Source organism: Triturus cristatus, chromosome 5_1 (genome assembly GCF_964204655.1).
Source record: "Triturus cristatus chromosome 5_1, aTriCri1.1, whole genome shotgun sequence".
Classification (NCBI taxonomy): Eukaryota; Metazoa; Chordata; class Amphibia; order Caudata; family Salamandridae; genus Triturus; species Triturus cristatus.
The window spans coordinates 9,341,731-10,389,346 of record NC_140587.1 but is presented as its reverse complement, the minus strand read 5'-3'; the positions used below and the strand labels follow the sequence as shown (position 1 = coordinate 10,389,346).

General features: G+C 48.0%; 3 protein-coding genes across 5 annotated transcripts; 1 reads left to right on the top strand and 2 right to left on the bottom strand.

Annotated features, from left to right (window-relative positions):
- Nucleotides 1-135,675: 135,675 nt before the first annotated feature.
- On the bottom strand, nucleotides 135,676-517,264 carry LOC146829947 (nicotinamide N-methyltransferase-like). Of its 3 annotated transcripts, XM_085604211.1 has the most exons (6): nucleotides 517,099-517,264; nucleotides 331,926-331,982; nucleotides 192,473-192,680; nucleotides 148,980-149,028; nucleotides 147,399-147,448; nucleotides 135,676-136,208 (listed from the first exon to the last, which is right to left on the bottom strand). In XM_085604211.1, the coding sequence occupies exons 3-6, from the start codon at nucleotides 192,649-192,651 to the stop codon at nucleotides 135,773-135,775; spliced, it is 714 nt and encodes a 237-aa protein (XP_085460337.1). In that variant the 5' UTR covers nucleotides 192,652-192,680; nucleotides 331,926-331,982; nucleotides 517,099-517,264; the 3' UTR covers nucleotides 135,676-135,772. The 3 variants fall into 3 exon arrangements, with proteins under 3 accessions (XP_085460337.1, XP_085460338.1, XP_085460339.1); XM_085604212.1 differs by lacking the exon at nucleotides 331,926-331,982; XM_085604213.1 differs by lacking the exons at nucleotides 331,926-331,982; nucleotides 517,099-517,264 and adding an exon at nucleotides 216,049-216,196.
- Nucleotides 462,243-659,939, bottom strand: LOC146829946 (indolethylamine N-methyltransferase-like). Its single transcript, XM_085604210.1, has 5 exons — nucleotides 659,764-659,939; nucleotides 598,608-598,815; nucleotides 541,312-541,360; nucleotides 538,898-538,947; nucleotides 462,243-464,444 (listed from the first exon to the last, which is right to left on the bottom strand). The coding sequence occupies exons 1-5, from the start codon at nucleotides 659,906-659,908 to the stop codon at nucleotides 464,009-464,011; spliced, it is 888 nt and encodes a 295-aa protein (XP_085460336.1). The 5' UTR covers nucleotides 659,909-659,939; the 3' UTR covers nucleotides 462,243-464,008.
- A 132,309-nt stretch (nucleotides 659,940-792,248) lies between these two features.
- Nucleotides 792,249-874,038, top strand: LOC146829945 (nicotinamide N-methyltransferase-like). Its single transcript, XM_085604209.1, has 5 exons — nucleotides 792,249-792,555; nucleotides 814,695-814,902; nucleotides 833,897-833,924; nucleotides 838,465-838,514; nucleotides 873,112-874,038. The coding sequence occupies exons 1-5, from the start codon at nucleotides 792,408-792,410 to the stop codon at nucleotides 873,539-873,541; spliced, it is 864 nt and encodes a 287-aa protein (XP_085460335.1). The 5' UTR covers nucleotides 792,249-792,407; the 3' UTR covers nucleotides 873,542-874,038.
- Nucleotides 874,039-1,047,616: the final 173,578 nt, after the last annotated feature.

The following is a 1,047,616-nucleotide window of genomic DNA, read 5'->3' as shown; positions in this document are numbered from 1 at the left end:
TCTCTCTCTCTCTCTCTCTCCCTCTGTCTCTCTCTCAGTCTTTCTCTCTGTCCCTCTATCTGTCTATCTCTCTCTGTCTCTCTCTCTCTCTCTCTCTCTCTCTCTGTCTCTCTCTCAGTCTTTCTCTCTGTCCCTCTATCTGTCTATCTCTCTCTGTCTCTGTCTTTCTCTCTCTCTCTCTCTCTCTCTCCCTCCCTCTGTCTCTCTCTCAGTCTTTCTCTCTGTCCCTCTATCTGTCTGTCTCTCTCTGTCTCTGTCTCTCTCTATCTCTCAATATGTAAGCCCAAAGATAATTCTAAAAAGAGGCAATTTGCAAGCAAAACAAACTGGAAATGACACGAGAGATCTCTCTGGGTGAATTCCTGCCCCATCCATTTTAACATAAGCTATTAAAACTTCACCTTTCCTCTTAATTCAAACGTCTTCCCTATGCTTCATGCCGCTGCTCCAGGACACTCAAACAGAAATTCAATTTACAAAACGAGTACAACGCTTAACACGTCTCTGCAATGAATCCGTCTCTGTCATTATTACACGGTGAGACTGGAGAGCCACACTGCCCAGCGCTCGGCTGCTGCTGAGAAAGGGTCACGCAAATGGCGCAGGGAGGGACACCGAGGACGGGCGGACGGCACCTCTCTGTGACCATGACGCCATTTTGGCTGATTGAAGGGAGTTGGTGTTAGGGCAAAGCAGAAGGATAAGGCCTGGAGGCTCAGGCAACACCAGAGTTCACAGATCCACCAAGTCGCACTGCACCAGTCTCACCTGCAGGTGATTGACACCCTACCCTGGCACTGCGCTCCATCGCTAGCACCGAAGAAAGTACGAACTGCTCCAGATAAATGGCCACAAATGATTCACCATGGATCGGGGCTATGTCCGCAAGGATTCCGGACGCCTGCATGGGAAGCGACTGGACTTCACGACTGATTTAATTTTCTGTGGATCAATGTGTCCACTGGTAACCTGTTCACACTAGAATACACTGCTGGCCCTTTTATCATAAACAGCTCCATATGTGACTGGATTTGCCCCCGCCATACTGGCAAAATGACCAGGATAGACATTAGATAATTTCAGACACAGCATTACTTGTTAAAGCGGCGTCGGTGTGAATTATAGGCAAAATAAAAGATTTCATAGGGTAATCTGATATTTAACAGAGTCTGCACTGGAACTTTTAAGCTCTCAGAGGTCTTAAATGCTTTGATATTCAAAAAGACCATCCTTTGTGGTCACCAAAATTGTACAAAGACTTCGTTTTCAATCTGCTGGTTGGGATCAGCGAATTATGCGGCAAACCTAGGAGGCGTAGGACAGATGAGTGAGACAGACGTATGTCGAGTTAGTGTGTTCACTTAATGTTGCAGGTTTCAATCTACTTTTCACAGGTTTCAGTCTATACTGTAGTAACATACTAAGGAGCTGGCACTAGGGTCAGTCGCGGGTGGACGTCACATTTGAGGAGGGTGAGGACAGAAGAGGGTGCAGAGGAGGTGGGAGTGTATGGCATCATGTTAGGAAGCGTTCTTGCATTGAAATGAGTCTTTACGTACCCTACTATTTTGTATGAAAGGGGAATCTCCACAAATATTGGCTGTTTTCATAAAATTTTATCTTAAAGCCGAACGATTATTGACTGCAAACAGTCAAACGAATGTAACGTAAGGATGGCTCCACAGTGACTTTTTTTAACCAGGGGACAATTGGAACTTCAGTGATGCGAAAGGAAACACTTAAAATCTGATTTTAATTCCAGCAGAATTACGATCTTTTAACGTTTTTGTCTGTGTAATATTTCATGTTTTTTATTAACTGAAATAAATGTATCTATCTATCTATCTAAAAAAAAACCTGGGCAAGTGGGAGTCAGGAAGGATTGCCCAATGGCGGAGAATGATCAGTTCCGGTTCAACAATGCTTCACACACTTTAAGGTATGATTTCTATATCCGCACATTTTGTTTTATGTCGTGACAGTGGTGATTCACAGTTGTAAAATATTATGATACTGTGTCCTTGTCATACTGTGGTAAAGTGAGCGCTGCCACTTGGATGTAAATCAGTGGCGTAGCTAGAGCTTCTGGCGCCCGGGGCTATCCCTCAGATTGCCGCCCATGGCCAGTAGCAAGGGGCGGGCGGAGCTGGGGAAAAAGGACGGCGAGCAGCGGGGGTGGATTGGCAGGGTTTAAGTTACGACACCACTCTCTACTCCACTGCAGGTGAAAGCAAAGGTCGGAGCTGAGTTTGCTGCGTGCGTCCACCCACTATTCTCAAGGTGAACGCCGTCCACCCTGCCAAGAAGTTGGGCCACACAGAAATATGCTGAACTTGTCCCGGTATCATTTTCAGACTCCTGGACAAGTTACACTCATTGTGAGATCCTCTGCTGGCTTCTTGTGAGGCATAAAATACCCCATTGATTGTACACCGCTCTATCTAATCTTTCTCTCCTCTTTGTATCAGGGATTCACTTTAATAATACAGCACAATGTTAATTTTGCACGCCACAAATAAACATTTGCTGAATGTCCTCAGGAATAAAGTAGCTTCCTTTTGGGACAGGGCCTTCTAATTTGCATTGGCTAGAGAATGACCTTCCCCTATTGTGCATAAAAAAAAACTTAAGACTTGTATGTAATCTGTATTGTATCATTTTGATCTATAATTCTCTATGATTTTCCTTGTTTTTATTACACTGTTTTTTCCTATTAAGTTGTTCTATAGTGCCAGGAATCCAAGGTATTCATGCTTGTATTAATAAACCATAGCAGCATAACATCAAATGTGAACTGAGCTCTCGGAGAGCGGCCAGCTGCTGTTTGCTCTCCCAATTCTCAGCTCGCAGTTTGAACTGAGCACAAAGAGAACTGTGAACAGTTCACAGCTCACTGAGTGCTCAGTTCACATTTGCAATAAGCGTTTTGAAAGAGCTATGGGTTGTTCTCAGCTGAGGAAATCCTGAGGAGGTCATGAGGCCGAGGGAGAGCCTAAGAAGTGTCACTTGCATGATACTCCCACCTCAGAAACCTCCAATTCCCATCAAAGAGACATTACAAAGAAATATACTCTATTTTGAGAACGATAACATTTAGAAAGGGATTTGGAAAGAAAATAATGTGTATTAATGAGCCCTTGTAAGACTAAGGAGAGATAAAGGAGGGCCCTGAAGCAGGCCTGGCATATAAGTAACGATCGGGCGTGCAGTGGCCCACCCGAATGTATCCTTGGCCCACCCGAATAAAAATTCCTGTAACAGGGCCTGTTGGGAAGAAGCACTGTGCGGCAACACGCATGTCATGGGTTCAAATACCGGTAAGGTGGGCAAATCGTTTGAATCTGGGCAGAAGTAACTATCATTCAAGCGCCTTGGGACAATTTTCTGTTTGTGCGCGATATGACGACAGAACATTTGCGGTCATCCAAAAGGTGACTAAACATGGAGCCGAAAAACAATTTCATCCACACACTTTTGCAAACAATCCCCTCTAGCCCAGGATAAAAGAGTATCGCGCGCCACAAGGAGAGGCCCTTGCGTATTCCCGCCATTCTACGTTCCACTCCATCCGTTCAGTGGAGAATGGTTTGATTTCTCACAAAAAGTACGCACCGTTATCGCCATTGGCTAAATCTGTGACTTGAGCAACACCTACAGGCTATGTTCAAATTATGACTACGACTGCCATGATTCCAAGCACAAGTTCAAGTGATATGGTCAAATGCTATGTGGCCACACTTCCAGCTTGTCTTGCCTTTTTGGCCGCATTCTAGGAATTGTAGTTGCGTTTTAAACATTGAAAGTATGTGCCAAAAATATTATCTTAATAGCCAAAACTGGTTGGCGGTGTCGCACATGACAGGCACTAGTTGGTACATATACATTTGTACTCTTATAATTTAAAATTTATAACGCCGTACATAACAAGTGTTATTAGTGCACTAGTCAATAAGGAACTCGATTTATCGACCCAGAAGTAAATATAGTGTGGACCCCGACGTGATTAATACTAATCAGCTGCTGATAATACAGTCGAGCAGAGAATTGTAGCGCGCTGCAATGATGCATTTTACTCAGATAATGTGCAGATGGCCTGCATTCGTGCAAACATTGATCAGATCAAATGCTCTTTTGGACAAGTTTTGCTGTTTGCTTTTAAGGGAATGGCTCAAGGGGGTTGCTCGTGTCAATATTATGTCAACTGATGAACCAGGGTAAAAAGGGATAACAAATAAATTCCAAGATGCAACCTATGTTCATAAATCATTTTATGCGAAGGTTTTTCAAAAATAAAAACAGAACACAAAATAACAAAACAAAAACTGATTATAAAATTATAGGAAAGAAGGAGAGAAAATATATTGGTTACATTTCTTGTTACGCAAACAAGGCAAATCAGAGAAAATTCAGTATGCCCCACATGCAAAAACCTGTGCGTGCTATGGACTGCTATAACGCCTGGTTACTCAAACGCTTGAACCCCATTGGCGACGAGGCAGTCACCCACTCTGCTGTTCACATACAGTGGAAGAGCTGCGCGCTCAACAGACATCCAATGAAAGCACTTCCTACCCAGTAACACTGTGGTTAAGGGAAAGGAAACAGACCGGACATCCGACCCGTGTGAAATGCAGACAGTGTCTGCAGCAGATCTGTATTTCCCGGCACGAGACTCCTCCACTCAGAAGAGAGCGCACGTGGTGGTGTGCGGCGTGCGCGATAGTGTGCATCACCGCTGCAGCGCGGGGCTGGCCAAAAATTATGCCCAGGGCCGTCATTGGTAGCGCTTGATGCTCGCTACAAGATTGATGGCCCTGGGACCACATAAACAGTACGCCGGCGCCGCACCACCACCAAGTTAGGTGGAGGTGGTGCAGAATTTTGTGTGGTGCGGCATTTGGGTGCAAGCAGGTGAGCTTGTACTTACAGTTACACGTGTGGTGTACTGGCTGCTCAGTGACAGCACCAGTGCCACGCAGCTGCCGCTGGCCACCACGAAAATAGTGCTACGCCACTGATTTCACTGCGCCACTTCTACAACTTGACTGCATCACAATCCTTCCGCCTGCTTCAAGCAGGCGTAAGGACTGACGCAGGGCCTTTCACGTGGGACTCGCCCATGGTCAATGGCACATTGCTAGAGTTGCCTCAAGTTTCTGGCACACTCCAGCAATGCGTCATTACTGTGCCAACAGATACGTCAGGATTCCTGACGTATCTGTTGACTACCTGGGACATGGAGCTCCATACAGTAAATACGACGCATCCACTGTGTTGCAAGGAGGGCGCAATGAAAAGTGTTGCATCGCTGTTTTTAACCAGCGATGCCACACTTTTCATAAACGAGGCCCTAAATTATTATCAATGGTTGTTTACAAAATGTACCTAGAAACGCTGCCTTTGTCACAGCTTTCCCCAAAGGAGTGCTGAGGGGGAGCACACAATACCACGTCTAATTACATTCATGTGTGTTTACTTTTCAGCAGTTTTATTGGAGAGCATTTAACACATATTTACTGAAAGTAGCAGTGTCCCTTGCTCACTGTGCTTTAAAATGTGCCATTTCCAATATATTATTACAAACAGTTGTAAATATAGAATAATAACAGTTAAAAAATACTTCAAAATGAGCAACTTTCTTTTAAATCTCACCATATTATGTCTTTCATTAAAAGATATTGTGAGGGATCGAAACCCATGCCCATCACCAAGACCCAAGTGTTGTTATTGGGGATCGTGCCCCCCCAAAACACCTACCTCCGGCTACGGGCTTTTTCTGCACCATCTTCCCCTCTGTCTGCACCATCTCTGCCTGCACCATCTCACCATTTGCATGCACCATCTCGCCCTCTGCCTGCACCATCTCGCCCTCTGCCTGCACCATATAACTCTGTCTGCACCATCTCACCCTCTGCCTGCGCCATCTCACCCTCTGCCTGCGCCATCTCACCCTCTGCCTGCGCCATCTTACCCCCTGTCCGCACCATCTCTCTTTGCCTGCAGAAATCTCCCCCTCTGCCTGCACCATATAACTCTCTGACTGAACCATCTCACCCTCTGCCTGCATCATCTCATCGCACCCTCTGCCTGCACCATCTCCCCCTCTGCCTTCACCACCTCCCCTCTGCCTGCACCATCTCAATCTCTGCCTGCACCATCTCACTCTCTGCCTGCACCATCTCACTCTCTGCCTGCACCATCTCTCCCTCTGCCTGCACCATCTCTCCCTCTGTCTGCACCATCTCTCCCTCTGTCTGCACCATCTCTCCCTCTGCCTGCACCATCTCACCCTCTGCCTGCACCATCTCACCCTCTGCCTGCACCATCTCACCCTCTGCCTGCACCATCTCTCCCTCTGTCTGCGCCACATCACCCTCTGTCTGCGCCACATCACCCTCTGCCTGCACCATCTCCCCTTTGCTTGCACCATCTCCCCCTCTGCTGGCAGCATCTCCCGCTTGCCTGCGCTACATTACCCTCTGCCTGCATCATCTCACTCTTGGCCTGTACCATCTCTCCCTCTGCTGGCACCATCTCACCCTCTTCCTGCACCACGTCCCCCTTCCCTGCACCATCTCGCCCTCTGAGGGCACCATATAACTCTCTGACTGCACCATCTCACCCTCTGCCTGCATCATCTCATCGCACCCTCTGCCTGCACCATCTCCCCCTCTGCCTTCACCACCTCCCCTCTGCCTGCACCATCTCACTCTCTGCCTGCACCATCTCACTCTCTGCCTGCACCATCTCTCCCTCTGCCTGCACCATCTCACCCTCTGCCTGCTTGCACCATCTCTCTCTCTGCCTGCTTGCACCATCTCACCCTCTGCACATCTAGCCTCTGCCTGCACCAGTTTCCCCTCTGCCTGTCCTGTCTCGCCCTCTGCCTGCTGCACCATCTCACCCCCTGCACATCTCCCCCTCTGCGTGCACCATCTCCCCCTCTGCCTGCACCGCCTCCCCTTGTGTCTGCTTCTCTTGTAACCCTATTACCTTCTATCCACCCCCACCGATGCTTTCTGTCTCCCAGTTCACAGCTCTTCTCAATGTGACGGAAAATAAACTCTCGTGAAATGTGCTTTGAATTCGTGCACGCGATACTAAATGAAAAGTTTAAATAAACAGAGAAGACACACTCACCCTCACCTTCACTCTGCCTTCGAACACACCGCAGGGACTGGGGAGGACTGGTCAGGCTGGGAGCAGGAAGAGTCTAAAACGAGGGGGTTTATGGAGAAGGGAAAGATAGGCATGTAGCTTTGCTTGCAGTAGACACCGCGGGGCTGGCCACAAATTGTTCCCAGGGCCGTCATTGGTGGCGCTTTACGCTCGCTACAAGATTGACGGCCCTGGGACCCACATAAACAGTAAGCCGGGCCCGGCGCCGCACCACCACTAAGTTAGGTGGAGCAGCATTTTGTGTGGTGCGGCATTTGGGTGCAAGCAGGTGCGCTTGCACGTACAGTAACACGTGTGGTGTACTGGCTGCTCAGTGACAGCACCAGTGCCACGCAGCTGCCGCTGGCCGCCCCGAAAATAGTGCCGCCTGGGGCGGACCGCCCCCACCGCCCCCCCTAGCTACGCCATTGATGTAAATGCAATCTGATGAGCAAGTGAGCCCTGAGATATCCTGATAAGTAAACCTTGCACGTTGCTCCACCCTGAACAGGAGCTCTAGTCTGCCACTGGCTCTGTGAGCTTTCTCACTTCACAACTAGCAGCACTGGCCGCTTTGAGACAAGCTGAGAGTATGGGAAGTACTCTGCCATGCTGGAATAATAACCCTAGCAGCCTGAAAGAATTTTGGATGGTGTGTTTAGTGGCAGAGGAACAGTGATGGACAGTACATTCTGACATACACTTTTGTTCTTGCAGCTTGTGATTTTTATTCCCCTTTTATTCGGTGGGGACATTGCCAGAGGTAGGCGCTGCATCGCCTGTAGCAACCACATTATTCTGATTTCCATCCACTTTTTTTCTGCAACAAATTTTCTTTATGGGCATATCCGTGTTCGCTTAGAAGGGATTTTGCTACTCTGTGGTCCGCTAAACCTAGAACTATTGGGATATTTTATTATTGCTCTTTCAAAACAGTTTTTAAAACATTTTGCTTTTCAACAGCGTATTAGACGAGCATTGGCCAGTAGGTCTCGCCTTTGGGACCTTGTATGCATTTAGCCATGCAGCACATTATCCTGGGTGCTACAACACCTACTGATACTTCACGTGCCACTGGTGAATGGGGAGCCTGAGCTGCCATTAAAGGCAGGAGAGGCTTGTATGGGCCACAAGCTGTGAGGTACTACACCATAGAAGACATATACACAATATGAAAGCTCATGAAAACAGTGTAAATGTACGCTGAACTCACTCCCAAGGTATCTCAAAAGAGTATATCAATTATATTTTCTACCAACCCAAGGGTCACATAATACATATTGGGTTGCAAACTCCTAAAAGTGGAAACACTAACAGTGCCTGTGGAGAATGGGTCACTCACACTGTCCCCAAGCATCCATAGCCAAGCGACGCCAACTCTCAGTGCATGAAGCATATCAAGGCGTCCTGTGGCACCGTGAACGCCTGGGAAACTGAGGTGGAAAGCAGCCGCAGCCTGGGAGCCATATTTGGAGCAAAGATGGGCACACTGTCCCCAAGCATCCATAGCCAAGCGACGCCAACTCTCAGTGCATGAAGCATATCAAGGCGCCCTGTGGCGCCGTGAACTCCTGGGAAACTGAGGTGGAAAGCAGCCGCAGCCTGGGAGCCATGTTTGGAGCAAAGATGGGCACACTGTCCCCAAGCATCCATAGCCAAGCGACGCCAACTCTCAGTGCATGAAGCATATCAAGGCGCCCTGTGGCGCCGTGAACTCCTGGGAAACTGAGGTGGAAAGCAGCCGCAGCCTGGGAGCCATGTTTGGAGCAAAGATGGGCACACTGTCCCCAAACATCCATAGCCAAGCAACGCCAACTCTCAGTGCATGAAGCATATCAAGGCGTCCTGCGGCACCGTGAACCCCTGGGAAACTGAGGTGGAAAGCAGCGGCATCCTGGGAGCCATGTTTGGAGCAAAGATGGGCACACTGTCCCCAAACATCCATAGCCAAGCAACGCCAACTCTCAGTGCATGAAGCATATCAAGGCGTCCTGCGGCACCGTGAACTCCTGGGAAACTGAGGTGGAAAGCAGCTGCAGCCTGGGAGCCATGTTTGGAGCAAAGATGGGCACTCTGTCCCCAAACATCCATAGCCAAGCAACGCCAACTCTCAGTGCATGAAGCATATCAAGGCGCCCTGTGGCACCGTGAACTCCTGGGAAACTGAGGTGAAAAGCAGCCGCAGCCTGGGAGCCATGTTTGGAGCAAAGATGGGCACACTGTCCCCAAACATCCATAGCCAAGCGACGCCAACTCTCAGTGCATGAAGCATATCAAGGCGTCCTGTGGCACCGTGAACCCCTGGGAAACTGAGGTGGAAAGCAGCTGCAGCCTGGGAGCCATGTTTGGAGCACAGATGGGCACGGATTACTGTGATGATAACAGTGCATAGTGATAAAAGTGAAGCCCAATCGGATATCAGATACCGTAGTATCAGCCCCAGTCAAAAGCAGATACAAGTTATTGAACTCTGGCCGTAGAATTGAATTATCTAGCTATGCAGTATTGCACTGGTCTGGCTTTTTATTTTCACGAATTTCAAAATATTGCTAATAATACTCCACCGTATCTCAACCTCAGAATGTATTATTGCAGACAGCAGTGCACGACGGAAGCCTGCTTTTAAGATGCATTTATTCGAGCAAGCTTTGCTGCAGCCAAAAAGTTGTCAATCTAAATTGGCGGTTTTGTCATTACTTGTTGCGCTGTTATTTTCATGGAGCGTGTGTTTGCTGTTGGATGGAACTGCATCTTTTGAAACACATTGTTATAAAGGAAAGAAATACAACGTACAGCTTTAACTTCTGCGCTGTGCACAGTGAAAGTGATACGTCACGGCATTCGGCAGTAATCTTTTGCGATTGGCTACAGAATGCACTAGAAATGCTGCTACAAATGCCTGCTTTCCTTGGGTGACAAGAGGTAAAATGCAGTTGAAGTCCTCAGGCAGCAGATACAATTCTGCAAGAAGGGCACAGAGGATATGTATTCTTCCAATGTAATAGCCAGATGTCTGAGTGCTCATATATGCTAATTAGACCTGGCAAGTGTACCACCTTCAGCATGTCCTCGCTGTGCACTTCTTAATGTAAGCTACCAGTGCGTTTCATACCGGAATTTATTAGCGCAAGCTTAAATACGCTAAAAAGTGAACTTCCATAATGTAGGGGAGTACAAGATTGTAAGCAATAATGTTTTTTTTGCAAAGGTAGAGTCCAGAAAACTCGAGTCAAAATGTTCAAAGTAAAAATGTCATCACGGGCTTTATTTTTTGCAAGTAACAGACATTTCGACTTAAAAATGTCTATTTTTTATTTTATTGCCTCGTTTATCTTGTTTAGTTTCACAGCCACATGGATCGGACAAAGAGGACACTTCCCTGTAGTTGTGTCATGTTGTTTATTTTGGGGCCTAACGTTTTCCTTTAAATTCCGGCCCGGCCGGCCCCTCAGTGCCATAATCAAGGATTGCATATGTGTATGCAAACGACTGGACTCACCTGTGGGCGGCAGACAGGGGGTCTAGAGGTAATTAAATTATAGAGTGCCTCTCTTCAGTGTCGTCTCTCTGGCCTCTGAGATCATTAGATGCCTGCCTCCTCGGCCTCGCCTGTTCCTCTGCAAGTCACGCGCACTTTTTGTGATGATGATCATGCGCATTGGATTTTATTGCGCGAGCCCCAATGCGCATGATCATCATCACCAGACCCACCTCTGCTAAGGGTAAACTGTAAGACCGGGGAGCGCAGACGCGGCGGCAGCAGGAGACATCTGAGCGCTGCGCGCGGCATGTAGGTGCAGCCAGGTGGATTTCTTTTAATAAAATAAAATTGGGTAACGGACAGTGCGTGCAGCACCAGCAGCATAGTTGTAGTTAAATGTTGCTACCTTGAGCGAAGCGGGGAGAGTCGAGGTGGAGTACTAGTCTGCCTGTCTGTCAACACAGTTAGACTACTACTGAGTCTCACGTCGGTCGGACGGTCACGGTCAAGGTCCAAATCGGCCCCAGCACAAGAAAACTGGCCCCCTGTCTCAAAACCGGCCCCCTTTCTCAAAACCGGCCCCCACCCCATCCAGCCTACCGGGGGATTGCCCGGTGCCCGGCATTATCAGTCCGGCCCTGCCTGTACCCTGAACTCAAGTCCTTCCCTAACTCCTGTATTGCTCTGCTGGCACACTGCTCTTTCGTTGGGGCCATAGATAGCATTCAGCTTGGCCAGGTATCTCTTGACCAACAAAGGTGAAAACTTTACAGCCACTTTAGGACCAGGATTCAGAGGCCTGATGCTAGGATCTCTGAAGCAATCCTTGTTTCAAAGGGGGTTACCTCAAGTAAAAACTTTCTCGCCTTCCTGGTCGGTCTGTGACTCTCGGCTGGGCTTCAAAAGCTTGATCCACGATTTCTCCTTTCTGATTTGTGACCCCGTCTTTCGCCCAAGACAGTGGCAGGGGTACTCTCATCCCAGTGCTTCCGGCCTTCTACCTTCACTGAGGTCCTGGTTGCCAGCAGTGCCTGTGCAGGTTACCTTCACTTTGACTTCAAGCTGGACTGGTGCTGACTCCTCAAGCTGGATCTGATGTCCGCGACCCTCTGGCAATGGTTGTAAAGCAGCAAATATCTATTGGTGGACAGAACAAAAGGTCTTTAGACAAGGCACAGAAATAATCTATCAACAGAGAGGATAGTCTCAGAATACTTCCTAGTCTAGGGACGCCCCATATATTAACACGGCACCCTGGAACCACTTTCATCTATGTGAGAGTAAATAAAACAACAGCCTGGACCTATTGGCAAGTATAAAAGGAACTCTTTGGTGAACTGACAAGAGTAATACGTCACCCAATCCCAAGCAGTCAAGGAAGTCTGTGTTCATTTACCAAAACCTGAGGAAAAGAGAAAAACAATACAGACATACTCCAAATCCTTACATCTGTATATTCCTATCTTAATTATCTAAAGACCCTCAAGAAAAAGGAAATGTTATGCACTTTTACTCATAGACTTTGCATTACTTGTACAGGACTGCAGACACTTCTAAAATGATTTCTCTTAATAAAAGCACCTACATTGTATGCTTAGGACCATGCTCTCATGTTATAGGAACAACAGGAAAATCTAACACTGCTAATTTAGCAAGGATTCCTATTACATAACGAACTAAAAACTTCAACATAATGGGTACATGTTCTCCAGCGGAACATCTTGTGACTAACAGACTCCTATAAAACAACATTTTCCTCAAAAATGTTTGCTAAGGATCACATGGGCATCTTCCCTGCATTCTACTTTTCACAATCCAAACTATGCAACATCAGCTCTAGTAAGGACTGTCAGTTTATTTACACAGACTAGCTAATAAAAACTAGCAATGCCCTTGCAAAACTGTATGTAGCATGAGAATAACAAACAATAGTGGTGTTATCACCTGAGAATTTTAGAACAAAAACTACCCACAGCTAGTTCCCCTTAAAGATCAAATAAGGAAACAGCAATCTAGACTACTCATCCTTTCATAATTTCATCAGACAGGATGGGCAGTAACATAGCAAATTTATTTATTCGTTTTATTAATGCTAATAATGTTTAAAACAGTATTACTGAATCGCCAATTAAATGTATCATGGCTATTTCACAGACAGTTTAGACAGGCTCAAAAGAATTTGAGAAAAAGAGAGAGAAAACATAAATTTGCCTACCCTTAATTTGTAGAGGAGCTAGCATCCTCCCCCCATTTTTTGACAGTAGGAAACATGTAACAGGTTTCATTCTGTCAACACTATCAACCCCAATTTGTAGCAACTGGGCATAAACAAACTCTGAGGAGCTAAATAGCACATTCAGCTAGCTAAAGAACATATTCCTTTAGCAAATGTAAAAGTGTAACACGAGGGCACATGAATTCAAACTAAATCCCATTGCTTCCTGAATTCAGCCCTAAAAGCATTAGTGCTATACATATGGCAGAGCCATTGTCTTAATAAAAGCTGACATATACCATTATTATTATGCAATCTATTCATGTGAGTGAACACAAACTTGCTTTTGCCAAAAAAAGTAAGCAAAACCTCTTTCTGACCCTGCCCTGCCATTTCCTCTTTCAAATGTCGAAATGTCAAAGCAAATGTTGCTCTGAGCCCTGCTTCTAAATGTAGAACTTCGACCTTTAACCTATTCGCAGCTGTTCCATCTTGCGTGCAAGGTTTTCATGCAGTTTTACCAATTCAAAGTGACCCTGGAGACTGAGAGCTCAACAGCAAACCCACTCCATTCCTGTCTACCAGCAATTCAGAGGTAAGCTTAATAACTTCTGCCAGTTTTTTGTACATATTTATATTTGTAAGCAGTGTGCTGAGTGCTTGTCGAGCAGTATAGATGTCAGCTATTAAGTCTATGCTTACATATGTGCATTTACTGGAGCCTAAGGCAGTTTAAAAGCTGCTCTGATTGGAATAACCTCATTTAAATAGTGAATTTTACTCATTTTCGACTTTGATGTTTGGGGCACTTAAAAATGAATATCCTACAATGTTTTTGCATAATAGTCATCCCCAGAATGTCCTCTACATATCCCAGAGATGTGGCATCAGAAATGTATAATGTATACCCTTTTAAAAATGAGTTTTGTACGCCTGGGTAAAGTGACATTTCACATGTAAGTGACCCCCTATTGCTGTATAGCACGGCTTAAATTCAATTTGGATGCTAGTAGGTCACAGTATCATTATTAGGCATTATAAATATTAAAAAACGAATTTAATGCACCTATTTTAAATAACATTTTTTATATAATCAAAATATATATATATATTTTTTTTTTAATAAATCCAATCATTTTGATGAGTCCACATATGAAAAGCAAGCTGCATCCCATTGCCTATCATATTTAAACGCATTCTTAGCCCTAAGCACAGAAGCCTAACTTGAAACATCTTAAGTCTGCGCCACTTTTAAAGGACAGTCATTATTATTTAACATCAAAAACCACTCTTATCCTTATTTAAAAAGGAATTAAGAAAAGAAATCCCTACTGTCAATCTCTCCTCTGTTTATCAAAAATAATGAAACTATATTTCTAACTTTTAAAACAGCAGTCTGAATGCAGGATTTTACACCGTGTTTGCACTAACATAAGGGGTAGTGGAGTCAGAAATACCCATGTGCTTACACAGCTGCTTGACATGTAAAGGCGTCAAATTCACACACCTTTCAAGTCAGCCTTTCGAGCCAGCACAAATCTGTCGTTCTGTAATTTGTATTCAGGTCTGCAACAACCAACTCACTCAGATAATGTGAATGCCTTTTAATACCTAATACAGAAGGATAAATGCTGTGACATTTTGTATCTTAATTTTATCTGTTGCAAAACACACAATTTCGTTTTTTGAAGCTTTTTTTATTCCTATTAAATGTGGATTCTAATTTTATCTTTAACATTGTGGCAATTTGCACACATGTATACTGTCTTACTCTGTCAATTTAATGATAGCGTGCAGCTATTTAGCATATATTATATAATTCATTGCTGGATTCTTTTAAAATATATTTTATTTTAATGATATTTTGCATAACAGAATGATGACAAAAAAAACATTGAGCTCATTCCAGACATTTTCAAAACGGTGTCATACACATAATACAGGGCACTTAAGGCAAGCCATTCTTGCACCAAGAGCGCAATCGCTACTTACTCACACAAGTACCACTAATGACAAACCACAGACATTTAAACACACATTTAACCCACAGATCAACACTTAAGCCACAAACAAAAGACAGCCCACAGACTGTACTTAAACCAAACTATTTGTAAATACTAGTTGTAAGTCATATTCACTAGATTTGGCTGGCAGAACACCAGGAAAAAACGCTCTGCATATCACCACTTATGAATGTTACTAAGTGAACAGACCAGGATCCTTTCAATGTACATATTTAGTTCCTCGGGGTACTAGTCACCAAGGAAGAAATACGTTTCTATACCTAAACCTAGTTAGGTATCCCCTCAAGGGGAGCCAGCTAATTCAATACAAGTTCCAAAGGTACCTACAAGAAAGCAACACATTCTACGATGTGGGCTACGAACAGGCATGCCAAAAATATTGCAGCATATACAATATTATACACAAAGTAGCACTTAACTCAAAGTGTGCCGTTCAAGTTTACAAACGTTTCTCATTACCTGCCTACATAAACTGCAGTTTACATATTTCCAAATTCCAAACATTGGCCAATTTCCATACAAATCCAAAAAGCGTCGCAACAAACGACCTTACCAAGCACAAGTTTCCAGATTTTAACTACCAAGTTCTGAGTGACCAAACGGTCATTTCAGAATACTCACCTCAAAAATGTTCTCAGTCATGAGGGGTAAGCAGTTGGAGGAGTCCAATCAGGAAGACCAGAAATATACTGGGCTGCAGAGACAGAATCTCAGTTTATGGTACCTTTTTACTAGAGTCCTGTTCTGTCCTCCTCAGTAGATTCCTGTCTCCCATCAAGATCACTCCCTTGGATAGCCAGTTCTCTGGTGAGCCTCAGAGAGGGCACCAATTGAAGAAATCAAAACCTTCTCAGGGGCTTCACTGATACACCTGGTCCTTTTAAACCAACAAAGAAGAGATTGGCACATAAGCTGTAATATAAAAGACATATTTTTATTTAACCTCTAAAGAGGGAAAAATGCATCACACAGCATTCTCAAATCACTGTATGAGACATTTTCTAAGGAGTGCCGAGAACAGGGGCATTATATACCCACACAGGGGCGGAAAAAAGGCGGTACAAGTACACATGAGAAGAGTTACACACAGAGATGGTCATACAGAAACTGCACAGTCAACAAGTAGGAGGAGTAATAAGTTGCTGACATCAGTTAGAACAGCCTGACAGTTCTATACTAGGAACAAGTAGGCCCATCTGAGCATGTGTAAGACTCTGGGAGAGGGAAACAGCAAATGTCCAGCACATAGCTAACTAAAATGGCTGCCAAGTACAAAATGGCTTTCAGCTCATGCTAAGAGATTAATGCAATCTTCAACAATGTACTCACTGTGGTGTGTGCAGTCGGTGCAGGTGACTGATGTTGTTCTCTTTCTTCCTAGTCCTATCCAGATACATCCACAGCCACAGGAGGGGACAGCTCCACGGACCAGGAGGAGCCACAGAGCCTTACAGGGACAGAAGGAGAGGAGTCAGGTGGACCCAGTGGCACGGAGGGCGATTTGAGCCACACAGAGGAGTCGTCAGCACCATCCCCCCCAGCTGAAGGCCACAGCAGCTCCTGTGGAGGCGGGTGTCAGCAGCCAAGAAACCCCAGCCAGTGAGGCTGTCTCCACCACCGCCACCACCACCACCCCCCTCCCAGCGACTCCCATCCCAGAGGTCCCTGTGGGCTCCCGTGTTCGTGAGCATGTCTCCTTTGTGCCAGGCACCGCACCCCCTGCCCCTGTGTCCCCTGCTGCCCTGAGTGAGGAGTCTGTGGACTTACTTCGACAGATGCATGTAGGGCAGACATCGATGCTGAAGGTCCTCCATGCACAAACAGGTCTGTTGACACAACTGGTGTCATTCATGGAGAACATTTCCTCGGGCATGTCTGCCCTACAGAGGACCAACAAGTCAGTGGCCTCCTCCCTGATGGCAGCAGTGTCCCTCTTCCAACAGTCCCACACCCCTCCTACCCCTGGAGCACCCACAATTCCTAGCACACTACCTGTCCCAAGCACAAAAACCCCCGAAACCAAGGGCTAGATGTGCACACAAGCAAGCGCAGGGGACTGATTCCACACTCACAGGGGCTGGTTTGCTGACACACACACAGTCATCCACAACCACTCCACAGTCCTCCGAGACCTCTCCCTCCCAGCCCCCTTCCCTTGCCTCACCTGCAACCCCATCCCCCCAGAAGCTCTTCCTCTGTGACCTTGGCCTCTTCCCCACCGACCCAGCAGATCCTGATTACAAGGGGAAGAGGAAGTCCCCACACACAGAAAGGAGTGCCCCTCACACCGGGACACCCTCCCCCAGGCGCACTCAGACCAAGACACCCACCCGCAAGTCACCCCAGCACAAGAAGAGCAAGACCCCCCCGCCAGCACGCAGCTCCAAGGCAAAGTCTCCGTCCTCCATCCCCAAGGCCACCACTCCAGAGGTTCCCCCACCACTCCCTGCCCCAGGTTCCCCCACCCACAGATACACCATCCCCAAAATGCTAAGGCCATCCCCCCCAGCACTTGCTCCTCCACACCTGGTCAGACTGTTAGTGCCACTGATGTGGGGATCGTGTCCCCCCCCTGCTCTGCCGACCTCACCTGTCCCCCATTCCGCTCTCATGGATGTAGGCACTGCTTTGGAGTCCATGACCACCCTGTCTGACTTGGGCACTGCAGTGGTGAGCCAATCCACTCCATCTGACCTGCCCACTGGAGTTGTGCCGGCACCCCCACCATCTGACTTGTGCCCCACAGTTGTGACAGCACCCACCACTTCAGTGAGCTCCACTGCAGTTGCAAGTGTCTCGCCTGCATCCCCCACCTCTTCACTGCCTCCTTCTGCTGCACCCTGATCCTGTCCCTGCGGTGCCTGGCCTGCCCCCATGTATGCCCCTCTGAGGAGATGATCCCGGTCCTTAGCAGTGCAGGCAAGCAAGCAAATTCACTCCTTGGCATTTGAACATGGACTAGCCATTGGCCTTTTGTTTGCACAGACGTTTAACTTTTAAAATGCTGAATAAAGCTTTTTTCTTTCTCCCTGTGAACTAGATTATCTGCACATTATGTTGATGATGTTTAACCCGTTCTGTGCCCATGATGAGATGGTCTCGTCATGGAGCACAGTCGCGGTGTGCCCATGACGAGACCATCTCGTCATGACACCCACCCACGGGGGAATCGCTGGCGCTCCCACCGTGAGTGGTCGATCTTGTTTTTTTAACTGGGAAGGCAGGGGAAGACCTTCCCCTGCCTCCCGCCGCCCCCCTCCCCCGCGTCATCAATGACGTCAGCGCGCAAGGCGCGCTGACGTCATTGGAGGTATCCCCTTTGCTCTCCGAGGCGCAGGAAGCCATTTGCTTCCTGCGCGTCGAGAGTAAAGGTGAGTTTTGGGGCTGGGGAGGGGGGATTTTAGGATCGGTGGGTGCGTGTGGGGCGGGGGGCAAATAAAATAATACCGAGGGGTTGCAAAGTGGCCAGATTGTTTTTATTTGCATCGGAACACACCAGCATCACAGAGTTTGCCAGTGAAGCACTACTTTCGTTTTCTCGTCTTCCTTTGAACAGCATTGTTGTTCCCAGGGGGGGCGACATAAAGTAATACCGAGGGGTTGCAAAGTGGCCAGATTGTTTTTATTTGCATCGGAACACACCAGCATCACAGAGTTTGCCAGTGAAGCACTACTTTCGCTTTCTCGTCTTCCTTTGAACAGCATTGTTGTTCCCAGGGGGGGGGGGGGGGGCGAAATAAAGTAAGACAGAGGGGTTGCAAAGTGGCCAGATTGTTTTATTTTTATTTTACATCCAAATACACCAGCTTCACTGAGTTTGCCTGTGAAGTGCTACTTTCGTTTTTTCGTCTTCCTTTGAACAGCATTGTTGTTCCCAGGGTGGGGGGGCAAAATAAAGTAAGACATAGGGGTTGCAAAGTGGGCAGATTGATTTTATTTACATCCAAATACACCAGCATCACAGAGTTTGCCAGTGAAGCGCTACTTTCGTTTTCTCTTCTTTCTTTGAACAGCATTGTTGTTTCCAGGGGGGGCAAAATAAAGTAAGACAGAGGGGTTGCAAAGTGGCTTGATTGTTTTTTTTTTACATCCAAATACACCAGCATCACAGAGTTTGCCAGTGAAGTGCTACTTTCGTTTTCTCGTCTTCCTTTGAACAGCATTGTTGTTTCCAGGGTGGGAGAGTGTACCATTCCTGGAGGTACTGCAATACCTGGTTGATGGGTGAATTGGAAAACACAATGTGCACCATGGCTCTGTGTTTATGGATGTGGTCTACCATACTGCTTATGTTTTGTAAGGATGTAAGCAATGGACAGTGAAACGGTTCCCTTCAGGGCCCTCTAGTCATGTCCATAACTTTTCGGGTGAAACCACTCGCTGATTTCTGAATTCTGAGTGTGAGATCGTTAAGGTAACCATGTTGTTTCTGCTTACATTTCACATGCTTTGCATTCCCTATGAGTGTTTTTTTTTTAGGCAGCGTACTACTCTTATCAAGTGCATAATTTGAATTGAGCCACATCCAAGTGTTTATAGCGGGCACAATTAGGTTATAGCTGAAGGCAGTGCGAGTTTCTCTCAGTGGGCAAGTATGGCGTTCAGTGGGGATGTGGCACTATGGCCGGAGCTGTTGAATTTGGAACTGGGGAACCGGGTTCCGCATTCATGACCAGTCCACCACACCACTGTACTGAGGGAGCTCATTCCCATGCTAGACCGTAGAAGGCCCCACTAGACCTTAGAAGGCTTGATGTCTTAGCACAAGCAGGTGTACTGTAGTGGTGTCAATTGTGGGTTATCCTTGAAGGCCTGTCCACCACAATCCATACTGAAGTTCATCTCCAGTCTTGCGGGCAGGCCTACGAAGCAGCACACCCTAGAGCAACTGTGATCCAGTCGCTGTGACTGTCACTGAGGTCACATGAACCTTGAGCAGGTTAGGGCGATGCGAACGGTGTGCCCTCACTGGGTACCTATTTCGGGTGGGTGTTTGCATTGTGATGAGGGGATTACCAGGTAATTATTCACGCAGCTCTTTGATGGATGTCACATGAGGTAAAATACTGCAATAAATGGCAGACACTCTGAAAACAAGAGCAAACGTTGTTACATGAGGCAATGGTGGTAATTGTGCATGTATCAAAAGCAAACAAAATACAAGAGGTAGCAAACAATACGTTACAAGAGGAAAAGTGACATGTGTGCAACTTACAAAAGAGTACAAAGTACAAGTAGAGGTATAAAAGTGCAATAAATGGCAGACACGCAAAACACAGGAACACACTGGGAAGGCACTTCTACGTGCATGGAGAACAGAATTTCCTATAATGTAAAGACTTCCTTCAGACAATAGAGAGGGTGTGAATTAAGTTTGGAAGTGTCTTTGCAGGAGGAGAACTTTGAGGTCAGTTTTGAAGGACTGGGAAGAGGGAGGGGGTGGTCCGGAGCTGAGGCTCAGTTCCAGATTCTCACCGCGTTGCTTCTAAAGGATTGGGCCATCGATCTTTCCTTCTTGAAAGTGGGAGGTTCAAGCAATAAATTTTGCGCAGTACGTGATGGTCTAGAGCATTATATGCATATGTTACAATAAAGTTTTTTTCTCCTTTTTATTCTAGTCTAAAGCTTTTCGACAGTGGTTGTTCTGCAGTTGCATTGTTTTGGTAAGAATTTTTTTGTTGTTGTATTTGCACCAAATGAGTAATAATATAATGTCTGAATGAATTTTTTTGTAAGTGGTGTCATAATGGCGGCATATTTAGTTAGTGGTTTGAGCATGAAATTCTTTGCGATGTGTTTTGCATAGTCTTATGTGTAATTGCTTTTCTCTTTCTTTTTTAGTGGGATATTGTTGATCCATACTGTGTCTGTACAGAGTTGGTGGTGGTGAGTAGTTTAGCTGCCTCTGGCAAGTGAGTGGTATTGTTTTGGAGTATATATGAGTTTTTGATAAAGGTGCTTTTTGTTTATTACTTATTTTACAAAGTGTTTGTTGTTGTTGACTTGTTTGACAAGTTACCTTTATTAGTAAGCAATATGGCTAGCCGTAGAATGACTGCTCAACAGGTGGTCGGTATGCTTCTTGAATCTTCCTCTGAGCATGATTATGAGACTGACAGTGCGTCTGAGGGAGAGGAGGGAGGGGAAGATTCTGGCAGTGAGATTTCACTCAACATGGAATCATCGGATGATGAAGGTACTCTCAGTGCAGATGAAGGTACTCTTGGTGTGGATAAAGCAACTCTCAGTGCGGATGAAGTGCCTGTCTTAGAGGAGGAAACTGCTGTGCCGATGTTGCAAGAGGCATCTCGATTGCAGTCTGAGGCTGCTAGGCTTCCTACTGGACGTGCTGGACTTTGGGTTGATCCAAACATGGTACATCCGGTGTTGCCTGCCTTTAGCGGTGATGCAGGGTGTACAGTGAATTGTGAAAACTTTTTGCCTATACAGTTTTTTCAGTTGTTTATGGATGATGTATTTTTGGGGGAGATTGTTGAGCAGACGAATTTGTATGCTGAACAGTTTTTGAGGGACAACAGCGACAAACTTAGGCCCCAGTCTAGAGCTACCCGGTGGACTCCCACATATCTGGAAGGGATTTAGACGTTTTTGGGTTTGACTTTATTGATGGGTGTGGTAAGGAAGCCAACCTTGGCTTCATATTGGTCTACTAGCCCCTTGTTGGCAACTGCCATATTTCCTGCAGTTATGACTCGTAATCGGTATTTACTTTTGCTACGTATGCTGCATTTTGTTGATAATTCTATGGAGTTGCCACGAGATCACCCTGACTGTGACCGTCTTTTTAAGATTCGGCCCGTTCTTGATCACTTTGTAGATCGATTTTCTGAGATCTATACTCCAGGGAAAGAAATATCTATTGATGAGTTTTTGGTCTTGTTCAAGGGCCGTTTAGTTTTTAGGCAGTACATCCCTAGCAAGAGGGCACGCTATGGAATTAAGCTGTATATGTTGTCTGAGAGTAGGACAGGATATGTTTTTAATTTTCGTGTGTACACTGGTAGAGATTCTACTATTGACCCCCCAGGTTGTCCGTCCACTTTTGGAGTTGCAGAGAAAATTGTGTGGGATCTTGCTAGAAGACTGTTTCACAGAGGCCACCATTTGTACCTTGATAACTTCTATACTGCTGTGCAATTATTTAAGGAATTGTATAAAGTGGACACTTTTGCATGTGGCACAATCCGCTCTAACCGTAAAGGTTATCCGAAAGAGCTTGTTTGCAAAAAACTTCAGAGGGGGCAGTGCAGTTCCTTGCATAGTGATGAACTACTAGCTGTAAAATTTGTGGACAGGAGGGATGTGCACATGCTGACTACCATCCATGATGAGAGTACTTCACCTGTGGCTGTTTGGGGTCAGGTTGCTGAAGTGCGCAAACCTGTGTGCATTCTAGACTACAATAAGCACATGGGTGGTGTTGACAGAGTAGATCAGAGGTTGGAACCTTACTCTGCTATTCGGAAGGCTTATGTTTGGTATAAGAAGTTGGCCATCCATTTCTTCGAATTAGCAATTTTCAATGCTTTTATTGTGTTCAAGGAGTGTTCTCCTGCGTCAAAGTTGACATTTCTTCAGTTTCAGCACTCTATGATAGCTAGCCTTGTTGTTGTGGAACAGGCAAGTGTTGCTAGATTTGGAGTGGTGGAGGATGTGGTTCGATTGAAAGATCGCCACTTTCCTGATTTCATCCCTCCCACACCGGCAAAAGATTTTCCCACTAGGAGATGCAGAGTCTGTTGGCGAAGAGGTACGCGGAAGGAGATTCGTATGTACTGCCCCGACTGTCCATCTAAACCTGGGCTGTGTGTCCCTGCTTGTTTTAGAGCGTACCATACGCAAAATAATTTTTGGGAGCATTCATGAGTGGTAAAGTTAACTGATTGGTTTGTATTCTTTGAAAAATTTGATTCTGTTTCAAGGTTGGCGTTAGTGCAATGTGTTTAGTTTCTGATTTTGTGTTTGTAGATTTGTATCTATTTGCGATTTGTTTGTGTTTTTATTTTTGTCTAAAGAAATCCTAAATGTGTTGGCAGTGTGTGTGGACTTGCACTTCTTTGGCGGTGTGCGTGAAATGGTGCTTGGCTAGCGGTGTGCGTGGACTGGTGCTTGGCTGGCGGTGTGCGTGGACTGGTGCTTGGCTGGCGGTGTACCTGGACTGGCGCTTGGCTAGCGGTGTGCGTGGACTGGTATTTAGCTAGCGGTGTGCGTGGACTGGCGCTCGGCTAGCGGTGTGTGTGGACTGGTGCTCGGCTGGCTGTGTGTGAGTAGTTACTTGCTGCTGGTCACTACACACACTGCTAGCTGAGTGCCACTCCACGCAATCCATCAGCTTGTGTAGTTGCTGTGTCAGGAATGTGGCGTGTGAAAGTGATGGGCCCTTGAATGGCGCTGTGTGCTGGTGGCCGCGGCTGGCGGTGTGAATGGTTTTGTATGTCTCACACGTATGAAAGGTGTATGAATGGCCTGTAAAGAGGTTGGTGCCTTGTCGTGGCTTTACATCTCACAAGCTGTGAGTCAATGGTTCAGTTTCACTTTTTTCACACTTTTTTGTGTGGGAAAGTTGTGGCATCACCGGGCTCACTCAAATTTCCCACCTCCCAGCGTTCCCCTGGGTCTCCCAGTAAAAATGGTGCCTCACTTGTGTGCCTGTCGCGGGTACTTGGGCTTCCCACACAAGTGAGGCACCATTTTTACCGGGAGACCTAGGGGAACCCTGGGAGGTGGAAAAATTGAATGACCCCGGTGATGCCATAACTTTCCCACACAAAAAAGTGTGAAAAAATTGATTTTTTCAGCTAAAATTGAGGTTTGCAGGGGATTCTGGGTAAGGAAACATTGGAGGATCCACGCAAGCCATACCTCCCTGGAAGCCCCCGGGTATCTAGTTTTCAGAAATGTATGGGTTTGGTAGGTTTCCCTAGATAGCCGCCGTGCACCGGGCCAAAAACCCAAGTGACCCCCCTTGCAAAACCAGGTGGTTTTGAGATAGGCAATTTTGATGTCACCACACTACGTTTTGGGCCCTTGCCTGTCACGGGTACTTGGGCCTCCCACACAAGTGAGGCACCATTTTTACCGGGAGACCTGGGGGAATGCTGGGAGGTGGGAAATTTGAGTGAGCCTGGTGATGCCACAACTTTCCCACACAAAAAAGTGTGAAAAAAGGGATTTTGTCAGCTAAAATTGAGGTTTGCAGGGTATCTGGGTAAGGAAACGTTGGGGGATCCACGCAAGCCATACCTCCCTGGAAGCCCCCGGGTGTCTAGTTTTCAGAAATGTATGGGTTTGGTAGGTTTCCCTAGATGGCCGCCGTGCACCGGGCCAACAACCCATGCGACCCCCCTTGCAAAGTCAGGTGGTTTTGAGATAGACAATTTTGATGTTACCTCACTGCGTTTTGCGCCGTTTCCTGTCGCGGGCACTAGGCCAACACACACAAGTGAGGTACCATTTTTCTCTAAAGACTTTGGAGAATGCGGGGTGGGTGGAAATTTGTGGATCCACGCAGATTCCGGAACATTCCACGACAGAAATGTGGGGAAAATGTGTTTTTTTTACCATGTTTTAGGTTTGCAAGGGATTCTGGGTAACAGACCCTGGTGGGAGGCAGCCAAGTCACCCCATCCTGGATTCCCCTGGGTGTCTAGTTTTAAAAAATGTATAGGTTTGCTAGGTTTCCCAAGGTGCCCGCAGAGCCAGGGTTCAAAAACTACAGCTAGTCATTTTGCGAAAAAAGGGTCATTTTTCACTGCGAAATTGAGGTGTGACCACGTTGCGTTTTGTGCCGTTTCCTGTCGCGGGCACTAGGCCGACCCACACAAGTGAGGTACAGTTTTTCTCGTAAGACTTTGGGGAATGCGGGGTGGGTGGAAATTTGTGGATCCACGCAGATTCCGGAACTTTCCACGACAGAAATGTGGGGAAAATGTGTTTTTTTTGACAATTTTTTAGGTTTGCAAGGGATTCTGGGTAACAGACCCTGGTGGGAGGCAGACAAGTCACCCCATCCTGGATTTCCCTGGGTGTCTAGTTTTAAAAAATGTATAGGTTTGCTAGGTTTCCCAAGGTGCCCGCAGAGCTAAGGTTCAAAAACTACAGCTAGTCATTTTGCCAAAAAAGGGTCATTTTTCACTGCGAAATTGAGGTGTGACCAGGTTGCGTTTTGCGCCGTTTCCTGTCGCGGGCACTAGGCCGACCCACACAAGTGAGGTACCGTTTTTCTCGTAAGACTTTGGGGAACGCGGGGTGGGTGGAAATTTGTGGATCCACGCAGATTCCGGAACTTTCCACGACAGAAATGTGGGGAAAATGTGTTTTTTTTGACAATTTTTTAGGTTTGCAAGGGATTCTGGGTAACAGACCCTGGTGGGAAGCAGTCAAGTCACCCCATCCTGGATTCCCTGGGTGTCTAGTTTTCAAAAAAGGATAGGTTTGCTAGGTTTCCCAAGGTGCCCGCAGAGCTAGGGTTCAAAAACTACAGCTAGTCATTTTGCCAAAAAAAGGGTAATTTTTCACTGCGAAATTGAGGTGTGACCACGTTGCGTTTTGCGCCGTTTCCTGTCGCGGGTACTAGGCCGACCCACACAAGTGAGGTACTGTTTTTCTCGTAAGACTTTGGGGGACGCGGGGTGGGTTGAAATTTGTGGATCCACACAGATTCCGGAACTTTCCACGACAGAAATGTGGGGAAAATGTATTTTTTTTGATAATTTTTTATGTTTGCAAGGGATTCTGGGTAACAGACCCTGGTGGGAGGCAGCCAGGTCACCCCTTCCTGAATTTACCTGGGTGTCTAGTTTTCAAAAATGTATAGGTTTGCTAGGTTTCCCAAGGTGCCCGCAGAGCTAGGGTTCAAAAACCACAGCTAGACATTTTGCCAAAAAAGGGACATTTTTCACTGCGAAATTGAGGTGTGACCAGGTTGCGTTTTGCGCCGTTTCCTGTTGCAGGCACTAGGCCGACCCACACAAGTGAGGATCCACGCAGATTCCGGAACTTTCCATGACAGAAATGTGGGGAAAATGTGTTTTTTTGGACAATTTTTTAGGTTTGCAAGGGATTCTGGGTAACAGACCCTGGTGGGAGGCAGCCAAGTCACCCCTTCCTGGATTTCCCTGGGTGTCTAGTTTTCAAAAATGTATAGGTTTGCTAGGTTTCCCAAGGTGCCCGCAGAGCTAGGGTTCAAAAACTACAGCTAGTCATTTTGCCAAAAAAGGGTCATTTTTCACTGCGAAATTAAGGTGTGACCACGTTGCTTTTTGCGCCGTTTCCTGTCGCAGGCACTAGGCCGACCCACACAAGTGTGGTACCGTTTTTCTCGTAACACTATGAGGAACGCGGGGTGGGTGGAAATTTGTGGATCCACGCAGATTCCGGAACTTTCCACGACAGAAATGTGGGGAAAATGTGTTTTTTTTACAATTTTTTAGGTTTGCAAGGGATTCTGGGTAACAGACCCTGGTGGGAGGCAGTCAAGTCACCCCATCCTAGATTTCCCTGGGTGTCTAGTTTTCAAAAATGTATAGGTTTGCTAGGTTTCCCATGGTGCCCGCAGAGCTAGGGTTCAAAAACTACAGCTAGTCATTTTGCCAAAAAAGGGTCATTTTTCACTGCGAAATTGAGGTGTGACCAGGTTGCGTTTTGCGCCGTTTCCTGTCGCGGGAACTAGGCCGACCCACACAAGTGAGGTACCGTTTTTCTCGTAAGACTTTGGGGGACGCGGCGTGGGTTGAAATTTGTGGATCCACACAGATTCCAGGACTTTCCACGACAGAAATGTGGGAAAAATGTGTTTTTTTGGACAATTTTTTAGGTTTGCAAGGGATTCTGGGTAACAGACCCTGGTGGGAGGCAGCCAAGTCACCCCTTCCTGGATTTCCCTGGGTGTCTAGTTTTCAAAAATGTATAGGTTTGCTAGCTTTCCCAAGGTGCCCGCAGAGCTAGGGTTCAAAAACCACAGCTAGACATTTTGCCAAAAAAGGGACATTTTTCACTGCGAAATTGAGGTGTGACCACGTTGCGCTTTGCGCCGTTTCCTGTTGCAGGCACTAGGCCGACCCACACAAGTGAGGATCCACGCAGATTCCGGAACTTTCCACGACATAAATGTGGGGAAAATGTGTTTTTTTGGTCAATTTTTTAGGTTTGCAATGGATTCTGGGTAACAGACCCTGGTGGGAGGCAGCCAAGTCACCCCTTCCTGGATTTCCCTGGGTGTCTAGTTTTCAAAAATGTATAGGTTTGCTAGGTTTCCCAAGGTGCCCGCAGAGCTAGGGTTCAAAAACTACAGCTAGTCATTTTGCCAAAAAAGGGTCATTTTTCACTGCGAAATTAAGGTGTGACCACGTTGCTTTTTGCGCCGTTTCCTGTCGCAGGCACTAGGCTGACCCACACAAGTGAGGTACCCTTTTTCTCGTAAGACTTTGGGGAACACGGGGTGGGTGGAAATCTGTGGATCCACGCAGATTCCGGAACTTTCCACGACAGAAATGTGGGGAAAATGTATTTTTTTTTACAATTGTTTAGGTTTGCAAGGGATTCTGGGTAACAGACCCTGGTGGGAGGCAGTCAAGTCACCCCATCCTGGATTCCCCTGGGTGTCTAGTTTTCAAAAATGTATAGGTTTGCCAGGTTTCCCAAGGTGCCCGCAGAGCTAGGGTTCAAAAACTACTGCTAGTCATTTTGCCAAAAAAGGGTCATTTTTCACTGCGAAATTGAGGTGTGACCACGTTGCGTTTTGCGCCGTTTCCTGTCGTGGGCACTAGGCCGACCCATACAAGTGAAGTACTGTTTTTCTCGTAAGACTTTGGAGAATGCGGGGTGGGTGGAAATTTGTGGATCCACGCAGATTCCGGAACTTTCCACGACAGAAATGTGGGGAAAATGTATTTTTTTTGACAATTTTTTAGGTTTGCAAGGGATTCTGGGTAACAGACCCTGGTGGGAGGCAGCAAAGTCACCCCTTCCTGGATTTCCCTGGGTGTTTAGTTTTCAAAAATGTATAGGTTTGCTAGGTTTCCCAAGGTGCCCGCAGAGCTAGGGTTCAAAAACTACAGCTAGTCATTTTGCCAAAAAAGGGTCATTTTTCACTGCGAAATTGAGGTGTGACCACGTTGCTTTTTGCGCCGTTTCCTGTCGCAGGCACTAGGCTGACTCACACAAGTGAGGTACCGTTTTTCTCGTAAGACTTTGGGGATCACGGGGTGAGTGGAAATATGTGGATCCACGCAGATTCCGGAACTTTCCACGACAGAAATGTGGGGAAAATGTGTTTTTTTTGACAATTTTTTAGGTTTGCAAGGGATTCTGGGTAACAGACCCTGGTGGGAGGCAGTCAACTCACCCCATCCTGGATTCCCCTGGGTGTCTAGTTTTCAAAAATGTATAGGTTTGCTAGGTTTCCCAAGGTGCCCGCAGAGCTAGGGTTCAAAAACTACAGCTAGTCATTTTTCCAAAAAAGGGTCATTTTTCACTGTGAAATTGAGGTGTGACCACGTTGCGTTTTGCGCCGTTTCCTGTCGCGGGCACTAGGCCGACCCACACAAGTGAGGTACCGTTTTTCTCGTAAGACTTTGGGGGACGCGGGGTGGGTTGAAATTTGTGGATCCACGCAGATTCCGGAACTTTCCACGACAGAAATGTGGGGAAAATGTATTTTTTTTGACAATCTTTTAGGTTTGCAAGGGATTCTGGGTAACAGACCCTGGTGGGAGGCAGCCAAGTCACCCCTTCCTGGATTTCCCTGGGTGTCTAGTTTTCAAAAATGTATAGGTTTGCTAGGTTTCCCAATGTGCCCGCAGAGCTAGGGTTCAAAAACTACAGCTAGTCATTTTGCCAAAAAAGGGTCATTTTTCACTGCGAAATTGAGGTGTGACCAGGTTGCGTTTTGCGCCGTTTCCTGTCACGGGCACTAGGCCGACCCACACAAGTGAGGTACCGTTGTTCTCGTAAGACTTTGGGGAACGTGGGGTGGGTGGAAAGTTTTGGATCCACGCAGATTCCGGAACTTTCCACGACAGAAATGTGGGGAAAATGTGTTTTTTTTGACAATTTTTTAGGTTTGCAAGGGATTCTGGGTAACAGACCCTGGTGGGAGGCAGTCAAGTCACCCCATCCTGGATTCCCCTGGGTGTCTAGTTTTCAAAAATGTATAGTTTTGCTAGGCTTCCCAAGGTGCCTGCAGAGCTAGGGCTCAAAAACTACAGCTAGTCATTTTTCCAAAAAAGGGTCATTTTTCACTGCGAAATTGAGGTGTGACCACGTTGCGTTTTGCGCCATTTCCTGTTGCAGGCACAAGGCCGACCCACACAAGTGAGGATCCACGCAGATTCCGGAACTTTCCACGACAGAAATGTGGGGAAAATGTGTTTTTTTGGTCAATTTTTTAGGTTTGCAAGGGATTCTGGTTAACAGACCCTGGTGGGAGGCAGCAAAGTCACCCCTTCCTGGATTTCCCTGGGTGTCTAGTTTTCAAAAATGTATAGGTTTGCTAGGTTTCCCAAGGTGCCCGCAGAGCTAGGGTTCAAAAACTACAGCTAGTAATTTTGCCAAAAAAGGGTCATTTTTCACTGCGAAATTGAGGTGTGACCACATTGCTTTTTGCGCCGTTTCCTGTCGCAGGCACAAGGCTGACCCACACAAGTGAGGTACCCTTTTTCTCGTAAGACTTTGGGGAACACGGGGTGGGTGGAAATCTGTGGATCCACGCAGATTCCGGAACTTTCCACGACAGAAATGTGGGGAAAATGTGTTTTTTTTTACAATTGTTTAGGTTTGCAAGGGATTCTGGGTAACAGACCCTGGTGGGAGGCAGTCAAGTCACCCCATCCTGGATTCCCCTGGGTGTCTAGTTTTCAAAAATGTATAGGTTTGCCAGGTTTCCCAAGGTGCCCGCAGAGCTAGGGTTCAAAAACTACTGCTAGTCATTTTGCCAAAAAAGGGTCATTTTTCACTGCGAAATTGAGGTGTGACCACGTTGCGTTTTGCGCCGTTTCCTGTCGTGGGCACTAGGCCGACCCACACAAGTGAAGTACCGTTTTTCTCGTAAGACTTTGGAGAATGCGGGGTGGGTGGAAATTTGTGGATCCACGCAGATTCCGGAACTTTCCACGACAGAAATGTGGGGAAAATGTATTTTTTTTGACAATTTTTTAGGTTTGCAAGGGATTCTGGGTAACAGACCCTGGTGGGAAGCAGTCAAGTCACCCCATCCTGGATTCCCTGGGTGTCTAGTTTTCAAAAAAGGATAGGTTTGCTAGGTTTCCCAAGGTGCCCGCAGAGCTAGGGTTCAAAAACTACAGCTAGTCATTTTGCCAAAAAAGGGTAATTTTTCACTGCGAAATTGAGGTGTGACCACGTTGCGTTTTGCGCCGTTTCCTGTCGCGGGTACTAGGCCGACCCACACAAGTGAGGTACTGTTTTTCTCGTAAGACTTTGGGGGACGCGGGGTGGGTTGAAATTTGTGGATCCACACAGATTCCGGAACTTTCCACGACAGAAATGTGGGGAAAATGTATTTTTTTTGATAATTTTTTATGTTTGCAAGGGATTCTGGGTAACAGACCCTGGTGGGAGGCAGCCAGGTCACCCCTTCCTGGATTTACCTGGGTGTCTAGTTTTCAAAAATGTATAGGTTTGCTAGGTTTCCCAAGGTGCCCGCAGAGCTAGGGTTCAAAAACCACAGCTAGACATTTTGCCAAAAAAGGGACATTTTTCACTGCGAAATTGAGGTGTGACCAGGTTGCGTTTTGCGCCGTTTCCTGTTGCAGGCACTAGGCCGACCCACACAAGTGAGGATCCACGCAGATTCCGGAACTTTCCATGACAGAAATGTGGGGAAAATGTGTTTTTTTGGACAATTTTTTAGGTTTGCAAGGGATTCTGGGTAACAGACCCTGGTGGGAGGCAGCCAAGTCACCCCTTCCTGGATTTCCCTGGGTGTCTAGTTTTCAAAAATGTATAGGTTTGCTAGGTTTCCCAAGGTGCCCGCAGAGCTAGGGTTCAAAAACTACAGCTAGTCATTTTGCCAAAAAAGGGTCATTTTTCACTGCGAAATTAAGGTGTGACCACGTTGCCTTTTGCGCCGTTTCCTGTCGCAGGCACTAGGCCGACCCACACAAGTGAGGTACCGTTTTTCTCGTAACACTTTGAGGAACGCGGGGTGGGTGGAAATTTGTGGATCCACGCAGATTCCGGAACTTTTCACGACAGAAATGTGGGGAAAATGTGTTTTTTTTTACAATTTTTTAGGTTTGCAAGGGATTCTGGGTAACAGACCCTGGTGGGAGGCAGTCAAGTCACCCCATCCTAGATTCCCCTGGGTGTCTAGTTTTCAAAAATGTATAGGTTTGCTAGGTTTCCCAAGGTGCCCGCAGAGCTAGGGTTCAAAAACTACAGCTAGTCATTTTGCCAAAAAAGGGTCATTTTTCACTGCGAAATTGAGGTGTGACCAGGTTGCGTTTTGCGCCGTTTCCTGTCGCGGGAACTAGGCCGACCCACACAAGTGAGGTACCGTTTTTCTCGTAAGACTTTGGGGGACGCGGCGTGGGTTGAAATTTGTGGATCCACACAGATTCCAGGACTTTCCACGACAGAAATGTGGGAAAAATGAGTTTTTTTGGACAATTTTTTAGGTTTGCAAGGGATTCTGGGTAACAGACCCTGGTGGGAGGCAGCCAAGTCACCCCTTCCTGGATTTCCCTGGGTGTCTAGTTTTCAAAAATGTATAGGTTTGCTAGGTTTCCTGTAGGAGAGTAGGGTCTGCTATCCTATGGTCACCCCAAATTTTTGCTTTTTGCTTCACTGGTTTTTGACATATTGAGGCTGTGGGCCTGCCAATCAGACCCCCAGCCTGCTGTTCTCTCTACTAAATTAAAACTATGCACCCTAGGTGCATAACCAATTGGAAGTGGATCACCCTGTCAGCCCCTGTACCAGTGTACACTAGGTACCCAGGGCATTGGTGTACCCAAGGCCTGCCAAGGGCTGCAGCATGTATTATGCCACCCCAGGCTTGGCCTAACAATTTGACACAACTGGCTGATCACTCAGCTGGGGTAAGTTGGTGTAATCACCTCTTACTTAGGTGTAGTATACCTATACCTAACCTTAAATGGGACACCTGGTAACCTATAAGTCACTCCTATGGCAGGCCTTAACAATCCTGAAGGCAGAGTGCTTGGTTCCATGTGAGATGGTGCTCTGGCATGAGCTGAGCCTGTCTGCAGTGGTCGGAACAACTTCCTTCTACTGTTTCCAGATATCGTCATACCATATACTCTTAAGTGCATTATGAACCTCGCGGTTAAATGCTATCTTTAGTTTGGCTTTATCAAAACATGTCGAGTAAGGTGTCATACGAATTGGAATACTAACCCCTCGCCAATTCTGGCGACGGGGTTAGCATTCCACCCTTCTAGAGGGACACGACATGTACAGTACCTGAAACCCGGGTAAAATCAGACATAGCCTCAGCTCCACAAAATGGATGCTGCCACCACAGACACAAGTCTGCCCTCCTGCTGCTGGGAGTCCTTCCAGCTTGGGAGGTGTGGACAAAGGGTTTCCTGCCAGGGGAGGTGCGTGCACCACCCCAGACAGGATTTTGTGTATTGGTCAGGTAGGGCTTGAAAGAAACCAGACATGCCTGTGGCTCACAAGGAGCCTCGGTGCATATGCCAGTTCAAACCGGTCCTGGGGCACACCAGTCCCGGGCCTGGGGCGAGCTGGACAAAGGATTGGGGGTGTAACCACCCCCCTTCCTGGTCCCACCCATAGGGAGGGACCTAGCAGGTAGTCCGGCCCCTAGAATCCGCTTAAAGGTAGGAGCTGTGTCCTAAGACTTCAGACATCCTGGAATCAACTTAAAACTAAGAAGAAGACGGGAACTTCGACGCTCTGCTGCACAGAGGACTGAAGCCAATCTCCCCTGTGGTCAGGGAGTGACCACCTTGCTAACGCAAGCACCATCCAGCGAATCAACGTCTGCTTTGCCGCCGCCTCCCGCCGGAGCCCGAGCCCAGAGACTGACAAGACCTGGACCTCCAGACCTCTCACCACCCGATCCACAGTCCCTGCAAAGAGGAGACCCGTGGAGGCACCGAGACACGTGGAGCCAGCCATCTTGAAACGACTACGACAAGCTGACCAGTGCAACAACCGAGGCTCCCTCCAAGTTGTGCTTTGGGTCCTGAGAAGCCCAACCCTCGAGCAGCATCTGCACCAAAGGTGAGCCCTCCAGCATCTCCACGATCTGCGTGGGGCCCTTCTGCATTTTGCCACTCGACGCGCCTAACCGGTTGCTGGCCCGCTGGCTAGTGGCCATCTTGGCGACGAAATCTACAACAAACACCGCTGGTCTGGTTGCTCCAGACTGGCCCTTGCTCCCCTCCAAAGGAGCAGTTCCTCTGACCTTGCTGGTCAGAACCATCAGCTTATCTCCTCGCCTACAACAATTGCTTTTGCCAAGGCTTGTTTGCTTCGATCAAGTCGCCGACGCCGCCGACAGCGAGAGCCTGCGTGGGACAGCTCGTGACTCGACTCCTGGACGTCGTTGACCTTCAGGGACCACGTGGCTGCAGAGTCAAGCTACACCTTCCTTCCTGTTTGCACCCGACATCGCCTGGTACCCACCTGGTGCCACGCTGGTCACTGGCTAGTGACTGTGAACACTGTCCCCTCTGCTTACAGGTCTTCAACATCTCCGATCCACTCTTGGATCCACTGCATCTCTTCCCGACCGACCGCCTGCAGCACTTTTGTCTACAGGCCCCACGGAACCGATAGAAGAAACCCGACGCACTTCGAGGCCTATGCACCCGCTTCCTGTGGGTGAGGTAAAGCTGGCACTCCTGTGCCCAAGTGTAGTATTACATCTCTAGTGCCTGTGTTCCAAATCTTAAGTTCCTAGGTCATCCGGAAGATTCCTTTTGCAGTAACTTTGTACTTTTTACGCACCCATTGAAACCTATGGGAGCACGCGTGTGACTATTTGCTCTGCACACGCCACCCGTGGACCTCCTGGTCACTAACTGACGTTAGCTCCTTGTAGGCCCAGCGATTCTAGAGGCCCTAGGCCTTTTCCCTTTTCTGTTCGTGGTACTTATACCACTATTTTAGTATATGGTTTGAGTGGCCACCAGGGCCTATCCATATAAAGTGCAACTTCTGTGTATTCTGTGATAATCTTGTTTGACGATTTGTGCTCCTGTGCTCATAAAGAGACTAGGGGTTACTTTGAGAAATAAATACATATATATTTTGAATATATATCTGTGTGGTGTCCTTTCATTGGTATAAAAGGGGGTTACTATTGGTAAAACAGCTTGCTTAACACGCATCACGAGTTTAGCCTCAAAGACTGCTTAGCCTACGCTACCACTAGGGCAGCTAGTCCAAAAAGGTTGACTTACAACCACACCATAAGGGTTGCTTGGCATGGTACAAGGTGGTCACTAGAACTAGTGAACAGCATATACCAGGCCAACTTCTCACATTTCCCAAGGTGCCCGCAGAGCTAGGGTTCAAAAACTACAGCTAGTCATTTTGCCAAAAAAGGGTCATTTTTCACTGCGAAATTAAGGTGTGACCACGTTGCTTTTTGCGCCGTTTCCTGTCGCAGGCACTAGGCTGACCCACACAAGTGAGGTACCCTTTTTCTCGTAAGACTTTGGGGAACACGGGGTGGGTGGAAATCTGTGGATCCACGCAGATTCCGGAACTTTCCACGACAGAAATGTGGGGAAAATGTATTTTTTTTTACAATTGTTTAGGTTTGCAAGGGATTCTGGGTAACAGACCCTGGTGGGAGGCAGTCAAGTAACCCCATCCTGGATTCCCCTGGGTGTCTAGTTTTCAAAAATGTATAGGTTTGCCAGGTTTCCCAAGGTGCCCGCAGAGCTAGGGTTCAAAAACTACTGCTAGTCATTTTGCCAAAAAAGGGTCATTTTTCACTGCGAAATTGAGGTGTGACCACGTTGCGTTTTGCGCCGTTTCCTGTCGTGGGCACTAGGCCGACCCACACAAGTGAAGTACCGTTTTTCTCGTAAGACTTTGGAGAATGCGGGGTGGGTGGAAATTTGTGGATCCACGCAGATTCCGGAACTTTCCACGACAGAAATGTGGGGAAAATGTATTTTTTTTGACAATTTTTTAGGTTTGCAAGGGATTCTGGGTAACAGACCCTGGTGGGAGGCAGCAAAGTCACCCCTTCCTGGATTTCCCTGGGTGTTTAGTTTTCAAAAATGTATAGGTTTGCTAGGTTTCCCAAGGTGCCCGCAGAGCTAGGGTTCAAAAACTACAGCTAGTCATTTTGCCAAAAAAGGGTCATTTTTCACTGCGAAATTGAGGTGTGACCACGTTGCTTTTTGCGCCGTTTCCTGTCGCAGGCACTAGGCTGACTCACACAAGTGAGGTACCGTTTTTCTCGTAAGACTTTGGGGAACACGGGGTGAGTGGAAATATGTGGATCCACGCAGATTCCGGAACTTTCCACGACAGAAATGTGGGGAAAATGTGTTTTTTTTGACAATTTTTTAGGTTTGCAAGGGATTCTGGGTAACAGACCCTGGTGGGAGGCAGTCAACTCACCCCATCCTGGATTCCCCTGGGTGTCTAGTTTTCAAAAATGTATAGGTTTGCTAGGTTTCCCAAGGTGCCCGCAGAGCTAGGGTTCAAAAACTACAGCTAGTCATTTTTCCAAAAAAGGGTCATTTTTCACTGTGAAATTGAGGTGTGACCACGTTGCGTTTTGCGCCGTTTCCTGTCGCGGGCACTAGGCCGACCCACACAAGTGAGGTACCGTTTTTCTCGTAAGACTTTGGGGGACGCGGGGTGGGTTGAAATTTGTGGATCCACACAGATTCCGGAACTTTCCACGACAGAAATGTGGGGAAAATGTATTTTTTTTGACAATCTTTTAGGTTTGCAAGGGATTCTGGGTAACAGACCCTGGTGGGAGGCAGCCAAGTCACCCCTTCCTGGATTTCCCTGGGTGTCTAGTTTTCAAAAATGTATAGGTTTGCTAGGTTTCCCAATGTGCCCGCAGAGCTAGGGTTCAAAAACTACAGCTAGTCATTTTGCCAAAAAAGGGTCATTTTTCACTGCGAAATTGAGGTGTGACCAGGTTGCGTTTTGCGCCGTTTCCTGTCACGGGCACTAGGCCGACCCACACAAGTGAGGTACCGTTGTTCTCGTAAGACTTTGGGGAACGTGGGGTGGGTGGAAAGTTTTGGATCCACGCAGATTCCGGAACTTTCCACGACAGAAATGTGGGGAAAATGTGTTTTTTTTGACAATTTTTTAGGTTTGCAAGGGATTCTGGGTAACAGACCCTGGTGGGAGGCAGTCAAGTCATCCCATCCTGGATTCCCCTGGGTGTCTAGTTTTCAAAAATGTATAGTTTTGCTAGGCTTCCCAAGGTGCCTGCAGAGCTAGGGTTCAAAAACTACAGCTAGTCATTTTTCCAAAAAAGGGTCATTTTTCACTGCGAAATTGAGGTGTGACCACGTTGCGTTTTGCGCCATTTCCTGTTGCAGGCACTAGGCCGACCCACACAAGTGAGGATCCACGCAGATTCCGGAACTTTCCAAAACAGAAATGTGGGGAAAATGTGTTTTTTTGGTCAATTTTTTAGGTTTGCAAGGGATTCTGGTTAACAGACCCTGGTGGGAGGCAGCAAAGTCACCCCTTCCTGGATTTCCCTGGGTGTCTAGTTTTCAAAAATGTATAGGTTTGCTAGGTTTCCCAAGGTGCCCGCAGAGCTAGGGTTCAAAAACTACAGCTAGTAATTTTGCCAAAAAAGGGTCATTTTTCACTGCGAAATTGAGGTGTGACCACGTTGCTTTTTGCGCCGTTTCCTGTCGCAGGCACTAGGCTGACCCACACAAGTGAGGTACCCTTTTTCTCGTAAGACTTTGGGGAACACGGGGTGGGTGGAAATCTGTGGATCCACGCAGATTCCGGAACTTTCCACGACAGAAATGTGGGGAAAATGTGTTTTTTTTTACAATTGTTTAGGTTTGCAAGGGATTCTGGGTAACAGACCCTGGTGGGAGGCAGTCAAGTCACCCCATCCTGGATTCCCCTGGGTGTCTAGTTTTCAAAAATGTATAGGTTTGCCAGGTTTCCCAAGGTGCCCGCAGAGCTAGGGTTCAAAAACTACTGCTAGTCATTTTGCCAAAAAAGGGTCATTTTTCACTGCGAAATTGAGGTGTGACCACGTTGCGTTTTGCGCCGTTTCCTGTCGTGGGCACTAGGCCGACCCACACAAGTGAAGTACCGTTTTTCTCGTAAGACTTTGGAGAATGCGGGGCGGGTGGAAATTTGTGGATCCACGCAGATTCCGGAACTTTCCACGATTGAAATGTGGGGAAAATGTATTTTTTTTGACAATTTTTTAGGTTTGCAAGGGATTCTGGGTAACAGACCCTGGTGGGAGGCAGCCAAGTCACCCCTTCCTGGATTTCCCTGGGTGTCTAGTTCTCAAAAATGTATAGGTTTGCTAGGTTTCCCAAGGTGCCCGCAGAGCTAGGGTTCAAAAACCACAGCTAGACATTTTGCCAGAAAAGGGTCATTTTTCACTGCGAAATTGAGGTGTGACCACGTTGCGTTTTGTGGTGCCGTTTCCTGTCGCAGGCACTAGGCCGACCCACACAAGTGAGGTACCGTTTTTCTCGTAAGACTTTGGGGAACGCGGGGTTGGTGGAAATTTGTGGATCCACGCAGATTCCGGAACTTTCCACGACAGAAATGTGGGGAAAATGTGTTTTTTTGGACAATTGTTTAGGTTTGCAAGGGATTCTGGGTAACAGACCCTGGTGGGAGGCAGTCAAGTCACCCCATCCTGGATTCCCCTGGGTGTCTAGTTTTCAAAAATGTATAGGTTTGCCAGGTTTCCCAAGGTGCTTGCAGAGCTAGGGTTCAAAAACTACTGCTAGTCATTTTGCCAAAAAAGGGTCATTTTTCACTGCGAAATTGAGGTGTGACCACGTTGCGTTTTGCGCCGTTTCCTGTCGTGGGCACTAGGCCGACCCACACAAGTGAAGTACCGTTTTTCTCGTAAGACTTTGGGGAACGCGGGGTGGGTGGAAATTTGTGGATCCACGCAGATTCCGGAACTTTCCACGACAGAAATGTGGGGAAAATGTTGTTTTTTTGACAATTGTTTAGGTTTGCAAGGGATTCTGGGTAACAGACCCTGGTGGGAGCAGTCAAGTCACCCTTCCTGGATTCCCATGGGTGTCTAGTTTTCAAAAATGTATAGGTTTGCTAGGTTTCCCAAGGTGCCCGCAGAGCTAGGGTTCAAAAACCACAGCTAGACATTTTGCCAGAAAAGGGTCATTTTTCACTGCGAAATTGAGGTGTGACCACGTTGCGTTTTGTGGTGCCGTTTCCTGTCGCAGGCACTAGGCCGACCCACACAAGTGAGGTACCGTTTTTCTCGTAAGACTTTGGGGAACGCGGGGTTGGTGGAAATTTGTGGATCCACGCAGATTCCGGAACTTTCCACGACAGAAATGTGGGGAAAATGTGTTTTTTTGGACAATTGTTTAGGTTTGCAAGGGATTCTGGGTAACAGACCCTGGTGGGAGGCAGTCAAGTCACCCCATCCTGGATTCCCCTGGGTGTCTAGTTTTCAAAAATGTATAGGTTTGCTAGGTTTCCCAAGGTGCCCGCAGAGCTAGGGTTCAAAAACTACAGCTAGTAATTTTGCCAAAAAAGGGTCATTTTTCACTGCGAAATTGAGGTGTGACCACGTTGCTTTTTGCGCCGTTTCCTGTCGCAGGCACTAGGCTGACTCACACAAGTGAGGTACCGTTTTTCTCGTAAGACTTTGGGGAACACGGGGTGAGTGGAAATATGTGGATCCACGCAGATTCCGGAACTTTCCACGACAGAAATGTGGGGAAAATGTGTTTTTTTTGACAATTTTTTAGGTTTGCAAGGGATTCTGGGTAACAGACCCTGGTGGGAGGCAGTCAACTCACCCCATCCTGGATTCCCCTGGGTGTCTAGTTTTCAAAAATGTATGGGTTTGCTAGGTTTCCCAAGGTGCCCGCAGAGCTAGGGTTCAAAAACTACAGCTAGTCATTTTTCCAAAAAAGGGTCATTTTTCACTGTGAAATTGAGGTGTGACCACGTTGCGTTTTGCGCCGTTTCCTGTCGCGGGCACTAGGCCGACCCACACAAGTGAGGTACCGTTTTTCTCGTAAGACTTTGGGGGACGCGGGGTGGGTTGAAATTTGTGGATCCACGCAGATTCCAGAACTTTCCACGACAGAAATGTGGGGAAAATGTATTTTTTTTGACAATCTTTTAGGTTTGCAAGGGATTCTGGGTAACAGACCCTGGTGGGAGGCAGCCAAGTCACCCCTTCCTGGATTTCCCTGGGTGTCTAGTTTTCAAAAATGTATAGGTTTGCTAGGTTTCCCAATGTGCCCGCAGAGCTAGGGTTCAAAAACTACAGCTAGTCATTTTGCCAAAAAAGGGTCATTTTTCACTGCGAAATTGAGGTGTGACCAGGTTGCGTTTTGCGCCGTTTCCTGTCACGGGCACTAGGCCGACCCACACAAGTGAGGTACCGTTGTTCTCGTAAGACTTTGGGGAACGTGGGGTGGGTGGAAAGTTTTGGATCCACGCAGATTCCGGAACTTTCCACGACAGAAATGTGGGGAAAATGTGTTTTTTTTGACAATTTTTTAGGTTTGCAAGGGATTCTGGGTAACAGACCCTGGTGGGAGGCAGTCAAGTCACCCCATCCTGGATTCCCCTGGGTGTCTAGTTTTCAAAAATGTATAGTTTTGCTAGGCTTCCCAAGGTGCCTGCAGAGCTAGGGTTCAAAAACTACAGCTAGTCATTTTTCCAAAAAAGGGTCATTTTTCACTGCGAAATTGAGGTGTGACCACGTTGCGTTTTGCGCCATTTCCTGTTGCAGGCACTAGGCCGACCCACACAAGTGAGGATCCACGCAGATTCCGGAACTTTCCACGACAGAAATGTGGGGAAAATGTGTTTTTTTGGTCAATTTTTTAGGTTTGCAAGGGATTCTGGTTAACAGACCCTGGTGGGAGGCAGCAAAGTCACCCCTTCCTGGATTTCCCTGGGTGTCTAGTTTTCAAAAATGTATAGGTTTGCTAGGTTTCCCAAGGTGCCCGCAGAGCTAGGGTTCAAAAACTACAGCTAGTAATTTTGCCAAAAAAGGGTCATTTTTCACTGCGAAATTGAGGTGTGACCACGTTGCTTTTTGCGCCGTTTCCTGTCGCAGGCACTAGGCTGACCCACACAAGTGAGGTACCCTTTTTCTCGTAAGACTTTGGGGAACACGGGGTGGGTGGAAATCTGTAGATCCACGCAGATTCCGGAACTTTCCACGACAGAAATGTTGGGAAAATGTGTTTTTTTTTACAATTGTTTAGGTTTGCAAGGGATTCTGGGTAACAGACCCTGGTGGGAGGCAGTCAAGTCACCCCATCCTGGATTCCCCTGGGTGTCTAGTTTTCAAAAATGTATAGGTTTGCCAGGTTTCCCAAGGTGCCCGCAGAGCTAGGGTTCAAAAACTACTGCTAGTCATTTTGCCAAAAAAGGGTCATTTTTCACTGCGAAATTGAGGTGTGACCACGTTGCGTTTTGCGTCGTTTCCTGTCGTGGGCACTAGGCCGACCCACACAAGTGAAGTACCGTTTTTCTCGTAAGACTTTGGAGAATGCGGGGCGGGTGGAAATTTGTGGATCCACGCAGATTCCGGAACTTTCCACGATTGAAATGTGGGGAAAATGTATTTTTTTTGACAATTTTTTAGGTTTGCAAGGGATTCTGGGTAACAGACCCTGGTGGGAGGCAGCCAAGTCACCCCTTCCTGGATTTCCCTGGGTGTCTAGTTCTCAAAAATGTATAGGTTTGCTAGGTTTCCCAAGGTGCCCGCAGAGCTAGGGTTCAAAAACCACAGCTAGACATTTTGCCAGAAAAGGGTCATTTTTCACTGCGAAATTGAGGTGTGACCACGTTGCGTTTTGTGGTGCCGTTTCCTGTCGCAGGCACTAGGCCGACCCACACAAGTGAGGTACCGTTTTTCTCGTAAGACTTTGGGGAACGCGGGGTTGGTGGAAATTTGTGGATCCACGCAGATTCCGGAACTTTCCACGACAGAAATGTGGGGAAAATGTGTTTTTTTGGACAATTGTTTAGGTTTGCAAGGGATTCTGGGTAACAGACCCTGGTGGGAGGCAGTCAAGTCACCCCTTCCTGGATTTCCCTGGGTGTCTAGTTTTCAAAAATGTATAGGTTTGCTAGGTTTCCCAAGGTGCCCGCAGAGCTAGGGTTCAAAAACTACAGCTAGTCATTTTGCCAAAAAAGGGTCATTTTTCACTGCGAAATTAAGGTGTGACCACGTTGCTTTTTGCGCCGTTTCCTGTCGCAGGCACTAGGCTGACCCACACAAGTGAGGTACCCTTTTTCTCGTAAGACTTTGGGGAACACGGGGTGGGTGGAAATCTGTGGATCCACGCAGATTCCGGAACTTTCCACGACAGAAATGTGGGGAAAATGTATTTTTTTTTACAATTATTTAGGTTTGCAAGGGATTCTGGGTAACAGACCCTGGTGGGAGGCAGTCAAGTCACCCCATCCTGGATTCCCCTGGGTGTCTAGTTTTCAAAAATGTATAGGTTTGCCAGGTTTCCCAAGGTGCCCGCAGAGCTAGGGTTCAAAAACTACTGCTAGTCATTTTGCCAAAAAAGGGTCATTTTTCACTGCGAAATTGAGGTGTGACCACGTTGCGTTTTGCGCCGTTTCCTGTCGTGGGCACTAGGCCGACCCACACAAGTGAAGTACCGTTTTTCTCGTAAGACTTTGGAGAATGCGGGGTGGGTGGAAATTTGTAGATCCACGCAGATTCCGGAACTTTCCACGATAGAAATGTGGGGAAAATGTATTTTTTTTGACAATTTTTTAGGTTTGCAAGGGATTCTGGGTAACAGACCCTGGTGGGAGGCAGCAAAGTCACCCCTTCCTGGATTTCCCTGGGTGTTTAGTTTTCAAAAATGTATAGGTTTGCTAGGTTTCCCAAGGTGCCCGCAGAGCTAGGGTTCAAAAACTACAGCTAGTCATTTTGCCAAAAAAGGGTCATTTTTCACTGCGAAATTGAGGTGTGACCACGTTGCTTTTTGGGCCGTTTCCTGTCGCAGGCACTAGGCTGACTCACACAAGTGAGGTACCGTTTTTCTCGTAAGACTTTGGGGAACACGGGGTGAGTGGAAATATGTGGATCCACGCAGATTCCGGAACTTTCCACGACAGAAATGTGGGGAAAATGTGTTTTTTTTGACAATTTTTTAGGTTTGCAAGGGATTCTGGGTAACAGACCCTGGTGGGAGGCAGTCAACTCACCCCATCCTGGATTCCCCTGGGTGTCTAGTTTTCAAAAATGTATAGGTTTGCTAGGTTTCCCAAGGTGCCCGCAGAGCTAGGGTTCAAAAACTACAGCTAGTCATTTTTCCAAAAAAGGGTCATTTTTCACTGTGAAATTGAGGTGTGACCACGTTGCGTTTTGCGCCGTTTCCTGTCGCGGGCACTAGGCCGACCCACACAAGTGAGGTACCGTTTTTCTCGTAAGACTTTGGGGGACGCGGGGTGGGTTGAAATTTGTGGATCCACGCAGATTCCGGAACTTTCCACGACAGAAATGTGGGGAAAATGTATTTTTTTTGACAATCTTTTAGGTTTGCAAGGGATTCTGGGTAACAGACCCTGGTGGGAGGCAGCCAAGTCACCCCTTCCTGGATTTCCCTGGGTGTCTAGTTTTCAAAAATGTATAGGTTTGCTAGGTTTCCCAATGTGCCCGCAGAGCTAGGGTTAAAAAACTACAGCTAGTCATTTTGCCAAAAAAGGGTCATTTTTCACTGCGAAATTGAGGTGTGACCAGGTTGCGTTTTGCGCCGTTTCCTGTCACGGGCACTAGGCCGACCCACACAAGTGAGGTACCGTTGTTCTCGTAAGACTTTGGGGAACGTGGGGTGGGTGGAAAGTTTTGGATCCACGCAGATTCCGGAACTTTCCACGACAGAAATGTGGGGAAAATGTGTTTTTTTTGACAATTTTTTAGGTTTGCAAGGGATTCTGGGTAACAGACCCTGGTGGGAGGCAGTCAAGTCACCCCATCCTGGATTCCCCTGGGTGTCTAGTTTTCAAAAATGTATAGTTTTGCTAGGCTTCCCAAGGTGCCTGCAGAGCTAGGGTTCAAAAACTACAGCTAGTCATTTTTCCAAAAAAGGGTCATTTTTCACTGCGAAATTGAGGTGTGACCACGTTGCGTTTTGCGCCATTTCCTGTTGCAGGCACTAGGCCGACCCACACAAGTGAGGATCCACGCAGATTCCGGAACTTTCCACGACAGAAATGTGGGGAAAATGTGTTTTTTTGGTCAATTTTTTAGGTTTGCAAGGGATTCTGGTTAACAGACCCTGGTGGGAGGCAGCAAAGTCACCCCTTCCTGGATTTCCCTGGGTGTCTAGTTTTCAAAAATGTATAGGTTTGCTAGGTTTCCCAAGGTGCCCGCAGAGCTAGGGTTCAAAAACTACAGCTAGTAATTTTGCCAAAAAAGGGTCATTTTTCACTGCGAAATTGAGGTGTGACCACGTTGCTTTTTGCGCCGTTTCCTGTCGCAGGCACTAGGCTGACCCACACAAGTGAGGTACCCTTTTTCTCGTAAGACTTTGGGGAACACGGGGTGGGTGGAAATCTGTGGATCCACGCAGATTCCGGAACTTTCCACGACAGAAATGTGGGGAAAATGTGTTTTTTTTTACAATTGTTTAGGTTTGCAAGGGATTCTGGGTAACAGACCCTGGTGGGAGGCAGTCAAGTCACCCCATCCTGGATTCCCCTGGGTGTCTAGTTTTCAAAAATGTATAGGTTTGCCAGGTTTCCCAAGGTGCCCGCAGAGCTAGGGTTCAAAAACTACTGCTAGTCATTTTGCCAAAAAAGGGTCATTTTTCACTGCGAAATTGAGGTGTGACCACGTTGCGTTTTGCGCCGTTTCCTGTCGTGGGCACTAGGCCGACCCACACAAGTGAAGTACCGTTTTTCTCGTAAGACTTTGGAGAATGCGGGGTGGGTGGAAATTTGTGGATCCACGCAGATTCCGGAACTTTCCACGACAGAAATGTGGGGAAAATGTATTTCTTTTGACAATTTTTTAGGTTTGCAAGGGATTCTGGGTAACAGACCCTGGTGGGAAGCAGTCAAGTCACCCCATCCTGGATTCCCTGGGTGTCTAGTTTTCAAAAAAGGATAGGTTTGCTAGGTTTCCCAAGGTGCCCGCAGAGCTAGGGTTCAAAAACTACAGCTAGTCATTTTGCCAAAAAAGGGTAATTTTTCACTGCGAAATTGAGGTGTGACCACGTTGCGTTTTGCGCCGTTTCCTGTCGCGGGTACTAGGCCGACCCACACAAGTGAGGTACTGTTTTTCTCGTAAGACTTTGGGGTACGCGGGGTGGGTTGAAATTTGTGGATCCACACAGATTCCGGAACTTTCCACGACAGAAATGTGGGGAAAATGTATTTTTTTTGATAATTTTTTATGTTTGCAAGGGATTCTGGGTAACAGACCCTGGTGGGAGGCAGCCAGGTCACCCCTTCCTGGATTTACCTGGGTGTCTAGTTTTCAAAAATGTATAGGTTTGCTAGGTTTCCCAAGGTGCCCGCAGAGCTAGGGTTCAAAAACCACAGCTAGACATTTTGCCAAAAAAGGGACATTTTTCACTGCGAAATTGAGGTGTGACCAGGTTGCGTTTTGCGCCGTTTCCTGTTGCAGGCACTAGGCCGACCCACACAAGTGAGGATCCACGCAGATTCCGGAACTTTCCATGACAGAAATGTGGGGAAAATGTGTTTTTTTGGACAATTTTTTAGGTTTGCAAGGGATTCTGGGTAACAGACCCTGGTGGGAGGCAGCCAAGTCACCCCTTCCTGGATTTCCCTGGGTGTCTAGTTTTCAAAAATGTATAGGTTTGCTAGGTTTCCCAAGGTGCCCGCAGAGCTAGGGTTCAAAAACTACAGCTAGTCATTTTGCCAAAAAAGGGTCATTTTTCACTGCGAAATTAAGGTGTGACCACGTTGCTTTTTGCGCCGTTTCCTGTCGCAGGCACTCGGCCGTCCCACACAAGTTTGGTACCGTTTTTCTCGTAACACTTTGAGGAACGCGGGGTGGGTGGAAATTTGTGGATCCACGCAGATTCCGGAACTTTCCACGACAGAAATGTGGGGAAAATGTGGTTTTTTTTACAATTTTTTAGGTTTGCAAGGGATTCTGGGTAACAGACCCTGGTGGGAGGCAGTCAAGTCACCCCATCCTAGATTCCCCTGGGTGTCTAGTTTTCAAAAATGTATAGGTTTGCTAGGTTTCCCAAGGTGCCCGCAGAGCTAGGGTTCAAAAACTACAGCTAGTCATTTTGCCAAAAAAGGGTCATTTTTCACTGCGAAATTGAGGTGTGACCAGGTTGCGTTTTGCGCCGTTTCCTGTCGCGGGAACTAGGCCGACCCACACAAGTGAGGTACCGTTTTTCTCGTAAGACTTTGGGGGACGCGGCGTGGGTTGAAATTTGTGGATCCACACAGATTCCAGGACTTTCCACGACAGAAATGTGGGAAAAATGAGTTTTTTTGGACAATTTTTTAGGTTTGCAAGGGATTCTGGGTAACAGACCCTGGTGGGAGGAAGCCAAGTCACCCCTTCCTGGATTTCCCTGGGTGTCTAGTTTTCAAAAATGTATAGGTTTGCTAGCTTTCCCAAGGTGCCCGCAGAGCTAGGGTTCAAAAACCACAGCTAGACATTTTGCCAAAAAAGGGACATTTTTCACTGCGAAATTGAGGTGTGACCACGTTGCGTTTTGCGCCGTTTCCTGTTGCAGGCACTAGGCCGACCCACACAAGTGAGGATCCACGCAGATTCCGGAACTTTCCACGACAGAAATGTGGGGAAAATGTGTTTTTTTGGTCAATTTTTTAGGTTTGCAAGGGATTCTGGTTAACAGACCCTGGTGGGAGGCAGCAAAGTCACCCCTTCCTGGATTTCCCTGGGTGTCTAGTTTTCAAAAATGTATAGGTTTGCTAGGTTTCCCAAGGTGCCCGCAGAGCTAGGGTTCAAAAACTACAGCTAGTAATTTTGCCAAAAAAGGGTCATTTTTCACTGCGAAATTGAGGTGTGACCACGTTGCTTTTTGCGCCGTTTCCTGTCGCAGGCACTAGGCTGACCCACACAAGTGAGGTACCCTTTTTCTCGTAAGACTTTGGGGAACACGGGGTGGGTGGAAATCTGTGGATCCACGCAGATTCCGGAACTTTCCACGACAGAAATGTGGGGAAAATGTGTTTTTTTTTACAATTGTTTAGGTTTGCAAGGGATTCTGGGTAACAGACCCTGGTGGGAGGCAGTCAAGTCAACCCATCCTGGATTCCCCTGGGTGTCTAGTTTTCAAAAATGTATAGGTTTGCCAGGTTTCCCAAGGTGCCCGCAGAGCTAGGGTTCAAAAACTACTGCTAGTCATTTTGCCAAAAAAGGGTCATTTTTCACTGCGAAATTGAGGTGTGACCACGTTGCGTTTTGCGCCGTTTCCTGTCGTGGGCACTAGGCCGACCCACACAAGTGATGTACCGTTTTTCTCGTAAGACTTTGGAGAATGCGGGGCGGGTGGAAATTTGTGGATCCACGCAGATTCCGGAACTTTCCACGATTGAAATGTGGGGAAAATGTATTTTTTTTGACAATTTTTTAGGTTTGCAAGGGATTCTGGGTAACAGACCCTGGTGGGAGGCAGCCAAGTCACCCCTTCCTGGATTTCCCTGGGTGTCTAGTTCTCAAAAATGTATAGGTTTGCTAGGTTTCCCAAGGTGCCCGCAGAGCTAGGGTTCAAAAACCACAGCTAGACATTTTGCCAGAAAAGGGTCATTTTTCACTGCGAAATTGAGGTGTGACCACGTTGCGTTTTGTGGTGCCGTTTCCTGTCGCAGGCACTAGGCAGACCCACACAAGTGAGGTACCGTTTTTCTCGTAAGACTTTGGGGAACGCGGGGTTGGTGGAAATTTGTGGATCCACGCAGATTCCGGAACTTTCCACGACAGAAATGTGGGGAAAATGTGTTTTTTTGGACAATTGTTTAGGTTTGCAAGGGATTCTGGTTAACAGACCCTGGTGGGAGGCAGTCAAGTCACCCCATCCTGGATTCCCCTGGGTGTCTAGTTTTCAAAAATGTATAGGTTTGCCAGGTTTCCCAAGGTGCTTGCAGAGCTAGGGTTCAAAAACTACTGCTAGTCATTTTGCCAAAAAAGGGTCATTTTTCACTGCGAAATTGAGGTGTGACCACGTTGCGTTTTGCGCCGTTTCCTGTCGTGGGCACTAGGCCGACCCACACAAGTGAAGTACCGTTTTTCTCGTAAGACTTTGGGGAACGCGGGGTGAGTGGAAATTTGTGGATCCACGCAGATTCCGGAACTTTCCACGACAGAAATGTGGGGAAAATGTTGTTTTTTTGACAATTGTTTAGGTTTGCAAGGGATTCTGGGTAACAGACCCTGGTGGGAGCAGTCAAGTCACCCTTCCTGGATTCCCATGGGTGTCTAGTTTTCAAAAATGTATAGGTTTGCTAGGTTTCCCAAGGTGCCCGCAGAGCTAGGGTTCAAAAACCACAGCTAGACATTTTGCCAGAAAAGGGTCATTTTTCACTGCGAAATTGAGGTGTGACCACGTTGCGTTTTGTGGTGCCGTTTCCTGTCACAGGCACTAGGCCGACCCACACAAGTGAGGTACCGTTTTTCTCGTAAGACTTTGGGGAACGCGGGGTTGGTGGAAATTTGTGGATCCACGCCGATTCCGGAACTTTCCACGACAGAAATGTGGGGAAAATGTGTTTTTTTGGACAATTGTTTAGGTTTGCAAGGGATTCTGGGTAACAGACCCTGGTGGGAGGCAGTCAAGTCACCCCATCCTGGATTCCCCTGGGTGTCTAGTTTTCAAAAATGTATAGGTTTGCCAGGTTTCCCAAGGTGCCCGCAGAGCTAGGGTTCAAAAACTACTGCTAGTCATTTTGCCAAAAAAGGGTCATTTTTCAATGCGAAATTGAGGTGTGACCACGTTGCGTTTTGCGCCGTTTCCTGTCGTGGGCACTAGGCCGACCCACACAAGTGAAGTACCGTTTTTCTCGTAAGACTTTGGGGAACGCGGGGTGGGTGGAAATTTGTGGATCCACGCAGATTCCGGAACTTTCCACGACAGAAATGTGGGGAAAATGTTGTTTTTTTGACAATTGTTTAGGTTTGCAAGGGATTCTGGGTAACAGACCCTGGTGGGAGCAGTCAAGTCACCCCATTCTGGATTCCCCTGGGTGTCTAGTTTTCAAAAACGTATAGGTTTTCTAGGTTTCCCAAGGTGCCCGCAGAGCTAGGGTTAAAAAACTACAGCTTGTCATTTTGCCAAAAAAGGGTCATTTTTCACTGCGAAATTGAGGTGTGACCACGTTGCGTTTTGCGCCGTTTCCTGTCGCAGGCACTAGGCTGACCCACACAAGTGAGGTACCGTTTTTCTCGTAAGTCTTTGGGGAACACGGGGTGGGTGGAAATCTGTGGATCCACGCAGATTCCGGAACTTTCCACAACAGAAATGTGGGGAAAATGTGTTTTTTTTGACAATTGTTTAGGTTTGCAAGGGATTCTGGGTAACAGACCCTGGTGGGAGGCAGTCAAGTCACCCCATCCTGGATTCCCCTGGGTGTCTAGTTTTAAAAAATGTATAGGTTTGCTAGGTTTCCCAAGGTGCCCGCAGAGCTAGGGTTCAAAAACTACAGCTAGTCATTTTTCCAAAAAAGGGTCATTTTTCACTGCAAAATTGAGGTGTGACCACGTTGCGTTTTGCGCCGTTTCCTGTCGCGGGCACTAGGCCGACCCACATAAGTGAGGTACCGTTTTTCTCGTAAGACTTTAGGAAAGCGGGATGGGTGGAAATTTGTGGATCCACGCAGATTCCGGAACTTTCCACGACAGAAATGTGGGGAAAATGTGTTTTTTTTTACCATGTTTTAGGTTTGCAAGGGATTCTGGGTAACAGACCCTGGTGGGAGGAAGCCAAGTCACCCCATCCTGGATTCCCCTGGGTGTCTAGTTTTCAAAAATGTATAGGTTTGCTAGGTTTCCCAAGGTGCCCGCAGAGCTAGGGTTCAAAAACTAGAGCTAGGCACTTTGCAAAAAAAGGGTAAATTTTCACTGCGATATTGAGTTGTGAGCACGTTGCGTTTTGCGCCGTTTCCTGTCATGGGCACTAGGCCTACCCACACAAGTGAGGTACCATTTTTATCGGGAGACCTAGGGTAATTCAGATTTGTAAAGGAACTGTTATTACCTATTGACTTTCGATGCATTTCTGCCTTCCAAATGAATGACATTGTGTAAAAAAGAAGTCGTTCGTTCGTTCAAAAGCTTTTATTCGATTTGTACATACAAATCATACAAGCAAAAACACAATTGAAATATTAAAATCACCAAATCATCTTTCCTAAAAAATGGAAAAAAGCTAAAGTGCAGCAAGTGAAAAATAATCATGCCTCTATAGATCGACATGTTTTTATAGAATATACGGCGTTCTTACATAGACTAACTGGGAGTCAGTAGAAATTACTTACTACGCCTTTACTGGGAACTGTATATTAAAATTATTAAATAATCATTCTATACTGTGGGGCACTGCATAAATACCTTAATACAGACATTGGTATGAAATTCAAAGAGAAATAAAACATATATATACAGACAGGGATAATAACATTAATTTCATCATAAATAAACCCTGGCAGCTGTATAACACAAGTACAGACAGGTCAGTAAACAACATTACAGTACAATACTTTTCCTGGCAGCTGTACATTTTAAAATAAAAGTAGCCAAGAAGAAACAAATCTCCTCGTTCACTAGTAAAGATAAAAATATCAATGCTGTTTGTGTGGTACAAATGTTGTATTTAATAAAAATTGGTTTAAGGTATTTAAGCCTAAAATACTGATAAAATTTACAAAAAAGTAAAAAATGGCAACTACTCTGACGAGAAGTACCGTCACACGGACAAGGTGTGTTTGAACTAGTCTTTGTGATTGGAAAAGCAACCAAGTGGTGTACTATACCCAATCTGACCCGTGTTAATACATACTGGTGGGAAGGGCGGGTCACAAATATAAGATAGGATTGTAATCCAGAAGCTAAATTTAAATCTTTGTAAAATTTCAAAGTAGCAAGATTTCCAACAGCTTTGTCTCGCTCAGCCTTACGAAAATTAAGGAACGTTATCTTGATTTCTTTTTTTGAAATGGATACAACCTTTTCCGGCTCACGGAACACATTAATGTTGAACAAAAGTAGATACCAATGATGGATGTATCTTAACCATAATACCCGTGAGGAATGATCCAAACCTATACAGTCAAGGATAATATCCTGAGTGAATCGGGTCTCCGGTTTAGCCCAAATAGATCGCCACAATAAAAGTGGCCGAACTGCTGCTAAGTCAGAGATGTACTCGATCCCAACTTCGTCATGGATCAACTGTATGGAGGTGGAAGGGGGAACACATAATAACCTCCTTAAGAACTTGTTTTCCTCCTTCTGCAGGGAAATACCCTCACAGTGACCCCATACCCCTGCCCCATACAGAGCAGAGGAAACACAACATACGTTATATATGTTCATCATATCATAAATGCTTCGTGAGCCAAGTTTAGAGGCAAAACGAAAAATACTACTAGTGGACCGTAACATTTTTATTTTTACGGCATCAAATTCCGCATTCCAGGACCCACTGTTACTATATGTTATTCCCAAATAACAAAAAGATTTAACAGAGGTCAGTTTTTCCTTATCTAGAAAGAAAGTATGTTTTACCTGCTTGGCTGCCTGACCACATGACATTACGTATGTCTTAGTTTTATTCACACGAAGCTGCCTAGCTTGTATAAACTGCGAGAAATTATCAATAAGGCGCTGTAGGCCCAACTGCGTTCGAGATAAAAGAACAGCGTCATCCGCATAAAGTAACAGCGGAACAGGTTTACCACCAATCAGGGGGGCATCTGCTAAAATGTTAGTCAAAGATCGATCTACACCATTAATAAAAAGGGAAAATAAAAGCGGGGCTAAAACACAACCCTGACGAATGCCCCGAGACACTTTAAAGAACGGGGTACATTCGCCAAGGGTGCCATAGCGGACTTTGCATGAAAGTTTTTCATATAATCTGGCTAAAAAATACACTATTTCCCTTGGTGCCCCTGCATCAAGCAGAACCTCCCAAAGAATACTATGGTTAACCAAATCAAAAGCGCTGCTCAAATCAGCAAAACATAAAAAGAGGTTGCCACTTTTGGCCACAGTATATTTACTGATTAAAAGGTCTAGATTTACGCATTGGTCCAGTGTACCCAGACCTTTGCGGAAACCATATTGGACTTTAGTTAAGATGTTAAAATCAGTTACCCAGTCTTCTAGCCTCTTCAGCAAAATCCTGCTCATCACCTTTACAGAAGCATCCAGTAATGAAATTGGGCGATAATTAGAAGCCTCTGACTTATCGCCCTTCTTATGTAAAGGAATGATGATCGATTGACCCCAGGTAGAAGGGAATTCATTTTCAGCCGCACAATTAAAAATCCTTGTCAAAATGGGAGCCCATAACGCTGTTTCATCTTTATATAAATCCAGCGGGACCCCATCGGGGCCAGGTGCCTTGCCTCCTTTACTCAAAGAAATTGCTTCCTGACATTCTTCCAATGTTATAGCCAACGAAAGGGGCAACCATGGGTTTATATCTGGTGGAGGTAACTCAGAAGTTAGTCCTCCAGGGTTAAATATTTTGGAAAAATGATTAACCCAATCGCTACAAGCCACGTATGAGGTCAGTTCTGGAACATTTTCTCTACTGAGAAACGGACTATTAATCGTTTCCCAATAGAGTTTACTGTTTTTAGTTTCAGCGGCCTCCCTCAGCTTGTCCCACGCCTCAGACTGTAATACCCTTTTCCTTTTATTAATGGCTAATTTATAACTAGCCCTGAGGTGTTGTATCTCATTCTTAACACGAGGTTTGGTGCCTAGCGCATTCTTTAGGTTGCGGAGGGCAACGATACATGTCTTATCAAACCATCCCTGTTTTTGACCACTATTGGCTACCGGGGTCTTAGTAAAGATACCCTCAATAATGATGTTCAAAGATACAAAACATTCTATTAAACTGCCAGAATCACTGTCATCATCCAGGCAATAACTAATTTGATTCTTGCATTGGGTGACAACCTCCTTCTGCTTAACTTTGGAATTTACACTGGTCCATTTAACCCTAAGGCCCTTTGGTCTAGTAGGCACTATATCGGTTGTACATTTACCACCTGAAACTGTTGAAGTGCCATGCCCCAAGAGGGTAACACGTAGGCTATTATGATCACTGAGACTTTCTTCATTCACATATAAATCAGTGTAGTCTCCACTGCTGGACAACAAGATATGATCAATAAATGAACCTGCATCTCTGCTCGTAAATGTAGGGCATGTTATTGCCCGGTTGTTAACATTGCAGTTTAACAGGGTCATATCTAGCATAGCTAGCATATTATTTAGGGTAGAACCGTAACTGCAGTGTTGGAAATGGGGGGAATCCTCCTTCCCCCCCTGATCTCTCCAATGGCTATTTAATACTACATCAAAGCCACAGATATTCCCGTTAGATAGATGGCAAGGCTGCAAATTAAAATCCCCAGCCCATACCACCTCAGCCTTTCTTTTTGAGATATCTAGAGCTTTAATGATTTCCTTTTCTAAAGGCAGTAAAATATCCCCCCTGGTTGCGTCAAAAATGTTGTTATAGAAGTTAACAATAACTAAATCAATATTCATTCTGCATTCCACCCTTATAACTTGGCTGTGCGTCCCCACGGTTGTACTATATTTGACCGTACAGTCACGCAGCTTAGTTGATACTAACAATAAAAGGCCTCCCTTAGCCCAACCCGAGTTAGATTTGGTTGCTCTGAGACAAAAGGATACATACCCTTCAATATTAATAGGGTCTGGACACCAAGTTTCCTGTAATAAAATTAAATCAAAACCCTCGCCCAAAAAGCTGGTCCAAAAGGGTGTACCCAATTTACTAGTAAGACCAGCAATATTCCAGGAAATAAGAGAGATTCCTGCTGGTTTCCCAGCATTACCAGCAACAGGCAACTCCTGCTGGTTTACTGGTGATAATAAAGCAGGACCCTCTTCCCGAAGGATGGTAACCGAACTTAGGCTGGGGCTTGCAGTAGTTGTACAGATATCCAGGCTACCCTGATTGCCTATGTGCTGGGAAGGTCTTGATGATGACAATGCAATAGATTCGTGGGGTACAATTGGGAGCTTGGCCAGGGAAAAAGAAGAATACTCCATCTCAAAATTAGGGTTGTTTAGATCCAATGCTTCTAGTGAGCTGAGTCAATCTACCTCATCTAGCACGGCATATCTATTTGGGTGGGCGAATTGCGAGGACATGGAGTCTTGAGAGTGGGGCGGGTCCTGCCACATTTGTTGCCAAGAATATTTATCCAATTGGTGTGGCTGAAAAGATTGCGACCATTGGTAAACTGGCTGGGGTAAAGGTGGCGGAAAATGAAAAGGGTGTTGCCAATGGGCTTTTGCTTGATGCATAGGAAAAAGTGGGGCATTTGGGGGCTGCTGCTGTAAATTAACATGATGTGGGAAAAAAGGGGGCGGATAAGGTGGTTGCAACCAAGATTTAGCAGGTTGCTGTGGAAAATATCCAGGTCCACTGTTACTTTGAAAAGTGGGGCAGGGAGTGTTAGGTCGTACAGACTTTAATAGAAAACAAGACAGGGGAAGTGGGTTAATTTGGGTCGCAGGACCACTGTTGGGTGCATTACACACGTAGCTTGCTGCCCCTACATCCCTAAAATTAACAGTTATTACGTCCCCTGCTATTGTTTTCTTGCTTCTGCCCACCCAATCCCCTCTACGCACGGTAAGAATTTCACCGTTCATGTTGTTAGGTAGGGGTTTATGTAAATGGAGCCATTGAACACATTTGTTCCTAAGCTCGGTAAACGATTCTTTTACTCCCTCCTTCAATGGGGGAACCGCCGTCAGCACAACTACAAAAGGGGAAACCTCTGGTGGTAGGTTTATGGACCTAAAACGTGTCTGCTTTAGTTTGAGCCCATCAGGTTTGTTTATAATGGGAGGTGCAGAAGTTGAGTTAGGTTTCCCTGCTACTTCTTTAGCTTGGATAGTGGGGGTAGCAATATTAGCATCAACAGGATGTTGAATCGCCTGGACATGAGTATTCCCCTTTGTAATCTGAGCAGTTATTAGTTGAGCGGGAATAATCCCTGTTTGCGGCTTAGGGAGTATAACTGGGTTCCCATGGACTGTAGTACCTTGAGCCTTATTTGATACACCTTTGGGGGCCTGAGTGCTCGTTGGACATTCAGGGGTTGATTCTATGGTCCCTTGTGACTGGACAGGCACATGTACCTGCTTTTTTTGTGGCCATTTGGAGTGTATTAGAGAAGTAAGCCTATCCACTTTAGAAATTAAAGGCTTAATTTGAGCTGCTAAAGTGGCTTCTAGGTCTTGTTGTAAGTCTATTACCATATTTTGCACCCAGCACGGGATACCTGATGTCAATTGTGGGGTAGGGGAGATCAAATTATGATTCCTAGCTGGGGCTTTTACTTTACTTTTGCCCTTCAATATGGCCTTATGGGGGTTAGAAGCCCTTCCCCGTGGAGCAATAGGTACAAAAGCTGTTTCCGCATCCTTATGCCCACTCAGACTCGGCTCCACTTTGTCAGGTGACTGACAAATTTCGAGATCTGGTGTGACCTCCAGGTCTTCAAAAGACAGGTCCGAGTATGGTGGGGCAACCGATAGATCTACAGTATTCGGTACAGTCGAGACATGATTAGTGGGCAGGGTTATAGATAATGAACAATTATTCACATTCTGCGGAACAGGAGATTTAGCCTTTGCCAAAGGGCCCAGGGATGAACGCCTAGCGTTATCAAGGTCCATAGAGACTCTTTTTTCCAATAGAACAATACTTTGGTCAATAGTCTCATGTACGCGTGAAATAAAAAGATCAATAGGACCAGTCACCTGAGCTACCGCCGTAGCTTTTTTCGAACTTCGTGTTCTGTTGCGTATGGTCGACATCTTGGGTATTGGTTTTCAGGGGTGAAGTCACAAAGGTTCTAGGCCAGGGCCGTCCTCTGCCGTCCTTGAACGGCCTTAAACGGCCCGCTCTTTGCCCGGTCTTAGCCCGGGCTGCGTCCCGCGCTGCGGGAGTTGGAAGTTGTTATTAAGGCTCAGGAGGGCGGGGGGCGGGGCAGCAGGGAGAGCGCACCGGAAGCTCGTTGACGGTCTAGCAGGGACTTCTGGAAATGAAGTCCCCGCACGCTCGCAGCCCCGCTGCAGCCACACGCCAGAAGCCGGTTTCCCTCCTCCAATCTTCTCCCAATCGTGGATTGTTGTCCGCTCCTCAAAAACGGGCGAAGGGGCACCCGCGAAGCGGGTGCGCATAGTGGTTGTAGGGCGTCAAGTAGGAGTCAGGTAAGCTCCTCCGTTAAGATCCCTTTAGCAAGACCAGCAAGATGTCCCGCTTAATTCGCGGCAGAGAGGTGTTTTTACGGCTCAGGAGGGCGGGGGGCGGGGCAGCAGGGAGAGCGCACCGGAAGCTCGTTGACGGTCTAGCAGGGACTTCTGGGAAATGAAGTCCCCGCACGCTCGCAGCCCCGCTGCAGCCACACGCCAGAAGCCGGTTTCCCTCCTCCAATCTTCTCCCAATCGTGGATTGTTGTCCGCTCCTCAAAAACGGGCAAAGGGGCACCCGCGAAGCGGGTGCGCCGAGTGGTTGTAGGGCGTCAAGTAGGAGTCAGGTAAGCTCCTCCGTTAAGATCCCTTTAGCAAGACCAGCAAGATGTCCCGCTTAATTCGCGGCAGAGAGGTGTTTTTACGGCTCAGGAGGGCGGGGGGCGGGGCAGCAGGGAGAGCGCACCGGAAGCTCGTTGACGGTCTAGCAGGGACTTCTGGGAAATGAAGTCCCCGCACGCTCGCAGCCCCGCTGCAGCCACACGCCAGAAGCCGGTTTCCCTCCTCCAATCTTCTCCCAATCGTGGATTGTTGTCCGCTCCTCAAAAACGGGCGAAGGGGCACCCGCGAAGCGGGTGCGCCGAGTGGTTGTAGGGCGTCAAGTAGGAGTCAGGTAAGCTCCTCCGTTAAGATCCCTTTAGCAAGACCAGCAAGATGTCATTCTAAAAAAGGACTGATAATTCTCCTGCTAGTATGAGTATTCCCAATTTCAGAAATGTGAAAATATCTACTGTTTCTAAACTATATATTTTGTTCCCATTTCAGAAATACATAGGTGTCTTTCATACCGATTTTTCCATGTACACATTTTTACAGAATAATTACTAGATATCCGGTACATAATAAAAAAAAACATTGCAAGTTGCTGCTCAGTTTTTGGCTCTGGGTTCGTCGGGTTCTTGGTGAACCTACAAGTCCTATATATCCCCACAACCATTAATGTCCAGCGGATGCAACGGTATATTGCTTTCAAAGAGCTGTAATAATTTGAAGAAGTTACAGGTGAAAACGTTGACACAAAAGGCTGTTTTTTTCAACTAATTTTCAATTTATCCTATATTTAACTGTTTGTTTCTATAAAAAAACCTTGATGGATCTACACAAATGACCCCTTGCTGAATTCAGAATTTTGTCTTCTTCTCGAAAATGTATAGCTTTCCAGGATCCATTATTCGTTTTGTACCCATTTCTGCCATTAACTGGAAAGAGGTCAAAAGCACAAAAAATAGCAAAAATCGTCCATGTCCCAGAAAAATGCCAAAACTGTGTAAAAAATGTTGGGTTTCTGACAAAAGTCAGGTATCCCCGAAAAGCTGGGAAAATGATTATTTCAACCCCACAAACCCTTTTTTGATAACATTTACAGGGAAAATCCCAGATGCTTTCATTTGCAGCCCGTTTTTCTAATTTTTCCGAAAAAACACAACATTTTGCTGTATTTTGGCTCATTTCTGTGACCCCTCTCAGAGAATCCACAAACCCTGAGTACCTTTAGAATCCCCATGATGTTGGAAGAAAAGGACACAAATTTGGCGTGGATACCTTATGTGGTCAAAAAGGTACAGGGGCCTAAGCGCGCACTACCCCAAATAGCCAAAAAAAGGCTGGGCACAGGAGGGGGAAAAGGCCTGGCAGCGAAGGGGTTAACATGCCCTTGCACCTGTGATGCTTTGTTTACAATGTTGAATTCTGATGTGTTGCTGTGAGGTACTCCCTGTGGTCCATGAGATATGCATCCTATTCTGGTGGGTATCCATGTCATCCTTTGCAGCTACCTGGGTGTGTCTGGATCAACTATTTGTGGACATCTCTCTGTGAGAATTTCATTTGCATGGTCACATCTGTGGCTTGCACCCCTGCACATGTGATGTGCTTCCCATTGTCCAATTTGTCACTTCCACATACTTTTTGCTCATCAACACTGGACCTACAGGTGTGGGCATCATTTTAATAGGAGCAACTGGGTCCTCTGTGCAACTTGCTAGACATATGTTTGGGGTATGTGCCGATGACTTAGGGGATACTCACGTACCCAGGCTGTTGTGACCAGAGCCTTCATTGTGTGGTAACTGATGGCTGACTGACCAAGTGGTCTGCTGACATGAGTGAGACGTGCTGTGAATATGTTTGGCACAGCTGGGCTCCCACAGGAGTTGTGTCCCCTCAAGTAAGTGTGTTGTCCAGTGACATGGCCTGGGCCAATGGTGTGTGTCGTATGAGCATGTGTCCACATCCCTGTTCATACACATACAGTGTTCCCTTGATATGTTCCTGTTGTTGATGCTTGCTGAGTGGTACTGGGTTCATCCCATTACTTTTCCAATGGGCTACCAGATGTGTGGGTTCATGACACACTACTGTTACTTGGTGTATCATCATTGGGATTTGTCAGTTCTGAGTGGTGATGATGTTGTCAGACACAGATGGGACACAGTCAGAGTTCCTCAAGGCACCTGTTTATTTACTAAATCATGTAGTTGTCCCTAGGTGATAGTTTTCAGTGATTGAGACATTTGTATGTGTGTGTGACTGCTCCCACTTGTCAGGTTCATGGCTGCGATGCTGCCAGGTGTCAGCATGTGTGCCTTGTGGTTCTCCTTGGCATCTGCATTGCCCTGGGAGTGTGGCAGGGATTCTGAAGGTTACGTGAGCTTTGAGGTCATGGCCATGCACTGCATACTGTGCAGTATGTCTGTCATTCCCCAGGGTTGTAAACTGTCCTTGTGTGATGTGTCTGTGCACCTTAGTTCCTCCCAACATTCCTGTGTTTGTCATGGGTGCATGTGCAATGTCACCTGTCCATGTGGGCTTCACAGAGACACATTGTTGCAGTTCAGGGTGTGTGGTGTTGAGGGTGGACTGATGTGAATGTTTGCATGGTTGGCCCCATAGCTCCCGTTTGTCTATGGATGAGGGGCCATGCTGAGTTATTTGTGTTTGTGTATGTGTGATGTACGTTTATATCACTATCAAAGGAGAGAGAGAGGACTAGGTAGCTAGTCTGTATCCCCGGGGTTTATATGTGAGATCAAAACGGACTAGCCTATTTATGAATTTACATAGACTCAAGACTTAAGGCAGGGTACAAACCATTTTGTTTGTTCATGAAGCTCTCACCCACCAACCTAGTTGGTGGCATGCTTCATCATCGGGCCCACCCAGTGACACCGAGTGTGTCCCGGGTGTGCTTCGACGCCTGGGTACAGCGGAGCAGGTATGTATCTGAGTGTGCAGTGTAGTGACGTGAAGGTGACGATTTAAAAGCTATGCAGGGATCCCAGTACCCGAGGGTAAATTATATTTTAATAACTGGGTCACTGCTAGCATTAAAAAAGGCTGTTGGATGTTATAGGAATGTTAATTAGGGTTTCCTACATCCAGGTGTGGTCTACATGTTTCAGCCAGGCCTTTATGATTAAAACTGGCTTTCCTCAGGACCAAAGTGTGTAGGTGCAAATTACTTAGATTTAAGTGATTGTGTAATTTTAAGAAATGTGTAGCACTCGCTAAGGTGCTTTACATGTGAGAGGGGGATTCCCTCTTAGAGCATTACTGGACATACAACAAGTATGACAGGACACACATACAGGGGAGAGTCTCAGTATGGTTACATATTCACAAGGCAGAATGATTGCCGATATCATTTGTGCTGTGTAGACGATAAATAAGCAGCAAATGGTGTAGCCATATTGGTGGTATGTCTAAGGTGAGAGTTATCATATGTACACAACGTTTTGTGGTGGGCTAAGCATCGTAAGCACATCAACCCACAAAAAAACGGTGGAAAGTGCATGAAAGGAAGATTATCCTCACGTTGACTTGTCCCATGGAGTAGTCCAGCAGAGGAATGGACCCTGATAAGATAAAGGGTCCTTAGGGGGTTAGGGACCTGTGGAAAAAGAGCTTACCCGGCTTCCTAGCTGTTGATTTGTAGTGGGTGGTGGTGCGCAGAGTCCCTTGTTCTGCTCGAATGTTAAGATCCAGGAAGGCCAGCTCGGTGGCACTCGAGGTGCACGTGAATCGTAGGAAAGGGTCACGCTCATTAAGCCAAGTGAGAAAGACGTTTAGTACATCCTGTGTTCCTTCCCAAATCAGGAAGATGTCATCTATATACCTGTGCCAAGTCTTTAATATTTTTGAGCATGGGTTGGTCATTAACATGACGTGTTCCTGCTCGAAATGGTGAACATACACCTCAGTGCACACCACACCCCCAATGACATGTCCTGGACAGTCATTGAACAATTTGACATTCACCAAACAGACAATGACCGGATCCTTCATACCAAAGAACAGAGATGGATCTATCGCCTCTCCTCGCAGCAACCGGGCCTGGGCCATACCCTGGAGCTCACTAAAAACATGAATTTCTTACTCTTGATTCCCCTCTGTGTTAAATGTCCCTCTGTTGTATTGGCCAGTTATAACACACCTGGCACCCCACAGCGCTCTTTAAGTTCTCTCTTTCCCCAGTTAGCGCTCTTTTGTTTTACAACTGTACACTAATCTGTGTACACTGGGTACAGCTCAACCAGCCATCCCAATGCGCAGGCGCCGAAATTCGGCACCGCACATGCTCACAGCAGAGCAAACTACTCCCCCGCACATGGGCATGCTCGCAGCAGGATACTCTTCTGGGCATGCTCACAACAGGATACACTGCTCTCCCGCCCATGTGCAGTACAGCCATGACTCAGCATGTCCTCGCACAGTCTGTCTTCTCTGTCCTTCCCCGCACAGGTGTTCAGAATGATGCAGCCTGCATTTAAAGCACAAACACGGCCGAGGACAGCCCAACGGAGGCCGCAGAGACGACTGGAGGCTCAACGCAGACACTGACCGAAAGTATCGTGAGTAAATCAAGCGCTTCAGCTACAAGCCGGGTAAGCTCTTTTTCCACAGGTCCCTAACCCCCTAAGGACCCTTTATCTTCCCAGGGTCCATTCCTCTGCCGGACTACTCCATGGGGCATGTTTGGCAACAAGCCAACATGAGGATAATCTCCCTTTCATGCACTTTCCACTGTTTTTTTGTGTGTTGATGCGCTTACGGTGCTTAGCCCACCACAAAACTTCGTGTACATATGACAACTCTCACCTACACAGCACAATAGATATCGGCAATCAATCTGGAATGCATGGGGGAATGTATGTGTCCCTGGTAGTTCCTGATGCGTGGGGAGTGCAGGTGCGAGTTTGGTATGTGCGGACTCGTGTGATGAAATGCTGCGCGATGATGTGTGCGGCGTCAATGTACCTAGTGTGGAAGTGCCACTTCTAGAAGTTGGCATTTCTGTGTGCAGTGTGAGATGAGTGCCTTGTCTGGCGATTGGCTGGCGGAGGTCATGTGATGGGCTAGGGTATCCCCAGAGTCAGGATGGGTCTGCCCCAGTGGTGAGTGGAGAGATCTGCATGTTGATGAGTGGGAGGAGTACACCTGGGACCTGAATAGGGCTGGGCTTTCCCCACTCAATGCTGGCTCCACCCCCTGTGGAGCGTCTAATGTCCCTGTCCTGTGAATAGGGAGAGGGGCTGAGCAAAACAAAGTGCTCAGGAACCAGTTGCATCTGGTCCGCCCCTTCCCTGCACCTTTGGAAACAAAGGATTTGGTGTATTAAAGAGGGGCTGTGACCCCATGAAAATGTTCTCGTTCTGACTTGAATCTGCCAGGGGCACGCTGCTGCTGGGGCCCAGGGGAAGGCTTGCCTCCCTGGGCCCTGCCCAGCCCCTGGATACCTGATGGACTTTGTGGGACCTTTTTGCTGTTTTCTTGATCTATCAAGGACTTTGTGTTGGTCCTGAACATAGCGCCTGGGGAGCGCTTTATTCTAATTCCCCCAGAGAGAGGAGCTGGGGCTGTGCAGCGTCGCGCTGCTGAGAGAGGGAGAGGGAATCCCCAAACTAGGGATTCCCCTGTGATGCCGGCCTGGCGGGAGCCTACCCCGCTTATTGTGTTGCTTTTGGTGCGCAGGTGCCCACCCTGCGTCTTCAGTTTAAGTGATGGCTTGATGCGGGTGCCCACCCCGCTTATGTGAGCCCTTGCCGGTGCCCACCCCACTTCATCATTATTTTGAGTTGCGGGTGCCCACCCTGCACTTTGTGCTGCTTTGCGGGTGCCCACCCCGCTGTTAAACCTGTAGTTCCCCATGCGCATGCCAACCCCGCGTTTCGCCTCTACGGGGAAGAGGAGCACCGGAAACAGAAGTCCGGCCATCCGCCTGGTTGGGGGCGGGGCCGGCGACGCAAGCCGGAGCCTCGCAGGCTTCACTTCCGCTTCTCCCGGCCGGGGAGAAGCCGCTCAGAGCCTCGTGGGCTCTGATCAGCAGGGAAACGTGTGGCCGGTGTGCGGGGCTCTCCTAGTGAGGAGAGAGCCTCGCGGATGCAAGCACCAACCACCACCAGGAGGGGGCCCGGGTGAAGAGGTGTCCGGAGCAACCAGCGGGCCGCCGCAGAGCAACCGGATGAGGAGCAGAGTCGCCGCCCCGAGTCCCGGTGAGTGCTCAACTGGCGAGCTGCCCCAGCTGGCAGCAGGCCGCTCCACCGTTGAAGGAGCAGTGCAGTTCCTTCGTGGGGCATGTTTATCTTAAGAGCCCCGTGTGGCTCCCACGATTGCGGGCATATTTGTTTTAGACGGGCCCAGAGGGGCCCAGGCTGGTTCCTGATTGTTCTAGAGTCCCAGATGGCTCCAACGAGGGGCCAGTTTTGCCAGTGGCGCCGCCGTAGTGGGCCACTATAGTTCGTGGAGCATGTTTTGTTTTAGGAGCCAGAGCGCTCCAACTTGGGGGCAAGTTATTTCCAAGCCCCGTAGGGGCCAGAGGGCACTGAGGTGCCGTGCCCCTATTCTTTGTGTCTGCTGCCCCGATGGTCAGGGCACTCCATGTTTTGGGGGCACGTTTGTTTTAAGAGCCACTGAAGGCCCATGCCTCATTCTTACATTTCCAGCTGCCCAGCAAGTAGTGGGCAGCTGCACCGTTTAGGTCTTTCTTTTACTTTGTGGGGACATGCCTGAGTTAGGAGTGAGAGGCACTTCTTCGCCCCCTGACCTTCACAGCTGCGCAGCACTTAGTGCCAGCTGCAACGTTTAGGACTGCGCAAAAGTGCGCCCCTTTGACCTGCGCTGCATAGACAGCGCGCCCTGACTTTTGGGACACAGGGCATTTGAGCCCCTCTTTGGGATGGCCAGTTGGCCAGGGGGGTTGTTGGGATTGTTAGGTTTATAGGGTGCAAGGCCCTAATGTGATTTAGGTGTTATTGTGCTTCATATATTAATGCTTTTGGTGCTAGGAAATGTAATTCATGTAGTATGTTTTACGCACCCTGTGTTATACCTCCAAATGTGGTTTTATGATTAGGAGGTTGTTCTTGCTAGTGAGATTATGTCTCCCTGTGTGATGTACGCCCCTAGTGTAGTTATACTTAGGTGGTTAGGTCTGATGCGTTAGACTAATGAGAAATTGCATAATGTGTTTATGCCCCTGTGATGGATGCAGGATAGGTTTTATACCTGATTCTATGGTGATAATGCTGAGGTCATTATTGCGCTAGTAGTTACTGGTTGTGGTCTACAGTGATAATTTGTGTTACAGTTAGTATATGTTCTACATGTACAATTGGTGATTTGTGCTGATTCTGACAGTGGTCCTTGTGGCCCTGTCCCGTGTAAATAGTCCCTTGTAAAATTCTGCCCAGTGCCAGTTGGCACAGTGTAAATTATGTGATTATCATCTAATGTGTTTATTATAATACAAAGGCTATTTTTATATATAACCTTATGTGGAGTTTCCTTTGTGGTGGGCCTAGGGTGTTGCTGTGTGCGCGCGCAAACGCTTTACACATTGCCTCCGGGATAAGCCTGACTGCTCGTGCCAAGCTACCAAGGGGGTGAGCAGGGGTTATCTTTGGCGTTTAACTCCCCAGCCCTGACTAGAGTGGTGGTTTCTGTCTGGCTTTGGCGCAAGCCCTAGCAAACCAGAAATCCCATTTCGAACATAAGTAATTTGCACCTACACACTTTGGTCCTGAGGAAAGCCAGTTTTAATCATAAAGGCCTGGCTGAAACATCTAGACCACACCTGGATGTAGGAAACCCTAATTAACATTCCTATAACATCCAACAGCCTTTTTTAATGCTAGCAGTGACCCAGTGATTAAAATATAATTTACCCTTGGGTACTGGGATCCCTGCATAGCTTTTAAATCGTCACCTTCACGTCACTACACTGCACACTCAGATACATACCTGCTCCACTGTACCCAGACGTCGAAGCACACTCGGGACACACTCGGTGTCACTGGGTGGGCCCGATGATGAAGCATGCCACCAACTAGGTTGGTGGGTGAGGGCTTCATGAACAAACAAAATGGTTTGTACCCTGCCTTACAGTCTTGAGTCTATGTAAATTCAAAAATAGGCTAGTCCTTTTTGATCTCCCTGATGTACGTTTCTGGCACAGGACACATGTCTGGGTTTCCCAGTTTGTTCGTCATCTGCCTTTAGCATCACAGTGGAGGTGTCATGCATGCTTGTGTCACCCCAATGTCTGTTCCCTGGGGGTAGTGGTGTTGTGTGTCAGTTGATGTTCATTCCAGCTTGTGTCACATGTGTCTGTTGTGCTCCCTCTCATCTCCCAATGCCTGATTGCCCACTGAGGGTATCACAATGATGGTTTACTTTTGTATGGCACTGTGTCCACATCTGTGTCACTGTGGTTCAGCCCCCCTCATCTGTTGTGTAGTTGCCTGGGGATACTGTGACACACACATGCTGTGTCAGATGAGCAGTGTGAGTTTGCCTGTTTGTGTTTGTGCATCTGCACCAGTGCATTGGTATTGCTGTTGTGGGCCTTTGTCTGGATGCTGTTTCTGTGATTTTACATGCTGTCCCTGTGAGTCATATCACATCATTGTGAACATTCATCCTGGTTGTTAGGTGCCATTGCTGGCATGGAATGTGAGTTTGGGAGCTGACACCTACAGTCTACGCATGTTGTTTTGTTTGGTGTGTCTATTTTCGAGATGTGTGCATGCTTGGTGATGGTCACATCTGCTGTTGTATCATTGTACACTGTATGCATTGTTAGCCCCCATGTGTGGTGCTTGTCTGCACATGGCCGAGAGTGTGTTATATTTTCACAGCACGGCTAGCCTCACCACATCTCTGTGTGTATGGGACACAACCACTAGTTTGCCCCAGAAGTGTTTGATGTGTTGGGAGCAGGGATCATTCATGCTGTTTGTTATTTGCAGCTTTGACCATGATGACACTTACCTTTTGGTCACTGTGATGTGGGGGGTTTAGTCCCCATCACCACAATGCTCAACATCTGCTGCATTTTGGAAGCCCACACTTAACTTCTGCTCTACACAGTGAGGGGTTTTCTTTTTACATTGCCACGGTGTTATGGTGATGCTTGCCTTGTGTATGTCACACTCATGTGTTGGTCACACATGTGCTGTTACTTACATTGTATGTTCGTAGCCATAATCACTGTTATGGGCATTTGTCACAGACTACACACTGTTGACATGATGTTAGGGGGGGATGTATTTTGCGGACATACCTCATTTTGGAGTATGCTGGATATGTTGTGCATCACCCATCCTATGGCTGGGGGTGGCAGGGGTGATGTGCAACATCAGCCCTATGGCTGGGGGTGGCAGGGATGATGGGCAACAGGTCCCCGATGGGTGGGGGTGGCAGTAGTGATGGGCAACATAGTTCCTATGGGTGTGGGTGGCAGTAGTGATGGGCATCATAAGCCCTATGGCTGGGGGTGACAGTAGTGATGGGCAACATATGCCCTGTGGGTGTGGGTGGCAAGGGTGATGGGCAACATAGGCCCTATGGCTGGGGGTGGCAGTAGTGATGGGCAACATAAGCCCTATAGCTGGGGATGGCAGTAGTGATCGGCAACATAAGCCCTATGGCTGGGGGTGGCAGTAGTGATAGGCAACATAGTCCCTATGGGTGGGGGTGGCAGGAGTGATGGACAACATCAGCCCTATGGGTGTGGGTGGCAGTAGTGATGGGCAACATAAGCCCTATGGCTGGGGTTGGCAGTAGTGATGGGCAACATAAGCCCTATGGCTGGGGGTGGCAGGGGTGATGGGCAACATAAGCCCTAGGGGTGGGGGTGTTAGTGGTGCTGGCCATGCTACCCCTATGGAGGGCTGTTGTTAGTGGCCAGGATGTGGATCCCCTGTGTGTGTGTACCATTTTGCGGGTCAATGTTGTTTGTTTATGTGGTAGGTGTCTGACTTACTGCCTGCGCCGTCGGCGTTGGTTCCTCATCTGGTCATAGATGTAGAGTACTGGTATGTCCTGCGCGATGGGATTCATGATGTGTTTGTGTCGTACACGCTGCTTGTTGCTCCGTCTCGTACCCACTGCAAGCTGGTCCGTCTCGTAGCCATGTATTGAGTTGTGGCGCGAATCGTAGCTGATATGCTTGTTTTCCGGATGCTGTGACGTGCCGTACATCGCGACCCGTCCGGCGCGTAGGAAGTACGCATCGTACTTGTCATGCCGGAAACTGCTATGGATACTGCTTCCGGGCGACTCGGTTCATCTTAGGAGTTACGGCTCGGAAGGAGAACGGAGCTTGAATCCCAGCCTACGTGTCAGTCGTGTTTTTGGCAGTTATGCGCATCGTACTTACTCTACAGGACCGACCGGCTCCGGGTACGAGTCGGTCGCACGGTAAGGCTACGTACAGCTGTCCGACTGGCTATCGGAATCAGCCCCTAAATGTTGAACAGAATGAAATATATCAGCAAGTGAGACAACCGATTGACCATGGACTTCTTCATGAAAAGAAAGAATGCACATGCACCTTATTTCAACCTATACGAATGTATGTGAGTGGACAAGCTGGAACAGGAAAAAGTTTCTTAATTAAAGTAAACACCAGTTATCTACAGAAAACAACGGACTCACATCTGTATTGTGTTATAACTGCTCCAACTGGGTTGGCAGCACACAACATTAAAGGAATTACATTGCATCGTTTACTCATGCTACCTGTGGAGCATGAAAACAAATTGGAATATCACAAGCTATCTGGAGAAGATTGTTTAGAAGTTTCAAGAGTACTAAAGAAAATAAAACTTCTGATTATTGATGACGTAAGCATGGTCTCAAACTTAATGCTTGCTTTTGTACATTTAAGAATGCAGCAAATTCTTAAAACAGAGTATGATGTGTTATTTGGAGGAAAACATGCCATAGTTTTTGGAGATCTACTGCAACTTACTCCCATAAAAGCACAACCAGTATTTAAAACACTTGCACATGAAGACACCGAAAAGTCCTTGGGAAGTGTTGGAAATGTTAACATTTGGTCATATTTTGAGTACAAAGAACTCACGAAAAATATGCGACAGGCAAATGATGCTGAATATGCAAGTATTCTTCAAGATATAAGAATTAGAGTACTGACAGAACATGGCAAACAAGCTTTGCAAAGTTGACTACTTACAAACTTGTTTCCAAATGAAAATATACTTCCAGAAAAAATATATTAAAAAGTTGCAGAAAAAAATTCTATAATCTGCTTAATGCCAACAGTGCATGAGTGCTCTATTTTCAATGAAGAACTTTTGAAGCTAGAAAATGAACAAATAATAAAAATGGAAGCCATTGATAAAATAGAGCATGAAGGAGTCACTATTATTTTGACGGACAAATTGAAAACAAAGTTGGATTCTTTAGAAAAATCTATTTCTAAAACTTCAGGTTTAGAAAATAATTTTTATGTATGTGTAAACTGTCGGGTTATTTTGCGGCGTAATTTGGATGTTGAAAAAGGGATAGTGAATGGAGCAATGGGAAAAGTTGTTGATTTTGAGAATTATCAAAAAAAAGATGGTATTGAATGTTTAAAAATTACATTTGATCAGATTGAAGAAGTGAAACAAATTGCTTGTTGTTCTGCTAATTTTTTGCTTGTTAAAGATTTGTATGTATGTAGAAAACAGTTTCCTCTTTCTTTGGCATATGCAGTGACTATTCATAAATCTCAAGGATTAAGTGTACACAGTGCTTTGGTGAACATTGGAAGTTCTGTGTTTAAAGAGGGTATGGCATATGTCGCTTTGTCGCAAGTCAGAAGTTTATCTGGTTTGTTTTTGATTGATTTTGATGAGACAAAGGTTACTGCAGATGGAAACTGTGTAAAAGAATATAATTGGTTAAGAAGGGCGTATGCTCCCCATTTAGGGCAATATCCTGTGTTTGAAAAGTGGGTGGTAGTTCAAAAAAGAAGATATGAGAATATATGTAGTGAAGTTATAGAAAAGGAAAAACATCATAATAATGTTGAGATTGTAATTAAAAAGAGAAAGGGTACTGTAGAACAGATTGTTGGTTATCACTTTGAAAATACTTCTGGTATCAACTGTTATGCTAATGTAGTGGTCAATGTTGTTTTCTTTCTTGAAAGATTGCAAGATTGTACACAATTTACGCAGAATATCCAACAAGATACTCAGGAATTTTTAATGTATATGCTTACCGTATTGGAAAATGAAGGCATAGAAATTGAAAATCTTTTTGGCTTTCGTTATAAATAGGAACATCAATGTGAAAATTGCATGTTCACATGTAGCACTGACATAGACACTAGAAATATTTATATATTTGACGCTACCAGACTGTAAATCAGTGTCTTTCAATAAGCTTGTTCAATCAGCAAATCAGAACATGGACTGTAGCCAATGCAACTCAGAATTGTTAGCAACATTCTTTATACAAAGATATGGACAATATATCATTTTAATGATGCAATGTTGTACAGCTGATGGAAGAAAATTGGAAACTTTGATAAAATGTTTTGTGGCAAGTCAACTATCAATTTCAGGAAGAACTTTTGTAGCAGTAGCAATAATTTTCCATGATGGTCCTTCTACAACATCTGGACATTACACTGCGTATTTAAAATGTGATAATGGATGGACATATCGTAATGATGCTCAATTGGGTTTTAAACAACGCTTGCCTCGCAAATTACCAAATTCCTACCTAATATTCTTAAAGCCAAAGTTTTAGGAACATAATTCAGTGTATTAGGAATATGTTAAAATGTCTTAATATGATTACTATTTGACAATTTATGTTTAAAGGATTTCAGCAATACCATTTGGCCCTGAGGAAAGGTATACATTTGAATTATGGATTTTTTGTTGCACATTCTAACAGCATATATTTTTTAAAAACTCATTTGCAGTGTACAGAAATTATAAAAAGAATCCTTTATTGAATCATTATTTGAGTAATTTCAGATTCAAGTAAAAACATTTGCTTAGAAGGAACCATTTTATATATGTGAGATTTGTATTATATGGTTTGTTATTGAGGATGTAGTTTTTGTCGAATATTTAAAAAAATGTATATAAGATAACTATGTTAGATAGAGGGTTTTTTTTATAAACAATCTAATTGATTGGTTTTTGTGCCCGCTGTTATATGATGAGTATGATTGAAATCACTGTTTGTAGTGAAATTCAATTTATTCTGAGAACAGCAAAAAAGGCAAAGAAAATAATTTAACAAAATGTTAAAATTATGTTGTGCTGTAAAAAACATATTATTATCTATTATAACTGTATTTTTTCTTGTCTATCAGAGATACTAATTCTTACATTTGAAATTTTCTGAAATTTAAATTATAAAAAAACAACTGAAAAAAATGTGTTGCATTTTTTTTCTATTAATGTAAAGGTAAGTTTAACTAAGTATTAATATGCACAATGGGCTGTGTTTGCACACTGGTGAAGAAAGGGGAGATGGATGGAGTAGATATGTCTGGAAAGATGCTCAGTGTGCGTTTTAAGTTACAGGATAAAGTTAACATGAATACTGAGTGTCCCTGTGGCCAAGTAACGCACAAGATATATGCAGAAAGTGTCAAAGACTTGCATTGGAGAGAGGCATAAAATGGGACATTGTTTGCCAAAACATAAGTACTTATACATTTCTAATGTTGTCTGTTTGCAGTACTGAAATTACTCTTCTTATTACTCATATAGTTAAGGATTGGCCTAGCCATTAACCCTAGTACAAGAACATTTTGTTATATACTTTGCAAAGAGATCTGTAAAAAGCATTACATTATTAATACAGTCTTCAAAACAGCAAGTTTGAATCTATGTAGATTTGGAATCTCCTTGTCATAGGATATCATTTGACCTGAAAAAAAAGGTTTGACTGGTTCATAATATTTCCCATTTTACCTATTGAAGGACCGCAATGTTTTCAATCATTCTTCTTTAAGCATCTTTGGAGACAATAGTCTGTGCTTAGCTCCTATCATTCTTGTGCAAGTTTTAAAACAAAGTACTACCAAAATGTGCTTATTATAATAATCTGCCAATCCCTAAGCACTTATAGGGCAATTTTAGAAGGATCCTATGCCATAAATATGTCACTTTTTGGAACATACTTCTAGCATAAGACACTCTTTCATATTTACAAAAAGAGGAAAAGTCACTCTGTGTACCTTTTCTTCTCCATGTAAATACAACCTTATTATACGCACCACTTTGTGTTGAAAGGGCGTTCTATAGGTGGTGCTGTGCGTAATTGCACAGAACACTCATAGAACAAGACACATCTCCAGATTCATCACAAATCATAAATCTGGACATGTGTGTGAATGCTGCACCATCCTCCAATTGGTGTAGCAAGGCACAACAAGGAGAATTGTTTTCATTTCTCCTCATTTTTTATCTTTCAATATATGCTACAATGCTCAACATATATTGAAGGAGAAAAATGCCTTTACTGATTGTTTTTGTGCAGGAAGGTGTGTCTTCCTGCACAAAAACAAACTGCACACGACACAGATATGTTTGCACCATTGTGCAAGGGTGCCTGTGTCACCACATAGCTGCAGTTTAAGCAGCAGTGCAGAGGGAAGCATAGACTTGCAACATATTTATGTACATATGTTGCATCCCTGTGCTTCGGAAGTACCACAGCACACTGCAGTTAAAGAGGTTACTGTGTGATGCTGCAGCACTTCCTCATAGTTCTGCACTTACACATTCACCATACACTACTAATGCATCCTTTCAGTCAATTTTGCACTACACATACATTCATCTAAACTTTCACACACTATCATACAAATATAGCTCTTTTTTAACCAGAGGAGTTAGTTTTTCTTCTTTTTTTATATATGTTTTTGATTTTCTGACCAATTTTTTGATTTTTTTGGTTTTTCTTCAAAAATGAAAAAAACAGAACTGGAGGAACAGAACAATGAACTTCAGGGGAAAAAAACCAAACCTCTAACACCGATGATTCTCTTGCAACCAGCAAATTAAATCAATGGACTGCTCTCCATAGCATAATAATTTGTTGCACTTCATGCAGTGCAGTTTCAGTGTTGCGAATTGAGGACGTATATCCAGATGTTCTTCAGAGGGAGTCGTCCTAGAAGTACTTGGTGCTGAAGATGCTGGAAGAACTTGCATTCTTCGACACTCTTCACGTGCCAGGTTCACCGGATGCAAAGTCTTTAGATGCTTCATCATACTGGCTGTACCACATGGGTACTTCTTTGTGGGATCACCATGTGACAGCACTCTCTGACAGATTTTACATGGCACTTTGGTGGCATTTGTCTTATTTTGTCCCTCCTTGAACGTAAAAAATATCCACACAACAGAACTATACCTTTCAGGGCGTGGTGGTTCAACCAAAAATTCATTTTCTGATGAATGTTGAGATTGGGGTGATGACTGCTGTCCTGAAGCCATTGTTTCTGTCAAAAGGTTTGTACTAAGTGTCCACTTAGCCAAGAAAAAGTTCTTCAAAGAACAGAGATGCTCATCCAAAGAAGGTCAAAGAAGAATGATTGAAATGGGTGGGGTCTTTCAATAGTTAGAATAGGAAGTGTAATGAACCAATCAAATCTCTTTTTATCAGATCACATGGTATCCGTGCACCGTGCGCATAGGCAGCACGCACCGAGCCCGACTTCGCGAAATTGCATTTAAAAGGAATATAGGTTTCTCAAAAGTAAAAATACATTATTTTTATGAGTGCCTTAGATTATGTCTTGTCTTAATATTTATAATAAATACATATATATATCTTTTTTGACATTAAAATATTTCGCGGGAACTGCGCACCTACCGCGCAAAATACGTATATGATGTCACTCGGAAGCGTGCGAGCATCGCGTAACGTACAACGTATGCTTTGCGTATGCGCTTGAAGTCGCGTATGGATCGCATAGCAATCGCACACCCTACGCAGATCCTGAACAATAGTGGTAAATTGGCAGCTAGGTTATGCGCATTGTTTGAGAATGGTACACATTGGGTGCGCGACTTCCCAAAAAAAATATATATATATTAACAATATAGTTTGAAAGATATATTTTTAAAAAAAGAGTTAAAAAAAGTTTAAAATATTTGTAAAAATGTTGTCATTCAAAACATGTGGTCATTTTTTTTTTAAATATGTGAAAAAAAGAACTTTAAAAAATGAAGACAAACAGTATCAAAATGTAAATAAAGCAATTAATACACTTAAAAATAATGATTTAGAAATCCTATGAAATTCAGGAAAAAAACATAGGTTACAGATATGTTATAGATAGGAATTAGCATTTAAAAAACCTTTGAAATTCACTGTAAGAACCATAGGTTTCAGGTATGTTATAGTTAGGAATTAGCATTTAAAAAACCTTAGAAATTCACTGAAAAAAACATAGGTTTCAAGTATGTTATAGTTAGGAATTAGCATTTAAAAAACCTTTGAAATTCACTGAAAAAAACATAGGTTTCAGGGGCGTTATAGTTAGCTGGACATTTCACTCGTACAAAACCATTGAAATTCCTCCATTATTGTTAGTTCTACTAACTATAACTCGCACACCCGCAATCTACTGCTGATGGTTTCACATATTACATCATTCATGACATGGTCAGTGACATCACTGACAACATCACTGATGACATCTCAAATGACATCACTGATGACTTCATCCATGTGAAAATCATATGAACCTCATCATACACTAATATAACCTTTATCACTCACTGTAAAATACAGAGTACCATATTTGAATTCATTTGCACACCGGTACAAGTTTCTAAAAACCCAATCAGTGATTCATAGATCTGCACGCACATCTAATCACTTCACTATAGATTCAGTCATATATGCTGTGAATGATGAATAGAACACTATCAAAAATACTTATACAGCTATATTGACATTGCACACCAGCACACAAACTATTCACTTATGCAGTCATCCTACTCACTTATGCAAACAATGGATCATACTTACATTTACTCAGTTACACACTTATACAAACACCACTTCATTTATTCAGTAACTCATACTTAGGTTGTTATAAAATCACTATTACAAGTATACAGTTATACATACAGTCACTCCTAAAATCACTGAGTCTTATGTATACTAATTTATATACAACAACTGTTACATACACTGCTTTTTATATTTCTAGTTTGTTGGACATGTACCATTCAGAGATATATTTGCTCATCACCACACCCATAAACATATTCACTCACCCAAACAACTGTTATAACATGTAGTCTTAACCTCATATACCTAGTGAATCAAATATTCACACATCTTTTGGCAGTCACACTCCCCCACCGAACCACACAAACATTCACTCTCCCAAACAAATACTCAGTAAACTAATAAATAACTAATATAGACTTTCACGTGGCTAGTAACCAACTGGTGCAGCAGTTTACACAACCACTGACAATGTGATACAGATATTCACACAGTTTAGTCACTATCCAATATATTTAGTGAGACACTATAAATAAGTCAAGAAAACAGTCAATAACACTGCTTCTAAATCCTCCATCCAGATAGTTATATTTATATAGCAAAACACACAAGATGATGGACCGAATGTTGCACATTGGCAAAACATTCACCCCCAGTCAAAGATCTGGGTTTAATCCATTGTTATTTTGCTCACCACACCACCCCAGTTCAGACATGGCCATATGCAAATCAGTCTTGAACCTGTGCCTCATGGGAACAGTCCAGCCCAAACTGCCAAGCCATGTCTTCCCTGGACCGGAATCAAGCATCCTAGGACCGGTGTCGGGGTTTCACCCCTCTTCAGCCAGGATAGCTTGACTCCAGTGGCGTAGTGAGCACGGGACCCACGTCTGGGCATACCCTTCCCACATAGGGCGAACAGCAAAACACACAAGATGATGGACGGAATGTTGCACATTGGCAAAACATTCACCCCCAGTCAAAGATCTAGGTTTAATCCATTGTTATTTTGCTCACCATGCCACCCCAGTTCAGACATGGCCATATGCAAATCAGTCTTGACCCTGTGCCTCATGTGAACAGTCCAGCCCGAACTGCCAAGCCATGTCTTCCCTGGACCGGAATCAAGCATCACAGGACCGGTTTCGGGGTTTCACCCCTCTTCAGCCAGGATAGCTTGACTCCAGTGGCGTAGTGAGCACGGGACCCACGTCTGGGCATACCCTTCCCACATAGGGCGAACAGCAAAACACACAAGATGATGGACGGAATGTTGCACATTGGCAAAACATTCACCCCCTGTCAAAGATCTGGGTTTAATCCATCGATATTTTGCTCACCACGCCACCCCAGTTCAGACATGGCCATATGCAAATCAGTCTTGACCCTGTGCCTGGAATAGTCCAGCCCGAACTGCCAAGCCATGTCTTCCCTGGACCGGAATCAAGCATCCTAGGACCGGTTTCGGGGTTTCACCCCTCTTCAGCCAGGATAGCTTGACTCCAGTTATATCGAACTGGACTGTTCCCATTGGGCACAGGGTCAAGACTGATTTGCATATGGCTGGGTCCAAAATGGAATGGCATGGTGAGCAAAAACATGATGGATTTAGGCCGCGATCTCTGTACTGGGGTGAATGTAAGACATTGTTCTGCATTCTGTCCATCAATAGTTCTTTTTGCATTTGTTACCCCGAGTGGGAAGGGTATGCTCAGACGTGAGTCCTGTGCTCTCCATGCCACTGGAATCAAGCTATCCTGGCTGAAGAGGGGTGAAACCCCGAAACCGGTCCTAGGATGCTTGTTTCCAGTCCAGGGAGGACCTGGCCTGGCAGTTTGGGCTGGACTGTTCCCATTGGGCACAGGGTCAAGACTGATTTGCAAATGGCTGTGTCTAAACTGGAATGGCATGGTGAGCAAAAAAATGATGGATTTAGGCCCAGATCTCTGTACTGGGGTGAATGTAAGACATTGTTCTGCATTCTGTCCATCAATAGTTCTTTTTGCAGTTATATTTATATATCCACTCATTCTTCAATGCAGATTGCTATATATATAATACATATTTAAATAACGAACCAAACCACATTCACTGGATGATGTCATCAGTGATGTCATCAGTGATGTCATTTGAGATGTCATCAGTGATGTCACTGACCATGTCATGAATGATGTAATATGTGACATCATCAGCAGTGGATTGCGGGTGCGTGAGTTATAGTTAGTAGAACTAACTATAACGGAGGAATGTCTATGGTTTTGTATGAGTGAAATGTCCAGCTAACTATAACACCCCTGCAACCTATGTTTTTTTCAGTGAATTTCTAAGGTTTTTAAATGCTAATTCCTAACTATGACATACCTGAAACCTATGTTTTTTTCAGTGAATATATATATATATATATCTTCCAAAGATGCCCTGTAACAGAGACGCACTCCTCCAGCTGATCGGTTTCATAACCATTTATTGACAAGGAACAGGATTACAGCTCCGACTTGCTATGTCCATTGCCTTACGCGCTTCAGAGCATTCATGCTCTTTCTTCAGAGGCCATTTAAAATCACAGCTGATCTTTGGAAACCCACAGTTCCCTGCGTGCTTGACTGCTTTTAAGGCTTCCGGTGCGCCTTTCTAGATAGAATTAATTGCAGTGCATGCCGGAACTTGTGGTTTTAAATTCCATATAATTTTTTACCTCCAGTGGTCGTGTGTCTTTAAATCATTTCATGGACCAATTTCTGCCCTCCAGTGGGCCCCAGAACTGGAAGCCTGTTCCGAAATGCATGACATCAGCTGCGCCGTCCTCCCAGCCTGAATAAATCATGGCAGACGAGCCCTTTTGATTAATGGGTGGTGCGAACTCCCACGGCTGGACCTGCCGTGTGTAAATCTTCCAAAGATGCCCTGCAACAGAGACGCACTCCTCCAGCTGATCGGTTTCATAACCATTTATTGACAAGGAACAGGATGTTGCATGGCATCTTTGGAAGATATATATATATATATATATATATATATATATATATATATATATATATATATATTACCTACTGGCGGTTGCCAGTGGGTAGTTATAGTTAGGACCGTGTTTCCATAGGAAATCCGCAACATTCTATTTTGAATAACTTGAATAACTTTGGCGCCGATTGACGAATCCTCGCGACATTTTGAAAATAGGTGGGGCGCTCCGCTGCGCTCTTTCCCTGAAAGTCTCGGGGGGATTCGTCAAGCGGGGGCTGAGAAAAATGGGGGGTCTCAAAACGCGTTTTCCCCATGCATTTTTCCATAGGACCTTTAGTCCAAGCTGCAGCCCGAATGGCTGAACAGAATTACTTGAAATTTGGCAAAGAGGTAGTCCTCAGGTCAGGGATGTGCCTTTTGTAGGTCTGGTTTAAATGTGTTCAGTTTTTTCTGAGAAAATAGCATTAAAATCAATATATATATCTATAGGCGCGCTCCGAGCGCTTACGGTAAGCTTACCGTACACGCACGCTGCCATGCGCGAGCTCAATTCTGATTGGTGGTTACATGACTGTAGACATTCGAATCGGCCGAAATGAGGAAGTGTCGGCCTCCGTTTTGTGTGTCTCACACTGATAAACAAAGGAGGAGAACGTGGAAAGGGGGCAACGAAGAGAGTTGCAGACCCCCTAGCGTTTGTCAGGGGGTCCAAGAAGGCCATAAAAGTATGAAAAATACATTTAAATGTTTTTAAAAAAATCACGGGGTGCGCGTACGGTAAGCTTACCGTACGCGTACGGTAGAAAATAACAAAAAAAGAAGAAAAAAACAAATTTAAGTGTTAAGATATTAGGGGGCTCAAAAAAGAGCCGTTGTGTTCATTGAGTGTTTTTTGGTACCTACAAGTAAGTACCGATGCAGAGTCTAAAGTTTAAGAGGAAGACTCTGTTCCCTTCATCATTGAAATGTACACCGTCTCCTCTATAAATGTCTTGCATGTTGTAACGCAAGTTGTTGTGGTATATAGAACCCATACCATAGTCTCTGAGGAAAGCAGAAACAGATTTGTTGACGTGCTTCCTTGCTTTGTCAATCTGCGGACAAAATTGGTAGGACCAGTTCCACTTTTGCCTTTGGCATATGTTAGAATATACAAAGGCAGAATGAGGAAAAAGAGACATCAATTGCACAAAGGTGTCCTTAATAAGCATTTCCAGACCTACCCCAGTTAAAGTGCCTAGGTCATTTCCACCACAGTGCACAATAATAAGGTTAGGGTGTGGGAGATGTAGAAAGGTTTTCACCAAAGGCATTAATTGGTGCCACTTTAACCCTCTCTGACCAATCCATTTAATGTATACATTTTTAAAATAAAAAGAACTCATTGGCTGTCTCACACCATTCTACACTAAAAACTAGGCTGTATGTGTAAATTTATAGAAGCATGTTTTGTATTGGTACAGAAAAATGTGTTACCAAAGAACATTACTATGGATTTGCTGTTAGGTTTGAAAAGTCAAGCACTCTTGCTCTTTGGAAATGAAACATTGTGTGGTGAACTTCTGAGCTGACTCCTCACAGCAGTGTTCCATGAGCTGTTGCTATGGTAGCAGGCAGAAGTCAAGTTGGGGGAAGGGTACTTTTGGAAAAGGGTTGAAGTTTTCAACCAATAGAAATGTGTGATTTCATTTGAAAAAAAGGGGGAAGCACTGAGATTTGTAATTAACATGTATATGTGTGAAAAAAGAGAGGGAAACATTGCCATTAATTGGTTCTGCTCAGAGGAGAGAGGTGTACAGCTCTGATATTCTGAGTCTGATAGTCTGCAGTTTGAGTGCCACATTTCTTTCTCAACTAAATAATTTAAAAGGTGAGTTATGAGTTTGAGAGGGGATGTATGTGGTGATTTTTGCATGAGTCTGGGAGCACAGAGGAATTTCTGTCAGAGAGGTATTTTGTGTCTCTCTGGTTCTTTTGGGAAGTAATCATGCATATGTCTCTTGCAACTGAAAATGCACAGTCTGCATAAGCAGACTGTTAGCACACACCCAGCAGTTGATCCTGTAGAATCATGCTTAGTATTCACAAGTGAGTGGTGTTTCTGGTAGCAGTGAGTAACGCTATTACATTTAACATCACTAAGGCTGATTTCTTTTGCTGGAGTGTAGTCAGTCACCAAGGTCACACATGTTCATGGTCTCAAAAAGCTGTTTGCACATGTGCTGTTTTCTGTGTCTGAAAACAGTAATGAAAATGTATCAGACTGTTAGAGTACTTAACGCTTGGAGGAAAAAAACAGTACTAAGTGTGCTTTGAAATTGGCAAGCAAATTTCGTTTTCTGCCTAAAAACACAGAAAACTGTAGTAAGTGCGCTTTGAAAATGGCAAGCAAATTTCATTTTACGCGTAAAATCACAGCATGAGGCTGTGAGCATAGTGGAATTGCTGTCACAGAGGTATTTGGAGTCTCTCTGGTTCTTTTGGGAAGTAACCATGCGTATGTCTCTTGCTACTGAAAATACACAGTCTGCATAAGCAGACTGTTAGCACACACCCAGCAGTTTATCCTGTAGAATCTGGCTGAGTATTCACAAGAGACTGGTGTTTCATGGAAGCAGTGAGTCACGCTAATACATTCAACATCACTAAGGCTGATTTCTTTTGCTGGAGTGTAGTCAGTCACCAAGGTCACACATGTTCATGGTCTCAAAAAGCTGTTTGCACATGTGCTGTTTTCTGTGTCTGAAAACAGTAATGAAAATGTATGCGACTGTTAGAGTAATTAACGCTTGGAGGAAAAAAACAGTAGTAACTGTGCTTTGAAATTGGCAAGCAAATTTCGTTTTCTGCGTAAAGTCACAGCATGAGTCTTTTATGGCATTTTTGGACCCCCTGACAAATGCTAATGCATTCAACATCACCAAGGTTCATTATCTTTGCAGGAGTGCCGTCAGTATTCCAGGTTACACATGTATATGCTCGGAAAAAGCAGATTGCACATGTGCGGTTTTTTGCCTCTGTAAACTATAAAGAAAATGTGTCAGACTGTTAGAGTAATTAATAATTGCAAAAAAAAAAAAAAAAGTGTGCTTTTGAATTGTAAAAGAAATATCGTGTTCTGTCTAGAATTTAACCAAGAGTCTGTGTGCAAACAGGAATTGATCTTAAAGATTACATTCATGTTGGTTTTCTTGTGTTTTTCACTTGTAGGAAAGGGATAGATAGTGTTATTTGAAAAGAAATGATCATAACAAAAATAGTAATATATTTAAATTAAAAAAGGTATTTTTTTTTAGTTTCTTTCAGGTATTGCTGCAGAGCAGTGAAGAAAATAAAAGATGCCTATAAAATCAAGACAAAGAAAACAACAGAAAAAAAAAGGTTTATTTGAAGACAACTGGAGGACCCAAGTTAGTTGAAGATGCTCATGTTGGGAAAAAGAAAAAGTCTTCTGGTAAGCAGAGAAAGCAATTTTTAAAAAATATATTCAAAAAAAGGAAAAATTTTAAAAATGCCCCCATTGGAAAAACTGTTTCAAGTAGAAAACAACAGGAGAATAGTGAAAATTTACAAAATGCTAATGTACAAGCAGAAGCTAAAATAATTAACTTGAAAAGAAAATCAGCATTTAAAGAGATCCGTAGGAAAATGTTTCAGAGAAGAGTGATGTCCAATTTGCTAAAAGATGTGAAAAAATTTAAGAAAAGAGCAACATTTTTAAAGAGAAAAAAAGATATTGAAGCCATTGTAGAAAAGGCTTTAAATTTAAAAAGGAAACTATTCATTTTAATTTTGAACAGGATGCGTACATTAGAAAAAATAGTTAATGTAATGAAGTCACAAAGCAAAAAGAAAAGAGTAGAAAAAATAAATAACTTTTGTAAAGTGTTTTTAGGAGAATGGAAACACAGTTCAAGTACTGAACCATTTTTTAATGAAGAGAGTTATCTTCAAAGTATTAGTTTGGTGCATGCAGTTGACACCAGTGGTCGAGCATATGAAGTTAAGGATGGTTGTATAATGGAAAAGGAGAAAATGGTTCCAAGAAATGAGGAAGAAGTGATTGCAGATGAGGCTATGGGGAGACGTCCTAAAGCTCCAGTGTATAATTGGAAATGTAGTAGTATTTGTACTTTGCGACAGGAATCTATTGATAAATTACGTGAGTTTTTAAGAGAATATAGTAAAAAGAGTGTAAAACAGAAAATTAAGGTGCTTCAAGGACTAGATCCATGCAGAGTGAGAGAGAATACTGGTTTGCAAGGTCACTCTCTGGCTTGTCTATCTCAGAAAGTGTGTCAAAGTGTTTTTCACCATTTTAGGATGCTGGCAGTTCATCATACTGAAATTAGGAAATTTGTAAGAAGATTGTATTTTGCTAAAAGTCCAGCACTAAAGTTAAATGAGTTGAATAAGGCTCTGTTTCGTGGATCTGTATCAGATGTTGAGAAGGTTACTGAAGAGATTCAGTTTTGTTACTTTGGGCCAGAACAAGAAAGTGCAGGGAATGACACAGTTATTGAGGAAAATGTGGAAGAGAATGTAGAACCCTCCGTAAGTAAGAAATTTGAAGATCAAATTACAAAATTTGCTATCATCTCTAATGAAAGACCAAATATTACTTGTATTTGTTGCCGGAGAAGCCATTCCAAAATCCAAACAAGGAATGTTGATCTCTACAAAAAAAGTGAAGAAGAAGATAAATATAAGTGGAAGGATTTTGCAACATATATATTTCTTGAAAATTGTTTTGATTTGGGTGAAGATCATCGTATTTGTAAATACTGTTACAACAAGTTGGAAGAAAATAAAATGCCAGCTAGAGCTGTACATAATAATTTAGAATTGGTTGAAGTTCCTGCTGAACTTTCTGATTTAAATACGTATGAGTCTATACTCATTCAATGTGTTCATCCGTTCCAGACCATAGTACGTATGGAGCCAAAAACAGGCAAATTACCTCCTTCAGATTTACAGAGAGGTTTAAAAGGAAGAGTTGTCTATTTGCCGTTGGATTTGAAAAAAAATATGGAAACTATTGACACAGAAAATTTGGAAACTGAACCATTAGTTATTCTGGTTAATGGTGTACCTACAAAGAATAAGAAAATTTGGCAGGAATTTGTAGATGTTCGGAAAGTACAAAGAGCAAATTTATATTTGAAAAGGAATAATAAATGGTATGAAGTCATTTATATGGATGAAGATGAAGAAGAATTAGTAGGAGACACAGACACACCAACTGGGCAAATTGAAAAAGTTGACAAGTCAAAAGAAGAAGAAATGTATGAATATTTCAGCATACATCCTCTTCATTCAAAAGAAGTAATGGCAAACACCATTGATCTATTTCAAATTAAAAAAGCACAAGGAACTCCTGTGAGTGTATGGGAGGAGAGTTTGGAAGCTCGATGTTTTCCCCAGCTGTTTCCTACAGGAGAAGGTGGACGATATGATGAACGTCCAGTTCAGATTCCTGCTTCTGAGTATCGGACTACAAGATTATATGGAGAAGATCCCAGATTTCGTCAAAGTATTCCTTATTTGTTCAATCTGTTATTTGAAAGTGACTTGTCTGCACTATCTTATGCAGTAAATCACATTTTAAAAAGTGGAACACATCTACATAATGTGTCTGCTAAGGATTTTATGAACAAAGTGCAGCAGCAAGATGATCATTTGGAATCACAATTGATCAATCTGATAGCTTGTCAGCGTGGGACGAATGAATATTGGTACAGACGCCATGGAGAATTGAAATGTATGTTACGGAATTTAGGAACTCCAACATGGTTCCTAACCCTAAGCTGCGCCGAATACGCTTGGGATGATTTACTGGATTTTCTACGAGAGGCAAATTCAAACATTAAAAACATTGAATACAAGACAGCAGGAGAACTGTGCTCATTGGATCCGGTTAATGTTTGCAGATATTTCAATCATAGATTTGAGGCTATGATGTCCTTTATCTGCAACAAAAAAAATCCACCACTTGGAGAAGTTTTGGATTTCTTTTGGAGAAAAGAGTACCAAGCAAGAGGTGCTCCTCACATTCATATGTTGTTGTGGATCAAGGATGCTCCAAAATTTGGAACAGATGCTGATGAAGCAATGTTATCTTTCATTGAACAATATGCAACATGTGCTATACCTAAAAGCACAGAGGAGAAAAAGTTAAAACAGCAAGTTTTACGTTTCCAAAGTCATCGGTGTGGAAAATACTGTCGACGGAAGTACAAGACCAAAGATAAATTCTACACAAAATGTCGATTTGGATTTCCTAGACCTGTTCTTTCAAAAGGAAGAGTCAACAGTTTTATGTCAGCTGTGCGACATACTATTACAAGAAAATCTCCCAAAAATACGTACAACCTGAGAAGAAAAGAAGAGTCAAAATATATAAATGACTACAACCCAGTCATTTTATCCATGTGGAATGCAAACATGGATATTCAGTATGTGGCAGACAATTCTATTGCTGTTGCTCGGTATGTCACATCGTACATTACTAAATCTGAGAAAACGGAATTGAAGGAAATGTGGGAAGAGATTTCTCACGAGAAGAGTGTCAGTAAGAAGCTGTACAGTTTCAGTTTGAAGATGTTAACGCATCGAGAAATTGGATCCTACGAATGTTCAGATAGGTTATCATCTGAAAGTCTTTACAGAAGAATAATTTGGGTCAGTTTAGGCCTTGCAGGAATGCGAAATCGGGTACTGAAATCTGTTGGAGAAATTGAATATTTGGCCGAAAACGAGCCAGAAAGTACAGATATTTTGAAAACAAACATGTTGGACACATATTACCCAAAAAGAAGTCATCATCTTGAGAACATGTGTCTCTATGAAGTGCTGCAGAACTACATTTTTTCACGGAAAGCCACAGAAGACATCAACAATGGAAAATATAAAGTCATTGGTGAGGAAGGATGTTTAGTGAAGCAAAAAAAAGGAAGTTTGATTAATCACAGGAAGCTGAGTTGTGACACTACTGACAAAAAGGAATTTTACTACTTGGCACTTTTACAGTTGTTTAAACCATGGCGTTCAGAGGACGAACTACTTGGAGAATTTCAAAGCTATGAGGATTCATTTAATGCATGTAAAGATACCTTTGAATGCAGTATTTTCAGGAATTATGTCCAAATGTTAAACGAAGAAATTGAACAGGAAGCTACAATTGCAGCTGAAGTAGCTAGAGACAGTTCTCAAGACAGCCAAAGTTCTGGAACGCTCAGTCAAGATCCCCTAGGACAACCAATCGTAGAAAATGAAGCTGCAATAGCCATGACTGAAGTGGAAACGGCTATGAATCAAGCAAAGGAAGATTTAATAGACTTACCAGATTTGGAAAAACAACTGAATGAAGAACAACAACAAATTTATGAAGAAGTCAGAAAAACAATTGATCACGGATTACTACATGAAAATAAAGAGTGCACATGCACATCATTTGAACCAATTAGGTTGTATGTGAGTGGACAAGCTGGAACTGGGAAAAGTTTCTTAATTAAAGTCATCAGAAGCTACCTACAGCAAAAAACTGATTCAACTTTGTCTTGTGTTGTTACTGCTCCTACTGGATTAGCAGCATATAATATTAAAGGAATTACTCTCCATCGCTTGCTAATGTTACCAGTGGAGCGTGAGAACAAAATAGAATATCACAAGCTAACAGGCGAAGCATGTTTCGAAGTTTCAAGAGTGTTGAAGAAGATGCAAGTTCTCATTATTGATGAGGTAAGCATGGTATCAAACTTAATGCTTGCCTTTGTGCATTTAAGAATGCAGCAAATTCTAAAAAGAGACTATGACGTGCTATTTGGAGGAAAACATGTTATAGTTTTTGGGGATTTACTGCAGCTCACTCCAGTTAAAGGACAACCAGTGTTTAATACTGTGACACATGAGGACACGAAGAAGTCATATGAAGCATTGGTAATGCGAATATTTGGTCATTCTTTAAGTACAAAGAACTCACTACCAATATGAGACAAGCAAACGATGAAGAATATGGAAGTATTCTAAAAGATATCAGAATTGGACTACTCACAGAACATGCCAGAAAAGCTTTACAGAGTCGATTGCTACATAATTTATTTCCAAGTGAAGAAATAGTTGCAGAGAAAATATACAAGAACATTGCAGAAAAAAATACTGTAATCTGCTTAATGCCAACACTACGTGAATGTTCAATATTCAATGAGGAACTTTTGAAATTGGAAAAGGAAGAGATTAAGAAAATGGAAGCAGTGGACAAAATCCAACATGAAAGAATTACAATTACATTAACAGGCAAACTGAAAAATAAACTGGATTCTCTAGAGAAGAACATTTCGAAAACAGCTGGATTAGAAAAAAATGTATATCTTTGCATGAACTGTCGAGTATTTTTAAGGAGAAATTTGGATGTAGAAAAAGGATTAGTAAATGGAGCTATGGGTAAAGTTGTGGGTTTTGTTAACTACCAGAAAAAAGAAGGCATTGAGTATTTAAAAATAAAAATTTGATCAGATTGAAGAGGTAATAAACATTTGTCGTTCTTCAGTCCGTTTTTTGCTTGTGAAAGACTTATATGTACGTAGGAAGCAGTTTCCATTTTCTCTAGCATATGCTGTAACTATTCACAAGTGTCAAGGATTAACTGTTGATACTGCATTTGTAAACATTGGATCTACTGTGTTCAAAGAAGGTATGGCATATGTTGCTTTGTCACGAGTGAAAACATTATCTGGTTTATTCATGATAGAATTTGATGACTCAAAAGTTAGTGCAGATGCAAATTGTGTAAAGGAGTATAATAGATTAAGAAGAACCTATGCTCCTCATTTAGGTCAGTATCCTCTGTTGGAGAAAGGTGTTGTTTATCGGAAAAGGAGATTTGAGAATATCTGTAATGAGGATGTAGAGAAGAGAAAACAAAAAGAGAGTCATGTGATTGCAAGCAAAAAGAAAAAGGACAATGTTGAACAGGTTGTTGGTTTCCATTTTGAAAATAGCTCTGGTGTCAACTGCTATGCTAATGTAGTGCTAAATGTTGTTTTTTATCTTGAAAGTTTGCTTGAGCAGATAACAGAAAATCATGAAAAAAGATTCTGTTCTGTGCTAAGTCTTCTTTATGAGAAGCTGAGTGTTGATAAAGCAAAAATAAAAAGTGCAAATGAAATTAGAAATCTATTAGATGTTTGTTCAGGACGAACACAGTTTTCACAAAATGTCTAGCAAGATGCACAGGAATTCTTCATGTACATTCTTTTGGTACTTGAAGATGAAGGGGTAGAAATAGAAAATATGTTTGGTCTGTCTTATAAATGGGAACATAGTTGTGAAAACTGTTTCTACACATGCAGCTCTAATGTTGATTCAGAAAGGTTTATCTATTTAACATTGCCAGAGACTAAATCAGTGACTTTTAGTAAATTAGTTAAAGATGCCAATCACAACATGGAATGTTCTAAATGTAAATCAGACATGTTTTCAACGTTATTTTTAAAGAAATATGGACAGTATGTAATTTTAATGATGCAACGTTGTAGAGCTGATGGAACAAAATTGGACACTTTAATAAAGAAATTTACAGGACAGCAATTATCAATTTCTGGAAAAACTTTTGTCACAGTTGCAATAATTTTCCATGATGGGCCTATTGTAACTTCTGGTCATTACACAGTTTTTCTTAAATGTGAAAAAGGCTGGACACTGTGTAATGATTCTCAATTGGTTTTCAAGCAACGTTTGCCTTTTGATTTAGCAAATTCCTATTTAATTTTTCTGCAACCAAAATTTTAGACAGAAATTGCAACATCTGTACAAAACATTATTTACATTTAATTGGATTACCATCGGAAATGTCATCAAATATTATTATAAAAATTACCATTTGGCCATACGGAAAGGTAATAATTTGCATTGTGAACTTCTTTGACAAAAATTATTTTGGTGAATATGCTTATGCAACAGAATTTTTGGACAATATTTACTGAAATTAGTGATTGTTTTTACGTGAGGATTATATTACGGTATGTTTTAATGAGAAGAGATTATGGGCTTTTTTTAAACAATCTTTGTGATTGTTAATTTTTTTTGCCCGCTGTTAAGTGATGAATGCAATTGCTTTTACGATTTACAGTAAAATGCAATATATTCTGAAAACAGCAAAAAAAGGGCAAAAATATGTTGAATGAAAAATGAAAATATGTGCACTGTATTCTAAAAAGAATTGTTAAATATTAATACATTTTTCTTTTTTTACAGATTGAGAAAGGAAAAATATAAAAATAAACTTCTTTTCACAAAGTAAAATAAATCACTTATTTTTCTTTTAGTTATTTTCTTTGTCAGGTAAGTGTGAAATTTCAGGAATTATCACACATTTACTTTAATGCTCACTTTTTTCACTACTCTTGTCTATGTTTTTTTCATTTCTGTAGTAGTCCCTCATGGACCTTGTAGGGTGATTACATTTTTGGGGGGTTTTTTTAAAAAAAAGGAAAAAAATGCGCGTACCGTACGCGCACGGTACAAAAAATAAAATAAAAAAAGTCAATTAAATTTTTTTTAAAAAAGTTAAGAAGTAAGGTTGGCTCTTAAAAGAACCGTTGTGTTCATAAAGGGAAAGAGGAAAGAAAGAATGGGAATACTAACAAGGACCACCGATGTGCTGGTCTATCCTATTGTTTATGAGGGAAACACTGGTCTCCGCATGAACAATTAGGCCATGACATCTTGTGCACCTCATTGTAACCCTCCTAAAACGAGGGTTTATATCCAGAGGACCAGAAAAGGGTGATTGTCCCACCGCAGAGGAAGTGCTCGGCTGAGCTGCCGAAGAAGTACTCGGCTGAGCATCTGCAGGTGTGCTTGGGTGACTTACTGGAGATGTTTCTCCAGTATGTCTAGCATAAGTCCTGGGATGTTTATCCTTAATCTGTCTAACCATAGAGTGATTTCCAAAGGAATACTTCTTCCTAGGATTCCCTCTAGATAAGACACGCTCACAAAGTGAGCAGGTGACTAAAGGAGCATTTACCTTTTTCTGCCCCTCTGGATAGGTGAAATATTCCCATACAAAAGAAGTCTTTTGTTTCCTCCTTCTCTCTCTGATGATGCTGCTACCTGGCTCACTCTCAGAAGAGGACTGCTGTTCTGCCATCGTATCACAAAGACAACTCAGCTCCTTCTCCTAAGGGATCACAAGCAGAAATGAGGGGAATGGGTGTGGTGTAGGAGAGTTCTAGAACTGAAAGTACTTTAAACCAATCAAAAGTGCTGTTTCTTGATCACATGACCAACCGTGCGCGTACGTTACGCGTACGTTACGCTTACGGAGCGCTTACGGAGCGCTTACGGTAAAAGTACACATGCGCGTATAAAAGACACGCGCATGCGCACATGCGCATAACAGGCACGCTCCAACACTTCCGCGTAACATGCGCGTGTAACGTATGCGCTTACGCGTCGCGTACGCAGTACGGACGTCTACGTAAATTGCGTAACTATACGCAAACAGAGTAGAAATATTACGTTCGTAAAGCAACACATGCGCTTACGGTAAGCTTACCGTACGCGCACGTAAAAAAAAAAAAAAAGATTCACTGTGTTATACTACTATATCTTACCTCTTTGGTTATAAAAAAGGTGAAAAGTTTTATATTGCAGAATTTAAAATTTTTTATCATAGTGTTTAAAGAGAATATAAAATAAAAAAAAAAGAAGTAAAAAACCTTGCAAAAAGAAAAAAAAATAATAATTTCACACACGTTAAATATAAGAATTAGCATTTAAAAAACCATACAAATTCACTGAAAAAACCATGGGTTTCACACACGTTATAGTTAGGAATTTTCATTTTAAAAACCTTGCAAATTCACTGAAAAAACCATAGGTTTCACAGACGTTATAGTTAGCTGGACATTTCACTCGTAAAAAACCAATGAAATTCCCCCGTTATAGTTAGTTAAGCTAACTATAACTCGCGCACCCGCAATCCACTGCTGATGACGTCACTTATAACATCACTCATGACATGGTCACTGACATCACTCATGACATCACTGATGACATCTCAAATGACATCACTGATGACATCATCCAGTGAATGTGTGTTTTTCTGAAAATTAAATATGTTTTATATATGTATATGTCAAGGTCGATGGAAGAATAAATGGGTATATAAGTGTCTAAATGGATGATTTGTTTTTTAAAAATTGATTGTGTAACTGACTGATTAAGTGTATCATAGTGAATACATGGCTTAGTGAGTAATGTTTAAATATGTAAATATCTGTATCAGTCCTTCACTTTGTGTATAAGTGGCTGCATGGGTTGGTGAGTAGCTACATGAGTGTCTATATAGGTTATTAGTTGGTTTTTTGAGTATCAGTCTGAGTGTCTGCATGGTTCGGTGGGGGGTATTACGTAGTGCATAGGTAAATGAATGAGTGACTCACTGTTTGTATGTGTTGAAGACAGCATGTGTGCAGGACTGTATGGGTGGATGAGTGTGTGTATGGGTGTGTTAGTGAGTGATAGACTGTCTCAATAGTGTCTTTATGAGTAACTACATATGTTTTAAATTATTATATGTGACTATTGGTGTATATAAGTGAGTATATGTGAGAGTGAGAGATTGAAAGAGTTCCTGTATGAATAAGTATGTGTTTTTATAAGTGATGGTTTAAAAGACTAAGTATGTGTAAGTTTCCGTAGAAGTAAGTGTGGTGGTGTGTGTATAGCTGTATATGCAAGTAAATGGATGTTTGATTCTTTATTAGCATGAGTGACTATGTGTGTGAGTAACTCTATGGATGAGTGGCATTGTGTAACAGGATGTACAGGTGTATGAGCACATATGAGTAAGTACATGTATGAGTGACTGTATAGGACTGTTGGTGAATGAGTGGATGTGTATGTGGATCTTAAAATTACTGAATAGGTTGTTGTAACTGATATTGGTAGGTCCATTTTTTTGAAAATGTTAGTCTCTATTTTTGAATGTGTGTATCAAAGGTTATATTAGGGTGAGAGGAGGTCTGCCACTCTATCACAAGGATGATGTCATCAGTGATGTCATCAGTGATGTCATTTGAGATGTCATCAGTGATGTCATGAGTGATGTCAGTGACCATGTCATGAGTTATGTTATATGTGACGTCATCAGCAGTGGATTGCGGGTGCGCGAGTTATAGTTAGCTTAACTAACTATAACGGGAGAATTTCATTGTTTTTTTACGAGTGAAATGTCCAGCTAACTATAACATCTGTGAAACCTATGGTTTTTTCAGTGAATTTGCAAAGTTTTTAAAATGAAAATTCCTAACTATAACGTGTGTGAAACCCATGGTTTTTTCAGTGAATATATATATATATATATATATTATCTACTGGCGGTCGCCAGTAGATAGTTATAGTTAGGACCTATTTGCCATAGGAAATTCGCAAGGGTGATTCGTCAAGCGGGGGCTGAGAAGAAAGGGGGGCCACAAAACGTGTTTTCCCCATGCAATTTTCCATAGGAAACTTTAGCCACGGCTACAGCCCGAACTGCTGAACGGAATTACACTAAATTTGGCAAAAAGGTAGATCTTGGTTCAGAAAGAACCCTCTTTGTTAAATGGTATAAATCAGTTCAGTAGTTGCTGAGAAATTCAAAAGTAAAAACACATGTATATCCATGGCCGCGCAGGATCCGCGCACCCTCCCGATCACGAGCTGTATGCTAATTGGCTGTCAACACTCCAAACCAGGAAGTGTTGGCAGCCATCTTGTGCCTCGGTAGAACCAAGGCACAAAAATTCAGTGAAACAAATGCAAAAAACGCAAAAGGGGATAGGATAGAAACACTTTGACCCCCTAGGCCTGCTTAGGGGGGGTCCCACAAGGACCCCCAGGGCCCACCAAATATATATATTTTTTTTAAATGGCCAAAATCCACGCTGGGTGCGCGGATCCGGCTGAGAAACAAAGAAAATGAAGCGCGGGCTCCCGCGCTTCGTTAATAATTAGCCCCCGGGTGGGCCAAATCCCAGGGGGCAATGTTTGATTTGTGAAGGGGGTCCCAAAGGGGCCCCCCAGCCCCTGGGACCGCCACCCGCGGGGCTTCATAAAAAACATGGGTTTGGGCTCACAGCCCCCCCAGCCCTGGGGACCGCCACCCCCCGGGGCTTAAAATAACATGGGCGGGGTCTCAAAGGCCCCCCCAGCCCCAGGGACCGCCACCCCCGGGGCATTTCAAAATTATGTGTGGGGGGCTCACAGCCCCCCCAGCCCCGGGGACAGCCACCCCCGGGGCTTAAAAAAACATGGGTGGGGACTCAAAGGCCCCCCAAACCCCGGGGACCACCACCCCCCAGGGCTTTGGAAATGTTGAGGGGGGCCCTGTCAAGACCCTAGAGAACACCACCCCCCAGGGCCTGCTCCTGCAGTGTCCCAGGGTGCCCACCCCCGGGACACTGCTGTTTGCTATGGCAGGGTGGGAGCCTCTCGGCTCCCGCTCTGTCATTGCAAACTGCTTTGGTTTTTGGAAGAGAGAGCAGGAAACCTGCCTTCAAATTTTTTTTTTACTTAAAAAAAAAATTAGGGGGCAGGTCCCGGGGGATGGGGTCCCCAGGGCCAATAAATTAGAAAAAGAAGGGGGGCCATACAGCCCCACTTCTTAAAAAAAAATCAAATAAAAGACCGGTATCGCGCGTAGGCCACGCCCCCTCCTTACAGCACTCTGCAAACGCGCACCCTGGTGCGATTGCAGATGGGGAACAAATTCCTCTTGAATACTGGGGATCCCCAGGGGCCAACTAGCCCACCAGGAACCTCCAGTATGTGCCAGGTGGCTGCATTGCAGAGAGGTGTTCTAAGGCCACGCCCCTTTTTACACCTCTCCGCAACGCGGTTCTGTGGCGCTTAATGGAGGTAGCTGGTGGGCTAGTTGCCCCAAGGGACCCTCAGGATTCAAGGGGAGTTAATCCCCCAACTTAAAACATGCCATGGAGCGCATTTGCACAGTGGTGAAGGGAGGGGGCGGGGCCTGAGGTACCATGTGTGGAAACACGCCCTGTGGCGCATTTTAAGTTAAGGAATTAATTCCTCTTCAATCCTGAGGGCCCACCAGGTACCTCCAGTAAGCGCCACGGAGCTGCGTTGCAGAGTGCTGTAAATAGGGGCGTGGCCTCTGAACACCTCTCCTCAACGCAGCTCTCTGGCGCATACTGGAGGTACCTGGTGGGCTAGTTGGCCCCCAGGGAACCTCAGGATTGAGGAGTAATTAATTCTCCAACTTAAAACGCGCCACAGGGCGTGTTTGCAGACATGTCACCTCAGGCCATGCCCCCTTCCTTCACCATTGTGCAAACGCGCCCCGTGGCGAGTTGTAAGTTGGGGAATTAATTCTCTTTCAATTCTGAGGGTCCCTGAGGGGCAACTAGCCCAACAGGTATCTCCAGTATGCGCCAGGGAGCTGCGTTGCAGACAGGTGTTCAGAGGCCACGCCCCTTTTTACACTTCTCTTCAACGCAGCTTTGTGGCTCTTACTGAAGGTACCTAGTGGGCTAGTTGGACCCTAGGGACTCTCAGGATTCAAATGAACTTAATCTCTCAACTTAGAACAGCCACAGGGCGTGTTTACACAGTGGTGAAGGGAGGGGATAGGGCCTGAGGTGACGTGTGCAAACACGACCTGTGGCGCGTTTTAAGCTGGGGAAATAATTCCCCTTCAATCATGAGGGCTCCGGGTGACTAACCAGCCCACCAGGTGCTTCCAGTAAGCACCACTGCGCTGCGTTGCAGAGAGGTGGTCTAGGCCGTGCCCCTTTTTACATCTCTCTGCAAATCAGCTCTGTGGCGCTTACTTGAGGAACCTAGTGGGCTAGTTGGACCCTAGGGAACGTCAGGATTCAAGGGGACTTAATCTCTCAACTTACAACGGCCACAGTGCGGGTTTACACAGTGGGGAAGGGAGGGGACAGGGCCTGAGGTGACATGTGCAAACACGCCCTATGGCGCATTTTAAGTTGGGGAAATAATTCCCCTTCAGTCGTGAGGGCCCCTGAGGGCCAACTAGCCCACCAGGCGCTTCCAGTAAGTGCCACTGCTCTGAGTTGCAGAGCGGTGGACTAGGCCATGCCCCTTTTTACACCTCTCTGCAACACAGCTCTGTGGCGCTTACAGGAGGTACCTAGTGGGCTAGTTGGACCCTCAGGATTCAAGGGGACTTAATCTCCCAACTTAAAACGGTCACAGAGTGTGTTTGCACAGTGGTGAAGGGAGGGGACGGTGCCTGAGGTGACATGTGCCAACACGCCCTGTGGCACGTTTTAAAAGGTAGTTTTAATCCCCCTGCCCTATTATATACTAGGGGTTTACAGAGGAGGTCATGCTAATCACAGGGGGACCCCAATGCATAGTGTTCCCTAGTGTATGTAAGTGTTTTCACTGTATTCTAAGTGTCTTTTAACATAGCACTGGCTCTAGGACTGGTTAGTGAGACTCAGTTACCACCAGTATCCGTCTGAAAAAGTTGACGGTACAGGATGATTTTGCAACAAGGCTTCTTACTGCTCTTCTGTTTGTTCTTTCTGCACGTTTTCCTTCTGTCTGCACTTTTCTTCGTCTTTGAGGACTTCTGTTGCTTCTTTCTGCATTTCTTTTTTTTCTTTTTGTGCGTTTTTTCTTCTTTCTTCACATGTCCTATCTCTGTAGGCATAGTTAGCAATTAGCATTTAAAAAACCTTTGAAATTCACTGACACAACCATAGGTTTCAGGCAAGTTATAGTTAGGAATTAGCATGTGAAAAACCTTAGAAATTCACTGACAAAACCATAGGTTTCAGGGGTGTTATAGTTAGCTGAACATTTCACTCGTACAAAACCATTGGAATTCCCCTGTTATAGTTAGTTCAGCTAACTATAACTTGCGCGCCCGCAATGCACTGCTGATGACGTCACATATTACATCACTCATGACATGGTCAGTGACATTACTCATGACATCACTGATGACATCTCAAATGACATCACTGATGACATCACTCATGACATCATCCTTGTGATAGAGTGGCAGACCTCCTCTCACCCTAATATAACATTTGATACACAGATACAAAAATAGAAACTAAAATGTTCAAAACGATGGACATACCAATGCCAGTTACAACAACCTATTCAGTAATACTAAGATCTACATACACATCCACTCATTCACCAACAGTCCTATAGAGTCACTCACACATGAACTCACTCATCATTTGTACTCATACACCTATACATCCTGTTACACACCGCCACTCATCCGTAGAGTTACTCACACACATAGTCACTCATGCTAATAAAGAATCAAACATCCATTTACTTGCATATACAGTTAAACACACACCACCACACTTACTTCTACAGAAACTTACACATACTTACTCTTTTGAACAATCACTTATAGAAACACATACTTATTCATACAGGAACTCTTCCAATCTCTCACTCTCACATATACTCACTTACATACCCCAATACTCACATATACTAGTTTAAAATATATGTAGTTACTTATAAAGACACTATTGAGACAGTCATTCACTCACTAACACACCCATACACTCACTCATCCACCCATACAGTCCTGCACACATACTGTCTTCAACACATAAAAATAGGGACTCACTCATTCATGCATGTATGCACTAAGTAATACCCCCCACCGAACCATACAGACACTCAGATCCTCATACTGATACTCAAACAACTAACTAATAACCCATATAGAAACTCATGTAGCTACTCACCAACCCATGCAGCCACTTTTACACAAAGGTGCCGATTCCGATCCGTTAAAAAAATTTACCGTCCGACTCGTATCCGTATTTTTTTACGTACGAATCGTACAAGTACCGTAAAAACTGCAAAGTACGATTCGTACGTGAAAAATACATACGAATTGAGTCGGGAAAATGGTCCGACAGGGATCCGTACATTTTTACGTCCGAATAGCGTCGGGAAAAGTGTCCGACAGGGAGCCGGACATTTTTACATGCAAATTGTAAAACAGAAGTCCGAGCGCGCAAGTACGATCCGTACCGCCCGTCCGAATACACAACCGCATGTAAAATGCCCCGTACGGAGCGAACGCTGTAGCCTACATGTACACGGGTAAACTTATGCCCGGATACGAGTTGTACAGCCCCCCTCACCCTGCACATGTCAGCACCGTACCCCCGTATGTCAGCACCGTACCCCCCCCTCTGCACCGTACCCCAACACCGTAGCACAGCCCCGCACCTGTACCCGCCGCACCCCAGGCCCGTCTCCCAGCCCTGCACCTGTACGCCCCATACCCCAGGACCGTACCCCAGCCCCCACCTGTATGTGCCGCACCCCAGGGCCGTCTCCCAGCCCCGTACCTGTACGTACCGTACCCCAACACCGTAGCACAGCCCCGTACCTGTACGCGCCGCACCCCAGGCCCGTCTCCCAGCCCGCACCTGTACTCACCGTACCCCAGGACCATACCCCAGCCCCCCACCTGTACGTGCCGCACCCCAGGCCCGTCTCCCAGCCCCGTACCTGTACGTACCATACCCCAACACCGTAGCACAGCCCGCACCTGTACGTGCCGCACCCCAGGCCCGTCTCCCAGCCCCGCACCTGTACGCCCCATACCCCAGGACCGTACCCCAGCCCCCCACCTGTACATACCGTACCCCAACACCCTAGCACATCCCCGCACCTGTACGCACCGTACCCCAACACCGTAGCACAGCCCCGCACCTGTACGCACCGCACCCCAGGCCCGCCTCCTAGCCCCGCACCTGTATGCCCCGTACCCCAGGACTGTACCCCAGCCCCCCACCTGTACGCACTGTACCCCAACACCGTAGCACAGCCCCGCACCTGTACGCACCATACCCCAACACCCTAGCACATCCCCGCACCTGTACGCACTGTAACCCAACACCCTAGCACATCCCCACACCTGTACGCACCGTACCCCAACACCATAGCACAGACCCGCACCTGTGCGCACCGTACCCCAACACCATAGCACATCCCGCACCTGTACACACCGTACCCCAACACCTTAGCACAGCCCCCCACCTGTACGCGACACACCCCAGGCTCGTACCCCAGCCCCATACCTGTACGCACCGTACCCCAACACAATACCCCAGCATCCTCACCCAGCATCGCGTATGTACGGACCTTACCTACACGAAAAAGACTCGTACAGAACCAGGACACTGAAAAACAGCACAAGGAGGGTCAATTCGACTCGCACAACACCACAAAACACGTCAACATGACAAAATACATCTCTATGACTGACCTGGCACATCCAAACAGGCAAACAGAGGCCCTAAATAACAACCACCTCTTATAACACACCCACCACAAATTCAAACCCAGCCACACCCACCAATGGACCAATAAAAAGGGCCCACACGCACAACCCATGAGCCTTTGCAACAGACTCACTGCTGCCAGACCCCACAGACAAACAACTGCACCTTACTTACACCTTAACTACACCTTCAATTACACACCTTCACACAACCTCATTCACAAACACCCCCTCTTCACATTCACACACACACCTACACCTTCACACCCACACACCCACAACCATCTACACCCACACCCCACACCATGCCCACAGACAAGAATCCAAAGTTCACAAGGGCGGAGCTGGACCTCCTCGTCAACGAAGTCATCAGAGTCGAGCCACAGATGTTTGGAACATTGGTTAGACAGACCAGCATAGCCCAAAAAACAAGCCTGTAGCAGACGATCGTCGATAAGGTGAATGCTGTTGCGCCCACCCGAAGGACCAGGCATGAATGCCAAGCCAGGTGGTACGATCTGTACAGGGCAGTCAAGAGGAAGATGAACGAGGAATACGCCCAGAGTAACATCACTGGAGGCGGGCTGCCCCGCAGACCCGTACATTACCATCCCTGGGAGGAGAAGGTGATGGCCATGCTTCCGCCGGTGGGAGTACACGGAGTCGAAGGAGTCGCAGAGCCTGGTGAGTACACAAACAACTCACGTAACATGGGGGGAATGCCATCCACACCACAAATACACAAAATGCATGCAACTTCCCCAAGCCCTCACCGCACACAACCACACTCCAAAACCACGCTCATGCCACTAACGTCTCCATGCCCCATTCACAATTAAAGGCAATGCCATGTCCCAGGCCACACCAACCACAAACCCAAGACAGGATGTCCGAGATGCTGGGAGGGTGGGGCTCACACAACACATTGTGCAACTCCGAAGCAGACACCAATGCCCTCAGCCCATATGGCCTAGGCACATACCCATGCACCATGCCCAATGCACAGGGACTGGCAAAGTACTGACAAGGTAGCTGACACTTGGCCCTGCTGTATGCAGCACAAGGCCCTTCTGTGACCACTCTACACTCAAACCCCAACTACACAGGCTCAGATATCTAACACAGGCACTCAAACTCACTGTCATGCCAGCATGCACCATGAGGGGACAGACACATCACCTGGGAGACCCAATGACAAATCACACTACACCCAACAGCAGGCCCGGTCACACCCCCCCCTCACACAAGCACACACCCCCGGGGCAGCCAGCGGATTAACCCACTCACACAATGGACATGTGACACAACAAGACCAATCCATCGCCAAATAAGCATCCGAGCCAAAATTCTACTGGTCAAACACTCAGGAGAACATACCAATCTGTCCGCCGCAACATACCCATCCCCAAGTGGACATTGAGAGGAATGCTAGGCACATCCAACTACCTGGAGGATCTGTGACAACTTGAATATGTATGAAACATGGATGTGGCATGAAACAGCATTAACATTGTCTCTCTCTCACACACAGGGCAATGTCATCGACCTGCCCCCAACAATGGGGGGGAACAATCACAGTCCCAGGCTCAGCGTGAAGATGATCCCACCGGCAGCGATGACTCTCACCACTCCGTGGATGACCCCGACCAACCTGGCCCCTCTGGTGCCCAAGCCCCTGTAGCACCTGCGTCAGGTACATCTGTGCCAACCACCACCCCCATTCCTGCCACATCCCAGGAGACACCCAGGAGTCCTGCTCGCACTGAACAAGGTTCTCCGGGCACCCAGGAGGAGGCAGACAACCCCGATAATGCCATCCCTCAGGGATCCCGTAGACCCGATGTGCCCACAACGGCAGGCCAGGTGAGGTTCCGTGCGAGACGGAACGACACTTTTTAGGTGTGGTCGAATATTGAAGAGTTTGGTATCTACGAACCGCAAATGACGAGTTTAGTGGGTGTACGCGGTTTCGCTATGCAACCACGTATGGTTCGTCTCATTTTTGGGTTTGTCCATCCGAACCTTCGGGTTCCATTTTAGATGCGGCATCCATTTTGTCTCTTGCCCTCAAGTAGCCAGCGAACGGACCTTGTCCGCTCTGTGACCCTGGGATTCCCAACCTTACACTAAGGACACGTGTTTCTTTGAGGGTGACTTTTATGATAGGGGAAATGACACGACAAAGGCAGATGGCCCCGCTCAAGGCTCATCTTACCGTGCTGGTCTATTGTTTCAGTCGTGCATGCATTGGGCACGAGGTCTTTGATCCTGTAATCAAGTTTCCGTTATTACTCCCAACACTCTTTTCCAATCTGTCGTGCATCCTTGTTCTTTCTTTACATCTGTTTCTGTCCCTTCTCCTAATGTGTTTACAGTCAGAATGGAATGTGTTTAACTGTGGGGATAATATGTTTTTACAGTTGGGAACCGGCAATGCTGCTGTAATTATGTTCCGGTCTGCTGAAACATGAACGCGACTCTTTTGAAGTTTATTGTGGGAACTGAGTTGTAACCTTTGTTTGCCATGTTGTGCAATGGCAAAAATGTGTATAAAAGGAGCGATCCACTTTTGCAATTCGAAGCAGTCTCCTAGAACCTACACGTTGTGTACTTCTTGCGATTTCTGTATCCCTGCAGTAAATAAATGCCGATCTTTGACGTCGCTGGAATTGTCCCGTGTCTCTGTGTTTTGTACGCCAGAACAGGTAACCCACGAAGGTTTCAGGTGTTGTCCCCTGGCACCGCTGGGTCTCAGAATAACCCAGTCCTTCAGTTGGCGCCCAACGTGGGGCGACATCAGTGGTACCGGTCCAAAGCCCGACGATCATGAGGAACTTCGTGTGAAATCTCCGAGGCACCCCGCTTCATCGATCCAGTTGTCGAAATAAGTGGCCTGAAGTTTTTTCCCGCGAAGATTCCCGCTTCCAGACGGCTGCGACGGACTAATGCCCTGACTGTCGACCTGTTTTGGCGCCTGGCGTATTCCTTTGTACGGCGAGACGATAGACGGGCCTTCCTGGTGACGCCATTGCTCTTTCAGTTAAGTATTTGTGGGTCGCTCCCAGAGTTACCTTGTTGTTTGCATGGTTCCATTGCATTTGTGGTTCTTAGTTGTTGGTTCTTAGTTGTTGGGTTTTATTTGACGATTACAATTGCCAAAAACCGAGGGTCTTGCATTTTTTGTGCGAGGACATCATAATTCGATAGCCCTCGAAGTTTGTAAACTCGGTTAGTGTGCACGATGCCTGGCCGTAGTACTTTGTTTGGTTTCCTTAAATGTTGCAGCATGGATTCCCGGCTGGAGGATTCATGTCCGATACCTCCGGTTGGAACTCCAATTTATGAGCTCTATAGTCGCCATGGCGTAGGTCCAATCGTATATAATGAATATTGGGTTCGTTACGCTAAAAATGATGGTGTTCTTAGTTGGCCATCACATGGTAGTTTCGAAACTGCCGTCTTAGATAATCTTGAAGCTAAACTGTTTAAAAAGAAGGCTAGGCCGGCCATGTTTGATTCCTTCCGGTTATGGCGCAAAGAGGCCAAGCAGAAAGAAATCAAACAGATTAAGAAAAATAAGAGAGAAGGTGTTATTACGGTGATGCGAAATGCAGAACAGTATCAGCGAGACAAAGATGAGAAGGAGCAGGAAGTCAGTGCTCGACTTCATCATATGGCGGTGGATAAATGTTATCCGGTGTTACCGTCTAATTCTGATAAGACGGGAGAGGAAGTGATAGAAGATTCGCTATTGTCTTATTTATTGAAATCGCCACCTCCCTATGCTCCAGGTACTGTGGGTCCTGTGATTCTTCCTATTCCTCAACCTGCTGTTCTGGCGGCTGCTGGTCAGCCCGTCGTTCCTCCTGCTCTCCCGAATCCTCTTGTGCCGCAGATTGTTCATCCTCCTTTACCAGTTCTTCTTCCTACTGCTCCTTTGCCAGTCCCTCCTCAGCCTATTGTTACCACTATTCCTGTTACCCCGTCCACTACTACTGTTTCTACTCCTACTGTTGTTGCTCCTGTACCTCCTTCTTCTTCTCCTTCTGTTCGTAGCCGTCTCTTTAATGCTGTTGCTACTCTCTATTCTCTGCTTTTTGGGCCAATACTCGGGTCGACTCTTTCCGATGTTGCTCAGAGGCGCAGTCAGATTCCTGATGGTAGGGAACGTGAGTCGTTGGTAAAAATGGCGCGTAAATGGATTCGCCATCCTGTGAAGTACACTTCGCATATAGTGTTTGAGACATTTTCTCAGTTTAATGCGCCCACACAAAGATTTGTGTTCGAGGAAATGTGTAAATCTTTGAGAGAAGAGTGGGATAATGATGCGGTGGATAATGTACCGCCCGAGGTCTCTGAGCTCCAGAATCAATTTACGACTGATGTGATTGTAGGTGATAATGTTCGATGTGCTCTAGAGCGTCTGTTATCTTTTCGATGTATAGTGCAACCTCGAGCATTGTTTAAGGACGAGACTGAAGAGTGGATGGATAAACCTGGTCAGTATCCTATGCGGGAAGTTCCCCCAGTATGGATGCCAGGTGATCCTAATGCTAATCCTGCTATTCCAGCACGTTTTCAGAGAGTTTGGATACACCTCCCTTGGAAGCGATCGGAAGTTTTGCAGGTAAAGCAAACCTTGCCCGACCCCCGTAAAAATCCTGCAGGTTATTATAAGGAGTTGTCCCAACTAGTGGATGCTACTGTTATGAACCTTGCCGATATTGACATGTTGTTTGGCAATGTAGTGCCTCAGCCGATTTGGGCAAAAATCCGTCCTGAGAATCACGCGGCTGAGTTAGGCGGTGACTGGGCTGCTCTTGCGGCGGCAGACGCCCAGCAAGTTGGTGGGGCTAAACCTGAACAGCTTATTGCGGATTTGCCCCAGAGGATACTTACCCTTATAAAGACACTTATGCCAGCAATACGCGTTAATTGGGACAAGTTGTCTGCGTGCAAACAAAAGAGGGATGAGAGTGTCTCCGATTTCTTTACGAGATTTGAGGAGGCATTTATTGATCATAGTGGTCAGGACATGAGCGCTGAGGGAGGTCAGCGGTTGTTCGTTGATAAATTCGTATCGAATTTGTTGCCTGAACTCAGCAACAAGCTGAAGAATTCTGAAAGTTCGTGGGCTGTTTCTACCACTGCTCAGATATTAGCTACGGCCCAGTACTACGAAAACAGAGAGAAGGAAGAAAGCGAACGCGCAGATAAGAAAACGAAGGATCTTAAAACTAAGGTCTTATTGCAGCAAGTATCCTCCGCGCTCGAATTATAATGACTCGCAACAGCCAAATCGATCACAATCGCAGTTTTCTAGATCACAGTTGCGTAATGACTCTTCTGCACCTCGCTTTGTGTTGGGGTATAATCAATGCGCATATTGTCGGGGTGAGGGCCATTTGAAGTTTAATTGTCCAGTTTTACGTGACCGGAACAATGGTGTTTCGGCTCGAGGAGGTCGTAGTGGTCCTCAACAAGCTTCACGTGGTAGAGGTCGCGGTGTTACTCAGAATCAGACCGAGCGTCTTGCCACTTCCTCAGCCTCGCAAAATTGTTTCGATCGACGCGATCTCTCGTCTGGTAGATCTGCACAGTATCATGTGAATGACTATTATGTCGAGCATGATGTTGATGCGGACGGTATCTACTAGGACAGCCGTAGACAGAGGAAGGGAGAAGTATCAGTTCCGGTTGATCAGAGAGGGCCTTATGTCGCAGTTACCACATTGGGCGTAGTCGAGCCTTTTCTGTTGGACACTGGTGCAGCGAAAAGGTCCATCATGCATTCGAAACTCCCTGGCACGCCTTTGTCTGGCTTAACGAATGTTTCCGTTGGATTCTCTGGCGCCCCCGTTAGCAATCCAGTTTCTAGCCCTTTGCCCCTTACAATTGGGTCTCATGAGTTAGAAGCACCGTTGATTTTGACTACTGGTTGTGGTGAGAATCTTTTGGGCTTGGATTTGTTGAAACGGTTACATGCGACTTTGTATTGCTCTCCTGCGGGAGTGGAGCTTACATTGGGTCAGAGAGTGATCTCTCCTATGTATTTGTCGATTGATAAGCTCCCACCGCAATTGAGTTCTCTTCCGGCTTCTTTGTGGGCGACAGGTCCCAATGATGTGGGCCTGCTGGATATACCACCTTATGTCGTTCAATTGAAATTCAACGCGCGACTGCCGCGCATACCCCAGTATCGTATCTCCCTTGATGGTGAACGAGCACTATTGGCGATCATTTACGATTTGATTGATAAAGATGTCATTGAGGAAACACGAGGTAACGTTTGTAATAGTCCTGTGTTGCCTATTTTGAAGCGAACTGATCCCTCCAAGCCTCCTGTGTACCGTCTAGTTATTGATTTAAGGGAGGTAAATAAAATTGTTGTTCCACAGTTTCCCGTGGTACCCGACATTACAGCTTTGCTGACTCTGATTCCAGCCTCTGCATCATGGTTCTCGGTCATCGATCTGAAGAATGCGTTCTTTAGCATTCCGATTGCTGAGGACAGCAGAGATTTATTTGGTTTCTCATTAGGTGGTCGTAGCTTCAGGTTCAAACGTGCACCTCAGGGCTACTGTGAGAGTCCATCGATCTACAGTCAAGCTCTTAAGAGTCAACTTGATGCGTTCGTGCTGCCAACTGGTGCGGCCTTGATTCAGTACGTTGACGATCTGTTGGTAGCTGCAGACACTGAACAGATTTGCAAGACTGCTACAGTATCACTGTTACAGCTTCTTTGTGACTTGCATCACGAAGTGTCACCTTCTAAACTGCAATATTGTTGTCAAGAAGAAACCTATCTAGGTCACTTATTGTCAAAGGCGGGAAGAAGGTTGACCCCTGAAAGAATTGCAGCAATTGCTCGAATGACTGTGCCAACAACTCAGAGGGATGTGCGTGCCTTTCTAGGTATCACGTCATACTGCAGACAGTGGATTCCAAATTTTTCACTGTTAGCGAAGCCATTGATAGCTCTCACGTGCAAGGACGTTTCGACTCCTTTGCCATGGACGGAAGAATGTCAGAACAGTTTTTCTGAACTACGTGATGCGTTGTGTTCGGCTCCTGTGTTAGGTACTCCTGATTACAGTAAGCCATTTACATTATATGTCCACGAGAGGGAAGGTTGTGCGTTGAGTGTTTTGACGCAACAATTCGGTGGTAAGCAGCGTCCATGTGCATATTTCTCCTCGACCTTAGACCCGGTAGCTAGAGCGTTGCCAAGTTGCTTGATGGCGACAGCGGCAGCTGAGGCGTCTATTCGACAATCCGCAGGTCTGGTCATGGATAATATGCTCATAGTGATGGTTCCGCATGCAGTTGACACTCTCTTGAATCGGACAAAAACTCAACATCTGACGAGTGCAAGGTTGTCTGGGTATGAGCTGACCCTTTTGGCAAGTCATATACAGATCAAGCGTTGTAATGTACTGAATCCGGCGACATTGTTGCCGACTAATATGGAATCAGATGATGTACCACCACATGATTGTTATTTACGAACTGAGGAAGAAACAAAGGGTCGTGTGGACCTGAAAAACACTCCATTGACAGATCCTGATGGTACTTTGTATGTTGATGGTTCCTGTTTTAAATTGCCGAATGGCGATGTGACGACCGCGTATGCTGTAGTGACGTTGAGCACGGTTGTGGAAACTGCGAGATTGAATCAGAATTCAGGGCAAACGGCAGAGTTGATTGCATTGACAAGAGCATGTGTTTTGTCTAAGGGAAAGCGAGTGAATGTGTTTATCGACAGTCAGTATGCATTCGGCGTGGCGCACAGTTTTGGTCGATTGTGGAGAGAAAGAGGATTTATGACATCGCATGGTACAAAGATCCAACACGGGCAGCTCGTGAATGATCTTTTGGATGCACTTACATTGCCTAAACAGGTGCCGATCGTTAAATGCAGTGCGCATCGAAAAGTGACGGATGATGTTGGTCGTGGTAATGCATTTGCGGACGAGATTGCCAAGGAAACGGCTAAGAATCTTGCAATTCGAATGTATGTGACAAGTTCAGCGAGATGGTCGACGGAAACTGGTATGTGTGAAGACACTTTTGAGAGTGTGAAAGCAATTCAGAATGAGGCCACTGAAGCTGAAAAGACCAAGTGGAAAGAAAGCACGGGAAAGTTGGATATGCATGGATGTTGGGTTGACTTGTCGGAACGTCAGAGGTGGATGTTACTGGATGCGTATGTATTAGCTGTCGTGACGATGGCTCATGGGTTGTCACACATTAGTGCGAAAGGGATATGCAAGTTCTTGTCCCCTGTATGGAAGAATGATGGTATTGCTAAGTGTGCTGAGAGAGTGGTTAAGAATTGCATGGTGTGTTTGATGCATAATCCTGGCAAGGGCACCCCCACTCCACCTGGTCATTTTGCTCCCCCTGTTTGTCCCTTTGAAGATATCCAATTGGATTTCATCCATATGGAGAGATGCAATAATCTGAAGTAAGTTTTAGTTGTGGTTTGTGCGTTCTCCAGATGGATCGAGGCCTATCCTCTTAAGGATAACACTGCCCTGTCCACAGCGAAAATCCTGCTGAAGGAATACTTCCCTCGGTATGGAATGCCACGGATTGTGTGGTCAGATAACGGAAGTGAGTTTGTGGGAAGTGTGATGCAGAGTGTATGTAAGGGCCTTGGAATTCGTCAGAAATTCCATAGCGCTAATCATCCTCAGGCAGCGGGTTTAGTTGAAGGGTACAATGGTACCCTGAAGCTGAAACTCGCAAAGATACAAGCTACGACTGGTCTATCATGGCCTGATGCCTTGCCTCTGGCTCTCCTATCAACCAGAGCGACTGTACACTCTCGAGTAGGGCTCAGCCCATATGAGATTGTGTTTGGCCGCCCTGCGAACATTTGGGGAGTCCCGAGACCTAAGGCCTTTGATAGTCTTGAGTATCCAATGCTAATTGATTATCTTCATGATCTGACTACTAAATTAAGGTTAATTCACCAACAGGTCTTTGAAGCTCTACCGGCACAGACAGAGGGTCCTGGACATTGGCTCCGCCCAGGTGATTGGGTCGTTACCCGAAATTTTGGCCGAAAACGTAACTTGGAGCCAAGATTTGTGGGACCCTTTCAAGTGTTATTAACAACGAGGACTGCAGTTCGGTTGGAAGGCAGAAAGAACTGGGTACATGCCGGCCACACGAAAAAAGTACCAATCCCCTCACCAACAGATGGTTGGGTGAGAACTGGGATTGCGGCAACGGAAACTGAGACCCCTTTATGCTTTGTGCCGTTTAGTGATGCTCAACCTGTAGGAGACAATTCGTCGCTGCTAGACATACCTGTGGAGTCATCAGTCGTAAAGAACTCAAGGTCTGAATCGTCGTCCACTCCACCGAACACTGTTTCACCAGCTGAACAATTGTTTGTAGAGCAGACTCGACGTGGAAGAAATCGATACTTTCTTCGTCCACGTAGCAAGGACTAATAAAATTTTGTTTTATATTTTCCTTTACTGGTGCTACGAACATTACGAACAATTACATCCTTTCTTTTTGAGTTTTTTTATGTGCCTTTTTGCAGCTAAGAGATTTGTATTAAAGCTGAGTGTTTAAGAAAACCTATCATCCGGGTTAACCGTAGGGCCGTGCGGGTACTCCTTTCTGTTTAGCAGGTTTCTGACACTAGGTCGGTTACTTTTTGTCGACTCCTGGGAACTCCTGGGAATTGATAATCGCTACTCAGAACGAAGTGCGTCAAGTACGTCACGGACGGTTTTAGAGGATGGCATTCTCTAAGCTGTTGGAAGTAGAAAGGATGTCGGCGCAAAGATCGAAATTGCATAAGATTGTACGAACAAAATGTTTTCTGTTTCAGGTATTCCTACTATTTCTGACTGTATCTATGCTATTGGTGGGCGGAGTGTATTTTGGAATACAGTTGTTATTGCCTTCTGTTTCACCTACTCTTTCTCCTAAACTAAGCTCCATTACTACCGTTTCTCCACATTCTTTTCATCTCCTGCCTCAACATGAACAGGTTAGACGTGCGGAATTCATGAATAACTCCTTTGTTCAACTCCTACATCAGCATCAGTTGGTGATGAATACTACCAACTGTTGGGTGTGTGGGTTAATGCCACATACCATGGATAGGGGTATTCCGTATTTGGTTCTTCCTTACAGCTCCCAGGGTTCAGCTCGAGCATTCCAAACTATGTTCCGTAGTGCACTAGACTCCTACCCCAGTCGAGAGCCCCGCTCTGCAAGCTTTGGTCCTGGTCCGTACCACAAACCTTTGGCGATAGCGATTGCGGATTTAGATAGAGATGTTTTTGATGCATCGCTTATTCCAGATGAAGAGGTGCAGGCCTATAAGGATCTGAGTGAGGCTGAGTATAGTACGTCAGTGGGTGATAGACAGCTCAAGAGTTCGTCCCCAATATGGATCGTACCCCACCTCGGTAATTTCTGCTTGAAAGGTTTGGGTCGAAATCCGAGAGCACAACTTGAGAACAGTGCTTGTACTGACACGTATGTCCTACCGATGCTCTCTTCCCCTGTTTTTCTGACTGCCAAGGGTACTTATTTCGTATGTTATGAACGTGCATATACATGGTTACCCCGTGATTTCTCGGGTACCTGTTATATTGCAAATCTTTTACCACCGACTTTTACGGTTGCCTCAGACTATCACAAGACTAGAATTGTGAGAGGCGTTATTAGCAAAGAGGACACTGCCGGTCAGGAAGCAGGAGACTTCTTTAAGGGTTTCTTGCCGTTTTGGGGACCTATGGTTAATAGTAGGAACCTCAGACAGTTGACCCGTGTAGTCGAGTCGACTGCTAACATAACTGCGAGTGCTCTTGGTAATTTAACAGCCGAACTTCAGGCGGATAGACTCATGACGTTGCAGAACCGTATGGTTCTAGACGTTGTCCTTGCAGATAGAGGTGGTGTGTGTAAAGTTATCCATTCGAGCTGTTGCATTTTCATTCCTGACAATGCTCCAACTGTTTACCAAGCCATCTCGAAGTTGCACAAGATCTCCGAGTCCATACACGTGGACGAAGGTAATTGGACACTTCTAGGATGGTTATGGGGCCTGATATCCACTTGGGGTTGGAAGATTCTGATGATCGTAGGGGTTGTTGTAGCGTTTCTATTCACGTGTTGTCTTTGTGTGCAGTGTGGTCCTGCCTTATGTGGCCTTTGTGCTACAACGTGTATAAGACGGCCATCTGTTACCAAGGAGACATTGATGGATAGAATGATGTTCCAGCAGCAGCTGAACGATTTGATGAATATTGACATTGATTTCGATCTCGACTAGTGCTTGCCTACATGAGGGCAAAAGGAGCGTCTGAGGTTCCGTGCGAGACGGAACGACACTTTTTAGGTGTGGTCGAATATGGATGAGTTTGGTATCTACGAACCGCAAATGACGAGTTTAGTGGGTGTACGCGGTTTCGCTACGCAACCACGTATGGTTCGTCTCATTTTTGGGTTTGTCCATCCGAACCTTCGGGTTCCATTTTAGATGCGGCATCCATTTTGTCTCTTGCCCTCAAGTAGCCAGCGAACGGACCTTGTCCGCTGGGGACCCTGGGATTCCCAAGCTTACACTAAGGACACGTGTTTCTTTGAGGGTGACTTTTATGATAGGGGAAATGACACGACAAAGGCAGATGGCCCCGCTCAAGGCTCATCTTACCGTGCTGGTCTATTGTTTCAGTCGTGCATGCATTGGGCACGAGGTCTTTGATCCTGTAATCAAGTTTCCGTTATTACTCCCAACACTCTTTTCCAATCTGTCGTGCATCCTTGTTCTTTCTTTACATCTGTTTCTGTCCCTTCTCTTAATGTGTTTACAGTCAGAATGGAATGTGTTTAACAGTGGGGATAATATGTTTTTACAGTTGGGAACCGGCAATGCTGCTGTAATTATGTTCCGGTCTCCTGAAACATGAACGCGACTCTTTTGAAGTTTATTGTGGGAACTGAGTTGTAACCTTTGTTTGCCATGTTGTGCAATGGCAAAAATGTGTATAAAAGGAGCGATCCACTTTTGCAATTCGAAGCAGTCTCCTAGAACCTACACGTTGTGCACTCCTTGCGATTTCTCTATCCCTGCAGTAAATAAACGCCGATCTTTGACGTCGCTGGAAGTGTCCCATGTCTCTGTGTTTTGTACGCCAGAACAGGTAACACACGAAGGTTTCAGGTGTTGTCCCCGGGCACCGCTGGGTCTTAGAATAACCCAGTCCTTCACAGGCTCGTGTGGGCAGGGGTGGTGGGAGTGGAGGCAGGCGGAGGCGCGAACCTGACCAGCCAGCTGAGGGAACCAGTATGTCACACATACGCCACATGCTGGACACATACCGGCGTGACACCAGGAGCATCAGCCAGGTAATGTCGAGCCTTACAGAGATGAAGGGGACCCTCGACGAGATGAAGAACCTGCAGGCCGAGCAACATGCCAGTCAACAACAACACCAAGGACGGATGGAGGCAAGACTGGCTGAGCTCCTGGCGGTGCAAACGGACATGAGCCGACAACATGGGCAACCCTCCCTGTGACACCAGGCGAAGACCAGCACCAGCCACAGGGAGGGAGGAGGAGGATTCCTCCGACGGAGCATCACAGACATCATCAAGGCCTGCATCTGAGGGTCCCCGGAGGAAGGTGGGTCGTCCACGGAAAAGACCGTGAGAGTCAGAAGACCATCCACATCTCCCAGGTCACCTGGCCTGGCACCTGGCCCTCTGGCGCAACAGCACCACCTCACCCAATGACATTCTCTGCCACATGGACTTGCTGGTCACAGTCTGATCAATGATGACCAACACTGTGGTCTGGACTCTGATGACTCCAACTGACAAGGATGCCATCTCCCCCTGTGAACTTTGGATTCTATGCACCCGGTAGAGCACCTTACTTCATCCACCAAAAGACTTACCCCACCAAAATAAATACTTTATTTTGTCATGAGATGTTGCTGTCATTTGGCATTATTCCCCAACATATGTGTGTGTAAATGTCAAACTATGCCTGAGTGTTGAACTAACTCCACACATCCATACCCTGGGATAGGAGTCTGGTACAGGACACACATGGGTCACAATGTATCATGCAATGCAGACATGGAGCACAATACTCACCTGTGATGGCCTGAAGCTGCTGAGGGGGTGCATGCAATACTGTGCCGACAGACCTATTTGGAAGAGTACCATCAAGGCGTAGAGGTCATGCCTCATTCAGAGGTTCCCGGGGAGGGAGTCCCAGGTATGTGTTCCCAGGTGGAAGAACTATGTCCTGCATGCTGGAGTACGGTGGATCTGAAGAATGGTGGCCAGGTCAAGGTTGGATGCACGGAGATGGCACTACGGGGTCTCGGATGACAGTGGTACAAGGTTAGTGTTGGGTCGGGGTTGTGGCCTGCCTCCTGAGTGTGGGTGGGGAGTCTGAAGGTCATCCTGCAGCACACAGTGATCCATTGCAGCTATCTCTGCTGGCCGGTGATGTGGCTGGGGCGGGGGATGTTGCAGCTGAGGTGTGCAGATGCAGCCTGGATGTGGACAAGTGTCCTGGGAGTTTGGATGTGGCTGCCCGGTAGAGTGCAGGGCAGTATTTGACACGGATGTTGTCGTGGACCTGGGGGATGGTCCGTCTTTCCTTGGAGTGGATCTATCTGGAGATCATGTGCATAATGCAGAGGGTGTTGCAGTCTGAGGCACAGATGCTGGTGATTGCCATGGCAAATGTGAGCAAGCAATCCATGATGCACACCATCTTGTCTGTATGGACACTGGGTGCTTGTGCGGGGCTTCTGCGGGTGGGACACAAGCAGTTGACCCAGCTGTAAGGGGACAATCCTCAGAAGTTGACCTCAGTCCTGTACAAGTCCAGTCTCAGGTGGCTGCTGTTCTGCCATTCATCAATGGATCCCATGAATTCTAGAATATTGAATCTGGCAATGTCTGTGCCCTTGGTGAGGGTGAGAAGCACCTGGCTGTCAATGGCATACGTGTTGATGATGAGGTTGTGTGCGCATGTGATGGTGGAGAGGGGGGTCCTGGACACATTGTAGTTTGACACGCTGACAGACGATACCTGTGCCATGTGCCTCACAACGACAGCATACTACATGCAGAAGCCTTGAGTCCCACTCCCATGTCCTTGCCGGGGTACAGAGCCGGTGGGGAGTAGGAGGGACATGACCTGGTGGGTGTGACAGGGCCTGGAAGGCGTGGCAGCACTGTGTAGGCAGTCGGAGTTGGACACTCATCATGCAAAGGTGTTGTGTGTGCGCTTAGTGTATGCCTGAGAGCTGGCGGCAGATGTGTGGATGGACATTGCTTGGAGGGTGGCTGCAACATCAGACTGTAGTGTAATGTGGGTCATGCAAGGACATGAGGCTCATGCAATTTGCACGTTGCATGTGCAGACGGTCCAGCCTGTGGGACGGCGTGGCCGCAACTGTGGCACAGACAAGCTGATGACAGCCAAATGAATGGGTTGATGGAGGAAGGGAGGAGCATCTTTGATGTGTGTGTGTTGCCAAATCAGGAAACTTTGTGTTCCCTTGCTGCAGTGGCTGCAACAGCAGGCGGCATGTCCTGGGAACTATGCCACAATTTCCACACAAAGACTAGGATGTCAGAAAGGACTACTGCAACAGGTGTATGTCAAGGAAGGAGTGACCGGTTTTCAATGGCACACCCAGAGACAAAGGATGCGCAATCCCCAAAGATGACTGACACCGGATCATGATACTGAAGGCCAAGCTGCGCACAGGAAACACACCCCAGAAGGTGTTGACGGCCCGTTGTGGGGACCAACATACCAAAACACATACACAGCCATGGACGTCATGCCCAATAGAGAATCAAATACATGTAGAACAGCATGCAGGTTGCTAATCTACACATAGACACATATGCACAATCCTTGACAACCATGCCAGAGATGGCGCCTGCACAGTGGCAAGAGACCTGCATTGACAGAGATGAGGCACCTTGGAGGCTGAGGAACACCTTTATTACTCAGGCTCACACCAATGGAAATGCATCAATATTAACAGACTCACATGGTCTTTTGGATTAACATGTGGGACCTACACTGGACACCCCCTTCGCACCACAGATGCTGTCAATCCATGGGAGTGGCACACAAGTGAAGGGGGTGAGCCAAACATCCCCTGCTGCACACGAAGAGGCTGCAATTCCCCATTGAGCCTCTCATGGGGATGTCCCGCAATATGTCCACCCGTAGCTTCCCGTATGTTTCCGAGGGAAGTTGTACACACATAGATGCCTTCATCAAAATCCACAATCCCATAACAGATGACTGTCACGAAGTGTGACTATCAATTCATGTGAGTCATGCTACATGTGATGTTCCCCATGGTGAGTCGACATGTATGCATAGTAACAATACCTGCACAGGAGCAGTGCCCACACATTACAAACAACTACCACACCCAAAAAGCCTTGCTGCAATCCTTACCCAAAGGAGACTTCTCACCATGTCCGTGCATGTAACGCTGATTCAGCACACGTTGCATTACTCATGAGGAATAGCAGGAGCACAACGATGCCACGAGCAGACAGCATGCACAAATACCTGGGGATGAGAGACACACAAGAAGTCAGAAAACACATAGTCATCCTCATGCATGGTCATGTACTCTACATGAATAAAGTTGACACCATGCTAGTTGTCAATTGAGTGTGTCAGCTAAAATGTGTGGAATGACATCAGCACTCGAGTGACACATCAGCACACACCTCAAAGTCACTTCGCATACAGTCAGCTGGACACACACATTGCAACACATGCCACACAAGGCTCCAAGTGTGTACACTAAGACCCAGGGACTCACCATTATGAGAAGAAGTTGCGTATGAGCTGACTCCGGATGTCCTCCTCCTCCTCCTCCTCACTTGCCTCGTGACCAAGGCCGTCATCCTCCACGGGTGGATGTTCCTGCTCATCGGGATCCAGGATGAGTGGCACAGCTTTCTCCACTGCCATGTTGTGCAGCATGCAGCACACAAGGAAGATTTTGCAGACCTGCACCGGTGCATATGGGAGGGACCCGCCTGTCTTGTGGAGGCAACGGAATCGGCTCTTCAGGAGGCCAAACGTCCTCTCAATCACTCGCCTGCCCATGGGCGTTGTTGTAACGGTGATCTGCAGCTGTTCTCGGGTTGCGGAGAGGCGTCACCAGCCATGGCATGTTGGGATAGCCAGAGTCCCCTACATGGAAACATTTTGTAAAGAAGTGGGTCAGGAGATGCCGTCACATACTAAGATACCGCTGAATACTGGACAAACAGAGTCTACCCACCAACAAGACATGCTCGTTCGTTGTGCAGCTGCAGCATCATTTCTGGCACCCTGCTACGCCTCATGATGTAGGCATCGTGTGCTGACCCTGGAAAACGTGCACAGACATGGGAAATCTCCATGTTAGCAAGACAAACCACAAGGGCATTAATGGAGTGGTAATGTTTACGGTTACGAAAGGCTACCTCCTGTGCCTGTGGTGGTACCAAAGCCACATGTGTCCCATCAATGGACCCAATTACATGGGGCATCCCTCCCAGGGCATATAACTCACCCTTGATACCTGTCAACTGCTCAGGAGTTGGAAAATGGATGAATTCATTCAGGTGGTCCAACATGGCTTCTAAAACATCATGCAGGACACGGCTGAACATGGGCTGGGACATACCACCCACATCAGCTATGGTCAATTGAAACGTACCGGTGGCAAAGAAATGTAGGGCTGACATCACCTTCATCTTGGGGGTCAGCGCAGTCGGATAACTGTGTCACGGTTGGAGGTGTGGGGCCAGCCTGTTTGTCAGGTCCACAATTAACCGTTGGGGGAATCTGTAGCGGCGTATGCAGTCGCGTTACCTCATGGCAGCCAAGTCTGGCATTGCTCAGGGGAGAGGTGGTGCCCTGCAGAAATATGGATGGAATAACGATGATTGAGTACATTACTACACCAATATCAAAGAACTGAGCACATGTTCAACAGCTAATACACATATGCTACATACAGAGGCTGGTCTGTGAAATACATCCTGCACACGTATGCCAGCCAGGTGATACTCCTACCAAGAGCCAGCTACAAACGTGGATTGACAAGGTCTACATGACATGCCATGAAAGTAGCTGTGGGCCAGTGTGAGTGAACAGCCAGACACATTACAGGAGTGACATACATCCACATATGTGCATTTGAAGGATCTTATCTCATACAGACAGCTGCCGGCAAGCTAGACGCACAGGTCACATGTCGTGGAAAAAGGACAGACCACACACCTTGCCATGAAGGGGTACATGTAAAAAATGATCACACAGACATTGAGACTACGCTGATATGTCCTAAGCTCGCAAGTCCCTGTTCGATGCATACAGACACACGTTACGTGTTATTCCACATGTGTCCTGGTGTGCGTAATAGTGTGACATGGGCATCTACACACAGACACATGTTGGATGCAGCTACAGCAGATTCCGTTGACGGAACACCAACAGCAAGATCATGGAAACACATGACACACACATGACATAGTCACATCGGGGCACGCTGGTAGTGAGATGTCAGGTGTCATCATCCATGTACCTGGCATCAGGGGACAGTTGCGGGTGTTGGTGACTGTGTCATGCCACTGATGCAGTGCTTGACAAGTTTGAACTACATGCACACATGTAAAAGGTGTGAAGGGGAAGTGGGCCACACAGTGCCCCATCACACATGACATGTGTACACAGGTCATCACACAACTATTGGGTTAAAACATGAGGAGACATGTGCCAGCTCACTGCCTGACACACCTAGGCCCTACACATGAAGCACTGCACTGACAATGACTTGATGTCCATCCTTGTGCGAGTCTGACACCTCCATTCCTTTCCTGTGTGCCTCCTATTACCAGTGTGAGCTGTGAAATGCACCGTACACACGCTCTGAGGGCGTGTGTACGGTCGTATCACTATATGGGGTTTGGGTAGGAGTACGCATGTGTGTACGGACCGTACACACGTACGTGTACACACTGGTCCTATCCCTATGGGAGTGTCGCCGTAGGCGTACACCATAGAGATACGGCTCCTACACGCGTGTGTAGGGTCCGTATCACTATGGTAGTGTTGCCATAGGCGTACGCCATAGAGCTACGGGCTGTACCCGCGTGAGTACGGCCCATAGCACAATGGCGTATGCCTACGGCAACACTACCATAGTGATACGGACCCTACACACGCGTGTACGGACTGTATCACTATGGCGTACGCCTATGGCAACACTACCATAGTGCTATGGGCCATACCCGCGTGTGTACAGCCCGTAGCACGATGGCGTACACCTACAGCAACACTACCATAGTGATACAAGCCCTACACACGCGTGTACGGACCTTATCACGATGGGATACGCCTACGGCAACACTACCATAGTGATACGGACCCTACACACGTGTGTACAGACCGTATCACTATGGCGTACGCCTACGGCAACACTGCCATAGTGCTACGGGCCCTACACGCGCGTGTACGGACCGTATCACTATGGCGTACGCCTACGGCAACACTACCATAGTGATACGGACCCTACACAGACGTGTACGGACCGTATCACTGGAGTAGTGGTGCCCTAGGGGTACGTGTGGAATGCACCGTACCTGTGTGTTGATAGTGAAATTACATAGGGGGACACATGAGGGACAAGTATAAGGGCCTAAATGCATGCTGGTTGTCATGTAGACCGAGTTTCCAGTTCAAAATTTTCATCAGGTGGCCGGCAAAAGTCGGTTGGAGACAAAATACTATGTTGCAAAGTGGTTGTTGACTTGACATCATGCTCAAATTTTGAACCATGCAAAGGCCCTCACTGGGGTAGGTTTAAAGGGATTGGAGGAAATGTAGGATGCAAATGAGATTGCCCAATCACTCTGTACTCCTGTAAATTAAACAGCCCAGCAAGGCAGATATAAGGCAGACAGGACCCATGAGAGAGCACTTGCCTGCGCAACCTTTCATTCCACACCACTGCTGCTGCTTGTGATTCCTCTGGCACCATGTCCAGGTCTGTGGAGAGGGCTCAGCCTTTCACCCAAGAGGAGAATGAGGCGTTGCTGGACGTCATCCTCCCACAGTACCCCTGCCTGTATGGGAGACCAGGGGAGCAGGTGAGTGCTGACTCCACTAGCTTTGACTGTCCCCTTTTTTTGTGTCTGTCACTTCTGGCATTGTGTCCAGGTGTGACAGACATGCAATGTTGTTCATGGTGGGTCCCAGGGGGGGGAATGCCTTATGTCTACCATGCAGAGCATGATGTGGTTCATATCGGCACTCCTCACTTGCATTGTGCTTACTGTGACTATCACTGCATGGTGCATGCCACATTCAGCCTGGCTAATCCTCTTGGGAATGTTGTTACTATAGTCCTGATGTGATTCTGTGGTCTCCCCAGTGTGACAGGTGACTGTACCCACAGATGTGTGTGAGTTGAGTGTACCTGTGGTGAGAGTGTCCAAATGATGTGTACGGGCCATGGACATTGGTGTGTGTGTAAGTCCCCTGTCATGTGGGTGAGTGTCTATGTGGAGTGTTGCACCCCAGCTGCATAGAGGATGCATATGCCCTACCCATCTGATGTGAGCAGGGAGCCGTGCTGTGTGTCTGACGTGCAAGCTAGCCCCACACCTGTGACACCCCCCAGTCAAGTGGCACATGTGCAGAGTGAGGTTTTTACCCGCAGTTGCCAATGGTAGATGATTGGCCTGTGCCTGTGTGTGTCTGTGTACATCGCTGAGGTTGTGTGAGTGGCCTGGGGCATGTGACTGCTTTAAGGTGCTGTCCATAATCCTGGTGTTGCTTGTGATGCACAGTGTGAGCCATGATCAGTGATTGTGTCGCACCCCTCATGCCACCTGTGTACTTTCAATGCCACGTAGTGCTTTTGGCCTTCCCCAGAGGATAATGTTCAGATGACAAAGGTGCAATGAGTTGGCAGCATACTATGCCCTGTTCAAACAAGCCGAATTGTTCTAATGCGTGTCTCTGTGACATGGAGCAGGTGTATTGATGTTGTCTCACTTTGTCATCCTCACAGGTAGCCGCCTACGCCAAGGGGGAGATATGGAAGCGGGCCGTCAGGGCCGTGAGGTCGGTGGAGGGTCGCAGTCGGCACCTGGCCCAGGTGAGGAAATGCTGGCAGGACATCCGGTGCTGGACCAGGAGGATCGCCCGGGTCCTGCTGGGGGATCCACCTGCACGCAAACACAGCGGGCGCCGGCGCCTGACCCACCAAATGAAGAGTGTCCTGGCGGTGGAAATCCCTGACATGGATAGGCGGCTACAGGAGAACCAGCAGCAGCAAGGGGGTAGGTACATGTGTGTTTGTTGTGTGTCCCCAGCTTTTGGAAGTGCTCAGTCGCCTGGATACACTGCCAGGGTTCATATGTGCAGTGCATATCCTGTTCCCCCAAGTCACCCGGTGCTGTTCTTCCTCCCTTCCCCTCCTTGACATGTGTTCCCTGGTCTGTGTGTAGTCATTCTTGCACAAGGTAATCTAGGCTGCAAGTTAATCCAAGTGCCCAAAGCTTGCAGCATCATGTGTGTGGGTGGTCTGGGACATGTGTTGGGACCTTGCCTCTGCCCTGTCCAGTTCAGTCATTTTGGGGTCCATGATTGTTGGCACTGATGCTGAGTCTCAACATAGGAGTGTGAGGCTTGAAATGAACACACTTGCAGCATGCATGACTGTTGGACCCGGCCTCGTGGCGTGGCCCATTCAGACCCGTAGCGACACCAGACTACCCCCTACACCCCACACTACACTGACTAGCGTAGCCTCCCCGACCCGGAACCCGGGGTTACCCCTGTCCTCCCCTCCATCTTCCCGACACCAGGCACCCTTCCCATTCCTTCAGCCTCGCGGCCTCCAGTACCCGGCCCAGCACCCCGATGGCCGCCTCGACCCCAGCGCAACCCCGGCTTAGTCACGCCATGCCTGCTGGGGGTAGAGAGAGCTCCTGGTGAACAGGAGAGAGAGGCGTAGTTTTCATTCACACCTGGCCTCCTCCCAAGAGATGGTTTCGATCGCCCTCCGGCCACCCTGAGGGCTGGCTCCACGCCTGCTGCGTGTCTGGGATCCCTCTCGACCCCGCTTTGAAAGGATCAAAGGGCCGCGTGGCAGGAACCCCCAACAAACGACCCCCAGGCGCTAAGACCCCTGCCTGTGAGGACTCTGGACATCAAAGAGGAGTCGACCTATAACAAGGGGCGCCCTGGGACCCTCGGCAGTGGAATCCTGGAACGAACGAGCCCTGCTGACGTGGTCGCGGCTGAAGAACATCCCCACAGCATCCTACGGAATTCTTTGAACCTTGGTGAGCCCTGCAGACAGCGTCGCGGCTCTACCTGGCAGAGACGGACTTCTGCCTAACGACATCCGAGCCCTGCTGACGTGGTCGCGGCTCACCTTGTACCCTAGAGAACTCTGAGCCCTGCTGAGTGACTCACGGCTCCTGGAAAATTGTCCGACCTCCGACACCCGGACTCGAGTCCTGCAGAGCGGACAGACTCAAGAGACATTCTGGTCCGGCTGGACCCCAAAGATCATCTCGTATCCCCCGGCTTGAGGATTGAGAGCTGTGCGCCGGATACGCTTCCGCATTGACCCAGATCCTAAGACTGTCCCGCTACCCCTACCCCAACCGAGACTTTGTGAGCCCTTGCTCTACTTGTACATACTCCTGCGGATCATAAAGATCCTGATATGGCTAGATAAAGCATACGTATTCCAGAATATACGGTGTGGTGTCTCTGTGTTACCTGGTGCTGAAGCAGCGTGTATGATCTTAGGTGTGAGACCCAGTCCTGAAGGGGGTCTCCGACCGGTGCTCGGCTATTTCTCCCGGAAGGGTGGGAACAGGGTGGTCCAGCACAGATTCTGTCCTCCCCTGGGGCTAGCCCTTCCAACAATGACCGATGTTGTGGCCTCAGACATGATGTGCATGAGGGGGAGATATGCATAGTGTGGGGATGGTTGCTCCTGTTGCAGTCAGATCTATCCAGGACCATGGAGCAGTGTGGCCACTACAGTCCCCTGAGACACCTTTTCCTAGGAATCATGTGTGTCATCCAACACTGTGGACATTCTCTGTGTCTTCAGCATAGGTTGGGCTCCTTGGCATTTTACCCTGGCCTCATTTGTATTTACGTAAAGTGTGCTACATGTGTCCACTGTACAGGGTGACCCAATTTGGCTTGTGCATACTTACTGTGGCCAGTGCCTGTGTGTCTCGGTACAACTATCTGATGATGGTTGTTTGTCAATAATATGTGTGGTCAGCCCCACGAGGGGTAGTTAGAGTGCACTTTGGATTTCATGAAGCCCATCGTTGTGATCCCAGATGAAGAGCTGTAAGTCCTTCCTCTGTCTCAATCACATAGTCTCAAGTAGGGGGGGGGGTTTGTGCGGCCAAGGCCTACATGTCCAAACCTTATGTCTCCTTTCCAGGTCTGGCCTGTGTGAGATGACAGTCTGAACAGACACTCAACAAGTATTGACCCAGTCATGTTGTGCAGGGTTTAATGTTTGTGCTTTGCAGCATGTTTCTAAAGTTTAAAGACATGGTTCATGCTCATCCTTTTTTGGCAACGGTGTGTGGTCCAGATGCTGTGCTCGACTGTCCACAGACACTTGATTCTCTGTATAATTCGATATCAACTTATTTGCTGTTGTGTCATGCTCTCCATTGTTTCCAAGTGACATGGTGGGTCAACCAACTGTGTAGTGCAGGGCCTGCATATGTGCGTAGTATTGTAGATGTTACTCATGATGCTTTTTATGCTATGCACTGTGACCTATGTAGTTTGTGTCATATGTATACAGGTGTCTGATTATTTCCTGTTTCTTCACCTTGCCCACAGCATCGTCGGGGGACACCAAGGGAGACACCGGCATGGACGTGGAGGAGGGATCCAGCACCGGTGCCACCAGTGCTGGGGAGTCTGGCGCAGCAAGTGGCAAGGAGGGCGAGGGGAGTCAGGCGGAGGACCTGTCCAGTCCCAACACCGACTATGACGCTGATGGGTCCGAGGCTGAGCTCCCAGAGGGGGCGGAGGCTGCTCCCACGTTGAGAGCAGCACTCCATCTCTCGCCGCCCCCTCCATTCCCATCACTGCCCTCCCACTTGCTCGGGTCCCTTCTGTCCGTGCTAGGCGACAACATGTCTCCTTCGTGCAAGGCACCGTACCCCCTGCCCCTGTATCCCCTGCTGCCGTCAATGCCGAGTCTGTGGACATCCTGCGGCAGTTGCAGGTTGGTAAGACATCGCTGCTTAATGTCCTCCATGGCCACACCAGACTGCTGACACAGATGGTGTCGTACATGGAGGGCATGTCAGCAGCGATGTCTGACGAACGGATGTTGCTGAGGTCCATGGACTTGTCACTGACGGCATCAGTGGGTCTCCTACCGCGCTCCGTCCCCCCCTACCCCTGCACCATCCACACTTCCCACTCCCATGCCTGTCCCAAGCACACCCAGACATCCCCATGCACGCACCCCACCAGACACAGGCAGCACACCAACAGGGAAGGCCAAGCGCACGCCTCCTGTCACGCACACACAGGGGGAAGTAGGCACACCCACTGGGTCGGGGGTGAAATGGCAGACACGCAGCCACAGTGGGAGTCCGCAGTCCTCACGACCCACTTCCTCCAAAACCACTCCCCTTAGCTCCCCTGCCCAACAGTCAGACAAAAAGTCCTTCATGGCCAGTCTGTCCCTCAGCCCCAGTGTGACACCACCCCGTAAGCGGTCGAGGAAGTCCCCGGGCAGGGGAGTTGAGTCCCCTCCCCCTGTCCACACCCTCCTCCAGTAGAGCTGCAACCCATCCCTCCGACCACCCCCCCCCCCCCTCCTTGGGGCCTGTGGTTCCTTCGGGTGCAGAGGAGACGCTGGAAGACCTTGCGACCGTGTGCAGCACCATCCTAACCACCACCTTTGGCGCTGTCCCACCCCCTGTGGTGGAGTTGTCCGTCCCTGCACCCACAACACCTACCCTTGCCCCTCCTGTCCCTGTGGTGGCTGGTCCTTCCCCCCACATGATGCCCCCCCCCCCTGTGGTTGAAAAGGAACTCTGAGCTGTGCAGGCAAGCTAGGGAAGACGCGTCCCAATGTGTCCCCCCCCAGGAGTTTGCATATGGACTGGCCTCTGGGCCTTGTATATAGTGTACATTTCAATTCAAATATTATTTTTATGCTGAATAAAGCATTTTGTTTTTCATTTGCACACTAATGCTTTTCTGGTATTGCTGTTGGTGCTGCTGCTCCATGAGTTGGGGTGGTGATAATGTGTTAGGTGTCTGGGAAATGTTGTAGTGTGCTGCTCATGGGGTGGACCGTGGTATCTGCGTGCCATCACAAGGTCTCTGCAAATAATCTTTGGTCATGTAAGCTCTTACTGTATGGTGACATTGTCCCAAGGAGTGTTCCTTCCTCTGTGGCACCTGACATCTTCCCTGCAGGGTGTTTCCCAATTGTTGTGCTGACCTGTGTCTACATTTCCTTGCTGTGTGACGGATCCCTTCAACTTTGGCCATGCCTGCTCAGCAATGTCTCCGCCTGCATCGTCTGTGCCATCCTTGGTAGTCACTGTACTTGTGTATGGAGTATGTTGCCATGGCTTCATGTGGACATGGTCCCTTTTCCGCACTATGCATGTGTGTACTCCCAGCCTAGCACACATGTGTTACTTGTTCTGCAGGGTATTTGGGCACCTGACTGACAAATGTGGGCATTGTATCTGTGGGTACTCCACTCTTTTCCTTCCATGGGAGGCAACAACTTGTTGGCTGCCCCAGCACCTGTACATTCATATCAGTCCTGGAATGTACGTGACAGTGTGTGTTCCCTTAGGCTCTCTTAGTTTAGTAGGGTTTAACATGAGTATACAGTCTTGTTGCATGATCTCAGTGTGTGTATTGTGCTGCCACCGCCAGGGGTGGGTATGCATGTGTAATTTGTCATCACACCCACATGTGGTGTGTAATGCAGTGGGGGAAGGACATCCGTTCTCATGGGAGTGGGACACTGCTGTCAGTGATGTGTTGTCATGGCACTATCAACATAGTCGCACATTGTGGATGCCTTCATGCACCCATGGAGTTTTGGTCATTGGAGGATGATGTACACACCCCCATGTCTCTGTCCACTGCTGGGAGTCCTCTGCACCCACCCCTCATATGTCTGGCCACTGCTGGGAGTGATAGGCACCCACCCCTCATATGTCTGGGCACTGCTGGGAGTGAAAGGCACCCACCCCTCATATATCTGGGCACTGCTGGGAGTGATATGCACCCACCCCTCATATGTCTCTGTCCACTGCAGGTATTCCTCTGCACCCACCCCCATGTCTCTGTTCACTGTTGGGAGTGATAGGCACACACCCCTCATATGTCTGGGCACTGCTGGGAGTGATAGGCACCCACCACTCAAATGTCTGGGCACTGCTGGGAGTGATAGGCACCCACCCCTCATATGTCTGGGCACTGCTGGGAGTGATAGGCACCAACCCCTCATATGTCTGGCCACTGCTGGGAGTGATAGGCACCCACCCCTCATATGTCTGGGCACTGCTGGGAGGCCTCTGCACCCACCCCTCATATGTCTGGGCAGTGCTGGGAGTGATAGGCACCCACCCCTCATATGTCTGGTGTTAGAAGGGCTAGCCCCAGGGGAGGACAGAATATGTGCCCACCCTTCTGGGAGAAATAGCCGAGCACCGGTCGGAGACCCCCTTCAGGACTGGGTCTCACACCTAGGATCGTACACGCTGCTTCAGCACCAGGTAACACAGAGACACCACACCGCAGATTCTGGAATACGTATGCTTTATCTAGCAATATCAGGATCTTTATGATCCGCAGGAGTAGTACAAGTAGAGCAAGGGCTCACAAAGTCTCGGTTGGGGTAGGGGTAGCGGGACAGTCTTAGGATCTGTGTCAATGCGGAGCGTATCCGGCGCACAGCTCTCAATCCTCGAGCCGGGGGATACGAGATGATCTTTGGGGTCCAGCCGGACCGGAATGTCTCTTTAGTGGGTCCGCTCTGCAGGACTCGGGTCCGAGTGTCGGAGGTCGGACAATCTTCCAGGAGCCGCGAGTCACTCAGCAGGCTCAGAGTTCTCTCGGGTGCAAGGTGAGCTGCGACCACGTCAGCAGGCCTCGGATATCGTTAGGCAGAAGTCCGTCTCTGCCAGGTAGAGCCGCGACGCTGTCTGCAGGGCTCACCAAGGTTCCAAGAATTCCGTAGGATGTTGTGGTGATGTTCTTCAGCCGCGACCACGTCAGCAGGGCTCGTTCGTTCCAGGATTCCACTGCCGCGGGTCCCAGGGCACCCCTTGTTATAGGTCGACTCCTCTTTGATGTCCGGAGTCCTCACGGGCAGGGGTCTTAGCGCCTGGGGGTCGTTTGTTGGGGGTTCCTGCCACGCGGCCCTTTGATCCTTTCAAAGCGGGGTCGGGAGGGATCCCAGACATGCAGCAGGCGTGGAGCCAGCCCTCAGGGTGGCCGGAGGGCGATCAAAACCATCTCTGGGGAGGAGGCCAGGTGTGAATGAAACTACTCCTCCCTCTCCTGCTCTCCAGGAGCTCTCTCTCCCCCAGCCGGCATGGCGCGACTAGGGATGCGCTTGGGTCGAGGCAGCCATCGGGGGCTGGGCCTGGTACTGGAGGCCGCGAGGCCGAGGGAATGGGAAGGGTGCCTGGTGTCGGGAAGATGGAGGGGAGGACAGGGGTAACCCCGGGTTCTGGGTCGGGGAGGCTACGCTAGTCAGTGTAGTGTGGGGTGTAGGGGGTAGCCTGGTGTCTCTACGGGTCTGAATGGGCCACGCCACGAGGCCGGGCCCAACACGCGTCCCCCCCAGCTGAAGGCCGGAGAGAACTACCCATCTTCTTGGGGGTTCTCTTCGCTGAGGCGGAAGAATCTGGAGAGGCCGTCAGCGTTGGCGTGGTCGTTGCCAGGGCGATGGTCTACTGTAAAGTCCATCCCCTGGAGGGAGATGGACCAGCGTAGCAACTTGGGGTTCTCCCCTCTCATCTGCATGAGCCACCGTAAGGGTCGATGATCCGTCTAGACTCGGAAGTGGGTTCCGAAGAGGTAGGGTCGCAGTTTCTTTAGAGCCCAGACTACGACGAACGCCTCAATGGTGCTCCATCGTTGCTCTCGGGGCAGTAACCTTTGGCTAATGAAGGCCACGGGCTGATCTATGCCCTTCTCATTGAGCTGGGAGAGGACGGCTCCGATGCCATGCTCGGAAGCATCCGTTTGGACCACAAACTCTTTGGAGTAATCGGGGGCTTGGAGCACAGGGGCTGTACACATGGCGAGTTTCAGGGCGGCTAACGCCTCCTGGCAGGCAGGGGTCCACTGTACCTTTTTAGGTTGTCTCTTGGATGTGAGCTCCGTGAGAGGTCCTACGAGGCTGCCGTAACCTTGAATGAACCTCTGGTAGTAACCAGTGAGGCCCAGGAAGGCTCGGACTTCGGTTTGGGTGGTTGGTGGTTCCCAGGCCAGGATGGCGTCAATCTTAGTTTGGAGAGGGGCGACCTGCCCGCTGCCGACCTGGTGCCCCAGGTAGACCACCCATCCTTGCCCAATCTGGCACTTGCTGGCCTTCACTGTGAGGCCGGCTTGGCGCAGGGCCCCCAAGACCCTCAGGAGATGCTGGAGGTGCTCACCCCATTCGGAGCTGAATACCGCAATATCGTCCAGATAGGCGGCGCTGAATCCTTCCAGCCCGGCCAGGACCCTATTCACCAGTCGCTGAAAGGTGGCCGGAGCATTTTTCATCCCGAATGGCATCACTCGAAAGAGATAGTGCCCATCCGTGGTGGAGAAGGCGGACCGCTCCTTGGCGCCTTCCGTGAGTGCAATCTGCCAGTATCCGCAGGTCAAATCGAAGGTGCTGAGAAACTGAGCAGACCCAAGGCGGTCAATGAGCTCATCTGCGCGGGGGAGAGGGTGAGCGTCTGTGCGGGTGACCGCATTGAGCCCCCGGTAGTCGACGCAGAACCGTAGTTCGGGGGCAACACCAGGGGCAGCTGCTTTTGGGACCAGTACCACGGGACTGGCCCAAGGACTGTCTGTGGGCTCGATCACCCCGAGAGATAGCATCTTTGATACTTCTGCCTGGATGCAGGCCCGGACTCGGTCGGGGACGCGGTAGGCTCGGTGCCGTACCGGTGGGCTGTCTCCAGTGTCCACGTCGTGGACGCACCAGTCGGTGACCTTGGGGACGAGGGAGAACAAGTCGGAGAACTGGCCCAAGAGCCGGCGGCAGTCCTCGTGTTGTCGGGGTGTGAGGGAGGGGGAGAGGATCACCCCCTCCACGGAGCCGTCTTTTTCTTTGGCCTGCAGGAGGTCGGGAAGAGGCTCCGTTTCCTCTTCCGCCCCGTCGTCTGTGGCCAGGAGCAAGCTCAACTCTGTCCGCACGAAGTGAGGCTTGAGGCGGTTTACGTGGAGGACCCGAAGGGGGTTCCGAGGGGACTGGACGTCCACCACGTAGGTCACCTGACTTTTCCGTTCGACCACCTTGAAGGGCCCGGTCCATTTGTCTTGGAGGGCGCACGGCTTCACGGCGGCCATCACCCAGACCTGCTGCCCGGGCTGGAACTCGACCAGGGTGGCGTTCTGGTCATACCAGCGTTTCATTTCTTCCTGGCTCGCCTCGAGGTTGGCCTCGGCCAGCTCTCGGAACTTCCGAGTCTGGTTCCTGAGAGTCAACAGCTACCGGAACACGTCCTGTGGGTGGTTCCGGGGTGCCGTCTCCCATCCCTCTTTGACCAAGCTCAGGGGGCCTCGGACTGGGTGTCCATACAGCAACTCAAATGGACTGAACCCCAAGGACTTCTGGGGGACTTTCCGGTAGGCGAACAGGAGGCAGGGGAGGAGGACGTCCCACTTACGCCGCAGGGGCTCCTCAAGACCCATGATCATCCCCTTCAGGGTCCTGTTAAACTGCTCCACTAGACCATTGCCTTGGGGATGGTAAGGGGTAGTGAATTTATACGAGACTCCACACTGTTGCCACAGGGATCTCATATATTTGGAGATAAAATTGGTACCTCGGTCGCTCACGACCTCTCGGGGGAACCCTACCCGGGAGAAGATCTCCAATAGGGCCCAGCCCACCACGGGGGCCGTGACTGTGCGGAGTGAGATGGCCTCCGGGTATCGTGTGGCATGGTCCACTAGGACGAGGATAAAGCGGTGACCCTGTGTGGTCTTGGGATCCAGGGGCCCCAAGAGGTCAATTCCGACCCGCTCAAAGGGGGTACTGACGACTGGGAAGGGTTGGAGGGGGGCCTTACGCTTCCCTCCACTTTTACCACTGGCTTGGCACGTGGGGCAGGACTTGCAGTGGGCCTCTACATGGGCTCATATTTTTGGCCAATAAAAGTGCGTTACTAGGCGATGGTAGGTCTTGTCCTGGCCAAAGTAGCTGGCCAGGGGTACATCATGGGCCAAGCCCAGGAGGAAGTCTCGGAAGCGTAGGGGTACCACCAGGACCCGGGCTGACCCTAGCTCGGCAGCCTGCTGCTCGCTATACAGGAGGTCATTCTCCCAATACAATAAGTGGGTTCCCGTTTGGTCGCCCGCGGCTTGGGTGGCGGCCTGCTGCCGGGGTCCGACCAGGGAAGGACAGGTCGCTTGTTCTCTGCAGAACTCCTCTCGGGAGGGGCCCCCTTCGTGGCGCCACTGGGCCAACTCGGGCAGATCACTTACCTCTGTGATCCGCGCGTGGTCGGGCTGAACGGACTCGTCGTCGGTGGGGGGCTCTTCTCCTGGGGATAGGGGGTGAGGTTCAACAGGATCATCTCCGGGTTGGGCCACGGAGGGGGTGCTGGGGGTTTCGTCCTCGACCCCCCCGCGGGGGGGTAGTCGGTCCGCCATGGATCGGGTGGTTGCGCACACCCATTCTGGTAGACCCATCATCCCGAGGTGGGTCTTGCGCTCGACCTGTCTCCAGGGGGAACTTTCCAGGTCGTTTCCTAGGAGGCAGTCCACGGGTTGTGCTGCAAGGTTCCGGTTACTCCCCCCCATTCGAATGGTACCAGGGCCACCTTACACAGACTCTCAGTGTTGTCGGAAGCTATCACAGGGCAAAAGACATTGGGAGTGATCTGGTCCTGAGGTTCTGGACTTTTAAGAGTCCAGAGGTGCCAGGGAAAACAACACACGAAGACCCCTGAGTTCCTCCTGTCCCGGTGCACAAATAAACAGAGACACGGGCTTCTCGATGGTGGCGTCAAAGACCAAGGTTTATTTACTGCAGGGACACAGAAATCATAGGAACCACACAGAGGCAGAATCTACGAGACTGTTCAAATTGCATTAAGTGGGTTGCTCTTTAAATACACGCAAAATGTCTTTAGGCAACATTACACGAATATTTCTCATGCCCAACCCGGTATCCCAAGCAAACAGTAAATAGACATCAAACAATAATTAGTTGTAGGTTTTCGGTATTCGATCAGGTCCCCTCGACAGTGCTCCCTAAATAATTGGGGCACCTTTGAAATATGGATAAATATTAACATAAAGCCCAAGGAAGCGTGTCCCGCCATATATTCGACCTACCAATTGACCATTATCGGTGGAAGATATAATAATATACAAAATATTTTGATAACAAAGTCAAAGTTTGGACACAATATTTTATTTTGCATACTGGATCCGAAATGGACTTATGTATGCCATAAACTAGTCCCCATATTTACAGTCCTGATGAGACCCGGTATTTAGAAGTGGGTCGAAACGCCGTCGACAAACGAAATAAGAGACAGCTCTGACTGAATTATCATATATTATTTATAAACTGTCCTTGTTAATTTTTCCAATAACCTTTTGCACTTTTATTATTTTTTGTTTATTTGTGTCTGTGAGGTTATGGTTTCACTGGGGTCACTTTGCACTGCGAATGTAAGAAAGAGAGGAGTAATGTATATATGATATGTTTTTATATGTGATCTAAAATTTGTGTTAAATAAAAGACCTCGGCTGAGGCTTGGTAAATTATGATTGGTTGTGTGTAGGCTTACTGTGTTAAGTACTGACTTCGTGTTAGTCCTGTGAGAGATTAATTCAAACACAACTATTGATGTTGTATGCGATAGATGACTATTTTCAAATGAGTTCCTTGTGAACATTGTTTTGTAGTACAGTGTACTTACCCGGTTCGCAGGGACATAAGGGTTGCTCTTGTGACTTTGAATATTCCTTGGTGTTTAGACCAGTGGTAGTGATCTTCCGTTGTTTGCAAAATTGTTTCAGCTCCTTGTGTGTATATTCTTCTAACCGCTGTACACAAAACGTAGCGCTCGCGTCGGTTTCCGTGGTGCTCATGGTGGCTTCTTCTGTCGTCTTTGTTCAGTAGTGCGTCAGCCGTTCGTTATACGATCTCTAGATTGCAGGCTCGGATCCCGTCGCTTGCCACCAGTGTTAGAAGGGCTAGCCCCAGGGGAGGACAGAATATGTGCTGGACAACCCTGCGCCCACCCTTCCGGGAGAAATAGCCGAGCATCGGCCGGAGACCCCCTTCAGTACTGGGTCTCACACCTAGGATCGTACACGCTGCTTCAGCCCCAGGTAACACAGAGACACCACACCGTGGATTCTGGAATACGTATGCTTTATCTTGCAATATCAGGATCTTTATGATCCGCAGGAGTATATACAAGTAGAGCAAGGGCTCACAAAGTCTCGGTTGGGGTAGGGGTAGCGGGACAGTCTTAGGATCTGGGTCAATGCGGAGCGTATCCGGCGCACAGCTCTCAATCCTCGAGCCGGGGGATACGAGATGATCTTTGGGGTCCAGCCGGACCGGAATGTCTCTTTAGTGGGTCCGCTCTGCAGGACTCGGGTCCGAGTGTCGGAGGTCGGACAATCTTCCAGGAGCCGCGAGTCACTCAGCAGGCTCAGAGTTCTCTCGGGTGCAAGGTGAGCCGCGACCACGTCAGCAGGGCTTGGATGTCGTTAGGCAGAAGTCCGTCTCTGCCAGGTAGAGCCCCGACGCTGTCTGCAGGGCTCACCAAGGTTCCAAGAATTCCGTAGGATGTTGTGGGGATGTTCTTCAGCCGCGACCACGTCAGCAGGGCTCGTTCGTTCCAGGATTCCACTGCTGAGGGTCCCAGGGCGCCCCTTGTTATAGGTCGACTCCTCTTTGATGTCCGGAGTCCTCACGGGCAGGGGTCTTAGCGCCTGGGGGTCGTTTGTTGGGGGTTCCTGCCACGCGGCCCTTTGATCCTTTCAAAGCGGGTCGGGAGGGATCCCAGACACGCAGCAGGCGTGGAGCCAGCCCTCAGGGTGGCCGGAGGGCGATCGAAACCATCTCTGGGGAGGAGGCCAGGTGTGAATGAAACTACTCCTCCCTCTCCTGCTCACCAGGAGCTCTCTCTCCCCCCAACCGGCAAGGCGCGACTAGGCCGGGGTTGCGCTTGGGTCGAGGCGGCCATCGGGGGCTGGGCCGGGTACTGGAGGCCGCGAGGCCGAGGTAATGGGAAGGGTGCCTAGTGTCGGGAAGATGGAGGGGAGGACAGGGGTAACCCCGGGTTCTGGGTCGGGGAGGCTACGCTAGTCAGTGTAGTGTGGGGTGTAGGGGGTAGCCTGGTGTCGCTACGGGTCTGAATGGGCCACGCCACGAGGCCGGGTCCAACATCTGGGCACTGCTGGGAGTGATAGGCACCCACCCCTCATATGTCTGGGCACTGCTGGGAGTGATAGGAACCCACCCCTCATATGTCTGGGCACTGCTGGTAGTCCTCTGCACCCACCCCTCATATGTCTGGGCAGTGCTGGGAGTCCTCTGCACCCACCCCTCATATGTCTGGGCACTGCTGGGAGTGATAGGTGCCCACCCCTCATATGTCTGGGCACTGCTGGGAGTGATAGGCACCCACCCCTCATATGTCTGGGCACTGCTGGGAGTGATAGGCACCCACCCCTCATATGTCTGGGTACTCCTGGGAGTGATAGGCACCCACCCCTCATATGTCTGGGCACTGCTGGGAGTGATAGGCACCCACCCCTCACATGTCTGGGCACTGCTGGGTGTGATATGCACCCACCCCTCATATGTCTCTATCCACTGCAGGTATTCCTCTGCACCCACCCCCATGTCTCTGCCGACTGCTGGGAGTGATAGGCACACACCCCTCATATGTCTGGGCGCTGCTGGGAGTGATAGGCACCCACCCCTCATATGTCTGTCCACTGCTGGGAGTGATAGGCACCCACCCCTCATATGTCTGGGCACTGCTGGGAGTCCTCTGCACCCACCCCTCATATGTCTGGGCAGTGCTGGGAGTCTTCTGCACCCACCCCTCATATGTCTGGGCAGTGCTGGGAGTCTTCTGCACCCACCCCTCATATGTCTGGGCACTGCTGGGAGTGATAGGCACCCACCCCTCATATGTCTGGGCACTGCTGGGAGTCCTCTGCACCCACCCCTCATATGTCTGGGCAGTGCTGGGAGTCTTCTGCACCCACCCCTCATATGTCTGGGCACTGCTGTCTACTGATGTGGATCGTAGCACGACACCCACCCACCCGCCTGCACCCTTGGTGCAGTACACTGCTCACCTGGGCATACACCCCCCCAATATACTGGTCAGATGCTGCACCAGGCCCTATCCCATCATTCGTGGCGTGTGTACACCTTGTATCAATGATGTGCTGGTGCCCTAGGGGTACGCGTGATGCGCTCCGTACCCACGATCTGAGAACGTGTGTACGGTTCGTACCACGCGTACCCCTATGTCACCCCAACAATGGCGGTACGGCCCGTATCCACGTTCTAAAGGCCTGGGTACGGGCCGTACCACCATTCTTGGGGTGACGTAGGGGTACGCGTGGTGCGACCCGTACCCACGCTCTGTAGGCCAGGGTACTGTGAGTACCACAATTGTTGTGGTGATGGAACGCGTCCACTTCCGTTGTGGCGGGACGGAGGCCTTGGTGGACACGCCCCCACCCCCCCCGAAGTGACCAGACCCTGGTGGTAAGGTATGTACAGGGCATGTTTACATGTTAACTTGGGTGGGGGTTAGGTTTCCTGCCCCTGCCCCCCACCTTTGCCCCTGGGTGTTGTTCTGACCTTCTGCGGCGTCTGCGTCGGTCCCTGTGCACCAGGTCGTAGGCTATGAGGGCCAGGATGACACGTAGGATGGGGTCCATGGCTGTCCGTCGTGTAAAGGTGCTCCTTCTTCGCGTCGTCCTCAATTTCCCGGCAGTTTTTGGCTCCCGTAAAAAATGCTACGTGCGGAGTGACGTAGGCACGAATCGTACTTGCTGGTTCGTAAAACGCTGCCTGACTCCGTCCGGATGTCACGTACGCGATGTCCCGGATCGGAATTGTGGGTATTTTTTTGCCAGTCGGTGTTTTGTACGACTCGTAGAGAAATGTAATTTCTGTACGAATCGTACTTGCGGGTTTGTAAGGTGGTTTTCCCGGGTACGAGTCGGACGGAGAATACGCTCCGTACGACCATTCGTACCCGGGTTTTACAGGATCGGAATCGGCACCAAAGTGAGAGACTGATACAGATATTTATATATTTTAACATTACTCACTAACCCATGTATTCACTAAGATACACTTAATCAGTCAGTTATGCAATCAATTTTTCACTAAAAAAATCATTCCATTTAGACACTTATATACCGATTTATTCTTCCATCGACCTTGAGATATACATATATAAACCATATTTAATTTTCAAAAAAACACACATTCACTAGATGATGTCATCAGTGATGTCATTTGAAATGTCATCAGTGATGTCATGAGTGATGTCACTGACCATGTCATGAGTGATGTAATATGTGATGTCATCAGCAGTGCATTGCGGGCGTGCGAGTTATAGTTAGCTGAACTAACTATGACGGGGCAATTTTAATGGTTTTGTATGAGTGAAATGTCCATCTAACTATAACGCGCCTGAAACCTATGGTTTTTTCAGTAAATATATCTATATATATATATATGAAATGGTGCTCGATCTCCCGACTTCCACTCTGGCGATGAGAGAGACCCGGACTCCAGAATGTGTGGCAAAGTAGGTCTTTATTTGCAAGACGTTATGACGCGTTTCGAGCACCTCCGTGCTCTTGATCACATACGGAAAGCATAGTCCACTTTTACTTTTTATATTTTTCTAATACCACCTCCCAAGTCATGTGATGCGTCATGTGATTACATAGACATAGAAAAAATCGTGATCATGCACCATGTTGACAGTCTGTTTTCCAACATCCGATATTTTCCAAATTTGCAATCTTCATCACGTAGATATTTCGTTTGAATAAATATATAAATAAATAAATAGATATATAAATATATATATTCCTATTTACAATAAATAATTCATAAAACAAAGTTGAATAATAACTACTATTTCTGCTTTAGGGCATAAATCATTATAGTCATTAAAATCAGATACATTAAAATCTGATAAAAATCTACATGTGCAAACTTCACCAATATGTAACATCTCATTTGGACCAGGATTATTTCGTATGGATCTTCATTGGGCATTTGCGCCTCAAAGTCTCCTTTTTATATGTCTGCATCAGCGCTGATAACAAATATAATGTAATTTGAAATGCCCTGGTCTTATCAATGCCACATGATTGAACAATGTTTACTAGCAAAAGAAGTATATAAACGGTTGTTTTTATAATTCAAACTAAGGTGCGTATGTGTAAAAAAACTCTTTCATTATTTTGTTTCTTTCATTTTTTTCTTTTATCTTTTCCCAATGCATCCAGTAGGACAGCCTTCCCAACATATTACTAAAGTGCCAGTGCATAAAAATAATAAATCGCAATAAATATGTCGATCTATATATATATATATATTCACTGTGAGGTTCAAATGTGGATAAATATAGATAAATATAGCTGCCTGAGTTCTCATAACAATGTCTGAAGGGAAATACTGCAAATAGCATGCATCATTTCTTCTCGGGCATATTTTACTCCCTTCTCCCTGTTTTTTACCCTATATTACCTTTCGGATGCCAGGTAAGTCTTTCTGATAATTTACACATAGAAAGTTGGATACATTTTATATATATATATACAATATTTTTGACAATGATAATACTGACAATTATATATTTTGTTAAATATTTTTGTCATTTACATTATAAGTATAGGAAATAAATATTTGTGCGGCACGATATGTTTGTAGGATGGTGTTAGTGTTGTCGATAATATGTCCGTGAACCATGATAGGCAGCATATGTGGGCTTTGCAGTGGAACCTGGAGTCTCTGTGTGCGCAGCTACTTGGATGGGTCATTGCACCCCAGGGCAGACAAACTCATCCGGCAGTGCCTGCTGGATCCCCAATGGTGGTTACCCCCTGAGATGGCACAGGGCATCATCTAGAGAATCATGTACGACTTTCCACTGCTACCTCTCCTACCCTGGGTTCCGCAGAAGAGTCGGAATGGCTGGGCCAAAGTCACTCTAGTGGCATCAGATGGGGCAAGGAGCTTCTGAGGATGAAACGATCCAATCAATCGACCGCTTCAGTAGGATCTCCTGCTCAATGTAGCCTCCATTTACAGCGATGAAGTGGTGCAGTTGACGGCGTTCAATCTTTCTCACAAGAGTGTGGATGTGATGCTTGCTGCATGCACTGCTTTACATGAGGGTCCATGTGGGGTACCAGCACTGGGTACTGGGACACCTTTGTAGCCTGGACACACAGGTCAGACAGTTAGGTATTTTATCCATGGGGCAGCAAGGCCTTCCAGTGGCTTCTGTTAAAGAGCATGTGTCTGCCCTTTCGGCCTGTTGCCACACCAGCCATCCTTTTTCAAATCACCCGTTGGGATGAGGATGGTTCATAAAAGGTTTGACTCATTTGTTTCCTGCCAAAAGCAGTGATGTCACTGTGGAATATTAACTTGGTCCTGGCTTTCCTCGTGTGCATGCCATTTGAAGCAGAGCATCCCTGCCCATTAATGATGCCTTCTGACTCTGAAGATTGTTGTTTCTGGTGCCAGTGACTTCAGCTCATGGAGCGAGTGAACTCCAGGCTTTGTGGATGCAGCCACCCTATACCACCTCAGGTGGACTCTTTTCCTAGAGCTCTGACTGCTTTGCACTTTGTATCCTAAAACTCTTTGTCCCAGCTCACCTCTTCAAAGGTGGAGGAGATACTTCATCACCTGGATCCTAGAAGTAGATTCCGTTTTTTGTTGAGCGCATCAAAGACCGACGGTTGGATGATCAGTTTTTTGTGGGCTTCGCTGGAGCAAAGAAGGCAAAGTACTAGAGAAAATCACTCTCCCTGGATTAGGACCTGCCACACAATGACGAAAGAGAAGCCTCTAAAGGGATTGCAGACCCATTCAATATGAAAACCTACATTGTGTATGGAGACAAATTATTATTCTGATCCACCATATCCACAGATCGATTTATGTACACAGGATGGTGTTATACGGCTTGTAGTTTGTGAACACTATTATGGACAATTCATATGTTCCTCCATGGGTTTAACATGATTGTACCATGAAAAAGAACAGGCACACACTACGAGAATTCATGGGGTTTATTAATTCACTTGCATCTGGTAAACACATTAAACATCAATATCCAAGACTTTTCGATTCATAATTAATGACTTTAAGTGATTTGAAGCCCTTTCTGGTTCTCTGTTCATTGACTGAAGTTGTGCATCAGAGGAAGGTCCTAAGAACAAGGGAGGTACAAGCCAAGACGTTCTCTGAGTTGAAAAACAATTACCAAGAAGCAGAAGGGAGAGAAGAAAGTTGGCAGACTACATGAGAGAAGCAGGATCCTCAAGAAACAAGAAGAAGAAGGAAGAGGAGAAAGAAGCGGGCAGACTCCCTGAGGGAAGCATGGTCCACAAGAACCAAGAATGGAGGGGAGAAGCAAACTGGCAGACTCCCCAAGGGATGCATGGTCCACAAGCACTAAGAAGAAGAAGGAAGCTGGCAGACTTCATGAGGGAAGCATGGTCCAGAGGAACCAATAAAAAGAAGGGAGTGGAGAAGGAAGCTGGCGGACTCCCTTAAGGAATCATGGTAAACTAGAACCAAGAAGAAGAAGGGAGAGAAGAAGAAAACCGGCAGACTCCCTTAGAGAAGCATGGCCCACAAGAACCAAGAAGAAGAAGGGAGAGGAGAAGAAGCTGGCAGACTCCCAGATGGAAGCATGGTCCAGAAGAACCAAGAAGAAGAAGGAAGAGGAGAAGGAGCTGGCAGACTGCCAGATGGAAGCATGGTCCACAAGAACCAAGAAGAAGAAGGGAGAGGAGAAGGAGCTGGCAGACTCCCAGATGGAAGCATGGTCCACAAGAACCAAGAAGAAGAAGGGAGAGGAGAAGGAGCCGGCAGACTCCCAGAGGGAAGCATGATCTGGAAGGACCAAGAAGAAGAAGGAAGAGGAGAAGGAGCTGGCAGACTCCCAGATGGAAGCATGGTCAACAAGAACCAAGAAGAAGAAGGGAGAGGAGAAGAAGCTGGCAGACTCCCAGATGGAAGCATGGTCCAGAAGAACCAAGAAGAAGAAGGGAGAGGAGAAGGAGCCGGCAGACTCCCAGATGGAAGCATGGTCCACAAGAACCAAGAAGAAGAAGGGAGAGGAGAAGGAGCCGGCAGACTCCCAGAGGGAAGCATGATCCGGAAGGACCAAGAAGAAGAAGGGAAAGGAGAAGGAGCTGGCAGACTCCATGAGGGAAGCAGGGTCCACAAGAACCAAGAAGTGCCAAAAAGACATAAAGTAAGAGCGCTGCTGTGAGCTGAAGTAAGATTGGTGCTGTCCAGCTTGAGGTTGGCCCCCCTTTGATTAACCAGGATTTATTAGCCTCTTTTTTATCCTGCGCTCAATGCTATTCAATTATTTTAAATTACATCACATACATATGTATATATGTGTATACATATATGTATATGTATATGTGTGTGTATATATTACCTACTGGCGATAGCCAGTAGGTAGTTATAGTTAGGACCACGTTTCCATAGGAAAACCTCAACATTCTATTTTGAATAACTTTGGCGCCGGTCGACGAATCCTCGCAAATTTTTCAAAATAGGTGGGGCGCTACGCTCCGCTCCTACCCTGAAAGTCTCGGGGGGATCCGTCAAGCGGGGGCTGAGATAAAAGGGGGGTCCCAAAACGCGTTTTTCCCATGCATTTTTCCATAGGACCTTTAGAACGAGCTACAGCCCGAACGGCTGAACAGAATTACTCAAAATTTGGCAGAGAGGTAGTCCCTAGGTCAAGGAAGTGCCTTTTGTAGGTTTGGTGTAAATCTGTTCAGTAGATTCTGAGAAAATAGCCTTTAAATCAATATATATATCTGAGCCAGCTTACGGTACGCTTACCGTACGCTTACGGTAAGCGTACGGTGGCGTGCGCGAGCGCGATTCTGATTGGCTCTTAGATCTTAGTAAACATTCGAATCGGCCGAAACCAGGAAGCGGCGGCCGCCATTTTGTCTCTCGCACTGAGTGTTGTTTATCAAACATGATGGCCAAAAACATGTTACGGGGCTGTTTTGACAACTCCCTCCCACATAGTCATGTTGAGGGAGTCCCCAAACATCCCCCAAGTGCAAAAACGGTTTTATTTTTTTTTCGGCAATTTCGCGGGGTACGCTTACCGTACGCTTACCGTAAGCGTACGGTAAAAAAATAAAAATAAAAAAAACACTATCCACACTTACCCCACCCCCTGTGCTTTTGGTGGCCGAAGGCCACCAAATGTACAGGGCTTATGTTAAGGGCAAAAAACACTATCCACACTTACCCCACCCCCTGTGCTTTTGGTGGCCGAAGGCCACCAAATGTACAGGGCTTATTATAAGGGAAAAAAACTTAGCATTTAAAAAACCGTACTAATTCACTGAAAAAACCATAGGTTTCACACACGTTATAGTTAGGAATTAGCATTTAAAAAACCTTGCAAATTCACTGAAAAAACCATAGGTTTCACACATGTTATAGTTAGTGGAAATTTTACTGATAAAAAACCAATGAAATTGCCCCGTTATAGTTAGCGCAGGCAACTATAACTCACGCGACCGCAATCCTCTGCTGATGACATATGTGTCTTTATGAAAAAAAAATATTTGTAATATATGTATAGCTAAAAATGTATGGAAGAAGACATGGGCAAATAAGTGTCTAAATACAGTATTAGCATCAGCAGAGGATTGTGGTCGCGTGAGTTATAGTTGCCTGCGCTAACTATAACGGGGCAATTTCATTGGTTTTTTATCAGTAAAATTTCCACTAACTATAACATGTGTGAAACCTATGGTTTTTTCAGTGAATATAGATATATATATATATACATATATGTCACCAAGAATCGCCTCCTCAAACACGCAGCATCGATGCGCAGAGACGAACACGGACCCAAAGTAAGTGCTGTAAGTCTTTATTCGGACAAGAACTTTACACAGCCGCCATACATATATATGCACATATTTTCAAGAAAGCAATTAGAAATGATGCTGAAAAGAAAACTTGAAGCAATTTAATGTAAACGAGAGCTGCTCTCTCCATCGGTGCTCCCCCATTCTGTTCTAACTCTCTCTTCCTTTGTAGGCACTTACAAGGACAGAACTCTGAAAATCCATGACATCATTTGAACCTTGTGCTTTTCTTTTAAAAATGTGATATTCTTTTATGGTATATCCTTGATCCACAAGAGTCTTTCTGAGAAAGTCCTCTGTGATGCAGAACAAAGGGAACCTGACATCCCCAACCTTGTAAAACGTTGCTCCCAGGCAGGCAAACATTATCAGACGCCCCCCAGGTTTTAACAGAGTGGAGATATTTCTCAAAATTTTGACGAAGGACTCCTGGTCTGTTGAAAAGTTCTCCAGCATGTGCGACAAGGCCAGAGAGTCCACCGGGGGCAGGACGGTGGGCGCCACTGGACTACTGCTGGTGACGTCACATTTCACAATATTTTTTACTTCTTTTCGAAACTCAGCTTGTAGTGCGTCCTCAGCTACACTGAAAATAAAGATACACGTCATTACTAACCTGCAAGTAATAATTCACCAACAGCTCGATTTGCAGTATTAGCTCCCACCATTGCTGTTATTAAACAAGACTGAAAGCGGTATGAGGGTTCAAGAAGCTCCTGCTCGGCAGATTCATGAGCCACTTTGCGTTGGTCTCGCACCACTCATGCAACAGAGAGGGAAAATGGCATTTATGAAGCCACGCAAGGCGTGGCCCTGCATGGCTTCATGGATCTTGAGTTACGCAACGCTGCACAACGCCCTGCATTGCCTTACTCCGTGCAAGGGAGGCGTTTCCATGGGCGATGCATGGGTGTTCCCATGCAACTCCATGGTTTTTGACACATTTTCAGATTTACCAGAACTGGTAAACCTGGGATTGTGCCACAAGGTACGACTCCCAAGGAGAGGCGTAACAATCAGAAATGTGTTTATTTCTCTCTGTTACTTCCTCTTTCCGTGTGTGCTGAATTCTGCAGCACACATAGAGGATTACGCCTCTAAGGATTGTTTTTGTGCAGGAATGTGTAGCAATCCTGCATGCACCATGATGCAACGGTGCCTGCGTAGGCGCCAGGCGGCCCCTTGCACACCAGCGCAGAGGGAAAAGTGAGGAATGCTTTGTACGCCTTCAATATGGTGCATTACTGTCCTTTTCCAGCGCTGCCGCTCAGCAGGGTACTTGCTGCGCTGTACCAGTGATCTCAGAAACACGCCCCTTGCATCACACACTTCTCTCCATTCAATGAGAGCGATTAAAAGAATATCTGCACTCGATGGAGATATATGTTTGTGAGTGATATATACGCCCCCATATTTATAGGAAACAATGGGCCAGATGTATCAAGATAGTTATTTGCGATTCCCTAATTGCGAATCACAAGGATTCACAATTAGGGAATCACAAAATGCTATGTATGGAGGTGCATAGTACATCTTAAACGATTCCTAGCGGGTCCCAAATGACCTACCTCATGAATATTAATGACCCCCTAGGAATCGCACAAATTACGGGGATGGTGGCCTGCTGAGGTCAGCAGACCACCATGTCCGTGATTGCTTTTCAATAAAGCAATCGTGTTTTTGGTAAAGCAGCCAGTTTTCCTTACAGGAAAATGAGATGTTTTACAAAAAGATAAATGAAAAGTTTACTTTTCATTTTTAAAGAGCAGGCAGTGGACTGTGGGACCGGTCTGTGGGACTGGTCCGTGGGACTGGTCCGTGGGACCGGTCCATGGGACTGGTCCGTGGGACCGCTGCCTGCTCTTAAAAATGGTTTAAAAAACATTCACAAAGGGTCAGGTGTCCGAGCCCTTCCCATTTGCAAATGGGCTACCACCTACTTGAAGTAGGTGGTAACATGCAAACGTTTTGGGACCGGAAATGCGGTCACAAAACTTTCCTGCATACTGATGCGATTCGGTATTAGGAAGGGACGCCCTGAACACGCTCCTTCCTAATACCGAATCGCAAACCCATTTTGCGATTCGGTAACAGGTTACTGAATTGCAAAATTAGGTTTGCTGCATCGTAAAAGCAATGTTTGCATTCGCAAACGTGCCGATTCTGCGAATCTGCCCGTTTGTGAGTGCAAGAATGCTTGATACAACTGCCCCAATGTTTTTTTATGACGCAAAATGCACTTAGCATCTGTACTTCATTTCATATTCCAAAAATACACAATTGGAATGCCGTGTGTTTTATGAGTTCCCCAGGAGTCAGGCAGGTGAGATGGTGGGCCTTGATATTGGAGGTCTAGGCGCTTGACTGGGCATCCTTTTATATATATTATATGTTTGTGTCTCTGTTGCCTTAGCTAAGTCAGTTGACTCAGTGTCCCCACTGAATATCAAAGACTGAATGTTGTGGTATGGACATACTGAGGACCAGATATGGAAACCCAAATATCAAAGGGGAAGTATGGATTTCTTTATGTGCCTCCAAATGTATATGTGTCTTCAAGGTGCCTAGATACAGAGTTATGCACAGTAAATCTATACTTCCTCTCTATGCACTTACCTTCCAATGTTCTATCAATATTGTCATATTTCTATGTTCAGGCCGGATCATAAAACGATGAAGACATGGTAGAAATGTGTTACAAATGGAATGTGCTGGGTTGTTTGTTATTGGTAGGTGGTTTATGCATTCATGACACATTGTTTGAATTTAGAACAGCACAGGTCTCATGTGATCCACATCCAAATGTTCCCTCCTCTAAGACAAAACAGCGCCCAGGCTACAGAGCAGACATTTGAAATGTGCGTTGTGAGCAGAAGCGAATCTCAGGAGTAAAGTCAGCAACAGCTGAAGAGAAACCCAAGCAGCAGAAGAGAAGGGAACCCTATAGACTGATGGGAACTCCTGCTGCAGCCACAACTGTAAGTGTGAGATGTAAGCAATGTGGACACACGCAAAGGTGGGTGGAGTAACTGTGAACTGAGCGCATGTACTATGAAGAGAAAAGAGAAAAAGCCAATCAAGACAGGTAAACAAGAAATAGTTCTATGTTGAGTTTTCATGAGTAGACTCCGTTGAATCCAAGGGCCAGATGTACAAAAGCATTTACAATCACAATATCGGCCAGTTAACGGATGGTACATTCCTTTTACATATGTGCAAAGGCAGATAGCGAATCGCAAAATGTGATTTCTACCAAGTAGAAATTGCATAAGAGATAGGAGATCGCACATAGCAATTTCTTATTCAGGATTTCCTAAGCACATGTACAAAGCATTTCCTAAATGCAAAAATGGGCATTTAGGAAATGCTACCATCAGTCGATGGAAACCATGTGTCATTTTAAAAATGCATCCACAATGTATTTCTTAAAGTGCCTAGGGCATTCGTGTGCTGTACATTGCACCTCTTGTTTTTTTGGGGTGCATCAAGGTGGGCCTCAGGCCCACAGGCACCCTTGGTTTTGCATTTCCTAATTTGTGATTTCCTATTAGGAAATCGCAAATATAGAAAGGCAAAACCATTCGCACTTGTGAGCCTTTAGGCCATACGTAAGAGGTGCAGCATTTTCTAAATACTCTGTAGGGATTGCTATGAGGAAATCCCTATTTATGGACATTCTGTTTTGTATTTCCTAAATGGTGATTTCTTATGATTTGCTTTTTAGCAAATCGCAGAACTGAATTCGGTGGATGTGGCCCTAAATTCTCTCTGATGGCTTAGAGAGAAACAGTTTTAAAGTGAGGTGGGAGCCAAGAAAGGAAGCTCACAATAGTTACACCATTTCAGGAGATAAGACAGATAATTGCTGATAGAGGCACTGAAGCACGCACTGAAACTAAGGGCCTCATGTAGGTAGCTAAATACCGGTCGGTAACGGCTGAAATTCGGTAAATATCCAGTTACCGACCGGTATTTAGTCAAGTGAGATGTAGGAGGCCAAAACCCAGTTTTTGGTAAATATGAATCGGTAAATACCGATTCATAATTACCGAATTCTAAAATACCGATTCATATTTACCGAATACATATTTACCGATTCGGTAAATATGAAGTGGTAAAACGGGAAAAGATATGTAGGTAAATTCGGTATTTAGGAAATCCATGAAATTCGGTAATTAAGAGTCGGTAATTAACACGGATTGAAAGCAGGTGGTAAGCATCAACAGTGCATATAAGCAATCCCAAAATGCAACAGCGTGGACAACATGGCCGCTCTGTATGTCATTGCAAGGCGCCTACGTCTACAGGCAGCAAGTCTGAGGATTTGGAGACGGGAAGGACGCATTTACAGACAGCGCATCACACTCTTTCAACAGACTGACACAGAGATACATGAAAGGTACAGGCTACACCCACAAACCATCATGGACCTGATAAGGGACCTGCACCCACTCCTGGACCAGCCAACAAGAAGGGCGCATGCCATACCACCACATGTGCAGGTTCTCTGCAGCCTACATCTACTTGCATCTGGCAGTTACCAGGGGGTGATAGCTGCGGTGGGCGGTGTATCCCAGAGTTGCCTGTCCCGTTTCTTCAGGAAGTTCCTGGATGCCATGATGCAGAGAATGCACCACTACATCAGCTTCCCAAACACACAGGCTGAACTGCAGAAAACCAAAAAAGACTTTTATCACATCGCACAGTTCCCCCATGTCATAGGCTGTATTGATGGCACACACATTCCAATCTGCCCTCCAGCTGCCACTGAGCAAATCTACAGGAACAGAAAGTCCACCCACTCCATAAATGTGCAGGTAATCTGCGATGCAGGGAACATCATCACAGATATCGTAGCTAAGTTTCCTGGGAGCACCCACGACTCCTTCATCTTCCAGAACAGTGGGATCTACACACGACTGCTTGCGGGAGAATTTGGAGAAGGATACCTGCTAGGTAAGTAACAGTGACGCTCCATTCTACTTAGTGCAAATCATCGTGTTTTGAGGCATGTGACTGATGGTTCTCTCATACTCACCAAGGCGACAGTGCATATGCCGTGCGGTCATTCATCCTCACTCCCTACCTACACCCATCAACCCAGAGTGAGAGACGATAAAATGTGGCACACAAATCTACACGCAACGTGTTGGAGCGCACGTTTGGACTATTGAAAAGCAGGTTCCGCTGCCTCCACAAAAGCGGAGGTGCACGCCAGTACACACCCATCATCTGCTGCAAGATCATTGCCACTTGTGCAATGCTGCAGAACCTTGCCACGAAGAGAGGTACAGAGGTGGAACTAACAGATTTTGAGGACAATGATGATGAGTCAGGACAGCCAGAGGCCAACGCAGCTGGAGTGCCAACAGCAACAGATGGGAGAGAGAGACGGTCAGAGATCACATGAAACTATTTCTGAGTAAGTAAGGGGACACAGCCAGTTGTTGGATGTCATGACGTAGTTTAATAATGCGGCACTACGCCACTACAACAAGAAAAAGCCGTTCTGTCAACATTGTGTAATGACTACTTGCAAGTCCAGGGTTACTACACCCAATTGTCTTAGGCTATACCGTGCAGCATTACTGTTTGCGGCCACGCACTACAGTGTGGGATGCCATGGATTGTGCATCCTCACTAGTGGCAGCCCCAAGCCGCCTGCTGCTCCTCTGTGTATCTGGGACAGGGGGCGTAATGCTGCTCCTGCTGCTGGTTTCTATGCTTTCCACAGCATCCCCAGCACCAGTTGTGGCCGCCTGGCTTGTCAGTAGCACTTCCAGTGCACTGGTGACCTGCACCATCCCCCTTGAAACGTCACTGCTGCAGTGTGTCAGGCCCTCCTGCATAGCCACAGAGCGCCTGCAGAGCAGCGAAGTGGCAGTTGCCAGCCGGTTGAGTGCCCTCGTATGAGTATCTCTCCTTTGCCGTTCCCGGCGCCGTGCAGCTCTGTCCGCATCATACTTGCTTCACAACAGCATGACGGACTGGGACATGTCCCGCATGCCCGCAGCCATCTCACTCATCCCCACCGCCATAGCGCTGATGCCCCTGTCCATGTTGTCAAATGTAGCTTTCAGTCCCCGCATTTGGCGCTGAACTGACATCATTGCCTTTGTTTGTAGGCGCTGTATCTTTAACATGGTGCCCTCGAGCCCCGAGAACACCCCATGGCTCTCACCGTGTGCTGGTGGACTCTGCACCCGAGACCTGCGGCGCCGTCTGGCACCCGTGTGTGCTCCCTCTGAGGTGGAGGGCACAGTGGCATGACTCCGATCCTGGCTGCACAGTGGTTGGCTCCGGCCCCCTGCAGTCGTCAGATGAGGACTCTAACACTCGCAACCTGGAGGCAGCACGCCTCCTCGACCTCACCAATGCAGGCGGTGATGATGCCGGTGACTCCAGCATGAGTGGTGATGCTGGCTGTGGTGGTGATTCTGGCTGTGGTGGTGATGCTGGCTGTGGTGGTGAGGCTGCATGTGGTACTGATCTCTGGGCAGAACTGGTGCTGGCCTTCCCTGTACTGTCTTGCCGGTGTGCCCTCTCTCCCGTTGCATGTGCAGTCCTGCACAATGTATCATCTGTGGACAGAAATGCAACATCAGCTCAGTGTACCTGAAGCCCTGCAGTGCTAGCATCACAATACATTTCTGTAACACTCTCACATTGTCCTCTGCCTGCTTTTCGCTAATGTGTGTACCATGCCTAGTTGTTCTGTGCTATTCAGTTCATGGTTGGGGTTTCCCAGACTACATCTCCCATAATGCATTGCCAGTATGCACTAACACATAGACTGGAGTGGGATACTCATTTCACAATGGGGGATGTGGGATAGGGGTACGGGGGGCAACATTGCTGTGCATGCGTCTTACCTTGTTGGGTGGCGGCTCTGGCAGAGCTGTCGGCATCCCCAATCCCCACGACACTCTTGGGCTCTATTGTGGACTCCACCAGCTCCTCCAGTTCGTTAAGGGCAGGTTCCCTGTTCCTTCCACCTCCTGTCCGGCTGGCCTCCTTCTGCAGTTCCCCCATCTTCCTCTTTGTGACGATCCTCAGGTCGTACCAGCGCTTTTTCAGCACCTCAATGTCCCTGGGGGTCACTCCAATAGCATTGACCTGCGCCTGGATTCCCAGCCATATGTTACGCTTCTCTGACTCAGGCACTTGCAGGGACTGCTTCCCAAACAACTTCTGCTGCTGCTTGACCACCTCCAGTTCCTTAGGGCTAAATTTCTGCTTTCTCCTCCTTTCCCCTCCATCTCTCTGTGTCTCCTGGCTGGACATTGTGAGTTTGAGCTGCACAATCAGGCACTGGCTCCCTGCCTCTCCTCTGCACTCCCAGCCTCTCCAGAGTCTGATGATTGTGTGCACCTGCCTGGGTGTGGCCACTTCCTGGTTGGGTGGGGTTTGGTTGCACAGGATTGGCTGATTCATCCAGTCATGTGTTTTTGAATTTACGATTCGGTAACTACCGATTTGGTATTTACCGAATTGGTAAATACCACTTCGGTATTTACAGATTCGGTAAATACCACTTCGGTATTTACCGAATCGGTAAATTCCGATTCTTGAATACCGATTGTTACCGATTCAGTCATTATTACCGAATGATTACCTACATATAACTTCCCGATTCATAAATACCGATTCGGTAAAAATTGGTATTTATGAATCGGTAAAATACATTTACCTACATATGGCCCCAAGTGAGGAAACTAAGGGCCAGATTTATGGCCGAGGGGCACAGCACAGCAAGCCACCTTTAGCGCCGCATGACATGGAAAGGGAAGGAATGAGCTGTATTTATCCCACTATCACGCATCCCTGCCCTTTCCTCTACGCTGGCACAGAATGGGCTGCCAAGTGCCAACGCAGGCAACCTTGCACCATGGACGCAGGGACCCTTGCACCATGGACGCAGGCACCCTTGCACCATGGACAAAGGGCATCCTTGCACCATGGACACAGGCACCTTTGCACCATGGACACAGGCACCCTGGCACCATGGACACAGGCACCCTGGCACCATGGACAAAGGACATCCTTGAACCAAGGACGCAGGCACCCTTGCACCATGGACACAGGCACCCTGGCACCATGGACGCAGGCACCCTGGCACCATGGACAAATGGTGTCCTTGCACCATGGACACAGGCACCCTTGCACCATGGACTCAGGCACCCTTGCACCATGGACAAAGGGCATCCTTGCACCATGGACACAGGCACCTTTGCACCATGAACACAGGCACCCTGACACCATGGACGCAGGCACCCTGGCACCATGGACGCAGGCATCCTTGCACCATGGACACAGGCACCCTTGCACCATGGACACTGGCACCCTTGCACCATGGACAAAGGCACCCTTGAACCAAGGATGCAGGCACCCTTGCACCATGGACACAGGCACCCTTGCACCATGCACACAGGCACCCTGGCACCATGGACGTAGGCACCCTTGCACCATGGACGCAGGCACCCTTGCACCATGGACGCAGACACCCTTGCAGCATGGACGTAGGCACCCTTGCACCATGGACACAGGCACCCTTGCACCATGGACGCAGGCACCCTTGAACGATGGACGCAGGCACCCTTGCACCATGGACAAAGGGCATCCTTGCACCATGAACACAGGAACCCTGGCACCATGGACGCAGGCACCCTTGCACCATGGAAAAAGGGCATCCTTGCACCATGGACACAGGCACCCTTGCACCATGGATGCAGGAACCCCTGCAGCATGGATGTAGGCATCCTTGCACCATGGACGCTGGCACCCTTACACCATGGATGCAGGCATCCTTGCACCATGGATGCAGGCACCCTTGCACCATGGACGCAGGCACCCTTGCACCATGGACAAAGGGCATCCTTGCACCATGGACACAGGCACCCTTGCACCATGGACACAGGCACCCTGGCACCATGGACGCAGGCACCCTTGCACCATGGACAAAGGGCATCCTTGCACCATGGACACAGGCACCCTTGCACCATGGACGAAGGCACCCTGGCACCATGGACGCAGGCACCCTTGCACCATGGACACAGGCACCCTTGCACCATGGACACAGGCACCCTTGCACCATGGACAAAGGCACCCTTGAACCAAGGACGCAGGCACCCTTGCACCATGGACACAGGCACCCTTGCACCATGCACACAGGCACCCTGGCAACATGGACGTAGGCACCCTTGCACCATGGACAAAGGGCATCCTTGCACAATGGACACAGGCACCCTTGCACCATGGACAAAGGCACCCTTGCACCATGGACGCAGGCACCCTTGCACCATGGACGCAGGCACCCTTGAACCATGGACTCGGACACCCTTGCAGCATGGACGCAGGCACCCTTGCACCATGAACGCAGGCACCCTTGCAGCATGGACGTAGGCACCCTTGCAACATGGACACAGGCATCCTTGCACCATGGACGCAGGCACCCTTGCACCATGGACGCAGGTACCCTTGCACCATGGACACTGGCACCCTGGCACCATGGACGGAGGCACCCTTGCACCAAGGACAAAGGGCATCCTTGCACCATGGACAAAGGGCATCCTTGCACCATGGACGCAGGCACCCTTGGACCATGGACAAAGGCACCCTTGCACCATGGACGCAGGCACCCTTAAACCATGGACGCAGGCACCCTTGCAGCATGGACGCAGGCACCCTTGCACCATGGATGCAGGCACCCTTGCAGCATGGATGTAGGCACGCTTGCACCATGGACACAGGCACCCTTGCACCATGGACGCAGGCACCCTTGCACCATGGACGCAGGCACCCTTGCACCATGGACGGAGGCACCCTTGCACCAAGGACAAAGGGCATCCTTGCACCATGGACAAAGGGCATCCTTGCACCATGGACGCAGGCACCCTTGCACCATGGACAAAGGCACCCTTGCACCATGGACGCAGGCACCCTTGAACCATGGACGCAGGCACCCTTGCAGCATGGACGCAGACACCCTTGCACCATGGATGCAGGCACCCTTGCAGCATGGATGTAGGCACCCTTGCACCATGGACACAGGCACCCTTGCACCATGGACGCAGGCACCCTTGCACCATGGACGCAGGCACCCTTGCACCATGGACAAAGGCACCCTTGCACCATGGATGCAGGCACCCTCGCACCATGGACGCAGGCACCCTTGCACCATGGATGCAGGCACCCTTGCAGCATGGACGTAGGCACCCTTGCACCATGGACACAGGCACCCTTGCACCATGGACACAGGCACCCTTGAACCATGGACGCAGGCACCCTTGCACCATGGACACAGGCACCCTTGCACCATGGACGCAGGCACCCTTGCACCATGGACGCAGGCACCCTTGCGCCATGGACAAAGTTCATCCTTGCACCATGGACGGAGGCACCCTTGCATCATGGACACAGGTACCCTTACACCATGGACACAGGCACCCTTGCACCATGGACACAGGCACCCTGGCACCACGGTACAAGGGCGGCTCCTTTGCATGCAGGAATATTTTTATGCAGGAAGGGGCACATTCCTGCACAAAAATAAAGACATTTCTCCTTGTTCCGCCTTTCCTGGGAAGGTGCAGCATTTTTTCACATTCCCAGGTTGACCACTCCTGGTAAATCTAGGAATACGACAAAATCCATGGGAGTTGCATGGGAACACCTGCGCAGTACATATGGAACATCTTTCTAGGGCAGAGTAACGCAACCCAGTGATTTGCGCTAAGTTGCTTTGCTACAGTTTATGAAGCCACTCAGGGCTATGCAAGGTGGCCTTGCGTGGCTTCATGAATCTCATTTTGGGATTGCATCGCTCTTGCACTACTTTGCGTGGTAGAAGATGGACGCAACAGCACTCATTAATAGGCCCCTAAATATTTGTGTAAACAACAGTATCTACCTGGAAAATGAAGAATACCAAGTTTGACATCTACGGCCCAATACTGCACTTCTTGGTCCTAGCTGCAAACGGCCAGCGTGTCACCCCTCCTGGTGAACACAAGCGCAGACGCATCAGAGCAGACCAGACGACGTGGACGCTAAGCCAGGGGATAAATGCAGCGTCTCATAACACGCTGCTTGCACCTCAACTGCCTCGTTCTCTCTGAGTGTAGGACATCAGATAAGCCTCCGAAGCACCACTCAGCACAGATGCAGCTGTGTCCTGCTGTTCTTTGTGCACTTTGCCTGGGGTGCATCCCCTTTTGTTGCTGTGCCTTGGCACATGCTGCCCTGTGGTGTGAGAGTGACTTCTGAGACTGGTCTCGTTGTCAGTTGCTGTGTAAACAAATAAAGCTAAACTATGCTTGCAGCAATGCAAGAAATGGGCCCCTGTGAAAGTTACAGTTCCCTTGTGACTTCGAGGGACCCGCGCTCGTGCGCATGTTTGCTCTGTTTGCTATGAACTTTATGCTTCTCCGCTCAGTGCCAGGAGGCTCCATTTGGAGTGACATTTGCGCTCTGCACATTCAATATCCATTCATTCATTTACTTGCAGAGTAAATATCTGAGTCCACCTGGTAATGTAGTTGGATATATAACACATTACTGATAGGAGAGAGGTTTAGGGGTACTACGTGAGCACCTCAGAGATGTGATGAACCCAGATGCAAAGATGCCTCCAGATGCTAACGTGAGTAATGGGACAAGAAATGTGGAGTAATGGTGTATTAAGCAAGCGCCTTGTGGATGTGATGCAGCTAGAACACCAAAGGAGATGACGCAGGAATCATATGGGTAACTGAGCTAAAGTCATGGGAATACTTACGCAGTTACAGGCGAGATGACCTTCCCTATGGCACCAAAGAGAGAGCCAGCCTTCAAAGGAAGGTAAACAGAGAGATTACATCAGCAACACAGAGAAGAGGAACAGGAAACACAGGCAAGGAAGGAAAGGACAAGAGGAGTTATGAAGATGGGAAAGAGAAACAAAGGCAAAGAGGCACAGGACAAGAGGAGGCATGGAGAGGAGGAGGAAACACAGGCAAGGAGGGACAAGACAAGAAGAGGCGTGGAGAGGAGAAGGAAACATAGGCAAAGAGGCACAGGACAAGAGAAGGCATGGAGAGGAGAAGGAAACACAGGCAAGGAAGGAGAAGAGGAGGAGGAAACAGAGGCAAGAAAGGAAAAGAGGAAACAGAGGCAAGGAAAGAGAGGACAAGAAGAGATAAAGGGAAGGTGAAGCGAAAACATGGACAATGAAGGAAAGATAAGAGGTGGGGTGGAGAAGAGGAAGTGGAAACACAAGCAAGGAAGGAGAGGAGGAAGAGGAAACACAGGCAAGGAAGGAGAAGAGGAAACACAGGCAAGGAAGGAGTAGAGGAAGTGGAAACACAAGCAAGGAAGGAGAAGAGGAAGAGGAAACACAGGCAAGGAAGGAGTAGAGGAAGAGGAAACAGGCAAGGAAGGAGAGGATGAGAGGAGCAGTGGACAAGAGGAGGATGAGTACATCAGACCAGCGAAAATAAGTGAGGGACAGAAAAACCCAGAGATGACAAAGGAAAAGTGCACAGTGAGGAAAAGAGGCCTAAAGGGCAGCAGGAGAAAGGATCCTGTACTGACAGTGAGCAGAACCCGAGCAGAAGTGGGGAGAGGGATTCTGCTCAAGGCAAGGGGAGGAAGAGACACTACCATAAAGCCAGCAAAGCTTGTAACACTGTGGCAGCCCAAGGACTGGTCACTCAAGGCAGGTAAGAGGAGGACGGGCAAGAGGACATGAGGGGAGAGAAAGACTCATCTAAGACTGGTGTTGGTTTATGATTGAAGACAGAAAGTAAGGAGAAGGAAAACGAGACAGGAAGAAAGACTAAGGGCCCGGTTACGATGCAGTTAGGAAGGCCTCCTAACGGCATTTGCTCCTTCTAAATCGCATCGGGAACGAGTCTTCCCAACCGAGGGCCCGATTACGATGCAGTTAGGAACATAGGCTCCCATTGAAGTCAATGGGAATCCAACCAAATCGTATCTGGAAGCATCTGGATGCAGCGTACTCGGTCGGTCAGACTTTCCTGATCCAAGTGGGTCGGAAACCATTTCCAAACCGATTTGGTCAGGGTGATTTCCTAACCGCATCATAATCGGGCCCTTAGAATAAAACCAACTAGGAAAGAGAAGTGGGAAATACTCAAACGAGGGAAACATGTGGTGTACAATGAAGTACCATTTTATTATATGTTTCCCTTCTCTTCTTTCCTGAGGTTAATAAGTAGATTCAAGGAAGTGTAAAAGGATATCTTAAAACATGTAAACACAAATCAGAGAATAGAAAAGGAGGAGAAGACAGGAGAAGGAAAAGAGTAGAGATAAAGAAAGAGATTGAGTCAGGGAGAGAGAGATGTATCATACTCACCACAGCTTCAGTTTTAGCTCCAAGGGAGATTCCAAAGGTAGACTGCAAGCTACGAAGGCAAGAAACAACACATAATTATTAACTGAGACAGTAATAAAGATAACGAGGCAGTGTAAGAGTTGATTGTTGGTTGACTGAGCTCTGAGCCCTGGTCAAGCAAAAACCACTATCCTTCCAGGGTAAACCACAAAAAGTTACCAAAATTAGCTGTGCTTAAACCCTGAACCTGGGTTAACTTGGCATAAAAAGCAGTCAGGCTTAGCTCAGAGGCAATAAAGTATTTATGCACCACACAAACAGTGATAAATTGAAAACACAACACAAAAAAGTCTCACACCAATCTAGAGAAATAGAGTAGATTTCAATAATTCATTAGGTGGCATAACAACAAGTGTCCAAACAGTAGAACCGGGGTTATGATTTTATTTTTACATTTTAAGGAAAATATCGTTCAAAAACACAAAGTACCAGCTGTGGATATTCAGTCACTCTGGACCAGATCAAAATCATAAGTTCAGGAGAACCACGGTGGAATGCAGGCTACAATCACCAGATTAGTCCTGCTGAAAATTGAGGACTTCAATTTTTTTGGTGGTGAGTTTTAGACAGTTGTCTTTCATTCAGTCATCTGTGGAAGTTAGCTTATGTAGTGGAGGGATCTTTGGGCAGTGGAGGATGAGCTGTGTGTCATCAGCATAGGAGATGATGTTGACTCCATGCCATCTGATGGTGATGGCCGGTAGGGTCATGTAGGTGTTGAAGAGGATCTAGTGGAGGGACTATCCTTGGGAGAATCCATACATGATCTTCTTGGGCTCTGAATTAAACTGTGGAACTTGGATCCTTTGAATTCTGCCAGTAAGGTGTGAGGGGATCATTTGAGGGTGTTTCCTTGAATCCCGATGTGGTGGAGTCTGTTGATCAGAATGTGGAGGGAGATGGTGTCAAACTCAGCTAACTGGTCCAGGAGGTTAAGAGCTGCTGTTTCCCACAGTCCACGAAGGCCCTGATGTCATCTCTGGCTGCAGTCAGGGCTGTCTCAGTACTGTGGTTAACTCGAAATCTGCACGAGAGTCCACTTAGAATCTGATAGTACATATGTAGATCCAATGAGACTCTGATAGCACATATGAAGATCCAATGAGACTCTGATAGTACATATGGAGATCCAATGAGACCCTGATAGTGCATATGGAGATCCAATGAGACTCTGATAGCACATATGGAGATCCAATTAGACTCTGATAGTACATATGGAGATCCAATGAGACTCTGATATTACATATGGAGATCCAATGAGACTCTGATAGTACATATGGAGATCCAACGAGACTCTGATATTACATATGGAGATCCAATGAGACTCTGATAGTACATATGAAGGTCCAATGAGACTCTGATAGTACATATGGAGATCCAATGAGACTCTGATATTACATATGGAGATCCAATGAGACTCTGATAGTACATATGGAGATCCAACGAGACTCTGATATTACATATGGAGATCCAATGAGACTCTGATAGTACATATGAAGGTCCAATGAGACTCTGATAGTACATATGGAGATCCAATGAGACGCTGATGGTACACAGGGAAGTCCTATTAGATGCTTAGAGGCTAAGATGCGGTCGGATGTGTGAGCTGGAGCTCCTGGTCCTCCCCACCTGGGTAAATCAGTGAAGGAAAAACCCCTGGCAATGCCCGCACTGCAGTAGGAGCACTTACTGGATCCAGTAGGACTGTTGGCCGGGCATGGGTCGGTGACATTGAGGAGTAGACTGCTGTGACTCGTCGGGCAGCTTTGGAGGCCGCCGTGGTAGCAGCACCTGTGGTGTGTGGCTGCCGTGACAGCAGATAGCAATGTGAGGGGAAAGGGTGGAGCTGACCCGATGATGCCTCCCAAGGCTGGGAGAGGGAGGTCTTGTCCCTTGACTGAAACGGCTGGAGCTGTCAAGAACGTGGCAAATACAGCTATATTGTTTAAAGGAGGCAAGAATGGTAACATTGGAGATGCCTCTGTGGGAAAAAGTGAGGGTGTTCCAAAAGAAAGCCTTGGTGAGCGCATTCTACCCCCTTTGCTTTCTGCTGAAAAAGAGAAGAAAAAAGTGCAGAACGCTCTGTTAACCACACCAGAGAGGGAATGTGTTTGACAGATGGTAGAGAGAGGCAAATCGTCAGATCTTTCGGCAGTAAAAGGATCTGCGGAGGGGGACTTGGGTACTAAAACTTTGAACGCATCTGATTCTGGCAATGTGGTGCAAGCTACAGAGGGTGAAACTGTGATGGAGGCAAGGGCAGAAGGAGCGTAAGGGGGAAAAAAACCACAGCACTGCGCCACCGGACATAGCCAGTCCCGCTAAAATGAATGCTGGATCCGAGATAGTGGCCCTCTCAAACCCAGAGACCTTAGGTGCAAGGAGTAAGGGTGATATCCAGACAATAAGCAAGGAAATAGATTCTGGGGTTTATTCCCTGTCTGATCATTCGTACTCCTCTGACGACGAGAGTTAATCCTAAAATTTTATGTAAGAAGGGGTTTGCATGGCAGTGAATACAGTGACCTAAGTAGTGGACACACCGATGACACGGGTATGGATACCCCGGAAGCCAGTCCTCGGACAGTCCATAAGAAACATGACTTGAGAGAAGGGACTAAGCAGGCAGGGGTAACGATGCTCTGCAATGGGACTACTCTTTCTTGGCAGAGTTAGGGGTTGACAGCAGGCGCATTCCAGAGCCTAACAAGAAGAATACGGCAGACAAATCTGAGGAGATCTCATTAATCCTGATACATCAAACTATAATGGCCCACAGGGAAGAGACGCGCATCGAGAGGCAACGGACGCAAAGTGCTTGTCGAAAACCACAGAATTCTGTCCGATGTATTGTGAAGTCATGCTCTGAATTTACCGAGATGTTTAATGAAGCGGAAGCTCGATTTCGTGCTTGGGGGATGAGCTGGCAGCTCAGAAGGCGGCAACGGAGGCCACGCGGTCACTGAAGAACGATACACAATGGAAGTTGACTGATTTGGAAAACCGGCTTTGGAGAAATAACCTGAGAGTTTTGCAAATCCCAGAGGGCACCGAAGGTTAGTATCCCTGGTAATATATTATTGAGCTATTTTCAGAATCTTTTCCTGAATTGACACAGTGGGACTGGCAGCTAGAGATTCAAAGAGTGCATCGATTCCCGTTTACTTTTCGAGCAAGACCAGGACAGTCAGCCCCTAGACCAAGGGTGATACTAATATCATTCAACAACTTTTTGGCCCATGAAGCTGTATTTGAACTCACATGCATTCATAGAAAGAGGGCAGGTAAAGGGGCAGAGATTTTTGTTGGGCCAGATTTTTGTCATCAAACGGTGGAGAGACATTGGCACTTACGTTAGCTCATGGCACCGTTTCAGGGCAAGGGTGCACAAGCCTTTCTCCTTAACCCAACCAAGCTAAAGGTAATATATAAGGAGCATACTTGTTTTTTTACCCCTGAGGTACAGGCAAAGGAGTATTTGCAAACTATCTAAGGTAAGGGCAGGTGGCTGATATCATAGTACGTCACTAATTATACATGTTTGCTCTAACTATCCGGTGTTTTGTTGGTTCCAGGGTTTTCGTCCTCTTTTTGGTTCTAGGGTTTTGTTTCTTTTTTTCTATAACACCATCTGTATTGGGTCAGGTTGTCTTTACTATGTAGGTGGGGGTGTTTGATGTGATAATACAGGGTGGTGTGCAGGCGGGGGGAGTATCCGAGTGGCTAAAGCTTGTCATCTCAGGAACCATTGGTCCTAAAGCCTCACTACATGGGTGGGGGGGTGGTTGGGGGGATTGGGTGGCCTATTTGGGGGGTTGTAGGGCTGAGTAGGGGTGAGGGGGCGGGTGGGGGGTTTTGGGGTGGGTGAGAAGGGTTAAAAAAAAGAAAAGCAATCCATAGTATGATAAATGTAATGAGTATGAAAGAGCAAAGACCTATGTGGCCACACAACAGGAGCTATGAACGAGGGAAGGCAGCCTCATCTAATAGGGAATAGGATGGTTTAATCAGGATTACGTATCTGTTCTTTGAATGTTTGAGGGCTAAATAATAAGAAAATACAAAGATTAGCTGCTGAGCCACCGGTGATTCACCCCGACCTGGTTTGTTTGCATGAAACACACATACCCTGGGGCAATCGGAAGAGTTTAAGAGAATTAGGGTATGCGGTATTGGAATGTTCACAACTGTCCACAATGACTTGGGGGGTTGCAGTGTTGGCTAAATGGGAAATTCAGCAATCAGGTCGAGTGTTGGTGGATAATCAAGGTTGATGGGCTATTTTGGAATGTGGCACTAGAGATGTTTAGAGTCCCAGGCACTAGAGATATCTACAGTCCAAGGCACTAGAGATGTCTAAAGTCCCAGGCACTAGAGATGGCTACAGTTCCAGGCACTAGAGGAGGCTTCTCTCATAGACACTACAGGTGGCTGCACACAGAGGCGCTAGAGACAGCTGCACTCCATTCCCAGGCACTAGAGATGTATACAGTCCTAGGCACTGCATGTGTGAACTCTCACAGGCACTACAGATGGCTGCACACACAGGCGTCAGAGACAGCTGCACTCCATGACCAGGCACTAGAGATGTCTACAGTCCCAGGCACTGTGTGCGGAAACGCTCCCAGACACTAAATCTGGCTGGACACACAGGCGTCAGAGACAGCTGCACTCCATGACCAGGCACTAGAGATGTCTACAGTCCCAGGCACTCTATGGGGCAGCTCTTCCAGACACTACAGATAGCAGCAACCACAGGCACTAGAGGCAGCTTCACCACAATCCCAGGCATTAGAGATATCTACAGTCCAAGGCACTAGAGATATCTAAAGTCCCAGGCACTAGAGATGGCTACAGTCCCTGGCACTAGAGGAGGCTTCTCTCATAGACACTACAGATGGCTGCACACAGAGGCGCTAGAGACCGCTGCACTCCATTCCCAGGCACTGCAGATGGCTGCACACACAGGCACTAGAGACAGCTGCACTCCGTTCCCAGGCACAAGAGATATCTACAGTCTCAGGCACTGTATGTGGATGCTCTCCCAGGGACTACAGAGGTCTACACTCACAGGCACTAAATGCAGCTGCTATCCATTCCCAGGCACTAGAGATATCTGGAGTCCCAGGCACTGTATGAGGAAACTCTCCCAGGCACTACAGATGGCTGCACATTCTGGCAGTAGAGACAGCTGCACTCCACTCTCAGGAACTAGATATGGCTGCACCCACAGGCAGCAGAGACAGCTGCACTCCATTCCCAGGCATTAGATATGGCTGCACCCACAGGCAGTAGAGACAGCTGCACTCCATTCCCAGGCACTAGATATGGCTGCACCCACAGGCAGCAGAGACAGCTGCACTCCATTCCCAGGCACTAGATATGGCTGCACTCACAGGCAGCAGAGACAGCTGCACTCCATTACCAGGCACTAGATATGGCTGCACCCACAGGCAGCAGAGACAGCTGCACTTCATTCCCAGGTGTGAGAAATGAGGGGGCTCTGGTTGGCGCAGGTGTGTACCCACAACAAGCAGGGACCCTTTACTTCTTGTCAGGGCGAAGGATGACTCCCCAGAATAACCCCTGCTCACCCTCTAGGTGCGTGGCGCGAGCAGTCTAGGCTAAGTCTCAGGCGTACACGGTTAAGCAAGTGCAATTATACATACAGTAAACCCCTTGCATGCACCACAAACAGACACCAATCAGGAAGTATATAAAAATAAGCTTTTATGTAGATTCAGCAGATTCAATACAAGGCCCAGTAATGTTAAACTGATGGGGCCACAACTCTTAGGAATACGGTAAAGTTCTCTTTGTTACGGAAAGTTCTTAGGCGGCACAAGGTAACTGTGGGCCTCAGCGCACTTCGTGCTGAGGCGGCGACCGGGAAGCACACGGCAGATGACAGGGAAATCAGAACGTTGCGGACCCTGGATCCGATGCGAGCTCGCGGTCGAGTTCGTAAGTACAGTACCTTGTTTCTTGACGCAAAGGCGGGTGCGGGATTTCAGCGGCTCTTCGACAGAAGGGCGAGGCGGCGTCCTGGGCTCCCACACTTCACGATGGGGGTCTGATCTTCAGGCTCACGACAAGAGCGGGGTGTTGCAGGTGGCGGGTGAACAAAGCGGGGCAGCCGGGCACGCAGGTTACGTCCGGGCCGTCCGAGGCTTGGAGATGCTCACAACGCCGATTCCGGCGGGAGGGTGAAGGTGCGCAGCGAGCCTCCGGCGAGAGAGGTGACAGGGGCAGCCCAGCACAGCGTAGGGGGAGCGGCTCAGATCGAGCGAGGCTCTTCCCAAGGCGGGGGCGGCTAAGCAGTCATGGTCACGGCTCAGGGAGGGACTGGGGCACGAGGGTCACAGCTCCGGCGAGGGAAAGGACACCACAGTCCAGCGGCAGGCGAGTGAAGATCAGGTAGAGCCCAATGGTCCTGGGGCTCAGTTCAGGGGGCAAGCTTGTTTCAGGCCCTTGGAGATCGTTTTGAAAAGCACAAGTCTTGAAAGTAAAAATAAAGCAAAGTCTTCAGTAAAAGGTTCCTCTTCTCTCCTTTGGCAGCAAGGTCACCACTGCAGGCCAGTCCCCCAGGATAGGGACAGTCTTCCTCCTTACAGCTTTCCCGGTGCCTCCTCCTCAGGCAGAGATTCTTCTTGGTCAAAAGCGGATCTAGTTTCTTAGGAGCAGGGCTCCTACATTTATACAGCAAATCTTTTGTTCTCCCAGGCCAGGGGGGCCCTTGCCCAGTCCAGTCCGGTTTCTGAGCACTTTGTTTACGTGATGCAGTCTTCCTCTTTCAGAGTGCAGGGCAGAGTCATCAGACGCTCCACAGGGGGCGGAGCCGGCATTGTGGTGGCAGAGCACTGTCCTATTCAGGGCCTAGGAGTACTCCTCCCACCCATCTACCTGTCGATCGTCCTATTCACCACCAGGCTACCGAGCCCTGCCCATCTGGGTTCCCCCAGCACTGTCACTCACACCAGCCAGACATCAGATACACATCACGTAGAGGCGGGCTGAAATGTTTAGGCAAGCAAAGGCCAGCTTTCTAAAAGCGGCATTTGCAAACGCGGAATATTAAAATAAACCTTGGGAAAAGATGTACCCTATTATTCCGAGTTCAGGCATACTAAACTCGATCTTCTACCATGTTCCCTGGGTCGGTTAGGATCATAGGATGTAATAATCCTAGCCGCCCATACTGGCCTATGAGAACAGGGTAGCCTAACAGTAGTGAACAACAAGATGGCGGTAATTCACTACTAGGACATGCCACGCATCCAGGCTTGTCCTACCTTATGCTAACAACGCACCCTGCCCGTGTGCCTACCAGAGGGGTGACTAACATGAAGTTAAGGGAAGGTTTAGGGACCGGCAAGTGTGGGCACTTGCCAGTCAGCATGTCAGTACCAGACTGCACGCAGGTTCTGCGATGGCAGACCGTAGACATATTTTACCGGCCGCTTCTGTGGGTGGCACAACCAGTGCTGCAAGCCCACTAGCGGTGTTTGCATTTACATGCCCTGGCGCTCCTGGCGCACTTTACTAGGGCCTGACAGTAAACCAACCAATCCAATCATGGAATCCAACCAACATATATAATTTACATAGGGAGCACTCGCACCGCGACACTGGTTGGCAGTGGCACAGCGCGCTGAGCGGCCAACACCATAAAAGCACATGAGGCACAGCGACAAAAAGAGGAAGGGAGACTCACGCCAAGGTGCCAGGTCTAACACGTGTCCCCTCCAGCTGAAAAGTGGGGAGAACTACCCTACCCCAGGGAGTTCCTCATCACTAAGGCAGAAAAATCTGGACAGACCGTCAGCATTGGCGTGATCTGAACCAGGGCGATGTTCCACAGTGAAATCCATACCCTGTAGGGAAATGGACCACCTCAACAGCTTTGGATTCTCACCCCTCATATGCATCAACCATCTGAGGGGCCTGTGGTCCGTCTGAACCCGGAAGTGAGACCCAAACAGGTAGGGTCTTAGCTTCTTCAGCTCCCAGACCACAGCAAATGCCTCACGCTCAATAGCACTCCACCTCTGTTCCCGTGGAAGTAACCTCCTGCTAAGAAAGGCTACGGGTTGATCTAGGCCCTCCTCATTAATCTGTGAAAGAACAGCCCCCACACCATGCTCTGAAGTGTCAGTCTGAACGATAAACTCTTTGGAGAAGTTGGGAGCCAAGAGCACGGGCGCCGTGCACATAGCAGTTTTCAGGGCCTCAAAAGCTTTCTGACAGGTGTCAGTCCAAATCACTTTCCTGGGCTGCTTCTTCGAAGTCAGCGCTGTCAAGGGGGCAACCATGTTGCCATACCCCTTGACAAACCTCCTGTAGTACCCGGTGAGACCTAGGAAGGCTCTCACCTCTGTCTGGGTTTTGGGCGACTCCCAATTCAGGATGGTTTCTATCTTGGGCTGAAGGGGTGCCACCTGGCCACTCCCAACTTGGTGCCCCAAGTACACCACGGAACCCTGCCCGATCTGGCACTTACTCGCCTTGATCGTGAGGCCTGCCTTGCGCAGCGCCATCAACACTTCCCAGAGGTGGCGCAGGTGTTCTTCCCAAGTGGAGCTGAACACCGCAATGTCATCCAGGTAGGCTGCACTGAACGAATCCAGCCCAGCCAACACCTGGTTGACCAAACTCTGAAAGGTGGCAGGGGCATTCTTCATCCCAAAGGGCATAACCCGGAACAGGTAGTGCCCATCTGGGGTGGAAAATGCTGACCTCTCTTTGGCCCCCTCGGTCAAGGCGATCTGCCAATACCCAGACGTTAAATCAAACGTGCTGAGGTAGTGGGCAGCCCCTAGCCGATCTATGAGCTCATCAGCTCTGGGGATGGGGTGTGCGTCAGTCCTAGTGACTGAATTGCGTCCTCTGTAGTCCACACAGAACCGGAGTTCGGGTGTGGCTCCCGGCGCTGCAGCCTTTGGGACCAAGACCACTGGGCTGGCCCAAGGACTGCTGGAAGATTCAATTACCCCGAGTGCAAACATCTTGGAGACCTCCTCCTTGATGCATGTCCTCACCCTGTCAGTCACCCTGTAGGCCTTGTGCCGCACAGGTGTACTATCCCCAGTGTCCACATCATGGACGCACCAATCCGTGACACCGGGAACTAGGGAAAACAGATCAGAAAATTGTCCCAACTGGCGACAATCATTCTGTTGCTCAGGGGTCAGGGCAGAAGAGAGGATGACACCATCCACTGACCCATCTTGCTCCTTGGCTGACAGGAGGTCAGGAAGAGGTTCTGTCTCCTCTTCCATCCCAGCATCTGTTGCCAAGAGCATGCCCACTTGGGACCTCTCCAAGTGGGGCTTGAGGCGGTTGACATGTAGGACCCTTAAGGGGTTCCTAGGAGACTTCAGGTCCACCACGTAGGTAACAGGACTCTTGCGCTCCACCACCTCAAAGGGACCGGTCCACTTGTCCTAGAGCGCACACGGCTCCACGGGGGCCAAGACCCATACCTTCTGTCCAGGCTGAAGCTGTACCAGAGTGGCATTCTGGTCGTACCACCGCTTCATCTCCTCCTGGCTGGCTTCCAGATTTGCATCAGCAAGTTGCCTGAATCGCCTAGTCTGATTCCTGAAGGCCAGCATGTAACTATATACATTCTGGGGAGGTTTCCTGGGAGATTGCTCCCAGCCTTCCTTGACCAGACTTAGAGGTCCTCTGACTGGGTGACCATACAGAAGCTCAAAGGGACTGAACCCCAGAGACTTCTGTGGCACCTCACGGTAAGCGAAGAGAAGGCATGGTAAGAGGACGTCCCACTTACGCCTCATGGGTCCTTCTAGGCCCATTATCATGCCTTTGAGGGTTCGGTTCAATCTCTCAACCAACCCGTTTCCTTGGGGGTGGTAAGGTGTGGTGAACTTGTAGGTTACACCACACTCTTGCCAAAGGGATTTCATGTACTTGGACATGAAATTGGTACCTCGGTCAGACACCAACTCTAGAGGGAATCCCACTCAGGAGAAAATTCCCATCAGTGCACGTCCCACCACAGGGGCCGTCACTGTCCTCAGAGGAATGGCTTCCGGGTACCGGGTGGCATGGTCCACCAGGACCAGGATGAACCTATTGCCCATCGCTGTCCTGGGGTCCAGTGGCCCTACAATGTCAATCCCCACTCGCTGGAATGGGGTACTGACCACAGGGAATGGCTGGAGTGGAGCCTTCTGCTTCCTTCCACTCTTTCCACTTGTCTGGCAAGTCTGGCATGTCCTGCAGTGAGTATCTGAACTCCTGCGCATTTGAGGCCAATACAAGTGGGTGACAAGCCTTTCAAAGGTCTCGTCCTGCCCCAAATGCCCTGCCAATGGCACATCGTGAGCCAGCCCCAGTAGGAAGGCTCTGAAGTCCTAGGGTACCACCAGCGCATGGGCTGACCCAGGCTCAGCAACCTTAGGCTCTGTATATAGGAGGTCGTTGTAGGAAGGTGGATATCTGACTATGGTTACCCCCAATTTTTTGCCTAGTGTCTAGCTGGTTTTTCGACTTAGTTGGCCTGAGATCCTGCCATTCAGGATCTCAGCCCATCTGCTCTCTCTTTAAAATGGACTCCATGTACCCTAGGTGCCTAAACCATTGGAACTAGATCACCCTGTGAGCCCCTGTACCAGTGTACACTAGGTACCCAGGGCATTGGTGTATCTAAGGCCTACCAGGGGCTGAAGCATGTATTATGCCACCCCTGGCCTGGCCTAGCAATTTGACACAACTGGCTGATCACTCAGCTGGGGTAAGTTGGTGTAACCACCTCTTACTTAGGTGTAGTATACCTATACCTAACCTTATATGGGACACATGTTAACCTATAAGTCACTCCTATGGCATGCCTTGACCATCCTGAAGGCAGAGTGCTTGGTTCCATGTGAGATGGTGCTCTGGCATGAGCTGAGCCTGTCTGCAGTGGTCGGAACAACTTCCTTCTACCGTTTCCAGATATCGCCATACCATATACTCTTAAGTGCATTATGAACCTCGCGGTTAAATGCTATCTTTGGTTTGGATTTATCAAAACATGTCGAGTAAGGTGTCATACGAATTGGAATACTAACCCCTCGCCAATTCTGGCGACGGGGTTAGCATTCCACCCTTCTAGAGGGACACGACATGTACAGTACCTGAAACCCGGATAAAATCAGACATAGCCTCAGCTCCACAAAATGGATGCTGCCACCACAGACACAAGTCTGCCCTCCTGCTGCTGGGAGTCCTTCCAGCTTGAGAGACGTGGACAAAGGGTTTCCTGCCAGGGGAGGTGCGTGCACCACCCCAGACAGGATTTTGTGTATTGGTCAGGTAGGGCTTGAAAGGAAACAGACATGCCTGAGGCTCACAAGGAGCCTCGGTGAATATGCCGGTCCAAACCGGTCCTGGGGCACACCAGCCCCAGACCTGGGGCGAGCTGGACAAAGGATTGGGGGTGTAACCACCCCCCTTCCTGGTCCCACCCTTAGGGAGGGACCTAGCAGGTAGTCCGGCCCCTAGAATCCGCTTAAAGGTAGGAGCTGTGTCCTAAGACTTCAGAAATCCTGGAATCAACTTAACCACAAGAAGAAGACGGGAACTTAGACGCTCTGCTGCACAGAGGACAGAAGGAAATCTACCCTATGGTCAGGGAGTGACCATCTTGCTAACGCAAGCACCAACCAGCTATTCGACGTCTGCTTTGCCGCCGCCTCCTGCCGGAGCCCGAGCCCAGAGCCCGACAAGACCTGGACCTCCAGACCTTTCACCGCCCGATCCACAGTCCCTGAAAAGAAGGAACCCGTGGAGGCACCGAGACACGTGGAGCCAGCCATCTTGAAAGACTGACGACAAGCTGCAAGCGCAACAACAGAGGCTCCCTCCAAGTTGTGCTTTGGGTCCTGAGAAGCCCAACACCCGAGCAGCATCTGCACCAAAGGTGAGCCCTCCAGCATCTCCACGATCTGCGTGGGGCCCCTCTGCACTTTGCATCTCGACACGCCTGCCCGGTCCCTGGCCCGTTGGCTAGTGGCCATTTTGGCAACCTAACTTGAAATCAACGATGCTGGTCTGGTTGCTCCAGACTGGCCCCAGCTGCTCTCCAAAAGAGCAGCCCCTCTGACCTTTCTGGTCAGAACCATCAGCTTACTTCTCTTTCCACAACTCCTGCCTTTGCCAAGGCTTGTTTGCTTCTTTCGAGTCGCCAACACCGCCGACAGCGAGATCCTGCGTGGGACAGCTCGTGAACCGACTCCTGGACGTCGTCGACCTTCAGGGACCACGTGGCTGCGGAGAAAAGCTACACCTCATCACCTGTTTGCACCGACATCGCCTGGTACCTACCTGGTGCCACGCCGGTCACTGGCTAGTGACTGTGAACACTGTCCCCTCTGCTTTCAGGTCTTCTACAACTCCGATCCACTCTTGGATCCACCGCATCTCTTCTGGACCGACCGCCTGCAGCCTCTTTGTCATCAGGCTCCATTGAATCGATAGAAGAAACCCGACGCACTTCGAGACCTATGCACCCGCTTCCTGTGGGTGAGGTAAAGCTGGCACTCCGGTGCCCAAGTGTAGAGAAACATCTCTAGTGTCTGTGTTTTGAATCTTAAATTCGTAGTCCATCCAGAAGACCCTTCTAGCAGTAACTTTTTAACTTTTACGCACCCATTGAAAACCTATGGGAGCACGTGTGTAACTTTCCTCACTGCACACGCGACCCGTGGACCTCCTGGTCCCTAACTGAAGTTAGCTCCTTGTAGGCCCAGCGATTCTAGAGGCCCTAGGCCTTTTCCCTTTCCTGTTTGTGGTACTTATACCACTATTTTAGTATATGGTTTGAGTGGCCACCAGGGCCCATCCATATAAAGTGCAACTTCTGTATATTATAACATTGTCTTGTTTAACGATTTGTGCTCCTGTGCTCATAAAGAGTCTAGGGGACACTTTGAGAAATAAATACATATATATTTTGAATATATATCTGTGTGGTGTCCTTTCATTGGTATAAAGGGGGGTTACATTTGGTAAAACAGCCTGCTTAACACGCTTTAACGAGTTTAGCCTCAAAGACTGCTTAGCCTACGCTACCACTAGGGCAGCTAGTCCGAAAAGGTTGACTTACAACCACACCATAAGGGTTGCTTGGCATGGTACAAGGTGGTCACTTTAACTAGTGAACAGCATATACCAGGCCAACTTCTCACATTGGTGAGCAGCGGTTGGATTTGAGCTTGCCGTGTTTTACCTCTGTAATCTCTTTGTTACCAATTGAAAGATCATACAGGTACCTTTAGGTACATATAAAACAAGATAGATATACTTAAGTTCTACTGAACTTAGTTGTTGTAGAGCAAAGGGAGTAGCACACCCTGACTACAACTACTAGATAGGTTTAGTAGGAAAACCCAAGTGTAGGTAGTTGCAACACATCCACCCACACTTAAGAGCAATGGAGGGGGCAGAGGGGTCCAATGTACCCATCTCCGTTGATAGTGACCCCCAGAGGGCACCATCCATCTTTGCTACCCTAAACCAAAATGAGCTCAGGCAGTTGGCAAATATCAGGGGCCTTAAACAGCCCAAGAACCCTACCTCTGCTGAACTCAGGGAGCTTTTACAGGCTGATGAAGATCAGAAAGCTCTCAAGAAAGCCTCCCAGTTAGGTCCCTTGGGGACTGGAACAGGAGGCCCCCCTTCTGAAGATGCTACTGAGGTACCCCTTTCCAATAGTCACCCCTTAGATGAGAATCATACTACAGAGGACGAAAGTGACAAGGGTACTGATACAGAAAGTAGTGGGGATGAAGGGAGAACTAGCCCAGTGCCAAGTGTTATACGTGGCCCAGCTAACCTAAGGCTGCTGGGGACTGACAATGGGGTCACCCCATTGGATCTCCCTAGTGGACTTAACCAGGGGTTTGGGAGGCAAAGGAATCACTCAGGTGAATCTAATGCTTCTCATGCCTCTAGAGGCTCTCAAGGTCACTCCAGAAGAAGGATGACCACCCCTCAGAGGAGGGAACATGAGGCCAGAATGCAGGAAGCTCAGCTGAGAATCAGGAGACAGGAGCTAGAAGTAGCTCTGATGTAAGAGAAACTGAGTAAGGCTAGGCAACCTAGAGAGAGTGGGTCTATACCCGCTGGTGGCAGCACTGTCCCTAGGGACAAAGATAGGGTCTTTGACAATAGGAACCTGTCCAAGGTTGTGCCCCCCTACAAAAGTGGGGATGATATCCACAAATGGATGACTGCTCTTGAGAGAGCCTGCAAAGCGCAGCAGGTTCCTGAAGACCAGTGGGCAGCAATCTTATGGCTCTCCTTTGAAGGTAGAGGCAGAGATAGACTCCTCACTGTAAGAGAGGAGGATGTCAGAAATTACAGAGCCCTGAAGAGTGTCCTAGTTGATGGGTTAGGCTTAACTACTGAACAGTACAGATTAATGTTCAGAGATACCCAGAAGGCACAGACTCAGGACTGGTCTGAATATGTGGAATGTGCGACTAAAGCTTTGGAGGGTTGGTTGCTGGGAAGTAAGGTGTCTGATTATACAGGATTGTACAATTTGATGATGAGAGAGCAGATTTTAAGTAATTGTCAAAACCAGCTTCTCCATCAACACCTGGTAGACTCAGATTTGACCTCTCCCCAAGAATTGGGAAAGAGGGCAGATAAATGGATCAGGACCAGGATCAGGTCTAAAAACCAGGGTGGTGACCAAAAGAAATATACCACCAAGCCTCAAGAGAAGGGTGGGGATAAAGCAAAAGAGAAATCTTCCTCAGGGCCCCAAAACTCCACACAGGGTGGTGGGTCCCAAGCTCCCTCCTCTACCACAGCTAAAAAGCCTTACTGCCATGAATGTAAAATTCCTGGGCATTGGAAAACTGACAGCAGTTGCCCAAAGGCTAAAAACAAAACTGTTCCTCCAATTACTCCTGTCACACCACCTATTACTGTCAGCAGTAATCCCCCAGGTGGTGGGAGTGCCCCCAGAAATTTGGGTGGATTTACTTGGGGAACACAGGGGGACCCTGGCTTAGCCAATTCCCCTACAGCAACCACTCTTGTCTGTGATGGTGGCATGGGGTTTGCCAACTTCACTGCCTGTCCCAACACCTTGGGTAGGTACAGACAGGAGCCCTACATCAATGGTACAAAAGCTGAGGCCTACAGAGACACTGGAGCTAGCATCACTATGGTGGCCCATTGGCTAGTCCCCTCTGAGCAGCTTTTGCCTGGTTTCTCCTACCAGGTAACCAACATTGATGGCAAACAGAACAGTCATCCCATGGCAGAGGTATGTCTCAGCTGGGGAGGTGTCACTGGCCCTAAAAGGGTGGCAGTGTCCCCAACCTTGCCTGTAGACTGCTTACTGGGGAATGACTTAGAACTCTCAGCTTGGGCTGGAGCTGAACAAGACACCCATTCTAAAATGGTAGGCCTTTCACAAAAGGGTGGTGGGGTTGTGCCATTCACATCCCCTGTCCAAATAGATTTCCTCCCTGGAAAGGTTGGAAGGGCAGTGGTAGCCACAGCCCAGGCACAGACAGACTTTCCTGTAGAGAATGGCAGAGCTGTGGCAGTCACAGCTCAAACCCAAACTGAGTGCCTCCCTGAAAAGGTTGGCCAGGCTGTAATGGTCTCAGCCTATACTCAGACTGACATAGGTGTAGTGAAGCCTGAAACTATGGATCAAACAGAGAGTAGTGGGGAGGAAGAAAAGTCTCCCTCTCCCCAGACATTAGGAAAAGGTCAGCCTCCTCAGGGATCTGACCTCACCCCTTGTGAAGGAACTGCCCCAGAGGTAGCCAGGCCTGGCCTGGCAGAGCCTCTGAGGTCAGTGGCCCCTTCCAAGGTGTGACCCAGTCTGGTGAAGGTAGCCTGCCTCTCTCTACCCTGCCTCAGTCAGCCCAGGGCTGCAGAGGTCAGGGAGGCCAGTGTACCCCAAGAGGGCCCCTGTCCACAAGAACCCCCCAATCAAAAGAATGAGGATTGCCTGGCTAGTAGCCCTAGCCAGGTGATGGTTAAACACATTCCTGAGGGATCCCCTTTACAGGTAGTTAGGGACCTCCCCCAGAGGGATTCTGTTGGGAACAGGCACACCTGGGACCTTAGGGCCCCAAACCTTACCTGTCCCTCCAGTAAGCCCACAAAAGGGACCCAGCCTCCAGCTTTAGGTAGCCAGAGATCGACCCTGAGAGCACACTACAACTCAGTGAAGGAAAGAAAGGCATCCATGGTGGAGGATGATTGGAGGAAGCTGAGGCCTCACTTTGAGGACACTCCCTTCAGTACTCCATCTCAACACCAGCCTTTTACTTTGCCAAGACACACCAAAGGTAGAGATTCCCTATGGTGGAGACCCTCTGATACCCTTAGGGTGAGGGATTGCTTAGTGGACCATGAGACAGGGGGTAACCATGACAGTGCTGGTTCTTCCTTATATGGCCACTTAGGCAATAGAGGCTTACCTGGTCTAGGTCAGCCTTATCTCCCTTCGTTTGGGGGAGGGTTGTGTAGGAAGGTGGATATCTGACTATGGTTACCCCCAATTATTTGCCTAGTGTCTAGCTGGTTTTTCGACTTAGTTGGCCTGAGATCCTGCCATTCAGGATCTCAGCCCATCTGCTCTCTCTTTAAAATGGACTCCATGTACCCTAGGTGCATAACCCATTGGAACTAGATCACCCTGTGAGACCCTGTACCAGTGTACACTAGGTACCCAGGGCATTGGTGTATATAAGGCCTACCAGGGGCTGAAGCATGTATTATTCCACCCCTGGCCTGGCCTAGCAATTTGACACAACTGGCTGATCACTCAGCTGGGGTAAGTTGGTGTAACCACCTCTTACTTAGGTGTAGTATACCTATACCTAACCTTATATGGGACACATGTTAACCTATAAGTCACTCCTATGGCAGGCCTTGACCATCCTGAAGGCAGAGTGCTTGGTTCCATGTGAGATGGTGCTCTGGAATGAGCTGAGCCTGTCTGCAGTGGTCGGAACAACTTCCTTCTACTGTTTCCAGATATCGTCATACCATATACTCTTAAGTGCATTATGAACCTCGCGGTTAAATGCTATCTTTGGTTTGGCTTTATCAAAACATGTCGAGTAAGGTGTCATACGAATTGGAATACTAACTCCTCGCCAATTCTGGCGACGGGGTTAGCATTCCACCCTTCTAGAGGGACACGACATGTACAGTACCTGAAACCCGGATAAAATCAGACATAGCCTCAGCTCCACAAAATGGATGCTGCCACCACAGACACAAGTCTGCCCTCCTGCTGCTGGGAGTCCTTCCAGCTTGGGAGACGTGGACAAAGGGTTTCCTGCCAGGGGAGGTGCGTGCACCACCCCAGACAGGATTTTGTGTATTGGTCAGGTAGGGCTTGAAAGGAAACAGACATGCCTGAGGCTCACAAGGAGCCTTGGTGCATATGCCAGTTCAAACCGGTCCTGGGGCACACCAGCCCCAGACCTGGGGCGAGGTGGACAAAGGATTGGGGGTGTAACCACCTCCCTTCCTGGTCCCACCCTTAGGGAGGGACCTAGCAGGTAGTCCGGCCCCTAGAATCCGCTTAAAGGTAGGAGCTGTGTCCTAAGACTTCAGAAATCCTGGAATCAACTTAACCACAAGAAGAAGACGGGAACTTCGACGCTCTGCTGCACAGAGGACAGAAGGAAATCTACCCTATGGTCAGGGAGTGACCATCTTGCTAACGCAAGCACCAACCAGCTATTCGACATCTGCTTTGCCGTCGCCTCCCGCCGAAGCCCGAGCCCAGAGCCGAACAAGACCTGGACCTCCAGACCTCTCACCGCCCGATCCACAGTCCCTGAAAAGAAGGAACCCGTGGAGGCACCGAGACACGTGGAGCTAGCCATCTTGAAAGACCGGTGACAAGCTGCAAGCGCAACAACAGAGGCTCCATCCAAGTTGTGCTTTGGGTCCTGAGAAGCCCAACACCCGAGCAGCATCTGCACCAAAGGTGAGCCCTCCAGCATCTCCACGATCTGCGTGGGGCCCCTCTGCGCTTTGCATCTCGACGCGCCTGCCCGGTCCCTGGCCCGTTGGCTAGTGGCCATTTTGGCGACCTAACTTGAAATCAACGATGCTGGTCTGGTTGCTCGAGACTGACCCCAGCTGCTCTCCAAAAGAGCAGCCCCTCTGACCTTGCTAGTCAGAACCATCGGCTTACTTCTCTTTCCACGACTCCTGCCTTTGCCAAGGCTTGTTTGCTTCTTTCGAGTCGCCAACACCGCCAACAGCGAGATCCTGCGTGGGACAGCTCGTGAACCGACTCCTGGACGTCATCGACCTTCAGGAACCACGTGGCTGCGGAGAAAATCTACACCTCATCACCTGTTTGCACCCGACATCGCCTGGTACCTACTTGGTGCCACGCCGGTCACTGGCTAGTGACTGTGAACACTGTCCCCTCTGCTTTCAGGTCTTCTACAACTCCGATCCACTCTTGGATCCACCGCATCTCTTCTGGACCGACCGCCTGCAGCATCTTTGTCATCAGGCTCCATTGAATCGATAGAAGAAACCCGACGCACTTCGAGACCTATGCACCCGCTTCCTGTGGGTGAGGTAAAGCTGGCACTCCGGTGCCCAATTGTAGAGAAACATCTCTAGTGTCTGTGTTTTGAATCTTAAATTCGTAGTCCATCCAGAAGACCCTTCTAGCAGTAACTTTTTAACTTTTACGCACCCATTGAAAACCTATGGGAGCACGCGTGTAACTTTCCTCACTGCACACGCGACCCGTGGACCTCCTGGTCCCTAACTGAAGTTAGCTCCTTGTAGGCCCAGCGATTCTAGAGGCCCTAGGCCTTTTCCCTTTCCTGTTCGTGGTACTTATACCACTATTTTAGTATATGGTTTGAGTGGCCACCAGGGCCCATCCATATAAAGTGCAACTTCTGTATATTATAACATTGTCTTGTTTAACGATTTGTGCTCCTGTGCTCATAAAGAGTCTAGGGGATACTTTGAGAAATAAATACATATATATTTTGAATATATATCTGTGTGGTGTCCTTTCATTGGTATAAAGGGGGGTTACATTTGGTAAAACAGCCTGCTTAACACGCTTTAACGAGTTTAGCCTCAAAGACTGCTTAGCCTACGCTACCACTAGGGCAGCTAGTCCGAAAAGGTTGACTTACAACCACACCATAAGGGTTGCTTGGCATGGTACAAGGTGGTCACTTTAACTAGTGAACAGCATATACCAGGCCAACTTCTCACAGTCGTTCTCCCAGTAAATGAAATGTGATCCTGACTGATCACCTGCGGCCTGGTCTGCAGCCTGCTGCCGCATACCCACGAGAGAAGGGCATTCCTTTTGCGCCTTACAAAAGTCCTCCCTGGTGGGACCTCCTTCCTGCTGCCAATGGGTCAGCTCCGGCAGGTCTCCCAGTTCAGCTATCTGTTCCCCTGTAGGCTCCAGGGCATCCCCCTCAAGGTCTGCTTCCTCCTGGACCGTGGGCACTTCAGGGGCCGGCTTCCCGCGCCCCTTGCTCCTTCTCTCTGAGGCCGGTTCCTGGGCCTCCCTCTCAGGCTCCAGGACCTCTTGAGTACCTCTACTGGCTGCCATAGACCGTGTGGTGACACACGCCCAATCCGGCATACCCAGCATCTCCAGTTGAGCACTCCGCTCCACCTTAGCCCAAGGTGAGCTCTCCAAATCGTTCCCTAACAAACAGTCTACAGGCATGGCGGGCCTCACAGTTACCTGAAGAGTACCAGAGACCCCCCCCCACTCAAAGGGAACCTGAGCCACGTTGCAGTGCCTCTCTGTGTTGTCAGCGGCAACAACGGGATAGAATGCATAGGGGACCACCTGCTCTTGAGACACCAGGTGACACCTGACAGCTGTCACACTGGCTCCTGTATCTCTGAGAGCTTCCACCCTATGGCCATTTATGGTCCCCCACTGCCTGTACTTCTTAGTGTTCTCAGGCAGCTGGGTTGGAGGGACCACTTCACGGTCTCCTAGCGAGACAAGGGACATCTCTGCGGGACCCCACCTACCTTGGATACCCCTCTCCTCCCCCAAGGCTACACTAGTCACCTGCCGGGGTGGAGCACCAGTGGGTGCTGGTTTACCAAACAATGGACACTTTACATCAGAGGCAAAATGCCCCAAATTGTTACACCTGTAACATCTTACGGGCCCCTTCTGAACAGGAGGACCTGTCGGGGCCCCGGTCGGTTTCGGGGGTGGGGGAGGCTGAGAACCTTTCCCTTGGTTCCCTTGGGGATTACTTTGGGGCCTTTTTGGGAACTCCTTCTGTTTACCCCTGTCACCCCCACTCTTCTGCTGGGGACCCTGCCCACCTTTGGCGGAATCTCCCACGTGACCCTTGTGGACCCTGGTACTGACCCAGCGGTCCGCCTCCTCAGCAAGCTTCCTAGGGTTAGTCAGCCTACTATCTATCAGGTGCTGGCGTAGCTCAGGAAAACAATTACTGGACAAGTGCTCCCATGCCATCAAATCAAGAAGCCCTTGATAATCATTTACCTTACTACCCTTTACCCAACCATCCAGCGCTCTGCAAAAGAAAGTCACATACTCCACATACATACTATTGGGAATCTTAGTGCAACCCCTGAACCTTTGTCTATATAACTTAGGGGTCAACCCATACCTAGTCATCACGGCTTCCTTCATATGGGCGTAAGAATTATGAACATCAGCAGGTAAATATAACAGTGTGTCCCGCCCTTCACTCAGGAACCGTCCCCACAACCCCGCTCCCCAATCTCTCTCAGGGACCCGGTGGGAAGACATGGCTACCTCGTAGGCTCTGCCCGATGTCGTCATTCTTAAAGAACTCTTTAACTACATCCTTGGGAATATACACTCTTGGTTCCGCGCCGGTACTGGCGGTGTGCTGCCACCAGAGGGATTAAGCTCCAAACTTTTTGCTTTCAGCTCCAGCTCCCTCAGCTTCATTTCATGCTCTAATTGTAGTTTCTTTTCTTCCATGGCTAATCTTTGTTTTTCCATATCCATCTGCCCATTAAGTCTTGCATTCTCCACTTCATGCGCCCGGGTTGCTGCCCTGTCTGCCAACTCTTCTGGCGACAGGCCTCTGCCAAACTCATGGACACTTTCTGGTGGAACCATTTCCACCTGATTCTCTGGTGCCTTTGACTCATACCAGGCCCTCAGCGCCTTCACGAGTTGGGCCTTGTTTTTCAATCCAATTTGGGCAATTCTGAACTTGGAGCAAAAACCTTTCAATTCTTCATTGGTATGATTCTGAAGTGCGCCTTCTCCCCAATCTATGTCATCAAATCCAGAGATTATAGAAGCTGCCCTTCCGGCGGGGAGTGAACCAGGCATGGCTTTAACAACGGAGATTCTTGGCAAAACAAAAACAATTGCTGGTCTTGTGGCTGTGTTACTGGTCTGCTCTCACTACGTGGTGATCAGTGGTTCACTATACGCAAACCACAAATGCAAATCCGTAAATCCTCACCGCTGTCACCAATGTTAGAAATGAGGGGGCTCTGGTTGGCACAGGTGTGTACCCACAACAAGCAGGGACCCTTTACTTCTTGTCAGGGCGAAGGATGACTCCCCAGAATAACCCCTGCTCACCCTCTAGGTGCGTGGCGCGAGCAGTCTAGGCTAAGTCTCAGGCGGACACGGTTAAGCAAGTGCAATTATACATACAGTAAACCCCTTGCATGCACCATAAACGGACACCAATCAGGAAATATATAAAAATAAGCTTTTATGTAGATTCAGCAGATTCAATACAAGGCCCAGTAACGTTAAACTGATGGGGCCACAACTCTTAGGAATACGGTAAAGTTCTCTTTGTTACGGAAAGTTCTTAGGCGGCACAAGGTAACTGAGGCGGCGACCGGGAAGCACACGGCAGATGACAGGGAAATCAGAACGTTGCGGACCCTGGATCCAATGCGAGCTCGCGGTCGAGTTCGTAAGTACAGTACCTTGTTTCTTGACGCAAAGGCGGGTGCGGGATTTCAGCGGCTCTTCGACAGAAGGGCGAGGCGGCGTCCGGGGCTCCCACACTTCACGATGAGGGTCTGATCTTCAGGCTCACGACAAGAGCGGGGTGTTGCAGGTGGCGGGTGAACAAAGCGGGGCAGCCGGGCACGCAGGTTACATCCGGGCCGTCCGAGGCTTGGAGATGCTCACAACGCCGATTCTGATGGGAGGGTGAAGGTGCGCAGCGAGCCTCTGGCGAGCGAGGTGACAGGGGCAGCCCAGCACAGCGTAGGGGGAGCGGCTCAGATCGAGCGAGGCTCTCCCCAAGGCGGGGGCGGCTAAGCAGTCCTGGTCACGGCTCAGGGAGGGACTGGGGCACGAGGGTCACAGCTCCGGCGAGGGAAAGGACACCACAGTCCAGCGGCAGGCGAGTGAAGATCAGGTAGAGCCCAATGGTCCTGGGGCTCAGATCAGGGGGCAAGCTTGTTTCAGGCCCTTGGAGATCGTTTTGAAAAGCACAAGTCTTGAAAGTAAAAATAAAGCAAAGTCTTCAGTAAAGGGTTCCTCTTCTCTCCTTTGGCAGCAAGGTCACCACTGCAGGCCAGTCCACCAGGATAGGGACAGTCTTCCTCCTTACAGCTTTCCCGGTGCCGCCTCCTCAGGCAGAGATTCTTCTTGGTCAAAAGCAGATCTAGTTTCTTAGGAGCAGGGCTCCTACATTTATAAAGCAAATCTTATGTTCTCCCAGGCCAGGGGGGCCCTTGCCTAGTCCAGTCCGGTTTCTGAGCACTTTGTTTACGCGATGCAGGCTTCCTCTTTCAGAGTGCAGGGCAGAGTCATCAGACGCTCCACAGGGGGCGGAGCCGGCATTGTGGTGGCAGAGCACTGTCCTATTTAGGGCCTAGGAGTACTCCTCCCACCCATCTACCTGTCGATCGTCCTATTCACCACCAGGCTACCTAGCCCTGCCCATCTGGGTTCCCCCAGCCCTGTCACTCACACCAGCCAGACATCAGATACACATCACGTAGAGGCGGGCTGATATGTTTAGGCAAGCAAAGGCCAGCTTTCTAAAAGCGGCATTTGCAAACGCGGAATATTAAAATAAACCTTGGGAAAAGATGTACCCTATTATTCCGAGTTCAGGCATACTAAACTCGAACTTCTACCATGTTTCCTGGGTCGGTTAGGATCATAGGATGTAACAATCCTAGCCGCCCATACTGGCCTATGAGAACAGGGCATCCTTACAGTAGTGAACAACAAGATGGCGGTAATTCACTACTAGGACATGCCACGCATCCAGGCTTGTCCTACCTTATGCTTACAACGCACCCTGCCCGTGGGACTACCAGAGGGGTGACTAACATGAAGTTAAGGGAAGGTTTAGGGACCGGCAAGTGTGGGCACTTGCCAGTCAGCATGTCAGTACCAGAGTGCACGCAGGTTCTGCGATGGCAGACCTTAGACATATTTTACCGGCCGCTTCTGTAGGTGGCACAACCAGTTCTGCAAGCCCACTAGCGGTGTTTGCATTTACATGCCCTGGCGCTCCTGGCACACTTTACTAGGGCCTGACAGTAAACCAACCAATCCAATCATGGAATCCAACCAACATATATAATTTACATAGGGAGCACTCGCACCGCGACACTGGTTGGCAGTGGCACAGCGCGCTGAGCGGCCAACACCATAAAAGCACATGAGGCACAGCGACAAAAAGAGGAAGGGAGACTCACGCCAAGGTGCCAGGACTAACACCAGGTACTAGATATAGCTGCACCCACAGGCACTAGAGACAGCTGCACTCCATTCCCAGCACTAGATATGGCTGCACCCACAGGCAGTAGAGACAGCTGCACTCCATTCCCAGGCACTAGATATGGCTGCACCCACAGGCAGCAGAGACAGCTGCACTCCATTCCCAGGCACTAGAGATGGCTGCACACACAGGCAGCAGAGACGGCTGCACTCCATTCCCCGGTACTAGATATGGCTGCACCAACATGCAGGAGAGACAGCTGCACTCCATTTCCAGGCACTAGATATGGCTACACCCACAGGCAGTAGAGACAGCTGCACTCCATTCCCAGGCACTAGATATGGCTGCACCTACAGGCAGTAGAGACAGCTGCACTCCATTCCCAGGCACTAGATATGGCTGCACCAACAGGCAGTAGAGGCAGCTGCAATCCATTCCCAGGCACTAGATATGGCTGCATCCACAGGCAGTAGAGACAGCTGCACTACATTCCCAGGCACTAGATATGGCTGCACCCACAGGCAGTAGAGACAGCTGCACTCCATTCCCAGGCACTAGATATGGCTGCAGCCATAGGCAGTAGAGACAGCTGCACTCCATTCCCAGGCACTAGATGTGGCTGCACCCACAGGCAGTAGAGACAGCTGCACTCCATTCCAAGGCACTAGATATGGCTGCACCCACAGGCAGTAGAGACAGGTGCACTCCATTCCCAGGCACTAGATATGGCTGCACCTACAGGCAGTAGAGACAGCTGCACTCCATTCCCAGACACTAGATATGGCTGCACCCACAGGCAGTAGAGACAGCTGCACTCCATTCCCAGGCACAAGATATGGCTGCACCTAAAGGCAGTAGAGACAGCTGCACTCCATTCCCAGGCACTAGACATGGCTTCACCCACAGGCAGTAGAGGCAGCTGCACTCCATTCCCAGGCACTAGATATGGCTGCACCCACAGGCAGCAGAGGCAGCTGCACTCCCTTCCCGGGCACTAGATATGGCTGCACCCACAGGCAGTAGAGACAGCTACACTCCATTTCCAGGCACTAGATATATCTGCACACACAGGCAGTAGAGACAGCTGCATTCCCATCCCAGGCACTGGAGATGGTTGCACCTACAGGCAGTAGAGACAGCTGTACTTCATTCCCAGGCACTAGATATGGCTGCACCCACAGGCAGTAGAGACAGCTGCACTCCATTCCCAGGCACTAGATATGGCTGCACCCACAGGCAGTAGAGACAGCTGCTCTCCATTCCCAGGCACTAGATATGGCTGCACCTACAGGCAGTAGAGACAGCTGCACTCCATTCCCAGGCACTAGATATGGCTGCACCCAAAGGCAGTAGAGACAGCTGCACTCCATTCCCAGGTACTAGAAATTGCTGCACCCACAGGCAGTAGAGACAGCTGCTCTCCATTCCCAGGCACTAGATATGGCTGCACCTACAGGCGGTAGAGACAGCTGCACTCCATTCCCAGGCACTAGATATGGCTGCACCCACAGGCAGTAGAGAAGCTGCACTCCATTCCCAGGCACTGGATATGGCTGCACCCACAGGCAGTAGAGACAGCTGCACTCCATTCCCAGGCACTACAGATGGCTGCACACACAGGCGCTAGAGACAGCTGCACTCCATGACTAGGCACTAGAGATGTCTATGGTCCCAGGCTCTGTATGGGGAAGCTCTCCCAGGCACAGCAGATGGCTGCAAACACAGGCGTTAGGGTCAGCTGCACTCCATTCCCAGGCACTAGATATGGCTGCACCCACAGGCAGTTAGACAGCTGCACTCCATTCCCAGGCACTAGATATGGCTGCACTCACAGGCAGTAGAGACAGCTGCACTCCATTCCCAGGCACTAGAGATGACTGCACCTACAGGCAGTAGAGACAGCAACACTCCATTACCAGGCACTAGATATGGCTGCACCCACAGGCAGTAGAGACAGCTGCACTCCACTCTCAGGAACTAGATATGGCTGCACCCACAGGCAGCAGAGACAGCTGCACTCCATTCCCAGGCACTAGATATGGCTGCACCCACAGCTAGCAGAGACAGCTGCACTCCATTCCCAGGCACTAGATATGGCTGCACCCACAGGCAGCAGAGACAGCTGCACTCCATTCCCAGGCACTAGAGATGGCTGCACCCACAGGCAGCAGAGACAGCTGCACTCCATTCCCAGGCACTAGATATGGCTGCACCTACAGGCAGTAGAGACAGCTGCACTCCATTCCCAGGCACTAGATATGGCTGCACCCACAGGCAGTAGAGACAGCTGCACTCCATTCCCAGGCAATAGATATAGCTGCACCCACAGGCAGTAGAGACAGCTGTACTCCATTCCCAGGCACTAGAGATGACTGTACCTACAGGCAGTAGAGACAGCAACACTCTATTACCAGGCACTAGAAATGGCTTCACCCACAGGCAGTAGAGGCAGCTGCACTCCATTCCCAAGCACTAGATATGGCTGCACCCACAGGCAGCAGAGGCAGCTGCACTCCCTTCCTGGGCACTAGACATGGATGAACCCACTGGAGGTAGAGACAGCTGCACTCCATTTCCAGGCACTAGATATGGCTGCACCCACAGGCAGTAGAGACAGCTGCACTCCATTCCCAGGCACTAGATATGACAGCACCCACAGGCAGTAGAGACAGCTGCACTCCATTCCAAGGCACTAGATATGGCTTCACCCACAGGCAGTAGAGACAGCTGCTCTCCATTCCCAGGCACTAGATATGGCAGCACCCTCAGGCAGTAGAGACAGCTGCACTCCATTCCCAGGCACTAGATGTGGCAGCACCTACAGGCAGTAGAGACAGCTGCACTCCATTCCCAGGCACTAGATGTGGCTGCACCCACAGGCAGTAGAGACAGCTGCACTCCATTCCCAGGCACTAGATGTGGCTGCACCCACAGGCAGTAGAGACAGCTGCACTCCATTCCCAGGCACTAGATATGGCTGCACCCACAGGCAGTAGAGACAGCTGCACTCCATTCCCAGGCACTAGATATGGCTGCACCCACAGGCAGCAGAGACAGCTGCACTCCATTCCCAGGCACTAGAGATGGCTACACCCACAGGCAGCAGAGACAGCTGCATTCCATTCCCAGGCACTAGATATGGCTGCACCTACAGGCAGTAGAGACTGCTGCACTCCATTCCCCGGCATTAGATATGGCTTCACCAACATGCAGGAGAGACAGCTGCACTCCATTTCCAGGCACTAGATATGGATGCACCCACAGACAGTAGAGACAGCTGCACTCCATTCCCAGGCACTAGATATGGCTGCACCCACAGGCAGTAAAGACAGCTGCACTCCATTCCCAGGCACTAGATATGGCTGCACCCACAGGCAGTAGAGACAACTGCACTCCATTCCCAGGCACTAGATATTGCTGCACCTACATGCAGTAGAGACAGCTGCACTCCATTCCCAGGCACTAGATATGGCTGCACCCACAGGCAGTAGAGACAGCTGTACTCCATTCCCAGGCACTAGATATGGCTGCACCCACAGGCAGTAGAGACAGCTGCACTCCATTCCCAGGCACAAGATGTGGTTGCACCCACAGGCAGCAGAGGTAGCTGCACTCCCTTCCCGGGCACTAGATATGGCTGCGCCCACAGGCAGTAGAGACAGCTGCACTCCATTCCCAGGCACTAGATATGGCTGCACCCACAGGCAGCACAGACAGCTGCACTCCATTCCCAGGCACTAGTGATGGCTGCACCCACAGGCAGCAGAGACAGCTGCACTCCATTCCCAGGCACTAGATATGGCTGCACCCACAGGCAGTAGAGACAGCTGCACTCCATTCCCAGGCACTAGATATGGCTGCACCCACAGGCAGTAGAGACAGCTGCACTCCATTTCCAGGCACTAGATATGGCTGCACCCACAGGCAGTAGAGACAGCTGCACTCCATTCCCAGGCACTAGAGATGACTGCACCTACAGGCAGTAGAGACAGCAACACTCTATTACCAGGCACTAAAAATGGCTTCACCCACAGGCGGTAGAGGCAGCTGCACTCCATTCCCAAGCACTAGATATGGCTGCACCCACAGGCAGCAGAGGCAGCTGCACTCCCTTCCTGGGCACTAGATATGGATGAACCCACTGGCAGTAGAGACAGCTGCACTCCATTTCCAGGCACTAGATATGGCTGCACCCACAGGAAGTAGAGACAGCTGCACTCCATTCCAAGGCACTGGAGATGGCTGCACCTACAGACAGTAGAGACATCTGCACTCCATTCCCAGGCACTAGATATGGCTGCACCCACAGGCAGTAGAGACAGCTGCTCTCCATTCCCAGGCACTAGATATGGCAGCACCCACAGGCAGTAGAGACAGCTGCACTCCATTCCCAGGCACTAGATGTGGCTGCACCCACAGGCAGTAGAGACAGCTGCACTCCATTCCCAGGCACTAGATATGGCTGCACCCACAGGCAGTAGAGACAGCTGCACTCCATTCCCAGGCACTAGATATGGCTGCACCCACAGGCAGTAGAGACAGCTGCACTCCATTCCCAGGCACTAGATATGGCTGCACCCACAGGCAGTAGAGACAGCTGCTCTCCATTCCCAGGCACTAGATATGGCTGCACCTATAGGCAGTAGAGACAGCTGCACTCCATTCCCAGGCACTAGAGGTGGCTGCACCCACAGCAGTAGAGACAGCTGCACTCCATTCCCAGGCACTAGATATGGCTGCACCCACAGGCAGTAGAGACAGCTACACTCCATTCCCAGGCACTAGAGATGGCTGCACACACAGGCGCTAGAGACAGCTGCACTCCATGACCAGGCACTAGAGATGCCAATGGTCCCAGGCTCTGTATGGGGAAGCACTCCCAGGCCCAGAAGATGGCTGCACACACAGGCGTTAGAGACAGCTGCACTCCATTCCCAGGCACTAGATATGGCTGCACCCACAGGCAGTAGAGACAGCTGCACTCCATTCCCAGGCACTAGATATGGCTGCACCCAAAGGCAGCAGAGACAGCTGCACTCCATTCCCAGGCACTAGAGATGGCTACACCCACAGGCAGCAGAGACAGCTGCACTCCATTCCCAGGCACTAGATATGGCTGCACCTACAGGCAGTAGAGACTGCTGCACACCATTCCCCGGCATTAGATATGGCTTCACCAACATGCAGGAGAGACAGCTGCACTCCATTTCCAGGCACTAGATATGGATGCACCCACAGGCAGTAGAGACAGCTGCACTCCATTCCCAGGCACTAGATATGGCTGCACCCACAGGCAGTAGAGACAGCTGCACTCCATTCCCAGGCACTAGATATGGCTGCACCCACAGGTAGTAGAGACAGCTGCACTCCATTCCCAGGCACTAGATATTGCTGCACCTACATGCAGTAGAGACAGCTGCACTCCATTCCCAGGCACTAGATATGGCTGCACCCACAGGCAGTAGAGACGGCTGCACTCCATTCCCAGGCACTAGATGTGGCTGCACCCACAGGCAGCAGAGACAGCTGCACTCCATTCCCAGGCACTAGAGATGGCTACACCCACAGGCAGCAGAGACAGCTGCACTCCATTCCCAGGCACTAGATATGGCTGCACCTACAGGCAGTAGAGACTGCTGCACTCCATTCCCCGGCATTAGATATGGCTTCACCAACATGCAGGACAGACAGCTGCACTCCATTTACAGGCACTAGATATGGATGCACCCACAGGCAGTAGAGACAGCTGCACTCCATTCCCAAGCACTAGATATGGCTGCACCCACAGGCAGTAGAGACAGCTGCACTCCATTCCCAGGCACTAGATATGGCTGCACCAACAGCAGTAGAGACAGCTGCACTCCAATCCCAGGCACTAGATATGGTTGCACCCACAGCTAGCAGAGACAGCTGCACTCCATTCCCAGGCACTAGATATGGCTGCACCCACAGGCAGCAGAGACAGCTGTACTCCATTCCCAGGCACTAGAGACGGCTGCACCCACAGGCAGCACAGACAGCTGCACTCCATTCCCAGGCACTAGATATGGCTGCACCTACAGGCAGTAGAGACTGCTGCACTCCATTCCCCGGCACTAGATATGGCTGCACCGACATGCAGGAGAGACAGCTGCACTCCATTCCCAGGCACTAGATATGGCTGCACCCACAGGCAGTAGAGACAGCTGCACTCCATTCCCAGGCACTAGATATGGCTGCACCCACAGGCAGTAGAGACAGCTGCACTCCATTCCCAGGCACTAGATATGGCTGCACTTACAGGCAGTAGAGACAGCTGCACTCCATTCCCAGGCATAGGGCCCAATTCACAGAACTAACTTAAGATAAAATCCTAAACTTACTACCATTTTGGTATTCACAGAAGGCACTAACTCATTTTGGTATTCACAGAAGGCACTTACTCATTTCGGTATTCACAGAAGTTAGGAGTCCTAAATTTAGGACTCCTAAATGCCTTCTGTGAATACCGAAAGTCTTAAAACTAGGATTTTTCTCAGTTTGGTAGTAGTATAGTTAGGACTCCTAACTTTAGGACTCCTAAATGCCTTCTGTGAATACCGAAAGTCTTAAAATTAGGATTTTTCTCAATTTAGTAGTAGTAAAGTTAAGACTCCTAACTTTACGACTCCTAAATGCCTTCTGTGAATACCGAAAGCCTTAAAATTAGGATTTTTCTCAGTTTAGTAGTAGTAATGTTAGGAGTCCTAACTTTAGGACTCCTAAACTTAGAAAAACCCTAATTTTTAGACTTTCGGTATTCACAGAAGGCATTTAGGAGTCCTAAAGTTAGGACTCCTAACTTCTGTGAATACCGAAGTGAGTAAGTGTCTTCTGTGAATACCAAAATGAGTAAGTGCATTCTGTGAATACCAAAATGATAGTAAGTTTAGGATTTTGTCTTAAGTTAGTTCTGTGAATCGGGCCCTAAGACACTAGAGGGAGAATTGTTCTTTATGGGTGGTGCGCATGCAATAAATTTCACGGCAGGATTAGTTATACAGTGTGGGGGATGTACATGCGCTGATCTGTCTCAGGAAGTTATGCGCGGATGCGCATTCGTGCCGGCTGCCTATTCTTCTGTTATGTTACTGTTATGTTATGTTCTTTGCTGTCAACGAAGACTGGCTGCACTGGCTAACAGGCCCAAAGAGTGGTGCGCAGGCCCTGTAGCGCCCCCATCGCCCCCCTTGTGGTCCCGCAAGATAAAGGTGCTAGAATTTGATTGCAGTGTTTGCAGCACAGAGGAGTGGCTCCAGTGACTGGAGATGGAGGCTAGCGGCGGCGGGAGGCCTGGCCCGGCCAGGGAGCCTAGCCACAGCTTTACATTACAAGCACCGTGCTCGCCTGAGCAAAGCCTGCGAGACACAAAAGCATTCTTCAGGGAGGTGCAGCACACGTACTGCCGGGCTCTTCAGCTGTTGTTGGGCGTGTCCCAGGGACGTGGGTAGGCATTAGGTAAGGGATGTGAGGGAAGTTGATACCACTGAGAACGGGACTGCATAGGGTCACTAGTGGAAGTAAGGGGGTGTAGTGATGCTCCCTTCAAGGACGTATATGACACCTGTTTGTATGCGGGTTGAAAGTTGTTAAAGTGCGTTTTCACTTTTGGAAATCTCCCCCAAGTAGCTAGTCCTGGGTTTTGTGAACGTCCACAGATCACAGAACTATAATAGAGAAAAGTGGCTTGCCACGAGCAGAGTGTAAACAAAAGATTTGCAAATCGGTCTGTGACACGGTTTGTCGGACTGAGCTTTATCTTTAAAGTCCTCACTCACTGTGATGAGCTGATCAGGATCTGTAACCGATGCTCGTCTGTTTCAGACGTCACTCATTGCTGCACCGGATTTGGAAGTCTTCCGCTAGAACATGTTAATTAATGGCGGGGGGGGGGGCAGACTCACCGCATGCAATCCGCGACGCCAGCCCCAGCCAACACGCGAATCGAGCCGCAAACAATACATCGGTGAGACCGCACAAGAGTGCGGGCACCGCTGCCTCGACCCATAAGGGACACTACCAAAAAGGGGCACCGGCCGAGACTCGGACTGCTGGACTCCCCCCACACAGGGTCAAAAGAGCAACTCCCGGACAAGTGGGAAACACGAAAATGCCCCCCCTCACCCCCGGAGTTGCGGGACACACCGCCCATACGCTTCAGTGCCCCTTGACCCAGCACGAGTTGTGCTGACACAGAAAGGAGGGGGGGGGCACTGCCAGGCCCTCCAGATCACTCACCACCTAAGCGAGCAGCTCCGAGGACAGGACACGACCGAGTCGGGGTGAGGGGACGGAGGCAGAGGCCGATCTCGCATCTCCCAACCAACGCGACGCTGCCAGGACGGAGACGGAGACGACCACGATCGTCGACCACAAATTCGCGTGGCCAGGAGGAGTGGCGCAGGAAGCAGAGGAAGAACTGAGGGGGTGAGGCGCCTAAAAGGGGGGTCTAGCCTCGCCCATCCTTGTGGCACGCCTCCCCAGGACAAACCCATTGGGGGCCTCCCCTCCCCGAGGCGCGGCCTACTAGAGAGGCGGAGCAGGGGGGGGAGAGGGGGGGAGGCTCCGACGGGCGGCCACTAGAAGGCTGCCCTGCTGAGTGTCCCCCTGCGTGGGACGCGGGCAGCGGCATTCCTGGAGGCCCGACAGAACTTCAAAAGAAACATCCTCTGCCTGTTGCAAGTCAGGCATGCCGACCTCCTGAACTAGATCACCCCCAGCAGAACTGCCACAAAGGCTGACTCGCGCTAATTGCATCCTATCGACGGCGGGCGGGAGCTTTGTTTTTCCTTGTTGACCTGCTCAGTGTCCCAAGCAGTGCATCAAGGAAAAACAAAAATCCCGCCCGCGGTCTCTGTTACTCCGATAAGATGTATTTCTTAATGTCACTCTCTGGCGACCTCACTTCCTGCAGTGCAGGACCACATGAGGTCACATCCGGATTTAATGGGCAGGCCCCAGCACCTCCCATGTTTTATCTGCAGAGTGTGGGCTGTGTCAGTCAGTGACTGACTCAGACAGCCCGGCGCACGGCGCCACGGGCGGCCCGGTAAATAACTAACTAATGCTGGCAGGCGGCTGAGTGAGGCCGCAATTGTAACAATGTAGCGCTGCAGCACTCAGTGACGCAGCCAGAGCTGAGGTCGCGAAATTCGCCATCCCTCCACTCCTACAGCCTCGCGTGCGCACGCACACACACGCACGCATCCACTCCTCACACGCTTGCTTAGGCATGCTGAAGTGGATGCCTGCTTGTGCCCCACCCCAAGGGGACCAAAAAGTGCATTCTGATAGAGAAGCACTCTATTAGGTCCCTGCTTGTGCCCCTGGGGCACTGTGAAATGCACGCAATGGAAACAAAGATAAACAAACCCCTTTAAGGGCTTGTCTTGAAGCGAGGAGCGGTGGCGCAACATATAAGGCTGCCGACCTTGAAGCTGGAGAGCAGAGTTCAATCCTGGCTTGGGGTGTATTAATTATAAATGATTAAAAGAATGTCCTCGTGTGGGCTGTATTAATCATAAAATACAAATAATAAATAATTAAAGCGAGACTTGGGCTGTGTTAATCCTAAATAATTAAACAGAGATCTCAGAGTGTGGAGAAATAAATAAAACAAGCATTGTAGGGAGAGACAAATTAAACAAGCATTGGCAATGGGGTTGTGAGAAGCCATCGGAAGAAAGTAGTCTGTACAGTAAAGGGGCCAATAGCCGTGGAAGGACACAAATGAAGACATGTCCATCATAAGGAGGGACTAACAAGCCTACAATTTAAGACACCAGACAATGATGGGTGGAGATGGGTGTAGAGTGGGCGGAGCTTATATACACTATAGTGTATACTGCATGTCTCAACGAGACAGCGCAAGCGCTGCCTAGGTGAGACCTAATAAATGAACAGTCCATTTCAATCATGACTTCGCAGCCCTTTCAGGTTTGGACGTGAGAACTGGGAATCTCACACTGAATTTAAAAAATAACAATTCTAAACCCATTTAGGACTATTTTTAAAAGCATGCTTAAAAAACAGGGGGAAGACCTGATTTGGCTGTCATCTCCTGCTTTGACTTTATAGTCAGTAGACTGATGGATTCACACTTTAATTCTAAGATTGTCAGTTCCATGCCCAATTATCAGAATAATCTAAAGAAGGTAATACCATTAAGAGTCCTGAAAATCTGGATTGATTTGAGTCTCTTAGACCAATTCTGCACACTCTTGCTTATAAAACATAGGCTCTGCTTAGAGTGTTGTAAATTGAAACAAGCATTGGCATAGCCAATAGGTCTCGCCTTTGGGACCTTATAAGTGTTTAGCCATGCAACAGCTGATGTTGTTGCACTAAGGATATTGTGCTGCATAACTAAATACTTATATGGTCCCAAAAAGCGAGACCTATTGGATAAGCCAATGCTTGTTGAAATTGTAAAGTGTCCTATATTGAATGTTAACTGCAGGGCTCTAAAAGAACAGAAACGATAGACCTACACTGAAACCCCCATACCCAGGATTATGAAGCTGCTAATTCAGCGTCACTAGATGTCCCCACGGAGCCCGCACAGTGGTTTACAAAGTACAATTGGTTTTATGATGAAAACCTGCATTCGGCTCTGTGCCCAGGTTACAGAAATAACCCTTTTATTATACACCACATGAATGTTTGCCCTTCACGTTATAACTCGCGGATTTTAAAAGCACTTTAAAAAAGATGTTCTCAAATAAGCATAGTACAAGTGAATAAATGATGATTTAGGAAAGTTACGTGTTCTATCTGTATATTCGTCTTCGTTGAACTCCTTTCCCTTGTTCACCCTCAACCACTCCGCCCTCTTCCTACCCCATGCTATTTCCATCGGCAAAGAGCCAATAAAGGTGGTGAGTGGCATTAACTAACTTCCCTTGACAAAATAAGGTCAGTGGGGGTCTTCCTTTTTGTCAGGGGTGGGGGAGGGCGACTCAAGCCGATTAACTTTGTTTATGCAGTGTTTTGCTGTGCTTTGCGATGCCCCATGTGCGCCTATATTAAGATCTAGAACCCTGCCTTGCCTGTTGCCGCATGAGCGCCTCACCATGCGCCAAACGAGTTCAAGGAGCTTCCATTCTGGGCTTCGCAGCACGCCACAGGCACGTATCTTAAAAGCATGCCAGGCGATTCTTTGTAATTTGTTTGCCCTGTGGATTTCTCGATTTTCAGTCTTCATCTTGGCGTGAAATCGAGACTCTTGTGCTGCAAAAGATCATTCTCAAAATATGTGCATATTTCTTATTTTGTGAAGTGTTTTCATCTCTGTATGGACCTCTGAGTGGCTAGACAGGAAGCGCTAGGCAAGCAGTTTAATCTTAAATCAATGTTAAATTTATTTGCCTGGCTCGTGTGTGCGACGCTGTCCTTCGCAATTTACACATTTCTCTTTTAGAGCCGTCCCAGTTGGACTGGCTCGCCTGACTTCCTTTTGTGCTAAAAGGTTTCTTATCCTTATGGGGCCATGTGTTTGGCCCCATAAAGATAAAAAAACTTTTACGCCAGCAGTAAGTCCGGGCAGCCAGTCCAACTGGACTGCTCTAAAAGAGAAAAGTGTACATCACTAGACGCTCTTTTCCAATGGCTGGCCACCGTTTAGCATAAACGGTGACGCCAGCCAGTGGAAAAGAGGGGTGGGGCTTAAAGTCCATTAGAGAAATCTACCCTAACTCATTAAATCACGCCAGCGAGACTGCGCATATCTGCGCAGTCTATGCCAGGCGAGACCTAAAAAGGGATTTCACAATTAATCACTATATTTAAATGTTAAGGGCTGAAATTCAGTTCACTCTAAAGTCCCTAGCGTAAAAATAAAGCGCCCCAGCTGTGCTGATGTAAATGCGTGTTGCACCCCTGGGATAGGATACTTGTAACACCACCCCTCGAATGAATAGCAAATGAGAAGCATCTGCAGTAGGGGAGATAGTTGAACAAGCATGGAGGATAGAAACTGACTAACAACAGTAGAAAGATTGGTGGGATCCACACCCCTAAAATGTTACTTTGTCTGGCATTTTTATAAACACCCTGGGCCCGATTCACAGAACTAACTTAAGACAAAATCCTAAACTTACTACCATTTTGGTATTCACAGAAGACACTTACTCATTTCGGTATTCACAGAAGTTAGGAGTCCTAACTTTAGGACTCCTAAATGCCTTCTGTGAATACCGAAATTCTTAAAATTAGGATTTATCTCAATTTAGTAGTAGTAAAGTTAGGACTCCTAACTTTAGGACTGCTAAATGCCTTCTGTGAATACCGAAAGCCTTAAAATTAAGATTTTTCTCAGTTTAGTAGTAGTATAGTTAGGACTCCTAACTTTAGGACTCTTAAATGCCTTCTGTGAATACCGAAATTCTTAAAAATAGGATTTTTCTCAATTTAGTAGTAGTATAGTTAGGACTCCTAACTTTGGGACACCTAAATTCCTTCTGTGAATACCAAAAGTCCTAAAATTAGTATTTTTCTCAATTTAGTAGTACTAAAGTTAGGACTCTTAACTTTAGGACTCCTAAATGCCTTCTGTGAATACCGAAAGCCTTAAAATTAGGATTTTTCTCAGTTTAGTAGAAGTAAAGTTAGGAGTCCTAACTTTAGGACTCCTAAACTGAGAAAAATCCTAATTTTAAGACTTTCGGTATTAACAGAAGGCATTTAGGAGTCCTAATCTTAGGACTCCTAACTTCTGTGAATACCGAAGTGAGTAAGTGTCTTCTGTGAATACCAAAATGAGTAAGTGTCTTCTGTGAATACCAAAATCAGTAAGTGCCTTCTGTGAATACCAAAATGGTAGTAAGTTTAGGATTTTGTCTTAAGTTAGTTCTGTGAATCGGGCCCACAATGACCTCGGGTTGAACTAGGCCCCCAAAACGAATGCATCCACCCTGCACCACAGGATCCACTGGTGAACATATGAAGATGAATATAGCATACAGGTAGAGGTTGAAAGACAAAGGAAGTGAAGAAAGGACAGAAACCAGAGTGAGCAGACCGAGGACCACAAGAACTAGAAGTGAATAGGTTTTAAACTGGGAAATGCGAAAAAGCTAGAAGTAAGGGGAAAGGTGTGTGACCGAATGCGGGAAAAGTATGTGCATGAAATCACCCAAAAACAAAGTGAGGATTAAGAATATAAAAACGTTGAAGGGTTGAAGGTGAGCGACTAATGGAGCCGGTTATCATCCTATGACGACAAGTGATCTTCTGATGTTGGAGTCAAGTAATATTTCTATGCTAAGCGGTCAAATAACTCTCGTGCTCACGTCAACTCACTTTTTCATATGGAGTCGTGGATCTTTCTTTATGCTAGGGGGTCATCTAAACTTTTCATACTGAAAGAGAAGTCGAGGAAAGTTTTTATGCTAAGGGGTAAAGTCGGCTTCTCAAATAAAAGATTAAACTTATTCAGCTGAGGAGACACTTCAGCGTCGCAGGGGAAGGAGTCATGTAACTTTCCTCAATCTAATATGTCAAGTAAGCTTCTCATAGTAAGGGATCAAATAACATTCTCTGATGAAATCTCTAGCCACTTCCTCATGTTATGGGGTCCAGGATGACTCATTTCATACTGAAAAGGAACCTCTCACGCCAAGGTGTGAAGCAAACTTCTCATGTTACACTCACGGGACCTCAAGTGTATTGGTCAAGCAACTAAGTATTGAAGTAACCTCTGAATGCTCAGCAGTCAAGGAATAAGCTCTTCTTGTGGACATACCCTCACCGTTTCTGGCACATGACCTTAAATGTAGGAATCAGGACAGCTTGATGTGGGATAGACGTTTATAGAACCCGAAGAAACCAATCTTTTAAAGGTTATTAGAACATTGGAATGTTGGGAGCTCGATTGAAGACAGTGGCGTGCTCCAGGCTTCTACGGCCGTTGAAGGCCCGCAAAGCAACATTCCAATGTTTTCACAAGCGCCTCTCGGAGCCTGAGGGGTTTTAAGCCCCCTTGGACTCCGAGAGGCCTTTGTTTTATTTATTAGAACATTCTGCCCTCTAGTGGCAGAATGTTTTAATAGCCTTATAGCCCTTCGTAGCTGGGCTGTACCGGCTAATAATGTCCTGCGCCATTGTTAAAGCCCTGGCCTTCAGCTCGGGCCTTTAACGCTGGAGCGGACCTTTAATAGCAAGTATAGCCCGATATGGCGGGCTATAAGGCTATAATAATTATGCCAGCTAGTTTTATGTGTAACACTTGACAGAAACAGTGTTACAAATATTGAACTCAATAGCACTCATTTTCCTCCGCAGCATAAAAGGCCGACTTTGGTCGGCCAGGATTTTAAACTCAGATCTTCTGTTTTCAGCACGGTGCCAAAAACACGCGTCATTGGTTTATCAGCATGCTATCACTTGTTGCATTCTTGTAACCGTATTGGGCAACCTAGGGAGTTCTTAGCATCTTTAGCTACAGATAATAGAATTGGAGAACTTTATGTAGAAGATCATGTTATTTCACATTTGCTCCTATCCTTTGTTATGTTGTCTTTTCTTTATGCTATGATAGTGAACATTGTTGCCCATAACTATCAGCATCAAGGAATGCAGGCCATGTCTGCTCTTTTTATCAGAAGAGCTGTTCTTTGTAGGAACCATGACTTTTCCTTATACTCATCTATGTAATTAACACGGCCTTTCCGGTTCGGAGCTCAGCTGCCCGGCGCAGTCTCACCTCGTGGCATGAGTCTAGATACCCTTGTCGCTCAGCCAGAGCCTTCCCCTGGAACCAACATGGTGGCATCGGTTGAAATTTGGACTGCAGCTCCATATTGTATTGCGATGCCATTTTGCAGCCTTGCTTTGCTGCCCTGCTATCCAGCCCGAAGCTCGACTGCTGGCTCTAACTATCAGCATTGTTGCAGCCTTACTTTGCCGCCTTCCAAACTAGTGATTTGCTCCACACTACAACCTTGCTTTGCTACTTTTCCGGTGGGAGCTGCCCCGGGATCGGCTGCCTGACAGGGACCACTCCCTCGATCCCGGGTCTGTGGCCTCCACATTGCGACCTTGGACCCTGGTCTGACCGAGTTCCCCTAATCAATGAAGAGAACTGATCGGCGACACTGCTGACCCCACAGCCCTGTCGCGGTCGGCCTTCCTCTTGTTTCCATGATCTCCAGCCCGCCTCCCCCCATGACACCCTGGTTGCTTCCCCCTACCTGCACCTCAAGTGGATCCAACTATGCTGGTCTTAGGACCTGGATGTTTGTATGCACCCCACCATTTTGGTTTACTTTATTTTCTTTCAGTGCCCAGGACACGGACCCACCATTTTGGCATCCTTTGTCCGTTCCTCCTTTCCTCCGGATCCCATGTGGGTGACCTCGAATGTTGTCTCCTCCATTGGACTGCTCCATCACAAGGGACTGACCTTCTCCTTTTACCCCCCTAGGTCTTCTACACCCCCCTCACCTTCGACTGTCTCATTTTACTGGATTGTTGAGACTACTGTTCCCAATTCCCTACACCACTCTCTCTTTCATCCCGCTCACCTATTTCTTGGGATGCTATGACTATTGATCCTCTGCCGGTCACATATCTGTCCTGATCTGCTCCCCTTTCCCCCATTACTGATTTTCCCACTTCCCACTTTGCGCCTCATGCTGCCTTCTCTACGCCTCGCCCACTTCCCTCTATGCTCCATAGGACTCTCTCTATGATTAGCTTTGCCTTGTGTTTGTTTTTGAACTGATGTAATGTAGTAACTCTGTATTGTTCCATCACCCCCGGTGACCGTCCCTGTGATACTGCCTTTTCCGACCTGACCGTAAAAATGTGATACTGCCTGTACCGGCCTGACCTTAAAATGGCGACCAAACTTTCCTCCCGGGCCACTTCTTCCCTTTCCCTCTGCAATCATTTGTTCCCAATGTTTGTGCCATCTCCATATTCTGCCTACGCTCTCTTCACCCTTTAACTCGCTTTTTACTGCTAGCCCTCCGTGTTTGACCATTAGGGTAACTGATTTTGATTAAGCTACGTTCATTTTGCAGACTACTCATATTATTTTCTTGGCTTTTTCCTACTACCTCCAATGTTAGTTGCTCTAGGGCAGTAGGCATCTGTACCAGCGTACCTACTCTCTTTTCCCCCATTCTGCTATATAGGTCCTCCCTTACCGCTCAACTGTCCCTTAATGGCCTCCTTGAATGTGCCACTTGCCAAAGCAATCTTTCTCCCCTTGTTGGGGAGGGAACCAGCATTTATGCCTTGGAGTCTCAGATACACCTCTGAGAGAGTCTACAGTGTTAAGGGTTTCACACATAGCGGAGGTTTGTGACTGTTCCCATTATCGCTGGGAACTCAGCACTGTACACCGTTAAAAGGTGCTCTCTTTGAAACCTTTTGATGATCTCCCCTAGGCTGATACTTTAACCCTCTGATGTACTTCGGCGACTGAACAACCTTTGGCTGATGACCGGTGGAGTTGCCCTGTGCAGCTATTGAGGAATTTGGCTCCGATTCCCCCCTTACCATCACCTACCCTGCCGATCGTCAGACACTGTTTCTTTTCTTGTTACCCTGTTGTGTTTTCTACCCCCTCCCTCCCCTCTTTCCTCCCTCACTCCTTATCTTCCTCTTCTATTCCTTCTCTCCATCCCCCTGCCTGCTTTTTCTTCCCCATACCTGAGCCATGCCTTTGTAACTCATGTATCCCAGTAACTACGTACCTGAAACTGCTGTAACTATATAACTATGTTTTGAAGCATTTGTACATCCTCATGTAAAGCGCTCTGATACCTCTGGGTTTGGCCAGTGCTATAAAAAACTTTTCAAATAAAATAAAAAAAATATGGTTTTGTTTTTACCTATGGCTATAGTTCTTGTTTGAACTCATGTATGGTTTATGTTTTGACCTATGTCTATAGTTCTTATTTGAACTCATATATGGTTTTTGTTTTTACTTCTGTATTTATTTTTTATTTGAACTCGTATATGGTTTATGTTTTGACCTATGTCTATAGGTCTGGTTTGAACTCATGTATTTTTTTTTACGTATGTCTATAGTTCTTGTTTGAACTCATGTATGGTTTATGTTTTGACGTATGTCTATAGTGCTTGTTTGAACTCATGTATGGTTTATGTTTTGACCTGTGACTATAGTTTTTGTTGAACTCATGTATGTTTTTTGTTTTGACCTATGGCTATAGTTCTTGTTTAAACTCATGTATGATTATGTTTTGACCTATGTCTATAGTTATGGTTTGAAACATGTATGGTTTGTTGTTTTGACCTATGTCTATAGTTCTTGTTTGAACTCATGTATGGTTTTTGTTTTGACCTATGTCTATAGTCCTGGTTTGAACTCATGTATGGTTTTTGTTTTGACCTATGGCTATATTTCTGATTTGAACTCATGTATGATTTATGTTTTGACCTATGTCTATAGTTTTTTTTAACTCATGTATGGTTTGTTGCTTTGACCTATGTCTATAGTTCTTGTTTGAACTCATGTATGGTTTTTGTTTTGATCTATGGCTATAGTTCTTGTTTAAACTCATGTATGGTTTGTTGTTTTGACCTATGTCTATAGTTCTTGTTTGAACTCATGTATGGTTTTTGTTTTGACCTATGTCTATAGTCCTGGTTTGAACTCATGTATGGTTTTTGTCTTGACCTATGTCTATAGTTTTGGTTTGAACTCATATGATTTATGTTTTGACCAATGGCTATAGTTCTGGTTTGAACTCATCTATGGTTTATGTTTTGGCCTATGGCTATAGTTCTGGTTTGATCTCATTTATGGTTTATGTTTTGACCTATGCCTATAATTCTGGTTTGAATTCATGTTTGTTTTTTGTTTTGACCTATGTCTGTAGTTCTGGTTTGAACTCATGTATGTTTTTTGTTTTGACATATGGCTATAGTTCTTGTTTGAACTCATGTATGGTTTATGTTTTGACCTATGTCTATAGTGCTTGTTTGAACTCATGTATGGTGTTTGTTTTGATCTACGTCTATAGTTCTGATTTGAACTCATGTATGGTTTTTGTTTTGACCTATGTCTATAGTTCTGGTTTGAACTCATGTATGTTTTTTGTTTTGACCTATGTCTGTAGTTCTGGTTTGAACTCATGTATGTTTTTTGTTTTGACATATGGCTATAGTTCTTGTTTGAACTCATGTATGGTTTATGTTTTGACCTATGTCTATAGTGCTTGTTTGAACTCATGTATGGTTTTTGTTTTGACCTATGGCTATATTTCTGATTTGAACTCATGTATGATTTATGTTTTGACCTATGTCTATAGTGCTTGTTTTAACTCATGTATGGTTTATGTTTGGACCTATGACTATAGTTCTTGTTTGAACTCATGTATAGTTTTTGTTTTGACCTATGTCTATAGTTTTTTTTAACTCATGTATGGTTTGTTGTTTTGACCTATGTCTATAGTTCTTGTTTGAACTCATGTATGGTTTTTGTTTTGACCTATGGCTATAGTTCTTGTTTAAACTCATGTATGGTTTTTTGTTTTGACCTATGTCTATAGTTCTTGTTTGAACTCATGTATGGTTTTGGTTTTGACCTATGTCTACAGTCCTGGTTTGAACTCATGTATGGTTTTTGTCTTGACCTATGTCTATAGTTTTGGTTTGAACTCATATGATTTATGTTTTGACCAATGGCTATAATTCTGGTTTGAACTCATCTATGGTTGATGTTTTGACCTATGGCTATAGTTCTGGTTTGAACTCATTTATGGTTTATGTTTTGACCTATGCCTATAATTCTGGTTTGAATTCATGTATGTTTTTTGTTTTGACCTATGTCTGTAGTTCTGGTTTGAACTCATGTATGTTTTTTGTTTTGACATATGGCTATAGTTCTTGTTTGAACTCATGTATGGTTTATGTTTTGACCTATGTCTATAGTGCTTGTTTGAACTCATGTATGGTGTTTGTTTTGACCTACGTCTATAGTTCTGGTTTGAACTCCTGTATGGTTTTTGTTTTGACCTATGTATTTATTTTTTGTTTGAACTCATGTGTGGTTTTTGTTTTGACCTATGTCTATAGGTCTTGTTTGAACTCATGTATGGTTTTTGTTTTGACCTATGTCTACAGTTCTGGTTTGAACTCATGTATGGTTTTTGTTTTGACCTATGTCTATAGTTCTGGTTTGAACTCATGTATGTTTTTTGTTTTGACCTATGTCTGTAGTTCTGGTTTGAACTCATGTATGTTTTTTGTTTTGACATATGGCTATAGTTCTTGTTTGAACTCATGTATGGTTTATGTTTTGACCTATGTCTATAGTGCTTGTTTGAACTCATGTATGGTTTATGTTTTGACCTATGTCTATAGTTCTTGTTTGAACTCATGTATGGCTTATGTTTTGACCTAAGTTTATAGTTCTTGTTTGAACTCATGTATGGTGTATATTTTGACCTATGTCTATAGTTCTTGTTTGAACTCATGTATGGTTTTTGTTTTGACCTATGGCTATAGTTCTTGAGTTGACCTGTGTCTATTGCTCCTTACATAACCCATCACCCCTTCCGGGTGAAGCCTCGGTCCAGCCACCCACAGAGATTTCTGCTTGGCCTTTGCGTTTGAGCAGCTGAGTCTGGCTTTTGTGGAAGCTTTGATGTCCCTTGTGTTTCAGGCTGAGAGTTCTGAGCGTCTTTGTGATACTTGTACTGAGACTCTTTGAATCTGAATTCTCACCTGTTGCCCAGGAGTCCAATAATGAAGGTCAGAAGGTGAGTGATGTCCAAAGCCCCGGACTGGCCCTGCTTCCACTTCTGCACCTCCTCGATGGTCTTGTCATTGGGGCAGGCGAAGTAGGCGTCTTGGAAGTAGTGACTGGCGGGGAGGGCGCAGTGAACGAATGGGACAAAGGACATTTCTAGGAACGTGCCTTCCTTCACAGCACCTGTTGGAGAGAGTTTCACACATGAGGAAAGAGCTGTGAATAAGACGAGTCAGATGTCTGCAATGTCATCAAAGGTGGATTTTCATGCATCTGCAGCGCCCTCCTCATTAGCAGTTAACACTTCATAGATGGTAGTTGCCAGGCTCCCTCGGAATGGGACAGGTTCAACTTTCACAGGAGGGCAGTGGAACAGGGCATTACCTCCTTGTCCATCTTCCCTGCCACAGTAATCAACACATGAGTTTTAGGTTCCCACAGAACCTCCTAGTAAAAGAAATTCAAACTACCAGCCTCCTATCCCTCCAATATGGCCCCCTCCTCCTTCCACCAATGGGATAAAAGGTGGTACCACACAATCCAAGACCTGTTGTTTAATTTCTGCACTGCTCCGAGTGCTGTTTTCCTGTTTTTCAGGTAAGTGGGATCGAGGTCATGCTTCAGCGGACTCTGGTATCACCGAGGTCAAGGTTTGCTGGGCATGCTGTGGCGATCTCTCTCTTTAAATTTATTTTGAATTTTCACACTCCCCGGGTCCTGCTTTAGCGGACTTCAGGGAGCGTGGAGCCGGCGTCTTCGGACTGCCCACCCGCTGTGAGATAATTGCCAAGTACCTGGCCGGTCGTGTCCTGCCTGAACTGACTTGACGGTGGGTCGCGGTCTTTGTAGTAGAGTGTGGTCAGGGCATGAGTCGGGGGTACACACGGGTACACAGCATCCACCTACTCTTTTCACAGGGTGGACGCCGTCCACCCTGCCAAGAAGTTGGGCCCCTCTGAAAAAGATGCTGAATTTGTCCCGGTGTAACTTGCAAACACCGGGACACTTTCAGAAGCACCTGCACGTTGTTGTCTGCTTTCGATCGCAACAATGTGCAGGCGGGGATGGGTCTTTCTTAGTTCTGGCTCATGCTGGGTCCATAACAAAGGCCGAATCTGAGGAGTCATCAGGCCTCCTTTTGTTTGAGTCTCCTGACTGGCAGCAGTCAGGAGCCTCACACCTAGAAGCAAATGCAGCAGAGGAGAACAAAAAGGCTCACACCTTGTTGGCACTTTACATACTTAAGAGAGGCAGCTTTTCACTTTGTTCAGGCTCTGTTTAGAATGTCAGATGCACTGTAAGAATGTCAGATGTGTTGATCTTTCCCAGTATTTACACAAAATAAAAAGCATTTATAAAGTGCTTGCTACCCCTGAGGAGGTGTTGTAGTAATTTAAAGAATTTAAATATCACTATTTTTTCTTGTAAAGCACAATGGGTAGAGGAAGCTTACGCTGACAAAAGGCAACTGTTAGACCTGGCACCTTGGCGTGAGTTTCCCTTCCACTTTTTGATGGTGTGCCTCAGCTGTTTTGCTGGTGTTGTCCGCTCAGGGCACTGCGCCACGGCTAATCCGTGCCGCAGTGCAAGTGCTCCCTAGGTAAAGTGTACCTGTAATTGATGCTCATGATTGGTTTATTGGATTTACTGTCAGTCCCCAGTAAAGTGCACCAGGGGTGCCAGGGCTTGTAAATGCCAATGCTGCTGGTGGGCTTGCAGCGCTGGTTGCGCCACCCACAGAAAGCGACCTTGTAAAATGTGTCTAGGGTCTGCCACCGCAGACCCTGCGTGCAGTCTGGGACTGTCGCGCGGACTGCGCAAGTGCCCCCACTTGCCAGTCCCTCAACCTTCCCTTACCTACATATTAGCCACCCCTCTGGTAGGCCCAAGGGCAGGGGTGCATTGTAGGCATAAGGTAGGACATGCCCTGATGTGTGTGGCATGTCCTAGTAGTGAATTACAGCCCTTTTCGTTTTTCACTATTGAAGGCTACCTGCTCTCCATAGGCCAGAATGGGCTGCTGGAGTCACTACACGCTGTGACCCCAGTGGACTCAGAGAGCATGGTAGAATGTCAAGTTTAGTATGCCTGAACTCAGAATAATAAAATACTTCTTGTAGTCAAGTTTATTTTAATATCCTGGGTTTGTAAATACTACTTTTAGAAAGTTAGTATTTACTGACCTGGCCATTTCAGTCCGCCTCTGCTGTGTGTGTGTGTTCTGCCTAGCAACAGTAAGGAGCAGGGTTGGGGAATCCCCAGAGACAGGTTGGCTGCCAGGTGGTGGGTAGAGAGATGACACCAGGATGGGTGGGAGGAGTACACCTTGCCTCTTGAATAGACCTGTGCTCTGCCACCACAAAGCCGGCGCCACCCCCTGCGGAGCGGCTGATGTCTCTGCCCTGCTGCTGAAAGAAAAGAGCAGAGTCACCATAACAAAGTGCTCCAGAACTGGACTGGGCCAGGCCCAGGCCCCCTGGCGCTACAGAACAAAAGAATCACTGTATAAAAGTAGGAGCCTGGCTCCTAAGAAATCAGAATCCTGTTTTACCACAAAGAACCTCTGCCCGATTAGAAGGAGAAGAAGACGCTGGAGGAGCTGGCCTGCTGCTTGCCTTGCTGAGAAAGGAGAGGAAGAGACTTGCTGAAAAGACTTTGCTGCTTTGTGCTTGAACATTCTCCAAGGGCTTGATCTGAGCTTGCCCCCTGAACTGAACCCCAGGACCAGTGGGTTCTCTGTGCTTTTGCTCGTCCTCCAATTCGAGCCGTGTGTGCATCCCGCTGGAGAGAGACTGCGCCCCTCATCGCCCCTCCTAGGGCCGTGACACTCAGGAGCTTGCCTGCCTCAACCCCGTGAGAGCCCCGCTCCGTCTGGAGCCGCTCTCTGTCCCCGGGCTAGGTTGCCTGCACCCCTGTCACCGCCTGCCACTGGAGCGCGCTGAAAGCGCTGTCACCCCTCCCGCCGGAATCCTTCCAACGATCGTGATCTTCGCCGGGTCACCAGCTGCACGGACCGTGCCCTGTGACCCCGCTTCGTTATCCTTGGAACACCCCCAGGCCGTGCCGCCCCCGCTGTGGAGACCCCCCTGCACCGCCGTGCTAAGGGTCGCTGGCCGTGCCTGCCTACTTGCCCACACCCGCTGATTGAGGACCCAAGAACACTTCCCAAGCTGAGAGTCGCACCGACCGGTGCCGACCCTCCACATCACTAAAGGAGTTCCAGTATCGGGCTCGGGGCCCGCAACGCCTTATTTCCCCGTTAACCTCACCGCACCGCACGCCCGTCTCACCTCCCGCCGCCCCGGAGCTGCCGGGAGGAGCTGTGCACGGCGCAGGCGCACCCACGACAGATGCGTGAGCCGCGGCAGGCCTGAAGTAAGTCAAGACTGGAATCCCTCAAGTGACATTGGTAAAAGACTAAAGAAGTACCCGCTTAAAGAACTGCTTGCCTGCTTTATAACCTGGTGGCATCCAAACAACGTTACTAGTCTTGTGATAAGTCTGCATATTAAGATAACTATTTTTATATAAAGGAGCGTATTTTCACATACCTAAGCCTGGTGTCCGTTTCTGGGGGGATTGATGTGTTTACTGTGTGTGTGATTATAATTGCTTAACCAACAACGCCTGAAGAATCGCCTTGGCTGCTCACGCCACGCACCTAGAGGGTGAGCAAGGGTCATTCCAAAAGGGGTTATCCTTTGCCCTGACGTGGAGGAGAGGGTCCCTGCTTGACACAAGGACATCCTTGCGCCAATCAGAGATCCCCGACTCTAACATTATTGGCAGCGGCTGGGATTTCGGATTTGCATTTGTAATTTGCATACAGTGAATTATTAATCACCAGATAGTGAGAGCAGACCAAGTAACGCAGCCACAGGTTTTCATTTTTTAACTGTTGAGACATCGACCATTACTGCAACCATGCCTGGCTCACTCCCTGCTGGAAGAGCACTCTCTGTGATTTCTGGAATGGATGAGGTGGATTGGGAGAGACTGGAAGGTTACACAGCGGAGCAATTGAAAGGCTACAGTGTAAAATTCAGAGTCCCCCATGCTGGATTCAGGAAGAAGAACCAGTACACCAAGGCGTTGAGAGCCTGGAAGGAGTCAAGAGACCCACAGAATGCGGGGGACATCGTTCCACCCGACAACCTTGGGGAGCCCAGCAGAGTCCTGTCGCCAGAGGCAGACAGGGCAGCAGACAGGGCTCATGCAATGGAGATGGCAAAGTTGGCAGGACAGATGGAAATGGAAAAGCAGAAGTTGGCCTTGGAGGCACAACAACGCCAAATGGATCATGATATAAGATTGAAGGAGTTGGAGCTGAAGGCGAAAAGTTTGGACACCGCTCCTTCTGGTGGCAGCACTCCACCGGTGCAGGTAGAGTCCAAGGTGTACATCCCCAAAGATGTAGTAAAGGAGTATTTTAGAAAGGATGACATAGGGCAGTGGTTTAGAGCCTATGAGGTGGCCATGTCTTCACACCGGGTCCCTGAGAAAGACTGGGGAGCGGGGTTGTGGGGAAGGTTCCTTGCTGAAGGGCGTGACACACTGTTAGATTTGCCCCTAGAAGTCCAGACCTCATACCCCCATATGAAGGAAGCTTTAATGACCAGGTATGGGTTAACTCCTGAGCTATATAGACAGAGGTTCAGGGAGACTAAGAAGATCCCTGAGAGTACGTATGTGGAGTATGTAACTTTTTTCTGCAGAGCACTGGATGGTTGGGTGAAGGGTAGCAAAGTGAATGATTATCAAGGGCTGCTTGATTTAATTGCATGGGAGCACTTGTCCAGTCAATGTTTTCCTGAGCTACGCCAGCACCTGATTGATAGCAAGCTGTCCAACCCGAGGAAGCTTGCTGAGGAGGCGGACCGCTGGCTCAGCACCAGGGTCCACAAGGGTCAAGTGGGAGACTCCGCCAAAGGTGGGCAGGGTCCCCAGCAGAAGAGTGGGGGGGACAAGGGTAGACAGAAAGGGTTCCAAAAAGGCCCCCAAAGTAATCCCCAAGGGAACCAGCAGAAGGGTTCTCAGCCTACCCCACCCCCGCAGCAGAACGGGGCCCCGACAGGTAGGCCTGTTCCAAAGGGGCCCTTCAATTGTTACAGGTGTGGTGACCCGGGTCACATTGCCTCTGATCCTAAGTGTCGCCTGTTTGGTAAGACAGCACCCACTGGTGCTCCACCCCGGCAAGTAGCTAATGTTAATTTTGGGGAGGAGGTAGCAGTCCAGGGGGGTGGGGGTCCTGTGCATATGACCCTAGTCTCGCTAGGAGACAGGGAGATGGTCCCTGAAACCTACTTACCCTCTAACACTAAGAAATATGGGCAAGTAGTGACCATCAATGGAAAGAAGGTTGAGGCTCTTAGAGATACAGGAGCCAGCGTGACCTCGGTGAGGCAACACCTGGTGTCTCAAGAGCAGATTGTACCCAATGCCTACTGTAGGGTTGTCAATGCTGACAACATGGAGAGTCGTTGACCAATGGCTCAAGTTCCCTTTGAGTGGGGGGAGGTCTCTGGTACTCTACAAGTCGCTGTGAGAACTGACATGCCTGTAGACTGTCTGCTAGGGAACGACCTGGAGAGCTCCCCTTGGGAAAAGGTGGAGAAGACCACGCATCTGAGGATGGTGGGTCTACCCGACTGGGTGTGCGTGACCACCCGGTCCATGGCAGCCAGTAGGGGTGTTGAGAGGGTCCTGGAGCCTGAGGGAGAGGTCCAGGAATAGGTAATAGCACGCACGCGCGCTATGCTACTGGAATTATACTCTACAGCGCTACTTCTATTTTAAAAATACCGCTTTTGTATTTTGTTTGTTTTAATTGTGTTTGCCCCTGCTTTTAAGTCTACCTCTGTGTGCCCACATACCTGCGCTATGCTGCTGGAATTATACTCTACAGCGCTGCTTCTATTTTAAAAATACCGCTTTTGTATTTTGTTTGTTTTAATTGTGTTTGCCCCTGCTTTTAACTCTACCTCTGTGTGCCCACATACCTGCACCTTAAATTGGGCCCCTCACCGCGCTTATTGCGGATCAGTTTCTTCTTTCCTTGCGCCTTCGTGTTTGGCGCCTGGTCGCCATCTTGGGGGTGGCGAGTAGCGAGTGTGCTACTTGTTTGAGCGCTCTAGCGCTCACTAGGACCACAGTTGAGCCCTATTTAAGGTGAGCTTGGCAGTAGCTCGACCTTGGAAAAGGTAATAGCACGCACGCGCGCTATGCTGCTGGAATTATACTCTACAGAGCTGCTTCTATTTTAAAAATACCGCTTTTGTATTTTGTTTGTTTTAATTGTGTTTGCCCCTGCTTTTAAGTCTACCTCTGTGTGCCCACATACCTGCACCTTAAATTGGGCCCCTCACCGCGCTTATTGCGGATCAGTTTCTTCTTTCCTTGCGCCTTCGTGTTTGGCGCCTGGTCGCCATCTTGGGGGTGGCGAGTAGCGAGTGTGCCACTTGTTTGAGCGCTCTAGCGCTCACTAGGACCACAGGTGAGCCCTATTTAAGGTGAGCTTGGCAATAGCTCGACCTTGGAAAAGGTAATAGCACGCACGCGCGATATGCTGCTGGAATTATACTCTACAGCGCTGCTTCTATTTTAAAAATACCGCTTTTGTATTTTGTTTGTTTTAATTGTGTTTGCCCCTGCTTTTAAGTCTACCTCTGTGTGCCCACATACCTGCACCTTAAATTGGGCCCCTCATTGCGCTTATTGCGGATCAGTTTCTTCTTTCCTTGCGCCTTCGTGTTTGGCGCCTGGTCGCCATCTTGGGGGTGGCGAGTAGCGAGTGTGCCACTTGTTTGAGCGCTCTAGCGCTCACTAGGACCACAGGTGAGCCCTATTTAAGGTGAGCTTGGCAGTAGCTCGACCTTGGAAAAGGTAATAGCACGCACGCGCGCTATGCTGCTGGAATTATACTCTACAGCGCTGCTTCTATTTTAAAAATACCGCTTTTGTATTTTGTTTGTTTTAATTGTGTTTGCCCCTGCTTTTAAGTCTACCTCTGTGTGCCCACATACCTGCACCTTAAATTGGGCCCCTCACCGCGCTTATTGCGGATCAGTTTCTTCTTTCCTTGCGCCTTCGTGTTTGGCGCCTGGTCGCCATCTTGGGGGTGGCGAGTAGCGAGTGTGCCACTTGTTTGAGCGCTCTAGCGCTCACTAGGACCACAGGTGAGCCCTACTGAATGCTCGCTCTCTGCGCGCAGCGGTGACGCGCAGCGGTAGCGCCGGACTCGCGCCGGAGTCAAGCCAGAGTCCTGCCCGTCTGCGCCCGTCAGCGTCCCGGAGGCGATCGGAGTGGCGGGCAGGGCCCTAAATACCTGGGATGTGTCCCCCTGGGACTCCAGTGCTGCATTATTCCTCTGGGGAATTGCGCTCATTTGACACCCCGGTCACAGGCTGTCGTATTGTCTTCCCCGGATGCCATCGCGGGAAACTCTGCTGCCCTGGCTGTGGTTGGCGCCCTAACCGCGCTCAGTCATCACGTCCCAATAATAACATCTTCAGTGTGGGTTATAGCTTTATGCTGTTAAACACCAGGTCGGCGTGTAAACATGCGCAAGACATATTTGAGCTTCTAGATACAGTAAAGCCATTATGTCTTATGCTTACTGAGACGTGGTGGGGTGAATTTTCTAACCCAGATGTCGCCACGGCAATCCCGCCTGATTATAACATCTTCAGGAAGGATAGAGCCAAGGGGAGGGGTGGTGGAGTGGCATTGGTGGTCAAGAAAGGCACGCCCTGTGCGATCCTGCCAGGAAAGGACATTCGAGGCTCGGAGACTCTCGCTTTTTCTATCACGCTGTCTCCACATCAATCTGTCAAGGGATTACTTGTGTATAGACCACCTGGTTCACCCGGTACGTTCTTTAAAGACCTGGACTCCGTGTTGGTGGGGCTCGCCCTGAAAGCGGAACACTGCATTGTGGCAGGGGATTTCAACTTTCAGATGGATGATCCGTCTGACCCTGCTGCTATCAAACTTTCTGAGGCTATGGCCCCGTTGGGACTGATTCCTCATTTGCTGGAGCCTACGCACGAGAAGGGTCACACTCTTGACCAGGTATTCTCGTCTTCCCCTCTCGAGGTGATTGAGATTATACCAGTACTATGGTCAGACCACTTGCTTGCCAAATTTACGATCAAAGGCATAGTCAAACCGGTGGCTGCCTTGGCACAGCAACAGGGTCGTGTCCATAGGGCATATCATTGTGTGACCCCAGAGATGCTGGCCCAGGCTGCTGTGGATCATCCATGTTCCCTCTCTGGTGATCTGGATAGGGACTTGGAGACCCTGCAAGCTTGGTTCTTAGACAGGCTGAATGATCTTGCCCCGGTTTTGACACCCCGCCTGACACCGTAACGGGTCTCTGCGCCTTGGTTTACCACAACACTGTCGGCTATGCGGCAGCAGTGTAAGGTGGCCGAGAGAGCTTGGCGGGCACAATATGATACTGCAGCCAAGCTGACCTATAAAACGGTGGTCAGGGCCTATCACCGGGACATTCGCCTGGAAAAAAAAGCGTATCTTGCAAGGAGAATAGAAGCGGCTTCTAACTCCTGCAAGGAGATTTTCTCCATTGTGAAAGAATTTATTTCCCCATGGTCTAACTCCTCGGATGAAAAACCGTCTGGTAGCTGGGCTTCGGATCTTGCTGATTTTTTTACGAGCAAGATCCAACGTATACAGGATTCTTTTTCATCGCCTGGGCCCATGGGCCAGACTAATCCTGAGGCCATTTTATCCCTGCGAGCTTGGCCGGGTGTGACGCTGAGTGTGTTTCCTCCGCTCTCTGCCCCTGGCTCTTTAGCGCTAATGGGCAATCTTAAATCGGGCTCGCCCCTCGACCCATGCCCTGCTAAATTTTTAGCGAAAGTTGCGGAGGTGATCAATCCACTGGTAAACCCGCTGTTGAATCTTTCGCTGAGTCAGGGAGTGGTCCCGTATGCTTGGAAGCAGGCTATGGTGATTCCATTACTTACAAAAGCCAGGCATAGACCCGAAGGCCCCGGTCAATTATAGGCCCATCTCTCTGCTGCCGGCTCTCACGAAGATTTTGGAAAAGCACGTTCAGGTAGTGCTTTCCAATTTTCTTGAGACCAACGAGATCTTGCACGTTACCCAGTCGGGTTTTCGTCCCCATCACAGCACAGAGACTGCGCTCCTTGAGGTCTCAGAAACCATTAAAGGGGTTCTGGACTCGGGGGGCAAAGCCATGCTGGTGATGTTGGATTTGTCGGCGGCGTTCGACACCGTCCACCATGAGGGCCTTCTCGCTAGACTCTTTGAGATAGGTCTGCGAGGGACGGTGCTCGGCTGGTTTTCCTCCTTTCTAGCCGGCCGCCGGCAAACGGTCTGGGCATCGCCAGATTCCGCCGTGATGCCGCCTCTGGGAGTCGGGGTCCCACAGGGCTCTATCTTGAGCCCGACCCTATTTAACATCTTTATGACCCCGTTGGCAGCATTGGTGGAGTCGTATGGGGCCCAGATTGTATCCTATGCTGACAACACCCAGCTCCTCTTCTCGTGTAAGAGAGGAGGAGACTTTGACGGGGAGAGCATTCGGGATTGCCTTGGGGCTGTTTTTCAATGGTTCCAACTGAACAGCCTCAAGTGCAATTCCGACAAGTCTGAGGTACTCTTCTTTGGGTGCGATGCAGAGCCAGACTGGCAGGCCTGGTGGCCGATTAATATGTTTCCCCCGTCTTGCTCCTCCCAAGTCGCTAAGAATCTGGGGGTCAAGATGGATAAGGGGCTAACATTGAAATCCCAGATCCTCGGGGTGTCGGGCATTTGCTTCGGCATCCTTAGGATGCTGCAGAGGTTTCTTCCCCTGCTGTCTGAGGAGCATAGGAAACTGACAGTGCAGGCTCTGATCGGGGCCAGGTTGGATTATTCTAACATTCTTTACCTGGGCCTGCCAGAGTATTTGCTGCAGAGGCTCCAAGTGGTGCAGAACGCGGCTGCGAGAGCTATTTTTGGATTAAATAGACGGGCCAGTGTATCGGGCCTGTTGAAAACTTTGCATTGGCTCCCGATCCGGAAACGGATCGTCTTCAAGGCTCTGACTCTGGCCTATAAAGCTCTCCACGCGGTGGGAGCAAAGTATCTTCAAAAGAGACTGGTCTTCTATCAGCCGACCCGGTCTTTGAGGTCGGAATCCTTGTTTTTGGCGGTTGTTCCGCGTGTGAAGAGAACTCGCCTGGGAGGCCGCTCTTTTGGACTTTTGGCGCCACAGTTGTGGAACTCTCTGCCATTTACTCTACGGGGAGCTACCAACTTATTAGCCTTCAGAAAAGGCCTTAAAACCTGGCTGTTTACCCAGTAGTTTGTTTTTCCTGCATGTATTTGTTTGGCATTCGGTTCTTTTGTTCTGTTTTTTTTAACGGTGTTATGTTATTGTGTTGCAGCCCTCCTTTTCCAAAAGCGCCGGGACACTCTTTTTGAGTAGCCGTGCGCTATATAAAAGAATAAATAACATAACATAACATAACAGGAGCCGGCCTTAAGGAGAAGGCTCAGGAGGCGCGGGAAACCGGCCCCCGAAGTTCCCACGGCCCAGGAGGAAGCAGACCCTGAGGGGGATGCTCTGGAGCCTACCGGGGAACAGATTGCCGAACTGGGAGACCTGCCTGAGCTGACCCATTGGCAGCAAGAAGGAAGTCCCTCCAGGGAGGAATTCTGCCGGGAGCAGAAAGAATGCCCTTCTCTCGTGGGTATGCGGCAACAGGCTGCAGACCAGGCCAATGGTGTTCAGGCCAAGACACACTACGTGTACTGGGAGAGTGACCTCCTGTATTCAGAGCCTAAGGCTGCTGAACCTGGGTCAGCCCGTGTGCTGGTGATACCCCAGAAGTTCAGAACCTTCCTACTGGGGCTGGCTCATGATGTGCCTTTAGCAGGACATTTGGGGATGGACAAGACCTATGACAGGCTTGTCACCCACTTTTACTGGCCCCAAATGCACAAGAATTCAGATTCCTACTGCCGAACCTGTCAGACTTGCCAGGCAAGTGGTAAGAGCGGAGGGAAGCACAAGGCTCCTCTGCAGCCCTTCCCCGTGGTCGGTACGCCATTCCAGCGAGTGGGTATTGATATTGTGGGGCCTCTGGACCCCAAGACAGCCCTGGGCAACAGGTTCATCCTGGTCTTGGTGGACCATGCCACCCGGTACCCTGAAGCCATCCCTCTGAGGACAGTGACGGCCCCCGTGGTGGGACGAGCACTGATGGGAATTTTCTCCCGAGTGGGATTCCCTCTAGAGGTGGTGAGCGACAGGGGGACCAATTTCATATCCACATATATGAAATCCCTGTGGAAGGAGTGTGGGGTAACTTACAAGTTCACCACTCCTTACCACCCCCAAGGAAATGGGTTGGTTGAGAGATTCAACCGAACCCTCAAAGGCATGATCATGGACCTGGACGGTCCAATGAGGCGTAAGTGGGACGTCCTCTTGCCATGCCTGCTCTTCGCTTACCGAGAGGTGCCACAGAAGTCTCTAGGGTTCAGCCCCTTTGAGCTTCTGTATGGTCACCCGGTAAGAGGACCTCTGAGTTTGGTAAAGGAAGGTTGGGAGCAATCTCCCAGGAAACCTCCCCAAAATGTGTACAGTTACATGCTGGCCTTCAGAAACGAAACTAGGCGTTTCAGGCAACTTGCTGAGGCAAATCTGGAAGCCAGCCAGGAGGAGATGAAGCGGTGGTACGACCGGAATGCCACTCTGGTAGAGCTTCAACCTGGACAAAAGGTGTGGGTCTTGGCCCCAGTGGAGCCTTGTGCACTTCAGGATAAGTGGACAGGTCCATTTGAGGTTGTGGAGCGCAAAAGTCCTATCACCTACTTGGTGGACATGCAGTCTCCCAGGAACCCTTTGAGGGTCCTACATGTTAACCGCCTTAAGCCCCACTTAGAGAGGACCGAAGTGGGCATGCTGCTGGCCACTGATGATGGAATGGAAGAGGAGACTGAGCCTCTTCCTGACCTCTTAGTAGCCTCTGAGAAAGATGGGTCAGTGGATGGAGTTAACCTCTCACCCACCCTGACGCCCGAACAACAGGAAGACTGCCGCCACTTGCTGGGACAGTTTTCCGACCGATTCTCCCTGGTTCCTGGTGTCACAGATTGGTGCGTCCATGATGTGGACACAGGAGACAGCTTACCTGTGAAGTACAAGGCTTACAGGGTAACTGACAGGGTCAGAGCTTGCATCAAGGAGGAGGTCTCCAAAATGCTTGCGTTAGGGGTGGTTGAGTCCTCCAGCAGTCCTTGGTCCAGCCCCGTGGTCTTGGTCCCCAAAGATGCTGCGCCGGGAGCCACACCTGAACTCCGGTTCTGTGTGGACTACAGAGGACTCAATTCAGTAACTAAGACTGACGCGCACCCCATCCCCAGAGCTGATGAGCTCATTGATCGGCTAGGGGCTGCCCGGTTCCTCAGCACGTTTGATTTAACGTCTGGGTACTGGCAGATCGCCTTGACCGAAGGGGCCAAAGAGAGGTCAGCATTCTCTACACCAGATGGGCACTTCCAGTTCCGGGTCATGCCATTTGGAATGAAGAATGCCCCTGCCACCTTTCAGAGGTTGGTCAACCAGGTACTGGTTGGGCTGGATGCATTCAGTGCCGCCTACCTGGATGACATCGCAGTGTTCAGTGCCACCTGGCCCGAACACCTGCGCCACCTCTGGGAAGTGTTGATGGCTCTGCGCCGAGCAGGCCTCACGATCAAGGCAAGCAAGTGCCAGATCGGGCAGGGTTCCGTGGTGTACTTGGGACACCAAGTGGGGAGTGGCAAGGTGGCACCCTTGCAACCCAAAATTGAGACCATCCTGGCTTGGGAGCCCCCCAAGACGCAGACTGCAGTGAGGGCCTTTCTGGGGCTCACTGGGTACTACAGGAGGTTTGTCAAGGGCTATGGAACGATTGTTGCCCCCTTGACAGAGCTGACTTCCAAGAAGCAGCCCAGGAACGTGATCTGGACTGACACCTGTCAGAAAGCTTTCGACACCCTGAAGACTGCCATGTGCACGGCACCCGTGCTCTTGGCCCCTGACTTCTCCAAGGAATTCCTAGTGCAGACAGACGCTTCAGAGCATGGTGTAGGGGCTGTTCTCTCACAGATGACTGAGGAGGGCTGGGACCAACCCGTAGCCTTCATCAGTAGGAGGTTACTTCCACGGGAAAGTAGGTGGAGTGCAATTGAGCGAGAAGCATTTGCTGTGGTCTGGGTGCTGAAGAAGCTAAGACCCTACTTGTTTGGGTCTCACTTCCGGGTTCAGACAGACCACAGGCCCCTCAGATGGTTGATGCAAATGAGGGGTGAAAACCCAAAGCTGTTGAGGTGGTCCATCTCCCTACAGGGTATGGACTTTACGGTGGAACACCGTCCTGGTACAGATCACGCCAACGCTGACGGTCTGTCCAGGTATTTCCGCCTTAGTGACGAGGAACCCCCTGGGCAAGGGTAGTTTTCCCCACATTTCAGCTGGAGGGGACACGTGTTAGACCTGGCACCTTGGCGTGAGTTTCCCTTCCACTTTTTGATGGTGTGCCTCAACTGTTTTGCTGGTGTTGTCCGCTCAGGGCACTGCGCCACGGCAAGTGCTCCCTAGGTAAAGTGTACCTGTAATTGATGCTCATGATTGGTTTATTGGATTTACTGTCAGTCCCCAGTAAAGTGCACCAGGGGTGCCAGGGCTTGTAAATGCCAATGCTGCTGGTGGGCTTGCAGCGCTGGTTGCGCCACCCACAGAAAGCGGCCTTGTAAAATGTGTCTAGGGTCTGCCACCGCAGACCCTGCGTGCAGTCTGGGACTGTCGCGCGGACTGCGCAAGTGCCCCCACTTGCCAGTCCCTAAACCTTCCCTTACCTACATATTAGCCACCCCTCTGGTAGGCCCAAGGGCAGGGTGCATTGTAGGCATAAGGTAGGACATGCCCTGATGTGTGTGGCATGTCCTAGTAGTGAATTACAGCCCTTTTCGTTTTTCACTATTGAAGGCTACCTGCTCTCCATAGGCCAGAATGGGCTGCTGGAGTCACTACACGCTGTGACCCCAGTGGACTCAGAGAGCATGGTGGAATGTCAAGTTTAGTATGCCTGAACTCAGAATAATAAAATACTTCTTGTAGTCAAGTTTATTTTAATATCCTGGGTTTGTAAATACTACTTTTAGAAAGTTAGTATTTACTGACCTGGCCATTTCAGTCCGCCTCTGCTGTGTGTGTGTGTTCTGCCTGGCAACAGTAAGGAGCAGGGTGGGGGGATCCCCAGAGACATGTTGGCTGCCAGGTGGTGGGTAGAGAGATTACACCAGGATGGGTGGGAGGAGTACACCTTGACTCTTGAATAGACCTGTGCTCTGCCACCACAAAGCCGGCGCCGCCCCCTGTGGAGCGGCTGATGTCTCTGCCCTGCTGCTGAAAGGAAAGAGCAGAGTCACCCTAACAAAGTGCTCCAGAACTGGACTGGGCCAGGCCCAGGCCCCCTGGCGCTACAGAACAAAAGAATCACTGTATAAAAGTAGGAGCCTGGCTCCTAAGAAATCAGAATCCTGTTTTACCACAAAGAACCTCTGCCCGACTAGAGGGAGAAGAAGACGCTGGAGGAGCTGGCCTGCTGCTTGCCTGGCTGAGAAAGGAGAGGAAGAGACTTGCTGAAAAGATTTTGCTGCTTTGTGCTTGAACATTCTCCAAGGGCTTGATCTGAGCTTGCCCCCTGAACTGAACCCCAGGACCAGTGGGTTCTCTGTGCTTTTGCTCGTCCTCCAATTCGAGCCGTGTGTGCATCCCGCTGGAGAGAGACTGCGCCCCTCATCGCCCCTCCTAGGGCCGTGACACTCAGGAGCTTGCCTGCCTCAACCCCGTGAGAGCCCCGCTCCGTCCGGAGCCGCTCTCTGTCCCCGGGCTAGGTTGCCTGCACCCCTGTCACCGCCTGCCACTGGAGCGCGCTGAAAGCGCTGTCACCCCTCCCGCCGGAATCCTTCCAACGATCGTGATCTTCGCCGGGTCACCAGCTGCACGGACCGTGCCCTGTGACCCCGCTTCGTTATCCTTGGAACACCCCCAGGCCGCGCCGCCCCCGCTGTGGAGACCCCCCTGCACCGCCGTGCTAAGGGTCGCTGGCCGCGCCTGCCTACTTGCCCACACCCGCTGATTAAGGACCCAAGAACACTTCCCAAGCTGAGAGTCGCACCGACCGGTGCCGACCCTCCACATCACTAAAGGAGTTCCAGTATCGGGCTCGGGGCCCTCACCGCCTTATTTCCCCGTTATCCTCACCGCACCGCACGCCTGTCTCACCTCCCGCCGCCCCGGAGCTGCCGGGAGGAGCTGTGCACGGCGCAGGCGCACCCACGGCAGATGCGTGAGCCGCGGTAGGCCTGAAGTAAGTCAAGACTGGAATCCCTCAAGTGACATTGGTAAAAGACTAAAGAAGTACCTGCTTAAAGAACTGCTTGCCTGCTTTATAACCTGGTGGCATCCAAACAACGTTACTAGTCTTGTGATAAGTCTGCATATTAAGATAACTATTTTTATATAAAGGAGCGTATTTTCACATACCTAAGCCTGGTGTCCGTTTCTGGGGGGATTGATGTGTTTACTGTGTGTGTGATTATAATTGCCTAACCAACAACGCCTGAAGAATCGCCTTGGCTGCTCACGCCACGCACCTAGAGGGTGAGCAAGGGTCATTCCAAAAGGGGTTATCCTTTGCCCTGACGTGGAGGAGAGGGTCCCTGCTTGACACAAGGACATCCTTGCGCCAATCAGAGATCCCCGACTCTAACAACATTGTTTTATGTGGAGTTTACAAAAGTGTGAATCTTCAGGAGGGTTTTCCTGTATATTGGAAATGAGCTCCAATGTACTCATGATAGACATGTTAAACATATATGTGAGGGCTTAAGATCTGATGTCACTTCTTATGATGCCACCTCCAGTGATGCCACTTCCTGTGACGTCACGCGCCGTGTTGTCACTTGCATATTGATTAACTAGGTTAGTTCCCCCACTTCTTTTTTTGGACTTGTGCCCTGGGTGTGGTTTCTGCGGCCCTCCACCCTATTTGGTGCCATGTACACATCTGCTCTGTATGAGGAGGCGTGGTCAGACCTGGGTGTTACATGTCGTTTGCGTGGAGGCATGCTCCTCACCTCTTCCGCTGCTCCCTTCGGTGGTGCGAGGTCAGGGAGGTCCGTCTGCATGTTCTCGGTCCTCTGCTTCCTGTTGGAGGCATGTGGGTGGCATTTTTTAAATTAAATGTTTGCAGAGTCAGGTGGGTTAGTTTCCTGCCATTACTGCTGTGGTCTTCTGATCTGCATGATGGAGTCGGGTTGTAAGGCCATTGAGAAGACCCATAATGTTGAGGAGGTAGAACCATCGGAGCCTCTTCCCTCCTTAGAAGTTATTCAGAAGATGATTCAGGCTGCGGTGACTGCTGCTGTTCAGGACAGAGAGACCGCCCCTCTAAATTGGAACCTAGTACCTCGATTGACTCTGATGGGGAGGATGATGTGGAGGCAAAGGGTGGGTATGTGCAGGGTTCGGACTTGAAAGACTTCCTTGTGCACATTCGCTCTAATCTGTTGTTTCCTGATACGGGGGCATCGGAGGAAGACACAGATTTCTTTTCTCAGTATTTGAAGAAGGAGTCCTTGCCTGTTCACTCTTCCCTTCTTAGAGTTTAAGAGACTGAATGGAAGGATGTTGATAAACATGGTTTTCCATGGTTCTGGCGAGACCCTATCCTTTGCGGGACTTTGTGGATAAGTTTCCTGCTTCTGTGAAGTGGATACATTACTGGCCGGATTGTCTTCTCAGGGTGCTATTATTTTGGATGATGCTTCTCCTGCAGACCCTGTTGATAAGACGGTGGATGCGGCTGTTACACATTCTTTTGCTGCTTCCAATTTTGCTATTAAAGCTGCGGCTTATTTCTCGTATGCTATTCAGTCTTCAGCTGAGTTGCTGCACCAGGGCGAGGACATATCTCCCACTCTGGCTCTTATGGAGCAACAAGTACGGCTCCTTTCTAACATTTCTTTTGATTCCTTTGTGGCAGCTGCCTCTATGGCTGGCTCTTCTGTCGATGCTCGCCTCCAGTCGAGGTTGTGTTCCTGGAAGGCGGATGCTGTTCAAATGAGTTTGTTGATGAACATTGTGTTCTCTGGGGTGAATCTCTTTGGGCCTCCTCTGGAGGATATGGTGAAGAGTCAGCTGAGGATCGCAAACTTCTGACTCCTGAGAGGTCTTCCTGTCCTCAGTTCTTTTGTGCTAGGAGGGCTTTTGGTCCTACTCGACAAGGAAAAGGCTCATCAGCCCTTTTGTGGCAGGGGGCATGGCCAAGGGCTCTTTCCAGAGACAGATCCTGGTTTTCTGACTCATCTTTCACCTCCTCTACTGTTGCATAACCCTGGCTATATGGATGTGAGCAGGTTTCAGGTGGGGAGATGCCAGTCTCTCTTTGCAGACAGGTGGTGATGTTCCATTTCAGATCAGTGCGTCCTTCAGGGGGTATTGGAGGGGTTTTGCATTGAGTTTTTTAGTGACCCCCAACAATTTTTTAATCACGCCTTGTCCCCTGGATGGGTTGAGAAGAAAGGCTCTCCTAGATGGGGTTTTAAATCTCGTGGAAAAGGGAGCGGTGATTCCGGTACCCCAGACCAAGATGGGGATCTGGGTTTATTCTATTCTTTTTCTGGTTGAGAAACATACCGGTAACCTCATGCAATTGTTGGATCTGAAATCCCCCTGTCAAGTTCAAAATGGTGTCACTTCAACTGATTCTTCCATTGATCAATCAGGGGGATTTTCTGGCTTCGCCAGACCTGCAGGATGCTTATCTCCATGTCCCGGTCTATCGGGAGTCCCAAAGGTTTCTGCGCTTCTGTGTGTTGGACCGTCGTTATCAGTTGGAGACGAGATTGGAATCCCTTTCAGCCATTTACCTTCCGGGCAAGGGGAATGTGGTGGCGGATTGCCTGAGCAGGATATTTCCCTCCATGGGTGCACTGTCTCTGACCCCGTAGGCATTCCTGATGTTGCAGGGGAGGTTTGGGTCCCCGGGGTGGACTTGTTTGCCTCTCTGGACAATGCCAAGGTCCGTTGTTTTTGCACGATTATGCCTTGCCTGAGGGCTTGGAAGGTGGATGCAATGTCCTTCCGGTGGCCTCAGGGTCTGTTGTACGCATTTCCCCTGGTTTCCCTGATTCCAGTGGTTCAGCAGAAGATCAGGTGGGACAGGGCTTTGATGCTTTTGGTGGTCCCGTGTTAGCGGCATTGCCCATGGTTTCCTCTGTTGTTGGAGTTGGCGGTGCATCGGGATTCGTCGTTTCCGTTTCGTCCATATCCTTTGTTGGGTCTTCGGATTCCTTTCCCAGGGTTCCAATCCATGAGTCTTCAGGCGTGGCTCTTGAACGGCAGTCTCTGATCCAGAGTGGTTGTTCCCAGGTGGTGGCCGGCCTCATTGAGCAGTCCAGGCGTCCTTCTGCTTTGATGGCTTATGCTAAGGATTGAGACAATTTTCCGGGTTGGTGTCTGTGCCAGGGATTGTCTGTGGATGTGATGGATCTGGCTCATGTTTTGGATTTTTTGACTGAGGGTTTTAAAATGGGTTTGGCCTTTTCCACTCTCCGGGTACTGTGGGCATCTATTCGGTCGTTCCATGGTTGCCTTTTTGTGTCAATTAAACCTGTGGTTGCTAGTTTGTTGAAGTCTCTGGCTTTTCGGCGCCCTAAACCGATGTTATCTCCACCTCCGTGGGATCTTTCGTTGGTGTTGAAGGCCTTGCAAGGGGTTCCCTTTGAGCCACTGGAGTCTGCAGAATTGACGTTTTTGACCTCGAAGGTGGTCTTGTTCGTAATTGCTTCTGCCAGGTGTGTTGGTGAATTACGGTCTTTTTTGCGGTCTGCCCCACTTTTGCAGTTTTTTGAGGATAGGGTGGTTCTTTCATAGAACTGCGGACGTGGTCCTTCCTGGTTCTTTCCCGATCCCCAGTCTGAGGAGGAGTGTCCGTTACTGCTTTTGAATGTGAAGCGTACTTTGTTGATTTACTTATCACCCACTGCTTCTTTTTGTAATGTGGACAATCTGTTAGTCACTTTCGGTTTGGCTAGACAGGGCTTGAAGCCTTCCCTTTCTATGCGTTGTTGTTGGCTTAAGAAGGCTATTCTGTTGGCTTATGGTGCCCCAGATGGTGTTCTCACTCATCGTCTTCAGGGGCTGTTTTTTCGTTCTGTCACAGTTTCTTGGGCTGCGTTCAAGATGGTGTCCAAGGAAGATATTTGCAGAGCGGCCACGTGGTCTTCTCCTTATACCTTTATGACGCATCACCAGCTCGAGGTTGGGGGCGGGGCTTCTGTTGCTTTTGACCCGTCTGTTCAGGGTTCTGTTGATTCATGAGCTTCTGTTTTTTTTCTCCGGGGTGTGTCATTAAACAGGTTGATGCAGCCTTCTGTGTGTTGGCTGTCTTCTCATGTGTTAATTACTGTGGTGAGGAAGACGGACGAGGAGGTAATGCCCCGGTTACTTACCGGTAATCTTCATTACTCTGAGTCCTAGTCTTCCTCATGACTATAGACGTCATAACATGGGGGGGCAGGGGGGAGGATTCAAAGTGTCAGGCCACACATCTTCCTTGACGGACTAGTGAAATGAACATAGCTAATTATCAATTGAATACACAATAATAATTAAAAAATAATCATTAATGTCTTATAATTAAATCACTTCCCACTCTTTACCCCTATAAACTGACTACCCACTAAGGCACTAATAAATCAGAAAAATTCATTAATTTACATGTATTAACTTCTAAAAATCTTAAAAATAAAATAAAAAACATAAACAATAATTATACCAAATATTTACATCATATACATTTAAAATATATACTAAAATACGTAACAATAACTAAAAAACGATATTATAAACAATTTTATTTTTGTAAATGATAATAATGACACGGGTATTTTAAAAATCAATATTGGTTACCTTAAAATCGATATTCTTGTCAACGATATTCTTGCTGATGATAGTTCTATATCACAATATTTTGGACACAATATTTTGGTCTGACGATATTTTAGATTCAATATTTTGTCTGAATACCTCTCCAAACTCGAAACCTATTGCCTTTGCCAATGTTCGATCATGAAAAGGCAACCGATTACGGGACAAATAATTCCAACACTTAAAATGCAATTGAGAGGCAGACAGCTAAACAAGCCTTCCTGCCAGGGTGCTTGCTGGTCTAAAACAAATGTAAATGTGCGATCCTGGTCAATCTGCAATTGTAAATGATGATTGGAAGCCGGTACACCACTCAGATGTATTCTTTTTGAGTGGTATTGTAAAGGAGCTATCAGCTAAGCTGTGAAGTATGTGCTTTTAAAGAACAGTTATAGATATAATTACACTATGCACAGTCTGGGTATTACTAAATCGAGATTTAGGAAACCTTTTTTATCTTAAACCTTTTTTGTTAATTTTACCACAGCCTTATGCTTGAAATAATGAGAAATGTTCACTGTGACTGTAGACGCCATTTCATGGGGGGGCAGGGGGGAGGATTCAGTGTCAGGCATCTGGAATATTTACACCCACATTACTTCAGCAGCGAGTTCGACAAACATCTGACGTTATTGGACTCCAGAAGAGCCTCGACGGCCTCCGTGTCGGTTCGACACAATAGATGCTTTCCGCATTCATGGAAGGTTTTTTTTGGATAATACATCTTCGCTTCAGTCAAAGTTTGCAAAGATTGTAAATCAAACGTGTGTTTATTTGAACTCTTATATTTGTGTCAGAATTGTGCAGCCTGGAAAACGACTCAGACCGAAACCCTGTTCTCACATTCTCTATTATAATGAATTAACTAAAGAATAAACTCAATACAAGCAAGAATGAAGACGCCAGGGGCATGATCGATAAAAAACACAATCAGAAATGTACTCCAGCAGCTTTCATACATTTCCAATATTTTCGTTGCTCACAAACATTTCCAGGAGTCGCCAGGGAGTCTGCAGCAGAGGCGGGAGGATGGGAGCCTTCACTTTGTGTTCTTTTGAGGTATGTATGCGTAGTGCACGTTTACGCAAGGAATGTCTCGTTTTAGTGCAATTGTTCTTGGTCTTTTTTCCTGCATATGGGAAATATGTTTCCATGAGTTAAAATGCCTTTGTCAACAACCACATCAACTTTATGGCATTTCCTAACCATTTCCTTATTGGATATGGACTTACCTCTGTCCTTAGCAGGAGTTATTGTTATTGTTAACTGGGACTTATAGAGCGCGTGTTCACCGACAGGTCTCTCAGCGCTATGAGCGCGAGACTAAACCGCGCCAAAGATCAGCCTGTACACGCTCCCGGTCTTCGCCTATGTTGTGCCCCAGGCTTCAGTAAAAAGAAGCGTCTTAAGTTGTTTCCTGAATGGGAGAACGGTAGGTCCCTACGTAGGCTTTCTGGTAGCCCGTGCCACAGTTGAGGGATGACTACAGAACAGGCTCTGCCCCCTTAAGAGGAGTACAATTGTGAACTTTTGCCAGACAAAAATGGGGCAAAGAAGTGTCTGCAAATATCCCACAAACAGGCGGCCCACTTCCACCTCCTTCTGGGAGAACAAGTAATGTCTTTGTATGATAATAAAATGATGGACGGAGCGCTGAAACTTTTCAGACACTCACCCCCAGTCACAGATCTGGGTTGACTCCATCGTCATTCTTTAGCTCACTCTGCCACCTCATTTCAACTCAGCGATATGGACCTACAGAGTTTTACTCCAAGTTTATTCCCAATTATGCTGACAAGGCCGAACCATTCCGATGTTTGTTAAAAAAAAAGTGCACAATTCATATGGACTGACGCCGTGTCTACTGCATTTCAAAAATGTAAAGTATTTAATGTTACTGCGCCTTGTTTCAACCTTTTGTTGCTGGTAAACAGTGCGTCATTATGGTTAATGCCAGTAGTTCTGGTTTGGGCGGAGAGCTGACGCAAGAGATTGTGGCAAAGAATGGGTTGTGGCGTATGCCTCCAGAACTTTGAGAGAGGCGGAAAAAAATGATTCTGTGATTGAGAGAGAATTGCTGGCGTATGTGTGTGGGGAGCAGAACATGGCAGAACCTTCTTGCGGGGTAATAAGTACATTATCAAAACTTACCACAAACCTTTGATTTACATGATGGCACCAGGGGGAGGTCGCCCTATATCTGCGAGATTAGCATGATTGGCAGCCAGGTTACGACATTTCCAGTACCAATTGGAATTCGTTAATGGGAAAAGCATTGTGCATGCCAACTGTATGTGCCGGTTGCCCATTGATGATGGTCACAGTGACTGTGGAGTGATAGACAAGGAAGACGACGAGCCTGCTTTTACTTTGGAAGATGTTAGTTTCTCAGGATCTGAACCTTACATTTTTTTAGAGTCTAAGTGGACAGAAGCGCTGGAGAAGGATCATGAACCTAATAGAGTTAAAGAACGGAGTCTGCGTGGATGCCCAGAGGAAAGGAATATTTCTGGTGACATCATGGGAGTTTCCAAAGCGCGTGATGAGTTAGCCATTGAAACCTCCATTTGCTTTAAGAAAAACGATTGTGGATATGGCACATGAAGGACATTTAGGCGCATTATATACTATAAGACTTGTTAAGGGCAGTTTATGGTGGCCTGGAGTGGACACATTTGTTGAGCACCAAGTAAGATCATGTAGCCAATGCAATTCTAGGGATAAGTCAGCCAAACTGTTCTGTACTGAACCACAACCTGTTGAGTTTCCCCGGGTCTCTGGCGCAAGTTGGGATTAGACGTCATGTGGCCTCTTGCTGTGATACCCAGGCACCAAGCGTTTGGATTGGTGTTTATTGATTATTACTCCAAGTGGCCGGAAGTGAAAAGGGTGAAAGAAGTCACATCGCAAATGGTCATAGAGTTTTTAGATGATATTTTTCGTAGTCATTGATAGAAAGAGCTACAGAATGATGATGGATTCAACCCATATCTATGACTGGGGGAGAGTTTCAGCGCTCCGTCCATCATCTCCTTGTGTTTGTTTTGTTCACCCTAAGTGGGCAGGGTATGCCCAGACGTGGGTCCCTTGCTCACTTTGCCACTGGATTCCAGCTAGCCTGGCTGATGAGGGCTGTTACCCTGAAACCGGTCCCAGGATGCTTGTTTCTGGTCCAGGGAAGACCTGGCTTGGCAGTTTGGTCTGGAATCTTCCCATAAGGCACAGGGTAAAAACAGATTTGCATATAGCTGTGTCTGAACTGGGGTGGCGGAGTGAGCTAAAGAATGATGGTGGATTCAACCCAGATCTGTGACTGGGGTGAGTGTCTGGAAAGTTCAGCGCTCCGTCCATCATCTGCTTGTGTTTACTTTGTTTGACTCTGAGCAGAGAGGTGGCTTTACACTCCTGCCTCAGGCTGGTGATGCAGAAGGCTGACATTACAACAGGTTTGTGAATTGTGACATGATAACAGCCTTGTGACTTAGACCCCACAGTCCATGTCTGCTGCGGTGAAGCTCATAGAGTCCATACCTGAGGGGATGAGTTTCTTCAGATGAGGCACCGCCTGAAGGCAGGAGTCTGCTATGAAGGGAGACCCCGCAGACATGTACAGGTCCATCATCTTCCGTGGGTCGAACTGCTGGCTGTACAGCACGTTGAGGTCGGTGGGAGACGCCATCTTGCCTAGTGCAGGGTTCACCTGGTGTAATTCTGTGCCACCTGCACCAGGGCTATATATATGCATCAAGCAGTCTTGATTTTGCATAGGCTTCATATACATTGAGCTCTGTTCACACATCAGTGGAGCTCCAGACAGTTTCTCATTTACATTTGCTGCTGGCAGCCTCGCCTGCAGCTTCTCTCTGCCAATCCGCAGATAACTTGAGTGTTTTTCTTTTTCTGTCTAGCCCCTGGCAAGCCACCTGCAAGTCCGCATGTCTGCAGAAAGGGGGCCCTCAGCACGAGAGAAAGGGGGGCAAAGAAACAGAGACAGGGAGAGAAAGAGAGAGAGAGTGGAGAGAGGGAAAGCGAGGGGGAGAGAGAGAAGAGAGAGGGAGAGAGAAAGAGACAGAGAGAGAGAGTGAGGGAGAGAGAGAAAAGGAGGTAGAGAGAGAGAGGGGGAGAGAGAGAGAGAGAGAAAAAAGAGAGAGAGATAGAGAGAGAGGGAAAGAGAGGAGAGAAAGAGAGTGAGAGAGAGTAGAGAGAGAGGGCAGTGAGAGAGAGGGGGCAAAGAGACAGAGACAGGGAGAGAGGGGGAGAGAGAGCGGGAGAGAGGGAAAGAGAGGGGGAGAGGGAGAGAGTAGAGAGAGAGGGAGACAGACAGAGAGTGAGGGAGAGAGAGACAGAGAAAGAGGGAGAGAGAGAAGGAGGGAGGGAAAGAGAGAGAGAGAGAGAGAGAGAGAGAGAGAGAGTCTGCAGTGTGTTTTGCCGTACATGATGGAAGTACAAGAGTGACACCTAAACGGTTGGTTGATGTCTTAGACCCTCTGCGTCCTTATTTTTCTTTCCCGCACAGGGTATTTTAACCAGGTCAGTGTGTGCCTGGTTTGAATAACAGAATCATAAAGGCACTAGCGCAGGACTCAGAGCTCCCACCGACCTCTTCCAGAGAGTTCTTAGTGGTCCTCATGTGGCAATAGCATCCAAACAAAAAGCATGAGCTTCCTTCCCTTTCCGACCCCGGTGGTCACCTCTGGCGAGAAGCGTCCATCTGTGGCCATCACCATGGAATCGCTGGCAGAGTGCGGCTTGTGCAATGTCTACAAGTCAACTCTACCTAACATAAAATGCACCATACTGGCTGCCCCTACAAGTTAAAGTATTCGTAAATTCAGAGTGGGCCCTGGCCTGACATCAACTTCTGCTGTTTTTTACTTTAGCCTCGAATGGAACCTCTGCGCAGCGTGGCAGAGGTGTAGGGGACCAGGGTGTGGGACCTTGGCTTCCTTCCAGTGGAGCTGGGACCAGATCCAAAGGTTGAGGAGGACGGTCTGCTGCTGGTGTGACCTGGAGGGAAACAAGGGGTCCTGATTTCAGTGCTAGGAGTCTGTTCTACTGCTGTGAGTACTGCTGCCTGTCGGAAGGGTCTGCCCTATAGTAGAGCATTGTTACTACAAGGATCCCCTTTACAGAGCAGGCATGTGACAGCTCCCTCTACATCTCCAAAGAGAGTGGTGCAAACCATTGCTGTGAAGGTACTGTGCTAAACACCAACAAAACAGAAGTACTCATCATGGGTCCACACTCGATGCCTGTAACGACAATTGGTGGCTCCCAGCCCTCGGAAGCCCCCCCCCCCCCCCCCCCCCACGGACCACGCACGCAAACATCCTGGACTCAGAGCTCAAAATGGACCGCCAGATCAACTCCGTCGCATCCTTCTGCTTTCACACCCTCCGCCTCCTACGTAAGACCTTCAAATGGATCCCCCTTGAACACAGAAAGACCATCACTCACACCCTGGTCACCAGCAGACTCGACTACGGCAACACACTCTACGCCGGAATAAACAAAACCCTCACCCACAAGCTACAGAACATCCAGAACACCGCCGAAAGACTGGTCCTCAACCTGCCAAGACCAAGACACTGCCACATCTCCGAGCACCTGCGCACACTCCACTGGCTCCCCATCGAAGCTAGAGTCACCTTCAAGATGCTCACCCACGCCCACAAGGCCCTCCACGACACCGGGCCAGCATACCTGAACAGCCGATTCAAATTCCACGCATCCCAGAGGACCCTACGATCAGCCCAGCTCTCCTACGCTGTGGTCCCCCGAACCAGAAAGACCAGATCGGGAGGCCGCTCCTTCTCCTTCCTCGTGGCCTGAGGCTGGAATGCCCTTCCGCTCCACCTCAGACAGATAACATCACTCCCCATCTTTGCAAGAAACCTCAAAACCTGGCTCTTCGACAGACCCCCCCCTTGATGGACTGGAGCCTGCTAATCCCGCCCAAGCCCTCCCAGGCGCCTTGAGATCCTTATGGGTGAGTAGTCACGCTTAATAAACGCCTGATTGATTGATTGATTGAAGCACTGTTGCAATGTTAGAATTTATTTTAATAAGTTGTTAATTTTAAATTTGTATTGCCACTATTTTGTTGATCGGTATCGGAATGATACATATTATTTGCACTAGGTTAGAACATTAATTTTAGTATAGCCTTAAAGCCCGGCATACTGACCATTAAAGGCTTTCTCCAGCATTTAAGGCCTGAGCCAATATAGCCTAGCTACAGAGGGCTCTAAGCCTATTAGAACAATCTGCCCCATGAGGGCAGAATGTTCCGATGCTGTGAAAAACAAACATTGGAACATTGGAGCCATTAGAAGCCCGAAGCAATTCATTGTCTTCAATGGAGCACTCAACATTCCAATGTTCTAATATAGCCTTAAAGTCTGCCATAGAGGGCTTCACCGGCCATTAAAGGCCCGCTCCTGCGCTAAAGGTCCGATCCGAAGCCGATGGCCTTTAACAAGGGAGCGGACCTTTAATGGCTGGTATAGCCCAGCTATGGAGGGCTATAAGGCTATTACAACAGGGCAGAATGTTCTGATGCTGTGAAAAACAAACATTGGAATGTTGGATCTCTGAGCTTTTACCAGCCATTAGAAGCCCAGAGCACTCAATTGTCTTCAAAGGAGAGCCCAACATTCTGATATTTTAATAAAATCTTTAAAATATATTTATTCTTTGTTGAGTGCATTTATTCATGGTAAAGAGAGATCTGGAACCCACTAATAACAGATACTCTTGTGAGTCTCACAGGACGCCAGAACGCACCATACTCATGTGATGTGCACATGGTTTGTGAACTACAGTCCACCAGGGTTCCTGTCTGAAGTTGACAAATTCGCAATGAGCCTGCACTTTCATCACTTGGTCTAGAAAGCCTAGTCGTGAGCTGTATTTTGCATGGAAACTACAAAGAAGGTATCAGAGGTGGCGGACAGTAGTTCGCAAGTAGCAGGACAGGCTCTGTGAATGCTGGTGGGGTCCGGTGGCATGCCCGGGATGGTGCAACTGGTACCAGAGTTCAAACATCAGAGGAAACACTGACACAGACCGAAGCAGTGGCAATACCTGCGCAGAGAGTAGGTTGGGAGGTCCCAAAGAGAAGAAGTAGTAGAGTCCAAAGGGGAGGTGGTCAGTCATGGGGTACAGGGCGATGCCTAGTCTGGCAGCCGGTTGGGTCGCAGCCACAGGAGCACATGCCTCACACCTTGCAGATGTGCCTCAAACTAAAGAAGTCTGAGAGGGCATGGAGGGGAGGGCGAGACAGTCAAGGACAATCTCCTTCAAAAGCACCTGTTCTGGTCAGCCTGGACAGCAGCCGCAGTCTACGCTGAGCCAGCTTGTTATCCTCAGACAGTGAGTCAATGCACAGCTCACAGCAGTCTACGCTGAGCCAGCGTGTTATCCTCAGACAGTGAGTCAATGCACAGCTCACAGCAGTCTACGCTGAGCCAGCGTGTTATCCTCAGACAGTGAGTCAATGCACAGCTCACAGCAGTCTACGCTGAGCCAGCTTGTTATCCTCAGACAGTGAGTCAATGCATAGCTCACAGCAGTCTACGCTGAGCCAGCTTCTTATCCTCAGACAGTGAGTCAATGCATAGCTCACAGCAGTCTACGCTAAGCCAGCTTGTTATCCTCAGACAGTGAGTCAATGAATAGCTCACAGCAATCTACGCTGAGCCAGCTTGTTATCCTCAGACAGTGAGTCAATGCACAGTTCACAGCAGTCTACGCTGAGCCAGCTTGTTATCCTCAGACAGTGAGTTAATGCATAGCTCACAGCAGTCTACGCTGAGCCAGCTTGTTATCCTCAGACAGTGAGTCAATGCACAGCGCACAGCAGTCTACACTGAGCCAGCAGTCTCAGTGAGTCAATGCATTGCTCACAGCAGTTTACGCTAAGCCAGCTTGTTATCCTCAGACAGTGAGTCAATGCACAGCTCACAGCAGTCTACGCTGAGCCAGCTTGTTATCCTCAGACAGTGAGTCAAGGCATAGCTCACAGCAGTCTACACTGAGCCAGCAGCCTTCGTGAGTCAATGCACGTTTCACAGCAGTCTACGCTGAGCCAGCTTGTTATCCTCAGACAGTGAGTCAATGCACAGCTCACAGCAGTCTACGCTGAGCCAGCTTGTTATCCTCAGACAGTGAGTCAAAGCACAGCTCACAGCAGTCTACGCTGAGCCAGCTTGTTATCCTCAGACAGTGAGTCAATGCACAGCTCACAGCAGTCTACGCTGAGCCAGCTTGTTATCCTCAGACAGTGAGTCAATGCACAGCTCACAGCAGTCTACGCTGAGCCAGCTTGTTATCCTCAGACAGTGAGTCAATGCACAGCTCACAGCAGTCTACGCTGAGCCAGCTTGTTATCCTCAGACAGTGAGTCAATGTACAGCTCACAGCAGTCTACGCTGAGCCAGCTTGTAATCCTCAGACAGTGAGTCAATGCACAGCTCACAGCAGTCTACGCCGAACCAGCTTGTTATCCTCAGACAGTGAGTCAATGCACAGCTCACAGCAGTCTACTCTGAGCCAGCTTGTTATCCTCAGACAGTGAGTCAATGCACAGCTCACAGCAGTCTACGCTGAGCCAGCTTGTCTTCCTCAGACAGTGAGTCAATGCAAAGCTCACAGCAGTCTACGCCGAGCCAGCTTGTTATTCTCAGACAGTGAGTCAATGCACAGCTCACAGCAGTCTACGCTGAGCCAGCTTGTTATCCTCAGACATTGAGTCAATGCACAGCTCACAGCAGTCTACGCTGAGCCAGCTTGTTATCCTCAGACAGTGAGTCAATGCAAAGCTCACAGCAGTCTACGCTGAGCCAGCTTGTTATCCTCAGACAGTGAGTCAATGCAAAGTTCACAGCAGTCTACGCTGAGCCAGCTTGTTATCCTCAGACAGTGAGTCAATGCATAGCTCACAGCAGTCTACGCTGAGCCAGCTTGTTATCCTGAGACAGTGAGTCAATGCATAGCTCACAGCAGTCTACGCTAAGCCAGCTTGTTATCCTCAGACAGTGAGTCAATGAATAGCTCACAGCAATCTACGCTGAGCCAGCTTGTTATCCTCAGACAGTGAGTCAATGCACAGTTCACAGCAGTCTACGCTGAGCCAGCTTGTTATCCTCAGACAGTGAGTCAATGCACAGCTCACAGCAGTCTACGCTGAGCCAGCTTGTTATCCTCAGACAGTGAGTTAATGCATAGCTCACAGCAGTCTACGCTGAGCCAGCTTGTTATCCTCAGACAGTGAGTCAATGCACAGCGCACAGCAGTCTACACTGAGCCAGCAGTCTCAGTGAGTCAATGCATTGCTCACAGCAGTTTACGCTAAGCCAGCTTGTTATCCTCAGACAGTGAGTCAATGCACAGCTCACAGCAGTCTACGCTGAGCCAGCTTGTTATCCTCAGACAGTGAGTCAAGGCATAGCTCACAGCAGTCTACACTGAGCCAGCAGCCTTCGTGAGTCAATGCACGTTTCACAGCAGTCTACGCTGAGCCAGCTTGTTATCCTCAGACAGTGAGTCAATGCACAGCTCACAGCAGTCTACGCTGAGCCAGCTTGTTATCCTCAGACAGTGAGTCAAAGCACAGCTCACAGCAGTCTACGCTGAGCCAGGTTGTTATCCTCAGACAGTGAGTCAATGCACAGCTCACAGCAGTCTACGCTGAGCCAGCTTGTTATCCTCAGACAGTGAGTCAATGCACAGCTCACAGCAGTCTACGCTGAGCCAGCTTGTTATCCTCAGACAGTGAGTCAATGCACAGCTCACAGCAGTCTACGCTGAGCCAGCTTGTTATCCTCAGACAGTGAGTCAATGTACAGCTCACAGCAGTCTACGCTGAGCCAGCTTGTAATCCTCAGACAGTGAGTCAATGCACAGCTCACAGCAGTCTACGCCGAACCAGCTTGTTATCCTCAGACAGTGAGTCAATGCACAGCTCACAGCAGTCTACTCTGAGCCAGCTTGTTATCCTCAGACAGTGAGTCAATGCACAGCTCACAGCAGTCTACGCTGAGCCAGCTTGTCTTCCTCAGACAGTGAGTCAATGCAAAGCTCACAGCAGTCTACGCCGAGCCAGCTTGTTATTCTCAGACAGTGAGTCAATGCACAGCTCACAGCAGTCTACGCTGAGCCAGCTTGTTATCCTCAGACAGTGAGTCAATGCACAGCTCACAGCAGTCTACGCTGAGCCAGCTTGTTATCCTCAGACAGTGAGTCAATGCAAAGCTCACAGCAGTCTACGCTGAGCCAGCTTGTTATCCTCAGACAGTGAGTCAATGCAAAGTTCACAGCAGTCTACGCTGAGCCAGCTTGTTATCCTCAGACAGTGAGTCAATGCATAGCTCACAGCAGTCTACGCTGAGCCAGCTTGTTATCCTGAGACAGTGAGTCAATGCATAGCTCACAGCAGTCTACGCTAAGCCAGCTTGTTATCCTCAGACAGTGAGTCAATGAATAGCTCACAGCAATCTACGCTGAGCCAGCTTGTTATCCTCAGACAGTGAGTCAATGCACAGTTCACAGCAGTCTACGCTGAGCCAGCTTGTTATCCTCAGAGAGTGAGTCAATGCACAGCTTACAGCAGTCTACGCTGAGCCAGCTTGTTATCCTCAGACAGTGAGTTAATGCATAGCTCACAGCAGTCTACGCTGAGCCAGCTTGTTATCCTCAGACAGTGAGTCAATGCACAGCGCACAGCAGTCTACACTGAGCCAGCAGTCTCAGTGAGTCAATGCATTGCTCACAGCAGTTTACGCTAAGCCAGCTTGTTATCCTCAGACAGTGAGACAATGCACAGCTCACAGCAGTCTACGCTGAGCCAGCTTGTTATCCTCAGACAGTGAGTCAATGCATAGCTCACAGCAGTCTACGCTGAGCCAGCAGTCTTCGTGAGTCAATGCACAGTTCACAGCAGTCTACGCTGAGCCAGCTTGTTATCCTCAGACAGTGAGTCAATGCACAGCTCACAGCAGTCTACGCTAAGCCAGCTTGTTATCCTCAGACAGTGAGTCAATGTACAGCTCACAGCAGTCTATGCTGAGCCAGCTTGTTATCCTCAGACAGTGAGTCAATGCACAGCTCACAGCAGTCTACGCTGAGCCAGCTTGTTATCCTCAGACAGTGAGTTAATGCATAGCTCACAGCAGTCTACACTGAGCCAGCTTGTTATCCTCAAACAGTGAGTCAATGCACAGCGCACAGCAGTCTACACTGAGCCAGCAGTCTCAGTGAGTCAATGCATTGCTCACAGCAGTTTACGCTAAGCCAGCTTGTTATCCTCAGACAGTGAGTCAATGCACAGCTCACAGCAGTCTAAGCTGAGCCAGCTTGTTATCCTCAGACAGTGAGTCAATGCATAGCTCACAGCAGACTACACTGAGCCAGCAGTCTTCGTGAGTCAATGCACAGTTCACAGCAGTCTACGCTGAGCCAGCTTGTTATCCTTAGACAGTGAGTCAATGCACAGCTCACAGCAGTCTACGCTGAGCCAGCTTGTTATCCTCAGACAGTGAGTCAAAGCACAGCTCACAGCAGTCTACGCTGAGCCAGCTTGTTAACCTCAGACAGTGAGTCAATGCACAGCTCACAGCAGTCTACGCTGAGCCAGCTTGTTATCCTCAGACAGTGAGTCAATGCACAGCTCACAGCAGTCTACGCTGAGCCAGCTTGTTATCCTCAGACAGTGAGTCAATGCACAGCTCACAGCAGTCTACGCTGAGCCAGCTTGTTATCCTCAGACAGTGAGTCAATGCACAGCTCACAGCAGTCTACGCCGAGCCAGCTTGTTATCCTCAGACAGTGAGTCAATGCACAGCTCACAGCAGTCTATGCCGAGCCAGCTTGTTATCCTCAGACAGTGAGTCAATGCACAGCTCACAGCAGTCTACACTGAGCCAGCTTGTCTTCCTCAGACAGTGAGTCAATGCAAAGCTCACAGCAGTCTACGCTGAGCCAGCTTGTTATTCTCAGACAGTGAGTCAATGCACAGCTCACAGCAGTCTACGCTGAGCCAGCTTGTTATCCTCAGACAGTGAGTCAATGCACAGCTCACAGCAGTCTACGCTGAGCCAGCTTGTTATCCTCAGACAGTGAGTCAATGCAAAGCTCACAGCAGTCTACGCTGAGCCAGCTTGTTATCCTCAGACAGTGAGTCAATGCAAAGTTCACAGCAGTCTACGCTGAGCCAGCTTGTTATCCTCAGACAGTGAGTCAATGCATAGCTCACAGCAGTCTACGCTGAGCCAGCTTGTTATCCTCAGACAGTGAGTCAATGCATAGCTCACAGCAGTCTATGCTAAGCCAGCTTGTTATCCTCAGACAGTGAGTCAATGAATAGCTCACAGCAATCTACGCTGAGCCAGCTTGTTATCCTCAGACAGTGAGTCAATGCACAGTTCACAGCAGTCTATGCTGAGCCAGCTTGTTATCCTCAGACAGTGAGTCAATGCACAGCTCACAGCAGTCTACATTGAGCCAGCTTGTTATCCTCAGACAGTGAGTTAATGCATAGCTCACAGCAGTCTACGCTGAGCCAGCTTGTTATCCTCAGACAGTGAGTCAATGCACAGCGCACAGCAGTCTACACTGAGCCAGCAGTCTCAGTGAGTCAATGCATTGCTCACAGCAGTTTACGCTAAGCCAGCTTGTTATCCTCAGACAGTGAGTCAATGCACCGCTCACAGCAGTCTACGCTGAGCCAGCTTGTTATCCTCAGACAGTGAGTCAATGCATAGCTCACAGCAGTCTACGCTGAGCCAGCAGTCTTCGTGAGTCAATGCACAGTTCACAGCAGTCTACGCTGAGCCAGCTTGTTATCCTCAGACAGTGAGTCAATGCACAGCTCACAGCAGTCTATGCTGAGCCAGCTTGTTATCCTCAGACAGTGAGTCAAAGCACAGCTCACAGCAGTATACGCTGAGCCAGCTTGTTATCCTCAGACAGTAAGTCAATGCACAGCTCACAGCAGTCTAAGCTGAGCCAGCTTGTTATCCTCAGACAGTGAGTCAATGCACAGCTCACAGCAGTCTACGCTGAGCCAGTTTGTTATCCTCAGACAGTGAGTCAATGCACAGCTCACAGCAGTCTACGCTGAGCCAGCTTGTTATCCTCAGACAGTGAGTCAATGTACAGCTCACAGCAGTCTACGCTGAGCCAGCTTGTTATCCTCAGACAGTGAGTCAATGCACAGCTCACAGCAGTCTACGCCGAGCCAGCTTGTTATCCTCAGACAGTGAGTCAATGCACAGCTCACAGCAGTCTACGCTGAGCCAGCTTGTTATCCTCAGACAGTGAGTCAATGCACAGCTCACAGCAGTCTACGCTGAGCCAGCTTGTCTTCCTCAGACAGTGAGTCAATGCAAAGCTCACAGCAGTCTGCGCTGAGCCAGCTTGTTATCCTCAGACAGTGAGTCAATGCACAGCTCACAGCAGTCTACGCTGAGCCAGCTTGTTATCCTCAGACAGTGAGTCAATGCAAAGCTCACAGCAGTCTACGCTGAGCCAGCTTGTTATCCTCAGACAGTGAGTCAATGCAAAGCTCACAGCAGTCTACGCTGAGCCAGCTTGTTATCCTCAGACAGTGAGTCAATGCACAGCTCACAGCAGTCTACGCCGAGCCAGCTTGTTATCCTCAGACAGTGAGTCAATGCACAGCTCACAGCAGTCTATGCCGAGCCAGCTTGTTATCCTCAGACAGTGAGTCAATGCACAGCTCACAGCAGTCTACACTGAGCCAGCTTGTCTTCCTCAGACAGTGAGTCAATGCAAAGCTCACAGCAGTCTACGCTGAGCCAGCTTGTTATTCTCAGACAGTGAGTCAATGCACAGCTCACAGCAGTCTACGCTGAGCCAGCTTGTTATCCTCAGACAGTGAGTCAATGCACAGCTCACAGCAGTCTACGCTGAGCCAGCTTGTTATCCTCAGACAGTGAGTCAATGCAAAGCTCACAGCAGTCTACGCTGAGCCAGCTTGTTATCCTCAGACAGTGAGTCAATGCAAAGTTCACAGCAGTCTACGCTGAGCCAGCTTGTTATCCTGAGACAGTGAGTCAATGCATAGCTCACAGCAGTCTACGCTGAGCCAGCTTGTTATCCTCAGACAGTGAGTCAATGCATAGCTCACAGCAGTCTACACTGAGCCAGCAGTCTCAGTGAGTCAATGCATTGCTCACAGCAGTTTACGCTAAGCCAGCTTGTTATCCTCAGACAGTGAGTCAATGCACAGCTCACAGCAGTCTACGCTGAGCCAGCGTGTTATCCTCAGACAGTGAGTCAATGCACAGCTCACAGCAGTCTACGCTGAGCCAGCTTGTTATCCTCAGACAGTGAGTCAATGCATAGCTCACAGCAGTCTACGCTGAGCCAGCTTCTTATCCTCAGACAGTGAGTCAATGCATAGCTCACAGCAGTCTACGCTAAGCCAGCTTGTTATCCTCAGACAGTGAGTCAATGAATAGCTCACAGCAATCTACGCTGAGCCAGCTTGTTATCCTCAGACAGTGAGTCAATGCACAGTTCACAGCAGTCTACGCTGAGCCAGCTTGTTATCCTCAGACAGTGAGTTAATGCATAGCTCACAGCAGTCTACGCTGAGCCAGCTTGTTATCCTCAGACAGTGAGTCAATGCACAGCGCACAGCAGTCTACACTGAGCCAGCAGTCTCAGTGAGTCAATGCATTGCTCACAGCAGTTTACGCTAAGCCAGCTTGTTATCCTCAGACAGTGAGTCAATGCACAGCTCACAGCAGTCTACGCTGAGCCAGCTTGTTATCCTCAGACAGTGAGTCAAGGCATAGCTCACAGCAGTCTACACTGAGCCAGCAGCCTTCGTGAGTCAATGCACGTTTCACAGCAGTCTACGCTGAGCCAGCTTGTTATCCTCAGACAGTGAGTCAATGCACAGCTCACAGCAGTCTACGCTGAGCCAGCTTGTTATCCTCAGACAGTGAGTCAAAGCACAGCTCACAGCAGTCTACGCTGAGCCAGCTTGTTATCCTCAGACAGTGAGTCAATGCACAGCTCACAGCAGTCTACGCTGAGCCAGCTTGTTATCCTCAGACAGTGAGTCAATGCACAGCTCACAGCAGTCTACGCTGAGCCAGCTTGTTATCCTCAGACAGTGAGTCAATGCACAGCTCACAGCAGTCTACGCTGAGCCAGCTTGTTATCCTCAGACAGTGAGTCAATGTACAGCTCACAGCAGTCTACGCTGAGCCAGCTTGTAATCCTCAGACAGTGAGTCAATGCACAGCTCACAGCAGTCTACGCCGAACCAGCTTGTTATCCTCAGACAGTGAGTCAATGCACAGCTCACAGCAGTCTACTCTGAGCCAGCTTGTTATCCTCAGACAGTGAGTCAATGCACAGCTCACAGCAGTCTACGCTGAGCCAGCTTGTCTTCCTCAGACAGTGAGTCAATGCAAAGCTCACAGCAGTCTACGCCGAGCCAGCTTGTTATTCTCAGACAGTGAGTCAATGCACAGCTCACAGCAGTCTACGCTGAGCCAGCTTGTTATCCTCAGACATTGAGTCAATGCACAGCTCACAGCAGTCTACGCTGAGCCAGCTTGTTATCCTCAGACAGTGAGTCAATGCAAAGCTCACAGCAGTCTACGCTGAGCCAGCTTGTTATCCTCAGACAGTGAGTCAATGCAAAGTTCACAGCAGTCTACGCTGAGCCAGCTTGTTATCCTCAGACAGTGAGTCAATGCATAGCTCACAGCAGTCTACGCTGAGCCAGCTTGTTATCCTGAGACAGTGAGTCAATGCATAGCTCACAGCAGTCTACGCTAAGCCAGCTTGTTATCCTCAGACAGTGAGTCAATGAATAGCTCACAGCAATCTACGCTGAGCCAGCTTGTTATCCTCAGACAGTGAGTCAATGCACAGTTCACAGCAGTCTACGCTGAGCCAGCTTGTTATCCTCAGACAGTGAGTCAATGCACAGCTCACAGCAGTCTACGCTGAGCCAGCTTGTTATCCTCAGACAGTGAGTTAATGCATAGCTCACAGCAGTCTACGCTGAGCCAGCTTGTTATCCTCAGACAGTGAGTCAATGCACAGCGCACAGCAGTCTACACTGAGCCAGCAGTCTCAGTGAGTCAATGCATTGCTCACAGCAGTTTACGCTAAGCCAGCTTGTTATCCTCAGACAGTGAGTCAATGCACAGCTCACAGCAGTCTACGCTGAGCCAGCTTGTTATCCTCAGACAGTGAGTCAAGGCATAGCTCACAGCAGTCTACACTGAGCCAGCAGCCTTCGTGAGTCAATGCACGTTTCACAGCAGTCTACGCTGAGCCAGCTTGTTATCCTCAGACAGTGAGTCAATGCACAGCTCACAGCAGTCTACGCTGAGCCAGCTTGTTATCCTCAGACAGTGAGTCAAAGCACAGCTCACAGCAGTCTACGCTGAGCCAGGTTGTTATCCTCAGACAGTGAGTCAATGCACAGCTCACAGCAGTCTACGCTGAGCCAGCTTGTTATCCTCAGACAGTGAGTCAATGCACAGCTCACAGCAGTCTACGCTGAGCCAGCTTGTTATCCTCAGACAGTGAGTCAATGCACAGCTCACAGCAGTCTACGCTGAGCCAGCTTGTTATCCTCAGACAGTGAGTCAATGTACAGCTCACAGCAGTCTACGCTGAGCCAGCTTGTAATCCTCAGACAGTGAGTCAATGCACAGCTCACAGCAGTCTACGCCGAACCAGCTTGTTATCCTCAGACAGTGAGTCAATGCACAGCTCACAGCAGTCTACTCTGAGCCAGCTTGTTATCCTCAGACAGTGAGTCAATGCACAGCTCACAGCAGTCTACGCTGAGCCAGCTTGTCTTCCTCAGACAGTGAGTCAATGCAAAGCTCACAGCAGTCTACGCCGAGCCAGCTTGTTATTCTCAGACAGTGAGTCAATGCACAGCTCACAGCAGTCTACGCTGAGCCAGCTTGTTATCCTCAGACAGTGAGTCAATGCACAGCTCACAGCAGTCTACGCTGAGCCAGCTTGTTATCCTCAGACAGTGAGTCAATGCAAAGCTCACAGCAGTCTACGCTGAGCCAGCTTGTTATCCTCAGACAGTGAGTCAATGCAAAGTTCACAGCAGTCTACGCTGAGCCAGCTTGTTATCCTCAGACAGTGAGTCAATGCATAGCTCACAGCAGTCTACGCTGAGCCAGCTTGTTATCCTGAGACAGTGAGTCAATGCATAGCTCACAGCAGTCTACGCTAAGCCAGCTTGTTATCCTCAGACAGTGAGTCAATGAATAGCTCACAGCAATCTACGCTGAGCCAGCTTGTTATCCTCAGACAGTGAGTCAATGCACAGTTCACAGCAGTCTACGCTGAGCCAGCTTGTTATCCTCAGAGAGTGAGTCAATGCACAGCTTACAGCAGTCTACGCTGAGCCAGCTTGTGATCCTCAGACAGTGAGTTAATGCATAGCTCACAGCAGTCTACGCTGAGCCAGCTTGTTATCCTCAGACAGTGAGTCAATGCACAGCGCACAGCAGTCTACACTGAGCCAGCAGTCTCAGTGAGTCAATGCATTGCTCACAGCAGTTTACGCTAAGCCAGCTTGTTATCCTCAGACAGTGAGACAATGCACAGCTCACAGCAGTCTACGCTGAGCCAGCTTGTTATCCTCAGACAGTGAGTCAATGCATAGCTCACAGCAGTCTACGCTGAGCCAGCAGTCTTCGTGAGTCAATGCACAGTTCACAGCAGTCTACGCTGAGCCAGCTTGTTATCCTCAGACAGTGAGTCAATGCACAGCTCACAGCAGTCTACGCTAAGCCAGCTTGTTATCCTCAGACAGTGAGTCAATGTACAGCTCACAGCAGTCTATGCTGAGCCAGCTTGTTATCCTCAGACAGTGAGTCAATGCACAGCTCACAGCAGTCTACGCTGAGCCAGCTTGTTATCCTCAGACAGTGAGTTAATGCATAGCTCACAGCAGTCTACACTGAGCCAGCTTGTTATCCTCAAACAGTGAGTCAATGCACAGCGCACAGCAGTCTACACTGAGCCAGCAGTCTCAGTGAGTCAATGCATTGCTCACAGCAGTTTACGCTAAGCCAGCTTGTTATCCTCAGACAGTGAGTCAATGCACAGCTCACAGCAGTCTAAGCTGAGCCAGCTTGTTATCCTCAGACAGTGAGTCAATGCATAGCTCACAGCAGACTACACTGAGCCAGCAGTCTTCGTGAGTCAATGCACAGTTCACAGCAGTCTACGCTGAGCCAGCTTGTTATCCTTAGACAGTGAGTCAATGCACAGCTCACAGCAGTCTACGCTGAGCCAGCTTGTTATCCTCAGACAGTGAGTCAAAGCACAGCTCACAGCAGTCTACGCTGAGCCAGCTTGTTAACCTCAGACAGTGAGTCAATGCACAGCTCACAGCAGTCTACGCTGAGCCAGCTTGTTATCCTCAGACAGTGAGTCAATGCACAGCTCACAGCAGTCTACGCTGAGCCAGCTTGTTATCCTCAGACAGTGAGTCAATGCACAGCTCACAGCAGTCTACGCTGAGCCAGCTTGTTATCCTCAGACAGTGAGTCAATGCACAGCTCACAGCAGTCTACGCCGAGCCAGCTTGTTATCCTCAGACAGTGAGTCAATGCACAGCTCACAGCAGTCTATGCCGAGCCAGCTTGTTATCCTCAGACAGTGAGTCAATGCACAGCTCACAGCAGTCTACACTGAGCCAGCTTGTCTTCCTCAGACAGTGAGTCAATGCAAAGCTCACAGCAGTCTACGCTGAGCCAGCTTGTTATTCTCAGACAGTGAGTCAATGCACAGCTCACAGCAGTCTACGCTGAGCCAGCTTGTTATCCTCAGACAGTGAGTCAATGCACAGCTCACAGCAGTCTACGCTGAGCCAGCTTGTTATCCTCAGACAGTGAGTCAATGCAAAGCTCACAGCAGTCTACGCTGAGCCAGCTTGTTATCCTCAGACAGTGAGTCAATGCAAAGTTCACAGCAGTCTACGCTGAGCCAGCTTGTTATCCTCAGACAGTGAGTCAATGCATAGCTCACAGCAGTCTACGCTGAGCCAGCTTGTTATCCTCAGACAGTGAGTCAATGCATAGCTCACAGCAGTCTATGCTAAGCCAGCTTGTTATCCTCAGACAGTGAGTCAATGAATAGCTCACAGCAATCTACGCTGAGCCAGCTTGTTATCCTCAGACAGTGAGTCAATGCACAGTTCACAGCAGTCTATGCTGAGCCAGCTTGTTATCCTCAGACAGTGAGTCAATGCACAGCTCACAGCAGTCTACGTTGAGCCAGCTTGTTATCCTCAGACAGTGAGTTAATGCATAGCTCACAGCAGTCTACGCTGAGCCAGCTTGTTATCCTCAGACAGTGAGTCAATGCACAGCGCACAGCAGTCTACACTGAGCCAGCAGTCTCAGTGAGTCAATGCATTGCTCACAGCAGTTTACGCTAAGCCAGCTTGTTATCCTCAGACAGTGAGTCAATGCACCGCTCACAGCAGTCTACGCTGAGCCAGCTTGTTATCCTCAGACAGTGAGTCAATGCATAGCTCACAGCAGTCTACGCTGAGCCAGCAGTCTTCGTGAGTCAATGCACAGTTCACAGCAGTCTACGCTGAGCCAGCTTGTTATCCTCAGACAGTGAGTCAATGCACAGCTCACAGCAGTCTATGCTGAGCCAGCTTGTTATCCTCAGACAGTGAGTCAAAGCACAGCTCACAGCAGTATACGCTGAGCCAGCTTGTTATCCTCAGACAGTAAGTCAATGCACAGCTCACAGCAGTCTAAGCTGAGCCAGCTTGTTATCCTCAGACAGTGAGTCAATGCACAGCTCACAGCAGTCTACGCTGAGCCAGTTTGTTATCCTCAGACAGTGAGTCAATGCACAGCTCACAGCAGTCTACGCTGAGCCAGCTTGTTATCCTCAGACAGTGAGTCAATGTACAGCTCACAGCAGTCTACGCTGAGCCAGCTTGTTATCCTCAGACAGTGAGTCAATGCACAGCTCACAGCAGTCTACGCCGAGCCAGCTTGTTATCCTCAGACAGTGAGTCAATGCACAGCTCACAGCAGTCTACGCTGAGCCAGCTTGTTATCCTCAGACAGTGAGTCAATGCACAGCTCACAGCAGTCTACGCTGAGCCAGCTTGTCTTCCTCAGACAGTGAGTCAATGCAAAGCTCACAGCAGTCTGCGCTGAGCCAGCTTGTTATCCTCAGACAGTGAGTCAATGCACAGCTCACAGCAGTCTACGCTGAGCCAGCTTGTTATCCTCAGACAGTGAGTCAATGCAAAGCTCACAGCAGTCTACGCTGAGCCAGCTTGTTATCCTCAGACAGTGAGTCAATGCAAAGCTCACAGCAGTCTACGCTGAGCCAGCTTGTTATCCTCAGACAGTGAGTCAATGCACAGCTCACAGCAGTCTACGCCGAGCCAGCTTGTTATCCTCAGACAGTGAGTCAATGCACAGCTCACAGCAGTCTATGCCGAGCCAGCTTGTTATCCTCAGACAGTGAGTCAATGCACAGCTCACAGCAGTCTACACTGAGCCAGCTTGTCTTCCTCAGACAGTGAGTCAATGCAAAGCTCACAGCAGTCTACGCTGAGCCAGCTTGTTATTCTCAGACAGTGAGTCAATGCACAGCTCACAGCAGTCTACGCTGAGCCAGCTTGTTATCCTCAGACAGTGAGTCAATGCACAGCTCACAGCAGTCTACGCTGAGCCAGCTTGTTATCCTCAGACAGTGAGTCAATGCAAAGCTCACAGCAGTCTACGCTGAGCCAGCTTGTTATCCTCAGACAGTGAGTCAATGCAAAGTTCACAGCAGTCTACGCTGAGCCAGCTTGTTATCCTGAGACAGTGAGTCAATGCATAGCTCACAGCAGTCTACGCTGAGCCAGCTTGTTATCCTCAGACAGTGAGTCAATGCATAGCTCACAGCAGTCTATGCTAAGCCAGCTTGTTATCCTCAGACAGTGAGTCAATGAATAGCTCACAGCAATCTACGCTGAGCCAGCTTGTTATCCTCAGACAGTGAGTCAATGCACAGTTCACAGCAGTCTATGCTGAGCCAGCTTGTTATCCTCAGACAGTGAGTCAATGCACAGCTCACAGCAGTCTACGTTGAGCCAGCTTGTTATCCTCAGACAGTGAGTTAATGCATAGCTCACAGCAGTCTACGCTGAGCCAGCTTGTTATCCTCAGACAGTGAGTCAATGCACAGCGCACAGCAGTCTACACTGAGCCAGCAGTCTCAGTGAGTCAATGCATTGCTCACAGCAGTTTACGCTAAGCCAGCTTGTTATCCTCAGACAGTGAGTCAATGCACCGCTCACAGCAGTCTACGCTGAGCCAGCTTGTTATCCTCAGACAGTGAGTCAATGCATAGCTCACAGCAGTCTACGCTGAGCCAGCAGTCTTCGTGAGTCAATGCACAGTTCACAGCAGTCTACGCTGAGCCAGCTTGTTATCCTCAGACAGTGAGTCAATGCACAGCTCACAGCAGTCTATGCTGAGCCAGCTTGTTATCCTCAGACAGTGAGTCAAAGCACAGCTCACAGCAGTATACGCTGAGCCAGCTTGTTATCCTCAGACAGTAAGTCAATGCACAGCTCACAGCAGTCTAAGCTGAGCCAGCTTGTTATCCTCAGACAGTGAGTCAATGCACAGCTCACAGCAGTCTACGCTGAGCCAGTTTGTTATCCTCAGACAGTGAGTCAATGCACAGCTCACAGCAGTCTACGCTGAGCCAGCTTGTTATCCTCAGACAGTGAGTCAATGTACAGCTCACAGCAGTCTACGCTGAGCCAGCTTGTTATCCTCAGACAGTGAGTCAATGCACAGCTCACAGCAGTCTACGCCGAGCCAGCTTGTTATCCTCAGACAGTGAGTCAATGCACAGCTCACAGCAGTCTACGCTGAGCCAGCTTGTTATCCTCAGACAGTGAGTCAATGCACAGCTCACAGCAGTCTACGCTGAGCCAGCTTGTCTTCCTCAGACAGTGAGTCAATGCAAAGCTCACAGCAGTCTGCGCTGAGCCAGCTTGTTATCCTCAGACAGTGACTCAATGCACAGCTCACAGCAGTCTACGCTGAGCCAGCTTGTTATCCTCAGACAGTGAGTCAATGCAAAGCTCACAGCAGTCTACGCTGAGCCAGCTTGTTATCCTCAGACAGTGAGTCAATGCAAAGCTCACAGCAGTCTACGCTGAGCCAGCTTGTTATCCTCAGACAGTGAGTCAATGCACAGCTCACAACAGTCTACGCTGAGCCAGCTTGTTATCCTCAGACAGTGAGTCAATGCAAAGTTCACAGCAGTCTACGCTGAGCCAGCTTATTATCCTCAGACAGTGAGTCAATGCATAGCTCACAGCTGTCTACGCTGAGCCAGCAGTCTTTGTGAGTCAATGCATAGCTCACAGCAGTCTACGCTGAGCCAGCTTGTTATCCTCAGACAGTGAGTCAATGCATAGCTCACAGCAGTCTACGCTGAGCCAGCAGTCTTCGTGAGTCAATGCAGAGCTCACAGCAGTCTACGCTGAGCCAGCTTGTTATCCTCAGACAGTGAGGGAATGCACAGCTCTCAGGAGTCTACGCTGAGCCAGCTTGTTATCCTCAGACAGTGAGTCAATGCATAGCTCACAGCAGTCTACGCTGAGCCAGCAGTCTTCGTGATTCAATGCACAGCTCACAGCAGTCTACGCTGAGCCAGCTTGTTATCCTCAGACAGTGAGGGAATGCACAGCTCTCAGGAGTCTACGCTGAGCCAGCTTGTTATCCTCAGACAGTGAGTCAATGCACAGCTCACAGCAGTCTACGCTGAGCCAGCTTGTTATCCTCAGACAGTGAGTCAATGCACAGCTCACAGCAGTCTACGCTGAGCCAGCTTGTTATCCTCAGACAGTGAGTCAATGCACAGCTCACAGCAGTCTACGCTGAACCAGCTTGTTATCCTCAGACAGTGAGTCAATGCAAAGTTCACAGCAGTCTACGCTGAGCCAGCTTGTTATCCTCAGACAGTGAGTCAATTCACAGCTCACAGCAGTCTACGCTGAGCCAGCTTGTTATCCTCAAACAGTGAGTCAATGCACAGCTCACAGCAGTCCACGCTGAGCCAGCTTGTTATCCTCAGACAGTGAGTCAATGCACAGCTCACAGCAGTCTACGCTGAGCCAGCTTGTTATCCTCAGACAGTGAGTCAATGCACAGCTCACAGCAGTCCACGCTGAGCCAGCTTGTTATCCTCAGACAGTGAGTCAATGCACAGCTCACAGCAGTCCACGCTGAGCCAGCAGTCTTCGTGAGTCAATGCACAGTTCACAGCAGTCTAGGCTGAGCCAGCAGTCTTCGTGAGTCAATGCACAGCTCACAGCAGTCGAGCTTTTCTGGCTCCTTCTTTGTTATTCTTTTATATTATTTTATCAGATTACATTGTCACATATAGTATACAATAAAGTGCATCAGTATTAGACGTTTTCAGATTCTAGCATTGTTCGAGAAGCTTAAATATTGCTATCCCTCTCCCTTCCTACAATGTATGACCTGAAAGGGGCCTTGTTACCAAATACAGTATTTACAGCCATCATCCAATCTGACCCGTCTCACAATGAAACCTTCTTAACAAGGTGCACTTACAGTACAAATACTTATTGCAATCTCTGGTGCACTCATACGATCGATAGGATCTATGTCAGGCAATGTTTGGGCCCCACATGGCTTTGTAAACTTGCACCTAAGTGTCCAGTTTATTGACCAGTCTCTCCAAGTGACACCACTGACACCATGGCATGTGTTTATTCCTCTCTTTCTAGTGTCCAGGGGGCATATTCTGGTCACTGCTGGTTCTGAATCTTCTTGTGATTGGTCGTCCCTGAAATCCCATGAGAGTCATGAAGTAAGGCATGTTTCAGTGATGACTTGAGAGGCACATGTGTCTTCAAGAAGCTGCCATACTGAGGTCCAGAAACTCTGCATGATTGCACCGTGTACCAGGTACCATGTCTCCTACGGCACCATGGATCACACCTCCAGCAGCTCGCTACGAGGTTCCCTGAGACCGCGATCATGCTTGAATGGCAGTACGAAGGTGGGAATGCCACCAACGTCAAAGGTTTACAATATCCCTCTTTGATGAGCATTTCAACATTCTTTTTTTATGGCTGCCCCACTTGTCCGTGTACATGTGATAAAGCAAGGACTCTTAGAAAAGATAGTTGCTTGTAAGCAATCCGTTCGTTTAACAATCTAACATATTATTAATTACATATTGTGTAAAACTAATGCGCATCGCACAAACACGCAGGTTAGAGAAGCTTGCCTATGTATTTTCTAACACTAACAACATAAACGTAGGACTAAAACTGCTTTAACGGGGAAATCTTTACTGCGCATGCCTCAACTGCAGCTAGGCAGTATGACGGAACAATGCTTGGAGGGAAATTCTTGCGCATGAGCAGAAAGCACTAAAATGGCGTCTTAAAAGACTCACGTGCATGGCACCTGCTTAGCTGAATAGAAAACAGGCAATTTTACTAAAGCTAATGCGGGGAAAGTATTAATAAATAAAGGAAAATAGAGTAGAGACGGGTGGTATACAGTGAAACTATTTGTTTTTTAAAGTAACATCTGTCTTTCTGACTTTCTTATTAGTGTGCTTTTGGGCCTCTCGTGTATGACCAAAGTAAGCTGAGCCGTGTGACAGCCGCGCATGAGTATAGAAAGTGAACCTGGAAGGATGATGCAAAGTTTGAATGGAGTCCAAGGACGCAAAAGTATCCTACCGTGAGAAGGAATGGTGAAACGTTCAAGTTGAAAGACCCAACATATAAAGAAAAGAACAAATGTTGCAAATGTAATGTGAATGTGGGTGGGAAAATAAAGAATAAATAAAAACGAAAGGGATGGGTTTATGAACAATGTTTATTGGAATAGGTTGACATGTAAGCATGGTGTGATGGTGGGTGGTACATGAAGACTGAAAGGTATAATTGAGGTAGTTTTTAGCTAGTGAGAGAGACGCCGATGCAGAGATGCTGTGAGCCGAGGGTGCTGTCCAAATAGTGGGTGATGCTGTTGCTGGGAGAGATGCTGTGAGATGCTGAGGGAGAATCGAATGCAGAACTTTCTATCCTAATTTAATTGGGGTTAGATAAGAAGATCGTGGAAGAATCTCGAGGAGGAAGAGAGTGTCAGAGAGGGGTGCGGCGCAGTCGTCGGTATTAGAGAGGTCAACTGTGCTGTCCTGAATCCTGTCCTGAAGTCTTTGTCACCTGAACTATACCGGGGGACCCTCACCTGCCCTTTGGCCGGGGGGTTGGTCTTCACACCATTCTTGGTAACTATTATTTTGTCCTCTTTTGTCTCTGTCCTCTCCCTTTCTACGCATAAGTCATTGCATGATTCCGAAGTATGTGTTTGATGATTAATCGATTTCATTTTCTCTCCTTATATGTGAAGGTGACTGTACTGTATTTTTGAAGTGGTTCACACGTAATTTAATTTAGATAAAGAATTAAAACTTTCCAGAGTCTTTGTTTATTTACTTAAAGAACAGAAAAGTTAAGACATGTACATTATCACCATCAATTAGTTCAACTAATGGTCCATTGACCAGAGGAAAGAACTTTTTGATCAGTGAAGAGTTAGTTAGGAATAATGAATAACTGAACCTGATTTTGTGGTTACACACATATATATATAAATACTTTGACTCCAGCGGTTTACTCAATGTGTGTGTTTATGGGCTCTGGTGAGTGCACGGGAGTGGAATATCTGTTGATGGTACGCCTCTGGAGCACATATGTGTAGAGGAGTTTCCCAGAATAGTTGGAAACGTTACCAGTTTGGCTTCCAAGGAATGTCTCTATTGCAAGTAGTGAAGACATTGTGTCCAAATTGAGTTCCCACTGAAGATCTGGTAGGAGTTTTATAGCATCACCCACCAGCAGTTGACCAATTGATTTCAAACCTTTCTGGGCCCACTTTGTACAATTTTAGCTCCCCTCATTCTCCCACCGCAGACACGGGTGTCAGCAGTGTTCGAAATTGATTCTTCCAGGTTCAAATGTTCTTGCTACAGATTATAGCCCAATATTTACACCTGCATTGATCTTGACGTTACTGTTTTTTTTATTGTTTTCTGTTGAAAGACATGCAAAGCTTACTTGTAGACATTTACCTCTGCCACGCAAGGACTGTTCCAAAGTGACCTGGTCATGCTTTTTAGGTCAGTACAAAAGTGATACGCCAGCTGTGATAGATGGTGAGCGGAGGGGCACAATTCAACTTTGTGAAGGCAGAGGCCTCCCAATGGTATTAGTTGTTTGTACGTAGGCGGCCATCACCTGTCTCATTGTATCCCTCTAATCTTTGATCCGTTGATAAGTTAGCTGAAGTAAGGTTTTTGGGACTCTGAGTGGGACCATACGGAGAATGTAATTGAAACGTGTGTTGCTACCAATTTTACGTCTCATGATAGCCAAGAACAAATTCTTAAAAAATATGTACGTACACAGATACAGGTTGGGCTTCAAGGCATCTTCATCATCCATTGGTCTATTGTAGTGTCAGTCATATTTTGCTTCCACTTATCGAGCCCTACAGTATGAGACATTTAGTCAGCATACTTCAGCAGACTCTCTTCATCCATTGGTCTACTGGAGTGTCATTCAGACTTTGCTCCCACTCGCTACAGGTTTCGGCAGTGTGTCAGCCCATTTCAGCAGCCTCTCTTCATCCATTGGTCTATTGGAGTGTCATTCAGATTTGCTTCCACCCACTGCAGCATACGGCAGTGGGTCAGCCTACTTCAGTCAGCTCTCTTCATTCATTGCCTGTTATTGTCTCATTAGGGGTCACTAGGGGGAGATCGGTCAGCCGGGATGTAATCATTGCACTTTGCGTGGCAATGAAACTCCTGAGCGTTAAGGAAAGATGACGGTAACGTCAACGTTTTTTAGTAGCTGGACTGTTGGGCGGCTCACTGTGAAGTGGGCTGACTGGCAGACTGGCTGGATGGTGATTTTTTACGTAGGTCGGTGGGTTTGGCTGGACTGCTGTGCAGGTCAGCCAGGACTCACGGCCAGGCTGACGACCTCGGTGGAACGGCGGGCCCGAACGGCATGGCTGGAAGGCTAAGTCGACCCCCTGTCTGGCAAACCCCTCCTAGGTCCGACCAGCGCAAGGCTGACCGGCTAATGGCTGACTGCGGATTGGTTCCCCGCAGTTCGGCTGGGCTGGTTGGCTGCTGGAGGGAGGGCAGAGCTGGACAGAGCGGGGAGGCTGAAAAGATAAGCCATGCCTAGTACCCCCTGGGCTAGTACGCCGAGCGAGTTGGCCGGGACGGGAGGCTAGGCTGGCCGGTGTGGCAGACTGGCTCGACCGGCCGACTGAGGGCTAGACGGGTAGATCCGGGGAAAAAAAAAAAAACATGTCGATGAGTCAGCCTTCCTCAGCCACTGGCTCTGCTCACGCTGAGGGACACATTTTGCTTGAGTACATACGTACATTCATGATAAAAGTACTGCCTCTGATGACTAGCACTAGTGGACATTGTCATTTACAAACGAAGAGCTTGAACTCTCGCGGATGCAGACCTCTTGCATTCCAGATGCTTCTTTGGTGGGCACGGAGATATTAAGTGATTTTTCCCAGAGTCAGAGGATGTTGAGCCAATGCGGAGACTTGAACCCGGTTACCCGGCTCCAAAGTCAGCAGCTCTGACCATAAGGCCATATCCTCTCGCTTCTGTGAACTCGGCCATGACACTTTGGGGTATATTAGCAAGGGCTTTATCGCCGCTTTAGGGCCACTTTTTGCTGCTAAAGCGGCTTTTTTTATCGCCTTATCAGCAAGCTGTCGCTAACAGGCGTTAGCGACAGCTTTCTGGCAATAGCGCCCGGTTTTCCCATTGCCTTGTATGCCAGTGATAGTTATCGCTAATGACATGCAAGGTAGGCGTTCCCAACTAAAAGCGACTGAAAACAGTCACTAACAGAACTTCCCCCTATTAGCAACGCAGGCGAAGCGATACAAAAAGTCACGCTAAGCGCGATTATCGCTTGTATTTAACACCTGCTGAAAACATGACTTACCTGTTTCTTCAATGGGAGGTGGATTGTCAGGCTAAGTCCACCGTGGCGTTAATGCGTGAATATCGCTGGATTTCCAGCGATATTCAGGCATTTCGCCGCTATCGCTGGATATTTTATCACAGTGGAGATAAACGTTGCTAATAGCGTGTTATCTCCGCGAAAATATCCAGCGATAGGTGGCGATAAAAACAAACGCGCTAAGCGCGTTTAGCGATAATCATCGCAAGTTCTTGCTAATATCCCCCTTTGTTCCTATTGGTTCTTGCTTTCAATCCGCACAGCAAGCGCAGATGGGGGGCTTTTCATACCTCCGTGTTGTCACGGTTGGCTGGCCTGATTGAGGGAACCAGATGTATTAAAAAAAATTTAAGAACAAACTTTATTGATGACTTTCTTGCCATCTCAGATGTGTATTTCCAGACCCTGCCTGAGCAGAGATGTTCCCTGGCGTGGGTGCCGCAGTGGGTGCGCTCGTTCGCAGCGAGAGGAAAGGCTTCGCAGTGAACTCATGGCTCCTGGTCATGTCATATTTTTGAATAAGATGTGATTATAAAAGTCACGTCGTGCCTGAGGCAGCGTGAGAAGCGGCGATCCTGAAAGGAAGGAGGTCCTGGGAAGAGTCAAGCGCATTCCAGGTAAGGACTGCTAGGAGCGGACTCCGTCCAGACCCTACCTGCCCGTTGGAGCCCATCAACACACGATAAAAAAAAACGAATAACACAAAGTCCTATATTGACACCAGACTTTTCACTTTTATCGCATTGGTTGACATGGGGCGGCAGGGAGCGACAAAGCTTTACAGGGAGTGTTCAAGAAGTTGGGTTCATTGTTACCCTGCCCTTGAACTACTTTCACCCCCATGACCAACTCAAAGAGGACGAAATGTGTCTGTGATTGATGGAGGTTTCTGAGGCTATTCAGATTCGACTTTCCAAAGCTTCGCCTTCTGCATGGTTTCTGTGGGTTGGAGTAGGTTTTGGGTTGAAGGTGCCCCTCTTTAGGACTCTTCACTTTGATGGGCTTCATGCGGTTAAAAGGCAGCTCTCCAAGAGCTAACTGGGAGGCCGTAGGGTGACACGCCGAGGGTGTTAAATCACACAGGGCTAAAGCATGAAGAAAGGGGGGCAGTGCCAGGAGAATGGAACAAAGGAAGTGGTGCCCTTAAGCAGCTGTGGTTTGCTGCTTTCCTGAGAGTGACAGATCTCACTGGCTGGTCAGGTCTTGCCTACGCTGCACGCATGTGCTGAATAGGAAGGAGACCTTTAGCAATTGATGCGCCTTTTCAGCCAAAAACGTGCACGCGTTGCATTGCTTTCAGTGGCAACGCGTGCACGTCTGGCGATTCCCTTGCTTGTCCTGCTCGCTCCCGCAATGGAAACCGGCGCTGGCCCCCTCCTCTCTCTGAGCTGCCACGCGAGGCACGCGCGCTTTATCCGACCAGCAGGGCGGCAGTGGTTACGTGTGAATGTAGCGCTACGAAGAGAAGCATCCTTTAGAGCGGGGGAAGACTAGCGGGCCCAGTGGCGTAGCTAGAGTGCCGTATGAAGGGGGGGCGATTCCTGCAGCGCCGTAGGTAAGTGGGGGGCAAGGTCCCCAAATCTCGTGCCGCCTGGGGTGGACCTCCCCCCCTCCCTCGTTGCTACGCCACTGACACGGTTTTCAGACACAGTTCATTTCTCAGCCTCCCGCTCTGCAGCCCTTCCAGCCCCCTCCCACAGAAGGAAACAAATGGACAGATGCCTTCAGCCCGGATACGCTGGCACAAATGTCTCCCCGGAGAGTCTTCACCGCGGAGCTGCTGCCACGGGGATTAAAGCGGCAGGGGTGGGCCGTAGATTCACTGGTCGGAGAGAGGAGCGCTGCTGAAGCGCCGAGTGCTGTAGGCTGTGGAGGAAGCGCTGGCGAGCCAATTAAATACCGTTTGAGGCGCATGCGCCGGGCATTGAAGGTCCTGAGGCACGTGCTCATGACCCCTTGAGCTGTGGACCACTACGTGTTGCGAGAGAGGGTTGCAGGACCCGGAGCAAGCACTAGTAATTAAGTGAGCATAGAGTAAAAGGTGCAAGTGTCGACTCAGTGAGCTGAACGTTGTTGCACACATCTTTAGTATTGTGAGTCTGAAAGCGTACACAGAATGGTGAGTCAACGGGGGACCCTTGTGCATGTGCAGGGATTGTGTTTGCTTATGAGCACACAAGTCATTTAGTGACATATTAGTGAGGCAGTGAGGCAATATTTGGGGTGCATGCACAGAGTACAGCGAGCTCTGGAACACATGCCACTGATTCAGTGTGCCGAGGATAGGGGTGTGTGGAGAGACTATTACAGGCCCCGGAGCAAGGCTTTTCAAGTGAGTATAGAACAGGGGTATACAACTTATTCTGTAATAAGAGCTACTCGGGGCTTTAAGTGGGCCGGTTCCTGCCGGCGCTCAGCACCGGCAGTTCTAAAAAGCAGGTGCTGAGACGGGTCTCTATGGGGCTCTGCATCTTTCCCCCTCTAATCTTAACTCCGCAGCAGTACCTGCCGCCCTTGACTTCCTTCGAGGTCATTTCAAAGAGACTCGCTATAGTTCTTTCACAGTCTCATCACTTCACAACTCAAGCATTTTCAGTATTCCATACAAGGAAGCCATTGTTGTTGCGTATTTATCTTACACAACTAACAAGCATTGTCAAAGGCAATAGCCCTGACGTCTTGTAGGTATGTTACTTGTTATATTATATATCTGTTTGCAATAACAGGAGCAACAAAACACCAGTTGGGGGCGCACTAAGCTAACCATAATTTTTTAACTTGGGTATTTTTAAGCCACACCCTTGATTACTTTGCCCCCCCCCCCCCTTTAGATACCCCCTAGTTTTTTGGTTTCACTTAAAGCCCTGGAGCTACTTATGTTCTAGAGAGATAAAGCCAGAGCTTGGATCCTGGCGGTGCCTGACGGGACCTCACCTGATGGCACTGGTCAGGCACCTGAGGCCTCGTGAGTCTCTCGGCAGCTCTGACCAGCCCGGGCAGCCGGCCCCATCTTAGGGCGGTGTTTGCCGCGCCCTGGAGACCCCGCCTTGGTTGATGGTGCGCAGGGTCAGGCTCTCACTGTTCTGTGGAAAGTTCTGACAGTGAGGAAGGGTTCCTTGTTGCCTCTTTCTCAGCCTTTCTCTGTCCCCACCTTATACAGGAAGTCCCGCCTTGCACAGGACAGTGATGGCGCTTTGCTCGTCCTTGCAGGCCGCCATGTCTGGGTTTTCTAGCCAATCACAAGGCAAGATGCCTAATTAATTGCAATTGCATTTATACAGCACTTACGAACCCCTGACGAGGTGTCGAAGCGCTTTACGACGGGCAGCACGCTGCTCTGGAACCCAGGGTTAATGGTTAGTTCAGTGTTAATGGTCACTGTTGGTTAGTTATTGGGACACGTCCTGTGCACTCACGGAACGCAGCACGCTGCTCTGGAACCCAGGGTTAATGGTTAGTTCAGTGGTAATGGTTACTGTTGGTTAGTTATTGGGATACGTCCTGTGCACTCACGGAAATCCAGATTCTTAAGGTAGGTTTTTCTGCTCACCCTTTGACTGCTGATTTTGTGACTCAGCACATTATTACATTGTTTGCTTAGCAAAATCTGAGACTGGTTGCAAATAGATTGTGCACAAATTGCAACACTATTTACCACCTGTGAGAGGGTCCATCGGGCCGGTGAGACATTTTTTCATGGTGATGTCATGTGCACCTTATGAAATCCAACACTAACAATTCTACGTGCATGTTTTCTTCTTTCTTTCTTCCTTTCTTTCTCTTTCTTTCTCTCTTTTTTCTTTATCTCTTTTTTCTTTCTTTCTTTCTTTCTTTCTTTCTTTCTTTCTTTCTTTCGTTCTCCCTTTCTTTCTCCCTTTCTTTCTTTCTCTCTTTTTTCTTTCTTTCTTTCTTTCTTTCTTTCTTTCTTTCTTTCTTTCTTTCTTTCTTTCTTTCTTTCTTTCTTTTTTCATTCTTTCCTTCTCTCTTTCTTTCTCTCTTTTTTCTTTCTTTCTTTTTTTTCTTTCTTTCTTTCTTTCTTTCTTTCTTTCTTTCTTTCTTTCTTTCTTTCTTTCTTTCTTTCTTTATTTCATTCTTTCTTTCTTTCTCTCTTTTTTCTTTCTTTCTTTTTTCTTTCTTTCTTTCTTTCTCCCTTTCTTTCTTTCATTCTCCCTGTCTTTCTCCCTTTCTCCTCATACAGGCTGCTCATTTTAGGGTACTGTAAAGGGTTTTCATTCCTAGTAGAGTCAGTGTTGGGTTTGTTTGCTCATAAGCAAATAAATTGGATGTGTCAAATAGGAACAGCAGGTCTGTCAGGGTACCACAGCGCTCTCCAAACACTGAGAGGAAATCATTGTTACTAAAATGAAAGTCAGGAAAACAAATGTAAATAAATTGGAATAAGTATTGGCAGGTTCATACCAAACAAGCTTTTCCGTGTTAGGACCCCGGTCTTCCCGTAAATATAGGTTTCTGAAGTGTTTTTTAGAATACTCCTGAATATCAATGGTACCCTAATCAAACACCGCAGAGGCAACCTACGCTGAGGGACCGAGAGGCCATAATCTACTAACCAAGGTAAAGGGCCAAGTGACCTGTTTCAAATGGTTCTGACTCCGGTCTACGTATGGTTTTGGGCTTTAAGGACATTGACAGCTCCTTATAGACATCTGACTGAGTATTGCAGTAGAGCATATCCTGTTCCCATTCTCTTACCGTGGGTACGGGGCCTCTCATCCAACGCATCGCTATCCTGCGCTTAGCCAATAATAATCCCATGGGGACCAGTTTCCTGATTGAGAGGCTTTGTGTACCCCAGGAGCGCTAGTAGAGGGTCGGGGGACAGTGATTGTTTGGTGATAGCAGTTAGTGTGTGGAAGATCTGTTTCCAAAAGTCAGCTACTGTGGTGATGAATACAAGCCCCAGCTAGGCCCGCAAGAGACAAGGGTTCGCTCTTCTGTAACGAAATCTATAAGGAAGTTGGCACGGAAACTGCAAAGTACAAAAACAACGTTTATTAACCCTTAAGGGTGGTCCTACAATCCACACAACACTCTTCAGTATTGCAAGGAGTAGCACAAAGAACTTGCATACACAGTCCCCTTTTATACACAACAGAGGGGCTCATAAGTGGGTGGATACCACATGAGGTTGAAGAACATTACCATTTAGGGTCATTCTCGATACTGAATCAATACATGGGCGGAGCCAACACGCTCTTTGGGCCCGCGAAAACACATGGTCAAGCAAAGCTAATTATAACAGATGTGGTCAAGTCTGGGCATGCGCCAGACGGACAAGAGAGAGCTATTTATAAACTGTTGCTAGGCAGATTGCAAGAGCAACTAACACAGAGGTCGGACTCTCCTCGTGGTGAACACATGGCAGCATGTCAATACAAAATGGAGTCCGGACTTCGGCCAACATAATGAGGAAAACATGAACAAAGGGAAGCATTAATGTTTTCAGTAAATGCTTAATCACCTTCTGCCTTAATTTACAACAGACGACCCTTTCAGCATTTACTGAAGACATCCGGTTTCCAAGAATAATCATCATATATGTCAATTATCATCATTCCTTTAACCTCTTTAGCTAGACCCTTCTGGCGGGCAACATCGGCAATAACTTTCTTATCTGGAATGCAGAGTGAAATGCATACGGAACAGCACAATGGTCCACATTGAATACACATACAGAGAAAGAACAGAATTGCTATAATAATGCAGAGACCAGTTAAGACCTTCCATCCCCAGGCAGTAACCAACGCCCAAAACCATCCAGAAAAGGACCAAGTGCCGTTTTCTGTGTGGATTTCAGCTGCTATTTTATGCAGCTTATTAATGGCGTTATAAACGGATGGCGTATGATCAGGAATGAACACACAGCAGCTACTTCCAATAATTTTACAGGCTCCTCCTCGATCAGCTAGCATTACATCCAATACCATACGGTTCTGCAATGCAACAATTCTGGTAATCTGTAATTCTTCCGTAAGATTCCCAAGAGCAGCAGCAGTCTGATTAGTCACAGCTTCTACCACTCTTGTTAATCTTCGGATCTTCCTACTATTCAGAGCGGCTCCAACAAAGAAAAACAGTCCTAAGTTAAAATCAATATACTGTTGCAAGCTGGTATCTGTTTGATCCACCTCATCAATTGATAGAGTACGTTTATATCTATTTACAGTCACATTATTCAACAGTTTTAGATCCTTATGATATGACGCAGGTGCTAAGAATACAGGAGGTAATAGGAATGATACATAGCATACCCCAGACCACCCAGCCGGCAAACGGTAATAACCTTTATTTCCACATACAAAGTAGGTATTATGGGACGCTAAGAAGGTGCTGTTGTTTAACCCATCGATGTTTAGTACGGTTATACAATCACTGACACCCACAGGAATAAAACCCACACTCTGGACACACAGGTCCGCTTGGGCTTGTGCTACTTGGATTACGAATTTGTCCTTCCCCTCAGTGTCTCTGGTGTTTGTGAAGATATAGGGGATGGATTCATTGTCCGGTCGGTACTCTTCCCATTCCCAAATTGTCCCATTCGCTTGTGGATATCCATTCTTGTCCTGATGGCATTCTTTATTAAGTCTAAAAAGCAATCGTCCCACTGTCGGTTTCCGAGTGGCAAACAACAAAGTGTACCAAGCTCTACAAGAGCCATTGTGAGAGAAAGGAAGTGGTATGAATGGCGTACCTCCTTTCTTCTGATGGGCTGGCATCATCCCACATATCCAACAGTTCGTAGCGTTCGTAGCAACGTGGGTGTGATGCAGCATCTGAATGAAAGTGTTATTCAAATAGGATTGTCGATGCTTCAACTCTTGATATGGCAATGTATAAAAGTAGTGCTCCGCAGGCACTGGAGTCGTCAACACAAGTGTCTTTCGAGCAGGAGTTGCCTCCTCCACAAACCATGTGGTTATACCAACGATAGCTACTGTTAGCATGAACCCCAACGCACAAAGAATTTTCTTCTTCTCCATGTCAAAGGAAACAATACCCTGATATCTTCCTGAAACTAAAAAGGTCTGTCAGAACTCTTCCCCTTGGGCAGCGGTTGATTTCTTCACCAGCGGGCCAAGACGGGTGTCGCTACACTAATGCAGGGCTGATCCCCCCCCCTTGCCTCATCGGCTCTCCGTTTCACTAACCCAAGGGCCGTTCTGACAGTATGTCCCGGTACTGGAAATCTCACTTCCTTGGTCGCAGATGATATCGCCTTCCTCCAGAAGTCGTGTGGTCCGAAAAGAGCTCCTCAGTGTCGTTTGGCTCTGCAGCACGGCCTGTCTCTGCTGCTAGGATGTCTCGTTGATCGGTCAGCACGGCAGACTCCACCAATCCGGGCGGTACCTTTCGACAGTGCAAGGAATGGATCCAATTCTTCCTGTTCGAGACTCGCACAGCCGTCCTCGTTGCAAGAAGGACTTGCTCAGGTCCGACCCATCTCGGCTCCAAACTGTTCGATCTGTCGAAAACCTTTATCATCACATGATCTCCAGGCCGGAGACCATGTCCTTCGCCAGTAGACCGATCAGGGAGCGCCTCTCGGACCTGTTGATGAATAGAAACCAAGTTATCCGTTAACTGTGCCAGATAATCACTCATCATCACACAAGGTACATCATACACAGCCTTAGGCCTTGGTGGACCCCAAATATTCATTGGGCGTCCAAATACTATCTCATAGGGTGTAAGGCCGGTTCGAGAGTGTGGCACCGACCTAATTGACAATAACGCCAGTGGCAAGGCGTCTGGCCAAGTCAAAGATGTTGAAGCTTGAATTTTGGCGATCTTAAGCTTCAGTGTACCATTATACTTCTCGACTAGTCCTGCAGACTGGGGGTGGAACACGGCGTGGAACTTCTGGGTGATGCCTAGGCCCTTCAAGACATACTTTATAACATCCGCTACAAAGTGAGGGCCATTATCACTCCACAGAAGTCTACAGACGCCGTATCGGGGGAAAAACTCTTTCAGCAATAGCTTCGCTGTAGTCATTGCAGTATTGTCTTTCGCAGGGTACGCCTCAACCCATTTACTGAAGGCGCAAACCACTACTAGAACATACTTCAAATTGTTACAGCGCTCAAGCTGGATGTAATCCATCTGCAGAACCTCAAAGGGTGCAGTGGGCGTCGCAAATCCTCCTGCTGGAGTTCGCGTGCCTTTCCCTGGATTATACTTCAAACAGATCATACAGGTCTGCACCACCCTCTTTGCTGTGCTAGCAATCTCTGGATGCTCCCAGACTTGGGTAAGCAATTTCACAATTGCGGAAGCTCCAACATGTGCTAGCCCATGTGCCATCTGGACCATAGGTTGTACAAAAGCCGTGGGTAATTTCCATCTATCCATCTGCTTATTTCTCCAGCAACCCTCGTCATCCAGTTCTCCTTCGCTAGCCCATTGTTCCCGCTCTTTGTCAGAAGCGGTCTTTTGTATTTCTCGCACTTCCTCCTTCGCATCGTGCCATCTCTCCACCTGTGACTTCACTACATACATGGCAGTAGTACCGGGCTGCATCGCAGTCTCCCGTGCTACTCGATCCGCTAACGCATTCCCTTCTCCAACCTTATCAACCACTTTCCTATGGGCGCCACACTTAACAATGGCGATTTTCTTTGGGTATGTCAATGCAGTTAAAAGGTTGTGGACTAACTCCCCATGCATTATCTGCACCCCATGTGACGTTAGAAACCCTCTCTCCTTCCAGAGTAGGCCGAAATCGTGCGCTACTCCGAAGGCATAGCGGCTGTCTGTGTAAACATTCACACACAATCCTGTACTGAGCTCACATGCTCGTGTTAAGGCTATCAGTTCCGCTGCTTGGGCTGATTTCTGTGGTATGCGTGCTGTCTCCACTATCGTCTGTAACGTGGTAATTGCATACGCTGCTGAAGCCGTACCATCTGGTAGCTTCAGGCAAGATCCATCCACCCACAACTCTCCATCTACGTCTGAAAAGGGCGTATCCTGGAGATCAATACGACCCTTTGTTTGTTCCTCAGTCACAAGAATACAATCATGCGCTTTCTGTGCCTCAGGCTGGGTCTCGGGATATGGCAACAATGTGGCCGGGTTTAATGTCACGCACCTTTTTAACGTAATATGAGGAGCCAAAAGCGTCAGCTCATATCCCGTTAAACGGGCACTGGTCAAATGCTGCGTCTTTGTTTGATTAAGCAGGGCATCCACAGCATGGGGAACTAACACCAACAATTTATGGGACAACACAATTCCTTCACTTTGGCGTATTGACACAGCTGTCGCCGCTACCGAGCGAAAACACCCTGGTAATGCTCGGGCGACAGGATCAAGCACAGCCGAAAAGTATGCACAAGGGCGCTGCTTGTCGCCGTGCATCTGCACTAAAACTGACAATGCACATCCATCTTTCTCATGCACATACAACGAAAAGGGTTTTGCATAATCAGGGGTCCCTAACACTGGTGCTGAACAAAGGGCCTGTCGCAGTTGCTGAAAAGCAGCATCACACTCATCTGACCAAGGGATTGGGATAGGCGTGTCTTTTGTCAAAAGAGCTAGTAATGGCTTAGCTATGTGTGAAAACCCCAATATCCACTGTCTACAAAAAGAAACAAGGCCCAAAAATGCACGCACATCCTTCTGCGTGGATGGCCTTGGTGTGTCCAAAATTACTTGGATACGATCTGGTGTGAGTGCACGCCCCTCCTTAGACAAAAGGTGACCCAAATAAGTCACCTTTGGTCTACAGAATTGCAACTTCTTCCTAGAGACCTTGTGATTGTGGGATGCTAAAAAGGAAAGTAAGGCTATCGTGCTTTTCTCACACAACTCCAGGGTGTCAGCCGCCAACAAGATGTCATCGACATATTGAATGAGGGCGACCCCCTCGAGTAAGGCAAAGGAATCCAACTGTCGCTTCAAAGCCTGACTATAAATACTAGGGCTTTCTGTATAGCCTTGGGGAATTCTACAAAAACGATAAGATCTATTGTTTAATGTGAACCCAAAAAGAAATCGGCTATCAGGGTGAATGGGAATAGAAAAGAAGGCATTTTTCAAATCAATCACTGAGAACATGGTCGCCGTAGGCGGGACCAAGGTAAGCAACGTCGTGATATCGGAAACCACCGGGTACTGAGGTATCACGATCTTGTTTACCTCCCTCAAATCAATTATGAACCGATAGACCTTTGCATCCGTGTCCTTTTTCAGAATAGGGAGAATCGGACTGTTACAGATATTATAGGGAACTTCTTCCACTACTCCTACTGCGATCAGGTCTTGCACAATCTGAATGAGAGCCTCCTCGCCCTCCTGGGAAATACGATACTGTGGGAGGCGTGGTAGTACCGCCCCCTCCTGGACACTAATGTGGACCGGAGGAATCACCATTTGTCCCACATCTGTGTCCGAAGTCGCCCATAAAGCTCGGGGGAGGGTAGCCAACAACGCATCCTCTGATATCGTACACATTCGCCCAGATCGGGGGTAGTTGTCATTTAAAATCACCCTCACACCCTCAGGGGAACAGCGGATTGTAGCCCTAAAGTACTTTAACATATCAAGGCCCATAATGTTATCCGGTGTGTACGGGGCAAGCAGAAACGGGCAGGGCGCAGAAAAACAATCAACTTTAAATGCAAGGGGCTGTGAAAGAGGGCTTCGGGAGAGTGTACCGTCAAACCCTACCGATGTAACTATTGAGCCGGATGGGGGAGCCCCCGGAACCAAGTACCTAGACAATGCACTACGGGTCGCTCCTGTATCCACTAGGAACTGATCAGTAGAACCTAAAACCTCAGCCGATACATAAGGACCCGTCTGATCGACCGGCACCTCAACTGATTCGGACCCCCATCCTACGCATTCCTATGCATGCTGAGAATCATGATATCCCGATCGATCGATGTCCGATACATGATACTGGTGCTGGCGATCGAAAACGTTTGAGCTATCTCGGTGCTGTCCGGCAGTATCGAAACGGGCATTATCGTTGGAATTTCCTCTAAAGTTCGAGAAGCCCCCTCTACCTCTCGGGCCACCCGGAGCGTGCCCCTGACGCGAAGCACGCAACGCTGGGCAATCCCTGGCCCAATGGCCCAATGGCCCAACTGCTTGCAATACGCACACTGGTTCCTATTCAAATCAGATCGGCCCGCAGGGGGACCATAAGATCCACCCCTTCCCCTATTATTATTACCCCGGCGGGGCGGGCCATATACTTGTGCTAACATCACTTTAGTTTTGAGATCTTTCGATTTCTTCTCCTCCTGGCCCTTCGCCTCGTGCTCCTGACGCTCATAATACTGAGCGATGGTCAGAAGGGCCGTTGGTGTCGCGGAGGACCAAGAACTCTCACTCGCTTTTAACCGGGCCGCAACCGCCGGCAGCAAATTAGCCACATATTTGTCCGCGAAAAGGTGGCGGCCCGTGTCGTCAGTAAGCGACTGGCCACTAAAATCATGAAACGTCTCCTCAAAGCGCGTAAAGAAGTCCGCGACTGACTCGTCAACTTTCTGTTTACATGCAGCTAACATATTCCAGTCAATCTTTTTAGGGGGGATAATCGTCTTCAACTTAGCCACAATAGCCGCAGGGAGATCTAAAATATTCTGGGGTGGTTTCTGTGCGGGCTTCCGTTCCCTATCCTCATCCTCAAGGTCAGACCACCGGGCCTTGAAGGCAACCGCATCATCTACCTTTCGGACAGAGCGCCACGTATCCGGCGGTAGGATAAGGCCAAAGAACAAGTCTATATCCGCTAAGGTCATAATGCAAGAATTCAAGGCCCCCTCGACTTCTTCATAGAAGGCCGCTGGATTCTTGCGGGGGTCAGGCAGCGCATTCTTTAATGCCATAACATCGGCCCTATGCCATGGAGTATAAACCCAATTATACACAAAATATCCCCTAGCATCGACAGAATTAATATCCGAGCTAGTCCCTGCTCCCTTGGGAGGAACATACAAAGGCGCCGCCTCTCGCATTGGTTTAACATGCACTATGTCATCCTTATCTGACTGGGAGGCGGATGGGTGGCCCCCTGCTGCAGACGAATCCGACTGCTTCTCCTCCTCCGTTTGTTGACGTGCTTTCTCTCTAAGGGCCAGCACCTCGTCCCGTAAAGCGAACAGCCGCCGAGCCGCCTCAGGAGCCTTAGGGGGAGAAAAAACACCATTACGTAATGCTCCGGCATCCGAAGACACTTCGTCAGGCTCAAGGACACTAGAATATTTTCGGAAAGCAGCAATTACTTCATCCGCGAAATGAGACAGAAAATACACCCTCTCTCTATCTTGCCACGACCCCCAAGTATGGAACAACTCATCCTTAGACATCTTGCCCTTAAGTGCACGGAGGGAAAGTTTCCGAAGATCAGCCATGTGCTCGGTCGATAACATGGACCGCGTGTCGACCTTACCCGAAGCCGGGCCAGAATCTTGTGGCCGCGGAGCAGATGCGCCAACATAAGGGGGCGGAGAGCGATCTAGTAAATAAAAATCGTCATCAGGATTATTAAGGACAGGATAAAGCGGCTGACGAACAACATATTGACCCGAAACTTGTAGCCTTCGCTCTTTCTCTTGTCTGTCCGTTTGCTCTTTGTCCTCTCGACGCTTCGCTTCCTGCGCTCGCATATGATCATTCTTTCGCTGCTCCTTATCAAACAGCGCTTTCTCACGTTTCTCTCGCTCACGCACTTCCTTCACCCATAATCGCACACACTCAAACATATCCTGACGAGCACGTCGCTTACACATACACTGTTCCACATACTCAATCTTACGTATATCAAACGATCCATACAAAGGCCATCGCAACTCAGGATCCTTCCTCGTATATTTCCTCCATAACGTGCTGTACATTATGGAAGAAAGACCATGCTTCACGTACATATCCCTATTAGGAGTCCCCTCTGGGGGAGCTGGAGCAGATTCCTCGAGGTTCAACCGGTTTCCAAGACAGCAGCACCACTTACGAAGTGCGCTAAAAGCAGGCATGCTAGGAATAATGCAAAATATGCAGTATTATCAAGAAAAAATGGCACTTAATCGTTGCGCCGTTCAAAGTTTACACAGCTTCCGGAGAAATTTCTCCACATTACCTGCCTATATGTGTTGCAACGCATATATTTTCACAAAGACAAATTCAAAATATGACTAGTCACCATCAATCAAAACTCAAATAGCCAGACCAGGCTTCAAAACTCGGAGCAAGTACCGTACAACGGTTCTTACCAATCAAGAGTCCAGGTTCCAACTGCCAAGCTCCACAATCGCCCAAACGGCTCTCACGGCAGGACCGACAGAAGAGGTCTCAGTCGATGACCGGCGCCACCCAGATGGTCAGCTCGGAAGGGAAGGAAGAAAAACCTCGGGATGCCAGGGCTAAGACGCCGCTGACAGTGATCACGTCCCCGGCCAAACTCCTCACCTTCGTCGCGACCAATCCTTCGAGCATCCGAGTCGCCGATGAGCCCCACGTGACGGGCGCCAATTGATGAATACAAGCCCCAGCTAGGCCCGCAAGAGACAAGGGTTCGCTCTTTTGTAACGAAATCTATAAGGAAGTTGGCACGGAAACTGCAAAGTACAAAAACAACGTTTATTAACCCTTAAGGGTGGTCCTACAATCCACACAACACTCTTCAGTATTGCAAGGAGTAGCACAAAGAACTTGCATACACAGTCCCCTTTTATACACAACAGAGGGGCTCATAAGTGGGTGGATACCACATGAGGTTGAAGAACATTACCATTTAGGGTCATTCTCGATACTGAATCAATACATGGGCGGAGCCAACACGCTCTTTGGGCCCGCGAAAACACATGGTCAAGCAAAGCTAATTATAACAGATGTGGTCAAGTCTGGGCATGCGCCAGACGGACAAGAGAGAGCTATTTATAAACTGTTGCTAGGCAGATTGCAAGAGCAACTAACACAGAGGTCGGACTCTCCTCGTGGTGAACACATGGCAGCATGTCAATACAAAATGGAGTCCGGACTTCGGCCAACATAATGAGGAAAACATGAACAAAGGGAAGCATTAATGTTTTCAGTAAATGCTTAATCACCTTCTGCCTTAATTTACAACAGTGGGGCACAACCATGCCACATGCAACGCTGCTGGCATAATTTTAAACAAAAAAAACCATTAACATTTGCAACACCAATAGCTCACATTTTCACGAATGCGAGACCAATTGCATTGAAAATGCTTGTTTTATAAGCTGTTGAGCCAACGCCGAAACTCAAACCTGGTTCTCCAGCTCCAAAGTCGGCAGCTCAGACCATAGGGCCACGCCCTTTCACTTTGTTCCAATCACATGACGTGTTGAATCAGTCCTGCGAACGCACACAATGTGAGGGGCTTCTTTCGCGCTTCAGGGTTTACCTAAGTTTTATCAAGGTTGCTAACGGGACAAAATGCAGGCGGATACATTTGGGTTTGCTCGAACTTATGTGTGGCTTAAAAGGAAAGCAGCGCTGGACTCCTGGACGAAGGTGCCCGTGTGAGGAAATTGGCAAGTAGAAGTGGATATGAATATCCTCTGAGTCACCACTGCACGTCAGGACTGCGCGTACCCGCGGCAATACTCCAGAGGAGTACCTTCTCAGAAAAGGTGGGACATGCACCCACCATTAGCCATTTGCAGGCTACCACTTTTAAATAACACACACAAGCCAATCCAAAGCATGGGAGGAGCCAGACCCCACAAAGTACAGACAACAGATCACCTAATAGCTCAAGTGCTGTAAGCTCGACCTAAATCAGAGGCTCGGTAAAATAAAATATTCGCCTAGGATCACACATCTTGTCAAGTGGGGAAGCCAGTATGATCCTCCATTTCCAGGTTTCATGTTGTGCAATTCAGCCATTAGATGTGAATCTTTTCCTCTCTCCTTTTTTACATCAAAGGTCAATGCCTGTCTGTGTTTCTTGGCATCTGAGGTAGACCATAGGGGTCATTCAGAAGCCTCATTCAATCTGGGCTTGTTTTATGCTCGAGGTTCTGAGAGAACAAAGTCAGCCTCTGGCCCTGGCTATCAGCAGTTCATCCACCTCTAATACACATCTGGCCGATTGCCTCGGGGTCTGAATTCTTGCCTTGATGTGTGTGTTGATGCTTTTATATCTGCTCGTATTGCTGCAGTAGCGGCCCCTGCAGGGAGTGCTGCGGGGCGGTGGGGTGGGGCGGGGGAGGGGCAGGGTGGGGGATAGTAAATTCAGGCTCACCTCCGACTGGAGTAAGTAAAAAAATAAATAAATAAAATGAATTTCATTGCGTGCGCTGAAACGCATTCTGCGTTTCAGCACGCGCAATATAATTTTTTTTTGTTTTTGTTTTTTTACAGTAATCGGGTCGGCCTAGAGCCGGAGTTACCTACCGCCCACCCTGCCCCTCCCCGCCCCGCCCCACCATAGGCTGGTAATGACTGATAATACTAGTATCTCTCGTAATGTGTATGTATTTATATGTTCCCGTCTGATGGTCTTGCTGCAGGTATGGTCGGTGGTGTGTGTTTCGTTATTTGTGGCAGTGTCTGGTGCCTAATGTGATGCTGTGCATATTGTGGTTTATGTTACAGGCTGATGCTAAGTACAGTGGTTTTCCTCTTACACCGCTCCATCTTCAGTCCTGTTCTGAAGTAACAACCTGTTCCTAATCGCCTCACTTCCCTGACTGCACATTAGTTCAGATCTCTTCACCCGACGTCTGGATTATGTGCCCCCTTCTTGTCCTTATACTTCTCCTCACCACCGCTTTCCTAGTAACACCCTTCTTATATCCCCACCACCCTCCTCATCCTCAGTTTCCCAACATGGCCACCACTCGAGTTAAGTCTGGAATTAATTGCTACTAAATCATTTACCCTTCTAACCTGACTAAAGCTTCAGCAAAACGTTTCAAGCATGACAACATTGAATGTTTCCCCGATTCCCTTTTTGTTGATAAACTTTATAATGATCGTTATGGGAGGCTCAAAAACAATTTCCCCTCTTGGTCCACCAGCTTTTACAATTCCCTTAACATCACCTCCTCCTCTTCTATCCCTCATGGGATACAGCTAAAAATTTCCCCCTCTGCGTGTTTCAACGGCTCCCTCACTATCTCACTCTATAACAACGGTACTGTCATGATCCAAGCCAAAGACTCCTGTCTCTCTCCCTTTGACCACCTCTTCCCTTCTCCCCTCCCCTACGACCGGGTCATCCCTTGACTCTTCATCCAGCTTCACCAATTATTCCCTGTCTCCTCCCCTGACACCCCCCCCACTCTCCAATAGGCGCACCCTTGGGAGGAACAGGTCGACCCTCTTCCCTCCCCCTCCCCTGTGCCCTCCACTCCCATTCTTCCACCCTCACAGTATGCCCCCATCACTTCAGCCGTACATCTAGCTAACACGCTCCTCGTCCAATCTGCACCATCCCGGTACTCCATTCTCATCTCCTCCCCCCTATCCCTACCTGCCACCCCCCTTTTTAGTTCACCTCTCCTCCAGCCTTCTCCCCTAGTTAACTTTCCTTTCGTTCCCCTTATTCCCTCCTCCTCTCCGCTTTTCTACCCCCTCCTCCCCTCTCTATGTAACCCGATTTCCCCACAAATTCATTGCATCTCTTTCCTTCCCCCCCACTCCTCCAGCAATGCTGTGCTACCCCCTTATCCCCTTGGTAACCCTTTCCCTCCCTCGGGCCTAGCAGAACCACTTCCTTTCTTCAACTTCCCCATCTACCAACCCCCCTCACTCTGCCATATGCCCGTTCCCTCACAGCCACCTCACCTAGCTGACAGGACCTCTCCAACCCCCTCCCCTCTTTTCCTCCCAAACCTCCTTCATCCCTATGACTCCACACATTCCTCCCCTCTCCTTCCACCCCACCGCCTCGCTCCTCTCTTATCTCCCCCTAATTATGTCCTTAATTCCTATCCTTCTTGCAACGCCAACAAAGACAGCTCTCCTTCCACCTCTGGTGCACCAACGCCTGCGCACATCCACCACTTTTCCCCACCTCTGAACCCTATACCCCTACTCCCGTCCCGTTCCCCCACCTCTCCCTGCCTTCCACCGCCAAGTGCACCCCTCCTGTTTCCATCGAGCCACCCAACATGCTGTGCTCTGCCTTACTCTCTCTGGAAAATAAGCTAGGCTCTCTTATCACCTCCATCTCCCAACTTGAAGCTACCATTTCAGTTTTAAGCTCCAACATTTCCACTTTCCCATACAGATCAATTCCTTTGGAAAGCACTCACCCTCCCATGAGATGCACCTCGCCCCCACACCCCATAATAGCTAAGCATAACCTGTCGTCTGCAAATATCGCAAACTCACACAAGCCCTCGAACGCCACCCTTCTTCCACTTTCTTCTCCACGTAACCCTACTATCTACACTATTTCGACCATCTCCTCTGTCAGAACCACTCTTCCACCTAAACCCTCCCAAGAACCCTCATATAAGTACAATATCCCCATCACCCCTCATAGCCCAAGTGCCCCGTCACCAAAACAGTCTCGACAGAGCTGCGCTGTATGCTCCACAACTGCAGATCTGCAATAAAACACGAACTTGAAATCTTCAATACCATCAGCCTGCACAATATTGACATGCTCTTCCTCACAGAGACCTGGTTCAACGTTACCTCTCACTCTATGTTTGATCTCCTAATACCCACAGGCTATTCTATATTGAGAAATGACAGAATTGACAAAGTTGAGGGAGGTGTTGCAGTCATCTTTAGAAACTCCCTTCAACTTAAGGCTTTTCCTAACAGCTCCTTCCGCACTTTTGAATGCCTATCTCTTAAACTTCAATTGCACCACCGCTCTCCTCTCAGATTCCATGCTACTTACCACCTGCCTGGTAGCAGCCCTTCGATTATGGAGGAACTCACTGACTTCATCAGCGACTGTCAGGTCCCGCAGAGGCCTCTCAGGATCGGTTTGTTGCTCAATAGGGGCCCCCCTATTGACAACCTTAATTCCGAGTTGCCGTAAAGGCACGGAAGCTTAAGGGGGTCAATCGGGGGAAGGAAAGGAAGGGAACAGTGGGGAGGGAGATCTGCAAATGAAACACACGGTTTGTTAGTACTATACCCTATACGTTAACCAATAACATCACCAGTATTTCTATCTTAAACAACTAGGTCTACCTGTAAAGAAAAAGAACCAAATCTAGTTTTGCCAGAAGAAGGGCGATTAGGGTTTGTCAAAGCCTCTTCAAGGCCAGCTAGTTGCTGTGTGCTCAGGGTTGACGCAGTTCGGTACACGCAACTCAAATGGCATGACAGAAAGGGTGTGCTTGTAGGTGTCACTGGGAAAGAAGGTCTTATGCTGCAGCCTAGCGGCCACTCTATAAACACCTAGCTAGAAGACGAGACAAACACACACACACACTTATCATCGGTAAATATAAGGCATCAAGTATAACAGTATGCGTTGATTATTGTCATATTGCAAGGCAGAACATGGTTGTGCAATTATATCCACAGCGTGGTATTATACTCATACCACCTGGTAATGTCAATCGTTTCCGTGCGTCCCACGCACAAGGTTTGGGCAGTGTAATTGGCTCCCCTCTAAAGTCTCACAAATAGGCAGTTTGATTCGAAGTTACCAGGTTGAAGAATTCAATAGCGTATGCACAAAAGGACTCTTGGCGGTGTCACTGACACCCATACCGCACCCGGGAAACACCACGAAAAGGATTCTTCAATGCGCCGAGGTAAAGCTCCAGGATAATTTGCGAGCTCTCCTCACTCTCCGGTCTAAAAGGCTTCCCGGCTCTCGCGCCGTGTCACTTCCTGTGCGCGCGCGTCGCCGGCACACAGGCCGATGGGAGCTGTAGTTCTTTCGTGCCTTCGGTAGTCCCCCATTTGTACCGCATCTCGCGGAACGTTTTCGCGGCCCGGTCCCAACGGGCTGCTTCTTCCATGAGGGTCTTGAAGGGGGCAGCGGTCAGGTGTGTGATCGTGACAGCGACCAATACTCGCAAAGTGACGATCAGATCTTCGTGGGTGACTTCAATGTCCACTGGGGCTCGCCTCAAGACACCTCTGTGAATTTGCTGGCCACCTTCTTTTCTGCAAACGACCTTATCCAACACTGCACAGAAACAACACACTCTAAGGGCTCAATCCTGAACCTTGTTATTTCTAAAGCAAGCTTGCTTACCATCGCTACCCCTATTTGTGTAGACTGGTCTGACCACCTCCTCATCCCATTCTCTCTTCACCTATCACACTCTATAACTCTTGGCCAACCTAAGAGGGCTACTTCCTGGTTCCGTGACACAAAAAATATTGACCTCGATACCCTCTGTGATTCTGCTTTGCTATCACTTCCAAGGCTAGACCCGAACCTTGATGTTAACGAACTCACCTCCCAATGCCTCACAGTCCTTGCAGTCGAAATCAATAACGTCGCTCCTCTCCAAAGCAAAAAGAAAAGGCCTACTCCCTCAGCACCTTGGTTCAAAAAATCCCTCTATGAAGAAAGGAAGTACCTAAGAGTCCTTGAGAAACAATGGAGACAAGCGCACTCCACTGATAATTTGGCCACGCTTCGTTCAGCAAGATCCAAGTACCACAAGCACATCTTCCTTGGAAAAGCGTCGCACTTCAGATACCTCCTCGAGTCAGCCAAAAATAGACCCAAAAAACTATTCGATCTCATCAAGAATCCAAACTGCTCTCCCCCAACCTCCAAGTTGGAGGATTCTACTAAGAAAGCAGCGGAATCCGCGATATTCTTTGACGAAAAAGTGAAATCACTTGTAGATTAAGTCATTCATCCTACCACTACAGAGGAGCGCAAATCCTTAACCATTTGGCAGAACTTTGACCCCATCTCTGAAGATGCGCTCCTCAAATGCATCCTCGAAACAAAGCCCTCCAACCATTCTCTTGACCCCATCCCTAGCGCCATTGCCATCAACTTCTATACCCATTCTCTTTCCTATTGGACCACTCTGGTAAACCTCTCCCTCTGTCAAGGCTCCCTTCCTGTTTCCTTCAAAACTGGGCAGGTCACCTCTCTGCTTAAAAAACCCACCGCTGATGCGAACGACCTCAACAACATCCGACCCATCACTAACCTACCTTTTCTTGCGAAAATCACAGAAAGATGTGTAGCGAAACAACTCTCCCGTCATATCAAGGACAATGATCTTCTTGACAATTTCCAGTCCGGCTTCCTTCAAACTTCAGCACTGAAACAGCCCTGCTGCTAGTGATTGATGACGCGCTGCGGATACTTGATTCAGGGGAGTCTTGTCTTCTAATTCTTCCTGACCTTTCTGCAGCCTTTGACACTGTCAATCACAACACTCTCCTTAACACTCTTCAACAGAGAATGGGCATGGAGGGCACTGTGCTTAAATGGTTTGCTTCCTTCCACTCTGATAGATCCCAAATGATCAAAATAGTGAACAGTCTTTCATCCCCTTTGGCGGTCGGTCAAGGTGTTCCTCAAGGCTCTATACTTGCACCCACTCTGTTCAATCTCTATTTAGAACCATTGGGAAATCTTCTTAGTAAATCCGGGATCCTCTATCATCTCTATGCGGACGACACTCAAATCTACCTCAAGGTGGCCTCCACTCCCGATCTCTCCATCCTAAACTCTACTCTCGACTCCATTCAAAACTGGATGTTAACTCATCAGCTGATTCTGAATCCCTCCAAAACTGAATTCCTCCTCCTCTCCTCCTCACTTTCTCCTCCCCCGGTTCAATCATGGATGGACCAGATGAAGCTACTTAACAATAAACCCATCATTGTCGACAGCGCAAAATCCCTTGGTGTCATACTCGACAAAAAACTCAATCTACTCTCCCACTTCGATTCCATTGCAAAGTCTGCTCGATACCAACTGCGCCTTCTTTGGGGGATTCGTCGCTTCTTCCCGGAGCACGACCTTAAAACCCTGGTCCAATCGCTGGTTCTCTCTAGATTGGACTACAGCAATTCTCTTCTTACTGGCCTCCCCAAATCCCACCTGTCCCCCCTAAAGTCTGTTCTCCATTCAGCAGCTCGATATGGGGCCAAAAGAAGCGACCACATCACACCCATTCTATCCACCCTCCATTGGCTTCCCATCGAGGCAAGACATATCTACAAGACTGCCTGTATCACCCACAAAGCCTTGCACTCCTCCTCCCCTCGCTACCTGGCGAATAAACTGAAACTCTCTGGAGGCTCCAGACCATCACGTAATGCAGAAAATCTATTGCTTGAACCTCCCACTTTCAAGAAGGAAAGATCGATGGCCCAATCCTTTTCAGGCAACGCGGTGAGAATCTGGAACTCACTTCCGCCTAAGCGCCGGACCACCACCTCTTCCCAGGCCTTCAAAACTGACCTCAAAGTTCTCCTCCTTCAAAGACACCTCCAAATTTAATTCACGCCCTCCATTATCTGAAGGAAGTCCTTCCACTATAGGCAATTCTGTTCTCCATGCCTATAGAAGTGCCTTCCCAGTGTGTTCTTGTGTTTTGAGTGTCTGCCATTTAGTGCAGTATCATACCTCTACTTGTACTTTGTACTCTTTTGTAACATGCACACGTCACCTTGCCTTTTGTAACGTATCGTTTGCTACCTCTTGTATTTCGTTTGCTTTTGATACTTGTACAATTGTCACTATTGCCTCATGTAACGTAACGTTTGTTTTAGTGTTTTGAGTGTCTGCCATTTATTGCAGTATTTTACCTCTACTTGTACTTTGTACTCCTTTGTAACATGCACACATGTCACTTTTTCCTCTTGTAACGTATCGTTTGCTACCTCTTGTATTCTGTTTGCTTTTGATACTTGCGCAATTGTCACTATTGCCTCATGTAACATAACGTTTGTTTTAGTGTTTTGAGTGTCTGCCATTTATTTTTGTATTTTACCTCTACTTGTACTTTGTACGCTATTGATGAATACAGGCCCCAGCTAGGCCCGCAGGACACAAGGGTTCGCTCTCCTGTAATGGAATCTATAAGGAAGTTGGCACGGAAACTGCAAAGTACAAAAACAGAATTTATTAACCCTTAAGGGTGGTCCTACAATCCATACAACACTCTTCAGTATTGCATAGAGTAGCACAAAGAACTTGCGTGCATGGTCCCCTTTTATACACAATAGAGGGGCTCATAAGTGGGTGGATACAACATGAGGCCGAAGAACATTACCATTTATGGTCATTTTCGATACTGAATCAATACGTGGGCGGAGCTAACACACTCCTTGAGCCCGCGAAGACATGGTCAAGCAAGGCTAACTGATAACAGATGTGGTCAAGTCTGGGCATGCGCCAGATGGACAAAAGAGCTATTTATAGACTGTTACTAGGCAGATTACAAGAGCAACTAACACAGAGGTTGGACTCTTCTCGTGGGGAACACGTGGAAGCATGACAATACAAAATGGAGTCCGAACTTCGGTCAACATAACAGAGAAAACATGATCTAAAGGTAGGGAATTAATGTCTTTAGTAAATGCTTAATCACATTGCTGTTTCAATTTACAACAGACGACCCTTTCAGCATTTACTGAAGACATCCGGTTTGAATCATCATATATGTCAATTGTCATCATTTCTTCGACTTCTTTAGCTAAACGCTTCTGGTGAGCAACATCGGCAATAGCTTTCTTATCTGGGATACAGAATGAAATGCATAAGGAACAAAGCAATTGACCACATTGAACACAGATACAGCAAAAGAACAGAATTGCTATAATGATACAGAGACCAGTTAAGACCTTCCATCCCCAGGCAGTAACCAATGCCCAAAACCATCCAGAAAAGGACCAAGTGCCGTTTTCTGTATGGATTTCAGCTGCAATTTTGTGTAGTTTATTAATGGCATTATAAACTGATGGCGTATGATCAGGGATAAACACACAACAGCTACTTCCAATAATTTTACAAGCTCCACCTCGATCGGCTAACATGACATCTAATACCATACGATTCTGCAATGCAACAATTCTAGTAATTTGCAATTCTTCCGTAAGATTCCCAAGAGCAGCAGCAGTTTGGTTTGTCACAGCTTCTACCACTCTTGTTAATCTTCGGATCTTCCTGCTATTCAAAGCGGCCCCAACAAAGAAAAACAGTCCTAAGTTAAAATCAATATACTGTTGCAAGCTGGTATCAGTCTGATCCACATCATCAATTGATAGAGTACGTTTATACCTATTTACAGTCACATTATTCAACAATTTCAAATCTTTATGATAAGATGCTGGTGCTAGGAATACAGGAGGTAATAGGAATGATACATAGCATACCCCAGACCACCCAGCCGGCAAACGGTAATAACCTTTATTTCCACACACAAAGTAGGTATTATGGGACGCTAGGAAAGTACTGTTGTTCAACCCATCAATATTCAGGACGGTGATACAATCGCTGACACCGACAGGAATAGAACCCACACTCTGGACACACAGGTCCGCTTGAGCTTGTGCTACTTGAATCACAAATTTGTCCTTTCCCACAGCGTCTCTTGTGTTCGTGAAGATGTAGGGAATGGATTCATTGTCTGGTCGGTACTCTTCCCATTCCCAAATTGTCCCATTCGCTTGTGGATACCCATTTTTATCCTGATGACATTCTTTATTGAGTCTGAAGAGCAATCGTCCCACTGTCGGTTCCCGAGTGGCAAACAGCAAAGTGTACCATGCTCTACAAGAGCCATTATGAGAGAAAGGAAGCGGTATGAATGGCGTTCCTCCTTTCTTCTGATGGGCTGGCATCATCCCACATATCCAACAGTTCGTAGCGTTCGTAGCAACGTGGGTATGATGCAGCATCTGGATGAAAGTGTTATTCAAGTAAGACTGTCGATGCTTCAACTCTTGATACGGTAATGTATAAAAGTAGTGCTCCTCAGGCACCGGAGTTGTCAACACAAGTATTTTCCGAGCGGGGGTTACATCCTCCACAAACCATGTGGTTATCCCAACAATAGCTACTGTCAACATGAACCCTGATGCACAAAGTATTTTCATTTTCTCCATGTCAAAAAATAAAAAACTCCAATATCTTCCTGAAACTAAAAGTCTGTCAGAACTCTTCCCCTTGGGCAGCGGTCGATTTCTTCACCAGCGGGCCAAGACGGGTGTCGCTACACTAATGCAGGGCTGATCCCCCCCCCTTGCCTCATCGGCTCTCCGTTTCACTAACCCAAGGGCCGTTCTGACAGTATGTCCCGATACTGGAAAACTCACTTCCTTGGTCGAAGATGATATCGCCTTCCTCCAGGAGTCGCGTGGTCCGGAAAGAGCTCCTCAGTGACGTTTGGCTCCGCAGCACGGCCTGTCTCTGCAGCCAGGATTTCTCGTTGATCGGTCAGCACGGCAGGTTCCACCAATCCGGGCGGCACCTTCCTACAGTGCAGGGAATGGATCCAATTCTTTCTGTTGGAGACTCGCACAGCCGTCCTCGTTGCGAGGAGGACCTGCTCAGGGCCCACCCATCTCGGTTCCAAGCTGTTTGTTCTGTCAAATATTTTCACCATCACGTGGTCCCCAGGTCGGAGACCATGTCCTTCACCGGTAGACCGATCAGGGAGCGCCTCCCGGACCTGTTGATGAATAGAAACCAAGTTATCCGTTAACTGTGCCAGATAATCGCTCATCATTACACAAGGTACATCATACACAGCCTTAGGCCTTGGTGGACCCCAAATGTTCATTGGGCGTCCGAATACTATTTTGTATGGCGTAAGGCCGGTTCGAGAGTGCGGCACTGACCTAATTGACAATAACGCCAGTGGCAGGGCGTCTGGCCAAGTCAAAGACGTTGAAGCTTGGATTTTGGCGATCTTAAGCTTCAGTGTACCATTATACTTCTCGACCAGTCCTGCAGACTGAGGGTGGAACACGGCGTGGAACTTTTGAGTGATGCCTAGGCCCTTCAAGACATACTTTATAACATCCGCTACAAAGTGAGGGCCATTATCACTCCACAGAAGTCTACAGACGCCGTATCGAGGGAAAAACTCTTTTAGCAGTAGCTTCGCCGTGGTCATTGCAGTATTATCTTTCGTGGGGTACGCCTCAACCCATTTACTGAAAGCGCAAACCACTACTAGAACATACTGTGTTTGGTTTTACCATTTCATTTTACCTTTGGGGGGGTCCAAGAATAGATATCAAACAAAGCATCTTTATCTCCAACTACTTAGCCAAAGTTGGGCGATCTGCCTACAGTGCAACGACCAAGCGATCTGGTACTAAGACAGTTTTATATTCAACAATAAATTAACAGATAGAAGGGCCAAAGAAACAGACCACAGTTCGAAAGTGTGTGAGTGGTCGATTTGGCTGATTCTGAGCATAACACGTTTGATCTTGTTAACCTGTTTCAGCATGAACTAACATGTTGTTTGAAACAAGGATTTCTATTGTGGGCAGGAATATGAGCATCTCTTTGATCACCATTTCCAGGAACAACCCAGCAGTATGACCCCAAGTGTCCATTTATCAATTAGTCATGATTATCCACTATCAGCAGCACCCCTACATAGGGGAGTGAGGCTGTCAGCCTGCAGGTGAGGGGAGGAGGTTTCTCTGGTCAGAAAGGCCCTCACCCCTCACTTCCTATAACATAATGAGCATTTGTTTTGTTCATGTTAAATATGCACATTTATGATTGTATGTATTATGGGAGCAGACCCCAGGCCCACCCTCTCCCCGTCCTGCTGCATCGCTCTGGCTTTCGTCTTCTCCTTGTAATTACCTCATTCCACTACTTTCTCCTTAGTTTTCCCCCGTGTTTTGCTTTCTCCGTGCTTTTCTCTTTTTCTCTTGTTTCTCACTGCTTTCTCTTTGCATTCCTCTATTGCTTGACTGCATTGTCTTTTCTTTTCCCTCATTTTCACTCATTTTTCCCCCCCGTTTTTTGCTTTCTCCGTGCTTTTCTCTTGTTTCTCACTGCTTTCTCCTTGCTTTTACCCCTCATTTTTGCATAGTCCCCCCAAGCAACTCCGGACCAACGCCTCACTTACGAATTCTGAAGGGCCCTCAAGGCCTGACGTTTTGGAAGAGCCTCTGGGGCCTGCAAGCTCCTTGATACCCTGTCGGGTGATTAACTGTGCGCTACAAATCCTGATTGATTGACATTATGTTGCCATCCAGGAGGCAATAGAAATATTTCGTGGTTGGCTCAAAACTGAAGCCATCTATATTTTTTGGGATACCTTCAGGTGTGTTTTTGCGCATGTGCTAGTTCAGTGTCCTGCTACACTTTCGAATCATTACAGTTAGTATCTGTATTATCACTTCCTCATGTTCAGAAGAGAAGTCATGGGCTGCATCAAACCAATACTGCACATGTCACCGAGAGTGCGTCTACTCTCTCATTTAAGGAACCAGTTTGGCTTTGTTATTTTTCTGAGTGCAGCCTTTGTATGGCGTGATGATTCTCACATCAGTTAGCACTGGGGTTGGCTCCTGGCAGGAGTTCTCTGCTCATGACTGACATCAATCTTTCTGCAGCAGCAACTGGGGACAAAACTTTTCATGTACACCAGAAACATTCCACATTGAACCCTACCTTATACCAAATGCAGGGTTCTGGCAGAATTAACCTGCACCCCCTTTGTTTGACTTGATCCTCTCTGCAGGATGTGCCCCAAACCTTTTACCTTCACCCCAGCTTTTTTTAACCCGTGTTGTTTTATTTTTAGGACTCTGGCACCTTACCACTGCTAACCAGCATTAAAGTGTGTGTGCTCTCTCCTAAGTGCATGGTACACGTAGCTTAAACTTGATTGACATATTTAATTTACTTATAAGTCCTAGTGAAGTGGTTAACGATGTACCCAGGGCTGATAAATTAAATGCCACTAGTGTGTCTGCAGCACTTATTCTGCCATCCATTTAAGTAGCCCTTAAACCATGCCCAAGGTCTGCCAATTCCACTTGGCAAAAATAAAATAAAACCTTGCCAAGCTAAAACTTCCTTTTATTTGAATAAAAGTAATGCCTACAGTAAGCTCTAAACAGCCCAAAAAGCAGGGTGCATTGTATTAAAAAAGTTAGATGTACTTTTTAGTTTTTCATATCCTAGTACTTGGTGACAGCCTTGGGTCCTTCAGACACTGCGTGTTTGGCCAGCTCTCTGGGTAGCAGCAGCAGGCACACATTGGACTGGATCTCGTTGGAGGTGATGGAGCACCATTGGTTGTAGTGATCCACGTGAGAAGCTTTCCCAGAGATGCGTTCAACGGTGTCAATCACAAAGGAGTTCATGATGCCCATGTCCTTGAAGGAGATTCTGGTGACTGGATGCAATTGCTTCATCAATTTGTAAATGTCTATGGCACAAATCTTCATCCTGCTCCTCTTGTGCTTCTTCCCATCCTCCTGGCAGGCTTTGACACCATTTTCTTGGAGCCCTTCTTGGGAACCAGCTCAGACTTGGTTTGTTCAGGCATGGTCAACACACTGCACTTGATGGCTGTGGAAACAAAGTAAAATCCTGTTTGCAGCGGAATCAAGGAAAAATACATGTCCTACTGCAAGGCCTAGCTCTCCCATAGGATAACATTGGGCTACCTATTTACATTTAATAAGAGATAACTTTTGTGTGGGAAAAGATAGGAATATCATATTTGGTGTCTCAAGAATTGTAATCTAAATCCTCTTTATTGTTAAAGTTGGATTGTAAGTCGCAATTCTGAAGATACCACTTTTAGAAAGTTTATACCAGGGGATTGGGTCTTTCGAATTAGCAAGGTTGGACCACTCGAAAATCAGCAAAAACAGTAATATATCTTGTCTGAAATCATTTAACAAACACAAAAAGTTATTCTCATGTGGTCCAGAAATGCAATGAACTTAAGTATCCCACAATGTCTAAATGAGACTGTTCTTTTTTTAATTTATTGTGTACTTTAACATGCTGGTTTGTCATGTCTGGCTTTCTGTTGAGAGCTGGTACATTTTAAATTCATCATGAATTGCTATTTTTTGAGAAAATTCACAGTGTACGTTTATGGATATAGCAACATACTAAGTTGCGGGATATTTAAGTATATAAAGATTTGACTGATGCTTGCTGTGTTTTCCAAAGTAAATGATTTGATATGATAAATGTGTAAAGCAAAAAGGGTTGAAAATACACTATGTATGGAGAATGTGGTCATGTTATTTACAGTTCTTGACCACATGAAAATAGTTTTTTGTTTTTGTTAAATGATTTCAGACAAGGTATGTTACTGTTTTCGTTGACTTTTATAAAGTTGGCATTTTCTTACCATTTGGTGCCTGCAGCCTATTCCTGGATCACATTACTAGGTGTAGTTAAAAGTTGGCCTTTATGTATTCCTCCCAGACAGTGTAACAATAGAGTGTCTGGCGTTGGCAGAATGGACCATCCTGGGTTAATGTGGGGAGGAGCTTTCACCTGGGAAACAGCGGTTACAATGCTGTCATTAAATTGCGCTAAAATTACAACGCGGTCGTTACAACGACCGAGTAGTTAGTATGCAATGCATTTACATTGCAAGTCATTACAACAACTTGCACTTGGGGCCGCTGAGATATTGGAAATTAATTCCAACACCTTCCCTACTGTTGTGCAAACTGGTGTAGGAATAGTAATTAATAATACTCCTAAGTCCAGTGCGCCCCCTAGTGCAAGTCATTGTTATTACTTGCGATGTAAATGCATTGCATATTCACTACAGGGTCGTTGTAATGAACGCGTTGTAAAAGCACGCGATGTAATACATCGCAATGGAATGAGCCATATTCCTTTCACTTACCACACTTTCACTTCAGAGGCACTGGGCCAGCTTGCACACAAAGGACTTCACACTAGGGTGCCGATCACGATCCGGTAAAAAAATAGCCCGTACGACTCGTATCCGGTCTTTTTACAAGTGCCGTACAAACTGCCAATTACGATTCGCATGGCAAAAAAGTCCATACGAATCGCATTGGGAAGTATTCCCCACACGTCCTCGGGTCGGAAAAAGTGTCCGACACGTCCACGGACGATTCACCGTACAAATGTGAAAAGTGAAGTCCGACCGGGGAATCACGATCCATCCCGTGCGTCCGATGTTACAACCGCATGGAAAAAACACCGTCCGCACCGAACTTCCATAGCAACCATGGAGACATGTGCCCGCATACGTGCCCAACACTCCCCCCAGCCCCCGTATGTTCGAGTCGTACCCCCGTGTATGTACACCCCCCGTGTATGTACACCCCCCTGTATGTACACCCCTGTACGTGTCGTACCCCCCGTGAATGTACACCCGTGTACGTGTCGTACCCCCGTGTATGTACACCAGTGTACGTGTCGTACCCCCCCGTGTGTGTACACCCCTGTACGTGTCGTACCCCCGTGTATGTACACCCGTGTACGTGTCGTACCCCCGTGTATGTACACCCCTGTACGTGTCGTACCCCCGTGTGTGTACACCCCTGTACGTGTCGTACCCCCACCCGTGTATGTACACCCGTGTACGTGTCGTACCCCCACCCGTGTATGTACACCCATGTGCGTGTCGTACCCCCCGTGTGTGTACACCCCTGTACGTGTCGTACCCCCCGTGTGTGTACACCCCTGTACGTGTCGTACCCCCACCCGTGTATGTACACCCGTGTACGTGTCGTACCCCCACCCGTGTATGTACACCCGTGTACGTGTCGTACCCCCTGTGTGTGTACACCCCTGTACATGTCGTACCCCCGTGTGTGTATACCCCTGTACGTGTCGTACCCCCACCCGTATATCTACACCTGTGTACGTGTCGTACCCCCTGTGTGTGTACACCCCTGTACGTGTTGTACCCCCACCCGTGTATGTACACCCGTGTACGTGTCGTACCCCCGTGTGTGTACACCCCTGTACGTGTCGTACCCCCGTGTATGTACACCCGTGTACGTGTCGTACCCCCCGTGTATGTACACCCCTGTACGTGTCGTGCCCCCCGTGTATGTACACCCGTGTACGTTAGAGTCGTACCCCCACCCGCGTATGCATGGAGCGTACCCCCACCACAACATTCTAAGTACGGAGCGCACCCCAGGCCCCAACATCACAACCGCATGTACGAGTCGTACCAAGCCACACACAAGGACAGCACTGTACAACAAAATGGCCCATGTACACACCGTACACACGCTAAAAACGCACGTACACAACCAGGACAAACCAAAACGACACAAGAATACACCATTCGAATGGCACAAAGCCACTAAACATGTCCAACAACCACTAAAACAACACATTCACTGACCTGCAACTGCCAAAAACAGAGGCCCAAAACACCACCACTCCTTATAACACACCCACCCAAAGTTCAAACACAGCCACACCCACCAATGGACCAATAAAAAGGGCCCACACACACAAACCATGAGCCTTTGCAACAGACTCACTGCTGCCAGACCCCACAGACAACCTACAGCACCATACTAGAAGCTATACCACACCTTACACTTGCACACCTTCACACACACACCTTCACAAACACCCCCTCATCACATTCACACACACACCTGCACAACCACACCCACACACCCACAGCCATCCACACCCCCCCCCACCATCCACACCCACACCCCTCACCATGCCCACTAACAAGAATCCAAAGTTCACTAACCGAGAGTTGGAGGTCCTTGTCGATGAAATCCTCAGAGTCGAGCCACAGCTCTTTGGAACATTGGTCAGACAGACCAGCATATCAGCAAAAACAGCCATGTGGCAGACCATCGTCGATGCTGTGAATGCTGTTGCGGACACCAGAAGGAACAAGCAGGAATGCCAAGCCATGTGGTACGATCTGCGGAGGAGGGTCCGAGCCAAGATGACGGATGAACACAACCAGGCCAACGTCACTGGAGGAGGGCTGTCCCGCAGACCCGTACACTACCATCCCTGGGAGGAGAGGGTGATGGCCATACTGCCGGTGGAGGCAGTCGAAGGATTAGGAGGACTCCGAGACCCGGGTGAGTACACAAACAACGCACCTCACATGGGGGGAACGTCATCCACAACCAAACTCACAAACAGGCACGCAACCACCCCAAGCTATCGCATGACTCAACCACACTCTATGAACACGCACATGCCACTGGCGCCACCATGCCCCATGCACCCAGCTGGACAATGTCAAGTCACAGGCCACAGAAGACACCAACACATGACACGGTAACCCGGATGGCGGGAGGGTGGGCCCCAAAAATCACATAGTGCAACTCAGAAGCAGACAACAATGCCCTCTGCCCATATGGCCTAGGTCACAGCCAGACAAACAGTGTGTCCCCACACAGGAAAGACTTGCCAGCAAATGGCGGACGCCTTGCATTACCACATGGGGGTGAAGGCACGTTTTTGCACATGACAGCAGCTAATGAACAGCCAACACTGTGAAAGAGTGGCAGCACACACCACCACAGCAGCAGCGCAGACACAGACACTATACCCAATGGGTGCCTGGAGATCAGAAACAAACTCACAGCAACAATACAAGGGCCATTCAAAGAACTGCTAACAGTGTGTGCCCAGGAAGCTGGGCTGAGGTGACAGAGGGTGACACACAGAGGGAGGGAGAGGGGGACAGAGAGGGAGGGAGACACAGGGAGACGGACAGAGAGAGGAGGCCGACACACAGAGGGAGGGAGAGGGGGACAGAGAGGGAGGGAGACACAGGGAGACAGACAGAGGGAGGAGGCCGACACACAGAGGGAGGGAGAGGGGGACAGAGAGGGAGGGAGACACAGGGAGACGGACAGAGGGAGGAGGCCGACACACAGAGGGAGGGAGAGGGGGACAGAGAGGGAGGGAGACACAGGGAGACAGACAGAGGGAGGAGGCCGACACACAGAGGGAGGGAGAGGGGGACAGAGAGGGAGGGAGACACAGGGAGACAGACAGAGGGAGGAGGCCGACACACAGAGGGAGGGAGAGGGGGACAGAGAGGGAGGGAGACACAGTGAGACGGACAGAGGGAGGAGGCCGACACACAGAGGGAGGGAGAGGGGGACAGAGAGGGAGGGAGACACAGGGAGAGCAAATCTGCCTTGTGGTGTGTGGGAATGTCTGCTCGTCAGCAGGTGGACTGCGTGCATGTAGACAAGGGTGGCCCCCCTCTCCTCCATGGCAAAACACAGGGCCATGTCACAACCCGTGCACGAGCACAACGACAGCTACCTGCATCATTGAAGTGTGTGGAACAACTTCATGTGCCCACGTACAGTGCAACACGGAAGGCGCCAATGCACGGCTCGCCACACCTGTCCACTCCACTGCTGACTGCAGTCACACTTGACGCAGCAAGTAAGACTGTGCCACACATAGTTAAAGTCGCCAAAGCTGTGCCCAAGGGACATACCCATGCACAAGTGCACTGTGAGTGGAATGCTAGACAGATCCAAATTCCCAGAGGAAATGTTCCAACTTTGAAACTAATGAAACATGGATGTTGCATGGAACAAAATTAACATTGTCTCTCTCACACACAGGTCAACGTCGTGGTTCACCCCCCAACACTGGGGGGGAAGACTCACAGGACCCGGCTCTGCGAGAGGCCGATCCCACCGGCAGCGACGACTCTCACCACTCTGTGGACGACCCCGACCAACCTGGCCCCTCTGGTGTCCAACGACCTGCAGCACCTGCGTCAGGTACAACGGGGCCAACCACCACCCCCACTCCTGCCACATCCCAGGAGACACCCAGGATCCCTGCCCCACCACCACAAAGCAGCCAGTCTGTCCAGGAGGGACAAGGTTCTCCGGGCACCCAGGAGGAGGCAGGCAACACCGCAAATGCCATCCCTCAGGGGTCCCGGAGACCCGATGTGCCCACAACGGCAGGCCAGGCGCAAGTGGGCAGGGGTGGTGGGAGTGGAGGACGGCGGAGGCGCCAGCCTGACCAGTTGGCTGGGGAACCGGTATATGCCCATGTCCGAAACATCCTGGACACATACCGGCAGGACACCACGGGCATGGCCCAGGTTGTGACCGTCCTCGAGGGGATCAAGACCCAGCAGGCCCAGCAGCATGCGGAGCTACATGCCTGTCTACTGCAACACCAACGGAGGATGGAGGACAGATAGGCTGAGCTCGTGACGGTGTTCACGGGAATTCACAGTACACTCCGTCGGATGGCCGACAACATGGGCAACCCTCCCTGTGCCAGAAGGCGTAGAACATCACCACCCACAGGGAGGGATCAGGAGGAGGAGGAGGAAACATCCGATGGAGCATCCCAAACATCGTCACGGCCTGCTTCTGAGGGTCCCCGCAGGAGGCCGGGTCGTCCACGGAAACAACCGTGAGGGTCGGCGCTACAGCACCATCTCCCAGGACACCTGGCCTGGCACCTGGCCCACTGGAGCAACAGCATCACAGCATCAAAAGACATTCTCTGCCACATGGCCTTGCTGGTCACTGTCTGACCAATGTTGACAAAGACTGTGGCATGGACTCTGAGGATTTCAAATGGCAAGGACACCAACTCCCCTAGTGAACTTTGGATTCCACACACCCGGAGAGCCCCTCATGTCAAACCCCCCCCCCCCCCCTAAAATAAAAATTCACACCATGAAGAGAAGATGCCTGCAGGTTGCATTATTACCTTACATGTGTTCTCCGGGCACCCAGGAGGAGGCAGGCAACACCGCAAATGCCATCCCTCAGGGGTCCCGGAGACCCGATGTGCCCACAATGGCAGGCCAGGCGCAAGTGGGCAGGGGTGGTGGGAGTGGAGGACGGCGGAGGCGCCAGCCTGACCAGTTGGCTGGGGAACCGGTATATGCCCATGTCCGAAACATCCTGGACACATACCGGCAGGACACCACGGGCATGGCCCAGGTTGTGACCGTCCTCGAGGGGATCAAGACCCAGCAGGCCCAGCAGCATGCGGAGCTACATGCCTGTCTACTGCAACACCAACGGAGGATGGAGGACAGACAGGCTGAGCTCGTGACGGTGTTCACGGGAATTCACAGTACACTCCGTCGGATGGCCGACAACATGGGCAACCCTCCCTGTGCCAGAAGGCGTAGAACATCACCACCCACAGGGAGGGATCAGGAGGAGGAGGAGGAAACATCCGATGGAGCATCCCAAACATCGTCACGGCCTGCTTCTGAGGGTCACCGCAGGAGGCCGGGTCGTCCACGGAAACAACCGTGAGGGTCGGCGCTACAGCACCATCTCCCAGGACACCTGGCCTGGCACCTGGCCCACTGGAGCAACAGCATCACAGCATCAAAAGACATTCTCTGCCACATGGCCTTGCTGGTCACTGTCTGACCAATGTTGACAAAGACTGTGGCATGGACTCTGAGGATTTCAAATGGCAAGGACACCAACTCCCCTAGTGAACTTTGGATTCCACACACCCGGAGAGCCCCTCATGTCAAACCCCCCCCCCCTAAAATAAAAAGTCACACCATGAAGAGAAGATGCCTGAGTTCTCTTTTGACTTCAACCATCCACACCCTGGGGCCTGAGTCTGGCACAGGACACACATGGGTCACAGTGTATTAGGCAAGACAGACATGGAGCACCATACACACCCGTGATGGGCCCAACCAGCTGAGGGGGTGGCCGCACAACCGTGCCGACAGACATATTGAGTTCAGCAACAGTCATGCGCAGAGGTCAGGGATCATCTGGAGTGTCCTGGGGGGCACCCAGGTATGTGTAGACAGGTGGCAGAACCATGTCCTGCAAGCTTGAGTCCGGTAGATGCAGAGAATGGTGGCCTGGCCAACGTTGGATGCATGGGGATGGCACATGTCACAATACCCACACAGTCATGGACATCATGCACAATACAGTCTAATCCCACACAAACAGCTTGCATCTTGCTACTCGACACATAGACACATTGCCACTATCACGGAAAAACATGCCAGACATGCCGGATGCAACGTGGCAACACACCAGCATTGACTGAGAAGAGTCACCTTGGAGGCATAGGGACACCTTTATTAGTCATGTATTCGGGATTGCAGAGGCAACTCGAAGTACACATGAACAGTTCATGTGGAGTAACATGTGGGTCCAACACTGGCACCCCCCTTCTGCAGCACAAATGCTTGATAGCCATGGAACTGGCACACAAGTGTCGGCTAACAGCTAAACACCCCCAGCTGCTCACGGAGAGCCTGCCATACACCATTGATCCGCTGATGTGGAAGTCCCACAGCATGTCAAGCCAATGCAAACCATATGTGTCCGAGGGCAGTGTTACACACATTGATGCCATCATCACATTCCACAATCCCATCACTGATGACTGTCAACAAGTCTGACCATCTATTCAGGTGTACCCAGCTGCATGTCATGTGTACCATGGTGATGCTACATGTCTGCAGAGGAACCAAACATCGACAGGGGCAGTGTGCATACATCGTCAACAACTGCCACACCCAATACACCCCTGATGCATCGCTTACCCTAAGGTGACTTCCAAACGTGTCCGTGCCTGTAACGCTGAGTCAGCACACGATGACGTGTCCATGAGGAATAGCAGTGCCACAACAATGCAAACAGCAGACGGCATGCGCAAGTACCTGGGGAAGAGAGACACACAAGAAGTCAGCCACAAAAAGCACAGCCACTTGCATGTGCATGTACTCGACACATGTATGGATGACAACATGCTAGGTCACAATTATGACTGGGGAAATACAACCATCACTGGCACCATCACTCCAGTGACACATCCACACACACCTCTGACTCACGTGCCATACATGCCGGTGGAGACACACATCGCAACACATGCCACACGGGGACCAATGCGTGCACACTCAGACACTGGTACTCACCACTAAGCAAAGAAGTCGCGTATGAGCCGAGTCCGGATGTCCTCTTGCGGCTCCACATCCTCCACATCACTAGCCCCATTGCCAAGCCCTTCGTCCTCCACGGGTGGATGGTCCTGGTCATCTTGATCCAGGATGAGTGGCACAGCTTTCTCAACTGCCATGTTGTGCAGCATGCAGCAGACCATGAAGATTTTGCAGATCTTCGCCGGTCTTGTGGAGGCATCTGAATCGGCTCTTCAGGAGGCCAAACGTCCTCTCTATCACTCGCCTTGTCCCGCCATGGGCGGTGTTGTAGTGGAGCTGGGCCGGCGTGATGGGGTTGCAGAGAGGTGTGATCAGCCATGGCATGTTCGGATAGCCAGCGTCCCCTACATGGAAAGCACATGGACATAAGTAGGACAGGAGAAGCGGTCGTGCTGGAAGTCTACGCAAAATACAGGACAGACAGTGTGTACCCACCAACAACACATGCTCGTTCGTTGCGCAGCTGCATCATCATTTCAGGCATCCTGCTACGCCTCATGATGTAGGCATCGTGTGCTGATCCTGGAAAACGAGCACAGACATGTGAAATCACCATGTTGGACAGACACACCACAAGGGCATTGATGGAGTGGTAGTGCTTGCGATTCCGGTACGCTACCTCCTGTGCGTGTGGTGATACCAAAGCCACATGTGTCCCATCTATGGACCCAATGACATGGGGCATCCCTCCCAGGGCATAGAATCCACGCTTGACCCCAGTCAACATTTCTGGGGTAGGAAAATGGATGAAGTCATCCAGGTGAATCAACATGGCCTCTAAGAAATCATGCAGCACACGGCAGAACATGCTCTGGGACATGCCAACAACATGAGCTATGGTATTTTGAAAGGTACCCGTGGCTAGAAAATGTAGGGCTGCCATTACCTTCAGCTTGGGTGTCAGTGCCGTAGGATACCTGTGCTGCGGTTGCAGGTGTGGTGCCAGTCTCGCCGTCAACTCCAGAATCAACCGTTGGGGGAAGCGGTAGCACCGGATACAGTCATTCTCCCGCATGGCAGCCAAGTCCGGAATTGGTCGGTGAAGAGGCGGCGCTCTGCAGTAATTTGGAAGTGACAAGGAAGAGTGAGTGCACCACAACAACAATTTATTTGGACAGAGCACATGTTAATCTGTCAATACACATATGCTACATACGGAGTCAGGTATGTGCTACATGCCCTGGACACGTATGGCTGCCAGGTGACACTCCTACCAAGACCCAGCTACACACGGAGATTGTGAACCTCCACATGCCATGGCATGGGATTAGCTGTGTCCCAGTGCAAGTGAACAGCCAGACGCAAGACAGGAGTGACATACATCCACACATCAGCAGAAGTAGGATGTCGATTGCAGAGACTGGTAGTGGAACACTAGAGCCACAGGTCACATGACATTACACTAGGACAGCCCACACACCTTGCCATGAAGGTGTACATGTCATGACTCACCACACATTCATAGAGAGGATGCAGACATGTCCTTGTTACGCTACTCTGTGTCCCATGCATACATACGCACCTCACATCCGATACCACATGTGGCATGGTGTGCGGAACAGTGTGCCATGTCAATCTACACACAGACACATGTTGGTTGCTGCAACGGCTGCAGCTTTTGAGGGAGATCCAACATCAACTCAATGGGAACCACCCACACATACATAACATAGTCACATCGTGCACCATGTGTAGTGACATGTCAGGTGTGGTAACCCCTGTACCGGGCCTCAGGGGACACTTCCGTGTGTTGGTGTCCGTGCCATGCCAGTGACGCTCATCCCAAGTGTGCAGTACGACATGCACACATGTCAAAGGAGTCAAGGGCATGCCTGGCACACATTGCACCGTCACACATTACATATGTACACATCTCATCATACATCTGGTGCCTTCTGGACTCAGGAGTAATGTGCCACATCACAGCCTTTCACACCTGTGCCCGACACATGTAGTACTGCCCAGACAATGCCTTGATGTCCATCCATGGACAAGTATGTCAGCCCTATTCCTTCCTGTGTGCTGCCTGTCACCCCTGTGATGTGTGAAAACCACCGTACTTCTGCTAAGAGGGCCTGTGTACGTTCCCGTATCACTATGGGAGTGCTGCCGTATGTGTACCCATAGTGATGGTGAGCGTACAGGCATGTGTACGGTCCGTACCACTACGAGTACGCATACGCAAGAACACCCATAGTGATAGGGGGCGTACAGGCGTGTGTACGGGCCGTACCACTACGAGTACGCATACGCAAGAACACCCATAGTGGTATGGGCCGTACAAGCGTGCGTACGTTCACTATCACTATGGGTGTCCTTGCGTATGCGTACTCGTAGTGGTACGGCCCGTACACACGCCTGTACGCTCACTATCACTACGAGTACGCATACGCGAGGACACCCATAGTGATAGGGAGTGTACAGGCGTGTGTACGGGCCGTACCACTACGAGTACGCATACGCGAGGACACCCATAGTGATAGGGAGCGTACAGGCATGTATACGGTCCGTACCACTACGAGTACGCATACGCGAGGACACCCATAGTGATAGTGAACGTACGCACGCGTGTACGGGCCGTTGCTATGCATTTGGGGTGCCCTAGGGCCCCGGAACGCACCGTACCTGTGTGTGAAGCTCCAAATTACATAGGGGACCCATGAGGGACAAGTATTAAGGCCTACATGCATGCTGGTTGTCATGGAGACCAAGTTTAAATTTGAATGTGTTCTGGAAGGTGCACAGCAGAAGTCAGTTGGAATGAATCTACTTTGTTGCAATGTGTTTGTGGGGTTGACATCATGCTGAAGAAAAAAACACAATAAGAACCCACTGACTGTGCTAGGTTTGAAGGGATTGGAGGAAACATAGGATGCAAATGTGAGTGACCAATCACTCTGTACTCCTGTGCATGAAATAGGCCAGCAAGGCAGATATAAGGCAGCCAGGTCCCATGAGGGAGCACTTGCCTGCACATATTTGTATTCCACGACCCAGCTGCTGCTACTGATTCCCTGCAACCATGTCAAGGGCTGTGGAGAGGTCACAGCCATTCACCCTGGAGGAGAACCTGGCTTTGCTGGATGTGATCCTCCCACAGTACCCCATGCTGTATGGGCGAGCAGGTTATCAGGTGAGAGCAGAGTCCACTAGCACAGACTGTGTCCCTTTTTTGTGACTGTGACTTCTGCCATTGTGTCCAGGTGTAACACACATGCTATGTACTGTAGGGGGGTCTCAGGGGGGGGGAATGCCTGATGTCTCCCAGCAGTGCCCAGAGACAGGAGGGGTGTGTGCCTATCACTCCCAGCAGTGCCCAGAGACAGGAGGGGTGGGTGCAGAGTCCTCCCAGCAGTGCCCAGAGACAGGAGGGGTGGGTGCCTAACACTCCCAGCAGTGCCCAGAGACAGGAGGGGTGGGTGCAGAGTCCTCCCAGCAGTGCCCAGAGACAGGAGGGGTGTGTGCCTATCCCTCCCAGCAGTGCCCAGAGACAGGAGGGGTGGGTGCCTAACACTCCCAGCAGTGCCCAGAGACAGGAGGGGTGGGTGCAGAGTCCTCCCAGCAGTGCCCAGAGACAGGAGGGGTGGGTGCCTAACACTCCCAGCAGTGCCCAGAGACAGGAGGGGTGGGTGCAGAGTCCTCCCAGCAGTGCCCAGAGACAGGAGGGGTGTGTGCCTATCCCTCCCAGCAGTGCCCAGAGACAGGAGGGGTGGGTGCAGAGTCCTCCCAGCAGTGCCCAGAGACAGGAGGGGTGTGTGCCTATCCCTCCCAGCAGTGCCCAGAGACAGGAGGGGTGGGTGCAGAGTCCTCCCAGCCGTGCCCAGAGACAGGAGGGGTGGGTGCCTAACACTCCCAGCAGTTCCCAGAGACAGGAGGGGTGGGTGCAGAGTCCTCCCAGCAGTGCCCAGAGACAGGAGGGGTGGGTGCCTATCCCTCCCAGCAGTGCCCAGAGGCAGGAGGGGTGGGTGCAGAGTCCTCCCAGCAGCGCCCAGAGACAGGAGGGGTGGGTGCCTTTCCCTCCCAGCAGTGCCCAGAGGCAGGAGGGGTGGGTGCAGAGTCCTCCCAGCAGTGCCCAGACGCAGGAGGGGTGGGTGTGATGCACAGTGTGAGCCTTGATCATTGATTGTGTCTTTGCCCTCATTCCACCTGTGTACTTTCACTGGCACATACTGCTTTTGCCCTTCCCCAGAGGAGAATGTCCCTATGGCAAAGGTGCAATGTGTTGGCTGCATGACATGCCTTGTTGTAACCAGCTAATTTCTTCTCATATCTGTCTCTGTGACATGTTGCAGGTGTATTGATGTAGTGTCACTTGTTCATCCTCACAGGTAGGTGCCTCTGCTAAGGAGCAGATATGGCTGACCGCCGTCAGCGCCGTGAGGAGTGCGGATGGTCGGAAGCGGCGCCTGTCCCAGGTGAGGAAACGCTGGCAGGATATCCGGTGCTGGACGCGGAGGATCGCACGGGTCCTGCTGGGGGACTCACCTGAGAGCCATAAGAACCGCGGGCGCCGCCGTCTCTCCCACATTCACAAGCGTGTGCTGGCGGTGGTCTTTCCAGACTTGGACAGGCGCTTACAGGAGATGCAGCAGCAGGAACGGGGTAGGTACATGTTTGTTTGTTGTGTTTCACCAGCATTTGTAAGTGCACTGTTCCATGGATACACTGCCAGGGTTTAATGGTGCTGTGCAGATCCTGTTACCCACAGTATTGCAGTGCTCTCCTGCTTCCCTTCCCCTCCTTGCAATGTGTTCCCTGGTCTGTGTGTAGTCACTCCGTCACAAGGTTATGTAGCCTGGCACCTTCTCCACGTGTACTATGCCTGCAGCATCATGTGTGGGGGTGGTGTGTAACAGGTTTTGGGACCTTGCCTGTGCCCTGTCCAGTTCTGGACTTGTGGGTTCCATGTCAGTTGGCACTAATGCTGAGTCCAGACATGGGAGTTAGTCGCTCAAGTGTGAGGCCTTACAGCACGCATGTCCTATGTGGTGGCCTGTGACATGATGTGCATCAGTGTGCGGTACGCATAGTGCAGGGATAGTAGCGTGTGTTGCAGTCATTCCCATTCAGGAGCATGGAGTTGTGTGGCCACTACTGTCCCCAGGGGCATATTTTCCTAGGTATCATGTGTGTAATCCGAAAATGTCGACAATCTCTGTGTCTACAGCATAGGTTGTGCTCAGTGCCATTGTCCCCTGGCCCAATGTATATTGACGTGAAATGTAGTACAAGTGTCCACTGTACAGCCTGACCTGATTTTCCTTGTTCATACTCACGGTGGCCATTGCCTGTGTGTCTTGTTACAATCATCTGATGATGCCCATTTGTACATGATTCTTTGGACAGGCGCACCTTGGGTATTTTGTGTGCACTATTGAATTTTTGCATCCCATGTGTATTTCACCCAGACTAAGAGATGTAAGTGCTTCCTGTGTCTCCAAAGAATTGTCTCATGTAGGGGGTGGGTGGTGCGGCCATGGCCTACATGTCAAAACCAGAAATATCCTTGCTAGGACTGGCCAGTGTGTGATGTTTGTCTGGACATACACTCAAGGTGCAGTGAGCCAGTCAGGGTGGGCATGTTTTCAGTATTACCTATGCTGCATGTGCCTCTAGTTCCTGGCTATGGTCCCTGCTCATCCCTATTTCCTGCCACGCTGTGTGGTGCAGATGCAGTGCTGGATTGTCCCCAGGGCCTTGCTCCTCAGTCAAAATTCCATTTCATCGCATTTGCTATTGTTTCATGCTCTCCATAGTTTTTCAGTGGCATGGTGGGTCAAACAACTGTGTCTTGCATGCCCTACATATGTACCTTGTTTTGTAGATGTAACTCTTCTTTTGTTTCAGGCTATGCACTGTAACCTATGTAGATTAGACTCATGTGACATATGTATACAGGTGTATGATTAATTTCTGTCTCTTCACCCTGCCCACAGCATCGTCGGGGAACACGGAGGGAGACATGGGCACAGACGGAGCAGAGGGACCGAGCATCAGTGCCAGCGGTGACATCGTGGCTGGCACATTGAGTGGGACTGAGGCGGAGGAGAGTGAAGCCGGGGACCTGTCGACTGGCACAACAGAGTATGAAGCTGACGGGTCCGTGGATGATCTCTCCGAGTGGGCGGAGGCTGCACCACCATCTGACAGCAGCACTACATCTCGCCCCGCTCCCTCCATTGCCATCATCCGCCTCCCACTTGCTCGTGTCCCTTCCCAGCGTGCCCAGTCACCGCATGTCTCCTTCATGCCAGGCACTGCACCCCCTGCCCCTGTCTCCACTGCTGCCGCCAATGCCGAGTCTGTGGACATCCAGCAGCAGTTGCAGATTGGTCAAGCTGCGATCCTTAATGTCCTCCATGCCCACAGCCAGGTCCTCAACAACATGGAGGCATACTTGGAGGGCATTCATTCATCGCAGGCTGACCAACGCAGCTTGCTGAGGTCGATAGACTCGACACTGACTGCAGCAGTGGGTCTCCTGCAGCGCTACATCCCACCCCCTACCCCTGCCCCATCCACACTTCCCACTCCCATGCCTGTCCCACGTACACCCAGACATCAGCATGCACCCACCACAACACACACAGGCACCACACCAGCAGGGAAGGTCCACCGCACACCTCCTGACACGCACACACAGGGTGAAGTAGGCACACCCACTGGGTCGGGGGCAAACGTGTGACACGCAGCCAGAGTGGGAGTCTAATTCCACCAAATCCACTCCTTCCAAATCCCTTCCCCTCAGCTCTCCTGGCCACATCTCACCCAAAGACTCCTTCATGGCTGCTCTGTCCCTGAGCCCCACAGTGACACCACCACGCAAGCGGTCAAGGAAGTCCCCGGTCAGGGTGGTTGATTCCCCCCCCCCCGTCCACACCCTCCCCCAGTGGCGCTGCGACCCATCCCTCTGACCCCTCCCCCTCCTTGGGGCCTGTGGTTCCTTCGGGTGCAGGGGATTCCCTGGAGGACCTTGCTAAGGTGTGCAGCGAGCTCCTAGAGTCCACCTTTGGCCCTGCCCCACCCCCTGTGGTGGAGTCCTCCATCCCTGCACCCACAACGCCTACCCTTCGCCATCCTGTCCCTGCGGTGCCTGTTCCTTCCCCCCCACATGATGCCCTCACCCCTGTGGAAGACGACGGAATCTAACTGTGCAGGCAAGCTAGGGGACACGCATCCTACTGTGTCCCCCATCCAGCTGGGACTTCTGGACTGCCCTATGGGCTTTGTAAATATTGAACTTCCTACAAACAAGATTTTTTTGGATCATGCTGAATAAAGCAATTTATTTTGTTCCCTTGGAACACTACTGCTTTGCTGGTATTGCTGTTGATGGGGCTGCTACATGGTTGTGGGTGGTGTTCATGTGTTGGGTGTGTGGGAAATGTAGTAGTGTGCTGGTCATAGGGGGGACCCTGGTATCTGTGTGCCATCACACGGTGTTAGCTATGTTTCTCTGTTCATGTATGCAGTTGCTGCATGGTGAAATTGTCCCAAAGTGTATTCCTGCCTCTGTGTACCATGCCATCTTCCCTGCAGGGTGTTCCCAATATTTAGCGCTGAGCTGTGTGTACATTAGTGTGACGGACTCCTTCAACTTTGCACATGCATGCTGAGCGATGTCTCCACCTGCATCATTCGTGGCATCCTTGGTAGTCATTGTACTTGTGTATGTGGACTATTGACATGACTTCATGTGGACATGTTTTCTTTTCAGCGCTATGCATGCGTATACTCCCAGCCTCGCACACATGTGGTACATGTACTGCAGGGTCTTTGTGCACCTGACTGACATTTGTGGGCATGGTATCTGTGGCTACTCCACCCTTTGCATTCCATGGGCACTGCTGGGAGGACTCTGCACCCACCCCTCCTTTGTCTGGGCACTGCTGGGAGTGATAGGCACCCACCCCTCCTGTCTCTGGGCACTGCTGGGAGGACTCTGCACCCACCCCTCCTGTGTCTGGGCACTGCTGGGAGTGATAGGCACCCACCCCTCCTTTCTCTGGGCACTGCTGGGAGGACTCTGCACCCACCCCTCCTGTGTCTGGGCACTGCTGGGAGTGATAGGCACCCACCCCTCCTGTCTCTGGGCACTGCTGGGAGGACTCTGCACACACCCCTCCTGTCTCTGGGCACTGCTGGGAGTGATAGGCACCCACCCCTCCTGTCTCTGGGCACTGCTGGGAGGACTCTGCACCCACCCCTCCTGTCTCTGGGCACTGCTGGGAGTGATAGGCACCCACCCCTCCTGTCTCTGGGCACTGCTGGGAGGACTCTGCACCCACCCCTCCTGTGTCTGGGCACTGCTGGGAGTGATAGGCACACACCCCTCCTGTGTCTGGGCACTGCTGGGAGTGATAGGCACCCACCCCTCCTGTCTCTGGGCACTGCTGGGAGTGATAGGCACCCACCCCTCCTGTCTCTGGGCACTGCTGGGAGGACTCTGCACACACCCCTCCTGTCTCTGGGCACTGCTGGGAGGACTCTGCACACACCCCTCCTGTGTCTGGGCACTGCTGGGAGTGATAGGCACCCACCCCTCCTGTGTCTGGGCACTCCTGGGAGTGATAGGCACCCACCCCTCCTGTCTCTGGGCACTGCTGGGAGGACTCTGCACCCACCCCTCCTGTGTCTGGGCACTGCTGGGAGTGATAGGCACCCACCCCTCCTGTCTCTGGGCACTGCTGGGAGGACTCTGCACCCACCCCTCCTGTCTCTGGGCACTGCTGGGAGTGATAGGCACCCACCCCTCCTGTCTCTGGGCACTGCTGGGAGGACTCTGCACCCACCCCTCCTGTGTCTGGGCACTGCTGGGAGTGATAGGCACCCACCCCTCCTGTCTCTGGGCACTGCTGGGAGGACTCTGCACACACCCCTCCTGTCTCTGGGCACTGGTGGGAGGACTCTGCACCCACCACTCTTGTGACTGGGCACTGCTGGGAGGACTCTGCACACACCCCTCCTGTTTCACAATATGTACGCTTAGAACATACACGTGTGTGGGTTCGCTCCATGCATACGAGGTGGGTGTACGTGTCGTACGTACACTGTTGGCATGGGGGTACGCTCCTTGCATACACGGGTGGGGGTACGTGTCGTACTTACACTGTTGGGGTGGGGGGTACGCTCCATGCATACGCGGGTGGGGGTACATGTCGTACTTACACTGTTGGCATGGGGGGTACGCTCCTTGCATACGCGGGTGGGGGTATGTGTCGTACTTACACTGTTGGGGTGGGGGGTACGCTCCATGCATACGCGGGTGGGTGTACGTGTCGTACTTACACTGTTGGGGTGGGGCGTATGCTCCATGCATACGCGGGTGGGGGGACGTGTCGTACGTACACTGTTGGCATGGGGGGTACGCTCCTTGCATACGCGGGTGGGGGTACGTGTCATACTTACACTGTTGGGGTGGGGGGTACGCTCCATACGTACGCAGGTGGGGGTACGTGTTGTACTTACACTGTTGGCATGGGGGGTACGCTCCTTGCATACGCAGGTGGGGGTACGTGTCGTACTTACACTGTTGGGGTGGGGGGTACGCTCCTTGCATACGTGGGTGGGGGTACGTGTCGTACTTACACTGTTGGGGTGGGGGGTATGCTCCATACGTATGCGGGTGGGGGTACGTGTCATACTTACACTGTTGGCATGGGGGGTATGCTCCTTGCATACACGGGTGGGGGTACGTGTCGTACTTACACTGTTGGCATGGGGGAGTACGCTCCTTGCATACGTGGGTGGGGGTACGTGTCGTACTTACACTGTTGGGGTTGGGGGTACGCTCCATGCATACGGGGTGGGGGTACGGTCCGTACATATCCATCCCCACGCTATGTGATGCTTGTGCGGGCCGTACCCAGGCCTTTGCCACTTGGGTACGAGCCGTCCCGCCATTGTTGGGGTGACGTAGGTGTGGGCGTGGTACGACTCGTACCCACACTCCTAAGGCGTGGGTACGGGACGTACCTGTCTGGTTGTGTTGCCGGTTCGCGTCGTCAAGAACTTCCGTTGTGGCGGTCGCTGGCTTAGCTGGACACGCCCCCACCCCCTCGTAGTGACCAGGGCCTGAGGGTCAGGTATGTCCAGGGCATGTGTGCTGTGTGACTTTGGTGGGGGTTTTGTGGCCTGCCCTGGTCCTGCCACCCCCCCCCTTTCTCCCCTCCCTTTGTTGTTCTGACCTTCTGCGGCGTCTGCGTCGGAACCTGTGGAGGAGGTCGACTGCTATGAGGGCCGGGATGACACGTAGGTTCGGGTCCATGTCTGTCCGTCGCGTACGGGTACTCCTTGTTCGCGTCGTCCTGTCTGTCCGTCGCGTACCGGTACTCCTTGTTCGCGTCGTCCTGATTTCCCGGCAGTTTTTGGCAGCCGGAAAATATTCACCGTGCGGGATGACGTCGGTGCGAATCGTAATTCCTGGTTCGTGAATGGCAGGCTGCGTGCGTCCCGACGTCACGTCGACGCTTTCCCGGATCGCATTTGTACGTTTATTTTCGTCGGTCGGGGTTTTGTACGATTCGTACGGAAATGGTGTTTCCGTGCGAATCGGAATTCCATGTTTGTATATTTTGACGACCGGGTACGCGTCGGACGGAGAATATGCTCCGTCCGACGGTTCGTACCCGGTTTTTACCGGATCGTGATCGGCGCCTAGGTGTGTGCGGAATTTGCATCGGCGTGCTATGCAAATTTCTGCCAAATGGTAAAATATCTCCGCAAGCACACAGAAATTCCGCAAACACGCGGAATTGCTTGTTCGCGATGATTTTTTCCTGTTCGCAAACACTGTTTGCGTGCTCGGGGGGAAATATCTCGCGAGCACACATTTTGAGAACGCGAACAAGCAAAAAATTCCACGAAGCCGTGGAACGCAGACTTTTGGGAAATTCCACGTTCTACGCGGCACACGAAATTACCCAAATTCCACGAATTACCGCCCAGGCCTACTTCACACTAACATATTGTGCACCCAACAGGCTGGGACCTGGGCAGGAAGGCAGGAAATTGCAGACGTGTGTAGGGGAAAACTCCTGACCTTGCTGACACAAAGACCTTCGTAAGAACACTATCACACTGCCTTGGCATTATGTGCAAGGCGTTCACGTGCGCGATAAAAATGTGTTGTTCTTACTTCCATATAGCAACATGGCTACCTGTGGAATATAAACAATGGCAGCCTGATCACAATCTCAGCCTGAGGCACGGATGCCCATTTCCATATATATCATTTTGTTTCCAAACATAACCAGAGGAGACGCTTCCATTGACTTTGAGGGGTCCCTGCATGCTGAAGTGTTTTCCTTGCAGCTTAGTTACATCTCCCTGAGGGCCGTCCAGTCTGTGAACAAGACGATATCCTACATTTTTACCCACCAGGTAAAGGGGTTAGATCATCCAGATGGGGGGTTCTTGGCAGACCATACATTCACACCCTAAACATTTAGGTTAGGATTTGCATAGTAGGAGTATGCTAGATTGTTATAAATACTGTATATGTGTGCATATATAAGTTATCTTAACAAGATGGTGGAACTCTTTTGTTTTATTCACTGGTTTGCCACTCATAACATTTATCTGCTTCTGTCTATCAATCATAGCAGCACATATTTTCAGTACAAGAATGACTGTGGTTCAAGAAATAATTAAACATGTCCCTTCGTGTATTCTTTGTATAATTCTCTGAGCAAAAGAGAGCACGAGTGACGGAGCAAACAATTCCAGGTCGGCCACCACGATTTCTGAGGAAAAAGGATTGTCATGTTCAGTAGTTGTCAGAACTGTTCTCTCCCTGTCTAAGTTTAGGGGGGGTAAAGTGAGACTGTGAGCTAGCTGGTCCAAGGGATGATATATCCCACAGGGTGCATGGAATCAGTCTGGACCCATCCTAAGTTTATGTTGTCCCCAAACGTACAGTTCCTGCTGATTTGTGGAAACCATTCGACATGTCGCTGCCAACATTGGTAGGTTTCTTATTTTGAATGGATCAACTTAGTAGTTCAATCGTGCTTCCTCAGAGATCCCTTCACACCTTTTAAACAGGAGGCATCTGTGGTGGTAGGGAATATCCCCCTCAGCAAAGTTGGTATTTCCTATGTTTTGGCTGTGGTCACTTTTAAGCTTAAAAGGATATTGTTCCCACTGCGTTACCCAAACTCTGTAATTCATTTCTTGCTCACCGTGGAACAGAATATGTCTGAGTGCTACAGACTTGCAGTTACTTGAAAACTACTTAAACATTGCCTCACACTGGAAGTTGGGGGGGTGGCTACCTTCATGGTAGAGGACCCGAGGCATTTAGAAGAGAGGTGTTTTTCTTCTGGGTTAAATTCCCTGCTGCAGATGATGCTACACAGGTATTTCATGAATTTGAAGAATTCAAAACACCAGAGGAATGCACTCCTTATGAGGAGATATAAATCCCTCCACCCCCCCAACATACTAATCAGGTTAAAGGCACCCTCCCCGTAGCATAAAAGATGTGAGGCTGGGCCCGCTCATTATTGAGAGGCCGACATAGCCAGTCCTAACCAGTTACACACCGCATTGTTTGACCGCAGGACAGCTGCATGGATTATATAATAATTTTGTAACAATATAATGAAGTCTTACACAATTTGAGATGTGAACATTAACACTCACTCCTGCACAGCTTGTTCAAGCGGTAGCACCACAATTAGCTACACCAGGCATTAACCCTCAGACATTAACTGCAGTAATGGGTAAAATCCCCACTAAAAAGGAAGAAATGCCATTTTGGATTGCACAAAAAACAAACCAGCTTGAATCAGCATTTCCCCATATGCAGGAAAAACACAGGATACTAACAGTTTGCTTGCCAATGGGGATGACTCCCCTGGTAGAGGATTTTGTGACTAGGGGTACAGTCTTTGCTGCAGTATTTAGCAGAACACATGGTACCACTTCATTGGCGTTTCTACCTGAGGTATTTAAACAGGTATAGAATGAGCTCGGGGTAGCACCTGCCCTTGACTTATGGAAGAAACTAATGGGCAACTTTGCAGCAATTTCTGAAATAATGTTGAGTAACTTTAAAAGGGAAGCAGCAGCATTAGCTATAAGCCAAAGCCGAAGGCATTTGACTCCTGCACAGTGTGAGCAAAAGTTATCTAAATTTTTAAGCAACCTATCCTACGCTGAGTATAGATAATTTGGGAGCCAGACCAGGAAAACCACAATTGAGAATTCATTCTGAAAAGGATAATTCTAAGCAAGCACCTGACTCTTCGACGAAGAAGAAGTGGCAAAATAAGAAAAACAAGGAAAAAACAAAATCAAGGGTGGGTCTGCAACACAGGAATCTAGAGATAAATGCTGCAACCAACATAACCGTGATAATGTCAAACTGCCTGATAGGTATCAGGATACTGATACACATTCCCCTCCTTCCTTTCAGGGTTCATTCGATAAACATTTGGCGAAATGAGGCCGATCAGAAGCAGATCAGAAGATTAGAAAGGACTCACAATGCTCATCTGAATATATAATTAAACAGGAAGACAAGTCTAAAATATCAAAACCTCACTTTAAAAAGAAGATGGTAGCCAGACTATAGGTCAGGCATGACACGGATTTTTAAGGACTCTGCTTCTGAACAGGGAATGGGCATTGCTGATGCTGGACAGTGTGGCCGAAGTCACAATAGTTTGCCAGAGCCTAATGGATTGTGTGGTAGGAGTAGCGTTGAGTGAGTATATCACATAGAAAAACCGGCTACTAAGGTAAGCATTCCACATCGTTTATACGAAGTCCAGCTATGGTTGGAAGGGGACGTGCCTAGATTTATAAATTTCCTCTTTTGGGAGGAACTCGCTCAAGTTTATGATATTTTACTGGCAGAAAAAGATTGGCCACCTGAGGTCAAAATGGATTTCCCAAAGGGAGAAACAACGATTTTACCAGCCTTCTTCACCATATCACGATATACCATTGAGGACAACGCCACAACCTCAGAGACAATACCCAATAAAACATGAAGCAAAACAACAAGTTAAGGAAATCCTAATACAACTTGAATATCAATGTGTGATTGAAAAATGCACCTCTTCAATGAATACTGTGTAGGAAAGTGCCCCTTTTTGCATGGTTACCCCCCACTTTGTGCCTGATATCTGATGCAACCTGACATGATGTGCCCCACGACCCTGCAAATCAGGTTTGTAGGGCCTGTGTTCTTTTCCAAAGCTGTACCATTGGTCTGGCCACAGGCAATCTCCTTGTAAAAGAGACCATGGGTAATACGGGCACTGAGAGTAGGGAAGGCCTCTGTGGGCCGCAGCACTTTTTGTGCCACCTTAAGGGCCCTGTACCTTAACACCCACACACTGCCAGTGCAGGTTGCATGTTTTGGTGGAGAGAAAAGTGAAGAGTCTACATGACACACATCCCTGTGTGCCATGCCTGCAATCAACTGCCTATGGCTTAGGTAATTCACCCCTATAGCAGGGTGCACTAGCCCTCACGTGAGGGCACAGTGTCTTGAGCCCTGTGCCCCTACAGTGTCTAAGTCCATTCTTAGACACTGTAAATGTAGTAGAGCCATAAAGAGTATATGGTCCTGGAGTTGGTCATTACGAACTCCACAGCTCCATAACAGTTTTACTAAAAACTGAGAAGCCTGATATCTTCTCAGCACGTTAAACCCACACTGATGCCAGTATGGGATTTAATGTAAAATTGACTCAGAAGTAATCTTAGAGATGCCCTCTGAAAGTCGACCACCCCTGGTGTGGTTCCTGAATGGCCACCCGTGATTTGGCATGACCACAGAGGTTTCCGGACCCCTGGGTTTAGAGCCTCTGCTCTCTGGGTCCAAAACAAAGCCCATCCTGGGCAGAGTTGTCATGCCTCCTTCCCAGAATGGGCTGGGTTCACGAAGGGGAAGCTTCAAAAGCCTGCTGCCTTTGGAAGCTGTCCCTGCTTATTGCTGCCACTGGCTCTCACCAGTTCTGGCCCCTTCTTTGGGCGAGACGAGAAGTGTGCCCAGCTTTGCCAACCCTGACCCTCAGGTGGGGGAGGCGAGGTGAAGAACACATCTCAGTCCCCTCAATCTTGAAGATGAGGGGATCCAGCCAATCAGGGAAAGGCTCATGGTCCCCTCCCACTGGAGAATGGCATAATAGGAGGTGTACCAACCCCAAGGAAGGGACCGATTGGTGCCGACCTGCACACCCCTTTAAATGTCCCTATATCTAGTATTTAGGGGCAACCCTGAACCTTACCTCCTCAGATTCGAGGAAGAAAAAAGAAGGAGCGAAGAGCCATGCTGACCCAGGAAGAAGAGGACAACTACTGCTTTGGCCCCAGCCCTAATGGCCTGTCTGCCTCTGACCTATTTTTATAATAGTGTGTGTCTTTGTATATTACAATTTTGTGTAAATTGCTTTGTGTTTTTATGACTTTTTGACTTGGTTTGTCTCCCCTTCTTTCCTTATTTCTTTTTTCTTTACTTTCCCTTCCTTTTACTTCTTAGTTATTATTTCCCCACCCAGCGCCATGGCAGAGGGGCGGCTTCCATGCCAGCGGCAGCACCGCCCAGGTGTGCAGCCTCATACGATCTTTGGCGAGGAGGAGGTGGCAGTACTAGCTTTGTTATGTGCAGTGCCACCTCCACTCTATGCTGGCAGCTGGCGGCTACTCCCTGCGGGACGGTCGGCAGCTCTGGGGAATGGTGCGCCTGTGCATGCCACGCACCAGCCAGGTTTGGCGCACCGCTGGGCGGACATTCTGGACCAGGAACAGGACCTGCTTGACCTGCTCGGAGTCGATATTCTGAGGCTTGGTGATTATTAATTATATGCCAAAAAAAAATCCGAATAGCATGCTGCTCACACTCAGAGGTAAGTTATGTTTAGTTAAGTTTCTGCGGGGATATTTTTGTGTGATCCAGTTGCTAGTTTCTGCTAGGCAGGTGCTGCTACCTCATTGCATTCATCAGGCACTCGCTTTGGCTGATTAATTAAAGAAGCCATTGCATATTGTTTCCTCTGTCACTATAGTGAATCACTGAGCAGCTCGTTCTCTCTGTGACTTTGTTTATGAAGGTCCGACAGTTCTAGGTTGGCTCATCAAGGGCGTTGAGAAATGGGAATAGATAGAATCAAAGACCATTCACTGCAATACATTAGTTCCAAATGTAGTTTTTGTTAAGGAGATGTGGAATATAAATGTATCGATAGGCTTGAGTCGAAACCAGTAGAACTATAGGTGATGTATTTTAGAGACTGCGTTTGCTTTTCATAAAACATTTTGTGGAGATTACTAACAGAATCACTAATTTATTTGTGTTTATCTTCTGAATTTCTTTCATCAGCACAAGAGGAGGGACGATTTGAAGTGTCTGGGACAAGTGGGTCAGCCGGCCTGCCGAACACCATGCCCCGCTGTCGAGGGCTCTGCTAATCCCAGTAAGTCCTTTTATGACTGTTGTGGACTTCTTAGAGTAGAACCATAGAATCTTCAGGTATTGGTCTATTGGAATGTTGTTGCTATTTATTGTGATTCATGAAGATTCAGATAGCAGGCTCAAGTAAGCTAGTTTTTTTAAATAGAAATCTCCATGTATGTTTGCTCAGAAGGCTTTCCTTTTCCTGCTAATGCCTAGCTCTAACACAGTTCAATTCACAAGACAGTAGCCATGGTCATCATGGACCCCCCACCTCCCAGCGTAGTGTTCTGCAGACTCGTTCATTTATAGTGACAGCACACCACCAGTGTCCAATGACAGTGCAGCAAGGCTGGAAAAAAAATATGAGGTCCCACTCGCATTGCATTTACCATATGTCTTTCATTGACCATTATTCCATGCCTGGCTTGTCTAACTTTCTGAACCAACCAATCAAATGCCCATAGTGATATTTGGAAGATATTGATGTGCTAACTGAGCTGTAGTGGTTCATTGCTGTTGTATTTGGGGTTTTGTACCTGGGATCTATATTATGTGTAATGTTTTATTCTAGCCACACAGAACATCAGTGATGCCGACTCCAATGCTGCTGCAGGAGAAGATGGCGACGGGTCAGTTGGCTGGGGAGAAGAAGGAGGAGGGATCGGCACTGCAAATTCATATCATTTCTTGACTTATTATGCTCACTAGCTATTGCCATGGCATTGCTCTTTGTCATTGCTAGAACTGGGGGTCTCTAGTTGGCAGAGGTAGGTACCTTTGACCAAGTAGGGACCCCTGCTTCTAGTCAGGGTAAGGGGGCTACACTCCTAAATAACCCCTGCTCACCCCTTAGTAGCTTGGCACAAGCAGGCAGGCTTATCTCAGAGGCAGTGTTTAAAGCATTTGTGAACACATACAGTAATACAGTGAAAACACTACAGATGGACGCCACACATGTTTTATAAAAATAAGTATTCTTTTATATAGACTTAACACAAGACCCAAACAACAAAAATCCACAATACTGTAATCATAAATAGACTTAAAGATGGTAGAAGTAACATAGTTCAAGTTGATGTTAAATGCGACACGTTTCTCACAAAAGTACCTGGGATGCATCACTTAAAAATAAGCAAAAGGTTCGCAGGGAGAACGATGCGTCGGTTCCTTGCTTTGAGGGAGGCGATGCGTCAGTTCCTCAGTACTTGCGCAAAGTTGGTGAGGCGCCTGTTCCTTACCGGAGAGGAGGTGATGCGCCGATCTCGGGTGCGTTCCAGTTGTGATGCATCGAGATGGCGCCGCGATGCGACGATCCGTTGAGATGCGATAAGATGGTGCCCTTGATGCGATTCGACGATGTGAAGACGATGCGTGCACTCCTGGTGGCCGTGCGGCGAACTCGGTAACTTTGGAACCATGACAGGCCCTGTGACACGCTTCTCTGGTGATGTGCCGATGACCCTTGCAGTGGTGACACGCTTCTCCGGTGATGTGACGATGAGCAGCAGTGACAGAGACACGCATCCCCAGTGATGCGGGGGCGACCTCTGCGGCGGCGACACTTTTCTCCGATGATGCAACGGCAACCACTGCGAATGTGACACGCTTCTTCTTGTTGAGTCGTGCTTCCAGCTCCCAACAACACGCAGGCTTCTGCAGACAGAATTCCCAGCAAGGAAATTCAGGGGGGAGCTGGTGGTGAAGTCTTTTGTCCCTGAGACTTCAGCACGAGGCAAACACAGTTCAAAACCTTGGAGATTCTTGTTCTAGATGATGAAAGTTGCAAATTAAAGTTTTTCTCCTTTCCTTGGCAATAAAGAAACCACTGCAGGCCAACCCCAGCAAACAACACACCGGCAGAGGGGCAGTCAAACTCCTGCAGATTCTCTGGTTCTTCTCCTTGGCAAAAGGTCCGTCTTGATTCCCAGAAGTGATCTAAAGTCCTGGGATCTGGGCCCCAATATTTATACCAGTAAATTTGTTGTCTTCTGAAGGCTGATGGTCCTGTACCTAGTCCAAACCAGTTCTGGGTGTATTCTGCCAGCGCACAACTTCTTCCTTTGACAGTGTGGGCCAGGGTCATCCGACGCACCACAGGAGGTGGAGCTAGCATTGTTGAAGGCAGGCACAGCCCTATTCAGGCACAGGTGCTACTTCTCCCACCACTTCCAATGCAGATAGGTCTATTCATCCTAGGCTGACTCACCCTGTCTCCTGGAGCCACCCCCTGCCCCTGTAACTCACCAACCAGACATGCAATACACAACCTAACAGAGGCAGGCTGGATGGTTAGGTAAGAAAATGCCTACTTTCTAAAAGTGGTATTTTCAAACACAGAATGTTAAAACCAACTTCACTAAAATATGTATTTTATCATTCTGAGTTCAGGCATACTAAATTTGTTTTTCTACCATGTTCGCTGGGAAAGTTAGGATTATTAGATGTTATAATCAAACTGCCCATTAAGGCCTATGGGGACAGGTAGCCTTGCAATAGTGAACAATGAAATTGGCTGTAATTCACTATCAGGACATGCCACACACATCAGGGTATGTCCTACCTTTTACTTTCAATGCACCCTGTCCTTGGGCCTACCTTTGGGGTGTCTGATATGAAGAAAAGGGAAGGTTTAGGGACTGGTAAGGGGGTGCACTTACCAAGTCAGTATGGCAGTGCTGGACTGCACACAGGCTCTGCAATAGTAGGCCTGAGACACACTTTACAAGCTGCTTCTGTGGGTGGCACAACCAGTGCTGCAAGCCCACCAGCAGCATTTGATTTACAGGCTTTGGGCACCAATGGTGCACTGTACTAGGGTCTGACATGTAAATCAAATAAGCCAATCATGGAGTCACTAATTCATTACAACAATTTACCATAGGGAGCACTTGCACTGTGGCACTGGATAGCAGTGACACAGTGCCCAAAACATCTAAAACCAGCAAAACATATCAAAAACAGAGGAGACAACAGCAAACAATGGAAGGGAGACTCACACCAATGGTACCAGGTCTAACATTCATCAAGAATGACCGTGAGTTAACCCTTCCCCCCGCAGCTTTACCAGCCACAGAAGTGGTTGAGTTATTATCATGGTCTCTTCTATCTGCAATGAACCAAATCTCACATAATGCGCTTTGATGGCTTGGGGGAGAAAGGTAATGGTATATGAGTGAAAGGCTGTGTGGTTGAAAGGGTGAGCGGTTGATGGGCGAAAGGATGGTTTGAAGAAAGTGTTGTTGTGTATTGAATGGGTGGAGAATGTATTAGACTTTTTGGTGAAAGACTGGATGGGAGAAAGTAAAACTTGGGTGAATGGCTATGGGTGAATTTGAATGAAAGAATGAATGAATATTTGGATTGCTTGGATGAATACGCAAGGCAGCTCTTCTTCTCATGAAGAGCGTGCTGCTGCTCACCTACTCTGCTTCCTTGGTTTATGTAGGGTTATCACTATCATTCAAAGCTACGGTTCTAAGTGTGGGCTATTTATTTATTTTTGTTCTTTGTTCTACTTCCTTGACTCGCTGTATTTTTTAAGTGAGCCAGATCTATCCTACCTTTCTTTCATCATCCCCCTCCCCGCCCATGGCATTTTTGCCACCTAAGACCGAAGTGCAGTTTGGGTCAATTTGTGACTGCCTTGTTGGCTGAGCAATGTGCATCTGCTTCAGTTAATGCAGCATTTACAATGTTATCAAAGCATAGCAAACCAAACACACAAGGTGTAGTCCCTTCGCCCACTCAGTCACCTCTTGACACTTAACTCCTTTATTTTTTCCTAAGTTCTTCCGTCCCAGCTGACCAAATTGGAAAAACCATTCCTGGCATGTGCCACATTTAATCATGCGATACCCATGTGAAGTGAGTCCAGAACATATGCATGGTTTCCCATGGCAGATTCAATTTACACTTGTTCAGATTTTTCCCTATTGAATTGAACTGTTACTGAATAAGCCAAAGATGATGAATCAATGGGCCCGATTCACAGAACTAACTTAAGACAAAATCCTAAACTTACTACCATTTTGGTAATCATAGAAGGCACTTACTCATTTTGGTATTCACAGAAGGCACTTACTTAGTCATTTTGAGTAACTTACTCATTTTGGTATTCACAGAAGGCACTTACTCATCAATGACTACCCATCAATGTGTAAGTGCCTTCTGTGAATACCAAAATGAGTAAGTTAGTAAGTTTAGGATTTTGTCTTAAGTTAGTTCTGTGAATCGGGCCTAATGATCGGTGTAGTGGCCCCTCCAATATATATAATAAAAGCTGTATCCCACTTGTCTAATCTCTCTTCCCTACCCCCCTGCAGTAGAGAAAATCAAGTTTCCTTTCTTTGGTTACTGCCCAGCAAATGGATTTGTAGGAAATATGTGGTGACGGGGGAGGCCACAGAGTAAAGTGGGAGTAAGCGCATGATTTGATATCAAGTTTGGAACATGGGATACACAGTGACAAATGTGCCAAATAAAATCTATATATTCTGTTCCTTTACCTGTAGTACAGTCCATTAAATTCATGTTCCTCAACGTCTACTTAGGGCAGACATGATCATATATTAATATCTGCATTTCATACATGATGTGTGTGACTGATGTAGTATCTTATTTATTGATCATCTGCCTTTTTGGAGACCGTGTAGAAAGAGAAATGCCTTTGGCGAAGAGCAGGGCCATTGGAATTAAAAATGTATAATTGTCAACTACAGCTGCAGACAGTGGCAAACTAGCAAAGGCACTGACTAGCAATGAGCATGGTTTCATTATTTTAGTCCCACATGTGAGAAAGTGGCTCTGTATATACTGTTTCCAAATAGGTACAGTGTGTACAGAGTCCACAGTCCCCCAGGGTTTGACAGAGGCTAAAGTTAGATATAACCTTACTCTCTAAAGTGGTAGCTTGGTCGAGCAGTAAGGCAGTATCAGAGGACAGTGTAAAGCATTTGTTGCACACACTCAGCCGGCAAATGGTCTCACACATTCAATAACTGAACTCTAGGCCAATGGTTTATAGATAAAAAATATATGCTTATTTTATTTTAGAACCAACAATAGGCCTTAAAATATACTTTCTCAGAATGAGATGCTTTATATAAATACTTTTGAAATATGCAAATGACTTTAGTAGACAGTTGCAAGTGGTTGCAATAGGCAACACAATTCTAAACACAATAATGCATTGAGTTCAATGGAAGTTTCAAGTTATTTGCCACAGATTACTTTTAGGATTACTTTTGGAATTCCAGGACTGGATCCTAGATTCAGTCCTGGGTCAGTACTTGGAATCAAGTGATAAAAGTCGACTTAATTACTGTGATGATTTTTAGACAATATTTTGCTATTTTAAAAGTTAACACAAAATAGTTCATAGAAAACAGTCAATTATTCCCTATGGCAGAAAAATTCAAGTTGCAGGTATAGTATGTTCTCGTTACTTTTGTAATCCAGTACTGGGTGCCTAGACTCAGTACAGGGACCTTTATCCAAAACAGGTAAGTAATTACATTTTCAGATATTATACGATTTTTTTTTTTTTTTTTGTGACATTGTTTTTATTATGTCGGAAAAAGCAAACAAAACACCAAAAATAAACATAAAAGAGCCATACATCATCATAAGTAATGCCAATATTACTTGATAACATCCATCGCCAGCTATTCTGTCACACATAGATTATACATATTTATACACAAAATTTCAGTTCTCCCCGACTTCATCCGCCCCACTCTACCCATCTTCCCTGGTATATTACGACTCTCCCCAGTTATTATACGATTTTTAAAGAATATTTAAAGATTGCAGAAATTGACACTTAGAAGAAATTTCACAGAAAAACAGTCAATGATTTCCTATGGAAGAAAATTGGGTTACTGGTATGTACAGTTGTAAGTATTTTTCAGAGTCAGTGCTGGGCACCAAGATCCAGCAATGGGAGATCACCTAAGAGCAGGTGAGTATTTTCATTTTTGTTACTCGGCTGATTTTTGGTGAATATTTTAAGTTTTGAAACGTCCACACAAGAAATTTCAGGAAAAGCCAGTCAATGGTACCCTATGGAGAACATTTAGTTGTCGGTTTAAAGGTAAGTACTCGACTGGCAGAGTTAAGGTTCTGGGCATAGACTCAGGGGTCTCCCAGGGTCAGGTAGGTACAGTTGGTTCACCCTCAGCGGCACAAGGGCGGCCGGGTGCAGAGGGAGTTAGGCCCAATGTTATCCTATGAGAGGTAGGGGGGCCTTGGTTGGTGGCTGCTGACTAGCAGGCCACGCGGCTGTGGGAGCTGGGATCCTGGTCACTTACTCAGGGCAGGTGGGGAAGTAGATAGGTGTAGAGGTTGCACTGCCAGGGCCACTCGGGCGGCTGGGTGCAGGGTGCTTTTGAGCCTTCGGGCGCTCAATTGATTTCAATGGGAAATCTCTGGTTTAGAAAAAGACTGCAAGCTCGGGGACGAAGATTCTTCAGGTGCCACCACCACTTCGAGAGGTAAGTTGGGTAGTTGGAGGATAGGTAGGCACCCCGGGATTGTGCACAGGGAGCCGCGGGGCGCCGGGTGCAGGTGTCCCTTTTGGTGTCGGGAAATCTTACCCTCTGTTGTTCGCGGTTGGGGGGGCACCTTGTTCTGAGGCTGCAGGCTTCTTCAGTCGAGGGTGGTCCTTAGGTGCCGGACTCGGGGTCACAGTCGCCGTGGGGTCGTCCTCGTGGTCTTTGTTCACTCCGGCACAGGCCAGACTTGGCTGGAGCAGAGTGTGCTGGGTTCGCGGTTCCGGGCTGCTGCCAGGGATTAGAAGTAGATTTTGAGTAGAGCCTCTACTCATGGGAGTCCCAGGGGTTTAGAGTCAAAAGGTAGCCAGGTCCTCCGGGGTTAGTGAGGTTGCTGGCCAAAAGAGATGCCGGGATGGAGCAGGAGCAGGTTCGAGGGTCGACAGGCCGGTAGGGCTGGGGCCAAAGAAGTTGGTGTCTTCCTCTTCTTAGCAGCTGCAGGGCAGGTCTTCTTTCTTCTAGCTCTTTTTTGGATTTTGGAACCTGGAATCTGGGGAAGGAAGGTTCAGGGTGCCCCTAAATACTAGATTTAGGGGCGTTACAGGTAGGTGAAGGGCAGGGACCAATGGGTCCCTGTCCCAGGGTGGGTACACCCCCTATCCTGCCTCTCTCCTGTGGGAGGGGGGCAGTAGCCTAATCCTGATTGGGCAGAGCTCCCTATCTTCAAGATGGCGAGAGCCTGGGGATGTGCTTCACCTTGCCTCCCCCACCTGAGGGGTGGGGTTGGCAGGCTAGCACATCCCCTGTCCTTATTTGGGGTTTCCGGCCAAGCTTTCCGCCAGAGTGGGGGGTTGCAGTGGCCTGGGGAAGCTCACAGAGGCGGCATGCCTTTGAAGCTTCCCCCTGTCCATCCTGGGGGAGGAGATTTAGCACCTCTCCCAGGATGGGCATTGTTGCAGACCCAGGAGAGCAGAGGCTCTCCTGCCCAGGAGACCTGCAACATGTCTGCTGTGTGGCAGCCTAGGCAGCCTCAGAACAGACGTGGATTGTCGGTTAGGTTTCAGGGGGCCTCTCTAAGATGCCCTCTGGGGTGCTTGGTACATTAAATCCCACACTGGCATCAGTGTGGATTTAATGTGCTGAGCAGTTTGATACCAAACTTCTCAGTCTTCAGTGCTGTCATTATGGTGCTTTGGAGTTTGTGTTTGACAAGCTCCCAGCACCATGTACTCTTAAAAGGCAGCACTGCACTTACAGGGCCCAGGAATGGACCTGGGTACTGTAGGGGCACAGGGCTCCTGCCTCTGTGCCCACACCACTGGCATAAGGCACCCAGCTAGAGGGGTGGCTGATGTATGCCAGGGCAGTGTAGGTTGTGGGCATGGCACACAGGAATGTGTGCCATGTCGTCTCTCTGTTTTGTCTTGTACCCAGACATTTGCCAATTTGGTTTTGAGGTTTTTGTTTAGGGAAGGAACATAGGCCCTGGGCACCTGATTGGCAGGAGTCCAGGGCACACTCAGTCAAAGTACATTCAGCTATTCAGCAAAAAGTGGGGGCATACCATGCAAGAAAGATGGCACATTCTCACACCACACACAACTTGTACTCCATGTATTGCATAATGCCGTACTTATCAATGAGAAGTCATTTATTTTTCAACTCAAAGTGTCTGACTCTGTTTATAGTTACATGAAAAGCATTTAGAAAAAAATCAAATCACAGTTTTTTAAAAATCCTGTGATGGTATACTCTGCTGGTGTGCCTGTTATACTTTTATGTCACATTGTCGGTGCTTTTTAGGTTGTGCCTAGCGCAGCGCGCATGCCCTGCTCTATGGGAGGCTTCTTGTGAGCACTCTAAACTAATCCATGTGGGTCTGACTCCTCCCACACATAGGATTGGCTTTTGCATGTGTCTTTCAGTAATGAAAGCACGCAAATAGCTAAAGGCGGGTGCATGTCCCACCTTCTTTTTTAAAGTTCACTCTCACTGCATTTTGCTCTCGGGAGCGAGCAGCAGTGTGCTGGGAGGTAGCTGCATTCCTCTGGTCAGGTTACTATCTGCTTGTTCACTCCCACGGCGTTTTGCCTGAGGGAGCAAGCAGCGGCGTGCAGGGTAGCAAATGCTCTTCTTGGGTCAGTTTACTATCTACTTTTTTTTTCTTGTTTGCTCTTTGGTGCGTGTTTAGCTTTGGCTCCTAGCTCTCCCCGCACCACCACCCCCCGCCTGTTGAGTTCACTTAATGTCCCCTAAAGGTATAGTTCTAATGTGTGTGTTTGTGAGACGTTTTAAAAATTACTTTTAAAAAAAATAAAAAAATAAAATGAAGCCTGTCTAGCTGTTTGAATTGCACAGACTTTGTTTATTTATATAATTTTGGATACCGCGCAGCTTTTAGTTTATCAGGAAGGCACCCATTTCAGGGACGCCACGCTTCTGGTCTCTGTCTTCTTTCCTCACCGGCACAGCGGGGGGTGGGCATTGCTGCTTAGTTTTCATTCCTCCTCACCACTGCAAGAAGCAGCCTACAGGAAAAATGACGCTTCTGCCTTTTGTAGGGGAGCAGCGCTTCACCCTGGTTAACTGCAGAGAAGGCTCTGGCCGGGCAGCACAGGGAAAGCGGCATCATGGGGGGGATTTGTCCCTGTCCGTTTCACCCTTTCTTTGTTCACAACCTTTTTTCCTAATATAAAGCACCCGTAGTGGGTGAAAACGTGCTTCAAGCTTGATATTTACATTGAGTTTAGTTTAATTTCTTGATAGATTGATTTATTAATTTATTTATGGGCCATGTCCACTTGAAGCACATATGCTCAGCAGACAGTGCCCTGTCAAGAGCCAATCCTCGTTGAGGATTTTAAAGACAATCCGCATCGAGACCTTTTTATGTCAGCACTAGGGGTGAAATTCACTTTCGCAAATTATCGTGAAATTGTTAAAAATCTCTGCAAACACGCGGAAATATCGCGAAGATGCAGACGTTTTTTTCCCGCCCGTTCGCGGTATTTTCTGCGTGGTCGCGGCTCGCCATATTACCCATGCGGTTGCTCCTGGGCGCGGCCATCTTGTTTTCACATGTCTCACGGTGCAAGATCGCGAGAAGAAAGACGTGATCGCGTGAAGCATGACATTACTGCGGGCGCGAACTGTCGCGAGACAGCGCAAATGGCTACCAACAATCCAACATCTCGTGGAGAACGTGACCGGATCGGGAAAACTTGTCGGCGAACGCGGGGATTCAGGTAAGGCAATCGCGCGCACGCAAGAATGTATTATTTTACAGCGCGAGCAAGAAACAAATTATCACTAAGCTGCAGAATGCGGAAATTTTGACATTTTCGTGCTTTCCGCGGAACGCGAAAATGCCAAATTATCGCAATTTCCGCAAACGGAACGAAATTTTGGCCAAGACCTAGTCAGCACCCAAACCCTCCCCTCCCTCCTTGTAGGCCTGTTCTGCTGATCCCTGCCGACCCTTGGTGGAGAATTTGAAACATGAACCCGTTGATTTTAGCCACGTGTGACGTAGCTTCCTTCTTCAAACTCGCGTGCCCAGAGTTTCATTAGCAGTTACTGTTCGCCTTCTGCGTTCTCCCATTTTGTGGTAGAAGACACTCCTGCCTTGAATATTACCAGGCCACTGCTTGATGTTAACGCTCTAATAACTATATTTATAAATAACTGACACCAAATAATGTGAAAAACTATTCACCATCAAGAGCCCCTATAGTCTCAATGAACTATGAATGTTGAAATCAGCAGGTCTCACAAAATTTCATTTCTCATGTTGTAAATGGATTTTCCGCATTTAAAATAAAATGCTGTAAGAAAATAGTTGTGTCTTACAGAAATAAAATATCAACTGCTTTTTTGTTTCCTTGGTGGAATGTTTCTCACTTTAGACTACCCAAATGAATAAAACGTACACGATTCATTTCTTTTAAAAACCCCTTTCAAATGGCTATTATCTTTCCTGATGTTTGCAAAAAAATGCAGCACCTCAAAATAAGTTGGTGATCTTAAAAAGAAAAGACCCAGGTCCATAGCTTACACAACCGTTTTAGGTATTAATTATGTAGGTCGGCCACCTCCCCATGATAGATTTGCCTTTCCTTAACCAACATATTTATCCCACGATGGGCTTTTGTGCATGAATGCCAGGGTGATTTAAAAAAAAAAATTACACTCCTACACGTACCTGGGAGCGGACTGAGCAACATGTGCACTGTGCAACCCGTACAAAATCATAATTTATATACTCCTGACATGCAGTTATGGTTTCAGTACCACCTGTCTAAAGGTGAAATGTATTAAACAATTTAAGAACATTAGATGTTGTAGCACCCAGGATAATGTGCTGCATGGCTAAATACTTATAAGGTCCCAAAGGTCAGACCTATTGGCTATGCCAATGCTTGTTCATGTTTGGCAACATGTGTGAGTAAAACATAAAATTGGCCGTGTGATTCTCCTAATCATAATCACATCAAATAAATTCCAATGGCCTTAGTTGACCAGTCATTTACTGCTCCTGTGCCACCCAGTTATTTAAAACAATTGTTTGCATACAGCATTATTTACGATTTGTCTTTACGTTTTTCTCAATATAGCTGCTCCTGCTGGTCCAGCCAGGCCACCTGACTGGGTGGAGAGAGGGGCCCGTTTGTGGCGGCAGAGGCTGGAACGTATCCAGCAGGAATGTGGCTGGTGGACCTGGAAGAGAAGGAGGAAGAAATAAATGCACAACAGTCGTACACCAATGCAGCCGGTCCACCTCAGCCTCCAACCTCTCTGCCATTCCATCGTCGGCGCCGCCATCAGCCAACTGCTGCCACCCCCTCCCATCTAAATGGCAACAAGCCATTCCTACACCGCATCCATCAGTGGCTGAACACTATCGAGGCCGCCTCAGCTCAATGGAGCAGAGCATGGACCAGCTCCAGACTGACGTCCATAATGCCCTCTTTTCGCCCTTTTTAAAAAACTTTGTTTTGATGGGAGGGATTTTTTGTTGGGGCTGGGTGGAGAGGGTGCGAAGGGAGTTGGGACTGGGGAGACTTCCTTGGACATTTTGAGCTTTGGGTCTTGGGTCAGTTTTGTTTGGGAGATGGGTGGGCCTGATGTTTGAGTGGAGAGGGTGGGTTGCATTGTAAATAAATAAAGGGGGAAAGTATTTTTTCTAATCTAAATGTATGCCTGAAGTAGTTAATTTTACTTTTACTTTGCACTGCTGCCTTCAAGTAGATTTACGCAGCCTGTTTATGTGCTTGTAAAGAAAGAAAGAGTTTAGCACTTATTTATAGAGTCTAGGCTTATAATTCTCTATCTTGATCATTATGGCGAATGCTGCCATGATGACCTATATTGTGTCGAAGTTCTGAACCATCTAGATACAAATTACTAGCAGTAAATTTATGTGTTACTAAGTTAAATTTCACCCATACTAGCTGAAGAGTAAATATCTTTATTGTGTGGTGATTTAAAACCTTTACAATTACATTAAAACTATATGCGTGCTAACAGGTATTTCAAGTCACATTGCAAGTAACAAAACGTGCACAAGTGAAACAGAATTAAAATTTGAGGAGTGATAAGATTAAAATTGGCCATGGTAGTGCCTTCAATCAACTTAAAAATAAGGGCATACTTAGATCACTGTCTTGGTGCTTAGGCAAGAACGATTGATGTGGTGAGACACTTTGGGGCATATTCTCAAGATAGTGTGATAACTACCACAAGAGTAGCTTATCGCAACTCACCACATCGCAGTCCATTGTGGGAAAATAACACTTTCATAACATGGCATTCCCAAGCCGGTGGCACCATGGGTTGGTCCCACAATAATGCGTCAAATGTCCGCGATGAAGTCAACGCGACGCCGCAAAAATGCGAAACACCTGCGCAAAAAAAGCTAAGCGCAATACAAAAATCAGCAAAAACCAGCCACAGGCCTGCAAATCCCACGCGTCATGCAGGAAAATGCATCAAAGAACTTTAAAAAATACACACCAAAACCCAATCAAACTGCATAGCACCATGGATGCACCCGGACTGAGTGCAGAGGACAACCCGAACCCCACAAGCCCCATGGATGACCAGCCAGGAACCCTGTGCTCCTCGAAGGACAAGGAGAAGAGGAAGACAGGGTTCAGTCCGCTGGAAGACCGGATCATCGTCACGGAGGTGACAGAACACTATCAACAACTGTTCGTCACCTCCACTGTGCCATTGGCAACACAAACGGAAATGTGGCAGTCCATCGTCACCAAAGTGAATGCAGTCGGAGTGTCGAGGAGGTCAATGGAGGAGGTCAAGAGGTGCTGGCATGAAGTGCACAGCCAAACCAAGGAGAAACTTGCTGCCAACAGAAAGGCAGCAAAGGACACTGGAGGTGGGACTCCGGTGCAACAGGAGGAGCTTGATGAGCTGGAGGAAATGGTGGCCACAGTCATCAGTGCGGGGACGGTGCAAGGAGTTGGGGGTCTGGACACAGCACGATATGACCTGACCCAACTACAACAGGATGAGTAACGACCAGGGACTGGGGGGACGGAGGGAGATGGGCACAATGGCACACATTCACAATCATGCCCTGCTCACTGAACACCCACAAGGAATGTGGAACATGACCCTGATACCCTTGGCACACTGCAGCACACATAGAAACACCAAGTAGGCCCCCACCACAATGTGCACAAATGGGCCCCCCTCCTTATTATCAATGCCACAATCTACCCATGCACATGTGCTCAAGCAAGAATAGCTGCGGCTCTGTGAGCCACACAGACTATGCAACTGACACTGCTTTGCAGATAGCATGGCTGCAGTCACAATACATCACATGGTGCACAAGACGACTTAGAGCTGGTTGAGTGTGGACCATATCCATAAAGGAGCAGGTCACACTCTGACACATCCACGTACACCTACAACCCATGACATCAAAAACACATATGCAGACAAACAAGAGAACAAAAATATGTCCAACAGCACCAATGACCCAAGTTGCAGCACCAAAAAAGCACATAAGTCAAAGGCACATCGACTCATAGGGATGAGGGGCCGCCAAATCAGAGCTGCAGGGCAGACTCGCCAACAATGCAGCACACACAAATAGCAATCACAGCGCATCAACATTGACGACAATGTGGTACAAAGTGCGACATCACTCGGATACAGGAACTGCCTAGTCAGACAGGCTCCAGCGATGACAGCACAGAGTTGGCACAGATGCGGAAGACAATGGAGACCATCAAGCAAATGCAGGCTGGGAGTAGGGCAGCGACATGTAGCTGGGATCTTCCAGGCCTTGCAGATCCTCATCTTGCCATTGTTGCCACAGAGCCTGTACCAGATGACTGCTGCAGAACCTCGACACACACATCTCCACCCCCTGATGTGTCAGTGGCACACAGTGATGCAGCCCTATCACCTTCGCACCCTGATGTGTCAGTGGTCCACAGTGATGCAGCTATAACACCTCCACACACACCTGACACACCGAACACAGAAGACGTCTCAGAGGAGTAAGATGTGGAGTGCAATAACTGTGTGAGGAAGGAGGCAGTAGCACCCGTACCTGCCACATGGCCAGTCCCTGTATGGTTCGACCCCATGCATTATGCCCTGGTACAACGCATCGAACTGTCCCCGGAACACTCTGCAACATTCCCCTTGACCCCGACATGGACTGCCATTTTTGCCCTTGTACCAATGACACAGCAATCCAGCTGAGGACTGTACTCTTCCTCTTCAGATCAACTTTGCGTTCCCCCAAGGACTCTGGTTGGCCCACCACTGGGCAACCAATTAATGTTGGCTTGAACTGGACATGTACCCCTCCCTCTCGGAGACTCCCCAGAATGTGAATAAAACATTCCAAATCACACAGATGTGTCATGTCTATGTTCAATCACGTGTACAAGTATGGATGAATGTACGGACGTTGATTGCACTAAGTGGTACACCCTGGTAAATGTCAGCAATGTACAAGTTTGACCCTGACCCACATGTCCAATTGGATTACTGTGAAGGTGTGAACTAGCTGTGGCCTCATTGCACATGCACAACAATCTCGCATCGCCCAACGTAGTCCCACGTCCATGTATCACATAGGGCTGTGTGTGTCAATGTCAGAATCGGTAGTCCGCCGGAAGTAATGTCCCCCAACGCATGTGGCTACGGAACTCCTCTTTGCATGACCTACTCACACACATCAGTGTGTACACGGTCTGCTTCAATGGATCATATCGATCCACAAGGCAAGTAGTTTGACACCATACTCACATTTCTGAAGACACTTAAGGGTACAGGTCTACCAGCAAGTATCCTAAACACAAAGTGTGGCTCACAGAGGTGGAGCTGCCAATAGGGATTCACCACCTATGTACCAGAGGCAGTCTGTTCCCACCTGTGTACGGACAATGCTCATTGATACACACGATTTGTCAAACTAGTCAACACTCATCACAGTTGTACACTGGTGAAATTGCGTAGGCTTTATTAGCATGTGCTTATCAGTACGGGCAAGTGATGGGCCCCAACAGGCAGGCAAATGCTGAATACACTTACAGGCAGAATGGGAACTTATTGTGGTGCATAGAATGGGGTGGCAAACATGTACACATATCCTTATGATTGGCAACGGTCTCAGCCCACCTTGCCTTGCTGGTCAAGTCATGTGATGTTTGGCGTCTGCTCATTGCCCCGTGTCAGGGGACATGACTCACAGCCTATGGGATCTGCATGGAGCTTTCCCACTGGACTGCGCCGACTGTGTGCTCCACTGACACTGATCAGGTGAAAGGGACTGTTGGAAGGCGGACCCCGAGGAGTCGGTGAGACCACCAAGGGGGGGCCCTCTCACTGCACGAAGTAGCCGAGCGCTGCCGAGAAGTCTCCTGAGAGATCCTTCTCCTATCACGTACTAGCACAGTAACACCACCACACCGGACTCAAGGAGGTTGTCTCAAGACAAGCAATTCTTTATCATCAATAAAAGGTTACGAGTTCAATATTTACACGAAGGGATCGAGGGATCCACCAAAAGTCTCAATGTCTCTTTGGAAGGGTAGGGGTAGCGGGACAGTCTTTGGCAGGAATGTGGTACGAGGGTACCTGGGGCCCAGTTCTTATCCTCAAGCTGGAGGACCTCCGATCTCGGAGGGGTCGAGCCGCGACGGCGTCAGCAGGGCTCTGGCGTACAGTTCGTGGAGAGCCGCGATTCAATCAGCAGGGCTCTCAAGATGGTTTCTGCTCAGCTCGAGCCGCGACGTCGTCAGCAGGGCTCCGAGGAAGGTTTCAGCGAGGTTGGGCCGCGACAGCGTCAGCAGGGCTCCGATGTTCCAGGTGGTTCAGAAAGGGTTCACAAGAAGGAGCCGCGACGCAGTCAGCAGGGCTCGTGATGGTTCCGACAAGAGTTCTTCTCCGTAGGGTCAGCCGCGATTCAATCAGCAGGGCTCTCGACTCCGGGATACAACTGCCGAGCTGTGGTGGGGTCGCCCCAGATATAGGTCTGGAGTCCTTTGATGTCCGGACCTATGCGCCCGAGGGGGCGGAGTGGCCGGGTGGAGGTGGCCAGACGCCCAGCAGGAGAGGCGCCAGGCCCATGGGAGTTGCAGGGCGATCACACCTCGAGAGGGGAGGACAGTTGGGGGTCCCATCGATACTGTCCTCCGCCGGGGGCGATGAATGGTTCCTGCGGCACCCCCTGGCCAGTTCGTGGTGCCTCGATGTCTGGGCTTCGCTGGGGTCGAGGCCGGGTTGAGCGGGGTCGCGCCGGCTGGTGCACGGTGTGACGTGGATGCCAACAAGATGGCGGAGCCACGAGGAGTATGCGACCACGTGCAGCTCCGGGTGAAGGGCCTTGGTGCAGTTCAGACGGGTGGCCCGTGACGGCCGGGGCGGGGAACGGGCACAATCCAGGGGGTTAAGGACCATGCCACGAGGCCGGGTCCAACAGGCGTCCCCCCCAGCCGAAGGCATGGAGAGTCACCCATCTCCTTGGGGATTCTCCTCGTCAAGGCGGAAGAAGCGGGACAGGCCGTCGGCGTTGGCGTGGTCATTGCCGGGCCGGTGTTCGACGTCAAAGTCCATCCCTTGTAGCGAGATGGACCATCGCAGCAGCTTGGGGTTCTCGCCCCGCATTCGCATTAACCATTGCAAGTGCCGGTGGTCGGTCTGGACCCGGAAGTGGGCGCCAAAGAGGTAGGGCCGGAGCTTCTTGAGGGCCCACACCACAGCGAAGGCCTCGCGCTCAATAGTGCTCCAGCGTTGCTCTCGGGGCAGTAGTCGTCGGCTGATGAAGGCCACTGGTCGGTCGAGCCCCTTTTCGTCAGTTTGGGAGAGGACGGCCCCGATCCCATACTCGGAGGCGTCCGTCTGTACCACGAACTCCTTCTGGTAGTCCGGGGCCTGCAGCACCGGAGCAGTACACATGGCCGTTTTGAGGGTGTCGAAGGCTGTTTGGCAGCGGGGTGTCCAGTGTACCTTCTTGGGCTGCTTTTTGGACGTTAACTCTGTGAGGGGGCCAACAATGCTCCCATAGTCCCGGATAAACCGCCGGTAGTATCCGGTGAGGCCCAGGAAGGCCCGGACAGCGGTCTGGGTAGTGGGGGGTTCCCAGGTCTGGATGGCATCTATCTTCGCTTGGAGGGGGGCCACCTGCCCGCTCCCCACTTGATGGCCCAGGTAGGTCACGGATCCGTGTCCGATTTGGCATTTGCTGGCCTTGATTGTGAGCCCGGCCCGCTGGAGGGCGGCCAGGACGGCCTTCAGGTGGAGGAGGTGCTCGGCCCAGTGGTTGCTGTACACGGCAATGTCATCTAAGTAGGTCGCGCTGAAGGCCTCAAGCCCGGGCAAAACCTTGTTCACCAGTCTTTGGAAGGTGGCCGGGGCGTTCTTCATTCCGAAGGGCATCACCCGAAAGTGGTAATGCCCATCCGGAGTCGAAAAGGCGGATCTTTCTTGGGCGCCGGGGGTGAGCTGGATTTGCCAGTACCCGGCGGTGAGGTCCAGCGTGCTCAAGTAGCGAGCTGCCCCTAGGCGGTCGATGAGTTCGTCGGCCCGGGGTATCGGGTGTGCGTCCGTCTTGGTTACTACATTCAGGGCTCGGTAGTCCACGCAGAATCGCAACTCCGGGGGGTGACCGGGAGCTGCGGCCTTGGGCACCAGGACGACAGGGCTGGCCCACGGGCTGTCGGAAGGCTCGATGACCCCCAGGGCCAGCATCTTCGCTACTTCGGCCTGGATGCAGGCCCGCACTTGGTCAGGCACCCGGTAGGCTCTGTGTCGTATGGGGGGGCTCTCCCCGGTGTCGACGTCGTGGACGCACCAGTGGGTCACCCCCGGGGTGAGAGAGAAGAGGGCTGCGTAGTCCCGCAGTAATTGCTGGCAGTCGTTGCGCTGTTCCGGGGTCAGGGACGAGGCGAGTTGGACCCCTTCGATCGATCCATCGTGAATGTCGGATTGCAAGAGGTCGGGCAAGGGCTCGGAGTCGTCCTCGCCCCCCTCGTCGGTCGCCAGCAGCAGGCTCAGTTCGGTCCGGGCGAAGTGGGGTTTTAGCCTGTTAGCATGTAGGACCCGGAGGGGGTTCCGGGGGGACTCCAGATCGACCAGGTAGGTGACGGGACTTTTCTTCTCCACCACCTTGAAGGGCCCGGTCCACTTGTCCTGGAGGGCGCCGGGTTCGACCGGGGCCATGACCCATACTTTCTGACCTGGCTCGAATTCTACAGTAGAAGTGTTGTGATCGTACCACCGCTTCATGTCCTCCTGGCTGGCCTCGAGGTTGGCTTCGGCTATGGCTCGGAACTTGCGGGTCTGGTTTCGGAGGGTCAGGAGGTATCGGTAGACGTCAGGAGGGGCGCCTCGGGGCTTCATCTCCCAGCCCTCCTTGACCAGGCTGAGCGGTCCGCGGACCGGGTGTCCATACAATAGTTCAAACGGGCTGAACCCCAGGGACTTCTGCGGGACCTCCCGGTAGGCAAACAGGAGGCAGGGCAGCAGGACATCCCATTTCCGCCTGAGGGGTTCTTCCAGGCCCTGGATCATCCCTTTCAATGTTCGGTTGAACCGCTCAACCAGTCCGTTCCCCTGAGGGTGATATGGGGTCGTGAACTTGTATGTGACCCCGCACTGTTGCCACAGGGACCGCATGTACCTGGAGATAAAGTTCGTGCCGCGGTCGCTCACCACTTCGCTGGGGAATCCCACTCGGGAGAAGATCCCCATCAAGGCCCGGCCTACCACAGGGGCCGTTATAGTTCTGAGCGGGACCGCCTCCGGGTACCTGGTGGCGTGGTCCACGAGGACCAGGATGAAGCGGTGGCCCAGGGCGGTTTGGGGGTCCAGGGGTCCCACAATGTCGATTCCGACCCGTTCGAACGGGGTGCTGACGGCGGGAAAGGGCTGGAGGGGGGCCTTGACCCAACCCCCCGTCTTTCCGCTGGCTTGGCAGGTCTGGCAGGACCGGCAGTGGTTGTCCACATCTCTCCGCATCCGGGGCCAGTAGAAGTGGGTCACCAGACTACTGTACGTTTTGCCTTGCCCCAAGTGTCCGGCGAGGGGCACATCATGGGCCAGGTTGAGAAGGAACTCCCGGAAGCGGAGGGGGACCACCAACACGCGGCTGGCCCCGAGTTCTGCTACTTTCTGTTCACTGTACAACAGGCCCTCGGCCCAGTAGATCCAGTGGGTGCCGGTCTGGTCACCGTTGGCTTGCGCGGTCGCCTGTTGTCGGACCCCTTCGAGAGAGGGACAGGACTGTTGCTCTTGCTGGAACTGCTCTCGGGTGGGGCCCCCTTCGGGTTGCCATTGCGTCAGCTCTGGTAGGGCGCTCGGAGAAGCCATCTCTTCGGGGGAGGATTCGCTGGGCCCAGGGTCGGTGTCCGCCTCCTCCTCACTGCTGGTGGGAGGGGGTGTGAGCCCCTCGGGTTGGGCGGTCCCGGAGGTCGAGGATGAGCGGGGGGCCTGGGCGGTCATGGACCGGGTGATGGCGCAGGCCCAATCAGCCAGTCCCAACATTCGGAGGTGCTCCCGTCGCTCTACTTGAGCCCAGGGGGAACTCTCCAAGTCGTTCCCCAGGAGGCAGTCGACCGGGGCGTCGTCGCGCACTGTCACCTTCAGCAGGCCCGTCACCCCTCCCCACTCGAAGGGGGCCAGGGCCATCTGGCATAGGCTTTCACTGTTGTCGGCCGTCCGTATGGGGCACAGCACATTCGGTAGAATCTGTTCAGGGGTCACCAGGTGGCAGCGGACAGCGGTGATACTGGCGCCGGTGTCGCGAAGGGCTTCGGCCCGTTGTCCGTTGACCGTGACCTGCTGCCGGTACTTCTGGGTGTTGGTTGGGATGGGGGTGCAGGGTACCATCTCTCGGCTACCCAGGCAGACCAGGGACATGGCTGCCAGCTCCCACTCAGTGTTCTCTCGGTCGAGGGCCTCCTCTTCCTATTGTCCTCCCCCCAAGGCGGCGGCTGTCAGCTGCCGGGGCGGGGGCCCGCCGGCCCCGTTTCTTCGGTTCAGAGGGCAGGCCGGGTTGCTGGCAAAGTGTCCGGTTTGTTGGCAGCCATAGCAGGTCACTGGTGGCCGTGGTCCGGGTCGGGCTGGGCCCACCCTTCGAGCTAGGCTCGGGGAGAGATGTGGCTGCGGTGGCCCTCGAGGGGGGCTCCTGGGGGCCCCAGCGGGAGGGTCTCGGTTCCTGTTCGGCCCTCCCCCCCCACCGCGCTGGCGTGGGGGTCCGTTGGGGTTCCTCTGGTACTCCCCCATTGAGCTCCGGGGGACCCGGGAGTTGACCCATCGATCGGCCTCGACGGCAAGTTTTCGCGGGTCGGTCATTTTGCTGTCGAGGAGGTGCTGTCTCAGTTCCACGAAGCAATTGTTGGAAAGATGTTCCCACACGATGAGGTCGACCAGCTGCCCGTAGGTGGTTACTTTGCTTCCTTTGATCCACCCTTCTAGGGCCCGACTGAAAAAGTCCACATATTCCACCCATGTGGTACCCGGGATTTTCTTGCAGTCTCTGAACCGCTGGCGGTACATTTCCGCTGTTAGCCCGTAGCGGGTGAGCAGGGCCTCCTTCATGTGATCGTAGGAGGTCATCACCTCCTCCGGTAGCTGGAGCAGCGTGTCCCGCCCTTCACTCAGGAATCGCCCCCACAGGCCTGCGCCCCAGTCTTTTCGGGGCACCCGATGGGAGGTCATGGCCACCTCGTAGGCCTTGAACCATTGTTGGATATCGTCATTCTTGTAATACTCCTTGACGACCTCCTTCGGGATATGTACCTTGGCCTCGGGAGGCGGTAGAGTGTCTCTAGAACTGGGGGTGTCGGTCCCTCCGTTCTTGGCCTTGATCTCGAGCTCCTTGAGACTGCGCTCGTGCTCAAGAGTTAGTTTCTTTTCCTCCAACTCCCGGTGTCGTCTCTTCTCCTCTATCTCTTCTTGAAGGCGTAGCTGCTCGAGGGCCAGTTTCTTTTCTGCCAGCTGGAGTTCGCCGTCCAGCCGCAGTCGGGCGAGCTCTAGCTCGTGGCTCCGGACCCTTTCCCGCTCTCGTATTTCTTCTTCGGAGAGGCCGGTTTCTAGGCTCTTTCTTCCTCCGGTTGCCGGAGTCAGTGCGGTTGCTGTGGTCTCCGTCAGGGGCAAGGGCCCTTCTTCCTGGGAGGGGCCTGCCCCGGCCTCCAACCATGCCCTCAGAGCTTTCTGCATCTCTTCCTTGGTACCTAGGCTGGTGGTTGCAATGCCTTTGTCTTTGCAGAACTGTTTTAATTCTTTGTGCGTATATTCTTCCAGCCGTTCGGGCTGGAACTCCATTGTCGCGTTGTTTTCCTGGCTGCTCATGATGCTATTCGTTTGGATGGGTAGCTAGTGGGTACTGGCTGGTACGTACTGCGTTCGGCTCGGATCCCGTCGCTGGCCACCAAATGTTGGAAGGCGGACCCCGAGGAGTCGGTGAGACCACCAAGGGGGGGCCCTCTCACTGCACGAAGTAGCCGAGCGCTGCCGAGAAGTCTCCTGAGAGATCCTTCTCCTATCACTTACTAGCACAGTAACACCACCACACCGGACTCAAGGAGGTTGTCTCAAGACAAGCAATTCTTTATCATCAATAAAAGGTTACGAGTTCAATATTTACACGAAGGGATCGAGGGATCCACCAAAAGTCTCAATGTCTCTTTGGAAGGGTAGGGGTAGCGGGACAGTCTTTGGCAGGAATGTGGTACGAGGGTACCTGGGGCCCAGTTCTTATCCTCAAGCTGGAGGACCTCCGATCTCGGAGGGGTCGAGCCGCGACGGCGTCAGCAGGGCTCTGGCGTACAGTTCGTGGAGAGCCGCGATTCAATCAGCAGGGCTCTCAAGATGGTTTCTGCTCAGCTCGAGCCGCGACGTCGTCAGCAGGGCTCCGAGGAAGGTTTCAGCGAGGTTGGGCCGCGACAGCGTCAGCAGGGCTCCGATGTTCCAGGTGGTTCAGAAAGGGTTCACAGGAAGGAGCCGCGACGCAGTCAGCAGGGCTTGTGATGGTTCCGACAAGAGTTCTTCTCCGTAGGGTCAGCCGCGATTCAATCAGCAGGGCTCTCGACTCCGGGATACAACTGCCGAGCTGTGGTGGGGTCGCCCCAGATATAGGTCTGGAGTCCTTTGATGTCCGGACCTATGCGCCCGAGGGGGCGGAGTGGCCGGGTGGAGGTGGCCAGACGCCCAGCAGGAGAGGCGCCAGGCCCATGGGAGTTGCAGGGCGATCACACCTCGAGAGGGGAGGACAGTTGGGGGTCCCATCGATACTGTCCTCCGCCGGGGGCGATGAATGGTTCCTGCGGCACCCCCTGGCCAGTTCGTGGTGCCTCGATGTCGGGGCTTCGCTGGGGTCAAGGCCGGGTTAAGCGGGGTCGCGCCGGCTGGTGCACGGTGTGACGTGGATGCCAACAAGATGGCGGAGCCACGAGGAGTATGCGACCACGTGCAGCTCCGGGTGAAGGGCCTTGGTGCAGTTCAGACGGGTGGCCCGTGACGGCCGGGGTGGGGAACGGGCACAATCCAGGGGGTTAAGGACCATGCCACGAGGCCGGGTCCAACAGGGACCAACAAGGTCACATGTTGTACCACATTGGCATGTGTGTAGTCTACCTCCAGCAGTATGTCAGATTTGGAAACTTTGCCAAAAGACACTGTGCAACTCCACCCATGGGGCTGCAGCACCTTGCACAGGTGTGTGACAACATGCGTAGGTGCACGCACATGCATTCTGAGTCAGTGCCAATGCAGAATCATCAACTGTTGTACTGGCTGATGGGACCAATCCTCCATGATGCAACACGGTGTTGGGACCTGTGCTCTGGGTGTCAATCAGTTGTGTATGCAGGAAGGTAGTTACTCGTCCATGAATGCCAGCGCTGCTTCGTAGGCAATCAGTTCCAGAAGTATGTCATTCTCAGAACACGAGGAAGAACCAATCCATTAACTGGTCTGGACAGATGTGCTCCGATCACGCAGTTTCACCAATCTGCAGCACAGCCCAATAGGGGAGCGCCTCGATGTGGTCACTGCACACGATGACTTGTGCAATTTCCCATCTACTGCTGCCAGCACAGACACCACATTTCAAGGCATCCCATACCTGGTTATCCCGGTTGCACTCCTGTTTGTGTGCCTACACGGGTCGCACACACAAGTCGTAATCCAGTTCAACTACCGTTGTGTTGGATAGGCAGACCTCCATGGTCCACTCAAATGTGCAAGATCGACAGTGGAACGAGTGCTGAACGCATATGATGTATGCAAGCCGGAAACTCAGACGGTAACTGATTTGCAGGACTGCCATTGGCAGAGCTCCCAACAGATGCAGCATTCGTGCATGGTACAGTTCCACGTGACTGTGGTTGTGCATGTGCCGGGATTGCCTGCATTGCGTTTGTTGGTCTCGTACCACCGGCACTCCTCAGACTGGTGGCGGTTCTGTGGATGATATGCCACAGCTCGGAGTAATGAGTCGTATGTGTGTTCAACGTTTTGACGTAGGGGTTGTCTCTTGTACCGATGTGTTGGGCCATGCCATGCAGGTGTACCTCGAGCAGGGACAAATGTGTGTGGGGTATGGACAAGTCACTCTTTCATTAGCACAGTTCGTGGTGTGGGAGTTGACAGAGTCTGGTATGGTCTCTCACTCAGGGGGTGCCTTGCGCATTGGAGACCAAGGTCGGAGGTTCGGATGTCCGTCCGCCTTGTGTTTCCAGACAAAGGAGCTTTTATGCCTAATTTTAGTCTGACTACTGCTTGCGTTTCTGAAATGTGATGTGGCCTTCACGATGGATATGTTGCCATGCCTCAGGTTTTGGGTGCACCAATTGCGAGACACACACAACAGTTGGCGTGTGTGCCAAGTGAATGATTGTCCTTGTGCTCCTTGTTCAGTCTCTCTCTCTCTCTCTCTCTCTCTCTCTCTCTCTCTCTCTCTCTCTCTCTCTCTCTCTCTCTCTCTCTCTCTATCTCTCCCTCTCTTTCTCTCTCTCTCTGTCCTTTGATGAGTGCCTGACACACCTTCTTATCTGAGATATTGTCTTACAGGCTGTCACTTGCAGATTGTCCAGGGATGACCCGCCATGATTCTACCAAATAGTTGTTTGGTGTGTTATTTGATTGTGATGGTTTGTTTGGACTTTCATTGGTGAAGGATTGAATCTGCTTTTTTTGTACTCACATGGCTGTTAGTTGTGTTTCTGCGGCATCAGGCGAATGGTTTTGTGCATGATTTTGTGATGTTACTGTGCATTCTCTTGGTCCGGGGGAGGTAGGGGGTGGCTGGGGTTTGGCCCCTGGGGTGGGTGGGGGGGGTTGTCCTGGGTGTGGTGGCAGGGGATGTTGGGGCTCCGAGCGGCATGGTCAGTGGCTCCATGACATCTGTTGGTCTTCAGGTGAGGCTGTGGTCTGGGCTCCCTTTTCTTTTCTTTGTTTTTCTTTGTTTTTTTATTATTTTACCATAAAGCACAGTAACAGCTGAAGCAATTAATCATGATACAGATAATTTCATCGATAAAAGTCAGAATAAAACATATATGGACCAAAATCGACTAAAACCATGTACTAAAAACTGGAGACTTTGAAATAAAAAGGATTATATACAGGCAGTTAAAAGAAACTTAGAGATCAAAAGCAAATGCGATTGTCTCTTCCTTTAAGCTAAACCATATGTATAAAAGGCCAAAAGTACAACAACATTTCATCACACATTCCTAATACTAATTAGTAATAACCGTAAATTTCATTCTACCTGCATAAATGGTGTGACCGTTAAAATCATCCTTTCCACTGTTGAAAGGTCGGAGCTTGCGGATCTAACCAGGCAGAGGCAACACAGAGTCTTAAGACTGCCATCGCGATAAAGATAAGCTCTTCTCCCTTTTTCCCTGTTGATTCATTAACCCCCAATAACATAAGAAGGGGTGACAGAAAGACATCTTCTTTTATAACAAGCTGTAAAAAAGCATAGATTTCCTTAGCTAGTAGCTCAACACCAGGGCATGTGGAAAAAATATGTATTGTATCCGCAGCATGTGCCTTACACCTAAAACAATGAATGCCCTCCACTCCCCCCATTTTGCGATTTTCGCCGGTGTAATACAAAGATCATACAAGGTCTTGAAATGTTGTGATTGCAGATTAGCCGAACACAGCACAGAGTCCCCCAAAGTGACCGATTTGAGAAAACAAGAATCCGAGACTCCCAGTTTATCCTGCCATCTTTGTCCATGTATCTCTAGGTCATCTGGTAACCCTTCGAACAAACAACTATAAAGTTGTGAAATTGAAGAGCCCGAACTGAGAATAAGCAATTCGATTATAGCCATCTGCCCAAAACCTGCAGGACCACCGGCTTTTTTAAGGAGGAAGCCCTTTAGCTGTAAAAATATAAAGAAATCCTGGGGGCCTATGCTAAATCTTTCCCATATTATGTCAAAGGTAGCAATATGCCCACCTACCAAGAGATCACGAATCCTAAACAGCCCACCTCTACCCCACCTTACCAAACACTCATCTTGTAGAGCTTTCGGGAGCTGATCATTCCCAATCAAGGGAGTATACCTGTTAAATCTGCCTACTCCTAGTTTTTTTCTTACGCTAGTCCAATTACGGAAGGCAGTAATTAAAACCTTGAACCTAGTTTTTTAAAAGAGCTGGCTTCATAACATTGTAGGAGAAAGCCATTAGCCCATGTGCCGATCAGGATTTCAAATATAGATGAGACATAGTTAGAGATAGCTCCCTCCCTAGCCTTGAAACCAAAGAGGGGCCCATAGTATTGCAGGACAGTCTCTAGATAATATAACTTAAAGTGTGGGAGTCCCCATCCCCCGCTCTCCCTTGAAAGGGAACAAAATGCATTGGATCTCCTTGTTTTACCGTAGGACCTGAAAAATATCGCTACCTCCCTCTCAATTTGCTTAAACCAAGAATTATGTATCTCCATGGGAATTGTGCGAACGACATACAGCAATTTTGGCAGAATCATCATTTTGATAATATTACACCTCCACATTATTGATAACGTCAGGTTGTCCCATCGATGAAGATCATTCTTCAATTTCCCCATTATGGGAGCCATATTTAACTCTACGTTGTCCTCCACTTTAGCCGTAATGCATACCCCTAAATAAACCGCTTTCTCCACAATCGCTATATCCGAGTCCGTAACAAATCTATTTATCAGAATCTGTGTTTTAGCTCTGTTCCGTGAAAAATAATTCTTCCGCTATGCCTTCTACAATACACATTGCTCCCTCGGGGTCAGAGGTCATTATAGCCACATCATCGGCATACACCAGAAGCTTAGTATCCCACGCATGCAGACTTACAGGAATGATGTCTACTGAGGCCTCAAGTTGTCTTAGAAAAGGGTCAATATGTAGTGCAAATAGCAGAGGGGAGGACGGACACCCTGCCCGGTGCCCATGCCATTTGAAAAAGCCTCCGATTCTGCTCCCATTATTTTTAGCCGTGCAGTAGGGTTCGTATACAGGACTCATAAAGCATTCACAAATGGATCCCCCAGGTATTTGGCCTCCAAGACTTTCCAAAGATAGTTCCATGCCACATGGTCGAACGCCTTTTCAGGATCCAAATAGGCGACCCCCATGGTATTTGCAAGTACTTCAGTAGCATCAAAAAGTGAAATGACCCTTCTGATGTGGTCAACCGTCCCCCTCCCCTGTATAAAACCGTGCTGCCAAACTGAGACTAATTGATGCATCACAGTGTTCAGCCGAGTAGCAAAAATCTTTGAATATAATTTAACATCACGGTTGAGCAACGTAATGGGTCTTTAAAAAGACGACTATATTAGCAGTGTCCCTGGAGCCAGGTGGGTGAGTTCCTCCCCTGACCTCCTCAAACAGCCCCATCAAAGCCTGACAGATCTCCTTAAAGAAAATCTTATAGAATTCTATAGGGATACCGTCAGTTCCCGTAGCTTTACCTGCCGGTAGATCATGAGGTGCACCAACTACCTCCTCCTGTAGGATATCCGCCCTTAATTGTAGACACTCCTCTCGGGATAAATTCTCCCAGATCCGCATCCTCTAGGTGTGCAGCCGAGGGAGGGGCTCTATATAGATCCTCATAAAACTCCCTAAAGGCCTCTCGAATATCCCCGGGGTCTGTCACTAGAACCCCCATCATGTTCTTGACCTGTTCGATATGGCCCAATGCTATCTGTTGCCTAGCCCTGACTGCCAATAATCGACCAACGTTCTAGCTGAATTCATAGCAGTCCTGTCTTTTGGCCAAATACTTCCCTGCCATCCTATCGGCAATGACGTCGGAGAGAGGCATGCTTTAGTAACCATGATAGAATTCGAGGATGCGGAGATATCCTCTCCCCTAGTCACCTTGCATATCAGATCTGTTTCCAGACATACAAGCTTCTGATAAAACTGTTTAATCTGCGCTGCCCCTTTTTTCTGTATGCAAGGTCTTCCCTCTCACTACAGACTCAAAAGCATCCCACATCATTCCCGGTGGGGCACTGCTGATATTATTATACAAATACTCCCTAACCCATGCCTTCATATGTTCTACATATTCATTATCTGAAAGAAGTGCCCTCTCAAATGTCCAGCACTTATAATCCTTTTGTATTCCATTTAGTGGCAGTTCCAGGATGATAGGGTTGTGGTCGGACATTACATTGGGAAAAAGCTCCACCCTGGCATTCTGAAGAAGAGATGGGGAAATTAAAAAATAATCCAGTCGAGTGAATTTGCCATGTGGGGCTGAGTAGTAAGTGTAACCCGCATCATCTACTCTCAATTTAGCCCACACATCTACCAGGCCCATATCTTTCAAAACATGATTATACGCCCTCATAGAGTGTGGTTTGCGCCCTTTACTGGATACCCCATTATCTCCAATGGTCCCACTTGAGCCATTAAGATTGAAATCTCCAGAAACCACATATGGGGCAGACCAAGACGGCAGTTCATTAGCCAAAAAAATGCAACAATCCTGGGTCATCTAATACTGATGCATATGCTGAACACAATGTGAATAAGCCGGCGCTGCTTTTATACTCCATTATGACCCATCTGACATTCCTGTCAACCACCTCTTTCCCGGGGTAATGACACTGCCTTTCATAGGAATGGCTACACCCTTAGTTCTGACTTCTTGCGTTGTAGATGCTATGACCTTCAACCCTAAAGATTTGAGCAGAACGCAATCTTTTTGTGCAAGATAAGTTTCCTGGAGGCAATACAAATCGGCCTTCAGGACTTTAAGGTCTTCCCGAACCTTTCTCCTTTTTGCACTGTCATTTAAGCCGTCATTTAACCCGCAGATATTGATAGTGGCAATTCGTAATTTAGCCATTACACCAATTACGGATATATATCCAGCTGTAAGACCACATCGCTTTTATCTCAAACAATACATTGCCCACCAAATCCTCTAATACAGAATCCATTCTATATCTGATCTTTAGTACTCTCCATGATACACCGGTATCACCAATAACATGCTTCAGCTGCTGTTCACACCTCACCATTTTAACTTGTGCCACCCTTCCGTCCACCCACCCCCACCTCCCACCACCCTGCTCCCCCATGCCACCCACTTTTTGGAAGCAGCTGGACCCATAGTGTCCGAGTGATGTAGGTAACGAAGAGCTCCACAAACCTTCTCACTATCCAGCCCTAAAGACCCCTTAAGACAGCTTGCGTATTTATAAAGGTAGATGGGAGGAACTCCCCCCCATGTTTTCTTTAATATAATATAACTGCCTGATCTCGTTTTTATCTCTCATGGGCGGATGGAAAGAAGGCTTTACAAGCCACAAAGAAGTTGGAAGGTGCGATCCGGGAAGTGGGTAAAGCTTGTGCAGAAATCGGAGAGCGGATGAGTGCGATTGAAGAGAGAACTGTAGCTGTGGAAAGAGAACTTTCAGCCACGAAGGAAGCAACCATATCCCATGGAGCACAACTAAAGGACACAATGTGGAAATTAGAAGACATGGAGAATCACCAGAGGAGGAATAACCTCCACTTTCTCGGGATTAGGGAGGGCTGGAGGGGGATGATATTCGTGCTTTCATATTAGATTTACTTAAAGAAGCCTTTCCAGAATTAGCAGGCTGGAAATTGGATCGGGAAATCCAGCACGTTTACCGGTTCCCAGCAGTCCTCCTTAAAGCCACAGGCAGGGATACTAACCAGCCTAGGACTATCCTAGTTTTTTTCAGCAATTACCTGTGATCTTTGAAAAAGCTGGGCTCCCTTTTCTGTTGCCGGTTGTCGCTCGACTTTGCACTAGGTCTGAGCAGGTGTTGGTTTCCTGCTGCTATCGCCCCTTATCTCATGTTTTGTGATCTTATCGCCGATGTGGCTGGTCGTTGAGAATGTTGAGGTGTGGTGTTGTCACATCTTTTTGCTCAGGAATACCTACTCTGCATCTCTTTAGCGATAGTTGCCAGGGTCATCCGTGGTGATGTTTTTTGAGGTTGCTATCCCAGGTAAACTGGTGGTATGGGCAGTTTGCACCGGCTTGTGAATGGGGCGATGGATTTATCGTGAGTTTGGCTGCGCTAAAGTGCTGTTAACTTGGCAATAGCTCTTTGAGAATTTGCCCCTTTGCTTTATAAAAGAGGATTATAGTGTGTCATCACAGCTGGTCAACAGGATCTTATCGGAAAAGATCAGAGGGTTGGTAGTAATAGTTGCCATCGCAGCAGACTGACCGTGGGGCAGATGCACAGGAGATGTAATGTGGTTTCTTCAGAGGTGCTGCATTACCAGCAATAAGGATTCGACCAGGTTTGTTTCCAAGGTGGAACCTGGTCTTTTGATGTAAAAGCTCCCAGACGTACAAGGAGGAGAGAATGCTCCATTCATGGGGATATGTGACTTGCGAGGTAGGGTTGTGGGTTCTAACTCTCATATGATTGCAAGACCACCCATTCGTTTTTTTTCCGCATCATCTCAGCTTGAGTGAACAGGCTTGTAGTGTGGAAGCTTTGTTTGCAATTTTTTTATAGGCGGAAAAGCTAATGTTAAGGTCAAATGCTTTGTTCAAATTGCCATACTAGTTATATGACCTGGCTATATTGTGTTGAGGGTCTGAACTATCTAGATAAAAAACAGTAGCAGTTAATTTATTTCTTGTTAAGTTAAATTACATCCATACTAGTTGTCGCACAGACATGTATGTTCAGCAATAACAGGGGAGGCATCACAACTTCAAAAGTGAGGTCCCACTTCCAGTTCCACCCAGGTGAGCTCCAATTGTAGGATTGATCTAAATGATTGATTGATTAGAACAGGTAAGTGTAGAACTCTTCTTTATTCGTCTTCACACCACCACAGGTTCCAGTCAGCTGGAGTGCGCTGTTAAATGTTGGCAAACAGAGACCAGGGCAGTACCATTAAGAGGAGATTACAACAGTAGGCAACTAAACAGACGTAGAAAGACTGAGTAAGTGGGTTATATATTTATCAAAGATTTACAAAGAATTGACAGCACCTGAGTACTATGTGATGACACAATGAGAATGCCTGATTGATCTCAAATAGAAAAAATAGCAATGCCAGCAAGTTTTGGCTAATGTGGAGCTGCCAGTATTACTTGTGAAATCCTCAAGTCATGAAAAATGGACTCAAAGTCTGAAGGCAACAAGGTTAGGTTCGGCATTTACAGTTAGACAACACAAGTCCTGAATGATGATGATGCTGACGACTGATGTTCTTCATTCTATATCTAAACAAATATGGATCATTTTTAATGCGCGGGTTGGTAATGGGCTGGTGTGGCTACTGCTTAGTAGATTCTTCTGTAAGATGGTGTTTCCTCATCAGATCACAGATCACAGAGTTCGGGAACAGTACTGAGTGCTGCACAGAAACAGTGCTGTTCAGGGACAGCACAGAGTGCTGAACAGGAATAGTACAGATTGTTGGAACAGTAGATAAAGATGTAGTTATTAAAGTGCCACAAATACCCTAAGGTGGCTACACTTGGCATGTATGAGTCCAGCTGGAGTAAGTTTAAGAATGATGCCTTAAAATGCCAAGTTATTAAAGCCCATTTTAAATTTTAATGAGTTAGTTTCTTTTTTAAGCAAGGTTGGCAGGGAGTTCCACAGTTTGGCTCTTGTGGTAGCAAAGCTCCTGACACCTCACCTGACTCTCCTTACTCTAGGAAAAGCAAGATTTCCAGGCTCGGCTGACTAGAGGGACCTTGCTGGAATATATGGCTTAAGAAATGTCGTCAGCTGTGTTGATCCTAACTTGTTCAGTGATTTAAAGTCAATGCAGAGTGATTTAAATTGGGTCCGATTAGCTACTGTCACCCAGTGCAGACAGGATAAAGCTGAGGAAACAGAGTCAAATTTAGGGATTTCTAGGAGTGCTCTTGCCTCTGTGTTTTGAGAAGTCTGCAGCTTTTGGATGCTGTGTTTACTGGCGCTGGTAAAAAGAGCATTGCAAAAATCCAATCTAGAGGATATTTAAACAGATACCACTGTTTTCCCTCAAGGTATTGAGGGAAGTATCTTCTGCAGAATTTTAAAAAAGCCGGCAGAGGTGATGAAGTTGCGTTGTGCTTCAAAGGACAGCTTAGTGTTCAAAAGGACTCCTACATTTTTTACTTTAGGCACTGGTGTAGGTAATGGAACGAGTTGGACCGGCCACCAGCTATCTGTCCAGAATGGGGGCTTATTGCCAAACAGCAAAACCTTAGTCTTACATGAATTTAACTTCAGAAAATTGTCTGTGACCCAGTTGGCAATCTGGCTCATAAAGTCATGAAATCTGACGGCGGTGGAGTCGGATAAATTGCTTACCAATACAATGATCTGAGTATCGTCTGCATACGATACAAGGGCAAAATCAATGGAGTGATGTAAAGATTAAAAAGCGTTGGGCTCAAGGAAGATCCCTGAGGGTCTTCACGTGACAAGGAGGGTAAAACTTAGTTTCCCAGCGCGACAAGCTGAGACCGCTCAGACAGAAAAGTGCCCAGCAGGGAGAGCGCCTTATCCCTGATCCTAATGGAAGCTAGACGGACCATCAGCAGCTCATGATTACCGTATCAAAAGCTACTGATAAGTCTAAAAGCGCTCTACCACCATCAAAAGTCTGCCTGAGCTCCTCAGTAGCTGTGATAAGGGCCAGCTCTGTGCTATGGTAAGCATAAAATCCAAATTGGGAAGGATCTAGAATAGCATTATCATCGATAAAAGAAGACAATTTGGTGTTCATAGCCTTCTCAATCACTTTAGTAGGAAATAGGGGTCTCGATGTAGATCTGTAGTCAAGGGTCTCCTTAGCATCCAAATTTGGTCTCTTTAATATGGGAAGGATGGAGGCTTTCTTCTACTCCATTGGAAAAGGCTCTGATGTAAACATGCAATTAAAACAAACTTTTAGCCCCGTTCCTCAGTGACTTGTAATATCCTTACAGTGCACCGCAAAGGGTGCTGTATCCAGTGCATGCCTTAGTGCACAACACTACAGCAGGGCAGTGTTTCATCCCTTGGCTGCTCTTGTTGAACCCGTCCATCTTTGCTGTACAGCACTACCACCGTTGACTGTCCCCTCCACAATACCCACACTCCTCAGCATAAGACCCAACCATGGTTGGACTAACCCTTCCGCCACTCTGGCATTCTGCGCATGCATTGCTGCCCTGAAGCTGGTATGTAAACCGGATGAGCCGAGATGACACAGCCATGCCCTCGTGACCTCACTCTAGAGGCGGTCCTGTGCGGAGTGTCGCTGCTTTGAACATTGATGGCAGGGCTGGTTATCAGTCTGGCCTTCACCCCAACACCTCTTGTTTGGGCTAACACAAATTGCATGACCCAGTACGGCATGATGAGAAAGGGGGACTCCAGGGACTCCTGAAGATATGGATGCAGTCGTTCACCTTGGCTAACACCTCAGTTAGAGGCTGCGCCTTTCTTTTTGGTATTCATTTTAAAATAATATCAACAGTTGTGTCAACTGTACCGAACTATTGACTGCCATTTTTAAAGTTGACTAAAAAAGTTAGAAAATGTTGCGCCTCACTGGCACGCTTTCTTCATCTCATTGTATTTTCCTAGTAATTGCATATTTATGAAAACTGACGCATCGATGGGGCGAGGCAGCAATGCCTCAGAAAAAGTTGAGCTGCGCTGCAACATATTAAAGCGCCGTGGATGCACCATATTTATGGTACGCCGCACCATGTTGTAAGGTCCCATGGTACATCAGAAATGTTGACACATGTGGGAGGACTGGCACAACGTGTCTGCCCCCAAAGTGACGCAAGGCTGATTTCGGGCTTCTGACAAGTGCAGGTTCAGCAATGCGTCACGCAACGGAGGAGATGTGTGGGTTCTGACTGATGCAACAGGCCTAATATTTGGGGGCTAATGTAATGGAGTGTGAAATGGAGGACACAATTCCATTGACTCAAGATGAATAGCAGACAAGCATGAAGTATGGCTGTGTGTAACATTACAGCGGACATAGTCTATTAACCCAAGTGTGTGTGACATATTGAGTGACACTTTAATGTGGGTGGATACAAGTAATTGTTGTAATGTACAGTGGTACTTACTGTGTTACCTACTGTATGGGTGCACCTACCTCTTGTGGTTTGTAGTTGGGGTGGTTGGAGTTGGGGACGCATTCCAATATGGAGATCCTGGCCTGTGCCTTACATGCAGTACAAAATCACATCAACTAGCTGCAGGGGGTGATGGGACATTAGGAGCCGTTGTCCCAGGCCGCTCAAAGGGTCCGAGAACGTGAGCGATGCATTTGTAGGCCTACTACTAGTGGAGGGGATGTGATTTACTTACTAACTCCATTGCTTTAAGTGACTTCAGCTGGTCAGATTCCTAAACCACAGCCACTTCGTCATTTCCTACGGCTGGGTTACAGAGGCATTTGAATTTTGGCACATTCAAGGTTCAGCCCGATTCATTAAAAAAACGCGTCACACATTGCCTAACTCATAGAAACCACTGTGTCTGTTTTATGTCAGAATGTATGAGGGAGCACCTATCTTGCACATTTTAAGATCTGTGTGAAGCACCCAGTTCTAGCACAGATATTTTCCGACGCAGATCTACAAAGTTGGATGCATTGGGCCAAATGTGTCACCTTGTAAGTATGGAGTATTGACTGTGGCTCAACGGCAGTGCAAGTTGCTCGTCAATTTGCCCCTGTTATTTGGGTATGCTGTGGATGAAGAATGATATTTTATAGCCTTATAGCCCGCCGTAGCGGGCCATACCGGCTATTAAAGGCCCGCTCCAGCGTTAAAGGCCCGAGCCCAAGGCGCTGGCGACGCGGGGGGAGCGCATGGTGCTCCGGGCAGGATGACTGGCTCAGCTCGTATCTCGCCGCCTAACTCGGGGGAGGTCACCCAAAGCGGGGAGGGGAGAGTGCTCGATGGCCCCGGGCTCAAGAGCGGGCCCTGGGACTCCTTACTGCATGCTGCTCTGCGGCAGCACTGGTCAACGGCTGCCCCCCCACAACCACCCCAAACATTTGGGACTGAAGGGGCACCTGGTGCCTGCCCAGGGGGTGCTCGGCTAGCTACCCCAACTCCACAAATCACTGTATTGCTGTTGTTGAACGCCTGGAGACCAGCTTTGACCTCTGACATAAAGTTTGTTAGCGTGTCCGTGAGCTTACCCAGGTCGTCGCGGGTGGCAAAGTTCGTAGGTGGCACTGCGGTGACCAAGGGGCCCACTGGTCTGGCTGCGGGGGGCAGGGGAGTGTCAGCCAGTGGCATGGCCACAGTCCACACTGTGCTCATGGTGCGGCTCCTGGCTACCAGCGGTTCAGCTGGAAAGTCCTTAACTGTAGGCCTGCGGGCCCTCTTAGATCTGGTAGGACCGTTCTCCTCGGCGGGTTCCTTACCAGTGCATGGGGCAGGCATGGCGGTGCCAGAATCGTCTGGGCTGTGTGCCCTCAGCAGCTCAGAGGCCCAGGCCACACCTTTGGCCCTGACCATCTCCATGACGGCCGACAGTTGCGCATCTTGGGAGGTTCCTGGCTGGGAATCCTGCACCTGGGACATGATCGAGAAAAGCGGGGGGATCCCTGGCTATTCATCAGGAAGGATCTGCGCCTGCTGACCTGGAAAAGAAAAGTGAGCTGTAATCCACGACCTAACTGCTGGTGACTGCTCCGCTTCCCAGTCTTACATACGCCACTCGGTCCCACACCCTCACTCCCTGCTTACTTCCTGTGGTCGCTACCCTCCTCCTGACGATGCTTGTGACGTCGTGTGGTCTGGGCTGGGACTTGCTGAACCCTGTGAGGGGAGGATGGTAGAATTGTTAACCAATGAACCAGGAAGACTTGCCGGCCACTGGCGCGGCACAGTCCCTGCCTGCCCATCATGACTCTCTCCCCCTTGGAGCTAGTGCTGCCATGAGAGCCCCCCCAAACCTGGGCCCCTAGGCGGAAGACTCCGCCATGCGTTACCTCGAAAGCACCTCCGCCGGCGACTGGTGCTCTACCCTGAACTTCTGCGAAATGTCCTGAAAGCGTGGGGCGAGGCTGGAATTCAAAGCAAGCGGTGTGAGAGTGGGGGTAGCGGCTGTCACCACCTGACCTGGCCACCATGGGGGGTGACAAAGGTAAACATGGCCATGTGGCGCGCAGCCCATGGCCCGATGGCGACACCCCTGCCATGGACTGCTGCGGGAGGCGCTTCTGCCCCTTCGTGTTCCTTGCCTCGGGCGGCTCTTACCCTTTTCCTGTGTGTTCCAGGCGGATCCTAGTCGGGGCGATGAAGGGGGGGGGCAGGTGTCCAATCCTGCTCCTAGCATGAAGACACAGATAGATTAGTACATTCACACATGCCGCTGTCCCAGGGGCAACAGGGTGTCATCTGCTGTATTATGAGCAACCAACCTCGGCCCCACAACCTTACTATTGCCAGCTCCACCCTACAGCATGAGGAACCCCGGAGCTCCCCTGATCTCGTATCCACGAGGATAAGCGTGCGGTAAGCATTTCTCCCGTGGGTCCTTGATTCTACCTTTTTGACCCACAGGAGATGCGCTCTCACACCAGTCGCCCCCATGTCTCTACTGGGTGGCACCGCAAGCTGATGGTCACCAGACGCAAAGCGCACGCACAAGAATTGCATACCCCATGCAACCTCCCTCCTGGCTCTGCTCTGCCCGGGCTGGAGCCGAGCCGCTGCTGCCCACCCCGGGCTCCAGGCATCCCAGGTGACCTACTGGCGGGTTCCACCTTACAGTAGTAAATCCCTAGCCTGCGCATTGCCCTGCGCACTAGCGACCTAGAGTGTCCAGGGTGGAAGCCTGGAGCCCACTCACGAAGCAAGGGGGCGCCTGGGCCAGGCGAGCCGGAGGCGGAGGGGGGGGAGAAGCGCACCTGGGTGCGAGGATCGCCCATCGCACCCCTCCCGAGACTACCCTGGATGTAGAGGGGTTCCCCCAATAAGCTCGTTTTCATAATGGACAGGCATGAGGTGACTCGGTGCAGGGCTGATCATTAAAACGCTGCTGGCCTTGCATGTCTTGCAGGGCAAGCACACCATTCCCCGCGCAAGGCACAGCCTTCACATGACCCGACCCCCTCCCGCCCGGCCCCGGGCCCCCTCGGGGCTGTCCGGACACGCAGAGGCCTGGCATCCCCGATTAGCCCCGCCCCGGCCAGCGCGCATCCCACTGCACGATGCGAGCACAAATTCAGAATGTCTCAGGAACACCACTCGGCTGCTCCAGGTGAGGCTCGAACTCACAACCTCAGCATGGCTCAATGCAAGTACTGCTGTATAAGTACCGCGCGCTAACCATTTGCACCACTGGAACTCACTAAGTTTGCACATGGATCAGGACAGCGGACACCAGGGCGGGGGGCAATGATACCCCGCAGGCCCCTTACACTAGCTGACACGAGAAGGGAGTCAGCGCGTAGCATGGCCGATGTCTGCCGGGAGCCACGGCGCAAAGCAGCCACCCAAGTGTGTGGTGCCACACTCGCAGGGGCGGTGTCGGGGAAGCCGCGGATAGGCTGCACGGCAAGCCAAGCACAACGGCCTCTGAGGCAGCTGCGGCAAGATCTAAAATAATTAATGCTGTCCGCCATGCACCACAGGGCCCGTGTTCCTCGCGAGGCAACTCCGCCCACTGGAAAGGGGGAGCTGCAGCAGGGCACACAGCCACCGCTGCACCACCCCAACATCCGGAGGCACGCGGGCCCGACCCTGCTCCCAGCAGCGTAGGGTCCACGACTCATGGACCGGGAGCCCACACGAACGCCAGGTAAGGTCGACCGCACCGCTCCCCGCTCGCAGCCGAGCAGCAGCACCACGCCATCCCCGGGGCGGGAACGGCCCGCCAGGCGCCAAGGCTAAAGGGACGGAGGGGGCGGAGAGGCCGCGAGCCGGCCAGAGAGGACCAGGTGAGCACCAGCCCCAAGAGTTGCAGTGGGGGCAACGGCGAACACGGGGCGAGCGGCCCGGACACTGCGTCCTGGCCTACCTCCAACCCCCGAGTCAGGCGTCCGAGCCCGCGGGTCCAGTCCGGCAGGGCGGGCCCCAGTTCCTCATGGTGCAGGGAGGGGGGGGCTCAAGGGAAGCCGAGCACGCAGCACCCAGCGGAAGGCCAGGGTGAGGGGGGGGATAAAAGGTCCCCGGGGGCAGCCCCAGGAGCGCGCTGGTCAAGGCCGGGAGACTGCTCATGTTGGGCACTGCCAGAGTTGCTGCCCACCGCGAGGCACATCCCGGGGGGACACCCACCATCCCAAACCCCCGCCCGACCCCAAAGGCAGAAGCCAGCTACCCCTTGGACCCCCAGCAGCCAACCAGACGAATCTGGGCCGCCCTGCCGTACTGCACCCCAGATGGGGTGCTCAGGCATGGGGGGGAGCAACACGCACTCACCGCGGGAAGGCAGCATGGCGAGAGCATGTTGGAAGCGAGGTGTCCGCGGCACGTCCGGTGCGAGAAAGAGGTTGAGGAGGGTGTGGGGGATACCTATGTACCCCTCACCCTGCCTCGCGCACCAGACGTGACGCGGGACACCCGCGACCCAAGGTAGGACTCCTCCCTAGGCCAAGCTCCCCCCCCCCGGAGAAGGGGGGGAGGAGAACAGAGTGGGGGGAGGATGCCTGATGCCGCTACAGGGCCGCCCTCCTGAGTGGCCCCCTGTGGTGGCCTCGGGCAGCCGCAAAGCAAGGGGCACCGATGGGCCCAGGGAGGTTTCTGGCTGATGGCCGAAGTCTCCACATTCAGTGTGCAGCCACAGATATGGGGACGGTCTTTACGGCAGCAGAATCCAACAGCAGAGCTCTTAAATGTTATATGGGAAAAAGTGACACACGGGCGGCGCAAGGGTCTTGTAAATAGGCCCCCTTGTTTTTAATGTCGCTCATCATCATTGCCATGTTTCAGACTATAATATGTTCAACGTTTATGTAATAATGGATTAAAACATGTGTACAGGTTCATATAAAAGGCATTTACCAAGGTGTCTGTTTGATAGACTGTTTAGGTCAAGACCTTTAGCAATCTATTTGGCTATTCAGCCAAAAACGTGCACGCGTTACATTGCCTTCAATGGCAACGCGTGCACGTGTGGCGATTCACTTGCGGGAGCGCGCTGCGCCATATGGTAGCAATTATCGCTCCTGGCGCTGCTCGCTCTCGCAAGTGAAACGCTTTGAAGTGAGGCCCGGGCCCCCGGGGGTTGACATGGTACGTCATGTGCGCACGCGCGCGCTTGTTCTTGCAAGGAGGCAGAAAGCAGTTTTAGAGTGGCAAGCCTATCACGTCATGCACGGAGGACGGCTACCTCAACAGCAAGCAGCATGCAGATTTGCAAGGTGCGACCTCTGATCACCGCGTGACGTTTTGCTTCCTATATCATGAAAAGTCCCTGGCTGCCGGGCACATGAAGGGTTAAAGTCCCAACAAGCACAGTATGATTACTCTGCAATCACCCGCAGACTTCCGTCCAGAACAGCTTCTAACACGACCTCCTGGAAGCTGGCCCGCTGCCCAGGCACCCACCTCCCTGCAAGCCAAGCAGCGCCGACACTTACCAACTACGCCTGCGGCCCCACTCCTTCCAGTATCCTGTGGGCGGCTTGAGCCTTCTTCTGCAGAGAAAAAAACAAAGAAAAAGAAGCCTGCTCAGCGTCACACTTCTGATGCTGCACCAGAAGAAAGACAAGCGCTGCGCTGCTACACATGCTGGCGTTTTCCGCACCCTCGGGTACTCATCTATCTATAGGAAGGTTAATTTGCCAGGAGCGTTTGCCAAACTCCAAATGAAGGAACGCGCAAAGCGTTTGTGCTCCTCGTCGGAGAAGTAAGCGCTACCTACATTCAATTACATTTTATTTTATTTATTTATTTATTTATTTTATGCGTTTTTATATATTGCGGACTTTACCCGAAGGTGTCAGAGCGCTTCACAATAGGAACAGTAATGATACATGAGGAGAAAATTACAAGTGAGCATGTTACAAAAGCAAACGTTACGTTACATGAGGCAATAGTGACAATTGTGCATATATCAAGAGCAAACAAAATACAAGAGGTAGCAAACGATACGTTACAAGAGGAAAAAGTGACATGTGTGCATGTTACAAAAGCGTACAAAGTACAAGTAGAGGTAAAATACTGCAATAAATGGCAGATATTCAGAACACAAAAGCAAACGTCACGTTACATGAGGCAATGGTGGTAATTGTGCATGTATCAAAAGCAAACAAAATACAGGAGGTAGCAGACGATACGTTACAAGAGGAAAAGTGACGTGTGCATGTTACAAAAGAGTTCAAAATACAAGTAGAAGTATAATATTACAATAAATGGCAGACACTCAAACCACAAGAACACACTGGGAAGGCACTTCTATAGTCATGGAGAACAGAATTACCTATAATGGAAGGACTTCCTTCAGATAATAGAGAGTGCGTGAATTAAATTTGGAAGTGTCTTTGAGGTCAGTTTTGAAGGCCTGGGAAGAGGTGGTGGTCCGGAGCTGAGGCGGAAGTGAGTTCCAGATTCTCACCGCGTTGCCTGAAAAGGATTGGGCCATCGATCTTTCCTTCTTGTAAGTGGAAGGTTCAAGCAATACATTTTACGCATTACGTGATAGTCTGGAGCCTCCAGAGAGTTTCAGTTTATTCGCCAGGTAGCGAGGAGAGGAGGAGTGCGAGGCTTTGTGGGTGATACAGGCAGTCTTGTAGATAGATCATGCCTCGATGCAAAGCCAACGGAGGGTGGATAGAATGGGTGTGATGTGGTCGCTTCTTTTGGCCCCATATATGAAACGAGCCGCTGAATGGAGAACAGATTTAGGGGGGGACAGGTGGGATTTGGGGAGGCCAGTAAGAAGAGAATTGCAGTAGTCCAGTCTGGAGAGAACCAGCGATTGGACCAGGGTTTTAAGGTCTTGTTCCGGGAAGAAGCAACGAATCCCCCAAAGAAGGCGCAGTTGGTATCGAGCAGACTTTGCAATGGAATCGATGTGGGAGAGTAGATTGAGTTTTTTGTCGAGTATGACACCAAGGGATTTTGCGCTGTCGACATTGATGGATTTATTGTTAAGTAGATTCATCTGAGCCATCATGACTGAACCGGGGGTGGAGAAAGTGAGGAGGAGAGGAGGAGGAATTCAGTTTTGAAGGGATTCAGAATCAGTTGATGAGTTAGCATCCAGTTTTGAATGGAGTTGAGAGTAGAGTTTAGGATGGAGAGATCGTGAGTGGAGGCCACCATAAGGTAGATTTGAGTGTCATCCGAATAGAGATGATAGAGGATCCCGGATTTACTTAGGAGATTTCCCAACGGTTCTAAATAGAGATTGAACAATGTAGGTGCCAGTATAGAGCCTTGAGGAACACCTTGACCGACCGTCAAAGGAGATGAAAGACTTTTCGCTATTTTGATCATTTGGGATCCATCAGAGTGGAAGGAAGCAAACCATTTAAGCACAGTGCTCTCCATGCCCATTCTCTGTTGAAGAGTGTTAAGGAGAGTGTTGTGATTGACAGTGTCAAAGGCTGCAGAAAGGTCAAGGAGAATTAAAAGACAAGACTCCCCCAAATCGAGTATCCGCAACGCGTCATCAATCACTTGCAGCAGGGCTGTTTCCGTGCTGCAGTTTTGAATGAAGCCGGACTGGAAATTGTCAGGAAGATCATTGTCCTTGATATGATGAGAGAGTTGTTTTGCTACACATCTTTCTGTAAATTTCGCAAGAAAAGGTAGGTTAGTGATGGGTCGGAAGTTGTTGAGGTCGTTCGCATCATTGGTGGGTTTTTTAAGCAGAGGGGTGACCTGCCCAGTTTTGAAGGAAACAGGAAGGGAGCCTTGACAGAGGGAGAGGTTGACCAGAGTGGTACAATAGGAAAGAGAATGGGTATAGAAGTCAATGGCAATGGCATTAAGGATGGGGTCAAGAGAATGGTTGGAGGGCTTTGTTTCGAGGATGCATTTGAGGAGCGCATCTTCAGAGATGGGGTCCAAGTTCTGCCAAATGGTTAAGGATTTGCGCTCCTCTGTAGGGGTAGGATGAATGACCTGATCTACAAGTGATTTCACTTTTTCGTCAAAGAATATAGCGAATTCCGCTGCTTTCTTTGTAGAATCCTCCAAATTGGAGGTTGGGGGAGAGCAGTTTGGATTCTTGAGGAGATCGAATAGTTCTTTGGGTCTATTTTTGTCGAGAAGGATTCTGAAGTGCAACGCTTTTCCAAGGAAGATGTGCTTGTGGTACTTGGATCTTGCTGAACGAAGCGTGGCCAAATTATCGGTGGAGGGCGCTTGTCTCCATTGTTTCTCAAGGACTCTTAGGTACTTCCTTTCTTCATAGAGGGATTTGTTGAACCAAGGTGCTGAGGGAGTGGGCCTTTTCTTTTTGCTTTGGAGAGGAGCGACGGTATTGATTTCGACTGCAAGGACTGTGAGGCATTGGGAGGTGAGTTAATCTAGGTCCGGGTCAAGCCTTGGAAGTGATAGCAAAGCAGAATGACAGAGGGTACTGAGGTCAATATTTTTAGTGTCACGGAACCAGGAAGTAGCCCTCTTAGGTTGGCCGAGAGTTATAGAGTGTGATAGGTGAAGAGAGAATGGGATCAGGAGGTGGTCAGACCAGTCTACACGCATAGGGGTAGCGGTAGTCAGCAAGCCTGCTTTAGAAATAACAAGGTCCAGGATTGAGCCCTTAGAGTGTGATGTTACTGTGCAGTGTTGAATAAGATTGTTTGCAGAGAGGAAGGTGGCCAGCAAATTCGCAGAAGAGTCTTGAGGCGAGCCCCAGTGGACATTGAAGTCACCCACGAAGATCACATTACAATGCATGTTCATGAATCGCAGCAGAGCTAAACGTGGAATTAAAAGCAATGTAGTCGTCTGGCAGGAGACGTGATTTGAAAGGCCATACAGCCACGGACCATAAGAAGCCCCCCTGAACCCCGTTTGTTCACGGCAGAGTTTGCGTTTCCGCCCCTTAGGTGACCATCCATTCCTCCCTTTCATTTTTCAACCCACAGCGTGTTTTTCAATTACCAGGGCAGGAGAGCATTCACAGCGAGAAAGTGAGCAATCGCCTCCGTGGGCTCCAGCGCCTTGCGTGGTCACGTGACTGCTGTGCTTCAAGCTGCCCTTGACTCACTCCCTCTCTCTCCCCCACCTCCCACCCGAAGCTTATGACACAAAACAGGAACACGTGTCATAAACAGGCTCTGTGGTTACTAATTAAACAGGCTGGGCAAGGGCTGGTCTTAATTGAATGGATGGTGCATTGTAAAGCGCCATGTGGTGCCAAAGGCGCTCCCAGGCGCTGGAGTGCAGCGGTGCAGTAAGTAGTAAATACATTTTCAACAGAGGGCATCCTGCCTTTGAGTGTCGGGTAAATGTTGGTACAAGCAGATCAGTAAATTTAAATTAACCAGACTTTGAAAACGCAAGGTGCCAGGGGCCCAAAGGAGGCACTTTGCCCATGCTTGGGCTCAAATCCGAGTAAGAATAATATAATGCATGATGCCACTCTTTATCATTGGCATATCTGCGTGCTACAATAATAACCCTCAGTTTACACAAATTAACAACCTCAGAAGGTTCAAAGGCAAGAGATGTGGTGCATTGGCCAGAGCGGCTGACTCCGGAGCGCAGGGCTCACGGTTCCATGCCCGGCGGCACCTCAGCACCTTGTGACTCTGTGCAATAACTTGCTTTGTCTCCCTGCGGCCCCCAGCGCCTTGAGACCCCTCTGGGTGTTTAGTTTGCGCGTTACAAATACCTGATGCATGCAGATACAAGAACCCTGCCATATGACCAAACGCTAACAGCGCTGCTGCACCCAATGAGAGACGGTCATTGTTTTTACACTTTGTAACACCGGGCATTGGTTGCACCTCATTAGTACTAGTTTAACACCCAAATATAGCATTAAGCAACAGAAAGGCGACCAGTCCCATTTGTAAAGGGCCTTCCACTGAGCTGCGGCACATCTCGCTGCAATTTTAGTAACTTTTGAACCCTCTGAGCTAGAAACCATTTTTTTGTTAAAAACTGCAGTGCCATATGATGGATTATGTGGCAAATGTGGCAAATGCGGCAAATCTATAATTATGCGAAAATCGCCTCAGCCACACAATCGCATAATTCCAGTTGCCCTGACTATGGTGCTATGACAGTAGCATGCATGAAGCAAGCTGCAAGTTGCATGTTTTCTGGACTGTGGTGCTATGACAGTAGCATGCATGAAGCAAGTTGCATATTTTATGGACTGTGTTCCTCTGCTGGTTCTGCACATGCCAGGGGGCGCTGGGATCCCGCAGGGTGAGAGGGTAGTGTCTCTGGCGTTAGTGTGACACACTCTCAATGGGTTGACCAGTTTTCACCGTGGTGGGTGTGCGTAAATGAGACATCATCTTGAAATGATAAACTATCCACATTTGCATATGGCATTTCTGCAAACCACCGCTTTGGCAAAGTTTTATAAAAAGAAGGGAAGGGGGGTGGGGGGAAGGGGGATCTGACAAAGGCATGTTTCTTAACTTTACTTAGATACAAAAATAATGCACGGATTAGTTTACTCTGGTGAAACACACCTGAAAACAAGTGAGGCCACTTCCACTCTGGCCCCCTGCCCCGCTTAATCTGCATTAATGGGCCGGCCCAATGAGAGAAAGGGAGTGACACCTCTGCCCGTCCATAAAAGGGGGCTAATGGACGCCCATCTGCCTCCAGAAAGGGAATTTAGGCACCCACTGGCAGCAGCCCAACAACACAGACAGTGCCCAAATCTGCCCCCCAAGCTGCCCAAAAAAGATGCCCACAGCTGGCACTCAGGCCTCAGCCATTGGCCGAGTGTTCGCCTTACCAATCCGACGCCTGACTCCACGTTGCTCAAGCTGGGGGAGCTTGCTATACAGAAAGAGCCAATGACGACGCTGCTTGTCTGAAGTACAATACAATGAGAACTGCGTCAGGATTGGCAGGGCTTGCAACCCAGCGCCCCATCAAAGTATAGAAAGCTGCATTTGCTGCCCGAAGCCACACCCTTGACAAAGAGTGGATTTCAAATCACTGTCCTGAAGTACGCATGTCAGGCTGGGCATCAGCTGGCAAACAATACCTGCTGGCAATGTTTGACCCCTCTGGAGTCAGCGGCACATCCCTGGCAACGAAAGATGCAACTGCCTGGACTGGTGAACACCGGGGGGCACTGTGAGAGGCAGCCTGCACTCTACTGGGCACTGTGACCTTGGGGCCACACACTGCAGTGGAGACTGCCTTCCCATCTCAGCACTCGGGGTGCTTATATGGACTGCTGTCGCTCCCCAAGGCGGGGCCTACCTTTGCCCTTTGTTACCTCTGGTGGACGATGCCACCTGGCCCCTACGAGGACCTTTTCTGTGTTTTATGATTCACGACGTCAGGAGGTTCTGCCATAGGGCCCCCCCTGAGGCGCGAGTATGTGCCAGCGAGCAGCTGCTGTGAATGTGGGACTGTGTGTGAACTGATGCTGTTGAGGAACGTGGGCTGTAGGAACTGTAGGTACCAAGCATGGCTGTTGAACATCTGCAGCTGGAGACTCCTCGTCTCCCCTATGGCCCCTGCTTGACCCTCCCCTGTGGTGACCTCCTCTCGGACCATCTAATATTCCTCTGCAAGGAGTCTTCAATGACCCTGCTTCCTGCTACTGAACCAGAACCCCTATTGATTCCATGCCCGACCACAGGTGCAGCTGCTCCTGTCTCACGCCCGGACGGGGAGGCCAGCTCAGCGATGCCCGCCTCGTCTTTGCTGCCCCATCGATGAACGCACTGCAGAATCTTCAAAGTACGCTCCATCAACACTCGGGACAGTTCAAGAAGGCTCAACAGGCTATTCTGGACACCAAGACCTCGCTGGAAGCGAAAGTAGATGCAGTGTCCCTTGACGCAGGCCTCCTGCACGTGGACCACTGCAAGTTGTCCAAGAGAGTTGATAAACCAGAGTCAGCATTAAGCCAACTGTCCCCTTCAGTATTCACATTACAGTCCAAGCTTGCCACGGAGCAGGAGGAGCTGCAAAGACAACAGTTGATGGACAGAATGCAGAACAATGTCATACATTCACCCCAGTACAGAGATCTGCACCTAAATCCATTGTTTTATTGCTCACCATGCCATTCCAGTTGGAACACAGCCATATGCAAATCAGTCTTCACCCTGTGCCTCACGGGAACGGTCCAGCCCGAACTGCCAAGCCAGGTCCTCCCTGGACTGGAAACAAGCATCCTAGGACCGGTTTCGGGGTTTCACCCCTCTTCAGCCAGGATAGCTTCTGCACAGTGGCATGGCGTTGCGGCATTACATCGCAGGAGAGAGGATGCAGAGAGGCGCTCTCGGTGCAACAACATCTGCTTCATTGGATTTCCGGAGGGTGCAGAACTCCCCAGTGCTGAGCTCTTCTTGAAAGAATGAATGATGGGCACGGTGCTGAGGGACAGGATTCCTGCTCTGTTCTCTGTGGAGAGGGCGCATCGCGTCCCACAATGCTCGCCTCGGGCTGGTGTACCGCCCGTCCTCTCAGTGCCAGGTTCCTCAATTTTCAAGACCGAGACATTATCCTCCAGCTCTTCCACGCCAAAGGCCTGTGGTGCTCAAGAACATGATCATTGCCGCCTACCCTGACGATACTCTACAGCTCCAGCTCCAGTGCGGCCCCTACAGTAAAGTTAAAAAATGTTTGTGTGAACTGTAAATCCGATGTGCGCTCTTGTTCCCGGCAAAGCTTAAAGTCATCGATGGCGACTCCTCTCACATCTTCACCACCCTGGAGGCCATGTGGACTTGGCTACATGCAAAGGGTCTAACTCACACAGCTAGCAAAATGTCCATGAGGAGTGCACTTGGGTGGCATCTAATTCACCATGCAGGCACCGCAAGCCGCCACACATCTGCCTGGACCAAGAGCAGGTTGCCTTGAACAGGTGTGAGAGATGTTGGTTGCTGCGCACCAACACCATGCCAACTCCTTTGCTGCCCAGCAGGATAACTTGCCTGTGACTCGAATCTTTATTGGCATCCAGCACCGTGGACCCCAAGGTCACCCCAAGATCTGCTGGCGACCTCATAAGACTTGCCTCCAAGGGGTGTGGAACCCTTTCTCCTTCCCATTCATCCCATTGATTCTAGATGTCGCTGTCCTTGATGTATCTCAGTAGGCCACACCTGCTTCTCTTTCAAGAGGGCCTGCCATCGGACTTAGATGCCTTGCTCCCAGGCCGTGGCCCACCATTGTTCCCACAAGGACTTCCCCGTCTATATTCGTGGTTATTGTTTTCTATGTGGGACTTTATGGGCTGGCCGTTCTGCCGCACTGGCTAGATAATGTTTGTTTGTATGAGTTTTCCTTGCCACTGGATCTGCAACACATCGGTGGGTTTGCATGGGTGGGGGTGCTGTCAAACTGAGGGAGGTACACTATTATTCTACACACCCCGAGCCCCCCTTTGTTTATAACCATGCTCAGCCCTGCAATACCACAATATTACATGGCGTGTGCATTTATGCCTATCTCAGACGTTCGCATTCCCAGATTGCCATGCCGAAAGAGACCCATCTCACGGCACCGGAGCTTCACAAAGTGCACTTTAAATGGAGAGGGCAGGCTCATGGGACCACGGGGTCGGCTTATGCAGGGGGTTTTCCCATTTGGATTGCATCTGGAGTCCCCTTTGCTCTGAGTTCACAGTGGGTGGGTACACAGCGGGTGGGTACACATTGGGTGGGTACACAGTGGGTGGGTGCACAGCAGATGGGTACACAGTGGGTGGGTACACAGTGGGTGGGTACACAGCGTGTGGGTACACAGCGTGTGGGTGCACAGAAAGATGGGTACACAGCAGATAGGCACAGATGGGCAGTGGCGGCTGATGACATTTGAAAGTCGTGTGGCATAACATTATTGTCGTACTGCACTGTGGTGATCGAGCGTAGCGAGCGAGCTCATACAACCTATGGGGGGTTTGGGGGGTTCTCCCCCCAGAAATTTCTGAAAAAAGAATGGACTAACAGTGCAATTTTAAGCAAATTTGAGGAAGCAGGAACTTGACAAATGGCATTTTTATGAATTCAGTAATCTACAGCAAACAGATGACACTGACACAAGGCAGGTTCTATGTCAACCACGGTGCTCTGGATTCATTCTCGCCTCATTCTGTCTGACCTCATTGCATGGCACTCAAAACCACGGGTCCTATTCAGCTGCTGTGGCGGGCATTATTCTTTCTGGTTTACATCATGCAAACAAGCTCTTACTTTCGCTGCCCTACAAATAAGGATTTTGAGTGTCCAAAGCCAGATAAAATATTCATTGCTATCGCATCTAGTTTATCTTTGTTCTTTCTCGGCATACATAAAAGACACTCGCAAAAAATCCAACATGCTATCACAAATTAAAAAACTCAGTTTTGGTTCTTGCCTCCATTGAAAGACAGACCGGCGACTTCAAACAGTAGGTCCGCCTAGCACTAATGTGCAGCTCATAGTGCAAGCCTGTAACTGGGTACACTGTCCTGGTTTGAGTCAGCGTACCCAGTTATGGGTACATGGTGGCATCCCGGGTGCACAGCTAAGGTCATTGCAATGAAAGCACACGTTTTAAGAGGATCAGTTCAAACATTTCACCAAATGGTGTGTGAAACACTGCACGCGTAACGTGGAAAACTGAGCACAGTAACCAAATCGACACGGGCTTTTCAAAACGTGCCACATTCACAAGGCCTGTGCAATGCATGTCTTGAGTAAAGAATCTCCAAAAAGACCAAGCATATTATCTAGCAATCTACTAAAATGTCGAAATTTGCACCAGAGGCTGTCTCGACCCTTATATCTAGAGTGATTTCAAACTGCGCATCTTTTCCAAGGATATTTCAAACAGGACCATGCATAATTGAGCCGAACAATCACGCTGGCATACTTCAATAAAATGCAGTCAGCTTACAGAATTCTTTCACTTTCACACAGCGCACTGTATTGTTTATGTGCTGGTATGACACTAATGCAGCACTCTGTGTGAAAGTGAAAGAATTCTGTATATCAACTTCTGATCGGCGTGTTGTGTTCGCAAGTGATCAACGATTTGTGCACATGACATTTCTAATACTTTTTTATAAATAAAATATTACTTTAAACACACTCACGGCCCGAGAATGATGAGTTTATGTTTTCCTCAGGCTCCGTTCCTCCTCTCCAGTCGACTCCTGCCGCGTGCTCCGAGCAAGTTATGACCTCACCTCGCTCAGGCTCGGTCCCACCCCATGACTGCTCAGGCTCAGGCTTGCAGTGTTTCAGCCAATCCTGGCACTGCTTGCAGCGCCAGGATTGGCTAAGAGCAGGGTGAGGCACCGCCCATTAAGAGACCCAGGGGCTGCTGTATGAAGCACCCTTGGGTCCCTCCCTCGCCAGTCACTCTGCGGGAAGGTGGTGTGCTGCGCATGTTCGGGCTGGTCATAGAAATGACCTGCCCAAAATGAACATGCGCTCTAGTGGTGCCGCGCTGAGTCTGTCACTCAAGCTGCCGCAGCCCCACCCCCTCGGCCGTCCGCTTGCCTTGAGTCAGGCGCCAATCACGAGACTTTGTTTTTAATTGATTTACTTAAGGAAGTTGGTGGTGGTGACGGTGACGGTCGGTGGGGCAACGCCCCAATGCCCCCAATGGACGCACCGCCGCTGCAGATGGGAGTACGTCATACTGGAGTGACACCTGGATGGGGCTCCCCATGCACTGGTGGCTTTGTCTGAGCCCAACTCCAATCAAGCAGAGTTCATAGATTGTGTAGCCCAGCCCTCCTTCACATTGCACTTAGCCCCGGGATTTTTTTGGGGGGGGGCTTTGTAGGAGAGTAGGGTCTGCTATCCTATGGTCACCCCAAATTTTTGCTTTTTGCTTCACTGGTTTTTGACATATTGAGGCTGTGGGCCTGCTAATCAGACCCCCAGCCTGCTGTTCTCTCTACTAAATTGACACTATGCACTATAGGTGCATAACCAATTGGAATTGGATCACCCTGTGAGCCCCTGTACCAGTGTACACTAGGTACCCAGGGCATTGGTGTATCTAAGACCTACCAGGGGCTGAAGCATGTATTATGCCACCCCTGGCCTGGCCTAGCAATTTGACACAACTGGCTGATCACTCAGCTGGGGTAAGTTGGTGTAACCACCTCTTACTTAGGGGTAGTATACCTATACCTAACCTTAAATGGGACAAATTGTAACCTATAAGTCACTCCTATGGCAGGCCTTGACAATCCTGAAGGCAGAGTGCTTGGTTCCATGTAATATGGTGCTTTGGCATGAGCTGAGCCTGTCTGCAGTGGTCGGAACAACTTCCTTCTACCGTTTCCAGATATCGTCATACCATATACTCTTAAGTGCATTATGAACCTCGCGGTTAAATGCTATCTTTGGTTTGGCTTTATCAAAACATGTCGAGTAAGGTGTCATACGAATTGAAATACTAACCCCTCGCCAATTCTGGCGACGGGGTTAGCATTCCACCCTTCTAGAGGAACACGACATGTACAGTACCTGAAACACGGGTAAAATCAGACATAGCCTCAGCTCCACAAAATGGACGCTGCCATCACAGACACAAGTCTGCCCTCCTGCTGCTGGGAGTCCTTCCAGCTTGGGAGACGTGGACAAAGGGTTTCCTGCCAGGGGAGGTGCGTGCACCACCCCAGACAGGATTTTGTGTATTGGTCAGGTAGGGCTTGAATGGAATCAGACATGCCTGAGGCTCACAAGGAGCCTCGGTGCATATGCCAGTTCAAACCGGTCCTGGGGCACACCAGCCCCGGACCTGGGGTGAGCTGGACAAAGGATTGGGGGTGTAACCACCCCCCTTCCTGGTACCACCCTTAGGGAGGGACCTAGCAGGTAGTCCGGCCCCTAGAATCCGCTTAAAGGTAGGAGCTGTGTCCTAAGACTTCAGACATCCTGGAATCAACTTACTACAAAGAAGAAGACAGGAACTTCGATGCTCTGCTGCACAGAGGACAGAAGGAAATCTCCCCTATGGTCAGGGAGTGACCATCTTGCTAACGCAAGCACCAACCAGCTACTCGACGTCTGCTTTGCCGCCGCCTCCTGCCGGAGTCCGAGCCCAGAGCCTGACAAGACCTGGACCTCCAGACCTCTCACAGCCCGATCCACAGTTCCTGCAAAGAAGGAACCCGTGGAGGCACCGAGACACGTGGAGCCAGCCATCTTGAACGACCAACGACAAGCTGCAAGCGCGACAACAGAGGCTTCCTCCAAGTTTTGCTTTGGGTCCTGAGAAGCCCAACAACCGAGCAGCATCTGCACCAAAGGTGAGCCCTCCAGCATCTCCACGATCTGCGTGGGGCCCCTCTGCACTTTGCATCTCGACGCGCCTGCCCGGTCCCTGGCCCGCTGGCTAGTGGCCATTTTGGTGACGAACCTTGAAAACTACGACGCTGGTCTGGTTGCTCCAGACTAGCCCCTGCTGCCCTCCAAAGGAGCAGCCCCTCTGACCTTGCTGGTCAGAACCATCAGCTTTCTTCATTCTTCAAGACTCCTGCTTTTGCCAAGGCTTGTTTGCTTCCTTTGAGTCGCCAACACCGCCGACAGCGAGAGCCTGCGTGGGACAGCTTGTGAACCGACTTCTGGATGTCGTCGACCTTCAGGGACCACGTGGCTGCGGAGACAAGCTACACCTCATCACCTGTTTGCACCCGACATCGCCTGGTACCTACCTGGTGCCACGCCGGTCACTGGCTAGTGACTGTGAACTAAGCCTGGGCGAAGCACTACGCTACGCTCACGTAGTTTGCGAAGTTCACGCTACTTCGCACTACGCGAACTGCACGTAGCACAGTGCGAACACACGTAGCGTAGTGTTGCGTAGTACTGCGGTCATTTTTTGCATGCTTGCGGTCCTCAACGTCAAGTTGGCGACCGCGAGCAAACAAAATGACATCCCGGCGAGACTTTTTCTTTGTTCGCGATAAGCAACATCAAGTTGGCGATCGCGAGCATGGAAGATTCCCAACGCGAGGAGGTCAGGTTTCTCATTGCGAGGGGTCGCGTATGCTCGCGACTGCTCGCGATGAGAAACTACCAGTTCGCGTTGAGAAAGCTGCCGCTCGAGTAAAAATCTACTTGAGCAGCAGAAAACTACAGCTCGCACTGTGCAAGATGCCATTTTCAATGATTGCACAGTGCCGGTTGCTTGTCCACACTGTGCAATCATTGAAAACGACATCTGGCACAGTGCGAACAAGGTACTACGCAGTTCGCGAAGTGCTACGCGTAGCTCGCGTAGTGCGAACTTCACTTTGCGTAGCTTCGCGAAGTGCTACTTCGCGAACTATGCCCACCCTTACTGTGAACACTGTCCCCTCTGCTTTCAGGTCTTCTACAACTCCGATCCACCCTTGGATCCACCGCATCTCTTCTGGACCGACCGCCTGCAGCATCTTTGTCATCAGGCTCTATTGAACAGATAGACGAATCCCGACGCACTTCGAGACCTATGCACCCGCTTCCTGTGGGTGAGGTAAAGCTGGCACTCCGGTGCCCAAGTGTAGAGAAACATCTCTAGTGTCTGTGTTTTAAGTCTAAAGTTCGTAGTCCATCCAGAAGACCCTTCTAGCAGTAACTTTTGAAATTTTACGCACCCATTGAAAACCTATGGGAGCCCGCGTGTAACTTTCCTCACTGCACACGCGACCCGTGGACATCCTGGTCACTAACTAAAGTTAGCTCCTTGTAGGCCCAGCGATTCTAGAGGCCCTAGGCCTTTTCCCTTTCCTAGTCGTGGTACTTATACCACTATTTTAGTATATAGTTTGATCGGCCACCAGGGCCTATCCATATAAAGTGCAACTTCTGTATATTGTAATACTTTCTTGTTTAACGATTTGTGCTCCTGTGCTCATAAAGAGTCTAGGGGATACTTTGAGTAATAAATACATATATATTTTGAATATATATCTGTGTGGTGTCCTTTCATTGGTATAAAGGGGGGTTACATATGGTAAAACAGCTTGCTTAACACGCTTTAACGAGTTTAGCCTCAAAGACTGCTTAGCCTACGCTACCACTAGGGCAGCTAGTCCGAAAAGGTTGACTTACAACCACACCATAAGGGTTGCTTGGCATGGTACAAGGTGGTCACTTTAACTAGTGAACAGCATATACCAGCCCAACTTCTCACAGGCATCAACTGTGTGCCTAGCCTACAACTCACCCCTACACGCAGCGGCCAGAACAAGCATCACATGGCCCTTTGAACGATGGCCTCACTCATGCACCTACACGACGTGTGGTGTTTGGGCTCCCGTGTGAGCGTGAATCCTCTTTTTATCTGCGGTGCGTGACTTACATACCAAGATTGACCTCATGTCAACACAGCTCCTCCTGATTCCAGGCTCATCCGCCAAGAGTACCTGCTATGCTCACAGTCAGATCACTGCTCCCTGCTGGCCACCTTGAGCTGGGCTGACAGCCCCCCCTATATCTACTTGGAGACTGCAGATCGACGCTCTTTCAGACCCCCCGTGCATAAGAATCCATCACTTGGCCTCACTAACTATGAAAAAAGGGTTCTGCCTCGACGCGCGCCTGGGAGCGGGGCGCATAAGGTTGTGGTTCATGGCCACTGGGCGGCGGCCTCTGGGGCATCTACCTCCAGGTAACGGACCTCACGTCCATTGGACGAGGTCTCTGCAGGTGGAAACACAAGTGGCAACTGAACGGCGTGACCTATGCGACTGAAGCACCGTGGCAGGGCGAGGCGGAGACGACATTGAGTCACCATGACTATCGTGGGAGGAAGCCCATGCGACATGCCCTCGGCGCTCGAGCTGGCAGATTGTCGCCATGGCTTGTTCGTGAGGAACGGCAATGCGCCCCCACTGTGGTGCTTTGTGGTCACTGCCGAACATATTTTGAATCTGTTCAATGAGGCCAGGGCCTGTGGCGAACTCCCAGACTCCCTTCAAGTATCCTGCAGCGGCATATGAGATGCCCACTGGACCACACCATGGGTGCACGTCGGGATGGATGGGGCTTGGTTCCATGCTCCACATCAGGCTAAGGGTGTATCCTGTAACCTCAGGTTCAGGTTCATACAGTTTACCTACGGACATCAACCTTACCTCGCCCCTCTCCGCATCAAGCATATGTTCTTGATGCTGGCCCTTGCCTGCCCCCGTAGTGCACTGCAGGAAGTAGGCTTTTGTTATATGGTGTGGGATTGCCCAGGACTACTGCAGGGCTGCCCTGGACCCATGCAGGGGGCCCTCCTAAGAGGGCGGCCCCCCTTAGTGCCACAGGATGTCACACGACAAGTCAGCCTCCCAGTGTTAGGGACCCTCGTGGGTCCCCCATGCCCACGTCACTTCCGGGCAGGAGGGGGTGAGGGGGAGTGGTACATATACCTCTCATACCCACGGGTCGCCCTCTTTTTTATTCTGCCTGGACGCCGTTTGGTCGTTGGTTTGGCATTGGTCCCCTTCCCCGGTGTTTTGACCACTTGGTCCCGGTGAGTGCAGGGGTATTGCCTGCCCCCTCCCTCAAGTCTTTCTTCGGTGTGTTACTGTGGGGGGGGGCAGTCGTGCGCCATGGTGGGTGACCCGGGGCCCTGTGTGCTGTGGTGTCGGGTTTTTTGTCGGCGGGTGCTGCCTTGTCAGACCGGGTGGGTTCCTTGTCTCTTTGGGGCAGTGGGGGCATTCACTGCTGCCCGACTGCGTTTGTGCCTGTGGGGGAGACTAATTGTGGGGCTCATCGCGGAGAGCGTTGGCTGTTGCTAGGTGTCTTGCTGTGGTGATGGCTCCTCCATGGCTGGGGAGTTGCACGAAGCCCAGAGTTGGTGACAACTGAGGTTTTGGCTGCATGGGCAGGGAGACTGAACTGACCCGGTGCTATGGGGCACAGTTTGGAGTCTGGGAGGCCCCAGTTCACCCATGCACGGCTCACCTGTCTGCCCGCGGAGTTCATGTGTGTAGGTGCAGCTTGGGTTGCCAACCGGGGGGGATGGGCCAGGTACTGAGCGGGGTGTCTGCTGCCCCCCCTCCCCTCTTGATCACGGGCAGGTCGCACGGTTGTGACGATTGGTGTGGCGTTGTGTGCCTTGGGACTACTTCGGTAAATGCTGGCTTGTGACTGGCACTCTGTTTGGTTCGGCCTGGCCGCGCCGTCCTGTGCTGGTCTGGCGTCGGTTTTGTCGGTGAGTGTGTGGGCATTGTCGACACCTCCACCCACTTTCCGGGTCTTTCAACGTCTGTTAGTGGCTCCGACCGCGGGTAGGAGCCTGGTCGTGCTGGGAGTGCTTATTATGGTCGGGAATTTGACGAGGCGGATATTGTGATGTATTTGTGCTTTGAGGTATGTACCGAACTACAGGCCTGTCCTAATGGTGTGCCCCATTTATGCTATGGACGAGTTTGAGGATAGTGGTTACGGAACAAAGTCTTTGGCAGTAGCGGGGCTCTGTCTGTCCTCTCGGCCTGGTCAGGCACAGCCTTCTGGCGTGGCTCAGGTAGTGAGGGGCAGTCGCGGAGCAAGAGTTTGGGTGATGTCTGAGGGCTCCATAAATCGGTCGGCAATTGCCGGGCCGGGAGGGGCCTTTGTCCGGGCAGATTGTCAAGCTTCCTTGTGCTTGGAGGACTGGGGGTTGAGGGTGTCCAGGTTTCCCTGGTTCATTGTGTGCCGGAGTTGGGGTCGGTCTTGTGGGCGGTGAGGGGTTAGGAGAGCTGTTTTTTGAGGGGCCGCGACCTGGACAGTTTGTCCTGTGGGCACATGGCCTGCCATCTTTGTATGGCCTTCTTGTTACTGAAATGGGATAAGATAACTGGGTTGAGTGCAGTCCCCTTCCTGAGCCAAAAAAAAAAAATTGACAATTGATTGGGTATCCTCATGAGGACGCTCTCTTGTCCTGCACAGTCCCCAACCGGGAAACAAGATGCCACTGTATCCTTGGACCATTCACTCCACTTTGCTTTCTGAAGAGGTTTGAATTTGTTTTGTTCTGTTGGTTCTCCTCTCCTTCGTTGGGAATGTTGTCGGGAGCCGGATTGTAATTTGCAACGAGCCGATTGGCTTTGGCGCCTCAATGCCCTTTTCGGTGAATGTGCCTGTTGTGGAGGTTCTGCTAGTCGCTCTTGCCATCACACGAGCCTTCTGACCATGGAGAGGTATTTGTCATTTTGAAAAGTGAGAACCCTGGTTTGCAGATACAGTTGATGTCATGCGAGGTCACGATACTGTTGGACTTGGCCCTTCTGGCAGGTTCACCCCTAAATCTTTTTGCCTTTTAATGTGACCTGATGTTAGTTGTTTTAGGCCTCTAGGCACTTTAACACTGCGTCCCAGTGTAAAGTGCGTGCGCTCTGTGTTACATTTAGTGAGACTGACCTGCCCTCCCATAGGAATGCATGGGGGATCGGAGTGACCGTGTTAAGTCCTGATGTGAGAGGAGTGCAGGGTCGAGTTTGGTATGTGCGAACTCGTGAGATTGAATGCTGTGCGATGATGTGTGCGGCGTTACTGTGTCTAGTGTAGAAGTGCCAATTCTAGAAGCTGGAATGTCTGTGTAATAAATGTGAAGTGACTGTCTGGCATGTGATTGGCTGGTGTGCCTGGCTCCAGGAGTCAGGATGGGTCTGCCCCGGTGGTGAATGGAGATATCTGCATGTTAATGGCAGGGAGGAGTACACCTGGGACCTGAATAGGGCTGGGCTTTTCCTCCACAATGCTGGCTCCACCCCCTGTGGTGCGTCTGATGTCCCTAGCCTGTCCTGTGAATAGGATGAGGTGTTTAGCAAAACAAAGTGCTCTAGAACTAGTTGTAACTGGTTCTCCCCTTGCCCTTCAGTTTGTGACAAAGGAAATGTGCGTATAAGAAGGGGCTGTGACCCCATGAAAATGTTCTGTTGTGCCTGTGTTCTTGAGGGGACACTCTGCCAGGAGGAACCGCCGCGAGACCCAGCTGCTGTTTCCTGTGGGTTCCTGCGTGCTGGTCTGTCTGGCTGCGCCTTGCTGGGGTCCCCCTGCACCATAGATCCTCTGATTTTGCCTTCCTGGAGACTTTGTGGATACCTAGCGCCTGGGAGCGCTTTTATGCAGACCTTGACTATTTTTTTAATTGCGGCACGGAGCTGCAAGTATTTTAAATAGGGATTCCTCCGTGAGTGCCGTTTATCCAGCAGGTGCCCACCCTGCATCTGTGCACTGTGAAATCCGAGCGGGAGCCTACCCCGCATTGGTACCTTGGAGGCGGGTGCCCACCCCGCATGGTGGTATTTGTTTATTCCTAACAGCGGGTGCCCACCCCGCTGTTTATGCCGCCATGGAAGTTGTAGTGCAAGAGGGTGCCCACCCCGCGTTTTTGCAGCCTCTGGTGCTCATTTTTTTTCAGCGGGTGCCCACCCTGCAAATTTGCCGTTTTAAACACCCTTAGCGGGTGCCCACCCCACCGCGGACTTTATGTAGTAATAACGGGAGCCTACCCTGTGTTGTGCTGGCGGAAGCCTGGGTCCCGAAGGAATCACCGCCGCCGGCCCGGGGGGCTTCTGTGAGAGTGCCGCGCTGCCATTGGCTAAAGCGCCCCCGGATCCTGGAGGCTTGTCGCAAGGGCCGCGCTGCCATTGGCTAAGGCGCCCCTGAGCCTGGAGGCTCAACGCCAAGGGCCGCGCTGCCATTGGCTGGCCAGCAACACTGCACCTCGAGCCAGGAGAGCTTTCCAGAGGTGAGGCTGCGTCGCCCGGAATCGAGACAAGTTGGAGGTCTCCAATGCCCCGCACACCAGAAGGTACTGGCGCTGGAGGGGGGAGCGGTGTGTCCGGATGGGCTGTGGCTGGCCGCCTTTCCCTACAGAAGAGTGATCTCTAGCGCCAGCGCGTCTCGCGCTACGGCGGGGATCCTTGAGGCCTAATATCCCCTCCTTACTTTGGTTTCACAGCGGCGCCGCAGTTGCGGGCCGCTGCAACGTTGTGGCAGTTCTTTTCCTTTAGTTATGAGTCCCAGAGGGGACTCCAACGCCCTAGTACTTTGCTGACCTTCAGTTGCGCCGCCGTAGCGGGCTGATAGAGATCAGGCTGAATATATTATCCTTACTTCCACGGATAGAGTAATTTCACAGTTACACGCACATACACTCATCACACACTAGGGCCCATTTCACTAACATACGCTCAAATACTCTACCAGCACTAAACCTGTGGAAAGAAAACTCCTAAACACCCTGCATCTATATCGAGGTCGATAAGACCTGGTTATTGTAACTGCCCTGAAACATAATCTAAACAATCTATACCATAATAATCAAAACATAGTACTCAATAATTGACAAGAAATAATAACCAACACCGTATTCAAAAGTATGGTACTTTATCTAAAATTAGTCAAAGATAGTAAATCAGAATAAATCATTTTTCTCATAGTTACCTATTCTAGCTAAATGTCAGAACGGGTCAGGACAAGTCTCTCGGTAAAGTCTCTCAAGACGCAGTCCTCTCAGCAACGATCCTCATCAACGCAGATTCGGTACGCGGCAAAGGTAAATGGCAAGTGGCAAAAACCCTCTCTAGGCTAACAATTCTTATAGTAAATCGAACAAAGAAAAGATACATAACGTCCGCTGAACCGCTGAGCAGAGCGAGAAGGAAAGGATGTCACATCGCTACATTCGAAAATCTCCGCTCAGGAAAAATCACAAAATAAACAAAACGGAACAGGAACCAAGAAACACAACTGTATCTTGTAAATTCTACATTTCCTCGGCAATGAGATCATGGTTCAGAGTCTTTCTTTAAAGCTCCTTTGTTTCCCAAGGCTGCCAAGGACGTTTCATTTCACTTGGAGATCACCCAAAACTGCTGCTGTCCACACGGAAAGTTTTTACCAGGCAAGCAAGGACTGTGGTCAGCTGACTTCAGGACCATTTCCAGCAGGGCTCTCTCTCGTCACAGTTTTCTACTCGAGGCCAGGCTTAACATATCGGCCATCTTTGTTTAGGCCACCATAGGCCACAATAGACCATCTTAATTAAAGAGACAAAAACAACGTTACCACAGCATAGTGATTAAACAGTGTTAACCCCACTAATACCCTTATGTGTATGTAATTATCTAGCTCTTGCAACATAGAAAGGCATTAATTCGAAAAGCATTTTGTGCTCAAAAATAAACAGCACATAGCAACGTTTAAACATGAAAACATGCACGTTATTATTAAACAGCACACTTATGCGTACCCACGTGTAATTCTCTCTTGTTAAAACAAACGGATTGATTAATATAAACACTTACACAAGACAAATAATTAATAAATTAATAATTAATAAATTAATATAACAAATAGACATGCCAGAGCTTCAAAACCCAGTTAATTTTCAAACAGAAAACTCTGCTCTAGCAATCCCCCCTTTGGTGATTTTATCACCAAATAACCCAAAAAAAAAATCGTGAAAATTTAGTCCCATTTTAGGAGAAATCGGAAATGTCTTTTTCTCCTTACACAACACTACACACCAGTCACTCTTTCGTCATCCCTCTTTGTTTCTAAGTAAACACTCTCCCTCAATTCTTCTAATTCAATTTCTTGTGGTTCTCTTTTCAACCTCTTGTTTTTCTTCTCCTTATTTAATTTCTTTTTCCCTCTCCTGTTTTTACAACACACACACACTAATCTTAGTATCAATAAAGCAACAATTATGCAAGTTAAAGGAAACAATATTCTACCTATAATAGTACTACCTATTTTTGTAATAAAATCCTTAACAGCAATCATCTTATTAGCTATTTTAGTCCATAAACTCTCAGCTTCAAGTGGTACTAATTCTTCATGCAAATCAGTAATATTTTTGATATAGACCTTCAGGTCTTTGCTTTCATCAGGAATGTAAGTGCAACAATGTTGAACTTTCAGCATTCCACAAACTCCACCCTCCTTGGCCAATAGAATATCAAGGGCAAGTCGATTTTGCATAGACATGGCACGTACGGCACTTAATTCCGTATTCACCAAAATAAATCCTCCAGCGGTATTTGTCGATAAGCGATCAACCACTGTTGACAGTTTCCGAATTCCATAAGCATTCAAAGAAATTCCCACTGCTGGAATCAAAACGCCAAAAATATCACCCACTATTTCAGACCAAGTTTCTCTCTTAAAACGCATTAGTAAATTAATATGTTCTACATCTCTTATTTTATCTATATGAAAAATCTTTGGAAAAACCAGGCCCACATAACACGTGCCATACCAATGGTCAGGCAACTTGTAATAAGCCTTGTTCCCACAAACATAATACACTCCTGGAAAAATTGTATCTTCTCCACCTCTGAAACCCCAACCTATCGCAATGAAGTACGTATCATGGCACTCACTAGTCCCAACAAAATATGTATCATATTGGGATTTCCTCCTGGTAATGCACAATTTACCCTTCTGTGGTGCATCTAAAGCTAAAGTTGGACTAGCCCCATTTTTCAGCTCTTTTCCAATCTCAATGTCCCAAATTGTCTCACTCACTTTATATTTCCCTGCTTTCTCATGCATGTTCAATCTCCTTTCCTCTACCATATCTAGGAAAGCTTTCTCCTCTTCTTTCAGACTGCAAGTTAAATTATTCTTAAAAATATAATCTAATGTTAATCCTTTTTCTTCAATAAAAATTTCACCAAAAGTGTTAGCTTCTTTAGCTGGATTCAGCTCTTTGTTCATTGGCAAGTGCCCAAAAATACTATCTCCGTTAGACATCTTATAATCTATTTTCCCTAACAAATAAAACACACTACTTAAAACACTACAAGAAATACCATATGTAGCTGGTAAATGGTGATAAGTAACACCCTCTGAAACGGATGCAGGTAATTGCATACAAACGTAGCAATCCCTAACTTCCATTGTTTTCACATATTCATATAATAACTTCGAAAAAACATTACTAGAAAAATTATTAATTGACCTATCTTTGTGTATGTAAGTATTACTAATTCTAATCGGAACTACTTCTTGCAAATTTTTCTCTATATCTGTCATATTTTCTGTATGCATCTCAAATGTAACTTTAAAAGTAACTAATAAAACTAAAACACCCCATAGAAGCATTAATAATCCAGTACAGCAGCAGCACATTCTACACCACCTTTTTAAAAAGGCACATCTATTTTGATTATCCTCTATGTTAGCCATTTTACTACTTTGACCTTATCTCTTGACTTAGCCTCTACTACTCCACTACTGAAATTGAAACTTAAAAGTTCTTCAACAATTCTTTCAGATTTTTCTCTTCAGTTTCTTCAAATGATTTTTTCTATTCACTTAATCCAAGTGAACCCTTCTTTATTCAATTTGGATACTTGTCATTTTTCTCTTCAATCTCTTCAACATCAAATTGTATTAGATCTCCAACATCAAAATCCTCAGTATTTGACTCTTCTCCAATGTCAGTCAAGAGTACTTTCAGGATTTCACCAGTATCTTCCTCAACCACTTCTTGTACGGTCTCCTCTGGATTTCCTTGACTTTCTGTCTCTTCACCTTCAGACAGTGCCACATACGTCCATTCCGGCGACCTATACTTCTGGTTAGGTTTTCTTATTCTTTTGATCTTTTCTGGTTCTTTTGATTCTTCTCCTTTTATTGAATTTTGACTCGATATTTCATTTACTTGTTCAGCTTTTGATGTATTTGCTCTTATTACTCTGTATCTCAGCCTCTTAACTCTGTTGTTAGGCCAACAATCTCATTTTACCACCTTTTTCGGCCTTATCTCTTTATTGTTTCTTTCTCCAATCCAAGTTCTCTTTCTCAGAACTCGACCCTCTGTTTGTTCATTCTCATCATCCAATTCTGCTTCAAGTGCCTTCTGTTTTCGTTTTCTAGCAGTTTTCTTTTTCTCCACAGTTTCTTTCACCACTGTTTGAGAATTCCCTACTTCTGTCCCTCCTCGGGTCTCCGACACGCAATCTTCTTGCTGTCTACTTGTCCCTTCACCTAGCTTGTCAAGAATGTTCCCTACACCTCCTCGGGGGTCTTCCGCAATCTGTCCCTCTCTATCTTCTTCTGACCCTGCTTCTTCAGGTATAATCTCAAGTAGTTCTTCAATCTCCTCCTCTTCTGATTCAGGAGTAGTCTCTGTGGAATTTCTCTTTTCTTTTCTTTTTCCTTCACTTTCACTGCTTTTTGAAACTTCAGGCTCTCTTACAGAATCTGATCTCTTCTCTGATACTCGCAGTGGTTCACTTGAAGCTTTTTCTGCTTCTTTCCTCACTGGTTCTGTATCTTCATCATCACTGGAATCTGATTCTTCAAAATACTCTTTACCAGTTCCCTCTTTTGGGTTTGGAACTCTCAGAGTATGACTTGCATGTACCCAGTTTTTTACTCCAGCACACTTTACTGCAGTTGTTGTAGTCAAAATGACTTGTCTTGGCCTTCCCCACCTTGGAACCAAGCAATTTCTTCTTCTGTGCACCTTAATCCTCACCCAGTCTCCTGGACTCAGATCATGAGCTTGCTTCTTCTCAAGTGTGGTAGCTTCTTCTCCAACCTGGTGAAACACAGAATGAACTGCGTCAGCCAGGCCTTTACAGTAATCCAAAATCATGTCATCAGTTATTGTCATCAACTTATTGACAGGTACAAATGCATGGCGCATTGCACGTCCCATGATTATCTCGTGCGGACTCAAACCAGTAGTTCTATCTGGAGTAGATCTAATAGTCATCAACACTAGCGGTAAAACATCTGGCCATTTCATGCCAGTGGCTAAGCACATTTTTCCAATTCTATTCTTGATTGTGCCATTAATCTGCTCAACCACACCAGAAGCCTCTGGTCGGTATGCACAATGTAGCTTCTGCTGTATTCTCAATGCTTCACAAATCAAACCCATAAGTTCATTATGGAAGTGTCCACCTCTATCAGACTCAATCGTTACTGGAAACCCGTACCTAGGAATCAATTCCCTTAATAGTAACTTTGCCACTGTTATTCCATCATTTCTTCTAGTCGGATAAGCTTCCACCCATCTTGAAAACAAACAGACTACCACTAGAACATACCTCAGTCTGTTCACTTGGGGCATTTCAATGAAATCAATCTGCATTCTTGTAAAAGGACCTCCTTCTCTGCCTATTGTTCCCAGACTCACCACTGTCTTTTTCCCAGTGTTAAATTGCTGACAAATCAAACACCTTTGACAGATGCTTTCTGCAATTGTCCTGAACTTTGCATTGTACAAGGTTTGCTTGAACGACCTAATCATCGCATCCCTTCCCAAATGTCCCTGGCCATGATACATTCTTGCCATTGACGACAAAATGGAGTTTGGCATTACTGGTCTGCCATCTCTATAGACCCAAACATGGTCTGTCTCTCTTGGAGCACATCCTGCCTTAATCCAATCTTTCTTCTCTTCCTCTCCTGCCTCATCCTGCAACTGCTTCACTTCATCCCATGTCTCTAAAACATTAGTAAACATCACAGAGCAAAAAGACATTTCACCCTCTCGTTCCCGATTAATAGACTGGTTTGTTTTTGCACAGTATTGCGCAACGTCATTAGCATAACGGTTTCTGACCGTTATAAAATCCTCTCCTTGTCCATGGGCAGCACACTTTACAACTGCTAACTCCTTAGGCAGCTGTATCGCCTCAAGTAATTTAGCAATCACTTCAGCATTCTTTATCGGGGTTCCACTCGATGTCAAGAAACCTCTCTGTAGCCAAAGTTGGCCAAAATCATGCACAACTCCAAATCCATACTGACTATCAGTCATCACAGTTGTCCTCAAATCTTTCCCAATTTCACAAGCTTTTGTCAATGCCACCAATTCAGCAACTTGCGCAGATTTCACTCCTTTCAATGGTGATGCTTCCATAACTTCTGAAACTTTGCACACCGCATATGCTGCACATAGCACACCATCATCATTCCTCAGACATGATCCATCCACAAACAACACATGATCACTCTCAGGCAATGGTAAATCTCTTATGCAAGGGAAGATCCCTTATGTCTGGTCTCGGTTTTGTACAGTAATCAAGCACATCCAAACAATCATGATCATCTTCTGTCTTCACACCCACATTTTCAATATCCGGCAAGAGTGTCGCTGGATTCACATTCACACATCTCTCAAGAGTCACATTCGATGCTCCCAGAATCACTTTCTCATACTTAGTCAACCGACTATGTGACATGTACTGAGTTCTGCTTCTTGTCAAAAGAATTGCCACATTGTGAGGTACGAATACCCTTACAGGATATCCCATTATGATTCCCTCACTCTGTTCCAGGCTTCTGCATGTTGCAGCCACAGATTTCAGACAACCTGGTAAACCCACAGCTACAGGGTCAAGTGTCGATGAGAAGTACGCAATAGGCCTTCTCAGTAATCCGTGCTTCTGAATTAACACTGAAAGTGCACATCCATTTCTCTCACTGCAGTACAATTCAAACTCCTTTTCGTAATCTGGCATACCCAAAGCTGGAGCTTCACACATTTTATTTTTCAGCTCTTCAAATGCTGCCATTTGTTCTGCATCTAGTTCCAATGGGTCTGTCATTTCACTTTTTGTCAGTTTAATCAGTGGCTTTGCTATCAGCGAAAAATTAATTATCCACTGACGACAATAACCCACCATACCCAGGAACATTCTCACTTCCCTCTGGGTTTTCGGGGCTTTCATTCCCCTGATGATTTTGATTCTGTCATCAGTCACTTTTCTCAAACCTTTTTCAATATTGTGCCCAAGATAATGCACCTCTTTCTTGCAAAATTGCAATTTGGCTGGAGATACCTTTAACCCTCCATCTGCCAGATGATTCAGTAAAGCTATGGTATCCACTTCACAAGCTTCTCGCGTCTTTGATGCCACAAGTAGGTCATCAATATACTGCACTAGTACTGAGTTCTCAGGCATGATCAAACTCTCCAATGATCTTTTCAATAACTGATTGAATATCGAAGGACTCTCTGTATACCCCTGTGGGATACGACACCATGCTAAAATACGCTGGCCAAACCTAAATGCAAAAATCGGCTGGCTGTCATGATGCAATGGAATTGAAAAGAACGCATGACACAAATCAATCACTGTATACCACTCAGCATCATGTGGAATCTGATACAGGATCACTGATGGATTTGGCACGATAGGACAACATGCCACCACAATTTGATTAACTTTTCTCAAATCCTGCACAATCCTAAATTTCCCATTAGGCTTTTTTAGTCCCATTATCGGTGAATTACACGGACTACTCAGTAGTTCTCTCAAGACTCCCTGCTGAATCATTTTCTCAATTATAGGAGTTATCCCTTCAATTATTTCTGGTGTCATTTTATATTGAGGAATGTTAGGATATGTAATTCCCTCTTTCACTGCAATTTTCACTGGATCTACATTATTCATCAATCCCACATCCTCTCCAGTAAAATCCCAAACTGTCCTTTTCACTGTGTCTCTCAGTTCTCGAGGCAGATCCTCCGGATCAAACACTGCAAATGCACCAATTAACTCACTTTCTCTATTTTCTAGAGTCACTCGGTACAAAACATCCTCCTCTGGTGTCTCAAAGGCTATTCCATCCGGTGTACAAAAAATTGTACAATTCATTTTACATAACAAGTCCCTTCCTAACAGGTTCACTGGACTCGTGTCACAGACGATAAATCTGTGCATGTCTGAAAATTTCCCTATCTGTACTCTTACTGGTTCAGTAAGACGTGTCCTGATTTGTGTATTGGCTACACCAACTACTTGGATTGCTTCATCCGAGAGAGGAAGATTTCTAACATCTGTTGACCTGACAGTTGATCTTGTCGCACCTGTGTCTACCAAAAAAGTAACACTCTCTTCATTTATTTTCCCATCTACAAATGGTCCTGCCTGGTCTATTTCTAGAGTTGCACCAAGTATGCACTCTTCCTCCTCTCTTCGGCACCGTCAATAATCACCCTCAGATTCACTCCCTTCACTCTTTAACAAGTACTGTTGTACCTGATTAGAACGCCTTGGTTTGTTTACCTGTTCATCATTGTTGAATCCTGAATCCTGATTATACTTTTGTGACCCTCTATTCTGCGGCAAGGGCGGTTTTGGCTCTTGACTCTGCTGTCTCACAACCGAAGGTTGTTGTTGCTGTCGATTATTCCCTTCGTTCTGCACCTGTTGATTTAAGGGTTTATTCTCATTACTCACTAATGGTGGATTGGTACACTCCGATCTCCAGTGCCCCAATTGGCCACAGTTGTGACAAGGAAACTTTTTCTTTGCTTCCTCAAGATTCCCCTTTCCTTTCCCTGCATATCTAGGTCTATTCCCTGCATTATTTCCTGAATTATTTGCCTGTTCCATTAACTGTGCTTCCTGTCTTTCCGCAACTTTCACTTGTGCCCACATTGCTTTCTCTTTCAGCTTTCTTTGTTTTGCTTCAATTTCATCACTGAAGTATTTTGCATGTCTCAGAATCTCATCTATTTTCTTACTCTGCCAATCCACTGTGTGCTCACGAATTCTCTCACCAATTTCAGGTCTAAGACCATATACAAATCTGTATACAAAATGACTCAAATCTTTGTCACCCAGGTGTTCATCTCCACTGAATTGCTTAAATGCCAGTATCAGCCTCTCGTAAAAAGCATGAACTGATTCTTTTGCTTCCTGTTGTGTTCTATCTATTTTTACCCAGTCTGTCTCTTTCGCAGGTACTTTACTCTTCAGGTAAACCATCACCTGGTCATACTTTCTCATTACCTCTGGATCTGGTGTGCTGCTGGAACAATTATATCAAACAGACTATTCAGGTCAATCCACAGCACTTTTGACAATTTCACAAACCTATCTACCTGCCTATACCACTCGACGGGCTTTTCTCTCAATCGAGGGAAATCATTTGTAAATGATAAAATATCCTGTCTGGTCCATGGAACATGTACATATCCTCCTCCAGGTATTTCTCTCATAGGATAATTATCCACTGATTTCTCTTTTTCTCTCACTGGAAATGCTGAATAAGTTGTTCTATCCTCGGATTCCTCTCTTTTCTTATACCACCTATCCTTCCACTTTTCTACATCTCCCCATCTTCGTAATAATGCTACCATTTCCTTAATCTGTCCTGTTCTACCAGTAGCATTCAAATTTTCAATATCTTTTTCTGTAAAATCCATCCTGTAGGTTTTTTGTAAAGCTTTCACTTTATCAATGTCAACTCCCTGCTCATTCGCTATTGCTCTTAACCTGGCATGTGTATTTCTTGCTCTCCAGGTAATATTTTTACACATGAACATTAGCTCACCATCATGATGACTCTTCAGAATTTCTGTTGGAACTGTTCCTGTAACAAGCTCTTCTAATTCTACACGTAACCTAGCCACATCAATTACTTGTGAATCTTTATCCTTTTTCTGTAGAACTTTCATCCAATCATTCAAATCTTCAGCTGTTATCTCAGTAGTTTTTCTCACTGGAACCACTCTTTTCTGCGGTTCTAAAATTGGCATCCCTGAACAACTAGCTTCGCTAGCATCCAGTATTTCACTACATATGTCATGTCTGGATTGTCTCAGGTCTCTTTTTTCTGCTCTTTTCCCTGAATCTCCTGAAGGACCAACTGAACTTATCAAATTATTCCCAACATATGGAATCACCAGTCCATTTTCACCTGTCCTCTGTTTGTCAAACACAGGCATAACCGGACCTATTGTTACAGGCACCGTAACAGCTTCCAAATTCTTCGTTAACTCCCTAATTTTCTCAGTCAGCTCTGTTGTAGTTCTGGCTAGTTGTCTGGCATTTTCGTCACTACCTCGATTCTCTCTCTCCCTGAAAGAGTTACTACCTCTTGATTCAGGTGTCACATTTTCTGTCTCAATAATACAAACTGTATCTCTTATCGGAGAAACAACTAGTGTACTCTCCTCTGGTTCTGGTCTATATGGAGGTGGTCTTTTGTAAATCATGTCATTCAAGACCTCATCCTCATATTCATTAACTCCATATCTTCTCATTTCTGACTCAGGAACCCTTTCTGCTCCCCCTTCAACTGTTCTCATCGGATATAATCCCTCTGACATACTAGCATCTCGCCATCTTTTCATTCGATCATGATGAGTTTCACGATCATGTCTCCTCCCAAACATGTACCTGTAATATCCTCCAGATCTCTGTTTTTCTCGCTCATGAACTTCCTCTTCCCATTCCACTAAAGCCTCGAACTGTGTAGGTCTTGGTTTCGGGTCTAGACATAATATCTTTTCCCGTAAATTTCTTAACACGGCCAGATTAAATGAACCATGTTCTGGAAAGGCTAGAACACCATCTTCTTTAGTATACCTAACCCGATTCTCCAACCATATACAGGTATGATACCCATATTTTGCAGCCATGAAGGATGCAGGTGTTTTCGTTGGAGGTAACAACTCACCCTCTCTCGTCTTAACATCTTTATCCTTGTTAAACCACATTTTAATTTTTCCAAAGAATGTTTTCTTCTTTTTCTCTTCTTGGTAATACATTTTAGCGTTTACCAAAACTCTCTATTCTTTTCCCGTATTATAAATATACAATACGAATTTTCAACCAATAACAGCGCGACTCACATTAACGCACCAATCCTGGAGCGTCTATGTCACTAGAATAGCTCTTCCAATCCTTTCGCGACTCACACCAACGCACCAATCCCAGCGCGAACACTATTCTGATTCACTATCCAATCAGAGCGCTGTCTGTATGACGTCAGCAGTCGCTGCAGTCGCCTGTCTCCTGTCTCCTGTCACTCGTCTACCCCTCCTTTACAAAATCTCTCAGTAGACTTCGTGTCAAAATTTCTACAAAATCTATTAGTTACAACATGAAAACATCTCCATTGTCTGCTTTGCTAACCACAGAATAGTAAAGAAAATCTATTTCCCAAGAATCAACAATCTTTCATACACCTCTTAACTGTTTCCTCCAGGACTTATCCAAAGAGTCTTACAATCAATTAAATGTATATACATCCACGCACATTCATACAAGAAAATATAGTACATACACACAGAATCCTGCTTCCCGAGAACAATCTGTCCTACTACAGAATTATATCACATACATCAACTAAGCAGCTTACCTCTGCCCAATTCCTCAAACAAGCTCAGAGAATACCTATTACTCCTCCCGCGATAACCTTTAACGGTGAACCTTACGGATCCCTGGGACTTAAGACCAGAGTTTCACAGATAACCTTCACTACCATACACACTCCTTATTATACCAGAAATATATTCTAATAGTAACATACAATAATGTTACTGATTCCGAACCCAGACAATGTGACGCGCAACTTCAATTGTCACACGTTTTTCCTTACAATTCCGTCTTTCCCGAGAGCAGCATATACTTCCCTCTGCCCTACTACGGAACTGCTACCAGCTTCCAAGTTCCAGAAGCACTACATATAACTCAACATGACGACCCCAACATATAGTATTAGTACATATACCAACATCAATAATCAATAATCAATAAGCTAATGTACAAGCAATCTTATCAGATCAAGACAATCATCAATAACCATCCTCTGCTACCAGGAAATTGATAGAGATCAGGGTGAATATATTATCCTTACTTCCACGGATAGAGTAATTTCACAGTTACACGCACATACACTCATCACACACTAGGGCCCATTTCACTAACATACGCTCAAATACTCTACCAGCACTAAACCTGTGGAAAGAAAACTCCTAAACACCCTGCATCTATATCGAGGTCGATAAGACCTGGTTATTGTAACTGCCCTGAAACATAATCTAAACAATCTATACCATAATAATCAAAACATAGTACTCAATAATTGACAAGAAATAATAACCAACACCGTATTCAAAAGTATGGTACTTTATCTAAAATTAGTCAAAGATAGTAAATCAGAATAAATCATTTTTCTCATAGTTACCTATTCTAGCTAAATGTCAGAACGGGTCAGGACAAGTCTCTCGGTAAAGTCTCTCAAGACGCAGTCCTCTCAGCAACGATCCTCATCAACGCAGATTCGGTACGCGGCAAAGGTAAATGGCAAGTGGCAAAAACCCTCTCTAGGCTAACAATTCTTATAGTAAATCGAACAAAGAAAAGATACATAACGTCCGCTGAACCGCTGAGCAGAGCGAGAAGGAAAGGATGTCACATCGCTACATTCGAAAATCTCCGCTCAGGAAAAATCACAAAATAAACAAAACGGAACAGGAACCAAGAAACACAACTGTATCTTGTAAATTCTACATTTCCTCGGCAATGAGATCATGGTTCAGAGTCTTTCTTTAAAGCTCCTTTGTTTCCCAAGGCTGCCAAGGACGTTTCATTTCACTTGGAGATCACCCAAAACTGCTGCTGTCCTCACGGAAAGTTTTTACCAGGCAAGCAAGGACTGTGGTCAGCTGACTTCAGGACCATTTCCAGCAGGGCTCTCTCTCGTCACAGTTTTCTACTCGAGGCCAGGCTTAACATATCGGCCATCTTTGTTTAGGCCACCATAGGCCACAATAGACCATCTTAATTAAAGAGACAAAAACAACGTTACCACAGCATAGTGATTAAACAGTGTTAACCCCACTAATACCCTTATGTGTATGTAATTATCTAGCTCTTGCAACATAGAAAGGCATTAATTCGAAAAGCATTTTGTGCTCAAAAATAAACAGCACATAGCAACGTTTAAACATGAAAACATGCACGTTATTATTAAACAGCACACTTATGCGTACCCACGTGTAATTCTCTCTTGTTAAAACAAACGGATTGATTAATATAAACACTTACAGAAGACAAATAATTAATAAATTAATAATTAATAAATTAATATAACAAATAGACATGCCAGAGCTTCAAAACCCAGTTAATTTTCAAACAGAAAACTCTGCTCTAGCAGGGCAACTGCAACGTGGGGGATATTTTTACTTTAGAGTCCCTGAGAGGGGCTCTGACGACCCGTGAGGGCCAGTGCCATTTTTACCAGCTGCCCCACCTGGCAGCGGGCAGCTGCAACGGTGCCCATCATTTATTCGTGGGGCCCCAGTGAGGGGTCAGGGGCACAGTGGTGCCCGAGGTTGAATTGCTACTTTCAGCTGCCCTGTGAGAGCACAGGCAGCTACAACGTTTGGAGGCACAGTTATTTGGTTAGAGTCCCCGTGGGGGACAGAGAATGCCGTGCCCACCTTTTTATTTCCCAGCGGCCCAGCAAGTAGTGGGCAGCTGCTACGTTTAGGTTCTGGTGCAACCTGGACCCTAATGTGATTTAGGCGCTATTGTGATTTATATACTAATGCTTTGGGTGTTAGGAAATGTACCGTGTGTAGTATGTTTTGCACACCCTTTGTTTTAAACCTCTAGATATGATTTCTGCATAGGAGGTTGTTTTACCTGTTTATATTAGAGAGATTATACTTCCCTGTGTGATGTACGCCCCTAGTGTAATTATACTTAGGAGGTAGGGTCTAATGCGTTAGACTTGTGAGAGATTGCATAATGTGTTTATGCCCCTGTGATGTATACAGGATAGGTTTTATACCTGATTCTATGGTGATAATGCTAAGGTCATTATTGCGCCAGTAGTTACTGGTTGTGCTCTACAGTGATAATTTGTGTTACAGTTGGTATATGTTCTACATTTACAATTGGTGATTTGTGCTAATTCTGACAGTGGTCCATGTGGCCCTGTCTTGTGTAAATAGTCCCCTGTAAAATTCTGCCCAGTGCCAGTTGGCACAGTGTAAATTATGTGATTATTATATAATGTACTTATTATAACACATAGGCTATTTTTATATATAACCTTGTGTGGAGTTTCCTTTGTGGTGGGCCTAGGGTGTTGTTGCTGTGTGCGCGCGCAAACGCTTTACACATTGCCTCCGGGATAAGCCTGACTGCTCGTGCCAAGCTACCAAGGGAGTGAGCAGGGGTTATCTTTGGCGTGTAACTCCCCAGCCCTGACTTAGAGTGGTGGTTTCTGCCTGGCTTTGGCGCAAGCCCTAGCCAACCAGAAATCCCATTTCTAACAGATACACACAGAGTTTCTTCGGACACAAGCCGTTGTCATCGCAGGTTGCCTATTGCGGTGAATGGAAATTGATAGCAGATAATTGGTGTTGAGGTTTTTGGGATACTTTTAGAAAAAGCGTGCTTTACAAGAAGTTCCATGCACACGCGTTGTGACCTGTTTCAAGTGAATTATCAACATTCTATTGAACCTTTAGCCACAGTTTGCTTCCAGTACACAGTCGGGAGGCTCCAGTACACACAACTTCTAGTTCGATTCTTAGAACTGCCTTTATATGTTTGTCTAATGGTGACCACAGTGGTCTTAGGCGGCCATGGGAATGATTCTAAAAAGGAAAAGATTACAGAGTAGTGTGTTGTGTCCAGCCTCTTCCTAGCCTCTTCCTTGCTAATGGACTGTTGTGCACTGAGGCGAAAAGTCAGACGTCTCGAGGGCATCTCTGGCTTGTAATGTCATACTGCCTTGCGGAGACCGTCTCTTAGCACGTTTCCTTTCTGAATCTAGGCCTGTACTCCGAACTCGTGTCGGAGGGGCGTTGTTACACAGTGTGCTCTGTTTCCAGTGGGGATACGTCAGGCCTGTTTTGGGTCCATACACTTTTAAGAGAAATGATTGTGAGGCGCTTGGTGACGGGAATCGAGGGGGTGTGCATCCAGTGCCTTGTTTGCACCGGTGCTCGGCACCAGTACTTCATTCTTGGCCCCGGGGCCTGTGACGGTCTGCCGCGTTGTGGCCCTGTCTGCCAGGTTTGGACATGAGCACAACAACAGCTGTTTATTGGTTTAATATACATTGACGACCACTTGTGCATGCCACCCAAGCCAATTTTGTGGCTTTGCTGTCTGGTATGGTATGAATTGTCACGCTTGTAGGAGTGCGATGGTTAGTAGTTATGTTGTTGCTGTCATTGGCGGCGCTCGCGGGGGGCAATGGATGGTGCACACTGCCTTGTCCGCTTGATAAGAGCCCTGGCACTTATAGTTTTAAAAATTGACCACTGTGTGCTGCGCATCCCCTCGGCTGGTGCTGCCCTCAGGTTTGCGAGCGGCTTGATTCCGTGCCATCGGTGGCCAGGCACAGGTGCTTTTCTTGGATCACTTTTGACAGCGGGGGGGGGCTCCAGGATTGCCTCGCCTTGGTCGTGTTTCACAGATCAAGGGAGGAGAACGAACAGTGACATGTGAGACGTCTTTGTTTTGGGATTGCTGATCCGGTTGGTGCATGTCTCGTGTGGTGTAGCGCTGGCGATGCTATTTCTGATTTTGCGCAACATTGGACGTTTTGAATTGGGGTCGCTGTGAACTTGTGTATTGCACTGCCTTCAGTTTGCGTGGCGGTGCGTCTGCCTTGGCTGGAACAGGACTGTGTACCCATCAGTTTGTGGGAGTAAGGGTGCGAAACTATTTTGTACTGCTAGGGTGCCATAAGCGTGAATGCCACCTGGGGGCAGTGTTTCTCACTTTGGCTGAACATGAATGAATATTGTTTTCAGTCACTAAGACCGATCAGGGGTAGTGCACTACATAACCTCGTAAGTAGGTCGGGAATGGTTTCTCATACCCCCTACATGGCTGTGCGACGGGGCGTATTTAACTGAAGTGGTGGAATACACAGTCAATTCAATGAAATCATTATTACTTGGGGCCCAACTCTAACAGTCAGTAATGTGCACAAGGCATACAGCATGGTGGGACAGGGGTACCATCTTGATTGCAAGAGACCTGCTTTTCTGCAGTGTGGTTTCTAACGCTGATTGTTGTGAATAGGGAAGTATGCCTGTTACCCTTCTTCACTATTGGTTTGCATTGCATTCCCCAGTTTATGTACGACTTAGGCCACATCCCATGAGTGAAGGCTATATGCACAGATAATTCGAGCATAACTGATCCTGTAGGGGGACCCTGGTAGCAGGTTCAGAACCTGGTAGGTACACTCAGCAACTCATCCTTCAGAAGTCGACAATTCAAGTGCCATTCAGTTGGGTGGCTACGTTACTCTGCGCCAAGTTACCATGGGGAGAACATATTTACATTCAGTCCGGATGGAAAGTTAAGTTAAAGGAACTTTGCAAAATGCTGTGGGGCTGGTGGCATGCCCTTACTTCTCTGAGGCAATAGTTGGGGGCGGATGGGTATGCAGGCAAGAAGGCCACGGTGATCCATCTCTTGCTGTTTGCAGCGTGGGCTGAACCCAGTTTTGCACAACATTGGCCTTCTCTATGTATGTGTTGCCACAAACAGTTTTAGGTCAGAGCAGTTTTACTCTTCCTTCAGTTCAGTTGTGATGTGTCTGCCTGAGCGGTAACCGGACAGGGTGCCCTGGATGGGGCAAAACATCAGGTTGGGGTTGACGATTGGGCGTTAAATCAATTTGTACTGCCAGAGTGCCATAAAGTGGGAAGGCCACTTGGGGGCAGTGTTTCTCTCTTTGGGAGCATGAATGAATAATGTCTTCATTTACTAATCCCGCTAATGGGCATGGCTCCACCCTTCTCAGCGAGGTAGACCTAAGCGGTTTGATATGTCCTCTGACTTTGATGAGCGATTCATTCTTTGCTGTTTGTTAAGAATTTACACAACTGCTAAACAGGAGGAAATAACATTTAGAGACAAACTAGGGTAACGACATGCATCAAGTCAGCAACCCAGCGTTGCAATTGTTCACAGGAAGGGCCTGTTGTTGTGCGTCAGTCAATGTTAATTGAGAGGCGGTCACACTTGGCACTGCATATGTCAAATCAGTCCGGAGCCAGTTGCTCAGAGCCAGGCGTAAGTCTTGGGATAACGTGACAGGTGCTCAGGTGAGGCGCCTCGATACCTTCAGCTTGGGTATGGGCTAGATAGAACCATGAGGGAACTCCAATGGCACTTTGCATTTATTTGATCAAGGTGAGCGCTAAGCAAGCAGTTTGAGCATCAGCAGGTTGGGTGGGCACGTCCGCTTCCGGCGTAGTGGCTTTTGACTCCTGATGTGACTCCTTGAGTCCATAGTCCTGCTTGCGGTAGACAAGGGCATGATTATTATGGCAGGCAAGGCGGGTCCTGACAGGTGCTTTTGCAGTCATTCCTTTAGCAGGGGCAGCAGACACAGCGTTCTGGGCAGGCTTGACAGCAGAGCGCACCATGCAGGTGGGATGATGGGAATCAGATGATGGGGTAGAGCTGTCAGTGGCCACTCTGGGGAGTGGCCGGATTGAGAGGTTAAGTGTATTATGTACAGGTGAACTTTAAGTTGTCCAAAGGCACCCTGTGAGGCACCTGGGTGACGGGTGCAGTGTTTTGTGCAACTAGGTGCAAGCTCGAGTAGTTGTATAATATGGTGTGCAGCGCTCATTAAAGGGGCTAGCAACTGAGCATATCTTTATATTGCCAGGATCCAAGGTCTGGGCTAGGGCCGTCCATGCGTCCTGAGTGTGGCGTGACGGGCGGAATCCAATAAATGGAGGCATGGGTTTTACACCTCGGAATTACGAGGGGGATGTTCTCCCCTCCCATCTTTTTGGTCATACACTAGGGGAGGCATGAGTTGACTTTCCTGGGAAGGAAGGCACTGCGGTAAGATTTGAAGCCCTCCATGCGTAAGATGAGCAGCTAATTGGGGAGCGTATGAGTTAATGGGGTCAGGGATAACCCCTTGTTTAGTATGGCGAGGAGCCCGGCCAGGGGAGGCCAGGAATCCTTGTGCAGGAAAGTTAACAGTGCCATGCGTAAAATTCACTGAACAAAGGTGGTTTAGCTTCATCAGGCAGGGATTTTATCAGGCCAAGTACACAGGGCATTTTGATTATGAGGGGTTCACCTGTCCAGAGAGAACAGGGATGTAGGAACCTGGGGTCACCAGGCCCTATAGGCGGTAGCATGGCGCGAGCCGGTCGGGCAACCAGAGGGCGATGTGTTAAGCAACCATACACCACACGCTTCTCATGGACTAGGAACACACACAATAAGGGACGCCACACCGTTAAATTATGCAAATTCTTCAAGTTTATCCAAGTTTAGTTGGTCAGATGCAGTTCAGGAAATAACAAGGTAATACATGAATTATAATACCATCATGACATTACATTCGACACTCTGGGTGATATTTATGCAGTGCCTAACCTTGTTCTAGCGCTGTGCGCGCTTACGTGAAGTCTTTCCCTGAACGAGCCGTCTAACTAAGCATGATACTTGAACGGGGACACATTGGGCTCACTAACATGGCGCCTGTGGAACTGAGCGCTCCTCGTAATCGATGGCCCCTGATCCTGTGAAGTAAAGCATATAAAACAAAGCGCTACGCGCAACCATTTGCAGGTAATTACAGTCGAGCAGAGCATATAATACAATACGTTACTCGTGATCCTGGTATGGCATTACCTTCGTGCAGAACATATAATACAATGCGCTACGCGCATCCCTTGGCATGTAATCACTGTCGAGTAGAGCATATAACACAAGGCGCTACTCGCATTTCCTGGCAAACAATTACTATCGAGTAGAGCATGTAACACAGTGCGCTACTCGCATCTCCTGGCAAACAACTTCTTTCGAGTAGAGCATGTAATTACTGTCGAGTAGAGTATATAACACAAGGCGCTACTCGCGATCCCTGGCATGTGAATACTTTCAAGCAGAACAGGTAACACAGTGCGCTACTCGCATCCCTTGTCACTCCGGCGGGGGAAGCAGGGTCGGTGGCGAGAAGCGCCACACGGGGGTAATGTTAGTCAGTTGTTTAGGCGGCTTCCAGCGGGGAGATTGACAGGACTTGCGGAGCGGGTCCCTATGCTCCGGTGCAGTTCACTTAGCACCGCTCTCAGTCTTACAGAAGGGGGGACACGGACAGGATCCCTCGGCGGGGTCTCTCCGTCGCGCAGGCAGGGGAGGGGATTCCCACGGAGGGGACGACCCGGGCCAAGTGCGGTGCGGTTTCCGGACCAGCAGGGGGCGCACCAGGGGGGATCTCGGCCTCCGGGCTTACCTCCATCTCGGCGTCAGCAGGCGTCCGTCCTCACGACGTTGGGGGAACTCGGCCCCGACCTTGCGCTTCTCCTCCCACAGCTGCGACGGCAGCGACGGGGCCCCGGACTTCGCCTGGGCCTCGCGACACAGCAGGGCACTCCTCCAGGCCTCCAGGCCGCGGCGGTGAGCGCGCTGGCTTCGTCGTCGCCGGGGGGGGGGCTCAAATTAAGGATGGGGTAAAGTGCACAGCGGAGCACGCTGCCGGCGGTCCCAGACCAGGGCAGGAAGCGCGGGGGTCACAGCGCTAGTACCTGGTCGATCCCCGGGGTCTTGGCAATCGGCTTAGTATTTTGTTCACTAGGGTAGCTTGGACACGCAGTCTCAGCTCTGGCATTCAAGGCTTACAGCTCGCTCTTGTCATGCAGTCTCAGTTCTTAAAGTTAGGTTTCAGTTCTCAGTTGACAGATGAAGTCTTTTGGCGCAGATGTATCTGGCGCCCTTAAGGGGTTCTGTTACAGGGGTAGGGATGGAGAGGGCGACTAGATCCTTCCTAGTCAGGCTGGCAGAGAGTCTCTGGGTCCTCCTACTACTAGGCAAGATCAGTGGGATTCACAGGGCACCTCACTCACTTAAGAGGCAGTACCTAAATCCTGTCACTCTCAGAGGCATAAGTCCCTGGCTAGGCCCTACCGCCTACACTCCTGGTGGATTCTTCCAGCTCTGCTTCACCCCAATGGCCAACTCACCACACAAGTTTCCCTCCCACTCTTAAGTAGCCCTAGGTCAGGTGACCTCTAGCCAAGGCGGCAAAAGTAAAACCCCACCTCCCTTCTAGAAGGTTCCAGCTTCTTCCAGGAGCTTCCCCACTCTAACTATGGGACAAAAAGGCGGGCTGGTATCGCAACATTGTTGTGGGTCCCAGCCAGCTCCTGGCAGCTAGGGTGCTACTATGAAAAACGACCACCCTGCAGTAGCAGGGGTCTGTGGCAGCCATCTTGGGAGAAGGGAGCACCTGCACCTTAACACTGCCTGGCAATGAAAAGGCGCCCGGAGACCTAGTCCAACACAAAAATGAGGGTGGAAAAAATGAGGCACGATACAAAAATAGAAGGGGAGACCACCCTAGGGCTGACAGGTCCAACATGTGTCCCCCCCAGCCGAAAGAGGGGAGAGCTACCCAACCTCTAGGGAGTTCTCTTCACTAAGGCGGAAAAACCTGGAGAGACCGTCAGCATTGGCGTGGTCAACTCCGGGCCGATGTTCCACCCGAAAGTCCATCCCCTGTAGGGAAATGGACCACCTCAACAACTTGGGGTTTTCGCCTCTCATCTGCATGAGCCAGCGAAGGGGGCGGTGGTCGGTCTGGATAAGGAAGTGAGTGCCAAAGAGGTATGGCCTCAACTTCTTCAGAGCCCATACCACCGCGAAGGCTTCTCTCTCAATGGTGCTCCATCGCCGTTCCCGAGGGAGGAGTCTTCGAGATATGAATGCCACAGGTTGGTCTTGGCCCTCGGTGTTGAGTTGCGAGAGCACCGCACCTATGCCGTGCTCTGAGGCGTCGGTCTGTACAATAAATTCCTTGCTGAAATCGGGTGTTGCTAGTACTGGAGCTGTACACATCGCATTTTTCAGCGTATCAAAGGCTTCTTGGCATGCAGCTGTCCATATGACCTTGCGAGGTTGTTTCTTTGAGGTCAACTCCGTCAAGGGGGTCACGATGGTACCATATCCCTTGACGAACCGGCGGTAATACCCAGTGAGGCCGAGGAAAGCTCGGACCTCTGTTTGGGTCTTGGAGGGCTCCCAAGCCAAGATGGTTTCAATTTTGGCCTGGAGGGGTTGCACCTTACCTCCGCCCACCAGGTGTCCCAGGTACACGACAGATCCCTGTCCAATCTGGCACTTGCTGGCTTTAATGGTTAAGCCAGCGCGTTGCAGCGCCTGCAATACCTCCTGGAGGTGTCGCAGATGGTCCTCCCAGCTGCTACTGAAGACAGCTATGTCATCCAAGTAGGCTGCTGAGAAGGACTCCAGGCCAGATAGTACCTGATTCACTGACCGCTGGAATGTGGCCGGAGCATTTTTGAGCCCAAAGGGCATCACTCGAAATTGGTAGTGGCCCTCTGGGGTGGAGAACGCTGTCTTCTCCCGTGCTCCGTCGGCCATGGCAATCTGCCAATATCCGGATGTCAGGTCAATGGTGCTGAGGTACCGGGCTGCTCCCAGCCGGTCCACCAGCTCATCTGCACGTGGGATGGGGTGAGCATCTGTCTTCGTGACAGAGTTCAACCCCCGGTAGTCCACACAGAACCGAAGTTCTGGCGTCGTACCCGGTGGGGCCGCTTTCGGCACCAACACCACTGGACTAGCCAACGGGCTGCTGGAAGGTTCTATCACCCCCAGCATCTTTGCCACCTCACGCTGGATGCTATCCTTCACTCGGTCAGAAAGCCGGTAAGACTTGTTCTTCACCGGGGGGCTATCCCCTGTGTCCACATCATGGGTACACCAATGAGTGATTCCAGGCGTGAGGGAGAACAAACGAGGCAAACTGTCCCAGGACATGGCGACAGTCCCTCTGCTGCTCTGGGGTCAAGGATGGGGAGAGGACTACACCTTCCACCGAACCATCCTTCTCTTGTGCCGCAAGAAGGTCAGGAAGAGCTTCACTCTCTTCCTCTTCGCTCCCATCCGTCACCATAAGGAGAGCAAGCTCCGATCGCTCATGGTGCGGCTTCAGGCGGTTGACGTGGAGCGCCCTGAGGGGTTGACGGTAAGGGTGGGCGTAGTGGGCGTAGTGGGGCTACGTGAAGCAGCACGTAGTGTGCCCAAATCTACGCACACTACGCGCTTCGCGTAGCCCCACTACGTGCCACCCACCTCCCACCCGCCATTCTTTTAAATATTATAAGCAATGAAAAATAAAGTAAAAGTAAGTCGACTTACCCGTAAGCGCGGCGTCTCCGGGGCTCCCTCTTTCAGTTTCTAATTTCTTCTGGCAAATGCGCATGCGCGGACGCCCGCGCATGCGCATTTCTCGCGAGAAATGCGCATGCGCGGGTGTCCGCGCATGCGCATTTGCCAGAAGAAATTAGAAACTGAAAGAGGGAGCCCCGGAGACGCCGCGCTTACGGGTAAGTCGACTTACTTTACTTTATTTTTCATTGCTCATATATTTAAAAGAAGGGCGGGCGGGAGGTGGGTGGCGGGTGGCAAGCAGCTACGCTTCGCCCTCGGCGTGTGCGTAGCGCTGCCCTGCTTCGCCTACTTCGGAAAGTGCGAAGCAGGCAGCGCTACGTACACTACGTGGGCGAAGCGTAGTGCTACGCCCGGGGTTAGTTGACGGGGGTTTTTACATCCACAACGTATGTGGTCTGGCCTCGCCGCTCCACAATGTCGAACGGGCCAGTCCACCGGTCCTGGAGGGCACAAAGCTCTCCAGGTTCCATAACCCACACCTTCTGTCCAACGTCCAACTCGACCGTCCGAGCGTTGCGGTCATACCACTCCTTCATTACGGTCTGGCTAGCCTCCAGGTTCTCTGTGGCTGCCTTCCACAGCTTGGCCATCTGGTTGCGGAACGCCAGCATGTAGCTGACAATGTCACGGGGAAGCTTCTGTGAAGTCTTCTCCCACCCCTCTTTCACTAAACTGAGGGGACCCCTAACGGGATGGCCATAGAGCAATTCAAATGGGCTGAACCCGACTCCCTTCTGCGGTACCTCCCGATAGGAGAATAACAAGCAGGGGAGGAGGACGTCCCATTTACGCCTCAAGCCTTCGGGAAGGCGCCGGATCATCCCCTTCAATGTCTTATTGAAGCGCTCTACAAGCCCGTTAGTCTGGGGGTGGTAAGGGGTGGAGAACCGGTAGGTCACTCCACACTCCTTCCACATGGCCTGCATGTAGGCCAACATGAAATTGGTGCCTCTGTCCGACACCACGACCTTCGGGAATCCCACTCGGGTAAAAATTCCCAACAGTGCCCGCGCCACCACCGGTGCAGTGATGGTCCTCAGAGGAATAGCCTCTGGGTACCTTGTGGCGTGGTCCACCAAAACTAAGATGAACCGGTGTCTCGCTGCGGTCGGAGGGTCCAATGGCCCAACAATATCGATACCGACCCTCTCAAAAGGGGTCCCGACCACGGGGAGCGGTTCCAACGGGACTTTCAACTTTGTCCCAGTCTTGCCACTAGCCTGACAAGACTTGCAGGTCTTGCAAAAGGCGTCTGAGGCAATCCTCATCCTGGGCCAATAAAAATGGGGGACTAACCGTGCAAAGGTTTTGTCCTGGCCCAGGTGTCCAGCTAAGGGGATCTCGTGCGCTAACTCCAGCAGGAAGGCCTGGTAACACTGGGGGACCACTATGGCCCTCGAAGATCCATGTACCGGCACCCTGGGCTCACTGTATAGGAGACCATCCTCCCAATACACATGATAACCTCCCAGTTCCTGACTAGCCACTTGAGCGTCGGCCTGCCGCCGCATACCCTCAAGAGTGGGGCACGTCCTTTGTGCTTGACAAAATTCCTCCCGGGTAGGCCCTCCTTCCACTTGCCAGTCAGCAAGGGTCGGCAAGTCCTCCACAGGAACGACATCTACCTCCGCGGACTCCGGGGGCACCTCTGCGGCCTCCCCATCCGACTCACGGGGCATGTCCTCTACCTCCTTCTTCTTCCCACGTTTGGGTTTGGGTTGGGCCATGATTCCAGGCTCCAACTCCGGGTGAGTTCCATGCCGGGCAGCCATGGACCGCGTGCTTACGCAAGTCCACCCTGGTAATCCCAGCATCTCAGTGTGAGCGTGAAACTCGACGTCCTTCCATTTGGTGTGCTCCAGGTCGTTCCCTAGCAAACACCCCACAGGCAAGGCAGGGCTCACAGCAACTCGCAGTAGGCCTTTGACTCCTCCCCACTCGAATGGAACACGAGCCACTGGATAGTGACTCAAACTGCCGTCAGCCAATACGGCCGGATGGAACTCCTCGGGGACTACTTGGTCTGGGGACACCAGCCGCCGCACGACAGTGGTCATGCTGGCCCCTGTGTCCCTCAGAGCTTCCACCTCCTCCTCATTAATTCTCACCCTCTGCTGATATTTAGCAGTGTTCGGGGGCAGGGACACTACGGGGACCACCTCTCTATCCCCGAGTGAAACCAGTGTCAGGCCTGTCCACTCCCCTTCCCTATCTAAGGGCAGCTCCAACCCCAGCGCTATACTACTCACCCCAGGACTCTTCCCGCCCGATGGGGCTGGTGGTCGCTTGCGACACTTGGGATCTCCTCTGTAGTGTCCAATCTCCCCACACTCGTAGCACCGCACAATCCTTGGCTGCTGACTCCTGTCAGGGTAAGTGGGTCTTGTGGAATTGGACGGGGGTGGGGTTCCTACTCCCTTCCCAAACTTATTTTGGGGACCTTTCGAGAACTCCACCTTTTTATCTCCCCCCTCTTTCTTCTGGGGGAAACCCTGTCCACCTTTCGAGCCATCTCCCCCGGGGCCCTTGTGAGACACCCGGGTGCTCACCCAAATATCTGCCTCCTCCGCAAGCTCTCGAGGATCCTTCAGCTTGCGGTCCACCAGATGTTGGCGCAGCTCCGGAAAGCTCTTATCCAAGAGGTGCTCCCTTAAAAAAAGATCGTACAACCCTTGGTAGTCCTGTACCTCGCTGCCACGCACCCAACCATCTAGTGCCTTCCTTGCGTAATCAAAAACATCTACCCATGTCTGGGTGGACAGCTTATGGCTGCCACGAAACTTCTGCCTATACTTCTCGGGGTTGAGGCCAAACTTCTTTAATAAGGCCTCTTTCATGGGGGCGTACTTAACCTGATCCGCCTTGGCCAAATATAACAGGGTGTCCCTAACAGTGGGAGGTATATACCGGTAGAGACCACCTCCCCAGTTACTCTCGGGTACCCCATGGGCCATTAAGGCTACCTCGTATGCCTCCAACCACTTCATGATGTCATCCCCTAATGTATAATTGGCTATGACTTCTTTGGGTAGGTAGAATTTTGGTTCTTGAGGTTCCCTGGGTATGCTGCCACCATTGTCTTTGTTAGACGCATTCAATTGGAGGGCGCGTAGCTCCAGCTCTTTTAACTGAAGCTCGTGCGCCAGCTTCTTCTCCTCCATTGCCCATCTCTTATTCTCTCTTTCTCTTTCTCTTTCCTGTTCCAGTTTGGCTAGCTCCCATTTTAACTGCCTCTCTTCTCTTCTGTCCTCATACTCCCTTGGAGACGCGCTCCTGCTAGACCCTGTCTTACTACTGGCCCCAGAACGTCTTCCTGGGGGCACATTCTCGGACATGTCTACATTCAGGATATCTAGGACTTCCTGGGCGCTCTCCTCCTGAGGTGCATCTGGCGCTTCCTGTCCCCCATCCCCTCTCCCTTCTGGGTGGGCTTCTACCCATGCCCTAATGGCGGTACGGAGTTCCGGCGCTTTGGCCCTCCGCATCCCAGGCACCCCCAACTCCTGCGCGAACTCCCTCAGTTGCCTCACGGTGTACCCCTTGAGGTCCGCTAGCCGGGATTCCATTCTGGCAGGTGGGGACCTAGACTCTAAGGAGAAAATTCCTAGGGTGTAGGCAACAGTCAATAGCTAACCAGGCTTCTCGCACTCTCAACCTGGACAGTGGAACTAATGATCCAGCAACAATGGTTTCTGAGCTGTGGAACAAAAAAGTGTAGGATAGGCGTTTAATTGTGGCGCCCTTCGCCTCACGGAAGGGTGCTGTATGGTCACAAGTCCCAAGGATCCCACCGCTGGCCAACAATGTAGGAACCTGGGGTCACCAGGCCCTATAGGCGGTAGCGTGGCGCGAGCCGGTCGGGCAACCAGAGGGCGATGTGTTAAGCAACCATACACCACACGCTTCTCATGGACTAGGAACACACACAATAAGGGACGCCACACCGTTAAATTATGCAAATACTTCAAGTTTATCCAAGTTTAGTTGGTCAGATGCAGTTCAGGAAATAACAAGGTAATACATGAATTATAATACCATCATGACATTACATTCAACACTCTGGGTGATATTTATGCAGTGCCTAACCTTGTTCTAGCGCTGTGCGCGCTTACGTGAAGTCTTTCCCTGAACGAGCCGTCTAACTAAGCATGATACTTGAACGGGGACACATTGGGCTCACTAACATGGCGCCTGTGGAACTGAGCGCTCCTCGTAATCGATGGCCCCTGATCCTGTGAAGTAAAGCATATAAAACAAAGCGCTACGCGCAACCATTTGCAGGTAATTACAGTCGAGCAGAGCATATAATACAATACGTTACTCGTGATCCTGGTATGGCATTACCTTCGTGCAGAACATATAATACAATGCGCTACGCGCATCCCTTGGCATGTAATCACTGTCGAGTAGAGCATATAACACAAGGCGCTACTCGCATCTCCTGGCAAACAACTTCTTTCGAGTAGAGCATGTAATTACTGTCGAGTAGAGCATATAACACAAGGCGCTACTCGCGATCCCTGGCATGTGAATACTTTCGAGCAGAACAGGTAACACAGTGCGCTACTCGCATCCCTTGTCACTCCGGCGGGGGAAGCAGGGTCGGTGGCGAGAAGCGCCACACGAGGGTAATGTTAGTCAGTTCTTTAGGCGGCTTCCAGCGGGGAGATTGACAGGACTTGCGGAGCGGGTCCCTATGCTCCGGTGCAGTTCACTTAGCACCGCTCTCAGTCTTACAGAAGGGGGGACACGGACAGGATCCCTCGGCGGGGTCTCTCCGTCGTGCAGGCAGTGGAGGGGATTCCCACGGAGGGGACGACCCGGGACAAGTGCGGTGCGGTTTCCGGACCAGCAGGGGGCGCACCAGGGGGGATCTCGGCCTCCGGGCTTACCTCCGTCTCGGCGTCAGCAGGCGTCCGTCCTCACGACGTTGGGGGAACTCGGCCCCGACCTTGCGCTTCTCCTCCCACAGCTGCGACGGCAGCGACGGGGCCCCGGACTTCGCCTGGGCCTCGCGACACAGCAGGGCACTCCTCCAGGCCTCCAGGCCGCGGCGGTGAGCGCGCTGGCTTCGTCGTCGCAGGGGGGGCTCAAATTAAGGATGGGGTAAAGTGCTCAGCAGAGCACGCTGCCGGGGGTCCCAGACCAGGGCAGGAAGCGCGGGGGTCACAGCGCTAGTACCTGGTCGATCCCCGGGGTCTTGGCAATCGGCTTAGTATTTTGTTCACTAGGGTAGCTTGGACACGCAGTCTCAGCTCTGGCATTCAAGGCTTACAGCTCGCTCTTGTCATGCAGTCTCAGTTCTTAAAGTTAGGTTTCAGTTTTCAGTTGACAGATGAAGTCTTTTGGCGCAGATGTATCTGGCGCCCTTAAGGGGTTCTGTTACAGGGGTAGGGATGGAGAGGGCGACTAGATCCTTCCTAGTCAGGCTGGCAGAGAGTCTCTGGGTCCTCCTACTACTGGGCAAGATCAGTGGGATTCACAGGGCACCTCACTCACTTAAGAGGCAGTACCTAAATCCTGTCACTCTCAGAGGCATAAGTCCCTGGCTAGGCCCTACCGCCTACACTCCTGGTGGATTCTTCCAGCTCTGCTTCACCCCAATGGCCAACTCACCACACAAGTTTCCCTCCCACTCTTAAGTAGCCCTAGGTCAGGTGACCTCTAGCCAAGGCGGCAAAAGTAAAACCCCACCTCCCTTCTAGAAGGTTCCAGCTTCTTCCAGGAGCTTCCCCACTCTAACTATGGGACAAAAAGGCGGGCTGGTATCGCAACATTGTTGTGGGTCCCAGCCAGCTCCTGGCAGCTAGGGTGCTACTATGAAAAACGACCACCCTGCAGTAGCAGGGGTCTGTGGCAGCCATCTTGGGAGAAGGGAGCACCTGCACCTTAACACTGCCTGGCAATGAAAAGGCGCCCGGAGACCTAGTCCAACACAAAAATGAGGGTGGAAAAAATGAGGCACGATACAAAAATAGAAGGGGAGACCACCCTAGGGCTGACAGGTCCAACAAGGGAACTGTACGGGGAAGAGGCCTGTGAATCAGGAGATATAGGTAAAGATGCCTACCTTGGTGGGGGGCGCTGGGGTGACGTTGGCCACACCCAGTGCTGTGGCAGAGTTACAGGGCGATCCAGAGGCTGTAAGGTACAGAAGCGTACCCTCTGCACAAGCACAGTAAGGGTGCTAAAGCCAAATATCGCCAGGGAGGTCCTCGCGTTGGACCCTTGAGGAGCGACGGCACCCCGTTAGTCCTACGGGCGGTTGTGGACCTGAGCAACCAGGGGTTGCCTCAACGCTCCGCCCCCTTTAGGTGGGGGGCGTGAATAAGGGGGTGGACTGGTGGTCCAACGGTAGGAAAAGCTATCCCCTCCCCCAAATCTAACAAACACCGGTTGGCTAGGGCCATGGTGAATTTTGGCACATCAGGTGGGCAGGCGGCGAGGGGCTGCCTGACCTGGGATCGCCCGTAAGATAACCCACCATGTTGGCATATTTGTTATGCAAATAAACCTGCAGTAATTTTCTCGACTAAGAATGTGTCTTGTCTGATTATTTCTCTAAGATATTGCTGTTGGAGGCGATGGGGAGTGTCTTGCCGATAATGGCACTATGCAGGACTGCCCCGGACCCATGCAGGGGGCCCTCCTAAGAGGACGGCCACCCTTAGTGCCACAGGATGGCACACAATGAGTCAGCCTCCCAGTGTTTGGGACCCTCGTGGGTCTCCCATGCCCACGTCACTTCCGGGCAGGAGGGGGTGGGGGGAGAGGTACATATACCTCTCCCACCCACTGGTCACCCTCTTTTTTATTCTGCCTGGACACCGTTTCCCTCCCCACTGCTTACCCGGCATACAGGGGTGTGTCTTTCTAACTTATTATTTTGTGTTGCAGGCGGAGTTACAGGGCGATCCAGAGGCTGTAAGGTACAGAAGGGTACCCTCTGCAGGAGCACAGTAAGGGTGCTAAAGCCAAATATTCCCAGGGAGGTCCTCGTGTTGGACCCTGGAGGAGCGTCGGCGCCCCGTTAGTCCTACGGGTGGTTGTGGACCTGAGCAACCGGGGGTTGCCTCAAAGCTCCACCCCCTTTAGCTGGGGGGCGTGAGTAAGGGGGTGGACTGGTGGTCCACCAGTAGGAGTGGCTATCCCCTCCCCCAAATCTAACAAACACCGGTTGGCTAGGGCCACGGTGAATTTTGGCACACCAGGTGGGCAGGCAGTGAGGGGCTGCCTGCTCTGGGATCGCCCAGAAGATAACCCACCATGTTGGCATATTTGTTATGCAAATAAACCTGCAGCAATTTTTTCCACTAAGAATGTGTCTTGTCTGATTATTCCTCTAAGATATTGCTGAGGGAGGGATGGGTAGTGTTGCCGATATTGGCACCAAACCGGCTTGGCACATGGTGACCGTGCAACGGCGGAAATGGATTCGTGCAGAGGTTTACACCCTACGGGGGCTCCGAAGGAGGGGGATCTCCTGCACTGATGGAGAGTGCTGGGAGACCTTCCTACCTAATGTGGAAGCCAAACATTACACCCACACCCCATAAAGACCGGCCTCATCTAGCCACGTCTCGAAGGAGACGTGCAGACGCGCTGATTATCTGTGCTACCCCACATGTAACCCACTCTGTCTAATGGTCATGTGATCTTGCGTCTCTTCCTGAGCTGCCCACCACACACGTCCACCCCCCTCATGCATGTGTGGCGTTCCCCTGACCCACCCTATTGTATCCTGAGATGGGCTCCTATACTACCCGTCATACCCACTAGAAGACACGCATACGCACATTTCCTGTGTTTCGCAAATGACGGATGCCTCTTTGGTATACCTATCTCTCTCCTCTAAGGCGTGACTTTTTACTTTCTATGAGCAGTCTCATGAACTTATTCTCTTTTTTTCTTTTTTGTGTGTGCCTTTTTTTGTTCTGCTCTTTTGGTTAAAATGATTGAGTTTATTGCAGATTATTCGATAGTAGATACAAAGGAGACAGTGATGCTAGAAGCAGACAGATGCCCTTTGTATGCGCCGACTGTGGCAGCAGATTTCTGCCTGCTACTCTGATTGTAGCAGCTGTCTCTTTATATGCATACAATTCAATAAACACATTCTAAAATGAAGACCTTGGTAAGCTCTTGCTAGTCCGATGCCCATCCTACCTCTGGCTTCCTCCTGGTTCTACCTGGGATCAGTAGCCAGGTGAGCTGTAGCTTCCTTGAACCTTCCTTCTGCTGAGCTGCTATCAATCCGAAAACCCATTTCTGGAGCCACAACTGTCCATCCCACATAGATTATGATGGCTTCTCGTGCTCGCCATGGGGCAGAGTTGGAGCCTGTGGCGATCTGCGAACACTCTTTAGCTATTTCACAGGTTGCTCATGATCTGAAATAAATACGTCCTCCAACAAACACCATTGGACTGGAGACTTGGTCCAGCCATGGACTCCCCTGACAGATTGTCCAAATGGATCCTTCCAAAGAGAGTCTCATTGGACCTGCATGTGTAGTTGAACAATGATGTCTCCATTGTTCATCTCTTGTAATTCCAGAACATTGAGCATCAGCACAGCTCAGTAGATGTTCTTTACACCAAGTGATGTGGCTAACCTCATACAGAAATTAAATGTGTTAATGTTTGTGGTCAGTTTCTTGTTGCCTCGTGCACACTCTCAGATTACAGCATAGTTTAGCCTGCCCCAATGCCATGCTCTTAAATATGAATGAATGAATGATCGTGCATTAATAAAGCATTCTGTTTCTCCAAGGAGAGTCCTGGCACTCTGAAGCATCTATCTGCATGATGAATTATTTACTGAAGTCAGGTGCCTTGAAGTCTGGTACTGATTAGATGGCCTCCTTCAGGGAGTCAGTGGCTCCTGACAAGTTAATGTTGATGCGCGTCCACCATAGGTCTCTTGGTGCTAGATGACCAGCTTAAGCTGGATCACTAACACCCATATGTTTGTTTAAAAAGCTAGGTCTTCAAGCTTTTTTTAAAGGACAGGATATCCGACAGAGACCGAATTGTGCTCGAAGAATATTCCAACTGGTCGAAGAAGTAACCAAAAAGCTCTTGTCTCCAGGTCTACACTTTCTGAGTCTGGGGACGGTTAGCACATTGGAGCTAAGTTACACTTACTGCCCAGACCACATTCCTTCTAAGACTAAATCATACCCCCTCCTCCCACTCCTAGTTAAGGCCATTGTTATTTTTGACAAGGGTCCAATGTTCCAAACTTGGGTTTGTAGGAGAGTACGATCTGCTGAACATGGTTACTCCCAGTTTTTGCTGGTGTTTCACTGTTTTTCGACCTTAGTCTGGCTGTGGCCCTGCTAATTAGGACAACAGCCTAGCTGCTTCCTCTCTAAAATGGTTTGCATATACATTAGGTACATATCTAATTGGATTCTGGAGTGCCTTATAAGCCCCTAGTATATGGTATTCTAGGTACCTAGGGCATAGGTACCTCAGAGGCCTACCAGGGGCTGCAGCATATATTATGCCACCACTGGGAAGCACTCCAAAATGACACCACAGGTCTGCTACTGCAGCCTGGGTAAGGGTGTGCTTGCACCCCTTACAGTGGTATAGGCTACCTATATCACTACCCTAGACAGACACATATAAACCTATAAGCCACTCCTATGGCAGGCCTTGACAATCATGAAGGCAGAGTGCTTGGTTTTGTGTGAGAGGGTGCCCAAGCATGAGCTGAGCCCCTCTGCAGCTTTCGGAAATACTTCCTTATGGCTGTTCTGTGATACAGCCATACCATATACTCTTAAGTGCATTATAACCTCGCGGTAAAAGCAAACTTTGGGATGGCTGCATTAAAACATGTCGTGTTTGGTGTCAAACGCTTTGGAATAGTATCCCCCCCACCAATTCTGGTGGCGGGTGTAGCATTCCAACCTTCTAGAGGAAAATACATGTTCACATTGGCTAAACCCGATAGGACTTTCCTGAGCCCTGGCATCAAAAAATGGATGCCTCTGCCAAAGACACGGGTCTGGCCTCCTGCTGCTGACCGAAACTCCGGCAGGGGAGGCCTGGACAGTAGGTTTCCTGTCGCAGGGAGGTGTAACCACCTCCCCAGACAGGCAGATGTGTATTGGGGCTGGGCGGGAGCACTCTCTGGTGCTTTGAAGTCCTGCACTTGGGGCACACTTGGTGTCCCTAAGCATAGTCCAGTTCAAACCGGTTGCAGGGGCTACCTGCCCCTGCTCTGGCGCGGAACTGGACAATGGAAATGGGTGTAACCGCCCCTCTTTCCACGCCCACCCATAGGTGGGGCCTTAGAGTTAGTCCATCCCCTAAACTTACTATAAGTATAGGAATCCAGTCCCTAGGACTTTAGATTACCCTGGACGAAACTCCGCAACATATATCTTGGACCTTTGACTTTCTATCACGACTACAAGATGGGAGAAATCTCCCTTGGGGTCAAGGAGTGACTCCCCTGCTTGGCAGACACCAAAGAAGCAACTGACCTGTAAGCATCGCTGAAGCTCCCGCCGGACGCCGAAGTCTTTGCATCACCTGAGGTGGATTTCCAGACTTTTCCGTGGCTACCCTGAGTCCACAGCAAAGCTGAGGACCGTGGCTATCGTGGGTGACGTGGAACTATGACCCCTGGATGTGATCTTTTGCAGCAACTCTATCTTCCTGGACCTCCTCGAAGTTTTGCTTCGGGCTCTGAGTAGCCCCAGCCTTGAGCACCTCCTGCACTGAAGATAGTTGCCCCCACTCCACGAGTGACCCGTGGGCCAGCTTCAAGTGCGACCACTCAAGGCTCCTTCATGATCACTAGCCCGTTGGCTAGCGGGTCCCTACGAAGGCAACTTCTTTTCTGCTTGGGCTTTCCTGGTTGCTCCAGATGTGCCCTGACTTACCCTTGCAGGGTGAGTCCCTCAGACCTTGCTGGTCTGCACCGCAGTCCTTTCTCTAAATTCCAGTGACTTGCCGTTGCCAAGGCTTGTTGGGTCCATTCTGGTCGGCGAAACCGCAGCACTCGACAGACTTTGTGGGACAGCTCGAATCCAGCTTGTAGACTTCGTCGACACCTCCTGGACCTCGTGGCAGAAGAGTCAAGACACCCATCAATTCACCTGAAGCACCCGACATCTGTGGGCAGTGGTCCATCCTGCCCTCGGTCACTGGCAAGTGACCCAGACTCTGTCCCCTCTGCTTTCAGGTTCCTTACATCCTAGATCCAGGCTTGGATCTCTTCGGACACTTCTCCTCTTCACGGCAGCAGCAGTTCTTTGCAGGCTTCCATTGGAATCAACAACGCGACCCGACACCAAAAGACACCTATGCACCCAGCTTTCCTGTGAGGTAACTCGACTACTCCAGTGCACACGTGGGTGCAAGCCCTAGAACTTCCTAAGTCCAAAAGGGTTTGGTCCTGACTCGATTAGAACTGTCCCTAATCTTTAAATTTCCAACCGCAACATAGCCCATAGAAGATAACGGGAACCCGCGGTTGTGTTTACACACTGCATACAGTTCCCGTAAGTCCCCTGTGTCACTACCTTGGGTGGTTCCTTGGGGTCCCAGCGATTCTACAGCCTCTAGGCCTTGTGTCTAGTTCAGTCGTGGTTCTTATACCACTTTTTTGGTATATGGTTTGGTACGCCCCTAGGGCCCAAACATGTATTCGTGCTATTATTGATGATTGCTATCTTGTAAACTAAGTACTTCGTACTCCAGTCTCAAAAAGAGACTAGAGAGGTGTGTTTTAACCTAAATACATATATTTTGAATATATACCTGGTGTGGTTGTCCTTTCATTTGATCATTCAAGAGATTATAGACTGGTAAAACAAGCTGCTTTATATTCCTTCAAGACTTAGCCTGAAGGCTGCTCTCCATAGCTACCACTAGGATAGCTTTCAATAAAGGGGTTCATAAGGGGTTGTTTGGACTGATACAAGGTGCCCACTAGAACTAGTGGACAGCATATATCAGGCCACCTTCTCACAGGGTTTATGCCATGTTGGGTAGGGAAAGTCCTCTGCTGACATTTCTTCCCACATTTCTTTAATGTCTGACTTTTCAGATTTTGTATTATATATGATGTGACATAACGAGCAACAGCAATTGGAATGGTTACAACATAATGAATATCCATGTGATTATGCCAACTTGCACCCTTTATCTATCCTACTAGGTTGGCGCCGATGGTCTTTTATTTATCTACTTGAGGGAAGCAAAACAATTCAGGGTTATACTTTCAATATATACATGCTTTAAAGGACCACCGACTCCGAACTTTAGTTTTGTCGATTTATTATAAGGCCAAAAACAATGGATGTCGACACAACGAAGAATCAAATATATAGATAAAGAAAGATCAATACAGAGCTGAGTCTACAAATATAGGTTATTCGACCCAAAAGGCATAGGATGATAAAATCCAAAACTAGAACGCAACAAAGAATAGATGCGGAGTCCAGATCCCTTATCATTAGGAAAAAACAAAAGCTTTCCCTACACTATTCAAAATGGAGACCATACCTAATTAAAAAGATTCAAACCCTGTGGCGTAGCGTCAAGAAGGGCAAATCCCTCTCTAAACACCTGAACTATTATCGTATTCTTACTCGTTGTAATGTCAATTGCCCTAACAGTATTTGTTTCTGAAACACATATATCTTGCCACAATATCTAACATCACAGTACAGCATACAGTTTCTCAAGAATTCTTCTATTAAGTTGCAGGTATATAAAAGATAGATTTATTAAATAAAAATCACATTACGTAGTGGTACATAAGTCATTAATCACCTTCCTCCTATTTGGGTTACAATCTAATTGTACGGATTAAAGCAATTTAAAAAAGTCGACGTGGCATTTCGGTGTTTATTCTATATTTTCACCTTCATCAGGACAGAAATGTTTCAAAAAATCTAAATATAAAGAACATAAATTAAGAAACCCAGCATGTACTGTGTGGCTTAAAAGTCATTAATTGTTGTGACATTACTATTTAAGCCTCTTTCTTTAATGTTTGACGTTATTTTGTGAATCAAGCTATTTAATAAGATCATAAATGGTACATCTAAAAGTTTTTCTTCCGTTTCTATTAACAATTGCGATGAGGAGAAATTGAGAGACTTGTGGAATAATAAGAAAAAAACGATTAAAACTGAATTGCATGCCGATTTTTTTAATCGAATATTGCAAGAATGGGATTATACTCAGAGGCCTACAAGTCAAAAATGAACCAGGTATTTTCATTAGAAATCCCAAGTTTATCGAAAACTGGACATTCATTGGCAACCGATGCAGTCGGGATTGGATGTTGTTAATCATAGAGACAGCCCACGAGATATTGATCATAGAAAGAAAATAAATTGTGGAAATGGAAGCCATACTGAGAGAAAGTACAGCATTAGAGGATGCCAAAAAGAAACTGGAGGAAATCCAGAATGACGTATCAGTGTATAGACAATACCTCCTAAATAAAAAATCTAACAAATTCAAGAAAGATGTGACAAAATATAATCTAGAGCATGTATACCTTTATCTCCAGAAGGACTTCTATGATAGACCCCGAGAGGATACATATAATCATAATAATTGGCAACAGCCAAGAAGAAACTTTCAGAGAAAACGAGTAACATTCTTAGATACCTCGTATACCAGCTCAGAATCTGAAAACGAGAATTCACAGGATAAGAACAAAGGTAGTGAGCCCACTCCAGGGACAAGTAGAGAATCTTTCTCTTTTTTAGACCACCGCCAACCCAACCCTGAACAGAACCGGCGGGGAGGTCGGGGGAGAGGGAATATTTATTCCCAGAATCCACCTCAGAAACGTACCTACATGAAAACCAGGAGTCAAGCAATGTGGGACTAGAGAGAAAAGCGCCTATCATCAATCTTTCAAAAATTGTTCTGACTAATGATGAAATATATGTATTAGAGAAAGGGCTAGGATATGCAATCTGCACCCCAATTGACAAATTTAATCTTGAGAGAGATTTACAAAGTTTCTTCAGAAAAATTTGGTTAAAAGATTTTTTTAATAATAAAGTATGTCAAAATACCCAGGTTCTAAATAAATCAGGTTTAAAGCATAAATCAAAGTGGACTCTGCCTCTTAATCTAGTTAATAAGAATATTGAACTATTTTATTTTATTTTATTTTTATTTTAGAAAATTTGTTAAGCGCACGAATACCCAAGAGTGTCTTGGCGCTGAGTGTTCACTAAAGATGTCCATGAGTAGTTATTGTTTGAACAGCCAAGTTTTTATCTGTTTGCGGAAAGAGAGAAGGGAGGTAGAAGTTTTGATGCAGCGTGGAAGACTGTTCCATAGTTTAGTAGTGGTCACTATAAAGGACCTGTCGCCCCATGAGACCTTCTTAGTCCTAGGGATCTGCATAAGACCAGCAGTAGAAGATCGAAGGGATCTGACTGGGTTGTAAAGGCAAAAAGCATCCTTTAAAAAGGCAGGACCTTGGAGGTGAATTGCCTTATACGCGATGCAGAGAGCTTTAAATTTAGTTCTTTTCTTCACTGGCAACCAGTGAAGCTGTTCAATGGTGCGAGAGATAGAAGTGTACTTAGGGGTGGCCGTAATCAGTCTGGCAGCAGCATTCTGCACCAGCTGTAGCTTTTTTTAAACTCCTTCCTGAGCATTGACAAAAAGCGCATTACAGTAGTCTATGCGAGATATAACTAATGCACTGACCAGGATTCTGGCCATGTTCATGGGAAGATAGGGTAGGAGTTTTTTAATCATTCTCATAGTATAGAATGATGATGACACTACTGCATTAACATGGTGAGTAAAAGTAAGCTTAGTATCCAGTAAAACTCCCAAATTTCTTGCCTTGGTCACTGGAGAAGGGGGAGGTCCCAGGACGACAGGCCACCAAGTGGGTGACCAGGCTGGGGAAAGATTGCCAAACACCATCACCTCTGTTTTGTCAGAGTTAAGCCTCAAGCAATTTGTAGACATCCAGTCACTTATTGCTAGCATTCCCTGATTAAAATTGGAAGCCACTTCGTCTCCATTTTTATTAATGGCCAAGACAATCTGGGTGTCGTCAGCATAGGATGTCACCGCCAGGTGGTAGATTTTTATGACCCTCGCCAAGTCCGACACATAGATGTTAAATAGTGTCGGACTAAGCGAGGATCCCTGGGGGACACCACAAGGGAGAATGAAGGGAGGTGAACTGTAACTGCCAAAGGCAACTGATTGTACTCGAGCAGTAAGAAAAGAGGAAATAAGATCCCTGGCACCATCCGTGATCCCTGCTGCTGTGACACGGTCGATCAAAATAGAATGATCGACCGTGTCAAAAGCCGCCGACAGGTCCAGCAAAATGAGCACTGCAGATCCTCCACCATCAATAGTCATCCTGATTTCATCCGTAGCCTTAATAAGTGCAGTTTCTGTTCCATGTCCCTTCCGAAAACCAAATTGTGAGTTATCCAGACAGTTGTTCTGTTCTATGAAATCTGAGATTTGGGTGTTCATAATCTTTTCCACAATTTTGGCGGGGAAGGGAAGGCAAGCTATAGGGCGGTAATTAGCGACTAAAGCAGGGTCTAAGGAACTCTTCTTAATGAGAGGTTTGATAGTCGCTTTTTTCCAGATGGATGGGAAGACATGAGATGAGAACATGGCGTTAAAAATTTCTGTAAGTTTTGGAGCTATGATATGTAGAAACTTTTTGAGAATAGGAGGAGGGCATGGATCTCCCGGTGAACCAGAGTTCGTGGTAAGGATAAGATGAGATACCGTTTCAGGCACAACCTGAGTAAATTCTTGGAAGGAGCGAAGGGGAACAGAGTGGGGCAAATCGGAGCATGTCTGAGCAAGGGACTTATAATCATTAGGGGTGGGAGACGAGAGTTCAACGCTAGTTGTTTGAGCCTTGAATTGAGTAAAGATGTCCGTCACTTTTTTTTTAAAGTGATTCGCCAAGGAGTCACAGAGCTGTTGCGTAGCTATGATGGGGGCAGTTGTCGCTTGACCAGAGAGACGGGTTACTACCTGAAACAGTTGTTTAGTGGAGTCGTGTGCAAGATTGGTTTGGGTACTATAGAATTTGCTTTTTTCCATGATGATAAGTTGCTTGTAATTAAGGATCATGGCTTTATAACAAGATTTTTGCTGAGGGTCATAGTCTCGTCTCCATCTACGTTCCTGACGTCTACATTTTTGCTTTTCTTGTCTGAGAGCGTCATTATACCAAGGTGCAGATTTAGAAACCCTGTTGATAGATTGTTTCTTTAAAGGAACTGTCATATTAACTGTGTTTTGTATCCAATTTGTGTAATTATTAGCTCCTAATTCAGGGTCAGTCACAGTAGGTGGCAAAGACGTTAGAAGTAAAGACTGAGAAGCAGAAGTATCAATACTTTTCCACGCTCTAAATTGATTAGTGAGTGGGGCATTTTTAGCCAGAGGGGAAGAAGATTTTAAAAGAAAATCAAAAATAATGGCCGAGTGATCGGTCCAAGTAAGGGGGAGAACATCCTTCATCTTAAGTGATGTATTATTAGAAAAGAGACCATCCAGAAGGTGGCCCGCAGTATGCGTGGAGCCGGTGACTAATTGAGGGAGTCCTATTGAGTCCAGTTCAAGTAGAAGAGCTACAGTGTCAGGATTATCCAGCAATTCAAGGTGAAAGTATTTGAGAAAGTAGTTGAGAAAACAATTGATGACCTTTTGTCCAAGAAACATTATTGTCAAAATAATTTGAGTGTGGCAGAAAGAACAGCCCTCAATAATTTGGAAGGCCGTAAGGACTTAACCATCAAGCCAGGAGTTAAAGGGGGAAGCATCATTGTAATGGATACTGAGGACTATAATGAAAGGATGCTTTTACTTCTGAATAACACCTCCCACTATCAAAAATCTAGTAAGGCGGAGTGGAACACACTAATTGACAAGGTGATGAGATTACTTGACTTTGCATAAGATGATGAAATTTTGTGCCATGATGAATATAATTTCTTTAAAAATCTAAATCCTAAAGTACCAGCAATATATGGGTTACCAAAAGTGCATAAAGATCTTGTAAATCCCCCAATGAGACCCATTGTCTCGAGCATTGAGTCTTTGACAGAGCCAGAAGGCATACATTAAAGAGACTACTTCTATGATAGACAAAATTGAAAATTTACCATACAATGTGGAGGGACAATGGCTGGTGACTTTGGATATAGAGGCCCTCTACACAAACATCCCTCAGGATGATACCATCAAAATGTTGGAGGGCCCCTTAACTGACGATACAGGTGATTTATCAGCACACTCTTCCTTTATAGTTGAATGTGTCAAAATTATCTTAAAGAATAATATCTTCCTATTCAGGAGTGACTACTATAGACAGATCGAGGGGACCAGCATGGGAGCCACGTGTGTGCTCCCAGTCTGCCCTACCTATACATAGCGGCCTTTGAAAATAAACACATTTTCAATACAGCAGCCCCATTCTATGAGAATATTTCATGTTGGTCGTGGTACATCGATGATGCTTTTTTCGTGTGGACAGGGACAACAGAATATCTCAATGAGTTTATAGACTGGCTTAATCTCGGGGATACCAATTTGAAATTCACCTCTAATATTAACAAAGAGAGCTGTGATTTCTTGGATATCAAGATTAAACATAATGCTGTCACGCTATCAGTAGAACTTTATACGAAGCCCACGGGCCGTAACACCATACTTCATTACAATAGTAATCATCCCAGTTGCAAAAAAATAATATTCCGTTTGGGCAGTATTTAAGAATACGCCGCAACTGTACAGACATGAGGGATTTTAACCGACATGCTGATGTGTACACTAAAAAACTACAGGATAGAGGATATCCAAAGAAACTCATTAGGAAAGCTTATAAAAGAGCAAAATACTACGACAGAGAATCCCTGCTCACAACGAGAACAGAAGAGGAAACAAAACAAGATGTCCCATTAATTTTTGTTATAAACTTTAGTTGCGCAAGCAATAAGGTGAAACATATTAATAGGAACTGGCAACTACTAGGTGAAAAGAATAGCGCAGGGTTACCTAAACCCATGTTTAGTTTTAGATGAAATCGCACAATCCGTAACCAACTGGTGCATACATATAGAGAAGAACAGTACAGAAACACAGTATCAATAATGCACCCTTCCTGTGGGCAATTTTGCATGTAGCACTTGTGAAAACTTCACCAATATCATAAAGGGTGATGTGATCCACTATAATGGAATTTCACATAAAGTTAAGAACTTTATTAACTGCAAAACTAAAAATTTGATTTACCTGATAGTCTGTCCCTGTAATAAAGGATATATCGGAGAAACATCACAAGAGATAAGGACAAGAATAACTGAACATAAATCAGCGATTAGAACGAGTAAAAGAACAGCTCCTCTGGTGGAACACTGGATCACCCATAATCACACAATAGATGATGTAAAATGGGGTGGGGTTGAGGTTATCCAACTCAGTGTAAGGGGCGGTGACCATATCTGTAAAAGGAAAAAAACGAGAACAATTTTATATGTCTCGCTTCAATACATATAAAGATGGCCTTAACAATAAAGAAGAGTGGGAGAAATTAATATAATTACACAGGCACCCACCGTACAATATGGATACTCAGGCTCTCTCAAGAAATCAGTCACAAGACAAACAAAGCAAGAACTTTTCAATTTAGGCCCGATTAATAGTTTTTCAAGAAAAGATGCTTTTATCTTCTAGAATAACACGCGAGTAGTGTAATTCACAGGTAAATAGATTAAAGTATTACATTTATTTGAAGGTATTATCCTTCAATTAAGTTGGTAAAGACATGAAACTTTTATGTGTAAATCTTTATTTCATTTTTTCACCACATTAATACTCATAGAGAGAATCCCATTGATATATTGTATTCAGCAATGGGTTGAATATAAATAATAAGGCATAGAGCATAAACATGAGATCGCCAGCACCGGGTGCTCTGATTTAACCATTCAAAGATGGCCGCCATAGAATATTTAATGTTAGAACTGCTAACCATTCAAAGATGGCCACCATAGAATACTTAATTTTAGAACTGCTGAGGAAATTAGTTTATGTCGACATTTTTCCAAATGATAAAACAGTTTTGAGTACTGATATACGGCTAACAAATAGATAATTGTAAATCTGTTTAAAGCAACGATATAGCGATATCCAAAAACGGCGCAACTTCAATTCCGGATAACGATTCCGGATGTATATAAAAGGGAGATACCCCGGAAGCACTTCTTTGAATGCTTCCTGGATACCCGTTGGAGCAGGAACAGGTATGTTCAAACTCAGCGTCCACGTTTTTTAACTTAAAATCATAGAAACACCTGAGAAAGGATAGTATTTTGAATAAAATGATGGGGGTTATGGGTTTTCTTATGTTGAGTATCAACAGAGCTCGCCTAATAAAACTGTACATAGACGTGAGTAGCAGTAGTTAAGCCGTATATCTTTTATTGCTAGATTAACCACAGGCTGGGCACTCTCGCACACCCATGTGGCGGTAACGATATAAATTGAAATATACACATGCATAACCTTGGCGGGTGGAAGTAAGAGGCTACACAATAACTTTGGATATATGCATCTCCGATGTGAGGCGAAAACTAAATAATTTGAAGTAAATACATGCATAACCTTTGCGGGTAAAAGTAAGAGGCCGTCATAGATTCTGAATTTACGTATTTCCGATGTAGAAGGTGAAATCCTATTTTCGAACTGGGAAACAATGTTGGTTCTGATGAGTAGAGTTTTTAACCTCATTAAATATGAGCATTGCCGTCTTAGATAGCTAAATTGGAAGGTCTAGTCGGGACATTGGATTATAATTATATCCGGTGACTCAGACAACGAGTAAAGAAAGAAAAAAATTGTTGAAAGCTACTGCCAAATATTATACTATATCAGTTGATTCATACCGTACAGGCAGAACTGTATATGATCTTTTTAAATTATTGTTATTTCCAGAGTTTATTTCTTCCGTCACAATCAGTGAACTCTCTGACAAGGACTGACTAAAGTATCCACTTATCTGTGCAATAATAAAACGCATCGCAAGAGCTTTTGAAGATAGATGCAGCCATCCTTTATGAAAAGGTAAGTTAGCCACAGTATAGTACTGTAGGGCCAAAATGAAAATGAATAAGCTTTCGGAATAACCGACATTGACCCATACAACGTCTCTTTTCATAGATACCGCTCTTACCAAGAGAGTTCTCTTAAATTCCCCTCCGCACCTAATAACAATATACGGTGGTTCTAACAGGTACAAGAAAAGGACACATATCATAAGAGGTATATTTTAATAAAATCCCTCTGAGACTTCCTAATTATGCAAAAAGACATATAACTCATGTAAACATTTTGAATACAAAGAAAAGATGTTAAAATGCTATTTTTATTTCCCAGTTAAAGGCCCTATCAAAGAGGCAGTAACAGTGGTAAAACATTTAGATACCAAAGATTATGTAATTGATTAGACATAATCCACCAAAACAAAAAGGTACGCTTAAAGTTAAAGAACAAGGAAACTAGAAAATGCTTAAATATAATAACAAGATATGCTGATTCTGTTAACTGTGTAGAATATCCTTTTAAGAAAGATTTGTTGAATGTTTTTAATGTATGTCTATCATAGACAGTAAGTCATTGTTTTAAAAGGAATGAATAGTGAACATACGATTGTCTGAAATGTGTTGTAAGGATCCTCTTAATGATCAAGTACTACATTTGCCAATAAAAATGTTTTTAATAAATTGCTTGATTCACAAAATAACGCCAAATATTAAAGAAAGATGCTTAAATAGTAATGTCACAGCAATGAATTTAAGCCACACAGTACATGCTAGGTTTCTTAATTTATGTTCTTTATGTTTAGATTTTATGAAAAATGTCCGTCCTGATGAAGGTGAAAATATAAAATAAACAGCGAAACACCGCGTTGACTTTTTAAAATTGCTTCTTAAAGTTTTATCCGTACAATTAGATTGTAACCCAAATGGGAGGAAGGTGATTAATGACTTATGTACTACAACATAATGTGATTTTTATTTAATAAATTTATCTTTTATATACCTGCAACTTGATAGAAGAATTCTTGAGAAACTGTATGCTGTACTGTGATGTTAGATATTGTGGCAAGATATATGTGTTTCAGAAACAAATACTGTTAGGGGGATTGACGTTACAACAAGTAAGAATATAATATTAATTCAGGTGTTTAGAGAGGGATTTGCCCTTCTTGACACTACGCCACAGGGTTTGAGTCTTTTTAGTCTAGGTATCTCCCTCCTTTTTTACGTTTGACCCTACCTAATTCCCTTCTATCATTTCCCAAAGGTGTCAGCACGTGTTGACTTCCTAAGAAGTACTCACGTCAAATGGGTTGATTACCTTAAGGCTTTGGAGCTCGCTCTAAGATGCTCCTTCTCCCTTGAAAGCTAGCAGAAGTCTGGTCTTCCTGTCCCTGCGCATCATACAAAAAATGGGGTTCGACTGTTAATACGACATCAGAAAATTTCCATTGCAACTTTGTCAGAGTGGTGATTTTCCAGCCAGGGACATGATGAACCTTCTTTGTTCGGATAGCCTTGGTTCTCAGATAGGCCAGGCACGGAAGGCATCCTCCCTTCTCGCCTTTCAGCCATCTTCAAAGACATTCCGGGTATCTCCTTCAATCTGAAATTAATTAGTTTGCATTCCGGCACCTGCAGTAGGATGAGAACACTCTGTTTTTCGAACAAAACATGTATTTAATTATTTATTTCTCGAGAGACCAAGGAGATGTGAAACTATAAACACTCTGCGTCTTTGGGCCTAGACTCAGGCAACTTAAACTAAACACAAAAACATTATATGAGTATAATATCATCCTATACCTTATACATTCAGAACCTACACTGCATACATGGACGTACTTAAATGTATCCACAACACTTATTGTTAAATGATTCCACTAAATACATCTTAATAGTCATAAAACACTGCAAACGATAAGAATACACATGAGTGCGTTTTAACCATTGAGTATAGTGCACCCATACAATATAGAGTGCTGAAAGCGCTCTATCACATGTTTTTGATGCAGCGTGGAATTTTAAATCCTCCCTTTGTCACAGATCAAATATCACACTAGCTCATTCACTCAATACATTCATTGGTGGGGCCCATAACACCAACACTCATACTTCATTGATCCGTTCTTACGGGAGTGCCAAATTGTCCAAACGCTAACATGAAAGGAATACCTTTTCCACTAAGAACTTAAGATACTTGAACATACATTAAGTACCTTTATTTAACTCAGAACCTCGAGATATTCCCTCTATTTAGTCGATGGATCAGTTAGTTGAAATTCTTTAATCTACATTTAATCTTATTCTAATTTCTCCAAATGAATCACCCGACACATTTGTTTGTTAGAATAATAATTTTGTTTATCTAATCAATTACAATTTTAATAGATCATAAACCAAACCACCGAACATCAGATTTACCTAATCTGGTTATTAGTCGTGCTCTAAGTCAATCAAGTCGTGGAAAAGTCTTTAATTCATCAAAGTCAGGCAGGAATTCAGTCTGTCAAAGGTTCTGGATAAGCAGCTGTCCATCAGTGTCACCGTCCTCTTCGTCAGCATCAGCATTCCCTGCATTACATCGCCTTGCATCGCATTTTCATTTTATTTCCGCTCTATTCTACCATCTTTTATAATAAACTTAATGTCAAGATGTAACAAAATCAGTTTTAGTCAGCCCTGATTGGAGGATTTGGGGTCATTCTGTGAAGTTCTCACATAGTCTATTTTGTTAGATCATCACACTTGCTGGTTCCGGTTTTAAAGACAGTCTTTTGTTTAGCAACTTGGCAACTCTCCCAGTGCGTCCTTGATAGATACATCTCACATGAGGTCAAGACGAGGCCACTTGTTGCTGACTGTGGCGCAGGCGCACTTCACCCGAAATTTCGTGGAATGGTAGCTGTTTCGTCGTGTCCATGGGTCGGCCATTTTGTCATAGGCCAAATTGGTCAACTTACGCAAAACAAACACAAAACATAATTAAAACATTGAAATCGCTAATAAAATGTTAAACCCTCACTAATTCCCCTATGCGTATGTAATTATCTAGCATGATAGCAACATTCAAAGCGTTTATATTCAACCAACGATGTCATCTGGTGCAACTTATAATTACATCACAAAAGCAACATATAACATGCAATATTCTAATTTTCTACCATTAGTATGTGTACATATATTAGTATACAAATTAGTTTAGCCATGCAAATGCAAATCCCACGTGTAATTCTTTCATCAATATAGTTGGTTAGATATCACTTCAAACAGATTAATAATATTACAATTAATAGATTATTCGGATTAATATAAACATGCAGAAATGGGGGGGGTATATAAAATTTTGTACAACCCGCCCCAGCAATCCCCCCTTTGGTGATTATATCACCACACCATCAAAATTTGGTATTCCTTTTACGGAATTTCAAAGTGATTCCTTGTTTTTATTCATAATTCAGTTCCCCCTGTCTCTTCTCTTTATGCTGATTTGTACATATTCTCCTTAACTTCCTCCAATTCTATCTCATCAAATTCTCTCTCTTGTTTTACGTCTTTTCTCCTTAAATTTTCTCTTTTAAACTTTTTCTGGTTTTTATTCTTTTTACAACAGATACATCCTAATCTTATTATTAATACTATGAAAATCACACATGTTAATGGAAATAATATCTTACCTAAAAATGTACTACCTAAATTTACTAAGAAATCTTTAATAGCTGATATTTTCTTTCCAATCTTTTCCCATACACCTTCAACCTCCAGTGGTACAATTTCGTCATGCAATTCTGTAATATTTTTAATATACATTTTTAACCCCTTCGCTGCCAGGCCTTTCCCCCTCCTGTGCAACGCCCTTTTTTGGCTATATGGGGTAGTGCACGCTGAGGCCCCTGTAATTTTTGACCACATAAGGTATCCACGCCAAATTTGTGTCCTTTTCTTCCAACATCATGGGGCTTCTGAAGGTACTCAGGGTTTGTGGATTCCCCTGGAGGGCTCACAGAAATGAGCCAAAATTCAGCAAAATTTAGGTTTTTTTGGGGAAAATGGGAAAAACGGGCTGCAAATGAAAGTTTCTGGGTTTTTCCCTGCAAGTGTTATCAAAAAAAGGTTTGTGGGGCTGAAATCACCATTTTCCCAGCTTTTAGGGGATACCAGACTTTTGTCAGAAACCCAACATTTTTTACACAGTTTTGCCATTTTTCTGGGACATAGCCTATTTTTGCTATATTTTGTGCTTTTGACCTCCTTCCAGTTAATGGTAGAAATGGGTACAAAAGCAAGAATGGATCCTGGAAAGCTATACATTTTAGAGAAGTAGACTAAATTCTGAATTCAGCAAGGGGTCATTTGTGTAGATCCATCAAGGTTTTTTTATAGAAACTAACAGTTAAATATAGGATAAATTGAAAATTTGTTGAATAAAAAAGCCTTTTGTGTCAACGTTTTCACCTGTAACTTCTTCTAATTATGACAGCTCTCTGAAAGCAACATACCGTTACATCCGCTGGACATTACTGGTTGTGGGGATATATAGGACTTGTAGGTTCACCAAGAACCCGACGAACCCAGAGCCAAAAACTGAGCAACAACTTGCAATGGTTTTTTTATTATGTACCGGGTATATAGTAATTAATCTGTAAAAATGTGTACATGGAAAAATCGGTATGAAAGACACCTATGTATTTCTGAAATGGGAACAAAATATAGAGTTTAGAAACAGTTGATATTTGCACATTTCCGAAATTGGGAATACTCATACTAGCATGAGAATTATCAGTAATTTTTTAGAATGACTTCTTTTTTACACAATGTCTTTCATTTGGAAGGCAGAAATGCATCGAAAGTCAATAGGTAATAACAGTTCCTTTACAAATCTGAATTACCCTAAGTCTCCCGATAAAAATGGTACCTCACATGTAGGGGTAGGCATAGTGCCCACTACAGGAAATGGCTCAAAACCCAATGTGAACACAACACATTTTCACAATGCAAAATTACCCTTTTTTAGCAAAGTGCCTAGCTGTAGTTTTTTAACCCTAGCTCTGCCGGCACCTAGGGAAACCTAACAAACCTATACTAGACACCCAGGGGAATCCAGGAGGGGTGACTTGACTGCCTTCCACCAGGTTCTGTTACCCAGAATCCCTTGCAAACCTAAATAATTGCCAAAAAAACACGTTTTCCCCACATTTATCTGGTGGAAAGTTCTGGAATCTGCGTGGATCCACAAATTTCCACCCACCCCGCGTTCCCCAAAGTCTTCCGTGAAAAATGGTACCTCACTTGTGTGGGTCAGCCTAGTGCCCGCGACAGGAAACGGCGCAAAACGTAACATGGACACACCTCAATTTCGTAGCGAAAAATGACCCTTTTTTGGCAAAGTGCCTAGCTGTAGTTTTTGAACCATAGCTCTGCCGGCATCTAGGAAAATGTGACGGTTGCGCAGGGACAGACTGAACACCGGTTCTTGGTAAACGGGGTTTTATTGAGGTATATCATTTTTTTAGTCTGCTAGTCAGCCTTTCCCGTGCAAATTCGGCCTTATCCGTGTTGGTGATTCGAAGAGAGTCTTCTGCCTTGAAGATCCTGGGCTTCAGAGGGTCTGGAGCCACGCTCATTCCGGTGTTCTGGTCTCCCCGGGGATGTGAACGGCCCCAAAAGTAAAGGAAAGACAGGGAATATGGTCAATGGGACGTTTAAGCACAAGGCTACCTGCCCAGGGACCGGGAGTGAGGAAACCCCTAACCGTGCAGTAGTGCCCTCCCCTCCCCTTATTATGGGGACTGGAAATGAGTGATGATAACAGGGCTAAGCCCAGAAGGTGCGGGAAAAAGAATATGAGGGAAAGGAGAAAAATACAAAGCAAAACAGGTATGTCAGGCACGTTACGTTAGGGAGGCTGCTGCTCCCGTTTCCCCAGCAACCCCACTACGCAGTTTCGTACCTTTCCTAGCCACGCTCCTCCCCTGGGAACGTGGCGGGGCGCTTCGTGGGGTCCCGGGCCTCCTGGCCATCCGATCGTCATTTCTCTGGTTCGTCCTCGTTCCTCCTCACCGATCTTCCTTGTCCTCTCTACGAATTCGCTGCTCGACTCTTCTCTTATGCTCCACTCGTCTACTCCGCTCCTCCGGGAATCGCCGTCCATCCATTTCCTGGTCTCGCTTCCCTTTGATGCTCCCGGTGTCGTGACGTCATACGGGGTCGTGTCCGGGGTTAGGTAGTCTGCCCAGTTAAAGGGCTCTACTCCTTCGTTTTGACCTCGAGTTGTGGTTTCTGAAGACAGCAACCAGTCTTCCTGCGGTAAGGGGACAAGAGGGGGTGAGAAAGGCACATAGGTCCACCAGTCCCTATATTCCTGATTCACTGTCCTTCCTGCTCCGTTACACACCTCCCCCCTGGCTTCTCCCATTCGGGTAGATGAATAGACCGTGACAGAAAGTCTGCATTGCTGTTGTCTTTTCCTTTTTTGTGCCGCACCTCGAAAGAGAATGGTTGTAGAGACAAGAACCATCGTAATACACAAGGATTTTGGCTTTTATTGTTGTACATCCACTTCAGGGGGGCATGGTCCGTGTAGAGAAGGAATGGCTTGCCCTCTAGGTAGTATCTTAGCTTTTCTACTGCCCACTTGATGGCCAGGCATTCCCTCTCAATAGTGGGATACTTGACCTCTCTGGGGAACAACTTGCGGCTCACGTACAAGATGGAATGTTCCAGCCCGTCTACCCCTATTTGAGATAACACTGCCCCTATCCCTGTGTCTGAGGCGTCGGTGGCTACCATGAAAGATTTGTGAAAGTCAGGAGAAATCAACACAGGTTTCGTCGTAATAGCTGTTTTCAGGCTTTGGAAGGCTTGTAGGGCTTCATCGGTGGGTGAGCGCAACCTGAGGGGGACTATCCTTTTTTAGTAGATCCGTTAAAGGGGTGGTAAGCTCTTTTTTTGTGGTCGGAAAAGGTGTCGCTATTATCGCTTTTACTTTTTCGGTCTGTGGGGCGATGACCCCATCTCCCAACACGTATCCCAGGTACTTGACCCGCTGGCAGGCTGCAGAGCTGAAGGTGGGAAAGTCCTGTAGGATGGTATTCATCAGGCATTGAAACGTAGCAGGGGCCCCGTGGAGTCCGAAGGGCAAGGCCGTAAATTTGAATAGCCCCTAGTCTGTGGCAAAGGCTGTCTTTTTACGATCCGCTTCTCTCAAGGGCACCTGCCAGTAGCCTTTCGTTAAGTCGAAAGTGGTAATGTAGGCGGCGTCTCCTATTTTTTCAATCAACTCGTCGACCCTTGGTATCGGGTACGCGTCAAAGGTAGAGATTTCGTTAAGGGCCCTAAAATCCATACAGAAGCGCGTGGACCCATCCGGTTTCGGTATCATGACGATGGGGGACATCCATTCGCTCGTGGAGGGTCGTATCACTCCCAACTTCAACATTTCTCCTACCTCCTTTTCTGATTGCTTCCCTTCTGGCGGCGGGGATTCAGTAGGATTTTTGCCGGATTAGTTAGCCCGGAATCGTCTCTATTCCGTGTTCTATGAGATGAGTCCTACCTGGTACGTCTGAAAACATCTCCGTGAAGGGCATTGTCAGGGCTCCCAGGGGTGCCTCGACAATAGTGGGCACAGTGTTGGGCGGAAGTCATTGGCCAGGAGGAAGAATACGGGCCAGAGGCAATGGCTGGACCAGGCTGAATCAGAAATGGAATCTAAAGATGGCCGCCGCTATCTAATCATCGCGGCGGTCTAGTTTATTTTTTCCCCACAGGTGTTCAGAAGCAGATTGAGGCGCGCGCGCTGGAACAAACGCGCACTTCACCGAAGAATTTACGAAGTACGCAGGTTTAGACTTTGGCTCCTCAGAATAGTGCAGAGTATTACCTCATCGGGTTTCGTCCGGTATTCGTTCGCTACCTCCGTCGGAAGTAGACAGAAACAGAGTAAACAGTTAAGGTTCTCACCAGTTTTTTGACAAAAGAAAAGAAGTTTGCTGAAGAATCAGTTGGTGGTGCCTCTTCCCTAGTAATCAACTTCAGCTGGTGAAAGCAACTCGCCGATGAACATCCAACGCTGACAGAACCAGAAGGAAGAAAGAAGACATAAGCTAAGTGACCAAAAGAAATGATTAGAATATGTCAGAATTAATTGTAAATCATTGTATATAGTTAGAGACTTAAAACAATACCTATCTGAAAATAAGATATACAGCAATATTCCTGCAAGGAAGGAAAAGAACGTTAAAACACTCAAGAGACGAAATTACTGAACAGCTAAGAAAAGACATAGACTACTACATGTTAGGAAATTAGATACAATGTACGAAGAGTTCCTACAGAAGTAAAAGCACACACACTCAAGTAAGTAAGATAGGCTTAGAACAAGATAGCATAGGGGTAATCAGGAAATAATTACATTAAGTGATATCTTGTTGACAGGTGAATTCCAGGGGTGCTTTTCAAAAGAAAAGAAAGAAAGAGAGACAGTAACAAGAATAATAGAGGGGAGGCACTGTACTTGGAACTATGGGTAGGTAAAGAACATAGGAGCAGAATAGAATATTGGAATACAGTTAAGTGTAAAGATTGTAATTTAATGCTTGATTTCTAGATTCTCTCAGTTGACACGCAGTCTGCAGATTGAAAGAAGAAGAAGACGAAGGAGAGAAGACAAGTTTCAGGACTAGTCTCTTCTTGTTTTATTATTTTATCCACTCCCCCTTCCCCCTTAGGGGTAGATTTGAGGGTCTAGATATTTAGCTGGACCGCAGAGATATCCTTGAAGGGGAGTTGGGAATTTGCGTCTCTGTTCCCGTGCAAGACATCTGAAGAATACTCTTGAACCCTTGACAGAGTGAAGTGCCCACGTTTTAAAACTTGCAACTGAACAGAGATGGCTGAAGGAATAAATTTGCAAACCTTAGGAACAGTTTTAGAGACAATACAGAAGGAGTTGGTGGCAGTAAGAGAGGAAAATCAGAGTCTTAGACAGGAGGTGGTCAACTCTAGGAAGGAAACAGCAGAATTAGCTCAGAGATTAAGACAACCATTTAGTACAGGACGAGAAACTTTAGACCCTCCCATTGAAGGTCCAAGTAGAATAGCAACACAAGGTATTCATTCTCTGTCCCCAGTTATACCGTTAGCACCGCCAGAGCGATTTAGCGGAGACCCACAAAAGGCGCAGATATTCATCACTCAGTGCTCACTACACTTCATGTGTCGCCCTTCGATTTTCCCAGATGCGCAGTCAAGAGTGGCCTTCGTGTTGTCATACTTAAGCGGTGATGAGGCGTCCTGGTCTATGCCCCTGGTTTCCCGTGATGATCCCCTGCTGCATAATTACGAAGCATTCAAACAAGAATTTCTTCGGATTTTTGACAGACGAAGAATCTCTCAAGCAGTTGATAACGAATTACTTGACTTAAGACAAGGAAACCGAGATCTCGTGGCATACTTAGCACAGTTTAACAAGCTAGTAGTGGAGACTGACTGGCCAGAGAGTAAAAGAGCTGCAGTCTTTTATCCCCTTCGATGCTGCGCAGATTCCGCCGCTGTGCTGGCGGAATCTTGCGCGGGCGTGGTCATGACGGAATGGTTCCGTCATGAGCACAGCTCAACCGTGGGTCATGACGGAACCATTCCGTCATGAGCACCGAAGGGGTTAAAGAGGGCTAAAAGACGAACTCAAAGATGTGTTGGCGCAAATTCCAAATCGACCCACCAAAGTTTCAGAGCTGGTAGACCTGGTCTTAGAAATAGACTTCCGTCAAGGAGAGAGAAAAGAGGAAAAGAGAAGAGATTTTAAACCAATAGCCCCAAGGTTTGACAGGGCTCGGTCAGAAGGCGTCAAGATGGCGGACGGACAAATGGTTTCGGAACCGATGCAAATAGGAACAATAATGGGTCCTTTGACCAAAGAGGAAAAAGAAAAGAGAAGGACAGGCAATTTATGCATGTACTGCGGCTCCAGTGGACACTTCGTAAGGGGTTGTCTAAAGAAACCAAAGACTTCCTTCAAGCCGAAGAAAAACTTGCAGCCCTACACTTGACCTTATCTCTGGTAATTAAGTTTCGGCAAGTAACATTGACCGAGGTTTCGGTAATGATAGATTCCGGAGCCACCGGAAACTTTTGTGACTTAAAATTTGCAGCCAAGGTAGGGTTGCGAGCAATATTAAAATCTAGGAGTGAACCCGCCTGGGCGGTGGCCGGAACGAATCTTTCCTCCGGACCCATAGTGAGCCATACAGAGCAAGTGCAACTAATTTCCAGCGACGGACACCAAGAAGTGATTCAATTCAATTTAATTGACGCACCCCAGTTTCAACTCATCTTAGGCCTACCCTGGCTTACAGAACACAACCCAACAATCAATTGGAGCTCCAGGACAATAGTAATGGATTTGGAGTATTGCAAGAAGAACTGTTTTGAGACGAAAGAAAAAAACAATGGGTGTAATCCAGCTCATGCATTGTGTACGACTGCAGTATCTGTTTGCGTCATCAATTCCCAAGACATTCCACAAGAGTATCGAGATTTTGAGGATGTGTTCAATGAAACGGAAACAGAACAATTGCCACCTCATCGGGTGTATGATTGTAAGATAGACCTGGAACCGGGCTCTAATCTGCCTTGCAGTCGAGTTTATGCTTTGACAGAAAAAGAACATCGTCACTTAAAAGAATACTTAGATAAATATCTGGCAAATGGTTTCATCAGGCCATCGCAATCTCCAGTGTCTTCGCCTCTATTTTTCGTGCCGAAGAAGGAAGGTGATTTGAGAACTTGTATCGATTATCGCGCGATTAACAGTATCACCAAGAAAAATCGGTACCCGCTTCCACTCATTTCCGTCCTATTGGATCAAGTGAAAGGAGCACAGATATATACCAAACTCGACCTTAGAGCAGCTTACCATCTGGTCCGAATGCGTGAAGGAGATGAATGGAAGACAGCCTTCAGAACGAGATTTGGGCTATTTGAATACCAAGTTATGCCGTATGGTCTCTGCCTTCCAACATTTTATTAATGACATCCTCCATGAATACATTGATCAGTGTGCAATCGTGTACATTGATGATATTCTGATTTATTCATCCGACAAGAATAAGCATCGAGGGGAAGTGAGAGGAGTTTTACAGAAGCTCCGAGAAAACAAGCTGTTTGTAAAACTAGAAAAATGTGTGTTCAACGTTGCCAGGTGGAGTTTTTGGGCTTTGTCCTCTCACCAACCGGAATAAATATGGACGAACGGAAAATCAAGGCAGTGGTCGATTGGAAGTCCCCCGAAAGTGTTAAGGAGGTTCAGAGCTTCATCGGGTTCGCAAATTTTTACAGAAGGTTTATAAGTGAATTCTCGCGGAAAATACTTCCTCTTACAAAACTACTCAGGAAGGGAGTTCACTTTGATTGGACAGAAGAAACTGAAGAAGCTTTTAAATCTCTGAAGAATGACTTCACCACTGCTCCAATACTTTTACATGCAGATCCCTCGGAACCATTTTATGTGGAGACTGATGCCTCCGATCTAGCAGTCGGGGAAGTGCTATCCCAACGACACAAGGAAACGGGCCAGTTGCATCCAGTTGCTTACAGATCAAGAAAACTGACGTCTGCTGAAGTAAATTACACTATAACGGAGAAGGTGTTATTGGCCATTAAAGACGCCTTTAAAGAGTGGCGACACTACCTCATAGGAGCTCAGCATCTAGTAACGGTTTTCACAGATCACCGAAATTTAAAATTTCTGAAATCAGCTAAGACACTAACTCCAAGACAACTTCGATGGTCATTGTACTTTGCCGATTACGACTTTGTAATCACCTACAGACCTGGGGCTCAGAACGGGAAGGCTGATGCCTTATCCAGACTAGGAACCAATAACCAAAAGAGTAACACGGAAAATCAAACTATAATACCAAGTACCAGAATTATTGGCGCCACCACCTCAACTGACCTGAAGGAACAAATAACCGAAATCATGAGTCCAGAAGAAATGCAGGGTTGGGTTGAAGAGGGCGCTGGAAGAGAGATCCAACATCAGTTGCCGTATTTCAAAGGAGCCTTGTATTTGCCTACCAAAGAGTTACAAAATCAAGCGCTGTACGAGTGCCACGATGCTCTTTTAGCGGGACACAAAGGAGAAGCTAAGACCGAAGAATTAGTTAAAAGACTTTATTGGTGGCCCCAAATGACCGGAGACGTGGAAAAGTACGTTAAGACCTGTGAAATCTGCGCTCAGGGAAAATCAGAATGGCAGGCTCCTAAGGGGTTGTTACAACCTTTGCCCACACCACCTTTTCTATGGCACACAGTTACGTTAGACCTCATTGTAGATTTACCTCTTAGTCAAGGTTTCAACACCATCCTAGTGGTAGTGGACACATTTTCTAAGATGGCACATTTCATGGCTCTAACAGGGGTTCCCACAGCTGAGCAACTAGCCAGACACTTCAGTACACAAATAGTGAAGATTCACGGAATTCCGAGAGTTGTTATTTCAGATAGGGGTACACAATTCGTATCTCATTTTTGGAAGGCTTTTCTGGAAGGTCTGGTAATCGAAGCCAGGTATTCAACCAGTTATCACCCAGAGACAGATGGGCAGACAGAGAGGGTGAACCAAGAATTAGAGCAGTACCTAAGGTTGTTCCTGTTGAAACAAGATGGAGAGTGGGCAGATTATTTATGGGCTGCTGAGTTTGCACATAACAATGTCAGGAATGTCTCTACAGGCTATTCCCCATTTTACCTGAACTATGGCTGACATCCAATTTTCACAATAGGGCAGACTGATATTCTAGTCCCAGCAGTAAAAGACTTAGTATCTCATTTAAAACAAGTCCACCAGACGGTCATACAACATTTAGAACAGGCTAAGAGAAACTATAAGACCTATGCAGATAAAAAAAGATGAGAGGGCCCTCCCTTAGAGGCAGGAGATTGTGTTTGGTTGAGTACAAGGAACCTTAGGTTAAAGGGCAACAGAAAATTCCAACCTAGATTTATAGGGCCTTATCGGATAGAAGAAAAGATGTCTCAAGTTACCTATCGGTTAAAACTGCCCACCAAACTGAAGGTTCATCCAGTGTTTCACGTGTCTTTGTTGAAGAAGACACCACTAGATCTGCGAAAAAACTTGCCTCCGAAACCCATTCCATTAGAATCTGGAGTAGAATTTGAAGTCAATGAGATATTAGATTCAAAAGAAGTAAAAGGCAAACTGTACTACTTAGTGGACTGGAAAGGCTATGGGCCAGAGGAGCGATCTTGGCAATTGGAGTCAGATGTTCATGCTCCGAGATTAGTAAAATCTTTTCATCAAAGATTTCCTACCAAGCCACGATTGAGAGGACCTCCTTTGTTGGGGGGTACTGTCAGGGCTCCCAGGGGTGCCTCGACAATAGTGGGCACAGTGTTGGGTGGAAGTCATGGGCCAGGAGGAAGAATACGGGCCAGAGGCAATGGCTGGACCAGGCTGAATCAGAAATGGAATCTAAAGATGGCCGCCGCTATCTAATCATCGCGGCGGTCTAGTTTATTTTTTCCCCACAGGTGTTCAGAAGCAGATTGAGGCGCGCGCGCTGGAACAAACGCGCACTTCACCGAAGAATTACGAAGTACGCAGGTTTAGACTTTGGCTCCTCAGAATAGTGCAGAGTATTACCTCGTCGGGTTTCGTCCGGTATTCGTTCGCTACCTCCGTCGGAAGTAGACAGAAACAGAGTAAACAGTTAAGGTTCTCACCAAGTTTTTGACAAAAGAAAAGAAGTTTGCTGAAGAATCAGTTGGTGGCGCCTCTTCCCTAGTAATCAACTTCAGCTGGTGAAAGCAACTCGCCGATGAACATCCAACGCTGACAGAACCAGAAGGAAGAAAGAAGACATAAGCTAAGTGACCAAAAGAAATGATTAGAATATGTCAGAATTAATTGTAAATCATTGTATATAGTTAGAGACTTAAAACAATACCTATCTGAAAATAAGATATACAGCAATATTCCTGCAAGGAAGGAAAAGAACGTTAAAACACTCAAGAGACGAAATTACTGAACAGCTAAGAAAAGACATAGACTACTACATGTTAGGAAATTAGATACAATGTACGAAGAGTTCCTTCAGAAGTAAAAGCACACACACTCAAGTAAGTAAGATAGGCTTACCCTAAGAACAAGAAAGCATAGGGGTAATCAGGAAATAATTACATTAAGTGATATCTTGTTGACAGGTGAATTCCAGGGGTGCTTTTCAAAAGAAAAGAAAGAAAGAGAGACAGTAACAAGAATAATAGAGGAGAGGCACTGTACTTGGGACAATGTGTAGGTAAAGAACATAGGAGCAGAATAGAATATTGGAATACAGTTAAGTGTAAAGATTGTAATTTAATGCTTGATTTCTAGATTCTCTCAGTTGACACTCAGTCTGCAGATTGAAAGAAGAAGCAGACGAAGGAGAGAAGACAAGTTTCAGGACCAGTCTCTTCTTGTTTTATTATTTTATCCACTCCCCCTTCCCCCTTAGGGTTAGATTTGAGGGTCTAGATATTTATCTGGACCACAGAGATATCCTTGAAGGGGAGTTGGGAATTAGCATCTCTGTTCCCGTGCAAGACATCTGAAGATTACTCTTGAACCCTTGACAGGCATCAGGGTAACCATTAGCTCTTTTCTTTGGGCCTCCGGGAGTTCGGTATTAATAACCAATTCTCCTATCGTGGAGCCTGATTGTTTACCGGTGGGAACCAGAAAGTGCGCTACTTTGGGCAGGGGTCCGAGCCATTTTTTCAGCAAATTAATGTGATAGCTCTGTGCTTTGGAGGGAGAGATTTGTATTCTATAGGTTGTCTCTCCTATGGTCTCTTTCACCTGATACGGGCCCTGCCACTCGCTTTTGAACTTGCTTGTTGAAGAAGGGAGAAGGACTAATGCCCAATCTCCGACTTTTAATCTTCGGAGTTTCTTTCCTTTATCATAGTATTTCTTTTGTTTATCTTGGTTTCTTTCTAGACTGTTGTAGGCTAACTCTCTCAGTTTGCCGATCTTGGACTTCAGTTGTTGGGTGTATTCTAACAAGGAGCAGTTGTCTTGCCTTTCTTCCATTTCCCATGCGTCCTTGGTTATTTCCAACAACGACCTCGGCTGTCTCCTATACAATAACTCAAAAGCTGAACAACCCAAACTGCTTTGTACCTGGGATCGTAACACATATAGAGCCAGGGGAAGTAGACGGTCCCACTCTCGTCCTTCTACCGTTAGCATCTTCTTTAACGTGTTCTTCAAGGAGCGATTATATCTTTCAACGAGTCCGTCCGTCTTGGGGTGGTATACTGAGGTACGCAGTTGGTGTATATCCAGTGTGCGGCAGACTTCTTTCATTAAGCGAGACGTGAAGGGAGTCCCTTGGTCCGTCAGCACCTCCTTGGAAAATCCGACTCGTGAAAACTGTTCTATCAGTTTCTCCACCAGATTCTTGGTGGTGGGTGCCTTTAGAGGGTAGGCTTCTACGAACCGGGTGGCGTAGTCCACTACCACGAGGGCATGTAAGTTTCCTCTTTGTGTTCGGGGAAGGGGACCGATAAGGTCCATGCCTACTCTCTCGAAAGGGACTCCTATGATCGGCATTGGTTTGAGTGGGGCCGCTGGGGGTCTATAGGCACTTTTCTTTTGACATGTCTCACAGGATTGGCAATACCTTTCTATATCGCTATATATTCCCGGCCAATAGAAACACCTTAAGACACCAGTGATGGTTTTCTCTTTGCCCGCATCCCTGCTGTCAAGTGTGAGTGGGCAAAGAATAGGACCTGATCTCTGAAGGGCTGAGGGACTAACAGTTGGAGAGCGTCCCCTTTCCTCCCCTCGCGGTATAATAAGTCGTTCCTAATTAGGAACCGGGGGTATCTCTCGCCTACCCTCGTTTGATTGGTGTGAGCATCCTCCCAAGCATTGACCAATGTTCGATCATTTGCTTGAGCGAACCGGAAGCTACGGTCAATGATCCAGGGATCTTGGCTGACCAGGGCCGGGGAGGGGGTGAGGGTATCCCGTTCCCCTTTTGTTAACTCGTTCCTGAACAGGGAAAAGAAGCCTGGATTATCAACCCCTAGAATCACGTCCTTGGGTAAGGTGTCTACTACCCCCACTCTTACGGGGTGTGTTTCCCTGTTGAGAGGGGTTATCTGTACGCGGGAAAGGGGGTATGGTTTTACATCCCCATGTATTACACCTGATGTGAACGACTTGGTTGTTGATGTACTGTTGGGCAAGTACTAGGGTCTCCCTAACCACTGACTGCCTACACCCAGAGTCTAACAGGGCTTTTACCACCTTGCTATTCATCTGGACACGTACATAATAAGAGGCACCCAACTCCGCCGAATATAGGTCTGTCGATGGTAGAGATCCGACGTCCATCGGTTCCTCATTCCTTTTCCGGGGACAGAGGCGGGCAATGTGTCCCCATTCACCACAGTCATAGCATTGAGGACCTCTCATGGACGGGAGGTCCATTCTTCTCGGTTTGGGACGCACGACCTCGGGTTGCCCCTTCTCTTTCTTCTCTGGTCTTGCTGTGGTAAGCCCTTGGGGGGGGGGGGTTCTCATGCTCCCCTATCCCATAGCGCGGTTGGGCTCGGGCAAAGTTTGTGGCCATCTCAATAGATTGGGCCACTGAGAGGTTCGAGTGTTGCTTCAGCCATCTTTGGGTCCTGTAGGGCAAGGCCTCCATAAAATGTTCTAGATAAATTCGAGCCATTATGTCTTCTTTGGTGCTACTGTCTGGTTTTAACCACTTGTCGGCTGCCATTTTTAAGCGAAAGTACAAGGCCTTAGGGTTTTCTCCTATGACCCCTTTCTCTTTTCGGAATCGTACTCGGTATGCCTCTCCATCGAGTCCGAGATGTTCCAGGATGAGTTCTTTAATGATAGGCTAAGGAGTGGTTCCCACGGGATTGGCCACTTGGTAGGCGGACTGTGCTTCGCCAGTTAACAATGGGGCTAGGAAAAAAGGCCATTTATCTTCCGGCCAGCCACACGCCCTTGCGGCCCATTCAAAGTTAGTTAAGAAGGCATCGGGGTCTTCCCCCGTCACATACTTCTGCAGGGCGATGCCTGTGGGATGAGGTACGTGCGTTCTTCTTTCAGTTGGTACTGTCACTACCGCTTCTGTTGAGCCTTTTTGGAGGGACTCTATGTGTGCGGTCAAGGAGTTTTGGAAGAGTTCCCAGTCGGCTTGGGCGGAGGTCATTTGTCTTTCGACCGCCCAACCGAGTTTTTCTTGTCCCTGAATCAGATGTTGTATGAGGGCCTCCATCTCTTTACAGACGGAGTAAGATGGAAATCCTACTTCTGACACCAGTTGTGACGGTTGCGCAGGGACAGACTGAGCACTGGTTCTTGGTAAATGGGGTTTTATTGAGGTTTTTTTAGTCTGCTAGTCAGTCTTTCCCGTGCAAATTCGGCCTTATCCGTGTTGGTGGTTCGAGGAGAGTCTTCTGCATTGAAGATCCTGGGCTTCGGAGGGTCTGGAGCCACGGTGTTCCGGTCTCCCCGGGGATGTGAACGGCCCAAAAAGTAAAGGAAAGACAGGGAATATGGTCAATGGGACATTTAAGCACAAGGCTACCTGCCCAGGGACCGGGAGTGAGGAAACCCCTAACCGGGCAGTAGTGCCCCCCCCCCAACCCCTTATTATGGGGACTGGAAATGAGTGGTGATAACAGGGCTAAGCCCAGAACGTGCGGTAAAAAGAATATGAGGGAAAGGAGAAAAATCCAAAACAAAACAGGTATGTCACGCACGTTACGTTAGGGAGGCTGCTGCTCCCGTTTCCCCAGCCAGCCCACTATGCGGTTTCGTACCTGTCCTAGCCACGCTCCTCCCTTGGGAACATGGCGGGGCGCTTCGCGGGGTCCCGGGCCTCCTGGCCGTCCAATCTTCATTTCTCTGCTTCGTCCTCGTTCCTCCTCGCCGATCTTACTTGTCCTCTCTCCGAATTCGCTGCTCGACTCTTCTCATATGCTCCACTCGTCTGCTCTGCTCCTCCGGGAATCGCCGTCTGTCCATTTCCTGGTCTCGCTTCCCTTTGACGCTCTCGGCTTCATTACGTCATACGGGGGTGTGTCCGGGGTTAGGTAGCCTGCCCAGTTAAAGGGCTCTACTCCTTCGTTTTGACCTCGAGTTGTGGTTTCTGAAGACGGCAACCAGTCTTCCTGCGGCAAGGGGACAAGAGGGGGTGTGAAAGGCACATGGGTCCACCAGTCCCTATATTCCTGATGCGCTGTCCTGCCTGCTCTGTTACAGGAAACCTAGCAAATCTATACATTTTTAAAAACTAGACACCCAGGGGAATCCAAGATGGGGTGACTTGACTGCCTCCCACCAGGTTCAGTTACACAGAATCCCTTGCAAACCTCAAAAATTGCCCAAAAAAACACATTTTCCCCATATTTATGTGGTGGAAAGTTCTGGAATCTTCTTGGATCCCCAAATTTCCACCCACCCAGTGCTCCCCAAAGTCTTCCGAGAAAAATGGTACCTCACTTGTGTGGGTCTGCCTAGTGCCCGCGCCAGGAAACGGCGCAAAACGGAACATGGACACACCTCAATTTTGCTGTGAAAAATGACCCTTTTTGGCAAAGTGCCTAGCTGTAGTTTTTGAACCATAGCTCTGCCGGTACCTAGGGAAACCTAGCAAACCTATACATTTTTGAAAACTAGACACCCAGGGGAATCCAGGATGGGGTGACTTGACTGCCTCCCACCAGGTTCTGTTACCCAGAATCCCTTGCAAACCTAAAAAATTGCCAAAAAAAATGCATTTTCCCTACATTTCTCATGGGGGAAAGTTCTGGAATCTGCGTGGATCCACAAATTTCCACCCACCCCGCGTTCCCCAAAGTCTTCCGAGAAAAATGGTACCTCACTTGTGTGGTCGGCCTAGTGCACGCGACAGGTAACGGCGCAAAACGCATCGTGGACACACCTCAATTTCGCAGTGAAAAATAACCTTTTTTTGGCAAAGTGCCTAGATGTAGTTTTTGAATCCTTGCTCTGCCGGCACCTAAGGAAACCTACTAAACCCACACATTTCTGAAAACTAGACTCCCTGGGGATTCCAGGGAGGTATGGCTTGGGTGGATCCCCCAACGTTTCCTTACCCAGAATGCCCTGCAAACCTCAAATTTAGCTGAAAAAATCACCTTTTTCACACATTTTTGTGTGGGAAAGTGTTGGCATCACCGGGCTGACACAAATTTCCTACCTCCCAGCGTTCCCCCGGGTCTCCCGATAAAAACGGTGCCTCACTCGTGTGGGAGGCCCAAGTACCCGTGACAGGCAAGGGCCCAAAACGTATTGAGGCGACATGAAAATTGCCTACCTCAAAACGACCTGGTTTTGCAAGGTGGATCACTTGGGTTTTTGGCCCGGTGCTCGGCGGCCACCTAGGGAAACCTACCAAACCAACACATTTCTGAAAACTAGACACCCGAGGGATTCCAGGGAGGCATGGCTTGCGTGGATCCCCCAACGTTTCCTTACCCAGAATGCCCTGCAAACCTCAAATTTAGCTGAAAAAATGACCTTTTTCACACGTTTTTGTGTGGGGAAGTTGTGGCATCACCGGGCTGACACAAATTTCCTACCACCCAGTGTTCCCCCGGGTCTCCCGATACAAACGGTGCCCCACAAAAAACTAAAAACTAATCCCTGGTATTTAGTGGGCTTTCTGCCCCCCCGAAGGGGCAGATTAGGGGCCAATGCCCCATCAGAAAGACTGTAGTAATTGGGGGGTGGGGTGGGGGCATGGGCCTGCCCGTTTTGGGCAGCCCCCACCCCTATTTATTTTATTTTTTTAATTCCCTGGTGTCTAGTGGGCTTTTTGCCCCCCCTGGGGGGGCAGATTGGGGGCTAATGCCCCCATCTGCCCCCCAGGGGGGGGCAAAAAGACTAAATTGCTCCAAAATAACCAGGGGGGAGCAAAGGCCCTTGCCCAAGGGGCCGCTCCCCCCTCCCTGGTGTCTAGTGGGTGGATCCCTGCTTGGGGATCGCCCTCCTTTCCACCGATACCTCTCCTGTCTTTCTACGTGCTCAGGGGGCTGAGATAGCCCCCTGAGCACGTAGAAAGTGAAACTGAAATGAGCCTCTTGGCTCATTTCAGTTTCACTTTCACTGTAATGACGTCGGCGCGACGTGCACGCCGATCGTCATTACAGTGAAAGGGGGGGGGGGTCTCGGGAGCTGGGGAAGCTCTTCCCCAGCTCTCGAGGCTATTTTTAATTAAAGGGAATCCCTCTGGTGCCTGCACCAGAGGGATTCCCTAGGGAATGCCTCATGACGAGCTGGACTCGTCATGGGCACAGCGCGTCTGTGCTCCATGACGAGTCCAGCTCATCATGGGCCCTGGAGGGGTTAAAGCTTTGCTTTCATCAGGAATGTAAGTACAACAATGTTGAACTTTCAGCATTCCGCAGACTCCACCCTCTTTTGCCAATAATAGATCAATGGCAAGTCGATTTTGCATTAGCATAGCACGCATGGCAACCATTTCAGTGTTTACCAATAAAAATCCTCCAGCGGTGCTTATTGACAAGCGATCCACTACTGTTGAAAGTCTTCTAATTTTGTTTGCATTCAGAGATATTCCCACTGCTGGTATCAATGCTCCAAAGATATCACCTACAATTTCTGACCAAGATTCTCTGTGACTACGTGCTAAATTACTACCTAAGCTATGTACACCATCTTCTCCTCTATCCATATGAAAAATCTTCGGAAAGACCAGGCCTACATAACATGTGCCATACCAATGGTCTGGCAAACAATAATATGCCCTGTTTCCACAAATGAAATATAATCCAGGAAAAACTGGATCTTTTCCACCTTTAAATCCCCATCCACCAATGATTTGGTATGTATCATGGCACTCGCTATTCCCTACAAAATAATTATCATATGCAGTTTTATTCCTTCTTTAGTTATATCTCCCCTGAGGCGGATGCCGGGGGCTATATTTTTCCCCTTTTGCTAGGTTGCACGAAAAAGTTTGAATTATTGGCAGCAATTTTAAAACTTGAGAATATTTTAACTTGCCTTTTTTAGCTAAGAGACCGGAAACTCTTGTGCGCGATATTAGACGCAACGAGGCTCCTTGTACCCGATCCTTCACTCCCGGCTCAGCAGATTAAGGTGCTGACGCCGTGGGGTCAAAGGGCGCAAGCCGCCATCTTACCGGGACAAAACAGGTTGCGGTCCAGCTCTAGGACGCTTCCCGCCCTCCTCCGCACAGTATAAATTTCCATGCCTCCCCGACCGCGCAGCGGGCGGGCGCAGCGGGTGCGCCGTCAGCGCGCCGAAGACGCGCCAATGGCAAGCCCGTCTGCGCCCGTCCGCGCCGGGTTCGGGCCGTGGGCCAGAACCCCCGGTTTTTAACCACGCAAGGGGCCCAGATTACCTATTCTTCAGACTCCTTGTGCCAGCTCAGACCAGGACATACTAATGGTGTCTCCACTACGATCCTGAGTTTGTGATTAGAGATGCTATCATCATATGTCCAGAATGTAAGTGCATCCCACCATTTATATATAAATCAAGATATGGAAAGACTGGAAAGGACACCAAAAATTTGGTTGTGGCATTAATTAATGCACGTTCAGCTGGTAGGCATGGATATGAAATAGCGGATTTAATCCAGGATAATAATATAGATATTTTATTTATGACAGAAACATGGTTGAACGATACCTCTGACCCGGATTTAGTGATTGCAGTCCCACCGGACTTCTCCATCCAGAGAATGGACAGGCGGGGAAAGAATGGGGGTGGTGTAGCAATAATATCCCGGTCTGAGTTCCCTATAAGAACTAATCCCATTCACTCCTCGTCCTGTGAAGCTTTACATTTTAATATCTTGCTTACACCTACATTTAATCTCAAAGGTATACTTATATACCGGCCACCGGGCCCCCGCAACGATTTTCTGTCTAATTTTAGTTCATTGCTGGAAACACTAGCTATTGAAGACTCCTGTATGATACTAGGGGATTGGAATTTCCATTTAGATAAAACTGACGATACAGACACGCAAACGCTACTGGCAGACCTGGATGCCTTTGGCCTCTCTCGTGAGATTACCACATCCACACACGAGGCTGGCCACACGTTGGATGCTATTTTCTCTAATATTAATGGGCTAAAGGTCTCTGATATTCTGCCACTTACGTGGTCCGACCATCATGCCATATTGGCTAGGATTATCGTCAATTCTGTACATTGTAGCAAGCACGTGCCTAGAAATCAAGAGTGTTTTAAAATTTGGAAAGATTTAGACTATGTCGCTTTTAAAGAGCACCTAGAAAGCTCACGTCCTAAGATTTCCCCAGAAGCCAATACAGCTGCCAATCAATATACTTCCTGGAATGGAAATGCGATTGATACCCTTGTACCTATAACATCTATATAAAAAATAGGACGACACCATCTGCCCCATGGTTTAATGAGGAATTAAGAATAAAAAAGCAGCAATGCAGAACTCAGGAACGTTGCGGGCGTAGATCCTATGACATTGAGAACAGAAGGAAATACAGAGACATTTTACTCTGTTATAAAAAAATGATCAACGAGGCGAAGAAAAAGTTCTATGCACAACAAATAGAAAATGCTAAGAACTTGAGTAAACAATTGTTTGGAATAGTACAGCAGTTGGCAGGTAAAGTGGTAGATCTAGCCCCCCCCCTCCTGTGGAAATATGGATTTTTCTGATCAGTTATGTCCCCTATCTTGGACCCCAACGGTTCCATGTATGAATCACAAGTACATGTATGTTCCCTCCAGTTCCAGTTATGAAGACGCAAACACATGTGCGTCCACCGTCAACATGTCCTCTGTCAGATCCGCCCTGAATGGGCTGGATATTCGATTCCTAAGTACGAAAGGCCACCGACTTTATATGGCTCAGTTACTCCATTTTGCAGTTCAGGCGAGTAGGCCCGATTCTGCCATCAAGTTTTTCTTGCTCTCTGCCTCTGACAGCTTCAGCTTGAGCTCGCATCTGTATCCATGAACTTTGTCCTACTCCCTGTGCGGCTAACGGTGCCTGCCTCGGCCGGTTTGCCTGCCTGCCAAAAACTGTATTTCACCTTCGAGTTATCTGCTTCGCTCCTCAGCCGATGCATTCCTGTCTAGTAGTTTAGGTAAACATTTCCTTCAGCTACCGAGCAAAGGGCCCGGCCTCTCTGTCCTCATGCAAGTAATTCATAGCCCTGTTACCATGGAAGGTTTCTGCCCCTTGCATCTCATATAGACACTTAGACGCTTGTGCACGCACACACAGTCAGTATAGAATAGATTTTGTCCAAGAGTCCTTCCTTTGTGGATAACATAGTTCTTTAAACATAGGATGTTAGATATGATTTGGGATTAGGTTGACTTGACCCCCCAGACTTCTTGTCTCCACATGTAGAGCTAAATGTCAAGTCCCCTTCACCCCCTAGTCGCACGTCAATCACACGTCATGCTGCTGCGCGCGCATCTATGCCAAGTATAATCTTATAGATCCACCTATATATGACATCATAACCAATTATGTTCCTTTTTACTCCTCATTACGCCCATTTTCGGTTACGCATGTGAATCGTCATCTTCCTTATCAATTGTTACGCCTACCACATTTGTTCCATTGTAATGTATGTTCTATAAAAGTCATTTCTTGTCAATAATGTATGTACTTCACTTCCTGAACCTCCGTGGTGATGGAACTTGGAGCAACCGATTATAATCGATCATTGGAATAAAGCCCATTCCGAACCTCTAATACCACGGATTCTGCCTCTTATTTACTGAGCTATTTTATTATGTTTCTGTATCAAATTAAGTCCCGGTAATTAAATTATTTACCACATGAATGGCGCCCGAACAGGGACACTTTCTCATCTCACGCGCCGGCGGTGAGTTGCAGGCCCGGTCTCCTGCCACAGCTGGACGGACAATTACGCGTACCAGCAGGATTTCCTGTATCTCCCTCCGGTCAAGCGGGGGCGACTGAGGCTGCGATCAACACCCAGACGAGGCGGTGAGAAGTGCGAAGTATCCCGACCAGAGCCTAGCTGAGAGAGCAAGATCCGAGGTATACAGAGGCCCACCAGTTCCCGAAGTCCGAAGTCGAGTCCAGTTTCCGAAGTGTTCGAGTCGAGTCGAGTCCAGTCCGGTTCAAGTTCAGTTCAGTTTCCGAGGCCTTCCGTTTCCGAGCTACCCGGTGAGTACCATTACTGGGGAGGCATTCTGACGTGCACATAGGTTGTGCCGGTCAAGACGGGTTTGGGTACACAAATCCGGTCTGCACTGTTTCAGCAGTGTATCTGTACTGTTTAGCAGTATATCTAGTATATCAAGTATATAAATTCAGAATAATTCAGTTAAAGTCGAGTATTATGTTTTAGTGATTAAGTTTTCTTTAGACCTTCATCATTATTGACTGTTCAGGTAAATGTTAAATGTTAAATGTTTTAAGTACGTTCTGCATATTGTGGTATGAATGACTGTTCATTATCGTGTTTACTGTATTAAGTTTGTTCAAAATCAAGTATCAGATCAGTTCTCAATATGCCGCTCTTTTCGAAACTAAGACAGATCACAACAAGAAAAGGGGTACTCGAAGAAGCCGTTCCTATTCCTCCTAGGGACACTCCAGGGTACTTCATGTATCATAAACATGGCTTAGACGCTATATTATTTCTTGATTTATGGGTAGACTACACCAAGGAATTACCAGAAAGTCAGAGGTGGCCCACAGCGGGAACCTGGGATGCAGAGTGCATCATGAAAGTAGAGGAAGAGTTATGGAAAAGGAAAGTCAGACAGTCACAGAAAGACGCGGTTGAGTTATGGCGTAAAGAATCTCATAGACGTATCGAAAAAGCCCTCCGACAGGAAGAGAGAAATAGAGAGAATTCAAATAAAGTACGAGAAAACCTATTAATCGAAGAAGGTACAAGAGTGAAATCAGAACAAGTAGACAGACAAAGAAATGCCCTTATGAATGGTATGTATCCCCTTCTGGCCGAAGGATTACCTAAGGCTACTCCAGAGATACCAAAAGACTTGCCACCCCCATTATTCCCAATAAAGGTACATCCTAAGGGGCATCCTAGAACCGCAGAAGATGTTTTTCTTTCTTCATATTTAGATGACGCAGCTCCCGAGTATGCTAATTCCGCCCCACATAGACCGCCTGCCCGGGAGGTTCAACGCCAAGACCCAGTACCCGTATCTCTACAGCAACAAGTCCTGACACAAGTTCCGGCAAGCACATCTGTTTCTGCATCTGTTCCTACAGCTACTTCTATAGCTGTGTCCACACCTATAGTTGCTGTATCGCGTTCGACGAATCCTTTCACGCCCGATACCCCAGACGGGGCTACGGGAGGTGCTACCAACATTTTCTCTACGCCACCCAGAATAAATAAACTTACCTTTCAAGAGTCAGCACATTCACGTACCCCCAAACTCATAAACGCCCGTACGCTTAAGGAACTTCTTGTAGATTGTAGATATGACCCTGTGCCCGGCAAAGAGGACGAAATGATCATGGCATCATTACGCATCAGACGAGCCGCGGTGTATTTAGGGAAGTTACCAGGCATGACTGCGCATCTAGATAATATATACCATTTTGTTCAAACAGGGCGAGATTCTGAATGTATTAACAGAGCTATGGAATATCAGAAAGTGGAGATACAGGGGGAACTGTTACGTTTCCTCATAAATTGTGTGATCAGAAACCAAGACCGACCAGGGGTAGACCCGGAAGCAATGCAAATTCTTACCAGATGGAGTCAGAATATATCAGAAGGAAGACATGATAAGCAGAATTGTATAATAGCCATGTGCCGAAAGATCCGAAAAGAAATAGAACGCCTACACGAAGAAAGATTAGCGGTAGACCAGTTCGAACAAAACGAAGAAGAAGGATCAGGACTGCCCACAGGACAGTCAGACACCATAGCCTATGTAGGTAGAGGAAGATCTTGTAATAGTAATAGATGTCTTATTGACCCGATACGTCCGATATGTCCAGATAATAACAGGAATTTCCCAACACCCATAGTCCATATAAGGTCTAACGAGCATTCGTTCCAAGCCGCTGACAAATTACTCCGAGAACGAAGGGGTTATCATTTTCTCGATTCTATGGATGAACAAGAATTAGCCAGGTCAGCTGTCCATTGGGTTGACAGTCCCGGAAAGTACAGCGATGATACCGTAGCACGCACATTTTTGAATCTCACCCCAGATGAACAGCGTTTAGCTGGGATTTATATGATTCAACAACTCCTTATACTATATCAGAGTCAACATTCGGACCCTGGTCCCTTGCCTGATATATTGACTGAATTACTCATGAATAGATGGAGAGGTTCAGGTACTAAATTAATTAAAGAAATACTAGAATCAAGAAAGCAGTACATTCTTTTTGTATGTTCAGAACATGTCTCACTACCCATTAAGGAAAGAACCACGTATTACATGGACAGACAGAATCCTTTGCGAGAAGTACACCCAATAAAGGGCGAGGACAATGAGTTTAAACGCGTATTTGTATACACGCCCATATCGAAAATAGAATTGTTAGAAATGAAGAAAGTGGTACCCAGTCATGACAAAGACCCAGCGGGTTTCCACCGAGAAATTAAAGACATGTTACTCATGGGAGAGTATACCTATCCCGACATTATGACAATATTAAAGGTATTGATGCCTGCTGGCATTTACGAAAAACTCAGGGAAAAAGAGTGGGAGGTAGGAGACCAAAAGATAGAATGGTCAGCATTAGAAGCAGAAGAAAGGGCCCGAACTGCAGGAGCAGGGCTTGGGGATAAAACTAAAGCACTACCAGGTTTACTAGTACAGGTACTGCCACGTTTATTAACTACGAAAAAGGAAGATTGGGGTACAATTTCAGCCTGTAAACAGAAGCAAGATGAAGACACTAGTGATTACTATGCCCGATTTGAAAAATGTTTTGGTATAAATAGTGGCATAAAAGCAAGTAGCGAATCATATCCACATCTGTTTGTGACAAAATTAGTGGAAAATGCCTTGCCTCAAGTAAAGAACAGAGTATTAAAATTCGAGAGTACCTGGCAGGGTAACACTCCATCACAAATGTTACAAATGTTACAGTACCACCACAATAGAATTAGAGAGGAACAAGAACATGAACACAGACGCATGAAAGACACGAAAATGAAAATGCTAGTTTCCCAGACAGTTCCAGCTGAAGGACATAAAAAGGGTATGACACATTCCGGTGATTCAGCAGGACCTGTAAAAGGGACATGCAATTATTGTAAAAAGCCAGGTCATTACGTACACGATTGTCCAGTTTTGAAACATAATATCGCCATAGGTAATACAAAAGAAAGACCACGGCCACCTAGACAGGATCAGAACGAACAAGGAGCCCCGCAGCATGCACAGTCCATGCCAGCTCCACCACAGTCTGTACAGTTTGTGCCAGCTGCACCAGCGCTGCCTGTTGCTGCCACCCAAACCACGACACGACAACTGTACCAGACCGCACAGTATGACTATCCTGATTATCAACGATACGCATGAACCAGCCTAGAGAGGGAAGTTGACTTACCCCTTATCGAGATTCCAGTAGACCAAGAAGGACCTTATGTACATAGTGAATTATTAGGCCAAGACAGAAAGTTTTTACTCGATACCGGGGCAAGTCGAACAACAATAAAACGTAGTGAAGTTCCAGGGGCACCCCTCTCAGGCTCACAGAATATTTCCCTTGGTTTTTCAGGAAAACCTATTGTTAATGAAGTGTCACAACCTCTTCCACTTACGATAGGACCTTTGACCCGAACTACAGATTTATTGCTTACTAAATCATGTCCAGAAAATCTGTTAGGAATAAAAACACTGAAAGCTCTAGGAGCTATAATATGTTGTTCTCCGGAAGGAGTAAGATTGTTTTTGCGTGATTTTAAAGGTCACTATGTATCTAGAGACATGGATCCCCGACTGCAGACTTTACCTACACATCTATGGGCACAAGGCCCTACTGATGTTGGTTGCATGAATATTACACCATATCGAGTCACACTAAAGGCAGGAGTGGTATTACCACGAATGCGACAATACAAGTTACCACCAGATGCTGTAGTGGCTTTGCTGCAAATCATTGACGAGCTCATTGCCCAAGGAGTAGTTGTGGAAACAGACTCCAATGTATGTAATTCACCGATAATTCCGATTCTTAAACGAACAGATCCGAAGGCCCCGCCAGTATATCGATTGGTTATTGATCTGCGCGAATTAAACAAGTGCATTGTGCCACAATTCCCTGTGGTCCCAGATATCTCGTCATTACTGACAGCTATTGATTCCGAAGCAACATTCTTTACTGTAATTGATCTCAAGAATGCTTTTTTCAGCGTCCCAATAGATCCGGAAAGCCAATATTTGTTCGGATTTAGTTTAAATGGACGTAGCTTTAAATTCTCACGCGCACCTCAAGGATTTACAGAAAGCCCCAGCATCTATAGCCAAGCACTGAAACGAGAACTTGACAGTATCCACATGCCAGTTAACACTGCCTTGCTTCAATATGTCGATGATCTGTTGATCACCGCTAGAAGCGAACCCGAATGTGAGAAAGCATCACTGACAGTTTTACAATTTCTAGCTGACAAGGGTCACAAGGTGTCCCCTTCTAAGCTGCAATTCTGTGTCCAGCGAGTTGTTTATCTTGGACACTCGCTGTCCAAGGAGGGAAGGCAGCTTACACCCGACCGCATTCAGTTAATAGCTAACATGCCAATACCCAAGACACAAAAGGAAGTACGAGCTTTCATAGGCCTCACTTCATACTGTAGGCAGTGGATCCCTCAGTATGCATTTCTAGCAAAATCGCTCATTCAGTTGACAACACAGGAGGCAGCCGCATCGACTGTTCTCCCTTGGACTCAGGAACATACACAAGCTTTTGAAAGCCTAAAGAAAGCTTTATGTCAAGCACCTGTTTTAGCAACGCCATGTTACAGAAAACAGTTTACACTCTTTGTTACAGAACGCGAAGGTACCGCCTTGTCAGTACTCACACAGGAACAAGCAGGAGCACACAAACCATGTGCTTATTTTTCTAGTACATTAGATCCCGTAGCTCAGGCTTTGCCTGCATGCCTAAAATCAGTGGCAGCGACAGCTTTAGCAATCAGACAAAGCGATGCCATAGTGTTAGGACATCCATTGACAGTTCAAGTACCACACGCAGTAGAGGTTCTTGTAAATAGAACGCAAACACAACACTTGACTATAGCGCGACTTACAGGGTACGAACTTACATTGTTCCAGCCACACATAGAAATCAGACGCTGTAACACATTGAATCCTGCCACACTTTTGCCAGTAATCGGAACAGACCCATTAGCCCATGACTGTATTGAAGTTATTACAATAACGACGAAACCCAGACAAGACTTAACCGATGTCCCATTGTCAGATCCAGACCTGACATTGTATGTAGATGGTTCATGTATGAGAACAAATACAGGAGAGTTAGTGGCTGCTTACGCAGTCACAACAGATACTGAAGTCATTGAAACAAATCGTATAAATACTTTGTCAGCTCAAGCCGCAGAGCTCATCGCTCTGACACAAGCCTGTATGCAAGCCACAAATAAAAAAGTCAACATATACACTGATTCCCGTTATGCATTCGGAGTTGTACATGACTTCGGCGTGCTGTGGCGAGAGAGAGGTTATTTAACTTCCCACGGTGCCCACATTCAGCACGGACCCCTTATTCATGCCTTATTAGATGCTATACATTTACCCACTGCAATATCAATTATGAAATGTAAAGCTCATACGAAAGTCACTGATATCATTTCTCAAGGCAATGATCTAGCCGACAGAACAGCTAAACAGACTGCTCAAACACAAACATCCGACATGACAAAGACAATAGTCCCGACACATTGTATGACAGTTAAAGATCCTACTTTTGACGTAATTGACATCCAGACACATGCTACACCAGATGAAATAAAGAAATGGACTGAATTAGGAGGGATCCAAACGGATCAAGGATGGATGATGAAGGAAAAGTCTGTGTGGTTCCTTCCTGATTCAATGGTCCAAGTTATAATTAACACTATACATAGTCCAGCACATCTAGGAGAAAAAGCTATGCTAGATAGCATTCAACACATTTGGTTCAATAAACATTTACGAGCAGCAGCCAAACAAAAGGTTCGTACCTGTATGATCTGTTGCCAGTTCAACCCAGGAAAAAGCGTTCCCGTAGAACAGGGTGGATTTCATCCTCCTGATCACCCTTTTGAAGTCCTCCAGATGGATTATATCCAGATGGAACGATGTCGAGGATTCAAATATGTTCTCGTAGTTGTTTGTGCTCTTTCCCGTTGGACGGAGGCATACCCGGTTTCAGATTACACTGCCCCGACTACTGCCAAACAGTTGGTTCGAGAATTCTTCCCACGGTACGGTTTACCACGTGTTGTTCACTCAGATAACGGCCAGCCGTTCTCATCCGAATTAATGAAACATGTTTCACTTTTGTTAGGTTATCAGTGGAAATTCCACTGTGTCCGACACCCTGAGGCAGCAGGTCTCGTAGAAAGACATAACCACACCCTGAAAATTAGATTGTCCAAAATATGCAGGGAGAAAGGTGTCGACTGGGTAGTAGCACTACCAGTTGCACTCTTTTACACGAGAATGGTAGCACACTCTCGAACAGGGCTATCCCCGTATGAAGTGATCTTCGGCAGACCACCAAATATGTGGGGGACGCCTATGCCACGAAAAATAACTGATATTGACTGTAATATGCTGACAGATTACTTGGCTTCCTTGATGTCTGCACTACAATCTTGTCGTTCACAGGTAGCTGCAGCTCTTCCTGACAACACTGAGGTGAAACCCCATGACGTGGTTCCGGGAGACTTGGTCCTCGTGAGGAACTTTGATCGAAAGACTCAGCTGGAACCTAGGTGGAGGTCACCTCAGCTGGTGTTGCTCACCACAAGAACAGCCGTGAAGATCGAGGGCAGAAAAGGTTGGATTCATTCAAGTCATATCAAGAAATTTCATGGACTACCAGCCGATGTGAATATCACACCTCGTGTGTCTTCACCCATTGACTCAAAGCTTCCTTTTGTTGAAAAAAGTAGTTCTGAACTTTATAAACTAAAGCTTAGGTCCAACCGGTCAAGCAATTTGATTGTTTAAGTCCTCTCCAAGGTGAAGCGGTTGAATTGTCTCTGACATGTATCCCTTGGACCTGAATAGAGAAAGCACCCGAAAAATGTTGAAACGACAGGCGTACTGTAAATCACTGCGTAGTCATTGCATAGTGACGTTATTAATTTTGTTTTTCTTGAGTCTTTTAATAATTACTGCAAGTATATTGTTGCACATATATTATCCTATTTCTAGACATGTTTACAATGTTACTGCTGAACATTCTTTTAGTGAATTACCTCCGCTTGAGTTGTCTTATAGATTTGCGCTGCGCAATAACACGTTTATCAGTATGTTACATCATTCCCATCAGGTTAGCAATGCTACAAATTGTTGGATATGTGGCCGACTCCCTCCCTACCAGAATTATAAGGGAATTCTACCTCTCTTTCCATACCCGTTCACACACAACGGCTCCTGTGGAGCATGGTTTAGTTTAATTAATTCTCTAGATTCGAATTCTGCAGTTTATCAAGATAACTGGGTATGGGGAAATTTGAACTTAGTTTTGCTTAAGGTCTGCTACCCCAACAAGGAGGGACTTCCACAGAGAACAGGAACTGATCTAGAAAATGAAGTGTATGGATTAGGTAATTTCACGCTTAATCTTATGATCCTAAATATCGAATCCGAAGCTACTCAAATTTTGCCCGCTATGTCAATATTTCCAGTAAAGGGTGAACTATGTGTAAGGAAAAATGGTTCCATACATATGGGCCATAGCAAATGCACGACTGTAGTAGAATTTAGTGATCAAGGCAAGGCCACATTTAGAGCTTCCCGCCATTCCTATTTCATATGTGGTCAGACGGCATATGTACGTTTGCCTTTAGACTGGGATGGTACTTGCTACATTGGATTCCTTTTGCCACCTGTTTTTCTAGCTCCCCCTGATTATCACAGAAACACTCATTTAGTAAATAATAGAGTAAGGAGAGATCTCCCAATAGTCGATTACACTGAAACAGCGTGGGAAAAATACACAGATTTCAATAAAGGTCTCTTTCCCTATATAGGTACTGTTACTAATAGTAAGCTGATACGTAGATTAACTAGAACCCTTGAAGCAGTAGTGAATGAAACTATTTCCGCTTTAGGCAATTTAACAGAAGAGCAGTCTGCTATGCGGATTGTTGTGCTTCAAAATCGTCTTGTCCTTGACGTCATCCTGGCTGATAGGGGCGGAGCTTGTAGGGTCATCGGATCAAGCTGTTGCATTTTCATACCAGAAAATTCGCCATCTGTATATAAAGCCATAACTCGCCTTCATAAGATTGTAAGCCAGATACACCAGAACCCAGGCACCTGGACTTGGTCCGGTTGGTTTTGGAGTGTATTATCTACCTTTGGATGGAAGGTCCTATCTTTCCTAGGTATTGGCCTTCTCATACTATTTAGTTGCTGTCTATGTCTACAATGTGGACCAGCGATCTGTGGTCTGTGTGCCACATCGTGTATTCCACCACCAAGATTTCATTCATCACGGAAGAAGAAAGAAGAACAAATGATGCTATATGAACAGATCAATGGATTGATGAAGATTGATATCTCTTAACGGGCAAGTAGGGGACAAGGAGGGAATGTGGAAATATGGATTTTTCTGATCAGTTATGTCCCCTATCTTGGACCCCAACGGTTCCATGTATGAATCACAAGTACATGTATGTTCCCTCCAGTTCCAGTTATGAAGACGCAAACACATGTGCGTCCACCGTCAACATGTCCTCTGTCAGATCCGCCCTGAATGGGCTGGATATTCGATTCCTAAGTACGAAAGGCCACCGACTTTATATGGCTCAGTTACTCCATTTTGCAGTTCAGGCGAGTAGGCCCGATTCTGCCATCAAGTTTTTCTTGCTCTCTGCCTCTGACAGCTTCAGCTTGAGCTCGCATCTGTATCCATGAACTTTGTCCTACTCCCTGTGCGGCTAACGGTGCCTGCCTCGGCCGGTTTGCCTGCCTGCCAAAAACTGTATTTCACCTTCGAGTTATCTGCTTCGCTCCTCAGCCGATGCATTCCTGTCTAGTAGTTTAGGTAAACATTTCCTTCAGCTACCGAGCAAAGGGCCCGGCCTCTCTGTCCTCATGCAAGTAATTCATAGCCCTGTTACCATGGAAGGTTTCTGCCCCTTGCATCTCATATAGACACTTAGACGCTTGTGCACGCACACACAGTCAGTATAGAATAGATTTTGTCCAAGAGTCCTTCCTTTGTGGATAACATAGTTCTTTAAACATAGGATGTTAGATATGATTTGGGATTAGGTTGACTTGACCCCCCAGACTTCTTGTCTCCACATGTAGAGCTAAATGTCAAGTCCCCTTCACCCCCTAGTCGCACGTCAATCACACGTCATGCTGCTGCGCGCGCATCTATGCCAAGTATAATCTTATAGATCCACCTATATATGACATCATAACCAATTATGTTCCTTTTTACTCCTCATTACGCCCATTTTCGGTTACGCATGTGAATCGTCATCTTCCTTATCAATTGTTACGCCTACCACATTTGTTCCATTGTAATGTATGTTCTATAAAAGTCATTTCTTGTCAATAATGTATGTACTTCACTTCCTGAACCTCCGTGGTGATGGAACTTGGAGCAACCGATTATAATCGATCATTGGAATAAAGCCCATTCCGAACCTCTAATACCACGGATTCTGCCTCTTATTTACTGAGCTATTTTATTATGTTTCTGTATCAAATTAAGTCCCGGTAATTAAATTATTTACCACACTCCTCGCAGAGCTTTTGCGACTCTATAGCAAAATTCTTTTTTACCAAAGTAAATGATATCTATGTAGAGTTCGCATCCAAGGACAATGTAGATAACAATTTTTCTAATCATGGGCGGTTGAACTGTTCCTTAGACCAATTTAAAGATATAGATAACGCACACATGAGGACTATCACACAGCAGATAAAATCGGGATCGGCACTGGATCCCTGCCCCCCAAAAATACTTCTCCCAGTCTTGGAAACGATTATAGAGACTGTCACCTTAGTCTGTAATACTGTGTTTAAAACAGGTACTTACCCAGATAGCCTAAAAAACACGACAATTAAACCTCTTCTCAAGAAACCCTCTTTGGATAAAGAGGAGCCTAAGAATTACAGACCTATTGCTGGACTACCATTCCTGGCAAAAGTGTTCGAGAAGGCTATAAATTCTCAGCTGGCAGAATATATAGAACAACATAAATTGCTGGACGATACACAATTTGGCTTCCGTAAGCTTCATGGCACGGAGACGGCCTTGATTAGCCGCAGATGACATCAGAGTCATCAAAGATCAAGGTGGGACAGCAGTATTAATACTGCTGGACCTCTCGGCGGCCTTCGACACGGTCAATCATTCCATCTTGATTGACCGTGTCGCAAATCTAGGCATTCAAGCAAAAGCCAAGGATCTGCTCGCCTCCTTCTTATCAGGCAGAACACAGGCGGTAACGCTAGGCCCTTTCAAATCTGCAAGTTTGGCGTTGACTTGTGGGGTTCCGCAGGGCTCATCCCTAAGTCCAACACTTTTTAATGTCTATGTGTCGGACTTAGCTAGGGTTATTAAACAACACCGGATGAGCCTGACCTCTTATGCGGATGATACCCAGCTTGTGCTTGCCATTAAGAACGATGGGGAGGAGGTAGCGGCAAGGTTCCAGGATGGTATGCTGACAATCAGAGATTGGATGGCAGCGATATGCCTGAAATTAAATTCTGAGAAGACTGAGGTGATCATCTTTGGGAAACTTTCCCCAGGGTGGTCAACCATCTGGTGGCCTCCATCTATGGGAACGCTGCCGACTCCGGTATCTAAAGTTAGGAACCTAGGTATCGTCTTCGATGATAAACTTAATTTCGCCTCCCATGCAAATCAGACGGCCTCAACTGCATTTCAGAAATTAAGGATTATTAAAAAAGTCATTCCGTTCCTACCTGACAATGCGGCTAAAACAGTGGTGAGCACTTTAGTTCTCTCATCTTTAGACTACTGTAATGGCATTTTTGCAAATGCTCAAACCCGGGTGATAGCGAAAATGCAGTCAATCCAGAATGCGGCGGCAAGACTGCTTTCTAAAAACCCCAAATTTGCTTCTATTAGTCAAACCATCAGGGATTATCATTTGCTTACAATCAGGAATAGGATCAAATTTAAGACCTTATGTCTTACTTTTAAAGCCCTAAACAAGCAAGGCCCACAATTTCTTCAAGATCAACTAACCTTATATCAACCCACCAGATCCCGAAGATCTGTGATCAGTTTACAAATCACTGTCCCACGCACAAAAACTGTGTCTCGGGGAGACAGACGTTTTGTGGTATCAGCAGCTAGAATGTGGAATATGTTACCACCACACATCAAATTAAGTCAAACTCTCCTTCAGTTCAGGAAATTACTTAAAACTTGGTTATTTAACCAATAATTATGCCTACTGTCTCTGCTATATTTCATCCCTTCTAATTATTGCTGAAAGTCTTAGCGCCAAGACGCCTACGGGCAAACGATGCGCTTAATAAATTGTAAAAATAAATAAATACACAATTTTCCTTTCTGAGACCAATCTAAAGCCATAGTTGGAATAGTTTCCCCTTCCAAGTGTTTTTCTATTTCTACATCCCAGACTGTTTTCTCCATCTTTCCTTCTGATACCTTTCTTTGCATTTTCAGTCTCCTTTCTTCAACCATATCTAAAAATGTATTTTCCTCTTTCTTTAAACTACAAGTCAATTTGTTTTCAAATATGTATTCTAATGTTAGTTCTTTAGTCTCTAAGAAAAATTCACCTAATACCTTTGCAGGTTTTACCTTGTTTAGCTTGTTAATTGACGGTACTTATGATCTGAAAAATAATATTCTAATTTCCCTATTTGATAAAATAGACTAGCTATTACACTACATGTTATTCCATAAGTTACTGGAAGGTGGTGATAAGTCACTCCCTCCGATACAGAGGCAGGTAACTGCATACAGACATAGGAATCCCTTAAATCCATTGTCTTTACATATTCATACAACAATTTCGAAAACACATTGTTAGAAAAATTAGTTATACACCTGTCTTTATGTAAATAATCTTTATCTATTCTAGTCGGAACTACCTTTTGAATCTTTCCTATATTAGTTATGTTTTCACTATGTCCTTCTTTTGTATCTATAGTAACTTTAAATGAGATCAGGAGACCAAGAACACTCCACAGAAGCATTAATAATCCTGTACAACAACAACACATTTTACACCATCTCTTCAAATATGTACATCTACCTTTTCTACTATCTATGTTTGCCATCTTTGCTAAAATGGACTGTGTCTTTTGACTTAGCCCCTTCCACTTCACAACTAGTTTTCTAACCCAAGGCTCTAAGCGCCTACTTGGTTCTACCAGTTTTTGTCTTTTTCTGTATGTTTATTGTCTTTCCATCAGTTGTTTTCTTATCTCATTCAGTTTGGCATTTCATCATCTTTCACTTTTCCTTCGTGATCTATATACAGAATGTCCTGAACATCCGCTTCTTCTCCAATATCGGACAAGATAACTCTCAGGATTTCCGATTCTTCGTCTTCCTCAACCACTTCTGGTACAATCACCTCTGGATTTCCTTGGCTATCCGCCTCTTCTTTTATTTCAGGCAGGGCCACATACGTCCATTCTGGTGATTTATACTTCTGGTTAGGTTTCCTGGTTCTTTTGCTCTCTTTAATTTCAATGATTAATTCGTCTTTTGACTTCACCTGACTTGTCACTTCATTCACCTGTTCAGCCCTTGGTGAATTTACTCGTGTCAGTCGGTATCTCAATCTTTTTATTTTATTCGGCCAAACATCATCTTTTGCTGCTCTTTTCAATCTACTTCTTTATCATTCCTTTCAGTTCTCCAAGCTCTTTTTCTTAGAACTCGACCTTCAGGTATTTAATCTTCGCTTTCGTCTGACTCTGTTTCAACTTGCTTTTTACTCTCAACAGCTTCTTTTTCCACCACTTTTTTTGTTTTCCCTACTTCTGTCCCTCCTCGAATCTCCAACACGCAATCTTCCTGCTGACTACTTGTCCCTGTTTCTAACTGGATGTTGGAGTTTCCTACACCTCCTCGGGGGTCTTCCGCAATAATCTTTCCCTCTCTCTCTGTATCTAGCACCTGTCCATCTAAATGTGTTGTTTCAGGTGGAATTTCTCTCAATCTTCCATCTGGCACTTCCTTTTCATGAATTTCTTTTATTGTCTCTTCACTGTCTACTTCTTTTGTTTTCCCTTGTTTTTTCCTTGAACACTGCACTCCTTGTTCGGTAGAGATCTGTAACCTTCTTCTCAGGGAAATACTTCTTGGAACATATGTTAGACTGTGTTCTGCTTCCCCCTTTCAGGATTTTCTATTGTTGTTGGCTCTCCGTCATCTGACTCAGTACTGGATTCTGATTAATTAAAATACTCCTTTTCTGTGCTGTCCACTGAATTTGGAATTCTCAATGTATGACTTGCATGGATCCAGTTTTTCAATCCAGCACACTTTACAGCTGTTGTTGTGGTCAAGATGACTTGTCTTGGTTTTCCCCACCTTGGAACCAAACAGTTTCTTCTTCTGTGAACTTTTATCCTCACTCAGTCCCCTGGGCGTAGATCATGGGCGGGCTTCTTTTCAAGGGTGGTGGCATCCGCTCCAACCTGATGAAACACAGAATGAACTGCGTCAGCCAGGCTTTTACAGTATTCCAACAGCATGTCATCAATTATAGTTATCATCTTGTTGACTGGTATAAACACGTGCCGCATGGATCGTCCCATGATGATTTCATGGGGGCTTAACCCTGTAGTTCTATCTGGAATTGATCTAATAGTCATGAGTACCAGAGGCAAGACATCAGGCCATTTCATACCTGCGGCTAAACACATTTTCCCTATCCTGTTTTTGATAGTAGCATTCATCTGTTCCACCACACCAGAAGCCTCTGGTCGGTAGGCACAATGTAGTTTTTGTTGTACATTCAATGCCTCACAAATCAGTTTTATGATCTCATTATGGAAATGTCCTCCTCGGTCTGATTCAATTGGCACTGGGAACCCAAATCTAGGGATAAATTCCCACAAAAGTAATTTTGCCACTGTCATTCCATCATTTCTTCTTGTTGGGAACGCCTCTACCCACCTGAAAAATAGACAGACCATAACCAAAACACACCTCAGTCTGTTACAGGGAGGCATCTCAATGAAATCCACTTGCATTCTGGTAAAAGGCCCTCCTTCTCGACCTATTGTTCCTAGACTCACTACTGTCTTTCTTCCAGGATTGTATTGCTGACATATTAGGCATCTCTGACAAAGACTTTCTGCTACAAGTCTGAATTTTGCATTGTACCAGGTTTGTTTAAATGACCTGACCATAGCATCTCTCCCTATGTGTCCCTGACCAAGATACATCCGTGCCATGGCAGACATCATGCTATCAGGCATGACTGGTCTTCCATCCCGATAGACCCACACATGATCCTTCCTGTAATTGTCTCACTTCTTCCCATGTTCCCAAAATGTTAGTAAACATCAAGGAACAAGAAATCACTTCTCTTTCCTTAGCCCGATTAATGGAATTCTGATTTCGTGCACAGTATTGGGCCATGCCATTAGCGTATTTGTTGCCAGTGGCGATATAATCACCACTTTGACTACGGGCAGCACACTTTACAGCAGCCAATTGCCTAGGCAGCTGTATCGCCTCAAGCAATTTTCCAACCACTTCAGCATTCTTAATGGGAGTTCCACTCGATGTCAAAAATCCTCTCTGCAGCCATATCTGACCGAAGTCATGTACGACCCCGAATCCATACTGGCTGTCAGTTATCACAGTCACTCTCACACTCTTTCAAATCTTGCATGCTCTAGTCAAACCAACCAGTTCAGCTACTTGTGCCGATTTTACTCCTTTAAGATATGATGCTTCCATTACTGCTGCAACCGTACATACCGCATATGCTGCACTTAACACTCCATCATCTGTTCTCAAACAAGACCCGTCCACAAACAGAACAAAATCACTTTCTGGTAAGGGTACATCTCTTATGTCAGGTCGAGGTTTTGTACAGAAATCAAGTACATCCAGACAATTATGATCTGCTTCATCTCTGACTTCCACATTCTCAGCATTAGGCAGTAATGTTGAAGGATTCACATTTATACATCTCACAAGACTTACATTCGTGGCACCTAGTATAACTTTCTCATACTTAGTCAACCGACTATGTGTCATATACTGAGTGCGACTCCTTCTTAAAAGGATTGCCACATCACAGGATATCCCATCACAATTCCTTCACTCTGTTCCAAACTTCGGCATGTAGCAGCTACTGCTTTCAAACACCCAGGTAGGGCCACAGCTACTGGGTCCAACATTAATGAAAAATATGCAAATGGTCTCCTCAATTTTCCATGCTTCTATATTAGCAGAGAGAGCGCACATCCATTTCTCTCACTGCAGTACAACTCAAACTCCTTCTCATAGTCAGGCATACCTAATGCAGGTACTTCACACAGCCCATCTCTCAATCTTTTAAATGCTGTCAAATCTTCTTTGTTCAAATCAATGGGATCTTTCACATCGCTTCTTGTCAGTCGTACCAAAGGTTTTGCAATCAACGAAAAATTGCTAATCCATTGTCGACAATATCCAACGATTCCCAGAAACATTCTCACTTCTCTTTGGGTCATAGGTGCACTCATTCTTTTTATGATCTTGATTCTATCTATCGTTATTTTTCTCAGTCCTTTTTGAATGTGATGTCCTAAATATTGTACTTCTTTCTTGCAAAATTGTAATTTTGATGGTGACACTTTTAGTCCTCCATCTGCCAAATGGTTCAGCAAGGCTATAGTGTCGAGTTCACAAGCCTCACGAGTTTTCGATGCCACAAGAAGGTCGTCGATGTACTGGACTAACACTGAATTTTCGGGCATTGCTAGACTTTCCAAAGACCTCTTCAATAGCTGATTAAATATCGAGGGGCTTTCTGTATACCCCTGTGGAATTCGGCACCAAGCCAAAATACGCTTGGCGAAACGAAATGCAAAATTTTGTTGACTGTCATGATACAATGGGATGGAAAGAAAGCATTGCATAGATCAATTACTGTATACCATTCTGCGGCATGGGGAATCTGATATAAAATCACAGATGGATTTGGTACAATGGGACAACATGACACAACAATTTTGTTTATCTTTCTCAGATCTTGTACTATCCTGAACTTCCCACTAGGCTTTTTCAGTCCCATTATTGGTGAATTACATGGACTACTCATTATTTCTCTCAAAATACCTTGTTTTATCATTTATTTCAATCATAGGAGTCACTCCTTCAATTATTTCAGGTGTCAATTTATATCGAGGGACATTTGAATAACTCACTCCTTCTTTTACTGTTATTTTTACCGGATCTACATTTCTCATTAATCCCACGTCTTCTCCTGTGAAATCCCAAACTTCTTCCTTTACAGATTGTTTTAATTCTTTTGGTAGTTCATCAGGGTTAAATACAGCATAGGTTTCAATAACCTTATTTTCCCTGTTTGTCATTGTCATTTTATATGGCACATCTTCATCTGGGGTTTCAAACGCTATCCCATCCGGGGTACAAAATATAGTGCAGTTCATTTTGCACAACAAATCTCTACCTAACTGATTCATAGGACTGGTGTCGCACACGACAAAGCGGTGTATTTCAGAACATTTCCCTATGCTAACTTTCACCGGGTCTGTAAGGTAAGTTTTAATCTGCCTGTTGGATACACCAACTACTTGGATCGTTTCATCCGAGAGAGGAAGTAGCACCAGTATCAACTAGGAAAGTAATGCTTTCATCATTAATCTTTCCATCAACAAATGGGCCTGACTGGTCTACTTCTATAGTTGCGCCAAGTACGCACTCTTCTTTCTCTCTTCGGTACCGTCAATAACTGTCTTCTGAATCACTCTCATCGCGTTGCAGCCAATACTGCGAAACAGTGCTAGCGCGTGGCCGTTTATTTACCTGTTCTCCGTTGTAGAATCCCGTTTCACTACTATACCTCTGGGAGTTTTTGCTCTGTGGAAAAGGCAGTTTTGGCACCTGATTCTGTTGGGTAACAACCTGCTGCTGTCGCTGCGGTTGACCACTCACCTCATTCTGCACCTGTGGATTCAATGATGCATTTTCATCGTTAGTACTTGGGGGAAATATACACTCGGATTTCCAATGCCCTATTCTACCACAATTATGACACGGGAATTTCTTCTTAGCTTCCTCTATATTTCCTTTACCTTTTCCAGGACTGAATTTTTGTCTTGATCCTGTATTTTTTGCTTGTTCTGCTAATTGAGCTTCTTGTCTCTCTGCTACCTTCACTTGTGCCCACATAGCCTTTTCTTTAAATTTTCGCTGTTTAGCTTCAATCTCATCACTGAAATATTTAGCATGTCTCAATATTTCGTCTATTTTCTTATTATGCCAATCTACAGTATGTTGTTTTATCATTTCACTAATTTCTGGACGAAGACCATATACAAAACAAACCTGTGTACAAAATGACTTAGATCATTTTCACTCAGATTTTCATCTCCACTAAACTGTTTAAAGGCCAAGATCAGCCTCTCATAATATGCATGTGCTGACTCTTTGCTTTCCTGATGCGTTCTGTCAATGTTTACCCAATCTGTCTCTTTAGGTGGAACCTTATTCTTCAAAAAGGCAATAACCTGTTCATATTTCTTCATTACCTCGGGGTCTGGAGCCTCTGTTTTTGGATCCCTTGGGTATTCTTGTGTTGGCCAATCTATCATGATTTTGCACTCTGTCCATAGATCTACTGGTACTATTATGTCAAACAGGCTGTTTAGATCAATCCATAATATTTTGGACAATTTCACAAATCTGTCTACCTGACTATACCACTCGACGGGTTTTTCACGTAGTCGATTTGTGAATGACAAAATATCTTGTCTAGTCCATGGGACATTTACATATCGTCCTCCTGGAATTTCTCTCATAGGGCATTCTGTTACTACCTTTTCCTTTTCTCTAACAGGGAAAGCTGAAAAAGTTTTATCTGAGGCATCATCTCGTTTTCGATACCATCTACTTTTCCATTTGTCCACATCTCCCCATTTTCTCAGCAGGATAATTATTTCCTTAATCTGACTCATTCGTCCTGTAGTATTCATATTTTCAATGTCCTTTTCAGTGAAATCTATTCGATATGGTTTCTGTAGGGCTTTCACCTTTTCAATGTCTACACCCATTTCATTAGCTACTTCTTCTAATTTTTCATGGTGACTTTTTGCTCTACAAGTTATGCTTTTACACAGAAAAAGCAACTCCTCATCCTGGTAAGATTTTAACTTCTCCGTAGGGATAGTTCCTACTATTAACTCTTCCAGTACCATTCGTAATTTGGCCACATGTATTGACTGAGATTCTTTATCATTTCTTTGCAAGTTTCTCAACCATTCACTTAATTCCTCTGTAGTTGGTCCTACTGACTTCTCTACATTACCTTGTTCTGAATCCTTTTGTGTTTCTGAAATTGACTCCATTGTTGTTATACGTCTTTCTACAAAATTCTGGCCTACAAACGGATTATTTGAAACATTTGTTTCAATCATACTTATTGTCTGTCTCCATGGATTCTCATTTTGACTCGGTTTTGGCTGCTCAACCGGTTTATTGCTTTTATAAGGGACCGTTAAACAATGTTCGCTATCTTTCTGTTTATCAAAAATAGGCATTACTGGACCAATCGTTATCGGAGCTGTTACAGCTTCTAGATTTGTAGTCAATTCTCTTATTTTCTCTGTTAATTCTAGGGTTGTCTTTGCTAGTTCTGCTGAATTTTAACGATTTATTCTACTTTCTGATTTCCTCTCTACCTCACTAATGGAATTGGTTTTTCCTACATCTTGGAACTCTGGTTCCGATTTTATGATTCGCAAAGTTTCTTTCATTGGGGCACTTGGTGTTAATATTTCTGGTTCTGGCCGATATGGGGGTGGATTTTTATAGAACATTTCATTAAGAACATCATCCTCTGATTCATTCACTCCATACCCTCTTGATTCCACATTATGGGCCATATGTAGGAAGCCTAATACCGGTCGGTAACGGCCGATTTTCGGTAAATATCCCGTTACCGACCGGTATTTAGGCTTTTGGTATGTAGGGGGCATATTTCAGGATTCGGTAATTTACCGAATCGGTAAAATTACCAAATCGGTAATTTTACCGATTCGGTAAATACCGAATCCTGAAATGATATGTAGGGGGAGTGTGTCGTTGGTGTGGGCATTCGGTATTTACCACCAACTAAAAGTTGGTGGTAAATGACGAATACCAGTAAAAAAGCATATTTTTTGCAATTTGAAGTGTGCAATGTGGCAGACATACATGCCCTTAGGGCATGTATGTGCGCCACATGTGCACACATGGATGAATCAGGGGTGCAACAGGGTGTCAATGTGACACCCTGCCACCCATGATGATGCCTCCCCCATTACCGATTCGGTATTTACCGATTCGGTATTTACCGAGTCGGTAATGGCAACTGGCTTCCCATTCATTCCTATGGGCCTCCAGGCCCATAGGAATGAATGGGAAGCCAGTTGCCATTACCGAATCGAAAATACCGACATATACCGAATCGGTAATTATTTACCTACATTACATTTACCGATTCATAAATACCGAATCGGTAAAATTCGGTATTTAAGAATCGGTAAATGTAATTTACCTACATATGGCCCAAAGTCTTTTTTCTGCGCATTTTCTTCCGTCATTCTCTCCTGCAGTTCTTACGGGAAGCAAACCGTCGGTCATACTTGCATTCTGCTACCTTCTCATTCGATCATCATGATTCTCATGTCCGTATGATCTACCAAACATGTACCTATACCTTCCGCAACTTCTCTGTATTTCTCGGTCATGCATCTCATCTTCCCATTCTGTCAATGCTTCAAATTGTGTCGGTCTAGGTCTCGGTTCTAGATTCATAATTTTCTCTCTTAAATTTCTCAAAACTGCCAAATTAAATGAACCATGTTCTGGAAAAGCCAAAACTCCATCATCCTTAGTGTATTTAACCCAATTGTCTAACCAAATACAGGTGTGATATCCATATTTCGCAACCATAAAGGATGCTGGGGTTTTCGGTGGAGGAAGTAATTGTCCTTCCCTAGTTACAATCGGTTTGTCCTTCTTAAACCACTTTTTAATTCTACCAAACCAGGACTTCTTCTCCTTTTCTGGTGGATCGTAATACATATTTTCTGTCTTTTTGTTTATTACTAGTCGCTCCTCTCGGCCGTACTGCTTTTCTGACCAATTGTAGCACGACCTACACTAACACACCAATCCGGAGCGTCTACGTCACTCTGCAATTCTCCAATTGTAGCGCGACTGACACTAACGCACCAATCAGGAGTGTCTACGTCACTCTGTGATTCTCCACTCCTGGCACGGCGTACACTAACGCTCAATCACGAGCGTTCTGTGTTTCCAACTGACTGGCCAATCTCAGCGCGGTCGTTCTGACGTCAGCAGCCGCTGCCGCAGTTCTTGCTCCTGTCTACCCCTCCTTTACAGAATTCACTAGGTACGTTTTGTTTCAAATTTACAAATCTGTTAGTAACAACACAAAAACACCACCATTGTCCGCTTCGCTAACCAAAGAATAGCAATAGACCTTTCTCACGAGAATTCCGTCTTTCCCGAGAGCAGTGCTTACCTCTGCCCTACTACAGAATCGTTACTTCCGTTGATAAAGTAGCACATCCCGTTACTTTTCTCCAGAATTAAGACACTTGGTTGGAGACCCAATCCTCCTGAGAAATAAAACTAGAGTTTCACAATGAACCCGAATGCCTTTACATTCACGCACTTTCACACAAGAAAATGTAGTAAATTCACACAGAATCCTGTCTTTCCCGAGAACAGCAAACAGTCTGTCCTACTACAGAACTATGACATACGTTAATAAAGTAGCGCTTACCTCTACTTTATCCTTCTAGCAAGCTAAGAGAACACCTATTACCTTTCTAGTGATAAGCGTTATTGGAGTGCCATTTGGACTCCTGGTACCTAAGACCAAAACTTCACTGGTGACCTTCGCTACCTTACACTTCTTTCATACAGGAGATATTTCTAATGGCAACACGCAACGATGTCACTGAATCGAACCCAGACAATGTGTCGTGCAACTTCACTCATTACACGTTTACCCTGTGTACCTACAGGGCAACAACAATTCCGTCTTTCCCGAGAACTGCGCTTACCTCTGCTCTACTACGGAACTGTTACAAACTTCCAACTTCCTACATACCAGAAGCCGAGCAAACAACATAAAACTCGACGCGACTCAACATAGAGTGTTAATACATAAACCAATACCAATCAATAATCAATAATCGATAAGCAATGTACTAGCAATATTCACCAAACCAAAACAATAACAACCATCATCCTGCTACCAGAAAAACTGATGCAGCGTGGAATTTTAAATCCTCCCTTTGTCACAGATCAAATATCACACTAGCTCATTCACTCAATACATTCATTGGTGGGGCCCATAACACCAACACTCATACTTCATTGATCCGTTCTTACGGGAGTGATAAATTGTCCAAACGCTGACATGAAAGGAATACTGTGGAAATGAAAGAAGTCTCGTAGACATGCTCTTGAAGTTGTAGTTTATTTCTTAGTTGTATCCTTACAGGTTCTTATGTAAGTCTTTAAGTAAGCCCCACCAGGAGCAGCCTCCTGGCCACTCAGCCCATCTTCCACAACTGCCACTCTTCAAGTCCCAACATTCCCAACATTCTATATGACATCACATAGCTAGGGAGAACAGCAGGGCAAGGGAAATGCACTACATTAGAAGCAGATCACTACATATCTCCCCCCTTTAAATATTAATAAAATGAATTAGCACACAATTCTATAAATGTAGTAAAAGAAGATAAACATCTAGCAAGAAATATACTGTAAATATAATAATAAGTAAGTATAATCAAATAACAAGAAATATAGAATTCAATGTAAAGGGGGAATCCTCCTCCCTACACAAATGGCAGGACCAGGGAATATTACATGCCCTCTACTGCATACACACTTCACCAACTGAACAGGGGGAATCCTCCTCCCTACACATATCGACCATTTTTTAACACAATGTAAAGGGGGAAACCTCCTCCCAATACAAATGGCAGGACCAGGGAGTATTACATGCCCTCTGCTGCATACACACTCCACCTACTGGACAGGGGAAACCTCCTCCCTATAGTGACTATTGCGCATAACTAAATAAAATAAGAATGTTGTTCATTGCGCACTTCAACCTTATGTAACAACTAGAGGTAACCATCAAACACACAGCAAAATCACAACAAAAAGGGTAACCAGATTGAAACACTAATGCTAGGCACAAATGAAAACTCTGTAGGGTAGAATCAGTGTAAAGGGTGTGCACAACCCACACTGTAGAATAATAGAGTGTGTGAAGACCAGCTCCAACACACAAAGACCCACACAAAACCAATCAAATCCTAGTACCCTAAAAATATCTAGATGGGGAACCTCAACAAATAACTATCTCGCTTAATGAATGAAACCTGAGCAAATTCACCAGTTAAGAAAATTGAATTACACTATAGAATTCAATCCAGTTTGCGCACCTTACTTCGTAGGGCGGAGCAATTACCAATCAAGCAAAAAGCACAAGAGTCCCATGGCGTGACAGGGAAACCATCAATCAGTCATTTCATTAAATGGCAACACATAAAATGGTGGCAACACACATATAAACACGACCAATAACCTAATAAGGCTAGTAAGGCATTTTACAGCACATACATTAGAAAATAACCGATAATTAAAAGTCAAAAGTAAATCTCCCTCTTGGCTCGTTATGAAAAAACAAACTACTTGAAAGCAGTCATAACCAGCACTGGATGTTGATGCAATATCCCCAGAAGCGTTTGAGGCCGCAGTTTATCTCCCCTAGAAGCGCTACAGTCATGAAGTCAGTTTATTGCGCTTTGCCAGAAATAGATAGTACCTTAAAGCGAACATTTCTCCCTCAGCAAACTGCAGAAATGAAATTCCAAAGATTCTCTACACCGATTGTGTGCTCTTGAAACGATTGCCCAGAAGAATTGTGGGAATAGAGATCCAACGAAAACGACACTCAGAAGTGAGTCGTGTAGGAAAGCACCAGCCTTGAGACGTTGTTGGCAACATGGTTGGCTGACAACCTTAAGATGGCGGCACGCTGTTTGACGTAATTGCAGAATGGCTTTCGGTGCGTTCGAGCTGGATTGCGTCTCTTGGCAGCTGACAGAGCTGCATAGCTGTGATGACTTGGACAAAGAAGAAGAAGCCACAGCAAAGTAAGAGCGCACGCTTCATGCTTCACGCGCCTCCTCTATTTTTTTTTTTATTTATTTTTTTTTAAACTTCAGTGCTGGCGTTAAACTAACAATTTGCCTCTTGGCAGTAAAGGCACGCATCAGGAAAACAGCTACTCATTCAGTACTCGTGGTAGTTGGAATCCATATATTTTATCTTGATCACGTTGTCAAGATCACTGAGATGAGTAGCTGGAAAAGTACTTCAGGCTGTTTACTGTTTACACACTTTTGAATAAGTTGCTGTCTCTCCAAATTATGGCGAATTAAGCAAGCTGCCCCACAAATCATTCACAGCATTGCTTCAAGTTTCCATTTAAACTGGTGCAAACACTTGTGAAACTTGAAGCACAGATCAAATATCACACTAGCTCATTCACTCAATACATTCATTGGTGGGGCCCATAACACCAACACTCATACTTCATTGATCCGTTCTTACGGGAGTGATAAATTGTCCAAACGCTGACATGAAAGGAATACCTTTTCCACTAAGAACTTAATTTACTTGAACATACATTAAGTACCTTTATTTAACTCAGAACCTCGAGATATTCCCTCCATTTAGTCGATGGATCAGTTAGTTGAAATTGGATATTTGGTGACTCAATTCTTTAATCTACATTTAATCTTATTCTAATTTCTCCAAATGAATCACCCGACACATTTGTTTGTTAGAATAATAATTTAGTTTATCTAATCAATTATAATTTTAATAGGTCATAAACCAAACCACCGAACATCATATTTAATTCATCAAAGTCAGGCAGCAATTCAGTCTGTCAAAGGTTCAGGATAAGCAGCTGTCCAGCAGTGTCACCGTCCTCTTCGTCAGCGTCAGCATTCCCTGCATTACATCGCCTTGCATCATATTTTCATTTTATTTCATCTCTATTCTACCATCTTTTATAATAAACAAAGGTGCCGATTCCGATCCTGGAAAAATTTTCCCCGTACGAATCGTATCCGGATTTTTTTCCGTGCGAGTCGTACAAGTACCGTACAAACTGGCAAGTACGATTCGTATGGGAAAAAGTCCATACGAATCGCATTGGGAAAATTCCCCCACACGTCCTCGGGTCGGAAAAAGTGTCCGACACGTCCCCGGACGATTATCCGTACGAATCGGAAAAATGAAGTCCGAGCGCGCAAGTGCGATCTGTCCCGTCCGTCCGAATGTACACCCGTATGGAAAAAAGATCGTCCGGAGCGAACTTCAATACCAACCATGGAGACATGTGCCTGCATACGTACAAGACGTATCCCCACCCATGTAGTGTATGTACGAGTCGTACCCCCACCTGTGTAAGTACGAGACGTACCCCCACCCGTGTATGTACGAGTCGTACCCCCGCCCGTGTATGTACGAGTCGTACCCCCACCCGTGTATGTATGAGTCGTACCCCCACCCGTGTATGTACTGAGTGTACCCCAACCCGTGTATGTACGAGTCGTACCCCCACCCGTGTATGTACTGAGTGTACCCCCACCCGTGTATGTACGAGTCGTAACCCCACCCGTGTATGTATGAGACATACCCCCACCCGTGTAGCGCTGGGGGGTCCGCACCGTACATACACGGGTGGGGGTACAACTCGTACATACACGGGTGGGGGTACGACTCGTACATACACGGGTGGGGGTACGACTCGTACATACACGGGTGGGGGTACGACTCATACATACACGGGTGGGGGTACAACTCGTACATACACGGGTGGGGGTACAACTTGTACATACATGGGTGAGGGTACGACTCGTACATACACGGGTGGGGGTACGACTCGTACATACACGGGTGGGGGTACGACTCGTACATACACGGGTGGGGGTACGTCTCGTACATACACGGGTGGGGGTACGACTCGTACATACACGGGTGGGGGTACGTCTCATACATAGACGCGTGGGGGTACGGTACATACACGCGTGGGGGTACGGTACATACACAGGTGGGGGTACGCTCCGTACATACATGGGTGGGGGTACGCTCCGTACATACACAGGTGGGGGTACGACTTGTACATACACGGTTGGGGGTACATCTCGTACATACACGGGTGGGGGTACGGTACATGCATGGGTGGGGGTACGACTCGTACATTCACGGGTGGGGGTACGACTCGTACATACACGGGTGGGGGTACGTCTCATACATACACGGGTGGGGGTACGGTACATACACGGGTGGGGGTACGCTCTGTACATACACGGGTGGGGGTACGCTCCGTACATACACGGGTGGGGGTACGACTCGTACATACACGGGTGGGGGTACGGTACATACACGGGTGGGGGTAGGCTCCGTACATACACGGGTGGGGGTACGCTCCGTACATACACGGGTGGGGGTACGCTCCATACATATACGGGTGGGGGTACGACTCGTACATACACGGGTGGGGGTACGACTCGTACATACACGGGTGCGGGTACGACTCGTACATACACGGGTGGGGGTATGTCTCGTACATACACGGGTGGGGGTACGACTCGTACATACACGGGTGGGGGTATGCTCCATACATACACGGGTGGGGGTACGACTCGTACATACACGGGTGGGGGTACGTCTCGTACATACACGGTGGGGGTACGACTCGTACATACACGGGTGGGGATACGCTCCATACAGACACGGGTGGGGTACGCTCCATACATGCATGGGTGGGGGTACGTCTCGTACATACACGGGTGGGGGTACGACTCGTACATACACGGGTGGGGGTACGTCTCGTACATACACGGGTGGGGGTACGGTACATACACGGGTGGGGGTACGCTCCGTACATACACGGGTGGGGGTACGATTCGTACATACACGGGTGGGGGTACGTCTCGTACATACACGGGTGGGGGTACGACTCGTACATACACGGGTGGGGGTACGTCTCGTACATACACGGGTGGGGGTACGACTCTTACATACACGGGTGGGGGTACGACTCGTAAATACACGGGTGGGGGTATGCTCCATACATACACGGGTGGGGGTACGACTCGTACATACACGGGTGGGGGTACGTCTCGTACATACACGGTGGGGGTACGACTCGTACATACACGGGTGGGGGTACGCTCCATACAGACACGGGTGGGGTACGCTCCATACATGCATGGGTGGGGGTACGTCTCGTACATACACGGGTGGGGGTACGACTCGTACATACACGGGTGGGGGTACGTCTCGTACATACACGGGTGGGGGTACGGTACATACACGGGTGGGGGTACGCTCCGTACATACACGGGTGGGGGTACGATTCGTACATACACGGGTGGGGGTACGTCTCGTACATACACGGGTGGGGGTACGACTCGTACATACACGGGTGGGGGTACGTCTCGTACATACACGGGTGGGGGTACGACTCTTACATACACGGGTGGGGGTACGACTCGTAAATACACGGGTGGGGGTATGACTCGTACATACACGGGTGGGGGTACGTCTCGTACATACATGGGTGGGGGTACGACTCGTACATACACGGGTGGGGGTACGTGTCGTACATACATGGGTGGGGGTACGGTACATACACGGGTGGGGGTACACTCCGTACATACACGGGTGGGGGTACGCTCCATACATACACGGGTGGGGGTACGTCTCGTACATACACGGGTGGGGGTACGACTCGTACATACACAGGTGGGGGTACGTCTCGTACATCCACGGGTAGGGGTACGGTACATACACGGGTGGGGGTACGCTCCGTACATACACGGGTGGGGGTACGCTCCGTCCATACACGGGTGGGGGTATGCTCCGTACATACATGGGTGGGGGTACGACTCGTACATACACGGGTGGGGGTACGACTCGTACATACACGGGTGGGGGTACGTCTCGTACATACACGGGTGGGGGTACGACTCGTACATACACGGGTGGGGGTACGACTCGTAAATACACGGGTGGGGGTACGACTCGTACATACACGGGTGGGGGTACGTCTCGTACATACATGGGTGGGGGTACGACTCGTGCATACACGGGTGGGGGTACGTCTCGTACATACACGGGTGGGGGTACGGTACATACATGGGTGGGGGTACGCTCCATACATACACGGGTGGGGGTACGTCTCGTACATATATGGGTGGGGGTACAACTCGTACATACACGGTCGGGGGTACGTCTCTTACATACACGGGTGGGGGTACGGTACATACACGGGTGGGGGTATGCTCCGTACATACATGGGTAGGGGTACGCTCCGTACATACACGGGTGGGGGTACGACTCGTACATACACGGGTGGGGGTACGACTCGTACATACATGGGTGGGGGTACGACTCTTACATACAAGGGTGGGGGTACGACTCGTACATACACGGGTGGGGGTACATCTCGTACATACACAGGTGGGGGTACGGTACATACACGGGTGGGTGTACACTCCGTACATACACGGGTGCGGGCACGCTCCGTATATACATGGGTGGGGGTACGTCTCGTACATACACGGGTGGGGTTACGACTCGTACATACACGGGTGGGGGTACGTCTCGTACATACACGGGTGGAAGTACGGTACATACACGGGTGGGGGTACGCTCCGTACATACACGGGTGGGGGTACGACTCGTACATACACGGGTGGGGGTACGACTCGTACATACACGGGTGGGGGTACGACTCATACATACACGGGTGGGGGTACGGTACATACACGGGTGGGGGTACGTCTCGTACATACACGGGTGGGGGTATGGTACATACATGGGTGGGGGTATGCTCTGTACATACACGGGTGGGGGTACGACTCGTACATACACAGGTGGGGGTACGACTCATACATACACGGGTGGGGGTACGACTCGTACATACACGGGTGGGGTACGACTCGTACATACACGGGTGGGGGTACGACTCGTACATACACGGGTGGGGGTACGTCTCGTACATACACGGGTGGGGGTACGACTCATACATACACGGGTGGGGGTACGACTCGTAAATACACGGGTGGGGGTACGACTCGTACATACACGGGTGGGGGTACGTCTCGTACATACACGGGTGGGGGTACGACTCGTGCATACACGGGTGGGGGTACGTCTCGTACATACACGGGTGGGGGTACGGTACATACATGGGTGGGGGTACGCTCCGTACATACACGGGTGGGGGTACGTCTCGTACATATATGGGTGGGGGTACAACTCGTACATACACGGTCGGGGGTACGTCTCTTACATACACGGGTGGGGGTACGGTACATACACGGGTGGGGGTATGCTCCGTACATACATGGGTAGGGGTACGCTCCGTACATACACGGGTGGGGGTACGACTCGTACATACACGGGTGGGGGTACGACTCGTACATACATGGGTGGGGGTACGACTCTTACATACACGGGTGGGGGTACGACTCGTACATACACGGGTGGGGGTACATCTCGTACATACACGGGTGGGGGTACGGTACATACACGGGTGGGTGTACACTCCGTACATACACGGGTGCGGGCACGCTCCGTATATACATGGGTGGGGGTACGTCTCGTACATACACGGGTGGGGTTACGACTCGTACATACACGGGTGGGGGTACGTCTCGTACATACACGGGTGGAAGTACGGTACATACACGGGTGGGGGTACGCTCCGTACATACACGGGTGGGGGTACGACTCGTACATACACGGGTGGGGGTACGACTCGTACATACACGGGTGGGGGTACGACTCATACATACACGGGTGGGGGTACGGTACATACACGGGTGGGGGTACGTCTCGTACATACACGGGTGGGGGTATGGTACATACATGGGTGGGGGTATGCTCTGTACATACACGGGTGGGGGTACGACTCGTACATACACAGGTGGGGGTACGACTCATACATACACGGGTGGGGGTACGACTCGTACATACACGGGTGGGGTACGACTCGTACATACACGGGTGGGGGTACGACTCGTATATACACGGGTGGGGGTACGTCTCATACATACACGGGTGGGGGTACGGTACATACACGCGTGGGGGTACGCTCTGTACATGCATGGGTGGGGGTACTCTCCGTACATACACGGGTGGGGGTACGTCTCGTACATACATGGGTGGGGTTACGACTCATACATACACGGGTGGGGGTACGTCTCGTACATACACGGGTGGGGGTATGGTACATACACGGGTGGGGGTACGCTCTGTACATACACGGGTGGGGGTACGCTCCGTACATACACGGGTGGGGGTACGACTCGTACTTACACGGGTGGGGGTACGTCTCGTACATACACGGGTGGGGGTACAACTCGTACATACACGGGTGGGGGTACGTCTCGTACATACACGAGTTGGGGTACGACTCGTACATACACGGGTGGGGGTACGACTCGTACATACGCGGATGGGGGTATGTCTCATACATACACGGGTGGGGGTACGACTCGTACATACACGGGTGGGGGTACGTCTCGTACATACACGGGTGGGGGTACGGTACATACACGGGTGGGGGTACGCTCTGTACATACACGGGTGAGGTTACGCTCCAAACATACACGGGTGGGGGTACGTCTCGTACATACACAGGTGGGGGTACGACTCGTACATACACGGTTGGGGGTACGTCTTGTACATACACGGGTGGGGGTACAGTACATACACGGGTGGGGGTACGCTCCGTACATACACGGGTGGGGGTACGACTCGTACATACACGGGTGGGGGTACGACTCGTACATACACGGGTGGGGGTACGTCTTGTACATACACGGGTGGGGGTACGTCTTGTACATACACGGGTGGGGGTACGGTACATACACGGGTGGGGGTACGCTCTGTACATACACGGGTGGGGGTACGCTCCATACATACACGGGTGGGGGTACATCTCGTACATACACGGGTGGGGGTACGACTCGTACATACACGGTTGGGGGTATGTCTCGTACATACACGGGTGGGGGTACGGTACATACACAGGTGGGGGTACGCTCCGTACATACATGGGTGGGGGTACGACTCGTACATACACAGGTGTGGGTACGACTCGTATATACACGGGTGGGGGTACGACTCGTACATACACGGGTGGGGGTACGTCTCGTACATACATGGGTGGGGGTACGTCTCGTACATACACGGGTGGGGGTACGGTACATACACAGGTGGGGGTACGCTCCATACATACACGGGTGGGGGTACGCGCCGTACATACACGGGTGGGGGTACATCTCGTACATACACGGGTTGGGTTACGACTCGTACATACACGGGTGGGGGTACGTCTCGTACATACACGGGTGGGGGTACGACTCGTACATACACGGGTGGGGGTATGACGGGGGTATGGCACGTACATCCGCGGGGTCTGGGGGGGGTTCGGCACGTAGCGGGCCCCCAATTCCTCTCGCATCGCGCCGTACGTCGCTTTTCCGGCACTTTTTGGGTGCCGGAAAAATATTGCCATCCGGACTGGTGTTGGTACGATTCGTACTTCCTGGTTCGTGAAATGCAGCCTGCATGCGTCCCGACGTCACGTCGGCGCTGTCCCGGATCACATTGGTATGTGTTTTTACAGTCGATCGGTGTTTTTTCCGACTCGTACGGAAATTGTGTTTCCGTACGAATCGTACTTGCAAGTTTGTAGGGTTATTTTACCGGGTACGAGTCGGACGGAGAAAACCCTCCGAAGAACAGTTCGTACCCGTTTTTTCCAGGATCGGAATCGGCACCTTAATGTCAAGATGCAACAAAGTCAGTTTTAGTCAGCCCTGATTGGAGGATTTGGAGTCATTCGGTGAAGTTCTCACATTGTCTATTTTGTTAGATCATCAGGCTTGCTGGTTCCGGTTTTAAAGACAGTCTTTTGTTTAGCAACTTGGCAACTCTCCCAGTGCGTCCTTGATGGATACATCTCACATGAGGTCAAGACGAGGCCACTTGTTGCTGACTGTGGCGCAGGCGCACCTCACCCGAAATTTTGTGGAATGGTAGCTGTTTCGTCGTGTCCATAGGTCGGCCATTTCGTCATAGGCCAAATTGGTCAACTTACGCAAAACAAACACAAAACGTAATTAAAACATTGAAATGGCTAATAAAATGTTAAACCCTCACTAATTCCCCTATGTGTATGTAATTATCTAGCATGATAGCAACATTCAAAGCGTTTATATTCACCCAACGATGTCATCTGGTGCAACTTATAATTACATCACAAAAGCAACATATAACATGCAATATTCTAATTTTCTACCATTAGTATGTGTAAATATATTAGTATACAAATTAGTTTAGCCATGCAAATGCAAATCCCACGTGTAATTCTTTCATTAATATAGTTGGTTAGATATCACTTCAAAAAGATTAATAATATTACAATTAATAGATTATTCGGATTAATATAAACATGCAGAAATGGGGGGGGGGTATACAAAATTTTGTACTGCCTGCTCCAGCATTTGCATTCCACATTTTTTAAATAACTGGATTGTAGTCATTAATGTACTTGGAAGCTTCGGTTCGTTTTAAGTTGATGTATTCTTGGGAGATTTTTGAGTTATTGTATGTCTTACTGCTGAGAAAAAAACATTTACTCTTCCTTTAGAAATTATAGAACATAGGAATCCAAAATGACATTTTGTAAACAAGTTTCCTTTACATTTATATTTCCATCTGCAGTATTTCCCACATTTATGACTTTGAAAGCGTAAAGCTTGTTGTCTCAAGCTCTTTCCTCCTCCTTCTCTTGGAATGGCTCGTGCAATATACTGCTCAATGAAAGACAAAATAGCTTTATCACTCTGTGTTCCAAATTCTGGTGCATTCTTTGTCCAGAATCGCATGTGTATATGAGGAGCGCCTCTGGCTTGGTACTCTTTTCGTCAAAATAAATCAGTTACCTCTCCAAGCGGTGCAATGCTTTTATTGCAGATAAATGACATCATAGGTTGAAACCTATGGTTAAAATATCTGCCGACTTTTACAGGATCCAAACAACAGAGTTCTCCAGCTGTCTTCGGTTCAATGTTTTTAACATTTGAATTTGCTTCTCGAAGGAATTCAAATAAATCATCCCAAGCATATTTAGGACTGCTAAGTGTAATAAACCATGTAGGTGTACATAGGTTTTTCAACATGCATTTAAGTTCACCATGATGTTGATACTTTTGAAGAGACAAGACATATTAGTAGATTTAGGATGATTTATTAGGATATCAGGAACGACCCCTGGAAACACTAGCCACCTTCCTCTGCAACTGCCTTCTCCACTCTCCCACATTCCACTCCAGCATCAGAGAAGACAGGTTGCTAGGGAGCAGCCAGTGTTCCAATGCATCCCATCAAATGTACATATAAAACATATTAATTAGTTTGGAGAATAAAACACATCTCCCCTTTTAAGACATTTCAACTAGGGGTGGGCGTAATTTGCAAAATCCACCTCCGCAAATTATCGCAATTTTTTTTTAAATTATCGCAAACAAGCGGAAATATCGCGAAGATGCGGAAGTTTTTTTCCAACTTGTTCGCGAGATTTTCTGCATGGTTGCGGGTCGCCAACTTACCCATGTGGTTGCTCGCGGGCGCGGCCATCTTGTTTTGAGTTGTCTCGCGGTGCATGATCGCGCGACGCATGACGCCACTGCGGGCGCGAACTGTCGCAAGACAGCGCAAATGGCTAAAAACAATACAACATCTCATGGAGAACGCGACCGGATCAAGAAAACTTGTCGGCGAACGCAGGGATTCAGGTAAGGCGATCGCGCGCGCGCGAGAATGAATAATTTTACAGCGCGAGCAAGAAACAAATTGCCAAGCTGCGGAAAGCAGAAATTTTGACATTTTCGCGCTCTCCGCGGAACGCAAAAATGTCAAATTATCGCAATTTCCGCGAACGGAACGAAATTTTCGCCCAGGCCTAATTTCAACAACAATAACAATTACATTACGAACAAACGTAGCCATCATATTTTCTTGGCATTGCACGTATGCGTCCAGAACCAATTCTAAACTCAGTTACATCCCTTGAATCAGAAACAGGCTTACTTGTGTCGGTGTCATGATGAGTATTAGATGATGCAACGACTTCAGCATCAGAACATGGCGATACTTTTCTAGTGTTCCAGCAATTACCGTCTGATAACTTCAAACTGTTTCCCTTCACGAGTACCACCTTCTTGAGAGCGGACCATTTTGAACAACCCTTTCTAGATTTGTCACCCAAAAATACTCTTACAAACATTCCCTGCGTGAACAAACTTTTGTGTTTTATGATATTCTTATTGTGCCTATGACAATATGCTTTTTGGTATCTATTTACTCTGTGTTGTACCTCTTTTATATCTGCTTCGTATTTCCCAGCTCTATTCATCCAAGCTGGTACAGCTACAGAACATGGTACTCTGCCCTTGAGTAAGGAAAAAGGTGTCTCCTTGGTTACCGAATGAGGGGTAGTGCGATACGACCATAACATATCTTTTACCTCTCGTTTCCAACACTCACCGCTCATACACGCTAGTTGGATACACTCTACCAACACTCTGTTAAAGCGTTCCACAAGACCATTTCCCCTCTTGTAATACACAGGTGTTCTGGTATGTTTGATGCCCCACCTGACTGGAAATTTCTCGAATTCCTCTGAGATAAATTGAGGACCATTAGCTGTGACTATCTCAGCAGGACAACCCTCTCTTCTGAATATGTCCTCACAGAATTAAATGACATTACTGGATTTGACTTCCTTCACAAAAGCCACTTCCGGCCACTTAGACAAATAATCAACCATAACAATGGCAAATCTTTCAGTCACGTTTAAAGCATCAAAAGGTTCACATATATCAATGGCCAACTTATCCCAAGGACCTTTAGGTATAGCTGATGAAACAATGGTGGTTTCCTGGGATGAATGGGTCTTATCACTGCACGCACAGGCTATGCAATCCCGAACATATCGCTCGATTTGTATGACCATTCCAGGCCACCAAAAATCCTCCCTAACTCTCCTTTTCATGGCGGACATCTCACCATGTCCTTCGTGCATGATGTTTAATAATCTTTCTCTCAATGACACTGGTACTACCAGCCTACTACCTCTCCTCAGTAACTCATTTACCACGTTTAATTCTGACCAAATTAATTTGAATGACTCCAACTCTTTATGTAGTCTCCAACCATGTTTTAACTCGCTGACCAACTTTCTTCCTACCAGTTTAGCGCACCTCCTTGAATTTTGCATTAAGCGTTTTCACATGTTTCACGGGTCTTTTAACTGAGTTTAGGCACTTTTAGCGCTGTCTTTGTTTTCACCACTTTTTTTACACCATAGCAAAGGCACGAGGGTGATCTGTTTCTTCTCACTTTTCATTAGTGAGTGGGTCTATCCGTAACTATTTTAGTCGTTTTGGTCCTTAGGGGTATATTGACATTGTTTCATTCAGCCAACATTGAGATATTTGTTTCGTTGAGCGCTAACTTACCTGTTGATAGGCGTAGTCCTCTCTTCTTTTGTGATTTTTGGTCAATTCCTCATTTTTTCCGCAAATGACTGATATGAACATGTTTTCTTTGTAATATAGATTCCCCTGATGAAGGGCCAGAGGGGCCCGAAATGCATTGGGATAGAATTTAACACCTGAGTGAAGATTTAACACAGTGATGTTATTTCATGAATGCAATGTTTTCATCACTCGATCACATGAACTGATCTGAACATCCATGAATTAAAATTTGGAATTGAAGATAAACCTTTTGACTTTACTCTTTCCGAACAACTTCCTTATTCGCTCCCAGCGAAGCACTAACGGCGCGCCCAGAGGGACGCTGGCTGTTGTCAGTCAGCGCATGTGTCTCCAACCATGTTCCCGATTCAAAACACTCTTGATTTTGGTTAAAATATCATCTTTATCCAGAGCCTCCCTCCAGTCCTCTTCATTGATAGCACCGCAGACATCCTTTACCTCTGCTACCATCCATTCATCATCCTCTTCGTCTTGTAAATTATCTAAGGGTAATCTAGATACACAATCGGCATTTATGTTTTTTGCACCAGGGATGTATTTGATTTCAAATGTATATTCCTAGAGACGATATAACCACTTAGCAATTCTAGATGTAGCTTTACCCGCTCCTTTGGTGGAAAAAAGATCCACCAAAGGTTTGTGGTCTGTGTGTAATTGAAATCTGGTTCCCCACACAAACGTCCGAAAGTATTGTTTTCCCCACCAGCACGCTAAAGCCTCCTTTTCAATGGTGGAATATGTGTGTTCTGCACCCTTTAAAGTGCGGGAAGTGAAGGCCACTACTCTTTCACTACCTTTATGTACCTGACTAAGTACAGCACCCAAACCCTGATTGCTGGCATCAGTGGATATGATGGTTTGATCTTCTGGATCAAAAGGTTTCAAGGTGACCTCCTTGGAAATATCTTTCTTAATTTCATCAAAGTTTTGTTGGCATGCTTCAGACCACTCAAATTTGGCATCCTTCTTCATTAATTTTCTTAATTCATGTACCTTTTCAGAAAAATGATGTACAAATTTTGAGTAGTATTCAGCAAGACCAAGAAACGACCTGAGTTGGTCTTTGTCACAAGGAGCAGGTGCTTTTTCTATAGCTTCAACTAAACCTTGTTTAGGTTTTACTCCACTGCATGTCAAAGTGTGGCCTAGGTACTCAACTTCACTTACACCAAATTTACATTTTTCTAAAGCTATGGTAAGCCCAGCCTCCAAGAGTTTCCTGAGAACTTGTTCTAAAATTTCGTCATGACTGATCTTATCGCACCCCCAAACTAAAACGTCATCTTGAAACACTAAAAAATTCCTCAACCCTGCTAATATAGACTGCAGCACTCTCTGAAATACGGCCAAAGCCGATGCCAAACCAAACGGCATACGAATTAATTGAAAAGCACCCTCTGGTGTGCTTAATGACGTGACATGTCTCGAATCTTCATGTAATAATACTTGGTGATATGAGTTGGATAAGTCCAACGTGCTGAAATGTGTACCACCTTTTACTCTTGTTAACATTTCATTGATACGAGGAAGAGGGTGTCGATCTATCCAGATGTTTTCGTTCAAGTCTCTCAAATCAATACACATTCTAATATTTCCATTGGGTTTTCTGGCTAAAACTATCGGACTTAACCATTCGGATGCCTCAATGGGCTCTATTACTCCCTCCTTGCACAGTCTTTGTAATTCATCCTTAAGTTTGTCTCTTAATACAAACGGAACATTTCTAACTTTATGCACTTTGGGAATGGCGTCTGTTTTTAAAATGATCCGATGTCTAAATTTTTTCAAACATCCTAGTTTTTTACTGAATAATTCAGGAAACGTATTAACCCAATCGGTAGTGTTCCCAGTGGATGTTAATAGCACCTGTTGTGGATGATTAGGATTTAGTATTATGTCAAGAGCCCTTTGTTCTCTCCAGCCTAATAGTGATCTACCTTTGTGTACAACATACAATTTAGCTGTGGTTTTTCTATTCTGTTTCTACGTATCCCACAACCGGTAGTTTTTCACCACAATATCCCTCAGGGATGACATCAGTGGGATGTAAGTCCTCCAATTTTCCTCCCAAGTTTTCCCATACAGATTTATCTACGATGGTGAATGGGGAGCACGAATCAGCCCAGACTTGCACATTTTTACCTTTGATCCTAATCGTACATTTTGGGGGACTATAACTATCATTCTTTCCCGCTTCACATTTAAGAACTTGATTGGACTCTATGACCATCACTTCTACATTGTCTTCATCACTGTCAAATGAAATTTCTTCCTTTTCGGAAATATCTGACTCATTTACCATGTTGACGGATTTAGAGACTACAGAAGGTACAGAGCTTTTGCACCATCTAGCAAAATGCCCAAACCTTCTACATTTGTAACATCTGCTTTTAGCAGCTGGACAATGATTGGCATCAGCTGTGTGTTTTGGACTGCCGCACCTAAAACAAAATTTGGGCTTGGATCTTACCACATCATGTTTTTTTTCAGGAACAGTTTTTTCAACCGATTTTTTAACACCTCCTTTTATGCTATGTATGGTTTCATCGTGTACAGCTTTTTTAGATAACGAATTAAGTTCTTTAACGTATCTGGATGTATTTTCCATTCTCTTGGCAACGGACAATGTTTTATCTAAAGAAGGATCTTTTAAGTTTAGCAATTTCTCTTGAATCTTGAGATTCGACATTCTATTAATTAATTGATCCCTAATCAGGTCATCTCTCATGTCGTTAAATTTACAAGTGACAGCTAACATTCTTAAATTAGCAACAAACGGTTCAATGGTTTCTTCTGATAATTGTGCACGTGAAAAAAATTTGTGCCTTTCTACCACAACACTAACTTTTTTTCCAAAATTCTCTTCCAATGCTTTAAGCGCAATATCATATACATCAATATTACTATCTCCACCAGCTTCCTCCTCTGTGTTCACTTCAATATTGCTAGCTTCCACCATAGGTAACGTTTTTAAAACATTTCTGCCTTCTAACCCTAAAAATTGTTTCAGAATAGCCAATTTTCTTTTTGAGACATATACATCACCACCTATAGCTTCTAAATATGTTTCGAAAGTCTCCTTCCAATGTTCCCACATCATACATGGTTGACCTGGATTCTGCAGAAAAAATGGTGGTGCTGGAATCACTTGCGTTGTCATTGCTGTTTGTGTTGAAATAGTGTGTAATATACTTAAGTGGAAAAAATGGAATTGAAATGCCAGTTGTAATGAAATAAAAGTTGTTAAAGTCACTATTGGTATGTCACAAAAAGAAACGCTATAAATGCTGCATATTAAATAATAGTCGATTCATACCCAAAATGTGGCTTGTGTGGCATTAGTCGCTGTGCAGAACGTGACACACTGGTAAAGGTGAGCGTGTCACCGAAGAAAATTGAAGAAAAACGCTGAACCTTAAACACGGCACTTCCTGGTGCACGTGCAACAGGGAATAGAAATAACACACTAGACCGCCACTTTAAATCAACTGGTGGCACGCATCCGGGTTGAAGTGGTGTGCGTGTCACCGATGTTGAGCTTGATTTATTCCTTGCTCAATACTTTCAATATGGCGGCACGTACTGCGTGAACGTCGAGCCTCGAACGTCGTGCATAGCTCCGTGGTCGAGCGTCATGCAGCTTGTTTGCAATGAGGCGTCCTCGGGAATGTAGAGAACTCTTGGTTGGCGATATTTGAAAATGAGCGGCAGACCAGGTATGCACAAGGGCTTTCCGTTTTTAAACTGAAGTCCTTGCTTGGAAACAAATTCGGCACTCAAAATTTGGTCGCGCTGAAATATTTCAGATTATAACAATGCGAGCGCACGAATCCTTCAAGTCTAAAGTTACAGCATGGTCACAACTCCAGTTTACCAGCACCAACCGCAAATTTCACTAATCACTGCCAGCATTCGACAAGTAGAGAAGAAGAAAAATAAATGATCACACCCACAGCGCATTACCAGTGGGAACAGCAGATACTTGATTGGCTAGATGGACACCATAACATCTGTGTCAGCATATGTCTAACAAAAAGACAGTCCAGGGGTCACTCACGATTTGAAGTGAATTCCTCAACAATAAGTTGTTGAATTGAAGCTTCATCCGTTGGTGTCCTTTACTTTAAGAGGGCCATCCCACTCTCGTCGCCAGTTTTGAAGAGACAAGACATATTAGTAGATTTAGGATGATTTATTAGAATATCAGGAATGACCCCTGGAAATACTAGCCACCTTCCTCTGCAACTGCGTTCTCCACTCTCCCACATTCCACTCCAGCATCAGAGAAGACAGGTTGCTTGGGAGCAGCCAGTGTTCCAATGCATCTCATCAAATGTACATATAAAACATATTAATTAGTTTGGAGAATATAACAGATACCAATACTCATTAGAACCACATTGGCATGCCATCAAATTGATTAACTGAGATTCTAGATTTTTATCTCTTTCTTCAACTTTGTCCATGAACTCTTTTGCTGAAACATGTTAAAGATGAGCTCCTATTTTTAATGTATGGTTTATTGCATATGAAAGTGCATACAAATCACTTTCAAACAGAAGGTGAAGTATATATGGAATACACTGCCGAAATCTTGGATCTTCACAACACAATCTTGTTGATCGGTATTCTGAAGCTGGAATCCGTAGAGCTCACTCATCAAATCGTCCACCTTCTTCAGTGGGGAAAAGCTGTGGAACACAACAAGCTTCTAAACTTTTTTCCCATACACTCATGGGAGTTCCCTTTACTTCATTCATTTGAAATGATTCAATACTGTTTCCGGTGATTTCTTTCGAATGCAGAGGATGTATATTATAATGTTCATAAATCTCTTTACTCATTGATTTGTCCACTTTTTCAATTTGGCCTCTTGAGATTAGTGTTTCTTCTTCTAAGCATATTACTTATTCATCAACAATTACATACTTATAATAAATAATATTCTGTACCAGGTATAATGTTGCCTTTCAGAGTTTATTAACATCTATAAACTCTTGCCAAATGTTTCTACTTTTTTTTAGGGCCGTGTACACACCATAGGAAACAGCTCCGACCCTCGGTCGGAGCCGTTCATTCGGCATCGTAATCTCCTATTCAGATTAATTTCCAACCCACCCATTTGGATGGAGTCGGTCGGAAAGGAATCCAAACCGGATTTCCAGAGGGCTTCCGACTGGCTCAGAAAGCCTGCCTGCCATTCGGAACGCCTCCATTAATCCCAAGGGTAGCTATTTCCACCCAAGAGATTACAATCATGGATTCCGACAGCCTTTCTATGACGGCCTTTCTGACACAGAAATGATGTCGGAAGTCGACTTTGGGGGCCCCAGCAGGGCCCCCATGGGTGCAAGGGCTCCGGATGATGATCCCTGCACTGCGTGAAAGGCACATTGAGGTTCCTGCCACAGGGTGCAGTGTTGAACTTCACCTCTTCTCTTTACACTGAGAGCATGCATTCCAGTCAGAATGCATGCTCCCATTTTAAAGAATTGGAGAGCAACCTAACAGTGTTTGTCGCATTTTAATTGTTGGGTTGGGATCGCTGACAGGAGGTCGGTCAATCCCAGTACCCAATCGATGTCGGACGGACTCCGGTCCGTCTGACATCGTAATCGGGCCATTTGTTGGTACACCATTTACTACAGAAACTACTGGCTCATTTTCCTCTTTCTCTACACCAAACGTTTCAATGTTTTTCTTAAAATCTAAAGGTAAGTACACAACTCTTCCTTTGAGACCTTTTTGTAAATCTGTTGGCATCAGCTTACCTGTTTTAGGCTCCATACAAACTATGGCCTGAAATGGGTGTACAGATTGAATAAGAATAGATTCATATGTTTTTAAATCTGGCAGCTCCTGAGTTGGTATGTACTGCTCGAGCTGGCATTTTGTTCTCTTCCAATTTGTTATAACAGTACTTACAAATAACTTGATCACTGGTCAACTGAAACTGACCTTCTAAAAAAAAAATCAAGACTAAATTGCTGCCACGTACCATTGTTTTCTTTTTCACTTTCCAAAAATAAATCAACATTCATAGTTTTACTTCTATAGTGAGAACATTGACAACAAATACAAATATAGTTTGTTTTTTCAGAGGAAACTGTGTTAAACATTGTAAATTCATCATCAACGCTAATCTCTTTCTCCTGATCAACGCTAATCTCTTTCTCCTGTTCTTCAACACCTATATTTATCAATCTCTCAGTTTCTCCACACTCCTCTTCAGAACCAAAAACACAAAACTGTATATCATCACAAACTTTCTGTACATCTGATACAAAAGCAATTCTGCTCCACTTCATGGAAGCGAGAGCATTTTTCCTGCTCTTGCTTCCATGAAGTGAAGCAGAGTTTACTATAGCTTAGTGGGAGCAGTTCTCCCGCCAAGCCATAACAAACTGTAATGTCCCGGGGGTGGGCACCCCAGGACATTGCTGGAGCCAGCCCTGAGGGGTGGCAGTCCCCAGCGCCAGACCCCTCCAATTTGGAACCTAGCCCCAGGGAGGTGGTGATCCCCGGGTGGTGTGGGGGGACTGGTGCCCCCCCACACATTATTTTAAACATAGCCTAGGGGAGGTGGCTGTCCCCGGGCTGCATTGGGGCAGGAGCCCCCCCATGTATTATAATGAACATAGCCCCAGGTTGCTAGCAGTCCCCAGGGCTGCAGAGATATCCGTGGACACCCTGAATTTCGCATGCATAGCCTCAGAGAGGTGGTGGTCCCTGGGGCTGCATGGGGGGCAGGAGCCCTTTCATTTTGGTGGGATTCGAGTATGCACTGTGACTCCCACTGATCTTTTTTTTTTTTTTTATGCTTTTTTGGCCCTGTGGGAAACACCCTTACCCCTTTTCTTGTTTTTTCATGTTTTATTTCCTTTTTCCTGTGACTTCATTCAACCGAGTCACTAAATGGTTTCCAACACTTCCTGGTTTGTGCAGCCAATCAGATCACCTGCCTCCGAACCTGCACCGCTCCCGCCAAACCGAACACCAGCAACAACAACCTCAAGTGCATCCTGCTCAACACCCGCTCCGTCCACAGACACACCGTCGAACTCTGGAACCTCCTCGACACAATATCACCAGACGTCGCCTTCCTCACAGAAACCTGGATGAACGCCTCCTCAGCGCCCGACATCGCCACAGCCATCCCGGACGGATACAAGATCACCCGGAGGGACCGCGTCAACCAGACCGGAGGAGGCATCGCCATCATCCACAAGAACACCATCCGCATCACGACCAACTCAGACGACACCTTCACCGCCGCCGAGCACCTCCACTTCCAGATTCACACCGACCCTAAGACCACCCTCAGAGGCACCCTCATCTACAGACCCCCGGGACCACGCACACAATTCAGCGAAGACATCGCAGACTTCATCAGCCCGCACGCCCTCCCCTCCACTGACTACATCCTCCTAGGGGACCTCAACTTCCACCTGGAGAACAACAAGGACCGCAACACCACCACTCTGCTGGACAACCTCGCCAACCTCGGACTCAAGCAACTGGTGAACACCCCCACCCACTACGCCGGCCACACGCTTGACCCCGTCTTCTCTTCCAGCAAGCACGTCTCCTTCAGCCACTCCACCGAACTCCATTGGACAGACAACAGTTGTGTCCACTTCAGCTTCAGAAGAACCACGACCCACCACCACTCACAACAGGTTCCTCGCCGAAGCTGGAGCAAGATCACCACCGAGCAGCTCACCACCTCCCTCAGCCACAACCCTCCCGTCAGAACAACGGACCCCAACGAAGCAGCCAGCAACCTCACACAGTGGCTGATCGCCTGCGCTGATGACCTCGCACCACTGAAGAACCCTCCCAGCAGACCCGGCTGCAGGAAAGTCCCCTGGTTCACCGACGAACTCAAGGACTCCAAGAAGAACTGCCGTACCCTCGAGAAAGCCTGGCGACACGACCAGACCGCAGACAACTTGACCGCCCTCAAGCACGCCACCCGCAAGCACCACCAGCTGATCCACACCACCAAGAAGACAGCATTCAAAGAAAGATTGGACAACAACGCCCACAACAGCAAGGAACTCTTCAGCATCGTCAAAGAGCTCTCCAGCCCCGGCGCCGGAAACAACGTCATCACGCCGTCACAAGACCTCTATGACTCTCTCGCCTCGTTCTTCCACCGCAAGATCGCCAACATACACAACAGCTACGGCGCCCCAACCACGCACCCAACCACCGAACCAATGCCCCCCACCAGCACCCTCTGCACCTGGACCCCGGGCAGCACCGAAGACACCACCCGCACGATGAACACCATCCACTTCGGTTCTCCAACCGACCCCTGCCCCCACCACGTCTTCAACAAGGCCGACTCCATCATCGCACCCCAACTCCGGGACATCATCAACGCCTCCTTCAACACCGCCACCTTCCCGGAGAGCTGGAAGCACACCGAGCTCAGCGCCCTCCTGAAGAAACCAACAGCCGACCCCACTGACCTCAAGAACTTCCGCCCCATCTCGCTCCTCCCCTTTCCTGCCAAAGTCATTGAGAAGACCGTCAACAGGCAGCTCGCCACCTTCCTCGAGACGAACGGTTCCCTCGCCCCTCGCAGTCCGATTTCCGAGCAAACCACAGCACCGAGACCGCACTGATCGCAGCCACTGATGACATCAGATCCCTGACTGACAACGGCGAAACAGTGGCCCTCATCCTCTTGGACCTCTCAGTGGCGTTCGACACGGTCTGCCACCGCACCCTAGTTCAGCGCCTCAGCAACATCGGGATCCAAGAGAAGGCACTGAAGTGGATCATCTCGTTCCTCGCCGGAAGAACTCAGAGAGTCCGCCTCCCCCCATTCAGATCCGACGCCACCGAAGTCATCTGCGGCGTACCACAAGGATCATCGCTCAGCCCCACCCTCTTCAACATCTACATGAGCCCCCTCGCAGCCATCGCACGCCAACACAACCTCAACATCATCTCCTACGCTGACGACACCCAACTGATCCTCTCCCTCACCAACGAGCCCGCCAGCGCCAGAACCAGCCTCCATGAAGGAATAAAAGACGTCGCCGAATGGATGAAGAACAGCCGCCTGAAACTGAACTCAGACAAGATGGAAGTCCTCATCCTGGGATCATCACCCTCCACCTGGGATAACTCCTGGTGGCCCCCCGCCCTGGGCACCACTCCCGAACCAACGGACCACGCACGCAACCTAGGCTTCATCCTGGACTCCTCCCTCTCGATGACCAGACAAGTCAACGCCGTCTCATCATCGTGCTTCAACACCCTGCGCATGCTCCGCAAGATCTTCCGATGGATCCCCACCAAAACCAGGAGGACGGTCACCCAGGCACTCGTCACCAGCCGACTGGACTACGGGAACACCCTCTATGCCAGAACCACAGCCAAACTTCAGAAGCGACTCCAACGCATCCAGAACGCCTCCGCACGACTCGTCCTAGACATCCCCCGACACAGCCACATCTCCAGCCACCTCAGAGACCTGCACTGGCTCCCCGTCAGCAAGAGGATCACGTTCAGGCTCCTCACCCACGCACACAAAGCTCTCCACGACCTGGGCCCCATATACCTCAACAACCGCCTGACCTTCTACACGCCCACCCGCCAGCTACGATCAACCAGCCTCGCCCTCGCCGCCATACCACGCATCCGCAGAGCCACCGCTGGAGGAAGATCCTTCTCCTACCTAGCAGCCAAGACGTGGAACTCCCTCCCCACCCACCTTCGGCTGACCCAGGACCATCTCTCCTTCAGGAAGCAACTCAAGACCTGGCTCTTCGAGCAGTAGCGGACCCCTCCCCCCCCAGCGCCTTGAGACCGTCCGGGTGAGTAGCGTGCTATACAAATGCTATGATTGATTGATTGATTGATTGATCTCAGGCACAAGATCGGGAGGGTTCACGGATCCACCGTGGCCACAGTTGTATAGCTGAGAAATGTTTACATTTCGGGGGAACTACTGAATGGATTTACACCATTTAACAAAAAGAGTGCTTTCTGAAACAAGAGCTAAATTTCTGACAAATTTGGTATAATTCTGTTCAGCAGCTGGGCTGTGCCTAAAGTTTCCTATGGAAGTTAACATGGAGAAAATGCGTTTTAGGACCCCCCTTTTTTTTCAGCCCGCGCTTGATGTGTCACCCTGAAACTGTCAACACAGCAGCTGAGGTGACAGCCCCATTCATTTTGAAAATTTCGCAAAGATTCGTCAAACGACGCCAAAGATATTGGCACTAGAAAAAATGCTTTTCTTATCTGTATATATATAGCCCAGTGCCATCCATATACTCAAAATATTAACCTGCTTCGCCATACCTACAGGGGAGTTTATCTGCAATGAATGATGTAATCTACAATGTATTTTGTAAATACTATTATGTTATGTTATGTTACTGGGTATTTGTTAAGCGCACGGCTACTCCCAAGAGTGTCCCGGCGCTGATCATAGAACCCGTAACAAAGATACTCAACAGACAGATACCACAGACACAAATCATGGAAACAATGATGTTTTTAGTTTATGACGAAAGCGCAAGAGATCAGATTCTTGGCGTAGAACAATTTATCTGTTTCTCAATGGCTTTATCTTGAATGTAAGACAAAAAAGACCAGGCACAGAAAAAGGGAGTTCACAGGTTTTATTAGGTCACGTATATGTTGTAATATAAATTACACATTACTTCCCAATCCTGTTTCAGATTCAAAATTAATGAGATAAGGAGTGCGCAATAAAGAGTGAACAATAATGTTGCCTCACACCTAACCTGATAATAGTTCCCATAGCTTCAAAGCAAAAAATAATATCTTGTGTTAGTGTGCTGACGTTTGAGAAATCAGAGAACAAAGCAGGCTGTGACCCAGCATGTGTATGCTTAGATTGAAGCCCCTCCTGATGTTCTATGCAAAGTTGAGCAACAGTGGAAGGCCATTAGCGTCTTTGACAGAGAAGGAACAAGGGCCACACATACCATAGCCTAGATGGTGAGAAACCAAGAAGAAGAAGAGAGAGGAGGAAGGATGCTGGCAGACTCCCTGAGTGAAACATGGTCCACAGGAACCAAGAAGAAGAAGGGAGAGGAGAAGGACGCTGCCAGACTTCCTAAGGGAAGCATGGTGCACAAGAACCAAAAAGAAGAAGGAAGAGGAGAAGGAAGCTGGAGACTCCCCGAGGGAAGCATGGTCCAGAAGAACCGATAAGAAGAAGAAGAAGGTAGAGGAGAAGAAAGCTGGCAGACTCCCTGAGTGAAGCATGGTCCACAAGAACCAAGAAAAAGAAGGTAGAGGAGAAGGAAGCTGGAAATTTCTTGAGTGGAGCATGGTACACAAGAACCAAGAATAAGAAGGGAGAGGAGAAGGAAGCTGGAAACTTCCTGAGTGAAGCATGGTCCCCAGGAACCAAGAGGAGGATGGGAGAGGATAAGGAAGCTGGAGACTTCCTGAGTGAAGCATGGTCAACAGGAACCAAGAAGAAGAAGGGAGAGGAGAAGGAAGCAGGAAACTTCCTGAATGAAGCATGGTAAACAAGAAGCAAGAAGAAGAAGGGAGAGGAGAATGAAGCTGGAGACTTCCTGAGTGAAGCATGGTCCACAGGAACCAAGAAGAAGAAGGGAGAGGTGAGGAAGCTGGAGACTTCCTGAGTGAAGCATGGTCAACAGGAACCAATAAGAAGAAGGGAGAGGAGAGGAAGCTGGAGACTTCCTGAGTGAAGCATGGTCAACAGGAACCAAGAAGACGAAGGGAGAGGAGAAGGAAGCTCGAGACTTCCTGAGTGAAGCATGGTCCACAGGAACCAACAAGAAGAAGGGAGAGGAGAAGGAAGCTCGAGACTTCCTGAGTGAAGCATGGTCCACAGGAACCAACAAGAAGAAGGCAGAGGAGAAGGAAGCTGGAGACTTCCTGAGTGAAGCATAGTCCATAGGAACCAAGAAGAAGAAGGGAGAGAAGAAGGAAGTTGACAGACTCCCTAAGGGAAGCAGGGTCCACAAGAAGAAGAAAGGAGATGGGATGAAGCTGGCAGACTTCCTTACGGAAGCAGGGCCCACAAGAACCAAGAAGAAGAAGGGAGAGGAGAAGGAGCTGGCAGACTCCTTGACGGAAGCTGGGTCTACAAGAACCAAGAAGGTTCAAGAGGGCATGAACACGGCTGTGAAGTAAAGTGAGCTTACTGCTTGCCATATTGCTTTTAATCCACACCCATTGATTAGCAAGCTTTAGACCTGAAAGCTTTTCAATTGTTTCAATTTATATCATTAAACTGATTTATTACAGTTGCCTATGTTCCATATTATTTTCAAGATTGCCATTCAAACTCATCATGATAAGTGTGTAATATGAAGGAATGTGAGGCAGGTGAGAGCTGATCTCTCTTTCACTGTCAGTCACAGTGATTCTAAATGTCTCTTTCTTTCTTTGCCTTTAAAATGATAAAACTTTGAAAATCACATACATCGTATGAACCTTGTGTTTTCCGTTTCAAAATGTAAGATTCTAGAATGTTATAACCATTTTCCATGAGAGTCTTCCTAAGAAAATCCTCTTTGAGGCAGAACAGAGGAAAGCTGACATCCCCAACCTTGTAAAATGTTGCTCCAAGGCAGGCATACATCATTAGATGTCCTCCCTTTTTCAACAGAGGGGAGACATTTCTCAAACCATCGATGTAGGACTTCGCATCTACTGCAAAGTACTCCAGTGAGTAGGACAAGGCCAGACAGTCCACGGGGGGCAGGACGGTGGGCGCCACTGGATTGCTGCTCATGAAATTACATGGGAGAACATGTTTGACTTGTCTTCTGAGCGCACTTTGTATCTGATTCAAAACACCTCTGAAAATAAAGATATATGTCATTACTAACATGCAATGAATTATTCATCGACACCAGTTTTTTGTAGCATGAGCTACCATCATGATTAGATAAGACAAAACGAGGTATAAGGTCTCACGATGGGCTCTGCTGAACTCTTTGTATCACACTCTTCCCTGTTTGATTTTATGATTTTATTGTTTTTGAAAGTATGAAATTCATCTTGAATATAAGAGTAAATTTCCACCAGCATTTCTGCTGTACACTTTGTATCACAGACTTCTCTAGAACAATTCACCTGTTTGATTATATAAACAAGTTGACACCCACCTGCCAATGCACAAGAGATGATACGCTTGCCACATACACTACCTGGCATCATCACACTGAGGCCACTTCTAGTGTGACAAAAATTGTAAGTCATACTTACAAGCCGCTATCGCCACAGGAACGTCACTTTTAACAATGTTCCTGCGGCGACAGAGGCTTCACCTTATTTACAAGGTGGTGTTAAGCCACGTGACGTGGCTTGACACCGCCTTATAAAGAAGGCCCTCTTTCACGCTAGACTTGTTGTGAAAGGGGTTGGCAATCGGTGTTGCAGCTGGCATTCCACCGCAACACCCATTGATTTTGACCCTGCCCCCTATTTACAAGGGTGGTTTAAATAGGAGGCCGCACCGAAATTACGACCAGGAAAAACCTGCTCTTATCATGGTGAAACGAGGAGAGCTGCCGGATTTCACCTTGTTCTTGCAAACAATCATTAAAAAAATTACGAGTTGCAACGTCTATGTGTGCTGCACAATGCAGCACAAAAAGAAGTTAAAAATAGCCATTCTGGATTGTTTATGTGCATTCACGTGTCCTTCCTGTACATAAACAATCCTTCCGTGAATGCAGTCACCCTTGCACTTTGGTGCAAGGTAGCCTGCACTATGCAGCCTAATTTAGCAACAGCACTTGGGGAAACACAGGGATGTGCCGTATCATTGCCAATACGTCTCATCCCAGAGTTTTTATAACACGGACCATGGCGTTAGCATTTTGTACTTAACGCCACACTCATTATTTAGTGGTTTGTTTCCCCTTGCTCCCAGACCTACAAATTCGCTTCTGTGGGTTCCTTTTCATTCTAATCTAAACACCAAGCTCCACCCTTCCCTTGTACATTTGCCCAAGTGGGCTCTAAATATGAAATATAACTATGCCACCAAAATCCACACCCAATGGAGCTAACGTTTGTAAACAATATTTGTGCCACCATATTTATATGGAAGAGTATTTCTGTTATTGGTAATATGACTCAGATCCCATTTACCATCTGCACTTCATTCCATCTACCAATAACATGCAATTGAAATGCCTTGTGTGTTATATTCCTTACCAATGGACTCCCCAGTTGCAGCCTTTGGGACAGCGGCAGGAGGTTATTCGGGGTACAGTTGCCTGCTCCCTGACTCTGGGCATTTTTTTATGAAGTCTATCTTATAGCCCCACTCCTGTTTTTGTGCTTTTTTTCTTTAGCTAAAGTAATCAATTCTAAATTCTCTCAGATAGCCTAGAGAGACAAGGGGTTAAAATGAGGTAGGAGTAAATGCGAAAGGTAAAACATAGCTGGTGAAGATAACACAGATCGCTGCTGATGCAGCTGCTGAGACAGCTGAGGTGACACGCCTCGTGCACGGCACCGTCCATTCTCATCCTCAGCTCACATGGGATCACAGGAAGCTCCTGCCTCCCCCTCTGCACAGATGCAACAACACTGGGAGGGCACATCTGCTGCTGTTTGCCTGTTTCTGCTTCTGTGTGTGTCTGGTTGGCCCACAGGTTTTTAGGTTTCTCCTGCAAAGAATCTGTGCTTGAAAAATCTATTGTTTTTAATATAAACTTAAACAGGATTTATATCCTGCCTCCTCTTTATCTTGGCTTCTCATTGGTTCATGTGGGGGAGACTTACCTTTCCTCCATTTCTATTTACTGTAGCATATTTTTCTGCATTTACCAATGCTTGTTCCTCGTCTGCTTCTCCTATCAGTTTCCTGCTTGCATAATACTGTTAACATCCGTTTTTACAATTGCAGCCTTTTTATATAACAATTTGTCACCCGGAGAGATTAAGGACCTAATAATGATGTCGGGCAGACTTAAATCCGCCCGACGCTGTCTCGGTCCTCGGACCGACCGGCCTAATTAGGATGTGGTCGAACACTGTTTGGTCGCATTCTTACATTTCCCTATGGGAGCATGTGGCTGGCATGTCAAAGGTGGAAGCCACGGGGTGCAGGGATCAACATGGGAGCACAATAGGTGCCTCCTCTGCCCCCAACCAGAGGCTGCACACACAAGGATTCCCTGTTGTGGGCTCTCAAACATGCTTTCCGACATGGTTTCCATGTCGGACAGGCAGGCATGAAAACCATGCCGGAAGCCATGCATCATAATTTCAATGAGGGAAAGGCCCGCCCGTTGGGATTACGAGCCGGTTCCGAGGGGTCGATGGGCTGCTTGAGCCCATCAGAAGCCAGCTCAAATGATCGGCCCATTTAGTTTCCGACCACCAGCCCTGTAATGCTGCGGTCAGAAAGTTAACAGAGGCAATTACAATGTGGCCCAGAAGACGGTCGGAGCCTTTCCGGGCCGCATCGTAATCGGCCCATAAGTGATTTGCATAGAATCACAGGATGGTGCGTTGCGCCTCTAAGACTCCAACCGGTATCCCCAGCTTTTGGGTCAATAGCTCTGGCCACTACGCCACATCCTCTCTACTCCCATGTTATTTATCAGGGAGCTCTTTCATTCTCCCAGACAATGATTGATGAAAACAGCTCTAAATTCATTACACAGGCAAAACCGATGCATTACCAATGCCTTAGCACATGCTGCCCCTTTGTGTGAGCATGGCCTCAATGCTTGTTCTTGCTTGCAGCAAGTTTACCTAAGAAGTGGGCCAAGGAGACAGAAATAGAAAGAAGGGATTCCTTAGTGTTGGAGTGCTTTGTGACTTTGATACAGAGAAATACGGTTTAATCTAAGACTCCAATGTTAAATCCAATTTCTTGCTTTGAAATTGACTGTTTGAACATTCAGGTACAAGAGCAGCGGGTTCTGAGTCACATACATACATGCAGGGGGTTCTGAGTCACATACATACATGCAGGGAGTTCTGAGTCACATACATACATGCAGGGGGTTCTGAGTCACATACATACATGCAGGGGGTTCTGAGTCACATAAATACATGCAGGGGGTTCTGAGTCACATACATACATGCAGGGAGTTCTGAGTCACATACATACATGCAGGGGGTTCTGAGTCACATACATACATGCAGGGGGTTCTGAGTCACATACATACATGCAGGGAGTTCTGAGTCACATACATACATGCAGGGGGTTCTGAGTCACATACATACATGCAGGGGGTTCAGAGTCACACACATACATGCAGGGGGTTCAGAGTCACACACATACATGCAGGGGGTTCTGAGTCACACACATACATGCAGGGGGTTCTGAGTCACACACATACATGCAGGGAGTTCTGAGTCACACACATACATGCAGGGGGTTCTGAGTCACATACATACATGCAGGGGGTTCTGAGTCACATACATACATGCAGGGGGTTCTGAGTCACATACATACATGCAGAGGGTTCTGAGTCACACACATACATGCAGGGGGTTCTGAGTCACATACATACATGCAGGGGGTTCTGAGTCACATACATACATGCAGGGGGTTCTGAGTCACACACATACATGCAGGGGGTTCTGAATCACACACATACATGCAGGGGGAGGGGGTTCTGAGTCACACACATACATGCAGGGGGTTCTGAGTCACACACATACATGCAGGGGGTTCTGAGTCACATAAATACATGCAGGGGGTTCTGAGTCACATACATACATGCAGGGGGTTCTGAGTCACACACATACGTGCAGGGGGTTCTGAGTCACACACATACATGCAGGGGGTTCTGAGTCACATACATACATGCAGGGGGTTCTGAGTCACATACATACATGCAGGGGGTTCTGAGTCACACACATACATGCAGGGGGTTCTGAGTCACATACATACATGCAGGGGGTTCTGAGTCACACACATACATGCAGTAACGTTGAATAAACCGGTTAGAAACAATCTGCATTGTACACATGAAGTTGAGGTGTGTAGCTGTTCTGGAGACTTTCTTGTCTTTGAGGCTCCTGCAGGAAGTCTCTGAGGCCACCAGAGGGCGTGGCTTCTGCTGCCACAAAACCCCCAGTTATGTCCAGAGACTTCCATTGGGTTTGTCATGATCTCTGGTTCAGAATCCATCCTGCCAGCATGACATCTGCACCTTAAAAAACCAAAACTATAACCCAGCAGGCTACTGTGTCATGGCTGCGGTCCGGCCTCTTTTTTAAGACTTTCAGACTCAATCTCGCAAAAATAGGTGTTTTCTGAAATTAAAAAGCAATCCCCATGATGCTCTGCAAATTTCCACTTGGCGCATGCAGTATTAGCAATAATACTTTATTCGGTTATAAATACCCATAAAAGTGTACACAACCAAAAGTACAAGAACATTAAAACATATACCATAAAAATACACAACAATCCTCTTGTACTGCATCTCACGTAAAAAGAGATACAAAAATAATAGAAATGATCTCATATTCTAGACTGAAAACAAGTAGAAATACGTCATCAATCTCTTAAAGTAAGTACATCAAGACAATGCCATACTAGCTCGTAAAGCAGCGTTCCCGCAGGAGCCGTATAAAAGACAGCGCAATAAGTCGAAAAAGTGGCCTTGCCAAGTGCAACCAATAGTAGTGTGCAAAAAGCAAGATAGTAAAAAAAAAAAAACATTCAGTTAGCACAATGTTGGACAGCGGGCTTTGAGATTTTAGTTCTCTTGAACCAAACTGCTTGTAAAAATTTGCTAACTGCAAATACAATTTTTTTTTCTCCTTTTTTATTGAGCAGAGCCATCAAGAAGCAACCATTATTTACACATAAAAAAGAAAAAAGAGAGAACAAAAAAAACTTGAACTGAAAACATCACAATTCCATGTTCACTCATTAGTAATTACACATAACAACCAAAAAAGAAAATACAGTCATCAAACTAACAATCAAAAAAAATAATCCCAAACCCTCGAAAATTTCTTAGTTGCCCCCACCCGTTTGGCATAAGCTTCTTCGAAAGACATTGTCCTTTTCATTTTAGTCAACCATTTCTCAAATACAGGTATTTCCAATGATCTCCAATTTTCTAAAATCAAAGAACGGGCAACCGACATGCCAATTGCAAGAAAACATCCCTCATCTTTTGAAAGTACAGCCTCCCTAATACCTAACCCGAACAAAGCAGCTTCTGTTGAGGGTTCATACATTTTCTTAATTGCCCTACTAAAATAAGCAAAAATATCTTCCCAGAAATTTTTTAACTTGGGGCAAGAAAAAAAAAATGTCGCCATCCCCCTTCTGCTAGGGTACCACAACGAAAGCAACTATTTACCACTTCTGTATATATTTTATTTAATGCTTCTGGAGTATAGTATGCCAACCATTGGACAAGGAAAGCCATTCTTTTATAGTTAGCAGCTCTCAAAGCCTTATTACCTAAAGTTAAAATCTTTTGCCATTCTTGATAAGAAAAAACACATTGTGTATGAGCTTCAACTTTCTCCAGCATCTTTAACACCAAAGGGGATTCATCTTGAGAGTTCAATAAACTATACCAATTGCCCACGCCAGATAATCTCGAAACATATAATGCAGAAGCAATTCTACCTGGGGGAATGTTAAATATAAAATTGTATTTTTTCAAAAAATTATTAATTTTAATAAATTCAAAAAAGGAAGGTTTATTGGGACCCAGAGTTCTAACCTGTATTTCTTCCCAAGAAATCAACCTACCCTGAATACCCAATTGATTCACAATCCCCAAGCCAGCATCATTCCATTTTTTTAATTGAGTAGAATGAATATATAAACCTAGCTCTCGACATTCAGTTAGCTTTAGTGAAAAAAAGCCATAAAAATCTTTTTGTTTAAAGATAATATCAAGTCTATTTGAGAAATCTATTAACGTTTTGTATCTTGTTCTCTTTGGGAGTTTAGATCTCTTCAAAAAAGTAGGAAGTTGGGTCCCAGCCTCTTGGATCATTTTGAAGATAAAAAAGTTGTCAGCTCGATGCGGATTAGACAATAAACATGCTACATAATCAAAAAATGATGCACCATAATATGAACGAATATTTGGAAGTGCCAACCCACCCAGCTGAGTATCCAATTGCAAAATTGGCAGCTTAACTCTAGCTTTCTTTTTATTCCACACAAATGCCCGAATCATAGAATCAATCGCTTTGAAATAACTAACGTTAATCTTTACCGGATTGTTAGTAAACAAAAATATCAAAAGAGGTAAAATAGACATCTTAATCAATGCCACACGTCCTATCAAAGTAAAAGGAAAATTAGACCATTTATCCAACAGTTTCTGGATCTTTATGCTGGTGGCTTCATAATTATTCTTGACCAATTCCCCATAATGACCTGTAACATAAATTCCCAAATACCGTATGGGATCGGTTTTCCCTGCCTGTTGTTTTAGTTCTTCTGGAAAGCATGCTGAGTGACCCAGAATTTAACATTAAAATTTCAGTTTTAGAGGGATTGATTTTATAACCCCCTATTTGTTCAAATTTCTTAAATTCTACCATTGTTGAATGCAAATTAAATTTTTCTGGATCTAGATATACAATAGAGTCATAAGCAAAAAGTTTCAATTTTGGCATTCCAATGATTGAGGATCTAATGTTCCTATCGTAATCTGATAGCTAATGGTTCAATAAAGAAAGTAAACAAAAGGGGGGATAAAGGGCAGCCTTGCCTGGTCCCACGACTTATCTCTATTAACCCTGCCGGATCGCTGTTGACTATTATCTATGCCTGTGCACCCAAATAGATATTAATCATAGTTATTACTGCGGACGGGAATCCAAACCTAAAAAGTGCATAAAATAATGAATCCCAATTAACTAAATCAAAGGCCTTTTCTGCATTGACCATCATAATGCAGGCAGTTGTCTTATTAATATTAAAGTAATCTAGGGCTTAAATCAAAAAGCGGGTATTAGTCGTCATCATACGGCCCGCTATAAACCCTGTTTGATCCCCATGAATCACTTCCTTAGCTGCTGAAGTGATACGTTGTGCCCAGATCTTCATATACATTTTATAATCGGTGTTTAATAAACTAATGGGTCGATAAGAATTCAAATTGTTGGCCGGTTTACCCTTTTTTACAAAGCTAATTACTATTGATTTTTTAAATTCAGACGAAACCAGCCCACCCGTTTTAATGTGATCAAATAATTTTTCCAAAAAAGGGGTCGGCTCCTTCACAAAACATTTATAAAATTCGCTCGGGATACCATCCTCGCCACAAGCCTTAGCTCCAGCCAAAGACTTGATAGCTGCCGATATCTCAGCTTCTGTAATTCTCATCTGTAGCATCGTCACTAGATGTTGAGATATTGTCGGTATTTGAAGTGGAGCGAAATACTCCTGATTCATCTCCGAATTAACTGGGTATTTAGTAGTATATATTTGTTGGAAATGATTAATAAAAATGTGAGGAATATCAGCTCTGTCAGTAACTAGTAAATTTGTTTGGGGATCTATTATTTCTATGATGCAAGCGGATTCTTGTCGAGCCCTGATTGACCAAGCGAGCATCTTAGCCACCGTTTGACTCTCTTCGTGGACTCTCTGCGAGTGTGTCTGGGAGCTATTTATTTCTTCTAAGATGAAAAAATCTCTTAATGCCTTCCTAGCCTGATCCAACTGAGTCTGATTTAAGGAACCTACCGGTTTAGAAGCATGGACCAATGACTGCTGAAGCTGTGCTATTTTATCTGAACGTTCCCTAGTTTTCTTAGCGGAGGCGGCAATCATCTGCCCGCGGGCAGTGGCCTTAAAACCCCCCCAGACAGAAAAACATATCAGCAGTCCCTTCATTAATGGAAAAAAAATCTTTTATCCAGCATCTAAACTCTTCAAGCCATACTGGATTTTGAAGGAGAAGGCGGTCCATCTGCCACTTGAACGTTCGCTTTTTGGAGAAACCCATTTCTATAGATACTTGAATATAAGCATGATCGGAAAAAACATTAATACCAATATCTGCATCTCTGAAAATCAATGAACGTGAAACCAATAAAAAATCGATTCGAGATGCAGTTTGATATTGGCGTGAGGAGCAGGTATATTGACGAACAGTTTGATTAAGAAAACGCCATGCATCAATTAACTGCAGATCTTCTACCAATGCGTCAAAAAGCTTCTTAGTTTTAGGTTTCAGTTGTTTTTTCCCTTTATTTGAAGTATCCATTTTCAAATCCTGAATGTAATTAAAATCACCTCCAAACACAATTTGACCCCAATCAAAAGTTTATAGAGTGTACGTAATGCAAATTCGTCATCAGATATTGGGCCATAATAGCTAACAAGATTCAAAAGCTGACCATTCAGTGACACCTGTATCCAGATCCACCTCCCCTGGGGATCCCTTTGGTCCTGTAGAAACTCCCAGTCGAATTCACGAGAAAAATAAATAGCAACCCCCCGCATTGCAACACCCGCTGAAGCAAAAAAACACCTTTAAAACATTCCTGGAATATAACATTTTGGGGTATTAGTTTTCAGATGAGTTTCCTGTAAAATAGAATCTGAGGTTTTAAAGTAACTAACCACCTTATTAAGCCACCGTATTTACGTCTATTCAGTATTCCATTGACATTAGCAGAAAGAATTTGACATATACTAGATAGACTCATTCTATCAGATAAATACAAAAAAAGAAGCGAAATATAAAAAGCTCTCTATACTGCCAAACGATTCTAGATTGATTCCTGCACCATTTAACGCCCTCCGGATAGCACCTGCTCATTTTTCCTATTAATCCCAACCACCCTAGCCCTCCCTCAACAAAAACCCTCCTCCCCTTAGGAAATGTGGTTAAACCCGCTAACCACATACTCTGACCCCCCTGTGCCCGTACTGGTGCCCTGTTATTGCACCAAAGAGTGACCTCTCCCCCTCCCTAAAACAATAACTATTCTTTAAACTCAAGACTCTGCAAATTCTTAAAACAACTGTGCCCAAAAAAGAATTCTTAAGAAAGACAAAAACAGCAGAAAAACATCCAGCAAGTTATCTTCCAATTGAAATTGCCTTAAGCATTTCCTGTGCTTCTTCTAAACGGGTAAATAGATGAAACTTCCCGTGAACTAGAACTTTAAGTTTGGATTGTTGTGCAATCGAAGCTTGTGCCCCTTTAGCTTTAAACAAATAAAGTAACTTGACAAATTCTTTACGTCTTCTAGCCGCCGCTGCTGACACGTCAGAGAATATTCTGCATGTCACTCCATTTTCAGTTTCAAACTGTCTCATCTGGATTGCCTTTGTCAGTACTTTTTCCTTAATGCGGTAATCCGCAAAGTTAACCAGTATCGTACGGGGGAACTTCTCATTAGGAGCAAGATGAGCAGGGACCCGATGAGCCCTTGTTAAAGTTAGGTCCCCCGAAATTCAGGTATCACAGCCTTCTTTATAAATGTCTCACCCCACTTAAGACTATCCCCTCTTTCAAGTCGTTCCGGTACACCAGCTAACCGAAGATTAGAGCTCCTCAATCTTGTTCTCCATAGTTATTTTTTCACGGGAAACTAAATCCACTTGTTGAAGAACACTATTCATTTGGTCTTCTAAAGAAGAAATCCTTGATTCAGCCTCATGAACACGACCCGGAAGACTAGCAACTTCTTCCTCTATTTTTCTCAGTCGCTGCTGGATCGATAACATTTCTAACTGCTGTGTTTTCTTCATGTCTCGAATTTCCTCGAGAATCATATTTAACATCGTTTTAATATCCATCTGACATGAGGCAGCCTTCTCATCCTGGAATATGAAGTCTGATTTTTTGCTTCCTTGCTGAGACCCACTAATATCTAAATCAGACCCAGGATCTAGGCACGTTCAGTATGCTCCGTCAGAACAGCAAGGGCTCCTAGCTCCTTCAGGTACCAACGTCTCGCTGGAAAGTAGCTCTATTTTACTAGATGCAAATACAATTAATGAAGTTGTATCAGTTTTTCAAATCCTAAAAGCTACCAAATGTCTGTGAGATCCTATATCACGGCAGATGGGCACAATCCATTTGCGATGTAAATTACAAAATAGAGTCTTGCTTCATATATACCATTTACATGTAAAAGTTTGCAAAGTAAGAGATCCGTGGCGAACACGTATGGACAGACTTCTAGCTAGAGGCGGGCTATTAAATCTAAAAACTTCTCATAGGCAGGAAAAGGCTTAAAATCTAAAAACAAGGTAGTTCAGGAGCCATTTGAGCTGGTTGCTATGTATCTGTCATTTATATACCGCGCTTTCACCATCTTGAGAGCGTCTTCACACGTCACAGATGGTCATCCCAGTAGCTCTGCAAACCCAATTTCCCCAGCCAAACAGAGACAAGTTTAACCCATGGGAGATCCCTTGCTCTTGGAAATTGTAATAAGTGAGCAAATTTAAATCTTTCTAGACTCCTAGTTCGGGTGTGGTCCAAAGGCGGACCCGATGGAGAAAACACTTTAAGTACAGAGGCGTGAGGGGTGAGCTGGGTGGAAGGCAGCGCCATCTCCTAATGATATTGTCTTCTGCTCTTGTCGGTAGGTGAGGGGGAGCATGGCCTCAGATCTCAGCGCGATGGATTCAATGTGGCGATATTGTATTATAATGGCGTGAGCTCTGTGCTCTATGGTAAAGGTGCTCTTGCGCACTTGGTTGGTCCATGAGGTTAACGCGCAGGTAATCGAATATGTGTATCTTTCAAGAACATCATTAACTACACGGACAATAGGACACTTCCCTTTGGTCTCCTCAAACACCATGTACTTCTTTTTATTCATGTTTAGCTCTAAACCCCTGACGTTACAGCAATTAAAAAATGTATCAATTAAAATCTGGATGCCCATGGGTGTCCTGGTGAAAAGAAGGGAGTCATTGGAGTCTTGGAGTCCCCGGTCTTCCTATTATTCAAGACCAGGGAATCATTTCTACATTGCTCCAGGGCTTCTAAAACATCATTAATGTATAAAGAGAACAAGGTGGGTGCAAGGACGCAACCCTGGCGTACTCCTCTCTTAATGGGAATTAGGTCCGTGAGCTCTCCATTTGGACCCCAGAGAACTTGGGTATAATTATTCTCATGTAATTTCTTAATTATATGTGCAAGTTTGCCTGGGACCCCCATTTTCAACTAAACTGGCCATAGAGTGCATGCAGTAATTTAGGGCCATAGTTATGAAAGCCTTGCGTCACGTTTGCACCACGCAAAGTGGTCCTTGTGGTATACAGGGATCTGAATCAGATTTATAAATCCACGCAAAGCCTACTGGCTTAGTCAATCTGGAGTAAGACAACGCAGCATAAATCGCTGCGTTGCCTTCCTCTATGAAGGAAAACGTTCCAAAGGTGTGCCGTAGGGTGTTCCCACACAACTCCAAATGTTTTGAATGCATTCCCAGATTTAGAGCTTGTAAACCTGGGAGTGCGCCGAATTCTTACACCTCCCCTGGTGAGGCGTGAAAAGGAGAAACATGCTTTGGTTCCAATGGTTCATAAAGTTTTTGCTGAGGTACAGTCACAGAGGTTCAAAAACGTACACATTCATCCACATCACCCGGACTGGGCATTATTTCATTACCCACCTACACTTGACTCACCCATACATGATAATCAGCCGTGATGGGTCTGGAGGCTAACCCCTTTACAATGCTTACCTGGAATGTTAACGGCTTAGAGGACTGGTGTCGGCATTTATAAAAAGCTCCCGCCCGGATGTGGTGCTCTTGCAGGAGACCCATCTTAAGGGCACAAAGTGTGGGTTCCTTGCATGGGGGGCCTATATGGTCCTGGCACATGCGGGATAAACCTCAGGCTCTAGAGGAGTTGCTATTCTGATTAAAAAGTCACCGCCTTTCCACGCCACAGGGACATGGATAGATCCCCAGGGAACCTATGGGGAGTGACTAGGACATGGAGGTGGAGGTATGTCACTATCCTTTCTGTTTATGCCCCGCCGACGTTGCAGACCAGGACCCTACACGGGGTGACAGATATACTGCTAGAGACACCGGGATCGATGCACATCATTGGGGGTGACTTTAATGACATAATGCATGCCCCAGTAGACCGCTCAGGAACTCAAGCCCACACTCCCCAGTTACACAATTAGCCTACCTGGCCAACACTCGGCCTGGTGGATGTATGACGACACTTGCACCCGGGGTGATTGACAGCACTCGTATTACTCGGGGACGCACAGGGTCCATTCACGATTGGATTATGTGTTACTCCCCCAGGGAGCCATTCAGGATATTTATGAGGCGGAATACATGGCCCAGGGTTTGTCTGACCACTCGCCCCGATATGTTCGGGTGGGAGAGTGGACCCGCGTCGGTCGGGGGGGCTGTAGACGTTCGGCCCGGGACCTACAGAAAAAGGAGGTGCTCCAGGGTCTAAGTGCAGATACTAAGGTCTTCTTTGCCGAAAACGTGGGTTCGGTGCAATCAGGGGTCACGATCTGGGAAGCCTATAAAACAATGCTACGAGATGGCGCCCAGAACCGGATAGCCTGAGAAAACAGGAAGGCCCAGGAAGAACTGGCCACGATTGAAGCCCAAATTCTTACCCTACAGCGGCGGCATCTCACACATAGAGACCTGCAGGTGTTGAGGCAGTTAACAGATGCGCAGCAGTATAGGGCTCTTGCTACGCAGGAGGCTAAGGCACAGGCCCAAGTGACTTTACGACATGGGCGACACATGGCTTAGCTGTAAGGAGATGGAAGCCCGTTGGGTGGAGAGAGTGGTAGTTTACCAAGGAATTACACAGACACAAGATACGCAGATAGTACAGATGTTTGCGTCCTATCATCAACGCTTCTACGAAGCCCGAGACCTAAGGGCGCCTGCGGCCATATCTGACTATCTGATGGGCATTCAAACCCCATCATTGGACGATGATGACAGGGAGGGCCTAGATTCGGATATAACTGTAGACGAAATCAAAATGGCTACAACTAGACTACGTCCTGGGAAGACCCCGGGCCCAAACGGCCTCCCTGCAGAATTCTACAAGAAAAGCGCCGATCTCATAGGTACACACCTCCTGCATCTTTTCCTGGATGCCTCTCAAGAGGGGATCCTACTCCTGGATCTGTGAATGAATTGTACCTAGCCAATCAACAGAAAGGGGCCCCCAAAGAAGCAAAAATAGAGGTAGAGACGATGGGGAAACTAATTCAGAACAAACGAAGGAGAACTCTACCCTATTTATCAAAGAGGTACACAGTATCAAAAAATATCTTAAGATGCCAGCTAGAGACACACAAGGAGAAAAGAACAAAAAACCAGTAATAATATGCAAACATTTATTTCATTACTTTAAATGAATGTTGTGGATAAATATGATACATTAATGGCTATTTAATAAGACAAATTCAGGGTAGACAAAACAAATACAAATACAAAATGACAAATATCAAAATACACACACAGGTTCCCACTGAAAGGAAGCAAATTCTACTCATATACACCTTCATTCACACCCAATCACACACATTCATCAAGGTATATATAACTGTGCTATTAGTGCAAAAACTGAATAAGTGGTAAACACCAAGGACCCAGCCCTCAGGGAGGTCTTCACAAAGATACTCAAGGACACAAATAAGTATGGAAATTATAGATGGAATATAAATTTCAGGGGAAGACGATGTATCAAAATATTAAGTCCAAGCTCAACAATCAAGGGGGCGGGGCTCTTGGGAAAAACGCCGACGCGCGTTTCGGTGAAACAACTCCGAGGAGCGGAGAACCACCTTCTTCAGGGCGAGAAACAAAACCACACAAATCAAGAACGGGACCTGAATTGATAGAAGTAACAAAAAATCCAGGAGGTGACTATTTACAAGATTTGGGATGATTTCACCGATTTGCAGGCAAAAAGAAATACAGATCCAGGAAAGCCCAGGGATAATAACGTCAAATAGTCTGCATTCCAGAAATTATAAAAAATCGATGCAGACAGGAAGTGCTGCAGCGAAGAAAGCTGGTGTTTTTCAGATCGCCGCTATATTCAAAACACACTAGAGAGTATCTTTATATTCCGTGCGGGTGAAGGCAGAAATACTGCACGGAGTGGACCAGATTCCACGATGGATGCGTGAACTCGTTAGTGACTGCATCGTTCCGGACGCCGTTTCAGAGACGTTGCTCTATCCGTGTGTAACGCCCGCCGAATGACTGAGTTTATTCATCGACTTTCGGCTGTTTGTTACCAGCTTCTTTCTTCGCTGCAGCACTTCCTGTCTGCATCGATTTTTTATAATTTCTGGAATGCAGACTATTTGACGTTATTATCCCTGGGCTTTCCTGGATCTGTATTTCTTTTTGCCTGCAAATCGGTGAAATCATCCCAAATCATGTAAATAGTCACCTCCTGGATTTTTTGTTACTTCTATCAATTCAGGTCCCGTTCTTGATTTGTGTGGTTTTGTTTCTCGCCCTGAAGAAGGTGGTTCTCCGCTCCTCGGAGTTGTTTCACCGAAACGCGCGTCGGCGTTTTTCCCAAGAGCCCCGCCCCCTTGATTGTTGAGCTTGGACTTAATATTTTGATACATCGTCTTCCCCTGAAATTTATATTCCATCTATAATTTCCATACTTATTTGTGTCCTTGAGTATCTTTGTGAAGACCTCCCTGAGGGCTGGGTCCTTGGTGTTTACCACTTATTCAGTTTTTGCACTAATAGCACAGTTATATATACCTTGATGAATGTGTGTGATTGGGTGTGAATGATGGTGTATATGAGTAGAATTTGCTTCCTTTCAGTGGGAACCTGTGTGTGTATTTTGATATTTGTCATTTTGTATTTGTATTTGTTTTGTCTACCCTGAATTTGTCTTATTAAATAGCCATTAATGTATCATATTTATCCACAACATTCATTTAAAGTAATGAAATAAATGTTTGCATATTATTACTGGTTTTTTGTTCTTTTCTCCTTGTGTGTCTCTAGCTGGCATCTTAAGATATTTTTTGATACTGTGTACCTCTTTGATAAATAGGGTAGAGTTCTCCTTCGTTTGTTCTGAATGAATTGTACCTATCCACAAGCATGGGAGGCCCCCCACGCACTGTGCTTCCTATTCTATTGGTGGAATTGCATGTGCATATTACTCTTACTGAGTTTATTGAGCAGAATGCAATTCTTGACCCTTCACAGACTGGTTTTAGAGCCCACCACGGCACAGAGTCTGCTCTGTTGGCCGTGACGGAGGAAATCCGAGGGATTCTGGATGCTGGTGACTCTGCGGCCTTGGTTCTTCTAGATCTAAGTGCCGCTTTTGACACTCTCCCATGAAATTCTGTTGAAGCGCTTGTATGACATCGGAGTGAGGGATCGGGCTCTGGATTGGTGTCGAGCCTTTCTGACAGGAAGATCTTTCCAGATTTGGGTGCCACCATTTCAATCTCAGAGGTGTGCTTTGCAACAGGGGGTGCCTCAGGATTCCATCCTGAGCCCCCTTCTCTTTAATATCTATATGTAACATCTTGCGCAGGTGGCTAGGGGGAGAGGGCTGTCATTGGTGTCATGCGCTGATGACACCCAATTGGTGATCGCCTTTTCTAAAAAGAACAACATCAGCTTAGGAAGGTTTAAGGAGGACCTGGTAGAGGTTGCAGGCTGGAGGGCTAATAACTGCCTTCAACTGAATGCCAGTAAATCTGAGGTGCTATTATTTGGGAAAGACCGAGACCTGTGGTCCGAGCAGTGTTGGCCAGACAGCCTTAAACCGGCCCCAGTGCCTAAAGAGGCTGTTAAGAACCTGGGGGTCTGGATCGATAGCGGACTCACGTTTAATGTACAAGTTAAAGCCGTGGCAGGGACATGTTTTGGCCTACTGCGCGGCCTGAAGCCTATACTTGGTTTCTTCCCCCCAAGGGTACGCCAGACCATTATCCAGGCGACAATTCTGTCCGGACTGGATTATGGCAATTCATTGTATCTTGGGGCCAATAAGTCTTGCGTTCAGCGTTTGCAGAGGATCCAGAATGCTGCGGCACGCATTCTGGTGACACTGCCGAGATCTGCTTCTGTCTCCCATGTCCTGCCCACGTTACATTGGCTGAGAAACAAATCCAATTTAAAACTCTGTGTGTTTCACATAAGACCCTCACTCAACAGGCTCCCCTGGGTCTGTCCAAGTTGCTTCAGCTTTATGTGCCTCGGTGGCCTCTTAGATTGGCCCATTAGGCCTTAGTAAGTGTCCCTCGTGTTGTGAGAGCGAGAGCTGGGGGCTGCTCGTTCCGTTGTCTTGCGGCGCAACTCTGGAATCTGCTTCCTGTTTCGATCAGAGAGATCCAGAGTCATCTGGTTTTCCGAAAAGCTATCAAGACTTTGGTCACGCTGGGACGCCCCATCGCTGGGGCAGCTATGCGCTATACAAGTCCGACAAATAAAATAAATAAATAAATATCGCCCTATCTCCCTCCTTAATATGGAGGTGAAAATGCTAGCGACTATCCTAGCCCTGCGACTTTGTCAGGTCATCACTAGCCTAGTCCACCAAGACCAAACGGGATTCCTGCCCGAACGGGCGACCCGGCTGAACCTACGAAGAACCAACAACTGGCTCATGGCGGTTCAAGACCGAGATGACCCGTACTTGCTAGTGTCCCTAGACACAGAAAAGGCGTTTGACCCGGTACACTGGCCCTTCCTCGAGGCCACCTTGGTTAAATTCGGTATAGGCCCTATGTTCCGGCAATGGATAGGGCTCTTAAACATTGATTCCCTGGTGAGGGTGAAGGTTAATGGTCAGATCTCTGGTGATTTCCCCATCAGAAGGCGCACTCGACGAGGATATCCACTCTCCCCACTACTCTTTGCTCTTACGATAGAGATTGTGGCCTGTGGGATCAGGCAGAGCTTGGAGATTCGAGGTTTCCGCATCACCGCAACAGATGCTGTGGAAGAAAAGATTTTGCTTTATGCGGATGACATCCTGCTCTATATTACTCAACCGACTGTCACGATCCCAGCTCTGTTTGCAGTCATGGACCTCTATGGGACATGCTCTGGTTACGCCATAAACTGGCACAAGTCGGTCATCTACAGCCCAAGAGCCGTGACTGCCTTTCCGGCTCTCCCTGAGTTCCTACAGGTAGCACATACTGGGTTTATGTATTTAGGGTTCTACCTCACCACAGACAAGAGACTTTCCTACCAGAAGAACATCCAACGGGTCATAACCAATTTCGCAACAGATGCACAGAGATGGAAATCCCTCCCCCTCACACTCCTAGGTAGGGTGGCTATGTTTAAAATGATAACCCTGTCCCGTTTTCTTTATGCCCACCAGAACAAGTACTTCCCCCTCTCCCTGCAAACCGTTCGGGTGATAGATGCTGAACTGCGTTCCCTTCTATGGCTCGGAAAGCAGCCAAAGATTGCATTGACCACAGTGCACCACAACCAATATAAAGGGGGTATTTCATTGCCTGATATAGAGGCCTACTATTGGGTGGAACATCTAACCCCGGTAAACAAATGTCTCAATGTCAAGGCGGACCATCCCACCTACAGGCTTGAAAGGGACACTATGGTGAACCGCACATACCTGTACTATCTCTACGGGGGAAGGGGCAAGGGACGACCTCTTCCGGCCACACAAGTTACGCTAAAGGTCTGGGACAGGGTGTCGAAAGTATTGGGGTGGGAGCGCAAACCTACAAAACAAACACCTCTTTGGCACTGCCCCTGGGTAAAGGAACTACACAAACTGAGGGGCTTCAAGGGATGAGATGTCATTGGCATTTCGACAATAGGTGAAATTCTAGCCAAGGGTAAACTCAAAAGTTTCCGTGCACTGCAAGTGGACTTTGGGTTGCACGCCTCCCAATTTCTCAAATATGCACAACTTAAACATGCCTGGCAGGCGGAGGGCTCCTTATCACTCGCACTGCCGGAAGATGCACCACTGGAGAGACGCCTACAACAAGAGCACGTACTTGCTAAGGCGGTCTCGCTGACATATTGAACCTTGAATAATAATGCACCAGACAGGCTGGGGAGACTGAGGGAGTCCTGGGAACATAACCTGGGTACACTTGAAAATATAAATTGGGAGGCAGCTTTAATGCATCGCTGCGAGGTGGCCATTAAATCCCGTCTTTGTCTCATTCAATTCAAGGTCCTACATAGGGTCTATTACGATAGGGCCCACCCCACCGCTTGGGCTGTGCCAGTGACCCGAACTGCCTGAGATGTGGACAAACACAGGGGGACTACAACCATACCATCTGGGACTGCCCCGTTATACAGAGATACTGGAAAACGGTGTTGGGTGAGTTGAGCTAGGTTTTAGGTGTAACACTACCACTGGACCCTAGGTTCACACTGCTGGGCATTCCCTGGGATGTCGACTTGGGCTGTCCGCAGCTCATTTTCACCCTGTTGGCTCTGGCGGTGGCAAAATGAGATGTAGCTCGAACATGGGGAGCAATAGCCTCACCTCAGCTCAGAGACTGGAAGACGGGAATGGATATGTACATGGCGGCAGAGAGGGTCACATGCAAGGCGAGGGACTGCCCAAGAAAGTTCTGTAGGGTATGGGGGAAATGGAGGGCATACTATGGGCTGGATTGAGGATTGGATGATGACTAGCGGGCCTTCCAGAGGTCCTTACATTCCCATCAGTGGTAACTGTCGACCCGAGTGTCCCCGAACATTCCGGACGGGGAAGAATCATGGCACACTACAGTAGGGAATGGTGAATGGGTGGGCTATACAAACTCCAAAAAACCCGAAGTAATGACAATGTGGAATTCTTTGTGATGAAGATTGTACACATATGCCTTGGCATGACTGTAACCGAAGGAACTCTGCTTTCTTTTGTTTCTTGATTTGTACAAAATGCAAATAAAAATTATTAAACATGTTTATTTCTCTTGTTTTTTCTCTTTCTACATGTGCTGCATTCTGTAGCACATGTAGAAAGAGAAAAGACGCCTCACAGGATATTTTCTGCGGAAAATTGCTCCTTCATGCAAAAACCAATCCTGCATGTAACTGATGCACCTTGCATGGTGCCCACGTTGGCACTAGGCTGCTGAAATGGCGCCAGCACAAGGCGGAAGGACAGGAGTGTGCCATGTTGGATAATACTGTGCATTTCTACACTTTCTATGTAAGGCAGGGCTGCACCGCAAGATAACTTGCTGCCGTGCACTGTGCCACTATTTCATGAATATGCCCCTTATTTTCATGTGTGGGACCACAATTACTTCCTTGATGAACAGTAACAAAAGCATCAGAACGACTAACCCCAAATGAGCGAGCATTCAGGCGCTCTAAAGCCAGCAGCTCTTTAGAGGGTGGGACACTTGCTGAAGGTTTCCAAAACCAGAGTGAACTGAGGTGTCATCATTATAAACCAAAGCTCAGATTTGCTATGATTTTGCATCAACATTGCATCATTTTCAGTTTAACGCAAATCATTTTTGACTTTTACTGAGCTACACAACCCACTTTGCGTGGCTTTGTCTGTTTTAGTAAATACAAAGCCACACAGCATATGGAGCTGCCTTGGATGACTCAGCGCTGGGAAGGTCTTATATGGGTGGAGCATGTGCATTCTTATTCATCCACCCGTGGATGTTGACATATATACAGATTTACAAAGAATTGTACACCTGGATTTGTGCCAAAATGGTGTGCTACTAGATAGGATTAACAAGGAGAAATATCTCCTATTACTTCCTCTTTCCATGTGGTTTGCAGTCTGCAGCATAGATAGAAGGAGGCAAACGTCTCTAAGGATGTTATTTATGCAGGAAGGTATCACTTCCTGCACAAAACAAAATCTGCATATAATTTTGCTAGACCTTTCTGTGTTTGTTGCCATACCACATTTTTATTTTTTATTTGTTCCTCAATAGATTTCCATTTGCATGTATAGGATAGATAGCAACAGCAAGCCAAACATAGCTAAATCAGGGGGAGGGGAGGCACCATTTTAATAGTCTGAACTGTTCTTTATAGTGAGAGTCGATAAATGATGTTTTTTCCATTCAGCAATGTCTCACTTTATTTTTTCCACCAATATCGATAGTTTGTTTTGGACCGCACAGCAAACAACACTGCTTACAAGAGGTTGTATGGAAAATATTTTGAACACAGATACTGACAGACATGGATATCGAGTCAAAAATATTGTTTAACAAAATATTGTGTTCCTATGTTTCTAATTGAAATGCAAACAATGCTCTTCCACAATATTTTTGACACAATATATCTCCCATGAAGATACAAATATAATTGTTTTGAATAAATATAGACTTTAAAGTTATTTATTTAAAATTGTAAATTGGTTGAAAAATATAATGCTAAATTCATAGTTTTAATCAGTGTGTGTGTGTGTGTGTGTGTGTGCACATGCATGTGAACCATTTCAAATCTGAAACAGGACACTATGGCAGAATCAGCACTCCACACTATCCTTAAATAAATCTCAGCCTTGGGTAATAAAGTGGAAGGCTTCGATGCCCCCACTCTCAAGCTTATTGACAGAAATTAAATCCATGTGTTCTCACCTTACTTCAGTACACAAGCAACTTAATGTGGAGGATAGGAAGCTTGGGGAACTGGATAGATAAATGCACCAGCAGCGGGACTGGTTGACAGAACTTTGGCACCTTAGCCAGAAGGTCAAAGACCTGGAAGACTGCCTCTGGTTGAACAATATCTGCATCTATGGGATACGAGCAAACGCTGAGAAAAAATATATGACCACCTTCCTCCAAGCCATTCTTCCAAAGATCCTGGGAATCCAAGTTGCTGACACTTTAAAGATTCAAGTAGCACACAGAATGTATCCTTTACGGCCTCAGGCTCCCTCTTACGCCAGAGCAATTACATCCTGCTTGCTTTGACATAGACAGGTGCAAATTATTCTACAGGCAGCAAGAAAACAGTTTGAAGGTTAACAGATCCACATTGTGGCAGACTTTCCCTACAATACAGCAATGAAATATAAAACTTCGTAGGTCCGAGGCCAACTCACAACTGTGATCATCACCTTCAGACTTTGAGCCATGGAATTTCATGATGAAGAAGAACTTTTGGATGACTTGCACTCGGAGTGTATGAACTCCACTGAGACAGAATCTCAGAATGCATGGTCCATCTCCGTCCCAGTGATGGAGGCGTTTGCATGGAGACAGAATCTCAGAATGCATGGTCCATCTCCGTCCCAGTGATGGAGGCGTTTGCATGGAGACAGAATCCCAGAATGCATGGTCCATCTCCGTCCCAGTGATGGAGGCGTTTGCATGGAGACGGAATCCCAGAATGCATAGTCCATCTCCGTCCCAGTGATGGAGGCGTTTGCATGGAGACGGAATCCCAGAATGCATAGTCCATCTCCGTCCCAGTGATGGAGGCATTTGCATGGAGACAGCATCTCAGAATGCACGGTCCATCTCCGTCCCAGTGATGGAGGCGTTTGCATGGAGACAGAATCTCAGAATGCATGGTCCATCTCCGTCCCAGTGATGGAGGCGTTTGCATGGAGACAGAATCCCAGAATGCATGATCCATCTCCGTCCCAGTGATGGAGGCGTTTGCATGGACACAGAATCTCAGAATGCATGGTCCATCTCCGTCCCAGTGTTGGAGGCGTTTGCATGGAGACAGAATTTCAGAATGCATGGTCCATCTCCGTCCCAGTGATAGAGCCGTTTGCATGGAGACAGAATCTCAGAATGCATGGTCCATCTCCGTCCCAGTGATGGAGGCGTTTGCATGGAGACAGAATCTCAGAATGCATGGTCCATCTCCGTCCCAGTGATGGAGGCGTTTGCATGGAGACAGAATCTCAGAATGCATGGTCCATCTCCGTCCCAGTGATGGGGGCGTTTGCATGGAGACAGAATCTCAGAATGCATAGTCCATCTCCGTCCCAGTGATGGGGGCGTTTGCATGGAGACAGAATCTCAGAATGCATGGTCCATCTCTGTCCCAGTGATGAAGGTGTTTGCATGGAGACAGATTCTCAGAATGCACGGTCCATCTCCGTCTGCATGGTCCATCTCCGTCCCAGTGATGGGGGCGTTTTCATGGAGACAGCATCTCAGAATACATTGTCTATCTCCGTCCCAGTGATGGAGGCGTTTGCATGGAGACAGAATCTCAGAATGCATGGGTCATCTACGTCCCAGAGATGGGGGCGTTTGCATGGAGACAGAATCTCAGAATGCACGGTCCATCTCCGTCCCAGTGATGGGGGCGTTTGCATGGAGACAGAATCTCAGAATGCATGGTCCACCTCCGTCCCAGTGATGGAGGCGTTTGCATGGAGACAGAATCTCAGAATGCATGGGTCATCTACGTCCCAGAGATGGGGGCGTTTGCATGGAGACAGAATCTCAGAATGCACGGTCCATCTCCGTCCCAGTGATGGGGGCGTTTGCATGGAGACAGAATCTCAGAATGCACGGTCCATCTCCATCCCAGTGATGGAGGCATTTGCATGGAGACAGCATCTCAGAATGCACTGTCCATCTCCGTCCCAGTGATGGAGGCGTTTGCATGGAGACAGAATCTCAGAATGCATGGTCCATCTCCGTCCCAGTGATGGAGGCGTTTGCATGGAGACAGAATCTCAGAATACATGGTCCATCTCCGTCCCAGTGATGGAGGCGTTTGCATGGAGACAGAATCTCAGAATGCATGGTCCATCTCCGTCCCAGTGATGGAGGCGCTTGCATGGAGACTGAAACTCAAAATGCACGGTCCATCTCCGTCCCAGTGATGGAGGCGTTTGCATGGAGACAGAATCTCAGAATGCACGGTCCATCTCCGTCCCAGTGATGGAGGCATTTGCATGGAGACAGAATCTCAGAGTGCACGGTCCATCTCCGTCCCAGTGATGGAGGCGTTTGCATGGAGACAGAATCTCAGAATGCACGGTCCATCTCCGTCCCAGTGATGGAGGCATTTGCATGGAGACAGAATCTCAGAATGCATGATCCATCTCCGTCCCAGTGATGGGGGCGTTTGCATGGAGACAGAATCTCAGAATGCATGGTCCATCTCCGTCCAAGTGATGGAGGCGTTTGCAGGGAGACAGAATCTCAGAATGCATGGTCCATCTCCGTCCCAGTGATGGGGGCGTTTGCATGGAGACAGAATCTCAGATTGCATGGTCCATCTCCGTCCAAGTGATGGAGGCGTTTGCATGGAGACAGAATCTCAGAATGCACGGTCCATCTCCGTCCCAGTGATGGAGGCGCTTGCATGGAGACAGAATCTCAGAATGCACGGTCCATCTCCGTCCCAGTGATGGAGGCGTTTGCATGGAGACAGAATCTCAGAATGCACGGTCCAACTCCGTCCCAGTGATGGAGGCCTTTGCATGGAGACAGAATCTCAGAATGCAAGGTCCAACTCCGTCCCAGTGATGGAGGCCTTTGCATGGAGACAGAATCTCAGAATGCACGGTCCATCTCCGTCCCAGTGATGGAGGCGTTTGCATAGAGACAGAATCTCAGAATGCATGGTCCATCTCCGTCCCAGTGATGGAGGCGTTTGCATCGAGACAGAATCTCAGAATGCACGGTCCATCTCCGTCCCAGTGATGGAGGCGTTTGCATGGAGACTGAATATCAGAATGCACGGTCCATCTCCGTCCTAGTGATGGAGGCGTTTGCATGGAGACAGAATCTCAGAATGCACGGTCCAACTCCGTCCCAGTGATGGAGGCGTTTGCATGGAGACAGAATCTCAGAATGCATGGTCCATCTCCGTCCCAGTGATGGAGGCGTTTGCATGGAGACAGAATCTCAGAATGCACGGTCCAACTCCGTCCCAGTGATGGAGGCGTATGCATGGAGACAGAATCTCAGAATGCATGGTCCATCTCCGTCCCAGTGATGGAGGCGTTTGCATGGAGACAGAATCTCAGAATGCATGGTCCATGTCCGTCCCAGTGCTGGAGGCATTTGCATGGAGACAAAATCTCAGAATGCATGGTCCATCTCCGTCCCAGTGATGGAGGCGTTTGCATGGAGACAGAATCTCAGAATGCATGGTCCATCTCCGTCCCAGTGATGGAGGCGTTTGCATGGAGACAGAATCCCAGAATGCATGGTCCATCTCCGTCCCAGTGATGGAGGCGTTTGCACGGAGACAGAATCTCAGAATGCATGGTCCACCTCCGTCCCAGTGATGGAGGCGCTTGCATGGAGACTGAATCTCAGAATGCACGGTCCATCTCCGTCCCAGTGATGGAGGCGTTTGCATGGAGACAGAATCTCAGAATGCACGGTCCATCTCCGTCCCAGTGATGGAGGCGTTTGCATGGAGACAGAATCTCAGAATGCACGGTCCATCTCCGTCCCAGTGATGGAGGCGTTTGCATGGAGACTGAATATCAGAATGCACGCTCCATCTCCGTCCCAGTGATGGAGGCGTTTGCATGGAGACAGAATCTCAGAATGCACGGTCCAACTCCGTCCCAGTGATGGAGGCGTTTGCATGGAGACAGAATCTCAGAATGCACGGTCCAACTCCGTCCCAGTGATGGAGGCGTATGCATGGAGACAGAATCTCAGAATGCATGGTCCATCTCCGTCCCAGTGATGGAGGCGTTTGCATGGAGACAGAATCTCAGAATGCATGGTCCATCTCCGTCCCAGTGCTGGAGGCATTTGCATGGAGACAAAATCTCAGAATGCATGGTCCATCTCCGTCCCAGTGATGGAGGCGTTTGCATGGAGACAGAATCTCAGAATGCATGGTCCATCTCCGTCCCAGTGATGGAGGCGTTTGCATGGAGACAGAATCCCAGAATGCATGGTCCATCTCCGTCCCAGTGATGGAGGCGTTTGCACGGAGACAGAATCTCAGAATGCATGGTCCATCTCCGTCCCAGTGATGGAGGCGTTTGCACGGAGACAGAATCTCAGAATGCATGGTCCATCTCCGTCCGAGTGATGGAGGCGTTTGCATGGAGACAGAATCTCAGAATGCACGGTCCACCTCCGTCCCAGTGATGGAGGCGCTTGCATGGAGACTGAATCTCAGAATGCACGGTCCATCTCCGTCCCAGTGATGGAGGCGTTTGCATGGAGACAGAATCTCAGAATGCACGGTCCATCTCCGTCCCAGTGATGGAGGCGTTTGCATGGAGACAGAATCTCAGAATGCACGGTCCATATCCGTCCCAGTGATGGAGGCGTTTGCATGGAGACAGAATCTCAGAATGCATGGTCCATCTCCGTCCCAGTGATGGAGGCGTTTGCATGGAGACAGAATCCCAGAATGCATGGTCCATCTCTGTCCCGGTGATGGAGGCGTTTGCATGGAGACAGAATCTCAGAATGCATGGTCCATCTCCATCCCAGTGATGGAGGCGTTTGCATGGAGACAGAATATCAGAATGCACGGTCCATCTCCGTCCCAGTGATGGAGGTGTTTGCATGGAGACAGAATCTCAGAATGCACGGTCCATCTCCATCCCAGTGATGGAGGCGTTTGCACAGAGACAGAATCTCAGAATGCATGGTCCATCTCCGTCCCAGTGATGGAGGCGTTTGCATGGAGACAGAATCTCAGAATGCATGGTCCATCTCCGTCCGAGTGATGGAGGCGTTTGCATGGAGACAGAATCTCAGAATGCACGGTCCACCTCCGTCCCAGTGATGGAGGCGCTTGCATGGAGACTGAATCTCAGAATGCACGGTCCATCTCCGTCCCAGTGATGGAGGCGTTTGCATGGAGACAGAATCTCAGAATGCACGGTCCATCTCCGTCCCAGTGATGGAGGCGTTTGCATGGAGACAGAATCTCAGAATGCACGGTCCATATCCGTCCCAGTGATGGAGGCGTTTGCATGGAGACAGAATCTCAGAATGCATGGTCCATCTCCGTCCCAGTGATGGAGGCGTTTGCATGGAGACAGAATCCCAGAATGCATGGTCCATCTCTGTCCCGGTGATGGAGGCGTTTGCATGGAGACAGAATCTCAGAATGCATGGTCCATCTCCGTCCCAGTGATGGAGGCGTTTGCATGGAGACAGAATCTCAGAATGCACGGTCCATCTCCGTCCCAGTGATGGAGGCGTTTGCATGGAGACAGAATCTCAGAATGCACGGTCCATCTCCATCCCAGTGATGGAGGCGTTTGCACAGAGACAGAATCTCAGAAGGCATGGTCCATCTCCGTCCCAGTGATGGAGGCGTTTGCATGGAGACAGAATCTCAGAATGCATGGTCCATCTCCGTCCCAGTGATGGAGGCGTTTGCACGGAGACAGAATCTCAGAATGCATGGTCCACCTCCGTCCCAGTGATGGAGGCGCTTGCATGGAGACTGAATCTCAGAATGCACGGTCCATCTCCGTCCCAGTGATGGAGGCGTTTCCATGGAGACAGAATCTCAGAATGCATGGTTCATCTCCGTCCCAGTGATGGAGGCGTTTGCATGGAGACAGAATCTCAGAATGCACGGTCCATCTCCGTCCCAGTGATGGAGGCGTTTGCATGGAGACAGAATCTCAGAATGCACGGTCCATCTCTGTCCCAGTGATGGAGGCGTTTGCATGGAGACAGAATCTCAGAATGCATGGTCCATCTCCGTCCCAGTGATGGAGGCGTTTGCATGGAGACAGAATCTCAGAATGCATGGTCCATCTCCGTCCCAGTGATGGAGGCGTTTGCATGGAGACAGAATCTCAGAATGCATGGTCCATCTCCATCCCAGTGATGGAGGCGTTTGCATGGAGACAGAATCTCAGAATGCATGGTCCATCTCCGTCCCAGTGATGGAGGTGTTTGCATGGAGACAGAATCTCAGAATGCACGGTCCAACTCCGTCCCAGTGATGGAGATGTTTGCATGGAGACGGAATCTCAGAATGCATGGTCCATCTCCGTCCCAGTTATGGAGGCTTTTGCATGGAGACAGAATCTCAGAATGCATGGCCCATCTCCGTCCCAGTGATGGAGGCGTTTGCATGGAGACAGAATCTCAGAATGCATGGTGCATCTCCATCCCAGTGATGGAGGCATATACTGAACGTCATCCTGGGAAGGCCAAAGCCTGGCACAGATCTCCTCTGTCTCACATCAGGCGGTCGGCAAGAGAAGGTCTCAAAATGTGGTTGATGCATTGACACAGAACAGACACAAATCACGAGCACCATCAAAAGACGGGCCGAAAGAGGGCAATGAAATCCTGTCAGAATGCTCTGTGACTCAATGGACCTACATCCCCTAAAGCCATAGTGTTATCTGCATAACATATGTCACACTGCTTTACTGACTCAATCCCTTCTGAGGGACTCCCGGCTTGCACAACGTTATAAATAGCAGTGCAAGTACCGTGTGCACTGGATATTTTCATAAATGTACCATATTTGGATAATGGTGGTGGAAGGTCCTGCATAATATTTGTGATTGGAATGGACAAGTAACTACAGCACAGCCCTACCACCGGGTTTGTGTACTGGCATCTCCATAATTTAATCTCCATCACAAAATTAAGGCCATCTTTGACAACTTTGACAACAACAACCTTCATGAGGAACCCACACCCCCATTCCCTACACCAAGTAGCCAACACTAGACAGCTGGACAGCCCTCAGCATCGAAGACACCCTAAAGACTATAGAGACAACCCACTCCAGGGCCCCCATGAACCTCTGCCCCCACCACATCTACCACAGAGCCACATACATCATCGCCCCGAGCTTCCACAAACCATCAACCCCTCCTTTGAGACTGCCTCCTTCCTCGATGACTAGAAACACGCCAAGATCAAACCTCTCCTAAAAACCCTTCAGCAGACCCCACTGACCTCAAGAACTTCAGACCGATCTCCTTACTCCCGTATTGGCAAAAGTCATCGTAAAAGCCATCAAAAGTCAACTCGGCTCCTTCATAGAAGAAAACAACATCCTCGACTCCTCCCAATCAGACTTCAGGAAGAATCACAGCACCGAACTCGCCCTCCCCGCTGCAACAGACAACATCCTCTACAGAGGAGAAACTGTGGCCCTCATCCTCCTGGACCTCTTCGCTGTCTTCGACACAGACTCACACTGCACCCTAGCCCACAGACTCAACGACACAGGAATCTGGAACAAGGCCCTAGAGTGGATCTGCTCAGTCCTCTTTGGCAGAGTGCAGCGGGTCAGACTCCCTCCATTCCTCTCAAAACCCACACCGACCACCTGCGGCAACCCCCAAGGATCCTCCATCAGCCCCCCCGTTTAACGCCTACATGGCCCCACTCATATACATCGTCAGATCAACTGACTCAACATCCGATCGAATGCAGACGACACCCAAATCATCCTATCCCTATCCAATGAACCCAACATCTCCAAACACAGCTTTCAAGAAGGAATGGAAGAAGTCGGCAGGTGGATGAAAAACAGATGCCTACAACTCAACACGGACTAAACCGAAGTACTCATCATGGGCCCACACCCTGACGCCTGGAACAACTCTTGGTGGCCTCCAGCCCTCGGAATCCTCCTTCCCCCACGGACCACGCACACAATCTTAGAATCATCCTGTACTCCGAACTCAAAATGAACTACCAGATCAACCCTGTCACCTCTTGCTGCTACCACACCCTCCGCCTACTCCAAAAGACCATCTACTGGATTCCCCTCAGACACAGGGAAACAGTCACCCACAGTCTCATCAGCAGCTGACTGGATTACGGTAATGCACTCTATGCCAGGATCAACAAGACCCCCACTGCAAACTCCAGAACGTCCAGAGCGCTGCTGTCAAATAAGTCCTCAACCTACCACGCCACAGCCACATCGGCCAACACCTACGGACACTACACTGGCTCCCCATCAAGAAGAGAATCACCTTCAAGCTTCTCACCCTCGCCCACAAAGCCCTCCACAACACCGGACCCGCGAAACTAAACCACCGCGTCACGTTCCATGGACCCCAAAGATCTCTCCGCTCAGCCCAGCTCTCTTTTGCAACTGTACCACGCACCACGAAGACAAAAACAGGAGGACGCTCCTCCCCCTCCTCATTGCCAAGCATGTAACTCCTTCCCTCTCCAACTCCGACAGACACCAACACTCCCCAAGTTCCCCAAGAAAATGGTAGTGAGGTCTGATTTTTCTTCTGTTCAACCTAATGCTGCAGGCATCAGTAACTCACCTACTTCACCAAGAGGATGGAAACCTCTCCCTACCACACTAGATCACGGCCTCACCCTACAGCAGGTGCAATTACCTCAGATTTACATATCGAAGTTACCAACACCCTCGACCGGACTACGCAGCTTATCTCCCACCTGCCTCAACCACTGTCTCCCCAGAATGTTGATCTAACAATTACATCCACTATGACTCTGTTAGCACCCCCTCTCACCCATCTACTGGGCTCACCCCTCCTACCGTCATTCTTACCTCTTTCCCCAGTACACTCTCCCTTATGCTGTCTCCCCAATACATCTTGCACCCGTTCCCAAACGACTCTATCATCTCTCCCTCAATACATCAGGACCCTATCCCCAATGAACTCACCACCCCCTTGCCCCCCTGTTTACTGCTTCGAGATCTGACAGCCTGCCCCATACCTTCCTATATTCCAGATTGGATGAGATTATGAAAAAACTGCTAGAGCTCAAATCAGACTTGCATAGACTCATTCACATCACCACAGAGATGGCTGGCATTCAGTGCCCTATTAGGACCATAGGAGACAATCACCCACGACGAATCCTTCAACTGAGGAAAAGGTTGTATGATGTGAACACAAGTATATCGGTGTCTGGGGAGTTTTTCCATGAATTGAAACCCTTTTTGTTGTCTGTACTGACTTGTGTATACTCTTGTTCACCATGCCCTTGGAGAGTAGTGAATGGTTGCGAAAATATTTACACACTGTGGGGCAGATTTATGAGCCCCTTGCGCCACTTTTGCGTCACTTTTACCATGGGAAAAGTGACGCAAAAGTGGCGCAAGGGGCTCATAAATCTGCCCCTGTTAATCCTTTGCACTTATCGTAAAATGGAATACCACAGCCCGTTTCCATGCATTTCGCAATGAGTCAAGCCCTGTGAGTTTCTCACTCATGCTTGCCTTGAAAATGTAGCTGTTTTTTTTGGGATAGCTGGAAGGAAATTTCCAATGAATTAGGTATGGGAAGTGTTACATACTAAAATACAAAAGGAGAATTGTTTGAAGTGTTCTTTCCCCTCACGGACATGCTAATCGCGTGTTGGTTTGTGCCCACTCGGACATGATAACACTGTATTACCTCTGACTACCTGTACTCTTTTGAATTTAAGTGGATACGTGAGATATTATCCAGGGAGCAAGTGTACTGTTTCCACAAACTGCACAATGGGACCTCTGTGTGGGACATCCAACAGAATTTGAGTCTGTGGCTGAGGTGACCCGAGTCCCACTTATCATGGCGGCCCCTCCAAGAGGAAACTGGTTTCTCGCAGCTGCCATCTGAAGTCCCGAACCGCGGTCCCCTGGCAAGAGGATCTCCCCAGCGGAGGTTCCAAACCGATCAAGTGAAAAGCGGCTGAATTGTCGAGTGCAGAGTCGGACATCTTCAACAAACTGCTGGGGAAATTGTGCCGAGTTGTTTTGTACCAGTTGTATTGGATTATTGAGAATGTTATTGCATCAAATTGGTTGGGTCTTAGGTTGGACCCGATAAATATGTCTGTATTCATTGTATTGATACGTTTTCTCATTTACATGGTCTCTGACTTTAAGGGACAGTGAGCACATTTAAAAAATGCATTTTACGGTGTTGTTTTGCTGTTTCATGAGTCCATGCCTGGATGCGTCCCAACCAGTTCCGGTCAAGAATTACCCTGTCTGGAAGATGATGACAAAATATGGGGCCCGTGTGAACATGTGGAACTGACAAAGGCATTGATATACTGAGGGAAACGAGGATTTGAGACGGCCACCGGATGGTTCATTTGATTTGAATAACTTTTTGCAGAAATGTTTGTTTGAGACAAAAGGACAGACAAGCGATACGGGAAAGTTTCAATAAATGGAAATGCATGCGAAATATTAGCAACAAAGAACAAAAAGAGAGTGAACGAGAAAAGAAACAGGGAGAGTTGCAGAAAGCCAAGGCATAGACCAACTACAACAAACTGAAAGTATTGAATGGATGGACAGAGAGTTAGGAATAACCACTAACAAGACATATGTGAAACAAGACAAACAGCACGAGGACAGGGCTGAGGTATTAGAGAGACTCCTGGAGAAGCCCCCGGCATGTGTTCCACAGGTTCCAGTACCTGCCCTAGAGGCACAAAATGTAACACTACAGATGGGACAGCAGGGAAATGTGTCTCTACTAGTGGTGGGCGGAATTTGCGAAATCCACTTTCGCAAATTATCGCAAAAATGTTTAAAATTATCGCCAATAAGCGGAAATATCGCGAAGATGCGGAATTTTTTTTCCCGCATGTTCGCAAGATTTTCTGCATGGTTGCGGGTCGCCAACTTACCCATGTGGTTGCTCGCTGGCGGGGCCATCTTGTTTTGAGTTGTCTCGCGGTGCATGATCGCGAGAAGAAAGACGTGATCGCGCGTCGCATGACGTCACTGCGGGCGCGAACTGTCGCGAGACAGCGCAAATGGCTAAAAACAATTCAACATCTCATGGAGAACGCGACCGGATCAAGAAAACTTGTCGGCGAACGCAGGGAATCAGGTAAGGCGATGGCGCGCGCGAGAGAATGTATTATTTTACAGCGCGAGCAAGAAACAAATTATCGCCAAGCTGCGGAACGTGGAAATTTTGACATTTTCGCGCTCTCCGCGGAACGCGAAAATGTCAAATTATCGCAATTTCCGCGAACGGAACAACATTTTTGCCCAGGCCTAGTCTCTAGTACCCGTTCCAAATGTGCCAATTCTTCCTGCCCGATTACAAGTTCAACAATTGCCTACCCCACCCGGACCAATACTTAATCCGCCCGCTGTTTAACAGCAGTCACAAGCAGGACAAACGATACCTGCACCGAATGCACTGACTACCCATCAGAGGCATTCTCAACCAAGACTGGTGACTGGAGAAACCACCCTGCATCCCAATCAGCTGGAAACGAGCCCGCCAGCGCCCAACATTGACTCGCAAGCACAGGGGTAACTGGAGAGAAAGGAGTGTGAGTTGGAGGGAGAGACCTGATACCATATATGGATCAGAGAGCGCTGACCCCGAAGAACTAAAACAGATAGCCCATAGATGGATGGATGACATAAATAATGTCAACGTGAAATACTGTCATGCCAACGGTGGATACGTTTGATGTTTTTAATAAATGACTGATAAGGTAGAGGACTGGTGGACATGGTGTAATACAAATGCACCACGAGAGGTGTTAGGATTGTGGCATGATGCAAAGGGCCTCATGATCCCTTCCCTGTATGTCCCTGAGCTTGTTTCCATTGGCGTAGTTAAGTTTAGAAGAAAACGTAGAAATAGAAGGGGAAGATCCCATGAGGGATATACGCAGTTGCGGCCGGCATGGCTCATGGGTGAGGGGGGCGGACGAGGGGTGGGGGGATGAGCAAGTGGTTCCGAGGGCAGGGGGGCCGTGCGGGGAGGAGGGGCTTAAATAATAAATACAAATAAAACCTACCTTTACCGGGTCCCGTGTCTTCAGAGCTCGGTCTGTTCCTGCTTTCCTGCCTCCACAGGAACAGGAAGCAGGCAGCCTCCTTCTGCTCCCCTAAGCCAATCACAACACTGCTCCAATCATAACACTGCAATAGCAGTGTTGTGATTGGTTGGGATGCCGACCACACAGGTGCCTATGGGGAGGCCATTTATTCCATGTAGGCTGCATGCAGCCTACATAGAGAAAAGAGAGAGTGCACATGACTGGTTTGGTCGACCCCAGAGGGCCAACCAAACAGTCAGGACCTGCAACATTGGCAAGCTACTCCTCCCCTGCCCTCGAGCAGACCTGCCCACCCTCAACCAAACCCTTCTGCTTTCCTGCAGTGTGAGAAACAGAAACATAAAATGGTATTTATAATGCCATTTTATGTTTCTGCTTCTTGGGGGCAACGCTCCTCCGCCCACATGGAGGGGCCGCCCTTGGTTATACGAGCCCCTTCCTGCACCCCCTGCTGCTGCTGGCATTCCTGCTCACAACCCCATTCCCCAATTCGTCCAGTGGAGCAGGAATGAATTAATGGCAATAAAGAAAGTTAGGAATGTGTAAAGACATTCAAGGACTTGGATATATTTAATGCCCTCTCCCCAGAGAATGATGGCATGGAATGCGCAGACACGATGATGCGGTACACTTTGGGCATGCCTGTGGACATTTTGAAAATCTAAACAAACAGAAAAGGCCAGGAGACAGACTAGATCAATTTATACTTGATTTGCCTGATCGTATTATTGCTAAATTGTTACTAATAGAGAAGACATAAATTGGGAATACACAACAGCTTGTTAAGAAAAACCTACAGAAAAAGTCTGACTATTTCACTATGATGGAGGAAATATTCAGGGCTCACAGTGGTGAGGATAGGGAGGCTGTCACGGGGAAATGGCTGTTTGCTGACAAATTTGTGAATAATTTGATGAAAGAATCAGGAGACTTGATTAAAGTGTCCGAGAGCACCTGGCCAACGAAAGAACCCGCAGACCTTTTGGTAATGGCTACATATTATGAGAATTACCAGAAAATGAATATAGAAAAGAAATAAGAAAATAAGGCATTGAAATTGAAGGTTTCCCAGATAGGAGAAGACAAAGAGATATGGGAAATGTGAGCAGAGGAGGACGTGGAAGAGCGGCTGGCAGAGCCTCACTGACTGCCGCGCAGTATCATAGAGCAGGATTAGACCAAAATTAGTATGCCTGTTGATTACCGGAAAGTCATTGGAACAGTGAATGCCCTAGTCTACAAGGCCAAGCAACTGTGGCCAGAGGAAGAGATAGTTTGGTGCCAACGGGAACAGGAGGAGATGGCACAAATAGGCAAGATGTTACCCAGCAACAGAATGACAATAGATGTTATAATTATTTTGATGGGCAACAAGTTGACAGCATTTCTATAATGACAATTATATTGACATTGACTACACTACCTTTGACTATTTACAACAGGACAGGGATGCAAAGGGATCTTGATTCCAGTCGATCTAGCAGGTCCATATTTCACCATGGGTATAGAAGGGGAAATACATTGTTTTCTTGTTGATACGGGTAATACTCGCACCTCTGCGGCTCAAGACCAATTCCCAGGGGTTCCACTCTCCGGCAGTATCAGTTTGATTCTCAGGTATCCCCACCCAGAGACACATCTCCAAAGCCACAGATGTCACTATATATCAGGTGGTCAGTGGCACAAGACTTAAGCAACGCCACTAACCTTATACTTGTGACCAGCAGAGACGATGGAAGTTGATAAATCCCCCCAATGCCCCTGAACGCGTCCCCAAGCAGAGGAAACAAAAAACCCTGCTGCGTGAGTTCAGGCCCAGGGAAATATGAATTTTATGATCAGTTATGTCCCCTATCGTAGACCCCAACGGCTCCATGTGCATGCTACAAGTACATGTATGTTCCCTCCAGTTCCAGTTATGAAGACGCAAATACATGTGCGTCCACCGTCAACATGTCCTCTTTCAGATCCGCCATGAATGGGTCAGATATTCCATTCCTAAGTATGAAAGGCCACCGACTTTATGTGGTTCACTTTCCACGTTTTACAGTTCAGGCGAGTAGGCCCTGAATTCTGTCATCAAGCCTTTTTCTGCCTTCTGCCTCTGAAAGCTCCAGTCCGAGCCCGCATCTGTATCCATGAACTTTGTCCTACTCCCTGCGCGGCTAACGGTGCCTGATCCGGCCTATTGCCTGCCAAAAACTGTATTTCACCTTCAAGATTATCTGCTCCGCTCCTCATCCGATGCATTCCTGTCTAGTAGTTTAGGTAAACATTCTTCCAGCTACCGAGCAAAGGGCCAGGCCTCACTGTCCTCATGCAAGTAATTCATAGCCCCTGTTACCATGGAAGATTCCTGCCCCCTCGCATCTCATGTAGACACTCAGACGCTTGTACACACACTCACAGTCAGTATAGAATAGATTCCATCCTAGAGACCTTTCCTTTTGGATAATACAGTTCTTTAAACATAAGATATTAGATATGATTTGGGATTAGGTTGACATGACCCCCCAGACTTCTGTCTCCACATGTAGAGCTAAATGTCAAGTCCCCTTCACCCTCTAGTTGCACGTCAATCACACGTCATGCGGCTGCGCACGCATCTCTGCCAAGTATTTTCTGCTGACATTGCAGGATTCTCTTACGGATCCACCCACTTGTGACATCATGTTTAATGACGTTTCTAGTTACGCCTATATGTACGCCTTTTTTCATTACGTATGTGTATTATTATCTGTATTATCAGCTGTTACGCCTCCTGCATCTGTCTTAATATAATGCTTTTCATATAAATATCTTTACTTGTCAATAATGTATTGCCTTCCCTTCCTGAACTCTCGTGGTGATGGAATTTGAATCCTATGGTTCGAACTATAATTCCTTTGTAGAGGAATAAAGCCTTTCAGAACCTCTAATACCACGGATTCTGCCTCTTATTTTTACTGAGTTATCCTTACTAGACTTTACCGCATAAAAAATAGTACCGGTAATGAAATATTTACCACATAAATTGGCGCCCGAACAGGGACACTTTCTCATCTCACGCGCCGGAGGTGCGTTGCAGGCCCGGTCTCCTGCCACAGCTGAACGGACAACAACGCTTACCCGCAGGATTTCCTGTATCTCCCTCCGGCCAAGCGGGGGCGACTGAGGCTGCGATCAACACCCAGACGAGGCGGTGAGAAGTGCGAAGTATCCCGACCAGAGCCTAGCTGAGAGAGCAAGATCCGAGGTATACAGAGGCCCACCAGGTTCCGAAGTTCCGAGTCCAGCCGAGTCGAGTCCAGTCCGGTCCAGTCCAGTTCAGTTCCGAGGCCTTCCGTTCCGTGCTACCCGGTGAGTACCGTTGCCGGGGAGGCATTTAGACGTGCACATAGGTTGTGCCGGTCAAGACGGGTTTGGGTACACAAATCCGGTCTGCACTGTTTCAGCAGTGTATCTGTACTGTTTAGCAGTATATCTAGTATGTCTTGCATATAATTCAGTATTACCCAGTGTTAGTATTATGTCAGTAACTAGTTTTCTATTAGTTATCATCGTTCGTTAAACTGTTAAATGTTAAATGTTTTAATACGTTCTACATATTGTGGTGTGAATGATTGTTCATTATTGTGTTTATTGTATTAAGTGTGTTCAAGTAATAAGGTCTAAAAATGCCGCTCTTTTCAAAATTAAGACAGATCAAAACCAGAAAAGGGGTACTCGAAGAAGCTGTTCCTATTCCACCTAGGGACACTCCAAGGTACTTTATGTATCATAAGCATGGCCTAGATGCCGTATTATTTCTTGATTTATGGGTGGACTACACCAAGGATTTACCAGAGAGTCAGAGGTGGCCCGCAGCTGGGACCTGGGATGCAGATTGCATCATGAGAGTAGAAGAAGAATTATGGAAAAAGAAAGCTAGACAGTCACAGAAAGATGCCATTGAATTATGGCGTAAAGAATCATATAGACGTACAGAAAAAGCGCTCAGACAGGAAGAGAAAGGTAGGGAGAATTCGAATAAAGCCCGAGAAAATATATTAATTGAGGAAGGTACCCGAGTAAAAGCAGAACAAGTAGATAGACAACGAAACACTCTTATGAATGGTATGTATCCTCTTCTGGCCGAAGGGTTACCTCAGGCCACCCCGGAAATACCGAAAAACTTGACACCTCCATTACTCCCGATAAAAGCACATCCCAAAACAGCAAAAGATATTTTCCTTTCTTCCTATTTAGATGATGTAGCTCCTGAATATGCTAATGTTCCGCCACACACACCGCCCACCGATGGTGCTCAACGCCAAGATCATCCGTCTGTATCCCCGCAACAACAAACTCCTACGCACATTCCCACAGGTCCATCTGTTTCTACCACTTTTCCTACATCTACAGTTTCTATCTTACATCCAACAAATCCTTTCGTGCCTAGCACCTCAGAAGGGGCGACAGGAGGTACGACAGAAATTTTTGCCACGCCACCCCGAGGAAATAAATTATCCCTTAGAGATTTAGCATACGAACGTACACCCCAACTAGCAACTTCCGACATGTTTAAAGAGCATCTAGTGGATTGTAGATATGATCCTGTGCCCGGTAGACGGGACGGTATGCTGCTGTCATCACTACGTATACGACGAGCTTCAAGGTATTTAGCGACGCTACCAGGAATGGTGGCACATTTAGACAATATATATCACTTTGTCCAATCAGGGCGAGGCCCTGAAAGTATTGACGAAGCCATGGAATACCAGAAAGTGGATGTACAGAGACAACTGTTACGCTTCTTCATAAACTGTGTGATCAGAAACAGAGATAGGCCTGGGGTAGATCAGGAGGAAATGCAAGTACTTACCAGATGGGGCCAGAATATATCAGAAGGGAAACATGATAAACAGACATGTATAGTAGTTATGTGCCGTAAGATTCGCAAAGAAGTAGAACGAATACATACAGAAAGATTAGAGTCAGATCAACATGAATCAGAGGGAGAGGAGGACGAAATGCCTACAGGACACTTAGAAACGATGGCTTATGTAGGTAAAGGAAGATCTTTTAATAATACCAGATGCTTTAATGATCCGATACGTCCGATACGTCCAGAATGTTATAGACATTTTCAAGCCCCTATGTTAAATACAAGGTCTCCTGAACACCTATTCCAAGCCGCTGATAAATTACTCCGAGACCGAAGGGGGTACCATATGCTCGATTCCATGGATGAACAAGAATTAGCCAGGTCAGCAGTACAATGGGCTGACAGTCCCAGTAAATACAGTGATGATGCGCTAGCACACACGTTTCTGAACCTTGCCCCAGACGAACAGCGTTTAGCTGGTATATATATGATTCAACACCTCCTTATATTATATAAAAGCCAACACTCCGATCCTGGACCCCTACCTGACATATTGACAGAATTACTCACGAATAAATGGAGAGGGTCAGGTACTGATTTAATTAAAGAAATTCTAGAATTTCGAAACCAGTATATAGTTTTCGTATGCCCAGAACATGTTTCAGTTCCCACTATGGGAAGAAAAATGTATCACATAGATAGACAGAATCCGTTACGCGAAGTACACCCAATCAGAGGTGAAGATAATACCTTTAAACGCGTGTTTGTGTACACGCCTATAACTAAAATTGAATTATTAGAAATGAAGAAAGTAGTACCCAGCCATGACAAGGATCCAGCAGGTTTCCACCGTGAGATAAAAGACATGTTACTCATGGGAGAGTATACCAACCCCGACATTATGAAAATATTAAAGGTATTAATGCCTGCCGGTATTTACGAGAAACTCAAAGAAAAGGAATGGGAGGTGGGAGACCAAAAGATAGATTGGACAGCATTAGAAAACGAAGAAAAGGCCCGAGCTGCAGGAGCAGGGCTTGGGGAAAAGACTACAGCACTACCAGGATTACTAGTGCAGGTACTGCCACGTTTATTGACTACGAAAAAGGAGGACTGGGGTGCAATCTCAGCCTGTAAACAAAAGCAAGATGAAGACACTAGTGATTTCTATTCCCGATTTGAAAAATGTTTTGGTATTAATAGTGGCATAAAAGCAAGTAGCGAGTCATACCCACATCTGTTTGTGACAAAATTAGTTGAAAATTCCCTACCACAAGTTAAGAATAGAGTATTGAAATTTGAGAGTACCTGGCAAGGTAACACCCCGTCACAGATGTTACAGATGTTACAATATCACCACAACAGAATTAGAGAAGAACAAGAACATGAACAAAGACGTATGAAAGACACGAAAATGAAAATGCTTGTGGCTCAGTCAGTTCCAGCTGATGGTCATATAAAGGGTGATTCCGCAGGTCCGACGAAAGGGACATGCAACTATTGTAAACAACAAGGTCATTATATACACGATTGTCCAGTTCTGAAACATAATATCGCCACGGGTAGAACCCAGGAAAGACCACGTCCACCTAGACAGGATCAGAACCAATCACAAATCCCTCAGCACGCACAATCTAGGCCAGCTCCGCAACAGACAGCTCCGCAACAGACCGTAGCAACACCACAAGCGCAGCCTATTGCTGCAACACAAGCAACGACACAACAGATGTACCAGTATGCACAAAATGACTATCCCGATTATCAGCGCTACACATGAAATAGCCTAGAGAGGGAAGTTGGCTTACCCCTTATCGAGGTTCCTGTAGATCAAGAGGGACCTTATGTACATAGTGAACTATTAGGGGAAGACAGAAAGTTTTTACTTGATACAGGGGCAAGCAGAACAACTATACGACGCAGTGAAGTTCCAGGGGCACCCCTCTCAGGCTCACAGAATATTTCCCTTGGATTCTCAGGAAAGCCTATCATTAATGAAGTATCGCAACCCCTTCCACTTACGGTTGGTCCATTGACACGAACTACAGATTTATTGCTTACTAAATCATGTCCAGAAAACTTGTTAGGTATAAAAACATTGAAAGCTCTAGGAGCTATAATATGTTGTTCTCCGGAAGGAGTACGATTATTTTTACGTGACTTTAAAGGTCACTACGTGTCCAGAGACATGGATCACCGGCTGCAGAATTTACCTACACATTTATGGGCACAAGGCCCCACTGATGTTGGTTGCATGAACATTACACCATATCGAGTCACACTAAAAACAGGAGTGGTACTACCACGAATGCGACAATACAAGTTACCACCAGATGCTGTTATGGCTTTACTGCAAATCATTGACGAGCTCATTGCACAAGGAGTGGTTGTAGAAACCGACTCCAATGTATGTAATTCCCCGATAATTCCGATTCTTAAAAGAACGGATCCAAAAGCACCACCAGTATATCGATTAGTTATTGATCTGCGCGAATTAAATAAATGTATTGTACCACAATACCCTGTGGTCCCAGATATCTCTTCATTATTAACAGCCATAGATTCGGAAGCAACGTTCTTTACTGTAATTGATCTCAAGAATGCCTTCTTTAGCGTCCCAATAGATCCGGAAAGTCAATATTTGTTCGGATTCAGTTTAAATGGACGTAGTTTTAAATTCACACGCGCACCTCAAGGATTTACAGAAAGCCCCAGCATCTATAGCCAAGCACTGAAACGAGAACTTGACAGTATCCACATGCCAGTTAACACTGCCTTGCTTCAATATGTCGATGATCTGCTGATCACCGCCCGAAGCGAACCTGAATGTGAAAAAGCGTCACTGACGGTTTTAAAATTTCTGGCCGACAAGGGGCACAAGGTGTCCCCTTCTAAGCTGCAATTCTGTGTCCAGCAAGTTGTTTACCTTGGGCACTTGCTGTCCAAGGAGGGAAGACAGCTTACACCCGACCGCATCCAGTTAATTACTAACATGCCACCACCCAAGACACAAAAGGAGGTGCGGGCTTTTATAGGTCTCACTTCATACTGTAGGCAGTGGATCCCTCAATATGCATTTCTAGCAAAACCACTCATTCAGTTGACAACACAGGAGGCAGCCACATCGACTATCCTCCCTTGGACTCAAGAACATACACATGCCTTTGAAAGCTTAAAGAAAGCTTTATGCCAAGCACCTGTTTTAGCAACACCATGTTACAGTAAGCCTTTTACACTCTTTGTTACAGAACGCGAAGGTACTGCCTTGTCAGTACTCACTCAGGAACAAGCAGGATCACACAAACCATGTGCTTATTTTTCCAGTACATTAGATCCCGTAGCTCAGGCTCTTCCTGCGTGCCTGAAATCAGTGGCAGCGACAGCTTTAGCAATCAGACAAAGCGATGCCATAGTGTTAGGACATCAATTGACAGTACAAGTACCACACGCAGTAGAGGTTCTCTTGAACCGCACACAAACTCAACACTTGACTATAGCAAGACTCACCGGTTATGAATTAACATTGTTTCAGCCACACATAGAAATCAGACGCTGTAATACAATTGAATCCTGCCACACTTTTGCCAGTAAACGGAACAGATCCATTAGCACATGATTGTATTGAAGTCCTTACTATCACGACGAAACCCAGACAAGATTTGACAGATATCCCTTTATCAGATACGGACCTGACATTGTATGTAGATGGTTCATGTATGAGAACAAGTACAGGAGAGTTAGTGGCCGCTTACGCAGTCACAACAGACACTGAAGTCATTGAAACAAATTGTATTAACACTTTGTCAGCTCAAGCAGCAGAGCTCATCGCTCTGACACAAGCCTGTATTCAAGCCAAAAATAAGAGAGTCAACATATACACAGATTCACGTTATGCATTCGGAGTCGTCCATGACTTCGGCGTACTGTGGCGAGAGAGAGGTTATTTAACTTCTCACGGTGCCCACATCCAACACGGACCCCTCATTCAAGCTCTATTAGACGCGATTCATCTACCTACTGCAATATCGATTATGAAATGCAAAGCCCATACAAAAGTTACCGATATCATTTCTCAGGGTAACGACCTAGCTGACAGAACAGCTAAACAGACTGCTCAGAACCAGACTCATACAACTGACACGACAAAGACAAAAGTTCCGACACCAACACATTGCATGACAGTTAAGGATCCCGCCCTTGATGTAATTGACATACAGACACATGCTACACCAGAAGAAATAAAGAAATGGACTGAATTAGGAGGGATCCAAACGGATCAAGGATGGATGACGAAGGGAAAATCTATATGGTTTCTTCCCGACTCCATGGTTCAAGTCATCATTAACACAATACATAGTCCAGCGCACCTAGGAGAAAAAGCTATGCTAGACAGCATTCAACACATTTGGTTCAACAAACACTTGCGAGCAGCAGCTAAACAGAAAGTACGTACCTGTATGATATGTTGTCAGTTTAATCCAGGTAAAAGCATTCCCGTAGAGCAGGGTGGATTTCAACCTCCCGATCACCCTTTTGAAGTCCTCCAGATGGATTATATCCAGATGGAACGATGTCGAGGATTCAAATATGTTCTCGTAGTTGTCTGTGCTCTTTCCCGTTGGACAGAAGCCTACCCGGTTTCAGATTACACTGCCCCGACTACTGCCAAACAGCTAGTTCGAGAATTCTTCCCACGATTCGGTTTACCACGTGTCGTGTACTCAGATAACGGCCAGCCATTCTCATCCGAACTAATGAAACACGTTTCACTTCTGTTAGGTTACCAATGGAAATTCCACTGTGTCCGACATCCCGAGGCAGCAGGTCTCGTGGAACGTCATAATCAAACCCTGAAAATTAGATTGTCCAAAATATGTAGAGAAAAAGGTGTCGATTGGATAGTAGCCTTACCAGTTGCGCTCTTTTACATGAGAATGGTAGCACATTCTCGAACAGGGCTATCCCCGTATGAGGTGATCTTCGGTAGACCACCAAATATGTGGGGGACGCCTATACCTCGTAAAATCACTGATGTTGACTGTAATATGCTGACAGATTACCTGGCTTCCTTGATGTCTGCACTACAATCTTGTCGTTCACAGGTAGCTGCAGCTTTTCCCGATAACACTGAGGTGAAGCCCCATGACGTGGTTCCAGGGGACCTGGTTCTTGTAAGGAATTTCGACCGGAAGACCCAGCTGGAGCCCAGGTGGAAGTCGCCCAAACTCGTCTTGCTGACAACAAGGACAGCCGTGAAGATTGAGGGACGTAAAGGGTGGTTGCACTCGAGTCATATCAAGAAAGTTTATGGACTACCGTCCGATGTGAACACTCAGCCCTGCATTCCCTCACAGACAGACTCAAAGCTCCCCTTGGTTGAAAGAACGGAGCATGAACTCTATAAACTGAAACTAAGGTCTAGCAAGTCAGACAATTTGATTGTTTAAGTCCTCTCCAAGGTGAATCGGTTGAATTTGTCTCTGACATGTATCCTCTAGACCGAAATAGAGAGAGAAATAGACAGATACAGCTTAGAAAACATGCGTACTGTAAATCACTTCGTAGTCATTGCATAGTGACGTTATTAATTTTGTTTTTTCTAAGTCTTCTGATCATCATTTCTAGTGTATTGCTACATATGTATTACCCTATTTCCAAACGTGCTTACAATGCTACTGCTGAACATTCTTTTAGCGAATTACCTCCGCATGAGTTGTCTTATAGATTTGCGCTGCGCAACACCACATTTATTAGTATGTTACATCATTCCCATCAGACCAGCAATGCTACAAATTGTTGGATCTGTGGCCGACTCCCTCCCTATCAGAACTATAAGGGAGTTTTGCCTCTCTTTCCGTATCCGTTCACACACAATGGCTCCTGTGGAGCATGGTTTAGTTTGATTAATTCCCTAGATTCAAATTCAGTAGTTTATCAAGACAACTGGGTATGGGGAAACCTGAACCTAGTTTTGCTTAAAGTCTGCTACCCTAACAAGGAGGGACTTCCCAAAAGAACAGGAACTGATCTAGAAAATGAAGTATATGGATTAGGTAATTTTACACTTAACCTCATGATTCTGAATGTTGAATCCGAAGCTACGCCAATCTTGCCCGCTATGTCAGTATTTCCAGTTAAAGGAGAATTATGTGTAAGAAAGAATGGTTCCATACACATGGGCCATAGTAAATGCACCACTGTAATAAAATTCAGTGATCAAGGCAAGTCTACATTTAGAGCTTCCCGTCATTCCTACTTCATATGTGGCCAGACTGCATATATACGTTTACCTCTAGATTGGGATGGTACCTGTTACATTGCATTCCTTCTGCCACCTGTTTTCCAAGCCCCTCCTGACTATCACAGAAATACCCATTTAGTACACAATAGACAGCAGAGAGATCTCCCGATTGTCGATTACACTGAAACGGCATGGGAGCAATACACAGATTTCAATAAAGGTTTCTTTCCCTATATAGGTACAGTCACTAATAGTAAGCTGATACGTAGATTAACTAGAACCCTTGAAGCAGTAGTGAATGAGACTACTTCCGCCCTAGGCAACTTAACAGAGGAGCAGTCTGCGATGCGGATTGTTGTGCTTCAAAATCGTCTTGTCCTTGACGTCATCCTGGCCGATAGGGGCGGAGCTTGTAGGGTCATCGGATCAAGTTGCTGTGTTTTCATACCAGAAAACTCGCCGTCAGTATATAAAGCCATAACTCGCCTTCATAAGATTATAAGCCAGATACACCAGAGTCCAGGCACCTGGACTTGGTCCGGTTGGTTCTGGAGCGTGTTGTCAGCCTGGGGATGGAGGATCCTATCCTTCCTAGGTATTGGCTTTCTCATACTATTCAGTTGCTGCTTATGTCTACAATGTGGGCCAGCGATTTGTGGTTTGTGTGCCACATCGTGTATCCCGCATCCAAGTTTTCGTTCAAGATCCCGGAAGAAGAAAGAAGAACAAATGATGCTATATGAACAGATCGATGGATTGATGAAGATCGATATCTCCTGAGGGTCCGTAGGGGACAAGGAGGGAATGAGGAAATATGAATTTTATGATCAGTTATGTCCCCTATCGTAGACCCCAACGGCTCCATGTGCATGCTACAAGTACATGTATGTTCCCTCCAGTTCCAGTTATGAAGACGCAAATACATGTGCGTCCACCGTCAACATGTCCTCTTTCAGATCCGCCATGAATGGGTCAGATATTCCATTCCTAAGTATGAAAGGCCACCGACTTTATGTGGTTCACTTTCCACGTTTTACAGTTCAGGCGAGTAGGCCCTGAATTCTGTCATCAAGCCTTTTTCTGCCTTCTGCCTCTGAAAGCTCCAGTCCGAGCCCACATCTGTATCCATGAACTTTGTCCTACTCCCTGCGCGGCTAACGGTGCCTGATCCGGCCTATTGCCTGCCAAAAACTGTATTTCACCTTCAAGATTATCTGCTCCGCTCCTCATCCGATGCATTCCTGTCTAGTAGTTTAGGTAAACATTCTTCCAGCTACCGAGCAAAGGGCCAGGCCTCACTGTCCTCATGCAAGTAATTCATAGCCCCTGTTACCATGGAAGATTCCTGCCCCCTCGCATCTCATGTAGACACTCAGACGCTTGTACACACACTCACAGTCAGTATAGAATAGATTCCATCCTAGAGACCTTTCCTTTTGGATAATACAGTTCTTTAAACATAAGATATTAGATATGATTTGGGATTAGTTTGACATGACCCCCCAGACTTCTGTCTCCACATGTAGAGCTAAATGTCAAGTCCCCTTCACCCTCTAGTTGCACGTCAATCACACGTCATGCGGCTGCGCACGCATCTCTGCCAAGTATTTTCTGCTGACATTGCAGGATTCTCTTACGGATCCACCCACTTGTGACATCATGTTTAATGACGTTTCTAGTTACGCCTATATGTACGCCTTTTTTCATTACGTATGTGTATTATTATCTGTATTATCAGCTGTTACGCCTCCTGCATCTGTCTTAATATAATGCTTTTCATATAAATATCTTTACTTGTCAATAATGTATTGCCTTCCCTTCCTGAACTCTCGAGGTGATGGAATTTGAAGCCTATGGTTCGAACTATAATTCCTTTGTAGAGGAATAAAGCCTTTCAGAACCTCTAATACCACGGATTCTGCCTCTTATTTTTACTGAGTTATTCTTACTAGACTTTACCGCATAAAAAATAGTACCGGTAATGAAATATTTACCACAGAAGGAGATAAAAGAATAAGCTTGAAGTAAGCCCTCCGGTCTCTTCATGGTCTGGTCTGGGAGACTGTGTAATATCAGTATGGGTGTGACCCAGAAGCTCAGCAGCTAGGATATTAAAGAAGACTCTCACGGTAATGAAACCAGGTACAGGATGCTTGCGTTCCTCCAATTCAATTTTTTGAGGAACTCAAAGTGGTAGTAGAAACTGCCTACCTAGTTTCAATAAGCACACCACCTAGAGAATGTCACACCACGGTCTTTAATACTCTCCACTATCTATTCTCTTACAATTATATTCTGGCATTGCAAGCATGAGTAATGAAAAGCACAATAAGTTCCATAAATCACATATGTATAAATGCTGCCCTCCTGTGCTGAAAAATGGTACTGACACTCTTTCCAAATAAATGCAAGCACCACAGCAAGCGAAAATATATATGTATCACAACCAGTCTGTAATGCGTGCAGTAACTCTGATATGCAGTGCAAGAAATAAAATGTTCAGGTCAAAGTCGCGGTAAAAAAAGAAAACGCTCCGACGTTTTCTTTTGTGAGAGCTGCGGCCAAGAAAAACAAAGATGACCACGATGCAGGAAGAATGCACGCCGGCTTCTTCCTGAAGTTACCTGCATCATCGTGAACTGGACTGTTTGCTCCCGACGGACTCCCAAGGCAAAGGGGACCACCACGGAAGAAAAACGTCCTTCAGAAATACGTCAGGCTGACAACAGGAACGAAGCTGAAAAGGCTTCTCGCTGGGATCCGGCGGGGAACACCATCCGCCATCTTGTTCATTATCCATGTGAATTATCAAGCACCCTCCGCATGCAGGGGAGGTGCTTATATACAGCCTGCCTTTTTACTCGCCCCACTGCCTGCTGGGAACGGTCGTTTTTGGGGCCTTTCTTATACGTGTCGCGGTAAACAGCCTGTTTTACCGTCCTCCGGCGGGTGATCGCTACAGTACCCCATCTCAAGGACCGTCGACTCGGCGGTCTGCCAGGTTTCCCAGGCTGTACGGCATGGAACTGTTCGACTAACTCAGGGCAATAGAGATTATCTTCAGGCTCCCATGTTCTGTCCTCCACCCCAAACCCTTTCCAATCCACTAGGTATTGAAATCGGCCCCTTACCAGCCGGGAATCAAGAATTTCCTGTACCTCATACTCTTCCTGACCATCTATGTCATTGGGAAGAGGTTTCTCTGGTAGTCTCATGGTAGCAAGACAAGGTTGGAGTAGGGACACATGGAAAACAGGGTGGATCTGCCATGAATGGGGTAACGTTAGTCTCATTGCTACAGGGTTGATAACCTCCTCAATACTATAGGGGCCTACATATTTTGGTTTTAGTTTATTCACACCCCTCAGATGCAGGTCTTTTGTAGAAAGCCATACCTTATCCCCAACCTGGTAAGCGGGTTCTTTCGTTCTTTTCTTATCTGCAAAGTGTTTCTGTGCGGATTGAGCTGTGGCGAGACTCAGTTTGGCCTCTATTAACACTACCCTGAGGTGAGCATGATGTTCGTGTATGCTGGGTAATGGGGATTGGACTGGCCATTCAAATAGAAGCATGTTGGGATGGTGACCATAGATACAAAAGAAAGGAGAACAGCCTAGAGTGGCATTTGTAGCGTTATTATAGGCAAACTCTGCCATCCATAATAATGTAGACCAGTTTAGGGTGTTTTGTATGGTGAAGCAGCGAAGATATTGCTCCAAGGTTTGGTTGAGATGTTCTGTCTTACCATCCGTTTGCGGATGGTAACTAGAGGAGAGTCGGGCCTCAATATTCATGGTTTTACAAAGGGCTTTCCAGAATCGAGAAGTAAATTGAGTACCCCGATCAGTGATCAAAACGCAAGGCATTCCATGGGCTCTGACTACATGTTGGAGAAAAACCAAGGCCAATTCCGAGGACGTGGGTAGGCTTCTTAGAGGAATAAAATGTCCCATCTTCGTTAGGTGATCAACTACAACCAACACTACTGTCTTTCCTTCACAGGGGGGCATTTCCACAATGAAGTCCATCGATATGGTATGCCAAGGTCGTGGAGGAGTAGGCAAGGATCGAAGCAGACCTGTAGGTTTAGCATGACAGGCTTTTCCCTGTACGCAGACTGCACAGTCTTTTATATATTCTTGGACGTCTTTTCGTAACCCAGGCCACCAAAATGAGCGTTCCACACAGGCAATAGTCTTGTATATTCCCAGGTGTCCTCCCAATACTGAATCATGAGCCCATGTCAGTACTTGTTGTTGTAGTATCTTGTGTGGAATATACAGCGATTGATGATGGTAGGCTAAATCCTCTATTTCCGAGTGATTTTTGGGTTCTTCTTGAACCCAAGCTTGCATATCCAGATTCGCCAGAGACACTCGTACATCCTCTAGAAAGTCTTGGGAGGTGACTAGAGCTATGGTCTGCTTTGGAAGGTCTGTTTCAGTAAGAATAAATGGTGGTTCTGTCTGGTTTATCAAAGTCTCATTGTCCGGTTCTTCCATACGGGAAAAGGCATCTGCCTTCTCATTTTGTGGTCCTGGTCGATACTTTATCACAAAGTCATAATCAGAAAAGAACAGAGTCCAGCGTAACTGACGGGGCGTCAGGGCTTTTGCGGTTTTGAGGAACAACAGGTTTCTATGGTCCGTGTAGATTTCCACCTTATGAAATTCCCCCAAAAGATAGTGTCGCCATTCTTCACAAGCCCTTTTGATAGCCAGCAGTTCTTTATCGGATACAGTGTAATTGATTTCACTGGGAGCGAGTTTCATGGAGTAATATGCTACAGGGTGTAGCTGTCCGTTTTCGGGATGTCGTTGGGACAACACTCCCCCCACAGCATATTGCGAGGCGTCTGTTTCCAGAACAAAAGGGAGACGTGAATCAGGATGGCGCAGGATAGGAGCCTGTGTGAACTTGTCTTTTAACAGCCGAAAAGATCGAGCAGCCTCTTCTCTCCACACGAAAGGGACATTTTTTCACAGTAAACTGGAGATAGGATGTATCAGCTTCGAGAATTTCTTAATAAATCGCCGATAGTCATTCGCAAAGCCGAGGAAGCTTTGTACTGATTTAACGTTCCAGGGAGTCTTCCATTGAAGGATTGCAGAGACTTTGTTCATGTCCATCTGAATACCTTGGGCATTAATGATGTAACCCAAAAAGGCAACTTCTTGGACATGAAAAAGGCATTTCTCGACTTTGGCATATAACGAATGCTGTCGGAGCCTACCCAATACAGCCTTTACATGGACCACGTGTTCCTGGAGTGTAGCTGAATAGATTAAAATATCATCGATATAGACCACACAGAATGTCTCCAAGTAGCCACGTAGTACCTTGTCCATAAAGAACTGAAAGGCCCCGGGGGCGTTGCAGAGCCCAAAAGGTATCACCCTATACTCAAAGAGACCGAATTTAGTTCTGAAGGCGGTCTTCCACTCATCGCCCTTCTGGATTCGTACTAAATGATATGCTCCTCTGAGGTCGAGTTTTGTGAAATATTGAGCCCCCTTTATCTGGTCAAGAAGCACCGGTATATATGGCAGTCATCGGCACCCCGCATACCTACCTGCTCCCTGCTGACGAGAGGCAATTACCTCGAAACACGTGTCCAGGGATGGCATTATATTTCTATATACTCGTGGCGTAGGCGTACTCACCGTAGCCACTACACTATCCAGAATCCTTTGGGGTTATTTGCAGCATGACAAGCAGTGTCGCGACCCATTTACGTAAATTACTAATAGCTCATTCGAGCGACTTTGGCTGACGAGCCCGGTGTCTGCACCTGCGCGCCTTGGAAGGTATTTTACCTATATATATGGCAGTCATCGGCACCCCGCATACCTACCTGCTCCCTGCTGACGAGAGGCAATTACCTCGAAACACGTGTCCAGGGATGGCATTATATTTCTATATACTCGTGGCGTAGGCGTACTCACCGTAGCCACTACACTATCCAGAATCCTTTGGGGTTATTTGCAGCATGACAAGCAGTGTCGCGACCCATTTACGTAAATTACTAATAGCTCATTCGAGCGACTTTGGCTGACGAGCCCGGTGTCTGCACCTGCGCGCCTTGGAAGGTATTTTACCTATATATATGGCAGTCATCGGCACCCCGCATACCTACCTGCTCCCTGCTGACGAGAGGCAATTACCTCGAAACACGTGTCCAGGGATGGCATTATATTTCTATATACTCGTGGCGTAGGCGTACTCACCGTAGCCACTACACTATCCAGAATCCTTTGGGGTTATTTGCAGCATGACAAGCAGTGTCGCGACCCATTTACGTAAATCAATGGCAGAGGGTATCGATTTTTTATGGTGACCAGGTTTATGGCTCGATAGTCAATGCACGTCCTTAATTCAGCACAATCTTTGTTCGGAATGAAGAAAAGAGGAGATGATGCTGGTGAAGTGGAGTGTCTAATATAACCGGATGCAAGATTTTCCTCAAGGTATGTTTTTAGGTATTACGTTTCAGGTTCCGTCAATGCATACACTCTGCTGCACGGTATGCTAGCTCCTGGCATCAACTCGATACGACTATCATACACCTGATGGGGTGGTAACTGAGTAGCCATCTGTTTGTCAAACAGGGGCTGGTATTCGTTGTAGGTGTCAGGCAACACCGTGGAACTGCAATGATGTTCTTGTGCACAGGCCGTGGCCAGGTACTTAGAAAGTGTTTCCTCGTTATCCAGTGAATGTTTTTTCCCTTGATTGCAATGTTCTTGGCAGTAGTCAGAAGCCATGGTGACTGTGCGGGCTGCCCAACTGTCCAGGGGATCATGTAGCGTCAACCAAGGCATCCCAAGGATGAGACGGAACTGTGGAGCATCGATAAGATCGAACTGGATATGCTCATAGTGATCAAGTCCAAACTTCATCAAGAGGGAAAGAGTGTGGTACATCACAGGACCAGAAGTCAGGACAGTCCCATCCACTGCCTTCACATGTTCTGGGGTTTCTTTCTTTTCACAAGGGATCCCCATTTTCAGGGCAAACTCTTGATTGTTGTAATTCCCTGTCGCTCCGGAATCTAGCAGGGCATCCACCTCCAAGATATCCTTTGAAGTGATCCACAGGGATACACCGACGTTCAAATGTGCAACGGCAGGTTGCTGGGTGTTCGCTAGAATCGATGAGATCATTGTGCGAGGTTTACCCAAATCAGAGACCTCATCCTGACTCGGGCACTTCAGTTTTCCGCCGGTTCTCCTTGTCTTATGGTTGCCTGTACCCATGGAACGGAGGTTCTCCCTGTGAGAGGAGTTTGAGCACGGCATTCTCTAATGAAATGACCTCTTTTGCCGCAGTACAGACACAGTTTCATCTTCCTACGTTTATCCCTCTCCTCCGGGGTAAGGGGACCTCGGATCCCTCCAATTTGCATTGGTTCAGCTCCTTCTAGGGTTTTGGAGTGTTCTTCCATTGGATTTTTTGGTCTCTTATATGAAAATCGGGCTTCTCCTCTGGTCTTATCCCCTTTTCTTTCCTGGAGTCTATGGTCTAGTTGAACGGTTAGCTCTATTAACTCTTCACATGTCTGTGGTAACTGAACGACCTGGGAAAGGACATCCTTGAGTTCTCCCCGTAGTCCTTGGTAAAACAGGGTGATGCGTTTCTCAGAGGGCCAGTCGGTTTCAACCACTAGTCAGTTAAATGTCGTGATGTAGGTAAGCAGATCCGCAACCTCGCTACGCAATGTGCCCATTTCCCTCTCTAAATTCTGGTTCTCTATACGAGAGGTTTGAACCTCCTGTTGCAGAGCAGCCAGACTTTCCAATAGCGAGGTCAACACCACGTTGGTATCCATCGTCCGGGCCGGGCGTTAAACGTGGGCTTGATAATCTGTCAGGTCGTCAGTGGCACAAGACTATAAGCAACGCCACTAACCTTATACTTGTGACCAGCAGAGACGATGGAAGTTGATAAATCTCCCCAATGCCCCTGAACGCGTCCCCAAGCAGAGGAAAGAAAAAACCCTGCTGCGTGAGTTCAGGCCCAGGGAAAGAAAAGGGAAGGGGATAAAAGCATAAGCTTGAAGTAAGCCCTCCGGTCTCTTCATGGTCTGGTCTGGTAGACTGTGTAATATCAGTATGGGTGTGACCCAGAAGCTCAGCAGCTAGGATATTAAAGAAGACTATCACGGTAATGAAACCAGGTACAGGATGCTTGCGTTCCTCCAATTCAATTTTTTGAGGAACTAAAAGCGGTAGTAGAAACTGCCTGCCTAGTTTCAATAAGCACACCACCTAGAGAATGTCACACCACGGTCTTTAATACTCTCCACTGTCTATTCTCTTACAATTATATTCTGGCATTGCAAGCATGAGTAATGAAAAGCACAATAAATTCCATAAATCACATATGTATAAATGCTGCCCTCCTGTGCTGAAAAATGGTACTGACACTCTTTCCAAATAAATGAAAACACCACAGCAAGCGAAAAAATATATGTATCACAACCAGTCGGTAATGCGTGCAGTAACCCTGTTCTGCCCTCGCCGTAATAAATCCAGAAACGAGTGACCTGAGACATATCACTACCAAATGTCACTGTGTTTGAAAAGCACACTCCGGCGTTCTCTGATATGCAGGGCAAGAAATAAAATGTACAGGTCAAAGTCGCAGTAAAAAAGAAAACGCTCCGACGTTTTCTTTCGTGAGAGCTGCTGCCAAGAAAAACAAAGATGACCACTATGCAGGAAGAAAGCACGCCGGCTTCTTCCTTAAGTTACCTGCACTGAACTGGACTGTTTGCTCCCGACGGACTCCCAAGGCAAAGGGGACCACCACTGAAGAAAAACGTCCTTCAGGAATACGTCAGGCTGACAACAGGAACGAAGCTGAAAAGGCTTCTCGCTGGGATCCGGCGGGGAACACCATCCGCCATCTTGTTCATTATCCATGTGAATTGTCAAGCACCCTACGCATGAAGGGGAGGTGCTTATATACAGCCTGCCTTTTTACTCGCCCCACTGCCTGCTGGGAACGGTAGTTCCTGGGGCCTTTCTTATACATGTCGCGGTAAACAGCCTGTTTTACCGTCCTCCGGCGGGTGATCGCTACACTATACATCCCTACACCACCTCCTGCCTATTCGTGCTCACTAAAAATTATGCAGAGAATTTATTAGGCTTGGACACATTGAAAAGATTGAATGCTAAAATGTAAAAGAGATAGAAGGTAGGCCTGGGCATAGTTTACGGAGTTGCGCTACACAGAACTCTGCCAAGCAACAAACAAACTTAGTGGGGTTCCGCAATTGGCGGAGTGCAGTGCGAACTGTCGTTCGAACTGATATTCCAGCCGCTAGTGTAGAAACTTTACCTGAGCGGCAGCTCACGCTCGCCAACTTTCCATTCACGAGCGTGGAAAAACTCTGCTGCACCATGCGAAGAGGAGTTTTCTGCACTTCGTGAGCTCTGCGGAGTGCAGAGTTCAGAAAACTCTGCAAACTCCACGAACGGAGTGGAGTTCACGGCTGAGGCCTACTAGAAGGTAGCCCATGTAACAGTCCTATCCTCCCTGTTCTTAAAAATGACACACAGGGAATACCTGATAAAAATAGACAATCCATTGATCTTCAATCCAACAACAACGCTGTAGTACCCCAATATCCCATTGTTCCTGACATGAATCCTATGCTTACCATGATCCCGTCTTCAGCTAAATATTTACTGCGCTTTTTTTAAATATGTATTTTTTTGTGTGCCTATTGCTAAAGAAAGTCAATACATTTTCTCATTTTCATTCAGTGGGTGCTCCTTTACATTCACTAGAGAACCCCAGGGGTACACAGAAAGCCCTAGTATGTACAGTCAATCTTTGAAGATTAGACCTTATTACCCCTTCTAAGGGCTCTCTATTACTACAATACATTGATGATCTGTTGATTGCCTCAGATACAGAGGGAAGTTGTAAGGAGACAACAGTCTATCTGTTATATCATTTAGCACTCTTACGACAAAACGTGCCCTTATCAAAATGCGATTTTGTCAACAGGAGGTTGCCTATTTAGGTCACCTCCTGTCAAAGGGGGTAGGGTATTGTATCTACAAAGAATTTATTTGGTACAGAAAATGAAATGTCCCCAGACTCAATCTGATGTTCCTGCCTTTGAAGACAATTGATAACTAGCTTCTCTTTAATTGTAAAACCTTTGCTCTAAGATCTAAGGATATTGGAAGAGATGAGTGTGCGCGTGCAGTCATGTCAAGAGAGCTCCACTGGCTTTGCCCAGTGATCAGTGGGTGAAGGAAGGGATTCCTGATGTTTAATGTGAACAAATTCCACAGCAAGTACCTTTCAGTGATGTGATTGCACTGGTCAAAGTAGGAGAAGCAGCGCATCGATTGATTAACCTTACTCCTGTTGAGCCTGAATTGATACCAATGCCTCTGTTTGATCATGCAGATTGTGATTCACCTAGCTATAATTGGAGACCTAGGGCTGTCAAGAACTATAGACTTTGATTGAAGAAACTATTTCAGGAGAGACAGCAACCCATGCCGGTGGTCAAGACCGCCAACATCTGGACCTGTACATAAGCCTGCCCGTGAGGCTTTGCAGTAGAGGACACTGGGAACTCTTGATGTTCTTTGCTAGAGTAGATAGAGGTTTTTAGGAGGTCTTAGCCACATTACTTTGCTTGTGGCTGTTCGGAGCTTCTTATTTATCTATTTTTTTTGTAAAAGAAGTGGCCTGCGGAAACAAGGTTATCTGTCCAAGGAAATGAAGGGTAGGAAAATAATGGTCAGCGCATAAAGATCATGGTGTCCAGGGGTCATGGTTCCACGTCACCCACGATAGCCACGGGCCTCAGTTTTGCTGTGGACTCAGGGTAGCCTCGGAGAAATCCGGAAATCCACCTCTGGTGATGCAAAGACTTCGGCATTCGGCGGGAGCTTCAGAGTTGCAGACCGGACAGTTGGTTCTTTGGTGCCCGCCAAGCAGGGGAGTCACTCCTAGACCCCAAGGGAGATTTCTTCAGTCTTCTAGTGGAGAGGTGTGGCTCACTGGTTAGAGGCGGCAGACCCGTAAGCAGAGAATCGGCCAGGGACCAGGGTTCAATTCCCAATGCGGCAGGGTCGTGGACCAGGGTCAAAACGGACTCGATAATTCTCGCCTCGGTACCTACTCTAACCAGGAACACACTCGGCAACTCTGGGCATTAAGCTTGCCTCATCTCTACAACGGCCCCCCACAGACGCCGGGGATGCCTGGTTTCACCTTGGAGATACCCAGAAAGGGACCATCTCACAGGGATAGCCAGGACGGGTTCCCCAGCAGTCTACAGCGCCGGGACGCCCCGTTGCTGGGGCAGCTGTGCGCTTTACAAGTCTACAACATTTACATTTACATTCTAGCGAAAATAGAAAGTCGAAGGTCCAGGATATATGTTGCAGAGCTTCGTCCAGGGTAATCTAAAGTCGCAAGGACTGGGTTCCCATAATTATACTAAGTTTGGGTGTTGGATGTACTCTAGGGACCCACCTATGGGAGGGTTTGGAAAGAGGGATGGTTACACCCATTTCCTTTGTCCAGTTTCACACCAGAGCAGGGGCAGGTAGCCCCTGCAACCAGTTTGAACTGGACTATGCACAGGGACACCAAGTGTGCCCCCAGTGCAGGACTTCAAAGCACCAGAGAGTGCTCCCGTCCAGCCCCAATACATATCTGCCTGTCTGGGGAGGTGGTTACACCTCCCTGGAACAGGAAACCTATTGTCCAGGCCTCCCCTGCCAGAGTTTCGGTCAGCAGCAGGAGGCCAGACCTGTGTCTGTTGCAGTGGCATCCATTTTGTGATGTCAGGGCTTTAGAAAGTCCTTACCGGGTAGACCAGTGTGAACATGTCTCTCCCTATAGAAGGGTGGAATGCTACCCCCGCCCCAGAACTGGCGGTGGGGGTAGTATTCCAAAGTGTTTGACACCAAACACGACATGTTTCCATGCAGCCAGTCCAAAGTTAGCATTTACCGCGAGGTTATAATGCACTAATGCACTTAAGAGTATATGGTCAGGCTGCACCACAAACAGCATCAGATGAGGTACTCCGAACGCTGCAGGGGAACTCTGCTCATGCAGGGTCACCCTCTCACATAAAAACTAAGCACTCTGCCTTCAAGATTGTTAAGGCCTGCCATAGGAGTGACTTATAGGTTTTATATGTGTGTGCAATGGTAGTGATATAGGTAGCCTATACCACTGTAAGGGGTGCAGGCACCACCTTAACAAGGCTGCAGTAGCAGACCTGTGGTGCCATTTTGGAGTGCTTCCCAGGGGTGGCATAATACATGCTGCAGCCCCTGGTAGGCCGCTGAGGTACCTATGCCCTAGGTACATAGTATACCATATACTAGGGGTTTACAAGGCACTCCAGAATCCAATTAGATATGTACCTAATGTACATGGAAACCATTTTAGAGAGGAAGCAGCTAGGCTGGGGTCCTGATTAGCAGGGCCACAGCCAGACTAAGGTCGAAAAACAGTGAAACACCAGCAAAAAGTGGGGGTACCCATGTGAAGCAGACACTACTCTCCTACAAGGCCCATTTGAGGAAAAGGATGTATGATGTAAACACAAGTTTTTGTATCTACCCTACATCGTTGTCTGTGGAGTTTTTCCATGCTATTGCAGTCCCTTTTGTGTCCGTGCGACTCGTGCATATTCTTGTTCACCATGCCCTTGGAAAGTCCCGAATGGTTGCTAAAATAATGACACCCTTTAATCATTTGTGTTTATCGTAAGATGGGATACCACAGGCTGTTTCCATACAATTTGCAGTCAGTCAAGCCCTGTGAGTTTCCTCGCTCAAGTTTGCCTTGAAAATGTAGTGTAATTAGCTATTTTCTTTGTAGGCATAAATGGAAGGACATTTCCAATGTTTTAGGGGTAGGGAGTGAAGCCTGCACGCAGACTTGTTTGTTATATCTTATAAATACGAACAAAGAATTCTTTCATGTGTTCATTCTCTTCATGGACATGCTAATCCCATGTTGGTTTGTGCTAGCTTGAGCATAATAAAACTGCTCTGTTTTACCTATCACTACCTGTTCTGTACCTGTACTCCTTTAGATATAAGAGGACAAGAGTGGTATTTTCCAGGGTGCAACTGTACCCTGCCATATGGCCAACACCCATCCGTACCAACTAGGGGTGGGCGGAATTTGCGTAATCGCGTTACGCAAATCTCCGCGAAACGGTAAAAAATCTCCGCGAACATGCAGAAATTCCGCGAACACGCGGAATTGCATGTTCGCGATGCTTTTTTCCTGTTAACAGTTGCTGTTTGCGTGCTCGGGGAGAAATATCTCGCGAACACGCATTTTGAGAACGCGAACAAGAAAAAATTTCGCGAAGTCGCGGAAAGCAGAATTTTGGGCAATTTCGCGATCTCCGCGGAACGCGAAATTACCGAAATTCCGCAAATTCCGCGGGCGGAACGGAATTTACCGCCCAGGCCTAGTACCAACCTGATCTTTCCGTCTACGACAACTATGCAACTGAGTTGGAGAACTAAACCCTATCTGAATGCACTCAAGCAACCAATGAGATCAAAAGTCCCTTTATCCGCTAATGATATTCAAACCCTCCTCTTGTCTTGTAACTCACCACTCCCTGATATCACTGACAATCAAGGTATGATCCATCCCCTCCCGGCAAACCCACATAGAGCTCCTGGGCTCAACCATGGAGAGGTCAATAGGCACAGCCTCATGTAAATTACCCTCACACACTCCATCCCAGCGGACCACAAACCCCAATTTAAATGCAACTGCAGATCTGCTTCAAGACATGCAGGAGACATTGCTGACCTCATCCTCACACATGATCTTCACCTGCCAATCCTGACTCCTCTGCGCCCATCCTTGCCGCACTAGTCCCTTCTAACTATGGCATTACTTGATTAACTAGACCTTAACCTGCCTCAATGTTGTGACAGACCAACACACAACAAAGGATCAACCTTAGGCCTTATCATCACAAAGCTCAACTCAATTAAAGTGGAATCTATCCTCCTCTGTGATTGGACCGATCACCACCACATCCCATTCTTTATCAGGGATGCGGGTGGGGGGCAGAAAGCCCCCTAGACAGCAGGGATTATTTTTATATTTAAGTGGTGGGGGCAGCCCAAAATGGACATACAAATGCCCCCACCCCTTCAAAAACAGCCACAGTCTTTCTGCCCTACCCAGGAGGCAGATGGGGGCAATAGCCTCTGATATGCCCCCGGGGGGGGGGGGGCAAAAAGACCACTCAGTATACTAGGGTTATTTTTTTTTTATACATAGGGGTATGGTGAGGCTACTACACGACTAATGTAGTCTGTATTATTTGTTACGCGTGCCTTTTTCCCTGCAAAGTTTGCGGTCTTTAAACTGCTGAAAATAAACGTTCAATCGCTGCACATTTGTTTTTGCTGGGGCGTAGCTATGGATTTCTAGCGGTTGTTCGATGCCCTTCCGATGCCTAATTTATAAATCCATTAGTCTCCGCCAGATGTGGAGAATGTGCACTCCGGTTAACAAATAGTCCCAGTCAATGGTTGTTTTCAGACGACAGGGATAGTGTCTGTTAAATAAAGCGGTCCTCTCACAGAGATAGGAAGAGAATCTTCTAAATGAAGATGCGTGCAGCTCTTAACTTTGAGGACCGAGCCCTCGTTGGTGCTCCACTTCTGCGGTAACTTTGAGGGCCGAGTCCTCATCTGTGATCCACTTTGGCAGTAACTTTGAGGACTGACCCTCGTCTGTGCTCTACTTCTGCAGTAACTTTGAGGACCGACCCTCGTCTGTGTTCTACTTCTGCAGTAACTTTGAGGACTGACCCCACATCAGTGCTCCACTTCTGCAGTAACTTTGGGGGCCGAGCCCTCATCGGTGCTCCACTTCTGCAGTAACTTTGAGGACCGAGCCCTCATTGGTGCTCCACTTCTGCAGTAACTTTGAGGACCGAGCCCTCATCGGTGCTCCACTTCTGCGGTAACTTTGAGGACCGAGCCCTCGTTGGTGCTCCACTTTTGCAGTAACTTTGAGGGCCGAGCCCTCATCGGTGATCCACTTTGGCAGTAACTTTGAGGACTGACCCTCGTCTGTGCTCTACTTCTGCAGTTACTTTGAGGACTGAGCCCTCATTGGTGTTCTACTTCTGCAGTAACTTTGAGGACCGAGCCCTCATCAGTGCTCCACTTCTGCAGTAACTTTGAGGACTGACCCCACATCAGTGCTCTACTTCTGCAGTAACTTTGGGGGCCGAGCCCTCATCGGTGATCCACTTTGGCAGTCATTTTGAGGACCGAGCCCTCATCGGTGCTCCACTTCTGCAGTAACTTTGAGGACTGACCCCACATCAGTGCTCTACTTCTGCAGTAACTTTGAGGGCCGAGCCCTCATCGGTGATCCACTTTGGCAGAACTTTGAGGACTGACCCTCGTCTGTGCTCTACTTCTGCAGTTACTTTGAGGACTGAGCCCTCATCGGTGTTCTACTTCTGCAGTAACTTTGAGGACCGAGCCCTCATCAGTGCTCCACTTCTGCAGTAACTTTGAGGACTGACCCCACATCAGTGCTCTACTTCTGCAGTAACTTTGGGGGCCGAGCCCTCATTGGTGATCCACTTTGGCAGTAATTTTGAGGACCGAGCCCTCATCGGTGCTCCACTTCTGCAGTAACTTTGAGGACTGACCCCACATCAGTGCTCTACTTCTGCAGTAACTTTGAGGACCGAGCCCTCATCGGTGCTCCACTTCTGCAGTAACTTTGAGGACCGACCCTCGTCTGTGCTCTACTTCTGCAGTAACTTTGAGGACCGAGCCCTCATCGGTGCTCCACTTCTGCAGTAACTTTGAGGACGGACCCTCGTCTGTGCTCTTCTTCTGCAGTAACTTTGAGGACCGAGCCCTCATCGGTGTGTGGTAAATAATTTAATTACCGGGACTTCATTTGGTACAGAAACATAATAAAACAGCTCAGTAAATAAGAGGCAGAATCCGTGGTATTAGAGGTTCGGAATGGGCTTTATTCCAATGATCGATTATAATCGGTTGCTCCAAGTTCCGTCACCACGAAGGTTCAGGAAGTGAAGTACATACTTTATTGACACGAAGTGATTTTTATAGAACATACATTAAAATGAAACGAATGCAGTAGGCGTAACAATTGATAAGGAAAATGACGATTCATATGCGTAACCGAAAATGGGTGTAATAAGGAGTAAAAAGGAACATAATTGGTTATGATGTCATATATAGGTGGATCTATAAGATAATACTTGGCATAGATGCGCGCGCAGCAGCATGACGTGTGATTGACGTGCAACTAGGGGGTGAAGGGGACTTGACGTTTAGCTCTACATGTGGAGACGAAAAGTCTGGGGGGTCAAGTCAACCTAATCCCAAATCATATCTAACATCCTATGTTTAAAGAACTATGTTATCCACAAAAGAAGGACTCTCGGACAGAATCTATTCTATACTGACTGTGCGTGCGTGTACAAGCGTCTAAGTGTCTACACTAAATGCGAGGGGGTAGGAATATTCCATGGTAACAGGACTATGAATTACTTGCATAAAGACAGAGAAACCGAGCCATTGCTCGGTAGCTGGAAGGAATGTTTACTTAAACTACTAGACAGGAATGCATCGGCTGAGGGGCGAAGCAGATAACTCGAAGGTGAAATACAGTTCTTGGCAGAGAATAGGCTGATGTCAGGCTTCGTGAGCCGCGCAGAGAATGAGACAAAGTTCATGGTCACGGATGCAGGCTCAGACTGGAGCTTTCAGAGGCAGAAGGCAAGAAGAGTTCGATGACAGAATCAGGGCCTACTTGCCTGGACTGTAAAATGTCATAAGTGAACCATATAAAGCCGGTGGCCTTTCATACTTAAGAATGGAATATCCGGCCTATTCATGGCGTATCTGACAGAGGACATGTTGATGGTGGACGCACATGTGTTTGCGTCTTCATAACTGGAACTGGAGGGAACATACATGTACTTGTAACATGCACATGGAACCGTTGGGGTCCAAGATAGGGGACATAACTGACCAGAAAAATCCATATTTCCACATTCCCTCCTTGTCCCCTACTTGCCCGTTAAGAGATATCAATCTTCATCAATCCATTGATCTGTTCATATAACATCATTTGTTCTTCTTTCTTCTTTCGTGACGAATGAATTCTTGGTGGTGGAATACATGATGTGGCACACAGACCACAGATCGCTGGTCCACCTTGTAGACATAGACAGCAACTGAATAGTATGAGAAGGCCAATACCTAGGAAAGATAGGACCTTCCATCCAAAGGTAGATATTATACTCCAAAACCAACCGGACCAAGTCCAGGTGCCTGGGTTCTGGTGTATCTGGCTTACAATCTTATGAAGGCGAGTTATGGCCTTATATACAGATGGCGAATTTTCTGGTATGAAAATGCAACAGCTTGATCCGATGACCCTACAAGCTCCGCCCCTATCAGCCAGGATGACGTCAAGGACAAGACGATTTTGAAGCACAACAATCCGCATAGCAGACTGCTCTTCTGTTAAATTGCCTAAAGCGGAAATAGTTTCATTCACTACTGCTTCAAGGGTTCTAGTTAATCTACGTATCAGCTTACTATTAGTAACAGTACCTATATAGGGAAAGAGACCTTTATTGAAATCTGTGTATTTTTCCCATGCTGTTTCAGTGTAATCGACTATTGGGAGATCTCTCCTTACTCTACTATTTACTAAATGAATATTTCTGTGATAATCAGGAGGAGCTAAAAAAACAGGTGGCAAAAGAAATGCAATGTAGCAGGTACCATCCCAATCTAGGGGTAGACGCATATATGCAGTCTGACCACATATAAAGTAGGAGTGGCGATAAGCTCTAAATGAGGATTTGCCTTGATCACTGAATTCTACTATAGTAGTGTATTTACTATGGCCCATATGTATGGAACCAACCTTTCTTACACACAATTCACCTTTCGCTGGGAATACTGACATTGTTGGTAAAACTAGTTCAACTTCGGATTCGACATTTAGAATCATGAGATTAGGTGTAAAATTACCTAATCCATATACTTCATTTTCTAGATCAGTTCCTGTTCCTTTGGGGCGACCCTCCTTGTCAGGGTAACAGACCTTGAATAAAACTAAGTTCAGATTTCCCCATACCCAATGGTCTTGATAAACTGCTGTGTCTGAGTCTATGGAATTGATTAAGCTGAACCATGCTCCACAGGAGCCATTATGTGTAAACGGATGTGGAAAGAAAGGCAGGACTCCTTCATAATTCTGATAGGGAGGGAGCCGGCCACACACCCAACAATTAGTAGCATTACTAGTCTGGTGGGAATGATGTAACATACTAATGAAAGTGTTATTGCGCAGCGCAAGTCTATAAGACAATTCATGCGGGGGTAAGTCACTAAAAGAATGTTCAGCAGTAACATTGTAAACTTTTCTGGCAATAGGGTAATATATGTGCAACAATATACTTGCAGTAATTATTAAAAGACTTAAGAAAAACAAGATTAATAATGTCACTATACAGTGGCTACGCAGTGATTTACAATACGCCTGTCGTTTCAACATTTTCCGCGACTTTCCATGATTCAGGTCTAGATGATACATGTCAGAGACAAATTCAACCGCTTCACCTAGGAGAGGACTTAAACAATCAAATCGTCCGACGGTCTAGGCCTTAGTTTTAGTTTATAGAGTTCTTTGCTGTTGGTCTCAGCCAAAGGTAGTTTTGAGTCAATGGGTGAAGACACACGAGGTGGGCTATTTACATCTGCAGGAAGTCCATGAAATTTCTTGATATGACTCGAATGAATCCATCCTTTTCTGCCTTCAATCTTCACGGCTGTTCTTGTAGTGAGCAGGACCAACTTGGGTGACTTCCACCTGGGCTCCAGCTGAGTCTTTCGGTCGAAATTCCTCACAAGGACGAGGTCCCCCGGAATTACGTCAAGGGGTTTCACCTCAGTGTTGTCGGGAAAGGCTGCAGCTACCTGTGAACGACAAGATTGTAGTGCAGACATCAAGGAAGCCAAGTAATCTGTCAGCATATTACAGTCAATATCAGTTATTTTGCGTGGTATAGGCGTCCCCCACATATTTGGTGGTCTGCCGAAGATCACCTCATACGGGGATAGCCCTGTTCGAGAGTGTGCTACCATTCTCGTGAAAAAGAGTGCAACTGGTAGTGCTACTACCCAGTCGACACCTTTCTCCCTGCATATTTTGGACAATCTAATTTTCAGGGTCTGATTATGTCTTTCTACGAGACCTGCTGCCTCAGGGTGTCGGACACAGTGGAATTTCCACTGATAACCTAACAAAAGTGAAACATGTTTCATTAATTCGGATGAGAACGGCTGGCCGTTATCTGAGTGAACAACACGTGGTAAACCGTATCGTGGGAAGAATTCTCGAACCAACTGTTTGGCAGTAGTCGGGGCAGTGTAATCTGAAACCGGGTATGCCTCCGTCCAACGGGAAAGAGCACAAACAACTACGAGAACGTATTTGAATCCTCGACATCGTTCCATCTGGATATAATCCATCTGGAGGACTTCAAAAGGGTGATCAGGAGGATGAAATCCACCCTGTTCTACGGGAACGCTTTTTCCTGGGTTGAACTGGCAACAGATCATACAGGTACGGACCTTTTGTTTGGCTGCTGCTCGTAAATGTTTATTGAACCAAATGTGTTGAATGCTATCTAGCATAGCTTTTTCTCCTAGATGTGCTGGACTATGTATAGTGTTAATTATAACTTGGACCATTGAATCAGGAAGGAACCACACAGACTTTTCCTTCATAATCCATCCTTGATCCGTTTGGATCCCTCCTAATTCGGTCCATTTCTTTATTTCATCTGGTGTAGCATGTGTCTGGATGTCAATTACGTCAAAAGTAGGATCTTTAACTGTCATACAATGTGTCGGCATCGGGACTATTGTCTTTGTCATGTCGGAGGTTTGAGCTTGAGCAGTCTGTTTAGCTATTCTATCGGCTAGATCATTGCCTTGAGAAATGACATCAGTAATCTTCGTATGAGCCTTACATTTCATAATTGATATTGCAGTGGGTAGATGTATTGCATCTAATAAGGCATGAATGAGGGGTCCGTGCTGAATGTGGGCACCGTGGGAAGTTAAATAACCTCTCTCTCGCCACAGCACGCCGAAGTCATGTACAACTCCGAATGCATAACGCGAGTCAGTGTATATGTTGACTTTTTTACTTGTGGCTTGAATACAGGCTTGTGTCAGAGCGATGAGCTCTGCGGCTTGAGCTGACAAAGTATTTATATGATTTGTTTCAATGACTTCAGTATCTGTTGTGACTGCGTAAGCAGCCACTAACTCTCCTGTATTTGTTCTCATACATGAACCATCTACATACAATGTCAGGTCTGGATCTGACAATGGGACATCGGTTAAGTCTTGTCTGGGTTTCGTCGTTATAGTAATAACTTCAATACAGTCATGGGCTAGTGGGTCTGTTCCGATTACTGGCAAAAGTGTGGCAGGATTCAATGTGTTACAGCGTCTGATTTCTATATGTGGCTGAAACAATGTAAGCTCGTACCCTGTAAGTCGCGCTATAGTCAAGTGTTGTGTTTGCGTTCTATTTACAAGAACCTCTACTGCGTGTGGTACTTGAACTGTCAATGGATGTCCTAACACTATGGCATCGCTTTGTCTGATTGCTAAAGCTGTCGCTGCCACTGATTTCAGGCACGCAGGCAAAGCCTGAGCTACGGGATCTAATGTACTAGAAAAGTAAGCACATGGTTTGTGTGCTCCTGCTTGTTCCTGTGTGAGTACTGACAAGGCAGTACCTTCGCGTTCTGTAACAAAAAGTGTAAACTGTTTTCTGTAACATGGCGTTGCTAAAACAGGTGCTTGACATAAAGCTTTCTTTAGGCTTTCAAAAGCTTGTGTATGTTCCTGAGTCCAAGGGAGAACAGTCGATGTGGCTGCCTCCTGTGTTGTCAACTGAATGAGCGATTTTGCTAGAAATGCATATTGAGGGATCCACTGTCTACAGTATGAAGTGAGGCCTATGAAAGCCCGTACTTCCTTTTGTGTCTTAGGTATTGGCATGTTAGCTATTAACTGAATGCGGTCGGGTGTAAGCTGCCTTCCCTCCTTGGACAGCGAGTGTCCAAGATAAACAACTCGCTGGACACAGAATTGCAGCTTAGAAGGGGACACCTTGTGTCCCTTTTCAGCTAGAAATTGTAAAACTGTCAGTGATGCTTTCTCACATTCGGGTTCGCTTCTAGCGGTGATCAACAGATCATCGACATATTGAAGCAAGGCAGTGTTAACTGGCATGTGGATGCTGTCGAGTTCTCGTTTCAGTGCTTGGCTATAGATGCTGGGGCTTTCTGTAAATCCTTGAGGTGCGCGTGAGAATTTAAAGCTACGCCCATTTAAACTAAATCCGAACAAATATTGGCTTTCCGGATCTATTGGGACGCTGAAAAAGGCATTCTTGAGATCAATTACAGTAAAGAATGTTGCTTCGGAATCAATAGCTGTCAATAATGACGAGATATCAGGGACCACAGGGAATTGTGGCACAATACACTTGTTTAATTCGCGCAGATCAATAACCAATCGATATACTGGCAGGGCCTTTGGATCTGTTCGTTTAAGAATCGGAATTATTGGTGAATTACATACATTGGAGTCTGTTTCCACAACCACTCCTTGGGCAATGAGCTCGTCAATGATTTGCAGCAAAGCCACTACAGCATCTGGTGGTAACTTGTATTGTCGCATTCGTGGTAGTACCACTCCTGCCTTTAATGTGACTCGATATGGTGTAATATTCATGCAACCAACATCAGTAGGGCCTTGTGCCCATAGATGTGTAGGTAAAGTCTGCAGTCGGGGATCCATGTCTCTAGATACATAGTGACCTTTAAAATCACGTAAAAACAATCTTACTCCTTCCGGAGAACAACATATTATGGCTCCTAGAGCTTTCAGTGTTTTTATTCCTAACAGATTTTCTGGACATGATTTAGTAAGCAATAAATCGGTAGTTCGGGTCAAAGGTCCTATCGTAAGTGGAAGAGGTTGTGACACTTCATTAACAATAGGTTTTCCTGAAAAACCAAGGGAAATATTCTGAGAGCCTGAGAGGGGTGCCCCTGGAACTTCACTACGTTTTATGGTCGTTCGACTTGCCCCTGTATCGAGAAAATTTTTTCTGTCTTGGCCTAACAATTCACTATGTACATAAGGTCCTTCTTGATCTACAGGGATCTCGATAAGGGGTAAGTCAACTTCCCTCTCTAGGCTGGTTCATGCGTATCGTTGATAATCAGGATAGTCGTACTGTGCGGTCTGGTACAGTTGTCGTGTCGTGGTTTGTGTGGCAGCAACGGGCAGCGCTGGTGCAGCTGGCACAAACTGTACAGACTGTGGTGGAGCTGGCATGGACTGTGCGTGCTGCGGAGCTCCTTGTTCATTCTGATCCTGTCTAGGTGGCCGTGGTCTTTCTTTTGTATTACCTATGGCGATATTATGTTTCAAAACTGGACAATCGTGTACGTAATGACCTGGCTTTTTACAATAATTGCATGTCCCTTTTACAGGTCCTGCTGAATCACCGGAATGTGTCATACCCTTTTTATGTCCTTCAGCTGGAACTGTCAGAGAAACTAGCATTTTCATTTTTGTGTCTTTCATGCGTCTGTGTTCATGTTCTTGTTCCTCTCTAATTCTATTGTGATGGTACTGTAACATTTGTAACATTTGTGATGGAGTGTTACCTTGCCAGGTACTCTCGAATTTTAATACTCTATTCTTTACTTGGGGCAGGGCATTTTCTACTAATTTTGTTACAAACAGATGTGGGTATGATTCGCTACTCGCTTTTATGCCACTATTTATACCAAAACATTTTTCAAATCGGGCATAGTAATCACTAGTGTCTTCATCTTGCTTCTGTTTACAGGCTGAAATTGTACCCCAATCTTACTTTTTCGTAGTTAATAAACGTGGCAGTACCTGTACTAATAAACCTGGTAGTGCTTTAGTTTTATCCCCAAGTCCTGCTCCTGCAGTTCGGGCCTTTTCTTCTGCTTCTAATACTGACCATTCTATCTTTTGGTCTCCTACCTCCCACTCTTTTTCCCTGAGTTTCTCATAAATGCCAGCAGGCATTAATACCTTTAATATTGTCATAATGTCGGGATAGGTATACTCTCCCATGAGTAACATGTCTTTAATTTCTCGGTGAAAACCCGCTGGATCTTTGTCATGACTGGGTACCACTTTCTTCATTTCTAACAATTCTATTTTTGATATGGGCGTGTATACAAATACGCGTTTAAACTCATTGTCCTCGCCCTTTATTGGGTGTACTTCTCGTAGAGGATTCTGTCTGTCCATGTAATACGTGGTTCTTTCCTTAATGGGTAGTGAAACATGTTCTGAACATACAAAAAGAATGTATTGCTTTCTTGATTCTAGTATTTCTTTAATTAATTTAGTACCTGAACCTCTCCATCTATTCATGAGTAATTCAGTCAATATATCAGGTAAGGGACCAGGGTCCGAATGCTGACTCTGATATAGTATAAGGAGTTGTTGAATCATATAAATCCCAGCTAAACGCTGTTCATCTGGGGTGAGATTCAAAAATGTGCGTGCTACTGTATCATCACTATATTTTCCGGGACTGTCAACCCAATGGACAGCTGGCCTGGCTAATTCTTGTTCATCCATAGAATCGAGAAAATGATAACCCCTTCGTTCTCGAAGTAATTTGTCAGCTGCTTGGAACGAATGCTCGTTAGACCTTATATGGACTATGGGTGTTGGGAAACTCCTGTTATTGTCTGGACATATCGGACGTATCGGGTCAATAAGACATCTATTACTATTACAAGATCTTCCTCTACCTACATAGGCTATAGTGTCTGACTGTCCTGTGGGCAGTCCTGATCCTTCTTCCTCGCTTTGTTCGAACTGGTCTACCGCTAATCTTTCTTCGTGTAGGCGTTCTATTTCTTTTCGGATCTTTCGGCACATGGCTATTATACAATTCTGCTTATCATGTCTTCCTTCTGATATATTCTGACTCCATCTGGTAAGAATTTGCATTGTTTCCGGGTCTACCCCTGGTCGGTCTTGATTTCTGATCACACAATTTATGAGGAAACGTAACAGTTCCCCCTGTATCTCCACTTTCTGATATTCCATAGCTCTGTTAATACATTCAGAATCTCGCCCTGTTTGAACAAAATGATATATATTATCTAGATGCGCAGTCATTCCTGGTAACTTCCCTAGATACACCGCGGCTCGTCTGATACGTAATGATGCCAGGGTCATTTCGTCCTCTTTGCCGGGCACAGGGTCATATCTACAATCTACAAGAAGTTCCTTAAGCGTACGGGCATTTATGAGTTTGGGGGTACGTGAATGTGCTGACTCTTGAAACGTAAGTTTATTTATTCTGGGTGGCGTAGAAAAAATGTTGCTAGCACCTCCCGCAGCCCCATCTGGGGTGTCGGGTGTGAAAGGATTCGTTGAACGTGACACAGCAACTATAGGTGTGGACTAGGCCTGGGCAAAAATTTCGTTCCGTTCGCGGAAATTGCGATAATTTGACATTTTTGCGTTCCGCGGAGAGCGCGAAAATGTCAAAAATTCCGGTTTCCGCAGCTTGGCGATAATTTGTTTCTTGCTCGCGCTGTAAAATGATACATTCTCGCGCGCGCGCGATCGCCTTACCTGAATCCCTGCGTTCGCCGACAAGTTTTCTTGATCCGGTCGCGTTCTCCATGAGATGTTGTATTGTTTTTAGCCATTTGCGCTGTCTCGCGACAGTTCGCGCCCGCAGTGACGTCATGCGTCGCGCGATCACGTCTTTCTTCTCGCGATCATGCACCGCGAGAACAACTGAAAACAAGATGGCCGCGCCCGCAAGCAACCCCTTGGGTAAGTTGGCGACCCGCAACCATGCAGAAAATCTCGCGAACATGCCGGAAAAAAACTTCCGCATCTTCGCGATATTTCTGCTTGTTTGCGATAATTTTAAACATTCTCGCGATAATTTGCGAAGGTTAATTCCGCAAATTCCGCCCACCCCTAGTGTGGACACAGCTATAGAAGCAGCTGTGGGAACAGATGTAGAAACAGATGTGCTTGCCGGAACTTGTGACACGATCTGTTGCTGTAGGGATACGGGTACTGGATCTTGGCGTTGAACCTCCCTGGTATGCGGTCTATGTGGGGCGGAATTAGCATATTCGGGAGCTGCGTCGTCTAAATATGAGGAGAGAAAGAGTAAGACATCTTCTGCGGTTCTAGGATGCCCCTTAGGATGTACCTTTATTGGGAATAATGGGGGCGGCAAGTCTTTCGGTATTTCTGGAGTAGCTTTAGGTAATCCTTCGGCTAGAAGGGGATACATACCATTCATAAGGGCATTTCTTTGTCTGTCTACTTGTTCTGATTTCACTCGGATACCTTCCTCAATTAATAGATTTTCTCGAACTTTATTTGAACTCTCTTTATTCTTCTCTTCCTGTCGGAGTGCTTTTTCTGTACGTCTATGAGATTCTTTACGCCATAACTCAACGGCATCTTTCTGTGACTGTCTGACTTTCCTTTTCCATAACTCTTCCTCGACTTTCATGATGCACTCTGCATCCCAGGTCCCCGCTGCGGGCCACCTCTGACTTTCTGGTAATTCCTTGGTGTAGTCTACCCATAAATCAAGAAAATAATATAGCGTCTAAGCCATGTTTATGATACATGAAGTACCCTGGAGTGTCCCTAGGAGGAATAGGAACGGCTTCTTCGAGTACCCCTTTTCTTGTTGTGATCTGTCTTAATTTTGAAAAGAGCGGCATATTTGAGAACTAACCTGATACTTGATTTAAAACAAAACTTAATACAGTAACCACGATAATGAACAGTCATTCATACCACAATATGCAGAACGTACTGAAAACATTTAACATTTAACATTTACCTGAACAATCAATAATGATGATGATCTAAGGAAAACTTAAATCACTAAACATAATACTCGACATTAACTGAATTATATACTTGATATACTGCTAAACAGTACAGATACACTGCTGAAACAGTGCAGACCGGATTTGTGTACCCAAACCCGTCTTGACCGGCACAAACTATGTGCACGTCAGAAAGCCTCCCCAGTAATGGTACTCACCGGGTAGCTCGGAAATGGAAGGCCTCGGAAACTGGACTGAACTTGAACCGGACTGGACTCGACTCGAACACTACGGAGACTGGACTCGACTTGGGACTTCGGAAACTGGTGGGCCTCTGTATACCTCGGATCTTGCTCTCTCAGCTAGGCTCTGGTTGGGATACTTCGCACTTCTCACCGCCTCGTCTGGGTGTTGATCGCAGCCTCAGTCGCCCCCGCTTGACCGGAGGGAGATACAGGAAATCCTGCTGGTACGCGTTATTGTCCGTCCAGCTGTGGCAGGAGACCGGGCCTGCAACTCACCGCCGGCGCGTGAGATGAGAAAGTGTCCCTGTTCGGGCGCCATTCATGTGGTAAATAATTTAATTACCGGGACTTAATTTGGTCCAGAAACATAATAAAACAGCTCAGTAAATAAGAGGCAGAATCCGTGGTATTAGAGGTTCGGAATGGGCTTTATTCCAATGATCGATTATAATCGGTTGCTCCAAGTTCCGTCACCACGAAGGTTCAGGAAGTGAAGTACATACTTTATTGACACGAAGTGATTTTTATAGAACATACATTAAAATGAAACGAATGCAGTAGGCGTAACAATTGATAAGGAAAATGACGATTCATATGCGTAACCGAAAATGGGTGTAATAAGGAGTAAAAAGGAACATAATTGGTTATGATGTCATATATAGGTGGATCTATAAGATAATACTTGGCATAGATGCGCGCGCAGCAGCATGACGTGTGATTGACGTGCAACTAGGGGGTGAAGGGGACTTGACGTTTAGCTCTACATGTGGAGACGAAAAGTCTGGGGGGTCAAGTCAACCTAATCCCAAATCATATCTAACATCCTATGTTTAAAGAACTATGTTATCCACAAAAGAAGGACTCTCGGACAGAATCTATTCTATACTGACTGTGCGTGCGTGTACAAGCGTCTAAGTGTCTACACTAAATGCGAGGGGGTAGGAATATTCCATGGTAACAGGACTATGAATTACTTGCATAAAGACAGAGAAACCGAGCCATTGCTCGGTAGCTGGAAGGAATGTTTACTTAAACTACTAGACAGGAATGCATCGGCTGAGGGGCGAAGCAGATAACTCGAAGGTGAAATACAGTTCTTGGCAGAGAATAGGCTGATGTCAGGCTTCGTGAGCCGCGCAGAGAATGAGACAAAGTTCATGGTCACGGATTCAGGCTCAGACTGGAGCTTTCAGAGGCAGAAGGCAAGAAGAGTTCGATGACAGAATCAGGGCCTACTTGCCTGGACTGTAAAATGTCATAAGTGAACCATATAAAGCCGGTGGCCTTTCATACTTAAGAATGGAATATCCGGCCTATTCATGGCGTATCTGACAGAGGACATGTTGATGGTGGACGCACATGTGTTTGCGTCTTCATAACTGGAACTGGAGGGAACATACATGTACTTGTAACATGCACATGGAACCGTTGGGGTCCAAGATAGGGGACATAACTGACCAGAAAAATCCATATTTCCACAGGTGCTCCACTTCTGCAGTAACTTTGAGGACCGACCCTCGTCTGTGCTCTACTTCTGCAGTAACTTTGAGGACAGAGCCCTCATCGGTGCTCCACTTCTGCAGTGACTTTGAGGGCCGAGCCCTCATCGGTGCTCCACTTCTGTAGTAACCTTGAGGGCCGAGCCCTCATCGGTGATCCACTTTGGCAGTAACTTTGAGGACCGAACCTCGTCTGTGCTTTACTTCTGCAGTAACTTTGAGGACCGAGCCCTCATCGGTGCTCCACTTCTGCAGTAACTTTGAGGACGGACCCTCGTCTGTGCTCTTCTTCTGCAGTAACTTTGAGGACCGAGCCCTCATCGGTGCTCCACTTCTGCAGTAACTTTGAGGACCGACCCTCGTCTGTGCTCTACTTCTGCAGTAACTTTGAGGACAGAGCCCTCATCGGTGCTCCACTTCTGCAGTGACTTTGAGGGCCGAGCCCTCATCGGTGCTCCACTTCTGTAGTAACCTTGAGGGCCGAGCCCTCATCGGTGATCCACTTTGGCAGTAACTTTGAGGACCGAACCTCGTCTGTGCTCCACTTCTGCAGTAACTTTGAGGACCGAGCCCTCATCGGTGCTCCACTTCTGCAGTAACGTTGCCCCATGATCTGCATTTCCCATGCTCTTTGTTCCACTCATCTCTTCATGCAAGAGGATTGTGGGGCACTCTTATTATGGCAGCCTCTGAGGATCATTCCATCCACTCTGTTCTTTGGCATTTTCCTCTATACGGCCCAATCATTTCTTTTATTGGGTGTTGAACCGGCCTGTGCAAGGGCAGACTGGCCTCTAGGGCTGTCTGTCGAATCTTCTCTCACATCCTGTTTCAGTTTGATTACATTTGAGTCCCAGGTGGAGAGCTGGACAGACTCTCGTTAATGCCCTTCCATTTCTGATGCTTTGCAGCAGTTTTCAGATCTTCTTAGGAGTTTCTTGTTGCTCAATTGGGTGAAATGTCTTATATTTATATGTTTTCCCTGTCTTCATTGTCTGCTCTCGAGAAAGTGTCACTCATAGTAGTTGAATGTCACCCATAATTACACTGAAGTTATGAAAATGTCACACATAAGCAATCTGAAACCTTGGCAGCTATGAGACTCTAGATGGAGAGTGGGCAATCTGCCTCCTGAAAGAAAGAGATGTGGGGATTTTAAAGGATACTCCTTTAACAAGGGATGGGTATATCACATTTTGGCGTCCCCCTGTATGGAATTCGGAGAGGTATAGGCACTGTGCAACACTGTCCTAACTTGGGACTCTTGACCTCGAAATACACAACAGCACAAAAGGCCAATATTTAACCGGGCTTCATGAATAATTATGCATCCTTTATGGGAGATCGGGATATTAAAGTCCATCTTGCCAAGTCATGTTTAATGATCCATGGGTCAACCGATTCCTGAAGCTGATGTTCCAGTATTCAAGGTGTCAATTTGAAACACCCTCATGCATTCCCCTCATACCTGGGGGTTACTTTTGATTGCACTGCCTCCTGGAAAGTTTAGTGTGAGAACTGTGTCAAAGCCCCTACTGCTCTTTTCTGATTTTCAGGTAAATTGGGGTGAATCCCTTGATGGAACTCTGAACAATTTATTGTGCCACATTTTTGTAACTGGATAATTATGGGGCCAGGTTAGGGTGATATGGTTATGTGGCAAAGCCTACTCTATCTGAAATGCCTGTCTTGAAAGACTTCTGTCGGTTCCTCAAGTTGTCTGACTGCCATATGTCTTGGGGAATCAGGGTTGCTTAGAGTTCAGCCCCTTCTCATTTGGCAACCCAAGGCACAGCTGAATAAGTCAGTAATGGAGGCTGCATCTCTCCTAACCAGGGAAGTGATAGCCTGTGGAGCGAGACTTTTTGTTATGAAATTGAAAGGCCATATTATTTTGATGCCCCAGAGTCCCTGGCACAGGTGAGAGGCATCCATGTCTGCCATGCCTTGAAGAGCAGAGGTTTAACCATTAGTAATGAGGAATCCTACTGCACATGTTCAGAATTATCACCTTGAAACAATAACAATCATTCATACTCGTTCCAGTGTTGCAGCGCACCGCTCTAGGCACTACGAATACGAAAACGCATGGGGGACTCATGAATTTGCTGGTGTCGATAAAATGCGAGATGACAAAGGGCCTGGTTCACAAAGTTAAACTTACTCTTTCGTGTGAGTTTGCTATTGTTTGATTTTCCAAAAGGGATTTTACGAGTAGAATCTTTACGACTGCGGAGTCAACGCTCTTAAAAAGATTGGACTGTCCTATCTTATCCAACAACTTCATTAACAACTTTATTTCCTTTATTTCCTCATTGTGACCTGCATTCTTCAGCACACATAGAAAGAGGAAAATGCCTTAAGCAATTGTTGTGCAGGAAGGAAGCCTTCACACCTGCAATGGAGAGACCTTTGGAACATGACGCAAGGGTGCCTGCAGTGGCGCGAGGCAGCACTCAGAGTAGCAAAGGGCCATGTATTGGTAACCATGGTGCTTTCCTGCCCCCTCCCTTTCATGCGGCACATCAACTTGTCTTGCTGCAATGTGTTGCATGAAATAATGATAAACCAGGCCCTGTGTATGTGAAGTGAAGTAAAGTAATGTGTGATTTCTCAATTTCTGGGTTCAGCAGGTAATCTACAACACCAGGATAGGGCTTTGAAAATTCCTGATATAAGGGAGCTTCTGGTGGGTTAAGTAAGGTATAAACAGATACATGTACCTAGAGAACTAAACAATGAGTCACAAGAATCATATGTGCAATTGTGTTACTCTCACGGGAATACTTACGAAGCTAGAGACGTGGCGGTCTGAGTAACAGAGCCGATAAGAGAGCCAACCTTCAAAGGAAAGAAAACCGGGAAAGTACATGAGCGAGAGAGAGAATAGGGAACACAGGAAAGGAAGGACAAGACAATAGTAGGCGTGGAGAAGAGGAAATATAGCAAATAAAGAACAGGAGGAGTGGAGAAGGGGAAGAAGAAACACAGGCAAGAAAGGAGAGGACGAAAGGTGTGGAGAAGAGGAATCAAAGGCATTGGAGGAGAAGACAAGAGAAGGTGGAGAGAAGAGGAAGAGGTAACACAGATTAGGAAGCAAAAGACAAGAGCAAGCATGGAGAAGAGAAGGAGGAAATGCAGCCAAGGAAGGAGCGGACAAGAGGAGGCATTGAGAACAGGAAGAAGAAACACAGGCAGGGAAGGATATTACAAACGGCGTGGAAAAGAGAAAACACAAACATTGAAGGAGAGGAAAAGAAGAAGGCGACGGAAAAAAGGAAGAGGAAACACAGGCAAACATGGAGAGGACAAGAGGAGGCATGGAGAAGAGGAAAAGGAAAAACAGGCAGAGAAGGAGAAATCAAGAGGAGGCCTGGCAAAGAGGAAACCAAGTTAAGGAGAAGAGGAAGAGGAAACATGGACAAGGAAGGAGAGGACTAGAGTAGATGTGGTGAGGAGGAAGAGAAAACACAGGCAAGGAAGGAGAGGGCAAGGGTAGGCGTGGTGAAGAGGAAACACAGGCAAGGAAGGAGAGTACAAGAGGTGGAGTGGAGAAGCGGAGGAAGAGGAAACAGACAAGGAATGAGAGAACAAGAGTATGCTTGGAGAAGAGGAGGAGAAACACATGTAAGGAAGGAGATGACAAGAGGGGGCTTGGAGAAGAGGAGAAAACACATTCAAAGAATGAGAAGGAGAAGAGGAAACACATGCAAGGAATGAGAAGAGGAAGAGGAAACAGGGACAAGGAAGGACAGTACAAGAGGAAGTGTGGGGATGTAGAAGAAAAAACACAGGCAAGGAAGGAGAGGACAGGGGGAAAGGGGAAGAGAAAGAGAAACCACAGGCAAGCACAGAGAGAACAAGAGGAGGCATGGAGAAGAGGAAAAGGAAACACAGGCAAGCACGGAGAAGAGGAAGAAGAAACATGGACAAGGAAGGAGAATACAAGAAGAGGTGTGCCGAAGAGGAAACATGGGCATGGTAGGAGAGGACAAGAGGAGATGGCAAGAACAGGAAGAGGAAACAGAGGCAAGGAAGGAGTCAACAAGGGGGAGCTTGGAGAAGAGGAAGGGAAAAGACAAGCAAGGAAGGCGAGATCATGAGGCGTTACGAAGCGGAAGAAAAAACACAGGCAAGGAAGAAGAGGAGACGGGGAGAAAAGGAAGAAGAAACACTGGCAGGAAAGGAGAAGAGAAGAGAAGGTTTGGAAAAGAGGATGAGGAAACACATGTTTGGAAGGATAGGACAAGAGAAGGCCTGGAGAAGAGGAAACACAGGTAAGGAAGGAGAAGAGGAAGAGGAAACACAGGCAAGGACGGAGAGGACGAGAGGAGGCGCAGAGAGGAGGAGGAAAGAAAGGCAAGGAAAGATATGATATGAGGAGACGTGAAGGAGAGAAAGAGTAAACAGGAAATGAAGAACAAGAGAAGAGGAGGCGTGGAGAAGCGGAAGAGAAAACACAGGCAAGGAACAATAGGAAAAGAGGTGGCGAGAGAAGTGGAAGAGAATAAACATGCAATATAGGGAGGGCAAGAGGAGGCATGGAGGAGAGGAAGCACATTCTAGGAAGGAGAGGACAAGAGGAGTTGTGGAGAACTAGATGAGCGAGAGGAGCCACAGACAGAAGAACTGTGGTGCTGGGGGGTCTACATACCCTGCATGGGGCCCCTATTCATACAAATGAATAGGGGGCTCCTATTCATATGCTGCATGGTGACCCCATAATTTTGCGTTATACCACTGTGACATTGGGCTGGGTGGGGGGTTGGACAGGACCCTGGAGCCAGGAGAGGGACAGTCCTGCTGCAGCAGGAGGGCTGGTCATTCAAGGCTGGTAATAGGGAGGGGCATGAGTGGCCACGTGGAGAAAGAAATAATTGGCATTAGTTTATGATTGAGAGAGGCTAGGAGAAAAGAAAAAACAACCAGGAATGAAACAGTAAGAGGAAGAGAAAACCTCAGAAAAAGGAAAGTAAAGAAGAGTGAAATGCTAAAAGTGAGTAAAACAAAACCCTTGAGCTGGGAAATTATGTCACTTTTGTTTTACAACATTTTATTTTTTCTCTTTTTTCTTAAGATGAATAAGAAGAGTCAAGGAAGGGAAGGAGAGCAGTCTACAAAAGGAAAAGGCAGAGTAAGTAAGCATAAGGAAAAGAGAAGGAATATAGAAAAAGAGAGAGAGAGAGCAAGATGTGCCATACTCACCAGAGGGACATTTTTTAGTCCAAGTTTGACACCACCGAGGGACTCCAGTCTACAAAGACAAGGAAGAGCATATGGATTAGTAATTGTGAGTGTAATAAAGATACAGAGGATAAAGCAAGGTGTCTAAAGGTTGGACTATATATGCCAATCATCATATCTCGAAGGCGTGAAGACAGGGCGCGGCGAGAGCAGGATCCACATGTTTTAGCGACTGCCACTCAAGTCTGGTAAAAAGCCTGAGAAATGTCTTATAAAATCCTGACTGGGTATTCTATCCTTCAACAGCTGCAACCCCTACACAGGAAGCCAATCAAGGGAGGTTCTCCCTGAGAGCAATAGAAACTGAGCTGTAGTTCTGCTTCCATGGAAACAGTACAGATACGTTGACTCGTCCAAATACCTAGGTCATCTCACCTAGCGCTGATAATTCATGGTTAAATTAATTATCGGAATTTGCTGTGAGGTTGATATTTATAAGGTGTTGGGATTCAGAAGACTTTATTGCAGTTATTACCAACATTAGGAAATAAAAGGCTTCTCCAAGGAACATCACAAACCTATCAGAGTAGTGAGATATGAATATAAAGTCTCTCATTCTTCTTCAGTGAATACCTCTGCTTCAACATTACATTTATTTTAAGATATTGGTGCCAACTCACCACCCCACCAAGCTGTGACTCTTCTGTTTGACACATCTCCTAAATGTGAAGACCTGAAGAAGAGGTACTGAGCAATTCACCGAGCTTGTAGCAGCACCTGGTTCCTGTGTGTCCAAAAACATAGTGCAGCTAGCCGTGTGTTCCTCGACCTCGGAAACCTTTCTAGACACTGGTGGCAGGGAGTGTCATTCCTAAACCCCAGATCTCAGCATCTCTGACAGCACTCTATGCAAAGCATTAAGGGATAGTCCTTACAATGTAGTGCGTTGAGAAGCTAGCTAAGAGCCAGTGATTTAGTGAAGTCAAGTTGGAGTTTATGTCCAGCTGTGATATAAGAGCAGAAAGGTGAGTCCAGCTGGCCATGTGTGCCAGTTGACATATGGCATATAGTAAGTGATTTCTCTAATGACATAACAAACACTCACCGTAAGAGTGTTGCTGATGCCGCTGTTAGAGTAGACCTATCAGAAAATGATTTGTTTCATGACATTCCTTGCTGTGATATTTCCTGCATCCCTTGGTTATGTACTCACCACATTAACTAGCAACTGAGCTTCACAGGCCTGGAGAAGACAATGTTTTATAGAGACAAATTATGGCAAGATAAGAAGTCACTTTCAAAAGGGGCAAGTCTTGGAGCAACAAAAGTTACCGAAAGGGCAAAACAGAAGGTCTCGTTAGCTCTGCCAGGCTAGAATGAATAATTCCATCTGGTATCTGCTCAAGATTTAACAAGGTTCACAAGTTAAACTCCTGGAATGGGGAATAATCTGCCAGACTCACAGGATTTCTTTTCCCCAGGTTTTCATCAAATCATGGGAGCTCCCATTTATGATCTGCTCACAGGAGGTGGAAACAGGAAGTGTTGGCCAAGATGAGGCCTTTGTACGCGGGCAGTATGGCATTGAAGACGGCTGGGGCAGGACAGCTTCCTAGGCTGTTGGTGGGAGCACTGATTGATCTTCATGCGGTTCAGGGTGGAGTGAGGTGCTCTCCAAGGGCCTCAGAGCCCGCGTGATTTTAGTGGGTGGGTTTTGCACCATTAGGACAGGGGCCAATATTCAAGCACCCACCTACTGCAGGCGCAGTTACCCTTGGGCCCTGGAATGAGAGACATTGAGCGCTGTGGGAAATGAAGCATTATGTGGTGTGGGGGCTAGTCCTCACCATGCAATGCTATCACGATACCCCAAAGATGGTCCTTTGGATTCACACTAGTAAATCCTTAGCTCAGTCCTGGTAGTGTGGCGGAGAGCAGTCAGGCTTTACTAGAGGAGCATGTTTGAATCACTTCAGAGCACCAGCATGGACGATAGGTAATCGACATGCCTTGGAAAAAGATCTGACACCATTTTATAAAAATAAAGCTTATTTTTATCTTACTTTTGAAACCAAAACAAACAGAATTGAATCAGTATAAATGAAGATATAGATTTTAAAAACAAAATTAAATCACAGCAGAACTGCATTTAAACATTGCATTGAAGTCTATGGAGAAAAATCCCTGGTTGCAAACCAGTACTTAGAAAGTGAGTTCCGTGGAACCCTTTTTAGATTAAGGTTGTGGAGTCCTTAAGACCAGATCACAACAGTCAGTTCACTTCTTGCTGGTCCTTGGGGTTTGGGTGCAGAGTTGTCCTGGCTGTCCGTGATGCTGAATGGAACTCGCGCTGGTTCTGGTTTTACCACTTACATGACAGTGCTTAAAAAGAGATGCAAAATCTCAGCAGGGGCTGGGTTGCAGATGTAGGGTGCAGGCTGCATAGTGTGCCGTGCCCTTGAAGCGATGAGTGTGAGGGTCAGTTTTCAGACTGGCAACCAGCAAGCCTGGGCAGTGGTAAAGGTGCAGAAACTTGGAGACAGACAGGACTACAGCTCCCAGAAGAAACTGGACCACCTGGAATTCATAGATCCCGTGGCAGGCCTGATGGTTGGTAAAATCTCGGATCCTGCCAGCAATATTCCCTGCAGTTTGCCGGGGGCTAGTGCCACTTGTCCAGGAGAGTTTGAAAGTGCTTATGGCTTCCACAAGGGCCCCTCTGGTCAAGAGTGATGATTTTCAGCCACAAATGAGGGTTGTTCATGCAGTTCCAAGTCTATTGCCTCAGGGACAGAGCACCCCTCCTTTACCTTGGGGCAGTGGTCAAAGCCCGGTTGTCGGAAATCCAGAGTTCCTTCTGGTCCTTCTTTGGAGTTAGTCAATCGGCACTGATTTATGATGGTGTCAGAGGTGTCCCTTAAATCCTGGATTTAGGGGAGTTAGGGGTGTGGAGACTCATGGTCAATAAGCAGCTAGCTCCTACATCTAATCTGCCCCTGAGGTGACCACCTCGAGTAGGACAGGTCACTGTTAGCTACCCCTGACCCTCTATTCTGCCATCCTATGAGGGCCTAAATCAAAGATTAGTGCACAGACCGAGCTGCTCACCCTAGAGGTGTTGTTGCAAGGAGGAATATTATGTGGTATGGCTGGGAGGCCTTACAATGGAATATTCTCACAACACACATGAAATGATCCTTGGATTCAACAACAACATTCCTCAGCTCAGCGCTGGTCGTGTGGCAAAGAACAGTCAGGCATTACTGGAGGAAAATGTGTAGAGCATTTTACAGTACCATTGTGGTGGAAACGTAATTGAAATGACTAGGAAGAAACCTTGACACCAATTTATAAAAACAGATTGCATTTTTATATAAATTTATTATAAAAACTTGACGTATTTCATCTAACTGGAGTTATACATTTTCAAAGTGTTCACAATTTTTTTTTGCCATGGTGGTGACTGGAGATCAAACTTTAGTAACGGTGTCACTAGCGAACATTCAACTTTAAGGAATGGAGAAATGCTGGTAGGTGGACAATACCGCCGAAAACATTTACTACAGCTGTCAATGGAGGAAAGACACGTGTTAGTGGATCAAACACTTACCAGTAATGTCAATGGAGAAAAGACCACATGTGACACTACGATGTTTGCACGGCGATTTCAACTAAGCCTTCTTGTGGTTAAGGTGCTGCGGGGTTCACTTACAAAATGTTGCCTCCTAAAATAGTGTGCTGCAATATCAGTACTTAAATATCGAAGTCAAAAATATCATCATCCTATACTTATAAAATATCTTTTTTAAAAACAACGCACAGCAATGAGAATGCCTCACAAGTTTCCTGCACAGCATGGACAGAAACGTCCATGCCATGCAGGAACATTTGTGCATGCGCACAGGGGGGCACATGTTATGCACTCCTGTCTGCATGCACAAGTAAGGGAGGCACAGGGGCCCTGTAAGGTCCCCTTTGTTTCTTCTCCACAAGGGTTGACATGGAGGGGCAACCTGGCGGAGAGGAAACTTGTAGTATGCTTCGGGGGACTGCAGCGCTCCCCCCAAGCATATTGCTGCCTTTGACTGCCACGCCACCTCCAGGGAACCCGTTATTTATATATATTCTTTGTATTTTCCTTGTATAAAACTCTTTCGCAATTTTTTAGGTTGTAATAACCTAGTGCAGTGTATGTTTTTAATTTATGTATGAAAAAACATTGATCTGTGATCTCTACGTTTAACAGCCCAGAACAAGCTCTAGCCGAGTCAGAGAAAATTATTGAATGATATAAATATATTTATATAGGCTCAGTTGAAATCGCCGTGCAAGCATATAAATATATGTCTCGTCAACCGCTCCCTTTCTCTGGACGTTTCGACGCTTCTGCAGCGGTGCGGTCCCAAATACGGCAAAGCCCAGCTGTGTAATTATTCCAACAAACCTTGACAACAAGTCGGGTCGAACTCACGGGTAAATCATAATTATTTTATTTCCTTATTTTAAAATCCATACAAGTCCATACAAGCCAGGACCAACAGGTTTCCTAACGCGTTTTGGTCTCCCAAAGACCTTGTTCAAGGGTAGGTCAGCGGCAATTCAAAACCAATTGAATACAAAACCATGTACGTTGACGTCATTTCCTGTATTTTCCGCATGTCTTTATGGGAGATGTAGTGCTACATGTGTCACTTAGAACCATTCTCAAAGAGTAGAGTGCAATGTGTGAAGTTTGTGCAGATTTTTTATCCAGGAGAGGATAACATCATTAATAGATATAAAAAAATAAAAAGGAAAATTAAAAAGCGGGTCAACCGCATATTTTATATTCAATTAATATTGCGGGATTTTTTTGTGTATGAGCAAATGAATTTGATAATGAATCATGGATCCCAACCCGATACAAAAAAATGACCAGCAATTAGTACAGTCCAATGTTTATAAAGTTCGCTAGTCTCAAATAGGCAGTCATCAACTGGTTAATAACTATTTCTGAATTAACTAGGAACTCCTATTGACTGGTAACTGGGAGTCACTGTTGCTCATACAAATGTACAATTCATTATTGAACAAATAGGAGTTCAATTATTTCCACCCACCAGTGGGTATATACACATTGAGAGTTACCGGCCCTTAAAACGCAAAATAATTAAAAAAAATAATATATGAAAGGTTGCATTATGCATATGCTGTTCAGCCAATAGTTACACAAGTTCATATGGCTCATTATATGTGACCCTGTGCAATTGCTACTCCTGTGTGATAAGTGCTCATGTTACTGTGATGTTTGTTTGTGTAACAAACATCACAGTAACACGAGCACATTTCATATAATAATTATTTTTTACACATACAAAAACAACACGCACCCAATAAAAACATTTATTATTTTACACAATTTACAAAATTATTTTTCATTTAAAGAAATAATATTATTTAAAAAATAATTATTAACACAAAATAAATATTAAATAATTCTAATTTGGTTATGTTCCACCCCATAAACCTATAACACTCACAACCCGCTCCTAAAATTTAATGCAACAAAAAATTAACACAATAAATTGTTAATCGAATAATTCATGTAAAATAAAAATGAAGTATTACTCAAATTAATTTACTTCCCACTCTATACCCCTACAAAACCCACAGCCCACACCTAAAATGTAACTTAATATTATTAATTATCAATTAAATGAAAATTATAAATTAAAAACTAATTTTTAATTAATTATAATTAATATACTTCCCACATTGTACCCTTATAAACTCCACATCCCACACCTAAGATATGACTTTAAAAAATGTATTGCATAATTAACATAACTAATTACCATGAAATAATTAAAGGTAATTACAAATGAATTATTAATTAATTATAATCTAATGACTTCCCACCCTGTAATTCTATAAACTCACAACTGGAACCTAAAATGTAATTTAAGAAAAACTTAAGAAAAATAATTGCACAATTAACATAATTAATTATTAATTTAACAATGAATATTAATGAAAAATGAATTATTGATTAATTATAATTAACTTACTTCCCAACCTGTACCTCTATAAACCCACAATCCGCTACGGTACTACAAATCACAACTATGTATTACATTTAATTGAATAACTACTACAAATTTAACAACTATATTAAAAAATGTAAACAATAATTATACAACAAATGTACAACATATACATAACAATAATTTAAAAAAACTATATGTTTCAAGAACTATATTTTTCTGAACGATACTAATGACTTCAATGTTTTCAAAATCAATATTACTTTCCTTAAATCAATATTCTTGGCAACAACATTCTTGCAGATGATATTTCTATTTCACAATATTTTGGACACAATATTTTGGTAGCAGGATATTTTTGTTTTGATATTTTGTTTGAATACTGTTCTCTGGGCCCCTAGACCAAACCTCGACAGTCGTTACTCCATTACCTTGCCCAGGCATCTGGGTTCAGAGGTTACTTGGCTGTCCGCAGGAGCTGTCAAAATGCAGCACTGGGCAATGCCACACTTCTCGGTGAAGATACACTTTACCCTCAGAGAGTAGAGGCCTTTAGGGTCCCTGAACCTGGATTCAAAAGCTGGATCTCTTCTACCTTGCTCGGTGGTAGTAGATGCAGAAGATACCTGGCAGCTGTCAATCATCGGAGCAGGTTACTCCAAACATGCTTTGCTGCACACTTGACAACACCAACTTCTAGATGCAAGGACACAGCAGCGGGTTAATGACAATGTCGGTCACTGTCTCTGTGAGGTGCTCTTGGGCTGGAGAGGTTGATGGCGGGGTTGATCACTCGACTGATGATCACCAAGCCTTGACTGTGGTAAATGTAGTCTTCGGACACTACGGTGATGGTAGGTCAACAGGAATGGACTAGTGGCTCGAAACGTAGAGTATGCTTGGCTACCCCTCTGGGCTTGCCAGAGAATAACTTCTCTTTAGGCTCACTCTTGACAGGACCAGCGGGTTGCAATTCTTTTCACAGAGCAAGCCGATTTTCCTCCAGCTTGGAGGGGACTGGACCCACCAATCCTTGGGAGTCTGCTTTAGTTTCTGGCACCCAGTGGAGTCCCTCTAGCTAAGAGCAACAAGCTTTTGCCAAGGACACACATCCAACACATTGTTCCAGTATATGGCTTCTTCAGGAAACTTCAGTGTCCGCTCTTTGCACCGAGGCACAGTCCAAAGTCTTGTTGTTGGTGACAGCATCCTCTTTGTGTCTCTTCTCTAATTCAAATTCAAAACTCAGGTTTTGGTGTCAGGGGAGCCCTTTAAATCCTAGTTTACGGGTATTAAGGGCATGAGGGACAGTGGCCAATGGGCTACTGCTCCCTGCGGCTAACCCGCCACTGTGGTTACAATATCCTTTGGCTGTACTTTCTACCCAGAGTTCTCTAATCTAAGGTCTTCCAACATGGCAGAACCCTTCCTTGGCTGTACAGACCTCCTAACCCACCCGAAAGGAGTGGTAGGCCTTTGGAGGTGTACGCCTCCTGATTAACTAATTTTCCCGGCTGTCAGGCTGGACAGGGAGGAAAGGGCTTTGTCGTCGAGTGGGGGACAAGTACTCTTGCATATCAAGGACAGTGAAAGCCTTTGAGGCTCACCATCTTGATAGCTGTAAACGCTAGCCTTCCTGAGAGGGAGACGGTGTGACTTCTTTTCTGCCCAGGCCTTTGTCTCCATGCTGGGGAAGTGTTAGCATAATCCAACAGGAGGGCAGACTCTAATCTTGGCGGCAAATGACTTATGGAAACCCACCAAGGCACTGGAGCACTATATCCTAAGTGGGCGCCCATGTCAGGTGGTACCTCTGTGCATACCAGCTCACCCTTAATACGAGAATCATGTTAGGGGTGAAAAAGCACAGTGTTTGATACCAAACACAACATAATTTGGTTGTTCCATAATGGAGGCTATCTCGAATTTTATTGGTAGTCAGCCCATGTTACTCTATGGACTGCCGGTCACTTACAGTAAAACCTTGCTTTACAAGGTTACGTAGGAGTATACACACACATATATCCACACCTTTAATATAATGCAATCTACCTCCTGGGCTTAGGAGGGCAGCCTTAGGAGTGGTTAAATTACATTAAGGCAGTTGTGTGGCTCTGCAGTGTATGGTGTGTGCAGAGTCTCTCTGAAGCAGAAAGGCTGTCCATGCAGGGCTGCAGTAGCAGTCCTGCACACATACATTTACTTAGGTCACACACGGTGGCACAATATAGTGCTGCAGGCTTCGGGACCTCTTTACCACCCTTAACCTGGGTACAACTGATGCTATCTACTAAGGACATATAAGGGCGTAAATGACCTTGCTAATTGGGTGTACCAATTTAACATCACTTTTAGCCGGTTAGCAGTTCCCAGTGCACTATCAGAGTCAAAAACCAGCATCTAACTGTTTAAAATGGTGCAAAAAGTGGGGCGGTATCTGCCAAGAAGACCAGTTTCTAACATGTGTGGCCAGCCTGCTGGTGGTGTGCACAGTCCTACATACTTCATTTCCCCCCCTGTCCATGAGAAAATGTGCCTGGGGTAGGGGGAGGGATGTCTTCTTCACTGGGGGACATCACAAATGGCTATCAGGGGCGGTGAAGCCTTTGAAGCTCGTCATCCTGATGGGGCGGGAGTTGTGATATTCTTCCTGCCTCAGCCTATGTATATGAATCCTGGGAGCACCCCCGCTGCCTGACAGGAGGTCAGAATCCTGTCTTGGTGACATCAAGATCAGGACAAAGCGCACTCTGACCAGCCATAGTGCAAAGTAGGGTGGAAACAGGTGGGCATCCTCTAGTGTGCCACCGGGGTGCATGCCAGCTGTCCTGGGACACCAGATTCATGTTGGGGGAGACAGAGCAAGTTGTTTGACACCAAACACAACATATCCAGGTGGTACCATAATGGAGCTAGCAGCCCGGGTCTGCCCGGCTTAAGTCTCATGTTGTCCTAAGAACCAACCTGCACTTATAGTGTACCATAATAGAAGGAATACGATAGAGACATATAAGCGTGTGCTTATACGCCTGCACCTTAAATATAATGCACACTGCCTCCTGAGCTGCAGGGGCCGACATTAGGGATGTCTGACATACCAGTAAGGCAGTGCATGGGCATGTGTCACTCATGGTGTGGGCACAGTTGAACTTCAGTAAGTTGCACCACTCTGGAAGTCTGTAATAGCAAACCAGCAATTTGTGAGGGTCTCCTAAGGTGTCACAAACTCATGTTGCAACTCTTGGTCCCCCTTTACCACCTATGCCCTGGCTACTATTTTTTTGGGCCTTATTAGGGGTTAAAGTTTTACTAATCAGGGAATCACCATGTTGACAAGTCAATTTAGGGGTGAGCACAGACAATGGGGCCTGGTTAGCAGGCTTCCAGTGCGCTGACAGAGTCATACACATGAGCATTGGGGGTAAAAGGTAGGGGGGTGACCATAAGTAAAGGTGTACATTCCTACAAGCATTACTCCACACAGCACTATTTGCCGGTACCTACATATCCCTTACTATTGAATGACAGTAACACAAACACTTATGCGTGTATGAAGCGTGTTGTGATTAGGGGCATTAGGCTGAGCTCATGAAAAAGAGTTTAAGGTGGTATGTGAAGGGGAAGAGGTCTACAGCCCTTCAGGGGATGTTTAACCTGCAGTCGGCTGATGGCCTTTTGGGTTTCTTTCTAGTACAACTGGATCACTCTTTATCTGGTTTTGAGATCACTGAGTCAAAGCAACCTGAAGGACATGGTGACAATTGGTTAGCAACCCAGAGCAAAGTGTCAAAGGACTGGATCCTTTTCAGAAGATCCCACAAATCCCAAGGATCAAGTAGGTAAGAGCCCCCAAAGATCACATCTAGGGCACATCATACCATTGTCAGAACATCATCTGACAAATATGTTGTCTGCAATTTCATTTACAAAAATATTTCCCCTTGAAGTTAACTATAGAAAATGTTCACTCAATCAGACAATCTTTTTAAAACAATATTTAGTACACTATATTTTTATCAGAAAATATTTCTCTAGATGTCATTCTGGCACAACCCTTGAATGCTGCAGGTCCTGTTCAATCATAACTACCCACACATACTTCTAGCACGATTTACGTCAGACCTACTTTTCAGTTTGGGTTAGGGTTTCCAGAAGATCCCTCAGAAGGAAGGTTAGCATCCTTGAATGGCTCGAAGGCAATTGAGAAACAAATCCTAAAATAAATTCAACCACCAGTAGTTTCTGGAAGCTTTCTGAGTAGATGACATAGGATTAGATTACAGGACACCTGTGCTTTCCCTACTACAATTAAGGGCTTATTATGATGGCAGCCAAAAAGCTTGTCGATTTCAATTCCGACTGGCTGATTATGAATCAGTTTGGAGGCCTGCCCTTAATGCCAAAGGGCGGTCTTTCCGCCCCTGGGGATTGGAATACTCGGTCTCCGCCAGGCTTTCTATGCCGGGCTTTCCCACATGGAAAGCCTGTCAGAAGGTGAGTATGGGGGCCCCTAGCAAGACCCTCTTTCTTTGGCATCCTCTGGTTGGTGGCTGAGGGGGCACCTATGCTGCGCCCTTGTTAATCCCTGCGCCCCATGGCAGGCACCTTGGAGTGCCCGCCACAGGGTGCAGGGACTAACACCACCTCCCATTCCCCTATGGGAGCTTGTACTATGGCCAGTTTGCGCCCGTGACACATGCTCCCATAGGAAAATGTCAGAATGTGACCGAACAGTGTTCGGTCGCATCCTAATCAGGCGGTTGGGACCGCCGACCGAAGGTCGTCAGTCCCATTTCTGAGATGGTCCGCCCGACATCGTAATAGGCCCCTAAATTGTTGCTTGGTTCATTAGTCTAAAGTCATTCCTAGAGTTGACCATCAAGGTGTCACTGTTACTGATGAAGGTTTCAAGAACCCAGTATCCAGCAAAATGAAATAGGCAGATGGCAAGATAAGAAAAATTGTGGTTGGGTCAGTTGTTTTTTTCAGCATGGGCAGTTTTTTGGCATGCAATGTACAATGTGGGGTCCAGCGGAGGTTGTTATTTCAAGAGCATAGGTTCACACCAGAACACCCTTGAAGAATGCAAAGATCCCCCAGAGGGTACCTCTACCTAGTGACAGAAGGGTGTCTGGGGTTGGCCTTGCTAAAGTAGAAGCACCTGAGCCAGAGTGGCAGCAGCATACTGTTCCAAGGGTTGAGTCAGATCTTCCAGCAGCCCACCACAGCTTCAAAGGATGTCAGCTCTTCAGTCAGCAGACCCCAGCTCCAAGGGATGACTCAGATCTACCACCAGCAGACCACAGCTCCAAAGCATGAGTCTGATCTTCCAGCACCAGACCACAGCAACAAGGATGACTCAGATCTTCCCTCAGAAGACCACAGCTCCAAAGCATGATCCAGATCTTCCAGCAGAAGAACACAACTCCAAAGGATGATCCAGATCTTCCAGCACAGACCACAGCCTCAAAGGATGGGTCAGATCTTCCAGCAGAAGACCAAAGCTCCAAAGGATGTCAGAGCTCCTAAAAAAAATCACAGCTCTAAAGGATGAGTCAGATCTTCCAGCACAGACCACAGCTCCAAAGGACGAGTCAGATCTTCCAGCAGCCCACCACAGCTTCAAAGGATGTCAGCTCTTCAGTCAGCAGACCCCAGCTCCAAAGGATGACTCAGATCTTCCAGCAGCAGTTTACAGCTTCAAAGGATGAGTCAGATCTTCCCGCAGAAGACCACAGCTCCAAAGGATGGGTCAGATCATCCAGCAGCAGACCACAACTCCAGAGGATAAGTTAGATCCTCTAGCAAAAGACCACAGCTCCAAAGGATGACTCGATCTTCCAGAAGAAGAACACAGCTCCAAAGGATGGGTCAGATCTTTCAGCAGCAGATAACAACTCCGAAAGATGACTCAGATCTTTCAGCAGAAGAACACAGCTCCAAAGGATGATACAGATCTTTCAGCACATACCTTAGCTCCAAAGGATGGGTCAGATCTCCCAGCAGAAGAACACAGCTCCGAAGGATGACTGAGATCTTCCAGCAGAAGAACACAGCTCCAAAGGAAGATCCAGATCTTACAGCACAGACCACAGCTCCAAAGGATGACTCAGGTCTTCCAGCAGAAGAACACAGCTCCAAAGGCTGATCCAGATCTTACAGCACAGACCACAGGTCCAAAGGATGAGTCTGATCTTCCAGCAGGAGACCACAGCACCAAAGGATGAGTCAGATCTTCCAACAGTGCATGGTTTCACTGTCCCCTTGCCACACAATCTTAGGTATGTGGTTTGTGTACTCACCAGGCTCTGGTATGTCTGTTAGCCCATGGTTGCTCTCTGGTGGCAGGATGTCCTGCACCTTCTCCTCCCAGGTCCAGAATTAGACTGGTTTGGAAGGACGGCCACGGCCGGTGCACTGACTCAGGGAGTGATCTTTTTCGATGAGTTTCTTGACCCTCCTGCTCACGTCACACCACCTGTTCTGGATATCGTCCTTTGTGCATCTTGCTGGTGCTTGGGCATTCACCTTTTCCACAATCCTCGCCCACATCTTGGTTTTCTGTAAAATGGGGGTCCTCTGGACCAATGTACCAAACAAATGTGGCTCTACTCTGATGATCTCGTCCACCAGCACTTCTAACTCACTATCTGTGAACTTTGGATTCTTCTTTGGGGGCATGGTGATGGGTGGTGGTGGTGAAGGATGTGTGTGTGAGGGTGCAAGTGATGGTGGGTTGGTGTTGGTTTTGCTGGGTTTATGTGTGTGTGCTTCTGTATGAGGTGCTGATGGTGGGTGAGTTGTGTGATGAGTGAGTTGTGAATGTGTCGATGGTTGCTGTGTACTAGTGTTTGCTGCTTGCTGTGTCTCCTGTTTGGGATGATGGTAGTGATTGCAGTCCTTTATATAGTTGGAGTGGTGGGTGTGTCTTTGTCCCATATTTTTTTGGGGGTATTTATTGGCTTTGTCATTGCTTGTTTGGTCCTTTTTTTGTATTTTTTCCTTTGTGTTTTGTAGGCATGAAGGAGACGTTCATGTGACGGAAACGGATGCTGCTGTTGTCTCATGCGGGCTTCTCTGCCTCGTTCATGCTGCCTATCTTCTGTGTTTGGTACGCGTCGGTCGCGGCGGTCTCTATTGCTTGTGTGCTGGGTTTTCTGTGCGTGTCGGTCGTGCGGCTTGGTCTCTGTGTGAGTCGGTCTGGTTTTACACGCATTGCATCGTACTGCGCAAATCGTACATCGTGGGTACTGGTCGGTCAGCTTTATTCCGGGTTCGTGTCGGTCGGTGATAATCGCGTCGGTTTTCCGGCCGGATCACTATTTTCCCTACGGCTCGGTCGTACGGCTTGTATTCCGTACGTGTCGGTTGTAATTCACACGCAATGCATCGTACTGCACAGGTCGTACAGCGCTGGTCCATGTCGGTCGGTATTCGGTCCGGGTCCGTGTCGGTCAGTTTGTTTTGCGGCCGGAATCGGCCTCTATATGTTACAGTCTTATGTGACCTACAGAATAGCTATTCGACATGAATAAATACATTGTATAATGAAAATAAAGGTAGTTTACGATGACCATACTGTGCCAACCAGTTCCTAAACAAAGTCATCTTTTTACATGTTTATCATGAGGTTCTGAGCAGAGGCTGACTTTGAGTAAAATTTTGTGAAAGGGCTTTGTGAATAACAGGCAGGCAGAGAGGTGTGTGCACCAAGAATAGACATGGTTTCTAAATGGGTGGAGACATAAGGGGGAATAATGAGGATAGAGTTCAAATGTCTGAGTATAATTAGAAAGTTATTATATCAAAGTAGTAGGATTGAAGTGTATTATAAAAAATGTAAAGGAAAAAGTAAAAAAAGATGGACAAAATTCCATTCAAGAGTAATGTGAGTTTCTTACAAGTCTTGGAGATTCCAGTCCAGAAGTTCTTCAGCTGCTTGAGATGCGTAATGTTTCAAGAGGCTATTGTTGCCATCGTGTGAGAAAAGCGAAGCGATCCAATTTATATCCTCGAAGGGACATGTAATGTTCCTCGAATGTTGGAGCGGTAATTTGAATGGGCAGGCAATCTGCGATGTTGTGAATGGTCGCACGTTGCAGGAGATCTTTTGTGGCTGCACAGAAATCCCATTGCGCTGTTCTGAAGGTCTTTAGAACGTTTCTTCATGCTCTTCTGTTTCTTTCTTCCTTCTTTAGGTATGCCCCTGCTGGTGGACGGGATCCCGGGAAGCTTGGAGGGATGGAACAACACAATAAAAGGAAGCAGTGAGTATGTATGAATTGGAAGGGGAATTATTCTTTCACCACACCCAGGTGACTTACTGAATTGTCAACAAATTACATTAAAAAAAAATATATATAGGGTAAACTTTATCCGTAGGGCTTTTGTTTTGTTGCCCAGATTTAATTGCTTTCTTGCGCGTTTTGTTTTGGAACAAGTATCATTCCCTGGAAAGGGGCGGGGTAGTGCTGGATAGTGAGGCAGGAAAGTGAGACAGGAAAGGGAGGAGGGTGACCAATTCCCCAAGGCAGTTTAACACCCAGAGTCGGTGCTTGAGCCTTTCTCATGCAGCCTTAAAGGTTCCTTACTCCACCCTCCATGCAAAAACACGCCCTTGTGCCCATAGCACGTACCGCCTCAAGCCGCAGCCCTCCTGGGTTGTGGTGGCTCCTGCGCATCTCCCAGCGTCCACCACTCTTCCCACCACACATCTGGGTCTTCTTGAGCGTCGGGGTCTTCTTCCGCCACTAACGCTCTGGTTCCCGTGTTCTGTAGGGGGTCGTCTGCTCGTCCGGTCCCGTTTCTGGAATCGCTCTCCCCGGAATCATCCTTTGCGTCTTCCTGGTTCCTGACGAACTTCCTCTCTGTCTCCTTTACAACACACCTCAGGGCACCGGATTCGCCTTCCTCGCTCACGTGCTTGATCTTGATTGGCTCAGATCCCGGAACTACGGTAGCTCCGCCCTGGGGAGGGGAAGGATAGTTCTTGGTTAGCGTTTGTTGCACTACGGGATTTTTCTCCTCATCTGCAGCACACAGGAACCAAGGTGAGCAGTCTATTGGTCCCTCAAGGCTTCGGGGAAGGTTTAACTGCGGAACTTCCTCACATACACTGATTGCGGATCTTGCAGCTTTAAATCTTTTACTTAGTAATAGTGGTCCCACTCATGTGGCAGGGCATTTGTTGGATCCTATTTTTTCTAATTTAACTTGTCTTCACTGTGATCGTGCTCTCCCTTTATGCTGGTCTGATCATTTTGCTACCAAATTTCAGTGTACATTTGCACTGACTCCAATCGCAGCTTCCGTGAGTAGTCCTCAAAGAACTCGGAATTGGAATAAATTGGACCTTGAATTTTTTAATAGGACTCTTATTGATAACGCCCCTACTATTGCACATATATCAACTAACTCTTCTAGTATGATACATGAATGGATTTCTGATACAGTTGATTGCTGTCTTCCTTTAACCACAAAAAAGAAATACAACCACCGTTCCCCTGCCCCCTGGTTTACAGAGCCATTAGAAGTTGAAAAAAACAAATGCAAAACTCTGGAAAGGAGCTTGATTTTAATTCTTTCAAAAAATCTTAAATAGTATTATATCTGGCTCTCCCCGCGATCTCATCCCTGCTTTTGTGCTGTAGCAGTTGGATTCTTCCTCTTTGATGCTCACTATGCAGCTACTAAATTCCTCTATCGGAGAAGCCGTTGTTCCCTCTGATTGGAAGCACGCGATGGTTCTTCCTCTTTTGAAAAAGGCCAATGCGGATCCTTCTCAGCTGTCTAATTTTAGACCTATTTCCCTGCTTCCCATCTACTCCAAAGTTTTGGAAAAACATATTAATCAACAACTTACTCGCTTTGTGGACTCAACTAGCCTTTTACATCCCTCTCAGTCCGGTTTTCGGGCAGGTTTTTCTACTGAGACAACTCTGCTTGGAGTTTCAGAGATATTACGACAGTGATTGGATGCTGGGGACACCGTAGCTCTTATATTGCTCGATTTGAGTGCTGCATTTGATACGGTGTCCCACACTGTGTTATTAAAATCCTTGCAATCCTCTGGCATAACTGGTACAGCACTTGGCTGGCTCGCGTCTTTTCTTGCCAAGCGGACATTTCAAGTTTTTTCATCTAGAGCCACCTCTAAAATCTACCCATCTTCATATGGGGTGCCGCAGGGCTCTCTTTTGAGTCCTCTTTTATTTAATTTGTATATTAAACCCCTGGCAACAATAGCAGAGGAATCAGGACTGTGCTTGTTCTCTAATGCTGATGACACCCAGATAATGTTTTCCCTTTCTTTGGGACAGCTGTGCGGACCTTCTGTGCTTCAGACTGGTTTAAGTAATATTTCATCATGGATGGAAGACAATCTCCTGAAGCTTAATGGCAAAAAACCGAGGTCCTCATTTTGGGGAAGAACAAGGATCTCTGGGGCCCTCAGCATTGGCCTTGTGAAATGGGTGCTTTCCCTCAGCCTTCTGCTTTTGTCCGCAACTTGGGAGTTTTGATTGATGATAATCAATCCATGAAACAGCAGGCTGTAAAAGTGCTTTACCATCTTAAAATGGTAGAAAACCGTAGTCCAGGCGCTTGTGACCTTGAGAATGGACTATGGAAACATCCTCTATCTGGGCTCCAATAAGGATCTGACACGGAAACTACAAGTGGTCCAAAATTCTGCTACCAGGTTGTTATGCCGGCTTCCCAAAAACTCTTCAACTTCCAGTGCTTTACATAAACTTCATAGGCTTAAGGTTGATAATCGTGTGAAGTTTAAAGCCATGTCTCATACGCACAAAATTAAAACTGGCTCCTCTCCAAACTACTTACGAACTTTGGTCCACCCCTATCTGCCCTCTCGTGTGCTTCGCTCAGCCACCCAAGGTAAATTTGTGGTGCCTAGTGTCAAAACTTAAAAGAATGGGTGGTCGATGCTTTGTCTATCTTGGTCCAGTGCTTTGGAACTCTCTCCCCATTGCAATTCGTAATGAAACCTCATTTCCGACTTTTCGTAAACTCTTAAAAACTTGGCTATTTAATCAATAATTTTAACTTTTGACTTTTTTTATTGCTTATGGTCCTCTGTCAGGTTTAGCGCTGGGAAACCCTAGTTGGGTAGTTGTGCGCTCTACAAAATTGCCCTGACATAACATAACATAACATGGCCGCAAAGAAGGTGAGAATTATGGGCCTGTCATTCCAGAGATGATCAAAAGAATGTCTGAATGTAGACTGGTGTTAAAAGAAGAACAGTTTGAAAGCTTGCTAGAAGGTTGTAGGGGACCGTGTTAAAAAAGTGTGCCAGAGCTTGAGTGTGACATGTGTTGAAAATTGTGTAACAATTCACAAAGTGTAATGGGAGGTTCGTATTTAAAAGGGAGTGTATTGCACTTGAAGTTCGTGGTATCTGCAGTCGATAAATTTCTTTTGCAGAAGTGAGGGAGACTTCTGTTGTGAACAAAAGCGCTTTCAGTTTGGTTTGTTTAATGAAATCTGTTTTCAAAGTAGGAATTGAAGGCCAGGTTGAAGTTTGGGAGTTAGTTTGTGTGGGTGGGAATAGACATTGCCACAGGAAGTTACTCGGTTTGAAACAGTAAAGACATACGGTATGCCAGCTCACATTCTGTAGGAGTGCATGTGATTGAGAAGCAGATATCTGCCGTTAGAAAGCTGTGTGAATATTGGTCTGATATTAAGAAAGGACGCAAGATTGCGTCGCGCAGTTGGACATTCTTGCATAGTAATGAATGACTGCCATTGTGGTCGCACTGTTCACCTGTGAGAAAAACTTCGGTATCCTCTTTAAGACAGCGATATGTAAATGGGAGAAACCACTGCTCGTAAATAAACGCGCTACCTTATATAATCACATACATGACAAACATGTACACCTAGCAGACACAACGACACTACGTACCGTGAAACCGTGGCTACCCATGTACACAAACCAAACATGGCATAGCACCTCTTTCACACAATGCAGAATGCGGGGAGAGATGGGAGCAAAGTAAGTGCGATGGTGGCAAGTGATTCTCGATTATAAAAGTATACAATGCAAAGTGTTGAGGGGATGTGCCGGACAGACTTGAGTGTGCAGAGCACAGACATATACATGTCAACATACACTGATGGTCTATTGAGTGAAGTGGACAGTGGACGCAACCATGATAGTACAGTCAGTAGGGAAGATTACGAAAACATAGCGCGTATGTGCCCCCTTGCCCCACAAATCTTTAGCATAGTGGGCTGGCTCGGCATACGCAAGACTAGCGTAGGGTTATGAATAAAAGGCACGTTTCTCTGGGTGCGGCTCTCTTCCGGAATGGAGAACATGTCTGCCAAGTCAGCGCAGCTTACACAGCCACGTCGCTGATGCCGTGAGCGAAGGTGGCTGCGTGAATATTGCTCTCAGCCTGCTGGTACCCAGAAACCGTCATGGCCACTGCGACGCTCATATGCCCCACAGTTCACCTTTACACACTGCCATATGTGAAAGAGTGCCCACCACGTACCGGCGGGCTGAGGTCTGCGAGCTGGGATGGCTCCTGAGATCAACGCTGGCTACCGCGACACAGGCAGACAGCGCCGAGTCTGAGGCCCAGCACCGTGGAGTGCTATGTATACTACTAGCACAGTAGTCCAACATGTACCAAAAGTGGAACGGTGTCTTGATCCCACAATGGACGATGATAGAACTGCATCTGAGAGTAGAGATGAAGGTACTCCCTTCGACCAGGTGCAAGTAACTCCAGGTCCCAACAGTGGAACGGTGTCTTGATCCTAGAATGGACGATGTCCGATATTACCTGCTGCATGTTGTTTTTTACAGAACTCCCTCCGTTGAGGTGCATCAGACTCTGTGCTTCAATAGCTAATTGCTGCACATGATCATTGGGCTTGGCTGACTGCAGTCGCTGGAGTACACCGCGGTACAGCAGGTCCGAACAGTGAAACGGGGTCTTGATTCCACAATGGACGATGTTAGAACTGTATCTGAGAGTGGAGATGAAGGTACTGCCTTCGACCAGGTGCAACCAACTCTAGGTCCCAACAGTGGAACAGTGTCTTGATCCCACAATGGACGATGTCCGACATTACCTGCTGCCTGGTTTTCACAGAACTCCCTTCGTTGAGGTGCATCACACTCTGTGCTTCCGTAGCTAAGTCCTGCACATGATTATTGGGCTTGGCTGACTGCAGTCGCTGGACTACACCACGGTACAGCAGGTCCAAACAGTGAAACAGGGTCTTGATTCTGTGATTGAGGATGTCAGAAGTGAAATTCTGTGATGATTTGTGTGCACCCCCTCCGATCGGGTGCAACCAACTCTGTGCTTTTGAATCCAATGGCACGTGGCTGTGAGGCGTTAATGACCACTGCCTCTGGCCTTCACTGAGGTCAGCAGGGCTCAGAATTTATATCAAGTGGTTATTGTTTAATTACAGAATCCAGTAGGCAACTAACTACAACGTCTTTTGAGATATACACTTTTAGTATACTTGCTTGAAGAAGTTTTTTTAGATGAGTTATAGGTTTAGTACAATGACAAAATTCTTCTTGGTAGTGGAAAAGAACACTGAATAACAGTCTACACTGTGGACAGCAGAGATCGCAATTCAAATTGTTTTGATTTATTTATTGCAAAGTTTTTCGTAATTTTTGTTGTTGTATTACGTGAAGAGGAAGTGGGAAAAAGTATTCATGGATGACTGCGTTGACTACTGCCTTCAATTTACACTGCAGACAGCAGTATTCACAATTCAGATCGAGTTGCTATTGTAGATGACGCTGTCCTGTAGGCAAAAGACATTGCTCTAGTGCGCTCTGTCCACACTATGCATATGCATCATCGCAGGGTCCGCACACGGTTTTTGTTGCTTCACGTACTGCAAACAGGACAGATCAAGTCAACGCCACATGGCTGTGGGCCCTTGCTGACCGCTCTCTGGCTTGCACTGCAGACAGCAGTGTTTACAAATCTGATTGAGTCGCTATTGCAGATGAGGCAGTACTGTAGGCAACAGACATTGCTCCTAGTACGGCCCGCTCGCAGCACGGATCTTCGCTGGCTGTGCACATGCTGAATGCTTTTGATGTGGCTATTTGAGTGCACTAAAACTGATGGACCCTTTATGATACAATCTTTTTGTGTATTATTTCAGATCTACTGCCTGTATCTCAGTATACCACAAGTTATGCTTCTTTTACGATAGAATTCTTTGTGTATTATTTCACATCTACTGTCCCTACCTTACTGCAGCACAAACTATTGACCCTTTTATTATTGAATCTCTGTGTGTGATCCAATGATTTCTGTTGTAGTTGATGCTAGCAGCAACCATTGCCTGAGGGCTGGTTTACACTCACCTCACACGCATTCAGCACAGACGTCACTGGATATGTGACCCTGGTAATAAAAAGAAGTCGAGCGCACATGCTCGTACCCACTTCCACTATCTATCTGTGCATGTGTGTTCATTATCTGTGCATGATACTGCCCCTGGGCCGTACCACATTACCTTTTGCTGTGGACAGCGTATGCAACCATGTTAGTGGGGAAACTTCGGGCATGTAACTTTAAGGTGCATGGCTATCACAGGTGGAAGGCTACTTCACAGAGCTTGAATATTGATGAAGATGACAGTTGCATGTTGTGTGTAGTGTCAGATATGTGTACATAGCAAAAAGTTTTCAAAAAGCTCTCTAAGCAGAAGAGGAGTCTCTTATCAAACGCTGTAGAGAGAATGACTAAAATGGGTGGGGTCCTACAACTTACAATGGGAAATGTTATGAACCAATCAAACGCTTTTCTTTAAGGTCACATGCCAATCGTGCACCGAGCGCGCAAGGAGGCTGCACCTGACGCGATTTTGAGAAAATATTTTTACCATAATATCAGTGTATTACAGTTAGAAATATATAAATGTTTAAAATATTTTAGATTATCGCTTGTTCTCATATACACTTTAAACTTCTTTAAATATAGTTTTGAGACAAAAAAATGAGGGAATGGCGTACCCGGCGCGACACCATACGTCTATGACGTAACACAGGGCCTGGCAGCGTGCACTCGTTGCATACGCAACGTGCAGCGGGCGTGACCCCATACGTACATGACGTAACGCGCGGCTTGGTACTGCGTACCCGTCGCATACCAAAGTAGCAGCTGACGCGACTTCATATGTATATGATGTTATGTGGGTCGCGGTGCCACAAACCCTTCGGATATGAAATGAGCATCATTTACGAGTTTAGCAATATGGTGGATAGGATTCGCGTGCTGATGGAGCTTGGTACACTACCGGTACGGGACTCCAGTTTTCTAAAAAAAATAAATATATATACATATTTTTGGGGAAGATATAAAACATTACATAATTTTTAAAATTAATAAAAAAAATGATAAGAGTTCCAAAATATTACTAAAAAATAGAAAAAATATAGATTTTATAAATATTAAAATATGAAATTAACATTTAAAAAAACATTGAAATTCACTGAAAAAACCATAGGTTTTACAGACGTTATAGTTAGGAATTAGCATTTAAAAAACCTTTGAAATTCACAAAAAAAAACATAGGTTTCAGGGACGTTATATTTAGTTATACATTTGACTCATGTAAAACCAGAGAAATTCGCCCGTTATAGTTAGTTGAGCTAACTATAACTCGCGCACCCGCAATGCACTGGTGATGGCGTCACATATTACATCACTCATGACATGGTCAGTGACATCACTCATGACATCTCAAATTACATCAGTCAAATGTCCAACTAACTATAACGTCCCTGAAACCTATGGTTTTTTAGTGAATTTCAAAGGTTTTTTAAATGCTAATTTCTAACTATAACGTCTGTAAAACCTATGGTTTTTTTAGTGAAGTTCAAAGGTTTTGCAAATGCTAATTTCTAACTATAACATCTGTAAAACCTATGGTTTTCTCAGTGAATATATATATATATATATTATCTACTGGCGGTCGCCAGTAGACAGTTATAGTTAGGACCTATTATCCATAGGAAATCCGCAACATTCTATTCCCAATAAGTCTGGCGCCGGTTGACGAATCCTCGCGAAATTTTCCAAACTTTTGGCCAGCTCCGCTCCGCTCCTACCCTGAAAGTTTTGTGGTGATTTGTCAAGCGGAGGCTGAGAAAAAAGGGGGTCCCAAAACACGTTTTCCCCATGCAATTTCCCATAGGATCTGTTGTCACAGCTACAGCCCGAACCGCTGAATGGAATGACACCAAATTTGGCAAAGAGGTAGTCCTCAGTTCAGTCTCGTGCCTTTTGCATAAATGGTGTGAATCCGTTCAGTAGTTCCTGAGAAAATTACAGTTAAAAGTACATAAATATCTATGGCCGGGGAGGATCCGCAGACCCTACCCGCACTGTAAGTGCACCCTCCCCGAACATAGCGCGCACCCTCCCGATCGTGTGCTGAATGCTATTTGGCTGTCGAGTGTCTATCTACATTCAAAACCAGGAACTGTTGGCGGCCATTTTCTGCGTCAGTAGAAGCGAGGCTGATGATGCAAGGGGAAAAAGTGTGTAAAACATATAAAGGGTGCAGAGTAGAAATACTCTGACCCTCTAGAGGTGCTTAGGGGGTCCCAGAAGGACCCCCTGGGGCCCCCTTTTAAAAAAAAGAAAAAAAGGCGAAATGCGCGCACGGTGCGCGCATCCTACCGCGTTGGGTACGCAGATCCACAGAATTTTTTTTTGAAAAGAGACAAGAAATCATTGGTTGTATGACTACTTTGTACACTGAAAGGTAGGGTGTATATTTCTGTTTTTTAAAGGTATGATTCTTATTGGTTAACAAAAACAGATTGTACGGAACATTATATATGATAAGCTGATATGTTGAAAATTGAAGCACACTTCCTCTCTTGTTTAGCAACATTGTGTGCTGAACTTGTGACCTGTGTGCTCAGTGCAGTGTTCCATGACCTGTTTCTATGGTAACAGGCAGAAGGGAGATTGGGGGAAGGGTTGAAATTTTAACCAATAGAAATGTGTGTTTGCTTTTGAGTTTATGTGTGAAGGATTGTGATTTGATGTTTACATGTATTTGTGTGGAAAATGAAAGGGAAACGTTTCCATTCTTTGTTTTTGCTGAGAGGTGCACAGTGCAGAGATTCTGTAAAAGAAAATCTGGTGTGTGACTGATATACTTCTTAATCTACAAAACAACTTGAAAGGTGAGTTATTTAATTGTGAGGGGATGTATGTAGACTATTTTTATTTTAATCAGAATAATGTATTTCTCCTGCTAAAGTGTAGGGAGTACTTTTTTTCTCTACAATCTTATTGACAGTGTGTGTGCATGTAGAAACCATTCTGTGATAAGCATTTGTGTTTTTCATGTGTTTGCAGACAGATAACTGTGCTGTTTTTATATTTTGGTAGAATTAGAAACCAGTCATTGTTTATGAATTTGTGAAATGAGTTATGTTTCTATATTAAACTGTAGTACTCCTTCTAGATGAAGAAATGTGTTTTGGTATAGTGCAAGGGATAGTGTTGTTTGTCTAGAATCACACAGTGAGTATGTGTGCATTTGGGAACCACTGTGAGAGAAGCATTTGGTAACATCAAATGCCTCGCGTGGGGAGTGGGACTGGCGGCCAGTACACCTTGGGCGGGTCTGGGCTGGGCGTGCACTACTCTGGCTCCTCCACCCCCTGCCACGCCCCACTCAGAACTCCCCTCACATGTGTCCCTATATAATCACTTCCCCTCACCGACGGCGCAGCGGGCGGGCGCAGCGGGCGCGACGAAGGCGCGCCGAAGTTGCGCCTAAGTTAAGCCCCTCTGCGCCCGTCCGCGGCCGACCGGGGCCAGGGGCACAATACCCTGCCCAAATCATTTCTTACACTCCTTCCCAGCTTCACAGGCTACAGGGTCCGTGGGTTCTATCTGCCTCCACACACTCACGGATATCCCAGCTAGATTTATCCCCTCCTTCTCACTGTTCCCGTTCATTCACTTCTCCTATCCCGGTCCCCTCTTCCACAGAAGCCGTCAATACTGCCCCAGTTAAGACCCTTAAGGCGTATTATCTGAATACCAGATCGGCGGTGGCTCATTCACATGAACTATCAGTGTTGTTAGATCATCATGCACCAGATCTTCTCCTTTTAACCGAGACATGGTTCTGTGATGACTCCCTACCCACCTTGCTAGCTACATTGCCCGCCCCCTACTATGCACTTCGGGCCGATCGTTCATCCGGCAGAACGGGGGGTGGCGTCGCGGTCATTGCCCGTTCTGATCTTCCATTTCAACTGCTCTCTCTCCCCGATATTGCCACCACAGAGTATCTTGCTATTCGAACCACGTCCACATCCCCCCCTCTCACCTGTCTTCTCATTTATCGACCTCCCCAGTCGCCTCTACGATTTCTCCCTGATTTCCAGGAGGTGTTAGCCACCCTCTCTGTCAATAACTCTTCAGTGTTATTACTGGGTGATTTTAATTTCTGGCCCTCCGACCCAGCTGAGTGTTCATCTTCTAGAGAGTTTTCAGACACACTTTTATCTCTTAATTTTATTTCTCACGTATCTTCCCCAACTCACGTCAAGGGGCATATCTTGGACCAGATTTGGTCCTTGAACTGCCCTGTCGACTCCCTTCTTATCTCTCCTTGCACTTGGTCTGATCATCACCTGATTTCTTTTGTTCTTCCTATCAGTTCTCCAGTTAGGGCCCCCCTTCCTAATAATGTCTGGGTCCGCTCGTGGAGTAGAGTTGACCCGGCGAACTTATCAGCTCTTTTAAGTGCTTCCTATCCCGTCTTACACGGGCTTTCCACCTCGGCTCAGGTTAATAGCATTGAACAATGGCTCTCCTCAGCCAGTGAGTCCATTGCCCCCTTGAAACGTCTGACTTCCAAGTGAGAGAAAGATGCCAACCTGTGGTTTACCGATGACTTGAAAACCATCAAATTATCGGTACGCCGTGCTGAGAGGGCCTGGAGGAGAAACTATTGTCCCATCTTAAGAGCTGATTTTACCACCCTTTTAGCTCAATATAAGAATGCCATCTTGGCCGCTAAAACGGCCTATTTCTCCTCCAAGATCCTCACAGCCGAGAACCAATCTAGGGAAATTTTCTCGATTGTTCAGAACCTAGCCTTTTCAGATCGTACCTCTCTTAAGCCCTCTCCTTCCCTTGCCCTTTGTCACTCTCTGAACAGCTTTTTCATTGATAAAATTGCTGCCATTAAAGCTAATATCCCTGCACCTTCCCCGTCTTTTGTTGATCCTCAGTGCCCTCCTTCCCAAGGACAATTAAACTCTCTCCCTCTTCTGACCAAGGAATCCTTCACATCCTTAATCCCCCTTGTAAAATCTGGCTCTCCCCTTGACACCTGTCCCGCTCAAATACTTCGTCACATTTACATTTCTTGCCCTGATCCTCCCCTTCACTTACTAAACAGTTCACTCTCTCAGGGGGTTGTTCCCAACCCCTTGAAATCAGCTATCATTTTACCCATTTTAAAAAAACCTGGCGCAGACCCCTCGATCCCAGCCAACTTTCGCCCCATTTCTCTCCTACCATTTTTGGCTAAGGTGCTCGAGCGCCATGTCACCAGGTCTCTGAGCACCTTTGTGGAAGAAAATGGGGTATTGGCTGCCCGCCAGGCTGGTTTTCGCCCCGCACACTCTACGGAGTCCGTAGTTCTTTCGGTCCTTGACAACCTCAGGGAGGGGAGGGACACCAATCAATTCCAGGCACTGGTCCTCCTCGATCTCTCTGCCGCCTTCGACACGGTGGATCATACCATCTTACTTTCCCGTGTCGCGGCGGCGGGGATTGGGGGTACGGCCCTGGTTTGGTTGTCCTCCTTCCTGAGGGACCGCACCCAGGCAGTTCGCCTGGGTGACTTCACTGCGGACTTTCGGAAAGTTCTGGGCGGGGTCCCCCAAGGCTCCTCCCTTTCACCTCTTCTGTTTAATCTTTACATTTCTCCCCTCATTTTTTCTTTACAACAAATGGAGGTCTCTGTATACAACTATGCGGATGACCTCCAACTTGTCTTTAATCTGTCCTCTTCTTCTGCCTCTATCTCTAATTTCCAGTCCACTATGATTTTCATCAGGGACTGGATGGATTTCAACCACCTGAAACTCAACCCTGATAAGACCGAGTTGGTGTTGACGGGTGGTTGTTCCAGTCCCTGGTCTTCACTTTTTTGGCCCCCTTCCCTTGGTCCCTCTCCGGTCCCCTCTACTTCGGTCAAAACCCTTGGTATTAAACTCAACTCTCACCTTACCCTTCACTCCCAGGTTAGTTTTGTGGTTTCTTCCTCTTTTCTGTCTCTTCGCACCATCCGCAGGGTCTCTCGATTTTTCACCTTTGAGGCCTTGAAGTTGATCGTCCTTGCGATGGTCATCTCCCGCCTGGATTATGGCAACGCCCTATATGCAGGTATACCTGCATATAGTCTCAGGCGGTTGCAGATGATCCAAAACCAGGCGGCTCGGCTGGTCTTTAACCTTCCTAAACCCTCACATGTCACCCCCCTTCTGAAACTTTTACATTGGCTTCCGGTTCGGGAACGTATCCTATTCAAGCTTGCATCTATCACTTACCAGGCTCGATTGGGTACGGCCCCTGCATTCATTTCTTCGGAGATTATCCCCTACTCGCCAACTAGGGAGCTCCGATCTTCTTCCCAATCCCTCCTGATAGTTCCCCGGTTTCGCCGGAAAAAGTGGGGGGGCTCAAAATTTGCGACCCTTGCCCCAACCCTTTGGAACTCATTACCCCTTGATCTCAGATCCCTAACCCCATATTCCCAGTTTCGAAAGAAACTTAAAGCCTACTTCTTCAGCAAAATTTTCATTTAATCCTCTGTTACCCGACCTCCCTTCCTTGCCTATTGAGGAGATCTGCCAGTTACAGCGCCATGAAACCGCTGGTGTAAGAGCGCTATATAAGAATTTTTAAACTCAAACTCAAACTCATGTATTTTCTGACAGATAATTGTTTTAAAACCTGTCATGTTGTCAAGTTTTAGTAGCATTAGAAGCCAGTCTTTGCTTATGCATTGATAAAATAAGTCATGCTTTGACACTAATGAGCTGTACTTTAATATGTAGATTGTGTGTAGTCTCCTTACCCCTTGCACAGTAGTGAATGAGTTTTAGTAAGCTGCTAGGGATAGGGTTGCTTGTCTAGAATCACACTGTGAGTCTGTGTGCATTTGGGAACCACTGTGAGAGAAGTATGTGGTAATATGGTGTATTTGCTGACAGATAACTGTTTTAAAACCTGTCTTGTTGTCAAGTTTTAGTAGCATTAGAAGGCAGTTTTTGCTTATGCTTTGATTAAATGAGTCAGGCTTTGACACAAAAGTGCAGTCTCGAAATATGTAGATTGTGTGCAGTTCCCTTACCACTTCCATCGTAGTGAATGAGTTTTGGTAAACTCCTAGGGATAGTGGTGCTTGTCTAGAATTACACTGTGAGTCTGTGTGCATTTGCGAACCACTGTGAGAGAAGCATTTGGTAACATCGTGTATTTTCTGACAGATAATTGTTTTAAAACCTGTCATGTTGTCAAGTTTTAGTAGCATTAGAAGCCAGTCTTTGCTTATGCATTGATAAAATAAGTCATGCTTTGACACTAATGAGCTGTACTTTAATATGTAGATTGTGTGTAGTCTCCTTACCCCTTGCACAGTAGTGAATGAGTTTTAGTAAGCTGCTAGGGATAGGGTTGCTTGTCTAGAATCACACTGTGAGTCTGTGTGCATTTGGGAACCACTGTGAGAGAAGTATGTGGTAATATGTAAGGGTGGGCGTAGTGGGGCTACGTGAAGCAGCACGTAGTGTGCCCAAATCTACGCACACTACGCGCTTTGCGTAGCCCCACTACGTGCCACCCACCTCCCGCCCGCCCTCCTTTTAAATAATATCAGCAATGTAAAATAAATTAAAGTAAAGAGACTTACCTTAAGCGCGGCGTCTCCGGGGCTCCCTCTTCTTCGTTTCTAATTTCTTCTGACAAATGCGCATGCGCGGACGCCCGCTCATGCGCATTTCTCGCAAGAAATGCGCATGCGCGGGTGTCCGCGCATGCGCATTTGCCAGAAGAAATTAGAAACGAGAAAGAGGGAGCCCCGGAGACGCCGTGCTTACGGTAAGTCGCTTTACTTTAATTTACTTTTCATTGCTGATATTATTAAAAGGAGGGCAGGCGGGAGGTGGGTGGCGGGTGGCAGGCAGCTACGCTTCGCCCTCGGCGTGTGCGTAGCGCTGCCCTGCTTCGCCTACTTCGGAAAGTGCGAAGCAGGCAGCGCTACGTACACTACGTGGGCGAAGCGTAGTGCTACGCTCGGGGTTAGTAATATGGTGTATTTGCTGACAGATAACTGTTTTAAAACCTGTCTTGTTGTCAAGTTTTAGTAGCATTAGAAGGCAGTTTTTGCTTATGCTTTGATTAAATGAGTCAGGCTTTGACACAAAAGTGCAGTCCTGAAATATGTAGATTGTGTGCAGTTCCCTTACCACTTCCATTGTAGTGAATGAGTTTGGGTAAACTCCTAAGGATAGTGGTGCTTGTCTAGAATCACACTGTGAGTTAGTGTGTATTTGGGAACCACTGTGAGAGAGGCATTTGGTAACATTGTGTATTTTCTGACAGATAACTTTTTTAAAACCTGTCATGTTGTCAAGTTTTAGCATTAGAAGCCAGTCTTTGCTTATGCGTTGATTAAATGAGTTAGGCTTTGACACAAAAGTGCAGTCCTGAAATATGTAGATTGTGTGCAGTTCCCTTACCACTTCCACAGTAGTGAATGATTTTTGGTAAACTCCTAGGTATAGTGGTTGTTGTCTAGAATCACACTGTGAGTCTGTGTGCATTTGGGAACCACTGTGAGAGAAGCATTTGGTATTATTGTGTATTTGGTGACAGATAACTATTTTAAAACCTGTCATGTTGTCAAGTTTTAGTAGCATTAGAAGCCAGTCTTTGGTTATGCATTGATAAACGATTCATGCTTTGACACTAAAGTGCAGTACTGAAATATGTAGATTGTGCGCAGTCCCCTTACCCCTTTCACAGTAGTGAATGAGTTTTGGTAAGCTACTAGGGATAGTGCTGCTTGTCTAGAATCACACTGTGAGTCTGTGTGCATTTGGGAACCATTGTGATAGAAGCATTTGGTAACATAGTGTATTTGCTGACAGATAACTGTTTTAAATTTGGTCATGTTGTCAAGTTTTAGTAGCTTTAGAAGCTATTCTTTGCTTATGCATTGATAAAATGAGTCAGGGTTTGACACTAAAGTGCAGTACCATGTACTATTCTCTTCACTGTGCCAGAACTGAAAGTTTAAAAGTTTTACCCAGGCACTAACCTAGCAGTAGTCTGATGATTTAGTCAGTTTCCAAGTACTCATGTTGTGAACCATACATTACCACATAGATTGCTTCAAATGTCTATGCAGTATGCATGCAGTCTTCTAACATACTATACACTTGTCTTTCACATTTTCAATTCCCTAGTCAGTATCCATACACTTCCAGGAAACACCCTGTAACTCCCTTTGCAGTCCTCTAGTGACCCATTCAGCACCATGTACTAATCCATTCACTGTGCCAAAACCCAAACACTTATAAATTCACCAAGACACTCTCTTTGCAGTACTCTAATCATTCAGTCAGTGCCTAAGTATTCATGCACTGAGCCAGGCCTTAGCACATGGACTGCTTCAAACCCCTATCCACTATGCATGCAGTCTTCTAACCACCTAGACACTTGTCTCTCACACTTTCAATTCCCTAGTCAGTATCCATACAGTCCAGCAAACATCCTGTCACTCCCTTTGCACTCCTCTAGTGACCCATTCAGTACCAAGTACTAATCCAGTCCCTGCGCCAAATGCCTACCACTTATAAATTCACCGAGGCACTCTCCTTGCTGTACTGTAATCATTCAGTCAGTACCCAAGTACTCATGCAGTGAGCCAGGCCTTAGCACATGGACTGCTTTAAATGCCTATCCAGTATGCATGCAATCCTCTAATCACCTACACCGTTGTCTTCCACACCTTCAATTCCCCAGTTAGTATTCATACACTTCTAGCAAACACCCTGTCACTCACCCAGTGTGTCTCCTTATAGTATTGTAATCATTTAGTCAGTTAGCATGTAGTCTTTTAGTGAGTAGGCTTTAGGGCATGAACTGCTTCAAAGTAGTATGCACTATGCATGTAGTGTTTTAACGATCGTCACACTTGTGGTTCAGGGCTATAGTTTCTTAGTCAGTTTTTATATAAAATGTGTTTGTACAGTAATGGAATAGTATAAATTTGAAAGTTATTAATATACATGTATTTGTGATTCTTTTTTACAGATACAGAACAGGAATGTTTCTCATCTGTTTGCACTCTTCTCGTGCAAGATTGTTTGGATGAAGGGTCCTTTGGTGTTTCATCAAACTTGCCGTGCCGTACGAGTATTTCTTGTTAGGATCCCCTTGCAACAGAACTCTTTTGCAAATCTTGCACGTGACCAAGGTGGGATTGGTCTTTGTTTGCCCCTTGGGAAAAGTAAAAAATGTCCACACCACTGAAGGAAAACGTTGTGGGCGTGGTGCGTCCTCCAAAAATTCATCCTTAGATTCAGTGAATATTTTAAAGCGACAACATTTACAGTTTTTGTAAGTTAAACTTATAAAATGTTGTTAGCTGTTAGCATTGTATATATCTGTGATTTGTATCTTGTGGTATTTTGTTGAGAATAGCATGGTGTTTTTTTTTTAACAATCTTTGTGATTGTTTTTTTTTTGCCCGCTGTTAAGTGATGGTATGATTGAAATCACTATTTTTAGTGACATTTAATATATTCTGAGAACAGCAAAAAAGGCAAACAAATTACTTTGTGGAAATTATGCTGTGTTGTAAAAAATGTATTATTACATGTTATAATTTTTTTTCCTTTTCTTTCACAGATCCAAATTTAAGAATAAGCAATTTATATGAATTTAGATTGGAATGAAAATCTGAAAAAGATGTATACCATTTTTTATTCCTATTACTGTGAAGGTAAGTTTATCTAAGTCGCAATATGCATAATGAGGAGGTCTGCAAGAAGCTACAAAGTTGAAACACGTTTCTAAAAACACTCTGTTTATACCTATATAGTTTTGAAATCTGACCATAATCAGATATCATATGACCTGCAAAAAAAGAGATTTGAGGGGTTCATAATATTTCCCATTTTAGCTATTGAAGGACCGCAATTATTTCAATCATTCTTCTTTGAACATCTTTGCAGGCAAAACTCTCTGCTTACCATCTATCATTCGCAAGGAATTTTAAAAACGGAAATATGTCACTTTTTGCAACATAGTTATTGTGCAAGACACTCTTTCATATTTACAAAGAGAGGAAAAGGCACTCTGTGCACTTTTTATACTCCATGTAAATACAACCTCATCATGCAGACCACTTTGTTTTGAAAGGGTGTTCTATAAGTGTTGTTGTGCATGACTGCACTTAATACTCATAGAACAAGACACATGTCTAGATTTATCAGAAATCATAAATCTCGATATGTGTGTTAATGCTGCACTATTCTAAAATTGGTGTAGGAAAGCACAACAAGGAGAATTGTTTTAATTTCTCCACATTTTTATATCTTCAATGCATGCTGAAATGTTCAGCATACATTGAAGGAGAAAAATGCATTTTCTCATTGTTTTTGTGCAGGAAGGTGTGTCTTCCTGTAGAAAAACAAACATCACATGACACAGATATCCTATGGTGCAAGGGTGCCTGTGTCACCACATGGCTGCAGTTTAAGCAGCCGTGCAGAGAGAAGCATAGATTTGCAACATATTTATGTACATATGTTGCATCCCTGTGCTTCAGAAGTACTACTGCACACAGCAGTTAAAGAGGTTACTGTGTGATGCTGCAGCACTTCCTCATAGTTCTGCACTTATACATTCACCATACGCTACTAATGCATTCATTCAGTCAATTACGTACTACACATACATTCATCTAAACTTTCACACACTAACAAAGAAATGTAGGTCTTTTTTTAAACCAGGAAAGTTAGTTCTCAGAAGAACTTTTTTTCTTTTTTTGTACTTTTTCGAACAATTTTGTTATTTTTTTGTTTTTTTCAAAAGGAAAAAAAGACAACAGGAGGAACAAAACAGTCAACTTCTGCAAAAAACCCCCACAAGTTTAGCACTTGTGGTTTTGCTGCGCTCGGCAGATTAGTTCAATTGACTGCTCGCCGTAACATAGTAGTTTGTTGCATTTAATGCAACAAATTTTTAGTTTTCCAAATTATGGATGTATGTCCGGGTGAGTGCTTGATGGTGATGCTGCAGAATTGCTGGCCACTACTGGCTGAGGCTGCTGTCGGAGTCTTCTGCATTCCTGCTTGGCCAGGTTCACGGGATGCAGAGTCTTCAGGTGTTTTAACACACTCACAGTCCCACAAAAGTATTTTTTTGATGGATCTCCTCTGGAAAGCACTCTTTGACATATTTTACATGTCTCTTTAGTTGAATTAGTTTTATTTTGTCCTTCTGGGAAGGAAAAAAATTTCCAAACCACAGAGGTGTATCTTTCTGGGCGTGGAGGTTCCACAACAAATTCCTCATCGGACGAATGGTCTGATTCTGATGGTGGCTGCTGTGCAGAAGCCATTGTCCTCTGAAAAATTTCAGCTGTGGAAATCTTCCCCAAAAAGTTTCTTTTAGTTCTAAGATGTGAGATGTTCCTCCAAAGAAGCTCAAAGAATGATTGAAATGGGTGGGGTCTTTCAATAGTTAGAACAGGAAGTGTAATGAACCAATCAAATCTCTTTTTTTGAAGGTTACATGGGATCCGCGCACCCTGCGCTTACGCAGCACGCACCCAGCGCGCATCCGCGAAATTGAATTAAAAAAAATTATAGGATTAGATGTAAAAATATATATTAGCTTTAAGACTACTTTAGAGTTTGTTTTCAATTAATATTCACATGAAATACATATATATATGTTTTTTAAAATGTTAAATATTTCGCTTGATCCGTGCCCCTACTGCTTCATAGATGCAGATGACGCATCGCGGAAGCGCGTAAACGTCGCGTTACATACATCGAACGTGTCGCGTATAGGCTGGCAGTCGCGTACCGGTCGCATTGCGATCACGCACTAAACACGTACCCAACGCATACCATGCACGGATGCTATCGCGTAGGGATCGGGAACGGTGCGCTTAGGGTGCGCAGATTCAAAAACATGGAAAAAAATATATAAAATAAAGTTTTGAACATATAGTTAAAAAAATATTTTGAAAAGTATAAAAAAATATGTTTGAAAAACCCATTAAATTCAAATAATAATTTTAAAATTTTTAAAAGAATTAATTGAAAAAAAAAGTTTAAAAAATGGTGAAAAAAAGTATTTAAAAAAATAAAAATCAATGAAATTGACACACTAAATTTTAAAAATATAGAAATCCAATCAAAATCATTAAACATGATATCTTCAGAGATAAGTTAAAGATAGGAATTAGCAGTTAAAAAACCTTTGAAATTCACTGAAAAAAACATAGGTTTCATGCACGTTATAGTTAGGAATTGGCATTTAAAAAACCTTTGAAATTCACTGAAAAAACCAAAGGTTTCAGGGGCGTTATAGTTAGGAATTGGCATTTAAAAAACCTTTGAAATTCACTGAAAAAACCAAAGGTTTCAGGGGCGTTATAGTTAGGAATTGGCATTTAAAAAACCTTAGAAATTCACTAAAAAAAACATATGTTTCAGGGGCGTTATAGTTAGCTGGACATTTCCCTCATACAAAACCCTAGAAATTCCCCCGTTATAGTTAGTTCAGCTAACTATAACTCGCGCCCCCGCAATGCACTGCTGATGACGTCACATATTACATCACTCATGACATGGTCAGTGACATCACTGATGACATCTCAAATGACATCACTGATGACATCACTGTCCACAACCATTTGACCCCTTGAGTCAAGATACTGTGCTCGGCCATCACGGACACAGCAGGGCAAAAGAATTGAGAAGGCGTCATGGCTCCCCAAGGCCCACTGAAGGGCGACATTGGTCCTTTCATTTCAACGAGTCTTCACGAACCCACTGGAGGGTATTAATTGTGAATTCCACTACAAGTACCAGCATGCAATGAGCAAGTGAGTCTACTTAGACGGGCACACCAGGGGCCTATTAAGGGAGGAGCATGTAGGGTCAAATGTTTGTGGACAGATGAACCGTGAGATCGTGTATGCCCATGAAGAAGGAGTATGAGACTCCGAAACGCGTAGGCATGAGGATTTAAAGTCGGGGAGAAATGACACCTTTGTTTGTGCAATTAAAGGAGTCAAAACCTACCTGCTGTGTGTGTGCGTTCTTGCAGCAGGGGAACTTTTGGAATATATATATATGTTCACTGACATCACTGATGATGTCATCCAGTGAGTCTGTGTTTCTGTAAAGTTTTAATATGTTTAATATATATAGGGAAAGGCCTGTTGAAGAATGAGTGGGTGTACGAGTGCGTGAATGGATGATTTTCTAGGTGCCTAACTGACTCTATAAGTGAGTCATTAAATGTATCTTACTGTAGACTAGTGACTAAACTGTGTGAATGTATGTATGTGTCTGTGTGTTGGTGTATAAGTGGCTGCATGGTTTTGTGAATAGCTACATGAGTGTCTACATGGGTTATTGATTGGTTGTCTGAGTATCTGTATGGGTGCCTGAGTGTTTGTGTGGGTAGGGTGTGTGTGACTCTGTGCATAGATGTGTGAGTGGGTGATTCTATGGGTGCAAGGTTATAAGAGTGCAACTGTGATGGACAGTATGGTTGGGTGAGTGTATGTATGGGTGTGTTAGTGATTGAATGTATATCTCAGTTGTACATGTGTCAGTAACTACATATGTGAAACGCAGTGTATATGTATGTAAGAGTATATAACTATTTATATGTGAGAGTGTGTGATTGTGGGAGTGGCTGTATGGATGAGTGTGTGCTTGTATCAGTAATTGTATCAGAGCATCAGAATTTGTTAGTATTTTTGTGAGTGAGTGAACTTGAGTGTGTTTAACTGTATAGGTGAGTAAATTGGACTGTGATTAATTATTTGCATGACTGATTAGGTGTGTCAGTACCTCAATGGATGATTGGTGGTGTGTGAGTGTCTATATAGGTGTATAAATGCATATGATAGTCCTGTACGGAGTGACTGTACAGGTGAGTGAGTGGAGATGTATGTAGACCTAAGAGTCAATGAGTGGGTATGTAGTTATTGGTATTGGAGTATCTATGGTTTTCAAAATGGCCGTCTGAAATTTTGAGTCGGTGTATCAAAGGTTATATTAGGGTGTGAGAAGATGCACTAATTTGTCACATGGATGACGTCATCAGTGATGTCATTTGAGATGTCATCAGTGATGTCATCAGTGATGTCACTGACCATGTCATGAGTGATGTAATATGTGACGTCATCAGCAGTGCATTGCGGGGGCGCGAGTTATAGTTAGCTGAACTAACTATAACGAGGGATTTTCTAGGGTTTTGTACGAGGGAAATGTCCAGCTAACTATAACGCCTCAGGAGGCTACACTATCTCCTGAGGCGAAAAGCCGGAAGAACGCTAGACTGTTTTTACCTGCTATTATTAGGAAAATTGTTGGTTTCTTTTACTTGCTCACCTGCTCCTTCTGAGCCTTTCCTCGCTCTTGGCAGCCCCACACAGCAGATCCATCGCTGTCGCGGAGCCTCACATTGCCGCCGCCATTCCCCGGAGGAGATTGGCCACGCCCACCACTTCAGGCCACGCCCCCCGCTGCAGGCATTTAAACACGGATTGTTAGCGCGCCAGCTAGAGGCTACACCATCTCCTGAGGCGAAAAGCCGGGAGAACGCTAGACTGTTTTTACCTGCTATTATTAGGAAAATTGTTGGTTTCTTTTACTTGCTCACCTGCTCCTTCTGAGCCTTTCCTCGCTCTTGGCAGCCCCGCACAGCAGATCCATCGCTGTCGCGGAGCCTCACATTGCCGCCGCCATTCCCCGGAGGAGATTGGCCACGCACACCACTTCAGGCCACGCCCCTTCCGCTCCCTCCACTACATATTATGTGCTTCCCCCGACCGCGCAGCGGGCGGGCGCAGCGGGCACGCCGCCTGCGCGTCTGCTCGTCTGCGCCCGTCCGCGACGGACCGGGACAAGGGGCAGGCCACTATGCGCAATTTATAACTTATACTTCTGACCAACTGCGCGCTCTTAACAAAAAGTGGCCCCTAAATACTGCCACACTGTCTTATGCTCAGTTTCTTGGCATTGCCCAGTCTAAGCCCACTACACTCGCCCCTCCCCTCCCCTCTGCTACTGCTGCCCTCCTCCTGAACACAAGGTCAGCCGTTAAAACATCAGATCGAAATATTCAATTTATTAGATTCCAACTCTCCTAACCTACTGTTTCTAACTGAAACATGGTATAGGTCGGATTCCTTACCCAGCATTCTGGCAGCCCTCCCGCCTCACTATTCCATGCTCCACGCAGACCGCTCGGAGAACAAAGTAGGCGGCGGGGTAGCCTTAATTGCTCGCAAAGACCTTCATTTTCAAACACTTGCCTCATCTATGATCTCTGCAGCCGACTGCCTTGTAGCTCGTTCCACCTCCTTTAAGATCCCTATTACCTGTGTTCTAACATATCGGCCACCCCAATCATCTCCAGGCTTTCTCTCTGCCTTCCAGGACTTATTGGCCACCTTGGTGATCAATAACGCCTCCGTCCTTGTCCTGGGAGATTTTAATTTCTGGCCTACCGATCCTGCAAATCCAAGGACTTTACACAACTGCTCCTCAGCCTTAATTTCATTCAGCATGTCCAAGGCCCTACTCATTCTCAGGGCCACACTCTTGATCAGATATGGACATTAAACATCCCGATATCAGCCCCCAAAATTTCCCCCTGTCCATGGTCAGACCATTCTATGCTTGCTTTTTCCCTGGATTTGAGTCATAAAACAATTCCTTCTTGCCCAAAAACCACTCGAACAAGGAACTGGAATCGAATCGATATTCCTTCTCTATGCAATTCCCTAATCACTACTTGCCCAGACTTATCAGGCCTGACCCCCTACTCCCAGACCATCACTCTAGATCACTGGCTAGTTAAAGCCTGTAATTTAGTGGCCCCCCTGAAGCAGGTCACCTTCAACCGTACCCACAATGCCAACAAGTGGTTCAGCTCTGGCCTCAAAGCCAAAAAATTGGAGTTACGGCAGGCCGAACGAGCCTGGAGAAAAGAATACTGCCCTATCCGGAAACAATATTACACTACCATTCTTAAAGAATACAAACAAGCCATTCTGGCAGCTAAAACAGAATACTTTTCGGAGCGTATTTTAGCTGCAGAAAGTCAGCCACGGGAGATTTTTGCCACTGATCATGAGTTGGCATCTTCGAACAGAACCATACCCAAGACCCTCCCTTCTCAGGTGCTATGTGATTCACTAAATGAATTCTTCATTGACAAAATAGCTTGTATCAAAGCAAATATCCCCCCCCTTCGCTCACTCTCTCTCACTCCACCCCTCCAGACAATGCCCTCTCCCTTACTTCCATTCCTGCACTTACTAGAGAATCCCTGCTTCCTTTGCTTAGCCGTGTCAAGTCAGGCTCTCCAGTTGACATCTGCCCGGCACGTATTCTCTGTCAGATCTTTGCCAAATGCTCATCCCCGGTCCTTACCCTCCTTAATGACTGCTTCATGCATGGTTTCGTCCCTGTCCCTTTCAAGACAGCTATAATCCTCCCCATACTAAAAAAAACGGGGGCAGATCCCACATCCGCGATAAACTATCGACCGATATCTCTTCTCCCTTATCTGGGCAAGATAGCTGAGTCTCATGTCACTCAGACACTTAGCACTTTTATTGAGGACGGTAACTTTCTCGCACCCTGCCAGGCGGGTATTCGCCCCCGCCATTCCACCGAGAAGGTGGTCATTTCAGTTATGTATCAACTCAGGGAGGGTCTCGATACCAACACTCCTCAGGCCTTGGTCCTCCTGGATTTGTCCGCCGCTTTCGACACGGTGGACCATTCCATTCTCTTGTCCCGTGTCGAGGCGGCGGGCATAGGGGGTCAAGCACTAGCCTGGATAGGCTCCTTCCTGACTGACCGCACTCAGGCCGTTGATTTGGCCGAATTTTCCGCTCCACCTCGCAGGGTTCAATGCGGTGTCCCCCAGGGATCCTCTCTTTCCCCCTTATTATTTAATCTTTATATTTTTCCTCTTATTTTTGCATTACAACAAATGGAGGTCACAGTCTATAATTATGCTGATGACTTACAACTTATTTTTAATTTCTCCTCCCCCTCGCTAGCTGTTACTGCCTTCCAGTCTGTCATGCTGTTTATCCGGTATTGGATGAATGCGAACCATCTCAAACTCAACCCGGATAAAACAGAGTTGATTCTGACAGGTGGCAGTAGCAATCCTTGGTCTTCTTCCTTTTGGCCCCTTTCCCTTGGCTCAACCCCACTCCTTTTCATTCAGTCAAGACCCTTGGTTTCATACTTAATCATCATTTGACCCTTCACTCCCACATTAGCTCGGTTGTTTCTTCTTGTTTCTTTACTCTGCGCATTATTAGGAAAGTTTCTCGTTTTTTTTCTCCCTCTGCACTAAAACTGATTGTAATGGCCATGGTTCTGTCCAAGATTGATTATGGGAACATTATTTACAATGGTGCCCCTGGCTATGCACTTCAACGTCTTCAGATGGTGCAGAACCAGGCAGCTCGTCTGGTTCATGGTTTACCTAAGTTTCATTATTCGTCACCTCTCCTCATTGCTCTTCACTGGCTCCCCATTAAGCAACGGGCCCTGTTTAAGCTTGGTTGTCTTACCTTCCAAGCCCGGATGGGCACGGCCCCTGCCTTTATAAACTCTGCTATCATCAATTACTGTCCTCCCAGAGCCCTTCGTTCATCCACCAAATCTCAACTAGTCATTCCTCGTTTTAAGAAACAAAGATCTGGAGGCCAGAAATTTGCAGTGCTTGCGCCCACTTTCTGGAACACCCTCCCTCTCCATATCAGACTTTCCTCCTCCTACATGGAGTTCCGTAAGCTCCTCAAGACTTTCCTGTTCAAGCAGGCCTTCAGTTCATAGTCCTCTGTACACTTTGCCCAGGAATCCCTCTAGCGCCATGAAACTGCTCTGTGAACGTGCGCTTTACAAATTTTTAAAAATTCAAATTCAAATTCAACGCCCCTGAAACCTATGGTTTTTTCAGTGAATTGCTAAGGTTTTTTAAATGCCAATTCCTAACTATAACGCCGCTGAAACCTTTGTTTTTTTCAGTGAATATATATATATATATATATTCACAGAAAAGCCATAGGTTTCAGGCACGTTATAGTTAGGAATTAGCATTTAAAAAACCTCTGAAATTCACTGAAAAAACCATAGGTTTCAGGGGTGTTATAGTTAGCTGGACTTTTCACTTGTACAAAACCATTGAAATTCCCCCGTTATAGTTAGTTCAGCTAACTATAATTCGCGCGCCTGCAATGCACTGCTGATGACGTCACATATTACATCACTCATGACATGGTCAGTGACATCACTCATGACATCACTGATGACATCTCAAATGACATCACTGATGACATCACTGATTACATCATCCAGTGAATGTGTGTTTTTCTGAAAATTAAATATGTTTTATATATGTATATCTCAAAGTCGATGGAAGAATAAATGGGTATATAAGTGTCTAAATGGATGATTTGTTTTTGAAAAATTGATTGTGTAACTGACTGATTAAGTGTATCATAGTGAATACATGGCTGAGTGAGTAATGTTTAAATATGTAAATATCTGTATCAGTCTCTCACTTTGTGTATAAGTGGCTGCATGGGTTGGTGAGTAGCTACATGGGTGTCTATATAGGTTATTAGTTGGTTTTTTGAGTATCAGTCTGAGCGTCTGCATGGTTCGGTGGGGGGTATTACGTAGTGCATTGGTGCATGAATGAGTGACTCACTGTTTGTATGTGTTGAAGACAGCATGTGTGCAGGACTGTATGGGTGGATGAGTGTGTGTATGGGTGTGTTAGTGATTGAATGACTGTCTTAATAGTGTCTTTATGAGTAACTACATATGTTTTAAACTAGTATATGTGACTATTGGTGTATATAAGTGAGTATATGTGAGAGTGAGAGATTGAAAGAGTTCCTGTATGAATAAGTATGTGTTTCTATAAGTGATTGTTTAAAAGACTAAGTATGTGTAAGTTTCCGTAGAAGTAAGTGTGGTGGTGTGTGTATAACTGTATATGCAAGTAAATGTATGTTTGATTCTTTATTAGCATGAGTGACTATGTGTGTGAGTAACTCTATGGATGAGTGGCATTGTGTAACAGGATGTATAGGTGTATGAGTATGATGAGTGAGTGAGTACATGTATGAGTGACTGTATAGGACTGTTGGTGAATGAGTGGATGTGTATGTGGATCTTAGAATTACTGAAGAGGTTGTTGTAACTGGTATTGGTATGTCCATTGTTTTGAAAATTTTAGTCTCTATTTTTGAATGTGTCTATCAAAGGTTATATTAGGGTGAGAGGAGGTCTTCCACTCTATCACAAGGATGATGTCATCAGTGATGTTATCAGTGATGTCATTTGAGATGTCATCAGTGATGTCATGAGTGATGTCACTGACCATGTCATGAGTGATGTAATATGTGACGTCAACAGCAGTGCATTGCGGGCGCGCGAGTTATAGTTAGCTGAACTAACTATAACGGGGGAATTTCAATGGTTTTGTACAAGTGAAAAGTCCAGCTAACTATAACACCCCTGAAACCTATGGTTTTTTCAGTGAATTTCTGAGGTTTTTTTAAATGCGAATTCCTAACTATAACGTGCCTGAAACCTATGGTTTTTTCTGTGAATTTCAAAGGTTTTGTAAATGCTAATTTCTAACTATGCCTACAGAGATAGGACATGTGAAGAAAGAAGAAAAAATGCACAGAAAGAAAAAAGAAGTGCAGAAAGAAGCAACAGAAGTCCTCAAAGACGAGGAAAAGTGCAGGAAGAAGGATAATGTGCAGAAAGAACAAAAAGAAGAGCAGAAAGAAGCCTTGTTGCAAAATCATCCTGTACCCTCAACTTTTTCAGACGGATACTGGTGGTAACTGAGTCTGACTAACCAGTCCTAGAGCCAGTGCTATGTTAAAAGACACTTAGAATACAGTGAAAACACCTACATACACTAGTGAACATTATGCGTTGGGGTCCCCCTGTGATTAGCATGACCTCCTATGTAAGCCCCTAGTATATAATAGGGCAGGGGAAACTACCTCTTAAAACAGGCCACAGGGCGTTTTTTGCACACGTTAACTCAGGCCCCGTCCCCTCCCTTCACCACTGTGTAAACACGCCCTGTGTCCGTTTTTAGTTGGGAGATTAGGTTCATTTGAATCCTGAGGGTCCCTAGGGTCCAACTAGCCCACTACGTACCTCCAGTAAGTGCCACAGAGCTGCGTTGCAGAGAGGTGTAAAAAGTGGCACGGCCTGGACCACCTCTCTGCAATGCAGCTCAGTGGCGTTTACTGGAAGCACTTGGTGGGCTAGTTAGCCCCCAGGGGCCCTCAGTAGTGAAGGGAAATTATATCCCCAATTTAAAACGTGCCATAGTGCGTGTTTGCACACGTCACCTCAGGCCCCGTCCCCACCCTTCACCACTGTGTAAACGCGCCCTGTGGCTGTTCTAAATTGAGAGATTCAGTCCCCTTCAATCCTAAGGATCCCTAGGGTCAAACTAGACCACTAGGTACCTCCAGTAAGCGCCACAGAGCTGCGTTGCAGAGAGGTGTAAAAAGGGGCTTGGCCTCAGAACACCTGCCTGTTGGGCTAGTTGGCCCTCAGGGACCCTCAGTATTGAAGAGGAATTAATTCCCCAATTCGCCAGGGGGCGCGTTTGCAGAGTGCTGCAAGGAGGGGGCGTGGCCTCCGGCACGATGCCAGTCTTTTATTTATTTAATTTTTTTAAGAAGGGGGGCTGTGTGGTACCCCTTCTTATTCTAATTTATTGGCCCTGATGACCCCATCCCCCAGGGCCTGTCTCCTAATTATATTTTTTTGTCCCCAATCCCCAGGGCTGGCCACTGTTTTTTATTATTTTAAAAAAAGATATATTTATAGACACACCTAGGACATGCTGGACAAACCGTACGTACCTATCACCATGACGATTTGCGTGATATTCATTAAAAGGCGACTATGCATACAATGAATCCACGTGGAATGTATTTACACCACTAGTGAAGCTCTGACATGTCTATTGCCCTACCGTGCCTAATCCCGGTAGACACCCTTGTCGTTTATTTATACAAACATGGGTAGCTATTGACGGGCACATTTAATACACATGCACGCCAAGCCATTCAAAGGGGATTCGACAAAAATTTGACCAAAACTATGCAAAAACCCCCCTCACGGTTATTAAAACACACATCCACTGCCGGATGTGTAATACTTTTTATTTTACTCTCTGGAAAGGGGACGAACATCACTTGAGAGTCACAGCGCGCTCCTGGCAGAGCCCAATGCTGTGTTACACCCACCATTGCCTGCTGAGTGCCACACACCTCTGTGTTGTATTCCACTAGCTAGTGCATATGCTATGACACTCTCTAGCCCATGTGCACTGTAACACCACCCCGTGAATATGTCATGCCACACTTGTATTCGCACGGGTTATATTGCCCCATCTAACGTGCCTTCCTCGATGCCTATGTTATAACGCACAGTGCTATGCCATACATATTACAATCTGGGATCCATATCTTTGTCACAGTGCATATGCAACGTTACACTCCCCAGCACATATTTTATATTCCAACTTTAGAGACTAGTTAGGTTACACAACACTGCCCTGTGCATATTACACTCCAAGGCGCATATCGCATAGCACGCGCTAGTGCCTGTGCTATCTCGCGCTCTCCAATGAATCTGTAATTGTGCACAATGTATTGCATATTATATTTCACGCCCGGTTCATCTTATATCACACTTTTTTTGGTGCATAGTTTATACCATACACTATATCTAGTTTTCATTTTCAATCATGCTCTCAGGACTATGTTCTATATAACACTGTGTTCACCTACCCCTTTCACGGGCATTACATTTTGCGATAGGGGGTGGAGGGTCAGGGGGTGTTTCTGCTAAGTGAGCCCGGAGTCACAGTCACAAACGTCCTCTTCTTCCTGAATAAAAGTGAGATTATGCTGCATACTTGTTCATATTTTAAGTAGTTCGCACAGACACACGTTTTAAAAGCAATAAAGTTCCTAATACCCGCCTTCTCTGAACAGTTAGCTTGCTGTCCCATCCCCCTCCTCCCTATCCTCTGTTGTGTGAATCCATGGACTAGCCTCGTCCCTCCTGCCATGCATGGTCTGATGTGCTGCCACTGCCCTCAATTTAGTATGATGTACCAGTCCACTCCTCCTGCCCTCCATTGCCCAATTCTATGCCCCATCATTGACCTCCTGCTTAAACTCTGTGCTTAGCTTGCTGCCCCTATTCTCCTTCCCCCTGCCCTCCGATGTCTTTGTGCATGCCCCTGCTCCATCCTTTTTGCCCACCATGTTCCATGGACCTGCCACTCCTATCTACTGAGTGTTCTGTTGAGCTGCCACTACCCTCCCACCTGCCTAGCATTGTCAGATGACTGTAACCTGTCCCTGCCACCTCCAACCTGCTTGTCCACATGCCATGCCCCTATCCTCTTCCTCCTGTCCTACATGGTCCATTGTACTGCCACACCCTTCTGCCCTCCCTGGTCTGTTGTGCTGCAACTGCTCCTCCTGCCTGCCCCGTGCGGTCTGTTGTGAGGCCCCTTCCCCTGAACTTTCTTGTCTGTGCACAGGTCCTGACCCTCCCTTCTATCCTCCATCGTCCTTTGTGCATGCCCCTGCACCCTCCTTCTTGCCCATCATAGCCATTGTGCTGCCACTAACCCTCCCACTTGCCATGCATGGTCTTCTGTGCTGCCATGGCCCCTCCCACCTTCCCTGTGTGGTCAGCTAGCTGCCCCTGACCCCCTCCCACCTTCCCTCCATGGTCTGTGTGTACGCCATCACAGTCTCACTGTTGCTCTCCATGGTGTGTCTTGCTTCTAGTGCCCATCCTGCCTGACCTCCATGGCTATCTTGCTGCTTCTACCCTGCCCCCTTACCCCCAGCCCTCTGTTTACATGTGCAGACCCCTACTCCCTCCCTCCTGGCTTGTCTGTTCCATTGTAATGCCCCTGATCCGTCCCTCCTGCCCTTTATGGTCTGTTATGCTGCAGCTTTCTCTCCTGTCTGTCCATTATGGTCAGCTAGCTACCATTGCCTCTTGCCCCTCTGTTCTCTGTTGTCCATGTGCATGGTCCTGTCCCCTCCCTCTTGCTCTCTATGGATTGTTGTGCTGCACTCCCGTCCCACATGCCCTGTGTGGTGTATTGTGCTGCTGCAAACCCTGATGCCTGCCCTGCAGGGTCAGTTTGGTGCACCTCTCCATGTCCCTCCTGTCCTCTGTTATCCAAGTCCATGTCCCTACCCCATTTCCTTCCATGATCCAATGTACCATACTTGCGAACATTTTGAACTTGGTAAGAGGGAGATTTTGAAAAAAAACTGGGGTATTGATTTTCCCCTTTGAGTTACATTGAAAAAGAGGAGATTGTAGACAGGAGACAGATCAAATAAAGCCCATTTGAGCTTAAAAACATTGGACATTTCCTGGCTGAATCGGGTCTGTTGGCATGTATGGTTGTACTACCATTGCCTCTTCCTTCTGCACACAATGGTCTATTACATTGCCACAGCCTCTCTTGCAAGTCCTGTATTGTTGGTTTGTTGCCCCTGCCCCCCTTTCCACTGCCCTCCATAGTCTGTTGTGCTGCCACGGCCCTTCCTGCCTGCTCAGTGTGGTTAAATTGTTGCCTTTGCACCCTCCTACCTGCCTTCAATTTTCAGAGTCCGTGCCCCTGGCCTCTGCCTCTCAACAGTATCCTAATGAACAACTAGATTGCTAATATTCTATATTTATTACAAAAGTGTGGAACGCCTGACATCATCTTGATGTAATCAAAACTGTAATACCTAGAGCATTTCCTTTAGAAATTACATATATGAGAGGGTCTTATTGGCATCAAAATTATGGTTAGTGCTCTAAAAGACTAAAATAAGGACATATTTTCTGAGTTTTCAAATAGCGACAAAGCACTTTTAAATTATTTGTTATCTTTATGTTTTTTTATCCAGTTGACCACTTGATTAAATGTTGCACTTAGGGGAGAGGATGTGGTGTTACTTCCAGAACTGCAGACTTTGCAACTGGGGAACCAGGTTGGAGTTTCTGCTTCAGCTCGACATTCTGTGATTCTGGTCAAATCACTTAGTCTCCCCATGTCTACAACGAAAATGAATTTGTTCTTGTGTGATGTAACCAATGCTCATGTAAAGCACTCCAATACCTGACAAGTCTGCACTATATAACACTGCAAAAACACAAAATAATAAGTGTTTTGCACACTTCTGTCATTGGGCTATATTTGGGCTACATCTGGGTGATTTTGGGCTACATTTGGGCTCTTTTGTCTGCGGTGGCCATTTTGGGAGATTTATTTGTTATGAAGTTCCCTAATTTCCTCATGTACTGCAGTCTCCTCAGTAGGAAATGCTTTCAGTTTTTTACTTTGATTCCATCATGAAGGTATTCAGATATGTCAAACATTTGCCATAAATTCTGAAAGTTAGCACTCTAGTTGCTCATTAGATCACTGTAGTAAAACTACTGTTCACCATGGAAGTCTGCTTCTGGTATTAAAAGTGCATGTTTCAGTCTGCATGTCAGAATTTTTTATTGAAATAGAAGAGGATTTGACAAGTCACTCAAAATGTGCCCTCATTTTCTTTCTTCAGCATTAATCATAATTTCTATGGCAAAATGAACCCCCTCATTGTGTTCCTTTTTAAATTACATGTTTTAAGTGTTACCAGTTTATTCCACTCAAGATGGCTTCAGGTGTGCCATACTTTTGTCATAATGAAGACAGTAAGCGCTCTAGTTGTTTTTAAGAACACTCTGGGACATTCTGTCATTGGGCTATACTTGGGCTACATCTGGGTGATATTTGGGCTACATTTGGGCTCTTTTGTATCTGGTGGCCATCTTGGGAGACTTATTTGTTGTGAAGTTTCCTAATTTCCTCATTTACTGCAGTCTCCTCAGTAGGAAATACTTTCAATTTTTTACTTTGATTCCATCAAGAAGGCATTCAGATGTGTCACACATTTGCCATAAATTCAGAATGTTAGCACTCTTTTTGCTCATTAGATCACTGTAGTAAAGCTACTGCTCACCAGGAAAAACTGCTGCTGGTATTGAAAGTGCATGTTTCAGTCTGCATGTCAGAATTTTTTAATGAAATAGAAGAGGATTTGAGAAGTCACTCAAAATGTGCCCTAATTTTTCTTTCTGCAGCACTAATCATACTTTTTGTGGAAAAATGAACCCCCTCATTTTGTTCCTTTTTGTATTAAATGTTTTAAGAGTTACCACTTTAATCCATGCAAGATGGCTTCAGGTTTGCCATATGTTTATCATAAGTAGGACTGTTAGCGCTCTAGTTGTTCTTTGGAACACTCTGGGAAGCTGCAGTAGAACACAAAGGAATCAACTGACAGTCTCTGCCCTTGTTGGATGTACATGTTTTACTGAGAATGTCAGACTTCATTCTCACATGACTGAGAAAGATAATGTGAATTTACAGAAAATAAGCTCTCAGTTTAGCTTATAGATCACCTTCCAAACCTCTGTGGGAAAAGCATGAGAAAATATTTTTCTCTCAATCATGATATCCCAGCAGAAGGCTTTTTCACATGGTGAAATCACCTTAGAACATACCACAATTCCTAAAAGGAGTATGGTACCATCAACAAATGATTTCTAATGTAACTAAAGTCTTAAAACCTTCTATTAACTGCAATGCTTTTTAATGAGGTGCTATCATGTATATTGGTCCCAAGATGGCTGCCAACACTTCTTGGATGAAGTGCTGACAGCCAATCAGATCTCAGGATGAGCTGTGTGGTTAGGCTCCGCCCACATATGTATATGATTTTACTTTTGATTTTCTCAGGAACTACTGAACAGATTTACACCAGACCTGCAAAAGGCACTTCCCTGACCTGAGGACTACCTCTCTGCCAAATTTCAAGTAATTCTGTTCAGCTGTTCGGGCTGTACCTTCGACTAAAGGTCCTATGGAAAAATGCATGGGGAAAATGTGTTTTGGGACCCCCTTTTTTCTCAGCCCCTGCTTGATGAATCACCCCGAGACTTTCAGGGTAGGAGCTGAACGGAGCGCCCCATTAGTTATGAAAAGTTTGCGAGGATTCGTCAACCGGCGCCAAAGTTATTCAAAAAAGAATTTTCAGATTTCCTATGGAAACTCGGTCCTAACTATAACTATCTACTGGCGACCGCCAGTAGATAATATATATATATACATATATATATATATATATATATATATATATATATATATATATATATATATATATATTACCTACTGGCGGTCGCCAGTAGGTAGTTATAGTTAGGACCCTGTTTCCATAGGAAATCCGCAACATTCTATTTTGAATAACTTTGGCGCCGGGCGACGAATCCTCGTGAATATTTCAAAATAGGTGGGGCGCTACGCTCTGCTCCTACCCTGAAAGTCTCGGGGGGATTCGTCAAGCGGGGGTGGTCCCAAAACGTGTTTTTCCCATGCATTTTTCCATAGGACCTTTAGACACAGCTACAGCCCGAACGGCTGAACAGAATTACTAGAAATTTGGCAGAGAGGTAGTCCTCAGGTCAAGGAAGTGCCTTTTGTATGTTTGGTGTAAATCTGTTCAGTAGATTCTGAGAAAATATCCTTTAAATCAATATATATATCTGAGCCAGCTTACGGTGCGCTTACGGTACGCTTACCGTACGCGTACGGTGGCGTGCGCGAGCGCGATTCTGATTGGCTCTTAGATCTTAGTAAACATTCGAATCGGTCGAAACCAGGAAGCGGCGGCCGCCATTTTGTGTGTTTCACTCAGAAAAAAAAAGAGTGATATCTTGAAAAGGGGGCAAGGAGGAGAGTTACAGACCCCCTAACATTTGTAAGGGGGTCAAAGAAGGACAGAAAAGTACAAAGACAACATTTATTTATTTTAAAAAAAATCGCGGGGTACGCGTACGGTAAGCTTACCGTAAGCGTACGGTAGAAAAAAATAAAAATAAAAAATGAAATTCAGATTTAAGTGTTTAGATATTAGGGGGCTCTAAAAAGAGCCGTTGTGTTTATGAAATGATTTTTTAGTGGTACCTACAAGTAAGTACCGATGCAGAGTCTAAGGTTCAAGAGGAAGACTCTGTTCCCTTCATCATTGAAGTGCACACCATCTCCTCTATAAATGTCTTGCATGTCGTAACGCAAGTTGTTGTGGTAAATGGAACCCATACCATAGTCACGGAGGAAAGCAGAAACAGATTTGTTGACGTGCTTTCTTGCTTTGTCAATCTGCGGACAGAAATGATTGGACCAGTTCCATTTTTGCCTTTGGCATATGTTAGAAAACACAAAGGCAGTTTTAGGGAAAAGTGAAAACAGTTGTGCAAAGGTGTCCTTCATAAGCATTTCCAGACCTACCCCAGTCAAAGTGCCTAGGTCATTGCCACCACAGTGAACTATTATGAGGTCAGGGTGTTGGATGTGCATGAAGGATTTCACCAATGGCATCAATTGGTGCCACTTTAACCCTCTCTGACCAATCCATTTAATGTCTACATTTGGCAAAGCAAGGTCTCTCACCATATCTGTTTTCTCTGCATACTTTTCACTCCAGAAGACATAGCTGTGCCCTACAATCCACACTGTGAACATCTTCAAAGGAGAACTGGATGCACTCAGGAGGTGTCTTTCAGTAGAATGGCAATATGAAAAGAAAGACAGTTTGGAAATGGAGGCATACATATTTTTTTTATAAAAAAAAGAACTGATTGGCTGTTTCATACCATTCTAGAATAAAAACTAGGCTGTATGTGTAAATTAATAGAAGCATGTTTTGTATTGGTACAGAAAAATGTGTTACCAAAGAACAGTACTATGGATTTGCTGTTAGGTTTGAAAAGTCAAGCACTCTTGCTCTGTGGAATTGAAACATTGTTTGGTGAACTTCTGACCTAACTCTGCACAGCAGTGTTCCATGAGCTGTTGCTATGGTAGCAGGCAGAAGTCAAGTTGGGGGAAGGGTACTAGGCAGAAGTCAAGTTGGGGGAAGGGTACTTTTGGAAAAGGGTTGGTTTTCAACCAATAGAAATGTGTGATTACATTTGAAAAAAAGGGGGAAGCACTGAGATTTGAAACTAACATGTATATGTGTGGAAAAAGAGAGGGAAAGTTTGCCATTATCTGGTTCTGCTGAGAGGAGAGAGGTGTAAAGAACAGAGATCCTGGCTCTGATAATCTGCTGTTTGAGTGCCACATTTCTTTCACAACTAACTAATTTTAAAGGTGAGTTTAGAGTTTGAGAGGGGATGTATATGGTAAATTAAGAAATGAATAATAGAAATGGGATTCCTTTTGTTGAAGTTGTGTTTATTATTTTCTGTTTTGGGACAAATTTAAATGTGAAGAACATGTAAAATAATATGGACTATGATTTCACCATAAATTAAGGTGTACTGGTAAAAATAAAGAATACTTTAAGGGTTTGAGGTTTCAGTCAGTAATGCAAATACATTCAGCATCACTAAGGCTGGTTGCCCTTGCTGGAGTGTAGGCAGACAACCAGGTTACACATGGTGCTGGTCTGAAAAAGCAGTTTGGACATGTGCTTTTTTAAGAATCTGAAAAGTGGATTCATAATGTGTCAGTCTGTAAAAGTGTTTATCACTTGCCAAAAAAAAGAGTAGTAAGTGTGCTTTCAAATTGGCAAAGAAATTTCGTTTTGTGACTAATGTGAAAACATGACTCTGTGTGCATATAGGAATTACAGGCAGAGATTTATTGCGTATTGCTCTGGTGATTTCACAGTTGCATTAGATGGAAAGGGGGAGCCATTTTTTGGTGCAGAAGCAGACTCTTAGCACACACCCAGCTGCTTACCCTGTGGAATCATGCACAGTATTCACAAGCAAGTGGGGTTTGAGGTTTCAGTCAGTAATGCAAATACATTCAGCATCACTAAGGCTGGTTGCCCTTGCTGGAGTGTAGGCAGTCAACCAGGTTACACATGGTGCTGGTCTGAAAAAGCAGTTTGGACATGTGCTTTTTTAAGAATCTGAAAAGTGGATTCATAATGTGTCAGTCTGTAAAAGTGTTTATCACTTGCCAAAAAAAAGAGTAGTAAGTGTGCTTTCAAATTGGCAAAGAAATTTCGTTTTGTGACTAATGTGAAAACATGACTCTGTGTGCAAATAGGAATTACAGGCAGAGATTTATTGCGTATTGCTCTGGTGATTTCACAGTTGCATTAGATGGAAAGGGGGAGCCATTTTTTGGTGCAAAAGCAGACTCTTAGCACACACCCAGCTGCTTACCCTGTGGAATCATGCACAGTATTCACAAGCGAGTGGGGTTTGAGGTTTCAGTGCCAAAAAAAAGAGTAGTAAGTGTGCTTTCAAATTGGCAAAGAAATTTCGTTTTGTGACTAATGTGAAAACATGACTCTGTGTGCATATAGGAATTACAGGCAGAGATTTATTGCGTATTGCTCTGGTGATTTCACTGTTGCATTAGATGGAAAGGGGGAGCCATTTTTTGGTGCAGAAGCAGACTCTTAGCACACACCCAGCTGCTTACCCTGTGGAATCATGCACAGTATTCACAAGCGAGTGGGGTTTGAGGTTTCAGTCAGTAATGCAAATACATTCAGCATCACTAAGGCTGGTTGCCCTTGCTGGAGTGTAGGCAGACAAACAGGTTACACATGGTGCTGGTCTGAAAAAGCAGTTTGGACATGTGCTTTTTTAAGAATCTGAAAAGTGGATTCATAATGTGTCAGTCTGTAAAAGTGTTTATCACTTGCCAAAAAAAAGAGTAGTAAGTGTGGTTTCAAATTGGCAAAGAAATTACGTGTTCAGACTAATATGAAAACATGACTCTGTGTGCAAAGGGGAATTACAGGCAGAGATTTATTGCGTACTACTCTGGTGATTTCACAGTTGCATTAGATGGAAAGGGTGAGCCATTTTTTGGTGCAGAAGCAGACTCTTAGCACACACCCAGCTGCTTACCCTGTGGAATCATGCACAGTATTCACAAGCGAGTGGGGTTTGAGGTTGCAGTTAGTAATGTTTTATTAAATATTAATACTTTTTTCTTTTTTTTCAGATTGAGATAGATAATTTTCGAAAACTAGAACCATTTTTAAAGCAATAAAAAAAAAATTTAAATGAATAAATATTTTTTTGAGTGGTATGGTAAGTCAAAAATATCATGGTCCCTTTTTTCCACTTCTCCACAATCACATTTTCAGTTTTTCTTTGTAGTCTCTCAAGGACCTTGTAATGTGATAATTGATTTTTAGTGTTTTTTAAAAAAAAAATAATAATTACGCGTACCGTACGCGTACGGTAAAAAAAAAAAAAAAAGAGTTTTAAAAACATATATAAAAAATAGATGAAAGGTAAGGTTGGCTCTTAAAAGAGCCGTTGTGTTCATGCAGGGACAGAGGAAAGAAAGAATGGGAATATTAGACGGTACGACAAGTGTGCTGATCTATTTTATTGTTCACTAGGGAAATACTGGTCTCCCTATAACAAATTAGATCATGACAAGTGGCACACCGTATTTCAACCCTCAGAAACCGACGGTTAATTTCCTGAGGAGAAGAAAAAGGAGATGCTCCCCCCACAGATGAAGGGCTCACCTGACCTGCAGAAGAAGGACTCGGCACTGCAGATGATGGTCCAGGCTGAGCTGCCGTGGATGTGCTTGGTTGATTTACTGAAGGGTTACCTTCAGTAAGTCGAGCATGTGTCCTTCTGTGTACATCCTTAAGGTGTCTCATCATGGTGTGATTCCCGAAGGAATACTTCCTGTCGGGATTCCCTCTTGAAAGTACACGGCCACACAGCTTACAAGTCACTAAGGGTGCATTTACCTTTTGCTGGCCCTCTGGAAAAGAAAAATACTCCCATATGAAAGAGGTCTTTTGTTTCCTCGCTCTCTGCCTCAAGGTAGTGCTGCTAGCCTCACTCTCAGAAGGGCTCTGCTGTTCTGTCATCGTATCACAAAGACAACCCAGCTCCTTCTCCTAAGGGATCACAAGCAGAAATGAGGGGAATGGGTGTGGTGTAGGAGAGTTCTAGAACTGAAAGTAGTTTCAACCAATCAAAAGTTGTGTTTCATAATCACATGACCAACCGTACGCTTACGGTGCGCTTACGGTGCGCTTACGGCAAAATTACGCATGCGCGTAAAAAAGACACGCGCTCGCGCGCATGCGCATAACAGTCACTCCCCAACACTTCCGCGTAACGTGCGCGTGTAGCGTACACGCGTACGTGCCCCACGCGCAGTACGCGCGGCTACGCAAATTGCGTAACTATACGCAAACAGCGTAGATAAATTACGGACATTGCGTAAACCGTACGCTTACCGTAAGCTTACCGTACGCGCACTAAAAAAAAAAAAATAAATAAATATTTTCAAAGTTATACTAATATATCTTACCTGTTTGGTAAAAAAAAAAAAAAAATCTAGAAATATTGCAGATTTTAAAGAAAAAAAACATAGTGTTTTAAGAGAATAAAAAGTTTAAAAAAAAACTTGTTTTTTAAAAAAAAAAACACATTTAATATAGGAATTTATAAAAAAAAAAAAAAAATCAATAAAAAAAAATATGGGAATCACATATGTTATAGCTAAGAATTAGCATTTAAAAAACCATACAAATTCACTGAAAAAACCATGGGTTTCACACACGTTATAGTTAGAAATTAGCATTTAAAAAACCTTGCAAATTCACTGAAAAAACCATAGGTTTCACACATGTCATAGTTAGGAATTAGCATTTAAAAAACCTTGCAAATTCAGTGAAAAAACCAAAGGTTTCACACATGTTATAGTTAGCTGGACATTTCACTCGTAAAAAACCAATGAAATTCCCCCGTTATAGTTAGTTCAGCTAACTATAACTCGCGCGCCTGCAATGCACTGCTGATGACATCACATATTACATCACTCATGACATGGTCACTGACATCACTCATGACATCACTGATGACATCTCAAATGACATCACTGATGACATCACTGATGACATCATCCTTGTGATAGAGTGGCAGACCTCCTCTTCCCCTAATATAACCTTTGATACACACATTCAAAAATAGAGACTGAAATTTTCAAAACAATGGACATACCAATACCAGTTACAAGAACCTCTTAAGTAATTCTAAGAACCACATACACATCCACTCATTCACCAACAGTCCTATACAGTCACTCATACATGCACTCACTCATCATATGTACTCATACACCTATACATCCTGTTACACAATGCCACTCATCCATAGAGTTACTCACACATACTCACTCATGCTAATAAAGAAACAAACATACATTTATTAGCTTATACAGTTATACACACACCACCACACTTACTTCTACGGAAACTTACACATACTTAGTCTTATAAACAATCACTTATAGAAACACATACTTATTCATACAGGAACTCTTTCAATCTCTCACTCTCACATATACTCACTTATATACACCAATAGTCACATATACTAGTTTAAAACATATGTAGTTACTCATAAAGACACTATTGAGACAGTAATTCACTCACTAACACAACCATTCACACACTCATCCACCCATACAGTCCTGCACACATGCTGTCTTCAACACATACAAAGAGTGAATCACTCATTCATGCACCTATGCACTACATAATACCCCCCACCAAACCATGCAGACACTCAGACTGATACTCAAAAAAACAACTAATAACCTATATAGACACCCATGAAGCTACTCACCAACCCATGCAGCCACTTATACACAAAGTGAGAGACTGATACAGATATTTTCATATTTAAACATTACTCACTAAGCCATGTATTCACTATGATACACTTAATCAGTCAGTTACACAATCAATTTTTCAAAAACAAAGCATCCATTTAGACACTTATATACCCATTTATTCTTCCATTGATCTTGAGATATACATATATAAAACATATTTAATTTTCAGAAAAACACACATTCACTGGATGATGTCATCAGTGATGTCATTTGAGATGTCATCAGTGATGTCATGAGTGATGTCAGTGACCATGTCATGAGTGATGTAATATGTGACGTCATCAGCAGTGCATTGCGGGCGCGCGAGTTATAGTTAGCTGAACTAACTGTAACGGGGGAATTTCATTGGTTTTTTACGAGTGAAATGTCCAGCTAACTATAACATGTGTGAAACCTTTGGTTTTTTCACTGAATATATATATATATATATATATATATATATATATATATATATATATATATATATGTACAGAGAAAAAACAAGGCTTACAGGGACATCATAGTTAGGAAGGGGAATAAATAAACCTTAGAAATTCACTGGAAAGGTTACAGGGACTGTGAGTTAAATATGCATACCAATGTGTATTCAGTGGGTGCATCACTGACTGTATGAGTGAGTGATTAGGTGTCTCAATGCATGTATGGGTGAATGATTGGTTGCGTGAATGTTTGTATCAGTCTGTCAGTTGGTGTCTAAGTGGCTCTATGGGTGTGTGAGTAGGTAATGAGTGGCTGTATAAGTGATTGATTTGTTGGCTGAGTACCTGTATGGGTGTCTGAGTATCTGTGTGGGTGGTTGAGGGGGTATGTGACTGTTTGTACGGATGAGTGAGTGGGTGGGTGAAACAGTGGCTGTATGGGTTAGTGATTATGTGTGTGAGGGGCTGTATGGGTGAGTGAGTATGTGTATGGCTGTGTGGGTGAGTAGAGGTCAGTGGTATATAGAGAGTCACTTGGTATATAAAAGGCAGTATAGGTGAGTGATGGTCTATATGAGTGATTGTATGGGTGAGTAAGTGAATGTGAGAATTACTATATGGGTAAGTATGTGCATGTGTCAGTATCAGAATGAGTAAGTGAGTAGGTATGTGAATAGCTGTATGGGGACTGACTCAGTTTGTGAGTGGCTGTATGGGTATATACGTAGATATGTTAGTGGCTGTATTCGTGAGTGAGTGTATGTATGGGTGGCTGTATGGGTGATTGAGTGGATGTGTGTAGATATATGAATCAGTGAGTGGGTGTGAAAGTACTGTTATGGGTCTGTGGATGGGTTTGTTAATGGTTGTGTGGGTGGGGGCGTGGGTGTATGAAAGACTCCATGGGTGTTTTAGTGGGTGCATTAGTGATTTTGTGGATAATATCATTTGAGATGTTATCAGTGATGTCACTGACCATGTCATAAGTGATGTAATATGTGAGGTCATAAGCAGTGCATTGCTGGATTGTGAGTTATAGTTAGCTCAGCTAACTGTAACTGCTGAATTTCACTGGTTTTATCTGAGTGATACCTGAGACTAACTATAACATCCATGTAACCTTTGTTTTTTTAGTGAATTTCTAAATTTCTTTTTTATTCTATTTCCTAACTAGTATGTTCCTGTAACCTTCGTTTTTTTTAGTACTTTTTCTATTTTTTTTTAAGCAGTATTGGTGTTCGCAGAGTGGTGGAGAAACTGAGCGGGCCTCTGATCAGCTATTAGCAATCCCGCTGTGTAGGGTTTACAGAAATTACTATGACAGCTTCTTGGTCCCCAAGGTCTCTCAGCATCCAAGAGGACTTCATTTGTTAGCCAGTAATGCACCTGGAGACATGTTTTCAGAGTAATGGAGAAAGGGGGCAGGCCCCTGAAGACACAGATCGCTGAGAGGTTGTCATGGCCACAACCCCTTTCTCTACCATTCTGCAAACATGCCTTCTGACACAGTACTAGTTGGGGAATAAAAGTACCCTTGGCTGCTCATGGTCTTTGGAGGTAAACAACCCCTCCTGTTACTGCCAATAAGTCCCACACAGCTGGATTGCTAATAAGTAGTTGGAGGCCGTGCCCCCGTTCTCCACTACTCTGGAAACATACCTCGTGGTGCACTACTGGTTGATGGAAGAAGTTCACTTTAGTCCTGAGCCCCTCAGGAGGCAAGGGGATGCCATCTCCCACCATTAGTGGGAAGCACGGAGTGACAAAAGTTTACAAACTCCACCTGCAGTGCAGAGTATGCCACCCCCCCTAATATATGTTTCACGGTTGGCGTTTTGATCTTTTAGGTGGTAATTTTTATGCTAAAAAGTAAAAAAAAATCATAACTCCAGTTCTACTGATTGGTATTTTGTCATTTTAGTTTCAGATATTAAAATGTACTCTATTGTTCTAAATTGGTGTGTGAGTTTTCTTGGGTAGCTTTTTTATTATACTACTGTTTGTGTGCTGCAACCAGGTTCATCCCCAACCTCCCACACAGAACTCACATCACACCACACCTCAGGGTGCTCCACTGGCTCCTGCTACACAAGGGCGCTCAATTCAAAACCCTCACATGGACATTCAAAGCACAGCACAACTTAAGCTCCACCATCCTAAGCAGTTACATCTTTTTGACCACCCACCCACCCAGACAGCTCAGCAACGCATCACTACTACCCGCATATATCCCAAGCATACATAGAACCAGATCAAGAAGAAAGGCTTTCTCTTATATCACTATTACTCTGTGCACATCACATCAGAGCCGCCTCTCTTCTTGAATTCCACGAGAAGATGAAGAACCTGCTTTTTAGTTCACCAACCTGCCGCATAGGCAGGTTTAAGCACACACACCTGCTCAAAGCCATGATACCCTTACAGGTGATTGTGTTCATTACAAATACACACAACATAACATAATCCATCACATCTTCGAGGAGAGGTCTCTAGCTCAGCAGAAATATCTAAAAAAGAGTCAAGAAAACTGTAAGAAGAGTTTTAGTTAACCTTTGAACTTTTACAGCTTATTTCAAGTATTGTGAAGTTCTGATATAAGACAATTTTTCAGTCTAACAGCTCTAACGTTCTTTATGAAACTTTTATTAGGACTTTATGTGAAAGCAAAGTTTTATAAATGGTATATGCAGTTGAAAACTTACCCACTGCCTACAAGGTCAATAAAGTTCTTTAAAATATCAATTAAATCAAGACAACCAGGTTCGTTCTTCATCCACATCTGAACCTCCGCAATGGCTTTATCACTGGGACAGGCAAAGTAGGCGTCTGTGAAATGGTCACTGACAGTGACAGCCCAATGAAAAAAAGGGGCGAAGGACATTTCAAGTAGAGTGCCTCCTTGTACATCACCTGTTTATAGAAAAAACCACAAATGAGTAGATTGCACACTATAAGATGAGCCAAAATGTCTTCAATATTTTCAAATGAGAGTTCATGCGTCTGAAGTGCCCTCATCATTGGGAGTTATGCGTCATATATAGCAGTCACCTAGGCTCCCTCTGAATAAGACCTTTACAGGAGAGCAGTTTAATAGGTTACATGTGTAATCTAAGGAATCCTGAGGTACACACAAATAAAGATGACTGCAAAGTAATTTAGAGGACTGGCACTTGTGGGAGTTAATAGGGAATTTAATAAACCAGAAAGCGTTCCAATGGACTGCCAAACCCAAGGTGGCGGTGTGGCAACCACTGACTGGCGGTCTGACCGCCCTATTATGTATTTGGTGGTCAGAACGCCATCGGACTACCTCAACAGCTGTGGAACCATGATCACTGCGGCACCGCCAAACATATTACGAGTTTCTTCAGTACCACAGTTTACATGGCAGAGAACCCACCATGAAAAGTATGGCGTTGAGGAAACAAAGAAACCTCACAGGGTCCCCTATTGCCTCAAAGCAAGGGAATGCATGCAGGGAGGCATACGGTATGCCCCCCTGCGTGCATGCACCCCTGTTCCTGTTCGGCATGGACTTCACAGTCCATGCTGTGCAGAACAGGGGCTTTGACACTCCCACGGTGCTCACATATGAGCAAAAGACACACAATTGATGGACAGAATGCAGAACAAATCAAAATATTCACCCCCAGTCAAGAGATCTGGGTTAAATTCATCATTATTTTGCTCACCATGCCACCCCAGTTTAGACCTGGCCATATGCAAATAAACTTTGACCCTGTGTTTCATGGGAACAGTCCAGCCCGATCTGCCAAGCCTGGTCCTCCCTGGGCTGGAAACAAGCATCCTAGGAGCGTTTTTGGGGTTTCTCCCCTGATCGGACTAGGATAGCTTGAATCCCTTGACGTTTCGCATTAGCTCTGGATCTTTCCTTTCAATACGAAAGCATCTGAGTGCGCATGACCATTGGAGAACGTATTGTTATTGATTCAGGAACAGAGGAACAGAGGACTCTTTCCTGAGATTTTGGGCACCTCAATGTCGATGGGCCCATCGGCTAGAGCTTATCTAGCAAATTGTCAGTATATTCTTATTATATTTGGTGGATAGATATGATTGTTCCATTTTCTTGTCCCCCTCATTCCACTCCACTTTGAATTTTGGAACATCACTTATGAGTGGCCAGATGAAGGTGTAACCCATATTGTGGTGGTCACCTAAACGAGTGTCGGCGCAGGTTACAACAGGAGTACCAGGATTTCAATTTCTGATCAATAGTCTTGTGTTAATATAGAGAACCATGGACAATGTATTGATTGATTAAGACACCTAAACTATACCGACTAGTTCTAAATTAATATATTTGTTTTAAAAAAGAATCCATTCAATACTGAGAAACATATGAAGCGTTAGGCTGCTCCTTTGTATCCTAATGTATTGTCTCTTGCTCCTGTAATTTGTTCCCCTTTATGTGCATTGTGGATACCAAAAGACGTATATTGTATTGTGTGTTAGGTGATATTAGTATGTGTATGGGGTGAGTGATTTTTGGTATGGATACGGTGTTCGAATGAATTTGATAGGGGGAGGAAGACCTAAATTGTGTGTCACTTATTGAGTTTAAGTTATTTTTCCTTTGTATTTATTGAAATTGTCTACATAAGGAATCAAAGTGTATTTCAATTTTTTTTATTAAATCCGTACAAAATGTATGCACTACTATCTTTATTATTTAAGCTTTCCTGATTTATGGGGCTTGATCATATTGGGGATATAAGCCCCAGAAAATATCGAGATATTCCGCTTCTAGCTAGCAGCAGGGTGGTTTTGTTCTAGGTTTGTTTGCTTTATTTATGACCAGGCCTAAACTACTTGGATTGTGCTTCTTATTAAATGCACTGTGGGTTTTATATTTTTCTTTTTTCTGCAGGTGTTTATCGTGAAGCGCTCATTAGAAAAGGATTTTTCACTGTTGGGAACTGTTAGACTGGCAGTTTAATGAAAACTTGGCCAAGAATGTGCAGCAATTGGGGGTGGGGGACATCCTCCTGTACCAACCAGACCGGATGCTGCTAACTGCAAAACCATACAGCTGCAAACATCTTCGTCAAATGCTAGAGACCTGATGAGTCTACCTGCTCCCAGGGAACACCCTCTCTGGATTGGACTGACCAGAGGAAGTTGGTGGGTCAAAGTTTCCAGAACATTCTATTGCTTCTGTTGTGTGTTCCCTAGAATAGTTCAGGAGTTCCTGTCCTGATTTTGCTAGGAGAATGCCGTTTTTAAACTCGGCTGATTTTCCTTGCCCAGCGTGTTGATATTGTTGCTTAAGCACCTGTGTCTTTCCCCTGAACCTTCATTTGGTTATCCTAATATTGACAACTTCCTCTTAGAATTTCTCATTTATGGAATCAAATGTATTTCTTGTTCTGTGCCCTCTTGGCATCATAGTTTGCATCTTTTTGTTTATAATATATAAAATTTGATTCCAAAATGTTATAGATATATATGCTTTTTGTATACATTGATTTAGTGATTGATCGATTTGTAAAATGTACAACTTTTTTTTACTAAACATTTATGGTTTGAACACCATCCTCTTTGTTGATTTTGTGGAGCCACATTGGTTTAACACTTATTGAAATGTATTAATAATGCTAGCATCTTTCACACGCTTCCCGTTGACAACCAAAGGTCCATACGACCAGTGGAAGATTATGTACGTTACTTATACCAAAGCATTTACGAACTGGGAAATCAGCCAGATCACATTCATTAGTGAAGGACCTGGTTTCAGGGTTCTAACTGACCAGTTTACACAGGGAAGACCAATGACAGCAAGTAAAACAAACACACTGCCAGCTCTCCTCAGCTTGTCACACTTGGTAAGAGATAGCTCACATGGGATATCGGCATGAAGGGGTTCACAGCGCTTCCCCTTTTTCTGTGCCAGTACTCTAGGATGCAGGGCCACCGAATTGTGACATTATGCCTGGCCACAAAGGACACTTCAAGGAGGTCACTTTCCCACTCACATTCAGACAGTGTGTATTCTGTGCATGTTTGGTCAAAAGTTTCCCTAGTCACCACTGCACTGAGTTTACCAAAATAAATACTGACATTACTGAAAGTATCCAGGGCTGTATCTTCCAGGGGATTGTCTGGGGTGGAATGCCCCCCTAATATTTTCTCAGAGTCAGGTAATTGCAAACGAGGTGACCTCGTGATAATCAGGTTGTGGTTTTATTGTTGGTGCAAGGTTGCTGTGTGTCTGACCAGGGCCCTGCCTGTTCTCACATGTAGACCTTGGCATAAATCTCAGCTCTGCTTGTGCAGTTTGTGAAATTTGGCAACTCTGTGTTCTGCAGAGGACAGGAAGTTACCAATAGACTCCGCACTCCACAATGGAATGGAGGTTTTTTTTGTCGGAGCACTTGCAATGTTGTTTTGCGACTATGGGAGCAACTTGCCAAGTGCTCACTAGATTTCCTAGCTGTTCAGGAGTGCCACGAGATTTGCTGGATGCCCGCCATCTCCCGTGAGATTTTGCTGCTGCCAACAAGGCTTTAAGCCACGCCATCACCTTACAGCAGCTTTTTTATGATGTACGCAAACACCCAAGATCAACTCCGGAGGAAACCTGGGGAAGATTCTCTCCTTGAGAAGCATCTAAATCTTCCTGAAATGACGATTTGGAGTAAAACACCTCCTCAAATGGACTGTTCGCGTTGGCTTTTTGTGCGAGCAGTCTTTTCTTTCTTTACTTTTTTTCCACCATATAGAAAGTGCCCCTTGTCTCCAACTTCCTGTTTTTGTCCAACATGCTCTTCCCAGTTCTTTGTCTATCTCCTGTTCACCTTTCATTTGGATTTGGTGCTGGAAGGATCCCTCTTTGTGTCTGCTGCATCATATACCATTGAGTTTAAGGACGTTATATTTGAGATTTCACAAGTAAGTAAGTTAAAAAAAACTGTTGTATCAGGGCTTTGTTTGTTTCTCAGAGGGCATGCACCAGGATTTATTTCTATTTTCATTCAATTTTTTGTTTAGTTTTTTGTGGTGGTGTGGCCTGCAGTTTCATAGGGGCCCAGTTATTATTTGTATGTATTTTTTCTTATTATGTAAAGGATAAATGTAGCACAATTTTGCCAATTGTATCAATTGGTTTTTTTTTTAAATGTGCAATATTCTTTTAATTCACTATGTGGCCTAGTCTGCTAAAGGGTCTTCAAGCCATTAGGCCCAGTACTAGTCATGAGTGCATGAAACACCTGTTTCTGTGGTGTCTGTTTGAAACATCATTTAGTTCATGGATGGCCTTGGAATAAAATACACATTGGATTTTTTTCCTGTAAACTTGCATAGGGTGAGGTAATGACTTTGGAGAATGTATGTTGTGGTAAACAATTTTAGCCCTGTTAATTTTACTTTTTGGTATTGCTGAATAAGTGCTGTGTTCTCTGTGTTACCACCATGCCTGTGTCTTTGCTCACCATGCCATGTGGCCAGAGGCCATTTTGTATAGTGTCCATAAGACTGCATGTATTCTTTGTTTTCCATGCCTGGTGCTTGTTGTTGCTGTGACCATGTGGCTGGCGGCCATTTTGTGCAGGCAGCTAGTGTGCTTTTGCCACAGGCCTGCAATTGTTCTTTGTTGTGTCCATGTCTCCTTGCTAGCTGTTTGACCATGTCGTTGGTGGCCATTTTGTGTATGCAGCCAGTGTGCTTTTGCCATTGGCCTGCATATCTTGTCTTTATTCCCAATGCTTTCTTGCTCAGTGTTGTTGTTGTTGTTGTTTATGATGTGGCACTGGCTGGCAGACATTTTGTGCATCAGGCCTGTCTGCCCCTTTGCCACAGGCTTGCATGGAATGGTTGAAAAATATAGCAGATTAATAAATTGTACGCTTGGGGATAATTTCACTCATTTAAAAAGACAATCTATTTTAATTTTAATTTCAATTTCCTAACATCCAGTATTCATTGTCTAAGGATTATTCCATTGTCACCTGCACCTTCCTGAGTGCTACATCCCAACATGATGCACAAAAAGCCAACAATTACATCTGTATGTTGTTGTTGTTGCTCTTTCTCATCCTTCCTGAGTGTACTCCATGAAAGTTTATGTTGGTGTGGTTTTATGAATGTATACATCTACCGCCAGTTCATCCAACAGTGGCATCAGCATCAGGAAGTGGATCTCCCCAGTTTGGAACTACTTTACAGTTAGCAAGAAGCAGACAAATATTGCCCTATGATCCATTTGCAGAGCAATTGTTAGTCGGGGTAAGCTTGGTACAAACTATGGTACCGGAGGCCAAACAACCCATTTGAGAAAACACCACACAATTCAGTGGGAGTAGCACTGTAGCGGCCAGCACAACTATAAGTGGTGTTGGTGAAGGGGGTGAAAGGCTGAGCAGGGAATCTGATCTAATCATGGTGAAAGGTGAAGGTGAGGAAGACATGTGTGTTAAGCAAATCAGCCCTGTCCCCAGACTTGCAGTAGTATCGTCCACATAAGCAATATCGCAATGGCACAAGACTCAGGTTGAAACACCAAGGAAAGCGCGTGCAGTGGCTGCCCTGCTGAGAGGCACAGTGAACCTACCAACGTCTGCTCTCAGGAAGTTACCTGCATCATTGGCACCAGAAAATAAATAAATCCATTATACTATTCCTGTCATGTTTAGGCAGGAGGGGCAGTACGAACGCAACCACCCAATGGCACATTTGTTCAATGGCTAAAATGTTAAGCTGAACCTCCTCCCATTTTCTCTTGTGGAAGCGGTGGGTTTTCTAGAATTTGTAGCAGCCATCTGCCCAAAATGGAAGGATCCCAGTCGGTCCTATTTTGCCAGAGTTGCTGTTCCAGCACTACATCACGGCATGCTGGGATTGCTTGGACAAGCTTTGCAGCAGAGTGCTGTTCACACTATCCACCTGACAACAGACATGTGGACCAGTTGCCAAGCCACTGATTACATGTGCATCACTGCACACTGGATCTCTTTTTTGGGTTTAGAGAAATGATATCTGAAGGTGTTAACACTGCTTAGATTTTCAATGGCGCTGGGAAGCATGTGACTGTAGCCATGTTTGCCATGGAGAAATCTCATACTGCTGCAAACATTTTGGATGAGTTTAACAGCAAGGTCTTTAAGTGTTTGGTGTAGTACATAAAATGTATCAAATTTTCTTTGCAACTTTATGTTTCACACTGGGTATATATAACTCTATTGTTTCTGTGGCATCTTATCCAATGACCAAAGACCCAGACTATATTCAAAATTAGTACATTCAATATATCAAAAATCACAATATTAAATACATTTTTATACCAAAATATATGGCAAATTCAGTACATAATGCTTTTCTCTAAAACATACTTTTTGCACGTTGTATCCCAGATGTCACAAGCATTCAATCATACAACATCTCTCGTCCTTCCACACCGTCCAATAAAATGCCAGCATTTGGTGTTTTAATATCCTTACGTGGATATGTAATGCTCTTCTGTTTATGTTGGTTATGGGTTAAACAACCAATGATCAAGAAATCAACATTACATTTTGGTATTCGGTTTAGACCTTCAGTCTACAATCCTTGTTATTTTTTATATATAATATGCCATCGTTGTATAGTATATTTGTCTTTCATCTGGAGGCAATATTACAAATTCATTTCTGGTATCTATCAAATTCCACTGCATCAACATCATTGTACATGACTTTTTCAAAAAATGAGACTGAGTCAGCAACTTACTGCCAACCTGCAGAAGAATCTGCACTATTTTCAGCCATTCTTTTAAGACCCAAAAGCAGCTGAGGGTCATTCAGCATCAAAATTGAATTAAAACACTCATACATGTTGAAACCCAACATATTACATTTTGCAACATCTGTTTGAGCAATAGAGACCGATCAATGAATATGTCATGCAAAGAGGGGATGCAACTGTAAAAGGCACGATCATTGAGATGGACCGATGGGGCCCACTAACATGCCTGACAGAGATGCTGCTTCCTTTTGATTTTTTTACACACTAAGTCAGTACCATGGGCCTAGCTATCCTGGAGTTGCATTTGCTACAGGAACAGATAAAGGAGGTATCTGAAATGTACACAGGTGTGGATAAAACAGATGCATATGGGAGGAGAGCGTATCCTTCACTTATCTGTTAATATAAGAGTTCAAGGAGACATGGTGTAATTCAACCATTAAATCTGTGCCACAATTCTTGATCCACATTGAAAATTAATACTTGCCGCTTTCGATCCCTTTTTCAGATGGCAATGTTTTAACCTACAAAATGTAGATTGCTGAGCAAGCCAGTGACCTAGAAAAAGAACAGCTGGGAATTAGAAGTCCACTCCTCCAGGGCACAAGTTATGCGGTGCAGCCTTCAACTTCAGAGGGCAGTACTATTGGCTCAGAGCAGCCAAAAACAAGAATACCAGCAATAACAGGAGCATCAGCCCCAAAATCTGCAAATTAATGTTTTCTACTGGCAGGGCTGAAGTCCAGTGCAGAGGTGAAGGCAAAAAAGGTCAAGCAAGGTGGAGCTCCAATGACTATTGACAGGATGCTCCAGGCTTATCTGTATGACCCAACAGAGGTCTATCTTGATCAAAACCCATTGGTAAATTGGTATGGGAAGCAGCGCCAATGGCCAGTGCTAAGCAGGCTTGCAATAATCTATCTGGCTTGACCAGTATCCAGTGTATCCGCTCAGTGTGTGTTCAGTGCAGCTGGTGCAGTTGTCACAGTGAAAATGACTAGTCTCTTGCCCCTAAACATGGATACATTAACCATGATCAAAATGAATCAGCAATTTATACCAACACATTATACCACACCTGAAGTATGAAGAGTTTGAAGGTGATTGGTCAGTCTCAGGTCATGGTAGTAGTATGCTAGCTGACCTATATCTGGGTGAACCACCTGAGTTAGAGATCAAACTCTACTTCCCTGAATACTAGGCCTGGGCCACTAACTACCAACCATAGAACGTTCCCCCTCTCTCGCCAAACTGCTTTGACAACACAAAAAAAAGATATAGTTAGGGGAACATTCCTTATTTTGTTTGCTTGTGTCTGACTGACTTATGCAACCTCACCATTTTAGTCACATTTTATTGCCGGTTTGGAGTTGCATCAGTGGGCAGTGGAGAAGCCTTTCCACCCCCATTTCCCTCAAGGATATTGGAGGGACAAATTTGTGCATGCCTCCATCCTCCTGTGCCTATCTATAATTTATGTATTCCCCCAGCCGGACTGCCCCGACATTATTCTATTTACAAGACTGGCCAATGTGTGTTTTGTGAAACGATGGATCAGCAATATACCACCGCCACTGCACTTGAATTAGAACAGTTAAAAAGCATGCATGTACCAAAGGTACCAAAGGTTTATATATATTATGAGTGATTGTTATTTGTGAGTTGTGATGATTCATGTTGTGGCAGGTGGTGAGATTGGGTGTTTGTTTAACTATAACTATTAAGCATCATTGTGTGTGTGATGAATTACAATGTTGGTGGCCTAACAAAAGGTGATCATTTTTTTCTGAAAGTGATATTTTCCTTCCCCTTTGACACTTAGCAAGATTTGTTTGCCGGGTCCACACTGATTTGTTTTCTGTTTCACAATCCTCCAAAACCCGACCAGTCTCTTTAGCTAACAAACACAAATCTAGTCTACACAAAAATGACTCAATGTTTCTCTTGTTGTTCATCAACAGGTTGTTCTATTGCAATTGAGTCAGAACTCAGTTGATCAGGAGTTGGACACATTATGAGTCAGGAGAAGGATGGAAGGACTCACCAGAAGAAGGAAGCTATCAACTTGAAAGAAACCAGCAGATTTGGTGATGAATTTAAGAGGCTTATTAAACTCTGTGGAATAGTGATTATAGAGAGGTGCATGGATTTTACTTGATTTGGAAAATGCAATGTTGCTGAGTGTGTGTGTGCTGGCTTGCTAAAACTTGAAACTGTGTGGTGGTTGGGTGAGGGGTATGTTGTTGTAGGTAACTAGACAGACATGTGGTGGTCATCACATTACGCATGTGTTGCTAGGCTACATATTATTATTATGATCATGACAGTTGCGAGTTTGATCAACCCGATATATGCAGCCACTTGTGTGTGATTCGTGGGTGTTGTAATTGCTCTCAACTAATTGATCGCAAATCTGTCATAAAATGAATGATTGCAAAGGACTATTCTCTCTTCGTCTGACTCTAGACTGAGTATTCTTGAAGCTCTCCTCATGAAGTTTACCTTCTGTCCTCCTCTTTTTTTCTACAATATCATTTTTGCTCTACAATGCCCAGGCCTTCTCTTCTCCTGCACAAAAAGGAAAAAGAACCATAACACTCACGCTTACCTTACCGGACCGCATTAGCCAGACACCCAAGATTGATGGATAATCCAGTATAATTTTTCTTTTATTAATAATTTTGTAGAACTGTATTTGTTGTTTGCTTTACTCCTAAATAATTTGTAATGTATTGGCTATTTTTGAAAACTAGTTGATAGAAAATGTATGTATATAATAATGTAACTTAGATCTCTATGGGGTTGATTGATTGTTTGGTTTGCATTGCATTTAAGCTACCTGGAGTCATTCCTTCATTTCCTTTTCCTCCCACAACATATTGACAATGGTTGGCTGCTCATTGCCCAGATGAATAAGGTATTTGCATAGTTGTAAGATTCTTCATAATGAATCCAGAGTCAGGTTGAAGTTGAAGATAAGTAAAGTTTATTCCATAAAAGAAGATCCCATCCAACAGCCAGTGAGACAATCCTGCAACTGGTCATTTACAGAACTTCCCCACATACAACAATCCATGACATAGATGAGATTCTATACAAAGCACCTAGCAACATAATCCAATGTAAAATGCCACACATCTCCCTCCCTTGACAGGATCATTTTTTTTTGTTTACTTATTTTTATTCTTTGTGCTTATAGTGCAATTAAACAATAACGTTAACAAAATCATTAAGATAACTTGGTCTTTTCACTACTCTAGGAGATGTCCTAGGGCAAACCAAAATCTTTCCCTCTTCCCCTTTAGATTGGTGAAGAGAAGAACTCTCCTTTGAAGGCACCACCCCCTTGCTATGTTCCGAGACACCACTACACACACATACTCTATTTAAATTCCAAATTCGATGGTCCTGTGTTTGAATAGCATTGTTGAAGATTTTGATTACTTTGATAGGTTTCATAAATTTAAATGAAGAGCTACCCAAGATGCCAGGACATTTGATTCTAACCCAGTCACCAACCTTTACTTTGGTGTTCTTTACAGCATGTTTGACATCAAAATATGCCTTTCTCAATTTTGCTTTTTCTTCTTCAACACCTAACATTTTTTCACCGTCACACACTCCCTCCTTTCCTTTTGATAGTTCATACTTGTTAACCCAGTATGGCTCAACGCACGTATTGGGGACCCTACCCCGAAACAACAAGAAAGGAGTTTTCCCTGTTGTTGCATGTGGAGATAATCTGTATTCCTCAACCTTACCAATGACCTGATTTTTCCAATCCATACCCACTCCTTTGGCCAAGGCAATTGTCTCTTTAATTACTTTATTACATCTCTCCACCATCCCATTGGCCTCTGGGTGATAAAGAGAAGTTGTTTTGTGAAGAATCCCTCTAGACGCTAACATTTTTTGCATCTCCCTAGAAACCAGTTGAACGCCATTATCAGACAAAATCGACGTAGGCAGACCTTCCCTTGCAAATAAGCTCTTTAAACATTCAATCACCTTACCAGTGTTAATTGTAGACAAGAAAACTATCTCCGGCCACCTTGAGAACATATCAATGACCACCAGTATGTATAGTTGAGATTCCTTACATTGTATTGGACCAACTATATCCAAAGCAATCTCTTCCCATGGACTATTTGGACGTTTCCTCAAGACCATTGGTTGCACATGAGTAATCTTATTTTTGTCACTGATAGCACAGGGAACACAATCCCTTATGATTCTCTCAATCATCCTGTCCATTCCAGGCCACCAATACGACATGCGAAGTCTTCCTTTACTTTTGGTCAAGCCTGAGTTAGCCACATGCACTAAATCAATCAATTCCTTTCTAAGAGTGGTAGGAGGAATCAGTCTGGTCCCTCGAAATAATAAGTTATTGTCAATAGATAATTCATTACAAACAGCCCAAAAATCTTTTGTACCTTCTGACCCATTTTTACTAGAATCCCAACCTTTTTTTAATAAGGATGTCACTTCAACCAACATTGCATCACTCTCTAATTCCTTTAACCATCTTTCTTCATAAATGATGTCATGATCCACCATGCAAACAATTTCGTCATCCTCATCGTCATGCAAACTCTTTTCCTGCTCATTACAACCAGGAACTAGACGTGAAAGAACATCAGCAACACCATTTTCGATCCCAGGAATATATTTTATCCCGAAGTTATATTCCTGCAAACCAATTATCCATTTGGTTATTCTTCCAGAAACTAGATCCAATCCTTTCTTGCTAAATATTTCAATCAGAGGTTTATGATCTGTATGGACCTCAAAATCCATACCCCACAAGAATTTCTTCATTTTCTTTATTGCCCAAAATACAGCTAACGCCTCCCTTTCCACCACAGAATATCTAATCTCTGGATCTCTAAGACTTCTTGACAAGAACATAATGGTTCGTACACCCTCAGGACCACATTGTTTTAATACCGCTCCAAGCCCTTTCTCGCTGGCGTCAGTTACAAGAATTGATTTACTTTTTGGATTAAAACTTCTTAAAGAAGGAGCCTGACTAAGCTTCCTCTTGATGCCCACAAATTCTTCTTCACACTGATCTGACCATACAAACTCCTCACCTTTGCGTAATAGTTATCTCATGTTGACCGTTGCTAATGCAAATCCCATCACAAATTTTGCATAATATTCAACCATCCCTAGAAATTTCATTAATTCCGTTTTGTCTGACGGAGAACACATGTTCATTATAGTTTCAACTAACTCAGGTTTAGGCTTTACACCATCCCCAGAAATATTGTGACCCAGATAATTGATGGTGTTGGATTTAAATTTGCACTTTTCCCCCTTAACTGTTAAGTTGTGTTTACACAAATTCTTCAAGACAAATTTCAATCTCATATCATGTTCAATGTCATCTTTAGCAAACACCCAAATGTCATCTTGGTATACACATACCCCTGGAACATCTTTTAACACTCTTTCCATTACACGTTGAAACACTGAAGAAGCCGATACCAAGCCAAACGGCATTCTTTTAAACCTATATGTGCCAAAAGGTGTTATAAATGATGTATAATCTCGTGATGACTCCTCCAGTTCTATTTGATGGTAGGTCGAGGTAAGATCTATCATGCTAAATACCTTAGCCCCATCTAGAAGTGTCAACAACTCAGTGATGTTCGGCAAGGGGTATCTGTCTACAACCAAACACTTGTTGAGTTGTCTCAAGTCGATGCATAGGCGCAAACTTCCATTGGGCTTGCGTGCTGCAACGACCGGAGCCAACCATTCACATTCTTCAATCGCCTCAATTATCCCACAACTGCTTAACTTCTCAATTTCTTTTTTCATATCCTCTCTAACAGAAGGTGGAACATTTCTTGCCTTACAACATACAGGAACCGCGTCACTTTTTAGATGAATCTTATGTTGATATCCTTTCAGACAACCTAGATTTTCCTTGAACACATTTGGAAACTCTATTTTAAAATCATGTACATACTTGTCATCAACTACCTTGTCCACAGATTGAACTCTGTCTCTTAACTGTATGGGAGGATTAGCATTGGGATCAAGAAATATTCCTAGATCACCCTGATGAATCCAGCTAATAATGCTATTCCCACGCTTAGAAACGTAAATTTTCCCAGATATCAATCTCTCTTTGTATTCTATCAACCCTATAAAATATCCATGAAGTTTTATGGGTTCTCCTCCATATGCTAAAGGAATTATGTCAGGTTTCATTAACGTAATTTTTCCCTTCAGCTTGGAGTTATAGAATTCATTGGATACAATAGTTATTTTTGCACCCGAATCAAACAGAACCCTAGTATGCTCTCCTTCAACCAAGATATTATCATATGGACAGGTTTTATTGTTACACTTATCTTCAACTTTTATCACAATCTGCCCACATTCTCCTCGGAATTGGCTTCTCCACATTCCCCTTGATATATTTCAATTTCTTTCACCTTAGGTCTGCGTTTTGTTTTGCAGAAAGCTGTAAAATTCCCCTTTAACTTGCATTTAGAACACGTTTGGTTGAGAGCTGGACATTTTTTGTCATTAGCAAGGTGGTCTGACTTACCACATCTATAGCATTTCCTATCTGCCCATCCTTTCTCTGATGAGTTTTTATCCGCTAACTTACTACCTTCAGATCTAACGTTAACCGCTTCAATCTTGTTTCCCTTTTCTGAATCCTTCTTAAATACCACAACACATTTTAAAGAATGTTCAATGCGTTTAGCAACTGTTAGTACCTCATCTAGAGTTGGTTCATCTCTTAGCCATAGTTCCTCTCTAATTTTTTCAATAGCACAACCGAACATGAACTGATCTCTTATGCGTTCATCAGTTAACTCTTCAAATCTACAGGAGGAAGCTAATTTTCTTAATTGAGTGTTATAGTCTTCAATAGTCTCATCGGCAGATTGCATCCTTTTTGCAAACTGGTATCTTTCAAGAATTGTACTGATTTTAGGCAGGTAGTGTTTGTCTAGTTTCTCAATGCAAACCTCATAGTCATTTAACCTACCAGCCTCCGCAGTTGAAAGCTCAGGCAAATGGTCAAACACATCCTGACCCTCCGATCCTAAACAGTGCAGTAATAAAGCAGATTTCCTTTCTGCACTTAAAGAGGGACCGCAAACTCTAGCGTACCTCTCAAAGACGACTTTCCATTTTTTCCATTTAATAGGAGGAGATCCAGGGCATGATAAGAAAAATGGAGCCGCTGTGACATTCTGCATTGTTGTTGATTATCACACAATCCACACACAAATATTTCAGCTCTAATGTGTACACATGTTAATCCTGCAGCTAGAGAAGAGAAGTGCTTTCAGGATACTTACTGGTTGTTACAGGTCTCACAGTTGTATATACAGTATCCTATCTTATAAACAGCATCAAAACCACAATATGAGAAAATGCATACAATTAAAATCAGAGATACACAATTTAACTCCGTTTACATTGAGTAAATTAAGAGCTTAAGTTAAAATGTGAGTTTAAACTTTGACTCCGATAACTTTGCTTTCCCTTAAATGTTCTCTGACTTTTCCATGCGCGTTTTATTTGCAGCAGAAATTGACTCCAAATACTTGCAAAATGTACAAGTTCCTCCAGTACATACGCTTGTTCGCAACAGTCGTCTTTTCAAATGCTAGATATCCATTTTCTTCCGACACGACAGGTAACTTAGCAACCTAAAATGTCCTTTCCGCACACCTCCGTCTCAGCGTGTGCGTGATGAAGCTCCGTGGTAGCCTGGCAACCACAAGATGTCCGCCACGCACGTACGTCACAACGTGTGCGTATTGACGCTCCAGCAATGATCCGAGGAACCCAAATGGCGCGGACAGAGAACCTCAAGGTGATGGAAGATCGAAGTTCCAGGTAACGCTCCTTGACCACAGATGTTTTTTTTCCAATATTTGAAAGATGGCAGCGATTCTATGAAACCAATGTTTCAAGTAATAAGTGCATATGCGATGAGATATTCAAACAGATGCTGCGATTGTATCAAATCCTTTCATACAGTTAATTTCAGTTGCGATGCAAAACACCTACTCTGGCACTTCCTCCGTAGAGAGGCGGTGGAACGATGAAAGTTTGTAAAACATTGAAAGAAATAACAGGGTCGAAGAGTTGCTTTTACTGTGCTGATTGACTTGCACGTATCTATTCCATAAATGTAGAAATTTCGCCACAGGGAAGATAACGAGTATTTGTAGATACGTTTAAACTTGTATAGTTTTCTTTTTTTTTTTTAAGCAACAATCCTTAAGTTGTTAAACTCAAATAACGAGTACTTGCAGGATTACAGTCTCATAATTCAGTCTTATGATCAGCATTCACTTAGCCTCGCTGTAAATATCAAATCCTTTTTTTTTTTTCTCTTTTGTGATGAATATAAAAAGAATTTCACCATGGCATCTTGTTGAGATCTTCTCCTTATGCTTCCTGTGCCGACTACGCCAGTGTAAGATTCTTCATAGTCAATCCAGAGTCAGGTTGAAGTTGAAGATAAGTAAAGTTTATTCCATAAAAGAAGATCCCATCCAACAGCCAGTGAGACAATCCTGCAACTGGTCATTTACAGAACTTCCCCACATACAACAATCCATGACATAGATGAGATTCTATACAAAGCACCTAGCAACATAATCCAATGTAAAATGCCACAATAGTGTTTATATTCATCACACCTTTTCCCAAATCCCCTTACCCATCTATTCAACAAACCTCTAATCCTCTTCCTCTGGGCTGTGTAATTTATTGAGGTGTGACTTAATAATTTATATAATTAATTGATTACAGACTTGTTTGGGTGGATGTGGTGAAACAATACCAACTCAGTGCAGGAACCTCATTTCTACTCCCATTACTGAACAAATAGTTCACACTGGCCCCATTTACCCACCCATGCATACACGTGATTACTATTTTAGATGTAGAAGAACCTTTGTTTTTCAGCATCATCATTCAGGGCAGCATTATATGTTGCATTATTTAAATGCTTAACCAATAATCATGTCCACTCCAAACTTGAAGTACTCTTCACAAATCAGAACTTGAGTGTCACTTTTGTTTAATCAAAATACTACCTCATCGTTGCTCTGAATAATTTAGTATTGTTTCACTATGTGGGTATTCTTTGTTTTGTAGTAGTCTGGTTTCAAGTGTTTGTGAAGCTATGATATAATAATATATCACCCACTAACTCTTTTTTAACTTAATTTTAGTTGACTGAAATGAATAATCCGTCCGATTAAAATCCTGTAGTTGGACTTCACCTAGGTGGGAGAGGGACCTGAGATCTGGTCTGATCCCTTCACTGTTGGTAATGCACTAGCCTGAAACTACTACCACCACCGTGGCATCTTGGGAAACACTGCAGCCCTCGCTTCTTCTATTCAGCAAGAGAACTATGGTTCGTTGTTCTACTAAGTTGCTATAGGAAAGGCAATGGCACCTCCCCCCTTGAGGGGGGTACTGCAGAGAATAGGAGAGTAGTAGGACAAGGGCACCACATAGGCATAGAACATACCTAATTGTTGTGATATGCTATTAGCATTTTTTTAAAATAGGTTGCAGTAAAAGGCAGCAGTGAAAAGTAAAACACTCCAAAAAACCTTGATTTGAGGCATAAATAATTAAACCTCAACAATTATTAATCAACCCAACCCAACAATAAAACTTTCACCCCTTCCACCCACCTCCAACAACTGGCCTTCCCCTCTCCCAAAACAAAAGAAATCTCCCCGTCCCCAACCAGTGTCTAACAAAAATCAAAATGTCCATTGCCTGTGGAAAAAAGTAGTCAAAGTCCAAACTGTATGAACCCCGATCCCAACCCCTACATCCCCACCCTCCCCACCCACACCAACAAACAAGTCTCACCCACCATAACAAAAGTTAATAAAGGGGCAGAAAGCACTAGACATGGTGGGCCAGTCTCAGGAGGTCATTGAGGTGCCTTTCTATTTGTCTCTGCTGGGATTCTATCCGCGCCAGCCTTGAAAGGACACAGTACAGTTGAGTGCGGTCTGAGAGGGGGCAGCAGTGTGTGATTGTTGCTGGGCAGATGCTAGCAGACTGCAGCACCGATTTGGTGCATGGGAAGAAGCTAGAGGTGCTGGTGCTTGGTCCTGGCTGGGGCCCTGGACAGCTGCCTCCTACTCCTCTAAGGCACCAGTCGCTGGTACTCGGCTGGTATCGACTCTAGCTTCAGCTGCTGCAGCCAGGCTGCTACATCCCGGTGAAATGGACAAATGTGACAAGTAGTAGAGAGAAAGAAAAAAGGCAAATTGAAAACAATGCTCTGTGCAAAGAAATTGTTTAAAATTATGTAGTGGGTGGCATAGTAGCAGTACATCAATGTGATTCGAGTCAGAGCCACCATTACCCACACATGCCTCTCTAAAATCTAAAGGCAACTGGTAAATACTCTAACTGTCTAAATGGAAGTATGGCGGAAGAAGCACAGCAGCACACCAGTTAAAAAAAACTGCAGTTTTTCTTTTCTTTTGAAGGATTTTCTAGTAAAGTGCTTGGATGGTTTGGGGCTTTAGGAATTAGGACCATTTACTAATGAATTGTCTAGTTTTAGCTACAATGATGTTTCTATTATTATGCTCAGACAACTCACATTTTCTTCTAGCATCTCTAGTCTGACCTTTTCATTTACATTTTCATAGGCATCAGTTCACTGCAATGTCTTCAAAGTTATCAGACCTTTGTCTTTGGGTTTGGGAAGCCTGTTGGTCCTGGGTCAAGGCTGGTCATACAAGTTGTCAACAGGTATTGTCAAACAACAATCCTTGTGTTTCTATGTGCATGTTAATTTTTGTTATTACCTCAGCCCTATTTAGCCTTTAACTCCCTCAGCTATAACCTAAATCTTTTTGATAAAATGTCCTGCTGGATGTTGAATTGCTATGTCTAGGCATTATTATTTTCCCATATTTTCTACAACAGAGTGCCCATATTCCAGTACTTATGCAATGCACATGTATTGTGTACTTGCTTATTAACTAAAAAGTAACTAAACAGCAGACACTTTGGTGAAAATTGAAAAAAAAAAAATTACTTCTCATTAATGAGAACAGCGTAATGCACTATGGAGTTCAAGTATTCTCTCTCTTGCTGTGATAAAAAATAATTGATGGCCCTAGTTGTACCCGTAGCCTCTGCAGTCTACAGCTGGGGCACCTGTAATAGATAATTATCATATTCCAATGGCCCTGCTCTTCTCCTAAATGCCTTATGATTTCACCCTGTAGGCAGGTGAATAATATGAATGATACATGTCAAGGATAAGATAAATCAATCATGTGGACATCCTATCTGCCGCCAGTAGACAGTGGGGAAAACAATATACTGCAAGAGTCAGTGAAATTGGTCTCCCTTCCTCGCAGCTCCACCATTAAGTGAGGCCTTCCCCCAAGCCCCTGCACTCTCAAGTGTTGGTGTTCGAGGCCCGCCTCCACCCGCAGGTTTCACCTGGGCCTCATCCCTGGTGGTCTAGTGGACCTCTGTCTTCATTCTCTTGCTCCGCTTGTTCTCTCCTTTTCACTCATGTTTCCCTCAATTTTATCTCCCCCTTCACTCTCCTTCTGGGTCTTTCCTCCATTTCTGTCATTTTCCCCTCATTTCAAGCTCACCCTTCACTCTCCTTCTGTGTCTTTCCTCTGTTTTTCACTCGTTTTTTACCCTCATCTCAATCGCCCCCTTTCCCTCTCCTGTGTCCTCTGTGTCTTTCCTCCACTCTTTCTTGCACTTTTGCTGCCTTATTTGCACTTTTCTCTCTCTTTCTGCCTTTTTCCTTTTGCCTTTTTCAGCCTGTTTTTCCCTGCCGCTGCTGCCCCTGTGGCCCCTCCCCCCCAGCACGACCAGTGTGACAGGTGCAATCCAGCTCCCCTCCCTGCTCCCGCCTCCCAGCCCTCCCCGACCCCAACTTAGTGGCGGCCACTGCACGGCCGCGCGCTGCTGGGGTGCCAAAGGCAAGCTCGTCTGCGCCCGTCTGCCACCTGAATGCGACCAGCGCTAGGAACCCTGGATCACTGCACCGCCAACACTACGACCCAGCGGCACTCCACGCTCTCAACCCAGGCCGCAACAACAACTGCAAGCTAGCATCACCAGCCGACACCCACGGACCCTTCAGCTATCACCGCTGTCGGCACACCTGCAGCACCGCCAAGACCACTGACCAAGCGCAATCCGCCCGCAAGTACACAACCGAACCGAAGTCCCTGCAATGCATCCTCCTCAACGTCCGATCCCTTTACAAACACGCCACTGAAATCTGGGACCTCCTCGACAGCAGTACCCCAGACGGAGCATTCTTGATCGAAACCTGGACCAACACCACCTCGGGACCGGACATCGCCATTGCCATTCCTCAAGGTTACAGGATCTCCAGGAAGGACCGCCCCACCAGCCCGGGAGGAGGAATCACCATTGGCCACAAATCCACCCTCCCCGATGAGCCCCCAGACCTGATGGAACACCTCATGGAACACCTTCACTTCAAGATACTGGCCAGCCCTACCTCCACCCTCCGAGGAACCCTCATTTACCGCCCCCCTGGATCCCACAGACTTGTCGCCAACTCCATAACAGACATCATCTCCCCACATGCCATCGCGTCCACCAGCTACACCCTGCTGGGAGACCTCAAATTCCACCTCGACAACCAACTGGACCCCAGCACGACATTCCTCCTGGCCAACCTCCACAACATAGGACTCCACCAAACTGTCACCGAACCCATGCACTCAGCAGGACACACCCTCGAAACTCCATCACCTTAAGCCACACCACCAAACTCCCATGGACTGACCATCGATGCGTCCACTTCACCTTCAGACCACCCTCATCCACAGACACCAGCACCTGCTCCCACGAAGAAACTGGACCAGAATCACCGACGATCAGCTAACCTCATCACTCAGCAACTCCACCCCAACCATTGCGGAAAACGATGACGCCAACACCGCAGCCCGAACCATGCACAGATGGATCTCCAACAGCGCCAACACCATAGCCCCCTTCAAGACAAAACAACAACACCCACGCCAAGAAAACTAGATGGTTTTCCACCGAACTTCGAGAGTCCAGACGCACTTGCCGCTGCCTCGAAAAGGCCTGGAGGAACACCAAATCCACAGAAGCCCACAACAACTTCAGAGCCGCCACCAACGCTCACCACCAACTCATCAGAAAAACGAGGAAAAAAGCAAATGAAGACAGAATCTCCACTCATGCACACAACAGCAAAGAACTCTTCAATATCATCAAGGAATTTGCCCAACCCACCAGCGAGTCCACCGACATCCCTTCCTCACAAGACCTCTGCGACAAACTCAGCACCTTTTTCCACCACAAAATCAAGAGCATCTCCGACAACTTCGACGAAGACAACCAACACACTGAACCTTCACCAACCGCCCCGACACCCTGAAGCCAGCGATCGACAACTGGACAGCCCTCACCACCGAAGACACACTGAAGACGATGTAGTCAATCCACTCCGGGGCCCCCACGGACCCCTGCCCTCTCCACATTTTCAACAGAGCCGCCGACACCATAGCACCCATGCTCTGCCACACCATCAACCGCTCCCTGGCAACCGCCTTGTTCCCTAACAACTGGAAACACGCTGAGATCCACCCCCTCCTGAAGACACCCTAAGCAGACCCAACCGACCTCAAAAACTACAGACCCATCTCCCTGCTCCCGTTCCCAGCGGAAGTCTTTGAGAAAGCCATCAATAGCCAACTCGCTACATTCATCGAAGAGCACAACATCCTCGACTCCACCCAATCCGGCTTCAGAAAAAACCACAGTATGGAAACCGCTCTCCTCACCGCAACAGATGACATCCGTACTTTACTGGACAAAGGAGAAACAGCAGCCCCCATCCTCCTTGACCTTTCAGCTGTGTTCGACACAGTCTCCCATCGCACCCCAATACGCAGACTCCACAACGCAGGGATCCAAGACAGGGCTCTCGACTGGATCCGCTCCTTCCTCTCTGGCAGAACGCAGCGGGTCAGACTCCCCCCTTTCCTCTCGGACCCTACACCTACCACCTGCAGAGTCCCCCAGGGGTCCAACCTCAGCCCTACACTCTTCAACGTCTACATGGCTCCGCTCGCCCCCATCGTCAGAACCTTCGGACTCAATATTGTGTCATACGCAGAAGACACCCAACTCATCCTTTCCCTACCCAACACCGTCAGACACAACTTTCAAGAAGGCATGGAAGCCGTCACCAAATGGATGAAAGACAGCTGCCTACAACTAAACACCAGCAAAACGGAAGTACTCATCATGGGCCCAAACCCAGATGCCTGGAACGACGCCTGGTGCCCCCCCCCCGCCCTCGGAAGCACGCCCACCCCCACGGACCACGCATGCAACCTGGGAATCATCCTGGACTAAGAGCTCAGAATGGACTGCCAGATCAACTCCGTCTCATCCTCCTGCTTCCACACCCTCCGCCTCCTACGTAAGACCTTCAAATGGATCCCCCTCAAACACAGAAGACCGTCACTCACGCCCTGGTCACCAGCAGGCTCGACTACGGCAACGCACTCTATGCCGGAATAAATAAAAACCTCACCTGCAAGCTACAGAACATCCAAAACACCACCGCAAGACTGGTCCTCAACCTGCCAAGATACTGCCACATCTCCCAGCACCTGCGCACACTCCACTGGCTCCCCATCGAAACTAGAGTCACCTTCAAGATGCTAACCCAAGCTCACAAGGCCCTCCACGACACCAGGCCAGCATAACTGAATAGCCGAATCAAATTCCACGCACCCCAAAGGACCCTACGATCAGTCCAACTCTCCTATGCTGTGGTCCCCCGCACCAGAAAGACCAGTTCGGGAGGCCTCTCCTTCTCCTTCCGCGCAGCCAGAGTCTGGCGCGACCTTCCGCTCCACCTTAGACAGACAACATCGCTCCCCATCTTCACAAGAAACCTCAAAACCTGGCTCTTCGACAGACTCCCTCCTTGATGGACTGGAACCTCCAAACCCTCCCCTACACCCCCCAGTGCCTTGAGACCCTTACGGGTGAGTAGTCACACTTAACAAACACCTGATTTGCTTTGAATGTACTACAGGACAGAGAAAGGACTAAAGACGGAATGTAGCTTTTGCAAGTTCATCATAGACTCTCCTATCCTCAAAAATCAAGCACATTTTACATTATCCATTGCATTGTTCTTCTGGTATTTCTAATGTTCACCCTTGACTTTGATACGTACCAGATAAGCTTTACACTCTCTCATCCACTCTTACGCCACAGAAAACCAGTAATCATTATCCAATCAATCCATCCATCCATCCAAACATAGCACGGAACTTTCACCAGCATCCATTTACCCACCCATGCATCCTTGCTTTCACCCATTCCGTTCAACTGTCCTGCTTTGCCCTAACCCACCCAATCATTACTTTCACCCACCCAGACAGGCATCGTTCCAGTTTCCCCCATATATTCCTTTACATTCATCCTTCACTCAGCCATGCAGATTGATTCCTGATGATTCCTATCATCATCACCCACCTATATGCATCCTTTCATTCATATATTAGACACATTTCACCCATCCTTTTGCATACCATCCTGTTTTGAAATTCCCATCAACCCGTCATTCTTAAAGTTCATTTATGAACCTCTGTCTGCTGAGTTGCAGAAAGAAGAGGACATAACTACTCAGCTCCCACTGTATCTGCTAAAGCTAGGTTTTGTTCACGAGCATGCAACGTCCCTGCAGTAAGTATATTATTATTTGTCAATAAGTAAGCAATGTGCCTTCCCACTGCCCACCCTGATTCAACTGGTACACCCCACTCAGTGGTGACCACTGCTGCCACGTCCCCTTCGTAGGCACCGGCCACCGCACTGGTGGTCTGTGCAGCTAGAAAAAACATTACACATTTATGAATTTAGATTCCAGATATGCCTCCCTCTATCTTTATTTTAAATAAAATACCACCACAAAACAAAGCATTACTACAGTTCAGTTACAGTATGTTAATTTTTATCAAAGCAATATGTAGCGTAGATGCACTGCATTTCCAATCGCGCAGCCAAAAGTACAAGTTACGAAACTCCTTTAACTTTAATCCATATTATTCTTGATTCAACAAACTTTACTTTTCTGTTCTCGATAAGGCTGGGGAAAGTCCCAATTTTTTCAAATGAAGCAATTATGCCCATCTGCATCACTTGGGTACATGTAATTCATGATCAGCAACTAAAGATTAAATAATATCCCAATGCATTTCGGGCCTTTTTATTGCCCTTCGTCAGGGGTAGCTGTTAAATTGAAATAAAGAACCTCTTATAATTTTACATGTTTAGGACTGTAATGTTGTTGCAAAAATGCATATTGTAAATCAAACGTGTGTCAATCCATTAAATCATATTAAAATACCTAAACTTCTACAAACTCCTTATTATTATGACACCTCATTAGTGCAAATGAACTAAACACCATTACATCACCCCAAAACATTACTAGTATAGCAACCCTAAAAAGAATTCACTTAACGCAGTGACCTCCCCCACATCCATCCTCGATCTAATACCTGCCAAACGAAACCACGGTACGAAACGAGTTCTCAACCACCCGATGTGCTGTATTTATTGCTATTCCTCCTCCATCTATCAAACTTCCCACGTCTTCCACCTCAACTTAAACACTCCAGTGCATTACTTATACCCTGGTTGTTTCCACTGTCCACAACGCTCTATAAGACCTCATACCTGCTCTTGCTTCATCGTTATTTCTAATGGTACCAACAAGTCCTTTCATCTTGACCATATTGCCAGGCGAGAGCTCAAACACCTAACTCCTCCCCATACTTGCTATTTAAGCTCTTCCCCCAAAATAATGTCCACAAAACACCTGATCCTCCTTACCTTAACCCTCTTATATAGCAAACTACATGTCCCTCCAACCCCTTCGTATCACCATCTACGCTACATATGGCTATGAATTTCTTCTACGTGCTTTGAGGTGAGGCACGGATCTCGTCTGCACGCAAACGTGATAAAATGGAAAACTTTGATAGCGTTGAGCATTACGGTGTGCATGCTGCCATCCCCAAGTAGCAGTCAATTTTTAATCAAAAACAAAACATCACGTTGTGAAATTTGTTGGTTGGCAATCTATGAAAAACCAGGCAGTCAAACCAAACAAAAACTTTTCGTAATGCAGGGGCAGAGCTATGATGAATCTGAGTTATTGAAGTGCAATGAAATGGTGCAGCAATTGGTCAATGAAGGACATTTGGTCTTCATTGGCAAATGCAATGGGGCCGTCCCCCTCATACTTCCATCCATGCTACATGCTCATTAACTGCTGGTATACCATGATAATAATACATGCACAACACTGGCGGGTCCACCATGACCATGGGCAATCTCTTGTTTTATTGTTTGAGCAAGAAAAAGAAAGCATTCTCTTTAAACATGTGTAGAGTAACTTAAGTGGGCATGCAATCTTCACAGTGAAGTGCCTGACTTAAAATGGGTTCTCGGAGTCTGACAGTACCACCAGTCTATAAGGGGAGAGGGAAAGTTTACTGACAAAGTAGACGAAAAGGGAAGCTATAGACTAGCACAGAAATTTGAAATATAGAAAAAATAAGTAATAAATAGGATAGTGTAGAGATAAGAAGAATTTAGAGATGAAAGGGGAGTTGTAAAAAAAAGAAATTAGGAGACAGGCACATTAAAAAGGAAAATAAATAATTCTAAATGTGGAGCAGTAAAGGAAAAGGAATCACGATAGTTATAATATTAACAAGAGGAATTACTGGGCTGAGCAGAGGCATCAGGCCTAGTGTGGGAACCTCCAGCAACTCAGTAGTGGTATTAGCCCTCTTGCCCCGGATGCTGATGTAAGAAATAAAATTTAAAAAAAAAAATAGTAGGCAGTTAATCTCCCCAAAAATATTCTGACTGGGAGAGGCAAACTCAGTAACAGTTGATTAGAAATCAGATCTCCTCTTCTATTAGTGTAGTGGACCCATTCCTTAACTTCCTAACCCTACTTCAAATTTCCTAAACTACATTTTGGAACTGCTAATAAAATGCAGCGAATGGTCTTTGCTTCTCATCTCATTCTCGGTCCCTCACCCTTTGGGGAGAGGAGTTGGCCTATCGGCTAGGGCGCTCGACCTTGGACCTGGGGAACTGGGTTCGAGTGACGTTGAACTTCCTGTGATTCTGGGCAAATCACTTAATCTCCCTGTGTCTAACAAAATATGAATGTATGTCATCATGTAACGTAACTGGTGCTATGTAAAGCGCTCTGATACCTGATTGGATTCGGGTCAAGTTTGCGCTATATAAAACTCTGCAAAGAAATAAAACTCAGTCTGCATTTTCTTTCAATGCATAAATGCTGATTAATGCATAGTTACCAGTTACTTACTACACATCACTGGGAAATCGCTTGGGGTTGGGAGTTGGTACAGTCTGAGCTACAAAAAAATTAATTCAAAGAGAAGTGAGAGAACGCGCTAGCTCACTAATGCTACCACTATCTCAGTGACAGGACAGAAGACTCTCTGCATGACTTCTTAAATGAACAGTCCAAGCAATCGCCAACGAGTAGGATTAGGTAGCACCCCAAGCACATGTCTTCTCTAGGATGATCACATAATATTTGTAACATAAACTTAACTAACCTGAGTGTGAGCAGCATGCTTGCTATGTGTGCAATAATATTAGCATAGATAGAACAGTACAAATAAATAATTATTACTCACCAGGCCCCTCAACCTCCATGCCCAGCCGGTCAAGCATTTCCTAGTCACTATCCAGGATGTCAGCTCACCAGTGTCTAAGCTGTTGTAGGATGCGCCAGTCCCCAAAGCAGTGGCGCACAACCCAGCGCACCCTCTCCCCATGCTGCCTATGCTTGCAGAGGGAGTACCCACTGCCAGGCCTGCCACCTGCTGCCAGGGAGGAGGGGAGGTGGTGTTGCACATAAAAAACAAGCGCAGCCACCTTAATCTCTGAGAATAACAATGTACGCAAGGTAGGCGGCTTTGGCTGGTGGTGCTGGTTCAGGGGGCCTGGCCCTGCCGCTCCCCTACTCTGCCATGGTGCTGGGTGGGGGGAAAAGAACAAAAAGAAAGAAAGAGGGTAAAAAATAAGAAAGTAAAGTAAAAAATAAAAAAAGTACACAAGGCACGCAATAGAAAACCCTTAAGTTCAAAAACACAAAGACACAGTGTAAGGTAATAAATAAAAAATGAGGGGAAGATAGGTTTCAGAGGGGTAGGAATAAAGAGATTAGGCAGGGATTGAAAAGTAGACCCGGCACCATAAACAGAGCGAAAACCAAGATGGCCGCGCCCATGCGAACCGCGCGTGCAGTTCGAGTGCGATTTCCACCACAAGAATGCACCTCGGGCTGGGTATCTTGTAAATGTCATGTGAAGGGGCACGACGAGCAAATCTGCCTGCTCGAAAGAATGCCGCCTAGCATTGCAGAGGTTTTTTTTGCCCTTCGTGGAGTTCCACGTAGCGCAGCTGGTATCAATGATACATACTCACAAAATGAAACTTCCCAAGCCTCACAGGAGCAGAACCTGACCCTTTTAACCCAATTCCCCACTCAGACTTTCCCCAGCTTCCAATGAATCAAAACTGAGTGAACTCCAAAGGGAGAAAAGGGATGAAGATAAAGAATCTTGTGTAGTTCTTCTGGTTTCCCATCACACCGCCTTAATCTTCTTATTGGCTCTTTTGTTTTAAACGGAGGTGCTGGGCTCACTGCAATCATAAAACACAACTGTTACTTTCCTCCTACGCTACTCCTACTACCCATAGGATCACTAAACCTTTTAATATTGTATTTTTATTCTCAGAAATTACTCTTACCCACTTGACTAAGGCCTTTGCTTCTCTTCTATATTTTGTATTTTTCTCAAAATAACTTTTAAGTAACTTCTCTTTTCTTTCTTTTCTCAATGAAATTGAAATTTTTTCTTTTGAACATTTCTTTCTTTCAAATCTTGTGTCCTTTTTTAATACAGTTTTTTCTCTTCTTCTTTTCCATAAAACTGTTCTCAATCTTTGTAATTAGCACATTTAGGGGCCGATTAAATTGTGGCCTGAAAAGGCTCTGACCTGCGGTTAGAGCCTTCAGGGCCGCATCGTAATGAGCCATGCGGTTTACTTTCCGACCAACTCACTATGATGGAGGAGGTCGGAAAGTAAACTGACTGCTCATTCCAGTTGGCTACCCATGGGCTCTGAGAGCCCGGCAGCCAGTCAGAAGCTGGCCAGTAATCGCAAGGGAGGGCCTTTCCACCCTTGAGATTACGATGCATGGTTTCCAGCATGGTTTCCATGCCGGCCTGTCCAACATGGAAACCATATCAGAAAGCATGTTTGGGGGGCCCCTAGAGGGGCCCCATTTGGTGCACTGCCTCCGGTTGGAGGCCGAGAGGGTGCTGGAGCGGGTAGTACAACATTTTGTATACCCCCCATTCTGCATGTGTATATTAATCTGAATAATTAACTAATAGTAACCTTATTAATTTGTTTGAAGTGGAGACTTACCAATTATATAACAAAAGAATTACACGTGGGATTTGCATTTTGCATGGCTAAACTAATTGTATACTAACATATGTACGCATACTAATGGTAGAAAATTAGAATATTGCATGATATATGTTGCTTTTGTGATGTAATTGTAAGTTGCGCATCATTGAGTGAGTATAAACGCTTTGAATGTTGCTATTCTGCTAGATAATTACTTACACATAGGGAAATTAGTGAGGGTTTAACATTTTATTAGCCATTTCTATGTTTTAAGTACGTTTTTGTGTTTGTTTTGCTTAAGTTGACCATTTCGGCCTTCCTCAAGATGGCTGACTAAGACGTACAACGTGACTGCTGCTTTCACACGAGGTTCTGGGTGAAGTACGCATGCGTCACTGCCAGCAACAATGGCCTCGTCCTGACCCCAGACGACGATGTTCCTACCAAGGACACTCTGGGAGCTTCGCCAAGACTACAACAATGGATTGTCTTTAAAACCGGAACCAGCAAGTGCGATGACTTAATCTTGCGGACTATGTGAGAACTTTACCAATCGACCCCAAATCCACCAATGAGGACTGTCTAAAACCCCAATCTTGATACATTTTGACATTAGTTTCATTATAAAAGTAGGTAGAAAAGTGAATTGAAAAACTCTCTCTTCTTTGACGAACTTGATTTCCTGACGTTATGCTGACGGAGAGGACGGTGACACTGCTGGACAGCTGTTATCCTGAATCTATGAGAGACTGAATTGCGGCCTGACTTTGATGAATAAAAGATTTTTCCACGACTTGACTGACTTAGAAGACGACTAATAGCCAGATTAGGTAAATATGATGTTCTGCGGTTTGTATGATGATTTCTAACAATTTGCAATTTTATTAGATAAACGATATTTGATTAATTGATAAATGTGTTGTGTCGATTATGAAAAGAAACTAGAATAAGAGAAGAGTATAGATCAATGAATTGAATCACTAAATCATAGATACAACTAACTGATTCATCACCCAATGAGGGGAATATCATCAGGTTGGAGTTAATAAAGTATTCAATGCATATAGGGATTAGGTAGAGATATTCCTTTCATGTCAGCGTTTGGAAATGTATTCCTCTAGGGAAGCAGATCAATGAAGTATGAGTGTTGGTGTTATGGGCCCCACCAATGAATGTAATTGAGTGAATTTGTTATTGAGGTATTTGGTCTGTGACGAAGGGGGAATTTGATATTCCACACTGCATCAGTTTTTCTGGTAGCAGAGTTATGGTTGTTATTGTTTTGATTTGGTGATTATTGCTTGTAAATTGCTTATTGATTATTGGTTATTGATATTGGTTTATGTATTAACACTCTATGTTGAGTCGCGTCGAGTTCTATGTTGTTTGCACGGCTTCTGGGATGTAGGAAGTCGGACGTTTGTAATGGTTGCGTAGTAGAGCAGAGGTAAGCGCTGCTCTCGGGAAAGACTGAATTGTTGTTACCCTGTAGGTACACAGGGATAAAAATGTGTAACGATTGAAGTTGCATGACACATTGTCTGGGTTCGATTCGGTGACATCGTCGAGTGTTGCCATTAGAGACATTTTCTGTGTGAGAGAAGTGTGTATGGTAGCGAAGGTCACCTTTGAAATTTTTGTCTTAGGTACCAGGAGTCCAAATGGCATTCCGATAACGCTTATCACTGGAAAGGTAACAGGTGTTCTCTGAGCTTGCTAGAAGGATAAAGTAGAGGGAAGTGCTACTTTGTTAACGTATATCATAATTAGGGCTCCCGGTTTTATGGTATTTATTTTTTTGCCATTTCCGTCTGTATTTATCCATATTTATTTTTTGGGCATTTTTTCTGTATTTATCCACATTTATTTTTGTCACAAGCAAAAGACGACGCTACAGCTAGTACTTTTCCACATTTATTTAAATTGACAATGCACACATGCACTTGGTTGTTATTGGTCAACACTATACATTCATCTGAAAACTTTGCCATTTGCAGAATGTCCCAAATATGCTTAAAAGTGCGATCACAAGCCATTTGTCTCAGAGCCTTGAAGTTTCTGTCATCTGCAGAGTGCCACATCCTCTCCCCCACTTAACACCATACTGCCCCACTGAGAGAAACTCAGACTGCCTTCAGCTGCAACCCAATTGTGCCCGCTATAAACACTTGGAAGCAATTCAATCCAAATTGTGCACTAGACTACAGTAATATGCTGCCTGAAAAAAAGTAACAACATACTGGAAAAAAGCAAACACTCAGGGAATACAACTTAAAGCTTTTACACTCATTATTCAGAAATCAACGAGTGTTTTTGCTTGAAAAGCTAACAACATGAAAAGAAAAGTAGCACTTCGCTGGCAAAATCTGTAAGGTGGCGCTAATGTGTTTCAGTGTAAATAAAACCAATCTGGCCACTTTGCGACTACTCTGTCTTGCTTTATTTAGTTATGTATTTATTGTTTGTATTTTAAAACCTTTTTTTCTCTCCTCCTGAGGCTGCATTTTGGAGTAGGAAAATGTCAGACAAAGACATTTACAGCAAAAGTGTTTCTTCTTTTTTTGGATCCATTTCATTGTGGTGCTTAAACCGACTCGCCTCTTGTCTCCTTTCTCAGTCCACGCACAATAAAGCTTTGTTTGTTTCTAATTTTTTTACAATCTTATCTCAAACTTCTCTTAATCCCCCGCATTCCTGGTTGGACTACACTGAGCGTTTGTTTATTCACGGCTTCGCCTTCAGCACACAGGCTGTCTTGGTTTTACATGTCATAAATATTTTAAACTGTGAACAACTGTGATTGCATTTAGTGCAAGCAAATCTTTTCATATTCTCGACATTCGTGGGATGGCCAAAGCCTTAAGAATGACCAAACCATAGCCTTTCACGCACGGTGCCGGTGTGGGGATTTGGCCGACCTGGAAAAGGGGGGGTGGGAGGTCCGACCCTTACAGTACCCGTCCGTATATAGCACTCGCCAGGCTAGATGAAGATGTGCTTACTGCTTTTGCTCTGGCTGTAACTGAAGCAGTTTGCAGCGTGGGCGTGGACTGTAATCTGGCTGGTTTAATATACCTCACCAGCCCTTTTTAATCTACCACCTGTATGTGCGCGCATCGCAAGCTGCCCTTGTAAAACCCAGTCTGCGAGGAAAAGACGGGTGCTGATGCAATCGGGAGAGTGAAGAGGCAGGGGCTAAGGGGTGAAAGAACAACAAAGCCTCATTAACAAGTAAACGAGCTTTCAAAGACCTGTGAAGTACTCGGGTGCAGTGGCTGTGTGTGTGCCCAGGAAGCTGTCTCAGCCCCGGCTGACACCTTTTAACCCTCTAAGGAGGGGGAGACACCAGATGGTTGGGGGGGTGATTCTATTGATGTCAATGACAAAATACACTAGTATTTTCCCATTTTTATATATAAATACAGATAAAGGAAAACTTGTCTTCCGTCTGTATTTATATGTAAAAATCCGTTTAAACGGAAAACCGGGAGCCCTAATCATAATTCTGTAGTAGGACAGACTGTTCGCTGTTCTCGGGAAAGACAGGATTCTGTGTGAATGTACTACATTTTCTCGTGTGAAAGTGCGTGAGTGTAAAGGCATTTGGGTTAATTGTGAAACTCTAGTTTTATTTCTCAGGAGCATTGGGTCTCCAACTATGTGTCTTAAATCTGGAGAAACTGTTAGCTAATGCTTGTTAGAAGGGTAAGGTAGAGGGATGTGCTACTTTATCAACGGAAGTAACGATTCCGTAGTGGGCAGAGGTAAGCGCTGCTCTCGGGAATGGCGGAATTCTTGTGAGAAAGGTCTATTGCTATTCTTTGGTTAGCGAGGCGGACAATGGTGGTGTTTTTGTGTTGTTACTAACAGAATTGTAAATTTGAAACAAAACTTACCGAGTGGATTTGTAAAGGAGGGGTAGACAGGAGCAGGAGCTGCGGCAGTGGCTGCTGACGTCAGAACGACCGCGCTGGGATTGGACAGTCGGTCAGAAACGTAAACGCTTCGGATTGGTGCATTAGTGTGCGCCGCGCTAGGAGTGGAGAAGTATAGGGTGACGTAAACGCTCCGGATTGGTGTGTTAGTGTGAGTCGCGCTACGATTGGACAGAATAGTGGTACAGTTGCAAGGAGAGACTAGTGATACACGAAAGACAGGAAAATGTATTACGATCCACCAGAAAAGGAGAAAAAGTCTTGGTTTGGTAGAATTGAAAAGTGGTTTAAAAAGGACAAACCGATTGTAACTAGGGAAGGATAGTTACTTCCTCCACCGAAAACCCCTGCATCCTTTATGGTTGCGAAATATGGATATCACACTTGTATTTGGTTAGATAATTGGGTCAAGTATACTGAAAAGGACGGAGTGTTGGCTTTTCCAGAACATGGTTCATTTAATTTGGCAGTTGAGAAATTTACGAAAGAAAATGATGAATTTAGAACCAAGACCTAGACCGACACAATTTGAAGCATTGACAGAGTGGGAAGATGAGATGCATGACCGAGAAAGACAGAGAAGTGGCAGAGGGTATAGGTACATGTTTGGTAGGTCATACGGACACATGATGATCGAATGAGAAGGTGGCGGAATGCGAGTATGACTGAGGGTTTGTTTCCCGTAAGAACTGCAAGAGATAATGAAGGAAGAAAGTGTGTAGAAAAGAGACATAATGTGGAATCAAGAGGGTATGGAGTGAATGAATCAGAGGATGATTTTCTTGATGACATGTTCTATAAAAATCCACCCCCAAATCGATCAGAACCAGGAATATTAACCCCAAGTGCCCCAATGAAAGAAACAGTATAAATCATAACATCGGAACTAGAGTTCCAAGATTTGGGAAGAAACAATTCCATTAGAGAGGTAGAGAAGAGGACCGGAGGTAAAATAAACGATGAAAATTCAACAGAACTAGCAAAAACGACGCTAGAATTAACAGAGAAAATAAGAGAATTGACTAAAAATCTGGAAGCTGTAACAGTTCCAGTAACGATAGGTCCTGTAATGCCTATTTTTGATAAACAGAAAGATAGCGAACACTATTTGACGGTCCCTATAAAAGTAATAAACAGGTTGAACAACCAAGAATGAGTCAAAATGATAATCCATGGAGACAGACAATGAGTATGATTGAACCGAATGTTTCAAATAACCCGTTTGTAGGCCAAAATAGTGCAGAAAGGTGTATGACAATAGTGGAGTCGATATCAGAAACACAAAAGGATTTCGGACATGGAATGTAGAGAAGTCGGTTGGTCCATCTACAGAGGAATTGAGTGAATGGTTGAGAAGCTTGCAGAAGAAAGACAAAGAATCACAGTCAATAGATGTGGCCAAACTACGAATGGTACTGGAAGAGTTAATAGTAGGAACTATCCCTACGGAAAAGTTAAAAACTTACCAAGATGAGGAGTTGTTATTTCTGTGTAAAAGCGTAACATGGAGATCAAAAAGTCTCCATGAAAGATTAGAAGAAGTGGCAAATGAAATGGGTATTGATATTGAAAAGGTAAAAGCACTACAGAAACCATATCGGGTAGATTTCACTGAAGAAGATAAAACGAGATGAAGTTTCAGATAAAACCTTTTCAGCTTTCCCTGTTAGAGAAACAGAGAAGGTTTTGACACAATGCCAAATGAGAGAAATTCCAGGAGGAGGATATGTACATGTCCCATGGACTAGGCAAGATATTTTGTCATTTACGAATGACTTCCCTCGACTACGTGAAAAACCCGTTGAGTGGTATAGACAGGTGGACAGATTTGTAAAATTTTCCAAAGTATTGTGGATTGATCTAAATAGCTTGTTTGACATAATAGTACCAGCAGATCTATGGACAGAGTGTAAAATCATGATAGATTGGCCGACACAAGAATACCCAAGGGATCCAAAAACAGGGGCTCCAGACCCTGAGGTAATGAAGAAATACGAGCAGGTTATAGCATTTCTGAAAAATAAAGTATCACCTAAAGAGACAGACTGGGTAAAAATTGACAGAACACATCAGGAAAGCAAAGAGTCAGTACATGCCTATTATGAGAGGTTAATTTTGGCCTTTAAACAATTTAGTGGAGATGAAAATCTAAGTGAAAAGGATTTGAGTCATTTTGTATACAGGTTGTATATGGTCTTCGTCCAGAAATTAGTGAGATGATAAAACAGCATACCGTAGACTGGCAAAATAAGAAAATAGACGAAGTACTGAGACATGCTAAATATTTCAGTGATGAAATTGAAGCAAAACAGCGAAAATTCAAAGAAAAGGCTATGTGGGCACAAGTAAAGGTAGCAGGGTCAAGACAAAAATGTAATCCTGGAAAAGGTAAAGGAAATATCGAAGAAGCTAAGAAGAAATTTCCCTGTCATAATTGCGGTAGGATAGGGCATTGGAAATCCAAGTGTAAATTTCCTCCGAGTACTAATGATGAAAATGCATCATTGAATCCACAGGTGCAGAATGAGGTGAGTGGTCAACCGCAGCGACAACAGCAGGTTGGAACACAACAGAATCAGGTGCCAAAACCACCTTATCTACAGAACAAAAATTGCCAGAAGTATAGTAAGGAAAATGGATTCTACAACAAAGAACAGGTAAATAAACCACCACGCGCTAGCGCTGCTTCGCAGTATTGGCTGCAACGCGATGAAAGCAATTCAGAAGAGGGTTATTGATGGTGCCGAAGGGAGGAAGAAGAGTGTGTGCTTGGCGCAACTCTAGAAGTACACCAGACAGGACCATTTGTAGATGGAAAAGTTAATAATGGAAATATTACTTTCCTAGTTGATACTAGTGCTACTCGATCAACTGTTAGATCAGCTGATGTTAAGAATCTTCCTCTCTCGGATGAAACGATCCAAGTAGTTGGTGTATCCAACTGACAGATTAAAACATACCTTACAGAACCAGTGAAAGTTAGCATAGGAAAATTCTCTGAAATGCACCGGTTTGTCATGTGCGACACCAGTCCTGTGAACTTATTAGGTAGAGATTTATTGTGCAAGATGAACTGAACTATATTTTGTACTCCAGATGGAATAGCATTTGAAACACCAGATGATGATGTGCTGTATAAAATGACAATGGCAAACAGGGAGAAGGAGGTTACTGGAACCTATGCTGTATTTAACCCTGATGAATTACCAGAAGAATTAAAACAATCTGTTAAAGCAGAAGTTTAGGATTTCACCGGAGAAGACGTAGGATTGATGAGAAATGTAGACAAAGTAAAAATAATATTAAAAGAAGGAGTAAGTTATCCAAATGTCCCTCAATATAAATTGACAGCTGAAATAATCGAAGGCGTTACTCCTGTGATTGAGAAAATGATAAAACAAGGAATTCTGAGAGAAATAATGAGTAGCCCATGTAATTCACCAATAATGGGATTGAAAAAGCCTAGTGGGAAGTTCAGGATAGTACAAGATCTGAGAAAGATAAACAAAATTGTTGTACCATGCTGTCCCATTGTACCGAATCCATCTGTGATTTTATATCAGATCCCCCATGACGCAGAATGGTATACAGTGATTGATCTATGCCATGCTTTCTTTTCCATCCCTTTGCATCATGACAGTAAGCAAATTTTTGCATTTCGTTTCGGTGAGCGTATTTTGGTGTGGTGCCGAATTCCACAGGGGTATACAGAAAGCCCGTCAATATTTAATCAGCTATTGAAGAAGTCTTTGGAAAGTCTAGAAATGCCTGAAAATTCTGTAATAGTTCAATACATCGATGACCTGCTTGTGGCATCGAAAACCCGTGAAGCTTGTGAGGTAGACACGGTAGCCTTGCTGAATCATTTGGCAGATGGAGGACTAAAAGTGTCACCATCGAAATTACAGTTTTGTAAGAAGGAAGTACAATATTTAGGAGATAACATTGAAAAGGGACTAAGAAGGATAACCGTAGACATAATTAGGATCATAAAAAGAATGAGTCCACCTATGACCCAAAGAGAAGTGAGAATGTTTCTGGGAATGGTTGGATATTGTCGTCAGTGGATTAGCAATTTTTAATTGATTGCAAAACCTTTGGTACGACTGACAAGAAGTGAGGTGAAAGATCCCATTGATCTGAACAAAGAGGAATTGACAGCATTCAAAAGATTGAGAGATGGGTTGTGTGAAGCACCTGCATTGGGTATGCCTGATTATGAAAAAGAGTTTGAGTTGTATTGCAGTGAGAGAAATGGATGTGCACTCTCTGTTCTAGTACAGAAGCACGGAAAACTGAGGAGACCAATTGCATATTTTTCATCCATGTTGGACCCAGTAGCTGTAGCCCTACCTAGGTGTTCGAAAGCAGTAGCTGCTACATGTCGAAGTTTGGAACAGAGTGAGGGAATTTTGATGGGATATCCAGTGAAAGTGTTTGTACCTCATGATGTGGCAATCCTTTTAACAAGGAGTCGTACTCAGTATATGATACACAGTCGGCTGACTAAGTATGAAAAGGTCATATTGGGTGCAACAAATGTAAGTCTTGTGAGATGTGTGAATGTGAATCCTTCAACACTGTTGGCAGATGCAGAAAATGTGGAAGTAAGAGATGAAGCAGATCATGACTGTTTGGATGTACATGATTTCTGTACAAAACCACGACCTGACATAAAAGATGAACCCTTACCAGAAAGTGATTATGTTATGTTTGTGGACGGGTCTTGTTTGAGGACAGATGATGGATTGTTGAGTGCAGCGTATGCAGTATGCACGGTTGCAGCAGTAATGGAAGCATCCTATCTGAAACGAGTAAAATCGGCCCAAGTAGCTGAACTTGTTGCTTTGACTAGAGCATGTAAGATTGGGAAAAGTGTGAGACTGACTGTGATAACTGAAGTGGTTGGAAAGTTGCTTGAGGCGATACAGCTGCCTAGGCAATTGGCTGTTGTAAAATGTGCTGCCCATAGTCGCAGTGGTGATTATATTGCCACTGGTAACAAATTCGCAAATGACATGGCGCAATACTGTGCACGAAATCAGAATTCAATCAATCGGGCTAAGGAAAAGGAGGTGATTTCTTGCTTTCCAATGTTTACTAACACTGTGGGAACATGGGAAGAAGTAAGACAATTGCAGGAAGAAGCAGGAGAGGAAGAAATAAAACAGTGGGTAAAAGCAGGATGTGCACCAAGAGAGAAAGATCATGTGTGGGTCTATCGAGATGGAAGACCAGTCATGCCTGATAGCATGATGTCTGTCATGGCACGGATGTATCATGGACAGGGACACATAGGGAGAGACGCTATGATTAGGTCGTTTAAGCAAACCTGGTATAATGCAAAATTCAGACTTGTAGCAGAAAGTCTTTGTCAGAGATGTCTAATTTGTCAGCAATACAATCCAGGAAGAAAGACAGTAGTGAGTCTAGGAACAATAGGTCGAGAAGGAGGGCCTTTTACCAGAATGCAAGTAGATTTCATTGAAATGCCTCCCTGTAACAGGTTGAGGTATGTTTTGGTTATGGTATGTCTATTTTCCAGGTGGGTAGAGGCATTCCCAACAAGAAGAAATGATGGGATGACAGTGGTAAAATTACTTTTGAGGGAATTTATCCCTAGATTTGGGTTCCCAGTGACAATTGAATCAGACCGAGGAGGACATTTTCATAATGAGATCATAAAACTGATTTGTGAAGCATTGAATGTACGACAAAAACTACATTGTGCCTACCGACCAGAGGCTTCTGGTGTGGTGGAACAAATGAATGGTACTACCAAAAACAGAATAGGGAAAATGTGTTTAGCCACAGGTATGAAATGGCCTGATGTCTTGCCTCTAGTACTCAAGACTATTAGATCAATTTCAGACAGAACTACAGGGTTGGGTCCACATGCAATCATCATGGGATGAGCCATGCGCCACGTTTTTAGACCATTCAACAAGCTGATGACTATAACTGATGACATGGTGTTGGAATACTGCAAAGGCCTGGCTGACACAGTTCATTCTGTGTTTCATCAGGTTGGAGCAGATGCCACCTCTCTTGAAAAGAAGCCAGCCCATGATCTAAGCCCAGGGGACTGGGTAAGGATAAAAGTCCACAGAAGAAGAATGTTTGGTTCCCAGGTGGGGAAAACCAAGACAAGTCATCTTGACCACAACAACAGCTGTGAAGTGTGCTGGATTGAAGAATTGGATCCATACAAGTCATTCTTTGAAAATTCCAAATCGAGTCGACGGCACAGAAAAGGAGTATTTTAATGAATCTGAATCCAGTACTGAGTCGGATGACGGAGAGCCAAAAGACAAAGAAAACCCTGAAAGGGGGGAAACAGAACCGAGTTTAACTTTTGTCCCCAGAAGTAATTCCCTGAGGAGAAGGTTACATATTTCTGATATCAGTTCAGACTCAGAGACAGAACAAAGAGCACAATCTTCCAGGAAAGAAAAAGGGAAGAACAAAGAAAAGGACAGTGAAGAGACGATAAAAGAGATTCATGAGAAGGAAGTGCCAGATGGAAGATTAAGAGAAATTCAACCTGAAACAACACACTTAGATGGACAGGTGCCAGATACAGAGAGAGAGGGAAAGATTATTGCGGAAGACCTCCGAGGAGGTGTAGGGAATTCCAACATCCAGTTAGAAGCAGGGACAAGTAGTCAGCAGGAAGATTGCGTGCCGGAGATTCGAGGAGGGACAGAAGTAGGGAAAACAAAAGAAGTGGTGGAAAAAGAAACTGTTGAGAGTAAAAAGCAAGTTGAAACAGAGTCAGAGGAAAGCGAAGATGAAATACCAGAAGGCCGAGTTCTAAGAAAGAGAGCTTGGAGGACTGAAAAGAACGATAAAGGGAGTAAACTGAAAAGAGCGGCAAAAGACGACGTTTGGCCCAATAAAATAAAACGATTGAGATATCGACTGACACGAGTAAATTCACCAAGGGCGGAACAGGTTTATGAAGTGACTAGTCAGGAGAAATCAAAAGAAGAAGAAACAATTGTGGTTAAAGAAAGCAAAAGAACAAGGAAACCTAACCAGAAGTATAAATCACCAGAATGGACATATGTGGCCCTGCCTGAAGTGAAAGAAGAGGCGGATAGCCAAGGAAATCCAGAGGTGGCTGTACCGGAAGTGGTTGAGGAAGACGAAGAATCGGAAATCCTGAGAGTTATCTAGTCCGATATTGGAGAAGAAGCGGATGTTCAGGACATTCTGTATACCCAAAACGAAGGGAAAGTGAAAGATGATGAAATGCCAAATTGAATGAGACAAGAAAACTATTGATGGAAAGAAAAGAAAATATTTAAAAAGACAAAAACTGGTAGAGCCACGTAGGAGCTTAGAGCCTTGGGTTAGAAAACTAGTTGTGAAGTGGAATAGGCTAAGTCAAAAGACACACTCCATTTTAGCTGAGATGGCAAACATAGAAAGTAGCAAAGGTAGATGTACATTCTTAAGGAGATGGTGTAAAATGTGTTGTTGTTGTACAGGATTATTAATACTTCTATGGAGTATACTTGCTTTACTAATCTCATTTAAAGTTACTATGGATACATTAGAAGGACATAGTGAAAACATAACTAATATAGAGAAGATTCAAAAGGTAGTTCCGACTAGAATAGATAACAACTATTTACATAAAGACAGGTCTATAACAGATTTTTCTAATAATGTGTTTTCAAAATTGTTGTATGAATATGTAAAAACAATGGACGTAAGGGATTGCTACGTAAGTATGCTGTTACCTGCATCTGTATCTGAGGGAGTGACTTATCATCACCTTCCAGTAACTTATGGAATAACATGTAGTGTAATAGCTAGTTTATTTTATCAAACAGGTAAATTAGAGTATTATTTTTCAGATGTAGATACTATATTTTCACAAGTACCGTCAATTAACAAACTAAATAAGGTAAAACCTGCAAAGGTATTAGGTGAATTTTTCTTAGAGACCAAAGAACTAACGTTAGAATACATATTTAGAAATAATTGGACTTGCAGTTTAAAGAAAGAAGAGAAGACATTTTTAGGTATGGTTGAAGAGAGGAGATTGAAAATGCCAAGAAAGGCTTCAGAAGGGAAAGTGGAGAAAACAGTGTGGGATGTAGAAATGGAGAAACACTTGAAAGGGGAAACGAGTCCAAATATGGCTTTAGATTGGCCTCAGAAAGGGAAATTGTGTATTAGAAGGAATCAAACAGCATATGATAATTATTTTGTAGGGAATAGCGAGTGCCATGATACATACCGAATCATGGGAGGATGGGGATTTAAAGGTGGAAAAGATCCAGTTTTTCCAGGACTGTCTTTTATTTGTGGGAACAGGGCTTATTATCGTTTGCCAGACCATTGGTATGGCACATGTTATGTTGGCCTGGTTTTTCCAAAGATTTTTCATATGGATAGAGGAGAAGATGGTGTACATAGTTTAGGTAGTTATTTAGCACGTAGTAAGAGAGAATCTTGGACAGAAATTGTGGGTGACATTTTTGGAGCATTGATACCCGCAGTGGGAATATCTCTGAATGCAAACAAAATTAGAAGACTTTCAACAGTAGTGGATCGCTTGTCAACAAGCACCGCTGGAGGATTCTTATTGGTAAATACTGAAATGGTTGCCATGCGTGCTATGGTAATGCAAAATCGAATTGCCCTTTATATTTTATTGGCAAAAGAGGGTGGAGTCTGTGGAATGCTGAAAGTTCAACATTGTTGTACTTACATTCCTGACGAAAGTAGAGATTTGAAAATTTATATTAAGAATATTACAGAATTGCATGACGAAATTGCACCACTGGAGGTTGAAGGTGTTTGGGAAAAGATTGGAAAGAAACTATCAGCTATTAGAGATTATGTAATTAAACTAGGTAGTACATTTTTAGGTAAGATATTATTTCCATTAACATGTGTGATTTTCTTAGTATTAATAATTAGATTAGGATGTATTTGTCGTAAAAAGGATAAAAATCAGAAATGGTTAAAAAGAGAAAACTTAAGGAGAATAGATAAGAAACAAGAAAGAGAATTTGAAGAAATAGAATTGGAGGAAATCAAGGAGCATATGTATAAAACAGCAAAAAGAGAAGAAACAGGGGGAAACTGAAATCTGAATAAAACAAGAAATCACTTTGAAATTCCGTAAAAGGGGATATACATTTTTTGTTGGTGTGGTGATATAATCACCAAAGGGGGGATTGCTGGAGCGGGTAGTACAACATTTTGTATACCCGCCCATTCTGCATGTTTATATTAATCTGAATAATTAACTAATAGTAACCTTATTAATTTGTTTGAAGTGGAAACTTACCAATTATATTCACAAAAGAATCACACGTGGGATTTGCATTTTGCATGGCTAAACTAATTGTATACTAACATATGTACGCATACTAATGGTAGAAAATTAGAATATTGCATGATATATGTTGCTTTTGTGATGTAATTGTAAGTTGCGCATCATTGAGTGAGTATAAACGCTTTGAATGTTGCTATTCTGCTAGATAATTACTTACACATAGGGAAATTAGTGAGGGTTTAACATTTTATTAGCCATTTCTATGTTTTAAGTACGTTTTTGTGTTTGTTTTGCTTAAGTTGACCATTTCGGCCTTCCTCAAGATGGCTGACTAAGACGTACAACGTGACTGGTGCTTTCACACGAGGTTCTGGGTGAAGTACGCATGCGTCACTGCCAGCAACAATGGCCTCGTCCTGACCCCAGACAACGATGTTCCTACCAAGGACACTCTGGGACCTTCGCCAAGACTACAACAATGGATTGTCTTTAAAACCGGAACCAGCAAGTGCGATGACTTAATCTTGCGGACTATGTGAGAACTTTACCGATCGACCCCAAATCCACCAATGAGGACTGTCTAAAACCCCAATCTTGATACATTTTGACATTAGTTTCATTATAAAAGTAGGTAGAAAAGTGAATTGAAAAACTCACTCTTCTTTGACGAACTTGATTTCCTGACGTTATGCTGACGGAGAGGACGGTGACACTGCTGGACAGCTGTTATCCTGAATCTATGAGAGACTGAATTGCGGCCTGACTTTGATGAATAAAAGATTTTTCCACGACTTGACTGACTTAGAGGACGACTAATAGCCAGATTAGATAAATATGATGTTCTGCGGTTTGGATGATGATTTCTAACAATTTGCAATTTTATTAGATAAACAATATTTGATTAATTGATTAATGTGTTGTGTTGATTATTACAAAAAACTAGAATAAGAGAAGAGTATAGATCAATGAATTGAATCACAAAATCATATATACAACTAACTGATTCATCACCCAATGAGGGGAATATCATCAGGTTGGATTTAATAAAGTATTCAATGCGTTTAGGGTTTAGGTAGAGATATTCCTTTCATGTCAGCGCTTGGAAAAAATTCCTCTAGGGAAGCAGATCAATGAAGTATGAGTGTTGGTGTTATGGGCCCCACCAATGAATGTAATTGAGTGAATTTGTTATTGAGGTATTTGGTCTGTGACGAAGGGGGAATTTGATGTTCCACGCTGCATCAGGGGCAACCCTGTTGATCCTTGCACCCTGTAGCAGGCACCTTGAGGTGCCTGCCATCGGGTGGCGGGATGAACCACACCTCAAATTTCACTATGGGGGCATGCATTACGGCTGGTTTATGGCTGTAATTCATGCTCCCATACAGAAATGTAGGAATGCGACTGAACAGCGTTCGGTCACAACCTAATTAGGCGGCGGGACCACCGACTGGGTGTCGGTCGGTCTCAGGTTTTGTCGGGTGTAGGAAATTTCACCGGACATCAAAAACGGCCCCGTAATCTGTACCTTTCACAGGCAATTGTACTTGCGTGTCCAAAGTCTTCACCAATTCTGGTAAGATTCTTTGGTTTTTATTTTCTCAATCTCCACAGCATTTTATATTCTCCTATCTTCGTCTTCCTATAAAGTAAGCCTATTCATTTCAACCTGACTTTCCCCCCTGCTCAACGGGAGGGTCCCTTTTACAGATAGAAGGAGGGAGGCTGACTGATGGTATCAGATATGTTGGTGCAAGGGGAACTATGCTACTTTGAGAACTGTGCCGCTACTTTCAAACTTCCAACTTCAGAAGAATACCAGAACCTTCAGATGAAACACTGGGTTCGTCAGCCCCAGATGTGAGTCGCCGCCTCTAGAGATCTGCTCCTTATAGAGAGGTTTGTGCAAATGGGGAGTACAGTAAAGGGTTGTATTTCATTTCTCTATTCTCTTCTGGTCACGGCAGGTCCCCTAAGGGCCCTGCGACATACAGCATTTTGGGACAACATCCTGCAGACCCCCTTACAGAGAAACAATAGTGCTCCCATTATAAAGACTGCAAAATTTAATAGATTCATGTTTCTGAGAGAAGCACCTTATAGACTTATATATGACTGGTACTTATACCCCCAAAGGCTTCACTCTATTGTTCTGAACACTTCAGACAGATGCTGGCTGGGCTGTGGAATGTTGCGTAATTTTAACCACATCTGGTGATACTGCCCCTCCATTCAACTGTTTTGGAAGGAAATACTCACCCAGATCAGAAAGATCCTAGGTTAACCAATACCAGAGTCCCTGGAACATGTTATTTTAGGAGTATGCAATCCTAGTCAGAAGCACCAAACTGTGGGGGACTGTTCCATCATGTGGCTATGCCCAGGGGAAGCCAAAATGGCAGTAGCAGGTGCATGGAAGAAGCCGGAACCCCCCTCCCTCTCTCAGTGGCAACGCCAGGCTGTGGCGGGCTCTAGCCCTTGAACCCAGTGCTGATATCATGGCTGATGCCCATACAGGGTTAGAATATATTTGGAGGCTGGGGGTGGGGTACCTGTCAGAGGGGCTGCCGCCTGTCACTTATGGCCCCAGACTGCAGGCCTCACAACTCTTCTAAACATAGTAGCTCTGGCCCTGTGGTGATCCCTCTGGGGGCTTGGGGCTTCGGGGTTTTTGAGACGCCCCGCCTAAGAAGCTTCCCTGTGGGTTCACCTCTGTGTGCCCTATGAACCCCTCTGACCTTCAGGCTAACTGTGATACAAATCACAGGATTGTTTTCTCTAGTTACTTAGTATTTCATGTTCAGGTTGTGGGCTCAGGTTTATTGGGCACAGGTGCATAAAGAAATATGCTGATGGTTTGCTGATGCAGACTTACAAAGAGGACAATTGTACATGTATATGCGATGGCACATGCCGAGTACTTGTAGGGAAGATGTGTTTTATCTCTTGCTACATCTACCTCTTGGCTTATGGGAATGCAATAAAATGATGTTGACAACAAAATAAATTCCACAATTAAAATAATAGTCACTTAAATAATTAATATTATTTAACAACTTATTATTAATTAATTTAAATACATTAACTCCCAACCCTGTACCCTTAAAAACCCCACAACCTGCACTTAAATTTTTTTAAAGTATTTAAAAATATATATTTTATGAAGTTTTGTAAAGCACAAACAAGACCACACTTATGGTGTCAGATCGCTGTAAAACATAGCAAATAGCTTCAAATATGCAAGGTGCAAAATATAGAATCATGGGGTGGAGCCCAAATGCTAAACAAAGGGGAAAGTAAAAAAAATATAGCGTGAAAAGATTATACAAAGAAACATAGCGATAGCACCAGCAATGAAATCAAATTGTCACCGATAGTCGCCTCAGATAGGACGGAGATTATTGGGCAGTCTCATTTTTACTTCATTTTTAAAAGAGCGAAGGAAGGGATGGTCCTGATGTCTGGGGGAAGAGAGTTCCAAATTCTTGGGCCAATTCCTGAGAAAGTTCTCTTATAGCTATATGTTTTCTTTTTGTGAAATGTTTGGGGTTTCAGCCGTGGGGAGCATGTACTACGAGAAGCTCTGTTTCTTCCAGATAGGACCAGTTTCCGAGCCAGGTAGCGAGGCGTGTTGTGGTGTATGGATCTGTGCGTCATGCGTGCTATCTTTAGGTGGATCATAGAGCCATAGGGTAGCCAGTTCTGAGAGTGGAGGGCTGGGGTGATGTGATCATTTTTCTTTATGCCTGTGATGAGCCGTGCAGCCACACTGAGTGGCCCTCAGCTGTGCTAGTTTTATTTTCGGTAGGCCAACGAGGGTAGCGTTCCCATAGTCAGTTTTCTTAAGACATGGAGATGGACATTGGCCCCTCGGGTTGTGGATCTGAAGTGATTCAGCCTGGAGAGGTTGTTGAATAGTGTCATTCTTGGGAATTTTGCTGAATCAACGATATGTGGGGTAAAATTCAAGGCGTAAGTAGTGTGAGCCAGTCTTGGATAGTAGAGGTGGGGTTGGGCAGCAAGATTGACAGGAATTCGGTTTTGAGGGCGTTCAGCTTGAGGTGAAGCCAATACCATCATAATAGACACCTTCCCACCCTCCCAACAGGACATGTTCCACAAGTACCAATAGCCTAGGTCTATGTTCCAAGATATCACAGTGCGACGGTCAAGCAGTGGAATACAACTTGGCAAAATAATCACTTGCTATATCACAATCGAAGCTTAAATGAAAATCATCATACCCTAATGAAAAATCGTCACTAAATGCAAAAGTAAAACCACCCATTGTCCCACCCTACGCCACTCTATGATAAGTCACTCTATGGTGCAGTCATCCAGTTAGGGGTAAACACCAGGACTACCTTACCACCAATATGTATGTACTCAGTGCAAGTCCTGCCCTCCCCCAAACCCATCTCCACCCGCCCCGGCAGCTGTGTACACTCTATACAGCGCCCAGAATTTCTTAGGTCTATTACGGGAGGGAGGAGTTCACTGAAATTTTCCGTTTCGGTACTGTAATACAGCATGTCAGACATCAATTGGGCCCTCGTAGGCAGCGGCCCTTTTGACCAGCAGATCGCCACTCTGCATTTGGCTATCAGCAGCCCCATGTCAATCAACCTACGTATCCCTGCAGGCAAAGGTTTCGAGAAGCCTAGCAATGCCAGAGAAGGCTCCGGCTCAAGCACATGCCCTGTAATCTCAGACATCACTAACAACACACACTTCCAAAATTTAGCAACTCCCGGGCAGAACCATGCCAGATGGATAAAGCCACCACCTGCTCGCTGCAACGCTCACACCTCGATTCCTCCCTCAAGCCGTACCTGCAAAGTCTCTCCAGGGTGTTGTAAACTCTATTGAGATATTTAAAATGGATTAACCGATGTCTACCATTAAGGGAGACTCTTTTCAAATTAGTGCAACAGTATGACCATATAGCGTAGTCAATGTCTTTCCCCAAATCACTTTGCCATGCCAGACATGCCTTTGTATAATAATTCTCCTTATAAGATATAGTATGGTTATACATTTTGGAGACGAGTTTAGCAGGTACCTTCGTTTTTATTACTAAGGAGAGTGCCGACAGTTCCGGCGGTTCCTCCATATCAGTCCCTAATAGTTGGGTCAGTGCGTGTCGGGTCCTATGATATTGAAACCGGGTTAGGAGCGTGGGTCCCAAGTTTTGGCTGTGCCGTCCTCAAACAAATACCCTACCGTATGAATCTGAAGGGAAGCAAGTGCACTCACAACGCCCCTGTCTTTACACAGAGGTAACCACTGACACCATTCCAGCGGGGTAAGAGGGGAATACAGGATAGCCACGGATTGCAGCTTTAGGAGGTGATGCCAGGCATGGGTGGTAGCATTAATCAAATCCAATAGGCCAGTTCTGCGGTCAGGGGGAGAAAAAAAGCTTCACAGGTAGGGGGCGAGGGGAAGTAACCTCTCTTTCAATGCGAAGGTGAGGGACGTCAGGTGAGCCGTGTATCCAGAGGGAGGCGTGCGCACACTGCGCCACTCTATAATAAAGGTCTAAGTCCGGCGCCCCCAGACCTCCCATGTGATAAGGTAATGTAAGTATTTGCCATTTAACTCTCAGCTGTTTGCCCGCCCGAGCTAGTTTCACCAAAATAGAGGTAAGTTGCTTAAAAAACACCCCCGGGGGCACCATTGGGATATTAGTAAAAAGAAACACAAGCATTGGCGTAGCCAATAGGTCTCGCTTTTGGGACCTTATAAGTGTTTAGCCATGCAACAGTTGATGTTGTTGCACCAAGGATATTGTGCTGCATAACTAAATACTTATAAGGTCCCAAAAGCGAGACCTATTGGCTATGCCAATGCTTGTTGGAATTTGGACTAGATTGTTTTTAATCCATTGTTTTGATTTTTCCAAATTGTTCTAAGTCTGTTGTGCCTAGTTTTTTGTGACCCAAAACTAGGGAACCATGGAGCTGGACCTGGCTAAACTATCCAGGTTTAAGATAGCTGAACTTAGGGTCCAGTGTAGGCTTAGGGGGCTGCATGCTGCCAAGAAGATGAGGAAGGCAGGGTTGCTTGAATCCCTAACAGCCTGGACCAGGGCAGCTGAGGAGAACCAAGGGGGGCGGGAGGAAGTTCCCCTCAACCTCACCCAAGAGAGGGCTGAGGATGAGACCTCTTTCATTGTGATTAGTGTTAGCCAAGTGAATCAAGGTGGTGGTGGTGGGATTGGGGAAAGAGTCCCTTACTCAGGAACCACTACCATCTCTTGAAGAGAGACAGCTTCAGGCTCAATTAGCTTTGATAGCTTTAGAGCAAAGGAAACTGGACTTGGCTGAGAAGAGGTGGGAGAGGGAGGAGGAGAAAAGGAATGGTGGCAGCGAAAGTGAAGATGAGCGGTTATTAATATGGTCCAAAAGCCCAATAAACACCCATAATAGCATCACTCAAAATGAGGACGGCCCCAGAAAACTCCAAAGTGACGCTGCCACTAGAACACTTAGTGGAAGTCTTGGGTGGATTCACAAAGTCTGATCTACGTCTGGAAACAGCTCCATTTACACCGGTCACTTCTAAAAATGGATACCTACTGCAATATTGGTACGCCGCGACTGCCTACAATCACACAGTGCTAAACCGTTCGCAAGGGGTCAAGAGTGCGTGAATCAAGCAAGGTGAACTGTGAGAGTTTGCGGATGACCACATACTTTATGTGCACAATTCATATATGACAAATAATATGCACTGCAGTGAGTGAGTGCACTTTTTGCACGGAAATCAGTCCCAAGTGCATTGCGATGCAAGTACTCGCCAGGATGAGGAATGATACAAACAGCCAATGGCGTGAGGTGGCAGGGTAATACTTCAGGGGCACGCTGAATGTTTAAGAATTAGAAACAAAAACGATGCTGCCTCTAGCCATACCTAAAATTGTGCAATTGCACAGCGATGCTGACCTCCCCCAATGCTGAATTGTACTATGCGATCAACTTCACACTGTGGTAATCGCAACACGTAAAAATGTTGCAAGACATTGTCCGTAGTACTCCTGGAAACTTACAACTGTTGTCAGCATTACTCCTGGAAACCTACAGAAGACACATCCTTCTGTGTTACTATTGGGCTCAGTTCATGTTGTTACCCACAGTCCAGTGATCCACAACCACAATGGGGAACAGTTCAGATCCAAACTGGTCGACGGCACTGGTGGAACCAGCAGACAAACAAGAGTATGTTTGTGGCCCAGAATAAATGCCTCTAGCCTGTCGGACTACTTTTTCGATCTTGAAGTTGTGAAAAGAGTCCGGTACTGCGCATTAGCAATTTAGAGGAGGAGGCAAGTGGTTGGTGGTTTCAAAAAGGACATCCCATGGAAAGGAAACAGAACTTATCACTGCTTCAGCTACTGAACATACCTGAGAAACAAGTATACAAAACAGTGATGGATGAATGCTTGAATTAATCTCAGCCACTGGTAATCACTTGGGCAACATACCAGTCCATCATCATTTTGCACACCAGAACACCTCAGATTGGAGTCAGACATATGCAAATCAGTCTTGACCCTTCTCCAATAGAATCAGTACACTCAACCACCAAGCCATGTCCTCCACGAACAGGAACACAAGCAACCTGTACTGCTGTAGGCTGAAAATCGTATGTGTGGCTGTAGTGTGTGCGGCTGTAGTGTGGCCATTGAGGAAGGAGTTGGTGCCACAATCAATCAATCAATCAATCAGTCATTTGTAAAGCGCACTACATACCCGCAAGGGTCTCAAGGTGCTGGGGGGGGGGGCGCTACTGATTGAACAGCCAGGTCTTGAGCATCCTCCTGAAGGTCAGCAGGTCTTGGGTCTGTCGTAGGCTCAGTGGGAGGGTGTTCCATGTCTTGGTGGCGAGGTGGGAGAAGGATCTCCCGCCGGTGGTTGTTCTTTCGAAGCGCGGGACGGTGGCGAGTGAGAGGTCGGGGGAGCGTAGCTGGCGGTTGGGGATGTAGAAGGAAAGCTGTCTGTTTAGGTAGGCTGCGCCGGTCTTGTGGAGTGCCTTGTGTGCGTGGATGAGGAGCACACTTGATGTTCCAAGCGGTGCTGCGAATCGTGCACATTAAAGAAGTACCTGTGTTTACGTGCGGATTGTCTGGACACATTGGCATGTGCCAGAGTAAATGAATACCAAGCCATTGTTTGCAAAACGAGAACACCAATCAAGCACTGATAAAGCCCTTATAGGTCTCAACTTTATAATGTGAGTGCTGATGTACTGACTTTGCCAAAGTTTGAAAGTGCTGACTAAAAAAGTAAGAGAAAATAATTGCAAAATACTGCTGAAAAAGATAGTACTTATCTTGTGGTATCTCAAAACTGTACAATGAATTCAGTGTTTTTAATCTTTATGAAAATACTGGTTTATTTATCAAATACTTTTCACTCTAAGCAGAATTTAAACGGAATAAGGAAGTGTCAATGTTTATAGGGAAACGCTTGGCAAGCCTCATTTATTTTCCACAGGACTGATCCATTCTGTCCTCTATTAGTTGCACAGTGAGCAGATTTTGGGCCTCCAGAAGAATAGTCATGCTAAGTACACCTTCTGCATCAGACACCAATGGAGCGAGAACAGTAGATGGCCCTTCCCCCGTGCCTTAAAGGCCTCTCTGTGCCAAAGCTTGCGTGTTCATGCAATATGTGGAATGAAGGAGATAAAACCAGTCTGCTCTTCAGCCAGAGGACAGCGAAAACATCCCAGTGCGGTGCTTTTACAGATGAGCAGCGAGAGGAGGGGAGTATAAGAGAGTGGGGAAGTATTTGAAGGGAGTAAGCAGCACATTGGGAGAGGGCTCGAAATCACATGCCCTCTCATGGAGTGCGGGATGGAAAAGAAAGAAGTAGTTCCCCAAACCTGAACAGTGTAAGGAAGCAAGTCAGCCAATCAGATGAATTGTAACAAGTCTGCACTGCAGGGGAGGGACAAATACAAGAAGAGGCCAAGCCATTGGATGAAAAGTAAACACACGAGAATGACAATAATGCCCACCAATGATAAACAAAGGGTGGGCTGTGAGCCTACAATAGGTCTTTCACAATCAGACTGGTGACACCTGGAAAGGGGGCATTGTAGGGCACCAAGACATCTGCATTTATTTTGTATTGCATGAGACACACACACACTGTCTCACTTTTGTAAAGGTAGATGCTGGGCAGAGAACACCTGCCCCCCTCGAGTCTCGCATTTTCCTCTGAGACCTCTTAGAGGTTGAGCTCCCTCGAATTGATGGCTCTGGTTCTGCACCTCTCCGTTGTAATCCAGGTCTGAAACTTGGTGTTGTGCGTTTGTGCAGGTTGCCAGGACACACTTCCAGCGAGGTGGATGTGCATTGTGGCAGGTTTTCAGGCAGTGAGTAATTCAGAGCAATGCAGAGCTCATTGTCAATTGACTTCTCAAAAATAGGAGGAGGAAAATGTTTGACAATTTGGTAGGGTTGTTGTGTCAGATGTGGAGGATTTAAGTTTCCCATCAGTTTGTTTCACCAGTTCAAGGAGTTTTTTGGGATGATTGAAGGATGTGTCCAGTTGCTGAGGGAAATATGATGATTTGGCACTTCTGATGCACCTATTGTGGTTTCTTCTTTTTTGATGCAAACGTTCAAGGTTTGAAAGAGATGGGGTCTGTCTCCATACTCTTTCTGCAAGTGTAAGGGTGCGGCGTTCCTCGTTCGGGCCTTAGTTGAACCAGGTATTGGATCTTCCTATCGGGACTCTCATTATTCGTTTGGGGGAATTGAGTTCATGATGTTAGAGATAGAGCTAAAGTAGAGCTCAGTGAGGTCTTGAGTGGGGGCAGACAAGAGATTTAGGCTGGTGGTGGATATCATGTCTGGATTGAGATTGCGGGTGTTTCTGATCTAATGTTTTGTTTTCACTGGCTGGTCTTTGCAAATGGTTGCCTTTTCAACAATGGAGAAGGTGATACAGTGAGGATCGGTCTAATTGCAGTCTGGCTGATGTCACGTAGGAAGGCCTTGAAGTAATTCACTAGTAGATCATTTGTGTCATTCCAATGTTTGTTGAAGTCGCTTAGGAACATCTGGTTGTTATGTGTGGCAAGGTTGGTGGAGATGATCTCCATGATTTTTTCATTGAAGGTAAGATTATCCCCAGGGAGATGGTAGAAAGTGTGCAGAGTGCAGGTGATGTTGTCTTTGGTATGGATGTTGATCATCAAATATTCACAGCCAGATGTTGGAGAGGAAAGTGATTGTTTGACAGAGAGCTTGGATCGATAAATACAAGCAATACCGTCCCCAAGACATCTTGAATGATAAAAGAGTTGCTGCATGGAGCAAAGTTGTCTAGTATAGTTGAAGAGACATCTTTTAGCCAGGTTTCAGTGAGAATTAGAAGATCCAGGTCTAAGTTGAGCAATATGTCCTGTATGTCAGCAGCATGATTCACTGATGATCTGCAGTTGAGTATTGAGCATTTTAAGTTGGTTTTAGTAACAACAGTGGAAGAGTGGAAGATGGGGACAGGTTTGAGGTTAGAATTATCAATGAGTCAGGGTTTGGTATGTGGTTACCTTGGCGGTTGGATGATAATGGTTTGAATCCTAACTGGAGGTGAGACCTGGTGGGCGGGTTCATAAAGAAAGAGAAGTAAGAGGGTATCTTTGGTCGAATGGTATTTGACAAGCCTGTTGGTTCGGGTGGAAAGGTCTAGGTTAGGTTTGCATCTCTATCTAGGTTGAGATATTGAGTATGCACAACTAACTGCGGGAGGGCGAGTGGGTGAGGGAAGATTACGGTGCTTCTGGTAGATGGAAAGGTTTGACATATTGAGTTCCAAATTAGAGGTGATGCGTAGAAGACTAAGGATATCAGCCTGCAACAACTGTATATCAGATTGTATAGTATACAGCGTACAATAGAGTATGGGAGTATTAGTGTGAGTGGGGTTACAGCATGGAAGTGAGGGGGAAGGGAAGTTATCTAAAATGTTGTGTGTGGAGGAGGGGTTCTTTATTTTGGAGCAATAGTTATTAGTATCAAGCTCTAAGGTGATGGGATTATGGGCTGACACTGTAATGTGATGAGGAGTGAGGGGAAGTGAAGAAGAGAGGTTGTAGAGACAAGAGGTGGAGAGATTGTTGAGAGGCTGCTGTCCTGAAGTATTGATGTCAGAGGAGCAGCATGTTAAGGCTGAGTAAGTGGGAGACGTGGTTTGTGGGAGCCCCAGCATGTGTATTTGGGGGAGATGTGTTATTAGGTTGGATATGAGAGTTGACTAAGAGAGGTTTGGAGGAATTGTCGGCGCTAATCTGAGGAGGGGTAGTGTACTGAGATGACAAGACAGCAGATGAGGTAGTGTGGGCATCAGTGCGGGGGGAGTAGTGGGAGGCGGGGTGTATAGGAATGGATGGGTAGTGAATGTTATTGGGAGGGGGATCCATAGGTAGTTGAGATAGGAGGAGATAGGTAAAGTCAGTGTTGCGTTTGTCCTTGATGAATTTGAAGAGATTGGCAAAGAGTTCCAGGTTATGATTAGACTGAATGAGCACTATGCCAGGATTACAGATGGAGCTATTCTCTTCTGCCTTGTAAAAAGGGGAGGGCAAAACGGTTAGTTTGTGGCCATGAGTTATTTTCTTAGCGGTGGTAGGTTTGAGAACTGAGGATAGGGTTTTTCTCCTTGACGAAAGGTGAAGACAAGGTCAATAATTAATGCAGTTAATGTAAAAATAGTAATCGAGAAAGAGTGTTTCAGGAAGAGATTTGAGAGCTTGGTGCTTAAAATCTTTTGTTGTGTGTTTGGAAAGGTTGGGTGAAAGTCAAAATTAAACATATTGCGACCAGCGATGGTTAGTGATGGGTTCTGTCTAGCCACCTGTGGAGGTTCCATGATGCTGGGAAAAAAGAGGAGGAGCAACGGAGACAATGATGGATATGGGAATAACAGTCAGGATCAACACATTGAGAGTATGGGAGCATCAGACAAGAACCACACAGCTGGCACAATGGTGGGTATGAGAATATTAGTCAGGAACAACACAAGGAGAGAATGGGAGAGTATGGGAGAATCAGAATGGAACCACACAGCTGGCACAATAGTGGGTACGGGTATAACAGTCAGGAACAACAAAAGGGGAGAATGGGAGAGTATGGGAGCACCAGAGTGGAACAACACAGCTGGCACAATGGTGAGTACGGGAATAACAGTCAGGAACAACAAAAGGGGAGAATGGGAGAGTATGGGAGCACCAGACTGGAACCACACAGCTGGCACAATGGAGGGTATGGGAACAACAGTCAGGAACAAAACAAGGAGAGAATGGGAGAGTATGGGAGTATCAGACTGGAACCACACAGCTGGCACAATGGTGGGTATGAGAATAATAGTCAGGAACAACACAAGGAGAGAATGGGAGAGTATGGGAGCACCAGACTGGAACAACGCAGCTGGCACAATGGTGGGTACGGGAATAACAGTCAGGAACAACAAAAGGGGAGAATGGGAGAGTATGGGAGTATCAGACTGGAACCACACAGCTGGCACAATGGTGGGTATGAGAATAATAGTCAGGAACAACAAAAGGAGAGAATGGGAGAGTATGGGAGCACCAGACTGGAACAACACAGCTGGCACAATGGTGGGTATGGGAACAACAGTCAGGAACAACACAAGGAGAGAATGGGAGAGTGTGGGAGTATCAGACTGGAACCACACAGCTGGCACAATGGTGGGTATGAGAATAATAGTCAGGAACAACAAAAGGAGAGAATGGGAGAGTATGGGAGCACCAGACTGGAACAACACAGCTGGCACAATGGTGGGTACGGGAATAACAGTCAGGAACAACACAAGGAGAGAATGGGAGAGTATGGGAGCACCAGAGTGGAACCATACAGCTGGCACAATGGAGGGTATGGGAACAGCGGTCAGGAACAACACAAGGAGAGTATGGGAGTATCAGACTGGAACCACACAGCTGGCACAATGGTGGGTATGAGAATAATAGTCAGGAACAACACAAGGAGAGAATGGGAGAGTATGGGAGCACCAGACTGGAACCACACAGCTGGCAAAATGGACTGTACAGGAATAACAGTCTGGAACAACACAAGGGGAGAATGGGAGAGTATGGGAGCATTGGAATGGAACCACACAGCTGGCACAATGGTGGGTACAGGAATAACAGTCAGGAACAACACAAGGGGAGAATGGGAGAGTATGGGAGCATCAGACTGGAACCACACAGCGGGCACAATGGTGGGTACAGGAATAACAGTCAGGAACAAAACAAGGGGAGAATGGGAGAGTATGGGAGCACCAGAGTGGAACAACACAGCTGGCACAATGGTGGGTACAGGAATAACAGTCAGGAACAACAAAAGGGGAGAATGGGAGAATATGGGAGCACCAGACTGGAACCACACAGCTGGCACAATGGAGGGTATGGGAACAACAGTCAGGAACAACACAAGGAGAGAATGGGAGAGTATGGGAGTATCAGACTGGAACCACACAGCTGGCACAATGGTGGGTATGAGAATAACAGTCAGGAACAACAAAAGGAGAGAATGGGAGAGTATGGGAGTACCAGACTGGAACAACACAGCTGGCACAATGGTGGGTATGAGAATATTAGTCAGGAACAACACTAGGGGAGAATGACAGAGTATGGGAGCACCAGACTGGAACAACACAGCTGGCACAATGGTGGGTATGAGAATAATAGTCAGGAACAACACAAGGAGAGAATGGGAGAGTATGGGAGCACCAGACTGGAACCACACAGCTGGCACAATGGTGGGTATGAGAATAATAGTCAGGAACAACACAAGGGGAGAATGGGAGAGTATGGGAGCATCAGACTGGAACCACAGAGCTGGCACAATGGTGGGTAGAGGAATAACAGTCAGGAACAACACATGGGGAGAATGGGAGAGTATGGGAGCATCAGACTGGAACCACACAGCTGGCAAAATGGACTGTACAGGAATAACAGTCTGGAACAACACAAGGGGAGAATGGGAGAGTATGGGAGCATCGGAATGGAACCAAACAGCTGGCACAATGGTGGGTACAGGAATAACAGTCAGGAACCACACATGGAGAGAATGGGAGAGTATGGGAGCACCAGACTGGAACCACACAGCTGGCACAATGGTGGGTACAGGAATAACAGTCAGGAACAACACATGTAGAGAATGGGAGAGTATAGGTGCACCAGACTGGGACCACACAGCTGGCACAATGGTGGGTACAGGAATAACAGTCAGGAACAACACATGGAGAGAATGGGAGAGTATGGGAGCATCAGACTGGAACCACACAGCTGGCCACTGCGCCTCTCACCAGGCCGGGTCACCCCCTTGCTCCTCCTGCCGCCTCCTGCTCCTGCCTGCCAGCCTTGCCGTCGCAGACGCCCCCCTGGCCCCCCGAGCGGCCCAGCCTCAGCAGAGCCGCCCGCCGCAGCTCGCCACAGGCCCTGCCCACCACCGGCCCATTGGCCGAGCCGCTCCCGCCGCCCAGCTGACCCGCCCTCTCGTCCCCCTTCTTATGACGCCCCCAGAGCGACCGCGCAGCGGACGCGCGCAGCGGGAGCGCCGACTGAGCGCCGAAGGTGCGCCAAAGGTAAGCCCGTCTGCGCCCGTCCGTGCCTGGCCCGCGCCCAGCGCCAGGACCCCCGGCCCCCGCAGACCCCAGCCCACCCGCCGGATGTACGACACCGCCACGCTCAACGCACTCAACGCCGGCCGAATCCCAGGATGCTACCGAGCCACCCCGAGACGCACCCACGGACCCTTCTGCTGCAACGCCTGCAAGTTCACCTGCATCCGGACCAGCACTACTCCAGCACCAACCAAGATCAAGACGAGCAACAGCAGCAGCCACCTGAAATGCATCCTGCTCAACACCCGCTCCATCCACAGACACGCCATCGAGCTCTGGAACCTGCTCGACACAACCTCACCAGACGTCGCCTTCCTCACGGAAACCTGGATGAACGCCTCTTCAGCGCCCGACATCGCCATCGCCATCCCAGACGGCTACAAGATCATCCGAAGGGACCGCATCAACAGACCGGAGGAGGCATCGCCATCATCCACAGGAACACCATCCGCATCACGACCAACACCGACGACACCCTCGCACCCGCCGAGCACCTGCACTTCCAGGTCCACATCAACCCCAAGACCACCCTCAGAGGCACCCTCATCTACAGACCCCCGGGACCACGCACACAATTCAGCGAAGACATCGCCGACTTCATCAGCCCGCACGCCCTCCTCTCCGCTGACTACATCCTCCTCGGGGACCTCAACTTCCACCTGGAGAACAACAACGACCGCAACACCCCCACCAGGCTGGACAACCTCGCAAACCTGGGACTCAAGCAGCTGGTCACCACCCCCACCCACTACGCCGGACACACACTCGACCCCGTCTTCTCATCCAGCAAGGACATCGCCTTCAGCCACGCCACCGGACTCCACTGGACGGACCACAGCTGCGTCCACTTCAGCTTCAGAAGGACCACGATCCACCACCACCAGCAACAGGTTGCACGCAGAAGCTGGAACAAGATCACAGCCGACCAGCTCGCGACCTCCCTGAGCATGAAACCTCCCACCAGCGCAACAAACCCAAGCCAGGCGGCCACCAACCTCGCGAAGTGGATCAGCAACTGCGCAGACGACCTCGCCCCTCTGAAGACCCCGCCTAGCAGACCCGGTAGCAAGAAAGCCCCATGGTTCACCAACGAACTCAAGAGCTCCAAGAATAACTGCCGAGCCCTCGAGAGAACATGGCGCAGAGACCCAACACCGGACAACATGACCGCCCTCAAGCTCGCCACCCGAAAACACCACCAACTCATCCACGCCACCAAGAAAACCGCATTCAAGGAACGACTGGACAACAACGCACACAACAGCAAGGAACTCTTCAACATCGTTAAAGAGCTCTCCAACCCCAACGCCGGAAACAACGACATCACCCCTTCGCAAGACCTCTGCAACTCCCTCGCCTCCTACTTCCACAACAAGATCGCGGACATACACAACAGCTTCAGCACTCAACTGACGCACGCCACGACCGAACCACCGCCCCCCACCACCACCCTCCGCGCCTGGACCCCGATCAGCACCGAAGACACCGTCCGCACGATGAACTCCATCCACTCCGGATCTCCTACCGACCCCTGCCCTCACCACGTCTTCAACAAGGCCGACGCTGTCATCGCACCCCACCTGCGGGACATCATCAACACCTCCTTCGACACTGCTACCTTCCCGGAGAGCTGGAAGCACGCCGAACTCAACGCTCTACTAAAGAAGCCATCAGCCGACCCCACCGACCTCAAGAACTACCGCCCCATCTCGCTGCTCCCGTTTCCTGCAAAAGTCATCAAGAAGACCGTCAACAAGCAGCTGGCCGCCTTCCTCGAGACGAACGGTTCCCTCGACCTCTCGCAGTCTGGCTTCCGGGCCAACCACAGCACCGAGACCGCCCTGATCGCAGCCACCGATGACATCCGAGCACTGCTTGACAACGGAGAAACAGCAGCCCTCATCCTCCTAGACCTCTCCGCGGCCTTCGACACTGTCTGCCACCGTACACTAGTGCAGCGACTCAGCAACGTCGGAATCCAGGAGAAGGCACTGGAGTGGATCATCTCCTTCCTCGCCGGAAGGACACAGAGAGTCCGCCTCCCCCCGTTCAGATCTGAAGCCACCAAAGTCATCTGCGGCGTTCCTCAAGGCTCCTCGCTCAGTCCAACCCTCTTCAACGTCTACATGAGCCCCCTCGCAGACATCGCACGCCAGCACAACCTCAACATCATCTCCTACGCGGACGACACCCAGCTGATTCTCTCCCTCACCAACGACCCCACCACCGCCAGAGCCAACCTTCACGAAGGGATGAAAGAGGTAGCCGAATGGATGAAGAACAGCCGCCTGAAACTGAACTCGGACAAGACGGAAGTCCTCATCCTGGGATCCTCACCCTCCGCCTGGGACGACTCCTGGTGGTCCCCCGCCCTAGGCAGCACACCCAAACCAACAGACCACGCACGCAACCTGGGCTTCATCCTGGACTCCTCCCTCTCCATGACCAGACAAGTCAACGCCGTCTCCTCGTTGTGCTTCAACATCCTTCGCATGCTACGTAAGATCTTCCGGTGGATCCCCACCGAGACCAGGAAGACGGTCACCCAGGCCCTCGTCACCAGCCATCTGGACTACGGCAACTCCCTCTACGCCGGAACCACCGCCAAACTCCAGAAGAGACTCCAGCGGATCCAGAACGCCTCAGCTCGACTCATCCTGGACATCCCCCGTCGCAGCCACATCTCCGGACACCTGAGAGACCTGCACTGGCTCCCGGTCAACAAGAGAATCACCTTCCGACTCCTCACCCACGCACACAAAGCTCTACACAACCAAGGCCCAGGATACCTCAACAGCCGCCTCAACTTCTACGCTCCCAAACGCCAGCTTCAATCGACCAGCCACGCCCTCGCCGCCGTCCCCCGCATCCGAAGAGCCACCACAGGGGAACGGTCCTTCTCCTACCTCGCCGCCAAGACATGGAACTCCCTCCCGACCCACCTCCGCCTGACCCAGGACCACCTCGCCTTCAGGAAGCAACTCAAGACCTGGCTGTTCGAGCAGTAGCGGACCCCCCTCCCCCAGCGCCTTGAGACCCTCTGGGTGAGTAGTGCGCTATATAAATGCTTTGATTGATTGATTGATTATGGGAATAATAGTCAGGAACAACACATGCAGAGAATGAGAGAGTATGGGACCATCAGACCGGAATAACACAGCTGGCACAATGGTGGGTACGGGAATAACAGTCAGGAACAACACAAGGGGAGAATAGGAGAGTATGGGAGCATCAGAATGGAACCACACAGCTAGCTGCCGAGAAGCAAGCAGCAGGGTGGGAATAAATTAAAAGGGGTCCCATTCCCAATGTAAAGCTGGTGTGGTGGAGGAAGGCCTTAGGTTGTTAACACAAAAAGTAGACAGTAAGGGGAAATGAAGAGAGAGAGAAGGGCCACTATGCTATCTTGCAAGGGATCAGGTAGGGCAGTGGAGGAGGGGGACGTATGACATGTCGAGCACCAGAGAAGCAAAGAGAGATGAGCTTGTCCGAAGTATGAAGGGAATCTGAAGATGGGTTTTGAATACAAAAATATAGGTGGAAATTTCCCTATAGAATGATGTGGCCCGGATGAGAATTGTTGTTATCTGGTAGATGTATTAGAAGAGGCTAGTAGGTGGTGATGGAATCTCAAAAATCAAACTGTTTCCATGAAAAAGTGTCGCACCTTTACGAGTCGTTGGGAGAAACGCTTGAATGATGCCAGGGTGCGCTCGGTAGGCTCGGCTGCAAAAAAGCCAAAGAATTCCAAAACAAATTGACTGCTAAAATCCACGAAAGCAAGCATAGAGTCCCAAAGTCTCAGATGAAGAAAGCATAAGAACCCTTACAAGTTGTAGATACTGCAGTGGCTCTACACATAGCGCCCAGAGCAGTGGAAGTGACGGTTATGGTGTTGCAGACGTGCAGAAGAACAACTTGGAAGAGGATCTGGAGCGGGAGGCGTTGCGACAAGAGCAACATCAGAGGAAGCAAAACTCAACCGCAAAGAAGTTGAAATATGTGAGCAGGAATATTTGCTCTGGGAGTTCTCAGAGCACCCAGCATGATTGGATGTTCTGCCAAGTCGGGCAGTTTCTCCTCCTTGCTACAACTGAGAAGGGACAACAAGGAGTTCTCCTCACCAGAAACAGTTCCGGGCAGCACTCGTCCAGCCGGGGACCGGAGCATCAGGAAGTCCCAGCGGCAGACAAGAGGAGATGGGGCAGGGGAAGCTCACCATTCGTGCCTGGATGGTCCCGAACGGTGGATGGCAGAAGAGCACAGAGCCTCAGAGAGCCCTCGGGGTAAAGCAGGGTCCTCAGACCTTTCAGCTTTTACTTAGATTTTCTTTGTTGTATTTTTCGTTGGTTTGAGGCAGTACAGTTATACCCACTGGGAGAGGAACCGATCGGCTGGGCTAACTAATATTAATTACCAACTAATTAGTAATTAGTTAAAAATAAATTACACAAAGATACTGTTTATTTACATAAAGTAAAACCCCTTTGTCAACAATCACATCAACTTTGTAGTATTTCCATGGAAATCACCTATTGAAAATGGATTCAGTACTGTCCTTGGGACCGATTCACAGAACTAACCCAAGAAAAAATCTTAAACTTACTGCTTTTGGTAGTCACAGAAGTTAGGATTTTGTCTTAAGTTTGTCTTAAGACAATCTTAAGACAGATTTAACACAGACTTAAGACAGACTTAAGACAGACTTAGTTCCGGCCTGAGTGCGGACGTAAAGTTAGTAGTCGTAAATCCATTTTGTGAATACCAAAAGTAGTAAGTGCATTCTGTGAATACCAAAAGTAGTAAGTGCATTCTGTGAATACCAAAAGTAGTAAGTTTAGGATTTTGTCTTAAGTTAATTCTGTGAATCGGGTCCTGAGTAATGCAAGACAGGACCTGCTCTTCCTCACATTACCCCAGATTTACCAAACCACGCCAGGTGGTAAATTGTGCCTTGGTAAATCTCATTCTAGGTTTTGTGTGACCCTGCATCCCCTTGCCTGGTGCAAGGGTGATGCAAGGGCCCGATTCACAGAACTAACTTAAAACAAAATCCTAAACGTACTACCATTTTGGTACTCACAGAAGGCACTTACTCATTTTGGTATTCACAGAAGGCACTTACTCATTTCGGTATTCACAGAAGTTAGGAGTCCTAACTTTAGGACTCCTAAATGCCTTCTGTGAATACGGAAAGTCTTAAAATTAGGATTTTTCTCAGTTTAGGAGTAGTAAAGTTAGGACTCCTAACTTTAGGACTTCTAAACTGAGAAAAATCCTAACTTTAAGACTTTCGGTAATCACAGAAGGCATTTAGGAGTCCTAAACTTAGGAGTCCTAACTTTACTACTCCTAAAGTTAGGACTCCTAACTTCTGTGAATACCGAAATGAGTAAGTGCCTTCTGTGAATACCAAAATGGTGGTAAGTTTAGGATTTTGTCTTAAGTTAGTTCTGTGAATCGGGCCCCAAATTTTTTTATTAAAAATGCCCCAAAATGTCTTTACCATTGAAATTGCAAACATCAATTAAAAGTCATTAAACAGGATACTGGTGCATGTAGGCTGACCTTACAGGTGCAAACAGGTTTGTAATTTAGGTACCGAGTTCCAATGACATTGAAGTGGTGAAAAATGAACAGGACTTACCTGAGAATATCTTCTGCACGTAAGGATACGCGTAAATAAAGGAATCTGCTCTGAAGGCTGACAGTGGGGAATAATAAGTCTCTAACACTTTCCTGGCGTCAAAATCCTGGTCATAGAGCGCCTTGATGTCAGCGGTAGTAGCCATTTATGCTAGCGCTGTATTTATCTGAATCCCTACGGTGGCGCCAGCACTTGTGCTTTATATAGAAAATAGTTTTAATTTTAAATGATATTCAAACACAAAACAGTCTGTTTACATATGTAAATCATGACAGCTTAACCCAGTCTCTCATTTACCTTTCCTGTTAAAAGTCACTCCTGAAGCAGCCCTGTGACTTGCAGCTCTCTTTTTCACCATTTCTAGCTAGCCCCCGGCAAACATTGTGGAACTCATATTCTCTGCAGGAAAGGGGAGTCCAGCACCAGTGGAACACATTTTAACCTGGGTGCCTCCGCATATCTGTACATAGACGCGACTACTGGACCAGTGACTAGTGGCAAATGGGTGATAAACTTGGGGTGCAGACTTTGTTGCCATTTCTAGGAGCCTTCGCTTCCCTATTAGAAAGAGAGAGAGACAAAGAGCGAGAGACAGGGAGAGAGAGAGGTAAAGAAAGAAAGACAGGGAGAGAGGCAGGCAAAGAGAGAGAGAGAGAGACAGGAAGAGAGAGAGGGGCAGAGAGAGAGAGAGAGAGAGCGAGGAAGGGAGAAAGAGGAGAGAGAGAGGAGGGAGAGAGAGAGAGAGGAAAGGATAGGAAAGAGAAAGAGAGAGAGGCAAAGAGAGAGAGACAACTAGAGAGAGAGAGAGAGAGAGAGGAAGAGAGACAGGCAAAAAGAGAGGGACAGGGCAAGAGAGAGGCAGAGAGAGAGAGACAGAGAGAGACAGAGAGAGAGGAAGGGAGAGGAACAGATAGGAGAGAGGAGAGGAGAGGAGAGGAGAGGAGAGGAGAGGAGAGAGAGAGAGAGATGCAAATAGAGAGAGACAGTGAGAGAGGCAGGCAAAGATAGAGAGACAGGGAGAGAGAAGCAGAGAGAGATAGAGGGGCAGAGAGAGAGAGTAAGGGAGAAAGACGAGAGACAGAGGAGGAAGGAGAGGAGGAAGAGAGAGAAAGGAGAGAGAGAGAAAGGCAAAGAGAGAGAGAGAGAGAAAGGGAGAAAGACAGGCAAAGAGAGAGGGACAGGGCAAGAGAGAGGCAGAGAGAGAGACAGAGAGAGAAAGAGAGAGAGGGAGGGAGAGGAAAGAGAGAGGAGAGGAGAGAGAGAGGAAAATAGAGAGACAGGGAGAGAGAGAGGCAAAGAGAGAGAGAGAGAGAGAGAGAGAGAGAGAGACGTGCACAGAGAGCGCGGCAGGGCAAGAGAGAGACAGATAGAGAGAGGCAGAGCGAGAAAGAGGCAGAGAGAGAGAGAGAGAGAGGGTGAGAGAGGAAAGATAGAGGAGAGGCAGAGAGAGCAAGATACACGGAGAGTGAGACAGAGAGAGAGAGGCAGAGAGATAGGCAAAAAAGAGAGAGAAAGGGAAAAAGAGAGAGAGAGACAGAGAGAGAGAGGGAGAGAGACAGAGACAGAGAGAGAGAGAAAGAGAGAGAGAGAGAGAGAGAGAGAGAGAGAGAGAGAGAGAGAGAGATGTTAAGGGACATATTTATCATTATTTCATGCACCGCAGCACAGCACCTTGCTGTCTGGCACTCCGCGAGAGGGAGATGGCAGGAATGCGCTATATCTTTCAAGATATCATGCAGTTCTGCCCTCTGCTTGCACTGGCGCACAAACTTCTGCCTAGTGCCAATGTAACTACCCTTGCACCTGGTGCAAGGGCACATGTCTTACTGGCAGGATTGTTCTTGTGCAGGAAGGGATGCCAACCTGTACAAAAACAATACTTTGAGGCTTTTCCCTCTTTCTATGTGTGCAGCACACGTTGGAGGAGGAAACAACGATGTGACAGAAAGATATTTCTCCTCCTTACGCCTCTCCTGGGAAGGCATAGTTTTCCGATGAATTCCAAGTTCTACCCGTCTTGGTAAATCTGGGAATACTTCAGAATCCATGGGTGGATGTGTGGAAACACCCACACTCCGCCCATGTTACGCCTCCCTGGAGCAGAGTGAAGCAAGGCAGCTAGGTGTGCTGCCTTGTGTGGTAAATGAGGATGCAGGGTACCGGTAGTAAGGTGAAACAAGATTAGGGTTATTCATGTCTCAGGTTCTGGGTAAAAGAGGTATGAAGGAAGCCCGACCAGGAGCAGCATCCTTGACCCTCTCTCAAACTAGAGAAAGAAACAAAAGAGGGGAGTAGAGAGGTACCACTCAACGAGTGGTGGAGGTGGATACTTCCTCCCGCTAAAGCGTACATAAACACAAGGATCCACCCACGGGTATAGTGAATCAAGAGTCTCCCTTTTATACAATATGTATCCCACAGTCGTGAAGAGTACACATTAGTTGTTTAAATACCCCTCACACACCAAAAGGGCCCTTGGTGTCATGCTTCATCATAGGGGTCTTCCCGCCCCTCTACGGGACGGGGCGTGCTACAACCTACGATTGCGCGGGAGCACTGTTCTTGTCGAGACTGCTATGTGTGGTGCAGGGGTGTGCGAGGAAGGGTCAGGAGTGGATGGAGAGTGATTTAAAAAATACCTGGCTCTCAAACTAGACACACACCAGCATTCCAATCACATCACAGTCACTCTGGCTGAGCAGCAGGAGACATAACACTAAGAGGAGAATGCATGACAAAGATGAGGATACCACACACCTTCCTTCTTTATGGAAAAATGAAACAATATTCCAAATAAGACAGCAATGCACACCATCAGTAAAAATGAGAACAAAGCAAGGGAGTACAAAAGGACCAGAGAAGACAATACTGATATAAGAATCGGACGAACACATACAAACCTTACTAGGAGCAACACCAACACTCTCCCCCGCCGCAGACAATAACATTTGGAGGTGCAACAAGAGTGACACCGACTCTTTGCTCCAACGGGTGCCATACACCTGCCCAATGATAAAGTGCAAAAACATGTCCCTGCGGGTGCAACACACATGTCCCATTCACGAAGTGCAATACGTGTGTACCAACGGGTGCCATACACCTGCCCAATGATAAAGTGCAAAACACATGCCCCATCCACAAGGGTGCAATACGTGTGCCCCTATGAGTGCCACACACTTGCCAAATATTAAAGTGCAAAATACATACCCCTGCGGGTGCAACACAAATGCCCCAAAGGAAAAGGTTTGGACGCTAAATAAATGCCCCATCAGCAACAAAAGTAAGAAGTTGTAAAGTAGGTATGTGTTTGGATAGTAAATAATAGACCCCATCACAAAGTAACACATAGGGTACAAGAAATATGCCAGAAAAATGTCACTATAGGTACAGTTAGGACACAAATGCCTACCACCAGTGAACTTAAGTAATGTCTGGGGTTACAATCAATATACCCCATGACAGGTAAATGTAAGAAGGGTTTGAGTGTAATGCAAATACCCGCTATCATGAAGCGCAAGAAGAGCTTGGAGTTATAATCAATATACCCCATTACAGGTAAATGTAAGAATGGTTTGAGGGTAATGCAAATGCCCACCAGGATGAAACGTATTTGTAAGTACGGATAGGGTTGTAAGATCCCTGCCCCACCACCATGAAATGTATGTACTAAACATGACCCAGCTCAAGTGAAAGTATGGGTGAAAAACATAACCCCAACAAGTAAAAGACAGTATGATTAGCAGAAGGTGCAAAAACTCACACCCTATACAGTATGTCTCCAGGAGTAGTACTCAAAAACATGCCAACATGACATCAGCAACACTGGCAGGCAGCAATTCCGCACAGCAAAATAAACAGGCAAAGTTTGCATTTCAAACACATGCAATCATCATAACAAAAATAATTAGGCATTAAATCATGAACAGCACTAATAAAATGTGCTAACATGGCACTACAAAACACATAAGTGAATCAAAATTCAGCATCATATAAATGAATACATTTCATGGCATGACCCTTTACGGTAACGAAGAGTGAAAGCCCATACCACTCTGCACGGTGTGCCTGTCACAGGTAGTGTTACAGCAACGACACAGGCGCAAAGCGATTCCAAGCAACAAAGGTGTCCCCGTATAACTGGATAAAATGGAGACGGCAGGCTTCAGCCATCACCGGATCCATCTTGAAGTATAATCATTTGATGGCAAGAATGCAAGCATGGACTACTGGTGGCAAACATCTTATTTACTGTAGGTGTTGACACAAACTATCCCAGTTGTCTAAGATGGAGGCCAGGAATCCAGTGAGCATTCAGCCTCCACCATGGCTCCTTGAGGCTCAAGGTAAACAGCTCCAGCGTGAGTCAGAGGTGTTTAGTTTCAAAAAGTAGACCAAGGTGACAGATTTAGAAAATGCACTTACGCTGCTTTTAATCCTCAATGGACCTGAGTTCACTCTAAACAGTGCACAGGCACAGAGTAATCTTGGTGAAATATCGGGCCGTGGGCTGCCAATCACGTGGTCACCATTGTTCACGTAGACGTTGATGAATCAAGGGTCCATTTGGAAATAATAGTGTGTATGGGTATAAAAAATGTTCTAGCTGACGTGTCAAGAATTTTCAATTCTATTAAGGACACGGAGGCGAGGATTATGCTTCTCTTCTCTTTACTGACATAAACAGCAGCGAATAAACATTAAAATAGCATAACCCCGGAAGGACAACCCCTTCCATAGTATGCACCAATTATATAGCACCCATCGGAATAAATGCCTCTGAAGCAATACTGCTTCCTCTTTCTTTGTGAAAAGCATTCAAATACAGTCCTTAAACTTGACCCTTGAACCTTGAACCTCACCCGTCCTTCATCGACTTGAACCAGAAAAACCACAGGAACCTGTTCTCTGGATCGAAATTGGATTTCCTCTTGACTCCTTAAGCCGGTTTATTCTGCTCTCCTGAAAAGAGAATATAAATCGTATCATACCATTCACTGAATGTATTTCCAAGAAGATTACGGGCGGGAATTAACCCAACATCATAATACATAACTTTGCATGAAATCACATTTGTCAATCTGAAGAAATCAAAGCTCATAATGTAAAATACAGTTTCTGGGGAGGCATAATCCTCGCCTCCGTGTCCTTAATAGAATTGAAAATTCTTGACGCGTCAGCTAGAATTTGTTTATTCTATGTCGGTCCACAGAGGCTTCAGATTATGCTAGTTTAAAGTTGTTCCACCACCGTAGTTGCTACATCTACAATTGGTTTATGATAAAACGTCTTGAAAGTAGAATGAGAAGACCAATCCACCGCAGTCATGATATCTTCCAAGCGAGAACCTGTAGCAAAAGCTTTAGAAGCCATAGCTCCTCTTACAGGACGGTCTCCAAAGGCCAACGTAGCAATACCTGCCAGGTTCAACAACCAAGAGACCCACCTGGATTGAGCTGCCACAGTGACTGGGCGAAAAGGTCTCTGTAAGGAAATCAACAATTGTCCTGCAACATCATTTCTAAAATCTCAGGTACAGCCTTCATAACATTTCAAACATTGTACAACACACAATTTGCTGTGATGTGGAAACGCAGCATATGAGACACATTTAGAACTTGTTTTAGTTCTTTTTGAGATAATAAATGAAACCCCAGACGGAGTGTATACCCTACCTGCTAACTCCAGTGCTCGCAAGTCAGACACCCGTCTACATGAAATTAAACATAACAAAAGTGTCAATTTTGCAGATAACTTTTTACGGGATAAGCCCTGATTTGCTGGCCAATTCTTGAGAAAACGCAGTACTATATCCGCATCCCACAATTGTGAGTATTGTGGTTTTGGAGGATTCACCAACCTGATGCCTCTCACCACCTTACATACCAAAGTGTGTTCCCCCACCGGTCTTCAATCCACGTGAGGATGACCTGATGAAATTGCAGATCGGAAATTGTTAACTGTCCTATAGACCAAACCTTTACTTGCCGTATACAACAGGAAATTAACTATCGTATGGATTCTGGATCCCACGGGATCTTCCTGTCGTTCAGAACACCAACTAACCCACTTACACCAAGCTGATTCATATCGCTTATGGGGGCCCAGGATTGAGACAAGAAAAACATTGCGTTCTCAGAATCTCCCGACATGTGCCAGCATCTCCTGAAATTCCCATGCCATGAGGGACAACTGCTCCTAAAGTTCTAAAGGATGAGGATGACCCAGAGGGTCCGTCAAGATCTCTGGGAATGATAGCATATGTATTGGAGGCACACTTGACAGGCCCAGCACTGCTGGGAACCACGCTTGTGCTCTCCAACACAGAGATATCAACATCACCTCTGCCCCCTGCCTGCAGTTCTGAGCCAAGACTCTCTCAATCAAGAAGAACGGAGGCAATGCATACAGCATACCCGTCGTCTATAAATGAAGGAATGCGAGTTGATCACTAGAGGATCTGGTCGCCAACTGTAAAACTGAAGCAGTTGCATGTTCAGCCTGGACACAAACAGATCTATCAAACAAGGACCCCACTTGTTGATCAGTTGATGGAATATTCTGAAGTTTAGCTTCCAATCGCTGGAATCTCGACGGAAACATGAATTCCAATCCGCCACCACATTGGCGCTGCCCGGAATGTACTCCGCCGAAATGTAGTGAAGGAGGCAATAATGGCAGAAATCCTTTTCTATTTCCACCAACAGCCAGGATCTCGTGCCACCCAGACGGTTGATATATCTCACTGCTGAGACATTGCCCATCCGCAGGAGGATAATGCAACTCGCCTTCTGTGGGGAAAGCGTCCTGATTGCAAATGAGGCCATCAAATGCTCCAGACAATTTATGTGGCGTTTCAGTTACTCCCGGACCATCTGCCCCCTGTCTCCACAGATCTGCAACGGGCTCCCCAGCCCCGTCTGCTGGCATCCGACTCGATCATGACTTCTGGGTCTGACGGAAAAATGGCCTTGCCATTCCATGCAACCATGTGTTCTAACCACCAAGAAATTTCTGTCTTGGTTTCCTGATTTAACATAATCTGTCCTGTGTAGCTCAGGCCCTTGTGTACATGCATAATTTTTAACCTCTGGAGTGCCCTGTAATGAAAGAGACCCAGGAAGATGGCCTGAATCGACAAGGCTAACAGGCCTACTAACTGGCCAGCATCTGTAAGGATATAGTCTGAGAGGCAAGCGCTCTCCTCAATTCCTTCTTGATGGCAATTCTTTTCTTCAGTTCGAGCAACAACTGTGCCACTATCGAGTTCACCTGGAACCCCAAAAACTCAATCGACTGTGCTGGAGTCAGTATAGACTTGTCTGAATTGATGACAAACCCCAACTCCTGTAGGAGCTGAATCGTCCATGCTAGATGTTGTAGGAGTGTACTCACACTCTGAGCCATGATAAGGATGTTGTCCAAATAAATGATGAGTCTGACCCCTCTCTCTCTCAGGAACTATACTACAGGTTTGAGGAGTTCGGTGAAACACTAAGGGGCAGACGAGAGTCCGAACGGCATTGCGGAGAATTTGTACCATTTGATTCCCCATTGGAACTGAACGAACCTCCGGTGAGGAGAGAAAATAGTAACCCTGGGAGTAGTTTGCGTAGTCGCGCTAAGCGTAGGTACGCAAAGTTGCACATGCGCCTTGTGAGCTATGCGTAGCTACGGGAGCGCACGTAGTGGCTTGTCCCGTCCGTTCGCGATGCGTTTTTCTTGCTCGCGAACACATATTGCATGTTCGGGAGTCTGTTTGCATGCTCAGGGGATAGTATCTTGCAAACTTACCCATGCAGTCGCCTATGGGCGCGGCCATCTTGTTTTTTACTTGTCCCGGCCGTTCGCGATGCCTTATTTCCTTTCCGGGTCGCGTATAGCGTGTTCGCGATGCGCATGTCATGTTCTGGAACGTTTTACGTGTTCACGACACTTTTTGAGTGTTCACGTGGAAATATCGCGTGAACTTACCCACGCGGTCGCGACGGGTGCGGCCATCTTGTTTTTTCACTCTATGCTATGGTGCTGGGGCCTGCTTTTCTATCCTCCCTCTATCTTTGCCATCCTTAGGTTTTTACACTGTGTGTCTGATCTTTTTTTTCTTATTATCTATCCCTCTCTGCCCCAAAGTCTATATTTTGCATTTTATTTCTACTTTTACTGCGGTTCTTTTCAGTTTTCTACTGTTTTATATTACTTCCTTCTTTAAGCTCCTACTCCTTCACCTAACTTTATTTTTCCCTTCTAAATTTTCTTTTGTGCCTCCCGTCGCTCACCCCAGAACCATGCCTAAGGGTACTAACGGTGCAGTGCCACCTCCCCTTGACCTTGGCAGCAGGCAGCAGGCCCAGATCCAGGAGCGTCACCGCCGGTGGGCGAAGGTGCGCCGGGCTGTGTTTCGACAATCAGGGGTCCAGTGCACCCATCACCAGCTGTCCCACCGGTGGTCCGACATCTTGGACCGGGAGCAGGACCTGTTGGACATGCTAGGTGTCGAGGTCGTGGGACTTGGTGAGTAGCTAATATACTAGTAGTATAAGTATTGCACATCATTTTTTTCCCAATAGTAAGAATACTGCTGCTTACATTGCAGGTAAATTACGTTTCAAAATCTTCTGTGATTGTAGGACACAGGTGCTCGGTGCTGCTCTTACTTGTTTGCAACTTTGCGCTTGCTTGGGCAGATTATGTAAGAGATTACTTAGAGAACTTAAGTTAGGTAATGCTATTGCTAGAGAGATTCTAGTCTAGTCCTTCCTTTGTCCTCCTGTCACTTAGAAGAGATAGTGGTGGATGGATTGATAGGTTTAGTTAGTATTAGTTGGTACATTTTTGTAGAGGTCTGCGTGACGCATCCCCTCTGTCACTGAGTGCTGCTTACCCCAGTACTTAGTAGAACCTTTTGTAGTTTGTTTAGTGAGTGGTAAGGCTTACCAGTGTCACTAGCATAACATCAGATGCAACCAACCAACAATTTGGTGTATGCATAAAATGTATGCATGTGTCCTACACCTATGCATTTTTGAGGGATAACATTTAAATGCAGACTTATTGAACAATTGGCCCGTCTGGAATATGTGGTCTAGGTCAGGTGGTACATAGGCTTACTTAGTATTCTGGAATCATTCAGAATGGAACACTGGATTAGTGTTGATAAATAATAAGTAGACGGTCTGTGAGTTCCGCAATAATACTGCTAGTCAACGAGACAGGTCAATTTTATTGCAATTGTTGTTTCCTAAAAAGTTTTTGGAGTGTTTTTTTAAATATTTTATTTGTTTCACAGTACACCAATCATTAATGTTTGTCTCTTTCTTTGTTATATCTTACATGATCATCACCCAGGGGCAAGACGACGGGGTCACAGGCGGCGGCGGGACAACAAAAACATCAATATGCCTCCCAGGGCCAGGGACGCCCCTTTACCGAGGGCTCTGCTGCTGGCCCCAGTAAGTCCTCCAGTGGTTATATTAATAATTATATTTTCCTAACTTTTAGTGCACCTTATTTTTCCAAACTATATTTCTGTTTCCTAATTCTATTTCTTTCCAAATCTTCTTCGATCTAGACTGTTTCTAAATTCTTGTTGTTATCCCTGCCTCCAACTGCCTCTGCTATGAGCCTATGACTCTCTGTACTACTACTATTAGTCTGTCTGTAGCTAAGCTTGCCCAGTTGGCCACTCTTTATTTAAAAGGTTAAATAAAACTCAGACTCACCAATAGCTCTAGCAACGGAGTCCAGTCCTTTGGGTTGTCCTCTTCTGGTCTTCTTTATCTTTGAGGCTTTTCGTCCATTGCCACCAACAAAATGCCCAACCAGATATTTGACTATTTTTGATAGGATATACTACTACTGTTGTGGGGATTCTGCACAGCCAAATACATAACTATGCACAAGAAAATAGGACATTGGTGATTGGAGGTTGGACCTTCCTCACACCTCAGTCAGAACGCCCAATCCCCAGACCGACTAGCTATACTCTCTCATTAGGTCCCCAAACCCCCCGAAGATACCCAATGATTACACAACCCAGAACATAATAACACCCTTTCACTCACTTACTCATGTAAGTCCAGCACACCAAATACCACAGAGTCTTTGTGTAAGTTGAAGTTCAAAAGGTTTTTTTTCAACTGACAAGCTCTGTACGTTGTTCTACAATTCAAATCATTATACCATACGAGTCAGCTACAAAAGCAAAATGCCTATGGTTAAAACAATAAACATTGTTACAAGTTCAACGAAGAGCCAGACAAACGATCTCTGTGCGAATTCTGGGGGACCCCTCACCTTAGAATGTAGAAGTACTGGTAACATCATAAGCTCTGCAAAGCTCTGGTTCGTTCGTAGAAGGGAATCTTCCGCCTGTTATGAGAAAAATTGGTGCGCGTTAGATAGTATAATGCAAGAATTTCTTCATCATTCTAAAAAGTGTAGCATGTTCTGGCTAAGCAATACGGAATGACCAGAACTCCATAACAAAGTGGCTTGTTTTTCGACCTCTTGTACGCAGCGCTCAGACAGTAGCTGTATGAGCTCATGTGGGCTCAAAGGCATCTTACACAACAAGCTGCGAGGTAACGTGCGCAAAAGACATGAAGCTAAAATGGTGCATGGCTCAGGCTAACTTTGCAAAGAGAAGAGTAGACTAGAATGACCCTAGGGACCATAACACTACTAGTGTCTACTCTACTCTAGTATCCGATTTGGTCTAGTGATGTATGTTGTATATGTATGTATAAAATTTTTTTTCAATCTTGCTAGTGAAAAAGAATGAATATCTAAAAATGTGTAATGTTTTTTGGCATCTAAAAATGTGGAATGTTTTTTTCTAGGCGTACTAGCGACCACCACCAGTGCTGGGGCCAGCGGCGATATGGCCATTCCGGAGGGAGCAATAGATGCAGCAGCGGAACCTGCAGTAGCTACTACAGGGGGTGAGCTAGCAGCAGCTGCGGGCGGTGGTAAGTTATGTTCCTTACTTATTGACATTACACTAGCGGGAAGGGTGTACTGTTACTGTACACTCACTGTACTGTTGTGACTTAGTAAGTATGAAGTTGCAGTGAACAGTAGACAACGGTTGACAAGACACCCTTTAATTAGCAATGGCATTAGCAGCAATAGCATTAGCAGCGTGAGTTGAGGAACCAATGGCCTCTTCTACTTGACTCCAACTCAGCTGTGAGTTTTATGGAGAAGACTAAGAGTCAGATCAGATCAGATGACCTTGATGGATGTGTTGAACAAAAAGGGAAATAAGGGTGGAAGGAGGAAGGAAGGGCGAGATGTAATATGACTGGCAGAAAAGGATACTTTGGAAGCATGCATAGGTGGCTGATAGGAATCAGATGGATGGGTTGTTGAAGGATGGGTGGAAGGTCAAAGAAAAGATGCCTGCATGGGTGCCCACACCGTATGGGTGGATAGGATAGCAAGAATCGTCAGCGGTGTTTGGGTCAAACTCAAAGCCAAGGCAAGCAAGAAAGGACGCATGGGTGGTTGTTGATGAAACAAACTAAGGTTTGTTGAGAGATTAAGAAGAATGTTAGACGTTTACTTTGAATGGATGGATGGCTGGATGTATTCATCATAGATAGTAAAGGTTGCGACTGTCACTGGATGCAGACCAGAGCCTTTGAAGAGAATATAAAAGAAACCGCGCCACAGTAGCAAAGCCAAGGGGAATATATATAAGTTTTATTTTCAGAATATTCCCTTGACTCACAGTAGTTTGCAAGCACATCATATATATATATTGTCTATGTATGTAGTTATCAGCGCCCTCCTCCGACTCAGAGGACCACTCCCTACCTATGTTAATTTTACTGTCAGCCAGCCTGCTATGGGGGGTGGCCTATCCGTTCGTTACACAATTAATCAAAATAAAGTACCTCACGTCGTCCCATATATAAGCAATGATCATTGGATCAGATATATAATCTGCCTTTTTGTAGTGGTCATGGCAGGGTGAAAGTGAAATTGAGCAATTGCCCTTGATGTAACAGAGAGACTATGTCCAGTGCCACCCGTAATAGAAAATTACGAGCTTCCCCACCTGCAGAGAGTAGTAAATAGAACTAAGGTGAGTCTGCGTCATGAGTCAGACTCGAGTATGTTTGTCTTGGTTGCAAGCTGACTCAGCTGGCATGCCGGCTACAACAAGGTTATGTAATTTCGCTAAACTAAAGAGAAAAAGAAGACTGGTGTACTGTGCCATATTGTTAGTATAATGCCTGAAACTCCCACAAATGTCAGAGGCTGAGGAAGTGGGAGGACAGATACATACCACAGATGTTATGTACTGTGCTTGCTAGTGCTACATCTACTATGCCACTATGTGTTGAATTAATTTTGTGTTACTGTTTTGCTAAGAGTATTGGTAAAATATTAGGGTTTTTTTTCTTGATATAGCTCCTCCAAAAAACTAACGAGGAAGGAGTTGGCGGTCATGGCCCGGCGCCAGAAGCTGGAGGCCATCTGCGCCGAGTACCGATGGCTGGTGGCTCTGGTGGAGGAGGAGGAGGAGGCGGCAGCAGCTGCAGCCTCCTCCAATGCCCTGGGCCCGAGCCATGCCCTCCAGTTGTTCGACCCCGCGGTCAGGTAGCCACCCGTCGCTGCCCTCCAACAACACCCAGCACTACTGCTGCCCCCCCGTGGATGCAACTGCAGGGCATATGCGCGCCTCATGCTCCTCCGGAATGCGCGACTGGAGAAGGAGCTAGAGGAGGTCAAGAAGAGGATCAAGGTCATGGAGAGAGACATCCGATGAGCCCGCTACTAAAGACCCTGTTCAATTGCCCCTTTTTTATAGGTTCTTTTGGTGGGTGGGAATCGGGCGTTGGGGTTTCTATGGACAATTGGACATTTGATTTTTTGGACTTTTTCATTTTGGACATTGGTTGGGGTTAGGGAGAGGGGTGGGTCAGGTGATGTTGTGGGATTTTTTACATAGTTTATTTTTGTTAGGGGATTACATTATATATATTTATACTTTACATACGATATGGTTAATGTTTTGTGGGTGGGGTTACTGTTTTACGTCACACTGTTTCCTTGCTGCTGCAGGGCCACAGCCAGTGTTTGATGTAAATAATTGGCTGACTTTGTAAGACACAAACAGATAGATGCGGTACCCCTCACTGAGTGACTTGTCCTACTAGTATGGTCAGTCTCTCCTCCTCCTAGGCCATTATTATACCTCCCCCAAACATATTTTCTTTTCTTACCTGTGATTGATGTTTAAGTTAGGCACAGCGATGGCTGCATGACGATGCAGGTTGGGTTTCCGAAGAGAATGCAGAATCAGATGCCATGGTTGTGGTGGTAGTAGTAGTAGACACTGGCAGTAGCATTTATAAAAAAAGAAAAAGAGTCAGTCAGTCGCCTGAGAGAGACTCTGGGAGGAGTAGTAGAGCGAAGTAAATAAAACATAATAATGGAGAGGATAGCCTAGTACAACAAGTTACAAACTGTAGTTGTTTTCAAGTCACTCAACTAGGCCTACACCGGACACAAGAGTAACCTTTAGTGCTGTATGTAATAGGAAGGATGACAATCGATGCCGGCAATTAATGATGGATTAGGTTCCTTTGTTAAAAAAGTTAACTCGGTGGATGGCCGCACGCACTTTTTTGATCGTCCAGAAGCGGCCGGGGACTGGCTGGACACTTTGCCCGGAGATCGGGGCCGGGGGGGTGGGGGGGGAGCGGTTGGTGGGGAGGGCCCGCCGGATCAGGACTGAGGGACTAATGGTAGGCCTTGCTCGGGACTGTGTTATTGTCACCATTGACTGTTAGGGTAAGTTCCCCTCCTGTGGAGGTCGTGTGGGGTCTCTTGGGGGATCTCCCTCCTCCTCTGGGGGACTAGTTAGTTTTCTTTCTATGGGGCGACAGGCACACTGCACTTTGGGGGGGCTGTTTGGGCTCATGCAGGGGTGCAGGGTGGGGGGAGTTCTGTTGGGATGGGTGGGTTGGGGTGGGGTGTGGTTCGTTTCTACCGCAAGGCAAACCCTTCATTGTATTGGTGTTTTTGAGATGCTCTCCGGGGGACAAATGATGGCTTCTGTATGTGATGGGGGGTAGGGACCTGACTTTGTTGTCCTGGAACGTTAACGGACTGGGTGATAGGATTAAGCGGGGTGTGGTCCTGCAATATCTGAAACGGATTTCGCCTGATGTGGTCTTTTTGCAGGAGACGCACCTCATTGGTAACACTTTTTGTGCCATGAATCGGCGTGGCTATCGTTTGGTGGCCCACTCGGGCTTCACATCAGGCTCACGAGGGGTGGGCATTATGGTCAAGACCTCGCTCCCGCTAGAAATAGACGAGGTGCGCCATGATGAGAGGGGACGCTACACTGTCTTGGTGGGGAGAATGGAGGGTAAAGTAGTCGTCTTTGTCTCAGTGTACGTCCCACCGGGGTTACAGTCCACCACCTTTGCGGACCTGGGACGCCTCCTGCTTGACCTTCCGGGGGGGCTTCTGGTGGTTGGGGGGGACTTCAATGCGGTGGCTTCTGGGACTATGGATCGCTATCCCCCTAGGGACCTCCCCCGGGCACAAGCGTGGCTGTCTGGCCTTTTGGACACACTGGGATTGGTGGACTGTTGGCGTCTAAAGCATCCCACTCAGCTGCAATACACCTTCCATTCGGGGGCCCATGGTAGCCTTTCGCGGCTTGATTATGTCCTGGTCCCTGCGGCCTATGCCGGGAGAGTGGGGGAGGTGCACCACTTGGCGCGGGGTATTTCAGATCATTCCCCACTCCTGTTGCACTTTGATGTCTTCCCGAGGGGGGAGGGCAGGGTAGCTCCAATCAATGCCTGGTACCTGCGCGACCCCACTATTCGTGCGGACTTGATTAAATCCTTGCAACGGTATTTTGAGGAGAATGTGGGGTCTGTCTCGTCGGCCATCTCCCTGTGGGAGGCTTTCAAGACAGTGCTTAGAGGGGAGGCCCTCTCCTTTATTTCCCATGCCCGGAGGCGCGCACAGGAGGAGGTGACCCGGGTGGAGGCCGAAATTACTGAACTGGAGGGGGATCTGGGGAGTGGGGTGACTGACGCTGCGCTGCACGTTCTACACCTTAAGCAGGCGGCCTATAGGTCCCTCGTCGCGGAGGCGGCCAGGGGCCTCAGCAGAGAGCAACAGGGGCGATTGTATGATGTGGGTGATAAGGCTGGCAAGTTGATTGCGTGGTTGGATAAGAAGGAGAGAGCTAGTCGTGTGGTCCCGCTGATTGAGAGAATGGATGGTGTACGTGTTACTGAGCCGGAAGGCATTGTCTCTTGCTTCGCAGATTATTTCCGCGAGGTATATTCCCCGGTTTCTCCCTGCCCGGAGGAGGATTCCCATGCCCTGCTGCGTGACATCGCGCTGCCCTCCCTCTCAATGGAGGACAGGGAGTTGATGGATGCCGCCCCCACCTCGGACGAAATTGCCCTCGCTATCCGTTCAGTCGCTTCTGGCAAGGCCATGGGCCCGAACGGCATTCCTATCGAGTTGTATAAACTGCGACCGGATGTACTGGCACCCCATCTCCGCGCAATGTTCCTTGCGGCCCACTCGCGGGGCTCCCTCCCGCCGGACCAGCGTCTGGCTACCATCGTGGTTATCCACAAGGAGGGGAGACCGCGAGACCGGGTCACATCCTACCGGCCTATCTCGCTCTTGAACGCGGAGCCTAAAATCCTCGCCAAGGTGCTCGCCAACCGGCTGGTCGGCGTGGTGGGCGATTTGGTCCACCAAGACCAGTCCGGCTTTATTCCCCATCGCAATACGGCCCTTAATCTGCGGCGCTTGCACGGGGTGCTCGCGCGTGTTCCGTTCGTGCGGGAGCCGGCCATCTTGGCGTCCTTAGACGCCACCATGGCGTTCGACACGCTCGAATGGCCCTACATCTGGGCGATGCTGGCGAAATTTGGATTTGGCCCGGGATTCATCAGTTGGGTCAAATTGTTGTACTCGGACCCATTGGCACAGGTGGTGGTGAATGGTCGAGTCTCGGCCCCATTCGTGCTGGGACGGGGCACGCGACAGGGTTGTCCCCTGTCGCCACTCCTTTTTGCACTGGCCTTGGAACCCCTGGCGGAGTGGCTGCGGTGGCACCCTTCTATCCGTGGTCTCCGTTGGACCCCCGAGTATGAGGACCGCGTGTCCCTCTACGCTGACGATATCCTTTTGTACTTAGCCTCCCCGCGCAAGTCACTGATTGTCCTGGTCGATGTTTTGCGCTCCTTTGGCCGTAATTCAGGCCTTGTCATCAACTGGGCTAAATCCTGTGTCTATGTGCTTTCCGGGGAGGCTCCTGTCCTCCCCCGGGGTTGTCCGATCCAGATTGCCTCGCAGGGATTTCGATACCTGGGGGTCTATATTACGCTGGACCCGGTGGCCCGCTACGAGCGAAATCTGCTTCCCCCCCTCCAGCGCTTGAAGGAGGACGTCGCGCGCTGGCGGCGCTTGCCGCTCTCGCCGCTCGGCCGGGCGGCATTGTTCAAGATGATGTCATTGCCGCGCTTTCTGTACGCTCTCCAGAACACTATGGACTTGGTCCCGGCGCGCTACTTCCGTGAGGTGGAAAGCTTGCAGCGCCGTCTGTTTTGGGACGGGAGGCCGCGTATAGCTCTGGCAAAATTGACGCTCCCGTGGTACGACGGAGGGATTGCCCTCCCGGATATTAAGCGGTATTACTGGGCCTCCCAGTTAGCTGCAATTAATCACGGTTTCTATGGGCCCGCCCTAAACCCGGCATTTGAAATGGACAAAATGCTCCTGCCCGGTGGCGACTACAATCGAGCGCTCTACACTAGCGTGCCCGATTCCCGCTTGACGGGACCCACGCGTGTCATGGTGCGAGTATGGCACGCGGCTAATGCAGCTATGGGATGGAAGGACCGTTTAACCCGAGCGTCACCGTTGTATGCGTCGGAGAGGCTGGGCTCTTTGTGGACCTCGAAGGGCTTCGAGAGGTGGGACATGATAGGCATCAGTACAGTGGGAGATCTCTGGACGAGGGGAGGATTCAAAACATTCGAGATGCTGCAGGCGGAGTTTCAGCTGCAGGGCAGTGAATACTTTCGCTACCTGCAGATCCGTCACGCACTGGGTTCCGTCTTCCCAGACGTGGCCTCCATCCCGGAGTCCTCCCCCCTGGAGGATAGAGTGCTAGATGGCCACGTTCCGGACAGCACGATCTCCCTCATTTACAAGAAATTGATAAATGACCGCTCGGGCTTACTGACTGGCCTCCGCGAGGCTTGGGTTGCCGATGGGCTGGAGTTGGACGACGAGGACTGGATTTCCGCGGTGGCCTCTCCGAAGGAGGTGGCCATCCCGGCTCGCCTTCGCTTCGTCCAGCTTAAGATACTCCACCGGGTGTATATGACGGGGCCAAGGCTTCTGCGTATGGGCTATGCCGAGGATGGATTGTGTAAGCGTGGGTGTGGTGCTTTGGCGACTTTTTTGCACATTCTGTGGGAATGTCCGAGGGTGGAGCGATTCTGGCGTGGTGTGCATGAGGTCCTGCGAGCGGTTACGCATGTCGCGTTGTTGCCTGAAGCGAGGAGATGCTTGCTGAATGTGTGGGAACCGACCGATTACTCGGTTCCGCAGACGCGATGGGTGACTCTGGGATATATGATAGCTAAACGTGACATTGCTCAACTGTGGGGATCCCAGAGGCCCCCGGCGGTGTCAGCCTGGAAAGAACACATGGATTGGTGCATGTTCCGAGAAAAGGTGGTGTATGTGGCGCGGGGTAAGCCTGGGGCATGGGTGAAGATATGGGGCCCCTGGAACGCCTACCGCGGGGGTATTTGCGAGCCGCCGTTGTTGCCTCCCACTTCACCAGCTCCATCCCCCTAGTTGACCCCCTCCCTCAGCCCCGGGCACATTGTTCTCCCAGTCCCGGATCTGTTTCCCTTCCCCTCTCTGGATTTCTTTGGATGGTTGGGGTCCCCCACTGGAGGAGCACGTGTCGTCATTTTCGATCGCGGGTTGCCTTGCGGGTGTGGTTTTATGTTGTTGTGTTGTATAAAACGAAACCGTATTGTGGGCTCAGAGTCATGTGGCCCACGTTGTTGATACCTCCTGCTTTATCGTCTCTGCAAAGTCAGGTGCCTTATTGTATGTATGTCATTTGCTTCTGTCACTTTAGCGGCCGGCCGGAAGGTTGTAGGCCCATACTTGTATATATTTGAGATTGCAATAAACGGTTTCAAAAAAAAAAAAAAAAAAAAAAAAGTTAACTCGCAAATATACTTATCATCATTGGTGGGCAAGCAGAAGAAGATCCCACCCCTGCCTTGAAATTGAATTAGTGTTGCTTTCACCACGTCCACCCAAGCAAGCCTGTGATCAATTATTGGTGTACAATAATGTAGTCACACCTCAATAAATCACACAGCCCGGAGGAAGAGGGTTAGGGTTTGATGAATGGTTGGGAAGGGGGGTTCGGAGAAAGGTTTGACAAAGAAAAACAGTACGCATGGACAAACAACAAAAGAAAGCACAATCTTTGTAGACTCCCATATCCATAAATGTGTTAAGGGTGAAAAAGGAAATGCATGCATGATGATGATCACTTGATGGTTAATAATGATAAGTAAAACTTACTAACTACTACTAGACAATTAGACAGTGCAGGGCATCAGTATATTAATGTTATGCACTGTGCCTTGCCTGTCTGCCCTCATAGAGACACAGAATACATACATTTTGTGTTCTGTTCTGTTGTACCGGGCTTACTTTTAAAGTTAGCACAGAAAATTCAAAAATAGCTGTAGGGATGAATTATAAGCAGAGAGCAAACATAAATATTAATAGCAACACACAGTATTAATGATTGAAGACAAAAAATGAATCAAATTGGTTAAAAGATGAAGAAAGTTGATACTGTTACTGTGTTATCCTGGTCAAATGGGGAGTTGAATCTCGGCATTCCTCATGGTCCTCCCTTCCATGGTGACACCATTGCCTGCCTGGCATATGTAGATTCATTGGGAAGGTAAGTGTGCGCTGTTTTTCCAAGTATAGCACAGGGTAAAAGCCGGCCTGTAAGTGTAAAAATGGAAAAACAAATGGGATATTGAAAAATCAATGAATAAAAAAATGCATCAATTACGGTGGAGTGCAACAAGACAGAGAAGAGAAAACGTTTAGACTGAGGTGGCATGGATAGATACATCATGTCTGTCTACTCTGTTTACAGCATTTTTTAAGCTACTCCAACAACAGGACTAAGCATGCCCATAGCACGGGCCTTGACCAAACCTCCATGTAGCTGAAATGTTGACAGAGCCAGACAAAGCACATATACAGCAACCTAGCATTTTCAAAATTAAATGAATAAATCAATGCAACGCTGTAAGTCATACCGCTGCACTCAACTCCACCACAACACGGACATGTAGGTCTGCTGTGGTTCTTGTTGACTTGTGTTTACCTTATAGCACTTCATGAAACGAAGTTATTCCATCAATCAGCTCCGATCCTACTGACTGACTGTGAAGAGTATATGTGGTCATCATGATCATGGTGTCCAACTCAGTCTGTGGTGTACCGAGTGAGTCCAGAGGTGGACACATATACAGCAACAAAGCATTTTCAAAATTAAGTGAATAAATCAATGCACTGCTGTCAGTCATACCACTGCACTCAACTCCACCACCACACAGACATGTAGGTCTGCTGTGGTTCTTGTTTACTTGTGTTTACCTTATGGCACTTCATGAACCAAAGTTATTCCATCAATCAGCTCCAATCCTAAGTAGTGACTGACTGCGAAGAGTATATGTGGTCATCATGATCATGGTGTCCAACTCAGTCTGTAGTGTACCAAGTGAGTTCAGAGTCCATATTCAAATATCCAATGGATAGTCCTGCAGTAGAAGTATAATTTTGTTACAGGAGGACACATATACAGCAACAAAGCATTTTCCAAAGTAAGTAACTAAATCAACACACGGCTGTCAGTCATACCTCCACTAGTACACTCATGACTACTCGACTCCACCACTACACAGACATGTAGGTCTGCTGTGGTTGTTGACTTATTTACCTTTTATGCCACTTGATTTGAAATGCCCAGAGTTATTCCATCAATCATCTCCGATCCAACTGACTGACTGCGAAGATAGTATGATCATCATCATGGTGTTGTACGTGTTGGCCAACTCCAACTCAGTCTGTAGTGTACAGAGTACGACTCCGACTAAGTCCATATTCCATATTTGGCCTGCAGTAGTAGGAGTACAATTTGATTATTAAACAACAAGAAGGGAAACATTGACTGTCACTTGAGTCACTTTTGGTTGGTAGAGTAATTACTAGTACAGTTCGACTTCATGCACAACGTCATCAACATCAACACATAAAACAGCAATCACTCTGAGTCTGCATACAACGCATGCCAACATTACCTGTCTTGCTCTTCTCTTTGGCTGTCAGATGCCTAGTTCTTTCTGACAGGTGTGTGTTTTTTTACCCAGCCAGTGGCCTCATTATATTACTCCACATTAATTTTGAGTGTTAGTCGCTGTTTCGGTTTTCTTACTCATCTGTGGCACTTTGTCGCAGTTGAAATTGGTTCACATGGTCAGTGCTGTGAGATGGGCCGTGGCCTGAGTAGCGGTTATTGGTCAATTGAGTTTGCAGAAATGTGACATGTCAGCAAGTTTCTTCGAAGAGTCGCTTGTCTTTCTCTGCCAAGTACCTTCTGTTCTGACATTGATGAGCTTTTATGCCTGCCGAGGCGGTAGCCTAGTTCTGACAGTGATGAGTTTCGGTTGGGAAACGAAAGGAGGATAGCTATAGTCACTTTCCACTTCTTCTGGAGGGACTGTTAGAGGCAACATTTCTTGCACTATTCTCCATCCAATGTCTGGCTTGAGGGAAATGCATTTAGGGCGAGACAGGAAGATGGAGCAGGACTCTGAGGAGAGGGCAGTGAAATGCACAGAGGTGCAACTCCAATAGGGAAATAAAAAGAGAAGACGGTGGTGATGGATTTGTTGTGATTTGATTTGAAGCAGAAAAAGACAGATACACACACAAATAAATTAAGGTAAAAAGTAACAAGTCCTCAAACTCTGTTGGATCGGACAGGTCAGGTAACCCACTACTTACGTCATCGAAGTCGCTCTCGTCTTCCTGCTGTGATTCACGTATTTTGTAGTCCGGTGATATAAAGTGCTGATTCATTTTGATCATGGTTAACTTCTCCAAGCTTTTGGGTGAGAGACTGGTCCTTTTCAGAGTTACAATGGTACCAGCAGCACTGGACACACGCTCAGAAGAGGCACTTGTGACAGGGGAAGCCAGATACTTTATCGCCAGCCTTCTGAGCACTGTCCATTGGCTTCTTTTCCCATACCAATACACCAATGGGTTTCGATCCATGAAGACCTCTGTTGGGTCATCCAGAGAGGCATGGACCGTCTGGTCAATGCTCAGGGGTGCTCCAATGTGCTTGGCCTCTTTTGCCTTTGCATCAGCACTGGACTTACCATACCCCTGCCATAGAAACCAATCAGTTGCCGATTGTAGTGTGGATGATCCTGTTCTTGCTGTTGTTAATGTTTTTGGTAGTGTTGGTGTTGGTGACTGCTGGGAGGCAAAAGCACTGACCTCAGGCTCTGAAGTAGAACTTGACTCTCGAATCTGCCCTGTAGTACTTGTTCTGGCCTGGGGAGGGGGGCCTCTAATTACCAGCCGTTCTTTTTCAAAGTCAATGGCTTGCTCAGCTATCAAAGTTTTGTACTTGGCAACATCCACTTCTGAAAAAGGAATTACTGCCTTACTGTTCAGAAATACTTTGTACCGTGGATCCAAAATTGTGGCAGTAATGTAATGTTGATGTGACACAATGTTATTTTGAATCCTTGTATTGTCAGATAAGCGAGGGGCTAAGGTGTCCGCCAAATAATATGCGTCTACTTTGTCATCCACACCTGCGTACATTTCTGACACCTCCTTCAGCTCTTTCTCTAGCATGTACAACAATGGGATAGCTTGGCCCATAGTACAGTCCTCCCTGCTGACTTCACGTGTGAAGACCTCAAAAGGAAGTAGCATCTCTGTCAGGCATTTAAAGAGGTCCCATTGGGCCATCTCAACGGTCATGCCTTTCACAGTAGGATCTCCTGACCTTTTCATAACATAAGCATTGAGTGGCCTGTACTGCTCAAACAGGCACTCAAGCATGTAATAAGTGTAGTTCCAATGTGTTGGCACCTCCTGGATGAGGGCTTTAACTGGCATTTTATGCTCACGTTGAATGACCCTCAGCTGCTTCCGGGCTTTAAAAGAATGGCTGAAATGTGTGCAGATTCTTCTGCAGGTGACCAGTAAGTTGCTGACTTTTGTATTCATTTTTCAGAAAGTCTTGAACAACAATGTTAATGCAGTGTGCCAAACACGGGACCCTGAAATAGCCACCATCTTTCATGGCCCTAAATACATTACTGCCATTGTCCGTGTCAACAAAACCAATGTTAAGCCCTCTTGGGCGCAGCCACTCAAAGACCTTGCTGTTAAACTCATCCAAAATGTTCGCAGCAGTATGAGATTTCTCCATAGCAAACATGGCTACAGTTGCATGTTTGCGAGTGGCATGAAAAATCTCAGCAGCGTCAACACCAGAAGATATCTGTTCTCTAACCCCCACGAAAGAGATCCAGTGTGTGTGAGAAGTTGGCCTGGCATATGCTGGTCACTAGTTATAGTGGCCACCTTGCACCAGTCCAATTCGACTCTTATGGTAGATAGGTTTAAGACAACCTTTTAAAGAAAGCTATCCTAGTGGTAGCTGTGGAGAGCAGCCTTCAGTATTTATTTCTAGATACACTCTACTAATCTCTTTATGAGATTAGAACCCAGATACACATTAAAATGTCAACAGTTCTCAATAAATTCAGCACAAATATGGCTGTAGCCCTAGGGGTGTACCAGACCCTATACTAAGAAAATGGTTTAACAAAGTCGACTTGCAAAATAACGAAGCCTAGGGTATTTGTATCGCTGGGGCTTTACTACTGCAGTGTTAGCAGGTAAGTAACAAGCCCACGGAAGACGCATGCAGTGTCTAAACACAGCCACGGGTTTCCTATAGGTTACAATGGAGCAAGTCGTGGTTTGTATTTTAAAGTTTTAGGGCACTTCGAAGAAGTCAACAAGCAAGCCACTTACAGGGTAAGTATTTCGAGGGCCAACACACACTTGGGCACCAGAGTGCACGAGTTACCTCACCCAGGGAAGCCGGGTGCATAGGTGTCTTTTGGTGTCAGGTCGCGATGCTGTTTTCAATGGGGACCAATGAAGACTTGCTGCTTGAGACAACTGAAGAGGTGTCCGCTGGAATCCGAAAGTGGATTGGATATGGAGAGGACCTGAAAATTGAGGGGACAGTGTTCACAGTCACTTGCCAGTGACTGGTGGCCAGCAGAATGGATGACCACTGATGTTGCGTCGTTTCAGGTCGTCGATTGTGATTTGTCTCTTCGCTCACGAGGTCCAGGAGGGATCGAAGATGACCAGCAGCTGGATTCGGAGTTGTGGGCCAATGAGAACAACATTCTGTCCCACTACCAGGCCGGGTTTAGACCAAATACGGGCACGATCGACCAGGTTTTTAGGCTGTTATTGTTATACTGGAAGGTTGTCTTGATCGTTAGGGGCAGTCTCCATCTGGCCTTTATAGATCTGAAGACTGCCTTTGACCTGGTCCCTCGTGATCGCCTTTGGTCGGTTCTGCAGGACATAGGCGTGCCGCCCCCCGTCCTCGACCTTTTGGTCCGTCTCCATGAGGGTAACTATACACAGGTGAGGTAGGGAACTCAGGCCCAGAAAACAGAAAAGATCTCAGTTAACAGGGCGGTGTACTGGCACCCACCCTCTTTTCCTTATTTGTGAACGGAGTGGTGAAGTTTTTGCAAGATATTCCAGCTGATGCCCCTGCCCTGGCGGTCGAAAGAGTCCCCACCCTCCTCTTTGCAGATGATACCCTTCTAATTTCTAAGACACCAGCAGGGCTACAAAAGCTTCTGGATAGATTCCATTTGTTCTGCACATTGAGAGGTCTGACCATCAATACATTAAAGACCAAGCTTCTTTCTTTTAAATCGCACAGATCATCCAGTGTTGCCATCATGTTTGATGGAGCCCCTTTGGAATACGTCAAATTATTTGATTATATCGGAATTAGAATTTCCGACAGCCTAAGCTGGAGATCGCATATCCATAAGATGCTGCTTAACCACAAATGAGCCACGGGGGCCATTGCTAAAGAACATCGCTCCTCAAAGAGCAAGCCAATCACTCCCGCATTAGTGATCTATCAGGCTAAAGCAGTTGGTTCGGCGCTGTATGGAGCCGAACTATGGGGATATGATAATCTCGACGAAATTACTTTGTCCGAGAACAAATTTATGAGAGATTTGGTCTCTCTGCCAAGGGGTACTCCATTGAAACCACTCTTTAGCGACCTGGGCAGGCGCTCGATTAAGGACATGGCGAGGCTACGCCCTTTGTTATTCTGGGCTCGCCTCTGGCGCACTCCAGAGCTAGCTAAATACACCGAGGGCCTAAAAGAAATAATAAACTCTCTGGGCTCACACAGAGTAAGCTGGCTCTGCAACATCATAAAATCTCTTAATCAGCTCGGTTTTAAAGAAGCTTGGGAGCATGGAGCCCCCCTGAGTAAGGTAGACCTCAAAAGAGCTTACTGGGCATGGATTGATCACCAGGATCTCAGCAACACTAATATGGGCAGGCTAACCGAAGTTTTTTACATTCACAAACAAATTGTTAGCTTCAAGCCCTATCTTGATTTTGTGCAGAAACCAAGGGATAGATCATTGTACCTCCAATTCAGATTTGAGACACTCCCAACTCGAGAGTTTACTAGCAAATGGAAGCCTCCCCATCAGACCCCGGACACTTGCCTGAATTGTGTGGGGAAGGTTGAAAGCACGGCACACATTATGTTTGAATGCCCAGCGTATAACAATCCAAGAAGAAGATGGCTAGGTCCTGCTTGTCGCCTGCTGGGCATATCAAACTACCGTGTGGCACTACGCATATTACGATCAGATACCAGCCTAGTGCTAGTCTGTGCCGTGGCCAAATTTCTGCGGTGGTCATGGATCATCGGAAGTAAACTCCCTTGTTCTACCACATGATTTTGTTTAATGTTTTTATTCTTGATTTTATCACATGTGAAATGTTTTTTAACCATATTTTAAATTTTTAACTTTTTTGATATTTTATAACATTGTATTCTTTTGAGATAAGTCATTAAGTTATTAGACAGAGAGTCTTCCTACAGTCATTGTCATCTGTTATAAATGTCGCTTTTTCGATAAATTGTACCTTTTATGTCTGTATGTTTATGCTTTTATGATACAATTTTTATCGAAATAAAGCTTTTTGACTGACTGACGGATTCGGAATGTCCCTCGACGTCTGCAGCTGATGACGGTGTCGGCAACCGGATTGGAGCCAACAAGCGTTGGCAACTGCAAGTCTTGTGTGAACTGAAGATAGTCAGTGATGCAGACCAGCAAGGTCTGATGGACTTACCAGTGAGGGTAAGTGAGGGCAGGCCCGGAGCAACCAGGAGAGCCCTTGAAGTCTGTAAGAAAGTCTTCGGGAGACTCACTAGCCAATGGGCAAGTAACCGCAAAGACGCCTTCACAGGAAAAGTTTCACAGGAGCCCACGGTCACTCGGGATGGGGTAGGCCACTGATTTTTTAAACAAGACCTGCTAGGGATTTGGACTACAGATATTCCAAAGCACAAGTTCGTAGAACGTTGTTTAGGGTTTGCACTCGAAATCAGTGCACGGTTCCCTGGTATTGCTGTTCCTCGTCACTCGTGGGGTCCAGATGCCACAGCTTTGCTGGGGACTCAAAATGGCCGTCGAGAGGTCAGGAAATCCACTTCAGGTGACGCAGGTACTTTGGACTCCGGCGGGAGCGGTGAAGTTTTGCAACCGTTGATTGAAGTTACAGGTGCCTGCCAAGCAGGGGAGTCACTCCTTGACTCCAAGGGAGATTCTTCAGTCTTCCAGAGATAGTGGAACGTTGAAGGGCCAGGATTCTTCTTTGTAGAGTGTCGTCCAGGGTAATCTGAATTGTATTGGCAATGCTTGGTATCTTATAGTGAAGATAGGGGAGGGACTAGCTCTATGACCACTCCTCTAGGAGGGTCAGGGTAGTGGGTGGTCACACCCACTTCCCTTTGTCCAGTTTCGCACCAGAGCATGGGCAGGTAGCCCCTGAACCGGTTTGAGCTGGCATATGCACCGAGGAGCCTACTGCTCCCCCAGTGCAGGACTTCAAAGCACTCTAAGAGTGCACCCACCCAGCTCCAATACACTAAATCCTGTCTGGGAGGTGGTGACACCTCCCTGTGACAGGATACCTTTTGTTGGGCTTCCTCCACTGCGAGTTTCGGTCAGCAGCAGGAGGGCAGCCCAGTGTCTGTGCTGGTGGCATCCATTTTGTGATGCCAGGGCTCTAGAAGATTTCTACCGTTTAGTACAGTGAGTACATATCATCCCCTCTAGAAGGGTGGGAGCATACTCCCACACCAGTTACTGGTGTGGGGGTATGATTCCAAGTTGTTTGACAACAAACACAACATGTTTTGATGCAGTCATTCCAAAGTTAGCATATACCGCGAGATTATAATGCACTTAAGAGTATATGGTTTAACCGCATCCACAAACAGCAGCAGAGAATAGACTCTGCCAGCTGCAGAGGGATCCTGCTCATGCAGAAGCACCCCCTCACATAGTAAACCAAGCACCCTGCCCTCAGCATTGTTAGGGTCTGCAATAGGGGTGGCTGATAGGTTTATATGTGTGTGTATGGTGAGATAGAGGAACCTATGCCTCAGTGAGGAGTGCTAACACTACCTCACACAGGCTGCAGTAGCAGGCCTGTGGTGTCAGATTGTGAATGCTTCCCAGGGGTGGCATAATACATGCTGCAGCCCCTGGTAGGCCTGTGGAGTACCAATGCCTTAGGTACCTAAGGTACCATATACTAGGGGCTCATAAGGTACCACAGTATCCAATCACTAGTGCATCTAATATGCACACCAAGTTGTTTAGAGAGATCAGTGAGACTGGGGCCCTGATTAGCAGGGACCCAGCCAGACTATAGTCAGAAACCAGTGTATACATCAGAAAAAAAGTGGGGGCAACATAAGTGCAGATCCTACTCTCCTACAGTGTGCAGTGATACACATGTAATCAGTGACTTGGCAACTGGTTCACATGTCTGTTGTCGGGTGGATACTCTGAACAGCACTCTGCTTCAAGGCTTTTTCAAGCAATTCCAGCACGTCGTGATGTAGTGCTGGAACAGCAACTCTGGCAAAATAGTAGCGGTTGGGAACCTGCAATTTTGGGCAGAGGGCTGTCACAAATTCCAGAAAACCCACCCCTTCAACAAAAGAAAAAGGGAGAAGGTTCAGTGCTAAAATTTTAGCCAGCTTCGCATTGTACAAATGTGCTATTGGGTGGTTGCGTTCGTACCTCCCCTCCCCCCAAACATGCTGAGAATGGTGGGCTGCATAGTTTTTCTTTCTCTGAGGCTCAACGATGCACTTTTTTTCATTGCGGTACTCCTTGCTGTCTCAGGTTGACTCTTACTCTTGTGCCACTGAGATGTTGCTGAAGATGTGGTCGACAATAACACTGCACTGCTGGGGACAGGGAAACTTTGTGTACCACTACCAGAGAGAATGTCTCCCTGTCCTTCCTCTCCCACCATGATCGGATCTTCTTCTTCTACTCGTTTATCCCCACCAACACCAATGGTTGCGTTTTTTATGCCGCTAAGGTGGTCCTCCCAGTCGATCAAGTGGTGTTTTTTCAGATGGGTGTTTTGGCCCCCGGTACCATAGTTTGTACCAAGCTTACCCCGACTAACAGGTATTACAAATGGAGCATATAGCAATGTTCTCTTCCTTTTCGCTAACCGTAAAGAAGTCCCAAACTGGGGAGCTTAACTTTTGCCTCCTGCTGGAGGTGCCACTTCCAATGCCGGATGAACTGGAGGGTGTGCCTTGAATTTGACTCTGTGCTGTACCACTACCTACTTCTACTGAGGTGGTGGTTGTGCTGGATGTAGGTCGCTGCCGTGCATTTGCTAATGCAAATATGGAAGCTGTTGGTGTTACCTGTGTTGGAGGTATGCGTGCTACATCCCTCGCAGTGATTTTGGATAGGGTACTAATGTTGGTCTCCATCTCCTCGGGCCAGGAGTGATGTTCGTGATGACTGGCTCATCATCATCATCCTGCTGTTCCACATAAACCTCCATAAGTGTAAGGCTTTCTGGAACCTTCCTTTTCCCTAGCCTACTCTTGGGACTTGTCTCCCTCTCAGACTCAGTTTGTGGCTTCCAAGTGACAACTAGATCACCAGAAGGGGGGCTTGGCGAAGAACTTGATGGACTAACCCTCCTTTTCCTTGCTGGGGATTTGGAAGACAATGGATCTTCTGAATGAGTGGCTTCCTCTTCTTCTTCCTCTGCATGAGGCTCAATTTCCTGAGCAGCCCCTACTTCGGGAAGAATAACAACTACTGTTGCGGGCGGTGGTTGCGCCTGTTGTTGTTGACCACTTATCTGCTGTGTTTCCTCCTGCGTTGATTGGGTACTACTTTGAGATACCGATAAGTTTAGCTCAGGCTCAGCATCACTGGTTACCACCATTAGGCTGGCTACCTCTTCCACACTCATGTGCTTGGGCCTGGGTTGGTGGGTTGGGCCCACTGATGCAGAGGTGCTGCCCCTAGCTTGCCCCTCGGACACCGCTGCTGCAGGCGTAATTTTTGGTTTCCCAAAAAAGGTTTTGTGCGGCACACCAGACTTAAGTGTCACGCCCTTCTGTTCCTTCTTCTCAATAGCAATTTTCTTGGTACTGGAGGACCTGGTACCTGCTTTCTTCGGGCCATCTTCTTCAGATGTCAGCAGCACTCAGTCAGTTGCACAAGTTGCAGAGATGTCTGGTCAGGACACTCACACATCGGGTACAGCAGCAGGACGTCTGTCTGGCAGCACAACGGGCGATGATGACACACCTTGTGTGCACCTAAAAGCAAAAAAGCAAGAAGAACATCAGTCAAAAGATAGTACAATCAAAATCAAACTAATATAATATTTAACTTCTTAGTGTGTGGTGGTCACAATTATTAAATTTTAGTAACTCAGTGAACAACAACAGTGTAGCCATTTATGAGATTTTGACAACAAGGACAGGGCTTTCCTGGTGTACTGTGTAACTGTATACTCAGGAAGAATAAGAATAGCAAAGAACAAAAACGAAAATGTAGTGGAGCCTGTTTGGCCTAAATTTGTGCATCACGTGTGATGGATGCAGCATCAGGGAGCTGCAGCTGGCAATGGGGATGGATTTGGAAGCAGTAAGACAAGAGGAACAATGGAAAGACACGCAGGTCTATGTGGCAAAAACAGCACACTACTAACTACCACCACAAAATGGCCCCCAGCCACATGGTCACTCACAGGCACAAGGCACGGCAAACAATGAACTCAAGCAGGCCTATATGGCCAGACAAAGGATGCCTGATAAGCAACACAGCTTTAATGCAAAAAAGAAGATTCACATGGCTAAAAACAGGTTGGAAAGTTACACAACAACCACAACAACAACACATACACATGTAAAAAAGGAATTTATTTAATACACCCAAAAAGTGAAATATATCCCAGAAAAAAACCCACATTTTGCAATTCAATCCAATGCCATCCATGCCCTAAATGAAATTCAACAGACACCACAGAAACAGTTGTTTCATGTACCCATGAGTACCTCTGGGCCTACTGGCTGAAGAGGCCTAACACACATCCAAAAAGTGAACCCCCCAAAAAAACACATTTTACAATTCAATCCAATGCCATCTATGCCCTAAATGATGTTTAAATTCAACAGACAACACAAAAATAGTTGGTTAATGCACCCATGATGATTGATGAGTACCTCTGGGCCTACTGGCAGACTAGGCCACAAGCTTGGAGGCCTATTGCAAAAGCACAGTGGCTGGTCACACAAAATGGGCGCCACCACATGGCCAGGCCACCCACAACAACAAGAAAAGGAAGACAAGACAGACAATGCCGGCCTATGGCAAAAGCACAATGCCTGGCTTCACAAAATGGCCACCACCCACATGGTCAGGCCAGCCACAATAACAAGAAAGTGAAGACAAAGGACAGGACCAGGAAGTTGGAGACTCTGGGGAACTTCCTTCCTCTTTTAAAAAATAGTAAAAAAAAAAGAAAAATTGCTCCTTGCTCAAAAAACTACAGCCAAATGACAACCTGAGTAGTTTTTTTAGCAAAATGAACAAAATCATCATTTTCGAGAAGGTTTTATGCTGCTCGAGAAATGTTCTTTGCCAGATTGCAAATTCAACGTGTTCGGCATCGCGATCTTTACAAAAAGTCGTTATCGCGTGCGCGAACACGCATATTGAGCGCACGAAAAAGACAAAAAGTGTAAGTCAGCGTTGTCGCGCAGTCCGGAGTTGCCAAAACTGCACGAGCTGAACACCTATGATTACCTACTGGCTGAAAAGGCCTATTTATTTAACACACACCAAAAAACTGAAATTCCACCCCAAAAACCACATTTTGCAATTCAATCCAATGCCATCCATGCCATAAATGATGTTAAAATTCAACAGACAACACAGAAACAGTTTTTATGCACCCATGATGACTACCTCTGGCCCTACTGGCAGACTTGGCACACCTTGGAACTGAAGCCTATGGCAAAAGCAAGCACACTGCCTAACTCTACAAAATGGCCGCCACCCACATGGCCAGGCCATCCACAATAACAAGAAAGTGAAGACAGACAATGAATGCAGGCCTATGGCAAAAGCAGTGCACATAGCCTGGATGGCTCCACATAATGGCCGCTAGCCACCCACAACAAAAAGAAATGGAAGACAGACAATGCAAGCCTATGGCAAAAGCACACTGCCTTACTCCACAAAATGGCCACCACCCACATGGCCAGGCCACCCACAGAAAGTGAAGACAGACAATGAATGCAGACCTATGGCAAAAGCACACTGCCTGGATGGCTCTACAAAATGGCCGCTAGCCACCCACAAAAAAGAAATGGAAGACAGACAATGCAAGCCTATGGCAAAAGTACACTGCCTGCCTTCACAAAATGGCCGCCACCCACATGGCCAGGACACAACAACTACAAGCATAAGCCAAGGGAAACAAAGAAAAGATAAGCAGGCCTATATGAAAAAAGCAGCACACTACTAAACTACCACAACAAAATGGCCCCAAGCCACATGGTCGCTCACAATCACAACAGGCCATGGTAAACAATGAACTCAAGCAGGCCTATATGACCAGACAAAGGAGGCCTGCTAAACAGCACAGCTTTAATACAAAAATGTAAAAACGAAAATCAACAGGGCTACGAAAGGTTGGAGAGTTACACAGCAAGCACACACACACATCCAACAAAGGTATTTATTTATTAACACACACACCAAAATAGTGAAATACACCCCAACCACATTTAGCAATTCAATCCAATACCATCCATGCCCTACATGATGTTTAAATTGAACAGACACCCCAGAATCATGCACCCATGGGTACCTCTGGGCCTACTGGCTGAAATTTCAAAGAAAAACAACTAGGCCCCTACTGAAACTACAGGCCACCCACAACAATAAATTGTAAAAACAATGACAATCCCCAACATTTTTGAGGACTTTTGGATTTGAGATTTTACAAGTAGGTTGGAGAATTGGTGTACTTGTTTGTTTGATTGGGGCTTGTTTGTACCTATATGCACAAAAAACTACACCCAAATCACAATCTGAGGAGTTTTTTTTAGCAAAATGATCATTTTCGAGAAGGTTTTATGATGCTTGAGAGATATTCTTCGCCAGATTGTAGTTTCTGCGTGTTCCGGATTGCGATCTTACCAAGACTGCCGCCGGAAGTTTGATTGTGCGTCCGAATGACGTGTTTGCATTCACACACTCTCGCGGGATCATGCGGCCAGATTCCAAATCTCGTGGCGTACGCAAATGGATAGAAAATCGAGTCGGCGAAAGCAGAATCATGGTAAACGTTACCGTCACGCTAGAACGCATATTGAGCGCGCGAAGAAGAAAAACAGCTACACTACGTCACAGATTGCGTAGTATTCGGTAACTACGCGTTCTACGTGAACCACGAAGTTACCAAAACTACGCAAACTCTGCGAGCGGAGCGTAGTTCACCTCCCAGGGTTAGAAAATAGGTACCGCTGGATATGTGTGTTTTAAATCGAGTCGCACCATCCAATCCCTTTCTAAGAGCAACTCTCGCAGTAAATGTATGCCCTCCATCTTGAAGTGGCGATACACTACCCAACAGTTGAACTCCCAGAGATTTAGCACTAGCCAGAAGCCGTGATCCTTCCTTGGAACTAGAAACACAGTGCTGATAAAGCTGTGATTGTGAGGTTCTGTCTCTGCAATTGCTCCTTTTTGCATCAGTGATGCCACTTTGTTGTCCAGTGTGGAAAATCTTTTTGATATCACTTTAGGCCTTGTCCAGAGCCGAGAATGTCACCACATATTTCCCCAACTCCTTTACAAATTTGTCACCGAACAATAACCCGTTCACCAGGGTTCCAGCTTCGGTCGTGGCCATGTCCACAAGTTGCGGATCAATCCTCATTAGGAATGATCATCTCCTCTCGGTAGATAGTGCACAATTTGCATTGCCCAGGAAATAGAGGGCCCTCTGCGCCGATTCCAATATCTCTCACGTCTAAGGGGGTGTTGGAGTCATTGGCTTGCATCGCCGCATCAAGGATTTTCGTAAGAGGGCCAGATACATCTAGTAACTTATCCTGGCACCCTCTCCATGCCCTGTCCAACCCCTTTTTAGGATCTTTGAAAAACGTTTTTAGAAATGTGGCCACGTTAGGGTCCAACACTGGCGTGTCAGCCACTTTGCCCAGTAAGGCTGGTCTTGGGCATTCAGACCTTAGTGTAGCATGCACTTTTCGCTTAAAGCTTTAACGGAGGTTCTCCTGTACATAGCGTGCAACCTCAACACATGGCACCCATTCAGTGGATCTCAGGTGCAGGCACTCACCCTGGCCATAAAAAGAGGACTGCTCGTCAAGCGTGCTAAGCACGTCGGTCCCACTCTCGCTCCACACAATAATTGCCACAATGAGCACCGGAGCGCTAATCCCTCATAAAAGTAAGCGCGTGTAATCGCGCCGTATACTGCCAAAATGTACAGCAATTACCATGCAATCAGCAACACTGAATTAAAATTAAGCATGTACAATCACAATAAACCGCAATAAACACTCATTAAATCAAAATCAAGAAATGGAAAATACATTTAACTCGCTGCTGCAACAGCAAAGAAAGAGGAAGCAGTATTGCGTCAGAGACATATATACCGATGGGTGCTATGTGTTTGGTGCATACTGTGGTGTTGGGCCTAGGGCCCACATCCCGGAAATTATGGACACAGGCACCAGGAGGAATACCGCAGTAACTGGCCACGAGCACGTGCACTCGGGCTCTTTTATTGACGGGGCCACGTCACTCGTGACACCCGTGATGGATGGGTGTGGGGTGCAGTGTGTCCAGCCCTCGAGGGAGTGGCTGGGATTACAGCTTCCTGTGAGACACTAGAACGTGTCTCGCAGGACACTACATTCCTCCCCAACTTTATTGAAGGACAAATAAAAGTGTCAGTCCAACCTGTGGGGAAAAACAAACGGTTAATTAAATACCACAGGGTCCATCCGTCTCTCGAGTCAGGTGGCAGGACGACATCAGACATGGGCTGGTGAACTTGGCTCGCATCAGGACCTTCTCCGCAGACACCCGTACTTTAACCTGAAGGACTCAGGACACGACTGCTGGCTTGGAGACGTCCGCTGCATACTGTCCATTCGCTGACAGTGACATGTCTTGCATGGCTTCCTCTTGGCTGACATCGGTGATGGCCTGTGGTGAGATCTAACAGTTCTTTTGGTGGGCTGCGTCATGACCATGGATGGAGTCTAACGTGAAGGTTCACGGAGGGGTTGCTGGACCGACTGTCCCTGTTGAACTACTTGTCTGTGACCGGTACCCTGTCGGTGGGGCAATGTCTCTTCTCACTCTCCCACCTGAGGAGGCCCGTCGTCGGAGTTGCTGCGGGACTATAGGAAGGCTGCACTGGAGCCGCTGCTTGTGTGCCATCTGGGGGCAGCTGCAGGGCCGCCGAGGAGCCGTTGCTTGGTCGCACGCACAACCCTCCCGGGTGGATGAGTCTTGGCCAAGACTTGCACTCGCTGCCGCGGTTCCGGTGTAGGCCAGGTTCACAGGTGGTTTTGGGTTCCAGTTAGTCGCATGTGTGGCAACGGTTTCGGACTCCAGTCCATCGGTACTCAGGGAGTGGTGCTTGACGCATGTGCCGATGGCTGGCGTGGTGATGGTTGCCAGCCATGTGGTGATTCGGAATGACAGGTGGTGGTGATTTGCTGAGAGAGTTCGGATGTCAGGATGGACCTGGGCAGCCACGTGCCTCCGCCTTGCTGATGTTGAGTGCCTGTGGCGGCTTAACACGTAGAGTGTGTTGACCCTCTCTTGCCTGGCTTGGGAGCCACTGCCGACTCCAGCTTGAGGCGGTGTGAGGACAGACACTCCGAGCAGATCTTCACCCGGGCATCTGCGGACAGGAGCAGGGATGCCACTTGACTCGGACTTCCGACACTTGGAAACGGCCGCTCACCTGGGGAGGCGTTGTGGAGAGACGCGGTTTGCGACTGCTGCGGCTTACATTCGGTTCTCCTGTGAGGCTGTGTCCAGGGATGGTGGTCTGCCTTGGTGGCTGTCGGATGTGTCAGGGTGAGCTCTTGGCTTGCTGTGAGTCCCTGGTCTACTCCTTTTTCCTGGTCTGTTCAGTCTACCTGTGTCTTCCGGTTTTCAGGGTGACAGGGCTGTCACTCTTCTGTCTTCGAGGGCGTTGCGCTTGGACCTCGAGGCGGCGCTGTCAGGGCGCCGGCTTCTGCCTTCGCTCCGGCTCGCTCCTTGCTTGCTGGGCGACGTGACGTCCAGTCGTGTGTCGCTGGCGTTGGAGCACCTGTTGCTGTGGCGGCCGGCCACGTGGAGTGTGCGACTCCTCTCTTGCCTGTCGTGGGTCACCGCTGACTCCATCTTGAGGCTGTGTTGCGGAGGACACTGTGTCACTTTCGGGCCGCTGCAAGGTGCGACTCCTCTCTTGCCTGTCGTGGGTCACCGCTGACTCCATCTTGAGGCAGTGTTGAGGAGGACCTCGTCATTTTCGGCCCACTGCGGGGCTTCGCTGGTGCAGTGGAGACGTGGTCATTCTCTGTGCTGCGTTCAGCTGTGTTTCTTTGTTGAGATGTCTCGTTCTTGGATGCTTTCTTCTGGCATTCGTGGTGTTGTGGTTGGCGATTGTGCCTGTTCACCAGTAGGGCGGGTGATGCGACCTCTTCACTGGTGTTGGCTTTGGGCAGCCATGTGTGTGGTGCACGCTCTGCACCTGTCTTTCTTGTGCTGTTTCTGGGGGCAGCTCCTGTGAGACGTTGCTGTCTTGGCTGGCTGTCCACTCTTGCTAGTGGGGTTGTCTTTGGTGTTGCTGCTTGAGTTCAGTCAGCGCTTACTTGGGCTGGAGAAGCTTCGGGCTTCTTGGGGGCCCTTGGTGATGTGCAACCGTCTCTTCGCTTTGAAAGTCTTGGTGGCTTAGTGGGCCATGTGGTGCACCCATCATCCGTCGGAGCTATGCTAGTTCTGCTACTCGTGCGTGTCACAGCAGTGTTGGGTCCACTGTAGTGCTGATGCTGTAGTGGGTGTTGTGGTCTGGCTTGGGCGGCCAGTCTGTGTCTTGGACTTCTTGGGGTTTTTGTTTGGGCAGGAAGGCATTCGCACTGCCAGCGTTGTGTGTGCTGTGGTGAGGTACTGTTTCGTGCAAACCCTTAGAAGCACTGTGGTATATGTCCAGGTGCTGTGTCAGCTTACGGCCACTGCAGAGTCAGGCTGGGGCGATAATGCAGGCATGTGTGGCCGTGCGCCGTGTTGGTGGGACCCTGTCTTCACAGGATGTTCTCTCCTGTCTGGCTCTTCCCTGCAGTGATTCGTACTGCCACTTGGACGCCAGCTTTCCTCTTCTCCAGGGTTGTGTCTACCTGTGGCCACGGTGTGGGAGCTGGGAATACTGAGTGAGCCACTTGGAGTTAGGGTGAGGTGATCTGCATCCGCTACTTGTGTGAGTGTCTGAAGCATTCCTCACCACTCAGCCTTGTTCTTATGCCTGGGGTCCACTGGCTTCAGCAGTTCTGTGGGTGCACTGGTTTGGGCCTTTCTGCCACGATGAATTTCACGTTCTGCTGATTTGTACTGCAGGCTGTTTCTTCCTTATGCTCTGGGTTGTGGTGGCTGCAGTACTGCAGGTGGCCACCGGGTGTCAGTGCAGCACTCCGTTTGTGCCGGTCCTGACGTCCATTCATTCAACTGCGGCCTGTGCTGCTCCTACGTGCCTGCGACGCGGTGAGGCTACCTTGTGGGCTGTAGTTCGTCTGTGGAGGTAAGTGGGACCGTTTTGCCACAGGGAGAGGTAGGGGTTGCTGGACAGGGTGCAGGGTGGTAGACTGGGCGGTGCTGCAGGCTCTTCCTCGTGGGCCGTTTCTCCTTCACCAGGCCTTTGGAGCTTTTGCGGGGAACTGTGGAGCAGCGCTGCTGGTGTCCCTCCTGATTTTGTTTTTGTGCGCTGCGGGGCCAGGGAAGGTCGGTGTGGGGGCGCAGACGTGTCCCACGCGGCCGTTGCAGCCTCTCTCCTGCTGAAGGCCTGGCTGTCTCGTGGGTGCTGTAGAGACAGATGCCCGTGCGATGTGGCAGTAGGTGTCCCGTTCTTTGTTTTCCTTGGTGCAGCTGTCCAGGTGCGTCCGAGTGAGTATTGCGGCTTTACGTGCAGCTGGGAGCCGGGTAAACTGGTGGGCGTTGTTGCTTGCTATCATGGGGTGATTGCGTATGACTGCAGACCTCGTGTGGGGTGCTATGACAGGGGCGGTTCCACGTTGCGCTAGTTGGTGTGCCGTTATTCACTTGATCCCGGCGGCTGAAATGCATTTCATTTCATTGGTGTGAAAACGGGGTAATGGGACGTTTACGCTGTGCGGCTTCTCCCCGTCCGATGATGCAAACGGCCCCGGCCGCAGGCTGGTGCGGTCGGTGCTGGCGTTGATCACGCTCCCTCTCCCCCTGGTGTAGGCACAACACAAGCCTGTGGATGCCTGCTTGCATGGGTATCCAGAGAGCCTGAGTACCGGGCGCCTCTCTTGGAGCGCTGGAAGAGGCAAATCTCCTTGAGTCTGTCTGCTTTCTTGGCTACTGACCTTCCTCTGTCTGGCTGGCCAGCATCCAGGCTTCAGTGGCAGCAGTGTGAGGGTGCTTGCAGGCGTCTGCCAGGACCTCCTCCGTGACACCGATTCAGGTACTGGGCGGCAATTCCGGCTTTGGGTGGCCGTTCCTTCCCTTTTTGCACGGCCACGGCTCTCATGTTGGCACTGGGTATGTGTGAGCCAGTGTGCAGGCACCGCTACTCCTCTCGGGTCTCGATAGCGGCGGTCAGGTGACCCGAGGGGCTCAGCTCCCTCCTCAGACACGGGTGGTTGCACACAGCTCGCAGGGGGTAACGCTTGCCGGGTTCATTTACTCCCCCACGAGGAACAAAGAAACAGAGTGGCAGGCATGCAGGGTGAGCTATCGCATCCTCTTCGCCAGTGTGGTGTTGGGCCTAGGGCCCACATCCCGGAAATAATGGACACAGGCACCAGGAGGAATACCGCAGTAACTGGCCACGAGCACGTGCACTCGGGCTCTTTTATTGACGGGGCCACGTCACTCGTGACACCCGTGATGGATGGGTGTGGGGTGCAGTGTGTCCAGCCCTCGAGGGAGTGGCTGGGATTACAGCTTCCTGTGAGACACTAGAACGTGTCTCGCAGGACACTACACATACTATGGAGGGGGTTGTCCTTCCGGGGTTATGCTATTTTAAAGTTTATTGTCTGCTGTTTATGTCAGTAAAGAGAAGAGAAGCATAATCCTCGCCTCCGTGGACTGACATGGAATCCAGCCCCATTGTGAAGCTCTGCAGATGAGGCGTCACCTCTCCATCACCGCCTCAGCTTCATGTCAGTGCTACAAACAGGCATCCAGACGACAGGCAGACAACGTTCATCAGGCCATTCTCTGGCAGTAGCGAGCCCTGACGTGTACATCCAAACAAATGCGAATTTCTGACTCCAGAGTAAATTCAGAGAAATGTGAATCCATAACAAGTCCTTGACGCTGTGAGCACATCATTCCAATGAATTAGGTCCAATAAGGCAGAGACACGCCTTTTTTTCTTGGGCAGACTGCAGGCTGTCAGAAGGGCTGTTTGTGAGCTGGATAAAATTGATGAAAGGAAGGTTGAGCACCCCAGACTATAAGGAACCCTTAGTTTCTTGCTATGTTGTAATTGTCCTTCAGTTACTATATCTTCGGCTCTACTGTGCCTGCAATAGCTCACACGAGAAACTTTCTCTGCTCATCGCCATTAGGGTAAATGAAGATGCAGGGTCGCCAGTAGACCTGGTCCAAAATTCCGTTCCGTTTGTGGAAATTGCGATAATTTGGCATTTTCGCGTCCCGCGGAAAGCGCGAAAATGTCAAAATTTCCGCAATCCGCAGCTTAGCGATAATTTGTTTCTTGCTCGCGCTGTAAAAAAAACATTCTTGCATGCGCGCGATCGCCTTACCTGAATCCCCACGTTCGCTGACAAGTTTTCCCGACCCGGTCGCGTTCTCCACGAGATATTGGATTGTTGGTAGCCATTTTGCGCTGTCTCGCAACAGTTCGCGCTCGCATTATTGTCACTTGTCGCGCGATCACATCATTTGTCGCGCGATCACGTCATTCTTCTCGCTATCATGCACCACGCGTGTATGAGAAGATTGAGATCTCGAACACGTCATTCTCCACGGCGAGCGAGAGAGTGAGGACGCGGGCACGTCTAATCGAACACGAAAAGGAGAAAGAGACCCCGAACACGTCATATCCATTGCGACAGGGAGCGAGAGAACGCGATCAAGTCATTTTCGACATGCCATCGACATCCGGCGGAAGTAATGTGAAGCTCGAGAACTCGAACATGTAAAATTTTCAATTTGGAGAAGAATATCAGCTCTAGCAGCATGAAACCTTTTGCAAATGATGATTTTGGATGAAAACAACTCCTCAGATTGTCATTTGGCTGTCCTTTTTTGTGCAAGGAGTCCTTTTTTAAAAAGGTGGGGAGAGGGAAGACGTGACACAGAATCTCCAACTTCCTGTTCCTGTCCAGCAGGCTCCTCCCAGTGCTTTTTCCATCTCCTGCTCATTCTGCCTTTGGATTTTGAGCTGGAAAGATCACTCTTTTTATCTGCTGCTTCACTGCAATTGGATTTGAGGATTTTTTGATTTGGATATTTTACAAGTAAGTTTTTGTTGTGTCTGTTTGATTGTGGGCATTGCAGTTGTTGTAACTACAATTTATTTTTGGTAACTATCATCATTCCTTTTTTTTAAAATGTTGTGGGTAGTAATAGTCAGTAGAAGGCCCGAGCTAGTCATGGGCATGGCCTCATGGGTGTGTGCATGATGAAGCAACTGTTCCTTTGGTGTTTTTTGAATGTATTTCATTTTCAAGCATCATTTAGGGCATGGATGGCATTGGATTGAGTTGGGGAAGTGTGTTTTTTCGGGGTGGGCTTTCTGATGTTGTGGGGCCTGGCCATGTGGCTGGAGGCCATTTTGAAACCTAGGCCTGCAAGCTTTCCTGGCCTTGTTTGCCAACAGGCCTGCTTTCATCCACTAGAATCAGAGCAGGTAGCCACAGCTTTATTAATCAAGTGTTTTCTGTGTGGTCTGTTGAATTTAGACATCATTTAGGGCATGGATGGCATTGGATTGAGTTGGGGAAGTGTGTTTTTTCGGGGTGGCGTTTCTGATGTTGTTGGGCCTGGCCATGTGGCTGGTGGCCATTTTGAAGCCTGGGCCTGCATGCTTGCCTGGCCTTGTCTGCCAACAGGCCTGCTTTTTGATCCACTAGGATCAGAGCAGGTAGCCACAGCTTTATTAATCAAGTGTTTTCTGCGTGGTCTGTTGAATTTAGACATCATTTAGGGCATGGATGGCATTGGATTGAGTTGGGTAAGTGTGTTTTTTTGGGGTGGCCTTTCTGATGTTGTTGGGCCTGGCCATGTGGCTGGGGGCCATTTTGAAGCCTAGGCCTGCAAGCTTGCCTGGCCTTGTCTGCCAACAGGCCTGCTTTTTCATCCACTAGGATCAGAGCAGGTAGCCACAGCTTTATTTATCAAGTGTTTTCTCTGTGGTCTGTTGAATTTAAACATCATTTAGGGCATGGATGGCATTGGATTGCGTTGGGTAAGTGTGTTTTTTTGGGGTGTCCTTTCTGATGTTGTTGGGCCTGGCCATGTGGCTGGTGGCCATTTTGAAGCCTAGGCCTGCAAGCTTGCCTGGCCTTGTCTGCCAACAGGCCTGCTTTTTCATCCACTAGGATCAGAGCAGGTAGCCACCACAAAATGGCACCCAGCCACATGGTCGCTCACAGGCACAAGGCATGGCAAACAATGAACTCAAGCAGGCCTATGTGGCCAGACAAAGGATGCCTGATAAGCAACACAGCTTTAATGCAAAAAAGAAAATCCACATGGCTAAAAACAGGTTGGAAAGTTACACAACAACCACAACAACAACACATACACATGTAAAAAAGACATTTATTTAATACACCCAAAAAGTGAAATTTACCCCAGAAAAAAACCCACATTTTGCAATTCAATCCAATGCCATCCATGCCCTAAATGAAATTCAACAGACACCACAGAAACAGTTGTTTCATGCACCCATGAGTACCTCTGGGCCTACTGGCTGAAGAGGCCTAACACACATCCAAAAAGTGAACCCCCCAAAAAAAACACATTTTACAATTCAGTCCAATGCCAACACAAAAATAGTTGGTTAATGCACCCATGATGATTGATGAGTACCTCTGGGCCTACTGGCAGACTAGGCCACAAGCTTGGAGGCCTATTGCAAAAGCACAGTGGCTGGTCACACAAAATGGGCGCCACCACATGGCCAGGCCACCCACAACAACAAGAAAAGGAAGACAAGACAGACAATGCCGGCCTATGGCAAAAGCACAATGCCTGGCTTCACAAAATGGCCACCACCCACATGGTCAGGCCAGCCACAATAACAAGAAAGTGAAGACAAAGGACAGGACCAGGAAGTTGGAGACTCTGGGGAACTTCCTTCCTCTTTTAAAAAATAGTTAAAAAAAAGAAAAATTGCTCCTTGCTCAAAAACCTACAGCCAAATGACAACCTGAGGAGTTTTTTTAGCAAAATGAACAAAATCATCATTTTCGAGAAGGTTTTATGCTGCTCGAGAGATGTTCTTTGCCAGATTGCAAATTCAACGTGTTCGGCATCGCGATCTTTACAAAAAGTCGTTATCGCGTGCGCGAACACGCATATTTAGCGCGCGAAAAAGACAAAAAGTGTAAGTCAGCGTTGTCGCGCAGTCCGGAGTTGCCAAAACTGCACGAGCTGAACACCTATGATTACCTACTGGCTGAAAAGGCCTATTTATTTAACACACACCAAAAAACTGAAATTCCACCCCAAAAACCACATTTTGCAATTCAATCCAATGCCATCCATGCCATAAATGATGTTAAAATTCAAAAGACAACACAGAAACAGTTTTTATGCACCCATGATGACTACCTCTGGCCCTACTGGCAGACTTGGCACACCTTGGAACTGAAGCCTATGGCAAAAGCAAGCACACTGCCTAACTCTACAAAATGGCCGCCACCCACATGGCCAGGCCATCCACAATAACAAGAAAGTGAAGACAGACAATGAATGCAGGCCTATGGCAAAAGCAGTGCACACAGCCTGGATGGCTCCACATAATGGCCGCTAGCCACCCACAACAAAAAGAAATGGAAGACAGACAATGCAAGCCTATGGCAAAAGCACACTGCCTTACTCCACAAAATGGCCACCACCCACATGGCCAGGCCACCCACAGAAAGTGAAGACAGACAATGAATGCAGGCCTATGGCAAAAGCACACTGCCTGGATGGCTCTACAAAATGGCCGCTAGCCACCCACAAAAAAAGAAATGGAAGACAGACAATGCAAGCCTATGGCAAAAGTACACTGCCTGCCTTCACAAAATGGCCGCCACCCACATGGCCAGGACACAACAACTACAAGCATAAGCCAAGGGAAACAAAGAAAAGATAAGCAGGCCTATATGAAAAAAGCAGCACACTACTAAACTACCACAACAAAATGGCCCCAAGCCACATGGTCACTCACAATCACAACAGGCCATGGTAAACAATGAACTCAAGCAGGCTTATATGACCAGACAAAGGAGGCCTGCTAAACAGCACAGCTTTAATACAAAAATGTAAAAACGAAAATCAACAGGGCTACGAAAGGTTGGAGAGTTACACAGCAAGCACAAACACACACATCCAACAAAGGTATTTATTTATTAACACACACACCAAAATAGTGAAATACACCCCAACCACATTTAGCAATTCAATCCAATACCATCCATGCCCTACATGATGTTTAAATTGAACAGACACCCCAGAATCATGCACCCATGGGTACCTCTGGGCCTACTGGCTGAAAGTTCAAAGAAAAACAACTAGGCCCCTACTGAAACTACAGGCCACCCACAACAATAAATTGTAAAAACAATGACAATCCCCAAAATTTTTGAGGACTTTTGGATTTGAGATTTTACAAGTGGGTTGGAGAATTGGTGTACTTGTTTGTTTGATTGGGGCTTGTGTGTACGTATATGCACAAAAAACTACACCCAAATCACAATCTGAGGAGTTTTTTTTAGCAAAATGATCATTTTCGAGAAGGTTTTATGATGCTTGAGAGATATTCTTCGCCAGATTGTAGTTTCTGCGTGTTCCGGATTGCGATCTTACCAAGACTGCCGCCGGAAGTTTGATTGTGCGTCCGAATGACGTGTTTGCGTTCACACACTCTCGCGGGATCATGCGGCCAGATTCCAAATCTCGTGGCGTACGCAAATGGATAGAAAATCGAGTCGGCGAAAGCAGAATCATGGTAAACGTTACCGCCACGCTAGAACGCATATTGAGCGCGCGAAGAAGAAAAACAGCTACACTACGTCACAGATTGCGTTGTATTCGGTAACTACACGTTCTACGTGAACCACGAAGTTACCAAAACTACGCAAACTCTGCGAGCGGAGCGTAGTTCACCGCCCAGGGTTAGAAAATAGGTACCGCTGGATATGTGTGTTTTAAATCGAGTTGCACCATCCAATCCCTTTCTAAGAGCAACTCTCGCAGTAAATGTATGCCCTCCATCTTGAAGTGGCGATACACTACCCAACAGTTGAACTCCCAGAGATTTAGCACTAGCCAGAAGCCGTGATCCTTCCTTGGAACTAGAAACACAGTGCTGATAAAGCCGTGATTGTGAGGTTCTGTCTCTGCAATTGCTCCTTTTTGCATCAGTGATGCCACTTTGTTGTCCAGTGTGGAAAATCTTTTTGATATCACTTTAGGCCTTGCCCAGAGCCGAGAATGTCACCACATATTTCCCCAACTCCTTTACAAATTTGTCACCGAACAATAACCCGTTCACCAGGGTTCCAGCTTCGGTCGTGGCCATGTACACAAGTTGCGGATCAATCCTCATTAGGAATGATCATCTCCTCTCGGTAGATAGTGCACAATTTGCATTGCCCAGGAAATAGAGGGCCCTCTGCGCCGATTCCAATATCTCTGTCACGTCTAAGGGGGTGTTGGAGTCATTGGCTTGCATCGCCGCATCAAGGATTTTCATAAGAGGGCCAGATACATCTAGTAACTTATCCTGGCACCCTCTCCATGCCCTGTCCAACCCCTTTTTAGGATCTTTGAAAAACGTTTTTAGAAATGTGGCCACGTTAGGGTCCAACACTGGCGTGTCAGCCACTTTGCCCAGTAAGGCTGGTCTTGGGCATTCAGACCTTAGTGTAGCATGCACTTTTCGCTTAAAGCTTTAACGGAGGTTCTCCTGTACATAGCGTGCAACCTCAACACATGGCACCCATTCAGTGGATCTCAGGTGCAGGCACTCACCCTGGCCATAAAAAGAGGACTGCTCGTCAAGCGTGCTAAGCACGTCGGTCCCACTCTCGCTCCACACAATAATTGCCACAATGAGCACCGGAGCGCTAATCCCTCATAAAAGTAAGCGTGTGCAATCGCGCCGTATACTGCCAAAATGTACAGCAATTACCATGCAATCAGCAATACTGAATTAAAATTAAGCATGTACAATCACAATAAACCGCAATAAACACTCATTAAAGCAAAATCAAGAAATGGAAAATACATTTAACTCGCTGCTGCAGCAGCAAAGAAAGAGGAAGCAGTATTGCGTCAGAGACATATATACCGATGGGTGCTATGTGTTTGGTGCATACTGTGGTGTTGGGCCTAGGGCCCACATCCCGGAAATAATGGACACAGGCACCAGGAGGAATACCGCAGTAACTGGCCACGAGCACGTGCACTCGGGCTCTTTTATTGACGGGGCCACGTCACTCGTGACACCCGTGATGGATGGGTGTGGGGTGCAGTGTGTCCAGCCCTCGAGGGAGTGGCTGGGATTACAGCTTCCTGTGAGACACTAGAACGTGTCTCGCAGGACACTACATTCCTCCCCAACTTTATTGAAGGACAAATAAAAGTGTCAGTCCAACCTGTGGGGAAAAACAAACGGTTAATTAAATACCACAGGGTCCATCTGTCTCTCGAGTCAGGTGGCAGGACGACATCAGACATGGGCTGGTGAACTTGGCTCGCATCAGGACCTTCTCCGCAGACACCCGTACTTTAACCTGAAGGACTCAGGACACGACTGCTGGCTTGGAGACGTCCGCTGCATACTGTCCGTTCGCTGACAGTGACATGTCTTGCATGGCTTCCTCTTGGCTGACGTCGGTGATGGCCTGTGGTGAGATCTAACAGTTCTTTTGGTGGGCTACGTCATGACCATGGATGGAGTCTAACGTGAGAGTTCACGGAGGGGTTGCTGGACCGACTGTCCCTGTTGAACTACTTGTCTGTGACCGGTACCCTGTCGGTGGGGAAATGTCTCTTCTCACTCTCCCGCCTGGGGAGGCCCGTCGTCGGAGTTGCTGCGGGACTATAGGAAGGCTGCACTGGAGCCGCTGCTTTTGTGCCGTCTGGGGGCAGCTGCAGGACCGCCGAGGAGCCGTTGCTTGGTCGCACGCACAACCCTCCCGGGTGGATGAGTCTTAGCCAAGACTTGCACTCGCTGCCGCGGTTCCGGTGTAGGCCAGGTTCACAGGTAGTTTTGGGTTCCAGTTAGTCGGCATGTGTGGCAACGGTTTCGGACTCCAGTCCATCGGTACTCAGGGAGTGGTGCTTGACGCATGTGCCGATGGCTGGCATGGTGATGGTTGCGAGCCATGTGGTGATTCGGAATGACAGGTGGTGGTGATTTGCTGAGAGAGTTCAGATGTCATGATGGACCTGGGCAGCCACGTGCCTCCGCCTTGCTGATGTTGAGTGCCTGTGGTGGCTTAACACGTAGAGTGTGTTGACCCTCTCTTGCCTGGCTTGGGAGCCACTGCCGACTCCAGCTTGAGGTGGTGTGAGGACGGACACTCCGAGCAGATCTTCACCCGGGCATCTGCGGACAGGAGCAGGGATGCCACTTGACTCGGACTTCCGACACTTGGAAACGGCCGCTCACCTGGGGAGGCGTTGCGGAGGGACGCGGTTCGCGACTGCTGCGGCTTACATTCGGTTCTCCTGTGAGGCTGTGTCCAGGGACGGTGGTCTGCCTTGGTGGCTGTTGGATGTGTCAGGGTGAGCTCTTGGCTTGCTGTGAGTCCCTGGTCTACTCCTTTTTCCTGGTCTGTTCAGTCTACCTGTGTCTTCCGGTTTTCAGGGTGACAGGGCTGTCACTCTTCTGTCTTCGAGGGCGTTGCGCTTGGACCTCGAGGCGGCGCTGTCAGGGCGCCGGCTTCTGCCTTCGCTCCGGCGCGCTCCTTGCTTGCTGGGCAACGTGACGTCCAGTCGTGTGTCGCTGGCGTTGGAGCACCTGTTGCTGTGGCGGCCGGCCACGTGGAGTGTGCGACTCCTCTCTTGCCTGTCGTGGGTCACCACCGACTCCATCTTGAGGCTGTGTTGAGGAGGACACTGTGTCGCTTTCGGGCCGCTGCAGGTGCGACTCCTCTCTTGCCTGTCGTGGGTCACCGCCGACTCCATCTTGAGGCAGTGTTGGGGAGGACCTCGTCGTTTTCGGCCCACTGCGGGGCTTCGCTGGTGCAGTGGAGACGTGGTCATTCTCTGTGCTGCGTTCAGCTGTGTTTCTTTGTTGAGATGTCTCGTTCTTGGATGCTTTCTTCTGCCATTCGGGGTGTTGTGGTTGGCGATTGTGCCTGTTCACCAGTAGGGCGGGTGATGCAACCTCTTCACTGGCGTTGGCTTTGGGCAGCCATGTGTGTGGTGCACGCTCTGCACCTGTCTTTCTTGTGCTGTTTCTGGGGGCAGCTCCTGTGAGACATTGCTGTCTTGGCTGGCTGTCCACTCTTGCTAGTGGGGTTGTCTTTGGTGTTGCTGCTTGAGTTCAGTCAGCGCTTACTTGGGCTGGAGAAGCTTCGGGCTTCTTGGGGGCCGTTGGTGATGTGCAACCGTCTCTTCGCTTTGAAAGTCTTGGTGGCTTAGTGGGCCATGTGGTGCACCCATCATCCGTCGGAGCTATGCTAGTTCTGCTACTCGTGCGTGTCACAGCAGTGTTGGGTCCACTGTAGTGCTGATGCTGTAGTGGGTGTTGTGGTCTGGCTTGGGCGGCCAGTCTGTGTCTTGGACTTCTTGGGGTTTTTGTTTGGGCAGGCAGGCATTCGCACTGCCAGCGTTGTGTGTGCTGTGGTGAGGTACTGTTTCGTGCAACCCACTTAGAAGCACTGTGGTATATGTCCAGGTGCTGTGTCAGCTTGCGGCCACTGCAGAGTCAGGCTGGGGCGATAATGCAGGCATGTGTGGCCGTGCGCCGTGTTGGTGGGACCCTGTCTTCACAGGATGTTCTCTCCTGTCTGGCTCTTTCCTGCAGTGATTCGTACTGCCACTTGGACGCCAGCTTTCCTCTTCTCCAGGGTTGTGTCTACCTGTGGCCACGGTGTGGGAGCTGGGAATACTGAGTGAGCCACTTGGAGTTAGGGTGAGGTGATCTGCATCCGCTACTTGTGTGGGTGTCTGAAGCATTCCTCACCGCTCAACCTTGTTCTTATGCCTGGGGTCCACTGGCTTCAGCAGTTCTGTGAGTGCACTGGTTTGGGCCTTTCTGCCACGATGAATTTCACGTTCTGCTGATTTGTACTGCAGGCTGTTTCTTCCTTATGCTCTGGGTTGTGGTGGCTGCAGTACTGCAGGTGGCCACCGGGTGTCAGTGCAGCACTCCGTTTGTGCCGGTCCTGACGTCCATTCGTTCAACTGCGGCCTGTGCTGCTCCCACGTGCCTGCGACGCGGTGAGGCTACCTTGTGGGCTGTAGTTTGTCTGTGGAGGTAGGTGGGACCGTTTTGCCACAGGGAGAGGCAGGGGTTGCTGGACAGGGTGCAGGGTGGTAGACTGGGCGGTGCTGCAGGCTCTTCCTCGTGGGCCGTTTCTCCTTCACCAGGCCTTTAGAGCTTTTGCGGGGAACTGTGGAGCAGCGCTGCTGGTGTCCCTCCTGATTTTGTTTTTATGCGCTGCGGGGCCAGGGAAGGTCGGTGTGGGGGCGCAGACGTGTCCCACGCGGCCGTTGCAGCCTCTCTCCTGCTGAAGGCCTGGCTGTCTCGTGGGTGCTGTAGAGACAGATGCCCGTGCGATGTGGCAGTAGGTGTCCCGTTCTTTGTTTTCCTTGGTGCAGCTGTCCAGGTGCGTCCGAGTGAGTATTGCGGCTTTACGTGCGGCTGGGAGCCGGGTAAACTGGTGGGCGTTGTTGCTTGCTATCATGGGGTGATTGCGTATGACTGCAGACCTCGTGTGAGGTGCTATGACAGGGGCGGTTCCACGTTGTGCTAGTTGGTGTGCCGTTATTCACTTGATCCCGGTGGCTGAAATGCATTTCATTTCATTGGTGTGCAAACGGGGTAATGGGACGTTTACACTGTGCGGCTTCTCCCCGTCCGATGATGCAAACGGCCCCGGCCGCAGGCTGGTGCGGTTGGTGCTGGCGTTGATCACGCTCCCTCTCCCCCTGGTGTAGGCACAACACAAGCCTGTGGATGCCTGCTTGCATGGGTATCCAGAGAGTCTGCGTACCGGGCGCCTCTCGCGGAGCGCTGGAAGAGGCAAATCTCCTTGAGTCTGTCTGCTTTCTTGGCTACTGACCTTCCTCTGTCTGGCTGGCCAGCATCCAGGCTTCAGCGGCAGCAGTGTGAGGGTGCTTGCAGGCGTCTGCCAGGACCTCCTCCGTGACACCGATTCAGGTACTGGGCGGCAATTCCGGCTTTGGGTGGCCTTTCCTTCCCTTTTTGCACGGCCACGGCTCTCATGCTGGCACTGGGTATGTGTGAGCCAGCGTGCAGGCACCGCTACTCCTCTCGGGTCTCGATAGCGGCGGTCGGGTGACCCGAGGGGCTCAGCTCCCTCCTCAGACACGGGTGGTTGCACACAGCTCGCAGGGGGTACCGCTTGCCGGGTTCATTTACTCCCCCACGAGGAACAAAGAAACAGAGTGGCAGGCATGCGGGGTGAGCTATCCCATCCTCGTCGCCAGTGTGGTGTTGGGCCTAGGGCCCACATCCCGGAAATAATGGACACAGGCACCAGGAGGAATACCGCAGTAACTGGCCACGAGCACGTGCACTCGGGCTCTTTTATTGACGGGGCCACGTCACTCGTGACACCCGTGATGGATGGGTGTGGGGTGCAGTGTGTCCAGCCCTCGAGGGAGTGGCTGGGATTACAGCTTCCTGTGAGACACTAGAACGTGTCTCGCAGGACACTACACATACTATGTAGGGGGTTGTCCTTCCGGGGTTATGCTATTTTAAAGTTTATTGTCTGCTGTTTATGTCAGTAAAGAGAAGAGAAGCATAATCCTCGCCTCCGTGGACTGACATGGAATCCAGCCCCATTGTGAAGCTCTGCAGATGAGACGTCACCCCTCCATCACCGCCTCAGCTTCATGTCAGTGCTACAAACAGGCATCCAGACGACAGGCAGACAACGTTCATCAGGCCATTCTCTGGCAGTAGCGAGCCCTGACGTGTACATCCTAACAAATGCGAATTTCTCACTCCAGAGTAAATTCAGAGAAATGTGAATCCATAACAAGTCCTTGACGCTGTGAGCACATTATTCCAATGAATTAGGTCCAATAAGGCAGAGACACGCCTTTTTTTCTTGGGCAGACTGCAGGCTGTCAGAAGGGCTGTTTGTGCGCTGGATAAAATTGATGAAAGGAAGGTTGAGCACCCCAGACTATAAGGAACCCTTAGTTTCTTGCTATGTTGTAATTGTCCTTCAGTTACTATATCTTCGGCTCTACTGTGCCTGCAATAGCTCACACTAGAAACTTTCTCTGCTCATCGCCATTAGGGTAAATGAAGATGCAGGGTCGCCAGTAGACCTGGGCCAAAATTCCGTTCCGTTTGTGGAAATTGCGATAATTTGGCATTTTCGCGTCCCGCGGAAAGCGCAAAAATGTCAAAATTTCCACAATCCGCAGCTTAGCGATAATTTGTTTCTTGCTCGCGCTGTAAAAAAATACATTCTTGCATGCGCGCGATTGCCTTACCTGAATCCCCGCGTTCGCTGACAAGTTTTCCCGACCCGGTCGCGTTCTCCACGAGATATTGGATTGTTGGTAGCCATTTTGCGCTGTCTCGCAACAGTTCGTGCTCGCATTATTGTCACTTGTCGTGCGATCACGTCATTTGTCGCGCGATCACGTCATTCTTCTCGCGATCATGCACCACGCGTGTATGAGAAGATTGAGATCTCGAACACGTCATTCTCCACCGCGAGCGAGAGAGTGAGGACGTGGGCACGTCTAATCGAACACGAAAAGGAGAAAGAGACCCCGAACACGTCATATCCAACGCGACAGGGAGCGAGAGAACACGATCAAGTCATTTTCGACACGCCATCGACATCCGGCGGAAGTAATGTGAAGCTCGAGAACTCGAACATGTAAACCTTTTGCAAATGATGATTTTGGATGAAAACAACTCCTCAGATTGTCATTTGGCTGTCCTTTTTTGTGCAAGGAGTCCTGCTCATTCTGCCTTTGGATTTTGAGCTGGAAAGATCACTCTTTTTATCTGCTGCTTCATTGCAATTGGATTTGAGGATTTTTTGATTTGGATATTTTACAAGTAAGTTTTTGTTGTGTCTGTTTGATTGTGGGCATTGCAGTTGTTGTAACAACAATTTATTTTTGGTAACTATCATCATTCCTTTTTAGGTCTCGCTGAGGCCAGCGCATGCGCTGGCTCGGAGAGACATTTTGTAGTTGGATTTTTAAAGTGCTGCCTGTGGCCTAAAGCTTGAGTGCACGTGAGCGTGCACGCGCGCAGCCGCCAATCATTGCTGCGCGCGCACCACTCACTTGCACTCAAGCTTTAGGCCACGGGCAGTGTGCTCTCGCCGTCCGTCAACCATCCGCTTCCTTATCCCACCTCCGCTTTATCTGTATCACGTCCATCTTTAACTTTCATTTCAGAACCCCCACTTCTACCCTCCCCCCCCTCCCCCCCCCCCGCCGATCGCGTCTCGCGGCCGCTCGCACGCCAATGCTTGTTTCCTTTGCCAGCCCACTGACTAGTCTGACTTCCGTTGCCGTCAGCCAGGACAGTGGATAAGAGACGGATGCAAAATGTTGCAGAGCGCGTTTGCTTTCATACTCACAGTGTTCATTGCAGTCCCTCGTGTTTTGTGCTCCATCATGGCATGCTTCTCGTTTCTATATTTCCAAGCACCATAGTTTTGTCTTGAAACCATCCCGTTTCAGCCATTTACACCCGAACTGAGGCTGAGCCTGTAGGCGTGTCCACCGTTTCCCATTCTGAAGCTTCTTGGATTAAAAAGGCAATTTTACCCAGAGATAGTTTAAGCATTATTTCACCAACTAGACTCATATAGCTCAACGATGTTCATCAATCACAGACACGATTTCGGCAAGTTCGGCCAGAGAAAAATGCATCAGGCATTCGAGCCCATCACACTCGACGTTTTTGGTTTTTAGGGCCACTTGGGTTGTATCCTCCATCCAGGAATAATGATGACACAACCTTATGTCCTGCACAAATTTGTATGTACAGTATTTCTTTTCAGAATACTTGTGTAAGCACAATACATTAGGTGCCAGGAGTGGCCATTCCCTTAACTCCGTGTCAGTTCCTTCTCGGTGACATTCTCTTTTCTTTCTCAACAGATACATATTAAAAAAAAAATCCTGGCTCACGATTCACCTAGCTGATATTATTGAAGCAGCCGAAACCCTGTATTTCCCTGTATTTCCAAAGCCTTCTAATTTGTCCAGCATTCTTTTATTCCGCAACGGAACAAGAGACAAAAACAACCTTCGTTCCCTTCAGCACCCCCTCCCAGCTCCTTCCCAAAATGTAGGGTTGTGTTTGTGTACCCACCCTACCTCTCTACCCATTGGGCGGCATGTCTCGACTCCAGACTCTCATACCAACCGCTTTACTCTAGGGACTGACTCCCCCGACAGGAAACTTTAAACGTGCAGTACTCGTTTTCATCCAAGCAGATCTCACTGCATCTGAATGCTGTCACTCGGAGCACACCAAGGCTTTGTTCTTGTGCTTTGTAGGCCCAAAGGCAGATCTGTTTTCTAGGCACTGCACTGCCACAGCAGTGTCTGTGAAGCTCCCTCTTTGCCACCACTGAGACACATCTTACTGCAACGAGCAACATGCAGAGCACGTGTATATTAGAACAAACCTACTCAGTTCTCCTCACTCGAGGGCACTTTTGAGACTACTGAAGCCTGTTGATTTGCTGAGTTAGGAAAGCAGAGAAACGCCCTTTAAAGTACTGTAGAAACGATACTGTCAACAGTTCATCCACACTGCCCTAAATATTCAGTACTGATTTATTTGCTTTAAAATGAATCCTCCCTCAAAGGAGATTCTGAAGATATTTTGTTAGTGCCATGTATGCGATTCTTTAGTGTATATTACTTTTTTCGATTTTGTGGCCTTGCGTTCAAACCCAGCAGTTTGCAGGGTTAGTTGGCACATTTGTTTTGTTTTTAATCATTGCATTCCTAGAAAAGCTTAGGGCTTTTTGCAGTGTGTTGCGGCTGAACTCCTTCACCTACTTCTTAAAAGATCACATTTCTTGAACCAGATTGGTAGAAAAATGCAGAAGGTAATTGCAGTCAAACTTCTACATGCTTGGGTTGATATGCATTAGTGCACCTGCCTAAGGGTAGTGGATTTTTCCAAGGCTACTCAAACTTGCAAGGCTTGGATATTTCTTCTTCTTAATCCGTTTTCTTGTGGACCGCAACATGCATGTACATGGAATATATACAGCAATAGCATGTGTCTGTGAGCATATGGCACCTTGTATATTGTGCGATTGCTGTGTGTGATGCACATGAAAGTGTACCTTTTCAGGAGAAGCTTGTGGTGTTTTCAATGTAGTTCTTCAGAAAGAATGGACAACACCTACCACCTCCCCTACCCCGACAGAATTCTGATATTTCTTGTGACCTTAACATTAGTGTGGTGCCGGTCTCAACAAATTCAGGAGAGCAACTGACTGCCGCCTCCTCATAATTTCCCACTCATCTGACGGGCAGGTGCCATTGACAAACCAATCTCCACTCACTAGTTGAGAGTGTAGCGTGAATACCACTCCCACCATATCCCCTCTCAGAGTATGGCAGCAGGGGGAGTGCCACTTCCTACACCATACACTACTCAGATAGGTATAAGAGGGGTGAGTCTATTCTCACAGCTTCTTCTTTTACTCATTAGCAGGTAAATATGGCAGGTTTTACATCCATACTGTACCCCATTCTGCAACGTGTGCCTCTCCCAAACCATTGTTAGCTCGGCAACGGGTCCAGTACTTCTTCACAGCCCACCACTGAAGATCCGGTTGAGTGCCACTCAAGATGCAGGAAAGAGCCCCTTCCACACTAACTCCCTTCCAAAAACGCAAGAGAGGCTCAGACATTATTATATAAAAGTAGAATACATTGAAGGTGCTGGGCGCTGATAACACACCTCTAGTTTTTGCCTACTCACTCCCCGAAAGGAATTTTTAGAGTTTATAGAATTTGTGCAACCATGATGAATAGGGTAGCTAAGGGGATCCTGGCTTGGGATTGTCGAGTTCAGGTCTATTTTGCCATGTTTCCAGGTCAGATGACTGGCACCCATTGTCCTTGCCCTTTTATTGTTAAGGCACCCTCCTGGGTGGATGGGGCATTATGCTAATCAGTGGACAAGCAGTGTTATAAAGTGGCTATGGTTAAAGTGCAGATCTAGTAAGTCGTGTTACTAGGGCATGGCATTGGCCTCACCTCACTCTGGCTGTGCTTCCCCTTGCTGGCTAGAAGGTCAGATATTTCATCTATGAGCTGATGGCAGTGCAATCTGATTTTATCGCAATCCTTCCTCCTAAGGCAAGGTCAGTATTTATGTTGAAACCACAGTGGATGGATAAGGATTGAAAGCAAAAGAGAACAAGCATTTGCAATCCACGTGATTCTGTGCCTTTTTTTCTTCTGTCCCCTTCGCTGCCCCCGTGATTCTGTGCCTTTTTCTCCTTTTGTCCCCTTCACTGCCCCCGTGATTCTGTGCCTTTCTCCTTCTGTCCCCTTTGCTGCCCCGTAACACAAACACACACACAACCACACACACAAACACACAAGCACACAACCACACACAACCAAACACACACAACCACACACACAACCAAACACACACAACCACACACACAACCAACCACACACACACACACCCACAACCACACCCAACCACACTCAGTGCTCGCTTCCACCAGGCACATACCACTAGCCGCCAGTGCACGCTTTCACAAGGCACACACACCACCAGCCGGCAGTGCACGCTTCCACCAGGCACACACACCAACAGCCGGCAGTGCACACTTCCACCAGGCACACACACCACCAGCCATCAGTGCACAATTTCTACCGACACACACACCACCAGCCATCAAGGCACACATCAATTGTTAGCGCGTACACAATTAACTATTGTAGCAATCCTAGTATGGCACACTTTACTTTTCAACATATTCTACTAAAGCGCAGCATGCCACTATTGCTACAAAAATAAATACACATTTTTTTGGCCTACAATTTATAGACTTTGGTTGCAATTGGTGTTGCAAGATTTCGCAATGCCAATAGCTCAAACTTAATTAATGCGAGACCTAGTGCATTGCAAATGCTTGTTTTAAAAATGTTGTGGGTAGTAATAGTCAGTAGTAGGCCCGAGCTAGTCATGGGCATGGCCTCATGGGTGTGTGCATGATGAAGCAACTGTTCCTTTGGTGTTTTTTTAATGTATTTCATTTTCAAGCATCTTTTAGGGCATGGATGGCATTGGATTGAGTTGGGGAAGTGTGTTTTTTCGGGGTGGGCTTTCTGATGTTGTTGGGCCTGGCCATGTGGCTGGTGGCCATTTTGAAACCTAGGCCTGCAAGCTTTCCTGGCCTTGTTTGCCAACAGGCCTGCTTTCATCCACTAGAATCAGAGCAGGTAGCCACAGCTTTATTAATCAAGTGTTTTCTGTGTGGTCTGTTGAATTTAGACATCATTTAGGGCATGGGTGGCATTGGATTGAGTTGGGGAAGTGTGTTTTTTTGGGTTGGCGTTTCTGATGTTGTTGGGCCTGGCCATGTGGCTGGTGGCCATTTTGAAGCCTAGGCCTGCACGCTTGCCTGGCCTTGTCTGCCAACAGGCCTGCTTTTTCATCCACTAGGATCAGAGCAGGTAGCCACAGCTTTATTAATCAAGTGTTTTCTGCATGGTCTGTTGAATTTAGACATCATTTAGGGCATGGATGGCATTGGATTGAGTTGGGTAAGTGTGTTTTTTTGGGGTGGCCTTTCTGATGTTGTTGGGCCTGGCCATGTGGCTGGTGGCCATTTTGAAGCCTAGGCCTGCAAGCTTGCCTGGCCTTGTCTGCCAACAGGCCTGCTTTTTCATCCACTAGGATCAGAGCAGGTAGCCACAGCTTTATTAATCAAGTGTTTTCTGTGTGGTCTGTTGAATTTAGACATCATTTAGGGCATGGATGGCATTGGATTGAGTTGGGGAAGTGTGTTTTTTTGGGGTCACGTTTCTGATGTTGTTGGGCCTGGCCATGTGGCTGGTGGCCATTTTGAAGCCTAGGCCTGCACGCTTGCCTGGCCTTGTCTGCCAACAGGCCTGCTTTTTCATCCACTAGGATCAGAGCAGGTAGCCACAGCTTTATTAATCAAGTGTTTTCTGCGTGGTCTGTTGAATTTAGACATCATTTAGGGCATGGATGGCATTGGATTGAGTTGGGTAAGTGTGTTTTTTTGGGGTGGCCTTTCTGATGTTGTTGGGCCTGGCCATGTGGCTGGTGGCCATTTTGAAGCCTAGGCCTGCAAGCTTGCCTGGCCTTGTCTGCCAACAGGCCTGCTTTTTCATCCACTAGGATTAGAGCAGGTAGCCACAGCTTTATTAAACAAGTGTTTGCTGCGTGGTCTGTTGAATTTAGACATCATTTAGGGCATGGATGGCATTGGATTGAGTTGGGGAAGTGTGTTTTTTTGGGGTGGCCTTTCTGATGTTGTTAGGTCTGGCCATGTGGCTGGTGGCCATTTTGAAGCCTAGGCCTGCAAGCTTGCCTGGCCTTGTCTGCCAACAGGCCTGCTTTTTCATCCACTAGGATCAGAGCAGGTAGCCACAGCTTTATTAATCAAGTGTTTTCTGTGTGGTCTGTTGAATTTAGACATCATTTAGGGCATGGAAGGCATTGGATTGAGTCAGGGAAGTGTGTTTTTTTGGGGTGGCCTTTCTGATGTTGTTGGGCCTGGCCATGTGGCTGGTGGCCATTTTGAAGCCTAGGCCAGCCAGCTTGCCTGGCCTTGTCTGCCAACAGGCCTGCTTTTTCATCCACTATGATCAGAGCAGGTAGCCACAGCTTTATCAATCAAGTGTTTTCTGTGTGGTTTGTTGAATTTAGACATTATTTAGGGCATGGATGGCATTGGATTGAGTTAGGGAAGTGTGTTTTTTTGGGGTGGCCTTTCTGATGTTGTTGGGCCTGGACATGTGGCTGGTGGCCATTCTGAAGCCTAGGCCTGCAAACTTGCCTGGCCTTGTCTGCCAACAGGCCTGCTTTTTCATCCACTAGGATCAGAGCAGGTAGCCACAGCTTTATTAATCAAGTGTTTTCTGTGTGGTCTGTTGAATTTTTAGACATCATTTAGGGCATGGATGGCATTGGATTGAGTTGGGGGAAGTGTGTTTTTTTGGGGTGGCCTTTCTGATGTTTTTTTGTTGCCTGGCCATGTGGCTGGTGGCCATTTTGAAGCCTAGGCCTGCAAGCTTGCCTGGCCTTGTCTGCCAACAGGCCTGCTTTCATCCACTAGGATCAGAGCAGGTAGCCACAGCTTTATTAACCAAGTGTTTTCTGTGTGGTCTGTTGAATTTAGACATCATTTAGGGCATGGATGGCATTGGATTGAGTTGGGGAAGTGTGTTTTTTTGGGGTGGCCTTTCTGATGTTGGTTGTCTTAAAGAAATGCTTTTGTTGTATGTGTCTGGTGTGTTGGTGTGCAATGCATGCACCCTGCAGACCTTTTTGGGGCCCGTGAATGTTCGTATTTCCATTTTGTTGCATTAAAAATGCAGAGCAGTGTGCTTTAGCATGCATCCTTTACCTGGCTTTTATAGGCCTTTTGTCAGCTCCTGGTGTTTTCCAGGCCACCTGCTTGTTTGTGATTTGTGACTGTCCATGTGGCTGGTGGCCTTTTTTTGTGTTTGGGCTGGGAGTTCTTAGTGTCCTGCTTTTGCCATAGGCCTGCATGGTTTTCCTATTGTCTATTTGGCTTACTGCTTCCATCCATCCACCCCCTTTGCCAGCAGCAGCTCCATGGATGCTGAGATGCTCAAATAATTTAATGGCAAATAGGGTCCACCCCACTTCTATTAAATTTTTATTTTGGTGGTTATTATTAACTTTCCTATCCTTCCTGAGAGTTTAGTGTGTGACTGTACACAGTAGTATAACATAGCCCTTGTTAAAAAAAAAGTCATAATTGGCTAGACTATATCTTTTGTTTGCACTACTACAGTACTAAGTAACTGAACCACAACAACAAATGTAACATTTCACTGATGTTCTTCTCCTGTCTTATTTGCTTTTAGGTGCACAAAAGACAGAGGAGGAGGTGTCATCAGCATCACCCGGCTACCCGTTGTACTGCCAGCCAGACAGAAGTCCTGCTGCGCATCACATTCACGTGTGACCAGAACTTGTTGTGCATCTGCATCCTGCCTGACATCTGAAGAAGATGGCCCCAAAGAAAGGTACCAGGTCCAGTACCAAGAAAGTTGCCGGTGAGAAGAAGGAACATGTTGGACTTGGCCCTTCTGGCAGGTTCACCCCGGAACTTTTTGCTTTTATTGGTGACCTGGTGGTAGTGATTTTTGGTTTCTGCGCACTTTCCCTGTGTCCCAGAGTAAAGTGCGTGCGCACTCTTGAGTGCATGTGGTGAGATAGGCCTGCCCTCCCATAGGAATGCATGGGGAATATATGTGTCCCTGGTAGTTTCTGATGCGTGGGGTGTGCAGGCTCGAGTTTGGTATGTGCGGACTCGTGTGATTGAATGCTTCGCAATGATATATAATGCGTGATTATGTCATGTGCGGAAGTGCCACTTCCAGGAGTTGGCATATTAGTGTAAAATGTGTCTGGCGTGTGATTGGCTAGAGCGGGCTGGTGAGCCTGGCTCCAGGAGTCTGGTTCGGTCTGCCCCAGTGGTGAGTGTGAGAGCATGCTGATGGCTGGGGAGGAGTGCACCTTGGACCTGAATAGGGCAGGGCTTTCCCCACACAATGCTGGCTCCGCCTCCTGTGGTGCGACTGACAACCCTAGCCCTGCCAGTGAATAGAGTGAGGGGCTGAGCACATCAAGGGTGCTCCCCAACCAGCTGCGACTGGTTTTCCCCCTCACCCTGAACCAAGAACAAAGGGTTTTACAGTATGAGAAGGGGCTGTGTCCCCTTACAATTTGTTCTCTTCCAGGATCCTATCTGAGGGGGGCTGCTGCTGCCGGAGGCCAGGAGGAACCGCCACTTAGGTCTGCCTTCCTGCCTGGAGGGCCCAGTGAGCTGGCCCCTGGCCCAGCCTTGCCCCCCTGCCTACCTTCCTAAAACTTTGCTGGACTTGCCTTTAGCGCTGAGAGCGCTTTCACTTTTATCCTTAGCGCTAGGAGCGCTTTATTTCTGGAAGCCGGTGCCCACCCGGCATTTGCAACGTGTAGGCTGTGCTGATCCTGAAGTCCCCTGGCAGGTGCCCACCCTGCCAGGGACATTGCCGTGGTCGTTGGCGGGTGCCCACTCCGCTTATTTGTCTTAATCTCACGACGGGTGCCCACCCCGCCGTATATTTCCTCTCGCGAGGAAGCCTACCCCTCTTACTGCGGGAAAAATCACCGCTGCAGCCTGGGCCGGGACATCCAGGAAGTCAGGCAGGCCGGGGGCGGGCCTCCGGGACAACCGGAAGTAGAAGGGCGGGAGCCTACCCCGCCTTCGCCGGTGCAGAGGAAGTGCCGTGTCCGAAGACCCCGGCGGGAGCTCACCCCGCACGGGGACGTGCTGCAACAGAGGCCGGGAGCCTACCCCGCCTGCCTGTGGCCCGGACGCGCAGGAGGAAAACAGCGCGACGCACGCAGGGCTCCGGGTGGTGCGAGAGCCCTGCATACTGAGAAGACTGGCAGCGCGGAAGATGCCGCGGGAGTCCCAGGTAAGCGGGACTCCATGTGAGAGTGGTCTCTGCTCCCTGTCCCCCACAACGGCGCCGCAGTTGCGGGCTGCTCCGACGGGGGGGACACTGAAGAGAGCGCCCATTCGCCCCCGTAGAGGCCGTAGTAGTGGAGAGCGCTAGTAGCGCTCCACCATACAGGGGCAGTTGTTTTGCTAATAAGAGCGGCCGCTCCAACGTGGGCCCCCACTCTTGGTTTTAGAGCCTGAAGGCTCCAAGAAGGCACATTGCTCGAGCCCACGAGGCTCCCACGACGGGGCAAATTATTGGCTTAGAGTCCCCCGACCAGGACTCCAACGTCTGGGGGCATTATTCCTCGAGTCCATGACCAGGACTCCAACGAAGGGGCACAGTGTTGAAAGAGCCTAGAAGGCTCCAAAAAGGCGCATTGTTCTAGGGCCTCGAAGGCCCCAACGTCCGGGGGCATTTCTTGTGGTTAGAGCCCAGAGAGGCTCCACGTGAGTACTGTATGTTGTTTTGAGAAGGCCCAGGAGTGCCCCAGCATTTCTCCAGCTGCCCAGCACGTAGTGGGCAGCTGCAACGTTTAGGTTGTGGCCTTTGCGTCTGTCTTGACTGCGTGTGCAGTCCAGCCCTGACTTTGGACAAAGGGCGCTTGAGCCCGTGAAAGGCCGGGTTGGCCTGGGGACAGTTGTGCTGTGCCCTCACCTAGGGTACCTGTTGATGTTTACATATGTACTTTTGCGCCTGCGCAATGCCTTTATGCTATGCTGATTGCTAGCTGTACCTATGCGTAGGGGAGGGTTTTTCCTAGTGTAGGTTGTGCTGATATGCGTCATGTGCCTTGTGTTTACACCTCTGAATGTGTTGTGATGCATCATGTGTAATGTGCGTTTACCCCTACAGGTATTGTGATACTTAGGTGGTTGTTTTCTCCTAGTACAGGTGGTGCTAGTGAGGTCCTGGTTCCCTGCGCAATATTTTCCTAAGGTGGTTAGGGTTGCGTAGGTGGTACTTACCTGTTACCAGTAGTTACTGGTCGTGTGCTACATATGTTATTTAGTGCTACAGTGATTGTATGTGCTATGTTCTAAAGTATTATTCCTATGTTCTAAGTGCTAATTTCTACAAAGTGCTAATTCCTGACAGTGGTCCATGTGGCCCTGTCCCCTGTACATATAATCCCTTGTAAACTCTGCCCGTGCCTGTTGGCACATTGTAGAGTGTGTGTTTTTATCTAATGTGTTTTGGTAATACAAAGGCTATTTTTATATAATACCTTGTGTGGAGTTTCTTTTGTGGTGGGCCTTGGGTGTTGTTGCTGGGTGCGCGCGCAAACGCTTTACACATCGCCTCCGGGATAAGCCTGACTGCTCGTGCCAAGCTACCAAGGGGGTGAGCAGGGGTTATCTTTGGCGTGTAACTCCCCAGCCCTGACTAGAGTGGTGGTTTCTGCCTGGCTTTGGCGCAAGCCCTAGCCAACCAGAAATCCCATTTCTAACAGAACAGAAAAAGGAAGTGCCATTAACCATGACTGGCGGTGTGCCGGCCAATGTTTTTTTGGCACCAAAAAAGTTACGCCTGCAGCAGCGTTGTCCGGGAACCAAGCTGGGAGCAGCACAGCGGTCCAACCCCACCAACCTAGGCCCAAGTGCTTTAGTGTCGCAGAGGTAGCCAGTCTACTAACGAGCAGCGATGTTGAAGACATTTCTTTTCCGCAAAGTAGTACACAATCAAGTTCAACGCAGGCGCAAACTCGGCAGATAAGTGTGCAGCCGCAACAAGAACAGCAGCAGCCGCAACAAGAACATCAGCAGCCACAACAAGAACAGCACCAGCCGCAACAAGAACAGCAGCGGCTGCAACAGCCCACCATAGTAGTTGTTGCTCCTGATGTAGGGGCATTTCAGGAAATCGAGCTTCCTGCAGACAAAGTGGAGCAAATTCAAACCACTGTTTCAGAAGATCTATTGTCTTCCAGACCACCAGCAAGGAAAATGAGGCTTAGTCCATCATGTAGAAGAGGGGGGTGATGATGTTGATGAAGACGAGCCAGTCATCACGCACATTACTCCCGCCCCAAAGGGATTGAAGACCAACATTCTCACCCTATCCAGAAAGGCTGCTACTGAGCGGGATGTAGCACGGATATCACCAACACAGGTTACACCACCACTACCTCCAGCTGCCATATTTTCCAAGGCCCGGCAGGGACCTACATCCAGCTCAACCATCTCAGTAGGTAGTGGTAGTAAAAGTCACAGTCTAGGTGCACAGGGTCACATTTCAAGCACACTCTCCAGTTCATCTGGTATTGAAAGTGGCACATCCAGCAGTGCCAGAAAGTTCTCCTCCCCAGTTTGGGACTTCTTTTCTGATAGCGCCAAGGAGGAGAACGTTGCTATATGCTCAATTGTCGGCAAGGTGTTCGGCGTGGTAAGCTTGGTACAAACTATGGTACCGGAGGACAAGCAAGTCATCTCAGAATACACCACACTATCGTGTGGGAGGATCACCTACTTCAGTTAAAAGAAAGTAGAAAAACTCAACCCATTAAAGTTGGTCAGGAAGAATCAGGGAGCGATATAATTGCGGTGGAAGGTGAAGAAGAGGGAGGCATTTCTAGCCCTGTCCCCAGTAGTGCAGTGGTACCGGCCACATCCTCCTCAGTAACATCAGAGTGGCACCGCAGTAAGAGCCATACTCTGAGTCAGGCTGAGACACCAAGGCGACCGAGTACCGCAATGAGACAATCTGTGTCGTTGAGCCTTAGTGGGTTAATGAAAACAGCACCACAAAGGAAAGTAATCCAGCCTACCATTGAGAGCATGTTTAGGTTGGAGGGGCAGTTCCAACACAACCACCCAACAGCACGGTTGTACAATGCAAAGCTGGCTAAAATGTCAGCGCTGGACCTTCTTCCTTTTTCATTTGTGGAAGGGGTGGGTTTCCTTGAATTTGTGTCTGCCATCTGCCCTAAATGGAAGGTTCCCAGCCGGTCCTATTTCGCAAGAATTGCTGTTCCGGCACTACATCATGATGTGCTGGAATTGGTTGGACAAGCTTTGCAGCAGAGTGCTGTTCACAATATCCAACTGACAACAGACATGTGGACCAGTTGCCAAGCCACAGATTACATGTGCATCACTGCACACTGGATCTCTTTTGTGGGGGTTAGAGATAAGCTATCTGCATAAGGTGCTGTTGACACAGCTGCGATTTTTGAAGGTACGCGGAAACATGCAACTGTAGCCATGTTCGCCATGGAGAAATCTCGTACGGCTGAAAACATTTTACACGAGTTTCGCAGCAAGGTTTTGGAATGGCTGCGGCCAAGAGGGCTTGGTATTGGTTTTGTTGCCACAGACAATGGCAGTAATGCACTTAAGGCCATGGAACTTGGATCCTATTTCAGGGTTCCGTGTTTGGCGCAATGCATAAACATTATAGTTCAAGACTTTCTGAAAAAAGAACCCATAGTCAGCAATTTACTGGCCATCTGCCGAAGAATATGCACTCATTTCAGCCATTGTTTTAAAGCTCGGAAGCAGCTGAGGATCATCCAACGTGAACATAGGATGCCAGTCAAGGAACTCATCCAGGAGGTGGCAACACGTTGGAACTCAACGTATTACATGCTTGATCGTCTGTATGAGCAGTACAGGTCACTCCATGAATATGTCTGGAAAAGAGGAGGGGGTGCTACTGTTAAAGGCATGAACCTTGAGATGGAGCAATGGAGCTTTATTAAATGCCTGACTAAGATGCTTTGTCCTTTTGAGGTCTTCACACGTGAAGTCAGAAAAGAGGACTGTACAATGGGCCAAGCTATCCCATTATTGCAAATGCTAGAGCATCAGCTGAATAATGTGTCTGAATCATACAAAGGTGTAGAGGACAAAAGGGAGCCCATGACTTTGTGGAGAGCTTATCCCGTCGCTTAGCTGAAAATGTAAGGATACAAAATAAAATTTTGTCACAAGAACATTACATTTGTGCCACAATCCTGGATCCACGTGCAAAATTTGGACTGAAGACATTCTTTGCTTTTTCCGAGATTGATGTTGCCCGCTACAAAACTTGTATAGCTGAAGCAGCCAGTAAGTTGGAAAACGAATGGCTGCTAATTAAAAGCCCGCAAGATCAACCCACAAGAAGTACTGCAGCAGGCCATGCAGGATCAAGTGCAACTTCATCAGCTGAGGGCAGTGCGTTTGGATCACAACACTCACCATCACTATCGACCACAGCAACAATAACTGGATCATTAGGCCGAGTACAATCATTACACGATTGGTATGTAAAGTTAGGCATTAATAAGCACAGTGCTGATGCACAGAGAAAAGAGCACGAAAGCTTACCAGCAGCAACCCTGAACATTGAGCGGATGGTCCAGGCCTATCTGGACGACCCAACAGAGGTGTACATTGATCAAAACCCATTGCAGTATTGGTATAGGAAAAGTTCTGAATGGCCACAGCTCAGCAGGCTGGCGATAAGCTATCTGGCTTGCCCTGTCGCAAGTGTCTCTTCCGAACGTGTTTTCAGTGCTGCTGGTTCCATTGTAACATTGAGAAGGACCAGTCACTCGCCCAAAAACGTGGAGAGGTTAACAATGATCAAAATGAATCAGCACTTCATACCACCGAATTACACAATACATGAAGCAATGGAGGAAGATGAGGACAGCGGCTCAGGTGATGGAAGTAGTGTGTCACATGATGATTATTACCTACTACTGGCTGACCCCCCAGAGTTTGAGGACAAGCTATACTTCCCTGACAATTAGGCTTGCACTTACTGTCTTCCTCCCTTTTTTCCCACCTTTATTTGTGTGTCTGTCGTTCCGGTTACAAACTTGTGAATCACAACAAGTCCATTATCACCGTCTTCTACTCTTCTTATTTAATATACAATTTTCAGGTGTCTGCAATTTGACAGTACAGTCCTCCGAATCCAGCTCCTCCGCTCCATCATATTGAATCTCCCGCCCAAATCCATTGCCCTCATGAATGATGATTGGATGATGGTAAAATACTACAAGAACAAATTCTAACTTTCCTAGTCCTGCCAAAAGAAGTGGAGCATGAATCAGATGACTACTATAGCTATCCTCCTTTCAGAGCCGAGAGAGACTGGCCATTAACTGAAAATAAGATGAAACAGGTAATGATTGATGCCATGCATTGGACGCAGAGTCGCAGACTGAATGATTTTGTTGTGTTTGTTGTGCATGAATTTATGTAATTGTGCACTGCCACCAATCAACTTTCTACAGAACACACTAAACTTAACTCAAGGTGAATTCAATTTTCGCCTTCTTGCAAATAAGAAATTTGTACTTCTCCTGCAGCTTGGTGATACATTGCTTTTAATTCAATACAGGAAGGGGACTCACTCAATCTGCGCAATGAGTATGATTGACACAACAGCACCGTCCATCATGATGATGGCGAAATAGACGGCCCGTTAACTTAAGATGAGAAGGAACAGGTAATAATAACTATTAATGGCATGCATTGGACATCTGAATCTGAGCGATTGGTCTTTGTGTTTTCGTTGTTTGTTTGTTGTGCACAAAGTGAAGTCAAAGTGTACTAGTAATCTATCTTTCTGTACACACTAAAGACTGACTCAAGTCAATAATATTTCTACTCTTGTTGTGTAATAACAATTTTACTTCTACTACAGGCCGATCTTCACAGTCAGTCAGTAAAAGTATCGGAGATGATGATGAAGTCAGGAGGACGTTTCATGAGTGGCATGAACTTAAAAGCCTAAAGGTAAACACGTCAACAACAACCACAGCAGACCCAAATGTCTGTGTAGAAGTGGAATAGAGTGTAGCGGTGGGATGACTGCGGTGCATTGATTCACTAACTTAAAACTGTAAAATGCTATGTTTGGAATGGATAATGTGCTTTGCCTTTGTCCAAATCTTTAAAAAAAAAAAAAAGTCTTAACGTAGGATGTGCTACTGCTAAGCACTGTGGGCCTGCTCTCTCCTGTTATTGCTGAAGGTCAATGCTGGAAACAGACTAGAGTAGAGATGATGCATACATGCCACCTCGGAAAGTGTTCTTGTTGCACTACACCATAACTTGTGCATTTGTTTCAACTTTGTTTCTCAATATCCCCTTTGGTTTTCCATCTACAATTACAGGCCGGGCCTTGCCCTATACTTTGGAAAATATTACAATGCACACTTACCTTACCAATAAATCGACATTTTTTTTCCAGCCGGGCAGTGGCGAGTGGCGAGGCGACACACCCAAGATTGATGGAGGAGAGGACCAAGAGGAATGCCGAGATGCAAATCCAGTCCACATTATTTACCAGGATAACACAGTAACAGTATCCACTTTTATCTTCTTTTAAATAATTTGATTAATATTTTGTATACAATCTTTACAACAGTGTGTTCTTGGAGTTGTTATTATTATCATTAGGTTTGCTCTCTGTTTACGAATCTTCCCTACCAATATTTAAAATTTCTATTTGCTATCTGTAAAAGTATTAAGGCCGGAACAGAACAAGAACTAGAAGTGTATGTAATCCGGGTCTCTCATCATCATGCATGCATTGCCTTTTTCTCCCTTAACATATGGATATGGTAGTCTTCAATGATTGTCGTTTGTTTGTCCATGCATACTGTTTTTCTATGTCAAACCTTTCCCAAAACCCCCTTCCCATCCATTCAACAAACCCTAACCCTCTTCCCCCGGGCTGTGTGACTTATTGACGAGGTGTGACTAAATTAAATGTACACCAATACTTAATCACACACTTGATGGGGCGGATGTGGCGAAAGCAACAGTACTTCAATTTCAAGGCAGAGCGATGATCTTCTTCTGCTTGCCCACCCATGAGTAGGATATTTTAGAGGTTATTTTATTTAACAAAGGAACATATACCTCAGCATTAATTGCCAGCATTGATTGGATTTGTTTGTTGTCATTCCTCATATACAGCACTAACAGTTAGGCTGTGGGCCTAGTCAAGTGACTCGACACAACTATAGTTTGTAACTTTGTCTAGTAGGCTATCCCAACCACCATTATGTTTTGTTGTAAAATATTTTAGCATTTTATTGTTGCTCGGTAAGTTCTGTTCTGTACTTCATTCTACTACTCCTTGAACAGTCTCTCAAAGGCGATTGACTGTCTCCTTTTCTTTTTTTGCAAATGCTGCCGCCCTGCCAGTGTCTACTACTACCACTATACTACCACCAACACCACCCCAATCATGGCATGTTAGAAAAAGGAAACCATCTTCACCATGCAGCCATTGCTGTGCCAAAGTTAAACATAAACATCAAGCACAGGTAAGAGAGAAGTTTGGGGGAGGCAGAATTAATAATGGACATGTTTTCAATGAATTCAATTTCACACACCAGTCCAGATAAAGAATGCATAGACTAGAGGACAGACTGAAAGTACTAGTAGGACAAGTCAATCAGTGAGGTGTGTCGCATCTATCTGTTTGTGTCTTACACAGTCAGCCAATTTTTTAAATCAGAAACAGGCTATGGGCGGCCCTGCACCAGCAAGGAAACAGTGTGATGTAAAACAGTAACCCCACCTACAAAACATTAACAACATTGCATGTAACATAGAAAAATATATTTAATTAACCCTAACAAAAATAAACTAAACCCACAAAAGCTGACCCACCCGCCTCCCTAACCCCAACCAATGTCCATAGGAAAGTCCAGGAGAAAAAGTCCGTAAAGCAAAAACCCAAACCCAACGCCCAAACCAGTTCCCACCCTCACAAACAAGAATTAAGAAAGGGGCAGAACTTGATGACAGGGACTAAGGTGTGGGGCGGGACTCAAGGAGGACATGCATCTGCTCCTCTAAACAGGCGACGCGGCGTCTGAGGGTGCGGCAGTTGCAGCCACAGTGGGGGGCCACGAGAGATGGCACTATGGTGGCGGCGGGCCGCCGCCAGACGGTGGCGCCGTACCGCTGGAGGGCGGTGGCTGCGGCCCGGGGCACTGGAGGAGGATTCAATTGCTGCCGCAGTCCCCTCCTCCTCCTCGGCTAAGACCACCAGCCGCCGGTATTCCCGCTGGATTGCCTCCAGCTTCCGGCGCCGTGCCTTGGCAGCCAACTCTTTCGGTTGAGTTTAGGAGTAGCTGTGTATCAAAAAGAAAAAAACTAGACAATTGTAAAATATACTCTTAGAAAAACAGTAAGACAAGTTAATTATTTACACACATAGTGGCATGGTAGAGTAGCACTATAAAGCACAGTAGTACATAACATTTTAAATCTCGCCCGTCCTTCTTCGTTCCACCCGTCTTTCACTTTTTAGTTGAACAGTGCACCAGGTGCTCTTCTCCATAAAACTTTCAAAGCGGAGTTGAAATCAGATAGATGAGGCCATTGGTTACTTAATACTCCCGCTCCTATGCCAATTAAAGGGATTCTAGTCTTCTAGTTCACTCTTCAAACGTTCACAACAACTCATACTTACTTACGACATCGGATGGCGGGCGGGCTTTGTCCGCCCGCCATCCTCATGCAAAAAAGGGTGGGGGTCCCGTGGGGACAATTAATTAGGAAGATGCGCCCGGCACAGTGGCGGGCGCATCCTGTTTTTTTTTACATTCTGGCTGGCGGTGCCGAAAGCAATGCTAAAAACACATGTTGCGCTGCTTTTCCAAGCACAACATGACGGGCCCCGCACGGAGCCTGTCACGTTTTGCTTTGAAAGGCAGGGGGGTACCAAAGCATAGGTAGGTACCCTTCATGGAGGCCCCCAAGCATACTCTGCAATGTCTGCATGCCTTTCCGTGGCGGGCGGCAATGCCGCCACGCAAAGGCATTCCAAAATGCAGATTATATGGCTGGCGGTGTGTTCAGAGAGACACCACCGCCATATTGAACCCTTTTCCGCCTGGTCGACATGTGGGGGGATCTGACTCTTTTCTACAGGGATGGCGGGAGCTTTGCCCCTGCGGTGTCGGCGGTGAATACCGATGGCCCGGTGGGGGCAATATGCCCGCCATCCTAATGGGGCCCTAAGTCTCAACAGTACAGTATACATATACATACAGTACACCCTTGCAGTGAGTGTACTGTCAAGTTCAACAATAGTTAAGGATTATGAATCTAACTTGCCACCGCCCGCCACTGGTGCTGCCACTCCCCCTACCGCTCCATTGGTATCTGCAGCAACTGCCGCATCCTCTCCCTCCCCGTCGCCTTCGCTGGCCCCGGCAATGGTGGTCGGTAGTGCGCCTAGAAAACATTACACATTTATTAGGCTTCATATACACCTTCCCCCTATTGATCAGTAGCAAGGTTGAAAAATGAGTTAATACTAATATACATCACTAGTACAAATCAGGTAGTAGAGTAGACACTAATAGTTATATATGGTCATTCTAGCCTTTGCTTAGTTAGCCCGAGCCATGCAACCATTTTACCTTTGTGTCTTTTATTTTTGCACATGTGACGTTACCTTGCAGCTTTTTGTATAAGACACCTTTGAGCCCACATGACCTGCCTCACACTGCTACTGTCTAGTCTACGCGCTGCGTACAAGCGGTCAACAAAAACATTAACAAGCCACTTTTTTAGGAAGTACTGGTGTACTGTTAGTCCATATTGTTTATCCATAAATGCTACACTTTTTGGCACGGCTGAGAAATGCTTGCAAGTTGCAATATACTAACGCGCACCATTTCATTTTTCGCATTACAGACGGAAGATTCCCTTCTACGAACCAGAGCTTTGCAGAGCTTCTGAATGATGCAACAACTACCAGTACTAGGTTCTCCTAAGGTGAGGGGTCCCTTCACTCACATCTTCATTTATAAATTTATATAAACTAAATTCCTAGGGGATGGTGGTGCTGCCTTCCACCACTGTTCAGTTATCATGATTTAATTCCCAACTGTGAGTAAGTGTAACAATGTTTATTGTTTTAATTTTATTGATTTTCCAGTTGGTGCTGCCTTTTATAATAGAACAATGTACAGAGCTTCTCAATTCAAAATAAACATTTTGAACGTACATAGACTTGGTGGTATTTGGTGTGGAGTAACTTACACGAGTGAGCAAATTAAAGTAAGGGTGTGCATGTGCATTGCTTTCACGACTGAGAGGTTGGGTGTGTTATGTTCTGGGTTGTCTACTTGTTGGGTATCTGGGGGGGAGGGTTCGGAGACCTAATAGTTATGACAAGACAGCACTATAGTCGAGCAGGGGATTGTGGTGGGTTCTGAATATCTGATTGAGGTGTGTGAGGAAGGTCCATCCTACCATCACCAACATCATATTCTCTTGTGCAAAGGTCTGTGTATGTGCAAGATCCCTACAACAGTAGTAGTATGTCCTATAGGCTATCCTATCAAAATAGTAATAAATCTGGTTGGGCATTTGTTGCTGTGAATTTTCAAAGCCTCAAGATTAACAAAGACTCAAGATCAATAAGACTAGAAGTTGTACAAGACGACGACCCAAAGGATTGGACTCAATGGCTCGAGCTACTGGTGAATATGAGTTTTATATTACAACCTTTCACATAAAGAGTGGCATTGGCCAACTGGGCAAGACTAGCTACTGCAGTACAGACAGACTGGTAGTAGTAGTAGTACTGAGAGTCATCATAGCGGAGGCAAGGATAAGATTTTTGAAACCGTACAGATCGAAGGATAATTGTTGGTAAAAAAAATAGTATTTGGAAACTGAAACAATAGTTCCTGAAAAATATGGGGCAGTAAAAGTTATGGAATAAGAAATATTATTAAAAACAAGAAGACTTACTGGGGCCAGCAGAGGAGCCCTCATTGGTGTCCTCCTGGTGGTGCTGTTGTCCCGCCGACTCCCCACTCCCTGTCTGTCTGCCCCTGGGTGCTGATGAACAGAAAAGATATAAGAAAGAGACAAACATTGATGGATGGTGTCAAACAAATAGAATATTTTTCAACAACGGTCAAAAAACACTTATGTAAACAACAATTGCAATAACTAAATTGACCGATCTCATCTGGTCAACAAGTAGTATCGGGGGATTCGCGGATCGACTACTTAAGTTACTATTTATCAACAGTAATCCAGTCTTCCATTCTGATTCCAGAATACTAAGTTACAACTAAGCCTAAGTACGACGTACCACCGAACCTAGCCCACCTATTTCCGTCATGCCAATTGTACATTAAGTATGCATTTCCACTTCTTTTATTCCTCAACAATGCATATGGTCAAATGGAGGACACATGACTACATTTTTTGTATACACCAAATTTTGGGTTGATTGATTGATGCTGATGTTCTGCTAGTGCTAAGCCAATTACCAACACTCATTGAACAAACTAGAAAAGGTTCTAATAAAGACTGCCATACTAGCAGCACGTCTCGTAACTGAGGGGGCATCACGCATACCACTAACAAATTAGAAACTCATACAAAGTACCTAAAGCTAAGTATCAATCCGCCTCTATCTATTAGTGACAGGACAGAGTAAGGAGTGGACTAGACTCACTGTAGCATTACGTAACTTAATTTCTCTAAAATCAACTCGTACAGAATCACGCTAAGCGAGCGCAAACGCAAAGTTGCAAACAAGTAAGATTAGTAGTAGCGCAGAAGAGCACCTGTGTCATAATCACAGAAGACTTTTAAACGTAATTAACCTGGAATGTAAGCAGCAACATTCTAGCTGATTGGAAGAAAAAAAAGATATTCGCAATACATAACACAGAGCAGAAGAACAGACACAAAGTAGTAATAATTAAATAGTTACTCACCAAGCCCCGGGACCTCCACTCTTAGCAGGTCCTGCTCATAGTCCAGGATGTCGGACCACTGGTGCGTCAGGTGCGTCAGCTGCGCCTGGGTACGCCGGACCCCAGAGAAGCGCGACACTGCCCGGCGCACCTTCTCCCACCGCTGCCGACGCTCCCGGAGGCCGTACCCGGACCCAGGCCTGCCACCTGCTGCCAGGGTTGAGGGGAGGTGGCGCTGCACAAAGAAAATGAGTGCAGCCAACTCCACCAACGACCGCGTTCTTACCACCCATGGTTTTACATCGCAAGTCGATTCTACGACTTGCGCTAGGTGGCGTGCAACACCAGTGAAAGTTTCGGATTTGAAATCCAACACATTCCCTGCTGTTGCGCTAACTGGAGAAGGAATAGTAATTTATACTATTCCTAAGACCAGCGCGCCATCTAGCGGGATGTAAAGCCACGCGTGGTAAAAATTGTTACCTACCGCAAGGTAACACCACGCGTTGAATCATCATACATTCATATATAACCTTTAGCCTGCGTGGTGTGAGATAGGTCTTTTACAGTATGTTAAATTACATGCACGTCAAGCTTGTGTTGCAGGAGACCTTTTGGGGATTGGCTAACATCCTGTCCCATTTCCTGTCAGTGATCTCTCGTCCCAAATTTCCGCCCCATTGAGTCCTAATCTTCGGCAATGCTCCCTGTCCCGTGTCAAATGGTACATCTATGTCACATGGTACCGCGTCAAGCTCAGCGAGAGCAGTCGATGGAGCACCACGTGTTGGGGAGGCTCTTGCCTCCCCCCAGCCCAGAGGTCTGTGTATGTTCTCACCAATGCCTCATAAAGTAAGAACTAATCACGCAGCAGGGCAAACTGTTCCGACAAATCCTGCATTAGCATCGGGGAACCAAGTGGAAGCAGCGCCCATCTGTGGTCACTCCAGCCTCAGTCCAGGCTTGGAGCTGGGTTGCTGTGAAGCGGCCAACCAGGGTACCATGAGGACCCTCACCGGCGGCAGGCTGGTGCATATTGTAGGGCCAGTAAGTGTTATGGGATCAGGCGTGATACTCTTTAGGTAGTGGCAGTCTTGTCTTGGGAGGACGTATCCCCCCCTTTTCCTTTCTCTGCTTCGAAAGGAGCTACCGACCCTCCTAGACTGGTTATTGTTTTTACACTTCGAGATCCTTCTTTTCAAGCTATTAACAAATACACTTGTACAAGGAAACATATAAAGGGCAGAGAAAAACTAAAGGCAGATAATGCATGAAATAGTTACTACCAAAGAACTTTATCAAAGACTTTCTCAGCATCAACTGAGGGATATCGTGCAATGATTAAAAATCCGGACTGGCTTCAATTCTATGAAATTAAATACTGGTATTATTGACAGAATGTCTATCTTTCATAAGGCCAGTTTGATCTACATGGATTACAAGTGAAATGAAGATGAGTTAATCTGGTGGCAAGAATTTTCACATAAATTTAACAGTGTGGGTTAAATAATAAAATAGGGCGATAGTGACGTTAGGGTGACGTTTATTGGGTTTGGGGAGGACAATAATCAATGTGTGAGACCGGCCTCGTGGCGTGGGCCCTCCCGACCAGCAAGTCACACTACAACCACGCCGAACCTCGTGGGCACGGCCTTCCGGCTTCCGTGGACCAACATCCCGAGGGCCGACCAGATCCCCAACACGCATGCCCGGCCGAGGGAGAACGAAACCCCCCCCAAACCAGACCGAGAGGCGCCGACTCTGTCACACCTCTGGTCTCTTCCCCGAGGGAGGTTTCGATCGGCCACCAGGCCCCCGGTGAGCGGGCGCCTCTCCTGCTGGGCGTCTGGAGTCCCTCCCGGACACACCTGAACAGATCAAGGGGCTGAGCGACAGGAAACCCCGACACACCGCCCCCCAGGCACCAGACCCCTCTCCGCGAGGACTCCGGACTTCAAAGAGGAGGGGGAGTATAACAAGGGGTGCTGAAGGGACGAGAGGCAGAGAAGACCTGGACTGACGAGAGCCTGCTGACCTGGTCGCGGCTCGATCGCTCACCGAACAGAAAAACGCTACCCGAACTCTGGAACCATCTGGGCCCTGCTGACGCTGTCGCGGCTCCCCGAACTCTGAACCATCTGAGCCCTGCTGACGCTGTTGCGGCTCCCCGAACTCTGAACCATCTGAGCCCTGCTGACGCCGTCGCGGCTCCCCGAATTCCGAACCATCTGAGCCCTGCTGACGCCGTCGCGGCTCCCCGAATTCCGAACCATCTGAGCCCTGCTGACGCCGTCGCGGCTCCCTGAACTACGACCCTCCGGTGCCTGCTGAGTGACTCGCGGCCCGCTCCTCCAAGAGAATCGGCAGAGATTGCCGAGAGAAGCAACATCCCCGCAGCTCGAGGATTGAGAGCTGTGCGCCGGATACCTCGCAGAGACGCTGATTCAAGGACTGTCCCGCTACCCCTTTTTCCCTCATCACGAGATCGTTGCCGCTTGTGGCATTAATTCTGCACCTGCCTGCCGGATCATAAAGATCCCTGACAACTACCGATAAAAGCTTATTGCCTTATAACGACCTACTGTGTGGTGTCCCTCTATCCGAAGAGAGAGTAAGCGCAGCGCGTGCGATCCTAGGTGCGAGACCCTTCCAGGAAGGGCCTCCCTGCTCTTGCTCGGCCTAATTCTGGGAAAGGTGGGCCTCAGGGTGGTCGGGAACTCGTTCCGCAGCCTCCCCGGGGAACGCCTTCCAACACAATGCTTCAGTAAAAAATCCTGAAACCCTACCAACAGTGCTAAATTCAGTAAATAATTGATATAAGTAAGGGACAAGGCGAGGAGAAAATGCTTTTTAGAAATAACCTCAATTGGTTTAATTCTAAAGTGGGGTTGGGGGAAACACTCTTTGCAGATTTCAAGATGCCAGACTGGTTGGGTGGGTCCGAAGGGGTACCAAAGTGTTTCAAGGTGATTGCGTGGTACTCTCTTTTAAATCCCCAGGACTGGTTAATGACATACTGGGTCGGGCAAATTCAATGCCCTCAACCCAAAACCAAATTACAGTCCTTCTGCTTGGTTTCTTTTATAATGTTATGTTAACTGAGATCTGTATAGCACATAATCACCGGCAGGTCTTTTAGCGCATAGAGAGAGTGGCCAAATCCCACCCGCAGGCTTAGATACAACACTCGGAGGGGCTTTATGCTGTGTCCGTAGCCTCCCTAAACAGAAGAGTCTTGAGTCGTTTCCTGAAAGGGAGGGGTGCGGGTTCCCTGCTTAGGTTCACGGGTAGCCGATTCCATAGTTATGGAATTAAAACAGAAAAGGCTCTGCCGCCTTTAGATGTAGCTTTGAACCGTGGATAGGCTAGAAGGCCTGCCTCGGATGATCGAAGCGTCCCTGCACATACTTCCCTAGGCGCTCCTTGATATATACTGGGGCCTGGCCATTAATGGCTTTATGGGCGATGCAGAGACCTTTGAACCTTGCTCGATGTTTAATGGGGAGCCAGTGCAACTGCTGCAGTAGGGGGGGCAGCGTGAGCCTGTTTTGGAAGCATAAAGATCAGCCTAGCTGCATTGTTCATGGTCACTTGGAGCTTACTGATCAGTTTTTCGGGGAGACCAATGTATAAGGCATTACCATATCCAGCCTAGACACAATCATTGCCGACACTACTATCCATAGTGTGGCAATTGAGAGGAGAGGGGCAAGTTTCCGCAGTTGTCTCATTAGGCCCACACAGGTTCCGACCACGGTAGAGACTTGGTTTGCCATGAAGAGATTGCCATCAATTTTGATGGCTAAGCTTTTTACAACCGGAACTGGCGTTGGGGTGGGCCAAGCTCTTGTGGCCGGAAAAGGTAATTCCAAGGATTGTTTTTGGAGGAAGTGACGAGGACCTCAGTTTTATCGGGGTTGATTTTTAGCGAGTTAGCTGTCATCCATTAGACCATGTATCTCAGTATGTTTTGCACACGGGCGTGGGCCTGAGGGGAATTATCGATCTGGAGGATTAGTTGTGTGTCGTCCGCATAGTTAAATACTTGGCAGTCCATGCGGACCAACGCGGCCACAAGTGGCTGGAGGTAGATGTTGAAAAGGAGAGGGGACAGCCCTGAGCCATGGTGGACACCATAGGTGAGTGACACGATGTTTGACACCTGCTCGCCCAGTTGGACCCTTTGAGACCGACCTGACAGGAAGGAGGCAATCCATTGGTGTGTCAGCCCATGGATACCCAATCGGAGATCCAGGCCGGAAGCTGAGTGTGATGACCTTATCGAATGCCGCTGACAGATCGAATAGGACCAGGGCGCTCGGCTTTCTGTTGTTCACCATGAATCTAAGTTTGTCCAGTACAGATAGCATCACCAGTTCTGTGCTATGCTGGGCCCTAAAGCCAACCTGCTCCACCTGGAGTAGCTGTTGCTCCTCAATGAACAGCGAGAGTGTTTTGAGAACATGTTGTTCCACTACTTTTGGCAGGAAGGGGAGCTGGGAGATGGGGCTATAGTTCCTAAGGTTGGCTACATCTGCCCCCGGTTTTTTCGATAGCCTCCTTCAGGCTAGCGGGCATCCAACCTGTCTCCGGAGATCGATTAAGTAGGTCAAGGTCTCCCTCTCTTCTCCAGGAAGGGCCATTCAAAATACCTTTGGTGGACAGGGGTCCGCTGGTGAGCCAGACTTGACACAGTTCATCAGGAGTGACAGGGAGGCTTGGTTTAAACTTGGGAGGGAGGTGAGTGCTGACCAGGGACGCGGGGGCTAAATACAGTTCCAGGGGGTCCTGGTTAGTTGGTCTATTGTCAATATTTGCTAAAATAGCCCTGACTTTATGAAGGAAGAAGGCCTGAAACTTGTTACAGTCTACCGGCTTGAGTGTGGATTTCTGCTCTAGTTTCTGTCTGAGTTATTTCAGGATTCTGAAAGTTTCTTTCTGTTTATTTGCGGCGTCCGTAATTCTCACCTCATAGTCTTCATCCTTCCTGGTCATGATGGCTTTTTTATATGTGGCTAACATGGTTTTGTAGCTAGCGAGCGCAGCTGGATCGTATGATTTGCGCCATAGCCTATCATATTGGTGAAGCGTTTGCTTCCTTCCCCTCAGGTGCCTTTGCCCTTGTTCCTCACTCTTTCCCTCTCGGCAGGTGCCACCTGACCTTTGGCCTCTCCCAAGATGCCGGTGAGGGCTTCACTCTCCTGGTCGAGGTTGCCTCTCATATATCTTTTAGGTGGGATACTATACATAGTACCCACCAGTTTGCCTGCCTTGATTTTATTCCAGCCTTGCACCACTCTCCACTCCAGGAGTGGTTGCGCCACTCGTCTGGCCAGTGGGACCCAGCACCTGATGAATGGTCTGACCAGGCGCAGGGACTAATGTCTGCTAGGCTAGCCAGTGGCTGAGTGGTCACTCAGCCCCCCAGGCAACAGTTCTGTTGGCCACATGCTTTGATGCATCAATTCCCCCCAATTCAACGCACTATGAAAAGCGTCCCCTGCACTCTGTTGCAGCCTCCAATATGTTTGACCCTCTCTCCAGCCTTATTGAGGTAGACTGACGAAAGAAAAAAGCGTTGCTGGGCCCCACACTGCAAAATCCCCAGCTTACAAATCTGATTTCTGTTAATAATATACAGCCAGAGATGGGCATTAAAGTCCTAACGATCGTGGAACAATCCCCGTCAAGCAAGGAGATAATGTGGGCTCTATGTCCCCAGATCTAACTAACATCACAGCCCTATCTTGGACTGTAGTGGGCTGCATAGTGAGCCCAATTCTCCGGGTTGGCTCAAATTCACAGCTAATGTTTCTATTGTTTGTGTACAAAAAACCTGGGTTATTGATCCATGTCACCTCAACAGTTTTAAAACGTTTAATTCTCCGGCTACTTCATCAAGGTATGGTAGAAACAAGGGTGGTCTCTGTATTTATGTTTCAAATAGGTTACCTTCCTCTAATGTACACCTTAAGGCACGTAGCACTTTTTATCAAATTGTTTGAATTGATTTCTCTCTATCTCATAAACTGATCCTAGGTAACTTTTGCAATAATGCCTTTGGTGCAGATATATTGGACACATTAGCTTTACTTGATACCAGCCTGGAATCCATTCTTTCTAAGGGGAATGGTGATAAAATCTTAATTTGGGTGGGGGATTTCAATATTCAACTCTGTAAACTGCCTCCCAAAAGTGTTTGCGGCATCGCCTCACCATTGAAGGACAAGGCCACTCATTTCTTACATTCAGACTATGGTAAGAAGCATAACAAGCTCATTTTTTAATTTGATCTAGGCTTTAGTAATGAATTTGGCAACAGCCCCAGTGAGGTATCTTGTACTTTTGATGTCACGATGGGTAATAGTGTCATAGATTTTCTGCTTTTCCAAATCGTTATGCGGCACTAGTCTCTAATTTTTCATTACACAACTGTGCAATGAGTGACCACTACCCTCAGAGCTTAGCACTAAACCCGGGTTTAGCCAAAGACCAAAGGGCTTGTCAGCACACTCTAGCTGTGGAGAACCACGAGCTCTCGCGAATGAATGGATACTCTTTACATTGGTCCATGACTGACCCGACCGGCTTCTTGGAGCAATTAATCCAGCGGGAAGAGAGCGCTTTTGATGTCTGGGTAACTCGGAGGATGCCTCTGGTATCATGGTGGCCTTTGGCCAAATTACCAAAACTATTAAAGTGGGGCTAACATCTAAGCAAAAAACAGGACCGGCAAAGAGAAAAGGCTGGTTCGATCAGGCATGCAGTGAGACCCATAAAAAACTCAGAGGAGCTCTGAACAACAAACCTTGGAATAAGGAACTGGTTCAGCATTAGAGACGAGAATACAGGCTTACTCTAAAAAATCGTAAAAAAGCCCTAAAAGAGGAGACCTGGGAGAAACTGTGTGAGGCGAGCTGTAGTAACATTTTTTAGTGAAGGTGATAAACCAAGAAAAGAGGTGGCAGTGAATGAAGAGGATTGGGCAGAACATTTTTCCAATTTATCTTCAGCCAATACTGATTGTGTCAGTTTTGATCCGGCCCCAGCTGCTGCGGTAGACCCCCGACATTTACTCTCGCCCCTGACTGATCTGCTCTAAACTTCACCCTGGAAGAGGTCACCCTTGCTATTGGTTCAAGTAAGGGAACAAAGCTCCGGATGGGTTCCCGATTGACCTGTTTAAAGTTAATATCAACCTTTGGGCCCCCCATCTCACCCAGGTCTATAGATCATAACAGAGTGTGGGGTTCCCCTCATCATAGGCAGAGTCTCAGATTGTACCTATTTTTAAAAAAGGTGATCGCGACTGCTCAGCGCATTATAGACCAATCTCCCTACTAGATTCGCTCGGTAAACTGGTTGGCCATATGCTGCTCGCCAGACTACAAAGTTGGGTGGACTGGTATAAGATCTCTGAGTTACAATATGGATTCTTCCAGGGGATTGGCACCACCGAGCGAGCCATCAATTTGAATCTGTTAATGGGTAAATATGCGTATATCAAAAGTGGCGACCTGTACATGTTTTTTGTTGATTTATCATCAGCTTTCAACTGCGTAATTCATGAAAAAGGTGTAGTCTGTAATGAGCTCGAAGGGTATTGACTGCCCCATTATCAACTTTTTAAGACACTTATGCTCAATCAGCTATGCAAGGGAACACTTTGGCATAAAGGGCGAGTGTACATGCCCCTTCAGAATTGAAAAAGGGGTTCACCAAGGGTGAGTACTCGCCCCTTTTTTATTTAATCTGTATATTAATGATCTTGGTGACACACTTGGTGGTTCATGCGTGGACCTGCCACAAGATAAACACCGGCCAATACCCGTTCTGCTTTATGCGGCTGCCAGAGTACTTATGGAACGCACCCCTCGGGCTCTGCAGCATCTTTTGGACAGCTTGGTCATTTTTATGGAAGATTTGGGGTTACGGATTAATATAAGTAAGACATTTGTCATGAAAGTGGGCTGTAATTCAACCAAGTTTCGCACATTTTTATAGGAAAATATATTTTACATTTAACCCCGACCCTCTCCTACCTGGGAATTTTATTTGACTGTGAACGGAATTGGAAAAGTGCTATTTACTCGAGAAGGTTGCAATTTGTTAGATCTATAATGGCCCTTGGTAATTTTGCATGGAAATTGGGGGAGATTCAACCAAACGAAAGATTAACCATGTACTATGCAAAATGTAGAACCATTGCAATGTACGGCTCTGAATTATGGGGACACGTAAATGTTGAATCACTACAGGTGGTGGGAAATGCCTTTTTTAAAAATCTTTTAGCGCTCCCTTCCAGTTATTCAAATTTTGTATGTCACTCTGACCTGGGAGCAAATTACTTGATAGATTTGGTCTAGATTCAGCCAGTCCTGCTTTGGCACAAAAATATGGACCTCGCACTATATGGACTTGAACCCGGCCATAGTAAAGGATTGTTGTGACTCAGAGCTTGCTTTGAAAATTCCTTGGTTAAAGTTGATTAAGAACTTTATCTTAGACATTGGTCACCTGGATTTTTATGATCAACCTGAATCTTTGATAACCATTTTGAGGAAAGCACTAAAAACAGAGTTTTCAAATCAACTGCCGGATGTGACGTCCAAACCAACTGTGCAACATAACCCAATGGTCTTGGCCATGCTCTCAACGCAACAGTACCTTTTCAATGTTTATAATGCTCAGCACAGATGTGTTCCTAACATGCTTTAGCAAAAACATATAACACCACATGATAAGTTTCCCAACTGTTATAATCGGTCCAATGTTTTACCGCCTTGCCCCTGTGATAATGTGTCTAAACAATCAACCATACATAAAGTGTTCTTTTATTATACCGTTACTGAAATTTAAAATTTTAAGCAATGCAGGCTGCCATTTTTACACTTGCAACTTCTTCCGAATCTTTATACTTGCGCGGCCCTTGCCAGGTTTCTTACAGCAAATCAAAGAAGAAGGAAGTCGATACCTGCGGTACGCTAAGGTGTGACCGGTATTTTTAGTATCTTTATTCTTACTGTACCATATGCGTTTATTAATGAACGTTTGTTTTTATGGACTCTTTTATGATACACTTTGTGTCAATCGAAAAAAGATTAAATTGATTGATTGATTGAATTAACCTGGAGTACCATCTGGTTCTAGATATTGTCCTAATTTGTAATGTCTTCATTGATATCTGAATTTCATATGTGGGAAAAGGGTGGATCTAATTCAGATCTGTATCATTGGAAGTTAAACAGTCATCACTACAATGGTTTCCTTCTGTTGGAGGTTTGCTATACAATGTAGAATAAGACGCCAAATCTTAGTTTTCAATTTCATAAGCAGAACCTGCTATTGTCCCACTGGCATTATATGAATTGCATGAATTTGAAATCTATCTTTTTTGATACCCAGGCAAGTGGCAAGTTATTTTCCTGACCTATTAGCACGGGAATAGAGATTAGCTCCATGATTTGAAATCTGTATTCTAGTTTTTGTGCTTAAAAGAGAATTATATTCACAACAAAGCATGTGTAGTTGAGTAACTTAGCTACTGTCGTTCGACGTGATAAACAAATGCTCAAATGTAGCTACTTGTTTGTCTAAGTCAGAAAGTTTAGTCACTAATGATTCATATTCCTGTGCCAATATTGATATTGCCAAACGTCTACAATATGCTTTAATTGTGTCCCGAAGAACTGGATTGGATGTTGCACCTTCCAAACAGAAGAATGCATCGTTTTCTACAGCTGAGAACATGTTAAACCTGCTGGGTTTTTAAGTTTAAATTGTGTCAACATTCATCCGCTATATGAAGTAAAAGGTGTGCAGTGAAGCTAATTGTAAATAGAAGTTTGTCAAAGCATCAACTGAAACATCCAATGATAGGCTCAGATAGTGAGTGGATTACATTTCGTGAGAACATAAGTAATCAATTCTTGAATATGAATTATAAAGAGGAGAACAAGAGGAACATTCTCTATGTGTAGGAAAGTGTAAGCACCAAATATCTCCAAGATTGGCAGTTTTAAACAAAGATTTGAGCATATGAAAAGTCTTGAGGCCGGGGGGGCAGATGAATTTAGTCAAAGAAATACTGTCTAACACAGGGTCACCTTCAACCTAAGTGAAACTTTACCGAAACGGATAATTTCAGAAATGATAGCGTTCCAAAAAGTTGGATCTTTGGCTGCGGGACCATAAATATTGAACACATGTAAAACTGTAATATCTTATTTAATTTTAACCATTAAAAACCTGCCATCTGTATCTGAATGTTTGTCAAGTATTGTAAAATTATTTTTTTTAGACAACAGAAATGTCACTCCGCTCTTTTAAGTGCAGTGAAATCCTTATATTCGTTAACTGTTTTCTTGAGAAATTCTTGATGAATAAAGATTTTATTGCCATTAGCAACAAGAGAAGGAATCTCTTTGCTGCCTTCCCAATCATGATCCAGTGATTATGTCCCAACACTTCACATGTCCTTTGACAAGGTTTATTTTGATGAGGTTTGAGGTGTGAAGGAATCCTCTGTGCTTTATCAATTTCAAACCTTTCTGTGAACTGAAGATGCAAGAGGTAATACATTCTTTCAATATGTCCAGCAGTCTTTACCTTCGATAACTTCAGGTAAATTAAAAATATGTAAATTATATTCGTTTTTTTTATTTTCCAAGCACACTAAAAGTTTATTCATAGTAGGAATTTTGGCAAGTGCATGTAGTAATTGGTCAAAGTTAGATTTATTATATTGAATATTCATTGTGTTATCTGAAACTCTCATAGATAGCCCTGCCATACCTTCAAGGATATTTTTAATTTGTGAGGCATTATTATCAATATTGCTCTGCCACCTTAAAATTCCTCTCATATAGTGAATAAAGATGGTTTAGCTGAGTCTACAATTTTTGATTTTAGGGGCGGATGAGAAATTGCCTGTTTATGCTCATTAGCTTTAAGTGCTGTATTTCTTCCTTCCATAACCGCAGAGAATCATTAAATAACCTTCATGTATAGAATATGTAGATGAGAAACTCTGTTTGAACACATCAACTACTGAAAGTTCCGTGGGAGGAGCTTGCGTAGTTTCAGTCCCCGGAAATCCGCGGAGTTACATGAAAACTCAATGAGATTCCAGGGAGTTTTGCAAATGTGCGGAAGTCCTCCCATCGCGGTGTTCGCCATGATTTCTAGTGCTGGGATCTTGTCCGCACTGCAGAGTCAGCATGAACGGCTCCACCCGCTGTCCCAGAGCGCACTGCGTCTTTGTTGCCGCTCAACAAACTGGTGCAGCAGCTTCCTTATCGCGAGCGGTCGCGAGAGCCTGTTTTGAGAAAATCTCGCCAGATGCTATCCTAGTGCCCAGATATCACGCTAGAAGATTCCAGTTCTTGCTCACACTCGCCAACTCCCTGTTGGTGAGGCATGTGTGAAAGAAAATGATGCAGCAGTTGGCAGAGTTTGGCCGCAACTCAGCATTACAAGTGTAACACGGAATGATGAGAAGCCAGCGAAGCAGAATTTGTCTCACACCCCTAGTATACAGGTGCGGCAGCTCAACCCAGCTGTATGAGTGCTCTAGGCCCAAGCCTCGCCTTCTGAGGATTGCAGTCCCACCACTACTGAAACTACACTCAGCAGCAGTGAGGTGAAGGAGCCGGTGATGCCGCAGGTGTCAAATGTGCATGAAATGCCTGTAAAAACATCCAATAATGTTGTTCATGCATTACAATCAAAAAGCTCTAAGAGGTGAGTGGTAAAATCAAAGGCTTTCACTTTCATAAAAAACTCTGCTGTTAAATCCGGGCGTATCGGGAGCCAGCATGGAGCATACATCTTGACTTAAGCAAATCCTAAAGATTGGAGTTTTGATGGAGTTTTGTAAAAGGAGGTCTGGATGATGTTGGGATTGTGTTGTTAAGAGGGAACGGTGTGAAAACAATGTAGGAGAGTAGGATCTACCTCTGAGGGTTACCCCCAATTTTTGTTGTTGCATCACTGTTTTCGACTTAGACTGGCTGGGATCCTGCTATCCAGGACACCAGTCTGTCTGCTTTCTCCTGTAAATTGAATCACATGTACTTTAGGTACACTCCAGATTGAATTCTGAGGTACCCTTATCAGTCCCTAGTATATGGTATACTACATACTCAGGGCATAGGTACCCCAGAGGTCTCCCAGGGGCCTATGCATGTATTGTGCCACCTCTGAGAGGCCATTCAAAATGACACCACAGGTCTGCTACTGCAGTCTGTGTAAGGAGGTGCATGCATACCCTTACTTAGGTATAGGTTACCTAGTATATATTCTAAATCACTACACGCATAAACCTATCAGTCACTCCTTTGGCAGGCCTTAACAATCCTGAAGGCGGGGTGATTGGTTTGAGCAGGGCTCCTCTGCAGCCTTCGGAACCTATTCTCCGGGGTTGTCTGTGATGCAGCCAACCATATATATTTAAGTACATTATAACCTCACGGTAAATGCTAACTTTAAAACGACTGCTTAGAAACATGTTGTGTTTGGTGTCAAACACCTTGGAATCAAACCTCCCCGCCAGTAACTGGTGGGGGAGGTATGATTCCACCATCCTAGAGGGACCTATTTGGATCACGGGTATACCCAGTACCAGCTTTCTCGACCTTGACATCACAAAATGGATGCTGCCAGCCACAGACACAAGCCTGCCCTCCTGCTGTTGAGCAGAGAAAGGCCTGACAATAGGTTTCCTGTCACAGGGAGGTGTGACCACCTCCCAGACAGGCTTTAGTGTATTGGGGCGTGGTATGTCCACATTGTGAGAGTGCCAGAAAGTCTGCACTGGAGGCAGATTTGGTGTCCCCCTGCATAGTCCAGCTCGAACCAGTTCCAGGAGCCATTTGCTCCTGCTCTGGCGTGAAACTGGACAAAGGACATGGGTGTAGCCACCCCTCTATCCTGACCCTCCCATAGGTGGGTACCCAGAGTCAGTCCAACCCCTTCCTTGGGTATAAAGTAGGAAACCTGACTACAGGACTTTGGATTTTACCTGGACTAAACTCTGCAACAGAAACCAAGTACTTTGATAGTCTACACTTTGCTGGACAGCAGAAGAATCCCCCTTGGAGTAAAGGAGTTACTCCCCTGCAGCGGCAGGCACCTAAACACATCTGACCAGTTTGCATCTCCCGAGCTACTGAGGACTCAAAAGATTTCTGTAACACAGGAGGTGGGTTCCCGAGCGTCCCTGAGGTCGATCTGCCCTCTCAGCAATCCGGAGACCAGTATGCCTCGTGGGGACCATGCAACCCAAACCACTGTGCACTGTGTACTTTTGCAGCAACATATGCTTTTTGGCAATCCATGAGGCTGTTCTTTGGACTACATGTAGTCCCAACCCGGAGCAGAATTTCCACTTAAGATCTGCGGCCTCCACTCCATGAGTGCTCTGTGGGCTGGAGCTTTGTGAATTCGCTTGAGGTCCCATCGCAATCCCTGGTACGTTGGCCTGTGGGTCCTGGCGAGGGTCACTTTGATTGTCCTTGGGATTTCCTGGTTGCTTCAGATGTGCCCTGACTCCCCATAGCTTAGAGAGTCTCCTGGACCTTGCTGGTCCTCACCGTAACCTGTTTCCTCTGCCCGCGTGGGTTGCTTTTCCCAAGGCTTGTTGGTGTTCAATCCGGACGCTGACCCGGCAGCACTAGAAATCCTTTGTGGGACAGTTCACCTCCGGACTTTGGACGTCGGCGACATCTCCTGATCTCTGTGACGGCAGAGTCAAGCATCCTATCTTCACACCTGAAGCACCCGACATCGGTGGGCATTCGTCTATCGAGCCCCTGGTCACCCTGAAGTGACCCAGACTCTGTCCCCTCTGCTTTCAGCTTCATCTCACCTCGGATCCAGGCTTGGATTCCACCGGACACTTTTTAACTTCCCGGCAGCAGCACTCCTTCGCATCATGCCATTGAAAACGACAAGGGTTTCCGACACCACTTGAACCCTATGCACCCGGCTCCTCTGGGATAGGTAACGCGGGTACCTTGGTACTCACAAGGGTGCTGGCCTTAGAATCTTTTATGTTCCAAAGGGTTTGCTTGAAGTCCTCTCCGAAGTGTCCTTAAACTGTAATTTTCCAACTGCGAGTTCCCCATAGAGATGTACGGAGCACGTGTCTGTGTTCCCTTACTGCACCCGTCCTCCTTCGGCTCTCTGTGTCATTCCTGTGGGTAGGTTTTTGGGGTCCCAGCGATTCTATAGACGCCAGGCCCTGTGTCTACTGAAGTCGTTATTGTTATTCAACTTTCTTAGTATATGGTTCGGTCTCCCCCTGGAGCCCACTGTGTATTGTGCTATTTACTGAAGTTCTAATGATTAAGTATTGTGTGCCTTATGTTCTAATCTCGCATAGAGATTAGTAGAGAGTGTTTAGTGATAAATACCTATTTTTTAGATAACACTTGTGTGGTCCTCCTTTCATTTGATCACTTGGGAGGTTCAGTTCTGGTAAAACAAGCTGTTTTACATTCCTTCACGACTTTGCCTGAAGGCTGCTCTCCATAGCTACCACTAGGATAGCTTTCAATAAAGGTTATCTTTGGCCTAATCACCATAAGGGTCGTTTGGACTGGTGCAAGGTAACCACTTTCATTAGTGGACAGCATATACCAGGCCAACGTTTCACATTGGTGTGCAGTGATTGGGATTCGAGCTTGCTATTGTTTTACCAGATAAATCTCATTGAGTGATTAACTGAAAACCACTAAAAGTATTAGGTACATATAATACATCAAGATTAGAATACAGTAAGTTCAAGAGAGCTTGGAGTTGGGTAAGCCAAGGGTCTAGCACACCCTTTCTCCAACACAAGAGAGTTTAGTCTCCACTAGGTTAGGTAGGTGCCTACACCACATACCACTAGTATGTCTTCTAGAGAAGAATCCAGTAGCTGTTTGACAACTAGGTATGGTAGTCTCTCATTCCAAAAAATTGAGAAACATGTGCACATCTAGGAAGCTGAAGAGAGGGAGAAGTGCCAGCACTCAACGCCTCATAGAGATATTGCTTCTAGATGACCTCAGAAAGACCCCCGGGTCTGATGAGGAAGGTAGAGGGGCTGGCACAGGGGATCATTTGATCACTTGGGAGGTTCTGTTCTGGTAAAACAAGCTGCTTTACATTCCTTCAAGACTTAGCCTGAGCTGCTCTCCACAGCTACCACAGGCTTTCTATAAAGGTTATCTTTGACCTAATCACTTTTTATTAGTGGACAGCATATACCAGGCCAACTTCCCGCAAAGAGTAGTTAGTGTACTCTGGATCTGGATAAGCCTTTCTTGAGTTGCTGACAAGGACATTGAAGAGGAGGGTTTTGAGTTGTAGCTCTACCTCATGCCTCCAAGCTTCTTAATCTGCTACTATAGAGACAGCCAACAATAGAGCCCGGCATGGGCCCAGGCAGATGATCTAAATTGTCAACATAGCAGCTCTAGTCTTCATCTAAACTGTTCTCAGCCTGCGTTTGCCCTGTCGCCTGACGCCGCCTTTGGTTTCACATGGAGACCGACACAGACCTATCCCTGGTCCTAGCTCTCAGGAAAGCACTTAAGCCATACCCTAAAGTCAATGGCCCAGGTAATAGATAAACACATTTCTAGATCTTGCATGAAAAAGAATGAAGATGTATGAATGTAAAGGTGGATTGAGGGGTGGATAGGCATTGCTGGACCAGGAAATTCAGGTCCAATAAACCTGGACAGCTCGTAGTTGGTGGGAGTGGTATCCCACTAAACCCACCCATGCTCATTTGCGGGGACCGCTCTTGGCAACTCCTAATTAGGGCCTAGCAGTTAAGAGGTGTGTATTAACACTCAATCTAACAACCTTGTGTGTCTTCACCTCTCTGGGCCAGTCCCAAAATCATCAACCTTCCTGCCCTAAACCTGCAATTGCTCTTAAACCATAATACTACCTGAGATTCTACGTGCATAGGTGGGTGTGAAGAACAACGTACCCCCTTTCTGTGACTCAGCATGTGGAATTCACTATGATATTTTGTGTAAAATCCTTTGTGAATGGGCCATGAGCTTTGGCCTTCCTGGTCATTCTTGGATGATCTGATCATATCTAGACTCTTTTCTGTTTCAATGGTTTTTATTTCATCTCAGGAACAGGCTAGAGCAATAACATGTATCACATTTACAGAAGGATATCAGCCGTTTCATTGAGTCACTCAGAGGGTTGTGGAAGGTTACTTGTCACAGGGTTATGCAAAGGGATTCTGGTTTAATATCCTTGTTATGGTTTAGTATGTGAGTGGTGCTGGCAGCAGACTTGTTGTGTATGTCAGGAGCTGTGACAACACCTCTTTTACCTTTAGCCCTGTCCTACTCCTGCCTGTAAAGTCCTAGTTGTATGTGCCTGCCCAGATCCTTCTGCAGCTCTGCGGGTTTGTGTTTGTGGCCTGTGTGGTAGATGCGGTGTGTGTATGATTGAGGCCTGTGGGTTTCTTTTTGTTCCTATGCAGCAGGTGGGAGTCAGGCTGTTTTGATAGTTTGTGGAAGTGTATTGCTGACATTTGGGAAGCTGGAAGGATGAGACCCAGACCCGCAGGCACGCCAGAGAGTGACAGGGCTCCTTTCGACTTTCAGCGAGGTCCCTTTGTAGAGCGGGGTTGCTGAGTGGCCTTCCTGAGCACTGTCATTTGGTAGATGGTGGGTCTGCAGTCCCTCCTGTGAGAAGGGTCATTTAGGGGAGGCCAGCCTTGTGTCTCCTTTCTGTTCTCTGTTCACTGTGGCTGTCCAGAGCCTGGTGCAGATGTTTGTGTCTCTGTTAAGTGCACTCCAGGCTGGAGACAGCCCTAGCAACATAGAAAGTGGGAAGTGAGTGGGTGTCACTTGAACAGGGATTAACATTATTTAACAAAGCAAATCAGCCGGTAGCCTCCACCCCATCCACCAGCTAGAGCAGGTTGTAGGGAGGGGTCTGGGAAGTAGCATGTGCAGAGTAGCATGTCCACTATGGATTAAGAGAGCCCAGGAAAGGAGGCCGCCATCTTGTGCAGCGTTCAATGAAGCGGATTCTTTACCTAGTACCGGTGACCCAGACTCCCATGGAGCTGTGCGGCCCCACAAAAGGGTCTCATTCTCTTGCCATACCACTGGAGTGAAAAGGAAGGGACCTGGCCTTATCGTCTGTAAAACACAGCACATGGTCTGTTCGAAGATCGCATCTTATTTACACGCAGAAAGTGAAAGCGGCTTCGAGACTCACCTGCAGCGCCCCCTCATGGCGCTGCTTGCCGGTTCCACTTCAGTCACATGGCCCGAGCTGCTGTATGGAGGATTACCCCAAGTCACCATGACTCTGGCTCACCACATTTCCAGTTTTGGCCAGTTTTGACCCTTCCTTTCACTGATAATTGTTTTCAAGAATGTTAGATTTGTTTTATTGAACTGAACCTGAATGACAACATCCCCATGGGTGCTCTCAGGCACCCAGAAGGGTGAAAGAGGGAAAAATGTGCACGGGTGCAAGAAAGTAGGACAGGCCCATCATCACCAGCGGCGGCTCCTCTGCAAGGGCGGAGAAGTGACGCCCCACTGCCTGGCTTAGAGCCAGTAAATGTCAAATAAAACAATGTTTTGCATTTGCGGGCTCTGAGCCAGCACTGTAGGGAGGGGCGTGACAAGGCTTTGGAGGGGGAGGAGGAGTGATACATGCACTCCACTCCCTACTTGCTCATGTGTGTTGGCCGGCCATCTCGGGCCGATCAAAACATGCATGCACATTTAGGTTTTCTCCAGCTTGGCAGCCGGGCAGGAGAAACCCCCACAGACTTCCTGGTCTGAGCAGGGCGTCTTCTCAGCCCGCTCAGACCAATCCCTGTGCTGCATAGCAGCACAGGGATTGGCTGGGAATCTGTCCCAGGGACTGCTGTACCCCAGGAAGAGGAGGGGTGGCAAACGGCGGTAAAGGTAAGTTTTATTTATTATTTATATCCTCATCACCACCATGCATGACCCCCACACGCTCCCCCTCCCGCCCCACCGCCCTTCATTTGTGGCACCCTCCACTGTGGACTACAACTATTCTTATTCTAAGGTTCCTTACCCCACAGGACCCCGGTGCCACTGCACCAGCTGCACCACTGACAGCTCCACCCCGACCACAGGCGCCATGCATACAGGATATGCAGGGGCATACACACAGGGGTATGCATAAAGGGCATACAGGGCCATGCATATTGGGCATCCAGGACATGCATACTTGGTATACGGGGGCATGCATACAGTAGCATGCTTATGGGACATACAGGGGCATACATAGAGGGGCATTAATACAGGGCATACAAGGGCATGCGTACAGGGGCATTCATACAGGACAAACAGGGGCATACATACAGGGCATACAGGGGCATGCATACAGGGCATACTGGGGCATGCATACAGGGGCATGAATGCAGAGCATGCAGGGGCATGCATACAGGGCACCCATGGGCATGCATGCAGGGGCATGCATACAGGGGCATGCATATTGGGCATCCAGGGCATGCATACAGGATATACAGGGGCACACCTAGAGGGGTATGCATACAGGGGTATGCATACATGGCATACAGCGGCATGCATATTATTGGGTCTCCAGGGCATGCATACAGGGTATAAAGGGGCATGCATAAATGGCACACACGGACATGCATACAGGGGCATGCATAGAGGGCATACCGGGACATGCATGTAGGGCATACAGGGGCAGGCATACAGGACATACAGGGGTATGCATACATTGCATACATGGGTATGTATACAGGGCATACAGGTGCATGCATACAGGACATACAGGGGTATGCATACATGGCATACAGTGGCATGCATATTGGGCCTCCAGGGAATGCATACAGGGTATACAGGGGCACGCATAAATGGCACACACGGGCATGCATACAGGGGCATGCATAGAGGGCATACAGGGACATTCATGTAGGGCATACAGGGGCATGCATACAGGACATACAGGGGTAGGCATACATGGCATACAGGAGCATGTATACAGGGCATACAGGTGGATGCATACGGGCATACAGGAGCATGCATACGGGCATACAGTGGAATGCATATTGGGCCTCCAGGGCATGCATACAGGGTATACAGGGGCATGCATAAATGGCACACACGGACATGCATACAGGGACATGCATGTAGGGCATACAGGGGCATGCATACAGTGGTATGCATACAGACATACAGGGGCATGCATACGGGCATACAGGAGCATGCATATGGGTATGCAGGAGCATGCTTACGGGCATACAGTGGCATGCATATTGGGCCTCCAGGGCATGCATACAGGGTATACAGTGGCATGCATAAATGGCACACACGGGTATTCATACAGGGGCATGCATACAGTGGTATGCATACAGGCATACAGGGGCATGCATACGGGCATACAGGAACATGCATACGGGTATACAGGAGCATGCTTACGGGCATACAGTGGCATGCATATTGGGCCTCCAGGGCATGCATACAGTGTATACAGGGGCATGCATAAATGGCACACACAGGCATTCATACAGGGGCATGCATAGAGGGCATACAGGGACATGCATGTAGGGCATACAGGGGCATGCATACAGTGGTATGCATACAGGCATACAGGGGCATGCATACGAGCATACAGGAACATGCATACAGGCATACAGGGGCATGCATACAGGGCATAAAGGGGCATGCATACGGGCATACAGGGGCATGCATACGGGAATACAGGGGCATGCATACAGGTTGCTTTCCCGTTCACCATGTGTAGGGTAAGGGGTTGTAATAATCTACATTCTTGTGCTGCTGCTGATCGTTTTCAGTAGCAGTATGATTGGATGAACACAGGACGCACCCCTCAGTTAGAATGGAATGACCCATGCCTCTGTGTCTGTGGCCTGCAGGAATGGGACAGGTCCAGCTGGTGATGTGGTCAGAGAGACATTACTCTATTAACACACTGTGCTATCCTGTGACACACACCTCAGGAGATTCAAGAATGAAAGCTGTATGGTTACATTTATAAGAGGCAGACAGGACACTGTCTAGACTAGAGAACTAAAGAGATGCAAATCATGCACTGCAAACCATGTCTCTGTTTGCAGGGCTTGTCATAAAACTATGTAAAGGAGTGTCACATTGAGTGACTTATGGAATAAATGTAACTTACGATATGCCAGGACGAGGTTTATGTGTGATATGTCACACCTAAAGGGTATTTACCCTGCGCCCACCACCCTCCAGCGCCTTCTTGTATTCCACGCAGTCCCTCTAGGCGCCCCTGGCTCATGCATAAAGATGGCGCCCAGCAGGGCGACAGTCACCTGTTACCCTTCTTGTTGTTGCGCTAGGGTTTCCTGTCTGCATCAGTGAGCAGTGAAATATCTCTCTGCACCCACAGTACCCCCTGAACACAGTTCACAATATATTCTCCTTTTTGAAAAATGCAAAGAAACGAAGAAAACGCACCTGTGAGAGGCAACATTTTTATATTTTGGGAACGGTTTTAAAATAAAATGCAGTCGAAAACCAAATCTGGCATCGAGTATGTCCTACCAAAACAACAACTGTGTATACATTTTTTTCCAAAGGATAAGAAGAGGGAAATATGGCCCCTGACGACAGTTGTAACCAAGGTGATGAAGGGACCCTGTACCTTTAGAGATTCCTGACGTCACGCTCTTTTATCATGCACTGAAGGGCCAGGCAGTCTGTTTTTTCTGTTCACACACATAAGGTGTGTGGCTCTGGTCAGAAGAGGGTCAGGCTCGGCCAAAGTGCAAAAGACCTTCTCCAGAGCGATGCTAACGGAGCCTGGCTGGGTCATCTCAGCCCACCCTGCTAAGATGTCAGCCCCTGTGCCAGCAGCACACCCGAAGAATGCCAGGGTGGCCTGGCTGGGTCATCTCCGCCTACCCTGCTCTAATATCAGCCCCGGTGCCATCAGCACATGTGAGGAGTGCCATGGGGGCCTGGCTGGGTCATCTCTGCCTACCCTGCTCTGATATCAGCCCCCCGTGCCAGCAGCCCATCTGAAGAATGCCAGGGGGGCCTTGTTGCAGGGATTCTGCTTATGCACAGAACTATGCACAGGAAACCAGGACCTCAGTGAATTGCGGTGTACCAAAAACTCACCTTAGAACCCAGAACCCCTTATCCGACCAGCATCAGTGTCCCATTCGTTATCCGAGGCTTATCTCGGCGGTCCCAATGTATAGACAACCCAGAACAAGCTACTTAGGGTATTCTCAGGAATGGTGGGAATCAGAAATACCTGTTCATAAGTATTCTCATATCAGTCCACAACAGAATAAACAGAGACACGGTAAAGTTTAAAGAGTTTATTTTATAAACCTTGTGTCCTAAGATGCAGTACTTTGGCTAACATAAGCAGACAAATGATTAAAATCAAAACCATCAGCATAGTTACAATACCATAGAAAATGAAAGGAGTAATCATACTAAAATGACAGTGGATCTCAGCCACCTTCCTTTCGCTAGCAAACTAATATTATTATTATTAGACTAGTAAAAGGTCTCTAGGCTTGAATGGGGAACCCCATACCGTAAAGATCAGCTCAGTGAGATCACATCACAGGATCAGCTAGGCTCTGCTCCTGGGAAAGCTTTTCTCCCGAATGTAATGAAAAACATGTAACACTGCAATATTAAAAGCACCCGACTTTCAGGTATTTGCAGCTGCGTGCGTGTTATGGCTAAATAGTGGGCCGATCAACCTGAACCCAACAACATGCACCGTCTAGCGACCCAGACTGTTTCTTTACACAATGTGCAGACCAAGGTCGCTGCTCACTGTTTGGGATGTGTACAACAGACAGTTCTCATGTGAAGCAAAGTCGAGCAAGCATTTCTCAATTAATAACATGTAACTACAGTGTTGTGTGCAAAAGCAGCAAAAGCGGCAAGATGGCTTTCTAACATCTAACGCGGTTGTGCTAACTTACCATTGTACGTATATAGGTAACGATCCTCACTACACCCCCCCTTCATCGGACCACTAACCAGTAGGGGCGCACTTGCAAGAACGCAGAGTTCAAGTTTGAGAGAATAGAACCAAGGGCATGGACTGTAAGTCCATATAAGGTAAGTGAAAAAGTTTGAAGAGAAAAAACAAAGAAAAAATACAAAAGAATTGAAAAAAAACATTTAAAGGATCAAAAAAAAATCATTGAAGGACGTATGATGAAATGAAAGTGCAAAAAAGTCAATCCATCAATGTATAAGCACAATAAGTTGCAACAGCTTCCAAGAGGAAATCATTGGAACGTTCTGCAAAATTATCTGCCATCCAGTTCAGCACGGGGAAGGAACATACATGCTCCTCGACCACCGGAGCCTCCAGCACCATTCGAGGACAACTGGCGTGCTCTTGAAGATAACTTCTCGCCAAGAATTCAGTTGCAGCCGTTCCGATGTCCCAATTCCCAAGGACTCCATGTGCTGCTCCACAGGCCATAATCCCGATGCCAGAACAGTCCAACTCATGAGCCACTAAGGGGCTCATCAGCCGATCATAATCCGGGGCAGGAGACACCGAGTTCGACAGACACAAATCCAGAGCCCATTGGAATGGACAATCTAGGCAATGAAAGATGGGCTGTACACAAGTAAAGTAGGGAAACCAGAAGGACAATCCATAGGCTATGCTTAAGGTCGCCAGTGGTAAAGTGCCATAGTATTCAAGCATCCGGTTACGAAGATGTAACAGCCGGGACCTGCTGTCGTGAGACGCAAGTTGTGCATCCATAGCGTAGTGCGCAGATCAACAAAAGTACCTCAGCTACGAGGGTGAGAAGCAAAGGGAGACCTCCGAAGACGCTGGAAAAAATAGAATAAAAAAATGCCGGGATCACACCAAAAATAGTTTGAAAGGAGGTCACGAGGCCGGAGCCCACAATTTTAAAAAAATGAGCCAGGCCACTTGTTGACGAGGCATTAAAGATAGTCTGAATCAGGGTCCCAAAATGAAGTGGGAGATCAGTATTCAAAAGCGCTTGCACCTCCGTGCGCGTATTTGCTACGTGAAGGACAAATGTTTCCCGGGATGAAGTCAACGCAACTTCTTTTTGAGAAAATAGAGCCCTTATTCTGCTCATCTTATTGAACTCTGCTTTCAAGGTTGGAATGGAAGGCCAGATGGATACATCGAGCCGTCCATGCGGGGGTGGGAAAAGGACGTTATTACAGCAAACCACTCTCTGTGATACAGTCACTATGTAGGGAATTCCCACTAACATCCCACAGCAAGCTTAATTATTTAATAGCAAATAACTACCGTTAGCAAGCAGCGTAAAAGACGGTGTTATAACTGGCACAGGGATCCCTTTCAGGATGCAAGCTAAGTTAGGAGCGTGCACATTACATGCACCATGCAATTGAATGTGCCTACACACAACAAAGTGATCCAGAGTGGAAGTGCACTCTTCACCTTTTAATTATACCTCTTTTCCGTCTCTCACACATCTGTACGTGAATGGGAGTGACCAAACTTCGTGCAGGAAGGCAGAACCAAGTTTTTCATATCTGCCAAGGGCATAATGTTTCATGCACGAACTGAACTTAAACAGAGGGAACGGTAACGTGATCAACCGTGGATAAGCCACACAGCGGAATTTAATTCAGCAACAGAGAAAGGTAAAGGTTCTAACTTTTCAATGTGTAGCAATGAATAAGTCGCATCTTTCATGGACATGAACTGTTGTTTCGCAGTTAAATTAAAAGGGAGGAACAAAGATGAAGTATTCATGTAATCTCAAGGGACTTTCCCAGCCTTTAACGTCTGCAATGTCCATGCAAACTGCATAATAGAACACAATTGATTCTGACCATGATACAATACAGACAAATCATCCTGCACAATGTCTACCACAGATGATACAATATTATCTAAGGTATAAATTCTGGAAGACAGGGTGTTAATGCTATTATCTATTACAGCCAATACCTTTTCCATATTGGCTTGATCAATAGCACGCAATCTGGATGCAGCCTCAATTTGTGATAACTTCCAAACTTCGTTATAAACAGCATACACCCATCTTTTGGACCTGCCAACCGCAGGACCCTTAACAAAATCATTCAAATCTATTTTGTCGTTTAATCGTGCTAAATGAAGTTTAACAGATGCTAAGGTGGAATGTTGCAGCCAAGATTGGCGTTACAGTGTGAGAAGACTCAAAACGGGGGTCTACACGAACTTGTGTATACCCCGGCGCCAAATCCAGAAACCGATGTTGACAGGAATCCGAACTCGTTTGCCACACCAACCACCCTTCCGGATTCAACTCAGAAATATTGAAGGATGTGTTGGAAATGTATGACTGCAACATAGCAAGGGACAGATCCGTATGATTACCCCAATTAGGATAAGCACCCAGACCCGGAATGGAGGGAGAATTAAATTTTTTAGAAGTAGCCAATCCAAAACAGGTGGTCTGAAAAATTGACGAATTTAAAAATAAAATGTGATTCGGGATAAGACAGGCACGATGCAAAGCTTCTGTTCCCTGTACCTGCCACGGTTTAGAACCCCAAACCGATTTAAGATCGATAGTAGCTTTCCACAGATCATATCCTCCAATTGCCAACTCTTCCATAAAGGACTTGGAATACAACAATTTGGTGTGTGTCAGTCTAACTTTGGAAGCAGACTCAGGCGCAACCTTAAAATAAAAGGAGGCCGGATTCGACACACTGAAATCAGAAAAATATGTGAATTTGTCCACTAACGTGGTGGAGCTGCCCAGCCTAGGGGCGGGACAGTGTTCCCATTGTGTAAAATTTACAACATTTCTAAACGTATTTGCTTTGTGTAGGAAATGCGTGCCATAATGTTGATAACAGAATTGCTCATCATAATTAGCAGTATCTAAATACAAATCCTCAGCATCAAATGCAGCATAATATTTCAAATCAGAAAACAGTGCTTCTATGGCTCGAACATCCCAGTCATCCGAGTGGATGTTCTGCTCAACTACATCACCCATAGAAACACGAAATACATTTGGCACATTGATTACTTCAGTGGGGCCATGAATTTGAAATTTTACAGCATCCCAAGCGATCCCATCACGTACAGGCCAGGCAGTAATGTTCACAAAAGTCTGGTCCCTTTTCATGATATGTGATGAGGAGTGGGGTGCCAAAGTTCCATCAATTAGTCGAATTGTAGATCTTTCTTTCAGGTAGTGTCCATTGATAAGTCTAAAAAACACCACCACAAAGCCAATGGACATAAACAAAAAAATACCTATAAGCACCAGCCAAATGTAAGTCCAAGGGGGAATTAAAAAATGTCTTTTGAACCAGGCCACTAAAATCGAAACTTTGGACGGGGCAACGGAAGTCATTGAATTAGAGTCAAAAGAGTATCGTGACTGGGTAACTGTGGTGGATTGTAAAACAGGCAATTTAACATCCGCAGGATAAGCATACTCAACATCTTCAGGCAGACCACCAGGTGTTGGTGGCAATAAAGGACCAGTAACTGTATGCATCTCGACGGCAACATCAGGCACGGTGTTAGAAGCTTGGGCCACAACAGAATTTCTCAGCATCGAAGGGCAAGAAACTGCCGGTGTCATACTAAGAAGAATCGGCCACTCGCTGTAGCTCGACATTGTCAATAGAGATGTACCTGTTATCCTTTCGACCAGGAAGTGGAGGTAAAATGACTCTACGTGTACCCTGTACTCCAAGCACCGGAACTGGTGCACGATAAGAGGGGCCGAACTCCTTCTTGTTCTCCACCTTCTCACGGACCAGATCACCAACTTGAGGTAGCCAGCCGACTACCGGAATCTGAAGTGCAGCATCAGATGAGGAGGGTACGTGTTCCTTTGCTAGACTGTCTCTGGCTTCTTGAAGATTCTGCAATACAGCACAGTGATCATCTACGTCAAAGGGTGCGGCCGACGCCGCCATGTCTAGACCATCAAGGTCCGGGACAAACATTCGTAAGCCAAAGAGCATCATGTATGGGGTCCACCCACCCAGAGACCTTCTAGGGAGATTATTAAGTACACGTTGCACGTCATATAAGTGGGCTAGCCAGTTCCGGCCAGCACCCAAAACCCTGGCTGTCAAAGATTGCTTTAAGTCACGGTTCATTCGCTCCACTACACTATTACCCTCAGGTCGGTATGGAGACGAAAATTTGACTTGGACCCCCAAATTTCTCATGGCATCTTTGTACGCCTTAGAGGCGAACGCAGGGCCCTGATCAGAATGAAAGGTACCACATGCAAAACTTCCAACAAAGACACGCAAATCCTTTATGACAGTACGGGCATCAGCACTCCTTTGTGGCCACACCCACAGAAAACGTGTGCACGAATCTACTGCAACCAAGATGTGTTTGTACGCAGTATCAGAGGTAAATGCACCGCAATGATCTAAATAAACACAACCTAGTGGTTTATTAGATATGTACAACTGAGTTTGTGGTAAGCGCGCCGCAGTTGAAGGTTTTATCTGCTGGCAAATGTCACAATTAAGAACATAAGCTTGGGCTTGTTTATATAAACTGCACCACCAGTAACGTTGTTACAACAGAGATACAGTAGATGCAACGCCGGCATGCGCGGACGCCATGCCCTCGTGAGCTGCTAATATTAAAGATGGTCTGCAGTCCGCGTTGGGAATCAATCTGTCACCAACGTCATTAATCCTCACTAATGGGACGTTATCAGGACTTAAGCGATAATGGTAACGAGAAGGGAAACCTCTTGGAAATTTCGTTCCCTTCTCTGTAGCAGCAATAGCTGCCAAGATGTCATCATCGATCTTACTTTTGGATCTTGTAACTGCTGCTACTAAGTATGTTGCCATTGCTGTTTTTGCTGCCTCGTCAGCCAGGCTGTTGCCGACAGCATGGACACCAACTCGTTGGTGACCAAGAGTGTGAATAACATTCACGAGAGGCAGATGTTCTTTAAGTTCTGCCACTCGACCCCAAAGCGCTTTCTGCTTAATCGTGCTACCTTTGGAATCATGATAATCATTCTGAAACCAAAAACGTAGATTGTCGTTGTATGATTGGACACAATAAAATTAGTCACTCACTATAAGGGTAGTGACTCGGGGATCAGCAAACTCTAGCGCTAGCACTAGAGCACGAAGCTCCGCCAACTGTGCGGTACAATCACCCAATGACTGCATATGCACGACATCGGATTGGAAATCACCATTTACAAAAGTACCGACCACAATTGCGCAGGCCGCTGAATAGGCATGCTTTGATCCAGTTGCCAGTTGCGCAGAACCGTCAGTGTAAATGACACAATGGTAATCCTCGAGCGGGCGCAAAGACAGAGGAGCTGGATGAATGAATTCATACTGCAAAAACTCCTGAGTCTGAAGTGCCGCGTCAAAGATATATGTGACGTCAGGCGATGTCAAGGAAGTGGCCTATTGTATCCACCTTGAATGCAAAGCCCTAGAATTTGGTACACTCGCTTTCATCACCGCCTCAAGGGCAGGATATGGTGTAACCACCAACATGCATTTTCCTTGTGATAGCGCTCGTTCTTTCAGAATCGCCATCTGTACTGCCGTCAGAACTTTCTCGACATCGGAAAATCGCAGTTCAGCCGAAGTGTACAAGTGAGATTTGTAGGCAATGGGGACGGTGTCGCCCTCATTGAACGTCAAGTATGTGAAACCCACTGCGCCTGGCACAATTCTTATGACCAGGTTAGTGCGGTTATCACATCAGTAAGTATTTTGAAGCAAGAAGATCAGCTTGTAATGATTGCAATATAGCTGAATGCTCTGGCAGCCAACATGATTTGGAAAAAGTAGGTTGTATCAAGGCATAAAGCGGCTTGATACGCTGGGTATAATCTGGAATGTAAGTTCGACCGAAATTCAGAAAACCCAGCAGAGATTGTAATTTCTTCAGTGTCGTGGGAGCACTTAGGCATGCGCATTTCTCTAGGAAGTGCGGAGCCAATCCTCGACCTTCATTGTTCAGTTCGTACCCCAAGAACATCACTGTATATTCCGCAATGTGCGACTTCGCAAAGTTGAATTTGTAACCGAAGTCTGCAAACAAAACAATAATGCGATCAACGCGACGGAGATGCGGTCCCAACTCGTCATCTTTGAGATAAATATCATCCACATACGAGTACGCATCAGGGTCTATACTCACTAACAGAGAGACCACGCGAGCGGCGAAGACACCAGGGCTGTTTTTATAGCCCATCGGTAATCTTTTGAAATGTTTTTGCTTGCCACCCGAAGTAAATGCCGTCCACTCACTACTAAGAGAGGACAGATTATGGCTGTAAAAGCCATTGGAGATGTCAAGTGTGGTTTTAAACCGTTTTCTCACGAGACTATCGACGAGAGCCGAACTGTGGGTATTTTGTACTGCGCATGTCCGGCAATGAGAGTTTAAATGCCGGTAATCCAAAACTAAGCGGTACGACCCGTCAGGTTTCGTCACAGTGAATAAAGGATTATTCATTGGTGACACACAAGTTTCAATTACCCCTTGATATTCCAATTGTTCAGGGATAGCCGCGACGTGAGGTCTTGCTTCGCGACGCATGGGATATTGGGGTTGTGGCTGGGGCGTGGACCGCAACGGAATTTCATGGCTGGGGGACAATTTATCCCAGCCTACCTGATTACGATACAGAGCAGGTGCAAGCACCAGAGCCCACTCCTCGGCGAACTTTTTAGCTTGGTCCCTTGGCACCGTGTGTGCAAAGGACGGGAGGATTACCTCCACCTCTCTAGGAGCATCTAAAACTAAAGCCGGGGGCCAATCTGCCTCTGCTAATAGAATATCATATGAAGTGGTCAGATGATCCCAAAAAATCCCTTTAATCGTACGTTATATGTCACCCTCAATTAAAAGGACTATGTTATATAGTCTGTCAGGGGGAGCCACTCTAGTGTCAGCAGTTTCTACAGTTATGAACGAATCAGTTGCTGTCGCCACCAGATATGGACGCAGTGCTTGTCGCACTACTGTATCTTCCGCTGCGCTGTCGAGCAGCGTTAGTGCCCATGTCAGGTTCTGAAGCTGCATCCGCACCATCTGTGGCATACCTCGCTGTTAGCGCAGCAACTTTCTTCTTCTGAAACGGGGGTCGTTGACGCGCAGACTCGTCCTGCTTGCCTTTGCCGTCAGTCTGGCGGGGTTGCTCACGACCTTGGGCACCCCTTCCTTTCCCACGGTCTCCGCCACCGTATTGTGAAGCCGATGTTTCCTGTGAAGAACGAGGAGAGCGTTGTTCAGAAACCTGAAATCTATCAGGTGACTTAATACGAGATCGATCGTGCAGATCATATGTGCGTTCACTGGACGACTGCACGGGCGAGGCAGGACGAGACCCCTGTTTCTGTTGCTGCTTCCCCTGTTTCTTTGCTCGCCAACTTTGTTTAGGAAAAATTGGGCGGTCGTCTTTAGTCCACGAGCTCACCTTAGCTTGTTGTACTATATCAGGAATAACGGGTGGTTTAATACCCAACGCACTATGGCCCACTTGCCTCTAGGCTTGCGCAATTATTTTTGCGAACTCCTTGGGCTTGTCGAGTTCATCCACGCTGTCCAACTTGTTTAGTACTTGGAACTGCATGGCATCGCCTTTGAGGTTGCCCATTACCATGGAAGCCACCACATCGAACACTCCGACAAGCTCATTCCCAATTCAACAGCAGCCTCCGCCCCATGATTCTCTTGAACATGTTTGATGACGGAGGGTAGTACAGACATAGACGGAGTGCCGAAGAACTTCGAGTAGGTCGCGGCAAAGACCTTGCCCCAGTTTGTGCAATCAGCCATATCTGGGACTAAGTCTTTTGGCAAACTAATGGTGAGTATCCTGCGTTTCTCCACAGGAGTGGTATGCGGAAAAACCGCCTCCAGTTGGTCAAATTTCTCAGCAAGCCAATAAGGAAAATCATCCCTATTCTGTGGGCGCTTGCCCATAACCGAATTAACCATAACAGGACTAATAACCACCGTGGTGGTCCATTGGTTGTCCCGCAACAGCAGGTGTTCCCACCTGCACGTTGCGCGACACGTACTGCACTAAAGCCCTATGGACTGTAATCAGGGCTGTGTGTAGTACTCGCAACTCAGCCACCGCCACTGTGAGATAGCGGGGATGAGGCGTAAAGCCGGCCAGCACCGGCCATGTGGCCCCTGCAATGGACAACGGGCCCATTCTTGCCGGTGTAACTGCATGGGGAAGGGCGCCATTAAACCAAATGGTATGCTGCCAGGCAGAGATTGGAATTTCTTGTGTCCTATACGGGGTATAGACCGCAGGCAGCTGTGTGGGAGTAAAGGTATGAAACGTATCATCGTCATCCACTGCCGGAAAAGTCACCCAAGAGTAAAACAACTCATACGGGTATGATGCATCAGCGCTCACCACAAAAATAACTGCCATCCCATCATCTGGCACCCCATACGTCATCAAATGACGGCGTAGAGGTGCACGATTATGCACGAATATGCGCGGCTATGTCTACCGCCATTAGGACACACTAATGAGTATCAACGATATCAACAGTAGCACTGGGGTTCAGTAAAAATAACCTTTTTAATGATCAAGCTTGAAGGAACCTATTAGTCGAAACACAGGTAGGTTAAACCGTCACTCCCGTCAACCAGAAACCAGAGTGAGGGAGTTGTGGACTAATATAAGCACTACTAAGGCGTTTCAAATCAATAGACCAAACGATAGGTGCGCCATGTTGCAGGGATTCTGCTTATGCACAGAACTATGCACAGGAAACCATGACCTCAGTGAATTGCGGTGTACCAAAAACTCACCTCAGAACCCAGAACCCCTTATCCGACCAGCATCAGTGTCCCATTCGTTATCCGAGGTTTATCTCGGCGGTCCCAATGTATAGACAACCCAGAACAAGCGACTTAGGGTATTCTCAGGAATGGTGGGAATCAGAAATACCTGTTCGTAATTATTCTCATATCAGTCCACAACAGAATAAACAGAGACACGGTAAAGTTTAAAGAGTTTATTTTATAAACCTCGTGTCCTAAGATGCAGTACTTTGGCTAACATAAGCAGACAAATGATTAAAATCAAAACCATCAGCATAGTTACAATACCATAGAAAATGAAAGGAGTAATCATACTAAAATGACAGTGGATCTCAGCTACCTTCCTTTCGCTAGCAAACTAATATTATTATTATTAGACTAGTAAAAGGTCTCTAGGCTTGAATGGGGAACCCCATACCGTAAAGATCAGCTCAGTGAGATCACATCACAGGATCAGCTAGGATCTGCTCCTGGGAAAGCTCTTCTTCCGAATGTAATGAAAAACATGTAACACTGCAATATTAAAAGCACCCGACTTTCAGGTATTTGCAGCTGCGTGCGTGTTATGGCTAAATAGTGGGCCGATCAAGCTGAACCCAACAACATGCACCGTCTAGCGACCAAGACTGTTTCTTTACACGATGTGTAGACCAAGGTCGCTGCTCACTGTTTGGGATGTGAACAACAGACAGTTCTCATGTGAAGCAAAGTCGAGCAAGCATTTCTCAATTAATAACATGTAACTACAGTGTTGTGTGCAAAAGCAGCAAAAGTGGCAAGATGGCTTTCTAACATCTAATGCGGTTGTGCTAACTTAGCATTGTACGTATATAGATAACGATCTTCACTACAGCCTGGCTGGGTCATCTCAGCCCACCCTGCTAAGATGTCAGCCCCTGTGCCAGCAGCACACCCGAAGAATGCCAGGGTGGCCTGGCTGGGTCATCTCCACCTACCCTGCTCTAATATCAGCCCCCGTGCCGGGCAGCACATTTAAAGAATGCCAGGAGGGCCTAGCTGGGTCATCTCAGCCCATCCTGCTCTGATATCAGCTGCCGTGTCAGCAGCACACCTGAAGAATGCCAGGGTGGCCTGGCTGGGTCATCTCCGCCCATCCTGCTCTGATATCACCTCCTGTGCCAACAGCACACACCTCAAAAATGCCAGGGTAGCCTGGCTGGGTCATCTCAACCCACTCTGCTCTGATGTCAGCCCCCATGCCAGCAGCACATGTTAAGAATACTGGGGTGCCTGGCTGGGTCATCTCAGCCCAATCTACTCTGATATCAGCCTCTGTGCCAGTAGCACACCTGAAGAATGCCAGGGGTCTGGCTGGGTTATCGCAGCCCTCCCTGCTCTAATATCAGCCCCGTGACAGCAGTACACCTGATGAATGCCTGTGGGGCATGGCTGGGTCATCTCAGCCCACCCTGTTCTGATACCAGCCCCTTGCCAGCAACCAATCTGAAAAATGCCGGGGGGCCTGGCTGGGTCATCTCAGCCCACTCTGTTCTGATACCAGACCCATGCCAGTAGCCCATCTGAAGAATGCTGGGAGGCTTTGCTGGGTCATCTCAGCCCACTCTGCTCTGATACTAGCCCGTGCCAGCAGCCCATGTGAAGAATGCCGGGGAGCCTGGCTGGGTCATCTCAGCCCACCCTGTACTGATACCAGCCCCATGCCAGCAGTCCATCTGAAGAATGCCAGGAGCTTGGCTGGGTCATCTCAGCCCACTCTGCTCTGATTTTCAGCCCCGGTGCCAGCAGCACACCTGAAGAATGACAAGGGGGGCTGGCTGTTTCATCTCAGCCCACCCTGTTCTGATACCAGCCCCTTGCCAGCAGCCCATCTGAAGAATGCCGGGGGGCCTGGCTGGATCATCTCAGCCCACTCTGTTCTGATACCAGACCCATGCCAGCAGCCCATCTGAAGAATGCCGGGGGGCCATGGGTGGGTTATCTCAGCCCACCCTGTTCTGATACCAGCCCCATGCCAGCAGCCCATCTGAAGAATGCTGGGGGGCCTGGCTGGGTCCTATCAGCCCACTCTGCTCTGATACCAGAACCTGTGCCAGCAGCACACCTGAAGAATGCCAGGGAGCCCTGGCTGGGTCATCTCAGCCCACCCTGCTCTGATATCAGCCCCCGTGTCAGAAGCACATCTGAAGAATGCCAGGGGGCCTGGAGGGCCATGGGTGGGTCATCTCAACCCACCCTGCTCTGATATCAGCCCCCGTGTCAGAAGCACATCTGAAGAATGCCAGGGGACCTAGAGGGCCATGGGTGGGTCATCTCAGCCCACCCTGCTCTGATATCAGCCCCCGTGTCAGAAGCACATCTGAAGAATGCCAGGGGACCTAGAGGGCCATGGGTGGGTCATCTCAGCCCACCCTGATCTGATATCAGCCCCCGTGTCAGAAGCACATCTGAAGAATGCCAGGGGGCCTGGAAGGCCATGGGTGGGTCATCTCAACCCACCCTGCTCTGATATCAGCCCCCGTGCCAGCAGCACACCTGAAGAATGCCAGGGAGCCCTGGCTGGGTCATCTCAGCGCACCCTGCTCTGATGTGAGCCCTGTGTCAGAAGCACATCTGAAGAATGCCAGGGGGCCTGGAGGGCCATGGGTGGGTCATCTCAGCTCACCCTGCTCTGATATCAGCCCTGTGTCAGAAGCACATCTGAAGAATGCCAGGGGGCCTGGAGGGCCATGGGGGGGTCATCTCAGCCCACCCTGCTCTGATATCAGCCCTGTGCCAGCAGCACACCTGAAGAATGCCAGGGGGCCTGGAGGGCCATGGGTGGGTCATCCCAGCCCACCCTGCTCTGATATCAGCCCCTGTGTCAGAAGCACATCTGAAGAATGCCAGGGGGCCTGGTGGGCCATGGGTGGGTTATCCCAGCCCACCCTGCTCTGACATCAGCCCCTGTGTCAGAAGCACATCTGAAGAATGCCAGGGGACCTGGAGGGCCATGGGTGGGTCATCTCAGCCCACCCTGCTCTGATATCAGCCCCCGTGTCAGAAGCACATCTGAAGAATGCCAGGGGTCCTGGAGGGCCATGGGTGGGTCATCCCAGCCCACCCTGCTCTGATATCAGCCCCCGTGTCAGAAGCACACCTGAAGAATGCCAGGGGGCCTGGAGGGCCATGGGTGGGTCATCCCAGCCCACCCTGCTCTGATATCAGCCCCCGTGTCAGAAGCGCATCTGAAGAATGCCAGGGGGCCTGGAGGGCCATGGGTGGGTCATCCAAGCCCTTCCTGCTCTGATATCAGCCCCCGTGTCAGAAGCACATCTGAAAAATGCCAGGGGGCCTGGAGGGCCATGGGTGGGTCATCTCAGCCCACCCTGTTCTGATATCAGCCCCCGTGTCAGAAGCACATCTGAAGAATGCCAGGGGGCCTGGAGGGCCATGGGTGGGTCATCCCAGCCCACCCTGCTCTGATATCAGCCCCCGTGTCAGCAGCACAGCTGAAGAATGCCAGGGGGCCTGGAGGGCCATGGGTGGGTGATCCCAGCCCACCCTGCTCTGATATCAGCCCCCCTGTCAGAAGCACATCTGAAGAATGCCAGGGGGCCTGGAGGGCCATGGGTGGGTCATCCCAGCCCACCCTGCTCTGATATCAGCCCCCCTGTCAGATGCACATCTGAAGAATGCCAGGGGGCCTGGAGGGCCATGGGTGGGTCATCCCAGCCCACCCTGCTCTGATGTGAGCCCCCGTGTCAGCAGCACATCTGAGAATGCCAGGGGGCCTGGCTGGGTCATCTCAGCCCACTCTGCTCTGATACCAGACCCTGTGCCAGCAGCACACCTGAAGAATGGCTGGGGGGCTGTGGGCCATGGGTGGGTCATCCCAGCCCACCCTGCTCTGATATCGGCTCCCCTGTCAGATGCACATCTGAAGAATGCCAGGGGGCCTGGAGGGCCATGGGTGGGTCATCCTAGCCCACTCTGCTCTGATATCAGCCCCCGTGTCAGAAGCACATCTGAAAAATGCCAGGGGGCCTGGAGGGCCATGGGTGGGTCATCCCAGCCCATCTTGCTCTGTTATCAGCCCCCGTGTCAGAAGCACATCTGAAGAATGCCAGGGGGTCTGGAGGGCCATGGGTGGGTCATCCCAGCCCATTCTGCTCTGATATCTGCCCCCCTGTCAAAAGCACAGCTGAAGAATGCCAGGGGGCCTGGAGGGCCATGGGTGGGTCATCCCAGCCCATTCTGCTCTGATATCAGCCCCCCTGTCAGAAGCACATCTGAAGAATGCCAGAGTGTCATGGGTGGGTCTTCAGTGGGGAGAGCAGTCCACATGTCCCGAGACAGAACACGAGAGGGCTTTACAGCTGGATTCCGAGTCAGAGGCACCGATACAAGGACAGTGAAGATGTGTTCAGGACAGCTCCAACAGTGCCCCAAGGCAGATCTGTGATGTGAATCATATATGGGATAAAGTGCCCCCTGCCACGCATTGTAAGGTGATTTCACGTCCTGGAGGAGTTGGTGACAGTACTTCTCAGTGACTTGCAGTGCCTTTAGATCATGTATAACATGTTGCAAATGTACAATGCATGGTGTGAGAATTTGAGTCAATGATTAGAGGCGTTGTTAACCCTTTTCAATCAATGAACCAAAAAAGTGCTAAATTAACCCTACTTAACCATCTAGAATCTTGGTACAAAATCAGCTGGGCTTTACTCCTCCTCAGAGCAGTGAGCTGTGGCCCTTTGCCCCCCTGGTTCAGAACCGGCCAACTCCTGGACCAGTGAAGGTGGTGCTGGGGTCAGCTTGCTCGCAAGGTGGTGCTCCCCTGACATGGAATTCGTAAAAGTAAATTCATAAGAGGCAGACATTACACTGTCTATAGAAAATCAAATGTTAGTGCTGCACACAATTGTTCTGTTTGCAGTGCTCCTCATGACACAAAAACAAGTGTAGCATTTAGTTACTTATGCAAAGTTAATTTATGATGTGACAGAACAAATGTTTATTCATGATGATTTCATTACTTTAGTCTCCTCTGCTCATGCATAAACATTGCACCAACACACCTGACAGCAGCAGTGTCCTGGTTCTTCATCATAGGGTCTCTCTCTTAACCTGTGAGCAGGAAAACTTCCTTCTGCACCCACAGGCTCCCAGGACAAAATCTTTTGAAAGGAAAAGGAAAAGGTAGCCTCTAACAGCGGGTGTTCGAAAGGTGCCAAACTGGCCCTGTACTCTGGAGTGTCCCTAAAGCCCCATCTTCCTATCATGAAATGAAGGGTGTGACAGTTTATTTTTTGTGTTAACTCCAATGTGATGTGTTTTGCTCTAGGTCAGAGAAGAAAAAACAAAGGGGCATAATAACAAGGGCCGGCGATAAATATCGCAAAGCGCGCTTAGCGCTTGCATATTTATCGCCGGCTATCTCTGGAATTTATTGCCCGGTTTGCGCATTATTAACAACGCGCATCACCGAGGCGATAAAAATTCCAGAGATAGTTGGGATATCGCCGTTTTCCATGGTGGAAAACGGCGACATCCTAGATGATAGGGCCTGTGGTCTTAGCCACAAAATCCACCCCCCATGTTAAGTATGCCTTAGTCAGGAATTTAACAGACGTTAAATTCCTGCGTTAAGGCATACTTAACGCGATTTTAAAAATCGCTACCCTCCCTTGTTTATATCGCGAAGCTGCCTTCGCGATATTTTCCCAAGGGAGTCTTTTCAGGAACGTTGTCATTAGAGATGCAAAGCTGGGCCTTAGGAATCCTGACACTAAAGCAAGGTTTCACGCGTTAGCGTAACCTTGCTGATTAGGCGATAAAATTATCGCCGCTTTTGGGCCGAAAACGGCCGCAAAAGCGGCGATACATTTTTATCGCCTACTTGTTGATATGCCTCAAAGTCAGCCCTGCAACAATGTTCAAACCAGGCACACACTGCACAAGACGTCTCTGGAGTGAGCCGTGGGGGCCTGGCTGGGTCATCGCAGTCCACCCAGCTCTGATAAAAGCCTCCATGCCAGCAGCACACCTGGAGATTGCTAGAGTGGCAGAAAGGATAGTCAGGCCATGGTTGGGTCTTCAGTTGAGGAATGTGCGTATAGTGGAGGGAGCAGTCAACAACCCTCATTTATGGGGTTTTGGCATAGGCCGGCCCTGCAAGTCATCTGCCTGTGCCCCATGTCAAAGTGAAAGGGGCAGGAATGCATCATATTAATCCAGTACGGCACATTCTTGTCCTTTCCCCCTGCGCAGGCCCTGTTTCAGCACCATAGTGCCAAAGCAGGCACCCTTGCACCCGGCACCCTTGCACCATGGTGTAAGGGTGCCTGTGTTGTTGGCAGGATTGTTGTTGTGCAGGAAGGGACACCTTCCTGCATAAAAACAATCCTGGGAGGCATTTTCCTCTTTCTGTGTGTGCTGCAGAATCAAGCACACATAGAAAGAGTGAAATAAAGATATGTTTCCTTGTTGTGCCTGCTCTGGGGAGGCATACGGTTCTGTTGCAGATCATTGTAAATCTGGAAATGCGTCAAAAAAACATGAAAGTTGCATAGGAACACCCATGGCAATGCCCATGGAACGGCTACTGAATGTAGAGTAAGGCGACACAGTGATTGGCACTGTGTTGTCTTACTCAAGATTTATAAGGCCATTCAAAGCCACAGAATTTGGTTTTGGGTGGCTTCATAAATGTGCATCACGCATGTACCACTTTGCGTGGTGAAAACGCGATGCAAGGCTCTCATAACTGTGCCCCAACATATCCAGTGACACAACAGGAGCTGTGCTGACAGCTGGATTCCACGTCAGAAGCACAGATACAAGGACAGTGAAGGTAAGATGTGTTCAGGACAGCACCAACAGTGCCCTTAGGCAGATCTGTGCTGTGAATCATATATGGGATAAAGCTCCCCCTGCCGCGCATTGTAAGGTGGTTGCAAGTCCCCGAGAAGTTGATGACAGTACTTCTCAGTGACTTGAAATGACTTTAGGACATATATAACATTTTGCAAATGTATACCATGGTGTGAGAATTTGGGTTAATGATTGAGGGCATTGTCAACCCTTTTCAAGCAACAGCCATGATCCTTGTTTGGATGAACCACAAAAGTGCTAAATTAACCTAAGCGTAAACCTCTGGAATCTTGGCATAAAAGCAGTCAGGCTCAGCTTAAAGGCACTGTGTAAAGTATTAATGCTGCACACAAACACAAAATTATCCCTCCGAAATTTAGAAAAGTAGAGCAAAATGTAATAAATAATTTGACACCAAGATTACAAAAATCCAAATAGTAGAACCAGGAGTTTTTTTAAGTTTAAACTGTAAAAATAGCACCTTAAAGATCAAACCGCCAACTGCGGCCAGCTAGTCATATGAGGCGAGTCGTCAGTTATGGCTGACAGCGAAGGAGCACTGCTTGGATGCATGAAGTGGATTGGACCTGTTCTCTGCTTACCTTCCGACTTAGAAGAAAAGTCATGAAAAAATGTCTGAGAAATTAAAGTTCAGTGGAACAAGGCGGCCGGCAGTGGCCGAGGAGGAGGCGTCATAGTCGAGGAGCCTGCTTTCAGCCTTAGTCATTGTCACCAGCAATGCACAGCGGAATGACCTACCTCAACAACTTCAAAATGGCACAAGAAGAATCAGAGTGAGATGATAGAGACACCACCGTATACAGTGGCTGCCTAACTACCACAACGCACATTTAGTCTACCACTAGCATCTACTTCTCAAAAGACGCCTGTGTCAGTGCCCGAAGAAAATAAGAAAACCCAGGCTACTATTGCGGGCATGTTTAGGCAGGAGGGGCCCTACGAGTGAAAACCCCCAACCACACATTGTACAATGGGAAGCTGGCAAAGACATTAGCGCTGGACCTCCTCCCATTTCAATTGTTGGAAGGAGTGGGATTTTTAGAATTTGTGGAAGCCATCTGCCCACAATGGAAGGTACCAAGTAGGACCTATTTTGCCAGAGTGGCTGTTCCAGCGCGATGTGCTGCAGTTGGTTGGACAAGCTTTGTAGCAAAGTGTTGTTCACACCATCCGCCTAACTCCAGACATGTGGACCAGTTGTCAGGTGACTGATTACATGTGCATCACTGCACACTAGTGGCCATATGTAGGTAATTTCTATTTACCGATTCCTAAATACCGAATTTTACCGATTTGGTATTTAAGAATCGGTAAATAGAATGTAGGTAAAAAATCGGTAGATTTTACCGATTCGGTAATATGCGTTATTACCGATTCGGTATTTACCGAATCGGTAATAAGGCATACCTTCCCATTCATTCCTATGGGCCTGGAGGCCCATAGGAATGAATGGGAAGCCATTCACTATTACCGATTCGGTAAATACCGAATCGGTAATAGGGGGAGCATATTCAAGGGTGGCAGGATGTCACATTGACACCCTGTTGCACCCCTGAATCGTGCATGTGTGCATGGCACTTTTAAAAAAGCACAAAATTGCTTTTGAAAAGGTATTCGGTATTTACCATCAACTTGTAGTTGGTGGTAAATAACGAATCCTTAAACCAAAAATGCACTCACTTGAATGCTCCCTACATAGGATTTAAGGATTCGGTAATTTACTGATTCGGTATTTTACCGATTTCTTAAAATACCGATTTGGTAAATTCCCGAATCCTTAAAACCTGCCTCCTACATTAGAAAGGGCTAAATACCGGTCGGTAACGGGAAAATTACCGATTTTCGGCCGTTACCGACCGGTATTTAGCTATCTACATATGGCCCTAGATCTCTAGTGCAAGAGTAAAGCAAAATATATCTTCAGGTCTTGGCCCTGAAGAAAGTTTTAAGAGCGTTCGGCGGCATGCAACGGTGGCCATGTTAGCCATGGAAAAATCAAATACAGCTGTTAACATCGTGGAAGAATTTTACAGCAAGATGTATGAATGGCTGTGACCCAGAGGTCTTAGAATTGGATTTGTTGCCACGGACAATGGCAGTAACATATTTAAGGCCATGGTGGAGGGAGGCAATTTCAGGGTCCTGTGTTTGGCCCATTTCATCAACCTGGAGGTGCGAGACGTCCTCAAAAAGGAAGGTATAGTCAACAAAATACTGAACACCTGCAGAAGGATCTGCACCCATTTCAGACACTCTTTTCAATCCCAGAAGCAGCGGCGGATTAATCAGCTTAATAATAGAGCACTAGTTAAAGCCCTGATACAGGAGGTGCCAACACGTTGAAATTCCACCTTTCACACGCTGCAACGTCTTTTTGAGCAGTACAAACAGATCAATGACTATGTCATTCAAAGAGGAGGGGATGCAGTTGGGAAAGCCATGACCCTGGATGCGGACAAATGGGTTCTAGTCAGATGCCTGACACAGATGCTACTCCCTTTTGAAGTTTTCACGCGGGAAGGTAGCATGGAGCACAGTACAATGGGCCAAGCTATCCCATTGCTGCATCTCCTACAAGACCAGGTAAAGAAGGCGTCTGAAAAGTTTGCCCCTGCAGGTGTGAATGAAAACACAGAAGCATATGCATTGGTTGAGAGCTTAGTCCTGTGCTTGGCTTCTATTATAAGGCTGCAACGTCACATCATCGAGTCCAAAGAGTACATATGTGCTACACTAGTCGATCCAGGGTACAAAACAATTCTGCCCACTTGATCCCTTTTTCTGAAGGGGATGTTTTAAATATAAGAGGTTGATTGTAGAGCAAGCTGGAGACTTGGAAGAACGGCTGGAACGTTCAGTCCCACCAATTCTGAGGTGCTGCCATCAACTTCCTGAGAGGGCAGTCTTGTCTCACAGCACCCAACAACACCATCAACAAGAACACTGGCAATAACAGCAAAAGAGGGACCAAACCCTATTGGCAGGGCTTAAGTCCAGTGCAGAAGTGATGGCGAAACAGGTAGAGCAAGTGCTAGGACCAATGACCATCCACAGGATGTTCCAAGAGTATCTGGGTGATCCAAAAGAGGTCTATATGCATCAAAGTCCATTGATGTATTGGTATGGGAAGATGCACCAATGGCCAGAGCTCTGCAGGCTGGCAATAAAGTGTCTTGTTTATCCTGTCACCAGTGTGTCTGTCTCTAGAGTCTCACTCCCAACTCCCTTCCTACCTTCTCCACCCAGCCCCAACAAACAACAAATCCCCACCACCAGAACTAAATATTTTTAAAAGGGTTAGAAGAGGGCGTTATGGAAGTTTGTCCAGAGCTGGTCTATGCTCTGCTCCATCTAGGTGATCCAGCCCTAGATAGTATCCAGCTGCTACAGGATGCAGCATAGCAATGGCATGTAGTCATTCTGGTGGGGGTGGCAGCAGTTGGCTGATGTCCATGCTGGCAATGGGGATTGTATGACATAATTTCGAAAGACAAAAATTCGACCTACAAAAATATCGCAACAAAAATATCGTGGTCAAGAATATCGACATCCTATCTACAACATGGTAAGTACAAAAATATCGATAATTTAATATCGATGTCAAAAATATCGTAATTCAAAAATATCGTTTTTTTTTTAGTTTAAAAATATATGTAAAATAAACCAAATAATACTTATAAATCAAAGAAACATAATTAAATATATTGTATAATATGTCAAATTTATAATAAATATATATAATTAAATGAAACTTTAATTAAACATATATATAATATATAATATATACACTTACTTAATAATTACTTTTAATAATAATTTCTGTAACATATAAATTATTAAATATTTATTTAAATTACCAATACATCTATACACATAAAACAATAACATTAATAAATATTAAATAATTACATATAGCAAATAATAATCATTAATTTTAATTTGAATTTTTTTATTATTAATTATATATTACAATAGCTAAAATATTTCAAAACATATTTAATATCAGACACAATAAAACTACTAGTCCAACTTCAACAAAAACAACAGTAAGGAAAATGTTGGATAGCGTAGGGGTAAAAATATCTATTCCAACTCCCGAGAGTGCAACAGTAGGGAAAACATTGGATAGCGTAGGAGTAAAAATTACTATTCCAACTCCAAAGAGTGCAACAGTAGGGAAAGCGTTCGATAGCGTAGGGGTAAAAATTACTATTCCAACTCCAGAGAGTGCAATAGTAGGGAAAGTGTTGGATAGCGTAATGGTAAAAATTACTATTCCCACTCCAGAGAGTGCAATAGTAGGGAAAGTGTTGGATAGCGTAAGGGTAAAAATTACTATTCCCACTCCAGACAGTGCAACAGTAGGGAAAACGTTGGATAGCGTAGGGGTACAAATAACTATTCCAACTCCAAAGAGTGCAACAGTAGGGAAAACGTTGGATAGCGTAGGGGTAAAAATTACTATTCCAACTCCAGAGAGTGCAATAGTAGGGAAAGTGTTGGAAAGCGTAAGCATAAAATTTACTATTCCCACTCCAGAGAGTGCAATAGTAGGGAAAGTGTTGGATAGCGTAAGGGTAAAATTTACTATTCCCACTCCAGAGAGTGCAACAGTATAGAAAACGTTGGATAGCGTAGGGGTAAAAATAACTATTCCAACTCCAAAGAGTGCAACAGTAGGGAAAACATTGGATAGCGTAGGGGTAAAAATTACTATTCCAACTCCAGAGAGTGCAATAGTAGGGAAAGTGTTGGATAGCGTAAGGGTAAAATTTACTATTCCCACTCCAGAGAATGCAATAGTAGGGAAAGTGTTGGATAGCGTAAGGGTAAAAATTACTATTCCAACTCCAGAGAGTGCAATAGTAGGGAAAGTGTTGGATAGCGTAAGGGTAAAATGCACTATTCCCACTCCAGACAGTGCAACAGTAGAGAAAAGATTGGATAGCGTAGGGGTAAAAATTACTATTCCAACTCCAAAGAGTGCAACAGTAGGGAAAGCGCTGGATAGCGTAGGGGTAAAAATTACTATTCCAACTCCAGAGAGTGCAACAGTAGGGAAAGCGCTGGATAGCGTAGGGGTAAAAATTACTATTCCCACTCCAGATAGTAAAACAGTTGGGAAACCACTAGATAGCATAGTGATTCTATTAACATGATAACCAATTCAATAATTTCTTATAAAAAAATTGCATGTTAACAATGTTTTAAAAAAAAAAATATTATTAAATACCAATTATGTAAAATAAATATTTAAATAAATAAATTTAAATTACATCCCACACTATTCCCCCTTTAACACACAACACACTACACATAAAAATTCACATAATTAATTTAATTATCAATTAATCACTTAATACAATTAAATCACCAATGAATTACTAATTAACAATTAATTAATTAACTATAACAATAAAGAAATATTATTAATAAACTAATTATAATTTATATAATTAACCAAATAATAAAGTAATTTTACAATTAATAATTAATTAAAAATTAATTATTCTATTAATCAAATTAATTACCAATTATTAATTGATTACCAATTAATTAATCATAAATACCAATGAAACAATACATATTAATTCATTAATTATAATTACATTACTTCCCACCCTATTCCCCTATAAACCCACAACCCACTACACATAAAAATTCACATAATTAATTTAATTATCAATTAATCACTTAATAAAATTAAATCACCAATTAATTACTAATTAACAATTAATTAATTAACAATAACAATAAATAAATATTAATAATAAACTAATTATAATGTATATAATTAACCAATTAATAAAATAATTGTACAATTAATAATTAATTAACAATTAATTAATCAATTAATTACCAATTATTAATTAATTACCAATTAATTAATCATAAATACCAATTAAACAATACATATTAATTCATTAATTATAATTAAATTACTTCCCACCCTATTCCCCTATAAACCCACAACCCGCTCTGATACTAAAACGCTAAATTAAATGTAAAATAATTATAAATCTCTAAACATTTATTTTTAAATGTATTAAAATACATTACAATAATCTTTAACATACAAATAAAATACATATTAAATGACATTACACTAAATAAATATCGATATTATTGACATCGAAATTTTTACTTACGATATTACTTACATCGATATTAATTACTTCGATATTATTAACTTCGATATTACTTACCTTGGGATCGATATTCTGTCCATCGATATTCTTGACTTCGATATTCTGTACCTACGATATTAAAAACACGATATTATTGTAGGTCGAAATTTAAAACTCGATATTTTGGCTAAACACCGGCAAGGGGATGGCTGGGAGGGTGGAGCCTCTTTCAGGACCACCAGCCACCGGTATTAATGCTGGATATGCTCCAGCCTCTGCCGCCTCAAACAGGCTTCTATCTCCTTTTTGGTGGGCGGTCTGGCCGGACCTGTAGGAGCAGCTAATATTGAGAAAAACAAAAAAGAAAAATTATAAGTAATGCTCTGCAAACAATTGTTTTAAATTACTGGGTGGCATAGTAAAAGTACATTGCTGGTTCCCCAGGGCATTGAAATATATTTGATGTGATGATTGGGATTACGATAATCACAAGGCCAATTTTATGTTTTATTTTACCCACACATGTTGCCAAGCATAAAAAAGCAGTGATTGTGTGGCAGAAAAGTAACAGGCAGACTGGCAGAGAATATATCACAGGATTTAAAAAAAACAGTGATTGGTTTGTTTATTTTTTCTCCTAAAAGCTTTTCAAGCAACTTTAAACAGAGTCAGACACTTTGAGTTGAAAAATAAATGACTTATCATTGATGAGTACAACATTATGAACTATTATGAAGTACACGTTGAGTGTGGTGCTAAAATAATGAAGCCGTGCTCATGGTTATCCAGCGCCTCTGCTAGTTTGCTACTGGCTGCAGCTGTAGTTGACAATTATCTCATTCCAATGGCCCTGCTCTTCGCCAAATGCATTTCTCTTTCTACCCTGTCTCCAAAGAGGCTGATGAATAATAACTAGAATACTATGGCAGTCACACACCTTATATATGAAATGTGGATATTAATATATTATCACATCTGCCGTAAATAGACATTGAGGAACAGGACTACAGGAACAAATTAAAAAGATGTTATTTGGCACATTCGTCACTGTGTATCCCATATGCCAAACTTGATATTAAATCATGCACTTGCTCCCACTTTACTCTGTGGCGTCACCCACCACCAACTTTTCCAACAAATGAATTTGCCTGGCAAGAACCAAGTAAAGGAAAAAACTAGATTTTCTCTACTGCAGGGGGTAGGGAAGAAGGATTAGACAGGTAGGGCAGAGATTTGTTCATATATATATTAGAGGGGCCACTACACTGATCATCGATTTTCATCTTTGGCTTATTCAATCATGGTTCAATACACAAGGGAAAATCTGAACAAGTGTAAATTAGTCTGTTATGGGAAACCATGATATATGTTCTGGAATCACTTCAGATGGGTATCACATGATTAAATGTAGCACATGCCAAGAATGGCCCACCCCAGACTTTCACTCATATATCATTTCCTTTCTTTTGAGTTGCCTCCCGTTCTTTCATTCCTCCCTCAAGCCATCAAAGCCCATTATTCGAGGTTTAGCTGCACTGCAGATAGAAGAGTCCTTAATAACTCAACCCCCCCTGCGGCTGATAAAGCTGGGGGTGGTTTCACCTCACAGTCATTTTTGATGACGACGATGAGCAACGCCATGGTAATAGCTAGTGAGCATAGTAATTGCAAGAAATACGTGACTTACCAGTGCCTGTGCCTGCTGCCGCTTCTCCCCCTTGCAACCGAGCCATCACCATTTCCTCCTGCAGCGGCACTGAAAATGATTCATAACCATCCATATGGAGCGCCCCTCTAGTGTCCCAGGTCTCCTGAAAAGCTATATTATTATTAAGGGCCAAGAGCTTTACCGATTTGTGATCATCAAACTTCTCCACACAGTCTGTTAGACTCGGGGATCTCTGATTGGCGCAAGGATGTCCTTGTGTCAAGCAGGGACCCTCTCCTCCACGTCAGGGCAAAGGATAACCCCTTTTGGAATGACCCTTGCTCACCCTCTAGGTGCGTGGCGTGAGCAGCAAGGCGATTCTTCAGGCGTTGTTGGTTAGGCAATTATAATCATACATGCAGTAAACACATCAATCCCCCCAGAAACGGACACCAGGCTTAGGTATGTCAAAATACGCTTCTTTATATAAAAATAGTTATCTCAATATGCAGACTTATCACAAGACTAGTAACGTTGTTTGGATGCCACCAGGTTATAAAGCAGGCAAGCAGTTCTTTAAGCGGGTACTTCTTTAGTCTTTTACCAATGTCACTTGAGGGAATCCAGTCTTGACTTACTTCAGGCCTACCGCGGCTCACGCATCTGTCGTGGGCGCGCCTGCGCCGTGCACAGCTCTTCCCGGCAGCTCCGGGGCGGCGGGAGGAGAGACGGGCAGGCGGTGCGGTGAGGATAACGGGGAAATAAGGCGGTGCGGGCCCCGAGCCCGATACTGGAACTCCTTTAGTGATGTGGAGAGTCGGCACATGTCGGTGCGACTCTCAGCTTGTGAAGTGTTCTTGGGTCCTCAATCAGCGGGTGTGGGCAAGTAGGCAGTCGCGGCCAGCGACCCTTAGCACGGCGGTGCAGGGGGGTCTCCACAGCGGGGGCGGCGCGGCCTGGGGGTGTTCCCAGGATAATGAAGCTGGGTCACAGGGCACGGTCCGTGCAGCTGGTGACCCGGCGAAGATCACGATCGTTGGAAGGATTCCAGCGGGAGGGGTGACAGCGCTTTCAGCGCGCTCCAGTGGCAGGCTGTGACAGGGGTGCAGGCAACCTAGCCCGGGGACAGAGAGCGGCTCCGGACGGAGCGGGGCTCTCACGGGGTTGAGGCAGGCAAGCTCCTGAGTGTCACGGCCCTAGGAGGGGCGATGAGGGGCGCAGTCTCTTTCCAGCGGGATGCACACACGGCTCGAATTGGAGGACGAGCAAAAGCACAGAGAACCGACTGGTCCTGGGGTTCAGTTCAGGGGGCAAGCTCAGATCAAGCCCTTGGAGAATGTTCAAGCACAAAGCAGCAAAGTTTTTTCAGCAAGTCTCTTCCTCTCCTTTCTCAGCAAGGCAAGCAGCAGGCCAGCTCCTCCAGCGTCTTCTTCTCCTTCTAGTCGGGCAGAGGTTCTTTGTGGTAAAACAGGATTCTGATTTCTTAGGAGCCAGGCTCCTACTTTTATACAGTGATTCTTTTGTTCTTTAGCACCAGGGGGCCTGGGCCTGGCTCAGTCCAGTTCTGGAGCACTTTGTTATGGTGACTCTGCTCTTTCCTTTCAGCAGCAGGGCAGAGACATCAGCCGCTCCACAGGGGGCGGAGCCAGCTTTGTGGTGGCAGAGCACAGGTCTATTCAGAGTCAAGGTGTACTCCTCCCACCCATCCTGGTGTCATCTCTCTACCCACCACCTGGCAGCCAACCTGTCTCTGGGTATTCCCCAACCCTGCTCCTTACTGTTGCTAGGCAGAACACACACACACAGCAGAGGCGGACTGAAATGGCCAGGTCAGTAAATACTAACTTTCTAAAAGTAGTATTTACAAACCCAGGATATTAAAATAAACTTGACATTCTACCATGCTCTCTGAGTCTACTGGGGTCACAGCGTGTAGTGACTCCAGCAGCCCATTCTGGCCTATGGAGAGCAGGTAGCCTTCAATAGTGAAAAACGAAAATGGCTGTAATTCCCTACTAAGACATGCCACACACATCAGGGCATGTCCTACCTTATGCCTACAATGCACCCTGCCCTCGGGCCTACCAGAGGGGTGGCTAATATGTAGGTAAGGGAAGGTTTGGAGGCTGGCAAGTGGGGGCACTTGCGCAGTCAGCGCGACAGTCCCAGACTGCACGCAGGGTCTGCGGTGGCAGACCCTAGACACATTTTTCAAGGCCGCTTTCTGTGGGTGGCGCAACCAGTGCTGCGAGCCCACCAGCAGCATTGGCATTCACAAGCCCTGGCACCCCTGGTGCACTTTACTGGGGACTGACAGTAAATCCAATAAACCAATCATGAACATCAATTACAGGTACACTTTACCTAGGGAGCACTTGCACTGCGGCACGGATTAGCCGTGGCGCAGTGCCCTGAGCGGACAACACCAGCAAAACAGTTGAGGCACACCATCAAAAAAGTGGAAGGGAAATTCACGCCAAGGTGCCAGGTCTAACACAGTCCAGCACTATTCTGGGAGATAATTTGGAGAGGCTACAGTTATGATCCTTCCCCAGTCAGTCTAGGAGATAGAGACCATCTGCTCCATGGTTTTGGCTGCTTAAAAAGAGAAAGTGCCTGAAGCATAAATGGTGAAATTCATACGAAAGGGACGCCAACACTGGTTACAAGATGGCCCTGATGAAGTTTCGTAGATCCACTCGCAGGGCACACAAGGAGTTTATTTCCTCCACAATTGCCTCAGCCTCTGATAAACCTTGGGAACTTTTTAAAACTGTAATTTCCTTTTTCTCCCCCAATGCCTTACAGAATACACTTACTCCATCTGCTAACCTCTGTGAGAACCTCTCTGACTTCTTTTTTCAGATGATCCAAACTTTTTGTGATCAATTTACAATTCAAACTTTGCTTCCGCATACAATGGATTATACTTCTTCGCCTGAACCGCTTTTGATTAATTTGAATTCTATTTCTTTTGAGGACTCAATTGTTGTTAATCCCATTTTGAATAAAATGATTAATTATTCCTCGAATTCCATGTTTGCCCCAAGGAGTTAGAACCAGGCTCTCCTGCTCCCTTTGCTAAAGAAACCCATTGCAGATCCTATGGTTCTCAGTAATGTTTTACCCATTTCACTTATGCCTGCTGCGGCAAAAGTTTTGGAGACGTTAATCAATAGGCACCTTTCTCACTTTCTGGAAGTCAGCCACTTTCTACATGATTCTCAATCTGGTTTCCGATCTGGTTATGGCACTGAGACCACATTGCTGTACGTTACAGACTTTATCAAGGACAATCTTGGATGGAATTCCTTGGCGATGGTAGTTTTCTTTGATCTGTCTTCGGTGTTTCACATGGTATCTCATTTCATTCTTTGAACTAGGCTTAGAAAAATGGGAATCCATGGTTAGGCCTTGGCTTTGTTAAAATCCTTTCCTAAAGATAGGACACAGGCTGTATTTCTGTCTCCTTTGACCTTTTCTCTCCTCTGGGGTTCCTCAGGGCGACTCTGAGTCCCACTCTCTTCAATGTTTACTTGGAACCTTCAGCGAGCCTTGACGAGTCGTGGGGCTCACGTATGATTTCTTATGCTATTGATACCCAGCTTCTTCTGTTGTTTCACGATAATGATGTGGGAGCTCTTAACACCTCCAAGCTATGTTCAAAACAGTCTGCGAGTGGATGAATAGTAACTGCCTCAAATTTCATTCCTGTAAAATGGTGATTCCTTTCTTTGGCACTAGATGTTGCCCGGACGCTTGCAATTAGTGGCCTTCTGAACAGGAGTTCCCTCCCATTCCTTCCTCGACTGTAAGGAACCTAGATATCATACTTGACGTGAACCCTTCTTTTGAAACACAATTCAAAGCACGGTCTACTAGCTGTTTTGCAACACTTTATTCTTTAGGGAGGAACAGCTTATATTTGGCTTGCTGCATACCTAATTTAGCCCCTTTAGATTACTCAAAATGCAGCTGAGCATCTAATTTTGAACATTCCTGCTCATCTATCAGTACCAGGCTATGTACACTGACTTTACTGATTGCCTGGAATCAAATGAATTAAACTCTGGGCTCTAACATGTGCCTATAGAGCATTTGCCCATAGGGTCCTCTTGTATTTAAGGAAAAGACTGAGGTTCTACAGCAAACTAGATCCTTGAGATCTGATAATTTAAAGCTGTTGCAAACTCCTTTGACTCATAAGGCTGGAAGAAGAGGGAGATCCTTTGTGTACCTTACTGCTAGGTTGAGTACATTGAGTTGTTGTGGGCTATTGCTCAGGTGAAAGATTCCGCGGTGAGTTGGTGTTGCATTTGGCCACATCTGCCCCACAAAGTATGTGATCTATTTGGTTTACACACCTCAAACGTCACACAGCCTGGAGGAGAGGGTTAGGAGTTTGATAAACATATGAGAAAAGAGATTTGGGAAAATGGGTGAAACAGAGAAACACCAAACAAGACCATTATTAACCAGGGTGATGAGCAGTACATCATCATCATCAAGCTGTTGTGGAAGGAGATAATTGAATGAGTATGACACGTTTCAGTTAAATGCATTGCAAACAGTCATTCTTCCCCGGGGACCCAAGGTATTAGATATCTTAAGGTTCTGTCTTCTAGGTTTGAAAAGATTAACTTATGGAAGAATTAATTGAACTTATCCAGTTCTAAAAAATATGAATGTTAAAAGAAAAATGATACTGCATTGCCAAATTGGGCAATGCATCTGTTTTCTCCACTGGAATGTCTGTCACTCTTGGGTGCCTGAAAACAAAAATCCTATGCACACGCTGTTGGTGTCTGATGAAAGTTCATCAAGTTATGGAGCACAGATGTGGTCAAGTCTTTGAGAATCTTTTCGTTGTCTTTAATTTCAACAAACAACAAGGTCCAGCCAACACGTTTTTCGTCGCTGTGGATTACCCACCAACTTCTTCAGGGCTGTATGGAGCCAATTTCTTCAAGGAGTAGGACCAGTGGCAAGTCCGTGCCAATCACCAGAAAAGACGAATAATTCGACCAAAGGATAAAGTGATACGCTGTAGTCAGGATCAGCGATTATCGTGCATTTGATACCGGATACCTGTCTAAACCGGTCCGGTAAGTAGCGGGAGTGTTGAGCTCAGCTTTCACCTTTTGTTCGAAGAGGAGAAGGCTTACGATTGTAAAAAAAGGAACTGTATTGTAGAGTCAAGGAGAATGATAGAAAGAAGTTAAGCTTCATAAGGAGTGTACCGAGAAGACTTAGAGGCAGAGCAAAAACAAGAGTACTTGGAATTTTATTTTTGCCCCCACACACACTCAGCAGCATTACCCAAATGAACGCACTTCTCTGTATTCGACACAGTTGAGTTCTAGGCCTCAGAGTCATGGTTTCCCTTTGGAACTAACAACTTCTTTCTACAAGGCTATTGGGGTCGTCCCACCCTGAGTCCTTCCATCCTTCTCCTGATTCAAGGTAACTCTGCCCCAGTAAAGACTCGAGTGGGATAGACCTGTATTGCACTGCTGTCGAAGAAGAAGTAGAGAAACAGAATTGCAGTATTTAGTATAGATTTGTGTTTGTTAACTGAAGTGACTGGTCTGGTCTCTGAAGAACCAGAGACAACGAGAGGACACTACAGGTATATATTTACTAAGTATGTTTGTAAAGGCCAACTACCTTCAGGAAAAATGAACACCTGTCAGGCAACAAACATTGTAATTCATCAAAATCCAGTTTACTATTAATTGAAGACCCTCCCTAACTCTCTGTCACACCATAAATCATTAATCATCACTGACAATTGCTCACTTATCGGTGCAATAGGAGTACTTGTCTCTGCCAATCCAAGCATGGGTAGGTACACAATTGTATCTTTGACATAGGCGACACAGTGGAATTTGGTATTGGAAGCCTTGTAAATACATGATCTTCTGGGGCAGCCCTGCTAAGTGATGCAAAACAGGATAGGTATATGAGGGAAGCTACTTTTTATGCAAAGAACAATAAAAAATTAAAAGGTTCTATGGTGCCACTGGCATACTCAGTCCAGTGAATAGAGTTTGTCTTCAAACTTAGGTGGTTCACACAGAAGTTGGTCAGCTAACACAAATGATTCTGATCTTTCTCCTCCCCCGTGCTGTTTCAGGAACTGTGTAATCATGTGGTATGAAATGTTGGTTAATTTTGATGATGGTCAATCTTTCCACATTTTGAGGTGAGAGATTAGTCCTTCTCACTGTAACATCTGTGCCAGTTGCAATAAACAGACACTCTGCAGACACACTAGCATAAGGACAATCCAGAAACTCTATTTCCAGCCTGCTATTGGCGTATGTTCCCATACCTATACATCAATGGGTTTTGATCCACATACACCTCTTTTGGCTTTCCAGATACTGCTGGAACATCCTCTGAATGGTCATTGGTGTTGCCACTTTTGCAACCTCTTGTGCTTTGACCTGTGCAAGGGGCTTAAGACCTGCCAATTGAAACCAAGCTAATGCAGAGGTTGAGGCCAATCCTTCTGTTGCTGCCAGTGTTCTTGTTGCTGGTTTTGACTGCTTTGAGAAAAGACTGTCCTCTCTGAAAGTTAATGGCGGAACCTCAGAATTGCAGATTTTGACTGTTCTTCTTGTCTGGCTTGCTGAATAATCCTCCTCTTGTATTTTGAAACATCCCCTTCAGAAAAAGGAATGAAAGTAGGCAGAAATATTTTAGTACCGTTGTCAAGTAGTTTGGCACAGATGTACTATCTGGACAAGATGGTGTCATTTTGCAGCCTTATATTAGAAGCCAAGCAAAGAACTAAACTCTCAACCAAGGCATGTGCTTCTGTGTTTTCGTTCACACCTTAAATTGCCAATCTTTCAGACACCTTCTTAAGCTTGTCCTGTAGGAGGTGCAGCAATGAGATAGCAAGGCCCATCATACTATCCTCCCTGCTAATTTTTCATGTGAAGACATCAAAAGGGAGTAGCCTCTGTGTCACTCATTTGACTAGGCCCCATTTGTCTGCATCCATCGTCATACTTTTTCCAATTGCATCCTCTCCTCTTTGAATGACAAAGTCATTGATCTGTCTGTACTTCTCAAACGGATGTTACAACATGCAAAAGGTGGAGTTCCAATATGTAGGCACATCCTGTATCAGGGCTTTAACTGGTACTCGATAGAATGCTGAATAATCCACAACTGCCTCCGGACTTTAAAAAAGTGGCTAAAATTAGGGCAGATTCTTTGGCACATGGTCAGTATGTTGCTGATTAATTCTTCTTTTTGAAAAGCTCTTGCACAACTAGGTTAACACAATGCACCACACACAGCTTCCTGAAATGACCTTGACTATGTTACTGCCATTGTCAGTGGCAACAAATCCAATTCCGAGACCTCTGGGTCTCAGCTATTCAGACACCTGGCTGTTAAATTAGTCCAAGATGTTTGCAGCTGTTTGTGGTTTTTCCATTGAGAATATGGTAACTGTTGCATGCCGCAGAACACTCTCAAAATCTTCTTCAGGGCCAGGACCTGTTGCGTTATCTCCGCAAACAAGATCCATTGTGCAGTGATGTATATGTAATCAGTCCCCTGACAATTGATCCACATGTCTTTTGTCAGGTGAACAGTGTGAATAACACTTTGCTATAAAGCTTGGCCAACCAATTGCAGCACATTGTGATGCAGCACTGGAACAACATTTCTGGCAAATTAGGTCTGACTTGAAACCTTCCTTTTCAGTCGGGTGGCTGCTACAAATTCTAAGAATCCCACTCCCTCCACAAAAGAGAAAGGGAAGAAGTCCAGCGCTGAAATTTCTGCCAGCTTTTCATTGTTGGAGATCTGGGAGCCAACGATTCTAATAGAGGAGGTTCTTCCTCGGAAGCTGCACATGCAGAAGAGATAAGAGGACTGACGTCACTGTACAGGCCTTCTGTTTGGCAGTCCCGTGGGCAATGTATTTTATTCTCTTGTACACCTGAAAGAAAACAAGCAAGAAAAACATTTAGTGAAATGTGGAATTGTTGCTGTTTGAATTAGTACGGACAAAGGAATTATTAGTGTGGTTGGTAATGAATAACAATTTATCCAACCCTTTAAAAGTCAAACCACACCACCGTACCATAAAATGTAATTTCCAATCAGGAGGCTAACACACCATACTGGTATAGCTCTTTGCTTTATGTCCATGCCCAGGAGACATGTGTCAATCAGGGAGGAGCGTTGGTAGATGTTATGAAGCGTTAGTGTGCTCCTATTGCAGGCAAGGTAGTCCAGAGGGAAATTTTAATGATGCTGATGTGTCTGTAGTGCACCGCAGACAGGGTGAACAGGATGAATAGGAATTATACCTAAACAAAATTAACACTGTGGTGGATTAAAAAATGGAGGCAAAAATTTAAATGCAAAATGGAAAAAAAGCTAAAATAAACAATTAAAATAAAAAATGAAAATAAAAGTTTAAAAATTAGGAAAATGATCAATAATTGCTGATGTTTGTATTGGAGTATCAGAAGAAACGTGAGGCAAGGATATGCAAATGAAAATGCAAAGAAATGGATGTACTATAAGCACTGCTCATCATCATATTCCTAATAAACATATATTACAATGATCTTCAAGCATATTATTCAACTGATATCACATCCATCCATGCAAGCACATGGCATATGGATAAAAATACACTGGCTCGATGGACAAAATGGCAGCCAGTCACATGATTCTACAAACAACAACCGTGAGCAAGGAGACGTGGGGAACAAAAAACACATGCGCGCCTATGGTAAAGGCACACGGGCTGGATGCAGGAAATGGCTGTCAACCACATGGTCAAACACCAGCGAGCAAGAAGGCATGGGGAATAAAGAACGTATGCAAGCCTTTGGCAAAAGCAAAGTGGCTGAATGCACGAACTGGCTGCCACCTACATGGTCAAACAACAACGGCAAGCAGGGAGTCATGGAGAACAAAGAACACATGCAAGCATAAGGGAAAAGGCACACTGGCTGGTCGAAGAAAATGTTCATAGCCACATGGCCAAACAACTACGAGCAAGGAGGCATGGAGAACAAAGCACACATTCAGGCCTTTGGGCAAAGACTACACAAAATGGCCGCTGGTCACATGGCATGGAGAACAAAGACAAATAGTGACAAATGACAAACACACTCACATACACACTGGCCAGAAATAAGAGGCATGGTAACACTGAAGAATACACAATCATTAATTCAGCAATGCCTAACAGGAAAATTAACTGAGCTATATAAACATTCCAACAACACCCATCCTACTATGACATCAAATATTGCCTCACGTATACTGTATTTGTAGAAAAACATGAAATGCAAACAATAACCAACTTTTTTTATCCAATGGCATCCGTGCTCTAAATTAGGTTTTTAAAAACATATACCACAGAAACATTTCTTTCATGCACTGATGACCAGTACTGGGCCTGCTGGTTAGATGGCCCTTGGAAGACTTGACCACATAGTGAGATAAATAAAAATTGCAAACATAACAGACATGGAGAAGAGGTACTGAACTGTGCAACATGTTCCCCTAACAAAAGGTGAAAAAATTAAATGAAAAACACAAAAAAGGCCTCCCACCACAATGACATTTAAAAATCAAATAAAAGTACAAAGAAATAACTGTGCATGCCCTATCAAACAAACACTGATCTTATAGAACCGTTTTTTAACTTACTTGTGATATCACAAAAACAAAGCCCTTAAATCTAAACGTATATATTTAGCAGACACAAAGAGTGATCCTTTCACCACAAAATCCAAGTGAAAAGTGACCAGGAGATGGACAAAGCACTGTGAGGAGCCTGTTGGACATGAACAGAAAGTTGGATTCTTTGGGACACTTACTTCCTGTTGGAAATTTTTCTTCCTGCTCTAAAAAATAACTTGAATCATCTTTTGGAGGAAAGAATAAACTTGAAAACTTCTTTTCCACTCCATTTAACTGCTTCTTGTGTAGACAATCTACTTGAAGTGCCCTTGCAAGTGGCACTACATAAGTGCAGTCACGGCCAGAAGTTGCACAAGCAGGTGCAAAATCTTGCATGCACTCGCTAGCGACCTGAGAAAATTGAGCCACTCTTGAGTTAGCACCAAAAGTAAATCTCACATACATGAACAGAAACAACGAGCGGAGTGCCTGAATTCCCAAAACTCCATGAGCAAAGAAGAGTTTACCGCCCAGTCCTAGTAGAGATGGTGATCCTTATACCTGAGCATATTCTTAGCTATTGAAGCACCAGGTCTGCAGACTTGAGGGCTCCCACACACTTCAACAATGGGAGCAAAAACTAATGTGTGCCTGAGGAAACCTGCACCTGGTAGCAGTCCAGATGTAGGCTTCTTGAGCTCCTTGGCTTCCACAGTAATGGTTCACACTTCCTTCTTGGCAATATGTAGATCGCCTGATTCACAAAGGTAAACTTAGACCAAAAGTTTACGGGTCGCATTTTGATATCCACGCTCGGTTTCCCGAGTGCGGACTTAAAGATACTACCCGTAACTTACTTTTGTGAATACCAACACTCACAAACTTAGACTTTTGGTCTAAGCTTACCTTTGGGCATCAGACCCAGGGAACGTTGTGAGATGTCTGATCTGCATTTGGGGATCTGTGCAATAACAATACTCCAGTCTTGGGCAGACTCGTCCAACAAGCAGCATTACTCACAGCAGTGGAGCAGATTCTAAGCCCTCAAGGCAGGACACCTTCTTCTCCTGCAGGTCACAGCAAAACACAGTTTAAAGTTCCTCCAAGAATACTTGGACTGAGCTACTTGCTCTAATGTGAAGGGGAATTAAACCTGTGCTTTAGGAGACAGGTAGGAAATGGTGTGCCTGTCAGCTGTGACTCTTTGGATGCAAGGGACTGGGAACAAAAGACGGCTTGTGGATCGAAAGTGTCTTTTGGAGTGTGAAAGCTGATACAAATGTCCAGGTTCCTTGCTCTGGGATGAGGTGGTCCCTGTTCGGATTGCTAAGAGGCTGCGGACCTGTGTAGTTTCTCTTCTGTCTTAACTGACTTTAGCTTCAGGCAGTTGGAGATCATCGAGAGGGTGACTTCTGATATCAGTAAAGTCCCCTTGGATGCTGGGGCAGAGGATGAGTGTGTGTTGTCGGCGTGTGGGATGATGTTGAGGTCTTGGGTTTGGACTGTCTTGGGCTCTGTAGGTCATTAAAGAGGGCGAGGCTGAGAGATGGTCCCTGGGAGATGCCTCAGATTAACTTGAAAGGCTCAGAAGTGTAGGACTAGCTTGCTCTTCTGTGTGTAGCCTGAGAGGTAGAAACTGATTGAAGAGCTGTTCCATGCATCCTTGTCTTGTGCAGGCTTTAGAAAAGGATCGAGTGGGAGACAATATCAAAGGTCACAGAGATGTTGAGAAGGAGGAGGAAGGCAGTGTTGCCTTGTCTCATGACGACATGACTGTCATCTGTAGTGTTAATGAGGGAGTATGAGTGCTGTGGTCTGGTATGAAACCTGATCTAGATAAATATAGGAGGTGGTTGGATGAAGGTTGTCCATTATTCTCTTGGTGAGGAGGACTTTCAGTGGCTAAGGTAGAAGGCAGAGGGGTTTATACTTTTTTGCTGTGGTTGGATTCTCTCTAAGCATTTGCAGTAGAGGCAGGAAGGTGAAGTGTTTCCAGGTGTCCAGGAACGTAGCTGTGGTGAGGGCGTTGTCAAGGATTGGGGTGAAGGTGGTGCAGGGTGCCTGAAGTCCCTCTCAATAGAGCACACATTAGCTGCGGTTTGTAGTATGTTATTATTATTGAAATAAAGGGCTACCGGGATAGTGCTTTCCTCATTGGTGGTTGAGGTCAAGGTTCAAACAGACCAGAGAGTTGTCACACCAGGCCAGGCAGATGGGCTTGCCCACTGTGATGTTGGTGAAAAAAATATGGTCTCATAACTTAGCTGCAGTATTGGTTGGGTCTTTCACTTATTGGGTGAGTGTGCGTTTAGGTTTTCTAGACAGTTTTAGTGTTCAAGTCAATGTGGTCCTCCAGGTGAAAGTTGTGGTCTATGATAAGGATTAAGGAACTGGAGTTGAGCATTATGGGGGTGATGATGTCTGTGATGGTGTACCTGAAGTTGTGTCTTGGCCCGGGTGGGCCATAGAGCAGGGTTCTTCCAAGGTTAGTGTTGGAGATGCTGAGTTTAAATGCCAGGTGTTCCAGTTGTTTGCAGGAGTTGTACGAGGCAAGGTAGGACTGAATTTGTTCCTTGTCAGTTCACCCTCCCAGTTTGCTGGTACTGTACTGTCTTGTGATCTTGTAACCTTGAGATATTGTAGTCACCAAAACTGGGGCTGAGGTAGGTTCGAACCAAGTGTCAATGAGGAAGAGTAGGTCTGAGGAAAAATCATGTATGTGGTCACAGATTCAAGTGTAGTGTTTGGTGAATGAGTGAGTGTTTAGGAGGGTGCAGGGCAGGAGGGGGTGAGGTGCATGTCCATGTTTCGAGATGTAGGTGTGTGAGTGTGGAGAAATGGGAGGGAGGGGGCAGTGTGCTCGTGGAGGCATAGAAGTAGGGGCAGGTGGCACAGGAGAAGGCTCCATCGTTGCTGGTCAGGGCGGCTAGGGAGCATCATGGAGAGAGGTCTTCAGGGTTCCGGGCATAGAGGGCTACAAAGGAGTTGCATCCAGAGCTGGGCTGGGTGGAGGAGGACCAGGAGTCCCAGAGCTGGGTGAGTTCAGGGCATTACTGGACATAGAAAGGCTTGCTGTTATTGCACCATCTACACACCAGTACCACATATTTATGATGCTACCCTCATTAAGAAGTTCTGGTAGCGGTCAGAGAAGAAGAGATCCTGGGTGCAGTGGGTGTGGCTGGGTGGGGCTAGAGCTTTGACTGAAGAACACTGGAATCAGTGGCAGGAGGAAGAGGTGAGAGTGTGGAAAGGAACAAAAGAAAGATGGGGGAATAGGATATAGAGAAAGAGAAGAAGCAAAAGCAGCGGGAGCCGCTGATCCTGAGAGAGAAAAAGTGGAAAAAGGGCTAGAGTGATACAGCAAACCAGGGCAAAGGGAGTGAAAAAGAGTCAAAAGGCAGTAAAAGAGACACCAGAGAGGGAGAAAGAAAGAGAGCATGAGGAGCAGCGAGAGTGAGAAAAGCAGTAAAAATGTGGCAAAAGAAAGATTGAAATGCCAGTGAGAGAGCAAGTGAAGAGTGGAGATAGTGAAGATAGTGAGAAAAAGGACAGAGGTGATGGGAAAAGAAAAGGTGCAATGAGTCAATAAAGAGGAGAGTCAAAAGGCGGAGAGAGGCAAAAGAAAAATGGTCAGAGGTTAAAAGAGACTGCAGAAGATGTGGTCTGGAGGTTAGTGAGTCTCAGGATGAGCAGGAGGGGTGTGAGGTCAGAAATGCTGTGCCTGGCCAGAGGACTAAGGAAATCAGGTAAGGTGGTCAGGCAGGGCCAGGCAGGGCCAGGCAATGCCTTCACAATGTCTGATCCATGCTGTGGCCACCTTTAGGCAGCATTCAACACCATTACCCACCACTGAAAGCAGAGACTCCAAGGGTCAGCTGTCGGACCTCCCAGAAGAGCACTGAGGACACTAAAGGTGGGCACATCTCTGGTAGCCGTTGAAAAGGTTTTGCTGCTCCCAGGAGCCAGGCACCGCAAAGGATAATTAGGAGATAGCCAACAGATGCACCCATGTCTGCTGGACTTGTGAGTGGTGATTGTGGCTGGATTTGTCTTCACAAGGCAGACTCTGTCAAAGATTTGCACTGTGACTGCCATGTAACAAGAATGCAGGGTCTGCAGCTGCAGCCCTGGAACCTTGAAAGAGGATTGTGTGGGACCCCGAGATACATTGACAGAGTGGCCCCCACTCATCTGTGGACCTAGGATACGATTGGACTTCACCACCGTGGACAGAACAACATCAGGTGCACCCTAGAGCATCTTTGAGCCTGCATCCCCCGGCATCCCGGCTACTTCATAGTTGTCTATGGTGGTCATCCTGTAAAGTTTAAAAAGGCTCTGGTGGCCAGGTAACTGTCCATCGTGTCCGTTCTGGCCCCCTAGGCCTCTGTCCTTCCAGACTTGGCCACCTAACGTGGGCCAGGGTTTTCAAACTAGGTCTTTGAAACTTTTTGTTTGCAGTTGATTGAAAAGGTATTTACTGCATATTAAATCTGTATCTCCGGAAACATCGGTGAATTTTAATGATTAAGGTCTCTCAATATTCATAAAAATAAGATCTATTTTTATAAACTGTTTTCTTATTTTTTTCATGTCTTAATTCGTTTTTGAGTACTGTTAAATGCTTTAGAATGTGTTCCTTTGCTAAGCCTTGCTGCTTGCAGCCAGAGTTACCTAGGGTTAAGTTTAAGCTTAAGTAAACATACCTGACTGGACCCGACATGGGGGCAGATTTATGTTCCCTGGCGCATCCCAGCAAATCAGCAAGGATGCGCCAGGGAAGATGCGTCACGCAAGTTTGCCCTTGCGCCACCGCAGATGCATCGCATTTACAATGCGGTGCATCGTGGGGCAATGACAAGCAGATGCGTGACGCATCTGCCAGTGTAATGTTTGCGTAGTGCTGAAGTTGTGTCGCAAGCACAACGCAACTCCTGCACTGTTCCAACCTGCCCTATCCCTAACATGGTGCGTCAGACCTTACGCCTGCTTGAAGCAGGCGCAAGGATTTGACGCACCAGCGTCGGAAAAGTGACTGCGTGAAATCTTGTAGATTTCACTGCGTCATTTTCCCAAGGCGTTCCTGCGCCGGAACACCACCCCCGCGCTGGAACGCCCACATGAAGCCTGATGCAGGTTTCATGTGGCGCAGGGCTTTACAACGTGACGCATCTCTCTAGATGCGTCACGTTGTAAATGGGGCGCAATGAGGCGCATGGTTTACACCGCCGCTGCGTCACAAATGTGACGCAACGGCGGTGCAAAAGTGGCGCAAGGGCATTGTAAATCTGCCCCCTGGTATTTGAGAGTGTAACCCAGCCATATCACATACTATATGCAACTCCTCACCAGCCCTACACCACCAAGGTCCCCTGCGGTGCGCGCGGCTGGAATATGCGGCGTAGAACGCGAGAAGCTGTAGTAAGTTAATATTTATTAATTCATGTCCATTTGTGTATTGTTACTTTAAGGAATGTAAGTATTCTGTGTGACTCGGTCCTGTTCTACAATGTTGGTGTGACATTCAGAAGGAGACTGAGTTTCTGATGTGATCAGTCGTGGGTCATCTTTATCGGAATAAAATATATTAATTTGCCTAATCCTTCGCTTCTGCAAGTTATTTGGATCATCACCTCGAACGGCCTTACTACAGAAGCATATACTACATTGAACTCCTCACAAGCCCTACACCACCAAGGTCCCCTGCGGTGCGCGCGGCTGCAATGTGCGGCGTAGAACGCGAGAATCAGAGGCGGGAGGGGCAGGTGAGAGTGTGGCATGGGGGAACAAAGGTGGGAAAAAGTACCCATGGAGATGGGAGAGGACCAAAGGAGCAAGAAAGGCTCATCCCAGGAGGGGGGGCAAATGTAAAGAAGAGGGATAGAACATAACCCAGGCAAACGATGTGAAAAAAGAGTCAAAGAGTGATTGAGCAGGAAAAGATCACCAGTGTAAGAGTGTAAGACATCTATGGCTTCAATTGGAATTCCATAGAGCATATTATCAAGCCCATTATCGCCGTTTTAGCGGCAGTTTCCTGCCGCTTAAGCGGCGATCATTTCATTGCCTGTCTTGATAATATGCCCCAGAGAGAGTGAGAAAAGAGGGGAACAAAAAAAACAGAAGAAGCATCAAAAACTTGGAAAATAAAGTAAAAGTCAGCAGGATTATTGTGGCAGAAGCCTGCACTCCTGTCAGTGGTCACATCAAGGCACAGACATGGGGCTTCATCCATGTTAAAAGGAGTTCCCCTGGAGCTGGACTCCTCTTTTCTACAGAGATGATGATTTCCAGATCACTTGCCGGGGACCAGTCAGCGTGCCACAAGGCTGCTCCAGCAGACAGTTTCAACAGTAAATGTAAATGAGAAACTGGGTTTAAGCTGACATGATTTGCATATGTAAACAGAGGAGTTTATTAGCCTTGTGTGCTGCCGATGCGTCACTTTTTCCCATATTACAATGCTGCGCACCGGCGGTGCAAGGGACTTGTAAATATGCAGAGTTCCTTGTGTTTGAAGATCATTTAAAATTGAAACTGCTTTATATATAAGCGCGAGCGCAGGCAGCACTGGAGAATCACAGAACACAGCACTAGAAGAAATGGCGTCTCCTGCTGAGCGCAAGGCGTTCTACGACAAGAACTTTGATCCCAAGCAACCGATGAAGCTGTATCTGACTCCAACGTCTGTGTTTCGTGCAGATTCTTTTATTCAAGTAATTCCTTATTTGCAAAAGTTCTTCTCATCAGGTAGATACTGAACTCTTTTCACCTCTTCAATGTCATGATACTTGATCTCTACGTCATAGAACTGTTTTCACCTGTAAGGTCAGACTTCTTGCGCAAATGGCTATTTTTACGACTCTTAAGTAATCATTGTGGTGCAGCTGTAAAAAGCCAAAGGACCATGGGGCATATCAGCAAGTGCCGGCGATAATTATCGCCGGCTAGCGTGGATTTTTATCTCTGAGATAGAGTGCTATTAGCAACACTTATCTCAAAAGCGATAAAAATCCTCGCGCTAACTGCCTAATGCGAGATTATCGCTGGAAAACCAGCGATAATCTCACGAAATGTGGCGTTAGCTTGTTGATAGGGACTCACAAACTTAGCCATGATATCTAACTTCCATAGGATATCATGGCTTAGTCAGTCCTGAAGCAGGCGTAAGGAAAGTAGCGATAACAGGGGTTATCGCTACTTTTCCAGCCGCTATGCTTCATAGCGTGGGACTTGATGTCAGATCAGGAACGCCCACTTTGCATCTCATTAGAGATGAAAAGCTGGGTGTTAGGATTTCCTGCGCTAAAGCAAGGTTTCACGCGTTAGTGTGGCCTTGCTAATTAGGCGATAAAATTATCGCTGCTTTTCGTCTGAAAACGGCTGCGAAAGCGGCGATAATTTTGTATCGCCGGCTTGTTGATATGCCCCATATTTATATCCCCTATTGGATAGCGCTTGCGACATGATGCGTGCACCGCACAACTCTTAATCTGGAGGAACGCAACGCAGCCCAGCGCACAGCAAGTCACTGCTTTGCATTGCTCTGCCCTGGAAGGCATTCCATGGGCATTGCATGGGTATTCTCACGCAGCTCCCATGGACTTTGACGCATTCCCAGATTTACCAGAAATGGTGAACCTGGCAATGTGCCAAAATGCTACTCCTTCCTTGGAGGGGGCGTAACGATGAGAAATATTTGTATCTCTCCCTGGTTTTCCCTCTTCCCATGTGTTCTGCGTTCTGCAGTCCAAATATAATTTTTGTGCAATCCTGCTGACAACGCAGACACCCTTGCACCATGGTGCCAGGGTGCCAGCATTGGCGCTAGGCTGCTGAAAGGGCTCCAACGCAGGGAGAACGGACAGGAATGCATCATCGTGCATAAATACGCTTCATTCCTGCCCTTCCACATTGGCGCAGGGCAGCGCAGCAAGTATAGTTGTGGTGCTGCCCTAGGCCAATTCCCCATCACTGAGCCTCTTTGTCTTCAGTGCCCATGGTTCTCTTCGGAAATTCATGGAATTTTGCTGAATCTCTGGATTAGGTTTTTCTCTTTTAATAAAAGGTTTTTTCCTCGATTGTCAGCCCACCTGTGCCCGTTCTGTGATTTCCACACAATGTACTGCACTACCAGCAAGCACACTTCGGCCGTACCACATAGAGTGGGCACCGAGGGTCAGATTCACAAAACCATCTTTATTGGTGATGTTTAATGCAGTGCTTGCCGCAAACAGCTTTTACCACCATATTATGAAAACAGGATCCTGAACACGATAATGTGTGATAAGAGTGTCTTTGCAGATGTGTTGCCTCCCATTTTGCTGTGGAGGGGCTGAGTACTGTTTTTTGTGTTCTTTTATTGCAGTATTTGTTGTTGTGCTGTGATGCTGTTGTGCTGCATTCTGTTGTAACTGCTGTGTTGTCTTTGCCTTGCTGTGTTTGAAATGGGTTGTTATGTTGGTTTGTTCATGTTATTGTATTATGGTCAGTTGTTTGCTGTGGGGGTGATGAGTACTGTTTTTGTGTTCTTTTATTGCAGTATTTGTTGTTGTGCTGTGATGCTATTGTGCTGCATTCTGTTGCAACTGCTGTGTTGTCTTTGCCTTGCTGTGTTTGAAATGTGTTGTTATGTTGGTTTGTTCTTGTTATTGTATTATGGTCAGTTGTTGGCTGTGGAGGTGATGAGTACTGTTTTTGTGTTCTTTTATTGCAGTATTTGTTGTTGTGCTGTGATGCTGTTGTGCTGCATTCTGTTGTAACTGCTGTGTTGTCTTTGCCTTGCTGTGTTTGAAATGTGTTGTTATGCTGGTTTGTTCTTGTTATTGTATTATGGTCAGTTGTTGGCTGTGGAGGTGATGAGTACTGTTTTTGTGTTCTTATATTGCAGTATTTGTTGTTGTGTTGTGCTGCTGTTGTGCTGCATTCTGTTGTAACTGCTGTGTTGTCTTTGCCTTGCTGTGTTTGAAATGTGTTGTTATGTTGGTTTGTTCATGTTATTGTATTATGGTCAGTTGTTGGCTGTGGAGGTGATGAGTACTGTTTTTTGTGTTCTTTTATTGCAGTATTTGTTGTTGTGCTGTGCTGCTGTTGTGCTGCATTCTGTTGCAACTGCTGTGTTGTCTTTGCCTTGCTGTGTTTGAAATGTGTTGTTATGTTGGTTTGTTCATGTTATTGTATTATGGTCAGTTGTTGGCTGTGGAGGTGATGAGTACTGTTTTTGTGTTCTTATATTGCAGTATTTGTTGTTGTGCTGTGCTGCTGTTGTGCTGCATTCTGTTGCAACTGCTGTGTTGTCTTTGCCTTGCTGTGTTTGAAATGGGTTGTTATGTTGGTTTGTTCTTGTTATTGTATTATGGTCAGTTGTTGGCTGTGGAGGTGATGAATACTGTTTTTGTGTTCTTTTATTGCAGTATTTGTTGTTGTGCTGTGATGCTGTTGTGCTGCATTCTGTTGTAACTGCTGTGTTGTCTTTGCCTTGCTGTGTTTGAAATGTGTTGTTATGCTGGTTTGTTCATGTTATTATATTATGGTCAGTTGTTTGCTGTGGATGTTTCAACAGATGCTGCTGTATTTCCAGCTAAAAACTGCAAACTCCTTAGTTTTCAACAGTTTTTCATGTGCCTTCTCCTTGCATTCCCCTCCTTTTCTCATGAACAGATCACCACAAAGCAGTTAACAATTCTAGTGCCTTGAGGCCCTCTTGTGTGATTTGCCGTGCTTTAAATATCCTTGATTGATTTGTTGACTTTAGGCTGGACACATGTTCCAAAGGTTGCGTCACAGGTTTCTTTTCCAGTAGCTGTGGTTTTTTTGGAAAATATTTTTTTATTGAGTGTCACATTGAGATTACATTCCCACATTGCAATTAATAATCGTACTGGAGATATTTCTAGTATGTCGGTGATCCGAGACTGTGCTCTTCCAGTAGCTGTGTAGAGTGGTTTAGTGGCCACTCTTAAGATTAGGATATTTCTTGAATCTATCTTTGCTTGGGGAGTAACTGTAGACACTGACTGAATTACAGGAATTTAGTGCTGACAGTGAGGGACCTGTCCTGATGAATGCCTTTGAACAGAGGGCAGAAACATGTAGACTTAAACCAGTGAGCTTGAATCCCAGAAAAAAACAGTGTCCTTTGGTTTTTAAAGAAGTGATAGGGAGGATTTATGATTAAAAGGAGCAGTTTTGTAACATTCCTTTCATATTTTTATAGTTTGATCCCAGTGTTTGTGGTAGATTATAAACTGTCTGACATCTCAAGGAGTGAATGGAAAAATGTCCCTCAGCAGTGGTGCAATCACACAACGTGCCAGTATCTTAGTGATGTTGCTATGGCGTCAAGGACAGCTGGAGAAGGATGAAGGAGCGCCTGAGCCGAAGGTGTAATCACCTTAGACTCTGCGTTCCTGATATTGTGGTGATATTTTATTATATTTAAAGGATGTGTCAGCCACAGATCTCTCCTCTGATTCTCCATCCATTGATTTTGCATTTTAGTAAGTACCTTGTCATGTTCAATGACCCAGTTTTTAAAGTAAATGGGCAGGGACATGAACACATGCCTACGCACCACGGACGCCCGCTCAGAGGCACCATCACTATTTCTGTGTTGTGGCCAGGGCACCCTTACAGGGTCTCACGTCTGACTCTGCCCACCAGTGTCAAGAGGATAGGCCATCTCCAAGTCCATGTTGTCACCAATACCAGAAATAGAATCACCAGCAACATAGAACCCATGACTGATATATGTTCAAGCACAGCTCCATAAGACACACTCACAACCTCTCTGCACACACATGCATGTATCTGATACCCTTTGCTTCCTATTGACATGTGACAGCATGTCAGAAAGTGACTCTTTTGAAATGTTAGCCATCCACTTTTTGCCTGGAACATGATGTGATTTTGGGTAAAAATGCCCTGGTCACTGCTAACACTGCCACAACTCTTTCCCAAAACTGTACCATGATTGGCAGAGCTTCAGAAACCCCTTTAAGTCCCCAGTAAGCGGCACTATTGGTACCCAGGGCATTTGGACTGAAGCAGGTCAACTAGGGCTGCAGCACAAATTGTGCCATCCTAGGGGCCCCGCACCACGATCCTGCAAACATCCATTGCAGGCTGCGTGTCTTGGTGCACACTAGTCTGAAGAGCTGACATGGCACACATCCCTGTGCACCATGCTCACAGACACTGCATGAGATGTAGGTTAGTCATCCCTATTGCAGGCCTTACAGCCCTAAGGCAGTGTGTACTATACCCCATGACGAGATATGATGCTGCGGTACCTAGGTCCATTCTTGGATATTGTAAGTGCACAGAGGAGTCATAGAGAGGACATAGGATGGACGCCGGTCATTACGGATTTCCTAGCACCACAAAGGCTTCACTGTACCCAGAAAAGTTTGTTACCAAACATCTCTTCTTAATAAATCCACACGGTTGCCAGTGTTGTATTTATTAATAAATGCATACAGAGGGTACCGTAGGGGTGTCCTCTGAAAACTTACCAACTACTGGTGTGGTCTCAGACTAGTCTCTGCCAGCCTGCCACAACCAGACATGTTTCTGACCTCATGGGGAGAGTCACGGGGAGAGAGCCTTCACTTCCAGAGACCTGGAACGATGGCTGTTGCGGGCGGAGGTGCTCCATACCTCATCGAAGCCAGGATGGCATTCCAAGGTGGGAAGCTTCGAAGGCAATGCCACCAATAGAAATGTAACCCAGGCATCTCCAGCTAGTGGAGGATGCCAACCCCGCAGTCCTGGCCCAGGACAGGCTGGAAAATTAGCTAGATTAGGAGGTGTGCCTACATTCAGCCAGCACCATCCCTAAGGTGGGGCAGGTGATGTGGACCCCACTTTTTCAAATTCTTCCATCTTGTGTTGGAGAGAATTAGTCAACCAGGGTCATGAGTTATGCCCACTTCCCAATGGAATTGGTCATATGAGGGGGTAGTGGCCCTAAAGGTAGGTAGCTCATTGGCTTCCACCTGTCACTCCCTTTAACGCCACTACATTTAGTATTTAGGTGGCACCCCTCAACCCTGAACTTCATATCCGATGGACATAAACAGGCAAGGAAGAGCTGGTGCTGTAGCCTTTGCCTGCCTTTGCAATACTCAACCATTGCGGTGAGCTGTCTTGTTCTGCCGCTGTGAGAGCTCTTAACCCCTTCGCTGCCAGGCCTTTTCTCCCTCCTGTGTCACACTCTTTTTTGGCTATTTGGGGTAGTGTGCGCTGAGGCCCCTGTAACTTTTTGACCACATAAGCTATCCACGCCAAATTTGCGTCCTTTTCTTCCAACATCATGGGGATTATGAAGGTACTCAGGGTTTGTGGATTCCCCTGGAGGGGTCACAGAAAAGAGCCAAAATACAGCAAAATTTAGTTTTTGGGGGGGAAAATGGGAAAAACGGGCTGCAAATGAAAGCATCTGGGGTTTTCCTTGCAAATGTTATCAAAAAAGGGTTTGTGGGGCTGAAATCACCATTTTCCCAGCTTTTAGGGGATGCCAGACTTTTGTCAGAAACCCAAAATTTTTTACACAGTTTTGGCATTTTTCTGGGACATAGCCTATTTTTGCAATTTTTTATGCTTTCAACCTCCTTCCAGTTAATGGTAGAAATGGGTACAAAAGCAATAATGGATCCTGGAAAGCTACACATTTTAGAGAAGTAGACAACATTCTGAATTCAGCAAGGGGTCATTTGTGCAGATCCATCAAGGTTTCTTAAGTGGAAACTAACAGTTAAATAAAGGATAAATTGAAAATATGTTGAATAAAAGCGCCTTTTGTGTCAATGTTTTCACCTGTAACTTCTTCTAATTATGACAGCTCTTTGAAAGCAATATACCATTACATCCGCTGGACATTACTGGTTGTGGGGATATATAGGACTTGTAGGTTCACCAAGAACCCGACGAACCCAGAGCCAAAAACTGAGCAGCAACTTGCAATGGTTTTTTGATATGTACCGGGTATATAGTAATTATTCTGTAAAAATGTGTACATGGAAAAATCGGTATGAAAGACACCTATGTATTTCTGAAATGGGATCAAAATATAGAGTTTAGAAACAGTAGATATTTGCACATTTCCGAAATTGGGAATACTCATACTAGCATGAGAATTATCAGTCATTTTTTAGAATGACTTCTTTTTTACACAATGTCTTTCATTTGGAAGGCAGAAATGCATCGAAAGTCAATAGGTAATAACAGTTCCTTTACAAATCTGAATTACCCTAAGTCTCTCGATAAAAATGGTACCTCACTTGTAGGGGTAGGCATAGTGCCCACGACAGGAAATGGCTCAAAACCCAACGTGAACACACCACATTTTCACAATGCAAAATTACCCTTTCTTAGCAAAGTGCCTAGCTGTAGTTTTTTAACCCTAGCTCTGCCGGCACCTAGGGAAACCTAGCAAACCTATACATTTGTGAAAACTAGACACCCAGGGGAATCCAGGATGGGGTGACTTGACTGCCTCCCACCAGGTTCTGTTACCCAGAATCCCTTGCAAACCTAAAAAATTGCCGAAAACCCCACCTTTTCCCCACATTTCTCTGGTGGAAAGTTCTGGAATCTGCGTGGATCCACAAATTTCCACCCACCCCGCGTTCCCCAAAGTCTTCCGAGAAAAATGGAACCTCACTTGTGTGGGTCAGTCTAGTACCCGCGACAGGAAACGGCGCAAAACGTAAGGTGGACATACCATAATTTCGTTGCGACAAATGACCCTTTTTTGGCAAAGTGCCTAGCTGTAGTTTTTGAACCATATCTCTGCCGGCACCTAGGGAAACCTAGCAAACCTATACATTTTTGAAAACTAGACACCCAGGGGAATCCAGGATGGGTTGACTTGACTGCCTCCCACCAGGGTCTGTTACCCAGAATCCCTTGCAAACCAAAAAAATTGCCAAAGAAAACTCATTTTTCCCATATTTCTGTGGTGGAAAGTTCTGGAATCTACTTGGATCCACAAATTTCCACCCACCCAGTGTTCCCCAAAGTCTTCCGAGAAAAATGGTACCTCACTTGTGTGGGTCGGCTTAGTGCCCGTGACAGGAAACGGCGCAAAACGCAATGTGGACACACCTCAATTTCACAGCGAAAAATGACTCTTTTATGGCAAAGTGCCTAGCTGTAGTTTTTGAACCATAACTCTGCCGGCACCTAGGGAAACCTAGCAAACCTATACATTTTTTAAATCTAGACACCCAGGGGAATCCAGCATGGGGTGACTTAACTGCCCCCCACCAGGTTCTGTTACCCAGAATCCCTTGTAAACCTAAAAAATTTCCCAAAAAAACAATTTTCTCCACATTTCTCTGCTGGAAAGTTCTGGAATCTGCGTGGATCCACAAATTTCCACCCACCCCGCGTTCCCCCACATCTTTCGAGAAAAATGGTACCACACTTGCAGACACCCTTGCATCTTGAGGTTCCATTGTAGGCACCCATGCTCCACCTATGGAATGCCATCCCAGGGCAGAGTCATGCAAGGCCGGGGCTTGCACTTGCCTTGCCTTCCTCCAGACTTATGAAGCCATGCAGGACCATGCAAGGTGGCCTTGCGTGGCTTGATAAATCACCCTTGTGCGCCCCTTGCGTGCCACAAGAACACCGAAACACAACGATAAATATTTCCACAAGTTTATGTAAACAACATTTGTGGACACAGGGCATTGAATAAGATTATGGAAAACAGTTTGACAAGAAGGTGAGAGAATACAAAAATCTGAATGAGGTACGATATCTCGGGTCCAGATTGTGACCTATTTCTAGCAACAACAAAAAAATCCAACAAACACTTCTGTCAGTGATGACACTGGAATTCCAGTGGGCATGCACCTCGGAGCACAGTGGTAAGTGTAGGTGTAGGGAAGAAGCAGACTGCTTCTGACTGCTGTACAATGCTGGTGTTTTCCAGTTCCATAAAGATAATAAAGTTAGGTGTCACTTACAATATAGGGTCAGTCTTATTTTGGTAAACACAGTGCAGTGACAATGTGGTGATGTTTTTGAACACGGATGCACCAGACCTCAAGCTGCCTGAATGTGATCTCTTGGAAGTGTCCTCTGTGCCCAGGCATGACGCCACCATCGTATGACCCTGGATCATCGAGGGGTACTGTATAAAATGGGGAATCCCCATTGGACTGAGTGTGTGGATGCCAGCATGTAATACAAGTGACCCAGGAGGGGAGTTCCCCATAGGCGAAGAGCACCTGCAGGGATAAAGCAAGTAGGGTCTCCTACTGCATTGTGCGGGTCTCAAGATGCAAGGTAGCACAGTTCATCTGTCAGCCTCAGGCAGCAATTTTTCTGAGGGCCTCAGAGACATTGTCTTGAAACACTTTCTACCCCAAAATGATGTGGACTACGGAGAATAAGAGTTTTAGTCCATGCAGCAATATTCGAACAGCCCATCCATTCATCTGTATGGAGTTACAAGAGTACTCTCCACTGCCGCACACAGCAGAGCTTCTAACAGATAAGCTTCTCTGTCTCCTGAGTTACTCAATATGATGTTTCCGGAGTAACTTCGACTACTGCCAGGGCCTGAACATCTCTTTCTTATGAGTTACTCTATATGGTATTTCCTGAGTGCCTTCTAATGCCACCAGCGGGTGAGCTTCTCAGTCTCCAGAGTTACTCCATATGGTGTTTCCTGAGTACCTTCCACTGCCGGCAGCGGGCGAGCTTCTCAGTCTCCAGAGTTACTCCATATCATGTTTCCTGAGTACCTTCCACTGCCGGCAGCGGGCGAGCTTCTCAGTCTCCAGAGTTACTCCATATCATGTTTCCTGAGTACCTTCTAGTACCGGCAGCGGGCGAGCTTCTCAGTCTCCAGAGTTACTCCATATCATGTTTCCTGAGTACCTTCCACTGCCGGCAGCGGGCGAGCTTCTCAGTCTCCAGAGTTACTCCATATGGTGTTTCCTGAGTACCTTCCACTGCTGGCAGCGGGCGACATTCTATGTCTCTTGAAATCTCCATATGATGATTCCAGAGTACTTTCAACTGCGGGCAGGAGGCACGCTTTTCTGCCTCCTGGGTACTCCAAGTGGTGTTTCCTGAGTACTTTCCACTGAAGCTAGGGGGTGAGCTTCTCTGCCTTCTAAGTAACTCCATATAGTACTTCCTGAGTACCTTCCAGTGCCAGCACGGATACAGCTTCTCTGTCTACTGGTTACTTCATATAGTGTTTCCTGAGTACTTTCCAATGCTGACAGGGGGCGGACGTCACTGTCACATGTGAATATCTCTGTCTCAACAGCTCAAGTAAGAACCTACCGGTCTGCAAACTTCACACCTTCTACCGCCCCCCAGGAGACAATCTCCCCTTTATTGAGGAACTATTTGAGATCATTTCTAGCAATGTTGACTCACCCTTGTCCCAAATCTTCCTTGGTGACTTTAATCTGCACTGGGCTAACTCCATAGACCCTGCGGTTTCAAGCCTTAAAGCCTTTCTAATTGATCAGGATCTGACCCAGCATTGTGACCAACCAACCCATAATAAAGGAAAGATACTTGACCTCATTATCTCTAACGGGCAGAGCGTCTCCTTGGATTCTATTACCCCATGTGACTGGTCAGACCATCACTGCATCCTTTTTTATAACAACAAGGAGGTACAGTTGTGGAAGGCCCAACCAACGAAATCAAAGATATGGAAAAGAGACCTCAGACTAGTAAACCCTGTTGAGCTAGCCGCCCTCTGTACATCGACCCTCTCCTCTCAAGCGGACCTGACGGAGGTGCAGCTACTCACTGACTCCTACAACGGGACCATCTCCAACATCATGAATGACATTGCTCCACTCAAACATAAAAATGCCTCAACTAAAATTTCTAAACCGTGGTACAATGAAAACCTAAACACGGAACGTCGCAACCTTAGGGCAATTGAACGCTCCTGGAGATCGAATCCCTCCTCGCACCAACTCAAACTCCTAGGAGACGCCAGGATCCTTTACTACAAACAAATCAGGAATACTAAGTCTAACTATTTCAGACTCCAATTCGATCAAGCGGCAAACCGCCCCAAGAAACTGTTCGCTTTGGTCAAACAGCAATCAATTGTAGGCCCAAACCTATCTGAACCTGGACGCAATCCACCCTCAAGTGACGATCTTGCTTCTTTCTTCATTGAGAAATCTAAACTCATATCATCTGAGCTCGCTGCTAAGAATGCCGGACTCTTCTCCTCCAGGGCAGCCTCTCCACCTGTCCTCTTTGAAAAGCTCAACTCTACCCCCCTGATACCTAAGAACAATGCGACCTTTGCCCCACTCAGTGAACAAGATATCAAAAGGATCCTGCGGAATATCAATCCCTCTAACCACTTCAGTGACCCGTTACCCCCATCCATTTTCAAGGAAATCAAGAATGCACTCATCCCTACCTGGACAAGGATTGTAAATGCTTCTCTGTCACAAGGCACAATCCCTGATTGCTTAAAAGCAGCCCAAGTATCCCCCAAACTAAAAAAACCTAACGCTGATAGGTCAGACCTCAATAATTTCCGACCTATCTCCAACATACCCACCCTTGCAAAACTCCTTGAAAAATGCGTTCAGTCCCAACTCTGTGCTCACATTGAGAACTACCAGCTCTTGGACCAACATCAATCCGGCTTTCGGACAGGGCATAGCACTGAATCAGCCCTCATTCATGCTATGGATGACATCCTAAAGATTCTCGATCAAAACGGTTCCTGCCTCCTGATCCTCCTTGACCTTTCCTCTGCTTTTGACACGGACAATCATGTCAATCTCTTAGCCATCCTGCAAAACAGGATGGGCTTTGGTGATCAGGTGCTACAGTGGTTCTCGTCCTTCCTCCATCACAGATCGCAAAGAGTCAAGGCAAATCACTCTCTTTCCCAGCAGCCCTCTCCTGTTCTCATGGGGGTCCCCCAAGGATCTGCGTTATCTCCAATCCTCTTCAACCTTTTCTTGGAACCATTAGCTAACGCACTTAACTCCATGGATATTCATTTCCACATGTATGCCGACGACACGCAACTCTACTTGAAAATCTCATCCCCGGAAAACCTCATATCACTCAACACCATCCTAACGTTTACTCAAAACTGGTTAATTGAGAACCATCTCCTGCTCAACACCTCAAAAACGGAATTCTTGCTTGTCTCCCCTCAGAATCACACCCCTAATCTCGACCCCTGGCTGAGCCACCTCGCTGCTTTCAATGGCACCCCGCTCATCGTAAACTCAGCCAAATCTCTAGGAGTCACCATGAACAAGAACCTGAATATGAAAAATCATATCAGCAACACATGTAAAGGAGCAAACCACTTGATAAGGACACCCAGAAACATCAAACCTTTCCTTCCAATTAAGGATTTCAAGCAGTTGGTTCAAGCTCTTGTCTTACCGAGGCTAGACTATGTAAATGTAAATGTAAATGTATGTGTCTTGTAAAGCGCACTGCTGCCCTGAGGCGTCCTGGCGCTGTAGACCGCTGGGGAACCCGTCCTGGCTATCCCTGTGAGATGGTCCCTCCAGGGTATCTCCAAGGTGAAACCAGGCATCCCCGGCGAATGTGGGGGGCCGTTGTGGAGATGAGGTGGCAGTGCTACCCTCTGTGGCCTGCCCAAATACACCCTGGCTCCGCTAAGGGCCTCACTGAACGCGGCTGCTAGACTGGTTACAGGAACCAAACGCAACGAGTGCATATCGCCAGTCCTAAAAACTCTAAATTGGCTCCCCTATGAAGCTCGAATCCAGCTAAAAATTGCCACGATGACGCACAAAGCTATCCACTTCAATACGCCCAGGTATCTGGCGCAAAAACTTGAACTATCTTGTGGTGTAAGAGCATCTAGAAGCGCTACTACCTTACTCTTAAAACCACCTATCCTGAACAAAAAGAGAACCTCTAACAGAGCCTTCTCCGGCGCGGCTCCAAAGATCTGGAACTCTCTTCCTCCAGAAATACGCAGAATCACCAGAACAATGGTGTTCAAACTGGAAGCCAAAAGATTCCTGATGAAGAAACTCCTTCAGTAATTGGGCTAACCCCTTGGCCCGTTGACATTGTTCCTACTTCCATTGTTTCTACATTTACTACTATACATTTTTTAATTTTTTTTATTGACATACTGTGTACACTGTCTTCTGTTCAACATAACTGATATGTGATCTTGTATTCACTTTACGATTCATTTGTGTTTTCATCCTGTGGTTGTTACTTTATTAGCTTCCAGATCTAGTTTGAGTGTAAAGCGCTCTGATATCCTAAATAAATGAATAAATAAATAAACGGGGTGAGATTCTCTGTCTCCTGGATGTTCCGTATGTTGTTTCCTGAGTACCTTCCACTGCCACCAGCAGGTGAGCTTCTCTGTTCTCTGGTTACTCCATAAGGCATTTCCAGAGTGCTTATTAATGCCTCCAGTTGGAGAGTTTCTCTGTCTCCTGAGTTACACCATATGGTGTTTACTGAGTATCTTCTACTGCCACAGGGGGCGAGCTTCACTGCCTCCTATGTTACTCCATATGGGGCTTCCTGAGTACTTTGCACTAATGCCAGGATGTGAGCTTCTCTGTTCCCCGAGTTGTTCCATACAGTGTATCCTGAGTACCTTCCACTGCCATCATGAGGTGAAGTTCCCTGTCTCCTTCTTACTCCATATAGTGTTTGCTAAGTACTTTTCACTACTGCCATGGTGACTCCATGCAGTATTTCATGAGTACCTCTCATTGCTATCAGACGGCAAGCTTCTCTGTCTCCTGAGTTACTCCATATTGTGTTTTCTGAGTACCTTCCACCTCCTCCAGGGGGCGAGCTTCTTCTTCCCCTAAGTTACTCAGTATGATGTTTCCTGAGTGTATTCCACTGCCGCCAGGGGGGGCAATTCTCTGTTTCCTTGTTACTCCACATAATGTTTCTTGCGTACGTTCCACTGCCAGCAGGGGGGGGAGTTTTCTTTTCTCCTGATTGCTCAACACGGTATTGTCCCAAGTATTTTTCACTGCCGCCAGGAGACGAGCAAGACCACTGACTCATTGTCAGTGAAATTGCTCTCCCACCCTGGCAGCTCCACCATCAAGTGAGGCCCTCCTGAGCCCCAGCACTCAGTGTTGGTGTTCGAGGCCCTCCTCCACCCACAGGCTATACGTGCACCTCATCCCTGGTAGTCCAGTGGACCACTCACTCTCTCTCTTGCTTCGTTTTTCTGCTTGCTTTTTCATTCTCCTTCGTATTATCGCCCTTTAACTGTTACTCTCTTTCTATCACTTTCCATCTTCCTTTCACTTTTCACTTCTTTCTGCGGACCTCTCTCCCGTTTTTATACCTGCCGCTGCAGCCGCTGCTGCCCCCGCAGCCCCTCTCCCCCAGCTCTACCAGCCCAAGCCAGTTTCCCCTCCCCGCACCCGCCTCCCAGCTGTCCAGCCCACCCCGACCCCGACCCCTACTTAATGGCGGCCGCTGTGAGGCCGCGCAGCAGACGTGCGCAGCATGCACACTGCTGGTGTGCCGGTCAAGACCATGGATCCAGCACAACCCACCCGCGACCGCACCATAGACCCTGCAATGCATCCTCCTCAATGTCTGATCCCTCCACAAACACGCTACCAAAATCTGGGACCTCCTCGACAGCACCACTCCAGACGTCGCATTCTTCACTCAAACCTGGACTGGCACCACCTCGGGACCTGACATCGCCATCGCCATTCCCCAAGGATACAAGATCTCCCAGAAGGACCGCCCCACCCACCCTGGGGGGAAATCGCCATCATCCACAAATACACCCTCTGGCTGAGCACACTCTCTGACGAGTCCACAGACCTGATGGAACAGCTACATTTCAAGATACAGGCCAGCCCTACCACCACCCTCCAGGGGACCCTCATCTACCGACCCCCCAGGCCCCGTGGATGATTCACCAACTCCATCACGGACAATATCGCCCTGCAGGCCATCACATCCACCAACTACACCTTGCTGGGAGACCTCAACTTCCACCTCAACAACCAACTAGACCCCAACACCAAAGCCCTCCTGGACAACCTCCACAACATAGTACTCCGCCAAATAGTGACCAAGCCCACACACTCAGCAGGACACACCCTCGACCCCATCTTCACCACAGGAAACTCCATCGCTTTCAGCCACACCACCGAGCTCCCGTGGACAGACCATCACTGCATCCATTTCACCCACCATCCACAGAACCCAGCACCTGCTCCCTCACCCAAATTGGACTAAAATCACAGATGACAAGCTGACCACCTCACTCGGCAACTCCACCCCAACCATTGTGGACAATGACGACCCCAACACCGCAGCCCGAACCTTGCACAGATGGATCTCCGACTCAGCCAACACCATAGCCCCCCTCAAGAAGAACAAAAACACACACACCAGGAAAGCCAGTTGGTTCACCACCGAACTCCAAGAGTCCAGACGCACATGCCGCCGCCTCGAAAAGGCCTAGAGGAACTCCAAATCTACAAAAGCCCACAACAAATTCAGAGCCGCCACCAATGCCCACCACCAACTAATCAGAAATACAAGAAAGAAAGCGATCAAAGACAGAATCTCCATGCACGCGCACAGCAGCAAAGAACTCTTCAGCATCATCAAGGAATTTGCCCAAACGATCAGCGAGTCTACAGACATCCCTTCTTCACAAGACCTCTGCGACAAACTCAGCACCTTCTTTCACCACAAAATCAAGAACATTTATGACAATTTTGACTAAGACAGCCAACACACAGAACCCTCACCAACCACCCCGACACCTTGAAGCCAATGATCGACAGCTGGACAGCCCTCCCCACCAAAGACCCACTGAAGACGATGAAGTCAATCCACTCCAGGGCACCCATTGACCCTTGCCCCCACCATATCTTCAACAGAGCCGCTGGCACTATCGCCCCCATGCTTTACCACACCATCAACCGCTCCCTCGCAAACTCCTCCTTCACCTACGACTTGAAGCAAGCTGACATCAACCCCCTCCTGCAGAAACCCTCAGCAGACCCCACCAACCTAAAAAATTACAGACCCATCTCCCTGCTCTAGTTCCCAGTGAAAGTCTTTGAGAAAGCCATCAAAAGCCAACTCGCCACCTTCATCGAAGAGCACAACATCCTTGACCCCTCCCAATCCGTCTTCAGAAAGAACCACAGCACGGAAACCACCCTCCTCCCCGCAACAGATGACATCCGCTCCCTCCTGTACAGATGTGAGACAGTAGCCCTCATCCTTCTTGACCTTCCAGCGGCCTTCGACACAGTCTCTCACCACACCCTATCACACAATCTTCGCGGCGCAGGGATCTGCGACAAGGCCCTTGACTGGATCCGCTCATTCCTCTCTGGGAAAATGCAGCGGGTCAGACTCCCTCCCTTCATCTCACACCCCATAACGACCATCTGCGGAGTCCTCGAAGGATTCTCCCTCAGCCCCACCTTGTTGAACATCTACATGGCTCCGCTCGCCCCCATCGTCAGAACCCACGGACTCAACATTGTTTCATACCCAGACGACACCCAACTCATCCTCTCTCTATCATACGTACCCAACCAGCCAAGTACAACTTTCATGTAGGCATGGAGGCAGTCACCAAATGGATGAAGAGCAGCTGTCTCCAACTCAACATGGACAAAATAGAAGTACTCATCATGGGCTCACATCCCAATGCATGGAACGACACCTGGTGGCCCCCTGCCCTCGGAAACCCATCCACCCCCACGGACCACGCACGCAACCTCGGAATCATCCTGGACTCCAAACTCAAAATGGACCGCCAGATCAACACAGTCACATCATCCTGCTTCCACACCCTCCGCCTCCTACGCAAGACCTTCAAATGGATCCCCCTCGAACACAGAAAGGCCATCACACAAGCCCTCATCACCAGCAGACTTGACTATGGCAACACACTCTACCTCACCTGCAAACTTTAAAACATCCAGAATGCTGGCGCCAGACTAATCCTCAACCTGCCACGACACTGCCACATCACCCAGCACCAGCGCATAATCCACTGGCTCCCCATCAAGGTAAGAATCACCTTCAAGATTCTCACCCACGAACACAAAGCCCTCTACAACACCGGACCAGCATACCTGAATAGCAGACTCACATTCGACACACCCCAAAGGACCCTATGATCAGCCCAGCTCTCCTACGCCGTGGTCCCTCACACCAGGAAGTCTAGATCAGGAGGCTGCTCCTTCTCCTTTCTTGCGGCCAGAGCCTGGAACTCCCTCCCACTCCACCTCAGACAGACGACATCAGTCTCCAACTTAAGGAGGAACCTCAAAATATGGCTCTTCGATAGACCTCCACCCCCCCAGCGCCTTGAGACCCTTACGGGTGAGTAGTCGTGCTTAACAAACCCATGATTGATTGATTGAATCAATCATGGGTTTGTTAAACACGACTTCTCACCCATAAGGGTCTCAAGGCGCTGGGGGGGTGGGGAGGGAGGCGCAAGATCCTGTCCATCAAGGAGGAGGTCTATCGAAGAGTCATATGGTATTTCCTGAGTACTTTCCAGTTCCACCAGGGGGCGAGCTTCTCTGTTTCCTGGTTATTCCTTAAGGTATTTCTTGAGCCCCTTTCACTGGCCCAAGGCTACTCTATATGGTGTTTCCTGAGTTCCTTCCACTGCCAACGGGGCGAGCTTCACTGCCTCCTGAGTTACTCCAATTGGTGTTTCCTGAGTAATAATAATAACTTTATTCAATCTAAATAAATTAGACCATAAAAGCATATACAAAATACATAAAAAGAATACAATACAAGTCTGACATCATTTACAACAATGCATATGTAAAAACCAGTTAATTTCATTTCAATTAAATAGTCGTCTATTGCCTCATTTAGCTCTTCCCACTACACCTTCATACAAACAGTCAAAAGTAAATGGATAGAAAAGATGTGGGAGTGAAAAAACCTCAAATCTGGGTCCGCCATATATTCCTAATCTAATCATTTATATTAATTAATTGTCAAAAAGTTATTATTAAATTCTAAACTTTTGATATTTGTCGTATAAAAAGTAGGTTAATTAAAAAACATTTATCATTTGTCGTATAAAAAGTAGGTTAATTAAAAAACATTTATCATTTGATCACAAATCCATTCTCATGTGGGGTTATTCATGTCGTAGTCCTCAAATGCTTCCCGACATAAAAAGGACTTATAAAAAAACGTGATATTCTTACACAAATATCGATAGTGGGCAAAGTCTGTGTTTTAGGGTTTACTGAAGTGGGGGGCACAATAAGTGCTCTAGACCAACTAGTAGCATTTAATTTACAGACCCAGGTTGTGTGTAGGACCATATAGTAGGGACTTGCAAGTAAATAAATGTGCAAATTTCACCATTTTGAAGGGCAGAGTGCAAGCACTTTAGCCCAGGCTATTAGTGGTACAGTTCACAGAGTGCTTAGCCCAACACAAACGAATACAGCAAAACAAAAGGGGTGAAGGCAAAAGGTTTGGGGAAAACCATGTCAAGTATATCAGGTCTGTTAGAAATGCTGGTTTTTGACTCTGACAGTGCACTGGGACCTGCTATCCAGGTCCCAGTGTTTGTGCTCTTCCCCTAAAAGTGATGTGAATCGGTACTTACAATTGGCAATGTACATAGCTCGCTCATAAGTCCCTTGTAAATGGTACCTGGAGTACGCAGAGCAAGGGTGGTAAAGGGGTCACCAGGGCTGTAGCACTGTATTGTGCCACCCTGTGTGACCCAAGTAAAAGTATATTTGCAGATCTGCCATTACAGCCCTGTCTGAGCAGCCTGCCTGCTCAAGAGTGACTCTGCGCACACCATCTGTAGCAGAGCCGCTTCACTGCCTTAATGTAAGTAAGTCACTCTTAGAGGCAGAGTGCATTATATTAAGGGGCAGGCTACCGATGAAACTCGAGATAGCCAGCTTGCTTATGGAACAACTGAATTGTGTTGTGTTTGGTGTCAAACACCGTGCTTTTTCACCCCTGACATGAGTCTCGTGCCGAGGGTGAAATGGCTTGTACATAGGTGCCACCCTGTGTGGGTGCCCACTTAAGGTTTAGTGCTCCAGTGCCTTGGTGGGCTTATCAGAGCCATATGTTGGTAAGACAAGTGTTTGCCCTCCTGGTGGGATATTCTAGCACTTCTTCAGGGTGGAGGCTAAAGCCTGGGCAGGGGACAGGTCACACCCCTCCCTCCCGGGATGCCTAATGTTTACAGCAATCAAGGTGGTGAGCCTCAAAGGCTTCATCACCCTTGATATGTGGGAGCACTTGTCCCCCACTGAAGGACACAGCCCTTTCCAACCTGTCAAGCCTGACAGGTGAGAAAATTATCCATTCAGGAGACGTACACCTCCAAAAGGCTAGCTTCACCTTTATGGTGGACCAGGAGGTCTCTTCAGTCAAGGAAGAAATCTGCCATGTTAGTAGACCCTTGATTGGTGGACTCTGGATAGAAAGGTGTTGTACAAACACAGGATGTTGTCACCCCAGGGCCGGGTTCACAGCAGGGGCCAGAGGCCAAATAGTTACTGACCCTCCTGTCCTTAACGCCCCTTAAAGTAAGATTTAAGGGGATCCCCTGACACCAGAACCTCAGTTTTTACTTTGAATCTGAGAAGACGTACAAAGAAGATGCCATCACTGAAAACAGGACTTTGGACTCTGCCGTAGTGCAAAGATAAGACACTTAAGTACCCTGAAGAGACCATATACTGGAACTGTGTGTTTGACACATGTCTGTGGCAAAACCTCATTGCTCCCAGCAAGAGAGACTCCAGTGGCCACCAGAAATCGAAGCAGACTCACAAGTAGTGGTCCATCCCACTGCAAGCTACAGGAAAATCTACTTGTTGTGTGACAAGAATTGCAACCCTCTGCACCTGTCAAGAGTGATCCCAAAGAGAAGTGGTGTCCTGCAAGTCCAATGTGCTAGCCAAGCTTTTCCCAAGTTTCAAGCTGCTACTCCACTCTCGTCGCCATCCAGCCTATGAAGTAACCATGGATTAAATTTGCTGCAACCAAGGCTTGGTGATCTCAAGTCGAGTCATCAAACTCATCATCGACATATCTGCCCGAGAGCACCTCACATAGACCAACGTCATCAGTGACTCCACTGCTGTGTTCCTGCTTCCTGAAGTTGGAGTCGTCGAGTGTGCAGCAAAGCATGTTTGGCTCGACCTGCCCCCAGAGATTGACAGCTGCCAGCTACCTCTGCACCCGGAGCCGCCAAGCAAGGTAGAATAAGTCCAGCTGTTGAACCCAGATCCTAGGACCCCAAAGGACCCTACTCTGTGTGTCCAAAGGGCCCTACTCTGTGTGGTAAGAATGGAACTCCACCTCCAAGTGTGGATTTGTCAAGTGCTGCAAGTTTGACACTTCCCGCAGATCCTGTTCAGTACCAAGGACATCCAAGTCACCGCTGCACCCAGACTCCCCGGGCACGGTAAGAAAGCATCGGCTGCCAAGTCTTGGTCTAGTGGTCCTTAGAACCTTAACCACAAGAGGGATCATTTGAACTCACTCTGCAAGTGACTGTCACCAGTGTTTTTCCCCTTCGACTTTAACGAGACTAGTTTGACAGATAAAGTGCATCTATTTTTAACTCTTTAAAATCTGGTTGTATGTATGATACAAGTTTCAATTTGGTGTCTATCTTTATAAATTGGTGTTGGATTTCTTTTGACTTGTCTCAATTACTCATGAACCATAATGGTACTTTAAAATGCTTTACACATGTTCCATAAGTAATGCCTGACTGCTCTTTGCCACACTGACAAGATTAAGCTAAGGATTATTGTGTTTAACAAAAAATCATCCACTGTGTATTGTGAGAATATTATTTGGTAACATCCCAGCCGTACCACAATAATTCCACCTTGCAACAAGGTCTAGCAACTACACAAGCATTTTCAGGAGATAGAACTCACTTAATCCTTCACAAACTGATCTACTTTCATTAGAGACTGCTCGATCAATCAACCAGCATTTGTATAGCGCAACACTGTCACCTCAGTGGGGTATCTGGGCGCTGTGGGTGCGAGATCTCCATCAAAGAGCCAGGTCTTAAGTTTATTTCCGAAGTTCGCAAGGGAGGGTGCAGTTTGGAAGTGAAGAGGCAGGTTATTCTAGGTGCAGTGTAGGAGAAGGAGCGGCTGCCACTGGATGTGGGGTGTGTGTGCAAGGGCTTGTGAGGAGGAGCGCAGATGTCTGGTGGGCTGGTGGAAGTTCAGTCGGTGGTTGGTGTAGGCTGGTCCTTGGTTGTGTAAGGCCTTGTAGGCGTGCATGAGGATCTTAAACTGAGGTGTGGTTGACATGGACCCCTTTGGGGAGGTCCAGGATGAATCTGGCTGCCGTGATCGATATGATTTGGAGTTTTTGAGGAGCTGGGTGGAGATGCCAGTGCAGAGTGCATTGCCATAATCGAGATTGTTGGTGGTGAGGGTCTGGGTGGCAGTTCTCCTGGTATTGACTGGGATCCGTCTGAAGTTTCTACAGAGCATGCGAAGGAGGCAGAAGCAGGAGGAGGGGACTCATTTGATCTATCACTTTATTGTCAGTGCGCTGTTGAGGAGTGTCCGAGTTTGGCTGGCCATCAGCTGTGGTCCCTTATGGATGTGTTTCTCCTACAAATCATTACTTTTGTTTTGTCGATTTTGAGTTTGAGGCAGTTTTCTTTCATCCACTTTGCTACGTTGGACAGGGCATTGCAGATGCTAGTTCGGGTGCTGGAGGGGCCTTAGGTGAGTGAGAGGATAAACTGTGTATCTTCTGCAGAAAATATGATGTTGAGACCGTGGGATTTGATGATGTCGTCTAGGGGGGGGTCAAGTAGGGGTTAAACAATGTAGGGCTGCAGAAGAATCTGAACGTTCTCAGTACATCTTGTCAAGAAGGAGGTGATCCATCTGAGGGCGATCTCTTGTATGGCAGTTTTGTGGAGCCTGTTGATGAGGGTGTGGTCAGAAACAGTGGCGAAAGTTGCTGAGAGGTTGAGGAGGATAAGGGCAGCGGTCTCCTCGCAACTGAAAAGTGTTCTAGTGTCATCAATGGCTGCGATGAGTGCGGTCCCAGTGCTGTGGTTGATGCAGAGTCCTGATAGGGAGATTTCAAACAGGTTGTTTCATTCTAAGTATTCGGTGAGTTGGTGATTGATGGCCTTCTCAAGTACTTTGGAGGGCTAGGGGAGAAGAGAAATTGGTCAATGACTTTGGAGTTTGCTGGGGTTGGCAGATAGTTTCTTTAGGAGGGATTTGATAGGATCCAAGGTTGAAGATGTGGTGAGGGCATGGGTCAGGGGGTGCTCCGGAGTGGATGGTTGACATGATGGTCAAGAAGGATTGTGCAGTGAGCACTGTCCACGTGGTGATCATCCTGCTGGTGCATCAGGATACAAGGACAAGGTGTTTTCTCAGAAAGAGACAGCTTGCATTTGGACACGAAGCCATAGCACCTTTATCAATGACTTATCCAAGGGGGAAGAGTGATAGAGAAAGAGCTGATGAAATGGTAAACATAATAAAAAGACAACTGTTTGAAAAGGGGGAGGAACTGTAATCAGCAAGGAGGGGAGTGCAAAATAGAAACCAAGTGGGAAGGGGAATCAGAGTTGTGTTGTGTGTAGGTCAGGAGCCATGAGATTCCACATGAATAGGTTTTCAGTCTCCTTGTCTATAACTTATCCTACTGCTCTCCTGTGAAGGTGTAATATGCCCCGTTCTGGGGGAGACTGGGCAGCTACAACATATGACGTGTAAATGTTAACGATAAGAGCGCTGTAAATGCATGAAGATTCCAGTTTGATGATTTTGAAGACATTTGGCTCATATTGTGTATTGAAATTCACTATTATGGACTATTTCTCTAAACAGGTGCTGTAAAGGGAGGCACTTTCCTTGAAATGTCCTTCGCCCCGTTCGTTCATTGCACTCTGCCTGCCAGTCGTTATTTCACTGATGCCTACTTCGTCTGCCCCAATGATAAGGCTATCGAGGAGGTGCAGAAGTGGAGAAAGAACGAACCTGGTAGTTTCGACATTACTGACTTTGTAAAGAGTGTTCTTGACGTTCTCGGCAACAGGTAAGGATCCAACGCTGTATTACCTTACAGAAATGTGCTTTACTATAGAGATTCACTGAGCCCTTTATTTATTGGATGCAATATGTGATAAATAACACCCATCACAAGTTCTTAGGGAATAGCATGCAGATGTCGGTGCTTTATTATCCATACCGTTCCTCCGTTGAATTTGAGCAGCTGAAGCCCACTGGAATTTAACAAAGGGTGAAATATTCAACAAATCCAGGCGTATATTCACAAGAACGTGTGATAACTACTGCAAGAGTAGCCTAACGCAACTTTCAATATCGCAGCCTATCGCGGGAAAATAACCCTGTGTAAACGTAAAATTCACAACCTGGCAGTAGCATGCGAAAGTCACCAGATAACGTGTCAAATGTCAGTGTGGAAATCAACGCCACGCCGCAAAAATGCGAAACGCGAACGAAAAAAAACATGCGGTGAGGCCAATCGTGGTACAAAAAGAAGCAATAACCAGCCACAGTCCTGCAACTCCCACGCGTCTGGCAGGAAAATGCACTTCAAAAACCATAGAAAGAACACACCAGAAAATAGCCAAAGCACGTAGCAACATGGATGCACCCTGACCCAGCGCAGAGGCCAACGCCAACCCCACAACCCCGACAGACCACCAGCGAGAGACAACGGGGTCGGGGAAGGCCAAGGAGAAAAGGAAGAGGAAGACGGGGTTCTGGAAAACAAGGCAAGCGTCACGGAGGTGACAAAACACTTCCAGCAACTGACCCACAAACAGACCACCTGGAATGCAGTCGGAGTGCCAAGGAGGCCAATCGAAGAGGCCAAGAGGCTCCAACAGGACGTGACAACCTAAACCAGGCACAAACCCGCTGCCAACAGGAAGGCAGCAACGGCGACAGGAGGTGGCAGTCCTGCACCACAGGAGGAGCTGAAGGAAACCCAGGCCCCCGTCATCAGTGTGGAGACGGAGTAGGAAGTACAGACACAGCTCGAGAGGACCTAACACAACATCAACAAGGAGTGTAACGAACAGGGACGGGGGGGAAAGGGGGAGATGGCCACAACGGCACACATGCATCTCCCCTTCACATTGCAGAGGGAAACACAACACCTCCAGCAGAGCACAGAAGACAACACATCTGTGATGCCAGAGAGGTCCACCACACCTTCGACACCGACGTCCTACAACAGCCCATGGATATCCCATGCAACCCACCACCAGGACCCGGGCAGCCAAGATACTCAGAGGATAACACAGAGCCTGCAACTGACCACACAGCAGGAAGCACCTGCAAGCACAGCTGGCTCACGACACTTCACCCACCCACACATGGCACCCCAGTGCCATGTCTCAGTAAGCCAAAAGGAGGTGGCCCAACAGTTGTGGGTGGGGGCCGAACACATGGAATGCGAACTAGAACACATATCTAGGAGTCTATCACCCATCAGGGACCACCCACACCCCACAAAGGAGACCCACACTGCCATTGAGACACATGCAGATGCACATTCACAGTACAGAACCACGCCCATGGGCGCGCAAATAGCAGTCACACACCCATGTTGGCTCAGCGTACGACGGCCCTGCCCACTCCCCTTATGAATTGAGTGGGTTATGACAAAGCTACATGTCCAAGCTCCAACCCGCTGCCTGCGGTGACATATCTGCATCCGATGTACACAGCACAATGTAATGTCCTAGGGCCCAGGGCCCTCATGCATACAACAAGACCACAGGGACACACACATATATTATGTTGTACTGGTTACGGGCACCTGCGCCCGGCCCCTTTATTGGCAGGGACACATGTACAGTGACGCCTGTGCTGGATTTGTGTGGGGTGAGTGTAAGCCAGTTCGCATGGATTGCTTGGTGCCGGCAACCACTTGAACATTGGACACCAGTGCAACGGAAACAAAATACACATGCATAACAGAGTCAACTGCTGAGCAACATGGAGGGAGCCGGAGAAAGTGCAGAGGACAGCCAACATGTCCGTGAGTTGCAGTGCGCTGCGGTTGGGGCACTAGAGAAGAGAGCGCTCATGTGAAGAAAAAGTCTTGGATTGTGTCCCTTCGATATATACTCCTGATGCAGACACAGTGGGGTGTGTTAGACCTGCATCATCTTCCCCATCAGCGTCCCAGGGCTCCCACAATGTTTGAGGTGACATTGCTGCACAACCTCTCCAGAGCACAAAACTCAACCCGTAATGAACAATGGCTTGAGGTGCACTGAGTCACTGGCACCTGGAGTGCTGAGCAGGGTATCTGACTGATGATGGCATCCACGACAGGTCTGAGCAACTCCGTAAGTCTGTCAGGACCAAAGGCTCAACTCTGGCAGATGACGGTTGGAGGTGGTCCTTGCGGTGGTGGTGTGTGCCTCCTGCGGTGATGCGACGTCCAGGAGGGTCAGGACTAGATTTGATGTGTGAGCCCTGGTGGGCCGCAGTTGAGTCTGGAGACAGCGGATAGCACGGGGCCACAGACACATGGCGTTGATGACCCCAAGGCCATCGCCTCAGAGGCCATCCAATATCCCAGAAGAAGGGGTCACAGACCAGCCTAGCACAGAGTTAGTGGCCCCGGATGCACTGCGGTCAGCACAGGCATCCAGCCACGGGAGGGTGACTTGTGGTGCAGTCAGATGGGCCATGCGACCTGAGCGGGTCCTCATCAATGTCCGAGGTGAATGTGGCGGAGGCTTGCGGGGGACAGAGGAAGGTGTCCTCCAGGGCATAATGCGGAAGGTCTGATCGAGGAGTGGAAAGCGCAAGCCTCGTTTTCATCAGCAGTGAAGGCCGGAGACAGCAGTCAGCAGTGGCCCACAGCCACGTGTCATTGGCTCGCAAGGCACAGGGTTAGTGACACAAGGGCAGTTGTCGGTAGCGTTCGATCACCTCTGTAACAATGATCCTGTCCCCTATGGACTGCAACGCGTCATCCTCTTACGCCTCTCGGTGCATGCGATGAAATGTATTCTGCCTTTGAATAAGCAAAGTTCAGTTCCAAATGTGTGACCTACTTAACCGTGGTGTAGGCCTGAGGCAGCGGTCAGCATGGGCCATTCACTGAGTGTTGCCGGCATAGGTTGGATGGCCCCACCCGCCTGCGTAGTTAGGGTTCAGTGGCACCACGTGTAAGGTCACCTCAGTGACTGTGACCCGGCTTTCGGCCAGACTGAGCCGCATCTTCCTCTTACTCCTCTCCGTACGACCACTGGTGTGGATTCTGCCATTCGTGATTAGCGACTAGGTGCTGGATGTGGGACCTACTGGTCTGCAGGGTAGTCCTGGTCCCTCATCTACGTGTCGCTTGCAGGCGTTGAACAGGGTTAGTGGCACCATGTGTAGCCGGCTGGCATTGCACAGGGTTAGTGACACCACGTGTAGCTGGCTGGCGTTGAACAGGGTTAGTGGCACCACGTGTAGCCGGCTGTCATTGAACAGGGTTAGTGGCACCACATGTAGCCGGCTGGCGTTAAACAGGGTTAGTGGCACCACGTGTAGCTGGCTGGCATTGAACAGGGTTAGTGGCACCATGTGTAGCCAGCTGGCGTTGAACAGGGTTAGTGGCACCACATGTAGCCGGCTGGCGTTAAACAGGGTTAGTGGCACCACGTGTCACCGGCTGGCATTGAACAGGGTTAGTGACACCACATGTCGCAAGAAGCCCATATAGAACTATGCCTCACTGATCGGGGGAGGTCTTGTGCTGTGGCCGGTGGCCCCGATTTGGGGTCACTGCTATTCAGGATTTGGGAAGAACATGATTTGGGTATCCAACCCAGGCTCCATTACAGGCGACCTGAGAAACCGCCAAGGTCAGGTCTACTGCTTCTACAAACTGTTGTTAGCGCTTAGGGTCAGATGTCCAAAATTCTAATTTTGCATTTCCTAACTAGCCATTCCTACTGAATCGCTATTTGGGAAATGCAAAATGGAATGTACAAAATTAGTGATTTCTACAGAGTAGGAATCGCTATTAGGAAATCGTGAATAGGAAATGCTGTTGCATTTCCACCTATGGGCCAAATAGGAAATGGTTTGAATTTCCTAAAATGCGATGTCCTAATAGAAAGTCTCAATTTAGGAAATCTAAACCCAAGAGTGCCTCTAGGCTTAAGACCTCCCTGGAGGTACCCTAAAATGCGTACTGCACATGTAAGTGCACATATGCCAAAATTTAAAAAGCATTTTTATATGCATTTTTTAATTTTGCACATTGTAACAAATTCTGATACCTGAAAAGTATTCTACCACAAATGAAAATTCTTGCAATCAAACTATCCATTTTCTAACCCTCTCTGAAATAGAGACCATCCCTGTCTTCATTAACATTCCCTTAAAAGGTTGTATTCAGTGAGAGCTCTAAATTTAGGCCCCAACATGAGATTTCTTTCAGGCGTGAAATGCATGGCTTGTGGCTTCTTCTCAATCACTGACTCATGTCATTTGGTACCTCTGAGTGCACGTGGGATTCAAGTAATGAGCTGTTTATTTCCACATTCCACCTGAATCAGAACTTAATCTAAACACTTCGAACTGGCCTATGTGACTATTAAGATTATATTCCCAGTACAACTTCCTGTAAATAGGTACCTTTTTCCCAATCTTCTTTCAACATGATGAGCTCTCTCTGACACTCCCCATTCCAGTGGAATAACACACATCCCCTCAAATTAGTTGTTATTTTGACATAGCCTCCGAAAAACACACTATAATATTTCACGATCCCCAGGGAAGACGCCAGCTCATCCTTAGTTTTGAGTGAAGGCTGTTTTTAGGTCTTTCCTACACAGCACATGCACCGCATTCGTTTACAATTCAGTGGACTTACAACCAGCCCACAGTACATCATTAATTGTTTTAGTTGTCTCGCTCATTTGCAATCTTTTGATTGCTTAGCTCCCATAGGCTTGCCTTCCTTTCTTGCTTGAGCTCTTCCCTGGATCCTGGACCAAGTACATGTGTTCTTCCTGGTCTTTGTTCTTCCCCATCCTTTTGCAATGCTCTATTTGATCAGATGTTTCACAATTATTCCAGGATGTGCAAAGCACTTTGCTAGTTTTAACACAGGCATATGGTTTCCTATTAATGTGGCTTTCACCTTATCTGTTGTCTCTATTGATAATTTATTTACTTACAATCACAACACGCCGCTCTATCCTAAACTACTCCACTCTATACCACTACACTCCATTCTATGCCACTCTATACAACTTCACTCTATGCCACACTGCACCATCAACTCTACACCACTCTACACCACTCCAATCTACTCTTCGCCACTCTAAGCCACTCAACTCTACACCACTCTACACCACTCCAATCTACTCTTCGCCACTCAACTCTACACCACTCTACACCACTCCAATCTACTCTTAGCCACTCTAAGCCATTCCACTCTACCCCACTCGACACCACTCTACGCAATTCAACGCCACTCCACTGTATGCCACTCAATTTCATTCTAAGCCATGCTACTCTAGACCACTCTATGCCACTCTACTCTACTCTGTACCACTCTGCTCTCTGCCACTAGATAGCATTCCAGTCTGCTCCACTCAAAATAATGCCACTTTATTCTATGCCACTGTAGGAGAGTAGGATCTGCTTCACATGGGTACCCCCACTTTTTGCTGGTGTTTCACTGTTTTTCAACTTTAGTCTGGCTGTGGCCCTGCTAATCAGGACCCCAGCCTAGCTGCTTCCTCCCTAAAATGGTTTCCATGTACATTAGGTACATTTCTAATTGGATTCCGGAGTGCCTTATAAGCCCGTAGTATATGGTATACTATGTACCTAGGGCATAGGTACCTCAGAGGCCTACCAGGGGCTGCAGCATGTATTATGCCACCCCTGGGAAGCACTCCAAAATGACACCACAGGTCTGCTACTGCAGCCTGGGTAAGGTGGTGCCTGCACCCCTTACAGTGTTATAGGCTACCTATATCACTACCATTGCACACATGTATAAAACCTATAACTCACTCCTATGGTAGGCCTTAACAATCCTGAAGGCAGAGTGCTTAGTTTTTATGTGAGAGGGTGCCCCTGCATGAGCAGAGCCCCTCTGCAGCATTCGGAGACCCTCCTGTGAGGCTGTTTGTGGTGCAGCCTGACCATATACTCTTAAGTGCATTATAACCTCGCGGTAAATGCTAACTTTGGAATGGCTGCACAGACACATGTTGTGTTTGGTGTCCACCCTTCTAGAGGGAGAGACATGTTCACACTGGTCTAACCCGGTAGGACTTTCTAAATCCCTGGCATCACAAAATGGACGCCTCTGCCACAGACACGGGTCTGGCCTCCTGCTGCTGACCGAAACTCCAGAATGTGTATTGAGGCTTTCTGCCTTTCTCGTTCTAGGAAATTGGAGTATTAGTGAAGGGGGTGAGACTCTCCAATGACCCAGTTCAAATAATGCCCCCAGACCTTGTTAGGATGAACCTCAAAAGTCACTAAATTAACCTGTGCTTAATTTGTGCTTGCGTTTATATTTATTATAAAAGAAGTAATAACAGTGAAATGCACACAATAAAAATCCCAAAATGAATTAGAAGAATAGAGTTCAACTTAATAAACAAACTGATACTAAAATGACAAAACTTCATTAGGAGGAACCAGACTTTTTCATTTTTTAAGGTTTTAATAAAAATAGCACCAAGAAACAGTAGCGGCTGACACAAACAAAGGGTTGTGAGGTGGGTGGAGTGAATGCAGGAGGGGGAGAGCACGGGGTGTTAGTAATAAAATGTATAAAAAAAGATCTTACCTGAAGCCGCCGGCCCCCTCCAGTGTTGCATCACGCCTTCTGTCCTCTTCCTGGTCCCAGCAGCCCCTGGGACAGACTCCCATCCAGTACCTGTGCTGCTCTCAGGCTTGAGCGGGCTGAAAAGATGCTCCGTTTAGGCCAGGGAGTCTGCTGAATGCAGCGGGCTGGACAACCTAAGTGCACAAAAACATACGGGCATTTAGGGAGTGCCCATAGCACTCCTCCTCCCATGCTCCACCCCTCCCTTCCCAAGCTGGCTCGGAGCCGGCAAATGAAAAATAAAATGATGCTAGAAAATCATGTGCTGGCTCTGAGACAGGCAGTAGGGCGACGCTCCTCCGCCATTGTGGAGGAACCGCCGCTGCCAAGTAGATACAAGTGCCAATACAAATCAATGGGCATGGTAGAACAGAACTGAAATGCAATTGACGCTGACTGCGAGAGATCACAGGTCAGATATGCCAACTAGGTTTGGGCTGGTTAAGGGTTTTATATTTCCACTTTAGCCCATCATAGTAGTGCACTTTTGACAGTAGCAGTTCTTCTCCGTGTAGCACTGCCTGTGAGGGATGCCTGCCCCCCCTGCTTTAATTCATTTTTGATTTCCTTTTCTCACTGTTGAGTTGTCTTTGTTATTTGATCTTACCTTTCCTTTACCAGTATCGCCGTGCAGGAGAGGCAGCTCTCCTGATGAGCAAGGGGGGTTGTAGTTCCCCGAATTGTGTTCATTTGCCCGCCCCCATTACTGATTGGTCGGGGAATAGACACGCCCCTCTTGAGGACCTTTTCACCATGGCAGATGCATGGACGTGCTCTGGCGAACCCATCTGTGCCCATCCGCTCCCATCCAGGCTAGACCCCCTGCCTATTTCCACTCCCAGAGGAAAGGGTATACGGCGCTCGAACTTCAACAACTGTCGCCATTCCATTGTGGTAGATGGGTTTACACTTAAGTGCAGTACATGCGGGCACTTTCCAAACCATCTTAACGCTAAATGCACGGAAACGTGACTGCAGAGCTTTGCTGCCTAAAGAAAAAGGAATGCAAGATTTTTGATGTTCTCAGTGAGAAGCAACCAGACGTTTCATTTCTTACCGAGACATGGCTAGCGGAGACGTCGGCCCCTGATGTCCTAGACACACTACTAAGGACAATGGGATAAAAAGGCGAGACCGACGTGACCAGAGAGGCGGGGGCATTGCGAGTATTTTTAAACCCTCCCTAAGTGCTCCCACACTGAGACTGCTATTGCTAAGTGTGAGACAGCCCCTTTCTCGCTCACATTATCTAGGATTTGCACGCTAGCCGGCCCCCTAATCTACAGCCCTCCCGCATCAGCATCTAAGTTGACATCGCCTATTGCAGACACTATTTGGCAACTCGCCTCACACCGCGATAGGCTGCCTCTAGCTCACCTTGATGAAATTCGTTTTATTTATTTAATTGTTTACTTACCTCCAATTATCCATATTCCGGTTTTTAGTACCCCCACGCTGCCCCTCCTCCGCCCCGCCTTTCCGCCCCGCGGAACACCCTCCACGGGCCGCGGCTGCTACCGACCCTATCTCAGGGGAGGAAGTTGGCTTCGCTAACACCAACATTGAGAGTTGGATCAGTGAAGCGTTGGATTGCTCGCCCACCTTGACCGCCAGCCGACAACCACAGGCCCCCCCTCTGCTACCTGGTTTAATGAGGCCCTCGCGTCAGCTAAAAAGCTATGCAAACACCTTAAACGGGTAAGGCAGCTTGATTATAGGCAGACCAACTGCTCAAATCACAAAAAAAGTGCCGAAAAATTAACACAAGCTTTTTATATGCACAAAGAGAGAGAATTTTATATATATTCCTTACTCATCCAAAGAACTATTCTCTATACTTTACTCTTTGTCATCTCACAAACGGGTTTCCTCTATGGTAAGCCTTTCTGAGGAAAACTGCGACGCCATTGCAAAAAATGTATGATACATTTCCTCCCGAGACCAAGAATCTAATCGACCTATCGACCATTAGACACAACCACTCAATACAGCCTTATAAAGTTTACCACTTCTGCCACGGATGAACTGCAAAGTCTTTTCTCGCAAATCAAATCTGGCTCCCCATTGGACCCAGCTCCGCCTACAATTCTGCACCTAGGTGTGCCCTCTATCATGAATTACCAACAGAATATCGACCTTCAGAAATATCAACGCAAGAATATCGCAGTCAAGAATATCGACATCCTATCTACATTATGGTAAGTTCAAAAATATCGAGAAAAAAATATCGATGTCAAAAATATCGTTGTTAAAAATATCGTTTTTGATTTAAGTTAAAAATATAATGTAAAATAAAGTAACTAATCCATATATTTAAAATGAACATAGTTAAAAATATTTTAAAATGTTTAAAAACTATAAATAATATATATGTATTGTCAAAAAAATAAATATATGCATATAATATATAATATATATACTTGCATACTAATAATTTTTATTAATTATTATAATAACATATTTTTTTTAAATTATCATATAAATTATAAATACATCTATACACATACAACAATAATATAATTACAAATTAAATAAATACATATAACATTAAAAAATTACAATTATTTTTAATCTTTTTAAAATTAATTATATAGTACATTAACTAAAATATTACCAAAAAATAATAGATAGCGTAGGTAATAAAATTACTATTCCTACTCCAAACAGTGCAACAGTAGGGAAAATGTTGGAAAGTGTAGGGGTAAAAATTACCATTCCCACTCCAGTGAGTGCAACAGTAGGGAAAGCGCTGGATAGCGGAGGGGTAAAAATTACTATTCCCACTCCAGTGAGTGCAACAGTAGGGAAAGCGCTGGATAGCGGAGGGGTAAAAATTACTATTCCTACTCCAGTGAGTGCAACAGTAGGGATAGTGTTGGATAGCGTAAGGGTAAAAATTACTATTCCCACTCCTGTGAGTGCAACAGTAGGGAAAGTGTTGGATAGCGTAGGGGTAAAAATGACTATTCCCACTCCAGTGCGTGTAACATTGTAGAAAATGTAGGATAGCGTAGGGGTTAAATTAACATACCGTATTAATTAAAGAATTTTTGTCAAATAAATAACATATTAAAAATTAATTAACTAAAAAAAGAATAATAAATACCAATTAAATTATATTAATATTCACTTAAATAACATTAAATTACTTCCCACCCTTTCCCCCCATAAACACACGGCCCACTACACATAAAAAAGAACACAATTAATGTAATTGTCAGTTAATCAATTAATAAAAATTAATTACCAATTAATAATACATTAACAATAAATTAAGTAACAATGCCAATAAATAAAAAATAATGAATCAATTATAATTAATATAATTATAAATTACTGAATTATTAAAAATTAATTAATAATTAATTAGCACTAAATTAATAATCAATAGCAATAAATAAAAAATAATAATTCATTAATTATAATTAAATTACTTCCCACCCTTTTCCCCTATAAACCCACAACCCGCCACACATAAAAATTAACACAATTAATGTAATTATCAATTAATCAATTATTAAAAAGTAATTACCAATTAATATTAATTAACATTCAATTAATGATCAATAACAATAAATAAAAACATATTAAATAATTAATTATAATTAAATTACTTCCCACCCTATGCCCCTATAAACCCACAACCCGCTCTGATACTAAAACGCAAAATGTACTCAAACACAATTCCTAAACATTTAATACATATATTTAAAAATAATAAAAATACATTACAAAAAATGTTAAACATACGTATAGAATACATACTAAAATACATAACACTAAAATAAATATCAATAATATTAACAACTATATTTTTGCTAACAATATTACTTACTTTGATATAACTAACTCCGATATAACTAACTTTGATATAAAAAAAATATATATTCCTTACCTTAAGGTCGATATTCTGGTCACCGACATTCTTGACATCGATATTCTGTCCCTGCGATATTAAAAACTCGATATTCGTGTAGGTCGATTTAAAAAAAATCGAGATTTTGACTGCGCATCCTCATACCCTACCTCAGGCCCTTGATTTCATGGTCGCTTGAGCTAGGACAAGTCCCTCAGAAATGAAATCATGTCATTGTGCTCCCCATTCGTAAGAAACACGCTAGATCCTATGCTCTTGGACAATTTGAGACCCATCTCACCTTTGCCTTTCTTTTTTAAACTTCTTGAAAAGCAGATTAAGAAACAATTAATGCGCTGCATCGAATCCAATGATTTGCTTCCCCATCCCAATCGGGATTTAGGCGGCTTACTCTACGCAGTCAGCACTAATATTTACGGCTGAAGCTATGAGGCAAAAACCTTACAGAGGACAAACATCATCTTTAACAATGCAGGACCTCAGCGCAGTCTTCGACACATTGTCCCATGGCCTGTTGCTTCAGAAGCTACAGGAGTGCAGGTTGAAGGCAGTGCATTACAGTGGCTTGCTTCTTTCCCATTAGATCACACTTTCCAAATCGCTCAAGGCCCTTTTCTTTCAGAGACTCTATCTCTAACCCAAGGAGTACCCCAGGGCTCAATTTGGAGCCCTGCTTTATTTAATATTTACATCCGCTCCCTAGCAGAAATTAATGAGAGACACAAAGTTAAAATAGTGTCATACGCTCATGACACCCAGCTGATTGTGTATCTCTCCCAAACCAGGGAGGTAACAGTGAAGCAGCTCTAACCCTGCTTGGTGGAGCTGGCCTCTAGGATGGCTAAGAGATGTTTAAAGCTAAATGCCAATAAAACCAAGATTCTGATTATGGGTCAGTCCCCTTCTATCTGTACATCGGCCTAATGGACTGATGTGCAAGGTCAAGAATTTAGAGGCCTGGTTTGACTCTAAACTACATGTTGAGAACCAGGTCAACAGTGTGGTCGGAAAATACTTTGGAACCCTAGAAATTCTGAGAAAGACCTTGGACTTGCTCCCAATAGCATCACGGAAAACTGTAATTCATGCCCTCGTTACCTCTCAGTTTGATTACTGTAATATCCTATATATTGGAATAGCCAAAGGGAGTCTAAAAAAACTCCAGAACACGGCAGCCCGCTTGGGTCTCAATCTTCCTAGAAGGGCATCAGCCATGATGGCTCTCACCGCCCTTAACTAGCTCCGATTGGAAAAAAGAATTTGTTTCAAAGCTGTGTGTTTCTGCGCCAGAATCCTGTCCCAGAAAGGCCCTAAATATCTACGCAATATGATACAATCTTATCTTCCTTTGCTTCCATCTCAGGCTCGCTCCGTGACCTTCACTGGCTCAGGGTGGAGAACCGCATTACATTCAAAGTTATATGCACAAAATCAAATCTGGTACAGCACCTCAGTACCTGAATGCCTTAGTCCAACCTTACCGTCCATCACGCCTTCTTCATTCCTCCTCGCAGGATACATTTTCGGTTTCCAGGACCAGATTGTCGCAAATGGGCGGCTGGTCTTTTTCTTGCCTGGGCCCCTCTTTGTGGAATTCGCTCCCTGTGTCACTTCATAACGAAACCATCTATGCGAACTTCCGAAAATGTTTAAAAACGTGGTTATTCAATCAATAGTCTCTTTTCTACTCTGTTCGTGTCAGGCGGCGCCAGGAAAACTCTGGGTAGCTGTGCGCCTTATAAAATTAAATAACAATAACAATCTGAGATCTGCTAAGGCTCACCTAGTGTGATTCCCTGAGGCCTCTAGAGCCAAGCTAGGAGCTCATTCTTTCCTGCTAAGGCTAACTCAGTGTGATTCCCTCAGGCCTCCAGAACCAAGCTAGGAGCTCATGCTTTCCTGCTAAGGCTCACCTAGTGTGATTCCCTCAGGCCTCCAGAACCAAGCTAGGGGCTCATTCTTTCCTGCTAAGGCTCACCTAGTGTGATTCCCTCAGGCCTCCAGAGCCAAGCTAAGAGCTCATTCTTTCCTGCCAAGGCTCACCTAGTGTGATTCCCTGAGGCCTCTAGAGCCAAGCTAGGAGCTCATTCTTTCCTGCTAAGGCTAACTCAGTGTGATTCCCTCAGGCCTCCAGAACCAAGCTAGGAGCTCATGCTTTCCTGCTAAGGCTCACCTAGTGTGATTCCCTCAGGCCTCCAGAACCAAGCTAGGGGCTCATTCTTTCCTGCTAAGGCTCACCTAGTGTGATTCCCTCAGGCCTCCAGAGCCAAGCTAAGAGCTCATTCTTTCCTGCCAAGGCTCACCTAGTGTGATTCCCTCAGGCCTCCAGAGCCAAGCTAGGAGCTCATTCTTTCCTGCCAAGGCTCACCTAGTGTGATTCCCTCAGGCCTCTAGAACCAAGCTAGGAGCTCATTCTTTCCTGCCAAGGCTCACCTAGTGTGATTCCCTCAGGCCTCCCGGGCCAAGCTAGGAGCTCATTCTTTCCTGCCAAGGCTCACCTAGTGTGATTCCCTCAGGCCTCCAGAGCCAAGCTAGGAGCTCATTCTTTCCTGCTAAGGCTCACCTAGTGTGATTCCCTCAGGCCTCCAGAGCCAAGCTAAGAGCTCATTCTTTCCTGCCAAGGCTCACCTAGTGTGATTACCTCAGGCCTCCAGAGCCAAGCTAGGAGCTCATTCTTTCCTGCCAAGGCTCACCTAGTGTGATTCCCTCAGGCCTCTAGAACCTAGCTAGGAGCTCATTCTTTCCTGCCAAGGCTCACCTAGTGTGATTCCCTCAGGCCTCCAGAGCCAAGCTAGGAGCTCATTCTTTCCTGCCAAGGATCACCTAGTGTGATTCCCTCAGGCCTCTAGAGCCAAGCTAGGAGCTCATTCTTTCCTGCCAAGGCTCACCTAGTGTGATTCCCTGAGGCCTCTAGAGCCAAGCTAGGAGCTCATTCTTTCCTGCCAAGGCTCACCTAGTGTGATTCCCTGAGGCCTCTAGAGCCAAGCTAGAGCTCATTCTTTCCTGCTAAGGCTCACCTAGTGTGATTCCCTCAGGCCTCCAGAGCCAAGCTAGGAGCTCATTCTTTCCTGCTAAGGCTAACTCAGTGTGATTCCCTCAGGCCTCTAGAGCCAAGCTAGGAGCTCATTCTTTCCTGCTAAGGCTAACTCAGTGTGATTCCCTCAGGCCTCTAGAGCCAAGCTAGGAGCTCATTCTTTCCTGCTAAGGCTAACTCAGTGTGATTTCCTCAGTCCTCTAGAGCCAAGCTAAGAGCTCATTCGTTCTCCTTTTTGGCAGCCAAGGCCTTGAACTCCTTACCAGCCCAACTGTGAGTAGAATCTTCTGAAATATTGTTCAGGAACAAACTTAAAACCTGTCTGTTTAGGTCTCCCTAGCCAGTATGTCCATCATTGTTAACAAATCAATTTCTGTCTGCTACTCAGGATGAGACAGGTTCGTAGTGCGGGACACACCGTACGGTGTAACTAGACACTTCAGTCATCTCACTATTATTATTATGAATATTATTTCCAAAGCTCCTCAAGGATGGCACTTAGAGACCTACAGATAGGCAGGTAGCGGCTACAGCAGAGTAGATTCCAGATCATCTGGGCAGTTCCAGGAAAAGGCCTCTTGCAGCTTGCTGTGTTCCTGTAGCTTTAACCGGAGGTCAGTGTATAACCCTCAGAGTCCACTTCTTTGTCCTGGGCCCAAGAGTGAGAGCAGGTCCAGTCTTGAAGGCTCTTCTCGCGTCTCAGACAGTAGGCGGTCCTTCTTCTGCTCTTCTCAGGTCCAAGGGTGTTCTCATGAGAAACTCTGGGGTTGCCACCTTAATACCCAGTGGCAGCCGGTGGTGAAAGGCAATTCCTTTGTTCACTCCCTAAACCAGTTCTGGTCAGTTCATCCCTCTCCTATGGGTTTGGATCCAGCCTGGCTAGTGAGACGAAGACAAGGGCGGGCCTGGTGTCAGGCTCGTCACGGCAGCCTCTTTAAAGTGAAATCAGGACAGGTGCTTACAGGCACATGCATCAAAGTAGGATTTTGCGAGTCCTTTATTGCAATTATTACGGAATCGCAATTAAGGACTCGCAAAATCCTATGCATGTAGGAATTGCTATAAAAATAGCGATTCCTACACATTCCTTATTTGCGAGTCGCAAATTGCGAGTCGCAAATAAGAACTAATTGTGAAATTGCATTGCATACCAATAGGTCCTCGAAAATTGCTCATGCAATTTCAAGGGTGCCAGGGTGTCAAAAGGACACCTTGTTGCACCCCTTAAATTGATCTGTGCACATATGTTGCGCACACACATGTCCCAAGGGCATGTGTGTGTGTAACGTACAACTTTGAAAAATGCACTTTAGTGAGTTTTTCAAAGTTTCCGCTATTTACCATCTGGTATAATTTTGCGGTAAATAGCATGCACAAATAGTGAAATCACTATTTTGAAAGGCATCTTCCATTGCATTTAAGGAATCGCAATTTGCGATTCCTTAAATGCAATCTCAAAATATTTGCGATTTTTTTAATTGCAAGTGCATCGCAAAAGCTAATTTTTCGATCGCAAACAGACGATTTTTGCGATTCTCACCGTTTGCGATCGCAAAAAGCTTTGATGCATGTGCCTGTTAGTTCCTTCCCAGTCACCCTGTCTGGAAGACACACCCCCTCCATACCAAGTAGGGGTGGGTGAAGAATTCCACTCTGCTGGTGGAGTTTTGCCACTCTGCACGGAGTTCCACAAAACTCTGTGAAGTAACACAGAGGTGCCGATTCCGATCTGGGTAGGAGAGCACTCCAACCGAGTCGGATCCGGAGTGTATTCCGACCGAGCCGGACCCCTACAGTCCGACCGAGCGAGTACAATGCACACGTATGCTGCCGGACTCGGTTTGGTCGGACTCCCATAGAAGTCAATGGGAGCCAGTTGTACGACGCGTACATGCGCTCCCATTGACTGAATGGCTACGTCTCGAACAAGTGCGCCCCCTACAGTGGGTACGCATCGGTGCCATCCATGCCGAACATGCCTGTGTTGGGGAGACCCATGGGTCTCCCCCAGTGTGCGGGTTGTCTGGCTGCAGGTGTCAGGGGGTCCGACGAGGACCCCCGAATTCCGACTCCGGGAGCTTTTGCGAGCCGGACGCGCCGACTCGGTCGAGCTGTCCGATTCGAGCATCGTACTAATTTGGTCGAGAATCGTCTCCATTGCGCGCGACGGTTTGCGTGCGACCGAGACGGACGGATCGGGTCGGAGCCAGGAACAAGTCGGTCAGAGAATTTGTGCATCTTCGCATCGTACTTCGTCGTCCGGACCCGTGTACGGATCGGTCGGAATAGAAGCATCGGATTCGGATCCGCTACGGCCAAACCCGATTCGGTGCCCTTCCGACCGAGATCGGAATCGGCCCCAGAGTGGTGTTTTTTTTCTTGTGCAGCTCGCCAATGTCAAATTGGCGGTCGCTCGTTAGTTAAAAACATGTCCTCCTGGTGAGATTTCTCAATGTGGCGCTTTAAATCAGTGCAAGCAGCTCAACGTAATAGACTCTGCTTTTGCGGCACTTTGTGGCATTTCGCGGGGTAGAACTCCACAAACTGCCCAGGCCTAATATAAAGTCCCTTTGTCCACAGCCTGGGAAAAATACACATCTCACTCCAGGGAGCCAGCAGCGGTGAGGCAAAACCTGGATAATGCCAGTAAGGCAGCTTTGGGTTCAGGGAGTAACATAGAACTTTCTAAAAACATTAACTTAAAAATTCCACTTTATCATTAAGTTAATCTTTAAATAACGATTAAAAGAGTCTTTAAAATAGTTTCCTAGCTGCTCCTAAACTGAATTTAGCCCTTATTAAAGGTGATAGGGTAAACCAGTGTTAGCCCCGAGAGGCAAGCTTTGCCACAGTTATGTTAATGTTAATTAAACTTCTTAAGCGCAACGGTTACCCAAGGCTGTCCTGGCGCTGAGCACTGCCTAAATGGCTGTCAAAGCTGTGGGGGGGGACTATAAGGTAAATAACCAGGTTTTTAGTCCCTTCCTGAATTGAAAACCACGTTGGATGTTTTTCATGTACAATTTTAAATGTGCATGTCCTTCTTTTTAAATGCCATAAACCATACGTTCATATTAAAAAGGATGATCTAGGACTGGCAAGAGATTTAAATCGCCTGGTGGAAATGTCAGCTTGAAGCTGCACTACAGACTGAAAGGGCAGGACTGATACCTGTTCTACAGGGCTTCATTCGTGGGTGGCACAATTAGTGCTGCCGTCCATTAGCAGTGTTTAATGTATAGGACCTTGACACATGTACTACCATATACTAGAGACTTCTAGGGTAAATAATGTACCAGTAAAGTGAATACCAATTTTACCATATGTGAAAGGGAGAGCACCAGGGGGCAGATTTATAATAACTGGCGCATCCCTGCATATCAGCAGGGATGCGCCAGTTATTATGCGCCACAGCTGCGCCACCATGGATGCGCCGCATTTATAATGCGGCGCACCATGGGGCAAAAACGGCACAGATGCGTGACGCATCTGTGTCGTAAAAGTGGCGCATTGCTGGAGTTGCGTCGCAAGCGCGACGCAGCTCCAGCAATGCTCTGGGGGCCCTATCTGTACAATGCTGCGTCAATCCTTACGCCTGCTTCAAGCAGGCGCAGGGTTTTGACGCAGCATGGGCCTAAAAGTGACTGAGTGAAATCTTGTAGATTTCACTCAGCCACTTTTAGGAGGCGTTCCTGCGCCGGATATTCGCCCCCACCTGCCCTGGAACGCCTACATGTGGCGCAGGGCTTTACAACGTGACGCATCTCCCAGATGCGTCACGTTGTAAATACCCCGCACCATGGCGCAGGATTTGCGCCGCTGCTGCGTCACAAAAGTGACGCAACGGCGGCGCAAAAGTGGCGCAAGTGCAACATAAATCTGCCCCCAGGTCTTTACCTTTCATTAACAGAGGTTAAGTCCCCAAAGGAAGGGAAACATCTGGGGTGACCATGCAGAAAGGCCAAATTTCCACCACTTTTTCTGTAACTTTCACCCATTCCATGACTTATCTCTTCTGAAGCCACTTCTCATCTTTACAGGTTTGCTCTTTAAACCGTTCTGTCTTCTCAAGGCCCATGAAGTTCAGTTCAGTATACAGTTGTGAGGCAATCTATGGATGCATGGCTGGTACTAGGGTCGGTGGTGTCGTTAGCGCAGAACCACAGACCGCAAGCAGCACCCTGGGGGAGGGGGGCACTTAAGTCTTTTTCTGATGGTCGTAGACTAACAGCAGTCTCATTGACAATCTCACATTGGGTGTTGTGTGTTCTCTCTAGCTCATTCATAACTCTGACATACATGACCCATCACCACTGACCTGCCTGACTCCTCTGGCTGCTCTCAAATCACAACTAAGCATAAATTCCAACCCATCTTTGGAAGATCACTAGTTCTTTGCTCTCATTTCAAAACACTTAGGTGCCGATTCCGATCCGGGTCGAAAAGCACTCCGACCAAGCCGGATCTGGAGTGTTTTCCGACCGAGCCAGAGTCCTGCAGTCCTACCGAGCGAGTACGATGCGGCCGTATGCTGCCAGACTCAGTTCAGTCAGACTCCCATAGAAGCCAACGGGAGCCGGACGTACGACGCGTACATGGGCTCCCATTGACTGAATGGGTATGTCTCACGCAAGGGCACCCCCTACAGTGGGTGCACGTCGGTGCAATCCGCACCGTACATGCCTGTGTTGGAGGGACCCTTAGATCCCCCCCTGTGTCTGAGTCGTAGGGCTGCGGGTGACAGGGGGTCCGACGCGAACCCCCATAGGCAACCACCCGGACATTTTGTGAGCCGGACATTCCGGCTCGCACAGGCTGTCTGACGCGTGCATCGTACTGGCTCGGTCGTAAATCGCATCCATTGCACGCCACGGTTAGCTTCCGACCGAGACATACGGAGCGGCTCGGACCCGGGAATGACTCGGTCAGTGATTTTCACGTAGCTCGTATCGTACTTGCTTGCTCGTACAGCTGTACGATTTGGGCGGGAAACACGCGTACGGCTCGTAGTTTTTCCGGCCAGATCGTGCTCGGTGCCCTTCTGAACCGGATCGGAATCGGCCCCTTAATGTTAAGGACTTGAATATAATGTCCAAGCAGAGCTTTTTTTTTTATGTCCAAGCAGAGTTATTCTTTCAAGAAAAAAATGAATTTTTTTATTAAAAAAAAGATAGTATACCCAAAAAGTTTAATTCATTATGTGGTGCAGTCATTAGTCTGAATGTTTATCCTACTTATTACTGTCACAATGGATCAAAATATGTTCTTTCTTGTCTTTATAGCGTGGCGACCCTCTTTGGTATCCCTCTGGTGAGTACGGTACATTGTTCTCTCACTAACTCAATCTTTTTCTATTCTTCTTTCATTTTCCTTACCCTTCTCTCTCTGACACTGCCTTCTTCCCCTCATGTTATTTCTGATTTCTCTATACATGTTTTAACTATCCTCCTACACTACCTAGACTCTACGTATTACCAGCAGGAAGGAAGATAAAACATTTTTGTTGAAAAGGGGAACACATCTAGCGCAATTGTCTTTCCCAAAGGTTTTGTGTTTTTCTTTTTGAGCATTTCACACTTGTTTCCCTTTCCTTTTCTGGGGCTTGCACTATTCATTTTCTTTTCTATTAGTTTTAGTTTTACTCTTACCATTTTTACTTACTTACTGTTCACCAAACATCAAATCTTTATTTGCCTGCGAGTCCACTTGCACCCCATCCCATCACCAGTCGTGGGGCTGCTGCAGGTATACACTAGTTCCCATCTCTGGGATTCTGTCCTTCTTGCCCTGCCTTCAGCTGTGTCCCTCTGTTCCACTGATGTTAGATTCTCTCCACTGTCACACAGGATTCTTTCTTCCTCAGGTCAGTTGGCGTCTTTTCTCGGTCTGGGCATTTCCTTTGCCCAATGTGGGCTCCTATATCTTGTGGCTGCTGTTGCACTTCTGGTGCTCCATGCCCCCTCTTGACCTCTCCTTCCTTCCCTGTGTTTCTTCTTTCTATTCTTCACACCTCCTCTTGTTCTCTCCGTCCTTGACTCTGTTTACTTCTCCCCTTCTCCATGTCTCTTGTCCTCTCCTTCCTTGCCTTTGATTCCACTTCCACTTCACTTTATCTCCTCTTGTCCTCTCCGTCCTTGTCTGTGTTTCCTCTTCCTCTTCTCCATGCCTCTTGTGCTCTCCTTCCTTGCCTCTGTTTCCCCTTCCTCTTCCCTTTATCTCTTCTTGTCCTCACCTTCCTTACCTCTGTTTCCTCTTCCTCTTCTCCATGCCTCTTGTCCTCTCCTTCCATGCCTGTTTCCTCTTCCTCGTCCCTACATTTCCTATTGTCATCTCCTTCCATGACTCTGCTTCCTTTTCCTCTTCCCTTCTGCTCCGCTTGTCCTCGCCGTCCTTGTCTGTGTTTCCTCTTCCTCTTCTCCATGCCTCTTGTCCTCTCCTTACTTTCCACTGTTTTCTCTTCCCTTTCATCTCGTCTTATTCTCCTTAATTTTTTGTTTCCTCTTCTTCCTCTCTGTGCTTCCTCTTGTCCTCTCCTTTCTTGCCTGTGTTTCCTCTTCTCCATGCCTCCTCTTGCCTTCTCCTTCCTTGTCTGTTTCCTCTTTCTCCTCTCTGTGCCTCCTCTTGTCCTCTGCTTCCTTACCAGTGTCTCTGTGCCTCCTCTTTCCTCTCCTTCCTTGCCTGTTTCCTCTTCTCCATACCCCTCTTGTCCTCACCTTACCTGTCTGTTGCCTCTTCCTCCTCTCTGTGCCTCCTCTTGTATTCTCCTTCTTGTCCATTTCCTCCTCCTCCTCCTCCTCCTCTCTGTGCCTCCTCTTTTCCTCTCATTCCTTGCCTGTGTTACCTCTTCTCCTTCCTTGCCTGTGTTTTATCTTCCTCTTCTCCTTCCATGCCTGTGTTTCCTCTTCTCCACGCCTTCTATTGTCCTCTCGTCCTTGCCTGTGTTTTCTCTTTCTCTTCTCCACGCCTCCTCCTGTCCTCTCCTTCCTTGTCTGTTTCCTCTTCCTCTTATCCATGCCTCCACTTGTCCTCTCCTTCCTTGTCAGTTTTTGATTCCTCCTCTCTGTCCCTTCTCTTGTCCTCTACTTCCTTGTCTGTGTTTCCTCTTTCTCTTCTCCATGCCTCTTGTCCTCTCCTTCCTTACCTCTGTTTACCCTTCCTCTTCCCTTTATCTCTTCTTGTCCTCACCTTCCTTACCTCTGTTTCCTCTTCCTCTTCTCCATGCCTCTTGTCCTCTCCTTCCATGCCTGTTTCCTCTTCCTTGTCCCAACATATCCTATTGTCATCTCCTTCCATGACTCTGTTTCCTTTTCCTCTTCCCTTATGCTCCTCCTGTCCTCTCCGTCCTTGTCTGTTTCCTCTTCCTCTTATCCATGCCTCCGCTTGTCCTCACCTTCCTTGTCAGTTTCCGATTCCTCCTCTCTGTCCCTTCTCTTGTCCTCTACTTCCTTGTCTGTGTTTCCTCTTTCTCTTCTCCATGCCTCTTGTCCTCTCCTTCCTTGCCTCTGTTTACCCTTCCTCTTCCCTTTATCTCTTCTTGTCCTCACCTTCCTTACCTCTGTTTCCTCTTCCTCTTCTCCATGCCTCTTGTCCTCTCCTTCCATGCCTGTTTCCTCTTCCTTGTCCCTACATATCCTATTGTCATCTCCTTCCATGACTCTGTTTCCTTTTCCTCTTCCCGTATGCTCTGCTTGTCCTCTCCGTCCTTGTCTGTGTTTCCTCTTCCTCTTCTCCATGCCTCTTGTGCTCTCCTTCCTTGCCTCTGTTTCCTCTTCCTCTTCCCTTTATCTCTTCTTGTCCTCACCTTCCTTGCCTCTGTTTCCTCTTCCCGTTCTCCATGCCTCTTGTCCTCTCCTTTCTTGCCTCTGTTTCCTCTTCCCTTTCATCTTGTCTTGTTCTCCTTCATTGTCTGTTTCCTCTTCCTCCTCTCTGTAGCTCCTCTTGTCCTCTTCTTCCTTGTCTGTTTCCTCCTCCTCCTCCCAGTGCCTCCTCTTGTCCTCTCCTTCCTTGTCTGTTGCCTCTTCCTCCTCTCTGTGCCTCCTCTTGTCTTCTCCTTCTTGTCCATTTCCTCATCCTCCTCCTCCTCTCTGTGCCTCCACTTTTCCTCTCCTTCCTTGCCTGTGTTCCCTCTTCTCCTTCTTTGCTTGTGCTTTCTCTTCCTCTTCTCCTTCTATGCCTGTGTTTCATCTTCTCCCTGCCTCCTCTTGTCTTCTCCTTCCTTGTCTGTTTCCTCTTCATCCTCTCTATGCCTCCGCTTGGCCTCTCCTTCCTTGTCAGTTTTCTATTCCTCCTCTCTGTCCCTTCTCTTTTTCTCTCCTTCCTTGGCTGTGTTTCCTCTTTCTCTTCTCCATGCCTCTTGTCCTCACCTTCCATGTTTGTTTCCTCTTCCTCGTCACTACATCTCCTATTGTCATCTCCTTCCTTGCCTCTGTTTCCTCTTCCCTTTATCTCTTCTTGTCCTCGCCTTCCTTGCCTCTGTTTCTGCTTCCTCTTCTCCATGCCTCTTGTCCTCTCCTTCCTTGCCTCTGTTTCCTCTTCCCTTTCATCTCGTCTTGTTCTCCTTAATTGTCAGTTTCCTCTTCCCCCTCTCTGTAGCTCCTCTTGTCCTCTCCTTCCTTGGTTGTTTTCTCCTCCTCCTCCTCTCTGTCCCTCCTCTTGTCCTCCCCTTCCTTGTTTGTTTCCTCTTCCCCCTCTCTGTGCCTCCTCTTGTCCTCTCCTTCCCTGCCTGTGTTTCCTCTTCTCCATGCTTCCTCTTGTCCTCTCCTTCCCTGCCTGCGTTTCCTCCTCCTCCTCTCTGTCCCTCCACTTGTCCTCCCCTTCCTTGTCTGTTTCCTTTTCCCCCTCGTTGTGCCTCCTCTTGTCCTCTCCTTCCCTGCCTATGCTTCCTCTTCTCCATGCCTCCTCTTGTCCTCTCCTTCCCTGCCTGTGTTTCCTCCTTTCTGTGCCTCCTCTTGTCCTCTCCTTCCCTGCCTGTGTTTCCTCTTCCCCCTCTATGTGCCTCCTCTTGTCCTCTCCTTCCCTGCCTGTGTTTCCTATTCTCCATGCCCCCACTTGTCCTCTCCTTCCCTGCCTGTGTTTCCTCTTCCCCCTCTCTGTGCCTCCTCTTGTCCTCTCCTTCCCTGCCTGTATTTCCTCTTCCCCCTCTCTGTGCCTCCTCTTGTCCTCTCCTTCTCTGCCTGTGTTTCCTCTTCCCCCTCTCTGTGCCTCCTCTTGTCCTCTTCTTCCCTGCCTGTGTTTCCTCTTCTCCATGCCTCCTCTTGTCCTCTCCTTCCCTGCCTGTGCTTCCTCTTCTCCATGCCTCCTCTTGTCCTCTCCTTCCCTGCCTGTGTTTCCTCCTCTCCGTGCCTCCTCTTGTCCTCTCCTTCCCTGCCTGTGTTTCCTCTTCCCCCTCTCTGTGCCTCCTCTTGTCCTCTCCTTCCCTGCCTGTGTTTCCTCTTCCCCCTCTCTGTGCCTCCTCTCGTCCTCTCCTTCCCTGCCTGTGTTTCCTCTTCCTCCTTTCTGTCCCTCCTCTTGTCCTCTCCTTCCTTGTCTGTTTTCTCCTCCTCCTCCTCTCTGTAGCTCCTCTTGTCCTCCCTTTCCTTGTCTGTTTCCTCTTCCTCTTCTCCATGCCTCCTCTTGTCCTCTCCTTCCTTGGATGTTGCCTCTTCCTCCTCTCTGTGCCTCCTCTTGTCTTCTCCTTCTTGTCCATTTCCTCCTCCTCCTCCTCCTCCTCTCTGTGCCTCCTCTTGTCCTCTCCTTCCCTGCCTGTGTTTCCTCTTCCTCCTCTCTGTCCCTCCTCTTGTCTTGTCCTTCCTTCCCTGTATCTCCTCTTCTCTCTCGCTCATGTTCTTTCTCTGTTTTCTTCCCTTTGAAGGTTGCCTCTGTTGCTGGAGCCCTTACTCAGATCCTCCCGTCTGTAGATCCGTAAGTATTCCCATGTAATTCCTGTGTGATTCTTATGACGTCTCTCTCGTGTGCTCTCTCCACCTCTTCTCTCATAGGTACTTGCCTCAGTGTCATTTTTTGTGCGTCCTGGAGAAACACGTTCTATGAGGGATCCTCTTCTTAACAACTTTCATTTCCAAAAATGCAGTTAAACAGAAATAGTTGAAATGTGTCTTTCTAGTGGCTCCATAAATCCTTATTATGACGCTGGGCAGAGAGAGATAAAGTCAGAGAGGTGAGATAGAGACAGGGTTTACTTCCCCAGGGGGCCCTTGTACGTTGGGGGGCCTGGGCAGTTGCCTCCTCAGCCCATGTCTCAGAACGTCTCTAGTGTGGTTCATGTCCTATTACTTACCAGTAATCTTCATTACTCCGGGTCCCGTAGTCCTCAACACCTTCATGACAAGTGAGATTTACTATCTCACCTGCAGAAAAAAAGAACGAAGGAATGCTGGACCTACCCTCCCCCTCCCACTGGGAGTACATAAGGCGTACTGGTCCCAGCATTCCTCCTGAAATACCAAGCCACAATGAAGGCCGGAAGACAGGGAGGGAGGGAGGGAAGTCATGACGGTGTCAAGGACTACGGGACCCGGAGTAATGAAGATTACCGGTAAGTAATAGGACATTACCCCCAGGTCCCTACGTCCTCGACACCTTCATAACAAGTGAGAAATACCAAAGCAGACACCGGTATTCATTCCAAAAAACACAACAGACCGCCAGGACAGAAAAACAAACCCAGAGATTTATTGGAGACAAAAAAAATAAAAACATCAGGAGCGAACAGAGCTCAACACCCCAAACGCAAAACTCCCATCATCCCCCAACAGATTGAGGAGCCGATAATGTCTGATGAAAGTATTAGAAGAGGCCCAGGTGGCAGCTCTACAAATCTCAGAGAGAGGAACACCCCGAACCTCCGCCCAAGAGGCAGCCACCCCCGTGCAGAACGGCCCTGAACCCCCACAGGAGGAGGAGACCCAGACAGAGAGTAGGCCAAGGAAATGACTTGCTTCAGCCAATGCCCGATAGACACAGAAGAAGCCTTACCCCCACGGGCAGCAGCCCCAAAGGAGACAAAAAGGGAGTCCAATTTGCGAAACACCGCCGTGCGATCCAGAAAAACGCGCAAAGCCCGGCACACATCCAACAAGGACCACCGGGGACCACCAGGATAATCCAAAACAGAGCCCAAGGCAGGCAAGACCAACTCCTGGCACCTGTGAAATTGGGAAGAAACCTTCGGCACAAAAGAAGAATCAAGGCAAAGCACCACCCCACTCTCCGTGAAGGACAAGAAAGGCTCACGAGCCATCAAGGCCCCCAACTCCCCAAGACGACGAGCAGAGGTGACGGCCACCAGAAAAAACACTTTGAGAGTAAGAAACTTCAAATCCACATCAGATAAAGGCTCAAAAGGCAGATCGACCAACACCCGAAGAACCAAGGGCAAATCCCACAAGGGAAAGGAAGGGCGAGGCACAGGACGAGAAATAGAAAAACTGCGAAGCAGACAAGAAACCAGGTCCTCAACATCCGAAAGATTCCCCCACGGGGAACAAAACGCCCGAACCGCGGCCCATTGGGCACGGAGAGTGGACACAGCCAAACCCTTCTCGAAACCCTCTCACAAAAACTGCAGCACAGCCTGCAAGGAACAGGACAAAGGGGACAGGCACAACGCCGAACACCAACGACCGAAATTACCCCAATGTTGATCATAAGACTTGAGGGTAGACGGCCGCCGGGAACGCTGAAGGGCCAACGCTAAATGTTCCGGGAAACCGCGCCGCCTCCAACCCTGCCTCTCAACCTCCACACCGACAGCCGCAATCGGAGAAAAGGCAGGGACGGGGAAGACCTCAGCGGAGATGGGGAGAGGGGAAGAAACCAGGGCCCCATACCGCCAAAAGACGAACCGTCGGGAACCAGGACCTCCGAGGCCAAAACGGCAGGACCACCACCACCTCCCGATCCTCCTGACATAAACGGGCCAGAAATCAGGGGACCAGAGCCAGAGGAGGAAAGGCATACAGGAGACGGGATGGCCAAGGAATCGACAGGGCGTCCACCCCCCAGCAACCCTCCTGCAGAAACCGGGAGCAGAAGCGAGGAAGCTGTGCATTGTGCCGGGAGGCAAAAAGGTCCAGAAAGGGAAGCCCAAACCTCCCGCACACAAGCCGAAACGCAACCGGGGTGAGAGACAACTCCAGAGAATCCGGAAAGCAACGACTCAGGACATCCGCCACACAGTTGTCCACTCCCCGATTGTGAACTGCAGTCAGAGACAGCAGATGGCCCTCCGCCCAACAAAACAGGGGAACAACCACCGCATTCAAAGAGGCCGAACGAACCCCCCCTTGATGATTGAGATAAGCCAGCGTCACCATATTGTCGGACCGAACCAACACGTTCCGACCGAGCAACAGTTCCCGAAAACCCATCACAGCCCGGGACACAGCCGACAGCTCCCGCCAGTTGGACGACCAGCGGCTTTCCAGGAGGGACCAACGACCCTGAAGGGACAGAGACCCCAAGGTCACACCCCACCCCAAGGAACTGGCATCTGTCGTCAAGACTAGAGAAGGGGAAGACTGCAGAGGCAGACCACGAGACTGATGGACCCTCACCGACCACCACAGAAGAACCGGGAGGACCAAAGGAGACACCGGAATAAGAACAGGGGATCCCAGAGAGACAGGAGGTACACCCAAAGGGGACACAGATGAAATCGCGCCCAGGCTACCGTAAAAACAGTTGCCGCCGTCAGACCCATAAGACGCAACCAAAGGCGCACCGGAAAGGCACCCCCCACCCTGAAACGCTGAGCAAGGGACACCAACGTCACAACCCGAGGTTCGGGGAGGAACACCCGGTTCAGATCCGAATGGAAGCGGGCCCCAATGAAAACCATGTCCTGAGACAGCGTCAGCTGACACTTGGGGAAGTTGATCAGGAAACCATGGGCCCGCAACGCTGAACACACCACCTCCCGGGCTTCCAACAACAGGACCCGAGAGAGAGCATGGACCAACCAGTCGTCCAAGTACGGGTACACCATCACCCCTTGGAGATGAAGCCACGCGACCAAAGGAGCCACCACCTTCGTAAAGACTCTCGGAGCCGACCGAAGATCGAAGGGCAACACCATGAACTGATAATGATGCCCCAGAACACAAAACCGCAGAAACCGACAGGACCGCGGATGGATCGGAACATGGTAATACGCATCCTGAAGATCCAGGGTACACATTAAGTGACCCGGAAGCACCAAAGGAATCACCCTTTGCAAAGTCTCCATGCGAAAAGGAACCCTGGTCACCCACTTGTTCATCGCCCTCAGGTCCAAAACCAAGCAGAAACCCCTGTATAAAAGCCCTCTCCCATCTCCAAAGCAGGAACCTCCTGAACGGCACCCTTCCGAAGAAGATCCACAATCCCCTGAGAGAGATGAGCCGGCTTCAAACGGCACGAAACCCAGGGAGTCGGCCGAACCCCGGAATCTGGAGGAGGAACCGAAAACTCCAGAGCATAACCCAGGCGAATGATCTCCAACACCCAGGCGTCAGAACAAGACTGAACCCAGGCCGTCAGGAAGAAGCGCAGCCACCCTCCAGCCAACAACCCGGGAACCCCCGCCAAAGAGTCAGGAACGCGGCTTGGCAAGCGGAGGAGATTTAGCCTTACGATCCCGACCCCGGCCAGAAGCAAACCTTCCCTGGCCTCTCACAAACTGTCAACGAGAGGCAGGACGAAAGAAAGACTTGGATTTAGAAGGGACAGGAGCAGAAGAAGAGACCTTAAATGAAGAAGAATGCTTCTTTTCCTTAAACAGTTTATGCAACTTGGCCTCCAATTCCCCCCCAAACAACATAGTACCCTGGAAAGGCAAACGCAAAGCGCACGCCTTCTGGGCAGAGTCGGTCTTCCAGTCTTTAAGGACAAGACTGCGACGAACCGTCACACAAGCCCAGACGAACAGTGCAGAAGCACGCACCACGTCAAAGGAGACATCGGACAGGAGCTCTACCTGACGCTCGATATGCTCAAGTAAACCGGAACAGTCTGTGGCATTGTCCAACGATTGATATAGCGACTTCAGGTCAGACAGCAGAGACTGAGAAACATATGTCCCATAGACGCCAGCCCTCAAGGCCAGGTGTGAGCCAGAATAAACCTTCCTGAGCGCAACATCAGCCTTCTTATCGACAGGATCCTTCAGCACGGCGTCCTCAGCTAGGGAAGTGCGCCCCACCAAACTAGCCACAAAGGAGTCAATAGGGATAGAATCTGGAAGGTCCGAAGCCATATTCTGCAAAGGATAAAGCCGAGCCATGAAACGCGGAATCAAAATGCGATGAGGATCAGCCCACTCACGCTTCAGAACATCTCTAATGAATGGGTGGACAGGAACATCAACCGTGGCAGCACTCTGAAACTGACGTAACAAAGGCCCCCTAGAGGTACTCGGAGCGTCCTCGTCAGGGAACCCAATGTTCTCCTTAACATGCTTCAGAATACCCGGCAAAGCGTCCTTGTCCACATATTTGCCCTTCAAATCACCGTCCCCCGACCAAGCAGACTCATCGCCAGAAGAGTCAGAAGAAACCGGAGCAGGGCACCTGCGACGGGACCCAACATCACCCATCTCTGTCAAGGTCTCACGAATCAGGCGCTTAATACGCGCATCTCCACCACCGTCATGGCGTCGGGACCTGGCAGGAGAAGGAGACCTGGAATCATCAGATGAGGAAGAAGAAGAGGAAGACCTCTCCCGATGATGCCGCTTCCTAGAACGCTTCCCCATGGCAGCAGAAAGCACCAAACACAGCCAAAATCAAGAAACCTCACAGCAGAAAACCGCTATGAGGTACTCACCCCACCGGCCCGTTTATAACGAGCAGCCCACAGCCGGGAACATCGAGGCGCCTGACATCCATCCCGCTGTCAAAAACCGGAAGTCAGGCAGGCCAAAAACCGGAAGGGGAAGGAAGCCGCAGCCAATCCTGAAGCAGCAAACTGGTTGCGCCCCCTAGCAAGCCCGGCAGGCCAGGAGGGGCAGCCATCGGGCCAGAGGAAAGCCAACGCGGTATTACCACCAGCCTGCGCCACTCCCCCCAAGCCCGGCAGGGAGGGAGAGGCCTCCGACGAAGGACCGCCGACCGAAGATCGAACCAGCGGCCTCCGTGTAAGTACATATCCAGCAAAGGGCAGGAGCGCTCCCGCTCCCGCCACGTCCTCACACCGTCAGCATGACAGAAAAAAAGAACAGGAGGAATGCTGGGACCAGTACGCCTTATGTACTCCCAGTGGGAGGGGGAGGGTAGGTCCAGCATTCCTTAGTTCTTTTTTTCTGTCGGTGAGATAGTAAATCTCACTTGTCATGAAGGTGTCGAGGACGTAGGGACCTGGGGGTAATGCACCAGAGCCTCCAGGCCTTCTACATGTCCCCCTATTTGAGTTTTTTCTAAATACACTGAGCCTCCGGTCTTTACTGTTGGATGCAGAAAAGGTGTCTGAGAGCGAGTCCCTGTTAAACTTTATTCCTTCTCGTGTTACCAACTTGACACATTTAACAAGTCCAGGGCCCCCACAACAGACTACAAAACATAGACTACAGCAGATAACATCTCAGAAAGAGAGGCGGCTGCCCACTAAAGCCCCCAGCTGGCATGGGAGATTGTGGTTAAAAGTCTACCTCAGATGGTACAGTGAGGAGGGGTTGGGATGGTGAATGCAGCAGCTCAGCTTGGGAGGGTTTGTAAACTTTAGTTTTTATGAACAAGGCAAAACCAAACAAATGAGCCTTCTACAGCACCCTTTGTCCATCAGTTGATAAGTCATTCTTTGTTGTGTATTTTTAAAGGAGTTTGACTCTGAATATGTTTCACAGACAGGTTGAGTATATTTTTAACTTAAGGCATGAGTATTTATTTTACACTATTACATATTTAATGTTTGTCTGAACATCTTATTTCTGTTGGAAGAATGATGGTGTTTATAATACAAAGGTCATGTTTTGCAACATGGCTGCTGAAGTCTTTGAGATGCTTTGTATATGTTCTTCTTTCTAACATAATGAACTGACTATGACTGACCATCCAGAGACACCGGGGGTGAAAGGGCACCAGTGTCAGCCACTGATGCCCAAGCAGCCCAGGGGGTCTTGGACTTAGACTCAATGGACTCCCTTTGGGTCCTCCAGCCAGGCACTGGGGACAGGAGACTGGGTCATTCTTGGCCCCCAGGGAAGACACAGGGGCGCCTCTAGGAGACACCTAAAGTCAGTTCTACAGGGCCAGCTTCTCTTTTATTTAGGCTTTGAACCTTTGACTACTTTTAAATAATGTTGAATTTTGTGGCTGGTGCAGAGAGTACATTGTTGAATGCAGTCTCTGCATACTGAACCCCCAAACCTATCAGCTAAAGCCTTTGATCTTTTACTGAAAAAGACTTCCAAGTATAGACAATGCCCCTTCTAAAGAGGACGCAACCAACTGGCACCATATAGGGCACAGCTGACACCAGCCCCTAATGTTAAACCCAGATCTGTCACCCTGCTCTCAGGAGCTGCAGCTGGGATTAGGGTCGGTTCTCTAGTCCCGAAGGTGAGGAGCCCTCTGGGGTTTGATTCCTGTCTGTGTTTAGAGTGTGCACCATGTGTTAACATATAAATAAAGTCAGCTTAGAAACTTACAAATGTCTGACTGTTGGAATGATCCCAGCTGTGAACACTGGACTGACACATTGAGAACATTGCCTGTGAAAAGGCAGTCATGTAGGGGTTATCCAACCACTGGCAGGTGCTAAGCAATCTTTATTGTTATTTAAAACCATAACAATTTTACTGCTTATGTCAACTTTGATTCAAAACATTTAAAATAAATTCATCAAGCCAATATATACCAATGTGATATCACACAGTTATAAATCATCTTCAGTTGTCAACACTCTCTCAAATCCTGCTAAATGGTGTCTAAAATATTGGCAGGTGCTACAGCAGCCTAACAAATCCGCAGGAGTTTGGGCCTCTTCTCCCCTTTGAAGACCCTCCGGCCATATTTAGAGATCTTTTGGGATCTCTGTAATTGAAGTGCACTTGTGGTTAAGGCAACATTCATATATTTATGACACAAAGAGGGGTTATTTTCATGTTTGAGCATTTTCATGCCTGAAAAAATAATGATGGTTAAGCAGTAATTGTAAGAAATTGGATTATTGGTTGGGGTGGTCTTAACCCTTCTCAAGCAACAACCACAACCTTTGTCATGGTGAACACAAAAGGTCCATGAATTAACCGGTGCTTAACCCTCTACTAGGCTGGCAAAAAAGCAGTCAGGTTTAAGTTAAGTATGTATGCAAAACCCGCTCCAATTTAGAATCATAGAGTAAAGTTTAATGAGTAAAATGACACAACCAAAACAAACGAAATCCAATCTGTAAATTTCTAATTTCTAATTCTAATTTAAAACATTTATAGAGCGCAGCGTACACCGAACGGTTTCTTGGCGCTGGTGGAGGGTGTTGGCAGCAGAGGCAAAATAGGAGCCTATGGGAGAGCAAGGGGGGGAGGTTTAGCAGGGAAGGCCTGTTTAAACAGAAACGTTTTTAGTTCCTTGCGAAAGGGCACATAATGAGTAGCCGCGCGGAGATTGTCAGGGAGGGAATTCCAAAGAGTGGGGGCCAAGGTAGAGAAGTTGGTCCCTCCCCACTTTTTACGTCTGAAGCGTGGGATTTGAAGGAGGGACTTGGAAGAAGAGCGAAGTTCTCTGGTGGGAACGTATTCTTTTATTAAAGAAGAAATAAAGGCGGGGGCAGTGCCTTGGCGGGCCTGAAAAACCGTGCATGCGGTTTTAAAAAGGGAACGTTCCTTGACAGGGAGCCAGTGAAGCTCCCTGAGGAGGGGTGTGGAGTGGTGATAGCGTGGGAGACCAAAAACCAACCGAGCAGCCTGGTTTTGGACCATCTGGAGCCTCCTCAGGCTGTATGCTGGTATGCCGTTGTAGAGGGCGTTGGCGTAGTCCAGCCTAGATGTTACCAGAGCGGCCAGGATCATTTTGAGTGCCTGGGGGGAAAAGAAACGGGAGACAGTGCAGATAGTTCGGAGGGTGAGGAAACAGGAGGAGACTACAGAGCTGATTTGAGAGTGGAGGGTGAGCTGATTGTTCATTTTGACCCCCAGAGTTTTGACCGTGGTAGAAGGAATGGGGGCGGGACCAAGAGAGGAGGGCCAGAAAAGAGAGTTCCAGGGTCTGGAAGAACCCCCGGTGAGAACCAACTCGGTTTTATCCGGGTTCAACTTGAGATGGTTGTGGTTCATCCAGTCCCTGATGAATGTCATGGTGGACTGGAAGCTAGAGACAGAGGCGGAAGAGGAGGATAAGTCAAAGATGAGCTGGAGGTCATCCGCGTAATTGTACACGGTAACCTCCAGCTGCTGGAGGGCGAAAATGAGGGAAGAGATATAGAGATTGAATAGTAAAGGAGACAAAGAGGAACCCTGGGGAACACCACAAGTGACGGGGAGTGGGGTGGTTGTGAAGTCACCCAGCCGGACCGCCTGGGTACGGTCCCTCAGGAAGGAGGAGAGCCACACCAGGGCTGATCCCTCAATTCCAGCCGCCTTGACACGGGACAATAAGATGGTATGGTCCACCGTGTCAAATGCGGCGGAGAGATCGAGGAGTACGAGCGCCTGGTGTTTGTTGTGATCCATACCCTTCCTGAGGTTGTCAAGGACTGATACCATGACTGATTCAGTCGAGTGCCTGGGTCGGAAGCCAGCCTGGCGGGAGGCCAAACCCCCATTGGCCTCTACGTGGGCGCTGAATACCGCGGTGACATGGCGCTCCAGCACCTTGCCCAGATAGGGCAGCAGGGAAATGGGGCGATAATTGGCTGAGATGGACGGGTCAGCGCCAGGCTTCAAAGGCTGTAAAACCCAAATTATGAGTCACAAGTTAAGGCTGACCACGATGAAGAGCAGTTCAGATCCACGAGGTGGACTGGGCCCGGTCTCATCTTACCTTCGAACTTGAAGAAACGTCAAGGAAAATTTCCTGAGAAAATGAGGGCTCTACGCAGCAGATACCGTTTCCAATAGACCTGGCGTGCTGAACAGGAGGCTCTAATGCAGAGAAGAATGTAGTGTTAGCTATTAGCAAGCAGGTAGGTCCTGGCCAGTTATCGGGCAACTTTTTGATGGAAAACTTTCCAAGTCCCAAGTTTCAGCTTTTGGCTGGAGAAGAACTATTATCACCACTACTATCACCACTATTATCACCACTTCCAAGGGTGCAGGACTGATTGTGCATCCCTTCAGGAGTCAGGCCATACTTGAAGGACAGGGCAGGTGCTGGGCTCTGGAGCTTGTGATGTCTCTGTAGCTCATACAGGAGGCCAGTCAACTATCTCTTGGAGTTACTCAGGTAGTCCTGGGATTAAGTAGAAAAGGCAGGCCTCAAGCACCACGGCAGTCCTCTGGTATAAGCAGGGCAGTCGAATGAGGTACAAGGCAGGCCTCAAGCACCACGGCAGTCCTCTGAGGTACAAGGCAGGATTCAAGCAGCACGGCAGTCCTCTGGTATAAGCTGGGTAGTACTCTGAGGTACAAGGCAGGATTCAAGCAGCAGGGCAGTCCTCTGGTATAGGCAGGGCAGTCCTCTGAGGTACAAGGCAGGGTTCAAGCAACAGGACAGTCCTCTGAGGTACCGGCAGGATTCAAGCAGCAGGGCAGTCCTCTGGTACAAGCAGGGCAGTCCTCTGAGGTACAGGCAGGATTCAAGTAGAACAGCAGTCCTCTGGTACAATCAGGGCAGTCCTTTGAAGTACAAAGCAGTCCTTCTGGGGTCTTCCACAGGCCCAGTTCTGAACTGAAAAGTTGATCTCAGGGTCCAATATCTGTACCTGGTGTCACCATTTGAAGTGGGACACACGGCTAGACTACCTCTCATCTGGGTCAGTAACCTTTGTTCCTTGTCCTTGCACAGGCTTTAAGAGTGCTAAGATGACAAACGGCTGCTGTCAAGTTGCTTTTGAGAGTGCTGGAGGCAGATGTCTCAAGTGTAAGTGGGGCAGGGAACTGCTCCACCCCTCCCATCCTGGACAGAATTGTGACTTAAAATCCAACTTTGCCATTGAAGTTAATTTTAAATTAAAATTATTTTTAGACTAAATCATACTACCAAATTCCAAACAAAAGATTGCACCAATTAAATGTAATAAGGTAACCCAATGTTTTCATATGGGAAAGCTAGGCCTCACACTAGTGAAAAATGAATTCGGGAGTTTTCCATCACCAGGACATGTAAAACTTAAAAACCCATGACCTATTGTTTAAATGCAATGCATCCTGTCTTGTGGCATGTTTAGATCTTAGATATATGTATTAAAAAGAGAGAGTTAGGACTGGCAAAGGTTTTTTTGCTGGTGGAACTGACAGTTTAGAACTGCATACAGGCTGCAATGTCAGCAGGAGACATACTTTAAAGGGCTGCTGAAGTGGGTGGAACCATTAAGTATAATATTATTATTACTATTATCATTATAACCATAGTTGCTGATGGCCCATTGACAGCATTTAATTGATAGAACGTGGATACTTGTAAAGCCACTTTACTAGGTACTTACAAGTAATTTAAAATACCAGTTGGGTACACGCCAATTCTGCCGTGTTTGAAGGAGTGAGCACAGGCAGCTTGGCATTGATTAGCGGTGGTAAAGCGCACGAGTCCTAAAGCCAGCAAAAATGAATTTTAGCAGCAGGAAGAGAGAAGGGAAAAAGTCTAAAAATAAGATCACAGAAAAGGCTGGTCTAACAGTAAACATCACTGCGACTTTACATCCCTGTGTGGATGGGCTGGCAAGACAAGCTTTCACTAGTGGACACCCAGGAGAATATTCACAAGCCCCCTGTGCCACGGAGAGTCACTTTTAGTGATGGTCCGGTGGTGCACACTGCACGGCCATATTTACAAGGCCACATGAAGCCACCCTGCGTGACTTTCCATGGCCTTGTAGATATGGACCAAGGCAAAGCGGCGCAAATCACGGAGTTTCCTCACACTGCAGAAGGGAGGCATGCCATGGATATTATGGTTAGCATTCCCACGTAACACCCGTGGCATATGACACGTTGGCAAATTTACGATATTTTGAAAAGCTGGGAATGCATCATGAGCCTACGTGTCCCCAGGGGAAGCGTAAGGGAGGCACAACAAGGAGAAATACTTTATTTCTCCTCATCATCTCTATTTGTGTATGTGCTGCACTCTGCCGCTCACATACAAAGAGGAAAATCCCTTCTTGCACAAAACATTCACCCCTGCAATGCCGTCACCCCTGCACTGTAGTGCAAGGGCATCTGTCTTGGTGCAGGCAGCCCATTGTGCGCAAGTGAATGTGAAAGGACATGATTGCGCCATATCAGATAGATTCACCTCATTCATGACCTTTTCTTTTGATGCAGGGCAGCGCAGGTAGAAGGCATGCGGCACAGCCCTACACCAAAAACATGTAAATATGCCCCCTCAGTATCCAAAGGGTGATAAAAATGTGTAGGCAGTGAAACTAATGAAAAACCTGGGTGTCCAAACCGGTGCTAAAGGGCCACTACAATTGTTAAATGGTAGCGGCAGTTGCAGTCGATAACCTTTCAAGTATTGCCCGGCGGAAATCGCCTCTTATACCATTCGAAAATTAACCAACAAAGAGGCAGGCGCCGGAGACTGGAAGGCAGGAAACAAAGTTTTATTCCGTCGGAGTAGAACACATCAGATCAGACAGCAACGTATCGTCACGAGGTGCACTGCCCACATCGCTGAGGCCTGGCCTCTTATACACAGGTTTATTGCTTTATTACAGGTTTATCATACATGACACATTCTTGAGATCGCTTTGATACATGAAAGAACATCCTCAGAATCCCGGCTCAGATCCGCTCCCACACATAGCTACAGTAGAAGTTCCCACCCCACCCACAGTAGGAGATGGCTATCACACAGCTGGACATTCCGCCAATTCCCGGGGGTGTGTGCGACTGGTCGGGTCTCAGGGGGTGGGGGGCCTTGATCTACCATAATCCCTTTGATGTGGGGTGTTTCCCTTACAGTAGGGGCAATAAACTGCATCCGCAGGGCTAGGTGATGGCCTGGGATCGGTTCGAACAATCGGGCGCAGAGGAATGGGGTTATCAAAGGGATGTATGACTATGTATGGGATGAAAGAAGGTGTCGGTCAGGCGTGGGATGTGGTTCCATGGCAGGGTCGCGCAGAAGGAGAGGGTTTATGGCCCCTGTATGAGAGAGCGGGGGTGGCCAGCGCGTGGGGGGATGTTCGCTGCACCTGAGGGACGCGCTGGTGATCGGCAATGAGCAGGGAGAGAGGCCATGGTGCCTAAAAATGGCTGCCGCGTGTTTTGCGTGCGGTGCTGGGGAAGAGGCAAGATGGCGCAGATAATGTTCAGTTATGAATTAAATTTCGACAGTCCTCCCTTTTAACATATCTCGCCAGCTTGTTAGTTCGGATCTATCCCCATAATATTACGTACTTCTACCTCATACAGAGCTTTCATACGTTCGGCTTCAAAATCCTGAGTCTTAGGGCAGATACAGTTTGCAAAAAGTGAACACAGAGGTGGCAAGCACTGAATCCCAAGACAGCATCCACACAGTATCACAATTGGTATCATGATAAATGTAAACAACCTCCACCCCCAACTTTTAATAGTGTCCCAAAACCAACTCCCAAGCGACCATCCTTCTTGCTCCTGATGAACCTCTGCGGAAAGTCTGTGGAGGTGTTCGATCGCCTTGTAGACTGAGGGAGAGTTATCCGGTACGTAGGTACAACAGCTGGACCCAATGATGCGGCATGCTCCTCCACGATCAGCCAGAACCACATCTAGAACGAGGCGGTTCTGAAGAGCCACCAGGCGGACGGCCTGAAGCTCAGCGGTGTTGTTGGTGAGGATGCCGGCTGTAATGTTCATTGTGGTTTCGACTGCCTGGGTTAGGTGCCGGATGGCACGGCTGTTTGCCATTGGACCCCACAGTGGAACAAGTCCCTTTATTGCATCCATGAACTGTGCTCCAGTGGAGTCGGCTTGTACAATGTCCTTTGCACGTTTCTGCCGGTGATGGTTTGCCGGAGCCACATATGTTGGAGGAAGGATAAAAGCGATGTAGCAGGTGCCTCCCCAATTTTTCGGAAGCCAGGTGTAGGCCTTAGTACCACAGACGAAGTACATGTTTGGGGAGGTAACAAAGGAGGGTGGGTCAGCTGAGTCCAATGTTCGGGTGATGAGACAGGAACTGTGGCCTACCGGCTGTGTTCCTAGGCCTTCGAGGCACACCAGACCTGTGATGTTGACGACGGATAGGGCCACTGTTAGGGTGGCAGCTGTTCGTTTCCGGAGGTAAGAGAAGGTGGGTCTGGCTGGGTTGTTGAACACCTGCATTTCAACTCGTTCCTTGGCAGGGATGTCCAGATGGAAAGAGGTGTTTGATCTCAGAGGACAGAAGGGAGCAGAAGTTTTTTCAGTCTTGTTCAGCCAGAACCCATGGTAGAAGTGTGATACAGTTTTGCCGGAAGTGGCATTGTCCTTATAGCTTTCTTGCAGGAGGATTAGCCACGCGAGGCAGGAGCCATGGACAGAGAAAGGTGAAGGGATGAAAGGGATAGAATGTCCAGTGGCATGTGGTAGCAATCCACAGATCCAGCAGTTAGTGGCATTGGCGGCAAGGTTGTGTTGGTGGAGCAGTTGCACAAAAGAGTTATTCCAGAACTCCTTACGTCTTTCTCGGAGTTGGGGTGAAAGTGAAATCAGATGGTGTTCTTTCATGGTGGTGGGTTGGGCAGTGGTCAGCAATGTCTTATGAGCGGGTGCGTTTTCTTCCAGGATGTGACCATGAGAAGGAGGCAAAGGAGAAGGGTAACAAAAAGTGCAATGGTCTTTGAACTGTGCATTTTGTCGGTCTTTGGATTTTCGTAGTGGATCTTCGGACGTCCGGTTGCTTCCATCATCTTCATGTCGGGTGCTTCCATCACCTTCAAGGGACTCGGTAGCGGGCAGAACCACAGACTTTGTTTAGTTTCTCTCCTGGAGGCCTTTGAGGTGACTAGGCAACCGCTCTGAGATTTCAACTTAGTTCGTGGTCTGCTTAGCCGAAGTTCCCTCCTTTCGTCGTAGGTTATACCCTTCTTTGGATGGCACAGTGGGATCGGGAAATTCAGTCAATTCAAGTGTCTCTGTATTCGGGTAGCAGCTCAGGGATGGTCGGTCTTTGTCCAGAAGTTCCTCTTGGGCGGTGATGTTGTCGGTGGTCGTCAGGGTCGATGATACCTTCTTGAATTGGTGTGCATGCAGCCAATTACGTTTCCCCTCCACTCGAAGAGCTGTTCGGGTGGTGATCAGGACTTGCAGGGGGCCCGTCCACCGGGGCTCCTGACTCCTTGCACACTGGAAATTACGCACTAGGACGAAATCTCCGGGTTGGATATCGTGCCCGGGGCCCCTGGAAGCATCGGGAATGGCTTGCAGCACCTGCTGATGGATAACAGACAACGTTTTAGTTAGGTTGTACAGATAGTCAGACATGAGGACGTCCGGGACGTCGTGAATGGATGTTGGTTTTGGTGCAGTCCAAAGGTTCATGGGCCGCCCGAAGACGACCTCGTAGGGGGTTAAGTGGTGTTTGGTGGGGGTGGAACGCATTGATAGCAATGCTAGCGGGAGGGCGTCTGGCCATCTCAGTCCTGTGGTGGCGACTATTTTGGCTATTTTGAGCTTCAATGTGGCATTATGTCGTTCAACCAAGCCTGCAGATTGGGGATGGAAGACCGCATGGAACTTTTGTTTTACACCCAACCCCTTTAAGATGAGTTGGATAACTTCGGCTACAAAGTGGGGGCCATTGTCGCTCCACAAAATTCGACAGAGGCCGTAACGGGGGAAGAATTCTTTCAGCAATACCTTTGCGGTAGTCATAGCAGTGTTGTCGCGGGTCGGGTAGGCTTCTACCCACTTGCTGAAAGCACACACAACGAAAAGTACGTACTTCAAGCTTTGGCACCTTTCTAACTGGATGTAGTCCATCTGTAGGACCTCAAAGGGATGATTAGGAACCCCAAACCCTCCCCGGGGTACAGCAGTTCCTTTACCAGGGTTGTGTTGGAGGCATACCAGGCATTGTTGGACCAGACGTTTGGCTGAGTCTGGGATCTTGTCGTTGTGCCAAACCTTGGAGATGAGTTCGATCATGGGGGCAGGCCCTATGTGTGCGGGGGAGTGGGTCATGGTCAGCATAGGAATCAGGAATGAGTCAGGTAGCAACCATTTGTTCGTGTCTCAAGTTCGCCAGCAACCGTCATCGTCCTTCAATCCCACCCGTGCCCACTCAATCAATTCGTGCGGTGAGCTGGTTAATTGGATGTCCCTAATCGTTTCCCTAGCATCCTTCCATTTCTCGGTTTGTGACCTGGTCACGTACATGCGGGTCGTGGATTTATTCTCGGTTGTGGTTCGGGCAGTAATGTCAGCTAGAGCATTTCCCTGTCCTATAATGTCTGTTACCTTCTTGTGTGCCTGGCATTTGATCACAGCCAGCCGTGTGGGAAGGAGGACTGCTTCGGTCAAAGCGGAGACTAGATCTCCATGTAGGATGGGCGTGCCATGAGAGGTCAAGAATCCCCTCTCCTTCCATAGGAGCCCAAAGTGGTGAACTACCCCGAAGGCGTACTGACTGTCTGTGTAAATGTTTGCAGTTGTCCCTGCTGCTAGGATGCATGCTCGTGTGAGAGCAATCAGTTCAGCCGCCTGTGCGGATCGCTGTGTGATGCGGGCTGTCTCAACAACTGTTCGGGCTGTGGTGACTGCATAGGCGGCTGAGGTGGTGCCATCGGGGAGCTTGATGCATGAGCCATCTACCCACAGTTCTCCGTCAGGGTCCGGGAAGGCAGTATCTCGGAGGTCAACCCTACTCTTAGTCTGTTCGTCAGTGAGGGTCACGCAGTCATGTATAGGGGACGCATTGGGGTCAGTGTCAGGGAGGGGTAGCAGAGTAGCTGGATTCAGAGTGGTGCATCGTTTCAATGTGATGTGGGGTGCAAGCAGAGTCAGTTCATAACCAGTCAGTCGTGCGCTAGTCAGGTGTTGAGTCTTGGTCTGATTCAGGAGGGTGTCAACCGCATGGGGTACTAACACAGTGAGGGGGTTCGAGAGCACGATCCCCTCACTTTGCCGGATAGAGACAGCAGCGGCGGCTACTGCTCGAAGGCAGGCGGGCAAAGCTCTGGCTACAGGGTCAAGAGTGGCTGAGAAGTAGGCACAAGGGCGTTGCTTGGGACCTATGGACTGGGTTAGAACAGACAAGGCGCATCCCTCCCTTTCGTGGGTGAAGAGGGAAAAGGGTTTAGTGTAGTCTGGGGTTCCTAGGACTGGTGCTGAGCAAAGGGCATCTAGTAATTCTTTGAAGGAGGATTGGCATTCGGGTGTCCAGGGGAGGGGGAAGGGGACATCTTTAGCCAACAGGGAAAGCAGAGGTTTTACAATAAGACTGAAGTTTGGCAACCACTGTCGACAGAAGGAGGTGAGGCCTAACAGAGACCGCACTTGCTTCTGAGTTTTGGGAACAGGGGTTTCTAGGATGGTCTGAATTCGGTCAGGTGTAAGCTTCCTCCCATCTTTGGATAGGAGGTGGCCTAGGTATGTCACTTGGGTTTGGCAGAATTGCAACTTCTTCCTGGAGACCTTGTGACCGTTCTCCGCGAGGAAGTGGAGGAGGTGGATGGTGGCTGTGACCGCGAGTGGAGTGGTGTCGGCCGCCAGAAGAATGTCATCGACGTACTGTATTAACACCACTCCATCTGGTAGTTGGACTGCATCTAGTTGTCTCTTGAGGGCTTGGCTATAAATGCTGGGGCTCTCAGTGTAGCCTTGGGGTGCCCTACAGAATCTGTATGAACGGGCTTTTAAGGTGAAGCCGAACAGGTAGCGGCTGTCTGGGTGGATGGGGATGGAAAAGAATGCGTTCTTGAGATCAATAACGGTAAAGGTGGTGGCAGTGGACGGAATCAGGGTGAGGATGGTGGTGATGTCCGAGACCACGGGGTACTGAGGTATGACTACTTTGTTAACTTCTCGCAAGTCAACAATGAAGCGGTATGCTTTCTCATCTCCCTCGCCTTGCTTCTTTACAATGGGTAGGATAGGGCTGTTGCAAACATTACTGACTACTTCTTCTACCACTCCTGCATCGACTAGGGACTGGATGATTTCCACCAATGCCTTCTCGCCCTCGGGCGATATCCAATACTGGGGAAGTTTTGGGAGCACCGCGTCCGGTCGGACAGTTATGTATAAGGGGTCGAGCACCATGCGTCCTACGTCCGAGTCGGTTTTTGCCCACAGGTGTGAGGGTAACGTGTCGAGTAGGGACAAGTCAGCATTGGTTATGGAGAACATACGTCGTGTGAGACAAGACCTGAACAGATCCGGGTTATCGTGCAGGGTGACTCGCACTCCGTCTGGGGAACATCTGATGGTAGCTCGGAAATGTTTTAGCAAATCAAGTCCCATAATAGCATCGGGGGTGTTGGAGGAGAGCAGGAATGTCGTGTCAGTGGTGTTATCTTCTAAGTCAAAGGAGATTGGTGCTGACAAGGGGTTAGTGGAGGGCGTTCCATCAAAGCCTATTGAGGTTACGTGTGAGCCAGACAAGGGTGCCCTAGGAATCAGTCGTTTAGATAACGCACTACGTGTCGCCCCAGTATCTACCAGAAATGGAGACTTTGTGCCCAAGACCTTAGCAGTGACGTAAGGACCTTGCTGGTCAACACGGAGTTCGACTGGATCCCTCCCTTGCCCCTGGCGGTCCTATGCAAAGTCATGGGTGTTTTCGTAGTCGGACTGCTGGCACTGGTTCTGTCGGGGGCGATCAAAGGTGTTTGGTCTGCCTGGCCTGTCGTTGGTGGCGTCGTTCGTATACCCTCGTCCCTGTCCTCTACTTCTGGGGTCATATGCTATGTCTCTGGTGGCTCTATTTTTGTTCATTTCCAGAAGGACCGGGCACTGGGATTTCCAGCGTCCGAACCCTGTACAGAACGCACATTGGTTCCCCTCTAAGTCTCTCCGTCCAGTGTAGGGTGCAGGTGTATGGTCTCTAGGGGGTAGCTTTCTAGGGGCGGTTGGTTGGTAATTTCCTTTAGGGGGCTCCCTTCCTATGGTCACCCCTTGCAACTGTGCTATCATTACCCTCTCCTTCAGTTCCTTTTTCTTTCTCTCGGACGCCCTATCGTTCTCATTCTTTTGATGTTCGTAGTATTGGGCCATCTGGAGGATAGCTGCGGGTTTGGAGGCTGCCCAACTACTCTCGCTGGTCTGTAGCTTCTGGGAGACTTCTTGCGACAGACCCTTCACATAATTCTGGACAAAGAGGTGATGTCCGGTTGCAGTGGTCATGTCCTGGCCACTATAATCGGAAAACACTGTCTCGAATCGAGAGAAGTATTCAGACACATCCTCCTGGGGTTTCTGGCGACAAGCCGTCACTATTGACCAGTCTACCTTTCTTTCTGGGATTAGAGTCTTCAATTTCTGTACAATCTTGTCTGGGAGTTCCAATATGGCTTTTAGGGGCTTTTGTCCAGGATCTCGCTGCTTATCTATGGTATAGAGTTGTACCCAGGTATATCCGAACGGCTCAGTGTGGTCGACTTTCCGGATTTGCTTCCACACATCAGCCGGCAGACATAACCCGAAGAACAAATCGATATCCGCTAAGGTCATTATGGTTGAACCTAAGGCCGTACCTAGTTCGGTGTAGAAGGCCGTCGGGTTCTTTCTTAAGTCGGGTAGGGTTTTTCTAAAGGTCAAGATGTCTTGTCGGTCCCATGGCTGGTAGACCCAGTTATATACAACCCTTCCCTTCGCATCTTGGTGGTTGATGTCGTCGTGTGTTCCCTGACCTCGTGGGGGGACCCAGTAGGGAGCGGCTTCTTTGATAGGCATCATGGTATCAGCCTTTCCTGCCTGGGGTTCAGTCGCTATGGGGGTCTCTGCTTTGGTTGTCTGTCTGTGTTCCTTAAGATGCCGGAAGACTTCGAGTGAACGAGTGAAGAGGTCCGTCACATCGCCCTCTCCCTCCTCCCCAATGTCTACCTTCCTATACAAGGTCGCTAAGCCTTCGGGACCTCTATCTTGGTACCTATCCTCGTAGGCAAAGTCGTACGACAAAGTGTCGTCTGCGGTTGTCGGCATACGAGTTATACATGTCTGTTACATATTCCTCACTTTCTTCTCGTTCTACTAGTGTCCTTACTACCTTATCGATTCCGGCTCGTTCATCCTTTGTTAGTCGATTCATTCTGGCGGAATCTTTCTTTCTCATCTCAGGGTCATCTAACGTTATTGCTAACGTGGTGTTCAGTACAAGAGGCTCGGCCGGCGCGGAGGCCGTGAGGACCGAGGCCCTGGTACTGCTTTCACTTACGTTTGGGGGTTGCAGGTGTTGTACTACAGGTTGGGAGGGAGCGTATGGAGGGGGCATGTAGATGATCGGGGGACCTAATAGCAATTCGTCATTCGCTCGTTGCTTGGAAGGTAACTCAGGGTAGAGCGTAGAGGTGGTCCTAACAGGGCACTGGCCTGATGTTTCAGACTCTTGTTTTAGTTTAGCTTCTTTTCTCTCCTTTATCTCTTCCTCTAACTTTTTAGCGGCAAGGTGAGCTGCCTTTCGTAGTTCTTTTTCTGCCTTTACTTCTTCTCTCTTTTTCCATTGCGTTGCTTCTTTGCGCCACATGCCGATACTATCGAGCATAGTGGGCGTCGTTTTGTTGCTACTTTAGCTATTTCTAGCGTTTCTATTTTATGGTCATCAAAGGATACCATCAGTGGCCACTGACTTTCGGAGTCCTTCTTTGTATATTTATGCCATAGTTTGCTATAAGCTACAGCGACTAGTCCATATTTAGTAAACATGTCCTTATTAGGGGTGCCTTCCAGTGGAGCCGGATGGTCCACCTCTAATAAGCGGTCCGGGCAGAACCAACTACTAATCAGTGGGGAGAAGATAGGCATGACGGGTTACAACGGGGACAAAAGTCTGCACTACCTATCTTTTCACTGCTTGCAAAGACTCGACAGAATATCTCTATTCCACGTTATTTGCAAGCAGAGAATACCTCCAAAGAACCAATATCGAACAACAAGTGTTCGGACAATCAATCAATCAATGGTGAGAAAGAGATAGGCACGACGGGTTACAACGGGGGACAAAAGTCTGCGTTACCTATCCTTCACTATCTGCAAAGACTAGACAGAATATTTCTATTCTACGTTATTTGCAAACAGAGAATATCTCAAGAAGTACTATTCTTCAAAACAATCAATATTCGGACAATCAATCAGTGGGGAGGAAAATAGGCACGACAGATTACAATGGGGGACAAAAGTCCGCGTTACCTACCCTTCACTATCTGCAAAGGGAGAGAGAGTATTTCTACTCTTCCCCGTTTGTAGGCAGCGAAGACCTCAAAAAGAGCAATCAATGAGCAATACTAGTATTTTCAATCAATCAATCAATCGTTTCGCAATTCGTCGTGTTACACGACCTTACCCGGACCGCATGGACAGTTTCTCGTCTTCCGCCTCCAGCGCCCGATCGTCCTCTACTCTCCGTATTTGCCACGGCACTCCTGATGGTCCCCAGTCAGGACCGTAGATCACTCGAGAGAGGTCTGCTCTGAACCAGTGAAGTTCGGATGATCGGCTGCCAGACGAGGGTCTATCAGGCAGGAGCTCTCCCGATCGCTGCAGTCGTTCACTCTGTCGTCGGGACCTCTCCCACTGGATCCACGTGTCGCTGATGGGCCCCACGCTTGGGACGCCAATTGTTAAATGGTAGCGGCAGTTGCACTCGATAACCTTTCAAGTATTGCCCGGCGGTAATCGCCTCTTATACCATTCGAAAATTAACCAACAAAGAGGCAGGCGCCGGAGACTGGAAGGCAGGAAACAAAGTTTTATTCCGCCGGAGTAGAACACATCAGATCAGACAGCAAGGTATCGTCACGAGGTGCACTGCCCACATCGCTGAGGCCTGGCCTCTTATACACAGGTGTATTGCTTTATTACAGGTTTATCATACATGACACATCCTTGAGATCGCTTTGATACATGAAAGAACATCCTCAGAATCCCGGCTCAGATCCGCTCCCACACATAGCTACAGTAGAAGTTCCCACCCCACCCACAGTAGGAGATGGCTATCACACAGCTGGACATTCCGCCGATTCCCGGGGGTGTGTGCGACTGGTCGGGTCTCAGGGGGTGGGGGGCCTTGATCTACCGTAATCCCTTTGATGTGGGGTGTTTCCCTTACAGTAGGGGCAATAAACTGCATCCGCAGGGCTAGGTGATGGCCTGGGATCGGTTCGAACAATCGGGCGCAGAGGAAGGGGGTTATCAAAGGGATGTATGACTATGTATGGGATGAAAGAAGGTGTCGGTCAGGCGTGGGATGTGGCTCCATGGCAGGGTCGCGCAGAAGGAGAGGTTTTCTGGCCCCTGTATGAGAGAGCGGGGGTGGCCAGTGCGCGGGGGGATGTTCGCAGCGCCTGAGGGACGCGCTGGTGATCGGCAATGAGCAGGGAGAGAGGCCATGGTGCCTAAAAATGGCTGCCGTGTGTTTTGCGTGCGGTGCTGGGGAAGAGGCAAGATGGCGCAGATAATGTTCAGTTATGAATTAAATTTCTACACAACTAGGTGAGGCTATTCATCTTCTGTGGGCTCTGGAATGAGGTTAGTATGAATAAAGTTGTCTTCAAAGAATACAAGCTAATATGACGTTGTTTCGGTGAAACAGGATCCAAAGAGGTCTTGTGAGTCTATTTAAGGATGAATCGTGTGGATTCAAGTCAATGGCATGATGAGTGTCTCGTATCGTGGCTGGCGGCCACTCACAGATGACTGACCTTCATGAGGATGAGTGATAATAAAAGACGTACAAAAGGGGGTGGTGATGGACGGAGCATCAGAACCAATCAAACACTCACACCCAGTCAACAGATCTGGGTTTGATCCATCACCGTTCTTTAGCCCACTCTGCCACCCCAGTTCAGACATGGCCATATGCAAATCAGTCTGACCCTGTGCCTCATGGGAACAGTCCAGCACAAACTGCCAAACCATGCCTTCCCTGGACCAGAAACAAGCTTCCTAGGACCGGTTTCTGGCATTTCAGCCGTCTTCGGCCAGGCTTGCTTGAATCCAGTGGCAAAGTGAGCAAGGGACTCACGTCTGAGCATACCCAGCCAACTTATGGCGAACAAAGCGGTACAAAAGGGGGTGGTGATGGACGGAGCATCAGAACCAATCAAACACTCACACCCAGTCAACAGATATGGGTTTGATCCATCACCGTTCTTTAGCCCACTCTGCCACCCCAGTTCAGACATGGCCATATGCAAATCAGTCTGACCCTGTGCCTCATGGGAACAGTCCAGCACAAACTGCCAAACCATGCCTTCCCTGGACCAGAAACAAGCTTCCTAGGACCGGTTTCTGGCATTTCAGCCGTCTTCAGCCAGGCTTGCTTGAATCCAGTGGCAAAGTGAGCAAGGGACTCACGTCTGAGCATACCCTGCCAACTTATGGTGAACAAAGCGGTACAAAAGGGGGTGGTGATGGACGGAGCATCAGAACCAATCAAACACTCACACCCAGTCAACAGATCTGGGTTTGATCCATCACCGTAATTTAGCCCACTCTGCCACCCCAGTTCAGACATGGCCATATGCAAATCAGTCTGACTCTGTGCCTCATGGGAACAGTCCAGCACAAACTGCCAAACCATGCCTTCCCTGGACCAGAAACAAGCTTCCTAGGACCGGTTTCTGGCATTTCAGCCGTCTTCAGCCAGGCTTTCTTGAATCCAGTGGCAAAGTGAGCAAGGGACTCACGTCTGAGCATACCCAGCCAACTTATGGCGAACAAAGCGGTACAAAAGTGGGTAGTGATGGACGGAGCATCAGAACCAATCAAACACTCACACCCAGTCAACAGATCTGGGTTTGATCCATCACCGTTCTTTAGCCCACTCTGCCACCCCAGTTCAGACATGGCCATATGCAAATCAGTCTGACCCTGTGCCTCATGGGAACAGTCCAGCACAAACTGCCAAACCATGCCTTCCCTGGAACAGAAACAAGCTTCCTAGGACCGGTTTCTGGCATTTCAGCCGTCTTCAGCCAGGCTTGCTTGAATCCAGTGGCAAAGTGAGCAAGGAACTCACGTCTGAGCATACCCAGCCAACTTATGGCGAACAAAGCGGTACAAAAGGGGGTGGTGATGGACGGAGCATCAGAACCAATCAAACACTCACACCCAGTCAACAGATCTGGGTTTGATCCATCACCGTTCTTTAGCCCACTCTGCCACCCCAGTTCAGACATGGCCATATGCAAATCAGTCTGACCCTGTGCCTCATGGGAACAGTCCAGCACAAACTGCCAAACCATGCCTTCCCTGGACCAGAAACAAGCTTTCTAGGACCGGTTTCTGGCATTTCAGCCGTCTTCAGCCAGGCTTGCTTGAATCCAGTGGCAAAGTGAGCAAGGGACTCACGTCTGAGCATACCCAGCCAACTTATGGCGAACAAAGCGGTACAAAAGGGGGTGGTGATGGACGGAGCATCAGAACCAATCAAACACTCACACCCAGTCAACAGATCTGGGTTTGATCCATCACCGTTCTTTAGCCCACTCTGCCACCCCAGTTCAGACATGGCCATATGCAAATCAGTCTGACCCTGTGCCTCATGGGAACAGTCCAGCACAAACTGCCAAACCATGCCTTCCCTGGACCAGAAACAAGCTTCCTAGGACCGGTTTCTGGCATTTCAGCCTTCTTCAGCCAGGCTTGCTTGAATCCAGTGGCAAAGTGAGCAAGGGACTCACGTCTGAGCATACCCAGCCAACTTATGGCGAACAAAGCGGTACAAAAGGGGGTGGTGATGGACGGAGCATCAGAACCAATCAAACACTCACACCCAGTAAACAGATCTGGGTTTGATCCATCACCGTTCTTTAGCCCACTCTGCCACCCCAGTTCAGACATGGCCATATGCAAATCAGTCTGACCCTGTGCCTCATGGGAACAGTCCAGCACAAACTGCCAAACCATGCCTTCCCTGGACCAGAAACAAGCTTCCTAGGACCGGTTTCTGGCATTTCAGCCGTCTTCAGCCAGGCTTGCTTGAATCCAGTGGCAAAGTGAGCAAGGGACTCACGTCTGAGCATACCCAGCCAACTTATGGCGAACAAAGCGGTACAAAAGGGGGTGGTGATGGACGGAGCATCAGAACCAATCAAACACTCACACCCAGTCAACAGATCTGGGTTTGATCCATCACCGTTCTTTAGCCCACTCTGCCACCCCAGTTCAGACATGGCCATATGCAAATCAGTCTGACCCTGTGCCTCATGGGAACAGTCCAGCACAAACTGCCAAACCATGCCTTCCCTGGACCAGAAACAAGCTTCCTAGGACCGGTTTCTGGCATTTCAGCCGTCTTCAGCCAGGCTTGCTTGAATCCAGTGGCAAAGTGAGCAAGGGACTCACGTCTGAGCATACCCAGCCAACTTATGGCGAACAAAGCGGTACAAAAGGGGGTGGTGATGGACGGAGCATCAGAACCAATCAAACACTCACACCCAGTCAACAGATCTGGGTTTGATCCATCACCGTTCTTTAGCCCACTCTGCCACCCCAGTTCAGACATGGCCATATGCAAATCAGTCTGACCCTGTGCCTCATGGGAACAGTCCATCACAAACTGCCAAACCATGCCTTCCCTGGACCAGAAACAAGCTTCCTAGGACCGGTTTCTGGCATTTCAGCCGTCTTCAGCCAGGCTTGCTTGAATCCAGTGGCAAAGTGAGCAAGGGACTCACGCCTGAGCATACCCAGCCAACTTATGGCGAACAAAGCGGTACAAAAGGGGGTGGTGATGGACGGAGCATCAGAACCAATCAAACACTCACACCCAGTCAACAGATATGGGTTTGATCCATCACCGTTTTTTAGCCCACTCTGCCACCCCAGTTCAGACATGGCCATATGCAAATCAGTCTGACCCTGTGCCTCATGGAAACAGTCCAGCACAAACTGCCAAACCATGCCTTCCCTGGACCAGAAACAAGCTTCCTAGGACCGGTTTCTGGCATTTCAGCCGTCTTCAGCCAGGCTTGCTTGAATCCAGTGGCAAAGTGAGCAAGGGACTCACGTCTGAGCATACCCAGCCAACTTATGGCGAACAAAGCGGTACAAAAGGGGGTGGTGATGGACGGAGCATCAGAACCAATCAAACACTCACACCCAGTCAACAGATCTGGGTTTGATCCATCACCGTTCTTTAGCCCACTCTGCCACCCCAGTTCAGACATGGCCATATGCAAATCAGTCTGACCCTGTGCCTCATGGGAACAGTCCAGCACAAACTGTCAAACCATGCCTTCCCTGGACCAGAAACAAGCTTCCTAGGACCGGTTTCTGGCATTTCAGCCGTCTTCAGCCAGGCTTGCTTGAATCCAGTGGCAAAGTGAGCAAGGGACTCACGTCTGAGCATACCCAGCCAACTTATGGTGAACAAAGCGGTACAAAAGGGGGTGGTGATGGACGGAGCATCAGAACCAATCAAACACTCACACCCAGTCAACAGATCTGGGTTTGATCCATCACCGTTCTTTAGCCCACTCTGCCACCCCAGTTCAGACATGGCCATATCCAGTCCAGGGAGGACCTGGCTTGGCAGTTCGGGCTGGACTGTTCCCATAGGGCACAGGGTCAAGACTGATTTGCATATGGCTGGGTTCAAACTGGAATGGCATGGTGAGCAAAAAAACGATGGATTTAGGCCCAGATCTCTGTACTGGGGTGAATGTATGACATTGTTCTGCATTCGGTCCATCATTGTTATTTTTGCATTTGTCACCCCGAGTGGGAAGGGTATGCTCAGACGTGAGTCCCTTGCTCTCCATGCCACTGGAATCCGGCTATCCTGGCTGATGATGGCTGAAAGCCCGAAACCGGTCCTAGGTTGCTTGTTTCCAGTCCAGGGAGGACCTGGCTTGGCAGTTTGGGCTGGACTGTTCCCATGGGGCACAGGGTCAAGACTGATTTGCATATGGCTGGGTTCAAACTGGAATGGCATGGTGAGCAAAAAAACGATGGATTTAGGCCCAGATCTCTGTACTGGGGTGAATGTATGACATTGTTCTGCATTCTGTCCATCATTGTTATTTTTGCATTTGTCACCCCGAGTGGGAAGGGTATGCTCAGACGTGAGTCCCTTGCTCTCCATGCCACTGGAATCCGGCTATCCTGGCTGATGAGGGCTGAAAGCCCGAAACCGGTCCTAGGTTGCTTGTTTCCAGTCCAGGGAGGACCTGGCTTGGCAGTTCGGGCTGGACTGTTCCCATGGGGCACAGGGTCAAGACTGATTTGCATATGGCTGGGTTCAAACTGGAATGGCATGGTGAGCAAAAAAACGATGGATTTAGGCCCAGATCTCTGTACTGGGGTGAATGTATGACATTGTTCTGCATTCTGTCCATCATTGTTATTTTTGCATTTGTCACCCCGAGTGGGAAGGGTATGCTCAGACGTGAGTCCCTTGCTCTCCATGCCACTGGAATCAGGCTATCCTGGCTGATGAGGGCTGAAAGCCCGAAACCGGTCCTAGGTTGCTTGTTTCCAGTCCAGGGAGGACCTGGCTTGGCAGTTCGGGCTGGACTGTTCCCATGGGGCACAGGGTCAAGACGGCGACCCCCTGTGCCTGCACAGACGGACGCTCCCTCCCACTGCTGCTACCTACCTGCCTCCGCTGCCTGACGCCTGTTTGCCGCTCCTCACCACCTACCTGACGCCGCTGCCTGCATCTCGCCTCCGCCGCCTCCCAGGTACCGCCTGCTGCTTCCTGGTCGCCACCCACGCCGCTACCTTCTCTCCTCACGCCCGCTGACCACCGCCACTTACCTGGTCACTCCTTGGGCTCCGTCGCTTCCCGCCGATTTTCCCGCCGTTTTCTCGGCGCCGCTGCCCCAGGCGCACACTCCCACTCCCGCCTCCTCCTTCAGTCCCGCCCCCCCTCCCTGCCCATTGGCCACCCCGCTCCCGCCTCCCGCTGACCCTCCCTCCCGGCTCCCTATTTATGACGCCCCCTCAGTGACCGCGCAGCGGACGCGCGCAGCGGGAGCGCCGACTGAGCGCCGAAGGTGCGCCAAAGGTAAGCCCGTCTGCGCCCGTCCGCGCCTGGACCGCGCCCAGCGCCAGACCCCCTGGTCCCCGCGCCCGCCAGCCCCCCCGCAGGACCTACGACTTCGCTACGCTCATCGCACTCAAAACCGCCCGAGCCCCCGGTTGCTACCGAGCGTCCCCGCGACGCACCCATGGACCCTTCGCCTGCCGATCCTGCAACTTCTCTTGCCTCCAAACAAGCACCACGCCCACCAAGACGGACAACAGCAACCACCTCAAGTGCATCCTGCTCAACACCCGCTCCGTCCACAGACACGCCGTGGAACTCTGGAACCTCCTCGACACTGCATCTCCAGACGTCGCCTTCCTCACGGAAACCTGGATGAACGACTCTTCAGCCCCCGACATCGCCATTGCCATCCCGGACGGCTACAAGATCATCAGGAAGGATCGCGTCAACCAGACCGGAGGAGGCATCGCCATCGTACACAAGAGCACCATTCGCATCTCGACTGACTCCATCGACGTATTCAACGCCGCCGAATACCTGCACTTCCAGATCCACACCGACCCCAAGACTACCCTCAGAGGCACCCTCATCTACAGACCCCTGGGACCACGCGCACAGTTCTGCGAAGACATCGCCGACTTCATCAGCCCTCACGCCCTCCCCTCCGCCGACTACATCCTCCTCGGGGACCTCAACTTCCACCTGGAGAGCAACAATGACCGCAACACCACCGCCCTGCTGGATAACCTCGCCAACCTCGGACTTCAGCAACTGGTCAACACCCCCACCCACTTCGCCGGCCACACGCTCGACCCACTCTTCTCGTCCAGCAAGCACGTCACCTTCAGCCACTCCACCGGACTTCACTGGACCGACCACAGCTGTGTCCATTTCAGCTTCAGAAAGAACACGGTCCACCATCACCCGAAGCAGGCTCCCCACAGAAACTGGAGCAAGATCACCGCCGACCAGCTCGCCACCTCCCTCAGCCAGAGCCCACCTGTCAGGACCACGGACCCTAACACAGCTGCCCTCGACCTCACGCAGTGGCTGACCTCCTGTGCCGACGACCTCGCGCCACTGAAGAACCCCCTCACCAGGCCCAGAAGCAAGAAGGCCCCCTGGTTCACCGACGAACTTAAGGACTCCAAGAAGGCCTGCCGCACCCTCGAGAAGGCCTGGCTCCTCAACAAGACCGCCGACAACAGAACAGCACTGAAACTCGCCACTCGCAGACATCACCAGCTCATCCGCACCACCAAGAAGAAATCTCTGCGGGAACGACTGGACAAGAACGCCCATGACAGCAAGGAGCTCTTCAACATCGTCAAGGAGTTCTCCAACCCCAGCACCGGCAACAACGACATCACTCCCTCACAGGACCTCTGCAACTCCCTCGCCTCGTACTTCCACCGCAAGATCGCCAACATCCACAACAGCTTCGACATTTCACCCCCGCACCCATCGGTCGTACCTTCGCACCCCGCCGCCACCCTCCAGACATGGACCGAGGTGACCCCCGAAGACACGTCACGCATGATGAACACCATCCACTCCGGATCTCCGACCGACCCGTGCCCCCATCATGTTTTCAACAAGGCAGCCTTTACCAGCGCACCCCACCTCCGAGACATCATCAACACCTCCTTCAACACAGCAACTTTCCCGGAGAGCTGGAAGCACGCCGAACTCAGCGCTCTGCTGAAGAAACCAACAGCGGACCCGACCGACCTCAAGAACTTCCGCCCCATCTCGCTCCTTCCTTTCCCCGCTAAAGTCATCGAGAAGGTCGTCAACAAGCAACTGGCAGCCTTCCTCGAGACGAACGGATCCCTCGACCCATCACAGTCCGGATTCAGAGCCAACCACAGCACCGAGACCGCCCTCATCGCAGCCACCGACGACATCCGAGCCCTGCTCGACAACGGCGAAACAGCGGCACTCATCCTCCTAGACCTCTCCGCAGCATTTGACACTGTCTGCCACCGCACACTAGTCCAACGCCTCAACGACACCGGCATCCAAGGGAAGGCTCTGGAATGGATCATCTCATACCTCTCCGGCAGAACACTGAGAGTACGCCTCCCTCCGTTCCGCTCCGAGGCCACCGAAGTCATCTGCGGCGTCCCGCAAGGATCGTCGCTCAGCCCCACTCTCTTCAACATCTACATGAAACCCCTCGCTGCCATCGCACGCCAACACAACCTCAACATCATTTCCTACGCCGATGACACCCAGCTAATTCTCTCCCTCACCAGAGACCCCGACACCGCCAAAGCCAGCCTGCACGAAGGGATGACAGACGTCGCTGAATGGATGAACATCAGCCGCCTGAAACTGAACACGGACAAGACAGAAGTCCTCATCCTGGGACCATCACCCTCCTCATGGGACGACTCCTGGTGGCCCCCGGCACTAGGCACCGCACCTGAACCGACGGACCACGCACGCAACTTGGGCGTCATACTGGACTCCTCCCTATCGATGACCAGACAAGTCAAATCCGTCTCCTCAGCTTGCTTCCACAACCTCCGCATGCTCCGAAAGATCTTCCGATGGATCCCAACCGAGACCAGGAAGACGGTCACCCATGCTCTCGTCACCAGCAGACTAGACTACGGAAACACCCTCTACGCCGGTACTACGGCCAAGCTTCAGAAAAGACTTCAGCGTATTCAGAACGCCTCCGCCCGACTCATCCTGGACGTCCCCCGACGCAGCCACATCTCGTGCCACCTGAGAGACCTGCACTGGCTCCCGGTCAACAAGAGGATCACGTTCAGACTCCTCACCCACGCACACAAGTCCCTCCACGACCTAGGCCCAGGGTACCTCAACAGCCGCCTCACCTTCTACACGCCCACCCGCCGGCTACGTTCCGCTAACCTCGCCCTCGCCGTCGTCCCTCGCATCCAGAGAGCCACCGCTGGAGGAAGGTCATTCTCCTACCTGGCAGCTAAGACTTGGAACTCCCTACCCGTCCACCTGCGGATGACCCAGGACCACCTGGCCTTCAGGAAACAGCTCAAGACCTGGCTGTTCGAGCAGTAGCAGACCCCCTTCCCCAAGCGCCTTGAGACCCTTACGGGTGAGTAGTGCGCGATATAAGTTCCATGATTGATTGATTGATTGATTGATTTGCATATGGCTGGGTTCAAACTGGAATGGCATGGTGAGCAAAAAAACGATGGATTTAGGCCCAGATCTCTGTACTGGGGTGAATGTATGACATTGTTCTGCATTCTGTCCATCATTGTTATTTTTGCATAATAAAAGACACCAGATAGATTCACCTCGTTCATGACCTTTTCTTTTGATGCAGGGGAGCACAGGTAGAAGGCTTGCGGCGCTGCCCTACACCAAAAACATGTAAATATGCCCCCTCAGTATCTCTCCCACCTCTGAGGCTGTAAAAAAGCACAATTTAGCTAGGTGAATGCTAAACTCCAAATGATCCAAGCGCCCCCATATTTATTTTATTGCAGGATGTTACACATCACCTTTGGATTGGTCCATATTGGAGGGATTTATACAAGGAAGCCAGGAAATTTGGGAGCCTCCTTTCTTTCCCCCATGTCCAGCCTGAAAGTGGGGCTCCTTCAGTGCTCTGTTCTGATCCCACTCTCTTCAATCTATATATGTTGCCCTCGCATTTCTAGTAGCTTGTGGGGTTAAAATAGTATCAATTGCGACGACACGCAGCTGATTTTCACCTGTGAGAAGGGAGCTGATTTTGATGATGAGAGGATCAGATAATGCCTCACTAAGGTGTTCACCTGGCTCAATAGGAACCAACTGGAATATAATTCAGAGAAGTCGGAAATTGTCTTGTTTGGCTCTCCGTCCATGGAGGACTGGAGACAATGGTGGCCTGAGGGGATGTCTCCGCACTCTCAGCTCAATCCACTGTAAAAAATCTCGGCATCAATATTGACAGCGCTCTCTCAATGAGCCCTCAAGTCCAGTCCGTAGTGGCATGGTACGTATGTTGAGAACGTTTCTACCACTTCTCTCACTCAACACCAGGAAAACCGTGGTCCAGGCTCTGGTTACTTCCAGACTGGACTACGCAAACATTCTGCACCTGGGCCTTCCAAGCTATCTCCTCCAGCACCTTCAAGTGGCTCAAAATACTGTGCTCAAACTGCTCCTTACGCTCAAGCCCAGGACTCGTCTGCCCCTGCCCCTGGAGGCATGGCGCTGGCTCCCTATGAGGAAAAGGTTCACGTTTAAGGCCCTGGTATTGTTCTCCAAATCCCTTAATGGGAAGGGCGCCTGCTATCTCCGGGCAAGAGTCAGCCACTACATGCCTGCCAGATCCCTGCGGTCCTCCTCCATGGGCCTGTACTGCAGCCCCGGAATACGCCTGGCCCGGGCCAGATCTTTCAGGCTCCTGGGAGCTTAAGCTTGCAACCAACTCCCTGCTGCTCTCAGATCTACAGCTGACATGGTGGTTTTTAAGACGTTTCTTAAATCTTGGTTCTTCCGGTGTTAGGTGTGGTGGTCAGGTCTGTCAGTTTGAGACGATTAGCGCTGGGACACTCTTGCTGAGTAGCCGTGCCCTCTACAAATATGCTTCATTCATTTATTCAATTGGAACTTCATGTGCAAGATATGCTTACAAAAACAATTAATTTCAACATAAACAATGTGAGGTTGTAAGGATGATGGCAAGGCGCAAGGTAGATGCACGATAGATGGATCAACACGAGGAGAGGAAGGGGGTAAGAAGAGAAGATTCACAGAGCGAGTTCCCCTTTCTCCAATGTGAAAGGGGCAGTTGAAGCTGGAGACAAGGGTTTAATGAATCAATATACAGCCAAGACGTTAGAGTCAGACATCCCTGAGAGGACGACCATTAGAGTCTCAGTTCAAAACTTAGATATCTTCTGAAGAAGCATGTCTTAAGTCCATTCAAGAAGGATAGGCTGTCAGGAGCCATTGTTAGCTTGGTCAGTATAGAGTCCCATTGGGAGGGTGCAGAAACAGAGAAGGTGTGTCATTTGGATAGGATAGATTTGAATTTTAGGGATACATAAGTAGGAGAGCCCTTGTTACAGGATATTGTGAAGCTCCAGGACATTGTGAGAAGGTCTGCTAAGTAGTTTTGTTTGCCTAAATGTAGGGATTTAGACATGGAAGCAAGGTTTAAACTGCATCAATACTATCAAGACCAGTGGAGATCTTTTAAAATCACATGACGTGGTTAACCTTCTTTTTTTCGTGACTATTGAGGACTGGACTGACGAACGTTTAGGGGCAAAAGTGCATTGGCTGGAAGGTCAATTTTAGGTAGTCCATCTAATGAGATTTCCACCAGCCTCCTTTGTGTAGGAGACCACACCACTGTGTGCACCATGGAGGGTGCAGACAGAAAGAGTCCTTAAATGTCTCCAACATACGAGGATAAAACTTACAGAAGACCAAAGAGCAGTGGTTTGTATATTCTGCAGCCTTTTGATTTGGTAGCGTTGTAGTCCAATGCGTTGGACATTATCATAAACTAGTCTTGAGTTGTCTAAGTTTCCATGACCATTGGGTAGTGTGAGTAGGAAAAAAATGGAAGGCTTTTCCTACAACCTCGCCAACGATTGGAAGTGGACCACCGAGGTTAAATATGAGGAGATGTGCGGGCTCTAAGGCCTAGTCGCAGCGCCGCCCAATGGGACCCCTCGTAATGTTCCTACCGGACACGGTTCTGGAATAATGAAGGCTGATTACAGCTATCTACTATTTATGGGTATACAGAACACGAAAAATACAGCTTCACGTGGAAGACTCATAGCGTCTACAAATATAAAGTCTCCTATGTGTGGAATTCTTGTATTACATGCATGTATGGATGAGGATGGTGTGTGTGCTTGTACGGATGAGTATGGCATGTGTGCATGTATGGATGAGTATGGCATGTGTGCATGTTTGGATGAGTATGGCGTGTATGTGCATGTATGGATGAGGATGGTGTGTGTGCATGTATGGATGTGTATGGCATGTGTGCTTGTATGGATGAGTATGGCATATATGTGTGTATGAGTATGGCATGTGTGCATGTATGGATGAGTATGGCATGTGTGCATGTATTGATGAGTATGGCATGTGTGCATGTATTGATGAGTATGGCAGGTGTGCATGTATTGATGAGTATGGCAGGTGTGCATGTTTGGATGTGTACTGCGTAGTCCATACTCTCGGCCTGTCTTTTTATGGTGCTCGTGATTTGTCTTTGTTCTGTGCCAAGGGCTCTACCACTTTTTTGGGGCCTTCTCTTGCTGACCTCCTGTTGTGAGACAGATGATATCTGCTGCTGGTCTCTTTCTTCTCAGGATGACATTCAGTATACCCCTCCATCAGACACGGATTCTCAGATTTCTCTTCCATGGAGGTCATACCATTTGAGTAAAAGTCATCAAAAAGTTTGTATGGCTCATGGAAATCCTTGGCCCAGCCACTGAAGGTTTGCAGCCGAAGCCGGGGGCTCGGGGCTAGGAAGCTTTGCTTTTCACTGCTGTATAATAGGAACAGTCTGCCACAATGTGGATCTGTTAACCTTCAAACTGTTTTCAAGCTGCCTGTAGAATCATTTGTGCCTATCTATGTCAAAGCAAGCAGTCTATGATTGCTTTGGAGTAATAGGAGGCCTGAGGCTATCAAGGTCAAATTTCTTGCACTACTCGAACCTTTAAAATGTCAACAAATTGGACTCCCAGGAGTTTTTGAAGTATGCCTTGCAGGAAGGCAGTCATGTATTGTTTGTCAGTGTTTTCCTGTATCCCATGGATGCAGATATTGTTCCATCAGAAACAGTCTTCAAGGTCTGTGACTTTCTGATTAAGGTGCCAAAGATCTTACCCCATTCATCAAGCTTCCGCTCCCCCGCATAAAGTTGTTTGAGCACTAAAGTGAAGTGAGAACGCATGGATTTAATTTTTGTCAATAAGATTGAGAGTGGGGGTATTGAAGCCTGCCACTTTAGTACTCAGGGCTGAGATTTATTTGCCGATGGTGCCCTTTTAAGGATTTAAAGTGGTTCCTGCACGCTTGCACATACACACACACTTGCACACACAAACATATACACAAATATTTCTAGAAATGTACTCCTATATTCTAGATGGATTTATGCTTGCAACAAGCACTTCATTTATAAAATTAAACAGAGAATTGTGTGATACAAAGTGTGCAGCAGAGCCCATCTTGTGACATTATACCCCGTTTTGTCTTATCTAATTGTTATGGTAGGTTATGATACAAAAAAGCTGTTGATTAATATTTTATTGCATGTTAGTAATGACATATATCTTTATTTTCAGTACTGTTTTGCTACAAAGTGCATTCCGAAGCCAAGTCAAAAATGTTCTCCCATGTAATTTCATGAGCAGTAATCCAGTGGCGTCCACCGTCCTGCCCCCCGTGGACTGTCTGGCCATGTCCTACTCCCTGGAGTGCTTTGCTACAGATGAGAAGTCCTACATCGATGGTTTGAGAAATGTCACCCCTCTGTTGAAAAAGGGAGGACATCTACTAATGCAAGCAACCCTTGGAGCAACATTTTACAAGGTTGATGGTATCAAATTTCCAGTGTTTAGCCTCCAAGAGGATGTTGTTAGGAAAGCTCTCGAGGGACAAGGTTATAAGATTCTAGAAGGCTACACTTTGGAACGGAAAACTAAAGGTTCATTCGATGTATCTGATTTTAAAAGTACTTTCTTTATAACAGCACAAAAAGAAAGAGACGTTTAGAGCCACTGTTGGGGGGGAAAGCAGTAATAGAGAGATCAGCTCTTACCTGCATTTAATTCCTTCATTTTACATTTCTAATTGCTATCTTGAAAATAATGTGCAGTAGAGGCATGTGTAATATATCAGTTTCGTGATATAAATTAAAACAATTGAAATTGTGGCAGCATTATCGATGACTATTAAAACCTTGCGGAAGGTTGCTAATCAATAGGTGTTGATCATAATCAATCTTTCGAGCAGATAGCTCACTTTAGCTCACATCTGTGTTTTTGCTTCATGGACTCTTGATGCTGGGTCAGAGCCTGCTTTGCCCTGAAAACTCTCAAACATCAGCACCCTAACACACGATCTTATTTGGTCAGACATGGGAAACTTTTATCTGGTTACTTTTCTACTCACCCTTTCACTCAGTAACTTTAAATCAGAAACAGACTTAGGAAGTCGTGTTACATTTATTTTACAAGATGTACATGAACTAATAAAATCTGTCAACTGTGTATCTTTGCCTGTCCTTATTCTTAGATAACCTCATTGTGAAACAGATGAATTGTGCATAATAATGTTTACACAACACATGCTTGGGGATGGAATTCTTCACAGATATATTCCTCTTTAGTTATGGTGGAGCAGGATATCTATCTATCTGTCTATCTATCTATCTATCTATCTATCTATCTATCTATCTATCTATCTATCTATCTATCTATCTATCTATCTATCTATCTATCTATCTATCTATCTATCTATCTATCTATCTATCTATCTATCTATCTATCTATCTATCTATCTATCTATCTATCTGTCTGTCTGTCTGTCTGTCTGTCTGTCTGTCTGTCTGTCTGTCTGTCTGTCTGTCTGTCTGTCTGTCTGTCTGTCTGTCTATCTATCTATCTATCTATCTATCGATCCATCTATCTATCTATCCATCTATCTGTCTATCTAAAATACACTGAGTACAATACAATGCATTACATTTTGGGAGGAACGTAGGTGTGCATATATTCTTTTCACTTCACCTGGCAAGTGCAAAGCATCATTCTAATATCTTGTGTTAATGATGTGACGTTTCTCTTTCAGAATGATACAGATGGTAATGCAAAGTGTAAAGTGCAAAGTATAAGGCGCCTCTTGTAATGGGCAAATCAGTTAAACGTACAATGACATCACACAGTTTCCTAAAAGGTGGATACAAAGGAGCCCAATGTACTTGTATCCACCTTTTACTTCTTTTCAAGCAACCCAAGTTTCACAGGTTATAAACGGCAGTCTATTGTTGCTATACCACTGGCAACTCACCTAAGAACAAATATTGTATCCTAAAATTGTATTCAAAAATATGATTCCATTGGGTGCAGTCGGTCGAAATTGAAGTTGAACATAGTTAGGACACAACATTCATGTCAGATAATATTTTGTGTTGCGTACACAAAGTCTATAAGCTTAGTTCAGTGCACCGGCACTTGGTCGCAAAACTCCAGGTTGTTGCAGCCCCACAGCACCAATCAATCAATCGATCAATCACTCATTTGTAGAGCACACTAATCACACGTCTCTGAGGGTCTCAAGGTGCTGAGGTGGGGTCATGGGCAGGTGCAGCCACTGCTCCAACAGTCAGGTCTTGAGGCATCTCCTGAAGGTCAGCAGGTCCTGGGTCTGACGCAGATGGGTGGGGAGGGTGTTCCATGTCTTGGCAGGGAGGTAGGAGAATGATCTGGCGCCGGTGGTCGTCCTGTGGATGCATGGAACGGTGGCGAGGGCAAGGTCCACTGAGCGAAGCTGGCGGTTTGGGGTGTAGAATGTGAGTCGTTTGTGGAGGTATGCTGGTCCGGCGTTGTGGAGTGCTTTATGGGCGTGGGTGAGGAGCTTGAAGTTGATCCTCTTGTTGACTGGGAGCCTGTGCAGGCCTCTCAGGTGGGTTGTGATGTGGGTGTGTCGGGGGATGTCGAGGATGAGGCGAGCGGAGGCATTCTGTATGCGTTTTAGTCTATTTTGGAGTTTGGCCGTGGTTCCTGCATAGAGGGCGTTGCCATAATCCAGTCTGCTGCTGACGAGGGCCTGGGTGACCGTTCTTCTAATTTCTGTGGGGAACCATCTGTAGATCTTGCGAAGCATGTGGAGGGTGTTGAAGCAGGAGGAGAAGACAGCGTTCATTTGCTGGGTCATTGAGAGCAAAGAGTCCAGGATGAGTCCCAGGTTGCGTGCGTGGACGGTGGGTGTCGGTGCAGCTCCCAGAGAGCCCGGCCACCAGGAGTCATCCCAGGCAGAGGGGGTGGTGCTGAGGATGAGGTCCTCTGTCTTGTCTGAGGTTAATTTCAGGCGAATGTTGTTCATCCATTCGGCGACGGCCTTCATTCCTTCATTCAGCTGGGTGTCGTCGGTGTAGGAGATGATGTTGAGGTCGTGCGATCGGGTGATGTTGTCGAGCGGTGCCATGTAGACGTTGAAAAGGGTCGGGCTGGGGGATGATCCTTGGGGTACGGTGCAGGTTATCTTGGTGGCTTCAGATCCCTCTGGCTTCTGTCAGTGATCCACTCCAGGGCTATGTCATGGATCCCTGCGTCGTGGAGGCGTATACATAGGGTGTGATGGCAGACGGTGTCGAAGGCGTCCGAGAGGTCCAGGAGGATGAGGGCCACTGTTTCACTGTTGTCCAGTAGTGTCCTGATGTCGTTGGTGGCAGCGATGAGGGCGGTTTCAGTGCTGTGATTGCTGCGGAATCCATATTGAGACGGGCCCAGGATGTTGTTCTCTTCGAGGAAGTGGGTCAGTTGCCTGTTGACGATCTTCTCGATGACTTTTGGGAGCAGGGAGATGGACCAGAAGTTCTTGAGGTCTTTCGGGTCCATTGTGGGTTTCTTGAGTAGGGCCTTGATCTCGGCGTGCCTTCAGCTTTCCGGGAAGGTGGCGATCTTGAATGAGCTGTTGATGATCTTCCGGAGTTGGGGTGCGATGATGGAGCTCGCTTTACTGAAGATGTGGTGAGGGCAGGGGTCGGATAGTGAGCCGGAGTGGATGGTGTTCATGGTTTTGATGGTGTCGTTGTCGGTGACTTGGGTCCAGCAGAGCAGGAGGTTGGTGAGGCTGGGGGGGTGGTGAGTCTGCGGTGTCGGCGGCTGTCGGGAGGGTCTGGGTGTTGAAGCTGTCCTGGATGACTGTGATCTTGCGGTGAAAGAAGGTGGCTAGGGAGTCGCATATGTCTTTCGGTGGCGGGATGTCGTTGGAGCTGGAGCTGGGGTTGGAGAGTTCCTTCAGGATGTTGAAGAGCTCTTTGCTGTTGTGTGCATTGTTGTCAATGTGTTCGTTGAAGGAGGACCTTTTTGTGGCTCGCATGAGTTGGTGGTGTTTGCGGCTGGCCTCTTTGAGGGCTGTGCGGTTGTCCAGCGCTTGATCGTGGCGCCACTTTTTCTCGAGTCTTCGGCAAGTCTGCTTGGATTCCTGGAGTTCGGGGTTGAACCAGCGGACCTTTCTGTCGGTGCGTCTGTTTAAGGGTTTTTTGATCGGGGCAAGAGTGTTGGCGCAGTCGTTGATCTAATGCCTGAAGTTGCGGAGGCAGTGTCGGTGTTGGTGAAGACGGTTGGTGGGTCTCGGGCGAGGGTGGTGATTAGCTGGTTGTCGGTGACCTTGTTCCAGCTGCGGTGTGGAATCCATTGCGGGTGGTGGTGCGTGGTGTGTTTCTTGAAGGTGAAGTGGACGCAGTGGTGGTCGGTCCAGTGGAGTTCGGTGGTGTGGCTGAAGGTGACATGGTCACTGGTGGAAAAGATGGGGTCGAGCGTGTGTCCGGTGGAGTAGGTGAGCGTCGTGACGAGCTGTTTGAGTCCGAGGTTGGCACGGTGGAAGTTCAGGTCTCCGATGAGGATGTAGGCTGTGGAAGCAAGAGCGTGCATGTTGACGATGTCAGTGATGGAGTCGCTGAATTGTGTCCAGTGTCTGGAGGGGTCTGTAAACGAGGGTTCCTCTGAGGGTGGTGTTGGGGTTGATGCAGATTTGGAAGTGCAGGTGTTCAGCGGCACTGGCGGTGTCCTCAGTGCTGGTCGAGATTCTAAGGGTAATCCTGTGGACGATGGCGATTCCTCCTCCTGGTCTGTTGGTGCGGTCTCTTCGGGTGATCTTGTAGCCATCTGGGATGGCTATGGCAATGTTGGGTGCCGAGGAGGGGTTCCTCCAGGTCTCCATTAGGAAGGTGACGTCCTCGGAGGCCGAGTCGAGTAGGTCCCAGAGTTCTATGGCGTGCTTGTGGATGGTGCGGATGTTGAGCAGTATGCATCTGAGATGGTTGCGTCCTGCCCTGGCGGTTGGGGCAGGACGTGCAGGTGATTGGTGGCTGGTGAAGCTGCAGCTTCGGCAGGAGAAGGGTCCGTGGGTGAGCTTCGGGGTGGCCTGGAAGCAGTTGGATGATCGGCCAGTGTTGAGTTCATGGAGGAAGTTGGCGTTGTAGCGGCATCGGGTTTCGTGGCTCTCGTGGGGGCCAGGGGGTATGGCGCTGGGTGCGGTCCAGGCGCAGACAGGCACAGACGGGCTTGCCTTAGGCAGGGAGGAAGGAGCAGCTGGGTCGGGGGGCAGGTCCGTATGGGCAGCAGAGGCGGGAATGGGAAGACAAAAATACAATACAATAATACCAATACAATGCAGGGAAATAAAAACAAATAAAACAATTATGAACTCTGGAACAGTTAGGAAAAGTGAAGAGGAACACTGAGGGATACCGGATGGTAACTGTGCGGATCCTGAGGCGCAGAGATGGGTAGCTGGCTCGAACCCTGCTTGTGGGTTGGTCACAGTCCTAGCGCTGTCAGCGGTGAGGCGGAGCTACTGGGGAGAGTGCTGGCCTTGGCCCAGAGGTCAAGGTCTCACTCGCGCTCCCCCGCAGCGGTCGCCATATGTAGGGGAGGGGGGCAGGAGCAGAGCCAGGGAGGCAGGAGCATCTGGGTCAGGGGGGCGCAGGAGCAGCAGTGGCGGAAACGGGAACGGGAAGACAGAAATACAATAATGCCAATACAACGCAGGGAAATAAAAACAAATAGGACAATTATGCACTCAGCAACAGTTGGGAAAAGTGAAGAGGAACACTGGGGGATACCGGATGGTACCGAGGCGCAGAGATGGGTAGCTGGCTTGAACCCTGCTCGGGGGTCGGTCACAGTCCTAGCGTGGTCAACGGCGAGGCGGAGCTGCTGGGGAGAGTGCCGGCCTTCGCCCAGAGGTCACCCCATTGAGATCTCTGGTTGTTGTGGTGTCAGTGTTTTCAGGTTACTAAAAGTCCCGAAGAGGCTTCAGGGATGCTGTGGTAAACCCTATTTCAATCTTTAGAATATCACCCATAAGCATTGTGCTAAGTAAGAGACACTTTATGGTTAAAAGTGTTTATTCCAACATTCTAATTCTGTTGCTTAGCACATGATCAGAAACCACACATGACAGGATTAATACAGCACAGAGGCACGTGACTAACAATGACAATAATATGAGCATTTCCAACACGGTAAGAAATTCATATCAACCCTGCAACTTAACACCTACCATCTACTTCAATGCACTGCACTCCGACAACATGGAGGTGCATCTAAAGTTCCTTGGAAAAAGGCGTTCTTCACACATGTTTTCAGCTCTTCTCCGCTCCGCAGGACCATGTTCTTGTCTATGGGGAGCGCAGTGTCGCCATTATCCAAATAAGACAAAATGGAGTCAGTCCATAGGGTCTACACAACAATAGTATCACAACGTTTATTCGCTGACTGTTCTGGCTTTTGGATGACAGGGGCTGGAGGAAGGCTGTGGCTTGTTCTTCATTTGGAGTGGTGGGAGGAGTAGCATCTTCATCTGAATAGGGCTGTGACTGCCTTCCAAAATGAAGGGTCCGCCCCCCTGTGGTGTATCTGAAGCCAGGGCTCACACTGACAAAGGAGGTTGTTGTACACTTGCAAAGTGCCCCACAGAACTGGTTTTGGCTGTGTACAGACACTCTCTGCCTTCAGAAAACAGAGGATTTTGGTGTATAAAAAGAGGGGCCCAGACCCCAGATCAGGCTCGAGAAATTGCCGCACCGATTCTGACGCAAGGCTGCTGTACGGCCACACGAAGATACGCATCGAACTGGATCGAGGCATCGCATTGAGGCGCTAAAGACTTGCATCGTTTGCAGGTCCGCAGTAAGGGTTGATAATAACGCGCTATCTCGGCGATTTAATCCAGCGATAGATGGCGATAAAAAAAATGCCGCTAACATGGGTTAGTGCTAATTATCGCCTCTTCTTGCTAATATGCCCCTTAGTTCTTGATTTAGATCTTGACGTACAAGTTACGCTGTCACAATGGTGACGGATATCCCGTCCGCTGAAATGTAAATCCCACAATATCCTATGGGATTTATATTTTGGTGGATGGAATTTCCGTCACCGTTGAGACGGAGTAACCGGTCCGCTGAGATGTACATCAGACCCTTAGAGTTTGGCAGACGTGTCACTCCATCACAAACGTGACAGATATCCTTCCCACCGCACTACGATCCCCATAAGCTATACAGAGATCATAGCACGGCGGATGAGATATCATTTGTGATGGAGCGACCCCTGCTGCCAAACTCTAAATCAGGCCCCGGGTATGTTTTGATGACTGTAAAACTGAAACCAATAAAAACTAAACAGAAATGTTATATAAGTGCAAATCTTAACAAGCATTGGCATAGCCAATAGGTCTCGCCTTTGGGACCTTATAAGTGTTTAGCCATGCAACAGTTGCATAACTAAATACTTATATGGTCCCAAAAGCGAACATCAGTGCGGCCGCAAAAGTGAAAGTAATCGCGGTCAAGCGCGGCGCGCGCGCGCACATGCACTGTAGCCCTAGGCTGGCCTGGTAGCACTTTTTGGAGCCCTCTCAAAAAGTCTCGCCAGACCAGCGCATGCGCTGGGTCAGGCGAGACCTAAAAAGGTGACTGTTTTGCCAGGGCCCTTGAATGTTTTTGAAACTACTGAGAGCAGAGTTGTCTTTAGGACCTTGAAGCTGCTATAGGGCGTGAAGAAGTTCATAAGACTATAGAAAAAGATAATTTCCTTTTTTTGCCTTTACTGCTTTGAAATACATTGAACTGAAGGTGGCACATTTGAGGCAAGGTTTCACAAGAAATATTGATGGGTGACACTCGCCCAACATGGGTTATACATGAGCATGTGCATTGTGAACACAAATGTAAATCTGCGTGAGCCAAGCTGATTTCTACCCAATTACAGGATGGCTACTTATTCAGACGTTCCATCGATGAACACCAATGTATGGCGGGTGGCACCAAAAGAAATCAAATGCAACTCCGGTGAGATATGTACCTGTTTCATCGCCCACCCTCCTCTGTGAATGTCTTCTCCTCTTTTAACTCCTCACCCATTCACCAAAAGGATGTTCTCCTCGGCCAACCTTGCCCTGAGGTCCACCAATACCAGCTGTTTCAAAACAGTTTATTGTTTATTGCATGATTACTTAAAAAGTCATTACCCATCGGTACAGGAGTTACAGCAAAAATGTGACCCCTTTGGAGGCTTCGGGAGGGGATATCAACGGACGCAGCGCCAGAACCTGCCTCAGAAACAACAGATATTTTAGTCTTCTTGAGGTAGAGGTAGAGGATTAGGCTATGAGCATCTAGGCCTGCCGGGCAGCGATCTACCCAAACCCCAGACCCCCTCTGGCAGCTGCTTTAAGTCACCTTTGATCCCCTGCTGGAAGGTTGCATTGCACCTTCCCAAGAGGAGGAGCAACACATCCCACCAATGTGTGTCCCAAGGATGGACACGGTTACGCCCTGCCCTTCCTGCAAGATCCCCTGAGTATGCCCACCTGCCAGAGAAACACTTTCCATAATCCGAGGACAAGTTCAAGCTCTCCTGGACAAGGAACCCAGTGAGAATGTGCCAATAGTAGAGATCAGAACTGGCTACTATTCCTGGTATTTCCTAAAAAGTGATGGAGACTTTCGACCCACCCCAAATCTCACCTCTAAACTTTCTCATTCAGAAGGAAAAGTTCAACAGTCTAACTCTGGACCAAGTTCTGTCTGCCTTCGATCCAGGAGACTATATAATGGCGCTAGACCTGCCGGAATGTCTTTTTCCACATCCCCATCCTGAATCCACACAGGCACTAGCAGTGGTCTCAGGTAGGCCAAGAGTAGTTTTAATTCCTGGTGCTCCCCTTTGGCCTTACCAATGCTCCTTGGGTGTTCACAAAGGCGATAGTGGTGGTTTCAGCAAACTGCAGAGGGGGGACACCATCTTCCAAAATATCTATGACTGGTTGCTTAAGGTGAGCTCACATCAATGAACTGAAACCACCTTTAGAAAAAGCTTCGCTTCTTTATATTGTTTGACCTTTCCGTCAATGTGTCGAAGTCACACCTGACTCCTTCACAATGGCTCCCTGGCATCTGAATGATCCTGAATTCAGTGCTCTTTTGAGCCTTCCCCTGCCTCAACCACATACTGGCTATGATTTTAATATTAATGTGTCAATGTTCATCCTAGGTCTCAATGAGAGAGACTCGAAGACTTCCTGGCCTGCATACTGCTTGCAGACTGCAGCAGGTGGAACATGTGGGCTCTCCAGTAGGATCTGAGGTTTCATTTGGCTCTTCACTTGGGGAGCCTTTTGGATTCCATCCAGGTGCCAGCCGAGTCTGTAAAAGACCTGCAGTGGCGGCTGTTCAACCACAGTTCGATTGGACGTAGACCCATCTCCATACCCCACCCAGAACTAATGGTTGTTACATGTGTATAATTGCTGGGTTGCCTAGGCCATCCGGGAGAGGTGCAGATCAGAGGACTCTGGTCTCCAGTGGAGACCCATCTCTACATCAACTTGTTGTGAGGGTTTTGCTTGGCACTGTAGGCATTCCTCCCGGCCATGGTGGGGAAACAGTAATTTACCTTAAAGAAATGAAAAGACAAGAGGAGTTTGGCAAAAGCCAGAATAAGATGGTTTAATTCAAAACAGTGGCCAGGAGAGACTTGACAGAATGTGTCTGACGAAAGTCTAAAGGTGTACAAAGATTTGGATGGTTTTATACAATTTTGCACAACTATTAAATATGCCTGTTGACCAAAAAGCAGGTGTTCCTCATTGCTCTCACCACTGTTTGATAAGTAACTGAACTCCAGCCCTTATCTGTCCAGCAACCTTGCATATCTTTCTTTCTGGGCAAACTGATCCTCCAGATGAAGGCCGCTTTCTTGCCAAAGATAGACACACATCTCCACCTAGCGCAATCCATCACTCTCTTATCTTTCTGTGCCCCATCGCATCTGTTCCAGCCTTAGAGAGCCCTCTGTTATTATATGATTGGACCAGAGGCCTTTGAGTAGATATTAACGTTGTGTTGGCTTCTCTGCAGCCAAAAAGGGGAAAGTGATACAAAAGAGAACCATCTCTCAGTGGATTGAATTATGCACAAATATGCTAGCCAAGAAGCAGTCCCCAAAAGGCTTGCAAGCTCATTCCATAAGAAAAAAGGCTGATTTGCGCAGTTTGCTATTCTTGGACATCTGCTAGACTAACACATGAGAGTACCTCTTCACATTCACAAAGCTCCACTGCCTTGATAGACTCGTCTGGCGGGAGGGGCACTTTGCCTGTTCAGTCCTGCAGGATTTCCTGGTCTGAGCAAATCCACAGACCCCCCAGCTGGGTAGGTGCTGCTTTGGTATCTATACTCACATTAAGAAATCTGCGGTTAGAAGTCTCTATCATAGAACTAGTTCCTTACCTTTGGTAAATAATTTTCCAGTATAGACTTTATCTAGCCACAGATTCCTCACTGACCTATTCTTCTCCTCGCTGTGTGAATTAGACTATGGGCCATTCATACGTTGTTAAATTTAGCTCTTCAAAGTGGTGTATTCTAATTTCTAAGGACTCTGCTTCCGATGGCCCGCACAATGATCAGAATGAAATTCATGCCAGCAAGCCCAGGTGGAGGAAGTATAGTCGTCCTGACATCCCACCGTAGTAGGGATAGTCCTGAAACGGAGCCGCACGACGCTGCCTACTGCCATGCGAAGAAGTTGCTATGAAGTCTTCTTCATCCAGTCTGATGCCAGGGGAAAGTAGCAAGGTGAGGAATCTGTGGGTGAACAGAGCCTCCATCAGAAATTGTGTTACCGAAGTTAAGTAACTTGTTCATCTGGCACTATGCAGCGCCTGCAGTGATAGCGAGAGAGAAGCATTATGGCATATCTCAATACATATCTTAATACATATCTTGTTACATACCTTAATACATATCTTAATACATATGTTAATATATATCTTAATACATATCTAAATACATATCTTGCTTTCATGGTCTAGTTGCCTTAATCGACACACTATCATTCTAATCTATTCATACATATATTTGTTGATTGGGATTCCATAATGTATATGAATTAATTTTTGGCAAAAGGGAATATATCAACAGCAGCGGATACAGTGATTTTAGTGACACAATTGTTAATAAGCGGCGAAGACAACAGACTATGATATATGCATCCTTCACTGTTGGCACACCCAACTAAGTAGGTTCCACAGCCTCCTGCACACAGCAATGATGATGTCATATTCAGCATACAGTTTGTACTTCATTTATTCATAAATATTTATGTAATACAAAGCAGTGTATTCATGTCAACTATGCAAGGTAGTTCCTTATATTTACGTATGGAAATGTAAGAAATGTACTAAAAGGTCATTTTTTACCCATTAGCAAAATGCAGTATTCTAGTCACTGTGAGACCCAAAAAGGATACCAGATGGATGCTAGATAATATAACATTTTAATAGTAACAAATGATCTGCCTGGCGTTCTCTGTGCCCACATCATAACTATACAAAGTACACTCTAGTTATGGCTGTAGGAGAGTAGGATCTGCTTCACATGGGTTCCCCCACTTTTTGCTGGTGTTTCACTGTTTTTCGACCTTAGTCTGGCTGTGGCCCTCCTGCTAATCAGGACCCCCAGCCTAGCTCCTTCCTCTCTCAAATGGTTTCCATGTACATTAGGTACATATCTAATTGGATTCTGGAGTGCCTTATAAGCCCCTAGTATATGGTATACTATGTACCTAGGGCATAGGTACCTCAGAGGCCTACCAGGGGCTGAGGCATGTATTATGCCACCCCTGGGAAGCACTCCAAAATGGCACCACAGGCCTGCTACTGCGGCCTGGGTAAGGTGGTGCATACACCTCTTACTGTGGTATAGGCTACCTATATCACTACCATTGCACACACATATCAAACCTATAAGTCACTCCTATGGCAGGCCTTAACAGTCCTTAAGGCAGAGTGCTTGGTTTGTATGTGAGAGGGTGCCCCTGCATGAGCAGAGCCCCTCTGCAGCATTTAGAGTACCTCCTCTGATGCTGTCTGTTGTGCAGCCTGGCCATATACTCTTAAGTGCATTATAACCTCGCGGTAAATGCTAACTTTGGACTGGCTGCACTGAAACATGTCATGTTTGGTGTGAAACGCTTTGGAATTCTACCCCCCCCCACCAGTTCTGGTGGCGGGGGTAGCATTCCACACTTCTAGAGGGAGAGGCATGTTCACACTGGTCTACCCGGTAAAGACTTTCTAAAGCCCTGGCATCACAAAATGGATGCCACTGCCACAGACACGGGTCTGGCCTCCTGCTGCTGAGGGAAACCCCGATAGGGGAGGCCTGGACAATAGGTTTCCTGTCCCAGGGAGGTGTAACCACCTCCCCAGACAGGCAGATGTGTATTGGGGCTGGGCGGGAGCACTCTCTCTGCTTTGAAGTCCTGCGCTGGGGGCACACTTGGTGTCCCTGTGCATAGTCCAGTTCAAATCGGTTGCAGGGGCTACCTGCCCCTGCTCTGGCATGAAACTGGACAAAGGAAATGGGTGTAATCACCCCTCTTTCCAAACCCTCCCATAGGTGGGTCCCTAAAGTATGTCCAACCCCTAAACTTAGTATCAGTATGGGAACCCAGTCCTTGAGACTTCAGATTACCCTGGACAAAACTCTGCAACATGTATCCTGGACCTTTGACTTTCTATCCTGACTAGAAGACTGAAGAAATCTCCCTTGGGGTCAAGGAGTGACTCCCCTGCTTGGCAGGCACCAAAGAAGCAACTGACCGGTCTGCATCGCTGAAGCTCCTGCCGGTCTTTGCATCACCAGAGGTGGATTTCCAAACTTCCCCGAGGCTACCCTGAGACCACAGCAAAGCTGAGGCCCGTGGCTATCGTGGGTGACGTGGAACCGTGACCCTTGGACACCGTGATCTTTTGCCGTACATCATCTTCCTGGTCATCCTCGGAGGTGTGCTTTGGACTCCGAATAGCCCCAGCCTTGGGCACAGACTGCACTGAAGATCTCTGGCCTCCACTCCACGAGTGACCCGTGGGCCAGTTTCCAGTGTGACTGCTTGGGGCTCCTTCACGATCGCTAGTCTGTTGGCTAGTGGGTCCCCACGAAGGCAACTCCTCTTCTGATTTGGCTTTCCTGGTTGCTCCAGACGTGCCCTGACTTACCCTTGCTGGGTGAGTCCCCCAGACTTTGCTGGTGTGCACCAAACTCCTTTCTCTGATTCCAAGTGACTTGCAGTTGCCAAGGCTTGTTGGGTCCAATCTGGTCCCCAACACCGCAGCACTTGACAAACTTTGTGGGACAGCTTGAATCCAGATCCTGGTTGTCATCGACAGCTCCTGGACCTCGTGGCTGAAGAGTCAAGACACCCGTCAACTCACCTGAAGCACCTGACATCTGTGGGCATTCGACTATTGTGCCCCTGGTCACTGGCTAGTGACCCAGACTCTGTCCCCTCGCTTTCGGGTTCCTTCCATCCTCGATCCAGGCTTGGATCTCTTTGGACACTTCTCCTCTTCACGGCAGCAGCACTTCTTTGCCAGCTTCCATTGAAAACGACGCTGCGACCCGACACCATTTGACACCTATGCACCCGGCTTCCCTGGGTGAGGTAACTCGAGTACTCCGGTGCTCCCGTGGGTGTTGGCCCTAGACACCTCTTAGTCCAAAAGGGTTTGCTTGTAGTCATCCCCTAAGTGTCCTTAAACTCTTAATTTCTAACCGCGACTTTTCCCATAGAAGTTAACTGCGATTTGCGGCTGTGTTCTCACACTGCACGCGTCCCCCGTGGGTCCCCTCTGTCACTACCTTGGGTGGTTCCTTGTGGTCCAAGCACTTCTACAGGCTCTAGGCCTTGTGTCTAGTTCAGTTGTGGTTCTTATACCAGTTTATTGGTATACGGTTTGGTACGCCCCTAGGGACAAACATGTATTTGTGATTTTACTGTTGAATACTGACTTGTAACTTAAGTACTTCGAACTCTAGCCTCATAAAGAGACTAGAGGGGTGTGTTTTATCTTAAATACACATATTTTAAATATATACCTGGTGTGATTGTCCTTTCATTTGGTTATTCAAGAGATTATAGACTGGTAAAACAAGCTGCTTTACATTCTTTCAAGACTTAGCCTGAAGGCTGCTCTCCATAGCTACCACTGGGATGGCTTTCAATAAAGGTTGTCTTTAACCTATCACCAATAAGGGGTTGTTTGGACTGTTACAGGGTGCCCAGTTTAATTAGTGGACAGTATATACCAGGCCAACTTCTCACAATGGCGTCTTGTTGAAATAATAAATTCCATTCCTACTACGAGGCTACTTTGGTTTTTGATGTCCATGAGTCGCGACCGCCTGATATTCATCCGTCTGAAACAAGTCATTTCAATACAATTAAAACACGTTTGCTTTACATGTGGGACCACTGATTCCAGTGCTTATAAACTAGTTATGTATTGCTTGTGTTGAGGTACATGTAGATATTATGTCTTGTTATCACTGTAAAAAAAATAAGTATTACAGTCAGGCAATTAGCTCTTGTTTTTAAGATTGTAGTACATATCTCACTCTTGATAAAATGGGAAAAATTTCATTTATACACAGACTTTCTTCAATATGTCATGCACTATTTCACAGAACAGTCATTAATAGGGGAAACAACCTTTACAACACAGTCATTACATTGCACTCCCTTTGCAACGCACTCATTACAATGCAACATCCTTTACATTGCATGCCATTACAACTCAGCCATTACATCGCATGTCACTAAAATGCATACCATTACCACGCATGTCACTACAATGCATATCATTACAACGCATACCATTCAACACATAGGGCCCGATTCACAGAACAAACTTACTACTTTTGCTACTCACAGATTGGATTTACGACTACTAACTTTACGTCCGCACTCGGGCCGGAAATTCCGGCCATGGCTAAATCTCCGCCACTGGTCGGAATCCCCACCTCTGGGCCGGAAGCTCCGCCTCCGGCCCGGAAGCCCCGCCTCCGGGCCGGAATTTCCGGCCCGAGTGCGGACGTAAAGTTAGTAGTCGTAAATCCATTCTGTGAATAGCAAAAGTAATAAGTTTATTCTGTGAATCGCAAAAGTAGTACGTTCATTCTGTGAATACCAGAAGTAGTAAGTGCATTCTGTGAATACCAAAATGGTACTAAGTTTAGGATTTTGTCTTAAGTTTGTTCTGCGAATCGGGCCCATAGTTTTTACCCCACACTATCCAACTGTTACCCTACTGTTGCACTCACTGGAGTGGGAATAGTAATTTTTACCCCTACGCTATCCAACACTTACCCTACTGTTGCACTCACTGGAGTGCGAATAGTATTTTTTACCCCAACGCTCTCCAACACTTACCCTACTGTTGCACTCCCTGGAGTGGGAATAGTAATGTTTACCCCTCCGCTATCCAACACTTACTCTACTGTTGCACTCACTGGAGTGGGAATAGTAATTTTTACCCCTACGCTATCCACCACTTACCCTACTGTTGCACTCACTGGAGTGGGAATAGTAATTGTTACCCCTACACTATCCAACACTTACCTTAACTTATGCAATGTAATGGTATGCATTGTAATGGTATGTGTTGTAATGGTATAATGCGATGTGATGGAATGCGTTGTAAATGTAGTTTCTAAAAATATGTTGTGATGGCATGCAATGTAAAATCATTCCTTGTAATGGATGCTGCGATGTAAAAACTGCATTGTAAAGGTATGTGTTTCAAATGTATGTGTTCTAACGTTATACATTAGTATGGGAAGGCCAGTCTCTCTCCTTACCTTATGGTGCACTCCTTTCACTGCGGCAAGTGGACTGTTACGGGAGAACACGAGGGAACAGTCCTTCTTCACACACTAAAATGCATGCCCGTCACCAAGGAGGGGTCTTTCTGGATAGGCTAGTCCCGCAACATAATCTAAAAGGCAAGACAGTCACCAAGGAGAATTGTTTGTCCTAGAGGCCAGTCCCTCCTCTCATCCAAAAGGGAATGGCCAGTGCTCTGGGGAGTGGTCTATGTGGAGAGGTCAGTCCCACCACACACCTTACAGTTCAAGCATATCACCCAGTGAAGTGGTCTATCCAGGGAGTTTCTCCCAACACACTACAGTGCACGCCTGTTGCTCTGGGGTGTGGTCTGTTATGAGAGGTCATTCCCATCACTCACCTTACAGCTCCTGTTCATCACCCTGGAAAATGATCTGTGCAGAGAGACTAATCCATCCCCACACACTTTAGCACACACCAGTTGCCCAAAGGATTGATTTGTCTGAGAGGCCAGTCCTGACCACCACCATACAGCACATGCCCATCACTCTGTGGAGTACTCCATGTAGAGAGGTCAGTCCCCTCCTCACAACAGACAGCACACTCGTTTCACCCTGGAACATAGTCCTTCCAGAGATGCAAGTCCCCTCATACCTTACAGTGCATGCCTATAACTCTGGGGAGTGGTCATTTGTGAAAGACCAGTCCCTCCTTACATCCTACAGTTCACACACATCACTATGGGATGTGGTCAGCCCGAGAGGTATGTTCCACCTCACACAATACAGAGCACACCCATCACCCAGTGAAGTTGTCTGTTTGGAGACATCAGTCCCTCCTGCAACGCTACAAGACACACCTGCTGCTTTGGCAAGTAGTCTGTCCAGAGAGGCTTGATTTGTCTCACACCCTACAAAGCACACCCATCGCCCTGGGAAGTGGTCTGTCTGGAGACACCAATCCCCTTCTACAACCTAAAGCACATGTCTGTTACACTGTGATGTGGCATTCACAGAGATCAGTCCATTTCCATACTCTACAGTGCAAACCAGTAGCCCATGAGAGCATTGTACTCAACTCATCACTCACCATGAACCAACAGGTCAACACCAGTTGATTCAACACCCTCCGCATCCTCCGCAAGACCTTCAAGTGGATCCTCTCTGAGTCAAGTAAGACAGTCACCCACGTACTAATAACCAGCAGACTGGACTATGGAAACACACTCTACACCGGCATCAACAAGTCCCTACTCTGCAAACTCCAGACAATACAGAACACCGCCGCCAGACTCGTCCTTGGCATCCCCTGACACAAACATATCAGCCAACACCTACGAAGTATCCACTGGCTCCCCATGGAAAAAAGAGTCACTTTCAAAATCCTCACTCACGCCTACAATTGCCTACACAACAACGGACCCAAATACCTCAACGACAGAATCAACTTCCACGTACTTGAAGAAACCTCTGATCTTCCAACCTCGCACTGGCCAAAACCCCGCGCATCCACAGTGCCAGAGCAGGCAGAAGATCCTTCTCTCACATTGCAGCCAAGACCTGGAACGAGGCACCGGCAGACATCAGATGCGCCCCCTCCCTGAACACCTTCAGGAAGACCCTCAAGCCATGGCTCTTCGGCTAAACAGATCTGTGGACCCCTCCCCTCCCTCAGCGCCTTGAGACCCTCATGGGTAAGAAGCGCGCTTACAATTCCCTGATTGACTGATTGATTGGTTGATTGATTGATTGCTTGATTGATTGATTGATTGAAGAGAGTGGTCTGTACAGTGACGCCAGTCCCTCTACATACCCTACAGTGCATACTCGTCACCCTCTGAAGTTGTTTGTGTGGATAGGCCAGTCCCTCCTGTCACACTGCAGCATACCCCTCTAACTAAGGAGAGGCCAGTTCGTTCCCTAACAGTACAGCACAAGCCCGTTTTCCAGGTGAGTGATCTGTCAGGATTAGCCAGTACCTGCCCATCACCTGTCATCCATCAACCTGAGAATGTCTGCCATACTATGTAGTGGTTTGTGCACAGAGTCCCTTCCAAAGCCCTACAGGGGCAGCTGCCGTTTGTTGTGAAGAGACGGGCAGTCCCGTGCAGGGGCTCCCACAGAAGAATCCCTGCGGCCTGCTACCAATCAAATATTTGTAGAGCACACTACATACTCGTGCTGGGAGGGGGGGGGGGGGGGCGCTACTGATCGAACCGCCAGGTCTTGAGTAGCCTCCTGAAGGTCAGCAGGTCTTGGGTCTGTCGTAGGCTCAGTGGGAGGGTGTTCCAGGTCTTGGCGGCGAGGTGGGAGAAGGATCTCCCACCGGTGGTTGTTCTTCGGTTGCGCGGGACGGTGGCGAGTGCGAGGTCGGCGGAGCGGAGCTGGCGGTTGGGGATGTAGAAAGAAAGTCGTCTGTTGAGGTAGGCTGGGCGGGTCTTGTGGAGTGCCTTGTATGCGTGGATGAGGAGCTTGAAGGATATCCTCTTGTTGACGGGCAGCCAGTGCAGGTTTCTCAGTTGGGGGGTGGCCGTGGTGTGGTATGTTGAGGATCAGTTGTGCCGAGGTGTTTTGGATGTGTTGCAGTCGTTTGATGATGTTGGTCGGGGCTCCCACGTAGAGGGTGTTTCTGTAGTCGAGTCTGCTGCTGACGAGGGCCTGGGTGACTGTTCTTCTTACATCTGTCGGGATCCACCTGTAGATCTTGTGGAGCATGTGGAGGGTGTTGAAGCAGTAGGAGGAGACAGCGTTGACTTGCTTGGTCATGGAGACCGTTGAGTTTGAGGATGATTCCCAGGTTGCGTGCATGGTCGGTGGGTGTCGGGGCTACCCCCAGTGCCGTCGGCCACCAGGAGTCGTCCCAGGCTGAAGGGTTGGAGCCGAGAATGAGGACCTCCATTTTGCCCATGTTCAGTTTCAGTCGGCTGATCTTCATTCAGTCAGCGACGGCCTTCATTCCTTCATGGAGGATGGCTTTGGCGGTGATGGGGTCCTTGATGAGGGAGAGGATCAGTTGAGTGTCGTCGGCGTAGGAGATTATGTTGAGGTCGTGCTGTCGGGCGATGTGTGTGAGCGGGCCATGTAAATGTTGAACAGTGTCGGGCTGAGGGAAGATCCCTGGGGTATGCCAAAGATGATCTTGGAGGCTTCGGATCGGAATGGGGGGAGGCGGATGCTCTGGGTTCTGCCAGAGAGGAAGGAGGTGGTTCATTCCAGAGCTTTGTCTCGGATCCCTACGGCGTGGAGGCGTGCGCGTAGTGTGCGGTGGCAGACGGTGTCAAAGGCAGCGGAGAGGTCCAGGAAGATGAGGGCTGCGGTCTCACTGTTGTCCAGCAGGGTCCTTATGTCATCGGTGGCGGTGATGAGGGTGGTCTCGGTGCTGTGGTTGCTGCGGAACCCTGACTGGGAAGGGTCCAGGATTCTGTTTTCTTCGAGGTATCGGGTTAGCTGTCTGTTGACGATCTTCTCGATAACCTTGGCCGGGAACGGGAGCAGAGAGATGGGCCAGAAGTTCTTGGGGTCTCTAGGGTCTGCCTTGGGTTTTTTGAGTAGGGCGTTGATCTCGGCGTGTTTCCAGCTCTCTGGGTAGGTCGCGGTCTCGAGGAAGAGATTGATGACGTTGCGCAGGTGGGGTGCGATGGAGCTGCTGGGTTTGTTGAAGATGTGCTGCGGGAATGTGTCTGATGGGGAGCCGGAGTGGATTGTGCTCATGGTCTTGGGTGTCATCGATGCTCACGCAGGCTCAGGCTAGTAGGGGGTCGTGGTTGATGGTGTGCGGAGAGTCTGTTGTGTTGCTGCCTTTTGGGTCTGTCTGGGTGTTAAAGCTGTTGTGGATGTCTGCTATCTTGCGGTGGAAAAAAGTGTAGAGGGAGTCGCACAGGGCTTGCGACTGCAGGATGTCATTGGTGTTGGAGCTGGGGTTGGAAAGTTCCTTCAAGATGTTGAAGAGCTCCTTGCTGCTGTGTGCTTTGTTGTTGAGGCTGTCTTTGAAGGAGGTCCTCTTGGCAGTCCTGGTTGCAGGTGAGGTCCTTGTGGGCTGCGTGGCTGTCCGGAGTCTGTTCGCTGTGCCATTTCTACACTAGTTTCCGGCAGGCTCGCTTGGAGGCTAGGAGATCTGGGGTGAACTAGCTGGCCCTCTTGCTGGTGCCTCCGTGGGGGGGTTTCTTCAGCGGGGCGAGGGTGTTGGCGCAGTCATTGATCCAGTGTCTGAGGCTGTGGGCAGCGTCGTCGGTGTTGGAGCGTTCGGTGGGTGGGCTGAGAGCGAGGTTTGTGTGTAGTTGATCTTCGGTGATTTTGCTCCAGCAGCGGCGAGGGATCTGTTGGGTGCGGTGGTGTGTGGAGGGTTTCCGGAAGGTGAAGTGGATGCAGTGGTGGTCAGTCCAGAGGAGTTCGGTGGTGTGGCTGAAGGAGATGTGGGGGCTTGAGGAGAAGACGGGGTCGAGCGTGTGTCCAGCAGAGTGGGTAGGCATCGTGATGAGTTGCCTCAGTCCGAGGTTGGCGAGGTTATCGATCAGGGTTGTCGAGTTGCTGTTGTTGTTGTTCTCAAGGTGATAGTTCAGGTCTCCGAGGAGGATGTAGTCGGTGGAGGTCAGGGCGTGCGTGCTGATGAAGTCGGCGATGGAGTCGCTGAACTGGGGTCGGGGTCCGGGGGGTCTGTAGACGAGGGTACCTCTGAGGGTGGAGCTGGGGTCTGTGTGGATCTGGAAATGCATGTGTTCGGCGATGCTGAGAGTGTCGTCGGTGCTGGTCGAGACCCTGATGCTGTTCTTGTGGATGATGAAGATTCCTCTTACGACTCCATTGGTGCGGTATTAGCCGGTGATCTTGTAGCCGTCTAGGATGGCTATGCCGATGTTGGGTGTGGAGGAGTCGTTCTTCCAAGTCTCTCTCAGGAAGGCGACGTCCAGGGATGATGTGTCGAGCAGGTCCCAGAGCTCGACGGCGTGTTTGCGTGCCAAGCGGGTGTTCAGTAGGATGCATCGGAGGTGGTTGAGGTTTTTTTTTTTTGTTTTTTAACTTTTTATTGGTTTTCTCATAACATAAAGAACAATCTGTGACATTGCATACCTTGAGAATCATTACATCAGTATACGTAGAATCATTCCACATCAAAAACAGCACTACAATCATTGTCAGGTACAGTATCTCTGTTTTAAGTGTAAGCACTCTAGCCAGGACCACAGCGGCGCCTACCCATCTCCAAGTTCGTCCCCCCGTATGTCTATTCACTAAGTTCTGAATCTGAGTTCTCCCTCGGGGGCTCGCATATGTCTCCTCGGTAACTATTCCATGCCCCCCATATCTGTGCTCATTTCTTGGGGCATCCCCTATGGATATATACTGCCTTTTCAGCAACCATGATGGAATCAATGTCCCGACACCACTGGGGGAGGGTAGGGGACTGGCTGGACCCCCACTTCTGCGCTATGTTTCGTTTTGCAACCATCATGCCTATTGTTACCCATGTTTGCATTGCGCGGTTAAGATCAGTGGGTTCCCATATATTGAGGAGACACCTCCTGGGCTCCGGGAGCGTCGTGATGTGTGTTGCTTGCGAAAGTGTACGCATGACCGCCTTCCAGTATTGGCTCACTATGGGGCATGTCCACAGGTTATGAAAGAGGATCCCCTCCTGCCCGCACCATCGAAGACAGAGGGGTGAGTCTGTCTGCTTGAGTTTATAAAGGAGAGTTTGTGTATAGTATGTGCGGTGTAGTATTTTCAACTGTATGAGCTTGAGTTTGGATGGTATCGCTACCTCCCTGGGGGAAGCTATGCCCCCCTGCCATTTCGTCTCATCACAGTCACCGATCTCTCCCTCCCATCTCGCTTTCAGGGCCATCAAAGAGTCCGGCTGATTGTTTATGATTTTACGATATGTCTGGGATATGGCTCGTTTGGTAAGGTTGTCCGTGAGGAGTCTATCCTCCAAGGGCGAGGCTTCCGCCAGCCGTGTGCCCGGCGCTATCTGTGCCATGAGCGCATGTCTGACTTGGATGTATCTGAATCTTTCGGCATCATCCATGTCATACTCAGTCTGCAACTGCTCGAATGGTATCACCTCTCCTTTCCTCCAGAGGTCCCCCACTCGCGAGATCCCTATCAGGTCCCACTGTCGAAATCCTTTAGTATTACGCAGTCTACCCAGCCTCCGCACGTCCCACAGCGGCATGGCCTGTGTTATCTTTCCGTCCCAACCCAGGTTTTTCTGCGCCTCATGCCATATCTGAACAGTGTGCGCCGTCGGGCCTGTTAGAGTGTGTCTCTTAGTTTTGTTATATAATGCCCCCATGACGCCGCCCTCGCCTAGAAGATGCCGGTCCATGCGGTACACTGGATCATCACCTGGCGCATGTAGCCACTGGTTTACAACCGCAAGCTGCGAAGCCCAGTAGTAAATTTTTATATCTGGGAGGGCAATGCCGCCATCATAGCAGCCTTTCGTCAATTTACGCATCGCTATTCGTGGTGCCCTCCCCTCCCATAATAAGCTGGTAACCTCAGCATTTATTGTTGCAAAATACGTGTGGGAGACCGGAAAGGGCGTGTTTTGTAGGGCATACAAGAAACGGGGGAGAGCCATCATTTTGAAGAGGGCCGCTCTTCCCAGCAGCGTCAGCGGCAAGGACCGCCAGTGCCTGACATCACGGCGAAGCCGCATAAGGGGCTGCACAAGGTTCTTTGCGACGAATTGTGCCCTGTCAGTGGTGACATATATTCCCAAATATTTGAAACCCTCCTCCGTTATCTGCATCCCACATCCCTGTGGAAGCCGCGGTGGGGGGCCCCGGCGTACATAGAGACACGATTTTTTCCAGTTAATGGTATATCCGGACACTTGGCCATAGGACGTGCAGACGTCCAGGAGACAATTAATGGAGCTCGCCGGCGACGCCAGATAGAGCAGGATATCGTCCGCATATAGGGACATGCGATCCTCCCTTCCCCTTGCCCATTTGATACCCCGGATAGCCTGGTCCTGCCGAATCCAGGCCGCCAACGGCTCCAGCACCAGCGCGAAAAGAAGCGGCGAGAGGGGGCACCCCTGCCGCGTTCCACGTCCCAGCGGAAAAGTGGTCGATACGTGGCTGTTCACTACAACCTGCGCTAAGGGGCGTGTGTAGAGTAATTGGACCCATGCACAGAACTTGGGACTGAACCCCACATGCTGAAGAACAGCAAAAAGAAAGGGCCACTCCACTAGGTCAAACGCCATTTTGGTGTCAAGTGACAGAATAACAGCCTCTTCCTCAATAGTGAGCTGACGCGCAAGGACTCCGTGGAGACGCCGTAGATTCAGGGCGGTGTTCCTGTTAGGCATGAAGCCAGATTGATCCGGATGTATTATGGTGGCTAGATATACCTGCAACCTGGTGGCCAACACTTTTGCCAAAATCTTTGCTTCCGCATTGATCAAGGAGATTGGCCTGTAGGAGGTACACTCGTGCTGAGGTTTTTGGGTTTTGTGGATAGTCACTATCGTGGCCAACCTCTGGTCCCGTGGCAGGGCCCCCCTCTCCAGGCTGTCTGTGTACATACTCAACAAGTGGGGCACAATCTGCGGCGCTGCCTTTTTATAGAATTCTACAGGTAGGCCATCCGGCCCCAGTGCTTTCCCCGAGTGTAGTGCAGCTATAGCCGCCGTAAGCTCCTCAGGGGTCAGGTCGTTTTCTAGGGCAGCCACTGCTGTAGGGGCCAGGGCCGGCATATGTATGTCCCGGAGGAAGGCCAAGTTGTCGTCCACGGTATTCGTGGCTTTCGGGGTATAAATTCCGTGGAAATGTAATGCAAATGCCTCTGCTATCTGCTGTGGCTCTGTCGTAGACGTGCCGTCAGCTAGTTGGATCTGTGCCACCCTTCTACCGGCTCGTTCCCTGCGATCTAGCCAGGCTAACAATTTACCCGCTTTATCGCCCACTTCGTATACAGTGTGCCGAGTTTCTGTGAGCCTAGTGTGCGCCATCCCCCAGACATATGATTTATATTCCTGCTGCGCCAGATGCATCTGATGTGTCGTGTGTTCATCGGCCTGTAGCGCATGCGCTGCTTCAGCCCGTGACACCTTCTGTTCCAGCCCCTCAACCTCCTTTTTCTGGGATTTTTTGTGATCTGCTACTAGCGAGATAGCCTGCCCTCGTAGGACCGTTTTATAGGCCTCCCACAATGTCGTCGGGGATGGAACCGTGTTTTTGTTTTCCGTAAAGTAGTGTTTCGTCGTCAAGAGAAGCCCCTTGGCGATTTTCGAGACTTTGAGATACCCAGGAGACAGTGGGAAGACACTACGCCCCCGAGGGGCCACCGCTGTGTACGTGAGGAGGACGGGAGAGTGGTCAGATATGCCTCTAGGGAGGTGTGTCACCTCTGTACCCCCCCTCGTCCCGGTCGCTAGTGTAAAAATATAGTCCAGTCTAGAAAGGTTGTTGTGTACCCCGGAATGGAATGTATACTGTCTTTGAGCGGGGTGTCGAAGTCTCCATATATCTACGAGCCCAAGAGCCTCCGTGAATTCCAGCAGCTGAAGACTGGCCGCATTGGGCCCCCTAGAGGGCTGCCTATCTAGGTTCGTGTCCATGGTAGCATTGAAGTCTCCCCCTATTATTAAGTCGCCATGTGGAAGGGAGAGGAGAAACTCCCCCAGCGCACGCAGAGCGGTTTGATGCAATGTGGGAGGGATGTAGACTGCCACTATGTTGTATGTCTTCCCTTCCCATTGGCAGGTGACTGCCGCAAAACATCCCTGGTCGTCTTTCCGGGAGTGAGTGACTATCAGCGGGAAGCGCTTGTTCACCAATATCCCCACTTCCCGCGAACCCGTGGTGAAGTCGGAATGTATCACCATTCTGTAGCCCCATCTATCTAGGGCCTTACAGGTCGAGCCTGTCAAATGCGATTCCTGGAGCAGTGCAACTACCGGACCTCTACGCTTGATATACTGCAGTACCAGTCCTCGTTTAATTTTATCGCCCAGCCCATTGACATTCCAGGACAGCACCGTGAGGCGTGAGGTGGGCGCATGGGGAGTCTGTACAATTTCCCCTGTTTCAGCCATTGGGGTCCACAATCGCAACCCGTCTGCCTCTCACCGCCCCGAATCCGCCCAAGGTATTTGTTGCCCCAGTCGCTGCAGCGCTGTGGGTGCCATACAATAGAATCCTATGCGTCACAACAACACTTCCAAGCAAACCAATAGTAACTTTTAGAAACTGTGCCCTCCCCTCCACCCCCCTCCCTACTCCCCTGCCCGGCGGATTTTGAACTACCCGCCACCCCAATTCAGCAGAGTGCTTGATTCCCATAACTGTATACTTGCGTAGGGGGGAAAGAGTCTCTTCATGCCGCACCGCCATCGCCGAGCTGTAGCACGATTCGTTGCAAGAGTCTAAGAGTCCAAAAATCCATGAGTCTGATACAGCCCAGCGCATGCTGAGCCACACATCGGTCCAGTAGCGGCATCTCTCGTAGCTGATGCCCACGCATCAGCCGTACCCCTTCAGTCCACCGTGTGGATGTCCTGCGTCAGTGCTGCGTCTTCTAGTTCCGGACTGTTGTCACCTGAGGGCAACGATGTGGTTGAGGTCTTTCTTGGCGGGTTGTTTGGCGGCTCTGAGGCTGGTGTAGCTGCAGTTCCGGCAGGTGAAGGGACCATGTGTGCGTTTCAGGGCAGCCTTGAAGCAGGTGTGGGTCCGTCCGGGGTTGAGAGCGTGGAGTGTGCTGTCATCGTAGCGGCGGCAGTTGTTGTGGCTGGTGCGGGGACCAGGGGTTCTGGTGCTGGGTGCGGTATGGGCGCAGACGGGTGAAGACGGGCTTGCCTTAGGCGTGCCTTTGGCGCGGCAGCCATATATGGGGAGGTGGGAGGGAGGAGCAGCAGGGAGGCCGGAGACAGGGGGCAGCGAGGGGAAACAGAAGGCAAAAGAGGGCACAGAATGAAGGGGCACAAATCAGGGGGCAGCAAGGGGGAACTGAAGGCAAAAGAGGGCACAGAATGAAGGAGCACCAATCAGGGGGCAGCGAGGGGGAACAGAAGGCAAAAGAGGGCACAGAATGAAGGGGCAACGAGGGGAACAGAAGGCAAGAAAAACAAGCACAGAAAGAAGCAGGCACAGGCGGGAGACAGGCAACAGCGGTCACAGACACCAGAAGACAGTATGGGCAGTACAGGGAAAGACAGACAGATAGCGACACTGATACAAACCTAAGGCCTACCACTGGCCACCAGGGATGAGGCGCAGGTGGTAGTCTGCGGGTGGAGGAGGGCCACAACTTCTACAGCAGTGGCAGCTGGGACAGGGTCAGGACACACAGGTGGAGCTGTGTGGTGGGGGAGCGACCTACCTAACAAGGTCAAGGTCTTGCTGCATACAATTCTCGTGGCCCCCTGTGGCCTGCCCTGCTGGCACTACTCAAGTGGCTTTGCCGGTTCTGCTGAAACTGCGGCACCGGTGCAGTTACTCACCCTGTGCCCCGGTCATGGGCAGTCACCTTTGCGGCGCCAGACTCGGTCGAAGAAGTAAGTCCCTATTTTGCCCAGGTCAGGAACTCGCACACGTCAACCTTATAGAATTTTTTACATCAGATTCGACCAGACTGCAGTTCCACCGGTGGCCAGACTAACCGCCATTTTGTGGGCAGGAGATAGGGACACTGGTGTCTGGAAGGCTGTGTTGGCCGGCCTGGTGATAGGTGGGGGTTATTCCCAGTCCCGAGGAGATTGCGTGGTGGACTGCTCGCCCTGCCGATCGGCTAGCTTTCTATACATAGCAGAGGCGGCCTTCTAATTGGTAGTCGATGCAGTATGGCCTATGCTGGTAATCCGAGGCCCCAGGGAGTCCCCCGTGTGCAGTGGTGGAGTTCCTGTTACATAGCCAACAGTCCAGGGAAGTAGGTGGATTGGGGCTGTGTTACCTGGAGCTGGTGCGGCCTGCTGGGCGGATGGACTACATATCTGGCTCAGGCGCTTACAGCCTGGAGATGCGGTGGGACTCCCCCACGCACTGACAGTGGGCCCGATTAACAGAACTAACTTAAGAGAAATTCTTAAACTTACTACCATTTTGGTATTCACAGAAGGCACTTACTCATTTCGGTATTCACAGAAGTTAGGAGTTCTAACTTTAGGACTCCTAAATCCCTTCTGTGATTACTGAAAGTCTTAAAGTTAGGATTTTTCTCAGTTTAGGAGTAGTAAAGTTAGCACTCCTAACTTTTGGACTCCTAAATGCCTTCTGTGAATACCGAAAGCCTTAAAATTAGGAGTAATAATGTTAGGACTCCTAACTTTAGGACTCCTAAATGACTTTCGTGAATACCGAAATGGTAGTAAGTTTAGGATTTTGTCTTAAGTTAGTTCTGTGAGTTGGGCCCCTTGATCCTAGATCTAGAGACTAGAGGCTTGAAGGCAAGAACGATGGGTTGTCCCACAATCTACAGACTTAGGCTAGCGGGAGGACGAAGCGGAGGGTGTTTCGTAATTACACCGGGTCCGATGCCTACGATTAAACTATGATGATGCCCCATGGGCGAAGAACCGAATCTGTTTGTAATTACCGCTGAACCCGAGTACCATTGGGCGTGTAATCTCATGTTTTTCTACTGTCTGTTCTCACCGCGGAGTCTGAACAGCCTTGGCCGATGCCCGGTGGAGCTGTCCTATGCAGCTATAGAGGAGTCTGGCTAGGGTTAACCCCCTCGGCCGTCACCTACCCAGCCGGGCATCTGACATTGTTTTCCTCGCCTCCCTGTTATGTTTCCTTCCCTCTATCTTTCTCTGATGTCTATACCTGGAATCTGTTACTGAAGTTACTATGTCATTTTTAACTTGCTGATCCTCATGTAAAGCGCTCTGATACCTACGGGTCTAGCCAGCGCTACATAAAACTCTGCAAATAAACAAATAAATAAATAAATAAGAGCAACCCCTGTTGCCCTTCGATGTGGTCTGTGTGCAGAGGCCAGTCTCTCCCCAGACTCTGCAGTGCCCACTATCACCTTTATGCCTGTGCAAAGACATCAGGCTCTCTTCCAAACCTATATGCACACTTGTCACTGAGGGGAGTGGTATTTGCACACAATACTGACCCTCCTCTCACCCTATACCTACACCAATCCCCCAGAAAAAAGGTATGGATATATAGCCAAGTCTCTACCCAGGCGATACAGTGCAGCCCATTGTCCCTGGATTGTTTGTTCCAGAGAGGCGAGTCTCTTTCCTCAGCATGCAGGGCACACCTGTCACTCTGCAACGTGGTCAGTCACAAGAGCCAGTCGGTTGTTACACCCTACATTGCACGCTTATCACTGAGGAAAGTGGTCTTGGTGGGGATGCCCACCTGTAGGAAAATGCTGTTTTTGTGTGGCCAACCTGACACATTTTGCCCCAATGCTGATGGTTATGGTTACTACTGCGAAAGGGCACCAGAGCCTGCTAACCAGGCATTCGTGGCAGTAGTCTCTCCCTAAATACGATGAATGTTAATTGGTACTCCCAAGTGGCAATGACTTCAACCCTATTTAAGTCCCTGGTAACTAGTACTAGTGGTAACCAGGGAATGGACGTTAAAGGGGTCAACAAGGCACTGTTTGTGCCACCCTGACCCAAGTAAACAAATGACAGCAGTTCTGCTGCTGCGGAATGCGGGAGCAGAGCTTCAGTTCAACTGTGCCCTCACCAAGAGTGACATGGGCAAAGCACTATTTTTAATATATGCCAGTCACCCATAAGGTAGTCCACCTGAGCCCAAGTGGCAGGGTGCATTATATTAAAGGTGTGTACACAGAAGTGGAAGCTTGCATGTCCTTATAGTGGCCTTTTCCATTGAGGACTACTAGAGTGGTCAGGGGGCCATAGACTAACATGGGCTGAGGTTGCCAACTCTATTATGGACCCAATGAATTATGTCACGTTTGCCTCATTAAACCAGATTTTATTCTAATGTCTGACTGTTAGAAGGCGACCTCAGAGGAGCCGCCCGGAAGGGGCCCTGACTATCCTGAGAAAAACCCTCGAGGTATCGTAGCCGGGCACTGGCGGGAGACTCCCCAGGGGAGGAATCTCGTATCTAGGATCGTACACTCGGCACCACACGACAAAGAGACACCACACCGTGAGTTCTTAAGAACAAATCTTTATCAGATCGGAGTCGTAGGATCCTTCTGATCAGCAAGGCAAATATATACAAGTAGAGCACGGGCTCACAGAGTCTCGGGGGGGGTAGGAGGTAGCGGGACAGTCTTTGGGGATATGGATCAACTGCAGGGGCGTACCCGGCGCGCAGCTCACAATCCTCGAGCTGGGGGATACGCTTGTCGTCGTCGGGGTCCGGCAGGACCAGGAGAGTCTGTGGGAGCCGCGAGTTACTCAGCAGGGCTCAAGCACCAGTTCGGAGGTCTTACGATCTTTCGGGGAGCCGCGAGTCACTCAGCAGGGCTCAAGCACATGTTCGAAGGTCTTACGTTCATCGGGGAGCCGCGAGTCACTCAGCAGGGCTCAAGCAAAAGTTCCGAGGTCTTACGATCTTCAGGGAGCCGCGAGTCACTCAGCAGGGCTCAAGCACAGGTTCGGAGGTCTTACGATCTTCAGGGAGCCGCGAGTCACTCAACAGGGCTCAGGTGTTTCCAAAGGCGAATCTGCGGGATAGTCCCAGAGCACCCCTTGTTATAGGTTGACTCCTCTTTGATGTCCGGAGTCTGTGCAGGCAGGGGTCTTGTCACCTGGGTGTCGCTTGTCGGGGTTTCCTGCCATTGTCTTTTGATCATTTCAGGGCCGGGTCGGGAGGAGTCCCAGACACCCAGCAGGCGTGGAGCCAGCCCTCGGGGAGGCCGGCGGGTCGATCGAAACCCACCTTCCCAGGGAAGCGCAGAGGTGCGATGGAAACTGCTCCTCCCTCTCTCATCCCAATGGGAGCACGATGTCCTCCAGCCGGTGTGGCGCCTCTAGGCCAGGGTCGCGCTGGGGCCGGGCGGCCATCATGGTGCATGAAGTGGGCACGCGGGCCCGGTGTGGCCGAAAGGAGGAAGGCCACGGACGGGGAAGTCCGGTCGGGTGTGTGTGTGGTCTGGTGGGAAGGATCGGCTAGGCCGTGTGCTCGAGGGCTGCATGAGGTGCGTGGGTCAGGTTATGTGGTGCGGGGACAGGGATGGCCATGCCACGAGGCCGGGTCTAACACTGACTTAATGTGACATGCACCCAGGTGGCTACCTGAGAGGTTGCCCACCTGGTTGCCGCAGCCTTTCCCGTGCCCTGGCTGGCAGCCTGCAGAAGTTGCCACCAAGACAGAAATATGACCCCTGCCAGGTGGTGTGCACTCTCCCAGAGACCAGAAACAAAGGCCTTCCTGGATGGGAGGTGTGTCCTCCCTCCCTGAGAATATGGCCATTGAAGTGCACATCAAAGGGCTGAGCTTCAAAGCCCACACTAATATGCAACCAGGCTGACACTTAAAGGAGGACACATGTATTTACCATCCACCAAGCACATTTGTATAAGGGCTCCTGGGAAAATTAGGTAGTTAGGAGGCATACACCCCCAGAAGCCTACCCAATCCCCTTGGATTGGCTACCTGGTCCGTACAGCCAAGGATGGGGTCTGCCATTTTAAAAGTGGTAGAATAAGGGTTCTGGGTAGAAAAGGTGACACATAGCCACATATATATTCTCCTCAGGGGCAGATAAGCCGCTGGCGCTAGTAGCCCATTGGCTACTTGCATGCACAGCCCTAACAACACAACATCTAGGATTTAAGGTCCACCCCTAGCACCAGAAGATCAGATGTGCTCTGATGTGCAATCAAGGGTACGGAGGACAGTCTCTCTACTCACCCTAAACTTCACATGAAGAGGTCTGTGAGGAGAGGCCGGTCCCTCCTTTCACACTACAACGGATGCCTGTTGCCATCAGGGGGAGAAGTCAATGCAGGGAGGCCAGTGGCTCTGCCCACCACTACAGTGCAAGCTTGTCACCCTGGTGAGCGGTCTGTTGGGAGAAGACAGTACCTCTCCACACCCTACAAGTCATGTCATCATCTGTCACCTTGGGACTGCTGACACGCTCCCCCAAACCTTCACCCTGGAAAGTGGTCTGTGTGCAGAGGCCAGTTTCCCCCCAGACTCTCTAGTGCACACCAGTCAACTGTACACCTGCACAAAGATGTCACTCCCTCCTCACACCCTACAGCACATGCCAATCACTCTAGTAAGTGGTATGTGAAGAGAGGACTGTCCCTCGTCTCACCCTAAAATTCACACCTGTTGTCCAGGAGAGTGGTCTTTATATAGAGGTCAGTCTCTCCCCACACCCTACAGTGCACCCTGTCACTCTGGGACGTGGTCTGTTGTGGGAGATCAGTCCCCCTCACACGCTGCAGTGCACATCTAACTCCAGGGAAGTTGCCTATCTGAAGACACCAGTCTCCCCCACAACCTGCAGCACATGCATTTCACCCTGGGAAGTGGTCTATATGGAGGGACCAGTCCATTCCCATACACTACAGTGCACACCTGCTGCTCAGGTGAGTGGTCCATACAGAGATGCCTGGTTCACTTCACAACCACCAACACATGGCCATCATCCTGTGAAGTGGTCTGTGGAGAGAGGCCAGTTCCCCTTCTCACACTACAGTGTTTGCCCTTAGCCAAGAGGAGAGGTCGTTATGGGGAGGAGAGTCAGTCTAGCCACACTACAGTGCAAGCTCGTCAAGGAGGCGATTGGTCTATTAGGAGAGGCCAGTACTTCTCCCTACCCTACAGTGCATGCCCATCACCTGTCACCATGAAAATGCCCACCACACTCGGAGGTAGTCTGTAATCAATCAATCAATCAATCACGAAATTTGTATAGCGCGCTACTCACCCGGAGGGTCTCAAGGCGCTTGGGGAATGGGGGTCCGCTACTGCTCGATCAGCCAGGTCTTGAGTTGCTTCCTGAAGGAGAGGTGGTCCTGGGTCAGGCGGAGGTGGTTGGGGAGGGAGTTCCAAGTCTTGGCCGCCAGGTAGGAGAACGATCTTCCTCCCATGGTGGCTCTTCGGATGCGTGGAAAGGCGGCGAGGGTGTGGCTGGTCGATCGTAGCTGGCAGGTGGGACTGTAGAAGGTCAGGCGGTTGTTGAGGTACCTGGGGTCCAGGTCGTGGAGGGCCTTGTGTGCATGGGTGAGGAGTCGGAACGTGATTCTCTTGCTGATGGGGTGCCAGTGCAGGTCTCTCAGGTGTCCGGAGATGTGGCTGTGTCGCGAGATGTCCAGGATGAGTCATGTGGAGGTGTTCTGGATTCGTTGGAGTCTTTTCTGAAGTTTGGCTGTGGTTCCGGTGTAGAGGGTGTTCCCATAGTCCAGTCAGCTGGTGACGAGTGCCTGGGTGACCGTCTTTCTGGTTTCGGTGGGGATCCATCGGAAGACCTTTCGGAGCATGCGTAGGATGTTAAAGCATGATGATGAGACGGCGTTGACTTGTCTGGTCATCGAGAGGGAGGAGTCCAGGATGAAGCTCAAGTTGCGTGCGTGGTCCGTTGGTTTGGGTGCGCTGCCCAGGGCGGGGGGCCAACAGGAGTCGTCCCAGGCAGAGGGTGAAGATCCCAGGATGAGGACTTCCGTCTTGTCTGACTTGAGTTTCAGGCGGCTGTTCATCATCCACTCGGCTACGTCTTTCATCCCTTCGTGAAGGTTGGTTCTGGCGGTGGTTGGGTCGTTGGTGAGGGAGAGGATCAGGTGGGTGTCGTCGGCGTAGGAGATGATGTTGAGGTTGTGGTGGCGTGCGATGGCTGCGAGGGGGCTCATGTAGACGTTGAAGAGGGTGGGGCTGAGTGATGATCCTTGTGGTACGCCGCAGATGACTTCGGTGGCCTCGGATCGGAACGGGGGGAGGCGGACTCTCTGGGTTCTTCTGGTGAGGAACGAGATGATCCACTCTAGTGCCTTCTCTTGGATTCCGATGTTCCTTAGACGCTGTACTAGGGTGCGGTGGCAGACAGTGTCGAACGCTGCGGAGAGGTCCAGAAGGATGAGGGCCGCTGTTTCCCCATTGTCGAGCAGGGCTCGGATGTCGTCAGTGGCTGCAATGAGGGCGGTCTCGGTGCTGTGGTTGGCCCGGAAGCCGGACTGCGAGTGGTCGAGGGATCCGTTTGTCTCGAGGAAGGCAGCAAGCTGTCTGTTGACGGTCTTCTCGATGACTTTGGCAGGAAAAGGGAGGAGCGAGATGGGGCGGTAGTTTCTGAGGTCGGTGGGGTCTGCTGATGGTTTCTTCAGGAGGGCGCTGAGTTCGGCATGCTTCCAGCTCTCTGGGAAGGTGGCGGTGTCGAAGGAGCAGTTGATGATGTCCCGGAGTTGGGGTGCGGTCTTGTTGAAGACGTGGTGGGGGCATGGGTCGGTTGGGGATCCAGAGTGGATGGCGTTCATTGTGTGGATGGTGTCTTCCGTGCTGATCGGGGTCCAGGCGCGGAGGGTGGTGGTGGGGGGCGTCGGTTCGGTGGTTGGGTGCATGGTCTGTGTGCGGAAGTTGTTGTGTATGCCGGCGATCTTGCTGTGGAAGAATGAGGCGAGTGAGTTGCAGAGGTCTTGTGAGGGGGTGATGTCGTTGTTTCCGGCGCTGGGATTGGAGAGCTCTTTGACGATGCTGAAGAGTTCCTTGCTGTTGTGTGCGTTGTTGTCTAGTCGTTCATTGAATGCGGTCTTCTTGGTGGTGCGGATCAGCTGGTGGTGTTTGCGGGAGGCGTGCTTGAGGGTGGTTATGTTGTCTGTAGTCGGGTCTTTGCGCCAGGCTTTCTCGAGGATGCGGCGGTTCTTCTTGGAGGTCTTGAGGTCGTCGTTGAACCAGGAGGCTTTCTTGCTGCCGGGCCTGCTGGGATGGTTTTTCAGAGGTGCGAGGTCATCGGCGCAGTTGGTGATCCACTGTGTCAGGTTGTTGGCTGCTTGGTTGGGATCCTTTGAGCTGGCGGGAGGGTTCTGGCTCAGGGATGTTGTGAGCTGGTCGGTGGTGATCTTGTTCCAGCTGCTGCGGGGAGCCTGGTGCGGGTGGCGGTGAGTCGTGTTTCTTCTGAAGCTAAAGTGGACGCAGCTGTGGTCTGTCCAGTGGAGTCCGGTGGAGTGGCTGAAGGAGATGTACTTGCTGGAGGAGAAGACTGGGTCCAGCGTGTGTCCGGCATAGTGGGTGGGGGTGTTCACTAGTTGCTTGAGTCCTAGGTTGGCGAGGTTGTCCAGCAGGGCGGTGGTGTTGTTGTTGCTCTTGTTCTCCAGGTGGAAGTTGAGGTCCCCTAGGAGGATGTAGTCAGCGGAGGCAAGGGCGTGTGGACTGATGAAGTCTGCGATGTTGTCGCTGAATTGTGTGCGAGGTCCTGGGGGTCTGTAGATGAGGGTGCCTCTGAGTGTGGTCTTGGGGTCGGTGTGTATTTGGAAGTGAAGATGTTCGGCGGCTGTGAGGGTGTCGTCGGAGTTGATCGTGATGCGGATGGTGTTCTTGTGGACGATGGCGATGCCTCCTCCTGTCTGGTTGACGTGGTCCCTCCGGGTAATCTTGTAACCGTCCGGGATGGCGATGGCGATGTCCGGCGCTGAGGAGGCGTTCATCCATGTTTCCGTGAGGAAGGCGACGTCTGGAGATGTGGTGTCGAGTAGGTTCCAGAGTTCCACGGCGTGTCTGTGGACAGAGCGGGTGTTGAGCAGGATGCACTTCAGGTGATTGCTGCTGTTGCTCGGCTTGGCGGGTGCAGTATAGGTCTGGATGCAGGAGAATTTGCAGGATCGGCAGGTGAAGGGTCCGTGGGTGCGTCTTGGGGTTGCTCGGTAGCAGCCGGGGGTCCGGCCGGTGTTGAGTGCGATGAGGGTGGCGGCATCGTGAGTCCGGCGGGAGGGCTGGCCTCCGTGGGGGCCAGGGGTTCTGGCACTGGGCGCGGTCCAGGCGCGGACGGGCGCAGACGGGCTTGCCCTTGGCGCGCCTTCGGCACGAAACGCTGCGCGCAGATACGGACTCTGCCATAAATGGAGAATGGAGGGGGCGGAGCAAGGGAGGAGCAGCTGGGAGGTTGGGAGCGGGGTGGCCAATGTTATGTTATGTTATTGGGGTTGCTTATATAGCGCACGGCTACTCCAAGGAGTGTCCCGGCGCTTTCTGACCCCAAACTGAGAAAGAAGATGGAAGAAAACACAAACATAACAAGTTACTGCTTGTAAAGCCAAGTTTTCAGGGCCTTTCTAAAGGCAAGCAGATTAGAAGTACGGCGCAGATCCACAGGCAAGGAGTTCCATAGTTTTGGGGCAAGATGTGTAAAGGAACGACCACCTATCCTGACCCTTCTAATGGGAGGAACCGTTGCCAGGCCAAGACATTCAGATCGGAGAGATCTGGTGGGTTTATAGAAAAGAAGCCGTTTCTGAATGTACGAGGCCCCAACCAAATGGAGTGCCTTGTGGGCTAAAGTGAGAGCCTTGAAAGTAATCCGCTTCTTAACTGGGAGCCAATGAAGGGAAGAAAGCAGCTCTGAAGCCTGAGCTTGTCGAGGTAGGCCAAAGATCGCCCTTGCTGCGGAGTTTTGAACCACCTGAAGTCGGTGCAGGAGGTAGTCCGGTAAACCCAGGTAGAGGACATTTGAGTAATCAATCCTGGATCAAATCAAAGCCTGTACCGTCAGCTTCCTGTGGACTAAAGGGAGCAGAGGAAGAAATTTTCGCAGCATTTTTAACAGACCAAAACAGGTGCTGGAGAGACCTGTGATCTGTGTTTTCAGCGAAAGGGTGTTGTCGATTTTGATCCCTGTTGGACAGGCCACACGAAGGGCTTGCGCCCTCCCCGCACGACAGGGCCCGAGCTCCGGGCCGCCAGGCATAACCCACGAAAAGCACCTGCACCCCGTCTCCCGACGGATCTTCTGCCCTCGGACCTCTACTCATCACGGGCCCCAGCCCCACCGGCTTCCCCGGCCGGGTCAAGCCGCCATCTTGGGCCCTGCACCACGAGGCCGCGTGGCCTCGGCCCGACCCTAACCCCGGGACTGGCCGGCCCCGACATCCCGGCACCACCATCCACCCAGGAGGTGAGCGGACCACTTGGCAGGTCAATGGGAGAACGAAGTGTCAAGAGCTCTTCCCCCGCCAGGTGCCGATCGCCTCCAGCTCCCCCAGGCGCTGGCTCCACCCCCTGCTGGGTGTCTGGACACCTTCATCCCGGGCCCTCCGACCTCCAAGTGCGAGGGTCCGGACATCAAAGGGCGCCTGCCCTATAACTGGGGCAACTCCGGAGCAAGAAGGCAGTTGTATCCTGGAGTCGAGAGACACCGAGAGAACTCAGCCTTGAAGGACTACTGGCGCTGCCGTAGCCCTATCCTGTGAACCATCGTCTTGCCTGCTGGCGCTGCCGCGGCCTTCTGCAACACCTATCCTCGTCGGGACCTGCTGGCGCTGCCGCGGCCCGTTGTAACGACCATCCTCACCGGGACCTGCTGGCGCTGCCGCGGACCGTACATCGACCATCTTTCCGGGACCTGCTGGCGCTGCCGCGGACCGTACTTCGACCATCTTTCCGGGACCTGCTGGCGCTGCCGCGGACCGTGTACTGACCATCTCGACCGGGACCTGCTGGCGCTGCCGCGGCCCGTACCAGCTAAACCACCAAGCTCGAGGATTGTGAGCTAATCATCATCTCATCCGAACTACCTGACTGGTAAACAGACTGTCCCGCTACCCCCTTCCCTACTGTGAGAGACTTGAATCGAGGGGACCCCTGAGTCCAGACCTCCTTGTACCATTCAACCGTACCTTAAGAAGTGCTTATAAAGAACGCTGAATCTTATCCTTGTGTGGTATCTGTCTGTGGGGGGGAAGTTACTTGTCTGTACGATCGCTGGAGACGGCTCTCCCCGGAGACCTCTCCCCCTGACCTCGGCCGACCTTCCCGGTCCGTTTAACCTTTCTAACAATCCCCAAGTTTTTTGCAACCACAGAGGAAGAGGAAGGGGGTGACATACACACCGGCCACCATTCCTGCCATGGTGGATCTGCTTGACAGCCGAAGAAAAGCACCTCAGATTTATCAGGGTTGCATTTGAGGCTGCTTCGCTGAAACCAGTCGAAAACAGCCCCCAGGCAACCACGGATGCTCTCCCCGTCAAACTCCATGCCCTTCTTGCAGGTGAAGAGAATGGGCGGGTAACAGAATGTTATGGCAATGGGCGGGTAACAGAAGCGAAAAGGGGCGGGGCTGCAGGGGAGCAGCGGCGGTGAGCGGGGAGGGGGAGAAGCGGCGGGAAGGATACTAGGACGGCGAGTACAGGGGCACAGAAGGCACAGCAAAAACACAATCAGGGGCACAGGAATAAACACAGAAAACAATGGAGAAAACACAGCAAAATACACGATCAGGGGCACAGGCAAAGGAGACAGGAAAAGAACCGGCAGATCAGGCACACGGCTGTGTGAGGCACCAGCGGAGGGGTCAGGGGTCTCGGCTCTCAAGGAGGGAGCTGCGCGGCGTGTGGAGCGACCGGCCCTGCAGGCAGGGGCAAGGGTCACAGCTCACCCCCGCGCGGCGACTTCCTTAAGTGGTCCGTGGGAGGGAGGAGCAGCTGGGAGGCAGGAGCGGGGTGGCCAATGGGCGGGTAACAGAAGCAAAAAGGGGCGGGGCCGCAGGGGAGCAGCGGCGGGGAGCGGGGAGGGGGAGAAGCGGCGGGAAGGACACTAGGACGGCGAGTACAGGGGCACAGAAGGCACAGCAAAAACACAATCAGGGGCACAGGAATAAACACAGAAAACAATGGAGAAAACACAGCAAAATACACGATCAGGGGCACAGGCAAAGGAGACAGGAAAAGAACCGGCAGATCAGGCACACGGCTGTGCGAGGCAGCAGCGGAGGGGTCAGGGGTCCCGGCACTCAAGGAGGGAGCTGCGCGGCGTGTGGAGCGACCGGCCCTGCAGGCAGGGGCAAGGGTCACTGAGAGGCCGGTCCCTCCACAAACCCTACAAAGTACACCTGTTACATTGGGAAGTGGTCTTTGTGCAGATGCAGTCCCTCCCAGACTCTACAGTGCACCCCCATGGAATATACATCTGTAAAAGATGTCGGTCCCTCTTCAGAGGCTATGGTGCATGGCCGTCAACAGACAGCTCGCCGCCTTCCTCGAGACTAACGGATCCCTCGACCCCTCGCAGTCCGGGTTTCGGGCCAACCACAGCACCGAGACCGCCATCATCGCAGCCACTGACGACATCAGATCCCTGATCGACAACGGGGAAACAGCGTGTTAGAAGGCGGCCTCAGAGGGGCCCGGAGGGGGCCCTGACTAACCTGAGACCCACCCTCGAGGTATTGTAGCCAGCCACTGGCGGGAGCCTCCTCAGGAGAGGACTCTTGTATCTAGGATCGTACACTCGGCACCACACGACAGAGGGACACCACACAGGGAGTTCTTAATAGCAAATCTTTATCAGATCAGCGTGGTAGGATATTTATGATCAGCAAGGCAAATATATACAAGCAGAGCGTGGGCTCACAGAGTCTTTGAGGGGGGTAGGAGGTAGCGGGACAGTCTTTGGGGATATGGATCAAAGGCAGGAGCGTACCCGGCGCACAGGTCACAATCCTCGAGCTGGGGGATACGCTTGTCGTCGGGGGGTACGGCGGGACCAAGAGAGTCTGTGGGAGCCGCGAGTCACTCAGCAGGGCTCGGATACAAGTTCGGTGGTCTTACGATCTTCGAGGAGCCGCGAGTCACTCAGCAGGGCTCAAGCACAAGTTCGGAGGTCTTACGATCTTCAGGGAGCCGCGAGTCACTCAGCAGGGCTCAAGCACAAGTTTGGAGGTCTTACGATCTTCAGGGAGCCGCGAGTCACTCAGCAGGGCTCAAGCACAAGTTCGGAGGTCTTATGTTCTTCAGGGAGCCGCGAGTCACTCAGCAGGGCTCAGGTGTTCCAAGGCGAATCTGCCGGACAGTCCCAGAGCACCCCTTGTTATAGGGCGACTCCTCTTTGATGTCCGGAGTCTGTGCAGGCAGGGGTCTTGTCACCTGGGGGTCGCTTGTTGGGGTTTCCTGCCATTGTCTTTTGATCCTTCCAGGGCCGGGTCGGGAGGAGTCCCAGACACCCAGCAGGCGTGGAGCCAGCCCTCGGGGAGGCCGGCAGGTCAATCGAAACCCACCGTCCCAGGGAAGCGCAGAGGTGTGATAGAAACTGCTCCTCCCTCTCTCATCCCAAGGGGAGCGTGATGTCCTCCAGCCGGAGTGGCGCTTCTAGGCCAGGGTCGTGCTGGGGCCGGGTGGCCATTTTGGGTGCATGAAGTGGGCACGCGGGCCCGGTGTGGCCGAAGGGAGGAAGGCCACGGACGGGGAAGTCCGGGTTGGGTGGGTGTGAGTTCTGGTGGGCAGGATCGGCTAGGCCGTGGGTTTGGGGGCTGGTGTGAGGTGTAGGGGTCAGGTCTAGCTATGTTACGAGGGCCGGGTCTAACACGCGTCCCCCCCCAGCTGAAAGCCGGGAGAACAACCCATCCTCTTGGGGGTTCTCTTCGCTGAGGCGGAAGAACCGGGAGAGGCCATCGGCGTTGGCATGGTCAGTCCCAGGGCGATGTTCCACGGCAAAATCCATCCCCTGGAGGGAGATTGACCACCGCAGTAGCTTGGGGTTTTCTCCTCGCATCTGCATGAGCCATCGCAAGGGGCGATGGTCGGTTTGGACCTTGAAATGGGTGCCGAACAGGTAAGGGCGTAGTTTCTTGAGGGCCCAGACTACGGCGAATGCCTCGCGCTCGATGGTGCTCCATCTCTGTTCCCTGGGCAACAGCCTTCGGCTGAGGAAGGCTACGGGCTGGTCTAGTCCTTGGTCATTTACCTGGGAGAGGACTGCCCCGATGCCATGCTCGGAGGCATCAGTTTGTACCACAAACTCCTTGGAGTAGTCGGGGGCCTGGAGGACGGGGGCAGTACACATGGCTGCTTTCAGTGCCTCGAACGCCTCTTGGCAGGCAGGGGACCACTGCACCTTCTTGGGCTGTTTTTTGGACGTGAGTCCCGTGAGGGGACCGACCAGGCTGCCGTAATTCCAGATGAATCTCCGGTAGTAGCCTGTGAGGCCCAGAAAGGTTCATACCTCCGTTTGGGTAGTGGGGGGTTCCCAGGCTAGGATGGCGTCGATTTTGGGCTGTAGAGGGGTGACCTGCCCGCTTCCGACCTGGTGCCCCAGGTAGGTTACCGAACCTTGCCCAATCTGGCACTTGCTGGCTTTCACGGTGAGGCCTGCCTGGCGCAGGGCGGTTAGCACCCTCCGAAGGTGCTGGAGGTGCTCACTCCACTCAGAGCTAAAAGCTGCGATATCGTCAAGATATGCAGCACTGAATTTTTCCAGCCCGGCCAGGACACTATTCACCAGTCGCTGGAAGGTGGCCGGGGCATTTTTCATCCCAAAGGGCATCACGCGAAAGCGATAGTGCCCATCCAGGGTGGAGAAGGCGGACCGCTCCTTGGCTCCCTCTGTGAGCGCAATTTGCCAGTAGCCGCAGGTGAGATCGAAGGTGCTGAGGAACCGAGCAGCCCCGAGCCGGTCAATGAGCTCGTCGGCTCAGGGAATGGGGTGGGCATCGGCTCGGGTGACTTCATTGAGTCCCCGGTAGTCCACGCAGAAGCGGAGTTCTGGTGCGACCCCGGGGGCAGCTGCATTTGGGACCAAGACCACGGGGCTGGCCCAGGGGCTGTCTGAGGGTTCGATCACGCCTAGGGTCAACATTTTCGAGACTTCGGCTTGGATACAGGACCGGACCCGATCAGGGACCCGGTAGGCCCGGTGTCTCACTGGCGGGCTGTCCCCGGTATCCACGTCATGGACACACCAGTCGGTGACCTTAGGGACCAGGGAGAAGAGGTCCGAAAACTGCCCTAGGAGCTGGCGGCAATCCTCACGTTGCTGGGGAGTGAGAGACGGGGAGAGGTTCACTCCCTCTACGGAGCCGTCCTTCTCCTTGGTGCACAGGAGATCAGGGAGAGGATCGGACTCCTCCTCGGACCCGTCATCAGTGGCCAGTAGGAGGCTCAGCTCCGTTCGCACAAAGTGGGGCTTGAGGCGGTTCACGTGGAGGACCCGGAGGGGGTCCCGGGGTGACTGGACGTCCACCAAGTATGTGACCTGGCTCTTCCGCTCAACCACTTTGAAGGGCCCGGTCCATTTATCCTGGAGGGCGCAGGGTTTCACGGGGGCCCTGACCCATACCTGCTGGCCCGGCTAAAACTCGACCAGAGTGGCGTTCTGGTCGTACCAGCGCTTCATCTCCTCCTGACTCGCCTCAGGGTTGGCCTCGGCCATCTCTCGGAACCTCCTAGTCTGATTCCGGAGGGTCAGGACGTAACGGAACACATCTCGGGGGGGCCCTCGGGGCGCCGCCTCCCAGCCTTCCTTGACCAGGCTGAGGGGCCCCCTGACGGGGTGCCCGTAGAGTAACTCGAAGGGGCTGAACCCCAAGGATTTCTGGGGAATTTCGCGGTATGCGAATAGGAGGCAGGGGAGCAGGATGTCCCACTTACGCCGGAGGGGCTCTTCCAGGCCCGCGATCATCCCCTCCAGAGTCCGGTTAAACCGCTCTACCAGGCCGTTTCCTTGGGGGTGGTACGGGGTGGTGAACTTATAGGACACCCCGCATTGTTGCCATAAGGACTTCATGTATCGGGAGATAAAGTTGGTACCGCGATCGCTCACGACCTCGCAGGGGAAACCCATGCGGGAGAAGATTCCCATCAACGCCCGGCCCACCACGGGGGCTGTGACGGTGCGCAGGGGAATTGCCTCAGGGTAACGGGTGGCATGGTCCACCAGGACGAGGATGAACCGGTGCCCTTGGGAAGTTGGGGGGTCCAGAGGCCCTACAATGTCGATCCCGACCCGCTCAAAAGGGGTACTGACGACAGGAAAGGGTTGGAGGGGAGCCTTGCGCTTCCCTCCGCTCTCCCCACTGGCCTGGCACGTGGGACAGGACTTGCAGTGGGCTTCTACATCAGCTTTCATCCTGGGCCAGTAGAAGTGGGTCACGAGGCGACTGTACGTTTTGTCCTGGCCCAAGTGGCCTGCGAGGGGAACGTCGTGGGCTAAGCCCAGGAGGAGGTTTCGGAAGCGTAGGGGTACCACCAGCACCCGGCCGGACCCTAGCTCCACCGACTTCTGTTCGCTGTACAAGAGGTCATTCTCCCAATACACCCGGTGCGTCCCCGTCTGGTCGCCTGCGGCCTGGGCCTCTGCCTGTTGCCGGGGCCCGACCAGGGAGGGACAGGTAGCCTGCTCTCGGCAGAACTCTTCTCGGGAGGGGCCCCCCTCGTGGCGCCACTGGGCTAATTCGGGCAGATCGCCTAACTCGGTGACTTGGGTGGAGTCGGAAGGTGGGGGTTCGTCACTGGCGATCGACCCTTCTGGTGGGGGGATGTGGGGACCCTCGGCTGGGACCATCCTATCTTCAGGGGTCGGGGCGTTGTCGACTTCCCCCAGGGGGGGTCAGTCGAGCCGCCATGGATCGAGTGGTGGCGCACACCCACTCAGGGAGGCCCATCATCCCTAGGTGGGTCTTGCACTCGACTTGTCTCCAGGGGGAACTTTCCAGGTCGTTCCCCAGGAGACAGTCGACAGGTTGGGAGGTTCTCACTGCGACCTTCAGTTTATCGACCACCCCTCCCCACTCAAAGGGCACCATGGCTACCTTACATAGGCTTTCTGTGTTGTCTGCGGAAATGACAGGGCAAAATACGTTGGGGAGGACCTGGTCTTCGTGGACTAAATGGCTGAGGACACCGGTGATGCTGGCCCCAGTGTCACGGAGGGCTTCTACTTGGTGGCCATTGATTGTTACGAGCTGCCCATATTTCTTTGTGTTAGGGGGCAGGAGGCTCCCAGGGACCATCTCACTATCCCCCAGGGATACTAGGGCCATGGCTGCAGGTTCCCACTCCTCGGCCTCCTCAACCTCCTCCCCCAGTGCTACATTGCCTAGCGGGGGGTGCTGCCTGGGTGGTGCGTGGGGCCATGGGGCATTCAGGGTCGTTGGCATAATGCCCGGGCTTCTGGCAATGGAAACAAGTGATGGTTACCTGGTGCCCCCGTCTCAGGGGGGGGCCGGACACAGCTGGTGGGGGTGCCGGGAAAGGTGGTGGTTGGGACTTCGGGGGACTAGCCTGGGACTCTCTCGGCCCTCCCTGGTTTCCCCCCCCTCTCTGGCGGGGTGGTCCCTGACTGGCTCGGGGGTACTCTCCTACCGGGCCCCGGGAGACCCGGGTGTTGGTCCAGCGATCCGCTTCGACAGCCAGCTTTCTCAGGTCCGTGAGCTTGCTGTCGAGCAGATGCTGGCGTAGTTCCACAAAGCAGTTCGCAGCCAGGTGTTCCCACAACATAAGGTCTGTTAGTTCTTCCAGGGTGGTTACCTTGCTGCCCTTGATCCACCCATCGAAGGCGCAGCTGAAGAAATTCACATATTCCACCCAGGTGGTACCCGGGATCTTCCTGCAGTCCCGGAACCGCTGGCGGTACATCTCCGGGGTGAGGCCGTACCTTGTGAGGAGGGCCGCTTTCATGTGGTCATAGGAGGTCTGCATGGAGGTGGGTAGGTCGAGCAGTGTGTCTCTCCCTTCGCTCAGGAATCGTCCCCACAACCCAGCCCCCCAATCCTTCCGAGGGACCCGGTGGGAGGTCATGGCGACCTCATAGGCCCGGAACCACTGTTGAATGTCATCATTTTTGTAATATTCTTTGACCACATCCTTGGGGATGTGGACCTTCTGCTCCGCCGGGGCGGCCGCCTCTCGGTTCCCCGGGGGCCGCGCTTCTTCGCTTCTTGCTTTTAGCTCTATTTCCTTCAAGCTGCGTTTATGTTCCAGTTGAAGTCTCCTTCCCTCGTGTTCTCGTTGGAGTTTCTTCTCTTCTAGTTCTCCTTGTACTCGCATCTGTTCTACTGCTAGTTTTTTCTCGGCTAATTTCAACTCGCCCTCAATTTTGAGCTTGGCTAATTCGAGCTCGTGATGGCGACTTCTTTCTCTGTCTGCGAGTTCCTCCGGGGACAGGCCCCCGTCTGGTACGAAGCCTCGCACCTGGCTGCTGCTGTGTTCTCCTTGGGAGGGTCCAGCTTCGTCGTGGGGCTCCCCCGCTCCTTCTGGGCGGGAGGCTCCAGAATCCACCCAAGCTTCCAGTGCCTTTTGCATATCTTCTTTGGTGTTGAGACCAGTGGTAGCGATTTTGCGTTCCTTACAGAATTGCTTAAGTTCTTTGTGTGTGTACTCTTCCAGCTGTTCCACCTGGAACACGGTACTGGTGTCCTTTTCCGTGAGAACCACGGCGTTTCCTTCTGCCATCTTTGTCGGTAGTGCGTCAGCCGTTCACGGTACGATCTCTAGATTATGGGCTCGAATCCCGTCGCTTGCCACCAATGTTAGAAGGCGGCCTCAGAGGAGCCCGGAGGGGGCCCTGACTACCCTGAGACCCACCCTCGAGGTATCGTAGCCGGCCACTGGCGGGAGCCTCCTCAGGAGAGGACTCTCGTATCTAGGATCGTACACTCGGCACCACACGACAGAGGGACACCACACAGGGAGTTCTTAATAGCAAATATTTATCACATCGGCGTGGTAGGATCTTTATGATCAGCAAGGCAAATATATACAAGCAGAGCGTTGGATCACAGAGTCTTGGAGGGGGGTAGGAGGTAGCGGGACAGTCTTTGGGGATATGGATCAAAGGCAGGAGCGTACCTGGCGCACAGGTCACAATCCTCGAGCTGGGGGATACGCTTGTCGTCGGGGGGTCCGGCGGGACCAAGAGAGTCTGTGGGAGCCGCGAGTCACTCAGCAGGGCTCTGATACAAGTTCGGTGGTCTTACGATCTTCGAGGAGCCGCGAGTCACTCAGCAGGGCTCAAGCACAAGTTCGGAGGTCTTACGATCTTCAGGGAGCCGCGAGTCACTCAGCAGGGCTCAAGCACAAGTTCGGAGGTCTTACGATCTTCAGGGAGCCGCGAGTCACTCAGCAGGGCTCAAGCACAAGTTCGGAGGTCTTACGTTCTTCAGGGAGCCGCGAGTCACTCAGCAGGGCTCAGGTGTTCCAAGGCGAATCTGCCGGACAGTCCCAGAGCACCCCTTGTTATAGGGCGACTCCTCTTTGATGTCCGGAGTCTGTGCAGGCAGGGGTGTTGTCACCTGAGGGGCGCTTGTTGGGGTTTCCTGCCATTGTCTTTTGATCCTTCCAGGGCCGGGTCGGGAGGAGTCCCAGACACCCAGCAGGCGTGGAGCCAGCCCTCGGGGAGGCCGGCAGGTCGATCGAAACCCACCGTCCCAGGGAAGCGCAGAGGTGTGATAGAAACTGCTCCTCCCTCTCTCATCCCAAGGGGAGCGTGATTTCCTCCAGCCAGAGTGGCGCCTCTAGGCCAGGTTCGCGCTGGGGCCGGGCGGCCATTTTGGGTGCATGAAGTGGGCACGCAGGTCTGGTGTGGCCGAAGGGAGGAAGGCCACGGACGGGGAAGTCCGGGTTGGGTGCGTGTGAGTTCTGGTGGGCAGGATCGGCTAGGCCGTGGGTTTGGGGGCTGGTGTGAGGTGCAGGGGTCAGGTCTAGCTATGTTACGAGGGCCGGGTCTAACACAGCGGCCCTCATCCTCCTGGACCTCTCTGCTGCGTTCGACACTGTCTGCCACCGCACCCTAGTGCAGCGCCTCAGCAACATCGGAATCCAAGAGAAGGCACTGGAGTGGATCATCTCGTTCCTCACCGGAAGAACCCAGAGAGTCCGCCTCCCCCCGTTCAGATCCAAGGCCACCGAAGTCATCTGCGGCGTACCTCAAGGATCATCACTCAGCCCAACCCTCTTCAACGTCTACATGAGCCCCCTCGCAGCCATCGCACGCCAACACAACCTCAACATCATCTCCTACGCCGACGACATCCAACTGATCCTCTCCCTCACCAACGACCCCACCACCGCCAGAGCCAGCCTACTCGAGATGAAAGACGTCGCCGAGTGGATGAAGAACAGCCGCCTGAAACTGAACTCAGACAAGACGGAAGTCCTCATCCTGGGATCATCCCCCTCCGCCTGGGATGACTCCTGGTGGCCCCCTGCCCTGGGCACCACTCCCAAACCAACGGACCACGCGCGCAACCTGGGCTTCATCCTAGACTCCTTCCTCTCGATGACCAGACAAGTCAACGCCGTCTCCTCATCATGCTTCAACACCCTGCGCATGCTCCGCAAGATCTTCAGATGGATCCCCGCAGAAACCAGGAAGACCGTTACCCAGGCACTCGTCACCAGCCGACTGGACTACGGGAACACCCTCTACGCAGGAACCACAGCCAAACTTCAAAAAAGACTCCAACGCATCCAGAACGCCTCCGCACGACTCATCCTGGACATCCCCCGACAAAGCCACATCAACGGACACCTGAGAGACCTGCACTGGCTCCCCGTCAGCAAGAGAATCACGTTCAGACTCCTCACCCACGCACACAAGGCTCTCCACGACCTGGGCCCCAAATACCTCAACGACCGCATGACCTTCTACACGCCCACCCGCCAGCTACGATTGACCAGCCACGCCCTCGCCACCGTACCACGCATCCTCAGAGCCACCGCCGGAAGAAGATCCTTCTCCTACCTGGCAGCCAAGACTTGGAACTCCCTCCCCATCCACCTTCGGCTAACCCAAGACCGTCTCTCCTTCAGGAAGCAGCTCAAGACCTGGCTGTTCGAGCAGTAACGTACCCCTCCCCCACAGCGCCTTGAGACCCTTCCGGGTGAGTAGCGCGCTATTCAAATGTCGTGATTGATTGATTGATTGATGCTCATCACTCTAGGATGTGGTATGTGAAGCGAGGGCTGTCCCTCCTCTCACCTAAAAGTTCACACTCAGCTCCCAGGAGACTGATCTTTATGGAGAGGCCAGTCCCTTTCCATACCTTAAAGGGCATGGCCATTGCCAAGAGGAGTGTCCTGTAAGTGGAGGCCAGTCCATGCCCACACCATACAGTGCATAGGAAGGGGTCTGTACTAAGAAGCCAGTCCATCGCTACACCCTAGAGCACATGCTCAACACCCTGGAAAGTGGTCTATGTGGAGAGGCCACCCCCTCCTCACACCTTATAGCACATGCCCATTGCTCAGTGTAGTGGTCTGTCTGGAGAGCACATTCCCTCACTACACCCTACAGCACATTCTATTCATCAGGACAGTGGTCTGCCCACAGAGACCACCCCCTCCTAACACTCTACAGCTCACTGCAGTCGCCTGGGAGAGTGGCCTGAATGAAAGGCCAGTCTCCTCCCACAACCTATAGCCCGTGGTGTTCGCTCAGGAAAGTGGTTTGTCACCAGAGGCCATTCCCTCTTAATGCTCTACAGTGCACACCCACTGGAGCAGTCCAGAGACACTAGTCCCCCCCTGTTAGAAGGCGACCTCAGAGGGGCCCGGAGGGGCACTGACTAGCCTGAGGTCAACCCTCAAGGTATCGTAGCCGGGCACTGGCGGGAGACTCCTCAGGGGAGGAATCTCGTATCTAGGATCGTACACTCGGCACCACACGACAAAGAGACACCACACCGGGAGTTCTTAAGAACAAATCTTTATCAGATCAGAGTTGTAGGATCTTTATGATCAGCAAGGCAAATATATACAAGTGGAGTGCAGGCTCACAGAGTCTCGGACGGGGTAGGAGGTAGCGGGACAGTCTTTGGGGATATGGATCAAATGCAGGGGCGTACCCGGCGCACAGCTCACAATCCTCGAGCTGGGGGATACGCTTGTCGTCGTCGGGGTCCGGCGGGACCAAGAGAGTCTGTGGGAGCCGCGAGTCACTCAGCAGGGCTCAAGCACAAGTCGGAGGTCTTACGATCTTTTCGGGGAGCCGCAAGTCACTCAGCAGGGCTCAAGCACAGGTTCGGAGGTCTTACGATCTTCCGGGAGCTGCGAGTCACTCAGCAGGGCTCAAGCACAAGTTCGGAGGTCTTACAATCTTCAGGGAGCCGCAAGTCACTCAGCAGGGCTCAAGCACAAGTTCGGAGGTCTTACGATCTTCAGGGAGCCGCGAGTCACTCAGCAGGGCTCAGGTGTTTCCAAAGGCGATTCTTCCGGATAGTCCCAGAGCACCCCTTGTTATAGGACGACTCCTCTTTGATGTCCGGAGTCTATGCAGGCAGGGGTCTTGTCACATGGGGGTCGCTTGTCGGGGTTTCCTGCCATTGTCTTTTGATCCTTTCAGGGCCGGGTCGGGAGGAGTCCCAGACACCCAGCAGGCGTGGAGCCAGCCCTCGGGGAGGCCGGCGGGCCGATCGAAACCCACCTTCCCAGGGGAGCTCAGAGGTGCGATGGAAACTGCTCCTCCCTCTCTCATCCCAATGGGAGCGCGATGTCCCCGAGCCGGAGTGGCGCCTCTAGGCCAGGGTCGCGCTGGGGCCGGGCGGCCATCATGGTGCATGAAGTGGGCACGTGGGACCGGTGTGGCCGAAAGGAGGAAGGCCACGGACGGGGAAGTCCGGGTCGGGTGTGTGTGGGTTCTAGTGGGAAGGATCGGCTAGGCCGTGGGCTCGGGGGCTGCGTGAGGTGCATGGGTCAGGTTATGTGGTGCGGGGACAGGGATGGCTATGCTATGAGGCCGGGTCTAACACGCGTCCCCCCCAGCTGAAAGCCGGAGAGAACTACCCATCCTCTTGGGGGTTCTCTTCGCTGAGGCGGAAGAACCGGGAGAGGCCATCGGCGTTGGCGTGGTCAGTACCAGGGCGATGTTCCACGGTGAAATCCATCCCCTGGAGGGAAATTGACCACCGCAGTAGTTTGGGGTTTTCTCCTTGCATCTGCATGAGCCATCGTAAGGGGCGATGGTCGGTTTGGACCTTGAAATGGGTGCCGAACATATAGGGGCGTAACTTCTTGAGGGCCCAGACTACGGCGAACGCCTCGCGCTCGATGGTGCTCCATCTCTGTTCTCTGGGCAACAGCCTTCGGCTGAGGAAGGCTACGGGCTGGTCTAGGCCTTGGTCATTCACCTGGGACAGGACGGCCCCAATTCCATGCTTGGAGGCGTCCGTTTTTACCACAAACTCCATGGAGTAGTCGGGAGCCTGAAGGACGGGGGCTGTGCACATGGCCGTTTTTAGGGCATCGAACGCCTCTTGGCAGGCAGGGGTCCACTGCACTTTCTTGGGCTGTTTCTTGGACGTGAGTCCCGTGAGGGGGCCGACTAGGCTGCCGTACCCCCGGATGAATCTCCGGTAGTAGCCTGTGAGGCCCAAAAAGGCTCGGACCTCCGTTTGGGTAGTGGGGGGTTCCCAGGCTAGGATGGCGTTGATTTTGGGCTGTAGAGGGGCGACCTGGCCGCTTCCGACCTGGTGCCCCAGGTATGCTACCGACCCTTGCCCAATCTGGCACTTGCTGGCTTTCACGGTGAGGCCTGCCTGGCGCAGGGCGGTTAGCACCCTCCGGAGGTGCTAGAGGTGCTCACTCCATTTGGAACTGAAAACTGCGATATCGTCTAGATAGGCAGCGCTGAATTTTTCCAGCCCGGCCAGGACTCTATTTACCAGTCGCTGGAAGGTGGCCGGGGCATTTTTCATCCCGAAGGGCATCACGCGAAAGCGATAGTGCCCATCCGGGGTGGAGAAGGCGGACCGCTCCTTGGCTCCTTCTGTGAGCGCAATTTGCCAGTAGCCGCAGGTGAGATCGAAGGTGCTGAGGAACCGAGCAGCCCCGAGTCGGTCAATGAGCTTGTCGGCTCGGGGAATGGGGTGGTCATCGGCTCGGGTGACTTCATTGAGTCCCCAGTAGTCCACGCAGAAGCGGAGTTCTGGGGCGACACCGGGGGCAGCTGCTTTCGGGACCAGGACCACGGGGCTGGCCCAGGGACTGTCTGAGGGTTCGATCACCCCTAAGGTCAACATCTTCGAGACCTCGGCTTGAATGCAGGACCAGACCCAATCAGGGACTCGGTAGGCTCGGTGTTTCACCGGCGGGCTGTCTCCAGTGTCCACATCATGGACACACCAGTCTGTGACTTGGGGGACCAGGGAGAAGAGGTCGGAAAACTGCCCTAGGAGCTGGCGGCAGTCCTCATGTTGCTGGGAAGTGAGGGATGGGGAGAGGTTCACTCCCTCTACGGAGCCGTCCTTCTCTTTGGTGCACAGGAGATCAGGGAGGGGATCCGACTCCTCCTCGGCCCCGTCATCGGTGGCCAGCAGGAGGCTCAGCTCCGTCCGCACAAAGTGGGGCTTGAGGCGGTTCACGTGGAGGACCCGGAGGGGGTCCCGTGGTGACTGGACGTCCACCAAGTATGTGACCTGGCTCTTCCGCTCAATCACTTTGAAGAGCCCGGTCCATTTATCCTGGAGGGCGCAGGGTTTCACGGGGGCCATGACCCATACCTGCTGGCCCGGCTGGAACTCGACCAGAGTGGCGTTCTGGTCGTACCAGCGCTTCATCTCTTCCTGGCTCGCCTCCAGGTTGGCCTCGGCCAGCTCTCGGAACTTCCTAGTCTGGTTTCGGAGGGTCAGGACGTATTGGGACACATCTCGGGGGTGGCCTCGGTGCGCTGCCTCCCACCCTTCCTTGACCAGGCTGAGGGGGGGTGCCCGTAGAGTAACTCAAAGGGGCTGAACCCCAAGGATTTCTGGGGAACTTCTCGGTAGGCGAACAGGAGGCAGGGGAGCAGGACGTCCCACTTACGCTGGAGGGGCTCTTCCAGGCCCGCGATCATCCCTTTTAGAGTCCTGTTAAACCGCTCTACCAGGCCGTTTCCTTGGGGGTGGTACGGGGTGGTGAACTTATAGGACACTCCGCATTGTTGCCACAAGGACGTCATGTATCTGGAGATGAAGCTCGTACCGCGATCGCTCACGACCTCGCGGGGAAAACCCATACGGGAAAAGATTCCCATCAACACCCGACCCACCACGGGGGCTGTGACGGTGCGCAGGGGTATGGCTTCAGGGTATCGGGTGGCATGATCCACCAGGACGAGGATAAAGCAGTGCCCTTTGGAGTTGGGGGGTCCAGAGGCCCCACGATGTCGATCCCAACCCATTCAAACGGGGTACTGACGACAGCGAAGGGTTGGAGGGGAGCCTTGCGCTTTCCTCCGCTCTTCCCACTGGCCTGGCACGTGGCACAGGACTTGCAGTGGGCTTCTACATCTGCTTTCATTCTGGGCCAGTAGAAGTGAGTCACGAGGCGACTGTAGGTTTTGTCCTGGCCCAAGTGGCCTGCGAGGGGAACGTCGTGGGCCAAGCCCAGGAGGAGGTCTCGGAAGCGTAGGGGTACCACCAGCACCCGGGCGGATCCTAGCTCCACCGACTTCTGCTCGCTGTACAAAAGGTCATTCTCCCAATACACCCGGTGCGTTCCAGTTTGGTCGCCCGCGGCCTTGGCCTCTGCCTGTTGCCGGGGCCCGACCAGGGAAGGACAGGTAGCCTGCTCTCGGCAGAACTCCTCTCGGGAGGGGCCCCCCTCGTGGCGCCACTGGGCCAACTCGGGCAGATCGCCTAACTCGGTGACCTGTGCGGAGTCGGAAGGTGGGGGTTCATTACTGGGGACCGACCCTCCTTGTGGGGGGTCGTGGGGACCCTCGGCGGGGACCATCCTGTCTTCAGTGGTCGGGGCGTCGTCGACTTCCAAAAGGGGGGTCAGTCGGGCCGCCATGGATCGGGTGGTGGCGCACACCCACTCAGGGAGACCCATCATCCCTAGGTGGGTCTTGCGCTCGACTTGTTTCCAGGGGGAACTTTCCAGGTCGTTCCCCAGGAGACAGTCGACTGGCTGGGAGGTTCTCACTGCAACTTTCAGTTTACCGACCACCCCTCCCCATTCAAAAGGCACCAGGGCTACCTTACACAGACTTTCCGTATTGTCAGCGGAAATGACCGGGCAAAAGACGTTGGGGAGGACCTGGTCTTCGTTGACCAAATGACTGAGGACACCGGTGATGCTGGCCCCGGTGTCACAAAGGGCTTCTACTTGGTGGCCATTGATTTTTTATGAGCTGCCCATATTTCTTCGTGTTGGAGGGCAGGAGGCTTCCAGGGACGATTTCTCTATCTCCTAAGGATACTAGGGCCATGGCTGCGGGTTCCCACTCTACGGTCTCCTCAACCTCCTCCCCCAGTGCTACATTGGCTATCTGTCTAGCGGGAGGTGCTGCCTGGGTGATGTGTGGGGCCATGGGGCACTCAGGGTCGTTGGCGTAATGCCCGGGCTTCTGACAACGGAAACAAGTGATGGTCACCCGGTGCCCCCGTCTCAGGGGGGGACCGGATACAGCTGGTGGGGGTGCCGGGAAAGGCGGAGGTTGGGTTTTCGGGGGACTGGACTGGGACTCTCTCTGCCCTCCCTGGTTCCCCCCCCTCTCTGGCGGGGTGGTCCCTGACTGGCTCAGGGGTACTCTCCTACAGGGCCCCGGGAGACCCGGGTGTTGGTCCAGCGATCCACCTCGACAGCCAGCTTTCTCGGATCTGTGAGCTTGCTGTCGAGCAGATGCTGGCGCAGTTCCATAAAGCAGTTCGCAGCCAGGTGTTCCCACAACATAAGGTCGGTTAGTATTTCTAGGGTGGTTACTTTGCTGCCCTTGATCCACCCATCGAATGCGCGGCTGAAGAAGTTTACATACTCCACCCAGGTGGTGCCCGGGATCTTCCTGCAGTCCTGGAACCGCTGGCGGTACATCTCCGGGGTGAGGCCGTACCTTGTGAGGAGGGCCTCTTTCATGTGGTCGTAGGAGGTCTGCATGGAGGTTGGTAGGTCGAGCAGGGTGTCTCTCCCCTCGCTCAGGAATCGTCCCCACAACCTGGCCCCCCAATCCTTCTGCGGGACCCGGTGAGAGGTCATGGCGACCTCGTATGCCCTGAACCACTGTTGAATGTCATCGTTTTTGTAATATTCTTTGACCACATCCTTGGGGATGTGGACCTTCTGCTCCGCCGGGGAGGCCGCCTCTCGGTTCCCCGGGGGCCGCGCTTCTTCGCTTTTTGCTTTTAGCTCCATTTCCTTCAAGCTGTGTTCGTGCTCCAGTTGAAGTCTCCTTCCTTCGTGTTCCCGTTGGAGTTTCTTCTCTTCTAGTTCTCCTTGCACTCGCATCTGTTCCACTGCTAGCTTTTTCTCGGCTAATTTCAACTCGCCCTCGATTTTGAGTTTGGCTAATTCGAGTTCGTGATGGCGACTTCTTTCTCTGTCTGCGAGTTCCTCCGGAGATAGGCCCCCGTCTGGTACGAAGCTTCTCACCTGGTTGCTGCTGCGTTCTCCTTGGGAGGGTCCAGCTTCGTCGTGGGGCTCCACCGCTCCTTCTGGGCGGGGGGCTCCAGAATCCACCCAAGCTTTTAGTGCCTTCTGCATATCTTCTTTGGTGTTGAGACCAGTGGTAGCGATTTTGAGTTCTTTGCAGAATTGCTTCAGCTCTCTGTGTGTGTACTCCTCCAGTTGTTCCGCCTGGAACACGGTACTGGTGTCGTTTTCTGTGAGAACCACGGTGTTTCCTTCTGCCATCTTTGTCGGTAGTGCGTCAGCCGTTCACGGTACGATCTCTAGATTATGGGCCCGAATCCCGTCGCTTGCCACCAATGTTAAAAGGCGACCTCAGAGGGGCCCGGAGGGGCACTGACTAGCCTGAGGTCAACCCTCAAGGTATCGTAGCCGGGCACTGGCGGGAGACTCCTCAGGGGAGGAATCTCATATCTAGGATCGTACACTCGGCACCACACGACAAAGAGACACCACACCGGGAGTTCTTAAGAACAAAACTTTATCAGATCGGAGTTGTAGGATCTTTATAATCAGCAAGGCAAATATATACAAGTGGAGCGCAGGCTCACAGAGTCTCGGAGGGGGTAGGAGGTAGCGGGACAGTCTTTGGGGATATAGATCAAATGCAGGGGCGTACCCGGCGCACAGCTCACAATCCTCGAGCTGGGGGATACGCGTGTCGTCGTCGGGGTCCGGCGGGACCAAGAGAGTCTGTGGGAGCCGCGAGTCACTCAGCAGGGCTCAAGCACAAGTCGGAGGTCTTACGATCTTTTCGGGGAGCCGCGAGTCACTCAGCATGGCTCAAGCACAGGTTCGGAGGTCTTACGATCTTCCGGGAGCCGCAAGTCACTCAGCAGGGCTCAAGCACAAGTTCGGAGGTCTTACGATCTTCAGGGAGCCGCGAGTCACTCAGCAGGGCTCAAGCACAAGTTCGGAGGTCTTACGATCTTCCGGGACCCGCGAGTCACTCAGCAGGGCTCAGGTGTTTCCAAAGGCGAATCTGCCAGATAGTCCCAGAGCACCCCTTGTTATAGGACGACTCCTCTTTGATGTTCGGAGTCTATGCAGGCAGGGGTCTTGTCACCTGGGGGTCGCTTGTCGGGGTTTCCTCCCATTGTCTTTTGATCCTTTCAGGGCCGGGACGGGAGGAGTCCCAGACACCCAGCAGGCGTGGAGCCAGCCCTCGGGGAGGCCGGCGGGCCGATCGAAACCCACCTTCCCAGGGGAGCTCAGAGGTGCGATGGAAACTGCTCCTCCCTCTCTCATCCCAATGGGAGCGCGATGTCCCCTAGCCGGAGTGGCGCCTCTAGGCCAGGGTCGCGCTGGGGCCGGGCGGCCATCATGGTGCATGAAGTGGGCACGTGGGACCGGTGTGGCCGAAAGGAGGAAGGCCACGGACGGGGAAGTCCGGGTCGGGTGTGTGTGGGTTCTAGTGGGAAGGATCGGCTAGGCCGTGGGCTCGGGGGCTGCATGAGGTGCATGGGTCAGGTTATGTGGTGCGGGGACAGGGATGGCTATGCTACGAGGCCGGGTCTAACACCCCCACACCTACAGATTATGCCAAATGTCCAGAAAGGTGGTCTATCCGGAGAGGCCACTTCCTCACAACACCCTACAGCACACTCTTGTCACCTAAGGGAGTGGCAGGCCTCTACTCACGCCTTACAGCCCACAAAAGTTGCCCTGGTAAGTGGTCAGTGCTGAGAGGCCAGTCCCTCTCCACATGCTTACCTCACACACCCATCATCAAAGGTATTTGTTTGTGTGGATAGACACGTCCCTTCCCACACTCTAAAGTGCACACCTGTCACCCAGAGAAATGGTTTGTGTGGAGAGGCCAATCCCTCCTACACGCTACAGCACACACCCATCACCCTGAGACATGGTCTCTGTGGAGAGCCCAGTCCCTGCCTACACGCTACAGCGCACACCCATCACCCTGAGACATGGTCTCTGTGGGGAGCCCAGTCCCTGCCTACATGCTACAGCGCACACCCATCACCCTGAGACATGGTCTCGGTGGGGAGCCCAGTCCCTGCCTACACGCTACAGCGCACACCCATCACCCTGAGACATGGTCTATGTGGAGAGCCCAGTCCCTGCCTACACGCTACAGTGCACACCTTCACCCTGAGACATGGTCTCTCTGGAGAGCCCAGTCCCTGCCTACACGATACAACGCACACCCATCACCCTGAGACATGGCCTCTGTTGAGAGCCCAGTCCCTGCCTACACACTACAGCGAACACACATCACCCTGAGACATGGCCTCTGTGTAAAGCCCAGTCCCTGCCTACACTCTACAGCGCACACCCATCACCCTAAGACATGGTCTCTGTGGGGAGCCCAGTCCCTGCCTACACGCTACAGCGCACACCCATCACCCTGAGACATGGTCTCTGTGGGGAGCACAGTCCCTGCCTACACGCTACAGCGCACACCCATCACCCTGAGACATGGTCTCTGTGGAGAGCCCAGTCCCTGCCTACACGCTACAGCGCACACCCATCACCCTGAGACATGGTCTATGTGGAGAGCCCAGTCCCTGCCTACACGCTACAGCACACACCCATCACCCTGAGACATGGTCTCTGTGGGGAGCCCAGTCCCTGCTTACACGCTACAGCGCACACCCATCACCCTGAGACATGGTCTCTGTGGAGAGCCCAGTCCCTGCCTACACTCTACAGCTCACACCCATCACCCTGAGACATGGTCTCTGTGAAGTGCCCAGTCCCTGCCTACACGCTACAGCGCACACCCATCACCCTGAGACATGGTCTCTGTGGAGAGCCCAGTCCCTGCCTACACGGTACAGCGCACACCCATCACACTGAGACATGGTCTCTGTGGAGAGCCCAGTCCCTGCCCACACGCTACAGCGCACACCCATCACCCTGAGACATGGTCTCTGTGGAGAGCCCTGTCCCTGCCCACACACTACAGCGCACACCCATCACCCTGAGATATGGTCTCTGTGGGGAGCCCAGTCCCTGCCTACACGCTACAGCGCACGCCCTTCACCCTGAGACATGGTCTCTGTGGAGAGCCCAGTCCCTGCCTACACGCTACAGCACACACCCATCACCCTGAGACATGGTCTCTGTGGAGAGACCTGTCCCTGCCTACATGCTACAGCGCACATCCATCACCCTGACACATGGTGTTAGAAGGCGACCTCAGAGGGGCCCGGAGGGGGCCCTGACTGTCCTGAGACCCACCCTCGAGGTATCGTAGCCGGGCACTGGCGGGAGACTCCTCAGGGGAGGAATCTCGTATCTAGGATCGTACACTCGGCACCACATGACAGAGAGACACCACACTGGGAGTTCTTAAGAGCAAATCTTTATCAGATCGGAGTGGTAGGATCTTTATGATCAGCAAGGCAAATATATACAAGTAGAGCGCGGGCTCACAGAGTCTTAGAGGGGGGTAGGAGGTAGCGGGACAGTCTTTGGGGATAGGGATCAAATGCAGGAGGGTACCCGGCACACAGCTCACAATCCTCGAGCTGGGGGATACGCTTGTCGTCGTGGGGTCCGGCGGGACCAAGAGAGTCTGTGGGAGCCGCGAGTCACTCAGCAGGGCTCAGGTACAAGTTCGGAGGTCTTACGATCTTCGGGGAGCCGCGAGTCACTCAGCAGGGCTCAAGCACAAGTTCGGAGGTCTTACGATCTTCAGGGAGCCGCGAGTCACTCAGCAGGGCTCAAGCACAAGTTCGGAGGTCTTACGATCTTCGGGGAGCCGCGAGTCACTCAGCAGGGCTCAAGCACAAGTTCGGAGGTCTTACGAAATTCAGGGAGCCGCGAGTCACTCAGCAGGGCTCAGGTGTTTCCAAGGCGAATCTGCCGGACAGTCCCAGAGCACCCCTTGTTATAGGGCGACTCCTCTTTGATGTCTGGAGCCTGTGTAGGCAGGAGTCTTGTCACCTGGGGGTCGCTTGTTGGGGGCTTCCTGCCAATGTCCTTTGATCCTTTCAGGGCCGGGTCGGGAGGAGTCCCAGACACCCAGCATTCGTGGAGCCAGCCCTCGGGGAGGCCGGCGGGTCGACTGAAACCCACCTTCCCAGGGAAGCGCAGAGGTGTGATGGAAACTGCTCCTCCCTTTCTCATCGCGATGTTCTCCAGCCGGAGCGGCGCCTCTAGGCCAGGGTCGCGCTGGGGCCGGGCGGCCATCTTGGTGCATGAAGTGGGCACGCGGGCCCGGTGTGGCCGAAAGGAGGAAGGCCACGGACGGGGAAGTCCGGGTTGGGTGCGTGTGTGTTCTGGTGGGAAGGATCGGCTAGGCCGTGGGCTTGGGGGCTGGTGTGAGGTGCAGGGGTCAGGTCTAGCTATGTTACGAGGGCCGGGTCTAACACATGGTCTCTTCGGAGAGCCCAGTCCCTACCTACACGCTACAGCGCACGCCCATCACCCTGAGACATGGTCTCTGTGGAGAGCCCAGTCCCTGCCTACACGCTACAGCGTACGCCCATCACCCTGAGTCATGGTCTCTGTGGAGAGCCCAGTCCCTGCCTACACGCTACAGCGCACACCCATCACCCTGAGACATGGTCTCTCTCGAGAGCCCAGTCCCTACCTACACGCTACAGCGCACACCCATCACCCTGAGACATGGTCTCTGTGGGGAGCCCAGTCTCTGCCTACACGCTACAGCGCACGCCCATCACCCTGAGACATGGTCTCTGTGGAGAGCCCAGTCCCTGCCTACACGCTACAGCGCACACCCATCACCCTGAGACATGGTCTCTGTGGAGAGCCCAGTCCCTGCCTACACGCTACAGGGCACACCCATCACCCTGGTCTCTGTGGAGAGCCCAGTCCCTGCCTACACACTACAGTGCACACCCTTCACCCTGAGACATGGTCTCTGTGGAGAGCCCAGTCCCTGCCTACACGCTACAGCGCACGCCCATCACCCTGAGACATGATCTCTGTGGAGAGCCCAGTCCCTGCCTACACGCTACAGCGCACACCCATCACCCTGAGACATGGTCTCTGTGGAGAGCCCAGTCCCTGCCTACATGCTCCAGCGTACGCCCATTACCCTGAGTCATGGTCTCTGTGGAGAGCCCAGTCCCTGCCTACATGCTACAGCGCACGCCCATCACCATGAGACATGGTCTCTGTGGAGAGCCCTGTCCCTGCCTACACGCTACAGCGCACGCCCATCACCCTGAGACATGGTCTCTGTGGAGAGCCCAGTCCCTGCCTACACGCTACAGCGTACACCCATCACCCTGAGTCATGGTCTCTGTGGGGAGCCCAGTCCCTGCATACACGCTACAGCGCACACCCATCACCCTGAGACATGGTCTCTGTTGAGAGCCCAGTCCCTGCCTACACGCTACAGCACACACCCATCACCCTGAGACATGGTCTCTGTGGAGAGCCCTGTCCCTGCCTACACGCTACAGCGCAAACCCATCACCCTGAGACATGGTCTCTGTGGAGAGCACAGTCCCTGCCTACACGCTACAGCGCACGCCCATCACCCTGAGACATGGTCTCTGTGGAGAGCCCAGTCCCTGCCTACACACTACAGTGCACTCCCATCACCCTGAGACATGGTTTCTGTGGAGAGCCCAGTCCCTGCCTACACGCTACAGTGTACACCCATCACCCTGAGTCATGGTCTCTGTGGAGAGCCCAGTCCCTGCCTACACGCTACAGCGCAAGCCCATCACCCTGAGACATGATCTCTGAGGAGAGCCCAGTCCCTGCCTACACGCTACAGCACACACCCATCACCCTGAGACATGGTCTCTGTGGAGAGCCCAGTCCCTGCCTACACGCTACAGCGTACGCCCATCACCCTGAGTCATGGTCTCTGTGGAGAGCCAGTCCCTGCCTACATGCTACAGCTTACACCCTTCATCCTGAGACATGGTCTCTGTGGAGAGCCCAGTCCCTGCCTACACGCTACCGCGCACGCCCATCACCATGAGACATGGTCTCTGTGGAGAGCCCAGTCCCTGCCTGTTAGACCCGGCCTCGTGGCATGGCCATCCCTGTCCCCGCACCACATAACCTGACCCATGCACCTCACGCAGCCCCCGAGCACACGGCCTAGCCGATCCTTCCCACCAGAACACACACACACCCGACCCGGACTTCCCCGTCCGTGGCCTTCCTCCTTTCGGCCACACGGGGCCCGCGTGCCCACTTCATGCACCATGATGGCCGCCCAGCCCCAGCGCGACCCTGGCCTAGAGGCGCCACTCCGGCTGGGGGACACCGCGCTCCCATTGGGATGAGAGAGGGAGGAGCAGTTTCCATCGCACCTCTGAGCTCCCCTGGGAAGGTGGGTTTCGATCGGCCCGCCGGCCTCCCCGAGGGCTGGCTCCACGCCTGCTGGGTGTCTGGGACTCCTCCTGACCCGGCCCTGAAAGGATCAAAAGACAATGGCAGGAAACCTCGACAAGCGACCCCCAGGTGACAAGACCCCTGCCTGCACAGACTCCGGACATCAAAGAGGAGTCGTCCTATAACAAGGGGTGCTCTGGGACTATCCGGGAGATTTGCCTTTGGAAACACCTGAGCCCTGCTGAGTGACTCGCGGCTCCCTGAAGATCGTAAGACCTCCGAACTTGTGCTTGAGCCCTGCTGAGTGACTCGCGGCTCCCTGAAGATCGTAAGACCTCCGAACCTGTGCTTGAGCCCTGCTGAGTGACTCGCGGCTCCCCGAAAAGATCGTAAGACCTCCGAACTTGTGCTTGAGCCCTGCTGAGTGACTCGCGGCTCCCACAGACTCTCTTGTTCCCGCTGGACCCCGACGACGACAAGCATATCCGCCAGCTCGAGGATTGTGAGCTGTGTGCCGGGTACGCCCCTGCATTTGATCCATATCCCCAAAGACTGTCCCGCTACCTCCTACCCCCCCCGAGACTCTGTGAGCCCGTGCTCTACTTGTATATATTTGCCTTGCTGATCATAAAGATCCTACGACACCGATCTGATAAAGATTTGTTCTTAAGAACTCCCGGTGTGGTGTCTCTTTGTCGTGTGGTGCCGAGTGTACGATCCTAGATACGAGATTCCTCCCCTGAGGAGTCTCCCGTCAGTGCCCGGCTACGATACCTTGAGGGTTGACCTCAGGCCAGTCAGTGCCCCCTCCGGGCCCCTCTGAGGTCGCCTTCTAACATTGGTGGCAAGCGACGGGATTCGGGCCCATAATCTAGAGATCGTACCGTGAACGGCTGACGCACTACCGACAAAGATGGCAGAAGGAAACGCCGTGGTTCTCACAGAAAACGACACCAGTACAGTGTTCCAGGCGGAACAACTGGAGGAGTACACACACAGAGAACTGAAGCAATTCTGCAAAGAACTCAAAATCGCTACCACTGGTCTCAACACCAAAGAAGATATGCAGAAGGCACTGAAAGCTTGGGTGGATTCTGGAGCCCCCCGCCCAGAAGGAGCGGTGGAGCCCCACGACAAAGCTGGACCCTCCCAAGGAGAACGCAGCAGCAACCAGGTGTGAAGCTTCGTACCAGACGGGGGCCTATCCCTGGAGGAACTCGCAGACAGAGAAAGAAGTCGCCATCACGAACTCGAATTAGCCAAACTCAAAATCGAGGGCGAGTTGAAATTAGCCGAGAAAAAGCTAGCAGTGGAACAGATGTGAGTGCAAGGAGAACTAGAAGAGAAGAAACTCCAACGGGAACACGAAGGAAGGAGACTTCAACTGGAGCACGAACGCAGCTTGAAGGAAATGGAGCTAAAAGCAAAAAGCGAAGAAGCGCGGCCCCCGGGAAACCGAGAGGCGGCCTCCCCGGCGGAGCAGAAGGTCCACATCCCCAAGGATGTGGTCAAAGAATATTACAAAAACGATGACATTCAACAGTGGTTCAGGGCATACGAGGTCGCCATGACCTCCCATCGGGTCCCGCAGAAGGATTGGGGGGCCAGGTTGTGGGGACGATTTCTGAGCGAAGGGAGAGACACCCTGCTCGACCTACCAACCTCCATGCAGACCTCCTGTTAGACCCGGCCTCGTAGCATGGCCATCCCTGTCCCCGCACCACATAACCTGACCCCTGCACCTCACACAGCCCCCGAACACACGGCCTAGCCGATCCTTCCCACCAGAACACACGCACCCGACCCGGACTTCCCCGTCCATGGCCTTCCTCCTTTCGGCCACACCGGGCCCGCGTGCCCACTTCATGCACCATGATGGCCGCCCGGCCCCAGCGCGACCCTGGCCTAGATGCACCACTCCGGCTGGGGGACATCGCGCTCCCATTGGGATGAGAGAGGGAGGAGCAGTTTCCATCGCACCTCTGAGCTCCCCTGGGAAGGTGGGTTTCGATCGGCACGCCGGCCTCCCCGAGGGCTGGCTCCACGCCTGCTGGGTGTCTGGGACTCCTCCCGACCTGGCCCTGAAAGGATCAAAAGACAATGGCAGGAAACCCCGACAAGCGACCCCCAGGTGACAAGACCCCTGCCTGCACAGACTCCGGACATCAAAGAGGGGTTGTCCTATAACAAGGGGTGCTCTGGGACTATCCGGCAGATTCGCCTTTGGAAACACCTGAGCCCTGCTGAGTGACTCGCGGCTCCCTGAAGATCGTGAGACCTCCGAACGTGTGCTTGATCCCTGCTGAGTGACTCGCGGCTCCCTGAAGATCGTAAGACCTCCGAACTTGTGCTTGAGCCCTGCTGAGTGACTCGCGGCTCCCTGAATGATCGTAAGACCTCCGAACCTGTGCTTGAGCCCTGCTGAGTGACTCGCGGCTCCCCGAAAAGATCGTAAGACCTCCGACTTGTGCTTGAGCCCTGCTGAGTGACTCGCGGCTCCCACAGACTCTCTTGGTCCCGCCGGACCCCGACGACGACAAGCGTATCCCCCAGCTCGAGGATTGTGAGCTGTGCGCCGGGTACGCCCCTGCATTTGATCCATATCCCCAAAGACTGTCCCGCTACCTCCTACCCCCCGAGACTCTGTGAGCCCGTGCTCTACTTGTATATATTTGCCTTGCTGATCATAAAGATCCTACGACTCCGATCTGATAAAGATTTGTTCTTAAGAACTCCCGGTGTGGTGTCTCTTTGTCGTGTGGTGCCGAGTGTACGATCCTAGATACGAGATTCCTCCCCTGAGGAGTCTCCCGCCAGTGCCCGGCTACAATACCTTGAGGGTTGACCTCAGGCCAGTCAGTGCCCCCTCCGGGCCCCTCTGAGGTCGCCTTCTAACATTGGCTGCAAGCGACGGGATTCGGGCCCATAATCTAGAGATCGTACCGTGAACGGCTGACGCACTACCGACAAAGATGGCAGAAGGAAACGCCGTGGTTCTCACAGAAAACGACACCAGTACCGTGTTCCAGGTGGAACAACTGGAGGAGTACACACACAGAGAACTGAAGCAATTCTGCAAAGAACTCAAAATCGCTACCACTGGTCTCAACACCAAAGAAGATATGCAGAAGGCACTGAAAGCTTGGGTGGATTCTGGAGCCCCCCCCCCAGAAGGAGCGGTGGAGCCCCACGACGAAGCTGGACCCTCCCAAGGAGAACGCAGCAGCAACCAGGTGCGAAGCTTCGTACCAGACGGGGGCCTATCCCCGGAGGAACTCGAAGACAGAGAAAGAAGTCGCATTAGCCAAACTCAAAATCGAGGGCGAGTTGAAATTAGCCGAGAAAAAGCTAGCAGTGGAACAGATGCAAGTGCAAGGAGAACTAGAAGAGAAGAAACTCCAACGGGAACACGAAGGAAGAAGACTTCAACTGGAGCACGAACGCAGCTTGAAGGAAATGGAGCTAAAAGCAAAAAGCGAAGAAGCGCGGCCCCCGGGGAACCGAGAGGCGGCCTCCCCGGCGGAGCAGAAGGTCCACATCCCCAAGGATGTGTGTCAGGCCTCCGGAGGACAAAGAGGCGATAATAGGGGCAACGTTGGGGTCTTTCTGCCGCCCAAGACTGAACAGATGGGCAAAGGACAATTCATGGACAGAATTAAATAGAAAGAGGAACTCCAAGATGGCGGCCGCGCTGGAAGCATAGCGGCAATCTAGTCTTTCTCCCCACAGGTGTTCCGAGGTTAGGTGAGGCGCGCGCTCCCAGAGGAATGCGCACTTCACTGAGGTAATTCAGAGAGAAAGCAGTTCGACATTAGAGTTCCTGAGTAAGATAGAGAGAGCACCTGAAGAGTTAGTTAGTAGCGTCAGAACAAACAAATAGTTTTCCAGGTCGGAACCCTTACACGATTCCGAGAGAATTACAGAAGAGAAATTCCGAAGATTCACAGAGACAGAAAAGACGAAGAATCTACTCCTACCTTCGTGAGACTTTCCGATGCATCTCCGTGGTCCTCAAGCAGTTAGTCGAAGGTCTTTGGCGCCATCCTGTGACAGAACAAAGAAGACCGAAGCTAAGTACTTTTGAGGGGCATGGGAGACAGAATGTAAAAGAATATGACAGAAGAGAATGCATAGACGACGTACCTGATTATCCAAGTCTTCCGTAAACGCCCTGAGGAAATAAACAGACGTGTTTATATAGAGAGTATAATACAATATAATAAAAATACTCACCTCAGTTCTCTAGAAACTAGGTAACTAGAAAGAAGGAGAAGCAAGGGATATACAAGTTTATCGCAAGAACAGTATTGAGTAAAGAATTACACTCCAAGAAGAATACATGGAAGAAGAGGACAGCTAGAAATAATCCACTCTAGAAGGAAAAGAGTTGGAAGTAAGTATCCAGAACCACAGAAAAGGAATGGAAAGAAAAAACACTACACAACAAGACTGACATACAGAAGAGGGGCACAGAGCTTGAAAACCAGGGTAGGTGTTAACACGAAGAGAGAGAGAGAGAGAGTTTAGAAGCAGAAGGGAGCAAGAAAGTTATTGTGTCGTCTTCTTGTTTAAGGTTCTCACTTACAAGAGCTGACCACGGCGCTTAGAAGAAGCGGAGAAGAATAGTGAAGAACCGGTGTTTCAGGACCAGTCTCTTCTTGGTTTATTATTTTATCCACTCCCCCCTTCCCCCTGCAGGGTAGTGCGGAGTCCAGGTGAATATTACTGGAACTCTGGTTGCCTTGTGGAGGGAGTTGGGAACTAGCATCTATGTTCCTGTGCAAGCACTTCAGGTCAACGTATCCTTGACCCTGACAGAGTGAAGTGCCCAAGTGGTATACTTGCACCCGGACAGAGATGGCAGAAGGAATAAACTTACAGACTTTGGGGGTAGTGTTAGAGACCATTCAAAAGGAGTTAGTGGCAGTAAGAGAGGAAAACCAAAACTTGAGGCAGGAGGTGATGAACTCGAGATAAGAGACTGCTGAGTTAGTTCAACGAGTCAAGCAACCATTCGGCTCAGGGAGGGACGCGTCAGGTCCATCTACTGAAGACCCAAATAGAATAACTACACAAGTAATCCATTCATTGTCCCCAGTGATACCGTTGGCTCCTCCTGAGCGTTTTAGTGGGGACCCACAAAAGGCACAGCTATTCATTACGCAGTGCTCTTTGCATTTCATGTGTCGCCCATCCATTTTCCCTGATGCGCAGTCTAGGGTGGCCTTTGTTTCATCGTACTTGAGCGGAGATGCAGCGTCCTGGTCAATGCCTCTGGTTTCCCGGGATGATCCTCTCTTACAAAACTATGAAAACTTCAAGCAAGAATTTCTTCGAATTTTCGACAGACGTAGAATATCTCAAGCAGTAGATAATGAATTATTGGACCTGAGACAGGGAAATCGAGATCTAGTAGCTTATCTGGCCCAATTCAATAAATTAGTCGTGGAAACAGACTGGCCAGAAAGTAAAAGAGCTGCAGTTTTCTATAGAGGCTTAAGAGACAAACTTAAAGATGTGTTGGCACAAATACCAAATAGACCCACAGGAATCTCAGAATTAGTGGACCTGGTCTTGGAAATAGACTTTCGTCAAGGAGAGAGAAGAGGAGAAAAAAGGAAGGACTTCAGGCCAATAGCTCCAAGATTTGACCGGGTTCGGCCAGAAGGGAACAAGGCTGTGGAAGGACAAATGAATTCGGAACCCATGCAAATTGGAACGATAAGAGGTCCCTTAACCAAAGAAGAGAAAGACAAAAGAAGGGCAGGAAATCTATGTATGTATTGTGGCTCCAGTGGGCATTTTGTTAGGGTTTGTCCAAGAAAACCGAAGACCCCCTTTAAGCCGAAGGAAAACTCGCAGCACCACCTGTAGCGGGAGTTGGACCGGTGGATGCTAATCAGAAGTCAACTCCAAAAGAACATCAAGTGGCTAACACTCTACAGTCGTCAGCCCCACATCTAATTTTATCCATGGTACTCAAGTTCCGGCAAGAAACGTTGACAGAAGTTTCCGTGATGATAGATTCCGGAGCCACCGGAAACTTTTGTGATATAAAATTTGCTGCCTAGGTGGGGTTACGAGCTATCTTGAAACCCAAAAGTGAACCGGTTCGGGCAGTAGACGGAACGAATCTCTCATCTGGACCATTTGTGAGTCATACCGAACAGGTACAATTGATCTACTGTGATGGACACGAAGAATCCATTCAATTCAATCTAATAGACGCACCGCAGTTTCAACTTATCCTGGGCCTTCCATGGCTCACGGAACATAATCCAACAATAAACTGGAGCACAAGAACCATAGTGATGGATTCAGAATATTGTCGAAAAAATTGTTTTGAAACAAGAGAGGGAACCGGAGAGTGTAATCCAGCTCAGGCCTTGTGCGCAGCGATAGATTCCCAGGAGATTCCGTCGGAATATGAAGATTTTGCCGATGTTTTTAACGAAACAGAAGCAGAACAATTGCCACCCCACCGGGTCTATGATTGTAAGATAGATTTGGAGCCAGGTTCTAATCTCCCCTGCAGCCGGGTATACGCCTTGACAGAAAAATAACATCACCACTTGAAGGAATACTTGGATAAATAACTGGCGAATGGATTCATTCGTCCATCCCAGTCACCCGTATCTTCGCCTCTTTTCTTTGTGCCAAAGAAGCAGGAGGGAGATCTCAGAACCTGTATAGACTATCGTGCAATCAATAAGATCACCAAAAAGAACCAATACCCACTACCTCTAATTTCTGTTTTATTGGATCAGTTGAAGGGTGCGCAGATCTATACAAAACTAGATCTCAGAGGAGCCAACCATCTTGTGAGGATACGCGAGAGGGATGAATGGAAGACGGCCTTCAGGACTCGATTTGGGCTGTTTGAATATCAAGTTATGCCTTACGGTCTGTTCAACGCCCCGGCTGCCTTCCAGCATTTCATCAACGATGTTCTCAGTGAGTATATTGATCAATGTGCAATAGTGTACATTGACGATATTTTAATCTATTCGTCAGACACTAGTCAACACCAAGAACAAGTAAGAGGAGTGCTACAGAAGCTTAGAGAAAACAAACTATTTGTAAAATTGGAGAAATGTGCATTCGGGGTTTCCCAAGTGGAATTTTTGGGTTTTGTTCTATCCCCGGCTGGAATGAAAATGGACGAGCAGAAGGTGAAGGCCGTGGTAGATTGGAAATCCCCGGAGTGTGTCAAGGAATTTCAGAGTTTCATCGGGTTCGCGAACTTCTATCGAAGATTTATAAGCGAATTTTCACGAAAAAAATTACCCCTGACGCGCCTACTGAGAAAAGGAGTGCGTTTTGAATGGACGAAAGAAACAGAAAGGGCCTTTCAACTCCTAAAAAAGACTTCACTACCGCACCGATACTCCTACACGCTGACCCTACTGAACCTTTTTACGTGGAAACGGACGCCTCAGATCTGGCAGTTGGAGGGGTATTATCCCAACGGCATAAGGTAACAGGTCAATTACATCCAGTCGCCTACAGATCACGAAAACTAACATCTGCAGAGATAAATTACACCATAACAGAGAAAGAGTTACTGGCAATCAAGGATGCGTTTAAAGAGTGGCGACACTATCTCATGGGGGCTCAGCATCAAGTGACAGTCTTCACCGACCACAGAAATTTGAAGTTTTTGAAGTCTGCTCGAACACTAACACCAAGACAACTCCATTGGTCATTGTACTTCGCAGACTACGATTTCGTGATTACCTATAGGCCACGAGCCCAGAATGGGAAAGCTGACGCTCTATCCAGATTGGGAACAAATGACCAGAAGAATCAAATCAAAGATCAAACTATAATCCCGGGTGAAAAAATTATTGGAGCTACGATATCTTCTGATTTAAAGGAACAGATCCTCAAACAAATGAGCCCAGAGGAAATACAGGAATGGGTTGAGGAAGACAAAGGAAGAAAAATTCAGCAACAGTTGCCTTATTTTAAGGAAGCTCTGTACTTGCCAACCCCGGAGTTACGGAATCAGGTGATGACTGAATGCCACGACAATCTTTTGGCAGGACACAAAGGAGAAACAAAGACAGAAAAATTAATCAAGAGACATTACTGGTGGCCACATATGACCAGAGACATTGAGGAGTACGTTAGAACTTGTGAGATCTGCGCACAGGGAAAATCGGAACGGCAGGCCCCCAAGGGGTTGTTGCAACCTCTACCCACTCCACCATATCCATGGCATACTGTTACATTAGATTTAATAGTGGATTTACCTTCAAGTTTGGGTTATAACACTATTCTAGTGTTCGTAGATGCATTTTCTAAGATGGCACACTTTATGGCCCTGAAGAGAATTCCTACAGCCAAACAGTTAGCCCACCACTTTAGTACACAAATTGTAAAAATACATGGGGTCCCTAAAGTCATTATCTCCGATAGGGGAACACAATTTGTATCTCATTTTTGGAAGGCCTTTGTGGGTGGATTGGGAATTGAAGCCAAGTATTCAACTAGCTATCATCCAGAGACAGACGGGCAAACAGAGAGAGCGAATCAGGAGTTAGAGCAGTATTTGAGGTTGTTCCTTCTGAAGCAAGAAGGAGAGTGGTCAGAGTTGTTATGGGCGGCAGAGTTCGCACATAACAACGCTAAAAATGTCTCGACAGGCTATTCCCCATTTTATGTAAATTACGGAAGACACCCAAATGCAACTATTAGGCAAACGGATATTTCAGTTCCTGCAGTAAAAGATTTGGTGTCCCGTCTGGATCAAGTCCATCAAACTGCTAAACAAAATTTGGAACAGGCAAAACAGAAATACAAACAACATGCAGATAAAAAGAGACTAGAGGGTCCTTGTTAGAACTGGCGATTTCTGGTTGGCTAAGGCTTGCGCCAAAGTCAGGCAGAAACCACCACTCTGGTCAGGGCAAGGAAGTTACACGCCAAAGATAACCCCTGCTCACCCCCTTGGTAGCTTGGCACGAGCAGTCAGGCTTATCTCTGAGGCAAGGTGTAAAGAGTTTGCGCGCGCACCCAGCAACAACACCCAAGGCCCACCACAAAGGAAGCTCCACACAAGGTATTCTATAAAAATAGCCTTTGTATTATACACAACACATTAGATAAAAATAAACACACTTTACAATGTGCCAACAGGCACGGGCAGAATTTACAAGGGATTACATGTACAGGGGACAGGGCCACCTAGACCACTGTCCGGAATTAGCACTTTTTAGAACGTAGCACAAAAATCTATAAGATCACTGTAGCACAAAAATAATATGTATAGCACACAACCAGTACTTACTGGTATCAGGTAAGTACGACCTACGTAACCCTAACTACCTTAGGAGACTGTCACGCAGGGAACTAGAACCTCACTAGCACCACCTGTACTAGGAGAAAGCAAACAACCACCTAAGTATCACAATACCTGTAGGGGTAATAGAACGTTACACATGATGCATCACATTCAGAGGTGTAGGGAAGGAAAACACATGATGCATAAAAACACATTCAGAGGTGTAAAGCAATGGCACATGACGCATGAAAACACACATTCAGAGGTGCAGGTAGGAACAATTGCGCAAGAACTCATGAGCCACCACCTGTGGCAGTCTCTAGGCCAACTGGCCTTGTAGGGGCTAGGACGCCCTGTGTTCAACAAAGTCAGGGGCAAGGCTGCGCAGGAGGCACAGTCCAAAACTCTGAGGGCCACAACCTAAACGATGCAGCTGCCCACTAAGTGCTGGGCAGCTGGAGACAAATGAGCGTGGGCACTGCTGTGCCTGTGGAGCCCCCTCTGGACCACAACAATAGGGGCGCCTCGTGGGCTCAACCAAACAAATGCGCCGTCGTTGGAGTCCCTCTCGGGGGACTCGCGATTGCCAAATAATTGCCCCCGTAACGTTGGAGTCACACTGGACTCTGAGGAAATATAGTGCCCCTCGTTGGAGCCTCAACCGGCTCTGAAATCCATGCGCCTTATGGGAGCCTCACAGGCTCTACTACATCCAGCCCCCGTCGTTGGAGCCTCGGCGCGAGGCTCTCAGTAACATGGGCCCGCGCCGGAGGCGGGGGCTGCTTACAAGATTAGCCGGTCTGGGACCGGCACCCACGTTACTCGTGCGGAGTCCCCAAGCCCTTCCCCACTCACCGGGCTGTCCTCGGGGGACTCCGCTCCTCGGGGCCGTACTTCCTGGTCGCCGGAGCGCGGGGTGGGCTCCCGCCTGCTCCCTTCCTCAGCGCGACGTCTCTCGGGGCCGGGAACACGTGGGTCACACCCCCTCCCGCTGAACCAATCACAGCGCGGCAGGGGGATGACGCGGCCGGGACTCCGGGCTGCGGCGGTGATCGTCTCGGTGATTAGAGGGGTGGGCTCCCTCCGTAAATGCAATCTTCGGCGGGGTAGGCACCCGCCGCAACAACAAGCAAATAAGCGGGGTGGGCACCCGCCGACAAGCACCCAAACACGGGGTAGGCTCCCGTCACCAGCAACACACGGGGTGGGCACCCGTTGTCACAAACAAAGCGCCCCTGGCGCCGAGGGCAAGTCCAGCGCTTCCAGGCGCTGGAGGCAGTAGTGGAGCGCCGAGTATCACGCTCCTTGACGCTGGGGTCCCAACAAAGCGCTCCTGGCGCTATAAAGCAAATACAAGCGCTCCCAGGCGCTAGGGATAGCAAGTCTAGCCAAAAAGTATTTCAAGGAGCAGGGGGGCAAAGACTGGGCCCAGAGCCAGCTCACAGGGCCCTCCAGCAGGGAGGCAGTCCCCAGTGGCGGTCTCTCCTGGCGCCCAGCAGCAGCAGGCCCCCCCTCAAGTGGATCCTGCAAGAGAACACCAAATGTAAGGGGACACAGCCCCTTTTTATACAGTAAATTCTTTGTCTAAAGGTGCAGGGAAGGGGCGAACCAGTTCCAACAGGTTCCTGAGCACTTTGTTTTGCTCAGCCCCTCTCCCTATTCACTGGCAGGGCTAGGGTCATTAGACGCACCACAGGGGCCGGCGCCAGCATTGTGTGGGGAAAGCCCTGTCCTATTCAGGACCCAGGTATACTCCTCCCCAGCCATCAGCATGCTAACTCCCCATTCACCACTGGGTGACTCCTCCTGACTCTGGGGATTTCCCTAGTCCGTCACATGACCTCCACCAGCCAATCGCCAGACAAGCCACACATTTCATACTGCACACTGAAGTGCCCACTTCTAGAAGTGGCACTTCCACACTAGGTACATGCACGCCGCACACATCATCGTGCAGCATTCACTCACACGAGTCCACACATACCAAACACGGGCCTGCACACCCCACGCATCAGGAACTACCAGGACACATACATTCCCCCATGCATTCCTATGGGAAGGCAGGCCAACCTCAACACACGCACGCACTTTACCCTGGGACACGCCTAAATCAAAAATCACCACACCAAGTTACCAATAAAAAGCAAAAAGTCTCGGGGGTGAACCTGCCAGAAGGGCCAAGTCCAACACAACCCCCTTCCAGCCAAAACGCAGGGTAGACCAATCACCACCGTGATGGTCGTCCCTGCTTGGGGCGATAAAACACGGACGCAGGCCCGCAACGGCAGGGACACTCTCCGGTTTTACGCCACTCTGAACTCACATGGCTTCCTCTGAAAAAACTTGGCGGACCAACTGGGCTACCCTCCTGGTACTCCTCAGCTGTCCGCGGCCAGGACCAGGCCCAAGACCACCTAGGCGCCACTGGTCCTTGCCTAACCACAGAGTGGGGGGTAGTAACCCCTGGCACATAGCAGCCATTCTCCACTCTACCCCTCATCAGGGCAGTTCTAAACTGCCACTGATCTTCCAGCCTAGGGTCTGTACCCTCAAGCTGACCAAACATCACGGGTGAGGCTCTCCTCCCCCTACCTCTTCTCCTAGGGTTCCGCCCTCTCTTCCTCTGAGAGGCGACCCCGTAACATAACTCACCAACCAGCTCAGGACCCTTCCCTGAGAACTGGTCTCCCAACCTAGGGTTTAACCCCCCAGGTTGCACCGGGGTCAGAGGTGGGCTCTCCCACCCTCTGCACCCCCTTCCAGAGTCCTGCTCCCTACCAACTGGGGCGGTACCTCTGGAAGAAGAACCGGTCAGGACACTTGTTACAGTAGTCCTACCCTTCAGGTCAGGCTGCTCCTGAACCTGGCCTTCCAACCTCTGGTCTAAAACCTTCGGTGGAATACTTGCCTGGCACTCCAGGACTTCTGGGGACTTACACACCATCCCCCTGAGGCTGACACATGACCCATGTGTCGGGTGACTGTCTGTCTGGCGCAGATCTCCCGTCCCCTGTCCACCTGACAGTGCGCGAAGATCCCCCAGAACAGAAGTGGCGCCACCCGGGTCCCCCCAAGAAGATCTAGCCCAACTGGCTAGTCCCTGGTCCACTGGTGTATCCACTGGGAAACTCATCCCCCAACCACTCCTCACGCTGGACTCCTGTACCCTCCCTACCGGAGCGGTACTGCCAGACTCTAGAACCACAGGAGCCCTGCTTACAGGCGCTCCAGGTCCTCTACTCACTAGGTGATCCTCCTCAAATGGGCTAACAGGACAGCCTAGGTCCCCAACTTGGTGTTCCCTCATGAAACCATCCAAGTCCTGAGGCAGGGTTTCGTACGTCTGGGGACCCTCGGTCACCCACTTACTCCCGCTCCACTGAGCCAGGCCGTAAGCCCCTACACCCTCCTCGCTATCCTGGGACCTAGCTGGGCTACACTGAGCCTCTTCCACCACGCTGGGCTGGAAGATACCTGAACCACTACTTTTGGATTCACTCCCTAATGACTCCAGAGAACCTTTAGCGCTTTCCCAGCGCTCCGCTTCCTCTGCCAGCTTCCAAGGACAAAAGCAGTCATACCTCAACAGGTGTTGGCGCAACCCTGGCGAACAACTACTGAGTATCTGCTCTTTGACAATCATTTTGAGCACTATATCCACATCCTCTTCCGTGTTGACCATCAGCCAGTCCACCAGTGCATCATGACAGTCATCCACAAACCACCCCCTCGACTGGTGAGACGGTTTTCTACTGCCCCTGAACTTTAACCTATACTCCTCCTCTTGGGAAACAGGTACCAGACTGGGGGAACTGGGACTTCCTATACTGAAATCTATCTCGCTGCCACCACTGGACTCAACCCTCCCTGGGGAGCCCAGAAAACTACCACTGCGCTCTGGGGACAACTTACCCTCCAGAGCTAATCTCTCCCTGGCGAAGGCCCTCTCAGCCTCCGCCATCCTCTCCTGCGCTAAGACCCTCTCGGTCTCCAGCTTTTTCTCTTCTATAGTCAGCTGCGCCATCCCCCGGGCATGCTCTAACCTGAGCTTCTCCATGGCCAGCTGATGCTCCCTCTCTTCCCTCCTATCTACCCACTCCTCTGGGGACAGGGAAAGGGATGGGGTGCTGCTCCTGACACTGGACCCAGCAAGGGACTCCCTATCTATGGGGTCTTCACTCTCTACTGGCGTCCCTGTCAGGTAACCTTCCTCCTCTTCAGATTCCTCAGGGCTCCCCTCAGACCCACCACCCTCTCGGCGTGCGGCCCGGGCCCTATCTTCCTCGCTGCGCTCTCGCTCCCACTCCTCCTTTTGCCAAAGGATCAGGTTGTCCCTCAGTTTGGACTGGGTATCTAACTCACCCACCTCTATGTCCCTCTCCTCACAGAACCTTACCAGCTCCAACCTACTGTACCTAAACAGACCACAGAAGTTAAAAGCAGGCTCCATTTTGGCGGACGTTCCTGAGAAGAGTTTAACACAAGGAACCTGAGTGTCTGAGCTAGCACAGGAGTACATGATTCACAAAGGACACCTTTTGGAGAGGAAATAATGGAACTCAAACACAATAATCCCTAAAATGTGATTTATCTAATGCAGAGTTTTGTAGTGTAGCCAGTCGCTGCTGCGGTACAGCGCAAACGCAAGTCCAAATCCCACCGCTGATCACCAATGTTAGAACTGGCGATTTCTGGTTGGCTAAGGCTTGCGCCAAAGTCAGGCAGAAACCACCACTCTGGTCAGGGCAAGGAAGTTACACGCCAAAGATAACCCCTGCTCACCCCCTTGGTAGCTTGGCACGAGCAGTCAGGCTTATCTCTGAGGCAAGGTGTAAAGCGTTTGCGCGCGCACCCAGCAACAACACCCAAGGCCCACCACAAAGGAAACTCCACACAAGGTATTCTATAAAAATAGCCTTTGTATTATACACAACACATTAGATAAAAACACACACTTTACAATGTGCCAACAGGCACGGGCAGAATTTACAAGGGATTACATGTACAGGGGACCGGGCCACCTGGACCACTGTCCGGAATTAGCACTTTTTAGAACGTAGCACAAAAATCTATAAGATCACTGTAGCACAAAAATAATATGTATAGCACACAACCAGTACTTACTGGTATCAGGTAAGTACCACCTACGTAACCCTAACTACCTTAGGAGACTGTCACGCAGGGAACTAGAACCTCACTAGCACCACCTGTACTAGGAGAAAGCAAACAACCACCTAAGTATCACAATACCTGTAGGGGTAATAGAACGTTACACATGATGCATCACATTCAGAGGTGTAGGGAAGGAAAACACATGATGCATAAAAACACATTCAGAGGTGTAAAGCAATGGCACATGACGCATGAAAACACACATTCAGAGGTGCAGGTAGGAACAATTGCGCAAGAACTCATGAGCCACCACCTGTGGCAGTCTCTAGGCCAACTGGCCTTGTAGGGGCTAGGACGCCCTGTGTTCAACAAAGTCAGTGGCAAGGCTGCGCAGGAGGCACAGTCCAAAACTCCGAGGGCCACAACCTAAACGATGCAGCTGCCCACTAAGTGCTGGGCAGCTGGAGACAAATGAGCGTGGGCACTGCTGTGCCTGTGGAGCCCCCTCTGGACCACAACAATAGGGGCGCCTCGTGGGCTCAACCAAACAAATGCGCCGTCGTTGGAGTCCCTCTCGGGGGACTCGCGATTGCCAAATAATTGCCCCCGTAACGTTGGAGTCACACTGGACTCTGAGGAAATATAGTGCCCCTCGTTGGAGCCTCAACCAGCTCTGAAATCCATGCGCCTTATGGGAGCCTCACAGGCTCTACTACATCCAGCCCCCGTCGTTGGAGCCTCGGCGCGAGGCTCTCAGTAACATGGGCCCGCGCCGGAGGCGGGGGCTGCTTACAAGATTAGGCGGTCTGGGACCGGCACCCACGTTACTCGTGCGGAGTCCCCAAGCCCTTCCCCACTCACCAGGCTGTCCTCGGGGGACTCCGCTCCTCGGGGCCGTACTTCCTGGTCGCCGGAGCGCGGGGTGGGCTCCCGCCTGCTCCCTTCCTCAGCGCGACGTCTCTCGGGGCCGGGAACACGTGGGTCACACCCCCTCCCGCTGAACCAATCACAGCGCGGCAGGGGGATGACGCGGCCGGGACTCCGGGCTGCGGCGGTGATCGTCTCGGTGATTAGAGGGGTGGGCTCCCTCCGTAAATGCAATCTTCGGCGGGGTAGGCACCCGCCGCAACAACAATCAAATAAGCGGGGTGGGCACCCGCCGACAAGCACCCAAACACGGGGTAGGCTCCCGTCACCAGCAACACACGGGGTGGGCACCCGTTGTCACAAACAAAGCGCTCCTGGCGCCGAGGGCAAGTCCAGCGCTTCCAGGCGCTGGAGGCTGTAGTGGAGCGCCGAGTATCACGCTCCTTGACGCTGGGGTCCCAACAAAGCGCTCCTGGCGCTATAAAGCAAATACAAGCGCTCCCAGGCGCTATGGAAAGCAAGTCCAGCCAAAAAGTATTTCAAGGAGCAGGGGGGCAAAGACTGGGCCCAGAGCCAGCTCACAGGGCCCTCCAGCAGGGAGGCAGTCCCCAGTGGCGGTCTCTCCTGGCGCCCAGCAGCAGCAGGCCCCCCTCAAGTGGATCCTGCAAGAGAACACCAAATGTAAGGGGACACAGCCCCTTTTTATACAGTAAATTCTTTGTCTAAAGGTGCAGGGAAGGGGCGAACCAGTTCCAACAGGTTCCTGAGCACTTTGTTTTGCTCAGCCCCTCTCCCTATTCACTGGCAGGGCTAGGGTCATTAGACGCACCACAAGGGCCGGCGCCAGCATTGTGTGGGGAAAGCCCTGTCCTATTCAGGACCCAGGTATACTCCTCCCCAGCCATCAGCATGCTAACTCCCCATTCACCACTGGGTGACTCCTCCTGACTCTGGGGATTTCCCTAGTCCGTCACATGACCTCCACCAGCCAATCGCCAGACAAGCCACACATTTCATACTGCACACTGAAGTGCCCACTTCTAGAATTGGCACTTCCACACTAGGTACATGCACGCCGCACACATCATCGCGCAGCATTCACTCACACGAGTCCGCACATACCAAACACGGGCCTGCACACCCCACGCATCAGGAACTACCAGGACACATATATTCCCCCATGCATTCCTATGGGAGGGCAGGCCAACCTCAACACACGCACGCACTTTACCCTGGGACACAGCGGTAAAGTGCGCCTAAATCAAAAATCACCACACCAAGTTACCAATAAAAAGCAAAAAGTCTCGGGGGTGAACCTGCCAGAAGGGCCAAGTCCAACAGTCCTTCCCTAGAAAAAGGAGATAGAGTCTGGTTAAGCACAAAGAACCTTAGACTGAAAGGAAACAGGAAATGTCAGCCCAGATTCATAGGACCATATCCGATAGAAGAGAAAACCTCACCAGTAAACTACCAGTTAAAATTACCTCCTAAGTTGAAAATTCATCCTGTTTTTCATGTTTCTTTGTTAAAAAAGGCATCAGCAGGCTTACGTAGTGAATTGACACCAAAACCCATTCAGTTAGAATCAGGGGTAGAGTATGAAGTGAAAGAAATTCTGGATTCCACATTGGTAAAGGGAAAGCTATACTACTTGATAGACTGGAGGGGCTATGGGCCTGAGGAGCGGTCTTGGGAACTAGAATCAGATGTTCATGCTCCTAGATTGGTGAAATCATTTCATCAAAGATTCCCAACCAAACCAGGAATGAGAGGACCTCCTTTGTTGGGGGGTACTGTCAGGCCTCCCGAGGACAAAGAGGCGATAATAGGTGCAACGTTGGGGTCTTTCTGCCGCCCAAGACTGAACAGATGGGCAAAGGACAATTCATGGACAGAATTAAATAGAAAGAGGAACTCCAAGATGGCGGCCGCGCTGGAAGCATAGCGGCAGTCTAATCTTTCTCCCCACAGGTGTTCCGAGGTTAGGTGAGGCGCGCGCTCCCAGAGGAATGCGCACTTCACTGAGGTAATTCAGAGAGAGAGCAGTTCGACATTAGAGTTCCTGAGTAAGATAGAGAGAGCACCTGAAGAGTTAGTTAGTAGCGTCAGAGCAAACGAATATTTTTCCAGGTCGGAACCCTTACACGATTCCGAGAGAATTACAGAAGAGAAATTACGAAGATTCACAGAGACAGAAAAGACGAAGAATCTACTCCTACCTTCGTGAGACTTTCCGATGCATCTCCGTGGTCCTCAAGCAGTTAGTCGAAGGTCTTTGGCGCCATCCTGTGACAGAACAAAGAAGACCGAAGCTAAGTACTTTTGAGGGGCATGGGAGACAGAATGTAAAAGTATATGACAGAAGAGAATGCATAGACGACGTACCTGATTATCCAAGTCTTCCGTAAACGCCCTGAGGAAATAAACAGACGTGTTTATATAGAGAGTAGAATACAATATAATAAAAATACTCACCTCAGTTCTCTAGAAACTAGGTAACTAGAAAGAAGGAGAAGCAAGGGATATACAAGTTTAGCGCAAGAACAGTATTGAGTAAAGAGTTACACTCCAAGAAGAATACACGGAAGAAGAGGACAGCTAGAAATAATCCACTCTAGAAGGAAAAGAGTTGGAAGTAAGTATCCAGAACCACAGAAAAGGAATGGAAAGAAAAAACACTACACAACAAGACTGACATACAGAAGAGGGGCACAGAGCTTGAAAACCAGGGTAGGTGTTAACACGAAGAGAGAGAGAGAGAGAGTTTAGAAGCAGAAGGGAGCAAGAAAGTTATTGTGTCGTCTTCTTGTTTAAGGTTCTCACTTACAAGAGCTGACCACGGCGCTAAGAAGAAGCGGAGAAGAATAGTGAAGAACCGGTGTTTCAGGACCAGTCTCTTCTTGGTTTATTATTTTATCCACTCCCCCCTTCCCCCTGCAGGGTAGTGCGGAGTCCAGGTGAATATTACTGGAACTCTGGTTGCCTTGTGGAGGGAGTTGGGAACTAGCATCTATGTTCCTGTGCAAGCACTTCAGGTCAACGTATCCTTGACCCTGACAATGTGGTCAAGGAATACTACAAAAATGATGACATTTAACAGTGGTTCAGGGCATACGTGGTCGCCATAACCTCCCATCGGGTCCCGCAGAAGGATTGGGGGGCCGGGTTGTGGGGACAATTCCTGAGCGAGGGGAGAGACACCCTGCTCGACCTACCAACCTCCATGCAGACCTCCTACAACCACATGAAAGAGGCCCTCCTCACAAGGTACGGCCTCACCCCGGAGATGTACCGCCAGCGGTTCCGGGACTGCAGGAAGATCCCGGGCACCACCTGGGTGGAGTATGTAAACTTCTTCAGCCGCGCATTCCATGGGTGGATCAAGGGCAGCAAGGTAACCACCCTAGAAGAACTAACCAACCTTATGTTGTGGGAACACCTGGCTGCGAACTGCTTTGTGGAACTGCGCCAGCATCTGCTCGACAGCAAGCTCACGGATCCGAGAAAGCTGGCTGTCGAGGCGGATCGCTGGACCAACACCCGGGTCTCCCGGGGCCCTGTAGGAGAGTACCCCCGAGCCAGTCAGGGACCAACCCGCCAGAGAGGGGGGGGGGAACCCGGGAGGGCAGAGAGAGTCCCAGTCCAGTCCCCCGAAAACCCAACCTCCACCTTTCCCGGCACCCCCACCAGCTGTATCCGGCCCCCCCGTGAGACGGGGGCACCGGGTGACCATCACTTGTTTCCGTTGTCAGAAGCCCGGGCATTACGCCAACGACCCTGAATGCCCCATTGCCCCACACATCACCCAGGCAGCACCCCCCACTAGACAGATAGCCAATGTAGCATTGGGGGAGGAGGTTGAGGAGACCGTAGAGTGTGAACCCGCAGCCATGGCCCTAGTATCCTTAAGAGATAGAGAAATGGTCCCTGGAAGCCTCCTGCCCTCCAGCACGAAGAAATATGGGCAGCTCGTAACGATCAATGACCACCAAGTAGAGGCCCTTCGTGACACCGGGGCCAGCATCACCGGTGTCCTCAGTCATTTGGTCAACGAAGGCCAGGTCCTCCCCAACGTCTTTTGCCCGGTCATTTCCGCTGACAATACGGAAAGTCTGTGTAAGGTAGCCCTGGTGCCTTTTGAATGGGGAGGGGTGGTCGGTAAACTGAAAGTCGCAGTGAGAACCTCCCAGCCAGTCGACTGTCTCCTGGGGAACGACCTGGAAAGTTCCCCCTGGAAACAAGTCGAGCGCAAGACCCACCTAGGGATGGTGGGTCTCCCGGAGTGAGTGTGCGCCACCACCCGATCCATGGCAGCCCGACTGACCCCCCTTGGGGAAGTCGACGATGCCCTGACCACTGAAGACAGGATGGTCCCTGCCGAGGGTCCCCACATCCCCGCCACAAGGAGGGTCCGTCGCCAGTGACGAACCCCCACCTCCCGACTCCGCACAGGTCACCGAGTTAGGCGATCTGCCCGAGTTGGCCCAGTGGCGCCACGAGGGGGGCCCTGCCCGAGAGGAGTTCTGCCGAGAGCAGGCTACCTATCCTTCCCTGGTCGGGCCCCGGCAACAAGCAGAGGCCCAGGCCGCGGGCGACCAAACTGGAACACACCAGGTGTATTGGGAGAATGACCTTTTGTACAGCGAGCAGAAGTCGGTGGAGCTAGGATCCGCCCGGGTGCTGGTGGTACCCCTACGCTTCCGAGACCTCCTCCTGGGCTTGGCCCACGACGTTCCACTCGCAGGCCACTTGGGCCAGGACAAAACCTACAATCGCCTCGTGACTCACTTCTACTGGCCCAGAATGAAAGCGGATGTAGAAGCCCACTGCAAGTCCTGTCCCAAGTGCCAGGCTAGTGGGAAGAGCGGAGGAAAGCGCAAGGCTCACCTCCAACCCTTCCCTGTTGTCAGTACCCCGTTTGAACGGGTCGCGATCGACATCGTGGGGCCCCTGGACCCCCCAACCTCCCAAGGGCACTGCTTTATCCTCGTCCTGGTGGATCATGCCACCCGATACCCTGAAGCCATACCCCTGCGCACCGTCACAGCCCCCGTGGTGGGCCGGGCGTTGATGGGAATCTTTTCCCGTATGGGTTTTCCCCGCCAGGTCGTGAGCGATCGCGGTACGAACTTCATCTCCAGATACATGACGTCCTTGTGGCAATGTTGAACCCGGCCCTTCTGGCAGGTTCACCCCCGAGACTTTTTGCTTTTTATTGATGACTTGGTTTAGTGATTTTTGGGTTTCTGCGCACTTTACCGCTGTGTCCCAGGGTAAAGTGCGTGCGTGTTGTGAGGTTGGCCTGCCCTCCCATAGGAATGCATGGGGGAATGTATGTGTCCTGGTAGTTCCTGATGCGTGGGGTGTGCAGGCCTGTGTTTGGTATGTGCGGACTCGTGTGAGTGAATGCTGCGCGATGATGTGTGCGGCGTGCACGTACCTAGTGTGGAAGTGCCACTTCTAGAAGTGGGCACTTCAGTGTGCAGTATGAAATGTGTGGCTTGTCTGGCGATTGGCTGGTGAGGTCATGTGACGGACTAGGGAAATCCCCAGGGACAGGAGGAGTCACCCAGTGGTGAATGGGAGTTTTAGCATACTGATGGCTGGGGAGGAGTATACCTGGGTCCTGAATAGGACAGGGCTTTCCCCACACACTGCTGGCTCCGGCCCCTGTGGTGCGTCTGATGACCCTGGCCTGCCAGTGAATAGGGAGAGGGGCTGAGCAAAACAAAGTGCTCAGGAACCAGATGTAACTGGTTCGCCCCTTCCCTGCACCTTCAGACAAAGACTTGTACTGTATAAAAAGGGGCTGTGTCGCCTTACATGGTGTGTTCTCTTGCAGGATCATCTGAGGGGGGGCCTGCTGCTGCTGGGCGCCAGGAGAGACCGCCACTGGGGACTGCCTCCCTGCTGGAGGGCCCTGTGTGCTGGCTCTGGGCCCAGCCTTTGCCCCCCTGCTCTTGAAGGACTTCTTACTGGACCTGTTTGTTGATTTGCAGCGCCTGGGAGCGCTCCTTGAACTTTGTAGCGCTGTGCGCGCTGTTTTCCTGGGCTTGCTATCTTTATAGCGCTGGGAGCGCTGCTTTGCTTTATAGCGCTGTGTGCGCTTTGATTTCGTGAGCGGGTGCCCACCCCGCTTTATTGGAGGATCGATATCCCTGGCGGGTGCCCACCCCGCCAGGGACCTTGCCGCTCATTTCTGGCCCTTCCTGCTTTGAATCCGAAGGCGGGAGCCCACCCCGCGCTTCAGAAAAGGCCGGTAGCGAATTCACCACCGCAGCCCGGAGTCCCGGCCGCGTCATCCCCCTGCCGCGCTGGGATTGGTCCAGCGGGAGGGGGTGTGGCCCACGTGATCGGGGCCTCCAGGAAGAAGCCGCGACGTAAACACGGGAAGCGGACGGGAGCCTACCCCGCGCTTCCCGGAGCAAGAAGAGTGAGAAGAGGCAGGAGCCGGTGCGGAGGGGGCGCGAGGCACATTGTCGGTGCCTGCCCCTCCGCGAGGAAGCCTCGGAGTCCTTCACCGCCCACGGGAACCGAGAAAGAACAGACGGCGCGGGAGTCCCCTGAAGACAGCCTGGTGAGTGGTTAAGAGGGCTGGGGGACTCCGCGCAAGTGCTGGGGGGTGCGGGGGCAGTATCAGAGCCCCGTGAAGGCTCCAACGTTGCCTGATATAGTGGTGACACCCAGAGCGGTCCCGAAAGGCAGTGGGCCACTCCAACGGTTCGGGACATTGTTTTCAGAACCCCGTGAAGGTTCCAACGTGTGGGGCATTGTGGCTTGAGCCCGTGTGGCTCCAACGTAGGAGACATTGCAGTTCTAGAGCGCGAGCCGCCCCAACGAAGGAGCACAATATTATTTAGAGCCCGCGAGGCTCTAGGGGGCATTTTGTTTAGAGCCTAGAGAGGCTCCCAGGGCAGCAGATTGGCTTCAAGGGGCACAGTGGTGCCCACGCTCCTGGTTCACAGTTGCCCAGCACTTAGTGGGCAGCTGCCACGTTTAGGTGGGGGACATTTTTCGTTTTTGGTCTGCGCAGCTAGCGCAGCTTGACCGGACCCAGGGCGTCTTAGCCCTGACAAGGCCAGTTGGCCTAGGGACTGCCACAGGTGGTGGCTCATGTGAGTTTCACGCTAATGTTCCTACCTGCACCTCTGAATGTATTTTTGATGCATCATGTGTTTCCTTTTATGACACCGCTGAATGTAGTTTCTGCATCATGTGTTTTCTTTCAGAGCACCGCTGAATGTTTTATGCGTCATGTGTTCACCTGCCCGGCACCTCTGAATGAGTTATGCGTCATGTGCCATGTTCTACACCTCTGAATGTTTTATGCATCATGTGTAATGTGTGTTTTCCCCTACAGGTATTGTAATACTTAGGTGGTTGTGTTCCCCTGGTACCGGTGGTACTAGGGAGGTTCTGAGTCCCTGCGTGATAGTCTCCTAAAGTGGTTAGGGTTGCGTAGGTGGTATTTCTTGTTACCAGTAAGTACTGGTTGTGTGCTATATATATGTTATTTTTGTGCTACAGTAATTTTATATTTGGTGCTAAGTGCTAAATATCTAAAAGTGCTAATTCCTGACAGTGGTCCATGTGGCCCTGTCCCCTGTACATATAATCCCTTGTAAATTCTGCCCGTGCCTGTTGGCACAATGTAAAGTGTGTGTTTTTATCTAATGTGTTGTGTATAATACAAAGGCTATTTTTATAGAATACTTTGTGTGGAGTTTCCTTTGTGGTGGGCCTTGGGTGTTGTTGCTGGGTGCGCGCGCAAACGCTTTACACATTGCCTCAGAGATAAGCCTGACTGCTCGTGCCAAGCTACCAAGGGGGTGAGCAGGGGTTATCTTTGGCGTGTAACTTCCTCGCCCTGACTAGAGTGGTGGTTTCTGCCTGGCTTTGGCGCAAGCCTTAGCCAACCAGAAATCGCCAGTTCTAACAGGCAACAATGTGGAGTGTCCTATAAGTTCACCACCCCGTACCACCCCCAAGGAAATGGCCTGGTAGAGCGGTTTAACCGGACTCTGAAAGGGATGATCGCGGGCCTGGAAGAGCCCCTCCGGCGTAAGTGGGACGTCCTGCTCCCCTGCCTCCTGTTCGCCTACCGGGAAGTTCCCCAGAAATCCTTGGGGTTCAGCCCCTTTGAGTTACTCTACGGGCACCCCGTCCTGGGGCCATTCAGCCTGGTCAAGGAAGGGTGGGAGGCGGTGCCCCGAGGCCAACCCCTGAGATGTGTTCCAATACGTCCTGACCCTCCGAAACCAGAGTAGGAAGTTCCGAGAGATGGCCGAGGCCAACCTGGAGGCGAGCCAGGAAGAGATGAAGCGCGGGTACGACCAGAATGCCACTCTGGTCGAGTTCCAGCCGGGCCAGCAGGTATGGGTCATGGCCCCCGTGAAACCCTGCGCCCTCCAGGATAAATGGACCGGGCCCTTCAAAGAGATTGAGCGGAAGAGCCAGGTCACGTACTTGGTGGACGCCCAGTCACCACGGGACCCCCTCCGGGCCCTCCACGTGAACCGCCTCAAGCCCCACTTTGTGCGGACGGAGCTGTGCCTCCTGCTGGCCACCGATGACGGGGCCGAGGAGGAGTCGGATCCCCTCCCTGATCTCCTGTGCACCAAGGAGAAGGACGGCTCCGTAGAGGGAGTGAACCTCTCCCCATCCCTCACTTCCCTGCAACGTGAGGATTGCTGCCAGCTCCTAGGGCAGTTTTCCGACCTATTCTCCCTGGTCCCCCAAGTCACCGACTGGTGTGTCCATGACGTGGACACCGGAGACAGCCCACCGGTGAAACACCGCGCCTACCGAGTCCCTGATCGGGTCCGGTCCTGCATTCAAGCCGAGGTCTCGAAGATGTTGACCTTAGGAGTGATCGAACCCTCAGACAGTCCCTGGGCCAGCCCCGTGGTCCTGGTCCCGAAAGCAGCTGCCCCCGGTGCCGCCCCAGAACTCCGCTTCTGCGTGGACTACCGGGGACTCAATGAAGTCACCCGAGCCGATGCCCACCCCATTCCCCGAGCCGACGAGCTCATTGACCGACTCGGGCTGCTCGGTTCCTCAGCACCTTCGATCTCACCTGCGGCTACTGGCAAATTGCGCTCACAGAGGGAGCCAAGGAGCGGTCCGCCTTCTCCACCCCGGATGGGCACTATCGCTTTCGCGTGATGCCCTTCGGGATGAAAAATGCCCCGGCCACCTTCCAGCGACTGGTAAATAGAGTCCTGGCCGGGCTGGAAAAATTCAGCGCTGTCTATCTAGACGATATCGCAGTTTTCAGTTCCGAATGGAGTGAGCACCTCCAGCACCTCCGGAGGGTGCTAACCGCCCTGCGCCAGGCAGGACTCACCGTGAAAGCCAGCAAGTGCCAGATTGGGCAAGGTTCGGTAGTCTACCTGGGGCACCAGGTCGGAAGCGGCCAGGTCGCCCCTCTACAGCCCAAGATCGACGCCATCCTAGCCTGGGAACCCCCCACTACCCAAACGGAGGTCCGAGCCTTTCTGGGCCTCACAGGCTACTACCGTAGATTCATCCGGGGGTACGGCAGCCTAGTCGGTCCCCTCACAGAACTCACGTCCAAGAAACAACCCAAGAAAGTGCAATGGACCCCTGCCTGCCAAGAGGCGTTCGATGCCCTAAAAGCGGCCATGTGCACAGCCCCCGTCCTTCAGGCTCCCGACTACTCCAAGGAGTTTGTGGTACAAACGGACGCCTCTGAGCATGGAATTGGGGCCGTCCTGTCCCAGGTGATTGACCAAGGCCTAGACCAGCCCGTAGCCTTCCTCAGCCGAAGGCTGTTGCCCAGAGAGCAGAGATGGAGCACCATCGAGCGCGAGGCGTTCGCCGTAGTCTGGGCCCTCAAGAAGTTACGCCCCTATCTGTTCGGCACCCATTTCAAAGTCCAAACCGACCATCGCCCCTTGCGATGGCTCATGCAGATGCGAGGAGAAAACCCCAAACTACTGCGGTGGTCAATCTCCCTCCAGGGGATGGATTTCACCGTGGAACATCGCCCTGGTACTGACCACGCCAACGCCGATGGCCTCTCCCGGTTCTTCCGCCTCAGCGAAGAGAACCCCCAAGAGGATGGGTAGTTCTCTCTGGCTTTCAGCTGGGGGGGACGCGTGTTAGACCCGGCCTCGTAGCATGGCCATCCCTGTCCCCGCACCACATAACCTGACCCCTGCACCTCATGCAGCCCCCGAGCACACGGCCTAGCCGATCCTTCCCACCAGAACACACGCACCCGACCCGGACTTCCCCGTCCGTGGCCTTTCTCCTTTCAGCCACACCGGGCCCGCGTGCCCACTTCATGCACCATGATGGCCGCCCGGCCCCAGCGCGACCCTGGCCTAGAGGCGCCACTCCGGCTGGGGGACATCGCGCTCCCATTGGGATGAGAGAGGGAGGAGCAGTTTCCATCGCACCTCTGAGCTCCCCTGGGAAGGTGGGTTTCGATCGGCCCGCCGGCCTCCCCGAGGGCTGGCTCCACGCCTGCTGGGTGTCTGGGACTCCTCCCGACCCGGCCCTGAAAGGATCAAAAGACAATGGCAGGAAACCCCGACAAGCGACCCCCAGGTGACAAGACCCCTGCCTGCACAGACTCCAGACATCAAAGAGGGGTCGTCCTATAACAAGGGGTGCTCTGGGACTATCCGGCAGATTCGCCTTTGGAAACACCTGAGCCCTGCTGAGTGACTCGCGGCTCCCTGAAGATCGTAAGACCTCCGAACGTGTGCTTGAGCCCTGCTGAGTGACTCGCGGCTCCCTGAAGATCGTAAGACCTCCGAACTTGTGCTTGAGCCCTGCTGAGTGACTCGCGGCTCCCTGAAAGATCGTAAGACCTCCGAACCTGTGCTTGAGCCCTGCTGAGTGACTCGCGGCTCCCCGAAAAGATCGTAAGACCTCCGACTTGTGCTTGAGCCCTGCTGAGTGACTCGCGGCTCCCACAGACTCTCTTGGTCCCGCCGGACCCCAACGACGACAAGCGTATCCCCCAGCTCGAGGATTGTGAGCTGTGCACCGGGTACGCCCCTGCATTTGATCCATATCCCCAAAGACTGTCCCGCTACCTCCTACCCCCCCCTGAGACTCTGTGAGCCCGTGCTCTACTTGTATATATTTGCCTTGCTGATCATAAAGATCCTACGACTCCGATCTGATAAAGATTTGTTCTTAAGAACTCCCGGTGTGGTGTCTCTTTGTCGTGTGGTGCCGAGTGTACGATCCTAGATACGAGATTCCTCCCCTGAGGAGTCTCCCGCCAGTGCCCGGCTACGATACCTTGAGGGTTGACCTCAGGCTCGTCAGTGCCCCCTCCGGGCCCCTCTGAGGTCGCCTTCTAACACCTCCTACAACCAAATGAAAGAGGCCCTCCTCACAAGGTACGGCCTCACCCCGGAGATGTACCGCCAGCGGTTCCGGGACTGCAGGAAGATCACAGGCACCACCTGGGTGGAGTATGTAAACTTCTTCAGCCGCGCATTCGATGGTTGGATCAAGGGCAGCAAGGTAACCACCCTAGAAGAACTAACCAACCTTATGTTGTGGGAACACCTGGCTGCGAACTGCTTTGTGGAACTGCGCCAGCATCTGCTTGACAGCAAGCTCACGGTTCCGAGAAAGCTGGCTGTCGAGGCGGATCGCTGGACCAACACCTGGGTCTCCCGGGGCCCTGTAGGAGAGTACCCCCGAGCCAGTCAGGGACCACCCCGCCAGAGAGGGGGGGGGACCAGGGAGGGCAGAGAGAGTCCCAGTCCAGTCCCCCGAAAACCCAACCTCCGCCTTTCCCGGCACCCCCACCAGCTGTATCCGGCCCCCACGTGAGACGGGGGCACCGGGTGACCATCACTTGTTTCCGTTGTCAGAAGCCCGGGCATTACGCCAACGACCCTGAATGCCCCATGGCCCCACACATCACTCAGGCAGCACCCCCTGCTAGACAGATAGCCAATGTAGCACTGGGGGAGGAGGTTGAGGAGACCGTAGAGTGGGAACCTGCAGCCATGGCCCTAGTATCCTTAGGAGATAGAGAAATGGTCCCTGGAAGCCTCCTGCCCTCCAACACGAAGAAATATGGGCAGCTCGTAACGATCAATGGCCACCAAGTAGAGGCCCTTCGTGACACCGGGGCCAGCATCACCGGTGTCCTCAGTCATTTGGTCAACGAAGACCAGGTCCTCCCCAACGTCTTTTGCCCGGTAATTTCCGCTGACAATACGGAAAGTCTGTGTAAGGTAGCCCTGGTGCCTTTTGAGTGGGGAGGGGTGATCGGTAAACTGAAAGTCGCAGTGAGAACCTCCCAGCCAGTCGACTGTCTCCTGGGGAACGACCTGGAAAGTTCCCCCTGGAAACAAGTCGAGCGCAAGACCCACCTAGGGATGATGGGTCTCCCTGAGTGGGTGTGCGCCACCACCCGATCCATGGCAGCCCGACTGACCCCCCTTGGGGAAGTCAACGACGCCCTGACCACTGAAGACAGGATGGTCACCGCCGAGGGTCCCCACATCCCCCCACAAGGAGGGTCAGTCGCCAGTGACGAACCCCCACCTTCCGACTCCGCACAGGTCACCGAGGTAGGCGATCTGGCCGAGTTGGCCCAGGAGCGCCACGAGGGGGGCCCCTCCCGAGAGGAGTTCTGCCTGGAGCAGGCTACCTGTCCTTCCCTGGTCGGGCCCCGGCAACAAGCGGAGGCCCAGGCCGCGGGCGACCAAACTGGAACGCACCGGGTGTATTGGGAGAATGACATTTTGTACAGCGAGCAGAAGTCGGTGGAGCTAGGATCCGCCCGGGTGCTGGTGGTACCCCTACGCTTCCGAGACCTCCTCCTGGGCTTGGCCCACTACGTCCCCCTCGCAGGCCACTTGGGCCAGGACAAAACCTACAGTCGCCTCGTGACTCACTTCTACTGGCCCAGAATGAAAGCGGATGTAGAAGCCCACTGCAAGTCCTGTCCCACGTGCCAGGCTAGTGGGAAGAGTGGAGGAAAGCGCAAGGCTCCCCTCCAACCCTTCCCTGTCGTCAGTACCCCTTTTGAACGGGTCGGGATCGACATCGTGGGGCCCCTGGACCCCCCAACCTCCCAAGGGCACCGCTTTATCCTCGTCCTGGTGGATCATGCCACCCGATACCCTGAAGCCATACCCCTGCGCACCGTCACAGCCCCCGTGGTGGGCCGGGCGTTGATGGGAATCTTTTCCCATATGGGTTTTCCCCGCGAGGTCGTGAGCGATCGCGGTACGAACTTCATCTCCAGATACATGACGTCCCTGTGGCAACAATGTGGAGTGCCCTATAAGTTCACCACCCCGTACCACCCCCAAGGAAACGGCCTGGTAGAGCGGTTTAACTGGACTCTGAAAGGGATGATCGCGGGCCTGGAAGAGCCCCTCCGGCGTAAGTGGGACGTCCTGCTCCCCTGCCTCCTGTTCGCCTACCAGGAAGTTCCCCAGAAATCCTTGGGGTTCAGCCTCTTTGAGTTACTCTACGGGCACCCCGTCCTGGGGCCATTCAGCCTGGTCAAGGAAGGGTGGGAGGCGGCGCCCCGAGGCCACCCCCGAGATGTGTTCCGATACGTCCTGACCCTCCGAAACCAGACTAGGAAGTTCCGAGAGATGGACGAGGCCAACCTGGAGGCGAGCCAGGAAGAGATGAAGCGCTGGTACGACCAGAATGCCACTCTGGTCGAGTTCCAGCCGGGCCAGCAGGTATGGGTCATGGCCCCCGTGAAACCCTGCGCCCTCCAGGATAAATGGACCGGGCCCTTCAAAGTGATTGAGCGGAAGAGCCAGGTCACGTACTTGGTGGACGCCCAGTCACCACGGGACCCCCTCCGGGTCCTCCACGTGAACCGCCTCAAGCCCCACTTTGTGCAGACGGAGCTGTGCCTCCTGCTGGCCACCGATGACGGGGCCGAGGAGGAGTCGGATCCCCTCCCTGATCTCTCGTGCACCAAGGAGAAGGACGGCTCCATAGAGGGAGTGAACCTCTCCCCATCCCTCACTTCCCAGCACCGTGAGGATTGCCTCCAGCTCCTAGGGCAGTTTTCCGACCTATTCTCCCTGGTCCCCCAAGTCACCGACTGGTGTGTCCATGACGTGGACACCGGAGACAGCCCAACGGTGAAACACCGCGCCTACCGAGTCCCTGATCGGGTCCGGTCCTGCGTTCAAGCCGAGGTCTCGAAGATGTTGACCTTAGGAGTGATCGAACACTCAGACAGTCCCTGGGCCAGCCCCGTGGTCCTGGTCCCGAAAGCAGCTGCCCCCGGTGTCGCCCCAGAACTCCGCTTCTGCGTGGACTACCGGGGACTCAATGAAGTCACCCAAGCCGATGCCCACCCCATTCCCCGAGCCGACGAGCTCATTGACCGACTCGGGGCTGCTCGGTTCCTCAGCACCTTCGATCTCACCTGCGGCTACTGGCAAATTGCGCTCACAGAGGGAGCCAAGGAGCGGTCCGCCTTCTCCACCCCGGATGGGCACTATCGCTTTCGCGTGATGCCCTTCGGGATGAAAAATGCCCCGGCCACCTTCCAGCGACTGGTAAATAGAGTCCTGGCCGGGCTGGAAAAATTCAGCGCTGCCTATCTAGACGATATCGCAGTTTTCAGTTCCGAATGGAGTGAGCACCTCCAGCACCTCCGGAGGGTGCTAACCGCCCTGCGCCAGGCAGGCCTCACCGTGAAAGCCAGCAAGTGCCAGATGGGGCAAGGTTCGGTAGTCTACCTGGGGCACCAGGTCGTAAGCGCCCAGGTTGCCCCTCTACAGCCCAAGATCGATGCCATCCTAGCCTGGGAACCCCCCACTACCCAAACAGAGGTCCGAGCCTTTCTGGGCCTCACGGGCTACTACCGGAGATTCATCCGGGGGTACGGCAGCCTAGTCGGTCCCCTCACGGAACTCACATCCAAGAAACAACCCAAGAAAGTGCAGTGGACCCCTGCCTGCCAAGAGGCGTTCGATGCCCTAAAAGCGGCCATGTGCACAGCCCCCGTCCTTCAGGCTCCCGACTACTCCAAGGAGTTTGTGGTACAAACGGACGCCTCCGAGCATGGAATTGGGGCCGTCCTGTCCCAGGTGAATGACCAAGGCCTAGACCAGCCCGTAGCCTTCCTCAGCCGAAGGCTGTTGCCCAGAGAACAGAGATGGAGCACCATCGAGCGCGAGGCGTTCGCCGTAGTCTGGGCCCTCAAGAAGTTACGCCCCTATCTGTTCGGCACCCATTTCAAAGTCCAAACCGACCATCGCCCCTTGCGATAGCTCATGCAGATGCGAGGAGAAAACCCCAAACTACTGCGGTGGTCAATCTCCCTCCAGGGGATGGATTTCACCGTGGAACATCGCCCTGGTACTGACCACGCCAACGGCGATGGCCTCTCCCGGTTCTTCCGCCTCAGCGAAGAGAACCCCCAAGAGGATGGGTAGTTCTCTCCGGCTGTCAGCTGGGGGGGACGCGTGTTAGACCCGGCCTCGTGGCATGGCCATCCCTGTCCCCGCACCACATAACCTGACCCATGCACCTCACGCAGCCCCCGAGCACACGGCCTAGCCGATCCTTCCCACCAGAACACACACACACCCGACCCGGACTTCCCCATCCGTTGCCTTCCTCCTTTCGGCCACACCGGGCCCGCGTGCCCACTTCATGCACCATGATGGCCGCCCGGCCCCAGCGCGACCCTGGCCTAGAGGCGCCACTCCGGCTGGGGGACACCGCGCTCCCATTGGGAGGAGAGAGGGAGGAGCAGTTTCCATCGCACCTCTGAGCTCCCCTGGGAAGGTGGGTTTCGATCGGCCCACCGGCCTCCCCGAGGGCTGGCTCCACGCCTGCTGGGTGTCTGGGACTCCTCCCGACCCGGCCCTGAAAGGATCAAAAGACAATGGCAGGAAACCCCGACAAGCGACCCCCATGTGACAAGACCCCTGCCTGCACAGACTCCGGACATCAAAGAGGAGTCGCCCTATAACAAGGGGTGCTCTGGGACTATCCGGGAGATTCGCCTTTGGAAACACCTGAGCCCTGCTGAGTGACTCGCGGCTCCCTGAAGATCGTAAGACCTCCGAACTTGTGCTTGAGCCCTGCTGAGTGACTCGCGGCTCCCTGAAGATCGTAAGACCTCCGAACCTGTGCTTGAGCCATGCTGAGTGACTCGCGGCTTCCCAAAAAGATCGTAAGACCTCCGAACTTGTGCTTGAGCCCTGCTGAGTGACTCGCGGCTCCCACAGACTCTCTTGGTCCCACCGGACCCCGACGACGACAAGCGTATCCCCCAGCTTGAGGATTGTGAGCTGTGCGCCGGGTACACCCCTGCATTTGATCCATATCCCCAAAGACTGTCCCGCTACCTCCTACCCCCTCCGAGACTCTGTGAGCCTGCACTCCACTTGTATATATTTGCCTTGCTGATCATAAAGATCCTACAACTCCGATCTGATAAAGATTTGTTCTTAAGAACTCCCGGTGTGGTGTCTCTTTGTCGTGTGGTGCTGAGTGTACGATCCTAGATACAAGATTCCTCCCCTGAGGAGTCTCCCGCCAGTGCCCGGCTACGATACCTTGAGGGTTGGCCTCAGGCCAGTCAGTGTCCCCTCCGGGCCCCTCTGAGGTCGCCTTCTAACATTGGTGGTAAGCGACGGGATTCGGGCCCATAATCTAGAGATCGTACCGTGAACGGCTGACGCACTACCGACAAAGATGGCAGGAGGAAACGCCGTGGTTCTCACAGAAAACTGACTACAGGCTACAGCGCACACCCTTCACCATGAGTCATGGTCTCTGTGGAGAGCCCAGTCCCTGCCTACACGCTACAGTGCACATCCATCACCCTGAGACATGGTCTCTGTGGGGAGCCCAGTCCCTGCCTACACGCTACAGCGCACACCCATCACCCTGAGACATGGTCTCTGTGGAGAGGCCAGTCCCTGCCTACACGCTACAGCGCACACCCATCACACTGAGACATGGTCTCTGTGGAGAGCCCAGTCCCTGCCCACACGCTACAGCGCACACCCATCACCCTGAGACATGGTCTCTGTGGAGAGCCCAGTCCATGCCTACACGCTACAGCGCACACCCATCACACTGAGACATGGTCTCTGTGGAGAGCCCAGTCCCTGCCCACACGCTACAGCGCGCACCCATCACCCTGAGACATGGTCTCTGTGGAGAGCCCAGTCCCTGCCTACACGCTACAGCGCACACCCATCACCCTGAAACATGGTCTCTGTGGAGAGCCCAGTCCCTGCCCACACGCTACAGCGCACACCCATCACCCTGAGACATGGTCTCTGTGGAGAGCCCAGTCCCTGCCTACACGCTACAGCGCACACCCATCACACTGAGACATGGTCTCTGTGGAGAGCCCAGTCCCTGCCCACACGCTACAGCGCGCACCCATCACCCTGAGACATTGTCTCTGTGGGGAGCCCTGTCCCTGCCTACACGCTACAGCGCACACCCATCACCCTGGTCTCTGTGGAGAGCCCAGTCCCTGCCTACATGCTACAGTGCAAGTCCATTGTCCTGGGGAGCAGTCTGTCTGGAAAGGGCCAGAGATGTCAGTTTCTCTTCGCACTCCACTATACATGTGTCAGATCTACAGGTGCTGGGCACGTGCCGTAAAAAGCAGGTTATTTAGCTGCTCCTGTGGGAGAAAAAAATATTTTGAAACAGAATTTCACATGACAATTTGGTATGATAGGGATGTCGAGTGTCTCCGAGAACTGCCAACGTGTTAATGGTGTGTTGAACACATTTACATGTGTAACTGGATGCAGACCCTGTGTCCTTCTGCTGTGAAGTGCACTCCCAAAACCAGTCCCAGGATGCTTGTTTCCGGTCCATGGAGGAACTGGCCTGGAAGTTCGGGCTGGACTGTTCCCATGAGGCACAGGGTCAGACTGATTTGCATATATCTGGGTCTGAACTGGGGGGGTGGGGGAGGGCTGAAGAACGATGATGGATTCAACCCAGATCTATGGCTGGGGGTGAGTGTCTGAGAAGTCTCAGCGCTCTGTCCATCAGCTTCTTGGGTTTGCTAAGTGCTCTCTATCATGACGGTACAGACCGACAGACCTGGCATGTGGAAAGCGATGTTATTGTGATATATCGAGCCATGACATTGTCACGGAGAAGCACCACAGTCGTTTTGTTGACGTTTCTGGGATTTCAATATCTTTGGGTAAAACTCCTTTGACCACTGCCACCTCCACCTTGACATATGTTGGGTACACAAAGGCGGCGAGAGGGACGACGGACATCGAATGTCCCTCGGTCTGACCCCTGTGACTGGGCCCAGGTCATTGACACCACGGCGCACACAAAGTGCGGCTGCTCGGACCTGGAAGTGCGGTGCACCTTGGGTAAGAGTGAATGCTGTTTCATACCTCTGTGGCCGATCCAAGTAACGTCCACCTGGGGAGACCCCCCCTCGCAGCCGGATCACTCCAGCCCAGGAGCGAGACACAGCTGTGTCCACAGTCCACCCCAACCACCCAGTAATGTGCCGAGGAGCACACAGGCGAGCGCAGGCGCCGGAGGAGAAGGATTCTGAGAGCTGAAGCGGGTACAGAAGAAAGATTCCAGTGCAGAGCGTTTGATGGGAAGTTGAAACTGTGACAGAGTATTACATGAGGCAGACAGTTATTATCACTTGTTTATCCATTCTGATTGGAAAAGCGGCACTGATGAGGGTAGGGCTGGGTTCTATTGGTTTACAGTGACTAGCAGGATGTCTGGACAGTCAATGGAAACATTTAACATTAATGTGGAGCAGACATGTCTAGTGAACTTTGACCCGGTGGTGTGCTTCTATTAAAGTCTATCTTGGGTGCCTAGGAACCTGGTGTACAGTACTGGGGAAAGGGGCAGGGCTTCACCAGTATTTTAAGCTAATCTGTTTTTGTGCAAGCTAGCATGTTCATTATGTGTTTTTATACTTTTATACTTTTTGATGAAGATCTTGTGGAACAGGCTAGTTTAGGTTGGTTGTTCACTGTGCTAGAAAACAAAAATCATACTACATAAATGGTGTGTGTTTCAATGGATTTAGAACAGTAGGTGTTAGAAGGCGACCTCAGAGGGGCCCGGAGGGGGCCCTGACTGCCCTGAGACCTACCCTCGAGATATCGTAGCCGGGCACTGGCGGGAGACTCCTCGGGGGAGGAACCTCGTATCTAGGATCGCACACTCGGCACCACACAACAGAGAGACACCACACGAGGAGTTCTTAAGAGCAAATCTTTATCAGATCAGAGTGGTAGGATCTTTATGATCCGCAAGGCAAAATATATACAAGTGGAGCACGGGCTCAGAGAGTCTTGGAGGGGGGTTAGGAGGTAGCGGGACAGTCTTTGGGGATATGGATCAGATGCAGGAGCGTACCCGGCGCACAGCCCACAATCCTCGAGCTGGGGGATACGCTTGTCGTCGGGGGGTCCGGCGGGACCAAGAGAGTCTGTGGGAGCCGCGAGTCACTCAGCAGGGCTCAGGTACAAGTTCGGAGGTCTTACGATCTTCGGGGAGCCGCGAGTCACTCAGCAGGGCTCAAGCACAAGTTCGGAGGTCTTACGATCTTCGGGGAGCCGCGAGTCACTCAGCAGGGCTCAAGCACAAGTTCGGAGGTCTTACGATCTTCAGGGAGCCGCGAGTCACTCAGCAGGGCTCAGGTGTTTCCGAGGCGAATCTCCGGACAGTCCCAGAGCACCCCTTGTTATAGGGCGACTCCTCCTGGATGTCCGGAGTCTGTGCAGGCAGGGGTCTTGTCACCTGGGGGTCGCTTGTTGGGGGTTTCCTGCCATTGTCCTTTGATCCTTTCAGGGCCGGGTCGGGAGGAGCCCCAGACACCCAGCAGGCGCGGAGCCAGCCCTCGGGGAGGCCGGCGGGTCGATCGAAACCCACCTTCCCAGGGAAGCGCAGAGGTGTGATGGAAACTGCTCCTCCCTTTCTCATCCCAAGGGGAGCGCGATGTCCTCCAGCCGGAGTGGCGCCTCTAGGCTAGGGTCGCGCTGGGGCCGGGCGGCCATCTTGGTGCATGCAGTGGGCACGCGGGCCTGGGGTGGCCGAAGGAGGAAGACCACGGACGGGGGAAGTCCGGGTCGGGTGTGTGTGTTCTGGTGGGAAGGATCGGCTGGGCCGTGGGCTCGGGGCTGGTGTGAGGTGCAGGGGTCAGGTCTAACTATGTTACGAGGGCCGGGTCTAACACGCGTCCCCCCCAGCTGAAAGCCGGAGAGAACTACCCATCTTCTTGGGGGTTCTCTTCGCTGAGGCGGAAGAATCTGGAGAGGCCATCGGCGTTGGCGTGGTCCGTACCAGGGCGATGTTCCACGGTGAAATCCATCCCCTGGAGGGAGATTGACCACCGCAGAAGCTTGGGGTTTTCTCCTCGAATCTGCATGAGCCATCGCAGGGGGCGATGGTCGGTTTGGACCCTGAAATGGGTGCCGAACAGGTAAGGGCGTAGTTTCTTGAGGGCCCAGACTACGGCGAACGCCTCGCGCTCGATGGTACTCCATCTCTGTTCCCGGGGCAACAGCCTTCGGCTGAGGAAGGCCACTGGCTGGTCTAGACCCTGGTCATTTACCTGGGAGAGGACTGCCCCGATGCTATGCTCGGAGGCATCCGTTTGTACCACAAACTCTTTGGAGTAGTCGGGGGCCTGGAGGACGGGGGCCGTACACATGGCTGTTTTCAGGGCAGTGAACGCCTCTTGGCAGGCAGGGGACCACTGTACCTTCTTGGGTTGCTTCTTGGACGTGAGTCCCGTGAGGGGACCGACCAGGCTGCCGTAATTCCGGATGAATCTCCGGTAGTAGCCTGTGAGGCCCAGGAAGGCTCGGACCTCTGTTTGGGTAGTGGGGGGTTCCCAGGCTAGGATGGCGTCGATTTTGGGCTGTAGAGGGGCGACCTGCCCGCTTCCGACCTGGTGCCCCAGGTAGGTTACCGAACCTTGCCCAATCTGGCATTTGCTGGCTTTCACGGTGAGGCCTGCCTGGCGGAGGGCGGTTAGCACCCTCCGGAGGTGCTGGAGATGCTCACTCCATTCGGAACTAAAAACTGCAATATCGTCGAGATATGCAGCGCTGAATTTTTCCAGCCCGGCCAGGACTCTATTTACCAGTCGCTGGAAGGTGGCCGGGGCATTTTTCATCCCGAAGGGCATCACGCGAAAGCGAAAGTGCCCATCCGGGGTGGAGAAGGCGGACCGCTCCTTGGCTCCCTCTGTGAGCGCAATTTGCCAGTAGCCGCAGGTGAGATCGAAGGTGCTGAGGAACCGAGCAGCCCGAGCCGGTCAATGAGCTCGTCAGCCCGGGGAATGGGGTGGGCATCGGCTCGGGTGACTTCGTTGAGTCCCCGGTAGTCCACGCAGAAGCGGAGTTCCGGGGCGACCCCGGGGGCAGCTGCTTTTGGGACCAGGACCACGGGGCTGGCCCAGGGGCTGTCTGAGGGTTCGATCACGCCCAGGGTCAACATTTTCGAGACTTCGGCTTGGATACAGGACCGGACCCGATCAGGGACTCGGTAGGCTCGGTGCCTCACTGGCGGGCTGTCCCCGGTATCCACATCATGGACACACCAGTCGGTGACCTTGGGGACCAGGGAGAAAAGGTCCGGAAACTGCCCTAGGAGCTGGCGGCAATCCTCACGTTGCTGGGGAGTGAGAGACGGGGAGAGGTTCACTCCCTCTACGGAGCCGTCCTTCTCCTAGGTGCACAGGAGATCAGAGAGAGGATCTGACTCTTCTTCGGACCCTTCGTCAGTGGCCAGTAGGAGGCTCAGCTCCGTCCGCACAAAGTGGGGCTTGAGGCGGTTCACGTGGAGGACCCGGAGGGGGTCCCGGGGTGACTGGACGTCTACCAAGTACGTGACCGGGCTCTTCCGCTCAACTACTTTGAAGGGCCCGGTCCATTTATCCTGGAGAGCGCAGGGTTTCACGGGGGCCATGACCCACACCAGCTGGCCCGGCTGAAACTCGACCAGCACGGCGTTCTGGTCGTACCAGCGCTTCATCTCCTCCTGACTCGCCTCCAGGTTGGCCTCTGCCATCTCCCGGAACCTCCTAGTCTGATTTCGGAGGGTCAGGACGTAACGGAACACATCTCGGGGGGGGCCTCGGGGCGCCGCCTCCCACTCTTCCTTGACCAGGCTGAGGGGCCCCCTGACGGGGTGCCCGTAGAGTAACTCAAAGGGGCTGAAACCCAAGGATTTCTGGGGAACTTCTCGGTATGCGAATAGGAGGCAGGGGAGCAGGAGGTCCCACTTGCGCCGGAGGGGCTCTTCCAGGCCCGCGATCATCCCCTTCAGAGTCCGGTTAAACCGCTCTACCAGGCCGTTTCCTTGGGGGTGGTACGGGGTGGTGAACTTGTAGGACACCCCGCACTGTTGCCATAAGGACCTCATGTATCGGGAGATAAAGTTGGTACCGCGATCGCTCACTACCTCGCGGGGAAAACCCATGCAGGAGAAGATCCCCATCAACGCCCGGCCCACCACGGGGGCCGTGACGGTGCGCAGGGGGATGGCCTCAGGGTAACGGGTGGCATGGTCCACCAGGACGAGGATGAACCGGTGCCCCTGGGAAGTTGGGGGGTCCAGAGGTCCTACAATGTCGATCCCGACCCGCTCAAAAGGGGTACTGACGACAGGGAAGGGTTGGAGGGGAGCCTTGCGCTTCCCTCCACTCTTCCCACTGGCCTGGCACGTGGGACAGGACTTGCAGTGGGCTTCCACATCCGCTTTCATTCTGGGCCAGTAGAAGTGAGTCACGAGGCGGCTGTATGTTTTGTCCTGACCCAAGTGGCCTGCGAGGGGAACGTCGTGGGCCAAGCCCAGGAGGAGGTTTCGGAAGCGTAGGGGTACCACCAGCACCCGGCCGGACCCTAGCTCCACCGACTTCTGTTCGCTGTACAAAAGGTCATTCTCCCAATACACCCGGTGCGTCCCCGTTTGGTCGCCTGCGGCCTGGGCCTCGGCCTGTTGCCGGGGCCCGACCAGGGAGGGACAGGTAGCCTGCTCTCGGCAGAACTCCTCTCGGGAGGGGCCCCCCTCGTGGCGCCACTGGGCTAATTCGGGCAGATCGCCTAACTCGGTGTCTGGGGTGGAGTCGGAAGGCGGGGGTTCGTCACTGGCGATCGACTCTTCTGGTGGGGGGATGTGGGGACCCTCGGCCGGGACCATCCCATCTTCAGGGGTCGGGGCGTCGTCGACGTCCCTCAGGGGGGTCAGTCGAGCTGCCATGGACCGAGTGGTGGCGCACACCCACTCAGGGAGGCCCATCATCCCTAGGTGGGTCTTGCGCTCAACTTGTCCCCAGGGGGAACTTTCCAGGTCGTTCCCCAGGAGATAGTCGACGGGCTGGGAGGTTCTCACTGCGACCTTCAGTTTACCGACCACCCCTCCCCACTCGAAGGGCACCAGGGCTACCTTACATAGGCTTTCTGTGTTGTCGGCTGAAATGACAGGGCAAAATACGTTGGGGAGGACCTGGTCTTCGTGCACTAAATGGCTGAGGACACCGGTGATGCTGGCCCCGGTGTCACAGAGGGCTTCTACTTGGTGGCCATTGATCGTTACGAGCTGCCCATATTTCTTTGTGTTAGAGGGCAGGAGGCTCCCAGGGACCATCTCTCTATCTCCTAAGGACACTAGGGCCATAGCGGCGGGTTCCCACTCCTCGGCCTCCTCAACCTCCTCCCCCAGAGCTACATTGGCTATCTGTCTAGCGGGGGGTGCTGCCTGGGTGGTGTGTGGGGCCATGGGGCATTCAGGGTCGTTGGCGTAATGCCCGGGCTTCTGGCAACGGAAACAAGTGATGGTTACCCGGTGCCCCCGTCTCAGGGGGGGGGCCGGATACAGCTGGTGGGGGTGCCGGGAAAGGTGGAGGTTGGGACTTCGGGGGACTAGCCTGGGACTCTCTCTGCCCTCCCTGGTTCCCCCCCCCTCTCTGGCGGGGTGGTCCCTGACTGGCTCGGGGGTACTCTCCTACAGGGCCCCGGGAGACCCGGGTGTTGGTCCAGCGATCCGCCTCGACAGCCAGCTTTCTCGGGTCTGTGAGCTTGCTGTCGAGCAGATGCTGGCGTAGTTCCACAAAGCAGTTGGCAGCCAGGTGTTCCCACAACATAAGGTCGGTTAGTTCTTCCAGGGTGGTTACCTTGCTGCCCTTGATCCACCCATCGAAGGCGCGGCTGAAGAAATTCACATACTCCACCCAGATGGTACCCGGGATCTTCCTGCAATCCCGGAACCGCTGGCGGTACATCTCCGGGGTGAGGCCGTACCTTGTGAGGAGGGCCGCTTTCATGTGTTCATAGGAGGTCTGCATGGAGGTGGGTAGGTCGAGCAGGGTGTCTGTCCCTTCGCTCAGGAATCGTCCCCATAACCCAGCCCCCCAATCCTTCTGCGGGACCCGATGGGAGGTCATGGCGACCTCGTAGGCCCGGAACCACTGCTGAATGTCATCATTCTTGTAATATTCTTTGACCACATCCTTGGGGATGTGGACCTTCTGCTCCGTCGGGGCGGCCGCCTCCCGGTTCCCTGGGGGCCGCGCTTCTTCGCTTCTTGCTTTCAGTTCTATGTCTTTCAAGCTACGTTCATGTTCCAGTTGAAGTCTCCTTCCCTCGTGTTCTCGTTGGAGTTTCTTCTCTTCTAGTTCTCCTTGTACTCGCAACTGTTCTACTGCTAGCTTTTTCTCGGCTAATTTCAACTCGCCCTCAATTTTGAGTTTGGCTAATTCGAGCTCGAGATGGCGACTTTTTTCTCTGTCTGCGAGTTCCTCCGGGGATAGGCCCCCATCTGGTACGAAGCCTCGCACCTGGTTGCTGCTGCGTTCTCCTTGGGAGGGTCCAGCTTCCTCGTGGGGCTCCCCCGCTCCTTCTGGGCGGGAGGCTCCAGAATCCAACCAAGCTTTCAGTGCCTTTTGCATGTCTTCTTTGGTGTTGAGACCAGTGGTAGCGATTCTGAGTTCCTTACAGAATTGCTTTAGTTCTTTGTGAGTGTACTCTTCCAGCTGTTCCACCTGGAACACGGTACTGGCGTCGTCTTCTATGAGAACCACGGCGTTTCCTTCTGCCATCTGTGTCGGTAGTGCGTCAGCCGTTCACGGTACGATCTCTAGATTATGGGCCCGAATCCCGTCGCTTGCCACCAATGTTAGAAGGCGACCTCAGAGGGGCCCGGAGGGGGCCCAGACTGCCCTGAGACCCACCCTCGAGGTATCGTAGCCGGGCACTGGCGGGAGACTCCTCAGGGGAGGAACCTCGTATCTAGGATCGTACACTCGGCACCACACGACAGAGAGTCACTACACGAGGAGTTCTTAAGAGCAAATCTTTATCAGATCGGAGTGGTAGGATCTTTATGATCAGCAAGGCCAAATATATACAAGTAGAGCGCGGGCTCACAAAGTCTTGGAGGGGGGTTAGGAGGTACGGGACAGTCTTTGGGGATAGGAATCAAATGCAGGAGCGTACCCGGCGCAAAGCTCACAATCCTCGAGCTGGGGGATACGCTTGTCGTCGTGGGGTCCGGCGGGACCAAGAGAGTCTGTGGGAGCTGCGAGTCACTCAGCAGGCTCGAGCACAAGTTCGGAGGTCTTACGATCTTCAGGGAGCCGCGAGTCACTCAGCAGGGCTCAAGCACAAAGTCGGAGGTCTTACGATCTTCAGGGAGCCGCGAGTCACTCAGCAGGGCTCAAGCACAAGTTCGGAGGTCTTACGATCTTCAGGGAGCCGCGAGTCACTCAGCAGGGCTCAAGCACAAGTTCGGAGGTCTTACGATCTTCAGGGAGCCGCGAGTCACTCAACAGGGCTCAGGTGTTTCCGAGGCGAATCTCCGGACAGTCCCAGAGCACCCCTTGTTATAGGGCGACTCCTCCTTGATGTCCGGAGTCTGTGCAGGCAGGGGTCTTGTCACCTGGGGGTCGCTTGTTGGGGGTTTCCTGCCATTGTCCTTTGATCCTTTCAGGGCCGGGTCGGGAGGAGCCCCAGACACCCAGCAGGCGCGGAGCCAGCCCTCGGGGAGGCCGGCGGGTCCATCGAAACCCACCTTCCCAGGGAAGCGCAGAGGTGTGATGGGAACTGCTCCTCCCTTTCTCATCCCAAGGGGAGCGCGATGTCCTCCAGCCGGAGTGGCGCTTCTAGGCTAGGGTCGCGCTGGGGCCGGGCGGCCATCTTGGTGCATGCAGTGGGCACGCGGGCCCGGGGTGGCCGAAGGAGGAAGGCCACGGACGGGGGAAGTCCGGGTCGGGTGTGTGTGTTCTGGTGGGAAGGATCGGCTAGGCCGTGGGCTCGGGGCTGGTGTGAGGTGCAGGGGTCAGGTCCGACTATGTTACGAGGGCCGGGTCTAACAGTAGGGTAACAAAACGTGAGGGCCCCCTGTCAAGATTTGCTGAAGGGCCCCCACACTCATGTCAGTAGGGGTTGAGGCCCCCCCTGTATAGATAAGCCGCCCCCTCACACCAGAGTGAGGGCGAAAGTGAAAAGTGGGACCCACCAACCTGGGGGGAAACAAGGGGGACATGCCAGAGACCACCCAGGTACTCAAAAGCATGCTCACCCCATTGTCAGCCCCGGGCTGCCCAAAAAAGGGCCCCGTAGTCATGATAATCATAGGCAAAACTCCATACCACTTTCTAATGGATACGGGGCTACCAAGGTCATGCTTGCCTGAAGAGGCAGGCCCCATACCAAAGACTACTGCTAAAGTACAGGGAATCTTGTGTTCCGTGGCCGTGGACCCCAATACAGAGCCCCTCGAGTTGGAAACAGGGGAACACAAGATGCAGGAACAACTGCTATATTATCTCTCCTCCCGATCACTATATGAAGAAGAGACCTATTGTCTAAGTTAAGAATGTCCATCCATTTCACTGAGAATGGGACTATATCCTGCTCCTCCCCTGGAAACTCTCCCTTAGGGCACACGCCAGCAGACAGCTCCCACATTAGACGGACACCAGCCAGGGTGATCCCAGTCTGTTGAGCCCCCTTCAAGGGGGCAGTCCTGGGTTAAACAGGAAGCCTCTTAGAGCTATACTGGCTAGTTTAGCAGTGGGCAGGACATGCACAGCACCTCTTGGTGGGAGTGGCCAACAGGCTAGTGTGCAAAGTGCACAAGGATCAGGAGATGTATAACCATGACACACGCATGCCCACTGAGTCCCCCGAGGCTAGGTTGGGAGCCAGTCCAAGGCACATAGGGACAATGGTGGTAGCAACCAGACCACGCAAGTTCCTGGTGATGCCCAGTTTGGCCTCTGGCACCACCATGACACTTCCCCAAGTGGGCAAGTGGCACAGACAAGGTGGTCTCGTGCTGAGTGATATATTCTCTGTATTAGAGGCCCCCTACCGGTAATCTAATGTGGTAGCCTGTCAAACAACCCTTGGAAAAAGTCCGGCACACCTGACCAGCAAGATGCACAAATTGCTCAATTCACATAATTAATTTTTAATTAAATAAATATTATTAATTACAAACTAAATATTAATTCCTTACAATTAATTAACTTCCCACACCTTTTTCCATATAAACTCCACAACCCACACCTTAAATTTAAATTAAAAAATAAATAAATTACACAATTAAAACAATTAATTGTCTATTAAATAATTAATATTATTCATCTAAGAATTTATTTATTTACCTTGCACGATTAAACTCAGTACAATGGAACGAGTAAGGTGAATAAGTCAACACATTGTCAAACAAAAGGGAGAAAATAATCAAGTTCAAAGGCCGGGTAGTCGTGCCAACTAGTCCAGTTTCAGACGTGCCCTAGAGTGACATAACAATTTAACAGACAAGCATAAAATAAGTCGAAACAACATAGTAAAATAAGTGTCAAATCTGTGGACAGGCGGGCTCGAGTCGGCGTGCAGGTTGTTTCAATTAATGTTCCTTCAGAAATAGCCATTTGGCATGTACCTTGAAAAAAGGCAGTGGAAGGAGTGGCTCAGATCTCGGTAGGAAGAGCGTTCCAAATTCTAGGCTTGAGCCCAGAGAAGGCACGGTTGTAAGTACTTTTCTTTTTGAATTTGGGAGGTTTTCAAAAGTAGGGTGGCAGACTTCTTAAGTTCCGACGATCCACAGCTCTGCTCTGGAATTCCTTGCCTTTGGAACACAAACCTCTCCTTCTTTGCAAGGAATATGCCACTTCATCCCGCATACTTTTTCCCTGCATGCAATTACAATGCAGTCGTTACAACGACCGCGTTGTAACAACGCATACCATTACCCCGCAAATCGTAACAATGGCTTGCTGTGGGGGGGCGCTCAATGTTGGAATAGTATCATTTACTTTTCCAACTCCAGTATGTGCAACAGTAGGGAAGGTGCTGGGTCTTAAACGCAACACCTTCTGCCCCCTCCGCAAGACGCTTTTCCGACTTGCGGATTAATGGCATGTGTTGTCACAACGCGGATGTTATAACAATCGTGTTGTAATTCCCTGCAGGGAAAAGGATTCATGGTAAATGATCTCTACCCTTTACAAGTATTCAGGAGATCTCTCAAAACCTGGCTTTTCATTCAAAACTAGGAACTGGTTAGTTTTACTCCTTCTGGTTCTGCAGCGACAAGAAGCCTCCGGGCAAAGGTTTGTGCTTAATAAATGCATTTCTACATTCATTTCTAGCTGTGTAGAGAATTTCCAAATTGATAAAGACATTTTTTGACATTACTGCTGGCAACAAAGGGGCTGATTTAGATCCTGGCAGAAGGGTTACTCCGCCACGACGGTGACGGATATCCCGTTCGCACAAATATAAATCAGAACCTTTGCCCTTGTGCTGTGGTGATCGCCGCTTCCAGCTTTGTATGCGATGCCACAAATGTGATACTATCTGACGTGCTCACGATGACAACACTAATAACAGGAGCAGCTCGGGAGCATTTTCATTTAACAAACGTAGCAAAGGTTGGGGCCCCTGATGTATATAATTCCAAATCAGAGTCACATGACGCTTACATAAATGTTAAAATATATCATTGCCCAGCAAAAACAAATACATTAAATATGACTCACTTCTCTGTAGCTGCAGAGTAGCCTCTGTATCCAGATAGCCAAAAAGTATGTGTAAGTATTTCGACTGCATATGTGTTGAATGCCCACATTGGCAGAATACATGTGGTAAAATACCACCTACCCATTTCCAGAGTCTGACACATATGTGGCCAGTCTTGGCAATGGGTATACCAAAAGGACTTACCTGTATATCACCACAGACAGGGTGCTAATACTCAGGATAAAGATGCTGCTGTGAAGGGAGCACCTGGAGAAAGGGATCCATATTAAACTCTGATGGAAAAAGATGTAAGGGATGAGCAGGCACTCCAAATCCTTTATTTTTACTGACCTCAAGCTGACGGTCCCACCACCGTGGTCAGCTGTGCAGAAAGCAAACTAAACCCTTTTTGGGATGTTGTTAGGGGATACAGAGGGTATATTTACTATTCCCACTACAATCTAAATCATTTTGGGGAAGGTAGTGGACACTAAAGGGGTGGGGAGGGGGGATTTTGACTGACAAGGATAAGGGAAAATCTAATAATATTTAATGTTCCCTCTTGGTCATCTTTTGAATTCCCCGCAACCCAGCCCCACCGCCCCACCTCTCTTACCTGCATGGGCCGCGGCTGATCCCCACACCAATCTAAACCATTTTCTGGAAGGTGTTGGACACTAAAGAGCAATGTTCACTACTCCAACTCAAACTATGTTAAGGAAGGTGTTGGCCACTAAAGGAATCACGTTTACTATTGCAACTCTAATCTAAATCAAATTTGGGGAACGTTTTGACCACTAATGGAGTGACATACACTATTTCCACTCCAATTTATTTTGAGGAAGGCGTTAGACACTAAAGGGACAATATTTACTATTCCCACACTGATCTGAAACATTTTAGCGAAGGTGACGAACACCAAAACGTTTATATATTAAATCAATTATCCATATTCACACATGGGGTCTAATTTTGATGTCAATGGGATCGTCACTAATAGGCCATCTGTGATTCTCCCTCGGACATCCAGGCCATCTGTCCAAGTGCCTCATTATGATGCGGATGGTCGGACTGCAACAGTCTGGGAGACAGACCTCCGCTTCCTGAAGGCTAAAGACACCCGAGCAGGGTCGCCGTCAGACACCAATCCCTACAATTGAGGTGGTGCCTGCGCAGGCATCGCCTTAGGGATTAGGAAGTCCTTTTCTCACAGTCTTTTCATGGCGGTCCCACTGCCATGAGAAGGCTGTTAGAAAGAGACGTTGGGGGCCTCAAGCAGGGCCCGCCCCACCGACGGCCACTGCTAAGTGGCCCAGGGGGCACAAGTGGTGCACCTTCAAACATCCATGCACCATGCCAGGAACAACAAGGTACCTGGCACACGGTGAATGGATGTTTTGAAAAGTGCCAGCTTGTACTGTGGCTTGTGCTGTTGCCCTTTTCCTGTGCCACAGTGCAAGATACAGTACAAAAAGGCACATTCCGATACCCATACTGGCGGTCCTATCCTAATCGGGCAGGTGGAACCACTGACTCATTTTCGGACGGACAACTGCCCGTGGAAATGTCCGACGCAATCATAATGAGGGCCATTCATTTATGTATAAAATAGATTACAAAGTACTCTGAAGACACAATAAACTAAAATAAAATCCTATATATTTAAAATGAAACATTAACCTATAAACTCGTGTGTTAATCACTATTGAAAAATAATATCTCTGCATTGATATTTATCAATATTTCTACATTTTGAAACATAACACCTTGTTATGACCCCGAGTTGAGCCCATGTAGCAACGCTGCACATTTTCTTGCGTTGCCCTCTTTCTGCCCAGTAACAGCTTATAATAACCTATTGCACATATTCACGCGCATGGCAATATTGGATTAGTTTCTCTGAAACTTCCTTGTTGACACATTTTGCTTCATGCAACATTAGCATCATGTCTCGAACACCGAGACATCATGATTATGTCCCTGAGCCTCTCAGCAGGAGGCCAGCCAACAAGCCCCTGCAGTCACCCTGGGGGACTAAAGTTCAAACAGCAAAGCAGATTCCAAGCAGCACGGCAGCCCTCTTAGAATCCTCCACCGGTCCAGAGTGGGTCCAGAGAGGTTCTGAGGGCCCTATTTGTTTTGAGTTACAGTCCAAGCTCCACTGGGTCTGAAGTCACAAAAGTCTAGTGTCATGTTCTTTGCTTGTGTGCTGCTTTGAGGCGTAAGTTTGTCTGTGCATAGCTCTGCTCCCCATCCAGCGAAGCTCGCCCACCCTGCCAATACCCACTCTCTCTACTGTGTGTCAGTCTGGAGGAACACATGAAGGCCAACTTCACACCGCGGGGCCACGTGGTCTCTGCCGCAATCCTGCATCTTTCAATTGTATCCAATGACCGGGCCCAGAGTGGCAGAGCACGCCTACCGCACTTATATACACATTGTGCTATTGAATTGCCATTTGACAATTTCCTGCACTGATCACTAAGCATTTACACTATTATGTTGCAAGTGGCTGTATAGTGAAGTGAGAGTGTGACATTTAACTCAATGATGCCCACACATGTCATGTCCATACACATGAGTGCATGCATTGGCATGTACTTCCTCATATGTCAATTAAGATATTTGTGTGCATGTACACAGATTTTATGTGTAATGGAGTCTCGTATTTGTGAACATGTCAATTTTCTCTGTTTATCTTCAGATAGTGCTCCAAGGCTTTCCTGCACGTCCTCACAACTCCCGCAAGTAAGACACGTTTGCCAATCTTGAAGGTCCCTTTGCCTGCTTGTACCGCCACCTCAATAGCTGTAATGCTATTTATAGTCCATCTGACACACGAGGCAACAATGCTGGCAATGAGAGATTGACAGGGGTGAGTGGGGTGTCTTACAGTCAAATTAGACCCCACAGCTCAAACCAGTTGTGTTCATGGAAGGGGTTTTTAGCTAACGTACGTTCACTACCCAAACATGCTATGGAACTCTGGGATCTGGTGAGTTCAGAATTCCCAGACCTAGGTTTCTTAACTGAGACTTGGCTTAAACCCATTTCTAGTCCTGATACTGCCCTTGTCCTCCCTGAGATCTACCGGACAGAGAAGGGAGAGTGGGCGGCGGTGCTGCCATAATATGCAAAGAGGCGTTGAAAGTCACAGTTATTGACTCCACTGTGGACAATATGATGGAAATTTGTATATTTAAAATCAAACATTTTTTGCTACTCTGAGATTTTAACATTCATAGTGAAGATAATAGGAACACAGATGCTGTTAATTCTTTAGCTGATATGGCTTCCTTGGGCCTCGGTAAAATCAATTCTAACCCTTCTCACTCGGCAGGTAACACCCTGGAGATCCTATTTACTAACTCATCCCTCATACTGGCTGATCCCCCTTGCCCATTGATGTGGTCAGATCACTCGATGATTCCTTTTAGGATTAATAGTTGCCTTAGAAACTAATTATTATATGTCAAATAGCTTTATTTCGATAATCAAATATCATAAAAGCAATTCATACAAACCAAGTAAAAAAGATAAAGATTTTCATAAAGACAGTTATATGTCCCCTGAATGGCCTCCAAAGGCTATGGCATGAAGTCACGTATAACTCTTTTTGCAAAAGATATGTTCCTCCTGTTTTTAATGAACACATGGACGGTACTAAGAAACGTAGGGTTTTTAATGACGCCATCAGTGCAGTAATAGACACGTTGGCTCCCGTGAAACATCGACACAGCAATCCCCGGAAAAAAGCGAAGACTGGTATACTGCAGAGTTGCGCAGTGAAAAAACCAGATGCAAACACCTGGAAAAAATCTGGCGTAAATCCCATTTGGAAATAGAGAAGCTTAATTTTAAATTGTCCCGCACTGCTTATCTCAAGAATATAAAAAAGGCAGGCAGAGTTGATGTTATACTAAAACTGAACCAGCCCAGTAATTCGACTGAGGATCTTTATAAAATGCCCAACTCCTTTACCAATAGCGTGTGCGGAGCAGATTCCCCCTCTCAGGGACTGTGACAGTATAGCTGAGTATTTTGATGACAAAAATTAATTTAATTTATAATGAATTCCCTCAAACCTCGCGTCACATGGAGCACTCTAGCTATGGTCCATCCACCTTAAGAGGTTCTGATGAAGGCCTGAAACATTTTATTATCTATGTGGCCCCCCTAGCCAAGATCATCAGAGAGTGTGGTTTTACTCCATTGTCCTACGCTGATGATACGCAACTACTCCTGTCCTACACAGAGTTAATTGATCAGGGTTTTGCAAAGGGCATGCTAGCCATATCGGCTTGGATGACGGAACACTTTCTCCAGCTGAATTCGGCCAAGACCAAAATCCTGCTCATTGGCTCAGCCCAACCTTCTTGGTCCCCGAAGTGGTGGCCTACTACAGTGGCGAAAAATCTAGGGGTCCGTTTGGATGTATTGTTATCGATGAAGGATCAGATTATGACAGCTGCAGGGACCTGCTACCAGACCCTGAGCCTTTTGCATAGAGTGTTCCCGTGGCTGCCTCTTTCTGTACGTAGAACTCTGATTCAGGCTCTGATCATTGGTCGCCTGGATTATTGCAATACTGGCATCGGCTAATGAATCGCTTCTCAGTAGATTACAGATTGTACAGAATGATGCCGCACGCCTGGCTCATAAAAAGCCGCCACGTACCTCCCCAGGGCCATTGTTAAAACAACACCCTCTCTATGGTAGCACGGAGATACCCCTGATAGCGCTCTACAAATCTCATACATACATACATACATACATACATACTGTTAGAAGGCGACCTCAGACGAGCCCGGAGGGGGCCCTGGCTATCCTTAGACCAACCCTCGAGGTATCGTAGCCGGGCACTGGCGGGAGACTCCTCAGGGGAGGAATCTCGTATCTAGGATCGTACACTCGGCACCACACGACAAAGAGACACCACACCAGGAGTTCTTAAGAGCAAATCTTTATCAGATCGGAGTTGTAGGATCTTTATGATCAGCAAGGCAAATATATACAAGTGGAGCGCGGGCTCACAGAGTCTTGGAGGGGGGTAGGAGGTAGCGGGACAGTCTTTGGGGATATGGATCAAATGCAGGAGCGTACCCGGCGCACAGCTCACAATCCTCGAGCTGGGGGATACGCTGGTCGTCGTCGGGGTCCGGCGGGACCAAGAGAGCCTGTAGGAGCCGCGAGTCACTCAGCAGGGCTCAAGCACACGTTCGGAGGTCTTATGATCTTCAGGGAGCCGCGAGTCACTCAGCAGGGCTCAAACACAGGTTCGGAGGTCTTACGATCTTCAGGGAGCCGCGAGTCACTCAGCAGGGCTCAGGTGTTTCCAAAGGCGAATCTGCCGGCCAGTCCCAGAGCACCCCTTGTTATAGGACGACTCCTCTTTGATGTCCGGAGTCTGTGCAGGCGGGGGTCTTGTCACCTGGGGGTCGCTTGTCGGGGTTTCCTGCCATTGTCTTTTGATCCTTTCAGGGCCGGGTCGGGAGGAGTCCCAGACACCCAGCAGGCGTGGAGCCAGCCCTCGGGGAGGCCGGAGGGCCGATCGAAACCCACCTTCCCAGGGGAGCTCAGAGGTGCGATGGAAACTGCTCCTCCCTCTCTCACCCCAATGGGAGCGCGATGTCCTCCAGCCGGAGTGGCGCCTCTAGGCCAGGGTCGCGCTGGGGCCGGGCGGCCATCATGGTGCATGGAGTGGGCACGCGGGCCCGGTGTGGCTGAAGGGAGGAAGGCCATGGACGGGGAAGTTCGGGTCGGGTGTGTGTGTGTTCTGGTGGGAAGGATCGGCTAGGCCGTGGGCTCGGGGGCTGCGTGAGGTGCAGGGGTCAGGTTATGTGGTGCGAGGACAGGGATGGCTATGTTACGAGGGCCGGGTCTAACACATACATACATACATACATACATACATACAATGTGCTAAATGGCTACTGATCCCACAGCAATGATGGACTCACCACATGATGTGCCACTGTGTACAGTGCTGTATTTGTCTTGATAGCTGAGCAGCTTACACACACTGTGCTCATTGTGTACAAATGTTGTGCTTAGTGGGACTAAAGCAAGGAGGTGTTTATAGGTGCAGCAGCTACGTACAACTCAGCAGTGTTGCTGTTTGCCACATGTGCTGTGTCAACTACTCCCAGGGCTGGTGACACAAGATGTAGGAGTGTGCCATTTAACATTCACATAGTCTGTATCTGATTTGGAAGTAGTTTGTGTGTACATACTGACCACATGTATGACAACATGAGATCAAGTTGTCTGTGCATGTGATTTGTGCATGAAGCTGTTGTCACAGTCCTGTCAATGTTGGTGCTGTGTTAGTCATTTGGTAAGCTGGTTGCACATCTTCTCTGTGTATTGGATTTACATGTGTCCTCTTTCATGTAGGAGATGACCAAATATGCATCTGACTTTCCCAGTGCTGGCGAACATGGGGGATGAGGACATCATAAGGAAATTCCTTCTGAATTGCCTTACCCTTCAAGACCTATGTGGTCAGTTGGAGCCCCATCTGAGGCCTCACAGAACCTATCCAACTGCTTTCATGCCAACAGTTAAGGTGATGGCCGCACTGTATTTCTTTGCCACTGGTTTGTTTCAGTACACGGTGGTCATCGCCGGTGGGATGTCTCAAGTTATTGTCAGTATGGTGCTACGTGATGTCCTGTCCGCAATGATGACATACAAGGACCGCTACATCCACTTACCAAGAAGACATGAATTGGCAGGTGTGAAGGGTGAGTTGTATGATCTTGGACACATACCTAATGTTGTTGGAGCCATTGACTGCACACACATTAGCCTAGTTCCACCACAGGCACATGAGCACATCTACCGCAACAGGAGGCATTTCCATTCCATTAATGTGCAAGTGGGATGCCGAGCGGATATGATAATCTCCCATGTCTGTGCCAGATTTCCAGGTTCATCCCATGACTCCTACATACTCCGTAACAGCATCGTACCACAGCTGATGGCAAATCTGCATCCGGAGCGTGCGTGGCTTGTGGGTGAGTACACAGAGTCAAGTAGTGTGCTGTATGTGTGACATGCATCATCATCACCACTTTTTTTCGATGGTAGAAGATCATAAAAGTGAACAGCACATTGTGAATAAATTACAAAAAGAAGATAATCATAAAAAACATTGTTGCCATACAAACATAGTTTAAAAACGCAGGGAGAATGTTTTTTAAATATCATAAAGTTCATTACAGATGCTCTTGTGAAGTATTGATGCCGTACAAATATAGTTAAAAAGGCTGGGAGGGAAATGGTATATGTTATAAAGTGCCTTTAGTGCACCTAATCCAAAGTGCATGCCAGTATCTAGACAGGCCATGCTGTTTTGGTCAACTGTTTGTATTACAAGATTGGTCTGTGTATCTCTCACCTAGGTGACTCTGCGTATCCCAACCGGCATTGGTTGCTGAGCCCACTAAGGAATCCAAGGACCCCGGGAAAAGTCTGCAACAATGATGCACATGGGAGGACACGTCGTGTAGTGGAGCGTGCTTTTGGGCTTCTAAAGTCTACATTCTGGTGTCTGGACAAGAGTGGTGGTGCACTACTCTACTCTCCCCAAGAGGTGTGTCAGATCGTAGTTGCGTGCTGCACGCTGCACAACCTGGCCTTGCGTAAAGAGACCCCCTGCTCCTGGACGATGATGAGCAGCAGTTGCCCCCCGCTGCAAACCCACACATGCCCAGTGACGATGATAGTGGAGAAGAGGAAGGTGTTGACCTACGTAAACAACTCATCAACAACTACTTCCCTTGAGTGTAAGCGACATTGTACAACAGTGACATTGTCTGTTGGGTTTGATGGTAGGGGCAAGGCATGGATGAGGTTTTTGGCTGCTGGCTGTTGTTGGCTCACTGCTAATGGCTGATGTGTGTGGCGCAGTGTATTGTTTTCCACGTACCTCATGTCTATGTTGATGGTGTTGGTTAGTGTTATATGTGATGGGTAATGTGCGTTGTTGGCTAGTGGTGTGTTTTTGCTGTGATGGCATCACCTGACAAGTAAATGTCATTCTCTTGTGTCTTCCTGGGTTCCTTCACCCTCTCAATGCCTCGTCACAATCAGAGCTTGTGATACATTGGAATCTGAGTTGACATTGTACATACTGTGATAAACACGGAACTAACACAAAGGCATTGGTGTGTAAAGAGTGTTCATTTTCATATTTTCAATACGTTTTTGTTTGTGAAATGGTGCAAAGTGAGTTTATGAGTTGAGAGTGATGTGAGACAAATAAAGTAGTCACCAAATTGATGTAATCACACAGTCCAACAGACCCCTAACATTAACATGGCAATGTGGGTTAGGATAATTAACTTCTGTCTCAGTGTCCTCCTGTGATTGTCCCTCAGTTGCCCTCCCACCTGCCCTGCTGACATGGACCTGTGGTGTTGGGACTCGAGGCACCCGCACACTCTCTCGGGCATCCTCGGATTGTGTGGTGGTGTTGGTAACCGCTGAGGCAGGGAGAGTGTTGCAGGCAGCAGTGGTGATGGTGGATGTGGCTGCCGCACCGGTCGTTATAGCAGAGGCCAGCGCTATTGTTGTCACTGTGGTGATGGTGGTGGTGGGGACAATGAGGCCCTGAGACGTAGTGCGCCCTGGCAGTCCTGAGGGGCCAGGTTGTTGCTCCTTATCCGAGAAATGTAGGGAATCTGCATCAGAGAGTTCACGTTGCAGGGGGGGAGGCAGGCTCTGCTGGTGGGTGGTGTTTTCCGCTGCAGTTGCTTGTAGATCTCCTGTTGAACAGAGATTAAATTGTCAGTTAAGTGCACTCCACAAGCTTGGTGTTAGACGTTTGGATGTTACATTTGACACACCAAACATTTTACATTGGAATCACTTGGTATGGTTGAAAGATAATGGGCATCATGACATGATGTTGAAGTACATACATTACTTGTCCATAGTGTGACATGTAAATTGAAACCATGTGCCACGTACAGATTGTGTGATTACAAGTACATGTCATAATCTACCAACGTGGTGCACATCAACTTTCGATAATGCGTAATTTTTATTTACTCTTCATGGAATCAAGTTCAGCTATGCAAAAACTAGCCATTGGAAGGTTCCAAATGTTCACTCCTATCATGTGCCTTTGTTTGATTGTCAGATTGACCGTGCATGTTTTGGGTTCATATGGGCCTTCATGCTCTGACACCATGGCACTCACATATTGCATTCTGTGCTGTGCATGATTGTGCCCTGATTTTCTTTCACATGTGACTTTGTGAGTCAAAGTGTAATTTCTGTGAGAGTTACATGCGCTTAGCTGGCTGCACGCTGGTGGTCACTTTTGAATCTGTGACGAGTTGCCTCACCTGTGAAGGATGGTGTGGTCATATCGCTCCATGCATTTTGAGAAGGATGACAGGACGCATCCACTGACTACCTACCTGTTAGGTAACACAGTGAAGTGTAATGGATGCCACATGGTTGTGGGTGTGGGCAGTGCTCCATCTTGTGAAGCTGTGGGACAAGGGTGACTGGTGGGAGTTGTAGTGCTGGCTGCCTATCCACAAACATCCCCCCCTGTTAAGATGGCTACACACCAGTTAGGTGAGGGTGAGCAATGGAATGGCTGCCACAGGGTTGTGGGTGTGGGGAGTGCTCAGTCTTGCTGAGCTGTGGGACAAGGGAGCCTGGTGGGAGTTGTAGTGCTGGCTTCCTACACACAAACACCCCTCCTGTTAAGAGAGCTACCTACCTGTAAGTTTGATGAGAACAATGAAATGGCTGCCACATGGTTGTGTTGTGTGTCGCTTTAGATACCCGTATATAGGTCTATTGAATCATGTCCTTATATAGGCACAATTCGACTTGTCCTCATTTAGGCATAATATTCCAGTCCTTATTTAGGCATTGGCCATGCGGATCCAAATACAGGCATGGTCACTTACATCCGTCCATCCCACGTCACAACGAGTTCTTAGAAGCCAGACTCTTAAGCCGTTGGGATTTTCCCTGCTGGTATTATTGGTTTCCCCAAGAACTCCTCTATTATGCATGAACTACTATTTCTTAGGGGTTCATTCATGATGTCTTCCTCTGCCTGACTTTATTTCAATGCTAGCATTCCTACACACCTTCCAGGTATAAATATACTTTCACTTGCCCTGGCAAATCACGGCACGGCACAGCTCGGCTATACGGCTCGCCACGGCAAGTCCTGGAGGAGTTCGAGTCCCCGCCTGACGCACTGAACAGACGCCGTCTTCCCTGCACGCAGAGATTCCAGCTTCCAGTGTTCTAACTCCCCTTTTGGGGTGTTAGAGTTCGAGATCTGGAAAGAGATTCCCACCTCTCTCATTCTAAGGTATGGAGCGGACTAAAACCTAAGGAATTTCTTGGCATCTCATATAAAATACTACCTTAAGCTCATACCAACTATAGCTTAAATCAGCACCTACTTCTTACTTCGTACTGCACCTCGGTTAGGTACACTGGGGTAGAATTATTTAGAAGCACCAGATGAGTATCCCCTTTTAGCCTGTGTTTTTATGTATGTGTATAGATATAGGTCATAGCTAAAGACAATGCTGGTGCAGTTTTACTTCTTCTTACTGCTGACGGTGTCCATATTACATCTTGCTTACTGTCTAATGAACATAACAGCTCATATCTCTTACACGAGAACTAAGACTGTTCAATAAATCATTTTTTATTGAAAATGCCCGTCTTCCTGTTTTCTGTGTAACTCTGAAGAAACTAAGCATGCACGATTGACTGAGTGAAACTGTTAGCTATTGTTTCCACGACTCTGAGACAAGTTCCAACTCTGAAAGGAACCAAAGCTATCATGTTTATGCGGTTGTCAGAAACGAATCCCTTTGTGTTCATTCGAGAAGTTTCTAGTGACCTCTGAGTTAGCTGGCACACACAAGTAACTAAGTTTAATACACTCGATAGGAGCATACTGACCTCAGTCCTATGCACAGAACTATAGTATATATTATTCCAATGTGCAGAGCCTATAAGGGAAATAGGAACAACATTACAGTTGTGGGTGTGGGAAGTGCTCCATCTTGCTAGGCTGTGGGACAAGTGTGCCTGAAGGGAGTTGAAGTGCTGGCTGCCATTCTACAAACCCCCCTCCCTGTTAAGATGGCTACCTACCTGTTAGGTGAAGGTGAGCAATGGAATGGCTGCCACATGGTTGTGGGTGAGGGGAGTAATCCATCTTGCTGAGCTGTGGGAAAAGGGTGCCTGAAGGGAGTTGAAGTGCTGGCTGCCATTCTACAAACACCCCTCCCTGTTAAGATGGCTACCTACCTGTTGGGTGAAGGTGAACAATAAAATGGCTGCCACATGGCTGTGGGTGTGGGGACTGCTCCATCTTGCTGTGTTGTGGGACAAGGGTGCCTGGTGGTAATTGTAGTGCTGGCTGCCATTCCACAAGCCCCCCTCAATGTTAAGATGGCTACCTCTAAGTTTAATGAGAACAATGAAATGGCTGCCACATGGTTGTGGATGTTGGGAGTGCTCCATCTTGTTGGATTGTGGGACAAGGGTGTCTGGTGGGAGTTGTAGTGCTGGCTACCAATCCACAAACCTCACTCCCTGTTAAGATAGCTACCTACCTGTAAGTTTGATGAGAGCAATGGAATGGCTGCCACATGGCTGTGGATGTGGGGAGTGCTCCATCTTGCTGTGTTGTGGGACAAGGGTGCCTAGTGGGAGTTGTAGTGCTGGCTACCAATCCACAAACCTCACTCCCTGTTAAGATGGCTACCTACCTGTAAGTTTGATGAGAGCGATGGAATGGCTGCCACATGGTTGTGTGTGGGGGGAGTGCTCCATCTTGCTGAGCTGTGGTACAAGGGTGCCTCGTGGGAATTGCAGTGCTGGCTGCCTATCCACAAACACCCCTCCCTGTTCAGATGGCTACATACATATTAGGTGAGGGTGAGCAATGGAATGGCTGCCACATGGTTGTGGGTGGGGGGGAGTGATCCATCTGGCTGAGCTGTAGGACAAGGGGGTCTGGTGGGAGTTGTAGTGCTGTCTGCCTGTATACTTGCCCCTAACGAAATATTGCTAGCTACCTTTGGGGTGATTCAGAGGAAGGGAATATTAGATCTGTGAGACATATGTAGGAAAGAGTGTGTTGTACATAAGTGCATTTAAGTCCAGGAAGTGTAGCTTTCTAGTTGTGCAAGACAGTACATATCACTGTAATGGGAGACATTTGTTGGTACTTACCAGCCTCCACTTCCCCGGGTATTCCTGTGAGACTCTCTGGATGCAGTATGGCAAGTACCTTCTTCTCCCATCAGTGAATGTTAGCGGTGGAATGGGAGGGCCACCACCCGTCCTCTGAGCCAGCCAGTCATGGTTCTTTTTGGCACACCCTTTTACCATGCTCTTGAGGTCATGCCACCTCCTCTTGATGTCTCGCAGCGTGCCCCGGGTGGTCGCTACTGCACTGAGTTTATTGACTATCCTTTCCCACATTTGAGTTTTTTTTACTACTGGTGTCTGTTGGACCATGATTCCAAACAAATGTGGTTCTACTCTGATTATCTCATCTACCATGACTGACAACTCATTGACTGTGAATTTTGGTATTTTTTTCTGTACCAGGGTATGTGATGCGCAAATGGGTGACAAGTGCAGGTGGGAAGGTGGTGGTGGAGATGTGTGAGGTGTGCGTTGGTGTGGATGGTTGTGATGGTGTGATGTGTGATAATTTGCCTCTCCTTTGTGCTGTGGTGTTTGGCCCTTCACTTCTGGAATTGTGCAAAGGATGCTGGGCATGGAAGGGGTTTCTTTTATACTCATCTATGTGGGTGTGTCCAAATGGGGTATTCATATCAGGTGTGTTTTGTGGGTGGACCTTGGATTTGTATTTTTATTTGGTCATGGTGATGTGTTCTTGGGGTGTGTGAAATGTTTTTGGAGCCAGCACAAAACAATCAGCCACACTTGGTAGCCTTGTTTTGTGGTTGCTTTTGACCGCCAGCGGTCTGAATGCAATGATGCTTCCACCAGCTCTGCCATTCATCTTTTGCGCAACCGCAGCTGTTGGAAACAACTGATCACCTCGCTAGCTCCGCCATCTTATCCTAATTTCACTTGCAGTCATTCCACTGGTGGAGCGGCCTTTTTGCTTCGTTCCGCAGTATTACCATCCGCTGCGGTCGGATTTACAGATTTTCCGGATTTTCCCGTTGGAGTTTTGTGTAATCCGTCCGCCGCGGTAGGATTTTTCGAGTAGTGCATCGTAAATTGACTGCCGCTTTTTCCGCGGTACATGCGGATTGTTATTTTACGCTACCACGGCAGTCGGAGTGCTTTTCCGTCCACCATTGTAATCAACCCCTAAGATACAAACGATCTTATTATGGCATAAGATATGGTCAGCAATATTTACTAGTTTTAACCAGGACATTTTAAACGATTGTCTAAAGTTACAAAGGGTGATCCACATTTTTTGGTTAAATTATGTCAAAAACTTTGTGTTAGACCTTGGCCATCCCGAATACTTTTATGACCCGGGTAGCATTGCTAACATTTCAAGAAAAACCCAAAAGATTGATTGTTTAAAGCTTCTGGAGACAATTAGATTCTCCTCTGAAATAGTAAAGCCCACAGTTAGTGAAAACCAAATGTTGCTACTTCACTTTAGCGTTCAACCCTATCTTGTAACCGTAACAGGGGGGCATGATAGAATGTTATTGACCCGTTTTCGCCTAGGGAACTTTCATAGACTAAAAACCTTCCCAGTTATGAATGACTGGTCGAGAATATTTTGCCCATGTGAGGATTTATCCATGCAATCCACAATGCATATTCTTTTATTTTGTACATTTTACACCATGCCAAGGAAAAGATGGATTGTACCGATATTAAGGGTGTCAGGCCTGAGACAATGCCACGCTGCCTTTCTTGCACTACAATTTCTAGAACATGAGGTGTTTATTAGTCCTCTAGCTGTGTACCTGAAGTGTTTGATCAGATGCAGGAAAACAATGTCGATCATGAACCTGGCTTTTTAAAGTTTGGCTAACATAATATTTTAAACAATTTTAATACTAAGCTGATATGTTGTTTAAATCATGTGCTATAATGTGCTTTTATAATGTATTCTTTCAAATCAAATAAAGCTTGTTTTGAATTGAATTGAATTGAAATTACTCCACATCCTTGTCCCCGATAAATCCAATATCCCACCACTAAATATTAAAAAAAAAATGTAATTTTTTTTATTATAAATTACTCCCCAAACTTATTCCCTATAAACCCAATATCCCGCTCCTAAATCTTTACTTTTTAAAAAAAATATTACAATTTTATACCAATTTTTTTTAATTACTCCCCGACCTTATCCCCTATAAACCTAACATCTAACTCCTAAAACATAAAATAAATTAAAAAATATATAAATTTGTATCCAAAATTTCTCCCCACCCTTATCCCCTATAAACCCAAAATCCTACTCCTAATGTTTAATTAAAAAAAAGAAAACAAACATTTTAACATATTTTTTTCTTTATAAAACATACAATAAATAATACTAAATTAATAATAATAAAACACCAACATTAAACAACAAAAAGAAATAGACATAATTTACAACACATTTTTTTTGACATTGAAATTTACAAAATTGATATTTCTGCATTACATAAACATTTATTTTTTAAACAACGAAAAAACTTTCCTCGATATTTTTCTCCATTGATATTCTTGACTCGATATTAATGTAATTCGATATCTCCACGTCGATATTCTGTCTCTGCACCGACTGAACACCTCCCCTCTTATCTAACAATTGACCAAGTTACTGTTGGTAATTGACTAGTCTGCCTATTGGTCCACAGTCTACCACTATGGTAGCCCTCCATGCATGACAATGATAAGAACACACCAGAAACCACCCTGGCTTGTTGGTCCACATCACCCCTAAAGAAACTACAGCCAACATGCGCTCCCTCCACTCGAGAGGGACTTCAGTCCACCTGCTCCACCTTCACTCCGATCCTTGACAACTCGACTTTCTGGGGCACCTGTAAACACTTCACTATCCATCTGCCACTGAAAAAGCTTACAGACAATCCAACCACACCAGCAAACTACAAACTCATCTCCCTGCCACCTTACCCAGCAAAAGTCCACATCATCAAGCGAATAACAGACCACCTCAAGCCAACCACCTCCTGGACCCACCTGAATCAGGTTTCAGACATGACATAGCACTGAGAACGCCCGCATCACCACCACAGATGGCATACATCTCATCTTGATCTCGTAACAAGTATTGTTTATTGTCCCTGAAGCCTCAGGAACCAAATACTTCTACAAGCTCCCTGAATGAGAAGAACACCTTCCAGATCTGTGACTCTCAATGGGAAGGGAAAGCAAGGAGGCGAGGTCTCCTCCTGGAGGATGACAAACGCTTAGACACTGACATATAGATAAAAGAACAATGGTCGCATTAACTTGAAATTTGAGGTAGTTTTATAATTGTATAAAAATATTCATTTTAATATTCAAAAGCGTCGTTAATATTGGGATAGCTGCTTTTATGTAACATTATATTGCACAAAATGCATAGTAAACAATTCTTTAAAGATGCATCAGAGTAAATATGTACTCCCAGGAGCTCAGGGAACACCGGGGAATTTGGTAACAACAGAACAGTAAAGGCTTTGAGTCCGTCTTGTGTGACCCACTCTAGAAAGCTATGCTCCAGGTTCAATGTTCAGTCCAGGTTGGGCGTGGCATGCACTCAGGGTCTCCTGTAGGACTCAGCAGGGTCCAGAGTCAGTTAAGAGAGAGATGCGTGTTGGGCGACATATAGGGTGTGCTTCATACAGACGAGTCTCAGCTATTGAAGCATCAGCGCTTCAAACTTGAGCACTCCCGCACACTGCGACACTGGGAACAGAAACTAAATCAAGCCTCACAAAACCCACGCCTGGCAGCAGCCAACAAGCAGGCTTGTTGAGTCCTTACCTTGTACAGTATGGCCTACACTTCTCTCTTGGCGAAATGAGGAGGACAAAGTGAACTGTTGAACCTGTGATGGGGAATGCTTGCAATAACAATACGCTATCGATAATTTATCCGACAAAGGAACTGTGGCAGTGAGAGTGCTCCTCATGCTTTGGTAGTGATGGCTCCATCAGATAAATGCTCTCCAATATCTTTGACATCTCACTGGATTCCTGCACCATTGTGCCATTCACTTTGATACTTGTTTTGTGGATGAATACCCACTCTTCTACGTATCAGTCCTGAAGAAGTTGAGGTATTTCAAACCTATCGAAGAAACATGTGTTGGTTGAAACGTTCTATGGATCTTCCTTTACCCGCCTTTTGCTTGGACTTTGAAAAGTGCTGCACTAGATTATTTCCGCTTTTGAACACAGACTGGCAGTGAGAAGCACTATGAGCCCTGGGTGAAGATTTTGGGTCGCACTTCCTGGGCTGGAACTGAGAATTTGCATTAAAGTGGACTACTTGATCAGGACCACTGTATTTGGGACTGATTTCTTATAAATGTTTGAGTGCTCAGACTTGCTTGTTTACATTTTGTGCCCTACACCTTTGGGGGGTATATTACGGTCGTTTATGGTAACCCACCCTCTTTTTCTTACAGCACCATCTTTACATCACATTTGTTGATTTCACTCTCCCCAAACGTATTGCTCTGCCCCCTTTTTTGTCTTTTGCTATACCTGGTTACCATTTTTTTCAGAAATTATCAGATTTTGGCTTCAGACAGTTGTATTTCATTGAGAGGGTGACTTTTGAGATACAGTCAATAAAGTTATGTTGGGCACTGGGGGTGTCCTTGAATAAGGAGAGGATGAGTGTGTGCTGTTGGCGTAGGAGATGATGTTGAGGCCATGGGGTTGGATGATGTTGGGCCATGTAGATCATTGAAGAAGGAGAGACTGAGAGATGGTGCCTGGAGGATGCTTCAAATCAATTTGGAAGGTTCAGAGGTATAGGGATTGGTTCACCTTCTGCTTGTGGCCCAAGAGGAAGGATCGCATCCCTGTTTTGTGGAAGCCTTGGATAAGGATCGAGTGGGAGACCTTATTGAAAGCCACAGAGCTGTTGAGTAGGAGGAGGGAGGCAGTGAAGAGATAAAGGTCTTTGGTGGTGGTGAAGAGGGTAGTCTCACTGCTGTGGTTAGGTCTGAAACCTGATTAAGATCTGTCCAGGAGGTGATTCCTTGACGTGGTCTTTTATTCTCTTGCTGATGAGGACTTTTGTTGAGTAAGGTAGCAGGGAGATGGGTTAGCAGCTTGCTAATGTGGTTGGATTCTCCGTAAGCTTTTTCAGTAGTGGCAGAATGATGAAGTGTTTCCAGGTGACCGGTAAAGTAGCTGTGGTGAAGGGGTTGTCAAGGATCAGGGTGAAGGTGGTGCAGGTGGACTGAAGTCTCTACTTGAGTGGATGCTGCGCATGTTGACGGTAGTTTATGTGGGGGTGATGGGAGCCAACAAGTCTGGCTGGTTTATGGCATGTTCTTATCATTGTGATGGAGGGTACCAGAGTGTTGGGGTCCGTGGGGATGCCAAGTTGTCAGGATTGTGCTTATCTTGTAATGAGTGCGCATGAGCAGAGATGCTGTGAGGGGGTGTTAAAGGTGAGGGAGGTGAAATTCTACAATATGGAAAAGCTTCCTTTGAGGTATTGATTTATTCAGTTGAGGTTGTGTGTTTGGGGGCTCTCAGTTTCCTGGTGGTAGTGTGGTAAATTTTTAAATTACCTGTACTATTTTTTATGCGGTAAAGTCTAGTAAGAATAACTCAGTCAAAATAAGAGGCAGAATCCGTGGTATTAGAGGTTCTGAGAAAGGGCTTTATTCCTTACAAAGGAATCATAGTTCGAACTAGGCAATCTTATTCCATCACCACGAAGGTTCAGGAAGGGATAGGCAAAACATTATTGACAAGTAACAATATATATATGAAAAGCATTGCACTAAGACAGATGCAGGAGGCGTAACAGCTGATAATACAGATAAGAATACACATACGTAATGAAAATGGGCGTAATAACAGGCGTATACTAGAAACGTCATTTAAAATGATGTCACAAGTGGGTGGATCCATAAGAGAATCCTGCAGTGTCAGCAGAAATGTTTGGCAGAGATGCGCGCGCAGCCGCATGACGTGTGATTGACGTGCAACTAGAGGGTGAAGGGGAATTGACATTTAGCTCTACATGTGGAGACAAAAGTCTGGGGGGTCAGGTCAACCTAATCCCAAATCGTATCTAATATCTTTGTTTAAGGAACTGTGTTATCCAAAAGGAAAGGTTTCCCGGACGGAATCTATTCTATACTGACTGTTTAGTGCACGTATAAGCGTCTATGTGTCTACATGAGATGCGAGGGGGCAGGAATCTTCCAGGGTAACAGGGGCTATGAATTACTTGCATAAAGACAGCGAGGCCAAGCTCTTTGCTCGGTAGCTGGAAGGATGTTTACCTAAACTACTAGACAGGAATGCATTGGATGAGGAGCGGAGCAGATAACTTGAAGGCTGAATACAGTTTTTGGCAGGCAACAGGCCGCGTCAGGCACCGTTAGCCGCGCAGGGAGTAGGACAAAGTTCATGGATACAGATGCAGGTCCAAGCTGGAGCATTTCAGAGGCAGAAGCAGAAAAAGGCTTGATGGCAGAATTCAGGGCCTACTCGCCTGAACTGAAAAACGTGAAAAGTGAACCATATAAAGTCGGTGGCCAATCATACTTAGGAATGGAATATTCGACCCATTCATGGTGGATCTGAAAGAGGACATGTTGACGGTGGACGCACATATATTTGCGTCTTCATAGCTGGAACTGGAGGGAACATACATGTACTTGTAGCATGTACATGGAGCCGTTGGGGTCTAAGATAGGGGACACAATTAACCATAAAAATTTCATATTTCCTCATTCCCTCCTTGTCCCCTACGGACCCTTATGAAATATCCATCTTCATCAATCCATCAATCTGTTCATATAGCATCATTTGTTCTTCTTTCTTCTTCCGGGATCTTGAATGAAAATTCGAAGGCGGGATACACGATGTGGCACACAGACCACAAATCGCTGGCCCACATTGTAGACACAAGCAGCAACTGAATAAAATGAGAAAGCCAATACCTAGGAAGGATAGGATCCTCCATCCCCAGGCTGACAACATGCTCCAAAACCAACCGGCCCAAGTCCAGGTGCCTGGATTCTGGTGTATCTGGCTTACGATCTTATGAAGTCGAGTTATGGCTTTATATACTGACGGCGCGTTTTCTGGTATGAAAACACAGCAACTTGATCCGATGACCCTACAAGCTCCGCCCCTATCGGCCAGGATGACGTCAAGGACAAGACGATTTTGAAGAACAACAATCCGCATCGCAGACTGCTCCTCTGTTAAGTTGCCTAAGGCGGAAGTAGTTTCATTCACTACTGCTTCAAGGGTTCTAGTTAATCTACGTATCAACTTACTATTAGTGACTGTACCTATGTAGGGAAAGAAACCTTTATTGAAATCTGTGTATTGCTCCCATGCTGTTTCGGTGTAGTCGACAATCGGAAGATCTCTCTGCTGTCTATTGTGTACTAAATGGGTATTCCTATGGTAATCGGGCGGGGCTAGGAAAACAGGTGGCAGAAGGAATGCAATGTAACAGGTACCATCCCAATCTAGGGGTAGGCGTATGTATGCAGTGTGACCACAGATGAAGTAGGAATGACGAGAAGCTCTAAACGTAGATTTGCCTTTATCACTGAATTCTATTACAGTGGTACATTTACTATGGCCCATGTGAATTGAACCATTCTTTCTTACACATAATTCACCTTTAACTGGAAATACTGACATAGCGGGCAAGATTGGTGTAGCTTCAGATTCAACATTCAGGATCATGAAATTAAGTGTAAAGTTACCTAATCCATATACTTCATTTTCTAGATCAGTTCCTGTTCTTTTGGGAAGTCCCTCCTTGTTAGGGTAGCAGACTTTAAGTAAAACTAGGTTCAGGTTTCCCCAAACCCAGTTGTCTTGATAAACTACTGAATTTGAATCTAGGGAATTAATCAAACTAAACCATGCTTCACAGGAGCCATTGTGGGTGAATGGATACGGAAAGAGAGGCAGAACTCCCTTGTATTTCTGATAGGGAGGGAGTCGGCCACATATCCAACAATTTGTATCATTGCTGGTCTGATGGGAATGATGTAACATACTAATGAATGTGTTGTTGCGCAGCGCAAATCTATAGGACAACTCATGCGGGGGTAGTTCGCTAAAAGAATGTTCGGCAGTAACATTGAAAGCACGCTTGGAAATAGGGTAATACATGTGTAATAACATACTGGTAATGATAATCAGAAGACTTAGAAAAAACATAATTAACAATGTCACTATGCAGTGACTACGAAGTGATTTACAGTACGCATATTTTTTTAGCTGTTTCTGTCTATTTCTCTCTCTATTTCGGTCTAGAGGATACATGTCAGAGACAAATTCAACCGATTCACCTTGAAGAGGACTTAAACAATCAAATTGTCTGACTTGCTAGACCTTAGTTTCAGTTTATAGTTTTCTTTTTCGGTTTTGTCAACCAGGGGGAGTTTTGAGTCAGTCTGTGAGGGAATGCAGGGCTGATAATTCAAGTCGGATGATAGTCCATGAAATTTTTTAATATGGCTCGAGTGCAACCACCCTTTACGTCCCTCAATCTTCACAGCTGTCCTTGTGGTCAATAAGACGAGTTTAGGCGACTGCCAGCGAGGCTCCAGCGGGTTCCTTCTGTCGAAGTTCCTTATCAGTACCAGATCTCCCGGAACCACGTCATGGGGCTTCACCTCAGTGTTATCGGGAAAAGCTGCAGCTACCTGTGAACGACAAGATTGTAGTGCAGACATCAAGGAAGCCAGGTAATCTGTCAGCATATTACAATCAACATCAGTTATTTTACGGGGTATAGGCGTCCCCCACATATTTGGTGGTCTACCGAAGATCACCTCATACGGGGATAGCCCTGTTCGAGAGTGTGCTACCATTCTCATGTAAAAGAGCGCAACTGGTAAAGCTACTATCCAGTCGACACCTTTTTCTCTACATACTTTGGACAGTCTAATTTTCAGAGTTTGGTTATGCCGTTCCACGAGACCTGCTGCCTCGGGATGTCGGACACAGTGGAATTTCCATTGATAGCCTAACAAAAGTGAAACATGTTGCATTAGCTCGGATGAGAACGGTTGGCCATTATCTGAGTACACGACACGGGGCAAACCATACCGTGGGAAGAATTCTCGAACTAACTGTTTGGCAGTAGTCGGGGCAGTGTAATCTGAGACGGGATACGCCTCTGTCCACCGGGAAAGAGCGCATACAACTACGAGGACATATTTGAATCCTCGACATCGTTCCATCTGGATATAATCCATCTGGAGGACTTCAAAAGGGTGATCGGGGGGTTGAAATCCACCTTGTTCTACAGGTACGCCTTTTCCTGGATTGAACTGACAACAAATCATGCAGGTACGTACTTTCTGTTTAGCTGCTGCTCGCAAGTGTTTATTGAACCAAATGTGTTGAATACTGTCTAGCATAGCTTTCTCTCCTAGGTGCGCTGGACTATGTATTGTGTTAATGATGACTTGAACCATTGAGTCGGGGAGAAACCATATAGATTTTCCCTTTGTCATCCATCCTTGATCCGTTTGGATCCCTCCTAATTCAGTCCATCTCTTTATTTCTTCTGGTGTAGCATGTGTCTGTATGTCAATTACATCAAGGGCGGGATCCTTAACTGTCATGCAGCGTGTTGGTGTCGAAACTATTGTCTTTGTCGTGTCAGTTGTATGAGTCTGATTCTGAGCAGTCTGTTTAGCTGTTCTGTCAGCTAGGTCGTTACCCTGAGAAATAATGTCCGTCACTTTTGTATGGGCTTTACACTTCATAATCGATATTGCAGTCGGCAGATGTATTGCATCTAACAGAGCCTGAATAAGGGGACCGTGCTGGATGTGGGCACCGTGAGAAGTTAAATAACCTCTCTCTCGCCAAAGCACGCCGAAGTCATGGACGACTCCGAATGCATAACGTGAATCTGTGTATATGTTGACTTTCTTATTTTTGGCTTGAATACAGGCTTGTGTCAGAGCGATGAGCTCTGCTGCTTGAGCTGACAAGGTATCTATGCAATTTGTTTCAATAACTTCAGTGTCTGTTGTGACTGCATAAGCGGCCACTAACTCTCCTGTACTTGTTCTCATGCATGAACCATCTACATACAATGTCAGGTCTGGATCTGATAATGGAATATCTGTCAAGTCTTGTCTGGGTTTCGTCGTAATAGTAATGACTTCAATACAATCATGTGCCAATGGGTCTGTTCCACTTACTGGCAAAAGTGTGGCAGGATTTAATGTACTACAACGTCTGATTTCTATGTGTGGCTGGAACAATGTTAATTCATAACCCGTCAGTCTTGCTATGGTCAAGTGTTGTGTTTGGGTCCGGTTCAAGAGAACCTCTACTGCGTGTGGTACTTGTACTGTCAATTGATGTCCTAACACTATGGCATCGCTTTGTCTGATTGCTAAAGCTGTTGCTGCGACTGATTTCAGGCACACAGGAAGAGCCTCAGCTACGGGATCTAATGTACTGGAAAAATAAGCACATGGCTTGTGTGATCCTGCTTGTTCCTGCGCGAGTACTGACAAAGCAGTACCTTCACGTTCTGTAACAAAAAGTGTAAAACGTTTGTTGTAACATGGTGTTGCTAAAACAGGTGCTTGACATAAAGCTTTCTTTAAGCTTTCAAAAGCTTGCGTATGCTCCTGAGTCCAAGGGAGGACAGTTGATGTCGCTGCCTCCTGTGTTGTCAACTGAATGAGTGGTTTTGCTAGAAATGCATATTGAGGGATCCACTGCCTACAGTACGAAGTGAGGCCTATGAATGCCCGTACCTCCTTTTGTGTCTTGGGTATCGGCATGTTAACAATTAACTGGATACGGTCGGGTGTAAGCTGTCTTCCCCCCTTGGACAGCAAGTGCCCAAGGTACACAACTTGCTGGACACAGAATTGCAGCTTTGAAGGGGACACCTTGTGCCCCTTATCGGCTAGGAAATGTAAAACCATCAGTGATGCTTTTTCACATTCAGGTTCGCTTCGGGCGGTGATCAGCAGATCATCGACGTATTGAAGCAAGGCAGTGTTAGCTGGCATGTGGATACTGTCAAGTTCTCTTTTCAGTGCTTGGCTATAGATGCTGGGGCTTTCTGTGAATCCTTGAGGTGCGCGTGCGAATTTAAAACTTCGTCCATTTAAACTGAATCCGAACAAATATTGGCTTTCCGGATCAATTGGGACGCTAAAGAAAGCGTTCTTGAGATCAATTACAGTAAAGAACGTTGCTTCTGAATCTATGGCTGTTAACAATGAAGAGATATCTGGGACCACGGGGTATTGTGGTACAATGCATTTATTTAATTCTCGCAGATCAATAACTAATCGATATACTGGTGGTGCTTTTGGATCAGTTCGTTTAAGAATCGGAATTATCGGGGAATTACATATATTGGAGTCCGTTTCTACAACCACTCCTTGTGCAATGAGCTCGTCAATGATTTGCAGTAAAGCCACAACAGCATCTGGCGGTAACTTGTATTGTCGTATTCGTGGTAATACTACTCCTGTTTTGAGTGTAACTCGATATGGCGTAATGTGCATACAACCTACATCAGTGGGGCCTTGTGCCCATAAATGTGCAGGTAGATTCTGTAACCGATGATCCATGTCTCTAGACACATAGTGACCTTTAAAGTCACGCAAAAATAGTCGTACTCCTTCCGGAGAACAACATATTACAGCTCCTAGAGCTTTCAATGTTTTTATACCTAACAAGTTTTCTGGGCATGATTTTGTGAGCAATAGATCTGTAGTCCGTGTTAATGGACCGACCGTTAATGCAAGCGGTTGCGATACTTCATTAATACTCGGCTTTCCTGAAAAACCAAGGGAAATATTTTGTGAGCCTGAGAGGGGTACCCCTGGGACTTCGCTGCGACGGATAGTGGTTCTGCTTGCCCCTGTATCGAGTAGAAACTTTCTGTCTTTCCCTAATACTTGACTCTGTACGTAAGGACCTTCTTGATCTACGGGAACCTCAATAAGGGGTGGGCCAACTTCCCTCTCTAGGCTATTTCATGTGTAGCGCTGATACTCTGGATAGTCATTTTGTGCATACTGATACATCTGTTGTGTCGTGTTTTGTGTTGCAGCAATAGGCTGTGGCTGTTGTTGTTGTTGTAGTTGTGGTTGTGGTGCGGTCTGTTGTGGAACTGGCATAGGCTGTATATCCTGAGGTACTTGTTGTTGGATCTGATCCTGTCTAGGCGGACGTGGTCTCTCTTTCGTTATACCCGTAGAGATATTATGTTTTAGAACTGCACAATCGTGTATATAATGACCTGGCTGTTTACAATAGTTGCATGTCCCTCTAACAGGACCTACTGAATCATTGGACTGTGTTGTACCCTTTTTATGACCATCAGCTGGAACTGACTGCGCAACAAGCATTTTCATTTTCGTGTCTTTCATACGTCTTTGTTCATTTTCTTGTTCTTCTCTAATTCTATTGTGATGATATTGTAACATTTGTAACATCTGTGACGGTGTGTTACCTTGCCAGGTACTCTCGAATTTTAATACTCTACCTTTAACTTGCGGCAGGGAATTCTCAACTAATTTTGTCACAAACAGATGTGGATACGACTCACTACTTGCTTTTATGCCACTATTAATACCAAAACATTTTTCAAATCGGGAATAGAAATCACTAGTGTCTTCATCTTGTTTTTGTTTACAGGCTGAAATTGCACCCCAGTCTTCCTTTTTCGTAGTTAATAAACGTGGTAGTACCTGCACTAATAATCCTGGTAATGCTGTGGTCTTTTCCCCAAGCCCTGAACCTGCAGCTCGGGCTTTTTCTTCGTTTTCTAATGCTGTCCACTCTATCTTTTGGTCTCCCACCTCCCATTCCTTTTCTTTGAGTTTCTCGTAAATACCGGCAGGCAATAAAACCTTTAATATTTTCATAATGTCAGGATAAGTATACTCTCCCATGAGTAACATGTCTTTTATCTCACGGTGGAAACCTGCTGGGTCTTTGTCATGGCTAGGTACTACTTTCTTCATTTCTAATAATTCAATTTTTGTTATGGGCGTGTACACAAACACGCGTTTAAAAGTATTGTCTTCACCTCTGATTGGGTGTACTTCGCGTAAGGGATTCTGTCTGTCTATGTGATACGTTTTTCTTTCCAATTTGGGGGGAACTGAAACATGTTCTGGGCATACGAAGACAATGTACTGGTGTCGATATTCTAGAATTTCTTTAATTAAATCAGTACCCGAACCTCTCCATTTATTTGTGAGTAATTCTACCAATATATCAGGTAGGGGACCAGGATCGGAACGTTGGCTTCTATACAATATAACGAGGTGCTGTATCATGTATATACCAGCTAAACGCTGTTCGTCTGGGGTAAGATTCAAAAACGTGTGTGCTAACGCATCATCACTGTATTTTTCAGAACTGTCAGCCCATTGTACTGCTGACCTGGCTAATTCTTGTTCATCCATAGAGTCGAGCATATGATACCCCCTTCGGTCTCGAAGTAATTTATCAGCAGCCTGGAATAAGTGTTCAGGGGACTTTGCATTTAGCATAGGGGCTTGAAAATGTCTGTTACATTCTGGACGTATCGGACGTATCGGGTCATTAAAGTATCTGGTATTGTTACAAGGTCTTCCCCTACCTACATAAGCAATCGTTTCTAATTGTCCTGTGGGCAATTCTGATTCTTCCTCCTCCTCTCCCTCTGATTCAGTTTTGTCGGCACATGGCTACTATACATGTCTGTTTATCGTGTTTTCCTTCTGATATATTCTGACCCCATCTGGTAAGGACTTGCATTTCATCCTGATCTACCTCGGACCTATCTCTGTCTCTGATCAAGCAGTTTATGAAGAAACGTAACAGTAGTCTCTGTACATCCACTTTCTGGTATTCCATGGCTTCGTCAATACTTTCAGGGCCTTGCCCTGTTTGGACAAAGCTATATATATTGTCTAAATGTTTAATCATTCCTGGTAATGTCGTTAAATACGTTGAAGCTCGTCGTATACGTAGTGATGATAGCAGCATTCTGTCATTTTTACCGGGCACTGGATCATATCTACAATCTATAAGATGTTCCTTAAACATGTCGGACGTTGCTATTTGTGGTGTACGTTGGTTTGCTAAATCTCTAAGAGACGATTTGCTTCGTAATGGTGGTGTGGCAAAAATTGCTGCCGCACCTCCTGTAGCACCTTCTGAGGTGCTAGGCATAAAAGGGTTTGTGGGATGTAATGTAGAAACTGTGGATGCAGGAAAAGTTGGATTGTGCGGAGGAGTTTGTGGTTGCGGAGTTGGGGGCGGATGATCTCGGCGTTGAGCACCCTCGACAGGTGGTGTGTGTGGCGGAACATTAACATATTCGGGAGCTACATCGTCTAAATAGGAGGAAAGGAAAATATCTTTTGCGGTCTTGGGATGTGCTTTAATCGGGAGTAATGGGGGTGGCAAATCTTTCGGTATTTCCGGGGTGGCCTTAGGTAAACCTTCGGCCAAGAGAGGATACATACCATTCATAAGAGTGTTTCGTTGTCTGTCTACTTGTTCTGTTTTTACTCGGGTACCCTCCTCAATTAACATATTTTCTCGGGCTTTATTTAAGTTCTCCCTACTTTTCTCTTCCAGTCTGAGCGCTTTCTCTGTGCGCCGATGCGATTCTTTACGCCATAGTTCAATGGCATCTTTCTGCGACTGTCTGGCTTTCTTTTTCCATAATTCTTCTTCTACTCTCATGATGCAATCGGCATCCCATGTCCCAGCAACGGGCCATCTCTGACTCTCTGCTAAATCCTTGGTGTAGTCCACCCATAAATCAAGATATAATACGGCATCTAGGCCATGCTTATGGTACATAAAATACCCTGGAGTATCCCTAGGTGGAATGGGAACAGCTTCTTCGAGTACTCCTTTTCTAGTTTTGATCTGTCTTAATTTTGAAAAGAACGGCATTTTTAAACCTTGCCACTTGATTCTTACTTGAACTGAACTTGAACACAATTAATACGAAAAACACAATAATGAACATTCATTCATACCACAATTTTTGAACACAGTAAAACATTTAACATTTAACATTTAACGAACAATGATAATTAAGAGAAAACTAACTACTGACATAATACTAATACTAGATACTACTAGATTATATACATGAACATACTGGATATACTGCTAAACAGTACAGATACACTGCTAAAACAGTGCAGACCGGATCTGTGTACCCAAACCCGTCAGGACCGGCACAAACCAATGTGCACGTCTAACTGCCTCCCCAGCAATGGTACTCACCGGGTAGCACGGAACGGAAGGCCTCGGAACTGAACTGAACTGGACCGGACTGGACTCGACTCGACTCGGAAACTTCGGAACCTGGTGGGCCTCTGTATACCTCGGATCTTGCTCTCTCAGCTAGGCTCTGGTCGGGATACTTCGCACGTCTCACCGCCTCGTCTGGGTGTTGATCGCAGCCTCAGTCACCCCCGCTTGGCCGGAGGGAGATACAGGAAATCCTGCGGGTACGCGTTTTTGTCCGTCCAGCTGTGGCAGAGGACCGGGCCTGCAACGCACCTCCGGCGCGTGAGATGAGAAAGTGTCCCTGTTCGGGCGCCAATTTATGTGGTAAATTTTTAAATTACCTGTACTATTTTTTATGCGGTAAAGTCTAGTAAGAATAACTCAGTCAAAATAAGAGGCAGAATCCGTGGTATTAGAGGTTCTGAGAAAGGGCTTTATTCCTTACAAAGGAATCATAGTTCGAACTAGGCAATCTTATTCCATCACCACGAAGGTTCAGGAAGGGATAGGCAAAACATTATTGACAAGTAACAATATATATATGAAAAGCATTGCACTAAGACAGATGCAGGAGGCGTAACAGCTGATAATAAAGATAAGAATACACATACGTAATGAAAATGGGCGTAATAACAGGCGTATACTAGAAACGTCATTTAAAATGATGTCACAAGTGGGTGGATCCATAAGAGAATCCTGCAGTGTCAGCAGAAATGTTTGGCAGAGATGCGCGCGCAGCCGCATGACGTGTGATTGACGTGCAACTAGAGGGTGAAGGGGAATTGACATTTAGCTCTACATGTGGAGACAAAAGTCTGGGGGGTCAGGTCAACCTAATCCCAAATCGTATCTAATATCTTTGTTTAAGGAACTGTGTTATCCAAAAGGAAAGGTTTCCCGGACGGAATCTATTCTATACTGACTGTTTAGTGCATGTATAAGCGTCTATGTGTCTACATGAGATGCGAGGGGGCAGGAATCTTTCAGGGTAACAGGGGCTATGAATTACTTGCATAAAGACAGCGAGGCCAAGCTCTTTGCTCGGTAGCTGGAAGGATGTTTACCTAAACTACTAGACAGGAATGCATTGGATGAGGAGCGGAGCAGATAACTTGAAGGCTGAATACAGTTTTTGGCAGGCAACAGGCCGTGTCAGGCACCGTTAGCCGCGCAGGGAGTAGGACAAAGTTCATGGATACAGATGCAGGTCCAAGCTGGAGCATTTCAGAGGCAGAAGCAGAAAAAGGCTTGATGGCAGAATTCAGGGCCTACTCGCCTGAACTGAAAAACGTGAAAAGTGAACCATATAAAGTCGGTGGCCAATCATACTTAGGAATGGAATATTCGACCCATTCATGGTGGATCTGAAAGAGGACATGTTGACGGTGGACGCACATATATTTGCGTCTTCATAGCTGGAACTGGAGGGAACATACATGTACTTGTAGCATGTACATGGAGCCGTTGGGGTCTAAGATAGGGGACACAATTAACCATAAAAATTTCATATTTCATCAGTAGTGACAGAGGTCTGATATGTAGGTCAGGTTGTTTCTGTGATTATGACTGAGGCCCCAACAGTGTTCCATCTGCTTGCAGTAGGGCTTGGCGAGCGATAGGACTTCAGTGCACCAGATTGCTTGAGGTCTGGTTCTTGAGGTGGTTGTGGTTTTGAGTGGGGCCATGGCATTTGCACGTGAGGTTATTCAGTTGTTGAAGTTGTCAGCTGATCAGGTGAGGTTGGTTTGGTGCATCAGGCAGTCGTTTAGTAGTTCAATCGTTCAGGTTTCCTAGGAGATTGTGTTATGTCAGGTGGTTGAGGTCAAGTTCGAAATGGATGAGAGAGTGGTCAGTCCAGGTTTGGGGAATGGGTTTGACCACTGTGATGTCGAAGAAGTTGCTGCAAATAGGGTCTTATAGATGACCTGCAGTGTTGGTGGGGTCCTTCACTTATTGGGTGAGTCTGAGTGTGGTCAGGGTTTCTAGGAAGTTATTAGTCTTTAATTCCGTGTAGTCCTCCAGGTGAAAGTTTTCTGTGGCGAGGAGTGTTAAGGAGCTGGAGTTAAGCATGATGGTGTGATGATATCTGTGAAGTTGTGTTTAGGCCTGGGTGGTGAACTCTGCTCTATTCGCGGAGTTTTATGCACTCCGTGGAGCACGCAGAGATCCGAAAAACTCCGCTCCACAAAGTTTTGTCCTCACTCACGCTCATCAACATTAAGTTGCCGAGCGCAAGTGAGGAAAATTCAGCGCTACACCACTGTTAGACTTGGGAGTCTCTGGTTGGCGCAAGGTTGCCCTTGTGTCAAGCAGGAACCCTCTCCTCTACGTCAGGGCGCAGGATAACCCCTTGTGAATGACCCTTGCTCACCCTCTAGGTGCGTGGCGTGAGCAGCCAAGGCTATTCTCCAGGCATTAGTCAGTTAAGCAGTTGCAATCATACACACAGTAAATACATCAGTCCCCCCAGAAATGGACACCAGACTTGGATATGTAGAAAAATACGCTTCTTTATGTAAAAATAGGCATATATATCTCAGCAGACTTATCACAAGACCAATACTGTTTTTCTTTAGGCCACCAGGTTGTTAAACAGGCAAATGTTCTTTGTTTGTAATTTCAAATGGATACTTTGTAGTCTCTTGCAAATGTTACTTGTGGTTCCAGTACTTACAGAAAATCGGCCCGGGCCCTACCGCGGCTCACGCATCGGGCGTGAGCACACCTGTGCCGTGTACGGCTCTTCCCAGCGCCTCGGAGGCAGGCCGGGAGGTGTGACGGGCTGGTGGTGCGGTGGGGGCTACGGAGCGTCTGTCAGAGGGCCCGAGATCCCAGGGATGAAGACGGAGATAGACACTCGCTCTCACTCACCCAGGAAGACTCTTGAAGACAGCACGGCCCTCTGGCACGATCGACTCCTGCGGACGGGGAAATAAGGCGTTGCGGGCCCCGAGCCCGATAAGGGAACTCTTAAGGAACGTGTAGTTGCTTTTGGGAGTCGGCACCTGAGGGTGCGACTCAGCGATGATGGGGGCACCTTTGGATCCTCTTGAGCGGGTGTGTGTAGTCAGGGAGGCGCGGCCCACGACCCTCAGCACGGTAGTGCGGGGGTCTCCTCAGCGGGGGCGGCGTGGCCTGATCTCAGGTCGAGATCGCGAAGCGGGGTCACAGGGCATGGTCGGTGCAGCTGGGGACCCGGCGGGGATCACGATCGTCGGATAGGAATTCCGGCGGGAGGGACGATAGCGCTTCAGCGCGCTCCAGTAGCAGGCGGTGGCAGAGGCGCCGGCGGCCTATCCCGGGGCAGAGAGCGACTCCGGTCGGAGCGAGGCTCTCAAGGGGGGCAAAGGCAGGCAAGCTCCCAAGTGTCACGGCCCTAGGAGGGGCGATGAGGGGCGCAGTCTTCCTCAAGCGGGATGCACACACGGCTCGAGTTTCAGGACGAGCAAAGGCACAAAGAACCCACTGGCCCTGGGGTGCTGTTCAGGGGGCAAGCTCAGATCAAGCCCTTGGAGAATGTTTAAAGCACAAAGCAGCAAAGTCTTTTCAGCAAGTCTCTTCCTCTCCTTTCTCAGCAAGGCAAGCAGCAGGCCAGTCCTTCCAGCGTCTTCTTCTCCTTCTAGTCGGGCAGAGGTTCTTTGTGGTAAAACAGGATTCTGATTTCTTAGGAGCCAGGCTCCTACTTTTATACAGGGATTCTTTTGTTCTTTAGCGCCAGGGGGCCTGGGCCTGGCTCAGTCCAGTTCTGGAGCACTTTGTTATGGTGACTCTGCTCTTTCCTTTCAGCAGCAGGGCAGAGACATCAGCCGCTCCACAGGGGGCGGCACCGGCTTTGTGGTGGCAGAGCATAGGTCTATTCAAGAGTCAAGGTGTACTCCTCCCACCCATCCTGGTGTCATCTCTCTACCCACCACCTGGCAGCCAACCTGTCTCTGGGGATTCCCCAACCCTGCTCCTTACTGTTGCTAGGCAGAACACACACCCACAGCAGAGGCGGACTGAAATGGCCAGGTCAGTAAATACTAACTTTCTAAAAGTAGTATTTACAAACCCAGGATATTAAAATAAACTTGACTACAAGAAGTATTTTATTATTCTGAGTTCAGGCATAATAAACTTGACATTCTACCATGCTCTCTGAGTCCACTGGGGTCACAGCGTGTAGTGACTCCAGCAGCCCATTCTGGCCTATGGAGAGCAGTTAGCCTTCAATAGTGAAAAACGAAAATGGCTGTAATTCACTACTAAGACATGCCACACACATCAGGGCATGTCCTACCTTATGCCTACAATACACCCTGCCCTTGGGAATACCAGAGGGGTGGCTAATATGCAGTTAGGGGAAGGTTTAGAGACTGGCAAGTGGGGGCACTTGCGCAGTCAGCGCGACAGTACCAGATCGCGCGCAGGGTCGGCGGTGGCAGACCCTAGACCCATTTTACAAGGCCGCTTCTGTGGGTGGCGCAACCAGCGCTGCAGGCCCACTAGCAGCATTGGCATTCACAAGCCCTGGCACTCCTGGTGCACTTTACTGGGGACTGACAGTAAATCCAATAAACCAATTAGGAATATCAATTAGAGGTACACTTTACCTAGGGAGCACTTGCACTGCGGCACGGATTAGCCGTGGCGCAGTGCCCTGAGCAGACAACACCAGCAAAACATTTGAGGCACACCATCAAAAAAGTGGAAGGGAAACTCACGCCAAGGTGCCAGGTCTAACACGTGTCCCCTCCAGCTGAAATGTGCGGAGAACTACACTTGCCCAGGGGGTTCCTCGTCACTGAGGCAGAAATACCTGGACAGACCGTCAGCGTTGGCGTGATCTGTACCAGGACGGTGTTCCACCGTAAAGTCCATACCCTGTAGGGAGATGGACCACCTCAACAGTTTTGGGTTCTCACCCCTCATTTGCATCAACCATCTGAGGGGCCTGTGGTCTGTCTGAACCCGGAAGTGAGACCCAAACAAGTAGGGTCTTAGCTTCTTCAGCGCCCAGACCACAGCAAATGCTTCTCGCTCAATTGCACTCCACCTACTTTCCCGTGGAAGTAACCTCCTACTGATGAAGGCTACGGGTTGGTCCCAGCCCTCCTCAGTCATCTGTGAGAGAACAGCCCCTACACCATGCTCTGAAGCGTCTGTCTGCACTAGGAATTCCTTGGAGAAGTCAGGGGCCAAGAGCACGGGTGCCGTGCACATGGCAGTCTTCAGGGTGTCGAAAGCTTTCTGACAGGTGTCAGTCCAGATCACGTTCCTGGGCTGCTTCTTGGAAGTCAGCTCTGTCAAGGGGGCAACAATCGTTCCATAGCCCTTGACAAACCTCCTGTAGTACCCAGTGAGCCCCAGGAAGGCCCTCACTGCGGTCTGCGTCTTGGGGGGTTCCCAAGCCAGGATGGTCTCAATTTTGGGTTGCAAGGGTGCCACCTTGCCACTCCCCATTTGGTGTCCCAAGTACACCACGGAACCCTGCCCGATCTGGCACTTGCTCGCCTTGATCGTGAGGCCTGCTCGGCGCAGAGCCATCAACACTTCCCAGAGATGGCGCTGGTGTTCGGGCCAGGTGGCACTGAACACTGCGATGTCCTCCAGGTAGGCGGCACTGAACTCATCCAGCCCAACCAATACCTGGTTGACCACCCTCTGAAAGGTGGCAGGGGCATTCTTCATTCCAAATGGCATGACCCGGAACTGGAAGTGCCCATCTGGTGTAGAGAATGCTGACCTCTCTTTGGCCCCATCGGTCAAGGCGATCTGCCAGTACCCAGACGTTAAATCAAACGTGCTGAGGAACCGGGCAGCCCCCAGCCGATCAATGAGCTCATCAGCTCTGGGGATGGGGTGCGCGTCAGTCTTAGTTACTGAATTGAGTCCTCTGTAGTTCACACAGAACCGGAGTTCAGGTGTGGCTCCCGGCGCAGCAGCTTTGGGGACCAAGACCACGGGGCTGGACCAAGGACTGCTGGAGGACTCAACCACCCCTAAAGCAAGCATTTTGGAGACCTCCTCCTTGATGCAAGCTCTGACCCTGTCAGTTACCCTGTAAGCCTTGTGCTTCACATGTAAGCTGTCTCCTGTGTCCACATCATGGACGCACCAATCTGTGACACCAGGAACCAGGGAGAATCGGTCGGAAAACTGTCCCAGCAAGTGGCGGCAATCTTCCTGTTGTTCGGGCGTCAGGGTGGGTGAGAGGTTAACTCCATCCACTGACCCATCTTTCTCAGAGGCCACTAAGAGGTCAGGAAGAGGCTCGGTCTCCTCTTCCATTCCATCATCAGTGGCCAGCAGCATGCCCACTTCGGTCCTCTCTAAGTGGGGCTTAAGGCGGTTAACATGTAGGACCCTCAAAGGGTTCCTGGGAGCCTGCATGTCCACCAAGTAGGTGATAGGACTTTTGCGCTCCACAACCTCAAATGGACCTGTCCACTTATCCTGAAGTGCACACGGCTCCACTGGGGCCAAGACCCACACCTTTTGTCCAGGTTGAAGCTCTACCAGAGTGGCATTCCGGTCGTACCACCGCTTCATCTCCTCCTGGCTGGCTTCCAGATTTGCCTCAGCAAGTTGCCTGAAACGCCGAGTCTGGTTTCGGAAGGCCAGCATGTAACTATATACATTCTGGGGAGGTTTCCTGGGAGATTGCTCCCAGCCTTCCTTTACCAAACTCAGAGGTCCTCTTACCGGGTGACCATACAGAAGCTCAAAGGGGCTGAACCCTAGAGACTTCTGCGGCACCTCTCGGTAAGCGAAGAGCAGGCATGGCAAGAGGACGTCCCACTTACGCCTCATTGGACCGTCCAGGCCCATGATCAGGCCTTTGAGGGTTCGGTTGAATCTCTCAACCAACCCATTTCCTTGGGGGTGGTAAGGAGTGGTGAACTTGTAAGTTACCCCACACTCCTTCCACAGGGATTTCATATATGTGGATATGAAATTGGTCCCCCTGTCGCTCACCACCTCTAGAGGGAATCCCACTCGGGAGAAAATTCCCATCAGTGCCCGTCCCACCACGGGGGCCGTCACTGTCCTCAGAGGGATGGCTTCAGGGTACCGGGTGGCATGGTCCACCAAGACCAGGATGAACCTGTTGCCCAGGGCTGTCTTGGGGTCCAGAGGCCCCACAATATCAATACCCACTCGTTGGAATGGCGTACCGACCACAGGGAAAGGTTGCAGAGGAGCCTTGTGCTTCCCTCCGCTCTTACCACTTGCCTGGCAAGTCTGACAGGTTCTGCAGTAGGAATCTGAATTCTTATGCATTTGGGGCCAGTAAAAGTGGGTGACAAGCCTGTCATAGGTCTTGTCCATCCCCAAATGTCCTGCTAAAGGCACATCGTGAGCCAGCCCCAGTAGGAAGGTTCTGAACTTCTGGGGTACCACCAGCACACGGGCTGACCCAGGTTCATTAGCCTTAGGCTCGGAATACAGGAGGTCATTCTCCCAGTACACGTAGTGTGTTTTGGCCTGAACACCGTTGGCCTGGTCTGCAGCCTGCTGCCGCATACCTACGAGAGAAGGGCATTCTTTCTGCTCCCTGCAGAATTCCTCCCTGGAGGGACCTCCTTCTTGCTGCCAATGGGTCAGCTCAGGCAGATCTCCCAGTTCGGCAATCTGTTCCCCGGTAGGCTCCAGAGCATCCCCCTCAGGGTCTACTTCCTCCTGGGCCGTGGGAACTTCGGGGGCCGGTTTCCCGCGCCTCCTGCGCCTTCTCCCTAAGGCCGGTTCCTGGACCTCTCCCTCAGGCTCCAGGACCCTCTCAACACCCCTACTGGCTGCCATGGACCGGGTGGTCACGCACGCCCAGTCGGGTAGACCCACCATCCTCAGATGCGTGGTCTTCTCCACCTTCTCCCAAGGGGAACTCTCCAGGTCGTTCCCTAGCAGACAGTCTACAGGCATGTCAGTTCTCACAGCGACTTGTAGAGTACCAGAGACCTCCCCCCACTCAAAGGGAACTTGAGCCATTGGACAACGACTCTCTACGTTGTCAGCATTGACAACCCTACAGTAGGCATTGGGTACAATTTGCTCTTGAGACACCAGGTGTTGCCTCACCGAGGTCACGCTGGCTCCTGTATCTCTAAGAGCCTCAACCTTCTTTCCATTGATGGTCACCACTTGCCCATATTTCTTAGTGTTAGAGGGCAGGTAGGTTACAGGGACCATCTCACTGTCTCCTAGCGAGACTAGGGTCATCTGCCCGGGACCCCCACCCTCCTGGACTGCTACCTCCTCCCCAAAGTTAACACTAGCTACTTGCCGGGGTGGAGCACCAGTGGGTGCGGTCTTACCAAACAGGCGACACTTAGGATCAGAGGCAATGTGACCCGGGTCACCACACCTATAACAATTGAAGGGCCCCTTTGGAACAGGTCTACCTGTCGGGGCCCCGTTCTGCTGCGGGGGTGGGGGAGGCTGAGAACCCTTCTGCTGGTTCCCTTGGGAATTAATTTGGGGGCCTTTTTGGAACCCCTTCTGTTTACCCTTGTCCCCCCCCACTCTTCTGCTGGGGACCCTGCCCACCTTTGGCGGAGTCTCCCACTTGACCCTTGTGGACCCTGGTGCTGAGCCAGCGGTCCGCCTCCTCAGCAAGCTTCCTCGGGTTGGACAGCTTGCTATCTATCAGGTGCTGGCGTAGCTCAGGAAAACATTGACTGGACAAGTGCTCCCATGCAATTAAATCAAGCAGCCCTTGATAATCATTCACTTTGCTACCCTTCACCCAACCATCCAGCGCTCTGCAAAAAAAGGTCACATATTCCACATGTACCTTGACTTGGTAAGAGTATTCTGCATCATTCAGAAACTCTGTCCATCACCACCCCCTTTTTCCCAAATCGATTTTATCCACACTCAGTGTGGGAGGGTATGCTCAGACGTGAGTCCCTTGCTCATTGCACCATCAGGATTCAGGCAAGCCGGGCTGACGAAGGCTGTGATGCCAGAAACCGGTCCCCGGAAGCTTGTTTCCTTCCCAGTATAAGAATTGGCTTGGTAGTTTGGTTTGCCCTGTTCCCATCATGCACTGGGACAGGTACAGACTAATTTGCATGTAGCCAGGTTCTGAGCTGGGATGGTGCAGTGAGCTAAAAAACGGTGATGGATTAAAACCATGATCTCTTGACTTGGTAAGAGTATTCTGCATCATTCAGAAACTCTGTCCATCACCACCCCCTTTTTCCCAAATCGGCTACGGAGCGTCTGTCAGAGGGCCCGAGATCCCAGGGATGAAGACGGAGATAGACACTCGCTCTCACTCACCCAGGAAGACTCTTGAAGACAGCACGGCCCTCTGGCATGATCGACTCCTGCGGACGGGGAAATAAGGCGTTGCGGGCCCCGAGCCCGATACGGGAACTCTTAAGGAACGTGTAGTTGCTTTTGGGAGTCGGCACCTGAGGGTGCGACTCAGCGATGATGGGAGCACCTTTGGATCCTCTTGAGCGGGTGTGTGTAGTCAGGCAGGCGCGGCCCACGACCCTCAGCACGGTAGTGCGGGGGTCTCCTCTGCGGGGGCGGCGCGGCCTGATCTCAGGTCGAGATCGCGAAGCGGGGTCACAGGGCACGGTCCGTGCAGCTGGGGACCCGGCGGTGATCACGATCGTCGGATAGGAATTCTGGCGGGAGGGGCGATAGCGCTTCAGCGCGTTTCAGTAGCAGGCGGTGGCAGAGGCGCCGGCGGCCTAGCCCGGGGCAGAGAGCGACTCCGGTCGGAGCGAGGCTCTCAAGGGGGGCAAAGGCAGGCAAGCTCCCGAGTGTCACGGCCCTAGGAGGGGCGATGAGGGGCGCAGTCTTCCTCAAGCGGGATGCACACACGGCTCGAGTTTCAGGACGAGCAAAGGCACAAAGAACCCACTGGCCCTGGGGTGCTGATCAGGGGGCAAGCTCAGATCAAGCCCTTGGAGAATGTTTAAAGCACAAAGCAGCAAAGTCTTTTCAGCAAGTCTCTTCCTCTCCTTTCTCAGCAAGGCAAGCAGCAGGCCAGTCCTTCCAGCGTCTTCTTCTCCTTCTAGTCGGGCAGAGGTTCTTTGTGGTAAAACAGGATTCTAATTTCTTAGGAGCCAGGCTCCTACTTTTATACAGTGATTCTTTTGTTCTTTAGCGCCAGGGGGCCTGGGCCTGGCTCAGTCCAGTTCTGGAGCACTTTGTTATGGTGACTCTGCTCTTTCCTTTCAGCAGCAGGGCAGAGACCTCAGCCGCTCCACAGGGGGCGGAGCCGGCTTTGTGGTGGCAGAGCCCAGGTCTATTCAAGAGTCAAGGTGTACTTCTCCCACCCATCCTGGTGTAATCTCTCTACCCACCACCTGGCAGCCAGCCTGTCTCTGGGGATTCCCCAACCCTGCTCCTTACTGTTGCTAGGCAGAACACACACACACAGCAGAGGCGGACTCAGATGGCCAGGTCAGTAAATACTAACTTTCTAAAAGTAGTATTTACAAACCCAGGATATTAAAATAAACTTGACTACAAGAAGTATTTTATTATTGTTAGACTTGGAGGTCTCTGGTTGGCGCAAGGTTGCCCTTGTGTCAAGCAGGAACCCTCTCCTCTACGTCAGGGCACAGGATAACCCCTTTGGGAATGACCCTTGCTCACCCTCTAGGTGTGTGGCGTGAGCAGCCAAGGCGATTCTTCAGGCGTTTTTAGTTAAGCAATTGTAACCGCACACAGTAAACACATTAATCCCCCTAGAAACGGACACCAGGCTTGGTTATGTGTTAATACGCTCCTTTATGTAAAAAAATAGGTATAGATATATATGCAGACTTAACACAAGACCAATAACGTTTCTTTGTAGGCCACCAGGTTGTTATAGCAGGCGAATGTTCTGTGTTGCAGTTTCAAGCAATGGATACTCTCAGTCTCTTTGAACAATGTTACTTTCCGGGTTCCAGTCACTGTTAGGCCGGTCTTAGCCCGTTGGGGCGCTTCGCTCTCTCTCTCTCCTTTCAAGTAGCGGCCCGGGCCCTACCGCGACTCACGCATCGGGCGTGGACACGCCAGCGCCGGGCACGGCTCTTCCCTCTGTTGAAAATTGAAATAGCGGTGTGAGTAAGCATTCACTAAAGACATGAATTCCCCTTATATGACCGAGTTTCTCTCGTTATGTTGACTAAAGTCTGGACTCCATTTTGTATTGTCATGCCTCCACGTGCGTAGCACGAGAAGAGTCCTATCTTCGTGTTAGTTGCTCTTGCAATCTGCCTAGTAACAGTCTATAAATAGCTCCTTTGTCCGTCTGGCGCATGCCCAGACTTGACCACATCTGTTATCAGTTAGTCCTTACTTGACCATGTTTTCGCGGGCTCAAGGAGTGTGTCAGCTCCGCCCATATATTGATTCTGTATCGAAAATGACCATAAAAGGTAATATTCTTTGCCTCATGTTGTATCCACCCACTTATGAGCCACTCTTTGTGTATAAAAGGGGACCGTGTACGCAAGTTCTGTGTGCTACTCTATGCAATACTGAAGGGTGTTGTATGTGTTGTAGGACCACCCTTAAGGGTTAATAAACTTTGTCTTTGTACTTTGCAGTTTCCGTGCCAACTTCCTTGTAGATTCCATTTGCAGGAGAGCGAACCCTTGTGTCCTGCGGGCCTAGCTGGGGCCTGTATTCATCAATTGGCGCCCGTCACGTGGGGCTCATCGGCGACTCGGATGCTCGAAGGATTGGTCGTGACGAAGGTGAAGAATTTGGCCGGGGATGTGATCACTGCCAGAGGCACTTTAGTCCTGGCATCCCGAGGTTTTCTTCCTTCCCTTCTGAGCTGACCATCTGGGTGGCGCCGGTCCTCGACTGAGACCTCTTCTGTCGGTCCTGCCGTGACAGCCGTTTGGGCGAATTTTGGAGCTTGGCAGTTGGAATCTGGACTCTTGATTGGTAAGAACCGTTGTACGGTACTTGCTCCGAGTTTTTGAAGCCTGGTTTGGCTATTTGAGTTTGATTTGTGATGACCGGTCATATCTTGTATTGATTATTGTGAGAATATATGCGTTGCAACACATATAGGCAGGTAATGTGGAGATATTTCTCCGGAACTGTGTAACTTTGAACGGCACAACGGTTAAGTGCCATTTTTTTGATAATACTGCATATTTTGCATTATTTTTGAGCATGCCTGCTTTTAGCGCACTCCGTAAGTGGTGCTGCTGCTTTGGAAACTGGTTAAACCTCGAGAAATCTGCTCCAGCTCCCCCAGAGGGGACTCCTAATAGGGATATGTATGTGAAGCATGGTCTTTCTTCCATAATGTACAGCACAGTATGGAGGAAATACACCAGAAAGGATCCTGAGTTACGATGGCCTTTGTATGGGTCGTTTGATATGCGTAAGATTGAGTATGTGGAACAGTGTATGTGTAAACGGCGTGCTCGTCAAGACATGTTTGAATGTGTGCGATTATGGGTGAAGGAAGTGCGTGAGCGAGAGAAACGTGAGAAAGCGCTGTTTGATAAAGAGCAACGGAAGAATGATCATGTGCGAGCACAGGAAGCGAAGCGTCGGGAGGAAAGGGAACAGACGGAGAGACAAGAGAAAGAGCGTAGGTTGCAAGTCTCGGGTCAATATGTTGTCCGTCAGTCACTTTATCCTGTCCTTAATAATCCTGACGATGATTTTTATTTACTAGATCGCTCTCCGCACCCTTATGTTGGCGCGTCTGCCCCGGGGCCACCGGATTCTGGATCGGTGTCGGGTAAGGTAGACACGCGGTCCATGTTATCGGTTGACCGAATGGGTGAGCTTCGGCAAGTTTCCTATCGTGCGCTTAAGGGCAAGTTATCCCTTGCTGAGTTGTTGAATTCTTGGGAGAAGTGGCAGGATAGAGAGAAGTTGTATTTTTTGGGCCACTTTTCTGATGAAGTGATTGCTGCTTTCCGGAAATATTCCAGCGTCTTTGAGCCTGATGATGTGGTATTAGATGCTAAAGCATTGCGTAATGGTGTTTTCTCTCCCTCTAAGGTGCCTGATGCGGTTCGACGGCTGTTTGCATTACGGGACGCGGTGAGTGACCTTAAAGAGAAAGCGCGCCAGAAAGCTGAGGAGGAAAAGCAGTCGGCTTCACGTGTCGGTGATGACCAATCATCTACCTCCCACTCAGATAAGAGCGACCTAGTGCATGCTAAACCAATGCGAGAGGCGGCACCTTTGTATGTTCCTCCTAAAGGAGCGGGAACTAGTTCGGATATTACCTCCGCCGATGCTAAGGGATATTTTGTGTACAATTGGGTTTATACTCCCTGGCATAGGGCTGACGTCATGGCATTAAAGAATGCGTTGCCTGATCCCCGCAAGAATCCAGCGGCCTTTTGCGAAGAAGTCGAGGGGGCCTTGAATTCTTGTACTATGACCTTAGCAGATATAGATCTGTTCTTTGGGCTTATTTTACCACCGGATATGTGGCGATCCGTACGGAAGGTGGACGATGTTGCCGTTTTTAAGGCTCGGTGGTCTGAGCTTGAGGATGAGGATAGGGAGAGGAAGCCCGCGCAGAAACCACCTCAAATTATTTTGGATCTCCCTGCTGCTATTCTGACTAAGTTGAAAACAATCATTCCCCCTAAAAAGATTGACTGGAACATGTTAGCCTCGTGTAAGCAGAAAGCCGATGAATCAGTTGCAGATTTCTTTACGCGCTTTGAGGAGACGTTTCATGATTTTAGTGGTCAGTCCCTTACGGATGATACGGGTCGGCACCTTTTTGCTGATAAATATGTGGCGAATTTACTACCGGCGATCGCAGCCTGCCTAAAAGTGAGTGAAAGTTCTTGGTCCACCGCGACCCCGACAGCCCTCCTGACTATAGCTCAGTATTATGAGCGTCAGGAGCAAGAAGCGAAGGGGCAGGAGGAGAAGAAGTCGAAAGATTTAAAAACGAAGGTGATGTTAGCGCAAGTGTATGGTCCGCCCCGTCGGGGTGTCAATAGAGGTAGGGGAGGATTTTATGGTCCTCCCTCGGGCCGATCTGATTTGAATAGGAATCAATGTGCGTATTGTAAGCAATCGGGACACTGGGCCAGAGATTGCCCGGCGTTGCATGCTTCGCGTCAGGGACATACTCAGGGTGGCCCGAGAGGTAGAGGGAGTTTCTCGAATCTTAGAGGGAACTCTAACGATCACGCTCGTTTTGACCCTGCCGGGCAGCACCGAGATAGACCTAATGTCTTTGATCGGCAAAACCAGTATCAAGTGTCAGGGATTGACCGCTCTGGGTACCATGATTCTCAGCATGCATAGGAATGCGTTGGATGGGGGTTAGAATCAGTTGAGGTGCCGGTTGATCAGAAGGGTCCTTATGTATCAGCTGAGGTTTTGGGTTCTACTGATCAGTTCCTAGTGGATACAGGAGCGACTCGTAGTGCGCTGTCTAAACAATTGGTTCCGAGGGCTCCCCCATCTGGCTTAATGGTTACATCGGTAGGGTTTGACGGTACACTCTCCCGAAGCCCTCTTTCGCGGCCCCTCACATTTCAGGTTGATTCTTTTTCTGCACCCTGTCCGTTTTTGCTTGCCCCGAACACGCCGGACAACATTATGGGTCTTGATATGCTAAAACACTTCAGAGCTACGATCCGCTGCTCCCCCGCTGGTGTGCGTGTGATATTAAATGATAATCACCCTTTGTCTGAACGGATGTTTGTGGTTGCAGAGGATACCATGTTAGCAACTCTTCCCCGTACTTTGTGGGCCGTTTCGGATACCGATGTAGGACAGATGGTGATTCCACCTGTCCATATTAGTGTCAAGGAGGGGGCGATGTTACCACGCCTCCCGCAGTATCGTATTTCCCAGGAGGGGGAGGAGGCCCTTATACAGATTGTGCAGGATTTGATTAAGGTGGAGTAGTGGAGGAGGTTCCCTACAACGTCTGTAACAGTCCGATTCTACCCATTTTGAAAAAGGATACGGATGCCAAAGTTTATCGGTTTATCATTGATTTGAGAGAAGTAAACAAGATCGTGATACCTCAATATCCAGTGGTTTCTGATATCACGACGTTGCTTACTTTGGTCCCGCCTACGGCGACGACGTTTTCAGTCATTGATTTGAAAAATGCTTTCTTTTCGATTCCTATTCATCCCGATAGTCGATACCTTTTTGGTTTCACTCTGAATAATAGGTCTTATCGATTTTGTAGAGTCCCTCAGGGCTACACAGAAAGCCCTAGCATTTACAGTCAAGCTTTGAAAAGACAATTGGACTCCTTTGTTCTGCCCGAGGGTGTCGCCCTCATTCAATATGTCGATGACATCTTGTTGGCGGCTGACACTCCGGAGTTGTGTGAGAAGAGTACGTTGTCCTTGCTTTCCTTTTTGGCATCCCACAATCACAAAGTATCTCGGAAGAAATTGCAGTTCTGTAGACCAAAGGTGACTTATCTGGGTCACCTTTTGTCTAAGGAGGGGCGTGCACTCACACCAGATCGTATCCAAGTAATTTTGGACACGCCAGAGCCTTCCACGCAGAAGGACGTGCGTGCATTTTTGGGTCTTGTTTCCTTTTGTTGGCAATGGATATTAGGGTTCTCACACATAGCCAAGCCATTATTAGCCCTTTTGACAAAAGACACACCTATTCCGCTTCCTTGGTCAAATGAGTGTGACGCTGCTTTCCAGCAATTACGACAGGCCCTTTGTTCAGCACCAGTGTTAGGGACCCCTGATTATACAAAACCTTTTTCGCTGTATGTGCATGAGAAAGATGGATGTGCATTATCAGTTTTAGTGCAGATGCACGGCGATAAGCAGCGCCCTTGTGCATTTTTTTCGGCTGTACTTGACCCTGTTGCCCGAGCATTGCCTGGTTGTTTTCGCTCGGTTGCGGCGACAGCTGTGTCAATACGCCAAAGCGAGGGAATTGTGTTATCTCATAAGCTGTTGGTATTAGTCCCCCATGCTGTGGATGCCCTGCTTAATCAGACAAAGACGCAGCATTTGACCAGTGCCCGTTTAACGGGATATGAGCTGACGCTTTTGGCTCCTCATATTACGTTAAAGAGGTGCGTAACGTTAAATCCGGCCACATTGCTGCCGTTCCCCGAGACTCAGTCTGGAGCGCGGAAAGCACATGATTGTATTCTTGTGACTGAGGAACAAACAAAGGGTCGTATTGATCTCCAGGATACGCCCTTTCCAGATGTAGATGGAGAACTGTGGGTGGACGGATCATGCCTGAAGCTACCAGATGGTACGACTTCAGCAGCGTATGCAATTACCACACTGCAAACAATAGTGGAGACAGCACGCATACCACAGAAATCAGCTCCAGCAGCGGAACTGATAGCATTAACACGAGCATGTGAGCTCAGTACAGGATTGTGTGTGAATGTTTAAACAGACAGCCGCTATGCTTTCGGAGTAGCGCACGATTTCGGCCTACTCTGGAAGGAGAGAGGGTTTCTAACGTCGCATGGAGTACAAATAATGCATGGAGAGTTAGTTCACAACCTTTTGACTGCATTGACATATCCGAGGAAAATTGCTATCATTAAATGTAGTGCCCATAAGAAAGAAGTTGATAAAGTTGGAGAAGGGAATGCGTTAGCAGACCGGGTGGCACGGGAGACTGCGATGCAGCCCGGTGCCACTACCATGTATGTAGTGAAGTCGCAGGTAGAAAGATGGCACGATGCGAAGGAAGAAGTGCGGGAAATACAGAGGACCGCTTCTGATAAAGAACGGGAGCAATGGTCCAGTGAGGGAGAATTGGATGATGAGGGTTGTTGGAGAAATAAGCAGATGGATAGATGGAAGCTACCCACAGCTTTTGTACAACCTATGGTTCAGATGGCACATGGGCTAGCACATGTTGGAGCTTCCGCAATTGTAAAATTGCTTACACAAGTCTGGGAGCATCCAGAGATTGCTAGCGCGGCAAAGAGGGTGGTGCAGACCTGTATGATTTGCCTGAGGTACAACCCAGGAAAGGGTACTCGAACTCCAGCAGAAGGATTTGCGACACCTATTGCACCCTTTGAGGTTTTGCAGATGGATTACATCCAGCTTGAGCGCTGTAACAATTTGAAGTACGTTCTAGTAGTGGTATGTGCCTTTAGTAAATGGGTCGAGGCATACCCTACGAAAGACAAAACTGCAATGACTACCGCCAAGATGCTATTGAAGGAGTTCTTCCCTCGATATGGCGTTTGTAGACTTCTGTGGAGTGATAACGGACCCCACTTTATAGCGGATGTTATGAAGTATGTTCTGAAGGGTCTGGGCATCACCCAGAAGTTCCACGCAGTGTTTCACCCTCAGTCTGCAGGACTAGTCGAGAAGTATAATGGTACACTGAAGCTCAAGATCGCTAAAATCCAAGCTTCGACATCTTTGACTTGGCCAGATGCTTTACCACTGGCATTATTGTCAATTAGATCGATACCGCACTCTCGAACCGGTCTTACACCGTACGAGATTATTTTTGGACGCCCAATGAATATTTGGGGTCCACCAAGACCTAAGGCTGTGTATGATGTACCTTGTGTAATGATGAATGATTATCTGGCGCAGTTAACGGATAACTTGGTTTCTATTCATCAACAGGTCCGGGAGGCGCTCCCTGATCGGTCCACCGGCGAAGGACATAGTCTCCGGCCTGGAGACTATGTTATGGTGAAGATTTTTGAAAGAACGAGCAGCTTGGAGCCGAGATGGGTTGGTCCTGAGCAGGTCCTACTTGCAACGAGGACGGCTGTGCGGGTTTCCAACAGAAAGAATTGGATCCATTCCTGCACTGTCGCAAAGTACCGCCCGGATTGGTGGAGCCTGCTGTATTGACCGATCAACGAGAGATTCTGACTGCAGAGAAAGGCCGTGCTGTGGAACCGAACGACACTGAGGAGCTCTTCCCGGACCACGTGATTCCTGGAGGAAGGCGATATCATCTCAGACCGAGGAAGTGAATTCTTCAGTTTCAGGACACGTTGTCAGAACGGCCCTTGGGTTAGTGAAACGGAGAGCCAATGAGGCAAGGGGGGGGATCAGCCCTGCATTAGTGTAGCGACACCCGTCTTGGCCCGCTGGTGAAGAAATCGACCGCTGCCCAAGGGGAAGAGTTCTGACAAACCTTTTAGTTTCAGGAAGATATTGATTCTTTATTCTGACATGGAGAAAAAGAAAATCCTTTGTGCAACAGGTTTTATGCTTACAGTAGCTATTGTTGGGATAGCCACATGGTTTGTGGAGGATGTGACTCCTGCTCGAAAGTTACTTGTGTTGACTACTCCAGTGCCTGAGGAGCACTACTTCTATACCCTTCCGTATCAAGAATTGAAGCATCGTCAGTCTTATTTGAATAACACTTTCATCCAGATGTTGCATCATACCCACGTTGCCACGAATGCTACGAACTGTTGGATATGTGGTATGATGCCAGCTCATCAGAAGAAAGGAGGAACGCCATTCATACCTCTTCCTTTCTCTCATAATGGCTCTTGTAGAGCATGGTACACTTTGCTTTTTGCCACCCGGAAACCTACAGTGGGACGATTACTCTTCAGACTTAATAGGGAATGTCATCAGGATAAAGATGGATACCCGCAAGCGAATGGGACAATTTGGGAATGGGAAGAGTATCGACCAGACAATGAATCGATTCCTTATATTTTCACAAACACCAGAGACACTGTGGGGAAAGACCGGTTTGTGATTCAAGTGGCACAAGCTCAAGCGGACCTGTGTGTCCAGAGTGTGGGTTATATTCCTGTTGGTGTTAGTGATTGCATCACTATTCCAAATATCGACGGATTGAATAACAGTACCTTCTTAGCATCCCATAATACATACTTCGTATGTGGAAATAAAGGTTATTACCGTTTGCCAGCCGGTTGGTCCGAAGTATGTTATGTAGCATTCCTATTACCCCCTGTATTCTTGGCACCTGCATCTTATCATAAAGATTTGAAGTTTTTGAATAATGTGACTGTAAATAGGTATAAACGTACTCTATCAATTGATGACGTGGATTAGACTGACACTAGTCTGCAGCAGTATATTGATTTTAATTTAGGATTGTTTTTCTTCGTTGGAGCTGCCCTAAATAGTAGGAAAGTTCGAAGGTTAACAAGAGTGGTAGAGGCTGTGACAAACCAAACCGCTGCTGCCCTTGGGAATCTTACGGAAGAATTACAAATTACTAGAATTGTTGCATTGCAGAATCGCATGGTGTTAGATGTTATGTTAGCTGACCGAGGTGGAGCTTGTAAAATTATCGGAAGTAGTTGTTGCGTGTTTATCCCTGACCACACGCCGTCAGTCTATAATGCTATCAACAGGTTGCACAAAATTGCAGCTGAAATCCATACAGAAAACGGTACTTGGACCTTTTCTGGATGGTTTTGGGCGTTGATCACCACATGGGGGTGGAAGGTCTTAACTGGTCTCTGTATCATTGTGGCAGTTTTGTTTTCTTGTTGCATTTGTATTCAATGTGGTCCTTCACTCTGTTCCCTATGTGTGTCACTCTGCATTCCTGATAAGAAAGCTATTGCCAATGTCACTTACCAGAAACATCTGACTAAAGAAATAGAAGAAATGATGAAGATTGATATATACGATGATTATCCTAACAAACCGGATGTCTTCAGTAAATGCTGAAAGGGTCGTCTGTTGAAAATTGAAATAGCGGTGTGAGTAAGCATTCACTAAAGACATGAATTCCCCTTATATGACCGAGTTTCTCTCGTTATGTTGACTAAAGTCTGGACTCCATTTTGTATTGTCATGCCTCCACGTGCGTAGCACGAGAAGAGTCCTATCTTCGTGTTAGTTGCGCTTGCAATCTGCCTAGTAACAGTCTATAAATAGCTCCTTTGTCCGTCTGGCGCATGCCCAGACTTGACCACATCTGTTATCAGTTAGTCCTTACTTGACCATGTTTTCGCGGGCTCAAGGAGTGTGTCAGCTCCGCCCATATATTGATTCTGTATCGAAAATGACCATAAAAGGTAATATTCTTTGCCTCATGTTGTATCCACCCACTTATGAGCCCCTCTTTGTGTATAAAAGGGGACCGTGTACGCAAGTTCTGTGTGCTACTCTATGCAATACTGAAGGGTGTTGTATGGATTGTAGGACCACCCTTAAGGGTTAATAAACTTTGTCTTTGTACTTTGCAGTTTCCGTGCCAACTTCCTTGTAGATTCCATTTGCAGGAGAGCGAACCCTTGTGTCCTGCGGGCCTAGCTGGGGCCTGTATTCATCACCTCAGCAGCTCTGAGACAGCTCTGGAGGAGAGACGGATTTGCGGTGCGGTGGGGGCTACGGGGAACAGGGTGCCGATCAGGGGGCTTGGGGTCCCGGGGGTGATGGGGGGAGATGGACACTCGCTCTCACTCACCCTGTAAGACTCTGACGACAGCACAGCCCTCTGGCTCGATCGGCTCCTGATGACGGGGAAATAAGGCGTTGCGGGCCCCGAGCCCGATACTGGAACTTGAGGAATGTTGCTTTGGGAGTCGGCACGGGTCAGTGCGACTCTGTAACTCTGGGGGTACCTTTGGGTCCTTTTGTCAGCGGGTGCATGCAGGCAGGCAGGCGCGGCCCACGACCCTCAGCACGGCGGTGCGGGGGTCTCCACAGCGGGGGCGGCGCGGCCTGATTTAGTCCGGGATAGCGAAGCGGGGTCACAGGGCACGGTTCGTGCAGCTGATGACCCGGCGAGGATCAAAATCGTCGGAGGAATTCCGGCGGGAGGGGCGACCGCGTTTCAGCGCGCTCCAGTAGCGAACGGTGGCAGAGGAGCAGGTAGCCTAGCCCGGGGCAGAGAGCGGCTCTGGTCGGAGCGAGGCTCTCACGGGGTCAAAGGCAGGCAAGCTCCCGAGTGTCAAGGCCCTAGGATGGGGCGATGAGGGGCGCAGTCTTTCTCCAGCGGGATGCAAACACAGCTCGAGCTTCAGGACGAGCAAAGGCACAGAGAACCCACTGGTCCTGGGGTTCAGTTCAGGGGGCAAGCTCAGATCAAGCCCTTGGAGAATGTTTAAAGCACAAAGCAGCAAAGTCTTTTCAGCAAGTCTCTTCCTCTCCTTTCTCAGCAAGGGTAGCAGCAGGCCAGTCCTTCCAGCGTCTTCTTCTCCTTCTAGTCGGGCAGAGGTTCTTTGTGGTAAAACAGGATTCTGATTTCTTAGGAGCCAGGCTCCTACTTTTATACAGTGATTCTTTTGTTCTTTAGCGCTAGGGGGCCTGGGCCTGGCTCAGTCCAGTTCTGGAGCACTTTGTTATGGTGACTCTGCTCTTTCCTTTCAGCAGCAGGGCAGAGACATCAGCCGCTCCACAGGGGGCGGAGCCGGCTTTGTGGTGGCAGAGCTCAGGTCTATTCAAGAGTCAAGGTGTACTCCTCCCACCCATCCTGGTGTAATCTCTCTACCCACCACCTGGCAGCCAGCCTGTCTCTGGGGATTCCCCAACCCTGCTCCTTACTGTTGCTAGGCAGAACACACACACACAGCAGAGGCGGACTGAAATGGCCAGGTCAGTAAATACTAACTTTCTAAAAGTAGTATTTACAAACACAGGATATTAAAATAAACTTGACTACAAGAAGTTTTTTATTATTCTGAGTTCAGGCATACTAAACTTGACATTCTACCATGCTCTATGAGTCCACTGGGGTTACAGCGTGTAGTGACTCCAGCAGCCCATTCTGGCCTATGGAGAGCAGGTAGCCTTCAATAGTGAAAAACGAAAATGGCTGTAATTCACTACTAGGACATGCCACACACATCAGGGCATGTAGTACCTTATGCCTACAATGCACCCTGCCCTTGGGCCTACCAGAGGGGTGGCTAATATGTAGTTAAGGGAAGGTTCAGGGACTGGCAAGTGGGGGCACTTGCGCAGTCAGCGCGACAGTACCAGACTGCACGCAGGGTCTGCAGTGGCAGACCCTGGACACTTTTTACCGGGCCGCTTCTGTGGGTGGCGCAACCAGCGCTGCAAGCCCACCAGCAGCATTGGCATTCACAAGCCCTGGCACCCCTGGTGCACTTTACTGGGGACTGACAGTAAATCCAATAACCCAATCATGAACATCAATTACAGGTACACTTTACCTAGGGAGCACTTGCACTGCGGCACGGATTAGCCGTGGCGCAGTGCCCTGAGCGGACAACACCAGCAAAACATTTGAGGCACACCATCAAAAAAGTGGAAGGGAAACTCACGCCAAGGTGCCAGGTCTAACACGTGTCCCCTCCAGCTGAAATGTGGGGAGAACTACCCTTGCCCAGGGGGTTCCTCGTCACTAAGGCAGAAGTACCTGGACAGACCGTCAGCGTTGGCGCGATCTGTGCCAGGACGGTGTTCCACCGTAAAGTCCATACCCTGTAGGGAGATGGACCACCTCAACAGTTTTGGGTTCTCACCCCTCATTTGCATCAACCATCTGAGGGGCCTGTGATCTGTCTGAACTCGGAAGTGAGACCCAAACAAGTAGGGTCTTAGCTTCTTCAGCGCCCAGACCACAGCAAATGCTTCTCGCTCAATTGCACTTCACCTACTTTCCCGGGGAAGTAACCTCCTACTGATGAAGGCTATGGGTTGGTCCCAGCCCTCCTCAGTCATCATTGAGAGAACAGCCCCTACACCATGCTCTGAAGCGTCTGTCTGCACTAGGAATTCCTTGGAGAAGTCAGGGGCCAAGAGCACGGGCGCCGTGCACATGGCAGTCTTCAGGGTGTCAAAAGCTTTCTGACAGGTGTCAGTCCAGATCACTTTCCTGGACTGCTTCTTGGAAGTCAGCTCTGTCAAGGGGGCAACAATCGTTCCATAGCCCTTGACAAACCTCCTGTAGTACCCAGTGAGCCCCAGGAAGGCCCTCACTGCGGTCTGCGTCTTGGGGGGTTCCCAAGCCAGGATGGTCTCAATTTTGGGTTGCAAGGGTGCCATCTTGCCACTCCCCATTTGGTGTCCCAAGTACACCACGGAACCCTGCCCGATCTGGCACTTGCTTGCCTTGATCGTGAGGCCTGCTCGGCGCAGAGCCATCAACACTTCCCAGAGGTGGCGCAGGTGCTCGGGCCAGGTGGCACTGAACACTGCGATGTCGTCCAGGTAGGCGGCACTGAACTCATCCAGCCCAACCAATACCTGGTTGACCAACCTCTGAAAGGTGGCAGGGGCATTCTTCATTCCAAATGGCATGACCCGGAACTGGAAGTGCCCATCTGGTGTAGAGAATGCTGACCTCTCTTTGGCCCCATCGGTCAAGGCGATCTGCAAGTACCCAGACGTTAAATCAAACGTGCTGAGGAACCGGGCAGCCCCTAGCCGATCAATGAGCTCATCAGCTCTGGGGATGGGGTGCGCGTCAGTCTTAGTTACTGAATTGAGTCCTCTGTAGTCCACACAGAACCGGAGTTCAGGTGTGGCTCCCGGCGCAGCAGCTTTGGGGACCAAGACCACGGGGCTGGACCAAGGACTGCTGGAGGACTCAACCACCCCTAACGCAAGCATTTTGGAGACCTCCTCCTTGATGCAAGCTCTGACCCTGTCAGTTACCCTGTAAGCCTTGTGCTTCACAGGTAAGCTGTCTCCTGTGTTCACATCATGGACGCACCAATCTGTGACACCAGGAACCAGGGAGAACCTATCTGGAAACTGCGCCAGCAAGTGGCGGCAATCTTCCTGTTGTTCGGGCGTCAGGGTGGGTGAGAGGTTAACTCCATCCACTGACCCATCTTTCTCAGAGGCCACTAAGAGGTCAGGAAGAGGCTCGGTCTCCTCTTCCATTCCATCATCAGTGGCCAGCAGCATGCCCACTTCGGTCCTCTCTAAGTGGGGCTTAAGGCGGTTAACATGTAGGACCCTCAAAGGGTTCCTGGGAGACTGCATGTCCACCAAGTAGGTGATAGGACTTTTGCGCTTCACAACCTCAAATGGACCTGTCCACTTATCCTGAAGTGCACAAGGCTCCACTGGGGCCAAGACCCACACTTTTTATCCAGGTTGAAGCTCTACCAGAGTGGCATTCCGGTCGTACCACCGCTTCATCTCTTCCTGGCTGGCTTCCAGATTTGCCTCAGCAAGTTGCCTGAAACACCTAGTCTGGTTCCTGAAGGCCAGCATGTAACTGTATACATTCTGGGGAGGTTTCCTGGGAGATTGCTCCCAGCCTTCCTTGACCAAACTCAGAGGTCCTCTTACCGGGTGACCATACAGAAGCTCAAAGGGGCTGAACCCTAGAGACTTCTGTGGCACCTCTCGGTAAGCGAAGAGCAGGCATGGCAAGAGGACGTCCCACTTACGCCTCATTGGACCGTCTAGGCCCATGATCATGCCTTTGAGGGTTCGGTTGAATCTCCCAACCAACCCATTTCCTTGGGGGTGGTAAGGAGTGGTGAACTTGTAAGTTATCCCACACTCCTTCCACAGGGATTTCATATAGGTGGATATGAAATTGGTCCCCCTGTCGCTCACCATCTCTAGAGGGAATCCCACTCTGGAGAAAATTCCCATCAGTGCCCGTCCCACCACGGGGGCCGTCACTGTCCTCAGAGGGATGGCTTCAGGGTACCGGGTGGCATGATCCACCAAGACCAGGATGAACCTGTTGCCCAGGGCTGTCTTGGGGTCCAGAGGCCCAACAATATCAATACCCACTCGCTGGAATGGCGTACCGACCACGGGGAAGGGTTGCAGAGGAGCCTTGTGCTTCCCCCCGCTCTTACCACTTGCCTGGCAAGTCTGACAGGTTCTGCAGTAGGAATCTGAATTCTTGTGCATTTGGGGCCAGTAAAAGTGGGTGACAAGCCTGTCATAGGTCTTGTCCATCCAAAAATGTCCTGCTAAAGGCACATCATGAGCCAGCCCCAGTAGGAAGGTTCTGAACTTCTGGGGTACCACCAGCACACGGGCTGACCCAGGTTCAGCAGCCTTAGGCTCTGAATACAGGAGGTCACTCTCCCAGTACACGTAGTGTGTTTTGGCCTGAACACCAGTGGCCTGGTCTGCAGCCTGCTGCCGCATACCCACGAGAGAAGGGCATTCTTTCTGCTCCCTGCAGAATTCCTCCCTGGAGGGACGTCCTTCTTGCTGCCAATGGGTCAGCTCAGGCAGGTCTCCCAGTTCCGCAATCTGTTCCCCGGTAGGCTCCAGAGCATCCCCCTCAGGGTCTGCTTCCTCCTGGGCCGTGGGAACTTCGGGGGCTGGTCTCCCGCGCCTCCTGCGCCTTCTCCCTAAGGCCGGTTCCTGGACCTCTTCCTCAGGCTCCAGGACCCTCTCAACAGCCCTACTGGCTGCCATGGACCGGGTGGTCACGCACGCCCAGTCGGGTAGACCCACCATCCTCAGATGCGTGGTCTTCTCCACCTTTTCCCAAGGGGAGCTCTCCAGGTCGTTCCCTAGCAGACAGTCTACAGGCATGTCAGTTCTCACAGCGACTTGTAGAGTACCAGAGACCTCCCCCCACTCAAAGGGAACTTGAGCCATTGGACAACGACTCTCTATGTTGTCAGCATTGACAACCCTACAGTAGGCATTGGGTACAATCTGCTCTTGAGACACCAGGTGTTGCCTCACCGAGGTCACGCTGGCTCCTGTATCTCTAAGAGCATCAACCTTCTTTCCATTGATGGTCACTACTTGCCCATATTTCTTAGTGTTAGAGGGTAAGTAGGTTTCAGGGACCATCTCACTGTCTCCTAGTGAGACTAGGGTCATATGCGCAGGACCCCCACCCCCCTGGACTGCTACCTCCTCCCCAAAGTTAATATTAGCTACTTGCCGGGGTGGAGCACCAGTGGGTGCTGTCTTACCAAACAGGCGACACTTAGGATCAGAGGCAATGTGACCCGGGTCACCACACCTGTAACAATTGAAGGGCCCCTTTGGAACAGGCCTACCTGTCGGAGCCCCGTTCTGCTGCGGGGGTGGGGGAGGCTGAGAACCCTTCTGCTGGTTCCCTTGGGAATTACTTTGGGGGCCTTTTTGGAACCCTTTCTGTTTACCCTTGTCCCCCCCACTCTTCTGCTGGGGACCCTGCCCACCTTTGGCGGAGTCTCCCACTTGACGCTTGTGGACCCTGGTGCTGAGCCAGCAGTCCGCCTCCTCAGCAAGCTTCCTCGGGTTGGACAGCTTGCTATCAATCAGGTGCTGGCGTAGCTCAGGAAAACATTGACTGGACAAGTGCTCCCTTGCAATTAAATCAAGCAGCCCTTGATAATCATTCACTTTGCTACCCTTAACCCAACCATCCAGTGCTCTGCAGAAAAAAGTTACATACTCCACATACGTACTCTCAGGGATCTTCTTAGTCTCCCTGAACCCATGTCTATATAGCTCAGGAGTCAACCCATACCTGGTCATTAAAGCTTCCTTCATATGGGGGTATGAGGCCTGGAGATCTAGGGGCAAATCTAACAGTGTGTCACGCCCTTCCGCAAGGAACCTTCCCCACAACCCCGCTCCCCAGTCTTTCTCAGGGACCCGGTGTGAAGACATGGCTACCTCATAGGCTCTAAACCACTGCCCTATGTCATCCTTTCTAAAATACTCCTTAACTACATCTTTGGGGATGTACACCTTGGACTCTACCTGCACCCGCGGAGTGCTGCCACCAGAAGGAGCGGTGTCCAAACTTTTCGCCTTCAGCTCCAACTCCTTCAATCTTATATCATGATCCATTTGGCGTTGTTGTGCCTCTAAGGCCAACTTCTGCTTTTCCATTTCCATTTGTCCTGCCAACTTTGCCATCTCCATTGCATGCGCCCTGTCTGCTGCCCTGTCTGCCAGCTCCTCTGGCGACAGGACTCTGCTGGGCTCCCCAAGGTTGTCGGGTGGAATGATGTCCCCCGCATTCTGTGGGTCTCTTGACTCCTTCCAGGCTCTCAACGCCTTGGTGTACTGGTTTTTTCTTTTTGAATCCAGCATGGGGAACTCGGAGTTTTACACTGTAGCCTTTCAATTGCTCTACTGTGTAACCTTCCAGTCCCTCCCAATCCACCTCCTCTATTCCAGAAATCACAGAGAGTGCTCTTCCAGCAGGGAGTGAGCCAGGCATAGTTGCAATAATGGCAGATGTCTCAACAAAGTTCAAAAATGAAAACCTGTGGCTGCGTTACTTGGTCTGCTCACACTATCTGGTGATTAATAATTCACTGTAGGCAAATTACAAGTGCAAATCCGAAATCCCACCGCTGCCACCAATGTTAGACTTGGGGGTCTCTGGTTGGCGCAAGGTTGCCCTTGTGTCAAGCAGGAACCCTCTCCTCTACGTCAGGGCACAGGATAACCCCTTTTGGAATGACCCTTGCTCACCCTCTAGGTGTGTGGCGTGAGCAGCCAAGGCGATTCTTCAGGCGTTTTTAGTTAAGCAATTGTAACCGCACACAGTAAACACATTAATCCCCCCAGAAACGGACACCAGGCTTGGTTATGTGAAAATACGCTCCTTTATGTAAAAAAATAGGTATAGATATATATGCAGACTTATCACAAGACCAATAACGTTTCTTTGTAGGCCACCAGGTTGTTATAGCAGGCGAATGTTCTGTGTTGCAGTTTCAAGAAATGGATACTTCTCAGTCTCTTTGAACAATATTACTTTCCGGGTTCCAGTCACTGTTAGGCCGGTCTTAGCCCGTCGGGGCGCTTCGCTCTCTCTCTCTCCTTTCAAGTAGCGGCCCGGGCCCTACCGCGACTCACGCATCGGGCGTGGACACGCCTGCGCCGGGCACGGCTCTTCCCTCAGCAGCTCTGAGACAGCTCTGGAGGAGAGACGGATTTGCGGTGCGGTGGGGGCTACAGGGAACAGGGTGCCGATCAGGGGGCTTGGGGTCCCGGGGGTGATGGGGGGAGATGGACACTCGCTCTCACTCACCCTGTAAGACTCTGACGACAGCACAACCCTCTGGCTCGATCGGCTCCTGATGACGGGGAAATAAGGCGTTGCGGGCCCCGAGCCCGATACTGGAACTTGAGGAATGTTGCTTTGGGAGTCGGCACGGGTCAGTGCGACTCTGTAACTCTGGGGGTACCTTTGGTTCCTTTTGTCAGCGGGTGCATGCAGGCAGGCAGGCGCGGCCCACGACCCTCAGCACGGCGGTGCGGGGGTCTCCACAGCGGGGGCGGCGCGGCCTAATTTAGTCCAGTATAGCGAAGCGGGGTCACAGGGCACGGTTCGTGCAGCTGATGACCCGGCGAGGATCACAATCGTCGGAGGAATTCCGGCGGGAGGGGCGACCGCGTTTCAGCACGCTCCAGTAGCGAACGGTGGCAGAGGAGCAGGTAGCCTAGCCCGGGGCAGAGAGCGGCTCTGGTCGGAGCGAGGCTCTCACGGGGTCAAAGGCAGGCAAGCTCCCGAGTGTCACGGCCCTAGGAGGGGGCGATGAGGGGCGCAGTCTTTCTCCAGCGGGATGCAAACACAGCTCGAGCTTCAGGACGAGCAAAGGCACAAAGAACCCACTGGTCCTGGGGTTCAGTTCAGGGGGCAAGCTCAGATCAAGCCCTTGGAGAATGTTCAGGCACAAAGCAGCAAAGTCTATTCAGCAAGTCTCTTCCTCTCCTTTCTCAGCAAGGCAAGCAGCAGGCCAGTCCTTCCAGCGTTATAAACAACCGCAATGGACCGCACTCCTCTAGCTCCTCCTCCGGGTCGCCCCAAGGGAAGCTGGTACATGAAGTTCTTGAGTGGTTCACCCCAGTGGGTGCAAGTAAGTACTTGTTGAACTGATGATCTCTGATGGAGTTCTTGAGTGGTTCACCCCAGTGGGTGCAAGTAAGTACTTGTTGAACTGATGATCTCTAGACCCGATACATGTCCCGGGTTTTAAAATATCGCCCGAGACATGGCTCGGGTTTCGGGATAACTTCCCTCCTCAGTAGAGAAAATAGTTAGGGGTGGAAGAGAGGGCCGCCAAACAACCGTCAAGGGCCTCAGTGCCTGCACAGGCACGCAGGTGCGTCGTCCAGGAGCTCGTCAGCCCAAAGCTCGAAGGAGCCATCTTTATAAACAACCGCAATGGACCGCACTCCGCTAGCTCCTCCTCCGGGTCGCCCCAAGGGAAGCTGGTACATGAAGTTCTTGAGTGGTTCACCCCAGTGGGTGCAAGTAAGTACTTGTTGAACTGATGATCTCTGATGGAGTTCTTGAGTGGTTCACCCCAGTGGGTGCAAGTAAGTACTTGTTGAACTGATGATCTCTAGACCCGATACATGTCCCGGGTTTTAAAATATCGCCCGAGACATGGCTCGAGTTTCGGGATAACTTCCCTCCTCAGTAGAGAAAATAGTTAGGGGTGGAAGAGAGGGCCGCCAAACAACCGTCAAGGGCCTCAGTGCCTGCACAGGCACGCAGGTGCGTCGTCCAGGAGCTCGTCAGCCCAAAGCTCGAAGGAGCCATCTTTATAAACAACCGCAATGGACCGCACTCCGCTAGCTCCTCCTCCGGGTCGCCCCAAGGGAAGCTGGTACATGAAGTTCTTGAGTGGTTCACCCCAGTGGGTGCAAGTAAGTACTTGTTGAACTGATGATCTCTGATGGAGTTCAGGAGTGGTTCACCCCAGTGGGTGCAAGTAGGTACTTGTTGAACTGATGATCTCTAGACCCGATACATGTCCCGGGTTTTAAAATATCGCCCGAGACATGGCTCGGGTTTCGGGATAACTTCCCTCCTCAGTTGAGAAAATAGTTAGGGGTGGAAGAGAGGGCCGCCAAACAACCGTCAAGGGCCTCAGTGCCTGCACAGGCACGCAGGTGCGTCGTCCAGGAGCTCGTCAGCCCAAAGCTCGAAGGAGCCATCTTTATAAACAACCGCAATGGACCGCACTCCGCTAGCTCCTCCTCCGGGTCGCCCCAAGGGAAGCTGGTACATGAAGTTCTTGAGTGGTTCACCCCAGTGGGTGCAAGTAAGTACTTGTTGAACTGATGATCTCTGATGGAGTTCTTGAGTGGTTCACCCCAGTGGGTGCAAGTAAGTACTTGTTGAACTGATGATCTCTAGACCCGATACATGTCCCGGGTTTTAAAATATCGCCCGAGACATGGCTCGGGTTTCGGGATAACTTCCCTCCTCAGTAGAGAAAATAGTTAGGGGTGGAAGAGAGGGCCGCCAAACAACCGTCAAGGGCCTCAGTGCCTGCACAGGCACGCAGGTGCGTCGTCCAGGAGCTCGTCAGCCCAAAGCTCGAAGGAGCCATCTTTATAAACAACCGCAATGGACCGCACTCCGCTAGCTCCTCCTCCGGGTCGCCCCAAGGGAAGCTGGTACATGAAGTTCTTGAGTGGTTCATCCCAGTGGGTGCAAATAAGTACTTGTTGAACTGATGATCTCTGATGGAGTTCTTGAGTGGTTCACCCCAGTGGGTGCAAGTAAGTACTTGTTGAACTGATGATCTCTAGACCCGATACATGTCCCGGGTTTTAAAATATCGCCCGAGACATGGCTCGGGTTTCGGGATAACTTCCCTCCTCAGTAGAGAAAATAGTTAGGGGTGGAAGAGAGGGCCGCCAAACAACCGTCAAGGGCCTCAGTGCCTGCACAGGCACGCAGGTGCGTCGTCCAGGAGCTCGTCAGCCCAAAGCTCGAAGGAGCCATCTTTATAAACAACCGCAATGGACCGCACTCCGCTAGCTCCTCCTCCGGGTCGCCCCAAGGGAAGCTGGTACATGAAGTTCTTGAGTGGTTCACCCCAGTGGGTGCAAGTAAGTACTTGTTGAACTGATGATCTCTGATGGAGTTCTTGAGTGGTTCACCCCAGTGGGTGCAAGTAAGTACTTGTTGAACTGATGATCTCTAGACCCGATACATGTCCCGGGTTTTAAAATATCGCCCGAGACATGGCTCGGGTTTCGGGATAACTTCCCTCCTCAGTAGAGAAAATAGTTAGGGGTGGAAGAGAGGGCCGCCAAACAACCGTCAAGGGCCTCAGTGCCTGCACAGGCACGCAGGTGCGTCGTCCAGGAGCTCGTCAGCCCAAAGCTCGAAGGAGCCATCTTTATAAACAACCGCAATGGACCGCACTCCGCTAGCTCCTCCTCCGGGTCGCCCCAAGGGAAGCTGGTACATGAAGTTCTTGAGTGGTTCATCCCAGTGGGTGCAAGTAAGTACTTGTTGAACTGATGATCTCTGATGGAGTTCTTGAGTGGTTCACCCCAGTGGGTGCAAGTAAGTACTTGTTGAACTGATGATCTCTAGACCCGATACATGTCCCGGGTTTTAAAATATCGCCCGAGACATGGCTCGGGTTTCGGGATAACTTCCCTCCTCAGTAGAGAAAATAGTTAGGGGTGGAAGAGAGGGCCGCCAAACAACCGTCAAGGGCCTCAGTGCCTGCACAGGCACGCAGGTGCGTCGTCCAGGAGCTTGTCAGCCCAAAGCTCGAAGGAGCCATCTTTATAAACAACCGCAATGGACCGCACTCCGCTAGCTCCTCCTCCGGGTCGCCCCAAGGGAAGCTGGTACATGAAGTTCTTGAGTGGTTCACCCCAGTGGGTGCAAGTAAGTACTTGTTGAACTGATGATCTCTGATGGAGTTCTTGAGTGGTTCACCCCAGTGGGTGCAAGTAAGTACTTGTTGAACTGATGATCTCTAGACCCGATACATGTCCTGGGTTTTAAAATATCGCCCGAGACATGGCTCGGGTTTCGGGATAACTTCCCTCCTCAGTAGAGAAAATAGTTAGGGGTGGAAGAGAGGGCCGCCAAACAATCGTCAAGGGCCTCAGTGCCTGCACAGGCACGGAGGTGCGTCGTCCAGGAGCTCGTCAGCCCAAAGCTCGAAGGAGCCATCTTTATAAACAACCGCAATGGACCGCACTCCGCTAGCTCCTCCTCCGGGTCGCCCCAAGGGAAGCTGGTACATGAAGTTCTTGAGTGGTTCACCCCAGTGGGTGCAAGTAAGTACTTGTTGAACTGATGATCTCTGATGGAGTTCTTGAGTGGTTCACCCCAGTGGGTGCAAGTAAGTACTTGTTGAACTGATGATCTCTAGACCCGATACATGTCCCGGGTTTTAAAATATCGCCCGAGACATGGCTCGGGTTTCGGGATAACTTCCCTCCTCAGTAGAGAAAATAGTTAGGGGTGGAAGAGAGGGCCGCCAAACAACCGTCAAGGGCCTCAGTGCCTGCACAGGCACGCAGGTGCGTCGTCCAGGAGCTCGTCAGCCCAAAGCTCGAAGGAGCCATCTTTATAAACAACCGCAATGGACCGCACTCCGCTAGCTCCTCCTCCGGGTCGCCCCAAGGGAAGCTGGTACATGAAGTTCTTGAGTGGTTCACCCCAGTGGGTGCAAGTAAGTACTTGTTGAACTGATGATCTCTGATGGAGTTCTTGAGTGGTTCACCCCAGTGGGTGCAAGTAAGTACTTGTTGAACTGATGATCTCTAGACCCGATACATGTCCCGGCTTTTAAATTATCGCCCGAGACATGGCTCGGGTTTCGGGATAACTTCCCTCCTCAGTAGAGAAAATAGTTAGGGGTGGAAGAGAGGGCCGCCAAACAAACGTCAAGGGCCTCAGTGCCTGCACAGGCACGCAGGTGCGTCGTCCAGGAGCTCGTCAGCCCAAAGCTCGAAGGAGCCATCTTTATAAACAACCGCAATGGACCGCACTCCGCTAGCTCCTCCTCCGGGTCGCCCCAAGGGAAGCTGGTACATGAAGTTCTTGAGTGGTTCACCCCAGTGGGTGCAAGTAAGTACTTGTTGAACTGATGATCTCTGATGGAGTTCTTGAGTGGTTCACCCCAGTGGGTGCAAGTAAGTACTTGTTGAACTGATGATCTCTAGACCCGATACATGTCCCGGGTTTTAAAATATCGCCCGAGACATGGCTCGGGTTTCGGGATAACTTCCCTCCTCAGTAGAGAAAATAGTTAGGGGTGGAAGAGAGGGCCGCCAAACAACCGTCAAGGGCCTCAGTGCCTGCACAGGCACGCAGGGGCGTCGTCCAGGAGCTCGTCAGCCCAAAGCTCGAAGGAGCCATCTTTATAAACAACCGCAATGGACCGCACTATGCTAGCTCCTCCTCCGGGTCGCCCCAAGGGAAGCTGGTACATGAAGTTCTTGAGTGGTTTACCCCAGTGGGTGCAAGTAAGTACTTGTTGAACTGATGATCTCTGATGGAGTTCTTGAGTGGTTCACCCCAGTGGGTGCAAGTAAGTACTTGTTGAACTGATGATCTCTAGACCCGATACATGTCCCGGGTTTTAAAATATCGCCCGAGACATGGCTCGGGTTTCGGGATAACTTCCCTCCTCAGTAGAGAAAATAGTTAGGGGTGGAAGAGAGGGCCGCCAAACAACCGTCAAGGGCCTCAGTGCCTGCACAGGCACGCAGGTGCGTCGTCCAGGAGCTCGTCAGCCCAAAGCTCGAAGGAGCCATCTTTATAAACAACCGCAATGGACCGCACTCCGCTAGCTCCTCCTCCGGGTCGCCCCAAGGGAAGCTGGTACATGAAGTTCTTGAGTGGTTCACCCCAGTGGGTGCAAGTAAGTACTTGTTGAACTGATGATCTCTGATGGAGGCCAGTCCTTCCAGCGTCTTCTTCTCCTCCTAGTCGGGCAGAGGTTCTTTGTGGTAAACAGGATTCTGATTTCTTAGGAGCAGGGCTTCCTACTTTTATACAGTGATTCTTTTGTTCTTTAGCGCCAGGGGGCCTGGGCCTGGCTCAGTCCAGTTTTGGAGCACTTTGTTATGGTGACTCTGCTCTTTCCTTTCAGCAGCAGGGCAGAGACATCAGCCGCTCCACAGGGGGCGGAGCCGGCTTTGTGGTGGCAGAGCACGGGTCTATTCAAGAGTCAAGGTGTACTCCTCCCACCCATCCTGGTGTAACCTCTCTACCCACCACCTGGCAGCCAGCCTGTCCCTGGGGATTCCCCAACCCTGCTCCTTACTGTTGCTAGGCAGAACACACACACACAGCAGAGGCGGACTGAAATGGCCAGGTCAGTAAATACTAACTTTCTAAAAGTAGTATTTACAAACCCAGGATATTAAAATAAACTTGACTACAAGAAGTATTTTATTATTCGGAGTTCAGGCATACTAAACTTGACATTCTACCATGCTCTATGAGTCCACTGGGGTCACAGCGTGTAGTGACTCCAGCAGCCCATTCTGGCCTATGGAGAGCAGGTAGCCTTCAATAGTGAAAAACGAAAATGGCTGTAATTCACTACTAGGACATGCCACACACATCAGGGCATGTCCTACCTTATGCCTACAATGCACCCTGCCGTTGGGCCTACCAGAGGGGTGGCTAATTTGTAGTTAAGGGAAGGTTCAGGGACTGGCAAGTGGGGGCACTTGCGCAGTCAGCGTGACAGTACCAGACTGCACGCAGGGTCTGCAGTGGCAGACCCTAGACACTTTTTACCGGGCCACTTCTGTGGGTGGCGCAACCAGCGCTGCAAGCCCACTAGCAGCATTGGCATTCACAAGCCCTGGCACCCCTGGTGCACTTTACTGGGGACTGACAGTAAATCCAATAACCCAATCATGAACATCAATTACAGGTACACTTTACCTAGGGAGCACTTGCACTGCGGCACGGATTAGCCGTGGCGCAGTGCCCTGAGCGGACAACACCAGCAAAACATTTGAGGCATACCATCAAAAAAGTGGAAGGGAAACTCACGCCAAGGTGCCAGGTCTAACAATTATTCTGAGTTCAGGCATACTAAACTTGACATTCTACCATGCTCTCTGAGTCCACTGGGGTCACAGCGTTGGCGTGATCCCGGCAGCCCATTCTGGCCTATGGAGAGCAGGTGGCCTTCAATAGTGAAAAACGAAAATGGCTGTAATTCACTGTTAGGACATGCCACACACATCAGGGCATGTCCTACCTTATGCCTACAATGCACCCTGCCCTTGGGCCTACCATAGGGGTGACTAATATGTAGTTAAGGGAAGGTTTAGGGACTGGCAAGTAGGTGCACTTGCGCAGTCAGCATGACAGTACCAGACTGCACGCAGGTTCTGCAATGGCAGACCCTAGACCCATTTTACATGGCCGCTTCTGTGGGTGGCGCAACCAGCGCTGCAGGCCCACTAGCAGCATTTATATTTACAAGCCCTGGCACTCCTGGTGCACTTTACTGGGGACTGACAGTAAATCCAATAAACCAATTAGGAATATCAATTACAGGTACACTTTACCTAGGGAGCACTTGCACTGCGGCACGGATTAGCCGTGGCGCAGTGCCCTGAGCAGACAACACCAGCAAAACATTTGAGGCACACCATCAAAAAAGTGGAAGGGAAACTCACGCCAAGGTGCCAGGTCTAATAAACACCTAACAGCTGATTTCTCAACACGGTGGTCACGACCGCTCGCGCTGAGAAACCAACCGTCTGCGTTGAGGAAGCTGCCACTCAAGTAGAAAATCTAATCGAGCAGCAGAAAGAACGAGCACTCTCTTGCACTACGCATGGTGCAATTTGCGCTGATTTTCCAGCACGAGACAAACACCTGGCACTAAAAATCAGCATGAACGGCGCAACCAACGTACTCCGCCATTTGCGGAACTCCACGTAGTGTGGCAGGGTTTTTTGGTCACCCTTTAGAGTTCTGTGTAACAGAACTCCGCAAACTCCCCCTAGGTCTAGTTTTCTCTTTGCCCAGGTGGCCGATAGAGCACGGCTCCTCCAAGGGTACTGTTGGAGATGCTGAGTTTCAACGTCAGGTGTTCCAGTTGGTCGCAGGAGTTGTCCGAGGTGAGGAAGCGTCCAATTTGCTCCTTATATATGATTGCAGTTCCTCCTTTGGGTTTGCTGTTACTGTCCTGTCTTGTGATCCTGTAACCTTGGGGTATGGCTGTCACAATATACAGAGTTGAGGTGGGTTTGAACCAGGTGTTGATGAAGAAGAGTAGGTCCGGGGAAGGGTTGTGCAGAAGGTTGCAGATTTCAATGCAGTGTTTGATGAATGAGTGAGGTGCAGGACAGTCTGTGGTGAGTGATGTGCATGTCCTTGTCCTGAGATGTGGGTGTGTGAGTGGGGAGAGGACAGAGGGGAGGAGGGTAGTGTGTTTGTGGAGGCATTGGAGAAGCATCAGGTGGCACAGTAGAATGCACCTTTGGTGCTGGCCAGGGCAACCAGGCAATAGCATGTGGAGGGGTGCCCAGGCTTCAGGCCTTAGAGGGCTGCAAAGAAGTTGTATTCTCAGCTGGTGTGGGTGGGAGAAGATTGTTGGCCTGGTAATTCCAAGTGATCCATGGGCCACCATTTTTTGTTTCGTCTCGAGGTCCCTTCGCGATCCCTGGTCCATTGACTGGTGGGTTCCTGAGGGGGTAACTTTGTATTTCCTTGGGCTTCCCTGGTTGCTCCAGATGTGCCCTGACTCCCAACTAAGTGGTGAGTCCCACAGATCTTGCTGGTCTGCACCGAAGCATCTTTCTCGTTTCTGATGGGTTGCTGTTGCCAAGGCTTATGTCATGTCCAATCTGGGCACTGACACTGCAGCACTCGACATCCTTTGTGGGACAGCTCGAATCCAGCTCCTGGTTGTCCTCAACACCTCCTGGTCCTCGTGGCTGAAGAGTCAAGCTTCACCTCGGTCACCTGAAATCACCCGACATCGGTGATCATTTGCTCATCGCCTTCCTGGTCACTGGCTAGTGACCCAGACTCTCTACCCTCTGCTTTCAGGGTCTTCTCATCTTCGATCCAGGCTTGGATCTCTTCGGACACTTCGCATCTTCACGGCAGCAGCACTTCTTTGCCAGCTTCCATTGAAATCGACGACGCGACCCGACACCAAAAGACACCTATGCACCCGACTCCCCTGGGTGAGGTAACCCGAGTACTCTGGTGCTCCTGTGGGTGCTAGCCCTAGAACTTCCTAAGTCCAAGAGGGTTTGGTCCTGACTCATTTCTAAGTGTCCCTAATCTTTAAAAATCTAACCGCGACTTTCCCCATAGAAGCTAACGGGAGCTCGCGGCTGTGTTCACACACTGCACACGATCGCCGTGGGTCCCCTGTGTCACTACCTTCAGTGGTTCCTTGGGGTCCCAGCGATTCTACAGGCTCTAGGCCTTCTGTCTAGTTAAGTCGTGTTTCTTATACCACTATTTTAGTATATGGTTTGGCTCGACCCTAGGGCCTGACGTGTATTTGTGCTATTTTTCTGTGATTATTGAAGTGTAACTTATGTGTTTTGCCCTCTAGTCTCATAAAGAGACTAAGAGGGTGTGTTTAGTAATAAATACATATATTTTATATATATATACCTGGTGTGGATATCTTTCATTTAGTGACTCAGGAGATTATAGACTGGTAAAACAAGCTGCTTTACATTCCTTCAAGACTTAGCCTGAAGGCTGCTCTCCATAGCTACCACTAGGATGGCTTTCAATAAAGGTTGTCTTTAACCTATAACCAATAAGGGGTTGTTTGGACTGGTGCAAGGTGGCCACTAGAACTAGTGGACAGCATATATCAGGCCAACTTCTCACAGTGAGTATTATTGCTTTAAATGTTGCTACAAGCTAGGAAAATACTAATATGCATTGGGATTAGAGTGGGATTAAACATTAGAATCTTCGTTTCTATATTTTAATTACTGTTATGTCTGTTTTTGCTTAAGTTGGCATTTGGGCCTGCTAGGCCGCAGTACTTAAGATGAGCTCCTGTGAAGCCGTCGTCATGTGAGCGCGATAACTTCTGCACAGAATCGGATGGCTTTGGATATCTCCAAGTGACCTCAGCTCCTGTATCGTCGTGTTCCTCGTCAAGGATAGGAGCATGGAGGGTTGCCAAGTGGTGAATAGTGTGAACTACCAAGGGGACAATGGCTTGTTATTACTTCGGAACTTTCGCCCGTGAACCGAAGGATACAGGACATTTTGCGCTTTGCTATGCCAAGTCTCATGGAAAACCAGTTGGTCCTAGGAAATTTGTATTAACTTACAAATTGAATTGGACTGACCAATCAGAACAGTTTCTACGCCTAAAAATGTTGCATATTGGTCTGAAGTAAGCGGGAAAAAGGGTGAAAGACCCTCTTTTGCCCAAGGGGGTTGGTTCACTGGGCTGATCTTCCGTGGCGTTGGGTCTACGTTGAGCTGATGAAGATTTCCATGGTTTACCTTGGGTTTCTCTGATTTTCGGGAAGATTTTCCATCTGATGGTTTGATCATTGCTGTGGGTTGGACAGTTTATCCCGTAGATTGTAGCAGAGACTTTGAATAATCCTTTGCGTGATCGGAGGGTCGCCAACTTTTGTTATCTGGTAACTATCAATTGCGTTTCTAAATCTATGCTTATGTTTCAAAGATTTGATTTTCTCCTTGAAATAAACTGAATTATGATATAATCTGTAGCGCCTAAATGCTAATGCAGAGCAAATTAATATTAGATAAACAAATTTGGATTCATACAAAATGAGTTTGTGATTCTTTAATTGAGTACTGAAAATTAATCAAATGTTTCCGAGGCTTTAATTGGGTTTAGCTGGTTCTAAATCACCATCAGCCAGTCCAACTAATTGGTCCGTCGACCAAGTGGTGGGGTGCCTTGATGTTCAGGTCAGGATTCTATAGGTGTAGATGTATATAATGTAAAGAAATGTTAATCCTGATAGGTAATAGGGTACCCACATGTCCAGCACTTTTTCTCCTGTGTACAGATTCGTGTAAGATGAGTGCATGCTGGTGTTATTGGCCGCAACAATGAATGAGTGAATGGATGAGTTAATGTGATGACGAGTCTGTGATATAGGGAGAACTTGCCTTTTCCACTGGAGCAGGTGCGTGGTCTAGAAGGGCTGGGCCGAGCCAGAGGGCCGAAGCAATCAGTTAAGGTGGTCAGGCAGGGCCAGGCAACGCCTTCACGATGGCTGGTCGATGCTGCGGCCACCATTAAGAGGGTCAGGGAGAGCGATGCAGATCCTGGGGCGGAATGTGTGGGGGAGAGTGCGGGAAGCAGAGGAGCAGGTGAGAGAGTGGCAGGGGTGTCAACAGTGGGACATTAAGATGAGCCCGAGTAGGAGAGAGAGCACGAGTGAGGAATAGAGAGAGCGAGAAAACATGGAAAAAGGGTGACAGAGCCTAACTGAAGCAAAGGGTCTGGAAGAGAGAGTCAGGGGTGGCCAACAGTGGGAGAAGATAAGCCCGAGTAGGAGAGAGAGCGCGAGTGAGGAATAGAGAGAGCGAGAAAACATGGAAAAAGGGTGACAGAGCTTAACTGAAGCCAAGGTCTGGAAGAGAGAGTCAGAGGTGGCCAACAGTGGGACATTAAGATGAGCCTGAGTAGGAGAGAGAGCACGAGTGAGGAATAGAGAGAGCGAGAAAACATGGAAAATGTTAGAAGGCGACCTCAGAGGGGCCCGGAGGGGGCCCTGACTGTCCTGAGACCCACCCTCAAAGTATCGTAGCCGGGCACTGGCGGGAGATTCCGCAGGGGAGGAATCTCGTAACTAGGATCGTACACTCGGCACCACACGACAAAGAGACACTACACCGAGGGTTCTTAGGATTCAAGCTTTATCAAATCGAAGTGGTAGGATCTTTATGATCAGCAAGGCAGATATTTACAAGTAGAGCGTGGGCTCACAGAGTCTTGGCGGGGGTAGGAGGTAGCGGGACAGTCTTTGGGGTGATATGGATCAAATGCAGGAGCGTACCCGGCGCACAGCTCACAATCCTCGAGCTGGGGGATACGCTTGTCGTCGTGGGGTCCGGCGGGACCAAAGAGAGTCTGGGGGAGCCGCGAGTCACTCAGCAGGCTCAAGCACGAGTTCGGAGGTCTTACGATCTTCAGGGAGCCGCGAGTCACTCAGCAGGGCTCAAGCACAAGTTCGGAGGTCTTACGATCTTCAGGGAGCCGCGAGTCACTCAGCAGGGCTCAAGCACAAGTTCGGAGGTCTTACGATCTTCAGGGAGCCGCGAGTCACTCAGCAGGCTCAGGTACCAGTTCGGAGGTGTTACGATCTTCGGGGAGCCGCGAGTCACTCAGCAGGGCTCAGATGTTCCAAGGCGAATCTGCCGGACAGTCCCAGAGCACCCCTTGTTATAGGTCGACCACTCTTTGATGTCCGGAGTCTGTGCAGGCAGGGGTCTTGTCACCTGGGGGTCGCTTGTCGAGGTTTCCTGCCATTGTCTTTTGATCCTTTCAGGGCCGGGTCGGGAGGTGTCCCAGACACCCAGCAGGCGTGGAGCCAGCCCTCAGGGAGGCCGGAGGGCCGATCGAAACCCATCGTCCCAGGGGAGTTCAGAGGTGCGATAGAAACTGCTCCTCCCTCTCTCATCCCCTGGAAGCGTGATGTCCTCCAGCCGGAGTGGCGCCTCTAGGCCCGGGTTGTGCTGGGGCCGGGCGGCCATCTTGGAGCATGAAGTGGGCACGCGGGCCCGGGGTGGCCGAAAGGAGAGAGGCCATGGACGGGGATGCCCGGGTTGCGTGTGTGTGTTCTGGTGGGAAGGATCGGCTGGGCCGTGTGCTTGGGGTCCCAGGTACCAGGTTAGGTAGTGCGGGGACAGGAAGAGCCATGCTACGAGGCCGGGTCTAACACGCGTCCCCACCAGCTGAAAGCCGGAGAGAACTACCCATCATCTTGGGGGGTTCTCTTCGCTGAGGCGGAAGAACCGGGAGAGGCCGTCAGCGTTGGCGTGGTCCGTACCAGGGCGATGTTCTACGGTGAAATCCATCCCCTGGAGGGAGATTGACCACCGCAGTAGCTTGGGGTTTTCTCCTCGCATCTGCATGAGCCATCGCAAGGGCCGATGGTCGGTTTGTACTTTGAAATGGGTGCCAAACAGGTAAGGGCGCAGCTTCTTGAGGGCCCAGACTACGGCAAATGCTTCGCGCTCAATGGTGCTCCACCTCTGTTCTCTGGGCAACAGCCGCCGGCTGAGGAAGGCGATGGGCTGGTCCAGGCCTTGGTCATTCACCTGGGACAGGACGGCTCCAATGCCATGCTCGGAGGCATCGGTCTGGACTACAAACTCCTTGGAGTAGTCGGGAGCCTGGAGGACGGGGGCCGTGCACATGGCCTTCTTTAGGGCATCGAACGCTTCCTGGCAGGCAGTCGTCCACTGCACCCTCTTGGGCTGTTTTTTTGATGTGAGTTCGGTGAGGGGGCCAACCAGGCTGCCATACCCCCGGATGAATCTTCGGTAGTAGCCAGTGAGGCCCAGGAAGGCTCGGACCTCCGTTTGGGTGGTGGGTGGTTCCCAGGCTAGGATGGCGTCGATCTTTGGCTGTAGAGGGGTGACCTGACCGCTCCCGACCTGGTGCCCCAGGTAGACTACTGATCCTTGCCCAATCTGGCACTTGCTGGCTTTTACTGTGAGGCCTGCCTGGCGCAGGGCGGTTAGCACTCTCCGGAGGTGCTGGAGGTGCTCACTCCATCCGGAACTGAAAACGGCGATGTCGTCTAGATAGGCCGCACTGAACTGTTCCATCCCGGCCAGGACCCTATTCACCAGTCGCTGGAAGGTGGCCGGGGCATTTTTCATTCCGAAGGGCATTACGCGGAAGCGATAATGCCCATCTGGGGTGGAGAAGGCGGACCGCTCCTTGGCTTCCTCTGTGAGCGCAATCTGCCAGTATCCGCAGGTGAGGTCGAATGTGCTGAGGAACCGGGCCGCCCCGAGTCGGTCAATGAGCTCGTCGGCTCGGGGGATGGGGTGGGCATCGGCCCGGGTGACGTCATTGAGCCCCCGGTAGTCCACGCAGAATCGGAGCTCGGGGGTGACACCGGGGGCCGCTGCCTTCGGAACTAGAACCACGGGGCTGGCCCAGGGACTATCGGATGGCTCGATCACCCCCAGGGTCAACATCTTCGAGACTTCAGCTTGAATGCAGGACCGGACTCGGTCAGGGACTCGGTAGGCTCGGTGTCTTACTGGCGGGCTGTCCCTGGTGTCCACGTCATGGACACACCAGTCGGTGACTCGGGGGATCAGGGAGAAGAGGTCGGAGAATTGTCCTAGGAGCTGGCGACAGTCCGCTTGTTGCTGGTCAGTGAGGGATGGGGAGAGGTTCACTCCTTCCATGGAGCCATCCTTTTCCTTGACACACAGGAGGTCCGGGAGGGGATCGGACTCATCTTCGGCCCCGTCATCGGTGGCCAGCAGGAGGCTCAGTTCTGTCCGTACGAAGTGAGGCTTGAGGCGGTTCACGTGTAGGACCCGCAGGGGATCCCGGGGCGACTGGACGTCCACCAAGTACGTGACTGGACTCTTCCGCTCAATCACTTTGAAGGGCCCGGTCTACTTGTCCTGGAGTGCGCCAGGCTTCACGGGGGCCATGACCCATACCTGCTGGCCCGGCTGGAACTCGACCAGAGTGGCATTCTGGTCGTACCAGCGCTTCATCTCTTCTTGGCTTGCCTCCAGGTTGGCCTCGGCCAGCTCTCGGAACTTCCTGGTCTGGTTCCGGAGGGCCAGAACGTATTGGAACACATCTCGTGGGGTGGTCTGGGGTGCTGCCTCCCACCCTTCCGTAACCAAGCTGAGGGGACCTCGGACGGGGTGTCCATATAGTAATTCAAACGGGCTGAACCCCAAGGACTTCTGTGGGACTTCCCGGTAAGCGAACAGGAGGCAGGGGAGCAGGACGTCCCACTTACGCCGGAGGGGTTCTTCCAGGCCGTTGATCATCCCCTTCAGAGTCCGGTTAAACCTTTCTACTAGGCCGTTCCCTTGGGGATGGTACGGGGTGGTGAACTTATAGGACACCCCACATTGTTGCCACAGGGACGTCATGTATTTTGAGATAAAATTAGTGCCGCGATCGCTCACGACCTCGCGGGGAAAACCCACCCGGGAAAAGATCCCCATCAGGGCTCGGCCCACCACGGGAGCCGTGACGGTGCGTAGGGGGATCGCCTCAGGGTATCGGGTGGCGTGATCCACTAGGACCAGGATGAAACGGTGACCTTGGGAGGTGGGGGGATCCAGGGGCCCCACGATGTCGATTCCGACTCTTTCGAATGGGGTACTGACGACCGGGAAGGGCTGGAGGGGAGCCTTGCGCTTCCCCCCACTCTTCCCACTAGCCTGGCACGTGGGACAGGACTTGCAGTGGGCTTCTACAGCTACTCTCATCCTAGGCCAGTAAAAGTGAGTCACGAGACGGCTGTAGGTTTTGTCTTGACCCAGGTGGCCGGCGAGGGGGACGTCGTGGGCCAAGCCCAGGAGGAAGTCTCGGAAGCGTAGGGGTACCACCAGCACCCGGCCGGATCCTAGCTCCACCGACTTCTGCTCACTGTACAAGAGGTTATTCTCCCAATAAACTCGGTGCGTTCCGGTTTGGTCGCCTGCGGCTTGGTCCTCGGCCTGGTGCCGCAGTCCGACCAGGGAAGGACAGGTGGCTTGCTCCCGGCAGAACTCCTCCCGGGTGGGCCCGCCCTCGTGGTGCCACGGGGCCAATTCGGCCAGATCGCCTAACTCGGGGACCGGGGTGGTGTCGGACGGTGAGGGTTCGTCGCTGGCGACTGACCCTCCCGATGGGGGGACGGGAGGACCCTCGTAGGGGACTGCTCTGACTCCCTCGGTCGGGGGGTCCTCGACTTCCCCCAGGGGGGTGAGTCGGGCGGACATAGATCGGGTGGTGGCGCACACCCACTCGGGGAGTCCCATCATCCCTAGGTGGGCCTAGCGCTCGACGTACTTCCAGGGAGAGCTCTCCAGGTCGTTCCCTAAGAGGCAGTCGACCGGCTGGGAGGTTCTTACGGCAACCCTCAGTTTATCTATCACCCCTCCCCACTCAAACGGCACCAGGGCTACCTGACACATACTCTCTCTATTATCTGCGGAAAT

Bases quoted from the DNA above. Each gene is read 5' to 3' on its own strand.
- LOC146829947 (XM_085604213.1), bottom strand. From the start codon at position 216,196: ATGGCGTCTCCCACCGACCTCAACGTGCTGTACAGCCAGCAGTTCGAC. The intron at 147,449-148,979 runs GTGAGTATGATA...CTTCCTTTGAAG, and splicing joins GAGCTAAAACTGAAGCTGTG to GCTGGCTCTCTCTTTGGTGC. The intron at 136,209-147,398 runs GTAAGTATTCCC...CTTTATTTTCAG, and splicing joins GTCATCTCGCCTGTAACTGC to TGTAGCTGAGGACGCACTAC.
- LOC146829946 (XM_085604210.1), bottom strand. From the start codon at position 659,908: ATGGCTACTACCGCTGACATCAAGGCGCTCTATGACCAGGATTTTGAC. The intron at 598,816-659,763 runs GTAAGTCCTGTT...TTCTATAAACAG, and splicing joins CGTGCAGAAGATATTCTCAG to GTGATGTACAAGGAGGCACT. The intron at 464,445-538,897 runs GTAAGTATTCCC...CTTTATTTTCAG, and splicing joins ACCGCCACGTCTCTAGCTTC to AGGTGTTTTGAATCAGATAC.
- LOC146829945 (XM_085604209.1), top strand. From the start codon at position 792,408: ATGGCGTCTCCTGCTGAGCGCAAGGCGTTCTACGACAAGAACTTTGAT. The intron at 833,925-838,464 runs GTGAGTACGGTA...TTCCCTTTGAAG, and splicing joins CCCTCTTTGGTATCCCTCTG to GTTGCCTCTGTTGCTGGAGC. The intron at 838,515-873,111 runs GTAAGTATTCCC...CTTTATTTTCAG, and splicing joins ATCCTCCCGTCTGTAGATCC to TACTGTTTTGCTACAAAGTG.